Source organism: Apostichopus japonicus, chromosome 18, assembly GCF_037975245.1.
Source record: "Apostichopus japonicus isolate 1M-3 chromosome 18, ASM3797524v1, whole genome shotgun sequence".
NCBI lineage: Eukaryota > Metazoa > Echinodermata > Holothuroidea > Aspidochirotida > Stichopodidae > Apostichopus > Apostichopus japonicus.
The window spans coordinates 1,745,001-2,725,000 of NC_092578.1; the positions used below are offsets into that span (position 1 = coordinate 1,745,001).

The 980,000-nt window shown below is 36.5% G+C and overlaps 39 protein-coding genes, 5 long non-coding RNA genes and 2 pseudogenes across 90 annotated transcripts in view; 23 read left to right on the forward strand and 23 right to left on the reverse strand.

The window, feature by feature from the left end:
• Positions 1 to 14,713: 14,713 nt before the first annotated feature.
• Positions 14,714 to 16,786, reverse strand: LOC139959143 (uncharacterized). Its single transcript, XM_071956741.1, has one exon. The coding sequence runs from the start codon at positions 16,784 to 16,786 to the stop codon at positions 14,714 to 14,716; it is 2,073 nt and encodes a 690-aa protein (XP_071812842.1).
• A 3-nt stretch (positions 16,787 to 16,789) lies between these two features.
• Positions 16,790 to 20,455, reverse strand: LOC139959144 (uncharacterized). The gene has a single exon (XM_071956742.1). The coding sequence runs from the start codon at positions 20,453 to 20,455 to the stop codon at positions 16,790 to 16,792; it is 3,666 nt and encodes a 1,221-aa protein (XP_071812843.1).
• A 39,709-nt stretch (positions 20,456 to 60,164) lies between these two features.
• On the forward strand, positions 60,165 to 92,851 carry LOC139958796 (natural resistance-associated macrophage protein 2-like). 6 transcript variants are annotated; one of them, XM_071956136.1, is made up of 18 exons: positions 60,166 to 60,423; positions 61,304 to 61,487; positions 64,035 to 64,049; positions 67,183 to 67,331; positions 68,245 to 68,367; positions 69,035 to 69,261; positions 70,015 to 70,085; positions 71,373 to 71,440; positions 72,475 to 72,630; positions 73,845 to 74,003; positions 74,884 to 74,979; positions 75,564 to 75,683; positions 76,711 to 76,860; positions 77,812 to 77,885; positions 78,504 to 78,654; positions 79,921 to 79,971; positions 82,131 to 82,231; positions 87,492 to 92,851. In XM_071956136.1, the coding sequence occupies exons 2-17, from the start codon at positions 61,409 to 61,411 to the stop codon at positions 82,209 to 82,211; spliced, it is 1,770 nt and encodes a 589-aa protein (XP_071812237.1). In that variant the 5' UTR covers positions 60,166 to 60,423; positions 61,304 to 61,408; the 3' UTR covers positions 82,212 to 82,231; positions 87,492 to 92,851. The 6 variants fall into 6 exon arrangements, with proteins under 6 accessions (XP_071812235.1, XP_071812236.1, XP_071812239.1 ...); XM_071956134.1 differs by lacking the exon at positions 82,131 to 82,231 and having other exon boundaries at positions 60,165 to 60,423; XM_071956137.1 differs by lacking the exon at positions 82,131 to 82,231 and having other exon boundaries at positions 67,225 to 67,331.
• A 2,062-nt stretch (positions 92,852 to 94,913) lies between these two features.
• On the reverse strand, positions 94,914 to 101,525 carry LOC139958798 (uncharacterized). Its single transcript, XR_011789878.1, has 4 exons — positions 101,369 to 101,525; positions 99,548 to 99,817; positions 98,439 to 98,565; positions 94,914 to 96,152 (listed from the first exon to the last, which is right to left on the reverse strand). It is a non-coding gene; the product is annotated as an uncharacterized lncRNA (long non-coding RNA).
• Positions 101,526 to 105,145: 3,620 nt separating this feature from the next.
• Positions 105,146 to 110,454, reverse strand: LOC139958675 (mannose-1-phosphate guanylyltransferase catalytic subunit beta-like). Of its 5 annotated transcripts, none has more exons than XM_071955936.1 (9): positions 110,224 to 110,454; positions 109,645 to 109,839; positions 109,103 to 109,192; positions 108,713 to 108,792; positions 107,985 to 108,097; positions 107,514 to 107,611; positions 106,604 to 106,672; positions 105,821 to 105,879; positions 105,146 to 105,325 (listed from the first exon to the last, which is right to left on the reverse strand). In XM_071955936.1, exons 2-9 carry the CDS (start codon positions 109,837 to 109,839, stop codon positions 105,226 to 105,228), a joined length of 804 nt encoding a protein of 267 aa, XP_071812037.1. In that variant the 5' UTR covers positions 110,224 to 110,454; the 3' UTR covers positions 105,146 to 105,225. The 5 variants fall into 5 exon arrangements, with proteins under 5 accessions (XP_071812037.1, XP_071812036.1, XP_071812034.1 ...); XM_071955935.1 differs by having other exon boundaries at positions 110,001 to 110,454; XM_071955933.1 differs by having other exon boundaries at positions 109,645 to 109,868; positions 110,001 to 110,454.
• Positions 110,455 to 110,504: 50 nt separating this feature from the next.
• LOC139958674 (histone acetyltransferase KAT2B-like) lies at positions 110,505 to 128,785 on the forward strand. Of its 3 annotated transcripts, none has more exons than XM_071955929.1 (18): positions 110,505 to 110,826; positions 111,650 to 111,785; positions 112,541 to 112,686; positions 113,253 to 113,345; positions 114,162 to 114,343; positions 115,544 to 115,735; positions 116,817 to 116,932; positions 118,527 to 118,736; positions 119,137 to 119,193; positions 120,221 to 120,291; positions 120,791 to 120,999; positions 121,571 to 121,697; positions 122,571 to 122,681; positions 123,134 to 123,277; positions 124,210 to 124,324; positions 125,063 to 125,163; positions 126,293 to 126,377; positions 127,263 to 128,785. In XM_071955929.1, the coding sequence occupies exons 1-18, from the start codon at positions 110,617 to 110,619 to the stop codon at positions 127,457 to 127,459; spliced, it is 2,502 nt and encodes an 833-aa protein (XP_071812030.1). In that variant the 5' UTR covers positions 110,505 to 110,616; the 3' UTR covers positions 127,460 to 128,785. The 3 variants fall into 3 exon arrangements, with proteins under 3 accessions (XP_071812030.1, XP_071812031.1, XP_071812032.1); XM_071955930.1 differs by having other exon boundaries at positions 110,506 to 110,826; positions 118,530 to 118,736; XM_071955931.1 differs by lacking the exon at positions 118,527 to 118,736 and having other exon boundaries at positions 110,506 to 110,826.
• A 7,159-nt stretch (positions 128,786 to 135,944) lies between these two features.
• On the reverse strand, positions 135,945 to 187,553 carry LOC139958437 (death-associated protein kinase 3-like). Its single transcript, XM_071955518.1, has 6 exons — positions 187,045 to 187,553; positions 178,267 to 178,479; positions 167,954 to 168,098; positions 147,503 to 147,632; positions 144,073 to 144,301; positions 135,945 to 143,332 (listed from the first exon to the last, which is right to left on the reverse strand). Exons 1-6 carry the CDS (start codon positions 187,137 to 187,139, stop codon positions 142,525 to 142,527), a joined length of 1,620 nt encoding a protein of 539 aa, XP_071811619.1. The 5' UTR covers positions 187,140 to 187,553; the 3' UTR covers positions 135,945 to 142,524.
• A 43,527-nt stretch (positions 187,554 to 231,080) lies between these two features.
• Positions 231,081 to 235,272, forward strand: LOC139958505 (allatostatin-A receptor-like). The gene has a single exon (XM_071955609.1). The coding sequence runs from the start codon at positions 233,186 to 233,188 to the stop codon at positions 234,245 to 234,247; it is 1,062 nt and encodes a 353-aa protein (XP_071811710.1). The 5' UTR covers positions 231,081 to 233,185; the 3' UTR covers positions 234,248 to 235,272.
• A 10,003-nt stretch (positions 235,273 to 245,275) lies between these two features.
• Positions 245,276 to 396,972, forward strand: LOC139958504 (adenylate cyclase type 5-like). Of its 4 annotated transcripts, XM_071955605.1 has the most exons (21): positions 245,311 to 245,432; positions 284,670 to 284,753; positions 288,724 to 289,905; positions 317,941 to 318,090; positions 329,526 to 329,647; positions 337,923 to 338,034; positions 339,123 to 339,250; positions 347,491 to 347,649; positions 351,800 to 351,938; positions 354,939 to 354,953; positions 365,775 to 365,977; positions 367,872 to 368,031; positions 371,017 to 371,114; positions 374,038 to 374,122; positions 382,166 to 382,282; positions 382,880 to 383,044; positions 385,325 to 385,500; positions 389,006 to 389,138; positions 389,844 to 390,107; positions 391,086 to 391,290; positions 391,750 to 396,972. In XM_071955605.1, exons 3-21 carry the CDS (start codon positions 288,949 to 288,951, stop codon positions 392,010 to 392,012), a joined length of 3,651 nt encoding a protein of 1,216 aa, XP_071811706.1. In that variant the 5' UTR covers positions 245,311 to 245,432; positions 284,670 to 284,753; positions 288,724 to 288,948; the 3' UTR covers positions 392,013 to 396,972. The 4 variants fall into 4 exon arrangements, with proteins under 4 accessions (XP_071811705.1, XP_071811708.1, XP_071811706.1 ...); XM_071955604.1 differs by lacking the exon at positions 284,670 to 284,753 and having other exon boundaries at positions 245,276 to 245,432; XM_071955606.1 differs by lacking the exons at positions 245,311 to 245,432; positions 284,670 to 284,753 and adding an exon at positions 245,435 to 245,451.
• On the reverse strand, positions 267,789 to 401,209 carry LOC139958506 (uncharacterized). 6 transcript variants are annotated; one of them, XR_011789813.1, is made up of 4 exons: positions 400,967 to 401,209; positions 391,717 to 391,919; positions 365,797 to 365,966; positions 267,789 to 268,725 (listed from the first exon to the last, which is right to left on the reverse strand). It is a non-coding gene; the product is annotated as an uncharacterized lncRNA (long non-coding RNA). The 6 variants fall into 6 exon arrangements; XR_011789814.1 differs by lacking the exon at positions 267,789 to 268,725 and adding an exon at positions 321,310 to 321,324; XR_011789812.1 differs by lacking the exon at positions 267,789 to 268,725 and adding an exon at positions 338,059 to 338,294.
• A 1,644-nt stretch (positions 401,210 to 402,853) lies between these two features.
• Positions 402,854 to 409,035, forward strand: LOC139959145 (uncharacterized). Its single transcript, XM_071956743.1, has 4 exons — positions 402,854 to 403,054; positions 404,844 to 404,994; positions 405,821 to 407,417; positions 408,414 to 409,035. The coding sequence occupies exons 1-4, from the start codon at positions 403,025 to 403,027 to the stop codon at positions 409,033 to 409,035; spliced, it is 2,400 nt and encodes a 799-aa protein (XP_071812844.1). The 5' UTR covers positions 402,854 to 403,024.
• Positions 408,442 to 417,344, reverse strand: LOC139958434 (translational activator of cytochrome c oxidase 1-like). Of its 2 annotated transcripts, none has more exons than XM_071955515.1 (7): positions 417,187 to 417,344; positions 415,559 to 415,993; positions 414,936 to 415,042; positions 413,541 to 413,680; positions 412,673 to 412,853; positions 411,862 to 412,086; positions 408,442 to 408,580 (listed from the first exon to the last, which is right to left on the reverse strand). In XM_071955515.1, exons 2-6 carry the CDS (start codon positions 415,944 to 415,946, stop codon positions 411,877 to 411,879), a joined length of 1,026 nt encoding a protein of 341 aa, XP_071811616.1. In that variant the 5' UTR covers positions 415,947 to 415,993; positions 417,187 to 417,344; the 3' UTR covers positions 408,442 to 408,580; positions 411,862 to 411,876. The 2 variants fall into 2 exon arrangements, with proteins under 2 accessions (XP_071811616.1, XP_071811615.1); XM_071955514.1 differs by having other exon boundaries at positions 408,557 to 408,696.
• A 222-nt stretch (positions 417,345 to 417,566) lies between these two features.
• Positions 417,567 to 424,449, forward strand: LOC139958435 (interferon-inducible double-stranded RNA-dependent protein kinase activator A homolog A-like). Its single transcript, XM_071955516.1, has 6 exons — positions 417,567 to 417,748; positions 419,475 to 419,766; positions 420,427 to 420,581; positions 420,784 to 420,911; positions 421,532 to 421,631; positions 422,112 to 424,449. Exons 2-6 carry the CDS (start codon positions 419,513 to 419,515, stop codon positions 422,345 to 422,347), a joined length of 873 nt encoding a protein of 290 aa, XP_071811617.1. The 5' UTR covers positions 417,567 to 417,748; positions 419,475 to 419,512; the 3' UTR covers positions 422,348 to 424,449.
• A 2,988-nt stretch (positions 424,450 to 427,437) lies between these two features.
• Positions 427,438 to 440,641, reverse strand: LOC139958436 (SH3 domain-binding protein 5-like). The gene is made up of 7 exons (XM_071955517.1): positions 439,986 to 440,641; positions 434,736 to 434,798; positions 434,288 to 434,416; positions 432,157 to 432,324; positions 431,520 to 431,650; positions 429,496 to 429,755; positions 427,438 to 428,986 (listed from the first exon to the last, which is right to left on the reverse strand). Exons 1-7 carry the CDS (start codon positions 440,064 to 440,066, stop codon positions 428,358 to 428,360), a joined length of 1,461 nt encoding a protein of 486 aa, XP_071811618.1. The 5' UTR covers positions 440,067 to 440,641; the 3' UTR covers positions 427,438 to 428,357.
• A 218-nt stretch (positions 440,642 to 440,859) lies between these two features.
• Positions 440,860 to 440,927, forward strand: LOC139959195 (U2 spliceosomal RNA; annotated as a pseudogene).
• Positions 440,928 to 448,460: 7,533 nt separating this feature from the next.
• Positions 448,461 to 503,096, forward strand: LOC139959125 (rho GTPase-activating protein 23-like). 6 transcript variants are annotated; one of them, XM_071956717.1, is made up of 17 exons: positions 448,461 to 448,616; positions 458,259 to 458,741; positions 472,167 to 472,332; positions 476,090 to 476,264; positions 476,968 to 478,369; positions 478,851 to 479,013; positions 479,636 to 479,761; positions 487,744 to 487,882; positions 489,949 to 490,108; positions 491,266 to 491,355; positions 493,386 to 493,514; positions 494,878 to 494,946; positions 495,596 to 495,731; positions 497,018 to 497,166; positions 497,692 to 497,847; positions 498,785 to 499,280; positions 500,137 to 503,096. In XM_071956717.1, exons 3-17 carry the CDS (start codon positions 472,176 to 472,178, stop codon positions 501,729 to 501,731), a joined length of 5,142 nt encoding a protein of 1,713 aa, XP_071812818.1. In that variant the 5' UTR covers positions 448,461 to 448,616; positions 458,259 to 458,741; positions 472,167 to 472,175; the 3' UTR covers positions 501,732 to 503,096. The 6 variants fall into 6 exon arrangements, with proteins under 6 accessions (XP_071812818.1, XP_071812823.1, XP_071812820.1 ...); XM_071956719.1 differs by having other exon boundaries at positions 448,462 to 448,616; positions 489,952 to 490,108; XM_071956722.1 differs by lacking the exon at positions 472,167 to 472,332.
• A 5,637-nt stretch (positions 503,097 to 508,733) lies between these two features.
• LOC139958568 (general transcription and DNA repair factor IIH helicase/translocase subunit XPB-like) lies at positions 508,734 to 526,719 on the forward strand. Of its 3 annotated transcripts, none has more exons than XM_071955709.1 (20): positions 508,734 to 508,873; positions 509,968 to 510,078; positions 510,962 to 511,057; positions 511,560 to 511,690; positions 512,134 to 512,249; positions 512,871 to 512,991; positions 513,889 to 513,963; positions 514,310 to 514,432; positions 515,336 to 515,541; positions 516,251 to 516,322; positions 516,618 to 516,724; positions 517,337 to 517,513; positions 517,736 to 517,855; positions 518,048 to 518,316; positions 518,707 to 518,843; positions 519,540 to 519,636; positions 519,984 to 520,101; positions 521,556 to 521,704; positions 521,895 to 522,023; positions 522,821 to 526,719. In XM_071955709.1, exons 2-20 carry the CDS (start codon positions 510,051 to 510,053, stop codon positions 522,947 to 522,949), a joined length of 2,400 nt encoding a protein of 799 aa, XP_071811810.1. In that variant the 5' UTR covers positions 508,734 to 508,873; positions 509,968 to 510,050; the 3' UTR covers positions 522,950 to 526,719. The 3 variants fall into 3 exon arrangements, with proteins under 3 accessions (XP_071811810.1, XP_071811809.1, XP_071811811.1); XM_071955708.1 differs by having other exon boundaries at positions 508,777 to 508,917; XM_071955710.1 differs by lacking the exon at positions 508,734 to 508,873 and having other exon boundaries at positions 509,139 to 510,078.
• LOC139958569 (uncharacterized) lies at positions 522,944 to 529,446 on the reverse strand. 2 transcript variants are annotated; one of them, XM_071955712.1, is made up of 3 exons: positions 529,180 to 529,446; positions 527,882 to 528,004; positions 522,944 to 526,848 (listed from the first exon to the last, which is right to left on the reverse strand). In XM_071955712.1, exons 1-3 carry the CDS (start codon positions 529,246 to 529,248, stop codon positions 526,663 to 526,665), a joined length of 378 nt encoding a protein of 125 aa, XP_071811813.1. In that variant the 5' UTR covers positions 529,249 to 529,446; the 3' UTR covers positions 522,944 to 526,662. The 2 variants fall into 2 exon arrangements, with proteins under 2 accessions (XP_071811813.1, XP_071811812.1); XM_071955711.1 differs by having other exon boundaries at positions 527,882 to 528,010; positions 529,180 to 529,443.
• A 1,269-nt stretch (positions 529,447 to 530,715) lies between these two features.
• LOC139958663 (beta-galactosidase-like) lies at positions 530,716 to 543,773 on the forward strand. Its single transcript, XM_071955909.1, has 14 exons — positions 530,716 to 530,887; positions 532,601 to 532,770; positions 533,655 to 533,805; positions 534,390 to 534,450; positions 535,383 to 535,477; positions 535,884 to 536,064; positions 536,473 to 536,531; positions 537,169 to 537,290; positions 537,604 to 537,766; positions 538,194 to 538,358; positions 538,892 to 538,999; positions 539,280 to 539,414; positions 540,073 to 540,318; positions 541,341 to 543,773. Exons 1-14 carry the CDS (start codon positions 530,816 to 530,818, stop codon positions 541,587 to 541,589), a joined length of 1,977 nt encoding a protein of 658 aa, XP_071812010.1. The 5' UTR covers positions 530,716 to 530,815; the 3' UTR covers positions 541,590 to 543,773.
• A 2,300-nt stretch (positions 543,774 to 546,073) lies between these two features.
• LOC139958672 (uncharacterized) lies at positions 546,074 to 547,996 on the forward strand. The gene is made up of 2 exons (XR_011789837.1): positions 546,074 to 546,672; positions 546,762 to 547,996. It is a non-coding gene; the product is annotated as an uncharacterized lncRNA (long non-coding RNA).
• Positions 547,997 to 549,922: 1,926 nt separating this feature from the next.
• LOC139958667 (programmed cell death protein 2-like) lies at positions 549,923 to 553,895 on the reverse strand. Its single transcript, XM_071955922.1, has 4 exons — positions 553,228 to 553,895; positions 552,704 to 552,933; positions 552,266 to 552,379; positions 549,923 to 550,824 (listed from the first exon to the last, which is right to left on the reverse strand). Exons 1-4 carry the CDS (start codon positions 553,766 to 553,768, stop codon positions 550,645 to 550,647), a joined length of 1,065 nt encoding a protein of 354 aa, XP_071812023.1. The 5' UTR covers positions 553,769 to 553,895; the 3' UTR covers positions 549,923 to 550,644.
• On the reverse strand, positions 550,834 to 552,161 carry LOC139958815 (uncharacterized). The gene is made up of 2 exons (XM_071956166.1): positions 552,144 to 552,161; positions 550,834 to 551,781 (listed from the first exon to the last, which is right to left on the reverse strand). Exons 1-2 carry the CDS (start codon positions 552,159 to 552,161, stop codon positions 550,834 to 550,836), a joined length of 966 nt encoding a protein of 321 aa, XP_071812267.1.
• LOC139958669 (calaxin-like) lies at positions 553,859 to 568,591 on the forward strand. 2 transcript variants are annotated; one of them, XM_071955923.1, is made up of 7 exons: positions 553,859 to 554,029; positions 555,389 to 555,541; positions 556,296 to 556,400; positions 557,442 to 557,593; positions 559,423 to 559,527; positions 561,519 to 561,596; positions 567,615 to 568,591. In XM_071955923.1, the coding sequence occupies exons 1-6, from the start codon at positions 553,969 to 553,971 to the stop codon at positions 561,582 to 561,584; spliced, it is 642 nt and encodes a 213-aa protein (XP_071812024.1). In that variant the 5' UTR covers positions 553,859 to 553,968; the 3' UTR covers positions 561,585 to 561,596; positions 567,615 to 568,591. The 2 variants fall into 2 exon arrangements, with proteins under 2 accessions (XP_071812024.1, XP_071812025.1); XM_071955924.1 differs by lacking the exon at positions 561,519 to 561,596 and having other exon boundaries at positions 553,860 to 554,029.
• LOC139958673 (uncharacterized) lies at positions 561,610 to 565,740 on the forward strand. The gene is made up of 2 exons (XR_011789838.1): positions 561,610 to 564,302; positions 564,343 to 565,740. It is a non-coding gene; the product is annotated as an uncharacterized lncRNA (long non-coding RNA).
• Positions 568,592 to 573,857: 5,266 nt separating the features above from the next.
• On the reverse strand, positions 573,858 to 582,800 carry LOC139958671 (UPF0538 protein C2orf76 homolog). 2 transcript variants are annotated; one of them, XM_071955928.1, is made up of 5 exons: positions 582,599 to 582,800; positions 581,929 to 582,167; positions 581,195 to 581,283; positions 580,633 to 580,714; positions 573,858 to 578,078 (listed from the first exon to the last, which is right to left on the reverse strand). In XM_071955928.1, exons 2-5 carry the CDS (start codon positions 582,071 to 582,073, stop codon positions 578,002 to 578,004), a joined length of 393 nt encoding a protein of 130 aa, XP_071812029.1. In that variant the 5' UTR covers positions 582,074 to 582,167; positions 582,599 to 582,800; the 3' UTR covers positions 573,858 to 578,001. The 2 variants fall into 2 exon arrangements, with proteins under 2 accessions (XP_071812029.1, XP_071812028.1); XM_071955927.1 differs by having other exon boundaries at positions 582,498 to 582,733.
• Positions 582,801 to 582,935: 135 nt separating this feature from the next.
• Positions 582,936 to 718,183, forward strand: LOC139958665 (SWI/SNF-related matrix-associated actin-dependent regulator of chromatin subfamily D member 1-like). 2 transcript variants are annotated; one of them, XM_071955918.1, is made up of 12 exons: positions 582,968 to 583,095; positions 591,066 to 591,122; positions 680,449 to 680,579; positions 681,141 to 681,309; positions 701,349 to 701,474; positions 702,733 to 702,846; positions 704,928 to 705,029; positions 707,334 to 707,495; positions 709,261 to 709,413; positions 711,924 to 712,004; positions 714,473 to 714,595; positions 716,368 to 718,183. In XM_071955918.1, exons 1-12 carry the CDS (start codon positions 582,991 to 582,993, stop codon positions 716,515 to 716,517), a joined length of 1,473 nt encoding a protein of 490 aa, XP_071812019.1. In that variant the 5' UTR covers positions 582,968 to 582,990; the 3' UTR covers positions 716,518 to 718,183. The 2 variants fall into 2 exon arrangements, with proteins under 2 accessions (XP_071812020.1, XP_071812019.1); XM_071955919.1 differs by lacking the exon at positions 591,066 to 591,122 and having other exon boundaries at positions 582,936 to 583,095.
• Positions 591,144 to 669,654, reverse strand: LOC139958664 (steroid 17-alpha-hydroxylase/17,20 lyase-like). Of its 7 annotated transcripts, XR_011789836.1 has the most exons (6): positions 668,978 to 669,654; positions 639,540 to 640,458; positions 638,027 to 638,179; positions 634,170 to 634,274; positions 629,750 to 631,134; positions 606,638 to 606,830 (listed from the first exon to the last, which is right to left on the reverse strand). XR_011789836.1 is itself a non-coding variant. In XM_071955911.1 (5 exons), the coding sequence occupies exons 2-5, from the start codon at positions 606,637 to 606,639 to the stop codon at positions 597,832 to 597,834; spliced, it is 1,479 nt and encodes a 492-aa protein (XP_071812012.1). In that variant the 5' UTR covers positions 606,640 to 606,830; positions 629,750 to 630,805; the 3' UTR covers positions 591,144 to 597,831. The 7 variants fall into 7 exon arrangements, 6 of the variants coding, with proteins under 6 accessions (XP_071812012.1, XP_071812014.1, XP_071812015.1 ...); XM_071955911.1 differs by lacking the exons at positions 634,170 to 634,274; positions 638,027 to 638,179; positions 639,540 to 640,458; positions 668,978 to 669,654 and adding exons at positions 591,144 to 598,160; positions 599,264 to 599,368; positions 599,991 to 600,143 and having other exon boundaries at positions 605,748 to 606,830; positions 629,750 to 630,805; XM_071955913.1 differs by lacking the exons at positions 629,750 to 631,134; positions 634,170 to 634,274; positions 638,027 to 638,179; positions 639,540 to 640,458; positions 668,978 to 669,654 and adding exons at positions 591,144 to 598,160; positions 599,264 to 599,368; positions 599,991 to 600,143; positions 609,790 to 611,227 and having other exon boundaries at positions 605,748 to 606,830.
• LOC139958666 (26S proteasome regulatory subunit 8) lies at positions 683,948 to 888,139 on the reverse strand. 2 transcript variants are annotated; one of them, XM_071955921.1, is made up of 12 exons: positions 887,986 to 888,139; positions 887,138 to 887,215; positions 886,374 to 886,443; positions 885,881 to 885,978; positions 884,887 to 885,012; positions 884,217 to 884,378; positions 883,731 to 883,894; positions 883,146 to 883,299; positions 882,330 to 882,539; positions 881,385 to 881,471; positions 877,553 to 877,610; positions 683,948 to 683,957 (listed from the first exon to the last, which is right to left on the reverse strand). In XM_071955921.1, the coding sequence occupies exons 1-11, from the start codon at positions 887,998 to 888,000 to the stop codon at positions 877,557 to 877,559; spliced, it is 1,218 nt and encodes a 405-aa protein (XP_071812022.1). In that variant the 5' UTR covers positions 888,001 to 888,139; the 3' UTR covers positions 683,948 to 683,957; positions 877,553 to 877,556. The 2 variants fall into 2 exon arrangements, with proteins under 2 accessions (XP_071812022.1, XP_071812021.1); XM_071955920.1 differs by lacking the exon at positions 683,948 to 683,957 and having other exon boundaries at positions 876,430 to 877,610.
• Positions 718,517 to 729,355, reverse strand: LOC139958670 (uncharacterized). The gene is made up of 5 exons (XM_071955925.1): positions 729,149 to 729,355; positions 728,222 to 728,253; positions 727,764 to 727,847; positions 726,311 to 726,545; positions 718,517 to 721,062 (listed from the first exon to the last, which is right to left on the reverse strand). The coding sequence occupies exons 1-5, from the start codon at positions 729,206 to 729,208 to the stop codon at positions 720,865 to 720,867; spliced, it is 609 nt and encodes a 202-aa protein (XP_071812026.1). The 5' UTR covers positions 729,209 to 729,355; the 3' UTR covers positions 718,517 to 720,864.
• On the forward strand, positions 734,480 to 745,045 carry LOC139958659 (2-amino-3-carboxymuconate-6-semialdehyde decarboxylase-like). 2 transcript variants are annotated; one of them, XM_071955906.1, is made up of 9 exons: positions 734,480 to 734,775; positions 736,823 to 736,975; positions 737,750 to 737,891; positions 738,752 to 738,954; positions 739,819 to 739,902; positions 740,297 to 740,486; positions 741,098 to 741,270; positions 741,752 to 741,850; positions 742,994 to 745,045. In XM_071955906.1, exons 2-9 carry the CDS (start codon positions 736,910 to 736,912, stop codon positions 743,150 to 743,152), a joined length of 1,116 nt encoding a protein of 371 aa, XP_071812007.1. In that variant the 5' UTR covers positions 734,480 to 734,775; positions 736,823 to 736,909; the 3' UTR covers positions 743,153 to 745,045. The 2 variants fall into 2 exon arrangements, with proteins under 2 accessions (XP_071812007.1, XP_071812008.1); XM_071955907.1 differs by having other exon boundaries at positions 734,480 to 734,749.
• LOC139958660 (uncharacterized) lies at positions 743,789 to 745,780 on the reverse strand. The gene is made up of 2 exons (XR_011789835.1): positions 744,118 to 745,780; positions 743,789 to 744,086 (listed from the first exon to the last, which is right to left on the reverse strand). It is a non-coding gene; the product is annotated as an uncharacterized lncRNA (long non-coding RNA).
• Positions 748,182 to 781,781, forward strand: LOC139958423 (4-galactosyl-N-acetylglucosaminide 3-alpha-L-fucosyltransferase FUT5-like). 6 transcript variants are annotated; one of them, XM_071955496.1, is made up of 4 exons: positions 748,182 to 748,582; positions 773,630 to 773,776; positions 775,284 to 775,410; positions 779,080 to 781,781. In XM_071955496.1, the coding sequence occupies exon 4, from the start codon at positions 779,229 to 779,231 to the stop codon at positions 780,687 to 780,689; it is 1,461 nt and encodes a 486-aa protein (XP_071811597.1). In that variant the 5' UTR covers positions 748,182 to 748,582; positions 773,630 to 773,776; positions 775,284 to 775,410; positions 779,080 to 779,228; the 3' UTR covers positions 780,690 to 781,781. The 6 variants fall into 6 exon arrangements, with proteins under 6 accessions (XP_071811597.1, XP_071811598.1, XP_071811601.1 ...); XM_071955497.1 differs by lacking the exon at positions 748,182 to 748,582 and adding an exon at positions 752,725 to 752,914; XM_071955500.1 differs by lacking the exon at positions 748,182 to 748,582 and adding an exon at positions 752,725 to 752,914 and having other exon boundaries at positions 779,080 to 779,465.
• LOC139958425 (uncharacterized) lies at positions 758,313 to 763,359 on the reverse strand. The gene is made up of 4 exons (XM_071955501.1): positions 762,200 to 763,359; positions 761,426 to 761,479; positions 759,592 to 760,572; positions 758,313 to 758,936 (listed from the first exon to the last, which is right to left on the reverse strand). The coding sequence occupies exons 1-4, from the start codon at positions 762,288 to 762,290 to the stop codon at positions 758,761 to 758,763; spliced, it is 1,302 nt and encodes a 433-aa protein (XP_071811602.1). The 5' UTR covers positions 762,291 to 763,359; the 3' UTR covers positions 758,313 to 758,760.
• Positions 763,392 to 767,792, reverse strand: LOC139958430 (collectin-12-like). Its single transcript, XM_071955506.1, has 5 exons — positions 767,468 to 767,792; positions 767,059 to 767,109; positions 766,108 to 766,386; positions 764,960 to 765,178; positions 763,392 to 763,831 (listed from the first exon to the last, which is right to left on the reverse strand). Exons 1-5 carry the CDS (start codon positions 767,508 to 767,510, stop codon positions 763,656 to 763,658), a joined length of 768 nt encoding a protein of 255 aa, XP_071811607.1. The 5' UTR covers positions 767,511 to 767,792; the 3' UTR covers positions 763,392 to 763,655.
• LOC139959127 (uncharacterized) lies at positions 764,005 to 764,765 on the forward strand. Its single transcript, XM_071956724.1, has 2 exons — positions 764,005 to 764,010; positions 764,175 to 764,765. Exons 1-2 carry the CDS (start codon positions 764,005 to 764,007, stop codon positions 764,763 to 764,765), a joined length of 597 nt encoding a protein of 198 aa, XP_071812825.1.
• Positions 784,883 to 802,691, forward strand: LOC139958429 (pyridoxine/pyridoxamine 5'-phosphate oxidase-like). Its single transcript, XM_071955505.1, has 7 exons — positions 784,883 to 785,152; positions 788,417 to 788,729; positions 789,139 to 789,238; positions 798,670 to 798,723; positions 799,260 to 799,388; positions 800,814 to 800,890; positions 801,573 to 802,691. Exons 2-7 carry the CDS (start codon positions 788,425 to 788,427, stop codon positions 801,736 to 801,738), a joined length of 831 nt encoding a protein of 276 aa, XP_071811606.1. The 5' UTR covers positions 784,883 to 785,152; positions 788,417 to 788,424; the 3' UTR covers positions 801,739 to 802,691.
• On the reverse strand, positions 803,259 to 809,172 carry LOC139958428 (histidine protein methyltransferase 1 homolog). The gene is made up of 8 exons (XM_071955504.1): positions 809,020 to 809,172; positions 808,077 to 808,168; positions 806,529 to 806,679; positions 806,069 to 806,232; positions 805,059 to 805,192; positions 804,604 to 804,702; positions 803,828 to 803,943; positions 803,259 to 803,639 (listed from the first exon to the last, which is right to left on the reverse strand). The coding sequence occupies exons 1-8, from the start codon at positions 809,069 to 809,071 to the stop codon at positions 803,590 to 803,592; spliced, it is 858 nt and encodes a 285-aa protein (XP_071811605.1). The 5' UTR covers positions 809,072 to 809,172; the 3' UTR covers positions 803,259 to 803,589.
• LOC139958431 (uncharacterized) lies at positions 809,181 to 815,153 on the forward strand. The gene is made up of 9 exons (XM_071955507.1): positions 809,181 to 809,342; positions 809,983 to 810,088; positions 810,689 to 810,783; positions 811,790 to 811,945; positions 812,561 to 812,634; positions 812,803 to 812,863; positions 813,518 to 813,589; positions 814,111 to 814,194; positions 814,747 to 815,153. The coding sequence occupies exons 1-9, from the start codon at positions 809,319 to 809,321 to the stop codon at positions 814,786 to 814,788; spliced, it is 714 nt and encodes a 237-aa protein (XP_071811608.1). The 5' UTR covers positions 809,181 to 809,318; the 3' UTR covers positions 814,789 to 815,153.
• Positions 815,223 to 825,894, reverse strand: LOC139958426 (monocarboxylate transporter 7-like). The gene is made up of 4 exons (XM_071955502.1): positions 825,163 to 825,894; positions 822,257 to 822,403; positions 816,401 to 817,198; positions 815,223 to 815,368 (listed from the first exon to the last, which is right to left on the reverse strand). The coding sequence occupies exons 1-4, from the start codon at positions 825,359 to 825,361 to the stop codon at positions 815,223 to 815,225; spliced, it is 1,290 nt and encodes a 429-aa protein (XP_071811603.1). The 5' UTR covers positions 825,362 to 825,894.
• On the reverse strand, positions 828,454 to 839,198 carry LOC139958427 (GTP-binding protein 10-like). The gene is made up of 9 exons (XM_071955503.1): positions 839,046 to 839,198; positions 837,115 to 837,311; positions 835,636 to 835,727; positions 833,870 to 834,014; positions 833,362 to 833,435; positions 832,654 to 832,706; positions 832,169 to 832,354; positions 831,121 to 831,238; positions 828,454 to 829,116 (listed from the first exon to the last, which is right to left on the reverse strand). The coding sequence occupies exons 1-9, from the start codon at positions 839,088 to 839,090 to the stop codon at positions 828,917 to 828,919; spliced, it is 1,110 nt and encodes a 369-aa protein (XP_071811604.1). The 5' UTR covers positions 839,091 to 839,198; the 3' UTR covers positions 828,454 to 828,916.
• LOC139959146 (uncharacterized) lies at positions 842,225 to 875,554 on the forward strand (annotated as a pseudogene). The gene is made up of 32 exons (XR_011789973.1): positions 842,225 to 842,507; positions 843,321 to 843,550; positions 843,930 to 844,048; positions 844,441 to 844,554; positions 845,230 to 845,465; positions 846,262 to 846,493; positions 846,827 to 847,014; positions 847,372 to 847,574; positions 848,211 to 848,350; positions 848,605 to 848,657; positions 849,336 to 849,451; positions 850,149 to 850,392; positions 851,091 to 851,286; positions 851,853 to 852,029; positions 852,330 to 852,437; positions 852,902 to 853,122; positions 853,385 to 853,510; positions 857,825 to 857,977; positions 861,408 to 861,526; positions 861,774 to 861,891; positions 863,818 to 864,049; positions 865,953 to 866,143; positions 866,706 to 866,905; positions 868,480 to 868,619; positions 868,781 to 868,845; positions 869,414 to 869,532; positions 870,341 to 870,593; positions 871,927 to 872,122; positions 872,565 to 872,735; positions 873,254 to 873,397; positions 874,931 to 875,088; positions 875,541 to 875,554. The product of XR_011789973.1 is annotated as an uncharacterized protein (transcript).
• An 11,162-nt stretch (positions 888,140 to 899,301) lies between the features above and the next one.
• LOC139958519 (uncharacterized) lies at positions 899,302 to 918,313 on the forward strand. 2 transcript variants are annotated; one of them, XM_071955627.1, is made up of 3 exons: positions 899,302 to 899,654; positions 900,138 to 900,300; positions 917,471 to 918,313. In XM_071955627.1, the coding sequence occupies exons 2-3, from the start codon at positions 900,138 to 900,140 to the stop codon at positions 918,283 to 918,285; spliced, it is 978 nt and encodes a 325-aa protein (XP_071811728.1). In that variant the 5' UTR covers positions 899,302 to 899,654; the 3' UTR covers positions 918,286 to 918,313. The 2 variants fall into 2 exon arrangements, 1 of the variants encoding a protein (XP_071811728.1); XR_011789819.1 differs by lacking the exons at positions 899,302 to 899,654; positions 900,138 to 900,300 and adding an exon at positions 916,841 to 917,179 and having other exon boundaries at positions 917,471 to 917,611.
• Positions 918,314 to 922,308: 3,995 nt separating this feature from the next.
• On the reverse strand, positions 922,309 to 927,076 carry LOC139958869 (uncharacterized). Its single transcript, XM_071956270.1, has 3 exons — positions 926,481 to 927,076; positions 923,974 to 924,074; positions 922,309 to 923,104 (listed from the first exon to the last, which is right to left on the reverse strand). Exons 1-3 carry the CDS (start codon positions 926,756 to 926,758, stop codon positions 922,902 to 922,904), a joined length of 582 nt encoding a protein of 193 aa, XP_071812371.1. The 5' UTR covers positions 926,759 to 927,076; the 3' UTR covers positions 922,309 to 922,901.
• A 12,703-nt stretch (positions 927,077 to 939,779) lies between these two features.
• Positions 939,780 to 980,000, reverse strand: part of LOC139958518 (heparan sulfate 2-O-sulfotransferase hst-2-like) — a 45,863-nt gene continuing 5,642 nt past the window's right edge. Inside the window, exons 4-10 of the mRNA XM_071955626.1 lie at positions 978,771 to 978,887; positions 977,785 to 977,885; positions 975,482 to 975,623; positions 973,065 to 973,171; positions 972,186 to 972,343; positions 965,381 to 967,795; positions 939,780 to 940,663 (exon numbers count right to left, since the gene is read on the reverse strand). Coding sequence (XP_071811727.1) covers positions 967,647 to 967,795; positions 972,186 to 972,343; positions 973,065 to 973,171; positions 975,482 to 975,623; positions 977,785 to 977,885; positions 978,771 to 978,887 — 774 coding nt within the window. The 3' untranslated portion in view covers positions 939,780 to 940,663; positions 965,381 to 967,646. The remainder of the gene's footprint in view (positions 940,664 to 965,380; positions 967,796 to 972,185; positions 972,344 to 973,064; positions 973,172 to 975,481; positions 975,624 to 977,784; positions 977,886 to 978,770; positions 978,888 to 980,000) is intronic.
• On the forward strand, positions 947,877 to 952,931 carry LOC139958834 (protein LSM12-like). Its single transcript, XM_071956208.1, has 5 exons — positions 947,877 to 948,110; positions 948,510 to 948,649; positions 949,679 to 949,779; positions 950,598 to 950,733; positions 951,390 to 952,931. The coding sequence occupies exons 1-5, from the start codon at positions 947,972 to 947,974 to the stop codon at positions 951,426 to 951,428; spliced, it is 555 nt and encodes a 184-aa protein (XP_071812309.1). The 5' UTR covers positions 947,877 to 947,971; the 3' UTR covers positions 951,429 to 952,931.
• Positions 955,505 to 963,862, forward strand: LOC139958520 (uncharacterized). The gene is made up of 5 exons (XM_071955628.1): positions 955,505 to 955,639; positions 959,878 to 959,953; positions 961,242 to 961,398; positions 962,078 to 962,167; positions 962,711 to 963,862. Exons 3-5 carry the CDS (start codon positions 961,246 to 961,248, stop codon positions 962,789 to 962,791), a joined length of 324 nt encoding a protein of 107 aa, XP_071811729.1. The 5' UTR covers positions 955,505 to 955,639; positions 959,878 to 959,953; positions 961,242 to 961,245; the 3' UTR covers positions 962,792 to 963,862.

Consider the following 980,000-nt stretch of genomic DNA (forward strand, 5'->3'; position numbering starts at 1 on the left):
AATGTTTAATAATTTCCTTAGTTTATTTTGTCATGGAGATGAGAGTTGCAAATGCTGAATCTTAACATATATTGAAGCTTTTAAACATCAAGAATATCTTCCCCACGGAGCAAAACTTGTCTTAGCTATTTGTGATGTTTTTTCCCTATCACATATTGTATAAACTAAAGATGACGGCGGCAGCTTATATTCAAATGGATAGGCTTATCCACCTAAGTGTATTTGGAAATGAACTATCGAGATGTCCTCTATATTTTTTGTGTGTGTCTGTGAAATTGATTTGCTACTATGAAGATCTAAGTATACCTTTCCAAATCAGTACCAGGGGCTGTATCTCGGCTAAATCACGAGTAGCCTAACTTTAGTAACATTTTATAAGACACACAATGGAAACCATGGATGGTATATACGATCTAGTGAAGATGCTCTATATCATACACTAGCCTATATTAGCTTGAAGTAGACGTTTTGAGAAAATTTTTGAGAAAATTTTCTGAAATTTTTGAGGATAATATCTGCGTGTAGAATAGGCTATCGTTATATTCGGTATATACTACATTATTGCGGCTTACATAGTTTTTAAATAATCCGGTGTATTTAAGAGAGAAGCTAGTTAATGCGATACTCGAACAAAGCAATATATATGTAAACTGTGTCAGCTTCATTTTCGTAAGAATGTTGTCAATGTGTAAGCTGCAGTCTGTTGAATAAAAGTCTCGCTTTGATGCTAATTCTCAGTATCAGCAATCGATTTTGCAAATTTGGGATTGATTTTTGGCGGAGAAGTAATATCAGCTTTTATCGTATACACCCCAGGGACGCCAACGGTATATAAAATCATGATACTTCTCTATATCAAACAGTGTAGGGCATATGGAAGAATGTCCTCACTGTGATACATAACGAGAAACATGCGTAAGGAGTTACATAAATCATTGACATACGTTGTTATGCACGAGAATTCCCAGGCAATGATTATGTGAGTTTATTACTGATTAGTCCTAAAAATGTCTGTACCCTATAAAATTAGGCTTTGGCGCCAGGAGAGGTGTTTAGACTTAAAGGGTGAACTATTGTAAAAATTTGTTTACCCCTGTGAGCGTATTAGTTTATTAGAATCAATCCATTCTGTTAGTTGTTTTATACCCCTTAAAAAATCTTGAACTATAAACTTTATTAATACTTTTATAGCCTAAGATAATATATGTTTTCAATGTATTAAAATTTGTCGAGGACAAATGGTGTTGAATGTTTTCAAGGGCGCTGTGCTTTTTATATGAAATTAACATAAGGAAAAACATGTTCTCTTATTATAATTGATAAAGCGATAAATTGGCATAAACTCTTAGATGACATCATTAATGTAGCCTTAAAGCAGGGGTTCCCTAACTGGGGTGCATGAACCCCCAGGGAGTGCGTGAGTCCATCAAAGGGTGTTCGTGACACGTTTCTGAAAGTCAAAACTAGAGTACTTTTTGTTGAACTAAAGTCTGATATATCATATAATTTAGTAATGTACAAAAGTCGTACCTATCCACAAACACATTTCGCGTTCCATACGCATATATTGCCATAGTATACTACAGTACCGTGCATGTGATACTAGATCTTTTACGAAGTACTGTTATGCGTATTATAGTATAATAATGACTCAGATCGTGCCTCGAAAAGTTGGGGGTTCGTGGACAACTCTGACATCCACAGGGCGTTCGTGGGGGGGGGGGGGTAAAGTTAGTGAAACCCTTCCTTAAAGGATTCAAGAGGTTTTTCATTTTGAAAGAAAAAGGTATGGGAGTCTTGAAACCGGAACAGCTTTACAAACATTATAATACTATACTCAAATTTTCTGTCTTTCGACTATATGATATATCAAGACTAAAATTCTGCCCAAGGCACCCCTTTAAACCTTAACGTTATATTTAACTTGACAATAGATCCAGAACATGTGTACATTCCTATATACACTTAAAGACCTACCGTAACTTCTTCTTATAACTAAACATGGCCACCACATCTATATGGGTCTTAACTTTAAATGATAATTTAACATGAGCATTAAGTTTACATTTTTTTTTAAATTTTACTTAATTAATATTCCAAATATCATGAGTTTATATCAACTGTACAAAGTATCGCGAGAATTAATATGAGTTTTCACCAGCATATATGATACCAACCGATGTGATTTAATTCCCCCACACCTTTGTCGTCGTTTGTGAAAGTTTCGCAAATATTATTAGACCGTTTTTCTCTCGGAATTTCCGATGTCTAGAAATGGTACGTATCACTTTCAGTATTTCAGTATATACAGTCACTTCACAATGTTCCCGACGAAACCATGATTTACTAATGACACTCGGGTATTTGGGCCACACTATATATTTACATTAATGCACCTCCGAGCCTCTGTTGAGCAGTCTAGAGTGGATTTTTATAACCAAAGAAGACCCATAACTTATTTATTAAATGTAATATCTGAACAACGGAATCCTCTCCAAGCAAACAGTTGCATTATAACAACGTATGCCGTATGTCTCATATAAAAAGAAATACTAACTTCATAACTCATATCGTCAACTTATTACGATGCCATGGCACGATATGGGTGTTGAAACGATAGGAAACGACCTGGTACAATCCGAACTAACTTGCTAAGCCCGGCACGTATAGCTTGCAACTTATACAGTACGGTATCCGTAGATGTGTCTTTGTAGGCCTTAGTACTTGCCAATTGGAAGAGAATTGCCTTATTTCTTTGTATGTGTGTGTGTGTGTGTGTGTGTGTGTGTGTGCTTTTTTAGTTTTAAATGTCATGTTAAAGGTTACACTATGCTCCTATTATTGTTTTGACATACTTATATTAGTTTCGACATGTTTATATATTAATTTGCACTTGCTTATATTATTGTGGACATGCTTATATTGTTTTAGACATTTTTGATACATATGGCATTCCGTAAAAGCCTATTAGCTATGAGTGCTAGGCACGAAATAACGTCACTATATCAAGTGATAACGTTCGCACGGAATATTGTAGTGCTTAAGTTAGTGAATCTGACACACGACCACCATCATCACCATCATCGCCATCATCACCATCATCGCCATCATCGCCATCATCGCCACCGTCATTGGCACCGTCACCGTCGTCGTCGTCACCGTCACCGTCATCGTCTTTTTCATCATCATTATTATTAATATGACGACTTGACGTACCTGAGTCCAGTTGGTATGTACATGCGAATTGTATAACCATGTGTAGCTGCTGCAAGATTTGTAGTCGCTTTCTGAACATGTTGAGTATTATCCTGTACAAGATTAACACGGCAATAGAAGAAAATGAATGCTTCATATTTTGTAGTTCATACTATGTGTTAGACCATTATATGACTGAACGTTCTGCGTAAGCTATTTGATGCTACTGATTTCCGTTTACATCGAGATAACGGCCTGCATTTGACTCATCTTGTGAAATAAACACATCACCTGTCCAATTTCTGCCACACGATTACTGGAAACAGATGATCAGGCCTAAACAGTACGTGTGGTCTATATGGATGCATGTTATGACATACATTTATCCACGAAGAATTGTGCCATTGTTTACTACCATGGCTATCAAAATTAGGCCAGATCCGACCAACCGTATCCAGGCGCCATATCCGAGAAAGTGCTCACGGCCCTCTCTTCTAACTCGTGATTTGACTTATAAGGAAGCATGCTGCATTCCAGCAGTCATAAACCTGTAAACATTGAGTAACCACGCGTTATAACAATTTTTATGACATGAAGCAGATATTTACCACGAGAGATTAATAAATTTCCAAGAACACGATAGAACAAAAAAAAATAGGCCTAACATAAATGCATTCATAAAACAGGGTTATGCTTTCTGCTTGATTTGATGTTTATGTGACGCTAACATTGTTGAAAATTCGAGTTGTAAATATAAACGACTGTTTTGTTATAACATTATTAAGTTATAAATAGCTACATTTACGTATTAAAATCATCCAATTCTCTTTACAAACTTCAACGCCAAGCGCAAGAGATGCAGTGATGAAAACATATTAAGGAATGGTGAAAACAACTATTCCAAAAAATGAGTTATAGCTAAGCAAAATTAGCAAGGGAACCAATACGGCTAGGACGAACACAGCCTATTAAAGGACGGTTTTGCTAACAACTTCATTAGTCCTCTCCTTTCACCCTGCCCGCTCCTCCTCCGTCCCACTCCCCAACCCTGCCCGCTCCTCCTTCGGCCCATTCTCCCCACCCCCTCACATCGTCGATACACTGAAATGTTAACCGTTTATTAACCTTGACAAGTTTTACAGTTGCTTTGCCTTTCGAACAGACGGACTATAAACATGATAATGTTTTTAATATTTTCTTCCTATACAAGGTTATGCCTTTCTCTACGTCTATTTTCTTCATTTCTTTCTATTTCAAGTTAGCTTTGTATCAGAACACTACATCAGGGCCTCAAGAACTGACACTTACTCGGTATCTTTCATATATTTCTGTCCTGCATCTCTGTGTTAAGGATTTGTTTCCTTTTATTTTTTGTTTCAGTATTTCTGCTTCTCTCTCTCTCTCTCTCTTTCTTTTTGTGCAAATTTATCACTATTCACTTAAACCGGCCTCTAGATCTCGTCGCTACAGATGGGAATGACGTCATACCTCGGTATCAACAAACAAAGCTGCTTTCCTCGAATGGGATAAATAAAATGTCTTTATTCGGGAAGATTAAATTTGTCGCAAAGGAACACATTTGACTGAGTGGATGACTAGTGTTTTACTAGGTCTACTCTAAAAGATCATTCATTATTAGTATTATTATTATCCATTTCTTCTGAATATATATATATATATATATATATTTATATATATATATATTTATATATATGTTTGTATCATTGGAATACATTCAATTTCCTTTAAGCTAGCAATGATTAAGATCTTTTCTTTCGCTATTTCTGACCGCTTCAACTTTTTTTTCATGTTGAGCTGAGGTAAACAAAGTTCTGAATCACAAATCACCCATCTTGACTTTTTGTAACTTCGTAAATAAGTCTGAACATCTCGCACTTTCTGTAGGTTTAACGTTTAGAACTAAGGTATGCTCTGGAGGAGAAAATACTCGCAATAAACATGTCAGCCCACTGTTACAAGTATTCATCTTTATTGATAGCCTAGCAACAATGAAATCTTTAACTGTGGTAGCTGTTAAATCCATCATTCAAGGTTCAGTCTGTGTACTACAGCTTTTATCACCTCATAGGAATTCGTCTACTGTGGATGAGTCAAGTCTTAGAAAAACAGAGAGATTTAAAGAAAAGAAAAAAACCATGAAACTATAAATATTATCGTGTTCTCTTTAGAGTAATAACATTTCGAGACACCTGGCAAGGTCCATCAATTACCCTTAGATGAACGATTCACTTCACTCTCTTCTATTAATAAAGGTGGAAGAAAATAAAAATATTTTATTTTACTGAGGGGATTATAATCTCTAGGGATTATCCCACGGAACTCATGCAATCAAATAAATATTAAAAATAAAAAAAGTTGATTACAACCAAAGCATGCTCATTTTGTAATGAAGCCACTTAATTTTCTCAAAACTTATCCGTTTGCTTTTTTTGCTTACAAATATCGATGTTTTTAATCATATTTTGAATAATGCTATACTTAAAGTTGTATTGAATTTCTTGCTTGGTGTCACAAGAGCCTTGGCCATCAATAGTCATTCAAGGTATACCAGTGTGATATCGGCGATGATGTTATCTCAGCAATATGCGTAACACATTGATTGATATACCCGCGTTACGGAAAGTGCGACCACATTAATGCCTAACATTTCTAGCTGAGAGTTTATGTCACGTGTCTAGTACTTAATATTGATTGATCGGTGTTGATGTCTAAAATAATATCCCTGCTTCCAAATTCCAGCTAAAATTCTATCTTTGAGATGGGGGGGGGGGGGGTATTGTGGTCGAGGGAGGAGGGGCGGTCCGTCCATACGAACAGCATGTGAAATAGTTTCTCACTTGGCACACTTGACTTGAACTAGTATATACGTTACACACGCATGTGCAGTTAGAAATATGAGACAGTTTATGCTTTACACATTGCAACTAAGAAAAGGATTTTTTTAATGTGCCTCCGTCATCAACGGAAACGACTTCAACGTTTTTACAGTCCACTTTAGGTTAGTCTATACTCACCTATCAACATATCACGCGTGTTTAAGAATCTGTATCATCCCGTTGGGCATTACAGAAGAATGTTTAAGTGCACGAGCTGCTCAATTCAGGCGTATCCGCAACAAATCACTTACTAACGATGGACAAAATTCTCTATGCGTTTGTCAAAGTAGCGTTTCTTATCTGAGTAACCACTTGATTATTTTTAGAATTCTGTCGTGTTTTGAAGAGGGTTAAATTGTAGACAAAATCGTACTATTTACAAAACAGTTTTAACAGCACGTACAGAAAGAAACCCCCTACGGCCAGTCTTTTCTATGGTATACATAATATAGCTGAACTGTTATCGCAATGAACAATAGTTATAAGGAATAATGAGGGTTTTAATTTATACGACGCTTTAGCGTTAGCGACCAAGAATGCAGAAGTACGCAGGGGCATAGGGAATACAACTTTCCACGTCGGGTGAATCAAATGCAACATTTTAACTCAAATTTTCAAGTTAGAAAGTCATTTCAGATGGGTAAACTGATCTTGGATGGAAAACCCACCTTACTATGACCCGGCCGGGGATCGAACCCCGAACCTCCCGATTGCTAAGCCACATTGCTTCAAATACTACAGCCTTTATCCACTCCGCATTTGGCTAAGATTATGTGAAGCATTATGTTCCCCTTGTAGGGGAATCGTGATACACACCTTGACAATGATCACACAGTCACAATCTCAATGCAAGGGGACTGGGGGTTGAGAGCGGATCAGTCGTTTGCTTGTTTGGATATTCGTGCCCCAGGTTCCTTATTGGGTGACTTTTCTTAAAAAGTATGACGTCATAAAGATGCTGCTGCCTCAACTTGCTCCCATCTAACTGCGGCAAAAGTCAACTTTTATTTGCTGATCGAAAGTTACCAGTTTCTTGTTTTATTAATATTTATTTTGTCTGAAACGAGGCAAGAGTAGAACAAAAGCAAACACAGTTTACACCGTCCTTGATTTGCCAGAGATTAACTCCCTAGATGAGAAAATTTATAAAAAAAGAGAATAATTTACACAGATTTACTGTAATTTATGTACTTATATAGAATAAATCGTTAAACTGTTAGATTTTTTAGACAAAGATGATTGGACAAAAAAGAATCTACCGTTTAATTGTGGTAGAGTCCATTGTATTGTATTAGCTCTTTGTTTCTGAAGGGGATAGAACCACACGCGCAGGAAGTAACCCTTTAACCACTACTTCTGTACCGGAAGCTGAATTTACGAAGAAAATGATTGTATTTAGACAAGTGGCTGTATTCATTTCATTCATTGACCAGAAAAAAAATTAAGTTTAATAATATCAAACACATACTACTTTACGTTGTATGCATTTTGTTTTTCAGACAATATCAGTGGCGTAGGGAAATATCAAAAAGTGTGCGTATGTGGGGGAGGGGGGTAGGGGGAGGGGTATCCGGAGTTAAGGGATCTTCTCCTTAAAAATGTTACTTTGTAGAAACTCCTATGCCTCATATGGGACATAGAAAGTTTAATCTTTCGTCATTTTCCTCTAACCTTTTTTGCTTCAAAGACTCGAGTTCTGTCTCGAATTTTTAACCTTTAACACCGAAATCTCTACTTTGTTTTTCGATCTTTCGATACCAAAGGTCGAGTCCTTTTTACTTCTTAATATTTGAAAACAAGATAGCAATTTTATAAATGTGTTTAACTTGGTTCTTGTTTTTTCTCTTTTTTTTTGTACCTTCGATTATTTTTCCTATGAATGATGCAAATGGATCACAAATTTGATTAGAGAAGATTGTAACATGTCCTAATTGTGGAGCCATCTGTCATATGAAGCGATGTAAACATTATAAACCAAGATTTTGTCTGTTATATCAGATTTATTTTATTGACATACTTCCATTCCTAAACGGCCTTCCTTATCGCGACGGTTTCTGGGTTATACACACACAAGGCGTCCACGTTTAACTTTCAAGGACGTTTACTGCCCTCTATACGCAGTAATTTGCATAAACGTAAAAGTCTCCAGACCATTGATACTTTGCGCGCCAAAATGTTACTAAATCAGATGCATGTGTTGTACAGCCGTTAGTTGTGTTTTTTCTCTTCAAGAACAAAAAATGAAAAAAGGGAAGAAAATTCAAGTTTACTTACGAGCAAAATCGGGTCAATATGTTCCACTAAATGGCGCCTTGCTATACAAGCATGTTCTGTGTTATGTTTCACCTTTCTATACAGCATTCCTAATGCCATCCATACCCATGAAGATGGGAGTCAAAGTTAGCTTATAACCATAGGCGTAGGTGCCCAATTTGATTTGGTGGAGCTGTAACGACTTGCCTCAAAAATATAACCAAAAGTTTTAGAGCGTTCAGCATGTTAATGTACATATTATATAGGTATGCATCGGTTAATACATCGCATGCCGATAACATACAATCAGTTGGCCTGTTATTACCCATCCATATTGGTTATAATTTTTGGGGAAGTCGTTACGTAATAATGATAATAATTATATAAGTTTAACCATTGAAAAACACATTGCAATTTATTTTTCTTTCAGTAGGTGCCCGGAAAATTATCAGCATATTGCCCGAATTTTCACAAAATATTTGGTTGGGTGGCAGTTGATATTTTACTTAACAACCCTCCATTTCTTAAATTTAAAGTTATACAAGAGTTTTTTCTCTCGTTTAAATTGGGCAAATCATATCCTGCCAGTGGTGTTTTCTTATTTGTCTTGGCATTTCTGTTTCAGCCCGCTCTGGTTGTTGGGTTGGGGGGGGGGGGGAGGGGAGAAGGTGTGGACAGGAAATGGTAGGGAGGATTTTGTTTGTTCGATCCTCGCCTTGTCGGGATTTGTCAGGAATAAACAACCCCACAACTACACATGCAGCCTATGATAACAAAGCAAGGTATTCTCTCGATTTGTTATTTAAAGTTACATAACCATTGATTTTGTCATAAATATAAGCAGTAAATCTGTTATTTTAGTCTACATTACCCAAATTCGAACACGGTGTCAATTGGTTTATAAACAAGGGAGGATATATTTAATTTATACATGAAGCAAACTTATTCATATACTTTGTGGGACACCAAATTTTCTGGATTATAATGGTCAGTCAAAGAATAGAATTAACCTGCTGGATATCTGGCTTGAAGTGAGGGAGGCAGGGGGTGATGGAAGGGAGGGGGAGTGAGAGGGATGGAATGGCCATTTGTTAATATGCCATGATTTGTTCATAAATATTCAAAATACATATGTTGTTGCGAAATACTGTAAACTTTAACTTGATATATATTATAAACAGCAGCTTAATATGAGAATGAAGTAAACCTCCCATTGTGCGATGAATTTATGAATAAATAACTTGTTTTTGTAACTTGTTCAGATTATACTCATCTATCTCTTATACGAGTTCTTACTCAAGAGGAAACCTAACACTTTCAAATCAAGTATGGAAATGTACAAGAAAATAGTTAACATGTCTGAATAAACAGATCTCCTAATTATCACATGTTGACACCTTTTGTAAGGAACTAACACAATCTCTCCTATGAATTCCCCCATCATTGCTATCTTTAACCTTTAAGCTTTGCATCTTCTCTCTTATCCTGAATATTTCGATAGTCACGTGATTTAAAGATATTTATAGAAATTAAATTTTTGCACAGACACTTCGTCTGAACTTCTACTCTTTCTTTTTGTAATTCAGCACTTTGTATGAAGATTAAACTGAATTATTAACTATAGGCTCGACTGACCGTATGGAGCCATTGAACATTACGATAATTAGTTATGATTTTTTTTTGTGCATGATAAAAATAAGCAAGTTTGCAAAACGAAATATTGCACGACATAAGTCGATTTAAATATAAAAAATATAAAACAAAGTAACAGCTATTGTATTATCTCGTATCATTTCCCTCGTGGTGTGCATCTTCTATTCCACCAAGAATGCATATATTAGCTGTCAGATCTGATCTGGATCGGTTAAGCGAAAGTTGTTACAGAATAGAGTTTAATAAAGCAATATTACTGTAAGTCACATTTCACTTGAAGAGGGAGTAGTATAAAGTATATAGTTGACGGGCGCAGTGACTTAGTGTACGTTACAGTTGCTTAGCAACGATAGCCCAGGTGGCGTTCAGCACGTGTTCGTCATTTTAATGTTTTTAAGCGTTTTGCTTATTATTCATAATACTTGCTGAAACGTGGTATTTTCAAGAGAACTTACCTAGGACAGTTGGGGTGATGTCACTCCACGCTAAAAACATTTACAAAATAGGAAAGTTTTGTCTCTTGGATTATTACTTATTTATTAACATCGCACTCAATGAATCGTCCTACATATCGTAGGTACAACTTACATACAACCTAACGCATTTGAGCTACTGTTGTCAAAGAGACCTAGTCTCTCTCTCTCTCTATCTTTGTTTCATGAGGTAACACAGTTTCATGGTAAGCTATTTTTTTATGTGATTCAATGAAAATAGGATTGCTTCCCTTAGCGAAAGTTTTTGTACTTCTCTTTTGGGAAAGCTAACTTCATACGGCGTTCAATAAAATATACACTGTCAAAAAGCCAGTAATGCAAGGAAATAAGGGGGAAAACATACATACCACCGACTTGGACAGGTATCAAAGCTCTAGGAGATTACCAATACGTATATAGAAAAAAGGTGATATCCCTGTATTTTCTTTATTAAGAGTAGAGTATAGGAGAAAGCCAAGTATATATATATATATACATATATATAGATATAGATATAGATATATATAGATATATATATATAGATATATATATATATATTTATATATATATATATATATATATATATATTTATTTATATATATATATATATTTATATATATATATTTATATATATATATTTATATATATATATATATATATATATATATATATATATATATATATATATATATATATGGCTGTATCAAATGTCGTTAAAATGCCGGCGAACATGGGTAAAAATTAATTATTACATGATTACATCCCGCTGTGGTTTGAGGATGTTTTTCATCCCATGAGACAATCCTAGAAATCTGGTCCAACTTCAATTTCGTGATGTTGGTTAAGAAATAGAAAATCAGTGAAATCAAATTAAGGGCAGGGAATTAGATCTACTTGCAAATATAATTCTTTGAAATACATGACGTTTGTAACAGGGGCTTTGTAATGGTTAAATTCGGAGTTTTAACTTTCTTAAAATATTTCATCTGCCGGCGCTGATATCCACTGCATAATTAACATAATTAACTCCCTATTAAATAGTCTGCCTACTGAGTCTGTACTTGGACGAGTGATGCCTTTACTTTGCTTACGTCATATACCATAAAACCACAAAGAACAAGTATAATACAAAAAAATGTATTTCAAGTTTTAGCTTGCTTTTGTAAGTTTCCTCTAGTGGCAACCGTCCACTAGATGTTGACGGTTTCTGTCCTCCTTTTGTATTTTAAATATGCATTTTACATGAGGAAGTTTTTCCACAAGGTATAACTTTTCATAAACAGGCAGGGAAAAAGTGTCCAAATGACGTCATTTAGAATTCTCAATTGACAAATTTTGACCTACGAAAAAGACTGAATCATATAAGTCGATTGTGAAAAAAAGAGAAGTAACTTTAAAGTGATATTTCCAATGTTTCCAAAGTCCCTATCATGTTTTACAGTGGAGTCATGGAGTTTTAAAGCCTGTTGAAAATTTTATCTGGCAACAGTTGCAATAGTGACGTCATTATGGCTTGGAGCTGAAGAGATATCTGTGTTTCTTCATAATATATTAATCACAATGTTCAATAAAAGTTAATCATCGTACCAAAAATGGCGGAATAACATTAGCTTAACAAATATTCCCAGCTTGCATATGTACCACATTTCAAAAACATATGAATAAGATTACACTCACAAAAAAAAGGAGCGAAAAATGCAGAAATTTTGCCTTGATGACGTCACAGACCAAGTCTTTAACTTCGTTCCATTTCATGAAAACTAAATCTTCTTCTTCTTCTTCTTCTTCTTGGGAACTTAATGGGTTTTAGCTAAATCAGTGCTTTTGACGCCGTTGGGATTACATACATGCACTTAAACGACCATCCAGTGATGGTTTGGCAGAATTAAGTGATGTAGAAGTACGAGTGCTTAGGCCAGGAAATGATGAAGTTGCTTGCTTGATAATAACCGTACTAATTCCCAGCTCCATTTAAATGCAATACTGGTTTTAAGAGACTACAAATTCTTATCTAAAGTTGGTAACGATCCAAATTTGCGAGAATGATCGCAAGAAATGCACCGAAAAGTATTCCTTGGAATTATGCATATTTTCAACGAAAAGGGGGAGGGGGGTTGAGAGAACCTATTTTCCTTTAAACAGAAAATAAACCGGATTTTGTTTTTGTGGGGGAAGGGGATACTAATATTTGGGGCTCATTCCCCTCCCCGGGCACACCCACCCCCGTAGCTACGCCACTGGTCTATATGTACTGAATAGTGAGACTGGGTTTACACAAACACGTCTGGCAATAGCAGGATTTAAATCAACTCTAAATAAAACAGACATTGCTTGTATATGGGGACGGAGAGGGGTGTAGGAATGGGTCATATCGGGGGCGGAGAGGGGTGAAGGAGAGGCAGCATGTGTTATGGCATAATTCAGCAATATTGTTCCTGTTCTGTATTATCTTTTGGTGAGCGAGTGCGGGGTGCGATGGGGAGGCATGTGTCTGTAATAATAACGTTATTTTTTAAATTCAATCTCTGAGAAACAATGAGTTGGTTTTCGCAAAGACCCTTTACAGTGTACGGTAACATCAAAGACGGTTGCATGTACTCGAGGGTGGGGTGGGGGTGGGGTTCAGTGCCCTCTTTTCGTGGGGACGGGGTGTGGAAGGTGGAGCCATCTCAATCAGGTCACAGTACGATTAAAAGTGTATCTCACATTTAATATAACTATACTAAGTTATATTTATAGTTTTAAATCGAAGTTATATTGACGATGATTAATTACGAAGCTGGCAAATATCTTTAGATTTAGAACTTTCGGCATAATTTACTGACGTGACTGATGATCAAATTAAAAAAAAGGAAATCTATTCCATTTTTGTTGATGCTTATTTTATTAGGCCATGGAAAAATAATTGTCTAAAGTTGACCAGTTACGCCATTAATCAAACCGTATATTAGATTAGTGAGCGGAACAGAATAAGCGACATATGGTATGAGGAAGTTTGATCTTGGGTCGGTGAACCTTTATAGTTGCATTTTACATTTCATAAAATCCGATTTAAATGAATTTAAATTCCCAAGGGAAATTTCGAGTACTCGTCCTCAAACCAAACAAGGGAAATATGTCCCAGATAACGTTATTGCAGTAATAAGTGACTTTGATCAAAATTCCCAGACACATGAAAACACATACTATATGATATGTGATGTTTTGAACTATGATGTATGAATGATAAAGTATGACGTTTGAAGTATGGTGTATGAAACATAAAAATTAAGGTTTGAAGTATATCAATTATTATGATGTACGAATAATAATGAGTTATGAAGAGAAGGGGGGGTGGGGAGAGTAACATAATTACTACAATTATACTATTTTTTAAAATTTATTCTGTTGTAATTTTCTTTCTAACCGATCTTTGCTTAGGACTTATCTTTCGGGCCGGGAGAAAGAAGGAATATGAGGGGGTGTGGGGGGGGGGGGGGTTCAGCTGGTAGAAGAGTATCAACCCAGAAGGGTAAGGAAATTGATATTCTTTTTCTTCTGTATTTAGATTAAAAATACCTTAATTCTATGGGGGTTAGGTTTACTAAACACACTATGACATTCACTTATACATACACTCCCCTCACGCCAACTCTGGAGGTGGAGAGGGTGGGGTGGCGATTGTCGAATAGAGGATCGATGTTAGTTTAGTCCCGACAAAGCTGCAAAGTTTCATGCGGAAGCGTGGAATTCCAAAGATAAGAATAGAGAATATTTATAATGTTCTGTGACTTTTATTCCTTCACTACTCCAGTCCCAAACTCCTTCACTCAATCTCTCAGGTCTCTATCAGTTTGCAGTCACTTCACTCAGCCACACCCTTCATTTTCCCAACAGCCAGCACAACAACACAAGGCCAATATTCCAAGTCCAAGTCAAAGTGAACAGTGAACTCTCTTCCTCTCACACAATATCATAAGTAGTCTGTACATATAGCATACTGTAGCAACACACACACATCTCTAACCCCTCTTGACCCCCATCTCCCCTTATCTCTCCTTCATCCTGCCTGACCTACATAAGCACCAACTTTCGGACTTTCACTGGCTCACGCCCAAGAATTCCATCTCCATAGCAATAATATTTACAAAGTATAGTTAAAGAGATATATTATAGAAATAGAAAGTTGCGATATATAGATTGTTCATGGTTATAGAAATAGATAGTTGATATGTAGATTGTTCATGGTTATAGATATAGTCTTTAAGTTTGTTCTCGACAATCTCCGGGGGCCATCAAACAAAGTGGCATGAAAAGGAGGGTCGTGGTGTGGTCATCGTCACTTCCGCTGAAGTCTGCTTCTAGTGGAACCAGATCTTTAACGCCTCGTTTGGTAATGAATCCTGACGGAAGTTTGACCTTGACAAATCGCACCTCACCATCAGCAGATGGGACATGATCTGTAACTCTCCCCATTTTCCAGGTAACTCTCGGGGTGCTTTCACGAATAAGGCAGATTTCACCTTTCTGTGGTAGGCGACAAATTTCACCACGGGTCAACCTGAAGTGAGTTTGGTGGGCTTCTCGGAGTTCCTGTAGGTATTGTGTTTGCCAGATCTTCCAGAAATGATCAAGCTTTTTCTCTCTCAATTTCCATTGGCGTAGTAGAGTTGCCTTTCCTCGAGGATTGGGGTCATAATCTGGATCAGTAGGGTCCTCATTCGAAGGAGGCATACCCAGTTGACACATTGGAGCCATCAGACTTGCAGGTGTTAGGATAGACTGATCATTAATATCAGCTGACAATGGAAGAAGAGGTCTGGTATTAAGAGTTCCCTCAATTTGAGCAATGAGGGTTCTCAAATCTTCATCCTTAATGGTCATCTTCCACAGAGTTTTCTTGATGGCTCTTTTCACCAGATCTACCAGTCTTTCATAGAAGCCGCCAACCCAGGGTGACCTTTCAGGAATATAGCGCCAATTAATGCCTTTTTCAGAGTAAAAGGCAGTGAGACATTCTCTTATTTCCTCACTTGGCTTTTGTCCCCAGATAGCTTGCAGAATACTTGCTCCTTTCTTAAATTGAAGAGCATTGTCTGTCAGGATGGTGTGTGGAGTTCCTCTCCTCCCAATAAATCGTTCCACAGCTTGAACTGCTGACTCGGCTGAACAATCTCCGATCAATTCCAGATGTACAGCTCTGGTAGTAAAACAAGTGAATATAGCAATCCACCGTTTTTGATGTTCAGTGTCTTTCTTTTCACGAATGAAGAGAGGACCCATATAATCTAAACCAGTGTATTTGAAGGCTGGCGCTCTTTGAACTCTCTCTGCAGGCAACTGGGCCATCTTAGGTGGTCTAAATGTCCCACCTTGAACTCTTCTGCAGATGAGACATCTCTTTAGACACTTTTTTATCTCAGTAAGTCCATGAGGAATCCAATATCTCAATCTTACTTCTGCCAAGGTGGATCTTGCTCCAGCATGGAAAACCCTGTCATGTGCCTTATTGATCACTAGAGTTGTGAATTTGTTGTCACGAGGAAGAAGGGTGGGATATTGACTTTCCTCTGTGAGGTTTGCATTTGCAAGCCTCCCACCACAACGAATTACATCCCCATCTAGAAACAGATCAAGTTGTTTGATCAACTGATTTCTTCCCCCTTTCTTGAGCAGGTTTATCTCTTCGTTAAAACCTTGTTGTTGGACAACCCGGATCCATTGATTTCTGACGTATTGCAGTTCTTTAACTGTGACTGCTTTGGTATCAGGAATATCCCTTTTGAGGCATAGGTTGATGAAACGATGACAATATGCTGTAACTCTCATCAGCTTTCCGATGTTTCCGTATCGGCTGACATCAATGCCAAATGGGGTTGACACCGCTCCACATGTACTCATCAGATGGGCTTCTTGCCTTAGATAAGATTTTTCTTTTTCTTTGTTGCCCTTATTCAGTACCAATGGCAAATTTGGCTCTTTTTGACCTGGTGACCATTTGGGCCAATAGATCTCCTCTCGGATGGTCCACTTAGGACCGGTCAACCAGTTTGACTCTTTCAGACTTTTTGCTGAAATGCCTCTTGTTGCCAGGTCGGCTGGATTCTCTTTTGTGTCCACATAGTTGAATGTAATGTCACCTTTACCGACAATCTCTTGGGTCCTTCTTTGGACATATGCTGGAAGCTCCTTCTCAGAATTAATCCAATGTAGGGTGATTTGTGAATCACTCCACAAAAATTTTCCACTCACTGGGTGGTGCAGCTCTTTCTCTACAAATCTCATAGCTCTAGATCCAATCAGTGCTGCAGTGAGCTCCAGCTGGGGAAGAGTCATTTTTCATTTAATAGGAGCAACACGGGCTTTGGCAAATATCAGACTGCACTTCACGGTAGATGCTACCTTCTGTCTAACATAGACACAGGCAGAATAAGCTTCAAGACTTGCATCAGTGAAGCAAATTAGTTGTACTGGGATCATCTCACCACTTAGGATCCATCTTGGGATACTAAAGTTCTTCGCTCCTACAAGCTCCCTTTGAAGAGCCTTCCACTTGACCACATAGTCTTCTGGCAAGGGATCATCCCAGTCGAATTTCTCTTTCCACATTTCTTGGTGGAGTATCTTTCCTCTGATAGTTATAGGACTTAGAAAACCCAGTGGATCAAATATCTTTGCCAATTGTTGAAGAGTAGATCTTTTTGTAGTCTTCTCAAGATCATCTACAATCAACTTAGTTTTGATTGTATCCACTTGGATGTCCCAAAGCATCCCAAGCACGCTGACTTCCGTGCCCTTTGCCCTGTCTTTCTCTGGCAGCATTTGGTTGAATTCTTTGCTGTTGGAGAGCCATTCTCTCAGATTCATTGAAGCATTGTCAAACAGCTGTTTTGCTTCTTGGTATAGCTTCACAGCTTCCTGAACGCTGTTTGAGCCGATGATCACATTGTCGACGTACACGTTGTTCTTGATTTGATTGCTGACATCACCAGGATTTTTATCTAGATGGAAGTTGATCGTAGCCCCCAGCAAGTAGGGTGAAGCGACAATTCCAAAAGGAATTCTGGAGAAACGGTACACTTGTATATTGCCATCGATGATAGGCATTGTATGGTCTTTCAGCCACAGAAATCGTGTCGCATCTCTATCTTCCAATCTTAGTCCCACCTGAAGGAAAGCTTTCTCAATATCTGACACCATTGCAATCTTTGGTAGTCGGAAACGTATCAACAGACCTGCAAGGTCTTTGAGCAAACACGGACCAGCATGCATTATGTCGTTTAGACACTTCTTTTCCTTTTTTGTTTTTGCACTGGCATCGTACACCACTCTTAGTTTGGTAGTTGCCTTGTCTTCCCTATTTACTGCTAAATGGGGAATGTAGTGTACTCTAGGACCGTCTGGTTGTTTGGATGTCACTGCTTCAACTATACCAGCCTGCAGCTGATCTTCAATGATCTGATTGTATTTCTGGAACCTAGGAGTTGGTTCCCCAGATGGACAAAGACTCTTTAGTGTGGATGAAAGTCGCCCTTTGGCAGTACTGAAATTGTTTGACAAAACGATCTTATCATCCTTCCAAGGGAAACCCACGGTATATCGACCATTTTCATACTGGACGGTATCTTTGAATCGTTGTAGGATTTCCTCATCTTTTGGTGCCTGACTGAGATCATCGGATTGGATTCCAATAGTTTCTAGATCCCATAATTGCTGTATGGGGTCTTCCTTCTTACTCAGGCATAACATTTGATTTACTTTCAATGGTTGCTTGTTGATAAATGGATCAACTTCTCTTTTATCAGATTTTGGATCTGTCATCTTTTTAGCCTTTCCACAAAGGATATTTCCCAGTGGTGAGTGGTGGACTACTAGGCTATCTTGAATAGCTGTTATAGGCAAACCAGCACCCATAAGATCATACCAGTAATCGATCCCGATAATGATGTCAATTGGCATTGATTTGCTCGAGTTAGGTGGTATGTTGAGAGGATTCAAAGCCTGAATTTTCTTCCAGGTAGCTTTATCGAAATGAATTGCCTCTAATCCCATTGGTGGAGCCATTTTAGGGATACTGTAGGCCTCGATATCAAGCTTAAAACCTCTAGGCCCATTTAATTCTAATTCCACCATTCCTGCCACCACTGTTTCAGCCTGATCTGTGTTAAATCTTGAGGTTTCCAATGTTACCTTCTTCTGTGATCTCAAATTCAATCTTTCAGCTGCCTCTGCACTAATACAGGTTACTTTTGCCCCTGTATCTAGAAAAACATGCATATGTTTTCTCTCTTTGGTCACTGGATTGGTGATTGGATATTTGAAAGCTGCCATGATAATCCCATGTTCTTGTCGACTAGCTGTTAAGTAGCCATCAATCTGCACCTTTTCGATTTCATTTTGTTTCTTTTCTTCTTCAATTTGGACATTAAGATGCGTTGGCTGCTCAACTTCTTTCTTGAAGCATAATGCTGAATTATGATTCACATCTTTACAGTGAAAACATGGCTTCTTTCTTTTGCAATCTTTGAATAGATGGCCTTTATTTAAGCATTTGAAACAACGACCTTCTTTTTGGACCATCTCACGTCGTTTTATTGTGTCGGTCACTTTCCGACATTCATCACTCCAGTGGTTGCCTTTACCGCAAAACAAACATGGTCGTCTGTACACTTGGGAAGCATCTTGAGCAAAATTTGCGGTAGGTAGCTTGTTTGTTGGTTGTTGGATTGGATCACTAGATTCCTCTTTTGATTCTCTTGTTTTACTGGTATTTCCAGTTGTTATGGTTAGCAAATGGAAATTCTTTAGGAAGTCCAAAAATTCTTGCATGGACTGTTCTTTTTTGTGTTTGTTTTGGAGGAATCTCATCTTATTCATTTCAATGGTCAAGGACCTTGGCAGTTTGTCTGTCAATTCTGGTACATAAGCATTGAGAGCTTCATCTGGTACACCCTGCCTCTTTAAGGCCACTGTGAGAGCATTGGTCTCATCAACAAACTTTTCTAGATTTCCCATATTCTCTCTCACTTGTTTTATTGAATGGAGGCTGTTCCAGAGGGCCCTTTTCTGGTGCATTTTATCACCATACTGCTCCTTTAATATGGCAACTGCATCTACATACTTGTTTCCTTCTAGGCCCAGTCCTTTGATTTTATCGTAGGCAGGACCAGTCAAGAGTTGAAGGAGATAATCTAGCTTTTGTTTGTTACTCAACTGTGGTTGGCTGTCTACATTAATCTCAAAAGACTCCCAAAAATTAGGCCATTTGAGAATTTCACCCGCAAATGTTGGCAACTGGATTTTAGGAAGCTTGGTCATTATTGGTGACCGAACTGACTGTCCACCTATGGCTCCTTGTGGTGAGCTGGACGTTGGATTTTGGATAGTTTCAATCAACCTTTCTTGGTTTAAAGTTCTTTGATCTTTAATTTCTGGAAGGAGCTGCATTGTTTGTGACTGATTTTGTTGATTGGCCTGTTGCTGCATCTGTATAATTTGTTGCATGTGCTCCTGGGAGCGTTGTTGACTTTCAAATAATTGTTGCATCTGTTGTTGTGACTGTAGCAAAATCTGTAGTAAATGACCTGTCATATCCCCTTGGGATTTCATGGAACTTTCAGAAGGGGTTGCCTTCGGGACTCTGTCCTCTGGGACCTCCGGTGTAGACATTGTATTTTGATATTTGGACTGGCTTCTTAGCCTTGATGCATCAGGCTGAGCAGTGGCACCATTTATTTCGTTTAAGACTTTAAGATTGCACCCATAGTGGCTAAGTTGAATCACTGTAAATGTGCCATTTTGGACCAGCTGGGCCAGTAAATTGCCACCACCACAATCTTCACACACCCAAGAAAACTGCTCCAAATCATTTAAAGCATGATATAGCTTTTCTGTAATGATGTCACTTATTGGGTCATTTATGCAGACACAGCACCACCATTTCTTACAGTGATCACAATCAATGCCGTCTTCTGTCTCTCTCTCACATTTATTACATGGCTGCATTTTCATAGGCAATTGCTTTTTCTTATTTGATAGGCCTATATTGGGCTAAGAATTCCTAGCATGGATTCTATAGTATAGCCTATTTCTCTTTATTCTTTCTCTCTGTCTCTCTCTTCTTACCTTCGGAAACTGTTCTTGATCAGACGTTTACAAACCTCGCTCTGCTACCAATTTGTCGAATAGAGGATCGATGTTAGTTTAGTCCCGACAAAGCTGCAAAGTTTCATGCGGAAGCGTGGAATTCCAAAGATAAGAATAGAGAATACTTATAATGTTCTGTGACTTTTATTCCTTCACTACTCCAGTCCCAAACTCCTTCACTCAATCTCTCAGGTCTCTATCAGTTTGCAGTCACTTCACTCAGCCACACCCTTCATTTTCCCAACAGCCAGCACAACAACACAAGGCCAATATTCCAAGTCCAAGTCAAAGTGAACAGTGAACTCTCTTCCTCTCACACAATATCATAAGTAGTCTGTACATATAGCATACTGTAGCAACACACACACATCTCTAACCCCTCTTGACCCCCATCTCCCCTTATCTCTCCTTCATCCTGCCTGACCTACATAAGCACCAACTTTCGGACTTTCACTGGCTCACGCCCAAGAATTCCATCTCCATAGCAATAATATTTACAAAGTATAGTTAAAGAGATATATTATAGAAATAGAAAGTTGCGATATATAGATTGTTCATGGTTATAGAAATAGATAGTTGATATGTAGATTGTTCATGGTTATAGATATAGTCTTTAAGTTTGTTCTCGACAGCGATGATGGGGGAGGGGGAGGCGGTGAGGGAAAAAAGTTGTAAAGATGGAATACTGTTATTTCAACATGTTTGTGTTTACATTCTATCTAATCACCACATATTTTAGTTTTGCTTATAAACACGGATCGAATAAGGAGGCCTCGCTCACGCCCGACAGACCCTCCGCTTCGGCCGAAGCCGCGGCGAGACCGGACCCTCCGGATCCCGCCGGCCACGCGACAGCAAGCTGTGCACGCGACCGACAGAGACGCCGGTGGCCCGGACCCCGCTGCCTGAACCCCCGTGGGGTGCAGGCCGTCACGCAGAGGGATTTTTATTTACAGTGTATATACTATCATTGCATTAATATGTTTATTATTTAAAACCATATTATCATCACGATAAATTAATTGAATGTCGCCAGTTACTGTTTCGTATCTACATAAAGAATCTTAAAATGAAATTTAATGAACCTTTTTATTGATCACCGATAATTGATGAAGATATTTTCTCTCTTATTGCCTTTACGATTCAAACACATATGGTGACAGATATTTCAGATGTTTGACTTTTCTTACGACGAAATATACTGTCCAATCAATTTCACATCGATCCCAAGTTTCTCCAGGCTATAGTTTGTTTAAAAAAAATCTCATTATGTATGTCTTGTTGTGAAATAGTTAAATGATGACATATGGCCGCATTAATATGTTAAACTATATCAATTAACTGTCAAGCTTAATTGATCAGTCGTTCCGGAAAGCAAAAAAAAAAAACAAGGCCAAGGAAACTCATGCGGTGAGAAAGCTGCTGGCGCATAATTTCTATATATATAACACACTGTAGGCCTGATATTAGAAGGGGTAATTAGACTGGCCCGATTGTGATCAGCGATAGAGTGGGAAAGATACTCCCCACCCCCACCCCAACCCCCACCCCACCCCATCACTCCAAAATGTATCTAGCGGAAAGATTTATCACCCTCCCCCCTTTCCCTCAGTACATGTCTTCTGTCGCTAAAATTGCAGTCGGGCAGATACTGCCTATTTCGTTGCAAGTTGGGTTTCATTTAAAAGTGGCGTATTTTGATTGTGAGGTGCTGGAGGTGGTTGGGGGTTGAGGAAGTTTGAATATGAAAATATAAAGAGATTCAGAAAGGAACAAAAGAATGACAGATCACAAAAACGTTGTTCAATCCTTACCCTACCCTACCCCTCCCCTTCCCCACCCTACAACTGACCCCATCCTCCAAATGATAGCGGTCTGTGTTTGCCTATAAAGGTGGCACTTTTATGACCCGAAATGTAAATAAATCGCAGTGCTCTAAGGCAACCTAAGGTTTGTTCAAGTCGTCATCGTTCCAGACGCCTTGTCATTTTGTTGTTGTTGTTGTAAAGATAGGTTATCATTAATTATTCTGTACCATAATTATGCATAATTATATATGCTGTTTTTGGTTGTCCTTGGCGAGCCAATATTTTCATCGCTTCGCTACTCGTGAAAGTACAGTTATAATCAAAAATTTGGAAACATAATTCAATGTTACCTCTTGAATTGAATTATTTGTGACATTGAAGTGTTACATTGATTCTGTTTTCATTTGGAAAGTACGTTTACTTAAAAAAAAAATGTGAAACCTACAGTATTTTTCACACCAGATGTATTTAAGACTTGCACTTATTTAAGAGTCGAGCGCGAACGTTGTTATTGTAATGGAAGGTTTAATGGAAGTTTTAATGGAAGGTTTAATGGAAAGTTTAGATTCATTACATATTGACGACACGATCTTTCTTTTGGTAAGATGTGTTCGGTTTTGGTGCAGGGGTGGATAAGGATAGCATGGGGTAAGAGTAGAGTAGGGCAGGGTTAAAGGATGAGAGTAATGGTATGGTAGCATGGGTGTGAAGGGTAGCGTGAAGCTAGGTAGCGTGAGGCTACGGTGACGTGAGGGTATGACAGGGTGAGTGTATGGTAGCGTGAGTGTGTAGGCAGCGTGGGGCTACGGTGACGCGTGTGGTAGCGTGAAAGTAGGTAGAGTGGGGCTACGGTGACGTGAGGGTATACTAGGGTGAGTGTATGGTTGCGTGAATGTATATGGTAGAGTGTGGGTAGGGTAACCTGCGTGAATGGTACAGTTAGAATGGGGTTTGTGTGTGCATGAATTATATAGTGAGGGTTGGATAGCTAGAGGGAAGGTTGGGTAGAGTATAGCGTGAAGGTATGAAGAAAGAGGGTGCTTATATATTGTATATATGCGTTCGCTACACGTTAAGCGAACTAAAGCCGTTACTGTTTTTTAAATCATAATTGTGTGTTTTTTTAAATTAAATAATTTTTTATGAAACAGAAATTAAACATTGACAAACAAAAACAACCTTTCCAAATATAAAGACGATCGATCCAGGAAGACAATGCTCTCTGTTCACAGGAAGTCTTCGTTTACCGAGAAAAATCTTAAGAGTTTATTGATCAAATTTCATACAAGAACTAGCTGAAAATTGAAGCTCCTAGAAGGTTATTCCTAAATGCTATTATTTACTTTTGATTTAAGTGAATCACTTCTGTTGTTATGTTTTGACTTTCCTTGTGCGTTAGTTTGGTACTAAGAAAACCCAAGAAAGATTAATAAAACGTAATTCCGTTAAAAGTCATGCGCAGTACACGAGACGATAGAAGATTGTTACTACCAGAGGAGCATACAATTAAAAGGTACTCTTTAATGACAGTTATTGACATTAATAATATTGTTACAATCGAGTAATGTAATATATTACTTGGGCTTAATTCTTGCCATAGCAACCAGTCTGCCAACATTTGTACACATGATGCTTTTCAAATACCTCAAACCAAGGAACGCCAAGTGGTAACTGTCTGCTCATAAGAGATCAGCGAAACCCCCTTGTGTTCTTGGTCAACGCACTGTTACTGTTAGCATATTTTACATACCGATGGCAAGGTGGGAAGACAAGGCAACTGGGGTGCAAAGAATGATTTGAAGTGGAAGAATGGCGACAGAGAATTCATGTGTGCCAGTAAGCAGCATCTTTCATTAACTATAACATTATCTACAAGTTATTTACAGTATAACGGCGCTTGTGCAAGAAGCAAACCATTGTTATGATCATATGTAGTTAGGCCAATCCATGAATACAATGGATAAATGACTAGGTCTGAGAACTTATCAGTTAGAAATTAGAATGAGCTATATATATATATATATATATACCTGTCAAGAATCATCCAATTATTATTTACGTCGCATACGATTACTGTCATTTCAGGTTATTCTACACTAGTGCATTTTTCTCTGCATGTGACATTTGATATTTACCTCTTATGTTTATTCATGAATATTATAATCATTGCAGATAAATTTTTAGTATTATACGACACTGTACCGATTCTCGGCCTTGAGTTATAGATCATGTGTAGCATTATGTTCTCCTTCCAGGGAAATCGTGATACACACCTGACGATGATTACACAGTCTCAGTCTCGAAACAAGAGGACTAGGGTTGAGAGCGGATCAGTCGTTCGGTTGTTCGTTTTTTTCGTGACCAGGTTCTTTCTTGGGTGGCTTCACTTAAAAAGTACCACACTACACCGTATTAATTCAGTTGCATTAATTTATTTGTCTATAGTGAGGTGTGAATCATTATATTCAACAAAATGGTGGATCTCTCAGCCAATTCAAATATAAATGAGACGACTTCAGAAAGGTTTAACTGTAAAATAGTAATGAAAGATATATTATGAACACTCTCTAACTTTTATGTTATATATAGGCCTACTTCTCGGACATCGCTAATCCTTTAACTATATATGTCGTCTTGATAAAGTAAGCACGAAAACAAGAGCTGATACCTTCTACCTTGTTCCTACATTCGTTTACATTCATACTGGGTAAAGTGTCAAGACCTGATGTTGTAGGTTTGTGAATCGTTACGCAAGAGTTGTGATGCGTGCAAATTTATTCGGTTTCTGAAGCAAGTTCAAGGATGTCTAGAAGATGCCATATAACACAATATGATAAATAAGTAATTCAAGAGAAATTCAAGAAAAGAAAATGTACATATATACTTGGCATGAAATGAAAAATGATAATCCCCACCGGCAATATCGTCATCATCCCTAAAGATATGAAACCTTATATATACATATGTGGTATCGTGGTCAAAATTTGCAGTAATTTCTGCCATGCCCGAGTTAGGATGGATGACGTTATCCTGACGATTGCTGAAAATGCATCACAGACATATATGGCAGGCCGTAGTGGACAAAAGTCGGGAATTAATGCCTTAACATTAATTCGATTTTTGCCATAAATTCTATTCATTGCTGGCATATATTAATTAATGCTGAAATATATATGAATTAAAATCTGGCATTTATTCGATTTAATGCTAGAATATACAGCCTATGCGATTTAATGCTAGCATATTTTTAATTTAATGCTAGCATATATTAACTAATGTTGTCATTAAATTTGACATATTACTAGCATTATTAATGTCAGCATATATTAATGAATGTTAAAAATTAATTCGACATACTGCTAGCATATATTAATTTTTGTTAGCATGTTTTAATATTATCGACAAATGGCAGTGCAGGAATTTATATCGGTATATATCCAATTCCGTTAAAAAACATATCGTCTAAAAATTCTTCAATATTATAAGTATTATCTTGAAAGATCAATATTCGTCGCATGTTATGAAGACCAATACTGGCCAAGATACCATCGGCATCTTCGTGCGGTCATGTACTACATGTATCATATACCTGTTATCCTTCCCTCTCCCCTTCCTTCTACTCCTCTCGTCTTACCCCTCCCCCCCTCGATTCATCCCCTCCTCCGGTTGGCGCTTGCTGAGTCAATAATGTATTTACACATTTAGACTTGGGATCGACACTAACTCCGCCCTCCCCCTCCTCTCCCCCTCCTCTCCCCTCCTTTTCCCTCCTCTTCCCTCCTCTCCCCTCCTCTCCCCTCCTCTCCCACATGTCCTTTCAGACAAATAACCCTCTTCTTGTAACCCTACCTCACCTGAGCATCATGACCACACCGACAAACCTTCCTCCTAGTACATCAGATTTGTTGTTGTTGGGACCCATCTTTTGAAATTCGTAAGCCATGTTTACAACTATTTAATGGACATTTTAAGGAGATCGGCCCCAAACCGGAAGTAAATCCGGATACATATGTCACGGTCGGATGTCAACACCTGACGTAAATTGTTGCAATCGAAAGTGCACATAGTATATGTTATAAACGAGCTAAACAAGTTCACAAGTTGCTAATTTAATCGTTTAATTTAAGGTTTTCAGACAAGACTTGCTAATTTAATCGTATAATTAAAGGTTTTCAGACAAAAATGTGGTTAAAAGGTCTTGTTCCTTTCTCTCTTTCTTAAGGGGATAATAATTAAAATTCCTCGCAGTTTAAAGGGGATGTATCTCTCAGGTAGAATTTGAAATAGAGCTTGCCCTTTTCGATGTACATAATACTTTATTATGAAAGACCATCAGAGGGCTTACTTATAAGTAGTTTGCGCATGCTTTAACAACACTCACGTTATGTCATTTACGAATATCTGTCTGCAATTAATGTTGTTTAATTGAAGTCGGATCAGATGAAGTTACTTCATAGGAATTATACAAATATTAAAATTGCAGTGGTGCCCCAATTGTATAACAAATACATAGGCAATAAAAATGTATTGACTTTTCTATGGTGACGTCATTTTGTCATGTTAATTACAAAAGTTAAACACAGTTCAGTAACTTTATAGCACGTCATCAACAGAAAGAAAAAGCTACATGAATATAATTAAATTTAAGTTAAATTCAGTTCTTTATTTTAAAATTGGCAACATTTCCTCAGACACACGGTCGAAATTGATACTCATATGTTCGAAATATTTTTTTTATTTCTCCTATATTTACGGAATAGACATTTCGCCAAACATGTGCTCCATACTTATGCCACAAAATATGCCATTAAATAACAAAATGAAGTCATCGATCTATCGTACTTTTGAGTTCAAAAACTATACAAAAGGCACATAGGTACTATTATGTTCATTACATAGGGAAGATGTTATAACTACAGGCTAGGGTAATTAAAACATTCAAACAAGAATCGGGTTAATTATAAAATGGTATTTGGTGTCACGTTTGGGATTCTACCTATAATAGTAATATCGTGTCCATGGCCTTAGACTTATAAACAGCTAGAAATGTTATGTTTTCAGGCTATATGCCCTTAGCGCCATTTTCATAATTTAATTACTAAATCGTGAGAAGAAAAGTCATAAAATGATCAAGACATTTCTGCCGTCATTGACGAAAAAAATCCGAGCAAAATTATGAACGAACAAGGAAAAAAACAATTTTGTATGTCTATACTTCAAGGAGTCAAACTTTGGAATTCACTAGTTGATAATGTTAAAAATTGTAATTCTATAGTTCTTTACTATAAATATTTACAAAATACAAACAAAATTTGAAATCTCAGATGGGTTCCAATTAAGATTAAAAAATAAAGTTACTGTAAAACTAGTGAAGCGTATGTGTGTTAATGCCATTGTTTTAATTTCTTTCTTTCGGGTCATTGATCTCATTTCATTGTTTGTCAGTTGTACATGTTCTTGATGTGTGTATAGTCTTATCCTGAGAAATATTGAGAGCGTACATAGGCGGAAATGATTTAATAAGTATTGCACTTCTGTTTTCTCCTTTTCCACGCAATAAAGGTACAATAAAATAACAATAGCATTTCAACATGTAAATATCACTTGTATAAGCACACACTAGTCTTTGTTCTATCATAAATCTGTAAACAGTTGTACTTGCTGGAAATGAATAACACGTATTGAAGCTCGTGGTTATTCCCATAGGATACATGTATTCTTCTATACTAGCAACTGATATCTCATACTCTTACACATACTTATACTCACTCTCACACTCATTGCCTAAATCATACTCATAATATTAATCATACTTATACTCCTACACCTGCTCATGCTCATGCTCATACTCATAATTCATACTCATTTCTCGGTCTTGTACTCGTACTGGTAAAGCAAGGCCGTACGCATACTAATAATATACTCCTACAACTGCGGCACACCTCAGATGTGCTGGTGAGTTGATATCTCCCGCACACTGTGTACACCCAAGTATTAACCTGAGAACTCGATGTTATTCAACCCATCCAAAATCAAATATGCCATTGATATAATATCAATATGAAATGATGTGGTCTGATACATTTATGCAAATATAAATTGAGCATTGTGTTAGAGGTATCATGTATTTCGCTTTATTTTTTAAAGCTATAAGTAACGAAAACATTAACAGTTTTTTTTTTCCTGTTAAATTTTGTCAACTCTCTTTTGGCATAGTTTCACCTCCCTAGAGTTTATCCCCCTTTATACATGGATGTAAATTAACCTTTTTTGTTTTTGGTTAACCAGTTACTCCACAGGCCGTAAAGGCTTACGTTATTTAAGCTGTTTAATCTGAATCAAATTCTGGGAGGAGTAAGAGCATACAATACATACATTGTAGGAACTGGACTCCTCACACCGTCAACCTTTCAAGTAAATTGTTAAACTATGAGATTAATGAGTCCAGAATATCGAGGCCAAGAGGTCCCCTAACAAACATGAACGACGAAGACAGGCCAAATTGGGGGGGGGGGGGAGAAAGAAAGATTTTTTCATCTGGTTTTGTAGTGATTGACAATTTAAGTCTAGAATAATCTTTAGTTTTACTTCGCCGTCTCCTTTTGTCACAGCAATCCACGAAACACAACCATCGAGCTGGAAAATTGTTAAATTAAAAGTTAAACAAATGAGATTTCTGGCAATGTCGCGCACGGTTACTCGTCACGTGTGCGCCAAATAAGTGTTTATGACAGCATTAGATGCTTTTAAAACAGTATATCTGCGTGACGTCACGAAGCCTGCGTTTCAATTTTAATTTTATTTCAATCAATCAATTTAATCAAGTTAATCATACAGCAGTAAAAAAGATACAATTAACATATTATAATTATCAGTTTAACATCGATATTGAGAGAAGGCAGTATGAAAATTGGAGTTATAATACACATTATACTAGAACATACACAAAATAGATAGACAATTGATTGAGTAGACTTCTACGACAGTTTGACAATATAACTTGGGGGAACTGAAGTCCCAGGGCGAAAAAAATACAAGAAAACAGTTAGAAAAGAGACTAAGAAGGCAAAAGAGACCTCATTCACTGCCGACTGTGCCTTCACCCACCGGTAAAGAACCTATCACAACCAACCAGGCTTTATTGAACCAGAAATATGATAAGTGGGGAAGAATCCCAGAGAATTATTCGTATTTCGTAAACGAAATGAGAGTTTAACTAACATTTTCCTGATACATCTACTCAATCAATTCTAAGAAAAGATTCACAACGTTTCCTGAAATAGTTATAGAAATCGGATAATTCCGACCAGGTTCCATTATACTGAGCAGTAACGATTCGATATATGTATTGCCAAATCATCTCGATCCTCTCCTTCCCCCACCCCCACCCCCACCCCTCTAAGTAAAAACGAATAACACGTGCCCTTTACTAAATCCCACTTGATGGATTTCTTTAATTTAAATAAATAATAATAATAAATCGGCTTTCATGTAGCGTAAAACCATCGAAGAGGAAATCATATGGGGTTTTCTTAAATCTTGAATCACTAAAGACATGTACCTCCTCCAATCATAAACGCGAAATCCCAACGGTATATATGAGTATAGTTTGATTATGCGCGTATCGTGTAGGTGCCTCAAATTGAGAGGAAAGAAAAAGTAAGGTCAATTTTATAAGACTTTATTTGCATCGACTGGCCCCTGGAATAAACCCAGGCAAATTTTTTCTAATGATCAACTCGGGAATACTTTTTATCTTTTAAGGGAAATTCGAATCAACCTCATTTCTAAGGTCCCTCTGTTTTTATGTTATACTTATGTAATCACCGTGTTATATAGGTTTAGAGGTTTTTTTTTCAGGTAAAACATACATAGTCTTGACTCTCGGGTAAGATTAAACTTAATTCAGTCGCAAGGTACTGTGGGTGAGCAGCTTATGTCAGAAACTCAACTTTACTTATACCGCATTGATAAAAAAAAAAAAAAAAAAAAAAATAGGCGTTACCTTTACGTGGAATCTATTGGAATCATGGCAACATATATGTTAAGCCTATACACTAAAGAACAAAATGTTTTCGCGTTCTTTCCTATATACGTTGTTATCGACTTTTACGTTTCCAAACACACTTCTTTCAGAAACACAAACACAATATTCTTTCAGAAACCAACAACAGCAACAATTACGATAACAGCAAAAAACAACAACAAACTTTGTCAGTTCAGAACATGTAAAATACTTTATGTGTAAATGACACAAGTCCTCACCCAGAGATGAAAACATAAATAAACTTGCATACTATATAGTATACCAGCGAGCCACTTTATTTATTGGGGTGGGGGTGGTGGGGGGGGGGGGGTAAAGTCATAACAGTGGCCCATACTATTTACCATTCCACACACATAACACTGATTTCATTCTACAAATCTCTTTAACCGTACCAATTTGTGTTGAAGTTTGCGTATATGTAATTTGAATGTTGAGAAAAGTGACATTTCGCATTTTGAAACAGAGACGCTCCAAACAACTTCTACTTCTCCCTCCCCCTCTCTTCCCCTGGGTCCTCTCCCTTGCCCCCCTTACTTAGCCCCCACCGGGTCCCTTCCCTAGCCTCCATTCCCATCCGTCATTATCCTCTCTTTCATTGGTAACATACAATTCTCTTCTATACATGATACCCAATATTAGTATCTCTGTATCCATAGCTACAACCAACTATAGGAATAAATATAAACAAAAGTTCGCTGATAAAATAAAAATATCTTTTAAATTAAGAAAAACTGAAGTAAATGAATAAAATAATAAAATATTCCAGTTTAAAATGCAGAAACCCCTGTTCAATATAGAATTCAAAACCAAAATATTTTGTTGGTTTTTAGAAAAGAAAAAAATTAGTAAAATGGCACATAATTTTCGTCTTGACTGGATATGTTATAGCAACAATATTTTTGTTCTGTTTTTCAAGGATTGGAAATGAAACCCGTCAGGAAGGCAGTTGCCATAAGGTAATTTATAATTATTATTATTTTTTTTTAAGATTGCCCGTTTCCAAATATTCAGCTATTTAGTGTACTCGCTATGGCACAGATGTTAGATACGCCTGAATAATTAGATTAAGTTTGAATTAAATTTAACCATATGTTTCATAACTGGGTAAAAAACTCGCTTCAAGCAAAATATATATATTAAAACGAGAAAACAAAAAACAGACTTGTTTTAATGTATTCTGAGGTACAGAAATAAACTAGACGTCGTGATAAACAATATGTTAATATGCAATCACGGCTTCCCATGGTTATAGCTTTGTTATGTTAGGTGATTTCAATGGTCCTTTCGGCAATATTGTTTATGAATACTCTTCATTAAAAATTTATATATGACATTAATTTTTTTTAACTCAAAGTCTTAAAAATACAGGGTTTTTGTCCCAAAAGCTATAGCTTTTGAGGTAAACCAGGAACAAGTTAATATATATATATATATACATGTATGTTTATATATATATATATATATATATATATATATATATATATATATATAAACATACATGTATATACATACATATATATATATAATTTTATATTAACATGTAAAATCTATTAAAAGTTGCCAAGTCTCGTCTCCATAGAATCATGACACATACATGATAAATATTTTATAGACAATACATATTTGCATCAGCTGATCAATAATTTAATACTTTCACAGTATTAGTGTTCACGATCATTAAACCCTCTGGTATTGTTTAAGGCGATAACTTCTCCAAGGTCAACAAAGCAAATGTATATTCTTGTTAATGGATACGTTTGATTGTATGTTTTATTTACCTATAGGAGGCAATTAATACTTCTCAATGCGTACAATAAAGTATGCTACAATATATTGGAATATATATGCTGTTGAAGAGAAAGTGTTTTCGGCCGGTAACTGTAATGTTATAACTTTGTATTGGCACGATTTATAACTAAAAGGGAGCCAATGTATAATACCAGTTCCCGTTCGTTTATTCCTCCGAGATCACTGTTGGTGGGACATGCATTGGCAGATCGTTCTAGAAACAGTTGGTAATAGCGACATTAAACCATAGGTAACATTACCTCGGATTAAGAAGGTTGGTTGGTGGCTCAGTGGGTAGGTGGGTTGGTGGCTCGGTGGGTGGCGGATATCAGTAACACTTTTATTTGGAATGAGTACGAAAAATATCTGCTTCAGCTTCTTGGAGTTTCACTCCTGGTCGTGAAAACACTGTTGTAATTGTGAAAGAAGTTACGATGTTCTATAAAGGCTTTGAGGAACCTATACTCGGCCAGTCACTGCAGTCGGTCTCAGAACTAGTCGCTTGCAAATCTATGTTCACGCTTCTGAACGTACAACGTGCATGACGAGAGGGTGTTAGAGTGGTGTGAGGGAGGTGGGGGGGGGGGGCTTCACACCACTTCAGCCACTCTGCAAGGGTTCAAGTAACGGCCTGGGAAAATATGGTATAAGCAATTTTATAGTTTCATTTTTGTAATATTCGTACGGAAAATGAGAAGTTCAAAAAGAGTGGCTCAGGAATCCACTGCCTACGTAGCGATAACATGTTTACGTATGCAATACCTAACATGTGTTGAACCTTCGTCAATATCTGATCCATAATTTGTGATGAATTTCGTAATCTTGTGATAAGTTCATTTAACACAGATAATATTCACTTTTAATTTTTTTTTTACTTAGCTCGTGATGTAAATAACCTCATAATCTAAATAACTTATATATTTGGAGACCATATAAAGAAGTCATCGGTGCATTACGTATTGCGGCCATGATAGATTGATTATGCAATAAAATATACTATATTAATGATGACGTACTTAATTCCCGAGAGATATATATATATATATATAACTATTAAGGGGACAATCACTGTGCATCAGCCTGTGACTAATGATATAAACATGCGTCACGTAATTATCACGTGACCTGATTAAACGATACACAGAGGCGAAGAAAGAAACACTCAGAATCGGATCATTTAATGTACATGTCATATAGATAGTTCAAGATCAAAGCCTGAATAAATATATGATATATACGTAAAGACGAGAAATTTACAAAATGTACTTTAAAATATAGATATATTTATAGATATATATATATATATATATATATATATATATGTTGATACTAGATGAGACTAGTGGAACACTAGTAGTTGTAACTCGGAGTTTCACGCTTTATAGCGATCTTCAGACAACTCGCATGGCTTGCTTATATATATATATATATATATATATATATATATATATATATATATATATATATATATATATATATATATATATATATATATATATATATATATATATAAGCAAGCCATGCGTAAGACGACATGAAAATGTAAGCTAGCGCAATCCTACTCATGGAATGGCGTATGACGTCACTATGCATTCCACTATGGGCTATTCCATTGACGGGCAATGTTACACTTACCACAGTTAGCTGAGGTCTCCATCTTAGTAATCCTTTCTCTAACACTCGAGATTCAGTTGATTAAATGTAACTTACTTTGATTGGCCCTCTTTATTCCACGAAATGGAACACAGTGGGTGATCCTTCATGTTATCGAGGCAGCTGTTTCTTACAAGAACATTAACTTTCTTGTTATGTTCTTGTTGACTAATTATCCTTGACATATGATACATTTGGTATATTGTTTTCAAATTTCTCCGTATTTAGGATTTTATCAAAATGCAACTTGTTTGAACAATATTATTTTCTACAAATGGATAAATATATAATATATATATTAACATATTATAATGGGAAAAGATTGGGGCAGTTGTCATTATGATATGATTCACTTTGCGGTTGCCAAATGTATTCATTAAATATCACCAACTTTGAAAAAACTCAAATCTTCACCAATTAAGAAAAGAATGATATACGAATGTCATTAATTTCATTCCATCTTAGGTATTTTATCACAACATACGCATATGATTTAAAGTATAAATCAAAATATGTCAAAATATGTCAAAATATGTCGAAATATGTCGAAATATGTCGAAATATGTCAAAATATATCAAAATATGTCAAATTATGTCAAAATATGTCAAAATATGTCAAATTATGTCAAAATATGGAAATAAGGAAAACCATTGCGTAAGGAAGTGATTTCAAAAACCCATTACATGTGGTTTGTATAAAGTAGATTATTCCATGTATTTACACAGTAAAGAAAACATTTAATATAAACATAAATATGAAAGATAACAAAACGACAGAAAATATTAAGTAGAAGGCTTGGGGATATAGTCTGTAACCTCTAAGATAGTTTTTTCTTAATTTACGCTGAATGAAGAAACATTGCTTTACACATTTTATTTCCTGAGGCAATGAATTCCAGAGAGAATTCTCAGGAAAAAAATGTTAGCAGAATTTTGTTTTACAACGTACCGTTGTTTTGAACTAACTTATACACAGACGCTTGAATGTATAAATGCTACGAATCGTATATGAATGAAAGTGTTTTACTCATAACAGTTTGTTCATCTGCAGAGCAACTAGTTTGAATCACCAAGAACCTTTTGCCCCTTGGGGAGGGGGACGGGGAGGGAGTGAAAAAAGCTTTAAACACATTATGCATGTAATATGTATCGTATATGAGGGAAACATGAGTGGTTTTTAGTCTGTTTTTGATCACAACATTCGTGATTTATCAAAAAAGATAAAATGGTGATTATGTTTTATATTTTGGCAAATTTGAAAATTAAAGCCCAAGAAACACTAACGGCAATTTCATATTATGATAATTCTTTGTTAGTATTATATTTGCCATCGATTTTCTCGTAAGCACGTGAATATTTGCACTTTCCACACATCTCGATTACTTTGAACCGACCCTATTGCGAGCTTAGGTACATAAACAGTCACAAATATAATTAGAGTGTAATAAAATTTAAATATAGATTGCTACTACTAAACAATAATATTTAATCACTAGACGGTCATCTCAAAAAGTGAAAAGAAATATTCAATATATATTTCGTGTTATAACAAGTTGCTTTCTTTCATAAGAATTTAACATTATTATTAATTGTCTCTTTTAATGGTATATCGTATATTCAACTTGCAACTCGTGTTGAGTACCCTGGTGATCACGTTGCGTATTTGAACATCTGATGATTAAATTCGTCAAATTAACGAAACGTAACATTATCGTTGTCCGTACATATGATTATGGGTGGATTTTATCACATTTTATCATAAATTTGTAACAAGTTTGCTTAATTGATCAAATTAAAATAGCATAAAAACTTGACCAATTTTCTGAACAAAATGAGTAATTTAGTTGATATGGTGAGTATAAGTCTTTCACTCAATCAGTCAGAGTAAGTGAATGAGTGAGTGAGTGAGTCTGTTGGTCAGTCAGTTTGTCAGTTAGACAGTCAATAAGTGAGTGTGTAAGTGAATAGTTCAGTCACTGAGGGAGTGAGTGAGTGAATAATGAGTAAGTGAATACGTCAGTCATCAGTTAGTCAGTGAGTGAGTGAGTGAGTGAGTGAGTGAGTGAGTGAGTGAGTGAGTGAGTGAGTGAGTGAGTGAGTGAGTGAGTGAGTGAGTGAGTGAGTGAGTGAGTGAGTGAGTGAGTGAGTGAGTGAGTGAGTGAGTGAGTGAGTGAGTGAGTGAGTGAGTGAGTGAGTGAGTGAGTGAGTGAGTGAGTGAGTGAGTGAGTGAGTGAGTGAGTGAGTGAGTGAGTGAGTGAGTGAGTGAGTGAGTGAGTGAGTGAGTGAGTGAGTGAGTGAGTGAGTGAGTGAGTGAGTGAGTGAGTGAGTGAGTGAGTGAGTGAGTGAGTGAGTGAGTGAGTGAGTGAGTGAGTGAGTGAGTGAGTGAGTGAGTGAGTGAGTGAGTGAATGAATGAGTAATTGTTCATGATTCCGCTATTTCCAGTACATAAGGATTCGTTTACATCTGGAATGCGATAATATCTTAATTTCGATTATACCAAGTTTTCGCTTATCTCGGGCTTTCAGATTAGACCTATAAATTGCATTACATAATGATTTCAACTTTTTACATTAGCACCATTAGCAGGCTACACACAATACATACATATTTATATACATACATATATACAAACATATTAATATATATATATATATATACACACACACACACACACATATATATATATATATATATATAGATTTATTTATCAAAGCCTACAGATAGGTTTGTGTGTAGGCATTTCGTCATGCAAACATGAAATCAAATCTTTCTTCAATTTCTGTTTAACTATCGGTGATATTTTAGTCCAAGATTATCGGAAGAGAAAGAAGACAAGGAAGAGAGATTTGAAATTGCCTTCTAAATATTGAACAAACCCAATGATACGCCTGCATATAGCTGACGGGCGATTCATGTAAATAACGACGCCAGCACGTCTGTAAACATCACATTTAACGCCCTCCCGGTGGTCCTCGATGACGTCAGACGGTGGCCATCATTTAAAAATCGGTAAAGGTAGAATTGAGATATTACATTGTTTAAAATATACATGAAGAATATCTATAGAGTCTTAAACATTAAGTAGACTACATTTATATACTTTAAGACGAGCTATTTGAGGCAAATAATTCAGAAAATTGGAGAAAAGTGTTTCTCTTGCTATTATTGTATAAATGTTTTACTTCCATGACTAAAATGTCTTGAAACATACATATATAGTTTATGTACATAGGTAATATATAATGCTAAAATGACTCATAAGGACAAACTGCAACTTAAATGCATTACATCTCTGCAAAGATTACGAAGAAATGGTCGAAACCTGTGAAAGGTATTTATTGAAGTTGATTGAAAAAATCTTAAAAATCATTCTCGGAACTGACATTGTTAATACGCTTCGATCAACAAGCGGGTAAATACATGAAAAAAATCTCCATAGTCCCATACATATTACCTTCATAAAGTGCCAACCATCTTTCCTTGTATACTGTGTGATACATCTTACAGTTTATACCCCCCCCCCTCCCTTTTTAGGTCTAGATCTATATAATTCAATACTACTGATCGGACGGCTCAAGTGAAAGCGGAACGCATGCAAAAACTGTGACAATCATTACATTGATCAAGCTGTCCTGTATTTCAAAGTGTTGATTGGTTTTAAGTATAAATATGATACGGCTGTTGTGGTTTATTCTCAGTTGGAGAGGATATATGTTCATTGCACCCTCAGAACACGTTAGCACGACCTACATTCTTTTTAATTCCAGTTCACATTTTGTATAGTAAATCTGAACTCTTGACACCAAACAGTAGCTAGAGGCAATTAAGAAAGTTATGCGATAATTGTTAGCATTATCTAGATGTGTCAGAAGATATGATAACTGTTTTATACCCTCCCCTTAGCGATCCTTGAACGATCGAGTTGACCTACATACTTGACGTATATACCTATATGCAAGCAATGTGATGGATAGGTCTATTAAGTCAGTATACTATTATGTGTTAGGGAATGAAGATATCATATTCATAGCATATACTCTTCTGACCTTGAAAGTGATTCAATAGCTGTCCTTTTACATCAAATCAACAATCCAAGTGGATTGAGACTTAAAAATTTAATTGCAATCAAAGAATATATTTCATTTACACTTGGAACATTCCAAATTCCTGCAGAAAATATGATATAGACCTCTTGCGAGAAAATATGTTACACATTTTTAAGCTCCTAAAACGTTAAGTATACTTGAAATAGTTCCTTCTTATAAAAATTAAGGAATGTCCAAACATTTTGCCGCCAATTTGAATCCTTGTTTTACTTTAAACACACACATATACAAAACAAACAGCGTCAGTGACGTCATTATGGCGGATGAGATGTAAAGAACGTGAACAGTAAAATATCCATTATCACAAGGGTTCCATCCTTGATTCCCTTCTGGTTCAGATCGGATTATGTAAAAAGTATGCAGTTTGCTATATAAAATATTGTATGTAGCTTGATATGGGAGTTCAATGACTCTGTAACAATTCCCTCGCTTTGAGGGAAAATGTTTTTGCTATTGTTTTGTCTTGAGTGGAATCTCAAATGGCTCTGTGTTGGAATGATAATTCAAACTCAGTTATGAGATTAAGCACTAAAAGTTCCCCGGATGGAATATTAACACATAAATTTCATTAAGTTATTTAAGATGGCGCTACGAAAGCTGACAAATGGGTTGGGGAGAACTATGTGTAACTTCCCCCTCTTTTATCTCACATTCTATATTGTCATGTTGAGTAAATTTGCAAGTGTCATGATAGTTCAAACCATCAGATATGATATTCTATATGTAGGATAAATCAGTTAAACCTTCTAGTTATATGCTCTAGCGCCATGAATAGTGACGGATTTAGTGTGTAAGTCAACAGAGCAATTAATTGTGGTATGACACTATATAGCGACGTAAAACGACTTTATTGAAGTCCTTTTTTTCTGTTCAAAAACATGTTATAGCAGCGATCAATGAATGTCATTCGCTGATGTTACTGCGAGGAAAACCAAAATAATAATTGACTTTGAAAGATTTTCTTGGAATGTAAATACAAATAAAACAGTTTGTCAAGTTGTCACTGTCATCTGTAAGTTATGGCCATGTCAAAGGAATGTCGTGTTATATGGCAAGCTGTCAGCCATATTAATACTAATATTCAATTATAATTTGTTAGCGGACATTCCGTTATAGGGGCCACAAGAGTGTATCCTCATGTTCAACACTTGTATCATAGGTGTGGAGAAAACTGTCAAAATTTGTATATATACAACCAGAAAAAGAAAATCGAAACCGTCAGCTTGCTTCTTTTGCAAATAGGAGAATTAAATTGCCTTAAAGGTATTTGCAATGCAACAGGTCTACAAATAATGTAAAGAAAGAAAATATACGCTGTTTAAAGATTTTAGCAAAGCAGTTGTTTCACGTGGCTTTTGTAATGGCAAAATTGAGTAAATCGGTTATTCTTGATAGTTGGAACTTGTGTGCTGGTAAATTTGATCCGCCACACATTACGATCAACTTCGTGCGGCGGACGTGTCTATGTGCAGTTGTACAGTTTCATCTTACCCAATGAGGCAAACAGCACGGTCGTTATGCGCGATTTGACGTTATGAATGCCCTCCTTACACAATACCTTTCTTTAACGTATCAGATCTTTAAGGGCCAAGTATTTGAGCTAGCTGATCAAATCTTGTACAAAAGTGGACAAGGAATAAGACCGAAATCTCCTTTTTTCTGCCTATTTATGGGTAAATAAAATTGTGCGTTTTCCCTCTTTACCACGATGTCAAAAGATATGTATAGCACGATTGACCACGTATAGCGTACTGTTATGGTAAACATGTGTTGCGATAATGTGGCAAATTCTTAAATTATCGGGTAAATCCGCGCACGTTAACTTAATAATAACAACACAGATGGGAAAACCGTAGATTGCTCTTGGATGAAAAACCCACCATACCATGACTCGGCCGGTATCGAACCCGAAACCTCCCGATTGCTAAGCCTCATTGCTTCAAATGCCACCGCCTTTATCCACTCGGCCACAGTACCGGTTCTCTCATAAACTGCAGAGGATTGTGGTAACATAATATTATTATCATTATTAAATACGACCAGTCGTTTGCTTAATATTGCTATACGCTCCTGAATACACATGAATGTTACTATTACCTTCCGTATCTGACTACTGTACATGGAGACACCCCTTTTTTGTCAAATAGTACTGCAATCCTCGTATAGCCCTCTGTACCCCTTTTACGTCTCAAAGGAATGAATATTTACAACGCTCCGGTGAATTGACATTAATTTGGGAAGATACAATCTTAAGGACACTGTTATCTCGATGTCCGTCACGGAACTCGTCTTCCAGAATTTCTGTATATTTTCCTTCTTTTCCACTAAAAGCTTTCAGTAGCCTTGAAATGTCTCCACTTGTGGTTCTGTTTATGTGTGATATTTCTTAACTTTGTCTGACAAATTACCTGGGTATAAAAAAGAACAATTTATAGCAAGGTAAAAAAAAAAAAAGTTTAACTACTAATGAAACTGCTTAGTACATGTAAATAAACATAATTATAACTAACGAAAACGATCTTATCGACTTAGAAAAATATTATTTGATATTTTACTATATATTTTATGACTTTTATTTTTTTAATAATTATTTGACTTCAATCAAACTAAATCACTCCTGATGTGTTTTCCTACACTGATTAGATGTTAACTTGATTTAAGTTGGAACTGATAAAATGATTTATCGAGTTTGATCAATATTACCTGATATTTTAACATATACGTATAACATGTTTTGCTCACTATCATGATTACTATTGATCAAACATAATCCCTCTCTTTATCTGTTTCAGTACATAAATAGTAATACAATGAATAAAAAACGAAGGAGAAAAATATGCAGTTTTGAATCTGTGATTTGACTTGTAGACTTGCTCAAGTCTTCGAGCAACGTCAACCAAAAAAAAAAACCTTCATTTTCCACTGATAACATCTATATATCAATCGATCAATATGTGATGGCTATATATATATATATATATATATATATATATATATATATATATATATATATATATATATATATATATATTGATGGCTGTAGAGAAGGCTGTTCTTTAAAATTACCCTCGTTCCATCCCGATTTTAATGTATCATGCGTATTTCACATGTAGCTATAGGATACATATCCACTAATGATGATTTTAATGTTTCATACGTATTTTATATATAGCTAGGATACATATCCACTAATGATGATGTTTGGGTAGACTATGTGCGTCTTCATTGATTCACCTAGATTTCAATGTTATACGATTATTTCACATAGGCAATGAAAACTCGGCTTTCACGTGACTATACTGAACTAGACGTCACGGCAGAAGCTGCTAGCAAAAATACACCTTAAACAGGTCATCGAACCTCAAAAAATCTATCTTCTATGAAAGTATACCAAATCTCGACGGGCTGAACATGAGAACTCTCTGTTACGAATTAAGTAACAGCTGCTTTGAATATACATGAGCATGTGATATGACCATACTTATGTACAATAATGACATTGTTTAATTAAAATGTCAATTGAAAACTCAATTGATACTATACTATATTATATTTATGTCTATTATTTTGTACTAGTCTTACAGTATTTATGATTTCTTCTTTATATGATTTGATTTTGCTATGAAAAAGGGGGAAATTATACCCCGTCCTTCACCGGTGAGATATTTTAAGTAATTCAACATTCAAGTGAATTCAACTGACTGAGTGAAAGTTACAAATATCACTTACAATATATATTAATAGTATTTCCGGATATTGTATATCATGATTGACGTTGCGAAGTTTTGTCTCTCCTTTTTCAGGTTTTTGATTTTATTTTGCTTATTTAATTTGACTTCTTTCCATCTTTCTTTCTTCCTTTCTTTCTTTTTATGCTCGTAAATTTGGATACATAAGGGAATCTATAAAAATCTTTATTCAAGTTAATTTGTATTGATTAATCGCCGGAGAAATAATGAGAAAAAAATTCTCTCAAACTGGCATTTTATCGAGGTGCATGAAGTGAAGCTGCAGCCAAACGTTTCATAACTATACGTAAACTAAAATGAGATATCAAAATGTGACATTGGTAAAGCCGCGGCATACCATATCAAGATGTTATTACAGTATGATATAACTGCGACGAGTTATATAGCGGCGTGACATTATTTAAATATCTTTATGCACACCTGGATTCGATTTGTAGTGCCGTGCTTATTTTAATTGTGGATACGTGTATGACATGTTGATAAGTGTTTTGACATTATTTTAAAACAAATGGCGCCTAAGCGTGCTTGCTTAAAATGTTCAAAAGTAATGCTGACTTTTTGTTTCTGTTGGTCTTCGATGTGTCAATAAGCAACCGATTCGCACAGAGATTACAGTAGGTGGCAATAAGTATGGCTCTCAGTATACTGTACGGAAATAAAATTACTCATAGAGTGACAGCTGTACTTGATAAAGAATAAAAAAAACTTATGCTCAAACATTGAACACGATTATTAAAAGTGGCCATGCCCGCCAGAATCGTCAGTATGGGGAAACGGGGGGGGGGGGTCTTTTACATTGAGTCGGGGAAGAGTCAGACCACTCCTCCAGGAACACGCATCCTTTTACCCTTAGACAAAGAATCGAGGGTATTTATTATCACAACCTTGAATTAGATCGAATTATAGGCCCAACGTACAATAATGAAAATGCCTCTTCATGTTTATCTGTCTCTGGATCAGAATACCCCACCCCTCCTCTCCCTCCCTCCCACCCCTCCCACCCCACCCCACCCACCCCTCCCACCCCACCCACTCCCTGACAAGGGAGTCAGCATCAACGAAGCAGAACCACATCACTCCTTTATAAAACCCTTCTTTCGCCTTTGGCCCTTTCATAAAGGTTAAAGGCTTATACTTAAGTCCGTCGGGAGAGGGGCGAAGATTCGCCCTACACCACATGTGAAGTCATGTGCACGTCGCTGTTAAAATCTCGAAATGTTTTTTTGTTCAAAATAAATAATAATATTATATGCGAAAAGTTTGCAACCATTTTAACATGAAAGGACTTTCCTATAGATTAAATATAGCAATTATGTATTTTCTTTGTTACATACGACTTATCACCATCAAATTTCAATTTCAGTGAATCTTTTGAGAGGGTACCGTATACAATTATTGGGTTGCCATGGCAATCCTTTATCCAGAGAGAATTATTGAGTCTTAAGCTAATGGACTTCTTAAGCCGTTCTATATTTTGCATTTCGCTAGATGATAAAAAAAAAATCAAACAGAAATGATCTTCAGATGATTCTGCAAAGTTATCTTAATATTAGTAATTAAAGGCAACATGGTGCGAGGAACAATAATTCAGGATGTCAAAACGGTGACATTTGTCAGCTTAACGCTATTATAGAGAAACCGTATTACCGTTTTCTTTCAAATAACACGAAAAATTAGACAGTTTCATACATAGCTTATGCACGAATGCTTAAATGTTGACAGTCCCAAGATTTTAGCTTATGCGAAATGCAATGTAACTGTTTACTCGTGCTTATGTGTGCCAAACGCACACTATAGAACGTACTATACATAATGTCCACGTTTTAGAGAATTGGACATACCATCATGCGCAGCAACAAACATGTGACGTCATATGAAGGAGAAAGCAATATCTAGGTTTGTTATTTGACCATAGCCAGACCTATAAACTACAATAAAACAATTATGTGTGTGTTGCTATATATGATGAATACCATGGCAACCATCGTTCTCCACTTCACCGCCATGATTCCGTGATATCATCGTCAGCATATAGGTTTATATGGCAGACAACCCCAACATGTTCTCATTCAGGGATTACGATCTATAGTTCATTTGTGTTTAGTATATGTTTTCATAGAAAAGCTAAATTAATTTTTTGATTTTGTATCCTCCCTTAGGTCCTGAAACGAAAGTCATTTAGTTTGGTTAGAAAACCTTCTTAACTGTTTATCATGTTTGACAGTTAAAGGGAATCCATAAGAAATCAATGTACGATGCGTTTGTTTTTAAAATTTATCGCTCAAGGAAAGATAAACCAGCCGAAGGAAATAGGTTGAACCGTTCTGTTTATGAGCTATAACCACCTCTGTATAGTCGTTTGTGATCGACACATGTAGGTCTACGCATGTGCAGATGTCCCGTAACTAGGTTACAACTAATCATTTGTACCCAATCACTATCGTCTGCGCCGATTGAAATATGAGGCAAATTTCCTTTCAAAGTTTTGATAACAGGAATCCTTCATTGTAGGCGTATACGTATATATAAAAGAAATCTAGTTCTGGTGTCATCCTTAAAATGTTATGAAAGAAACATGAAACTATTCTCAAAGGAAATAAACTGAAAGATTTTCTTATTTAAAAAGGGGATGAAAGAGATAATATTACAACTGTACAAAATAATATCATTAGACAGTATGCAATGGGGTCTATATAGGTCTCTTAGATTTTCTCCATCCCTCTCTCTTCTTTTGCTCTGAACTCTTTTTGTTTTTGAAGAATGTGAACCTTTTTCCTATCCTTTAGAAGGAAACAGATTAAACACCCAAGAGAAATCGTCATACTAGTAACGTCTCAGGGACATTCTCTGCCCAGTTGTTGGCATTAATGTTATAGTCACCGTGCAATATACTCAATATTACACGACAAGATCAATAATAGAAAAAATGCCTTGTATTGTGAATAACTTTTCGACTGAGACAAAAAAAACTCACCAAGTAAGATGATTCACTGCAATTTATGAATTTTGGAAACTGATATGTTTAATGAAAATTATGTGCAAGGTATATATCATGTTACAACAGTAACATTATGTGTCTACACGAACCTCTTATCAGTTTAAGTAATTCTCAAACCATTTTTATCTAGAAAATGAAACTTTGAGAATACTGTAAACAGTTTTAATGCAACTTTTGGCGTGCCATACCTCTGTACCATTATGTGTGACGTTAAACTTATATGCACGAATATTAGGCCGAGCAGTCATTTTGGAGACGAAGCGGATAGTTTGCTATATCATATCACGGAAATTCTGTCACGTTTCAAGTGGTCACACACTGGAGGTCACATGGCGGTTGTTTATCACAAAACAGTGTTTTTCTCTCGTTACTTCTTATCTTTATTACTCTTCTAAATCACGGTGGGGATAAATTTAAAAATACAACACGTAACTGGTCAAGGGCTGGACTAAAATTAATTTCAATTACAGTTGAACAGTGATTATAATTAAAAACCAATGTGCGTAACCAAGGCTACGCAAATGTCTGTGGGTCCGTTGTCAATGTATTGTGATGTATAACAGCGATTAAAAACAAGCACTATGATATCAGGGCAATGTTGATGTCGTACGTCATTAAACAATTCGGTAAGCCATTAAAGGATTACATAGCAGAAACGGTTAGAACGGCGATTTGGATTTATGCAGAACTTGAAACAGGGTTTGGTTAGTTAGAACAGACGTGTTGCTCCATCATTACAACAATACAACTCATCAAACCGGGACGCAAGAGGCCCACCATGCACCCCATATGGGTCGTCGTCTAGGTTCTTGGATGGATGGACGGATGGACGGACGGACGGATGGACGGACGGACGGCTGGATGGCTGTTCTGCTCTAGATGTTCGATGCCCCCTTTTTTTCAAAAAAAGAAATCAAAAGGAATGATCATGCGTAACCTTTGCGTTTAGACCTGGAGTGGTGGTGCTCCCCCCCCCCTCCCCCCCCTTTACAAGATATTGGGAAGTCATGGGAAGATGATGCATCGGTATATACTTTAACTGAGAGGATACAAATTAAGTAAGACATCAATCAAGGACCAATCACCTACTACGGAAATATGCCGTTAGTTTTCTAATCAATTAATAAACGTTGTTTGCTTGCATCCAGTCTTTGTTATTTTTGGATATTGCTATCAGCTTGAGTCTGAATTACATCGCTTTAATCCCTTGTTTCTCATCGTCATCAAGTCGCCAGTCGCCCAGGTGAAAGATGGCTCGCTCCTTAATTACAAAAGACATTCCGACTGTTGCACTGTCGTTAAGATCGGACCAAGAGAATCACCAATGACGTATTCTAGTCTTAATGTTGAACCTGATACTAATCACCAAGATGCGTGATATAAATTGTACGCTCTCGCCGCAAAAAAAAAACCGCTCTCGGAGATCGTCTGAACAATTCGTTACGATTAATTCTATAAGACAATGTAGGTAACAAATCATCAGCTGAACATTCGAAGTACACATGGACATTTGTTCGCTTGATTTACACTTTGCAATTTAAAAAAAACTTACCTTTCAAATAAATTATCGTAAGATCATTAGGTGAGTGTGCCTGGTTTAAGCATTCAAGAAAACTATGTTATAAATTGCTAATCTTCTTTTTTGTAAAGTTTACTATGAGGAGGAGAAGCTTTGTAAATAAATGAGGTCGTGTTTCCACAGAGGTTTTTCATTATACATGCATTGTCAAGGAGAGAGACAGATGAGTAGGACAGCGGGAGGCTAGGGGACGGAGATGATGGGATGGGTGTACTATGGGTCTGTCATCTTGAGATGTAATATCGAGGGGATATACATATTTCATGACGATGTACGGAGGGGTGTGGGGGAGGGGTGGGTGGTATGTGTCATATCGTGACGTTGTACCGAGGTGGATTAAACATGTGTTATACAGTAGTGCCATAAAACTGTCTGCAATATTCATATATATATATATATATATATATATATATATATATATATATATATATATATATATATATATATATATATATATATATATATATATATATACTACAATGGGGCAGAGAAGTGTTCAACAGTGTATACATTTATATTCGCACGTGGATATCATTTGATTCACATAAAGATTACCGTGCAGTCATTTTCCACGAATTTTCCACGGGGATGAGATTGAGTATAGTAGAGCGGAGAAAATGCTTAATACTCACGAGTACTGGCAGTATGAATAGTTCCCGCGCTTTATCTGATAGAAACCCGGATATTCATACTGCCCATAATGCCCGTGAGATGAAGGACATATATGAAAACCTGTCCCAATTGGTTGACGATGGTTCAATGTATAATTTGCATAACTGAATATTCAGACCGACATGTTTTATCATCAAAAACATTGTCTGGTCCATCTTAACATTTGATCCACATCTTTTGCTCTTCTCACCTTTCTTTTTCTTTTCAATCCTTTTTTTCTGCAAAATGTCACTTTGGTTTGCAATGGTACCGTAGCATTTGAAAAAAAAAAGTTTGCAGAAACTAATCTTCGTCCCTCTTTGACAAACCGTTGGCTAATTCATTCACTCAATTTTATTCCAAAGTTTTTGCCGGAAAGTCGCATTTTTCTGTTTTGAATTTCAAATCAAGTAACATTATAGTTCTAAAAACGGGTAGAATCCGCCGGCTACGTTTCAAATTCGCTCACTTTTTTAAATCTGGAAACTTGAGAAAAACTAAAGGAATGTGTCACGGAAGAAATAATTGAGTTCTTTTGTAGGAATTTGTTGACTTTTTCTGGTTGATTCTTACCTTAGTTATACATAAAGTATAAAGGCCTGAGGTTGTTTGATTCTTAATGTATATTCCAAGACGTGAGAAGTAATTATGTATTTTATCACTGAATAAATCCATGTGTAACGCTATTAGGTTCATATATACCGTCAAATACTACAGTAGAATCAATAATATATCTTATTTTGCTTAATATTACTAAAGATATGAAAGACCTTGAAATTTATACAGATGAAAAACTTTCAAGCGTTTGATTGAGTGCCATATAAATGTCTGTCTGCATTTGCTCTCATACTTAATGATTTTTTTGGTTTTTAATAACCATATTCAGATAAGACCTCTGAGACTGTGAGATTCAGTATAAGATGCTGTTGCAGTGTTCTGTAAAAACGCCATATAAGAACCTTTCTTCTACTCAATCAACAATATGCAGTTACAAAGTTTGTTATTCTTTCCAGAGATAAATAGTGTGAATGATAACCACAGCCCTCAATCAAAGTAAGCTAGGTCTTGGGGAAATCTGATATGAAAGTGTGGTAGGCTTCTAGACCAAGGTGCGTACACGAAATTAATCCTGCAACCAAAGTTAAATTTTTATTGGTATCTAATCCGTGAATCACAGCGTCATGACGAAACGGTTCTACTATTATGCTGCATTATGCACTGATATAGATCAACAGTTCTCTGCGCATTGTCCATATGTCATGTTGAAATGTGCTATATCGCAAGCAAACTTATAGTTTAAAGTGTTCCATTGGGGCCATTCAATGTAATCATTGCTTTAGTTTGGATAACATCATTGCTCCCATATTATTGGGACCACCGGGACGCGAATTTCTTTTTCCTGAACCTTTCGGGCAGTGTACGTGGAGTTTAGCCAATCAGAGCGAGGCTGTGTTGATGACGTACTACAGTAAAGATAGCGGCGTGCTTACCAAATGTTGAAGTGCATGGGGAAATCACATTCGATAAGTCAACATAATTGTTGTACTACAGCAGAAAGTATTGAGGTATATAGGCCTTGCACTAATAACATTATACTGAATCATTGTGCACAACTTACATGACGTTTGCATCGGTTTTTGTTGAAAAACGGCGATGTATGATCGCTGTCTGATGTACAAATTTACAATGTCTTCAGATTGACATGACACTGTACTCAGTACTGTAGTACTGGTACAGTAGTATGTTACGTACTTACAGTTTACACACATCTACACAGCAATATTTGTACACAGGGGTACAGTCCTATAGCACCTCCTTGTGAGAGACGAGGTCCAGTAATTAACGGTTTATTGTGGAAACTGCCAAATGTTTGTTGTAAACTGATGAGCGAATTAGGTAAATAAGAGTGCAAGTACTGAACTTGTTTTATTATGCAATAAATCCTCTCTCTTTAATTGTTCCAGAATGAATATCTGTTTCCCTTGTCTTTTATTCTAGCAAGTCATCTGCCTTTAAATTAAGATAAACTTTCCTAAAACGGATGTACCACATTTTGGGGCTGAGACCGATTTCCCTCTAATAAGATCTAGAAGGAAAATAAACAAAAGAAACTATATATATTTTCGCCACACTATCTACGGAGTTTCATATATAAGATGACCATGCACGAAAACATGACATAACTTATAATATCGATTTTCAATTCATGATATAATACTTGGACATAACTACTTGAACATGAGAAAAAGTGGGGGGAAAATCCACACCGGGGCTCGAACTCGCGCTCTTTCGTTTTCCACCTTATGTTATTGAGGGGACGCATTTACCCGACTGACCATCTTTACTGAGTAGTACGTCATCAACACAGCCTCGCTCTGATTGGCTAAACTCCACGTACACTGCCCGAAAGGTTCAGGAAAAAGAAATTCGCCACCGGGACGCCAGCAGTAATAGGGTTTTAGAAACTTTCTCACGAGCCGCAGACATTTTGCACGCCAGTTGCAATTTGTCCCTCCCCCTCCCCTTCTCCCCTCCATCTTCCCCTTCCCCTACACCTCCACCTTCCCTATCCTCCCCTCACCGTCCCCTCTCTCCCTCCTCTCCCCCTCTCCCTCCCTCCCTCCCTCCCTCCACCTCCCACCCACCCCCTCGAAATAAACATTGTGACATTCATGCAAACCAGTCGGCATATGCCAGTTTGCCGTGTTTACCATCAAATTCGACCAGCTGCATGAATTAAGCCTGTTCACGAAGTTCTCCGAGATATTGTATATGTTATACATATTATATATATTTAAATGTATACTTTCTTTTTCATACCAATAATGAAACCGCAGATTATATTAACCTTGTCCTTGGACAAACAACGGTGTACCATCTGTTACAGATTTGCCATAAAAAAAATGAAATCTTAAGTCAAGCAACAAAAACTGAATAATCAGTTTTGTAAGGAGAAGATAGAAAATCCTTTTTCAAGAAACTAATTAGCATATCTGTTTAACAAAAACAATGACCTAAATGAATAAATTGCTTTAATAAATTCTTGGTTTGGAAATTGACGTAACTTCCCAACAGGAATTTGTTAATAAGAAACACATAATCTGAGATTTACATATAAGTAACATGTTGTCATGCTAACTTACAAGAAAATGCATTAGGCCCAAAATATACAATTCCCAAATAAATTAATGTTGTTGCTCTCACTGAATTTGAGACACAGACGCACCAACTATTTCTAACCATGTCAACAATCCACATACAAACATATATAAACACACACTCACAAACGCACACACTTACACTGGCTCACATACGTTCTTAATTTGTTACGATGCTGCGTAAATCAAATGCTGGGAGCTTTAAAAGGTAAAACACTCAAGAGATAAACAAGAGTCGGGATTGGGTTATGATATATCATGTATACCACTAAAGCAACGATGAGTGATCGAAAACGACGTCTCTTATTAACTACCAAAAATCACTCCCCATCTTGGCTCCCCCCCCCCCACCCATCCCTCTCAGGCACCCGATGATGAACTTTACAGCATAAGTATGCACTTAGCTTTCGCACATAATATATGCTTTTTTTAAGAAAAGTCACCCAGGAAAGAACCATGGGCACGTAAAACAGAACGACTGATCCGTTCTCAACCCCAGTCCCCTTGCATCGAGACTGTGACTGTGTGATCATCGTCAGGTGTGTACCACGATTCCACTGGAAGGGAAACAGATACTACACATGATCTTAGCCAAAAGGCCGAGAAACGCCCATAATTTATGCTGGTTGACGCACATACATCTATATATATATATACATACTTTAACGTCTTACCTTATGAAGGTTACCAGAGCAAACATACAGTCTCGAACTTATTGAATAAAACATTGAAATAATTTGAGGCCGTGTACGAGAAAAGGAGAAATAACTGACATATTGCATCCAGCTTACCATTTGCTTTGCATAACTCTAGCAATCGCCATTTCCAGTTGAAATTTTCTTCATTTTCTATAGGATTGTTAATTCTTAATTCTACTTTACGCCACCCCACCCCCTCCTCATCATCAACCCTTCTTTCAATCTCCAATTTGCATTGTTTTGTTCACGTAATAAATCACAAAAATTATGAATTCGTGATAAATAATAGTGAAAACCACTAAATGTGATTTTAGTATTACTGAAAATGCTAACCTTTTGTTTTGACGCAAGGTTTTGCTTTACTTACGGAATAAATGTCACTTAGCCATAATGATATTGAATATAAACTGACAACAGTTGAAATCTCTTTAATAAAGATTCTTTCCATCCATTTCCCAGTCTAAGGTTCTCTTGTTTTGCCAGTGATGATAATTGTGCTAGAGGTGATCCATTTTATCAGATTAATATCGTTTTAAAATTCCAATAAAACTAATTGAATTTTTTATTCTGCTCTGTTTCAGGACTTCATATAGTGTATTTCATTTGCTAGTATATTAATTTATTCTTTCGATTATGAAATTTAGCTTTCATGATTATTGAGAAGAACAATTTGACAGGCTCAAGTATCAAAACATGATATTAATGTCACTTCATTCAAACGATTACTGGCAGATTATATTTAAATTAACATTGAATAACAATATCAATGATGATAGAAATAACGGCTGTCATGGAACACAGATACTACGACTGACACATTCAAAGTGTCGCAATATAATTTCTTAAAGAATGATACGGTTTCATAATCCAATTTTGTATCAAAATAGGCCATATGGTGTATTCAGTGTCAAATGAATATTCAGTGATTTATTTCTGTATTCCGTCGGGAATAAGAAGTTACTGAAACGGAAAATTAACTTCAGTGTAATAAGGGAAATAAAATTGGATATATATAATAACCTAATAGAGGGAACAAAATTGGAGAAGAATCATTATTTTTCATCTTATTTATTGATATTCTTGTGCGTGTAAATTATCGAGCTGTACTGTGTAAGTTATAATTTTGTTTTGTTAGAGCAAGTAGCCTATATCTGTAACAGTACAAAGAAATGATTATGCAAAAGAAGGGAAAGTGTTTTGACTGTTTCTTGCATCACATCTTTAGACCCTTTTACCGCCCGTCCTCTTGACTCCCCTCCCCACCTCCTCCCCTTCCCTTCCCGTCCCGCCCCCTGCACAAACCTCAGGCTATCCCAACGTGACAACAACAGTTAAAATATATAGTAAGAGTTGTTGAACTAAAAAAGGACGGGGGCGTATGTCACTGTTTGCTTTCATATAATGTAAATGTTCAATAAGAGTCGGTTAACCGATAAGGCCAACAGCAATGACGTAACAACATATCATTGTCTGCCTTAATAGTATAACGTTCAAAAAAAGAGTCGACTCGCCGAGAGACAGAGAGAGGGAGGGGTGGGGGGGGGGGCGGGGGCAAGAAGATGACGCATGTCATCGTCCGCGCTAGTACTATATAAAGTACGATGTGATCGATTAATCGAAAGTAGCCAAGTTGCAACTATGATATAACGCAGGGTCTCAGTAGCATTACTCATGTTGTCTATATATTGTGATAAACTTGTAAATATTGAAACCGTTCCTTAAAATTATGGAATATTATCACTGCATGCTTTATAAATTTGTTCACACTATATACATCTTTGTAACAGGTTGTAAATGGTCTATTTTATGTTTTTCTAGTTTATTTATTTATTTTAGATCTTGTGCTTACACAGTTAAACATTAACATACAGTTTCTCATGCGAGCATCAGAAGATGGTCACTAGAGCTATAACCGGAGCTATGTCGGTAAGGGATGTGACCGGTAACCTGTACGGGTTTTTTCTTGTTTATTCTAAACAAAGAAAGAGCTGTAGGCGTTAAAAGCTCTAACTGCATACATAGAATGCTTCCCATATTTATTCCTTGGAGTGAAGTGGCCTCTTATTGGTTGAAGAATGCTCTCTCCAGGAATTCTGTGGGCATGTTTGAAGGTTATCTGTTTTAACACTTCAGGAATAAAGTGGAAAAATATGAGAAAAAATAAAACTCAGTATGAAGCTACCAGACAAACAACAAGAGGGGGGATAGGAGAGGGGGTGGGGGATGGGAATTACAACATAGATATCAATAAAGAAAGTAAAATGGAATACGGATTTAGGGATGTCCTTTGTTTATTTATTTTATTGAATTATTCGGTTGTTGACCACTCATTCGAACAATCTCACAATTAAGAAATTAAATTTAACATTATTGAAGATTTGGTACAAAACTGTGTTTATGTGGTTCCTTTGCGAACAGAAACCTCAAAGTGTAGAAATGAATTAATGAATGAATTAAATAATAATAATAATAATAATGATGACGATGACGATGACGATGACGATGATGATGATGATGATAATGATGATCATAATAATAATAATAAACAGTCTTCCTGTGCTTTAAACTCTAGTTCCCTCATTCCTTCTCCTTCCTCCTCCTTTGCTCTCCATTTCCCTCGTCCAAAACCTCATGCATGAAAAATGAACGGATTTTCAATGAACTATGCAATTAACGAGTGTAGTCGTACGAAGGATCTAACATATGAACATTCAGTAAATGTCTTATATATATATATGACGTAACAGGATAACGTCACGATGCCAGTTCGGCAACTTGTATATATATATATATATATTTATATATATATATATATATATATATATATATATATATATATATATATATATATATATATATATATACGCCCACAATTGAAGACCGAATCAATAACTCACGGGGCAAACAGTATATGAATTATTCATGAATACTTCATTTCTCAGGAAGGAGACAGAAAGCGTTCCATGAAACTTTTCAAAGAAAAAAAACAATACTGACGCCACACTGCATGTTCATGAATAGTTCATGAAATCGAAAGGAACGTATTCGCTTAGTCAATGTCAAGATATCGCTGAGCTTTTTCATCCATGTAGGTTCATAGGTAGGGAGGGGGGGGGGGGGTATACGAAGTGAGGGGAGGAAATAACGGATATAAACCAAAGAAGTTACGAATTCAAATCTAAATAATGGAGAAAAGGTACTGTTATTGCAGTGGGTGGAAACGGAACGTTTCAAATCACAGATATACCATCAATAATATACACTTATTGCGGTATGTGAGAGAGATAATCAACATATAGATGCACGGATATCTATACAACATTACAGGAATAACAGTATATCAACATGAATAAGACACTGTTTGTTCATCCAACGGGTACTTATGAGGAAGTCAAAACTGATTAAACGTCGTAAAAATATTCTGGGAATATTCGATGACGTCCGTAAAATTATGAGAAAATGTGTTGACGATAGGAATTATTAAAGCAGAATGAAAGCTGAAGGATTTCAGTTTTGCCCCTGGGGAGCAACCCCCCCCCCCCCCTCCCTGTCTATACGGCTCTTCGTCGAAGTGCGCCTCGACGACTCTTCAATATCAATCCTGAATATGTCTGTGTCCCTTCCATAATATTTACTTTCTCTACTTAAAAAAGTCCGGTGTGTGGAGGGGCGCGGGGGGGGGGGGGGATTTATAATAAAGTGTGCGTTACTGCCTTTAAGGCTAAAGTCATTATTACGTCATATCCTCATTGCATGGCTGGCTCTTAGTTCATTGCTTTGTAAATTCTAATAACTCGATCCAAAAAATGCTTTACTCCATATAAACAAATAAGAACCTATAAATAAATTCAACACCAAAATGCCCTTGACTTATCGGAGCCCAAATTAGTTTTATGTTTTTATGTAACGTTATGTGTGTTACACTAAGTATAATTCAGTCATTTTATATTACATTTAAAGGTGATATCATGCATTACACTCCATTATTATCCAATGTATTCCCCTTTTGGTTTCCAAAGGGAAAACTATGGAGTCCCTCTTACCGACCCTTGGAAAATTGTGAGGGGGACCGCGGATTGCAAAGTCGGCAATGACTATAACAAGGATCGCAAAATTACTATTAAGGTTAGATTCGTCAACAGGGCAGCATACAAAAACGTTGTACTCAAAGCCGAAGCCAAAGTGAATTAATCAGGTCAAACATCCGGAGCCTGTGCATGCTAAGTGTTTCAATACAGTCATTATTATCTTTCGGGAAACATTTCATACTTAGTTTTTATTATAATGCTAATTGGCTGTTCTTGTAAGGCAATAAAGGTTACGGACCAATATCTGATAAACGTAAAACAGCTTATGCGCACATATCATCTTATAAATATATGACCACATTTAGTTTCAGTTGGATTTTCGTTCTCTATGATGCTAGATTTTCTGTCCCAACAAGGTGGACGGCGTTTGAAGTATTGTTATGTTGATTTCTATTATTTTTTATTATAATTATGATCTTTAATTTGTTGGTTCTGCTTTACGTTAATTGCTGTTGATCGTTAATACATTTTATACTTTATTGCAAGATTGCTAATATATACTTCCACACCCACCTACCCACCCGACCCATCCCATCCAGCCAACTCCACCCCCCCCCCCCAACAAACCTGTGCATCAAAGACGCACATAACAATGTACCCAAACATTTGTCTTACTGTCCCTTTTATCCAACTTGCCAAACCTACAGTATTGCTTTCAATCACATTATCTTTAGTAAGTAAAAGATACATTCATGTAATGTGCTATCCCGGGGGAAGGGATGTTCACCCACCCCCCTCGCCGTTGCAACCTCACACAAAACATTGCGTGTAAACCTAATTATGTTTAATTTCTTCTGGGGTGCTTCCAACGCCACCCCTCCCCACATGGGCCTCGCCTTCAGAGACCCCAGGGCCATACTCGTCCTTTTTAAAGAAAACCCGAACATACGCAGGAAAAATACCTTAGAAATTGAGGCGGGAGGGAAACTTATTATAATAGGGGTCGCTCTTCAAATCCGTCTAGGTTCTCGGAAGAGAACATGGTTTCAAATTGATTTTGAAACTATTACATTATTTGCATGATAATTTAAATCAGATTCAGTTTAACAATGTCAAAGTTATCTGTAGATATGGTTACATTTATATAGCCCCCCCCCCACCCTTCTTTCTCCCTCTTATATTGAACAAAAGTTTGAATTTCTTGGTAGATGGCGTGCATTCACTAAATTAAATATCTAACACTGGTAAGCGGTAACCGAGATTAAGAAAAAGATGTATGAACACATTTTAATATCACAGTGAGGCACAAAATGATCTGGTCAGACTAGTAAAAACGAGGGCGCTATGACCGAATAACGAACGATGTTTTTTCTTCCGTTCTTTCTTTCATTCTATTATTCCTTATATATGTTAATATTTTGTTTGCAAAAGCACGCGAATAATAAATAAATAGTTTTTGTAGCGATGACCTGACCAAATTGTCATAATTTTTACAGACAGTGAAATATCGAAGAATGGCACAATATAGTCTCAAATATTGGAAGATACTTCCATTTATATCTAGCGAAGGGGTGATGTGTGAGGGAATGGGAGGGGTAGGGAGGGTCAGAGAATTTCATATAAGGTTACATACAGTCAGCCTCTAACGAGACGTAAAATGCTTCAGAATAAATTTCCCGTCTTCCATGATGTAAAACGCCAGCTTTGTTTTCAGTAATTATAAAGCAGAACAAAAGGGAACGTGAACACAAAAATGGAGTCTCAAAACTGCGGAATCATGCAAATAACTTTTCAAAGACAATGCTGTCATAAGTTTCAGAATCCTTTTTTATCCATTTTAGTCTAGTTTTTATATCATTATAGTCCATTTTAAATGGTATACTTATCCTATGTATGTATATGCACAGGGTCAATATTTTTTAATATAATGCACCTGTATGTTTTATTCACGTGCTGTATGTATGAGAATTAGTCACAGGTAGGGTATGACTCTCTGTATATAGGCGGGCAGGCAGTCAGGAAGTATTCAAGGTTAACATACACAAAACCATCCTTGGATAGTTTCTAGCAGCAATTTATAGCTATATCCGTATCGACTAATACCTGTATTTACAACCTAGGCAAATGACGGTGTCCTTGTCCACTAGATTTTCTCACGTGGTATTCATTCAGCTGGGATCTCAGCATAAAGCTAAGATCAGTGGAGGGGAACATTTGACACAAATTTTACTATGTCATTGTATAACAATTGATCTCGTGTGCTTTCAACGCACCTTGCCCTCAAATAAAAACACCTAAAATGGAAAGTTCAGTAAAAATGAGTATACTTTTCAGTATATATTCAATGATTATGGCATATATTCAGAGGGATTACTTTGGTAACACCTAAACAGTTTGACAGGTTTTTGTTTAATTGTATCACAATGAAAGTGGTTGAAAGATTTACTCCCAAACGGGCACCGATGAGTCATATGTGGTAGTCTCGTGCATGATGGCGTAGTAAAGTATCGGTAATCTACTATATTACGGCGTACAATTCTTAACAATTTTCTGCAACGTAATCACGGGACTCTGAGTTCAAAGCTATAGTATCTATCATGAACCATATCAGGGTTAAGATTGACGCGGAATTTGGGGAGGGCGTTCAAAAGCGGCACAACCCCCCTCCCAACCCCCCTCCCCTTCCTACCTACTGATTCATTGTCTCTGAAATCGGTTTGTATTTCTGGGAGCAAACTCGAGACTGAATCCATACATACATGAAGACTATGTTAGTTTTCTACTATACGAAGGACAACGTTTTGCATTACAATTACTATCATTTTTAACGCTTGCTGTCGTGATCTAGGCCTTCTGTTGTTTTTGGTGGGTTTTTGTTACCTCGTTTCCTTCCATATACCGAGTGTCACTGTGATAATGCACCTGCATATCTGTTGACTTAAGCCCATAGGCTAAGCGTCATCAATTTGACAGCTTTGTATATATTGAGCTCCTTCTTGAAACCACTTTCTCTTTTCAAAAATTGACAGTCTATGAACTAAATAAAATGAAATAAAAAAAAGGTTAACTGATAACCCAGACATTTTCAGAGTCTTGTGGGAAAAAAGGTTTTCAGTGTATAATACACCGATATATAGTGTTCAAGTATCAGCAATGGCGGCATACAACTGTGATGTAAAAGAAACCCAAATACAAAACAAAACAGTTTTATTTTTCTTCAGATTTTGAAGTAAACTTTCCGTGCATTTGACGCATGCATGAAAGTAGAAATGCAGTCATTTTTATTGTTTGAGCTTCCAATCCATGTACTGCAAAATGGAACCGTACCCAACCCAAAGTTATCTGTTTTTCGGGAGCCGTTTCAGGGGCTCCCGTTTTTGTGAATTAAATTATTCCATGCAGCCTCCACCAAATTGAAAAATAGAAGAAGCAATAGTTGCAAAACCTACCAATGCGATTAATAGCCGCCCTTTGCCACATTGTACTGGTTCCAGAATATATACATGTACACGCTATCAACCTAGCGCTCCTGTTTGTAACAGAAGTCATAGTACCAAACCAGCAATTGCATTGGTACACAAACTGCCGAAAAAACGGGAGCCAGTACAATGCGGCGAAAACTCCCGACCCCCCTCCCCCTCAAAGAGGTGCGAAAAGGCCTACTATACAGTAAAAACACACTCTTAGATAATACAAATGAAATAACCATTTCTGAAAAAACATGGCCAGATCACGTGTTGAACAACATATATGCAAAAGAAAATTCTTCTAAGGGAAGCATTCTAACCCCGCCAGCTTAACCCCGTTTGGAAACATTCCGCGCCATATATAGTGTCTGAGTACGCATGATCACTGGGTGATTTCCTTTGTAAAACCAATTCCCATAATCCACATTTCAGAATGTTGTAAACTAATTGAATTTCCGGTATATTGTCAAAGTTCATGAGTACCTTTGTATAAATGCCTACAGGAAAGAACATCCCATACCAATATCGTATGATGTGCGAAAGTTGACTTTGTCCAACTTTGACAAAGGTTAACATTAATGTCATCATGGAAATCGAGTTGGAAATGTTTTTCTATTTTCTTTATCACTTTCTTAACTCATTTATACATGAGTTGAAAAGAATGTTTCTATCCCAAAAAAAAAATTGAGGAAAATATCCAACAATTCGTAATAAAAACAGAGAAGCGCCAAGAAGATTACAAATATAGGAAAGACAGGTTTTTGAAATATCATCTACCATCTTAACATTATAAACCACCCACTGTGGGCCATGGCACCAGTGGCGTAGGAAGGTCCTTTTGAGTGGGGGGGGGGGCTGAAGACTGATGGCCGGCCTTGGGGAGGGGTCTTAGGGGAGGGGATGTCCCCCTCCCCTTTGGATTTTTTTTGCATTTCCAGGTGGCCTCAGATGCAATTTTTTTTTTTTAAAGGAAGAATGCTAACATGCTTGACATTGAAATCAATGCCATTAATAATGTTTTGTAGCCAGCCTCCATATTTTATATCATATTTGGACTTGATCAAGTCTTCAGCCTCGTATATATGGTGTGAGGGAACAGTGTATCTGTGATATCTCCTGGATGAAATCAGATTTTTCTTAGCTATGTATAGCTAATTTATAGCTATGTAGGCTATAATGTAGTATAATGCTTTGTATAATGTATGTAAGCTATATGATGTATGTAATGTATGTAAGCTATACATTATAATGTGTAACCTATGTATGTATGTATGTATGTATGTATGTATGTATGTATGTGAGCTATGTATAATGTATAGCTATGTACAGCTCATGTAGCCTCTATCCCATTGACCAATGATGGTGGTTGGGTTTGTGTCTCCCAGAAACGACAGCGGGAACCCTGACTTTTATGTCTACCAAGGGAGTTTTTTCTTCTTCAATGTGACATAGGATACATAGTAACACTGCAGCAATAGGCAAATGCGGGTAAACTATTTTCTCTGGTAAACAATTATGTATTGAATGCAAATCTATTAGCTCACTTGGTTCGACTTAAATCGAATATGTAGCTTTGCCTAAGTGAGAAAAGAAAGGGTCAGAAAACAGTTCGGTACAGACGTGTATTATTTGCTGTCAGACGAAATAATCTGTTCCGTTCGAATACACAAAAAAATGTGAGAAAATATGATTTAAAATCTGATAGAAACTTAGCACTGCTCCTCAAATCAACACTTTTTATTTCGATGTGTATTGCAGAGATAGATTTTCGTATACTACTTGTTACCCTTGAACTTCCATTTCTGCACAGTCATGTCGCTATTATCACGTCAAGCTGCTAGCAAATTCACGTGAGCGTGTGCATGCGTAAATTCCACATGTGTACATTTGTATACTCTGCCTCATAACAAATCAGGAGTATCTTTCGATACATTCAGTTACGAAAGAACAAGGTACTGAGTGGTACTGCCAATCGGTAGTTACGAGGAATTCTTCTGAAATCCGGTGAAACGATCGTGGTCTTTCTCTTTGTAGAACTGTCCAGTCCTACAGAGTGTATAAAATTGAGGTTTAGTGCCTGTCATCTTAATTTGGTCGTGAGTGGATTTTTTTTCATTTGTTTTTGTAATAAAATGATATAGGCTACGGTAGCTCTCTTAGTCTCAGTCTTAACTAAAGTGCTTACTGACACTGTTGTTATCTCAAATGTAGGCTACGTACAATAGGAATTAGGATAGGATAGCCTATAGCCTTGTTATCGCAAGAGAAAGAATTTTCATGTTACACAAGTTTAACAATTTACAGTAGCCTAAACAGAACAGTTAAGAAATGACTAGATAAACAGTTGAAGCCTTAAAAAGTTAACTTTAGGTACACAAATAAGAGTAGAAAATTAAATATTTCCAAGAACCTTGTTTCTCAGGTGTTTAAATAACTTGAAATGGTTTGGCTGACTTTGTTGTGAACTGTTGCTATTTAGTACTGTGCCAGTACTGGCTAGTGACAGCTAGTGCTAGGATTGTGACAGTGGACTTAAAACTGTTTCAGTCAAGTGGTACTTGTAGTTGTGGGCCTATCCTTCTTCCTAGGCATTATTAATGGCACCTAATAGAAAATTTGACTTGACTTAAAATAAATTGAGATTAAATACAACGTTCAAATGTTACTGTACCTGCCAGGAAATGACTATTGAGTTGCCGTTTCCATTAAGACAATCGATGGAAGTGGTAACAATTTTGAAGCAGCATGTACCTGTACTTTATAATACAGTACATGCAGATATTAGTAGAAGAGCAATGCCTGTAGGACCTATTGAAATTTTTCACCAATGTTAAAATATACTTTATGTAAAATTTCTCATTCAAGTCACATTCTTTTATAAATGCACAATATATCAAAAATTGTAAAGTCAATTGTGAATGGAAAGCAAACTTTTCGTAAGACAATCATTGTTTAAAATGATTTTCTCCTTTGTAGGGTAGAGGGACTGATATTTGCTAGTCCACAGAGGGGATTCTTCATCCAGATTCCTACTATCTGTTGTGTTCATTTTTCTTCCTTTGAGCGTGGTCTAGCAGAGCCATGGAGCCTACAGCACCTCCTTATGAGGACAGCCCTACAGCTAATCCGAAACACTCGACTAATCCAGTTGATGAAGAGAGTAAGTTATAAATGTCTTAAGATATCTGAACATATACTGTTAAGGCACTTGCATGCCTGAAGTAAGGTACTAGTTGCAATCCTTAGTAATTATAAACAAACTTTTCCACCACCCCCCCTTACACGATATTACGTCTTCACCAAAAATAGCGTGAATAATAAAAACCCAAAGTCCAAACGAAGTTACGATTCGTGACGCACTCAGCTTGAAATCACGATATTACGTATTAGCGTGAATGTAGCAGTCATGTTTGCTATCATGAAGGCTTGGTATCACGATATAGCGTATGATCGTGCTATATAGTTGTGTCATTTACCAAACTTTACAGTATTCAGGTTTCACGATAGAAAACGAATAAGGCCATCACAATACACGATGCCACAGCTGATTTAATCTGGGCGGGAATGTATATTAAACATTCTCTCCACAATTCGTAGCATTGATTTACTTCAAAGCACTTTGTTTTGCCTAAACTGGAACTACTTATTTACCAAATGTCTTTTCTGTCTGTCTGTCTGTCTGTCTGTCTGTCTTTCTTCCCGACTGTAAACTAACTCGGAAAGAGCAAGTCTCTTTTTCCTTTCTTTTCTTCAAATCAAATTGTTATGAAAAGCCGAAATAAGATTGCATCTTTGGAAAATCAGTAACGAGTACGTGTGCTTTAATAATCAAGTCATGGAACTCCCATTCAGTACTGTATGCTCAGGAATTTTCTAAATCATATATATGCTGTAATATATGTACCCTATAGTATATTATGCAGTGTGGTATCCACAAATGTCCATAACAGTAGTTCTACTGTACAGCTTGTCATAGGTTACAGTAACAGAATCATTCACTGTACCACCACTACCAGTCTATCATACAATATGTCAATTTTGTTTATTTAAGGTAGTCTGTTCAAAGTTGATTTCTTTTTCTTCTCGATACAACACCTCATTGTCGAGCACAATGTTGAGCTCTAGAATTATACAAAGGGATTCTAGTGTTACAAATAGTATGATTCGGCTATAAGATTTGAGATGGATCAAATGAATCAAATCATATCAAATGAATCCTCTATGTATGTACAGTATAACACAGCTCAAGATTTCAAAATGGGCTACTGTATGATCATGGCTTGTGTTGTACAGTACAATTAGATCAAAAAAAAAGTATGTTTACAAAATGAAAATTAGAAATGACTCCCTATAAAGCTTTATACCATCAATCTCCCCCACCACATACTATCCCTTTCTTCTCCCCTCCCCCCCCCCAAAAAAAAATATGGGAAAATGTGTACGGTATGTACAGTAGTAATTGGTTCAAGCAAACTAGAACTTATCACCATGCTGGTCTCTCCACAGATGAGCATGTTTTATTGTAAATTAAACCCAAACGTGTAAAATAAATTAAATAATATCAGCAAGTACAGTACTGTACTTCAGCAAGCTAAGTTAAAGCTAAACATTCTACTATATAGATTCATTGTAATATACAGGAAGGAAGCAAGACTTCCTTACATTGATGAGCTAGGCATATCAGCCTACACTTCCCTAGTCTAGCCTTCTTAACCAGTAACTAAAGAAAACTACAAACTTGGTCATAATTTGCTTAAAAATGCTATAAATTGCACTGTAAAATGTCTACCAACTAAGCTGCTTTCCTTCCCACGTAATAAAATTCTATCAAGCTAAAAAAATTTAATTGATGTTAGTAGATAGTTAGTCTGATATATCTTGCAATTTGCCAAAGTCTATACCTTTTCTTCTATGCACAGGGTTATTGGGTATGTATACAATATTTCACCAATTCTTTTCATATTGCACCTTAATGGACATTTGTGTAAAAGATTTGTGGAATCATGTTAATATCAGCAGTGTTAAATTGTCGTTGTTTTGTATTGTTCTGGTCTGTTTACATCATGGGTTGTCCATTTTTGCAACAGACATCGATATATTTTTGGTTTTCAATCTCAAAACTTGCAATGTGACGGTTTTGGTCCAGTGAGATGACCCAACATAAGATGAACGTAACGTTGTAGTTCACTGATCAGATTTTTACTCTGTTCTGGAGCTGCCACGGAGCTGTCACACTATTTCATAGCCAAATATATATACAAAGGAGAGGAACAAAATCATTTAAGGAAGTCATTCAGGTTGGACCAATAAACTGGTACAGAAAATATAGCAACAGTAACTTAAAGGCATTGCCTACAGTACTATAGCGGTATCTGTTGTTACAAGGTTGTATTATACTGTACTGTATGTCTAATCCAGTGTATATTAACCTTTTCCACTACTTTTAATCCTTAGTAATTATAAACAAACTTTTCCACCCCCCCCCCCTTTGCCAGTTGTGGATTATTGCTTTGTGCATTAAAGTATGGTTCAAACCTATGGGTTTGTACCACTTAGAGTCCTGCCTCGCACCCCTGGTCCTGTCTCTCTCCCCTCCTCCCCCTGATTAGGAATCACACATTTAGGACTTTTAAATGCTGTGTGTTGCTAATCTATGTTGAAGAATCTACTTGAATTTTAACTGAAGGCTTTTGTCTTTCCACCACAGTACCAACATGGGATGGTAATGTATATTTCAAAAAGTCTTTAGTGTAAATGTTGCATAGTGCAATACTCTATTATTCTTACTAACACAGTCGCATTAACACAAATGGAAACTTTAGACAAGAGGTGCTGTTAAAAAATGTTTGTGGAATGGTGTGTAATTGAGTTGTTGGAGATTGAATGCCTAATGAGGTCAAAGTTTAGAACAGTCCATTATTTTGAAAGTATTCACAAAATGCAAATTTGCTGCAAAAATGGTGACACATTCTGACACTTATATTTCCCGAATTCTTTTGAAAATTCTTTGATCGTAAAAGACACATGAGCATACAGAATTCAGTCCATTAAAAAGGAAGTGATACTTTAAAATGATATTAAATGACTGTTGGCTTCGATAAAATACATGCAAAGTATGCAGTTAATACTACAGGTCCATAATTTAGACAAAATGTCAATGCACACAAAAACTAAATTTTAATAAGCTTTTGATGCTTGGATGTACAATACCTTATATTAATACAGTACTTACAGTAGTAATATAATTCTAATTGTAGAATTGTAGTAGCAGTAGTGGTAGTGCTTGATAAATGCATGCTTCATTAACTATTGAGTTCCCCACGCATGTGTAGAACCTACAAAATATACTGTAGTAGAAAATGCTGGTCTTTGCTTGCTGGTACTTTCAAATTTGCATATACGTAGAATCATCTTTGAATTTAGTGCACAGACAGCTTAAACTTAACACATGTTGGCTTCGTTGTTTCAATTTCCAAACCTCGATCCAGGCTATATAGTACACTACTTGCAAGCTTTGATATCAAACCTGAGGTACAATACTGTATACTAGGTACAGTAGTTGTGCTCTACCTCTTTCCAAGTTGAATCTGGCCAGCTTCAGTCAAAGGTGTTGACCTTATGTCAAATGAGATATCAATATCTTCTTTAAAAAATGTTTTTTTACACCTTTGGTATCTTTATTGGTAACTTTCTTCTGTCAATTGGAATATATTTGGATACAAAGTCAAAAACGTTTTACAAGTAATGATAAGTACATACATATCTAGATGTTAGCTGTGTCCTGTTCAAGCTTTGTTTAATCCCTGCTTTGTTTCAATCCTTGCTTTGTTTTAATCCCTGCTTGCAATCACAAACCTCAAGATTTGCTACATCTGTGTAGCACGTACAGTATACAATGTTTACAGGATTAATCACTGTTGGATAGGATACTTCTGTGTACATACTGCTGATAGCAAGCAACAGTATTGAAGCTGCTGTTAATATGAATTACTGGATTCAGTGGATTGTTTATACTTTCGGACACATTACATGATTACCTGGCCATCATGTACACTCTACTACTGTATGTGGCACTAATATAGCAATACATGTATAACAGTATATATTTGAAAGCTGCTACATGTAGGTTATCAACAATGGATTTTTACATTATGAGACATTATCTTTGTCATAATAAACATGTTACCGGTGTGGCACACATTGTTATAACATTATACCTGTTTGGAAGTTAGCCTGCCAAAGTGGCATTTAGTCTCTGCATGGTAGGCTGTCATTGTGTCATGCACTGTATATACATGCTATACAGGAACGCAGTCTTACCGTTTGTTTAATCATCCTCATGTGTCGGTGTTTATATACAAATTCGTTCATCAAATCGCTGCTTCCCATGCAATGCTTGTGGCATATAATCGTGTTACTTTGTTTCAATAAATCATATTTGGTTTCATTGGCCAGCAGTTTTATGAATTATTAATCAATTTGTAATTGAAGGTTTATAACCACAGTCTTTACATAAGAAACTTAACATTTTAAAGTAAATTATACTTGTACAATGCATACTGCACATATGTACACAATTAAAAAATATATTAATTTAAGTACAGTTCATAACTGTCACTGCAACTACTAACTTCTGTAGTAATATTAACGTTGGTTCTCTGCGCTCCACTAATATAAAATTCTTTCAATGTGCAACTGTGTGCATACCATGGTATTTACAATACTTTGTATAAATATGCACCATTTGCTGTTTGCTTTTCTATATTCTTGTTGTTGCTCTATTTGTATCCTTATTCTTTGTTTGTGTCTGGAAGTACAGTAAAGTACCTACAGTATATTATATACAGCTATGGGGATATCAATATTCATATTCATGTATCAATATTCATGTCTGGAAGTACAGTACAGTACATTATGTATATGGGGATATCAATATTAATGTTCATGTATCAATATTCATGTCTGGAAGTACAGTACAGTACAGTACCTACAGTATATTATATACAGCTATGGGGATATCAATATTCATATTCATGTATCAATATTCATGTCTGGAAGTACAGTACAGTACATTATGTATATGGGGATATCAATATTAATGTTCATGTATCAATATTCATGTCTGGAAGTACAGTACAGTACCTACAGTACATTATATACAGCTATGGGGATATCAATATTCTTAGTTTCTGTCTGAAAGTACAGTACAGTATACACATAATGAATGGTTATGATTGCAATAGTGCAAATATTTCATGAGTTGAAAGATGGAATGTTCCATTCAACAAGGCGCAGCCGAGTTGAATGGAACAAATTACATCTTTCAACGAATGAAATATTTGCACTATTGCAGGAATGGAAACCATTCATTATTTGTTTTATACAACACCTTCAAATTTGGATATAATTGGATGTAAAATGCACTCATGCAACAGATTGTTTTGTACAGACAGGTTTCTCTGCTCTCTTACCGTTGAAAAAAGTGCTACCAAAAAAGTATAACGCATGGTTCTATCATCATAGCGTGCAATAGAGCGGATTTTGCATTCAATCGACGAGCAATTGACCAATCAAATGGCCGGAATATAATTAGGTGTTGTATAATACATTATGTATAGCTATGGGGATTCTTGGCCATACCTTTGGGCAATTAATAGCAAGAAGCATTCAAAATACTTTAATGTGACATTTAGGTTCCAGGGATGGTCAGGAAAGAACTTGGGATTATGGGAGATGACTTCTGCTACAAAGGGGGCACAGGAGGGGGGGGGGCAGGTGGGTGGGTGGGTCAGGGTTAGATCACTGACTAAAACATGCCCAGTATTATGACATCTTTGTTTCAACTTGGTATCTAGCATCTTTGGTTGACAGTCACGGAAACTCTTTCTACACCTCAGGACATTCCGAGAATCGTGGTGACCGTCAGACAGATGAAGCAAGCAGGGAGGACAATGACACTTACTTCGCAGATAATAAAATATCCATCCCAGAATATGGGGATTCGGTGAGTTGTTACTTTTTAGGTTATTTTTTTGGGTGGAAATAAATACAGTATAGAACTTTATAATTTTATAATGTGTAGACAGTGTCCTTTAGTGACTTTACTTCCAGTACTTTAACTATGGCTGGAACCACCAAACATTTGTGTGATATCCATCTGTAGCTCCCTGATGTGAAGAAGCACAAGAAATGTGAAAATATGTCAGGGACAACCCTAACTAAATATAGGTGTGGGAACTGGCTGTTACTGTACGTGTGTATGCGTGTGTATGTATGTATGTGTGTGTGGTGGTGCTTGCAGAGCATCACATTATAAGATAAGCACTTCAGTAATATTATATATTGATATTAACAATTATGACGTTAATATGCAATTAGGACATTAATATTAACAATTTTGAGGAAGCAATAAACCTTGCGCAAGATCGTGATACGTGGCGGAGGTTACTCACTGAGCATGTCGGATAGACGAGACTCAACTTACTACTACTACTACTAATATTATATATTGTTTGATCATTTATAGATTATTTTAACTGCCATGACATTTGTGTATTTGGCAGAATTGATATAAATATATCTGAGTGGTCCTTTGGCATGGCAGATGTTCCCAATCAAATAATTGAGCAAACAAACGTGATACATTACACGATTGCATCGATATCGTCAATTTCTAGGATAAAATTGCTATGCACAGTATTTACAGCAATTTGCCCATACTGTATGTATTTAAACATTTTGCAATATGCAACTGTACTTGATGAATTATTTCCCCATCTATGGCCCTTTAGAACTTAAAATGTGTATTTATAAATTTATGGATATTTCATGCTCCCCCCCTACTTTTCCCCTTCCTTTTTAGGATATTAAGATACAACAAGTTCTCAAATTTCTTTATTGTTCCTTTTTTCTGTCAGTACTCTTTCAGTTTTCGCAAGTTATGGGCTTTCACTGGACCGGGGTTTCTGATGAGTATAGCCTATTTAGATCCAGGAAACATCGAATCAGACCTGCAGTCAGGATTTCATGCGGGATATTCGGTACGTCAGCAAAAAATCAGAAGTTAAAGAAATATTGTTCTCGTTGTTTTTGTTACGACACAAGCATTTTAATACTTTTAAGGTCATCATCTTATCTGTATACCTGCTTCTAACAAATGTTTCCCATGGTATTCCACTGTACAGTATTTCCAAGCAGTCATGTCCAGTGAAAACAGCAAAGTCAGCTATTTTTTGTCCCTAGTGGATCACCTTTAGGCAACATTTTGATGATTCTCTTCCTTTAACACAGGAAAGAGGATTGTTATTCTGTAGTTTGTTTTGTATATAACCAGGTGCGTGAAGGTCATTTTGTTATCTGGATGATGTATATTTACATGTTTCCCACACGGTCTGGAAAATGGGGACAGTAGGGGAACGGAAGAAGAAAAGCGATTTCTGTGTCTTACTGGTTCTTTTAGAAACACACATTTTCCTCTCCCACATTTCTCCCACATTCTCCCACATTTAAAAATACACAGGCTTCCTCCCCACATTTAGAAAGGTTTGGGCACATATGACTGTATGTGTGAAACTGGTACCTATCTTAAAACCTGTGTCCTTGCTTCAGGTCAATAACGTTAATTTTTGTCATAGTTGTTGTAGGATCGATATTATACATCATACGACCTTCCTGCAATCTTTTCCATGTACTTTGTTTTGGCCGCAGTTGTTATGGGTACTCCTCCTAGCCACCTTGCTCGGTCTTTTACTGCAACGGCTCTCTGCGAGACTGGGCGTAGTTACGGGTATGCACCTGGCAGAGGTGTGCTACCGTAAATACCCGACGGTGCCACGTATCCTCTTATGGATCATGGTAGAGATAGCCATCATTGGCTCAGATATGCAGGAGGTCATCGGAACTGCCATAGCATTTAATCTTCTCTCAAATGGAAAGTAAGTACTATCAACAGTGCAAGGTTTAAAGAGTATCTTTAATGTTATATATCCCTCCCCCACCTCCCCACCTCCCCACCTCCCCCACCTCCCCTCCCCCTCAAATAAATGCTAGAAAGACAAATATCCAACAAGTATGGTAGAAAGACAGAAATAACTATAACTGCATTTGCCTGCAAAATATGCAGTATTATGGTGCGCATGGAGTGCTGGCAGTATTAGGAAGAACTTTTCGATTGTTCTTGGTGTTATTTTTGGGCGGACAACACACCAGGGAGTATAGTCCTGTAGGTGCCTACAAAATGAGGGCGCTTGAGAGCGCCGTGACAGGCTCAGAACAAGTAGGTTAAGCAGCTAGCCCCTTAAACTGCAAATGTACAGAGACTATGTGAAACTTTAATTATCAACGTCCAGTCGTGTAGGTATCGTTCAATTGGCCGGTAATGCCAATATTGTAGCGCGCACGTGCACTACAATTAAAAAAAGCAGGGAAATGTTGGTCAGTTATGATTACACTTGAATATCTGTAGCACCTGAGAGTAGAATGTCTGTCTCAAAATTCCCAAAACTTATTAAATCTTCCAGAAGGCCTTGTTCCATTGATTGATTGTCCTTACCTAACCTTTTTGCATGCAATTAATTTCTTCTAGAAAGTCATTGCCAATAGGTTTCCTCACATTCGTATAGTAACCTAGATGCTTTGTTCATCAGCTTCCTCCTTACTATAATTCCATTTTTGTCCTCTGGTTTCAGAATTCCTTTATATGGCGGTGTCCTCATCACCATCACAGATACGTTTGTTTTCCTTTTCTTGGACAAGTACGGTAAGTAGAAAAGAGAGATCATTTTTAACAAATATCAGTGAAACTAAGTGCATATTCTCACCGAGTTAGGACAATTTCTCTCTATACTGTACTGTAATGTCCCGCTTCAGAGCACTCATAGTGTCAGTATTGGCAGTATGAATATCATGTTTCTATCAGATAATGGTTAGGAACTGTTCATACTGTCAGTACAAGTGCTTTGAAGCATGATATGATTGGACAGTATAGAGTGGTACTAGCATTAGGATCACATTAGGAACTCTTCATACTGCTAGGATGAGTGCTTTGAAGCATGATAAGGGAGGACTGTTAAGAGAGGTATTAGCTAATTAGGAAATTGTCCTAACTGGCTGATATTCCACTCAAAGAACACGATGGGACGATTCCTAAGTTAAAGGGTTGGTTCAGGTGTTTGACATGTCTATTTTGTATGAAAGAGCACAAGAAGACAGTGAAGAACAGTGAAGAAACTACCATGATAGCATGCTCTGTTAAGGAGATATGACACTTTGAAGATATCAAAATTTCTTTGAAAATGACTGTTGTAGAAAGACTAACTGTGAGGGTGTGATGTCACATCCTCACTTCCTTAACATGTGTGAATATATTTGTTTAAAAATTATTTACATTTTTTAACACATTTCAAAATAATATAATCAAAAATTCTTCAGATGTTTAATCTCAAATACTTCCTTTGACAAATATGAGATCTCCTGACATATCTTTTGGTTGAAAGTCATGAAATCTCACAAAATATTTAGAAAAAAAAACAAAGACTTTTCAGGAATGTGAGGATGTGACATCACAGCTAGTCAGATTTCAGCAGTTTCTACACAATCTGATAAAAATTTACACTTGAATATCTCTTTAACCGAAAAAGATATTTAAACAGTTTTTTCACCATTGTGTTTCTTTTATTGTCCTCTTTCATATAACATAAACTTGTATGACAACTGAACCAATCCTTTAATAGTACAAACATAAAGAAACTGATAAGTGTTTTTTGAACAAAGAATTTAAGAACCGCACAACACCTGTTTTAATGCAGTTTTGTAGCATGTTCTTCTAACATGACAAGCCCACCTCTCTTGTTTGGAGATAATCAGATGAGTTTTGTTTTGTGCTATTTGTACGTTCCTGAGATTTTCTCCTGGTTGAAAGCCAGTGTCTCCTGGGCATTTTACTGTATGTCTTTTTCCCTTTAATAACAGTGATGTTTGCTGCATCCAACCCTCCACCCCCCCCCCCCTCATTGCTGTTGACAATGTCTGTTTGTTTCATTCACAGGTCTTCGAAAATTAGAGGCTTTTTTTGGTTTCTTAATCACAACTATGGCTATTACATTTGGTTTAGAGGTCAGTTAAAATTTTCTATTTTAATTTTGCTACCCCATCAGTACAACTTTGAATAATCAATGTCACTGATTGGGAAATGATGTGCTCCTCCTCTTCATGTTTGCTACCATGTCTTACCCCCATACCCCCTCCTCCATACCCCACGACCAAATAGGAAGGGTAAAATGTACTGACAAGTATCAAGTATTTATTTGTAACACAGATAATAAACCCATTGGGATGACCTGAATGTAAACAAAGAAAAAAAACCATTGATACAAAAAAAAAAAGAAAAAAAAAAAAGGAGGGAATAATTTAAAGTTCAAATTTTGTGTAATAGTCTTGAGGGGTGTGAAATTTGTCTGGTATGAAAAACTATGGTGCCTGTGTAGAAAAATATTTTAAAAAAAGACTTACGTCTTTGACATTTTTTGGGACATTTGACATCTTTGCATAGCATTTGGCAATGCGATACTGGATAAATATAATGGGGGAAAAAATGGTTTTTCAACAATTTTGGTCAGTGATGAAGTCTTCACATTGAAACATGTACTCTCCAACAAAAGCAAACGTCCTGAGAAGACAAGATTTCTGATTAGACACCACTACCCTCCATATGATTACTATCGATCAAAAAATATTTTTATGTGGGGGGGCGAGGGGGGGAAGAGGGTGTGCCAAGATTTCTACACCCACTCCATGACATAATTCCATACAGTATTTTCTTATGTCTGGCCAAGGCCATGGTTTCAAGTTTTACAACATACCCCCATCGCCATTCTCCTCTCCTTTTGTAGAAACTAACTAAACTTATCTAAACTTATCACGTTCATTAATAACCGTGTGTAACCCACGAGGGCACTGTTTATAGTACGTCTGGAACCATCCCTAAACCGAGAACATGCATGGCACCAGTTCCTTTCCTTGTATTGCGGGATGTACTTATATTGCTTCCTGTGTTACTTCCGGCCTACATCAGAACCCAAACAGTGGAGTGTAAATGGTTCAACGCTGTATGTGTCACTAATATTTTCACAATCTTATCTCCCCCGCAGTTTTTCACGGTCACGCCCGACGTTAAAAGCATTGCCCGTGGTCTGTTTGTTCCAGGCTGTAGTAATTGTGACCAACAAGCTACTTTACAGGCAGTTGGTATCATAGGGGCTATTATCATGCCACATAACCTATATCTGCATTCAGCTCTGGTCAAGGTCAGTTTTATTTCTCCAAGAGGTAAAAAAGAGAGCATTTCGCCTTCAATGATATATCTCACAGCTACAGTATGTAGCGTGTTGTGATTCTTAACTTAAATACCGTCACCCACTTTCAAAACACTCCTCCACCTCCCTCTGTCCCTGATCTAAAAAAACGTGCAACATTAGATTCAACTGTTTGTCATGTTTACTACAAACAATACAAAGTTCTTTACTTTGTGGTTGATTTTACCAGTTTTATGTTCAAATGACAATAAAAAACTGCCCTGGTATGTAATGTAGGTACAATATCAACGTTGAAACAGGTCTTGGGTTAGTGTTTATTCTCATGTTGAAATGCGGCAGCCTTTCATGAGGTTTGAAATGAAGCATAACATTGATTGTAACTCCACAACTGACATTTAAAAATGTGCTTGTTACAAAGATATGATCATTATGCACTCATATCAGCTCATCTCCAGGGGTGCAATCATTTATACTTTTAGAATACCACTTAGAATAAGTCAAGGAGCCTCAGCTTCCCCATCCCCAAAATATTCTTAGCGTACAGTACATAATGTATAACATTTATGTGCGGTATTAACCTAAAAAGTTGAAAATTCTTCAACAATGTTCCAAAAGTGCAAAATCCCTTTAACCAAAATTATTTGAGACGGCAGGGGAACCCCTCAAATCCTCCTCTGGAAAAAATAACATCCTTGGCCTTTCCCCTCCCCCCACCATAACAAAATATGATGATTTTGCCCCCCATTGTCTCACCACATCTTTATCTCAATTTTGTAAATAAGGTTTCCTATAGAATCATTCCCACCTAACATTAAAGCCATTTTCATTTTCAAGAACCTTTATAAGTTTACATAAAAAACCTTTAAGCCAAACTTCTCTTGAAATCACATCCCTGCCTCCTTGTGGGTTGTACCAAGTGAAACAGCAGTGTGATCTCTGGTTTACACCGTATGCAAGGTGCTGTGGCTTCTGACTGGCGCCCCAAGCAAGGAAAAATGGCCATACGGGGGGGGGGGGGGGGGGGATCACCACCAACAAAAAGGTGGTTAGCTCAGTTGGTAGGACCTTTGGTTTGCAACACAGAGGGTCACTGGTCTGATTCCTGTTCTAGCCATAAATGTCTTTGCTCTTTTCCAATCAAGAACCTTTAATTAGTTTTACATTTTACGGATACCTTCTCATCTTCTCTTCCTCGCTGTTTGCAGTCGAGAGAGGTCGACACCCGTAGGAAAGACAAAGTGAGGGAAGCAAACAGATATTTCTTTATCGAGGCTACCGTCGCCCTCATGGTATCTTTCGTTATCAACCTCTTCGTTGTCTGCGTCTTTGCGGAGGGGTTAAACAACCAAACAAGCCTAGATATTGTAAGTACTCTTAACTGTTCTCTTTCAGATATGACACTCACATTTTGCTCTGCATTTCATGATATCAGGCACTGCTGGTCTTCTACATAGATAATCTCTACTTGTTTGATATTTGATGCAGCCTTGCTGCAGGGCATTTTGCAGCCGCTGCAGCTTTTCGTTATGACATGGAGTAATCTGTATCCACCATAATGACAGATCTGTTTCACAATTTCTTGGGATATGCCAGGGTTTAAAATATTCCAATATCTTCCCTTCCCCCCCCTCCCCTCCCATGGTACTTACTTACCTCCCCCATTCCCCTCCCATGGTACTCATTTGGCATGACCCAAAGACAGGGCCCATGTTAGACACTGAACTAGAGTGCGGCTACCATATACTTGCGACATCATGTCGCCTGGACTAAGACTAGCCTGTCCTGCTTTCATAAAGTACCTTCAGCTTGGACAATTTAAACAAAATATAAAAATATAATCTACCAGTATGTCCTGGCATTGTATGTGTGGGAAATATTATTCCTCCTTCTTTTCCCTAATGTCAGCGACTAATCCCACATATCCCATCAGAAGCTATGGAAACACCCATGTGCAGCAACTGCCGAGGTGAATTTAAAGAGAAATAAGTTGTCATAAAATACCTCAACTTAACCGAGCATATCGTTCTGTTATTCTGACAGAGTTGAGAATTAATGGAGATACAACACATTCCTCTGTGATCTTGACATATAACGTAGACACAACACATTCCTCTGTGATCTTGCCATATAGCTTTAATGGGGTCACTACTCTGGGTTATAATTTTTTTTGTGCCAATATCCTTATGTTTTTCATCAGATTAATTCATCTTTTGTTCTCCATTGTCACTCTTCCTTACCTGTCAGAACAAGAAATGTGTGAATCAAAGCATCAAGGTTGACTACGAGCACGTGTTCCCTCCTAACAATGAAACAATTGGTAATATGGACATCTATAAAGGGGTAAGCACACTAACACTTAAGAATAAGTAAATGGAATCTTCAAATTGGGTTCTCAGTTTGTTAATGCTTGAGTAGAGGTAGAGGAGCACAAATGATAGGTGCGGTAACAGTTAGGTAGCGGTTGGACTGTTATTAGGTAAGAATAGCCTCGGTAGCATCACCCTGGGGGGGCCAATAAGGTAGCGGTCAAGCTGTTAAGACTTCTGTTTTCACGGATGTCCGCTTTTAAACTTTCATCAGTTATGAAATATGGGTAAAATCGTTGCTGTTTTTCATGTATGACCTTATTACACCTTGAGAGGTTGATATGGTAGAAGTTAGACTATACTGCAAGCTTTTGCACAGTTACTGTACAATAACTGAAAAACTCACCTTCCAATGCATATGTGGCACAAAAGTAAAGCTTGGAACGCATCATTATAAGACAGAAGTGTGTAATTCCAATGCATTGTACATCGTAATATAAGATAGTAAGGTAGGGTTTGTGGAATTGTTTTTGTGGTACAGGCATCTTACATGTATCGTTGGGCAAAGAACACTCTGTCGATTTCATCAACCCACTCTCTGTTTAATTTCTTCACCAGGGAGTCTTTTTAGGTTGTCAGTATGGTGCGGCAGCACTCTACATCTGGGCAGTTGGGATTCTAGCCTCAGGTCAAAGTTCAACAATGACTGGTACCTATGCTGGACAGTTTGCTATGGAGGTAAGCTGTCATTTAGATTTGGTGATTTCAACTGAAAGTCTTCTACATCTGTTACAAATTTTCTACAGCAGCATTGGACAGGCAATTTTGACAGCAGGGTTATCTATTTATGAACAGATCTATCTTGCAATAACAGGTTGGAGTGATTCTATCAATGCTTAAGTACTGCATAGCCTTTTATTTTTCTGCAGAGTGTAAAAAATATTTATATAACTTTTGTCTATGTGGAGAGAATTTAAGCCCTTAGTTTGACATAAATCCAAAAAACTAGAGAAGAAAACATTTGATGCCGAAGTGTTATAACAGCAAGCTGCTTCAATGAGTGGAATGATAGGAACTTTCTCAGAACAGTTACTCTATTTCTAGATACTCTTATGTTCTTTGAACAGTTTTTTTTTATGCTGGCTACTATTTAGTCAGTCTTGTAGGTAGTTTCCTAGATTTTGTTTTCTGAAATAATAATGAACTGAAAATAACCACACAGGAGGTGTTACATAACCTCCAAAACTTGGGATTAAAGTCAGGCTTGAAAGTAGGCTGCCTAGAATTTAGGCTGGTGGATGGACAGACAGACAGACAGACAAACAGATAATTAAATGGATTCAACAAGTGGATACACTTAGGATATACCAGTAGGCTGGCAAGTAGACAGGCAAGCAGGTAGATAGATGGGCTTAGAGGTAGGCTGCCTCTAGTAGATAGGCAAGCAGGAAGATAGTTGGGCTTAGAGGTAGGCTGCCTCTAGTAGATAGGCAAGCAGGAAGATAGATGGGCTTCGAGGTAGGCTGCCTCTAGAAGATAGGCAAGCAGGTAGATAGATGGGCTTAGAGGTAGACAAATAGACAGGCAAGCAGGTAGATAGATGGGCTTAGAGGTATGCTGCCTCTAGTAGATAGGCAAGCATGTGGGGAGATGGGCTCTGAAATAGGCCAGTACATGTCCAGCAGGGGGGCAAGCAGGCAGGTAGGCAAACTTCCTGTAGAATTATCCATCCCACCACTAAAATGAAACAATCTCTTCTTCCTAGGGTTTCTTGAACATCAAATGGGCTCGTTGGAAGCGAGTGTTGTTCACCCGGTCCATAGCCATCATGCCAACGCTCTCTATCGCAGTATTTAAGGGAGTTTATCAACTCACAGGCATGAATGATCTACTTAATGTTCTCATGAGTATGCAGGTATGTACCCTTATAAGTTTGAACTTTGACATTTGGAAGGTATCAGGCTAAAACTGTTGTATAACAGATAGTCTTTCATTCACATTTTAGGATCCCCAAGTCAGTCACGGGGAATAATTAATTTTTTAATTTTGTTATTTTGTAGACCAGTTTTGATATGGCCAAATTTCGTTTCTTATCAAATACTTAAGTTCTTTATGAAAAATTGCTGTATACATCTTTGAACTTGTATAACATTGTGACCATTTTGCATAGCATTTTGCATAGCATTTTGCATAGCATTTTCATTTCATTTCATTTATTTTTCCATTTCCTCACAATGTTTATCTAATAATATGACGGTGAAGACAATACCATGCAAAGAAAATAATAAGTAATAAATCATATAAAAGAAAAATAATGAAAATTACTGAGAGAAAATGGTGGAAGGGCTTGGAGGCCGTAGCTTGTACAAGAAGCCCACCAAAATAAAGATAACAAGTATAAAGGATATGGGCATGATAATAAAGCCCCTTACCAAGAAGACCTATACCACCCCCCCCCCACCCCTAAACTAAACAAAAAAGGCATTTTGATAATGTGGGAAATACTTAAAGTCAGAGACAAATGTAGATCTATAGATGTTGATAATTGGATAAAAGATGATTTTTCAACTTGAATGAAAATGAATTAAGGTACTTAATATTTCTCAATGTATGACTTAGGCTATTCCAGAAATTAACACCATAACAGACGATGGAACGTTCAAAGACATCAGTATTTATGGGCAATGAAAATAAATGTCCAGAGGATCTGCAATGCAACACCAGCTCAATTGTATCCTGAGGTATATGTGAATACTCTAACCATCTTTGTTTGTAGATATGTGAAAGAATAATTTGGTTAAATAGGAAATTCCTAGGAAAGTTTTAACAAAAAACTCTCTCTTTTTTTTGTCTTCCCATCTGGCAGCTGCCATTCGCTCTTATACCAGTCCTTACATTTACCAGTAGCAAGGCGTTGATGCACGACTTTAAGAATGGAATGTGAGTATTCTAATGGTCATATAAATCTTCAATAGTGATGCTTGCAGACGACACCAGTATTTTTTTCAATGACACAGATACAAAACGCCTTGAGAGTACTGTTTGCAGTGAACTTGTGTTATACTCTGATTGATATGTATTGTCACTTAGTTAACTTATTATATTGTGAAGAAACAAATAAATGAAATGAAATGTAACCTTATCCTAACATCATCATCAGCACTATGACAGACTAGGGGGTGGGGGGGGGGGGGAAGGGGAACCATATTGATATAAAAAATTGTTCTCTCTCTGAAATAATTCTGCAATTAAATTTGAGAGGTTCTGAGCAACTTACATCCTAAATTGTTAATTCTGAGTTTGTAAGAATGTTTGATAGTCCGTTCGCCTAAAGACTTACTGATAGAATATATAAATATGTACTAGTAAAACTAAAAGAAAATGAACGGAAAATTGTGATGGAATATTAGTGTGGATATAAAGGACAACAATGTTGGGTATGTCATGGTCTAAATCTTGTTTTTTTTGACATCTGTGGTCTAAACTTTGATAATTGCCATCCATGTCTTTTCTGAAATATATCATTTTAGTACTGTTTTGTTGATTTTAATTTTACAGTTTTGCAACAGTGGTGTGTTGCATTTTGGCAGTTGTGATCATTGGCATCAATATGTTCTTTGTGATTACCTATGTCCAAGATCTGCCGGTGGTCGTGTTACCTTTTATTGGCATTGTGATGCTGTTATACCTCCTGTTTGTCTTTTACCTGGTGAGTAACTCAATTTGAAACGAGAAATGAAAGAAAGAAACAAACCAATTGGTCAAGCTCTTGACAACATATTATGTTCGCTGAGATTTCAAGATTCATTCATATTTTGTTGTGTATATTTGTGATGTCATACATTGGCAACACAACAAACTGTCCTTATGTTTTTCATGAATTTTTTCCAATGTTGCAAGTATACCCCTCCACAACGAGATAATGTCGATGAAGTAACTTTATTACTAACATAAAAAAAACCATCTCATTATCTGGTTGTACTATTTTCAAAAGATTCAAGTTTAAAGAAAGTCTTAAGCAGTTACTGGTACACTGTAGAGTAGGAGTTTCGTTGCACATACAGAATGCACAGTGCTTCCAGGATCCAGGGAAAACTATAACATGTTGAAAACCGTACTGTATATTTCCGAAATCTCATAAACATGACAAAAGAATTGTGTCATTTCTGTACAGCCATTGGTCAATGACAAAAACTTATAATCAAGAATCATTTATGCATAACCTAATTTGTTGCCTGCTTGTCAAACATGTTTTGAACACGGGACAATTGCCCGGTTTGGTTAGGCTTCAATGTTACATAGCTGTTTAACTGTAGTCCTATTCGTTTCTATGAACTCTTAATGGGAAGATTGGAAAGCAAATGATTTCATGCTTGATGCAGTAAAACACAAGAAGTCCAAAGGTCTTTATATTCTACATAAAATAGATTTTAGTTTCGTTCAAGTTTTTTATGTTTGTTTTATGATTTCTCTGAAGTGTTTTGTTGTATTGTTGATGAAGATAATCAGGTTCCGCTGTTGAAGCATTATGGCTGAAGTGTGGAACAGAGCCATTTAGTTACAGCTGTGACATCTTGAAATGTGTAAAAACTTGACTAGAATCTTCTATTTAGCATTTGGATTTAAATATGTGGACATATTGTAATCCTGCCTCCTCATGAGTGTGATTTTCTTTCCAAAGAACAAAGGCCTTTGCTAGACTAATTAATCGCAGATCAAACTGGACAGACAGATTATGTTGTGGGTAGTCACTTTCATATTTAAATAAATTAATTAAAATAAATAATTTCGCAGAAAAATTTCCTACTTGAAGTAAACAATGCTGAAAAGAAAACCACTGCCTACCCCCACTCCATTCCCAGCTCAATCTCCCCTCCATTACCCCTCTACAAAACCCTCCCTCAACCTACCCACCCCCCCTCCATCCCCCTCTACAAAACTTACCTTCATTGTCAATCTTGTGATTGTTTTCCAGGGTTTAGTATGTGTCTACAATCTTGGAGGAACATTCTTGGAAAGAATTCCTGTAAGTTGATTTTGTTTTTCTACCTTTTTTTTTTTTTAACTTACTGATCACACAAAATCCTGTTTTTCTCCCCTTCTCTCAATACATTCTGTCAGGGGTCAGACATTATCCTTGCCTGATTATTTCGCATACTTGTTTCGAACATGGCTAATTGGCCCAAAAATAACTTTTGATTCACTGACTCAAAAACAAAAATCGAACAGTGAATAAAACCACTGGGATGGAGGTTAATGGACTATATGATGAAATGAAAGATATTTATTGATTCAGATGAAAATTTTGCTTCAAAATGTTATGTTGCCATCGGCACCCGTGTTTCATTCCTGGATGAAGAAGGAGAAGACTAAATATTGGATTTATCTGATTTATAGCAAGCATTCTGATCACTAACCTCAATCCATATTTCTTTGGTATTTGTTATTCCATCTGGCAATGTTTTGATTCATGTCAATTGTTAGTCATATTTTTTGTTGTATTTATTTATTCATTTGACATTCTTTAGTCTATGGAACTGTTTTATCTCTGTTCTGTGTTTTTTTGTTTTTTTTTGTGACATTTCTTGGTCTATAAATTTATTTTAACAAGTTTGTCTATGATTAGTTGTCTTAGTTGTATTTTTCATTAACAGTTTTTTTTTCAGTATAACTATTTTGTTTGTGTTCAGTATTTTTTTGTCTATTCATTTGATAACTGTTTGTAATTGTTGCTGTTTTTTCTATGTTCAGTATTTTATCAATCTATTGTTTATCTGGTTCTTTCATTGGGCAATATTGCACTAAGTTGCTTTCCTTTTCCATTTTTTAATATTTTTTTTTGTAGATTCTTTGGTATTTTCTTTTGCTGTAATTCATATCATCTGAGGACAGTAGTCATATTGTCTCAAGAATGCTTATTTTCTTTTTTGGGTGTAGAAAAATGTATATTCATTCGTTTCACGTAAAGCGTAGTTGCATAGAGTACCTGTTGTTTTGTAGAAATAAAACAATCAAAAATGTTGGCAGTTTCATCCAGTCACAATTGTCAGAACCCCTGTTCATTTGAAGAAAAATAAACCCAAATCTCATGTAAGCACAGTTAATACACTTCCAGTCTATTTTGTAGAAATATACAATCACAATTGGGACATTCTATGTAATCACAATTGTTCAGAAATTCCTGTTCATTTGAAGAAAAATGAATCCGGTTCTAATGTAATCATAGATCAAGTCTATTTGGTATAGATATAAAATCACAATGGGGTTTCCATGTAATCACAATTGTTCAGAAATTCCTGTTCATTTGAAGAAAAATGAATCCGGTTCTAATGTAATCATAGATCAAGTCTATTTTTGTATAGATATAAAATCACAATGGGGTTTCCATGTAATCACAATTGTTCAGAAGTTCCTGATCATTTGAAGAACTATACATCCACTGTTAAACACAATTGTTTACTCTACCGATCCAATTATAGGAATATACTAATTTAAATAATTCCTGTGGCTGTGCATATTTTCCAGATTTAGCTGCTTCCTGTAGATTTGATTTTTATTTCCTCCAGAATAGCATCTGCTTTGTAGAAATATACAGCCAATTAACAGCTGTTTCATTCAATCGTTTTTGTTTTGCATAAATAAGTGAAACGTAGCCTTTGGAATATTTAACGTCACTCATGTATTCTGTTGCAGTTCTTCATCTTACCTTAGTTTCACACTTAAATAACAGGTTTTAAATATATCCTTTCTTTTTGGCTTCTCCCTGTGGTTGGCTAATTACCATAATCATATTAATTTTCAATAATTAACCCAAATTCTTGATTTACCTAAAAGCATCTTAACATGTTATATGTATTTAGGGAAAAGAGAATCGCAGTTTCACCGTTTTTCCTGAATTAGTTTTCCCACATCCATGATCATATAATATATATTAGAAATCATCACAAAAGGTTATAAATATATATTTTACTGTTCATGCAAAGACAGTGTTTACTCTTGGAATGCTGTTAATATCCAACGCTTGGTCAATCGCTGATTGTCAGTACTGGCTGATATGGAGTATGGAGACAATGGGGTTGAAAACAGTTACCCCTCCTCCTAAATGGTAACATGATTGTACCCTACCACGACCCCCTCGTCGGTTATAACTGGTGTTTATAATACTGGTTGTTTTATCTCATACAGGGTTTCATGTGGATAATTGGGAGAGACTTGTATGACTTGGAACCTTTGGAGGAAACTTCCCCTGCCACCAATGACAAGTAAACGAGATAAAAAAATGATAGGTGATCATGAAACTTATTTAATGAACCCTTAAAACTAACAAATATGTTCTCGTAGAGGGTGGGTAATCGTAGGATTTGAGGAGAAAGGTGAGTTGAGGTGAGGGGATGAGAGGGTTGGGGAAAATCTTGATTTGCCTCTGTAGGTTGTTAGCTGGTTGTCCATCAGACAAACGTAGACATTCCTCGTAAAGATCTTGCGGACATCAAAGCTAGTTGTACCATGAGAATAAGATTTATATACATGTAGGTGAAAGGTTAACCGAGTGCTTTGACTAACTAAACCAGGTGTTCCCCAGAGAGACCTTAAAGATGACCAGTTTCTTTGTCAGACAAGATGCTGAATTGTCTGACATTGATTGTTAGACATCGATCCTCTGTGAGGAGAAAGTGGTTTTAAAGTTCAGGGTGAAAGAGGAAAGAGGGGTGGAGGAGAGAGATTAAAGAGAGGTGCATTAAGAAGTGAGGTTTGAGTGCTCTACTTCTGCATGCATGACATTTGCATAATGCATGGTTCACACTAACTTTCATGGTTGGCACAACACAGGCGTCATGCTTCCACAAGACCTTTGACCTTTACCCTTGATAGTGCCCTTATGAGATGTGATTAAATGACCAGTTATTTTTGACATGTTTATGCATTCATGCTGTTTTGTGATTACAAGATGGTACCATTGCTGTGTACTGTATGTGTTCACAAAATGCTCCTCATGTATTAGATGCTGCCATTCATACTGAAACATTCTCATTTGTGTGAAAGAATGTTATCTTGATAAGATGTGACATCTTGATGTGACATCTTGATAAGATGTGACATTCCTACCCTGCAACTGTCATTCATATGTATAAGTCACTTGTGAACATTGCCTTCATTCTTGCTAATTCTAAATATTTATAACCCTGAGATACTGATTATTAGATGCTGCCATTCATACTGAAACATTCTCATATTTGTAAGAGAATGTTATCGTATTAGATATGACAATCCTACCCTGCAACTGTCATTACATGTATTACTTGTGAACATTGCCTTCATACTTGCTAATTCTAAATATTCATAACCCTGAGATACTGATTATTAGATGCTGCCATTCATACTGAAACATTCTCACTTATGCAAATAATTTATCTGACAGGCTGTGATATTCCTCCTCAATAACTTGCCTTTAATGTATATAGTTCACTTGGGAAGACATGTGTCCTACTCACCAACTTATATTATTTAAGAATTTATCTGACAGGCTGTGATATTCCTCCTCAATAACTTGCCTTTAATGTATATAGTTCACTTGGGAAGACATCTGTCCTACTCACCAACTTATGCAATTTTAGAATTTATCTGACAGGCTGTTATATTCCTCCTCAATAACTCACAATTAATGTCTATAGTTCACTTGGAACGACATCTGTCCTACTCACCAACTGATAACAATACTAATAACCAGAGATACAGAGTGAGACATATTAAGATATGTGCGACTTATCAGGGTTTCATAAAAATGACACAAGTTTGAGCTAAAGCTTTTAAGTCTGAGATCCAAGTGAATTTGAGATACAAACCAAGCAGAATAAATACCGTCTAAATCATGACAAATAGTTAACGTCGTCGTGTTTACTGTTTACAATGACGCAATCACCAAACAGTACAAAATTGTTGGGAATGAATCGAGAACAAAAGTATGAAAAATCAACAGACAAGGGAGTACTGTATTTCAGAAGAGTTATCTATTTACTTTCATCCTTCCAAGTAATTTCCACCTAACTATTTATTCTGCCAATCACGGTTGAGTATCTAATCATGACAATTCTATTTCATGTAACTACTGTCACCGTAAGATAGGACTTTGAAATGAATTGTGTATAAAAAAGTATTAGTGTACATATCACTGAGTTTATTGAAATGTTATCTATACTCTTTCATACACGCAATGCATTCCTACCTGTCTGTGTTAGTAGACTTGGAAATGAATTGTGTATAAAAAGTATTAGTGAACATATCACTGTGAGTTAATTGAAATATTATCTATACTTTTTCACACATGCAATGCATTCCTACCTTGGAAATGAATTGTGTATGAAAAGTATTAGTGAACATATCACTGTGAGTTAATTGAAATGTTATCAATACTCTTTCACACATGCAATGCATTCCTACCTTGGAAATGAATTGTGTATGAAAAGTATTAGTGAACATATCACTGTGAGTTAATTGAAATGTTATCTATACTCTTTCATACATGCAATACATTCCTACCTTGGAAATGAATAGTGTATAAAAAGTATCAGTGAACATATCACTGTGAGTTAATTGAAATGTTATCTATACTCTTTCATACACGCAATGCATTCCTACCTTGCTGCACTTAACCTAAGCAGCTACTGTACTAGCAATTAAATGATTTAACAAAAGTCATAAAAAATATAAAAAAAAAAAAAATATATAAAAAAACTGATAGCAAACTGCTTATCCACTAAAGAGCCTGTGTAAGAGAATGTGTAATAGTATAAGAGGGGCCTGATGTTTTGATCCTAGCAGGATCTTCTTCACTTTTCATTCAGCCTCTGAAGATGATCCTGCTAGGATCTTAACGTCAGGCCCTCTTACTTTTACACAAAAGTCATAACTTATTCACACAAATTAAACACAGGTGTTTTTTTTTCAAAGATTGATTTACTTTTTCACCCTTTTTTTTTTCTTGACATTTTGGTTTAATTGTTCCGTTATTCTCGTTATTTAATATCAGAGCAATTCACATCAATCCTGCTTCAAAGAACGCTCTCAACAAAGCAAAACAAAATAGAGATGTGAAGAGAAAATAAAAAATATCCTTTTGCTTTCCTTCTTTAGAACTTTGAACAACATTTCATGCACCTAGTTTAATGTTCCATGTTTGGCTTTTTGCTCTAAAAAGAAAAAAAAATCTTGTAGGATAAACTTGGTTTTTCCCCTGTTTTTTTTATATTGTTTATATTAGTTTTGAGTGTGACTCGTCTGTGTTTGTACATCACATCTGCTATCCTTTGTTATTAGTCCCTGTTTATTTGTTTTCCTCTTGTTTTCCAAGTTGAATGTGAATGGCCAAAATATATTTTGTTTTTAATTCATATTTTCTTCACTCCATGGAGTGTTGTCTTGACAAAACAAATGTTAATTTGTGATTAGCTCATTATTACAACATTATTACATCATCATTTCATAGCAGAGGGCAAAGTTTCAGAGTCTCGTTCGCATGTAGGAATTTGGTTAAACCGTTCGTGATCGTAAAATTATCGAAGGCTAAATTCTGCCATTTTGAGCAGACAGGAGACAATTGATAAATCCTGTAGAGAATATTACTCGGCTAGATTGTTTAAATATGTCGAGAAATAAAATATTACAGTCAAATTGAATGCTTTTTGTGCCATTAATAATTATTAAAATAGTAGTTGAAGGATGACCTTAGGCACGAAATTCATATCGAATAATTTTCATCCTGTTAAAGTTTTTGGGAAATAACCGTTTGTGTGTGTCTGGGGTTCATTAAGTTAAAGATGCTTGACTACCGTTAGGTGAGCTCATCAGATGCGATGCTACAAAAGTGAATAGGGAATGATATGACCTTGTATGACCTCAGGTAACATGTCGCCATTGCTTCACAAATTTGTCAAGAAAAATATGGTCGTGAATGTCATCCACCCGGGAGCGATGTTATTTCATATTAAGTTAAAAAGGACATATTTTGTTAGAATTATTAGAATTAAAAAAAAAAAAATGGGATTTGGACAGTAAAACATTTCGGCCATCTCTGATGTTTTAAGGCTGGATATCATAAAAACCAGAATAACTATAGAATCATATTCTTTTTTCTTTAACTTTTTACATATCAAGACTGGCCCTTTAATGGCAAGGTTGTCTCCATTGTTAAGGTAGCTGATAATCATCTGTACCTCTGAAATGAAGTGAATAGTGAACCTATTTTCAGGGTCATTTTGAAATGAATACATACTCCCAAATCTAAAAATACTTTTTCTTCCACCACAAATATTTTGAATTTTGACCATGCATGGTTGGTTTTGAAATACAGGCATCAAATCACTGCTGATCAGACAATAACTATCCCTCATAAACAATAAGTATTCCTCTTTTGATGAACACAAAGAGAGCATTTGCTATTGACTTCCCTAGACTTCTATACTTTGACTTGTTATTAATTCAGCTTGCGGCTTCGATAAGCCAATGAGGCTTCTTTGCGAGTTCCTGCTTGCAGTAGGATCTAAAATACATACATACAGTACATACATACATATATACATACTGTTATGAAGGTTGCATTTATGATTAAAACAATTTATGGCATGGCTTTTTTTGGTAATATTTGTTTACAGTTATTATTTAATAAAAGTCTCCTTAAACAGAGTCGTTTGTTAACTAGGCCGGTCACAGTTGTATTTCTGAAAAATGTGAGGAATAAGCTGTAAATTTTACAAAATGTTATGCTGATGATTACATAGTAGTTTAGCAGTACAGGGATTGATGTATGTTTATGAATGTAACAAAATTACTAATTAATCAATGATTTAATATCTGTCAGATTGGGCTTTCCAGCATTCAAGCTGAGGGGGCTGTCATGTCGTTCCTACTGTTGATGTACCTCTGCATCCAGGAAACATGACACAGTGGCAGAGCGTCCATACAGTCAGGGGGGGGCGGACGCCCCCCCGATGGACTCAAATCAGGGTTGTCCAACCTACGGCCCGCGGGCCACAGTCCGACCCGCTGCAGGGTTGCGTCAGGCCCGCCAGAGATGCTCTACGGTGCGAGCAGATTTATTGATAACAATTTGAAGCTATATAATCAATCATTTACACCTTCTGGGTCCAAAAAACTGCATACAGGTCAGTTTGTGTGACAATCTCTCAGTGGACGGGGGGGGGGGGGCGGCTGAACTTTATTCATTTGTTTCATCAGGAAGGAGAATTATTCAGTGCGCTCCGCGCGCAGTGCTCACATTGTGTTGCCTTGGGCGTCGGGCAAAAAATCGTGCGTAGGGTTCATGCGGCCCCGTCCTTCATCATGATCATTCCATGTGGCCCTCCTCTGCAAAAGGTTGGACAACCCTGACTCAAATGGACTGCTGGTGCCCTTTTCAGCTTTTTACCACTTTTTAATTATTTGCAATTATTAATTTTTTTTATGCGCTCTCATCTACCTATTGACATTTGTCACATTTTGTTGGCGATGACCCCTATTTATTATTATTCTTTTTTTCTTCTCTCTTTATAGATGGCTTCTTCTCTTCTTGTTAAGACAAATTATGAACTGAACGGTTCTGAGTTAGATGTCAGTAACTCACAGGAACTTTCTACACCGACGGATCACAACTGAAGACACCTTAATAACCATGGCAACAGAGATAACCTCATCCCTATGCTATGATAGTTGATTTGGTTCTCTGGCTATTTTGCCATTGATATTTATTTCTCTTTTTGTTATTTAAAACCTTGGACAACATTTTCAGACTATGTAGTAATTGGATTGGAACTTTGAGCCATTCAAAAATTGTCATGAATGTTTGTACAATACATGCTGCACTGTCAAGTGAAATGAAGTCATTGCGAGTGTGCTTTACCTCACAGGCTTACGGTTGAACACTGTTACTGTACTTTGGACAGCAGCAAGATACCCTAATTGTTTTTGTTCTCCTTTAAGGTGATCAAGCATCTTCATTGGCATGATGATATCATGCATCCTCTTAATCATTGGTTTGCAATACGTTGAATACATCACAAAATCCATAAATTTGCTGTGTCGAAAAAAAGAGAAGCTGTCTCAGGAACAGAATCCCTACATTGAGGCTTATATCAAATATAATATTACAAATAAAAACTAAAGAGATTCATCTCGCCAACCAGCAGTGCATATTGTGTGAGGTGAGGAGTGCAATAGTTTTATGTCATATGCAACCACTCCCCCCACCCCCTCCCCCCACCCCCTCAGTGTTCTACTGTACTTTTGATACTGTGCCTTACTGAACCAAGGTTTTTGAAGGTACATTTTAGCAAGGAATTTAATGGAATGCAGTTTAGGTAATAAGTTATTGTCATGAAGAAGAAGTTTTATGCAACTTGTATGCATGCAGTCGTTATATTGCTTAGACTATCAGATTCCATTCAGTATCTAAGTCCCCTTTGATCCGTTAAAATGCAACTATAAATAAACAGAGTATTATCTGCACCATGAACACACTGAGATCCGGGCCATTGTCTTCATTCCAGTGAAATATTTCTCACGCCACTATATATAGTATTTAATATGTCGACCATGAAGCCTTTTTGTGTCATTTGTGATAGAAAATAACTGCTTTTGTAGGCATTAGCCTATTAACATAAGTATTACACCAGCCACAGAGTAAAACCAACAGATAGCAGCATTAGCTGTACATATGTACTTAAATATGTAATATACCATATATGCTGTTCATGTACAATAGGTGTCGTCAAAGGATAGGTGTACTAAATCAAGAAAGTGTTACGTTCTATTTGTATATTAATACTGTATTAAATGCAGTGACCAGTACTTTTGATAATCTGAGACAATTGTCTTTGTTATACAGTGCATGGTAACATAGTATGATAAGTGCATGGTAACATAGTATGATAAGTGCATGGTAACATAGTATGATAAGTGCACGGTGTCTTTGTCTTTTTATGGTTGTCAGTGAAAGACACAGATATCAGAAGTGGACACGTTAGTGAAAAGGAACACAAATCCATCCATCATATACAGCCTAATATGACATAGTTCTTTGTAATAAACAACTCCCCGAAACAGACATTATTTGCTTCGAATGGGAGCGGCCATTTTGTAGAATCTGTGATGTCACAGTGCCTCCATCTAGGATCAGGTACCTGTCTAGTTTCTCTCTGTTTTACTTTTCATATTTTCAAAGTAAATTGCTATCAGTGTTGACTTTGAAGCCAATTCCATCATTACGGCTGTCATCTAGGTCATGCAAACAGCTTCCATAGTTTAGGTACATACAGCCTTCGCAAAAATCCATCTCAATTACGGAAAAATATAGATATTTGTATATAAATAAAGAAAGAAATATTTTGACTTGATCTAGTCCTCAGTGTTGTGCATGAAGAAACTTGGAAGCTGAGATATATCTGATACGGTACAAAACTTTTCCTTAGCTGTTTGAGGAAGTTGTTCCTAAAAGTCATCTCTATTAAAGAGATTACTAATAAATGGTATAAAGGTTTGTGTCTCCTTCAAGGATGTAGAAATACGTGTTACAAGTGAAAGGTGTTTTTTGAAGCCTGTACCAAACTAATCACCAGTCTACAGATGTCATTTGAAGGCTATTGTTAAACTTAACATAAACATATTAAAATGCACGTTTGTTTAGCATAGCCTTTTTAAAACTTTTTTGAAGAATTCTTTATACTTTTAACTTTGGTGACAGGCGTATTCAAAGGAGAACCGTAAAACAGTTCACTTTGATAGATATTTTTCAGAGTCACAAATGTGATAAGTAAGTCAAGATATTGAGTACTTTAAGTGATCCTTTGAGGTATTTTTTTTTACACTAGCATTACTACAAACATGTGAGATACTAACAATCCATAAACAGTTTGTTCTTATGGGCTTTCAGTGTATAGTTTTAAGTGGCAAACTTTTTTAACCTTTCTGTTGTCACATTTCCCCCTCCCCTTGCCCTCACCCCCCACCCCTATTTGTAAAGAAATAAAAGGGGTTAAGTAGAGAAAGTGACAAAAACTTGTTATCAGTAAATGTCTCAAATTATTCATGACGTTTCAGTGGCAAATCTTTAAGGATTTGTCATGGTAGTCCCTCAGACAACCAGGTCTAATGCTTTGCTTGTCAGCAGAACAAATTTGGTTTTTCACTAATAAATGTAGCATAATATTATAATGCATGACGAGTATGTACAGGTTGTTGAGGTATGGTGAATAAAACACCAGCTTTGGGTAATTAAAACTCCACTTTAGAAGCCCCTCCCCCTTCTCCCCCTTCTCCCATGGGCCTACAACTATCTAAATGATGGAGGCTGATACCAATTTTATCATTTTACCTTTTTGCAGTATTTAGTTACAGCGTCATCCGACTTGCATTTAAACAACTAGTTTTCTGGCCGACCACCTCTACAGCCGGTTTTGGTCGTTCGAATAGAAATTTGGTTTCTCGGACCGCTAAACGGCCGTTAAAATCCCCCCTTTCCCCCCACCATGCATTTGATATAGCAGTCAGGTGGGGATGTAAATCGTACAGTTTATAATTAAAATCATTATAAAGTAGTATTTTCAATTTTTATTTTATAACGGAAAGAACAATCTCCAAAATGAACGGGATGATCTTTCAGATCGGGTCATGAATCCATCGGATATGGGTTAATGACCTATATGACCTATATGACCTATATGACCTATATGTCATCTAAGAGGAACATTAATGACCTATAGGTCATCTCAGAGGGACAGAAGGAGAAATTAAGTACATGTTTGACATGGTTGCAGAATCATAATTCACTGGTGGCCTTAAAAAAGTTAAATCTAGTTTATTTCAAAAGTCCACAAAAAAAAAAGTTCTATATTTTTTAGGAAAAAAAATTATGCAAAATAACAAAACAAAAGAATAACACACACATAAAAACATGTTTTAAATTGATATAAATGTTTGTATATAAATGCTGTACTCAATGAAATGTACAAAAGTTCTATTTCTAAAGGAAGTTGTTTAATGAGTTGAATTCATGAGTTTATTCTTGGACATTGAAGAGAGAAATTTTCATTGGATCAATCTGAAAAATTTTCTTTGTCAAATACCATCTAATAAGCATAATATTAAGTTTTTGAAATTACCCCCAAATGCTGGTATGAATGTTTTGCATTATTAGCATCCCATGCACAGTTAATTTCTGTTTGAGTGCCTTGCCCTTTAAACAATGACCAGTGCACCCACCTCCTCAAAGAGATTTATACTCTCTGTACCAGGTTAACAGTAGAAGACAATAAAACCTGGAGTTTTTCATTCTTGTTGTATTTTGCCTTGTTACGGGACAGACGTTCACAAAGATTTTAAAATTCTTGCCTAATAATGAGTTAATGTTGAGTAGAAAAATCTAATAATTTGTCAATAGTATGAATTTTATCACTGACAAATCAGTCAACAAATCAACATAGTTATAATAATCAAAACTATGTATTTATAAATCATTTAATCTACTAATATCGAGAAATCACTGTTGGAAAATTCTACCAAAGTTATAAAAATTTATTGATGCTTTTTTTTTAGTTCTTAATTAAGTGAGCAAGTCGTTAACATTCCTATAAGACGATGACATAAATTGATTCAACCTTTGCTTCATTATTTCCTTTTCTACTTCAAACAAATATTGTATCAATTCCTTTGAATCAGCTAGTATGTCTATAATCAAAGCAGAGTAACTGGGCGTGGCTTATTGCACTGCCTCTCAACCAATAACAAGATAGTGTCATCTCATTATAAAGAGGTGGGTAGGGCTACATCATAAGTCATGTGGCATGTTAAAACGTCTGTCAATATTTCTAAGTGGGCGTGGCTTATTGCACTGCCTCTCAACCAATAACAAGATAGTGTCATCTCATTATAAAGAGGTGGGTAGGGCTACATCATAAGTCATGTGGCATGTTAAAACGTCTGTCAATATTTCTAAGTGGGCGTGGCTTATTGCACTGCCTCCCAACCAATAACAAGATAGTGTCATCTCATTATAAAGAGGTGGGTAGGGCTACATCATAAGTCATGTGGCATGTGAAAACATCTGTCAATATTTCTAAGTGGGCGTGGCTTCGTACCCTGCCACCAAGTCAGCAGCAAGGTAGTGTCTTTGTTATGATCACAATTGTGGGAAGGTTTACTTGCAATGCTAAGTAATTTACCATTGTGTATGATGCATATATATAGGGTAATGAATTGTATTAAAAATCTAATGGGCGTGGTTTCTTGCTCTGCCACATAATCAGTTACAATCTGTATCAATTCTCAAAACCTGAAACCTAGACTTAATTGTGTTTGTGAAATTATCAATTTGATCCGTCTAGAATATATGGTCAGTATATTTATTTAGATTGAAAGTGTTAAACTGTCTACTAAAGAGGATTGGAATTCAGAATAGGCTTAATATATATGGTGAAGTCATACATGGTTTTTTACCTCCCAAGTTTGGGGGGGGGGGGGGTCCTTTCAGTAGGCTTGATAGTGACCAAAGTATTTGGGCCATATATTCAGGTCTATAAATTTTGTCAATCTCAAGTGAATCACCACAAATTGACAGGGAAATTGTAATTCAATTTGTAATTCATTTATTTGCAATTTGTAATTCAAATTGTAATTCAATACAAAAAGAGCAAAGGATTCCAAGCATTTTTTTGTTGTGCCCAGAGTTTCCTTGTTGGCTTTTCTTCAGACATCTTGTATTTACATTAGATGTAAGTTGATATTGGTTGATACTGATGGAAAAACTTGTTGTATTTATAGACAATCTCTCTGTCTCGTTACGGTAAATTCAAATGAAGATCAGTGATGTGTTTATCACTGCCTCCGTAATAAAGAACTCATTTTTGAAAGTACATCGTTAATTTTTCTTTCTGTTCCTTTCTGACAGTCCTAGAGTTTAAGAGTCTGAAAACCGTAAACCTGTAACCGTAAGACCGTAACCGTAAAACGGTGATTGACGGTGTTATGTCAAGTGAATATCACTAGTTCTTTTGAAAGGGAACGAAACGGTTGTGGTGCGGACATTCCAACCACTACACAAACAAGGCTCTCATAGATAAACATCACAATACCCCCTGATGTAGTTGGGTAAAGAGGTCAGTGTAAAACAACGAGAAATGAGGCTCTCACGTTATTGAATAACACAGGCAATAATGTTTAATATGGACCACAAATTCTTAATCTGGTTCAGGGACGAACCCAGGATTTTAAGAATGAGGGGGTCGTTGAACAGGCTCCCGTAGAGGGGATCAGAGAGTTTTCCCTCATAAAATAAAGGAAGGCGTGATATGATGCAATCTGAGGCATATTTAGGTAATTCGGTCTTCAATTTGGTTGTGCTAATAGCTTTTAGTTTGTTATTGTGTGGAGATCAGGGTTGTTCAACCATGGAGGTAAAAACATTTTTTACCTCCATGGTTCAACTGAAGGGCGGGGCGAGCTGTACGCCCCTAGGATCTGCCCAGTCCTTAAAGCAATACGATTAAGTATCATGGTCGGGTCTGTCTAGTTGCAGGAATTAATATTTCTGCGAGAAAGACTTTATGATCCCGTAACCGTAAGACAAAAACAAGACTCGAAATGTCACAGGGGTATACTACATCATTGAATTAATCATTTAATTAAAGGCATTGAAGACTCGCCCCAAACCATGTGCCGTGCTCTGGAATAGTTAACTTTCTGTTGCTTGCAAGTGAAGTTTTTTCTTGTTGCTACAAAATGCAGACAGTAATGAAACGTGATACCTTGTTATCTTTTATCTAGACCTGAGATGTCCATCGCTGCTATGCACACTGTGTTGTGGGTATTGACCGTAGCTGTATGTATTGACTGTACACTAGTGTCTAATTACTGTGTGTGTATTTTCTGAGGTCGATGGTGGTGTCCAACACTTCTGTTACACTTCATTCGAAACTAGGTCAGATTACCGGCATGAGACGTTTCTTTGTGCGCGAGTCTACACACCCTTTAATGTACTACATTTAAACAAAAATGGAAGTTGTTGATAGCTGCGAATCAGAAACATAACATACACACAATTTAAACATTTCTCTTCACATTATAATGTGTCTTTGGAAAGTTAGTCGCGTAAAATGCTTGAAGGTTTGTGAATGTGCAGCGCCGTTTTGTAAACTAGACCACTACCTGGTAAATGATACAGCGTCACCTGTATATAGGCATCTTCTGACGGAGGCAACCGTATGTGATCATGAGGTGTATACTATGGAACGCCGAAAGTATCAGGGATCAAGTTATTTAGTTTTCGCATCCTGGTTATATGTCTTGCGTGACTTTTCTTAAATAGCACCATATGTGTTTTGTGACCTTTAATTTCATGTGTGCGTATTATATGCTTTCTCGTGTGTGAACATGCATGATCCATTATTATCCTCGATCATTTCACATTATTCGCGTTTCCGCAGTAAGGGATACAGGGGACTGAGGATCAGTGAATATCGCTACTGTATGTCATGACGATGTCAAGAGTTGGGTACCCAAAATATTGTTATTTTTCCATTACATTATACATACATTTAATTATGTTATATTTGTACTTTTTACTTGTGCTTGTACTTGTATACATATTACACATTCAAGGAGGATTTAACCCAGAATTTTGATATAGGACGGTGAATTGTCTTAGTGGTTATCATGCAAGTGAGATGGCTCATGCGTGCATGGTTGGGGGGGGGGGGGAGTGAATGGGTAGGTTTGAATTATACTAGCGGTGATGGGCAAATATATATTTTTTGGAGAAGGGGGTAAAGGGGCCTCAGTTTTGTTTTGTTGTTCTAGACAGAGGGGGGACAAATGGCGGAGGAGCATTCCGACCCCCTCCCAATCCCCCTTTGGCGCCGCCACTGAGTATTATTCAAATCAAACTGGTCCCAAGATACAAAAAAATATATATAAATGAAGTCACAATTTCCAGTAGAACATATTTATATATGGACTGAATACAATTATGGCATATAAAGTATTCGGTTTATTCATTTACACTTACTTGAGTACGATAGTTGACTTTATTCATTGTTTGTTACTTAATAGAGCATTAAAAAAAATCATTTCTGTATTTTCTGTATTTAATAATACCGTTTAATTAGAACTACTATACTTTCTTTTATAAAGCCAAAGGGCAATACAAATGCAGTTTCCAAACTTTTTACACATAAAGTACTTATATGTTCTCACAGGAACTTAGTTACATATTCACCACATATTTATATTTCCACACATGTTCAAACATAATAAATGCTTATAGTGTTCACACATGTACCTATATGTTTCACACAGCTACTTTGTTCAAACAAGTACTATTATGTTCACACACATATTTATGTTTTCACACATGTTCAAACATAAAATATGCTTATATATTCACACATGTAACCTACTTACATGTTTCAAACAGCTACTTAGTTCAAACAAGTACTATTATGTTCACACACATATTTATTTTTTCACACATGTTCAAACATAATAAATGCTTATAATGTTCACACCATGTACTTATATGTTTCACACAGCTACTTAGTTCAAACAGGTACTATTATGTTCACACACATATTTATGTTTTCACACATGTTCAAACATAAAATATGCTTATATATTCACACATGTAACCTACTTACATGTTTCAAACAGCTACTTAGTTCAAACAGGTACTATTATATTCACACATATTTATATTTTCACACATGTTCAAACATAATAAATGCTTATAATGTTCACAACATGTACTTATATGTTTCACACAGCTACTTAGTTCAAACAGGTACTATTATGTTCACACACATATTTATGTTTTCACACATGTTCAAACATAAAATATGCTTATATATTCACACATGTAACCTACTTACATGTTTCAAACAGCTACTTAGTTCAAACAGGTACTATTATATTCACACATATTTATTTTTTCACACATGTTCAAACATAATATATGCTTATAATGTTCACACCATGTACTTATATGTTTCACACAGCTACTTAGTTCAAACAGGTACAATGTGATATTTCAAGTTGAGTGACGTCAACTAGGCTTGCATTGGCCATGAGGATAACAGCTACAGCATTAACAAGAAAACGTGCCCTCCCACAATTAGAACATGCTTGTTGAATTCCCATGGCATTGCATGCCATCGGTACTGGGATATTGTCCTGCGAATAAATCATTTTAGATAAAGCATTAACCATACAATGCGTGAATGAAAGATGAGCATAAAGAATAATGGCGATGATGAAAATGACGATGGTGTTCACCAGTGGCGTAGGAAGGTACTTTTGAGTGGGGGGGGGGGCTGAAGACTGATGGCCGGCCTGGGTGAGGGGTCTAAGGGGAGGGAGTACCCCCTCCCCTTTTGGATTTTTTTTTGCATTCCAGGTGGCCTCAGATGCAATTTGGCGCAATATAGCACACTTCAACACCCACTCCATTTTGTAAATAATTTTGCATTTTCACCTGGCCTGAGATGCAATTTGGTGCTCCAAATGAGAATTTTTCTCATTTGGAAATGAAAAAAGGGTTTTCTGACTTTCGAAGCCGGGGGGGGGGGGGGCGGAATGATACTTCCGCCCCCATATTTTTCACTGGGGGGGCTGGCGCCCCAGCCCCCCGGTTCCTACGCCCTTGGTGTTCACCGAAGACAACGATTAAGATGGCGATAATGACGGCGACGTCGACGGCCGTGCATGGTTGTGTCGGTGACTTTATTAACATTATATGACATAGAATCACTGTTGTCAAACACATGCAGTTTGCAGAAAAACCACGTCGTATTGAAAACTTTCTTCTACGATAACTTGAACCATTTTGGGGGGAAATATGAAATTATTTAACTGTATGTTAAATGAACAAACCCATTGATGTGCTAAAAGAAACAAGACTGAAAAAATGAAGTTATGATGTACCTAGATTTGCAGAATGATATCGAGGAATATATTAACAACGTTTAGTTGTTAGTCAAATTACCAAGTTGAAAAAAAGATTACATTGAATTCATTATTTTGTCATCAAGCCGTTTATTTGAGAGACTGTTCGCTCTGAAACGTCACTATTTCATATTGATCAATCAACGCCCTTCTGTTTCATGTCCACCCATGGAAAAGACACCGCGCCACCGTTACAAACCACCATACTCCTCCCTGGTCACCTGGTCTCGTATCCTCCCTACTGTTAAATAGTTTAGTAATCACATGGAAACTTGTGTAAAAGTAAGTTGGCCTGACGTTTCGATCCTAGCAGGATCTTCTTCAGAGGCTAAATGACAAGTTACAGTAACAGAGGGGACAAATGGAAACTTATATACCGAGTGTAAAACATGACAAGCAAGGAACCGAAGTCAATCATTCCATCTTATTATGGATTAACAGACAAGGGCGGCGGAAGCATTTTTATTCTGGGGGGGGGGGGGGGCACCAACGTCGAAGGGCACTTTGCAGAAATTCGATTGGACTGATGCAGCCTGATATTTAGTACCCTTTATAACTCTTATTGTATTATCTTATTTGCGTGTACACATCACACCATCAAGGCCCCCCCCCCTCCTCAAGGAAACAATGCATACCAGCACTGCAATATCCGATGTGCAAATTGGGAAACAAGGAACAAGTTTTCTTTCGAGACAAAATGAGGTGAAATCATTATAAAGTCCAAGTCCCTGCATACGTATGCGATCGATACATGCATGAAAGCAAATGAAATATGTCAAAATACGAAAGGATGGGGTAGGGTAGGGTTATGGGATATTGAAACTATACTCATTATTCATAGTAGGCTATAAATGGCTTCTGCGTATGATAAAGTCACAATGTAATATAGCAATGCCTTTTTGGAAATGCATTAGGATTTTTTAGGCAAATAGAATATGCATAATGGCACTCACCAGAATGTTAGAAGCCTTTTGGTAGTAAACATAGGCGTAGGAGGCGATGGGGGGGGGGCCCAACCATTTTTTTGGGGTGAAAATTCGGGCAATATGCAGATAATGTTTCGGGCCCCTACTGAAAGAAAAATAATTTGCTATGTGTTTTTCAATGGTTAAACTGATATTATTATGATCATTATTATTGTAACGACTTTCCCAATAATTCTAACCAATATGGAAGGGTAATAACACAGCAAATGATTGTATGTTATTGCGCAAAAAATTTTGGTAATACTTTTCGGGTAAGTCGTTACAGCCCCCGCCCTCCAAATCAAATTGGGCTCCTACGCCTATGGTAGTAAACATTTAAAACTTCCCGAAATATTCCATTCGACGTGGTTTCGCTTTGTAAACTCTTTTTTTATTAGAAATTTTTATGTAGAAAAAGGGCACATTTTTAACCTGAGGAAAAGTGGGGGGCACGTGCCCCCGGTTCCGCCGCCCTTGTTGACAGATGTAACAGAAATAGGACGAGAACGGGGTGTAGGCCCGGCCGGTGGGGGGGGGGGTGGATACTTACTATAACCTGTACCATTCTGTTTGCACTATCTATATTGTAATGTACCCTTCCGATCCTTCCTATGCACGCCAAGTTGCGCCCGGCCGGTGTCTGACGTTTAGCACGGACCTGAGTAACCGGTTCTCCACTGTTAAGGAAACACATCAAGAGGAAGAAACTAGTGGATGTCTATACATCTGTTATGATGGAAGGGGAGCCCATAATGAATGTCGTAGAAACACCTTGCATGTCCAACTTCCTTAATTACAACAGTCTGCTCTGTCATAATCATAGAGTAGGGGAAGAGGGTGGTAGGGGGGGGTAGCCTACTATTGGGAAGAGGGTGGTAGTGGGAGTAGCCTACTAATGGAAAGAGGGTGGGAAGTTGGTGAGAACATCAAAACTGTTACCATCAAGACCCAATTTGAAAAATTTCACACTGTTTATCAATTTGTTAGTCTTCGTTTACAAAGTTCCCCTCAGTCGTTTGAACGAAAGTCATGAAAACAATATAACCCCCCCCCCCCCAATAACCACTCCACTGCCATGACACTGTAATCGTATGATCATTACTATGTTAAGTCAAGTAGTGACCAAGAGTCCCTCGGAAAGGGAAAAGATTCTACACATGTGATGATAAGGTTAAATGCTGGTGAGCGATCAGCTGTTTATAGTTTACACATGCATGACCTAAGCCTTGCAAAAGGCCGAGAAGCGGTGATTCTCTTTCAACCACGGATTAAGGGGATCAAGGCACCGATCAATTGGAAATGGGGTGTAATTCCCCCCCCCCACCCCCTTGTTTCAACTCAAGATAAAAGTAGTTAATTATAAAACCTTAAATACATGTCAAATCTAATTTATAGCATTTATAGCTATTTTTTTCTCTGCTGTAGAGTCCCAGACCCTCAATACGCGAGTTCAATTTAATGAACTGAGGACAAACTCCTCCTTCTTAAAATCATGGATATGCTCCCTGGTCCATATGTCATCACCGAGACACTGAGTCCTATCTAAACTACTGCATTACTGTTGTTTAAATCAGAAAGTTATTGCATTCTCAAATCTCGGCGTTTTGAAAATATTGGCATATTCATATTAACTGTTCGATTAATTACATTTGGCATTACCGGTAACAAGATGTTAGAATACCCTCTTGAGCGGGCGTTAGCGTAACAATATCTTCAAATGTGGAATTCTCTCTAACGATCACGCCATCATTTCGCTCCAATTCAGCGTTTATTCGATCAAATGTTCTGTCATCAATGGCCTGCTGAATTTGCGCAAGTTGAGCTCCAGTTAGAGTAGGAAATTGAGGGGACAACCCCGATATGATAACTGCAGACACGGATACCAACACAATCCAAAAAACTATGTTGGTGTTGACAGGAAGATGCATTCTATTGTGGAAATGGGCAACATAAAACATATTGAAAGCGTTTTCTTTACAGTTTTATAAAAACAAAACAGTTAAAGATGCAATTAAGAATATCTTTAGGCAAAGAATGTTCTTTCAAAATTGGGTGACACAATACTAAATCGGAAATACATTACTTTGGATAACCTTGGTGAAACTCATAACTCCACTCGGAGCTTGGAACTGGCTAGGTAGAATGCATATGTTTGGTGACCATTGGATGAAACCGCTTCTCTTCATATCTGTCTCTCCTCGTAAAGTATCATATGGTTCATATAAATGGCCCACTGACTAAAGGCTCTGCTGTAGCACGCTATCATGGAAAAGTTTCTTGAGATTACGTAATCGACGGGCCAACCACAGAAACATTCAAAATCAGTGATGTTTTATATTTTCTTAATTCGTCCCCTTCATTGCTTACACCAGTAGATGTTCGTGCGCCATTATACGGGCTGTATAGGCTACTCTACGTCACACTGACGTATTAATTATATCAGTTTTTTCTCCTAATATTTAGCAATCTTTTCTAAACTGAAAGTTTCCTTGTTTTTACTTGTTTTGTTGTGTCTGCTATTATAACTGTCCCGAGATACGGGTTTATATTGTTACCCGCGTCCGCTTTTTGAAGTTGTATAGTTTCACACTACCCAATCGAACTTAAACCAACGTATAAAAATTCCTCCATGACTAACGCAAGGACATGCAAATATGGGACTAGTGTTTGTAGCGGCTTCTATATACAGAATTGAACACTATAGAAGTTGAATTCCGTATACTTGAATCCGCAAATACAATACTGCATGAAATGACTGAATACCAAACTAAATAGGTATATGCAGTAGATACGGGGATATAGCTCCCAGTTATTAGATTGGATTAGCTAGTGAATACCATGATAAAACCTAAGGTCTAAATGTTTCCGAATGGTAGTAGGGACGTAGCCAGAAGTTTGAAAGGGTAAGGGGGGGCGGGCAAAATTTTAAAATGGGCACTTCTCACAAAGGGAGCTATATTACACTTAACGGAGCGCCATGATGTACACAGAAAATGTTTCACCCAAAATGCCTCCCCACGTTGCAGGAAATAAGTAATAATAAGAGTATTGTAAATTACGTAGCAGATAAACTTTCAGGGGAAAGATTGAGAAGGGTCGCTTAGCTTCCTTCAACCTGAAAAGAGGGCTTTAATGATACTTCCTACTAGTTTAGTTAATTTTATTTGTCAGGGTTCCCAAGGGGGGCTGAGCTCCCTGTATAATGGTAGTGATAACGAACTATTTATATATAAGCTATTGACAACGACGAGAGCGATGCTCTCACTAGTTATACTGTAGCAGTAGACCGTGTCAATTGTAGTACCTTATTACGATAACGTGAAAAGTGTAGAGAGCTGATATTCGATCGACTTATAACATCCCAATACTCAGATTTGTAAATATATATATATATATATATATATATATATATAAAAAGCCTAAATATATAAGCTAATAACGGTTTTGCTATATCTTTAACACTCTAAAATGTAAGCCTACCTTGAGCTTGAGAGAGGAGTCGATTCAATCCAGCTAAATATAATAAATTTGAAACGAAACGTGTCACACTGACATCAGGGTACCGGTCTTTCGATAAGGATATTATTAACACCCTACGAACCGACGCTCATGATCCAATAGACGCGTATTTGTGCATCGAACCATAATCTAAAGTTTCACAGAAAAAAACGAAAGAAAGAAAACAAAAGAAACCCCAGAATAATATAAACGTACGTCTACTAACCAATTTCAATCAATCCGTAGGGACTTACTTTAACCATACTCGAAAAACACATTTCAAAGAATGAGGAAACAATTTGAAATTTTTCGATTTCACTTAAGGCATGTAATGAAAAAGAAAAAAGAAATCTGTCGTCATTTGTCTAAATATGGACTAAATATGGACTAAATAAAAATGGACTAAATAACAGAGCCATTGGATCGGGGACCCTAGAAGCTGCAGAGCTTTTCCATATTTATTGTTCTCTCATCAAGGGCGGCGGAACCGGGGGGGCACGTGCCCCCCCCCCCACTTTTCCTCAGGTTAAAAATGTGCCCTTTTTCTACATAAAAATTGAGGTGTCTTAAGTTAGCAAGAGGCCAGGGAACCAGAATGAACACTCGAGAAGGGCCGTTTCCGGCCATCTGAGGGGTTTGTAAACCAAAAATTTTCTTGTACGCTCCGCGCCAACCAATGGTGGCGCTCCGCTCAGATAGTCGTGCATACGACTTTGCAAATCCTGGCTACGCCCCTGACTTTTAATGATTTTCTGTGGGTCAAACTCAAAGCTATTTCGAATGGAAAAAATTTGTTAAGATATAAACAAGATATAAACTCTAATTCGGAAGATTCCTACATTAGCAACTAGTATGATTTCACCTCATTTTGTCTCAAAAGAAAACTTGTTCCTTGTATCCCAATTTGCACATTGGATATTGCAGTGCTAGTATGCATTTATCTTTGGGGGGGGGGGGGGCGTTGATGGAGTGATGTGTATACGCAAATAAGATAATATAATAAGAGTTATACTAGGGTACAAAATATCAGGCTGCATCAGTCCAATCGAATTTCTGTAAAGTGCCCTTTGATGTCGGTGCCCCCCCCCCCAGATTAAAAGTGCTTCCGCAGCCCTTGTCTCTCATAGAGTGTTAGCTCAGTGGTTAACGCCGGTGCCTTTCAATCATAAGGTCCCTGGTTCGAGTCACTCCCAGATTAATGTATGTCGTCCAGTTACAGAAATTGTTGAGAACTTATACAATTCATAATCATGGACGTTAAATATGAATGTAAGAGACTGACTTCGGTCAGCTTGCGGCTTTGATGAGCCAATGAGGCTTCTTCGCGAGTTCCTGCCAGGGCCGTCTTAACGCATGGGCCCACTGGGCCCTGGCCCAGGGCCCCGCGATGCCAGGGGCCCCGCAATCGTAGTAACCCCATGTCTTAATCTGGGAGGAAAACTTATTGAATAGGCCATTATGCCTGAGTGAATTCGATACTTGACAACTTGTGACGAGAGTTGGTGAAACACTTGAGAGTTTGACATTAAATATTCGAATCTTAGTTGGCAGCCCTGAAATATACAATGCCCGAAGGCTTACAACACCAATTGGTCATAGCTGGTCATAAGAACCTACGCTAGTACACTCAATTCACCTAATAGGTGCAATTATGTTTCACCATGAGGAGCATGCTATAAGTTCATGTTCCTCGGGCCCTCCCTTAAAAATACTTCAGGTTCTTGGCGACTACGTTGCGTTAGATAGTGTAAAACCGCCTACACACCCCCCTTCATTTCAATGCATGATGGTTACAAATTGTACTTGGGAACGTTCATTTTCAAGGTTAAAACAAATCAAGAATAATCCCCGGAACAGAATGGGGCAACGGCAATTTAATAGGCTCTCTCTCGTGTGCATAGAAAGCGACATCCTCAAAAAGATTGACTTTCAGCCAATCATGCAACAGTTTACGATCAAGAAATGCCGCAAGTTCCGTTAGTTTCCCCAGTTGAAAGACTCAACACAAGGTTGTTACAAATGTTGAGTCCAGTATTGTTAGGGAAGGGATGGAGGGCAACTGGGAGATTACTCTTCTTTAATGTATTTCAGCTTTTAGAAATATCACGCATGTTATTCAGCTAAAGTTTTATGCTTTATGCGCGACATAGAGAGGGGTGATAAATGCAGGCATGTCCAAGGGCGTAGGAACCGGGGGGCTGGGGGGGGGGGCGCCAGCCCCCCAGTGAAAAATATGGAGGGGCGGAAGTATCATTCCGCCCCCCCCCCCCGCTTCGCAAGTCAGAAAACCCCTTTTTCATTTCCAAATGAGAAAAAAATCTCATTTAGAGCACCAAATTGCATCTAAGGCCAGCTGAAAATGCAAAATTATATACAAAATGGAGTGGCTGGGTTGAAGTGTGTCATATTGCACCAAATTGCATCTGAGGCCACCTGGAAATGCAAAAAAAATCCAAAGGGGAGGGGGACACCCCCTCCCCTTAGACCCCTCCCCCAGGCCGGCCATCCGTCTTCAGCCCCCCCACTCAAAAGTACCTTCCTACGCCACTGGGCATGTCTATGCTTGAGCGATTGTCAAGGATGTCAAGTTTTCACGCAACTTGTTTTCGAACTCACTTGATTGAGGGGCCCCGCTCCATTGCCGGGCCCAGGGCCCGGTGATCTCTTAAGACGGCCCTGGTTCCTGCTTGCAGGAGGATCTAATATACATTCATATACATACATAGTGAAGTTCAACCCCTGCACCCCCTATCCACACCTCCCCCCCCCCCCCAACAGCAAAATAAAAAGACATGTCAGATAATTCTTGTAATAAACCTCTTTGATTTATTTATTTCTTTCTGCTTCTTCAGCAAATTCTTGGGCGAGGGGGATGGCTAAACATCTCCTTGATTCCTGCTCATGTTCCACTGGGCTGCTCATAAAACCATTTAATCCTTTTCATTTGGTTTAAATATATGGGATGGATGGGGAAGGACAGCTTACACAATGAACAACAGCTTATACCGCGCCTTCTCTTGTTGATGAGTGTTCAGCGAAATAACAAAACCTTTGCATAATTGTTGCTCCAAGTCCTGCTACGGCGGGGTACACTTACCTTCCCATCCGACAGACCAACGGAGCATCTGACTTATTTCTGAAATTATGAGGGAGGTTAAGGCGCTCCCCCCCCATCCCCCCATTCACAATCAACATAGTGCTGCTGTAGAGAACAAAGTTGTTTTGAAACCCCATTTCCCTATATACAAATCAGAAATTGGAAGACTTTGCTCAACAACAACAACAACAACAACGGACAACAGCAATGGTGAATTGATCATTCATTAATTCATACTGAATAATTAATTTGATTCTTGATGAGCTTTTTGAACCAAGAATCGACTGGTTACCGAAAGATGGATCTTCAATCAGGCAATGGAGAATCACATCAAATGGGAAAATGCTTAATTTATTTAAAACGAGATAAACTAAGAAATTCGATTGTTTTTCTCTGATATTTATTCATCTGAATGCTTCCAAAACTTGAGACAAATGTAGAGTGAACCATGACTATAAATGTTGAAGCAATATTAATATCTTCCATAAATTTAAATATATTAACTGTATAATTAATATTAAACATATGACAATTCTGTCTCTTTACCATTACAAGTCATAAATCACAAGAAGGTATAAATTCTTAAGAAGGGTGCTAGCAATCATTACAAATACATCACATTCCACCCTCCCACCCCCCCCCCCCCCCACCAAGGCCCCAACCACTCCCTCCCTTATTCCCTTGTTTTGTAGATAAATGATGACTCATGTTTTAAGTTTAACAAACTTCATTAATTTTTTTATTATTTCACTTGGTCCAAGAAGTAAGCATGGCATTGTTTATATGATGATAAAGATCCAACATCGAATCGTCCCGAGATTGGAAAGGTGTGCAAACGCTCCCTGAAAATTATCAAAGAAATGAAAGTATCAAGGTATAAAACTTCATCTGTAAAAATATAGAAAGTATACACGACAGAAATAAGCCAACTTTTGAGCAGTTCTACAATCGTTAACATTTTTTTCCTCAAAATATAATTCATAATATATATTCTATAATATAAGAAAATTTGAGTTTTGAACAAATGTAATATTGCCTATAATTTAGAAGGCTCAAATGGTTATTAAATAACCTGTAGCCACCCTTAAATGACTGAACCTGACTCTGATTGATCTGGAAAAATATAAAATAAAAGAATGTTTGGCGATCCCTCTGCACGTAAATTACACCAAGCACACTTCACTAAGAATTCATCAAAACATCTTATAAGTCACTGTACACGTTGAAGTTCGATATAACTTAATGGATCAAAAGTTATATATATTTTTTTTGGAAGAATGACATAAAACTGGATAAGATTTCATGATAAGGTGACTGAAGTGAATATTAAACCCTACCTCTCAGACAAATACCGGACAAAGTGACCGGGGGCATCTCTTTCTGAGAGGGGACAATTCTATGGAAGAAAATGTGAAAAGCAAAATGTGATTATCTCTTTAGCATCTGAAGTCATTGTTTTATTATCTTTCCCATCTTAAGTTACTGATACATAATAATCACTACTGTTTAAAGGGTGTGAAGACTCGCGCACAAAGAAACGTCTCATGCCGGTAATCCGACCTAGTTTCGACTGAGGTGTAACAGAAGTGTTAGACACCACCATCGATCCCAGAAAATACACACACAGCTTGCTACCGTCGGTAATTAGACACTACTGTATAGTCACTAATGCAGCTACGGTCAATACCCATAACACAGTGTACATAGCAGCGATGGACATCTCAGGTCTAGATAAAAGATAACAAGGTATCACGTTTCATTACTGTCTGCATTTTGTAGCAATAAGAAAAAACCTTCACTTGCAGGCAACGGAAAGTTAACTTTTTCACAGGGCGGCACGCAGTTTGCAGCGAGTCTTCAATGCCTTTAATAGTTTGGTTTCAGTTTTGAAAGAGGGCGCTTGTCATATGACTGTAAGCAAAGAATGCAGATGAAAGCCAAATGTTTCTTGAATGACCAATACATGTCTGTGTTTTTGGTTACAGGAGCTTGCAAGGATTGTATACGTACTGTAAACACTACGCGAATACCATGATTAGGTTTTAAACTGAGCATTAATAGGGAAGGGGAGTGAACGATTCATCAATCAATCAACACGAACAATATTTATATTATCTCACCTTCGTCTCCTCTAGAAAGTTTCCTATTTGGTGTAAACTTGACTTAGAAAGCAGATAAAAACAGGGAACCTGCATATGAAAGAGAAAGATGAAGAAACAAATGTACAGCAATCACAAAAATTAGTTTCTGTGAATGTTTGAGAAGGTTTTAGCTTCCAGCTTAATTTTCACTTGTCTATATTTTCAACGTACACCATTTTCTTGGGGGCACCACTCTACGTGAAAACAATTGACTAATCGAGTTTGGAATGAATTAATAAGCTTGAAATCAATTAGATATTGTATACAAATCCAAAAACAAACTAGCTCTACGTTAAATTATTTCCTGGTTTACCGAATGGCCCACAAAATTCAAATCTGCTTAACGGTTTCCAAACAGTTTTTCAAAGGGAGACAGGTGGATTGGGTGCGGGAAGGAGGGGTGGGAGAGGGGTGTGTAGAAGGAGGAAGAGACATGCTACACAGTTAATTTCAAGTAAAGAACATTTTACGATGATTGTGTAGCATCGTCAAATCGTTTTCCCACTTATAACACACAATGCTTGCTTGGCCTTTGCATTTTATATACTTCATGTCAGTGTCATGAATTTTTTTTTTTGGAGGGGGTAGGGGCAGTTTAAATAATTTACCTTCAGAAGCAAATTTTTAGTCACTGAAGCATATTTGATACTACCAAAGGAATACTTGACATTGTGGTGAGGACTAATTAGGATCCAATTTTCAAAGCGAGAGTATTCAGTCATGTAGGAAGCAGCTAACTTAAATATCGAATATTAGAGAGTTTTCAGGTTACTGAATGAAATACATTGTCTTTGATCACTGCCTTCGTTATTCCTCTAAATTAGGGATGCTTCTTTTGACTCAACTTAATATGACACTCAATTACGCACTCAACAACTGGCCAACTTACAGAAAGCCTCGAAGATGTTGCTTCTGGCCCAACTTTCTCCAAAAAAGATGAAATTTTGCCATCTTCTTCAACCTCAACAATTCCTGTTTTCCAAGTATCTGAATGACATGTAATAAATGATAAACAATAAAGTCTGTATAGAGCTAGGGGCAGAGAACTGTATGGTTGTTGCCTGTGATATGTTTGCTCTTCCATGTCCAGTTTAGTAGTTGGGAGAGTCGGTTGGTTGGTGTGGGTACAATCGGGAGAAGGAAGGAAGACAAAATGTAGTGATTTTCCAAATAAGGCAAATTCCTTTTTTGGTTTTTATGATAATCACAATTTTCAATCTGTATGACTCAGTTTTACAGTAGCTAATACATACAAAACATTTTCAAATAGTCTAAACATAAAGAAAGGTCAAACAAAAATTCTTTCTTTGAAATGGTTTTTTTGGTTTCTGGTATCTTAAAGATATGTGGATGTACGTACCTTCATCAGTACAGATGACAGTTGTCACTAAGCCAGCAGAACCCTTCTTTGATTGTCTCTCGAAACAGTCGATAAACTCTTCTATTTTAAAATCTTCGTGGAACAGAGTATCTCTGTCGGTACAGAAATCAGAGGAGACAAAATAAAGACATTAAGTCATGTTACCGCCAGGCATCAGCAAAATCTAACACAAAATGCAAAATTTTGTCTTCTATTTGAAATGAGTCTTAATTGAATCAATTCAACATTGAAATGGAAATTTGGGGTATTCATGAAAACAAACAGAAATTCTAGAAAGCTGTTTCAAAGATGGGATAAATAAAGATAGCGAAAAAAAGAAAGAAAAGTAATTCCTTTCGACATCTCAGTTTCTGTCTATCTCAGATATTTCTAAGCATCGTTTCCTAGGTAACAAGGCCTCTCAGAGGTCATCAGTAGTTCCTAGCAATATGCTAGCAAGTCAATTAATTGTCACACATGTTGAAACATCAAGATGCATATTTCTCTATCACCCTCAAAACATTTTTCGTCATTGAGACATTTCATTGAGTAATTGGACAGTCCTCTCTGTCTTTGAATAATTTGGTGTGACAGAACCTCCCAGAAGGTACTTTTGAATACTTTGAGTAATTTTTAGCGGGCTAAAATTTAAGGGTGAGGGGGGGGGGGCAAAACTGACGACCTAGCTTTACAGCTTAAAACAGAGACGTGTAAAAGGGAAAACAAACCCGCCCAGTACCAGCAAATCATCTTGAATTGAGGCAGAATTTATAGCTAAGGAGATGCAGCCAACAGCTCCTGGTCTGTCCTACAGAAGATGAAGAATGAAGAAAAATGATGAACAAAATTTGTGGAAAATGTCTCTCCCTTATATGAGAGAAAATTTAGACTGCCTACCTGTAGATACATTACGGACCAGTCTTTACTCCTGAAAGAGCAAAGCTAGGTTATGAATGACAGAGTATTTGCATACTGTACCTAGTCAAGGCTTCAAAAATTGCACTGGTTGAAAATTTCAAAAGAATTATGTATTAATAAAGCAAATTATTCATACATTTTCTTCATGATTATTATTGTTTGAGACTACGCTATATGTGTAAAATTTGTTAAAAGTTTACCTCATTTGAGAGTGAACCATCACAGATGATTTCAAGGTCTGGCCATTCCTCTGCCCATTGAAGAAACTGGTTATGATAAAACTTATTACACTACCAAAATGAAAATTATGAGACATTACAAATATTATCAAATTACATTATATAGCATTCATTTAATTTTTTTATTTATCTTAGGAGAGAGCAAAGAAATAAGAACAATAAAAAATTGTTGTATAATTTTTATCAATATTGCTTGTTTTAGTGGGGAAAGTCATGAATGTTATTTGCTCAATATAATGTTGATGACTCAAATAGTTTATTTCTTAAGAAAAAAATTAAATGTTACCTTCATCACCGTCTGGTTTGAGGGGGAGGAGGGGGGCAGGAGGTGGGATATGGCAATGGAATGTAAATGGGAAGGGGAAATACTATAGTGTTAGTACTAGGCACCTTGGTGTTATACTGTATTAAACTTCAAATCATGCAGTGACTGCTTGACCATTACATATAATCCAACTTATGAATTGCTGCTATCTCTTTTGTAAAATGGTAGTTTTCCTTACCACTAAATACACTTTGTCTATCTTGTTACTGGTTTTATTCAACATCTTCATGAGATGTGATGAGAGAGGAAGACTTCCAATTGGCAACAGAGGCTTTGGCACATTCAATAGTTGCTTGTAATTTCCGGACTCATCATTTTTTAGATCTCTTTGAAGTCGAGTTCCATACCCTGCTGCAAGAATGAGGGCCTTCATCTCTAACAGTTTCACTAATTTTTCATAAGCTGTATTAAAGACAAATTTAAACATTTCAAATGGTAATAAATTGAATTTAGCAACATAAAATAAGGAAAAGGGTCCATCTTTGATGTCTCAACGGTATTTCTAAGATTACATTCAGTATAGGGCCTACCTACCTTAACTTCGAAGAAGTATTTTTAAATCCGGAGGCTGTTTAGTAGAGTCACTACCATGTAGTTGAATGTAAACAAACCCACTCTCAGCTACCTGTGTATAATTACAACTACAGTGTTGTTCTCTCGTGAAACTGGTCTAAGCTATGTAGATTCAATTTCAATAGCGTAACCACAGTCAACTTAGCAAGTCGGATAATTGCGGATAATTGCGGTCGTAGCTTACGAAAAGTTCTTTATTTAAACACTTTCTCTTTTCGATTTAAAAGTTAGTCAACATTAAAAAGGTATGTCCACTCATTTAGATGGCGAAAGTTTTTCGTTACGGACAGGCACCTTCCTTGCTATTGATATGACCAGAGTGAGATACACAGTACATGCTGCAAAGAGCCAAAGATAGATATATGTTGATGACACAAAACTGAGACTAAAGAGGATATGATTCTGCATTACCGCAAAACGTAGTTGATAAAAATCTACACTTTCATTACCCTTTAGTGAGCTTTTTTACGTTTTTGTCGCTTTTATTTTGTACAGATTATAAAGATCATCAACATAGCTACGAGGCAGCGTAAAAGTGGTCAGCAAGTATTTAAAAGGCTTAATGTAAATATCCAAAATGGCTGCACAACAAGACAAAACAGAGGAACAAAGCGAGCCCAGGTCACCAACTTTGGTGTCTCACAGACGACCGTCAGCTACACAGATCAATCCAGGAGAAATAAGTCGACCAATGAATCTTCAAAGAATCGCCCAACGGAAAGCACAAGTGAAAAATTATCCTAAAAACAAAAAGTTGGAGAAGCTAGGGGTGTACTCATCGTGTAAGGTATGCGGGTATTAGTAACGCAGCATGCATGGTAGTTGTACAGTTATGTAGCATGTGTATCCTAGGCGCTGAATGATACTGATAACTGATAAATGCTGCCCTAGTTGTAACATGCATCATCGAGCTAAATCGAAACTTAAATCACGAAAACATATTGCTCGGTAATATTTGAGTTACCTGGGCTGGTAGTTAAATTGGTACAACTATGGAATGCAGTGCCAATTGAGAGCGCTCCTAGCGTTTAGAAATTGGATGCCCAGTGGACTCATTTTCCCATTTCGAAGTCTGACTGAGCATTTACTCAACCCTTCAAATCAGAATATTAGTCTGCTTCTTGCCAGACCTTATTACTATCATTGTATCCAGATATGCAAATGTACCGACTTAGTACTGTAATTGTATCCCGCCCATCACCCTCTCACTCCCATAGCCCTTTCTAAAATACATGCATACTGGAAGGAAAATTACAAAAGCACAATTTCTGGTCAATTTCAAATTAAAGTCTTGGACTAACTGTTGATAGAATTAAGGGCTAATTGGGAGATGTTGACCAATCCAAGCATACTTTCTCATAAACCCTTTTGCCATTTCTTTCTGAACTGCTGCATGCTGGCTATCCAAAACATTGGGTTAACTGCTAGATGTTAAAAGTGTATACAAACAAAAGAAAAGTCTACTACAGAAGGCCCCCACCATCCCGATAAACTATTAGTATGTTTTTTTTTGATCGACAAAGAGGATACAACTTAATGCTCTGAAATAACAGTCAATCATTTTTAGACTGTTAAAATAAGATCTCATTTGGGACTCTTTACCACAACAGGCTGACGATACCTGTAAGTGCAATGGCTGGAAGAATCCAAACCCTCCACCGACGCCCACTCAACCATCAAGATTGGATATGTCAACTCCATTAGCTAGTCTGGAGGATCCCTGTAGAAGCTGCAGTCATCGACTAGGTGAGCACTGTTATCGTCTGCATTAACGTATGTGTTTCTTAGTTCATTTCTTAGCAGTTATTGTTGCTGAAAGCATCAGGGATACTTTTTCCCTTAAATTCATTACACACAAGTGACTGAGTTTTTACTTTTTGAAAGTTTGCAAGTAAGTTCTTGAATAAATGCAGTTGAAAAATACTTCACATCGCTTGACTTTGTTATAATCTTGTGAAAGGGCTGTAAAATTAAATAAGGAAGGCACTTCTTAAATGTACTGTGAGGTAGTGGTGAGGGGGTGGGTGGTAGGGGGTGGAGGAAAGTAGATTGTAGGTGAAGGACCAGACGAAGGGTATTAACCCAACAGGATTCACAATATTGTAAATTTCTGGTAATTTTGAGACTTCCTAATTACATTGGAGTGCTTATCAGGTTATGAAGATGTGTTAAATGATGCAGACCCACCATAGTAGATTCATGGAAACATTACATTTTAGTTGAAATATTAACAGATTTTTTGTTGAAAATCATGTCTTGAAGTAGCATCTTTCAATCAGAACTCAAATCTAATAATCTCTCTGTCATTTCTTAACTTTAAACAATTCAACAATTATCTTTCTAATTGTTCTCCAATAATGATGTACTGTACTCTGTTGTCTTTCATTTTCTCATCAACTGTCAAATAGAAAGTTTCCATTGGCAACACAGAGCCAAAAAAGAGCCTTTTTAGGTTTATTATGTAATGTAAAATATTGATATTTCTTTTCCTCGTCTTATAGCATCTCATGTCTCTCACCTTGAAAACGTCGCCGAGGAGGAGATTAATCGGATGTTGAGCATCGTGGTCGACGTCGAGCACCTCTTTCTCTGTGTCCATAAAGAAGAAGATGCTGATACCAAACAAGTCTACTTTTATTTATTCAAGGTAGTTTTTAAAAAAGATCGACTTAAAGAAAAAGAAAAAAAACTTAAAAGGTACCATCTTAATTTGGTTTATCAAAGTTTGTATCTCTCAAGGAAATATAGAGGGATATGCATTCAGCTGGTATCATCACTGTTGAAATTAATATCACACATTGAAAGATCATTCCATAGAGAAGGAGTTAAATGTTTTGACCTTTGTGGGTGTTTCCTTTATGCATCTAGCAAATTTCGGTGAAACATATTTTCTATCGAAACAGCTATGATTTCAGAGCAAAATAACTGAAGTTATCTGTTCTGCTCAAACATTCCTTGTTTTTATCCCGTGCATTTTCCAATTTGATTTTCAGCTTTGTGTGCATCAAAATCAAACTTTTGTGGGTTGTTGGTAATTATGTTGTTATCTAATTAATCTTATTAATTGTTTTCCATTCTTCTGATAGTACATAATAGAGATGATCACACATTGCAGAGGCGCTAAGAGTTATATTTATCTTTCGATTTGCAGTCACTCTGTTAACGGACCATTCAAAGTAACGTTTCTACATTTTCTCTCCATTTCTTGCGCAGCTTCTTAGGAAATGTATTCTACAGATGAGCAAACCTTCCGTTGAAAGTGCTCTAGGAAGTACTCCACCATTTGAACAGCCAAGCATATCAAAGGTATGGACATTTTACCATTTTGATCCGATGTTTGATCCAAGAAATGATTTTAAGGTTTAGTCCGATGTTCGGAGATGATTTTCCTTTTGTTCTTTGGATGACTAATATTTTCATTGTCCAGGTCAAAACCTTCATATCCTGTTAAAGCTCTTTGTCATGCCTTCTGGTATATTATGATCTTTTGAAAAACACAATATTCTGTTTAGACAAACTTTAAAGGGAACATCAGGATTTTGCGGGACAGCAGTGAAAATTTTGAAAATTCCTGAAATATCAGCCCTGTAAATCGAATGGTTCATTACAAAATATGCAATGGCCTTAGGCCTTATGTCAGATTTCTTGTAGTATTTCACTACTCATTAATTTTACTGGTTGCTTGAGTGCAATGGTTGCTATGGAGTTCTTATGCCTTGAACATGATTGTATCCAGGCCTGGAATTATAAAGGATCCTGATTGGCAAGGCATCTCTTTAAGAACAAGAAGACAACTTTTCAGCTATCATAAGAGCACTGAGACAATTTCTAAAAGAATTGGAAGGGCATCAAGGCTTTTTTCCACCAAAATGTGAGAAAAAATAGAAATTCTAAAAAACATTAATGATTCATATGAGCTTTTGTAAAATGGCAACCCCAAACCCACCCTGTCCCCACCACCCACCCTTTCCCTCTCTTGTGATCCTCTTTAGTTTTTAATACTTTTTGCCTCTGTCATTGCTTTTATTATGACAGAATTTCTTTTGCACATCAAAAGTACTAAATTGGACTGGTTTTTTAGTCTCAGAGTCACCTCTTTGTCTTTTCATTTCCTTTCTACAGGGTATTACTAACTTTGTGTTTCATAAGTTTGGCCATCTTGCCCAGAAGGACTGGCAGACCATGTACGACCTTGCCAAGATGTTTTTACATTGTCTAAAACATTGGAAATTGGAGACACCTACTGCTAGAAAACAGAGGGAAGAAATGGAAGATACTGCCGAATATAAGCTGAATTACTCAAAGTAAATAATACCCAATTTGCTATCAAAATAGCAATATTCTATGCACAATCAGTTAATTTTCTATACGATATGCAAGGATGTGTAACAGTTGTACCACTTTTGCACTTGTTTATGATAAGCAAACCAGAGTATACAGTATATAAACTGAACTACTCAAAGTAAATCAATAATACCCAATGTAAATTTGCTATCAAATTAAAAACTTTCATGCAGAATGAGTTCATTTTCTACATGATATGCAAAGATATGCAAATATGTGTAACAGTTGTATCACTTTTGCTACTTGTTTATGATAAAAAAAACCTTTGTAAACTTCAAGATTGTTATGCAAAACTGTAAACTTTTGAATGAATGCCATTGACATCTTGAGGGACCATGTAACAGAGAATTGAAACTCAATCATAATGTTTGTCTTGTTTGGTTGAGATACTTGTCATAAACAAATTCAGCAAACACAGCTAAGAATTCTGTTTGGGAGATGTGTTTTGAGTTTGATAGTTTTGTCACTAGGGGGTGAATTATAGATTTTCATTCCTTTTACTTTTCTTAGTTTGTTTTGCATAATAAGCAGTGCTATTTGGTGACATAAATAGTAGTAGTATTGATAATTATAAACTACATCATCATAGCATCAACAGGGATTGTTCAAGCAAATTGGGTGATGTCACTTTTATCTAGCTGTTTGAGGGTCACAAGAATGTCTTCCCAATAGTGATGAAAGTTTGTTTTGATTCTTTCTCTCAATAGCACATAAGAACAATTATATAAAAATAATAATAAATGGTACTTATAAGGTGCAAAATCTTCCGAAGAACTTTGAGCGCACATATATATATATATATATATATATTTGACAAACCATGAAAAACTACTACTTACAATGAAAGTTATCTCAATGAAAATTATATTGCCGTATATCTTTGAGAAATAACCCTTAAAATCAGGTGCATCAGTCGAATTGGCAGGATTATTTAATTTAGCTTATGGACAGACTGAGTAGGCCAGCTCCTCAGATGTAACATCAGCCCAAAAAAAAAAAAAAATATCCCAATACCTTAGGAAAACATCCTTACTTTTATGACTTTTAAAATATCTTACATTGCATGGAACCGTTTCCATAGTTTCACATTAAGTTATGACGTGAGATGTACTTTGATGCTGTGAGTCACTTATCGTAATACTTGTTCCTTGATCAAACAGGTGGCTATGCTTCTGTCATGTGCCCAGCTTCTGTGACAGTCTGACCAGGTATGAGCCCACGCACATCTTTGGAAGGACTTTCCTAAGATCGGTCTTCCCAACTCTACGGAGGCAGCTGCTGGAAAAATTCCGAGCAGAGAAAGATAAGATGCCCCCGGAGAAGAGGACGTTAGTAATGACACATTTTCCAAGGTAACAGTCGTCCAAACGTTCACACCAAAGTGTTCCCTTCTTGATGTAAGATGAATTTTGTACATTGATAGTGAATGTCCTGTAGGCGCACCATTTGCAGACAGCATTGTGTTACCTTGTGATCTGACTTCTTAATTAATTAAGATAATTTTGCTGAAGTAACTCCTTGTGAAGATCTGACTTCTTAATTAATTAAGATAATTTTGCTGAAGTATCTCGAGCCTTCTATAGGAAGGACTCTGACTCTCTGTTATGCAGGATGAAGGTTTAAACCAACTTGTGATTCCCAGCCTTGGAATTATAACTGACATAAAGTCACAATGTATTCCAAGTGTTTTCATTTTAGGCTTTTTGAGGTATATTTGTACTTGACAACAACTAAATTGGATAATTTGTCTGCTTTAACTACCCCACATGGATGTCCGGCTTCATCACAGTTCTATGGTCCTTCCGTTTGGTTTTCTTGCAAAGTTATTCTATTGTAGGCTATATCTGTGTTAAACAATTCAATTTTCTTTTAGAGTAAAAAAAAATAAAATGGATCTAATATTAACATGGTCAAGTCCAAATTAAATGTTACTTCATTTTAATGGATGGTACTTAAAAGCAGTGGAAACAGAATCATTTCAAAACTTCCATAATTTGACACTCAACTTGATATCTTGCTAATATTTAAAAGTAGACTGATTATCAAATGTAATATGAAAGGACCTTGATCAGTATTAGAAACCGGTGCTGTGGCCGAGTGGATAAAGGCAGTGGAATTTGAAACAACGAGGCATAGCAATCGGGAGGTTTCGGAGGTCATAGTAAGGTGGGGTTTCATCCAAGAGCACCCTATGGTTTGCCATCAGAAATGACTTTCGAAATTAAAAAAGATTCCAAATTTGAGCTAAAATGTTGAATAGGAAGCCACCTGACGTGCAAGTTGTAATCCATAAGCCCTTGCGGTCTTCTCCCACATTTGTGGTCGCTTAAGCTTCGTAAAAGAAACTGCTACTGAAGCAGTGTTAGTTTGGCTGGAATTTATGATTAATCAACTCTGTATTATCGGTTTCCTTCTCTTATGTATCATCTTCAGATTCCTCTCAATGCTGGAAGAAGAGGTATATGGTGCTAACTCTCCCATCTGGGATCCAGAATTTCAACCTAATATTAACAACTCCACTTCAAGACCCCCCTCACCAATTGATGGAAGTAAGAGAGAGAGAGAGAGATATTAATTTTCATAAATTCTCAGTGATTCATTACAGTATTAGTTAGTATTGGGCCTAGTCTCATATCCTAACACAAGGTCAATGCAAAGGCAAGATGTATTACAGTAGGATGATTGTTAATGTCAGCAGTGTTAATGTCTGATGTATTGATGCCAATCATGTTTTGCATGCAGGATGTCAGGTGCATTCTGGGAAGGTTGTCAATGTATTAGTAGTGATAAAGATGAAATATTCAGCTATGGTATGTTTAACTATGCCTTGTCTTGTCCAGAAAACTACTTTCTTGGTGCTTAAAGGATGTTCATAAGACAATTTGGTATGACAGACTATTTCTAATAGTTGTCCTGGCCAGTCATCTGAGACGACAAAATTTCAACCAAAATTTCAACCAAAATCATTTTTGGAGGTCATCTGGTGGGAGACTAGTTGTTTAAAATCAAATTCAGATTGAATTGTAACTAAATACCCTCAAATGGGTACACTAGTCAATTGCTATCACCCCCAAAGCTGGTGTTCTATTCAACAAACCTATGCAGCTCTCTTACAGTGTACATATTGGTCAAACTTTGTTATTTTACTACATATTTAGGACACCAAAATTTGCTGTTTGTACAACTAAAGAGTAAGACCTGGCTGTTGGAGTGACAAACCGAAACAAAATCCTTAAAAGTTTGCTCCAGTATAAGCACACATCTGATGCTGACACCCAATTAGCTAAATAAGACTCACAACAAAGAAGAGTTATTCAGATGTAATTCAGTTATCCAGAAACTCAAATAAAGCTACCAGTCAATATCTTAATTCAATCCATAAATAGCACTTTCATTTACTGTACTTGCTACAAGAAACCAGTCTTCACTGACAGGTCTGTCTTAAATCCTTGAAGCAAGCACAGAAAATTTTTTTCTTTCTGTCAGTAGTCTGTCAGTAGTGAGGGCGTTGTGGTCAAGTGGTTAAGGCAGTGGACTTGTGATCTAAGGATTACAGGTTCGAGCCCTGGCCAGATCATTGCGTTGTGTCCTTGGGCAAGGCGCTTTATCTCCATTGCCTCTCTTCACCCAGGTGTATAAATGGGGACCTGCGAGGTAACTTGTAAATATAGTTGTTTGCGCCGGTTTGTGGCTGCACCCTATGGGAAGTTCCCCGGGGGACACGTGGTTGTGGTGCACTGTGGTGCCCCAGGAGAGATTGATTGAATTGTGCACACTTTGGTGTGTGGGTGTGACAAGTTACCAATGACCAGGGGTTAATAATAATCTTGCGCCTTGAGCACCCTGTAGGGTGGATATGTGCGCATTATAAATCTCTGTTATTATTATTATTATTATTACCCTCATTAACCCAACGTTCATTAAGGTTACATTCATTCTTTCTCCCGTCTACTTCCTGTATAGGAATACTCAGTCGATTCGGTTATATTACTGGACGATAGGGAAGAAATGACCACTTGAAAATATGCCTTTTTTCTTCTCCGTATCATTCGATTATTTTGATGCAGTAGTACCGGTAGTCACCTGTATCTAGCTGTCTCGCTCACTCAACAGATAATTCCAAAATTAACCTTTTCTTGATAGCAGCATCGGACTCTACCGTTACCACGAGCACCACTAGTATGGGCGGACGGATCACCATCACCCAGACCACTTCACCCACGTCATCCATCCCCGATGGAACTAACGTAAACCTGACGCCGACGCTCCTAAATGCCAGACGGACGCTCCGTGCCAGTACCATGGCCGTCACCGCCATGCACGGTGTTGGCCTCACCCCGGGGAGATCAACAGGTACGACCCCGTGTCGGAAAGTTATAACGACCGACGGATCCTGATACTACCAAAAATGTCCCTGAGACCACCACCGTTAAATCAAGTTTCTGAGTTGACAACCAATTGTCAATAACAAAGCGAGTTTTATAAGCAAGATCTTTGGTAGTAAGCAACATAATCCACATTCTTATTGTCTTATCTTAGGGGGGAAAGTAACTCATTGTCATAGTTTCCCCAGCCCCACCATTTATAGAGTTAGCAAAATACTGAAACGTCTGACCTTGAGGAGAGATATTTGAGCTGAAGTGTCCGAGGGCTCTGTGTAGGATATAGTTGCCATTTGAAGACAATTGGTTAGTTGGGTCATCCTATATATCATAATTTTCTAAAATTAGGTTTAATTTTTTGTCTTCCTTAGAAAAAAGGAAAATTGCAGATGAAATTGCAGAGGAACCAAAGAAGCCAAGATTTGAAGGTAAAATCAATTTTTTGTTTCTCTCATCAAAATACTGTTTTTTTCATCGTAATTTACATACATTAGGTAGGAGAATATGTAATGCCAAGTTTTGCATGGGCGTTTGCAATGTATTGGCATTTGTCAAGGCGATGCACCAAACAAGAATGTTATTTGCTTTTGTTATAGTAACAGAAGTCTAAAATCTCAAGATATTCTGTTACTGTGGGTCTCTCCACTGTTTTAAGAGAGGGCGCTGTCATACTCCTGAATTGAGGTAACAGGATCGTGCTCACAAGCTGCCTTATCAACATGCGGACAGATGGTTGGGCGAATGGCTGGTTCACAGTTCCATTGGCGCAGTTTTGCCAAACAAAAGAACATACTTGAGAAAACTTTGAAAAAGTTTCAAACGATCGCTCCTCCAATAAGTACAAACAATATAGATATACTACTAGTGATCAACTCATGGTACTGTCAAGATCTGAGTGCAGCTTGTCAAGTCTCCTGGAAATAGATAGGAATTTATATTACAGCACCCTCGGTTGATCTTGGGTATTGCTTAGATATACTAATAGTGATCATCATATGGTACTGTTAAGATCTGAGTGCAGCTTGTCAAGTCTCCTGGAAATAGATAGGAATTTATATTACAGCACCCTCAGTTGATCTTGGGTATTACTGGAGAGCCCAAATTGTAAACAAATTTGAATAGAACATAGCCAATTTTTGTTTATCAGAATTGAATTCGATCCAGTGATCCTGTGATCCTCATGTCGCTGGTTAATATCCTGTTCTACCAAAAAAAATGGCTTTCTTCAAATTTGTTTATAATTTCCCTGTTACTTTTCCATTGTTCATGATACTCGTTGTTTCTTACAACGCATACAAAATCCTCAATCCTCCGCCTAGGCTATTGACTCTCTCAGCAGAATGTAGACAGCTTTCCACCCAACATGATATATGCTTACAATAGATTACATGAAAATAATGTTAATTTGTTTGAATGGCACCATAATTCTATTCAGTAATCGTCCTCTCGCCGTAGATATTCCGATGGAAGTGGTTTCTGAAGTTCTTTCTACAATCACTGATCCTACTGCCATGGTCGGGCCAGAGGTAAATTGTTTTATTTGTTTTCTATGATGCATGACGTACCGCATTTGGTGTGACTGAGACAAGCTGGGACCTTGTATCTTCATCGCTAGCTTGAAAGATGTATTCGTTTCTGTTACAAACGTGACAGCACGTCTCTGACAATTAATTCAGTGGGCAAATTATTAAACTAAGGAGGAAATTTGAAATATTTGTCAAAAATATGGTTTGAAATAATGACTAGTACTAACTTTGATAAATAACTTTGACAGCATAAATGGATATTCTAGAGGCAGAAATGGGCATTCCACAAGATATTTCTTTCTTAAAAGCACTTCTAGCTAAATATACCATCTCAATTTCCCCTTCATAATCTAGATGAATCCTTGGTCACTCAGGGAGATGGATCACACAGTAGCCAGTGTGTGATGTTGTTATTGTAGATGTTGTTTAAAAGCTGTTCTTCTCATGAATTTGTCGCTGTTAATGTTTGATTGCTGAAGTTCTCTTATTTCCCATGCAGAAGAATTTTTTCTCTCCTCACGTGGCGAGAGATGAAGCAGCAAGGAAGGAGGAAGAGAAGGGGGTGATAAGTTTTCATGTCATCGGTAACTCCATCACTCGCAAGCCATCCAAGGAAACATTGACGTGGCTCATAGGGCTTCAGAACGTCTTCTCTCACCAATTACCCAGAATGCCAAAGGAATATATCACAAGGCTTGTGTTTGACACGTGAGTTTTCAAAATCCACTTTCAGTGTCGATTGCTTTGAACGAAAAATGGTTGTCATCAAAATGGAGAATTTCAATATTTGTGCTTTGTCTACCAGTTTCCTGCTGATGGGACATTTCTTATTTCTCTATGATTGTATTCTATTACACCCCCCCCCCCACCTTTTTGTTTTGACCACTTATGTCATTGTTTTATTATCAGAGTTGATTTGGCTATAAATATATTTTCCAAATTTTTCTCTTAAAATCAATACGAATCTCCGTTTTTGGTAGAATTTGGGTAATAATGATACATGGCTTTAAAGCAGCAAGTTGTAAACAGATTTATGGAAATGAAGAATTTCACTAAGGATCAAGAAATAAGATTTACCAACTTTTTTCATTCTATTGGAAGGAGACTGCAGTCATTAGCAGTATAGAACATGTATAGTTAAATTCAAACAACATTTTTTCTCCAATAACAATTTCACATCCTCTGTGCAAAGTTGTTTCGATAAAATTTGCAAAATATTATTTGATATTTCTATTATACTTCGTGGTTTTATTGTATAAACTTCTTTTGTTGTTGTCAGGAAGCATAAAACCCTGACTCTCGTCAAAGACCAGCGAGTAATAGGTGGCATCTGTTTCCGAATGTTCCCGACTCAAGGATTCAGCGAAATTGTATTCTGCGCAGTTACATCCGATGAGCAAGTTAAAGTGAGTACAATATAGTAAGCACATCTTTTAAACTGCTTTGATAAGACCAAAATTTAATTTCCCTGTATTCCTATAAAATGAAAAATGAAATGAGAAAAACACTCAATTTATGTGATCAAAATTGGTGAAATGTGAAGTCTTTACAAGCTTTCTGTATTTTCACAAATACTTTTTCATACCATATTTGAACGCTGCTTGTAAACACAATGTCTCATCAAGCGCAAGTTGAATCAGTGTCATACTGGGTAGAGAGATGCCCCATGATTGAAATTGGTAGAGGTCAAAAGAGGTCAACAGGTTTCAAAGCCTGAAACCTTTTAAACATGATATCTCCAAACTTAAAGCTACAATAAATCTTTCCATTCTCCAATGGTATGATTTTCTTTTGGTGAACATAGTTTGGTCAAATTCAGACTGTAGTTTTGACAGAACATATAGTCATCCAGGAAAGTTCAGGGAAAGTTGATATGTAGTATTGCTTGAAGCTTACTCAAGCAGCCCTTATCCACTTTCACCCTCTGAGCATCAAGGGGTCAAAAGGTTATCTCAAATGGTGGCAAAATTCTGCTCAAGAGGTCAAAAGGTTATCTCAATTGGTCTCAGATTGGTAATTTCTTTTGTGATTTCAACCGATGACTTGTAGTTTGTCAAAATATTTCACAATCTCATATAAAGCTCTCAGTCTATAATGACAAATCTTAAAGGGATTTGCCCTCAGGAATTGGAATAAAAATTCTATACTGTACAACCCTTACCAGTGAATTAAATGGTTGATGCTTTGTCACATTGAAGGATGAAAAGTGTGTATCATTACATTAACAGCCAACTTTGCTTTTTTTCTTCATTTTTTTGCCTCTGTTTTGCACCCTCCAGGGATATGGAACACACTTGATGAATCACCTTAAAGACTACCACATCAAACATGGCATTCTCCACTTCCTCACATTTGCCGATGAATTTGCAATTGGCTACTTCAAAAAACAGGTAAATATAGACAATTTGCTGGAATAAATGAAATTCACTTTACTCATAGTATTGGAGCAGCAGTTGGTCCCCTTTCCTCCCACAATAATCTTGTTCCAAAATTTCCCAACTTTTGGACCTAGGTACATCTGTCTCCATGAATGGAATTTTTCAGTGCTGCTTCATTTATTGCAGGCAACAAGATGAACATATCTACTGTTTTATTTCCGTTCATCATATGACATACATGTGACCACAAAATTTGCCCAGATGAAATAGGTGTTCTGTGCAGTCCGTTCCACAAAATCCAGTAGTTGAATGCATAGTTTTTTATTGTGATTATTATTACATTCATGGTACCTTTCATTACAATGTTATTCAATTTCTCCTCAATGGACGATTTTTAAGTTACAATTAATAAATATTTAGTCACACATCCAAAGATTACCAGAATTGGTTTCTCTTTCCTCCAGGGTTTTTCTAAGGAGATTCGGTTGTCGAAGTCTGCTTATAATGGGTATATTAAGGACTACGAGGGCGCTACACTCATGGGCTGCCAGCTCAACCCTAAAATTATCTACACAGAGTTCTCTCACATTATACACAAGCAGAAAGAGGTAAAAGTTCTTAATTTTATATTCCATAATCTGGGTTTATTAGTGACATCACATCTTATCCCTGCATTAGCCATTATCACCAATCCTCATACATTGAATTAAGGGTGAATTGGATATGATATTTCATTTCTGGAGCGGTTTTTATTAACAGTATAATTATTTTACCAACCGGAAGCAAAGCTCAGAATAACTTACATAAAACTGCAGCGTTTACTGAAATGGCATTATGCTCGACGCAATTGTAATTTATGCTGTGGCAATTTATAATTATAATAATAATCAGCATCCATTTTTACGATGTTAATCGACCACAAATGTGGGAGAAGCTTGCAAGGGCTTATGGATTATAACTTACACGTCAGGTGGCTTCCAATTCAACATTTTAACTCAAATTTGGAATCTTCTCAAGTTAGAAAGTCATTTCAGATGGGCAAAACTGTAGATTGCTCTTGGATGAAAAACCCACCTTACTATGACCCGGCCAGGCATCAAACCCGCAACCTCCTGATTGCTAAGCCTCATTGCTTCAAATGCCACCGCCATTATCCACTGCCCAAGCACCGCAAAATGCTTTACAATATGGTCAAATTAATATACCAGTCTAAAGATGTACCAGAGCAGTTTTTTTCACGGGCACCTTAGCATTTTATACACGACAATATTGACACCTTTCAAGACTGCTACACAAAATTGGGAACAATAAATTATGCCCCTGGAATATTAATTTCCATATTATTCATAGATTTGTCACCGTTGTGATTCAGTCAAGCATGTTTTGCTTCATTTCTGTACCATTCAGCAATGAGTCTTGGCACACACCCCTTCTCTCTGATGTGAATCGGACGATTATTTGGCTGAACTATGAAAGTAAAAATATTTCTTCTTTTATTTGAGGACAATTTTTCTCTTTTTTTTGTTGTTGGTGCTTGTAGATTGTGAAGAAATTAATCGAACGTAAACAGGAACAACAGAGGACGGTCTACCCTGGCCTGACCTGCTTCAAAGATGGAGTCAGACAGATACCAATTGAGAGCATTCCTGGCTTGAGTAAGTTAAGAGCCATAGCAGTGTAAACATTCTTCCTAATTCAAAGATGTAGTCAGAAAAATACCAATAAGAGCAATACTGTTTTCACCCCTCGGTTTACATGACCATTAACTAATTACTCAAATGTGAGACACGGAACTCAAACTAAATATGTCAGTGAACAAGGTTAAATGTCAGTGACTTTAGAAAGTTAGATTTGGGGAAAACCTCTGGTATCACCACATAAATATAAATTGGAAATGCTTTGTAGCTGATGCTTACCAATTATCCAGAGTTGATATAATTACTTGGAATGACTGATGACTGATATTTGTAAAAAAAAATTCTATTAAATTCCCAATTTGAATGATGCCACAGAAATGAGATGGCATTCAGTGAGTGACATATTGCTGGCAGATTTATAGTCCTTTAATACTGTAACAAGGGCCAATGTTCCAAGTTACCGTAGATTTAAAGCTTTCAGGAAGCTTTTCAGCATTTTGAAACTGCCAATGCCATCACCTCTCATTGCAATACTTCATTCTAATTGAAACCATGTTAAATCAAATAAAAATGACCGTGTCCTACCAGAAGGAAATGTCATTGCAGCAATAATTGCTGGTTTTTTTTTCTAAGCAAGAATATCGAAAGTTGCAAAAAAAGACTTAATATTCGTGGAGACTGTTCAGAAAGTGTGCCATCTTTTCTCTTATCTTGGCTATCTTGGTCATTAATGGTGACGTTACATTTCATCAACAGTTGATGCGGGATGGAGACCACCGCCGGAGAAACCCAAAGGTCCCGTCGTAACTGAAGACCAGATGCAGAATGCCTTCAAAATGATTCTGACAGCTACAAAGGTAAAACAAGCTGAATAATGGCTGGTCTATATTCAGTGCAAAGTGACAGGGTGTTAGATTTTACTCCAATGAATCATTGATCTAATTTTATTCTGTCTCATTCGAAGCAGGTACTAAGATGGGGTGTAGACAAGGGTGCATAAGTCATCTGAAATCAAATCACTTGGTGCAATGTCATTGCTTTTAATATCAAAGTGCCATATCTTTTTCGGAAACTGCCATGGAGCAACTAATCAAACCACCTTTTTTTACCCCATCAATTGTGTAAATACAGGATGCAGGTTAATTATCTCTGTGTTGGCTCTATTACTGGGATTGCCAGCACAGAATAGATGTTGGTATTTATCTGGTATTCTTTCATGCTTGTTAAAAATTCTTGTTAAAATTCCTTGAACGTGATTGCCCTGTTGTCATTAGCTGACTTTGCATTAACCTATGGATAATGTTCGGTAAACTCACCGGCGGATAATTATAAGTTGAAATAAAAAAAAGATCCGGATACCAGCTAGTTGCCGAAGCTTATTCAAAGTAAACAAATCAGATCAAGTATGGTATGACAGCAAACTCCTCTGTGACACTGCCCCTTGGCAAAATGATTACCAAAATTTCTGAGGGATACTGACCATAGGGTGTAAGCAACAACCATAACCTCATTTATCAATGCCGACATAAATGTTATGGCTGAACGGCCATGGCAACAAAAGTAGGCCTAACGTTGAGTAATGGTGTCAGAAGTTATCGGAGCTGGTTTCAAATAAACAAAATAGGCAATGTTCAAATGTCCTGAGAGCAGCGATCCAAGGAATCGAACCAACGAAAGACATTTATACACCACAGTTAATATGTTCCAAATTGATACTTAACGTTATGTCTAACTGGTATAGGTCTAGGAATACCGTTAGACCGTTGCTTAATCCCCAATTCAATTTCCTTGATTTATTATACTATGAAGGATATGGCAACTTTTAAATGAGATTGAGAGAAGTTTGGTAGTATGCTGTGAGGATTGAGACTGTAAGGTAGAAAAGTAGGTAGCAGATACTGCAAATATCACCCCCTCCCCACCCCCATCCTGCACCCATAGACACACCAGTATTGTTAACATGTTTTGCTTTCTTTGTCTTTACAGAATCATACGAGTGCGTGGCCATTCTTAAAGCCTGTTGAGAAGACGGAAGCACCAGACTATTATGAGTATATCAAATACCCAATGGGTGAGTCCATTACAGTAATTAAGTAATGGAGCACATTAAGTAATACCACTACACAAAGCAGAGGAATAGTGTCTTCAACAAGGATTGCTAAAGGAATGACACAGGACTGTTCCATTTCACATATTCCACTGTTATGTGAATTCTCTCTCTCACTTTAAGGAATTGTCCAATGACAGACTGAGTTCATTGGAAGAGTTGTGGCAAATTTTCAGCATAGCCCCCTCCCCCCCCCCCCACAGAAACCCTTGTCATCAAAGCTGCCTTCTGCAAAGAAAAGAAGGAGAAGAACAAATTTGTGACAGCAATATTAAAGATTTGGTTAAGTATAGGCAATGTATATGTTTTACTTTACCATGGTGGCACTTTATCATGGTGGCACTTTACCATGGTGGCACTCTACTATTGACAGCCAGTGTCTGCAGAGAGGCCATAGTGGCGGGAATGGTTGTGCGATACGTACACACAGTGGAGGTACTATATGTATATATAGGTGGTTCTGTACTCAACTGGTCAAACTTTGTGGCATTCAAACTTTGTGTTCTCATTACATTACTTGGTCAAGTCTTCACATTTCCATATGCTATGTGCGCAAATTAGGCATTGGTGGGTTCCACTTTGCTTAATTTATAGTCCAGCAACAAATTTTGCAAGTTTGATATCATAATATGCCATCTGTTTTTCTGCAAACTGCTATTGGTCATAAAACTGAAGTTATACTTTATGTACAGATCAACCACCATCCTTAAATGCTGCATTTATTTATGAACCAGTTTTTGTTGTATGAAACAGTAAAAAAAAACTATGGAGGACGATTACATCCTTCAACTGTAACTTATAAATTGTGTGTTTGAAGCTGATGAATACTATTCTGATTTTCCTTTCCAGATCTTCGAACGATGTCAGAGAGGTTAAAGACTAAATACTACTGCTCCAAAAAACTCTTCGTAGCAGACATGCAGCGAATCTTCTCAAATTGCCGAGCGTACAACGCAGCCGACACGGAGTACGTCCGTTACGCCAACACCCTGGAGAAATTCTTCATGAATAAAATCAAGGAGTATAGTCTCATCGACGATGACTGAAATATTCAGGAATTTCGTGCACTGGAAGTAAGAGGTCAAAGGTCAGTGACCATTGGATGGGACGTTTGTCTGCCTTGATCAGTGGACTTACCAATGAGAGTGAAAAGGTCTTGTCTATACCTGAAATGCCAAAACTTCTTTTCTGATAAGTTATGCTGTGTGGAGTAAGTCTTTTTGTATGAAATGGAAAACGAGTGAGGTCTTCTGAAATGGTCCGGAAATATATCTGAGAGTGGACGTAGCAGCAATATGTATTTTCTTTTTGAGGATGTGAAATGTCACGCAAGTAACCCACTGACCACAAACTTTGAGGATAGGGAACAAACTGTGAGGATGAGTTTTATTTATATGATTTGTGACAGATAGTTGAGATAAACTCTTTCAGTGCAGGTTGCATTTTAATACCATTGATTACTTGAGAACTCTTACCATTAGATTGTCCTTGACACACACACACACGAGGAGTTGTGGCAGGTGGGAGGATTGTTGTTTAGAAACTACTGGAAACTCACACTAAAATGCAGGCAATTTAAGGTTAACTAACTTGAGTTTAGCTCTTGTTAATTGCTTGTTAATTGTTAATTGCTTATACATCTCATACTTTTTGATACCAGCAGCCAATATTTTAACCCTTTGTCCTTCAAAGAGTTATAGGCTATATGGAGAAGAAAAAAATGATTTTGTTGAAAAATGTGGCAAATATTGGACAAATACAGGAAGCTGTAGGCAACATGACATACAGTAATGCCAAAAATATTATGGGTTAATATTCTTATGAATTGCTAAATAAACATCTTATAATAATCCTCAGCTCCCCACACCCCTCTCTATGAAACGAATACATTATGTTTGGATTATAGTTTGTGGATGGTGTCACTTTGCCCAAACAATTTGGTTAATTATTGGGCATGCAGTGTTAAAATATTCCTATAACAGCTTTACTTCTTCTTAGATCTGTGACAGTAATTAGAATCCTTAATGACAATCATAAAGTTCTTGCCTGTTTGATGTCTTTAAAATGTGAAAAATTCCCTCCCCATGTTATTAATGATATTAATGTATGTGAAAGGTGCAAAATGCATTCCTTATGTACAACAATAAAACGAAATGTGTAAAGCAATTAGCCAAAAGATTTTTTTTTTTGGTATCTTTAGTAATTCTTAGGTTTAAATATATCAGACAAACATTCTCTTGAGAAAGGTACTGTGGCGCAATGGTTAGTGCTCTGGACCGAGGACTGTCTGATATGATGTTATGTGATGAGTTCAATCCCCACCAAGTACAGCCTTTTATTTTCTTCTTCTTTAAGGCAGGAGGAAGTATAAAAGGAAAATCAAGTAGAAAACCATTGGGAACCAAAGCGGTGTAGTGGGAAGCATGTCTGTCTCATAAACAACTGATCACCGGTTCGATCCCTCTGCTCGATGGCAAAAGAGGCTTGCCTCTTCACCTGTGCCCCTCCCCTCCCCCTCCCCTCCCCCTCCCCACTCCCGGCCGCAAGGCCGGACACCCCTCCCCACACCCGGCCGTAAGACCGGGTAACCCACACCCAGCCTTTTGGCCGGACAAACCCCCCTCTAGCTTTTTTTTAAGAAGGAAAGAACTTTTCTAAGTCAAAACACAGGATCTTTAAGTATATCTAAAAACAAAAATGGTTGTAGCCTCCCACCTTTTGGTTTTGTGGTAAAACTTTCAATTGATGTGTGTTAGGTCCCTGGTTCAGTTCCAGCTTCTGGCAGAGATGTCTTTTGCAAGCAGCTAAAAACTACTCTGCCAGTGCACATAGTTACAATTTGTTTTTGAAGCAGAGGGATAAGGGTGGGAAGGAAGAAGGGAGGGATGGGATGGGAAGGAAGAAGGGAGGGCTGGGGTATGAAGAAAGAAGGGAGGGGTGGGGTGAGAAGGTAGAGGGGAGGTGTGGGAAGGGTGGGGTGGGGTGGGAAGGAAGAGGGGATATAATTTTTCGATATGAAATGACGTCAAGATATGGTTATTAAATTTCATTTTTCCAGCAAAATATAACTTTTTATACTACTCTTGTCACCTGGAAAGTAATCCAAAGGGCGCCACACACCACAGGTCCAATTTTGGGAAGAATTTAAAAAGTCGCAATTTTAGCCGAAATCGGACAAAATCGTAAGGGTATAGCCTTATGAAATTGGCCATTTTGGGCCAAAAATGAAAGTTCTCAAATCTCTCCCAGAATACGCAGAAGGGACTCCCAGCACCCAGTAGACGCTTCTCTCGGGTCAAAAGTGACATTCGACAAAGTTTTTGTCATTTAAATTAGATATGAAATGACGTCAAGATATGGTTATTAAATTTCATTTTTCCAGCAAAATATAACTTTTTATACTACTCTTGTCACCTGGAAAGTAATCCAAAGGGCGCCACACACCACAGGTCCAATTTTGGGAAGAATTTAAAAAGTCGCAATTTTAGCCGAAATCGGACAAAATCGTAAGGGTATAGCCTTATGAAATTGGCCATTTTGGGCCAAAAATGAAAGTTCTCAAATCTCTCCCAGAATACGCAGAAGGGACTCCCAGCACCCAGTAGACGCTTCTCTCGGGTCAAAAGTGACATTCGACGAAGTTTTTGTCATTTAAATTAGATATGAAATGACGTCAAGATATGGTTATTAAATTTCATTTTTCCAGCAAAATATAACTTTTTATACTACTCTTGTCACCTGGAAAGTAATCCAAAGGGCGCCACACACCACAGGTCCAATTTTGGGAAGAATTTAAAAAGTCGCAATTTTAGCCGAAATCGGACAAAATCGTAAGGGTATAGCCTTATGAAATTGGCCATTTTGGGCCAAAAATGAAAGTTCTCAAATCTCTCTCAGAATACGCAGAAGGGACTCCCAGCACCCAGTAGACGCTTCTCTCGGGTCAAAAGTGACATTCGACAAAGTTTTTGTCATTTAAATTAGATATGAAATGACGTCAAGATATGGTTATTAAATTTCATTTTTCCAGCAAAATATAACTTTTTATACTACTCTTGTCACCTGGAAAGTAATCCAAAGGGCGCCACACACCACAGGTCCAATTTTGGGAAGAATTTAAAAAGTCGCAATTTTAGCCGAAATCGGACAAAATCGTAAGGGTATAGCCTTATGAAATTGGCCATTTTGGGCCAAAAATGAAAGTTCTCAAATCTCTCTCAGAATACGCAGAAGGGACTCCCAGCACCCAGTAGACGCTTCTCTCGGGTCAAAAGTGACATTCGACAAAGTTTTTGTCATTTAAATTAGATATGAAATGACGTCAAGATATGGTTATTAAATTTCATTTTTCCAGCAAAATATAACTTTTTATACTACTCTTGTCACCTGGAAAGTAATCCAAAGGGCGCCACACACCACAGGTCCAATTTTGGGAAGAATTTAAAAAGTCGCAATTTTAGCCGAAATCGGACAAAATCGTAAGGGTATAGCCTTATGAAATTGGCCATTTTGGGCCAAAAATGAAAGTTCTCAAATCTCTCCCAGAATACGCAGAAGGGACTCCCAGCACCCAGTAGACGCTTCTCTCGGGTCAAAAGTGACATTCGACGAAGTTTTTGTCATTTAAATTAGATATGAAATGACGTCAAGATATGGTTATTAAATTTCATTTTTCCAGCAAAATATAACTTTTTATACTACTCTTGTCACCTGGAAAGTAATCCAAAGGGCGCCACACACCACAGGTCCAATTTTGGGAAGAATTTAAAAAGTCGCAATTTTAGCCGAAATCGGACAAAATCGTAAGGGTATAGCCTTATGAAATTGGCCATTTTGGGCCAAAAATGAAAGTTCTCAAATCTCTCCCAGAATACGCAGAAGGGACTCCCAGCACCCAGTAGACGCTTCTCTCGGGTCAAAAGTGACATTCGACGAAGTTTTTGTCATTTAAATTAGATATGAAATGACGTCAAGATATGGTTATTAAATTTCATTTTTCCAGCAAAATATAAGTATTTATACTTCTCTTGTCACCTGGAAAGTAATCCAAAGGGCGCCACACACCACAGGTCCAATTTTGGGAAGAATTTAAAAAGTCGCAATTTTGGCCGAAATCGGACAAAATCATAAGGGTATGAGCCTTCTGAAATTGGCCATTTTGGGCCAAAAATGAAAGTTCTCAAATCTCTCCCAGAATACGCAGAAGGGACTCCCAGCACCCAGTAGACGCTTCTCTCGGGTCAAAAGTGACATTCGACGAAGTTTTTGTCATTTAAATTAGATATGAAATGACGTCAAGATATGGTTATTAAATTTCATTTTTCCAGCAAAATATAAGTTTTTATACTACTCTTGTCACCTGGAAAGTAATCCAAAGGGCGCCACACACAACAGGTCCAATTTTGGGAAGAATTTAAAAAGTCGCAATTTTGGCCGAAATCGGACAAAATCATAAGGGTATAGCCTTCTGAAATTGGCCATTTTGGGCCAAAAATGAAAGTTCTCAAATCTCTCCCAGAATACGCAGAAGGGACTCCCAGCACCCAGTAGACGCTTCTCTCGGGTCAAAAGTGACATTCGACGAAGTTTTTGTCATTTAAATTAGATATGAAATGACGTCAAGATATGGTTATTAAATTTCATTTTTCCAGCAAAATAGAAGTTTTTATACTACTCTTGTCACCTGGAAAGTAATCCAAAGGGCACCACACACCACAGGTCCAATTTTGGGAAGAATTTAAAAAGTCGCAATTTTGGCCGAAATCGGACAAAATCATAAGGGTATAGCCTTCTGAAATTGGCCATTTTGGGCCAAAAATGAAAGTTCTCAAATCTCTCCCAGAATACGCAGAAGGGACTCCCAGCACCCAGTAGACGCTTCTCTCGGGTCAAAAGTGACATTCGACGAAGTTTTTGTCATTTAAATTAGATATGAAATGACGTCAAGATATGGTTATTAAATTTCATTTTTCCCGCAAAATAGAAGTTTTTATACTACTCTTGTCACCTGGAAAGTAATCCAAAGGGCACCACACACCACAGGTCCAATTTTGGGAAGAATTTAAAAAGTCGCGATTTTGGCCGAAATCGGACAAAATCATAAGGGTATAGCCTTATGAAATTGGCCATTTTGGGCCAAAAATGAAAAATCTCAAATCTCTCCCAGAATACGCAGAAGGGACTCCCAGCACCCAGTAGACGCTTCTCTTGGGTCAAAAGTGACATTCGACGAAGTTTTTGTCATTTAAACTAGATATGAAATGACGTCAGTTTTCATAGTGAAACTTTTCCAACTCAAGATATTATGACGATGCAAGCAAATGGCATAAATTTTAAATTCAGCTTTTGAATAAGACACAGTGACTCTTTTACTTAAAGTTACACAATAGTCGGCAAAACTTATTAACTTGGAAATCAGCTGTCATAAAGAAATTTGGAGTAAATCAATTTTGTGGTTCAATTAATGCTACTTTACATCAATGACATGAATATTGAAAGAATTATTGAATTATTTATTGCAAAATACACATCACAAGCAAAAGCAAATATGACATGAACCAAAACACGCAGAGGTACTTCCAGAGAGGAACAGTATTGAGCTCTGTGCAAAGTGTTTTCTACAACTTTACATATTCGAGTTTACATACTTGAGTTAGACCACTTGACACCATCACTGGAGTATTACACCAACCTTGGAGTATTGCACCATCACTGGAGTATTACACCAACCCTGGAGTATTGCACCATGAATGGAGTATCTAAAGGTGAGGGGAAATCAGACAAGCAGTTGAAAAAGCAAGAGAGAAGCTGCAGCATGAACTACTATAGTAATACCTGAAAAAACCAGAATGCAAAAATGCATTGTGGTTTCGATGATGTAACATGAGCAGTTTTCTTCATAAATCTGATGTAATGTCTAGTGAGGGTGTACATGTTTATAAGGGTTTCACGATTTGACCCCAAATGACCTTTGACATCCACCAAAAACAATAGGCTTCTTTAACTTTAATGTGGAACTTCTACACACCAAATAAGAGGTCGGCCCAAGCTTCCAGTATTGAGATATCCTGATTACAAGGTTTTCACAATTTGACCCTGGTGACCCCAAATGACCTTTTCCCTCCACCAAAAACAATAGGCTTCTTGTACTCAAATGTGGTACTTCTACACACCAAATATGAAATTGGTCTGACCTTCCCTTCTCAAGATATCATGTTTACAAGCTGGGCGTCACAAACGCACTCACACACATATACGCCATCATGAATGCAAAGGTTACAATTATCATCGAAACTAAATGTGAGATTAAAGCTTATAATACACTATTATTATAACTAAAGTAAGAGCAAAGGGATCCAAAAATTGTTATGTTTATATTCCTATTTTAAGCATAAGAGTATATGCTAATAAGTTATGCTTGTGTTGATCACAAAGTTTCTAAGAGGTAGGGTTAACATTTCTAAGATATGTTTAACTTTTAGTATAACTAAGAGACAATGTTTACCATTCCATCTTTAAGGTAGGGTAAATTCAAAGTGGCAGGTTTAACTGTTAATATAACTTGGAGGTAGAGTTACCTTGTTAGAGGTAGGATCATCTTTCAATCTAAAAAAGAGGTACAGTTAATACCCTTTTCAAGGGTAGGGTTACCTTCAACAAATGCAAGTGGCAGGCTACTTCTTCTTTGAAAACTAGCAGTTAGTTCCCATACTAAAAACTGTGCCTTACAAAAAAAATGTTTCTTTATTGTTTCAGTTTTATGCCTAATTTGTTCATTCTTGGTGCAAATTGGTACATGAAAACCAAAAACAAACTGTCAACTATTTCATCTTTCCATTAACAGTCTAGTACGGAGTCACTAAAGGCAGACAACTTCAACATACACCGCAGCTTGCAAGAACTATTCCATAAAGCAGACCAGGTCAACATGTTTCTTGTTCTGCCAGATACTCATTTGTTTCATGGAACTATTTTTTTTTTCCACCAGTACTCCAGGAAATGAAAACCTAGTTCAAGGGCTAGTGATGATGTCATCATGTTAAATGTTCTTTGCTAGCTTAAAACATTCCTCTCCGATCCAAATCTTTTCCTTCATGTAATGTTTTGCGTATATACCATCTTCCACTGGAGAGAGAAAAATTACAATGATATTAAGCAACTAGGTACGGGTGATAAAATTTCGGCCAATTTGCTTTCAAAAAGAATTCCCTTCATACTAAAAAACATATAAATAAACAGATCTTAAGTTTTCACCAAGTGATGCGGAAAATCTTCTGTATGATTCTTGCCAAAATCAACAGGAATAATCCTTTAATATGAATTGTTTTTATATATTTCCTTCGCAGGAAGTGAAACACAGGCATTTCCTGTCAAGCTTAGTCACCGGCCAAATGAATACATAAAGAAATAGTAGTTAAACGATAACTGTGAATACTCTGATGGACACAAGACGACTTATTCTGTAACTAGGTAACAGTTTTCCCTCCACCCCGCACCCCCTCTCGAAGGAACAGGGTATAACTAGAGGACTTACAGGGTCCTGGAATAACTAAATTTAACCATTCAGTGTCTGCTCTTTTCTAATAAATCTATAGTTTCTATAACTTCCATTAATATCCGTCCGATTCATAAGCTTGATGCATTCAGTGCAGTAAATGAACCAAGTATGTCACCATATGGAACCCATATTAAATGGACTTCACCCTTACATTAAATTTCTCAAATGCCAAACCGCAGCTTGTGATTGAGGGTTACATGATTTCTTCCCCATCACCACCTGCCTCTCCTTGACCCCATCCACATTCCCAAACTCTTCCTTCCCCCTCCCTCAGACAAGGTTACAAGCAGGTGTAGTACAAATAGTTGTTAGATGTGCATGACACATATTAGACATAATTCAACATCATTCTGGTGAACACAGTGCAAAACTTAAAGGGTGGCAGTTGAGCAAACTTTTTACCCCTAGCTACCAAAGGCGTATCAAATTTATATGTTAAGCAATTCTTTGTCCAAAATGTTGTGAAGCTCTAAAATTTCACAAGCAGAATTTCTGCTTGATATGGAGCATAAGGAATTATGTTTTTGTATAGTGGTACAGCACATAGCCATGCAAGGCCAAAGGGGGTTGTACCCTTCTGAGCAAATTGCTTTCCCCCTCCCTTCCCCCTCCCCACGATCTGTGCCACCATTGTGTGTACAATAAGTTCACAAGTTAAAGGATACAAGTATTGTGCCCCTCCTTTAAATTTTGGTGACCCTCCTCCATTTGTTGGTTCTCCTCTTCAACTCGGAATTCATGGTAAGGGGCCCTCGATGCAGATGAAGTAAGGGTGGAGGATGGAGAGGGGGAAGGGGGTGGGTTCACCTTGTGATTGGAGGCAGTGATAGAAGATTACGCTGGGCTTTGAATGTTAGAGTGCAATGGGTGAAAAACCAAAATTTGAGGACAAGAAAAGTGTTTCACTGATGAAAATACAAACTTCTTTTAATGAGTTAGTAAAAACAAAATACCAAACAAAAAACACCGATAAATTTTCTTTTTCTCTTTCTTTCTTTTTACTCACTTTTTACTCACTACTAACTTTAACATAACCTTCACTAAATATTTTCACATTTGGCAAAATCTCTATCTCTCTATCTATCTCTCTCTCTCTGTTAATAAATAAAACCATGATCACCAAATTCAATGAAACCATATTATAAGTAAAGCTTGTTTCTAGTCAAGGTCCCCCACAAATTTAGTCACATAAGATGTTAATTTTACATATCTACATTTTACAAATAATTATTTAAATTGGCAATCAACAACTCAGAACTATGAATAATTAAAATTTTATATATTTTTTTCCCGACATCCAGTATGGTACACTTCAACCACCATTATATACAATGTAGACATCATCATGGCTGCAGCCTATTTGGACACCATGTCAAACTGATAAGCTGCAGCCACAACAGTGATAGCTGCAGCCTCCAATCTCTGACGCAGTGCCTTACTTGCTTCCAATCAAATTGGAGCTTAAACCTTGTGCATACATATTTGTCTGCCATCTCCAAGGTCTTTTACACACCTGTGACTAAATTTGAAGCCCGACGATGCCCATTTTTCACAAACATTTACATCTTTGATATACTTGTGAATGTTGTTGTATCGTCATGGCATGCCAAACACAAGTTGCTAAGGATACATTAACATCTTTTGAGCTTTTCTTACATAGTATAACAGCTCCTGCGTCATGCGGTCAGTAAGATAAACAATATCACTTCTCCATAAATACATTATCACACCTTCTAGTAATTTTACCAGAATCCTCTTTCAAAAGAAAACTGACAGCTATGGTACATAAAATAATCTATAAGAAATAAACATGTCCTCTTTGCCCAGCTAGAAAGGAACTTACAAATGTCCTTCAGTGAAGCACAAACACAAGAGGTAAAAAAAAACCAGAAGATGAGGATAATGATTTAACAAAGGCCTTCCTTTACTTTTTGAAACACAAGGGAAGTGGGTCAATTTCATATTGGGTCCTACATAGCCAATGTAGTCAAAGGGATGATGGGGGGAGGGGGTGGGGGGTGGGGGACGGGAGCTTGGAAAAAACATTTTTCTGTCCCATTTTGCAACTATTCCTTTGTTTGAGATGCATGATTACACCAAACCACTGGTTGTAGAATAGACAGAACATTCAAGAGTAATTCCACACCCTAATATCATTGTTTCCTAAACCTGGATTTAAGTAGGAAAACAGGAAGTAATTCTATTGGGGCATTTAAAGGTTAAAGGTCACTCTAATCACTAATCAAATCAATTGGTCTTACTAACTGCTTTCTTGGTTCAAATTTACCTGACTGATCTGTTCTGGCAGCTCTGCAACTGTCTGTAGCATAACTCTACCCCCTCTCCCTCCCCCCCCCCCCCCCCCCGCATTTCAATCTGCTCTTGTTCCTAAAACAGATCTTCAATAATCAAATTTTGTTCAATTAATGTAGCTGCAAAGTTTACTGACTGACATAAAAAAAAACTGAACATTCTTCACAACAATTGGTCCCTTACAATCAAATGCATAGTATTAAAATCATAATTACACATTTTAAGCTTAGGAAAGCACACTGGTGATCTGAACAGAAATGACCAGCTTAATTAATTAATTAATGAAGGCAATCAAATGGAAGCGGATAAGAAATAATTTGGTCAGACACCAACGACATGTTAAGTAGAAACTGATAATTTGCATAATGTGGCCGCATGAAGACTTGTCTAAACGGAAGACAATGGCAAAATAGGAAAGGTATTAATTAAAGCCCTGACAATTTTAACTAATTAAAGAGTATCACATGTTAACTGTCACAAGATAAGTTCCACTTTTATCATCATTAATGGCAGTTAATGATAATAATATTTGTACATCTGATATCACAGAAACATACCGTAAGTACAGAAATTGGCCAATCAGATTACTCACTGAGACTGTCTGCTCAACAGTTAAATCATCAAAATGAGAAATGGCCTCTTTCATTTGGAAGTGCAGCTAAGCTTTGTGCATAGCTTTGAAATGTAAATAATGTATACTGCCATAAAGTCACACCGAGCTAGGATTCATGGTTAAGTTTTATCGCAAAATTTAATTCATTTCTAACTTCCCAAAAATGGAAGTTTTTCCCTGAATTTTGCAAATCAAACACCAAGCAAACATGTTGCTTGTAGTTTTACCTCAAATCCATATAGGTGGTTGCATTTTGACTTCTCTTGCTGCCAGGTAAACAATCATAACATTTTGGAAACAGTATCTTTGGTTTTCTCACTTCTTGCCATAGAGCTAGCACTGATATATACATTAAAAATTATCTTACTGTACATTCTCAATGTAGATGTATTCCTCTATTAAAGCATAATTAAATACAACTCCATTCTAGTTATATTAATGAGAGAGGAGCAGTGCTTGCTACCACAGACAAAACAAATACCTGATTTAAGTACCTCTAGAATGCTAAATTAGTATAAATCACACTAGTGTATGTAATGACTACACCTATAGCTGTTACACACCAAACAACAAACCACTGAATACAACACTTATCTGGTAATGAAGTATCTCTTCACAAGTTTCATTAAAGGACAATCCAGGGGGATTTTTTGTTGTGTTTTGCTCACGAAAGAGGAACTTATTCTAAGAGGGATTCTGGTGAAATATTCATTTCCTACACATTATTTAAAAAAAAAAAAATTTCAAGTGATCACAGTGTGTGCCATAAGTGAACTTCAAGCAACCAGATATTGATGTCATTATTTGCAAACTGACTGCAAAATGTTGTTGTTTTCCTTTATTTTTCACTTTATTGCCTTATATTTGGATAAGAAAGGGGTTCTAAACTGACCTATGGGGGTGATGTGGAAGTTAACAATATACCAATGACTGGTATTAGTCTATGCACAGTAAGATGCAACCCAAGTATAGTTTGAAAAATGTCTCTACTTCAAATGTTGTTAACTGAATGAAGGAACTAAATGGAAATTTCACAAGGCTTTCTTAGAATATATTCAAGATTCACCAGTTCAAGACAAATTACACCGGGTCTGTCCTTCTAAGCCCTTGTCCGAGAGATCATGGAGACCTCATACTGACTCTGACAAAAGAAAACACTACATTACATCTGTAAACAGTTCCTTGGGAAAATTTCACCGGAATGTGTACAATATGTTCCTCTTACGTTAGACAAATATGAAAGTTTCACATGAACTATCCTTTGTAAGCCGTTGTCCAAGAGATCATTTTAATCTCCTGCCGACCTGACTTTTCCAACAAGAAGACGATAGTAACATTTAACAGATCAGTAAGGTTGTGTATGTTTAAATGTTATAATTATAACATTAATATTAGATGTTCTGTTTGAAGTGTAAGCCATCAAATTGTTCTTTAAAATAAGGATGTGTAATCATAGCCGATTAAGTCTTCAGTAGAAATAAAAAGCTACTTTATTACAAAGTTGAAATAAATCATGTATATATAGATATATATATACATATATATATATAGATAGATAGATAGCCATCAAATGTGACACTCACACATTTATTATGATCATAAATATGTAAATAACTGACACCATTATGACTTATCAAACTGTTCAAGAGTCCTTAACTCCCTATAAATTATTTTGTAATATAACAGATATTAATTAATAATTGTGTGCTGGCTGACAATCAGATTAATCAGCCAATAAGTTTATATATATTTGCACTTGCTAAGCAAAATGTCAATTGTCATTTTTAAATACTTTCTTCAATATACCATTTCCAGCCACTTGACCTGTAAAAGAATCACTTTCATCTTTCTTCATACCAAAATGATTGATATTCTGAGAAATCTTAATCAATGCACTTTAACTATCACCCCCCCCCCCCCCGCTCCCCTCCCAAGGAGAACATTTATCAACCATTTTAGGTTTAAAATATTATAATTTGGTTTATGAGAATTTTTATTGAAATGCCACGAATGTTTCACAAAATCAGTACCCTTTACCAGCGTTACTTGGATGCATGTGGTCAGGAGCAAACTGGACCAAATATTTTCCACATAGGGGCAGGAGAGAAGCACAACTAAGTCATCCATATGAAGAAAATGCTCTACACTATTCTCAAGTTGAATTGGTTGAAAACTCCACCCCTCCATATCACCCCTCTCCTTCCACCCTGTTCCCCTCCCCCCTTTATCTCTGATCCAATTTTTGAGATGTCCAGTGCAGTACAGCCATTGACTTTCATCCACACTGACCATACTCCAACAAACCAACCATTCAATATTGTCCATTCAGCTCTTTTGAATCTTTCAAATTTCATCGCTAACAGAAAAATTTAAGAAATAACGTGTTCATTTTGGTTCTTGCGTATTTTCATGCCATATGTAATCTACCGAGGTTGACTGCAACAAACGCTCACTCGGTGTGTTGATGTTTGAAAATACTTATTTTAAGCATGCATGCTTGTGAACAATAATGCCATTCTTCATTGGATAGCAATACAAGTACTATTGTCTGAAATTATCAACTGCTTTAGCGATGCCTTCACTAGAGTGCATATATTTGTAGACAATGGAATACTAGAGACCAGGTATGCAATAGATTTCTTGTCAATAACGATTCTTTATACCAATAATTTATAATATCCTTTTGTTATCTGTCTGTGACTCACAAACTTGTTTGTACATGCACAACTGCTACTGTGGAAGCTGATGCCAAAAAACACTGGAAAAAAAAACTGGGTGATTGATCGTTAAGCAGGCTAGTATGGTATTGTAACAACTATTGATAAAAAAATGTAGATCAAGGACTGAGAAGTTCAATCTACAGACCGATTTCAGAGCGCCTTGTTTTCAAAACTTGAGACAAATCAGTTCAATGCCTTAACAAAACTGAAAGCATGAACTATCAGTGATTTCAGTTTATCAAAATCTGTCCCGGTGTAAGGAAAATGAACTTAAGATGGTCAAAATATGGCCTTTCATACTTCTAACACATCGTTCCTAGCAGGATCTTCTTCAGAGGCTAAAATTTAGGAGTGTTAGCTCAGTGGTTAATGCCGGTGCCTTCCAGTCATAAGGTCCCGAGTTCAAGTCACTCCAAGAATAATGTATGTCGTCCAGTTACAGAGTTACAGAGACAATTGACAATTTATAATCATGGACGTAAATATGAATCTAAGAGACCGACTTCGGTCAGCTTTCGGCTTTGATAAGCCAATGATGGCTTCTTCGCGAGTTCCTGCTTGCAGGAGGATCTAAAAAAATACATACATTCTCTTACACAGGCTCTCTAGTGGAAAAGCAGTTTGCTAACAGCTTTATTTTATTTTGAGTTTTATATGTTGTCAATATCATGTCAAAACTAAACGCCTGTGAGATGTTTTGGCATTTTCAAACTGAAACGGCATTGCCATTAGTCAGGGAAGTGACTCCGACCCAGGAATTGAGACATGATTGAGTTATATTTAGTTAGACAGGACACAGAATTAGTGCCATTACTGACAATTAAATTATGAGACCTTACAGACAACGGAATCTTTAAACAAAACTCTTCCTGTCCCATTTATCGACTGCTGTTAGCAAAGGAAGTAACTCAATTAAAATAGACCGAGCGATAGTTCGGGGAGATGTTAGAAGTTCAGGGAGATGTTAACCAAGTTTTAACACTATAGAGTGTCTGCAATCACTATTACTGTACTACCATTCTCCCACTTCCATGGCATGGATCAAAGTGTGGAGAAATATGTACACCTTGCTGCACAGCTCCACTCCTAATAAAGCTACCTTAAAGAAAATTCAAAGAAACTGTTTGAGTTCTTCTCATCATCCAATCTCATTGTCTCCATTAACAATTCACAAACCCTTTACATTGGTCCCATGCATAGTACTGTTAACAAAAATGGCCAAATTTGCACCTATGTCAGATATATACACATTAAACAATGAGTTTAAGTTGGAAGTTTACTTTTGATTAAGTCACAGTCAAAGAAAGAAGGAGAGGTTAACCATCACCACCTTTCAATGAAAATACCTTCTTGACAACATACTGTACTCACTCACCTAAAGTAATGGACATTAATATAATGTAAGGTATAGTAATGTAATGTACATATCTTATTTGAGAACAGAAATGTGTGTATGTCTTAAAAAAATATTGTGCTGTTTGTTCGTTTTGTGTAGAGTCCATTAAGCAGTCTTGGTGTGTGGTGGTTGGGGGGGGGGGGGGGTGGAATAAAATGTTTTCCTTCAGCAACTTTGTTCAACCTCTTTTATGGGGTAATTTCTGTAAAGCAACATATGGTGTTTAAATGTAACCTGCACTGTTAGAAGTTGTCATTGTGAATGGTGATAACACAATTTTTGGCACAAAATTTGCCTATTAAGGGTTTCATCTGTGTGCTTTGATTAACATATAATCTTCTCCTGGTTACCAAACCTGGTTGAGTGTGATACAGTAATCATGGACACGACATTCAACTAGCAATCTCAACATCCTCGTCCAGGAACTGATAAAGGGAGCAATGTCACGTAATAAATGAACAAACTATCTAGAGAATAAATTCTTGAAGCCTACGAAGAACAGAACTTTGACATCAAACTTCCATTTTACAGCGTTTGGGTTCTGGAGTACTGTCATTGATTATATTCTCCTTGCCATGATGAAGTATCCGTCTCTGGGAGTAAGGACTTGACGAGGGGGAGTAGGGACTTGAGGTGGGGGAGTAGGGAGTTGAGGAGGGGGAGAAGGGACTGTCCCCCTTATGATACCCATGTAACTTTTCCGCCATAGAGCCAATCACCTTGTTCGGACTGACGTTGTTGAAGGTGAAAAACTCGCCCCTCTGTTGCTCCTTATCTTGGTCAGAGTTGCTTTGGTTCACGTAATCGCTCGATAAATTCTTGTGGGGAGGAGGTTCTACGTTAACAACCTCTGTTTCAATAGTCTCAGAAGTTGAGCTCATCTGAATAGAAGAGGATGGAGTAATTGTTCTTTGTTCTTTTGCAGGAGGAGGTGGGGATGTTTCAGTCCGCATGACATGATTCTCGTCTGGTATTTGCTCTCTTTGTGAAGATGTCGTATCTGACGACTCTTGGGCAGTTCTCGATTCTTCTTCGCCCGGTTTGCACTCAGATGACACGATCAACTTATTGGAGTTGTCATCCGAGAGAATCATTTCCCTATTACCGGAGCATTCCTCTGCCAACCCCATCAGACGACGGAAGCCGTTATTTAATGAATTATTCAATTCCAGAATTTGCATATCTGGTTTGTTCTCACTCGTGGTAGCAGCCTCTTCTTGATGGGAGTCACTTTCTATACTTGTCGATGAACATCCGTCACTAAGGTGCTTGCTCCTGAATATAGGATGGTTTATGCAATCTGCAGCTGTTAACCGGTTCCTAAGTAACAAAACAAGAAAATGATTTATAATAAATATATTTTTTTAGTTCTTTTACTAATTAATGGCCTCCTTAAGTATCATGAATTTTTTTTTCTTCACGGAAGTAGTAAAATATAATATAACTGCTCGGCAGGAAATAGCAATGAGCATTAATTTGAAATTTTGGCATGGCGCCCTCTATTTTGTTGCTTTGCCTCAGTACAGTAATCTACTGAGCTACCGGGTACCATAGCAACTGTAGATAATTTTGTGCTCTTTTGAGTGTAGCCATTAGTTTACAAATGGTTATTTTTGCATTGTTGCTCTTCAAACCTTCTTGGTTTGAATTATTTCAAGATAAAAGCATGTCTCTCCTCGACAAATGGGTTACATATCTACCTGGCTAACTACAGTAGTATGACTATACCATCTCATCTCACTCACTTTAGCGTCACCAAACTTCCCCATTTTCTTTTCTAAAAAATTTACTGTTTATATCCATTGTTTGCTGAGTGAGTGGAGAAAAATGAACAGAAAACTGGCATTCCAGTTTTCTGATCAATAACATTAGCACAATGGTTTGATGTTTTCTACAAATTTATACCTTCCACTTTTTAATATCTTTGGTTAATTAGAGAAATCAATTACATTCCAGCATAAGAAAATTCTTCTACAGTATATCCTCAGCACTTTCTCGGTCGTTTTGTTCAGCTGCTAACAGAAAGACAAAGTTTTAAGTGTTTGGAAGCATTGACTTACTCAGGTTCTATAACGCAGAGAGCTTTGATGAAGTCCTGAGCTTCTAAAGAGACGTCTTTAAAATACTCCTCTGGAAAGTCGAGATTTCCCTGAGAGATGTTGAGGTACGTTTCCTGCTTGGTGTCGCCAGTGAATGGAGATACTCCTGTCAACATGACGTACGCCACCACTCCCACGCTCCACATGTCTGTTGCGAAGGAAATTGGCTCAAAGTTTAACACTTCAGGAGCTGCAAACAAGATTGAAATGAAAAAATGGCGATGTTATTTGTAAATGATCTAGTATCTAGGTCATTTATATTTGATATATACTTCTGATACTACTTTATCTGTGTTCTTGACTAAATGGATCATGTTACACAACAATATCAACAGGAATATTGACTAGTGATCCAGGGTGGCAGGTACTAAACAATACAACATGGTTCCAGGATGGGTATAAAAAAAAATATATCATGAAATAAAAACATCTGAATTTTCATGTAGATAAAATATAACATCTCCTGCAATCAATCATCAGTTTTTACTGGGCAACTTTGAGATTGGCTAAAATGCTTTTACCCCTCACAGCCTACAGCAATGGATGGTCCATTAAACATTTATTCACTAACAGGTTCAGCATCTCTCCCTCTCCCTCAAAATATTAAACACGTTCCTCAAAAGCTTTTCAATCACCTGTGAAATTTTAATACCGCACATGTCCGATCTTTGCAAACAAAAACAGAGCCAAGAAGAGCTGAGGGTATGAATCAGCTTTTAAAGATAACAATCTGATTTTAGGAGATGGAGTAGCCTGGAGAAGAAACATTTGGTCATTTAACCACCTCATTTTTTTCTCCATTCCTTCCTCACAGAAACTGAAGTTATTACACTCTTATATAGCAGCATCCTGAAACTGTTGTACAGAAGGTTTGAACAGGTATGATTGTATCTCAATACGGCAAGAATAATTTCATTTCTTACGTTATATGTTTGTGACCCTTTGTAACAGTATCGTCTACACACTATGTGTTCGACAGCAATAACAGCTCACAATGTAATTAGCAATATCCCCCACTGAACCTCCTACTATCCTATCTTACCCTTTCACAAACCTTTTTAGGGTTTTTACACACTGCGAATTTATTCACGTTGTGGCTCCCGTACAATATCGCCTTTGATATTTTAAAGTTTTTTTAAAATATTTTTCGCCAAGTTTCGCATATAAAATATACACCACTTAACTGCCATAGTTTCAAGCTGGAATCTATCTTTTAAAAACTTTGAATAAAAACATTGATGAGTTTCAACTGACAATTACTCAATCCATTTTGTGAGGGACTTATCTTCTTTTTTTGTACCAGTAACTATTTGTTAAAAAGATACAGTTAATCACATTATAATCATAGAAGTGATGAACACAGATTAAAAATGCTACAGTCAATCCTTACAAGAGTTAAGTGCATATATTTTAGAACTTTGTTTCAAGAATGGAAGGGAGAGAATGTAGATGAGGGACCTGGGCATGTTGTATTGCTTGTTTGTTTATTTAGTTCTCACCTAGCCTCAATCTACCCACAGGAGAAAAACACTTGTTGAATGACACTTACAACATTTACAGTCAGGGGAAACTACCTGCTAACTAATGCCTGACTGTTGCCAACTTTTGCTTTAACATCAAGTAAGTTTATTCCAGTCCCTTTAAGTAGTTATATTTGTATTACTCCTGGCTAATCACTAGCTGGTGTCACCTGCTTCTTATAATAGCTTAGTCAAGCAAAGTTCGACAAATTTGCATCGAGTTAGTGATAACATCTGTCCCTTCCTTTTGCTGTCCACCTCAAACAGAAATCTGACGAGTCTAAGATTTTATCAGTTAGATCACAAGATGGCAGTGCTGGTTAGAGCACCCTAGGAATCAAACATGGCCTTTGAGTAATCACAATAACCTATTTCCTCTGGTGATATCATCCAACCCCCCCCCCATCCCAGTATGAGAGGAGACTTCTCCGTTTGAACACAGGCTTCGTCATGAGGAACTTATAATTGAGTTAAGTGAACACTTTCCAATATCACCAGAGATTAATTTAACAACAAAAATTCTGTGTCAGAATCTATTTAAGATTTATTAGGGAGCTTAAGTTAGGCTGTTACTTGAGGATGTTTGGATTTGCTTCTATTGCGGACATCAAGGTACTATATTGCTGAAGATGAGTACCTACTACATATTGTTTTAAAGATTTGTTGCTGGGGAGGCACTGGGGTACTGGGGAGGCAGAGACCGTATTAATGTGCTCGGGATGCTCGTAGAGAAAAAAACAAATTACTTTTGAAACAAATCTGCAGTTGTTAGGGTTGCTTCTAATGGGCGTCATAGAGCTGTGGGAGCTTATCCACTTTACTGTTGATAAGATTTCCTACTAGGGGCATCAGGGTAGCCTGGAAGTTGTACTGTATTCATTAAGGACTACCTGGTAAATTAATGCGGGAGCTACGATAAAGTTGTTAACAATTGCTCTTACGGCATCAGGTTACTGTGGAAGCCATGTTAGATGTTAGGGTTGTTCTTACTGGTACTGTTGTGGGACTGCTACCGCAACAGTGCATTTGTTTGCAATTATGCAATCATTGCTAGAGAGTTACATTATCATAAATTCATCTAAAGGCTGTCATTAGCCTGATGCTGCAGTCATTACAAGCTCTCCAAGCTGTAAACAGCCTGAGATGGAGAATCTTTTAATCCACAACATGTCCAAGAATTCAGTAAACAATGTCCAGGGTCTCCAATATACGAAAGAATAACATTTGAACTGGAAGATAAATATCATTTATTTACCAATCAAAAAGAACTGAATATCAACTAAGATCCCTAGAACTCTTCAACCTGGATACAGTAATGTAGGTCCATCACATGCACCTAGTCTACAATTAAGTGTATATCCTGTACTATCCTAGATGGAACCATTTAGTTTACTTTGGCATGTATATCCTGTACTATCCTAGATGGAACCATTTAGTTTACTTTGGCATGGATATCCTGTACTATCCTAGATGGAACCATTTAGTTACTGCAGCATGTATATCCTGTAGCATCCTTGAAGGAAAAAGATATTACATAATCTTTGTACAATATGTAAAAGTTAAAGATACCCCCACTCATTTCCACAGGGACTCTAGTATCAAGAGTGAACAGAAACTAACAGGCAGGCCAACTAAATCTGGCTGTTGACCAACACAACACATTCGTCTCTCATGTGTCCCTTGCACGTGCCCTTGTGCCATGAACCTTATCGGGTACCACACCTCTCTCATGACAGAAAAACTTTGAACAGTTTTCCTAAATTCAGTCGATGGAACAGTACTCTGCAACTGTTATATTTACTAAGAGTGCAGCAATAGCGAGGAGACAGGTACAGGCTGCACGTAATTATTGAAAAACACAATTCACTCACCGACATAATCAACCGTGCCCACGATTTCGCGGACTTCCAGATCTTTCTCCAACCATTTAGCGATTCCAAAATCGATCAGCTTTATATCTCCCTGTCTGATCTCTTCGTTAGTAAGGAGAATATTCTGAGGCTGGAATATGAAAAGAAAGTACATAAAGAGAGGTTCACATTTTGATTTTTTTTTTGCATGGCCTAGACATCACAAGAATAAATATTGATACCACTGTATCCCATTTTAGCAGTGGATGTTAATTACATCTCCATGTTCTTCTGGCCGAGAGCTGTAAAAATCTGTAAATCTTGCAATACAGGGAGGTGGAAAAGTTTCCAAGAGATATTTTCAACCACATTATAGCTGCATCACAGAGTGAAATTAAGTTAAAATGTTATATGTTTCCATCAATTCGTCTCCATGCTGTACTTATAGGCTGTCGACTAATTATTCTCAGGCTGGAAATAACTGTCACTATCATTGAAGATACTGTTAAAATTAACTTAACTAACCAGTTTCATAAAAGTGGACTTTCTAAATTTGACAAATTGCTAATTGTCTACCTGTCTCAATTAGCCTGTCAAATCAATCAACTACACGGCAGGCTGGTACTAATTAAGATCGGCTATTTTAGTGTTAAGTGTGCTGATATACTATCAGTAAGTATTACCATACATGCAGTAACTTTGACAGGCAGCTCAAGATTGTCTTAACTAATCATACTCTCCATGTATAGCTACACTGACGGTACAGTAAATGTTTTCCCTTACTCCCATCATTCACTGCTTTCTACAGTTCTTGAATATTCAACACTTTGCCATAACAAATTTAAAGGAAAACACATGTAACCATTATGTTGATTTTATACTTCTGTGGTTTATCAAGATGTTTTATATACGACAATAATGTGTAACATACAGTTTAAATTTGAGATGATAGAGGCAGTATTCAGCCTATTTAAACATTAATGATGACATACTGTATATAGTATTATTATTCAAAATCCTAATTTTCTGAGAAAATATTGACAGCAATTTTATAAGTTTCCATATCTGCATATACAGTAACTTGTGAGAACAAAGTCTTTGAGATTAGCATTAATTAAATGACAACGTTATTTTTGATAAGTTATTATTCTGCAAAGTGATACTTGTTGATAAACTTGTTGATACCCTTGCTGATCACAGACCCTATTGCATTGTCTATACTTTATGTACAGTTAACTATGAACCTGTGTTTTTGCATCGTTAAACAAATATGATTATTCATAAGTTTTCATATTCAGAATATAGGTAATTACCCAGAGAAAGGGGACATATACTAGTGTTTTGTATACATATTCACCACAATGCACCATTGTAGCGAATATAGAACAGCACTGAAGTGTACAACCATTACCAGCATTTCACTATCCCCAAACTGCATATGTTCTGCAGGCTACGGTGTGTGTACTGGTCATGTGTAAAATGATCCCCTAAGGAGTATATAACATTGGTCACATCTGGACTGACCAGAGGACTTAGTTAAACCTTGATGGGTTTCGTATGATGTACTACCGGCACCCAGCAGTGTGTCCTCTGACTAAATATGATCACATGATCACATGAACACAGGTAGCTTAGGAACAACACAAATCAGAAAAGGACATAATTGAAATCAAAACAAGTTTGGTTCCGAGCACTTTCACTGGATTATTAAAGACAACCATATGATAAACTTATTAACTGCTGCAGGCTATCAAGGACGACAACGTGTATCCATTTTACCAGCTCATGCTTTTTAAAGCACTATTTTGTGTTTGGTGGCAACTTTATCAAACCAACAAGGGATCATTCAGAGAAAAAAAAAGATCAAAATTGATCAAAGCCAAGAAAATTAAACTCCTAGAGTACTTTTTCACCGATGAAAATGAATGAGAACAAAAATTATAAAATTAAACAAAAATTAAAAATTATAAAATTATAAATAATTCCATTGGATTCTCAACATTTTCTCACAGATTTGTCCAGACAATTTTCCACTTTTTCCTTGATTTTTTTTCAAAGAAACTTGACCAGTTGAGCTAAATGAACAACTTATTCTATACTTATACACAGTATATTACATATATATTATACATAGTATATCACATATATTAAACATATATTATACATTTATATACATATATTGTACATTTATTATACTTATATTTTACATTTATTATACAAACAGTATATATTATACATTATATACCATGTATATATTATACATACAGTATATTATTATACATAGGATACCACATATATTGTACATTTATTGTACATTTATTATACATACAGTATATATTATACATTATATACTACATATATATTATACATACAGTAGTGTACTGCATAGATTTTACACATTTATTATACATAAATACTATACATACAGTATATATTATACATAATATACTGATACTATGTGATACCAGGAACTAATTTCTCCAGGCCTGACTGCAAGTAAAACCTCACTAGTAGTAGCACGGGCATTGCTTTTCAGATGAGACCAGGTTGTACATCAGGAACTAATTTCTCCAGGCCTGATGCAAGTAAACCTCACTAATAGTAGCACGGTTAATGAAATTAATTGACCTTGTTAATGAAATAGTTTAATAATCCACACAGCAATGATCCTATTTAGTGGTTATTTGCAGACAGTATTGTTCATAACCAATCAACACTTAACCTATTAATCTATGTTATTAAAAGTTGCATACCAAATATTAGAGCAGTTTAACCTAGGAAAAGTGCACTTTAATAAAGGTCGGATGGTGATTACAATCGAACGGCTGCAGCCAAATTCCGAAACGTTTCGCTGTGTCGTGGCCTGAAAAGGTTGCGAATCGCTGGTTTGAGCTATAAATGTAGTTCTGCCTTTAAGCTATCTAGTATTAACAACTTATGATTAACTCAAATCAACAACTATCAACTCAAATCAACTATCAACTCAAATCAACTCAAATCAACAATCAACAAAACCATCAACTCAACAATCAAAATCTGATAGAATGGCACAATAAACTAGTTAACATTTTGGTCTTGAACGACAATCTCCTGCTGTACATTTCAGAAGTCTTCAAAACAAATGGGCAAACATAAATGTCATGCACTAAAGACAATTGCACAGAGCCTTTCATCATAGCGCATGAAGTTTTATAGCTCTACATTTCTAAGATTCATCCATACAACACGAGCAAAAATTCTACATACAGTACAGAGATTTCAGAAACCAAAATGTCGAGATCATGATCACGCCAAACCCCAGGACTTCCGTTTAAATGAAATTTAAACTCCCAATTGCTAACTGATTATTGTTAATACTAACTGGTATCCTTTTCCTCTTCCTTTGTTATATTCCGTCTTTAGTTTTGCCTCTTTTCCTTTCTTTGTTCCCGGACAATAATCACACGTCTACACTCATCATTGTCTATATACTTCTCAACTCCTCGACTCGACCAATTCTTGTATATTTACCTACCTCTACGGTCCCGTGTGGACTCTTTCTGCATTTTACAATTATGGAAATAAACCTTGCAACTCAAAAATAATCAATCTTTGAATGTACAGTATCCTGTTAAATTGCAATATGTTATTGATTATTAACAGCTAATGTCATTATCAATGTGATCGAGAGTAGTGAGTCATAAATCGTTGACATTTGTCTGTCATTGTGAGGCTCACAATGTGAGCTGTATATGTATACCCTGCATGTTAGAACAGAACGCTAGGTGATTCTCTTAACAGTAACGGGCACGATAGGACATCGTCGTAGGGATGACGACCGTACCATACCAACATCGACCACAGATACAGAATGGAAGAGGACTCCTCATCCACCTAGCTGGTCTACCACCTGTACAAACATTAGAACTGTCTGCTTGTTTATAGCTCAAATGATTCAACTGTGACAGTCAACTGTCATAATGACAAAAACAAGCCATCTACTGTAAGTTGCCATGACAACAGATGAAAAGAGAATTTATTTATAATAGTACTTAGCAACTTTAGGAATGAGGGAATAATAAAACTGCCAGTTGCGAATTCCTAAACCAACAGTTTTCAACTTCTTAACACCTATTTTAGTTTAAGTGGTAAATTCCTTTCGATTTAAGGAAGTTAAAAAGTAAGACGTTTACCTATACAAATAATGGCTCTTAAATCATATAAATGTTTAGACGTAGTTGTATGCATGAACATGTCACAGCAATAAATTTTCAAATTAATGATTACCAGGCTTGGTTTTGATATTCTTGTTGTAATATATGGATATAGATTACTTTTTAAGGTGCTCAAATATCAAAACAGATGAATCAACAGCTTCAAGAAAATGCCCCAAAATGTTGTTTAAACATCAAATTTACCTGCGACAAACGTACCAGTGTTTAAAACCAAACTAACACAGCACAGAAATGGTATAGAGACTGAGTGATGGCTCGGTAAACAAACAAACAAAACAGATTGAGGTCTCTTTAATACTTTTGTAAATAATCCAGGGGTTCTCAATAAGGGATTCCTGACAAATTCCTGCCCACGAAAAAAAGAAAGAAAAAAAATCAGTCAACAGATTTGCACTAGTTGAGCCATGCGCACCCAAAGGACCTTAGACTTGATCACGCTATACCCAGGCTGCTATCACTATTTTGGGGCAGATTTTGATTTTATAGAACAGGGATTTTCCGAGCTTTGTTCGAAGTGTTGAACATTTCCGGTAAATAAGCTAGTCGTCCGTCGGACAACCTATGCAGGGTTTTTAGGTTGTTCGTCAAGAATTTTGGTCATCTCGGACGATCAGATCAGAGGATCAGACAGCCATTAAATTTGAGCCCTGCTAATACACCCTACACATTACATAAATATTAAATACTAGCTAGTACTTATCCTGTACTAGTGACAGTATATTTCATTAAATCTTTGAAGGAATAATGTGTACAAAGATACTAGCATGTTTATGTATTTAGACCAGAGAGTACCTGCACATACCTCACATATCTGTACATTGATTTCTTGAGTAATGTAAATTAATATTGGTCAAAGTCTGTTATAAGTTACTGTAGGCACAATAGCAGGATTTAGGTTTAACATATATGAGTATATGGGAGACATTTAAGCGAGAAGTGTGGTACATTTAAATATTTATTTCTGAAACTAATATGTCTTTATTACACTTGGTATTGAGTCCAAAATCTCAGTTCCAAACCAAGAAATCGTTTGACTTGTTATTAAACCTTCAAGCAAACTACTAAAATAGGCAAAGTCTACACAGCTGTGCCAGACAACACGGGAAAAAATGAAATTTTACTTCCTATGTTGACAAGTAATTACTACGCAGGTCAAAGATCAGAAGATTCAGTTACACTTACATGACCTTTGACCTTTCCAACAGGTGTCCACCAAACAAAATTGGGGGTTCTTACATTATAAATAGGATATGAAATCAATCTATGCACTCACATGTATATTGCAGACCTGTCCTAATTAAAGAGTAAAGACACTAATTGATGCAATCCCATGACATTCTGATTAAGTGTACCTTTATAAGAGCTGTTCTCATATGACTGATATAACAGCAGCTGTTGTAGGCATACAGAATGTACAATCGGAGTCCCCCTCATATTTAAGTCATTATAGTCAGAAATTACCATTATTTTTAGCTTTTCTGAATTCTTTGAATGACAGTTCTAGATTATAAACCCTTTATACCCCTACAGTACATATACAGTATCTATATATATATATTGCACGCCTAAACTTTCAGTTTTATACTTTATTTATATTTAATTTTATATAATTAGAAATAATGGCTATTTTCATCACGTTCTCACTGGCATTTCCTGAATTACAACACACATCAACTTCTTAATTTACAGGCTTTTGAGAGCAGCCGAAATAATATGTGCTGATAATTAGCAGAACCTAAGGGTATGGGTTGGGTAAGGATATGGGTAAGGGTAAGGGACCTAAGGGTATGGGTTGGGCATGGAAATCATTACGATGACAACTGTGACTGATTTACCATGTGTTAATGTTCTCAATGTCTACTGGCAGAAAATGCTGGTGATTTTTTTCCCCTACTGGCAAACTGGCAAATTAATCAAGAATTAATGTTGTTTCCTACAAATACAGGCCTGTAGATACACAGTTTGGTAATAACATGTTTTTTTGCTCTCTTCAAGTAATATTAAATATCTAGGGCTGATATTACAACAGGTTAAATCACTTGATGGACTGTAGAGTTGTAAGTACTTAAAACAAAGCAATGTTATTTAAGTAAATTAGCCATCTAACCAGGGGCCGTTCTATAGTATCGCTGCCAGCATGTACAGTACAACAAAGGTTTGTTTATCTCTTCTCTGGGACGCTGGTGCATGACGTTAAGGAAGTCGTTAGTTGTCTTTTCAGGAACAATAACGTTACCATGACGATTAGCTGTGGACAAAAATTAAAAGTACCATCCCTGAGGTAGTGTTCATCAAAACACAGGTCTAATGAATACCTCCGTTTAACACAAATGTTTTTGTCTTCTCAAACAAAGGTGTTGATGAATATAAATTTGATATCTAATAAACAATATAATCTGTATGGGATACAAAAAGGGTGTGCTACATGTTGACGCAGTGAGGTATTATATATATCTCAGTCCATAAACAGTTATAATCGGCTTATGCATATGCATGAGCCGACTTTACACCAACAATTTTGTGATTCAACTTTTTAACTGCCTGAGGTATAGCATACAACCACAATGGAGGTCCCATACAGAGGTGACTTTATACAATGAGTATAATAAACGGTTCCTCTTGACATAGTGTGTGATAAGTATAGAGGGAATTGTTGGGAGGAGATCAGAAGGGACCAGTTACCATGGAGATCAAAGCTAAATAATTTACAACATAGCAACTGACACTGTACATATAACAAGAGTGTTGCAATGAGGGGGCTGGTATAGGGCAGTGTAGTACAGTATCCAGTACATGCACTCTTTATTGTACCTGGGAACAGCCCAAGATAATGTGCATGTTACCAGGGAGTTGTAACTCCCTGATGTTACGTCCTTTAAATCTTTAACAGCTTCAATAGACATCTTCGTCCCAACCAGTCCAGCTAGTATGATCCAGCATACCCAGGGCCATTTCCCTATATACTTCGTAACCACACTTAACAAAATATAATAATTCTCAGATTTAACCGAACATGGTTTCCTTGTTACTATATCTAAACAGCTTCCAATGAATATCAAAAAGAGAAATACATGGCTCAATTGGGCATAAGTTTGGTTAATAAGTACTACAATAAAACAAAGCCTTTTTCACGTTATTATCCAGTCATTTCACAACACCTGCCTCCTGTCTCTCCCAACCCCCCCCCCCCCATCCCTCCTCCCTCCAAAAAAGCAAGTAAATTCCTGATGATTCTTACAGCATGGTATCCAACTGCCAAAAGTCCTGAAGGGAACTTCTTTGAAATAAAACTGTCAAGCACTGTCCCCCTTTAACCCACCTCCCCTGTGCATTTGACCTACTTTGTATGATGTCACAATCCTATCATGTGACATTTCTCTCATAAAGATAGTAATATGTTACCCAATCGGATCTTGCACTGTGAATAGTCCTGAACGATTCAACCACAAATGCCTTTGCCAGTCTTCAGTCTAGACCCTAGTCTAAACGATAACGTCAGTAAAGATGAGCGTGGAAGATCGGTTAAACTAAGTCAAGCCGGGTAAATACTTTTCCATTTGATGAAATATTTACAAATTAGGTCAGGTTATAGGAAGACAATTAAGATTATGAAACTCATATTGACTTACAAATGAAAAATGAAAAAAAAAAAAACAGAAAACTTTTAAATACTGGAAAAATCAAAGCAGAAAGTGGACAATTGCAATAATCAACTTTGATCTCTTCACCAACAATGGTGTTTGTGGGTTATTAGATTATTAATTATCATAATAATTATGACTTTTACTATTCAATATAGTTTAAAACTGTCATGGAATTTTAATATGACCAAGTATTACTAAGCTAGGACCGCCCCTGAGTATACGGGGTTGTGAAAGTTATTACAGATTGACCTTTGACCTTCCAACACTCTGACAAAGTTTAGTGTGAATGCTCCCAGATCAAGGAGACCCAAAATCACTACAGACCAAACTACATGTTCTGTTTGAATTGTGCAGTTTTCAAGTTATGGTATACATGTTAATTTACGCAGCAGATTTTGTTCCAACTTCTAATGATACTTTTGACATTTATTCTTTGTGAAATTTATCATCGGATGTCCAACATACTGTATTTCTTGCGAAATGTTCAACCAAAGTTTGAAGTAGCTTGACTTTCATGAGTTCTATGTGTTGAGAAGACAGGACATATTATTATAGATTCATCATGAACTGTCAGATACAATAAGTGTTAAGTAGGCCTAGCACTATCACCAATGATTATAGTACAAGTAGGTTACAGACGGAATGTTGAATGTTGAAACACAAGAATATGAATATTCAGTGATTCACCACAAACGATCACATCTGCAGCGTTCCCAGTGATCAAACGTGAAGGCGAGAGAGAGATTTGTGATATGAACTATTTGTGGTTCTGTATACACCAGTTCGAGACTCAAGATGGGGATGGGATGGGGGGGCCGGGGGGATAGAGGGCTGTTAGCTATTCATTTGGGATCATGACCTATCTATTTTTGTGACACAAATCTATTTTATGTCTGTGAGATGATCAATAGAACAGTATTGCAACCACAACCAGCTTTCAAACAACTCAAAAGTTTGACAACAAGATTTCTTGACACTTAATAATATTGATGTTCAGTTTTAACAATTGTGCCATTGAATATCTTTCCCTGTCACCACAAAAATCAACAAACCCTGAATTAGGTTGTTATAAATAGCTCATGATGGGAGGTTACAGAGGATGTAATCCATACCAAACTTGACTTTAACTGTTCCTCCATCATCCAGTAACTTTTCTTCTTCACCAATCACTTGGCTGACATCCCATAGCCACAAGCTAAATGTCAGTTCAAAAATCACAACTGCCATGTATGGTAATAGCCCTTGTTGAAGGATTCTTTAAAATTGACCTCCTAACACCCTAACCAGACAAGAAGGAAATGCTTGCCACTGGCGATATTGATACCTGTTGCACACAGAGATGGCATTGTAAGATATTAGGTTACTATTAAAAGTACTGTGCTACCAGATTGGAAAGCAGGGAGTTGTTATGGAACAACTCCCTGATTGGAGTGGCCTCTGTGAAAAATGCAAAAACAACTCAATATATGCCACAATCATTCTGAAGAATATAATTCTATAATATCCAGATGGAATTATTGTGTACTTTGTTTTTCAGGGATATTATTCATAGGCATAATACCCAATGGTCACTTCTTGACCATGGAAGTAATACTTCTTGGACACTAACTGCTGTCAGGAAATGAATGTCATGAGTTTGAAATCCTATTTGAAGCAGGCTAACTGTGCATTACCACTTTGTTTACCAAACAATATAGCCACAGTACAGTATGTTGATGTCAAAGGTCACATGCCTCTTGTACTTAATATCAGTATGTTGGTAAAGTCATAAAATAGTAGTGACAGGCACTTGGCCTATAATTCAACACTCCTAATTTTCCTGGAATTATATCTTAGAAATATAAGGTCAGAATCTCTGAGATGGTAGGCTACTTTTTGAGAAGTAATTTTGGGCATATTTTAAAATTAACTTTAGGCCAATGCTAATGACATTTGGGGGGGGGGGGGTGTTAGTAGTGTTAAACATGTTAATAAATCATCTGTGTATGCTGTACAATAAGAGTGCTTTGGTTATCAGAAGATAGGTAAGCCAGGATCTTGCCACTGATTTCTTTGATCAACCAAAAAAAAAGAAAAAATAACCTTCACACATAAGGCCAACTCCTATTCCTGCATAAAAAAAAATCTCTAATAAAATCCTCCAAAATAGCAAAACAACTAACATACACATATATTCAGTATACTGACCTTGTCTACAACAGGACTATTATTACTGTTAATACTTCAACTATCTATGTATTTATTATTGATATCCATATCTACCTGTGTGATGTTTGTTAACTAGTTTATTCCTTCCTGTTTAATCATGCAGTACTCATATTAAGTATGTTTTTAGTTCAAGGAAACAGACCTTTAACAATCTAGAACATATGTGTTGCATATAATGATCTAGAACACATATGTTATCACAAAATCCTTTTCTTAGGCTGCTTTCATGGAGATTTCCTGCTTTCAGATGTAATGAATATTCCATTCGCTGTAGTAAATGTTTGAATAACCTATGTCCTACATCTTCACTGACCATTCATGTACTGTACATTTAAGTTAGAACATATTGCAGCTGAAACTACTGCAAGAGGAAAGATTAGCCCATGAAGTGAGTCGGTTAAGCGGTGCACTGTTCGACCACTTACGGTCATCAGTATTGGCCCTATATAATATGCTAGAACTTAAGTCAAATAAACCCCAAAACTAGACTAGGAAATGTGCGTTAGTGTTGTAGGAGACAGGTAAGAGAGGAGTGAAGTAAATCCATCACTCTTTTTCCAATTATTTTTCACTCATTGCAGTTACTTGCTTTAACTTATTACTCCTAAACTCGGACACTAACTTTGAAGGGTCAGAATCTCAAAGTGAATTCTTTTCAAATTATTTTTAATATCTTTTACCGAGTCTGAAAATTCTGATGCAGTACCGATGGCCTTTATGACCGGATACAGGCTAGACTTTGGAAATTTTACAGGACACCCAGGACTGCCCAAGCAGCAAAGTGGAATATCCACCCACAATGTTTATGCAATGAAAGACAAAGTGCTTTTTAATGTAACAGAACTGGTCATCACTCACATATGAAGATAAGTTTGGTCAGGTCGGTTCCAACCAAAACTTAAGTTACATTGTGTCAGCCCTTGTGTCAACCCTTAAAAAGCAGCCCTTTGGTAAAGTATGCAACAAGACATGGCTTAGGTTACACTTAGCTATGGATGGACTTGTGCAGTATGTCTTGGACAGCATTTGAGTATCACACATATTCCAGCATAATACTGTGCTAAAATTATCATAGCATTTCGATCACTGGAGTTATTTGATCTGCGAACAAATCTTTACTTGTTTTCGCTCTCACACAGGGTTGAGATATATCCAGGGATGTCATCTATAATATCAACTGAGGACAACTTATATATTGACATTCTTCTTCCTGAATGAGGCAAAAACAACCAGCTGAATTACAGTCGTACAGACTCAAAACACAATTAAATTACAATTGCTGTGTAAAATGATGTAGTGTGCAGAACACTCATATCCATCAAGCAGTCCTGTACAAACAAAGGTCATTGCACGAATTCTGTTATTCACATGTATGTTGCCTTGATGATTTAAGTCTTTCACAGGTAACGGCCAAATACAGAGCAATGTTTACTCAGGGAATGTTATATGAAAATAAGATGATGAAAATGATTGCTGTTTAATTGAATTGTAACAATGTTTGTGGGGGTTTCAAACTTCTGCAGTATAGTTACTGTATGGTCGCAAGATATCATAAAACTCACTGATTTATATATTTAGGAGTGACAAGCTTACCTGTCTCCTCACAACCTTAGCACCTCATTCTACCGTGGCTAGTATGCCCTGGTAATCTTTTAACACTGTGCACCCTCAGCGACCGGCTCCTCCGGTCGTTGCCCTTCCTTCTCATTCTACCATCCAAAGTGTTTACAGATAGTTATAGTTCATGGTCAGTTGCATGTTGTCAAGCTAGCTGTATATCATAATCAAGTGCAGAACAACTGTGTCAAATTGCTAGAGATTATAATCCTTTTTCCCTCCAATGTCACAATATCATCTATCCTGGACTATGCGCATACTGTGCATTATTCTCATTATCCCACAACAGGGTTTCCCCTGGGATTCCTTATCTGAAAAAGTGATAACTGTTTGTGACAATGAAAGGTGTGAGCATACCTGAGAGGGAGGGGGGGGGGGGCTCTGGGGTGTATGGTCACCAGGAAAAGATTGTTAAACATCCTAATGTCAATCATCCTAACAATGAATTTGATAAAAACGTTGTGTTAAATAGGCAGAAGAACTCTTTATTTGTTGCTATAATTCAGTGTTCACAACTTATTTTTCAATGTTAAGATGCTGGCATGGGTTGGATTGCAACATCGCATTTTGACCTTCTCGGAAACAGAGAGGTGGCGATGTTGCTATTATTTTTGCGAGGCGCTCGCAAAAAATGACCATGATGAAGGATGAGCCTGGGGTAAAAATCACAGAACTTGGCAAAAATTGCGGTATAGGCTCCAGTTTGTGTATGCTACAGTGTGTTAGGATAATAGTCTGTCCCCGAGGTAAAAAAGAAATCACGGATATTCCACAGATTCGCGGAAAAAGCTCATGCCTGCACGATGGTCCAGATGGCAGTACATAATCATACTGCAGTAGCTTGTCCCACTTATCAAAACTGACTGTCAAAGTAAAGTGTACAAAAATCCAGCATGTGTCAACATCACTCTCCTCTGGACCACTAACTGTACAATCCCTCTTCATTGTCACTCTACCCCTCTAAGATCTACCTGAGAAAACAATTATATCTCATCAAAGTGTCATTTGTCTCATGGTCAACATTTAACCAAAGTGTAATGACATCTGCTATTCAAAACAGTTGACCAGCAAGAGCCAGCATGTCGCTAAAACAATGATTGGTCATTTCATCCAGGTAATTTCATCCAGGTCATAATTGGCTCGTTAGCAGGCGATATATGAGTGACAACAGTAGAGATGATTAGAATGGGGATCTAATGAGCAATCTCCACGAAACAGTGTTGTTCTGAGAAATGCTAGATATTTAGATCCTGTATCGTTCACACGAAATGACCTTTTTAGTTTTAACCACATAATGTACTTCCTTGATGTAGTACATCATTTAACATTGGCGCTAGTTATGGTTCAATATATAAGATGAACAAATCCCAAATACAGTTAAAATATAGTCTTAATTCATTTAGAAGACATCATATCTTAAGTGTTCTTTCATTTATTAGACTGAAAGGTTTGAGCCATCAATCCAGTCTGAAAATTACCTCACAGAGCTCTACGTCCTGTGCTTGAATATTCAACTTTAATTAATTTTTTAATTGTTAATTTTTTATAAATTTTATTAATTTCATATACTTTGTTATTAATTTTGATCATAGATCAGAGATTTCAAAACGTTAACGCTGGAATGATGAAGTTTCTGACATTACCTAGAACTGGCAATGGTCTTTGTAACAATACCTTTCAAAAATATGAAAAGAAAAACATAAGGATATTGTAAGATTTGACATCTCCTCGAAAAAAGGGCATTCTCCTTTAACATGATCAACATTTAAACCAATGAACCATACAAATGTCACAATGCTGTTTTGGGACATTCAGTAAAAGTATTTCTATCATACAAGATTAAGATAATAGTTGGCTTTGCTGGCTCCTCCAATCAAACAAAACTTTGGCACTGAATTCTAAACTTAGAGGGCACATAGCCAAGCAGATGCAATTCCTTCCACAGAAAATTTCAGATGTCAGTTTTAACAATTATTACAGAGAGAAGAATTTACTGACAGACAATAGACATACAACAGAGGTCAATCATATCAAATCTTATTAGGAAGCCATCGCAAATAACTGGCAATGTAAATCCTCACCTAGCCTAAAGTCAGGAGTCAGTACAACTTAAGTCATACATCATAAAGATCTCTTCCCAAAACCATTACCAGCCACGCAGGCAAATAAGCCAGGCTATCATCTAATATAATCTCATCAAGGTAGTAAAAATACTTCCTCCATCTGATAAGACTCTTAAAAAAAAGAAATTACAACTCCCTATCAAAGTTTCTGTCATTTCATTCACCACTTTCTAATTTTTTTTTCTTCTTCAGCCCAAGAGATCTGAAAAGCACAAGGACTATCTTTGTCTCAAATCTCCCAGCAGCTCAGCGGGAGAAAGCTTACCTTCCTTCCGCTAATGGGAAACAAGGGAAGTGAGAGACTTTGTCACATGCATGGGATATCAGGAAGAGGGAGATAAACATTGCTTCTTGCGTGACCTAACATTTCCTTAAAAATAACAAGAATATACCCACATCCACATTTATGATTCATAATTTAATACATACTTATTTGACAGTATTCTGTTATTGTATCTGTTTTTTTTTATATAAAGTTCAGACTATTGGTTTAACTGCTACTTACAAAGTTCTGTTAGATGTCAAAACATTCTGGTCTGAACAAAATGCAACAATGCTGGTCAATCTCCACTTGTTCATAACATGTCACTGCCACCCACTATATTACATGGTGGAGCATAAATCAAAGTTGTATAGACACACGCACACGCAGTTTAACTGTCCAATCACAACCAGACAATAACTCACCAGTGGGACTGGAAGAGGGGGGGGAATAATTTATCCCATATCAACATGGTATACAAGATGGTCAGTTGCTATTCAAGTGTAAAGATGTATGTTTTCTACACAGGAACTATTTTATTCAATAAGAGAACAAAATCAGAGTCTTCACAAAATGCTACACTAACTTTGGACACTAAATAATGTCCCAGGAATGGGGGGGGGGGAGGCTGACATCAGAACTTTTCTTATATGTCGCTCATCTCCTGTTATTTATACAGAAGTCTAAATGCATTCTGTGCCTTGATTTGTTCCTAAAGGATATTGGGTCATTCCAGCCAAATCATCCAAGGGATCTCCAGATGACCCTCTCAGATTTGGAAACATTATATCGGACCAAATTCTGTTTTTTTCACATGGAATGATCCTGTTCGTTTGTTTACCATTCAACCCCCCCTCCTACCCGTCCCTCTCACCCATGTAACTTGAACTGCCTTCAATTGTCTTCATATGTCCACCTCCCCAACCCTCTCCCCCAACCCTCTCCCTCAACCCTCTCCCCCACCCCTCTCCTCCACCCCACTCCCCCACCATCCCCAGTCCCTCTTTGCCGAGTAACTTTTATTGCCTTCGCTCACCTACTGATTCAGGAGTAGAGATAGTGTACTGATGATATTACCCGCTATTGACATATAGTCAAAAACTGTTCCCAGTAAAATCTGAGACCTGGCTGGCTACCCCTGTTACACAATGACTCAATACCACTGCTAATGGGGACTACCATATATGTACATGCATCCATCAGTATGGAAAAACAAACAGGCATGGAAAATGTACAGACAGGCTTTGACAAATCACTTTACTCTAGTAATTTCAAATTCCATGAGCATTTTATCGCCAGAGAAAGACCCAGTTGGGTCTGATTAGCAATCCAGCTATTTCCTGTTTTGTTTAGACTTACAGTATGTGAAGGGAATGTCATCTACTGCAGATGTCTGGTACACGCATGATTTATGGATATGGAAGACATCATCAAAATCCATAAAATAAATTCTTATTAGCCGACTTAAATCATGTAAAAACATGATGGCTATATATTTATATATATAGTATCTTCTCAGAGTTTATTCTATGACATGGTACTGACAGTCAAGAAAAACAGAGAGATTATTGGTTCACAGCTGGATGACAACACCAGCACAAATATAACCTGGGCAGGGAACTATAATTACATCAGCTCGTAAATCATAAAACAAGGCAAGTCCCCATTAGGTAGTTGGGAGACAGGTAAGCGAGGAGCAAGTAAATTTCAAAGTATCTGCATTAAATTCTATTTATGGTACATGACCTAATGAGGTGATACAGTTTCCCTTTTTTTGCAAAGTAATTGCTTTGATGGTACACTTACCCTAAAGAGGTGAGTACAGTCTGCACGTCATGCAGTCGTCCATGAGTCAGGGCAAATCTTTAAGGATGCTTTTCATCTTGTCCAACGGACAACCAAGGCTTACCGTTTGGTCGTCCAAAAAAACAACAAATTTGGTTGTCCCAAAAGAACCAATATGTACACTATACTGCTGTGGTAGAGATGTACTGATTTGTTGGATAGCAAGATAGCTTTGAGCTTCTAAAAGTCCTGTTTTTTGGAAATGGATCATAGGCCTACTATTATTTTTGTAATATTTCAATATCTCCAAAGATATGGAGCATGATTCCAATTTGTCAGTTTACATATTTGAGGGGATTTAGATGCAGTCTAATCTGAAGTAAACAACTAGTGGTCTGCAGATGATTAGGTGTCAACATACAGTACAGTACCTCCTTTAACTACTGTACAGAAGATTAGACATATATCTATCTATATATATATACATCATTTACAGTTTATTTAAAACTTAACTAATCTTGTTCCCTAAATGTTTGATTTCCTTATAGTTTTTTCATAACTTATAAACTACAGTATCACCAATAAAGTTGTTTCTGGGCGTACTGTTTTTCATGGCCACTTCACACTTTATCTGTTTCGGTACGTATCTACAAAAGTCAAACAGTTTTCTTTGTATCGTCCAATCGTCATCAGGAAGGGAGGTAAGATCCAGTAATTTCCCCATTTTGTGCATTTGATAGGTAATCACTTCCTCTCAATGTCACATCGCTGAGTATCAGGTAGCCGTAACAATGTCCTTAAATTTGAATTGAACTCATCACGATGAGTCTATCAGAACTATACACCCTTAAATTTAATACTAAGGACAGGAATCGAGGGGGATTCATTCTTCCGTTCGTTTTTAACTACAGTTGATATTCAGCGAAACATGTGCTTGTATGCAGTATATCCTGAAATGTTTCCTTCGATCTGTTTGCCGAAATTGAGGTCAAAGGGAAGCAAACAAATGTGTTATCTCTACCCATTATAGACTGTAGTTAAAGGTTAGTGTACAGTAGATCTTGATAAGTCACCTGTTATATGCCCCCCTCCCTCCAACCCCCCACTCCCCTCTCCTGCTACTCATTCACCACCCTGTCAAATAATGAGTTGTGTTTGTCTTTTAATATATGATATGTTAATAAACCTTCAGCCACTCAAGTAGGGACACACTATATGATTACCACATGTAGGCAAATGTTAAATGTGGTAGAGTGAGAGTACAGTTGGAGTGAGGAAACAGGTAAGCAAGGAGCAAAGGTAACTTAATTTGTAATGTACAGTATGTTCATGTCCAACCCTCTTCATTCAGTACAACTTTTATTTCACTTCCACTGTACATATACATTTTTGGTGTATTGCTGCAGTACGGCAACTACTGTAGACTTAAATAGCTCAGTGTTGCCCACAAATAAGCTAGATAGTTTGATAATGGTCACTCGCTTGACTCGTGCTCAAATTTCCACAAGCAATATACTGCTACTATACCTTTGAACGTAACTTTATCCACACTGACACATTCAAAGTGTCTAGTTATTAAAATAATCTTCCATGTTTGGGACCAATTTGGAGCCTGACCGAAGCTTCATGGAGGAGAGTGCAGTAACTTTGAAAGGGTCGGGCAATTTTTAATCATGCAAAATGTGGAGCGAATACTGCTGGCCTTTAAAGTGTGTGATTATCACCATGAAATTTAATAGTACTACAAAATACTGAAAATACCATGGTAACAAAACGCTGTTTAATTCACATATATTCATTTGCACACAACAACTTATCCACTATGTTTTATAACATTTATTTTTGGCTATGTACAGTTATACCACATAAATTATCACCAATCAGCTGCTTCCTCAACAAGTGGAAACTCATCATTAACAGCAATCAAACTTCATTCAAGTTGTTCAACTTTTAGCGCACCTGCTTTTTCCTTTACAGCCTGTCGAATCCTTATATAACTTTTGTCAGCAGAATTTGATGAGATAAATGGTATTGGTTATCTCTTGTATTGAAGCCGGCTAGCTGTTACAGAACTGCCAGCCTAACTGTAACAGCAAAGATTGTGTAGACTACCATGTCTGAGATTTGAGCTCAAATCCAAAAAACTTACCAGGTTTGGATATTTATGAGTGACGAGCAACCCTAAAAGTTTACTGGTTTGCCGTAAAATACTTACATGTCTCCAACCAACGTATAGATGCATTCTGAGCTACCAGACCGACAAAAAAATAGTTTAGCACTGTGATCCCACTAACCTCATTTGGGGTACTGCCCACATACAGTACAGAACGTAAGTTCACATAAACTACTAAAGGTCACTTTTAATAGAAGTTTAGGATTTTCAGGAAATTATTCAAGAGCAGTACGTGGGTGAATTATTGAAAAGACATACAGTACAATAATAGTTAACAACTTAACCCATCCAAAAAAAAATGCAAAGATGTCCTTCCCTCTTTGCTCACATGACCCTTTGAACAACTTTACATTAACATAAGTTTACAGCGCTTACAACATAACCTTTCTTTCCATCCAACAACTTGAGCCAAAAGGGTAACATTAGGTGATTTCCCCATCCAGTTGCAGATGTCCATTGCTGAGAAAAGTCTGTTTATTTATTAAATTAGCGTTTATTTTACTAAGACCTGTGATGATTAATCTAAACCATTATCCCAATTGCATATATATGCTTGTAACTATGAGGTTAATTACCTACTGTACCAAGACTGTTTATTTAGGGTATGAAGTATAGTACAGTTACTTATTATGTCACATGCAGTGCTGCAATGTCCAGGTTGGGCAAAATGTTGGCTCGCAAAAGATTTGAAAAAGGTGGAAAATGTCGTAAAGGGTCACAAAGCATTGGGAAGTGTCCCACTTCCTCTTACAACATCGTTAGTGGAGTCTAACGGTCCCAATTGAGCAATATATTGTGGTTTTCACCCAGACTCTGTTCTTTGCATTGTTCGTACTATGCACATGTACTTTTGCAAGCTTACAGCTTGCATACGGTTGTGTTACCTACAGTATCTTATATATATGCTACCTTAACAGGCCCTAAACAGGCCCGTTATTCTACACCTACAGCAGGAGAATGTTTAAATTGCAAGCACTTGGCAAACTCCTGACGTGTGTGAAGCTAAGACAAGCTTGCAGTGAGCTTTCAGTACCTTGATGCTGACGGGGTACTGTCGCTAACACATGCAAGCTTATTGTAATTGGGAAAAAGCTCTCATGTTGTTTTATTTGCAAGCGTGTATAGTATTAAAGTCTGCTTTAATTAAAACAATGACAACAAACAAGCTTGTTTTTAATCTTGAAGGAGATGAGAGCTGATTCCCAACAGTGTGCAGCAAGTTCTTCTATTCAGAACATTTTAGCTCCAAGGAACGATGCATTTTGAAGTGATAGAAGGTTGATCAGTGTGGTAAATGTACCGGAATAGCATTGCATTAAGAAATTGAACAGACAGCTCCCTCGATTTATCGAGCCGGGACCTAAATACTGTTCTATAATCCAATTCTGTGTCACAAGTAAATAGTTAATCTAGTCTGATGGGCTGTATCCTCTGGAGAAATTTCCAACTCATCTCACAGAGAAGTATCGTTGCTCAGCATGACACGGCCGATCAGCCTAATAACCTATCCAATCCATTGTCCTTGACTCCTAGTACTGTCAGATGAGCTTCATTAATATTCAAGTATATTTCTGGAATTTTTTGGTGAGAGGAGGAAGCTGGTTAAAAACTTCCTTCCCAATGTGATTTTTAGAAAGTACACCAAGTTATTCTGATCAGTTCAACTATAATACAATAATATCTTAATTGCTGAATGTGTTGTTTTTTTCTTCCTGGTAAGACTAACATTTCCCTCTGTGGTTCTCAGAAGGACAACCAACATATTAAATTGCACATTACCTTCATACAGATCAACAATGCCGTGTAATTTATACCGATTATTGGAAGTGCTTTAAGAGGGTAACTTGGTTACTACCGTTCAAACCAGTACTCTGAATGAAGCGGCTAACTAGTGGTTTGACTGTTCGATGATTTACCCAAGATCAAGAGGGCAGTAGACCTCAAGAGGGCAGTAGACCTCAAGAGGGCAGTAGACCTCAAGAGGGCAGTAGACCTCAAGAGGGCAGTAGACCTCAAGAGGGCAGTAGACCTCAAGAGGGCAGTAGACCTCAAGAGGGCAGTAGACCTCAAGAGGGCAGTAGACCTCAAGAGGGCAAAAGACCAGAATGGGTCGGTCACCAGGAGAGTATTCTGTGCTATAAAGGTCACCAGGTGTTGCTCTACAGGGTAAACACATTAGATTGAGTGTGAGTTGTTGTGAGGAGATGGGTAAGTGAAGAAGTAACATCTACTTCCAGGGACCATAACTTTCCTTTAACTATTCAGTATGAAATTTGATATAAACTGATTTTAGTTTCTTATACGTTTCCAACGACAGAAATTCTGGCATGCCGTTTTTGTCTTGGCCAGACAGAGGAACAGGGAACTGATAGAGAAAGGGAACAAGGATGAGGGAAAAAAAAAGAGGGAACTGCAAATCTCTAAGACTAAATTTTCTAAAAGTTACCTTGAGATCAAGGTGCACTATGTTTTGGTCATGTAAGTACTTGACACCCTGAAGTATTTGGAAGAGTAGCCTGACAGCATCTCCCTCTTTGATTGGGCCGTCTCTCTCTGCGACGCAGTAAGGATGGAGCTCTCCTCCTATTGCACTGTAAAGAGGAGAGAGAAGAGAGGAGAGAGGAGAGAGAAGAGTCAGTCAGAACATAGTAAAATGTAAAGAAAATCAATAACATGCAATATATACCATCATGGTACAAGTATTGCTCAAAATATATCATTTTTTGCAAACTGTTTAATACATATAAATATTAAAGAGTGATTGCAAAAGACAATAACCCAATACCTGCTTGAAACTCTGGAATAACAGAGGAAAGTCCCTCAAATCTAGAGAGAACAAATAATGATAATGATTACAGTATAGGACTACAGTTAAGAGCTACAGTATAAAGTGATATACTGTACTGTGTAAAACAGTGGTCATCACTTACCAGCATTACACTGTACGTAACTTTGATAGAAGAATTTTTTTCTAACAAGTACAGTACAAAGCAAAACTGTTTGATCTGGATTTCAATGGTGATTCTTATTGTAGCGTAACATAAAAATTTAGAAAACTATGTATGTGTGCACTTTTTGGAATTCCATCAATTCTTAAGCAAACTTACAGTAGAGGTACAAGTTTCCTATGGTTAAATTTATATAAAAAAAAAACTATTCTCTGTGATCACATGACAGGCAAAATTCCTCAGGTTTATGTGACATCAACAAACTCTTTGTCACAGTGCCAGAGTTTAAGTCAGATATGGAGGAAGTACTTGAGCCAAAAAAGGTGCCAGTGACGTTGTGTTTTGTAGGACGATATCTAAAGGTGTCTACCTAAAGTATAGGGTAATAACAAGGCAGTCAACAATGAGGCCAAAGTGCAAAAATCTGTTAAAGTCATAATATTATATGAAATCATGCCACATTGGAGATGAATTTGATTGTTCTATTGAGCAGTTATATCATGATACAGTTCATCACGTGAAAACAACAACGACACCTCATACAGTTCCTATCGTTGACCAGAGCAAAGATTGCCAGGTGGGTGTTCTTAAAGAAACTTGAGCTGCATGGCAAAACGTGACTAGATTTTTTCCACAGAGGAAAGTTAACCCAGCAATAAATTAATTTTGATATTCTAAAACTGATGCAAAATTCAAGCAGAAACGAATGTTCTAGACACTTTTGGTGGTAAACTAAGACGAGAGGTCATTGACCGGGCGGGTCAGGTCACAGAGGGAGCACAGGGTTAAAAGGTTACCAGATCACTCTAGACACAGTAGAGTGAATGTGCTGAGGTTGTGAGGAGACAGGTAAGCAAGGAGCTGACTAAATTCCATCCAGTTGTGTTTATTATTTGTACAAAACCAAGTTTTTCCCCAAAAATTTAGGTTTGTCATCATGGATTGGAGGGGAATTTAAAACATGACACATCAAGCAAATAACATGCATATTATGGGATTTTATTATTGAAAAGCATTGCAAACAAAGTTTATCAAAATGAACTTGGAAAGCTGCTTTAACTATATACTTCCTATACCTCTAAAACTTGCGATGTTCTTCCTACTTTTTTTTTGGTTTAACTTGATTTGGAGACTTGGAAATCCCATGGTAAATTTGAAGCACACTAAAGTGTTGCTTCCCTAATTCTCTTAATGTTCTTAATAGCTCAGGTGATGTGAAAAGGCAGTTCCCTGTACAGTATGCTGTGGCAAATAAAGATCTTTATAAAATGTATACAAGACATAAAACGTTTGGGGAAGTACATTACAATATAATTTTGTTTGATTAATGAGTATAATTATTATAATGTAACGTCCGTCCCATTATAATTGCATACATTTCCAACACAGTATTACAGCTGTGCCTTAACTGGGAACAAGACCTTAACTTTGGTTCAGTGGAAGGTATGAGCAATCAGGAATGACTTATTCTAAGCGATAAAATATGAAAATATGAAATTAACTTTGCCATCCTGCAAAGTACCTTCATTAATCAAGTTAAAAATGTTGACATACAGTACTATCAATTGACTGTTCCAACCATTATACTGTACAGTAGCCTATACAGGGAATTCTGTTTAGTACCTGATGTGGTACAGTATCATGAAGGAAAATGCTACAAAATCAGGAACTTCTTACCAAAAAAAATGCAAAGATGGCAATTATAGACAGTTGGGTTTCCGTTCATACAGAGAAGTTTATAATGTAGTGCTTTCATTATTTTCCAGTACAGTAAACCAAATCATAACTACCGTACCTAAGCACCCTTAGACAGAATGAAAACCAGTAAATCTATTCCCTGCAGCAAATCAACACAATAAGTGATTTAAAAATCACATACTGTAAATAGACAGTTTGAATAATTTGATTGTAGGAGGGAGGTTGTATGTATCAGCTTGCATTTTCAACACCTTTAACACTCAGTGTTAAAAATAACACTCTTGTCAGATTCACTGTCACCAGCAAACCTTTAGTCATTCCAATATACCATTTTATGTAAATATAAACAGATCTTTTTTCCACTGTCCTTTTTTTATTAGATGAGGGTGTCAGCCAAGCAAAGCATTATCACAACTTGTTGAAATATTTGCTAAAAATAGAATTCCAGATACAAGACTGACAGTTCAGTATTTGTACAAAGTAAATAGCTCAACCAAACAAAGATATCCAGATTTGAAGGCAACTTGGCAACAACATCGGTAGCGTAATCAGTAGAGGTACACATACATCAAAATTCATAAATTTGTTACATTATGTTGCAAATTTGTGTTTTCATCATGATATTCTATCTTTTTTTGGCCTAATGCAATATCTAGTTTGATACAGACTGCTGCAACACAATACACTATCATTCATATTCTTTAATACTGTACATACGTACATCATCAATGTGTTACATGACTTATTCCTCTACAGTTTGAAGCTAGCTGACATACATAAACAATTAAAACTCTTTAGTCCTTTCATTGGTAAAGTCCATCCCCTATGCAGTGCTTTGGGAACTAAACACTTAAAAAGTTAACGACCACCAACATCTCCTCCCCTTCCCCCCTAACTCTTCCCAACACACCCCTCACTTTTGTTTTGCATTAAACAATTCTACATGCACCCAGACATGGATGGAAAGAGTTTTCCCCATGCCCACACCTTTCTCAAACCACACAAAAACATTTCAAGTAGTTATTAGCACAATCTAATGGGTAAAATTAACTTTTAGCTCAAATATTAAAAATCTGAGCACCAAACGAACTTTCTACACACTTTGGGTGGTCTCAAGAGAAGGGTGGTTATTGACCAGAGGGGTCCAGTCATAGAAGGCACAGTGTTGAAAGGTGTCCAGTTCACTTTAGATGAGGTAGAACAACAGTACTGAGGTTGTGAGGAGACAGGTAAGTGGGGAAGGAACTAAAGTCTCAATTTAATTTTTTAAAGGTGGAAAACTCAACCCTGTTTCATCTGGTGTCTGCTTCAATGACTCCATGGTTACACCCTCTCATTTTCAAGATACTGGATCCTCCTGCATAAATTAAACCACCGCAGATGTGTTTCACCTGATAAACATCTTGATGGGAGAATTTTTAAAACTTGATTGCAACATCTGGTAGTATTGGAGAGCTCAATGAAAATAACTTTTAAATTAAAGAATTTAAAGAAAAGAAGTTGCGTACAAAAGCAAAAGACTGGACACAATTAGTAATAAAAGAAATTTAACTATGGAGACATTTGGTTGTCATATTTCTCATTTAACTTTCGAGGTCATATTAAGCTCTTCAAACTTGAAGGGCATTAGAGTAATTATCCTTGTCTGTTAATTATTCAAAAAACTTATGATTCTCTAATTAATTCATTTCTCTTCATAGCTCCTCTCTTTTGACAAAACTAATGACCTCATATTGTAAAATGCATTGTCCCAATTAACTTGTCAATTAACACAGATGGGCAATCTTCTAATTTACATTTAACCTATATTTCTAAGCCATATATATTGCATACAATACAAAGCATTTTAATTAAAACACCACCAAATTACAACCCCACAACTATTTGAAATATTTTCAATGAACAATGGACACATGACAGCTTTGGAATGTTACAATAGAGGGTTAAAATGATAAACAACAAAGCACCATTATCCTCCGAATCCATTGTTCAATTCAGCTTGCTTCTTTACCGCTGCTGTGTACATAACCAGTTAGGATTTACTCAGGATAATAGGCGATCAGTGTTGAGGGGGATGTACAATTCACTTGTCCAATCAAATCACCTCGATTATTGATAATTGATGGTAAGCTTTCTCCTCCTATAAAAGAGATGGCATGCCAGTACCCAAGGTTATCCCTAAATGGATTCTAGGCTAAGCTTTCCAGTCACGAAAACCCACTTTCTCAAGCCACATTGTAATCCACTAATTAGGAGAAAGAATTATGGATGCTTAACCCTATACAGTACTGTACAGTACGTCACAATTGAAGCTCTTGTCAAAAAAAATAAAGAATTCCCAAACTTGCGTTGTTCGTTCATATCATGACCCACTGTACTGCAGGTATACAGACTTTACACTCAAAACGTTTTCCCTTTTTGTATTTTATCTGACTTACTTTAGACTGCATTTTGCCCAATCATATGTGGAATGAAACATAACAAATCCCTGAATTGTTATGAAATGGAGGTTGGCATGTCCACTGTATAACCAGTTTGGACATTAAAATAAAACAAAACTGTTAGCAAATTGCTTATCCACTAAAGAGTATGTGTATAATGCTCAGTTTGGAGATTGACACATTTCATCAATTAATTGCATTTTAAGGAACAGATCTGCCCTGAAGACAAAACCATCTCCCATCATGCATCAACTTTACACAATCTGAATTTTGACTGACAGACCAGTTTTTCCCCCTTTTATATATATGTACAGTAGATTACAATGGTCAGGATATTACAGATATGTCCAACTTACAGTAAATGTGACAATTTCTTCATACTACTGTACAGATCTGTATTATATAGTGAGTCCACAAGCATTGTCATTGGCAGTTTCTGAATGTAGTGTACTGTGCAAACAGTTTGTATTTAAACCAAGATGGTGTTTTCCCAACATCAACATTCCTGCATGTTTATGGTGTAGGATAAAGTTAGTAAACCTTGTCTACTGAAGGTCCTGTGCAATTAGGGTCAAAGTGCTTTCCTCCAGACAATAAACTAGAGAAGGTTAAAGAATTCTGTGTACAGTAAACCACTCTGTTTTGTGTCTTGCACTCCAAGGACTGTGTACATTAATACCAACTTTATTGTTACACACTAAATCAATGAAAAACTTGACATTCCTTCATGGAATTTAACTGAAATAGCAACATAACTGAAATAGCTAAATAACTAAATATAGCAAAGAACTGTTTGAACAGTCTAAAGAGTTGTTGAAATAGGTTATACATTCACATGTACATGCAAGAGCTCTAAAATAAATAAACCATGCATACCAATTACCAAAGTATAAAAAAGTCTTTATTATATAACAAACCTCTGGATTATTTGTGTGACTATTATAATAATGCTGGAATGTTGAAGTGGTACCATCATGGCAAAATATTTATTACTTCCACAACTTGAATGGCATTCAATGCACGATGTAACCACAATGGACATTGCGTTACTATAAGTACTTACCAACAATGTGGGAGCTCTGACGAACGTACTATACCTGAAGTTAGAGCCCCATGATGCATCATCCCTTTATAAACACTAACTCACCCATCCCTAACTCTACAATTGGCTTCTGGTACTACTCTGTTCAGTTAATAATCACACATACTTGGCCCATCCACATAGATCCAACAATTCAAATTCAAATGAAAAGGCATTGTCTGTTCCTTGTCATTATTTTGGTGGGGGAAAACTCCATGGAAACATTTATGTGACGTTTGTGTGGGCAGATTTATTGACTTCTCTGTTCATAGCTAGGCACTAGACTATATATGATGAGTTGTTTTCAAAAACTCCACCCTTACTTCTTCCCCCCCCCCCACCCTCCATCCCTCCCTACCAAAACAGAACTTTTCAACATAAAGCGGGGAACAAACAGCATTGTGACATTTGTTTACTATTGGCACCAAAAAGGTTACCAACATTCCATTTCCAACTAATTTCTGACAGTTTACTGCAACACAACTAATTGCATGCAGTAAAGTCTCACACTGTACTTGAGGACTCCAATGAAAGATTCAAGCAAGTCAGTTCTAATGTCTAAGGATGATCTACCACCATCAGGACTACCACCCCACCCCCACCTACAGTACTCTCCCTGTTACATTTTACACCCTTTCTAATAACTCCTACCCTCCTCCCCCCCCCTGTCTATAATAAAACCTTTCCTGTAAACCAGGAACATCAGGATTTGAGATCATCTGTAAGATGATGCAGTACCGTGCAGACACTCCATGAGGACAGCTGACAATGGTGAATCAATAATCTGAATGGCGGTAGGTTTTCACAGAGAATATATATTTAACTGTAGAGTAATACTCTCTTTTAATTTCCCTGGCCACACATGGAGATCACAGAAGGAAACCCTGGGGTTTGAGGTCATCAAATCTTCTCACAATATGTCATTTCCTTCTCACAATTGTTTAACAAATGACTATTAACCGGCTAAGAAATGAAGTTAAGCCTGAATCCTCTTTTTTATGGCTGTGAGGAAAAACTTGCAGCTTGATCTTTCGATTCAAATTAAAGGTGCTCTAAACACTATCCGTTGACCTGGTGGGAAAACATTGATGAACACGAATGAATACATAACAGTGAGACTTTAGAGTAAACAGCTGGCAGCCTGGACTTGTATGTAACGCTAATGTGGGCCAGATGGTCAGATCCATTATATTTCTTTCGTTCTTCTAAATCTTGAGCCATAAATGAGACTTCCAAGTTCCTTGTATTTCTAGTATTTACGGTTAGTACTTGGGCAGTACTGTACAATCAGTAACAGACAGTACCATCATGTTGAAACAAATTTGTTCTATTTGCTGTGGCCGAGTGGATAAAGGCGGTGGCATTTAAAGCAATGATGATAGCAATCGGGAGGTTCCAGGTTCGATACCTGGTCGGTATAAATCAGTTTTATATTTGGGATATTTGATCCATTAATCTCTCCAACTGATAAAGTAGTACTTTGCATGCCAATTAATGTTTGCATAATTTTGTTGCTACAGTATGTGACAAGATAAATTATTCCCTGAAATTCCATTAGATCTTAACAATTTCTTTACACACTCAGATTGTTATGGCCAAGTTAATCACAAGTACAACACAAACAGACATGCACAGTATTTTCAACCTGACAACTTCATCCACTACTTGATCTGAACTCACTGTGCAACCTTCTAATTTTCTCCTCACTTATTCTTCTGTCACCTAAAAAGAAATCTAAGAAAAGTAAAGAAACCCTCCACCAGCAGCTAAACCACAACAAATCTAGTTGACTGAAGCATGAATATATCCAGTCCAGCACATCATTTCCAAACCTAAAGCAGACCATTGCATATAACTGTCATAAGTTAAGTTAACATACAGTTTTCGTGGTAAGGAATTAGCTTTCTCCAATTACCACTATACAGTACAGTAGTTTCTGTAATCTGCTTTTTTTAGTGGTTAAAATAGAGGAACAAATTGACAAATCTTGTTTACAGGTCAGCAAATTAGTATTCTCAGGGTGAACAAACAGAACATGAACACAAAAAACTTTCATTCAACGTTTGACAGCTTATCAAGCTGTACAGATCACCACTTTCCTTCATTCAATACTTTGTTGCCAATCCACAATTCGTGGAAACCACAAAAATTTAGCAAACAGAACCTTCTTTTGGTCAAAAAAAAAGACAAGAAAAGTACTACAAACATGCATGCTGACCATGAAATTTCTTTGTGTTGGCCAAAAACCCTTGGGGTAGCTGACCTACTGCACAGTGTACTGTACATATAAAGTACTGTACCATGTTAAATGAGCTTAAATCACAAATCCATGGGATTGAAAGTTCTTAAGACCTTATTTACATAGTAAACTGTAACACAATTTCTACCCGAAATTTAATGGCATAATTATGGCTTGTTTGGCAGTTCTGACAAACTGTTCTAGCTCCTTTGCATGGGAAGGAAGTTAGAAATTAGCCAATGGTCAGTGTTGCTTGCTGTGACCATTTGAGATCATACCCATTTGATTCAAACTATCGATACTCTTGTTTCAACTTAAAAAGAAAAAAACAAAAAAGAAAGCACCACAAAGTTGTATATTATTAGGAAGATCGAGAAACCGACTATATATAAATAATGTCCTGCAGTATGGTCAAATCAAAGTTTTTGATTGGACAGTTAAAATGAATTGTTGTCAAGCATCATTTGTGTCACAAATCACAGAACAAAAGTACTGTACTGCACATCCCAGGTAATACAAACTTGAAAGCAGCCATTTTGTGGATGTTTCATCACATGTAGCAAACAGTTCTACAATCACAACGTTACTAACAAGTATGTTACTGAGACTAAAATTGTAAATATAAGACATTTTACAGCCTGTACATGGTTCCCATGCTTTAAAACAAATAAAAAAAAACAGGATTTTTCAAGACCAAACAAAGTAAACAGGTTAATACCATGAAACCAACACAATAATGACGACCTACAGTACATGTACTGGAATAATGTTAGGCTACCTATTTAAGCCTAATAATTGCACCTTTTTCAAAAAGTAAGCTAAACCCTTTCTTTAATTATTGATGAGAAGGACATTCAAGGAGCCACAACCACCAAACAAGACATGCTGTAGTCATACAGTACAGTAAGTCTGTTTTACCACAGTTTGGTTTATATACCACTCAACTTTACCTCAAAAATCTTGAAAATCTTGCTCCCATTAATAATATCATATCAGAAGTGTTCAAATTATGAGAATTTGACTTCACATTTTGTATTCTTAGTTTTACAAACTTCAATGACCATTATAGCAGATCTAGCAATTTTGGATTCACTTTGTACTGTCTCGTAGTGATTCTGTAGTTGTAAATTGTTCATTCTACAATGTAGTGTACAATTGTGACTTTACCTGCGGTGTCTTGTACAAGTTCATTCTCAAGGTATCTTGGAAATTAGAATAGATCTTGTTCTAGTGCTAAGAGCCTTGTACTCATGTATATTACTGGTACTCATACCAATGGGTACTCATGCTGTTGAATTCTACTATACTACCATGCACTACAGTCCCTGTAATGTACTTCATCACATCTACATTTTATTACAAAGCAAACAAGCCTAATGCCGATAAAGATTTGGCATTTATTTCAGTTTATCAGGATATAAAATGTACAAAATTTATCACATTTCCAAAGAAAGAGTTTTTTTTTTTCTTTCAATGTTCACATTTTAACTTCTGTCCATAGAATATCAACCGAATCTAGCTCAGTTTGCTTCCATAGCTGATATGTACCTTGAAAGTGCAAAGGAAGTGATTGGTCTCCTCATGAGAAGGTCTCATAAATAAAGTTTCAGACTTTGATGTAATTGTGTCTCTCAATAGCAGGAACTCAAAATGCAATACAAACAAGCCCATTCATTGCAGCAGCCGATGTAAGGGCCTGATTTCACTAGCAGAAAAGAAGAGAATTCACCATTGTACAAAGGCACAAGTGTTGAAGAGATTCAATAATACCATAGGTATGTACAGTACATTACAGCATACACAGTCCATTGTGCAATCGATTCAAGTCTTCTATGGATACTGCATACGTTTCTCCAGGGGGTACAGAAAGTATGCAAACCTCACCAAACTTTAATGGCATGGGTTCTCTTGCAAGCAACTAAATAATAAAATTGATTTTTGTGTTAAAGCCCTGTACCTGAAGTACAGCTTGCATGAACAGACAACAGAACATTGTAATTGCCATTAGCACTTTTGGGATTTATTCAGATGGGATTTCAACAGAGGTTGACCCAACTAACCAAATTCTTCCCAAAAGGTTAAAATCCTATTCATCAGATTCTAAAAGTTACCGGTTTTCAGCAACATACTATACTGGAGGGTTGACTACTACTGTAACAAACCGTCTGCATAATTTGGGTATCTTTACCACACAGACAGACATTAACCAGTATCTTCTTTGTGTGGCAGACACCGCAGTCACTTGCGGTCTTCTCATTCAATAACCTGTAATGGTACTATCGTTGAATATTCATACCTTATATATATCTATGAATATGCATACCTTAATAAACTTAGATCTATTGTACTTACAATTCTAAAACTAATATGACTTCTGTATTAGTTTCATAGATTTCATGGAGACCAATCAATCTGGGCTGATCTGTCGACATCTCAAGGATTCTGATCTCTTTCAAAATGTCCTCCTTGCAGTCTTTCCCCATCTTGCGTTTTCGTATGAATTTGGCGGCAAAATCCTGCTTGGTCGTTCGGTGCTCGCATCTCCGTACTACTGCAAATCGACCCCTGGGAGGGAGAGAAAAGGTATCGAGATGTTCTTAGGAAAGTTGAAACCAGCTATTCAGTACATACTGTAATATGGGTAGCAAGTAGTTCTTGATGTCTATCATTTTATGATAATTATAATATCACAGCTTTCCAGTTTTAAGATTTTATCAAGAGCAACTCAAAATATTAATCATCAGATATCAGACTGGAAAAGGGAGTTATTTCACAATCTGAAGCAGCTGCAGGTGTTTGTGAGAGAAATGAAACGCCTTGTAACTTTCACTTATATCCAATGAATATATATCCAATTTACAGGGTTAGCTCATTTTGGATGTTTCACAATTTGAAAGACCATTTCAGATGGGCAAACTGGATTTCTCTTGGATGAAATCCCCAACATACTTTGGCGGGCCAGGGATTGAACCAACAACTTCCTTTTTCCCAACTTTCATTAAATTCATTCCTTCTGAAGCTACCTTTATCCAATCAAATGAAAACATAAACCCACATACAGCATATATATGCTTGAACTTGAAAAAGGTGTTCCTTATCACAATGGGTTCCTTTCTTCTGTAAATAGAAATGGGGTTTACAACTTCTTATAAATCTTTAATACTGGCATTGGTTTCAATACATGTCGATATCATCTATAGATATATTCACATTAAAAAGTGTGAAGAGGACAGAGGGAAACTGAAAGGTCTCACATCTCCAAGACTTGGCAAAATAACATCACACACTGACAAATTGGCAACACCAGATAAACATTCATTCCAACATGGTGCAGACTTTCTGGAGACCTTTTGGAGAAGCCCTTCATCACAGTGACTTCTCTCACACAAGTTCAAAACAGGGTTAAAAGGTTGGGTTTCCTGAAGTACTGTAGGGAATAATTCAGTGTTCAAATGTTTATGTAGCAGTTTTCAAGGCTCCAAATTTTGTCTCACTCTCTCATGAATGCCATGGTTTCTATGTAACAGGTAAAAAAACTGATGTTCATCAAGTGTGTACACTTTCCATACTTTTCCATACTTTTCCATACATTTTGCTATGTTTCCAATTTGCATAGGGCATTTTGCAATGCAAAACCGAATAAACTTCTTCTCTACTGACTGTACTTTGGCATCACAGACAACATATTGGAATACAATTTGAACAGCGATTAACTCACTTGATGTCTTTCCTACTGTATGGTGCATGAAACCACCCTACTGTGTACAGTAAGTGTGCACAGCCTGGCCCTAACCCAAATGGGCGATTAACCATCATGTATTAACACCTAAACACTAAAGGACTATTTAAATACCCTACTGTACTGTATATGCAGTGTCTTGTCTAAACCCTTGGTAAACCAGGGAGTTGTTAACTTATGGATAACAACTCCCTGGGTAAACCTTGTGCACCTATTGAGTGTGGTTATCTGAACAGCAGGGTATTTTTGCAGTGCCTGTGACTTTGAAGAAAGTAGAAATTTACTTTAAAGCCTCATAATTCATTCAGTCTCCACCATGATCCATCAACATATATTTAACAAATTTGGTTTTTTGGTTTTGGCAAACTACAGTGTAGTACTGTAAATGATCACACAAGCATGATGATACTTTTTAAAATTTTTTTGGCCAGAATTTTAACCCATTCCCAGAGAATGAATACTGTCTACAGTATGACTTCCACTTAAAGAATGAAAGGAATAACATAAAACATACTGTGAAAGGTTTGCCTTGAGTCTACTTGAGATACAGTAGGATATTTCAACACTTTTTGAGTTTTGTCATTGCAGATGTGGGTACTGTACATCCTCAACTCAACTCGAGTGAGTATCCGAGCATGCCGGTTGGGTACAAAATTTCCCAATGGCAAAGAAGATCAAGTTGTGCCATAAAATGCCACTTGAAAGAAACGTACAGTACACACAGTACATGTATGTACCTTTTTTGGTTTCCCGAAAAAATTTAGGGAAAACTCTTACCGACCTGCAAAATTGTGAGGGGGGGCCACGGATTGCAAAGCAGACGATGACTATATAACACCGATCGCCACACAGCAGCATACAGAAGCCAAAGTGAATTAATCAGGTCACACATCCAGAGCCTATGCATGCAAAGTTCTTAAATATCTCCCTCATTACCATTTGGGGGGGGGGGGGCCATTTCATACTGCAGATCTGATTAATTTGACAAGTTGTCTGTTACATGCAGAATCCATTGTATGACTCAAGAAGTTAAATTAAGGAAAGTTTGAAGTCCTCACTGCTTTAAAGGAGGTCATAGACAGTTCAGATTATATGTCCTGTAGGAGTTATGATTAAATAACAGATGACAATTTTCCATTCCATCTTACATATTACATTCTGTAACAGTAAGAAAACCGAAACCCATACATATTTGGTACAACTATTTCCTAAGGAAGCATTGATCGGGAGAGAAGTGAATTCTGTTAATTTGTAAAATCCTTTCCAATGGGCCTAAAATTATGAAACTTATCGATCTATCAATCAAACTTTGTTGCAGGTTTCCACTTGTCATTCATTGTCAGATGGCTCCATGGCTTTCCCCAAAGTACATGTAGATCATAATAAGTCTGTAGGTGTGCACACAACACCTATCGTTTGTACAGTAACTAGGCAACTAACTTACATAACAGATTGCTAAGCTATATAGTGTTGACAAAGTGACAGGACACAAGTGCTACCCAGTAGCAATCAGTAATTCTGATTGGTGGGTTTAAACTATATAGGAAAAAAAACAGTGGTGTGTGTTAACTACAAACAACATTTAATGAGTAATTCCTTACAAAATGTTTAAACATTTTTAACCTAGATGGTACTGTTTGTTCAGTGGGGTGTAATACTGGTTTCAACAATAACATGACGGATAGCTAACTTCGGTATCAACAGATTTATATAAAAGTTATGTCCTGTACAGGGTATACTGTATGTAGTCTGACCCTGGTTGTCTGCTAGTAGCTACTTTTCTTTTCAGTACTTGTAGTCAACTACTAGTCATTATGAAAGACATCTATCCAGTTATCCTCTTAGATAATAAAACAAAGTCAGTAATGAATGCATTACAAATTCCAGAATGAGCCAGTCACCTGGAGAGGATGGTGATGCTCAGTTTACCGCTCTAGACAAGGAAGGTAGGTAGCGAGAATGCAGTTGTCATGAGGAGACAGGGAAGTGAGAAGTGAAGTAAATCTTGAAGAGCAGGATTATGAAACATTCAGCCATTCATCCCATATTTTTTAAGCCACTTACTACCCAACTGAACATTTAATCGGACTCAAGCACAATGTAGAGTAGAGTACAGTACGAACGTCAGAGTCTTGTAACTTCTGTGAAATGACACCAAGTCTGTACATACTGGTACTCTTCAGAGTTAGTTTATACAGCCCAGCTCAACATGGTACTATCTTAGCAATTAATCAATCAGAGTCATCATAAATAATACATTGGTAGCCTCCACCAGATATCCCAGCCAAGGCTCCAGCTTCCTCTTAGATATATAATATTACACATACATGTACAATGCTGTGTGGTACTGTAGAAATCCTTCTGATTCCCTATTACAACACACAGTTGAATAACCCTGATTTATGTTAACACTCACTGAACAGGTATCCTGTAGAGCCAGGTTTTATTAGCTTTGATACTTCAACAAGAGACCTGGTTTTTTTCTTTCACTTGGATCATGTGGGACAAAGTCAATAGCCCAGGGTAACCCTTTCTCTTATAGGCATCATTGACAGAATACTGAAGCAAAGTCCTTAGATAAACTTGCCCACTTTCCTTGAACACTATGAAAAGTGCTTGCTCACTAATGTTTGGGAAAGAGTTTATCTAGCGCATGATGCATACATACCATAAAGGCAATGTGCGACCCAGAGAGGAGATGTCAAGGGTCAATGGAGCTGCCTCTGGCATTTGATACAAATAATAACTCTCTGGTACTCAACATAATGTTACTGAAAACTGAGTGCAAAGGATCTAGTTAGTCCAGGGTAACATTTATGTTGGAGTCATGAAAGAGGAATACATTCCATGCAGCAGGACCCTCGTGAAATTTTCGGTGAAATTCCTACATACTGTATAAGTTTCAAGGTATAGTTGTCAACATTTTTACCTTTAAGCAAACAGGTGTCACATCATACAGTCAATAGTAGTTTGCACAGTATACATGTGTCTTTCTTGTGTACAAAATTGCTATGTACATCTTTGCACTTTAAATACAGAAATTTCATCACTTTTGCATTATTCCGTTTGGGATGCAATACTGGATAAATTATTCCGTGGAAAATTAGATGTACCATTTATTTGATACTATACCTGTACTTAAAATTAGTTTGGTGAACAACATCTTCATTCCAGGAGAACGTTTTTACTTTGGGGTCATTCCTGATCTTACATTATTTGAGAAACACTTCTACTGTAGGTTTGGCAAAATTATATCCTTGGCTACGAAATGTAAACAACTTGTTTAGAAAGAATCCCTATTCACAGTAGTTTAATAGCTACACCCCCACACTTGCAAAGACAACAGCATTTCCATGGTAACTGAACATCACTATACATAGAACAAAACTTGCAAACTCAAGAACAGATTACTATACTCAGATCAAATCTAATTTAAGCAACTCTGATAATCATGTACATTACTATAATCCTCAATGGCATGCAAAAATCTCTCAGTCAACAGTTTGTTGGCAAATATTATCACTCTACCATACAATAGGTTGGTATTAATCCTTGTATTCCTACTGTACAAATGAACAATAGCAACAAGCTGAGTGTACATCTGCTAATACAACACAACACAATACATACATACAGTACTACTACTACTGTAGTACTGTACAGTGCATGAGTGCACCCGTCCAACCTTTGAATAGTGTACTAATGAACATATTCTCCTGTATGTGTAGTTTCTGTTCCCTTTCGAAGGGAATGGTGATGCACACCCGACGATGATCACACAGTCACAGTCCCGATGCAAGGGGACTGGGTTTGAGAGCGGATCAGTCGTTCGGTAGTTTGGTTTTCGTGCCCAGGTTCTTTCCTGGGCGACTGTACTGACCTGTACACAAATCCTAAGTATTTTGAACAAACCAAAGACTTTCTATGCTCATCCCAGGAGCTGGTGTACAGTAGCCTCAGTAAGACTTGTAAAGACATAAGAGCCTGGGACATCAAAACAGGAATATAACTTGCACAAAAATTTCACATATTTGATTTTCATCAGTACAGCTTGCAGAACAAATCCATACATAGGTTGTACTGAACCTCCAGACCAGCTTCAAGTTTCATTCCTTTTGGCTAGGATTATATACAACTGTAATGTACTATATACAGTACATATAGACATGGTCATACTCCTGTGGGGGTACAGTATTGATGTACAGTAAGGGGAGTGGGTTGATAGTGGATCAAATGGTTTGGTTTTTATGCCCAGGCTCTATCCTGGGCGACTTTTCCTAAAAACTTAGGTGTACAGCAGGTTACCCAGGGGCATATGTCTGCAAGGGTCCATGAATGAAAGTCTTATCAACGTTGTTATGATACTGTACTATACACACAACATTGTCATGATCACAACATGTTCACAAAGCTGGGGCTGGGAGTGTATAGATTCGATGCAATTAAGACATTTGGATAGTTTGTACAGCTACTGTACCCAGGTTCTACTGTACAATACCTTGGCTGGCTTTTCTTCAATTTTAATTACTGTACAGCTGTAGTGCAGCACACTAATTGAACCCTTATATTTGCCATATACAAACTGGATGGCTCTGAATGGACTACGGTCAACCACGTTTACCGAACTTCAGCCAATTACAATCACTTTGTACCCGTGCACTATCCGATGCAGTGTTTAATATGTTGGCCTTAAAATACAGTAAGACCATTTCTTTCTTAAATACGTAGAAAGGCTTACAACAAGAGAGAGAGCCAGCAGATGAGGTGTATAAACTGTATAATGAAAGAACCTTACACTGACATTACATTATCAGATCTAGAGATCAATTCTAGTTGAGAACTTGAGAAGAGAGTAATGAAAAGTGCTCACTATTATGACATTTATTTCTTAAATATTTATCTTCCTTCATGTAACATTTCACTTGTACAACTTTCTGTAAGATCTTGACCTCAGTGGTGATAAAGTACCCTAACTGATAAATTGTACTGACATTCACGTTTCAGATGTACAGTACTTAGGCTTTTGCTGATGGCACACACACTTATTGGGTAGAACACTAAAACTGGCATACACAGTATGCACTATACATGCAATGCAGTTGTACAGCAGTAAGTAGACAGGCTGTGCACGTATAGTTGCTCGATATATCCTGGTAACATAATTACCACTTAACTGTACGCTTCACTGTTCATGCAAACAATTACCTTTTTCCTGTGAAGTTTGTTATTTTCTTAACTTTCAAAAGAATCGCAACACAGGACAGGCCTAACTTTTTATTTGGATTGAAAGTTACAGTAAGTACTGTACTGTACTGACAGTGGCACAAAATCAATAGTGACTATTGTTTTAACTGTTAACATTAGAGTATCTGTAACAGCTGAAATAGACATGAAATCAGGGCTGAGAATTGGCAGACTATGAAACTGGTTAAAGATTAAATTTATTGTCGGGCAACCGAAATTATCCTTGTGTTTGTCGGACAGACAACCAGTCAAGTTCCTGTCCCTTTAGACTTAGAGTGATTTGTAGGTTATTCCTTCCATTTTACAGTAAATTTATAAATCTTGTCGGACAAAACAATTTGCTGTTCAGTTGATTAGATAATACTTTATGTTCATGTCCAAGAAACAACCAGCGAACTTTTTAAACAACTGAGTGTGAACATGGCGATCCTTAACACATGTTTCAACATTGCATTTTATGATGAACTTGGTAAAATTTAAAAATATCAAATTCCACATACAGAAAGATGTTATATCAATTAATATACAAGTACAGTATCTTACAGTACAGTCTGTCACCTCAGTGTGAATACTGTATTACATACAAAGTACTGCCACATCAAGGTTGACATTATAAGCTGAAATATTGTGACATTTTGAAACGTTTTGCGACCTTTTCTGACATTTTGTACGCCGATGCTTATAAGCCCAACCTCAACGTGGCAGCACTTTAGGCCTACTGTACATTAATTTAAATGGTTTGGTCAATGTGACACTCCTATGCAAATAACGACCTTCAGTACTTCATAATGACGCCTAAAAGTTACCGACGGTGACTTGTTGAGCGTGACTGAGACTAATCAAAACATGCAGTTGATTTGTCAGACTGTATTATGCTATTGTGTACAGCACATCACCTGGTATTTAAAGTTTAAAGTGAAAGTTTAATGTTAACACATTTATGCCACAATACAATACAGAACGAAAAGAAAACTAAGCACATCACATTAAACCTATTGTACATACAGCAATGCATTCAGTTTATAGCAACAGAAAGTGAAAATGAATTAAAAATAACTCTTTGCTAAATCTGTAGATTGCTGCTGCACTTGCTTTCATGCCTTGTCAAACAATTTCTATCAAAGAACATTGGGAAACCACCTTGTTATGGTAAATCAATATTATAATTTACTAAATTAAATTATTACATAGTTTGCAATCTACCTCCTGCAGTTGAGATAATTGCAGTAATGTTACAGTAACTTTAGTTTAACAATATATCATATGACGTCACCAAAAGTGTGCAAAACTCATCAATTTCAGACGTTCCATGGGGACATGTTCAAACCAAAAGGATAATGAAAACACAGCAACACACTGAAATTTCTGACAAATTGCACAGCACAAGAAAGCAGAGAGTGTTTAACCCATTCAAACAAAGGATATGATTAAATAGTACTGTAGATAATGAAAGACTTTCCTGATCCACATAGCTTCAAATTGCTACAGTACTTGTAATTGAAAGATACCCTTGGAAGTTGATCAAATTGAGTTTAATTATTGTAGTCTGCATAGAAATGGAATCAACAAAGAACAAGAAAAGAAGGTCTCCATATGAGTGAGGTTGTTCAGTCTGCCAGCCATTTGCATCCTAACATTATTTTTAATGAACTGTAATAATTATTAGCCACTGTACAGTATGCCGGTCTTTGTTTTTACATCTGATTTACTGAACAGCAAAACAGTTGCTTAAATTTCAAAATTTGATATAAATCAATCAGTGGAAGTAGGACCCATGTATACGTACTAGCCTAGAGCCTGTTGGTATATACTGTAGTGTAATAGGCTTAGCTAGGGAACTAGTTTAACTTATATTGCTATTGCATGTTTTAGTGATCGAGTGTTTTAAACTTCCTTTCATAAAAGCTAGATATTGGTAGCCACGTGTGCAAATAACACAACCAGTCACTCCACCAGAAACAGGCAAACACTTATTTCAATCCACTGTCAAGATTTAAAATGCAAAGGGCTTAAAGCACATACAACGTAATAGTTCGATGTTACTTAGGCTAAGACTGTAACTTAGTAAGCAATAGGCTAAATGGCAAGCTGTTTGTCATAGCAATGTATCACTAGGCCAAAGACTGAAAACTTTCATCTATGCTTACCTGCCAAGCTCATTCAACACTTCATAATCTTTGCTAAACTCCCCGTCTCGATAACGGTCTGAGGTCCCTTCTTCTATTATGCGACGAATTATCATTGTTCACAAACTTGATGCAAATCCTAGGATAAGTTGTACAAAATTCTAGGTGCAACTGTTCTATCTAGACGTATTATGCATGCTATCCCTGCCAAGAAGGCACAACAAAAAGTTGCAATTTATCCAGAGCTGCAGTGGCAATAACCTGACACAATGAAGTGTGTAGGCCTAAATTACACTACAGCCTTGTACAGGTTAGGCCCTTCAAACTTAATAATGGAAATAAAATGTACTGTTGGCACGAAATATCCGAACTTTCAGAAATCCAAAGAAGGTCCTATTAGAATTTGGTTATCCCTTTGATACCTTTCCACTAGCATGAAAATATTCTTGCTCGGAAAGCATAATTTTGGATCCTGGGACTCGATTAATTTGTAACCGTTCGTTTCTTCTCCTTCTGTAGTATGTGTGTTTTTAAATTGAGAAAGTACAAAACACATGTTGGAGTTTAAATTACAGCTGTTATATACGGAAGCTTTGAAAAGTAATTTAGGATTTATATTTACAAATACAACTTCGCTAAAGAGTTTAAACTTTAAACGTAATGAATATAAGTTTAAATGAATACAATTTCCATAAATTTATTTATCCAAAAATACAGCAAGAATGATACGTTTAAATATATAATAGGACTTAATATGTTCAAATTGTTTCACCTAATGGCTTGCATAGATGTCCGTAGTTATAATTAAAATTGCACTGACAACACGGGTGAGTCATATGTAACTTCAAATGAACTCGGATTTCACCGGTATGTCTGCATGTGTTGTAGGTACGGTACATCTGCTTAATCGTTGTTCAGCTTGAAGCATTTTATCTTTAATTCCAAATTTCTATTTTAAAATCAGTGTACGGGCTATCTATTACCTTGTGTTTCAATACCATCCATGGGAAAATCCAACTATTCCTCTAAGCAAGGACCTTCTAAAAGGTGACGCTAGCAAATTTGCCGATTCCAGGGGGTCATATGTCCACTAATTTCGTGCGTTCTCGTTTGCTTAGACGATTTGTTAATTCTCCATATATACTACTTCGATGCTAAAATTCCATAGCAATGCAGTTTATTACTTTGGTAAGTCCAGGTACATAAAAAAGGAACGGAAAATTGATAATTTATATAATTTCGGATTTTATTTTCTTTGGGTCACAATAGTTCATCACACCCATGTCTAAATAGTTATCGGGCTCTAAATTCCTGCATCACTTCAATTCGGTTGGTTGGAAGAAATAAATAATCCTACTTTAGTGAAACTACCTTTCCCATAAATAAAGGTATATTGAAATAATTAAAAAGAACATTTAAAGGGCAACTGCTCATTAAATCTCACTGAATTGTCTCCAATGTCAACTGATAAATAAAATACCATAAAAACTGCTGCTTCCGTGATAACATTCACTTAGAGGGCAGTATACCAGAACTTTTGTCATTCCTGTTCTTTCACTTTAAACGCTTGGTTATCAGTATATGCGAGCTCCTTGACTGAATTCAATGTTCTTAATTCAACTTTCAGGGGAAATTAAGTAAATTCATATCATTTTTCTCTCCCCGATCTGATATTTTGGAGCTCTAAAGCTTTTCTGGGGAGCATCTTCATCCCATAAGACTAAATTCCTAATAAAAATTGCCAAGAATCTTACAGCTATTTCAATTAAGCTTAAGTAGAGCAACACTATTGACAAGAAATAATCAAATAACGTTTGACAGTGAGCAAACCCATAACAGAACTGACATTCAATTTTGGAAAAACGAAAAAAAAACATCTAATGTAAAAGAATATATATGCCAAGCATGCAAGCTTTAAAGTTATGAATAGCTCAGACTATTTCCTAGTAAAAAAAAAGTATAAAAAATACTTTTAGTGGATACTGCTCTTACCAATTCCCATGATAGGTTGTGAAATGAAGCCATTTATGCCAAACGTTTGATTTATGTATACTAAACCGTTTAGATAGTTGTTTTCAAAATTAACAATTAACATTTTCACCGACCACAAGATATTTATTATATAATATTAATGACGTATAGCCATTTGGGTATGAAGTCTTTATTGAGACCATGCTTGTATGAGTCTTTATTATAAGGATCCAATATTTTTTTAAGTATTCTGCGCAAGGGGAGTGCAATGCGATTAAACTACATTTCATATTTAGGTAGGTTAATGTTTTCTGCGGCCTCCAGAAAGCCCTTATATATTGTCCCTCAGATCCACTTGTTTGAGTTTTTTTCATTCTAGCTCTGAAATTATTACAGTCCTTTAAACTTAGAAGCCATGCTACGGGGAGTTGCTATTTAATTCTGATACTCCTGAAAACATGTCCGGTCCGGCCCGGTTTGAGACTTTCTATTACAATTAAAACCAAATAACGCTGTGATAAAAGTTTTTACCCGTCAAAAGAACAGCTTTGTTCAGGGCCGTAGCGAGCGGGGGGTGTGGGGGGGGTGTCACACCCCCCCCCCCCAATAATTTGGTCGCTGTCGGCAAATTTTGGGTCTGTCGGCAAAAGGAGAAAAGGTGAAGAGAGCGGAAGGGGAAGAAAGAAGGAAAGCTGAATAGAGAAAAGGAGAACGGGAGCTTCTTCCGTGCCAAATTTGACTTAAAATATGCACCAGATTGCATCTAAGGACGTTTCAAAACTAAAATCATCCCCTCCCCTTAGACCCCTCCCCCATTTCAGTCACCACTTCCAGATCCGTCGGCAAATCAAATTTGACTTAAAATATACACCAGATTGCATCTAAGGACGTTTCAAAACTAAAAATTTTCAAAAGGGGAGGGGGACACCCCCTCCCCTTAGACCCCTCCCCCATTTCAGTCACCACTTCCAGATCCGTCGGCAAATCAAATTTGACTTAAAATATGCACCAGATTGCATCTAAGGACGTTTCAAAACTAAAAATTTTCAAAAGGGGAGGGGGACACCCCCTCCCCTTAAATCCCTCCCCCATTTCAGTCACCACTTCCAGATCCGTCGGCAAATCAAAATCTCCACACCCCCCAACAAAAACCCCTTCGCTACGCCCCTGTCTGCCCATGTGGTGTCTTCACAATTAAATTTTTACGATACTGCATTTTGTGACGTCATTGATGAGAAATAGGTATACCGTCAGAAAGTAACTGCTATTTGCAGAGGTTTTTTTTTTATTTATGTGGTAGCACTTATCTGTTACGCACACGTTATGGCTCCCGCAATATCAATTGAACGATCACTGATCATAATGGATCAAAAGAAAATACTTTTTTATGTTATCATATTGCGCATTTTAGATAAGTTTAGGTAATACACGGATACTTTATCTTAAAGAAAGGTCAAGTAGAGCCAGGGCACGAAAAAAAAAATCAAATCGGAGCACTCTCCAACCTAGTCCCATTACAAATTTAAGACTGTAATCACGTGACCCTGAATGTGTTATACCTGAAGTGAAATATTAAAAGAAGGCCCAACATTCGAAAGGAAGCAAGATACTGAAGAAAATGTCTGCCAAGATAGAGTCTGGACACGAAAACCGAACAACTTTATTCACACTGAACATCGTATGCGAGCGATCTACTTTATACTGTGCATCTGACATGAACAGCTACAGAATCTTAGCCAAAAAGAACATAGATGTACAGCGCCACCATTACTATTTATTCTTTCAATAATATACAGTTCTACCATCTTACACAACTCCATGTGTACCGGTGTAGTCAAATTTCGTTAGTCCTGCTTTAAATAATGTTATTGGTCTATCACAGTCATTAGAAATGATATCCTTACAAAAATAAACATTTGGTTTTGAAAGATTTGAAGTAATTTATGGAAAGAACGAGTGCATTGAGTTAAAATTATTGTGGTAACTCGTTAATTTGCTCAATAGAGTTTAGTTTACGTTCTATGTATCGTGAGTATTTTGTCGTAGTTGACATCATTGTCAGTGCATATTAGAAAGGTTATCCTTATTATTTCAGACCGCCGCAACATTGTGCCCGAAAGTGTAAAAAAAGATTAGCATTTAAAAGGGTTCACACAAAAATCAAAATCGCATTCGAACATCGCTAGTATGATTACATTTTGCATCGCTACTTTTGCTTACATTGCAAAAGCGAAGGAAGCGTTAAAGTCATGGGTTATACCGAGAAATAAGGAGAATTTCGCACACTTACATCGGGATGTGATTTCGATCCTACTTCTGTTTAGGTGCGGTTATCCGCCACACATTATCGGATCGCATAGCCCTTATTTTCAGCTCTTTTCTTTATTGTAATGAGAAAACCTATCAAAATATCTCATGTAGAAGACGCAGAAGGTGAGGCCCCGTGAAGCACTCTTAAATTTCCTTCCGTTGGCTCTTATGGGTAAATATAAGTGGTATTTAACAGAGAGAGAGAGAGAGTGTCTAAAAAAGAAAATCATAACAAGACAAAAAGACCGTGAAAATTGTAAACATCAAAAGATCCACCGAAGTGCAAATAACTGAGGTAACGAAAGTCTTTCATTATGAATCGACATTATATTAAATGTTCTCAAAACTTAACGTATATTCTAAACTCCACTTTGCATTCGGAATCGGTTTCTCGGCAAATGCAAAAATTTGCTTGGTCTTTCTTTTCTATTTTCTTGATTCCCTACTGGAAACTCTCCCATGCAGCAGTCGTTTGTTTCAGTTATGCATATGCATGAAATATATAAGAGAATATGACGCCATGACGTCACAGCTGCAGATTTGAACAAATCATAACATTTTTGTATCAACTCAGCATCCTGCTATAACAACTAAGTGTTTTTACCTTCATACTTCACTTTAAATATACAATAACGACAATTGACGATATCATTTATAACTTTGTAAAGTTCATCTTTTCCTTTTTTCAATGAAAGTTCAAGGACGACGAAATGTTTTTAATTATACGCATAATGGATGTTATTATAGCCTCGCGTGACACTAAGAGAAATTCAAGATGTTTCCTTTGATGAATCGACGAGTGGGTTCTTATGTATAATTGACCATAAGTATTCGCCATTTTGAGGGCCAGATAAGAAACATGAGACCATACGATCTAGGTTAATGAAACTTTCTTTGAACATACGCTCCAAAATAGTTATTATCGTTTTCTTTTACCTTAGCCTGAAATGTCAAAACACTTCGTTCAGAACATTCATCAAAATGTCCCTCTGGATTTGGAAAGGCCTGCTTCCAAATCGACATTTTACTTGCCAGTTATGTTGTTTAATGAAGCAGTGTTTGGTATTGTGTCCCGAGTAAAGAGTCGAATACATTCTTTCATAGGGAGAAAGATAACATGTATTTTTCTGGATGTAAAACTGGGCTATCACTGCTAGATACATTTGCACGGGTTAAGTCTATGCAACAAGGAACTTGTGGAGAAAATAGTATAGCTTCAGGTAAACTATAGTTGAGGTTGGTTGGTCGACAATGTTACAAAGCCGCTATATCCTGTGAAGCATGTCCCGAATTTAACACAATTGATGACACCATAAGATACTTTCTAGATTTTTCAAAAAATGAAGATTTGATGAGCGAGTAATGGTCAATTTGCAACATTTCGTCGCCCAGATACTTTTCATTGTAGTATTAATCACAACTTAAAGATACATTGACAAAAAATAAAACAAACAAACAAACAAAACATTATACTTCTATTCTACTTCATTGTTTGTAACTTAACTTGACTAGCCAAGCTTATTAACTAAATACATGCTGCTTTAAGATATTAACGTGTGGTAAATTGCGGATTGTGAGAGGGATGATCTGTAGTAGAGAGGATGGGTGGAGGATGGGGACAGATATAGGTACATCTATGCTCTATTATAGATACAGGTGTTATAAACCTACAGCAGCACATTTTAACCTCATGTTATCTTTATACCCTCAGTTAGATGAAAGAAAGACGAACGATAAAGTTCAGGACATTTTCAATGGATGGAATATTATACTAGCAGATTGTACGACAAAACGTTCACTGACGCCATTCAGATATATTGGTCAGTTTGACACTCCCATCTAAATGACAGACGGAGGCACTTTACTGTATAGCAGGGGTGGCCAACGTGGATCGGGACCCGCGCATGCGCTTCTTCAATAAGATAATGAGCTGCTCGCGAATATAGGTTGAAACAGCTCGTGTTTGCATCACAATTACTAATATAAGAGGTTTGATTAATTGACAACTTTGTGTCTCGTTGCTTTAAAGCATATGAAGATTCATCGTGTGTGACTCTTATACGTTAAGCAAACTTGGCCTGTCTGCTATATAGGGACAGACGGTGTCACACTGATACTATATGTACTAATGCGTTATCAATCTGTCCGTTTTAACAACAAGAGTGATTTCAATTATATCCTTTTAGGCCTCGTCAAAACTGTATTTAACATTAAAAAAAAAAAAATGGCAGTTTTTAGCATGTTTATTGACAATGCCTAATCTATGCAAAGAACCTTAGTTTTGGGGCCCGTTTTACAACCACTTGATCGGAACTTCGTTTATGGTATGACGTCATGTCACTCATTTGAGATGTACTTTAAAAAGCTATATTTTTTTAAGAGTATTTTCGTGCCGTTTTTTAAAGAACAGAGAGAAAAACGTTAACAATCGGAAAATACTTTCATGGCTGTAAGAGGAAATAGGCGCCTCTAATGCAAGAGCGATGACAAGTATAGTCAAGTGGATGGCTTAGTAACATAATTGACAATAATTTGAAAGGCAAAAGGAACGAAAAATCGACCAGAGGGGCTTTTGCGGGCCCCAACATTTAAATCGTTTACACGGGAAAAAAAATCTTGAGTTAATAGATCAAGATTCGATGATTGCAAAAGTCACTTTTCATGTATAGTTTAGTATGGAAAAAGATAGGTGTACGAAGGAAATTGAATGATGCAGTGGGTGGAAGGGTGGGGAAGGTGGAAGGTTGGGAAGGGGTACACAGGGAGGAAGTTCGCCGTGGGCTGATACACGGAAGAAGAAACTCAACAACGGGGTTGTGACCTCCAAATAATACACAATTAATCGGAGTTTACACCAGTCCCAGGCTTGCCTAAGAATAATGAAGCCACACCCCTCCCCCTCAGCCCTCCCCAACCAGTCGGGAAAAAGGTTGTCCTTGACATATGACAAAAGTTTATTAACGTGACGTGAAAGCTTCTAAGATGGACAGTACACATTTCACAAATTTGTCGAGCACGGGTTGAAATACAACAAATCTTTTTGCTAGAGTTAGTTCAGTATATTGTGATAACAAACAATCTCAATAGATATGTTCTTAACCATACGATAAATTAGTCTTATGATTTATCCTTATTTTATTTTCGGTAAAAAGATTACTTTTCTTCTTATCTCTACCAGAAAATTAAATTGGTAGAAATCAAAGAAACAGGTTAAATAAAATCCATATCTAGCTAAGTTACGACTTCAATCAAAGGTATTACAGGGCAAAAGATAAAGTATATATAAACTATACAGAAAACCAGAATGTGAAACGCATTGAGGTTTCGATGGCTTCATTGCACTAGACTTCTGCTCCTTCAGAAATAGCTGTTACAATATATAATGTTATAGAGGGCGTTCCATGGCACGACACACATATGACTTCAGTCGGATCTTGTCATTGGTCATATTATAAACAGGCCTTTGTGAACCTGATGTTACCCTTCTTATCCCTCCCTCTCCCAGACTATCAACCCAACCTCCACCTAGTATCCTCGTTATGTTCTCCATCCACCGAATGGACGGGAATTAGGCACATTTTAAAAGTCTGGTTACTTCCGATATATCTGATAACTCATTTTGTCTTTGTCAAGTTCAACAAATATTGAATAAAACATTTTTTTTTAGTTGAATACGAAAGAAAACGTTGCCAAATTTGAATAACTCCTGCAACTGACCTTTAATACATTTAGAGTATTTTGTTCCTGGTACATGAGAGTCTATCTATACAGCCTTTGCCATTAACAGTTGGTAAATTGACGCATTAATTGTCTCATATAATGTGCTCATGTCTATTAGAGGCCTTATCGGGTGAGTTAGTGTACATTTTAGATTGGTGACACCGCGCTGACGTCATATTCGTGATATATATCTAAGTCAACTGTCGGTAGTGTGTATGCTGGTTTATTACGGCAAATATCAACATGATTTCTTCTCAAGCCTCGGGGGAGCACAGAGAAACTAGAAAATATGAGGGTCGCCCAAAAAAAGAAAATAACAAGAAAGGGAGAAATTGCTAAATTGCGAATTTTATCCGAGTAAATCCATTCCGTTTGTCTAAAAGGAGAAAATTTATTTGCGTAAGAGAAGTCATTTATGATATGAGGTGAAGGATGATGTACAATGTATTACTAGAATGCTAGCAATGAGTTAAATTTACTTGAGGAACATATATACCCACCTCGAGGCAGACAGAATATTACAAAAGTTTCTTAAGTACAATGCGTAAACATAGAACATAAATATGCGGAATAAAATATACAGTCGCGGTAATTCTTCAACATCGCTTCAAAGGTGGTAAAATATAACACCAGTTTGCATATAAGCACGATATGTTTTTAACAAACTCCCACTAGGCCCCTCCCCTGGATGACATAACATCTTACCCAGCCCAATAATAAAAAAAAAGTGGTCGCCAGTGACCATGAAAAGTTTTCAAGATAGGCGTTAAGTAAAGCTTAATTCTCCGACTCTTAAAACGGGGGTGAAAAACTTGGCTTTGTCCGATCACAGCACGAAGACTGGTTACTTGTCTGTAGGCTTAACTGAAAGCGGATTCTGGTATAACTTGGTCGGCAATTTACCAAAAATTATTTAAAATAAGATTGCAAATGAACGAAATCCCAGGGAAAGTTAAAGAACAATTAATTTATTAATTGGATTGGATTCTATAAGCATCTCGTCGCCAAGAGTCTTCATTTTCACATTAGTACTAATCTTAGTAAAATGACACATTTGACTATTTTCCAAAATTTTAAAAATTTTCTTTTTTTGCACTTCATTATTTCATATGAAACTTGACTATATTCAAATTAATGAGATAGAGATTGTCATGGGACTTAATTATGGCATATAGCATCTGAAATAACCTTAACTTAAGCAACGATTGTGATATTGGGAAATTATGACGAAACGAAAAGAATATTTAATTATTATTTTTAAAGGTTACAGGCAAACCAATAGAGCGACAAATCTCCAAGAAAATTCTTTACCGAATAAGTTGCTCGACGAATAACTTTATTCTCAATTCACCGAATTGATAGGCCCCATGCAGTTATTACACATACACTCAAGGTGAGGCACAAAGACGCGCGCACACATTCCTTTGTAAATCGTGTCCCGGTATAAACTTACGTCAGAGAAGTTATTGACCTGTACCGTCTCCTAAATGAGTTTGAACTTTTATTAAATGTGAGGAAAATGTCAACAACATTCATTGAAAGTAATACGGTTCATATAACTCACTGCAATGCCGCAGCTATTCAAGTCGAGTGTACAGACCTCGATTACATGGACGTATATTAAATGATATGGGTATACATTTCATGCAGGGTTTTGTATATACTAATGCTATGGTGTATTAATCCGTCATTGCACATAATTCAACTTGACGCAGCTGTCACTACTGGTGACCGATTCATTCAGTCAAAGAGGAGATCACGTCTCTAGTTTTATGATTTTTGTTAATTACGATGTCATAACATGTCACAGACACATGATGAAGGTTTAAGATCTCATCATAACGACCCATGAATGTTATGCGCTTCATTACATGGCAAAGTAATTAAATGTTAATCAAAATATTTTATGCGTGATATGTTATATCTCATTGGAAATGATCGTACCACAGAGCAACGCAATTTGGCGAAATGAAAACGTTTGAAACGTGTATTTCTGATCTATTCATACCATTCTGGACTAATTCATATATATATATATATATATATATATATATATATATATATATACATATATAGAAAATATAAGGACAACATGTAATGCCTTTAAATCCAACATAATATTTAGAATAGATATAACTACACGCTACACAAATTTTCGGACACCCTGGTCCTTCGTCAGGTGTAAAAAGATATTGTTTTGAACAGACAGGTTTCTCTGCTCTCTTACCATTGAAAAAAGTGCTACCAAAAAAGTATAACACATGGTTCTACTTCATATAGTGGAATAGAGCGGACTTTGCATGCAATCAACGAGCAATTGACCAATCAAAGGACCAGAATAGAAGTAGGTGTTGTATAATAGCCTATATGAAACATATACTTTTTAAATGAGATTACCACGTCACACTATACACCCGCCATGTGGCAATGATTAAAGTAATATAAATATTAAAATAGTGTTTACCATAGATTGGTGTCATTGTTGCCATAAATCACGACGTAATAAATGTCGTAATATATGTAGGTCTGACGCCACATGGGGGATAATTTAGTATACTGTACAACCACGCACTGTAGATATTGTAATTAAGGTTAGGTTTATAACTTGTCCTTTGCAAATATAAATTGTAAGGTGACCTTTCCAAAATTAGGCCTATATTATACTTGCAGATAGGCCTACAAACCTAGTTATATATAGGCCTGTTTGTTCTTCCGTATGGAATAATAGAAGATAAAAGCACATATACTATAATGTAGAAGAGCGGAATTATATTCAAGAGGTATAAAAAAAGAACATCTAAAGTCGGTTTTTCTTCTGTTAAATGTATCACACTGTAGGTAAGTCTATGTGACGTATACATTTTTTTAGCATGTCATGGGTGTTCGAGGGGTTGTGTATACCACAGTTGCCATCGATACTGGTGTATATAACTAAGCCGTTATGTCTAGGCTGGAGAATGTTGCGGTGATATGATATGTTTGTTAGGCATTTCATGTATCCAGAATATAAAGTGTCTTTTAATGACGCGATGTGGGGTGAGGTGGGGTGGGGTGGGGTGGGGGTTGGGGCGGAACTGGAGGAGAGGGATGACATTTCCTTACCGATGATATATTTGGTATTCGCTGTAGGCCTTATTTTATACACAATACATACAAGGCACATATCATAGGCATGTAGTCTAATTACACGTCATTGGTCAGTTGAACAAAAAATGAATAAACATTTCCAAAGTACACATTCTTTACTACATCATCCAATCCTTGATTTGCCATGCCTGACGAGAGAGACAGAGAGCGAGAGACATATCAGGGGTATGTAGCCCCGGGTTCAATTATTAGGGGGCCATGGAAAATATTAGGGGCCAGAGAAAAAAAAATGGGAATACGAATAATGTTCTCATGTTCATAATAGGCAAAATGAAGAGTGCAAAAAAGGGGGGACCCAGTGACATAACTGTCCCCGGAAATGGAACTGGTTCACGAGGTCTCAGCTCGTACATACCCCTTCCCGTTTGTGTTATGTACACTGGCATTATGGGTAAATTGTCACACCTCAATGGATTCAACGGATGAAGGAGAGGGGAGACGGAAGGTGGTTTCAGTTTAATGAATCTGTCCATTGTAATTTACCATGTCTTTTATATGAAGGTATTCTGCAGGTGCCTGCATGCAAATACACAACGTTTCTTCTAACATTTCTATACATATGACGTCACTACCACTTTTTACCTCGCATCTGTCTCAGCGGTGCCTTCAATAAGGCATACTATAGTTTTAACCATTTCCCTACATTTTCGGTTTTGAATTTGTCACCCTGTATTTGCAAGAAAGTTTTTGATATCCATGATTCAATGTTGTCGATTTGAGTTCTGTTTCTTGTTAATCTTGTTTGCTCATGTTATCGTCCTTACATGACATTTGAATTCAACTTTTCACTCACACGAAAAGGATATTATAAACATCACATTGTCAATGATGTGTGTGATTTATGGGTTGCATATCGAGGCCGTTAAGCTTGGGGAAAACCCCTTATATTTTAATCCGTCTATATTCCCGTTAGTTATGTCTTACATGCATGATATAAACATAACATCTAAACTGAACTCTTGAAAGAAAGCAAAAATTTAGAAATGTAATTAAGTTGGAAATAATATCATCGGCATTACAACTCTCTCGTATACCGTATTGATTTAAATGGTTTTCTTTTCAGCAAAAACCAAACTTGCTTTTCCTTGAAAAAGGTTTTTACAATCGTGTCAGATGGGAAACGTGATATAAAACCAAAACAAAGGAGGTTAGGGGGAGGGGAGAGGGAGGGGGATTGGGGGAGGGGGTGATTTGCTACCTCCTTTGATGCGCTGCCAAAAGTCGTATCTGTTGGAAAGTTTTGGACTACGTTGAATGACTGGCATTTATTTTGTTGGTAGATGAATAATACTTCGCGTTCGAGCAAATTTATTGATCCCAATTAGCTTCTGCGAAACACGGCATTGAACATTAATACGCCATCTCCTGTCTCTCTCCACTGCCCCCCCCCCCTCCATGTTTATGGAGGAAGGCAGACACACCCTTAGGAAATGTGCTATGTAATTATATGCTCTTGGCATAGGAATATCGTAAACGAGAAGAGGTATACACGAAAAGTACAATTAATCTAATCTAGAAATTAGTCCGCATTTATTATTCAACCCTTTTATAGTCCGTATACAACTAGCTGACTAGCTCGAAATATTAAAGAAAAACACAAGTGTCCATATTATCGCTGACTTAACGTTACCGGTGTTACTACTTTTGCTTCATTTCGACAAGATCTTACAAAAATGGAATATTTTGGTTGAAAGGATGACTTGAAGCAGACTTTTGTTGGTGAAATGTCATTATCCAACGAAACGTGTGGGTTAAGTCATCTTTCTCATTTTTTGGGTGTGTGGGGGGGGGTGGGGGGTGGGGGGGTTTAATGCATTCACCTTTAACATGTTTAATGTCTGGAATAATCATTGCAGACAAACGCGGTGATGACGTCATCTAACTTCTCTCTTCAGATGATAAGTTTTAGTGTCAATATACTTCACTCGATCGTATTATTAAACGCTTCTTTCAGCTTCATAACAAACACCGTTTTTACCACCGATGAAAATCCAACAACATTATTTTTTTTATCAACAAATGAATTATTAAGTTGTAATCTGAGGCAATGAATAGGCTTTATATATGTTTACTGGTGTTTCCTTGATTTTAGGATTCTGCGGATTTTCAGGAAATTTTGTCCCCACTTTCTTTCCAGTCCAGATCTGGTATATATAGGTTACGTGCGCCAAACAAAGGTTCCCGTGAGTATTCTGTGATTAATGAGCCTTCGAATCTTGAACCGCGTTTTCCGAAATATGGCAATTAATATCGAAATGTGAAACGCACTCATCGTTATCACTGTTATGAAACTATAAATAACGAATATATATATATATATATATATATATATATATATATATATATATATTAATAACTTGGCCAATTCATTCTTTGTTCACCAAACTAAGACAAATAATTCACGAATGCAGTATCATATATAGCCGTGTAGACACTACTGTCACAAGTATTTAGCATTCATTTCTTCTTCTCATTCATCAATCACGAAAACAAAGACAGTTTTGAAAACGTAAATAAAATGAACTAATCGTGAACGAATCGCAATACTATACTTTGTAGCTATAGAAGAGTATATATAGCACACCATGATCACTCACCTGTAAATATGAATAAAAGTCAAATGTCATTTGAGACGATTTATCGTTATTTTCTCACCAATCCAAGAGGCCCGATGAATTGCTCGTTGCCGGGCAGTCATGTTTATTATCAACCACGTGACAATTTGTCAATATATTTGTAACATCTGATGAAAAGTGTGCTGAACTTTGTGTTGTGTACAAGAATGAAAATAAAACCGTCACGGCACGGGGTGGTTAACGAATATTTTCTCTCTTTTGTTAAAATAAAAACATTGAGGAATTCAAAGTAAATTACGGTATAGTTAGTTGTCGTAATGGAAGTGGATATATGGTACAATATGCACAGCATAGATAAATGGGGAAAATATGTGACATGTTCCATGTGACGTAATTCATTGATAAAATCTTCTTCAAGGTAAACAGTTAGCGTCTGACGAAGAACCTGCTAAGATTGAAACCTCAGGCCTTTTTACTTTCATATATTTTACTTATGGAGGCTTTTCACAGTAGCTATAAGCTGTTTGTTGACATGTTTTCTGTCTTGATAGTCATGTGTGTTCTCAGTAGGTCCTTGCACTTGTGACATTAGGTGTGCATTTCCTTACACCGCAAAACGCGGTTACCCCACCGTATACCGAAATAAATAAACTAATTGGCATCGTGAGTCACGGACAAAATAGTGATTCGTTGCTGAGAAGGGTGGGGCTGGGTTATGCCCTAGCAGCATGTGTGCATTGATTGCAGGCAAAACAGTGTGACGATTCGACGGTATCTGCATCTATTCCACAAATCATTTAGAACTATTCAAGTCGATTCAACATATCAATTGCACATTCTCAAGAAAACCGTAGATGATGCTAGCACGAAAATTGAAACTCGTGCTTACCCCCAGACAGACTTATCTCTGATAGACCAGAAAATAAATTGAAATTAATAAAGTTTTAATTCGCTGATGTAACCTGCAGTAACGTCGTATTTAAAGTCAAGAAAACCCATCATCAAAAAGAACGAGATATTTTAGAAGACGCCGTCTCCGTTATTGTTCTTGGAACTCGGCATGGTTTGATATGAACAGCCTGTGGTGTTTGCATCCCTTGACCTGTTATTCGGAACGGCATCACACATGTGCACAGTTTGAGTCAAAGAAATATTTTAGTGTCGGCGAACATAACATTGCGTATATAACTTACTTCATGCGTATATTTTCTATATATACTTGACATTTCATTTATAGTGACCGGTGTATATCCTAATCAATTCGGGGGTGGGTGGTGGGGTGGTGGGGGGGCGGAGGGACTTGTCCTTATACGATCGTATAAGCACAATATTGTTCGAGGAGGCTGACAACGTTACCGAACACAGATAGATGGAACATTATCTGAGCCCCCCCCCCCCAACCACCATCACATCCTGTCTTCACACCCAAACCCCTTTACCATACTCCCCTCCCCCCTATATGTCTCGTAAACAACGTAAATTAGAATTTAATAAATTATGTATCTGCAGAATCATATTTTATTCTTCTACGGTTTGTCAGAGGCGGCTACATCGGATTTTTTTTATATTTCTAGCTTGGGATTTCACCTCCCTCTCGAAAAAGGTCACCATTACATTTTGAACTGAACGAAGCAACGCAAAAGAAGAAATAAATGTATATATAACGAAACATGACATTATTATCCTGAGACAATCACAATAAGATTGATTATTTTGATATGATCTAGCATTCCAATACAGCGAACCATTTTGCCCGGCTACATAATGTAAATTAACCAAATTTCTGTTAAAGTTTGCTTATAACGCAAATAAAACATCACGTTCAATAACATTCTTTATGCCGCACTACCTTCACAACGATCTGATGACGTAAGCAAAATTCGCCTAACTGAATGTTTACAACTTCTCATAATTGCATGTTCTACAATGTTGAAGCAATTGTAATTCATAGATACGTCCTTCAATATCGCCGTTAGCAACGTACATCATACAAGATCGAGTGTTTGCCTACCACTTCATCTGTTACTGCTAACATTGGCCTATACCGTCACTAAAAATGTAAAGAAATGTTATGGGGCCAAAGTTTCCACAACCTTTCTATCCCTTGTATTTATATAATCTTTTATAATACTAATGTTATAATAAATTAGGAATTGTTCCGGAAAGATTCCTACGTAGTTTATGAAGTTGAGTTATAAGGGTAGCGTGTTTATACTCATCAAAAACTAACGACCTGCTGAGACCTATAGGCAATTCAGCCTCTACAAATCAAGAACCGTAACACACGTTTGAACAAAATGCAATAAACATCAAGCAGGTGCTCGATAACAACACATAAGGTATATCGTGATGTAATTTATGTACTTTTTAATATAGTTGCATCATAAAAGAGTGTCTCAATAACAAATTAGGTTCGTTTTCTTTTCCGTTTCTTTTTTTTCAACTAGATATGCTGCATGGTAACACGCATTCTTCCATTAGAACCATGTGGTAAAACGTAAATTTACCTTGTAGGAATATGGATGTACCCTCTGTCACCCCCCCTCTACTACCCCCCCCCCCATCACAAACAAGTTATTGCTTGTCCTATGACGCTCACTACATGCATATAATGTGCGCAAGAGGGAAGCAACTGTGTCCAAAGAAAGGGAAGAAAAATCAATCTTGCCTATAGGACGTTTAATGACATGTTCAACGTTTAGCGAAAGACATCACCCCAGAAGCCAAAGAGGTAAATAATATAGACATAAATAAAAGTAATATTTTATCAAATTCTACCTGAGGGCAAATGAAATTCAATTTAAGAACATTGACCCAGAAGCCAAATTTTAGATCACGAAATTCTTTCTCTGTGTTAAAAATTATTAAAGTAAACTATATATAGATCAAGTTTGGGTAGGATACTTTCTAGAATTCACTCGGAGGTGGAGACTGAAATAATTCTTTGAAAGAGTAACAAAGAGTGAATTGTCCCTCGAATTTAGGGAGTAAAGACACATGATTCGTATTACAAAGGACAACAAGAGAAATATACACACAAAAACACTGTTATTATTTAAAACAATGACATAACTGTTATTTCAATCATGACTTCCTCTTTATGTGCAACATTTAATGCATAATTTCCACATGACAGCATCAGGATTGTGACGTCATCATCACTTAGATCATGAGAAAATAACCATGGAGACCATATCGCTTGCATTGAGTGCAGTGAAGGAAACCATACAATGAGACACATGCATTCTGTAACATCAAAACATTTTGCCGTCCCAGGCCGCTATAGGTAGCAGACAAAAATCGCGCCTAATTTCACGAGGCAACTGTGATGTAGCCGATGTCTGCCATATTTTATTACTGACAAGCAACCTCATGTATATGCATGTGAAATGTCATGTGTTTCGCGTGAATAATTGTTGTTACATATATTGAAAAGAGCGTTTTGTATAAAGATTTTGTGGCATCAACTTGAAGTTTGCCACATGTAGGTCTTGCCATATAGTGAGAAGGGTAAAACGTTTTGCCTTAAAGGAATCAATTAGTTGAATGGGCAACCTTCGCCCTCCGAGAGCAATGAAAGTTTGACATCTACCTGATTCTTAGTTCTGCGCAAACCCTTCTTTCCGGTATAAATATAAGGCAATAATGTGACCCCTTCGATTATTGTCACCACTGCTCAAAATGGTATCACCAAATGACATAACATCCAAAATGCTGCAAAATGATTCTTGAAGATTTTAATTTCCAACGGAAAAACCGTCCCTATTGTAACAAGCGACCTGTGGTAAACATACCAGTCACGTGACAAATTGCTTTTGCCACTAACTCACTTTCTTGATATTAGCTTATTCTAATTTAGATACAATGTTCAAGAAAGTAATATAACAGAGTCCATAGAATAAGCAACTTAAAAATAAAAACTTAAATATTCATCTTTATCAACAAATCTTAAAAACAGACTTTTCAATTATTGATAAGAATGGCGATGATATTTGTTCAGGTTTCTTGGCAGTGTAAAATTCTACACACCTTCTCGTAATTACAAGACGAGATTAAAGAAGAATTTTCTTGATGGTTGCTAGGTATTATGACGTCATGTATGCACACGCCACTTAAATGCTTGTGATAATTCTCTCGGTTACGTTCGTTTGAAGATTTTCATCAATTCTGTTTAAGTAGTATTTTCAGTTTTCGTCGGCATATTTACCAAACTGACCTAGCATTTCTAAAAAAAGATTACAATTGATCAAATTCATTGCAGGTTTTATTTGATGAAGGTTCGCTCTTGAGTAAGGAATGAATGAAATTCAAAAAGCAAAAAAAAAATAAGTAGGAAATATGGAAAGCAAACCTTTTACCGGTAATTCATTGTTTGAAATTAGACTTGAATAGTCAAGCTAATGAATGAATTATATTTTTAAGGTTTTTTTTTTTCTTTGTGCCTGAAATAACGAAGAAAATTATATCAAAACTTAAAAAATCTGCATTAAAAAAACAGCCGAAATATTTAATGGTACCCATCTTGAACAAGCTTAACAAATATGACATTATCGAAATTAACTGTTTCAATTGATTGTTCATACAGATAACTTTTCTTTCGATATGTTCATTACCTTAATTCAACATACTGATTCTTGTCCGTTTGTGCTTTTATCATAAATTTCGTTTCGAACTAGCTGTGACTAGTTTGCTCTACTCGTTATATGTTGAAGGATCGAGATATTTTCTTTGTATATAATGTTTGATGTAAATTAAATAGGCAAAGCACGTACGGTTGAGAACAACATTCACTTTTTTAAGCAGATAGCTGTTATATATCAATTTATTTCTACTTTGCGAACACATACATATACATACATACACACAGACATACATATACCTACATAAATATCCACAAGCATAATTTTTTAAATTTCGAATGAAATATCTTCAGTTGTCTGTACAACGTCAGTCTTGTTCTGTGGAGTGCTACTTGCAACGTCAAAAGGGCCAATTTTCGGGTGTTTAAATCTTTCGGTATTCTGCTTTAAAATGCTCTCAGTACTCTGAGATACTACAATATAGCCAGTGACGACATGTTCATGAATAATTTCAACAGCAATAATAGAGAGGTTATGAGAGTAATAAGAACTTATTGTCAAGTTATAGTTTTAATTTCTCCTCATAACTTATTCCCATCGACCGCTCTTATGTACGACAACATGTCACAAATCTCTGCGTTGTCACACTACACTGGCATATTTGATGAGAGGCCCTGGAATAGATATAACGCAAGTTACTTCTGACTTGTTTTGGTTTGTAACAGAATTAGTTTCAAGTATAGTTTTCGTGATCTTTCCGTCAGAAGAGGCCAATGATTTTGGATCTGTGGCATAAACTTACTAACTTGAAAGATTTCGAAGCCGGCAATATGTGGCAATTAATTTTACGTCTAGTCAACGGAAGATTTAATATGAGGTACATGCAACCTGTAGATTCGAAGTTTCCTAATTTGTCTGGAATGTTTGTTCAATTGTTTTAATTGCTAAAAGAGGCCCAGATTGTTTTAATTGCCCAAAAGGGGCCCAAAACTAAGCATAAAAGTAAGAGAAACAGCTTCAGGAATTTCTGCATGGGGAAATATTCTTCTTACGATGGTTTTGTGCCTTAGCTTTCTGTGACTCTTGTGTATATCGATTTATCGATACTGAATTCAAACAAACATGTAATCGCTTGATATCTTGAAATAACCTTGTTTATACCCAGATACAGGTATATAGTTGTTAAATAGTTGGCAATATCCATACAGATGAAACTTCGGTAATGATATGTAAACAAATTGATACGTACGTGATGTCTTAATAGGAAGATGTGTATACTCAAATATAGGTATATAGCTGTTAATTAGTTCACAATATCCATATACATGACACATCGGTAGCGGATATTTAAATTTACAAGTACATCTCCCTCTCAAGATATCAAGTTCGGAGGAAGATGTTTGTACCCAAATATAGGTGCACAGCCGTTGACAGTGTGGCAATATCATTAACGCTTCATATAAATGACACATATTATAAAGTAATATAACGACTTTATAAGTGCGTGTCTTGAGTGGTACATATTAATGATTATTGTATTTTTCAAAAAGACGTGCAGTTGCTATAGCGACTGAACTTACTGAAAAAGTGAAAAAGTTAGTAATGATAATAATGATAACATATGTAGGTCTATTTATCTTTAAAAGTAGTGTTTAATTATTAATATTGAAAGCTATTAACGTTGTTCATTTTGCCAATGAATTATTAATGTCTTACCAAGAAAGCGAACATTTACTATGCGCGACTCTCATCTTTGTATTTTAATTTGCTACAAACAAAAATATGTTTTCTTCGTGATGTTTTTAGATCTCCATAGAAACCAAAGTCAATTAATTTCAAAGGTTATCAATATTATTGGTTTCATCACTCTAAGTTTGAGACTTGTAGAAGTCTACGAACGATGAAAACTAACACTTCCCATTGGTTAGTTTGAAAGCCGACGACATAAATCTTCGTCATTGCCATGACTGTCTTCCTTGATATTAATGGCGGCAAGAATACCGTCTTCCTATTGGTTCTCCAATATAGTCTGCTATGCATAACGCGATATGATTACTTGTGTTAGTAACATTTAATATTTGGTTTGACAGATAAAGAAGTAAACCGAAAATAAGAACATTGGAAGTAAATTTTGCTCGGAAAAAATCCACGATGCAGATTTACAAATCTCAATTGAAAATCTTATTCGTAATGAATTGAAAAAGATGGATACAACTACTTTTTCCTCGTTTCCAAAACTTGAACAAAATGTCATTTGTTTACGAGTGGTATCGATTCTCGTCCTTTTAGCTAAGATCATTTTTTGTAGCATTATGTTCCCCTTGTAGGGGAATCGTGATACACACCTGACGATGATCACACAGTCACAGTCTCGAGACTAGGGGACTGCTGGGATCAGTCGATTCGTTGTTAGGATTTTCGTGCCCAGGTTCTTTCTTGGGTGACTTTTCTTAAAAAGTGTTGCGACCTTTCTACGTATAATACTTTCACCCTATGCAGTAAGTAACCGGACCGCAACACTGAGGAGAGGGAACAGTCAGTGAGGAGGAACGTATACATTTAGAATCAGTGTATACTTATTCCTGGGTAGGGATGCATGGCCGGAAAAAGTAGACTTTGGAAAGTGACAAGAGGGGGTCGAGGGGGGGGGGGTGACGTATGATTATCTCCTAGACCCGAACGCCCCCCCCCCCCACGTCATTGGATCTAAGTATATGTTTTTTAACCTTGAGAATTTTGCTTTTGACACCTTGAGAATATTTTTTATTTTAACTGTCATCATCAATTATAGGTAAGATCTACCGCACTACTAAATAGAATTGATACTGAACCTTGGCTATTTTGCATATAAGGATCTGGGCTGGAGTATATGTCCTTACTTGCTACTAGTTTATGCCGCGGTTAAATAACCAATTGGGTGGCTAACAGAAAAAGGTCGATATTGTTTTGAAAGGCTAAACGACTTCAAGAAAGATTAAAAACTCTCCCCCCATAACATGAAATCTTCGAGTGATTATTTTACTTAGTCTGTAAACGAATTTAACAGCATCTGTGAGACTTAAAATAGTTAACTACGTAATAACCTGAAATCTCCTTTTTACCCGTTTTCTGTTCTTCTTTCATTAAAACTTGTCTTAATAGTCTTTAGAAATGCATATATGCGCCAGCTTTTCTTAAAATGATTAAATCTTGACGTCATCCTATATATACTGCGAAGAAACATTTGAAACGACTCTGTGTGGTTATTTGATTACTATTGTCTTATCTTGACTATGACGTAGGAAGTTCATGTTTTAATTAATTCAGGTAATAAATATAAGTGAAGAGAACAAAATTCACGGGAAAAGAAACTGCACCGTTCGTCGGAAAGTAAAGACAAAAAAGCACAGTTCAATTGAGCTTATTTAAATCTATATAACGTATACTTTAAAAGTATAGCTTTTTGATAGCTTGCTCTTCACACCTCGATCCGTTCCTTGGCGGTAATGCCAGTAGGCTAACACAATTGAACTGAAATTCACGGTCCAAATTCTACTGCAAACTCCATTTACGCAGTCGCCGTTACAAATACTTAGGAATTGAAGAGAAAATAACCAAAACGAACGTTATAATGGTTTCCTGGAATTGATGACACAACTAACACAGAAGAGTAAGTTCCTGCAAGTATCTTGTTATCTTTCTTTATCTGGGAGTAAAAGGTCCCTCGCTCTCATGCATGACACTTCGAAAAGGAAATACTCAGCAGAGAAGCAGGCATGAAAGTGCACCTTGAAGGCAAAACAACAACAAAAAGAGAGAAAAAAAGGGGAAATAGGTCAAATAATGAACGAGAGTAAGCACTGTTGAAGATACATACAAGTATGTTTGGGGTGGCATCTCTTCCATTTATGACCACTATAGAATTTATTTTCACTGCAGTATGATAAAGTCAAATTGAAAGGCCGAAAAAAAAGACATTGATTTCCATAATTACGAACTTTTCAAAATGTGAAGTAACTAACTGTTATACAATTAGATTAACCTTAGCAATATAACTTTTTATCAAGCGTTTATGGTGTTTTCGTTACTAATTCAGACACCTTTTTTGGTTTGCTATGTCTTTGGCCTCTTTCCATGAAATTGTAATATGATTTTCTATAATGTAACACCCGATTCTCATGGCTTGACCAGTTTAAACTGGTAAAGGTGAGTATACTCGTTAATCAGTTAAAACTGATAAACTGTGTTATAATTTCTTAACATGTGTTACATTTATGACCAGTTGCTACTGAGAAGGACCTAAAAACAGAAATTACTAAACACACAATCATATGCGTATAATGATTGACTGAACTAACCATACTACTCTAAAGGATTCGCCAATAATTTCGTCCACATTTTAATAGAAAGTGGATGACACTTGACTGCAAAACGCTTAAGATCTGCAGCACCACTACAATTGGTATACTGACTAGTCAAACATAGGGACAGTTGTTTAGACTCCTAAACCAGACATTAGTTGAAACAGCCGTTCAGTAATTCGTCTGTTAGTACTTTTTCCAGAGTAGCATCTGCTGACAGGTCTAACATGTGTTACGGTGTTATAACACACTTCAGTTTATACTGATTAACGGTTGTCTCTTATTCACAGTAAACATATTGATCAAGCCTTGTACATTGGGTGAATGTATGTGTGTATGTATATATGTATGTTAGATCCTCCTGCAGGAACTCGCGAAGAAACCATCATTGGCTAATTAAAGCCGCAAGCTGACCGAAGTCAGTCTCTTAGATTCAAATTTAACGTCCCTGATTATTAATTGTTAATTGTCAACAACTCTGTAACTGGACGATATATATTAATCTTGGAGTGACTCGAACTCGGGACCTTATGATTGAAAGGCACCGGCGTTAACCACTATGCTAACACTCCTAAAGAATGTAAAGGTTCCGCAGTAAAACAGTGGACTCGTCAATGCTAAAGCCACTATGATAATTCTTTGACGCCTTCGGGAAAAGAGGTTTCATTGAAAGTCAAAAAGAAAGAGATTGTTAACTAATGCATGCACTTTCGTGGCAGTGTGTAATTGACAATTTAATTGCTTGATGTCACTTGAATATCAGATGAGGCATGGTAATGTCAGAGCAAAAATAGAAAGCCTACGCACGAAGGACATGCTGTTCACTAACACCTGAAGACTCGGCGAATAGCTCTGACTCCTACAACTTGTTTGTATTTGTGCTGTTTTTAATTATTCTAAACCACGTGTTACCACATGACTTCTGATACTTGAGTCTTTGTACAAATAGTGCTGCAAGCACGTGTCTTCCTTCTATATATCTTTTATACTTTCACAACAATAATTATCACAAAGATAAGTAACAATATTCACAACGATAAGAGTATAATTTTATTCGTTGTTGCTGTTGTTCTTTTAATCAAGTTTCTCAATGACGTGCAGGCAGATTTTTTTAGTGTTTCCTTCAGCTGTAAGCCACAAAGTAAATTTGTCTAACTGTGGCTTTTACTTCTGTAAATGAACCTTTTTTTGTGAAAATTAATAAATAAACGAAATATTTGAATTTTTCATGCGGGCCGACAATAGTTGACTGCATGTATATATTGATAGTGTTATATTTTCGTTTGCCTCACATATCATAATTTTCTGAAACCAAATCAAATGCGGTATCTAGGGCAATACCTATAACATTGTCTTTCACGCATTAATTAGAATGTTTTTTCTTGCAGGTTAAATTAATTTTCGTAATGTGAAACTACAAACAGACTGTATTAGAAGAACCAACCCCTCCCACCCATCCACCCACCGTGCCCATTTCCTAATTTTCATTACAGTTCCTTCTTTCTATTACCAAAATAGTTAATATATTGGAAATACTTTACGAAACGAAAGCCAAATACAAGATACAAACTCAGTCAAGATTATAATTAAACCCAGCTATTGCGAACAATAAATCTTATCGGATATTGAACCTATCAAACCAGACGCAATTCTTGTGCAATTCTCTGGTTTTTGTACTGACCTCATTTTGGACTGACTGCTCAATAAAAACTCTCTGACTGTAAGATTACGGGATCTGGTAAAATAACAATGAATATTCCCTCTTCGGATTCATTAGATTCATTCAAAATATTACGGAGCTTGGAAATTTCAGTGAATTCTAAAGGCTACGTAAATTTTTCCCCCTCAATAATGGCAAATTATTGTGTAAGGATGGGAAAGGAAGAAGGCATGGGAAGGGAACGGAAGGGGCGGGGGGGGGCGTAATAGCAAAGGAGTTGCCCGTTGTGCTCACTACATGTATAATGTACTGTATGATATTATATTTTAATGGTACACAGGGGTTTGGGTTGAGGTGGGGATTGGGATAGTGGTTGGGAGGTGATCTCCACTTGCCAAACTTCAATGCAGCTGTTTGGAATTTCAATTTGAACTAGAAATCTATACACTACTGGTTACAATTTTACTTCGAAATAGAAATACTGTAGTTGCCTAAAATGAAGAAATTGTGATCCGTCATTATCGTTCTTATTTCTTCTAGCTTGTTATTATTATAATTTTTTATTATGACTCATCACATGGGAATTTAACGTGAATTTAAACCGACACCGAGGGGCTGAAGTGATATTTTCATGACTTTGATACATTTATACACAGTAATGTGAAAATTTTCACTTATACATTTATACAATGATACATTTAAATACACTATAGGTGAACATTCTCATCATAACGGTACTTTGGAGGTGAAGTCGAAGGACGGGTTAAGTGTTCTTGTTTTCTTCTCTTTATTACCGATCCTCACATATTACCCTATAAAGATTTTCAATTGATACGAAAAAGTGAGCAATATCCAATATAAAAATATTATTAAGAAAACTCATAATCAAGTTGATACTTATCAGAACTCCGTGTCTCTGCCAGCGACGTAGCCAGGAATTTGAAAGGGGGGGGGGGAGCACTTTTTGCGATTGATATGGATTTTGAAAGTTGTAGGCACGACTATCTGAGCGAGCGCCACCATCAGTTGGCGCGGAGCGTACAAGAAAATTTTTGGTTTTACAAACCCCCCAGATGGCCGGAAACGGCCCTTCCCTAGTGTTCATTCTGGTTCCCTGGCCTCTTGCTAACTTGAGACACCTCATTCAATATCACTTTTAAACCCCCCCCCCAAAAAAAAACGAGTTAAAATAGTACGTAATTCAATAATACATAATGTATTAAAATTAGCAAGGTATACACAAGGGCGGCGGAAGCACTTTTAATCTGGGGGGGGGGGGGGGCACCGACGTCAAAGGGCACTTTGCAGAAATTCGATTGGACTGATGCAGCCTGATATTTAGTACCCTTTATAAATCTTATTGTATTATCTTATTTGCGTATACACATCACTCCATCAACGCCCCCCCCCCCCCCCGTCGTAGTAGTCTTACTTTTCAACTTCTGATACTTGTAGATACAAAGATAGGCCAGAAATGTCTTTGATACAACCATAGCCAGTATTTGTCTTTGATACAACTGTAGCTAGTAAATGTTTATCGAAAAGGCTGTTTTGGAACTTGGAACGCCGATCGTGACAACAACAGGCAACAAAGTGCTGCAGCTCTATACATATAAAGTCTGCTAATCAACGACAGGCTTATTTCACTGTGGAAAGTTCTCAACTGAAATTTTATCTGCATAAACGGGTTCTTAAGTAGATGTTAAAAAACTGACAAGATCGTATCCTAGTCTTTTTCGGCGAGTAGAGTATTGAATGAAACGGCACGCGATATGAATGACAGCCTAGATGACCGAAGAATAGGTCATCTAATTTAGCCATAATCTTGCTACGTTCATTTCAATAGTTTTTCCTGTCTAGACTCTTAAAATCGTCCAGCAAGCTTATGGATTTGAATTATGGGTGTTTTAATAAAAAAGGTAACTTGGCCAAAAAGTGTAGGCCCGGGCCTACAGTGCTACATATTGGCTACGCCCCTGATAGTTCTAAATTAGGATTAGATCTCTTACTGGAATATCGCTGACCTAAAAAGGTGATCAAGAGTACAAGTTTTATGTAGAAAAAGGGCACATTTTTAACCTGAGGAAAAGTGGGGGGCACTTGCCCCCTGTGTCCCCCGGTTCCGCCGCCCTTGAAGGTTCATGTACAGAGTAGTCTTACTTTTCAACTTCTGATACTTGTAGATACAAAGATAGTCCAGAAATGTCTTTGATACAACTGTAGCTAGTAAATGTTTAAGTTAGCCTAATAAGAGAAGGCGAGAGCTATCCGACGATTGCCATCTGATGCAAATTTCTCAAGTGTTTTCTCAACTGAAAAATTATCTGCGTAAACGGGTTCTTAACTACATGTTAAAAAACTGACAACATCGGATCCTATAGTCTTTTCGGCTGGTAGAGTGTTGAATGAAACTATCGTGCTACATACTGGCTACGCCCTGATCAAATGATATCAGTATCAGCAGATTTTGTTTCCTGTTTAAATTCTTTTACATGTTCTTTTACATTATATATCAGAAAGACAAACATAGTGCTCTTTTACAAGTTTTCCATTAGGATGATTCTTGTTTATTGTCCTATGTCTGGACTTAATACATTTGACGAACTTAACTGATGGACAATATAAACTTTCATATTTTGTAATACAGCCAGATATGCAGTGGCCTAATGACAAATATCGTTATCGCAGTGTATTAGCAGTGTAATAATTATTTATAGGAAGTGCGTATCACGTACGATTGCTAGCTTAGCTTCATAACATGCTGTTCGTGCAACAACTTACGACGACTCATTGAACGAAAGTTGTCGACGTTGTTGTGCATACAGTTCGTGGCATTCCATAGAGTGCGGTTAGGTAGGCAATATGTATTTTATTATGCAGTGGCCAACTGTAGGCTTGTAATTGGCTATAAGCTAAATTGAGCTAATTGCATCTGCCAAACTAAGTAAGTAGTTGAATCAGTAGGCGTGAATGTTACTACGATTACAATCGAGTTAACGGAGCTGACGAGTATTCAAGATCAAAAGAGCACTGACAAAATACAATGCTAAAAAAACGACAGTTTAAAAAAAAAAAAAAATTGACACTGAAAGGGGGGGGGGGAGCGGTCGCTCCCACTGCTCCCCCCTGGCTACGTCCCTGGTCTCTGCACGATGAGTCATAAACTCACCAATATTATAAATTATTATAATTTACTTCTTCAGTCTGTTTAGCCAATTATCATGGCTGTCTGCTGCCACGCCACCAGAAATTCGATTAAGATTTATTCGACATGGATTGGAACGACAACATTTCTCTCCTATCCCCAGCCCTCCCCACCCCCCCCCCAAACACCGTAACTTCCTTTTGCCAAATAAGGACTTTTCCAACATGTAGAAGTCCATATTCACCAGGAAGTGACAAAAAAAAGTTGTTATACTATATTTGCGTTTCATGGAAACTCGTGACGGCCAAAGATTTACTGAAAACAAAACAAAGTCCATCACACATACGTTTGTCGGTTAGACTAGGTGCGAGAAACAGTTGTGTAACACGGACATGCTTGGCCGACGCTACCATAATAATATCTGAACAATTCCATCCGCTTTCTTTAGTTCTTGTTAATCTAGAACTGACTTTAAAAGATTTATGTGCTGCATGTAAACATCGTTATCGCCAATTTTAAATCACGAAAACATGAAATTTCTATGAATTGTTCTCACCTGTGTAGATCCGGCCTGTAGAAAGCAGTCAAGACTAGTTCAAGAGGTAGAATAAAATTGTTTAGATCATTACCTTAGAAAGAAATGAGTAATTTATAACTTTGGTTTGTTTTGTACATTATTTATCACTGTTTATTTCTAATTATAAAATAACCAATACTTGTGAAGCTCGCCAATGTTGTTGAACCTTCCTCTTTCTTTCTTACAAAAGACTAATGATGCAATCTATCTGAAACAAGGTCTAGAACCGGAATATTTGTAACTTAGGATGATAGTAAAATATATCACTCCCCCTTCCCTTCCCCTTCCCTTAAGCTTTGTGAAACACAGTCCTGTTGCAATTAAAATCATTTCCGGCTTTTTTTTCCTTCAGATATGTTACCGAGTTACTTCAACATGAAAGGTTGTCTTCACAACAATATTACGAGAAAGAAAGTGTTAAATAGCACGTCTCTTTGGAAGCTGTTCTAAAGCGGTATTGAATTAGAAAGGATGCATGGAAAAACTAAACTGTACACAGGCAAAATGACTCTATATTGTCACTAACGAGCTTGTCGCAGACGTGTGTACGTGGACGATTCGACTATGGAGCAGCTGCGCTTTCCAAGACACCCTTATCAGCTTTAAAATGACAAGTTAAATAAATAACATCAGTTGGATGTATAGTTACTCAAATGTAAAACTATATGTATGATATGTTAAGTAATTATCTTTGGTATAATTGGTCTAGCTTCTTGCAATTTTTCTTTCAAAAGGAGAGTATAAGTGTTTCATATAACATTCTTGTGCTGAAAATTTTACCAGCCCCTGACGAGAGAGGGGGTAGGGGGTGGGGCTGGTACATTCCCGGGGCTAGGGGTAAATTTTCCCTGTGCCCTGCTTGGCTCTTGATACTTCTGTGCAAGTTACTATAGTTACAATTATCCATGGTTATTTGGTGGCATGTGAAATATGCACGTCATTGTACAATGAAACGTATCATAAACGCCTCTAAGAAGCCAGACAATAAATAAACTGTTGTGCTATACGTGGAATCACTGGTATACTAGATGAGCGAAATGTCTTGGATAGCCATACATAGGTCTGGTTCGAATAAGATGTACATACAAACAGGTAGATATAAACAACGTGGTCCATGGAGTAAGACTATAGTAGTTAAGGAAGGATTAAAAGACTTTCTTTAAAAGATTGTCAGCCTTCCGATATAGGCTAACTCAAGAGCATTGTGCCGTACTTTATTTCATGCACTAGTTTAATGTTATTTTGCACGGTTGTGTTTTTCGGTAAAGTCTCTATTGGACTCTTCTACGTTAATACACCTCTATAATTTATCCTGTCCAATGGAGGATGAAGATAAGAGCTTATATTAAGTTAATCCATTGAACGCCAAAATTATACAGAAATATAATTTGAAGGATTCGTTTGTCTTATATACCACTTAATGCTTGGTATTCACAAGTCCGTGATTAATATCCAAAAGGTCTCCTGTGATTCAAACACTAATCTCGGAAGACATCACATCGCAGGCTGATGTTTAGTATCTCGAATCTGTTTAGATTAAGGCATAAAATGCGTCAAACCAAACTAAATCCTTGAATTTTATATTTAGTTGAGATTAGACACTCAAAAATCTTCAGAAATGTGGCATTAGCCGACAAAAATTCAAGACGCGATGTGCGACTTGTTATGATTCAGAACAGAAACTAGCGGCGGGGGGGGGGGGGGGGACACTTCTGCTTTAAAACTGGGATGAATGTTTGACAGTATTTTCGTGTGGATATGTTATTATTACAATCACAATATAGACAATCTCTGGTTTGACGAGGTTCACCTATATAATATGTTCAGTGCTTATATGGTTCTTTTATAGCGTCACATATGCCAAGTCTTTGCTGCTATTACATTAAGTGCATGGTTAAACATGCATCCATATTGATTCGATGCTTCAGAAAAAATCACGGGTAATAAAGGGGGTGCAACAAGCTGGATCTCGTAGGAAAACATTTGCGCGCCCATATCTTGTATTGGTGTAGGCTCATATTCACCGCTATTTCCTTATGTATTGTCATAGCTATCGATGGCATATCTCCCGGGCCAAGTGACTTGGACAGGATTTCAAAAGAGGGGGAAGGGGCAAATTACAAATTTTCGCCGACTTTGGGTACAGGGGCATGAAACCAGAAGGATGAAAAAGTATGTTTGCGACTGACGGGTGCGGCTATGGGGTCGTTGAATGGAACTCCCATGAAAGGGGGTCAGAGGGTCCTCCCCCTCAGAAATATCAACGTTTAGATGTTAAATAGTGCATTCTGGGGCAATAATTTGGTGCTATACTTGAGTCTAAACGAAATGTTGTGCTAGTGAATACTATAAAGAAATCATCCAACTGAAAGTACTCCGACTGACGATAGAGGTGAGATGGGCGGGGGGGGGGGGGGGTGAGAGTGGCTGGTCCACGGCGTTTGCGTACACCACTAACCAGCCCCCCCCCCCCCCTCTTCTGACAAATCCTCGTTCCGTCACTGCAATACTATAATAGTAATCTAGCAACGTGAATTAAAAAGTCTGCGACGTAAACAGAGTAATTTTCAAAAACAATACTATTTAATTTACACGACATAAATTGTAATTTAATACGGTCATCTACAAGAAAAGCCGTCAGATTTCGAAGATTAAGTATTGCCTTAATTCATTCTTTAATGTATAATAGTTAATAACGGCACAATTTCCTCTAATCTTGCCAAATTGAACGGTAATTTTTCATCGTTGATATGACGTCAATAAAAAAATCTCAGCAAACCAAAATTCTTTCTCATAGCAATGTTAGACCAACAAATGTTGGAAGCTCACACGATCTGTCCTCGATGTTGCTTGATGAATAAAGCCTTTGAGGTCACAAACATGTAATGATTTCCAGCAGACAATGTAATGATGTTTGCGCCGAACTTGGGTCTCAAGCTATTTCGAAGGCTCATGGTCTTTCTCAAGCTTAATTGCTCAAAACCAAAGACGAATTGAAATAAATCCAGCCCCTTTTCGCTAGTTATTGTTAGATGCAGGTTTGCGTGTCGTATACGCGTCATAGTTAATGTCCATTCCAATTGACAAACAAAAAAATCCTTCGACATTTGGCACGCTGTTCAATTATTGTTTTCGTCCTTTGTCATGTTAGTTTTTCGTTGTTAAGATTGAAAAAGAGCACATATAGTATATATGTTTGTACACGGGGAGATGCTATCTAATATAATACGAAAGCCCATACGGTAGCTGATACAGGCAGGGTATGTTACTGACTTTTACTTAATGTATATATGTAAGGGGGAAAGGTGGAATCAGAAACATATACATCTCCGTACCTGAGTAAAAGTTCATCTGGAGTCGTAGAATACAGATGACAACAACAGATGACAGATGACAACCCGACGTGGACAGATCATCAACAGAGATGACATTTCGTCACGTTTGGCGCTCCTTAAGTTTTGTTAATTTCATTGACATTTCTGTCAGTAATCTTGAGACCAATTTAACTAAATCTATCTCTCTATCCCTCCCTCTCTCCCTCTATATTTCTAACTGTTTTTCATTTTGCAATCACCGCCTTGACTACCCTTAAGGGGACAACATGATGATGATGTATTATGTATGGCAATCGATTGAAATAGATAGCGTGACTTTTTCATAGACAATTTTTCTTCATGGCAATTTGCCATTTTCGAATCTTTACCTTGTCTAAAATGGCGACTGAATGTCATGGAGGAAGACTTGTTAGGACACCCTATCTTTCTTTATATAGTGTTTATTATTCTCAATTTATATAGATTGTCGATAACGCAGGTTGAGACAATATGAACAATCCCGTCACGCCGGTTGTAATATGATTTATGGAAATGACAGTAAATTGGAGCAAATTACTTATTTTGAGGCAATATACTACTTAAGGCCATAAAGGAGTTGTATAAGACAGATGACAAGTCGAGCTAAAACACCAACTCGTCTTATCGCTTTTTTTAATAACTGTAATCTTAAGTTTGTTAGAATTATATATGACGGAGAATCGCATGCTAGCATATGATAACATTCCAACTTGAAATATGATATATGTTGCTTTTAATCATTATTGTTAGAAAGACGAGTTTTATACAAAGATTTCAGTGTTAATATACTAGCATATTTCACGCAATATCTGTATGTCTATATGTCTATGGAAGTTACAAAGTGCCAATAACTAACATTGAGTCTTTCGTTTATTTTACTTTGCATGTTTGTTTATTTTAATGGTTTTAAGTTCCGTTAATAATTTACCGTCAGATATACATGAAAAATGAAAAGCTAGGTTAAAATTTTCAGTACATCTGTCATGTTAGTATACTCATACATCATCAGCTGTATACAAATGTATATGGTTTCATAATAGGTACAAAGAAGATGGTGAAACGTTTCTTTTGCGTTTCATGTCTAAAAAAAATTCGCAGATGACAACATTAAACAGTCATGTTACTAAATCAAATAATCATAAATCATATAAGTTGCCACTTTATCTATACCGTGCTTAATCTTAACAGAGTGTTTCGTCGTCGTGAGTTTTACTATTCTCTAATGTCGTTGATCTCTTATAGAAAGAAAACACATGATCATACTGTAAATCTTACAGAATATGAAACAGTTTTGTCTCTTACAGAACTCGTTAAGCACCGCCCACGAATTTCGAGAGCATTATACTTGTAACATTTACTCTCGACAAGAAGGTTGTAATTGACCTAGTGATAAACTAGATATTTAACGGCAATAACAATTTCAGACAGATATTTGTTTGTAAATAAGGTTTAGGCTTATATATATATATAAAGTATATACATATGTATATAAAATATACATTAAGTATATATATGACGATAGCATACCACCAAACACAATTGCAGATCCCCCGTTCAAGTAAAGTAAAGGCTGCAAAGATCCATTTTCTTCTCCTGGAATAATTGAGGTGTTTGTATGATAATACATTAAATACCACTTTCTGGGACATAGATCTATTTTCGGCACGTTATGTTATTAACATATATACGACAGGCTGTGCTGTAGCCTACAAGTGTTTCCTATTACAATACTTTATAGTTGTAACTAAGACGATAGCTGACGTCATTCTGTGGACACATATTTACTCTTGTTCCTCTGCTTATCCGTTAATACATTCGATCCTTCCAATATCTCTTAATTTCCTTTCAAATCCCTTCAGCCTTAAATTAAAATCGGTGTACGTTTTCTGTCCTCAAACGGTTTAAGTTAGCATCAGATAGTATACATTTCAACACGTTTGTTTGAATCAGTTGCCCGAGTGGCTGGGGCTCGTTTTCCCACTTTACCAAACCATTATATTTCTACTTTTTAGACCAAACGTGCAGTTGAATAACGTTTTATCGTCATATGAAATCCGTGCAAAAAGAAAGAAAGAAAATGTTAAGTTCAACATTTAGATTCATCCACTATGATATAGATATTGAAACCGTCGGGCTCGGAGGAATAAGGTTTGACCTTAACGCGTAACCATACCCAGTATGCACCACGGATCCAGATAATTGCACTTGGCGACACCAAACTAGAAATTGATTTAAGTGTCGCATGTACCGCAAGTAAAACGAACACTTTTCTTATATCTTAAAAGAACACAAGGCGACTCTTTTAACGTGATACGTTAAGATGCCACGTGGGGGTTTGAGGGGTCATCGCTTTAAAATAGCATAGCAATCGTCGGATTCAAGTTTGGCAAAGAATCCCCCCCCCCCCCCCCCTTCCAAACCTGCCTTTCCGAATTGGGAAGTTTGTCAAATGGGGTTTCTTTTCCTTCAGAGAATCAGGAGAAGTGAATTTTAAAGATGCGAAAGATGTTGACTCTATGTGGCCCATAGCCTACGTCAATCAGACTTATTGAAAAATAAAACCTTCCTCATTCAGCGATATGTTAAAGAGGCCGCACGGAAAATACCAGGTAATATTTGAATATACTATGACGAAGTGCACTGTGCTATCGCTAAAATGTTATTAACATAATTATGTAGCCGGTCAACCCTACTTTTGGTACATTAAAATTGGGGAGGCATTTGAGATCGGCATTAAACGCGAATGACTAATAATCAAGAACGATTTACTGTACATCCTTTCTAGCGAGAATAAATACTTCACATAGCCTCTGTTGGAATGTAACACCTACCTTGAAAGGAATATTATTCAGATGTTCCAGAGTTTATATTATTGATATAGATAATCAATACAAACAACACTCCACCAAAGCATATACAAATCTGATTTACAGGTTCAGTGAAAATGACATTTAGAACTTATCAAAAGCCCACATAATTTCAAACAGTATAAACACCGGTTGTTCGAACAACATTTCAATACTCCGAATCGAATAGTGTTCATTCTGCTTTATTTATATATTATTCGTATCAGCAAACGATTATATATTTAATTACGCTTTTTGATATTCTTTGAGTCCTGAGCCTCGAAGGATGACGTTGACGATTACGATGATGATGACAACGATGATGCCGATGCCGATGACGATGACGATGGCGATGGCGACGGCGACGATGATGATGATGATGACGACAATGGTGGTATTGATAAAGACGATGATTGCGACGATTTCGATGACTATGACGATGCCGACGATAACAATGTTTATTAAGTATGAAACACTAAATATTTACAAACATACCAGTCGACATTTCTTTTCAACTTCTGCTTACTCCATCATTATTATCATACATGTGAACATTATCGCCTTGTTGTTGATAAAGCGTGATATTGCGCTGTTATAGTTGCCAGATTAAATGTTCATAAATTGTAACATGACCGTCCGATCGAAGACCAATTAGATTGGGAACAAGTTATGTTGTCATGGTAACCATTCACTGCATCATTTTATTTTATAAACCATTTTACCCACCCTATATGCGTCAGTCCTTATACAGTATGAATACAATGATGTGTTATCCATATACAATATGCTTCTATTATATATTCACTTCCATGGATGAATAGAACGTTTTGTCAGCTGTCGTGTAATTGCATGACACTGTGTCAATTTTCTACCATGACGTCATAACGAGGTCACAACTATAGCATTTCCGTTGATGTGGCAAGTAGCAATCTGATTAAATTTCGATAATTTCATATCATTAAGGAACAATGTTTTATATAGACAATTCCAACACGAGTTCAAGCTGCAAACAATACAAGGATGGGACGATAAAATCGGAGATGAAGGGGTAGGCCTATTTGTTTGGCTTTTTCCTTGGGGGGGGGGGGCAGGGGCAAATGAGTTGAGCTTAACGAAACTAGATGAAAACTAAGTTGATAGAAGGGTTCGATGTCAGGGCTGAGGGTGGACTAAGGATTAAGCCTGATAGTGTTATATATGTAATATCCGTCAATTTATCGCAAATTATATAGGGGTACATACCCCCCCCCTCTCCCCACCCATCGATCGATGGCAAATCACATTTGAATCACAGATCGGGGGCTTAGTAAAATAAAATAAAAAGTAGTTACTGAGCGCAAACCGAGGCATTCACTTTGCGACGTACATTTACCAATATGACGTATTAATAGGTATGGTATCATAGCCCATACATATATCTCTTTTCTATTTAATTTTTATCCATACGATGCACAATGAAAAAAATCTTATAATTGTTTTCTCCAGGTTTTTTTTTACTGCCGCAGTTGCTTCACTCACCAATATGCATGACGCCAAGACTCTTATTATGAAACCAATTATTCCACTTCATATGTTGATTGAAATAGTCTGGTACATAACTATTTATAACTGTAATGTACTTCCAGTTAGACATATGCACCCTTGATATTTTCGCGATTATTATTTTCTTCCTTTCATCTTTAATAGATGGTTTGATAAGTTCATTATTCAAACGGTTTTATAACAGTATAATTTATTCTTCACCAAGAATCCATAACAGCAACTATTTCTTTGACATTAATACTAAACCTCTAAAATAGAAAACAGAACCAAACTCGATTCGGTTTCAAAACTTAATTGATCTAAAGTACAACGGATAATTCAGTTTTCTAGAGCTGATTGGAAAGCGAGCTGTAAAGCGGTATATGTGACATTTTATTTCGTTTCGATCCCAAGAGACCATGGAAATTTGCCAATCTGATGTCTTAACTTGAATGAGTTATTACAATGTCTGTGAAATGCTGCATCAACACGGCAAGTGTTTTTTTTTTCATGCAGATTTCAGTCCCGTAGTAAATTATATCTCACATGCAAGGACAGCTGCAAACACAAGCGGGCAACTGCTCCTTACGATTGGCATATGTTCGTCACTACTAGCTTGGATAATAACCCCTTCCCCCAGCCCCCTCTTCCTCTAGCCAACTACCGCCACATACTGTGGTGCAAACCTTGCCCCTCAAACGAAAGTTGATTCCACTAATGTACAGGACCCTCGTTTTAACCTCTTTATTCAAAGAGGGATTAACTTGTGGGAAAGTTCTGTGGTAACGATATGGTTTCCCCCTGATAAAAAATCAATATAACATACCCACTGCCCTTGAATATCATTCCGCTCCCCTCCCCATCCCCCCTAAATTCGTCCTAACCCAAATAACATTGTCTACCTACGTAATCATTAGAATAGTTTACAGTGAATAGAAGGTCTTTTCTGTTTCATTTGTTCTTATTATTATTATTTACCTATGACCAATATCCAAGGACACGATGTTTTCATGTAAACTGAATTTAACGACCGAAAACACTTTTATTTGCGATTTTAGAGATTTATAAGCGCGTGAACACTTTATATAAACAGGTTCGAACAAACTGATTTATAAACGTGAACACTTCTTATATATACAGGTTCGTGCTTCTGCGGCTACTCTGTTAATAATTCGTGTTTATTGCCTCTTTCTTAATAAACAATGTTTTAATATCTTCCTCTTGCAATGATTCTCCTCGCATTGATGAACATTTTAATAACAGTTTCTGTAATCAAAGTAACAACGTCTCTTGAGATTGACTATTTCTTTACTTTTCTTGTTTCGAGTGTTGAAATTAAAAAAAAAAAGAACATTGGCATATCAATTTACTGTAGTACATCTTTTGAAGTTTGTCTTACCAATGTATGTGGTAGGCTAGCCCTATAGGCAGGTTGAGACATACATACAAGCTATGAAGTCGAGTACGCCCATTTTAATTCTAGTAACAAGTACCAACATTCGAGTAAAGCATCCGAGCACCAAGTACGGGTACTTTGCATCACCAGTGTACGAGTACATGAGCATGATACTATTTCGCGTACTTTTCATATCATCGATACGAAATTTATGCATTAAACATATACTGTGATGATGTTACGAATTGTTCTCTATATGTTCAACGCCGAACATTGCACATACATATTTTATTTCGTCAGTACACATTAGTAATCACCATACGTCGGTGTACTACCAAAGTCGAGACATCTTATACTACTGTAGAGTAATTTATATGGAACGCCAAAATGGTAAAAGAAATATTCCTCAATTCCCTGTTGCAATCGTCAGTTTTACAAATCGTGTTATTCTTTAGGTATTCGTTTGAATCCTCGTCCTGAGCAAGAACACCTTATTCAAATCGGGTGCAAGTATTAGCATTTTAGCAAACCCAAATCTAGAGTACTGAACGATAAATATACTAGTTCTTTTACTATGTACTTTCAACACCCAAATACTGGCGAAAACATATATTCTAGTAATGGGTACTTTTCGTGTACTACAACACGGACTTTTTCATAGAATAATATGTGACGCATACACTGGCATCTCACGAACAACGTAACTTACTTGATCCTTCCATTCCTTGACACCCTTTTGCGTTTATATTCCTATGATAAGCATTTAGCATTTACTCAGAGAAACTTCATTGTTAATTGCTTAATCTACAAACAGTTGTCGCTTCAGTTTTCGTGATATCTATGCAACGGCTGAGTTGTGTATATATAAGGCTTTTATGTCAGGTGGTGCAAACTGTTGCTAGGGACGAAGACAAATTTTGGTTGACCGACAAAATTTAGTCATATAATACGAGACATGCATATACATATAGCAATGTGTGGTTTTGTAAATGTCCTATGCAATGAGCAGCAATATATAGGTTTCTCTAACTTACGTCAGTCCTTTTACGATCGAGCAGTACTGTACAACTTCAAATGCATTATTTTTTTAATTATTCAAGTGGTTAATATAAACCAGACAGGACAGAGCAGTTCAATATTTTATCATATATTGTATATTCATATTGCTATATTTTTTGGCGAAAGAGCATCATAAATATAGGTTTCCAATGAAAGTTTGATGTCACATGAATCTATAAGACTAGTAATAACATGCCAGAAACCCGAGCATAAGTCATCTATCGGACATGCATCGTGTATTTCCTCAACAGAAGCAATCACATTGTAACACAGATGGTATATAGCCAGGCCTGGCGAGATGGGGGGGGGGGGGGAGTTAAGGGGAATACAGCTCGGGGCCTGGGTATGGAATCCGGGGAAATATGGAATGAGAATATGATATTTCCATCTTCATAATTTGTTTTATATGAAAAATTCAAAGCAAGGGGGCCAAGTTCTATAATAATGCGTTTCACATCTTTTGTTGTCAATAATGTTGGAGCTCACTTATATATTTTTCTCTTGAGATGTAAATGTGTCTAATAAAATGTCTGACATCAGACATTCTGTTCTGCGATACAAGTGAAAAGTCGCCGCCTCGCGGATCAAAAAAGAGCTGTGTCGTCTGTAAGCGTAGATTGGCATGCAGCCACATGCTTTATTTAAGAGGCGTTATAAAAAAGCGGATTGCATCTACATACGACTACAGTCTTTAATCCCACGTTAATTCAATAACAAATCATGCCTTTGGGACTCCTTTCAGTAAAACAAAGACAGAATCGTTGGAGACAGAGAGAGAGAAAACAAAAGGAAAACAGCTCAAAGATATTCAGTAGCCGAAGAGATGGTTGTTAGCTAATTAGTCAATTACGAAATAATCGTGTTTTTTTCCTTTTTTCTGTTTATTCATTTCTGTCTTGTAGGGTTTTGTTATAATTTTGTTTTTTTGTCTTTTAGGATGTTAAGTTATATAAGTCAATGAATAACGGAAGGTAGACTGACAAAGTTTAGACCCTGGAATCATTGGCTACAACGCGATTCGATCCAGTGACATATGCAGGTTTCGAGCACATGGCTTTCTTCAAGAGGTCACTGGTTCGAATCCCGCTCTAACGATGTATTTCTTTTCTACTTTCCAAGATGTTAAGTCGTCAGATGGCAGCATGTTAATAATTGCTTTAAAATGGAATACTATTGGGGTAAAATAACCACAGCGGCAACGTTACTTTTAACTCATCGGCAAACTGTTTTCTTCGTTTTTCATTAATTTATTTGGAGTGGTTCGTGAGACTTCACTGAGTTTTATAAGATATTAAACCTTTTTGATCGTCTGAGGAGAATCGTTTCATACCGCCTGCTTATAATCTTTATCTATTGATTGATATATTTTTCTGTAGTTTATTTAGGAATTGCGTGGTATTCAAGTACCTCTTTGCTCGCCAACAAATGAAGTTAAAATATAAACAGATGCTTTGTGTGGGAAGTGCGTACTTGTCTTTATTTATATATAAGTGACTGGAAGCCTGCCATAGTTGAAAAGATCATTTTGAAAGATAGAACAAAAGCTAAACGATGTACTAATGTTTGAAAGTAATTTATTTTAACATATCAAAAACTTGAAAGATCGGCATATTTTATTGATGGAATTGATAAAGATGGTCATTATAGACACATTGAAAAATAAACTTGTTGTGACGTTCACTACATTATTATAGTAATGTTTACCTTTCAAAGCTTAGGCACGGCAGAAAGAAGTTCAATTTACTGGGATGAAAAACACATTGCCTTGATATTACGGGATTGAGCGGGCCGCACTAAGTAGTCTTGACAAGTAGCGGGCCGCAGCAAAGTTGCGCATGCGCACCGCACTTCGCCCACCTGTGATCAGAGACAAAGCTAAATATACGGCTCTGATCAGAGATATGTTACAGCGCCGTAAAAAGGTCTTTAATTACTGAAATAGAAGCCGTACTGTAACTTGTTTGCAGTTCTACGAATATTTTGTTATGCATAACATAGAATGTAAATAGTAACCTGCAAATAATTGGAATATTCAGATATAATTCTCTATCCATTTCTGTCCATTTATATATACATACATATATACATTTACATACATGTATACATATATATATATATATATATATATATATATACAAGCTGTTTGACGAGGAAGGATTTAGCGCTTTGAGAAAGGCCCAAAGAGCAGAGGAAGATTTATATATATATATATATATATATATATATATATATATATATATATATATATAGATCATGTTAAACTTAGTATAGTTCAGCCGCCTCAAATCTCTGTCGGGCATTTTGACGATTATTATAGATTGCTCAGGAAATAAAGTTTGAAAAGTAGTACGGTTTGAACGCATGAAATAATATATCTTTTATTGATGATATGTCATATATCCATCGTGATTACTTGGTTTTAATTCATCTTATGAGGTACTGATCATCATAAAAATTTGCCTATATTTATTTATACCAATCTTGCAGTATCGGGCAGAGGCATCATGTTTTACAACTACGAGCAATCAAATAACTTAATGGTCACGTCTAACGTGAAGGATGACTGTAGACAGGAATTAAATCTTGTTGTATCATGTTCCAACCAAAAACAAAGACAATTCTGAATAGGAACCATCTTCCTTCAGCTCAGAATATTCACCATTAAATTACATTAAAATGTGTGAAATACTCAAAGTTGATGACGTCAGTGGTCCTGTTCATGCATGAATTAATGCCATTTAATTTCTTTATAAATTGACACGGGTGGTCTAAGGATACATTTGTACCAGCCAAAGTTACAAAGTACCGTGAAAACTCTTTGCATTGAGAAAAAGCACCATCTTAAAAAGTTATAGGTGAGGTTAGGATTCTTGTATTTTTTCTGGACTTTTTTCCTTTTCCAAGGAAAGCATACGTCAGTTATCACGCTATTCTTCACCTCTCAGTGAAATGTGACGTCTATTCTGCGAATACCATATGGTAATTTGCTAAATGATGACATTTAAGTTAAACCTATTAAATATAACTGCCAAAATTCTGCACCAGGAGCACTTTACTAAATATTTTACAAATATATTATTAATGGGATATTAAAAAGAAAGAACAGTTAGAGCAAAAACAAAGGGGAAAAGAATTTATATGAACTGACTTTTATTGATAATTATAAATATTTAATTGAATGGGACAGAGGGGGAGGAGGGGTTGGTTGTGTCTCCATCTATAAAATATATTCCCTTTAGATTTAAGGCAAATGTCAACTAGTACCATGCAGTGTTCTAACCGTGCTATCATGGTAGAACAATATCTGTCAATATATCAAGTTTGGTCATCGCGTTCTGCTCTTAGCCATTACACAATAGGCGCATGCAGATTGGGACATAACATGCTACAGGTTCAATGTTCCAAATGGCGGTCCTAGGTGGAGGGGGGGGGGGGTTCCTGAAGCAAGCGGAACATATGACGCCTAGGACGAAAGTAGAACTTTCGCGACCAAATGGAATAGGCGTCAACGGTATCTCAACCTGGCCGTACATTCGATGCCTCGGAGCCAATGGTGCACCGGTTCCGATCCGGTAAGCGGTTATAGGCCGATCAATCCCCCCCCCCCCCTCTCCCCTTAATCCCTACCCAATAAGTACTTTCGCAGATTGTTATTTGGAGTATAAATTTCTATGATTTCGACGTGAAAACATGTTTAAACTGTACTTTTGCGAGACAGCAACCCAAGATATAAGCTGGGCACGAAAACCAAACGACTCGATCCACTTTCAAGCCCAGTTCCCTTACACCGCGACTGTAACGGTGTGCTCATGATGATATATCATATTAATATTAAAATGCTACAATTCATTCTACTAGAGTGTGTCTTGTATGATTACCCTTAATTAGAGTCACTCCTTCGAGTGAAATTTCACTCTCACTAAAGAGCATCGTCATCATAAGGTAACTCAAAAACAGACAACCTGCCATGTTAGCTATATATACATATATTTAGAGTACTGTTATTATTATATAAATTTCACTGTTTTACGAATCATTATTAAACTTCACTACAGCTCTAAATATAAACCAAACTAGACACGCTCAAGAAGATAAAGTTTCCTTTTTGGAATTACGAGAGTAAATGACAGCCTGCTTTTTTCTTTCCAATGCTATAGTTGCACACATAAATCTCCTTGATTTATATACAATCAGTTTTGCGAGACTACCACTTTAAGGTAAACATAAATGTTTTTTAATGTACCTGAAACCGAGATTAAATGGAAGTTACTCAAACATAAATAAATAATCTGTCAATGCATGGCAAAGACTTTCAAAACATATTATACATGCCCGAATTGGCTGTCTATCGTGAAATGAGTTGTTTTCCCGGGTGCGTCGATTTTTGTATATTTATAACCTTATGTTTTGTTTCGTTTTCAGTAAAAGACATGCACGTTAAAGTTAACGTGTCTCTATATATCACAAGTAAAATTTGTATAGGTTGTGTAGACATTTTCAAGTGCGTGTGTGTCAATCAAATAGTTCTGTTTATGCGTAGTCTTGACCCAACTGAGATGTCATCACGGACGCGCTGTCGAACCCCTCTGGTCATTTTCAAAATCACCAACACATATGGCAAGCCACAAACATATATACGTGAAAGTTTGACAACATCTAAAAAAAAATGAAATAATTGACGGCAATTTAAGACTGAAATGAAGTGCGTTTTGAGAATTTATTCATAGAGTTAGTGACATATACAGCCTATTCAGAACTCGATGAGAATCAGCAAAGTAGTTAAAAGGTTTGTAAACAGAATGCGCATTGGCTGATAGTACATCCACTGAACACAATGTCCTTGCGAAAATCCAGGGTATGAATATCGTGTTCATAGTCTCTATGTAAAAAATACAATCTCTATTTAATATATATATATTTAATATATATATATTTAATATATATATTTATAAATATATATATATATATGTATATATATATATATATCTATATATATATATATATATATGTTTATATATATATATATATATACATATGTGTGTGTTACATATATCTATATATATATGTTTATAAATATATATATGTTTATATATATATATATATATATGTTTATATATATATATATGTTTATATATATATATATATATATGTTTATATATATATATATATATATATATATATTTATATATATATATATATATATATATATATATATACATATATATACATATATACAAATATATTCCGACCTTGTTGTATTAATATTTCACAAACATTAATACTTCAGATCCATGCATATGAATCATCTGTTAATGAATAAAACCACTCAAAGATATCAAACATTTTGATGCCCGCATACAACCCTTGCGTTGTTTAATAATAACTTAGTCTCTTCTGGCGTTCTATAGAGACTTTCAAACAGACGAGTCATGCAGAACTTGTTAATGGTAACAGTAACAGATGAGTGTTTCGTTCTCTGTTATTATTCTTTATACAGGGAAATGGTAAAGTGAGATTGTGGAGTACAATCTTGCCTTGTTTGATATTGACAGAGCTCTTCACTCAGTAACGATTACGATACTAATATCTTGAGAGAAACGATTAGACGAGCAAGCTACTTACAAGCGCATTTTCAGAATCCTTTGATGGCGGCAAAAAAAATATATATCACTATATTAAACTATACCACTGATTGTCATTCACGCCTTTCTATCTCTCGACGGAATCTTTTAAGTGCCTGATATGATCATATAACGGTATACGATTGTGAAGAATGCAAGATTCGCGAAAGCCGTCAGTGCTGTGTTACCACAATCACGGTTTGTGCTTTCAGTAGTAGATGGATATTTCATCTGCAGAAGATTTTAAACCGAAATGAAAACTTATACATCGAGGATTAAAACATTAACTGTTTATTTAGGATAATCATTGACCAAACTTACAACTTTCCTTGAAGGGAATTCTGTTTATGACAGTTATTCTATATTGAAAATGTCTCACGACATACTGTTTTTTGTTTTCGCAAACAACCATTGTGGAATGGAGGCTGAAACAGTTTAGATTGAGCGCAGCATCGCAACCGAACATAGGTTAACTGATAGATAAAACGATTCCAGCTGCATCTTTCATTATAAATTTGTCGCTATTTACCTTTCTCGTGTGTCTTTCTAAAAATTCGTGTGCTTAATAAAACATTTCAAACTATTACCTTTCATTAAACACAGACCTCAGGTTTTGATTTTCATCTAACTTATACATCGATAATTGGCGTTGTGAAGCATCGGTTAACTGTACTGCATAGTTACATAAATACTTATGACGTATGCGGGAGTGACTGATAATTGGATCGAGGGTGACCATTATGCTATCGAAGTAATTTTTCCAAGATATTTGTATTTGAATCTCAAATTTCCATTATAATCGTAATGAGTCTGCTTTTGAAATACCCTCCGGATGTACTTGATAGGTTAGCATTGGACGGCTGGGAGACGTGATTGCATGTTGTGCAATTTGATTATTATTTGATGATTATTATTATGTTTGAATATCTCTGCTGTAACTGAGTCAGGAAAAATATCTCGTTTAACATTGTCATGATATTCTCGAGATTGACCATTTCTCGAAGCAATACATAAAGTAACTGCATTGCACATCAAGCAGTTAAACGTTAATTGCGACTTGTTTGTCTTAAGAAGATTATAAGACTGCTTCCTAGCGGTCCTTATAGACTCGCTAATGAGATTCAAGATATTTCCAGTGTGCTTTAGTGATCGGCTTCTGTTCCGTTTGAGACGAGCTATATTTACAGCAGTTAGATGACAGAAGACATTATCATTACACCAGACAGTATCTTAAAGTACATTAATATAGGCCAGGCATGCATGGCAACCGTTCGATGTTTGACCAAAACATTCAAAATTGGCAACTACAAAAAAGACCACCAAGAGTGCTAATAGCCCTCGAAACCATATTCGTAAAGGATTTCTTCATCTATTTAATTTGGGTTTTTTTTTTTTGGTACAATATTTTGATTAAAATGTTTATTGAACTAGCACGTGGCCGAAGAAGAGAACGTTCTTGAGATTTCTTAATCCAAAGTGCTGTTAACATGTGAATATGTTTGACTTGGTGTCACATTCTGTTTGTCTCGGAAATTCCTTGAAAGGTTTTGTATTAGTATATACGAACTGACGTAAAAAGAGCAAATGTTGTCACCCGTATCGCTGGAACAGCTATCTATTTATATCTAAGCCTCCTCCCCTCCCATCCAGCCGTGAATATTTATTTCAGACGAACGAGTGAACTGAGTCGGAGACCGACTACGGTCAATACAGGTTCCTACTTGTATATGTATCAATACTGTTCTTACCTTGTTTACGTTGAGATAACGACTTCGCGAGTCCCTGGACTTCATTAAAACCTTGTTCGGTGTGACGGTGAGGAGTATAGTAAGAGGCTTGCTATAAGGGAGGTACGAGGATATCTCTTACATGAGGAGGTTCAAGTTGCTTTGTTTCTAATCGAAGGAGCTTTTCAATCTTTTCAGAAGATAAACATTACATTGGAGCCTTAGAATTCTGTTGTTCGTTTACAGTGATCACACATGATAGACTATAATACGGGATTCTATAGTAAGCTTTGGAGAACCCCTTGGATATTTCTTCGTTCAAAATATTTCTCATATGATATTCACACATTTTCAAGTTAACCAAGACGATATTGATTCCTTTAGGTCTATTTGTTTCGGGAAACGGCCTTAATTGTTTTTATTATTATTTTTTATCATAATTTTTCAATTAGGAACTTAGCGAATGATTCAGCTAATTGCGGGTCATTTTTGCTATGATTTTGAAAATGTTTTCTTGTTGATATTTTCAGTACAGCAGAGAAAGCGGTTAGTATACAACTGGGTGAACTTTTTACTCGACGGTGTAGACATCGAAATACCGATGACATAATTCATGATGGTTATTTCCACCGTTGTAGAGGAGACCTGGTTTTATGCTTGCTTATGGATAATCGCGATATTTGCGATACTCGGCAACATTGTTGTCATTGTGGTTCATAAGTCATCGCGAACATTGCGATCTGTCACTTCAGTATTTATCAAAGGATTGGCAGTAACCGATTTATTAGCAGGAGTCGCCCTGATACCGGGAATGGCTAGCCAGTCGGTGGCTGTCAAAAGTAACTTTTGGGGAGAATTTTACTGCAAGGTAATCGGTTCTTACTTTCTCCTATGGACGTCAGCCAAGGCGTCTGTTCTCATATTAGTATTCGCAACAACCGAACGATATTTTTCTGTTGTTCATCCGATTTATCACAAACGATACTTTACAGAGCTTGCAGCGAAGTTATTGCTTTTACTAGCTTGGGTAATCGCGGTGTTGATGAATTTATTTTCAATCATTATTTTACACGTAGAAGATGGGGACTGTGTTGCTGAGTGGAAGGTCAATAATAACATAAGAGACATAATCGGAATAATTGTGTTTTTGATTTCGTTCTTTATACCGTTAATTCTCATGTTCTTAGCTTATACCAGGATGTTTGCTTCCTTGCGAAACCGTGAAAAGCGGGTTAACCGGGTAGACGGAAATGGACACAATAAATCGCGAAACCGGATTATATCGCATCGAATAAGGAAGAATATAATAACTATGTTATTTATCGTGGTGTGCACGTTTTCGGTATGTTGGGCACCGGATCAATTGTGTTACCTCTTGATGAATCTTGAAGTACAATCGTTTGATTATGAAAACAGTCCAGTTTATCCTTACTTCGTGATACTGGCGATATCAAACTCCTGCGCTAACCCAATTATTTATAGCTTTAAAAATAAACTCTTTAAAGATGCTCTAAGAAAAGCCTTGGGAAGGAGAAACAGAGTTCAAGATAACGAAACGTCTCTTAACAACGTCCTTGGAAACGGCGGTTGTAGTATAACCCCGATTGATACACATTCGCCACCGGATAATAGTGTGCAGAAGGTAAACGGCTCTACCGAACTTAGAGAGGTATAAGAAGAAAAAATGTACAAGAAAATCAGAGATAACATTAACAGTGGCCTTCAAGTGTGTATTATATACAAGACTTCTGACCACCTCAGAGAGAAATTGAAAACAGAACGTCATATGTGTGGAGATCCACCGGTATGAGAGCTTTCTATATAAGCCACATGGAACTGTCCTGTCGCTTTAATGTTTAATTATTCAATTACATATTCAGCATATATTTTCATACTTAGTATATACTTAGTATATTATTGTTGAATTTGTTGCATGAAAATGTTACCATGGAGAATGGTCTTGCATGCACATTTGTATTGCCGCTGTCAAACTTCGAGCAGCCCTAATTGTATTTTAAAGGTGCCATGTTTCGTCATGGAATGGCTACTTCTCCTGAGCACAAATTAAAATTGATTAAAAATTGTCGTGACAACAGATGTTCAGACTTCGTGAAGTACTTTTCAAAAACAACTTTTTAGCACTTAAGCTATCATCTAATAAATCAAGCTTATATTTAACAAGATGTACGTATATAGCGTACATAGAATACACAAATGTGGATTGATTGATTGCTTTGTAATTAATTTAGGAGATAAATTACCGGATAATTACATCTTTTGGACGCAAAGAAAGATCCCTCATAGCGACTATAACACAGCTAAGTTGATTCGGCTTTTAATTATTCTTTGAAAATGTTATACCGATATATACCAAAATATTATAACAATCACTCGCTTCGCTCGCTTTAGGCGTCCAATATAATCCTTTGCACACGGCCCCAGTAATTGTATCGTTACGGTACGCCGACATAAACGACCCCGGAGCCTTTAAGGCCCGGTCACACTACAGCGATTTTTATCGGAATACTATCCGATTTTCCCGGAGGAATCGAAACTGCCAGTTTTTCGTTCGGGTCTTCTAGCCACAGTGATAAAGGACCTGATTTGCTATCTGTTGAGCCATTCCGATGTGGAATAGCCCTCTCCTAACTTTTGATATTGACTCCGTTTCCTTTTATCGGATAGCTATCCGATTTCTCTTACGATTTTTATCGTTTTTCGATGTGACGTCACTTCAGAATGTAGTCCGTTCCAGAACCCCTCAGATTTGGAGTAGGTATTCGAATATTCCACTGCGTTCATTACATTCACTACCACAAACCTCACTCTTCGGCCTAAAATCGGAAAAATCGGACCGTATTCCGATAAAATATCGCTGTAGTGTGACCGGGCCTTTAGAGGCCATAATGAAATTGGTGCACATAGCATATTGCGTTAAAATGGTGTCACTGGTTCAATATTATTAAGAAGATATGGGGACCAAATCTCATATTGCGGTCTCACAATTGCTCGCTTCGCTCGTTGTGCTATAGGATATGTTATGATAGGGCCCGGACCCCCGGGCCCTTAGGTATAATCGTTACGCCAACATATAGATAGCTGGGTCAGTTGGGTGCATTGTAGGGAAGGTAGACTTTTCGTCTGGAAGGCACATGATTGCCGCAAGTCGCTTCTCTTTCAAGTTTTCACTGTATACTTTTCCACTTGCGCGTAATGTGAGTCCCTGTTAGTACCGCATCGTTATAATGTAGCACCATAAGGTACGGATCCCAATCTTATCTAATCGCGTCAAATTTTAGTGCCTTTTCAACAAAGTTTCTGAAGATTGTGCCCGAATAGATGAGCTAGCTAAATAACATAACGGTAAAATGTTCATTTTGAACCCATTCCATTCTCAGCCCTATTGCCAAAGTTTATTCTGTGCTGATGTTCCTGTGAAGGTTGCAACTTAAGTTTATATGAATCTGAGATTCAGTATGTTCATTGCCATACATAGCTAAACCAAAAATAAATAAATAACGTTTGCTTCCCCCAATCATGCTGATAGACTTCTTTATCATCGATGTGTTAGTCCCTGGGATTATCACCCCCACCCCCCCAAAAAAAAATCTTATTATAATTGTTACTACACTATATGAACTCTATCATTTTGGTTTATTTGGCAACGATGGCGTCTCTTCAAGTTTGATCACTATGGAGATTACCCGCTGTACCGGCTGACGACGTGCGCAGAGGCAAATATTGTCGTTTAATTTAGAGTGACGTTTTTGTTTCGTCTGATTGATAGTTAAGGTGTTAGCCATCTTTCAAATCTATGGGTTACTTCACTAGTAAGTGAAGGGACGCACCTATGTAATGTTCCACTCCCTCCTTTAAACTTGAGGACAGTTTATTTCTAGCATAATGATGCTTGACTTGAAATTCAAGTTTAGCATACATATACGTAAACCATCGGAATCTGAGATATGTTATTTGTGTACTTATTTGGGTAATTCAGCAACAATTTCATGTTTGAGGGGATCTTGATTGATAAATAAGGACATTATACCCCAGCTCACTTGAAGGGGGTGGGGAAATATTGATCCATACATAACCCCTGAGGTTATACACATATGGCAGCATATGGTGTATTGCGTGCTATTTCCCTACACAATAATAAAAAAGCCCAAGTCAATTTCCTTTTAAACGCAATATAAAATGCACAAACACGGCAAACACAATTGTCCATTTTAAACTGCTCTCACACAACTGAAAATGTTAAAGGTTTCCTCTCCGGTGTTTTTTGCCTTTAAAGGGGAAGATGAAACCGATCAGTTTACAGTTCGATGATTTAAGTACAGGTAGAAATATCTGCAACCCTGATATCCGATTGTATAGATAATGTGTAGGTGGGTTAGGTTGTGTGGGTGGGGATTAGGAATAGTTATAATCATCTTCCAAATGTCGTATAACTTCTGATGGATCTAACGAAGGATATATTGTATATATCTTAGTTGAACTAAGCTGCATGCTAACAATCACAATGTTGTATAGGTATATCAAAACATCCCACTTCTGTCTCTGAATGGTCTAATTGTAATATAATGCTGAAAACGTCTTCAGCAAATTAAATCCACACCTTGAGGGAGAGGGGGAGGGTCATAAGTTAATGACGTCATACCTTACTGAAGTACTCTGCAACTATTTTTTAAGGTAGAGTTGAAATATAAGATACATTGAGTCTTCCAAGTTTCCCGCAAATGTATTTCTTTACTGCCCCATCGCATGTATGTGCCTTGCAGACAAATTTATGCATATTCATGTTTTCCGATGTCATATACCTATTATTAGTAACCATGAGTTCGCCGTTTTGTAACTTTACCATCACAGTTTAAAGGCTTAATTGTAAGGGTATATCCTTCGCCAAAAACATCTCCTAAATATGTTTCCTAGCGATGGTGTGGATAATTGGGGGTGTTATAGTTTCACCCTGTCACCCAATAAGCCACATATTCTCTCGGAAATCGCCCATAACCAATACTCTTTTTTTATATTGATATATGAAAAAGAAGATGTGTTCATTTCTTTCAACGGAAGTTCACTGTCCTTTAAAATATAACCTTAAAATTGTGCCTTTATGTTATGCATAACCACAGAATAACAGTTTTGCCCAAAAAATGACTTATTTTCACCTTAAATCTTAAAAGGTTGGAATTATCTCAATTGTCTCCTTTGAGAACCCACAATGATGTTAGAAAACCACACAGTAAAGTATTTTAACATGTGTTTCTATATGTGTAGGCTGCGATTATTCTTTGATGTAAAATTTCGCAGAATAGAGGAATTAGTTTGAAAAGGTTGATGTTTTATCAAACAAGGCTCCCTAAGTAACACCGACATGAGTATATTGTGCCCGGTGCTGTGCGGGCGGATGGGTGGGTGTGGTAAGGGGAGCAGGTACAGGGGTAGTTTACCCCAATATCACATTAACGAATATTTGTGTTATTATTTTTTTTCTCCGGAAATAAAATCTGATAAATTTTGAATTGTGAAAATGTCCTTTTCTGTAAGCGTGCAAGCCTGCGAGTTTTTCATATAAGAAATGCTTTTGATATTTATATGCACACTATGATAAGACAGTGTTACTGTGTGTTCTATCACCTTGTGCTATATTTACCTAATTTGCGTTCCTTGGAGTGGAATGCACAAACATTATGCCCCAAAGGGACACATTTATCGTTGTTGTAATAAGGTTATGTGTTTGATTTAAGGTGTATTTTGCCTTTTGGCTGGCAGGTGTCAGAATATACCTTTTCCAATCCTGAGTTTGAGAAAAGGCCAAGAAAAAACCCTAAAAACCCACCAATAATGTTCGGATTAAATACGTTTTGATGTGACAATAATTGTGCGAGGCCAGCTTGAAGTAAGGTAATCACCACATTCTATGGTTTGACCTACAGTTTCAAGCGTATATTACTCCTCTGCTTTTCAGGCATCCCATTTTATAGAGTTTTGTTTTATAATACGCTTGAAGTGTATCATGAAATCGCTGTCTTGTCTTTGGTAGCCAACATTATTGCTTTCATTAATGTCAGCTCATTGTGACGTAATACAGTATGAAGGTACCTGGTACGTCAATAAAGACACGATTTCATTTACAGCTGAAGAGTGACTTTTTTACCTGGCTATGTAAAGTAAAATCTGATTGGCAGTAAACTGATAACCGAAGAAGGCGGTTTTAATTGTTACTGATTTTCGCTGATATTTTGCTAAGTCTTCAGAATAATTGTATGATGTGGTAAGCAGCTGATTTCGTCTTTGTCTTCACATCAAGTTATATTAAAGTCAGATAAAATCAATAATTCTATGTTCCTTCTATTTGTTGTCTCTTTCGAACGAAGTTGAAGGGAGGCCGAACGACAGGATTATATAGAGGGCGCCAATGATAAACGTATTACGGGAAACCTACTTATTAAGCCTACTAGAAGGATTCGAATTTTTCTATACAAATTACCTTCAAAGTCTGATAAGAAATCCACCCTGCCGGGAATGATCACGAGTGTGAATTCATTTGAGTATTATTGACACAAAGCTCTCCCGTCGTAAAACCCCTCCCCTCCCCCATCCGTCCCCTTCCTCGGGGGGGGGGGTGGCAGAAGAACGGACCAGAATTAGTCTCAGCCTACCAAGATCGAAAATTATGCAAATTGCTCAAAGTTAGCTTAACTGTGGAAAGCATCCTGAAGTACTTGTTTCTGATCGTTTATCGGTTAGGCTATGAAGAGTACAAAAGATCATGAAGATATAAAACAGACACTTTCTAAGAAAAATCCCCCAAGAAAGATCACGAGAACGAAAATCAAAATAACTTGAACCACTCCCAGACCCAGTCCCTTTAAATCGAGACAGTAACCGTGTGGTTAGGACAGTGTTTCGTCAAGTGAGAGTATATAGATTCTACACACGGAGTTTTACCAAAGGGCCACAGAAGCGATAAAACATATCTCTCATAAACACTCTTCGTGATCCATGAAGGGTACCGTAGACGCTGACTCTCATGTTAAGGGCCAAAGTAAACATGGATGAAAAAGTAAAATAGAAAGGTTTTTATGTTTTGAAATTTGAATTAAACATGAAGACGCAGCTTATCGTTAGTTTGAGTTTCAATAAGCGCACTCACCTGCTGATTCTGTGACCATGTCTCTTATGGGTGTTGCCGTTTGTCTATGCATATTCATATAAGGCTTGTGACACTGATTTCAACGGTTGGTTCATGAATCCCTGTAAAGTTTATATAGAAACGATATACATATCAGCACATATACTTTGACATCATATTAACACCCAAAAATGAAGTGAGGAATGATTTGTGACATAAATGCTTGCTACATAAATAAAACTTGATATGAAATTAAGTCACCAAACAGTATATTTCGTGTAAACAAAGAAAATGATACCTATAGTCAAAAGGACAATGGTCCGACTGATTTGAAACCACGCCAGACAGTGTCATTGTTTTGTTAGTACTCCCGTCAGTCAAATCTTGAAATAACCATTGTCACCCAACAACCCCCCCCCCCCCGCCCCACCCCCACGTCTGTTCCTCTCACTTCCCTTTTTCTAAAGTGACTTTTAAATGCCACCTTCAGATGTTCATGAAATCATCATATCGAAACAAGTTGTGTGAAATAATAAACACATACAATAATAAAACTGGGCTACTATACAGCAGATGTAATCAGGGAATTATATGAAAAGAACGCTATAGGGAGGTTAAACTGTGCACTGATATGGCAGTTGTCATGTGCCAAACGGCAGGACTGCCACGTAATTGTAAACAAACGCTAAAAGTATTTATTTGATACCATCAGTTTTAAAGCAAAGTAGAATAATACTACTGTGACACTCGTTTATTTTGATGTGACGAGAGCCACTCGAAAGCCAATATTCATATTTAGACTAGTAACATCTTCTCAAGGACATAGCCAACTTCCAGATGAGATTGAGGTGGTTGGGTGGGTAGGTGGGTGGGAGGGCGAGGGGGATAGGGCGGTCTAATCTGTTTCACTTCTAATAATATATTATTTACTTCAGTTGCATAACTAACATCGATTGTTGATGATGATGATGAAATGATCCAAAAACGAACGTTTTGCGTGTGTAAACAGTTTCCTCCTTCGTATATCATATTACAGACCGTCTAGAAGCCCCTCACCTTTCCCCGCCCAAACCAGAACTTTACTTTCCCTCATACACGTACACACACACAGTGGCAGTATCAAGGAAGTGGAAACCGCTGGACTTCTTACTTAGAAAAAAATACGAAAGGATGAATACCAACGGCCCAGATACTCAAGGATCTTGACTGCTCTTTAGAGCAAACAACTAGACACTTTGATGATAGAATGAGGAGGTATGTTGACCGAAGGTGACCGGTCACCATGGGGTAACCAGGTAACCAGATCACTCTAGACACGGAGAGCGAGTGTGCAGATGTTATGAGAAGACAGGTAAGTTCGTCGCTCGTCAGTGTCCAACCAGGTAAGTTTTGGAGTAGACGTTGATGAAGTAAATAATTCAAACGTAAAAATTACCAGGGCAGCAAACAATTACAATATTACGAGGTTTGTCTGATAGAGCAGCAAGCTGAAACAGTGTTTTCCTTTGACACTGAGCAATGAAAGTACATTAGAGGAGATTGGAACTGAAACTACATTGTTTATCTACTGTGACTAAAAATCCAATCATAACAATTATGGCGTTAATACTTGAAACGTCATGCAAAACTGGATGTTTGGTAAACTTTCACAGATTGTCCCTCCCACTGTAGTGATATGTATATAAACACTGGAAGACATGTGTCGCATACACACTGCACTGAAGAAATGGACCCAGTTGAAATTTCAAAATTGGACTTCAACTACTCCCAAACCAAAGAGGAACAGGAGGGAGGGGAAGGTGAAGGAAGATGAAGAATAGAAAGGAAGGTGTCCTGTAATCACTAAGGGTACAGGAACACAAGGAATCAAATCATTGATGTGGTACAGTGGAAGGAGCCCCCCCCCCCCCTAATTGACCTTATCCATCGTTAGTTATACTCAGTTCCAGCTTCTCAACAGTGCACACACACTAGATAGGTAAACAGATACGCAGAAAAGCTAAGGTATATCTGATGTAAATTTGTGCAGAACACGTCGGCTTATAGTGCCGCTCCTCGGGTTTAGTAATGAACGTAATTTGTCGAGCATTGTGTATAAATGTGGCACATGTACTATAAGTTAACATGTATATCAAGCATGTTCACGTTTATTTGGGTTATGGGAGCCGTTATGATGCAAAACTGCCATCAAGCCATCTTAAACATTTTTTTACAGATCAGTAAAACGTCTGCCTTACTACTAGGCCTTCATAAATGTTGGGGATCAATGTGATTGGTCGCCGGTACATCGTAAGGAACGACTTACGGGAATCTTAACTCACTCTTAGTACTTTACGAGATGCAACTTACAAGGCCTGGGAAGTGCCATTTCAAGCGATCTGGGAGGCTTTTTCGGCCAAATGTTGGTGGCGCTATACGCTTAGATAGTTTGCCTACAGACTTCGCCCTCCCTTGGCAAATTTCTCGCTCGCCCCTGACGTCAAGCATGATGGAATCTCTTTTCTCATAGGGTTATGATGACTTAAAGTACAACAAAGAACAGCATGTTCCAAAGTCATATTAATCGTTTTGCCTCCTTATTTCATCATAGTAAAAGGATTCTTGTAATTATTCATCTATTATGTCTGTCTAATTGCTACAAACGGCTGATATACCCCTACTATGGGAGTTTCAATGAGTTGGATGTAGTTGAGGTATATGACCATAAGATAAGTGTGCGCGCATGTTTTGCGTTGTGTGTCATAGGTGCTTTCAGTTAAATATGTATTAAGATTATATATTTGAATATGACATTACGGATGATCGAGGTGGGATACTGTTGAAGCGATGTACATCATTGGGGAGGGGGAGGGGGAGGGGAGAAGGTAGGGGAAGGGAGGGGAGGGGGTTTTATGTATAAGAGAAAGGTTAATTTTATAAAATAGGCCTTTGTTAAAATCAGTTTTGCAAGTAAACCAAATACAATTCAGGTTCGGAGGTGGATACTCTTTCACATTCACAGTTTTTAGGTGGCAGCAGACTACAACGTTATACGAACATGGCTTCATTTTTTTATCATACTGAAAATACTCTTTAATTATATTTCCAGGATGACTTGATCTGTAAATACTCGAGAAATCGCTACGCTGGACGAGAGATAGTTTCAATGTTTCATACAGTGGAATCGGATGTTAGCTGTTAAGTTAAAATAATTATTTTAACACAATGATACAATGTTCGCAGCCGTATTGTATGACTAGAGTTCGTCTTACAAGGGAATGGACTTTGCTGCTTTGTGCTACAGTTGTATGCACAACGGGTTTGCTGTACTGTATTTATAAATAAAAGAACTTAGTCACTTGAGGTATGTCATACTGGTATATAAACTCAAGACCCTCTTACCCCCCCCCCTCCCTCCCTTGCCACACGATTCCTAGAAAAAAGCAGAAAATTACATTTACACCTATAAGTGTATTATTTCCAAACAAGAAGCAAAATTTATCTACAAAAAAATTGAGAAGCTCTTTCAAAAAGTGCCCACCCCTCCCTCTTCCTACCCTCCCTCTTCCGACCCCTCTCTCCTAATGCTCCACCATATTTAGACTTGAGACCGTCTGTTAACTAATAGTTGAAGGACATTAAAATGACGTTTATACAAGACTAATTAGGCACCTTGACTTCTCTCCCCCCTTGAAACGACTCTATATATGGTTCAGGGAGAGTTTAGTAATTTCAAACACTACTTCATGTTCTTGACATCATATTTATCCTTCACTTCAGGAGTTTTCAGGAGATTGAAGATCAACTTAAACAAGACATTCATTCCTGCCATTTCCGAGGAGCAAGATCCGCCCACAATGGACCAAAATGCCAATAAACGGAAAGTACATGTTGTTTATTTCTAATCGATTAGTAAAATGAATGTGTAGTAACCATAGTAACCTATACATTTTCTATTGGACTGCAATAGAGGAAATAAAATATGAGACTAGTAAATGATTGATAAGAAACGATATGAATCTTGTTTTATAAGAAGAGAAATGTTGAGATATTTGATTCAAGCTCCCGATATTATGTACCGGAAGTAACTGTATGCAGTGCACGATGGGAAGTAATGTCGGTTCTGTGTTTGTTCTGAGAAGGACAAATGAAAATATTTTCTTTGACGTATTTTGGATCCCGCTGACAGCACCAGTTGAATGGATCTTTGGGATCTAACAGTGTGCGACATTTCCATTAAAATGTTGTAAAACATCGACAAATACTTTAAGATCATTACGTTCACTAATAGTGTGCATTAATGTGAAAGAAATGTTGCCAATGCAATCCGTACGTAAATCACCAATAAAGTAATTGATTAAGTTAAAACCCTGCTCCTTCCCTTATAATTCTGTCCGTTTACAGGTATTACAACTCTTTAAATTTTGACAAACCATCAAACTCGGGCTTACTGACTCTGCATGTAAATATAATGCTAATTTATATGAAGCTAAAACGGGTGATTTAAAAGATTATTAATACACTCAACCTAGTCATCCCCTCTCCAACTCCTTCGCTAGCCTACCCGCCCTCTATTGATAAAAGTAATTCCAGACATTTCACCTCTCTACGGTGGCTTAATAGGAACATAGGAAAGAGACAAAATTGAGGTAAAAAGCCAAAATTTCGAGATTAAAAGTTTAACTTTTGAGATAAAAAGTCTAATTTTTGAATTATTTTCTCCTATGTCCATATTAAGCAACCGTACCTCTCCTTGAAATTCACAACATTTTTGTGTGTGTAAGCTCTGTAGTGACACAATAAAAACTGAGACATATATGCCTAACTTGCCTCATTGCTTTCACCACTGGCATTCATCATTTGAAATACATCCATGCATTACATGTCATCTTTGTAATTTACATATAAATTGTTTCTGAGTTACGGTGGTAATGTTACCTTCCATCCTGCCTTTATTAGATTCATGTGTACAATAATCCTAAACCTCTGTACCAAACATCTACGCGTTTTATTGATGAATGAAATGGAGGGGGGAAAGCTACAATACTTTGACACAAAAAAAGGTAAAGGCAAATCATTTGAAAAACAAAGCAGTTATACCCGTAGTAACATGACCTTAATCCAAACAGTTCCATTTTTATCACATGAACTTAAACGTCTGCTGTATAGACCCCAACTATAGCACGCTATCATTGAAAAGTTTCTTGAGATTACGTAATCGACCTGCCTTGGTCGTAAAATGAACTTTTTTACCAATTAGTCTACAACGCCCGCCACATATTTTTTCTTGTATGAGGGTCTTTGTGTGACATGAACATATTTTCACAAAGTGTTTACACATAGAGCTTACTGGTGTTAAGAAGCTATGCAGGCTAATTATAGAGCCTGTGGTCGATTTACGACCGTGGCAGGCCGATTACATAATCACAAACTTTCCCAGCTTGAGCGTGTTATAATTTTAGCCAATAAAAGCAGATCTTTTAACAGCTTGGCCTAGTACGTACGGCCCTGAAAACATATAAAATCTAAAGAGCGCCCCAGCAATTCATATGTCGTCTGCTAAGCGTACGAGTAAGTGAAAACGATTTGGGCAAGTGAAAAATTCCCATCCATGACAACACGGTACGCAATATGATCACAGGAAGTAAAGGAAAGCAAAGCTAAACGATCAGAAATAACTGACTTTCTGGATTTAGGAACAATAAAACAGTTGATTGCATAAACGACCAGAAATTTCACAGAAGTAAGTCCATTTTACTCAGGTGATCATTTTCTGGCACTATATTCATGGTAAAGTTCAAACGTTAGCCTAGGCCTAGCTCACTTGGGAGTCACGAATATCATGTCCAATATAGGCTAGTAGTTACAGTAGTACAGGCTACCTAGTAGTAGTAGTAACTAGTATTACAACTAACGAGTAACGTTAGGACACTTACACTACAGTAAAGTAACAGAAACAGGCCTTATGTAAGGGGTAATGCTAGGCCTGGTGTTTTGATATGTTGAAACTTTGTCAATAAAACAAAGTATCACATAGCTAATCATCCCAACAACCTTATTCACTGGGTAGTTTATGTTACACTGTTTCCGTACTACTAGTAGTAATACTATAGTAATAGTATAGATAAGACTGTAAAGAAGACCTTGTGCGGGGAACACATTTGTGTCAGTTATCCCTCCGAAAAATGTCAGTGATCAATTATTGAAATCTGTGCATATTTTATATGTTTGCAAAGTGTTCCTGCACAAAAATATTTGGTTGAAGGTAACAGTTTTTTTTTTTTTACTACAGGGCTTTAATATCTGTCGTGTGTGTATAAATGTCATGGTTGGACACTTGCGGGCCCTCTCGTAGGGTCTGCCGTACTTGCTGTTGATCAGCGTCTCTAGGATATGTTAGTATGACTGCATGAGGACTCACTCCTTGGGTGTTACAAATTATAGGGGGTGTCACATTGTCCAACCACTCTATGCATCCAGTATACTATTTGAGAAGTTTGTGCAGTGCAAAGACCTTGAGTTTTTTTAGCGTTGATAATATCCAGTTGTTGTTGTGCAGCCATACTAGTAATTTTTCAATTGAAAACTTATACAAGGTAAAATATAAACACCTCAGTTATTTACTGAGCACTACAGTAGTCTTTACTGATACTAAATAGACTCAGCTTTGTTTACATAAAAATATTTAACAATTTTACAGGAATAAAATTCAGCAATACTTATAATGCAGTCCTCATAACACTAAATCCCATACTTTCTACCTGTGGTTACAATACTTGAACTACTGGAAGAAAGGAGGCCAAGTTGTTGCATTCTGGGAAGAGGACTAAGTCGAGGATCTTCCTCCGTCAGTTTGTGGGAACATTATTTTGAATGGTATCTAGACTGTTATCAGATCTGAAGTTTAAAGGGCAATATACCTTGTATACAATCAGAATGGTTGAGGAACTGTTCACCATATATGATCAATTTGCCTTTCTGTGCTCAAATCTGAGTAGCCAAATGGACAAATCACAGACAAGAATGTTTTTCCGTTTCTTACAACTGTTGAAACAACCCCAAAATCCGGACATGTTGTTTTAAAATTTTATAAATCCACGTTCAGGAAAGATTAAATAAAGGACTGTCTGGATAATCTGTTCCCTAAGTGTGTCTGAAAATATTTAAAGTATATTATAAAGTTTACTTTGATATCTACACAGTACGATAAAGGCAGATAATGACTTCAGACTGGCATAATTTGTCAGGGGCATTGGGAGGACACAGATATTTTGAAACTAAAATAACATTGCATCCAGGCTGATAAAGGTCCATGTGAGAAAAAATAGCATAGCTTAAAAAGATTAAACATTTATATCATTTCTTTTTATTCATGAACATCAAATCACTTATTTTATTTTGACAACTGGCTTAATATTTCTTCACATTGCTTCAGATGTGGACTGGCCATGATTCTAGATAGGCCTAGCTATTGGTTTGAACATCTTAATTCACATTGTATAGTCTCTCGTATTAGAATGAACTGACTTCCCTTTTTTCGTTCATGGTTCCAATATATGCCACACAGTATGTATAAGCAAGGAGCTTGCAGAAATAATTAGCAATTATACTAGGTCATTGGCAATGTTGTTTACCAGATTTACCAAAGCTTTTCTAATAGACCAGTGCAAAACATGTAATTAATGTAATTTAGCATCTTCATTAGCCAGTTAGTTCATAACCTGGTTCAGACTAAATATTAATATATGGTGAATCTGGTCATATTTCCAAAGATGTGTGGACGTTTGCTGTTATTCCTATGCAAGCTTTGTGTGTTCACTTCCAGGTATATAACTACTCTGTAGCATATATACTGTGTGACATACAGTACTTGTTTGTGTGTTGATCACTTGAGCAGTTTAAATACTTGATGCTGCAGTAGTCTAATAACTTGCTTTTAATCATGGCTCTGAACCCAATTTTTAATAGAAATACCATCATTAAAATTCCACTCAAGAGACAAGAAAATTACAGATAAAAAATATTAGAGACTATGATTGATATTAAATGGCATTTGACTAAAATATCAAATGCGATGCACATGTTTTTGGACATGTGTAATCCTTTTAAGGATAGGTTAAGTCTTCTTCTCCATGGTGACCTAAAGACATCAGGAATCATCAGCAAAAGATCTCAGATCCCCCTGCCACTGCACCCATTCTTTTAACATTAGTCATTGTTAATTGACAAATTGTTCATTAAATTTGGAGTGAGTCTGCTACTAAAATTAGTGTTAAGTCACTCACTTCGCTTTGAGTAGTCATCAATTTTATGTCAGTAATTATGTCAGTATATTAGACATGGTTTAGTAAGCTTAACAGCCACACTGAACAGCTTTCATCTGAAATTAATTAAAAAATGACTGAACTCCTGATGTTAAGTACCCCTGAAGTTATTTATGTCAAAGTACAACTTGCTTGACAAAAAACATACTGTACAATATTCCACTACCTACTGTACACGCAATAATGCTAATGTAAATAAAGCACACTTTGTGTGCATTCGTAATTTTACCATAGCAACGCTAAGTAAAGTCCATGGCAAAGATTGTCAGCAAATTTGTTCGAACATAGTTTTCACAAAACAATCAGTAATTGTGTAAAGTGACATCAAACTCAACCCTGGTCTATAATTTGTAATGTGTTAGGGTAGTGTACATTAGCTCTGTTGTTATTTGTTTTTTTCCAATGTATATAAAGAGTGAAATGCCAAAATTGTTCTATCTACCTTTTGTTGTTCTGTTTGTTCAAGTCACATAAGAATGTTCTACACAGTATGGCTCAAATTTACATTTCCACTCATTTACTGTTAAGTAGACTTCTAAACTGTATCTTACTGTATAACAACACACTGTAACAGTCCCATTACGTACAATGGTACAGTAACTCTACAGAAATTGAACAGTTTCATCAGATTTTAGGTAACATACATTAGAGATTCATCTAGTACTGTAATTCGGAGTCAATTGTGTGGCATTATAAGTTTTTTTTGGGGGGAGGGGCCATGTGCAGAGTAACACTCTACCGTGCTACTTGAATTTGCTGTACAACAGAATTGTAACAATCTGTTGGTAACATGTTTCACCATCAAAGGTTACTTTAATCCCTTAAAAACCGCACCTCCCATAAAAATGATAAAAACCAATAAAATGAAGCATAGACTTGGTACCTTGGGCAGATATGAAAATATTAAAACATTGCTTTAATTTTGTGGGACACAAATTTTTCTAATACAGTATGTATTAAAATCTCTAACTTTGTTGTAGTCAAATGGTTGTTTTATTACCTATAGTTTTCTTTGAAAGGTACTGAGGAATTTTAAATATTACTGTACATGGTTTGACCAATAATGAAAATGTTAAAAATTAATGCAGACTACATCTTTATTTAACCTACTATATTTGTACTACTTTTAGAAGAAAATGTAATATAATAATTAAAATTGAAATCTACAGAAATTTGTGACAGTTTTTAATATCTGTATGATTCATACTGTTTCTATTAGTGTATCATACCGTAGAGAATCCTGTATGAAACACTACACTTTGGATGTAAACATCATGTACAGTATATACATGAAGGCCACTGTCATTCAAAGTCACGTATATTATATATATATATATATATATATATATATAGGTATTTCAGGCAAATTCATAGGTAATGAGTAGCAATGATTGGTTACAAGGAGGGGATACAAGTATCAGAACGAGGTCATGTACTTTCTGTCCCATAGGGATATGTTTTGATGCAAGCTGTGCCCAATCCTCAGTAATCCTAAGTATCAACAATAATATCAACACCAGTATGTTGTAGCTCCATTCACCAATTCAGATCGGTGCTATTCCATCAATCCTATTAAATTAATATCCAGTAAAAGCTTTTATGTACTGTACAGGGTCATTCACAACCCGAGAACAGAACCAAATTGGCCATATGCAATCGTGACTGAAACAGGTACTATCGTTCAGCTTCTGTTCATATCATCAGCAAATCAGAATCCGAGTAGAAGATTCATCTTGCGAACCAAAGTCAACACTGCATAGAGATATAGCTGGTTTCTTCACTACTGATGCGTCTAATTGGCATTTGAAGTTCAGCATTAAAGAATGTTTCATTCGCCTGTAGGTGATCATGTTAATTACTTTTAAAAAATGCTATATTTTGAGATGCAGAGGATTGTACTCATAATTGTACACAATATGGCAGCAATCACTTAATAAGATCTAGGAGAAAGAACATACCAGACTTGAATGCTAAAAATTATGAAGCCTTCTCGAGGTACAACCATTGCAGTGTTAGACAGTCTGACAAACTGTACAACATCGTTTCAAAAATTGTACACCCATACACATACAGAATCTAGAGTACTGTTTCAATTGCCTGTGATAATACCAGGCCAGGGCAGCTCAGGCAGGTCAAAGGATAATACAAACACAAGTTGGTATCACAGAACTTTATGAATCCCCAGTGGCTTACCAATGTAAATAATCCAGAGATTTTTCCATGAAGTGACTGATTTTTTGGCCATTGAATTAATAATTATATACTATTGAATATTGTGTTTGCCAGTGATAAATATGGGACATACAAAATTATTCAGGCTTCTCTTCTTTTTCTCTATGAATTAGTCGGACTGATTTAATCACATTGTTACACCCTGAAGTGTTACATATATAGGTGAGTAGTGATTTAAAGTGCTGTACTGAAAGTACACCCTATGTATAGCACTGAATAGTACTGAGAGAAGATTGTTTCTAAGATAATATTTGTTACTTTTGTTATTTTGCATATTCTGCCCCAAAAAATGAGGTTAGAGACTTATGTATCTGCTATGACAAGTTTGTAGGCCTATAGTCTCTGTTTCGATAATCAGCTTGATAAGCACTTTTTGCATTGGAAGTTTTGAACACATATCAAGTCTGTAGGCAGTAAATATCTCTAGAGGTTGTGCTACATGTGCGGTATACAGAGTTTGTTGCTCAAACACAACTACAAATAGTTTAAATCTAAATTTAACCTACAGTATATACATGTATTTTACACTGCATTGATTCATGTCCGTAAACATTTCCCTAATATCAAGTTACCAACATAACATGTACAGTACTCAAGATTATGTTCCAAAAATATATCAGGAAACTGCATATCTGATTTTGGTTGTCGAAACAGAAATGTGGTCGTCTCTGACAATCGAACATTGGTTAAAATTTTAGCAATAGTTTTGATGCTTGCACGTTGTACTTTTCATTGGTCTTAAAAATTGATATTGCTGGAAAAGTATCAGGTCATCTATTAATGGTGAATATGTAAACAGTAAAGACCAAATCATTGTGGTCATATTTGATATTGTTTTTGTCCTTAATTTGTGCTTTGTTTTTTACATTCTTGTTTTAACTGTTATCATTCTAGTCCCTTATGTTACTAATTAGCATGTATAATATATGTTTAAGGTTTTCAAAAGTACTTTTCGGAAGGTTCTGATCCTCCAAATTATTCACATCGAGAAATGCTAAATTAAAATGTTGATGTCTTGGAGAGACAAACTGCTTTGATATTGGCTTTAAAATGCTCATTGGAGTATAGCAACACAAGTGACCATTCTTTGACTTCCTACTGTAGCATATTTGCTGGCAATATTTCTGTATTGAGGACTACAGTTGTGATAAAAATGTACAGAATTACACAAAGAAACATGTGATAATAGTAATTTAAAAAAAAAAATTAAATACAGTATCCAATAAAAATGTGTCAAAATATGTGACAAATCAAAGAAAATTTCTGAATTTATGAGTGACTACATCCTAGCCCATATTATATATTTAGAGAAAGATAATGATGGGTCCATTGGATGCCAAACACTAATAATTTCTTGAATTATTTGGAAAACTTGCTTCACTACACTGTATTAAAATCTATTGTGGTAAATATTGACAATTGGACACATCAGTTTGCTTTGTCTCCTTGTAAAAATGAAATGTTTACATTTTCATGAAAAATATTAAACACAACTGCAGCAAGGCATGTCACTTCACTCTGGTTAAAAGAAACCTCCTCCCCCTCCCCCCCCCTCCCCCCCCCCCAAAAAGAAACAAAACTAACTTGATACATGGTGCTAAATGGTGTCAATAGTTATTATATATTTCGAAATAATTTGAATAAAAATTACAATAATTTAAATCTCAGTATAATGGAACAATAAAGCTACATGAAGCCCTGGTTTTATGTAGCTGAGGGCAAAATGAAATTCATGAATATAAATAAACATGAGTCATATGGGAGGAGAAGAGGAGATTCTCATTAGCCTCCCAGTTTGGAATCAAGATGACTTTTAGGATGACTTGCATGCAAAATGGTTTCATAGATTTAGAATGTCTTACATGGTGAAAACTATTTGTGTAAAGAAATCTAACTTAATAATTAAAGCTGAAGTCCACTGGTAATTTAACCCCTTTAATACAATTCTGTAATACTTCATGCTGCTCTCTTTGCTTTTACATATAGTATAAAAAAAAGAGAGAAAAAAGAGAAAAAGTAAACAGGATATAAAACCAACTAACTGACGTCAATGGTTATTATGTTTCCAAAAATAATATGAAAAAATTTTCAGTCTTTTAATGTCAGTATAAGTTGAATGACAATGCTACATTTGAAGCAGAAACTTTAGCTGAAGGCCAGAGTTAATTCATGGTTTTAAATGTTGGAGATGAATGGAATCGGTTGTAACCTGTATCTAAAATGGTGCCACAGAGTGTTTTCAACTTGTTTTGTACTATTTTTAGAAGAAAATCTAATATAATAATTAAATCTAAAATCTATAGGAAATGTGAGAGCTTTTTATATCTGCAATGATTCATACTGTTTCTATTAGTGTATCATACCGTAGAGAATCCTGTACAGGTATGAAAAACTACACTTTGATGTAACATTATGTATACATGAAGGCCACTGTCATTCAAAGTCACGTATACAAACAACAATTTAAGGTAGATTCATTCTGTAGGTAAGGAATAGCAATGGTTGGTTAATGAGAAGGGGATAGAAATTGATTGGAATGTACATGGATTGAGGGATTTTCCATTTTGATTCGCAGACTTTTATTGTTTACATTAATCAAGACACTGCATTGTGTTGGTAAAATGCAGTTTCATAATGACTAATAAAGACTTATAAAGACAGACAGGGAGAGATACTTTACCAAAGCTGTGAAAGTCAATATTATAAACAAAACCAAAACCATATAAAAAGACAGAGAGTAAAAACGAAAGAAAAAAGTAAACTCCCAAAACGTATAGAAGTCTATGTTTTTGAAATCTGAGATTGGGTTTATGCCCAAACAAGAAACATCTAAAGTAGTTATTTTCAAACGTTTTCACTTAACACTTCAAAAGTTTGTGATGTTTGGTCATAACATTGTGTCCAATATTCTGGTTTTCTGCAAGTGAACCAGACCTATAAAGGTGGGTTTCTTCAGTTAAGCAAATATAATTTATTTTACTATTATGCCTAAAGAAGCTGCCTACCATTGATACTGAAAAATCACAAAATGCTTAACAAACAAAAGAAGAGATACATTAAGGATCAAGTTAAATCTTTTATGGAAAAAAAAATGGTTCTGCTTGGAGAGGTAATGGTGGGATATATACAATGATAAACTATCTACAGTATATATTATTGTTTCAACCCTGCAAATGAACAACAATTTGCAAAGCCAGGGTGGACTTGACATTTCAGAAAATGTCAAATGTCACCCATTAGGTTACTTTCATTCTATGCATTATGAACTCTCATGAGAGATAGTGACATGGTTTAAATGATCAGAGAGCCATCATTGTGTTATTGTTATTAGATTTTCAACTTTCAGAAGGGACCCAAAACAAAGCATATAACCTACTTTAGAATATTACTAGTATGGTTGGTTCAAAAGTAGATCTTGCCTTTTATACTAAATTGTACAACCATCTTCAATCCCAATTTGATCTGAATTATCAAAGCAAGAGTGTCTGTTTTCCAACAAGAACAAAAATAGAGTGGCATTTGGTAAAAAATATTTGTGAAATCTTTCTTTAAAATTTAAGGTAGTATAATCTGCTAAGTTACTGTCATCAAAGTTTCTCGGTCAAAAGTGGTTTGACAAAAGTCTGTAAAATTCTTTGTCAAACAATCATAATTTTCAAAAATATTGTATCCCCTTACGGTATCCTCCACCTACTAAATGAGTTGAAACATGTTCAGTTTCCTAAACTTCCTGCGCCTTACAGGTTATAGAAAGGAGGTTTAGTTGTTATGTGACCTCTGACATTTCATTCTAATGACTACTGTTGGAATTTTCAGAAAAATTACACCCAATCTTAATCTCTCAGATTTCTTCTCCTCACGACCAATCAACCTCAAAATTGTTTGTCTTTGTTACCAAAGAAAATGTCTTACTCTGACGGTAATCCCTGCTGTCATTACACACAATTTGTGTCCTGTGATGTCAACATCAGCAATTGATAATTTTATGTATTATCATGTTTTTCTTTCCAGCATTTAATGGTTTCATCATTTCTACAGTTAATACAGTCTACCAGGCAAATCAGAAACATCAAAATGGATGCCTCCATCTTAGTGATGATTTCAAATTTCTTTAAGAGATAATGATACTGTAGATTCATATCTTGCCTTATTCTTTTAACAGTCTTTTTGATCTAACTCTACTCATTAACCTGTCTGTATTCTGTGTGTGTATTTGTCCCTTCTGTAACTGTAACTTGTCATTCAGCCTCTGAAGAAGATCCTGCTAGGATCCAAATGTCAGGCCCTCTTACATTTTACACAAATAGAAAAAGGAAATTGCAAAAGTTGTAAATTAATATAATTTTGCTCAATTTATCTAAAACATGGCACATCTTTTTTTTTTTATCATTTTAATCCTTACTGGTTTACTGTAGTCCAGCATCATGATCAGTTGATATGTATTGTAGACTACTGTACCCCACCTATATTTTTTAAGTGTCATATCATCGCATACAGTTGTACAGTGTGATACACACACGACTAGAGTTTCTTTGAATACTCTATATCAGCCAAAAACATCAAAGCTTGAAATCTGTAACCTTGCCAATGTTTTTACTTTACAAAGAAGATTTATCTCATCTGTTCTTAAAAACAGTCTTCAGTGGTTAAGAGCACTCTATATGCATAATCATATTGATCTTTTGTCTTAACAAGTCACATGTGTATATAAGGGGTTTAATGGCCATGATGAAAATCTGGCCAAGGACATAAGTGATATATTTTATGATGAAGATTATGATGCTGTTGTTGAAGAATGATGGCTTTTTTTTTGAATTAGAGATAGATAGCCTTCAGGTGTTTAACACTGATCATGAGCTAAACTAGTATTCAGAGAAAATATCTATTGCAAATCTACTGACATATTCAGCAAATTATACTTTTCTTCTTTGCTCTCAAACTTGACAAATTTGACTGTACTTGATGGAGTCCCTTCGCTTCTGCCAGTTAAACGGAAAGCGGTCAGACCCCTGCCGTACACTCTTCCTTCAGAAGGAGATATTAAAGGGGCATCATTAGTGGTGGAGGTATTAAAGGGGCATCATTAGTGGTAAAGATATTAAAGGGACATCATTAGTGGTGGAGATATTAAAGGAGCATCATTAGTGGTGGAGATATTAAAGGGGCATAATTAGTGGTGGAAATATTAAAGGGGCCTCATTAGTGGTGGAGATATTAAAGAGGCATCATTAGTGGTGGAGATATTAAGGAGGCATCATTAGTGGTGGAGATATTAAAGGGACATCATTAGTGGTGGAGATATTAAAGAGGCATCATTAGTGGTGGAGATATTAAAGGGACATCATTAGTGGTGGAGATATTAAAGGGACATCATTAGTGGTGGAAATATTAAAGGGGCATCATTAGTGGTGGAGATATTAAAGAGGCATCATTAGTGGTGGAGATATTAAAGGGGCATAATTAGTGGTGGAGATATTAAAGGGACATCATTAGTGGTGGAGATATTAAAGGGACATCATTAGTGGTGGAGATATTAAAGGGACATCATTAGTGGTGGAGATATTAAAGAGGCATCATTAGTGGTGGAGATATTAAAGGGACATCATTAGTGGTGGAGATATTAAAGAGGCATCATTAGTGGTGGAGATATTAAAGGGACATCATTAGTGGTGGAGATATTAAAGAGGCATCAGTAGTGGTGGAGATATTAAAGGGACATCATTAGTGGTGGAAATATTAAAGGGGCATTATTAGTGGTGGAGATATTAAAGAGGCATCATTATTGGTGGAGATATTAAAGGGACATCATTAGTGGTGGAAATATTAAAGGGGCATCATTAGTGGTGGAGATATTAAAGAGGCATTAGTGGTGGAGATATTAAAGGGACATCATTAGTGGTGGAGATATTAAAGGGACATCATTAGTGGTGGAGATATTAAAGGGACATCATTAGTGGTGGAGATATTAAAGGGACATCATTAGTGGTGGAGATATTAAAGAGGCATCATTAGTGGTGGAGATATTAAAGGGACATCATTAGTGGTGGAAATATTAAAGGGGCATCATTAGTGGTGGAGATATTAAAGAGGCATCAATAGTGGTGGAGATATTAAAGGGACATCATTAGTGGTGGAGATATTAAAGGGGCATCATTAGTGGTGGAGATATTAAAGGGGCATCATTAGTGGTGGAGATATTAAAGGGACATCATTAGTGGAGGAGCATCATTAAAGGAGCATCATTAGTGGTGGAGATATTAAAGGGGCATAATTAGTGGTGGAAATATTAAAGGGGCCTCATTAGTGGTGGAGATATTAAAGAGGCATCATTAGTGGTGGAGATATTAAAGGGACATCATTAGTGGTGGAGATATTAAAGGGACATCATTAGTGGTGGAAATATTAAAGGGGCATCATTAGTGGTGGAGATATTAAAGAGGCATCATTAGTGGTGGAGATATTAAAGGGGCATAATTAGTGGTGGAGATATTAAAGGGACATCATTAGTGGTGGAGATATTAAAGGGACATCATTAGTGGTGGAGATATTAAAGGGACATCATTAGTGGTGGAGATATTAAAGAGGCATCATTAGTGGTGGAGATATTAAAGGGACATCATTAGTGGAGGAGCATCATTAAAGGAGCATCATTAGTGGTGGAGATATTAAAGAGGCATCATTAGTGGTGGAGATATTAAAGGGACATCATTAGTGGTGGAAATATTAAAGGGGCATCATTAGTGGTGGAGATATTAAAGGGACATCATTAGTGGTGGAGATATTAAAGGGACATCATTAGTGGAGGAGCATCATTAAAGGAGCATCATTAGTGGTGGAGATATTAAAGAGGCATCATTAGTGGTGGAGATATTAAAGGGGCATCATTAGTGGTGGAGATATTAAAGGGACATCATTAGTGGTGGAAATATTAAAGGGGCATCATTAGTGGTGGAGATATTAAAGAGGCATCATTATTGGTGGAGATATTAAAGGGACATCATTAGTGGTGGAAATATTAAAGGGGCATCATTAGTGGTGTAGATATTAAAGAGGCATTAGTGGTGGAGATATTAAAGAGGCATCAATAGTGGTGGAGATATTAAAGGGACATCATTAGTGGTGGAGATATTAAAGGGACATCATTAGTGGTGGAGATATTAAAGAGGCATCATTAGTGGTGGAGATATTAAAGGGGCATCATTAGTGGTGGAGATATTAAAGGGACATCATTAGTGGTGGAAATATTAAAGGGGCATCATTAGTGGTGGAGATATTAAAGGGACATCATTAGTGGTGGAGATATTAAAGGGACATCATTAGTGGAGGAGCATCATTAAAGGAGCATCATTAGTGGTGGAGATATTAAAGAGGCATCATTAGTGGTGGAGATATTAAAGGGGCATCATTAGTGGTGGAGATATTAAAGGGACATCATTAGTGGTGGAGATATTAAAGGGACATCATTAGTGGTGGAGATATTAAAGGGACATCATTAGTGGTGGAGATATTAAAGAGGCATCATTAGTGGTGGAGATATTAAAGGGGCATCATTAGTGGTGGAGATATTAAAGAGGCATCATTAGTGGTGGAGATATTAAAGAGGCATCATTAGTGGTGGAGATATTAAAGGGGCATCATTAGTGGTGGAGATATGAAAGGGGCATTATAGTGGTCCCAAATATGCTAGAAAGTCAAATTAATGGTCACTCAACTCAAGCATTTACTACCACCCTCAAGAGTATTTTTCCTCATTTAAACATTTAATTGTCTAAATTAACACTCCTGAATGTCTGTTAGCAACTTGGAGATATAGAAACCACCCAGATAGTACTTCTAGCAATATTTAATAGCTTTCTAAAATCTGAGGCCAATACTGATGGTCTTTAAGTGGGATCATCCAAGATCATCATCACATGTAGAAGGTATCCAATGATCTCTTTAGGCTTTAGAATCCTTTCCATTCCATGCTTTAGCCTCTGAAGAAGATCCTGCAAGGATCGAAACGTTGGGCCAACCTACTTTTACACATTCTCTTACACATGCTCTCTAGATAGTGGGTAAGTTTACTAACAATTTTAATTTTAGTTTGATTTTTTTTATATTGTGTACCTTTAAATGAACCTATACTGTTGATGGCATGCTGTTATGTGATAGATTAAAAGTTCAGTGGTTTGTAGTATTCAACAACTTATCCAGACATTCATTCCCAAGAGATTATGAAAGCGTAATTATACAGAACGGTTTTCGTCATTTAGGGCTTAGCAATCGTGTAGAAATTAATCCTTTCTTCAATGTTATCGTATTCCTAAGTATTAACATTTAGAATCCTGCAGAAATCAAATCGATGTCTGTTCTTAGGTTTTCGTGCACCTTCTTTAGTGGATCTCCTGGATCCAGAATTTACTAAAACAGAAAAGGTTTTTCTTATTCTTGTATGGATAATATTCCTCAGAATTAGATATATACAGTAGAGCAGGTAAAGTTTCTTGTTATAGCCTCACCCATAGTTTCATATTTTAGTCAGTTTTAATATTATTGTAGAACTGTCCAAAAGTCAATCTCTCTGATCTAGATGTACAAAACATAGTGACGTAGTATAGTACAGTACCTTTATGATGTCAATTCATGCAGTTTAATATGAGTCTGTCTTGTGTGAATACATATCATTGTTGCATTGTTTAGTACGTTCAATCATACTTTACACACAAATGGTTGTGTTTCAGCTAGACATTTGATTAAAAAATCTACCCTGATTGACATTATGCCAGAAATAGCTTTCACGTTACTTATCCTTGCTTATGTGGAAAGAAAAACCAAATTAGCTTCAATTTTCTACATACATAGATAGATAGTCCATATTTCTAATATCATAATGATCATCAGTATACTTGATCAAATTTACCCTTTGAGCAAAAACAATCATATTGAGTTAAGGATCATCAAGTTTTCTCTTTCTAAGTGTAATCTGAAGTTAAAGTGAAAGTGTACACTAAACACACACAGGAAGATTCTTGCAGTAGTTTAGGTCTCATACTGAACACGTCAAAATGACAAAGTTCAATTTCAATGAGGTGGATTGATGTTGAGTGAAGCATCAGATAATTGATACAAAGTCTATAAAGAGTGCTATTGATTGTACTCTTGTAGTGATTGCGTGTATACAGCAAGCAGAGAAACTAGGACTATCATTCGCTTGTTGGATATAGTTGCTGTGTGTCTTCCTTAGTCTGGCAGTATGGGACTGGTTTAATCTTAAAAGGAAATAGTCTGGTGGCAGACCATTTAACATTTATCTTAAAGAAAACATAATCCACATTGTTCATTGAAAACCCTATCTTAAATTTCTTGTCCCTCTCTTGGGGTATGGAACCCTCCCTTACTCTAGAATGCGGCCCACAGTAAGAGGGTCTGTGATGTCATTATGGGATATGTGCTTCAAAAGTTTTGCTTTCCTTTTACAAGAGGACAATCCACAGAGTTGCATATTATTTCATCGCCAGCAAACACTACTGATTTTGAGTGAACAAATTTAACTGGATCCATGTCATCTCAATGTTTCCCCTGGAGTAAAAAAAAAAAAAAAATATGAGGAGATTATAATCATCTTGTAGCTTTATCCTTGGAATGCCATACATGAGGAATATTTGCTGTCAATGTTTTCTCTGTGTTAACATTTTCATCAAAAGTTCAATTTTGGTGGTAGAAATATTATATTCTTCTGGGAGAAATTGTTTCTGTCTACTACTCAATTATTGCTTTTACTTATTCTAACTGGGGAGGGAGGGGGGAGTGAGGGAGGGGAGGGGAAGGGGTGGTTCTGTTGGTTTTTTTTGTTCTCTTTTCTAATTGTAAGTTCTGTATTTTTTCAGGGAGTGTCACTACCTGACAAGCCCTATAGGGTTTTTTATTACACTTCCTTTCACATTTCTTTCACATTTCTTATCTCCTTCTATGTTATATGTCATACTTATGTTCTGATAAAACAAAATGAATGAAATGAAATGATTTCAAAGATTATAAAGAAAGCAAAACTAGATTCTGCCCAACTTTCTGCCCAACTAGTTTCGGCCCAATCGCCACAATGACATTCACTCTACTCAACATCAACCTCAGTGACCAGAATATCAGGGCTTTAAAGTAGCTTTTTGTGTTTTCGAAGTAATATCATTCTATACACATTTATAATTAGCCTAAAGTACATTTGTATGTGGCAACAGACACTTGTTCAAAACAACTGACAAACAAAACATTAATTGATACAGTTCGATCTACAGTACAGGTCTTTAGTCTTACATGTCTTAATGCCTGGGATGGTCCTTCTTTAATTTGAGAAATTTGACAAGCATTGTATGACAGGTAGTGTGATACCTTGGGGCTGTTATATCTTATTCCTTGAATTAATGAACCATTTGTAATGTTACAGCAATATTTAGAACCTATGACCTTACTGTTATGTATACATAATTAGTTATCTGATATGGATGGATAATAATGTACACACTATAGAGGAAACCCAAAGGCTTTTAAAATTCTGCTAAAAGTGAGACAATCTCATACTCTGATCTTGCCAAACAATTACACCAAATTTGAAAAACAAGTATATATATATGTATATTTACTTCGCTCCTCGCTTACCTGTCTCCTCACAACCTTAGCACCTCATTCTACCGTGTCAAGTATGCCCTGGTTACCTTTTAACACTGAGCACCCTCAACGACCAGCTCCTCCGGTCGTTGCCCTTCCTTCTCATTCTACCATCCAAAGTGTCTACATATATGCGTTTTCATAGTGGATAGTGAATCTTACGGAAATTTGCTCGGATACATTGGATTTTTACCTTTTTGAAAAACAAGTATATACATGTCATTGGAATGAAATCTGCTGTCAGGTGATGTTACTTAACAAGGACGCTGTTTGTTTTATGGAGTTAATGAGCAGTGGCTTGTACAGCATCATGGACAATCTACTCAACTTGTTTGGCTTCTTTTAACTTGGTTTATAAAATACAAAATACAAAATATAAATGCTTTAGGCATATTCACTTAGGTAGGTACAATGTCAGTTATCTTGCATGGTTGGTCAACTTAAATAGCATACACCATGTTTGTGAAATCAATGTCTGTTCTGCTCTAATTGGTCTCATGTTTACTTTGGCCCCTTTCGTGTTTGGATGCTGCATTGGTGAGATGATGGACTGCAATTAGGTTATAAATCTGTAGTTCAAACATTATTGAGATCCAGTTCTTTACAACTTCAACGCATCCACATCTGTGAATTTCTCTGATAGTTTCGTGGAATAATGGAATAATGGGCAGGGTGTAAAAGCTACGAGACCTAATTTACAGATTGGTCAAGCATTGATGCCTGATGGTATACTGTATAATATTGCACAATGAACATACTAAGTTGGTAATTTATGGTAATCGTACAGGACGTTGTTAATGGAGGGGAAATACAAGCTGAAACACCTACTCTCTTTGGTCTTCAGAGCTTCCACGGAGGTATTTCCAAGATTCTGATGGGTAAATTCTAATATCTGTCTGCTTTTTATGAACTTTGTGATTGGAGGAACTTTGTTAATTTGCCAGTTTTAGAAAGTTTACAGATAAGCTTACAAGTTTTACAGCCTTTATATAGGAAACCTGAAAATGATAAAGTATATATACACATCAACCCTGGCTTACATGGCTCTACACAGCCAATGTGGAGCACTATAGGCGTGCTCCCATTGATTCGGTGTTACTCGGAGGTAAAAACAGATGCTCTTCGCCCCAGACCACAAACAGACACTGTTATTGCGATCTGTGGTCCCGATGCGCTTATTTAAACACGAGTAAGCAGGGACTTTAGGGAAAGTAGTAAGCCAAGGTCACATCAAGCTGGTGGAACGCTACGGCAATGATTGAATTGTTAGGAACATGATTTGAACAAAACAGAGGCCCCTATAAATTTTTATTAAGTTACCTTCACAGATAGTGGTACAGCCATTCAGAGGTTAGGGGAAAATGACCTGTCAGTGGCACATTGATATACCATATGACATTGTGTTGCTGTACTATTCATTTTGCTCTGAGTTTTGTTCCTTTCTACCCCTCAGGTATGTTCTTTTTACTTTATTGTACTTATTACTCTTATCTTTAATAGTTAAAGGATCTAACTGATGTATTCTTATTAGTATTCATGGTAACATTCAATAGGAATGTCAAGATATTGAAGTGCACCTTTTTATCAATGCTAGTAGTTTTATATGTTCTTAATATAGCCTTAAGCTGTATGTTACCTGTATGGTACATTGTTATTTGATATGGTGAAGCCACTGCAGCTACGCCCAGGAACGAGGTGGTTCCATGGTGTCAAATTACTTAGCAGGTATAACCTGTGCTGCATAGGCTAATTAGGTGGATTGTTCTATTGGAAGAGGGGTTGATTAAAGTAGCTACACAGTAAGCTGCATAGGGTAGACCCCCTACAGAGGTCTGGGTGCACAGGATTGGTGGAATTGTTTAGGTTACCATGGCAATCCTATACCAGGTAGAGATATTGTTCTTATTAGCTGTATACTGCCTGTGCAGTGGTAGTGTGTGGGTACAACTATATCGAAACCTTTTTGTTTTAATAATAAGTCGTGAGCTAGCTCCCTAGTTCATGCAGGGAAATGTTGCTAGTCTAGGGGTGCACAGAGGATTAAGATGTAGAATAAATATTAGCACTTCTGTGTGCAGCTGTGTGGGTCATGTCAGTTAGTTTGGTGGATATGTTTGTTGGTCTATGCGTGAGTGTGTGTTATCTGTAGATTGATTAGGTTTATCTGTTATCAATAAATGCATGATGTTGCACTGAGGTTGATATGATATAACAGAGAGCTGTAAAGGACAATTATGTTCTAGATAATAGATTGAAGGGTTGTAAATAAACATTGATATACCATATGACATTGTGTTGCTGTACTATTCATTTTGCTCTGAGTTTTGTTCCTTTCTACCCCTCAGGTGGCCTATATATTGGCTCATACCTAGGTCACCCGAATCCCCGGGGTAACAATTTGGAGGCACCACCCGGATAAAAACTCATGGCATACTGAGGAGCAGGATTAAGGTTGCTCACCCAGAAAGATGGCGACGGTTGACGAGCTTCTTTGCGAGATCCAGACTAAGCTGCATCTTTGCACGGTAGACCAGCTGGAGAGTGTGGGTCTGGGAATCGCCCTTCCCGAGACTGACCGCATCAAGGCAAAGACGAAGGGTCGAACCGGTCTTCTGGGATTAATCAACCGTTACCTGAGCAGTGAGGAGCTGGAGGAGTCGGATGACCAGGGCCTTGGAAAGTTGAAGGAGTTGAGAGAAGTCTTGCTAGGGGAGATACCAGAGAAAGTTGATGACAAGTCTAGCCAAAAGGTGGGTACACCTGAGTCCCCATCCGACCCGACAAGTACCAAAGTGTCACAACACCACAGAGAGTACATCCGCCGCGACTTTAAGATCTCCGGGCAGATTGCTGGAAGTCAGCAGAAGGATGGGCTGGGTTTCACCAGTCTTATCCACCAGATAGAAGCTGGACTTCGGAAGGGATACCCAGAGGAAGAAGTGGTTGAGGCAGTTATTAGAGCTACCAACCCAGGCCTGAATCTCCGTGGATATCTGGAAAGCAAGACGGATATAACCTTACCCTCAGACACAAACTAGACCTTGGTTCCAGCCATGTCCTCCCATGTACGACAACCGACTACAAACGCCAGTGTTTTACCCACAGTTCCAACAACATACTCCTGACTGGACTTTGTACAGACCGACGAATGTTGAAAGAAGTTGATAATGGGTAGTTAGTTGTTGTGACTAGACTATATAATAGGTCATGACAGATTATCATATTTTGTTTTTTGGTATCATCTTGATGATGGTTATTAGCTAGAGATGAGACATCAGTCTCAAATTTATGCAAGTAGTGGTCAGTTGCATGTATAGTAAGTAACTAGTGAGTAGGACCATAAGACCAAAAGGGGCTACCGTCGTGTGCTTTTAGATCAAGTGATCTGTCTGAATAACTCAGTTCTTGGGAGTGCGCATCACCTTGAACTTAAGTGATTTTCTGGTACTTTGTTATTGTTCCACTAAACTAACATGTGGGGTTCTGCCCTTAAAAGTACAATGTAAGAGCACATGTAGAGTTCTATTTTATATGTTAAGCAGGTTTAAATGTATTGGTTATATGATAGTTGACGTATGACATTCATTATGTATGAAATGCGAGTCAGGGACGACTTCTTTTGAGAGGGGGAGAGTGTTAGGAACATGATTTGAACAAAACAGAGGCCCCTATAAATTTTTATTAAGTTACCTTCACAGATAGTGGTACAGCCATTCAGAGGTTAGGGGAAAATGACCTGTCAGTGGCACATTGATATACCATATGACATTGTGTTGCTGTACTATTCATTTTGCTCTGAGTTTTGTTCCTTTCTACCCCTCAGGTATGTTCTTTTTACTTTATTGTACTTATTACTCTTATCTTTAATAGTTAAAGGATCTAACTGATGTATTCTTATTAGTATTCATGGTAACATTCAATAGGAATGTCAAGATATTGAAGTGCACCTTTTTATCAATGCTAGTAGTTTTATATGTTCTTAATATAGCCTTAAGCTGTATGTTACCTGTATGGTACATTGTTATTTGATATGGTGAAGCCACTGCAGCTACGCCCAGGAACGAGGTGGTTCCATGGTGTCAAATTACTTAGCAGGTATAACCTGTGCTGCATAGGCTAATTAGGTGGATTGTTCTATTGGAAGAGGGGTTGATTAAAGTAGCTACACAGTAAGCTGCATAGGGTAGACCCCCTACAGAGGTCTGGGTGCACAGGATTGGTGGAATTGTTTAGGTTACCATGGCAATCCTATACCAGGTAGAGATATTGTTCTTATTAGCTGTATACTGCCTGTGCAGTGGTAGTGTGTGGGTACAACTATATCGAAACCTTTTTGTTTTAATAATAAGTCGTGAGCTAGCTCCCTAGTTCATGCAGGGAAATGTTGCTAGTCTAGGGGTGCACAGAGGATTAAGATGTAGAATAAATATTAGCACTTCTGTGTGCAGCTGTGTGGGTCATGTCAGTTAGTTTGGTGGATATGTTTGTTGGTCTATGCGTGAGTGTGTGTTATCTGTAGATTGATTAGGTTTATCTGTTATCAATAAATGCATGATGTTGCACTGAGGTTGATATGATATAACAGAGAGCTGTAAAGGACAATTATGTTCTAGATAATAGATTGAAGGGTTGTAAATAAACATTGATATACCATATGACATTGTGTTGCTGTACTATTCATTTTGCTCTGAGTTTTGTTCCTTTCTACCCCTCAGGTGGCCTATATATTGGCTCATACCTAGGTCACCCGAATCCCCGGGGTAACAGAATGATTCAGTCCAAGTTCAATCCACCTCTGGAGGAAGATTAAAAGATCCGATCCTGAACCGTGTCCCCAAGTTAAAAATCGTGAGGCTCACCCGAGCTCAACTCGGAGCACAGGGTAGACGCGGGTATTTGTGAGTTCATAAGAACGAATGATTCTCATAGTTCAAAGTTACTTGAACAGTGTTTGGCTGAATGAAAAACATTTGTTGTTGATTTGTTGACAAGACCAGTTGCTGCAAATGATTGCACCTCTTTCATTAATTCTGCGATCGTGACAGTCGGGGACTTTATCTCATTTACTCCTGCCAGGTACAGTACAGTAGCTGTATTACAATTTATTCCCTTTTCCATTTCTTGCATGTTACAGGTCATTCATACAGTATAGTAACCTAAGAAGGTAATCACAAATATTGGAATTCATTCCATTGGTCATTGAAGTCAAAAAGTTTGTTCAACCTTGTATATTAAGCAATTTCAACAGTGGACATAATTGATCACCTTGAGGTTCATGCTAAAAACCCTTCACATTAATCCAAAAATGTTCCAAAAACAAGGCAACCACATTCTATTTTTTAGGGAGAATATATCGTAAAACCAGATGGGAATGAACTTTTTCGACCTTGAATGACATTCAGACCAACTATGCTATGTAAAAAAATTTAAATTCTTTCGTTCTTACATTTGTTTCACTGACAGCCCATGGTCTTAATTACTAGTGTGCTAATAGTCATGCTATTCAGCTTAAAAAGATGGATTCTTCAATCAATGGAATTGAAATTTATTCTGAAAGGTATAAGTACTGACTGTACTCTGTACATTCTTATCTTGACAGTTGCACTCTACAGTATTGTCCATCCTTACAGACCTAAGCACAGCAAAATGAAAATAATGTGAATATTCAAGAATAAACATGATCCATGTCTGTCTGTGTTTAACATACAGAGAACAGACACACACAGTTCTTTCATCATTGTTTAATTCTGTTCAAGTTTAATAAATATCTGCATTTGTTGTATCTGATGTAATTTATGGTATACCGTCTGATGTGCTCAATTGCTCATCTTTCAAATGTTGTTAGATCGAGTAAAGCATCATCCTTTCTGGGGTTTATTTGTTTACTCTATTTAGTAACGGTTTGACGTGAGCATCAATTGTTACCTAAGATATTGCATTACGACTGTGAGATATTACAAGGTTTGCAGAAATTGATGCTCAACGCCTGTCACTTCTCACATAGTGGAGAGGAACTGTAAGAGTTGCTTGGTAACCAAATTTTTCATAGCACTAGCAATTTATGGAATTCATTACTTTGGTCCCCAATTTCACTTAGAAATTCACTTCATGTAATTGTACACCTGCACTATTGTATTTGCATAGAAATCTACACTGTCAAGCTGCAGAATAGTATTCATGAACAACAGAGCGTACACAAAAAGCAGCTGCATGAGGGAAAGAACAAACTGATGAAAATGCTGAACAGGAGAGGCGAGAAGGTGGTTAGGTGAAGGGAAGGGGGAGGGAAGGGGTGAGTGACTGAGGGTTCTTCTAGCATTGGTCACTTACAAGAAATGTGGATTTATCTCATTTGATGATTTCTGATCCAGTCAAAGGAAAAAACTGCATGGCACCAAAAACTTTTCAGTTTTGGAGTTGTTTTCTACTAAATGAGTGAGAAGACAAGTATCACTGTCAGGCATAGAATTTAAGCCACTTGCTATAAAAACATTTTCCCTAGTTTAAAAAATATTCATATTGCAGTGTCCACTGTGGTGTCACCAGAAATTCCAAAGTGGGGAGAGAGAAAGTTGGAGACCAGCAAGCAGGTTGTTTTTGGGCAGCGCAAAAAAAGCCCCTGTAAAAAGTGCACATCACAGAAAACTGTATGGGAGCTAGGGAAAACATTCTATCACCCCCCCACACACCCCATGCCTCATCGGTGAACCAAATTTTAAATTTTTGCATGAAATGTTATTGGCCGGGAGTGTAGGGCCCCACACCCCCCTCCCCCCACCCCCCTCCCCCCACCCCCTCCCCCAAACCAATCTTTACTCTGCTCACCTGCCTCCTCCCTACCATTGCACCTTTGCCATGCATCATGCACATAATTTAAATGGTTACATTTTACTATTGCATATTTTTGGAATCAACATTTTTCTGTTGATAAAATTTGTTATTAAATTTCGGTAGTATTCTCAATCAGATTAATAGAGAACATTATGCACACATTTACTAGAGCGCAAATTTAACACAGTTTAATTAAGCTTTAGCAAATTTCCGGAAATGTCGCAAAGCATACATATGCAGTATGTATGCCTTGTTAACCTTGAAGAAATCTTACATTTCCCGGAAGGAAGAGAATTAATGGATTTAAGCAGCATAATTTTGAAATGGCATATTTCTCATTTTAAGCTTGTCAGGTTCTTAAAACATGGCAATTAGAAGCACCCATTATGAAATTATTAAAAAAATATATATATATTTCTTACATAATGGAAAACTTAGGTGGTATGGCTCTTTAAATTGCATTTTTTAATCTTCTTGGTATCTATAGCAAAAACTAATGCAACTGTGACAAAAAACAAAGCAAAAAACATGGGCTTGAATTAGAGAAGTAAAAAGGTGGTTGAATGTACTTTTAAATTGACAATGTATAGTATCACTTACTTCTTCATGCATATTCATGGTTTGCAATTTAACGTTAAAAGATGTTATCCTTATACAGTATTTAATCAGAAATGCCTGCGTGCATAAAAAATATCAGTGCCAATCTCGGGTTTTGTCATCGACTCGATGATAAAACGTATTTGCAAATGACTTTGTTCTGTATAATTTGGAATATATTATTTATGTGCAATTGCCTGATTATTCTGTAATTTCCATATCAGTTAATATTTGCTTGAAAGTAGTCGCAAAATGTGATCACAGCTAAGGGCTACTTTTCATCACTGGGAAATTTCCAGAGAAAGATTCCAAATTTTTCTTCGCTTCTCGACTGACGTGTTGCCCTCACAACCTCCTGAAGGTTCTTCCAGATGTTGAACTGGGCGGAAAATACGTTCGAAGGATATCCTGGTGGCAAAGTGGCGGCAAACTATCTTAAAATTAGGTTGAAGAGAAAATTTTTCCACACTGTTAGTTGAAAACACCATCTCATTATCTTCTCCCTAACTTGAAATACGGTCGATTATTAAAGTGTAACCTATTTTGACCGGCTGAAACCTTCAGCTACTCCTGAAAGTTGGATCACAGTAGGGAATCTGTGATGGTATCGGTATAAGCTTTGCTTTAATAAGGCTATTAAAATCTTCTCGTTGATAAAGCCCTGAAAACTGATACGTTTGGATTTTTTTGCTTAGTTGCCAAAGTTCTCTGTACTTACAATTTCATCAAAATGTATCTTTCCTATTGAAACATTCTTTTACTCTGTGGATAAATGACTGACAAATTATGAAGAACAACAAAGACATTTTCATCTGAAGTACCCTGATGACATCACCCATTCTGCTGTTGCCAGATGTATAATTTGCAAAATATCACCAAATTTGAAAAGTCATATCTTTGCGATACAAAATGCTATGAGGATGTGGTTTTTGCCTGTAGATTCAGAAAATTTTCAGCAATGTTGCTACACAAACAAGTTCAACCACCAGAATATACTTTTAAGTACAGTATAGAAAGGGGTCTGTCTTTGCATAGTTTTTAGCTGATGATAAACAGCAGGTTCAGGATTCTAAAATGATTGGTAGAAGGAAGATCATAGTAGGTTATGACATGAAAGTCCATCAACAGTGCACTGTTAAATGTAAGCAATTAATTTAGGTGCAGTTGAAGTGCATATTTTGAGGGGAGACAGGTAAGTTAGTAATCAGGTTTTTTCCCCTTTATTGTAAATAATATTTTAAAGGGATGTTAGCATCTCAGAGAGGTATAGTAAAGATGTTTAAAATGACACAATGTCCCATATGCAGGCCTGTAGATGCCTATGCTATACTCAGTGTAAACTACACACATCGTATACAATTGTTGTTGATAGAAACAAAACCGCTTCCTATTCACCTGTAACTTTGTTCTGCATTTATACTGCTTAATAACAAGTAATAAACATCTACCTGGTACTTTTGAATTTTGCCCTAGCAACAGCTGTATGTTTGGTTGTTATGTGAAATGTAAAGAGGTTGAAGTGCCTTTGTTTGGTGAGGTCCTGCTCTGTGGTATTAGTCAAGTATCCAGATTGTGCACTCATAGACAATTGTACCAGTCGTTAGGTAAATATCATGTTAAGAAAGCCTGGCCTGCAGGCCATGGTTGGTAATTGCCTCTCATGAGAGAAATTGTGTATCCAAGTAAATCTACAAATAATCTTACCAAATTCTTGGAAACTTGGTGTGGATGCATTTCATTTGGGGGAGGGGGGGGGGGTTGGTTTGTGGGAGAAGTCTGTACACATGTACATGTGGCATACTAGCTGCACTATTGGGGAATACAGCATTTTAGGGCAGTTGTATATAATCAATATTAAGTGTTGAAAAGTTAAGTGAGATTTATAGGGTTCACTTTATGAATTGAATGTGTAAAATCATGAATTTAGATCTTTTAATACAAAAGCTGTTTGTTTCCAATTACTATACAGTTCTTTACCTACAGTAATACTACTTACAGTAATACTATCGGTTTTAGATTTAGGTTTTAGGTACGAAAAATTTACTTTTTTATTTTGATAAATTGCTAAATACGGTAATATAGTGAGTTCAATGCATAAAGAACCTACCACACATTTATTTATATGTCTGTTTTCTTTTTCTCCAAGAAATTTTAAAAGCTCTTCCGTTGTTGTTAATAATACATATATATTAATGTAAATAATGCCCTGTGTGGAATACTGAAACCACCTTTCAGCTATATTTGATAATTGTTATATTTCTAAGTAACAGATTCATCTATCATGCATCAATTACAGTTAGTGATAATAGTGAATAATGCATATGATCCTTATTTATAGTTCTAACCCTTGAAAGGCAAAAGCTATTTGATGTTGCATGGTGTATTGATCATCATAGAAAAGGCTGACATTAGACCAAGCTCCATTTTATCATATGTTATATACAGCGCATACAATTCCGCTCAATTCAGAGCTGTACTGTACTGGTCTTTTTTTTTTTAAAGTTTTGGTTCAGGTTATCAAATATTGAAAAGCAAGGAAAAAGCTTTCAATATTGGTGAAACTGATGAAAGATCTTTATTCAGAAATAAATAATGCATATTGTTAGAACTAGTTTGATTATCATTACAAAAATAACCAATGCTACATGGTACTTATCAGAAGGGAGGATTAAGTATATATGGCTGTTAATTGTTGGTATTTAATGGAACTTGAGAACTTTGAAAACTGACAATGTAGATCAGGGTTGTCCAACCTTTTGCAGAGGAGGGCCACATGGAATGATTATGATGAAGGAGGGGGCCGCATGAACCCTACGCTTGATTTTTCGATTTTTGCCCAAAGCCCAAGGCAACAAAATGTGAGCACTGCGCGCGGAGCGCACTGATTTATTTTCCTTCCTGATAAAACATGAATAAAGTCCAGCCGCCCCCCCCCTCCGCTGAGAGAGTGTCACACAAACTGTCCTGTATGCCGTTTTTTGGACCCAGAAGGTTCGAATGATTGATTATATAGCTTAAAATTGTTATCAATAAATCTGCTCACTACAATTTCGCACCGTAGAGCATCTCTGGCGGGCCGGACTGTGGCCCGCGGGCCGTAGGTTGGACAACCCTGATGTAGATGTATACAGTATATGCTATAGGCATACTGTACATACTATCATATTGTTGACGTATTTCATTTATTCCAACCTCGGGTCAGAACCAATTCGGTTCTGTTCAATTCAGCTCAGATTGGTTCGGTTCAGGGCAGAGTAACAAGCTTGCTTGTATTAAGAATTAAACTTATAATAAATAGATCCATACATAATTTGGAGCTATGTAAAAGACTTAATTAATGGAAATGGTTTTCCTTTTAAGTTTTAATTTAGTGGAAAGGAAACTGGCTTATCCCTCATCTTCTCTACTCATAAACACATTCCTACTCTAAATATTTGTTTGAAATTCTTTTATTACTAATTTATGCAGTATGTAGAGTAACTCATGAATCCTGGTTTGTTTTATTTAAAATTCCTGACTTACCTGTCTCCTCACAACAATATCACTATCCATCTACCTTGCCAGATTGACCTACAGGTGACCTTTCTTAGCATTTTAATGATATTGGACCTCTGTGATGTTATTTTCTTACGCTGGGCGACCTAAGACTCCAGGATCCAGAACCTTGCAACCTAATCTCATATCCCCTGACATCACACATCTGCTCATTACAGCTTGTAGGCTTAATTTGTCTCACTAGGTCACAAAATTTCACATAATGCATTGAGCATAATGCACTTGATGCATTGAGGGCTCCTCTGGAAAGCAGTGCTTCTGCACTGAGCAGGACTACCTCTATTAAAGATGACAATAATAAAAACAATAAAAAAATAAAATAATGGGAAAATGTAGCAGTAATTATTAAAACTAAGAGTCATGAAATGCGAAATGCCGATTTAAGCTTGGGTGATGATAATCACTGAAGCAGTGAAGCATATCAATGAAGCTGAACGTTATAACCGTAGAATGTCAACTCAAAGAAATCTTACATCCACACGAATAGCCATCATGCGTCATTGGGTTAACACAGGTCTTAACACCATGCAATAGTTAAAGTGACAAGACAATGTAATCAAAGGAAATATATGTTTAGGACTTCAAAAAGATTTTGTCTTTTATTTCTTTCCTTTGTTAGAGAATCGGTGGGCATGTAATATTCAAACCAATAAATATTTTCAAGTTGAGTTTTCTTCACACATTAAACCTCTCTTGAGGTATAAACAGTGACTTCCCTATTGTGTGACTCTGACTTTGTCTACTTGCCATAGCATAATTATTTTTCCTGTTGAAAAAATAGGAGTAAATTATTTACAAAATTTGGATGATTACCAACCAAATAGCTGTGTTTAGGGGATATTGTTGCTATGGTGACTGCAAGGATTACACATGACGTTGTGCAATTCTCTCGACGTAAATAAAAGTGAGGATCTGCAAATCTAGTCACACACTGTTTTAGTAAACAAGTAAAGCCTTATAAATAGTGACTGGGATATATATACGTCACACTGCCACGTGAGAAATAAATTGCAACTTTTACGACAAACAAGTTCCATGTAAGTCTTTGTTCTGTTCAGTCTATATCATATCGAGTAAGAGATAAATTGTGGTTTATACTTACTAAATTCATTAGTAGTTGGTAACTGTGCTAATTAGTAGCATGTTACCAAAGTTCAAGGCCTACACTCACAAAAGGTTTCATTGCCTCTTTCTTAGTACGCATGTTTTCGACAATATTGATACTTTGGCACGTTCTTCTCAGGTGACCTACATTATTTTGAAGCATGCCTCTTGTTTACAACGTACCTAGAGTATGTAAAAACTGAGCAGTACATTTATGAATGTTACATGTAGAATACAGTACATAAAGTTTATATTTAATCTTAGAGGGAGACTCAGCCAGTAACAATTAGAATATGACTGGAACTAATATTATAAAGTTAGCATTTATCTAACTGGATCTGTTACAATGTAGTGTTTTGTCAACGGTGTATAACACGCCATAAAATGAAACTGTTTTTCCTTTCTCCGTACTTCCTTATATTGAAAGAACATGTATGTATTCAAAATGCATATTCATTAGGTTATTTGATATGAACGCACTGCACAATCTGAAATCCTAGTGCCAGTCACAAAAGAGAAAGTATTAAACCAATTGCAACTAAATATACATCTAACAAGTTAGTTTCTATCAACCTACATGATACAATATAGTTTAATACTGGCTTATATAAAACTTCCCTAGCCTAACATAATACTGCATACTGTACTTGACGTGGGATTTTACAATGTCAGTCGACAAGGACAATATTCAACTGAATTGTGTTCATTCTGTAAGTCCTTATTTTTACTACGAACTCAAAAAAATTTTTAAAATAATTATTTCATAAATACCGAAGAGGTTGTCAAATTTAATTTGATATCTATGTTTGATTTGATAAGTGAGGTAAAGTTGTCATTGTCCATGTAGAGTAGTCTAGAAATATTCATATATTATTCAGGTGACATCATTTCATAAACATTCACGAAACTGCTAAATTGTTTCTCGTTGTGCAATAGTTATGTGTTGGATACATCATGAAATGATATATGCACACCTTGCTGTGTTCATTGTACATATTAGATTGAATTGTCAACAGTCCTGATTACACTGTGAAATGATACAGCTAGTGTTTGTGCACTTAATAACACTGGTAAACACACAATACATGTACCACCAATCCTCCTCAATTCAGTGTTTTATATTGATATATATGCACGTTTTTTATCAAAACCACCTGTCGAGGATACTTAGACAAAGGTATGGAAAGAGATCTAGAGCGGTAAAAATTGGTTTTGTAATGAGGTAGAAAAGAGAACAGTAAAACAGAAATATATAATAAAGTGATAATCTATTTGGTTGTACAGATAAATTGATAGTCAAGAGCTGTAGTTAGAATATGTCCATAAACAACCTCTGTGAAAGTGATTTGTATGTCGTCACTGGAGAGGTACTTGATGGATACAAAGTAACCTATTGGGTTGTAACAAAGACTAAATACTTAAGACTAAATACTCTTGAATAAGGTAAACGTAACGTATGTTACATAAGTAATTAAAGCTTAAAAGATAACCATGTAAAAAGTCTGTTTTGTGTCTGTTTAATTATTGAAAGCCAATGATTCATTCCATTAATTATCGACAAGTTCGAGGATAAAGATATCCATCATGTTAGGTTAAATGTAATCATGCAGGAATTGGCCTCAAATTTTTGCATGTCAAAACTGTTGAAGGTATTTTGAAATACTTTCCTGGATTTTCTTACTCTAAAAGTTATTCACAGACTTCTACAGTAGTGTCTATGAACTCAACAACTAATAATAACTAATAATATAAACAAATACCTCTAGAAAAACATGCTGAAGAGGTTTCCAAGTAAAATGGAACATTCAAGTAGACAAACAGGATATAATTAAGGGAATAAGTTTGGGTTCCAATTTTGCATAGCAGTTCAGTTTTGAAGGCTCATCTTTTGTCTCTTATAAAATACTATGGTTTCTGTGTTATAAAACTGCTATGCATGCATCTCCTTAATTTTATATCAATTTGCCCCATTTTGCATACTGTAGAAATGGGATGTACTTCATCATTTTCTAAGTTTCTAGAATGTTTGGTGATAATCAGATATTAGTTTAGGTCCGTTCAATATCTTTCCATCAGTGTTTCAATAAGTAGTCTACTTATTGTACCTATGTTAAGTACAAGAAGAGATGTACGCAGATGCACAGGATATTAGCTAAGTTCATCTTTCGAGTTGATGTTATCTTCAAGAAGAAAAAAGAATAACACTCAAATTCTATATACTTACTGTAAGCTAAATAATTTTGATGAATGTTTAATTACTAATTATGCTCTAATGATGTTATGTATAAGACAGATAAATTTAACTGTAAAATGGCTATAGTGAAGTCTGCTTAATAGCAATCTTTGCTTTTAACATGTTAAAATTGTGGACAAATCCATCAGGGCATGATTATCCTGCACCACATCTGCATGTTCCCTCGGGAGACATCCCCTAGGGGGACATTCCCAGGGGGACATCCCCAGGGGTACTTCAACAATAGGACTCACACAGCTAAATGTTACTGTACCTTGCATGTCCCTATCGTTAAACACCTGGGTGCAGAGAGGCAATAGAGATTAACTGCCTTCCCATGGACACAATGTAAATAAGCTGACAAGGGTTGTGATCAAAATATAATAAAACTGTTAGCAAACTGCTTATCCACTAGAGAGCTTGTGTAAGAGAATGTGTAAAAGTAAGTTTGCCTGACGTTTTGATCCTAGCAAGGATTGTGATCCTGTAAATATTAGATCACAAGATAACTCATTGTCTTAACAGCTTGACCCACATTGCTCTCAACATTTTAAGTTTGCTTCTATTTTTAAGTCATTAACTCACAATTTGTTATTCCCTCTACAGTGGAGAAAAACAAAACTTTAGATAATACCCTGGCCCTGGGGGGGGGGGTCATCACCCTTTCACCCCTTCTTCTTGGTCTCTCCATCCTCCTCTGTCTACATCTCCTAGTCCTGTTGGACTTTCTATCTATCTACAGTATCTATTCATGATAGATATGACTAACTACCAAAAGCAGGGAATTTTAGAAGTTCTAAGCACATCAGACTTATCCAAAATAACTGCAACAAAAGATACATGTGCCACTCAATCCATCTGCCAACTAATTAGGACATTGTAACGTGTCTCACCTACTGGAAGCCCTTTTCATTTACTGCACGTTATGTCTTAATGATGAATGGTACATGTATATTGTACAGCTAAATAGAGATACTATTAAATACTGTATAAACCAAGGTAAATTGTACATCTCCGTACATACAGTAACTCATGCAATTAATTAGGCACAGCGGTCGGTATTCATGCATGTGAATCTTCCTATATATAGGTCTGTGTTAATATGTACAGTACAGTATGATTTAAAGTTATCAAGAGTAACAAGCTTATTAGCACTGCAGACTATACACTGAGACTGCTATTTACTTTCATGAAAAGATAAGGGGATGAACTTTCCAAAATAAAATAAACAGTTAAGAGATAATAAGATCTATGAAAAACCATTTGTTAATTTGTACTACAGTGAACAGTGAATCAACTATGACTTTTGTAGCATCATTGGTTTTATTTCTATGTACTATTCTATAGGCATAGTTTTAGTCTTTTATCTAATCCACAACACAGCTGTTTGGATACTTGTACATATAACACATATATTAGTGCTGATAGTCGTAATCGATTAATCGCCAGTAGTCAGGATTAATACACTTTGGAAGTTTGATTAATCACGCTCAAAACCTAAGTTGCGATTACTTGAATACAAACTAGCACTATACACATAAACTGCTTTTTAATAATAGCCTAACCTATCAAAAACAACACTTAAACAGTTTGTCAGCAAATATCGCAAAAGTACAGGTTCTCACAAGGCTACACTAGCACTGTGTTGTGTTAAAAACCGGCAAGCACCTGCTTTGTTCAGATTAGTCCTTCTACAGAAAACTCTTGCATACTAATCATCACACTACTACAAGGTGTTCCATCTATTCATTGTTTGCACATTTGCCTTTATTATTTGCTAGTAGTTGTAGTAGCCTCGTAGATTCATTCGAAAGTTTTTGATTTACTATGAGCGATTTTAAGAAATGTTATAGATTGAAAGTTGTTCACAGTTTTAACATGTTTAGACACCACATGTTAAGACACAAAAGAACAAATAAAACATTGCACCATGGAAAAGATTTGTTTTGACTGTATTTCTGCAATGTAAAAATGACTGTGTTGGGTTACTACTACAATGGTACACATCTAGATACTGACGAATACTAAACAGTATTTGATGTATATATAAAAAAGATCACAGGCGCAGTGTCTGATTGGACAAGATCAACTGAAGAAGAACCAGGTAAATCCCTTCTGATTCAACAGTAGAATATATATGTTAAAGCAATTAAATGAGTTTTCACTAAGATATCAGAATCACCCTGAAAAATGTTTTTGCTCGATTGGAACATGAAACAGAAATATTTTTAATATATCTAATCCACAGAATTTTACAAAATAAGTGCAATTTTAAGGAAAAAATTCAATCATTGAAGCTGTACAGTATTAAAGTCAATAGATCTGTTCATTTTGCTTGGGCCACTAAGAATTAAAAGAGAAAGGTGGGTTTATCTCAATACATTTTGTTGTTGTTACACTTACCTACTGTGTTACAAAGGTTCACTAGCTTTAATGTGCTGGAACCTAATTTGCAATGAGCTTTAATTTGCTATACTGCCACATAGGCCTTGTTCACACTTAAGAATGCCCTTAGTGCGGCACTCGCGTACTCGTACTTCAAGTCCGCGTGCGTTTTAAAGAATAATCCCTCATCGGGGTTTATTCAATCTCTCTTACGTTCTTAATAAATGTAATGCGGAAGGTCGCCGACTTATGGTGACCCAAGATTTCCAGTTAAGTTATGATATCCAGATGCAATTTGGCGGGTATTATTTAATGTAAACAGCTGATATGACCTTTTCACGCCTGCGCAGTATATTAATCTCGCAAGCGGACTTAATGCGAAACTAAATGTGAACGCGTCTTGTTCTTAATGGACAATCCTCCTCACAGACTTAATATCAATAATCGCCCTTGCGTTCTGAAATGTGAACAAGGCCATATAGCTTTATTATAGTTTAACTTTTAAGTTTTGAATAGAGTGACAGATCAATTCCGTGCATCATAGCAAGCAAAAACATCCATTTTATATAGTAAGGTGCTTTCAGGAACTGAATAACCACTTTACCAATATTATACATCGTAAATCTTTTTATGTGTAGTGTGTGTGCAATAATAGAGAATTTGATGCACATTATTGGTCTTTTGATTTTCACACAAGACTTTTTCAGTTGATAATATTGATCAATATTTAGCTCATATAGTCTTATCTAGCTCGGTTAACATTTAAGGCAGTTACTTAATTGAGTACAGTATACCACACAGCAGTATCAAATCTCATCTTTGCTGTTTCACTCCCATTTAAAGTAAATTTTACCTCAAAAGCAATCCTTTTCATCTTGCTAGTTTGAGTCAATTGATTAACTGCAAGCCATAATCATCATATGTATTGAACATAAAAGATATGGGTCATACTTTGTCTGTGAATGAGATTGTGTTCATCACTTGCGGTTGACGGAGTAATAAACATGTTTTCAACACTCTAGCTTTGAGTCATATTGTGGACTTATATCAAGCTGTTCTCCCTTTATTCTTAGCATCCACACAGTTTCACACTTCAAGTCATATAAAAACCATCAATTATCCAAGGTGGGACATTTATCACTGTTTTTATCGTCCAACAAGAGATAAATTGACATGTTTACTTGTAACCCTGGAGCTTAGTTACAGTGGATCCAAACAACATACATGTGCAGTATTATATGTACTGAGTTCATTAATTCACAGTGTTTGTACATACTGTAAATAGATACATTACTGTTTACGTTTACTCTACTTCTCTCTTCCCTGTCTCCAATCTACGTCCACGCTGAATTGTACGATAGAAGGAAGAGAATTCGGTGAACGGTCTCCCTGAAGTGAGACATAGGGGGGCGGATCGGTGCTAGTACCAACTGAAAATGTAAGCTAGATTGGAAAGTGATTACATGTTAATGGGAGGAGCTTGTAAATACCCAAACTAGTTTAGTTTTGGCACAAAGTCGATATCTTCACAGCTTTGGTAACAGACAATCAGGTTTTTTATGTCAACTTTGGTGAAATCCATGTTGGTTTTACACCCAATTACACTAAGCTTTTTTTACTTCACTCCTCATTTACCTGTCTCCACACACCAACTGTACTCTCATTCGCTCAGTGATCAGCTGAATGAACCGATAGAGGGCATTGCTTATAGGGTACCAATTGGCAGATAGAGGGCATTGCTAAAAGGGTACCAATTGGCAGATAGAGGGCATTGTTAACATGGTACCATTGGGATGATAATGGGCAGTCTTAACAGGGTACCAATGGGCAGATAGAGGGCATTGTTAACGGTACCATTGGGCCAATAGTGGGCATTGTTAACAGGGTACCAATTGGCAGATAGAGGGCATTGCTAGAAGGGTACCAATGGGCAGATAGAGGGCATGGCTAAATGGGTACCATTTGACCGATAGAGGGCATTGTTAACAGGGTACCATTGGGCTGATAGTGGGCATTGTTAACAGGATACCGATGGGCAGATAGAGGGCATTGCTAAAAGGGTACCAATGGGCAGATAGAGGGCATTGCAAAAATGGTACCATTCAACCGATAGAGGGCATTGTTAACAGGGTACCATTGGGCGGATAGTGGGCATTGTTAACAGGGTACCAATGGGCAGATAGAGGCCATTGTTAACAGGGTACCATTGGTCTGATAATGGGCATTGTTAACAGGGTACCATTAGGTACATAGAGGGCATTGTTAACAGGGTACCAATGGGCAGATATAGGGCATTGTTAACATTGTACCATTGGGCTGATAGTGGGCATTATTAACAGGGTACTGATGGGCAGGTAGAGGGCATTGTTAATATGGTACCATTGGGCTGATAATGGGCATTGTTAACAGGGTACCATTAGGTACATAGAGGGCATTGTTAACAGGGTACCAATTGGCAGATAGAGGGCATTGCTAGAAGGGTACCAATGGGCAGATAGAGGGCATGGCTAAATGGGTACCATTCGACCGATAGAGGGCATTGTTAACAGGGTACCATTGGGCTGATAGTGGGCATTGTTAACAGGGTACCGATGGGCAGATAGAGGGCATTGCTAAAAGGGTACCAATGGGCAGATAGAGGGCATTGCAAAAATGGTACCATTCAACCGATAGAGGGCATTGTTAACAGGGTACCATTGGGCGGATAGTGGGCATTGTTAACAGGGTACCAATGGGCAGATAGAGGCCATTGTTAACAGGGTACCATTGGTCTGATAATGGGCATTGTTAACAGGGTACCATTAGGTACATAGAGGGCATTGTTAACAGGGTACCAATGGGCAGATATAGGGCATTGTTAACATTGTACCATTGGGCTGATAGTGGGCATTATTAACAGGGTACTGATGGGCAGGTAGAGGGCATTGTTAATATGGTACCATTGGGCTGATAATGGGCATTGTTAACAGGGTACCATTAGGTACATAGAGGGCATTGTTAACAGGGTACCAATTGGCAGATAGAGGGCATTGCTAGAAGGGTACCAATGGGCAGATAGAGGGCATGGCTAAATGGGTACCATTCGACCGATAGAGGGCATTGTTAACAGGGTACCATTGGGCTGATAGTGGGCATTGTTAACAGGGTACCGATGGGCAGATAGAGGGCATTGCTAAAAGGGTACCGATGGGCAGGTAGAGGGCATTGCAAAAATGGTACCATTCAACCGATAGAGGGCATTGTTAACAGGGTACCATTGGGCGGATAGAGGGCATTGTTAACAGGGTACCAATGGGCAGATAGAGGCCATTGTTAACAGGGTACCATTGGTCTGATAATGGGCATTGTTAACAGGGTACCATTAGGTACATAGAGGGCATTGTTGACAGGGTACCAATGGGCAGATATAGGGCATTGTTAACATGGTACCATTGGGCTGATAGTGGGCATTATTAACAGGGTACCGATGGGCAGGTAGAGGGCATTGTTAATATGGTACCATTGGGCTGATAATGGGCATTGTTAACAGGGTACCGATGGGCAGGTAGAGGGCATTGTTAACATGGTACCATTGGGCTGATAATGGGCATTGTTAACAGGGTACCATTAGGTACATAGAGGGCATTGTTAACAGGGTACCAATGGGCAGATATAGGGCATTGTTAACATGGTACCATTGGGCTGATAATGGGCATTGTTAACAGGGTACCAATGGGCAGATAGAGGGCATTGTTAATAGGGTACCATTGGGCTGATAATGGGCATTGTTAACAGGGTACCATTCGACCGATAGAGGGCATTGTTAACAGGGTACCATTCGACCGATAGAGGGCATTGTTAACAGGGTACCAGTGGGCAGATAGAGGGCATTGTTAACAGGGTACCATTGGGCTGATAATGGGCATTGTTAACAGGGTACCATTCGACCGATAGAGGGCATTGTTAACAGGGTACCATTCAACCGATAGAGGGCATTGTTAACAGGGTACCATTGGGCGGATAGTGGGCATTGTTAACAGGGTACCAATGGGCAGATAGAGGGCATTGTTAACAGGGTACCATTGGGCTGATAATGGGCATTGTTAACAGGGTACCATTAGGTACATAGAGGGCATTGTTAACAGGGTACCAATGGGCAGATAGAGGGCATTGTTAACATGGTACCATTGGGCTGATAGTGGGCATTGTTAACAGGGTACCAATGGGCAGATAGAGGGCATTGTTAACAGGGTACCTTTTGACCGATAGAGGGCATTGTTAACAGGGTACCATTTGACTGATAGAGGGCATTGTTAACAGGGTACCAATGGGCAGATAGAGGGCATTGTTAACAGGGTACCAAGTGCTCTAGCCAAGTTAGTGCGAGAGTACAGTTGTTGTGAAGTTTGAGGACAAAGTTCAGTTTGTTGTTCAGATATCTATGACAAGTACGCAAATAAATGACAAGGCTTAAATTGCAGATTTACTTCACTCTGCTCATACCTGTGTCCCAAAAAGCTGGGGGAAAAGGGCTATCCCCATACCCTCCCAAAAACCAATTATGTCAAAAAAGGCCTCAAAATACACAGTTCTGAATGAATTGAAGATAGGAAAAATTCCACACACAAATGGACCTCTAGGCACTTTGGGTGGTAGAATATGAAGGAAGGACATTGACCGGAGAGGTCCGGACATAGAGGGCGCACAGTGTAAAAAGGTTACCAGTTCATTCTAGGCACGGTAAAACAAAAGTGCTAAGGTTGTGGGAGACAGGTAAGCTCCTCATTCGCTAATATCCATACTAGTAGGTCTTGGAATATATCTATGACAAGTACGAAAAATACATGAAAAGGATCGAATTGAAGATTAACAGTTCTTCACTCTGCTCTGTGATACCTGTGTCCATTCTACATACACACTTACATCTACCAAGCATACAAACGTTGGTAACATGTTAGCTCTGTGCCCCCCCTTTGACATACCTCAGGGTGACATGTTAGCTCTGTGCCCCCTGTGACATACCTCAGGGTCATCCATTTCCTCTCCTTTCCAAATCTACCAAATAATTTAGTCGACTTGGTTAATATTACATCTTCACATATCATGAATTTAGTAGAGATGACATCTAAGATATATGGACAAGCCACCAATTCATTTTGCTGTATCATGTTCAGTTGGAATCACGAAGCATCTTACACCTGAAGCTGCATATATATACCAACAACACTTAATTAATCCCTCCAGCTGAAAACTGCGCTAAACTTCTCTTTATAACCAGAATAATGCTAAAAGCAAAAGAAGGATAAAGAGAAAGTTATTCGATACGGGGCTCTTCCTGTTCTAAATTAAAATTTGGACAAGTCTGCAAGATGATCTTAACGTTTGTCAACTGACTCATTGTTTTAATTAATGACAGTATAGAACGCACCTCAGAACTTTGGCCAGCTTGGTTTCCGGAATTATGCCCTACCACTCAAATTGTGTATACATTGCCTCCATTTCTTCTGTGTTCTAATTTTAGATGTGTTATTTGATTTTATTTGATGGCAAGTTTTGTAACCTGCTTACTCTATAATCCAATCATCAGTAAGGGCTCTCGGCTAGACTGAAACTAAATCTAAAAGGATTTATTTTGGATAGAGTTCATTGAATTTTAAGTCAGCTGCCGGTTGAGATTTTTTACTTTCGGCAGAAAACTCGAAGCCAAAAAGATCTAAGATTTGGATGATGTAAGCAGTATCTCCAGCTAATATGTGCAGTGGATTTTTAGCCTTATTACACAGTTTATTAACACATAATGTCGGCGATTATTGTGAAAGTACTTTGACTGCTGCGTATGGCAGTTTGAGGATGTATGTACAATATACAGTAGGTAGCTTTTTTTGTTTTTGGGGTTCATTGTATTTTAATTTATTAACCTCAATATTACTCTGCACATTCCAAAAGATGGAACGTAAAGAAAGATCACAGACCAACAGTGATCTCATACTGTAATCAAGTTATTAGGAATAAAGCTAATACTTACAAATTTGGTGGGATTAGTGAGGGGGGGGAGGGTACATTTCCAAATGGAAACTAGAAGAAAGGCTATTACTGTTTACCTGTCACTTTCAAACTTTTCTTATTTTAAAGTTAAAGCAAATTCAACATTTATTGTGTCTTATGAAAGTATACCCACAATGTTGGTGACATTGGTAATTCTAGTAATAATAGTGACACTTATAACTGAATTGATTAAGTGAATGAAGTGACCCTTGATACAGCTATTTAATGTATCAGACACTTAATTTTATGTGATTTGTGAGATTTCTTTAAATTATACTTTCTCTTTAACAGTTCAAGACAGAGAAAATCTTAAATGTCAAAAAGCATCTTGACATTGATAAAGTGAGGGCTCCCTTTCACTTTTGCACTGTTTCACTTAGATTCAAAGATCCAGTTCTGTTGAAAATTTATCATGTCAGTTGTCATGACAATTCATCAGTAATCTTCGGTAAATTTCCTGTTCGTCAAGTTGTGGTTGTTAGTCAAGCTGTGAGGTGGGAAGTATTCTCAGCAGTTGTGACCTGTTAATTAATTCTCAAAAATTTTAACTGGATTTTGAATAAATTTGTTGGCCATTTTCTCTGAAGAGGTAATATCATAAAGAGATAAATATCTCAAATTAACTCCCTTTGAAAGTGGTTACTTACTCAGTACTTAGTCTCGACATAAACTAACAAAAGTTAAGTGCTGCGGCTAATGTATTATGTTCTTTTGGAGGTAATCGTCGAACAATCAGTGAAAGAGATCACTTTTTAATGTCACATGTATGTTTTGAAGGCCATTTCAAGATGATGAATGATATATATTGGTAATATGATGTTATATTGGCTTACATGTCTCCACTCACAAACCACTGTGAGTGATAAGTACTCTCTCTGGATCACCATCTCCCACTTCTCTTGTATGCCTCTGGTGCCATCATGATGATTCCATTAGCTATATGAAATACTGTATGTCCAAGATCAATCTCTTTGGATTAAAGCTTTTTTTATTTAATGGCTGAGCTGTTCAATGAGCCACGTTTTCTTTACCGTGTATCATTCACCTCCAGATGTTCCATTTTGCTTTTGAGCAGTGACCTTGTTGTTGGATAAATTAAAGTACAGAAAAGGCAAGTTATGAATCAATCATACAAGCAAGCTCATTCTTCTTTTTTCTCTTTGATGTTGCTTCTTTCTTTTAATTGATAATCAGAACAAAATGAAGGTGTTCATCCACATGTGATGAACACACAACAACACATCAGTATGGCTGCTTTGATCAATATCATGTGATGCATCTTGTGTTGCTTGAAATATTGATTTCCGATGTTTCTGAAATTCATGACCACGTTTATCTGAATAGTTTGCTCTATTTTCACTTTATGCCAGTTACACTTTCTTTTTTTTCAATTGATCTTGTCTTTAAATCAAAATGGAAGGTATAAAGTCATTTCATTTTGTAAGGTTGCCTCAACTTATTTCCATATACTTTAATCATCATTTTGTGATGTCAGTTTTCTGGAACTTTTAAGTCACTATGTTATCTTGATGATGAGAGCTGAGGGGAAAAAGTCAGCAGAAGTTATAATCACAATCTTGCATTTAAGACCTAATTATAGACCTAATTCTTACTAATTTGTAGTGTAAATATGCCACAGAATGCACCATTTGATGTCTAACCTTTCATTCATTTTTCTGGGGAAGGACCCTCACACCTCCACATGGACCCAACTTCAATGACTCCAAGGCTATACAGTACCTCCCCTTCTTGAACCCTGGATCTAACCCGGGTACTGGTTTTCCTTCTAATTTTACTATTTACTGTTTTATTGTTACAGTCATAATTAGTGCTCATTCTCATCAATTCTCATCATTCTCATTAATATGAATGATATCGGATAAAGAACCAAATCAATGTAATTTTGTAACAATTATCAATATTCTTTTGACAAGTTAAGAATATGTTTCATAAAGGATGACGGTTATTTTAAAAAGTTAAAAAGCTCCTTTCAAAATAAAATCGATGATTACGTCGGTTCCTCAGTTCAGAACTTAATCCAATTGTCTTGTAAATATAAGTGTTTGACAAATTTTACATCACAAGAAAGGAAATTTAAGGCTGTAAGGTAAGGTAAATTGCAAGCTTGTCAATTGAGTTCATCAAGTCTTGAGTTATCATGTCAACTTCTAAGATGCTTCTTGAGTAGCTGTCCTAATGATATGTATGCTAGACTAAATAGTTGAGCCACTTTGAATAGCCAATCATGTCTAAAGGGGTCTTTTCTCCAAAACTAACAGAATTATAGGAATGCCACATATACCGATTGGAGCTAGGGAGAGGGGTTATGATGGTCTCTATTTAGAGATGCTCTAGCATAAATGGAAACTAATTTTGTACCCTTTGGTGTATTAAAGGACTCACATTCTTGTTGACAACAAAAGAAGGAATATCTTTTCGCAAAAATGAATGATGTAATGTTTTGCTACAAATTTCAATATCAAACAAGTGAATTTTTTGGATAATGGTTATTTACTTTCAACTGACATGTAACCTCAAAATCATGACGATCAAACCCTGTTGATAAATACAAACAAAATTATAGCAATATGTGTCAAAACTGGTTGACCATAATCCCTACTTCCTTTAACCATCAAAGGAAAATTATTCTTCTGTTATTCTGCAGCATAAGTGCATGTACAATATCGGCCAATTTGACCTTTGACCTACATTGACCTTAACAACCACCACATAAGTATTATTTAATATTTATCCCATCAGTCTCTGCATATCTGATGCTTTAATGACTTTCCTACATCTTGACAAGCAGCAAAATGGCAAAAAAACAATTCTTATGTTTGACTCCTGACCTTAGATCTATGACATCATCAATCACTATGCTACGCAAAAATAGGCAAATTACTGCACAACTGCAATCAAGCAATTTCTAATGTACAATTAACTATAAAGTATGTACTACTTATGAGAAACAAAATTCGTAAACCTCAAAGCTGCTACATAATATGTAAACAGGAGGTATCCCTTGAGGCAAAACTTGTGGCATTATGGATGCACAGCTGTGCAAATTTCTTGAAAAACTTAGTGTTGACATATCATCATCACCTTTAGCACATAACAAGGCCACAATTAGAACATTCTCTCATAAAGATTTGCATTTCCTAATTCAAGTTTATGGAAGTATCTGACATTTAGCGTATTTATAACAGGAAAAGTGTATATATTAACCTTTTAGTATTTTTGTGATAAGTTTTATCCCTTCTTATGGTAATCATTCTACTACAGTATGAGAGATGTTCTTAACCAGTCTGAGAATTACAAACATCAGAACAAAAACACAAACATTTGTTGCTATGCATTACAGAGCCGAAATTAAAGGTAGTCAGTATATGCCCCAAATTATAGCACGCTGTAATTGCTAGGAAGTTTTCTAAAAGTACTTTTCTGGAGGTCTTTACTCTCCAAATAGTTCTCAGACATTTTTAAACAACACACAAGATGACTGAAAGACACAGTGAGGAAAATTTCCCCAAAGTTTGTAAGAAAAACAGTTTAAGAATTTTTACCAAAGGTGACCATATTTGAATATCTAGCATATTTGGGACCAATACAGCATACCTTTAAGTGTTCCAATTTTGTGTAGCAGTTTTGAAGACACTGAATTTCCCCTTTTATAAAATCGTTCCTCAAAGAAAACATGTTATGTTTGTATGTCTTTACAATGTATAACAATTCCACCATTTTGTATAGCATTTTATTATGCAATAACTGATAAATTATTTTGTATTAATAGTCAGATTTCAAACAAAGTAGATATTGGGGTTGAGAAAGGCATCAAAACGTGTCTTCCTGCTGGAGACTAATTTGTATGGGATTAGATATATTTCCCACCTTGCTTTACTTGTTTACAGTCCTTTTGCTATACCCATGCACTTCCAAGGCAAAGTTTTAATGGTCGTTCGAGACAACTGAATTTCGGTTCGGACGATCAACTTCGGTTTCGGAGGTTGTCCAGATTGTATCGTAACTAAATAAAAAATATAAAAAAATCGCAAATACATAAAAGAGGCTGGTTTACTATTCACCAAACCTACACATTACTCCTACAGTGTACATATTGGTTATTCTTTTTTATTTTGCTAAATTATTGTGGACAACCAAATTTGCTGTCTGGGCAACAAAAAAGGTAAGACCAAGTTATCCCAGGGAGGACCAGAAAAACTTCCTTTCACAATTTGCCTAGACTTGTTCCTTCCAAATATAGTGCAAACTTTTTTTTTCAACTCATTCCTATTTATTTTATTTTATTTCATACTGTATGCTAAAAAATAAGTTTAGGAGCTACTGTTTCACTGTTATCAATAACAGCAGAACAGAATGACAATCTTGACTATTTCACTTTGATGTTACATACCTGTCACAACAACACACAACAACTGCACTCTTACTTTGCATATATCTGTATTTCTTTAACCCATTTGGCATAAATACCCAGACTGCAACTGAATCGTGTACATTATATTGAGCTTTGAAACCATCTTCAATTTATGGGGAACAATCAACAGCTTATCATTATTGGTAATTTTCTTCTATATCAAAACTTAAATAGAATTTTTAACCTTGTGGTCAATGAAAAACTGACCCCAGATTTCGCTGGCAAACATTGCATAAATCAAGTACTCCGTTTTGAAGTTCTATGTTAAACCTGTTTTATCAACCCTTCAAGCACTCGGTTCTTTTTTAGATATCCACAGTTTTCCTCCGGCAATTTCTTCTTCTGTTTTTGATCTGCCCACGTCTCTTCAGATTCAGAAAATTGCCTCTTGAGGAGAGGCAAGTGTGTGAGTAAGCACTAATATATGTAAATATGCCACTGCCTTCATGCTTCTTTTTCTTCATGAATATTTATGAGGTAACTGATCACTGCCAAACAAGTACCTAATGGAGTCACTGTTCTATCCTACAATCCGACTGAGCTCTATATACAAAAGATATATTTATATCATGTATATAAGTGAGAGAATGATCGAATGTGTATTAAATTCTAATTAAAAGAAAAAAGGCATAATTTTTAACCATTTCTTTTTTCATCATTTTTTTTTTAACAGAGTGATGTAAAGAGAAAAATTACAGGATGTACCCTGAAGAAAGCTTTGAACTGCAAGGCCCTACCGAAGGTCATCAATTGTATTGGGAATACCCCGAAGTGTGAGATTCCCTTTATTGATCTTTTCCCTGCCGACAGCAGGGAATGCTGCATTAGATCTTGTCAGCCAACAATCAATAGCAGATTCATCAAGCAGTGAGTAGGCTGGCAAGAGCAGCAATCAAATATGCCCGGCGTTGAGATTCAGCCAATCGACCAATCAGAGGCTAGCAATGCTAGCAGTAGTCAGAGCAGACATGCTCGTCGCAGTGCATGGGAGAGTGACAAGCAGAGGCTTTGGAAACACTCAGAGAGTTTCAACAATCTCCAGGATAAACAGCAGGCAATTCCAGGGAAAGTGGAGGAAGGTGGAATCAGTAACGCTGCAGCCAACTTTACCACAGAGATGCCGTCTCATCGAAACAAGGAGGAGGAGGGGAGGCTCAGCCGACCCTCCACACAGAGTTCACACCGGTCGGCCTGGGAAGATTCCAAGATGGTGGCTCCCCAGAAAAAGACGCTGGAGGTCGGCAGGAATGGGAACGTGAGAGTGAAATCGGTGGAGCTTCACGAGGTCGACGGGAACGAGATTAACGAGGCTAGCAAAAGTTCTGGGATGTCATGTTTGCAATCGTTTCAAGGGCTTTCAAAAGTATTCAAATCGAAAAAATTCAAATCCTATCAGCTGGAAACACTCTACCAGAGGTACTTTTTTAGCTTGAACAAGAGCAGCTTGTTTACACTCCTGATCTTATTGATCGTTATCGTGCTGGTCATCCTCTCGTTCCACTATGCCTCCCGATTAACGACTCCGTACAAGGGGATTTTCTTGGGGTTGTCCCTCATCGCATTTCTAGTCATACTTTTCTTAAGCACCCGAAATTCTTTCTCTCAGCTACAGTTGATCATCTCGTGTTACGTGGTGCTCGTGAACATCTTAGTGATAATTCTCCTGGACGTGTTGGATGCGGAACCGAGTTCGGCCACCACCGGTGTTTGGACTACCGCATTCTTCATTTACATGGTGTACACTTTGCTTCCAGTTCGTATGAGGGTAGCCGTCCTCTTTGGATTTCTTTTTGGAATATTACAGATTGGTTGCGCATTGGTGACGAACCATTCTGATCCGTTTCTATGGAAACAGGTAAGAACAGTTGAATTTTTCAAGACTTTACAAGAGCTGGAAAGAAAGCTTAGTTGATAGAGCATCTAGGAATTACTGTATTGTTATCCTGAGGTCACAGGTTTGAATCCTGTTTGAGACAGTAACTTCTCTGTCAAAGTTTGTTTACAATTTCAGTTGTATACGTCAGTGTACTGTCGTGATTTTCTTTTACATAGTTCTAGGTATTATAATTGAGGTGGGATATTTTTGGTCAAATTGGGAGTCTGTTTGATAGTCATGTAGGTGAAAAGTTCAACTTAATAGAATTCATAGAGGTGAATTAATTTTTTAAAAATTTTTTATATATATTTTTGTGTGTATTTCTGTGCCTGGGTTTTCTATGGTTGGGCTTTCCATGTGCCCTTCTTGGCCCTTTAACCTGTTATGCTATGGTATGCTATGGTATGCTATGATATCATATGTCATGTTATGTTATGTTGAATAGTGTAGTGTTATGTCTTATCTGAACACTTTCTCCCTATAGGTTATTACTATCTTGTATTAACTTTTGCCTCAATCAGAAATTTGTTTGTAATTTCCAAATCCTTTATTCAACAAAATCAATAGATATTCTTGGAAAATTCATTTGTATAAAAAAATGTTCAAGAACATTAATCAAAGATATTTTGCTCTACCAGTGCAAAACTAACATTAAACTAGTAAATGGAGTTTACGGTGCAAAAAAAAGAAAAGACAAAAAGAGTGGTACAAACCACAAGACAAGAAGATGGCTTATAATCAAAGAATTTTCTTTCCTCTGTGTTTACATTTCTACACTATTACTTTTATACACTGGTCTACTGAATATCACAGTTTATCTTAGAGGAAAGCAAAGCGGTTTAATGATCGATCCCTCTAGTGACTTTCAGGAATTACCCTAAATCCCAGCTCTGCATCTAGCAGCACTTAAGGGGTGCCAGTTTTCATAGAGAAGGATAATTTTTGCATGATTGTTTCAGTGCGTTTTGGTTGAAGTGTTTGATGAACTTCTTGTTTACATACAACGTTTTGTCCCCTACATTTTAATTTATATATCTGGTATTCTCTTAATAATAGGGGAAAACAAAAGTTACTGAAGAGATATACGGAAGAAATGGTTAATTCATTGCACATGATTTTTGTTAGAAAACAGTTCACAACAGTGTTTTGTTCAGTATCTGACCCAAGGGTAGACCCTGGTCTGAGTTTTAAAGTCCCAATAGTATGACTTTGTATACATTGATCATTAATGACCGTAGGTAATCATTCATGTTTCAATTTTTTGAGTTTATGTTTTCTTTATTGTATTCTTCAAATGAAGAATGCAGAGATAAAAGAATCCATATTTAAGGAGAAGAAACTTTAAATGTTACAAAGTATATAAAATATGCTAAATATAATTGGCAGTATGTTTGTCTTCTTACTAATAATACCAGACTACCTCTTCATGAATGTGATGTATCTCCTGATTAGATATTGTTAGTGCGCCCTCTATCAGAACAGACATGACGATCTTAGCCTCCTCACCGTGACGGCTTTTAACATGAATGTAACACATAGTGGTCTTCATGTAGTGTGTCAATTTCCAGGCCCATGGTGGATGAGCAGATAAACCTACTATGCACACCTAAGGAAGGGTTCCAAGGGTCAAAAAATATTTAAAAATCAACAATGTAATAACTTGCAGTAGTTGGTAACATTAAAATCAGGAACTGCATTTAGAGTGAGTCATCTTCAACAACTTCTGGATTATTTGATCTACTGTAGGCAAACTATCGATTACACTCTGCTGTTAACTAGCTAATTTCAATCAACACATACAGTACTACACTTTCCTATCAACATTAACATCAAAAAGTAAGATTTCAGTACCTTGTTCCCACCAACCCATTTCTGGGTGAGGGTCCACTTGCATACTGTAGGTCATGCATTTATGCAAGCACATGCAGTTTCTGAGAAATTACTCTAGAAATATGTGTACCATCAGTCAAAGTGGCTGGACAATCTACTTTACAGTAGCACACAATCCATCAATAGGAGGAGAAGTGACTGTTTATGTACTGTACAGTAGCCTATTCACATTGAAATAAACATTTGTGAAGGACCTATTGATGGTGTTTCATACTTGGGTACCATTAATAGGTTGTTTGCATGAAGTTAATAAAACACTTTTGAATAGAAACAGACAGGGAATTAACATGAAAATTATAAACATGATTATAGCAAGTGATTTCATCATCATGTTTTAATTTAATTTCATGATCATGTTTTAATTTCAGACTTTAACATTTTTCATTTTACACTGTCCTCTTACTATGGCTCAGACCCACCTGGTACAGTATACTGCCCTCTTTCTTATTCTACTGTGTCATTTGACCTGAGCAATTGAAAGCGCCAGAAAGGATGAAAAAAGCTTTCATTTAAATTAGTTTCAATCCAGGGATGTAAAACAATGATTCTTTAAGGTATGTCCACAACTTGGGATTGATAGATATAGCTGAAGTTCAGAGACCACTGATATCTGGACATCTTTTAGAATGGAAAATTCAATTTAAGACTATGAATATATATGTATATATCATTATTTTTAAGTCCTAACATTTTCCCAACCAACTCTCTATTTATCACATTAATATATTAAAGCACATTATAAAAATGAATGGATTTTTACCATGTTTATCGATATTAAATTAATCTTCAAGTTCTATTAAAAACCTTTTTCAGACAAGAACAGTTTATGATATAAATCTCCCCATCTCCCTTTTGACATTATCAAGTACATGCTCTATGTTGCATAGTATCGCGCCACAACCTTTGCATATTTTATGACATTAATTTGATTCAAACTTTCTCATAAATTTGGCATTAATGGTTACACTATATATGCTTCTGTTATTGTGGCTGAATATCTTGGCAACAACATTAATTCATGTGGGAATTTGTTAGTACGCATGTACAGTACACAGAATTGGCAAGGAAGTTTGATTAAATATTTTCTGCTTGATTGAATGGAGCCTTTTGATGGTTTTAATGACAGTCTGTGTATTAATATCAAGTCTATAAGAAAATGGGAGAAGATATTGTTGTAGACATTGTTGACATCAAAAGATGTATTAATACAGTGAGTTAGTTTACCCCTCGTTTTTCCTGTCTCCTATGCACCTATGCACTCTAATCATACCAAGCGTACAAAAGTTAGTAACATTCAAATAGTGCTGCACCTCCACTGATCCAACTTCAGGGTCAACACCCCACTTCCTCATCCTGATCTTCCAGATTTACTAATATTCTGATTCGAAGGCTTACAATTACAATTCCAGTGTGATTTTCATCGACTGGAATCTTGTTAGTATTTAATTTGAAGCTTTGGTGACACTTAAGCTTACTCCCTACTGTAATACCTGTCTTTTCAATAATCAAAACTTAACAGTATGAAATGTTTCCAGAAAGGTAATGAGGGTGGTAGTGATGAGCTTGGCATGCATAGACTTCAGATGTGTGACCTGATTGATTCATTTTGGCTTCGGCTTTGAGTACAATGTTTCTGTATGCTGCCATGTTGGACGAAGTAATTACCGACTTTGCAATTTGCGTTATAGTCATTGACGACTTTGCAATCCACGTTCCCCCTCACAATTTTGCAAGGTCAGTATGTGTGACTTCATAGTGTTCCATTTCGGGACACCAATAAAAGGCTCATATAACCAGAAATGTACAGTACAGGTACCAGTCTACCAGTACCAGTTTTTCTGTTCGTGATGTGCTTTCAATACAGCAACATTAGTTTGTGTCACTTTTTGCGCGTCGCAGGGCGAAACAAATGACCAAACATGCAATTCTTAAAATAGAATTTGTTTTTTTAATAAATAACACCCCGCACAAACCTAAGGCAAGAATTGGCCACCTTCTCTCCCGTAAGTGCTAAAAGATGAATAAGCCGGCGTGGGAAGAAAGAAAATTGAAGCAATGATCTTTGACTGCCAAAGATGGACAAAGTGAATGACCTTAAAAGACAAAGTCCTGAGAATAATCTGTAGCATTGCACTTTTATCTATTTTTAGCTTCTGATGGTATTTACGATATGATGCTTGGCTAAACACTTGTTTAACCCAATTATTACCTAGTTCATTCTTTCTTCCAGCTATAATATTGATAATTTCCAAATTGTTTTCTTCCAGTTTTGCATATGTAAGATCCGTTGTCTCCCCCAGGAGGTCAGTGACACTTGAGTTTTTTGCCGCTGCTGCTGGCAGGCTCGTTTAAGTTTAACGAATCACTGGTTCTCATTTTAACAGATCTCGGGGTTGCAAAGGCATGATCGGATTTTTTGTCTGGAATGCCCATTATCATCGCCTTGTTTCTCTTTCCTAATCATGACTTTCAGAAGCTTGTAACTCTTCGTATGTGTCTTGTTTTAGAGTGATTACATTTACATGCATTCCTATGAATCATCGCTAAAAACTTGAACTGGAATGATGTGGAATTGTTGATATAAAGTGTACTTAAAAATAAAAATGAATAAAACAAAGTCCAGCAAAAGAGACTATTGAATTATACATATTGTATTCAAGCCAAAGGCAAGTTTAATTCATATGCTGGCTCAAATTCACTGAGAGTCTTTAGACCATATTTAGAAACCAAATCTGGAACAAGGATCCTTTTTTTTTAATTAGCATACAGTATATTGTTTTCAGAATTAGTTATTTTTTCAAAAGTGACCAAATATGCTGAAAATAATGAAAATGTGATCAATCGTCCGCCTTCCTTTTTTTTGCCTCCTTCAAAGACTGTTCTGTGCTTTTCTTTTGGGGTGGAGGAGAGTGGAGGGTGGAGGAGAGTGATTTGAGGGTCACACAGAAAAGGCATTCTAACTCTTTTACAGACTATTCCCAAATCAGTTTCTTCAATTCCTTGAATTTCCTTCTAAAAATTCCTTCATAAAAGCAAGGTTGATTGTTTGTAATGTTAAACTGGACAGTTATTCAAAGGTTTTGTTAATAATACACATCACAATATCAGATGTATGTTCCGTCACTCTTTGTCATGGAAATCTTAGATATTATTCACAAAACTTTTCTTATCAATCTCTATAAAAAATCTCTCATATTTCGAAGAGATAAATTTTGTTTTTAATAGACCGCTTTGTAAAAATCTTACCATCTGTTCTACAGCCAACCCGTACACCCTTGATATATGTATCTAGCACAATCGAATGAGCAGTCACGTAAATAAACATAATAGTTTTATGGCATTTCTTCTTGATTAAACGTCAAAGAAAGCTTTAGTTCTCAATCTAACAAAAAATCCTCTAACTAATTTTATATTGATCCTACTAATATTTTGTTTTGTCTTCTCTTGTTGGGTATTTTTCCCGGTCATCTGTTTCACGATAATAATCAAGTGGGAATTCATCTGAGTATTAAAATCTCTTGTTCAAAGCTGGAAAGTCTGGAAATACCTGGAATTGTTACAGATGGAACATTTAGTTGTGCATGATAGGAGCTAAAAAATAGTCAACACTATTTGGAATATTTCTCATATTAGACTTTGGAAAAGGGCAAAGGAATTTATGGCTATAGAATGGGATTCCAGCCAGTGACCTCTGGTTAACAATGTCCAGTGCTCTACCAACTGGTGGAGGGGAGGGGCGGTTTGGGGATGTGGTCAGGGGCAGTCAGAAGCCAGAGTACCTTGCCTTCTGTGTACCAGGGATCAAAAGCCCTAGTTTAATTCGGTAAAACCCAGAAAGTAATTAGACTTGTTTTTTGCAAACTGTTTTCAGTAGGCAAACACATGTACAGTGTACTTCAGTACCAAAGATAATTCAAATTTTAATTTAAGGATATTGTATTCTGATTAATTGTTAATATTATGGGACAAAATCTTACCTAACGATCCTATTAACTAGCCTATACCGAGGGTACAAAGGTTCAGTTTCCTCATATTTAATATACGGAAGAGTCTGAATTACGAAAAGATAGAAACAGTCTAAAACAGTGTAAAAAATTGCCTTGCCCGACCTACAGTACCCCATTCCAGCAACATCACATCTTTCAATTCAAGACAAGAAAATTTGTAACAAGAATAAAACCACATCTAATTCTTCTAATGCCATAACCACAATTTTTGTTTCAATTAAAGTATTTTCAGTCATTTCATTACTCAGCAAAGACATGAATTTTCGGAAGCGTTTGAAGCGGGGAAAAAATATGGTTATAGAAAGTAAAGAAGATGTACACAAAGAATACAAGAAGTGACTGATTAATAAGGTTACTTAATTAAAGCTATCTGTCCCTATATAAATTGGTATTTATAATGTAAATTCTGCTCTCAAACCATGAAATTTGGCAGAAAACTGACTGGGAAATGTCATACAATGAAATAGAAAAATGCCGGAAAATGTAACCCGGAGGTCACTGGTATGAAACCCGTTCCAGCCATAAATTTCTCTTGGTCTTTTTCAATTTAATAAAAATAAGAAAGAAAAAAACAGGAAAATAAATATCTTTTACCTTCAAATTTTCCATGCTCTATCATCTGGGGAATATGATCCTTTTCCATTTCATGACCTTGCATTTGGATCTGTTTATATGTCAGCCTCTATGGAAAAATGCTGACCGTTCTGTTTTATATAAAATAATCAGTAATGAGATTATAAAGTAGATGGAATTAGGTCATGCTTTATTATATACCAAGCAGAGGATAGTTGAGAATACTATTATTACCGGGATGTACGTGTACTGTAAAGAAAGGTGATTTTTACTTCTGTAATTGCACATGGGATAAATATGTTATGCATGCGCTGATGCTCAGGATCGAACGCTCTTTATCACATCAATTCACAAATTGTAAAGATTGATGCTTGCTATCAGGGAAACTCAAATTTATGAGTTTAACTTTAATTTTTGCGTTTATAACTTTAATGTATTCGTTTAACTTTAATTTATGCGTTTAAGTTTAATTTATGTATTTAACTTTAATTTATGCATTTAACTTTAATTTATGCGTTTAACTTTAATTTATGCGTTTAACCTCACCAGAACAGAGTGTTTAGCTAAGAGTGACATGAAATGTCAAATTTCTGTGGTATACTGATGACATTTTATATGCCACATTCTAAAGCACAGATCTGTGGATATTAACAAGGCAGAACTAGCTAGCTCTGCCAAATCCTTCTGTAATCTTCTTTAATTTATGCTTTTGACTTTAATTTATGCATTTAAATTGTATTTATGCGTTTAACCTCACCAGAACAGAGTGCTTACAGTAGCTAAGAATGACATGAAATGTAGTCAAATTTTACATGGGATACCAATGACATTTCATGAGTTTGTGAATTTATATGCCACGTTCTAAAGCACAGATCTGTGGATATTAAAGAGGCCGTCCTAGCTTGCTCTGCCAAATCCTTCTGTGGCCCTCAAGGTTTTCAAAACCATATTGAACGTGTCCCACAGAGCCTTATGGCAAGGAATAACATGAAATATGTACATACTTTAGGGGAGTGCCTAGGGCATACTTGTAGTAAGATCTATTTATTTTTCAGCTCTTTTTTTTTTTACCATATGGAATATAGTAGTAGTCCTGTTGTAGTACTGAGTACTGTAGGTACATCCTCAATGTGCTGAGCCATCCAGGTGTAAAATTTAAATGTGACCCATCTGATCAATTTTGTACCCAACCCAACTCTGTTATAAAGGAATACTTCACATTAAACCATAAAGCATAAATATCCTTCTACAGTAGTAAAAATGAAATCATAACACAGGAAAGAAAGTTGAAAATTGAGAGATAAGTACAAGGTAAAATTTTGATGGTACAGTACCATGTTGCATGTAATTTAAATCTTGTTTTATAATGCACTGCTCTAAAAGTAAAACTTGACATTAACCCACACATTATGGGTTGATTTTGCCACAGTTAGACAAAGAGAAGAGCTCATTACACCCATCAGATGATGGCAGAGAATACAACCTTAGTGTTGATCTGAAGAGTTTTCTTGTATCTCCTCATGTGTTAAAGCAGTTACTGTTGCATTAAATATATTATTTCAGTGCAAACTTTTACTGTACACCGACTAAAAAGCTTCAATTCTATTTCTGATAATCCCCACAATTTTATACCAGTCTGGCACAGCTGGCATTTCATTCATACTCTATGTAATGTTATGAAAGAGTCCTGATGGTGATTATATTTATCAAAAATACTTGAAATCACTCAATTAATTGCTTACTAGCCAACATGTGATCGTTCGGTGATGAAAGAAGCTAGCATGGTTTTGTTTTTACTGTGATCAGTAATCAAGGTTATTTGTATCATACTTGGTAATATTGTTTGTAACATTACTGTAAATTTATCTGCAGCAATTAGTTGCCAAATGTTGCACATGCAGGCTCTCAAGTGGAATTTATAGCTTTACAAAAACCACAAATCATTGTAATTGTTGCCAAGTGCTATCAACATCTAGACATACATACTTGTTAGTACCCAAGGGATTTTTCATGAAACCCTTTGAAAATCTCTCAGTTACTTCGTTACGCATCAAATTCGAACAGGTAACATTTGAGCAGTAAACAACAGGATCCAATTAGGAGGATTTCATACAATGAAAGGACAGTAGAGTAGTTGTCATTCTCCTCGTTGGTTGTATAATGGGACAGTTTGGTTGATATAGCTTGTGTGGTAATGTTTGTGGTTCTTTCCTTATATCAATTATTATTAATTACCAGTCACACATTTCTACTACTGTAAGTAGCAGTGGTTTAGTATTCGAAGTGAAACAATCACTTGGCAAGTTGGCATCACATATATGCTTGAACAGAAACTAGAGGTATCTATGCAGGATATTTACAGGAATATCACAAGAGTTAAAAAGTCTGCTAGTTTTCCAAAGCAGTGTATTACTGTAGCACATAGTCCGAACCTAAAATTTCATTGGAGTTTACTGTAAGACAGTTCCATGAATGTAACACACTTTTGTGTTGTAAAACTGACCACAACTAACACCAATGTTAAAGTGTTTGTATTGAATGATCCATATTGAGTTATCATACAGACCACATCATGGATACTAACACCAATGTTGAATGTTGGAAGTAATGCAACATCAATTAGTGTTATAGGATACATACTGACGACATCATTGGTACTGTTAAATACCAATGTTAAAGTCCACATCATTAACAGTGTAAAACACCAATGTTAGTCTTTGAATTGATGTTGTTTGGGGCAAGAATGACTCAATAGAATGTAAGAAATGCGACATCAAGTAGTGTTACGTTATATGATACATATTGACCACATCATTGATACTTATATACACCAATGTTAGAGTCTTTGCAGTGATGTTTTTGGGATAATATTGTCTCAATAGAATATAAGTAATGCAACATTGAATAGTTTTATAAGATATACTGACCAATGTTAAAGTCTTTGAATGATGTAATAATTGGAATAAGAAATGTTTAAACAGAATGTAAGTAATGCAACATCGATTAGTGTTACAGTATTTGATACATAGTTTTAGACCTGATCATTGATACAATTAACCACCAATAGATGTTTCTGTCATAAGACTGTCTCAATAGGAAGGAAGTGTAAACACAATTACAGTGACTTAATATTGTAACATCAATCACTATACTAACCACACTATCGATACTAACACCGATATTTATAAAGTTGTAAGATGATTTGTTTACTGTACCTCGAATCCTCGATATTAAGTTATTAAATGATGGTTCATGATACTATCCACACTATTGATACTCACACCGATATTTACAAAGTTGTAAGATGATTTGTTTACCGTACCTCGATATTTAAGTTATTAAATGATGGTTTGCAGGGATCTTTCGAACACGTCAACCATCTTCATCAATTATTCCATTTGCTGAGCAACAACCCATTATTACTATTTTTTTTTTATCTCTTTAGAGTTTTGATTTGATTAAAAATAGAATCTGCTCTATGGCCAGAGAGAAGGTCAAGTTTATCGGACAGATAAAGATATCAGATTAGACCTAGAAGGTCACAAACAGACCAGAAGATACTGTAGTAATATATGTTATTTGTCTTGTAACAAGTTACATGCTTGTTTGTTCCATAACAGATACTGTATCATCAAATTAAAGTGGAAAGGAAAACTTGTAACAGCTGGCTATGTTTTCAATATGAACATTAATTTTGCATCATTTATCTTCATGTCCAACATTTAAATTACACTGATGTTGGATCTCATATATTGGCTGAAATTTTTCAATACAATTTTGTTTATAAATGACTTTCATGCTTTCAAAAAATAGAAGAAAGGACTGTTTTTCTTAAAACAAAATACTGTGTATTATCTATAAACATCCATAGAACATGTAAGGACCATTAAATGCAGGAAAACTAATCAAGGATTGATGACAGAATCATGCTATATACCTGAACCATAGACAGCAATACTTCCATGCCTCTACTAACGTAGTACAATATGTTATAGCACAAAAAGAGATATATGTAAATGCAGCCTGCACTGATACAGAAAATATTCATGACATTCTATAATATTTGAAATTGCCTTTGAACCAATTAAAGCTCATTCTGTAATTTAAGTACAGAATGAAGACCACATCTATTAATCCTTGTTTAATTGTATAGATCTGATGTTAAAATACTAATAAATAAATGGGAAGATTTAATCATGTCTTCTACAGTTGCAAATATGTTAAGTCCCAGCTATGAACAGATGAGTAGATTACTTGTTTTCTTTCAAACCTGAGATTTATGTAGGCCTTTCCTAACTTCTTCTATTACACCTCCTTTTCTTATTTTTCTATTTGCTTATATGTTAATATCTTTCCAACTTAACTAAGTTCTATACTCACAAAGTTAAAAAAAAGAGAAGATTTTGCCTGAATTTCCTGTAATTTCAGCTGGTTTAGAGTTTAATTATTATGCAAGTGCATGGCGCCTATCTCTAATTACTGAAGATGTTGCAGATACTTGATCTGTAGATATACTGTAGCTTCTCTTTCTGTTAATTATGCAAAAGCCTTGGGTAAATGCACTTTTGGAATTAAATTGTCAAATTTAAACAGGAAATCATATTCAAATGAAGTTTTACGCATTTCTATACTTATACCTTGGCTCCATAGACCTAGAAAATAAGTCAAAATATTACAATATTGAAGAATGTTGAGATATGGAACACAGTTTATTAACATTGCTGACAGCCAATTCGAAAGCTTATATTTTTCTGTAGGTAGCATATTTATGAACGTATACAATTCATCAATTCAGCCAGTGAATGTATTTGATGCCTTTTTTGATATGTTACCTTTGGAGGGGGGGGGGGGGGGAGAGCGATGGAGGTGGTTTGTGGCCAGATTACACTGATTACTAAATTGTGAAGATCTATGAAGCTTCATGCAAAAATAGATAATTTATTTACTTTGATAAACATGGTATTTATGGAATATATTATTTCAGAGTATGATCTCTTTATCAATTGAATAGATACAGTGGTGTAGCTAGAATAGTTGGCATCCTGGCAGATCCTACCTTTGTCACCCTCTGCAGGGGGGGTGCAGTCCTGGGTTTAGTGGAGGGGTATCTCTTTTTGAGCAAAAATCTTGTTTATGTAACATGGCTAAGATGCAAAATTGTACCGTCTTTGGCAAAGCTTTGAACTGATTACACAAAGATTTACAAAGGTAGAGACGTTTTTTGGGGGGGAGGGGGTAGCTGTGGCATGGCACCCTCCCTGACTGGTACCCGGGTTGGACAGCCCCCCCCCCTCGCCACTTAGTATGCCACTGACTAGATTTATAGCTGTCAATGAAAGAGCATGTTAGATCTCTCTCATGAGATTCTACACTATAATACTTGTCATTATACACAAAAAAGATAAATAAAAAGCAAATGCTTTATAAGAGAATGCGACTTTAACCAAAAGGATAAAAACAGAAATTTTATGTTTGTTGGAGATAAACTTTTGAAGTTTGAATTGTAACACATTATAGTTCCTGTCATATATTTTGACACAAACCAACAGTGTAATGCAGACATGAGAATTGCATTTAAATATGTATTTGAATCAGTTTTATCATGGAGTTTGGATATCTGCTAAAAATAAATATTATGGTCACATCGATTGAAACATATGCAGGAGACTGTCATCTACCTTTGGGGTTTCCTGTTACTGAGAAATTTGTCTAACTAATTTGATCATCTCCGGGGTTTGAGGAAATTTTGACGGAGAAAATCCCCTGGCAAAGTATTCTTGGCTGCTTTGTCAATCTTTAGACAAACTAAATTAAATTTGTTAGTTTTGCAGGTGGACTATAACCACATTCGGTTTGAAAATATCATTTCATTATCATGTCATGAATATTCATGTATAAATAAATAGTGTCATAAGTGTTCTAATGTGACAGTTTTTAGTTACATTATCATACATTTAAGGTTCAGATCCACACATTGATAGTTTGCACATACAGTATATGTCAAACCTATTTGGAGTAAATTCATTAAAATTATAGTAGGGTTACAAATTCATGAATATGCATTCGTAAATATACAATCTTAATAATGTGAAGGTGTTCATTGTTATATAGATATATTTATATGTATATATCGGTTTATACTGAGATATACTGATCTACAGAATATTTTACATCTTTTCCTTGCTTACCGATCTCCTCACAACATCAGCACTCTTGTTCTACCATGCCTAGAGTGAAAAGGCAACTGTTTAACACTGTACACCCTAATCAATTGGTCACTAATTGTCATTGTCCTCCTACACATTCTTTCAGCTAAATGACCAAAAGTGTTTACTTAGTGTACTTTGTGATCAGGTCCAATCAGCTTGACTGTTAGCCATCTGGACATCTTTCAATGTGTACCATGTTTTGTTACCTCTTTTCCCTCCCCTCCCCAAAAAAAAATCATGTAAAATGTAGTAGGTTGATTTGCATAATTTATGAATATTCATAAATAACCTATTAAATAGCTAATGTATAATGGTTCTCAGTAAATCCTTTTAAATGTCTTCGAGGTACTGAGATGAACATCTTTAAAGATCTACTTTCAACCTATTATTAACTATGATATGCTGTGGTGGTTTGTGATACACAAATAACTTTAGAGAAAAATATTTTAGTTTGTAAGGAATTACTTTGCTCTTTCCTCCATAATTGACGGAACTGTTCATTTTCACATCCTTTTAAATTTAAGCTGTGGTTAATCACAGTTCTTCTTCAAGTTTGGGATCCTCCAGTTACCCCTGCATCCTGTGGTAAATTTCAATCTATTTAACCATGTAATATTGCATTCTCTCAGAATAGATCTGTAGTTGGCAAAAGTTCAAATTTATCCCATCAGCAGTGCTCAACTTCAATTTTTTACTATATTAAGCGACAATTACAGTAACAACGTTATAAAAAGATCTTGGTTTTATCAGGTTATGTCACCATAGGATATTGACCTTTCAAATGGCATATTAAAGAGCAGGTCACTCCTCGGGAAAATATCCGTCTTGCTCCAATCAAACACTCATATTCATGTGAATTCACCATTTCTGGTGAGTTTTTTCCTCGAAAAATGTCTTCAGGACACGCAACAAGGACTAAAATTTATGCATAATTTACGCTGAGATGAAACCTCCGCAAGGCAGTCGAGTGGTTGTGCTTAAATTTGCTTCTAACGTGACCATTTCTGAATACTTGAATAGTCTGAAGGGATGATGTGAGTTCGATAATTTCAGTGCATTATGTCATGCCTTTAACACTGATCACTCTTGTGCAGTATCCATTGTCAATTACAGCTGAAATTTTGCACTTCATTCAGGTTGGCATGTTTATAAAGAACTTTATAGGTATCATTAAAAGTAAACAAGAAGCAACAGTTCTGACCAGAGAAGAAAAATTAATGCTGATTGTCTGAGGCCATATAAGGAGTAGAAAGATCTAACTAAGATCAGTTCACTCTGCACTTTTAAATGTTAACTTCTTTTGTTTGTGTTTTCTTTGTTTTTTTTCATTTAAATTGCACTCAGTATCCTAATTAAGTCCCTTAGTTATATGATTTAATTATTACCCTGATAAAGTTAAGCAGTTCCAATAAACATCTGTAGACATGCATATATTTCAAATGATGAATGAGCTTTGAATTTGACAACTATTCGGTGTATAGTACAGTATATAAATATTGGACAATGATACTGATAGCTAGGTGACCATTTTAAGTCTTTCTAGCAGATTTTAAGCAGTAGAAGCTATAGGTAAAACTAGCCAAACTTTTATCTTATGATTTAGTTAAATTTAAGAATGAGTAAAACATTTTCTTTGAATAAACTATTCCCATGTATGCAATCTTATTATGACAGAATGTTAATTTTATTTATGTCATGCTCATAATTATATGTTAATTATGCAGATCAATTAGAAACCAATTAATGAGTCAATTCAAAGAAAAAAGCTGCCATGCACTAAGCTCCCAGGTTGATTATGAAGTATTTATATTCCTTCATTCCACTCTTAACTGTTTCTTATCTACCTCACCCACCGTGTGGAATTGGTGAACTTCTGATTGGTAAGAGGGGTGGAGGGGGGATTAAGTGGGCATTGTCCCCTAAAGTTGGATGTACAAAGGAGGCTCGTTGCTACCAATTTTGTAGCAATAGGTAGATAGGAGATCAGTTATGTAGAGTCGTGGAGACAGGTAAGTATTTCGTTCTTAAAACACTCAAACCTCCTTAAGTTTTTGCAAAATCTAGCACAGTTTGATCAGTTTGCACAGTAACGAACGTGTTTGCACCATATTACTTTAATATGATTGAAAACCAATTACCCTGTACTGTAAGTCCTTGGAAACATTCACTTCATTCAATCAGACTTTATTTTGTCATTTCACTTGACATAATAGTTATTGTTCAACTGTGAAAATTCATCTGAACTTGCCATGACTGGCTTGGGATGTGGGACTTCATGTTAATATCAATTTAAAACAAAATTAGGGAAAATGTTATTATTTGTACAAACGAGAGGCCCTGGTAAAAATCCCAATAGACAAAGTATGTGTTTGATTCCCTTACACTGTTTTGGCCTTTCTGTTTCCATTTTTTACCATCAGCATGAGCATACTGTCAGTTAAATATAAATTTTACCCAAAAAAAGATTTCTGAAACATAATGATACAATTTCAATAGATTTAAATTGGAGTATACTTTTCTCACCTAAAATTTTTTGAACTGTAATTAGATCTGGCAAAAATGAATGCATTCTTTTAATCTAACAGCCAACCATGTCATGTTTCTTAAGGGGAATATGTCCTTTAAAAATGTCATTCTAAGGAAGTAGAAATATCCAAAAGAGAACCTTCAAAATTCTATGATTCAATTTTTTTTTATCCCAATGTATTTAATGCATGTTTATCATTTATATCATAACCTTGTACGTGATGTAACTGCTATCGAAGGATGTATATGCTGGCATTATTCAATGCAGGTGTTTGGCTGAGAGAAGCTGTTAGATTTACTAAATATAAACTCTGTACTCGTGCGAGTACGTCGTCGGTAGTTTGTATATATTCGAACAGCCTGTATCACTGTTGTTTAATTAGTTTACACCATTTCCACGATGGGTATACCAACAGCTGAACTCACTGCCAGTTTCAAGGTTCTCTCTTTTTTCCTTTTTACTTTTGTGGTCGTCATCGATGAAGCAATTCTGTTCATCCAAATATTTCCAGATACAAAACATGATCTTACATGGAAGTAAAAAAGCTATATAGAAGTCTGTAATTTGGTACACAGGCTTTGTGTAACATGAGCTATTGGTGATAGAATTTTGAAGCAAAAATATCGAGTGCGATCAGAGATATTTTGATTCAAAATTAAATGGTAGATGAAGAGAGGCGATGCTAATCACATGCTACCAGCTGCAAGGCCTGTGTTTTAGGGTAGTGTACGTGTAGAGTATGCAAATGTTGTGAATAAAGCATACATACGGTACGTTATTTAGCATTAAAATACAGATGAAGAACTGTGTTGAATGTAAAAGACAGGCTCAGAAAAAAAGTAATAATTGCCTGATGAAAGAGGAAGACATGCTACAGCATCCTGGTGAAATGTGCTTCCAATTTGTATGTATGGCATTTGTGAGATATTGTTAATCGAGATTGTCAAACAGGTGTGATGTCATAGTTGCCAACTGACAGTAATTTTTTTTTTTAACTCTAAAATTTTACCTTAATTATAAACCCCATTTCTTTGTATTCTTTTGTATAAAAACATGATTGTCGATTTAAAGATAATTGAAAGAACTTTACGAAAGTGAACATCAAATCCCAAACAAGATTATTTAACATGCACGCACATTCAGATCACATAAATTTAAGTACTGTATGGTAAGTCTTACAATTTACAAATATCATAATATGACAGAGAGAAGGTTTGTAACTATCTGTCTGTCTATCTGTCTGTTTGTCTGTCTGCTGTCTGTCTGAGTTTACATTATCATCATTTCAACAGTAAGGAATAGTAAGCAATCTTGTTTATGTTAATTATGTTTATGAAGTGTTGTTAAATTTAGGGGAAAACTTGTCTGACATCTGTTTTAAACCACAAATATGTTCAGTTAAATGTTACTATTGTTTTTTTAGATGTCATATTACATCCAATCAATTTTTGTACCCTGGTTGATTTAACAATTTCGTAGATCATTGCGATATATCAGCAATTATATATATTCGCTTTATACTGATCGTTGTGTACATTGAAGTGTAGATGTCTTTATAGTTTCATTAAATGTAACTTAAAGGTCATTATAAGTTTTGGGCCCAACTTTTGGCATGTGAAAATAATTTATGCTAGAAGTTTTCAAAATTAAATATTTTCCTGGTGGTTCTGTATCTCCAGATTACCTCCAGACATTGAGGAATCTTAATTTTAGGCAAATAAATATTTCAGTGAGTAAAAATAATATGATAGTTACATCACCAACTGCCAAAAAATAAACAGTTCATTGAAAATACTACTACTAATCATAATAATACAGGTTTTAATATCTGGCGCATAAACATTAAAAACATCTCAAACAAAAAGAGAAAAAGAAAAAGTATAATTACAGTTGCAAAGGATAGAATGCATTATGACAGGAAGATAAAGCTAATATCAAACAGTTGAAAGATGTTGTAGACGCAACATGTGGATGACTTTATTCCTCTCTGCTTAATACCTGTCTCCTAAACAAACACACTCCCATCTATTACAGTGTATCTTCCCACTGAGCATGCTCATAATCAATGTTTATGAATATTCATAATGGGTACATAGTGGTGTATAATCCATCCATACAAGTATATGGAATAGTAAAAACCGTCAGAGCCCCCCCCCCCCTCCTTTTTTTACCCCCAAAAATTATCAAAATTTTCACATTACAGTTTTGGATCAATATAATGCAGCTTTTTGAGTGGAATTGACCTTTAATAAAATCGTTACTGTTTGCCTTGTGGCTAAAGATTGTGGAGGATTAAAATCAATAATTTTCAAGCATAACAGATTTTCACACAATAATTGCAGTTATATGATCTCAAATAATGTCATCTCATTCTAAAATATACTGCAATGAGCTATTATCAACAAGCTTCAGGCACATGACTGGCATAGCCATGAAATTGGTGCCAATTAATAAAGTATGTTACATGTACAAAAAAGTTTACATTAAATGTGATAGAGATTTGATTTAGATTTTGAGAGAAACTAAGAGTTTGCACTAGATCTTACATTTGATAAACATTTAAAATGTATTCTTATCAAAAGTAAAAGAAGAAAACACAGTTGTCATGGTGATTAGATGAGTATTTTTTGACTAGGATATTTGCCATGGTTGTTGTTCATAACATTACATTTTTGTGTTGGATTTGTTATAATCTGTTGTACTTACATAGATGCTATCACTGTTATAAAGGTCAGACCATTTTTTCCCTGTGATGTCAGTCCATGTAAGGAATTTTGTCAAAAATGCAATTCTGCAAAAGTTTTGTAGGGATGTGCGTTATAATATTAATGTTTATTTTTATAGATTTTTATAACTATGCTAATTTGATGCATAGTTGAAATGTATAATGGTATCAAATTATGTGTGAATTTTACATCAAGCTTCATTGGTCAGAATGATGTAATGTTACAACCAAATTCAGAATGTAGCTCTAAATGTTACTTACAATACAATACAGCTTAAAGGTAGTCAGAATAGGCCCCAAATTATAGCACGCTATAATTGCTAGAAATTAAAAAAATGTACTTTCCTGAAGGTCTTAACTCTCCAAATTGTTCTCAGACATTTGTAAGGAGCACACAAGATGATTGAATGTCCCAGTGAGGAAAATTTCCTCGAAGGTTTTAATAAAAACAGTTTAAGAATTTTGACCAAAGGTGGCCATATTTGAATATCTAGCATATTTGGGTCCAATACAGCATACCCTTTAAACTGTACCATGGATGAATGAAGGGTACAATTTGTGGACAAAGAGTTGATATATGTTGCTTAATTGTGGGATTGCTATGCAGTATAGGATTGCTCTACAATACAGGGTTGCTATGTAGTATATAGGTTTGCTTTAGAATACAGGATAACGTTATGCTATAGAATTACTGTAGAGCAGGTTGCAATATACAGTACAGTGTTGAAATACATTACAATACAGGGATCATACATGTACAATACATGTTTGCTCAAGTGTTGGATTGCTATACAGTATAGGATAGCTGTATAATACAGGGTTGCTTTATAGTATTAGGTTGCTCATACAGTATAGGGTTGGTATACAGTACAGAATTGCTGTAAAATGAGTTGCTACTTATATAGCACACTCAGGGTTAGCTACGGTATGTTGTCTTGGTTTGCTATATAGTGCAGGGATGCTACAATGATTTCAGTTGCCCTGGAAACTTGGAACGTATAAACACAATTTCCAAAAATAATCACTGACACTCTATACAATGTAATTATGTAGTACAAAGGGAAATTCAGCCAGTGTTTAGTGCCTCTGAGATTTTCCAGTAATTATATCATTCACTTTGCAAAAACTTAATTTTCTCAGCATGCATTTCAATACAGGTCTGTATGTATTATACTGTGTATTAATAAATTGCATCACATGAGTACAGTCTTCCATCTGACAATGCACACATAATCTAGTTCAGTTTTTATCCAAAAGAGTGGGTACATGTTTGCCAATACCATCGTTAACCTTAATACTGTTTTGTTAAACTCCTAAATTGACAATTAATGAGTGTTTGAATCACAAAGCTTGAATCATTAAAGGAGGGTGAATCTTGGGTCAGCTCACGATTCTCTCCAAACAAGAATCGATGCTGAATTGTAATTCGTGGATGATATAATTTATGATAAAGCAGCGCTAAATGGGTAAAAGAGAAGTAAATAACATTTTATGTAATTGGCGCCACAAGCAAAATCCCAGTTTAATACGTCGATGTACATTCTGGAGGCTGTTATCTTCAGTTTCGAATCGCTCCATCTTTCTTAATCCCGACCGATCAAATACCATTTCCTGGATGATCAGTTAAACCCTACCTCACAAATTGGCCTAACCAGCTCTCTGATATCGCCTGATGAGAACTGTGATTTGCTTTGAGAAGAGATGCCGTTTTTGTTGATTATCTGTATATATCGAGACTGTTTAATATCCTTTTATTTTACAACTCATCATACAATAGGAAGTTACAGTTTCATTGTATAGGGAAAAGAACTCTCAGACCTATAATGAAAAGGTTAAAAAAATATATAAAAATAAAAAATGGACAGATTGTCATATAGTCTCTTCAGTTTTACTCATTTTAAATCTTATTAAATATAGTATATACCAAAGTGGTGAAAGGTCAAAATAGTTGTACCGGGAAAGAAGTTGATGGCATACTGGTGTATGATAAAATCTTCAAAGATATTGGCATTAAACTGAAGGCTACAAATTTCTGGATTTATTGTCATAACAGAGCTTTCCAGCTTTTAGTTGGTAACAATCTTTATACCACCATATGTTGCAAGGGAGGACCGGTCAGAAACCAACAGTATCTTCCGTATAATGTATAGAAATAGGGGTCTTAATTGATGTCATTGGTAACAAAAATATCTTTGCTCATTCAAAATTTGTTAAAATTTCTAGATCCTCCATTTTTCCAGCATTGAGAAGGTTTGTTTATCTTGGTGCTCTGTTTTGGTTGTAAGGTAAAGATCAAAAGTTTAGGGCGCTGGGCCCTAGGGGAAGTGGGGTGGGGATGTATCATTAATCGTGATTGGTCTCCTTGGGTATTAAGGGCCTAAAAAGTAAAACTAAATATAGGATCATGAGATAAGTTGCTTAATTTTCATGGGTACTATTTAAATTCAGTAATGACTGAATATGAATTATTAAATTTTGAATTATAATTTAGTAATAGTTTGTTAAATTTCAGTGATCTAGGTTGTCGGAATACTTTTACAGTTGTTGAAGTTGTTCCCTGGTACGGACATGACTAGGTTCAAAGAATAATAAAGTTCAGGGATTCAGCAGAATCATGATAAAACATGCTAGATATTATACCCATGCTGTGGCCAAGTGGATAAAGGCAGTGGCATTTGAAACAACTAGGCTTAGCAATCAGGAGGTCCCGGGTTCAAAATCCTGGCCAGGTCATATAGTAAGGTGGGTTTTTCATCCAAGAGAAATCTATGGTTTTCACATCTGAAATTATGACTTTCTATAAACTTGAAAAGATTCCAAATCTGAGTTAAAATGTTGAATTCGAAGCCACCCGACTTTAAAGTTGTAATCCATTAGCCCCTGCGGGCTTCTCCAACATTCGTGGTCGCTTATTAAAGCTTCGTTAAAATGACTGACTGATTATCAGATTATCAGAAGCCTTAATGAGAGTTTAAGATCTGTGAGCCTCTCGAATGTAGAATACAGACTGACCTGTATAAAGGTGGGCCTATTTAACCTGAACGTAATAACAACATCACTACATAATTGCATAATCACATAACACCCAGTGGCAGAGCTAGGGGTATTGGTCAGGGGGGGCGAGAATGGTCTGTGGGGGCACTTTCGACACTTTCTAAGCGCAGCGCCACCACAGGTTGGCGCGGAGCGTACAGAAATTTTTTGAGTAAAGATAATCCCTAGATCGCCGGAAATGACCCTTTCCGGGCCTTGCTAATTTGTGACAAATTTCAATAGGTAGATGAGAGCGCAATAAAAAAGTCAATAATCGCGAATAAGTAAAAAGTGGTAAAAGGTTGAAAAGGGCGCCAGCAGTCCATTTGAGTCCGTCAGGGGGGGCATCCCCCCCCCTGACTGTATGGACGCTCCGCCACTGATAGCACCATAAGACATTTATACATAATAACATACAGGTGTGCAATCAGCGTTACCACAACACTACCAGGCCAACATAACAACAGTGTAACTATCTGACGAAAAACTGCTCAAGCTTGAAAATGAAATAAAAAGTCATTTTTGAAATGAATGCTCAGTGACTCATGGTCCACCAATGTGTGCAACTAACATTTCACTATTAATAATTTAATTTTTACTTTATTTTAAGACATCTGTCTCATTTTAGCCTATATTTAAACATTGATTATTACATCAACTGTCATCCTAATGTTATCTAATGTTACATGTAAATCTAATTTACAATATCAAAAAACAAAAAGGTTGACAGATGGTAATAAAATTCTCCATGCAAGCCAGAGCTTTTTTCAGAAGCAGAAGTTTTTAGGAGAAATCCACAATTATACAGAATGTTTTAATAATCGACAGTGAATATGTTGTTTATAATCAGTTCTGGGATTACTTTTTTCATACTCTCTATATGACAGGGAATATATGTAGTATCTCAATGTTATGTAGCAGCTAGTTTGATGACTCATAGTTTGTCTCTCATAAAATACTATGGTTCCTGTACTAGTACAAAAACTGTACATTTTTGCACTTGTGTAGCAACCTGACCATTTTTCGATGCGAGACTGGATAAATTAATATATTTAATTATGGATTATATGATTGTATATATCTGGTAAAGATATCTTTTGCAGGATGTTTACCTACTATTGGCGAGATGAACGTGAACAAAGCCGTACAGAAACATCATAGATGACAAATATCTCTCTATTAAGACTAACTTTCCATTCCATGCTGGCAAGAGTCAATGATTTGAACTGTTAAATGCCACAGGTTGATCCGACCAAAAAGTGAAACACAGCTGTTAGCAAACACATTTTCAAACACATGAATTTTCTGTGTGAAAAAAATAATCTAAAACAGAACAGTCTATAGGTATGTCTTTAAAATATGTCAAAATTTGAAGAAATTCCTCATATTTGCTAGTTATTACTGTTATAGGAAAAGCAATACAAATTATGATTTTTTTTCTTCCTTCAATCAGTTGAAAGTCAATTCACCAGGCTTCGAAATGTAAACTGATGATTGGTATCAGTAACCTGGTGACAAATTTCTGTCTTAAAATGTCGTATAAATTAATCTATCAGATGAAGGAGGCTTCTGTCTATATTTTAATATGGACTATGGAAATAGGAGGTATTTGGCAGTGAAATAAACATGGGTGTTTAGAGTAGGTGTAAACCTTATTTCACAGGGAAACCCTTGCATTTAGGTATATCCTTTTCACAAACACATTCCTGATTTAATTATGCCATCTAGTTCCATTAATATGTTACACATACAGAGGTATTATACTCAATATCTTGTCCCTAAGTTTATAAAACTCAAGATATGGTTGACTTGAATGGAACCTATTTTGACTGCATGCAAGCTAAAACAATCTATTCTAGCCTGCTATTCTAGCACAGTAGGTGATCTGTGGCAAAAATGGCAAGTGTTCTTCAAATGCTTTATACTTTCCTCAAGTATTTATAATCTTCTAGTATTTTTACTGTCTAGCCTTGAAACGTGATACATTTCGGATATTGCTTAGCTGTCAAGGTTATCTCTATTTTTAGAATTTCATCAAAGTGCAATTTTTTTTGGGTAAAAATATAAAATTCCTCTGTAAATAAACGGAAGTTAAATAATATAAAGAAAATCAAATAAATTCAGCTGAATTGCCATGATATGACGCCATTCACTTTTTTGTTGCCAGATGCAATCTCAAATTACCAATATTCATATTCAAATTACCAGAATTCATTTCTTCGTCGTACAGAACACTACAAGGTTGTGGTTTTGTCCTTCAGATGCAGAAACTTTCCAGCATATTTATTTAGCAGCAGCATATTCCTTTAACAGAATACTAAATTAATTTTTTATGGTGAAGCATTTTCACCCATTTCCAGCTTTATCTAGTGCAACTGTGCAATATTTTGAACAATGTTTAATCTCAACTTTGCCAATTAACCTGCAAGTTGTCTTCACCAAACAAACATTGATACAGTACATTATACTTAAAATTTTACACTTTCTTCTTGATCGTCTTTGCCATATATAAACACTGCCATTCTATAATTTAAAAAAGTGATAAAAAAAAATCAAATTCATGACAACTTGATATATTTTTTGTTTCTTTCAAGGTTAGATAAGATTTTTTTTTCTGTGCATCTTAGAATCTCAGCAAAAGTAAACTTGGCACAGTCTGGTTTTGTCCATTTCTGTTTTATTTGCAAGAATTTCTCTAACAGCTTTCCCTTGAGATGAGCTGTAAATGTAACAAGTAATTTTGATTGAACTTGGCCTTGTGTTCCATAGCGCCAAAAATCAAGTTTTTTTCATTCCAAAAGTCGATACTGAATACGTATCGTCCTTGACTTACCATAAGATAATCTTGTCTGTTCTTTTTTGCCCCTTCCTTTCTTGTTCAATGCTCTGTAATTATTTGTGTCGGACGACGTATTGATCACGACTCATGTTGACAAGTTACAGTAAATTTTTTAGATGTTGTTCAGACGAATTTAAAAGAAATAGTCTGGTATATTTCCTGACATGGAGATGTTTCCATCTTCAATTACTGATAATTATTATTTCTTTCAATTCATTTCCATTCACTTCATAACTCTCTTACCCTACATGTCTCCTAACCAAATGCACTCCCATCTACCCCTCCAGGCAAATAACAACTAATAACATTATTGCACAAAGATTACAGTTTTATCATTATTAAGTCTGCTTAAAGAAACTTTTCTGTCAACTTGAGCTTATGTAATATATATGAAAATAGAAAATAAACCCCAAAAACACAAAGACAAAGACATTTTACAGGATGACTTTAGAAATGAAATTAATATTTGATATGTTGTAGTCTGACCAGTAAAATCCACTTCTATCAGTCCAGGTTGTATTTCTAGACAATAACACTTTCAACTTTTGAAAAATGCTCCTTTAAATAGCTGAGGTACATCAGTCAAAGTGACTGGACTATGTAGTCTATACATATCATGAGTTCTACAGTATTCCTCAGAGGCAATATACAAAATTCACCAGGCAAACATTTTCATGGCTGCAAATGATGACGTGTTTATAATGTGTTACAAATTTTGTCGAGGAGATTATGACGTTGAATATCATCTAAGGGTGCTTTGTTGTTTATATGAAGTTAAAAGGAACATGTTTTAGTTGAGTTATTAGAAATCATTAGATTAACATAAAGACCTTCCCGGAGGAACCGACCTCAACATTTTAGCATAAAAGGAGCACTCCAGATATTTACAGCATATTTTAAAAGGTGAATAACTCGAAAACCAGAATAGCTAGAGAAATAATTGCTTGCACTCAAATCTCAAATGTTCCCTTTTTTCTTGGATTTATGCAAGAATATAAGAATTTTACCACAAGTCATCTTTTAAAAAGATGCAGAAGACATTTCAAAGCATTCACAGAGAGTCAAACTTGGGCCTTGCTTCTGCTCTATGGAAGTATCAGGACGTAATATTAATGTAGAATTTGATGGATTATAAACCTCTATATATCAATGCATCCCTTTGAATCTAATACATACATGGAGTTAGTTATTATGCTAGTTAGTTACAATTTGTTTCTCATGGATACCGTGCACTAAAATCATATTGACGGTACCTCATGCTGCACAAAATCAATCTTGGTGGCTATCAAGTGGCATGATAGCTCTAAGTAAGCACGGTCTGAACAATAGCTTTTGTTCGTTTTGACTGGTCTTATTCAGTCTCTTTTCAAACACGTATCTCTTTTTATTGCCAGACTTTTTTTCTATTGAGATTTTTTTTTTTTAATGATTGGTATATCAGGCCTTAGAATTCTCATTTAGTGTTTAAGTTTGTTTTGTGTTTTTTGGTTTCTTACATTGTTTGGGACAATAAACACAGATGTCATTCAAGGAAGACACTCTATATACGATGCAGAATATTTTCCAGCATTTTTATGAAGCAATCAACTTCAGCCAGCCACTGGAATATATCCCTTTTATAGAGTATCAATGACGCAGTGTTATGACGTGAAAAGAAACATGTCATGTTGAACTGTATGTATGTTATTGAAAATTAAAAATTAGTAATAATGAAAAGTAATGAAAAGTAAGAAAAAAATTTGGTTTGTTTTTGTAATTCTTAAGGAGAATATAAAAAAAAAATTAATATTTATAATAATGAATGTTTCTATTTTGAAAAGTTTTCTAAATGTGGTATCATTTTTCAGAAAGATGATGTAGATCAAAGACAGTAATTTTGAGTAAAGTTTTTTGTCCCTGATATTGTGAGATTATTTTGTTACGATAAAGCTGTAGGTTCTCCTTTCATGGGAGGTAAATGATGATGTCATTACATTTACTTCTCTCCTCACTTACCTGTCTCCCCACAACCTTAGCACCCTCTTTCTACCAAAGTTTAATCAACATGAAGTTCTTAATGTTCTAGAAAATGTTCCGATTAGTCTGTTTACCAGAGTTCTATGTACATTCAATACGTTTATGGGTAAAAAGTAGAAATGTTGCGACTAGCCTGCAGTCCTTGTGAGTCAATATGAGGACAGTGGAGTGGAAGGTAAGTTTATTCTTTAAATACTTAGTTAGTGAATCAAGAACTGGAGGCACCCGGTTACTTTGAAATTAGGCTTCTATCTACCTGATTTTGCCGCAGTGATTGATCACGGTAAACTAATAAAAGATTATAGTGTGGGAGAGTAATACTGTACGTATGAACAGGAACAGAAGCGTTAATTAAGGGATGGTAGTCTCTAGTGGTAATGAGTTCACTTTTTTCTCATATCTGGAGGAAAGGAAGAGGTGGGGGTGGAGGGGGGGGGTGAGAGGAAGTGAGATGATGACCCAGATTGAGGGTACATATAGATCAAGGTGCAGTGCTAAAGTTAATTACCAAAAATACCAAACTTGTTGACAAGGTAGATAAGAAAGTACTTTTGTTGTGCCGAGACATGTAGGTGTCATTCTCAAATTCCCAAACCAATTATGAAACAGTTAATTATGTAAACCTACCCAGACATTGACTTAAGAACCAATTTCAACTTTGCATCATGATCGCACTGTTGAATACTCACATATAAGATTAATGTTTTTTTTTAGAAATACTGCATTATCCAGAGCAATAATTGATTTAAGGTACACGTCTATGCCAGTTCCCTCCCTACTCACCCACTCCTACCACCTGTCCCCCCCCCCAACCCCTCAACGACCCCCAAAGAAAGGTGCAATAGAGTGATATTAACAGTGGCAAAGTCATCGCAGTTCATCAGACATATTATGAATATGAATAAATCTACTACCATGCACATGTCTATGAACTGCAGTTTCCACATACTTATATACCTGTTGGAATAATTATAGGAGTGCGCCATAACTTTAATTGTTTTTCTTTCCCCAAACTTTAAGTTATATACAATCGAGTTTAGTTATCGCCCGGTTTCTAGCAAATGGATTTATTTGTTATCAAACAAATTGCGAGTTGTCTAGTGGAAATGATAGCAGACCTACGACTGGTCTTTAATTCATTTTGATGGTCTGCACAATATATTGATCCCTGCCACTTATTTCCAGAAGGGATGTACAGTACTACCTTAGTCGGTTATCACCGGTGGGGTTCGTCTTAACCATTGAAACCAATTTGGTACTAATTTTTTAGCGAAAGTGCACGACAAACTCCCACGGAGACAATGGCCAAACTGAGCCAGGACTTGATTAGTCAATTTTCTCTTCTCTCACGGAAATTTTGTGATAATTTCTGAAAATAAGAAACCAAACAGGAAATAAAGAAGAGAGTAAAGGCAAAGCAGAAAATGAATTTTAAAACTGGAATACATTTTACTTATATTACTACTGTCTCTTAAAAATCAAGGCTGTCATTCGGGAAATAACACCAACGATTTTAATAAAGAATTCAGTTTAAGACATAATATTTTTCTGTTGATGTAGATGATGTTATTCCAAATGAGGAAAGTTTGACGATAGGTCAGAGGTTATACAGGTACAGCAGCTCAATGCCAGTTTGCAAAAAAAAAACACAGAAGTGAGAACTAGATGACCTTCAGACTTTGTTATTTTGTGTGTGCGTGTTTGCATGCGTGTGTGTGTTTGTTTGTTTGTTCTTAATGTTATTGGTTGACAGTGAAGTTAATTGAGCATTCATGATAAATTGTGGGAAGATGATATTTATCCTCTGTAATATCTTTTAGTGACTGCCATACATATGACAGAAATGATTGTGGTAATTTGGTGAATATCTTAATTACTAACTTATTAGTTGATAGGTCACTGTTCATGAGAGAGTTTATTACCCCAGGAAGCGTTGAGCAGATGTTACCATAGTTACAATACTAAATTTATGTACCAAGTAACAGTACTAAACTGTTTTACAACCACTGTTTGTTTGATAGATCTGCTACACTTTATCATAACATTGGCGTGATTTCTACAGTAACCAGCATAAAAATATTACGCAAAGATAAACATAGGTACAATTTTGTACAGTAATGTAAGAAAAATCTGGATGAATTATCATAACATTTGGTACTAATTTGATATTTATTATATTTCTATTGCTTACACAGATTCTTGCCAACTTTTTTATATTTTTCACGGCCAACGTAGCCGGCATATTCACCCATTATCCTACGGAGGTAGCACAACGCCAAGCATTCCTGGAGACGAGAAGGTGTATAGAAGCAAGACTTGTGACTCAAAGGGAAAATCAGCAGCAGGTATGTAATTAAATTCAGTTAAATGCCACCAATTGTACACTGACACGTGCACACACACAGACATACACATACTCACACGCACAGACATACACATACGCACATTAACTGACATGTGGTATAATATAACTGTCATGATGTTGTATGCCCATATTACTGATCCAAGTACAGAAACTCTGATATATATGAGGGAAAAAAAATACAACTTTTATTTATTAAGTCTGGATTTTGCTTGCACGAGCGTAAATTTCTCAAAAATGAAGCCTAGCTGTTGAGACAACTGAACAGTTCAATGAAATTTGATTTAAAAAAAAATCATACAATATGATTAAAGCACATTGATGTATCATTTACTGTCATATCTCTCTAAGTGTTAGAAAATTATCAAAATGTTTTTGCAGTTTACAGCCGCTATATTGTTAAATGTTCTTTTAAAAATACTATTAAATACTGAGATGGTAAAGGAAAGTGGTGACCTGGTGTTTCTATAGTAACATCCTTTGAACATTAACAACATGAAGACAGTTATCTGTATGAATGTTTTGCCCACACTTCCAGAGACATTTCTATGTGCACTTTCTACAGATATTCACTTTGGCTTGCAATTTTTTTTCAAATTTCCAGTCAGTGAATAATATTAATGGTTAGCAATCAGAGCCGACATCCATTTCCCATCGGTTAATCCAACCACAAATTACATTTTAGACGTGTGCATGCTACATCATGGTTTCTTTCTGACAGTTCAGGGAGGAGATATAAAAGTGAAGCATTCCAAAGCCGGGATAATTTGCTTGAAATAAATTATCGTTAGGCTGTCATAGCGTCACTAATAAACAGTCAAATTTTCTCTTTTCTTTTTCGTTTTTTTCTGCTGCGAAGACTGAAAAGGATCATCTTTCATTTCGAGTTTTATTTTTACGACCATTAACCAAAGTTTCATTCTTGTAAGATGCTTCTCTGGTATAACTGCAAATTTTGAAGTTTCCTTAATAGGTTTAAATACAGATGTGATAAATTTGTATCAAAAGTTCATCATAATTGATAGGCTGTGATTAGTAGCTGCTTAATTTGCAGTGATACAAGAACAGTTTTCACCAAAGCTGATGAGCCTCTAAAGAAAGACAAAAAAAATAGCTGTGTAATAAATTCCTGCTTCCACCTCCTCCCCCCCACCTCCTCCCCCCACCCCACCTTACCCTATTCCCACCCCCACTCCCGATATACTCCCCTCTCGAAGTAAAATAACAATCGCGACAGATCTTGCAGTAATGGATATTGAGTATATATTAAATGCATCTCAATGTGTGTTACTGCAATTTATACACAGATGCTATGAAAGCACTAGAATTTGTTTAAAAAGTAATATTTACATGTCTCAAAATATCATTGAACACATTTACTGATATTCTGAAATATCAGCAGATTCTACTGCTGCAATTTTCAAAATCTGATGATTTATATCTCAAAAAAATGTCAAGGTTTTATTTGAATCAGAATTAAAGAAATCAGAATTACAGACCGAAATATTTATAAGGTTATTGGAGGTGATGTAAACTATCCTTCACTTAAAAAAAAATCATATTTTACGTAATTTTATTCAAGCAATATTCACTTGACCCTGGGATTCAAGTGTTTGGTAAAATGACAAGAACCATTTACAGCCAAAATTACTTTTACAAAAACACAAGCCTCTGGTTTTGAAGCACAAACTCTAAGATTTGACGGTGATTGTTCTATGCCCTGCAGCTCTTTGGATGATGGTTGCTCACTAAACTGCAAATGAACCAGCTAATATAAACTTTGAAATATTCATCAGCTGATATTGTTTTTGACTAAATTTATTTTTACCTTTTTACAAAATATTTGCCAATTCAAATAAGAGCAAAAAAGCTAGAAAGCAGCATGTCAGGGTCACATGATAGACAAATGTGTTAACAAGAAGGTGAACAAAGGATGGTACTAGTACTTTTATTTCCCCTTTTGTTAACAGTTTAGTTCTATAATTGTTAGCCCCAAAAGATCATTATGTCATTCACTTAATGATGCATTATAAAATTAAACACCAGCATAGTGATGAAGAGAAACAGATTCCTTTGTTTATGAAGTTTGTGTCTGTCTTGAATGATTTACTGGCCAAAAAGTACAAGAAGATGTCTTGTTTTTGTTAAATAGAATGTGGATACCCAACTAATGATTAGATATAATGTACTTGAATGTTTACCCCAGCTACCTGTTTTTACAGTAACCAGGTAAAATCCAGTAATTATTGCCAGAATATCTATACCTTCCATTATAGAATGTTGGGCATGGTCATGAACCTGTGGATCCTTCTTGTAAATGTTTTAATCTAAGCTGGACATCTTTTGCAACAGGAAGAAGACTTAATCCTCCTGGGTATTTGGGAATCCTTTTAATCATAAAATGAAAGATAAACTTAGTACAATGTTGTTGGCCATATTATCTACATGAAATTGAAGTCATTTGCCTTTGTTTATGTTCCAATGTGTCAAGGTCTTCCTGATGTGAGCTAGCTAAGAGTGATTGATCATACTTTAAAAGGAATATAATTAAGATATGATTTAATTTATACTGCCAATTGTCAGAAGAACATTTAAAAGATTATTGGGTCTTCAGATATGTCACAGTAATGTCAACAATGTGTTCATAGGAGTGCTAAAGATAAGACAATTGTTCATTTTATTATCCTTATCTGAAGTGATATCACAATCAGGTTTTTAAAAGAGTAAACTAGACTGCTTGGGGGGGGGGGGGGGGGGGAGACTGTTACATTATAATTGAAGTTTCCTCTGTTTTATCATCTCTGCAGTTAGAACCATTGGTCATTAAGTCTGAATATAGATAATAGTGTGTTATCTGTGGTCTAAAAGTTCTTCCTAGCCCTAATGCTTACTACTGTAGATTACACAGCAGCCTATCATGTTGTATGTATTCAAAAATTAAACCTAGCTTTGTGACTTAATTTTGAGACATAACAAAGGAAAGCAGAATGTGTTGATAAACTGCCCAATTAATGTAGTAATTTTATTAGCCCAAGGCATTGCCTTCCATCAATTATCAATTATTTGATATTTGTTATTCCATATTTACTTCGCTCCTTGCTTACCTATCTCCTCACAAGCTCAGCACTCTTGCTCTACTGTGTCTAGAGTGAACTGGTAACCTTTTAACATTGTGTGCCCTCTATGACCCTCTTGGAATTCCAGCTTGTAAATTATCCTGTGGATTAAGTATCGCAGATAAACAGCCTTTAATGTCTTCTGTTATTGTATACTTAATTGTTTTAATATTAACAACTAAACAAGATTTATAATCATGTTTGTGATAAAAAATATATAAAATAAAAATTTTTATCCTTTAAACTAGACAACGATATATACCATAAAATAATTATGACAAGTTTTGTATCATGGGTATAGTTATTCCTACCATAAAGCAATCATCATTATTGAAAATTCATATCAAGCTACCAGCCCTTGAGAATGGCTCCAGAATTATTTCATATAAGTGAGTGTCTTAGATGTTTACATAGAGACTGATTCCTTCTCTTGATTCTAAAAATACATTCTCACGTAATGTCACTTGAGTTGTGTATATCAGCCTAGAACAAACGGGAGGTAGTGACAGCTAATCTCAGTGCTCTAAACTGTTAACTTCAAAACAGCTTTATTTTGGGGGGAGGAAAGGGGTGCAAAGTTCTTCAAAGATTGATACTCTACAGATGAAGAATGCTGTAATAGGTTTCATAGAACAGAGTAAATTGCATGTTTTTGTTTTCTTCTATTCTCACAACTTTTCTCAAATATGAACGTATAATTACATGTTTGATATCTGTATTAAACAGTCCATATGGATATATGGCTTGAAGTATTTGAATGTACACACTATACAATTGGAAAAGGATATGTGCCTCGTTCATTTCTCAGAGCTTGCATTTGTCTTTCAAAATGAACTGCTGTATAAGTGTATAAATCGATTGATATTGATATATTATTAAATTGATATTATGTGCAGAAATGATTAATCCAATGATGATGGAAATGTTTATATATATTTGCAGTATTGTAATACTTTCAATACTGTAAGAAATATAAGGGACATAGGACAAAAGGCATGATGTTTTGAAAAGTTGCAACTAATTTTCAAGGTAACAACTTTCTATAATTGCGATTGATTCAATTTGGTAATATTTACTTGTCTACATCATTTCCTGCGAATTTACACAGACTTCGTTCAGACAAGACTATAAGAGTTAATGTTGGGGACCTCAAACATATCAAATTCTTCATGGTGGAGATGCAAATTAACATCCTTCAAGACACTCATGCTCAATTGCATGAATAATTTTTCCACAACTTCCCGAAGAAGAACCCCGGAAGGCAGAACTTGAGAAAACATGAATGTAAAATACATACTGTTAAATCAGAATATCCATGGGTAGTTAATTCATGATTTGTTGAAGATGCAGAAATGTCAGGAATTATTTTAAGCAATTATATTATCACATCTCCAGACACTAGTGATGTAGTCATTGTACGTTATATAAAGGAAACTCCTCTTTTAGGATCCTGAAGGAAGAATGGTGGAAAAGTTTAATGTTTATGTTTAGGCATGTAAAATTTGAGAGAAGTTGACCTTTTAGTACCACAAGTGGTGTTTCCATGGTAACTTGCCTGAAAGGTCTTATTTAATTTATTTTGAACATTATTGAGTGAGTACGGTTAAGATATGCTTGACTGTACATATATATATATATCTTTAATTCTCAACATAAATTAATACAGTAATCCCCCCACCCTTGTCTTATAACAGCAAAAACATTTATTTGTAAAATTTGTATTGCAACCACTGAGGCAAAATGTGTCTAAAAAGTAAATTAATTTGTAAACCTTAAAAATCACACTATTATTATACACCCCTGGCCTTGGGCCAAATAGTGTAACAGCCCCTCCCCCACACCCCCCCTGCTCCAAATTCTCAAGTGGAATTACCCAATGGTCTGTGAATAATAATGTGCCTGTTGTTGGTGTTAAAGGACACTCTGTTTGCCAGTTTACAACCTTTGACAGACATTACCACAGGAAAATGTGTGGACAACCCAGAACACAGGTTGGCACACAAGAATCTGCACATAGCAACCTGTGGCAAGAAATCCAACTATTAAAGTGTGTCAAAAACCACAGAAAATGCAGGGTTTTGTGTGACACCTAGCAAGACCTTGACGCCAATGAAGGTTCTACAAACCACTGAGGCTTCTCTAGAACAAATGATTGTATTTGTGATCAATATTTTGTGTTTGTTTAATATATTGCAGATTTTCAGTAACTATATTTATACTATTTTTATATGATTTTGTAATATGATAATTTTCAGTCAATGAATTCATTGAGCAGTGTTTCCAAAGGCTAAAGGGTTTATAGTCAATGAATTTAAATATTAGATTGTCACATATTAGAAAGATTATAGTTTCACTTACAGACTACTCAACTAATGATATTGGTCTCTCCTATCTTGCCTTAAAGCAGCATACCTGATCCCTTGTGAAACAATTTGATAATACAAATATGAAAACAAGAAAGAAAAACGAAAATGAATTCATTATTAAGAATATTGCAATTAACAGCGTTTACAGTATAGGACTGACCTACCTCCACACAACTGATGTACTCTCTAATTGCCTAATTAATTACCAAACATAGAATAAACTATCAAGCTTTTTTCATATACTTGAGTGTTCTCTCTGCTGTGTCAGTCTGGACCATAACTTAATAAATATAAATATGTGCCTTTGTATCCAACCCTTATTATCTTACTTTTGCATTTAAAACTCTTCTGTTAATTGAAATGTCTTTTAATTTATCATATAAGGTAAACAATGCATACAAGCTGGTAATCTTCAATGTTACTTATAGTCTCCATGCAAAGAGGAAAACTGTACAGCTGGGCTACAAACTCCTACTCAGCTAGGATCAAACAATGATGACTATCTTTGCCGACTTGCTTGCAGTGTCTTTTATGTGAAAGTTTGGAACACAAACGATTCATGATTCTAAAATATGACTCACATGTATGGTAAAAGCTTTGCGTGTATATGTTTACAGCATCATAAGACAAACACAGATATTTAAATGTTGAAGCACTAAAATACTTTGTATAGTCCTTTACAATAACTCCACTACATTGCTTAGGAAACCCAGTTATCCAGATATTTTATTAAAGTCCAGATTAGCTCTGGTTCTGAAGGGTTTGCATGGTTAAAACTAGAAATTTTAATCATAATCACTATTTGACCTTTGACCATGAAATCCATAATGGAGAAGAATGCGTTTGAAGGTTTGATTGTATGGTCATGTTAATTGTCCAAATCCATGTCATTCTCAACTAAAAAAAGAATCATTATCAAAATCAGACATCACTTTTAGTTGGGTCCTTGATGAAACTTGACTACATTCCTTTAAAGAAATGCAAATGGTAAGGAGACAAAGAAAACTTTTCCCCAAGCATGGCTGACGATATTTGTAATTTTGAAAAGGTTCAAATTTGCATCTGACAAAGGTTCAAATTTTAGTGATTCTAAAGATCTTTTCTGTCTTTCTTTCTTCTTTCTTTTTCTTTTTTTTGATCCCTGGGGGAGCAGACTCTGAGCAAATAAGTTTTTATTGTAGTATGGTTAGGGTCTATATGAAGTTAAAACTGAGCTGCATCAGCATGAAGGTTAACGCTTCAACCTGCCAAGAGGGACACATACTGTTCAATTCCTCTCTCCTTTGTTTTCTTCAAGAGATATATGTTTTAGCTAAAGGCACTGATTTTCCTCTTCCAACATATAACTTAGATGGATTGAGATTGTCAAACAATTGTCACAGAGGTTGAAAGTTTTGGAGTTTTAAGGGGAAAAGAAATTCTATCAGTGATATTAAATCAAAGTACTTTAGTTACACCACCTAGAGACTTGCACCACCTAAAGACTTGGGTTTTCTCCAAGATGGCACTTCAAAGTTTTTGTCCTCTTCTTTTTCATTTATACAGATATATTTTTTTATCTTTATTATTGGCCGGAATGACAATAATTATTGCTCGGTAGATCTGCTTGAGGATCTTAAATATTTTGTTTTCTTACTGATGGAGTCGTAGCACTGCTCAAGGAAACAACATTGAATATCAATCGATCTGTTATTGGAGTTTTAGTGTCTCTTGAGGGGACAGAATGTTTCCGGATCTCTCTGCACTAAATATAGATGGTGTGAATACAGAGCTTGTACTGAATCTAGAAAAGTTTACATTTGGTCAAAAACTAGCTGAGCTGAAATATTATAATGGAATGAAATTATGGGGTTAATTGATTGCTGATGAAGATGAAGTGAGGGTTTGTAAAACTGGGAGCCAGCTCAAGCTTACAAAAAACATCAGTTTGTTACACGTTTGAAGATCTAAGGCTAAATTGGTAACATGTTCTGCTTACTTGATCCTTCAAGCTTGCAGCTGTGAATGCTTAGATTGTAAGCAAATATATGTTAATCTTTGTGACATTTCGTTCTCCCAACCCCCCCTAACCCCCGACCCCCTCCCAACACACACACATACCTCACTCATCCTGCCCAATATTTCATGTCAGGAAATGTCATAGAGGTCCAAAATTCTACCCTGTTTCCCTCATTTGTCAACAAAATGTATTGAAGTTTCTAGGTAGATAGAAAGACACTTAATGTACATAACAGAGCAAGGTATTGCCATGTTGGTAAGAATTAAGCCAAAGCAACCAAGCTTTGATATTATACATGTCTATTTTCCTTCTCTTTTTTTATAATTCTTAATAAATGATATTAAATTTACTATAGGAGATGAATAAGTTGTATCGACCCTGTCGGTATTTACCGTAATTGGATTCTTGCACAGCTATAGTAGCTATGTAGATTTCCAAAATACCAGATTTATACTTGTAGGAGTACTAACTCATGAGGTTGAGTACAATTAAGTACAGGTAAGTACACTTAGCTGTGTGAAAAATATTAACAAATACAAGCAGGACCCACAACCATGCAGTCTGGCTTGAACTTTCACAAGGCGCTCTACATCTCTACATATTATATTAAATTCAAGTATGTGTATTACATGTATTAAACTACTTGAGTAATACTGACTACTATCTTAACTTCCTTTCTCCATCATGGCCGAGAAGATGTTGAGTTCAAATCGGCTAAGAGGATCTGTCATAAACGCTATATCTCATATTACAGGTCCTTGGGTGATATTCAATTTTGTTGAATAATTGCATAGATCTCATCTTAATTTCAATTTTCTCCCCCGTACGCTTCGCTCACTCGGCTTTGCTGTTGTCAGATAAGTTTTATGGTGTTGCATTCTGGGTACTACATACAGCTTATGAGACTGATTTGATTCTCCATAAAGCTGCGTCACATTTCATCTGTCATACTTTTCGGATTTTAACTGACTGTTGATCTTGGAAAACAAAAGGGAACAAAGAAACAAACAACAACAGCAATAGTAGACAGAGGATAATGATTTGTTCTCATTCAGGTCCTATTGCAAGTTACAACAAAGCAAAATTTAATTTTTAATTTAATTATCAAAGATATTTAATAGTGCCTTGATTTCTGCATAGATGTTACAATGGATACTGCAGGTTCTCCCATACGAGCGATGTGTTTAAAATTTAACAGATTTGAAATTAAACTTCCTAGTAAAATATTTAAAGTATAATGTATACACCATGCAGTCAAGACTAATTAAATTAGCAATGGTAATTAATGTTCTGCAAAAACTGCAAAACAACCTGTTTGCACAGAATCTTGGTATTAAAGTGAAAGTGAAAATTTCAGATTTTTGAGAAAGGGTTCTTTTTTAAAGCTGTCATCTGTAATTGACTTCAAAATATTATTCCTACTGTAAGTTGCTAAATATGCTATAAAAGTATTAAAAAATTAGTTCTTGCATTGAGATCCCTAAACCTAATTTCTGTACAAACATGAGTCTAGTAATTTTGTAAAAAGAAAACTGAAGCAACAATAATGGATTATCTTTCTCTCTCTCTGCCAGCCTTACGAAAATGTTTACAGGATATAATTGTGGCTATATAGCATCTAGGCATGCACGCATGAAGACAGTTTAATATACTCAAATGTGATCAACAATGTTATAGCAAACCATTGACACCAAGTCTATACCTATAGAGAGTATACAATATCTCCATTTTTCATATCTGCATCGATAATTTCCTGTTTGCTATGATGTGAGATTTTTTTTTCCTGAAAATATGTTAGAAATATCAGGAAAATATGAAAATTACAATCAATAGTTGTTCTAGATTTTGTTGTCTAAGTTTTGTCTATCATTTCCTTAAAAATAGGGAAAATGTCATCAGGAGGATAATGAAGCGGCTATAAAGAGAACATTTTTTTTTTTTTTCGCTTATTACTTATTATTTTTTATAACGTCTTTGAAAATGAAAGATGAAATATAGCTGTTTGTGTTTTTCTTGACTCAAGGTTGTTTTGTCAAGCTTGGTCATAATATCAAGTTGTTTATTATTCACAATTGTTGCTGCTGAATGGGCTGTAAATTTACCAAAACTGGTTTGCTTTGAATCATTTGTTAGTATTTAAGCCAAAAAAACAAACAAACAAAAACAAGAGAAAAGGATTAGTGCTCAGTCTATTGTGATGTCACCAAAACCAATCATGTTATTGTATAGAAATTTTAAGGAGCTTCCTTCATTGGCCTGATTTTATTCTTCTTTGAAGATTTTTTGTATCAAGTGGACTATCCTTTAATTGGGTTTTTTTTTGGGGGGGGGGGCTGTTTCTCTTCAAAATATGTCCCCTCATTTGTGAGGTTTTCTTCTTAAAAGGTGTAATATCAACAACATTAATGAGATATCAAGATCTGCTACCTTTTAATGAATCCATATAATATTTAAATATGCTAGTAAATCTATACTGTAGCATAAAAATATGGAACATACTGTAATCCATTTATCTGTTAAATACATCGATCGTCAGCATATCAGACTTTGTCATCTGGCAACTGCAGCCATAGAACCGGCTCAAGATCATGAATAGCGAATTCCAGACCAATACAGTTTTGCCTTGATGTAGGTATATTTAGCTACATGTATAGTAATAACTAAAATTCTTTGAATAATTTCAAAACATTGATATGGGTAGCCTGAGAATGAGCGAGTAATATCAGACTAATTTGTCAGTGTTGTCTGTTTGTCAGAAGTATCAAGTTTTAGTTACCAGGATCTAGGTCTCCGCCTCTCTCTCTCTCATCTCACTCTCTTTCTCGCTCCCGATGAGCCTGTTTCTTTCTTGATGACATATCACTGCAAAGAAATCTCACAGTTTTGATCATTCTGACGGTGGTTTAAGTTTTCATATAAAGAATATCTACTCCCCTCAAAAGCGATCTCCATCTCGTCAGGAGGTAGCTCCAAAATGGGAAGATTTGAGAAGGATTCTCCTGAGAGATGGATCAAGAGTAGTTTCTAAGAGCTTCAACTGAAGGGAGTTGTTGCATAGCCCAAGGTTAATGAACCTTGATGCTGCTTGAAAGAACAGTGGCAATTAATGGTGTTTTACTGGCCGGGTTTATGTCTGCGAATGTGTATTTTCAGTTCGTAATTACACTCGTTCAAGTAGGGAAAGAGATTGAAGTATTCTTCCCTCGGTATCAAGTTGTCAAGTTTAACATCTCTGATGGGATGGAATGAGCTTTTAGCAAAGTATATTGTTCTATAAATGCTGTGATCATAACTTCATAATAAAGACAATAAAAAAACTGGTGAATATCATCTGTCACATATCAGGCCTTAATTCCCATTTATTCCCTTTTTCCCCTTGTCAATAAAATACATTGGATATTTTCACTTTCCCATTCTGTGTCCTTCACTCTCCTTCCTCCTCCCACCCCACTTCCAACCCCCCCCCCTCCCCACTTAATTATATGGAATAACTTTGTGGTAGATATTTAAGATGATGGTAAAATGACAGTAAAATTGTGTCAATTTGTATCAACATAAGGTTTGAACTTAGTGGAACACAATTTGATTCCAGAGAGAAACCTTATTTCTGTTGAAACAGTACTGCTGCTACTACTCTGCATGCAGGTAATTGCATCTTTTGGAGATATTTAGAGCAACTTTTGTAGAGCTCTTGAGCTGTTTATGATGTTAATCTTTTCTGTATAGCTCAGTAAGATGTAAATCTAAGATGTAATATCTAAGATATAAATCTAAGATGTAAAATATACGATATAAATCAAAGATGTAAAATGGAAATCTAGATGTAAATCTAACATGTTTGATCAAGCATGTTGTCTCAATTCTCTAGATTAAAGTAGCGATCATTTCATTCTCAATTTCTCAACTGCATTTTTTCTCTCTTCCCTTTAATTTTTAGGAGCGATTGCTGTTGTCGGTGTTGCCCCGCCACGTCGCCATGGAGATGAAAGATGACATTGCAAGTAATCGAGAGGAAATTCAGTTCCACAAGATTTATATTCAAAGGCATAGTGATGTCAGGTATGTGATGATAGGGTAATCCTTTATTTGGCTCAAAAGTAAAAGTTAACTAGAAAGAATGTAAGTAGCTGGTGGCTGCAGGATAGCAGCCTAGGAAAAGAGACTGCTCAGCACAGAGCAAGAACATATTTTTGATGTCACAAAATGATAGAGTTTAGGGTCAGATCATGGTGAGAGATGGCAGTATGGGCAACATTTACACAGCAGTAGATACATAGAATATCACATATCACCATGTAGCATGATCACACATAGAATGGTATATGTTAATAAGTTAGGAGTATGTACCATGAGACAGGAGTGGGATTGAGCAGCATAGAGCAGCATTACAATCTGTCTTTATGGGATACAAAGAATATCACATATCACCATATAGCATGATCAGAATGGTATGTATGTAAATAAGTTAGGAGTGTGCACCACGGGACAGGAGGGATTGAGCAGCATAGAGCAGCATCACATCTTGTCTGCATGGGATACAGAATATCACATATCACCATGTAGCATGATCACACATAGTATGGTATATGTTAATAATTTAGGAGTATGCACCATGAGATAGGAGTGGGAATGAGCAGCATAGAGCAGCATCACATCCTGTCTGCATGGGATACATATAATATCACATATCACCATATAGCATGATCACACATAGCATGGTATATGTTAATAATTTAGGAGTATGCACCTTGAGATACGAGTGGGAACGAGCAGCATAGAGCAGCATCATATCCTGTCTGCATGGGATACATATAATATCACATATCACCATATAGCATGATCACACATAGAATGGTATGTGTTAATAATTTAGGAGTATGTACCATGAACCAGGAGGGATTGAGCAGCATAGAGCAGCATCACATCCTGTCTGCATGGGATACATAGAATATCACATATTAAGCACTATTAAGCATGATCACACATAGAATGTCTGAATAAGAAGAATATAGAAGTAAGTAGCAAATAGAGGGATCCCTTCAGTTTGAACAAAAAAGATCTTCATGGTGGACATTCACAGGAACTTGAAACCTTTGAATACTTAAACAGGTAGAAATTTGTATAAGATCAGTGAGTTGCAAAATTTTTTTTGGATAAATATATGAACTTTGATAGATGATATGCTTTAACTTTGCATCAATTTATTGGCATCCATTTTAGCTTAGGACCCATTTCCGTATCCTTTGTTTATAGGGCACTATCAACAACTTTAAGTGTTAGAGTTTCATACATGTGTGCTATCACATGTCAGGGTTAAAAGCACGTTGGTTGGAAGATTGCTCCATTAATGCCAACCTACCGCTACCCTTTCAGCTGTTTCCTCTCACTTTCGTTGAATTTAATCACATTTTTACAGATGTGAGAGGCCGCCACTTATCAGCCTTTGCACAGGTCTCCTACATAAACAAAACAACAAGAAACCTCTTGCATGGAAAGATAAACGGAAAAAAAAAAAATCAATTTTCAAGACCTAGTTTGTTGACCAAAGTTAAATTCTGATTGACGTTTGACCATTAGATCGGTGATGCACTAGGGTGATTGTTACTTAAACGTGGAACTTTGAAGTAAATTTTACGGTCAGATAAAAGAATTTTCCACGTTTTCTTGCTGGCTGCCCTAAAGTGAATAATGTCAGACATCCATGGGCAATATAGTCTGTATCTGGACTGACGTGACAAGAAATATTGTAAATATTAATTATAACAGCAATAACCCTAATTGGCCACGGGTCAGATGACAATTTTGTTGTAATCTTGAATAGAAATTTGATCACTTTTTCTGGAAGTAAATGGCATTTGTGTTAATTAAGTAAACTAATTCCCATGAGAGACATGGGCACTAACATCTCCAGCTTTATACGAATATTGCGTCACATTCGTCTCTCTTTCGCATGATGTTTGGTCGTCATTTATACCAGGTGTCAAGCTGAGTAAATAATACAGATCTAGTTGCTGTGTTGTGTGTCCAATGTAACACCTGTTTAAACACAATACTATGCTGTATTCTAAGTTTAACAGTAGTTTGTTGTGTTTATATGAACCATATTGCTTCAATATTTTGTTGTTTCTTTTAAAGCAAACAACTGAATTAAGGAAAATATCTCAGGTTTTCCATGTGAAACAGTAAAGACAATTGATTCTTTTAAGGACATTTTGCTTGTGATTTTTTTTATCATTCTTCTTTAGATAATTTTTTTTTTGACTAAGCAGGATTTGTATCTTTAAAAATATGAGTGTATATGGCTACAAAACAAGTCGATTATATACCTTAATCAGTCGTTAATTTATGAAAGGCAGAGAAAAGAATGGATTTATGGACGAACGGACGGACGGAAAGATGGTTGAATGAGTCATATCTCACTTACACACAGCCATGCATTTCTCAATTTGGTATACATTTACAATATGTAAAAGTAGGATTTCAGTGATGGTTTCGACATGCTTGCATTAATGCATGGCCATGGATTATATAAAAATAGATTGAGCTAGGCTAGAGGAACTTTAGAAGGTCTGGAGGAGTGGTTGTAGCATTAATTTAAGGGAGGGAAATGGGATTAAAGTTGAATGAATCAACCAAAGTGAAATGAATAAACTTCCTCTTGAATTATAAAGTTCCATGATAATGTTGATAATCTGAAGCAGATTTATTCTGAACCAAACAGGATATCTCTGTTATCCAGGGAATAATTTATCCTGTATTCCTCAAAGAATGCTATGCAAAATGGTCAAGTTACTATTACTGTTGCACAGCAGTATGGCTGTTTCAGCACACCATTGTATTGTATAACAGACATAATTAAGAGCCTTCTTATTCCCAGAAACCATTTACAGGCAATATATATGTCCCAAACCATTTATAATCCCAAACCATTATAATACCTTGGTCCTGAAGCAAGCCACATTTGGTCCCAAACTAAGCAATGTGTTCTCTTCAACCATTGGCCCTGACCCATCCAAACTCTGTCCTGAATCATGTAACATATGTCCTGAACTATTTACATTGGTCCCGAACCAAGCAACATTGTTACTGAACCAAGCAACATTTTTCCTTGAGGGGTATTGTCAATAAAGACACCATTACCAGTTTGCTACCTTTGTGTAACCAATCTCTAGTAAATACTTCACACCACATAATAATGTTGACACTTTCTTACTTGGTCAAAGCAAGAGAGTGTATTCTAACCATTTCTGAGCAAATATCTGCATCACTTACATGTTGATGTGAGAGCTATATATCTTGAGACTGTAGTACCAGACGAGAGTTTAATTAAACAAATTAAAGCTGTGTTTCTTTCAGTTTAATGTGTTTGAATTGTACGTTTTGAATAGGACGTCTTATGACAGGTCAGCCCTTCAGTTGTAACTCAATAGCAACCATGTAAACAGAGGAACCTATCTTTGAAATATTTTGGTGAAAGAAATCTAATAAACTTAGCTCAGTTCAGAGCTTGAAAAGAGGAAAGAAATTGTTAATCCTCACTTCAGAGCTGTTAGCCAGTTGATGTAACATGTTCCTATCTTCATGAGATCATGTGTTGTTACTTTGCAGTCTGTATCTGAGAACAATTATTAGTCATGCTGTAAAATCTGACCAAGCTAGATATTCAGACATCATCATCACATACCCACTACTGCTACTACTACTACTACTACTACTACTACTACTACTACTGCTACTGCTACTGCTACTACTATTACTACTACTACTACTGCTACTACTACTACTACTACTACTTATGGAAAGTCATCCAAGATAGAATCTCAGCACGCACGCAAAAAACAAGCAGACAACTTGATCTAATCTCAACCACATTACATTGAGACTGTAGCGGTGTTACCACGACAATGTTAAGTCAAGTAACGACCACGAGTCCTGTGGAAAGGGAAGAGATACTACAGTACACATGATAATAATTATAATAATAATAAGGATAATACATTTATGTAGTGCAAAAGTCTTTGAACCTCCGTATAATTAAAGCTATATCATGAAATTATTGAGAAACACTTGCTGCATAATTTATTCTCTCCTCAAGCCCCTCCTCCCAGCCATTTGAAACTAACGTGAGCAAATGGAAAGGCAAAACGAGAGTTATAAAGAAGCGAAAGAACCGTTTTGAAACCGGACTGTTAGTGTCAGTCTTATGTACTTGTTAAGATGATGATCTTTACTCTCTCACACTTTTCCTGCTCGTTAGAAATGTCAAGATTCTAGATTCTGTAGGTGATTGACCTAGTTAAGTACCTCCTAGCCTCTGCCCATCTGATCAGTAAACTCTCCAATCTTCCTCACCTTTGCACTACTTATTTTTCTTTTCGTTTTCCTCTTTATTTTCTCTTTTTTTTTTTAACTGTTGCAAATCAGCTAACCAGTATAAATAATGCAAGGAAGTAATTAAAAGCGGAAAAGCACGAGTCGAAGCTTGTCCATTTGAGAAGACTACAGCTATAATGCTGTGAAATTGTTGAAATTCCTATCATATTACAACTGTGGTTAAAGGTCATCAGAAGATGACTATTTTTCCACCAAGATATACTGTAGATATATATAACATATATATATATATATATATATATATAAATGAAAATCGTAATGAGTTGGAAAATCAAGAACAGTGAAAAAACTTCCAGCCTCCACCGGGATTCGAACCTGGGCCTTCCGCTCTGTATGCGGACACCCTAACCACTAGGCTATGGACGTATATATATATGTATATATATATATAGAGAGAGAGAGAGATATATATATATATGTGAAAACGTAATATATATATATATATATATATATGTATATATAACATATATATATATATATATCACTTTCCGTGATCATGCACCGAAGAAGAGCTAGTTTTGCTCGAAAGCTCTGCAAAAACCTAACATTGGCTGTTTTACCTCCAATCATTTACTGAATCTAATTTTTGTATCTCACTCGAGATAAGCATATCTCTAAATGCAGCATAGTTGTTAAACAGTTTTTTCCCCGTTATTCCTATATAGATATATATATAAATATATACTAAAAAGACCATCAAATATGCTAGAGAGAATAAAACTGGTCATCAACATTAAAACCAAACTTAAACTTTGTTACATGTTACCTCTCATCACGCTTCCTTCACTATTACTCGACTATGGAGTGTCAATTTTCCTTTCCCAACCACCTCGATATCTGGCACCATTAAGCAGGGAGTTTCAACCCCCCTGAAGAAGTACATTAACAAAGCTTTGAAGAAAGAAAATATCAGAAATATCTACGTAAGTTAGACTAGGGGTTCAATTGTTATGAGGAGATAGGTAAGGAAGCTAGAAATGAAATAAATTCTAGAGTTTTGAAATATATATATATGCTCTATAAGAATGTCCAGGCTGTCTGATAGGTGTAAAGATAAGATGTATATTGTCTGTCACAGTTTTGTGGATATAAACTCAGGGAGAAAGCATCCCTCATCCGAAGAAACAGTTACACTGTTGATAATCACTCTCGATTATCTCCAGAAACTGTCAAGGTTCATTAGTTTCTGGTCTGATGTATTGTACCGGTAGAAAGATTTGCTTCTTCAAATTATGTGCAACGAGGCCCAGCAAAAGGCTCTCATTTGTTATCACCTCTCACACTGTCGCCATTTATGAAGCCTTTGACAAATAACAGCAGAATGATAGAGTTTTACTTTAAAATAGTTCCCAATCTGTAGAGCCTTGCACATGAAATAATTGCAAAACAACAGTGATATAAAATTAAAAAATAGGGGAGGGGAAAATGGGAGGAAAAGATAGGTGGTAAAACATATGGCAAGAGGAAAATTATGTTTGGTATATTTTTGTGAATCACAACTATGTTCAATTGCAGCTTGGAATATTTTGTAAGTAATGCCGATGCCTTTTAATGATTTATGGCAGTGATTTTAACAAACCAAACAGACTATTTTCTCTTTCCTTGTTCCATGAGTATAATGACTTGATCGTTAACGACACTACTTCTTCATAGTCCTACAGTTCTGTCATTCCTTTGGACTTTGTAGCTCTTAATGTCTGTCAGAGATTTATTCCTCGTCTCTCTGATCCTTTTCAAGTTTGGTTGTGTCTATAGGATGGATTCTTCATATCCATGGCAGAATCCTGTTTTGAGGAGTTGCTCTCCCTAAACTTGCACACGAATCTTCATAGATGTGATTAACTGCTGTCTTTCTCATGTTGTAGCTCAGTCAAGAATGCAGGTTTTGGTACAACGTTCATAATCAATGCTTATGACAGACCTCAGATCCAAGTTCATATTTTGGGGGTTTTGGTGGCTAAAGAGACATCATAGCTCGATGTATCGTAAATATATATAGGCGCTATTAATTCAGACGACTCTTAAACCCTTCACCTTTCCGCCTAGTATGAACAGCCATGGTAGGATCTAAAAGACAGTTATACAACCATTTTCTCACACTCCTAGGTGCCCTTGCACTGTACACCCTTTAAATTTGGTATGACGGCTTGCCCTCTCCGTTAAACATGATGTCTGGGCTTAAGTCTGGTTAGGCTCATTGCTCCATGTTATTAAAGCATTCTGTACCCTCAAAGATTTATATTTTCAGTCTGTAATGTAGCTTTCGAAAATATTGGATCCATATATGATCCATTCGACTGCCTCATTTTACCGTAAATTTAATACTTTCAGTGAAACATGTCTCCACAATTAGTCGATCACCCAGTGTCAACGGTAAGCCATCTTGGCTTCAATATCACTATAGTAAGTGGTGACATATGGTGTGAAGGTTTTCTAATCGTTTTCACTACAGCATGTACTATTTTGAAGTCTCCCTTCTCTGCATATTTTCCTTGATGATGTCCAAGTACAGTTCACGGAAAGTTTAGCAGAGAGTATCAATATATGCTTTTCTTGCACAATTGGCCTTCCAAAGCAGATATATTGCATGATTACCCGAGGCATGAACAAAGAATTAAATGGTTTCAGATTTATTCATACTTTAAGGGTAATCTTTCCTGGCTGTATATTCTTGGGATGGGACAGGGAGGGTATTTATACATTTCAAGTGGTTGTGAGGCATTTGATTACGTTTATATTGTCAAATTCATGTACAAGAATGGAGTGGATAACAGAAATTTGATTGGGTCAGGAGAGGTATCCAGGAGGTATTACAGTGTCGTATCGCATCCAAAGCTATTTTACCTTTCCTTAGGTTCTTGCCTGTTTGTGGTGAAAGTGCATTATGTGATCAGTGTGAAGTTATCTGATCGTAGAATCGACGAAGACATTGCTAGAAAAATTTATAACGCATTTTAAACGTGTTAGTTGAGTCCAAGTTAGCCCTGTCAATGACGACCTTCTGTTTATGAAAGACTTCTGTATGAGAAACTGTCATGTAAAATTGCTGACAATTTATAGTAACTATAGCCTGTCTATATACACAGCATGTCTATATAACCTGTCTACATATATGCTTGTATTACAATTATGGAAATTTGTTAAGGTTTTATGAATCTTATTATAGATGGTATGAAGTAATCAACATATTTGTAACTTTTGTAACCTTTTTGAAGCAGTTTTTTAATTGATTTTTTTTCTCTCCTTTAACCTTCTTTTAAGAAGATCATAAGATTACTGAGAACCGTCGAGTATACATTCCAGAAGATACCTTAGGATCTTTCGATGGTGTATCTTATCATGTTATGGGCTGTAAAGTTTTGTCGCTTTAGACTAGGGCAATCGTCGTAAATCTGTTGAGTTATAGAACACAGTGTACAGTACTTTCAGCCAAAGCAGCATCAATCTGGAGATATTTTTATCCAGCGCTTGTAAATGAAACCCGTCCTAATGCATACGTACTTCAATTACTGAATCAACAGTAGTAGCTGATGTCATTCTCTGTTCGTAGCTCTTAATTTAGGTTACTACATCCACCCTGCAATGCTATATCTGATTGGTGAAATATTCAGAACGTTTGTTATTCGATTCGTTTCTGCATGTGGAGATTTTATCTCTAAAGGGATATTGACACCAATGGGTTTTCATCTGTCGCATCCACTGTGGTAACAGACATTTCTCTACGAGAGTTGAATCCTAACACCAGTCTGTATCACAAGCAGGTGTAATCTTCAGGGATGTGATATCATGTATTCTTGCCTCTTAAGAACCCTCCCCCCTAGCTACTTAACTCGCCCCCAGCTACTTTGCTCCCCCCCCCCTAGCTACTTTGCTCCTTGAATCGAAATCTATACCACAACATTTTCTTACATTGTATTGATCTCTTCCTCACTTTTCACAGCATACTCTTTGCCGATATCGAAGGCTTCACTAAACTCTCATCGCAGTGCACAGCCCAGGAGCTGGTGAAAATATTGAACGAACTCTTTGCAAGATTCGACAAACTTGCCCAGGTAAGAAGGATATCGTTCAAACAGCCGTGGGTGTTGTAATAAGCCTGGGTCATCCCCTCAGCATCCATCTCCCTCTCTCTGTCTCTTCTGTCCTCTTCACATTCAGTTGACTGTTGAATCTTTTCATTAGCCGTATTGATTCATTGGAACTGCAAACTTACGCCACAGAACCACAGCTAGCATGTCTTGACTCTTTCCCTGAAGAGAATGCGGCCACGGGTACCCCAAATTAGCCACCGGCAGGACCTCAATTTTATTTGCTGTTGGAATTAGAATAATTGACTGTGGCTAGAAGAACCAAGGTTTCGTATTGAACTTTCCTGTAGTTTAAGGGGGTTAGCATATAATTTGTCAGTTGTTTTTGCAACTTTATGCGAGATTACGTGACTCAGTTTCGTACGTGCTTGGCATAGCTTCTTTACTATACTTTAGTGCCCAGCTACCGCCTGGTTCGAGACATGAGTGCATCAGATTAGTTTGCTGTTTTGCTGCTTTATAGTGTATAATTATGGTGCTTTACAATGGGTATAAATGATTTTTATTTCAGTGGTAATTCTACTAGGATATCCTCCTCCCCCCCCCCCCCTCCCTCTCTTTCCCTCACATTCACTGGGAAATGAAGACACAAAAGTTTGATTATTCAATAGTAAGGTAAATAAGTTAGGAACTGGCTAACCTGGGCTTGGATTTCAGAAAAATGTTAAAAAATATTCAACTTCCTTCAATTCACATGTAGAATGGACATATATAGGTGTGTTGTTAAGTTGTCAAACAAAATGTTTGATTAAAAATGAACGGTGAACGTAATTATTAAATGCAACAACACTAGCAATACATTTAATGCTTTCAGCAACTTGACAGAGATCTGGGAACTAAAATAGCTAAGAAGATATGAAACCGAATCACGTAATCTTGCATAAAGTTGCAAAAAATATTACGAAAATGGTCGAGTACTGATGCAGAAAAATAAGATTATTTGCTGATTGTAATTCCATCCTGCTTTCAAACATTAAAATGAGTAGTTTTGTCCTTTTATGCAGAAAATACTATATATATATGTATATATATGACATTCTTTTTTCCTTCAGGAAAATCATTGTTTACGAATCAAGATCCTGGGTGACTGCTACTACTGTGTGTCTGGATTACCTGATCCAAGACCGGATCATGCTCACTGTTGTGTAGAGATGGGTCTCGACATGATTGAAGCTATTTCGTAAGTCATATCATGCGTTGGCTTTAGTCCTTATTAGAAGGATATCCCCTCCTCTCCCCCATCCACACCCCCCCAAATAGTAAACTACTGAAGCAGACACAACTTTGAGAGGCGATCGTTGGTGATTGTTGAAGCAAATGTATAGCTATCGTTGAAGTTTTCCGGTGACAGATAAGAATTATTTTACTGTTATAACTCTCGTTCATACCTTTTCGTTATATGCTGGCCTGATGACAAAGGGACTACAGCACCAGACTCTGGGTCAGTTAGAGGTCCAGGAAAATATGGGATATGAATAATGTATTGTCATTTTGTAATAAACTTAATTAAGGAAAATTGAAAAATCAAAACAAGGGGCTGGGTTGGTGACAGAGGCCTGACCTGGATCTCAGTTCACCAAATATATAAGTTGATCTTGTTAGGGAACAGACTTTGTTCGCTGAACCTCAACAAAAGTCCCAAGTTGCTTGGAAGTGGGTGGGGATGGGATGGGGGGTGTTGGGGAAAGCAAACAGCACCACATTTGTAAAATTTATACTCTGAAAATATTCACACTGAGTGTAGCAATATGACTAGGAAAGTCAGTGAATATACTGCATCGTCATGGAAACATGGTATCTTATAGTCTTGAATACTGACAAAAATCAGTCCAACAATGTGCTTAATGATCAACCAGTCATATGCAGATCATAGTGTTGATTATAGCTTGTCTTGTCTGTCTAGACCCAGCGTTTATTTCCCATTCGTACCATTTGTAGAAAAGTTCAAATTCTCTACCAGCGCTGTGAACCCCTACACTAGTTTTCAGGAAAATATAATATCTGTAAAGGAGAATTTATTACTTTCAAGTCAGTTCTTTGTTACAACTAATATAACTTTCTCCTTTCATAACAGTTTATTTTTAACTTGACAAGAATAATTTTGCAGGTATCTATGTCACAAATTGGCACGGCAAATGAGCCTTCATGTGCTGCTAATGAATCTGTAAATGTATCCAGTTGCACCCTGCTGGCTTTAAACACTTGAGTTAATAACACCTGGATGCCAAATAAATTGAAAATAATTCAAGTTATGTAAATATAGCTCTGGGAGTCTCTGTTGTTACAACAGACATGCTGGTAATTGTTGACCCAAGAAACCATTTTGCAAATTTTTAAGTATGTCGATAGGCAGTTGGAGTCAAATATGATATCTGTCTGTCCGTTACTGCATTGCTTTAGTAGCATTCTTACAAATTATACCTGTGAAAAATAGAAAGGTGAGATTTTATCCCGGAAGGAAAGATAACAGCCTGGCCTTTGTTTTTTGTGTTTTTGCTATCGCAATGTTTTTAAGCTGATTTTGTTATTCAATACTAAAATTCCAATAATGATGTAGATAATTGGTTTGAGAAAACAAAGTTCATGTCAAATAATTCCATTTTAGAATTTTTAAAGTTTCACATGTCTTTAATACTGAGATGGTACAGTATATTTGGGAACCAAATGAAGTTGTAAATTTGCTACCTCACTAAATTTTTATTTAGTGTGAACATTTCATCAGAGGCCTAGCTTAAAATTGATCAGCAGCAATCTTGTTTTTTGTGTAGTACTTGGTAGATTTTCTGAACAAACAACAAGCTGTTTTTTTAACTATTTACATAAATGCACAATCTTGCCTTCAGTAATTTGTTCAAGTTCAAATCTAAATACTGAGTGGAATGCTGTAGTCATATACACGTAAACTAGAATGTCTGATATTTATTCTCATCGCAAGCTACACCGAACCTTTTCATAATCTGATTTGATGTGAGCTTGTTCTCATTTTTCAAGCATTTGGTCAAAGTTGATGACCAAATTAAATGCCAGGTTACGACAGCAAAATGTTGTCGGCTTCTGCAAAGTACAAATTAGATGTAATTGCTTAATCGTGGTGACAACGTGAACTTGCAGGTCAACCATACAAGGAGGAAACTCCGCCACGGAACTGTGAAAATAGAAAGAACTGCACAGACGAGGCGAAGCGATATAAATGTGAGCGGGTATTGATCTGTGTAGAAGACAAAATGAACGGTTTGGCTGTAATGAGTGAGCGGAAGAAGACGCTTATTTCCTTGGTTCATGATATCGATCTATTTTGATCTATTTTAATATTTTTCTGGTTGTAGTTTGAGGATCATAATGAGGCAATGACTGTGTCAATGACTTTGTTTGTTTTTGTTCTTGTCCTTGATCGGTAAGAATAACATGTAATAACAACATGGATCGTCTGTCACACATGTCACACACACATACATTGTGACTAAGTGTAATAGTGTAAAGGACAGTGTAATAGTGTAATGGGCAGCGTAATAGTGTAATGGGCAGTGTAACATTCTAATGCGCATAAAAAACTGTAATGCAATCATAATTGTTCTCATAAATGTTCTCCTGTGGTGGAACTTTACATCCCTTATATTATACTGTGTATTTTATTCACTTTTACTCAACAATAAATTTAACATGTTTTACTTTGACCAACCTTTATTTCTGGTAATTAATAATGTAAGGATCAGAGCTTTGCTACAAAAAACCAATATAAGAGTGCAAAACTTTACAAAAAAAAACCTAAAAAAAAACCCAAAGAAGATCAGTTTGACACATCGATCTTAGCACACATGAGTGTCAAAAGTAGATTCCAGGATGACTTATTTGTTAAAGCAAGCACTTAATAAGAAAGATAATACCAAAAATATATTATTTAGGAGATAATGAAACCTAGCTCCTTCTAGAGGAACAATGTGGCCCTCTACCTAAATGCTATCTAAGGAAGATGTGCATAATTATTTTTGTTTATGAATACAATTTTTGTCTTACAAAAAGTGGTTACGTTTGTAGGTTAATGACGGAAGTTTGTTAAGGCAAGAAAGAAATACATATACTAATTTAAGGAAGATAAAAACCATAGTTATGAATATCAATCTCTCCTCCAGCCATAAACTTTGGCCAGCGATCTGAATGTTTTATTACGAATACATTCCTATAAGTTTATATTTACCAGCACATTTTGCTTTAACAGCATACATGTATGAAATGTACTTGCTCCATTGTGTCACTTTAATTTTTCCATCCTTCCATATTCTCTAACTTTAACTGCCAACCTCATAGATTGTAAACAACCTTATTCATCATATATCATATGATTACATTCCATGCATCTCATGACATCTGATTTCCTCCTCAACGACCCAGTTCCTGCTATTTCCAGCTTTGTTCGTTCAACATTTTGCCGAAATCGCACAGAATAAAGCGATACGCTTTTCCGGTCGCATTACAGGCTTTAACGCAGCTGAACTTCAGTAATTTTGCTAATTTCGAGGAGTCTCAAAAGACTAAAAATGAAAGAAATTTATTCTCTCAGATTATTAGATTCAATGATCAATCAAGTTGGGAGTCAGAGCTTCTTCTTTCTTTGTCGTCCTTGCTTCCGATCTTTCAATTTGGAGATGAAAGAGAAGTAGGTCTCTTTGGATAGTAACAACAATTCATCTCCCAAGCTGTCTATTTTTTTTATATATATATACTAATATATTGACTAAAAATAATAATAAAATAACATCTATCCATGGATTTTCTTGTAGATAAATAGTAATAATGTATTGTTTAGTTCTCTCTTTATTTAAATCTATTATTTAAATAATCATCCTCTCTTTGTAACTTTTCTTTGTACATGTATTAAGTTTATTCCCTAGTCACCAATTCAGTAAGTGCTAATTTCATCTGCAGAGATATGGTTGGGTTACTTTGTATTTAAGATTTGAAACTTCTTAAAGGTTTTTTTAGAATGTTATGACTTTTTTAAATGTGTATAGCTTACTAAGTGGTGAGTAAAAAAAACATTCTTAAATGCTTGTAGGTATTTCTGCGATCATGTTGATATAATATGTATGTTTGAAAATAGGTCTTAAAAGCATCCTCAGTGGGCTGCATGCAAGTACAGTTACTCTATACTGTAAGTTGTAGAAGTTTGTGTGTTTTAAGTATAACAATCGAGTAGGTCTCCCAAGCATTGTCAGTGGGCTGCATGCAAGAACACACACTCTATACTGTAAGTACTAGAAGTGTGTGTGCTTTAAGTATAACAAACAAGTAGGTCTTAGAAGTATTCTCAGTGGGCTGCAAGTACAGTTACTCTATACTGTAAGTACTAGAAGTATGTGTGTTTTAAGTATAACAGTCGAGTAGGTCTTAGAAGCATTCTCAGTGGGCTGCAAGTACAGTTACTCTATACTGTAAGTACTAGAAGTATGTGTGTTTTAAGTATAACAGTCGAGTAGGTCTTAGAAGCATTCTCAGTGGGCTGCAAGTACAGTTACTCTATACTGTAAGTACTAGAAGTATGTGTGTTTTAAGTATAACAGTCGAGTAGGTCTTAGAAGCATTCTCAGTGGGCTGCAAGTACAGTTACTCTATACTGTAAGTACTAGAAGTATGTGTGTTTTAAGTATAACAGTCGAGTAGGTCTTAGAAGCATTCTCAGTGGGCTGCAAGTACAGTTACTCTATACTGTAAGTACTAGAAGTATGTGTGTTTTAAGTATAACAGTCGAGTAGGTCTTAGAAGCATTCTCAGTGGGCTGCAAGTACAGTTACTCTATACTGTAAGTACTAGAAGTATGTGTGTTTTAAGTATAACAGTGGAGTAGGTCTTAGAAGCATTCTCAGTGGGCTACAAGTACCATTACTCTATGCTTTAAGTACTAGAAGTATGTGTGTTTTAAGTATAACAGTCGAGTAGGTCTTAGAAGCATTCTCAGTGGGCTGCAAGTACAGTTACTCTATACTGTAAGTACTAGAAGTATGTGTGTTTTAAGTATAACAGTCGAGTAGGTCTTAGAAGCATTCTCAGTGGGCTGCAAGTATAGTTACTCTATACTGTAAGTATACTAGAAGTGTGTGTGTTTTAAAAATAACAATCAAACATTCATTTAGTTTGCTTTGTAAGTTGACTACAGTAGTAAATATTATAATAGACCTGCTATAAGTTCAACAAGTGCATCTGTCACAAAAAATAATAAATAGTTATAATAAATCTAAATACTTTAGACATAAAAATATAGTTTAGACAACTGTAATCACAACACATTTACTACATTTGGTGTATTCTATGAAAGCATTAATGTAGTTATGATCTCTGCTAATATCCATATACTTCAAATATTGCAGATTTCTGTTACACAGTTACAGCATCTATGAGTATTACTTGCCCATCTAGAAAGTATCTGAGCATTTGTCAAAGTACTGAATATGAACTGGGCCCGTGCCGCTCATTTAAATAGTCATCTAGGATTAACTATATGCAAATTTATCAGTTTCTGTTTCTAAAAGAGGTCAATCTAATGCTAATGGATTTCCAATTATGGCTGAGCGTATGATCTATGTATTTGGTAGTCACCTTCTAGCTACTAGCATATCATGGTTTGAAGTGTGTTGATTATTACCTGACAGATGGGAATTAAGATTTAAAGCAGTTCATGGTAGTCAATTTTAAATTGAGGAGAAAATGGATTAAATTGGCCAAAAAAGAAAAGAAAAGCAAACTACAATAATGAACATTGAACAAACAGTAACTGTACATATCACTACAATTGTTCATTTTTCCAATTTAAACAGGTAAAAGTATTCATTTTTGTTAGAGAATTGACTGACAATTACAGTAGTTTTTAGCTAAATAAATGCATAATGAACTCTATTTCAAGTGCAAAAAGTCTATGTAGCAACTTAAATTTCAGGTAAACCTTTTAACCAGTATTATAAATACATTAAAAATGTGATAAATTTACAAATTACATTCTTTGCAGTGTAATCCAATATTGTGAGGGGAATTTTATCACAAATGTTCTTACTTAAAGAATAAAGAATCTTTATATGGAGAAGAGGTGGGTGAGAATGGGGGGGGGGGGGCAGGGGATTGTAGCAATTTGCCTCGAAAAATGTAACCAATAGTATCCCAAACCTTCCTCATTCACTATTTAATACTTTATCTAGAACAATTAATGTCCACGGGGAATCTTCACAATTGAAGTGTACATATTTCTGGTACTTGAAACGTTTCCCGAAAAATCAGTCTTCGTTTCTTTTACCAGACACTGAAAGGCAACAAAATGCCTTTCATTATTTAATTTTCATAAACAAATTTAAAAATTATTCTTCTGATAAGAAATGCATGACCAAAAATATCTTCCCTCTACTTACATAAAAAAAATTTAAAAAATAGCCCATTTTTACTATTAAACATGAAGTTTTATTGATCAGGGAAAACAATTTTTTTCTCCCCCAAATGATAGTAAATAAAAATTAGGTCAGAACATCTGTTTCTGAAATCAGTAAGGAATTTTGTTTGAAGGATATGTCAATAATCACCATAATTTGACCCATTCATCGCAAACATCTGCAATAGGAGAAGTTGAACAAATTTGAAAGCGTGATACAGGTGGCTAGGTAAATGTGGCTATTTATCAGAAAACTTGATGCAATTTAGTAACAGGATTAGAAATTTAGGAAAGAGTACTCGGTAAAAGAAAGCAAACATAGATGGCAAACAAACTCTTTAGAACAAAATGAATAACTCTGTTTTTACATGGCATATGGTATGGATGTGGGCAAGGGCGTAGGAACCGGGGGGGCTGGGGGTGTGCCAGCCCCCCAGGGAAAAATATGGTGGGGCGGAAGTATCATTCCGACCCCCGCTTTGCAAGTCAGAAAACCCCTTTTTCATTTCCAAATGAGAAAAAAAATCTCATTTGGAGCACCAAATTGCATCTAAGGCCAGGTGAAAATGCAAAATTATTTACAAAATGGAGTGGGTGTTGAAGTGTGCTATATTGCAACAAATTGCATCTGAGGCCACCTGAAAATGAAAAAAAAAATCCAAAGGGGAGGGGGACACCCCCTCCCCTTAGACCCCTCCCCCAGGCCGGCCATCAGTCTTCAGTCCCCCCACTCAAAAGTACCTTCCTACGCCACTGGATGTGGGTTAATTGCAGCAGCATATTATACTTGACTATATGACCTACTTTTGGCAAGATATACGTTTGTCTTCTGTCCATACGGTTTATAACCATACGTCCATATTTACACAGACGTATGTCCTCTTTGTGAATTTACAAAATTTGAAGAAGAAAAAACAATGTCTAAATTTTTTGGCTAGTTTCAACAAATCTGTTATAAATTCAGCAGAAAAACTTCTCCAAGATAAGTCGGCCATTTCTGTTGGAACTACTGTATTTACAGTGAGCTTTTCAATTTCCAATCTGGTACCATTTTATGTAGGTTGATAGAGGCAAGGAAATGCCTCAAAGTTAGATCTCCTCTCCTCTAGGTCACATCAGTTTTTCTTCTTTCCTTCATATAAAGTATATGGCTACCCTATCCGTCCATGCAAAAATCCCGCTTCACTTGACATTTATTTCCCCTCGTATCCCTTTAAAGAAAACCAGGCCAAGTATTCTAGTAAAAGAGATGCACATTTCAAATGAGCATTGACGTGGTCTATTTAGAAACTAGTCAATCATCCCAGAGAGGAGAGGAAGTCTACCCTATAACACAGGGGAAGTCTCTGGATCGAGAGATCGGACAGAAACGGACACAAATATTAAGAAGAAGAAAGAAAAGGATATTTATTCTTGTGTCATGTCGGCGAGCAGAGCTCATGGGGGGTGTACTTTCACAAGTTTAGCAAATATAGTGGCAGTATTTCCTTGCTGCAGTAAATTGCAGCTTAATGAACGAGCTATTAAAATCCATCTTATGAATGTGTGAAAGGATCAGAGGAAGGAGAGTGAGGGGGAATGGGGAGGGTAGGTGGTGGTGGGTGAGGGAAACAGCTCTTGATGCCCCTGGCTGTAGTAACCCTGAAGTACCCTCCTAAACAAACTGTCACAACAGATCCTGAGCCTAGGAATTACGATGTCATCATAAACTAATAGCAATACTGTCTCTGTGACCTTCAAGTACCAAAGTTATGTTAAATCGATCCAAAGTTGCCTAAGAATTGCTGCTTTAAGAAAAATTTTCATATTGGGACATAATTTCAGGTATAGATAAGAACCCAATATACTCCATGATTCTCAATTGACTATATCCAGATAATTCAAAAATATTAATCTTCAAATGTCAGTCAACATCTTGTGCCTGCAAATATACGGTTTATTGCTACTACATTTGTTCATATTCATTTTACTAGTTTTTTTTTATATTTTTTTTATTTATTCCATTCCCTCAGATTGGTTCGTGAAGTAACCATGGTCAATGTGAATATGAGGGTGGGCATTCACAGCGGCTCGGTTCACTGCGGTGTTCTTGGAAAGAAGAAGTGGCAGTTTGACGTTTGGTCCAACGATGTCACGTTAGCTAACACCATGGAAGCTGGTGGTATGCCAGGGTATGTTCAACTTTGTCATATGTTAAATGTGTGTGTTACTGCTGTCAGGAATGACAATATTCAATTTGTATTCCTCTCAGTCAAAAATCTCACTAACTCCAAACCCTCCATACTGTTAGGTAGTTGCCCCCCCCCCCCTCAGTAAATTCTTCCCAAACTGGCATATTCTTTGCCCTGTATATCTATGATATAATCAAAGTGTATCAATGAACCTTATTTCGATATGCATTTATAGTTGGTTCGATTTGATCGTGCCATAACAGAAATAATTGAGTTCCCGAAAACATAATTTGTTTAATACTTTTGCCCTTTTTTTTTTTTTATTCTTTACCCTTTCAAAATTTTAATTAGTTCTCAATCATTTTTTTCAATTACTAATTTTTTTTATACATATGAAATAAAAAGTTACATTTCCCTTGAAATTCCCCTATCTACTGCTTCCTGGTTTGGAACGTATGAAACTGGGATGTGATCCCTGGTTACCATGTATGCAAGGTATTGTGGCTTCTGTCTGCCACCCTACCCCCCACCTCCCTACTCCCCACCTCCCCTCCATCAAGCAAAGAAATAGCCACCCACTACCAGACAGCTCAGTTCCATTGCAAAAGAACAGGCTTTGTATCAAACCCTGGTTCGAACCTTTCTTCTAGCCAAATAGTTCTTTGCTCCTTTTAAAGTTTTATCGATTTTCCGACATACAGGATCGGTCCTCCGCAATTTCTTCTGTTGGTGGTCTCTAAGTAAATACCTCAAGCTATGGATTTCCTACTTTTATTTATCTTTTAATGATTTCCAGCTGTTTAGTTGGTTTTGCAAATTATCATGAAAATATCACAATAATTGCAATTATTACCCAAAGTTTATACAATCAAGCAATGCAAATGTGGGGTGAAATAGAAATGTTGCGTCAAACATCCAAATTTCCATTCAAGAGCAGAATTTTGAAAAGGTCACACAAAGGGTTGCTGAACTGATGATGTCATGTTTCTCAAATTATCTCCAATTATCAACACTAAAAACAAACCCTATTGTTTGAAAAGCTCACAAACAGTTAAAGATTTGGATCTCATAGCAAGGTGTCCCCGAAATTAGGTGAATTTAAATTTCATGAATGTATAATGTTGGCTATAAAGTTAGAAATATGCCAAAAATACATTCATTGCAACACTGCAAAAGCTGCAAAAAGAATACTTTAAACTTTCAGTAAATCTCTACAACTTATTTCTTATTCTTGTATTGTCTGTCTTTTCTCTGCAACAATATTTTGTACAATATGTAGAATGACCTTTGCCCTTGAAATGAAGGGTAAAAGAACTTCTAAACAGTCAAAAATATGAACTAATTTAGTTTTAAAAACCAGACGGTTTAGCAAGCCACCATACTGCTGCTATCTTAAGCGTACCCTCTCAAGCACGGGCAAAATTTCTTCCTATTTTCTTTTTAACTCCTTTTTTTACTGCTTTTTCTTTCCCTTCGGTTTTAAGAAATTTCTGATTGTATGACAGTCACGTCATTCCCGAACCCATTGAAAGGGATGCTGCGTCAAAGGCTCCACAATCTGCATTCAAAATTTCTAAATTAGAATTGAATCCTCGAGGGGGAGAAAAGACTCACAAGGTGCATGTGTGTGTGTGATTAAAATTAAATCAAGAGAAACTCGAGGAAATTTCCCAATTTTTTTGCTTCTGGCTCGTACGTGGCAGTATTTAAACCGAAGCAGATGCGTTTGACTCGTGAGCTTAGCGAGGTGGGATTAACTCGTGATAGGGCATTAATTTGTCGTTTACGTCCATTTCGAAATCTGGGATATAAATGATACGTAACGATAATCGGCAGAATGAGTAAATCAGACAATTTTGTTATAAATTTGAGATGGTTTTATATCCTGTATAATCCTTTCATGACTACATAATTGAGAATTACAAAATTGTTATATTTTGGGAGGGTGTGGGAGGGGCTAGGAGGGGCTAGATGAGGGACAGGGAGACATGCACTGGAGTGCTTCGAATATGTTCCTTTTCCACATTTTAATTACTATATATTCTTGTAGATCCATTAAATCAATCTAGGGTGTATTGTATACAAGTTATAATTTTTGAGAAAATGATCCTTTCAGCATCTCAGGCTCATCAATTAAAGTGACTGGACTACTTAGTCTAACATATAGATCATAAGGTCAGTTCCTCATATGCAATACAAAACTTGGTGGCAAAATATGAGACTTTTATGGCCCCAAATAACATGGGTAGAAGCATATGAAATTTGTATAGGACTGATGACAGTGTTGTTCATATGAAGTCAACCGAACATCTTGTTGGTGGAGGTATCAGCTTTATTAAAACAAATGAAAAATATTAGCATTTCTACCATGCGTACGTAGCTGTATTGCTGACATATGTCATCATCAACTTGGCCTTAAAGATCATTCCACAGATTTAGCATATATTTTCAACTAGCAGTCACGTTTTAATTTTTGGTTTCCCGAAAGGGAAAGCTATGGAGTCACTCTTACCCAACCTTGCAAAATTGTGAGGGGGGCCGCGGATTGCAAAGTTAGCAATGACTATAACGCGAATCGCAAAGTTGGTAATTACTATTACGGTTAGATTCATCCAACACAGCAGCATCCTGAAACATTGTACTCCAAGCCGAAGTCAAAATAAATTAATCAGGTCACACATTCGAAAGTCTGTGCATGCTAAGTTCTTCATTACCGCCCTTATTTAGCTTCTCTGGAATACATTTTATACTGTAGTTTTGATTTATCATGGACTAAACATAACTGTCAAGACTAAAGTTCTGAAATCATCCTTTGAAGGAATTGAATTGCAGTTTATTTTCCTAGCCTGTTTTTTCAACAACAACAAAAAAAGAGGATAATTACATGCACACCTAACCTGACCACTTTAAACCTTCTGGACCAAATATATCCAATAAGGTTTATAAACCTTTACCTTTCCATTTCTACCTCTGGGTCCCTTCCACTCCCAGGGTTCCAAGTAAGTTGCACGTCAAGGGTCCTTGACATTTTTCAATGACAAATATAGATATGTGGTTACACTTAAAGGAATCAAAACCTACGATGGCTATTAAAGACGTTTGGTCACTTGACCAATTTGTCTTTCTCCTTGTAAGGCCTCAAGTTGACAAAAAGTAGGTACTTTGAATATTTTGTGATATTGCACCTCTCCAAATTCAGCCATTGTTTAATACAGTGTTAAACCGGCATATTCCCAGTTTTGGGTGGTGATTAATGTGCTGTGTGATATTGGAGCGATGAAATATTTAAAGGAAGGATCAAAAGTAGCTATGGTTCGTTGAATGTGTCACCCATTGGTAGCGGGTTAAAAATAGGTCAATAATTTCATAAAAATTGTATTAATTAACTGGTTCTGGAGTCAAACCGAGTGAACAACATAAATTTGTATGGTAACTGTGTTATGAGCATATTTGTAAATTTTGACCGATTCAAGCGTAATATTTGAATACCCCTCTAGACTTGAATGAGATGTCTATTTAAAGTGTTCGTCGTTAAATCTGACATGGCCTCAGATTTTGATTTAGATGAACCTTCCGTATAGCTCACACTGGCGTTGTAAACAATTTCATACACACAGCAAAAAGTTATACCGATCCTCAATGGCATGATAAATCGAACCCCAAGTTATTTTCTCAATATTGCATATTAATGAGCTTGTAGGGCAGTGTTAGTCTTTCAAAGCTTCTACTGTTCAAAGTCTGTATGTTTAACCTTGGTATGTTCTCAATATTTTCTTTCAGAAAAGGAGAAAAATATGTTTCAAGAACATTTGCCATGAGGGATGACCAAAAAAAATATCTTATTTGATTTTCACAACTTTTCTTGAATATCCAGGAGGGTTTTCTGCCCCCAATTTTATTTTTTGCATATTAAATGAGGATGAAATTAATGTTTTCATGCATGTGTCACGTATGCTGTCGCCAATCTCCTGAACTGCTTTATGCTACAGATTACAAGATACACTTCCAAAACTTTGGTTTAGAAGATTACAGAAGTTGTTATTTATTTATTTATATTAGCTATTTCTCGTTGAATTACAAAATCTGAAAACACACACAAAATAACCTTAAGGGCTTAATAATGTACGATTTATGCTGTCCTTAATAACAGGCGAGTTCACATCACTGAGGCAACCTTGAAGTTCTTGAATGGTGACTACAGCGTGGAACCTGGCCTCGGAGGCGAACGCAATGCATACTTAAGAGATCACAATATCGATACATATCTCATTGTTGAAAAACAAAACGAGGTAAGGATTTTGATATTCATCCAACTATCCACACTTTACACTCAGCAATATCCATAGGATATGTTCTTCTTTGTGAAGGATATGTGTAGGAAGCATGTTCTGTTGTTCATGGACATGCACTGTCTATCGGATATATCCTTACAACTAAACCTAACTGGGATATTTTGTGTTAAGCGTCCTATTGCTGTATATGTATTAGTGTCCCACTGCTGCATATGTATTAGTGTTCAACTGCTGCATATGTATTAGTGTTCAACTGCTGCATATGTATTAGTGTCCTATCCTATTGTTGCATATGTATTAGTGTTCAACTGTTGCATATATGTATTAGTGTTCAACTGTTGCATATGTATTAGTGTTCAACTGTTGCATATGTATTAGTATCCTATCCTATTGCTGCATATGTATTAGTGTTCAACTGTTGCGTATGTATTAGTGTTCAACTGCTGCATATGTATTAGTGTTTAACTGCTGCATATGTATTAGTGTCCTATCCTATTGTTGCATATGTATTAGTGTTCAACTGTTGCATATATGTATTAGTGTTCAACTGCTGCATATGTATTAGTGTCCTATCCTACTTCTGCATATGTATTAGTGTCCCACTGCTGCATTAGTGTTCAACTGTTGCATATGTATTAGTGTTCAACTGTTGCATATGTATAAGTATCCTCTCACAGGGCAATCCCATTTTAAGGCTAGCTGTCTGCTTCAGGAGTATAAACCGAATTAACGTGATGATTGTCTTAAAATTAATTTTTGTAGGATAAATGTTATAAATACATTAAGCAAATTAGTAAGTGTTAACATGAATCTTGACAGATAAAGAAATAAACTTCAGATGAGAAAATAATGGAAGAATTCCTTAAACCAAGAAGAAGAAGAAGAAAGACAAGAAAGCTCTAAGTTTTTGTGTGATGCTGTTTAACTCTTCTACTCATACCCCTGTAGTGTTGATGTTGTCATCACAATTTACAACCTCTGATATTTTTTTCATAGTTTGCCTCTAAATTTATTGTATGGTTCACATTTGGTAATTTGAGTTTCCATTAAGGGGGGTCATGGACAGAACTTTTATATTTTCTATAACCATTATAAATAACAAAACCAAATGAAATTTCCAAAATCTCCTTCTTCAAGTCATAATTGGTAACTGGTAAAAGTTGTTCATTGTGACGTAAAGGCCAAAGGAAATGAAGAGGGTTCGCCTTTTATGTCTTTAGAAAGTCTATTAATCTCAGGGGCTCTTGATGGTACTACAGTCAGAACAATAGCACTTTGAAATCCTTGATCTCAAATTTGAAAATGGTTAAAAGGATTAGTTTTTGTAAGTTAAATTTAGAAGTTTATTTTGAAGGCATGTTTGTGTAAGTTTGAAAATTTAAAGGAAACAGCCTAAAGATTAATTTGGGAATGACGTCATTTGCTAGAGGGCATAAAATAGGTAAACGCAATCTTCATATGCAATATAAAGCCTAATGTGCCTTCTTTTTATGTTTTGTCCAATCTCTGCTTCTTTCAAATTCTTCCTTTAATTTGACAAATTATTTGCATTTGTCTGTTTGCATGTGTAACAGTTGTCAAGTTTGACTGCCTTTGTTAGAGGGTGGTCCTGGTAGGTTTGGAAGATGTAAAGATTTTTTTCTCACTTGCCTGCTTCATCTACGAGTGCCTGAAACAAGAGTGTGAAAATAACGTGTAGTTTGTAACACAGAATTCTCCCTGTGTTTATTTTTGGAGAGCCACATTATTATTATCAGTCTTTCTATTTACTGATTAACGTTGATATTTTCCATGCAATGTCCAAATGATCACCAAAACAAAACAAAACAAAATCTGTATTAATCTGGGAATAATTTATCGCTATGCAAAAAAGGGCAAATTGCTATGAAAGTACAAAGATGCATAGTAGTTTTTGTACATAGGAACCAGAGTTATTTATACAAAGACAACACTCAGAGCCTTCAAAAACTGCAAAATTTGAACACTAAATTATTCTCTGTTAATATCTTTTCAATCATTACAAAATCAGCCAAATATATAAAAAAAAAATTAAAAAAAATATTTGGTTAAATACGGAAATTGAGGTTTGTCAATTATTTGCAAATCAATAATATTTCAAGATTAACACAGAGAGAGAAGAAAAAACTGTCTGGCTTCTGTTTCATTAACTTTGCTGTGTTTACTGTATAAATTATTATTGTGGGCAATTTATTACTTGTAAACACAATTTTCACTGAAGGTCTCAAGGGTGTCTTAAGATTCAAATATTTTCTCCACAGAGAGAAAACGTGCAGACTGCGGTTTCAGTAAGCTTTACGCAACTTTGCATTTGAATAAGTGTAGACAGGAAAAACGTCTCAGACAATGAAATAACAAAACTGAATATTAGAAATGTAACACAAGTTTTTTGGGTTTTTTTCATGATCTTGAATTTGATGTGAAAATATTAGTTTTCACCAGTCTCAGTTAAGAATTCAATTTTGAATTACAACTGTTCTTTTTTTTTTCTGTTTTTTTAAATCACAGAAGTTATTAAAGTCATTCTTTTTATATCTGTTTGTCTGTCTTGGTGAGTTTTACTATGCTAAGTTATGGACAAAATTTGAGTCCTATAGGATGCACAACTTAAAATATTTCATAGAAGTATTCAGAAATATTTGATTTTGTTATTTAAAGTACATGGTTGTGTATCGCATCCTTTGTAAGTTGATGTAAAATAATGAAGAAAACATTCAACCTCTGATTTCCTCCTCCTTTTACTTGTGAGAACTCGACAGGGAGTAAAAAAATCCACACTGACCTCTAGACAGTTTTAAAAAAAGTTAATTGTCTATTAATTAAGTGATACTATAATAGCTTGTCATGATATGCTTGGATAAGCTAAAACTCCTCCCCTCCCCTTCCCCCTCCTCATTTAGATACAAGTTTTTATCATGTCATATTAATACAAAAAGTGTGTAAATTCTTTCTTTTTTTGTTTTCTACACCCTCAATCAGAATACGCGTGTTAAGGTAGGTTAGATTTGCAACGACTCAGTGTGGCGTTTCTTTGACTTCCTTTTCGCTAATACTGCATTGAATTCATTGAATTAAATGTTTTTCTGATGTAAAATACTTTTGATACCAATTCTACAACGGATTGTCGTGAACTTCTGTCCTTTTTCTCACTAATATTGAGCAACTACTTTCCTTTAAACTTCATAATGTTCATTATTTGACATATTTGTTGTGCTCTGTATACCTCTTAAGGTAATTCTGGATGCAAAAGAAAACCCACTCAACTACCCCCCTCCCCCCCCATACTCACACACACACTCATGCCAAGGGGAGCCTTTTATGATGCAAACTAAATATTTCAAACTATTTTTAGGCATGTTGGATTTGGGAGTAACTTTGATGATTTGATCATTATAGGTCATGACCCATCAGAGATCAGTCTACCATTGACTTCATTAATGCTTTTAACTCTCTGCTCTGATTAAAACACGATACAATGAGGGAAATTTAGAAACTTTTCTGATTTGGGTTTTTATTCCTGTTTCAGTATGTATACTTATGAAAGTGTCTGGGCAAAGATGAATTAAAGAAAAGGTCAATCCGTGATTACCCATCACCTAACTATCGTTTTGTGAAACAACTTGTTACAGACAGACTTTGTTACTTCATCGTTTTCAATCTTGGATTTAGTAAGTTCACTAGTGGGGGTGTTGAGAGCCAGCTAGGTTAAGCCCTGGGGGAAATTTATGTCAATTTGCTAGCACCTGTGTTTGCAATCTTAACATTTCTTTAAGTATATTATGAAAATAAGAACCCACTATCCTTTCATCCCATTTATCACTGGCCCCATCCATATTTTTCTGGGCCCCCTAATTGATTCCAGGCCCTGGACTGCGGTAAAATTGCCTGCAAAGGCAAAGGGACTGAGCTGCAATAGAGTATCTTGGACCATATGGTCTTGAGATTGCTGGAATAGCTCCGATCATGTCTAATTCCTCTAATTCCATTATAAACTTGCTAAATCTGTTCCTAACCTGTTGGTATGAATCATTCTTTTCTATAATGACATGTCACATACAAATGTCAACCTTTCTCAGCTACATTCAATCTTCTATATTTAGTACATTGCAACCAGTTAATGGCTACATCTGTCTGTCTGTAAACAAAGCCTGCATGGAGCATACACTACTTTATGCATTGTTTATATTTCCTTCATTCATTGAATTTTCTGTTAAAGGAACAATTTCTTGATAAATTAAAGGGGAAAAAAAGAATGAAAAAAAAAGAGACATAGCTCCTTGTGATAATGCAAAGGCTAGAAACGATAAGGTCCACAAAATAGATGTATTGATTTACCATTTATGTAAATGGAACATGTGTCATGAAACATGCAGGAATATCTCACTCTTTAACGTATTTCCCAGTGGCTGAAGTTCACAGACATTCTAGTCTGACAAAATTGTCAGAATTTTATTTCTGTATTTGTAGTTCATAAACCACATCCTGTTTGCGTTTGTGTAACTTTTTTGACTGTAAATATAATTTTTTTTTAGCGTATAGTTGATAATTTATGAATGTGTCTGGCAAAAGCAGAGTTAGTGCTGTTATTGCGGCTTTTGAACTGATAATTATCTTTATATTATTATCTTCATAATATGCAAAACATTTATCCACTGAATATAAAATGATTTAGTTTAAAAAAGGGAGGTGGGTGGTGGATTGGGGTGCGGGGGGTTGAATTGGTGGCAGTTAGTGTTATACAGGTGCTATGCTAACTCATGCTTTTGTAGCCTAGATAAGTTATTGCTGCCATGCAGTGAAAAATCCTGCATGACTCATATAGCTCAACACTCTTCCACTTTCAGGTATTAAAGCTACTAAAAATAAAAGAGACTATTTATAAAATGATAACCAGATTAACATCTTTTAGCTAAATCCCAGGTTTACATTGTTTTGACATAGTTGTCTGTCATCATGGTAATTCAGCAGTGCTTGTAACAACCTTTAGGCAATCCTGAATTTCTTTATTAAGGAAATGTCTGCAATCTTCCATCCATCCCATCAGGGTGGTATTTTAGGCATAAATATTTTACATGAATTTTATTCAAAATACTTGTTAAGGAGTTTTAAGAGTGATTTACCCTTCCAAAATCTACACAACCCCTAACAGGGAAGAAACATGGTGCCACTTGCGGAGCAATGTTTTGAGAATTTTACAGCGAAAACAAAAACACTACATCAAAGGTTACTTGTCATACTTGGTATATATTATCTCTGTTTGTATGAAGAGTCTGCCACAGGGCATAATGTTTGCGAAGAAGAGACATATGCATCATCATCATCGTGAGTAATTTATAATGCAGCGTTAGTTTTCTATATATATGTTGTCCATTTTTAGAAACTTCCAAAGGGAATGAATGTTTTTTCCTTTATCATCTAGTTTTTACAGGAAGTTTAAAGTAGTACACGTGATCTAATTCTCCATTTTCAATCACTTGGCAGTTTTGGAGACTTGGCTAAAATATTTCAAGATGTTTTTAAATGATGTGCAAAGAATACTTGTGACAAACAAGTAGGCCACCCCGTCCCACCCACCAGGATGTTTAAGTTTCCCAGCAATAATATCAGCTTCATAGCACCTGTGTGCAGTTTAATGTTTAATAAAAAAAAAAAATTCTTATCCTTCAATGTTTCATATGCTCCCCCTCTCCTCCTCCCCCCCCCCAAATACTGTGTTCTGCATCTTAGAGCATTTGTTGTAGGTAGGCAAGAAACTAGTTAATAAGTATGTTGCCATGTTTTATCAGAATAATTAAGTGACTCTTTAAATAGACTGCAAGGTTCCTCTTAAAATCAATATGATACTTGTAATGATAAGTATGGTTCTTTGCCACCAATCATTATCTTAGATGATAAAACAGCTGCTTCTGCCCTAACTTTGCTGTAGTTCTGGAGAGTACATCGTACTCTCTGTCTTTGAGTGTACGGGTTTTGCTGTCAATATAAAGTGGATATCTTACGGCAAACTATCATAGTCCCAGTAATTATCAGCTGCATGGGTTTAAACTTGAAAACATTTATGCCCTGTGGAGAGTTTTTTAACCGCATTGTTAAAATTTTAAAATGATGGGCCATTGGTCTACGTAGGTTAAAGTGCAACTGATCAAAGGATAATTCGATCTAATTATAAAAAAAATCATATTTACAAGAGTATTTAGAAGGGTTGCATTTAAACTCTAGTATGCATTCAGCAGTTTCATGAGGGTAGCTCCACGTGTAGTGTTGTTCCCCCCCCCCCACACACTCTCCCACACCCCCTGCTAAACATCAGGTCATGTGACACAAAAGTTAATATCAGATATAACGTATATGGACATGGGGTGCGATATTTACAGACAGTTAAAAACAACAGATTTATTGCATGACAGCTGATGCATGGTAAGATACCTGTCTTGTACAGGTACATTGGTGTCCCATCAAAAATAACACTGTCATTGATAAGCATATATTATAAGAATCTGTAATACAGCTCTAGGTAACAAATTTATCTTGGTAAAAAAACTCTTTTTTTTTTTGCTGTTTATTCTTAAGACAAGCTGCTGATCCTACAAAGGGGTGTGGTATGTTAAAAAATTGTGTCATATATATATATTGATAATTGATAAATATAATATTTGTGTCATAAATATGATAATTGTACCATAAATATGATAATTGTATCATAAAGATGATAATTGTATCATAAACATGATAATTATGTCATAAATATGGTTAATTGTGTCATAATATGGTTAATTGTGTCATGAACGTTCATGCAAAGAACAACTAGGTTATGGCCTCAAGAGTACAGGATATTGTCTAAGGTTATGTATGCATCAAAAAGTTTGTTTAACTTTCTGATGCAAATCTCAGATGTTCTAATTGCTCTTGCATATATATATATCAAGCTCTGGAAAAAAATATCGTGATAGAATTTGTTCTGAAATTCCTGGGTTTTTTTTCGAGTGGCTTTTGATTTCATTGACTGGCAAGTTACTTTAATAAATACTCCCCATATGTTGTTAGAATCTCTTCACTTTTTTGTTTTATTCTCGAGGTAGAGCCAATCATTGAAAACCCTGAAGGTTTCAGGCAACTTTCTTATTGCTATATAAAAACCACAATTTCACTTTCCATATGGGTACTGTCATTGTGGAACAGAAAACAGAATGCTGGCTACTCCCTGAATTTTATGAAGAGAACCTCCTCAAATATTGAAGTAGAAAGTATCAAATTCTACTTCTTAAATCCAAAAATAGTATTCAGGCTCATGCTTGCATGTTAAATGACTAATAGAGAGCCCGCATTGGATTCAAATTTTATCATACTGGGATGCCCCCAAGCGTGCCAGAAATACAGAGATTTGTCACATAGTAAAAGTTAATACCGTCAGACGAATGTACAGATTTAACTCTTTTTTAAGGTCAGACCTGAAATATGATCCATTAGTATTAACGCACACTTGCATGGACAGGAGAGGTTTGTCCTCTTAAAAGCCTCCGCAAAAGGACTTTTGAGAATTTTTTATTTATCAGTTTCAAAATTTTTACCCAAAAAACTTGAGGCTCATTCAGAACTGTGATATTTAAAGTGGTATGACGTTAAAATGTGTATAAATTTATACAATACTTCAAATTTTGATATATGTAATTTAGAAGTTATGTAATATGCAGAATGGATAAACTGTACGTGGGATCGAGAATGGACTTTGCTACGGTGTTCATGAATGGTTGTATTGCTTCGTGGTTGAGTCAAATTTTGAGTATACCTAGGTAAATATCATTTTGGTTGAAAAGCATCAGTTTCAGAAAGACAAGCAAAGTGTCTTTTCATCAGATATAACTTACCCCTAAACTCTCAAATTTTAATGGACACATGCATTCTATAAATTGTCCTTGATATATTTGTGGGCTTAATGTCCAAAAGTTGGAGGAAAAAAAAAAAAAGGCTATAAAGGCTTGTATAAAGTTAAAAGGGATTAAAAACCTCTTAATTATCTCATTCCTGGGATGAATAGGTGCCACGCATTAATGCAGATCCAGTTTATAAAACAAACCCGATTAGTTTCTTATCCTTCGTTGTTAGTGATATACCTTTTAGGAGGTAGCTTAATGTAAAACATATCATGACACATCGAGTGAGTGCATGGACTTGACAACTTTCTATTTGACTGCATAATTCATTCGCCAGTGGAAAATGATGTGACTTTCGCAAGTTATATTTCCATATTTTAATATATATATAATATTTTAATAAAGGTTTTTTACCTTTTACTTCAACTGCAAAGTTTAGTATAAAGCCGAGACGTTATTTTGTAATATAACAAAACCTACAAAACCTCAATTAGTACTCAAGTTTCATCTGACCTTTATAAATATCTCTTTATCTCCATATTTGATGGTTTTTATTGTTTTTTGTTTTCATCTTTTCATTATTAGTTTGTCATTGATCACGCTCTCTACTTCAATACTCAGTGCGGTTGTCACTTCCCCATTTGTCTTGTTTCATCTTTCTACGTTTATTAAAGCTTTTCGCTAAAAAAAGGAAAAAAAAGAAGAAAAGAGACTTTATACAGTAGGATGTAAATTGTGATCAAATGAAACAGTTTTCTGGCGAAGATTTTTCATGTTTTCTAGATTTTTTTTCAAGATTACTTCAAGACTTAAAGTACCTTGAAAATGATTTATGTAATGTAGTGCATAAGAAGTTAATTCATCATTTTTTCCCCATTTTTTTTGGGGGGGGGGGGGGATTCATCTCTCTTTTTGGTTTTTATCTTTTTCTGTTTAATTATCACAATTTTTTTCAGGAGAATTACCAATTCTCCATTGATTAATCAAAGTTGTTTGTCGAAACATAGTGGAGAGTGAAAACACCAAAGACTTGAAAGTATAGGGTTTCTAGCAATCCAAGTCTGTTAATGCGAATTGTTTTTTTCAAGAAGTACATAATTAAAGTATGGCTGCGTGCTAAATCTGCCATCACTTTCTCAATACATGTAACTGAACATATGTAGAAAAAAATTGCTAGATAAAAAATACTTTCTTCACTCCACCCTTTCTCGGCCTGCAATTAACATCCCCTCCCCCCCTGCCCCCTTCCACCCTCCCTCAATGTAGGAAAAGTGGAAGCAAATTAAGAAGTGAATCAGAAACACAGAGGAAGAGTAACAAAGGACCAAGATGTATCATGAGGTATCTAGTTGAGACAGGCAGGGAAAGAATCTACATTACTCAGATGAAAGCTAAAACTGAATCACTTTAGTCTTAGGTAGGTACAAGAACTGAAATTATAGCAACGGAATCAAGTCTGCTGTTTATGGCCAATATTTGGTTGCAATATCGGAAAAAATTGGCCGGTGAACCTGACTCTTTGATTTCTCACGGTGATAATCTTGGTAATGTTATCTATATACTCTTTGTTCAAGACTCTACACTAAGCATACCCAGACTTGCCTTCGCTTCTGCCAAGAAAATTGGTCGTTGAGTGCGCCCTCACTTTTCCTGGGAAATTTTAATCAATGCAAGGTTGTGGGAACGGGAATCCACGAGTGTTAAAGCTTGGTGAAAGTGCCTCCCCCTCTCCCCCCTCCCCCTCCCCCTCCCCTCTCCCCTCTCCCTCTCCCCCCTCCCCTCTCCCCCTCCCTCTCCCCCCTCCCCTCTCCCCCTCCCCTCTCCCCCCTCCCCTAGTGAATTGCACATAAAGGGTATTGTTTACTGTCAGTTCAGTATTTAGTGACAATTGAGTAGTACAAATGCTCTGACTCCTGACAAAGACTGGGATCTATTAAACTCTTCTGGTCTTGTAACATGATGATTGGTCCTTGCTATCTTATGTAGGTCACTTTTCCATAAATGCCAGATGTCTGGCTCTTTATCATGAATAAAGGAAATCTTTTCTGGCTTAGACATGAGGCATTTATCCACCCCTGTTCCCAAGACAAATTACTGAGATTTACTCCCTCTAGCATTATCTCAGGAAAATGAAATCATACTCAGGCAGCAATATCTTCAATTTGAAAGAAAAGTACAGTCTTTCTATTAATGCCAAACAATGCATGGAATGATAACAGATATTCATAAACTGTTAGTCTATCAGGGAAAAATAACTTTCTTGCTTTTTGATCAATTCAATCTTCCAATCACATTCTTTCCATCTCATCAGATATGATTCAAACCAAACAGAATGTGGATGATAGCATATGTTTGCCTCGCACCATAATGGGTTTTCAGCTTCACACAAAGTTATTCAATCGGTTTCTCTTCTTCTGGTTAATTAATTTGCCCCTCATACACAAAGCTACTCCTGTACGATCCTCTAGGCATAGTTCACAGTCTAAGAAATGTCATTGCATCTCAAAACAGTGGGCTTTTAGGACATGTATGCCTGACTTTTTCATCTTCCGCAATGATTATTTGAATGTCTTGTGGTAGGAAGCTAGATGAAATTATCAGATCAGTATACCAGCTGAGTGGTTAAAGCAATCTGCCTCTGTTGGTGAGTGTGGTGTGGTGAATGTTAAGGACTGTTCTTAAATCTATTAGTTTTACCTTGCCAGTGAACCATCTGGGAGTGACATAAATGAATCTTGTTTGTTTTGATAAGCTGTCAGTACATAATCTCATTATGACATGTCACTATGTTTCCACTTCATTGTCATTCATAGTATGCTACTCCAACAGCTATTGGTTGGTTGCTTAAGATTCATGAGCCACCCTCTTTGTTGGAATTTTAATTTGAACACATTTTGCCTTGGTACGCTATTCTCACAGCTATTGGTTGGTTGCTTAAGATTCATGAGCCACCCTCTTTGTTGGAATTTTAATTTGAACACTTTTTGCCTTGGTTGACTCCTCCTACCCTGACCTATTATTTGGTAGCATGTTGTTACCTGCACCCTGGTATAAATTCCTTCCTATCTATGCCCTTTAATAGCCGATTGAGTTACTTCATCTCATGGTTGACTTTACAGTAACTACACTATATATAGCCATGAAATTGTTTTACCATATCAAAAGTAGGATACTGAGGGGGCTGCAGCCTCCAGCAGCCAAGCTGCACTCACAGTCTCAAATAATAGGCACAGCAATTTGTCAGAGTCCCAATTCAGTTATACCTTTATTATCTGCTTCGTGGGAATGTTTATTTATATATTTTGAAATTGTATTAATGTAATATACTTTACTAATCGATCACTTTAATTTTCACAATTATGGTCGCTATTTAAGAAAAAGCTATTGTTTATTTACCAAAATGGAAAAACAAAACTGCACATTGAATTCAAAATTTGAATAAAAGATAGCAAAAAAAAAAAAAAAAGTTGCCAGAGGGGATAACCCCTATATTGATATATCTTAGCTGAGCAGGTTTTTGCTGCTGTAGCTTATCTGTTTGATGCGGTGCCTAAAGACCATGTAACAATCACTAATGTGATTTAGCCAGGATTGGTGACAACCAAGGAGGAGACCTGTATCATCTATTCCAGTAATCTAACATTTCATTTTGATGATTTGAATGAAATCATGGATTGTGTATACTGCTGTTTGTTCACGCACACTCAACAGCCCCTTAGGCAGGGTACGTTCTTTCCTTCAGAAGGAGAGCAATGAAATGTCAGGCTTCTCTTCATGTTTTAGTACATAACAAAGCAGCAACTCTCCAGCCTATGCTGTTCAACTTTCCTTCAAGTGAACAAAAAAGAATTGTGTTCATTTGAGTTTTCATAAGAGTAACACTGATTTAAAAAATCAATTGATCAGAATTGAATAAACACCATTAATTAGACGCTGCTGTTACTTAAGTTATCTTTCAGGTTGACTGGTTTGACCGTCATGTATCTATAAATATTGTAAAAATTGCTTAGTTGAAAGCCATAATTCCCCCCTCCCCTGCCCCAGCCCCACTATGTTCCCTTTCTCTGTTTGTACACACAATACCATAGCACAGGGCAATCTCCTATAGATCTCCTTCCTTTCTTTTCATAACTATTTCTTTCGGATAGTCTCTGATTTAATTAACTAGTCCCTTCATGTGGCATATTTTCCAGCAGTTTGCGTTTAAATTGTTTCTCCAGTGCGATATTTATCAGTTGGCCTGTTTGTATTGCCCTGCGGCCACATTCATGCTTGGTTGAATCTAGGATACATTGTTTAATATCAAAAGCTGGCCCTCCTCCTCCAGTACCAAATATATTAGATGAAACCACTCACTAGATTAAATACGGTTGATCAAATAAAAAACAGCTTATTTTTATGAAATGTCTAACTACTCAATTTTTTTGGTTTGTTTTTTGGTTCTTTTTGTGATGTGTCTTGAGGCATCCGTGTTCCTTTTTGACAGTCTTATCTTTGCTGTAAGAGGAGGTAGTAGTTTCAAAGTCTTGGCACTCCAACAACAGGATGTATAACTTTTTTTTTTAAATCCAGATGTTGTTCCTGGAAATATTTCATCAAAGGATAACATAGTGTGTAGAGATGATATATAACTATTAAATGGTTTCTTTCGTGTATCCTTTTGTAGGTTTGATTACGATCTGTTTCGATCAGATTAGAATTGACGGGAATAAATCAAGCAAAAAACCGTTTGTTGGAAACAATTCCGTTTTTTTTTTTTTTTTTTTGCTGGGAATCCTGGAAATTGCTTTTTTTTCCAAAGGTTTAAAAAAATTGTCGGCAAGAAAAAGTATCCTTTGGTTTAATTATTTGAGAGTCCACTGTGGGTGTATATTTTATTAGAGCAAACAGTTGTCACAATTCGTCAGACAGAAACCAGAAATGTGGTAAGATCAAAATTTAACTGCGCAGCAAGGGAATACTGCTAAATGTCATCACAAGTTCACAGATGACTAGAGCTGTCCAACAATGTATAAAAGGGGTATTTTAAAGTATGCTTTATTGACCCCAAATATGCTAGATATTCAAATATGGTCACCTTTGGTCAAATTTCTTGAACTGTTCTTATTACAATCTTCAAGGAAATTTTTATCACTGGGACATTTAGTCATCTTGTGTCTTCCTTAAAAATGTCTGAGAACAATTTGGAGAGTAGAGACCTCCAGGAAAGTAATTTTTGAAAACTTCCAGCAATTATAGCGTGCTATAATTTTGGGGCCCATGCAGACTACCTTTAAAAATGTGAAGAAAGAAAACGTGGTTAGAAGGGCAGATAACTGTTCCACTAATTCAACCTTTTGAGGTTTCCCAAGTTATTGTGGAGTGAAAATAAATTTAAATTCCCTTAAAGCTTAACAAGAGATATTGTACTGCAAACTTACAGTGACACATTATGAATAATTATATCATCGTTATCATTCTTTAAGTAGTTCTGGGGAGAAATAAACATTTTAAAGTTTAATCCAGCTTTCCACTTACCTGTCTCCTCACACAACTTCCATATTTAGACAACAATAGTCGAGATCGTTTCCACATTCTTAAAATGACATTTATGAGAATAAGGAAGTTCTGTACAAAATCTTCATGATATAAAGTAGTAGATATAAACTTCTGTTTTGTCTGCGGAACCTTGCAACGGGTTCTCTGATCCGGACAATAACTTTGCTCAAAGCTGACATTTGATTGTGTGAATAATAATATTTTTTTAAAATTAATATTATTGTCATCTTTAATGAGGGTAGTCCTGCTCAGTGCAGAAGCACTGCTTTCCAGAGGAGCCCTCTATATAAAACGCAGCACATCCAAGTGCTGAAGAAACCACATCAAAACATTGTCAGCTGTGTAAATAACTATTTATTCTTGTTTCTATTTATCTTTTATCTGTTCTTTTTGTTTTCCTTTTTAGAGACCATCAGTAAGCAACTCACCCTTGCAGTCCTCCAACGGGCAAACCAATAGAGGGCCTCCTTCATCCTTAGCAATTGACAGTTGGGGTGCTGAGAAGCCGTTCTCTGAAATGCTAAACAAGTCCTCCAAGTCTAATAAGAGCATGCGTATGATGGGTCATTATGACGGTGGCGCTAGGGGTGCAGCTAACCTGGAAAACAAGTAAGCATATGCTGATGAAGAATGGTCACCTGTATCAATGGAAATAAACAAGCAATGATAGTAGAACCACGTTCTCCTACCCCCTCCCCCCCCCCCCTCCAAAAAAAAAAGGTCAGTTGCTACTGGCATGGTGATGTCATATTTAGATTATTTTCTTTGGTGTTACTCTTTCATACAAATTGAACGTTAAAATTATGATATTTCTTAGCGGGAATTATATTGTTAGATTAAAAATATCATGGTTGAAGTAAATGTTTTACATGACAGAAAATGGGAATATTATTTTCCTCTTTTTTCCTTCTTTCTTTCCATTTCATCCAATATTTATGATTTTTTTTTGTTATAATTTCGTTCTTTTTTTTACATCTGGGAAGACAAAATTTTCACAGCCAATCGATATCTGGAGGCAATGAATGTTATGTGAGCTGGAACCATGGCTGATGACTAACCATCCCAAGATGATTATTCCGAGCTTACAACATCATCTCCGTTTCTCCTCCTCCTCCCGAATCCAACCTCCTAATCAACATACTTGAGATGTATTTTCTTTTCCATCATTGTTTAGTCATTTCCAGAGAACTCGCTACCTCAAGCTAGTGCTCTCGAATTATCCGTTGGATTTTAAAATTTCTCCTCGATCAGAGACCAAAAATAAACCTCCAATAGTCATGTCCGATGAGGACCTGGACATCTCCTCGTTTTACACAAATAAAATCATCCATTTTGAAGAAGGAGACACCTGCCTGTGCTGTCAAGATTGATATCAGAATGTTTGCGCTCACGATTCAAGTCCTTGTCCGGACTGGATGGTTGGCAATAGATTCTAACGGCGTCCTCTTACAAACACAAGGCCTCCCCTCCCAAACTTTGAGAGATGGCTTTGTTGTCTTTTCAGCGGCACTTATAAACAGATGTGCACTCCTCCTCAGTCAAATTTAAGTGCAGAGTGAATAGATTTGTTTTAAAGAGACCTTTTTCTGTAACTCTCTAAAAAAAAAGGGAAAAAGGGGGGATGAGGTGTATGTGAATGTTAAAAGTTATCTCCTTGGTGAGTACGTCTGACACAATGTCTCTCTCTCCCTTTGTGCTTGTTTCTTTATGCGTTGAAGGTTCGAGAAAAATACATTCTACAAAAGTTTATCGGAGTAGAGTTGCATTCCCAAAAGAGAATTCAAGATAAGAAAGTATCATTCTACTGAATTGGAAGGATTTCAAAATACAGAATTTATTCCTGAGCTTGAGCTTTCTAGCACCAAAAATGAAAGTGCATAAAACCATTTTTTTGTTTTTTTTTTAAAGTTAAGTTTGTTTAGTTTCATTATATTATTTATAATTTCATTTTCATGTATTATTTATAATTTCAATATAGTTTATAAGCTAATCATGATAGTTTGCTGCCACCTTACGCTCTGCCTCTCCAACAACTCTCAAGTTTGAGTCAGGCCTTTCTTTTATGTTTCTTCTATTTTCTTCTCTTTCTTTTTTCCCCAATCTCCTCCGTTTTGCATCTTCCTGTTTGTATATATAGTTTGCTCTCATATTTCCATGATGAGGTAGTATTCCCTGGTGTGCCTGACGAGAAATTTCAACGCCAGATTTGTGACATTTTTCGCTGAATTCTTGTCTTAGTCATGGTCGACCGTATTTACACATGCAGTTGTGAAACAGAATAATTTGTCAGAACGATAGTATTTTCAGAGTTGTTGTTCTCCCATCCCGCCAAGAAGAAATATCGTATGCCGTGAATATATTTCTCTGAAGCAATGTTATTGTCCTCGGTATCACTTTGAAACATGTACTGTATTGTGTCTCATACAACTGATGAATACAGTAAAAACAGTTATCGAGTTTCTCTCAAATGGGAAAATAAATTCTTGTTTCGTTATCTCGTCAGGCTCGGTTTGGACAGACAAGCGACTGAACGAAGGGACCCAGAAGAGGAGGTTAATGACTTCCTCGGACGTGCCATTGATGCCCGCAGCATCGACAGGCTTCGCTCAGAGCACGTCAAGAGACTCACTCTAACATTCCGCAAGCGAGATCTGGAGGCAAAGGTTTGGACTTTACCATCTTCAAGGACTTTGCTTGATTCTACCTTTAAGGAGGTTACTTTGGGGGATTTTGATCATTCTGCAGATCAAGTCTCCTAAACTTAAATAAAAAAATAAATAGCAAAGTAACTTCTGAAAATCATTAGTCTGTGTGGTGCTGAATTACCTACAAGATTAGGCATAGACTGCAAGTCTAGAGAAAGTAAAATACAAATGCAAATAGAAACTAATTAACTAAAAGTATAATTACCTAACAAAAAAATGGGGAAAAACAAAGGGTTTTCAGGCATTGTTTGCATATAATCTTAAATCCCATTGCCCTAACTTGTAAACCTGATATCCCAAGAAGAGAAACATTGACAAATGTCCTGCTTGTATGTGGCTTGTCCATAATGATCATTTCAAGGTCACAGGTTGCAGTCAAAGGTCAAAGATCAGCAAAGATCAGAATGTTAATATCTGAAACACTTTTTATTTTGAACAAGGAGGAAGTTTGTACAGGTATCACGGATTGGCCTTATAACAAAGTGTTCAGTTTTGGTGGAGGTCGAAGGTGGAGGTCACAGGTCATTTCGGGTCAAAAATAAGTAAATAACCTGAATACCTTGTGATCATGATATCTGGAATAGTGAATATGGCTTGCCCATTATAAGTTAGCGTACTAATGTTTGTGGAGTGGGTCAAGTACCAGCAGCTGTTAAAATTCAAAATCTTAACTTATATTTCAAGAAACGTAACTCAAAAGTTAGATTCTTGCTAAGTCGATGAAATCATATTTCAAATGAAAAACAACAACAACAAATGTCTAAGCATGTGGATAGCTTCTCTGTTTATGCTATAACAGACTGCAGTAGCATGGAAAATGTTAAACAGAAGCCGGACTCATGTAGATATGTTTTCACTTTATTATTAAACAAACAAGAATTTCATTCTTACTCAACACTGATCATTTGGGTATTAAATGAGCAGTAATGCAATATTTGGTTGGTTCAAAATAATCTTGAGAAAACCATTTGGACACTACATTAGAACAATTCAGCTAACATCATGAATCCATTACACTTTGGTTTTGTACCCTTTATTCACACCATGTTTTGAAAAATCACAAACCCATTAGTTAGGAAAGATAAACCTTTTCTGAAAAGTTCCGCAATTAATGTAAAATTGGTGATATTGACATCTGTAGCTTTGAAACAAACAACGTAGATATCTGATTTACATACAGCAGGTTCTTCATTGCGTTAATAGTGGTAGCATTGTGACTCTCCAAGTCACGTAAAACCTACAGTTTAAATAATGTTTACGCTTTACCCATCTTAGTTATTTTTTCACGCTTTCCCTCATTTAACTCATATTTCTAAAATCAATTTATCTATCTCCTCTTCCCCTTTTAACGTCGTCGTCGATGCTATAATTTTATCTTTAGCAGAGGCTAATTTTAGTCCTCTTCTCGTAAAGAATTACCTCATCCTCTCCCTCCTTAACAAATGGGTCTCATTTTTCATCTCTGCTAATCTTTGTGTGGAGTTAAATTTTACGAAGTCAATCACCCTGGAGATTGTTATCGTTTCATCATGCAGCCAACGTCATTCTCTAACACTTCAGTGTCTTGCCTTACAGTAATGATGATATAAAATATCCTGCAAGGATTTTGAAAGAAACTGTTTGATATTCAAAAAAGATCTCTTACAAAGTAAAAATTAGTTTTCAGGTGGCTTTGACGCCCCCTCAAGCACTGTTTATTATCATCCTCATTTGTGGCAAATTTGTTCCTCGTTTCTTGAGGTGTAATTATGAGTTTTCTGAATGACATTCCTCCCATCAGAAATATTTGGAAAGTGTCTGGGTCCTTCTGAGAAGGAAAAAGACCAAAATCCATGAAAATCTAGACGATCAAATTTCATTCATTTACTTTGCTTTGTCACGAAAAAAAGGACAGTTACCTGGCTAATCTTAGACATGCCTTGTTGTTTAGCTTAACAGAATTTGATAACGTGGCCAGCTGTTTAGTCTTCAAGGATAAAACGATTCTTAAGTTTCACTCTCAGGAATGTTAATAAACATTTGTCAGAGAGGAAAGGACAGTAAGAAGGAAAATTCTCCTCAGCTCAACTTGACTGTTTAGAAGAATAATTCTTTCAGGTTCAATTAAGTCAGTGGGATTGACAACTGGGCAGATTCAGCATTTCATTAATAGTTTTAACATAATCATGTAATAATAAAATGTTAGAGGTTAGTTGAGGTCATTTGTAGTGCTTGTAGGATAAGCTATGAACAAGATCTAGGTTCAGGGAGAGTGAGGAGGTAGAGGTGGGTTAGTGGGAGATAGGTGGGTTAGTGGGTGGTAGAGGTGGGTTTGTGGGAGGTAGAGGTGGGGGTATGGGGAGATAGAGGTAGGGGAAAGAGGTGGGGTATGGGGAGGATGAGGCCTTAACGTATAGCTTAGAGATTGAGGGGGGTGCTTGTCATAATCTAAGGCAAATAAAGCCCGTGGTTACCATGCAGTCTGGAAAATGGAAAAGAAAGCAGAGAATATTGGGTGGCTAGTCATATGTTAGAAAGGGTTTCAGTTTATCATATTTTAAATATTATATTGTTTTACCGTCATCCTGCATGTAGAAGGTCTTCATTGTGAATGCATTCAAGATCTCTGAATTTATACAGAACATTTTACTGAATGTCTGCCCAATAGTACTTCCCATTCTAATAGATACCTGTTAATGTCATACCATCATGGATATTGGGGTAGTGTCAAATATGATATTGGGGTAGTGTCAAATATAGTAGAGATTTCTTGGTTTTTTTCGTCATGGATATTCCTCTGTGAATGTACCCAAACTTATGGATAAATATTTATATAGCCTACCCTCCCAGTGGGTTAACAAAAGCCTGATCCCCAGCTCATATTCTCTTTACAGCCCCATGGATTTTGTGGTGTAGTGTACATATAATCATGATTATCTTTTCTTGTTGTTGTTTTACCTTCAGTATTCCATGGAGAGGGATGTTATGTTCAGTGCTTACATGATCTGTGCTTTCTTCTCTCTTGTCTTCATCTGTTTGGCTCAACTATCAATATTTCCACTGTGAGTATATCAGCGTTTTTTTCTTCTTATTTCTCGTAATACTTTAAATAATTTTTTCAATGATTGGAACAGTTTTTCAAGAAGCTTTCTGCAATGATTTTGTTACATTTTTAATTTTATTTGTAAACTATAACTCTCAGAACAGTGCAACCTTATGAGGTTTTCTTTCTTTTATATTTTTGTTCATTTCTAGAGAATGGTAAATTGGTTCAGCATTTTGAGATACCAGTTTTGGAAGAAACAAATTGCTGAATTAATTAATATAATTAACTGTCATTTGGTGCAAATATCTCAAGCTTATCTTTAGTTTCATAAACATGTTCAGAATCCACAACATCTGGTAATAATTCAACATACTGTAGCAAACAGATAACATTCGTTCATTAGGCCTAATATGGCTATAAGTAAACTTTACTGTTTTGCAAACTGGTTACCTCACATCATTTAGACTAGTGTTCTTAAAGTGGACACAGCCTCCGACATGAATAGATTTAAAATGATTACAACCTATTAGAAGGAACCTGGACAAATCTCTAAAATGTTTGGGGGGTAGGGCGGTTTCTCAAGGCACTCCAGAAAGGGCATACTGGAGCGACAATTAGATATAATCCGATGACAAAATACTTCTTTTCTGATGATCCTTTTCTGGTTTGGGTTCTCTTGGCATATCTGTTGTTTTATTTGAAAATGTGTACTGAGTTAATATCTGAAAAAGAAGTTGAGTTTATTTCAAATATAATAAGAATATATTCAAATATAATATGAAGTATGGAGGCAAAGGTTTTAAGGTCTCTACCTAGCTATATTTGTATACATCATATCAGAATATCATATCAGAAATAATTGATCCATTTATATACTATCTATATCTGTAGTGAAATTGTCTTCACTCTGAGTTCATTAAGAGTACTCATTAAGAGTAATAAAAGGCTTCTATTAACTTTGTCTCATTCTCTGAGAGAAAAAAAAATCCCTAGGTTTTATTTTATATTTGATGGATGGAGATTCATAAGAGACAAATATGGTGATAATTATGGAAACTATACAGAAAAATAATGTGTTAAAAGCGTGGACCATTCTGTAAAAACTTGGTGTTGAACTTAACAATGCAACTTGAGAAATTGATAGATTTGGTTAATGTAACAGAGCAATTTTTTTTTTTTTGCTACTTCATATTCCTGATTGTATAATTTTTGGTTTCTTTTTTCATCAAGTCAGAATATTGAAAAACTTGTAAAGTATTTCTTACATTTTCATCTTCATTGCCGACACTGGCATGCACATGAATGTGGGGGTTGGGGGGGGGGGTATTCAAGTTACTAGCCAAAAATGTTATAGCTACAATTAATGAAAAAATATTCTGTCTATAAAAAAGTTAACTTTGATAAAAAGTTTAATGTTTGGGTGCTCTCAGAGAATTTGAGAAACTTGAAAAGATCATATTTGCCTAAGGTTATATTGGAAAATTCACCTGAAAATATGGTCTCTTTTAATGTCAACATAATACTAAGTTTCAGATATCCTAACATGTTTTACCTAATCAAACTGAAACAAACAAAATAACAGCCCTAAAGTTAAACTAAAAAAACCCACCTGAACATATGGTCTCTTGTAATGTATACCTAATACTAACTTTCAGATATCCTAACATTACCTAATCAAACTGAAAAAAGACAAAAAAGTCCCCAAGGTTAAATTTGAAAATACACCTGAACATTTGGTTTCTTGTAATGTGCATATAATACAAAGTTTCAGATATCCTTACATGTTTTACCTAATCAAACTGGGGGGAAAAAAGAGAAAAAAACAGCCCCAAGGTTAAATTTTAAAGTACACCTGAACATTTGGAATGTAAATGTAAAAATATTTTGACAACATAGCATAACATTTAATTTTGAATCAGTGGGAGAGATATTCAGCCTAAGGTTAACTTGAAAGTTACACCTGAACATTCCTTTTGTTTTACTGTGCCTGAAGAGATATCAAAGGTTTTACTAATTGCATCGTCAGCAGCCCGTCTTAACTCTGACATTTCAAAAAAAGTTGGCTGTAAAGTTTCAATAGTTTCACCTTTCCAAACATAGTTTTATATATCATCTCTCCCTCTAAGGATCAAGTCTTGATATGGATTTGCCTTACCATTTGTCCAAATTTTCCACCAAAAAAAAACCTTTTTAGGTTTTTGAGGTAGTGTCAGCGAAGATATCATAGGTACACTGGAAAATGTTCTCAATAGTATTTTGGCTAGAAGAGATACTCCAATTGAGTTCAGAAATGCAAGTTTGTCAACAATAACACTCCTTCAATCCTTCTGATCTTACAAGGCATATTGCACTTTCACCCAGTTGAATTTTGCCATACCTGTTAACATCAACATAAATTCAAACTCATTTTGTCCCCCAACGAAGAAGTGGAAGACCCTTAAATGTAGAGCCCTCCGACAGGCCGTGACAACATGGCCTCCTTTCCCTCGGATAAAAATATGTTAACCTTTAGATGTGTATAAGTGATGCATTTATTTGTCTCTCTTTTTCACCAGAACCATTAAGATGTTGGCTGTTTATGGCAGTAGTTTTATCCTTGCCCTCTTAGATGTGTATAAGTGATGCATATACATGTCTCTCTTTTTCACCAGAACCATTAAGATGTTGGCTGTTTATGGCAGTAGTTTTATCCTTGCCCTCTTAGATGTGTATAAGTGATGCATATACATGTCTCTCTTTTTCACCAGAACCATTAAGATGTTGGCTGTTTATGGCAGTAGTTTTATCCTTGCCCTCTTAGATGTGTATAAGTGATGCATATACATGTCTCTCTTTTTCACCAGAACCATTAAGATGTTGGCTGTTTATGGCAGTAGTTTTATCCTTGCCCTCTTAGATGTGTATAAGTGATGCATTTATTTGTCTCTCTTTTTCACCAGAACCATTGAGATGTTGGCTGTTTATGGCAGCAGTTTTATCCTTGTCCTGTGGGTGCTTTACCTTGTCTTTGCAGAAAAGTGTGGGGTAATTATCATGATTATTCATTAACTCTTTAAAGTAATTTGCATAAGTTTTAGGTTTTACATGTCATAGTTCAACCAGATAGGAACATTTGAGCTCTGGATTTCACCATCTACTTTAGTTTTAAAATTATTCATATTTTAAGTATAATAAATGTCTTGAAATACTCCTACTCGGCAAATTACGTGCTGAATTTATCACCTCTGTTCCTTATCTCTGAATATTAATCCATTTACTAGTTCTGATAGCCATGTCAACAAACATCTATAGATAAAACTAACATAGACGTTTATAGACAAAAACAAGTTGTAAATTCTTTCTTTATAGGAAGGCCCCATTTAATTGACAATATCTTCTTGTTGATCGCTGACCCTTATTTTTTCTTTGCAGACAAGAATTTTCTCGATTATTGAACCCCTTGATCATTTTGTCATAATATCAATTGTTTACTTTAAGTAGGTAACTTCTCTCAGTTGTTGGGAACGAGCTTTCTTTGAAAACCGCGATCCCTTTTTGATTCACAAGTGTCAGCCTAGTTTCTCTCTATACATTTCTGGTATGGGGTACAAGCTAAGGCTATTTAACTCTCGAGTTCTACACATTTTGTGAAGGCTGAAGTGTTTACGTAAATAACTATCTGTCCCTGCATCTCGGTACCCTCGAAGAAAACGGAACTGAATTGCAAAATAAGTGCCCAAAGACCTTTTTGAACGAACATTGTTACTTTACTTGTCAGGGTTTGGAAATTAGTGTGTACCACTGTTGTGCCGAGAAATGTATTGGGTGTCAAGATGACCTATATATTTCACAGCTTAAGTGTGAACCGTGGCATAAGAAATCTAATTACAGAAACATGTGCCTTAAGAGCTTCCTTAAAGGGGTAGTACACACTATGTCTTGCATTATACTGAGATGCACAGTAGACTTGTGTTTCCATCATATCAATCATTAAAAGTTTAGATCTGAAGAAGTACAATTCACTAAGGATAAACTTTGGCTTTTGTTTTAATTAAAAATGAATAAATACAAATAAGGAAGGAGGTAGCTAAATTTTTGTGAAAAAAACTGTAAACTTTTATTTTGCTTAAGAAACATACATAAAACACAAGGGAGATTCTCAGGATGAATTATTTGCAAATATTCTCAGTTCATGGCACATGATTAAAAAAAACGGACTTTCTTCCTTTTTATAGATACTACAAGGGTTGCTAGCTTACTAACACAAGATGTTAAAATCATACTCTGAGACGAAAAGCTCCTGTGAACAATTTTGTAACACGTTTAAGTTTTTACTTACTCTTGACAAACATATATCTATAAAAAAAAATCATCTTTGATAGAACGGAAATTTAATCAGCGGTATGAGTATTAAGGAACAGTTCATTTTCAACTTAATGCGGAGGTAAAATTAAAAAAATATGAGGGAAAATTTAAAACAACTTTATGCCTTTGTGCCTATGATATATGATCTGTGCTACATTATCTGTTCTCTATATACCCATGGAGGTAAAACAGACCTCCATGATATATCATATGGTACTAAACATTATACTTCTTTATAGTGTATGGTTTATGATATTAAATCATGGGATGCTATACTTATACTATAGCATCCCTACAAGTTATACTTGCAATATGCTATACAAATGCTAAGTGACAGAAAAATGAAAGCTTAGTAAACAAATCAACCGTAAGCAAAAATAATACATTATAATTCATAAACTACCTATATTATGTCTACATATTTGTCTCCTATGATAAAGGTGTGGAATATACTATTCTAATAATATAATTACAATGTTTGTTTGCAGTATACTATACAACATGAAATGTTTGGTAATACTCAACAATATGCAGGATGTTACATTACACAGCATATGCTTTATTATGTATAAGCACTAACCTCTAACAGTAATCTATGGTATGCATATGCTATGTTGATAGTACCTGTACTAATTAATAATATACGTTGTACGCTATGAGATGCTATATGACATGAGAGATGATATGATTAGTCCTAACTTTGTACATGCTGAATATAGTTAAGATATGCTATAGTGTACTACACTATACTAAACCCTTCTAAGGTTTCCAATACCTATGCTTTCTGCTATCCTATGCTACATGACAATAAAACACCACTTCTAGCCTAAACACAACGCTAGAACAAATCATTTTGGAGATTACCACTTTTCAGGCAATGGACCCCTTTAAATATCTTCACAAGTAAAGGAATAAAAAATCCAGGGATGAGATGTTCTCTCATCCATTGGAATCACATCTCAAGGCTGTTTGAAGGGATCATTTGGGAATAGTGGCATTGATATAACAAAGCATGCAGTAATGTTTGGTTTGAAATGTGGTTGACCAATCATAGTAATACTTGATGGTAGGATTAGCCAATCATTCCTCTGGAGACTACACCACCTGGGATATTGTTGACATATCCTCCCTCCATAAGAAAGAATGAGGAAAAATATGCCAGATTTGGGAAATGTATTTTAAACTTTTGGGAATTTATTTTCAAATTTACTGCAGCCCAAGGATGTTTCTGTCTGAGAAGAAACTTGACAAAATTTGAAGGCGTTATTCTAAGGAGTACTTACTAGCACAGATAAAAAAATATGTACATTAACATCTTCAAATGTCTGATCAGTAGTGTATATAGTAAACGAAATTTGAAACTTTTCAGCACCTGTTCAACTCCTTAATTTCTGTATAATTTTATAAAATATGAAGAAACTGGCCTGACAATATTTATTCCTTTGCCGTACAGCTAGAAAATTGTAGCATTTGATATCGTGACCTTTCTTTGACTGCAAACAGATGATTAGCTATGAGAAAGTTGACTTAGTCTGCTAGATCAATTTTAAAAATTAACATCTGACCAATCGGACGATAAAAATTGGATTAAATTGTGGCACAGACAAAAAAATCAGTTTACATTGACAAGCTTCTGAGTATGAGAAAGCAATTACTGGAACTTGTTGAAGATGAAGTTCTTCCATCTTTTTGGCTCCCTTACATTTAAAACCTTCATTTCTACAGTCAGTGGCAGCAAGCTGAGTATAATCATCATCTTATCATCTTATCAAATGTTGAGAAAAAGGAACATTTTTAATCTTGGTACCCTTTCCATGGAATGTTCCCTTGTACTTTGAAACGCCTTCGGCAGTACCTGTGTAGGTGTTACAGTCGTAAATGTTAATGGACGATTGGAATCAGCAACAGAGAGAGGAATGTGCAGATTTTGAGGCATGGCTGTGGGTAATCAGCAATAGCATTACTAGTACAGTATAAAGTCACGCATTTGCTGCTAACATTAAAGGGATGTTCGGTTAGCTGCAGCTCATTGTTTAATAACGAACTTGCTGGATTAGTAATGTCACCATGGCAATTGAACAGACAATAATATTGGTTTTCTTTGTAATGTAGAAATAATTTTTTCCATACAGGAAAATAATATTCTTTCAAAAAATGTTCAATATGTTTATGACATTTAAAATCAGAGGAAATTTGACAATTATGCTCCCAATATTCATCACATTTCTTGGACATAACAACAACAATGTTTAAATTGGTAACATAAAGCTATTGAAGAATGTCTTCTATCATGGTGACATCACAGGCCTACTACTGTTTGATCCACTTCCTAGAGTAGTTCAGGGATTGTCACTTATCTGGTAAAGAAAGTTTACATTCTACCAACCTTACCTCCTTGCTTTTGATTTGCCTAATTGATATAAACAAAAACAACTTTGGCTTTGGGGGGTATATTCCCAATGGCCGACAATCTGACACCTGTATGCAAGAGACACATATTCTACGCATGCATTTAGTTGAAAACTTCCATCTCAATATCTTGTCCCTTTATCTCCTCTCGCAGTGTCTGAATGAAACAATTGACGATCTAAATTGAGTGCCAATTTGCAAAATTTAGATTGAAATACAATTGCATTGATTTTAGACAACAGATGTTTAAGAAGAATCCATCACTGCAACCAAAACGGTCTTCATTCTATGAAGGCTCTTTTAAAAACCTGTATTGTTAGCAGCGTCAAAACAATTTGATGGGGAATTTCCCTATTAAGAGATAAGGCCAAAATTGGTATCAGACCTACTATAAGAAAATCAGGCAGCATTACTTCAGACGATAATTAAGAACTTTGAAAAACTAGATTATGGAAAAACCAACCAATTTTCACTTTACCCTCTCATTGTGCTAGTTGTGCTAGTAACAACTTTTTAATGTGGTAATCATGTCCATGTGAGATAGTTAATGACTCTGGGGTAAACTTTACGAAGGCATCTGATAAAATAGAAAGTAAGTGTTTATATCTTGCCTTCAAATTGAGAGAAAAACAGAAGAAAAAAAAGTGTCAGATGCAAATAACTTTTCCTTCATCTTTTAAAATGTGGGAGGCCAATCTCCATCGATAGAGGCTGGCATTAATAAGATAATGATGATCACAGACTGATAAGTTATTAGACCATCTCAGGGGAGTTGGAATTGATCAATTAAATGTCTTGATAGATGTCACATCCACAAAACTTGTTGTGTACCTCAACATGAACGGCAACATTCAGCTCTTTTAACGAGGTTTGTGACCTTTCGGGAGGGCAAGCACATGAAACACCGCCCTAAGAAGGTGTTTAGAAATGAATAGAGGTATTAAAAAGTAATATCATGTGAGGGAACAGACATTCACTGACAAGATGATATCTACTACTCTGTCTTGTAGTTGAATACTTTAAGAGTCTTTTGAAATATTTCTAAAAGAAAGTCAAAGATTATTTGTCAAAATTTGCGATCATTTAATTCATTAAGCATAAAATTCTTCAAACTACATTGATGATAGAATGACATCAAGTAATTTTTGTTGAATACATTTTGCAAGGCCTGGAAAGAACCTGAGCAAGACTACTTAAGGGCTATGGCACAGTGTGAAAATGACCCCCATTTTTGGCTCAAATCCACAAATATCATCATTAAATTTGTAAATCTTCTATTTATCATGTAATCTGCTGTCTGGTGCTGTGTGTTGAAAAGAGTAGAATTTATACTAAAGATATGATCAAAGCCAAAAGGACAAGAAATTGATAAAATCATTTCTATTTTTTAGCTTTATAGTGTAAAACATGGGACAGCTTAGATCTTATCTGTACGGAAAGTATCAGTTACCGCAAGATGTTAGAAAATGTTATGTATGACTTTATAGCAAGCCTAGTGGCAAGAGTTTCAATTATTCTTATCTCTGTGCAATCTGAATTTATGTTATAAGACTTGAAAATATCTGTCTGAGATTTGTCCGATACATTCATAATCCGTCTTGTGACTCGTTAAGGGATAATCCCTTCTAGGACAGTTTATCAAATCCGATTAAACCTCTGAAGAAACATTCAGGTCTTGGCTGTAACTAACCAATACTACTGCCATCATTGCATTTATGCAAAACAATCTCTAAGATGTGAATGTTTTAAATGATCCATTTGGCATACTTGTTGCCAACAGATTTTCTAAAAGGTTTGCTTATAAAAGAGCTAATAATTCTACTTGATGGTAGAAAACATGGACTACTATAATATGATACTATACACAATACAGTGCAGTGCAAATGGAATACATTGCAATGTAATACAATACCAGACATTTAAAGTTCTTAGTGTAACTATGTAATTGTTAGGCATTGTTGTGTATTCATGGTATCCATGCATAATGCAGTACATTACAATACCACACCATACAATGAAATACAATACGACACAATACAATACATACAACACAATACATTACAATACAATACAACACAATACAATACATACAACACAATGCAATACATACAACAAAATACATTACAATACAACACAATACAATACAATAAAATACAACACAATGCATTACAATACAACACAATGCATTACAATACATTAAAATACAATACAACACCATACAATACAACATAATACATACAACACAATATAATACAATACAATAAAATACAACACAACACAATACATTACAATACAATAAAATACAACACAATACATTACAATACATTAAAATACAATACAACACCATACAATACAACATAATACATACAACACAATATAATACAATACAATAAAATACAACACAACACAATACATTACAATACAATAAAATACAACACAACACAATACATTACAATACAATAAAATACAACACAACACAATACATTACAATACAATAAAATACAACACAACACAACACAATACATTACATTACAATACAATAAAATACAACACAGTACATGACAATACAATTGAACATTACATAATATAAAGCAGTTCAAGTAAATAAACTGATTCCATGAAACAACCTGACATATATTTCAGCTGAGGTTATAGAGTCATTCGATCTACTGATTCATCTCACAAAGCAGCCACTAATTAATTTAATGTACCTTTAATACTTCATGGCTCATTAAGTAATCATTAACCTTTTAACAGATTAGATTTAATGCTGGTAGTGGTGTTTGCAGTGCAATGTCTATCGTCATCATATATCCTTGGATAGAGACTTTATTAGTACTTTTTGTTGCATTAGTATCTCATCGACACATTAATAAAGCCAACAACACATTATATCAGCCTACCACACATTTCACTTATTTGTTTTATCGCCAATTGTGTACAATGGGAAAGGAAGTCTCCTATAAAGTCTAAAAAAGACTTAACAAAGTAGGAGACTCCCTGGAAGAAAAGAAAAACAAAATGTGCAAATATAAATAATACAGTATATACATAAGGATTAAATATACAGTAATAATAACCTAAAGATGCTGAGATGGATACGTGAATAGATTATATAAAGTATACGAGTTAATAAATTCCTTTTACAAAAGTCTGGTGAATGTGGGTTTTGAAGTTATAGACTTCAAATTTTTTGATAGATCATTCCAAATTTGTATTGCTCTATTACGAAGACCGAATTTCCCTATGTTACTATGGTAAAAATTGCAATGAGCGTTGTCAGCTTGTCTTGTGTGATGGTTATGTAAGACTCTGTTACTATATATAAAGTCATTAAAGTGACTGGCAGTAATCTATTCCATGCTTTGTAAGCAAAGGTAGCAACCTTGACTGTTATAATATCACCAAGTTTTAATAAATTTAGGGACTTGAATATTCCACTAGTATGTTCAAGTGGTGGGGCATTAGCAATGTGACGAGCAGGACATTCAGAGCAGGAAATAACAAATCGAGTTCTTTTAGTCGTCTGTAAAATTTAGTTAAAGGAAAGATGGAAAAAAAGTGACAGTGAAAAATGATGAACCAACTGATAAATGGCAAAGATTATTGTAGCTAGAACAGGATTCGAGCCAGTGGACCTCAGGGGTATAAAATCTGTATCCAACCTTAGTGGTGGGGATTGTAAAGTAACATTATGTTTTCCACGGTGTTGTCAGAAACCTCATTATCTTATAAACTATGTGACCGGGGATCACAGCACAGGTCTGCTCTATCCAGCCAGCAGAATATTTGGGCAGAAGTTTTAAATTTGTTTATTACCACTCAAACATATCAACCAGATAATTTGCACCTTTTTGAGGTGTGAAGGAAAATCATCAGAATATTCATAGAGCATTGCTGTACCCACTCGTGTGAATCTGGTATAAGAAACCCTGAAATATGGTCAGGGGGGTAGGAGCCGGGGGCACTGGAGGCACGTGCCCCCCCCCTCCAAAATAGCAAATGTGCACTACTGGCAAATAAAATGTGCCCCTTTGATGAGGAACTGTCTTTTGGATATCTTAAGCCTTTGTTAATTTTAATATTTTATTTTAATTATTTACGTGCACCATAATAGTATTGATAGCATACTAACACATCATATATATTTAAGTGATATGGCCGGTGTGTATCGGTTTATAGCGTAACGAGTGGTGGTTGTGGAATGAGAAAGTGTCCCTCTTATGTTGTGCCCCGCCCCCCCCCACTTTTTGCAAGATTCCTACCCCCCTGAATATGGTTTTAATGCAATACTTTCTCTTTTTTCATTTCTAGTGCAATCCTAAGAGTTGTCAGAGAATATCTCAACATATCCTGGAGAGTCGAAGTCTAAGCTCTCTCTTAGCTGTGGTGACGTTATTAATCATATATGGAGCTTCCTTCTTAGTAATGGTAAGCTGTTTATGGGTTGAATATCATAAAGGGAATCAAATTTTGCTGAACTCTGTAGATGTGCTTAACATTGAATCCATAGAGAGGTTTACATACAGCCTGTAACATGACTTAAAATATGTAATGTTGAGTATTAAAGAAACATTCTAGATTTACAGGGATCTTCATCAGAGGAGTGAAACTGTTAATTCTGTTTATCTGTCATCCCTTTCATGGGGTGTAGCTCAGGATCAAAGCACAGGGTCTATGTAATCAGTTGTTCCTGCTGTTAATGAGTTGAAAGTTTTCTGTAATGACCAAAAATGTATTTCCTCTTTTCAAAATTGATTTAAAATATGTCATCTAGTCAGTTACTTATTAATAATATATTTGCTTTTTATATAGCGCTTTATACCAGCAATAGGTCTCAAAGCGCTTTACAAGACGTTATATTACCCCTGGTCAATGATAACCTGTCCCAGAGACAATCCCTCCAGTCGGCCGCAGTTATATACTGCGCCCAATAACAAGTTACCTCACAGGTACCCATTTAACCCCTGGGTGGATTATTGTATTTGGAGGTCATTTGTATTTTCGAATGTCTTGTTTTCTCCTCAGTTTGTGTACGACTTCAACATTGACATGCGGTCCTGTGTGGCAAATGCATACAACGTATCGGAAAGTGAAGTCACAGAGACAATGGTAAACGACCTTGGATTAGAGCTCGGTAACGAAACATCCATGGTTTGCCGAGATTCCAAACTGGTTTGCCACTTTCCTCAGGTATGACTTAAATGTCCATGTGATTTAATAATTTTGTTAAATATACAGTTTGCAACTTTCCTGTTAACCGGCGTCTTTTGCCCTTTTCCTTGCCCCGGGTGTAGTAGTTAGCACTGTCGCTAGGTTTTAACTTGTACTGACCTATTAGAAAGGTCTGATGAGGATTAACATATACAGGACTTTTTTTGCAACATTAATACCTAAGCATGTAAACACAAGTCATCAATAATAATATGGATGATGGTGACAATGATAATGATGTAAGTCATCAATAATAATATTGATGATGGTGATAATGATGTAAGTCATCAATAATAATATTGATGATGGTGACAATGATAATGATGTAATTCATCAATAATAATATTGATGATGGTGATAATGATGTAAGTCATCAATAATAATATTGATGATGGTGATAATGATATCTGTCTTTAATAATAATATTGATGATGGTGAAAATGGTAATGATGTAAGTCATCAATAGTAATATCGATGATGGTGACAATGACACTGATGATTCTTAGCTTAAAATGGTTATTACTTCATATCGGTTTATTAAGTTAGATAACAGTTATAACAGCTTGGGCCTGATGCTCCTGTGCAGAGGTTATAACAAACTTATGCCAGATGCTTACATATCAAACAAAAAGCTATGTACCTAAGCAACTTTAACATTCCTCGTAGTCCTACGTAGCAAAGTTAAATGTTATTAAACGTTTTGAAAAATGACAAACTATTCAAACATCTGTTGTGATAATGCTAAACTTACTACGAGATACAGTCTCAGTCTTGATGGGTGTGTTCTACGTTGCTGTATGATCAGCATAACCAACCTACTCCGAGAAACGACTGGTAAGATAAAGAAGTATAGTCCGGTGGTTGATTTAACTAAATAAGATACTTCAGGTAGAACAGAGGATATGAAAGCTCCATAACCTTGAATGATCACTTATGCCCCAGCTACTTTACCGAAAAGTAATTTTCCACATTTTTGGAGAAGTAAATGTAAAGTTTCTTGCAAATTAATCTGCTCTAAGTAATATTTTGTTTTAATCAAGAACTGTTTAGAGAGAAAAATGAATCCCACAAAGCTCAGAAGGAAATTGGATTCTTTCATTCTTTTTTTTATTATCAATGTATACAATAGAATGAATTGATTGATTGCATAAACTCCTTTGATCAAGTTTGCTATAAGAAGTAATATGAATGTGGAGCGGTTCATCGGATCTGAAGACGGGATAAGAAATTGCATCAACGAGATAGCCGTTGAGAATATAAGATTTCTGAAGCAGGATTATATGTAGATTTGTCAAATGATGAAGGGCAGGGTAGGAGGAAAGTAAGTCACTGAGCAAAAGAGTTTCAAAATTCCTGTGTTCAGTGGAGGTACCTTTCAAAATATTAAAATTCTTCTATATTATTTTAAGAAATTATCAGCTATTATTTTTAATTGAGGCAATCAAGTTATTAATAGATAATTGGAGTTGGTAATGTAATAAATTTTACATAAATAAAAAATTACCTTCAATTTAAGATCTCAAGAGCATCTCATTTCTTTCCCAAGTCTTCCTCAACTTGAAAGTTTGTAAACAAAATTTAAACTTTTGTGGGTGGCTGTCTTTTGTTTTGTGGTTGGAAGCCTAAACAGTTGCCCTGGAAACGACAGACCTGTTTCTCTTCAGCTGTCTTAAGATGACAAACAGATGTTTGTCGGGTACCTTTCGATTCCTCCAAACTCCAAAATGATATACTCTATATTTAGACTACCAAGTGATGGCCCCAACACATGGCCCCAGTGCATGGTTGGTATGGATCAAAAGTGGGTCGGGTTCAGAAAGTGGCCTCCTTGGTTTTAATTTCACTATGAAGTACAGGTGCAGAGCAGATGGTGTTTTGATGTTCACAGTTTTTGATCTGTACAAAAACAACTTTAACGTAGCTATTTGCATCGATTTTTGGTTTAGTTTTTGGGAACTATTTAATACCAAATTGCCATAAGATTGCATTTCATTGGCTTGACTAGTCAAGTTACATTTCCAAATAATAAGACAAAATATTACAGTCTACTCAAGACCCATCTTTTCACATGTTCTTTTGTAAATTAATCTGCTTTCTTTGTAAAGCACCTTGAGCAGTGACTTTTGTCTACTGATTTGGCGCTATATAAATCTCATTTATTATTATTATTATATTATTATTGAAAGTTTGTGAACATTTCCATCTGCCTTTGTTTTATTCTTCATCTTCATCAGTTTTTCTCTCTTTCTCTCCTCCTAGTACTTCACCCAGTGCATATTACTGGTGATGATGAGCTGTGCAGTTTTCCAGCAAATTAGCAGTTTAACAAAGATGGGTCTGCTTCTCCTCATGGGCTTGGTCTATGTCCTCCTGATGGAGTTTGTTACAGTTAATCTCTATGACAACCACGACCTCTTACAGAGGGCCCATGCAGGGTATGTAAATAACTTAGAGTCTATTTAAAATAATCATGTGAATCAGTAGCTCTCTGTTTTAGAATGCAGATTCACAATCAATTCTGTTTCACTAGCAGTATACTACTTGTTCATGTAGTTTATCAGTTATGGATCCAGGACTTCCCAGCTGGGGGTGGGGCTGGGGGGGGGGGGAGACAAGCATAGCTACATACCAAAATTTCCAGGAAAACAGCAGTGCATAAGAAAACAACATATGAAACAATTTATAAAAATGTTCGGAATGCCCACGCCTGAAGCGTGGTAATGTTTTTCCACTATTCATCTTATGGTTTTAGCTAATATTTAGTACCAAAATGAAAAAGTCACAAGGGGGGCACCTTCCCTAGATCCAGTCCCGGTTAGTCACAATTGTATTATTAGCATCAGGAAAGTATGTATGCCAGTGATGGGGGGGGGCAAATATTTGTCAGCCTCCCTCCCCTCTTTCCCCTCAGAAAAGATTTCATTTTAGAAATAGCCTCTCTGGAAAACTTTGGCCCCCCCCCCTAAAAAATGAAGGCTAGCTTTGGCCCTGCCCTTAAACCTTCCAGCCCTGTACTATCAATTCTCTGTCCACTCCAATGTATACCGTTTTCGAGTCTCCAGACACATAAACCATATCATTTCTATAAGCCATTGCTCTCTCTCTCACTCTAACCTACTTCTGAACGCTAAAAGAGTAATAACATTTCACACACAGTTTGATGTTGATATGCAATACTTTTTGTTAATAAGTGCACTCAAAAGAATGTGCACGATAATAAACTCTTAAATGAGTCTTCAAAGCAAAGACATGACGAAGAAAAACTTAAAGTATTCCGTGATCAAATCGGATGCAGCCATCTTAAGATAATTGGAACTTTTATCAGATTATCTCTGTTCTCCTTTATGTCAGATCAGGCTAAATGCGGTAATTGGATCTCTTCTGAATTAACCTACTTTCTGTCAACCAATAGTTGGTTTGCTAAAACTATTTCTATGGATGCCCTAAATATTTACAAAATGAGCGGATGCAATTTAGAAACAGCTGTCAAATTATATTTTCATAAAACTTCAATGTTATTTGGGGAGTATTTTTAAAGTAAGTTTCTTCAGTCACAGAATGGGCTTTTAAGCCCAGTGGTGAAAGTAAACACATATAGGTCGAAGCTTCAATGAAAGCAGTTTCTGTCAACCACAGACCAAAAATGACACTACCTGCCGTCGCTGCTGTAAATTAACAATGAGAACACTGGCTGTGTTTTGCATGCAATCTGCGAAAGAAAGCAGCTGTATACTTCTTGCGGTTGTTTAAAGTACAGTGGTTGTAGACAGATATTTTGTCTTAACAAGATTATTTCAGACACAGAAACTAGAGACCTATTACTGTTCAAAGATATGAGTTTATGCAGTTCCGTGTAGTACTAGCCTAACAAACACTTTCTCCTAATAAGGTCATAGTTTTCTTGTGTTCTGCTACTTCTGTATCTTGTTTGTTCAAGTCGAAAACTTCCCTGTCATGGAGTGTATAACTCTGAAGTTTTCATGCTTGGAATATTCAGTTTTAATTACATGGTTCAAATGGTTTGCGGCAATAGTTTATTGAACCACTTGAGTTACTTTTGGTATAAACTTTCGCAGCAAGGCTGTCTTCTACAGCTTGAGGGCGTGAACGGTCACAGAACTGTCAGTCTTTGTGTTGTCAATATGTTACTGTCCGATGTGAGAGAGGTTAGATGTTGAGGTGCTTTATAGTCAGTATTCAAGTGTTTTAATGCTACCAGTCTTGAAGATACAGACAAATATCAAGACTTTCACCGAAACTTGATGGACTGCTTCACGAGTGTCTAGTTTTGAATTGTGACAAATTTTGAAATGTTGTGGAGGTAGATGGTTTTATTGGTTACTTTTGAGAACAAAAACTATTCAAAGAAGAATACTATAAGCCAGTCTGTTGCTCAATGATCTGGGCAGTTGTTTTGGGGAAAAAGAAGCATGATAGTTCTTGCTAGCACTTGTAATAGTGGAGTCTATGAAGAATAATTTCCACACATACTACAGATACCACACATATCACACATCATATCTTACATGGAAGCTGTTCGGCTTTATTTATATTAACACAGCTGAATACATTTCGAGGTTAAAGGTCATGTGTATTGGTCCCAATTTTCAAAATGCTTAAATTTTGCTAAAATGTTCCAAAGTGGGCCCAAGTAATTTTAACCCTCTCAAGTTAAACACTGACATTAAGATGTGCCTGATTAGGTAATTAAAATGTCGTGCAGTGTCAGAGAGGAAGAATATTTTGAGGATGGCTGTGATCATAATAGAATAGTGTGATCATAAGTGACCAATATCTGGCTTTCTAATGATGAAAATAGCTTAAAGTCATGAAAATAAGTTCAAAGAGAGAATGAAAACAACCTTTTACTAAACTGCTTATCTACTGCCAAAAGGCCTGTGTAGGTAAAAGTATAAGTTAGAGGGCATGACGTTACAATCCTAGCAGGATCTTCTTCAAAGGCAATCTAATCTCAGTATAAGGTTAGGTCTTGGTTATGTAAGAAGTGGAGAAAAGATGTTGCTGTGTTGTGTTTCTTGCCTCAAGTATTACTTCACTATGTTGTTAGACGCTATCACAATGAAGTTTGAGATCTGGATTCAAACAATTTTATTTTTCGTCCCTGAGTTCCGATCCCTCATACGGACCTTTGATATTTGAAATTTCTGCAACTTGTGACTAGAAGATCATTTGATAGTGAAATTTCCAACAGATGAACTGTCAACATTGGAAGTAGAGCTTATTCCAACCTGTTTCTGCCTCAGCCATGTAAAGTTTCTGACTGGTGTGATTGACAAGGCAGAAATTTTGTTTGGTTTTGGTTGAACTAAAAATAAAAGCCAGGAATACCACTTGGGAGTAACTGTCAGTTTGATTTGATATCTCTGATTTAAGGGTCAAAGCCAAAAGTAGGACGATTCAACGCTGTGTCAGGATTACACATCCCAAATGTCATCTCCCTACCAACACTTCATGTCTTTGTAAAAGTAAATACCAAGGCCTTCTTGGGTCAAAGTTAAAATAAGTAAAAAATATATTGAAATTATTAGGTTTTGTGAAAAGCAAGTTTCTGGATGTTAACAGCTGACTGCACCAATTTGTTACGGTTGCAGTCACTTTGATGAAAACTTGATCGTGTCTTGGTAAAAGGAATATTAAGAGGAAAGATGGATTTCCAAAACTCATATTCTTGAATTAGTGGCTGACAGGAAGCAAAGAGAGAAAGGTATTAAAAAAAAAAGACTGCCTTTAATGATATTAAAGTAAAATAGCACCTGTGCTAACTGCTATGCCATATTCCATAGGGACCAAAAAAAAGTAATTAATTGCGATGGCTAAGATTTATAGAAACCAAATATGAAAGGTATCTTTGAAGATATAATTTGTAGATGGATGCTTATGATCTTATAACTTTGTCTTTTGATATTTTTGCATGTACAGTATGACTGAGGAGAACTATATACCGTTGAAGGTGACCACTCCTGTGATTCTGTTTGTTTACGTTACTGCTCTTTGGATCCATGGGAGACAGGTAGAATCCACCACCAGGCTGGACTTCCTCTGGAAACGACAGGCAAGAACCAAAGATAGAATATCTGTTTGTAAAATTAAAATTCATATTTGGAATGTTTAGTGTGTCAGGCCCTTCAGTGTTAACTACGATACTTCAAAATGTATCAACTATCGACTTGAAGGTTTTGGTTTTGGAGGCCTTTCTTTTTCGACTTTCATTAAAGATCAAAATAAAACAGTCTGTATTCTGTGCGTGTTTTTGTCCCTTCTGTTATTGTAACTTGTCATTTAGCCTCTGAAGAAGATCCTGCTAGGATCGAAACATCAGGCCTTCTTACTTTTACACATTTAATTAAAGTTGTCAGTTAGTTCAGAATTCATGTTAAGAAAACAGTACTATTAAGAAATGACATTGAATGAAACAAAATGTAGCTTCATTTATTAAAGATTAAAAAAATAGACAAGTTTAAATGATGGGATGGTAGGCAGATATGTCCTTACGTTAGGCTACAGTTTTTTTTCTGTTTATTATTATTATTATTATCATCATAATTATTATTATTACTATTATTATTATTTATTATTATTATTATGATTATTAATATCGTTATCAGATCCACACCGGGTTTGAGATATCGGTTTATCAGGCCAATAGTAAAATCATCGCTGCAACACTGATAAATAATGCCATGGAATGTCACACAGTCAACAACAAACTATATAAATGCATTGAATAAATTGAATTTTGTTTCTTCTGATTTCTCAGGCCACGGAGGAGAAGGAAGAGACAGAGAAGTTACAGGCTCATAACAAAAGTCTCTTGAATAATATACTGCCCTCTTTTGTGGCTGAACACTTTATGAAGACCTCTTCCAGCGATATGGATCTCTACCATTGTGCTAATGAGTTTGTTGCTATCATGTTTGCTTCCATTACAAATTTCTCTGATTTCTACGTCGAGCTCGAGGCTAACAACGAGGGTGTGGAATGCCTCCGACTCCTGAACGAAATCATTCATGACTTTGACTCGGTTAGTTCAAATGTTCTCAGCTTGGATAAATGTTTTGTATCTAAGGTTCTCCCTTTACTGCCACCATCAAAGCTGTTCCCTAAACTTCCAAAATGCACTCAGATCAGAAAGTTGCTTAAAGGAGTGACTTTACATAATATGTTTAAACAAGATCAAATGTGACAAGAAAATGGAGATGAAAGTCTATACAGACCAACCTTGGTCAGATTTCTGTCATTTAGGAGGAAGTATCATTGCATTTGTTTCTGTTGGTTGTTCCTGTGATGTAGAATCTTTCACAGTAAATCATGCTGGGATTATATTTGCTGATTTGGGGGAATGAATTTTACAAAAGATGTTTAAAGCCTTGAGGAAGTGTGTACCATTTAAAAGCAAATTTCAATGCTGGAAATAAACCTGCCACACTTCCATAGCAACTGAACCCAGCCCTAGGTTACTTTATTTCAGCGTATTTTGATGCCCTAGCTAATGGTGCACACGACCAACCCGGCCATATATGCCTAAGTCGGTTCCAAACATATTAGATACACTGTCGGAACAACTTTTGCTAAATTTTGCCCCAGATTTCCAAAATTTTCTATGTAATGGTCATCAGATTGCGGAAACGTAATCTTTTAGTATACACTCCACCAAAATCACATCAGGAATGATACAAACCATCCATAGGTTTTTCAAAATGAAGTGAAGCATTCAGTTTGTGGGACACAAAATTTTCGATATTGGTTGAAACAGATGATAACCTGCTGTTGATATCTGAGCAACAAAGGAATCGTTTACCATATAGGTCTCTTGGAAGATTGAGGTGTATGCAATTATGAGTGAATATTTTGTGTCATTTCTAGAATAACACAAACTTACAACACAACACAAAATGCACCTTCATAGACTGATTTACAATTTCTGATTATTAATAGAAACCACCGTATAATGAATGCAATGTTGTTGTGGATGATGATGTTTAATTTGTTTTCATTTTAGATACTCAATGAGGAAAGGTTCCATCAAATTGAGAAGATTAAGACCATCGGTAGCACCTACATGGCCGCCTCTGGTTTGACGGATGAGACGTTTGATAAGGAGAATAACACACACGTCATCGCCATTGCAGAATTTGCATTCAGGCTGCAAGCGCAACTCAAATACGTCAACCAACATTCTTTCAACAACTTCAAAATGAGGATTGGTAAGCATTGTCCTGCTTGACTGTTGACAAAAATGTTATATATCAGTGTTAGTCAGTGTAGGTATGTATAAACACTACCAGGGAAGAAGGACTGTTTGGCACTCAAGTCATGTGAAGGTTGGCATTACCTATAGCATACAGCACAATAGGTTCAAAAGGACCTCAGATAAGAAAACTTGGTAGTTAGGTATTGGCAGCCCATGCATGTTATGTACATAACAAGCCTCCTCCCCCCCCCCCCCACCCGCTTCCTCCACATGCATGGAAAAGTAGCCATGGCCCCTCAAGAGCAGTTGTTTTCATTTCCTCACACTCTCAACATTAACAGAGACAACTCTCATAATAGCTGTTGACTTTGTGTGTAACTAATATGAATATACACCATATATTCCTCAGTTCTTTTACATGGCAGTTCATTAAACTTACCTTGTGTAATAATGATCTGTTTTGTTGTTCCAGGATTGAATGTTGGTCCGGTGGTGTCTGGAGTCATTGGTGCCAGGAAGCCCCAGTATGATATCTGGGGTAACTCTGTCAATGTAGCCAGCAGGATGGATAGCACCGGGGTACCAGACAAGATCCAGGTCACAGAGGATATGAAGAAACTCCTACAGAGCAAGGGATACCACCTAGAAGAGAGAGGATTGGTAAAGGTCAAAGGTAAAGGAGATATGGTGACCTACTTCTTGTTGGAAGGACCCAAGGATAAAGATAAAAGGTGAAGTTACTATTGTAGGAATTAAAGTCTATGAGTGAGTGGTGGTCGCCATACCATGCTAGGAGGATGAGCCCTTCCTGTCAGTGATGTTGGATGAAGTCAGTACTTAACACTCCATGGTCATGTTAGAGGAATTAATACATACCATAGCTGTCCTACCACACCTGTGTCATGAATGGGCATTGCCCCCTGCCCATCAAAGGTCAACATCCCTTCCCAGTCACTTCTACACTGCACCCAAATCACACTATGGTTGTAAGGAGATATTAGCACCATTTAAGCCAGAGCAGAAACAGCTAGCAAGAATCAAATATTCACCTCACGACAGGGTATCCACGTAACCCTCTCTCGTGGTCAGGCAACTACCTGGGATCATCTGGTACAACTTACATCATTTAAGACTATTATGAGACACTAAATATGAAATAGTTTTTGAGGTAAGTTCATACCTGCTATATATATATATGAGAATTAGTGTCAGACAGTTATCTAACATTTGAGGTATCTCGTTCCCCTGTTGAAATCATTGTCAAGACTAAAAACATTTCAATTTAATAAGGAGCTCAAATCAATGATAATGTTTCATAGTATGTAATAACATGGTGAGTTTTACACTCACAACATCTCACAACTTGTGCCGAAACATGTGTCAAACTTTATATGTCTGCAAATTACCTGTACTTAAAATGCAACAGCTGGATACTTGTAGAATAATGTTTATAATTTTTAATAATATTTTATCGATCAGAGATAAGTGCAAATTTTATATTCCAGGGTCATTTTCAAATATTTTAAGGAACCTTTCTATTGGATTCCATTTTTTCCCTGTTATCAAACCTGCCCTAATTTTGCTTGGACAACTCAAGATATTGTTTGCTTGCTATTAATGACACCTGTATCCTTTTTCTTTTCATATTTTAGCTGTTACAACTCAAGTTGTTTGTTCGTGTAATCATTCTCGATCACATTACTTCAAATACTGTTATGAAGTAGCGGCGAATCAAGGAGATCTTTCTGCATTAACATAAATCAATACAACTATCATACTTCATATAATATTACAAAGATAAATATTGTTACATATTCCACAAGAAAATTAGCTCTTCAAGGTAACATTCATTAATTTACTGATGAGGGATGTCTATCCCTGTATCGATCAACTTATTGATTATCAAACCAAGAGTAATTTGGACCTACATAAACACAAGTACTGACTAGTGGAAGTAAAAACAAAGTAATTTAAGTTTATGATCATGTTATTATTGGTCGCTGTTAACCTTCACAAGTAACAGAGACCTATCAATAATATTGATGATTGTCTGTTCTGGTGCATTGATTATTAAACTTAGCTTAGAATCTTTAAGGATTTGTAATAGAGTATAATGTATTGATTTTCTGATTATCAGTTTAACAGATAGTTAAGACATTCTTATCCATAAGTATTGATCTAGACAAACCAACCAACCTGAGGAGAGTATAGACATTACAAATTGATAAACATGTAATGAACCAAGGCTTTGTTAATATAAGTTCCTTATATTAACAGGGTCAGTTTGGAGCCTCTGAGGTTTAGGTCAAATGTGAGGAAGGTAAATATGAAGATTATATGAGAATGATTTTACATTTCTGAAGTAATATTTAAATTAATTGAAGCTCTTGCTGCTATATTGATGATGAGGATGTGTGGATCAATGGAAAGAAATTTAATTATTTCTTTCTATTTTCTTATAAATTAATTAATTAATTGAGACTTGCTACCAAACATCTCATCACCTTGCTAAAATATTTCACTTGACATATTCAACCTTTTTACCTATTTATTTATGGTGTGATCACTGTGTATGTAACAGACCTTCCACTGAAAATGTCATATTTTTTGATGCCAATGTTCTTACAAATGTTGTTGGGTGGGGTATAGCATTTTCTTACTTGTGCATAAATAATTACCTATTTTCTGACATCTCCCCTCCCCTAGTCCATCTTTTGTCTATTTATCCAACGTACTTATTATTCCAGCTTAATTTTAAGTGTACTTAATGTTCCATATTTCCACAATGACAAAAATGACCATCTTGTATGTCCAAATTTGTTACAAATTCACCTATGAATAATGTCCATCAAAACATTCCATGTTTTTTTTTTTTGTCTCATTATTATTATTTTTTGTGGGGTATGTGTTATTGATAATTATCAAAAGGACAAAGGTTTGTTTTCCTTCAACTTTGATAATTAAATTTGAAACCATACTACTTTTCTTAGTGGGTAGGTTGGTAACTGTCTTCATAGCCATGCTAACCATGTTAGGCTGTGAAGAGAGCCAACTTAATATTCTAGAATCACTGATTTATTCACTTTGTTTGTTAATTGTCATTGGTTTTGACAGGAATATATATTTGTGGACTGGTGAGCCTAGTCCCCACTGCCAGCCCTCCTCCCCCTCCCCCCCCCCCCCACAACCATCCCTCACAATACACAAATATGAATATGTTTTATCTTCATAATTCCTCTCATGTGTAGAGAGTGTGTAATAAGATGTTATTGCAATAATAATGACATGTTATGCCTATGAGGTTGGATGGGTGAGAGACTGGAGTTGAGAGTTAGGGTAAATCTCACAATATCTATCACATTTAAAATTTTAAAAAATGATTTCTTCTCCAAACTTAGGCAACAAATTCTTAGAATTTTAGAAAAACCTCTTATCCTTTTTTAGGAACCTTTAAGATAGATATAAGACAACTCAACCAAACTCATAATGAAGAAATTTAGATTCTGCTTGAGCATGTAGTTTATACATTCTTAGTAGCCATTCCTTTACACAGACATTATTCTTCTGTGTGGATAGAGCACCATAGCTGTGTGGAGAAAATTAATATATTACTAAGGTTTATTCTTTTAATAATGTGTGCTTTACATGTGTAGAGTGTTAATCTACGTAGATCTATTCTTTACTGTGAGTGTTACATTCTGTGTACATTACCATGGCATTATCACTTCTACCTTTTTAAAGAGCAAAATTTAAATTTATTTATATTTTTTTTTTCAAAATTAAAGTTATTAAAGAGAGCTTACACAATGTACTTATATATCTGACAATTGGTTTAACATCAAATTCCATCAAATTATTAATTTCATATTTAATTATCTTTTACCATTTTTTTTTTAATATATGCACAGCATTGAGTCTGGTGTAGGCTCACATGCTAGGACAGATGCAAATCCCAAACAGGTAGATATGTAAACATAATTATAGACTCAATTTATAACATAAATATGCCTCAGAATGCACAAATTTGGAAGAGAGGGAGGAAGGACCCTGAGGACCCCCCCCAGCCCCTACATGGGAGTTAGCTTCAATAAGCCCAGTTCTACACAATCTACATTCTTTCAGCTGTCCATCATTCGAGATGAGAGATCTCACATGGAATGCAGGCTATAACACAAAGGTAGTTATGGAAACATGAAAGCCTTTAAATATCATACAGTGTCATTTGTAGTTAAAGATGAGGCTGCTTTTTGACCTCATTAAAATTCTTAACATTCAATATTACCATTCATAGAGGATTTGATCTGCATATTCAGTTGCTGTAGTTTATTTATTTATTTATTTATTGTTTATTTTGCATAAGTATTTGAGACGACTATTTTGCTCTGAAAAGTATTGAAGTATCCTGTCACCAATTTGCTTAAAGGAAGAGTTATGTTTGTGGTTTTTGATCGTCGTTTAAGCTAAACCAAGGAATAGTAGTATTGATCCATTTGAAAACAAGTATTTTATGAGATTTCTCTTTTTGCCAAGTTTAATACTTTTAACTGACTTTGAGGGGGTTTTTTGGCCATACACCAATAAGCTTATCTCAAAGTGTAGATTTGTTCAGGTGGTTCCTGAACTACTCAAGTTTCTTACATCCTCTTATCTGTACAGCTTCCAATTTTTTTTACAATTTTAAAGTAGTGAATATTTACTTCTTTGACAGAGCCTCCCCAATGTGAATTTAATCACCAAATATACCAATATACCCCTTGTTGTACCCCCATAAGCAGGGTCATTCAGGGTCAGGTCTAGTCACCATTATGCTACCAGGCCTTTTCTTTAAGTCTTTATTTCCCTTTAAGTGCATTTTGTATATGTGAATACAGTATTCTTTGTTTCATATTTCCCTGGACCCTCCCCCCCCCCCCCCCGCGACCCCTTTTTGAATGCTGGATCACAAATGTTAAGCATACAATGTAAGTAAACTATTCTACCATGGTTGTTATAATACCAAGCAAAATAATGTATTTTTTTCTCACAGCCTGCACAAATAAAATCACTTTGTTCCTTTGTTGAGTTAAGCTGTTTTTCTCAGACAGATAGTAAGAATCTTGGTGTAAGATTATTGGAGATATAAGCAAAAAGGGGAATAAACTACTGCTGAAATAATGCAGGTTTATTGATTTCCAACTGACACAACAGTTTCAAAAGTTTGAAATATTGGAAGATTTCAAATTTTGCTCTTCTTAAAAGGAAATTTTTTTCCTTGAATTTATGTTGGCATGGATTCCCAGGATTGTCAAAGAATTTTTTTATATCCACACGAAAAACTAAAATATCTATTCAGTTTGTAATTAAGGTTTATTTCGAATTCCATGATTCAGTTCGAAAAAAGTCATGTCGGTAAAATGGTAATCATTTTCTTAATTGTGATGCAATGCTGGCGGTCAACTTGTCAGAAAAGTATTTCATCATATTTGTCTAATTTTTATCAATTTACTAAAAAAGATGTCTTTTAGTAAGATTTTTATTCAAATTAGAAGTTTTTTTTATAGTGTGTGTACATGAAGGATTATAGAGAAAACTGTTAATAATTTGATGTGCATGGCATTTCATCTTGTGTGCTGCTGTAAGTATTAGAGACTTGTACTGGTTCTGTACATTTTGTGTAGAAATAATATTTATATCAGAATATATGAGGTCAAGATCATCAAGTGTCTATCAAGTTTTCTTTTGTTCTTTATCTCCATTTCTATCCATTGTTTTCGACTGTTCCGTTAATATCTCAATCCCCCATAAACCGCATTTCCAGTAATAGGACTTTTCAGACAAGTTATTAATTATTCTTGAGAGGAAATATCTGGTTCCAGAATAAAGTAAACCAGGCATGCTGATAGCTAGGTTTGTAGGAGAATCCCAGGTGGGTTGTTAGATATAGGTGGAAGGGGTGTAGACTGTCTACCCCCTCCTCTATGCCCTCCTCTATGCCCTCCTCTACTCCCTCCTCTACCCTCCTCTCCCTCATCCCTAATGAACTTCATATCAAAAAATAAAAAGTAGTTACAAGCAGAACCTTACGTGCTACCTCATTATCAAGTTTATGTAAAGTCTAAATATTCTCTTTAATGAACCATATTTACATCTCAAATGTCAAGTTTTAGGTGGGAGGACCCCACAACCCTCCCAAAGATAATAGTTGGCTTGAAGACCTGCCTCTCTTTCCCGCTCTTCTTCGCACCTTCAGCACCCCACATGTATAGCGCAGTCACGTGCGCAGTTGCTCTTTTCGCTCCCTTTAGGATGCCCATATAATCTTTACACTCTGGTCCACAAGCTAATCATTACGGCGCCGACCTGAAGCATCAAGATGTTAGTGTCACACTGTGACAGAAAATAAAAGCGAATGGGAGTCTCGAAATGGGTCTTTCTCCTGACCATATTGTTAATGACGTACTTCTAATCGTAATAGGACCACCCCATCCGTCTTTCATCCCTCCTTTGACCATGCCCTCCTCCTCTCTCCTTGTTCGTAACAAAGAACTCGCCTTGGAAACCGGCATGCTATATTGTAATTAAAAGTTCATGTGTGTATAAAAACGGTTAAGGAATTTGACTGAACAATTATATCTGTGAGAAAGTGTCACAAAACCTTTCACCGCCCATGATGATTCGTATGTGCAACTTTCTGACACGTATTTGCGGACCGTTCATTTCCTCAGTGTATAACAATCCCTTTGAATGCAATGTATTTTATATGGTCAGTAAAAGCATCCGTATGCTTGTGTCAGGTTTGGTTGGTAGTACAAAAAGAATGGACTTCAAAACTACCGTTTCTTTCAAATTAATAGCTGTTTATTGATTTTAATCATCACAGATACGAGAGGAAAGGGTATTACCTCCAATATTGCATGTTTTTATTGGGACAATAAACTTTACTGGGGGCAGCGACTACACTTTTGTAGGAAGTGGCTCCGAGAATATTGAACACTGAAGAAAGTTGTCAATTTGGAGCAAATTTCCCCTCCCTGCAATATTTAAGCAATCAAAATAATATATCTGGACGGAAACACGTTATATGTGACATAATTAATATTGCTTACGATCATTGGTGTGAATATTAACTAACTTACAATAATTTAATTCAACTTTTATTTTCGAGGTATCTAATTCTTTCCTCCGCAAAAGTCGCACGTGCACGCTGCACTTGCATTTTAAGGACCTAATGTTAAAGTCGCACATACATGTATACAGAGCGACCTACCGAGCTTTATATATCTAAAGTTGCTGGCATAATATGTTTGTCGTAGATCAAGCTAATTGGAATCGAATGATGACATACTGTAGTTTAGACGTTAGTAACAAATATTGTACATAAAAATCAGGAAAAACGATCCATTTCCACACGTTTTTAATGGTTTAAATAATACTACGGAAGCCTTTAATGGTCCGTATACCCATGATACAATTCCACATTGAACGGTCAGTTGCAATACACCATCTGTGCTTTATGAGACCACGGTATTGGATGCACTGGTGTAAGAGCCCTAGACCTCTCGGTATGTTCACTCCTTTGCTATTCTACACAGTGGCGTACGCAGGATTCAAAGGTCGGGGAATGGGAATTCAATTATTTTTTGGGGGGGGGGGGCTGGGCAAATTCAAACTTGTCCCGACTGATATATAGACTTTGTGGAAGGGAGGATCAGAGGCGAATCAAGAGTTTACGTAGCAGTAGTACGGTACTTGTGGTCATTGAAGCTGGTACCCTTTAAAAGGGTGGGGGATTCCCCCACACCCGAAAAATAAAAGGTTTAAACCTCAAATGATGCATCTGGAGCATATTTAGACTAGGCCTATAATTATTTAAGTCTATATAAGAAGCTCTAAACCACGCAAGGTTGTGCTTATAAATGCTACGCTTTGAAAGGAATGGGGAAGGGAAGGGATGGGAGGGAGGGGAGGGGAGGGAGAGCAGGTGGGGTTGTAAACTCGTATCAATGGTTTAATTCTCCCTCAGCTGGATGTAAAGAGTCCCACGACTGACGATACCCCCCCCCCCTCCCCCTCTGGTACGTACGCCACATGCCACCCCTACCCACTTTCCATAGTAAAGAAAGACCAGTTCCGAACCCAGTTCCTATTTTTGTTTACAAGTAGGAGAGATTTGTGTTTCCTTCTTCCATTCGAATTAAAAGTATGTTTACATTTTCCCAGTGTAAAATATTGAATTTATACGTACCTCACATGACGTGATATCGTCATGATTACAAGGTTATAGCCTTGATGTAGGGCAATTGGGTTAGAAGCGGATCAAATTAATTGTGACCATTTTCAGATATCTGAATATACCAGTTCGATGACGTTCGCAAATGAAGATGTTACAGGTCACATGGTGACCCTGGGCTATAAACGAAGAGAGTCGCATAGCAACGCACGCAATCGGTACGGTGGTGTCGGGACTTATATTTAAAAGCTTCACAATAACCATTGCGTTATCATCGTTAAATGGGTTTTCTTCGTTAAAATGGATATCAATGAACGAGTATTCAAAGAGAGGCCGCGTGAAATAATTATCACCGGGCCAGACCTGCCTCAGTCGTTCGGAGGTCGGGTATGATCGAAAGATTAATATTCGACTCATAAATTTTTGGGAACGTTTTCTTTTGCATGAATCGTTCCACAGTGTTTTTTATATATTTTTAATGTTGTATTTTGGCACGATAGCATAGTCAATGCAATTTTTTTTCTTTGTAAAAAACCCTCGAATGACAAATGCAGTCAATTGATTGATGACTCCCTCTAATTTGACCAATAACCCTTCGACATAGATGACTCCTCCAAGTGACACCATTTACCGAATCCCACCCTCCCACCCCTTCATCCGACCCTCCCACCCCTTCATCCGACCCTCCCATCCCCTTCAACGGCACAAATGCCGCATGATGCTTCATATCTTAATAACCTACAAGTCTTTTTCCAGGCGTCTCCAACAGTACACAGAAGATAATCGATATATTGTAACATAATCAACTTCTTAACATTCTGAAGAAACTCATGTATCCATCCTTCACCTTCCTTACTATATCTTTATATTCTCTAAACCCTGCCATCTCCTCTTATTCCCCGTCCATCTTATGCCCCGACCCTTCAACCCTCGTTCTTTTAACAGAGCGACGCATATATCTTATATATGCTCAAATACGATGTAAATAATGTCTTGCTTGATATTTAGGTCGGGGCCAATAACACAAAATAAAAATTTAACTATACAGTGGCTCATAAGCGACATGTATTAAATAATACTCAGAGCCTTCAAATTATCTACTTCTATGATACAGTAAACAATTAGGTATAAATTAAGAGTAACGTGTGGCGGAAAGGGACGCAGTCACAATCTATTTAACCTCCGTTAGAATTAAAAGGAATATATATATGTTATTTTCAAGGGACTTGTGATACTCACTTGACGTGAATATGGATAAAGATGGATATATATATATATATATATATATATATATATGGATATATAAATATATGGATATATAAATATATGGATATATATATATATGGATATATATTTACACAAACAATGTCCCTTGAAAAACCAGATACTAATGGCATATAGCCTACCATAATTCACCTAAAGAAAAAGATAAGTGGAATACAAGAAATTACATATAGTGTAGTCAACACCTCAAACATACCTCTTTGGGTTCTCCAATCTCTACGTGCCCTTGCATGTGCCACACATTAATTACACTACACTATATAGATATGTGTATGTAGGGCTGATCCAAGCTCGGTAGGCAACTACACTATGTAGATATGTGTATGTAGGGCTGATCCAAGCTCGGTAGGCAACTACACTATGTAGATATGTGTATGTAGGGCTGATCCAAGCTCGGTAGGCAACTACACTATATAGATATGTGTATGTAGGGCTGATCCAAGCTTGGTAGGCAAAATGAGGGCGTCAACACTCGTCAACCTCATAATTGTACATACGTGTAGGGTGACAATGTGCAGCATACCGCACATTACAAGATTACATAATATGACTGGTAGAAAGAATGCCTGGCAAGACTAACTTAACAAAGCTCAAAAAGAGATCAGATAACGCGGAGCAATATAATGAAACGACCACTGTACATAACAATACGTTTACAAGTAAAAATATTCATCTTTTGTAACTACAAATAACATGTGTTTCTACATGTCCTTCACACACCACCGTAGTTGTGTTTGAACAACAGTGTTAGGTTAATATACTTTTCCCTAGTCAGTTCTTCGCCCTATTTATTGTTCGCCGTCTTTTCCATTGAGCAATATATTTCTTGAGAAACATTGTCGATAAATTATTGATTATGAGGTCCGGAATTCATATATAACATTTTTATGTTTCGTCGATCTCTTTCATACAACTAAGCAAAGAACTTATCAACGAGTTTCTCTTTTCAATGAAATTTAATGAGCTTTCATTGTTGTATGATATATTGGTAGTCTTAGATTTGGTTGAGGCAATCAACTTATACAGTAGAGCCGTGTTGCCTGTGTGTACCCTTGAGTGTTAAATATTCATATGTATAGATGTATATATATATTTATACTTTAATTTTTCACCGTTGGTTATACTTTAATCTGAAATTAAATCTGATATTTGAAAAGGCAATGAGTTGGAAAATCCAGAACAGTGCAAAATCTTCACTACCATCCTCCACCGGGATTAGAACCAAGGGCTTCCGCTCTATATATCTATCTATCTATCTATCTATCTATCTATCTATCTATCTATCTATCTATATATATATATATATATATATATATATATATATATATATATATATATAAGCTATTGCTCATGTCACCCGCAGCACACAGGTTTATTTGGATCTTCAAAAATGCAGCACACTCACAAAATGGTCCCGGACAGCGCGAGTCGGGGGGGGGGGGGGGGAGTCAGTTCCACAGATGCAACACACAAGGCTCAATTTGAAAACATAATAATTTCATGGCCTTAGACGATACGTCAACAACGCACATTTGTTAAGTTTAAGTAATGTTGAATGTTATCCAAGAACTTATAAGTAATGTTGAATGTTTTTCAAGTGAGATATGTTATTCATATGAAGTGAAAAAAATCTTATTTGGGATGAGTAACTATAACTGTAAAAGCCGACTAATTAACATAATTATTCCAGTCCTGTACTGGGGAGCTAACTTCTTCATTACAGCTTAAGCATATTTTCTAAAAGCTGAACATATTGCAAATATGCATAGGTATAGAAACAGTATATTTTATTTTCTGTTTCCTTGAACTAGTATCATTTATCAAGAAAGACGAAAATTCGGACAAATTTAATCCTTCAAAAACTATGAAAGAAGAGTTTATATGTCTAAGGTAGCAATCATAATAGACAATACTCGACGTCATGAAAAAAATCAATATTGGAAATGCAATAAACAAGTATCTCATGTTTTGTCAACTCAAGTACAATTAGACTTTGGTATAGCATCGCCATGACAACCAATATCAACAGGTTGAACTTGTCGATAAAGAATAGCTATAGTAATCATACAGTTGTATTGAGAAGGGCGTGCAATTGGGAAAGCCTAACAGGGAGGGAAATGGTATCCAAGGGAAACCCATCAAAATCAGTCGAGAGTATTTTGAATTGGCTTATGAATAGAAGTACTTCATTCTGTGTGGGATATGGATAATTCTACTTAAGAAGAACGGAGTCGTTGATTATCCGTGTGAAGTCATGGCTAACCTACAACTGGATGAGTATTTTGTTAGTAAACCTTGCGATTTTGTTTTCATTAATAACTTATTTATTATATTTATTTATTTACTTATGCTAAGCAGTATTTAATAACCAAGTGAGCCTGCTAATTATTGTTGATCTAACTTCGTAGTTCATTCCTTTGCGGAAATTTTTGCGGAAATATTTTTAATTTTTGAAACTATAATATCTCCCGTGTCTACCGGTCAAGCGTGTCTCACAACGAGTGAATATAATTCAATATTTAGTAATGTGAGTGTTTGACCAACCTAATTGGATTTCATTGACCCAAAGGACTGATATGGAAACTGTTTGCCCGTGAATGATCCGGGGCAATACCAGGTCGGTACCCTTCTTCGCCTTTTGGCTAAGATCATGTGTAGTATCTGTTCCCTTTCGAGGGGAATGGTGATGCACACCCGACGATGATCACACAGTCACATTCCCAATGTAAGGGGACTGGGGTTGAGAGCGGATCAGTCGTTCAGTATAGTTTGTTTTTCGTGCCCAGTTCTTTCCTGGTGACTTTTCTTAAAAAGTACCAGGTCGGTGCCGCGGGAACCTGTATAGGATCACTTCAATACATTGTGTCATTGGTTTTAATGTTGTTTATAATATATTCCCCTTCTTATGCCGCCTATCATATTCACAGGAAATCAGCATATTATATTTAGATAAGTGTTCAGTTTTCTATGCTTTGCTGAAGAGAGAGAAGGGGGGGGCGGGCGATAATTGCACTGCCAGATCTGAAAAACAGGGTCTCTGTGGGTACAAATACGGGCTAAATGTCAATTAAAGGAGCATACATGGCTAATAAAGAACTTACAGGCCTTTGTGTATTATTCGAAAATTATCGCACATTCTCCTAAACTCTAACAACAATTTTATTTTTTGTATTTTACTCATTTAGATTGTTTACAAAGATTGGGTCAAATTAGTCCTACTGTATTTTTAGTAATTTAATTAAAACAAAATATTTACTCATAATTCTCTTATACACAACGAACTCATTTTTATACTGTCGTGGTAGACTGTTACACTACCAATCTTCATTGGTATATTAAAATAAGAACCTCGCACAGCCGGCGTAACAGCCTTACTTAATTCATGTGTGACATATAGCTTCAGTTTCGTACTATTTCAGTGAATTTAAATATATCAACCGTTTGTCAAAACAAACTTCATCACTGGCCACAATTATCATACTAGCACAAAGGATAATGCTTCAGGTTTTTACAGGAAATTAAAAGCTAAAATGTAAATACAGATAGGCTATTGTAAAAATATCATTTCATTTTAGTTAATATTTGCCAGGTTATTATGATCATCTCAAGAGGGCATTCTTGATTTTTAATAAGTAGAGTAATAATTAATCATCTCAATGAAACGAATACCTTTAGGATGGTCTTCTGTTCAGTCGCCATGACGATGATGTAGTTAAAAGCAACCTTTCATGCTTCCATTCCCAATGTCTAGGTAGTTTCCAGGATCAGGGTCCAGGTACGAGGTGTGTGGCCCTGAGGTCGTTGAAGCTGACTTCATGTAGGGGGGGTGCTGGTCTCCCCCCCCCCCGACAAAATTAGTATTTTGGATGTGATATTGTGCATTTTGAGGGATATTTAGAATGTAAATTAGCTGTTTAACTAGGTCTACATGGAACTTTATGCTAATAACTTCTTTCAAGGTTTTGTCTTCTTGGGCTGAAAAAAGGGGAGGGGGTTACACACTCCCACACACCCTGGATCATTACCTGGTATCCTTATCAAACTTGAAACAGCCGTAATTCTTTAAATTTCAGACTCATCCTGATGATATGAGAGGAGCAACTCTTCAGAAACAGAACACATTGATGCACAAACAACTGAAATCATTTGAGACCAGTCTGCAGCAAGCATCTAACTACTACAATGCTGATGAATTATATAACCTCATAACACCTATTATACCTCGTAAGTACACTTCTGGGGAGGAGAGTGGATGGCAGGGGAGGGGAGGGCAAGGGAGGGGAGGGGGACCAGTCTGCAGCAAGCATCTAACTACTAAAATGCTGATGAATTATATCTCATAACACCTATTATACCTCGAAAGTACTACCTAAGGTACACTTCTGGTGATAGGAGGGGAGGGCAGGGGAGGGAGAGGAGGGGTGAGGTGAGTGTCTACATATCTTTAAAAAACCTGGAAGGTACCCTTTTCATAAATTAACTGTCACTTATTGGTAAAAAAAAACTACTCTTTTGCCATTTATGTTATGAATTCTTCTGTTGACAAATTGAAGAGGAAGAAACTGTAGTTAATAAGTGCCCTATTCATGAAATTGTTCATATATTGCAATTTTTGGTACAGAATGTAAAGACAATCCATTTTGTTAGAAATTCTTGAGGTAACAAATTACCAATTACCAGGACTTGGTCTTGACACAAGACAGTAAAAAATTTCAACTTTTAACTTTTATTTGTTACACCATGAAGAAGAGTACACTTTTAGCCCAATATCCATGACAACAACCCTAATTCCAACTGGAAAATTCCCAGAAATTTTGTTAAAGAATAACTTCAGCCACCAGAATAATCCTTTAAGACTACTCAGTGTGAGAACATGCATGATACTCCAGGGGGGTACCTTTCAAACTTCTGATAACTTATAAAATTTGAGTTCATTCTGATGACTCCTATCATATATAGAAAATGATGATCAGAGAAAATAAAGAAACAAAATAATAATTGCAAGATATTTTCTTTTTTGCATTGGTCATGTGTTTGTTCTCTCCTTCAGATGGGGTCCACATCATTTCGTTCGATGGTTTAAAGAGAATTGTGGGACAGTCGAGGCTAAGCAAAGGGGGGAGGAAAATATCATCGCAGCCTAGCCTTTATTTCCGTGCCTTTCTTGATGATTTTCTGCAATATTTAGACCATCTTTACCAACTTAAGTACAATTTTGATGAGAAGATTTACTCGGCTTTATTCGAATATTATTACGAAGTAGTCTTCGAAGATGTCAAGACCACCCGACAGAACAGACAACCGGTCGCTAAGAGGAATCTACTCAAAGTTTTCGATCTACCAAAATATGCTAAGTTTCGTAAATCTTTCTCCAAAGAATTCGTGAGTGAAGTGGCAGCTGACTGTGAGAGTTTGTCTGATATAATGATCAGTTTGCAAATGCTGGTAAGAAAATGGGGTCAACTCTGCGATGATGGTGACATCGACATCAATTTATTTGGCCCTGAGAGTGAGATCGACTTGGGTCTATACCCTAACTGCGATGCTTTTGAAGCTATCTTTCGCTATGTGCCGGATATTTTGTATAAAAGTAAGCAGGCACATCAACTCGCTTACGACTGGTGGTGTTTGGCAGAAAAGATTCGTAAGAAATTGACGGGACAGTGGAAGCCGAAAAAGGCTTCAAAGAAAAAACTGGAAGTTCCCTCCAGGAGGGAAGATGGCGGAGGCGCTTCGACTGCGAGCAGCCGTAGCTGGACGAGTGAGGGCACTACGCCAGCAACTAGACAGACATCGAGGACTTCAGTGTATCACGACCACTGTACACCAGCTAAGAAAAACAATGAGTGGGTTCACCCTACACCAAATCCTTCAAAGTTACGAAGGAAGGATACCTTCACATACACACCAAGAGCAAGGAAGAAACAGAGTTACATACCGAGGTGGGTGGCAAAGACGAATAAAGAGACCAGAGTCCGAAAGAAAGGTCTCCACCAGACTACACAGACACAGAAAAAGGTCAAAGATGCTTGTACAAGTCCGATGGTTCCCATGGCAGACATTACTACTAATGAAGACGACGGACCAATCAGAGAACTCAGCAATTCGCTGCAGAAAGAGAACCATGAATATTCATATTCTGAATCAGAATTTGATGATGACGACGAAGATGATGATAATAGTCTAATTGAGGATGATTCCAAGACAGGTTATGATCAACATTCAACATTACTTCAAAAACATGAAGAGAGAAGAACGGAGGAAGCAGACGACAGGATAGAACATTTGACCTTTGACATTGATGAGAAGGTCAAACAACTTGAGAAAGAAACCAGGAAATTAGAGAAATCTTCACATCAGGAAACCAAAACACAGAAACTCTCTGTGCAAGTTGAGAGAGCAATAAGGGACATAGAGTCATTGCAAGATGGCTTACAAGAAATTGAAATCGAGAAAGACAAACTGAAAACCAATCAGCAACCAACTGACAAGGATTCCAAAAAAGGGGACAATTTGAAAGAAAATCTGGAAGTTTTGGACAACAAATTACAAAACATGGCCGGACTGGCTAAGGTAAACACCTACCGACAGAAACTACTGGCTAGTGATATAGATCTTGCATTGGAGTTACGAGGAACATTTACAAGGTGAGTCTTTCAGTCAGCTATTGTCTTCATGATAACTTTACAACTGGTATACGAGTGAAAATTGACATGTAGAGAATCAAATATAGTATTTAATAGATACTACAAAAAATAATAAATACTACATTCTTGATATTAGAAATAATAATTGTATTATTTTTCTTACTTGCATATTCGTTGTATAATTATTATTCATATCAACTTAAATCATTATCTCATTTTTTTCTATACTGTTCTTTCACGTCCTGCTTTAAAGCATTTCGTACTGACAGTATCAGCAGTATGAATATATATGTTTCTGTCAGATAAAAGGTTTAGGAACTGTTCATACTGTCAGTACCAGTGCTTTAAAGCATGATGTAAGAGTACAGCATAGAGTGATATTAGCATTGCAAGATTGTCCCAACTAATAATAATCAACTATATCTATAGGTTAACCTTAGTAGAACCATTTGACTTGGAATTTCAATAATGACATATTTTGACTTTCCTAATACATGCATTTAATGTTCAATGTGTGAAGTAACCAATGTAAACAACATATGTCAAACACTATATTATAAATTCCACCTTCAGAAACTAATTTTCTCAAGTGTCCAAACCATGGAAATTTTATAAAAGTTGAGGACAGCTTTAAAAATAGATATTTGCACCAAGGACAATAACACCGTCTATGAATTTATAATTATTTGAATTTGTTATGTCAGCCCATCAAAGTAGAAAGAAGTATAAATACGTTTGTTTCCTTTTCACGACAGTACACACTGCTTGCTCAGGAGCTGATCTAATGCTCTGTGAGCAGCCAGTTTGATTTTGACTCCAATTATGAATCAATCTTTTTTCTAAAACGTAACGTGAAGTTTCAAATAATAAAGTGTACTGATAACATTTAGCATTTTAGCGTCGAATAGGTTTAGAAAATTGAATAAAATCAACTCGATGACTGCTTTAGACTTAAAATTTTGGAAAACTGCATAATCTATTCCATTTCAAATATAGATACAACTATGAGGTCAAAGGTAAAATTGAGCTGCTGGAGAAATTGATCCAAGAAGAACGAAGAGAGCAGGTCAGACTTGAAGGAGAAATACGGGGCATGTTATCCAACAGCAAGGCCAACAGCGATGAACAGCTATCCCTGCAATCAGTGACATCATCAAGTAGATCTGAAAGAGAACAAGGCAAAACTCCTACCGTTAACGAAAAGGAAACGCATCGGAAATCTCCGCTGAGTGACTTTGGCTCTGATGATGAAGATGATGATGACGATTGGTTTGATGACCTGGATAAAGATGAAGATATCGGTAAAGACGGTCAACGAGAGAAGGATACAAATGATGAGGATGACCAGGAAGAAGAACTGAGTCTTTCTTCTCCTGGTAAGTCTCGTGCACCTCACATATTTAAACAAAACAGCGCCCTCAGTCCCCTACAAGAAGAGTCCAGTAATCACAACTCGCCTGCATCACGCAATAGTTTGGAAAATTCCAAGAAGAGAGTTGATTCACCAAGCCCGAAGATGTACGATAGTAAAAGAGAACAAGTACCAAAAATGAATGTGGATCCTGTCATAAAATTACCTAAAATACCAGAGAGTGGTCACATGATTCAGCAAGCATGACCTTTTATTGAAAACTGAATAATTCAAAAAGAAAGTTTGAACTTTTGAGATTTTTCTTCCTTGAAGAATGGAGCTTACTTTGAAAACCAACAGTGCTTTCATCCTGGTAGCAAGACCAGTTCTCCTTGAAGATCTCCAATGATTTTTCCTCAAACTAAGCAATATCAATGCATTGAGTCTTTCATATTTTTGTTCATAAAGTATTTCATCTTTTCAGGTGGATATATTTACTATATTTAGTTGAAAGGTGTTCAGGTGGCTAAAGTTTCTTGCATATCAAAATTGCTGAATATTTTGTCTGTATGTTTAGGCAATATACACATGCTCATAGCAATTTAGAAGGGCCTTATGATCCTACTCCCAGCAATAGTTGAAGGTTTAGTCATTCAAAATCATTCAACCAACCATATCTTGCTATTTCATTAACTCCAAGAAATTTCCATATTATTTTTGAAAAGAGGAAGAAAACTTCTATTATTGTAAATTATTTCTTTGAAAGATTGATGTGTACAAAAAATATAGTTTATAAGATGAAGCAAATATTATTAAAGACAACCATGTGCCTATTTGTCAAAGGAAAAGGTTAATTTTAAAATAATAACTAGTATCGAAATAAGACATGTTTAATTTTTGTACAAACATCGTCACTGCACAACTGAAAATACAATGTTTGTGAAGCTAATCAGCCACACTTTATTTTATTGTTTATATCCCTCTGTTGACATCATCTAAGTAAATGAAACATCAACGAAACATTGAGCAGAGAATTACTTCAAAGATTTCCACTAACCGGCTATTAAGGTTAATATCCATTTGATATGAAACACTGCAACATAATCATTTTACCTTATCAATCATGATTATTTAACATCAGGATTGGTGAAATTTTTCCCAAAAAAACAGTCAACTCCAAAACTAGAGACATTGTTCTATAATTATCTTCACTGGATAAATAAATCTCCAATAAATTGCTGTATTCCCATATTTTTGATGTGCTTCACACATAAATATTGGTATTCAGATGATCTCTTAAGTTTTCATGATTCTAACAAATTAGACTTTTTTGTCAAATGTTACTTGATGATTCAATGCATGTGTGATTATCATAATTATTATTCATGAATTTGAAGGTGCTATATTAAATCTCAATTTCACAGGTCATAATGATTTCTGGGACCAATGGAATAGCTCACAAGTCAAAACACTGTTCTCTCAAGTTTAAACAGAAGTCTTCAATAACTATGATTTATCACTCATACATTTCAGTGATTCTAACTCAATCTACAAGCCCCCTTAAAACTTTTGCCATCCAAAAAAAAAAAAAATTAAACCAACACACACATATATACTATCCACCTTATCCTTAAAAAAGCTTTCCATTATATTCTTTTCCAAAAAACTTTCCTTAACCATTTTTTTTTAAAACAAACTTACAAAGAAAACATAATAGCAATAAAAAAAAACATATCATGCAAGTTCTGTTTGTCTTCCTACAAACAAAGTTTGACAGAAAGTTGAAGAAAATCATTTGAAATACATAGTTGTAGTAAACCCTGCAGAGAAGAGATGCTGTTTAGTTTGAACTTGATCAATAAAAATTAATTATATTTTAGAGTTGGTCGATAGAGAGCAGTAATCAATATACTGTGGAGACTTGCTATTCTGTGCACAGAAACTCATTCCATCAATGAATGTTCTAAATATCCACAAAAAGAAAATGAAATTTCAAATGGGGATATTTTTAGAAATTGTCCATTAATAATACCAACATATATTTTCTTCATCCTCATTCCCAGAGGAAATCCACTTTTTGTTTCAATTAAAAAGAGAAATAATATAGATTTAATTCCCAAAGAAACAGAACAGACAAACCTTGTTTTGGTTTTTTGTTGTTTTTTTTTTATTACTATTGGCTTTTGACCATTCTGATGATAAATATATGAAAAACAATCCCAGCACTCTTCTACATTGATATAACTAACAACTTGTTTACCTCTGTTGTTCTCCTAATGAATGAATGAAATGAAAGAGTCCAAAGAGTTTTATAATTAAAAAAAAAAAAAAATCAAGTCCCATGTACCATAATTAACTAACAATTTTTGACCTTTTGTGACCATCAACTATCAGCAGAGCCATAGTGGAAAACTTTAGACTTCAGAATATTCTCCAAGTTTTGTTATTTTTTCCTGGCATGTTTAAGATAGTGTCAAAATTAAAATGGTAAACATTTTCAAGGAATAATCCCACGGCTTAAACTGCTGCAACTTTTTCTGAATATTAAGTTAAAACTGCATCTATGTTGAATTTTGAACAAATATTCAAAATTTTATGACTGCTATCTGACAACAGCATAAGTGATGTCGTCATGGCAACTGTGCTGAAATGGTTTTTTTTCTGTTTCTTTTTAATGCACAAATCAATCAATCAATCAATCCACTGAGGAAAGTAATAATTTTACAGAGAACATCTGACGACTATTCAAACATCACATTTCAAAGATAGAGCAACAGTGTTTTATTTTATTAGCAATGTAAAGTTTTCGAAGAACATCTTATGTGAGACAACAGAACATTTGCTAGGATCCTTTTCCTAGAGTAAATGAATGGTTAACCTAATGAAAAGAGTTTATGTTCAAACAACCATTTCTAAGAGTTAGGTAAAATTTATTGATATGGGTTCGTCAATTTAACCATTTTCTCTTCTCGATAATATTACACTGTGTGTCACTGGAATATCCCTTTGACAAATTGCAACATATTGGACAAAATTGTACCAAAATGCTACGAAGTTAACAAAAACACCAAATGTTTGTTAGTAATTTCTAACCTTTTCTGAACATCATCATCTACCATCAGTTATGTTGTGGTAAACTTTTAAGACTTCAGGATGTTCTTCTAGTTTGGTGATAAGAGATCCTAATTTATCCAGGTCGGTATCAGCCAGTGTTACCATGGTTTCGGGTAGATAATCTATGGACTCCAGCCCAGAACTGTATCTGGTATTCCTAAGAGCGTCTCGGACGTCTCGAAAATCTGCCTGGTCACATAGAATCTAGGTGAGATATGAAAGGGGTGAGAACCGATGAAAACAGTTATAAGAGCCTATCAAATATTCGCTGGTCTAGCAATTTTCTTATTTGCTACTTTCTAAACATTTATAATCAACACCCTATGCAATGTAGATGTAAAGTAATTACATGGCTAAGTTGTTGATTCAATTCAATACAATTCCAAGCACAATGACTCTTAACCAACAAATTATGATATATTCAATGCTTTCATAATAACAACAATGAAGTCAAGCTGAACTCACAAAATTCTTCTCAAAAGCTAAATTTCATAGATCCACCAGAAATATTTCTTGATGGATCCATGTATGATTACATAGGGAAAAATTGCAATACAATAAATAGTTAAGATTTATCTCAACTCTATTCACAGGAATTTCTAATTTGCAAAAACACCAAATGAACACGGAAAATGACTATGACAACCTCCCATGTTTGTATGTGATGTCATGGAGTGGAGTCATATGTTCACGACCTTAATATTGTGGTAATGGTCTGTACTAATAATGGAGTGTACAACAAGACTTATAAAAGGTACAAACTTATTTCACAGTGAGTCATGATCCGTACCTTAAATATTGGTCTACCCCCCTCATCTTCTTCTTCTTCCTCCACCACATCCTCGCCACCCACTTCTATTGCCAATTCCATAGCTTGATCAAGTGTCAACGGTTCATCCTCTTCCCTTAATTCCAAGACCCCTTTTCTCTTGAATGTGTGCATAACACTCCCTGGAGCACCAACCGTACATCTTCAAAGAGGAAAAACAACAAAAGTATCAAATATCTGATATTAATGAAAATACCAAGTTAGAAAAGGCATGAGTAATGTGGAAGAACCTTACATTCTTAACGCAGAGAACATTTTGCTGAGAACTAATATGACAAATACAAAATGTTACCTGATTTACTTATGCTGGAGCATTCTACAAGATGAGAGCTTGTGTTTTATTCATCAAAATCTTGTGCTAAAGGTGTGAATGTGAGCCCGAAGCAGTAATCTACAAATAAGGATTCCAGGGCACCCCTACAAGATCTATGAAGAAACCCCAGAAATGCTCAGTGGGGGAAAACACCCCAATGAAGATCCTTGATTTCAAACTATAGAGATCACCTAAGAGAAGCTGAAAATTAATAGTTTACATTGCTTAATAATAAAATCAAAATAAAATAAAACTGTTAGCAACCTGCTTATCCACTAGAGAGCCTGTGTTGGAGAATGTGTAAAAGTAAGTTGGCCTGACGTTTCGATCCTAGCAGGATCTTCTGCAAAGGCTAAATGACAAGTGATCCTTAATACTAACACAGCAGTGCATTTCTTCATGGGGTTAAGGGGGGAGAGGGGAAAGGCAGGAGGGAGATGAAAGGAAGATTGGGAGGTACACTCTCAATTAAAGTTGTTTAAGAAATAACAAAACTTCCAGCAACAGCTCACATACCCATGCTTTTTGACAATCAGTAAAAGTTGATCTCTTGATCTTTTTTTGTTGTCTGTAAAATACTCCACGATTAAGGCTGACCCCTTTGGTCCTTGGATTTCACAGACATGCTGACTACCACCCTTGTCTTTAGATTTTGCCTGTTTAGAAAGAGGGAGAGAATGTTAGGTATGGAAGATTATCTTTACAAGATGCAAGGAACTTAACACGACCAAGGTAAGGACACTAAAACAATTTATCAATTACTTTCTGCCAAATGTATATTATTTAGTTTGAGAAGAAACAACTAAGAAATGATACTTGAGTCAAAAGTTCAATTCAGGTAAATGTTGTGACTGACAAATAACTCCTAGAATGTTTCAACATCATAGTACCTCAGCAATGACTGGCTACAAAACAATACACAATTCAGAAGCCTTACAGCTGGCATTATGACTACAATCACAAAAGTATGACACAAATCGAGTGAGGGTAATTGTAGTAGTTGTAGTTGTAAAATGTTTCAACTACAATTAACAGAAGGCTTAGCAAATACTGAATGAAAATACAAGAGAGAGGGCGACATTGCATTATCTGTTCCTTGTTCCTTCTGAGTTATAGTTTCAATTGCTGTGGTCGAGTGGAAAAAGGTTGTGGCATTTGAAACAATGAGGCTTAGCGATCGGGAGGTTCGAGGTTCAATCCCAGGCCGGAACATAGTAAGGTGGGTTTTCCATCCAAGAGCAATCTACTTTCCCATCTGAAATGACTTCTAAATTTAAAAGGTTCCAAATTTGCATTTAAGTGTCGAATCGGAAGCCACCTGATGTGAAAGAGTTGTAATCCATAAGCCCTTGCAGGCTTCTCCCACATTCGTGGTCACCGAAGCGTTGTTAAAATAACTGCCTTATTAATAAACAAGAACTAATCTAATCAACACTGTGCTGAAATACATGATAGACAGCACTATCTGCAAACATGAAAATTATTCTAAGTTGTGTTCAACAGTTGAACTAACAAGAATGAAAATTTACTCTGCTCAATACTGAAGTACATAAACAGAGGGCGACATTGCAGTACTTGTTCATTGTTTTTTCTGAGTTGCATGAACTTGAAAGTTTTAATCAAAATTGGGTTCATGTCTTCACTTTTCCAACAAATATATGTTTGAGATGCTGTGACAAAAAATGCACAAATCAGCAACATCATTGAAAATTAGGAATCTTGACCTAAAGCTAAACTCAGTTTAACTAAAATCTGAGACAAATATGGGTCTTAATTCAGAAGTCTAAATAATTATGTGGAAATCATTAGATGTAACAACAGTCTAACTGATCAAGCATACATACATAAGGTTTTATTGTCACAGAGATATATACAAATTTTATCAGAGAAATAAAAAATAAAAAAACTTACAGCATTTTTGATGAAATTTTCGATAGTATTCTTTGGTATTCCTTTCGATCTTGCGAACAGAATCATGTTTGCAAGTTCTGGATTCGCATCTGGATTAGTGCCACCCTCTGTACATAAAACAAGATATCAGACAGAAATGAGAAAAACCTATAAAATTGGAAAATTTATAGGATATAGTTGCTAGCCACTAATGTTTCTTCATATTATCTTTTAATTCTTAGAAGAATTCTTAATACCCAGGCATATGATAGAGTGTCTGTTAAGATGGTACTCAGTTCTCACTCATTTGAGCCTTACCCTCCCCTCCTTCCCTCTCCCACTAACCCCTTTATCAATTATCCAACGTACGTGAAACATGCTTTATTCCTTGAGCACCTAAAATAATCCTTACAAAGTTTTTCAAAATAGCACTGTTGGTCATAAGGTACAAAGCCAACATCAGCAATGTCATTTAGTCCAAGTGAGTTCAACATGACAGTTAACCATTGTACGCAATGTTCAACAGAAATGTAAGGTATAACCGGATTGGTATCAACAAAGAAGCCTCCCAGTTGGGGGAAAGCCTCCATTCAGGCTTGGACGAATAATGGTAACAAACACTTGACCCTTATCATAAGTTTTACCTTTCATAATCACCCTCATCTGAGACACAACCTTGGAAGTGATCATACTTCTTTCGTGGTCTTTAGGTCCCTTGATGTATTTGACCTTTGACCACTTGTTATGACCAGCGAAGTCGCTAGTAGAAGAATGTAAAGCATATCTCGAAATGTACCACGGAGGATGAAGTCTTTGAAGTGGTTTGATTTTTGGTAACTTCTCCTCGAGTCCATCTTTTCTCTTTGGAATAATTTTCCCACAGCCATGGAGTTGTTTCCAAGACATAGGGAACAAGCCATAACAATAGTGATGAACTGCTGAATGAGATTCAAGAGAACCTTGTGAAATCACTGCAGAGTGATTTAGTGAACACTGCTGCAAACGCTTTCTAAGGATAGCAGAGCGGTACATGATGGATAAATGGATACTGTGTGATTCACAATGGCCACAACCTTCACCTGAAAATTGAAGGGAAAAAAGCACCAAGTAATCTCCAATATGATTCTTCTCCTAAGGACTGAATTCAGAAATTAGAAGAATGCTTTTATGCTATGAAAGGAATTTTATTGGCATCCATGTTCATATTTGTTTCTTTGTCTATGCTATTTGCCTCAATGTTGTAAATAGGGAATTGAGGTAACAGCAGTCCAGAGTATGTATATGTTGTGTTAGAACCAAATGCCGTCCACTCAAGAACTGTTTGTGGTATTGTTTAATAGTGACTACAAATGCAGCAAAAAAAGGGGGTTGTAGCAAGCATATGGTTCAAAGTCAACCAGCCTTGTGTCACTTTATCATTTTGTATGCAAGGGTGAGTTAGACCTTTGATGATTATCAATGATGCCATAGGAACTTTAGATTTGCATCTGAACAATTTTCAAATGGCAATAGAATATTTCTTTCTCACTGATAACACATATTCATTACTGCAATCCTAGTAGCTTCTTAAAGGATTTAAGTACAATGTTCTGGTATATCAGCCCTATGTATATGCTGCTATTGATAAACTGATGTATGAGAAAGATGCTGTATCACTGATGCAGATCACTCTTGGTGACTAAATTTACTACATGTGAGTATTAGCCTATTGTTTGATAATAGTACATTATATTACTGCCATGTTAATTTGATTTGGAACTTACATTTGTGTGATGGATTCCTTTAACATATAGCCTGGGTCTAGCCCCTAAATAATCAATATTTTGTACATAATGATAACTATTGTCAGGAGCCTTTGGAGAATATACATGTGCAAATTATGTAAATCTTAGACTCATTCCTAATACTTAGTATGGGCTATGGCCTTATATTTATAATGCCTTCCAGTCACTTGATGCTTGCTGACCTAATACTAGTACTTGGTCACCATACTAGACATGTTCAACATGATTTGATAAATTGATGCCTTTCTTGTAACTCAGACTGTAGGCCTATGTCTACAATTATATGCCTTACTGGGTCACTAACGGTTTCCACTTGTACAACTGTTAGTGTTACTTAGACCCTAGGCTATAGGCATACACTCAACTGATAGTACTCGCGGATCTCACTCGATATAACATTAGAACTGAGAAGAGAAGGAGAAATAGGCCTCCCATAATCTGATAATTTTTAATATTTCTAAACACCCAGTATGCACATGATAACATACACCTTGAAGTTGCTTGGAACCGGTTTAGCAGAAAGTTCGGCGAACCCGAAAGTCGATCATTTCATCAGGATCAGGATGACAGTTCAATGAACAGGCTTATTAATGCATTTATGTCTGTTTCTAGCTAGGGTAACTTATCGTCTGCATGTTTTGTACTGTAAGTTGCGTAATCAACACTGAACACAAAGTACCCCCTATTATTCAAATAGTATCATCCATATGTTAAGTTATTGGTCAAAAAACATATTTTGACGATCAATTACAATCAGCATCAGATGAAAAAACGCTTTTCTTATCATAATTTTTCTTGTTCCTTTCAAATATCATATAAGTAATGCATGCTTAAATTGAAGCTGTAGGTATTTTATTTGCAGTAATAATTAGAGGGAGAGAAATTTATTGCAGAGCCCTGTTGTTCCGATCCTGGAACTTTCGAAGGCTCGAGAACGAGAACTGTATAAGGCCGACAGAAAGGCTAGTCGTAGCTGATCTTATCCGGTTACACGAAATTTATCAAAAAGAAGACAGCACAGCGGTGGAAGTTGCAGGAGGGTCTTTAGAGGTATCGACAAACTTTGCGATTCGAAATTTAATTGATCCCAAATTAGCCTAAGCCGTTACACGCATTTGTAGTACGTTAGGCTACATGCTACACTAACTCGTTGCAACGGCGGACATTATATGGCCAGTTATACAGTTGGGGCTGACTGTTACTAGTTACCAACCAAGTCAGGCTATGAAGCATTTACATAGTTTTTATCTGTTGAAGTAAATGAGTGGTACATTTATGGGTACTAATTTAGAATCAGTACCATTCGACTTTTTCTGTTAATCCATATCCCGCTTCCTATCTCTCTCCCACATTTATGTAATCACTCCCTATCTCCACCTCCCCGTTCTTCTATCTCCTAATCCTAACCGGATTATACAGTTGTTATTCTGCCGATTCGAAGTAAGCTTTCCCATTCATATGGTACGGATTCTAAAGTTAGGCCCATTTTTGTATGCTGAACATAATTTACGCATAAATAACTGCCAGCAGAGGAAGTAACCTAGGCTGGGTAACTAAGCTTGACTAAGTTAGAGTCAACACTGTTTATCATTTACAATTAACATGATGTAGGGCTAGGCTTAACATTAACAACCGGCCTCATTGGACTCTGAGCAGTCAAAATTTAATAGGCCTATCTCATACAGTAGATGGATTCAGTCAACGGATGACTATATGAACTCTGATACCGCAATAGTAAGAATAATTTATTTGACAAAACATCAGTCATATAAGAACAAAATACACAATTAAACTAGGCACAACAGAGCAAAATGGTGTCCTTCCAAGTCACTGTGCAAAGGAACAAATGATAGAAGAACACAAAATTATCCACAAAAGAAGGGATATGTGCAGTAAGAGTGTTTTGATTGGCTAAAAGTGAGTAAATATAGGCACTATACAGCATTTTAATTTGCATATCATTTCACAGTAATGTGATGATTGGTCACAATGTCTGACCATCATGAATATGAAATAGATGCCAATTTGTAAGCCTTGGATCTCCCAGACTGCTAAGAAGAACATGAACTTCAGGTGTGAGCTGTTGATACAGAATGTGTGTACGAAGAATCGATGTATTTAATCAAATCAAACTGGAAGCATCTTAGACTTGTAGTTGATATCACAACAACTTAATAAACTTATGTTGTGTCCAATGTATGAATAAAGAAATCTCCCACATTTGTTCTTTCTAAATCTTTCTTTTGTATAAATATTTTCATAATAATCAGGGACAGTCTAAGTTTGTATCTTTGGTAGATGCCAACCACATGAAATTCAGATACATAGTCTCTTTTTAAGTAGACTGCAAAGCATACAAACTTTTAATCTGAAAATTTTAATCAGAACTTGTAAGAAACAAATGGATCTAAATGTTGTTAATGCTTCGCAGAACTATAATAACTTTAGGAATTCATTTCACAGCCAGTCAAACTTGCCAATGTAATTTCATAAGTGTACTATAATCTCCAACTCACCCCCCCCCCCCTTCTCTCTCTCTTTTCTGCAAGAAATTCTATGGCTTGGAAGTCATAGTACTGTTTTCTTCTTGCTCTAAGGTATTCAAATACACTAGATGTAAGTGAGTAATTAGGCATGGCTGGCTAGATAACCATCTTTAATAGACTGAAAACATTACTGAGGCTAACTAATAATGACTTAAACACTTCCTTCATTCAATTTATTTACCTTAAAATAAAAATATAATTATTCCTGAATAACATTTTTCTCTCTTCAGTTTGGGTGCATATCATTGCTGGTATAACAATTGCTAACATGAATAACTGCATGACCCCAGTAAGTGTCCTCCAAGAGCTTTGTGCAAAGAAAGGTGTTACACCTCAGTATGACACCATCGGCCAAGAAGGGGACAGTCACCAGCCGATCTTTACGATCAGGTGCATAGCTGGAGGAAGCATGGGAAGTGGTCAAGGGCACAGCAAAAAGGACGCTAAGCAGGCAGCTGCCAAAGACTTATTGGAACAATTAGGAGTTGATACATCAGCATTTGAGAGTCAGCAAAGTAACAGGTGAATCAAAGTTATTTGAATGTTTTCCATTGAATTTAATCTAAAAGTCTCTACAATGAGTTTCATTCATTACATTACTGTCCTATTATATGATGATGATGGTTCCAATAGCTTAGTTGATATACTGAGCTTGGTTAATGATGCTATCGTTGAAATTTCGAAACATGACTCAAATTTTGAAGTTATAAGATGACATTAAGATTTCTAATTTCAACTCACAGTCAATACCTTCTTTAGAATTCTATCAAACCTACCCCAACTCACATTGACTTCAGTCAGAATTATACCATAAACTTGCCACAAGTTACTTCAGTTTTAAAGACTTGAAAGTATTTAGTACATTAGCAAAAAATTTTAACATCCTACAGATCTTTTGAGCATTTGTTTTAAACCCATATAGATGAAATAAAAGTTATGTTTCTTATTACTTTATCTTAAGCCCATGAGTATTGATAAATTTTTGTTTTTTGTCTTTTAATAGTGATCATTATGCAAATCATATGAATCAGTCTGCCATATGGATGACATTTTTTGTTCTCCCCCTATATCTTTCTCAAATGCTCATTGCTGGTATTTGTGGTCATAGGTAAGCAACTCAAATTGTTCACTACAAGGTTTGTGACATATTTTCATGATTTAAATATTCTCTTTCTTTTACAGCGTTGATGAAGTAACCAATCCTGTAGGACAATTACAAGAGCTTGTAACAAGGCTGGGCCTTAGAAGGCCACAATATGAGGCTGATGTTGAGACTGGTTCAGCTAATGACAGACGATTCATCATTTCTGTAACCGTTGGCGACTACACAAAACAAGGTTGGTTTATGGCAAAAAATAATTGATAATTCTTATGAAAGTTACATTATGACGTCAGTACACCTTACAAACTTCAAAATTGAAATGAAACTGCTAGTACATAACTTAATGTCAATGGTAGTAGTTGGATCACTATCCGTTTGGAACGATTGTAGCATTTGATATTTCGATGTAAAGAACTACTACTTCTTCTAACCTACAGGTTGTGAAAAGAACAAGAGGTTGGCAAAACGTAAGGCTGCAGAAGAGATGTTGGAGTACATACAAAGTCTCTCAGAGTCTGACCCAGGACTTGGAAGAGTAGAAACAGTAACAGACAGTAAACCTAAGGTAAGTCAAATTAAAAACCTTTCATCGAGAGACAGGAAACATTGTAGATTGGTGAAAATGTTCATTATCAGAAGATCTTTATGAAATGATAAATGATATATTGGTACAGTTCAGTATACTGCCATTAAAACTTTGAATGGTTTTTATTGGTGTCCAATGAAGATTAAAAAAAACCTGGAAGTAAGTCTTAATTTTTTCGGGTATCTTTTTGTTGCCATTAAGCCAAATGTTTTCTTATATTAATTTGAATATTGGAGGAAGAAACAGATAGTGATGCAAAGTAAACTCATAGATATATGCAGTTCATTATTCAGTAACCAGGGTAACCAATGGAACTGTTTGCATCGAAATTGAGCCACAAGTAAGTGCAGATGTGATACCTCAGCCATAACAAATACAGTTACATATTTTGTTGTTTTAAATAGAAATAATTGATTGAATTTTAGTGGGACAATATCTCCCTAGGAAATGTGCCAAATAGTTCCAAAAGTACCAAATAGCTCCAAACGTACCAAATAGTTCTAATTAGTCTGCTGGGGATAATCAAAATTTTGTGTAGCAAAATTAAAGCCTTATAATATTTTTGTCTGATAAAATATTCTTGCTTAATTTCAAACCAGAAAAAATCAAGACACTCTCAGAAGTCCTCTGCTCTCTCTAACTTACCGAAGGCCAACGGTCCCCACGTCACCAGGTTACGGTCCTGTTATGATTATGCAAGTGAGTACTACAGTATTTAAATCCACACCATGAAGCTATATCTGAGGTGCTAAGTATCCTGTTCATTTGTCAGAATCGCTTAACTTCTAAAGGGATTTCTCAGTTTTGAATTAAAGGCCCTTGGAATATGAATGTTTTATTGCTTGATCATGGCATCACTGGTCTACTGCCACATGCAGAATCACCATAGGTGTTACAAGTCCAAATTGACATCTTTTCTGGTTTTGTTGAATGCAAAAGTAAAGTGCTCAGAAGTATTTTACTTTTTTGTTTAGATAAAACCAGAACTGATTTTCTAATGGCATTTGTTCACCTTGAAAATGTAAATGTTAAACAATGGCCAACTAGAAAGATGTCACCACCAGATGTTTGCCATATGCTGCAGGGACTTGTTGAGGAGTTGCTGTATGGTAGCTTTGATAACCCATCTCTCTATTTCTTCTTGTCGGTTTAATTCCTACGCATACCTGTTTACTTCAGGTGTTCATGAGATGCTGCAGGGAGTTGCAGAGGAGTTACAGTTTCAAGTGGTTTACACTCTCCTCGATGAGAAGAACACAGACGATATGTTCCAATGCCTTATCCATATGTCAACCTCTCCTGAGTCGGTTTGCTTTGCCGTTGGTGCTACAGAAGACGAAGCTAAGATGACAGCTGCAACAAATGCCATCAAATACCTCAAAGTAATGGCAACTAAAATGCCACCAAAGTCTTGATGATATCACAGATCTGTGAGAAATGTGAGCATACAAACTGCCTAGTAAGGATCTTTCTGATGAATGCATCAGGTAGTGGTAGGAAACCCACTCAAACATATCAGGGCCAATGCATTATTGCATATCTATGAAACATTCTGTTTCGCGTCAAATTGATTTTTCATAAACCTGGAATATTATTTACTTAAATCAATTTTTTTTTTATGACTTTTTTATTGTACAAAAAGGATACAATTATTCCTCTCTATGGACCGATACCATACACTGTAGTAGACATATTGTGTCCAAGTAATCTCTGTAGAAAGACTACGTCTCTTCTTGTAGTATGGTGTCCTTTATACGATCTTTCCAGGTGCATTACTGTTTACAAACTAGGCCACTCGCAAGAGCATAGGTAATGACAGGTGTGTCGCATTGTCATATAGCACCCTGGTATTCAAACCTGGAGGTCGCAGAGGGTCGCCAAAATATTTTGAAGGGTTGCCACAGCGTTTGGTAGAAATCACCACCAATATTTGTGGAAACCAAGTGGAAAAATCACCAAATTACACAATTTTGCAATAAAGCAAGAATATTTGTATGAAAATTTCTCAAAGGGGGAATGGGATTTCTCCTCTGCATAGACCCCTTCCACATGCCACAACATCAGCCACTGGAGGTTTGCCAAGATGATGGGGGGGGAGGGGGTTGGATTCAATAAGCAAAAAAGTTTGAATACCAGGGATTAAGCACAATTCTAACGTATGAAGTTAACTGAATAGTAATAATGTGCTTTATGAAAAGTTAAGATGGTTGAATGTATATATTACGTCCATCATTCTCCATTGTACAAGGGAACAACATTTATGTAATTGAAAAATTAAAGGTAATGTGCATCAGGTATAAACAAGGTCAGTCTTAGGTATTAAGGTATAGTGTATGGTGTGAATGAGCTGGAATATCTCTGAGATAATTGGTGCATGCAATTAGTATTACTAGTTTAATACACAATTCAAAGGAAAATCTAGTTTTAATTCTTGTAAAATAGCCTACAATTGAGACAAATGCATGAATGAAAACTTGGCCGCTCTTATACCTGTTTGCCACATGTATTTGGGCGATGTGATCTAACATTAAGGATAAACCGATTACTTCCCAGTATTAATTCACTACTCTCATTCTACTGCTTTTACTACACAATGCTGCCAAAGTTTGTACTTTTTACTTCATAATTTTAATCTTTAAGTTTAGACAAGAATGTAACTGGGCACTATGATGGAAACATCTTTGTTATGGTCATCACCAGGAATGTGTGGGTTCAGCCAGACAGACAATTCAAAAATAAAATTAAAATTTGCATAGTATTCAAAAGTTGCTCAAGTTGGCTGAATGGAGTTCAATCAACTATCTATTTGTCAGCTGAGAAGGTAAAGTTAACCTTTTCTGTTAATCTGATACACACAGTGATGTTACCATGGCTAGGCAGTATTTCCCTGCCCAATCATGTTGGCTACCCCTACATCCCCCCACCCCATTTGCTCTGGTAAAACATAACTAAACCCCAGTGTCCCCAAACTTTTCTTGTGAAGTGTGTTTTATACATGTGGAATTTGGTACTTCCAAATTGTTTGACTCCCGCAAAGTGTTAGCTTGCCATCCTTTCATCAATCTATTCCTCCCAATCATGAAATTCTGGTGCCACAACTGCTTGCACTTAACCTTAAAAATATTCATAAGGTATTTTGCAAAAACTGGTTTATAGCATTTCATTTGTAATGTTTTTACCATGTCATGTGTAATTTGTAAAAGTTTTGAGTGAGCCATGTAAAATCATGTGATATTTGCAGGGGGCGTGCCTCCTTTCACAGAACAGAGATATTGTTACAAGGCGTTCATTTAACTCTGATAAGTCTTGTGTGTTTGTGCCAGCTTTTATATCTTACCGTGCAATATTCCAATCACAGAATTTGCCTTTTGACCTTAAGTAATTGTAAATATGACTACCTTTGTGTGTTGGTATTGAATGATTCTTGTGCAGTGAGATATGAATATGCATATGACTAATTTCTGACATATGATTTGGTATGTCAGAGCAGAATCAATGAATACACAATGTGAACAATTATCTTAATTGTTGAATCTTAATTTCATAGCTATTTTTAATAATATTTGGCGGGAACCTCCATTTTTAATAAGACTAGGTGTGGATCCAAGGGGGGGGGGGGGGGAGGAGATGTATACCCCTCCTCCCTTTTCAACCTCACATTAAAAATTAAAAGTAGTTAAGAAAACAACCTTGCATGTATGTGTAATTGTAAATCTTATGTATAGCCTAAATATGTCAGGATGTACCATTTCATAATTTGTCTGGGGGGGTACCCCTTATCCCACATTGGAGACACCTTAAAGCAAATTGTGGGGAGGGGGGAAGCTCTCCCCTAACTATCTTGTGCTTCCAACACCAGTGAAGCGAACCTAACACTAGTCACCATGTTAATTTATTTTTATTATCATATGAAGAAAACAGAAACCATCCTACGGGTACAGATTAGAGTATGGTGGGGGATGGGGAGGAGGTAAAGGAGAGGGTTTTGGGTAAACTCTCCCCTTATTGTGTACCACTTTAGAAACAGAAAAAAAGACAAAAGATTTCAAATTCAAATTTTTCACTTATTTAATCTTCTAGAAATGAACAATAAAATAGTAAAAACTGTAAGATGGAAGTGTTGAACACTTGCAAATGTTAACTGATGATTCTGGCTCTGCGGCTACATCGTAGCCGTATGGAAAGCCAAACTCGAACCAACCCGCGTGCTGCAAAGATTTGTCGGCAAGTTTAATCTGCCCATCAACAAAAGTATGATTTAAATAATAGAATGTAGACTTTATCTCTGTAAAAAATAGTGCATAGACATTTGTAATTTATTTATAGATTTTGTAGATACAATTTACAATATATTTTGCAGTAAAGAAGTATAAAGAAAGTATTTGCCTTTGTTCAAATCAGATTGATAAAACGAAATTTAAATACTTCAAATGACTGAGTGCAATAAACTTAAGGCACAGGAGTTGTTCTGCACTTATACAGAAAAGGACCTACACTTTTCTGTCAATATCAAAATCTGAAATCAAATTTCAATCCTTAAGATGTCTTAAATACCTGTCGGAAATGGTGACATAAAGAGGGGGTTTGGACTTGCTAATAGAGACAAACAAAGGAATATGGAACACCGGATTACACGATTATGAGTCGTTTAACCTTTATGGGATTCATTCATGACGAAACAAAGGCAACAGCAATGGTGACATTTTGAGCGCAGTGGGCAAATTTCTGAAAATGTGAGAAAATTACAGTGTATGGCATGAACAGGATGGCCTCTTAGTGTACTGAACTCATTCGCAAAATTGGGTCAGACCACACGTAATGCGATATGTTTTCATGTGAAATATAATACATCTTTTGCATTGTCTTTGTTTAACCAAGGTAAATACCTTAGCATGTTGTTCCCTTTAGGTAATATATATATATATATAGTAATGTTCAGAACCTGACCGTAGTAATACAAAGAAATGTACCTACAGTATCAAACATTAAAATCCTTACAGTAGTAGCAACAGATTACGTGTTACCATAGCAACTAGTATTTAAGAACAAAAGAGATTTATTACATTAACAAGCAACGTCAGGTCAGTAGAAAATGGTGTGGTGCCATATAGCCTAACCAGATTTGATATTAACCAATTGTGTACGGTGGTAGTATATATATACGGTACGTGCAGTATGCTGTACAGTTTTGTTAAAGAACGCTGTAACTTTTCCCATCTTCAGTACGTGGAAATATCTCAAACAATGGAAGCTTGTGACTTTGAAAGCAGCCTTCTTATATGCGATGGGTCTTATTATAAGAGCCATATAAATTTTATTCATAAAAGTATGCGGGTATTATGAGTCATCTGGAAGAATGTTAGTGACTCCCCTGATACCCCAACCCTCTCCTTCACCCCCCCCCCGATATTCTAACACTATGATTAGTCATCTTAATAATTGGCCATTAGTGTCTACAGTTGAATAATTCTGGACCTTCACATGGAGCAATGTGTACTGACATACAGAGCCAGTGAATCAATTGTAATAATTACTATGCACGTCACCAATTAAAGCTATCGCCACAATGATTCTAATGACTAAAATGTTTTATCTACCTATTAGCTCATTTCAAAACTTTGAAAATCATGGCTTAATTACTACTTTTCTTATATGAGAAGATTTTGACTGAAGTAACAATAACAAAACAAGAATATAGTATATCTTGGCAAGATATGACCAACAAATATTCTCTTAAAGAAAGGCACCATTGAGTTTCAATCTACCAATGTAGACATCATTGTTGCAGTGTGAACCTTGCATTTGGAGCATAAGTCGTTTCATCCCAAACAGGGGAAGAAGGAAAGCGCAATGTAAAGGAATTCTCCTTATTCCCCAACCCGACCGCTAAGAATTGCAGTCGAATTATATTCGAAATGGTGCAGAACCTTAAACGGAATGTGAAATTTTATTACGCTCACAGGCACATTCATAATAACCAACCCAACAACTGTGCCATTGTTCAAGTGTTACCGAGTTGTACTATAGTATGTTGTTCCTTCTTTTTATTTCCTTCCAGTATACATATAAAAAATTTCTTACGCTGACAGGCACATTCATAATATCCAACCCAACCTCGTGCGAATCCTCAGATTTAAAGAAGGAAATAACTGTGCCATTGTTCAAGTGTTTTCAAGATGTACTGTAATATGGTGTTCCTTCTTTTTATTTCCTTCCAGTATACATATAAAAATTATAGAGAGGAGTCATATAACACCTCAACAAGAAGAATAACTCGTATAAAAGTTTTTTTCTAAGATGATAGGATACCAAACATTCCAAGAATAACTAATATAAAAAGGTAGAAAATGTCAAGATGATAGGATATCATATAAAATACATCTACTAATACAAAAGTTATTACATAAAACGATATAACAAACAGACTATAACAAACATTCTAAGTGCTCGAATGGAATGTATAAAGCAGCACGGTAAATAAATGAGTTGCTGTAAACTTAAGTTCCTTTCTGAAAGCCTGGTAAACGAGTTTCTGAAACTATTAATCGCCTGTTGTGGCTAACATTAAAACGCAACCAACTGCTTTAAATTTTGAGGACAAGATTCAAGCACCAGCCATACCTGTATCAAACCTACTTCGTAGTTATATATGTACACACACGCACGGATATAGAAGTGCCTGTATCAATACAGAAGCACTGCACATATACAGGGCTATATCATTACATGTATACACATATCACCATTATGTTAGCAGGAAGTATCGTGATCAAATTGTGAATTCTGAAACTATGATTTAGTTTCTACATTCATGGTGAGAATGGCTAAATCATATTTCACAGTATGTTCTAAGGTCATGGATCATAAACATCTTTCACTTGCGTTCATGTCATGTCAGAGCTATTGAAACTATTGACATGGGACTACTATGTAAGAGTGGAATACTTGTCCAAATGACCGAGTACTGTATGACCGAGTTTGAAATCCATTTGAAGCATATAATAAACTGATACCTGTGAATTACATACGATGGGGAAATCCCACAATACTGATATCATTTACTGGTTGGTTTTCTTACACAAATAAACACTGCTTGGTTGCTGGTACTGAAAAGAACAGCCAAATGATAGTATCGTTTAATAGCTCGAAGTAATTTACGACAGATTTGTACAACCCTGACAAAACTCTTTGGCTAAAGCTTGTGAGTTGAAAGTAGTATTCAATTGACCCAAAGTTCACATGTTATTTATAACTTGAGGCATTCATGTCCGCCCCTGCCCAAGAAGTTTAAGCTGGGTAGAGAGCCCTAATTATTATGTATCTTTGGTCTTTCAGTATGAAATGCACAGCATTGCTTACTTAAGCTAATCCCATCAAGCCTGTTGAAGTGGAGCATGCCCTCATTTGGGATTTCATTTGGAGGCCTTACAACCAAATTTCATCTTTATCCATATCTGGTATAAGCTTCTTCAGGGTCTTCCGTTTCAAAGACGGTGCTCCTGGGGGATCCCCCGACACTTTAGACGATGGCGTCCTTGCTTCAAGAGACGACATTGTCTCAGCTTCTGGCTCTTCTTCCAGTAGCTCGTCCACATCGATTTCACTGACCTCGCTGCTTGATGCATCTGCAAATCCACTTTCTTCAGAATGTTCAAAATTTGTCTCATTAGTTTGGTCCTTATCATCACTCAAAGGAGTTTGATTGTCACTCCCACTCTTGTTGCTGCTGGGACCCACATCTGTTCCTCCTACTTTGTAGTGGCCATCAACATCATCCATCGTGTTCACTTCATTAACAGGTAAATGTTCTTCAGAGGACATGGTGAACACAGGGGAGAGACCGTCACCCCTTTCTCTCAACTCTGGTAGCGTAGATTTGCTTTCTCCATCTTCCCTCACACTGCTCCTCCTCGCAGATGAGACTTCACTGTCACTGCATCCAGAGACGCGCCTGGAGACAACTGGAATTGGATTTGGTTGGTGAGGCTGTTCTATTATCTCTGAGAGATGTCTGTCAGAGTCAAGACTCCCTGCATCTGATACGGAATCATCATCTGTAGGAGAAACAAAAACAGACATGAGGACAAGCTGGTGAAGAGCACAACTTTACATCATGGACACGACTTTGAAGCAAATAGAAAACTTGAAGCAAGTCACCTGAAGCTATGAAATTTGTCAAGTTTTCAGGTACCGTGTTTGTGAGCGAAAAATAAATAAAAACTTTTTAACACAGTCATCAACCCATATCTTAAATATTTAATAGGCTTTAACAGAAGTGTATGCCCCTTCAGTTTTCTTAGGCCCCACTGACCCCTGACCCTGAGCTCTGAACCCAAGCTTACTCTCGTCAGGCCTTGCTATATCTGTAGTAACCCTATGTAAGTTCCAGCAGGAATTTGCCCAAAGAATAATGCAAAGTTTCTTGTTCTGTTGCTTATGTTAGTACCAATTGATATAACAGAAGGCCTCCATTGTTATCTAACATCTACAGATATTGATATCAGATATAGATATACAGATCTTTATATATATATATACACCAATATTGTTCAAGTATCTGTACCTGGTAAATCTAGATTGATAACTTCCAGCTCTTCAAACTCTTGAGTGGTCTCTGCTCCTACCCCTATCCCTCTTCTCTGAGCATCAAGAGTAGCTTTCAGTTCTCGTTTTTCGTGGATTGATTCAGAGATGGTTTCGAGGTGCATCAATGCTTGTCTATATCTCATCTTTGCCTCGGATAGTTTCTCCTGGTTTTCAATGACTTTCGCTTTAAACTCTTTTAGTCGTTTTTCCGAGGTTGCTTTAATTTCGTAGTATGGCCTGTGGTAATGAAGAAGGGCAAACGTGAAGTCAACTTTTACCAAATTTTGTATAAACAGACGATCATAGACAAATAAAGTCGATGTTTATGACGTACAGCGAGCTCGGCAGTGGAGGTCGAGCTATTCTCACAGGCGGCCTACCAGGCACTCGGAAATATTCGTAATAAACATACCGAGCATTCACAGACACCGTAATCCCTAATAAACCCTCTTGGCACGGTGTCAACTTCACCGAAAGTATCAATGGAAATAAATGTCACAGTCAGGGAAATAGATTGACATTCCATTACACAATCGGACACAATCGGAAGTTATAAATATTTGACCTGCTGACATCTGAGAAATCTATGACGTGCGCTCGTACGTCAGACAGTGATAAGGTTAGGTTAAAAATGTATTATCCCTAAACAGTAGGCTGGCGCATGCACGCATACCGTCTGCTTGCTGTATGATTGTCTGTGTTTATTTACGTTTGCTGAGAGGGCGAACACTACAATGTGCGTGCCATGCACTACCATTGTAAACGTAAACAATACGATTAAAGTTGGCAGCAGAAGTTAAGCACAGTGTAACTCTCCGTTGTAACCGTATCATGTGATGACGTACGAACGCTTACTGCTCTTGTTATGATTTTCGGTGATGATTTGAAAGGCGGTTTAACATGAAACTCATGCTAAGATTCCTTCCAACCCTTATCGTTTTTGTTCGTCTGCTCAATTAAACTAGCAAATTACTAGTATCTATTGATCTGTATAGGCTATGGCTTCGATCCACGGTGTATAGAGTTCATTTATTATCGGGGAATGATTTTTGTATTTATGTAGTTTGATGGTCTGTATAAATGTATCGTGAATATCGCACGGCATTAGTATACGGTCTGCTGTGTTAAAACAAAACATTGCAATTGCTTTCCCGGGAATCTCCTATTTTTCAAGTGTCACCTACATGTATGAATCTATAGCCAAAGTTTATTTATCAGTTCATTCGGAATTGATTTACATGAGATGCGTACGAATTAGGGTGTTACCTGTAAACTCACTATTACGTCAGGCATTATAAATTACACGTGCTGATGTCATCAACACGTTTGGCACACTTTTTCGAGCAATTTGAGCGCGAGATATCCATAATCGATGACAAGTACATTATGTATTAAATATCTCCATCATTTTACGGGGAATAGTTTTCGTTTGAACGGCCATGACCTACTTGGCCAAAACATCCCTCTGGTTCGAATTTGACTGAAACAAGCCCGTGTAGGCATATATTAAGGCTAGAATTCATAGCAAACGGTCGATAATACCAGAGGTCAAATTTAGGGTAAGTTAAGGTAAGACCCAATGTGAGTAAAAGGTTTTCACGTGAAAGGATCGAATGACTGTCCATATAACGATGATGAACTGCTTCATTTGTGTACAGATCTGCAGATTTTCTTCTCATTTCACAAGCAAAGTTTACTTTATCCATGAATGAGTCTGGGAATGAGTGTATTTTGCATACATTTTGTTTTCATTTTTTGGGGGAAGGGGGAGAGGGGTAGGAATAGGATATGGAATAGTGTAGTTTGTTAAAACTGTTTCATAATATTATGTAAAAAAAATTGTTATCTGATTTTCTTTATGTATCTTTGTCACAGAGAAAAAATCTCACACATTTGGACTAAATCAAATTTACGACAAACTTATAAAAGTTCGTAATTTGATTACCACAGATATATACTTAAGCGAGAACAGACTATAAAGATGGTAACGATGAGTTTTACCTTGACTTTGCTATTGATGACTTAAACTTCTTAGCCAGAAAGTCCACTCTTTGTTGTGCTTCTCTGTAAGCTTGTGCCTTTTGGTCATGGTCGACCTGACTACGAATCTTTTCTTCTTTGGCTTCGTTTAACTAATAAAAAGAAATAAAGATAAATAATGAAATAGTCAACAAAAATTGACAAAAATAATAACCACAGAGATGACCTAAATACCACGAAGCCGCAACTGAAGGAAACAAAGGAAAATATAACAAGCTTGGAAAGGAATATTCACAACTTGATTTTTTGTTTGCCTGGAATTGCTACGGTGATCTAATTAATTAATTACTGTGCTCTAGGAAAGTAGGCTATAGGCTACAAGTCATACTCGGGTTAAATCTTCTTGGACCTCCACGAATCCACCCCCTGCACACCCCCCCCCCCACCACACCCCTCCCGCTTTGTCGTGGTTCCATTATGTCTTGTCACATATAAAGTATGAACAAATGGGCAATGTGCCAAACAATCGAAAAATATAGGAACCTACACAATATGTCATAAGTTCAAAAGCAAACAGGAATCAAACATTGAGAGAAATCTATTTCAATTTTCTTGAACTTTTGTTCAACTATTTACGAGGGAACCAGACTCCACGTACCTTGGTGGTTGCGTGGTTAAGCATTTCCTGCAGAGCTGCGTCAAATTCTCTCCTTTTTTCTCCGTCAAAAGTTGTGGATTCGGCTCTGTCTATCGTCTCTTTGGCGGCATTGTAAATATCTACAACATTGTGGTACTTATGGGCCGCTTCCTGAGCTTTCGCCAAAGCCTATAAGGTAATAATAACAGAACACAAAAGAGCTTTAGTTATCTGTAAGCAGTAGTATCAGAGACGTATCAATGGGGAATATTCTAAGAGGGGTTCAAATTTTGGGCACGCTAGGGCCTCGATTCCCGTGAACGGTGTTATCAAACACTTGCACGACGAATCAATGTTGTATTCATGTCCGTAAGTCCAAACTGACTATAGGAAAAGAGTGGTAAGAGCCGTACCGATATTGAAATTTGATATGTTGCTTTCCAAGCCAATGAAGTTAATACTGTACCGTCAAAGTACAGGTATAGGTGACTATATAGGAAGGATAGAGGTTCATATTTACACCAGACAATGTACAAGAAATGTAAACCGGGGAAAGATGATAAATTCATGTCGTAAACCACAATACAGTGAGATTTTGTACGCAAAGACGTTACGTGCTTCAATACGTACAGTATAAAATATGCTTCATCACGTCACATGCCTCAATACGTACAATATGAAATATGCTTCATAAATAATGTGGTGTATATATGTATTGTCATTAACTAATAACTTCCTGGTCGTTGTTATTATTAGACGTAATGATGACATTGGGAAAGCTTCACTACTCTATCTCAATCCATTTGTATATGCAGATAGAAAGACAGATACATGTAGGCTTATAAACAGAAGGACGGACGGACGGAAGGACGGACAGACAGATATAAACATCACTTATCGTCCGAAGAAAGGATACATATAAAGAGGCTCTTCAGCATCAAACTTAATGTGGACAGATCGATACCGCGCGGACACCTGTAATTTCTTACAACATAGTTCTTAGCCTATAGCAACAATTTTAATTCGCCACTTCCATATTTGGAGTAGCTTAATCACGTGACATGAAGCTTCAGCGAGATCTGTTTTACACCTCTGTCACTGTGTGTGTTGATTCAAGTATAGAAGCAAACAGTGGGGACAGAGTTTTGTGGTAAATTTGCCACCATGACTCATTGCAGCTTTACTGCTATAGAAAACAATTGTCACAAACCGCGACAAAGAACATCTGTCGGTCGAAGAGCAAATTGCTCGGCCCTGGAAAGAATACACAGTGTCAATTATACAATTTTATAAGGCAATAAAGGGAAATATTGTTGGTGTACTGAGCAACTTCACTAGAAATGTGTACACCCAACCGTGACTGTTTATTATATACCGTATCGTGTCATATTCTATATTTAAAAGTGTTTGCTCTGCAGGGTTGAGTCATGCGATGAAATTGCAAGTAAATTTCGTAGTAAAAAATGAATGTACCGTACCTAATTAAACCTATTGTATGTATTGTTAAGTTATACTTGTTGTGAATGGCTGTACTGTTAATTATTGCTGATGTAACTTCCTCCTTTACGTCAAGTCAGGTGTTTCCCCCTCTATACTTGCCGATAGGACCTATTGCGTAATTATCAATTTCGTTATGTTCCAATTATTACATGACAGTTTTACAAGTTCTCTTTATATTTGCTTTCGAGTCTTCTTATATTCCTGATACAATGTTTCCTTCTTTCGTTTTGTCTCGATGGCTAATGCAGCATATTTTTCTGATGTCCACCATTCTTAGGTAATGTGCGTGGTAGCAATAGCGACAGAATGGTGGAAGTATGTTACCCCTAAATTCAACTGTGTCATAACTTTGGTGGAGTTACCTTCACATGAGCCTAAAACTATACATTCTACAGTGCATTATCAATAAATAGGCTTGTTGTTATACAAAACAAAACGATTTTAAGTCGTAACATGGAGATCTAAAGCCTTGTGGTCGAAGTGATGCTTGTATTCCCCTCCCCCCTCCCACTTTCCACACCCTAACCCAACCAACTGGTAGCGTTTTCATTACTTCTATAGAGTATGAACTGTGATTCAAGAAAACCTTCATGGGGCGCGCACAGGGAAAAAAAAACACCGTGCATGATCTGAAAGAAAATATAATAAGCACCTCCTTTGCTTCATCACTGGCAGTATGAAACGCTCTGGCTTTCCTTATCGATCTCTTGTGCTGTTTAATCTTCTCTGCTTGACGCTGTGCATACTCTGTAAGAGTCAATCTGTGGTTCTGACGTATATCCTGAATATGCAATGATGAAAAATAAGGAATAATGACAAGCATATAATAATTAGCAGAGCAAACAATGAAGCCAAAAAAAAAGCGTTTTTCAAGGAATTCGCGAATTTAAAGTTTACAATCAGTGTGTAAACCAGCTTTACGACATAAGAGCACAGACTGAACACAGTCGCATATACCAGCGGTTTATTTAATTACAAATAATCATTAATAAATATAAGTTATATATTACAGTATCGGCAATATGTAAAGAAACATAGCTACGGTGTGTGTAATATAATTTAAGAAGAGCTATGGCTGTCAATTGAACATTTTGACTTACCTCGAGTTCTTTCTCTAACGTGTTAATTTCTTCAGATGTCGAATTCAGTTGCTCAAGCTCCTCCTGAAAAGGGAACGAGAGAAAACGTCACAGTGCCAGTGCTCAACCAATATTCTTGTGAACCACAGTATACATTACTACTTCTGACCACTACAACATTATATAGTGGAAAATCAATACCGCCTGGCGCCTTTGCAAAGAACATATTTCAAAGAACATAACTTTGATTCGATACCAGTCCTTCCTTCTCACCCTTCCCGCCCTCCCCCTCCTCAAACCTACAGATTGTTGCCTTTACGCCAAATGCTCAGTTTTATCTATTTTACAGTATGTTGATGTTTACTATAGTTGGTGTTGCTATTTAACCGATAAGAGTTTACAGACACACTCGATTTGGTAACATTTCCATACATATGGCGGTAGAAGACAAAATATAAAGGCCAAGCACTATATATATATCGGTATTTGTACCCTTTACACGTCTTACAAAATAACAGGCTCCAAAGAGATTTGGCGGAACGGGCGCCAAGTACTGATAATTTCCCCCAGAATGATCACAAAGCGTTGGGTGTTCCAAAAAGACACAATGCAGGTCTCTATATGGTACAAAATGTGTGAAGGGAAGGGATAGGGCGAGTTTAGCAACGAAAGTAAACATAAAAAATCTTTGCTTTGAGTCTATGGAAGTAATTGTTTTAATATGACTCATAATGATATGATCCAAATTTTTCGACTTTTCAGACTGTTCATACTGCGCATGTATATAATTCATCATTGACAATTTTTTGATGTAACATGGATGCACAATGTGCAAAATAATATACAGGACGAGAGGTGCAAGCTCTTTCGAATCGACAATCACACCCCCGCCCCCCTCCCCTCTCTTCCGCAATTTATAGCACCACCTAACTACAGCACCACCTAACTGAGGCCTATCTTTTCATGAATGGGACCGGGAAAACAGAGTTGAGGGTGAGGAGGGGGCGATGGGGGCACACAATTCAACGCGTCCACACTCCACAGGCATCCCTGTATGACATAGGAAACTATCAATTCAACAATGATTTTACAGCAACTTCATAACCGAGACCATTCCAAGTATCATGGAGTTATTATTGTATGTACAGTTAGCTGTGCAGTTATGTCGGAGCCAAAGACATAAGTTAATCTCTAGTTTTCAAGGTTTCTCCTGCATAAACCGATTTTCTTCCACAAAACTCGGAACAATCGATCCAAGTGAACTATGACATGCAGTATACAAAGATTTACACTCGGAAAGACAAGACAATTGAAGATTGTTGATTTTGTATATGATCACATAACTTTAAGTCACTCATCAGTCTCAATACCTCGTGACTCGTGGGCTGTGCAAAGGAGAATCAAGACGTCGGGTCATACCACTGTATGCCTGCCTCATCATCTGTCTTCTAAAATAGACACCAAGTGTCAGGATATATAGGTGCCCCAATCGCACTCATGCAAGACACCAACATTTTCGCTGATGCTTTTGTTTTATGATTTTTTCTTTATAGTATGATGGTGCCAAAGGTGATTCACAACACAAAAGGCCACCACATAGGTGTTCAATTGGGAAACTTCCCCCTAGCGATATCTTAAATCAACTTTCTTTGTTTTGTCCTTGTCCTTCAGTGTAACAATTCAGAGACCTCGGGTATAAACTAAACCCTTTCGATCACGTTTCGAATACAGAAAATATACTCTTGAGAATTTTGCAACTCATTCATTACAGTACATATGCAAGTATCAGTGAACGGTAATTTGTTCATGTTGCGAAGCTTTCGATCCTAAGATATTATCATACTATTCGTGTCAAATAAAGGTTACTGTCGTGAGACTGCTTTGGAACAATGCCAAGTTTTAAAAGCAGACGGACACCCACCGATCGTGTAGAAGATATACTCTGCAGTTCTGGATTTCCCGCTTATAAACTAACATAACAGACAGAGTCACTTGCTCAAGATAAATATCTCCTAATTAATGGTTTCAGTCATCAATATTTGTCCCCAAATTTTAGCACGCTAAAAATTGATAGAAATTTTCAAAAGTACCGAACTTTCCTAGAGGGGCTCGGAACCTCCAAATTAGTCCCAGCCGATGAGGATTTATAAAATAAATATACTCAGTGTGGATAACTACATTTAAATTACTCGTTGATTGTGATGCATGTGTGACCAATATCTTTTAATACTTTCTAGCATATTTCGGGGCAGTACTGGTGGCCTTTAAATCGGTCAGTTTAGGCCATAACTGATTGTTTGTCGACCATCCATATACCTATATATCAATCTCCAGATCTGTAAGAACTACCCAGCATAACAAGTACATGCAAGCAAAAGCAAATGAACATGTTTATGTAACATCATGCATGCAGTATAACATACTTGACATAGTTTCTGAAGTTGGACTGCACGTCCGACGCTGTTCCTGAGCGATGGGGTACAGATTCCATGAAGTCAGTGAAAAGTCAAGTTTAACGAGACACCTGTTTTGTGGTAGACATACAGCTGTTTATCAGTGGCGAGACATTATAATATCATGTCTGTCCACTGCTGTACTCGCTGTAGAAACGAAGTCGACGCGACGAAATAAAAGTAAGCTAAAACTGTCTCGCTAATCCCGACGACATTTTGAATATCGTCAGTGGGGGGGGGGGGGGTGGTGAGGGAGAAACTGCACAGAAGCTCCAGTAGCTTGTTCCTGTGTCTATGAATGACATCCTATGACAATCATGTTTTAACCATAACAATCACGGTAATTTTGGTACAAGTTTGACTTAACGTAAACAATGTGATAATATCTTACGCCTGTTGGCATGGTAAATATGTTACCCAATATGTTCATTTCGTTTCATTTTGCAAAAAGCAGTGAGACAAAAACAAGGCAACCTTCTAAATGAAATAGTTTTGTTCTGTCTTTCATTTGGTTTCTCAGAATGATTACCAGTACATATCGTATGCTATATGTAGGGGTATACAGCCTGCACGTTTTTACTCAAGTTTGTCATTGTTCCATATACCCTTGGGAACAAAATAGAAACAATTGTTTTCCTTTGATGTTATGATTCAAATTGCTTTTTTGGGGGGGGGGGGCGGGGGAGGGGGTGGGATTGATTATCGTACAAACAAAAAGGAAACAAACACACGGAAATTTGATCAGCTTTCTACGACGGTTATTAATTAGTATTGTGTCAACTAAACGATGCAGTACAGTACATCACATATATATGACTACCCAATACAGCATCTATGGTAATCATTATGAAACGTACGTCTGCATCTTGTAGGCCCTATTGTAATTGGTTCTGGCATCGCTGTAATCTAGTACTTTATATCTGTTTTACCTCCATGTTTATATATAATCAAAATCTCCCAGGTAAGGATCGAGGGCAATTTATATGCAGCCCAGTATTCTTCTGTTTGAACAAGAGATAAGCCAACTGATATTGCGATTTTGTACCCAATCGAACGTTTACAAACATGCTATTAAACCAATCATGCGATAAGATCAGACAATCTTTTAATCGTATACTACGACACGTAAACTGGCGGCACGTTGTACACGGTAGCAGTATATACCTCCTGACGTAACTATTGTAACATATAAAGGTATACATAAAACTATAAATAACGTTTTGAAAGATTCATGTCGTAAACAAATGCACAATACTATTGTTCATGGTATATGTATCCTTCACCTGGTTGACACGAAAAGAGGTCACCTATTTATGCTGGGATTACCGCATGTGAAGACTCAATGATTGCTGGACAAATCGCGTATTTTATCCTTTGTTCGAAGAGGAAAAAATCGAGGCCACCGAGTTCCAGCCAAACTATGATATTCTGAAAATATTGTTTAGAACACTCATCCTTCAAGCCTACATCAGTCATACACTGCATTATACCATATGCATACGACACACTAGCTCCTCGTATATGCTAGGACATTATGTTTACTTCAATTAGTTAAATATCATGGTAAATAATTATTCCTACCCGTGCATGCACGCATAGAAACTTGTGGCAACTGACGGGAATTAAGAAATGTTATGCCGATATAAACCCACGAGTAAGGCTTTCAGCATTGAATCATCCTATCACAAATGACGACGATCAGAACAAGGCTCGTCAATGTCTGACTGAAGAGACCATTTCTTCTCAATTACGCCAGTGATTTCAAGTATGTCATATCATGGGCCCGATATGGACTTACGGGGGCCACGATACGGGGCCCCAGAGATAACTATTGGCCCTCACGGGCCATAAGCTGTTCCGGATCATACGTAATTTTGAAACATAGTATCAAATGTCTCCTTCATGCGCGGCAAGATGATAGCGTGAAAGATGATACAGCTTTGCAACCAGCTCACCAACTTTCGCTATACACAAACTGATCAACTTTTGCAAATACCTCCAAGTTCCACCTTATTTGATCTGAGCCAGAGTGCCAGACTATTTTTCATTGCATATAGGGCCATTGGTAAATGAAGTCATATATCTTTATATGTGGTTCAAATGTTCGATTGTATCAACTTCCTATCATTTTTTTTTTAAAACGCATCTATAGTAATGCAATATAGGCTATATGCCTATATAGGCCTGTGGTCGTATTATTTCACATCAGGTATCTGCATGTAGCCTACAAAGTCAAACTAACCGGCGAATTAGCATCAGGCTTCGTAACGACTAACGATCAAATATGTATACAAATATAGCAAATCCGGTAGCACAGGGTTAAATAATTTCTAAACAAACAAAACATCTGCAAAGACTCAATCAGGGTTGACATAAATTATGAGTTAATTTGACGATCGCCAAATTGTATATAATAGCTCGCTATCTGATGATATGTATCATGTAGGATATAGACATTTACTGTATGTACGTGGTATGTAGGCTACGTACCATAGAAATTGATTATCAATTTCTATGGTACGTATACACATGTATGGACCTAGTATAACCGTCTACACGTCACATTTGGAATATCTCTGACTTCATCAGTCATGATAATTAATAGAAGATAAAAAAATATATAAAAAAATTCTAATGTTTATATATTACAAAATAACGCGAAAACATATGATGTAGGCCTATACTAGAAAATGTTATAGCTGACTATATAGGCAGTATACGCAGTGATAAAAATTTCATAAGGTTAGTTTGTTTCCCAAGTTCATGAGACGTCTTCATCTCAACTATAACAAAACGACAATAACAACAAATTTCTTACCCTTATGTGAGGATCCAGACCATCATCGTCCAGGCTCAGAGTCCTGCTATCACGACTGGACGCTCTATTTCTAACACTCATCGTTAAGCTATTTCAAACCGGTTTAGTGTTTTTATTTATTAACGTTAACGTCTATATGCTTTCCAACGACTACAGTGCATGCACTGGCATATCAGAAATGATACCTTCTCTAATTCACAAGTCCTGTCAAGTGCAGATGAGAGGATTTCCTTTCCAAGCACGCTAATAGCAATCTGTTTCCTTTTCGGGTTATAACATGAAACTGGCCTTCCTGTTCGTGGAACTACGGTATACAATATTTTGTTGAACGTCAATGGCGGGAGGCACTGAACTTCTGTACCAGGCTAAGCCGAGTACAAAATATCTACGTACGAGAGAGCTTTCCAAACATGCGTAACCTCCAGCAGTGAATAGGTTAGACTGCGTATTGGGAGGTCACACTATTGTGTTTCTACTGTTATCACACAACGATACAAGTGCTTACCAACAAAGGGCTGTTTAGTTTTGAATTCTACTGAAATAGTCACAGCTAGCTCCGCTTATTACGTGCAGCTAGTTGCAACAATGAAGATGGGGAATGAAACGCTCGCGAAATCCATTCGTTTGTTTATTTTGAGGTTTATCCGTGAACACTGAACAGAGTCAGTTTAAAACAGACTAAGTAAATATACAGTCATAAAACCGAAGGCACGATAAGAGATGATATCATTATGGGATAGAATATTACTGATTGGAAAACGCCGTATTACTCATTGTGAGATCAGGGGGCTGCCATCACTAATGAGATACAATGACTGTATATCCATTCCTTATCGGACACACCTATCGAAGGGCACCAACAATAATGAGTAACATCGCTTCTCGGCCTTTTGGCTAAGATCATGTGCAGTATCTGTTCCCTTTCGAGGGGTTTGACCTCCATGGTGATACACACCCGACGATGATCACACAGTCACAGTCCCGATGCAAAGGGACTGGGGTTGAGAGCGGATCAGTCGTTCGGTAGTTTGGTTTTCGTGCCCAGGTTCTCTCCTGGGCGACTTTTCTTAAAACAGTATAATGTATGTATGTATGTATGTATGTATGTATGTATGTATGTATGTATGTATGTATGTATGTATGTATGTATGTATGTATGTATGTATGTATGTATGTATGTATGTATGTATGTATGTATGTATGTATGTATGTATGTATGTATGTATGTATGTATGTATGTATGTATGTATGTATGTATGTATGTATGTATGTATGTATATGTGATCTTCCCGCAAGCAGGAACTCATAATGAGTAACAAAATCCCACATGATTTTTGTTGTTGTTGTATAAACCAACTTTTTTCGAGCGATAGGTCTCTGGATAAGAAGGGTGGGGGGGGGGGGGGAGGAATCGAAGTTTAGACTATTGAAACAAGACCTGGGGATATGGGAGGGGGTGTTGAAGGTGAGTGTATGTGTTTGACGGGGGACTGACAATAGGTCTAATGAAGGTGTCAACTCCTGGAAAACAGAAAGGAACGAGGAGAGAATGGAGGAACAGGGGAGAATTCTTATTTCCATAGAAACAACTTTCCTATTGTCGCAAAGTCTAGAATTACGTCTTATTTTCCAGGTGGTCCCCTTATTCACCGAGAAAGAGAATATAGACATCAACGGTCAATTTGAAAGTCGGCCTATATAGGAGCAACTCCCTATATGCCTTCCCGTACCCAGGCGCGTAGCCAAGGGGGAGGGGCGAAGGGGGCAGCCGCCCCTTTTTTATATGTTTTTATGATATCGCTAGTAATTTCAAAGAGAAAATGCTAAGATGCAACTTACAAGGCCTGGGAAGTGCCATTTCCAGCGATCTGGGAGGCATTTTCAGCCAAAATTTTCTTGTACGCTTCGCGCCAACTTATGGTGGCGCTACGCTTAGATAGTTTACAGAGCCGTATATTCTAAATATACGGCTCTGATAGTTTGCAATGCCGAATCTACGGCTCTGATAGTTTGCCTACAGTTTCGCCCCTCCCTTGGCAAATTCCTCGCTACGCGCCTACCCGTGCCCCTAACGCAGGCTATGTCCACTTCTATATCGGCCGTCAGAGAGTTCAACTATTTGTCTTCAAATATATATATAGCCTAAGTCAAGTTAGCCGCAGTGATCGAGCAAAGTGTATGGCAAGTCATATGGGACAAACACTGCATAATATATCCTCGTATTAATACGAATATATACGCGTATTAATTTGAATATATACTCGTATTAATTCGAATAAATGCGCGTATTAAATCCAATATATCCGCGCATAAATTCGAATACATATGGGGATTAAATCCAATATATGCACGGATTAACTCCAATATACACGAATATGGCAGCCATGTGGGACAAACACTGCATAATATATCATCGTATTAATCGTAATTTATACGCGTATTAATTGGAATATATACGCGTATATATTATTAGCCAATCATATGGCCCAAATATATCCGCGTATTAATTCGAATATATACACGTATTAATTCGAGTATATACACGTATTAATTCGAATATATACACGTATTAAATAGAATACATATGGGGATTAAATCCAATATATGCACGGATTAATTAGAATATACACGAAAACACATTTCCGCTCTTGCTGTGTACATATACCAACGATAAATGTTTTGGCGGGCTCGCGAGATCGCTTCATAAAGCGAAACTTTACACATGTACAACACATATTATATTCGAATTAATACGCGTATATATTCGAATTAATACGCGGATATATTATGCGGTGTTTGTCCCACATGGCTTGCCATACACGAAAACATATCGCTCTTGCTGTGTACATGTATCTGCGATAAATGTGAGATCTCTCTCAAATACTGTTCCTTGTCTGTTGGACTGCTATTGCCTAAAAAGCCCTAGATCAAGTACGTCAACAGAGACTAACTTTGCAATCTCTCATTTATTGCACTGCCGAGGCTACGATATGATAACTCTCGTACCTCGTTTGTGAAAGCTATAAGACATGCCAGTTGTCTGATTTAATACGTGTGTATATTCGAAATAATACGCGTAAATATTCGTATCAATGCGAGGATATATTATGCGGTGTTTATCCCATATATTATGCGGTGTTTGTCCCACATGGCTTGCCATAAACGTGGCGCTCTTTGTGTACCGTATATATCTTTAGGCATATGTCTGCATTTTCTCTATATGTAAGTACGGTGTATAATTGGATCATTTTGGATTCGTGTGAGGCATCCCACACTTGGATATAATAAAGATAGGGCACAACATCATTATAAGCCCGAGACGTATATGAAGGGTCTCGGATGCTGCAAGATTGGTCCTATTAAGGAACATACACTGACATTGGCGATTAACTTTTGAGACACCTGTGTCTGCAATGATTACAATGATAGATCCGTGCCACAATTAACTGTATCGGGTACAACTTTAACCTATATACAATATGTTATGAGGAAGCTGATCAAACGGGAGCCTTTCCGGTCTTTCGTCTCCCTTCGATCCCGCTCTTCTCCGCTTCTCTCTCCATCGCCCTGGGCTCTTCGATCCGAGGCATACTTTCTGAAATCATCTTTTAGATGATTTCGAACACAGTGTTGGAATTAATACACATATACTTCAGCAAAACATTATAGGCCTAACTTAAGGCGGTTTAATATGTTCAAACTGACAACAATATAATCTAAAATGCTGATTGAAACTGTACAGAGGTTGAACGTTCATCTTGCTGTGTTTATTCAACACCCACTTGAGTCACAAGTACCTCTTAAGGATATAAGATATCTGCGAACTTTGATCAATTACAGCAGAGCCATATTTTGAGATAAACGGCTCCGTATTACACAAAGTATTAATTCAAAGATTGTGCTGATCTATCAGTTAGAATTTATTCAACTCAAAAAGGACATATAATAAACAATTAAACAAAGGGCAAACAAACGACAGACCTAACATGATAAGAGATGCTGCAGTGTAGTTCGCCCTTGTCCCAGGTGGTCCATGACAGGAATCACCAGGAACGTCCATAAGTTCGTCCCTCCCCCCCCCCCAGTTGGGTTCCATGCATGTTAATGTAATGCAGTACACTCGTAACCTCAACATAACGAGACTTTCAGTGTTTCTAATATTCACACCTATGCTACGAAGTAAATGGACTAAACAGTAGAAATGAAATATTGCATAATCATCGCAATGTCATGTTTAGACTTGTTCAAGTCTCTGTGTCTTGTCACCGATGCATGACAGCTGACAATCATACATGTTTCTAGAGACTTTATCAAGAAAGTTATACCGTACCGTATTTCTTGCCGTAATTGTTTCTTCTATTTTTAAGGTTGGAAATCCAGTCATATACAGACAGGATGATCAGGCCCGAGGACAACTGTGTCATCGTCCGCATTATTGAACTCTTCATGCAAATGCGAATACAAATATCCTTTATCACATATTTTCCTAGGTACCATTCCCCTAAATGACCCATGGCTCAGCCGGGATTTTATCTCTTCGCTTTATATTACAACCTCATTCTCGTCAGCCTTTGGGACGGCTGATTATATGAGGGGCCCGGAATACTCAAGTAAATTACTTACATTGCAGAAGCATTCGGACCGATGCTAGCAAGCTGCAGTCTAAAGCGTTAGCAACAAACTATAGGATATGTTGTTTACCCCAAAAAGTATCGGGCCTTGGTATATAGGTTGCTTGGTCAGAAACTGTCAATTCATTGCTGGCTATACGTGCCTGTATACGTTTACATTTTGAACTCAATCAATAAAATTCACCGTTAATTCCTCGAAATTAGAAGGTCAATGGAGCATTATAAAGTCAAAACAGTTAGTTTCAGTTCCCTGTGCAGAGAATATACTTAAACAAAATTGAAATCGTATCATATATTATCACAACTGCGGTTGGGGTCGACACCTTATTTAAAAAGACCAAAGAAATCCGTTAAAAGTAAACAACAAAGAGAACTTGGTGTGAAGACTATGCAAAATGCCCTCCATGGTACCGACGTAACAGGCCCTTTTACGACGCAGAAGGCATTTACACCGACGCTACAGGCCGTCCTGGTAACGACGCTACAGGAATTTGCACCGACGCTACAAGCCGCCCTGGTACCGACGCCTGTAGCTTTGGTGCAAATTCCTGTAGCGTCGGTACCAGGGCGGTCTGTAGCGTAGGTGCAAATTTCTGTAGCGTGTGTCAAAGTGCGGCCTGTAGCGTAGGTGCAAAGGTCTGTTGCTTCGGTACCAGGGAGGCCTGTAGCGTCGGTACAAGTCTTCAGTGGAAATAATACTTCTATGATGATGACACCGGGTGTATTTCCTCCCTCACCCCCCCCCCTTATAAAGGCTTTCTTCCAAATAGCTTAAATATTAAATGACACACGCGTAAAATGAAAACTTTGAATACAGTAATGTAGCGTAGTTAAAATGTTGGAATGATGCATCTAAGCCCTCTTACCCAAACAAAACCAAAAGGACCCCTCCCCAGGACGGACATCAGACAAGATTCCCCCTCTCCTTCAAATATAAAACCTTCGGGGCTACGAGCGTGCGTGGATGGAAGACTTTCATGCATGATGGGAAAAATTGAGTTTGTTTTAGCGATGTTTTTACCAAGCACTTTGGAAGAGGTCGAGAATGAGCTGAGCGTTTGCGAATCAATATGCCTCGCTGGTGACGAACATTGGTAAGTAAACAGTATACGTTTCGAGGGTTATATTCAGAAATCCAAAGTCCGTATTATGTTGGCGTTTGTTATTACAAGCAGGGAGTTGTTATGCATACCAACTTCCTGATTACAAGTATGTCGCAACTAGTTTGTTCGACAAAACTAATGTAGTTGATACAGCTATCAACGCTCATAGCAAAACCAAAGGAACCGCGCTGCAAAGTTGGCGGCGCTAGACTATTATAAACAAAATCCACATTTTACCTTAACATGACATCGAGGACGCAAATTCACTGACGTTAGTGACACTGTCACATAAATCAGTGATCGGTTATCAATTTGGTGTTTTTAAAAATCACACATAGACGTTTATTCGAATTTTAAGGAAAATGAAAGGTCAGACCGACCCCCCTTTGGGGGGGGGGGTGCGAGAGGGGGGTAATGACGTACCAATTTAAGAAAAAAAGTCGCTAAAGATTTTTTTATATTTTCCTTCGAAGAACATTTATTCAACCATTTCATGTTGTTCAGTCTGCACCAAAGTTGCATATAGGGCTACGCATTAGAATTACTACCACGTTTGACTCTCTCATATTCAGCTACGGGCCACAAATTGCAACGACTTACGAGCCCGCACATTTCATACCGGGTTAATAGTCATGAAAGAAAAAAAACAGAAATACCGTATTTGGCGATTTATATAAAGGAATACGTCCTACCTAGCCCCCTCCCCTCCCAACCCAATCCCACGATTGATCGGTGAAGCAGATTTTAATTTATCAATATTTTAAGTTTTACATGAAATTCAAAATTGTGACAAAGGGACGTTGATCGATTTCGAGACCTACTTGCAGTGACTACCTGAGCAACGTTTCCAAAATTAACAAATACGACAACTTGCTTTATAATAACAACTATACTCTGTTTTTAATCCAGGGCACATGGCCCACCAAAAGCTGCAACCCTTTAAAATAGATCTTGTTGACCTTTCTAGCGATTTTGAACCGATAGAGGAATTACCCTTAGTAACAATTCCACGGAATGTATCTCAGATCCCTCATGATGGTCGTGGTGACCCGGTACCCCCCCCCCCCCTCCTGATGCTGTCACTGCCTATAAGACAGAATCTGAACCATACACGGTACAATTGCTGTTTTCATCGAAGTAAAACAGAACATTTAGTTATACAAATACAGTTACTCGATTGATACATGATTGTGCCATCATATCTATATTATATTACTTACATTACGTCTCTATGTTTCACTATCATAATTAATGCTGACAAGAAATTCATTCATTCTCTGATCAATTATAATAAACAGCTGCAGCTGATATATATTTTTTTCATCACCAATCACTTCCGTCAAGAAAATCGTATATGTGGGCGGCAATCTAACTGTAGTGTGTATGAGACGAATATATACGGCTCATGAAACAGAGCCGTATATATACGGCTCTGGAATGAAATGATAAACAGCGCCATCACTATATTCGCGAAAACTTGCTTGTTTGGCATTAGAGCCGTTGCCACATTTCCGTTGCCCAGGCTTTCCGAACTTGTGGAACACCCTTACAACCAGTGGCGTACTGAGCGGGTGCTCGTCCCGGGTACCAGTCAGGGGGCGCCAAGCCGAAGCCCCCAAATAAGAGAAAAAAGAAAACTAAATAAGAGAAATAAGAATGAGAATTCCTAAACCTATAATCAGTTCAAAGCCTAGCACCATTTTGCATCTAAGCCACCTTATATAACCAAAATTTACCTCTTTCCAGGGCGGCATGCCCTTCACGGGATGGCAAAGGAAGGATCCGCCCTGGGTACCAACTATTCTAGATACGCCATTGCTTACAAGTGACAATTTCAGTAAAATCATACACGCAAATTGCATTAGCATGTTTAATGAGGCTCGTGTAGTAAGTTTCCAAAAGTCGGGCAAAGGTTTAAAAATTCAGGCAATAACGTTTTGTCGCCCCAAATACGCATATCCTTCTAGGGGGACTTTTGGCAAGCCCACCAGAGCCAGGCGCGTAGCCAGGAATTTGCCAAGGGAGGGGCGAAACTGTAAATTCGGCATTGCAAACTATCTAAGCGTAGCGCCACTATGATTGGCGCGAAGCGTACAAGAAAATTTTGGCTGAAAATGCCTCCCAGATCGCTGGAAATGGCACTTCCCAGTAAGTTGCATCTTAGCATTTTCTCTTTTGAAAATACTAGCGATATCATAAAAACATTAAAAAATTCAAAAAATATGCTCAAGGGGGGGGGGTGGCGGCTGCCCCTTCGCCCCCCCTTGGCTACGGGCCTGACCAGAGCTAAATCAAGGGGATCAGTTCTCCTGGGAACTCTTTACAGAATGACATGGCATAGGTCCCCGTCCCCTCCCCCATAGCACAAATGGTGGTTGCTCCTTTAACAAGCGCCCTTAAATCGGTCTATTTAACGGTAACATGCTGATTAATTATGTATAGACCACAACACTCAACAGGTAGGCTTTCTTGTGCAATAACTGAATCGATACATTCAAGGTGTTAGCTTGTTAATTCCCAAGTTATCAATCGATGAAACACGATATCGTGCTTTAAATTTGGATTTAACGGTCACTTCGCAGACAGCTCCATAATTATGCCTGACAAACAGTTATAGTCATTCGAACGGTAAACCAACGTGACTTTGTGAATAGCATCCTCACTAAATTATGCAAATAACTGGTACTGTATAGCTAGACGATTGCCAACTACCACATAGCCTTCATCACTGTAAATTTATGTATATGGCAAATCGACTAAGTTGACTATTGGTTACATGGTCCTCAAATGAAAACGATCGTGAGAAAAGTGATACCAAGCAGTACAATCGGGATTGATAAAAAACGAATTTCCTTCGGATTGTTGTGGAGTAAACCAAATTTATATACAAGTGACGGGTAAGCGAAATTATATTTTGTATCATGTTGTTAATTTAATATTGAATAAGCTTTCATATGATAGCAAATTAGATCTATAACAACGTTTAACAGGGACAACGTTTTGACACTGAACAACACACTTGATCAGCACTTCCTGTCTGTAGAGTTGTATTTGTACTTGTGCTCCATTGTGTTTTCAGTTAACGTTGTACACTACTACGTATAACATAGGCTAGGCTTACAGCACCCACACATGCACAGTTAATGCAAAACATTAGCCATTATTTTCTTTTCCACTGCAATGTTACACAAGGGGCCCTCCATTCCACCGTATTGTAAGATCTTAAGATACAAATTTACAGAATCAAAAAGATAGACAACCAATATGGTCCCTAATTTACTTAAGCCCAATATTTCCAACTAAGACTAGAAAAAGAACTGAAGTGAAGGCTTAAGTCTAGAATTTCAGTTTCAGCAATATGATTAGACTACGTACATGTGTTGTTTAATTTAAGCCTAGCTTGAGGTACTAGAACTTGAATACTACTTGTTAAAGCTCTATTATGCATTATGTCATAAACATGAACTAAACATTCACTAGGCCTAACTCTTCAAACATGTTTGGTACTATTGATTATGTTACAGTAGTAGCCTAGAACTAGAAGTAATCACAGAATCATGGTGATGTTCGTTTTCACATTAATTTGGCCCATTCGCAGAGATTGATCCAATGAAAAATTCAAACCTTAACATGGTGTCAGATCTTTGTTATTATTTGGTGGATTTGAAAACACTAAGTGAGTAAGTAAGTAATTATATTGATATGTTTTAATTGTTGATGTGTGTTTTTGTGGTAAATATTTTACATGCAAGAGTGGCTTGCTCCTTTCTCCTGCACTGTTCACTGACTGAAATGACAGTGTTTTTAACTACAAATATTCAATCTAGTTAGATCTATACAAGCAACCTATGACATGTCTCCGTTTGGATTGTAATCATTAAAAGGATTCATGACATGACATAACAATTGTTTTAGCTCAACTAGTCACAGTGAGCTTTGTTGTTAGTCTTCCTTGTTAATGAAGTTGGGGGAGGCTTATTTTAAATATCTTATAATGCATGTAAAGAAGATAGTCTGCTGTTGATAGAATTAAATGTACAACTAATCTCTAAATTACAGTGCTCGTGCATCATAGAGGTGTAGACCTGCTAGATGTAGACTCTGTTCAACAGAAGGACTTTGAAAAGAAAAAAAATTTTAATAAGAGGGAACGAGAATGAAGTATCGCTGTTAACATTGAATTAAGCATATCTACTTAAAGTATTCTTCACTGGAACTGCTTATATCTTTTGACATGTTACCTTATATAAATATCACCTATTAATTTGTGTTTAAATTGAATGAAAAGTGCTGTTTGCATTTGTACTTTGCATGCTACTCAGACTGTACGAGGCATTCTCCAAAGATGTTAGACATAGTGTAAGAAAGAAATTTTACAATGTTCATGGAATTCTTCAAATTTGCCAATATGTCTCCTGATAAGGTGACAATTTTACCCAAGGGTCTCACATACCTACTCATAGAAACTGAAAATAGTAGTGAGTTGGTAAGGAGAAAAGAACTTTAATCTCTGTTACTAATCTTGGTATGGTTGCATTAAATCCAGACTGTATAAGGAGTTAGGTCCCTAGAGATTGCATCCCAAACTCATGACAATAGATTTATTGGAGCTGGTAGAAGCTTTGTAAGTTCTGCTACAGTTGTGGTTGGTTGGTTGGTTGGTTGGTAGAAGAACATTCTTCAATCCTTTGTGAAGTTTATCATGAACCGACAATCCTATGTGTTGTTAAGACTTACGAAACACCCTGGAAACAAAAGATGCAGACACAAAAGTCATCCTTTTTTCACATTGGGGAGTTTATTGTGCTTTCTGAGTGGTTGCTTTTATACTGCACTACTGTATTCATGTACCACACTAAGCTGCACAGATGCATGTACCTGGACCGAGTGAACATTTTTGCAGGAAAAATTAGTGTCTTTCAGAGTAACAGTGAGAGAAAAAGAAGGAATACAATGGCTTATAAGTACTTTTTATTTTATGTAAAAATTAGAGGGCCTGATGTTTTGATCCTAGCAGGATCTTCTACATTGGCTTACTGAAATTAAAACAAACTAAGGACACATTAAGAGACACAGATTGACTGACAGTTAAATTGGACAAATGAGCAATGAATAGAGCATTGCTCTATGACTTTAATCTCTGATTTTTGTCCTTTTATGATAGGACAATGATTAAGATTGAGACACTTGTTGTCACAACTACAGTATGTAATACTAAATATTTATCATTGCAAAGTTATACTCTGTCCCTTGTTTTCTTTATACATGGAAAGAATGTGACCCAAGATCCAGGGTCAAAAATAGGTTAGCATCTTTATGTTTATCACTAGAATGTTTACCAACTATTTATGCATTTTTATGCACATACCTGTAATTTTCTGACAGTTAAGGTGTTATTATTGTGTTTTGGTCGTAAAAGGAACCACAAGGTACTGCCAAGGTGATGTACCCTCCTTCCCCTCTCCTAGAGTTGTAATTGTGTTTACTTTGGCATACATAGGTCTAGTCTACTTGGAAGACTGTCAATGTACACTTGTATTGTAATAATTCTTTAGATTCCTACAGTAAAAGTGCTACATTTCTTTGTGTACTGTTCCATGAAGCAGTGATTTAATGCCCAAATGCTCACTCTTCCACAATCTCTGTATTTATAAAACACAAGGTCCATTTCCTTTCTCACTGTGGCTTTAATAGCTGCAACATCAGCCCTAACCTAACGCCCCATCGATAAATCTCTCCCGGTAACATGGAGTTACTTTACTCTTTGGTAAAGTCAGAACAGGGGATATAAGTTTGGACTTTATTCTTCAGCAGAGCATCATTGGTAGTTTTTAACATGTCTGCAGCCTGGCACAGTTCAGTACTTACTAGACTCATGCTACTGTACAAGTTTTACTTTTTATTGGAATTATGTTCCTGATGAAAGAGCGAAAGTTGTGGGTATTCAAAGGAAGTTATTTAGCGTGTACAAGCTATGCCGATGTGTTTTTGTGTTCATTGTAGTTTCATAGGCCACAACCAAACAATAACAAGGCAGTGAATGATTAATTATGTCCCCTTTTAATTAGCAATTTAACATTGTAATCCTTTCAGTTTCTCTTGCTTACAGTAGAATGTTCTTTGAACTGACTAAAAAGGGGATTGAGGTGAAAGTAATAAAACAATGTCTGATTCGATTAATAGAGGATGTAGATTAACGAATAGACCATTAAATTTGAGGTTATCTTGTGATTTTGCAGAAAATCACTGCAGGGAAGGCAAGTCTTTTTATTGTTCAATATAAAATCTATTTCAGAAATTCTTCTTCTCCCATCCCACTTAACTTGTCAATTATATTCAATGTGCAACAAAAACCTCCCACAGCTTCCCTGTTGTACAGTAATTTCCAGTGTGTGCTTTGCTTGCTTTCCTATAAAGTCCTGAAAGTAAGTGAAATGATGGATTTGAAGATATTTCAGATGACAATGTTTTCTTAAGGACGTCTCCTTTATTACGATCATTAAGAAGTTGTTACTTGTCATGACGAAACCTAAATTTATATATTCTCCTGAAAATACGTTCTGGTATAGTTGATTTAAGTTCACTGGTCATCCCTGGCTTTTGGGACTGGAATTTCTCAGCAGGTTGGTATCCCAACAAGGTATTAAATGTAAGTACGTTGAAGTATTACTGACTGAGTTCCTGTAAGTTGGTTGTCTTTCATACAACTTTTTGGTTTTGGTTATCTGAAATGAAGTAAAGCCATGGATGCTAGAGATACTGATGATGGAAAGCTCCTAGAAATCAGACCTTTTGTAGTGAGACATGAATCATGAAGAGGAATTGGCATTCCATTTACTTTCTGTATCCCATACCTCTCCCTTGAATATAACCCTTTGCCATAAGAATGCATGATTTCATTCTTGTGGGATACTTAGTGGTTTCAAGATGGATATAAAAATGGTGATTGGTTGTTGGAAATAACAGGGTGAAGTTTATTGGCCAATAAATGTATGAGGTGTGCATTGTTAGCACAGTGTATATACTGTACACTCCCATGTTAGGCAATGGATAGTAAAAAACTTATCTGGATGATACACAAAAGTAATTTCACTTGGATATATATCAAAGACTATGATATGAGACCTGCACATGAACCTGTGACTTTATTTATGGGAAGTTTGTTGTTATTCTAATAAAAGTCAATTTGTGTTTGATCATATTTACTACACACCAGAATAGGCTTCCGAAACGACCATTCAGCCAAAGGGTGTTAGCCAAATTAACTTAACCGTAGCCTAAATGCTAATCTAATGCCGAACACTTTCGGGAAAAAGCTCAGGAAGGGCAAGACATGAAAACCTTCATACCATAGACTTAAAAAAGTTCCTGAATGGTAGATTCGGAACGAGGCGGTGATGGGCGATAACCTGGAGGAGGTGCTGAAATATTACCAGTTATTAGGCAATGTACAGTAGATGGTAAGGTGCAATAGTAGAGTCCAGACAGGTAAGTATTGCCGCTTGTAAAATCTCAGACCAGGGAGTTTTGAAGTGACTAGATCACTTGACCGGTTAATACAGTCTGTGCATGACTATAGAGCAGCGATACCTTTCTTCTACCCTCTATTAAATTCATCCTGATGGCATTAGCATTGTTAAGATGATTGTGAGGTTAATACCAGTGACTGGCATCATCATCATCATCATTGATCAGCCCTGGATGGAGAGGCAACAAAGATGCCAAAGGCTGCATGCCAGCTTCATCTGTCCTCTGCCGAAGATCCCATTTAGATTAATTAAGCCTCAACGGGATTAATTGGATTCCTTTATCTTAAGGTACACCGTGTCGTTTATAAATAGAGTTGATACTTCCGTGCATACACATAAATATGGCAACTGGGATATCAGATACAGTGTTACAGTTAGTATTTAATACAGTTTGTTACTCTCTCAAAGTTTTGAGAAAGGTTAAGATCTTTTACGTCACAAGAGTTGATGAAAGTCCTTTGATTGTTTTGTGAAGGTTTCTATTGGATGGCAAGCTAATTGAAGAGCTTATATAGATCTATATATATATATATATATATATATATATATATACATATATGTAATTATATATATGTATGTACAGTATATGTTCTGGATTTTCCAACACACTACGATTTCAATTATATATACAGTATATCAAAAGATTGAGTATATAGGTGGGACGTGCCACTCAGTCGTTGATAAAATAAACACTAGAAGACAGATTATAATACTAGAAGATGACCAAAACAGAGATCGCAAATATTGTTGGCAGTTAATAAATTCAGTTAAATGAGGAATATTGTGTTTCAGGTCAAACTAGCTTTGATAGGGATAGCGGTAGGTTGAAGGGGGTGACCGTGGGGAGAGTGGGGGGGCAGAAAATGCTGAAGGAACCATGAAGCATCCAGTTTAAACTTGGTAAACTATTTTTTATGGTTCAGTTATCCTGCTTACAATTGGATCATTATATTAAAGAAGCTAGTGCAACCCTGGCAAAGGGTGACAATAAGTCTAAATAACTTTGGAAGAAGGCCAACGACATGTGAACATTGTTATGAAGAAAAACATTACACGGTGTTAGTTTACATGCCGTAGTACCCCTGCGAGTCCTCATTCTGTTGGTAGGTAATTGCCATTGGCCTAATTTCAGTATGTTTTCCTTTCTTACATGCTCGGTGCTAAACATGACTTTATGATGGAGGATCATATACACAAATCTTATTGACATTTATACCACACTGTAGTAGCCTAACTGGTCACACAAGAATAGCAGTAGAAACTGCACATTAAATTTGAATGCTTCTGTATGACGTTAGTAGCCGGATGTCGATCCTTGGCGACATATATATTCAGTAGGCCAGTAAAGATGTTGCATGCTGAGCTATTGGCCAACAATATAGAACTATATGATAGCTTATGCTTTATGATAGCTTGCTGTTTAGTCCAAATATGAATTAACATAAAACCAACAAAATGATATAGGATTTAGGTACATACAAATATAAAGTTTACAATTTTGTCCTATGTTGGAAGTGTCACTGTTGAATCACATTGCAATTGTTTCTGTAGATATAACAATAAGAGGGGGTTGGGGAGGGGGGTGTACGTATGAAAAGATAAAATGTACCCTTACTATAGGACTTAGTGAATAGAGACTGATTGGTTCATTTTAATGAGGTGATAATTCTTGTAAAAGAATAACATCCTGTTTTACCATCTTCCTTGAGGAAATTCAAGATAACTAAAGTGTATTATTGTTTAGGATTGGAACCTTAACTGATTGACCAAATTCACATTATGCAAGGTATCTTTCCTTCCTTATTACAACATGAAAAAAAAAATAATTAGAGAAATTATGGTAATATTTAATATTTCTACATCAAAGTGAATGTCAAAACCTTTTCTGTTTTCTTAATGTGACTGATGGTTTATTCAGCCACTTTATGGTAAAGCTAAATTCTTTGTCATATGGTCCCATAAGTCATGTTACTGTAGATCAGTTGACGGGTTAACAAGATATTTTACGAAGCACCTTGTGATACGTTTTTAGCTGTATTTGGGATTTATACTTTACATAAAATGTAATCACTGTAAGTTAATTAACAGAACTTTACTTTCAACCTGTTATCTTGGATTAGAGATGTTGACATCTGGAAGAAACATCAGTGGGAAGGTTGGGGGAGGGGGGGAGAGAGGATGGGGAGGTAGTATCTCTTCTCACATTGTTACATGTAAGGCAATTTAGACAAACTATAACCATTATGTTTTCCAAGACAGATGTCTTCATTGATTTTAAGTCTTTTCTCTTACTCTCGATTAACTTTGAATTGTTGCGAACATTGAATAATTCTATTTTATTCAAATGCATTGCTGGTTGTGAGTCATGTTTGTGTTGCTTGTTCCTACAAGTACCTACTCTAGTTCAGCCCACTACAGTGATACTACTACACCCACACTGGGCTGTTCTCTATTGTATAGACGTGGTTCTGACACAGGGCCAACTGGAGGAGTTTCTCACACTTAGACCATAGACTACAAAGAAAGTTGTTCCACAATAGTGATAATATTTGCACAATAAGCAAACAAAAGGAGTGTGTTACTGAGTACATATTGTACAGTTCATTGCCCCATTATATTATCACTGCTGAGTAAAATGGGAAGCGATTTCTGTGTTGGCTGGCCATTATTAGAAAATCAATGATTGTTATCATCATACTCAATCAATTTAATTCAGAGTCACAAGCTGTGACATATAAATTTATTTGTTGTGTGCAGAGGTCATAGGTCAAGTACTTACAATTATTATAGTTTGAAAAAGTTGAAAAAGGTGAAAAATCTGTATTGTATTTCTACCTTTTTTACTGTAATTAAAGTCTGTGGGTATAACTGTACAATCAAAAGAGGAAGTCATCCAGCATCCTAATTTTTTTTGAGGGTACAAAAAGTTTGGCTGAATTTAACTTCTTGTTTCTGTAATGAGATTTGAAATTGGCATGCAGCCATGCTACATTAGCCATCAGGATTTTTGAGAAGATTGTTCTTGCGTTTCCAGTCAGTGCTTGCTTGACATTTGTTTTTCTTTCGAAAGAACAAAGCTCGCGTGACTTTTTGTGACAAGATCATGGTACAGTAGTGTGATAACATGTTGTTGAGCTAGCCGGCAACACATTTACATATGAGGACAGTATTATTTGTTTGTTTACCCTCATTTAAAGCAGTATTAACTCTCACTTGTTTCAAATCCTCATAATGTAACTTACGATAAAATAAGCTAGTCCAACGGTTTTCTCTCCATTAATTTGTCAGTGATTTTATTTTGTCTCGTTCGTTTAAATGAAAAACATGAAATTTTAATATGGATAATGAGATGTAATGGATAATGTGGATGCACACTTCACATTGAATCATTGCCTATTAAAATACTGTGGGTGTATTAACTCCCTGCTGCATTGCTACTCATGATTTTGAAGTATGTCTCCAGCAAGCATATAATGCACTTAGACAGGTACCATCTGGTTTTAAATTAACAACCTTCATAGTAAACTAACTAACTCTCATTGTAGCAACAGTAGCCTACTACATTGTGGAGTACTACATCAGACCTGCACATTATACAGTCAGTGTCATTGAGTAAGGCTAAGCATGATATGTGTGTGTACATATTGGTGAACATTATATTCACCAACCTACACATCCTCTCCTACAGTGTACATGTCTGTGTTCTATTCACCAAACCTACACATCTCTCCTACAGTGAACATATTGGTGAACATATTCACCAAACCTACACATCTCTCTCATTCAGCGTACATATTGGTAATTGTTATTTGGTAACATTTCCTCGGACAACCAAATTTGCTGTTCGCTGTGTTCGGACAACCAAAATGTTTGGCCTGGTTGTCCGAGAGACAACCACAAAAAATCCTTTGAAAATGTGCCCTGAATGTGTACATCTTAGTAATTAGATTAGAATTGTATAGATTTTCAGATAGAAGTAAAGATTTATCCAAGTCTGAATAATCTTCGGAAAATACTGGTTCCTTTAGTGTACATAGTACATACTCTGACTTTACTGTGTACAAGTACTGTGACATTGTACAACTCGTCCATACTGTTCTTGCCCATACTAATCTGCACAGTAACAGTGTGCCAATATCCAACCGCCTGCTAGAAAACACTACTTGCCAGGACACTTTGCTTCAATTTTACTTTCTGTTTGTGTCAAATACAATTCCCAAGCCAACTTTATCCACTGCGACAAAGGCACGGCAAAACGGTCACAAGATATTGTTATATGTTTGTTAGCAAGTAATACAGTACGTCAAGTCGGAAATTGAGGAAACAGTGAATTTGACAGTAGGTAGATCAGATTTCGTAGTGTGGGTTTTATTGTAATTGTACAACAAAATGAGATTTGTTATTCATATTTTGCTTCGACCCTACAGATGTCTTAGATGGATATATAGTGGATTCAGTTTCTCATTTGCAACTTGTTGCCTCTAGTCAATCTAGTATTTACATTTAGACACACAACGCTCGCAAAACAAATTTATGTTAAAATTATCACCGTTGATCAAGTCTCCAATTTCTTGGTTAGATTTAGTTAAGTTTTGAGGCTGTAATTTGTATGGAAAATATAGAGCAGATTTATGATAACAAAAAGAGAGACAGTGTAAGAAGACAACAGCTTTACAAGTACTTTCCACAATATAACACAGAAATCTATTATGATGGCCTTTTCTTAGCAGAATATGTATAACCATCTACCTTGACATCAGTCTTTACTTTTCTCCAAGATTGCGTGCCAAAAGTCGTAGTTAGAAAGTATTTATAAAACATTTGGAGTACGTAAATTGATAAATGTGTTATAAACGAGAAAAAAAAAATATCTTTCAATTTCACTCTTATCATTTCACAAAAAAAAGATGACGTTGATACTGAAACTTGTACTAAAATTGTTTTCCATTTTGTTATTTGTGGTACTGTGTTAAGTCCTCCTAGAAGTTTTGTACTCTATATTTCTTACAGATCATCCTTGTGGAGACAAACTGAGTAAGGGCGCAGCGACAGAGCGTAAAAAGGTCCCTGTTGTGATGACCACTACTCCCATAGTGATTGTTGGTGTCTAGCAAAGGCACTTCTCTGTTGGATACATGTATGCTACTGTACATGTGGTGTGACCTAGCTTTTGGCTGTGATCTAGCTTCGTAGTTGTTATGTAGTGCAGTTAATGTACAGACCATGAATGAGTCAACGACGATGATAAGAGCCATGTGTTGGCTCTGATACAGGAAGTTTTTACGAGTTCTGAGTCGGAAGTGCTGGTGTTATCGAGCGGTGTATGTTTTTGGTACAACAGTTTATGGACAGGGACTCATGTAAACAGAGAAAAAAAACGGATAAGAAAAAAAACTATGTGCTATATGAGAGAACAGCTGTGGTGACTTCATAGAGATTGCTATTCCTAGACTACTTATTTTGGAGAGGAAAAGTAGATTGTCATTTTGCGAGGTAAGTCTTTCATCGAATGACTCATGTGTATGGGGTTACAGTATGTAATAGGATTATTCTGTGGTGAAGGACCAAACTATTCTTTAGGGAAGAAAGATGTTGAAGGGAAACTAATCTGCCACTAGTAAATCTCTCTGTATTCTCTATTGTTAAGCACAGTCTTGGTTTTGACAATTGTAGTAAAGTAAAGCATTTAGGCTATTGAGTTTTGTATTTGTGAATTCCTTTTTCCTCATCATAAATGTTGTTGATTCATTTCTCTGACAAGGTTGCCATTCATGGAAAGTTAAAGTAAACAATCTTCATAAGAAATCTCTTGGAAGGAAAGGAAGGAAGGACCTGTTTATTATTTGAGTGTAAGGCCTAGAGTAGGATAAACTGTCATGGTAAAGTAACAGTGATTTATGAACATATACAACAGTGTATAAAAATATGCTACCTGTTTAGCCATGTCATAATTGATGGATCATAGAATACCAGCCGTAGTTGGTTGCATAATACTTGAAATTAGTACATAGTTACAAACTTACAAAAATATTTACAGAATTCTTAAGGTTTTTTTCACTTGCACCAGTTACTCAGATGTGTGATATATTTGCCTGTTATTAGCTGATAATTAAATGTCAAATTGGTTGTTTTCTGATTAACTGCTGCTAATTACTGAAGCTCTTTTCAGGGGGCAGCACAGAAATGTTGTTGTCAGTTGTGATTACATACAAAGGTATTCCATCCATCTTGCTGGTCATGGAAAGAAATATCCAGAGAGTTTCAAGAGAATAGTACACTCTCAGGCCAGGTTGCTGGCTATAGGATATATGTATGTTGATTTGCAAGTATTTGTACTGGTCAACTATGTGGGGGGGGGGGAGGGGACAAGCCTTTCGAGCTAGAAGAGGTGCTAAGTATACAAGCAAATTTAATATTCTGACTTCACTGGGGGTGGGGGTGTGGGGCGTGGGGTGGTCTACCGCAGTCCTGGCAAAACCACACTCCTTGGAATGACTAACCACAAAGAAAGAAAAAAAGACATTTAACTGGTCAACTGTTTGGCTATAGGATGTATGTGGATGCAAAGCATGAAATCCAGCACCATTTACATTGTCACAGTTGTAATTATTTATAGAAACATATGGATGATTGGAGACCAGATTGGTGTCTTATACTTACCAATTCATTGGTCTGTGTGATAAAGTAAAGTATCCACTTCTAAAGATATGCTATTCATCAATAGTTTAATGGTATTTCTCAATAAAACAAAAGCGATGGGTGCTAAAATGTAGCCTGCACTGTAATATTTATATTCGGAGTAGCATTCCAAGGGGAACTTTGACTGTTCAGAGTAATTCTTGTGACGTGATTGTCTTAGGACCCAGGTGATAGTAATTGTATAATTCCTGGATGTTTTGGGGAAAACCTAGGTCACATGACCAACTTTATCATGAGGCACTTCTGCAGTGCAAACAGGAAGCTGTGAAACTTGCAAACTTATTTCAGAAATGCATACAACTTTTAGAGAACTTTAATTAGATGTTTTTGTTGAATTCTAACTATATGCTTGCAGTGAGTTTGTGTGAAGAGAAAGTGAAGGTTCTTTGTCCCGCTATAAAGTAAGTAGCATGGATTGTACATTAACCTTCTAATCTAGTGCAACTTTCATTTGTAGGGTGTAAAATTTTATTGCACAATGATAAAGCCATTTTAGGAACAAACGATAAGGAAACTAATTAGTTTGACGTGATCAGCCTTGCATATTTTCTTTGTCCAAACAAAACAAATAAAAAATACAGATATTTAAGGACCATGTTGCACTGACATTTTATCACATCTGACACACCATGGGACTTTTACAGTAAATGTAAATTTCATTTCAAAGAATGAAGCCTGTACATTTCTACTGCTCTGTGCATGGTATTAATTAGTTTTAATTATATATGAAACACTTTAATACAGGGTCCTAGAACAAATTTCTCAAGCTGAATATACGTAGTACACTTTCTGAAACAGATGTACAGTTTTGGATTATTATTTATTTATAGCTAGTAGCATTGGTACAATGGTACCAGGCTTGAAGTATGAGTACTTACAACAACATGAGTATCAGTACAAGAAGGATTACCTTAGAAGGTATGAGTACCCTGCAGTATGAGTACAATGCTGTAAGACTGAGAACGAGTACTTACCCTACACAGTTCAATTTATTACCTGCACGACTGTAGTACCTAATCTTGATCTTACAACAGACAAAATGTTCAAATTTAATAAACTCGTTCAAATTCACATTTGGTGAGTAAAAGTACATGTAACTGTGGCAGAATTTGATTAGGAGTACAGCCTGAAATGTAACTTCGATTGATACCAAATATGGAAGAAACTTAACTTTTTATCTTCACTCATATTCAATCTGTTCTTTCAGGATTTGAGAAATTGTAAAGTCTTTAAATACCTTGCAATCGTTTGACCGAATAGTTCTTCCGCTATTAAAGTGATACGAAAGTTTGTTTTCATATTGCGTTGAAGGGAAGTTGCAAGAAGAAGGGGGGGGGGGGCAAGAAAATGATGATGATAAAGTGAAATGGAAAATGCCCGAGGATATAATATTTGCCCGGCCTGCCTGTTGGGATTGATTCCTGCCTGACCTTCTATGTGGGAAGATTGCACTTCTCAGCAGGCACAAATCGAAAATTGAATTTTCCCTTCAAAATTCTAGCTCCATGTCTTCCTCTTCATGCTGTGATTTCAAGAAGGAATTTCCTCTGGCAGGTATCACTTGGGTCAATTGAGTACTGATTTCAAACTTTGGTTATGAGATCAGGGAGTGACTATGGAATGACAGTCAGTAGTGTTACAGTTGGATATCCCTCAATAAACACCTTTTACTAATGGGATGTCAATGGGACAATACGCAGGAGTTCTGTTTTACTAGTTCAACTATTAAAACTCAGCAGGTGACATTGTGATTTTACCTGTGGTGTAGAAGGTTGCTTCATTCAATTTGGTGTCAACACTAATATTATATAGTAGTTTGCATGTATTTAGCACTAAGTTTACACTTGAGGTCTATTATTGTGTCTTTTGGTTTCTTTGTCAGTATTTCACACCCATAGCACAGGTACAGTATATGGGATCTGTGAAAAGTTCTAAGATTTATTCTGTAAGTATATATTGCAGTTTATACAACATCATAATTTAAAGCAGGTTGTAGCACTTGGTTACCAATTTCACCAAACCTGCTAATTTAATGCCCAAAATTGGATTGCAGATTGTTCGAACTTTGATTTTGTCATCCAGTTTTGTTGTTGTTTTGTTTGTCATCAAGATTATTTTAGGTTTGTGTGTCATCTAGTACTTGTGGTGGTCCTCAGAACATTGTGAAGTACAGTAGTCTTCATATAGTAGTATGAAGTCACATAAAATAGAAAATGATGACAAAAAGAGGTGCAAACAATAGTTAGAGAAATTACCATGTGAAGCCCGAGAAGGACATAACCCCTTAAAATGGGAATTACAATAAGTGGCAACTACTTTGAATTCTCAATTTTGAATTGAATAGTTATAAATGGGTGTTATCATCAGCCCCCGAAAATATGTTAAATAAGAATCAATTATACAAAGAAATTAAGTTTAATATTTATTTACCATTATTGGGTATTAACTTTAACTAAGTGCTATAGCTCTATATCTTAAGAAATAGTGGTATATCAGCAATCTTTGCTGTAGAATTATGCAGCCTCTAGAAAAAGAAAATGTCAATTTAAGACAAGATCGACTTCTGCGTTACAGTCTTGTAATCCAGCTGTCTTGATAGGTTTTCCATCTGTCTTCGTTGGATTAAGATTCACTATGTACACACAGTCTACACAGCACACACCCAATACTGCCTTTATAGTGGTTTATTTGTACTGCATCTATTATAGGCTATATGCAGTGTACTGTGTGTCATAGTGTTCCAAACACAGTGAAACCACAAGTATGTTACCATGTAGCCTATTAGGTCATACTTGGCATTGTGTACTCGTACTGTTAAATGCTTAGTGTGTACAATCTACTTCACAGTTTATTGACAAAGATGAAATTTGTAATTTATATCTTCCACCCATCCTTTGTGTTAAAGAGTAAACAGGATGTAGCTGAAAATGTCGACATAGTCCACTTCACTTCCTGTGTATATATGAGACTTGGATGTTTCCTTCACATTTTCAAGGAAGTGAAAATAATTCTCCCTTTCTGTAATAAATTAAGAGAAACATTGATAATTTGACACTTTCAGTTTCTGAAACCTACACATACAGTAATATTTGTTGTTTGATACATCATAGATATATATACACAAAACCTCTTGTTAGTAAAGCACTTGTTGTTATTGAGAATAAATTAACTAACCTCCTCTGATACTAGCAGTCTAGCATCTAAAAGTTTTGTGGAAATCAGCATGATCAATTTGAATTTAAAATTGTGGTATGTTTCAAAGGTAACCTTGAAACAACAATGTAAAGATGTGCAAGTTTACTTCAGTTACAAATGGGGTGAAGAACCATGTACTGGCATTTATAAACAATGGTGTCTCATTCTCGGAAATGTTGGGCAAAATGGGGCGTAAACTAGTAAACAAAGTCGCCTCCTTTTTCTGGTTTGAGGTTGACAGGTACAAACGAAGCTATCAATCTACATGTTGCTTAATTTTGAAGACTTACCTGACCTTGCCACATTGTTCACAGCTTACTCTGAAAGGGGTAAAAATATTTTATATTTGTAATTTCACTCTTCTTGCTACAAACAATGTTTATCAGGTCATCAGTAGGTTATCCCTAAAAAATATATTTTCTCACATATTTCAAACATTAAGAACCATTTTACTGCTGTGAGTTTCATGTCCAAAGCATGTTTGTGTGACAAAGATATTTATTTGTTTAATTTAACACTCATTAATATTTAATACAGATTGTATATTTAGTTAATTTCAGTTTTAAGCCATAAGAAAACAAGTAGAATGAAAGTAAATGATTATAAAGAAACATTTTTGTTCTACTTGTGTGAGCAAGTTTCACGATGTCAAAAACTTCAATTTTTTGCCGGGTAAGTTTTGTAAAATTTATCTTTGAAATCTTAAAGTGCATCAAACTGAATTTACCACCAATCCAATCTTGAGTCACTTTAAGTTTCCCTAAGTTGTGACATTTGATCAGTTAGTTTAAAATTGCAGCTTGTTTTTCTTAGTCTTTTTTTCCCTTTCAATTCAGGGTTTTCAACACTAGGCATCATACAAATATGTTAATAACCATTTAATAGCTCCTTGCAATCAACACCTTTGGTGACCTTTGATGACCTTGTCACTTTGGTCATGAGATACCTTTTGTCTCCAGATTTAGTAGATGTCCTCTTGATGAGGTCGTTTGGGGGGTAGTTTGGGTCGGCTTTCAAGTAGATGAAAGGAGAGATAAAACTTGTTTGTCTGTTTACACCTAATCAGTTTACAATATACAGACTTTATTTTGGCTGGGTATCAACAAATAGCTTCATCCATGATGATTCCAAATGGCTGTCAGAAATATTGCATTGATCAATCAAGTAACTGTTAAAGTTAACAGCTTCCTGGTCAGTAGTAGCTCTCCTAGTCTCATCCTCAAGTAAAGCAGTTACAACAGCTACAGTAATACAATGGTGTATTGCATGACTTCTTATCACAGACAGTTTGTTAGTAAGGAAGTACATACAGTACATGTACCTAATGTAAAGGAAACAGCAAATATAAGCAAACAGATGTTTTCCAAAGACCCTGATCAAAGACAGTTTGTGAATATAGGGGGTTGTAAGTATTCAACAAAGTCACTCGATTTTAACAGGGATTCCCGTACCCCTTGCTTGGGAGTCCAGTAGGATCTCTCGCTCAATTGGTGTGATGACTCAACTTCTCACTCTTTCTGTTTATAACTCTCGACGACGACGTCTTCACTGGAAGGTAGTGTGTCATAAAAGTGTCCCACTCTGTTTGGATTGCCAGGTTTGCCTTTGCCTTTGTGTTTTTGTTTTTCCACTCGCTGTCTTCACTGCAAGGGTAGTATGCCAAAAATCTAAAATTTGCTTCGCTCCTCGTTTACCTGTCTCCCCACAACCTTAGCACCTTGTTCTACCTTGCCTAGAATGATCTGGAAACTTTTTAACACTGTGCGCCCTCTATGACCGGCTTCCCCGGTCAATGCCCTTCTCATTCTACCATTCAAAGTGCCAGCATTGTGTGTTCTTTCGTCTGGTTTTTTCCTGATCGTTTTTGTACGGAACTGTAGCCAAGGATCTTAGTTTTTCCAATCTTGGATACTGAAGTGCTAACAAGTGTCACAGCCTGATAAGTATCCTTTTTTGACTAAAAAAGGGAGGTATTTATAGCCGTTTTTATAGCAACGGTCGTATGCCAAAAATCCAAAGCCCAGGATATTGTTTGATGACTCCATCTTAGAGTCATAACTCCCAGGACCAACATTAGTTGACTCCAAACTTGTACGAGTCTTTCAAGCACAAACAAATCTGCAGTGTGCACCTAAAGGTTTTTGCATCTGGGACGATGATATGGTTTGTTTCCTAACTAATACATGTATCCTCACAAGCTTGCTCTCTCTTCACCATATCTAGAAGACGATTTTGGTTGAAATAAAGTTTTATTTACTTACTTATGTAACAATCAGGTAAATGTTTATTGGAGATGTCACAGAATGTGTGGTTGTCCTATTGCATAGTTCACATAACGTTGCTTTATTTCAATTTCATGCATTTATTTATTTATGCAAATGTGCAGAACATTTCAGTAGGCCTGCACCCGAGTGGCTTGTTTTTATGGGATACGGTTTATATATAAAGTATAATTCATTCCAGTACTATTGAAATGAGCCCAATAAGGAGTGTGTGTCGTCTTGTTATTATTTAAATTTGTTGTTTACAACTTTGAATGACCTTGAGAATACTTCAGCATGGCTAAGACTGAAATATGCTGGTGAAATAGATAACTAGAAGATTATATAGAATTAAAAGATTTAGTTGCCTTGAATGCAAGATCAATTGATATAAAAAGAGTAGTGTTACTGATTTAGTTATGGGTATGTATGAATTATTGACAAGAGCTCTGTTACATGAGAGAAACTTGGAGGAAAATAAGGGGTATTCTGTAGGGACTAGATGTACCTTTATAATTGCTATGGTAACTTGTTTACCAACAACATGAAAACTTAGGCTATAATGCAGATGAAAGCTGCCTCAGTTTGGTTTCCAAAGCTGAATTTTGTATCAATTTTCACAAACCGATGTTAGTAAACTTAACCAGTAAATGATAGATTAGGAACTATACCATGAAATAACTATAACATGAAATATTTCTTCCAGGAACTATTAATTTAGGTATCATATTCAAAGGAAATTTGCTAATGAAACAAGCATTAATAAATTCCATTTGTGGGACACAAAATTAGCTGTATTGGTCCCCTTTGGACCGAATGGTTAATAACTTGCTAATTGAGTACAGCCAATAAATTGTATTGCAGAAAGATCTTTTAGATAAATCTGTTGATTGTGATGCATACAAATTTATTGTAAAGACTTTGTGAGAATGACACAAATCTACAACTCTGTATCGAAACACTCCAAAAGGAGGAAACTCTATCTGTTGTATTTTCCCCTTTATCATTCCATATTTCCTGTCATGATTCCACGAGAGGTCACATTATTCCTTTAATGTGTCGTGCACTTTATGTACATGTATATACATGCTGGCATATTGTTACTGCACAAGCGGAATTGATAATGACTGCCTAGTGACATATTAAGACTTTCATTTCTGGCTCAGTTGAAAGTTAACATATTAATAGTAGACCTGTTCACTTCAATGTTAGTCGATTTCAGACCTATGTGTAACGCATTGCTTTCATTACTGACTTTTGACTTGCATAGTTGAATTTAACTATCTCTCTCCACCCTTACCCGTCTCCCTCCTAACATATGCATTCCTATATACCTACAGTATACGACTCATGTAGCACTGCACTTCTGGGACATCACCCCATCCCCCCCCCACCCTTCCACTTACTCCTCCTTCCAAATCTACCATTTAGAATACTAACTATGTGATATTGACTAACTGAATTTGAACTTTCTTCTGAGTTTTTCGCTCTGTTTTCGGTTTGGTAATCATTTTTCAACCAGACCTAATCAGGGTCTCAAGATTTTCCTTCACCTTGCTTGAAGCATTGTTTAAGTATCCTTTCCATGCATAGTTGAATTCATAGATAGGATCAAGAGGATTAACATCAAGAGGATTAACATCATACCTCTCTTACCTGTCTCCTATTCATACACACTCCGATCCTCTGAATCTATCACTTTTTAAATTTACCGAAACCAGTAAGTTTTGCGGTGCACAGGGCGGTAAAATTGTCAGATTAAGAGTCTAGCTTTTATTTTTTTTATAATTTTTATCTGATTCATGGTCAGAGGGAAGTAACTTTGTGTCGCCACCGTGCAGTAATTTTCAAACTGGAGAAGTTTTGTTTTAATCTTTCTTTGAGTGCTAAGTCATGGTATAGTACTAGTCTCCCATACTGCATATCTCATGGTAAATTTACATCTATCACTTCCACACATGGTGTCCCCCTTTACCTCATCATCTCCTCTTTCAATATTTCAAAAACCAAGCTTGTTCCCTTTCAATATTGTGATTGAGATTGTCAACATTCTCAGCACCTGTTGTAAAATGTTAGCAAAGGTCAAATATTGTCCTGATCTCCTTGTCAGGGTGTGTGTTTGATCTCTTGCTGCTCTGGTGATAAACAGTCACTAGTGTGAGCCAGGCATCCAGACCAAGAATAAGACATATATCCGTAAATTGACAACATGCATGGACAAACAGCCAAGGGTGGTTGCTCTTGAGTCATCTTGAATACACAACAAGACTTACTGTAGTAGAGAATGGATGGTTTCTTAACAGGTAGGAGTACTTCCACCCCTTAGACTATTATTTCCAGCAATTTATATTTTACAGTCTTGCTGGTAAAAAATAAAAGCAGACTTCCTATATCATTGAAGAGCATTTCATGTTGACATGCCTGTACTCTTTGTCCACTCTGGGAAGTTTGAAGTGCCTTTTAGGAAAACTGTGTACATTACTTCTGTATATGGTGTATAGTGCTATTGCATACAGTAACTTGGCACAGTAATATTGTTAAATACAGCATTGCATGTACATATTACTAAATGGAATATGTTAGATAATATATGTATCTGTTAATGTTACAATAATCAACTTTATGTATAATGTCACATTAAATTATTTGACTGTAAGTATTATGTAATGTAATCATTAATTCAGTGGCATGCTCACATTGTAAATTATATTCACTAGTATAATTTTAGTGCAACACATGGCCTTCATATTTCTATTAGTTTTGTCGATGGCTGATATTGTAAAGCAAACGGTTAAAACTTTAGCATAGAGTACACCACTGAACATTAGTTGAAATTGAACATGGTTATGCAGATCCATCTTGAAAATGTTTATGTTTGGTATGTGTGTGAAAACCATGTTTCCTTTCTGTGGGTTGACGGGTGTGCCCATTGAATAAATACTTGGTCTAGCATTACTCAGCATAATATTGTAAACTACCTGCAGACACAAATGTGCAGTAGATATTAAACAAGTGCTTCAAATTCATGTATGTACTGAGAACAAACCAAAGTTAATGACCATTATTACTTGTAATGTGATAAATAATCTTCCTAATCCAAAGATTTGTTTCAAATCTATTGTGTTAACGACAGGTTGCTTTATATAGTAAATACAGTGAGCTATTCCCCTCCCGCCCAAACTGAGTCATCAGAACATTGCAACTATTGTACTTTTATATCATTAAAGAAAGGGTTGAACTCGTCACCCAGTCAAAGGTATGCATTATTCACAAATAAATGGCTTAAAAGCATATGCAAAAGTAGAATACAATAGAGATTTCTGTCATTGGGCACCAACATTTCCCCTTACCTTCTTTCTTCCGCCAGCCCCCCCCCCCTCCATGGTACCAACGATCATCAACAAGCAAACTCTTAGATTTCTTTGACCGTCAGTTTGAAAATGTTCATACTCCCGGTTCCTTCTTCTGAATCTCCCATTCAGAATACTAACTTTGTGATTTTGACTAAATGACTGTGAGCCTAGATAATTAGGTAGAAGTTAATTGCACCAGTTAGTAAAGAATTTGCGTAATCAAGCCTACCGGAAATTACTGCGATACATGTAAGTTTTTTGCAGACTTATCAAGATATTAACGAAGTAGACCCACTTGTCTGATATGATACACTGTAGACTAACGTATGTGTAATAAATTTGCTTTAAAACCATAGTAACATAGTCTATCCAAATAAACACCAAGCTTGCGTACCACAGGGGTGGTATGTCATAACTTTATCACCAGTAAACACTGGAAGTAAGACAACTGTAAACCTGAACTCATCATCCGTTCATTGATCAACTATCACAGATTTGTACTTTACACTTAGCCACAGACACATCAGCCAACACATGAATTTGTCAACAGTAGCTCTATCGCCTGTCTTCATTCGACATATATATGCACTTGTTACTCTTGCCTACAAAACAAGCTTTCTGCTGGAAATAGTCTACACTGCAATCGTACATGTTTTCTCTGTACAGTTGACCCATAGGCATGATTATGATCAGTAATATCTATCCACTAAACAACAAATCATTAATATCACGTTTTGGATGATCGGTGTGAATGGGATGAGTTCTATCTCTTAAGAGGATGCACCCATTAGCCTCAAGGATCATACAATGCAACAGTGCTTGTCTGTAGCCATCACTCATTCACCTGTATATCTCAACTCAAGTTTGTAAGCATTCCTTTCCAGACACACACTTGTTTATCTTTCCTTGTACTGGTGCAGGTAATTGTGGATCAAGTTGCCGGCCAGTCCTCTAAGCTATTTGTTCAGAATTTATAAAATAATATTGGAATGAATCAAAATTATCCATTCTTGCAGAAATTACAAAGGTGATCCTTTGGGGGCAAAACTGGCAAACTTGGTCATAATTACCAATATTACAGAGGAAATTGAATGAGCATGCATAGGTATTGTTGTACTATTCACAAGGGAAGCTTATATTTGCCTGGAGGTTAGAAAAAGAAAATGAAGGCAAGTTGAAGAAAACGAAGCCCAAGATATTGAAGTTGTGGTGTGGAACAGATGTGAATGATGTGTGCAATTTTAAAGGTTAGAGTCAATCACATGTGTTTTGCTTTTGAACGTCAAAATAAGTCCTAAATTCAAACTGCTCAGCAGAAAAGGAAACCCTGTGAGTAGAGGAGTTATTGCTAACCTCTGAAAACTTTCTGATGTGAATGTGTAAAGAAGTGGAAACAGAACTAAACCTATGTTTTTTTTGCCCTATTTTAGTTCTATATCATTGTTCTTTATGAGTTGCAAATATTCCAAAGTGAATTATTTTGTTGTTGTTTTGCTATTCTTTCAGTAGAAAGTTACTGACATAGTTAAACACATTTCATTAATTATTTCTTGTTGTAGTTATTCATGGACTCTTTGTAGACACTTGTCCAATGTTGGTAATTTAAAGCTAAACCAGCTAATGTTTCATATTGTATCCTGACATGTCGCAATAAATTGATGTCTTTCTTCTCCCACCCAAGTCTGTATCACTGATGTGCTGTATGGTACAGACCAGCTTACATGCATCCCCACTATCCTCAACTCCCACCCCATCCCCACCCCCTCTCCTCCTCCAAGGACAATGGGAGTAAAAGACAAGTATATACATGTAACCTCCCATAAATCAACTCATTTTACATTGTAAATATTTAAAACTGTTTTGATTAGGTCTCAGTTCCTGATCTCGTAGACTATTTTAAACTTTAATATACTGTATACTGTAATAAAAGCTATTGTCAAGTGGTAACTTAATTATCGAAGTTGTCTTTTATAAAGGAACTTTCACCCAAACAAGTTTCAACTGTTTTAGTGGCATCAAAGGTTTAAATATAGATGGACTGAATATCGAGGGTAGAGTTAGTAGTGAATTTTAATGTTGATGTGGAGCTGTCACTCGTGAATATTCATAGTCCTGATATATCCTATTATGTTCCATTACATACAATCGTTCATTCTTCTAGCTCTTTTGATGTCTATTTGAAAATTCACAAATTAAATGCGGAAGAAGACAAAACCTGTTGGCTTTGAAGTATTTCAAAGGCAAATCACATATATGACAATCTATATAACTTATACAATAAATTTATCAAAGAATCTATTCGTTGGCCAGTCAGCTTTCATTTCCCATTGTGTTGTCTAAATCGTTCCAAATAAGTCCATTAAATCAACAGTTTTAAGCTCAAACTTTCCTGTTTTCCTTTTATTGGTTGAGTAATCTAACTATAAATTTTTGGCTGAAATACAACCATTCTTTGCTTCAAAGTTCCCTGTTTTTGTTTGGAATTTCTATAGAAGTTTTTACATTTCAATGGATGATGAAATGTACTCATAGCCAAGAACACAGTTATAAGAAATTGATTTGTCGGCTGTCTGTTTGGATTTAATCGGTGCTCATTATGATGAGTGACAAAGTTTATACCCTGTCATGTAGTATGCACTTACATGCATTACAGCAAAACTGCTTTGACTTTTCGAGTACTGAGCCAACATATAAGACTATCTGTAGTGTTTGCTTATCATCGTATCATTGAAAATGTACTGTACAAGGGAACTTACCTTTGTACTTGTTTTGTTTTCTTTTGTGGTGAGTAATGAGAAATGTAAACTTAACCCTTGCTTGGGCAATCATACCACCCTATTCACCTTGAAGTTTACTTTTCTTTGAATTAAAAGTCGTCCGGAATAGCATGTTAGTAATTCTCACACATATTGTTTTATTTAAAAACAAAGCTTGCTTGGGAATTCAACGCTTGGACGAAGTAAATTTATTAGGTTTCTTTGAAACAAATGAAGAATTGAAGACTGTCAAAGCTTGTTCCAAAAAAAAGAACTGAAAGAAAGGACTTCCCAAAAAATGTTGGTCTCTGTTAATAAAAAGATGGAACTTAATAATCAGAACCATCGTTTATGGGTGTGATCTTTTGATTTATCATAAATTTAATCTAGGTAGTACAGCATTCCAGGGATATCATCTGATCTCTTGAGCCCTCTTGTACATGTTTATTTCATGTTTAATGTCTTGTAGGTCCAAGAGCAGGATATCATGACATCAGAAATGTAGTTTACAAGGAGAGAGAGAATCTGAGTCAGTTGATATTGGTGGCATTACACTAAAGCTCAGAAGTTAAATTTCTCTACTGTGTGAAGGCAAAAAAGGTGTGCAGTTGGTTGGTTAGTTGGTTATCAAAGGTTGTATTTTCTGTATTCCAGGTGGTTGCTATGGAATCCTCCAAAGGCTGGGAGGGGCCTCGGAGGGTTACTCTTGATCGTAGCCAGCAGGGGTTTGGTTTCACCCTAAGGCAGTTCATTGTGTATCCTCCTGAGGCTGCCATTGCAGAACATGTGAGAGCAGAGGAAGAACTTATGAAAAGTGATGGTAAGATTGGACGGCATGTGAACCTATACGTATATATACATGTGTATATATACAGACAGCATCTCGCTAATTAATCTCTGTAGTATATATACTCTTACACTCACATCTTCCTTGTTATATTGGAACCTCTTTTAGTTAAAGCTCTGTGCTTCCTGCTAACGCCTTGTCAGTGATTGTTTAACGCTCATGTTTTGCCTCATCTCACTCTTACCTTATCTTCCATTGGTCGTTGCTCTCATTTATACTCACTGTAACATTACAAGGGACATTTGCCATGTTATCATTCTGAGCTAGGTTTTGAAAATCTAACACATCTCTCTTGCCATCGTTGTTCCTGTATACCGCATGCAGTCTCCTCATAACTTATGCATGGACTGGTTTACTTAGTTACGAAATGTAAGTTTCTTGAATACTGCATACATATCGGAAGGAACGGTGACCGATGCATGTGTGATCTTTATTTACTATGTTAATAAGGTACTACTTTCCATGCCAGTTCGTATTGGTGTAATCACGTATCTAATGTAACATACTGTATATGCCAGCAAAGCAAAAGAATGTTTGTTGAAGGTGATAAAGCAATAAAATAGTACTAACATCCAAATCAAAACAAATATATACTTCATTCCTCTCAGAGTACTTATCTCCTATACATATATGCACACCGATCTGCCAAGTATTGTCATTCCTAATTTATACCAAATCCAGTAAAGCTTTAAGTAACAGATTAACTGTAATTTCTTTCACTGACGAGCATGCTTTGGACAGTTTAATAATATTGATTTGAATCAATTAAAGTCTACTGTGCAACCCCTACTCTTAATACTTGCCCACTATTTGAACTACTTAATACTGGTAATATTTCCTTCAGACGTAAAACAAAACAACCGTCTTTGTGCACTGTTTATTTTCTACACCCCTCTCTTACCTGTCTCCTTAGCCTATGCACACCTATCTACCATAGCCTATTAACTGGTAACATTCTTGTGTTTGCTTGTTTGCATGTGTGCTTGTTTGCTTGGTTTAGTTAGTTTGTGTTTGTTTACCTGTTTGAGTTATTATTTTAACTTTTAAAATGAACTGTAAAAATTTGGAGGGATGTAATGTTTACTCTTAGTACCTCACATCCATATTTCAAAGTTTGCCGATTGCATTTGAGCAGTACTGTAGGTTACTTTTCCTACTCTCATTAGATTTTAGTAGTCGTAATTAATCAGAAGATGCTGTGATACACTAACTCTGTTTCATCTAAAATCTACGATAACCTCCAAATATAATACGCCTGTAATCTTATATCCGTAGAGTGATGAAATGATCATTTGAATTGGTGTAAAATTGGTGCAAATTTAAGTGGTACCATTGCCATACATTCTTGCTTATAACACAACAGAGCAACTCATCAATTGGTATATTGGTTGCTTGGTATGTTTCAGTTTTGACTTTGCAAAGAAACATCACATGTTCTTCAACTTTCCTTGACATTAGAAGGTTGAGGGATGAAATCAAGTTCAAGTTAACATCCTTATCATTTCTGTCTAGCCTCTGCATCATCTCATATCTCTTCTCTGTCTGTGATTTCCTAGATTGTGATGACAAATAACTTCCCTTGTCTATAGAGATGCTTAAAGAGGCTCATTGCAATTCAGAATATTTTGTTTCTTTATATTTATGATCATTATTATTGTTTATTTCTTCTTTTTTTTTGTTCCTAAATTAAGAATATAAGATAGGTAAAAAACTCTCCTGACTGAAAACTGTCACAGTTTGCAATCTTCAACAAAGATGTCATAATGGGCTAAATTGAATCGTTAAAATCCTCATCAAAAGATGCATTGGAATTATAACTATTTGCAGTATAATTGAAATGATTTGCAGTACAGATGACTTCTGTATGTATTGGTTTTGCATTATGGTTATCTTTTACCTACTGTACCATCAAGCAGCTGCTTTATTCATGCCAGTAAAATGTGCCTATTTACCAAATTGCCACACATATATATTTACATAAAGATTACATACAATTTTCAGCACTCCTCTCTTAACTTTCATAGAAGGCTGATACATCAAAGCATTCATGCGCAAGACATATGTAATTCTATGTAATCCCATCTTCCCTCCCCACCCCCCTCCTTCACTCAGTACACCGTCTCATGTTACACCTATCGCAATGCATACCCCAAACATGGATTAGTGGATTAGTCATATCCTCATAGCATGTCCCTCCCACCCCCTACCCCCCATGTGCATGTTCTAATACATGTATAATAACAAATGAAAGCTCAAATTATTACCCAACTGATACATGTCCCAAACTGTGGCCTTTGAGTAAACTTCTCACTGTTTTCCCCATCTGCTGTGTTCAATGTGCACACAAACTTTTCAGGAAGAAGAAACTGCATTTAATTTGTGTGCACTAAATTTTGTCATCTGATGAGATACATGTTTAGGTACTGTATTCAAATCCTGCTCAAGTACAACAGAATATGGAAAAAACATTACTTTTTTTCTTTGGGCCATATCAAAAGAAAAAGGAGAAAAACAGGAAGATAGGAAGGAAAATATAAAAGTATACCAGGTACTAACATGTGCCTATTAGTTCCTCCTGAGAATGTGACTGTATTGTTACTTGTTTCAAATATTTACTTAATATCTGGTGCCCAGAGTACATCGCTCACTCATATAACGTCTGGTTAATACTTTTCAAAAATTTGTGTGTTCTCATGGTCAAGAGATACAGGATACAGTGGTTGTGAGGATAGAATTATAGATTGAAATATATTCTCTTTTTCCTCTTGTTGCTGGCTGTTGTAAAAAAAATGGAGCTCTTCAAAATTGTCTGTGTTCTGGTTAAGTTGTTCAGCTCAGTTTGGAAGGCTCAGTAATAGTATAAAGGAAATGTTATTAGTTTACAGTGCTCCCTTGCAGGTTCCACTCTTGTGTGATTTTGCAATGCTTATTGTCATATTCATCTGTTCAGTCTGGCTTCATCTCATAACATCTTCCCATTTAAGGAGTGCTTAGTTTCATTTAGTCATTTATTTATGTTTTTTTGTCATTCATTTATTTATTTCCAGCAAATGAAAACCTTTTATAAAATTATAATGGTACAGAGACTAGTGTGTGCATATACAAGTGATATTTACATGTTTATGTGCTAATTATCTCATTTTACCTTTATTGCGTGGAAAAGGAGAACACAGAAGTTCAATACTTATTAAATCATTTCTGCTTATGCTCTCTCAATATTTCTCAGGATGAGACTATGCACACATCAAGAAAGTTTACACTGGCAAACAACAAAATTAACAGTTTGAACACCACTGTGTCCCTTTAAAAGTAAACCTTTAGCAACAACCTATCTGTTAGCTGTCAACTAGGAGACCAAACACTGAACTCATGACCAAAATGTATGGAAGCTTTGACATCACCTGAGTTAGTCAGCCTGTGATTACATGATTTACGTCACTCCTCTCTTACCTGTCGTTATTCTACCAATGCACTTAGTCTACCTAGCCTACAACAGTTGGTAACATTTTTAGTACTGTGCCCCCACTGAACCACTTGGGTGTACCTCTTCCTATAAATCTACCATCCTCAAGGCTTACAGTACAACTGTTTTTCTAGTGTGATTTACCCATTGGAATCTTGTTGGTTTTAATGTTTATGGTGAAGTTTCTTGTTTAAAGCGCCTTTAAAAATGGATCGTGTTAATTTTTTTGCTTAAGTTCTGATTTTATTCTTGTATTACATTCCTTAGCATCACACATAAAAAGGGAGTTGGAGCCAATGGACACCATCTTTGTCAAACAAGTGAGAGAGGGAAGTCCAGCTGACAAAGCAGGTCTGAATGCTGGGGATCGAATTGTATCAGTTGATGGGGAAAATATCTCCGGCAAGAAATACCAAACGGTGGTAGATACCATACAGTCAAGGTTTGTTTTCTTTGAAAGCTATTTTGTGATGTTAACATCCCACCCCCCCCCCACCCCTCCTCTAAAAATGGATAATTTCTGTCTTGTTGAGTATAGCTGAAGTGATCCAGCACTTTCAATTTTAAGATGTGTGCAAGACATGGTTATCAAGCCAAGAAGCCCTAAATATCAAATTGGTAATTTAAAAAAAGTTACTGCTTGACCATACTTTGACGGTTAATATAGTGTGAGCTTGTGTAAGCTTCAATATTTGGATTTGAAACTTCTCTGATGGACCTCATTTGTAAATGTTTCTAAGATTTACTTTACACTTGTAGCAAATGTTACCAGCCTTGTAGTACCAGTACAAAAATGGCATGAGTATATGTGTACATACTTAAGAATGTTCCATGGTATGAGTACTCAGACGAGGCTCTAAGCGAGAGTACAAGATGCTAGGAGAACAAGTACAAAACTGGATCACCTTCAAGGAAGGTAGACTTTGCCAAGGTGATTTAAGATATGCTGTTATGGATTCTAAAGACACGAGGACGAGTAAAACCGATTTGCCATCAGACGCACAGACAAGCAAAAAACTTTTCGTCTGACAGAAGTACAGGCATAGTAAACTTTGAGAATAAATTTGGAGTAAGTTAATACAACTCTTGATAATCCTTCAGGCAGTGTTATGTAATTTTTTTTCTTTTTCCTTAACATTTTACAGAAACACCAGTGTGGTGTTGGAAGTTGTTCCCAAGTCAGATGACATACTACAAGTGGCGTACCCTAGTTCCTCGCTCCGATCACCACGAGAGAAGTCAGAGAGTTACGACACCCCTGCATCAGAAATGGCATCACCCACATTAGAGAGTGAATTTCTCTCCGATGACGATATTCTCATCGTCGGTGGTAGCCCAGAAAAATCTGCACATGGAAATGTTGAGAGAACAGAAATTCAGTTGCCAATTAAAAGCGATTCTAGCGTGCCAAAATATCTAGTTAGTGTACCTGATAGGACTGATGGGAATAATTCTGAACACCTGGTGATATTACCAAAGGATGGTACCATTGAAATTCAGGGTTTAAAAACTGGATCACCTTCAAGGAAGCTAGACTTTAGCCAAGGTGGTTTAAGATCAACTGTTATCGATTCTAAAGACACGAGGCCGAGTAAAAGTGATTTGCCGTCAGACACACAGACAAGCAAACATGTCTATCCGCAAAGACCTTTTCGTCTGACAGGTGTTTTGGGTAGTCCTGGGTCCAAGGGTTCCCCGGGTAGAGCACCACACGGTGCACAGTTACAGTGTGATAGCAACCCTGTAGATGTATCCACATCTTCACCAGTTGGAAAGTATAGACAGTGTGTGAATGTGCTGCCTAATAAACCAGTCTTAGTCAAAGTGGAAACATCTCATATCACAGAGGAAAGAGGCGATATTCGTACTACAAGCGTCCCCACGAGGTTACAACAAGGTCGGTCACCACAGAGTGGCAGTGTAACTCCAGAGAGATTATCCACCAACTCTAACGTAATCAACATTTCTAACTCAAACGATGGACAGGTTAGGATCAGGGTGAAAGATCCGTTTTACAGGGAACATGCACAAATGTATTCACACAGTACTAGTGGTATCGACCAGTCCAATCCCAGTATGATAGTGGACGCCAGTCAACCCAGCGTCAAACTCTCAAAGTCGAGAGACAAAAAAGTCTTGCCGGATAATTCTGCAGATGTGCCACCAGTGCACAGCGCCAACAGGAAGTACTCTGATCCCATCGCTGTGCAGCGTGCAGAAAAGTTAAAACCGTTCCATAATCTCGATTTAGCTAGTCTGACTACTCCCAGATCGGGGGAAGCACACAAGACAAAGCACGACGACACCGACGGCCGAATTAAAAAGTTTCTCTTCCAGACGACCGCTACCATCGATATTAAGGACCATAACAAGAAAGCTGGGTCATCGAAGGAAGCTCCCCCGGCCCCGGTGAGAAGCAGCAGCAGGGGCAGGGTCAGAGAGAGAAGTCTGGAACGAGATAAGAAGAAAGAGAAAACTTTCTTAGATAGGAAACAGAGAAGTCGCAGTTATGATCGTAATTATCACAGGAAGAATGCCAGGAATCAGGTAATGAAACGAGAGGTATCGTCACATCTAAAGAGTATCTGTTTTGGACATTTATTTCTTCCTCAATAATCGAATCTTATTATTATTATTAAAGAAAATGTACTAAGTATACAATAATACATTTGAATACATACACTAAGGCGTCGGAAACTTAATTATCAGGATATTTTTCATTTGTAGACAATCTCCAGTTCTGACTTGTCCAGGTATAATCTAGGATTTATTGGTTTTCATGTGTCAAGTCACAATTGAGTAGATAAATCCTCACTAATATGATGTTGATTTACTTTTGTATTCAATTGTGGTTGCCATTTCAGATGCTTCTATGAAATTTGCCTTTGGTATCAAGATCCCTATTGCATTTGTTAAGTCACCACCTGATAAGATATTTTACTTTATATAGTTGCTTTTCGGTGATAGAAAAATATTATCACGTTCTCAAATTCCAATGTTTCATATTTCTTTTGTGGTCTTACCCCAGTCGATCCACCAGCATACTATCTATGCAGAGAGGGAACAAGAAACGCAACTGTTGAGGCCGCCAAGACCGAGAATGAGAAGCCGGAAGGATTCAGACCCTACAAGTCCGAGTCACCCGACAAGTCCGAGTCCAGAGAGCAAAGGAACCGCCGACAAAGCAGCAGGTAAATGGTCCGGTTATTTCTAGCTTGAAATCTTTTTTAACTTTACAAAAGATGAGACCGTTTGGACGTATCATGAACTCTGCCATACCAAATATACATTCATCTTTGGTAGATACCACTGTAGGGGTCAGAGAGAAAGGTCAATACCTATTTCCCCTTTTGTTGATGTCTTACGTCTTGTATAAAGTTCAACGGCCTGACATTTTCAATTCTAACAAGATCATTTTTAGAGGCAGATTCAGACAAAAATAGAGAAAAAAACAACTTTAATAGATAGATGGGACTGATGAATTAGTTCAGTACTTGGACAGAAATGAAAATAAGAGTACTGAAAAATATAAATGGGACGAAGGAAGAAAAAGGACAGTGAGAAGATATATCGCTAAAAAACAAAAGATTGTCTAAAATCTTGTTCATTTGAGCTCTCATAATATCATAAATTTCAAATTCCATTTTTTTTTACGAAAACATTTTCATGTGCATTTAATACCTACAATGCAATGCGCTTTACGCTCACTTGAAGAAATTGTTTGTATTTTTTTTTTCGTGATGACTTTGGGATAATTATATTTCACCAAATGGCTTCTGTCCATGATTTGCATATTTCATTTTATCTATTTAGCGTTATCCTCTGACATGGAGATGTTAAAACTTATGGCTTCCTCCTCACATCTCAAAACTAAGAGGTCACGTCGACCCCTTGGGGGTGTCTTCTCCGATGAGGCACTTGCCTTTATTACTACTACAGGTAGAACAGGTGGTGGCCTGCTGCATACTGCGATAGTAGCCTTCATCAATATTCATTTCTGTATCAAAATGCCATTAATATATATGCAAATCATGTCATAAATATGCAGTTCTTGGGACTGATTTGCAGTTTTGTCTCACATAACAATGGAAAAACTGTGCTCAGGGATTCTATGTTCAATCTTCGCTTTTTTTATTTCTTGATAATTTGGATAATAAAATTATCAAGCCCTTTGTTCTAAATAATTCTATTGCTTTCAAGTGAGTATGGAGTAGTAACATCACTGTTGTGAAGGTGAAAATTATTTTGGATCCAAACGATAAATCTTTTAGATTCTTTTGTCGGTATTGCTATTAAGCTACGACTCGATGGCAGTATTGTAGAGGGAAAAAAAGAAGATTGATCAATAACGTTGAATATTTACAGAAATGACTGGTATTGGATAGGACACGGAAAAAATACATCCTTTTACTCTTAAATTAATTATAAAGAGCTAGAATAAAGGACAGAACTCGATTGGAATATTAACTAAAAGGTTGTTGTTTTAAGTACAGCTTACTATATAAAGAGCTGTAGACAAGTTCTGAGGCTCATCATAGGGAATGTGTCCACTAAATTAATGTGTGATAGATTCCTTAAAGTTTCCTAAGCAGTAGAACAATGGAATTGACATTCAGCAAAAAATTCTAAAGAAAATAGCATTATTTTCTTTCCAAATAGATATGTTATGATGCCTTTATCTTTTGTTTCAATACTTTATACATTGGTTATGGGGCTAGTTGCTTTGGTTGTGGTGGCTGTTTATTGTGGTGGTTACTACTGTATATCATAATTATGCTGGCATAGCAAAGTATATTATTTTGTCATGCTTATTTCATGGTAGCTCTCTTTTACTACTTCATTAATTCATAAAATGTGGTCTAAACATCTAATCAAGCTGGAAAACTTTAACATGAAAAGTTCCTGTGTAGACAGTGTGACTATGTTTATTTGATAACTCTGATCATATAGCTGTATGCATACAACACACCACATGAAATGTATACCCTGTTCCTCATATGTATGAGATAAACTCAATAGAATAGCGATACGGTTGAATAATCACGATGAAACATGGGATGAAAATGAAATAATTATAAGGCAAGTTTCAACATTATGTGAAATGGTAAGACCCACCCATGAAATGAAAACTGTTTGGTAATTTGACTAACTTTATTGTCAGGATGATAGGCCCAAAAACTGTCAAGACATATTGAAAACATTAAGAATGAAGTAAAAATAGAACCTTGGTATTCTTATCTCATATTTCAGACTGTCTGGACCAATCTATTCTTCTTCCAGATCTTTTCAGACCCAAAATAGGTCACAGTTCATCCTCATTTTCATACTTTAGTTGTTTTTCTTTCATTTTGTTAAGAGTTAGGTTTGGCATGAACCCATGCAGACGTCGTTTTCGTCGTTGCTGTATTTTGCTTGGATATTTTATGGCTTCCCTGGGAAGGTTTTACACTTTATTTAAATTTAAATAATAAAATTGTAGTCAAAAGTTTGAAATTTTGTGATTTAATAGTTTCACCCTTGACTACCATAGTATGTGTCAACAGGAAAAGATTAAATGATACCTAGGTTTCTATTACACTATATAAAGAACTACTGTGAGAGGAAAAAAATAGACAAATGTCTGCTTTCACTCTGTAGTTTTCACACGGTGCAAAGCGAAAACCTAACTCCCCCAAATCGTTCTTATTTTAGGTCAAAATAATTAAATTGGCAATTGTCTGATATTATATGGGAGGTGTTTCTTGGCTCATTCGTTACTGATGATAACTTATTTGTGTAAGGAAATGTAGTGGTTCTTAATAGTAAAAATATTATTGTTTGTATGTTTATCAAACATGAAGCTTGAAAGACAAGTTTCTCTTGTCGAATCTGTTTCTTAATTAGCTGATTAATTATTAAAGATCAAAATAAATAAACTGTTAGCAAACTGATTATCCACTAAAGAGCCTGTGTAAGAGAATGTGTAAAAGTAAGAGGGCCTGACGTTTCCATCCTAGCAGGATCTTCTTCAGAGGCTGAATGACAAGTTACAGTAACAGAAGGGACAAATACACACACAGAATGCAGACAGGTTTTAATGAGCAGGGTGACGACAAAGAGAAAGATGTAAGAGGATGAGTAGACAAGGGATGGAGAGATAATTATTCAAGAAATAGTTTACTGGCAGTAGATACAAGGAAATAGTCTACTGGCAGTAGATACAACGAAATAGTCTACTGGCAGTAGATACAGCCAAATAGTCTACTGGCAGTAGATACAACGAAATAGTGTACTGGCAGTAGATACAACGAAATAGTCTACTGGCAGTAGTCCTGATAGACAGACAGTAGATAGTTTCCCACTTTTAAGTTCTTGCTAAGGAGTGCTTTCAGTATCTTGCCAATTTTGCTCCAAAAACTACTTTTTTAATTAATATATCTTTTCATAGGATGAATTTTGTACTCGCAAGGAGGTGCAACTCAGTGTGTGGTGTTTGATGTCAATCATGTCATCATGGCAAATTTTCTTCAATAGCTTTATTTTCTTTCTATAATATTCTTTTCTTGATGTCTCCTTTCCATTGTGATAAGTTTTGGAATGTTTACTTTGGTAGCTGCCGATGATCTCATAGATTCATAACAATAAACTTCTGAGAATGAAAGGAATGAATTTTCAAATAAAATACAACAGACATTTTGCGCTCAGTCATTGAATTCACATACAATAACCTGCTTTGAATGACTCACACATATCTTGATCACAAGTCATTCCATGTTTTAATTGTGGTTCTATTCAATTTCAAAATGATCACAGAGATATGGTATGCCTTGCTTTATAAAGTCTTGTTTCTGGTGCCTCTCTCACTTCTGTTACAAAAAAAGACTTCTGTGAAAATTCCCTCAAATTATTTACAATTTTCTGAAATCCTAAGTTTTAAATAATACTTCATTGTTCATTTCATGTATCCAGGATGACTTTTCTTCTTTTTAGGCTAGATTTGTCAATTCTTGTTCATTACTGGAGAAATAGAAGTGAATATTTTGCTCTATTTTGGAAAAGTCCTAGTGGGAGGGAGGGTTTATTTCATGGGTCAGATGTAGGTATAATTAGGACTACTGGCCCCTTAGTCTTACTCAAGTACCTTGATTTGAGTCCCATCATCATCCCTTGGGGTGTTTATAGGTGACCCATGGTAACCGCCATCCAGGAATTTTATCAATTAAAAGATCACTGGGAAAAGGATAGGAAAAAAATACTGCCTACCTACCACATGTTTAGATAATCAGAAGTATTTAGGCAAACTTAAAGGAGTTTAGGTACAGTTAGGCAGAAAGATGGTCTGATAGTGAATCCCAGTAACTAGTTTAAGAGAATGGCATTTTGTAGAATTCAGTGCCACTTTAATTAAAGTGGCGGGAGGGGATAGGAATGGGGGGTTGTGGGAAAACTAAAAAAAAAACAGTAGACTGTAGTTAAAAAATGTCAAGGTTATAGTTCTACAATATTGACATCAGTTATGTACTGCTTATCTGATTACATAGATAGTTGCTAGCACAATATTTGTGTCATAAAGTATTTTTTTTACAGAGGAAAGCTCTAAATATGGGCAGAGGGGAATAAAGCATTGTTACTGTAAAAATATTAATTGTCTGGTTTGTCAAGTCTTCTGCTGCTATATATATATCGTCTTTTTCAGAGATGATACCATAAGGTTGATATGGGGTGTTGAAGGTGAAAGAAGCGGGGGGGGGGGGGGTGGAAGGGAGGAAACACTCGTATGTGGAGAAGGAGAGTAACAAAGAGTAGTTGTGAGATAAATCGAAATACTAATATATCAGAAAGAGACATTCTGAATTGGAGGCAATGTGGATAATATGTGGATAATAGTTACATCTTTTATGCTCATTCCTTCTCTTTAAATAAATCTTTAACCCACACAGCAATACCTTGGTGCTAAAGGACCAACTGGTGGTCAGAGAGTCTAGTGTATTGAATATTTAAAAAATACCAGGAAATGTGTTGAAAACTTGGCTAGTTCAGATTCACAGTAATCAGTTGGTTTATTGTGGGCACAGTTCAAATAAAAACGCCCTTTGCAACTCTGAGTGCTATGTTAATCATTGGGATCATAGGAAAGCAAGTCATATTCTAATACTACTTCAGATATCAAAATCACAGAAAGAAGAAAAGAAATGTGAACCTACAAACAAAATTAAATCCAATGAGGTGTTGAGTTAAAGATAATTGCTTGATGTCATATTGAAATTGGGAGTCAAAAATATTCCAGGGAAAATCATATCCAAATAGTTTACACTTTCCACTAGAAATATGACTATTTGAAAATAAGTTACTTTGCAAGGTAAAGAAAGGTCTCAAATGCTTGATTAACAATTGTATTGTATCTATTTTTTGCCTTTCAAATATGACATATCGTTAACATTCAAAACTGCATGTTTCTAATATTTTCTTCGATAGCTTTGCAAGATTACACTATAACCAGCAAAACCAATGCTCTGCCAGCTAATATCTGATTTAAATGGAGATGCATTCATTAAAAAAAAAAAAACATGTCCTGGGGGATGTCAGTTTTTAGCAGAGAAGTTGCAACATTGCTTTTAAACAAATATACTTCTTCTTCGACCATCGGAAATAATCAAGTGCTGCAATGCTCAATATTATATATGCAAGGTATTTAGTTTCATCTAAAGAGGTGTTAGTCGTTGGAATAGGTTTGTCAGACCAATTGATGTCCACTTCCAACCCGATTCTTCTATGCAAAGTAGACATTCTTTGCCAAGCCTGCTTGATACATACCTCCTATGAATCATTGTAGGCTTGGCTAATATTGAGGGCCTCTGGTCTATTGGAAAAATAAAAGACTTCGTTGATATTCGCCAATTTTGTATTTTATATGGATGCAAGGAGCTTATGGATACAATTCATGCTCCATTGTAGTATTTACCAGGCTTGGGGAGTGCAATATTGCCACCACAATTAGCTACACATAAGTGGCCAATATTGGCAGTGATTTGTGAGCTATCCTCCCAACTTGTATTTGAATGAGATGCTATAGTTCTTATTCTAAAACTGAACACAACATGTAGAGCGATGCACTACAAAACATCCAAATTGAAAATGAAAATAGTGAAGTGGATATAATGTTGAATACTAAGACAAGGTACCTGGTTCATTGCTAGGATGTCCCATCATTGTATTTAACTTGATACTGAATGAGGTGAAACTAACATCATCACCGGGACACAGACCTTGTGTACTGTTGTCCTGTGAGTATCATGTGGTTTAAACCCATGTCAAGAACGATTAATTGTTAAGAATTCTTGAGTACTGTGATCTAGGCAAGCAATTTCAGTAATTAACAAAATGTACTTGCTGTACAGTCTGATGACCTCTCTGTTTCAAAGATGGACACAAATTCAACTGTGGTCATTAAGGTACTGTGTCCAAGGTATGAAGCTGAGGGGGCTGCAGCATCCTCTAGCCAGGCTGCATAGAATAGTTTTCTTGTGCTCTCTGCAGGCTCACACAATACATTTTCTTGTGCTCTCTGCAGGCTCACACAATACGTACTGCATAGGAGAGTTTTCTTGTGCCCTCCACAGGCTCCCACAGTACATTTTCTTGTGCTCTCTGCAGGCTCACACAATACGTACTGCCATTTCACTCATTAGACACTGCTAGTCTGTAGAGATAACAGATTATTTGAGTCAGCCTTTGCTGCAGTTTTTTATTCTGGCAAGGTGCCAAACATATCTCTCGTACCATAAATAGCTTTGCTAACAGCGATCAAAATCTGAGGAAGTTAACAAAATGGCTTGTCCCGTTTGGAAAATATGATTGTAAACTATTCCCTTCACATTAAAAAACTAAAATGCTTACCACTTAGTCTAAAGATGATCATATTAATGGTGCTTTCAATTTCGAAATTCATCCTGAAGGAATGAGAGGTGTATCGACAGATTTGTCAGTTAAAATATCAGAGTGTTAGCTATTTTGTTGCTGATGGCATTATTTTCAGTAAAAGCAAGTTTTTAACCCCCTTTTTCTTTTGTCTGACTTGATCTATTTGTACTATTATGTGAACATTGTACTTTCAATTCCCAATTCTGTGTCCTAAAATTTTCAATAATGTTTGGTTTGTGTCTCCTTAAGAATAATGTTTGGTTTGTCTCTCCTTCAGTCTGAGACGTAAAACGAATAATCAGTTACTATATAAACCAATCCTAATGTTCTCAAGCATTCAATCTGGTCTAACCATATTATAGTCATCTGTTTATCGGTATGCAAATGAAAACCCCTTCATGTAACTGTTGACATCGAATACTGTAAAAACCAAACAAGATTTTTTGAGACAGATTGCTGTCATCTCCTCGCTTTTGTATCAGTAGCTTCTCTGTCAGATCAATTTTATGATAACAGTCGGGGTTTGTCTTCCCCGAAGTACCATAAAAACATCTCCTTTTTTCTCGAATCCAGATTAGAGAAAGTTATTAAATCTTGTAAGAGTTTGAAGACCTCTTAAAGTTGTTTCCAAACCCTTCTGGGTTACCCCAGGCAAGGGACAGTGTTTACCAGACATTGCCATCAGAATACAGATGTTCATGAGTCAGTTATTTGCTTTAATACGGGTCGGTCTTGCTGTTTCCTATAGTAGAATGTTATTTAGTTGTCTGGGTATTTATTAAAATACTTCATCGTTTACCGACTTCCAGTAATAATAACAACCATAAAAATGAAAGGAAAAGAAAAAGCTTCTTTCATTACCGATGCCAAAAAAGTGAGTCATTCTAATCGGTCAGGATGAGTTCATTATTTTTGTTCATAGTCTATAAAATTTAAAGCAGTGGCTTTTATTTGATTTCCAATTTCTGGCAGATTTATCCAAATTTTAAACCGATTAATTGGAGAGACAAGGTCTGCAAAGATATCTTGTTAACAAAATGAAATTTAAGAAGAGACTCATTAATAATTCTGACATTCTGTTGATTCTATAAAACTTGTCATCCTCGATACCTTTGTAATGTTGATCAGTACTGATCACATGCAATGAGTAAAAAGTCTGAAATTATTCCATTTTTGATAACTCTTAATTATTGGGAAAAGAAACCTTGCCAGCCTCTACTATTAAACAAAAACAGAATTGTGGTGGTAATTTAGTATCCATTAGTGTGAAATATTTACCCAATTGGAACAAAAAGTGCATGAATGATACATAAAATAACAAAGTAAAAAGTGTACAAAAGGAAAGGGAAATAATTTTTAATGCATTTAATGAGGGCAATATAAACTTTTGGAAGAACATTATGCAAATATGACACATTAATTTGGTTGTGGAATAAAATATTTTATTGAAGGCTCTGCTAATTTTCATATCTACTGAGTTCTTAACTTTGCAAAAGTTAAGACTTTTATGATGAATTTGTGCATTCATTGATCTTGTAATCATCTAGCAACTTATATATAAAGCAAAAATTCAATTATATCGCTTCTTTGCTCTATTATGCTGGATGAATTTAATTCAGTAATACTGCATACTCTGTTGCTTTGTCTTTAAAGAATTGACATTAGTTTGAAGAATTTGATAGAATTTTAGTCCACGTAATTCGTCCGAGAAATAGTGAAATGAAAAGTGATACCTCTCATGTAGTGGATAACAGGGAATTTCCAGGGCAGTAATTCTGATAGATTTACAGGAATTTTGGGTTGTGTTTCATCCGCTAAAAGAAGAGAAGTTTGCACACAGTGCTCATTTATGACGGTCTGTGATAACTAACATCACAAGCAAAACTATATATGCTTAGCCATATAACTTGTCCTCTGTGTATCTTTGGTATGAGAGTCACTTCATTCTCACAGATTAATGACTTTTAAAAAGACAGTTTCATCCTAGTTTCTCTTTCTTCGTGGTCTTCTCCTGCATTTAGCATCCAAGTCGTTGATATCCCGTCGGACATCTTACCTAAAGGCTACCAAGACGGAGGATGGCAGGTCTGAAAAGGCAGGGACTCCTCTACCAAGTAACTTGGAAGAAATCGAACATGCTCAACTTCCTGAAGAAAATAGGTGAGAAAATAATCCGAAAAGTCATTGTTGAATCCAGTTTGATTGCATTTTAAAGTAGAAATTCTTAAGGATTCACCTTTTTAAGAGAACTTTTATAACACTGCCATCCTTCTCCCTCCTTCCTCAGGGGCCTAGAGATGTATCAATCTGGGGTGGGAGGGGGACGTGTGACTTGCGGGGTGGGGCAAACCACAAAGTTACCTCAACACTTCCTGACAAAAGGAATCCTCTGTTCATTCTGTACCGCAATATATCCAGCAAATCCTCTGCTTCCTCTCTTTAATACCTGTCTCCAACTCTACTATATCTGCACTTATCTATTAACCTAATTTAAATAAACAATTTAAATAAAACAAAAGGCACTTTTATGAACAAAAATGGAAAAATACTTTTTATTTACAAGCAGGGACCCTTCTACAGTAATTTTTATAACAATTGGCAGCGTTGAGGTTTTTTCACAGAACTGTAGGGGGGGCGTGGGGGGAGGGTTTGCCACTCCTGCCCCCTCTCACCCTCCTTTCTATCGCAGTAAACCTCAGATCTTCCTCTCTGATGTTGCTCCCTCATCTGACTGGTAAATTTGTCTTTTGTTTCTTCTTTGTCTATTGAAGAGTGTTACTTTGGTATCATAGATGATTGAGTCACATTTTATTGAGATTCCCAGACACCGATGTGAGGACACTTCCTCATCTGTTCCTATCCCGTCTGTTTCACTTTCCCAGAGGTTTCACTTCCTGGTTCACACTGTCAAAGATTATTTCTTTTGGTTTACGATGCAACCAATGTAAAGCACAAAAATGGGTATCCCGTAGAATTAAAATTAGATAGCTCAGTTGTCTTGTCAGGACAGAAACAATTGGTACAGAAGTCATGAATTAATCAGAAAGTGAAGGAGGGGAAGAAGATCCAACATGCAATTTTGTGAAAATGCTGGAGTAAATGGAGGAGTTGCAGAGGAACTTGGAGTTGGGATGGTGGGGGGGGGGGGGTTGAAGGTTGGGGGTTTACTTCTGGTGGTGACATGAACAGGAGTGTATAGTAGCTTGAGGATGCACTGAATAGTATTTTATCTTATTCATTTGAAACAAACACATGACTCGTGGTTCTGTTAAAATGTGTAGTACCAGAAAATGATGGCAGTTAATTAATACAGCAGGGTTTATTAATTTTGCTCTGCTCATTAGCGAGTGGCACTTCCAAAACAGTAATGCATAGACTCATTCCTTGGGGGGAAGTAGCAGTCTTTTAATTGTTCCTCTGAATTCAGAATTAGCCAGTAATGAAAACAATTGTTTAATTAGATGCATCCCTTGAGGAATTTCCTTGTAAATTTTAATTTGACATAAATGTTGACTTGAGAAGGAACCATTTCGGAAATATGCCTTTGTTTCTGGTTCATATCAAGGCAAAGTGAGAAGGAACCATTTAGGAATAAGGCTTTGTTTCTGGTTCATATCAAGGCAAAAGTGACAACTCCAATTTAAACTAAATCTCTTTGATGTTCTGATAATCATAAAGGCTGTCAGCCAGTCATCTTCTTAATTTTGTTGGAGTAAAGATTGATATATAACTACGTTGATAGATCTCACTTTTTCTAAGAGTCGCTGACTTCATTTAATTAACCATTTCTATCCTTTTTAGCTGTGCTATGATGAAGTCAATTATCACAGCTGAATCATTTCAGATTTTTGCTTCCATCGTGTTTACCAATCTCCTCTCCACATTTTGCACTTCCTCTACGTACTGTACCTCTTAACGACTTGGTAACGTTAAGCCCTGTACCCCTACAATCCTTACTAATGGGTCACCCTTCCCCTCCCCCCCCCTATGTGCATTCTCTGAGGTTTGCCGGTTCGTTCCTTAAAGTTGAGTTTCTGAATTCCTCATTTTATTCAAACATGCTCAAATTATACCCAAAGAATACATCATCAGAAGTAACTTTTAATCATATGCTATAAGTTTGAATGTGTAACCAGGCACATGGGAATGCTAGTGTGTTGTCTGTAATGAATGTTCTAATGTAAACCAGCTAATGTGCTAATGTTATCACATTGTTTCATGTCCAGCAGACAGACAACGGTGATCACCGTGCCGGCATTAAGCATTCAAAAACCGAGAGATTTGAATCTGGAGGCAGAAGGAGAGTCTAGTAAGACTCCTTCTGAGGGAAGAGAAGTGATCAAGGAAGGCCTTCTCTTTGTGAAAATGGACTTAAAGGATGGAAAGGTAAAGTTATTACAAAGTTTCTAAATTAATAGATGAAGCAGAATTTTGAATCAATGGTTTTGAAAGAATATTTCCATGGTAACATCGTCTGGTGCAAATTTTGATTCCAGCATGTGGATCAAGCTAGATCCCATCCCCTCCACCCCCCCCCCCTTCAATCCCAGATAACTGAATAGGAAGTTATTAATGAGTCCATTTGAATACGGCTTGCAGACACCAGGCATTTATTAATTTCATTGGCATGCATGCTCATTAGCAAAACTAGTTTAAAAAACACAAATAATTTTTGTTAATTTTAAAGTGAAAATTGACCAGTTGACACTTTTCTGGTTATTGTTTATCAAATTTTTAAACTTTATTTGTTTAAAACAAAAATATAGGTTTGTGGGAGGAGAGATTGCAAGAATAAAAATTCAGGTTTTCCTGTTAGCTGTTGATGAAGGTTCTACGGTAGTGGAATATTTATCAGAAAAACTTGATTTGAAATGTGAGATATCCTTTGACAGTATTTACAAATTAATTGCACAGCATGAGAGAGATATAGATCCCCTACTTGAGTCAGATTTGTGATCCTGTCTCATTATTAGCTTTGGAGTGTGACATTGATGGAACAGAGTAGGAGGGCAAATGTCCTGCGGTGCAGAAATTGGATGTTTCGCTGTTTTGGCACTCTCGAGTCCCCCGGGCGTGTGTGGGTGGGGGTTATTTAAAAATCAGTGCTGTAAAATTACATAAAAGACTGGTCAGAGGTGACACCAGCTTTGAGTAGACCGTCAATAAAGGGAAATGACTCTTGAACTCTTGAATTGGGATGGGGTGGGGGAGGGAGGGGGGTAATGAACACTTCAGTGCAGTGAAATTCCATAACAAGTTGTCTGAGATCACACCAGTTTTAGTACAATTAACAAAAAAAATGGTTAAAGGGGTAAAATGTTATCAGGGAAAATCTTTTCTTTTCACTTATGGCAAAGTCTGTGATATTTTTGATAAATTTCTCCTTCTTTACTTTTGTCCTCACAACTTTGTTCCGACTCTACGGTGTCTAGAGTGACATTAAATGTTGTGTATTAAGTGTTAAGGCAGTGATTTCATAAGATAAAAGAGAGAAGATGTTCCTTTGATTCATTTATGTTTTTATCTCTCATTTGGATTTGCAGAGATTTGCTGATAGATCATGGAGAACAGTTTGGGCCAAGTTGATTAACAACACCTTATACCTTTACAGAGAAAACAGAGATTCTGCCGGGGTAAATATTAAAGATAGTAATGTTGATCTTTTGAAAGAAGCGAAAGGGTTTGCGTTGCTTGTTTGTTTTCCCTAATTCTCAGCACTTTGTGAAATATATATATATATATATAGATATATATATATAGATATATATATAGATATATATATAGATATATCTATGATAATATGAAACAGAAAGTGTCATAAGAACATAAAGGTGTCTGATATACTTTCTGATAGTGACAGTAAATTTCAACAGTTAATACAAGATGTAATATTGATTGAAGGTTAAAGACACTAACAGGAAGTGACCACAACTTAAGATAGTTTCCTTTCACTCTTCATCAGTAATACATAGATATTCATGTCCTGAGCATAGCAACTTCACGTTATTGACATTCCAACAGGAAAGTAAAGGAATTAACTTTAAAGCCATTATTGTTACATGAAGGAGCAACTTAACACTCTTTTCACATTTACTGTACAAAGATGGTTCTTTGTTCTTTATAGAATACTAGGAATGATTTTTACAAAAGACACAAGCAATGTCTGTCATGGAGTGGGCCACTCAATGTTTATGTATGAATTAAAATAGAACAATTTTTATATGTATTTCTGTTTCAATAGTTGGGAGGATGAAAGATTAAAATATTGAAAAGGAATCTTTCTTTTTTCATTGCAGTCAATTAAGTTATTAATGTTAGGAAATTAAAATTATATCAACAGATGTGATTAGGAATTCATAAACTTTTGATTACTTTTATTGATGGCTTTCTCAAGAAGGTACGTATTGAGAACTAAATGAATGCTATTGTTGTACTAGAGGATCTAATTAACATAATTTATACATTAGTCACAACAGCTCATTCTTGTAATTGGCAGGTTGAGAATAATGAATATGCAGTGTTATAAAAAATCACAATTTTTTTTTTACAGATTCAGCATTTATTAAATAGCTCAAAAGTTGGTTTTATAGCATTTAATAATTTTTTTTTACTGATTAAAGATATATGCACTTCCTAAATACGAATTAAAGAGGTTTTACTTCAACTGATACTGAGATTGAGGTTCCTCTTTCCTTCTTTTCTTTTTCTTCTTTTCATCTCTTTTAGTTCCTTTCTTAATTCTTTTTTGTAAGTTATTTGTGTACTCTATGTACAGGGAGTGTATCACTAGATAAGCCCACAAGGGTTTCTTGATGCACTTCCTTCACATTCCATAACTCTCTGTATTCATTACATTTGTTGTATATATGTTGTGAAGAAACAAAGAAATAAATAAATAAACGAATAGAGGTTATCTCTGCAGACCAGCAGTGCCTATTGAGTGAAACTGCAGCCTGGATGCAGGATGCTGCCTCCCTTCAGTATGTTACTTTTGATGAAGTGACTTAAGCAGATGGTGCTATCTGTTTACTTTGTAACAGCACTGTTGTGTAATTAAATCAAAGGTTATGAATTCAAACGTGATATCAAACAAACATGGGGAACCTTTGATTATCAGGCACTGATACATACTGGCTGATAAGATTTGTAATCTTAACACGTTAGCTTTGTCATATATCTAAGATTAGATGGCAGAGTGCATCGACACTGACATAGAATAATATCAAAAATAGTCACATTTTTCAAGTAGCTCAGTGTAGTATTACTTACATATCTATCCTGTATTCAAAGGATCTTATTTATTTTGTAATGCATTAATTAACACTGCATACCAATCTGCATTGTTTACTAACAAGACCAGTTAATTTTCTAAGAAGACCAGAGAGAAACATTGCTTGGAGTAGAGGGCCAGAGAGAACCAAAATCTTACTATAAATAGAATGTATAGGATAGACCATAGGGTTCTCTAGGCCATAATTGGCCCTGCATACCAAAGTGCAAGATTGTGGGCTGTGTCCCCCCCCCACCACCCCCCACATACAGGTTTTGGCTCGCAATCTGCACATCGCTATCCTGAACTCTAAGACACCATACGAGCAAGTAGTAGTACAATCCAAGTTCTACTTTACATTAATGAATCTCTTCCTTTTCATTCTTCCCCAAGAACACCTCTGATGTTGAGGCACATCCAGTGGACATAGACCAAGCCATGGTTGACATCGCTTACGACTACATCAAGAAGAAAAATGTCTTCAGGTTGTGCACAGTTGGAGGATCAGATTATCTCTTTTGTGTAAGTCTGATCATATCTGTGATTCTGTCGATATCATTTCAAGGGTAACGAGCAAAGAACTTTATGGTTAGAGTAAGATTTGAACCAGTGACCTCTGGGTCAACTGAGCTATCCAGCACCTCAGTTGGCGGCGATCCCTATATAGCCATTTCTTTGCTGGGGGCACCAGTCAGAAGTCAGGGTACCTTGTAAACCGTGTAGGCAGCGATCACGCCCAGTTTCATCTGATACAACCGAGAAAGAGGCAGGGAAGGGATTTCATGACAAACTTAACATTTTATATACAATTATAAGTAATTGAATAATGGAATGCCAGCCAAAATGTGCAGTGTAGGCCATAGGGTTCTCAAGCCTGTTTTTTCTGATTCCACTTGAAGTTAGTTTATGAAATCCACATTAGTTACCCTGTTTTGCATACGACATAGGCATTGTCATAAATAAGAAGGACATTTAATATGATTCATCATTTTATATCACAGTCCAACAGAAGGAATTCCTTTTTATGCATAATTGATATATTGCTGCTTTTTATGTTCGAAATATGGCAAGATTGAATTTAAGCTGACATTGGAAAGGAAGTGAAGGACACTTCTTGGCAAAGTACCTGCGCATTCCCAAATTTAGACATATTTAATTGGAACATTTTAGCAGCGAAGTGTTGCCCACTGTTCATCTTGCAACTTTCCATACATCTGATTGTCTACCAATCAGAAAGCTTCTTTGAGGTATTTTCAATCACGTTTGCTAAAACAGAGTTTAATTAGAGCGACAGTAAAATTGTATCCAAGCTTCTGAAATGGAATATACTGGACTTATATGTGCTCGTAGTCTTCTTCTTGTAATTATTGAAGACAAGATCTTTTCAAACATATTTCCACGACTAGCGCATAGATTGAGATATGTTACAGCACTATACAAAATCTTTGGAGACCATTAAACATGATAGATCAGGTTTCCTCTGTTCAGTTAGCCTCTGAAGAAGATCCTGCTAGGATCAAAGCATCAGGCTCGCAAATTTCTTATCAAAAATTTACAATTTTTCATCTCTGCGTCCTCTTGTACTTTTCATTTGCTTTGTGGGATTTCCATTGTTGGTGTACATACATACTATGTGCTCATCGTAATGGCCAATGCTGTTTGACTTGTAGATTGATTCTGGGAAATAAATAGACAGCGAATGAAACTTAAAAGGTTTCAAGCTTTGTAAGTACCGACTTAGAGAGACTTTTAACAGATCGTCAAAATTCTGGAGTTTGGAAGAAGATCCCCTCATAAAAACAGGGTAATTTATTCATCATACTAGTCTAGACATTTCATATTACCATGGTAACAACTGTTTTTCACCTCCCCACTTTGTCTGTAGGTTAGTGACAAGGAGACGATGTTATCATGGATTGAGTGTATCCAGTCTTGCAGGAATTCAGGAGGAGAGGTGAGAAAGTTGCTTAAATTTGAGATAAAAGATAGACCAGAAAACTTCTTAATTCAGAACTTTCTGAAATTGAAATATAATTGGATTTTCAGGTTTCTTAGGCCCAATGGATCAACAGTTTTCCTGTATTGTATTAAAGATCTTATGGAAACAAACAACATTGGTGTTTTTTTCTGAGAATAATGAAGGAACAAAGATAAAAAATTAATAATAAAATAAGACACTATAATACCTCACTTTGTCAATTACTTGATAATACTTTCTTCAAGTTAAGTCAACTCTGATTCTTTCGCTCTAAGAAAACCATATGGTCAGCTGTTTTATCAATGGTTTTCTCTCTCATTATAACATTCGCTAAGAATTTGTAAAGTTTGAACCAAGTAAGAAAGATTCCTCTTTAGTTTTGAAAGAAGCAAATCATCTAATGGACCATATGTCCTACTGAATTGTAAATTTTGGTTCTGCAAAAAACAACATTGAAAGATTAGTAGTAATGTTGCTAGTAGCATTCACCTGTTTGATGAAATGTGTTGGTTAGTATGAATGTGTGCATGTGTGTATGTTTGTGTGTTACATTATCAAATGTGGTTAGATCTATTCATCATACTATACATTTCTTGATCGAACAATGGGTCGTGTTTCATAACAGAATAAACATGTGATCAACGAGGATCTCCTACTTAGACGTGCCCAACTCCACGCCCCGAGGAAGCCGGTCCCACTGAGGACCCCCTCTCCAAACGAAAGCAACAAGAGAGCTTCATCTAGAAGGCATGAGAGTAAAGGTAACTAAGTAGTAACAGCTTTGCGTATTTCAGTGAGTTTTGCTAAGACTGACTCTCATGAGGAGGAACAATAAAAATAAAAGTCAACTTTTTACTGACAGTCAAACACTTTGTGAATGTTAAGAAACGATGGGTTCGTAGGTAGACTTCATAGGGAGACAGAACTTGTACTCTCATTCTTACATAGTTAGCTGTACTCATGGATTTGTACTTGTAACGTTAGTCCATGCATGTTGGAAATATTGTATAGAAAATACTTCAAACTTAAGTACTCACACTTTAGCTTAGAGCATGATACTCATTCTTGTAACTCAAACCAAGGGGAACCCTACTCTTATTCAAACTCATGCTGATGCACTTGTCCAAAAATTTGGTTTAAAATGTGACAAAGTGAGCTATAAACAGATCAGTAATCATGACCTTTTGAATTGAGAGCCGTAAACATAATAAATGGAAATAATTTCAGAATGTGGAGGTTGAATTGATTCTTCATGTGTCCTGAATGAAAAGACTTAGTAAAAATTAACAATCGATCAATCAATCAACTTCTTTTGCATTGCAATAATGTTGAGCAGGTTATTATAAAATGCTACCCCCCCTTGCCCCAAATGTTTGAGGTGTCAGACACTGGGGTTAACCTTGTACTCCTTGCATAGTGTTTTATCATGGTTATCTGGTAATTTGTCAAAAAGATGTGGCTTTTGAGTAAATTGTTATAATTTCCAGAATGATCATCACATAGTGAGCAATGTGTGGCTTAATCTTTATGGTTGCGATTATTAACGGCAGATGTACCAGCAAAAGGAAAAGAAAGTCTGGATTTTTGTGGTCTTTTATCTCCTTTACTTCCAAGAAATGATTCAGAATGCTGTATCTTGTCAAGTTGAAGGGGGAGGGGGGGGGGGGGGGAAACAAACCTAAAAGAAGGCTAGAAAATTTGATAGAGAATAAAACATAATATTCTTGTATCATAACTGAAAGTATTTTTGAGCCTTTGTCGACTTGCATCATACCCTTGCATAAAGTGGTCTTTAAACACAAGCTTTTCTAACAATATCAGCGGAAAAATTATTAAATGCTTGTTTATTTAATATTGCTGTAAGGTGCTTCCAGCTTGCCAGGAATGTTTTCATAATAGTTATCAGAGATCTCTTCTGAGATCTTGGGGAATATCTCCGTATATCGGTGTGACGTGATTGTGAAGCATGTCGTAGTTAGGTCTGTATGGCTTCTCTCTCCCAGTAATTATTATCCTGAATTATCTTTGTCCTTCCTGTGTCGTATAGATGCATCCAACATAAAGCAGAGAGGAAGCCAGAGGCATTCCAAGAAAACACGAAAGAAGCCGTTACCGCCCAATCAGGAGGAGCTGGATAATGACAGCTTGACGTTCGGTATACCTCTAGAATACTTACCTACCTCATCGACTAATGAGGTAATTAATTAACGGTTCTGCTACACGATTATATCTATTTCTGGTTGATAGAAAACCTTGTGTGACGTAATAACAAGTAACAAGATACTGTAGGAGAAAATTCTCTTGTATTTAATATATTATATAAGGTAACTAACAACAGTGTTCTAACAAGTTATAAAACATATCAAGTTCTTTAAATTACTTGTATTATTTAAATCATTGGAATTTGTTTAATTTTCAGCACTTTTTCAAAAGAATTGAAAGTGTATGTGTTACCTGCTTTGCAGTAATATCAGATGGCTTGCCTTTTGAACTTAACCTCTCGTACTCACAAAACAAGATGTTGAACTTAACTCTTGCTTTCTTCATTTAATATCCCGATTTCTAGTACTCCATTGAAATTGTTCATAATTTGAAAATTTGACTTTTGCTAATTTTGTATTATTAATGAATCAGTTAACTTAAATTAATTAAGTAGTTGATCAATCAATCAATGAATATTTTGTGTGAGTTAATAGAATTACTGTATATATTGTCTTGCAGTTTGTTCCATTATTCCTGGAGAAGTGTTGTTCCATTGTGGAGACATTTGGCTTAGATGTAGTGGGTGTTTACAGAGTGCCTGGCAACACAGGTGGTATTGGTTATCTAAAGAGTGAACTCCAAGCAGACATCAGGGAGTTGGACTTTAGGGATGAGGTAATGTATCTTACAAGAGTGTTCTGAAGAACTTTATGAATAGAATATATAAACTCACAAGTTATAGCTTGAATATTGTAGTTGTGGAGTGTAGAGTTCATATATTGATTACAAGAAGGGGGGAAGTCAAAGGTCATTTGAGGTCACATTTTGGAATCTTAGATAATGACACTTAAACTACATACTTGCATACATATGCAGTGATTAGTGTTACAACATTATTGTTTGCCGTGGATGTCAAAGAAACTCCAGAACACGGGTTTCACTTCTCCAGGACTCGGGGAATCTATACGGATTACATTTAGTTACCTAACCTATTACATCAAAATCTATATTAATACAAATAAATATTCTAATACTGATTATAATTGGAACTGGTTGCGACTTAATGTTTCACAAGTTTGATGATCGTCAAACCACAACTAAATATAAGTTATATTTCATTAGTACATGAAGTGCTACTGAATGGTATTGAACACTGATCGGATACATATGGTTACAAATATATATATATTAAAATAATCTGAATTTCTAAAACTTCTGCTCAATTCAGCAGAAATCAGTAAGTCGCTTTGACTTTACAACCATGCGGACAATCTTCTCTATTAAATAGTTTCAATTCCTGCTACTCCTTGTCACTTTCGGTGATCATGCACTGAAGAAGAGCTAGTTTTGCTCGAAAGCTCTGCAAAAACCAAACATTGGCTGTTTTACTTCCAATTACTTCCCTAATTTAATTATTGTATCTCACTCGAGATCCCGCCTTTCTCTAAATGTAGCATAGTTGTTTAACAGTTTTTCCGTTATTCCCATATATATATATATATATATATATATATATATATATATATATATATATATATATATATATATATATATATATATATATATATATATATGTATATGTATACAAAGATCTATTTCTATTTTTCAACAGAGATGGAGAGACGTTAATGTGATCAGCAGTCTTTTGAAGTATTTCTTCCGTAAGTTGCCAAACCCTCTCATTCCATCAGAGCAGTACTCATTCTTCATCCAGGCAAACCGAACTAAAGATCCAGCCCAGAGGATGGCCAACATACGACGAGAAATCCATAACTTGCCAGAGCACCATTTTGCTGCCCTCCAGTTCTTGATTAAGCACCTCAAACTGATCTCCAATAACTGTAGCGTAAACAAAATGGAGGTTCGGAACCTGGCCATAGTTTTTGGTCCTACTTTAATACGTACGGCGGACGATAACATGGTACAAATGGTGCAGGATATGTCAGACCAATGTAAGATAGTTGAGAGCGTCATCGAACATTGTGATTGGTTCTTCTGTGAGGACGTGGAGAGTCAGCAGAATATTCCCCATGATGCTTTGCCAGGGGCTGATATCATGACAGATGCAAATGTTTTACTTACTAAAGCAAGGGAAGACAAAAAGAACAGTAAGTACAATCTCAAAATGTTTTCTTAATATTCACGGCAAAAAGTATCTGTAAATGCATAAGAATGGGCCGAAGAAATGGGGACTACGGCAGTGTAATATAATAATAATATTTGATTTTTATATAGCGCTTTACACCAGCGATAGGTCTCAAGCGCTTTACAGACGTTATATTACACCTGGTCAATGATAACCTGTCCCAGAGACAAGCCCTCCAGTCGGCAGCAGTTATATACTGCGCCCAGTGACAAGTTACGTCACAGGTACCCATTTAACTCCTGGGTGGAGAGAGGCAAGTGAGATAAAGCATCTTGCCCAAGGACACAAAGCAATGAACTATGCAGGAATCTAACCAGCAATCTTTGGATCACGAGTCCAACGCCATAGCCAATTGGCCACCATGCTCTCTAAACACTGCGAGATATGTACAAGTTCTGTCCATAAATAGAGAAGTACTTAATTAACAGGCTAGACACTATTGAGAACAAATAGTCATACAAAAGGCAGATCGATTGACTTTAATTTGTAATGTTCATCCCATCTTCTGTGACATTTGTATTCTTGGATGGTCAAATTTCCCCCTGAGGTTGACTGATGGACAAATGGTTTCGTAACATTCACACAAGGCATTTGAAGTCACCGGAGGTCTCAAACAGTTAAACGACAGGTACATTAATGTCACAGTCGAATTAAATATTTTGGTTTGTAGGTTTTGTAACAATAATATTACTTTGTTTTGCATGAAATTTTCCGCATGCTTTGTTATCCGATTTTCCATTCTAGTGTAATTTTGTTACCAATTTGAATCATTTACTTAAGATCAAGGTCTGATATGCTGTAATTTTTTCTCTTTTCAGATGAAACTATATCACCTAAGGACATAGTGGCCTCTGTTCTCAGTGCGGCCAATAGGAAACTGAAGAAACCAGATCGTCGTTCCATTGACGCCTCCAAGGACACTGATGAGAAGGATGGTGGCCAGTCTACCACTTCCTCAAACTCTAAAGCATCAACTAGAGGAAGCTCACGGACCGAGTCGCAGTCAACAGAAGCAGACTCGTCGGTCGGCTGCGTGGACGGCCAGACTCCGACAAGTTTTTCGTTGGATCCCAAAGATGGTGACAACCATGCTGACATTTCTAACTTTATGTTTCCAGAGGAGTTTACTTTTGGTTCTGTCAGAGGTAGAACTCTCGAAGATAATTCTCCTAATTCCAAGAGGACTTTTCACAATAATTCCAAAGACCGGCATCAGAAGGGTGATGGAACGGCGAACTGGATCATGAGGGACGACGCCCCGAGGTACCAATGGAAACAGACGGAATATTCAAAGGAAAGAGAAATCATAGAACAGCAACACAAGCTAGCTGTGCAGGACTATGAGAAGGAAGAAAGTACAAATTTAGATGAAATATTTCGATCTAAAGAGAGATTAAAAGATTTCTGTTCAAGTAAAACAAGTGCAATCGAAACAGTAGTCACAGTAGACACACAGTCTGTAACATCGGATTATTCCACTACGTCCTCAAATAACAATAACTGCTTTACCGATCATTCAACAAGAACTACTGATAGGGGACGTAAAAGCAGTACCTCACTAACCCCAGATTCGAATGTCTCCTCCGAAGATAGCGAATTCTTTCGTTCCATCACAGCTGCTTATGAAGTGAAATATCAGAGTTTATTCAACAAAGAATCTGACGAAAGCAGCACGTTAGTTGGAGAAGAAAGTGAAAATTCCTCTTCTGTTTCAGGAACGGAGCAAAGACCAGATAACTTTCCTCGGAGTAAATCATTTACAAGCGGTCAGCTTTTGGCTTGCAGTCAGTCTCCACAAAAGAGTGATAACGTTAGTCGACCGACATCGTTAGGTCTGGGAGATAGAAGGAATTCACTCAAACTTTCAGCTGCTTCGCAATCTCTCCTTGTATCCCCAAGAAGTCCTCAGAAGAAAACTAAAATTGAAGTCACAATTGTTTATGAAAAATCAGAGGTAACACCTCAACTGGAGAAAAAGACAAAATGTCACTCTTTGGAAAGTAGTCCCGAAAAGAAACAGGCTCTGAGCCCGGCTGCACGAAAGGAGAAAAATAGGCAACAGAGGAGAAGAAGGCACACCCTGGGAGGACCGAACGAGGCCAGAAACAGTCAGAAAATAGTAGAAATTACGTTAGTAGGCGAGCACACAACCACTAAGAGTGAGAATGCTTCACCCGTCAGGAGGCTTAAATCTTCCCAATCGTTCGGTAAAGCCTCCGATATAAAGGAGAGGGAGAAGAGAAGGAACTGCTCGAGTAATCCAAACTTGATAGATGGAGTCTTGGACGGTGGGAAGAGTTTAACGTTACCGTCAAAGAAGAAACCAGCAAGTCCTACAAAGTCTGATAAAGATTACCACCCTCAGAAATTAAATACTAAACAGGAATTCTTTGAAATTCAGGCTGCTCTGTGATCACTCATAAATGAAATCTGTGATATTTTTAGGTATGATCATGCTTCATGTATGGTCATGCTTCATGGTCTTTGTGAATCCTGTATGAAACTCAATGGTTACTGATTAAGTGTGCTTGAACATGTTTAATGATTCCTGATTAAGTGTGCTTGAACATGTTTAATGATTCCTGATTAAGTGTGCTTGAACATGTTTAATGATTCTTGATTAAGTGTGCTTGAACCTGTTTAATGATTCCTGATTAAGTGTGCTTGAACCTGTTTAATGGGCTGTGGTGGCAGTCTTTTACATCTGTACTATGATCCAGGTTTTCAAATCACTGTATATTCATAATGGGACCTCCCCCCCCTCCCTCTCATCCCTGTCTGTTGAACTGTTATCATATGTTAGTGACTACAGTAGCCTGTTATACTTACTGTTTGGTGCATTTTAATAATCTGTGACCCATCTTGCCCCCCTATGTATGAGACAGTTATAACAAATATAGTAATAATAATTTTTAGTTTACATTGTGGTAATATGTCCTAATCTAGCATGTTTGTCAGTCACTGTAGCCTCTGGTTACATCATCTACCTTAAAACTTGTCACAAATGCTGGCTTTGGGATAACAGTCATGACAAGATGCATTCACACTAAAGTATTAACTTTAGGGTTTCATAACCTCAGAGATCGAACGAGTTGTGTTTATATGTGTCATTGATCATTTCAAAAGACAACCGATATAAATACTTAACATCTACTGAATGCTGTTGATAAGGATTTACAATGAAGATTAATTCATCACTTTGTTCACTTTTTGTTTGCTTGAACATCAACTCAAATATTTGTGCATATCAATTCGATTCTTGGTTTCTATGGTGATCAGCAATGTTGTTATGATTAGATAATTTAAGATTCTGCTGGTATTAATCGATACTTTCATTTTACATCAGTTTTATCTGATATTTGAGCTCTTTCTGCACCCCCTTCATTCCACATATTTTGTTGGTTTTTTTTTACTGTGGCATTTCTATTATATTTTCATTCCCTTTTGTACAAATGGATGGGGAAGGGGCTGGATTTGTCATCGCTGTAACTGTTTAGCATACATTGTTCTTAGGCAAAACAGAAACTGCAGATGCTTACAAATTTAAAATATATAAAAAATTGAAAAATAATAACAAATCTTGTGAAACAATGTGAAGACTTGTTGGAGTGAAACAGTTAACTAAAATATAAAAATAGCACTTTTCATGGTATCATCAATAAGGTAAAATAGCTGTTTTCTAGCACATAGATGTACTTTTTCCAGAACTATGCTGTTAGTGTGTTTCATATTTGTGTCAAGACAGATGCTTTAAATAGCCCCACCCCCCCACCCCCCATTAGCATATATTTACAACAGAAACTTTGAAAACTCACATTTTCCTGGCAAAATGTACCAAACCAGATTTTGCATGCAAGAATGGAGGCAGAGGGTTTTGTTATGTACTAAAAAGGTATATCTTCAGCTGCTTGCAAACATTTTCAGTGAAAAGAGATCACTTCATTGTTGGGTATAAAATACTGCATCAGTTATTACTGTAGTAAACTAGATGGCAGGGGAATATAGTTGAAGATTGAAAGTCAAGATTTGCTGGCTTTGTTTGTATTCTTAACGAAGTTGCTTAATAATGAATTACCAAAATATGATTCTGTCTTTCTGTGTCATTTTCAAACCTCTGAATTTAGGAGGTATTTTTGTTTGAAAACTTCACTTGGGGTTGAGAGAAACAAGGCTGCAAGCCAGACCAGATACTTAAATATCTTTTTACCTTGAGTGTTTTGCCTGATTAGACGTGCAGAGTTGGTTTCATGTTTCACGAGCGAGGATAAAAACAAATAGTTAAACTAAATCAAGGTGAAAAAATCTTTATTCAGTGAGTTCTTGCAATGATAAGGAATTATGTCTTTGGGCTATTTGGAATCATGTTGTATCAGTCATATTGTGTGTATGTATGTGTATATGTATGTGTGTATCATGTGGAACATGCAATCTTGTGTTATCTGTAATATTTGGTTACCATATATTCATGTGAAATCAAACAGACTCTTGTTTCTTGTAACAAGATGAATGACTATATCAATTCAACGTGCTTCCTTTTACCGGCAGTCTACAAAAAGATTTGATTATTTAATTGATTAAAATATATTACTTCGGTCTTGGTAAACAAATTAAAGCCTCTCCTGTGATTTGTACTCGATTAGCTTTAAAGTTTGAAATTCCTGCTTATCAGTGATGGGACGTTTCATTGTTTTGTCATAGGTCAGGGTTTTCTTTGCCTATGGACGCTGGTTTTATGTATTTACTACCTGATACAGTTGATGAGCAGTATTTTTGGTTAAAAAAGGTATACTTTAGTTCACAGATTTTTAACTTCTTAAAAAGGAATAAATTTTATGATATTATCACTAAACTTAGCTTAAAAATGAAGTGTTTTTCTTTTAATAGAGTGTTGTACTAGTTCATGGAACGGTCGGGTGATGGGAGGGCCAGAGAACATTTAGAATTATAGATATATTTTCGTCTTGAATATTTCCAAGGTTCATTTTTCAAAAGGTGTACTGCGGTTGGTAAGTGGACTTTGTAGTCATAACAATCGTTTTGGAATCTCTCCTGTGTAACTTGTGATATAAATCTCAGAGTGGCATTAGTACATTTACTTGTGTAGAATACAATATATAATAATTCACAGGGTGTATGTAACTAAAATGATTATGATACCTGTAAATACTCATAGTCCTAAGATGTACTTCATTGAGGTGTGCTTCATATTACTGTATAGTCTATGTGCAGTGACTTAGTGCTCATATTTATTGTAATATCTTACTAGCTTTGTCCTCCATTGACTGTCCCAGTATATGCACGTAATAAAAGCTTACGTACTTGTATTTTATGTAATCAAATAACCGATAATTAAGTCTGAGCACCATGTTTGTCATTGAAGTTATTTGGATGTAATGATTGATGTTATCTGAAGTAGCCAAGCTAGCTGTTGGTATTAATCACATTGCAAACTTTATATATATATTCAAAACTTTACGAATGTTCAGATTTTATATTTCTTTTGCCAGGTCTTTTTCTCAAGAACTTGAAAAAATTCTTTCTTCCATCACAAAAGACCTTGCAGAGTAAAATTTTTATTTTGAAAAAATCAGTTTTTCTGTATGCTGTAGTTTTCTGAGATTTGTTTTCCTAAAGGAACATTTTTGCAACTTCACAATGAATATGGAGAGTCGTATATAAATTTTTGTCAGCTCTGCTCTTTCAGGTAATATTTCATCCTGCTATTCTTATTCATTTAATCAAGTTTACTTAGCCATGAATGGACAGATGTGACAGTCATTATTTACTCTTGTGTTGTACTTGTGTTGTGTTACCACCACCCCCATCCCCTTCCTCTTCCCTCCTCTATGGTCTTTCCCCCTCTGGTGTTTATTTATGCATAATTTTCCTACAGATACCCTTTTTGATGCAACTTCAAGCAGGGTATCAACTAAATGTACATGATGTGCTTGGCTCTTTAAGTTCATTTTGTATGATTCTGTAATTCAAGTCTTACAGTTTATAAACGACGTACTTAAATGGAGTCATACCTTCTCACCCTGACAGGGAGAATGGGTATATTACAAGAGGAACCCTTGAGTGAGGGATTAGGTTGGAGGAGGGTATGTGGAGGGGATATTACAAGAGGAACCCTTGAGTGAGGGATTAGGTTGGAGGAGGGTATGTGGAAGGGGATTAGTAGAACAAAAATAAAATGTGTAGCATCCTTGTGGTCACGTTTGCTATTTGTAGCATCTTGACATTGGTTGAGTTACAACTATGTAGAAGTGTCAGGTCAAAGGTCAATACAAACAGTCTATTTTAACATGATGCAGTTCAGTAAGAATTGTCTCCAAGACATGAGAATGAGACCAATGGACAGACCTACACAGATGAATAATCAACAGAAGATAGGTAGATGCATAGACATAACTTTACACAGACCGATAGATTTTCACACGGACAAACTTTACGTAGACATGCTTGGATACAGTACTAGGTCATGTTGATAGATATACTGCCTTAGAAAAGGTCATGACCCTAAACAATTACACAGACTTGCAGACAGATAACCATGGTAACAGAATGTCACAAATTTATAAGAAGTGTAGTCACATGTTGGTGCCAAATCTATGAACCCTACTATTTCAACTTTTGAATGGTGTTACAAGGTTTGGCAAATGGGTAAAGAAATGGACAGATGTTATCTAAGTTAAGTCAATAACATTCTCCAGGTGTCAGTTGTAATCTAGCTTCAAATCCCATAATGCATTCTATTATAAGCTTGCACGCACCATGACTTATCCTGCTGGTAGGTTCCCAACAAATCACATAAAATTATTAAGCAAAAGAAAAAGTTGTAACAGAAGAGAGCTGGTACAACTTTGGTTTTCTAGTAAACAAACTTTGAGAAGAAAAAAAATTGCACAAATGAAGATGCTAGTATATACAATGGAGTTAAATGTGCCCATGTTGTCTAACAAAAAAATGCATAAATAAATTTACCATGTTTATTTCTCCTGACTTGAACATAGAGGTTAAAATTATGGTGATGTACTCTGGTCCATCATTCATGTATAATGTGATTTTGTATGTACTAAATTAAATGAATCATTAAAGGCAATTAAATTTGTGGTAATTATTAATTTCACTCTCAATTTAGTTGTGTTTCATCAGGGAGTAGAGGATGATGTTCACTTTGCAAATGACTTGAAATAAATTTTCAATAAATAAATAAATATGTTTTCATTAAAAGGTTAATGTTCTATTATACCTTATGTATTTGCTTAAAAAAAATTGTCAACTTAAGGATTCATTTGCCAAAGTTATTTCATTAAAAATTTTAAAAAACTTTCACGTTGCTTATACTTTTTCAGTCATAAATGATGAAGATAAAAATCTCTTCATCACTTTCATTCATTAACATCTTGAGTCTTTTGTGAAAATGGTTAAATAAAGCACAAAAAAAATTGTTTAGCTGCTCACTGTTAATGTTGAAAAATACTACATGAATCTATATTCAATAGACCTACAATTCAATGTATTGAATTTATGAGTTAATTTCTTGTAAACAGTCCAGTTTTGTGATCTCTACTGATTCCAAAAATATGTTGTCGACAATGTTTCTCTCCTTCTTGTTTGCACGTGTCTGTTAACAATGTTTTTTTTTTTTATATAGATAACCAGTAGCCTAATCATGAGAGTGCTTGGTTAAATTCCAAGCTTCACTGGTATGCATTAGAGGCTTAAGTGTCCAACGCAATTACCCTTTGCTATTTTCAATTTATTTCGACATTTTCATTAGATTTTGGTGCAGATTTATTCAATTGAAATACAATTTATCTTGACCAGGTTGACAAAAGAGTTTTATTTACCCTTCATAAAGTCTTGTCAGTTATTGACTCTTTTTTTTAAATTTTAGTATTTACCTTAAAATTCCAAAAGTTTTCTATTAAATCTCAAAATTCTATCAGGTGGGGGTATAACAACTACTCATCTCTCCAAATCTGTGAAACTACTTTCTGATGGTTTTCTTTAAAAAAAAATTGTTAATGTTTTTTATTTCTTTTCTGTCTGACCTAGCAACTTCTCTCAGACTTTATGGGACTCTCTCTTCTCAAATCTTTTTATATTTCACTTTGCATTATGAAGTTGAATTCACATTGCAACGAATGCTGAGTGTTTTCATTCGGAACTGTATTTGGGTTTTTTAAACAATTGTTCATGTAATATTTTATCTCTCTTTTTCTAAGTTTGTAAATTTTTTATTTTATTTCCAGCTGTTGTGAATTTACCCAGGATTCAATCAATGCTTTCTATTCTCTCTCTTTTTGTTGTCCTTTTTGCATTTTTCATCAACTTCTCGATAATTTTGTAAAGGATTTTGTACATATGAGTTATCCACACCTGGTAAAGCAAAACCAAATTTGAATTCTTTTGGTGTGTCTGTATGTGTGGGTTTTTTTTAAAATAATAATGAATGAGAGAAAAAACTAAAAGTTGTTGTATAGAACAAATTATTATGGTATATAGTTGCTTGTAAATGTGCGCTGGTTTGTCTGTAAAATGTGTTATATATAGATTTTGTTGCATGAATAGTTCTCTAGGACATAAAATGTTTTATTTTCAAGAAGTAAAAAAGGAAATATGCAATTTGGCGAAATAAATAGCAATGCCAGATGGCTTGCTGAAAAACAAAACAATTGTTGTCTTCCTTTTTCACTATGCCAGTTCTTTGGGGGGGAATTTTTTTTTTTTTGGGCTAATGCTTAATTTCCCTTAAGAATATTCTTCGTTAACGTGACTGCTACAGTTGCACTCCAGTACCGAAGGCATGGAAACTATCTGGTTGATCTGTTGCATCCTATTCTGAACTAAACTTCAGTACATATTGAAGGATAAAAACCCTTGGAAATTGGCCAAAATGGTAATACAAAATGCAAAGACTGGAGTCATATATGTTTGCAGAATCACAGTTCATTATGACCACAAGTGTTAAAACTGAATGACAATTTGTCCATTCAGACCTCCGCCTTCTCCCTCCTTTCCTCTATCACCCACCTCCTGCACCCATCTACAAAACTCCTCTCTTTTCTCAAACACTCTAACTAATTCATTGTAAGAGGAGAATCAGTCAATTTTATCATGGCTCAATCAAGACATTTCAGAACTAGAAATTTATTTCATCAACAGAGTTCTGCATTCATCAGGTGTGGATACACGGGGTGTGGGTGAATACCTTCGCTTTTTATCAAACTCCACAGAAAAAGTAGTTACTAAGCACAACCGGGCGCATAGCCGAAATATGCCTCAGAAGTACACCACTGTATGTCTAAAATTCCCCCCGAACATTAGAATTGACTTCAATACTCGCAAAGGGCATGGCAACCTTAAGGCAGGTTCATACGAAAACGCAGCGAGTATGAACCGGCCTTAACTGCCTGAACAGGAACGATATTGAATACATGCTGCACATACAGCATAGATTGTACAATCGTTGGTATCCTGCCAAGACAGCAACTTCAAGAGCAACGCTAAATGCAAATTAGACGATTCAAGAGGAAGTTAATATATTAAGTAATTGTATATACGGTGTCGCTCCAGGTTGAAGCGTCCTGCAAGTATCTTTTTCAGCCCATATCTTTATAAATTATATAACAAAGATATATAGAGCCTATTGCTCTATTGTGTAACTGTAATGTAACTGTAAGGCTAGACTACTGTAGGCCTGATCATGTCGTACAATACTACTTTCTTCTGTATGGTAATCGGTTCAGCGAATGCAGCCTAACGCAACCGCAGAGGAAAGCAATATCCAAAATGGTTTGGGGGGGGGGGGGTGTATCCACTACCATTGGATGAAAGACAGATACGAAAGCTCAACACCAAATCTCATCGCCTCAACTGGAATTCCTATAGGGCCTATAACTCAAAAACTAACAAGATTGAATAATAGTACTTTACTAATACTAGGCCTAGCCTAGTTAAGTTATTGCTCAGAAATCAATCCTTGATTTATTCTTTACACATAGGTTAGTCCTATATATTGTTGATGAATACTCCAGCATAACTTCTTATCATCAGTACGTCAGTTAACCTAGTCACTGATTTATTGCTGATGATGTACTATTAATTATAGTGAGGTCTCTGGGTGTGTTCCATCTTGTTTTATGAGGTTTTTGCATAATGTCTAGAGCACATGCAGAAGGAAATGAAGAATGGAAAATATACACTGTTAAGTGCTCCTCAGAGGCCACTTTGGTTCAACATAGTTTGACATTTTTGAGAACGTGAAAATCTCGTCAAAGACGGATTAAAACTCTTTGGGGTTGTATGTATACCTCTTCCATGGTGGGTGCAGAAAACCTATTATTTTTTTTGTGTGACTTTAAAGTTACATATGTTCCATAGAAATCAAAATTTTGCAATGTTGTGGATAACATAACCCAGGAAAGTTCATTTTAATCAAATCCTATACTTGAATTGTTACATTCTTTTTAACAGTCATTTTTGGCACTTAACGTTCCTTGACATTCTGTGGAGGTTTAATTATTTTAAGTTCAACTCAGTCTATCTAAAGAGTCAATTTGCTGGAGTATAACTGACCCTGATGATACATGTACAGGCAATATGTGAAAGAAACTGAGACATTTGCACAAATTTCTTTGCAGTGTTCATGTAAGTTCTAACGGATTGCTTTGTAACGAATGCTGAGAAGGGTGCATTGAGATTCATTTGAAGAAACCCTTGAGGGATGGGTAAGAAGAGCAAACGAGATTCTGGTAGGTATATAGGTTAGAGCTGTCATCCACCCATCTGTAAAATACTATTTTTATTTCTGTTTTCTGTTACCAGTTGAAAGAAGATAAATTGCACTAATTATTAATGTCAAGAAATGTAAGAAATGAATATTAAAACAGACCTGTTGTAAATTAGCATCAAACAAATATACTATAAAATTAAAAAAATATTCAAGGGTTTGGATTTAGGTTTTATTTTACCGCCAAAATTGAAAGGACCGCATATGAATGTGATTTCAAGTAAACATTTCTCCATGGCAATCCAATGGGAAATTCCAGCCACTGCCAAAATTAACAGAGGGCGCTATTATATTGGTCCTAACCTCGACAAGCTTCAGTCGCTGAATGCAAATCATGACGGTACCATGAGTTGATCACTAGCAGTATATAGACAATTCGATTGTAGTTATTGAAGAATAGGTCTTATGAAATATTTTCAAAGTTGGAAGTCATACTAATTGTTTTAAGCTTGTGTTTTCTAGAGCACAAGTGGAACCTTGGATTAGTCAATCACCCAGTGTCTCTGCATACAATTTCACCCAGCGTGTTCGCAGCTTTTGAGCACTGTCATGCGTTGTGTGTTTCTTTGATTCAGAGATCTGTTATCAGAATAGATCCCATGCATTAAATTAGGCCGGATATGACATTGCGCCCTCTATTAGGAATGCGGTTGAGGGACGTAGCTTTTAATTTTATTTGATGAACCTTGAACTGTGCATTCTACGTAAAAAAGGAAGCAACTCATTAAACGGGTGCGGGAACCATTTGATGGAAACCACTTTATAATTTCTGATTTATACCGTTTCTTTGTGGTTCAGAACGAACAGCAATACTATTTTAAAGGATTTTATCTTTCTAAATCTAGAATCAAGCAGTCGGAAATCTAAGAAAGCAAAGTACCAGGCTGAGGAGGATGTGGATGTGGATGTAAACAGTCAAAGCAGTTCAGTGACCAAAGATGGTGAGAGGAACTTCAATCCTTCAGTTTTTAATTCCAATTATTCTTTTGGCATCTTCACCAAGCAGTAAATTCAGAATATCAAAACATCCCACTTCTTAAGAAATGTTCTTGTTATTGAAGGATGTATGCAAAGGAATGTGTACTTTTGTTCATGGAAATGCATTTTCATTTGGATATACCCATACGTTTATGACTAAATATGGTAATAAAGGTATTCAGAACAAGGAAGTTATGCATTCCAAATGAATTAAAATTCAATGTATGCATTCAACTTAGCTGAGGGGGTTTGTAATGTGTTAAAATTGATGCTTTAATTGAAAGAAGCATTTTCATCTCCATTTAAGGGTGAACTTGTCTGAGTGTGTTTAATGTTTTGTGAATATCAAAATATTAAAAACTTGCAGCCATTCTCATCAAATGTAATTAAAGTGTCTGTAGAACATGGATTAGCTGTAGTTTCAGACTGATTGATTGATTAATTGATTATTTGTGTGTATTCCAGGATCAGACATACCAGCCAGCGCCACTCGTCAAGTTGATGAGGAGGAAACAGTGGAAGATGAATTTGGTGCTAAAGACTACAGAGCTCAGATGGAGTTAAAGCCTGATCACAGTGCCAGACCCCTGTGGCTGGTAGGATAATTTGACATAAAACAAATTTTTTCACTTTCTCTCCCACCTCCTCTCCCACCTCCTCTCCCACCTCCTCTCCCACCTCCTCTCCCACCGACCAAACCCTGACGAACACCTCCCCTTCCATCCCTCTCCCATAACATCCACCTCCTTCTCACCTCTGCCTCCACCTTCTTACCTCCCTCTCCGTCCCTTTAGAAATGTTCTTGTGAATGTACCAAACAGTTCTGTCTAGTTTTAGTACCCCTCCTTTACTGGTTCACACAAGAAAAGAAAAAAACATAATTAAATATAATTAATATGGGAGCTCAAAAAGACGATGTTCTTTCATACAGTAAAAGGGCAGCTTCATTTTATTACATCTTATTACATCATTGAGTTCAATTTTTCGTATCAATTACAAGTTTTCATCTCTTAGATGTTCTTTTTCTGTCCCATTCTAGGCTCCCGATGGTCATATATTTTTAGAGTCCTACTCTCCTGTATACAAACATGCCCATGACTTTCTCATCGCCATCGCCGAGCCAGTCTGCAGACCGGAACATATTCATGAATATAAGTAAGGACACAGATTTACCAGCTTAGGTTTCTAATTTGATCTAATCTGATGTTAATCTGATCGGTAATGATCTGTTCATAACATAGAGGTGTGCCACCTGTGGTGTTTTTGAAGCCAGTATCAGGACCTTACTTTATTTTGATATGTTTGAACAGAGGTTACAGAGAAGAATGTCCATAATAGCCAAAATATTTGTACTAAATTCACCCTTTGTAGAATTTAACTGACATAGCCCTATGAGGGGCATTTAAATTTTATTATTTACCAATATTATTATTGCATAGAATTTACAAATGTTATCAAATCTCAGTTAATATTATCACAATAATTACAAGACTCAACTCTCCATGAATTGCCTCTGAAGAAAGATAGCTTCATCTACGTGTGTCTACATGCAAAGTCGGCACTACCAGGACAAAACTATCATTTGTCTTAATGAAGTTCATAAAAATATCCATCAAATTAGATGCCTGACATCAGAAGAGTTTATAATATTTCATAGTACAACTAAGCTTTGCTGAAGATTTCGTTCTGACCAATGTTCAATGTGAGAGAGAGAGCAGACAGGGGAAGTGTTGAATAACTTTATGAAAGCTTCTTTGTTCATTATTATCTTGGTAGATTGTCAGCTTATTCTCTGTATGCTGCGGTATCAGTTGGTTTACAAACTGGTGACATCATTGAATATTTGAGAAGATTGAGCAAGACCTCGATACCTGAGGGTATCATAGAATTCATAAAGGTAACTTAATTGTTTAATTTCTAAACTGAAACAGTGGAAGGTAGTTTGGTTTTTGTCAGGGATGGGGGGGGGGGGTTGAGACTGGAGGGGGACCCTGTTCTTTTGAGACATGAACATCACAAGCAAATGTCATTCTGAGAGATGAGGATATGTTCATCACGGATATGGGTAGCGTGGCATCTTTAGGAAGGGAAGCAGAGCGTGATGTGTTGGATGGTATATAGTTTGTGGTGGAGTATCTACCCTCAAGCCTGGGAGGAAAAGGATGGGATGTGTGGGATGGTATAAATAGTTTGTGGTGGAGTTACTCTCAAGCCTGGAAGGAAAAGGATGGGATGTGTTGGATGGTATATATAGTTTGTGGTGAAGTGTACCCTCAAGCCTAGGAGGAAAAGGATGGGTTGTGTTGGATGGTATATATAGTTTGTGGTGGAGTGTACCCTCAAGTCTGGAGGAATAGGATGGGATGTGTGTGAAAACCTTGTAATTATACCACCTTTCTAGATATTTATCATTTGGATATATATATTTGCTGTTCCTGATTTTGTGTTGATAGTTTTACTTGGTTTCCATCGTTTGATATGCAAAGATACCGTATAACCTATACAGAGTACCGTCCCCTTGTCTCTTGGATTTGTTATGAAGCTGCCCATTATACCACATAGCTTCCAATGGTGGTTTGCCTATATATATATATAGTACCAATTACTTCCAGCCACCCACAGAAATGCTATTACTTCTCCTACTTTGTCAATTTATCTCGTCAGTGATGAAGATGTAGCTGACCAAGAAATAATAATTTTAAGTGAACTCATTGTGTTTTTTGGACAGAAATGAAAGGCCACTTGCATTTTGTTTTTTTTCCAGTTAATTATCTTCAATTATGATTTCTTACAGCTCTGTACACTCAGCTATGGAAAAGTGAAGTTGGTGCTCAAACACAATCGCTACTTTGTGGAGAGTAAATTTCCAGTGAGTAAAATCTTTATCTGCCGCTGAAATTGACCTATATTACAAAATTTGCAACAAAATGACAAACAGCCTAAACAAATATGATTTATCAGTACACCATCTACATACATAACAGAAAGGCTTTCTTTGGGGGGGGGGGGGGTAGAGTGTAAGGTGTTTAATTTCGCAATAAAATCTAGATCAAGTGAGAATTAAGAGTGGCCTGGTCGAAGAATATATATATATATATATATATATTTATTTATTATTTTTAGTCCTTATAGTCCATTTTTCTTTTTAACATTTCCATTTTTCCAATTTATTTTCCACCTTTTTTGCAACTTTTCATTTGTGCTTTAACTTTCAGGACGTACTTCAAATCATGCTGAAGGATCCTGTTGTTCAGCAGTGCAGGCTGAGGTCAGAGGTCACAGATGAAAATGATGCTGAACTGCTGGTCTCAAATTTAAAGAAAGAAACTGCTCTAAAGGTGAGAATATTGACCACAGCTTGGCTGCCAATGGTTTCTCTTGTATCATTCAGTTAAGGAGTTGTGCTAAACATTTGAGGTAACCCTGTCAAGATCATACGGTTACTATCTCGATGGAAGAGGATGGAAGAGGACTGGGGTTACGAGGGGATTTGTTGAATTGTTTGGCTTTTGTGCTGAGGGTTGTTTGTCTTATTATTCAGTTCTGTTATAATAGTTGTATGAGGTGCCAGACAATCTGACACTCCCATAAAAGTAGGTCATGTCCTTAAAGTTCAAGACTTCAAGTCAAAGTAATTCTCAAGTATTTCTAAAGTTGAGGCATGTTTGTATAAGTTGTGTGATTGTTGTCTGACAATAATTTTAGGGCTATTATTGTCCATCCTAGTGTTTTATGTCCCAATAATTACAGAAAACAGATTCTTGATATTGTTTTTGGAGGTATGAAAGTTGATACAGTCCTGTTTAACTACCACCTGCTGTAGAACTCAAAATTTAGCTACCTCTATTTATGGGCCCTGACATCTTGTGGTGGACTAGTCCATTGTTTGTGGGTAAATCAAACTAATCAAAATAAAATTATATAAATAAATGAACAACATAATCAATATAAAGTCACAACATAAATTACATAATTTAGAAGCTAATAAGAGAAACAAACTTTGTAGTAAATACTTTTCATATCTTTCTTGTTCTGTAGTAAATGAAAAGAAGGAAGCATCACTTTGTCAATTTGGTCGGATGTTTAAATAAATATGATCCACGTGGTATGTTCAAATCATTTGTGTGAGTTATATGTGCATAACTCTATGTATTTCATTTAACCAAAATTTGTCACCACAAGTTTCTTCAAAATGCTTTCATATTTTTTGTGTGCACAAATCTTCTGTTTCTCTGCATCAGCTAAACAAACCCACAACGGATGCAGCAAGTGCTTCCTCGTCTCAGGGACAGGAAGGAGAAGAAATTGCTGTTAAAGAAGAAGAAGAAATCCCATCTGACATTTATGCTTACTACGAGAAAATCGATAAGGAAGAAGAAGAAGGAGAAGAAACAGAGGTGGTGTCCTTTGAAGTTAAGCAAGAGAAAATTGAAATATTACAGAAAAGGTAGTTATTAACATTTTGGTTATTTCTCATAAGAACCATAATAATAAAAAGTTAATTAAATTATTTTTTTTAAATTTAAAAAAAAAATTTTTATGCACTTTCCTACCTTTGTTATACAGGACTTTTTTTCATGGATTTATCAGTCCTGTCTTTAAGTATTCAATAAAACATTTGTTTACACTTCATATTTACATATATTTTCTCTACAACAGGAAGAGACTATAAGTTGGAGAAAAATAAAGAAGAGAGGTTTTTCATGATTGAGTTAGCACAACACATATGTCATAGCTGTGTACTAAAAACACCCCAGTTGAAATATGTTGCTGTAGAGTATGATACAAGAAAGGCCCTCCTTAGTCAAATTAATGATTGGTTTCATCTTCCCCATCACTGTGGGACTAAGCAGATAATTATTTCAGAAAATATTTGTATTTGTAAATTTCTTAAAGCAACTTTATTGCAGTAAGACAACAAGTTTACCAAGTCTCAAAACAATGAACCGATCAAACTTGTTTTGTTTTGTCAGTAAACTTTATCCTCTTTATCCAGTATTTGACTTTTCATACATTTCTCCTTTAAAAATATATTTCATGTTTTTTACCCTGGGGTCACTGGTTCAAACCCCATTATTTGCTATTTTCAAGTTTATTTTAAATAATTTCCTAGTCAGTCTCCATTGTTCAGTTATTTTCTTCTCTTTTGCTTACAGATGTATTGAATTGGAATACCCTCTTCTAGCAGAATATGACTTCAGAAATGACACTCATAATCCTGATTTAAAGTAAGTAAAATCTATCAATATTCTCTGTAGGAAACTATTGCTAAATAGTTTTATCTGTCAAATATTTGCCTTTATATGAGACTGCAGTTGAAGCATCATGACCATGCAAGATGGGACAAACTTCATCTCTTTTAAGTGTGAACCAAGCGAAACAAATGTTAAAAAAAAATCATCCAAACAATTTTCATATTTTTCTTTTCTTACCTCTGAATCTACCTATTGACTGTCAGTAATGAATCGATCAGTCTTGTCACGTCTTTGCTGTGTTACTAGTATTTTGTTTTCTTCTCCGCAGCATCGACCTGAAACCTACAACAATGCTGAGACCTTACCAAGAGAAGAGCCTCAGGAAGATGTTTGGAAATGGACGTGCAAGATCTGGAGTCATAGTACTCCCTTGTGGTAAAACACTTTTATAGCAATAAGAAATACCTCACAGTGTAAAGCTAATACAGATTTTTGGCACGTTTTTAGGCACTGTGTCAAAAGTCTGACCACTGAGGGGGCTGCAGCAGCACTGCAGCCAGGCTGCGTTAGGATTTTAATAAGCTAATGTGCTCCCTAGTTTCATAGAATAGGCTTTGTTGGTCTGCAGAGAGGGTTTCTGTTGTTTGATTTATTGATTCAGCCTTGCTGCAAAGAATCTTGCAGCTACTGCAGCTTTTCTTGCATAAAGTGAATCTGGTAGGATGTGTTTTTTATTTTATTTTTATTTTGGTAGTGGAATGCAACCAGCTGCATCTGTACTTTGCATTTGTTTAAATAATAGTTAAAGTCATGCACACTGTCTGTCTTAGTTTGGCAGGTGTAGAGAATGGATAATAATAACAATTAACTCTGAAAGGTTATGCTTGGCATTTATTAAATCTTGTTTTGCATCTATGTGATACTCAACTTTATTTCCGAGAACATCATTTGAACCTGACTTGTGAATTTAGAGACTCATGTCTGTGCTGTTTAACTTTTGCTACTCTTGTGGAAGCTGATAAAGAGATTTTTTCCTTCATTTTACAGGTGCTGGAAAGACATTGGTGGGCGTCACAGCAGCTTGCACAGTTCGGAAGCGTTGCTTGGTGTTGTGCACCTCAGGCGTAGCTGTTGAACAGTGGCGGTCTCAGTTTAAACTCTGGTCCACCATAGATGAGTCTATGATATGTCGGTTTACATCAGATGCTAAAGACAAACCTAAAGGTAAACTTATCATGTTGTTTCTTCACATTGGACATGTTGGACACATTAAACATTGAGTGTACTCAATGACAGTAGTTTCCTTGTGTTCACATTGGACAGTGAGTGTACTCAATGAAAGTAGTTTCCTTGTGTTCACATTGGACATTGAGTGTACTCAGTGAATGGAGTTTCCTTGTGTTCACATTGGAGAGAGAATTTACTGGTCTCTTTTTTACCTTTTAGGTGCCTCTGTATGTATTAGTACTTACTCCATGGTAGCCCACTCAACTAAGAGATCATGGGAGGCAGATCAAGTGATGCAGTGGTTGCAGAACCAAGAGTGGGGTTTGATGCTCTTAGATGGTAAGTATCAAGTGAGGATGAATAAAGATACAGCAGAGTTTGGTTTTAGGATTGAAATAAAGATAATGGAATCACTCAAATTTTGAACTCCGTTTTTATAATCTTCATACTTTTTTAAAACCATTTCATGTTCTATTTGTATTGCCCAACACTAAGACCCAATATTTCCCCCATTTCACCTGCCATAACCAGAGGTGCATACCATCCCAGCAAAGCAGTTTCGAAGAGTTCTGACCGCTGTCCAAGCCCACTGCAAGCTGGGACTGACGGCTACCCTTGTCCGAGAAGATGACAAGATAGCTGACTTGAACTTCTTGATAGGGCCAAAGCTCTATGAAGCTAACTGGTTGGAGCTCTCTAACAATGGATTCATCGCCAGAGTGCAATGTGCTGAGGTCTGGTGTCCTATGACTCCAGAATTTTACCGGGAATATCTCAACCTAACATCTAGAAAGAGAATGGTAAATATTATTATAACCTCAATCAGTTTACACCCAGGTAACGGATGTCAGAATCACGGTATTAAATTAAGATATGAAATATAGGACCACTGTTTCAAAAACAATGCCATTATTACTTATTTTTTCTACACCCTAATTGCCACCATCTTTATTTCATTCCCGTCTGATTTTTCACCTCCGCCCATTAGCTGATAGCATATTGGTAAATTTACAGTTCTTCCAGTAATCTTATGGTGCAACTTTAGTAGGTAAATAAAGATGTTCCTTTCTCCCCTCCCATCCCCCTGTCACCCTCCCCCTCTCACTTTTCCTTCCCTCCTCCACACACCCATCCCTCCATTCTGTCAGTTATATTGCAATGTATTGTTATTACGATTTATTTCTTTTCAGCTTCTTTATGTGATGAATCCAAACAAGTTCCGTGCTTGTCAGTTTCTGGTCCGATTTCATGAGCAGAGAAACGACAAAGTCATCGTTTTTTCCGACAATGTGTTTGCGCTGAAGCACTATGCCACTGAGATGGGAAGGTGAGTAGCAATAGTGATACGGTCATGTGACATCTTATTGCTGATTAATGAGTTCAACATATTCATTAGAAATAAATTTGCATAAATTTATTTTCATAAATTTATCCTTCACTTCTGAAGAACTGGTAGGATTCATGTCACTGGATGAATGTAAAACAAAACGTCCAAGTTGCAGCTGTTTCATGAAAATAATGTGAATTATTTAGGCTTTTTTTTTTTACAAAATGTTTATTACATCCAAACAAATATATCACAGATGATATTTCTTTTACGATTGACAACTTTTGTTGCCTTGAAGTTGGCAGTGGGTGAAGGGAGGAGTTAGTGGGGAGACTGAAATCATGTAAGTTACAACGTTTGGTTTCAAATCAAGTTTGTAAACATGACCGAGTGCCATCTTCGTATTTGGCATTTGTGTTCTCATTGCTTTGATAGTAGAGTCACTGCCTTTTAAAAGTTTCTAGATTTTCAGAATAATTTCTCTCTATGTGACTTTAGCCTGTCTCCTTGGTGAATTTTTGAAAATGTATTTGCTATGTGTGGTTTTGCTATTTTCTTCATCTTTTATTTATGTCAATCCAAATCATGCATTTCACCCTAGATGCTGTTGCACTTTTCATTTGAACAAATCTTATGAATGTTGCTTCCATTTCGACTATAATGTATCATAAAGAAAATAATTTTTGTTTTTTTCAGACCTTACATCTATGGACCTACTAGTCAGGGTGAGAGAATGCAAATTCTGCAAAACTTCCAACACAACCCAGCTATCAACACCATTTTCATCTCAAAGGTTAGGCCAACTGTACTTTTCAATACAACTCTCACTTTAGTCCTTGCATATAGGTTGAATTTCCATTTCCCACTCCCTGCCTCTATTACAGAGTTTTGAATGAAACTGTTTCTGAGTGCTTCACTTGGAAAGGTATTTTCTCTCTTCAGTGTTGCTTTGTTACCAAAATTTAGATGGCCTATTGTGGAGTGTTGGGCAACATACATGACAAAATATCTTGCTTAATTCCTTAATTGATATTTGAAAGACAAGTCTTTTGCAGCTAATCATAATATAAAACTGCTGCAAGCCCTCTATCACTACTGTAAGCAATGTTGACAAAGTATTCCTTTTAACACTTTACACAGGTCGGAGACAACTCATTTGATCTTCCAGAGGCCAATGTTCTGATTCAGATATCATCTCATGGAGGTTCCAGACGTCAAGAAGCCCAGAGATTGGGTAGAATCCTTCGAGCAAAGAAAGGTAGACTTTGCCCATAGGCCATCGTCTGGTTACTCATCCATACTAGCCTGGTTACCCATTCATATTAGCTTGTTGTCGCATTCATATTAGCCTGGTTACCTATCTATACTAGCCTGGTAACCCATCCATACTAGCCTGGTTACCCATTCATACTATCCTAGTTACCCATTCACATTAGCTTGGTGACCCATTCATATTAGCCTGGTTACCTATCTATACTAGCCTGGCTACTGATTCATATTAGCCTTGGTTACCCATCCCTACTAGCCTGGTTGAACATTCATATTAGCCTGGTTACCCATCCCTGATAGCCTGGTCATCCATCCATGCTGGCCTAGTTACCCATTCATACTATCCTAGTTACCCATTCATATTAGCTTTGGTGACCCATTCATATTAGCCTGGTTACCTATCTATACTAGCCTGGTAACCCATCCATACTAGCCTGGTTACCCATTCATACTATCCTAGTTACCCATTCATATAAGCTTGGTGACCCATTTATATTAGCCTGGTTACCTATCTATACTAGCCTGGTAACCCATCCATACTAGCCTGGTTACCCATCCATACTATCCTAGTTACCCATTCATACTATCCAAGTTACCCATTCATATTAGCCTGGTTACCTATCTATACTAGCCTGGCTACCGGTTCATATTAGCCTTGGTTACCCATCCCTACTAGCCTGGTTGAACATTCATATTAGCCTGGTTACCCATCCCTGATAGCCTGGTCATCCATCCATGCTGGCCTAGTTACCCATTCATACTATCCTAGTTACCCATTCATACTATCCTAGTTACCCATTCATATTAGCTTGGTGACCCATTCATATTAGCCTGGTTACCTATCTATACTAGCCTGGTCATCCATCCATGCTGGCCTAGTTACCCATTCATACTATCCTAGTTACCCATTCATATTAGCTTGGTGACCCATTCATATTAGCCTGGTTACCTATCTATACTAGCCTGGTAACCCATCCATACTAGCCTGGTTACCCATTCATACTATCCTAGTTACCCATTCATATAAGCTTGGTGACCCATTCATATTAGCCTGGTTACCTATCTATACTAGCCTGGCTACCGGTTCATATTAGCCTTGGTTACCCATCCCTACTAGCCTGGTTGAACATTCATATTAGCCTGGTTAACCATTCCTGATAGCCTGGTCACCCATCCATGCTGGCCTGGTCATTCATACTCACGTACTACCCTGGTAACCCATCCATACTAGCCTGGTTACACATTTATTGTTATAGTAACCAAACATGTCCATCTTGTAGAAAGGGCAAGCAAAAGTAACCCAGAATGCTGTTCATCCACACTTATGACAGAAAGCTGTTGAAAATGACATAAGACACCATATCATGACTTCATGTTCAATTAATTGTTGAATTTCTACTTTTTTTTATATTTATATTTGTATTTTATGTCTTTCTTTAACAGGCGCTGCAGCTGAAGAATACAATGCCTTCTTTTATACTCTGGTATCTCAAGACACACAAGAGATGTTTTATTCTCTCAAGAGACAGAGGTTCCTCGTAAATCAAGGTTACAGCTTTAAAGTCATCACAAAGTTAGCAGGCATGGAGGAGGTGGGTAGTTTCCTTTTATTTTTACTTTTAAAAAGCCAGATCAATCTTCTATATGAAATTGGAATTTGATAAGTTTACTAAAAACAGAGCAATCAAATTTTCTTGCTGCTTGACAGTCAGCAGTCAACATAGTTGTGGATAAAAATCATTTTATTAAATGTAAAGGAATCTGACTACCTTTCATGAATAGGCTGATCTGAAGTACTCTACCAAACAAGAACAACATCAGTTGCTACAGAGGGTTCTGGCAGCTAGTGAAACTGATGCAGAAGAGGAGAGAGTTGCTGGTGAACAGACTTACAGGCCAGGGTCAAACCAGGTAAAAACATCTAATAATAATCATTATTTTATTAAAGGATAACTTAAAGAACAGACTTACAGGCCAGGGTCAAACCAGGTAAAAACATCTTAATAATAATTGTTATTTTATTAAAGGATCATTTTGGCAGAATTCTAGTCTTTTAGAGTTGAAGTAAAAAAAAAGAAAACTTTGAGTGCTAGAAATGTTTTCTTAGCTATTGTGGTTTTCAAGACAATCACCATTAAATATGCCTAATCTCTAGATTGATCCTTTAAGGTTAAATAACTTAAATTGATGATGATGTTAGCTCCTCAGTGCATGTCTTTATATTAGTGTTAATCCGTTATTTTATAAATTTTAATAACTCAATTAAAACACGTTCTCTTAATTACTCATTAACAACAGAGCACCATCGGTAGACATTTTGTGCCATTTGTCTTTGACAAATTTGTGCCAAGTTGGAAACATGTCATTTGAGGCAATAAAAGTCTTGATTTCGCATTGAGTTTTGTGTTGCCTCTAGTGAGCTGACCTAATGGTTTCTGTATTTATGATCCAGTCACTTAAATAGGCTATTTCGGAGATGGCATTTGTGTGTGTGTGGTTCCTGTCTGCGACCTGTTTGTACAGGTCAATCGATGACCATTCACTGCAGTGTTATACCAACGCACGATATTTAGTCAAGGAGGGTATCTAACGATAGATTAATCTCCTCCTTAGTTGAGCTAGGGATATACAATTGTAGCTACGGAAGTATGCTTGAAATCATTTGTCATTTGGCTTTATTTTGATTTATCTTTTTCACTTTCTTTTAGGCTGTGCGTAAAGTTGGTAGTATGAGTTCTATGTCCGGGGCTGATGATCAGATTTACATGGAGTACAGCTCAGGAAGAAAATCACAAAACAAACCTGTCCATCCACTCTTCAAAAAGTTCAGAAGATGAAGAAACTGGTATGATGTAACAGTAAAAGAATGGAAATGTTACAACTTGTGGATGAGATACAAAGGAGAAGGGAAGATGCCTCATCTTGGAACCATCAATGGGGGTGGAAGAGAGAGAGCCTTTGGAAAGGAATAATGAACAGACTAGACTTGAGCAAGTTGGAAACAACATTACTATTGTGTATGGGATCGGTGACTTGTGAATATACAGTTTGCTTTCAAGCAGATGTAATGAAATACCTTGTGTTTGCCATTAGAAGACGGCACTATGCTCACACATCATATGATGATAACTACATAGAAACATCATAGGAGAGCAAATCTGATCCATATTTGTTCAAACTTTGGAAAAGCCTCCTTAAATTTACCAGTGGGAGGGAAGAGAGATGTTATTGTGGACAATAATTGAGAACATAGTTGTTCTTCTTGTGATGTTCAACTGGAGTGGGGTTTTTGAAATCTCATTTTAGTCTTATCCTCTAGAACATCAAAGACATTTATTCTGTGAAAGTGAGAGATATATTTCAGACTTGGTGATATGTAGGGAGAATCAGTTGGAAGTGATTTTTTTTCTGTTTCCTTCACTCTTTTCCAGTTTTGACTGAAGAAAGGTTCTGATAGGATAAAGATATGCAAGCATGTCCTTTATATAGAGAATGGGATTAAGTTATATATGGAAAAGCCAGATATAATTCAATCAAAATGTGACACAAAAATAAACATGAAACCACAAGAAGTATTTCTCCATTTTTGTGTTCATTTATTCTTTCATGAATATTGTTTTATGGTGATGTTAAAGGAGGGACAACAGCAATCCATTGTCCCTTAAAACAAATGAAAATACATTATTTGGCATAAAATGAATTACTGTAGCTGTGTAAGGAATTGTCATCTGCAAGTTCATATTAGAAATTTACATTATTTGCATACCAGATGTTTTAAAATCTTGAAAATGTATGTTGACCACTCACCCTCTCCCACCATAAAAAGGTCACCACTATAGTCTTATTCTACAACTTTTTTTCATGCAGAGGTTGCTGGCCTATCCTATTATGCAATTGAGAAATGGGTTTTAGCCCTTCCTATCTCCATTAAAATTTGAGGTCTTATACCTTCCAATTGTAAGAAAATTTTACGATAACAATAGCTCAAGTATGTTGAGTAAATTTGTTGAAATGTAGTTTTTGGTCCGAAAGGCAAACCAGCTGATTTACAAGTGATATTTGTAGGTGTATGTAAAAATCACTATCAGGATTCATGATTAAAATTACTTCTATATGATCTTTGAAATTGTTATCAAGTGTTCATTTGAGATCACAGGATCTCTAGATATTTATTAGTTATGAAATGCTTAAAGTATTTTAATTTGGCAAGTTTATTTAATAACAATGCTAACACCACAGTCCTTCACATGAACAAATTTAGATCCCTGTGACAGTATATTCTGTTGCTTAAGCACAAAACAAGAGTAAGCTTAATATTTTATTTTGCATTGAAGTTAGTATCCTTATACTGTACTTAATGAACATCAGAGGAGGAATAACCCTGAGAATATATCCTACTTACTGTTAGTCCACAAAATGATCGCATGAATGATGGAAATATGGTATCAAGTTTGCCACTTAGTGGATGAAGCTTATTGCAATATTAACTTGTTACATACAACATAATGAGTTTGGATTGGATTAAGGTATTACCAACTTGCAAAAAAAAAAAGGATTCGGCTGTCTTAGACTAAAAGCTCACCCAGTCATGTGAGACTATTCTATATGTATGTATGTTTGTATTTTAGATCCTCCTGCAAGCAGGAACTTGTGAAGAAGCCATCATTGGCTTATCAAAGCCGCAAGCTGACCGTGGTCAGTCTCTTAGATTCATATTTAACGTCCATGATTACGAATTGTCAACAATTCTGAACTGGACGACATACATTAATCTTGGAGTGACTGGAACTCGGGACCGCATGATTGAAAGGCACCGGCGTTAATCACTGAGCTAACACTCCACTATTGCATGGCCTGTTCTGAATTAATGCCCTACCCAGCACAAACCTTCAAATAACCAACCACAATGCATTCCTTCATAACGTTTGTATTTCAATAGACTGAATTGCCAACACTGTATCCTAAATTTTTTAGACATTTTTTGGAGTATTTAGATTGGCAAAATATCAGGGAGTTGCATTTATCTGTAGAACAGATTTTGTGAGAAGGTAAAAATGTCATTTAAACGTATACAAGATTGCTCCATTAGCCAACGTTACGTTTAACTTGGTGACCAGATGATCATTTAAATTTCCACCCCTCATTCATATTTATTAAGTACAATTTCTTTCTAATGTATTTAAATTTAGCAGAGAGTCAGAATTCATAACACCACATTCCTAACAGTGTAAAAGTGATGCATTTTTACAATGATCGCATGCTAGGATTTACAAGTAAAGGTTATACTTGGAATCTAAATAGTATAATAACACAGAACTGACAACCATACCAGCTCAAGAGATAATGAGATTGGCTTGCAATGTGACCACTCTACTGTTCTTGGAAAACTAACAAAATAACAATGCTCTATGTTATAAATGTATGCTTGTTTCACAAGTGGATTGTTTTCCTTTCCACAGGGTCAATGGTTTGCAACAATTGTTTCCATAAAGGCAGGCATCCGTTCAAACTTGTCCTGTTTTCGAACTAATAACAAGCTCAAATGTACAGAAAGCTGGAACATTTGTGACGAGATGGTATTGTTGACTTTGAAGGACAGAGGGGGTTGCCTGCACCCCACCCGTGATGAGTCTGGTGCGGTCTATTCTGATGTCTCTTACAGAATGGACCCTTCCAACTTTTATCTGGGATGAACTAATGAAACACCACCAAGGTGGGCAGGACAATCCCTCTGTGGTATGTAGCTCCTGATACCCTGTATCATGCATGCTAACAGTACAGTGGAGAGTCCATTACAGGGCCTGGGGAAGGGGGGGGGGTTGCTCAGGACAAGGTAAATAAGGGAAGCATGTGGCACTCTTTGCACACAAGCATTCCTTCCTGTTTATGGATGTTTTCACATAAAGTATGTACCATTGCAATTCAGTATCTAACAATTCTTGTCTTCCAGGGTGCTTTCTTCTGGGGGATCAGCCACTACAGCACCGTACATGAAGTGTGCATATCCAAATGCAATACACTACAGTACTGTACAATGTACCTAATTAAACTTCCCAATAACATATCCTTAAAGTTATAAACTACAACAGACACAGCAAGTGTCATTTCATCCACACTTTTCCTTTTGTTAATTCACTTCTATGCCAAATATGAACTGGGTCACATGCACTACAGTACATTCTATGGCTGCTTGATTTGGCAGTATTGCTACTACAGTATTGCATACTAATGGTTTGGCTATGAACTAAAATCACATCTGTGATATATAATAACTGCCCCTCACCCCCCACTCATCCTCCAAGTACCATCTGCCTTCTCTTTACACCTACTCTCCTGCCAAAGCTATATACTTCTGCACTTAAGTCTACTTGGTTCATATCTGATGATATTCTAAGTCTGACAAACCCAAATCATTTTTGACTGCAAGTCTTTCATAAGAACTTCCTTCAACATTTTCAACACTACCCTCTTTGCATTCATACTCCATTCCCCAGAACATTGACCAAATTGCACCTTTCTATTTGAAGTAGAATAATACCCAAATTAAAGACTATTTTCCAAACATCTTCCCAACTCTCTTGCCAGCGGTCTGAAACATCACAGAGACGTGAGTGAAGTCACAGTAGGGCTGGTTGTTCGTCTGTTTACACTGACAAAGGAGGACCTTCTTAGTGGCTTCTGCTCGAAATCTAAGAGGTTTCATGTCTGTGGTTTTATGGGCACCATCACAGAAAGGCTGTCAAGAAAAGAACAGGAGTTTACGAAAGAAGATGGGGTACAAAATACAGCACATGTATGTCTACTTATGGACCACACTCACCAGTAGGGGTGACATTGACATTACATCAAAATGGTGGACATATCAACGAATTGAGGAGATGACATGTTAGAGATGACATGGGCCACAAGTTACGGACCATTTTTCAAAGGTTGTGTGAAACCCAACAGGTTACATGGTTCATGATGTTAACACTTACTAACATACACAACATTTAAGTACAATTTCAATACAATTAACAATAGTTATATACAATAGAAAGTGAAGAAAAGAAATATGTTACAAATCAGGATAAGAGAACAAAGGAAAACAGTTCTAAGAAAGTGAAAAATACAGCTTAAATGCAATGCATCCTCTCCCCCCTGTCCTCTCCACGAAGAATCTTGATGATACTTGGAATAACTTAAGTAAGAGGTTTCTAAGTTCTAAATGATAATTAAGTTCTGAATCATTTGGAACTGAGATTTATCTGACTACAGTAGGTGCTGTTCCAAATCTTTGCATTTAATCTCGACTGTATAAACAATCTTATGTTCAGTACTATGGTCTAAATAATCACAATCACGATGATATACTTTTGTGTCAAAATGTTGGTCAATTTGTAGAGATGGAACAAATGACAAAGCCAAACAAAAACAAAGATGTCCCATTCTTTGTTATTGCTTTGGTTGAAATGAAAACATACAGCATATCGATCTCTTTGAATGGGCCAAAATATCTTGGAGTAAATGTTGTAATGTGTTGTCTTGAAAGGTTGTTATACATGTGTGTAGATTTGTTGACTAAAACAAGTTGTTGGTTTCATCATGTTGGCCTGCAGCACAATGTTTTGAATACACAGTAGCTCTTTTCTGGCAAATGACTATTAAATCAAATTTAGGGTGTGTCTGTGGGACCATGATTTGTTTGTTTGGATTTTCAACATAGGCTTTCCTCTTTCTATGTTTAAGTCAGACATATTTCAAATCAATGTACATTAATATAACCTTACCTGTTTTTTGCTAAGGCCACACTTGCACCAAGAATACTTCTTGCCCTCTTCTAGTTGAACAAAGGCAGGGATATGTTTTGCTATGTAAGTTCCTTTTGGACCTGTTTCCAGGGATCTTACAGACTGAAACTTTCCAAAAAGAAACAAAACAAAACATTAAGTTTTTGCCCCCGCTCAATCGACACTTGCAGCTAGAATAATGATCGTTCTTTTCTAGTTGAATATACTTATGAAGGAATGTACGTTGTTCTTGTTTATAAAATTGTAACAAATTGTGGTCTTCTTCTGTGAAAAGATACTTTGCAAATTATCAAAAATGCACCAGAGAAGGATGATCAGCAACCTTCTCTTGGACTGAGCTTTGGGACTAAACAAAAAGTAAAGTAAGCTATGTATCTGATAGATTCATTTAAATTGAACTTTGCTAGGTTTAAAAGCATTGGCAAAAATTGCTCTTGTCTGTATATCAAGTACCAATCTGTATGTGGCTGGTCTGGGTTCCGTTATTGTCAAACTACCCAATGCTGAATACCAAGGTGCGGTTACGGTCGACTGAACTAAGTCATCACTATATAATGAACAGTTTCACGTGGCTCTAGTCCTCTTTCCCGTGATGCAGCCTCTCAGATCCTCGGCTGCTGCTATTTGAGTTATTCCTCCTTGCCCTAACCGTGTGAACCTGCCTGGGTTTTTATCTTGTAAAAGCCCTTTTTTGTTTCCTGTAACTCTGCCCAGCACCGACGTCTCTATCATAATCCATCAGAATTATTTAACCTGCTTACCTGAACTTTTATAAATACTTACCTGTGGAAATGCCTTAACATTACCAGTCTCATACCAAGCAGCCAGACCAACCCCTACACCACTGGACCCTACCAAAAGGAGGTACCTCTGCAAGTGTAAACTTAAGCCCTAAGTTTGTTAGTACTGATCTATACATTGTGCTTTTTTGTTTAATTTCATGTGATTACAAGGACATTTTTACTTTTATTTCTATGTACATTGAATTGCCCTTTCGTCTACTTTCTTGTTTGCCGATTGCTTTCCCACTCCAACAACAAAACTAAAAATTAACGGTATCCTGTATCTGTCTTCATAACAAAGTATTATTTACGCAATGAATGATTTACATCGAAGTTATCCAACGTCCTTAACTTAAAATAGTCAGTTTGGACCAAACCGAGTGCTGACTAACCTAACAATTTAAAGTGGTTTCAGTAACCTATGGTCTAAGCATAGGCTAGTACTATTTAAATGTGCAACTGTAATAATAAACCGGTGGGAAAATTTTCACTCACTTGCTTCCTAAAAACCGTTGAAGTTCTGCCCAGAATGAGCCTTGGAATCGATGAATATATCTGATTCATTTTGAGGAGTAGGCCTTAATGCGCTCGTTGCTAAACTGGCTCTCGTAATAAATAAAATAGGTAACGATGACGTTGAGAATTTAGACGGGCAAGGCTTATACGATTATGAGCTCAACCGTTCCATGTTTACCTTGTATTGAAACGAATTATGTAATATGTTTACAATTGTACTAGACATGTCAAGCAGACGTGAGGTTTGTCGATATACACTTTACGACTTGAAGCAAGTTATCACGCCGGCTCAAATTACTGCTACTGGCTATAGACAATTTGTAAGGCGTGCCTTTTGTGCCATCTTAATATGCCGTCGTAAGACACTACGTCATTTCACAGCATTTTGTCGTTTCAAAGCATTATGTCCTTTCACAGCATTTGTTCTCGTTTGGCTTGAAAAATATACGAGGTATTTCTGATCGGATTGCGGTCAGTGCTACGTTATTAGCTGGGAATGGCATCCCGGAGCATTTTCGAATAGTTTTTTATTCTACTGTAGATATTTCGAAGCACTACATGGAGGGGGTTGTTATGGACTGTCGGCATGTGGATTGGGTACTTCCGAGGTCCCCCATTCCCCTTTTTTTTCAACACATTTCAATTCACATTTCAACACATCTGTACCTGAAAACATTTTTCTTAATTTTTTGAACATCCCATTATTTACTCAACAAATATATTACCCCATGCCGCTGAAGGTATGAAATCTTCTGCTAAAATATGACCATGTGCTGGTCACGTGATAGATTAAAGGTACATATGTTCAAGCAAGTGGTACGGTACTTATGTTTTTCATAAATTCCGGAAGCAAGTAGGCAAGTTTTGTGAATTGTGCAGTTGACTTTGTAATAGCCTGGGCTAAGTTTGCTGCCTTATATGCGAAAGTTTTCGTTAGTAATGTTTCATTATATGAGACACGTTCTTGTGGTCTGAGAAACCTACAATAATTTAATGATGCATTGATATATCTCAAATTCATGTTATAATCTGAACAAACATCGGAAGTTTAAGTAATTACGTTACTTCATTGCAAAGATTTAAGCTTCAATGTAAGCAAATTTCTGTGGAACCCTTGAAATATACAACAGGTTCTTGTAGTCAGACGTCAACCTGACAGTAGAAATATTTGGAATCACAAGTTAGTGGTTAATGTAGGCTGCATATGGTGCTCCCATCAAATAATGCCGGAATAACTTAACCGAAAGTAAATTTAAAGGACCAAAATGCTCTACATAGTAGTTTCAAAGGAAGCTAACAAACATTAAGATCCCCAATGCTGCAATGACATATATTGCATAACGCGTTTATCTTAGTCATCTTGTTTTATCTCCTTGTGTGCGACAATTTCTGGCAAGTTTTCGGTTTGTGTGACATTGAATAAGAAACAAAGGGGGTTCATTTTTATTCCTTAGGATGTAACACATACTACTCCGTACAACACCTTGAACAGATCAATTTCGGTCACGTGTATACAAACCAAAACATCTAAATAAAGGAAGTCGATAACACAACGCGAGCGGCTACCACTGTGTTACATGAATTTTTGTAAAGATTGTGGTGAAATGCAACTATTATGAATTTTTCGTGTCTGCTACTGGGGTTCCTAACATGTACTTTTTGTGTGACATCGTTGCATGCAAAAGCGGTAAATATCTTTGATTATAGGCCTACTTCACATGCAGAATCAAACGGATGCAGCCATTGCTAGGCCAGGCCTTATGTTATGACGCTTCAATCAGTAGGCTTGTGCTCAGACGACACTCTTCGTTAGGGTCGTACTGAGGCTACGAGTACTACCACTATTACTAGTAGTAGTACTAGTATTTCTGCACCTAGCTTAGTAATAGTAGTAAGTAGTTATTGTCTGGCCCAAATCGCATGACAATGACAGGTGCTTCTTAACGATGTAGCAAATCCGTGGAAAGGCTAGCTGTATGCAAATACATGAGCCTACCCTTTCAAATGAATTACATTGATTCACTGTAGGCCTAGCTGTGAAAGATAATGATAATTGATATAACACTTGTCTGTAAGTTAAAGTTACTGCTAATGTTAAATTAAGAAGTTCAATATTGATACGCTATTGCTGGTACAGTACAGGATAACATAAGCCTATATGCCCAGGGGCCTACATCATTTATGGATTTATGTGGGATCCATTTTGTTCTTTTCTGAAGTGTAGTGGCTATTTACAGATCACAAGACATCTAGGGTGTTACTAAAACGAATGACAATTGCGTTACACATAACGAATGACAATATGTTTTACACACTAAAATATTGCGTTGACTAAAACGAATGACAGTAACGACAGCACAGACATTTGCTTCAACCGGGTATATCACATTTCAGACTTCGTGGGTATCTAGATCTAGTAATGTACGGACAAGATAAAAACGCACCTGTCCTTATAGTAAGCGAAATTGTAAGTTTGATTTTATTAATTATTAGAAACTAACAATACTATAATCTTGAAACGGCTTCAGTTATCTTTCTACATAAATCTACAGAGGTAAAAAGCACAACACTCAAGCGCATTCTGACACAAAAACTTTCCCTGTGGTTTCTATCCGTAACTTACACCAAAACCCTGCAACCACGTAACATGCGATTTTCCTCAAATCATTTTTGCGCATAAAACCAAAAACCGCATTTACTCCACTCCGTTAATCATTCTATCTCTTCTCAATACTGTCCTTCGTTGTCATTCGCTGTCATTCGCTGTCATTCACAAATGATAATTAACCCTGTACAAAGTCAATTGTCATTCGGTCATTCGCTGTCATTCGTTTTAGTTTGTCCCGACATCTACTAGGCATACTAGTTCTATTACTAATGTACAAATTGAGAAGTGTCTTATACTTTTAATAGTTTGAATTGCATTAAAAGGAAAGAATCGATCATAATTTCTAATATATAAATAACTGCATTAAAACTAGGAAGGAATAAATCATTAATACTAACACAAATAAGCAACATTAAAAGGAAAGAATAGAACATAACATAAATATTAATTATTTGGTCTATCATAACTTTTTGTATAATGTTTTCTCCACATGGGTCTGGATCGACTTTTCTAATTATATACAGTGTAACAGGCATAAGCGTTATAAATTGTTTAGAGCCATTCCCATATCCAACATAACTGTCTCATATAGCTGTTTATCTCTGAGGCGGTTGAGTTCTACCCATGTGAAGATGTTCAAGTATGTGCATCAAACAGAATATAAAAGTATTTAGATACTTGGTTTTTGGCAGTAATCTATATTTTCATTCAAAGGTAAATTTATGGGCCTATTATCTCTTACTTGTACTTTGTTCCAAATTAATGTTTTGTATTTGATATTTCCCTGAATAGTATTCCGAAAGTCCGACTTTTACGATTGATAGAAACTATGACACATTTGTCAAGGATGGACAGCCATTTCGTTACATCTCTGGGAGCATTCACTATTCCAGGGTACCTTCCATGTACTGGGAGGATCGTCTTCAAAAGATGTACATGGCAGGACTAAATGCCATTCAGGTGTAAGTGTTGTTTGTAATCTCATTATGTACTACTACGAACTGAAATATTCTGCTTCTGTAGGATACTCGTTAAAAACCCCTCTCGGGTATCACAAAAAACCCTCTCGGGTATCACAACAAGGATGTTGGTGTGCAGCACAGCAGAGCTAATAATAATGCGTGGGCAATCTTGTCTAAAACACCTCAAGACTAGGGCTCTCTTTAAATATTGTAATGCTAAAAGGCAAAATGTGTTTGTAATTTCTGCTGCCAATGCTCGTAGTCAATTCATGTGAAACTTTGTCAGTGGGTGTATATGGAATTGTTGACAAAAGATATTAAAATCATATCTGTGACAAATTCTGAAGCATTTTGTTCCTTATTATAATGCAATGAAGCACACATCCCTGTATAGCATGTAGTACCAGGGAGTTGTTATTCCATAACAACTCCCTGGTAGTACTGTACTATATCTAAATGTCAATCACACAGGTTTATGACCTTATTAAGAGTCTTGCACTATGGTTGCTGGCCTTCTAAAAATGCCCTCCCAGAGTATAGAGCTCTACTAAAGAAGGTAAACAAAGGATGTTGAACATCCCTAGAAGTATCAGGTACCAAGTACAGCATTGACCAAGGAGCTACTGACAGACATCACTGAACAATGATGAAACAGACTATGCAAATGTGACAGCAATACCACTGGCCTGACAGGTTCTATCCCTGCCAATAAAAACCTAAATTTGCCAGATCTTAACTAATACACTGCATGAAACTAGTATTGAGCATAGCCACTCTAGGTTATTGCAACCTTATTGTATGTTTGACTTAAGTTTACAGCTGTCTTAATGGTTTCTCATCATTTGCTAAGAATTTTTACCATAAATCTGGCTTTCCATCTTCAGATATATTCCGTGGAATTTTCATGAATTATCACCTGGGAAGTACAACTTTGATGGTGATGCTGACCTTGTTCAGTTCCTAAATCTTGCCCAGAAGAAAGGATTACTGGTCGTGTTAAGACCAGGACCTTACATTTGTGCTGAATGGGATTTGGTAAGTACTATGATGTGTCAGCCGTACATTCATGTTACCTGAACAACAATGTGAAAGCCAGAATCATTTTGATCGTAACCAATATGCACTTGTTCATGTAGTTAAACTTTTACTGACAATATTACACTAGCTTAATTTCAAAATAATATTTAAACAAAGACAAATAAACCATAACATCTGTAAAGCTTATTGCACTGTAAATATTTTAATATATAGTGAATCCAAATGTTCATAAAAATTTTACTCCTAACTTTTATGAAAAAAAGTGAAACACATCTCTGTAATATAATGAATCCAATTGTTATCAAATTTCCTCATTACTGTGAACACATCTCCTACCATTGCAGTGCTCATTACCTTCCCTTCAAATGATAAACTTTTTCTTTCCTTAAGACTGTTGTTAAAGAAAATCTTTCCCCCCCCCTGTCCCAGAGCCTCTCACCCTCACCCTTTCATGCATTATATGATTGTTTTTTTTCTATTCATGTATGAGACCCTTCATTAGCTTCTCTGTGTTCTTGTGCAAAATTTCCTCTTGCAATTAACAAGTTTATCTCATAACTCTTTCTACCTTTTCTTCACAGGGTGGATTACCAGCATGGCTGTTGAAGAACACATCCATAGCCTTACGATCCTCTGATGAAGGTTAGTATTCATCCTAGACAGAAACCAAAACACTTTGATATCAAAACTAAAACATATGAGCAAATTGCATTATACTACTAAGTCAATATATGAGCTTGTTAGAGTAAGTGTCTAGTATACTGCTAGGTATAATATCAAATTATGGCCAGCATTTGGTATTTCCTCAATTGAGAGTCAAAAAAGTTGTCTGTATTTGAAGGTCGTGAGTTCCGAGACCTAAAATACAAATGTACATTGGAAAGAGAGCACTGATTAGCTTGGTGTAGATATTTAACCAACAATGACAGGTTACCTCTCATTGTTGGTTAAATGTCTACACCGAGTAATCTTGATTTCTAGATCATCTTCTTACAGATCAAATGGTCAGTATTAAATCATGTTTATTCATGAAAAGATCTGGCCCCTATTCCAGGGTGTCTACTATGACTATCAGAAACGATTTTGTTTATAAGTGTCTCTATGTGAGGAGTTGAGACAGCATTGTGGCCTAGTTGATAGAATGGTCAATAGCAAATATCGGGATTTGACGGAATTAGCTAACCCTGGAGTACTATCAATCAAATAAATAAAGTGAACACCTTTTCAATTGGTTTCAGTAAGTTTTTGGTTGCAAGCTGCACTGGGGAAGTTGCTAACAGTGTTGCTGAATATGTCAAGTTTTTTTTCTGAGATACACCCGTTTGAAATTTATTTAAAGGCCATTGTGAAAGAAGTAGTACACAGCTCTATAATATTTGTAGTGTATTGTATCAAATCTTGTTTTAGTTTGTTTATAAGTTGTTTGTGATTTATTGATAAATTTATTTCATCTGTGATTTGTGTATACATAAACTGAACATTTGTTGTCACTTTAATTGCATATAGGCTACTTTGTGGGTCAGGATTTTACAATAACTCATTCCTAGGTGAATTACCCTTTCTTATTTCCTCAGCTTACTTAGAAGCAGTGGATACATGGATGGGAGTTTTGCTACCAAAAATCCAACCTCTCCTTTACCAGAATGGAGGACCAATTATCACTGTGCAGGTCAGAAATCACTCTGCTTGAAGCTTCCAGCTGATTTAAAATATCCTGCCATATAATATTTATGACGAAAGATACATATTGTTAGGTTGGCCTCTTGTTGTCATACTTGATGGTCTCTCCATACACACAAAAATGACTCTAGCTGTCTACAATTAGCTACAGCTAGGTTAATCTGTATGGAAGAGGACACTGAGATATACATTGCTTCCTTATCCCTTCTTCTCTCACCCCTCTCCAACCCTCCCATCCCCTATCTTTTGATTTATTTATGTAAAAGGGTGTCAAACATCAGTCACTCTGTTCCTTCCCCCAGACCTCCTCCTTCCTTCCTATCCGTTCCCCCTCCTCCTCCTCCTAGCTTCCTTCCTCTTTTTAACACTTTTTGCTTGCTCACCTTTCGATACAGGTGGAGAATGAGTATGGGAGCTTTCCAGCTTGTGATTATACCTACTTGAAACATCTTTATCAATTGTTTCGAGAGTACTTGGGACCAGATGTGGTCCTCTTTTCAACTGATGGTGCTGGTACAGGCTATCTCAAGTGTGGAACTTTGGAAGGAATTTATGCAACAGTTGACTTTGGTCCAGGTAGAAATGTGATTCCATTTGGCTTAACATTGTCATTATAAACACTTGTTAAGTTGTTAATTTATAGATTTATACCCACTTGCTCAAAAGATAGTAGTAGTGTTCAGTCTAAGGATTATGTATTTAAAAAAAAAAATTAATAGCAGAAAGCTAAATGTCTTTGCTTTTGTTTCTACAAGTTAGCTCATTTTTTTTCTCCATGTAATCCTCCCATATGGTGTTGTTACCTGTTCTCTCTCCATTTGTTGTAGTTTAAAAAAGATACTGCTATGATCAAAACATCAGCCCCCTTTAACTGGTAACCAACTTATAGTGACAGTAGATAAAGCAGTATATTTAGCAATAGTTCTTGTTTGGTCTTTATTGCTGTCTGAAATAATTATTGTTCTTAATTTTTTGTCATTTCAGGAACAAATGTAACCAAAGCTTTCCAGGCTCAGAGAGCATATGAACCAAGCGGTCCATTGGTAAGAATGGCTCTTTTTTGGGTATTTTTGTAAAGTTTTTGTAAATGTACAAACTTAACTTTTCATAATAATTGGATTCTCTGATGCAATGTGGATGTGACAAATGGAACAGAGATAACATTTATAAAATCCTTCAAAAAGTTTCAGTAAAACTAATTGAACCAGTTCTTGTTATGACCAGATATCACAAATGGAAAGAAAAGGCTAACAGGCCACAAGAATTGAAAATGAAATCTGATAATCTCCTTAGTAATAAGCCTTTATTAAAGGTGCTATAACCTTTGGTAAATTTTGATGTTTTCATGGTGATTTACCCCTTTTTCCTTTTCTAAAGCAGATATTGTATATCAAGTCTTTCATATTTTTCAGCCAGTGTAGTTATATCCAGACTGTTATACTTGTAGTGGTTTAATAACATTGTGTTTAATTGTATTAACATCAACATACTGGTCCTTAGATAGATAAGTGGAAATAACTAGGGTTGGGGTTTCTATATGTTGTTTATTCATTAATTTTCTCTTTGTCTGGCTGTGGGTTCAAGTAATGTAAAACATAGTCTGTATCAGGTATTCTTGGAATTCTCTTCTACTCTGTACCTTGTGTCATATGTCTTGCATTTCTCTCTGTGATTTTACAGGTTAATTCAGAATTCTACACTGGATGGCTTGACCACTGGGGCATGAAGCACCAAGTAACATCTATTACTGCTATAACCAAGACCTTAGATGAATTACTGAAAATAGGAGCTAATGTCAATATGTGAGTGATGTGGAAAACCATTGCATTGTAAGAATTAGTAGAAGTAGGAGTGAAAAGAGGTGCTGAACTTCCATCATGCAATGTGATGGAAGGGTCAGTAGGGGTCAAGATTGTGGGGGATGGGGAGGGGAGGGTATAGACTTTAGATTTTGTTTATATTTGATAGGTTATATCTGCTCAACCTCGTAAACTTGTGAGAACAAATATTGAACCATGAACCTGAGAGAGAACTTAGTAAATAAGCCATATTTTCTCGCTTTCTTTTTCCTTTAATGTTGGTTTCATCTTTGACTTGTCACACTGATTTTATCAGGTACATGTTTGAAGGTGGTACTAACTTTGGATTTTGGAATGGGGCCAATGGAGGAGGCGACAAATTCAACCCGCAGCCAACAAGCTATGACTACAACGCTCCCCTCTCTGAGGCTGGTGACCCAACTGAAAAGTACTATGCCATCAGGGACGTTATTTCCAGGGTAAGGAAATTCTCAAGTGGGTTGTGGGTTATTTCAGTGTATGAGGCAACTCTTCAGTGACAGTTAACTATTCAAATTATCAAAAGTCTCACTCATCTTCATTTAATGACGAGGTGACTGCGTGTAAGGTATTCATTTGTTTGAAAGCTGTGCTTCACAAAGAAACACTGGGATGAAAGGAAAATGTCAAAAATACTAATAAGGTGTTTGAATATGTACATATGCCAGTGTGTTACACAGATAGGAACAGAATGTTTATGACAAATTATTGTTGTTGAGATTTAACTTCAGATGTTGTACTTACCATTGTTTTCTTCTCTTCATTTCTCTTTCATTTGTTTTTGTTGTAATGTTGCTAACTACATTGTAGATGTTTCTCTTAGTTTGTAAAATTTAAATGTTTTGAATCTTTTTTATACTTTCCCAGCATTCATCTATACCAGTTGGCAATGATACTGGACCATCGCCTAAATATGGCTACGGTACTATTCAAATGTCACCACAGACAACATTCTACGATGTGCTGGATACATTATCCCCTTACGGACCCATTAACACCACTTACCCCATAACCATGGAACAAATGCAACAGGTAACGGCAGTTAAGAGGGCCATAATAAGTATCGTTATGAATCATGTCTCAGGATTTATGTATGAACATCGTATGAAATTATTATAATATCACTAACACTTCTTCTCTATGACCCTGTCATACACACAGGGGAATCATTGAGTGTTTACATTTGTAAATATATATGATGTTTGCCCATTTGTTTATCATAAAATGTTGAAATTTATTATATTCTGTAATCCATACAAATGCTGCTAGACATGTATGAATTTATTTAGTAAATTTGCTATACAGTAGAGAAATGCAGAAATTTTTCCCTTTTGTTAAAGTAAGGTATTTTCTTTGAAACATTTCTTTCCATCATTTGGATAAGCACTTGATCATTCTTTTTGTGGTTGTTTTTGTTGAAATGATGGTTTGCATACATGGATTGAAAGTGAATCATTGCAGTAAATCATCTTACTTCTTGGTATCAGGTATTTGTTATTGTTTGAATGAATGAGCTTTACGTTTCTTCCTGTTTCTCCAAATTACTAATTTTTTTCTCCTTTCAGTACTCTGGTTTCATGCTTTATCAGACAGCAATCCCTTTCAACGTTACCAGTCCATTGTTTCTCAGTTCCACAGCCATCCGAGACAGGGCTTACATCATGATCAACAAGGTAAGTGACTTCAATTATCCTTTTACCATGGAAATAGTATTCAAAACTGAGAATATTGTTGGCCTTTTTTCAAAACTTAAAAAGCTCTACTTACCCACAAAGATTCATTACTGGATCACAAGACATCACATTGTATTGTCTTAATACCAGAGCCATGATAAAACAGATTTGAAAATTTTAACAGAAGTATGATATGAACAACGGCAGCTATTTTTTTTTATAGATTTTAAAAGCATTTTTAAAATAAAATTACATTTTACCATCATTTGTTCTGTTACAGGTTCCTCAAGGAATTTTGACAAGGATTGATAATCACAATATGAGTATAAATGCAACAACAGAGGGCGACATTTTAGATATATTTGTGGAGTCACAGGGTCATCTCAATTATGGGCCTGACTTGGCTGATCCAAAGGTGAGTGTAAACAATGGTCCGCATTGACACAAAGTGGGTTGTGTTTTGATGTTTCCTGAGATTTTGCCAGGCTTTGAAAATTTATCAATTTATCTACAGTATTTGGAGCTTGCCAATGTTGATCAATTAAGTTCTTTTTTTTGGTAAGATCATGTCTATAGTCCAAGGTAACTTTTTTTGCATTCTGAGCATCAATTATGAGTGGTGGGTTGTTGTTGAGTCCTCATGGGAGATTCTGGGTTGTGGACCTAAACTTCTGTGGACCGTAGGTGTGAAGTAATGCTTTAGCTTGACTTTATTGGGAAGACATCTGAAGTTGAGCATATGGCCATGTAAAACATTTGTGTTTCTTGATGTACAGTGTAAAGGTCTACAGCTATTCTTTTAAAAACATTTGGTACATTGATGTGAGTAACATACATTTCCAGTTGAATCTTGTGGAAAGCCAAAGTTGAAAAACAGGGAGTAAAACCTATAGCCATTTGTGGGTTTCTTGTGGGAGCTAGTATTCATGTTAGTATTTTCCTATCTACGGTTGTCCAATATGGTACTCAGATTTTACATCAATATGTAAAGCATTGCTTCTCCATGATAAGAAATATTACCGATATTGGATAAAACGATCCTTTTCTTTTGCTCTCTCTCTCTTCTGATGCAGGGTATCTTTGGTAATGTCACATTAAATGGTACGGTGCTAACTAACTGGTCAATTTATTCATTAGACTTTGACCGAGTGATGCCACTGCTGTTGAAAAAGAGAACTAAGTATCCATACATTAACAAACAGAAGGTAAAAGATGATGCACCCTTTCAAGTACCATCATTTTACGTAGGGACCCTTCCGGATCTCGCTGTCATAAATCCTCCTCAAGATACCTTCCTAAGGACCACCGGCTGGACAAAGGTATGTTCTTATGATTTGATTGGCTGCACAATATTATATTACTTGTCGTCCTGGTAGAACATGTAATTATCATATAAGAGAGTATTCAGTTACTTTACTGCTAGGGGCAGAGTAAATGTTGGTTAGAGCAAAGAGACAGACGGTATCATAATGTTACCGTACCTAGAATAGACAATGCATAGGGCAGGCTGGTTTAGATGGTTAAAGGCATTGAAGACTCTCCCCAAACTGTGTATTGACTGTACACTAGTTTCTAATTACCGACGGTATCAAGCTGTGTGTGTAGTTTCTGGTATCGATGGTGGTGTTTGTTACACCTCATTTGAAACTGGGTCAGATTACCGGCATGAGATGTTTCTTTGTGCGCGAGTCTTTACTCCCTTTAAGCCTTAGACTTAGGTGTCTGCATATCGGATACTAAGGTACAGAATGTTGGCTACTTTTTCTTTCGTGGACCGGATTGAAATCTTTGGCTGGCCAAATTTTCCAGCAGGCCTGCCTATTGAGAAACCCAGTAATCGATGGTAATAATTGTGTTTATGCATGGCTTCTCATGTACATTGGGTATCCCCACAATATTCCTTTATAGCAACATACTCAGGGGCTGTTGTATGTTTGAGCAACATCCTCAGGGGATGTTGTGTGTTTGAGCAACATCGCATGTGATGTTGTGTGTTTGAACAACATCCTCAAGGGATGTTGTGTGTTTGAGCAACATCCTCAGGGGATGTTGTGTGTTTTTTTTCAGAGATGTGAATATCTATAAACTCAGTTAGTTATTCCCAAAGTTTATAAACAGTCAACAGGACTAAATGCTTGACTTGACTCATAAGTCAGATCAGAATGCTCTAGTTTAACTCATCTTTATACCCACTCTAATACATATTCAGATTTCTGTGTCTCATTCTGAAATATCAATTGATATTAAGATGTTATTTTTATGATACCACTTTAGTATAAATCACTAACTCTCACCTATAGTAAGCATAATTATTGCCTACCATTTTCATTTTCATTCATAGGGTCAGGCATACATCAATGGATTTAACTTGGGACGATACTGGCCAATGAAGGGACCACAGGTCACCCTTTATGTTCCAGCCAGCATCTTACATGCAAGTCCGAAGATAAATAAACTGCTACTCTTTGAACTAGAGGGTGCACCATGCAGTCCAGAGCAGTTGTGTACGATTGAATTCATTGACCGACCAATTATAAATGGAACAGTGCATCAGAAAGACTTTATTGGCGGCAAATGGTCAAACTTCTAACACTGTTGTAGATAATGTACTCGTCTGTGCTATATTGGATTGAGAGGGCAGAAAAGTAAGGTTAACCAGTGACCCTGGGGGAAAGTTGAGTTATTTTGTTCTATTTCACCTGAAAGAATGCAGATACTTTTATAACTCCCCAAAGGAACCTTCCCTTACCCTCCACCCTCCCCCTTCAGTCACCTCTCTTATTTTCACATCTTTAATAACTTTGAAGCTTATGTAGTGATTCAGATTGTTTCGATGTGGCAGATTTCTGGATTCTCTCGGTGTAGTAATTGACATGTTACATACAAATGCATGTAGGTTACAGTCTAGATGTAACAGGCCTTGAGTGCGGATCAAGTCCTGTTTGGATTTTTGTGCACAGGCTCCATCTTGTCGGACTTTACTTAAAAAGGAACAGGTATATTTTTTGTGTTATAAAAATGGTTATTCAGACTGAAATCTAGTCCAAAGATATATTTCTTATTTACCATGAGATGGTAAGACTAATTAAAACTATATTCAACTTAATACAAAAAAGACCAGAAATATTAAACTTACATTTTTTTCTTCCTTTTTATACATTATTTCTAACGGAAGTTCCTATAACTTGTTATGATCTCATGACATTGAATCATCAAAAGACACAAGTTAGTATTGTATGTAAATATAGGGATATGTAAATAAGCAGTGCTAGGTTAAGATGAAACCAAAAAGCTATCAATATCATGTAATGAGGTAAGACAATTTACTGTTACATAATGTGCACTCGCCCCAAGGTCCAGCTCATTTGATCATTTTTACGTACAACACTCTTCATTTTAAAGATGTCATGTGATATGTAGGATGGCTAAACGGTATCTTTACACAACCCCTATCGTTGCATTCTGTGTTGTACTTATGTAGCTGAACCTTGGGACGCCATAGTTGCTGTGTTTGCGCGCAAACTTATAACCGCTAATGGCTTAAAATCTGTGTGAAAAGAAATTGAGGCACTTTCATGAACTACGTCACTCATTTACTGGAAATGTACTTTATTATTAATTAAAGATTTCATGCGTGTGTAATGTTAGGGAAACTTCCCCTTGCTTCCTGCATTTTGACTGACAGTCTTTTATGATATAAATCTATAATATAGTTGAAGGATAAATGTTAACCACAGAGCAAAACCAGAGAGATGGTCAGTACTTTTGTTTTCAGAAGAACCTTTGTGCTGATAACATCACAAAGTATAACTGTATACCACCCTACAACCTGAAGTTAAGGTTTCTCAGAAGATTAAATGAAGAACAAATAGACTATTATATTGTTTCTAAAATATTAGTTGCTAATGTGTCTGCTATTAGCTTACAGCCTTATGGTCTTATGTGTAAACGGTGAGACCAAATATAATATCAGTTTGGTGTAAAATTTATTTTAGGAATCTTTCTGGTTAGACCAGGGATACATCTGTAATAGAGATGTTATTATCAGGAATGCCTGAAGATGAAGATGTTTAAAAGTTGATAACAAATAGCTGCTTCAGAAAAGGAATGAAAAGAGAGGAAACAATGGAAGTTGGTATGTTGGAACAATGTTGTGAAGTAGAAGATGAGGCTTGAACAATTACAATGACAGTTTTGTTGGTCAAAATTCTGTTATCAAATTGTTATTATATGACAAGTGTGTTTATTGTATGTAAATCTCACTATAAATATTCATGATGTTATCAAATAGATCCTTCACCCTTCCCCCCCCCCAAGTGTCTTTATTGTATGTAAATCACACTATAAATATTCATGATGTTATCAAATAGATCCTCCCCCCCCCCCCCCGTTGCTAAATTCATGTCATAGGTCATGTCATAAACTATGAAATTTGCGTTTCTAATCACTTATATGAAAAGCAGGCAAAATTCTAATGTATTTTACGTAATTTAAAAGTCTTTCATTTTCTACTGTTACAATGCTATTTTGAATACACAAATGCTTATACTGCACTTACACACCTCAAGTCAAGGAGTTTTCCTTTTATGGTTTCATTAACATAATCATGTTTGAAAGTTAATAATCTTTCTGCTGTATTCCCTTTTAATTTTGAGTTTCATTCTTAGATGAAGTTTGACTTACAAATACACTATCCAATCAATCAAGTGGCTAGGGCATGCCCACTTAAGAGGGCTGTTTGTGTTAATATTCATAAATATACAGTTGAATCTTCTGATTATCTGTTTGAGCTATTCCTGGTAGATTTGTTGAGACTGGGGACCAAATGCAAAACTAGGCTGCTTTAAAGTGATTCCAGAGCCAACTTTAATTTGTGTGTGTGGGATAGGAAGTGGGGAAGGATGGGTTACCGATTATGAGAGAAACCTACCGGTATAGTCACATCCAATCATGAATACCATTGGAATGGGAACAGAGTAATGGAACTGATGGACTGTAGTAATTTGTTCCCCCATCTAACCTCCACCCCTCCCCCTCCAGGTTAATCCCCTTGTCTGGATATCGTATATATTATTTTCATGTACAGGTCAACACGTACAGTAAGATGCGGTAATCTAATCACGGGGTCTGCCCGATATTCATAAGGTCCGCTAAGTTCATACGGGTCATTGTTCATAAGGTTCGTTATTCATAACATGCATTTTTTTCGATAAAGAGGTTCGCTATTCATAATGGAAATAAAGGTTCGTTATTCATAATAAAAAAGGATCATAATTCATAAGGTTCGGTATTCATAATGGAAACAAAGGTTCGATATTCATAATGGGCAAAACGGTTCGATATCCATAATGGACAAAAAGGTTCGTTATTCATAATGGGACAAAGGGTTCGATATTCATAATAGAACAAAGGGTTCGTAATCCATAATAGACAAAAAGGTTCATTATTCATTATAGGAAGAAAGGTTCATTATTCATAATAGGAAGAAAGGTCCGATATTCATAATCGATGAAAAGGTTCGTAATCCGTAATGTGAAAAAAGTTCGTTATTCATAATAGGAGAGAGTGCGTCATACAAGTGCAAAGACGTCCTCCATTTTCGCGGACGCCCATAATGTTCAACCAGTGGCCTCAGCAGACTTTTTATTCGGGGGGGGGCAACAGGTCTATGGGGGGGGGGCACCACCAGATGGTGGCAGATGCATAGTTTTGCAGAGAATATGAGCCACACACTATCAAGACCATGCTTCACCCTACCCCCTGCAGCAAAACCTACATTTTCGACATATTCCTTTGGGCCAGTCCTCTCTCCTTCCTGTATTTCGCATATTTGTACGTTTCCTAAAGGGGTCCTTTCCTCATTGTGAATGATACCGAACCTTTTTGGCTAGGCCTATTATGAATAACGGACCCTTTGTTCCATTATGAATATCGAACCTTTTTGTCTATTATGGATTACGAACCCTTTGCTCTATTATGAATATCGAACCCTTCGTCCTATTATGAATAACGAGCCTTTTTTTCACCATTATGAATATCGAACCCTTTTACCAATTATGAACAACGAACCTTTTTCACCATTATGAATATCGAACCTTATGAACTATGAACCGTTTTGCTCATTATGAATAGCGAACCTTAGCCTATGAACAATGAACCTTATGGATAATGACCCTTATGAACAATGAACCTTATGAATATAGCACCTTATGAATATCGGGCTGTCACCCTAATCACAGCGGTATACATAGCTAATATGCTGCAGACAATCTTTTGTATTGTGATCGCACGGAATGTTTGCCCTAGTCTGCTGTCCCCCTATACAAGTGTCAAGGATGCATTTAGAATAAAAGACGATTAAGTTTTAATGAAGAATTGCAATTGCGTGTGTTAGCATTCTTTACATGAAGTCCTAGATGGTGAATTTCTGTCTCCCCTAATCCTCTTATGCCTCTAAACTATTTATTTATTTGTTCTTGGAATACGTCAAGAGTTATTAATCTGGCAATGAAATAACGGACTCGAACACAAACTTTCGAACCGAATTGACCACCGGAAACACCAAGAGCATGATGAAATCAAGAGTCAATCACTTAAGGATATTTTCACTTTCTCAGACTAGGAAGAAGGACAGATCTCCGCAACAAAATGGTGGTAATTAGTAATCATGTATAGGTTACAGTTTCAACATAATAATGATAAAATCTTCTTACACAAACATTTTTTAAATAAAAGAATTATACTTCAGTGCCCGAGACGTGAAACAACCTGGTTAAGATACACTGACTTTGTTCCATTAGTAACATATGGATTAAATACTGTGATCGACTATAGGTATAACGAATAACTCAATGTATTCTATTGTCATACTTTTTTTCCGGGGGAGGGGGCAGGTGGAGGGGGACTCTAAGACAAAGTTACATGGAAGTCGTTATAAAATCATGGATCCGCCCGTGAAGCTATTGATTTATTGATGCCTATGTTTCTCTCAGTGACCGGCATCCTTTTCTTTGACTCTTACCCATCATTCGGAAACTATAACGAACACTGGAGTCGATCTGTAGCTTCCCTCTGGAAATTCAAAGAAATCAAGTAAAAGGGAACCAAATAGCAAAAACAAAAACACTGTGCTCTCTCGTCACAGAAATAGTTAACAGGTGCAACTTTAATTGACTGTACGGTACATGTTAAGCAGGTCATGAACTTATAAACTTCCGGCACAATACAATAAGTGAAACAAAGAACAATGAATGAAACGGCGCGCGCGTCTTAATTTTGAAGACACAGGTGTGTCAGTGATGTAAACATCCCATGTGTGTTTATTATAAAGTGTATACGAAACAGGTTGGATGCATTAATTAAGCAGTCGATTTAAAAACCATCACAGACGGCTGAAGCCTGAATAAATGAGGTCTTTAACTCAGGGACGCTACCAATGTTTTGCAGTAGTATACTGTTTTAGTGTAAAAAGAGGCATATATGCTAATAATTTAGCATACTGATGTAACACGTTAGTAGCGCCTTTGATTCAATCATCAACAGCCTCAGAGGGACAACACACAGTTATACCTTCCTTTGTGTAATGATAAGCGTCAACCATCCTGCCATCGATCAAGGACTAAAAGTTTAGCTGTTACTGCCAGAAAGTCGATCTTCACTACTTAAACTTTAAGGTGGAGTATTGAAGGTCTATGGTTTGGTAAGCCGCAGTCAACAACGAAGACCAAACGAATGTTGGGGAATTTTACATATTTATTCTCAGTCTTGACAAGTTGGCACCCGGTCATCGTTCTTGTCCGTACGATTTACTAACCAAGAGTAACCAAGCCGGATGACGTCCACTTTAAACACCCAAACAGCCCGAAGAGTAAGTATGAATAGCCGAGTGCACTTATAATTTCTATATAAGCCTGTTACGATCAACTCGATCAAGGCCAGAATACACCTCCCCTTGGATTCACAACTCAAATGACTAAACAATACACTGTAAAATTTAACTTTAAATATAACAATAAGTATTTATTTAATTGTGTGTTCAAGGTAATTAAAATCAAACAAAGATCATTTATCAATATCAAAGCAGTTTACACTAAAACAGATTTAATAAGTTATACTATAATTTACTCACGACCTGGTCACTGTGTGCCGCGACGCGAGCGCAGTGACAAAAAGTCCTGGCGAATATTCCAGCGAAACTTGTAGTCGGACGAATGTCCAATATTGAAGAAATCCAGCTCCCAACTTGATGACTTCCACTTCGGAGGTCGACTACTAATGAATGTCCAAGTTGTGCTTGCAGCTTGTTTATTCTTGGATTCCTGTCCTTGGGTAACTCAGAGGCCACAATAAGTAGTACTGACTGGCACAGAACCGAAGACGGCTACACAACGATGGGCGACTTCGAAGCCGGTAAACTTGTAGCAAATCCACTAATAAAAAGACAGCTATAACTTTACTGTCAAACTAAGTGAGTATTTACTCACACTGGAATTGTAGGATTCACTTGAGCGAGAGGTTATTAAACTCCTGGAGCAAAGATGGTTAAAAACTCTTGATCTCAAATTATCAGGTGCTTATATAGCCTTTTCACAAGTCCAGAAAGATCTTGAAATGTCCATCCATTCTAGAAGCATCTTACAGTAGCTCCAGCTCAGTTCAACCAACCCAAAAGGTCACTTCATCTTTCCAGGAAATCCTCACCTAGTGTTCTAAAAATAGCACAGGGGATGTCCCCTTGGCGGCACTCCAATGTTCTAGCATGTTCCAATGTGTACCTTGTTGAGATGTTCTAAATTGTTCTCAAATGTTCTAACTCTTCTAGAAGCTTCTCAACTTTTCCAAATATTCTGCACACACCAGATATGCACACACACACCAGGCAGTTCTATACTATGATTCTTAGATTAATATATAATATTCTATGATATTGATTTATAATACAACTAATTGTTGCAAAAATCATACAAATTATTGAGATTACTTAGGGGCCTGTAACAAGCCGGATACACTGTATGCCTAAGTTATATCATTGAATTATTCGCTACCATTGCCTCATTCCGATTAACGTCTATAGCAGGATTATTTAAGCCTCGGAATTAATGACGTATAAAATTTGAATTCTCCTCTGAGGCTGATTCCATGCTATTCCTTACTACAACGAATTATGTTCTTATAATTCATACAACCTATACAAAACATACTATTGTGATGCAAATCAAGTATCGGTTTTGTATAGATTTAAAAGGTCTGGCCAGCTTTTCGATCAGAAAAGACCGTAAGGGGATAGGGTCCAAACTTGCCAACTTTTTTACCGTGAAACTCTCGGTTTTTGTGTATTGTCTCACGGTGGGATCTCCAAATCTCACATGCAAGAATATTAAATCGGTAAGGAGAATTTAATGTATAGTTGTGGATATGAATGTGAAAACGATGAGTGTTATTTGACTTCAGAACGTTTTGTAAATATCTAGTTGTCGGGCACAAGTCTCCAAGTTTACCATATAGGACTGAGGGGTTGACAGGTCTAAGATTTTGTCTCATAACTTTAGTTTGACCATTTCCTAGTAATTAGAGGGTTTTATTTGCATTACAAAGAATGAATAAATCAGTTGTAGGCTAATCATTCTTGATCATTACTATATTAAGGAACTTCTTTGCAGTTTATGTGTTGTGTTAAGGAACAGTCCGAAGTATTTGCTCACGCACAAAATGTATGTTATTTATTGCATTGTCACTGTTGAAAGTTATACAGCATTTTACTTTTTACACTGAAATCTATCAGTGGGAAACAAGGACTTCTAAACTTCTAAGTACGTGCGTATGTGGGGACAGAGGGAAGCTGTTCCGTAAACCCACATCTAATTCGGCAAGGTTAACATCCTCCCAAAGTGCAAACATGGGCACAAATTTGCGCACATTGTCACACAACTCTAAAAGTCACTGCTACAATATGAACCCTCAAAGCCGATGTGTGAAATTGATGGCGCCCTTACAAAACAAATTCTGTATTTAACTCAACGCACAAATAAGGGTCTTCGCTGTTATACATTTAGCGAAAGGTAGTAATCATAATATAATAATAATAAGCAGTATTTTTTTCCAACCCAACGCTTAAGCAACCACATATGAGGGAGGAATCGCATGGGCATATGGATTACGACTTACACGTCGGGTGGCTTCCAATTCAACATTTTAACTCAAATTTGAAATCTTAATCAATTAAGAAAGTCATTTCAGATTGGCAAACAGTAAATCGTTCTTGGATGAAAATCACACCTTACAATGACCCCACCAGGTTTCGAACGCGGATCCCCCCCGATTGCTAAGCCTCATTGCTTCAAATGCTCCACCTTTCTCCACTCGGCCACAGCACTTGTTAATAGGCGGTATATATCCGGAAAAGGCGGTATATGTCCGGAAAAATTGAAGGAAATAATGGAAGGGAGAAATTGTGGGGAGAGGTTGTGTGTAGATTGGAAATGAGGTATTTCTTGAAATGCATCTCCCTCTTCATAGGAAATGTATTGGGAAAAGGGGTTCATGGCTCTAAAACTTTGGGAAAGGAAGGCAGAAGTGATGGAAGAGGGGGGGGGGGGGGTGGAGGGGGAAACAAACTTCTATGCATGCTCCACCACACTACTACTTTATGAAATGGGACATCTTTAGGTTCTTCATGAAACTGGGTTATGTACCAGCTTTTTCCCTGGCTCCATTGGGGAAGGGCTACAAAGGAAAGATTGATTAGCAAATAGTTCCTGAAAAATAGTAGGATTGTATTGAAAATCCAAATAGAACGCAAAGTTTATTATTGCAGAGGCCGGCAATCTTAGTGTTAGTTTCAATCCGGCAAATGATAATTTGTCTTCAAGATTTGGAGCCTCATGTCACCAAGTACTGATTGAAATAAAAGAGAATTGAACAGAATTCTGTATAACTTCTAATGTTATTGGCACTTTGATGAATTGGTGCATCCATTAACAACCTTTGTTTTCTATATTACATCTTGATCTCAGTGAGCAGAAAGTTTTATTCGCCAAACAGGTGATTGCAATATAAAACTGACAAAGCAGTCTGCATATATAAGGCTAAGCCATTCCTTAGTATAATTGCAGATTAATTGCAGACATAGAAACAACAAACATTTTCTTTTCAATAAAGGTTGAACTGTAATAAGCATACATATATTTGTGATATCTGTATTCAACAGAAGTACAATAACAATTTCGATATCATGATAAATGAGTAGGTCTATAGATATTTTAAAAGTTTGTTTGAGAAATTCCTTTTAAGCCAATCCAAATGATATGTAAGTGATTTAAGGAAAGGCAAAGCAAAAAAAAAATAGTCCAAAGCATATTGCCCACCTACTAATATTCCTTTGAATGATATCGGTTGACTATAGAAAGAATTCCAATCAAGGAGCAAGGAGAAAAATGGAAGTGCTAGTAATATTTCTTTTGGCTGTTCCCGTTTGATAATTGAACAAGCAATTTATTATTCATAACTTCTATGGATCATCCACCTAACACTAAATACATTTCTAATACAGTGCCTATATAGTCTCTCCAAGATGAATGTGGGATGTGTTACTGAAAGTGCAACCATCTATAAAAAAAAATATTAAAAAACTGTTTCTCTCAAACAACTTATGAATCTTGGACTTTACTGTCAGAGCTTTTCTCATAATCCTGCTTCCAAAGAAATTCTGCATGATAAGCTTCTCCTTCATTGCAATTAGCTTCACATGTATACACGGCTAAAGTCCCCCAGTCAATACTAGCATCTAGTTTATCAACTTCCAGGTGAATGAGCATTTGTGGCATGACCTGGAGAAATCAAACAGGGATAAATAAAATGGAAAAACATAAATATGAGTGGAAATGTGCTTGCAAGGGTACAGTACACAGGGGTACAGTCCACAGGGGTACAGTACACAGGGTGCAGTACACTGGGGTACAGTACAAAGGGGTAAGTACACAGGGGTACAGTACACAGGGGAACAGTACACAAGGGAACAGTACACAGGGGTTCAGCACACAGAGGTACAGTACAAAGGGGTAAGTACACAGGGGAACAGTACACATGGGTACAGTACACAGGGGTACAGTCCACAGGGGTACAGTACACAGGGTGCAGTACACAGGGGAACAGTACAAAGGGGTAGGTACACAGGGGTACAGCACACAGGGGCGCAGTACACAGGGGTGCAGTACACAGGGGTACAGTACACAGGGGTACAGTACACAGGGTGCAGTACACTGGGGTACAGTACAAAGGGGTAAGTACACAGGGGTACAGTCCACAGGGGCAGTACACAGGGGTACAGTACAAAGGGGAACAGTACACAGGGTGCAGTACACAGGGGAAGGTACACAGGGATACAGCACACAGGGGTACAGCACACAGGGGTGCAGCACACAGGGGTACAGCACAAAGGGGTAAGTACACAGGGGAACAGTACACAGGGGTACAGTACAAAGGGGTAAGTACACAGGGGTACAGCACACAGGGGTGCAGCACACAGGGGTACAGCACACAGGGATACAGCACACAGGGGTGCAGTACACAGGGGTGCAGTACACAGGGGTACAGCACACAGGGGTGCAGCACACAGGGGTACAGCACAAAGGGGTAAGTACACAGGGGAACAGTACACAGGGGTACAGTACAAAGGGGTAAGTACACAGGGGTACAGCACACAGGGGTGCAGCACACAGGGGTACAGTACAAAGGAGTAAGTACACAGGGGTACAGTACACAGGGAAACAGTACACAGGGGTACACTAACAACAAAGTCTGTTAATATAGTTGCACTTGAATGCTGCTGTTATAAATCATTGAGGGAAGATAGACAATGGAAGGGTTAGATGTTTTGATCTACAGTATGTTAAAAGCTTAAAACGTTTTCTGGAGGAAGTTTGAGCAAGGGGAAAAGGAGGGGGTGGATTGGTCCATTGTTTCATTTTCTACCTTCTATAATGTCAGGCCACATAAAAATTTTATAAGGTGGTTGGTTGAGGTTGGGTAAGGTAAGGTTGATTATCTAGAATAAGGTAAAAGGGTATCAGTTGGAGTCCATGAGCAATTTTATCCTTAGATCTTCTTTAATTTTTCTAAAAGGACAATGCAATATTTTCCTGGGTACCAGACCATTTCCTGTCATTTCCAACAACATTGTCTTTCAGAATAAACACAATAATGTAATGTAACTTGGGATCTGGGTTATAATATGTGGAAAAAAGGTTTAATATATAGAAACAAAGTAACCTGAAATTCAAATATCCGTCGAGAACCACACTGGCATGCAGGAATATCTGTAGGTACTGGCTGGTGATTATGTGACACCCAAAGTGGATCCCCACCTCTCTGGTACCGTAACACCTGAAATACAAAAACGTTGAACAGTGATGGAACATGTTGAACATTATATAATAAAAATTTAATATTTTGGGAGGATTAGTTTTCAAAATTGGATGAAGAACTTATTCAATGAGGTCCAGTATATCCTTATGATGCTAAAGATCACATATAGCAGCCTGAGAACTTCACATGAGGCCATATTGGGATCAGCTGTTGTAAATGTTATCAACAATGGAGTTAAAACATATCCCCTACAAACAATTACCCACATACATTCAATACTGGTTAATGCAAAATCTGTTGGCCTTTATGATGATAAGATTATCAGGCATATTTATAACTTACCTGTTCAGGCTCTAATCCAATTCGATCTTTAAACGAAAGAAAATGTTTATCTTCTTTTGTCTCCTTCAATGCCATCTTCTCCAATTCTTCAGCTGAGTATCCCGAGTCTGTTTCTTGTTTGGTTACAGCTTCAGTTTCATCTCTTTGCTGTTCATCCAATGAAGGCTCTGGTTCTGTAACAATCTCATTTTCTGGAAACAATATATTTGGCACTTCATCTTGTACTCCATCTGAAACAAACAGTTTTGCATAATTTATAACCTTTACATTCATACTAGATTGGATTACCATTGCATTGGTTTTATCATCAAATATGTAATTACAGCAAACTGAATTTCAATTGAAGAAAGTAGAATCTTGGGAGGTCTTTACTTTAGATGGAGCAACAGAACAACCAAAAACAAGGAGTGGGAAGGGAAGATTAATCAAGACTCTTCCCTGAATTGACTGTATGACAGGATGTTGGTTTTAAGGCATGTTGTTGGGATTTGTCGATGGCAGTTACAGGCCTGGGTTAAGCATACCTTTACAACAAGCAGTCTTGTGACCACCTTTCCAATGTATCAGCTGGTGTTCTTTGCTGCAGTAAAAGGTTGTGTGACACTTGGAGCATTTCTTATTGCCAGCATTGCAGCCACATAACACACACAAATTTATTCCAAACTTTTTAATAGTAGTATCGAATTCAGAGGTCTTCACGTTTTCTTCTTCAATAGGTTCAAAATTGTAAACGCTATTCACTCGTGGCAATTGAGACCTGAAAACGATAAACGGTTTATTCGAATTTTGTGAGTGGCAGACAGAATTTTTACAAATAAATAAGAACAGTGTACGATGAAATGTTCCTTCGAAAGCATCAACAGGACAATAAATCTGGAGCAAAAAGATGACTGGCTTGCCACAATTTCCACATAAAAGTTTACTACTATTGGGTAAATCTGTTAGCGACAACCAAGAAGGTCTCCCCCCAACTTTACTCGGAAAGAATGGAGAAGTTAGACGCCAAATTTCTGACTTTTCAATGAATCCCAGCTCGATCTTGCCGTCTGATATGGGCGCTGCCATCTTGAATGGTCTGCACAGCGGTAGTTAAACATTCCATTCGTACGAACTGTTTCGTCTTGTAGTCGGATTGCGACTTTTTAAAACGACTTGGCAAAGTCTATTGTCTTCTTGGCAACCATCGACGCAAGTTGGAGCTTACGGTCGTGACAAACGTTGCATGTATTACAATATTCGTAGCCGATTCCTTAACCAGAGCAGCAATGAAAGACAAAAGACCAGCACAAAAACCCACCAGTCCAGATAATTATAAAAACACACATTGTTAGTAGGCTTTTTCTAAACTTATGACACATTTTAAAATGCATGAGGCTTGACTAGAGTAATGGAAATAACGTTAGGCCTACGTAGACCTACAGTAAATTGTAAGTTATGCATTAATGCAGCCTAGGCTGGCGACTTGTTAAGCCTAACTTTAATCAACAGTAGTTTAAACAGTAAATCATGATATTTAAACGTTCGTTGCTTTAGGTTTAACGCCAGAAAGATGCACCCTGATACTGATTGAGTAGGTCTAACGTTACCCCTTTCCATAATTAGGTTAAGGAAGAAATTTGGCTAATATTTTCATTCTTTACATTGGACACTTTTATTTTGTAAGCAATAACTTTAACAAATAAAGATTGAGATGTCAGCATAGGTTTCATTATTGTATATGTATAGCCTAGCAAGGAAATACAAACAAGCATAATGATAATGTAGGATCTAGACATAGTTTTCCAAACAAAGTGGCTATTCTTACGACTAGTCGTAACGATAATTTCCGATTACGCATGCGCAGTTGCTATTTTTACAACCAAGAGTACTATTTTTACGACTAGGAGTAACAATAATTTCCGGTTATGGAAAGGGTTAGGGTTAGGATTAACCCTACTACATGCAAAATTGCTTCATTTACTTTACTGCGCATGAATTCGCCGATGTCGTAAGAATAGTTAATAAATAATTGTTACGACTAGTCGTAAGAATAGCCAGGGCCTTTTCCAAAATTAAGTATCATTTGGCTTCACTTTCCTGAGTGAAATACACAGAGAGATGAACTAGGAATGGCGGGGCATACCTTCTATTGCTATCGTAAAATCATGAATTTTCAAAAGTGAACTGAAATATGAGGCCCTATAGGTCCCAAGACTGTAATATGTAGTAGTATGGTGGTGTACAGTAACTTTAACGGTCCCTAACTTTGCATACTGTGTTATATAGCCTATATGTAGACTGTTGCTGTAGTGTTTGGAACACAAATTATAACGACTTTTCAACATGTACTTTGTGTCAAGTTCCATCATGTTTTGACATCAGTTTTGTGAGAAACTCTACATACCACCAAAGTGAATGCACTTGAAACTGGTGAAAATGCTGGTAATGAAGAACATATAAAAAAAAATCTTTATCAAAATGATTTTTTTTTAAATGTTTATATTAACCAAAACACGATGAACCAATACAGAAAATTTTATTTTATCTCCATTATGTAAGTTTGCACAGAAGCTTGTCAGTTTATTCTGATCTAATCAGGGATGTTCAGTTCTATGTAATTTAGGATTGTTTGGAACACAGTATTCTCTGTTTTTAATTTGCAAAAATAAATTACTAATTGGTTCAAATGTTATACTCTGCCAACAGTTACCAAGGAGGAATATGAAGCACTGGAAAACCAATTTAAATCTTTGACCAAAGATAATGTACACACTAAAGCTGGGAAGCTGGACAGAACACAGTTCAGAGATGTTCTTCATACAACTTTCAAGATGACAGATGACATGATATTAGACAGAGGTATTGTATGCTGAATTACACTGACTTAAATATTTATCAGTATTGGCCTCAAATGTTATCATGCCAAAAGTTTTCAAAGTATCTTCTGGGATGGAATAACTTTCCAAGACAGTGAGACAATAACAATTGGAGCATGGGTGACCATTTGTTGTAAACTTTCTAGCAACCTGTATTTAGAGCTATACTGATGACCTTTTATACAGCACAAACAAAAACTCTGAATTCTGATGGCCGCTACTTTAACTGATTGCTGATAAGATACCTTGCTCCTTAAATCCATATTTAACTTTAAAGGCAGCATTCCGCTTTTGATTGCATTTTTGAATTGTTGCAGCATTATCAAACATAGCCTACCGTGTTTCCCATGATGACATTAACATGTTATGGATCATGTTGACATGCAGCGTTATAATTAGTTGGTGGAAATGAATACATTGGAAAAATCTGTCCATCAGAAATTGTAATTCTGCAGCAGCACATTGCTTTAATATGTTCCATTCTTCAGCAATGTGAGCCAGCCTCCTAAGGAATGTATTTTGATTGTGGTATACTCCATTGTTATATTACCATGTTTTTGAACCACATACCACAGTCTCTTATAATAATGTATTTTAATTCTGGCATCCTGCCTTGTGACAAACCTTGTACCCTCAGCCTTTTATAGTTATGTATTTTAATTACAGTATACCATCATCCCTATGGCAAACAAGTTCAACCACATTTTGATGTCAACATTTCAACATTTTTCCTTCAGTTTTCAGAGCTTTTGATGAAGACTCGGATAGCTATATTAACCTTAATGAATGGATTAATGGCTTATCCATTTTTCTCAGAGGGAATTTATCAGAGAGAGCCAAGTGTGAGTATATAGCTTACAATAATTACTGAAGACATGTATTGTCTTTAGATCAAACTGCTAACTTCTCCTATTTCTGTACTCTGTCACAACATGTAAGTGCAACTTTTTCGATGACTGTGTGAATATTGTACCACACCCTAAAGAGCATTTGTGTATTTATTATTAGCGTGTGGGATTAACACTGGGTTTACACAGAGATCATTATCCTTTGAGATGTGTATAGACTATGAATGGTGTAGAGACCCATGGAGGAGGGACATGGGAACAAACAGCTACTTGTAAACAGCTATCAGTCAGTACTTGAAACTGTATAAATATGTCATATGAATTCAGGTGTAAGCATGATGGGAAGCTAGTGGAAATTGTGACTATGGAAACAATTTGACAGCTTTCTATGTGGTGTAGATTTATTCATGTCTTGGTGAGTGCATGCTTCTCTGACATAAATGCATTACAGAACCATTTCCTTGTCTTTAAACAATTACGTTGATCTTCAAAATGAAAAGGCCTATCAGAACTATTTATTGGTATTATACTGTAAGGGAATATTGCAGGACTTCAAACCCTGCATATGGTAACAGTGATCCTCCTTGGTTATGACCAAGGATGACCTAGGATTTAGAAATCTATTGCTTTGTTTTTAACTAGTATTAGTAAGCTGTGCCAATGCTTCTACAACCCATCCGACGGACCCAGACAAATGAAATATTGATAATTAGGGAAGACAGTCTAACAGTTTCTAACTGTGCATTTGCTTCTATGTATCTACCATATTTATTTCAGTATTTCACTAATGAATTCAAAATTTCAAATTCACCTTAAATTCTATAAAAGATACAAATGTCATTATATCAAGGTCCCACCAATGAGAAATTGACTAACCAATTTGTTAATTTCATATTTCATATTTCCTGTCATCAGCTACTTAATAATATCTGTTTTGTAAAAACTTAGTTAATATCACCTGATACATTTTAGAGTTAGTTTAATTCTTTGACCAGTTCTCATTATTTCTCTTATATTTTGTGTGCATTCTTGCAGATTGCTTTGATGTCTACGACTTAAATGGAGATGGGTTCATATCTCGAGAGGAGATGTTTCATTTATTGAAGCACAGTCTTACCAAACAACCAACAGAAGAAGATCCAGAAGAAGGAACCAAAGATCTGGTGGAGATTGTCATGAAAAAGATGGTATGAAATATGATGTAATAAGTGATGTCACTACTGATTCTACTGAGCAAGTAGACTTCATTAAGTATCAAACTTTTCTTGTACGGGGTGTAGCGTTGTGCGGTAGTCGGATTTCACACAACCGGTAGTGTTGCAACATGAATCCCGGTATCGTAACTACAACCGTTTTTTTCCTCAACTTTCATCTACGGTTCAAAGCACTATGTTACGAGACTGCCAATGTCATACATTCAATATGCATAGCCTAGGCTATGTACATACTCTTGTACACGCACGTTTATAAAAATAAAAAAAATAAAACGCTATATAAGGGCTTTTGTTTTTTAACATACACTTCCAAAAAGAAAGGCACAAACCTTGGAAAAAAGCAACCCACACCATCCTTCATTCATACTCGACGTATGATACTAGATTAACACGTTCGCACGTGGATTAAACTTGTAATCCGTACACAAACATAAATTGGGAGTTCCCCACTATTCCATGATATTGGAATAGGGCAACCCCTTCAAGTTCAAAAGTTCACAATGAAAAGTTTTCAACTATCAACAAGTCACCACGTGTTTTGAACTTCAGACAATAAGAATGTAACTTAGGGGCTACGTAAATACGGGATTATAAACTACATACATAAGAATAGTACAGATTTATTTATATCGTTAATCGGCTGTTGTTTACTCCAGAAAATATAATTTCAATACTTAAAATATCAATCTTTTGTACAAAAGTTCTTAAAAATCAAAACATTAGCTAAAGATAAATATAAATGACATCGTGGAACCCCCCGCATTAAATAAATGAATCCAGTCGATTACAGCATCAAATCTCAAGTACTGCATTACACTGTGTGTCTACAAGTACTGTACCCTAGGCTATAATAATATACAGTCCCCGGCGAAGTTGGATTTAAACTGGATATACTCCCTGCGGTTTTGGCTCAAAATTTATTAAATCGTTATAATTATTATAACAAAATGAGGTGAAACGCATAAGGGTAAGATTTTGTACATGGGAAACTTGACAATCATCGTTTGAAGGAAGAATAAATAACGAAAATTTCAGAAGAATTTGAGGTCTCGTAACATGCTGAGCACAAGTAACGTTCGATATTTGGTGTAGCCTAGGTCCAAATTACTACGTGAAAAGTTGATTCGTTAATATATAGGTCTAGCCCAGTACGTAAATTGATCAGATATTATTCAAACTAAGAACACAGAAACCAGAAAAAAATCGTTTTTGTTTTCTTTATTTCAAATAGTAACCCGTAGATATTTTTATTATGTCCGGGATTCCCGGGAATGATACCGAAACAAATATAATAACCGGTTGTTTTCCCAATACCGGTAGTAGTTACACATTGTTTTGTGATCGGGATTAGTCAATACCGGGACCGGGATACCGGGATTCACTTGACTACCGGGATCCCGCACAACCCTTACGGGGTGTAGAAGTATTGGCAGAGTTTGTTTCGTAAACGTATATTGTATGACCATGAAGTTTTGTAACCAGGTGTTTGGCCAAAAGAAAGAACACTAAATTTGTGGTCATAAGTGCATATAAGATTGTTTTCAATTTAAGTATTCAAAACATAGCACCTTTTATTTCTTGAGCAGCTAATTTTAGATCCAAATTGTATACATTTTGCCTATAATAAAAAATCCATTTGAAATTTTTGAATCTAGGAAATTAGGAAGGCTGTTATTACTTTAGTTTTTGAATTTAATGACAGCATTAAAGAGTTACAAATGTTGATTCTTTCAATCCCTATCCCTATAGGGATTGAAACAATCAACATTTGTAACTTTACATGTTTTCCATTCTATTATCAGGATAATGACCATGACAACAGAATATCCTTCAAAGACTTTGAGATTACACTTCAGGAAGAGCCTTTGTTGCTTGAAGCATTCGGGAATTGCCTTCCAGAACCAGAGGTAAGTGCACTGAGAGAGAGAGCATATGAACTAAAATGAAGAAATTGTGAGAGACTTTCTTTGTAAACTGAGGTAAAGCAAGTTTGTTAAAAGTGCGACCATCATCATCAGCAGCAGCATGCTGTCAGCTGTTACAGATTGTTTTTGAAAGAGAATGCAATTACGTATTCCTACTCTTAGAAAGGTCATCAGTATTGACCACTACTTGATTTTCTAGCATAATATGCTAGAAAATCATGGAATGGTTGCCCATGCTCAAATTTAAAAGGCATTTTAGTGCCACCCTCAATTCCCGCAATGAAACTTTTCCTCGCCAAGACATTTTATTGTCTATTTAAACTCCCTTCAATGTCTGTGCATGATATTAAACGAGGGTCAGAACCTTTCAGAAAATTACGTGTGAAAACTTTAAAAATGTCAGCCTAATATGGAAGACCTTCAATAAGTATCTCATCTGATAATCTGTACAATTTGGACTAATGATATGTATTCCTACTCTTCAATAAGTACCTCACCTCTGAAGTTGCACCATGTCAATCATGTAATGCAAGGTTGCATCATTTTATACGGTGATAGGTATTTCTATGCTATAACATTTATGCTGGTACGAGACCCGGGCCGGGTCATAGTAAGGTGGGTTTTTCATCCAAGAGCAATCTACGGTTTTGACCAACTGAAATGACTTTCTAAATTGAAAAGATTACAAATTTGAGTTGAAATGTTGAATTGGAAGCCACCCAAGGCGTAAGTTGCAATCCATAAGCCCTTGCTGGTTTCTCCCACATTTGTGGGCCCTTAAGTGTCGTAAAAGTAACTGCTGATTATTATTATTATCAAAAATGAGAATAATGATTTCTACTCTTTTAAAGTATTAACTACCTCATCTTGTAGGCTGGACCACTTGGAGAGATATTCCTGCATTTCTTAAAGTATATCTCTGTACCATTTGGATAGATGATAGATAATTAACTCTTCAATAAATACCTCAACTCAAATTTAGTTTTATTTGGACCGATAGTCAGATGTTCCTACTGTTTGATAAGTAGCATGTCTCTGAGGCTGTACCAAGATATCTATTCTAATTAGTAGCTCATCTGTGACTATATATTCTTACGATGATCCGGTACTCTCTACTATATGATAAATACACTTCTGTGAGGCTATTCCATTTACATAAGAGGTCAATTATTCCTGCTCTGTCAAAAAAAAGTACTTTTACCTTCTTGTCAGTAACATATGATTGATGGACAAAACCTAAAATCATTTGTCCTTAACAAGTTTGTCATGAATGGTCAAAGTACAATGTTTGGCTGTACTTATCTTAAATTGGATGTTTGCATTGATTTTGAGGAGCTGTGTATATATTAGATCAGTCACTTTGATTGATGAGCCCCCAAAATTTCTAAAACAAAAAAGTGCAACTGAAATGAAACCTGCAATACGAAACAAATAATCTTAATGGTCTTTAGGATATCAATGTCAAATATTTTCCAAAAGTTGTCCTATAAGTTTAAATATGAATAGATGGGTTTATATATAGAAGAAATAAACTAAAATGGGAAATGAGAAGTTTTGATCACTTATTAGCTCCAGTAAATGATGATTATACTAGAAAAACTTGGAGTGAAATGACTGAGGTATAATAAGTCTTGTGAAAATGGAAGGGATTTCTACATTAGTAGTAAGGTATGATTGAAAGCAGTTCAGTCGGAATTCTACTTTTCCATTTGCATTAAAAAAATTACTGTGTCTTTTTGCCAAATGTTACCCTACTGAAGTCTAAGACTCATGTTGAACTGATAGTCCACGAAGACAGGAAATGTTGAGTATAGATTTTGACCAAATTTAGTTTTCTCCATTATCAACTCCTATTTTACATACCTAACAGTTTCGTGGAATATGCCCACATTAAAGTGTGGTGAATATTGTTTAACACGTCTTTCAAGTTTGTGAAAATGATATCATTATCTAATTATCAACTCATATTTCAGGGAGCTAAAATGTTCGTGGAGTATGCCTTCACCATACCAAAAGTTCGGAGATACTACTTTTACTAAAGGATGTCACTGGTGATGAATTTATCTTGTATAGAACATCAGTATTCACAACCATTCTCTCTCACACTTTGTAAAGCTCCGCATTATCAAATTGAGCCACTCACGCACCTTCTGCTGCTTGGTTATATGCTTTATATCACATTACAGCATATCAGGCATACTAAAAAAAATGGCATGTTACTTGTAGACATCGTTTCAAAAGTGAAAGGGTACAGGCATTTGCTCTCTTATCATAACTATTTTCAATTTTTTTGCATTTTTTTCCCTGGAAGATAGGTGCCATGTCTGAGATTTTCCCCATTACTTATTTTAAGATGCACGATGAAACCTAGAATAAAAGTTTTGTACTGGAGGGACAGAATATTTTCTTCAGCAAGTTGATATGACATACAGCATAATCACAGTTTTGCTCTGGTCATGCATTATTGCAATAGGTCTAGGGTCATTCATTGCAACCTCACCAGTCCAAAACAGTGACATGCACAGGATTCATAGGTGTGGGGGAGGGGGGAGTGATTCAAAATCTGAAAACTGATTTAGGCCGGGACCATTATGAAAGGGCTAGAGGAAAATGAATGATTTTATAAAGGATGGGGTACTGCCCTGAGGTGGTTGAAGAAGACTCCCAGTTTGGGAAAAAATAACAAAAAAATTTAGATGTAAAATGGTGCATTCTGATGAAAATTTAGACTATAAATGAGGTCTATATAAGAAGCTCTAATTTCAAGGTAGTGGTAACAAAAATACTGTGAGAGGCTGAAAAAAAGAGGGGGTGGTGGGGAGGTTAACACCCATAACAGTGGTCATATTCTTTCCTGGATTAATGTAACAATTCCCCCGACTGAACCATTTTCCCCTGACTAAATTACTAGCTATGGCCCCCAGCATCCCCTTAGCCACTTCTTGCACATACCACTGGTCCAAGGTCAACAGCTTACAGAATATTAATATGTGATACAAATAGGCAACGACAATCTATTGTTTACAGGAAGATCTTACCTGTTCGTCTTTATTGCAAACAGTAATATCAAATTAAAGCCAGCCTTGCCTGATATGGAAGTGGGTACAGACAAGAAACATGCTGTTTTTTTGCTTGTCTTTGTCATATTTATTGCACCATAGCATATAATCCAGCCACTCTATGTGTATGCTCGTATCATTACAGTCACTCACTTTATGATATTTCAGGCTTCCATGGGGTAAACATGTGTATTAAATCCATGGTATTCAAACTTTGTTGCTTCTAAACCCCAATTTGCACCTGCATCACCTTGGCAACCTTTTTTGGCTCGGATAAAGGTGGTACACCGTGAGGAGGAATCCCCATCCACTTTGCAAAATGGTGTTATAGTTTACAAGTTTTGAAGTTATTTTAATCCAGATTTTTGCCATTTTTTCCCCCACAAATGTAGGCAATTTCTGTTTTCTGTTATGGTTAATGTTAACATGTATTATTGTGGGAAACCAATATTGCATGAGAGCAAAGAACATTATAAATTGACATACTCATCCTTAATGCATGATCGTAAACTTTCTGCATGTCTGCATGAATACATAATACAAATATATGAATGAAAAATGAAGTATCAGGCCGAGCAGAATGATATCAGAGCACATTCATCCAAGGGTCACCAGTATAAATACATCAAATAACAATTTTATCAAAATGTTTTCTGGAACTTTCTGATCATTAAAAGTAACTCCAGACATTAAACAGTGATCAATTAAGCAAATTAATATCTTAGTTTGAGGGGATATGGTATGGTGGTACGGGGATCCCTACCCAGGTTTGAGATAAGGGGAAGGGGATGAAATAAGGGGCAGGGGGAGAGTGGGAATTAGCATTCAGTGGGATTAAATTTGCCCCCCTGTGTGGCACAACACCTGCCTGAAAATTATTACTTGGTTGGATTACCTGCAGTGGTAGTAAACTGCTTGTTGACCATTATCTGATATTCTAGCATATTTTGGGGACCATACTGGAGGCCTGTGAAAAGCTTTAATACCTGTGGGTATCAATGTGTGCATTATAAGACAAGATAAGAAATGTCAAATAGTTTGGACATTATATTCCACTCTTCAAAACCTACAAGTCCTAAACAAAATAGACTGCTTCCTTTAAAGCAAACACAAAGATAAGATATTGGTATGTTAATTTAACAGGCTAACTTGTTTTATTAATTTGTCATCATTTCTTGTGTAATGATTCTGTTTCCAACAACCTTACGTGAAATAATCATGTTCACATCCATGCTTGTTCACATCATGTTCACATCTTGTTCACATCCAGCTGAAACTGCTCTGCAATTTTAACAAACTTATATGAGTACCAGTATAACTTCACACATAAAATTGCAATTTAACATTGTCCCAGATTCTTCCATCAAGTATTAGGGACTTTTATGATAAATTTCAATAATTCCATTCTATTCTCAACATTTCACCACCCATTCACAAAACAAGTATTAAATCACATGTAAAATGTAAATTTGATAAAAAAGTTAAATTTTTTTAAAATTTACGCTCCATTATTTGAAATGAAACCTGATTAGTCAAGTACAGCATCTTTTTTTCAGCATTTTTAGTAGAATAGTATTGAAATGAAACCTGATTAGTCAAGTACAATTATTTTTTTTTTTATCATTTTAGTAGAATAGTACTGAAAATTTGTCAAAATCAATGCAAAGAGCAGCATTAAAATTCAAGCTGTGGAAGCAGGTATTCTGCTCTGGAAGCAGGTATTCAGCTGTGGAAGCAGGTATTCTGCTCTGGAAGCAGGTATTCAGCTGTGGAAGCAGGTATTCTGCTGCAGGCAGGTATTCTGCTGTGGAAGCAGGTATTCAGCTGTGATAGGTAGATAGGTGATATGTAGATGGGTAGCTGTCGGTCTGGCATTTGTGTTTTGGATAGAGTTTACAGTGGGGGTGTTGTTCTATTTGTGTGTGTTTGTTTATATTACTATTACATACTGTAATATTTCTTTCTAATACATTAGTTATAGGGAGTAGGGGACTTCTTCAAGCCTCAAGTGTTTATTGTTCTACTTCATTCACATCATGTCTCTGATATCACTCTCTTCTTACACTCTGATTGTTGAAATTATTAAATGCATGATATTAGAAACAAATGAAAAGAAATGACATAACTTATTACAACATTGCCCCCACAGTGACTTACGTAAGCTATGCTGCTAAAATAATAATTTCTAAACATGATTCAGTTGTCATTCGAAGGTACTTTGTGGTTTCATTACCTTAGGTGTATGACCCCCTGATACCCTCCCTCCCCTCCCTCCCTCCCTTCTTCACTACCTGACCCTTTCTAGGTTGCATCTTTCATTTCCCAAGTAGCACATTGAAGGTTCACAAAGGCTATGGGTAGTTTAGTTTCATTCATGTAAAGACTTTTTGAAGATGTCTGTAACATTTAGTTCTACAGTTCAGCATTCTCCTTGATGTTTGAATTATTAATGACTTAAGCATCCTTTAAATTGCTCAAATGCTTGTGCTGCTCTTATTCCCAGGATCGTATCCAATTGTCACATATTACACGATATATGTTCAGCTAACATGATTTTTGCATGTTTCTATGGTTGTTTATAGGAGGGGGCGGGAAGGGGGGTTCCTTTATTAGTAATTGGAATGCAAGACTGACTTTGGAATGTTTGTACCCAGTCCTTACTGTAGTGATACTGAGAAAAGGCTGTTGAAGTTTTCAAAAGTAAAACTAGAGTTTGAACATTTTATGAGGTACTTTTCGGTGCTGGTATCGGAGAGGTGTAGGGCAAACTGTTCTTCCCTCTACCTTCCCTCTTCTTCCAATCAGATATGTCCCATGAAGTGTTTATGCTTTTGATTATACAACTCCAGCAATATAAAAGAATATGGAAAGAAGATCATTGCTCTTTTTGATCTTTTGAGTTGCATGAAATCATGTTTGTTCAAATGTCTGTTTTTATCGTTAGTGGGCACGACAGGTTTAAGTTGTCTCACTTGTTTATCAATTATCTTCCCTGATTTGTGGAAGCCAACACCTTAAGATGTGGCCTCACATTATTAAACTGGTTTCTATGGTTTGGATCTAGTAAGGTATTCCAGCTGGTGCATTTCCAGTATCATGATGATCTTAAGTGGATGATGGATTTGTTTTCCCCCTTGGCTGTTTGCTGAAGCTTCAAGTTTCTGTAGATATTTTTTCTGAGTTGCTACAGAATCACAGCTGGCATCTGATATGAGAGAACTGAAACAATGGAAAATAATATAAAAAACATGCCTCCTTCCTGACCAGCCCCCCCCCCCTTACAAAAAAAATTAAAGAAATGACAAAAACATTCTTCTTGTTTCTACTTCTATCTTGTGTAAGTCATTAGAAGAATTTAGGAGGAAGGGTATCTTTATAATCTCATGGAAAAATATTTTCTTGTTTAAAAGTTTTGGTTTGTCAGTTTTTGTGTCATGGTGGCTCATCTATCATGCCAATTTAAGTGCACATATTTACAGTACAATTTTAGTAAATATATGTAAAATGAATGAAAACCAGTTTCAGAAGGTAAATTGGCCTTGCATCTTTACACCCTTTACCATAGACTACTGCATGAAGTAATGACTCATCTTTAAAAAATCTGTTTCCTTCATCTGCAAACCTTTGTGACTTAAAGAAAAGTATATATGTATATATATATATTAATTTAAAAAAATTAATAAATACTTATCTGAAAGATATATATTCTTTTGCTTCTGTTGTAGTCTTAAAATCAATTAAGGAATGCAAGATTTACAAAACATGAAAAATAACAAAATAAATTAAAACCCTTGCTCCAAAAAGAAAACAAATGGTGGGAAAAGAGATTATTTATTCAACCATTATTTGAGAAATGCATTTTATTTTCATGGTTATATTTTCCCACAAATATTAAAAACTGACGTTGGTAAGCATAAATCAGTTATTATGAACATTTCTTTTTTTATTTATTGAAAACATGATGGGGTGTGGTTGATATTATATAATTCAAGAATAATATCATTTATAATTTCTTAGCATGCATCTTTCTTCTTTTAATATATTCTTGCAATATATATATATCAACCATAATCATTTGAAACAATGAATTGAAAGTAACTGACACGCCATAGCACTAGGGCCTAGAATCCCACAATTGTAACCAAATGCTATGGAAAATCCAGTGACTAGAAAATCTACTGGCTTTAGCTAGAAAATAGCCTAAATTTTAAGGCCTGGTACTTCCAATGTTTATTCCATCTTTAGTGACTGGAATACTGGAATTATTCCATATTTTTAGATCGAGTCATACAATTGCACTGTCACTCTGCTGTCAGAAACATTGCTTTCATTTCATTGACCTTCAAAAGTGCAGTCCTTCTCAGTATAACATTGTAACTATCAGGATGTGGTTATATGGAAAGCTCACAACCATCTTTTGACATAATTTCATATCTCCACTGATTCAACCTGTAGTGTGTAAAGGTGTTTCCCAGTTGCACAGTTAATAGGCCAAGCATGAAAATGAATTATGTGACAAGTTTTTGGAAAAATTTGAATGTGAAATATATGACAGTACAAATCAATACCTTTAACAAACTAGTGGAGACCCTGAGGTGATTTAATAGAGAAGCATGGATTACCACAAAATGTTGATAGAAAATGTCTGGAATAGTGGATGGAAATTCTTATAATTCAGTAAAAAATAATGTTTATGCCAAAGTGCTTTTTGATAGCATTTATCTCTTGAATCTCATAGATTAAAAATGGTATTTAGTGGGCAATGGTTTACTTTTTATTATGTATTGTTTTTTATTATTGTCATCTTTAATTTGGTGTGTAGACATGTGCTCCTCTTACCCTTGTAGCTGTTTGAGATTGCATGTAAAGGGAAATCAAATTGGTACAAAGACCAAGCTGATGTTTGTAGACGCTACCTTATTCTGTGAACCCTAATTGTTTTTTTTTTATGAACTAAATGTCATCAGATATTAGTTAATGGCTAACACTTCTCATTTCTTTCTTTCCCAGGTGATCAGAACATATGAGGCTACCTTCTGGGATCAGGACGCCACATAATCAGTTTTTATCATCGTGCACTCTTCTCTATCACTGAATGTTCATGACTAAACAATTTGCATAAAATCCTACTTAATGTTTTTTGTTAGATATTGAATTCATAGCTGTTGATATAAGTTTAAATAAACTTCTTTCGTTCAAATTGTAAATATTTTGTAATGAATTTTGTTGCTGTAGTCTGTTCCTTGGGAACAAGAAATTAGTTTACTTGAGCAATCAAAGTTAATAACAACAATACAAGCAGCTGGTTGCATTTCAATATTAATGTCAATTCTATATTATTTAAGCCTACTCCATTTCTTGTCATCACTAGAGTAGCTCATGCATTATTACATATTATATCTCACCTTCAAGAATGACTTCAGCAGGTAGTTATTCTGATTACTTAACAAAATTCAAAGTCATTCCATTTGAGGTAAACATATCATTAATGAATTTCTTTACATTTCTTTCCAAAATGGGAATAATGGAATAAGAACCAAATCTAGTGTATCATAAGATTGTAAAACCATGAATGTCCAAACAAATTTCATCCAGATCCTGGACTATGCAAATCCAATATCCAACATTAAAAAATGTATTATTATGTGCATTTGTAAATGTTGAAACACAATGTCAAATGTCAGAATACTCTAAAGTACTGTTATAACATGCATTAAACATTCCACTGCAAATGCACACTCCACTATAGGATAGGAAACTAGATTTTCTGAATATTTCTTTCCTTTCCAGACAAACTCCATTCCAGAAGTGTCTGGTTAATCCAGGTTTTATGGTAACTCTATCTAGCTATCAGTCAATCACATGTTTGGAAAAGTAAAGGAAATATTACCACATGAGGGTCTCTGTAATTCATTGCATAGACTTCGTATCCACTAACCATTAAATTATTCCATTAAAATCTAATTAGTTAAAACTATAAAAATTGTCTGTAACAAAGCTGTGTCTAAATATATTCTGACTGGAGTGAAGACAAATGAGAAATAAGTGTGTCCAATGTTTATTTCAATTGTGTCATGCTGATTAAGCAAATTATTGAAAGATGCATCAGGTTTGCATTGGAGATGGAAGCTAATACACATCTCTTTGTTTTGTTTTGTCAGAAAACTGAAAAGAAAATTGTATTCAGATGGCTGCTTCTCAAGGCAGATCTGAGAGGGGGGGGGTGGGAAGGTTAGAGGGGGTGGAGAGTATGAGGGTAGGGCAGTAAAGGTACTTTCTACCCTTAATCAGGGTCCTCTTTGCATGAATTTTAAGTGAATATCTTTCATTATCCAGATACTTCTGTTTTTTACCAATATTACAAAGTTCCTTTGAAATTATTGATATTTAAGTGACTGTTCATGATTTCTTGAATAGTTGTCTGCAAGAAATAGGTCACAGTAACCTCTTTCTATGGATCCTCTCTGAAACATTTTGAAAACTCAAAAAAAAAATTGGAAAAATGGAAGGTGCAAGCAGTAACTTATTTTCAAAGTAGGCTGAAATTTTAACAGGTGTGTCCTGCAATAAAAATCTTAAAGATGTTTACTCACGATTTCAAACAGATTATATAAACAAGAACAGAATGATGTCCAATTGAAAAAGTACATCAGGGGATTTTTTTTCTTCCAAATACCAAAATGTCTTGCAGGGAATGTGCCCCAGTGGTACTGCACCATGGAAATAGTTCGCTGGTTGGGATCCCAAGGGAGATATTTTCTTGTCAGAAACATCAAGCTTTACCCCTGGGCTTATGATAAATATGCCTAGGTGTTCCTCATTTGTCATGATATCTGTCTTTAAGAGTGGAATATTAAGGGTTTATGGGGTTTCCAAAGGACCCTAATTGTCAGCCTCCGATGGTAGTAGTGGAATCCTAAGACTAGAAGCAGTCAACAGAATGTAGGTCACGTTTCTGGCACTGCTAAAATTTTCTCCTATATCTTGGGGGTGAGGTTGGAGGCATATATTTTTTTTTTCATTGGAAATGGTCTTTTTGTAATGTTTACATATGTGCAGATCTTGTATCACATGGTTATAATATTGTTATAGGCTAATTGAAGGGATGTTAACTCACTTGTAGCTAAGGTATTAGTCTCATTATGTCAGGCCCCATGCAGAGTGCTTATATGTTTCCTAGAAAGACAAAGTAACATCAGATTTCTTTGGTGATTTGAGGGGAAAAAAAATACCCCTCTCTGTGAATAAGTAGAAAATCATGTATAAATTTGGTTTGATTAGAAGTCAAATTCAGTGAAATGGTATGCTTGATTAAGACATACTATAACAACATACTAACATGATTGTAAAAACTGAAAAAGTGAAGCTTGTTTGTAAACATGTTGCTGGACAGTAAAGGGGAAACTTCGAGACAGTTACACTAAGAGGAGAAATCGTAGTACTCCCAATTGGTCACTAAACAGCATACATGTCTGAAGATATCAATATTCATAAATGTGAATAAGATAGCCAATCACAGGTCTTATTTGACTTGATAAGGCTATTCCTGTAAAGCTGGTGTTGGATAAGATAATGTTCAAACTGGGTAAAAATGTACCATTGTAAGGAAGAGATATTCTTTGATTGTAGATATTTAGTGCTAGGATGTTAAAAAGAAAGGGGGGGGGGGATTTGCTTAGTCACTTTATTATGATTTTTTTTGGGGGGGTGTTCAAATTTGGGGGTAATTTCATGATGTTAGTAGTTAGATGTACGTACATATGCCTGTACCGAGATTAGCGCACATATAGTACATACAGTACAGTACGCATGGTCGACCATTGCCACAAAAAAACACTGTGCAGTGCTACACTAACGAAGCCAGTGTTTTCTTTTTTTTGAAAGATTTGACCAATCACATTACTCCTTACAAAAACCAACAAAACTTGATAATACCCGGCTTAATTGTTAATTGGCAAGTTTTGTAACTACAGTAATAGTGCAAGTTGCGGGAAGTACCAGGAATTGTTGCTGGAAATTCCCTCCAGGAGAAAATATTTCTGCGGGACCCTCTATATAAATTGCGGGAACCTTGCATCCCAATGCGAATCCTGCTAAGGACTTCACTTAGAAAGACAACAAAAACTTCAATGTTGATCTAATGTGCAGAAATTATCTAGAATATTCCCTAGAATTACTGTTCTACTTTTTTTTCTCCAGATATAGATGAAGATTAAATATACAAATAAATTAAGTCAGGAGATTTATAGCTTGAATTCAAGCATATCGTTAATTCCAAAAGTTAAAATTCCAAGTATCGAACCTTTCCGAATTAAACGGCTTTTACTAAAACAAAATCTTTCACCGATCGTCATGATTCATCTGGATATTATAATAATTCTCAAGAGGGAAAACTTTGACCCGTAGTCGGTTGCTCGGTTAACTGCACTTTAAGCTACATAGTTCTAACATACTCTCTAATATGAAGTAACAAAGGATATATTGGTATGTCTGTCATTACAAGGTTGTTTTTATTAGAGATATTATGAGATCTTACACCAATACAATTTTTTTTTAATACCTTCAGCTACACCCGAATGTACAGAAAGTGATTTATGTTGTAATGTGAAAACGACCTTTCAAAGAATTTCTGATATCGCATTTGTCAGTAGACATAGGCACTAAAATTCATCCTTTTTACTAGCGAGCTGTAACCATCTCAGTTTTCTACTGTTGTTTATGTAATAAAAACATGATTGTTTCTTACATAAACTGTAAGCGATAAATTCAATGTCGACAAGGATGACCGACTTAAAGTTATACACATATATATAATCTCTCTGGGTTCAATGATCTACAAGAACACTAAAAAATCATATCGTGGCAGTCTCAACTGCACATATCTGAAAGGGATTGTTTGAGTGAAGTATAACACACAGTTAATGTCATAGATATAGTAGTGTTGTTAAGTTGGGTGAGAAAATCTCTCCTCCCTTACCCCCTCCCCCTTGAAACTCCCCCACCCCCTTGAAACTCCCCCTCCCTTTCCCACCACAAACTGGTATGATTTGAAAGTTGCATATATGTGGCTTAAGCAGGGTTAGTACTATTTTATTGGAGGGGGGGGTGGGGGTTGGGAGTGTGCATGGTGAGATGGGTTCATAACCTTTGTTTTAGAGTTTTGTTGCAGTTTGGTTTGTTCTGTTACAGTTTGGGGACTAGTAGGACATCTCTTCCCCTTTCCGGTCTCCCAAACTTTGTCCTGTATGTTATGACAAGATTCGGAGTGACTGGTAGGTCTCAACACGACAGGATGACTACTGCAACTAGGTCTCAAAACTGTTCTAAAACTCTGTTCATATTTAATTAATAACCTTGATTATATTATTATAACATTAATTGATAACATGAATAATTGACATCAAATTATTTGGTTAATGAATTTGAACTAAGAATTATTCTGCTCTGTGGTAATATGGAGTAAGAGGGACGCTCAGACTTATGAATGGTGGTGTTGAGGGCCAGTCGGGCCCAGGGGAATTGTATGTCACAGGGTCCACTTCTTAAAATCTTCATTTTACATTTGAGTAAAAAAAGGTCACTGTGTAAACAGAAAAGTAAAACATGCCTGGATCTGATCAGAGGATAAAAATTTCTCTTGCATTATATTGTTCATTGCTCTTTCTGGTCATGTCCTACAAAATGAATATTAGTTCCTTGTGAATGCAGTTGCACAAGATGCTGGTTTTTGGTTTGTGTTATTTTTGAATCGTTGAATTTTCCCGACTCGTATAAAAAAAGAATCATGGATGATTTCTTGCATGCTTATCATGCATTATACTGTAGAAATCCCTTCATTCGTTGATCTCGTAGGTAGATGTCCCTTTAACGAGAGAACGTGACAAAGGTAACTAAATTGAATCAGTAATTCTCTCATCTTGTGTAATCAAAATTCAGTAGCGATACATAAATTGGTGGCGCCATTCACTGACCTAGAAATCATACCCAGATACTTTACTACCTTTAGCACAGATGATATATGGTAGCAGGTGCATTGCACTGGATAGACCAAAAGGAAAGCTAGATGACAGTTATGGAGATAAATGAGGATTCTTCACCAACATTTGTGATATTTAATGGCACTTTGGTAGTATTGAATCCTCTTCAACAAATAACCTTTACTTTTATGGATAGGTACATTAAATGATAAAATCACATCATATTTTGTCTAGTGGATAGAACAGAAGATGAGCTTACAATACTCTACTGAAATAACAAACTGTTATTTCATTTGTGTCTTACACAGAGTAACAAAAATGAATATCAGTTTTCAAAATTTCTCATTACCAATGCATCAACACCATGGTCAACTTGCTGAAGCTGTACCTAGCTGTAACAGGGGTTTGTGGAAATGTGTAGGGTATGGGAGGGGGGGAAGGGAACCAGATTTGAAAGACCAGGAAGGGATAGAGCAAACGTTTATATGGCATTTATTTGACAAATGTGACTTGCGTAATTGTTCTAGGCTACTAGAACACCCACATTCGGGAAGTGACTATTAAAATGTTGAACGCATGACATAATTACAGTACCGCAGATGTGAATCTGATACGAACCTCACTAGCAAACTAATAAAATTTCTCTTGCTATTACATGTAAGAGTAATGGGGAATGTCTAAATTATTACACTCAATATTACATGTAGATAACTGGTTTGGGATTTAGGTGGATGGTATTATCTTTCTTTTACTACGGGTCATCGGTATTGGTCCCAAATATGCTAGGAAGTCAAATAATGGTCACGAAACTACCCACGTTAGACAAGCATTTTACTATCACCCTCAAAGTATTTTTCCCTCCCTGAACCAGGAATTGTCTAATTTAACACTCCTTAAAATCTGGAAGTAACTTGGGGATACAGTAAAGTCCTTTAGACGACTTCTTGCAACATTCAGCATGCTAACATGTTGATCCAATATTGATGGTTTTAAGTGCTAAGTATATATCCCCCACAACTTCTGGTATTTTGAAATCTCAACAAGCTTAAATTTCACGAGCACCTCATGTATACACTCCAAAAATTTTGTTTTGGGGGAGAGGTGACTACTGTTATATATGCTAGGCTGTAGTGGTGTACAATTTCACCCACAAAACTAACATGTGCAATTATGTTCTTTTAAGTAGATGGCTCCCTGTACATTCTTTGTTCTGGGGCCATACTTAATGTTACATCTTGTGTTTCGGCCGCAAAAAAAAAAAAGAAGCTAAAACATCTGAAAAACATATTTTGTTACTCTTGTTCACCAAAATTGCACCAACCTGGAATGACAAAGTTTGGCATTAACTTTACAAGTTAAGACACAATACATTTAAAAGTTGTGGGACACAAAATTTGCTATAATGGACTAAATGGTGTATAAAATATTAATTTGATGGAAGTTTAGACATTAATTTTATATGTGTGCAAATTATGAAATAATACATCAATTTAATTTGATGGACTAAATGGGTTTAAAGTGCTAATTTGGAGCTGTCAAAAGGAACATTCAAGAATATTTTATACTGGGTCATAAAATTGGTGATCACCCCATCTTTGAACATTAAGATAAAAATCATATCTGAGTGAAATACCTCTGATCAATTATACCTAGTTATCATGTACATTAAAGATTTGGTCAATAAAATGCTAAGATTAAAAAAAGACCCAATTGTATGAAGCTTTTTGAACCTCAGTGAACACTTTCATTCCTTGGAATAAGTAGTTCTTAGAAACTGAGATATTCAAATTGCCTCAGGGAAATCCAGGATTAAACCTGACATATTCTTCAACTCTTCTGTCATAATTGTAATTCCTGGTAAATACCAGACTTTTTATTCCTGGGGGCAAAATGTGGTTATTTTGTCTTGTCAAAAATGAACAAATCCTCAATTGAAATGGTGATGATTCACACAAAAACGAGAAAGGTTGCAAATATGATATCATTGTGGCCCTTTTTGGCTGGTCTTAAATATGAATTGTATTTATATTAATACAAATATTTAGTCTCAAAGTGAGACAACTTGGAGTAGTTTACAAGCCCCCCCCCCCCAATATTTGTCCCCCTTCCCCCAGGAAAGCCAGATTTTGTCCCTTATAAAGAGAAGCAATGCTCCTACAATTAGCCACTGAGGAACATGATATTTTTACCAACATTAGTTATATAGTGATGTTACAATAGTTAGATAGTGATGTAACATTAGGTACATAGTAATGTTACATTAGTAACATTACACTAGTTACATAGTGATGAAATTCTACATGAAAAGAAAATGAATTGAAAACTAAGAAAATATTCTACAAATATCACATTTTCACGACAAATCATTGATTTCAACAAAAATCATACTCAAGTGTAGAGCTAACAACTCCCTGATCATATCAGCAAAATAGTATTTAAGAATATTTAAAAAGTTCTTAATCTCAAAATCTGCTTCAAGTGGTATTAATATGCAACATATCCATCCGAACTTCATTGGTTGGGAAACTATCAGTTTTTATCAAAACACATTTTTGTTTAAAGAAATCATCCTTTAAGATTTCATTTTGCACTTTCATGTTTTATGAGGTATCTTTCTGAATGTACCTCTGTAGGAGACCAGGCATTGTTAAATTTCCTTTGGGATTTTCTTGGCGAGACTTTAGGAATTATTGTTATTCTTTTTAAATCTCCTGCCAGAGGCATGTATGATCCTCTACTTTCCGTGGGTGGATGGTCCTATGGATAGCTTTGACACATTATACAAGTTTACAAAAGTACAAGTATATTAAACAAGATCAAAGTGAGTCTTCTTTATATTTTCCTCAAGAGAAAGGGAAATGACTTGAATATGTTTTAAGTAACTTTTTGAGTATGGTGAGCAAATTTCCAGGAATTTCATCTAACCTATGCTATGAACTATTACTCAAAATAAATGTTTATATAAAGACAACATCATATACAAGGGTGTCACAGCAGAAATTAGAAGTGGGAAGGGGGGGGGCGGGCAGGGGGAGAGGTGAGTAGAGCAAATGAGAGCAACATTTGGAAAGGGTTGGCACATAATACAATAATGTAAGCTGGTGTTAGATGTGGCAGGGCTAACGTGGAGTGCGAAGCTGTGCCTTGGTGGGGTCCATTGGCCAGCCATAATGCCCCTGTTGTGGGTCGGGGGGCATAGTTCCCTTAAGCTCTTAGTATTTAATCATTTGCAGAACTTGTATCAGTATCTAATCAGCAGAATTTTGGAGGTAAAGGACAGTAAAATATGGTTAAAGATTTGTGTGTTTCTTCCTGCCTGTTCTTTTTAACTGACACGGCAAATTTCATTTGGGGGTGGGGTACCAGGGGGCACTTACCATTGGGGGTGGCATGTCCCTAATATGTCTCCCTAGGATATGCCACAGATCACGAGCAAAGCTTTTGCAATTCCTTAAACATATTTATTAATTTATCAAACGGAAGTTGAGCTAAACCCAGTGACACTGGCAGTCAAAGTGTGGACGAAAAGTCCCCTTTTAGCATATCTGTCATATAAAAGTGTTTTGCAGTATGGGAATATAACATCAATTATCATATATATATATATATATATATATATATAGCCCTTATGTAATAATTTCCAAGTATTAAATTTACATGACTAACACTAATAAGAAAAATATTTAGTTTCACTTTCTAATGTTTCTTCACAAAATTCTTGAATATATATAGTATGCATCAGTGTGGTCACAGCTGGTACCACACACCTTGTACAATATTTAATTGAATAAAGAGTAAAATAACTTGACAGCAAATTATGTTCATAAAAACTCTTCACTACATATTAAAAAAAAATAGTTCAAAAGAAATCTGAAGACGGCAAAGATAATACGGTTGATATGTTCACTGTGAGAAATTTCTCCTGGCGTCTCGTTAACATTAACTCTGAACTTTGGCAACCTTCAAGAAGGTTTCTAATTTGACAGTTGTCGCCCTGTCTGAGTTAACGAGCAAAAGCATTTTGGTTTGATTATAGAAACAAAAGAACTAATGTCTAGGTATTCCCTTGTGAACAAATTCTCCGCAGGGGCCTTTACCATTGGTAGTTGAGGTAACTTTTAAGATTTGACTTTAATTTGATGCGGGCCAGCTGAATGAGTTGTCAAAACCATTGAAGGAAGACACCTGTGCTAAGTGGAAGATGAATTAGCCACAGACAAAAGGGTGATGTCATTACCAACAAATTCTGTGACCATAATTACACACATGTACAATTGCTATACTCTGGGGTTCATTTTATCACTCAATTTGCTTTTCTTTTCCGGTAGCCTTACAGTGACTTACGTTTCATTTAGTCTGTTTCTCTAGGGTAGAAGTTCTTTTCACTGTTTTACGCTAGGGTACATGTGAAATAAATTTTGCATTTTGCACTAAAAATTAAAATTTTTATATAACAAAAGGAGAGATAGATGACAAAGTGTAACAAAATGAGTAAACTAATTCTATAGTATTAAGAGTACACATTATTTTAAAGGCTTGGTGACATGTGGGACACTATGTCAACACAGTATAACCAACAATAACGTCCAAACAGTCAATGGCCCTTCAAGAGTGAGTGAACGACAGATTTATTGACTGGTTATATTCCTCTAAGATTTGAACCTGCTGTTGTTTAGAGATCTCTCAAGTTCTTCAGATGCTTTGATTGCTATTAGTTATAAGTTTAAAATGACATAAAAGAAATAGCAGCAGGATATAAAGGAAATTGAAGGCATAATTTCTCTGTTCTAAGCCTATAATAATTGTCTCCTTAATTTCAAGGCAGAACAGCTCAAAAACATCCGGGTGTAGAAATTGAACAAAATTCTAGCTTTAGTTCATTTTTATACTAGTTTATTTGTTTTCATAGTTTCACATTTCAGTCAAACCCAAAGTCTCCCCCCTAGACCTGATCTCCATTACCAGGAATTGTTCCATACAATACACTAGTATTCAAATTGAAGGATAATCCTCAAATTTACTGTCACTCTTCTAGATGTTTGTGGCACTATTTTAAAGGGGTCGTGTCTCCTTGTCCCTTGAGTAAAGGATGTTTGCTAAGGGCCAGTTTGAGCTTGATGACATCCTATGGGTGTGAATTTGTAACAGGATGCACAGCTCCAAACTGTATAGATATAAGAGGAGATTCATTCTGATCTCAGAAACAGATTCTGAGGAAATATACTCCAAATTCATCAGAAAAAACAGCATAGATTGCTTAATTTGATCTGATTCCATATAACCCATGGAGCGGTATCTTCCTCTGTTTGCATCACACTTCAAACCATGATATCTCATGAGTTTGAGATCCACTTGACCACCTGATCAAATATTTATGATATGTTAACGACATCACAGATATGTGAGAGGATCTTTAACTGTCACCATTTCACTATTTTAGACTTTTTGTATTGCAGATAGTCCTCCATCTTGAAAAGAGAGAGCTCAGTCTCATTCTCTGTAAAACAAAACAAAACAAAAAGATTTGATATTTACTGAAAATTGGATGGGGAGAATGAACAAAAGATTAATAACAATATTGTCTACAAATATAGTCACATCATGTTCAACTATGTGTATCATATCAGCAAGCATTTTAATGTCATCAACTCAGTCATGACCTATAGTTGTTGGTTTTTCTGGTTATCTATGACAGATACAAAGATAGTTTCTGAACTATTTTTTGTCATGTCTGTGAAGTTAAAAAGGTCAAAAGTAGTCATGGGGGTTCTTTTCTCATTGCACGAAGGTCCACATCCTAAATATAGCAACGTTCTAGAACTCATGAAAGCATTTTCGCAGAAATGAAAATACTTCAATATTGATGAGAAAACCAGTTGGGACAGGTCAAGAACCGTAAAAGTAAATTTGACTCAAGGTTACTCATCCTTATTATTTTGAGAGTGAATATTGACATCATGCAGTTTTTTTTTTCATGTTGATTCCTTCATCTGGGTTACATCACATCGTAGAAAGAGGCCTGTTTTTGGCATCACAAGGCCATATCCCATGGAGGAGATGGTTTTGTATGATGAGGTAAACTAGATTACGATACCAAGTAAGGGCTCAATTTAAAGGTAGTCAGTAAAAGGCCCCAAAATATATAGCATGCTATAATTGCTAGAAGTTTACAAAAAGTACTTTCCTGGAGGTCTTAACTCTCCAAATTGTTCTCAGACACTTTCAAGTTACACACAAGATGACTGAATGTCCCAGTGAGGAAAATTTCCTCGAAGATTTTAACAAAAATAGTTTAAGAATTTTGACCAAAGGTAACCATATTTGAATATTCAGCACATTTGGGGCCAATACAGCATACCTTTAAAAGACCTCTGTATGCAGAGCTATTAACTTCCGATATGGCACAAATTTAGTAATTTTACCAATAAATTTCTGTTGGTTGGTTATGATTAGGGTCAATTAACAATCCTAAAAGTACCTCAAGAACATTTCAACTCTGGTGGTGGTTTAGTCTTCAGAGGGAAATTGAAATTTGATTGAATGAAGTTATGATATCAGAGTCAGAAACTGAGGTGGGGTGGGGGTGAAGGGATTGGAGTGAGCAGGCAAGGTCTTTCCCCCACCACCCCCTACCTCAGAAAAAAGTTTGTTGTTGGAAAATTGACCATCTTGAATTTATATAACAATTTGTATAGAATTGTATAGAACTATTTGTATAGAACTATTTGTATAGAAGTGTTTACAACTATTTCAATAGAATATAACTATTTGCTAGTCAGCAATGGGGTTAAAGGTGGAACACAGGGAAGGCTAAACGAAGGGAAGAGAGTGAAAGCTATGAGGACTTAAGTTTGAAATAAATGTGCCAAAACTCACTTGAATGTTTGGGTATTTATGAGTGATTATATTTAATTCAGACATGAGCCTGACTTCTAAGAAAAAAACTCTGAAAGTGTATGGCAGAGTTAGTGCATTCACAATGCACTGTCTAGTCTAGGCCGTAGCTTACGCTGCGTGCAAATATCAACTAGACCATACACATGATGGACAATGCATTACATATGAGGGTTGCCCCTACAATTTTCATCTCTTGTGTAGGCTTGTACTAGTTGCGTGAATGTGCCATAAATATATATCTATGTCGTGAAACTCTCAGTACATCGATATACCAACACTGAGTTGAATGTTTGTAAAATGATAACAGTGGATGATAACAGCAATGATGATTTTCTCACTCACGATGTTCTTTTCCCAAATAAATGAAACAATACTGTATGATATTATTTTTTTTTGGACACAGATGTGTGAACATTTGCAAAAGTCTGGCAAATACAAAACACTGGAAATGTAACCAAAAAAACATAACGTGGAGGTGAAATAAAAAGAGCTCATGTCTGTTAATAACTGTCTCTGCACATTCTATCTGACTTACTAAATTTTTAACATGATATCACTACATTGAACGTTCCCTAAACCCACATCCAAGACACCAATCATTCCATGTCTACCATTCAGAAGTCAAATCAAAGTATTTTTATAGGACAGGTGAAGTAACTATGGTTAGAGAAGAACCATGATCCAAATAAAATCACCAATGTGAAACAACCAAGGGGGATGTTCTGGAATGAAAAATCCTGTACGGTTTAAGGTAGATACTAAATTGTATATGTAAAATGCAGACACTAAGAGAAAGCGAAATTTAATGTGCAACCTTTGGTATTGGTTTGGCATTCACATTAGTCCTCGGTGTGCTTGTTTCTTACACTTCTGTGTTTGATTTCACGTGTGAGTGAGTGAAGAGGAACAGGGAGAAGTGGTGCAAATGATGAGAAAGGGGGAGGGTATGATGAACAGAGGAGTTCAATCATATATTTATGTCTTGGCACATAAACAAAAATATTTGATCAAACATTTCTAAGTCAACCTATAAGTTGAAAAAACTTCACAAACACAGTTTCCTTTCCTTACATCCTTTCTCCCTTTCTATGTTGTAAAATGGATGAGTCAGTTAGGAGATGAACAAAACACTAGACATCTTAACAAAATCTTACCAATTCCACAAGCATTCAGGCTCTTGTCTAAGTCAATTAATAGCTCCTCATCCCTTTCAGTGCTGATAACTGGATCGTTAGTCTGTAATTAAGACACAAAAAGTTTAATTGTCCATTTGACTTTCTGCTACCGTATCAAAGTAGTGTTAACCATAGCAAAACAAAGGCCCTGACAGGAACATTTACATGATAATTGGTAACAATGCCTGATCATAATGGATATGAAATAGATGCATGAATTAAAGCCTTTAATCTCACAAACCAGTTGGAACCAGTCCAATCGCTTGGCAGAATTGCCAGGAGTACATAGTATTAAGAAAAACATATCAAAGCATGGGAGCTTGACCCGAAAATATTTCTTGTCATTTGTCTCTAGGTTGGCTATCCTTTAGGCTATTAGATATTTTTATTTCAGCAGTAGCAATGCATGAAATGTAAATTAGGAGGGGGAAGGGGGGGGGGAGGAAACAACAACAGTAATTCGCTTTGTTTAACTTCCGATGTACGGTAGATGTCTCTGATCAATAGCCGGAAATTAATAATACAACTCCTTCAAGCTTACCTTAGCACCATGAGGTTTGTGCTCAATCTTCAATGTGTCATACTTAAAATTTCGAAAAGGTGGAGGGAGTCCAGATCTTGTCTTGATATCTAAAAGTAAAATTTTTTCAACACATATTACATAGACCTTTATGTCTTTTTAGATGCTTAGGAGATATGGTGATTTTCTGACACACTGTACGACTACCAACTGATCTGTTGGCATGTATGAAAGTTTCCTTTGGAATGCCAGTATACCTGTACAGAACCATTCAAGTTGTCAATGGTTGAATTGGATAAATCTGTTCAAACTGTTTCCCAATCAAGAAGGTAACTGATATTAATACATTTGACAATGTACCTTGCTTCTGCGCATTACCAAGTTAAGTATATAACAGCTAATCAAGTGTGAACCTACACCTTTCCCCCCCTCCATCTCTCCCCCAAGCAGTTTAGTTAAATTTATTCTTTGCCCAATGGAATTAACTTGTCATTTAAGTTTTGTACAGAAGAGAAAATCTGATTAATAATTACACTGTTGCACTGATTTGAAATCAATCCACAACAAAGAAAGTCTGCATTACTATCTTTAGAAATCAATAAAATAGAGCATAACAACCAAAGAAATTTTTAGGAGGAAAATGCCAACCACTTTTCATGTATCCCACAATATTAATATTAGTACTAATAATATTACCAACAACAACTGATGGTACAATATCTAAGATGGAATATTGCAGAGAAAATAAATATTACCATTCAGTATCATCTGAAGAAATTCCTTTCCTAGCATTGAAGGTGATATGTCCTTATAAGCAACATGCTGAATATTCCGATATTCAAATGAACGCACCAATCTGATAGGCACTATAATGTTATTTGCCAAGTTTTCACTTTCCATTGATTTGGTTGTTAAGTATTGACATGTACACTGATGATCGGTGTCGATAACTGATTGATTGCAGCGTAGAGAGCGGTCCTTTCTTCTTTTACATCTGAAAGGAGAGGAAAAGGAAATACATGTTCTTTCAAATGTGAAAAAGAACTTTGAAAAGTGTTTGTACTGTAGGCTATTCTACATTGCAAGTTAAGCTGCTCCCTGGTTAATTGCACTGGAACATCCAGTTTTAATTCTCCGGCCGGGCAGTTAAACTGCAGAGCCCTAGGTTAATTCATGTAAATATTGGCCTAGCCTTCTATAGCATTGCCATCTAGGATAATAAAACTTTTCATGTTCACATAAAATGTTCAATATCAATATGGTTAGGCCTGTAATGACATTCAAATGGAATTTAAAACTGTCGCTTGATGCGTTTTAGCCTCACCCATATGATATCACAATTATCAGTAAGGACACCGATGTTCAGAAGAACACGCTCAAAAGTTAAGTGTTATTGATGGTTAAGTAGTAATAGTATGGACCTACAAAGTCACAGCCAACGGTGTACTAAAGTATACGCAGTACAACGTTGTGTAAGTTGGGGGTATACGACAAACACAGATAAAGAAATTTGTCAACACACATTTACAGCTAGGTCTACATGTGATTTGCGATTTAAGTCAGGTGGTAAAAATCAACCTGCACTATCAATCCATCTAACGAAAGGGAACCCATATTCGTAATCAACGGTCTTGAATATTTAAAATTATTTCATTTAAATTATGTTAAATTTAAATGATTAAAATCGTTTTTAATTTTTTTAATGTGTCTGAAAAAGTAACTATAGTTTTAATTGAGTAGCAGTCAGTTCAAAATTACTAGTTTTTTAATTTATTTAATATAATTGTACCCCACATATAAATGGACTTTACAGGAAAATGGCTTCCAACCCTTACTTAACGTCTGCTCTTCATGCTCAGCAACGATTTCCTCATGCCCAAGGAGGACCAGGAATGAGAGCCTTTCCCCCAACCTCGTATCCTGTGAGTAGAATTTCATTTTATTGCTTTGTATCGAAAATATCAATTTCTTATCAACGTACAACTTTGCCTTTGAAAATCCTTACTTGATGACAAAGGAACCTCAATAAGCTTGTACGTTGGGACCAAGTTCCGCGAAAGTATTTTCCGTTGTGGCACCCAGTGCTTACTACTATACACCATATATAGACAAGCTTCACAAACGACTACAAAAATGCAAACATGATTGAAAACTGACGGAATAAAAAGTCTTAGCCCAGTGTTCATTTTATCAATAACAGACCCGTTGGAATCGGTTTCAGGCCTAGGTCTAGTCGAAGTATAGTCGAAGTAACTAACTGTAGTGTTTCTTAGGCCTAGTAGTAGCATGGTGGGCTCATAATTTACGCACTTAAGGATTTGATCAAAGATGTATATCAAGGAAAAATCCAAATCACTCAACTCTATGTGTTTTTCATATGTGTAGTTCCTCAGAAATGTTATGATCTCAAAATATTTAAGGTTCTGTGCTTATGCACCGTACAATTGAGCAGAATTTGACCACAAAATGTCTGCCGTGTCAAGTTCTTTCATACCCCTAAATTGACACATTTGTCGATTAGCTAACTGTAGTCCAGGCCTTAGTATACATCCATTGACTTTAGATGCTGTTTGCTATGCTCTGAGCCTCTAAGCGCAGACAGGTCAGGTCCCAGAGAGTAGTCTTATCATATTGAGGTAATGTTGGTTATTTTTAGGATGTAAGATTTCCAAATGCCCAAAAAACGTGCAAAACTGTGGGGAGGGTGTTAAAAGCTTAAAAAATACCACAATTTGGTCAGCAAATAGCTGAAATGGATTCAAACTCATGAAATATGTTATTTTGCTTGACTGCAAAAAGTTTAGGTGGCCTGCTGTATCGTTGCTAGTAATAATTGAAGGTGCGTCAATTACGGGGGTGCGTCAATTATGAAGCCTTGACTATACTAGTAGTAGTAGTAGTACTCAGTAGTAGTACTGTACTTATGATGCACTACCATCGCAATGGAAAGTAAGCCTAGTAGTACAGTAGTAGTATAGGTGTCCCTATGTGTTTTTACAAAAGTGATGCCAAATCTCTAAGAAAACAGCGCCACAAAAGGTTCCAGGATGGGGCCATACTGTATAAAAATACTGCCACAGAAGTTGCCCATAATTTTGTCGAAATGTTTTCGAAATACGAAAGAATTAGAATGTGCATGATGGTAACACATTGCACAGGCTAGATATGTTGAAATTTCAAAGTGTCATAATACCAAACTAAGACCAACTATGCTATAACAAGTTGCCTACAAAAATTCCAGCATTGATGCTAGGCACTATGAGTAGCACCAAGGCCTGAGTAATATAGACCAGAATTAGAGTTAACACCACTGTATGTTAGGTTTATAATGCATAGAATGTGAAGGTTGATGTTTAAAAATCTTCAAAATTATTCTTATTAAGATAGAACTAGGCCAAGGTCAGTAAAGATCTAGGCCTCTGGCCTTATAGTGTTTCAGTGAAGATTGTGATTAAATGTGAATTATTAAAAGTGATGTAGCTACCCTTGTTGGTGGCAATCAGCATCAAGGGACCCTTTACCTGTATACCAGTACTGATCAGAAATTGATACTTTTGAGACCAGCACTCACCGATTACTGCAAGAACTATGTAAGTTGCATTGGTAGGGAAGAATGAACGTCAAACCAAATTATTCAGAATGTTGAGAAATACTGACAACGTATGGGCAGATTTCACAGTAAAGGGGTCCAATTATACTTTTCAAATATGAGTTGAGGTAATGCAACATATTCAATTTAAAAAAAATTGTGATACCAGAATTATGCAGTTATATGATTGTAGAAATAAAAAAAATAATGATCTTTATGTGGTGTCTTTTTTATCTGTGTCCGAAGAATTTTTATTAAGTGGAACTACATATTGTGGACGGAATAGGGTCCCACATGTTTATACACCTCAATTTCTTGAGGCCTCCCTTGATAAATGACCCACCCCTTCAAATATTGTCCACCATTTGTTAAAACAGGATAGTGGAACAAAACAAAAAATAGTTAGTTTTGGTTCAACTCCCCATTCAATTTTCTCTAATCAGACATTGAAATTCTTTACTTTGAACTTCTAAAATTCTGTCCAATTTGTGATCAAATGTATATCTATCATTTCCTTCAAAACAAAGAAACAAATTCTCCCGTCAGTCAATGTGATTACAACATTGGTAATCGCCCGTCATCATCTTGTCCAAAACATGGCAGTAATTGTAAAAATGTGTGAGTTATAAGCAATCTTTGATGTCGAACGTTATGTCTGTCCAAACTTCCATGTCACGTTCGCTCGATCACCAAAGAAACTTCATTGAAGGTGAACGAACTTATCGTCATCAATGTTCTGTTATCGCACGATTATTTAGTCTGTATGAAGTCAGTCTTCAATTGTGTTAGGCCAAACATTTTCGTAAGTACAAAACGTAACGAAAAAATCACATTTTGACAACTTCCGTCCAACTGCGTTACGTTCGATTTACCGTTACGTTCGCAGAATTTAACTTAGGAAAAGTATTAAAACTTTAAACTTAAAAGTTTTGTTGGACTGGTGGTATGAATAATTTGATTTATTTTGACCGTCTGCGACAAAGTAACGTTACTTTCATGTGTACATATAGCACTCTGTAAGGATAGGTCAAAACAATTATTTGACAAGGCGAACGTAACGCTCCTAAAGTGCGAACATAACGCGGGACGGAAAACAATAACTTTAATGTGTGGGTATACCGGTTGCGCGAAATTTTGTAGTACTTATCCCTACACCTTTAGTCATTGATCGCAAATTTTGATGCAAATGTATTTTAGGCTCAGCCACCCACTAAACCTCTTCATATCACTATTCTTTAGTAGTGTTTGCACGGGGTATCCGCGAAACTACCCGGTTCCTAATTTATTACCCGAATCCTACGCAGTGTTTTTTTTTTTTTAAACCGATGGTTAGGCAAAATTCTTATTGACTTAGTGTGGTGTTAGGCTACAATGTGGTCGAAGCTAATAGCAATAACGAAAGTATTCCATGGATACCTTATAACTGCGTCACAATTTCAGCTAATAAACATGGTTATGCTAGATTACCCCATTGACTTAGTGTGGTGTTAGGCAACCCCTTGGTCGAAGATAACAGCAATAATGAAAGTATTCCACGGATATCTTATAACTGCGTCACAATTGCAGTATAGGCTAGAATTTTCCCCATTGACTTAGTGTGGTGTTAGGCTACCATGTGGATGATGTTGAAAGAATTCTCACAATTATTTTTTATACATTCGTTTATTTCGTACATGGAATACTGACTAGGTATTTTACGAGGTGTTACTAATGGATTATAGACGGAACAACTAAAAAATATTATTTTCTTGAAAATCGCGATACACGAGGGTAAACAATTTTTCCGGGTACCTGGATACCTGACCAGTAACAACTCTCGGGTACCCGGTTCCCTAGTTTTGGACCCATGTAAACACTATTCTTTAGACAAGTTCGGGGTCTGGGAGAGAGTGGGCCATGGCTATTATGTGGCTGCATAAACCTTTCCTGAAGCAGTTTAACTTACCTTACCTTGAATGTACATGTATACCTGTGACTACCTGTGATATATTAGCTGAATAAATAATTTTCTTATTTATTGTAAGTTTGTCCTTCATTGTCAATGGTTATGTTTGCAATGTGCATTTGACATTTTTTTTTGTCCAGGGGTAACAACTGCAAAACACAGTTTCTAATAGCATGACATGGAATTTGGATGAATCCTTACTATGCCATAAAAGCATTCAAGTAATCATTTAATGATATCAAATGATTAAACTATTGACTTACTGATAGTGAATCTGTCCGTCCAAGGTTATGTTTGCAATGCATATGTTACTTTTGTCCGTCCAAGTGTTATGTTTGCAATAGTGATGTTTCACCTAATTTTTTTGTTGAATTAACATTGAATGTTTGATTTGCATTCAAATGTTTGATACTCCAGTTGTTATTAATAAACTATGAAACACTCAAGTACCTGCCTTTTTTATATCTTATTCAAAAGAATTTTTCCATTTAAATTTTATGAGTTTTGTCCGTCCAAGTCCTTAAAAGTCTTCACGCTCCAGTAAATGGTAAACTTCAGCTGTACAGATGAATCTGATGGTTGTTATCAGATCCATAGTACTAATAGTCTCCTCTAAAAACAAAACAATTATAAAAAGTTCCTCCTCAAACATGAAAAAGAAGAAAGTATGATTAACATGCATTCATCATCTTCCATAACAAAGTTTCCACTCGTGTCATGTTTCACTTTTATTTCGTAACAACCGTAGGTTATTTTATCTCTGCGTTTTCACAAATGATAATTGGGATGTCAAAGTTACAAATGGTAGGTCATTTGTTTTGAAACAAAGCATTTGAAAATTTGGGATCTGGAGGGACCTTTTGGACCCTGTAACTGTGAAATCTGCCTATGTCCTGGCTACATCCCTGAAGGTACAATATTATGTATAGGCTAATAGGCCTACATGTACTTTTTGGACCTAAGTTTACAAACTTACCAACATTTTTTCCAACTGATGATGCCACATTTATAGGTGATTTGTAACCTATGCCTCACCGAGTGATATTAGTTCATGTAGACCTGTTACTTTGTTCCAGACTATGACTATTTAGGCCTTCAGTACCAAGTAGTCCTAGGCCAAGTTGAAATTTATTTCACATTATGACCTACAAATTATTGTACAGGTGTCCTTCATATCCCATCTCGTAATGGTCTCGCTTTTGTCTGGCTTGAGAAGGTGGTCAGATGTTTGTGTACCTATAAAATGGGAGCATCAGCTTTTCTTGTAAGTAACAGATGTGCAAATGTACACATCTGCATACCTAATGAACTTCCTACCATTAACACATTTGGGAAGTCAATTGATGATTCCTTTACTGAATGCCAAATGTGTATTGATGATCATTCAGGTCCCAAAAGGTTCAGGTTCAAAACTGATGTGTTGGATTTGTTATACTTTCAATTATCAGTTTAAACTCATTCAGAGGTGATGGGTTGTTCTACATTTATACCTAAGGACCCTGTTGTTGCTATTAGTACTGTACTTCATGAAGAAGTATGTTACCTGTTAATTAATACAACCTCAGTGTTGAATGATCATTTCTAATATGTTGTGAGCAAAATAATTCATCCTTGCTTATTTAGAGTAAGACAAGAGGGAAAGCTCAAGCCTTGTACATAATGAGTTATTTAAAGGGAACAATATTTAAACTTTGAGCTTTCACTTTGGAACAAAGGCAATTTCTTAAAACAGGAAGAAGCTGTATTTAAGTGCCACTATAACGAAATATATATGTTTAATGTCCATCTCATGTGTACAACTATAGGTAATACAATTAATCTGCCGATGTGTACGTTCCGAAACATTGTCCGAAACTTTTAGTTTTGCTCTAATGTAATATCACCATCACAGTTTAGCTGTTTACTTGTGATAGTCCGCTATGGTGTGAGAAAACTTTTGGTGATCAAGGAGAGTTACCTTTTCTTAGAAAAATACTACTTAAGTCAATCTGTTTTAATATGGAAAAATTTGAGACAAAACTACATTTTTTACTTAACGAACATTGCTGTACCAAGTTGACAGTGGTTATTGACCCAACAGTATATATCTCAGACAGGCTAATCACAGAACCAATACGGTAAGTAGCTATAATGAAATGTATTTAATGAGAAGTGTTTTCTAAACATTAGTCAAATAACTTTTCTTGGCGTATTTCACAACTTCTCCACCCTCCACAATCTTGTTTCCATCACAATGACACATGGTATTCAATCCCAAATGAAAACAGTGTTACATAATAGCCTCATATTGTAGGCAGATCTAGTTAAATGTGAAACTATTGAGCATCAATTTCTTGTCAAAGTTGTAAGTCATCAGTTTTCATAACCTGTCACTTGTGTACATTTCTGTTTTTTGTTTGTTTAATTTTAAATACATTAAATGTCCAGAATATGTTTAAGGTCACCAGGTCTTACTCTTAGAGAGAGAGGATGACATGAAATTTATTGTTATTGCTGTTGAATTACTCTGCCGCACAGTAACATTAATATTGTATGTAGGAAGCCAATATAGCATACAGTGTAACAGCTACATTGAACAATGTAAGCCAAATTGAGCTTCAACAGTGGTCCTTGTAGGGGACAGTAGTCTGACAATGTGCCTAAATATAATGAGCTTTAGAGGAAAAATATATTTAAGTTCAGTTGTGATTGCGCTGAAGGAATATGAATGATGCCAAATTAAAAAGATGATCATGCCAAATTATTATCAGTACTGTGCATTAGTGTGCAATGCATATTAGACCAAATTTAACATGAGCAATTATAGTACAACACACACACACACACAAATCACTGTTTCTAACTACATTGTATTTTAATATGTCTGTGTTGTATATGATGCTTTAATTTCATAAATCAAGCAAAGTTAGCTCTCATCATGTGACCATCATACTTTCATATTCACTGTTTGCAGTCTAGACTTCTTAGCTGTGCAAACTATTATTCAGGTTTATTTTTCTTAAAAGTCTTTTAGAAACTAGTTATTCCCTTATTTTTCTGTTTGTCTGTGCAGTAAAATTATTAACCGGACTTTAACATATCTCTGACTGCTAATTCCCACTCTCAGTTTTCCATTTGGTACTTCTTGTTAAAGCTGGTTGTGAAATTAACAAAAACTGAATTAATGATACTATGAGAGAACTTAGACAAGTGCTTGTGTTATTTATGGTACAGTACATGTCATCAGAATTGCTATACTGTAGCTGTAACCATGGCAACCAGCTTATCATAAAGTTGGAGGGAATAGGGATTACGAAGTCCAACAATGTGCCAGGCTATATGTTCATGATCATGTATAATTGCTATTAATGTCAGCTGATGGATTGTCATGTAAATATGTATTGCTGAGCACACTAAATATTTACCTACATATATACGTACTTTGCGTATGGTCATAATAACATGCTACACATGCTACCGAACCTATCAGTCTTACACAGATTTCAAAATTCATCTGATTTGATGAACCTTTTGGAGAGTTTTGGCACTATGCTTGTCCCACAATAGATCACAAAGTGTGAGAGAACTCTAAAACCACTCTGTGCCTTTATTGTTATCTCATTTTGGACCAAACAATTCAAGATTTAAACCTGTTTGTGAGTACTTGTTCATATGATTAGAACATTTATCAATGTCATGTCAAGCCTGCATGGGGGTGGGGTGGGGGGGTGTTCACTAGAAGGTTGAAATTAATAGTTTATGGATCTCCAAAGGAAATAGTTTCTCTGACAGTATATTGCAGAGCTAAATGCTATGTCTAAGTGCAAAGACATATTAATTTTGATACATGTAGGAAACATCTGTAGTATTTTATAACTTTGGACAAACTGCAGAGCTACAGTACACACATGTAAACAATATCTGAAAATTTAATTATTTCCTGTTCTTGTGCCAACCAGACCAGATAATTTGTAATTTTCAAAGTAAAGTGAGACAGATCTTACTTCAGGTTAAAGGCGAAACAGGTATTGCAAGTTCTACATTTGAATTTGTCAAAAGGTAAGTGCACTTTGGGCTTAAAATGCAAAAAAAATATCTGATGCATGAAAAAACTCTCTTACCCTTTACTGTTTGTGGTTAAAGATTGTTGTAACGATATATGACTGCAGCAAATTTTAGTATAACTTGATCACAAATATTATGCATTCATAATTTAGTCAGATTTGCCATAGAAAACACCATTTTTTGCCAAGAAGTTTGTTGTGAACCAATTTTTGAAGGTACAGTAATTAACATTGTTTAGTCTATGGCAAAGCTTTTGAAAAGTTCAATTGCTGACTCTTCTGTTTCCATTCATTTTGTTCCCACTGATGTACTAGGAGTCCAGTAAAACCCACAACTCCAGTTCTACTCAGTCTGCAGGAACGTCAAAGCAGGTATAACTGAATGGAAAAAAAAAAACAAGCTGCTTTTTCTGCATGGAAATTTGAGGTTGTCAGTCAATCAAATTCAACTGTATAAATTCTTATTTTTATTTTTTTTAAAAAGGAAGAAGAAAAAAGGCTTTCCCAACCTACATGTGCATGCACCATTCGTTTGCCAAGAAAAAGAAAGACAAAATAATAGGTTGTGTTTTTATATGCAGTTGCTGTGTTGTTGATTAAATTATATTACAATGACATAGAAGTCCATTTTTTTTAATACCTTGTACCTGCCAAGAGCAGATTATACAAGAGCTTACTATGAAACAAAGCAGATGGGATCAAGTCTGAGGAGAATGTAACATACAGTATTATTTTTTTTGGCTTAAACTGAATTACACGACTTAAAGGAGAAATGTTTAGTGTCAAGAATTTTAGTTACATATATCTTACAGCGCTTCAGTCCAATAATATGTATTTTCCACCTAATAGAGAACAAAGAATCTTTTGTGAAATGTCACTTTGAAACATTGTACTGCATGTACCACTAAAGTTTTGGGGATTTTTTTTAGCGCACCCTACTAAAACGTGGAAATAACAAGAACATATTTGATTAATTTATGACTACTTAGCAAATTTTTTGACTGTATAAATGAAACTACTGATAACATTTTTAGTTTGATTGAATAATCACAGATACACCCCTTACACTACACACCTTTGAAACTTTGCTTTTACTGTACTTTTACTGTGCCTTTAATGATTGTGCCTATCTGCAGCTTTTCCCAAACATGTTTCATGTATTTTGCTTTGAGTTTGAAAACATCATTTTGAACAAAATATATTCTGTTTTTGGTCAAATTTGTGTCCTGACCTGTTGCACAGAAATTTTTCCGTTTTAGGCCAAATTTCTTATCACTTTGACACCAGATGACACCAGTAGTGAAGTTGTGAATGTATTAAGTGAGCTGTTTCCTTGGTCCGTGATTTTATCCCTCTTGCCTCTTTGCTGACCTTGAAACTTGAAGATTTATATTTGCTCTTTTTTGCCGTTCTTGTTCTGCTGTCCAAGTTGCTAAATAGTGTTTTTAATGACTCGAAAGGAAATCCACCCTCGTCAACTACAACTGTATCCAAATAATGTAAATCATGTGATGTGAATAAAGGGTGTGCACACTATTTCTATGACCCTTGTGAAACCTTTCCTCAAGCTCCTGATGTAAAAAAGTTGTGATGTTTGCATGGTAACAATTGTTTTAACTTTGTCCGTTGGACTTTCTTTTAATATTGGCCAAATATTTGAGTTGGTTGTTCAATATTAAGATGAATGTATAATGTTAGATATGACTGAGTGATTTCAATCATTTTACTTTAAACATGAACTGTTTGCATGTCTGAAAGTTGTACCAATAGGTTTAGTTATCTGTCAGACATGAAATGGTCTTAATTATTAACTGTTGTAATTAATTTACAATTAATTAACCGTAGAACAAACGTTTACAATTTTTTTGTTGCAAAGCTTACTGGTCAGCTCTATAGGGATGAATTACTGCAAGCTTTGTTTGCAAGATCAAGTAACAAAGTATAAGTGGGGAAGCTTGTTAGTTGTTGGCAATCAAATTGATTGATTTTTCATCAATATCTGAAATCAATTAACAGCTGCCGAAGAACAATAGGGGAAAATTTCTTTCTTGGCTTTCAAGTTTAGTTCAAGAATTTGACTGTATGAATTTATGTCACTTCTTTTGTCTCTTATTCTCACAGTGGTTTGTTTTTTCTCCCTTTTACTTGAAACAACCCAAATGATAACTCATTGCGCTGCTGTTATTGTTATCTCAAAGTATGTCTCTGCGCATTACAGAGTATTAAAGTTAATGTAAACTTGTCAAACTTCCCGAATCTGTATATATGGGGAACATAAATGTTTCCTTCGGTTCAAACCTCACACACATCCAAATGTTTGTTTAACATCATCTACACACACATGGTAGAATCTCCTCATTGTAACTTCTGTGTCTTGTATCCCTCACGAACATTGCATTAACCAGAACCTCAAAAGGCTTAGACAAAGGTAAACATTTCTTGTCGTTTAGACATTATAAGAATTTAATTGATTGACTAGTCAAGGGCAATTAAATCACCTAAAACATCAACACACTTGAGGTTAGTTTCACTAAGCAGATGAGTCCTTTGACCCCGTACCAAACTGCTTCATTATGGGTTTGGGTGACACAGTAACTATAACATTTATCTTGTAACTGTTGCAACCGACATCCAGACCGAACAGACATCTCTCTGACAATTGCCTTCATCTCCTGTCTCTTCTCGTACACACTTGGTGATTCCTTTGATCTACAGCAATGTTTTGATGTAGTTATAACAAATTGGTTGCGAAAGTTTGTTTTGCATGCAGTACTGTTTATTCATCTTCAATAAACAGATAAGACTCTTGGAATGTAAAATGGATTCTACTTTCTCTCCCTGCTAATTGTCAGGGGGAAAAGGAAAAAAAAAATCCCTTATCTGGCTATTTATCTCTGGAAAATTGTCTAAAAAAAGATGGGCTCTCACTATGGAACATCAACATATTTGTCAGGTTATAATATATTGGACAATTTGAAGGTGTAATTGCAGAGGGCACTAGGATAATATTATCTTTACTGTTTGTTGCTACAGTAGACATGGATACTCACCACCCTATAGAACATTTTGGCCGAATGGTATACGTCATGAAAATCTTGTGTTTGCATTCAGTTTGACCTTTTAAATGTTTGGTTGTGAAGATATTCATGTGTGTCTAGAGGCTGTTATTTCCATGTCTTCCAAATGTACCCTACATGAATCACTTGTATGGGAATCAATAACTTTTTACCTTAATCATCAAAAGACAAAGTTATGTCTATTAAACATTGCCATTATGTTAAGTTACTGAATAGGTTCGTCGTCCACTAACCTTTCCTCCTTTCCCAGCTTCCTTCCATTCCCCTTCCCCTTCCCACTCCCCTCTCCTTCTTCAAATTATTGTCAAGGTGATTTTATTAAAGGTGTTCAAAGTTAAGAGGATTGGGAAAGCTGTTAATTCTTAATTATAACTTTACCAGACTAATACTGTATGTATGTATCACTCACAATTGTCAAATTAAGACAACTTTCTACATTTTGTCAAGAAATGAAGGTTACATAGGTGCTTCTGTTGAAACTAGTGAATTTGCATTGTTAAGCTAATTATTAAACTGCTTTGGTGAGGAATTTTAGTGCCAAATATTTTTGAAAAATGAAAAATTTACCAAGATCAACTCAAAGTGCTACTTTAAATAGCTATTGTTCTTGTATTGTTTGCTTACTAATCCTACAGAATATTACTCAATATAGAATTGAAACTCATCAAACTAAGTCTACATATTTTTGCCTATTATTAATGAGTCATCGACTACAGTTTTTTATTAGCATCCAGAAATTTTTCATCAGGAAATTTAGCAATAAGAAAAAAATAATCATCAAGACATCTAGCATCATGAAATTAATCAAAATTTAAACACAAAAATGCTGCTGTGGGAAAAAGAAAGTAAAATAATTAAAGTAGAATCAGCATTATTAAACAAAAGTCGATTTATTTTCTGTGAGTGTTGCCAAGGTATGTTATTTACTCGTTACACTGTTATGCAAAAAACAAAAGAAGAAGATATTGGAAGCAAAGTAAATCATAATTTAGTTATGCAACAATAATTTTAAGAAAATGGAATACTATGCTTTAGCCAATGAATAAAAGACAAAAATAAATAAATAAAAAGAACAGAAAAAAATGAGAGAAAGAAAGAAAAACAACTTTCAACAGAATGCCATTACTGAACTTTTGTCTTGCAGTACTTACTCTTTTGTTTTCATTTTTTAGTCAAGGTCATATTTCTCCTTCCATACAATCACTCAAAATACAGGTCCACTCTATCGAAACATACAATTTTATATACACATACAATCATTGGAAACAGCCAAATATTAGAGATTTCGATACTTATTATTTATGATACAAATAATGATTTATAAAGTCAAATGGCTATATAACAAGCTGCTTGAAAATAAACAAAGGTTTGCATATTTGTTTCTACACAAAAAGAAAAACAAAAAAAAACATTTTACTGAATATATTTCAATGGTAGCAATATTAATGAAATACATTTGTCACATTCATGACATTCATGTTAACTACTCAATGAACTGGTGGTGGATATAAACTTGTGGAAGGAGTCATAAATACATTACAAGAATTAGACAATTTGGTAATTTAATATAAATAGATAGTTCTCAAACTATTTGACTATGAAATGGAAGACAATTAACAATTTTTACAAATAAAGTATCTCTCTTAATATTATGACGACTCATTTTGTAACTACAGTAACTTATGTAGTTTAATTGTCTGTAAACTTCTGTCAACATGAGAATTTACAAATTTATACTGTACAATCCTGCATTCATCTCTGTACTGTAACTGTGTCACAACCTGAAATTCATCCTGTACCCAGCATGGTGGATCTCTTATGTTTGTAAAAAGTACTTTTGACACATAACAAAAATACTAAATACCCAGTTTATGTGTTTTTACCTCAGTTCATAATATCAATGATCGGACAAGACTCAGTACTTTTGCCATCAACATTGCAAAATACAAGACATTGTTCAAAAAGTGGATTGAACAATGCAAAGTCATGTTAACTAGCAAAGGAAGGATGGTCTAAGGCAGGGGTGGGCAACCTACAGCCGGCGGGCAACATGCTGCCCGCCAGTGATTTTTTTTTCTTCCCGTGAGATGTCTCAAGAAAAAGAAATAAAATCAATCTATTTTACATCATCACAAAAAACGAGCTAGCTACAGTAGCTGCTTAAGTTAAGACACTCTGCAAAGTTGCCCTTCCGATAGATATTTTGTTTATAAATTTCAACACACAAATTTTAGAGCTTATGTCACAGATTTCAGCAAGTTCATTTCATGGAGTGAAAATGGTTTAGAATTCCTTTTCCAAATCTTTCCAACTATTACTACTTATTTGAATATGCAAAGTTTGATACTGCATTGTTAAATTGTGCCTTACTATGAAGGTTCTATGGATACTCTACATGGCCATCTGCATATGATATATCTACTTTTGGTATGAATGTATTCAGTCATTACAATAGATTGTGTACTACATGCATGACTTTTAAAGACATCCTTAGAATTGCTAGATATGCACATAATATACTGTACTCACTGTGGTGTATACTTTGTTAGTTGATTGACCATACAACAACACATGCAAAAAAGAAACACTGAAGACAATCATTTCAGTATCAATTTGAAAAAAACATGAATGGAATGAACTCATTTCTTGTGATTTTCTCATCCTCCTTTTCAGAATTTTAGTAAGATCTAAGCAGGTCAACTATCTTTTAGAGTGTAACAGAAGTGGAAGAGATAATTTATTACTTTGCCAAGCAATGTTTTGCTTTCCTAACATATCACACTGGTTTACAATGTGCTGCCATTAAAATGGAGCCATATGTCTGGTATGGAGGCAAGAATTTTTTACTGAAGACAAAACCACAGTATCCTCATGACTTGTTGTAAAATAAAAAATTTTTAATACTAGATACAAAAGTTTTTACTTTTTTCGCCCTTTATTTCAGAGTAGTTTTAGTTGTTATTTCAGTCTGACCTGTTATTTCAGTTTATCATCATTATTTCAATAAAATACTTATATAGCGATGTCAAAGCTATTAAAGAAGCCTGCACAGAAGCTGTCTTTAATGCACACAAATTAACTAGAATTGTCAACGACAGTCGGATGTTTTGTGAATTAAGGCCGTGTTATACACGGGAGTTACCTGTAACATATTTTGACTCTTGTGATATATTTTCATAGTCACAGTGATACTGATTCAAATTGCCTATTCCTTTTCTTTAAGGAAAGAATGTGTGAAACCTTGTAGTACTGTAGATAAATATAAATTGTGAGACCAGGAAAGAAAATAAGATATTATAAGAATACATGTTGCATAGTCTGTATTATTTTCAAGAAATTATAGCACATGGTTCAAATGGTCACTTGCCTCGAATCATGTAGCAGTGAAGACTTAATGTAAGGGATATTAAAAAAGTAGCATACAAAAAAAATATAAAATTGTCTAGCATTAAATTTAGGTACTGAATCGGCTTTTGTAACATTATCAACTCAACTCATTAGTAACTGTGTGGTAATATTCATCTCTTAATTTTCTAATTTTTTTATTGTCACGAGTCAGATAATTTAATGATAATAATATTGAGGATTTATAAAGCGCAGACATATCCACCGATAGCGGTGCTCAAGGCGCATAACAATATTACCCTGGTCAATGATAACCTGTCAAACATAGAAACAATCCCTCCACATGGCAGCAGCTAAACAGCGCCAAACTGACAGTTTATCTCACAGGTCCCCATTTATACACCTGGGTGAAGAGAGGCAATAGAGATAAAGTGCCTTGTCCAAGGAACACAACGTAATTATCTGACCAGGACTTGAACCTGCAAGCCTTAGATCACAAGTCCACTGCCTTAACCACTTGATCACAGCGCTCTCTCAGATGCACCCAAGCATTAATATTTGACAATTGAAAACTTGAAACACACTGTATATATACCCTCTGACCAGTGAAATCATTTCAGAATTCTTCAATCGTGATAATCTTTTTAACAATTATCATCTCACAGCCTTTCTTCTACTATAACATTGAATGGTTTGGGCACCAAGTCAAAATGAATATCTGGTTCAGTAGAAGGCATCACATTTGGAGGCAACTTGATGGTGAATCTTTGCATAAGACAAGCTGTCAGTACCACAATTTCTGACTTTCCAATGTCTTTGCCAAGGCAGGCTCGCCTACCTGTAGAAAAAGGCATGAAGTAAGGGAATTCTGTCAAGTTTCTGGATTTTCCATCTCTGTCTAGGAATCTTTCTGGATCAAACTCTTCAGGATTGCTCCAGTTTTCAGTACTATGGTTTACAGCATAAAAGTTGGCCAAAACTTGAGTTCCTGCAAAGGAGAGGAAAAGATAAATTTAAAAACTATAGCACCTAGTATTGATAACTTATTCTAGGAAAGAATGTTGGAGGGTGATTGAAGGTTGGAGACCAAAGGGGAGATAAAAAAAAACTAGCATTTTGATTTGCTTTCATGTTACTGTATGTACAGTACTATACCATGACCAGAAATGGTTTATTGGGAGAGAGAGAGAGGGGGGGGGGGGGGAGGTGTGTGTGTGGACTTTTAAATTAAATGGCTCTTGAGTTTTTTTTCTTATTGTTTAAGAGTTTCCAAAGGCCCAATAAGTAATTCATTTTTGGACCAAGCACCCAGAATGTTGCGCAGTGTTCAAGTTACTACATGATTAATTTTTTCTTCTTTTGTTTTCCAATAAAATTCAATAAATCCAGTTAACAGACCATTAAAGTCAAAGGATGGTTGTAAAATGAGAGTTAAACATTTGACCTTTCATACCTGATCAATCATGTTCTTTTCATTCCATATGCGGCGGCCAACTACTTTAAATCAGATTTGGTATGTAGTTGGTACTGTACAGTAGTTCATATTTTGTACAGCAAACAGTACAAAGCAAAAACAGTTGTCTTGCCTACTGTAGTTATGTGTACAGTTAGGTTTAATGTTTGGATGGATTGACAGGGCTAATATTGTGGAGCATCCCAGACGTGATTGAACATATAGATTTATCTATATATGTTTACAGTATACATGTAATTGACTAGTAATTATACAGTAAGAAAGCATGAAAGCATCTACCTTGGCTGATTGAAAGATTACTGTATGATAAGGGATTACATTGATTACAATTATAATCAGCCATAGCAACTGTATATAAAGTATATAACCATATATAACCATAAATAACCATATATACAACCATGTATACAACCATGTATACAACCTTGTACAACCATATATACAACCACATATAACCATATATATAGCCATATAAAACCATATATGCAACCATATACAACCATATTCCATACATAACCATGTATAAACATATATAACCATGTAAAGCCATATATACAACCATATATACAACCATATATACAACCATATAACCATATATAAAATATGATGAAGCTTACCTGCTGGAACATAGTGACCTTCAATGATAGTGTCACATTTTGTAGCATGAGGAACACCAAAGAGGGACATGGAACTGAACCTTATGGTCTCGTAGATAACAGCACCTGCAACCAATCGAACAAAAACCAATAAATGTAATAAAAGTTTTAGCATACATATCTGAAAAGTAAAACCAGTTGGGGGGATAGTTCAAGACTTTACAGTACTATTTCATACCCAATATATATTAAACATAACATCACAAAGTTCAAAACAGTCGGCACGGAAAGTATTGTAAACTTCAAGATCCTCTTTTCTTTCATTAAAATATTCTGATCTTTTTATGTACAGTACTTACCAGTTTATATCGATAATGTTCCTTGTTCTTTCTCCACAGTCATACTACTGTATTTTTCAGTTTGTAAACTTTACCTGATGAACATCTAGTTTAGATTTGTCAAACAATTTTTAGTTACAGTTTATGCTGCAATCTGTCAGTCTACCCTCAAAGCCCACTACCACAAGGCAGTAATGCCTCCAAAGTCCATGTCCTAACTCTATTCACCAGTTGAATCTTCCGAATAAAGCGTTTCAAATGATATTTCTTTGAAACTTCTTCCACCATCCCTGTTGCATCGGAGCTTTTGTTTCATCTGACATTCTGACACAACTAATCACATTGTCACGTCTGATATACCTATAAGTACTGTATGTTGGTTTGTAGTGTGATATCATAATCGTACTTACAGAGATAAGGAAGATTTTGCTCGTCTTGTAACGTCGGTAGTTTGTCACGTCCTATGACATCATCGAGCTCCTCTTGTACCTTCCTCTGTACCTCAGGGTATATTGCGAGGTACAGAAACATCCATAACAGTGCATTCAGAATTGTGTCACTCCCTTTCAAGAGAAAATAAACATGAAAGAAATTAACAATTTGCTCTGGTAATCCTTTCCAAAATCATCGTTGGTAAAATACAACTATTGTATCATAAATTTGTTCATGTGTGCAAAATTTGGCCCATCCTGAGACATAATGGAACATGCTACTTTCACCAACATGTACCTTCATTTTATCACACACTATTGTCACTCTCTCAAAAGTTTTTTTTCTTCTTTTCTGTTCTCTATTCTCAAAACTGTGCCATAGTGTGGTAACGACAGAAAGTTACTACACCCTGGAAACATTGGATGTGCTTTCCCATGATCAATTTTGTGGTAGATACTCCCCGAGGGAAATATACATTTACCCTAAAGGCGTTCTGCTTTTTACAGCAATCCAGTTGTGACCTAGTTGATTCTTTAGATGACATGAAACAACCTCCTAATGAGGCTTATTGAAAGCTGACTGAAATGGAAACATTTTAAAATGTGTCAAACAGGAACAAAGTGTCTCTACATAAGCACATGATTAGTTACCTAATTCAGGTAACATTCCCATAATCTTTCTCAATCAAGTAATTGCCTCTTGTTAAAAGCAAACTGGTCTCCTTTCTGCCAGCTCTGAAAGGAATCTGAAAGTCAAAATGATGACCTCTGCAGTACATAGCACTTTACTCCTCTAATTGAATTGCAAACATCCACAGATCTTATTGCAAACAAGCTTTGTCAAGGGTGGTCAACAATCTCAGGGTCCCTCTTTCAACTCGGGCACCCCACTGGGCCCTGCTAAATGAGGGTTGTTTGGATGGAAATGGAATTGCTTAACTGGATGATGACGTTTAGTAACATAGCCCCCTTTGATCCCGAGCGAAAGTCATATCAACTCCCAGTCTTCTGTTTATTTGGCACACATACCCCCTGCTATGACTAAAGTGCAAAGCTATGGAATAGCTCGTGATCATTAGCCGAGTGATGGAGTCCCAAACAACCTGTTCAAACTTACCCTTACATGAATGTAAACCCCAACCCTAGATGTCAATCACAACCTGTGTCAAGAGAAATTTACAATTTTGATCCAGACATCTTAATAAAGACTTCACACGCCAGGTGTTTTATCCATCAAAGTCCTGACATATACTTTAGTAAATGAAAACCTTTAAATAAATTGGTTGTGAAGTGTTAGAGATAGAGAGGATTTATCAAATTGAATTGGGAGATGGTGGCACACTTGTTCTTCTGTACCTATATCTTTACCCCACTCCATGATCTAAATTACTCAACTGTTAGCCAGAAAAATATCTAATTCTAAAAACATGACTTAGAAATTGCCTTAAATAGGAGTTAAAAAAAATTATAGGTGGTACTGTCTTTGTATGAAATGAGTAAATTATTCTGTATTTAATGTACAAAGATGCATCATTTGATGAATGATGTTATTGACCCGGATAATATGAAATGATGTATAAAAACACTCTGACCCACACAATAGGTAACCATATTATTTTTCGCTTAGCATTTCTAGGACACATTCTCTCTCAGAATGTAGTGAAGTTACAGTTTAAGTACATTGATTGTAAAACAGGCATGTAAATTTTCAATTTTAGTATGAATGTACATGTATTTCTGGAATTAACAGTTATTTGAGTTCTATTTGGTAAAGCTAAACTCAATCACAATGCGATTCTCTGAGGTATGTGCAGTATACACTTCACCCCTCTCTTACCTGTCTCCTTCTACACTAACACGCTTTCCTGATCTACCAAATTGCAGCTGGTATAAATTTTGCATTCCCCTCCCCCCCTACCCCCTGGTGACCTCCACTACAGTCACTGCATGCTATCGCTTCCATCCGAATTTACCATTCTGAAGGGAAACCTGTGTTTTTCAATCCTGTTTCTGTCTACGCCTTTACTGACATTTTTTACTTGAATCATGCCGACGAAGGTTACTAACCAAATCTAAAGTATGATTCCACAGACCATTACTTAAGTATCCTTTTTGTTTTTGGTAGTAAATACTCAAACCCAAACCAGTAAGTTTTAGGGAATTAATATCCATATCTTCTTAAATGTGAGTTAGAACTTTGAACCCTGTGAAAAAGTATGATGAGTTCATCAATTGTAAATTACATCATTTCTTTGGGTGTTCTTGTTGTTGCTTGTTCTGTTTGATATCTGTCAGATTTCATATATCTGATATCTGTTGGTGATATGACCTGCTTCCCGACCTCTCAGCGTTTCCGTTCTCATGACAGAAAAAGTCCCCAATAACAACGGATACTTAGTTTGTCTCATTGTATTCAACCAGATACGCACATATATATTCAATTTGGAGCCATAGAGTCGAAAGAAATTCCACCTGCGGCGTTCAGAAAATAGCCCTCATTTCCTCCTAACTTGTACCTGTAGACCTGCGGCATTCGCCAATTCTTTCAATTACCATTTTTGGTCAGTTCATCTTTTGCCATTTGCAATGGTCACGATTGTTGTGTGAGGCACATTCGTGACCGCTCAACTGACCTGAAGCGAACAGGATACCAAGAGAAAATGAATTGTTCCCAACGGGGGACCTGATCTCTTTGACATTTGCGTGCCTCCGCATTAAATACACATTACATCTACGAATCAGGAACGGTCTTTTGTTTCTTCAGGGTTGAGAAGAAATTTCTCCGAAGCAAGTCTATGGAGCTCGTCAATGTTTTTTGACTTGGCAAAGTCCTTCAAATCGAGTTACTGATGACCATGTGTTTCATTAAGTTGTCAAAAACCATTACGTATACATTAGTAGATAATTAGACTACTGTACTCATTAGTTTGTCACATTTCCAAGTTTTTCTCTTAATGTGACTTGCATTCGGAGGTGTGATTGCATAACCCTCACCAATCAGTCAGGAAAATACCCTGCTGTCATGTAGCAACAACATCACTCTCTCTTACACAGAGTAAAAATACAATTACTGCTTTAATTTGTTATGCCCTAGGCTAGACAAAACCTCTTGGAACATTTACAATTATTGATGATGTTTGGTTTTTATTTCAAACCCATTTTAAATGGTTTATAGATCCTGAGGGGTTGTCTACATTAACTCTGATTGTAACGATCGAAATAAGGTTTGAGCAAAGACACAGTGGTCATCAGTGTGAATCCATTGCTGGCAAATTAGTTCTCTCCTTTCAAAAATAACATGGAATGAGACATAACACATCCAATTTCGTCTGTAATGGCTCCCCAAAAGAGTTGTAAAATTGTATTGAAGATTTCAGATTTCTATACCTTTCACACCATGCATGCCTGTTTCTATGTCATAGCACTCACGTATGTTTGTAATGTACTGCAGTTGAATAAAGCACCAAACCCTGCTTGATTGATCAAGTATTCATGGATCAAGTGTTAATGGATCAAGTACTCAATTTATCCCGCTGATCATGCATGTTATTCAGTCTTAAAACGTTGCTTTTGGAACAAATAAAGAATTCTCTTTAAGTTTCTGTACTTTTCTTCAGAATCAACTGGCATGGGTATTATTGCATAAGTTGGCACCATCTTTCTAAAAAATGCAACTTGTCAGTTTGTCACATGAACGTTAAATCGTACTGTATACCTAACTCATCTAGGAGTGTTATGCTAAGATTTCTTAGTGGTCTCATGAGAAGTAAGGGTAGTAAGGGCCTGTCATAGAGGGCACACAGTGTTAAAAGGTTACCAGTTCATTCTGGGCACAGTATAACAAGAGTGCTAAGGTTGTGGGGAGACAGGTAAGCTTGTCACTCTTAAATATCCAAACCAGTAAGTTTTGGGATGTATTCGTAACTCATCTAGGCAGTGTTATGCTAAGATTTCTGAGATTATGACAGTCACTGATTCCAGTATCTGCAAATTTGTTTCAACTGGTTTTTCCATAAATTTCACAAACAAAGTAAGTACAGGGCTTGATGTAATTGTGAAAGAAACATGGCATATGCACTATACGTGGGTTGTATTGGGGTGTGAGGCATGGGCTGGGAGGGAGGGGGGTGGGTGGGTGAAGAGCAGCACTGATAATAAATATTGGTAAAAACCTTTTTTGTCACCAGTAGGGTAATTTTCCTGAACAAATTACAAGGTACAGACAGCAAATATGTGGCAGCAGTTTGTCAAACCTTGTTTGTTATCCAATCATTCCTAAGATATTTGTTCAGTATTTATTGCCCTGTAAGAAAGGTGCATTCAGCTGGCAATATTTCTTTAAATGTAGCTATTTGAGTTTGGTTTGTCCATTACACTGACATCCCTTCATTTCAAGTGTATCAAGATTTCAGAGTTGCCTTTTTCATATGATTTACATAAAATGATTAATACCTCTAATTATAAAATTTTCCAAATTTCGTAGAAAGTTTTAACTTTGTCATCATATATTATTACTAGTCACACACTAATCACTCATCCTTTTTAAATAAAACAATGACATCGTGTTAGTTTGATCAATTGCGATTTGTGTCATGATTCGTGGATTTGTGAAAATGTTGACCAAATGCAAAAGAGGTGCTTTAGTATTAAAGTCGGTGCTATTACTTTTGTACCAGGAATATCTTTATTTCAAGTCTCAATTTGTGTTTGTTGATGAAGTTTGGAAAACAAACTTCCGAAGCAGATTCAATATTTCTTATTCTAAATGCACTCTGACCAGGTGGGTTTAATGGAGAAAAGCTGTCGCAATCAAAAGAAAGAAATTTATTTTCAGTTGCCCTTCTGGCGCGAACGATTCACCATAAAATCACTGCACCCGCCCATATCAGCATGTTCATTACACAAAATTGTATCGTCCACCTTTTTTACCCAATTTCATGGAGGAAACGTCTGAAAACACCTGTTTCTTCCTTGCAATGTAAGTAAATGACACAATTTCGCAAGCTACATCGGTAAGACCGAAAGAAAGATACTATTCAAGATAATGGACCTAACACAAGCTAGCACACAGGCTTAATGATCGTAAACAAAACAGAGAGATTTGATTGGCGCATGATCTGTTGGGCGGGGCTTACAAATTTTGAATGAAATTTGTAGAATCTTCAGACTCATTAAAAAATCTGGCGAATTTTATTAAGCTCTTATTGTTTGACGACAGATAACTCAATAAAGGTAATGATTATTAATATGAAAATTGCACAGAACAGTGTTATTTTCACTGAGCTTTAAGGGCAGAAAGCTGGAAAAGTCAAAGTTAAAATTTGGCAAACACACATTAAGACTTGAACATGTGACAATCCAATATCTTGTACTGCAGTGCAGCTATGCCTTCAAAGTATTATCAAGTGTATACATGTTTTGTCAGTATGTATACATTACCTTGAATGTAATTAGTGCCTTGCTGTATACACTGTACACACAGAAAAGCCAGGTACTACAGGTAAACAAGTGGGCCTTTCACGTCTATAGATTTCTTTGAACTTGTCATTATTATTATTATCAAAAAACACTTGTAAGACTTGTTATGTTCATCACTATGCATTTCACATATTAATATAGTCACTTTTAGTATACAGATCTACAAAATACTGTAGGTCAATGAGTGAAAGTTAGAAGACCAAAAAAAAAACACAAAGGAAAAGATAAAAAAAAAAAAAGCAGAACGTTCCGACTCACCTGCAAAGAAAATGGTCCAGATATTAATAATGATCTGATAAGGTGTGAGAAGTCGCAGAGCATCGGTATCTCCCTCCAACTCTGCGTCGTTGGCAATCTTGATGAGACAATCCACCAGATCTCTGATTTGTCCATCCTGGAAGGTTTCTTTGTGTTTCTTGTAAAAATTGAGCAAGAGTGAGTCTCTACACTCCTTAGCATCCATCATGGACCTTATCCAAGGGTTGGGAATATGTTGTAGCCATGGCAATAGGTTTACTGGATGAACAGGCGTGATGGACTTTCCAATCTTCTCTGTGTAGTCGAATATCAACCTGAGTTCATCATCTTCTTTCTGGTACCTCTTGCCAAATGCTATGTTGTGCAAGATGTTCAGTGAAGCCAGACTCAGATCATCTTTGGGGTCAAAGGCTATTTGTTGGTAGGAATTGAAACGGTCTGTTAAACTCAGAGCCTCCTCATGAAGCTTCTCGCACAGAGAGGTTCTGGTGATCACCTTGAAAGTTTGCCTCATGATCTTGGTGTGGAGATGGAAATCATGTTGTTCTCTACACGTCATGAAACCTTTCTCCAGAAAGAAGTCTAAAGAGAAAATTTTGGGTCTCCAAGTCACGTGTGGCCCATTGTATGTTTCTTTGATAACTTTTGCATCATTCAAAATAACTACTCTCTCTCTGCCAAATTTGAGGCTGAACACTTTTCCGTAAGTCTCTGACATTTTGGTAAGGCAGTGATGGATGGCAGATGAATCAAGCTGCAAAATATTACCGAGGAGGGGGAGGGATGGGGGTCCAGGTGGGACCTTCCAGACCCAAAATTCTTTCCACTCATTTATGTAATAAAATGCTATGTATATGACAATAACTATACAGATTAAACAGGGTGACAGCATGATTGGGTAACGACGAAACAGATCGAAAAAGTTTCAAAGTATTCTTCCTCCAATCGAGTCAAATTTAGGACAGAGAAAAAGGGGTTTCTATTCCCGGCCTTGTTCGTCGTTGTTATTTGTGTCTTCTTGCTGGTGTAGGGGATAATTTCTTCATGGCATTCTGCCTGTTGATCTTGGTTGAAGATAATTTTCTGCAGAGAACAAAATGGAAGACGGGATTTTTAAGTCATGCTGGTACAAAATTCTCAGTTTTTTCATCAGCATATATTAAACCACAAAATTTATTTTATTGTCTTGATGTGAGTTGTCTGTTTAGTAAATAAATAGGTATAATCACATTCACAGAAAGATAACTGTTCTGTCATAAATTTGTCCCTTACTCTCCCTAATTATAAGATACCATCATTTTGCCATTTCTATAAGCTTGTTTGTTTTCACTTATTACATTAAAACTCTTGAGCTGAACTCTTATGCCTGGTTGGCACAAATCAAGATAAGAATTTTAACAGTTCTGTCCACTTTTTCAATACTGATATTTCAAGATATAGTGAAGAATTGAAAGTTAGTTCAATGTTAATTTCCATGTAATTATTTTATAAGGAACAGCTCCAAGTGGACTTCTAAATAAGACAGAACGAAGAAGAAAAACCAAATCCGCGGTGTTTCTTTCAAGACAACCTACCAGGTCCATTCACAGATCAGAAATGATTAATCTTAAACAAACAACTACTGTTAATAGAAAATTAACTGATTGTAATTAAATAAAAACTGAAGAATACCATTTCAATAGCATGGTCCTGAGAATTGAATCACAATCTTTTCCAGAAATTTGCAGAAATAATGGAATCCAAACTAAAAACTTTTGTGCACAGCATAGTGATTAATGAAACTTTCTCTCAGCTGAAGACAACACAGCAACTTATTAGCACTACATAACCATAAAGCTACTGACTTCGGAATCTGTGCTATACATCTGAAAAGGACATCTCTGTAAAGAATTTGATTATTAAGTGCAAATATATATGCTTAGTAATCTTTTAAACACAATCAAATCACCTTCAGGACTGAATTGTTATGATAAGGTTAATCATGCCAAATCTTTTACATTTGCTAGCAGTCTTTTAAGACCCTTTTCTTTGGTTGTCTAACTGTTAAAGTGATATATGCATGGTTTGATGAACACTCATAATACAAATTTACACAGTGTTTGCCTTAAAAAAATCACTGTTTGTGCTAGCAATTGAGAGGCATTTGAAAGAACCTTAACCTTACTTTCAAGTAAAACTCTAGTTTGTCCTTGGCAAAACATGGAGCCCCTAATTTCCTTCTTCCTTATAATGCAAGTTGTGGCGTTCACTAATTTAAAAAAAAAAAAAACGAGTCCCCATATATGTATATGTAACTTTTGGTAACTCTATAGGATACCACCAGACCAGAATGTACAGCAAAGTCCAGACAATATGCAGCTTTAAGCACCCTTTTTCCAAGTTATTGGTGTCCTTATGTTCAAAGTTGGTTAAGCAGAAAATAAACGTTGTAATCAACAAAAACAACGTGACAAAGAAACCAAACTAACTAATTATCATCACTGTCTGGGGGACCTTTTTTTATATTCTTTTTATCTCTGCTTCATTCAAAGTTTCTGTTATAGTATTTGAAAGAGATTTATTTAAGTTACTGATCTGTGGCAAAGTGCATACTTTTGTACCATCTTTTTTGTATAATTTAATAAGGAAAAACCCACATAAACTAGTGTCGGACACTCACGCTTGCATGAGAGGGAATTCAAAGGCCATTGTTGAACATGAGGGCAATGCAGTGTGAAAGAAGAAGGAAAATGTTATATTGCCGCAAAAAAAGAAAGACAAAAATAGAAGGAAAACGTGATGTTTTTACTGTGTTTTTAGCAATGTTTGGCCTTACTGCACCGAGTATATATTCAAAGCTGATTCCATATACACAGTACCTATGTGCATTGAATTGTACAGTAACGTTTTCTATATTAATAACCGATGATTTAATGGCTAAGGATTTTGATGGCATATCTATATAATTTCTATGATTGTTATTGAGGCCATGATCTGTAATTTGTACATAATAGGATATACCTCAAGCTACAGTAGCTGTGAAATCTATGTAACTTTAACAAACATATATATATAGCTGCTACATTTGAGTTATTACTCATTTAATACAAACCAGGAAAGTAATTGTCTCTTGCGGATTTTAGTGACTAGTTAATATTGTCTCATTTGAAGTTTTTTGCCAAATTTCATTGTTCCTATTATGATTTAGATCTAGACTTAAGTTACAGATGCTTACAGGAATTTCATCTATTCTTTAAAAGTGGCATATTTTACTACAAGATTTGTGACAAATTTAACACAGAATTCAGCTTAAAGTACATGAATTAGCCCACCAAGAATGATGTTAAAAGTGCAGAAGCCTGGAGAGTTTTTGTAAACGATGTTGGACAGAAGCTGTCCCCTATTGAACTAAATAGTTTATAAACACTCTAATCTAGAACATAAAAAATGATAATGATTACAACTGTATGGATTACTTTGTAAGGTTAAGGGACATGTCTAAAGTAATATCTTGTGTTTCTCTCTCAGGTAACAAACCAATGCAAAATATAGCAGTTTCCATTATGTCTCCAAACTTCCCGCAATTACCCTTGTTTTAGTCAACGTTTCAATCATCAAACTAAGATACCCTACAAGCTTTTTTATGACTTGAACATGATCTAACAAATAAATTTAAATAATTTATATAATCCCATCAACTTAAAGTGCATCTGAAAATTTCAGTCTTCAGCATATTCTTCGTTATTAAAAATGAATTAACGAACTGTGTTTCAAAGTTTATCATCTTATAATATTGAAATATTATCTAACCGAATGCAAATAACTGCTTTGTAGTAGAATAATAAGTAAAGAAGGCCTATTTATGTGGTTCAAGTTACTACGAGAAGCAATCAAGTACATGATTTACAAATCATAATAAATTTTTTAGATGTGTTTTCAGATGTGTACTATGCAGTAGTCACATGAACTAGATAATGTCTGAAGTCAAACACCTACTATTTCATAAGAACTGCGACCTCTCTGAATTATTTACAACACTAATTATGTCATAAAAACTCCCTACCTGAAGTAGTGTCTAGTGTTGTCCAATAACATCGTTCTTCTTCAGGTCAAAAGTCAAACACATTTATCATAAGTAAATATATGCACGTGCGATACTGAGGAAATCCATACTTCCACGATACATTGATGAAAGAAAGACTCTGAACCGGCAATTAAAGCTAACGCAACCGTGATCAAACCGTCCATACGGTTTCTCAGACACTTTGAAATGGCAAAAATGGCATGTTACTAATCCATAAAATGAAATGAAAACTTCTGGTAACGTCGAAAGTGTCATGCACAAGCACTTTTATCGCCAACTTTTTCAGACTTTAATAGTTGAATAATGTTTGTTTGAGAAGAGATTAAAGAGTGTAATTGGAAGATTTATTGCTGTGAATTGAACTGGAAGACGATGAGTTTTTCCTGGCAAAAATGAATAATTTGGTATCTATAATAACTGCAAAGTACATTTTTGAATGACTTATATATCTAGTAGATGGCACATGGTGTTGGTAGATTGGTTTGGCTATCCCATTCGCTGCATAAAACATGCGTAAAAACCACAAGTTTAGAAGCTCTGGTTTGTTAAAATGTATTTCTCGAAGAAGAACAGTTGGTCAGCTTTTAAATGCCCCATTGTGAAAGAAAACAACCCCCTTAAAAAGACCACCAGGTGGATAACCTCATTTTTCAAGAAAAAAAATGCACCACAAATTTTACCTGATATGGGTGTGCAATGAAATGCTAAATATGATCCTCCCACTATTTCATTGAGTTTCAGCTGTCAATTATGATTCTGTTATTGTGGTTGTTTTTTTTTCTTTTTCAGTAGAAGTTAAAGTGTGGCAACATATCAGCATGGAAAGGCTTTTAAGCTGGGCTGTACCATTCTTCGTTAGGGTATCGAAACTATTCGCGCCCCGAAAGCTTTCCCTCCTGGTGGCTGGATCTCACTATTAACCTTCTTCTATTGTTTCTTTGAGCTACATGTCTGCTGACCCAAAAACCTACTAACCTAGCTTTAAGATGTAATACAAGTGTATGGGTAGATCTATGCATTGTATGACGTGGTGTAAATTAGGAAGCATTATATTCATTCATGTGTGGCCAACCATTCAGAAATAACTCCCAAGGAATTTCTTTCCACTGTCAGTATGGTTATGTGTAGGTGCATTGCACTCTCTATAGTGTTTGCGATGGATTTTTATGGCTTTATTTTTGCTTTGGAGAGGCTTAGAGGCATTCATGTTGGCAAGGTAGTAAGATGGAGATCATGAATATGGTGGAGAGATTAACTCCCACATAAAGACAAAGAAATAAGAAAAATATGGTAAAATAATCAAGCTTTAGAGTACATATATTTTTTTTATTTTGAGAACATGATAGTCATTTCCATGTTTAAAAGCAGCTTATTTAGGTCAAGGCCAAAACATGGTTTGTTTGTGCATATATATTGATAATCTATTGTCGAACCGTGTTTAATGTTCTGTACTCTGTAGACAATTTTTGAAAATAGCCATGTGTGTTAAAAATAGTTTATGGCTTAGTTTCAAAATTATTATTAAAACTCAAAGAATTAATTGACCAAGGTTTAATGATGCATATTTGGTGGTCTCGATTCTGAAAATTTCTGATAATAACAAATGCAATCGTTTTGTAATGGGTTTATATAGCACACAGTAACAGTCAATGACAGGTTTGACATGGTAGCTACAGTAGAAGAGTGTCTATAGCCATTCATCTCTTTGGACCATTAAAAAAAATGTTAGGAGGTTATAATTCATAAAATTAATATGAAAAAAGAGAAAGAATGTGTAGAAGACGAGCAATTAACTTGGATGTTAGTCATGAGCTATTCTATTGTTTAAAGAATCTCAATATTCATCTCCCCCACCCCCCCCCCTTTGAATAGGCACCATGTTAAAAATATATAGTACTTAAGTAAATGCTGACAACCAGTACTCTAGGCACTGAATGCTAAATGCTTAAGGAATATCTAATTTTACTATTGTTTGCAATGACGAAAAGTAACCCGTTGTCGGACCAACAGTTGTTTTACAATAAAGAGTCCAAACTAAACAAATTCATCAGAATTTCCTATTTGTGAATTTGATATCATTCTGTCAGCTAATCTCATACAACCCAAAATCTAAAACATAGCAATATTCAGTATGTTTACGGCATCCTTGGTAATTCCTAAGAGCCAGAACTATAAAACAGAAGTTTTTTGTTTTTCTGTTTCTGAGAACTGTCCAAGTTTTTCCTATGTGGCATTATTTCAAACTTTTGACCTATCAACAATCGGGTAATTTCTTTCTGAAAACCAGCATCTCAGTCATTGCCGCCACCTGTGGTTGGATGTGCCAATGAAATTCAATCGTTATCCTATTGGCCACCTCAGCAGGAAACAGAATTTGAGTAATCAGGTTTGTCAGAAGAGACAAAAGCATCCGTCTCACAGCTTTAGATTATCTAAACCACCTGCATAGTCATTTCGGCTTTTTCAGTTCCTGGGTTTCGTTTGGCTCTTTTCTTGAATTTTGTTTATAAGGTTTTTGGGGGTCCACCAAACATTCAAAACAAAATTATGTAAAAACTGATTGTGTTGTCAGTCAAACTTTTACTTAACTCCAACATTTCTCTGGGTCTCAACTCACAATTTGGACCTTCAATGAAAGTGGAAAGTCAAAGCTAGGAAAACAGCAGTATTTGGGACTTTTAGTTAGAACCATCTTTGTTTAACTAGAAATTGCAGGCATCTTAACACATATAAATGTTAACTTTGTGTTGTACTTCTGATGGTGAAATCATATTAAGCAACAATCTACAATTTACCATATATGAGAAAATTCAATGAATAAAAAAAATAAAAAAAATAATAATAATCATAAAAAATGAAAAAAAACCTGAACCATTGTGAAATGTAGCATAACAAACATTTCAAACTTGTGTTTGTATTTTTCGTAGTTACATCATATATATATCGTATATTATATCGTATATATTGAATGATTGTCTCGTAATTTACAAACCTTTGAAGTTTACACGTACCGTCTACATTTCATCGCTACGGATTGTGTAAAATTTAGCCAGATAATACAAATTTAAAGATATGAGTGGATAAATATGATGAAGAATGTAATTATGCTGAATTCCAGCTTTACATCCTCTTTTAACAATCTCTAAATCTACTCATCAATTTGCATAATTTTGTTATATAAATTAACAAAAATACACAATTGCTCTTAAAGTAGCATCAATTTTACATCACTGTAGCACTTAATCATTCAAATTTGCATTTTTTTGCTCAAATTAAGAGAAATATATACACAAAATCATTTCCTATTGCGTAATGAGTCTTTTTACACAAGATGCCGAACAAACACGCACTCACCATATACTTGTGTTGCTGATCAAACGGCTGGTGTCAAAGCAACTCGGATCTGAATTACAATGTGAGTGATTTAAATAATCTTGGCAGAGAGCAGTTTTAAACAAGAAATTCCACAATGTTGTGGGCATTACCCTAGATCATATATATATATATATATATATATATATATATATATATATATATATATATATATATATATATATATATATATATATATATATATATATATCGTTCCAGGTCAGGATGACATCTGTTTGTGTGTGTGTTCATTATGCACCTAACTAATGGCAATTTAGATGAGTTATGGATTTCATTTTTCATATCTTGGTGGTTAAATTCCCTGGGAAACATCATCATCATCTAAAGGCCAGGTAGATCTTTATCAGCAAATAGTGTAAACAGAAGGTATAAAATGCATCAATTGATGCAAAAGCTCAAGGTATTCTTTCAAGTTTCCAAGTGCTGTCAGGTTTTATAACTTTATTATTACTCATAATTGTTCTAAAAATGGCTTTTAAGCTTGGAATATTGGATAAGAAATATCATCAAGTGTGCCTGTTGTACTGCTGTATTTCTCACAACTTGCGTGTAATTGTTATCCCTTTATGTAAGCTAGGTTAACTCATAATACTTGAAACTGTTATTCACTTTTTTTTTACTGTCTCCCTCCCACCCGTCGTGCAAACAACGCAAAGTTACGACGGTTATCTTTTCCTCTGCCATCAAACGTGAACTTTTTCACCTTTGGCAATTTTACATTTTCTTTTTTTTCTCTGTTGATGTCGGGAGCTTGAAGCCCTCCTTAAAATGTGTTATACTCTCACGAAAGAACATCCTCGCCCCCGAAAAACTTGCTAAATATGTATCACAGAGCTATACGGTGCCATATATTGGGCACCAACCTGAAAAGTAGGACGAACCAGAGATTTCCTACCGGTTTGATCCACAAGGCAAAGGATGTCCTCTGAATAGCTCTCTTCAGGATACAATTTGAAAGAATTCTCCTCATGTGAATTCAATTGATTTCACAACTGTGGGGTCAGTGTTTTACCCTACATACTACTGCTATTTTGTTGATGATGCTCACACATGACACCGATTGCTCGGAAAGTTCACAAAATCCATCGGTTGCCACGCCGCCGGCGGGTATCACAGGCATTTGGTGAGGGAAATGTCCACACTTGGTTGTCATTATGTGCGTTTTTTTCTGTTCTATTTAATATATCGCTAATTACTTCATTTCCTGTCAAATATATTACTCTCTGAAATGGTGGTCTTAAATACCACCCTCCCATGTACTATGTTCAGTTTGTGATTTCTTCAATTCATTTGTGAGGTGAAGAACAGACCTTATTCTTTATGTTGATATGTGGGTCATATCACTACCCTTTACACTCCTATATGTCACCAAAAAGTTTATTGTTTGTGACTTTTTGTTAGGGGTCGTACAGTTATGCTTCATTCATGACTACTACATGTGTGAATATGAGAAGAATATATCAGTCACTGACTGTGTGTCTCTGGAAGGTAAATTCCCAAATAGGAATGCAGAAAGCTGTTTAATATTCTTGTGAGCCAAACCATTTGCAGGAAAGGAGTGCATGAATCTGTTTGTTAAACTTGGCAAGATGATTACAAATAAGTATTTAACTGTAAAACTAGATTTGTTGGTAATGCTGGCAGTTAAATGTCAGGATTTTATTAACAGATTTCAGATTCACAAACAAACAATAATATTTAAAACGGCACAGATTTAGTTCTGTATAGCAAAAGTTTTTGCTAGATTGTTTCTGTCAGTGAGATATATACAATTTGAACAAAGGGTTTTGGTTCATCCTTTATGATGTCATAATACGAGCTAAAAATATACCCATTGTTCTTGGAATGTCTTAATGTTTTTCGTGCACATGTTGACATAATTTTCTCTTAGTCTGTGTGCTGATTTAAAGGGATAGTGTGAGTTACAGTAGGTGGACTGCATTCTAACCCTGGAAAGACATGACTAGTCAGAGCAAACTGTTACAAGGATTACTTCTGGTTTTCCTTTGGACAACCATAGTCTTACTTTGTGGTTGTCTGAAAAAATGTATCAAAATAAACAAAGAATGATCAATGTATGTATGTACAGAATATAGGAGAATTGTGTAGGTTTGAAAACTATAGAACACCAGCTATGAGCTAGTATAAACTGTAGGCCTACCACAATTTTTGTTCTGTTTCAATATTTCAGTATCTTCAGAGTAATTAGAGAGGATGATACCAAGTTCTAATTTTTTTCCTATTTTGAGTCGCAATTAATGCAATCAGAATCTGATGTAAACCAACACGTCATCCAAGCAACGACCAAACAAAGCTGGTTTTGGTTGTCCGAACAGAAACTTGGATGTTTTTTTCGGAGGACCAGAGGCGCATTACGAATTTGCTGACCGACTGACCGACTTTATGGGATCAAGTTCCTCCCCCAGTTTATGGGGTCACTTTCTCCCCATGTAAGTGTCATGGAATATGAATGAAATAACATATGACAGTAGTATATGTAATACTACTTATTAATTCATTTTACAGGTAGTTGGTGTATTACAAAAAAAAAAGAACTTTGGTATTATATATTTTATTAAGTAATGAGTCTATATTAGTGTCCTGTTGTAGTTTTGCGGATGGAGTTTGACTGCTGTTAACATCATCCACACATGAGCACAGTTAGGATCTTTGCACTAAACTTTTATGTCAGTGAATATTCCCCTTTAAGAAATAACTCCACTGACAATTTAGTTTACTTTCACTATATGGTATGACCCAGAAACTGAGTTTTTGGCGCCTCCTACTGTTTAGAAAGGTTTCTCATCATCGGGGGAGCCAATTAAGTTTTTGATGATAGCGGTTTATATACTACGGTAAGAGAACATTGCTCTTTGAGAATATATATATTTCCTCCTCCTCTCCTAAATGGGACATTGAGACAGCACGAGGGAAAAAAAGATAAAAAAACACGAAAGGAAAGGAAAAGCCCAAATATGATAAAAACAAGAACAGGTGCACAAACTTTGAAGAATATACCCAACTTTTACTACATATATTTTATGCAAAAAACTAAGTCTTAATGGTAATTAGTTAAAACCTGGAGTAAAATATTGATCATGAATGAAATAGTACAAAAAACTTCTGCTACAAATCCTTACAAGAACAATTCTCAGTGTTCTTTTTATGTAGAAAACCAGAAATACACACACATACACACAACAAACCTACACTACATCACACCACATTAAAGCACACTACACTACACTAGAGCTTAACAGTATCTGATTTACAGACTGAAAGGAACTGAATTCTGAAAAATTATGCCATTACCACACCTCCCCCATTTCTGTATAAAAAGTACAGAAAAGAAAGGAAAAATATCACCTTTTTCTTTATTGGAATGTCAATTTTGTATCTCTCAATCATAACTATTGATGGATAGCAAGTACTCTTCTAGGAACTCAGAAGCAAATTCACTTATGTCTACCTCTCTTTATTATTTTCTAATAGTAATATAATTGCAACACTGAGGTAATTGCTTGGTGCTAAATTTACTTCACTCCTCTCTTACTAGTCTCATCTCTGTTTATACACTCTGATCCAGGTTACCCCTGTTGGCCCACTTCAAGGTTACCCAGTTGACCCACTCCCAGGTCACTCCTACATATTGACCCACTCCCAGGTCACTCCTATTGACCCACTTCCAGTTCATCCCTGTTGACCCACTTCCAGGTCACTCTTGTTGACCCACTTCCAGGTCACTCTTACTGAACCACTTCTGTTGACCCACTTTTAGACCATCCCTGTTGAGTGGTTCCATGTCACTCCTATTGACCCACTTCCAGTTCATCCCTGTTGACCCACTTCCAGGTCACTCTTGTTGACCCACTCCCGGGTCACTCTTACTGAACCACTTCTGTTGACCCACTTTCAGACCATCCCTGTTGACCCACTTCCATGTCACTCCTATTGACCCACTTCCAGTTTATCCCTGTAGACCCATTTCCAGGTCACTCTTGTTGACCCACTCCCAGGTCACTCTTTCTGAACCACTTCTGTTGACCCACTTTCAGACCATCCATGTTGACCCACTTCCAGTTCATCCCTGTTGACCCACTCCCAGGTCACTCCCTATTGACCCACTCTCATGTCATCCCTGTTGACCCACTTCCAGGTCACCACTTCCTCTTTCTTCCAAATCTATCATTCTAATGGCAGATTTTTTGTCCAGTGAACTGTTTTCACCCCTCTTTAGTGACTCAGTTGCGAATAGGTAAGTGATGGTCAATCTGAATGGTCAGTTAAAAGGTCAATAACTAAGGACTCATATTTCATATCTGTCTATTTCCAAATGCTTATATGTAACATATATTTTACAAACCCTAGCTGATAGAGCTCACAAGCAAATTCATTTCAACATTTAAACTTTTTTGGTCATTATTTAAATTCAAAGTTTATTAGTGATGCTAGTAAACTGCATTTTTATGACATTTTTAATAGTATAAAAGAGTGTTGCAAATTGACCAGCTGGAAAAAAATAAATAATGTTTAACATTGTATATAGAACATTATATAGATCTGATAATTAGAATAATGTTAACCGTTTTAAAGTTCTTCTTACAAATGTTATTACAGGGTTGGAAATCAGACCTTGAAGGTCGAGTGCCATTTCACTTTTGATTGAAATGACCTTGATTTTGCAATGTGTCAGTGCTAACTCCGATCATGCACGATGACATTAATGCTCTTAATATCAAATGGTCTCGATATTAATCTACAGCATTAGGAAGTTTGCAGGGGTAGACTACTCTTTATAGTAGAACATACATCTAACTTCTTTAATACAGGTCTCCATAATCCTAATTATTTACCTCATAAAATTTATTAGCCTTGATTTTTTTAATCAATACATTTTAGTTCACTGCTCTAGAGACCATTCATCCTTCTAGGAAAAAAACCAGCAATGAAGGAAGATGAGGGGGAGGGACAATCGTTTTCGTGCGTCCATGTCGTCGTGGCAGACTGCCTACTAAATTCTGTGGTTGCACCCCTGTGGAGGTCGTTTTACAAATGGTACTGGTCGTACTTCCCAAAATAATGATCCATAATGAAACATGGCTGTACACAGCGAGATAATTTGTTGGAATGGCAAGACGTCCTTCTTGGAATCTTGTCTTATTGAGGTTAATGTACTCTGATTTAGAGACAGTTTATGTTGGACATTAATAACTGTCTCGTAAAAAACAAATCTCACATTTCCTCTTAAGCGCTCGAAAATTGGACGAAAATTTGCAACAAAATGGAAGGACATTGTTGTAAACTTTGGAACAAAAGGGTTGTGAAGGAAACATGATTGGTTTCTTTGGTTGATTAATATTCAGGGGTTGGCAACCTTTTTGAATAAATGGGCCAGATATAAGGAGTGAAAAATTGACTGGGCCGCACTTTACCAGCGACCTGCTGTTGATTTCAAACCTTTGATTCCGAGGACTTTCAAGCAATAGGTGTGTGTACTTAATCTGTATTCACAAAAACATAATGTCAATACAGTACAGTTGATCATTAATGGGATAGTAGGCCTACCTGACAGCATCATTAGTGCAGATAAATTCTAAGCAGCTAGCATTTTTTTGTGATGATGTAAAATAGATTGATATTTTTTTCTTTTTCTTGAGACATCTCACGGGCCGCAAAAAAATCACTGGCGGGCCGCATGTGGCCCGCGGGCCGTAGGTTGCCCACCCCTGGTCTTAGAGAATGCATATTCATGGGAATTTCCATGATTCCTACCTCACGCTCATTTTTATACGCACCAAATTAGGTACAAAAAAAAAGGGAAAAAAATTGTTTTGGCTTGTATTCACAGCCGGAACTTTATCTTGATAATGACGATGGGGTTTCCTCTACTCAACAAAAAGTCAGGATTGGATAGCAGAATGGCAATGACAGGTGGAGCTGAGCACATTGATTTTTAGGTCAAGGAATGTTCCATTTTGGATGGAAAACGATTTGCTACCTCAGTTTTTCGGCAAAGCTACTAAAGTTGAATTTATTTCACTCCGGAAATTATGAATGTGTCATATTGAATTTTTTTGTAATATAACAGCACTAGTCTACTTTTCTCTGTCAGAAAAACTCTTCCACTTAAAGCATCCTGGGTTATTATTTAACACACAATAAAAAAAAATGCAAGTAGGTCATAGAATTCTGATTATGTTTATTGGAATCTAATGATTAAAGGGATGCACATCTAAGGCTGTATGATGATGACATTTAACATGTTGTAGATCAATCAAAAGCATCCTTGGTTGGCATTTTGTTTTCTATTTTCAATTTAACCGTTTTGTTTTAATTTCAACTATCCCTTATTCTTTTCTTCGATATATTTTGCATATTTTGCACTCATACAATATTATTCAGTAAATTCCCTTTCAAGGGCAACAGAAATGTTAATCCCCAAATATGCTATAAAGTACCACTGGAACTTGTAATACTCATTTTACTGCCATGCACCCTCTTGGCATTGTTCTTCACCGAGTCATCGATAAGTACGTGTGCACATTTTCTTGTTATCTCCGAATATCCTCAGAGGATCCTCAGAGGATCCTCAGAAATGTTTCAGTTGCTATGCTTAAAATTTGTGGCTTATTCAGATGATCTCTCATCTGTAACCTTTTAAGTCTGCATGTTTCCCTTATATAGGTTCAGGCTGACCCCTCCCTTCCCCCTTCCCAATGACCCCATGCAATGCCATCTCTTCATCTTATTGTAAGAGACTACCACATTGCCTGGGGAGTGTTTCTTTATCTTAGGATCAATTGACTAAATTAACAGTACAAATTTATGAAAAACACAGGGAAATATCTATATACAGTAGTTTATTCAATTAAACTTTGTTGTACATACAGTTAATGGTTGAGTGATCAAAGAAATTTTTGTGATTATGTTTATTTTAAGAGGTAAAGTTTGTATGGGCGTATAGCTATTGTAGTAAAACCAGGAAACCTGCATTGTTCCAATTACTAGTTCTTTGTGTGTTTCTGTTCTGTCAAGTTATTTAATCTCCCTTCATTTCTGGAAGAGACTATTGTGTATATAGTCAAGGTGACTAATTTCACAAATTTACTGAACATAATACACACTATATCATTTTATCCGAATTGTCAATCAAGTTTACAGTCTTCAATCTTCTTTGCGGACTTTATTGAAATTGTGTCAATCTTGAAAAGGTTATAAATGAAACCCTAGAGAACTAATTTTAAGGATTTCAATTTCACCAGTAACACACTTTCTTAAACATGCAAAAATTATGTGGCTTTTCTTGATACTGGTTGGACCCTTTTGTTGGAAAGGAAATCATAATCTCTCCTCAAAAGGAAAGTCAGAATTTGAGGTTGGGATACCACAGAATAAAGTAGATATTTGTAACTTTGTCAAAGTGATAGATTTGACAGATATCAAGCCGTCAAATTTAACCTTCTTTAGGGAAAGTGAGTCCAGTTAAAATCACCGGAAACTGTAAAAAGATTGGAATGTGCCAACAGAGCTTTGGAGAGTGTGACCTCTTAGAGTTTAGTGAATTCATATTGGGTTTTTTCCAACATGAAATAGTTAAACCATGCAAAGTTGCTTGGTATACTTATGTCAACATTTCTCAAAATTAGATTTTCCTGAAGCCTACTTAACCAATATGTAGTTATTAAAGGGACATTCAACGGGGGTAAAATGATGTGCATCTTTACAGGAAAGATCAAAATATTCACGCTGAAATTATGAATACCAGTGTGAAAATCAGTGCATCATGTCGTTGTAACCCACAATTGGGTTGTACTTGACATGTGTTGTTACATTAATAGTACTTTTGTACTGTGTGTATGTGTAGGAGGAGGAAGAGAAATATAACATTGTCTGTTCATGATTAACTGGCAGTTCTTGTCAGTCATGAAATGAAATAGTACATTGCCTTCCATTTGCTATACTATGGAACAAACATATTGAGTTAGATCACATGAAGAAGCTATATTTTATTTATTTAACAGTAAAGGGTATATACTCGGTTAGCGTAAAGCTAATCTTCACCCGAGGCCCCGAAATATAAAAACTACAAGTAGAATTAAAATAATATAATCATAATAAAAAATAATATGGAATACAAACGTAAACAATCAGATGACAATGAAAAGAAAAGAAGGAAAAACATACAAAATTGACAATGGCATGAAATACAACATTGAACAATCAATGAAATGACATTAAGAGCATAAGAAATTAGTTAGAGTCCTGGATCAAACGTTTATCTGTACTATCACCATGCATTGCCATGATTGAGGGCTAGAGGTTAGGGTCAGGAAAGGTAAATGAACTTCACATGGTAGGAGTAGAATTCCCCTTGGTGTGAGTACCAGTACAAAGAGAATTCCCCCTGGTATGAGTATGAGTACAAGTAGAATCCCCCTTGGTATGAGTATGAGTACACGTAGAATGCCCCTTGGTATGAGTACCAGTACAAGTAGAATCCCCCTTGGTATGAGTACAAGTAGAATGCCCCTTGGTATGAGTAAGAGTACAAGTAGAGTTCCCCTTTGTATGAGTATGAGTATAAGTAGAATCCCCTTGGTATGAATATGAGTACAAGTAGAATGCCCCTTGGCATGAGTACGAGTACAAGTAGAATGCCCCTTGGTATGAGTACGAGTACAAGTAGAGTCCCCCTTGGTATTAGTACAAGTAGAATTCCCCCTGGTATGAGTATGAGTACAAGTAGAATCCCCCTTGGTATGAGTACAAGTAGAACTACCCTTGGTACGAGTACAGGTAGAGTCCCCCTTGGTATAAGTACCAGTACAAAGTGAATTCCCCTTGGTATGAGTATGAGTTCAAGTAGAATTCCCCTTGGTATGAGTACGAGTACAGGTAGAGTCCCCCTTGGTATGAGTACCAGTACAAGTAGAGTCCCCCTTGGTATGAGTACCAGTACAAAGAGAATTCCCCTTGGTATGAGTATGAGTACAAGTAGAATTCCCCTTGGTATGAGTACGAGTACAAGTAGAGTCCCCCTTGGCATGAGTACGAGTACAAGTAGAATGCCCCTTGGTATGAGTACGAGTACAAGTAGAGTCCCCCTTGGTATGAGTACAAGTAGAATTCCCCCTGGTATGAGTATGAGTACAAGTAGAATCCCCCTTGGTATGAGTACAAGTAGAATTACCCTTGGTACGAGTACAGGTAGAGTCCCCCTTGGTATGAGTACCAGTACAAAGAGAATTCCCCTTGGTATGAGTATGAGTACAAGTAGAATTCCCCTTGGTATGAGTACGAGTACAGGTAGAGTCCCCCTTGGTATGAGTACCAGTACAAGTAGAATTACCCTTGGTATGAGTATGAGTACAAGTAGAATTCCCCTTGGTATGAGTATAAGTACTGTAGAATCCCCCTTGGTATGAGTACAAGTAGAATTACCCTTGGTATGAGTACGAGTACAGGTAGAGTCCCCCTTGGTATGAGTACGAGTACAAGTAGAATCCCCTTTGGTATGAGTATGAGTACAAGTAGAGTCCCCCTTGGTATGAGTACCAGTACAAAGAGAATTCCCCTTTGTTTGAGTACCAGTACAAGTAGAATTCCCTTTGGTTTTAGTGTACTGTAAGTACAAGTGTATTAAGGTGTTCAATGTATATGAGAATGAGGCCAAGTACTCTTGAGGGAGAGAGGGGGGGGGAAGGATTTGAGTGCACAACTATAGGCAATTATGCTAGACTACCAATTGATGCGAGCATGACTGAGCTCTTACAGGAATATAGTTCTTTACTATGTCTAATTTAAATTTTATTTTAAAGCGTTGACAAAGTAACTGAGAAGTTTAAGTATAAATTCCAATTTTTCCCTTTGCAAGCAGTTGATGTAATGATGTGATATTGATTTCAGATCATGTTGAGGCAATATATTCAACTACTAAATCAATAAAAGTGGGCAAAAGTTCTCTTGACTCTCCAGCTCTTGAGGTGATTTCCAGGTCATATATTTTTTAAATTAAACTGACAGTAGTAGTTGTAGATAATTTATTCAAAGTATGTCCTATGGCTGTGATTATCACACCCAGCAGAGGACACTTGGGCTGACCCCATCTTGGGGATATTGATGGCTCAGTTTGAAGAACACAGAACAGTTTAAACTTTTTTAAATTTTTTTTTATATGATTATTTTTTATATATATATCTTTTAGAACTGCTTAAACTACTGATATAGTTTCCATGATCCCATTCCAACCTAAGTGACTGTGGTAATCTTTCAATATTTTTGGTTTGGATCATTGTAGAAACATTGGTGTAGGAAATAGATCATGTCACCAAAGTAAATTCACAACGAAAAACAAAAAATGACCGTCACATCTTTTATTTTTATGTTTTGTCTTCTAGATAAATATGACCTTGCTTTTAAGGCTGTTGTTGAAAGATGAATGTTATCTGTCCACAGAGAGAAAGAGGTGCAAGATCTAATTATGATAAGTCTTAATTTTACTGCAAATAAATGATTTTTTTGTATTTATTTCATGCAGACAATCTTAAACAGTGGGGGTTTTTTTCTTCTTTGTCCGATGAGATATTTCATCACATTAATTGATCACGAAACAACAAAGAGTCACGCCTGCTTTCTTGTAAGCCTATGAATTATTACTGTCAAGTTACTATCAATGTGCTATATATACAGATATATCATTTACCAGAAATCCCCCTCCAAAACTTTACCCGAGAGAGGGGGCGCCCTCTGATCCTGAAAAGTGCCAAACCATTGACATAATTATCCCACTCAAAGGTAAGGAAATATATTTACTTGTTTCTTATTAAATTAGGAAATAGTAGCATAAATAGTTGCAAAGATGCTCAAATCTTGAAGAGGGTAGGAATGGCAAAGCTTTGAAGATTTGATGGGTGATATCTGTTGTAACAGTTGGGTAACTGTGTTGATTATAGGAACCAAGTATTTAAGTGGTCATCACTAATATAAAATAATGCCTTTATGCTAAATTTTAAATAAAATTTCAGAATTTTGATTAGTGTTCACATCAGTTCAGTTCTTATATGATAGAACTTTGAGGTCTATTATACTTGTCAGTTTAAGAGGTTCTTTTAACGTACATAATGAAAACCTTTCATGTACCTACTGTACCAACTTATTATAATAAACTGTTCAAATTGGAAGACAAGCATAAACAAACATAAAAAGGAAACATATATGCATAAGATAAATTACAAGTGAGGAGAGTTGAGAATAATATTATTTCCAATTTATTCACATACTATTGATTCTTGATATGTGTACACTGCCATATAAAAAAAAATAGGCATCAATAGAAAAAAAAAATTAAAACTTTTTTATTAAAATTCTTAAAAGAACAAAAAACTGAGATTTTAATGAGTAAAATTGGGTTATATGATTAAACCAAGTAAAATAGCAAGTATTATAAGTACAGGTTGATGAATGAAATAATAACTTTATAGTTACAGATGAGAAAGATTTAGGGTAATTAAGAAAATAATCAAATTAATAAAAACAAAAGGTAAAATTATTGCCTGCATGAGCAAACTAAACTACTTTTTTATTGTTTGGACATTAATGCTACATTACTTAATTACTACCAAATTCTTTTCGTTATGACAGATGATCAAAAGAATTAAAATAATATTTTAATCAACCTCAAAGGGTCGACTTTTCTTGTATGAGCTTGCTAGGATAGAAACAGTAAATTGATTTAAACCTTTAAGTAGATTTTTTTTAAGCTTTCCTAAACTTGAAATGATACATCCTTATCACTGACATTGTGGTAAGCTCCCCTATTGTTTTAGTTGATCTATCTGTTGATTTCTTTGTTCATTTCATTATGATGAGAAAACCAGCATAAGTCGTCTTACATTGCAAGAAGTTCAGTATTAAATACGATCACCTTTTCCTAAGCACTTCTGCCAATACAATATATTTGTTTTGTGTTTGAATTTGAGCAAATATGTTACTTTTTCCCCAAAATGTCGTAGTATTTTTATAAGTGTAAATGTACTGTGCAAAGCTAAAGGCCAACAAGACAGCAATATTGCTAATGTGCATGGTCACTGTGAATCCTGCTATAGTTAAACACATACTAATTACACCCATAGCTGTAAATTTGCAGATGTAGGCATGTAGACCAACTATAGACAGTTTACTTATTTCTTAAAAGTAGTCAAGTTAACAATCTCTATACTCCTTTTTTTTGTCCATTTAAAGTATATTTTATGGTGTGAAACCTAAAACAATTGAATATTTGTGGTCACTTACCAGTTATAAGATTCCGTAAAGGTCTGTCAAAATCCTTACAAAGGAGACTGATTTGATGTTACTCCATAAACATGGAATATATTATTTTCCATTTGTAAAATCCTTTTCTTGTGAATCTTTAAGAACTTTCACAAGAGAGAAAGATTAAGAACAGATTATCAGACAGCGCGAGAGAACATACTCCCAGTCGAAGAAAGTTTCTCACGCACTTACACTCTTTGAGTAGTCAGTAGTCTGAGTTTACCCAACACGCTCACTCACTTAACGTTAAAAAACATTATATATCACTCACAGGTTTTCTTAGTACACAGCTGAACTTTTTTGAAACAACTCCACCACTCACTCCATGAATGGCTTAAAAAGAAATATTAAAAAGTTGAGGTTCTTGAACCTAAAAAGAGTGGTTAATACAGTCAAGCCAGTACAAGGTCATTCTTACTCTACTTTCACTGGTAACTCTGCGTCACCGTAACCTGCTACAAACTAATGACTCTTTTATCCAATCAAAGTTCTCCATGGGTTCATTTAGAGACACTGCACTAACAATTTTTGGGGTTCTCTCTCAAATCAAGATTGGCACTACCCAAAAAAAAAGAAAGCAGTGTCCCCTTAGATAACCACCATTGAAACAGTTTGAAACTTTTTGTTATCAGGAATGAATTACACATTTTTTTGTCACACAATGTTTTAGAGTAAGGAATTTAAGCAAATTGATAACATACTCCAATATCATAGTTCAAAGATGAAACAAAAGGAGAAAGAAAGGGGAAACCCAGATTTTATTTGTCTTATCTTGATATGAGGAAGGGAAGAGAAGAGGGGGGTGGGAGGTGGGGGGGGGGGTGAGGCGTGGTGGACTGAGATGGGAAGGAAGAAGACCAGATTTATCCACTATGGAAGCTTAATTGTGGAAGTGGCAATTAATGTTTAATTGTCATTTAAATTGGTATTTATCTGATACTTTTTTTATAGTTTAAAATTTTCAGTGCTTTTTCATGATAAATATCTGAGCTAGTGAACTGTTTGAGATAGAATTAACAATTGTTATTAGAATAACAATGGAGATTAGGATATATGTAAGCATTGAGAAAATAGACCAATATAATAAGTCCCTGATTGTTGCTTTAAACTGTCTGGTCTAAACTGAGGATGGCCATCACTATTAAATTAAGTTTGTTCACCTTCTTTCATAAATATTTCTATTTTTCTTGAGTAGTAATCGACTTATTATTGCTTAAATTCGAACCCAAAAAATAAATATTTTTATATGATACTTTTGCAAATATCTTCCATCACTATGGCTTTCATGAATTGCCTTCTTGCATAGATAGATGTTCATGTTGTTCTTTCCTTGAGATAAATTGTTTAATTGAATTAAAATCATTTAATTTGAAACATTGCATCCCTAATTTATAATATCTCTAACATTCCACATGTTCAGAATCTTCAAACTTTCTCTGATTGCAATTCTTCAAGTAGCTATACTCATAATTTTTTATTTTGTTTTTTTGTTGTTGTTTCAGAATTTGTTATAATAATTTGGTATGTAAAAGGAACAGTAATAACAGTATGGTTGGGGAAGGGGGAGGAGGGCCTTTCTCAATATTGCTAGAGATTTACACCAGAGGTTGAGAATTTCAGAAGTTTCAGTTGAATCTGTCGTAAAGTTGGGTTGGTGGGTGGGCCAGTAGGGAGGGATAGGCCTGGAAGTAGGGGTGAGGCAGGACAAGGAAAGGGGGGAGGGATGGGAAGAGGGAAGAATGAACATCTAAGACAGTGTCTTGTCAGACTTGGATATTCCTGACAGTGCAAGTCATGAGTTTAACTGTTCAAGTATTTTTAATTTGAAACAGACCAGGGAAAGTTGTTGACCTTAGATTAATCAACAGAATACCTTTTGAGTTTGCCTCTAACAATTAATTTTATTCATTTCTAAGTTACAACATTTTTCAGCATTAAATGAAATCAGTACATACTTGCTATATATTATGGAATATTTAAGTATTAAAAGAACACTAAAACTTTGATCAAAATTCAATCCTGTTTAATAATCCTGTTACAAGTTACTGATCAGCTAAAACATATCACTTTTAGGAAAATCTTCCTTTAAAATACTAAAATATTACTAGTGATAATAACAATAGTTACACCTATTACATATCAAAAATTATTCAATAAATTACACGAATCATTATTCTTTCTTGCCTGTGATAAGATTCATCATGTAATGATAATTTAAAATCCCAGTAGAGCCTAAAATAAATTTGTTGGAAGGAAGAAAAGAAAAACCTCTTTGCTTTCTTTGTATAGAGTAGTTTCATCATTTTTATTGAGACTTTTTCTTACTAATATTTAAGATTTAATCAACCTCTTATAGTTCTCTATTTTGAATACAGATCAACAGCATTAATAAATGTTTAAACTCTATACACTTATAGTACACTATATCACCAATTATTTGTTATTTTTAAAACAAATGTTATTTTTGCTTTTTCCAAAAACACAGAAACTTAAAAATTGTCTGGATAACTTGATTATTATTATTATTACTATTTTTTCTTTGTACAGCTCCTGAAATGACCAAAAGTATGTTACATGTAAATTTTCAAGTATTTTCAATGATCTAGAAATATGTCAGTTCAATACAAACTTTCCTCCCTCAAAAAAAAAAGAAAAGAATAAAAATGCTAGCCCGCTGTGATTAAGTACTTGGAACTTTTGAAAGACTTTTGTGATCATTTTTTATAAACAAAAGTAAACCTTCTTTATACCAAATATTACTTTTGTATGTTTTTTATTGGCATTATCTTAACTTACTTTTACAGTGCTTCAGTGCTCTAGTGTTAGCTCCAATGCCAATAACAGAAATTTTTGATGTAATGCTTAAGCAGTTATTGATTTTTTTCTCTTTTTTTGTTGTCACTTATAACTCCTAGACATACACCTCCTACCCCACCCCCCAAAAACTACCAAATAAAGACATTTTCAATGGATGCATAATTTCATCCACAAAAATGGAGTGATTTACTTTTTGACACAAAACCCATCACAAGAGATTTAAAGTTGATAGTTAACTTATTGAATATTTGAAAGTAGTATGGAGAGTGTCACTCCACAATACACCCTGTAGTTATAGTTCTGCTGTAATACAAGATTACAAGAGATATCTAGGCATGTTATCACAAATGCCAGCAAGCATGTCTGAGTAAATTATTCACTCTTTGTATATCTACTCTATATTTCTTCCAGTCATTCACTTGAAGGATCGTGAGCAATTTCTACGTGTCTTTGTTTGAAATACCTTCGTGAAAGCTGCATTATTTTTTGTAGTTGTGGCTTCAGTAAACCAAATGCTACGCTATGTATTCCTTAATGGTGGTGCTCTTCTGGTTCTAATATTAGCAGCTTTTTTTGTTGTTGAACAACTAAGGGTTTGGTAGATTTTTCCATAATATCTCAATCTCCTCCCATGCTCCTCATGTACTTGTTAAAAAATTTCATTATTAACAGAATTATCAGTTCTAGACTTACTGTAGTGTGCTGTAGAATACAGCCTCTAATACTGACCGCATATGGGATTAGAGGGAGTTATGATTATTAAAGACTATAGGCTTAGTATTACAGCTACTAATTAATTATGTAGAATCAGCTTTGATTTAGCCCAGATTTTCAAGTTGGCATTCTAGCAGTTACCTACCTAAGCCATCATCCGTACAAGTTAATATCGTGATGCTTATAACACGGCGAAATAGAGTAACTAATGTATCGTGGTCTTGGTCTACCAAAGTAAATTACATTCTTACATCCTTTCAAGTTTGTTACATATTTATTTATTGTGAGGCCTGCAAAGTTTCATTCTTGCTATGACTAGTTTTAGGCCACTTACATTGATTTATGATGAAGCTAATGGTGTAATAGGCGGCATACCATCAGAAAGCAGCATGTGTTCAGAATAAACAGAATGCTTAAAATGTATACAATATTTCTTGCCTTTCTTCAACACTTCAAAACCTGAAGGTTACTTAAATTGTAGCATCGAAAACAGAAAGTTAGATCTTCATCAAATGACAAAACGAGATAAAGAAAACCAGCCGCAGAAAATCGGCAGGTGATAACTCCCTTTCTGACAACTCGATCGTTTTAAATTTCAGGTTTGTCTGTATTATGCTGCCATACTGTCACAAACAAATAAAATCTGTTCTGGCATCTCAAGGCAACCATTTTGTGAGAGCAAAGTATGAAGTTTTTAACTCACCGTTTCGTCAATTTGTAACTTGCTCTGAGGCAACTGAATCAGGGCACAAACGGAACCTCTTCCACAACTTCTAGTTTAGTGAGGGAAGTTTAAGACAGAGAAAGGAATAAATACAAGAGCAGTTTCTGTACAACCTTTAACCTCCCAGGGGGTGGAATTCTGGTCAGCCATTGCTCACGTCACTAACAGCCATGCAAATCACCCTGCATTGGGGGCTTCCACTTCTGACAAAAGGGGATGAGCACTTTCATTTCACTTAAATCATTAATCTTACTTACAATATCTTTCTAAGATGTTCAATTCTTACAGTTTTGATTTAAATAATTGCATGTTTAGGATGGCCACCCGACGTTACTTTACACCCCATTAGAAATAAGAGATGATTTTGCTGCTATCTGTGGTTTTTCACCTCCACTCAGTCTGTGAGACTACCGTCACAGCCATGAATCTATTGTCTGCCCTAACTAGAGAGTGAGAGCTCCCAATAGAAGGGATTGATCCATGTCCTCATTTCAATGAAAAAACATGAAATGAAAAAAGAAAGAAAAGGGACTTAGATATTTCTTAGCTTACTAGTATGCCTTTTTTAATCTTTTGATAATTTGAAGGGTTTCATTTAACTGATCTATAAACCTCCAATGAAGTTTAATCAATTGACATATCATTGTTGTTGATAATCAGAATCTCCCAATAGTCTAATATGCCGAGACGTTACCGATATCGGTACAAGTCAATTTCATTATTGTAAGATCCACTCCGAAGCTCCCTGGCAGTAATATGCTTTCCAGCTTCACACTGACTGTGCATGTTACCTTCTGGGCAGCAGTCCCACTGTTCACAGCCATATTTTTTGACAACTGGCATCTTCTTTGAAAACATAATTGAATCTAGGCTCCTCTTGTTGTTGTTGTTGTTTTTCTCTTTGATTTGTAAGTACTAGTGTCTCTTCTGTTTAAAGTGTGTGATATATATGTTAATATTAAATCAAATATTATTTTATCCTTGTTAATCAAAAATGAGGAGTAGTACATAAGTAAGTCTTGGATTCTTTGCTCATACATCCCGTCTTCGAGCTATGATCTTGTACGGTTTAGGAATGAGAGAAAACATCGCCTCGCCCTCCAAGTCTGCTTCTACATCTTCAGGTAGTTCAAAAGTAAACTTTTGTAGGAGGGTCCCTAGGAGTACCAGAAGTTCGGCCTGTGCGATCGTCTGTCCCATACACCGCCTCTGTCCCGTTGAGAAGGGCATGAAGAAAGGGAAGTCGCTCAAACCGCGTAAGTGCCCCTCCGGAGTAAGAAACCTCTCTGGCATGAATTCATGTGGTTCATCCCAGTACTGTTCGTTATGGTGAATTGCCCAAAAGTTGGCCATTACTTGCGTTCCTGTGTGAAGAGAAGCAAAAAAAAAAAATTCAATAAATGAAAAAAATAGGAAAAATTCAGTAGTTAAACATTGACAAAAGTTATTATCTTGATCAACAAACATTTCACTGTGTTTTTTGTTAAAAATTGGATTACAAGCTGACATAAAATGATCTGGCCAGGCATTAGAGACAAAAGTATGGTCTATGAAAACTGTAACATAGCATTGTGAGAAAGCTTTTAAAAATGGATCAAAACTACTCTTAAATTCTGGAAATGAACACAATCTGTGTTCATAGTCCTACAGACTTCCTTAAAGATTATACTGAAACTCAAAAGCAGAAGTTTGGAGTTAAAGATAACTTCCCAAAGCTAACAAAACCTGTGAATCTCTCAAAACTATTGCTTCTGTCTCGTGTTTGTTGCCCAGTCTTTCCTCAAATGTCAAAGTGCAGTGAACTGAGAAAACAGTTTCCTCTTTCTTGGAAAATGTCCCCGTTTGCCCTCTCACACCCACAACATACCCTGTTGTATTCCAATTCCTATTGGCTGCGGCCGTCACGACGATTCATTTCCGCATTTGACTTACACTGCAGCACACAGACTCCCGCAGAGATAATACCGTGCCGAAAAATTGATTTATATGTCTTTTTTTCTTGTGCGGCACGTGTCGGCGTGTTCTGATAATACACTACTACTACAGCGTTGCGGAATTTTCTTCATATTTGAACAAAATATTGTTTTCTTAAAAATTAGTCTATCTTTTGCTCTGTGTCTTATCAGAGTTTCAGTGTTATGATTTGAATTAATGATATCTGAGAGCAACAATGTGGAATAACCTTACTGTTTTGTGCCAACGAGAGTTCTCGCAGGATTATTGTTGGAGCTGTGTTTGGTCAAGATAAGTTCATTAAGATATGAGAGGAATTTTTGCTCATAGTTCAAAACCGTACCAAATTGTGAGAGCATAACAGGGAGTGAAAAGAAATGAGAGATCAATCCTGGGTGAATGTTCTATAGGGAGAGAAGGCTGATTTTGTTTATCAGAGTTCAAAGACCTTTCACAGTGGCTTACTTTTTCACATGTTTGAGAATAATATTTAGAGGACAGTTGTATGTCTTTGCTTGGTTCCAAAAATTTAGTGAAATGTTTGTTTCTAAATTAAATTATAAAACCAAACAGGTGGGAGACTGTTTATGTGTTTCATTAAGAAAATGACAAAAAAGCAAAGAAGTCACTTTTATAATGCCATTTTTTTAGCTATGGAAACTGAGAACCTTGAGAAGTAAGGAAAACAATATACACTTATTTTTGATATTAAACCCATACTTTTTATTTTTGAAAATTAACACAAAATGTAGGAATTTGTTGCTGTGTTATAATAGGTAAGATATTCATAGATGGCTTGGATTAATTCATGTTGTGGGTATTTATGTACCTTAATATTTTTCTTTCATTTATGTCATTTTCTGTCATATTTCTCTCTTGGATAAGATTTGTTTGTAAATTTTCTCATGTACTTCTCTTGTACTCATTGCATAACAAATTAACCTTCATATTGGGATGGTAACAAACCGTCAGTCTTCTTAACAATTATCTTATCACTTACCTGTCCACACACAACCACTGTACTAATTTAATCTGTACCTTAATACATTATCTGTATACAAACAACACCAAAGTATACAGTTGCATTGTATGTCTTGTAGAAAAATCTCCATGTTAAGCTGTGGGCATGATTCCATGCAATTTACTGTGATATAAGTGTTATGATGGTTTAGGTACCAGAAGATATTACAAGCTTACTTAGTATGCCACATGTAGGGTAAATCTTGCCTGTTGATACTAGAAATAACTGAGATCTAGGTGTGACCTCAAATTACCCACTTGACCCCTTCATGTAATTAGTTTAGTAGCCCACAGATATTTTTAATAAACCACCAGTTGCGTGACTTTTTCGTGTTCAGATGAGAAAGTAAGGTAACACTATTGACTGTCCCCCCGCCATTGTAACATTACTGTGTGGTTAATATGTACTGATGTAAGTTCATGTTTAGAAACTGCATGAATATATATAACTTCATGGAGCCATTCCCACATTGTTCCCAATATCTTGAATTTGACAACAAATGGAAAGACAGACAAACAAACAACAACAGCCTTTTTATTCACAGTTTATCTGTCAGTTTGACCTTCATATTTATTCATTACATATATTAACTTCTTGGGAAAATAAAAAAAAGTAAAAACTTAAGGTGAAGGTCGTTTGAGTATGTTATGGAACTATTATAACATTTTTAAAAGTTTCAGCAGATTTCACTCTGTGTGAATTCTATGAAGTTTTTTTTATTTAGTTGGAAAAGTCTCAATTAATAAACTTTGACTGGTTTATAATTTCATCCTCAATGTCCTTGTATCCGGTGTAGCCTAGGATTGTTGTCTCTACGATAAAAGTATAATACTGTAGGTTTAGACTAAAGGTTGATCTTTACCTAAGAGGGCAGCAGATCATTTACAGTTGTATGTTAAGCATATGTTGTACCTGACTTCATTTCCATTGATTATATAGTCAATGAAGTTTCTGTGTGTGAGTTAAGTCTCTTTTAGTGAATGAATAACATTTAATTTTATTTTTATCTGGTCGAATATATACACTACTAATTGATGTTCTTTTATTTTTATAATGGCGTCTGGTTATGTCCTTTCCCGCAGTAATTATTCACACAGGTTTTAGATAAAAGACCTGTTTGATATCTGCTAAAGATGTTTATTTAACACATTGAGTTGTAGTCAAGGGTTGTTTCCATGGTTTACACAGAGGGCGCTGTCATATCAACTAGGAAATAGGTTAGTCTTCAAATTTATGAAGCAGATTTTCACACTCTGACTTGTTTTTTCCCATATGAAATGATATGATTCATATGTAAATATCTGCAATACATCTTTGCACTTGAACAGCAATTCCTCATTTTGTATTGCATTAGACAAACCAACATCATTTAAATTTCAATTTAGCATTTGATTTCATCTTATATTCTTGTTCAAAAGTACATACCTTTAGGGATGAAGTAGCCACTCACATGGGTATCAATAGCAGCTGCATGGGGCACACCTAGAACCGATAGGGAACAGTACCTCAAAATCTCCCAGATGACTGCCTCTGTGAAGTAATAACAAAGAAGAAGAAATAAATAATCATTTATATTGAACTTGAAAAAGCTAGCATCACAAAATATAAGGGATAAAAAGAGAAGAGAAGAGTGGATATGTTAAGCACAGAAAGCAACTTTAGAAAAGTAATTAATTTACTTATAGTCTTCTTATTCCTCTATCCACTCATTTCACTTTCATGACAGCTTTGTGTGATTTAATAGTAGTGTGGTGTTCACTTAACTCCCCTCTCACCTGTCTCCCCTCAACTTATGCACTTTCTCATCTCATCTACCAAAGCTACCAAAGTCGGCCTTCACAGTGTTTCATCAATAGGGTGGTAAACAAGTAATGGCAACCTTAATTTACTTCAGTATTGAGAGTGATATTTTCATCCCTAAACCCTCCCAAACTTCCCATTCTTTCTCATTTCTAACATTCCCTTCGCTTCCTCAATCAGCTGTCTTCGCACAACGTTAGTACTTTCTCTCTAACTCCTTTATAGTGGACTGGTAACATTTTTAGGACTGTACACCTTTAGTGACCGGTCACTTACAGTCTCACATTGATACCGATACAAATCTACGCTTTTGATAGCCATCTAGCCACTTACAGCACTCATTATGTGTCTGTCTCAGTTAACACACCTGCATGTATAGAATTACCCTTTAATACCCACTTCCTCTTTACGAATTTCTAAAAAAAAATTCCTGCATCCATCTACTCCACAAATCATGAAATGAGGATATGCTGTTTTGAAAATTTTCTGAACATTCTTTTAACACTTTCCATTTATGTAAGAAAACAATAATTGTAAGTAAAATCTACTGCAAAAGACAATTACACTTAACCTTGAAAACTGTCGAAATCATGTGGTTTTGTGCTATTTAACGTCCTATAGACATTGCTCGAATTTAAACCGCAGTGTTCATTTGGGTATAAGAAAGTCTATAGGAGGTTCTAATTGGTTTCCATCACGTTTGTAAAATTGAAATTTCCTCTTTCCAGTTAAAATTATGGAAAGTTGGAAATGCATGTGTTTAAGATTTTGCAGACATTTTGTGATGTGGTGAGTGTTGCCATGGAAATAAAAAAGGAAAGTAATCAGAGAAATGCAAAATGGAGGCAACAATTTAAGCTAAATGCTATCCAGCCCTTTCCATTTTCTGGAATGTCAGGTTGTCGGTTTAGTAGGAACGGGTTTTGTCAATAGAGATCAAACCCGCCCAGAGGGAACTGGTAGAACTAGCCAATGAAGACCTTGGGAAGATTGAATGAATAGTCACAACCAGAAATGCCAAACTTAACCTTGGGCCTCTCTCACAGCAGTATGCCTATCGTCTCTGACAAGGAACACGCCAGAGGGCTCCCAGCTTGGCATGGAGGCCACCGCGAAGGAAACAACCACCACCACCGTTCTTCCACATCGCAGGAAGAACAGCACGCTAGGATGTGGTGTAATGTTTGAGCATACATGCAAAATATTGAGTGACATTCTGGTCTGTTGGTTGTTGTTGGATGCTATTATAGCTCATCTAAAAATTGATGTGTTCAAAGACATGAATATGCATAAGGGGGCTTTTGGTATGATCAACATGTACCCATCATATCCTCTCTCAGATTGCAAACAACCCATGTTTGTTTCATCTTAAAAAAGGGTAGTTCAGTAAATTCAGTTTGCTCATTTTCTTGCTATTTATTTTTATTTGAAACGTTTTATGAGAGATAACTGTTTGTCGTCTCTCTGCTATTGAATATTTGGGAAAGTTAGTTTTATGGAAGAGAGCTGTTTGGCAGGTCTTATATAAATGTTTAAAGACCAGGTGTCAACAAGTACTCTTGAAACATCTGTCATTGTCTAGACACTCCAAGTGTCGGGGGTGGGGGGGGGAAGGTGAGGAGGGGACAAGCCTAGTGCCTAGGCACTTGGTTTGTACCAAATCCTCTTTATGTGGGATGGATAATGTTCGTGACTATGTAAAATTGTAATAACATTTTGTATTGTAGTTACATGAACATTACATAAACTATAGTTATATAGTTACATATACTTTAGTCATATAAAGTATAGTTATATATACTTTAGATACATATAACTATCTAGTTACATGAACTATAGTCCTATAAACTATAGTTACATATACTAGAGTTATGTTAGCTATATACTATAGTTATATAAACTATAGTTACATGAACTATAGTCATTTGAACTATAGTAAAATATATTATAGCTATATCTACTATAGTTATATAATCTATAGTTACATATACTATAGTTCAATAAACTATAGTTACATCTACTATAGTTATATATACTAGAGTTATATATAAACTATAGTTACATATACTATAGTTACATATATACATAGTTACACATACTATAGTTACACATACTTGATATCTTATACATAAACAGGATTCTGTAGTATTGTGCAGGATTCTGTAGTATTGTGCAGGATTCTGTAGTATTGTGCAGGATTCTGTAGTATTGTGCAGGATTCTGTTCCTTTGAGAATAGCCATTCTCTACTATATATGATTAAGAACCAATCAGACTGTTGAAAAACATTCCTCTCCACTGCTGTTTTCCATTTTATTGCCAAATTCATCCCTCTATGTTTAAATGCTACAGTAACAAATATCATTTGTGTCAATATGAGTTTACACATTGAAGCCCACAGACAAGAAGTCCTTTACAAATCTCTTCATGCTGTCTGTGTATTATGTCATCTTTTTAACAATGTTTTGATTGCTAAATGAAGATCACTAGTCTGTCATTGCTATCTGCCTCTCCCTAGCACGTTCAAAACATAATTTATCCCGCTGCGATAGGAATTACCGTGGATGATGGGTAATATGAAAGTACATCAGTGTGATGTCGCTCCGTGAAATTTTGTGTCAAAGCTGCCGACCTATAAATCCGGCACAGTGAGTGCTAAGTTTGAAGAATGACCTATGGCCCACATAGAACATTGCAATATGAACTGAAATGGATCCTAGGTTTTTCGATATTTTTTCATGTCATTGACTCGAAGACAGTGCTGTGTACCTCTACAGTGCTGTAGGGTGTTTTTTATTTCTTTCCGTGGTGAGAACTGTACCATTACTCATGTGGTAACTTACAGTAGCGTTTTTAAGGAGAAATTGGTAACAAATTATTGTAATTAGCCGTGTTGGCCTACTCCCTGCTGTTTACTTCTTGTGATGGGAAACTGGCTTTTGTACTTTTCACCTTCAAAGTACTTTTCGCTGTCATTAACTTTTAAAGTACTTTCCAGTTTCGATGGCCTTAACATTGTGCAGAAAACAGCAGGTATTTGTCCATTACATATCAACTTAGATGTTGGTTAGTATTATCTAATGATATTTAAATGAAAAGCAAAGCTACTTGAGCACTTTCCGTCAATTTACTTTCCTAAGATATCGAACTCCCAAGAGTTTATCAAGAGACCCCTGAGCTATTGAAATGGAAAGAGACAACGTCTCCCCCTTTTCAATTGGTCAATGACCTAGTAGTGAACCTTGGTATCTCAAGAAAGTTTACCAAGATCAGCAACATACCTGTTTCATCCCTGTTATAAAGAGGGCGATATTCCAAATTATTACTTTGCTTCTTAAATTGACTTGAATTAAATGTCATAATAATCATTATTAGAACACAGTTGTTTTTTTGAGTGTTTGTAATTATACTCACAAAAAAAAACATTGTTTTGGAAGGTTTTTGTTACTTTAATTCCCCAAAATCCTCTGTTGGGTTACTTACGAAGATATGGTAATTTCCTTTTGTTTTCCAGTGATACACGACCATCTTTTCCCAGAGTATTATCCAACTCATCCTGTAACTTGCTCTGCTTCTTTTGGAAAACAGCCATGTAAAGAAGACTCCACTGCAATGTGTTTGCCATTGTGTCAGTTCCTTGAATTAATAAAAAAATAATAATAATATTAATACATGCAAAACAGTCATATATTTAATAGGATCCAAGACAGGAAACGAAACTTGCAGTGAAAAGAGGTAAATAGAATGAATTTGAAAATTATCATGAAGAAAATAGAGGGCAGTAGAGCATATTGTTTTGTGATACTATTCTGACAATTAAACTTTCACAGATAGACCAAACTGAGTCGTATCCAGTTGACTTGTTTCCACAACCAGAGTTTTAGGACATGGTTATATTTGTAAGTGGTTTGGCAGTCTGTGGTGCTCTTGAAACGATTGAATTAACATCATTCCTCTCTGACCAGTCTCCAATGCATATGCATCTAATCGCAGGAGTGTACAATGGAAGAGAAGTTAACGTTGTGTATATATATTCAAGCTGGACATTGTTTATTGGCTGTTTAAGCAGCTAGCCTTATTTGAAAAATTCCATCTAATATAAAAAAAATGTTGATCTTATAAGTATCAATGTGCTACATCAGTGTCACAACAAATGTTTGATTTTTAACTTAAAAGAAAGTGTGTGAAATTGCAATAGACACTTAAATATTCAACATTTGGCCTGCAATACTTTCATATCTACTAACAATAATCTTTTCTTCTTATTTAGCATTCATGGTACAAGGAATTATTACCATTAACCTGTTAGGACTAATTACCAGCTAACTGCACCATTTTGTGTCACCATATTGCATAATGTCAATAAAGAACTGGTATATCCAAATGAGAGGAAAAAGATATTATAGAATAGCACCCTCTACTAATAACCTATTTTTTTTATTGGCTAAACTTTAAATTGGGATGTCTCCCTCTATTTTGGAAAGTTGGCCAAGAACAGAAGAGCATTATGTACTGTGACTATACAGCAAGAACAATTAACTAAGTTGCAAGCCAATTAGAACACCAGAAATTTTGTTCGTTAAAACTGTCTGAACAAATTTCAGATACTGTCCAAATGTGGAGAGTAAAGTGAGGCACTTGTGACATTTGATCACTAAAATGTGTAGCACTTGTAAATAAAAAGAATGGTTTTTTGCTTTAGTACATTTATCCAAATGCTACAAGTTAACACTGCATAATTTATTTTTTAAGCCTTCATTAAGACATGCTATCTACATTATTGGCATTGTAATAATGCATATAGCATGGGTAATTTTTTTTATCAATCATATAATATACAAGTAATATTGGAGACCTAACTAGGGATTAGACAGATGTGAACCTGGTTTCACAGATGATCACTTGTCTTGAAAAGTACCTAATTTACTCCTGGCTTTGATTATCTAAGTTAATGTACAGTTTGAAAAGTGATCATAACAGAGGAGTAGTGTCATACCTGCAAAGAAGATGAGCCACATGTTTGTAATAACATGTTCCGGTGTCAGTACATCGAGAGCGTCCGAGTTGTTGGAATCAACTGCCTCTTTCGTCGATGCCAGAAGAGCATAGAGCATGTCGGTTACGTTATCCTCTTTGAAATTTGCAACATGTTCAATGTATTTCTTGGTTAGAATTCTGTCCCTCTTCCCTTTTGCTCTGAAAAGTGCGTTGAACCATTTGTTTGGGAAATGTCTCAGCCAAGGGAAAGCATTGACCGGGTGTACGGGCGATATCACTTTGATTATTTCCTCGGAATAATCCAATATTTCGCTCAGTTCTGGATCTTTGTTGTTGTAACGCTCGCCGAAGACAAGGTTACAGATAATGTTTAAAGAGGCAATGTACAAGTCGAATTGCGGGTCGAACGGTTTACCGCCCCTCTCGTCGATGACCGAGACTAACTCCATGGCTTCCTTGTGAATCTTTTCCCAGAGGTTAGAACTGTTCATGACCCTAATGGCCTGTTTACATATTGCTGTATGAAGCTGCCATTTGTGTTCGTCTTTACACGTTAGAAAGCCCTTCTCTCCTACCAAGTACTGCATACTGAAGAAATCTGGTCGATGCGATATGTGCATGCCTCTGTAAGCTTCCCTTATCAGATGTGCATTGTTCAAAATCACCACCCTCTGAGAACCCACTTTGAGACTGAAAATGTCGCCGTATCTCTTGGCTAGTTCAATCATGGTGAGATGGGGCGACTTGTAGTCGATGCTGAGGACGTTGCCTATGAAGGGTATGGAGGTCGGCCCTGGTGGTACTCTCTGAATTCTGTAATCATACTGCTCTTTCAGGTAGTAGAACGCCAGGGCAGTTCCACAAAGCGATGCCGTAATTAGCATCTTAGTCGTTTGGTCGATCTCTGTTAAATTACTCTGAAAAACAAACAAATAGACAAAAAGATATGAAAAATTGAAAATATGGCGCCATCTCCTAGTACCCTTCCAAATGGTTTACTGCCTTGCTTGGGTGTATTCATACAGAATAAAACGGGAGTAGGGACAAATAGAAAAGATTTTGACCTTCGTCCAAGACTTGTATATATTTGTTTTCCAATTTAAATAAAGAAAAACAAATTCAAAGTATTAATTTCACCTTAACCTACATTTATGCCACCAATACTTTCCTCCCTGCCATATTAACCACAGAACTGGTAAAAATATCATCTAGTTTCTCAAACCTTCCTGTTTTAAGTCCTTAGTTTCAAATGGAAGGGTTCAAACCTTCGGACTGTATTCTGGATGGCACACTTTTCGATGAATATGAGAACGTACTTCCTGACAGGGAAGGAAGCTTAAAGATAAAATTATCAAGTCTAATGTTACCTGCAAGCATATTTTGTATCTCTTATGACCAATAATATATAATTTTGGCAGATTTGATTGAGTTGATTAATTCTACATATTGAGTTTCTTCAAACATTGCGTGAACCTTTCATCAATTCAATACACCCATGGATCATCTGGTATGCTCTCTTGATATCTCTTCATTATCATCTCTTGGGAAGGGGCACAATAGGGGCACAGGTCCATAAGTTATAGGTATCCCTTTACCCCCTTCTAAAATTTATACATAAATTACACACAACATATACTGGACATGTCAAGCTGGATTTGTCAATTATGTTGGATTTTTTTCTTTATTATTTATTCCTGCTCATGGATATTTCTTTCTATCTGTATCATAAATTTAAAGATAACAATAACCTTTGTATAAACTCAATGCCTGTTTGATTTATTAAGTTATTCCTAAGAAGTGGGGGTCCCTGGTTGTGGATGAAGAAACCACAAATATGTAACCTCATATGTCCAATGCACCCTCAAGTATTGTTCTTTGAAAGAGCAATTCCCATGGCAACAACTTTTGCCAAATGTAAAAAGCCATTTCTTAAGGCTTTTTATTGTTTTTTGCTGGCACATGACTCTGATAACAAAGCAGGCCAAATCAAGTTCATCTGCCCATTGTCCCTTTCATATTGTCTCTCAAGTTCATTGTCATTTTCAGTCAGTATCATTTTCAAATTGTTAATAACCTTTGTCTCTTTTGTTTTTTTTTAAACTTTAAAGGTATCATTGCCAACTATTTATCTGGTAACCACTGCCAGTGTGTACTTTTCAGTAACCTCATGTAACCGTCGATTCTAAATAAATGCGGTTACAAGGCAATGACTTCAAAGCATCATTTTCCAAAATTTGGTTAAAAATTGTCACACTTTTAGAAAATTGCAATAGCTCCCTCATTTTGGAAGTGGATTCTTTAATTTATTCGTCTTCATCTACGTATGTGTACTAATTGAGTTGAGCTCTCAACTTCTGCTGTGATCTGTATTTTCCAAATGCTTTTGATAAAACTAGATGGGTTTCATCATTTTTTGTTGTTGTATTTTTCTTGGCAATGGTTCCTTAAGAGCTAAAGTAACAAACACTTTAATAACAAACAAGTTACCAGTCAACATCTAAAACTCAAACTAAGATATGTGATCTCAATTACTCACTATCTCCTTTCCACGAAATATTCATTCTATTCCTTCATATCTCTGTACCTTGGTGAAATCATGACCTACCTGCACCACATAACATTGTAAGTCTGTGATAACATATAGTTAACACATAGTAAACATCTACCAAGGCAATTGCAACATTGAAGTCAGTAGTGAAAGTTCAAGCTGTGATTTTTAAGAGATTGTTACTGGTTAGTGAGTAAGTAAGGTCTATATAGTGTGTCTATATATTAAGCCTTGATGTAGATTTAAAAGTATAAATGTTTAAATGTAGTTTTTAAATGTATAAAAGGGCATGTATAAAGGACATGTATAAAATGAATGAATAAATTAATATTTTAAATTTTAATTGGTTGTTTGGGGCCAATACTGATGACCATTGAATCAGGAATGACCGAGTTGACATTTATCAAAATTTCAAAACCATTGTTACTAATAATTGGCAAAGAGGGGTGTGGAGCCAGGGGGGGGGGGGATGGTACATATTATTCCTATTAAGTTATTCTTTAAGAGTCTGTTTTGACATTTTGCCTACTATCAGTTTAATGCAGAGCATGCTAACTTGATAACCTACATTGACCTATTGTTGAGGATGCCAAGCACCAAACATGTTTGAAACTAAAATATTGCCTGTCTATTGCAGTCATAGAAAATAACCTTTTAATGATAAAAATGGTGAGGAAATGTTGACCATCTATGTTGGCAGAGAATCCTGTCATACACTTTTACGCAGCTTTAGCCATTGATTTGGCAAGCCTGCAACATGATCGGGTAAAAAACATTTTATAACAATAAGTTGTGCAACATCATGATAGTAATCCAACATGAATTCCAATTGCTTGAAAGCTGAGATTGTTGAAAATAAAAGGCTTACAATATTTTGCCCAGTTTGACACCTGCTCACCTTTGAACCTACCAGGTCATAAGAGAAGTCGTCCATCTGCACTACAAACTTTGTCCAAACTATGATTCTTAAGATAGAGAAAAAGCATTTAAGATTTTCAGAGGTTGACCTCTTCTGACCTTAACAGGGACCTAGTTCTTATAATGGGCATGTCAAGTATGACATTGATCCGCATTCCCCCTTCTTGAGATATTAGGTTTGCTAGTTTTTCAGATTTTAAACTTCTGTTGACCTCAAATGAACTTTAACCTCCAGCAAAAACTGTTAACTTGTTATGATTCTTGGGATGAAGAACTCTTTAAGAATTTCACATTTTGACTATTTGAAAAAAAAAAGGACATTTTTACAAAAACCATAGGGCATCATACACACACAGACAGATACACGTACATGACATATACATGTACGCACACACACACACACACACAAACCAAATTAACTAGTAACCCAAATTAACTGTCATTTCCATGTAATTAAGTTTATTTATCTTAGAACAAGGTACCATTGTTTAAGATGTTATGTTGTTAGATTTACTACTTGAGATACACAATAGACTTAGACTTCATTCTGTAGGGTTTCCATTGTGTCTTCCATGCTACTATAAATGTCTAACCCCTAACCCTGGAATCAGCCAACATTCACATCTCTTTAATAATTACTAACCTTATATCACATTTGCAGTTCCCTCTCTCTCTCCCCCTCTCTCTCTCTCTCTCCGAACCAAAAGCCCTTCCTCAGAAACATTTCCACCTTTAAACACCAGTTTCTCAGAAATTTCTAGAAATTCCCTCTTCAGACCACAACATTGCAACACATCTATCGGAAAACATTTCGTCTAAGTTGCAATCTCTAACGTTCAGCGCATCCCTTGTATCGCTGCATAATAAGAGTTCAGCTACTCTCAGCAATGTTAATGTGATGTCTGTTTATCCTCATCCAATCAAAACCTTCATGATAATTAGGTCATAAGTTCATTTCGTTTAATGTCCAAATGTAACCAGACAGCATGGTGCTACAAAGATTGATGAAAAGTGCAAGAATTACTAGATCAACAGGTCAAGAAATATTCTTGGTGATAGTTTGGTTTTCGCCTCTTGTCAGATTTATGAATTGCTTTATTTAAACGAAGCCGGGGAAACATATTTTGCAATACAAGCGGGCGGCTGATGTGCATTACGTCTAGTGACTCGATGCAAAGCGGACTTTGACAGGGTCGTCTCTACCAAAAGTTGATCTTTTCTTACTTTCTCTGTTTAGAACGGGTCTAATTATATGCATTGATAACATTCAGAAACCACTGTGAGAAGTTCAGGACTACTAGTGATGCTTACAAATCAAACTTAATTACTGGTTTCCATGAATGTATAGCACCAAACCAATAATATTCATTTTTTCCCTGGATATGTGGTTGATTGTTATAATTTTCTCCAATAATAGGGGGAAAAAAAAAACCTTTCAGACCAAAGTTATTTGAACTATTTGACCTTTTGCTGAAGTTTGGTTGTACTTTTTTTCTTTTCTTTTTTTATGTGGCAAACAGTCCCAGTTATGAAAAATATCATGGACTCCCGTTTTATGTTATTCACGTTAAAAAGCTCTTTGGCTTCCATTGGATCATGCAAGTAACGAACAGAAAGATTATGTTATAATACAAGTCATTCCTGAAATTAAAACTCCACGGGATTTGTTTTTCTAACAAACGAGGTTTAGTTACATCCATATATAATTCCAACTTACTGCTGTTATTCAGACCAGGAATAAACTTATCTCTTGTCTATGTCTATTGTTTGAACAGTTCCTCGTTTTCTGTACAGTAGCACACTGATGCGAACTCACACAGGGACTGAATTCATAATGTAAGAACTTGTAAACCGCAAGACCCAACAGTAGGCTGTTCGCTCCGCATGCTAGCGGAAACTCAAACATCCTTGTACGATATAATTGGATTGCTGGTGGGGCTTACACGTCGCCATCTTCAGAAACAATGATTTCAACCGCTTCCCCTTCCCCTGGTCCCCCCCCGAATTGGACGGGTGTGGGGGGAGTATAAAATTTCATAGCCCAGAGTCTTCTGTTCCTGTGTGTGTAATTCCCTTCCCTACCAAAAGTGTGTAGTGGGGTTGTGCCTGTTTTGTATTAATAGTATTGGTGGAGTTGATTCCAGACAGACTCTGTTTTATTTTCCATTATAAAACCCTCCACATCTGATTGTTATGGACTGGTAAGTTCAGGTTACTATTTGACTCTGAACAGGATGCTGTAAAAGTCTAATTGGAAAACTAGGTTGATTCCATGCACCATAGTCCATGAATAGACGTTCTATTGAATGAATTATACAAATAAAATAAAACCTATACAAACCAGCATTTAGGGTTGATATTCCTTCTCGGCAAAATATCTTGCTTAGTTGCAGTTCCCATTGTACCAATATTCTTGAGTAACCTCAGGATTTTTTGGCTTTGTTATTAATTACACTTAAGGTAAAAAGTGTTGTGGCTGTTAAATCAATATATCAGGACTATAAAACAACATCAGAGTTTAGTAGTTTACACTATATGCATAACTGTAATCTTTTGTGATATACACACTAAGGAAGAGAAATGTATGTCAAATCAGTGATATTTTGAGTGAATTTAACCACCTCCCACCTTTCTACCAATTAGCATTACTGGGTGGAACTCAGTTTACCTATCTCCCACCTTTCTACCATTTAGCATTACTGGGTGGAACTCATTATACCTCCCGCCCACCTTTCTACCATTTAGCATTCCTTGGTGGAACTCAGTTTACCAACCTCCCACCTCTCTACCTTTTAGCATCACTGGGTGGACTTAAGTTTACCCACTTCCCACCTCTTTACCTTTTAGCATTACTGGGTGGAACTCAGTTTATCTATCTCCCACCTCTCTACCATTTAGCATTTGCTGAGTGGAACTCATTTATCCTGTCCAAGTCACTATTGTTTCCTTATACACTTTTGAGATATTGCCTGCATTCTAACACCAAATTAAGCCGGTATTTTCATGATTAAAGGTCATCAGTTTTGCCTCTTCCACCAGCCCCCCCCCCCCAAAAAAAAGGTTAGAATGACAATGATCGCTCTTGTTCAAACTTCAACTTTTACTGCTTCTCTCAGAGAATTTCTTCCTCTCTTTGACATTTTTATTGTCTTGTTGAACACTCGTCAATAAATCTGGGAATAATTAGGAAACTCAGAACTGCATAGAAAAACTTTAAACTAGAAGAAAAATGTGAGCAATTTTAAGCTTTCTAAATCCTGAGAACACTACTTATGACCTTTCAGGCAATAAGTATTTAGCAGTACTCTAAATACATATCTTTAACTATTATTTTATACTTCCCATTAATCTGTGAGGTTTTGGAATAAAAGTGTATAAATGCAAGCTTATTAGATATTCCCTGTTAAGTAATGTTTTCTTGTTTAAAAGCAGTGTTTTGAGGTAATTATTTTAATCACTTTTTTGATGCTGTGTGATACTTATATCCCATTAAGATGTAGGTCATAATAAACAGTCAATATCCATTTCAAATAATATGGAAAGAGTCCAAAAGATTGGAATTTTCTGTCTTTTTTACTAATGATTATTACTAACATTATAATGTGTCAGAACTACAAATACTCAGGAATTAATTCATTCATTCATTAAATATTTTATTAATCTCATTAGTTTCATTAATCTTCTGTTGTTGAAATAAACTTTGCAACCAAATTTAGTTCAAAAGCTGCTTTAAAAGAAATTTGGAATATAACAAAACGTGCAAATGTTTTATCATTTTATCAAGAATGCTGAGCTAGCAGTTAATTCAATGCAGGGTTATTTATAATTGCTTGTTAGTAACCTCAACATTCTTTTAGGAGGTAACAAAAACCTCAAAGGAATACACAAAATGGCCAAAATATGTATTTATCAGAGCTTAAACTAATGGTACTGCTGGTAAACCACAGGGTGTTGGCATTACAAAGCAAACGTGTACTTACTTAACTGTTGAACTATTATCCCTAAGTTTGTAAGTTATTCCATGAAAATAGGAAGTTGAAAGGCCAGTGAAGGCCACAGGGTATTAGCTCGCTGTTTTCTTGTCATTCATGCAGGGAACGGTTGACCATTATTTGAATTCCAATTTCATATATTGAACCATCTTTTACAAAACTATTTATTTTTTGGCTAACCTATATGTATGTTTTGGTTAGCTATAAAGTAATCAAAATAATATTTGGCTGTTTGATTTATGTTTGTAGATACCTGTATAATTAACGTGATTACTTTCAGCTGTTTGTTGTGGTTGGCTTGGAGTGTGTCCTAGTTATAAGTTTCAGACAGCCTAGAAACTACTTCATCTGTTTTTGTTGGTAGGGGGTGCTCTATTGCATATGTCTGTCATTTGTCAGATGTAGTAATATCCTTTCTCCCTCCCTCCCCTTTCCTATTCTCCCTTCCACCTCCCCCGTCCCCTCCCCCTCCCCCCATGTCTATTAACTCACCACCCTTACTCTCAGTTGAGCAGTGCCATAAAATAACTTTGTTTCAGAGGCTTGTGTTCTTTAAGAAAGTTCTCTTTGGAACGAGTTCACTAAATAATGGTAGATATGAAAGAGTTTACAATAGAAATTGAGATCATCAAAACATCTCACAACATCTGTTAGAAATAGCCTCTGTATTTACAGTTGCACTTGACTTTTGTTGATGGGTTTCCCATCCAGACTTGACCTTCTCGATAAATAGTGATGAAACTCTGAGTAAACTTTCATCTTGCCACCACGTCCACAGTGATATTTGAACCAACTAATCCTTCCTACCCCATCAATAGGATAAAGTGATTTAGAGTTTTGACCTCTGCTGACCGACTGATACGGCCGCTAATCAAAGAACCGCTAATCAAAGAACGGTAGCCAGCAACGAAAGGTTACTCCTTGAACAAAACATAAAGCTTCTTGTTTAGTTACAATAGCAACTCTTTTAACTCTCTTTATAGTTTAAAACTCCAATTGAAATAGCCTCAGAAATACAAGTACACATTCGGTGGACCCACGAGCATGTTTCATTTGCCGTAGACATGTGATCTTGCGCTGTTTCCAAGAATGCTGTTGTCATTCAGAGGAACTTTGTGCAACAAGGAGAGTGAGCTTTGCCCTCTATGTCTTTAGCTTGTTATCATATTTATAATAAAAACCATGAAAGTAGCTGCTTGTTTCAAGATCATTTCAATAATCATAAAGTTTCAAAGATATGCAGGCAGTTGAAAATGAAACAAATATCTATTTGTAATGAGTAAAGAAATTACAAAATCTCTTCTTCATTTAGACCTGAAAAAGCCACTTTATCTCATCTGGAAACAACACTATATAAGCATCGAAAATGTAAAATATAAGATCAATTGGCATTTGTCTATGGTATTCATTTCAATACAAGAGGTAGTGTATACCCAAAGATTTGAGATTGCCTTAGGATATTTTAACTATTTATTACAAGAACTATATTACATGAAAAAGAAAGGTAAAAAAAAAAAAAAAATATGTTTGCCTCTCACCTTGTCAAGAAGCGGAGAAATGTTTTTTAAAATTTGAGCAGTCTCTATCTCCTCGCCCCAAAATTTGGTCGGTCTTCATGCCGTTCCTGTACTGTATATTTACACAGAGTGTGAATGTGTGTCCAAATTGCTAGCGTGACCTTAGCATTATCTGTCCTTATCTTTGCTCTCCCCATGTAGGTTTTGACAAGAACTGTAAACTGCCAACCGTATTCGGTTTCAAATATTTTTGATTTCCGTGGACATGTACGTCAAACAAACAAGCAAAAAAAGCCACCGAGCTAGAACTACGGAACAAAAGCTCTTATACGAATAATACTCAAGTTTATCATACCCTACTAGGTGTCACGGCAAGAACCTTGCAAAAGTCAAAATTGTTTTCGTGGGGACCCCGTGTGGAAAGTAGGACGGTTTATTCGAATGGTATGACACGCAGAACGTATAATCAATCTGTGCACAGCAGATCGCCCGCTAGCGTAAAGACGGTTGGACAGGTAAATGTTCAAAGTGGCTGGCTGTAACGTACAAGGTATGCATGACTGACAGGTACATGGCCAACGTATTATTCTAAGACCAGTCACTACATTTATAAAAACTTTTATTCTCCAAGGGCATATGAGAAACAAAACAAAATAACATTCAATACAGATGCCTGTAATTTTCTCGGTCCTTCCCCCCTCCCTCCCCCCTTACGAAATAAGGAAAGCCGTACTGCCTTGCCAAAAATAACAAAGAAACAATATCGTTTTTAAGGTATTGTCCGAAATATTATGTATGTGGGTTGAGAAGAAATGTCGTCATCTGTAATGACGACAACGGACTCATGGGAGTTGAAAGCGATGGCTTAAATTAATAAATGATAAACATTGCCAATAGCCTTAGAATAAAGAACTTATACCAAAATAGAGGTGGGTAAAAAACTTACAGTTTGGTTGTACTGGAAGCGGTAGTCGTTTGTTTCGCTCTTGAAACCCCGTCAATGAACTGCCTGTTTGCTTGTTCACAAGGTCTTTATATACTTCACACAGTTCAGGTGACACCACAAGTACTGTAGGCAACTAATACCTTTTTGTTCCATTTACTTTTGAAAATGATCCATATTCTCGGCCCCATTGTGTAACTATCTAAGAAAATTAGCATGACCAAGTTGTCACACTCTTACTTAGCTGCTTTACCTTTACTACTGGAGCTGCCAAAAAATATATTCCTCAGGCTCCTCCCACCAATTGTAACAGAAGTAGGTCAAAGTATGCCATAAAGCCTAATTCCAAACCTAGATCAAGCTAGCCCTGTGATTGGTTAGAAATTAAATGGCCTATGAATATTCAGATCATAGTATAGTAAGACTATCTGTGTAGTAAGTAGTAGTAGTTGTAGTAGTAGAGTTTTGTGATCATATAGAAGTGGCAGCAGAAATCTTTGATGTTTACATTTCGTCTTTATCGAGTGCTTGTAGGGTGGTTGACTCCTATCATTTTTTGGTAGAACTAGTAAAAAAGAGAGCTGCTTAAAGCAAACACAAAAATGCCATTTTTCAAATTTACTTTGCATTCCGCTTTTTTTGGGGGGATGTTGTGGTGAGTCTCGTTCAGTTTGTTTTGCTCTGTAATTGTGATTGTATAGAGAACTCATTTTGATGAAAGGTTGTAAAATGTAGTACTATAGGATGAGATGTTTTTTAGTAAGTGATTGACGATTCGGTGGAAATATCATGACAGTTTGCGATTTAATTAAGTACAGATTATATAGCAAAATGGATGAAATTTCAATGTTATTTGGTTGGTGCTTTGCATAAAGGAAGTGACTATTGCATTGTAATTATGTATTATATTTTAAAAAGTTTATTGCTTGGAAAAATCTTGTTGATATTAAAAGTGAAATTCCAAAGTTTCCGTTGGGACTATGTAAATATGACTTAAGCAAACCAACAAGTGACTGTAATTTAAGTCAACTGTGACCTTCCTTTAGGTAAATTATTATCATAGAATGGATAACACCTAATTTTTCAAATGCTAGATAATTAACCATGTATGAAAGCTGGAATGCTGGAACCTTGATGTTTCGCCACAATACACCGTTGAAGCGCACAGCATATTCAATATCTCGAAATTCATAACCGACTTTTTTCACAAGCTACATGGCATATGGACATCTAACAACAGCAGACCTTGAAGAACTTGGTTTAATTATTCTCAATTTTTTTTTTACAACACTCTGAATATTAAAGGCATTGCTTGAAAGTTCAGTAGGTCATTTTAATAGTGTGGTACAGATGCATATTGATGAATAATGATACACTGGGGTAATATTAAATCTCCAAGTGTAAAAGGTTCCGTCTGTGAAGAATATAAATAGGAAGGGATTATCTTTCAGTTGACTGAATATTATATATTGTTTATGTAAATATGCAGATCTGTATATAGATGGGGCTGTTGACCCTTTGATTCTGCAGTGGTTCAGTGAGTATGGTAAATTTGGTGCCATATCTGTGAAAAATCATGGTTTTATTAAATGTGAACAACAAGAGATAATAAGTATGTAAGGGCTGAAGTAAAAATTATAGAGATCATTTGAATTGGTTATAAAAAACAGAAAAAAAACTCTAGGGGTCTTGATGAGACTGGATATTTGGATTCCCTTTAGTAAAAGCTCTTAACATTAACGAATGACAATCAGTAAATTATACAATTCGGTGGAAAAAAAAATGTCCATATCAAATACCCCAGCCTATAATTACTCTGAAATTTATAATGATATCCATTGTATGTAAATATCATAAAAGAATTAAACTTTATACTAGGATTGATTTGTGAAGGGGAAAAAAAATTGTTAGCTTTTACCATTTGAAAAAAAAATGGCATTATCTTTATATAATGTGTATATTTGAATAACTTTTTCCTTTGCCAAAATAATAAAACAAATAAATAAATAAACATAAGGCCAGGAGCTATCAATCATGTGGCAAAGTACTTCTAGCTGGAGGGTACGTGCATTCTCTCCCTAAAAGGTGTCCATCATCGACTCAGTTTTGGAGGACACGTTTAAAGGATCATATAATGGTAAGAACGGCCTTTCTTTGCTGATAATGACCTTCTGCGTTCCCATTCGCAGACTCGATCAAAGTACAAGGTCAGGTGGTTGAATGGGAATATTTTGATTTTGGTTAAAATTTGACTGAAATTTCACATTCAGTGATATTTCATCACACCCGTGTATAGTACATCAGATTTCGGTCAGTCGATAAAACTGCAGACAAATTCATGAATATGGAATAGAGCTGGTATTCGATTTAAACTTTGGATGTACTTTCACTTTTAGATAGAAATATACTTGAGCATTAAAAGAGTGGAATTGTAACTGTTTGCTGCATGCATATATAGCTTTCACAACAGTCATGAAAACAAGAAGAAAAAAAAACCTAGAAACAAAATTTGAGTTATAATTTGCTCTTTGTTTCAAAGTTGAGAAAAATTTAAAAAAAAACCTGTAAAATTCAGATATTGTCCAAGGGTTAATAGTACCACAAAGTAAAGAAAACTCAAAACTGGTTTAAATGAGTATATAGATCAATAGACCCAAGGAGCTACTGTTTTAGTGGTTTATAAGTTCATACAGGTCCAACCATGTGGTTAGGTCATAGATGATGAACCAACTCCAGGTCAAACAAGGGGAGCATTGTTAGGTGAGGTTCAAAGAAGACTAATAACAATGTAAATGATGGACAAACTGACAAACCAACAGAATGCCTATTTCTTTTACTTACTCTAGTTCACTTCCTATTATAACAGAGAACATTTTACCATTGTATTCCCCTACCCCTTACCCAACCCCTTACCCAACCCCTTACCCTACTCCTTACCCAACCCCTTACTCTTTACCTACCCCTTACTCTACCCTTTATCTACCCCTTACCCTACCCTTACCCCATCCCTTACCCCTTCTCCTTACCCTAGTGAACTCCTATTTCCAGATCTTGAAGCCATCTCTCAAATGATATAGTCATACAATTTACACTAAAATAGGTCACAAATTCAATTGGATCGCAGAAACAATTAATGATGAAGTCAAATTTTCAAGGGCAGCTGTGAGGTGTCACATTATTCTAGCATGGTGTTTATGATTGCTTTTATTAATTAATAGAAGTACGCCTATTTTTTTCATGCCTTAAAAATATTGATAGAGTCAACTGGATAATTGAATAAGGGATATAACTAGTAAACATCAATGAACACAGCTTCAAGTTGTAAAAGTAGTTTGATCTTTGAAGATCTTTTCTGCAAAATAGTAGCAATTTTTAATATGTTAATAGGGGAAGTACATCTGTATACACCACCATATTATTGCAGATGAAGTATGGTTAGATATGGTGCTATCTTTTTTCTATTCCGGAGGTAACTTCTGTGCCAATATTTCACCCATATATTGGTAATGGTAAAATTTGTTAAATTATTCATCAAATATAGTGCTGGGTAAGAAATGCTTAAAAATACCATTTGTGCTGGGCGGGCAGCATTCAGAACTGCCAGGCTCAGCCGCCCAGCGTGAGCACATCCCAGCTAGGGAAGTGGTGAGATGTAGGTACATTGAGTTGGCTAAATAAATGAAGTGCCAAGAACTTCCTGCTAGAACTAAGTAATCAATTAATATAGACAGTCTAATTAATATTAACAGATGATTGGAAACAAAAAATTTTCACTTTGAGAAGCATTTGTTGAATGACATGTTCAAAGCAATAGAGAGAAAATAAAAAGTGAACTCTAGTTAACCTATTTGAAATATAAAAAAAAAATAATATCATAACAACCTTGGTTGGTATAAGTGTTTTCCTTGGGAGGTGCAGATGTAATCTAGTTGATGCAAGGTCTCTTTGGCTTGTGAAACATGAAAGGTATCTGGGGTAGTGTATCACACGTGAAGCAGATGGTTCATTAAGTACATTGAGGTGTTGGGTGCAGTGACAGCATTAGCCACCTCATAACCAGCCAAGTGTTATTCTTGAGTTATATATGATGAGGTGACATTGACCTTGTGATTCTGGTCACATTGAGAGTGGGAGGGAGTGGATGCTAAATTATGGAACCTATTTTATCCATTTATCCTGTAAGGAATAAAAAATGGGCTCGTAGCCAAGGAAACACTTGCCCTGTGACTGGTTTTCTGTGCAGATTATAAAAAAAAATCCCTTTTCTTTTCATATGTGAATTATTATAATGGTATTGAGAAGACCTAATTTTTCAAAGACTTTTGAGAGAAGTTCCTTCCTGTCTTAATGGTTTCTTTATAAAGATATGCCTTTGAGATGTTTTGTTTTTTTTCCCTTTTTTTCTGAGTCCGTATAGTAACACAGTGTGACAAGTTTGCTTGCTGTATGAACTGCAGTTTAATTATAAAGAATTGCAGTGGGCTAATTTTCTAGATGTATGGTTTGGAGGCTAGGGGAGGGGGAAGGGGAGGGGGAGGGGGAAGGGGAGGGGGAAGGGATGAGGTAGGAGTGGTACAGAGAGGGATATTCCTAAGTTGATATTGGATCTGCTACTCTCTCTACACTTTGTTTATCTGGCTACCTGTTAGAAGGAAACCTAATATTTCACTGTGTACACTTTATACACTATATTAGGCATTGTTTTATGCTTCTGTTGCCATCACATCTTTCTTCAAAAAACCCACCCCCCCTCCAAACAGCAAGTACAAGAAAATCAAAGACGATTAATAGAAATGGTAAAAATATATGGCTACATTCCCCCCCCCCCCAACCTCGCCCCACATTCAGATTCAGTTGTGGACCTTTCTCACTCTTCATATATCCCTATAGAAATGCCAGTTAAAACTTTGGGATGATTGTTCTTCTTTCTTTTTTGGCTGTATGTTACATTAGTACAAGTTAAAGGCAATACTCTCTTTTCTGTGCCACATTCAAGTCTTTTCTTTTCCCAGGGAACCTTTCATCCATTATCTAAAATAGATCCTCTTTTTGCAAAAGTATAAATAAATCTCTTTTTTTTGTAACAATAACCTTCAAAATGATATATCTGCTTACAAACCATTTTTGACAAGATAGTAAATTCAGTAAGTGGGGAGAAAGATTTATTGATAGTATATGTACCAAGGCATAGATCAGGAAAACATCATCAATGTGACTCTATGATCTACTAAGTTCTGCTATAGCCTGTACTACTGACCCATTAGTCTATACTAGGAGATGTCTTCATCCATTTATCTCATGGCCTCTTTATCAGTTCTTGGGGGGGGGGGGGGGTCAATGTGAGCTGAAAATAACTAGATCTACTAGCAAGGAAGGATACATGAAGAGGAGGCAAGGATTATAGCTGGCCAGCTGTTTGCAGAAAATGGGTCAGTTTGGGCTCCTCCTGTCCTTGAAGGGTTCCAATCAATAAGCAGCTGGGTTCTGTTTGATCATTCCTGCTATATATAAGTGTACTTGAATTCAAAAAATAATATTTAGAATGTTGTTTTAATGGGTCAAAACATAGATAAAGGATGAGTCCAGATTCAAGAAAATAATATCTTTTGAACAATTGGTTTATTGAACCATAGTAAAAATGGTCACCCTAGTCAAACACAAGTGACATACATGTGTGTGCTCAGTCCCAAGTTTGACATAGTCTACTGGGCCTAGGTATCATCTGAGCTGTGTTTTATGGTTTGACGAATTAGACCGACATTTGGTTTTTGAAAAGTAATGGACTGATAGAATAATTGTTTCAATATGTATGGTGACACTCATGCTGCTATCTGTTCTGTGCTGTCTCGGTTAATTCTGCAGATAGGGCTATATGTAGATGAAAATATGACTGGATGCAGTCTTGAGGCACACTAAGACACAATAACACAGCATGAAAGATAATTTAGATTTTAAGTCTAGAGTAGAAACATAGGATTTATTCTCTCACTGTCAAAAAGAACCATCTTTAACTTCTCAGCTTTGTTTAAAATGAGGTTTTATGAAGTACGTTGATGTTTGTAGTGAAAACTAATGGACTTTGTAGAGTAGTTTTATCATGTAGCTATATCCAACTATATATTTTTGAGTGCATGGGCAGAACTGTTACCATGGCAACACAAGCAGCTGATAGTACAAAGTATCAATATATCCCTAAAGAATACTAAATAAATACTAAGTGAATTATTGATTAATAATTTGTTAAGTAGTTAAGTTTTAATTAGTCGATGGTGACAACAAAAGGATAGATGCGATAGCAAGAATATGTATCTTTAACCTGTCTGAGGCAGTCTGTGTTCACTATTCCAGTGAAACCAATGAAATAATTTCAGTGAAAATTTCATTAAAAAGCAAACAAATTTAAGCAAGATATTGTTTGTTCTGTAGACCTGGCACAAAGCAATTCTCAGTTCATACACAACTTGAAAGAAACCATTCTTCCATCCTCTTGTTTTAATCTCAAAAATAACTTAAAATACCACTTAAGATTAACATTCCATCTGCATGTGAGAACAAAACCCCTATAAAATCCACCCTTATTTGTAACCAAAGATATTTGCTATTCCAAAAGCAACTCTCTGCTTTAACCTATGATTCTGTTTATATGCATATCATAATGTCTTCTTGCTCATTAGCAATTACCAATCAAAATATACCCCACTGACCCAGTGACCTCTTCGATCAGGTCCTAGTCTAGGCAGAAAGAATATTGGGGTGGCTGTGGTCTCTTTTCCTTAACAGTTGACATTGGCAAACTGCTTTTAATGTCACCACATGTTTGTGAACAAAATCTCAATGAACAATTCTTTTCAATTCTTTCTTTTCATTGTTTTTCCTTTGTTTGTATGTTTGTTTATTTGTAGCTCTTCTCAGATATTACTCAAGGTTGTCATTGTCTTAGCTGTTCTTTGTACCTCTCTCATTGTTACCGTGGTGATCTTGTCACCAGCCCAGGGAGCACATAGGGAGTAAACCACTCTCTTAGGAGAGCAGTTTCCTGTTCCAGTTAGTTTTCCTTTTAGCCTTGATTAGTCCTGACAGGTTAGCTTGAACTTACGCAAAAGTGACCTGGTTTTCTCTCCTTATGTTCTGCTCATATCAATACAGCTGGCATGTTACCTCCCAACTTGACTAGGTGGAGGAGGCAATACCCATCTGTGATGTGACCTGTCCTACTTTTTTATCTTGACACCCATGTGTAACGAGATGGTGCAAGCCATTCCTTATTAATGGTCACTCTCACCCCTCTGTAGGGCTAATTCCCTGGGCAGAGGAATGTTAGGAGATGGTATAGAGTTACCCTTTAACAACTGGAATCCTGAAACAGACCTATTAGCAGAGGAGATTTAGGATCAAACAAACTTAGTTGGTATCATCCATTTTCCAGTGACTTTCTGTTATGAAATTTCAATCTGAGCTTGCTGCAGTGGAAGGTCAAAGCCCCGCAACCCAGCAAGGGTTCGCACAAGCTAGTCAAAAAGAGTTTATCAACAAAAAAAAAATGCATCATGTTTCTGGAAAGTGTGAGACAGATGTCGTCGAAATGATTATTATTAAGATGACTCTGAACATGGGAAGACTATACAGTATAAGATTCGAGAGCATAATCTCAATTTATGACAATATTGGTCATCTGCGCTGGGTGCAAACCGACCCTACAAACCCCATTCACCAGGAAATCGAAAGAATGTTTGGATTATTTAAGCCAATTATAAGCATCGGAAAAGTATGCCAGGTCACATGCTTTGTCTATGGTATTCCAATTTGGGTGACGAAAATAGGTTGTATTTTTGGGAGCTTTTTGGCCAAATTTCATTCGTTTTCTCTTCTTTTTTACCTGCAGTAGATCCAGTGGAAATGGTTATTAAACACACATACATTTAGCCAACATACAGGAGTTAATACAGGTTTAAGTTTAGGATGTAGCTGAGGTTAAGAATATTAGTTTTGCTCCCTTGACCAAAGGAAAAAGGAGGGTAGGGGGGGGGGGGTTGAACGGATGGAGGCAGTTTTGGGATGGAGCTGACACTGCTCTTTGAACAAATTTTCATGAACTTTAAGAATATTATTACTAGCGTTATTTTAATCTACGTCCATGGTCATGTTTTCCCTTCTATACTGATTAAGAGAGGGGCAGTTGGGGAGGGATAGGGGTGTATTTGGATCAGTTCTGGAAATTGATTACAAACCAAAAAAAGACTTTCCTTGGTTATCACAGAGAATGGAGACATCTTTGAGTTATTGTTATGATAACAAAATGGAAGATTCTACTGTAGGCAAGTCAGCTCTACAAGTTGAGCCAAATCCTTTTGATAATTTACCTCTGTAGGTTACCATTGTGGATTTTTTATACTCAAAGTTTTGCAGTCACTTTGAAAATCAATTCTCACTCTGTCATGCTATACAGAAACAATTTGCTTTTACGTGACTTTGATGCCAAAACAAAGAAGAAGTTCTCCGATGACCTATAAATTGACAGAAATTTGCAGTGTTTCAAAATGTTTACCTCTAATTTATGGATAGCATATTATTAGTAAGTAAGTCTAAGTGGCCCACAGACGAACCCAGTCTGCAGGCTGTTGATTCATACACTGTAAAGGTTTTTGCCCTAGTTTTGGTTGACTCTTGAGACTTTGGAGTATCCAATAGGACACGCCTAGTCGTAAGTTATACCCCTAGCGAGGGAGAAGGACTATGCCGCTCCTAATCACAATCAGGTCATTCCTTCTGTCATCGCCACCCACCGCACACCACCGGCTCATGTCCGCTCTCTTCGTAGGTAAGCTTGCATCAGTTGCTTTTTAAAAGGATTTGTTTTTAACATGGCGATTTTTTTAATCGACATCCTTGGTTACATCGTCTAAAATAGCCCTCTTTTTGTGGGGGGGGCTTTTGCATCAAATTAAATGAACACTTTTATCGGCACGTATCAAAGTTTGATAGAAACCTTAGCAAAATTTCTTCCTCTGTTGATCTTTCGGCTAACGAGAAGCGTTGTTTCCTAAGGTTTGCTTGCAAACACCTGTCATTAGCAATAAGAATTTAGTTTTAGATCTGTTTAATTGTTTGTGATGGGTGTACCATGGTTACGTTTCTCATTAGATGTTACTACAAGGACTCAAACCTACCTCATTTCCACAAGTTTTCTTTCGACTTTGTAAAAAAAACTTTGCTATTTTACAGTTTTCTAGCCTCGGAAGTGTCCTTGACTCTTGTGTTGATAGTTAAGCTGATCAACTGCGAACTCCACTGCTCATTCTGACTAGTTTGGTCAATATGCCAGAAGGGTATTTCTCCGCACAAAAGAGTTTTCAAAACTGGTACAGGCTGTTTGTGTATGCTATTGTGCGACTTGTTTATCTGTTATTACAATGGTGCCAGGATTTTCTTTGTGATAATGTAAGTTTTTTTAGGTCGTTTGGCATAGATTATAAATTAAAAAGGGTTAAAAAAAAAAAAAACCTTTAATATGAGAAGTTTATAGCGATGGAATAAAAAAAGAATAAAAAATTCACGAGATATTACTCACGGCACACTTAAATTGTTTGAGGAACTGACAAACCCATAGGACTGTTAAAACTGTTTTGACTCGTTAAGGTAAAAAGGACAAGTTTGGGTTATTCAAAGGTAATTTATTTACGCTCTAATATCTCTTTTAACAGTTAACAAAGTCGAAGCACAAAAGCAAGAAATACCATTACACAACCTTGATTTTTTTAGAATTTTATTTTTTCCTTCTCTCTTTTTTGACTTAATTTTATGATAATATTACCAAGAAACTCACAACCCGCAAAACTGAGTAGCTAAACCTTGATATAAGGTCATGATCAATGCGCTGCAGGTTACATCGGTGATGGAAGCTCTGCCAAATTTGTGTATTTGTTTACCAATGTTACTCCCTCGAATCTTTCTTCATCAACACCCACCCGCCTCACAAAGTCATCATGTTCAATTGCAAACATTGTCAGGTTATAACAATAAACTACAATAGCAACAAACTTCATAAGGGGGAGGGGATAGGGGAGGGGAATTGGGGAGGGGATTGGGGAGGGGGAAGTGGGGGAAGGGAGCCTGCATAAACTGGTTTATCATGTCTATGAGAGGATGAGAATGTAGGACTGTGTACATAACTAGCCCTGGAGTAATCACACTTACAGCAGCCAGTTTAGTTCAATTTGATATACATTTTTTAATTGTGATTCACTAGTTTTTTTGGGGTAATATATCAGCAAGGAGGTAATTTATAAGAGCAGCTTTTTAAATTGAATTTAATATAATCTATAATTATCATATTAATTTCGAAATTTGAAATTTTGGGTCTCTCAGTCCATATCAAATCAAGCCCTTTGATTATATGATTTTGTTTACCCATTGTTGAGATTGCATCAAATTATGAATTGAATCTTTCTTGTTTGGTTTCACCTTGAAAGGAAAGTTAAATGGAATAAGTGTCTGTTTGGTAGATATATTTAAAATGTAAGCAAGTTAATGCATAAACAATAAAACACCAACTAATATTCAAATTTGAACAGGTAATGATAGACAAAGATCTCATTTCTATAGCCCTTATTCCCTGTCCTATTTGCATTTTAATTAACCAATTAGAAAGCCTCGTAGTCATTTCCATTCAGGCATGATAATTTTGTTGAAATGCAATTTTCGAATTTGAAAAGATTTCTCATCAAAGAAGGTTGTTTCCATTCACTCTTTATTACTATTTTACTTTGACGTGTTTATTTAAACTATTGTGTTCATTGTTGATTTGTTATTTTAGGGTCGGTATATATTTCATTCAGTCTTTAGAAAACTGTGAGTTCCTTTCTTTAAAATTGATTGGATAAGAGCCTGCTTTTTGTGGCAAGGTAAACCTTTGTCATGTTATGGCCTCAATACATTGAAATACTATGTACAGCATTGACACCATATTTGGCTGGGATTGTATTCTTATAGTACATGTGTACTTGTTTTTCTTTTTATTGCTTAGCTCTAACAGTACAGACCCTTTGTTTATTTTATTATTCTTGATTTTTGTTTGTTTATATGGAGCATATATATGTGTACAATACTTTATCAGTGAACCAATTTTTATGACCCATTTTCAAGGGAAACGACCTCATAGACTACGTCCCTATAGCATTCAACATGGGAAAGTCATGATCCTTTTTAGGGTCACAAAGAAAAAAAAAAAGAAGACAAACTTGGGAAGGTAGCCAACAAATCTGAAAGAAAGAAGATCGTAACTGATAATATTTGTGGGAAAATGTGGGAAACTTTGAACATAAATTAACTCCAAAGGTTGCATAATTATATAACACAATTTCGCATCTCAGCACCCATAATCAGGTTAAAATGTCTCAAAGGAGATGGGCCCTGATGGACCTCCCCCCATAGGTCCCTTCCTCAGGGCCATGACACCCGCCACTCGAGGGGTCACAAAGACCGATATAGTGAAGGTGAGAAAGAGGATCATCAATCAACAAAGTCTGAAAACAAAAGATCCACATAATGCTAGATAGGATCACTCTTTATCAACCTTTTTTGCATATAAAGTGAACACTTTCCAGTCATCAAATGTTTGAGTTTTTATTTTATGTTTTATTTTTTTTCATGTCATTTTCAAGCTTGAAAACCATAGACAGATTTGACAATCATTTGACCATCGTTGAAAAAGTGAAAAAGAAATCAGATAAGCACCTTCTGTAGGGGTGGTCCCCTAGGTCAAGATAATTCTAGACAAGATATACTTAATTCCTGGTTTCAGGCTGAACCATAAGATTTAACAAGGGAGTTGGAGGAGCCGAAACATATGGTGGCCCATTTTAGCTCTATAATTAGGTACGGGGGCAATGACTGTTATAATGTAGGTTATCGCACAGTACAAATTGATATACTGTAGTATCAGTCCAAAGGGTTTTAAAAGTTTTGGCAAGATGCATAATTTGTGACAATTTATGCAAAACAGTCATTTTGCCTAGATCAATGTGGATATCATCTGTGGAATCCGGTCCTCTCCACCTCCCCCCAGCTCTTATGCACTCAGTTTCCAATTATTCAGTCACATATAACTACTTGCCAATAACTGCTCTTTCACCTATGTACACATTGAATGATTGTTTTATTACTATGAGTAAACTGAGTCGATCTTATAGTTATGTGCCCATCCCAGTAACCCAGACCCCCACCCTTACCTTATCTTGCCTCAATATACACCCCCACCTACCACACAGTTCCCATCAAGTCAAGTAATGTATGGTGTGTTTTATTGACCTATTTTATTATATTTGCAGTTTAATATTTTTTTCATAGAAATTTTGAAATTCACAGAAGCCAAGAGCATGAATATCATGCAGAGCTCTTTGTAAAGTGAGTGGCATATTCTATTGTGGTGGTCAACGTTTTGTGAACCTCATATATAACCTGTTCTAGATGGAATTTATTATCTGATTTTTAATTTGATACCACCTGGTTCCCTTTTATTTTAATTGTTTGTTTGTTATTTCAAGGGCGGCAAAATCTCTTTTAAGTGCTTAATTGGAATACTCCTGATTCTATTATTGTTAATTATTAGTAATAACAACAGATTTTGTTTTATATTATAGGTGTTATGAAAATATAAAAAAATGGTTGTGTTATCGACTGTATTAGGCATTAACTACGACCTTCACTGCACCCCCATCAGACCACTAACGAAAAATTTGAAATACTTGAAGTAGAGACCTTGACAAAGTCTTTGCAATCCTTATGAGAACGTAGAACTGTTCCCCTTTGACATTTAACCCTAAGTGTACTATAACGATTACCTCAACTGCAATATTTTGACGTTCTGGGACTGACATTTTCTACTCTTACTTCCTCCAGAAGAAGTAGACTAAGTTTTAATTTGAAATGCTCTGCTTCTGTTCTGTTCATCAACCTTCCACCTCTTCCTTCTCTATTCCCCCCCCCCCCCGCCCCCTATCCTTCCCTCCAATTTGTTATCCGATCTAAGGGGAAGAATTACAATATTTCCTAGCCCCTTTTTAATCATGAAGTGTTTGACCCTATTGATATCCTAAAAGTTTGCCTCTGGTGAATTACAGTGCATTTGTTCCTTTGATTTTAACACTTTGATTATAAGTTAAATGTGAAAAGGTTTTAGCACTCCATAATATTTGACGTAAAGGTTCACAAGTTCATTGAGAGACAGACAGACAGAAAAAAAGGTACTCATGGAATAATGAGTGGTAGGATTGTTCTCCCTCTGTAGCTAGGGGAATTACAAATATTTAGAGAACTTTTGAATGACATGGGAAAGTTAAAAGGTATTGACTATGATAGTTTTATAAAGTTCTTTGTAAACTTTGTGAGGAAATGTTCAAGCACTTTCATGAAAATTCAAATAACTTTGCTTGAAGGTCACATCCTCCCAGCCCCCCCCCCAAAAAAAACACATATAAAACAGATAAACCCTCTGCTTGTATGTGAATGAGCTTGATGTAAATAAACCACACCCCCCCCCCCAAAAAAAAAAAAATACTAGCACATTTTTTGTAAATTTATGGATGTTTGGAAAGTTTTAAAATGAATAACAGAAACATCAGATATTTCAAAAAGTTAATGACCTGAATTGAACTGCAGAGAAGATAATTAATTATTAATGAAAGCAGAGGTTTCTCCTAATTTAATACCATTAGATTTTATCTGTACTTTCAGTTTGTAGTAATGTCTACATTAATTTGTGATGATATTTAACACCTCAGGGTTGATAAGAGATGGTGACCTTTAAAAGTTGAGCATTTTGTATCGACTCAGCAGTCGACAGCTCGTTATATATTTAAACCTGCTGTGGATGCATTCCGAAACGATGACAAATTTATAATTAATATTTGAATCAGTGCTGTTTAACTTGGCTGTTTTATTGCTAAATAAACAAAAGACTTGGGTGACCAGATATTCAGACCAGAATGGAAATATTGATTATATCGGTTTAATTGTATGCAGCTTTCATCTAATGCAATGTTATTTTGATCAGTGCATTGTACCATATGGTTTGGTCAAATTGCTTCAGATAATTGGTGAGTCAATTAGATGTACATACTTCAATGCTTAATCATTTCAGTAAATTAACATTAAATGAACAACTTAATTAATGATCTTGTTTTATTATAAGTGCTTCATTGCCCTGACACACATCTCTAGTACGAATCAAATATGCAAATATGGCATTTCTGTCATATTCTTTTCTTCACACCCCCCCCTACCCACCCCCTTTGTTACTTAAATGGAAAGGCTGACTTTAGTCAAGATAAGGAAATGCATTGTTGTGCAATTTTAACTTTGATTAGAATCACTAATTTACCAGAGCTAATGCACAAAGTGGCTTTGAAGGTGAAAAGTCTCATATGGGTGGACACTTCTGATCGTAGTAGGACCTCAGGGGGGTCTGTTCTTCTCATTTCCTGTCATGATTTGAGGCAGCCCTTGAGGCATTCTATTTATGTAGTTGATTCCCAGACAATATTAGGGTACCTTTATCAATCATAATAGGTGCTAGACTTTGTTCCTGAAGAGAGATAAAATAATGTTAATAAAAAAAAAATTAAAAAGGGGGAAAAAACAAAAATGGGCCAATGTTTGAATTGAGTCTTTATGCGCACGCACGGTGCTCATAAAGTAGGTCAAGAAGTGCACAATAGTTTGTTATTTTATGGACGGTCGCTTATCTAACACAGCAGGGGAAGGCTTTTTATTATTTATTTATTCTAAGTTTTTTTATATATATTTTTTTGCAGTTTATTTAGAAGTTCTATAGTTTCTTTTATGTATTCTTGTCCTTGACTTTATAACTACTTATCTATATCTCTCGCCCCACTTGTGATTTTATTGTATAGCTACAAAAATGAATATTTGTGTTAAGTCAATGTTTAGCCAGATTCCTAACACGCCTCTCATCTTTTGTTGTCGGAAATATTTAGGCCACTCGTACGTTGCTTTCCTTTTAACAGCAGCCAGAAACCAGGTCCTCTTATAAACATCAAACAACAAACTTATCTCAGATTGTTCATTACAGACAAACTTAACTGTTGACTTGGCCTACTTCAAATCTGGGTCAACCAGGGTTTGCTGTACCAATGTTCAAAGAGTGGGTGGGTGGGTGGTGGGTGAGTGGTCGAGTGGGAGGGGGGAGATGGGGGCTGGAATGAGGGAGGAAAGAGAGGTATGGAAACGGTAGATAAGATCTTAAGTTATTGAGTAATTCAACTTTAAAAATAGGTCTCAAACTTTATACGAAAGGACATAAGGCTGTACTCATTTTTTAAAAATTTCAAAGTATGTGTGACATTTGTAAACTTTTTCACGGTGTTCACCATGTTACATGGTTTTGGATAGTTTTAACTTTTTAGAAGTCGTAAATCTCTACTAAACCGTGTCAAACAGTACTTAACCGAGTAATAAAGAGTTACACATCCATGTCGTAATTATTTGTTAATTGAATAGAATTATTTGATAAATGTCATCAAAGTAATACTAAATTACAGTTACTAGAGGAATTAGTAAGAGTATACCATATAATAACATCAAGCCACAGTGTTACATAAATGGTATAAGAAGGGCATCATGAACACATGATGAAAATAGGTGAATGAACTTCCTTCACCTCAATGTCATTCACGAAGATCACAAAATGTCAGGAGCTGGCTTTTGTTTTGAAACCGCTGCAACGTCCATCTGAAATAAATTTTTACTCAACCAGGGACATTCATTTCATAATCCTGTGAAACATTTTCACTTCGAAGTAGAGGGACAAAAAAGAAAAGTTTTCCATTGATAAGAAGGATGTTTTTTTGTTGGGGGGGGGGTTGGGGGGATGAGATGGAAGGAAATATAAAACAAGTTGACAAAATTTGATACAAAGGAAGATAAAAAGGAAGTAAAGAAGGTTGTAACAACTGAGATATCAAAATAATTTCCAGTATGTCTGGATTCATGATGACAAAGTTTTGATTTACATATTTAAAAGCAGAAATTTGGAGACCTTCAATAGCCATTTATATTACCAAAGAGGTGGTTTTAACAGAAAAAAGACCATTAGCTGCAGTAGATGTTGAAGAAAAAGCAATGCAGCTTCATTTGTCTGTGCACAGCGATTTTGTGTTGCTCTAATGTCGAGATTTATTTTCTAAATTATTCCTTGATATATATCCAGATGATTTGATTGGTTTTTGCTTGCTATCAGTTTTCAGCTGAAATGTGATTCAATCTTCTGTAAGTCATTCCCAAAAAAGCAACTTATCGTCCAATGTCATGTCCTTGTGATTTACACGATATTTTGTTTACTCTAGCCTATCATATGTGACTGAGAACAAACCACATGATTCCTTAATGTTAGCCACCTTGGCGTGTGTTTGCCCACACGAAAGTGTTGTTGACGAAATGGTAGTATTGGAAGGGAAACATAATCTAAACTTACATTCCCAAACAACTGTTTTGTAGTTTGAACAGTTTGGGGGTGCTATTGTACATAATTTTCATATTTTCATTATTGGAAACATGCATACTCTTCACATTAATTCCTTTTGACAAATTTATTCCTGTTTAACTCCAACAACATAAAATTTTGAAAGTTCTGCAAGAGCTCCTACCATTGCATGAAAGGGAAAATGTAAGAGGGATTGGGACAAGCAGAACCTCAGTGAAAGGTGAAACTTTTAAGGATCCCAAATTCTATTTAATGGACCTGGAATGGTTGAAATATATGCGGGGAAAAGTAGTTAAAAAGACTTCTGGAAGTAGATATCTGCCAGGTTCTCCTCTTGCCATTGAGGCATTAATTGTCCAGGGTTAATTTAATCTGAATTATTAAAATCATAATTTAGTCTAAGTTACTAAAAATTACTAAAATTGGCCGGCAAATACCATTCTCTGATCAGAAAAATTTATGTTTTTTTTTATCCTTTTTTTTCATAACACAGCTTTTATAGGACATAAATATGTTATGTAAATTGCAAAAGTGGGACTATCAAGATGTCTTGCAAATGCTTGGCTTCGATTGGACTTTATATTTATTTGAATAGCCTACTTTCGTGCCGAGTCTAAAACAGCTATGGGATGCCGAAAGGGACAAAGTACCAGCTTTAGCTCATGTCACTATTAGTGCCCTGTCATGCCTTATAGGATATATCCATGATGTTGATGCTTATGATTTTGATCATTATGCAGCTCATGAACATGTACGTTTTCTTGCTGTGGAAAGACATTTTCATGACGTGAAATGTAGCACTTTATAAACTTGATAAATTTCAGAGCATGTTCCAGTTTTGGTGTGTACCAAATATGTCAGGAAAGATATGTTCATGTTATAAGTTCATAGATCTAACATGTAGTTCATGCTGCCATCATCTATGTACATGACAATTTATAGCAGCGACATTAATGTTTACATCTGCTACAGTTACATTATGAATATTCATGAAGAACCCTCTGGAACCATCATAACAATCGTCATCTTTTTGTGAGACTTTTGGTTTTCTGGAAACAGTAAGTAAAGCTAGTCAACTATGTATGATATCTTACACCAAATATTGAAATTATGCAACCCACTAATTTTGACAGTCAATGGTGTGTTATTGTAAATTTGTAAAAACAAGTACTTGATTGCTTTATCATTATTGCAACAATGTACATAAAGACAACAACCTGATTTAAGATGAAAGATGGAGAGATAATGTGGGTTTAATTTCAGTAATTTGTCACTGTTGTCAACTGAAAGCTGTTTGGTCCTTGTTGACTAAACAGATGCAAAGTCTGGGATAATGCTCCACAAATCCTATTCCCTTTCTGCTCTCCTTCAAATTTAAATTTAAATAACCTTCTACCATTCAACTCCTTTTCTTGAGTTTGTCCAAGACTATTGGATTTTGTCTTTTGAAATTCAAACAGATCTGTTCCTAACATTAAGTAGTTGTAATTAATTATAACTTGGTAGATGTCTTATGTATGGTCAACTACAATGGTACATATGATATGAAGGATATTATCTCGGGATAAAATAACTTGTGAAAGGTTTGAAGTGAAAAAAAATCAATATTTAAATGACAAGGTATCCTCAAACAGGGAGGATACACACAACAAAAACCCAAGATTATTGAGCGACAGTGCCAAGGTTAGCATGAATGGATACTGTAATAAATTGGTCATGATTTCATCTCTGGTCAAAATAACCAGCCCCTGCCCCTGAACACGATTTGAATGCATTTATAGAAACTCAAGGTGGAGAGGAGTGAAAAATAAAAGTTAAGAAAGTTGGGAATTTTGTGTACTTTTCCTTCTCCAAGTGGTTCACAGCATATATTTATCAATGAAAGTTATTAGCCACCCTTTATATTTCATTGCATTTTCACTTGTCAAACAAAACTCAAAACGACAACAATTGTTCACAGCAAAAGCACAAAATGTTCATAATTTACCCTGTCCCCTCCCCCTTTCTGTGGTTATTTGGAAAATTCATGTTTTATCACATTTCAATAATTATCCTTTTACCACTCTCCTATTTCATTTAGTACATAGTTTGTAACTGAATGTACCCTGTGAAATGTGAATGAATAACCTTGGTATAATTTTTGTCATGTTTTATAAAAAACATGAAGCCCATTATTATATTTAAACCTTGATAATAAAACCACAAGGAGGAATATGAAGGCAGAATATCCTAGATGTTACTTGTGCTTTGGGTGATGCCATAGGCCATTAATTAAAGAGGTAGGGAATCAAGATTTTATCTACAAATGTTCAATCCTGTACCAAACTTCCCGTTCCTGGTACCAAACATTTCAATGGACAGTCTTTTCACTGCCACTTCCTCTTGAACAAACTCATGATACCATTAATGTTTAGTTACAAGTTTCTCAACATCTATAAATAGTAAACAAATTTAAGTTGTTGATAAATTTGTTATCCTTTGATATTTCATATTATCATTCTTCTTATCTTTTCCAATGATTTAGAAAGTTTTGACTTGTTCCATATTTGTCCATAAATGCATCAACCATTGAATCGCCATTTACAGAAATGAAATGTTAGGCAACCCAGGAGAAAGAGAAGAAACTCTGATAATTCCAATTGTTCCGTTAGTTTAATTTTCAAAAGTTTACTTCTTTTATTTCTTGTCTAAATGTTGCAGCACCATATTTTAAACTATTTAAATTATTAAATTTCAAAATTGAATACCCTACATATAATACTAACAGCACAGCCTGAAATCCTCCCCGCTCACCCCCCCCCCCTCCCCATCCCTTTCTAACTCTGGTTTAAGAAAGTTATGGAGACTACATCATACTATAAAAAAAAAAGTGTTAAAAAAAAGTTACCAAAATAAGAAAGGGCCTAAATACTAACATAAGCCAATTTGTCAATGAATGTTTAATTATTTGCTTAAATTTAATCTTTTGTTGTTCTTTTCTATTAATTAATTAATTAAAAAACAAGATGAAGTATACTCACATTTAATGAATGAGGAATGAAGTCCAAGGTAGGTGGTTCGTAACCACAATTGACGCAAGCAGATTGAGTTGCACCCATCGTGGACACTTCAGCTCGATAGAAGGTTCCGTAACTAATAGCTGGCAGGCACCTCGCTCAATTGTTGACTGAAAGATTTTTTTATTTTTTTATTTTTTACAAAGAAGGAAAAGGGGAAAATTTTCATTCACCCACAAAAGGTAGCTTGAACAGTTCTTCGGTGTTGGGTCCTTCTCTCCCAGACATCCATAAAAAAAATGAAAAAGCTGGATAGATCGCTGGGATATTTAACTTTAACAAACCTTTGCACCGATGAACTCATCAAGCAACAAATCTTTCTTGTGTTTGCGTTAATTGGTGGTGTTGGTATATGTATGGTTCTCCTTCACGAATGACCCCATGTCTCCAACGATCTAGGGCTGACTACTCTACAATGAAATCCACTGAAGTGTTGAAGACTTTGTCAAAACTATCAATGTAGCAACAACAAAACAAAAAGTAGGAAAAAGAGTCGAACACTCGGTAGTAGTAGTAGTAAATGGTGGTCTGGACGAAGAATAGGATATTATAACTGTCATATTTTTTAGAGATCAGCTTCTAAATGGAAATAAATATAACAGGGAAACCTCTCTTGACTGGAACATTCTGCTGGTGGATATAAAGAGGTATTTAAACCTTCCTGACACTTTCTAGGACATTAAAGTAGACTGAAGGAACAAAGGCCACTTTTTTTAATATTCCCACTTTGATGATGACACAGTTTCTACTCTTTTCTTTTTTCCATATTTTTCTTTTTTTTATATTTTTTTTATTTCCTGAAAAAAAAAGCATGGTTTACAAGGTTATTGTTAACTCAAGAGTATCAGCTGTTACAGAGGCTTTTGTTATTTATGAGTTCAAGAGAAGGTGTAGGGATAATTTATGACCCGTCTCTGATGGGGGGGGGGAGCATTTGCCAAAAAGATTTTTTATTTTATTTTTTTCTTGTTAGGGTAAAGGAAGTCTTAGATAGAGAGTACATACTATGGATGATAGTGGTGTAAGGGTGCTTTTTATGGTGTATGATTTGTTAAGTGTGACATATCTTCATCTTAAGGGGGCAAGACTATCAATTTTAACTGATTTGATCTGCCAGAGGTGAGAAGAAGTGATTGTCTTCTATACATTGCACTGTAAACAAAGTGGCAGCTATGGTTGTTATTTGTTACAAGGATTGAAAGAAGTATGCTAAGGGGGGAGACTTTGTGGCTGGAAGTAGATGTGCAAAGTTCATTCTGTTCTTTTGTACAAGTTTTGTAATACTGGTTGTAGTAAAGGTAGATAAGTAAGAGGTTGATGGGATTGTCAGTTCAGCAGGCCATTGCTGCTGCGGTTATAGTCAGGTAAACTTACTTTCACTATTATCCTGTGTGTTATTAAAGTAGTAATATGTATACTGCCCAACTGAAGGATGTAGTGGTGAGAATATTTTAAAGAGGAAAAAAACTTGATTTGGGAGAGGATGGAGTTATAAATATTATTTATCACTTTTAAACCGTAAATTTATTAATCACAACTTTCACCTCTAAATCGAAGAAGATTAACCTCTGATTGATATATTTTTTTTTCCCCCTTCTGTTTTTTGTTTTGTTTTTTGTTGTTGTCCCTTACGCACAAGATGCTGAATAAAGGATTCTTTGATAAATGTTTGAAGTGAACTAATAACCCCCAACCCCCACCCTCACCCAACCCCCAAACCCGACCCTGCCCTATAACTTTGAATTTGAAATTGTGTTGCCGAGAATGTACTACTGTTGTTTCAAAGACATTGTTCAAAGTGTTGCATTGTGAGTATAAAGAATGTAAAATTTCTTAAATGAATATAGGACCGCCTTGTAAACTGCTTCCATGTTCATTAATTTAATCACTACCGCAATATAATTCTCCTCCCCCTGCCCCCTCTTTTTTTATTTACTAAGGATAATGCTTTGTAAATTTCATTCATCCTTCTTTTAGTTTTGTATACCTCCCCTGCCCCCCCCTCCCTCGCACTGATGAAAATTGTCTGTGATGGGATATTCCACGTCCGATTTCCAACTTTCCGATCTAAAACAAAATTTCTTAACTTTTTGCCATTATAAACATGTGAAGAGGGGATAAGAGGACGACTACTAGATCATTAAAAGTCAACTGGCTGGACCATACCATTATTTTGGACAGGATTGGCTCCGTGAAAAACTAGAAAGGAATCGAATGTGATATTTTTTGCTCTGTTGAATAAATGAACTCTTTAATTTCATGACGACTGGATGATTTACAGTATTAGATCTACAGATAAATATAGCCCAACCAATAACCAACATGGCAAATATCCGATGAAGTGCACTGTGAAATGGTCAATGCCCGCAAACGGCCAAATTTGTTTGAGCTAACCATCTGGAAAATTGTGATTTTTGCACGGGAAAGGAACAAGTTAGTTGACGAGTATCATGGGAGGTTACTGTTAAGCTGTTTCTACTTATTAGTGGGTAGTGTCTCGCGTGCAGTAGGGGCCTAATAATATAGATTGTATAATATTAAAAGAAACAAGTATTTGACTGCAGCCTATAAGACACACGTTATAATTGTTGGAATGCCTGAAACTCTGTTGGCTGGGAGGTTTCCAAGTTTGAGACCAGACAGAGTGTCAAAAGGGATGAATAAATGTCGCTTCTTGATTTCCCTACCGACCTGCATTTGTTTTATCTGTCAGATTTGCCATGGAGATAAAATTGGCATTACCTCTTAAAGTCACAGTGTAATTGAGGTTTTCACACCTCAGCTGTGGTGCCTGAGCAGTATATCCATCATGTCTCTAACGATAATTGCAGTGATGCCATTGGACCAAGTGGCAGATTCTTGGCGGCAAATGTCACAAGTGTGTCTGCGGTCAGAGCAGTAAAAGTCAAGGTGTTCCAGTTCACTAACCTTGCGGTTAATCAGATTAATTCTGCTAACAAGGAATACCCCATCAGATCCCTCCATACCTGCAGATAATTATTTATCTGTAGAAATGAGGTTTTTACTTAAGAGGGTTTGCTTTTTTGCTCTTTATATCTATTGGATATAATTTCATGGAAATAATTAGAGTCATGTCATAGGTCATCCCATAGATAAGTAGAGAAACAAAGAGTGTTTTTACCAGTTGCAGTGTATTTGTAACTTAACGTCACACAAAGTATTCTCAATATTACTACATCTTATGCCATGAGGGATGTATCTGACCTTGAAAAAAGTTTTGCTACTTTTTGGAAAGGGAAAAAAGAAGAAAAAATAATGCAATACCCTAATCCTGCAACACCTTCATTGCATGTTATACTTTAGCCTGCTTTACATATTATGCAAGAATCAAGGGTAAAGGCGTATTAATGGTATTAATGCCATTACCAGCTATTTGTGTGTTTTGAACGTATATGCAGAATGTAGTAGATTTAATGTATGTTCAAAAGGAGCAACATATTTTACCTTCTCGTTATTGAATTTGAGTCGTATTATATTTTTACCTATGGAACTTAACGGACATTTAAATTGGGTGGCAGGTATTCAACCTTTAACTATCCTCCCAGGTAAATTTATGTTACTGGATGAACATGTATCCCTAAAATAGCAAAGCACTGCATTCCACTCTGACAAGTTTATGCAAGCAGACACTTTTTGACAAGCCATGCTATTGAGTATAAACCACATTTAAGACTAAAGAATTCAAATAACTGCATTTTTTTGGTCCTTCCAAGTACTTTTGTTTCGATTAGAAAGTGGAAATATGGTCATTGTTGTTACTTACTTCTGAAAAATAAATAAATAAATAAAAATTATGATTGACTTATTTTAACTTTGGGCTGTGTATCTTACTTCTCTATGATACAAAGTGTAAAAAAAAATAGGGTGGGGGGGGGGGAATATAATGTTGCACTTCTTAACCAATTGAACTGAGCAAAGTTAATCCAAAAAGAGGGCTTTAATTTCAATGTTACCAACAAAGCAACAATCTGAATGAAAAAACATTAAAAAAGGTCAGTTGAATGTTGAGTAATATTATGAGAAACAAACCTCCACAAATTTTAATTGTCGCTCAATCCCCCTCCCCTCTTCCCCACCCCAACCCGCCTCCATGTTTAACGGATGACCATTACATCTGTGATACGTAACTTACTCTGACTGTTCCTGCCAAACTTGACTAATGCAGCTCTTGTTATCTGAACTTGGTATCATATTTGTTTGTATTCGTAACCTCCTTTCTTTCTTTTTTTCTTCTATTGTTTGCTGATATCGCCTTAATTTGCTTGTTGAAACAAGATGCTATAAGTAGAACAGTCTAGATTTCATTGATAAGATAGTGTTATTGATCTGTCTAATTCAGACCCCCTCAAATTTGGTATCTAGGACACCGTCAATAACCAAGCATGTTACCTGAAATAGATTTTCATCTCACCTGAAGAATGGTTGGTATTCATAACTCAGAAATGCTTTCCTGGTTTTAAAAGTATCAATTATTTCAGGTGTGGGGGGTTATTTTTCCAGGTATACAGCTCTTGATAATTTTAGCAGCATAATGAGAAATCGACTCTCAGATAGGTCAGGGCCTTTTGAAGAAAAAACGAGTGCAGCGAACCGTTAACCTAACAAAAGCAAAAATGACATTAAGAAATGAAAAAGTAGGTGTCGAACAATGGAAAGCTTCCTTTTGTTGCAATACTTATAATTATTTCATCCTCACCTACCTCCTATCTCTCTCTTTGACTCTCTGACAAAATCATTTTCAGGAGTAATATTTGGTTAGAATAAAATATGTTGGAACTACGTAACAAGACAGAAATTTTCTTAAATTTTTTAGGTCAAGTGGTATTTGAAGCACTGTATCATATAAGGGTTGGGTGGGGGTTGGGAGACTTGTGGAGGGTGATAGGGTGAGGAAGGAGGGGGACAGAGTTAGTTACAAAGGACGTCTATGGTACCTCTGAATTTGCATCAGTCAACTTCTTACTTTGTAGAAGTTGTTGAGCTTCTTACTTCATGTTTGCACTCATTATTTACAACATTCCGCTTATGAATGTTCAAAACTGAAGCACCCCATTCCCCTCCTGCCAACCCTCTTTGTTCTCCTTCCATGCTTGTCCAGTCATATATACGAATCATTGGAGAAACTCAAGACAGTGAAACTAATTTGATTTAATAATAGTAAAAATAGTAAAACGGTTCTGAAGTGACTACTCAGTTACGTTTTAATAATGCTTACAAATCTGCTAGCTAGTATCAACAGATTATTTGTGTCTTGTTGGAAGAATATTAATAAATTTATTTCGTTAGCTTTTATCTGCACCCGATATATATATACATATATAATTGAATTTGTAGTGAGTTGGAAAATCCAGAACAGTGAAAAAACTTCCAGCCTCCACCGGGATTCGAACCCGGGCCTCCCCCTTTATATGCGGACTCCTATTAAATATATATATAACTATTCATTGTCACCTTTGTTACTACAAACTGCAGTGTTTATTCATTGCTGTCAGCCGTTTGCCCAGATGTACCGATGTGATGTATTTTAAGTCACCAAGTGGGGGCTTGTGTTCTACTTACTTGGTCTATTAAGATAAGAACAGGTCATGACTTCTTATCAACAGCTGTGTGGAAAGGTGGTAATGGAGTTATCAAAGTAATAAAATTTATATGCAGCAGATACTCTCTCTTATAATTTCCAACATGCTCACGTAATTTCACGTTCCATCTATCCTACAGCTCTGTGTACTAGATAACCGGGATAGCTGTGGGACCATTTAAAATATATCTGTGCTAGTGTTTTAAGCATTTATTTACTTCCTGGTATTTACTTGTAGAGTCAGGTATGATTTGTGGCACTTCACAAGTTATGGAAGACGTGTGATCCTATTCAATTGAAGTAGTATATTATAGACCAAGGCAAAGACAAACAATAGCTCATAAGTCCGGGAATAAATTAGACCGGTTTCGTGGAATAAAAAAAAACAAGAATGTACAAGTAATATGATTGAAGGAATGTGTGATGGTTACACTCCTTCCTGGCAGTCAAACTCCATAATATAGAGTATTTTCCTTTTTGTCCATTTTACCCCTCCCCCACCCCATATGCTGTCCCCTTCTCTTGTCATTTTGGTATTCATACAGCAAACTTTCTGGTGCCAACACCCTCATGTGTCTTGCTTACAGTATAACGCCTTGCTTTTTCAAAGTATGACTTTATTCCTCTGTGCTAATTTGCATAAATTCAAGTCTCTTATTCGGCATACTTCATTTCATTTCTTAATGTTCTGACTGGACCTCCGTAAGGAAAAAAGTGCAGATTGATGAAACTTTCTCAAATAGATTTCATTCACCAATTGCTTCTCCAGGATGCAAATCACTTGCATATATTTGCCCACAGGATCTTCCCTACGTTCTTATACTAGCTGTGACCCTAAAACTACTGCACTTTAGCGTCCTACGTGTTTATTCCAAAGAGAAGTAAGCTTCATTCTTCTGTTTTGGCTTTCGCAATCTTCTTGAAAACAATTTGGAGTAAACTAAATAAAAAAATTATGATTTATGATGTTATTACATGTGACCCTCTTTTTTGTGATAGAGGGGTAGGGGTGCAGGGGAGTGGATAAAAATACTAATATAAAACACATGACAAAAAACAAAATATTGAAGGAAAAAAAATGGAAATGGAATGTGTCTGAGCAGGTATCTATTTCACCTCTGGTAGGAAGTAAAGGAGATTTCAAAGTGAGAGCTTGTCAGATTTATGTTACTGTTACAAACAGTTTACATTGTACTATAAGCTATTTACAAACATGACCTATTTCTACAGATAACAGGGTGACAAGTAATGCCCTTTGTGGCTCCTTTAGCTATGTAATAAAGATTACATGGCTGCTTCCTTCTGTTATTCTCAGTTAAAGCAACTGATTATGCATGAGACAAAATTATTTTTTCCTGCCAAAAAAATACACAAATATGTATTTATCATCAGATTTTGGCATAATAATTGTTGAGAAAAATGTTGAATGCCTCTGTGAAAGTCATTTTATTACTTTTCAGATGTGAACTTGATCACCTAGATCCACATTCCGAAACACTTTTATAAAAACAGATCCACAGAGACCTACAGTGTATCCTACACTATTTATATAAATATGAGAATTATGTCTGGAGGTTTTTCGTTTTATGTGATTACTGTAATTGATTCGGATATTTAACAGTCAATTGCACATTTTTTTTTTCAATAAGGAGATATCCTTAATTCATAGCATTCACATCACTGTAATAAAATGGTTACATTTTAACAGTGAAAATGATGTGTAGGGAAATATGATATTCATTGTAACGTTGGGGATGAAATGGAGCCAGGAAAATTGATCTCAAGACAAGCTACACCTTCTATATTTAATTTACAAGTTATACCATACCAGTTTTACACTATTGTAAGGGATCAGTGAGGTTACATGATATGTCATTTAAGGCAACATGTACAACCTCCCAAACCCTCTCCCATGATCAAGAAACTCCCTCCCCACCCCCTCCCCCCCAAAAAATACTTTTGTCACTTCCCTTTCTTACATAATTCCTTTTAATCTTAACTACTTTTCTGGATCCTCATTTTAGTGGGGGAATTATCATCTCTCTCTTTGAATGACCTTAAGAATTTGGTTTTTCTTTTTGAAGATGCTTTAAATAATTGCTGGTTTAAGATAATTCAGATTGTAGTTATACAAAAGAATGAAAACCAGAATTTTAACGATGAGTTTTGCTGACTTGAGTCTTAGATTTACTTAAGAAACAATGTCATTGAAATCAATACTGAATTATCAATTTTTTATTTTTATGTACAGGTATAAAATAAGTTTTAAAAATACAACCTGTGGTGTAGATCATTTTGTCAAATTGCTGGTCAGTACTAACCCTCATTTAGCAATGATTTCAAAGTAAACTTTCCAAGAAAATGAAGTTTCTCAATTTTTTTCTTCTATTTCTAAGTATATTACACTAGTTTATCAACATTCAATAGTTCTAAGCCTGTACATATGGAATGAATTTAAAAACTTCATACAATAAATAACTACAAATATATTATTAATTGCATGTGACATAACACGCCTTCCCTTGTTTCAGAAAATTCCATTTCAGAAAAAGACATAACTTGACAACTAGAGGTGACACTATGATTCACTGATTTTGTCACATTTTCAAAACAGCCCCTCCTTTTGCCCTTGAAAAGTTTCCTTGGATGAATGACAAGAAGGACAAGCTTGGAAATTAAACAATCATAAAAAGAAAATTAGGTGTTGAAGAGACATCCCTATCATATCTGGTTCCTTTTTTTTTCATTCCGTCGCCATTGTTTGTATCTTGTGTCATGTCATAATACATTCACTGTTGCTTGTCAAGATCTTTTGGTGCCTTTGAGATGATTGAGAGATCTGTTTACGTGTGACTGTAGGAGCTAGCTTCAAGCTAGATATAGCCAAATCAAATGTTTCCTATTTTTGGTCATGGCTGACCTGGTACTGTCAATTCTTCCCATAATTAATGACATCACCAGATCTAAAGGGTAAACCTTTTCCAAGTTATCCACCCCCCCCCCCTTAGATTGGTCTCCCCTATAAATCATCCTGCCTATAAGCCAACAATTTTTATCTTCCATCTCCCCTACTATCTGATCTTTACCATTATTTTTGAGAATCTGTTTACCTGCCCTCTCTCTGACCCCTTTTTGCCCTTCTCTGACAGAATTGGGTCAAAGGCTTCTCCTCTGACCTAGTTCTAATAATCCCAAAATACCGTGTAGCCTAAATATTTGTCTACTATTGTCAGCACTCATTAAAAGATTGCCTTGCCTGAAACAAACACTGTCACAAATAGCTTTACTGTAGCACCTGATCTGTGTCAAAGCTCGCCTTGTGAAGATCATTTGCAACAGTTGCCAAATGTTTGAATTTTTTCATAACTTATGAACTGGATTATAAGCTCTGGATCTCCAAAACAGGTGCAGATTGGCCCAAGGACTGTCATAAATTTATGGAAATCTAGAATAAGGGAAAAAAAGAGGATTTTTCTTTCATTTGTAAAGCTATGTTGCTGACAGGGTTCTTGAAATAAACTGAAACTTTCTTTTTATTTTCCATGTTTTAATTGTTTAACAGTATTTCATGTTACACTGGTTAGTGTTTGCAACAGAATAACAGTTTACTCTGATATGTTATTTCAACAGGTGATACTAAACATTTGTAATCTCATGTTATGTTAAATAAACATGAATGATATTTCTGTTTCAGGAATATTGACTATGTTTATTAATGTTAATTGTGTGTTTTTAATGAGTTGCAAGTGGCAGATTCTGAAAGAATGATTTATCTTTTGCTGTTTTAGTTCTTGTCAGTTCTGGGAAAACAAGTTGAAGCTGCTGTGGGCTCTTAGATTATGAACAGATATATGGTATTAACATGTAGTAAAGCAGAAATAACTAAGCATATTGCTTTCATTGGAAGATTGTTAGACATTGTATTTGTAGAAGAATAATGTAAAGACTGACAGAGCAGCATTTCTGGAAATAATTGGAAATGTGGAAACTTGTGCTAAAGATATATGATGTGGATGAAATGTGGGAACACAAAAATAGAGCAAATGTGGGAAACACACAGTGTATTCCATTTCAGAGACTTGGATGCAGTTTTACTGATGCTCAAAGCTTAAACTTAGTTTAGCGGACGTGATTGAAAAGGCCTCGAAGAAGCTTCTGATTTGTTAATAACCAGACTTGTTTAAAGTTGCCAAACGAACAGTGGGCAACATTTTGTCGCTAAAATGTGCTTGGTTTAAGTGAACCTTATGTTAGTTTGAATATGTCGCACTTTGTGAGAATGAGGATATTTGCAGGTACTTTGTCCAGAAGTGTCCATCAGAGATTCCTCAAAGGAATTCTCAGTGATTTCGGCATCTTCTGTTGAATTAGGGCGTGGCTGGACATCTCCTTTAGAAGCTTACCTGTTATGATTCTGGATTTTTTTCAATAAAGGTTCAATGTTTCTAATAGATAAGATAACAAGGAGTTCCTACATTAATGTTTCTAACATTTCATTTTAATATTGATATTTTGGTGCATTTTAACGATAATTTCTAGAGCATTCTTCTAATGAACTTTACCACCATAGTCAATTACTTTAATTTAACGAAGGCCTTGTCCCTTTGTCTATTTGAGGGTCTCCCTTGCTCCTCCCCCTTCTGGTTCTCTCTCACCGGTGGGTTCAACTTTGACTTTATCTCCACACCAGCAGAGTTGAACAAATTTATGCCAGTAGGTGTTATCTCTGATCCCCTTGATCTCTAGCGCTTGACCTATGGACTGACCAATGTCCTCTGTGTAACAGCTGGCCATGCAAGGTCACTTTCCATTGGTCTGTTCCTTCTACGTGACAGTATTTATATTTTCCTAATTTTTTTCTCCGTCGACCAATGTTATTGTAGTTTCCGGATATCTCCGCTGAGGTACTGTATGTGCATGTTCCCTCTCAACATTGATTTGTGGTGTTAAAATTGTCACTCCTATTGAAGAATTCACCTCCTATGGGTCCTTTTCCGGTAGCCCGTTCATGCCTCATGGCTGTTGACCCTTATTAACAAAAAACCATAGTTCGCAGTATGTTCCACTAAATACTGCTGTGTCATTGTGTTGCCTTTGTATTGCCATGTATTGCCTTGTAATTACCCTTGAAACTACACGTTGTTGCTCAGGATGGGATGTCGCCGGCGGTTAGCACCATTGGCGTCGTCGTTGGTATTTCTGAGCAGTCGCAGTCACTGCTTCCGGTATCTATCTTAAGTTTATATAATGTCTTACATTAACATATATTTAACATACCCGCACTCCCGCAGCATGATGTGTGCAGCTGCTGACCCACAGTTTTAGCATTATTAATAGTCGGTATTTATTTCTTACTTGTACCACTGTAAGTACAGTACTGTGCCACCAGTTGTTATCTTGTCATCTGGTCAAGGATATTTGTCTGTATGCGAACGTGACTGCAATGCTACAGAAGGCTTCAGTGATATTTTATTTATCATTTTCATTTCTTGAAGGAGATGATGCGCTTTTCCATTTTTTGGTTACATCACAAATATGGCAATACAATACACTTTCCCAAATAAAGAAAACAATAGGAAAGTTGTATTTGTAAGTTATCAACAGAAGAAGTGAAGAAGGCAGTAGTTAGACCAATACGTGTTACATCTTTGTTATACCTCGATGTTGGTCTGCGTTTAAAATATAAATATGGTCTGTCACATGTAATATTAATCCATCCAATCAGTAATAAAAATATAGATATCCCTTGTGAAGTCTACCACAGAGTTTATTGACATAATGATTGGCTATATAACAACATTAAAACTGATGTATTTCCTTCTTTTTTTTTTGACAGAGACCCCAGCATATGGGTGGGGGTATGCCACCCCCATATGGGGGTGGAAGGCCTGGTATGCACCACAACTTTGTGGAACAGTCAAGGAAGAGACATGCAGCCCAGATGGAAGCCCAGAAGAAATCTCAAAGGTAGTGATTTAATTACTTAAGTAATCATAGAAGTAGGTGCGATATGACTTGTTGTTTATAGAGCTGATAGAGCAAATGAATTATAAATCTTAAAGATTGCTACTTCAAGCACCATTCTAGCTTAAATGCTTTCTTTGCTAATTCACAATTCAATAATAATTTTCCAGTCATATTTTTGGATGTATTAATATTTATAGACAACCCAAATATGTTCTTGCAATCTCTTTTGCGCCCACTTTTCATGTGAAGCCATGGTGCGACCCCTTGGTACACGATATGCAAGGTGCTATGGCTTCAAACTAACTCTTCTTTTAATTTCATAAAAGAAAACTCATAGAAAGGATGAAATCTTTTACTCTCAGTAAATGTTACCTGAAGTCGAAAAATATTTTGATAGAGCTACAAAAAGCAACCCTACATGTATGCACTACCAGCATTAATTAAGTGATTGTTTTAATTAATCTGTACATTTATTAGCCCATTGACAATGGTGAATCGTTGACAAGTTTTCTTATGCTGCTGCTGCATGTTGAATGGTATGTGTCTTCATTATTCCTTCAGCGCAAGGAAGAAACGCCGTATGGCAGATAAAGTGCTACCACTCCAGATACGACATCTGGTTCCTGAATCTCAAGCCTACATGGACCTGCTGGCATTTGAGAGAAAGCTGGACTCTACCATCATGAGAAAAAGGCTGGATATTCAAGAAGCATTGAAACGCCCCATGAAAGTAAGTCTAGAGAATCCACCATAAAACATCAGGTGTTGGCACAAAATGGAAGCTGTTTCTTCAACTTTATTGGACCTCTCCAGTGTTCTTTTGTTTCCCAAAAAATTTCCTATCACCCCTCCTCCCCTCCCCCTCCCTCCTCCCCCTCCCACCCCCCTTGCTGCCCCTTTCTCCGCTTTCCTTATTTCCTTCATCTGTGTCACTGTCAGCTTCACATATGCTTACCAGAATGTCTTCTGGATAAGAAAAATATAAAAGTAGGTCATATTCTGCCATGGGAACTGATTATGGATCCATGCAATGCTTAAAAGTAGGTTACTTTGATCTATAAAACAGGAGAATCGGCTCATCAAGAAGCACTATTGTTTGATCAATCCTAGCCGACTGTGTGCTCAACACTTAGAAATAGTCAATAATCCATATCAATCTTGAAATAGTTTTGTCTTACAAACAGTTGGTTAATAAACACTCCATTTGGTATTTTGTGAAAGATAACAGTTCCAAGTTTTACAGGTGTGCCGGCCAACTTTATGATACTTAGCCGAGATATTTGAAATAGTTTGTATACCATTGTAGTTAATAGATCCCATCGGTATTTGACCCTCGAATCCATGGTGAGGGCCTTTTAAAAAAAATTTATGCCAGGGGAAAGACCTCCCCCAGACCCTCCCTTCATGGAAGTCAGCTTCAAGGAAACCACTGCTCTTTTCAAAGTCCTAGATCTGCCCCTGATAGCAAATAAGATCCCATCTGCCTGCCTGCCCCCCTCCCCTCCCTCTCCCTCTTCTACCTCAGAATTTCTCAAGATCAAATCTAAATTAGTTCCCATTAAAATGGTTATGACACCCAGTACATTTGCCTGTACTTTCAAATACCCATTCCTGTTGTTTATCTTAATCCTCATAAGTGGGGTGGATGTACCCTTTGATGTCCCCCTACAGTGTTGTTCATCTTTAATCCTCATAAGTGGGGTGGATGTACCCTTTGATGTCCCCCTACAGGTTGCTAATGATTTAGCCCACAATAGAGCAACAATATAAAGCATTATCAGAATGGGATTTGATGTAACATCCCCCTTCAGTTGAAAGATGAAAGAGCAAAATAATTTAATTAAAAGGAAAGACAAACAGATGGACATGCTTCTTTTTGCAAATTTTTGGCATATTTGTGCATATTTCTTGCATATTATTTTGCATATAACAAGTCTGAGATAAAGTATAAATTTTTGACTATTGATTGTAGGCTCCCCTTTCGTCATGATGTAGAACCCCCCCTGAGATTCAATTAAGCGTAGGGGTCATCTTACTTGAAGTTAAATTTGTGAAAAATTTGCTAGACCGTGGTTTCCAAAGTATTATCATTAGTGTCATTAAATCCTTAAATGCAGTCCATGAAATTTAGGCTAATGAACTAGGTCAATTAATTAGGGTCTATTTAGATCGGTCATCTTGATAAAATTTGCTTCAACCAACATTTACCTGTTCTAATAATAAAGTACAGAGAAATATGCAAAACTAATCTTTAATTTATGGCCCAGATATGCTGTCCTTTGGACAGACCACCACACCCCTCGGGAATAATGGACAGAATCAAAACATCTGTTCTTTATTGACTGAGAGAGGAGGGCACTTAAATGCAATAAGTAGACCAACTGTGTAAATTAGATTTATCCCTTTAACTCTTTTTAATGCTACAGTAACAGAGAAGTCAAAATTCAGCTGATTTGGTTTTGAAAAGAAACAGCAAAATTAGGGGTGTAGGTAGGTTGGGGCTAGGGAAGGAATAATTTAATGGAAGCCATGTAATATATGGTCAAATTAAAAGGAAGCTTCCTACAAATTGGCTGAAGTTGTTTTGCTGTCCAAAATTGCTGACAATTTTCTGCATATTTTGGTTGAAAACTACCTCTTCTTAGCATTTTAGTGATATGTTGTTAATGCATCTGGTAACAGCAGAGTGATTGACATCATCACGACATCAATAAAGCTTGAATGTTTTGTTTTCCTTTAATAGTAATATTTAGCTCACTTCTCGAAAGAGGGAAATAAATATTCCTACAAAAAAGTCACATTTCTATAATAATTCCTGACTACATAGAACATCGCCAGCTAAGCAGACATTCCACAGGTATTTCACATCTTAAGGATAAATCAACCAGAAGATTATAATTGGAATTAACATTTGTATGTAGGCATGGTCATTGAATAACACAAGGAAAAACTTGTAGACCCCACCACTTATATGACATCGGTGAAATCAACAATGTTTCCAGTTCCTCTTCCAAGCAGTTTAAAACTTGACCAGCCTCCATTGATCGTCACGGTAGATACAACAGTACCCCTCCGGCTGGTAGAGGTAAATTGAAAGTTACGTCCCCACCATGGGGCCACTTACGGACATTAGCTGGTCTTTTTGGCAGCTGACAATGCCTAACCTGGGTGATGAAAGTGTCTGTATGAGATAGATGATCATTGAAGGGACCAGTCATGAGGTGAAATTACTGGTATTGTCTCTCCCACTATCATGTACCCACACCTTTCATTCTGGTATGAACCAGTTTTCCTAATTCAAAATGGCACCTGATACTCTGGCATACCGGTAGCGGAACTATCGGTAACCATTGTAGTCCATGTCTAATGGGAACGTTCCTAATCAGAGCATTATCTCATTAACCCAATATTTGTCTTATATAATTAGGAATAGTATGCTACATGGCTCATATCTGCCTCATTTCTTAATGAATCCTGACAATAATGGAGCACAGGTCTACAATTAACCTCGGTTTGATATTGATGCACTTTTTCTTACGAGGAAATAGCATACAGCAAATATTAGTGGTTGTTTGTTCATTCTTTTCATTTCACTGAAACTTGAGCTTCTGGTATCCACCGATCCTTTTGTATCATAAACCAGTATTACTTCAACCGGAACCCGGAGAGAGAAGAAGGTCAGAATTGGTTCATGTTCTTTTTGGCAGCAATGTGTTTGTTAATGCAGCATTCTGCATTCTGTTATCAACACAAACCGATGCCTTTCATGCAAACAATGTTATGATGAGGTACACTCAATTCTTTTCCACCGGAATTAGCCCTTTTTGCAAAGAATGAGCTGATGTACATTTTGTTGTTTGTCAACATGTCGACAAGTCAGCATGGATACATGCTTGTTTTGTAAACAGAACCCCAGGGCTAATTCCTACCTCACCAAAGTAATATAATCGTAGGAGACCTGTCAGAGCTACATGAAAGAGGTGAGTTTGATTCACTCTCGTGATAGCTATCTGTATGTCAGTGTTTATAATGGAATGTATGATCTTACATAAATATAAAAAAACAAGACAATATTACCAGTCGTATGCAATGGACTGAAAAGCAGCTGTTAGCAACACATAAATACACACGTGATGTAACCAGATTCCATATATTCTATCAGATTAATTCAAGATGCTGGTGTCATGACTGTATGAAAGCTAAAATGGAGAAATTCATTTTCTTTTTGTTAGTGTAATTAAATGATTATTACTAATTAATTACTCATGGCAGGTAGTGACAATGATGTCCCATCCAGATTCTTACATGCAACGAATTTATCTAGTTCAAAGGGGTACTTCTACTGTAAAATTGTGTTGTGTTGACTTTCTTTTAAAACGTAACAGATTATTACAATGTCCAGATCATGTCCCACCCATCGCCGGTAGGAATAGTCCACTATTGCGTAGGGGTGTTTTGAATTTGTGTACAATCTAAACCAATTCTTTTTATTTTGAGAACGACACTTCACATCCTTAACCTATTTTAATTTAGTGAATTAGTATGATGTTATTATTAATCTCTAACCTATGTTCACCTTTTACCATTGTTAAACTCTACGCCAACCTATTATCGAATGGTATAGTCCAAAATAAAGCAACTGATGACAAATGGGACAAGATCCAAAGGTCCTAAGCAATATTTATCACATTAATTGATCAGACTGACAAAGTAATTTGTACATGTTCGTATTTTACATAATGACAGGATTGAATGATGTTAATGCTGTTACAATGTTCAAGTAGGATGCATGATTGTTCGAACAAAAAATCAACAACCTACAATTGAAATTAGGTTTCTGTGGATAAAGCTTGTCGGGACTCAGAGAATAATTGAAGTGTTCAAATTTTGGTGTAGCCTTCTTTAGGCTCAGAATTTTGTCTTTAATCACATACTATGACAAATATGATGTACAACACATGCTTTATAATTTTTGCATGGCAGTCAAACTTTTGATTGGCCATACTGGTCAGAAAAGTTATTCCTTGGGACCACACTTGAGCATAACCAAGGACTGTTTGGTATTAATTTTATCTACTCTATCATTTATACTCCTTTTGAGTTATCATTCATCAACAAGGAGGCTTGTATGTTTCCATTTTATGTTTGCTCAAGAAAAAGAGAAAAAAAGTATCGGAGAGTATATATATTCGTTTGAAATGTGGCTCCTGAAATATATTTTAGGATCACAGAGGATTACTTGGCAAGTTGTGGGGTCCAGCTGCCCCCCCCCCCATCCCCACTTAGTTTCATTATAACTTTCTACATTAAAGAACAAGTGAAAAGATGATTAATTTAAGTAATATGATCAGCTTCAAGGTCAGGTTAAACTAACACATTTCTGAAAATTCAGCAAAAGAATGAATCCAACATTCAGTGACACATGTTTTACCTCTGATATCAAGCAGATCATTTAAGATATCGTACTTTCTCCCTTAACTTACATAAACCTGAAGGTAATATGGGGGTGGGGAGGGGGGTGGAGGGGCATCATGCTCCATACAACCCTTTCTAGCTGCCATGAAGCGAAACATCGTTATGTAGGTTTATACGCTATAGGACACCGTCACTTTCTTAATATTATATATAGTTTCAATACAACGTGGACGTTGCCAAGGTCGTTTTGCCTTCTTTTCTTCCCTTTTTCGTCAATTTTAGAATAAAAATGACAGAACAACCACTGATTACTTCTTTTCTTTAAAACATAAAAGCCGCACAAGCCCCAACACAATTCCATATTGAAGTCATTTCTCGTAGGATTATTGACTTATCGGAAACAAAATTTGTACATAACACTCTCTTTTTGTTGAACAATTTGCTGCTGCCCCTTTGTGGTGTAACAACAACCCAAATAGACACCCACATATACTGTTTCAAAAGAACTTTGATAGCATCCTTACACACGTTTGGCTACGCCTTATAGACTTAAGCAATATTTGATCAGTCAATTTGCTCTCAAATATTAGAGTTGTTCTCACTTCTAGAGAGTCATAAAGATTTGAAGTTGTTGAATTAACCTCCTTAAATCAGTTAAAATTGGGTCAACAACTTAAAACATATTGGTTTCCCAACCATTGTCCAATTCTTAAGTGTGTTTGGTTTTGAGGGATTTAAGTGTGTTAGTCTGATGTAAGTTATGTAAGGAGTTTTGCACCCTGGAATCATGTTGACATTTTATGGTCAGTCAAGATTTGAGATTACGCCTAGCAAAATGTAATCAGTCAGTTATGGTCAGTAGTTTTGTACAGTGTCTTAAAAACTACTTTCATAACATTGTCCAAAATGATAGCAACTGTTTGAAGTATGTGGAAAGTAAGAGGGCCTGATGTCAGGCCCTCTTACTTTTACACATTCTCTTACACAGGCTCTTCAGTGGATAAGCAGTTTGCTAGCAGTTTTATTTTGTTTTAACTGTTGAAGTAACTTGTTTTTTAACTTAACGACACTTTTGATAGAAAACTGATGATCAATACGTGTGAAGTTGTCGTCAGCAAACAGTTAATAACAGAACTACAAGTGCTCATGCCAGCACAAACACTGTTTTAGTAAACGTAATAGTTGCAGGTTTAAATTTATCCTTTGTTATATTGCAGTGCATATGAAACATTGTGAAGGTTAGCCAACGAAACATAATTGGAACAACTCGGAAAGATGGGAGGTGGGTGTGGGGTGGGGTGCAAAGGGGGGGAGTGGGATGGCAGAGGAACCATGAGAAAGAGGATCAAAGTTACAAAACTTAAACTGATTGTCTCCACTGTTTAGATTACCTGTATTTAGAAGAGACTAAGAACCATACACGGTACCTCAAAACCTTTCTATGAATGTTTGAGAATTGAGTAGCCGGTTATCCAGGACCGCCCAAGCCCAGTACAAACATTAAAAACACTACACAAAAGAAACAAATGAAAAGGTTCCAGAAGTTAGTGGGATGAAAATAACAATGGATCTATTAAAGATAATATCAGCTGAACTTAGGCTAACCTGACCCTAAACTGCAGTAGGAAGCATTTCTTTGGGTGTAGTTGTATTCCATTTTACTTCTGTTACAAGGTGATTCATAACTCACACTTTTTAACTTTATTGTTATCGACTGTTGTGAAATCAAAAGTTCATAGCAAGATTCACATGTAGATCTAAACTTGTCACGCAATGTTCAACACTTTTTTGTTGTACTCAATAGGTAGTATAGTGGGCAGCAATGTCAGGATGAAAGAATGACTCCTTGAATAATAAAACAAACCCATAATAGTAATAATAATCAGTGTCGTAGGATTCTTGGAAAGTGTACTACACACCTACAAATCACAAAAAGAAAAAGCTAGGGTGTTATTGATTTTCATCTCCAAAATCTAATTATTTAGCTTCTCACACCCACTTAAGTTGTTCAGTATTTTAAGTAATTGATCAATTTCTGACAAAAGACAAACTTTTGATGATCATTTTTTCCCCCCAATATTTTCTTTGCTTTGATTTGATTTAGAAGTAAGTTGTCATTCATGTTGACAAACACCTGTTGTCAGTCATTAAGTTAATATTTGGGATAAAAATTGATTTTAAAGTTCCTCAGTCTAGAAGTTCATTTTTAGCAGAATGTCAGTGAACCCTCTTTTGGCGCTCTGAACAATTAGCTGTTTATACATCTGGAATGTTGCTAGAATGTCTGTCAACCCATAGCTCTGTTGATTTTATCATTACAGAGATATGCATGCATGTAGCGTCACGATTTAATTGGTTTGCGGCTGTATCTTCACTGTATCTTTACATTTCACAGGGAATTCAGCTGCGCCCCCTGATATAATCGTTTCTAGCGTCACACTCATCTGGACGGACGATGTCCTTGAACTGTTAGGAGTAACGTCTCCCCTAGCTGTGGGGGTGTATCAGATTCTTCTAGACTGTGATTGAGTTTAATTCAGATTTGTCAGTTTTAATAACTTCTCAATTGCTATTATTTCATGTCTCTGTCCGACTGCTTTCTATTTCTCAGACTCGTTCAAAATTTCTGTGATTGCGATAGCCAGGTTACATATTGAACTTTCCACATGATATCATCAACCAACACAACAGTTCATGAACAGCTAGGAAAAAAAGGGGTGGGACCGGGGGGCATCAACCTGCCATATTTTGTCTTCTTTGTTATTGATTCCATTATTATTATTATTGTTTTTTTTAATTTACTGCATTGTATGTAATACTTTATGCAGTCAGTTGAATTGCAAAACTAATATCTATGGCAACCCAAATTGAACCCAAATTGAAGCATGTTCATGAAAAGTGTAATGTATCACCACAACAACCATAACTTTGAGAAATATAAGTATCTTTGGTTTGATAGTGGCAATATTACACTGAGAATTCTCCAAGCTGGTGATACCTTAAAGGTAGTCAGTATAGGCCCCAAATTATAGAAGCTTTAATTGCTAGAAGTTTTCAAAAAGTACTTTCCTGGAGGTCTTTACTCTCCAAATTGTTGTCAGACACTTTTAAGGAACACACCAGATGACTGAATATCGTTAGTGAGGGAACTTTCCTCGAAGGGTTTTATGAAAACAGTTAAGAATTTTGACCAAAGGCGACCATATTTGAATATCTAGCATATTTGGGGCCAATACAGCATACCTTTAATCCACTGTTAAAGGAGATACAATGTATTTGAACACATCAGTTGACAATAAAATCACAAGATTTAAACTAGTAGTGTGGAAACTTAAGGCATGAACTTCAAAGCTGAGAGGTTCTCAAATTAAAGAATAAAGCATAAATATAATGATGTTCCTATGAACATAACATTTTTCTGTATTGGACTGAAGGCTTAGTAACACAGTCCAAGTGCCATGCAATCACATTGATGATCTTGTTGAAATTTGAAGGAGTATCAAATTATAGGACCCTCAACACAAAGGGAGGGATAAGGAGTTCATCCCCTTTCCCCTCCCCAATATGTTTAACGATTATTCACAGCAATGGTTTTCACCGATTGTGGTGCTGGTACAGTCAGGAATTTCATCACCAGGGAGCATCGGTCTCTCTCCTGCCAGCAGTTAGTTGCAAATATTACTGCATGAATGAAGTAAAACTTACAACCTTAAAGGCATTGAAGACTCACCCCAAACAGGGAGCCGCCATCTTTAAAAAGTTAACTTGCCGTTGCTTGCAAGTGAGTTTTTCTCTTGTCGCTACAAAATGCAGACAGTAATGAAACGTGGTACCTTGTTATCTTTAGCTGGACCTGAGATGTCCTTCGCTGTATCGTTTGTACCCTGTGCTGTGGGTATTGACCGCAGCTGTATGTACTGACTGTACACTAGTGTCTAACTATCGACGGTAGCAAGCTGTGTGTGTATTTTCTGGGATCGATGGTGGTGTCTAACACTTCTGTTACACCCTCATTTGAAACTAGGTCAGATTACCGGCATTAGACATTTCTTTTTGCGCAAGTCTTCACATCCTTTAACTCAAATTGTAGGTTTAACTGGCAGATCTATATGTGTGCTCAGGTTGTTTTGCAGAAATCATGTAAAAATAGCAGCAAAGTGACGATTGTCACTTCGATCATAATTATTAAGATATGAAGTCCCATCTTGAGAGATACGACAACTTACTCTACTCATATCTTCTTCTTCTTGTTTTGTTGTGTCACATGTTACAGTTTGACGGGTTTTAAAGGTAATCCGATAAACTTAACTCTGCCCTTTGCACACAGCTAGCATCAGGTATCTGGGCTACCTGACCTCCCCTGACCTCAATTTAGTTAAGCAGTTCATGTTTACAAAGCTTTAATCAGAAGTATTTTTCAAGGTCTCCGCAAACAGAGTCCCCGACGTACGACGACATGTAATGAAATCTGGTCACATGTGTCTGCTAGAAAGTAACCTTGATGTGGAAGACAGAAATCAGCACAGCATTTAATTACCTCTTGGTAGGAAGATGACCTAGAAGGCTTGATAATTACACAACATGTAGAAGAGGCGGGCTTGGGTTTGTCAGTCAAGGTCGTTCCCTCATCACTTGACCTAAAAGTTGCTAGATGTTTCTAAACCAGCTGGGATTTGATAAAGTAGGTTAGTATGTGACCGACTTTTGTCGAGTGCTGGGTGGATACAGACTCGGATACAGAAGGCATATATATATATGACCGTTTGAAACAGATCGTGTCAATAAACAAGGGATCTGTTAAGTTTGTTCTGGTCTGGCAGCTGTTATAAGAACTCATGTTACTTGGAATTCTAGCTTACATACCACCTTGACATTTCAAAATAATTACTTAGTTTACACTCATGTAATTGCTACTCAAACATAACACGTCTCCTCATATTCGTCCCAAGTTCATAATTAGAAACCTTTATGATATTAAATGGCCGCAGACATGAACTTAGGGGGAACAGCCACATTTTATGTTTCTTTAGTGTATGGAGATCAAAAAAATTTTGAGAACAAAGTTCCCACCCTTGCTCCTTATAACATAACAGCATTCAATCTCAAAAAAATTGCACAGTGTTAGCTGCTCAAGTTTACTCTGAAAGGCAGTTGTAGTGAATATAGTCAGTTGAAATGTGGTAACAAGTTTTAAAAAGATGACTTTTGGCACCACCAAATTTCTTGAATATGGTGTTTAACATTTAACACAGATAAATTAAGTTTATGCAGGTTACCTTTTAAAACCACTTTTATTTCTGTGAAAGTTACCATTTATACATTACGCAGGTCATAGGTCGTTGTGGCTGGACTACCCACAGTAGTTTAACATACATATTCTTTAATCTTGTAAAATTGTTACAACTAAAAGGTACTAGAAATTGTTTATCATTTATAGAATATAATTAAGTGAACAAACTCAAAGCAAATTTGGTATATTTTGAATTCTTCCAAGATCTTGTTAATGCTTGTAAGACTCAACAGCATTATTGCATTCTAGTAAGGTTTCATTTGACTTTGTGAAATTTAGACTACTTTGTGGCACAAGGTCATGCACAGAAGATTAAAAAACTAGCTCATTATTCGTATGATTCTATTCCCCCCTCTCCCCCTCTCCCCCTCTCCTCTCTCCCCCTCTCCCCCTCTCCCCCTCTCCCCAACTCCTTTTCTTGTGGTTTTTCGGTTTTGTTTTATACTGTCTTACTTCTGGCGTTCAGTGTGCTTTTCGTTCCTTTTCTTTCTAGGTCTTAAAGGCTGAACCCTTTCTATTATCTTTTTGGGCTATTAAATTATTCAACAACTAGATTATAATTTATAACTCTCGACTCATTGCGGTAGAATAACACCTTTGTTTGCCTGTTACAGGATGAGCACTTGTTTGGTTGTGTGACCCTTTTTTTATTTTCGCCCACATTCCAGGGTACTTAAAACTCGGCTCAGAGTCTCTCTGTACATTATTGTGGAAGGTGCCATGAAGGTGTCTCCATTGTCCCTGAACTATCAGCCGTGGAAAATTCTGATTACCTGATCTAATTCGTCCATTATTCATATTTTCTGCCTTTTCTTACTGGATCTCCAATTTTGTAATAACCAATCAATGACAAGGATTTATAAAGTGTCCTAAATATTTGCGATATCTAGAACAGGCTTTGGCAAACATAAGGGATTTTGTTTGTTCTCAAAAAGTTCATGAAACTGACTTACTTTTGCAAGTTGGCTTTTATTTAAGAACTGTGAGTGAAGCCTACTGACTTACCCAAGATACCTTTGAGGGAATTTTTGCTTCAAAATTGATTTTATTGTTTTGTAGAAATTTATTTTTTACATAGTTTTAGTGGTGTTGTGGGTAAGATTGTGGTGAAATTATCCAATACAACATTGAAATTAAGGCTGTCCATTGTTTTATCTTCTATTAACAATAGATATATTGTTTATTCCATAAAACTGTAGACATTTAGTCCATTGTTTGTATAGTCATAAAATGTTGACAAATATATTAAGTGGGCAATTGCATGACATAAATATATATCAACATTAGGTAATTGTTTCAAGGATTAATGAATATATAGAAATGCAATTAGGCATTCTGTTAAGTTAATTCAAGACCAAACCTTTGATCTAATTCAATGAAAAATGTCTACAGACACTTAACAATTGAAGTCATAAATGGATGGGTGATGCCAGTCTCAAAAAGCCCTTTAATATTACATCTTGGGATTGGTAGGCAAGTAGAGAGGTTGAAGGGGATGGGTAAAGAGAGATAGGACATAGGAGATGTGTGTTTTACATGGATATCAATTTACCAAAATAACTTAAAACATTGTTTTGTTTTCTTTATACAAACCTCTGTTCACATCGTTACTTAAATATCAACTCGCAGCTTAAGACTTATCTTTTCAGCTCTTATTTGAATTTTCGGCACTATATGAACAGTTATTTATTTCTGTTTTTCAGTGCTCTGTAAATTATAAATTAACATCGCAGCTGCCTATAAGCTTGCTTCCGAGCATAAAATTTACCTTTGATTTCATTTTGATGACAAACCCATGAACGACTCAGTTAGGCTCCTGCAAACGTGACGAACCATCAGGTTACCTATTCCAAACCTCTACATGACCCAGTGTGATCCAGTTTTAGTTTTTAAAGTAAATCTTCTCTCAACATGATAAAAATAGTTAGATGGTGGGGGTTAGATCAATGACATTTAGAGGATGCAGTCACTGAAACTTTTGTACGACTGTTTGTAACTCTCAGAATTCAAGATGATGGACAGACGGTCGTGAACTGGTGATATGTATGCAGGTAAAATAGTAATGACATTTTAATATGTCTCTGATTGGTGGTTAAATTCATAGGTGGAAATTCTTCTGTAGCTAGGACTAATTTATGGGAATGTAAACCACTTTCGCCCCCATGTATAGTAACATCAGCCTCACTAGACCCTTGTGATTCACCCAGTCCTGACTTTATGTATTTTAAAGGCACTACATTGTGAAATAATAAGAAGCATATATACCAAATTGTACCAAAGTCAGTAGCAATGCTTTGCAATTGACACCTCCATTAACAAATTGTGGGTACAAAGATTTGTCCTTTGGTTCATGAGTTTTTAGTAATTAGTTTTTAATAATTCTCTCCATTCATGAATATGATTTTTTCCTAAACTGTTGTTAATATAAATCGCAATACTATTAGCATAACATTCATATGGAGAAGTGGTCTGACATGTTTATTAAATTGCTGCAATAGCTTAATAATTGGGAGGTTTTTTTTTAATACAGGACTCAGCAAAAGATGCCTTTGTAATAATTTTGGTCAGTCCAAGCAGACAATGTGAATCTTCAATATAGCTGGTGACATCGACCTGTTCTAACGGCTTGCAATTTTTTTGGGAATGTCGTAATTTTCAAAGGTCTGTTTCTCCCAATGATGAGTTGCTTGTTGGCGGTTGGTTGTTTTCTTTGCTATCAACGATCAATTTAAAAGGAGCTCTGAACTATTCTTTAAAAAGTCTGCTTGAATCATGATAACATTTTTAATCGCGATCAAATTTGAATCGCAATCAAATTTGAATCGCAATCAAATTTGAATCATGAACAAATTTGCAACCTTCAAATTTGACTCACACATTTGCTTAGATTCATGTTTTTATCAGAAAAACTGGCACATGAAGAAAAATTCAAATTTTCTGGTAAATCAGTTATAATCACAGAAAATATTTTGTCTAACTACTCATTTTTCGTGACTTCTGTACACACTTGTACCTAACCGGCAGCCCACCATTATAATCTTACGAGCCTGCTAAGTGTGTCAGTTTTACTTTATAAGGGTCAGGACTAATCAAGTGATACCTTTGTTAGGTTGTTTGAGATTCCTTTGGCTTAAATAGATATAATTGGGCAGTGTGTTATCTATACTCTAATAATTCTCTCTTATAATGAGTTGGTCAAGCATTAACCCTGCTCTTCACCTTCAAAGAATAGGTTGGCTCCTTCTTGTCTTTAGTAATTGCCCCGGTCCTATTTTTTTTCATCTCAGTGCTGGTTTTTGTGGAAATACTGGGAATATTTTCTGGGAATCATTTGTGTTTTTTTATGAATCTCTCAGATCCTCTGCTATCATTGCAATCCCCTAAGGATTCACCCCTTTGAACTTTTTATCATAAACTGGGTCTTTAACCTAGATAAAAGGCTATTATTTGTTCAAAATTGCAAAAGAATCACAACAAGAATTTGTTTTACAAGAAATACTTTGTAACAAAGAACCAAAAATGAGCGGAGTAAAAGAATATGAGAACTTATGATTTGGCTGGTATTGTTTCCGACCCAGTTTTAAGCTATAACAGAGTTTAGTTGGTCCTCTAGTCTTACCCCCTTAAAGGAGTTTACTGTGCTTGCTTCAGGGAACTGAAATTAAACTTCCATTCACTTTCTTGTTTGATTTTCCACCAAATATAAAACCCTTGCAAAAGTTTTTCAAACAGATAAAACCAGAAGAAGACGCCTCCTGTGAAAGTTATACTTTTAATAGAAAATAGAATCATCAATGATATTTGCAAGCCTGGAAAACAAGCACTGATTGCCAGTCTTAAACACAGTCACCATTGAGTACAATTCTTTGTATAACCATTGATTATAAGGTTTTTAGAAGGTGTTATTAAAATTGTCTGTGATTGCAAGCTGCTTTGAATGTACCATTATTAGTGTCAGTCTTGGGAGTAATGATAGGTAAGATATAAAGGTCAAAATAATGGCTACAAAGATAGTAACTCCTTATAGACTGATAGCTGTGACACCTTGTATGGCTCAAATGGTTTGGTTCACACCAAGGGCCTACAGTATCATGAGTTGACTACATGTATGTCATTGTTAACATTAGTGAAGCATCACAGGGGATTATTTTGCCTCCCTATGGTTGCTAAGGGACCATTGGACCTGACTATTATCCCTCCTCTTCCTCCTCTTCCTCCTCCTCCTCCTCCTTAACTGTCCTATGCATCTTATGGATACTCAAATGTGTACTCTAATAGGTTGTAGGTAATATGAGTAACGCATTTATGTATGTATTAGTTGTAGGCATAGTGATGTCAACTACAATGCAAATGTTAACAACATGTTGCTATGGCAACAAATACTATGACTCTGATTTCATAGTTACTGTAGATTATGCAAATTATCATACAGAAGTTCGATGAACGTTACTTCTAGGAGAATTGCATCAAAATCAAATTCCCTCAGTGTGGAAGGGTTAAATATATCACATTATTCAAGTCACTTCAAACTCAGTGCCAGATAATTGGAATATTTCAGAGTATTTTTTGCTGTTGGGGTTAATGGCCTCACATTTGCCTTTATCACAGGTATGGGTTATCTTTCCACGGCATGTCATAGCAAGATATAATATAAGGACTGACGTGAAATTTGAGAGAAAAAAATAAGAGCAAGAATTCCTTCCAAATCAGCTTTGTAAATCACCTCGCATGAACCGATGGAGTTTGTGTTGAAAAAGCAACAATTTTCTTGTTTATTTTATTCTGCCCGATCGAGATAATTACATATAAAGGTTGTCAGTATTTTTGCCGTGATGATTGTTGATTGCTTGTGTCAACACTATGTATTCCTTTAAGCGGAGTGGAATATGCACAGTGTGTCCATCAACGGCTCTCGTATCTCACACCCTCATTGTCCTAGTTAAATGGAATACTTTTGACCCTTTGTGGCCTAGATACATAACAATAACTTGTCCAATATTGGCCACTCTCTCCCATTTCATTTAAGCACTTCTCTATATCTAGATATATACATTTATGTGTGTGTTTTTTCTTTCTGGTTCCTTTTTTGCTTCTTTCCGGTGAAGTAAGGATCAGATGGACCTACCTTCTGTTTGCCCCTGGAGGGAATCCTGTACACTCTTTTATAACTTCAAGACAATGTTACTTATATTATTCTGCCAATACACAGGAGGTGCTAACAGTTTTATTTTTCCTGCCCTAATTCTTCTTTGACTACTCAACCTAGATGCATATCATTAATAGGTAAAAAAAAAAAAATGAGGCCAGGTTTACTTGAGTAAGAATACCCCTTCATTTTGTCATTTGCTCACATTAACCCAAACTTTAACTTATTTCCAAAAGTATGTTTGGAATTGCCACTGTTGAATGGTTACACCCATTTTGTATTCAAAACTTGTAACCAGATAGGTTTTAACCGCGTCATGCCCTTCCTTGCCTGATTTTGTAAGTTGCGGTATTAAAAATATGTATGTAACTAACTTTGCCTAGCGCAATGTACATACTGAGGTTAAGATTTGGGCGTGGCACACATCAGAATTTGGTCAGAGTTAAATTTATGAAAAGAGGTGGCATGAAACTTTATAGATGGTGTAAATCCATTATAAATGTTGCTTCTTCATCAAATTTCTTTCCAATAATGTGTAAAACGGTAATAATTATTCGATTTCCTTATCCTTCATAGGGAACACAATTTCTGTCTTTCTTGGTGTTCAGGTATAGAAATATTGCTGTAGATCTTGATTTTACACTTTAAGAAAAAAAAAGAAGTTTATCTGAGGATATTAATTCTTTCCTTGGTTTCTGAAATAATATCTTTCAATCTGTTCAGCAACTAACTCTAGTATTATTTATTCTCATCATCATTTGTCAACCTTCTTTATGCAGATGTAAACTTGAGAAAGTATATTTGAAGAAATACAAGGGGTTATATTAAGGGTCAAAAACCACAAGAAAGAAGTAATTAAAGGTGTGATTTTCATTTATGTAACATATCAACCACTTTTTGGTAACTTATTTCTGATATTGCAGCTAAAATGTCAATGGAGAAGTTATAATGCAAAGTGTTTCTAAAGTGTTGATGCAAATTTCAAAGTGTTCAAAGGGAGAAGGTGGGGGGGGGGGGTTGGAAAGAATCTATTATATACAAAACAAACTAGTTGAGCACTTTAATTCAAGAGAATTTTCTCTTTTCAGCTTTCAACCCCCTAACTGTAGAATTTTCTTTGCTGCTTAAATTAACAAAACAGAATAGGTTACTTTCCTAAAGATCTTGACAAGTGCATGTGGGAAGCATTTTAATCTCAATGGAGAAAAGTTGGTAGAAGCACCAACCATCCAAAGCTGTGTGCAATTTGAACATAGGAAGGGCAGCAACTAAATCAAAGGTTATCAGCACTGCTCAACAAATATGCTAGCATGTTAAATAATGTACACTAATGTTCCATAGCCCCAACACTGAGTCACATTCTTAGCCGCCCAGTCCTAACTGAGATATTAAATTATCTAATTGGGTGCTCTTCAATGTCAGAACCTCCACAAAAAATAGTTTCAACGCTTTTTAGCAATTTTCTACTACGCTTAATAAATCTGTGGCCAAAGTCTGGTAGACTAAAAATTAGGAGGATGTCTTATGCAACTGTAATATTTTGTTTACAAATTTAGAAATATGTTTTAATTTTTAGTTCTCTGAAAATCTGACAACCAATTTCATGCTTAACTGCATTAACTTTACCTTACTTGCATATAAGCCTGAATGTCCAGCAAGTATGTTTACAATGTTAATGCATTCTTGTGAGACCCACCATTACTTTCAGAAATGGACCTTGGGGCAACTAATATTTTGTTCCCTCCGAGATTAAAATAAATTTAGTTTTCAAATATTTCCTTCAGTTTCAAATATTGACTAAAATCCTTAATATGCTCTTTAGGAGATGAAAGAAGTCAATTTTAATTTTGTTCAATGTTTGTGGCTCTGACAGTGAAAATCAAGATAAATGAACAAATTGAAAGATGAAAAAGAACTTTGAAAGTTTCAAATTTGTAAAAGTAAATGTTGCCATTGAATGCTACTTTTAGGCTATAAATAATGAATAATTTGAATGCTCACATTAATGTTCAAAAATAACTTGCATGATCAACTTAATATGAAATAATACTTTGACATTTTTTCTTCGGGAGGGAAGGTAATTCGTATTTTATTTTCTTCACCAAAACAAAATAGTAGCCAGAAATTAGGTCTCAATGTCAAAGAATTAGTACTAGGCATCACCTCCCTTGACACAGACCTACTTTTCGCTATTTTTGTGTACACAACCGAACAGTGTTCACAAAGACTACGCAACAGCACTTGGTGTGAAGTGGCTCTATCAAGTTCGGAGGGGGGTACATATTTTCAATTTGTAATTTAGGGTAATAGTCAAAAATGAATGAATCAACCTTTATAGATTTGTTTACAACCAATATGAATTGTTGTAAACGATTGGTCAATTCATTTCATGGAAGTAGTTTCCACTGTTTGTTATAATGACAAAGGTACAAAAAGTACACAATAGTGACGGACTGAACCACCTTTCCTTTATATACAAAGCGTGAAGTGCTACATATATGTCTGTTTTGAGGTAGATGTAGAAAGATATATTAAGAAGAAGAAAACTAGAACGAGAACAATTATAAATAGGTCTGTCAAACAACCAAGAGTTCATCTAACTTCACTGTATTTTCTTAAATGATCACCTTGTGGCTTCTTGAGATGCCTATATCAACTAGCGGAAACCAACTGCGTGAAGTGGTGGCAGTCTTACGAATGATCGTGCTAGATTCACCACCTTTCGTCCTCTTTTAGCCGCATCGCACCAACTGCTGTACGAGGAAATCAACCCTGTAAAGGAGACCACGTTTCTCTTGACCCAATTTGTGTCTTATTTTAGCACCTTAATTGTTTGGTGGAACAACACTAACATTTACACAATTGAAGACAATTTTTATCCCACAAAAGAATCAGGCCATCGTCTAAGGAAGTGTCAGGAGATTAACAAGTATGGCCGAAATTTTCAGCCCTCCCCGAGCTCCGAATTAGACTTCTCACAACCAGGTATTTAGGATAGGTGGGGGTAACTTGTTTGCCCATTGCTGTCAAGATGGTAAGGGTACCAATGCAATAACCCAGTTTTTTTTTATTGTTTTTTTTTTTTAATGATGTTAGTAACGTACAGTTATTTGTAGGGCATCTGTCAGGTATGACGCCAACTCTCCAGGTAAACTTTAAATGTACTGTCAAAGTAGATCGCTGGCCCTGTTTTGACTTTCTTCACAGGGAGAACATGTTGGTAGTATGTACCTGTTTAGTTTTCTCATACTTCATTCCTTCTACTACTGGAAATTGAAAAAGATAGGTAGTACTTTTGGAAGACAGAGGAGGTAGAAGGTGTCCTAGAAGGAGGGGATACAGTGGAAGGTGTCCTAGAAGGATGGGGTACAGTGGAAGGTGTCCTAGGAGGGGGGGTACAGTAGGTGTCCTAGAAGGAGGAAAACAGTGGAAGGTGTCCTAGAAGGAGGGGGTACAGTGGAAGGTGTCCTAGGAAGGTTGGGGGTACAGTAGGTGTCCTAGAAGGAGGGGGTACAGTGGAATGTGTCCTAGGAGGGAGTACAGTAGGTGTCCTAGAAGGAGGGGGTACAGTAGCTGTCCTAGAAGGAGGGGGTTCAGTAGGTGTCCAAGAAGGAGGGGGTACAGTAGCTGTCCTAGAAGGAGGGGGTACAGTAGGTGTCCAAGAAGGAGGGGGTACAGTAGCTGTCCTAGAAGGGGGGGGGGTTCAGTAGGTGTCCAAGAAGGAGGGGGTACAGTAGCTGTCCTAGAAGGAGGGGGTACAGTAGGTGTCCTAGAAGGAGGGGGTTCAGTAGCTGTCCTAGAAGGAGGGGGTTCAGTAGGTGTCCTAGAAGGAGGGGATATAGTAGGTGTCCTAGAAGGAGGAGAACAGTGGAATGTGTCCTAGAAGGAGGGGGTACAGTGGAATGTGTCCTAGAAGGAGGGGGTACTGTAGGTGTCCTAGAAGGAGGAGAACAGTCGCAGGTGTCCTAAAAGGAGGGGTTATAGTAGGTGTCCTAGAAGGAGGGTGTACAGTGGAATGTGTCCAAGAAGGAGGGGTTACAGTAGGTGTCCTAGAAGGAGGGGGTACAGTGGAATGTGTCCTAGAAAGACGGGTACACTAGAAGGTGTCTTAGAAGGAGGGGGTACAGTGGTGATGTGTGAAGGGTTATTTACCAATTGGCTGACCAGTTAGACTGGAATTACAAGATGTTCTTAACGGATAATGAATGGCTTGTAGCTATATCTTCATCCTCTCTGGCGTACAAGAGAGCCTTAATTTCTTATTCATGTATGCCACAGGAAATATAAAAGTCTTTTGGGTCATTACCTGCTTTTTGTCTTTGTAGGTTACGGTAGGGTCTGTACTCTATTTTTAGAGAGAGAATTATTATGTTCCTTTTTTTTTAAGTTAGTTTGAAAGTCAAGATTTATTAAAATTATGTATTCATTATTAAAAGAAGTATGAAAGTACCTCCATCTCAAATGAGTAATTAATTAGAGAAATTGAACTTTTTTCTCAGTGAAATAACAATGTGGTTTTCAATTGAGTCATCGGTCCCGTGTACACCATGCCCCACACAGGTGTCTCGTTCAGTAGCGTGTTAAAGCTTTCTTTTGAGTCTGAGGTACAGTTTCAATGTATTCCTAGTTAAATTTACAGCTTCAATTTGTGGACACCAGAAGACAGTATATGTACAACTATGTCAAAGAGAGAGAGAGATATTGGACAGATTTTTACTTCACTGCTTCCCTCCTCCAATATTTTACCATCATGTTGATTATAATTTACTGGTACATTGTAATTAGATGTTCATCATAAATATTTATTGCTAACTGCAATTTCATAATCACATAAACTTTACTCTTATTTCCTGTTTTGAGCTCAATGTGTTTTAAGATGTTTCTAATGAAGGTGACTACCCACATTTTATTCTTTCAGCAAAAACGGAAGCTGAGAGTGTTCATCTCCAACACCTACAACCCTGGTAAACCTGATGCCGATGAGAAGGATGAAGGGAGCATCCCATCCTGGGAGCTCAGGGTAGAGGGAAGACTACTTGATGATGTATGTACTAATGTAGTTATGAAATGATTCTCCTAATCCTCCCCTCCCCTCCCCAACCTCCCTTCCCCTCCTGTTACAGGAAGTAATAAACCATACATGTATGCAGACGTTTTGAGAAGATGATTCAGTGATAACCACCCTCCCCCTCCCCCTCCCCCCCCCCATTGCAAACAAGATTGCTGTTTATTGTCACTCATATAAATATTGGTATACCTATTGCTGCATTTTAATTATGGATCAAACCCTCCGCTTGGTGTTCAGCATTTAAACAAGAAAAATTGATTTTGAATCTCAAAACATTCACGTTGGATCCAGTGCGCAGTATCAGTATCAGAAAACAACGGAAGTTAGAGGTCACATCTGATCCTGGGAAAACCTTGTGCTGCATATATACAATTTAAATTTAACACTGGTCAGTTAAAGGGGTTTGACCCTACCTCAATCTAGCTAGTCTATTATGCGGGGGGGGGGGGTGGAGGGGCATGACAGGGGTACAAATCTATATTCACACTACAAAACCAATATCATGGTCTCCGTTAAATATTAACGGGTCCTTTGAACAGCTGCAGAGGTGTCTAGCTGTAGCAGTTTCCCGATGAATCTCTTGTAGGCGAGACGATTTGTCTGCTGACACATATTAACAATGTTTGCATTTAATTTAACATAGTTTTCACATTCTGATTAAATATTAAATGCTACTCTCTATACTATTTATCCAATTCTCAAATTTCACTTGTTTTAATAATAGTTTGCATGTTCATGCAGGGAGTTTTTATACTTGTTATTACAGCCCTCAATGGGTTTAGTTTACTTCCTTTCACTATTCGTGTACTTTTCATACCAACTTGTACTCTAGTTGTGATAATTCAAATCAGTGAATGAATGGTTGTAACATGAGGTTCATATTATCAGGTTCATATAGAGTTAGGTTCAAATTTAACCAAGAGTAATACATGCGAAAGTAGGGGATTCTCTCCCTCTATTCAGTAATAACTTTGTGGGCCATTAATAGTGTCAATGGCAAATTACTGTTCAATGATCTCTTGTTATTGAAGAGAATACCTGTAATCTTGTACTGCTGACTCCATTCCGTTCACTGAAACTGAATCAATGTATACAAAGCTAGTTAGTTGTATTCTTCACCTGTAGAGTAGTCTACTTCAGCTTTGTAGAATGCAGTGATATGAAGAACCATTTTAAAAACAAGATTGAATTGATTACGGTTAATTTATCAACATGTGATCGTATTCTTTTACAGCCACATGCACCCAAATATGAAGCTAAACAGAAGAGGAAATTTTCATCTTTCTTCAAGAGTCTTGTGATTGAACTTGACAAGGACCTTTATGGACCCGATAATCACCTTGTAGAGGTAGCTACTCTCCTTCAATTACATCTGATATTACTTTACATGGGTCACTTGTTAACATCCCCACCCCGGGGGAATAGCTAGAATATTTTTTTTTAGGGGACCCAATGCTTTTCTATGGAGATAGCAGAAGGTATTTTCCACTTCCTGGCCTGCAGACATTTATGGTACCATTTTGATAAATCTTTCTGATTGGTATAGTGTAATGGCCAAATTTCGAACGAAAAAAAAGAAAAATAGTTATTCTTTTGTGTCAGAAACGGTTGAAGGTTCATGGCTACAGACCAGTTTGTCTACAAAATCCATGAGTCCTGCTAAACATTCAAGAACTAACCCTTCCTCCTAGCACTCCCCCCAACTCCCCACCCCCCAACCCTTGCCCCCTCTGATCCCTACACACAGCTCAGTATTATTATCTGATTTGTCTCCAATGGAGATGAGAGCCTCCATATCATTCTGTTTTCAAATAAATGGTGAGGTCACCGAAGGGTACCTCTCATCACTCCCTGTAGCGTGGATCTTCATTTATTTACAACAAGGTGTAAAATACTTCCCCTGTACTGCTGCTAGGTATATTTGTGGATACTCTCTATGTAATATTTGCAAATAGGATGGAGTATTGTTTATGACTGAATTACTCTGTGCTTGGGTGTAAGTTAGTCAGGGTAAGTTAGATACTTGTGGTTAGAAGGTTAGTTAAAGTGGTCGCAGCACAGTATTGTCGCCTGATGTCCTTCCTCTCAGGCTAGGAGATGATCCAGTTTTTGTTATGAGAGCAAGGAGGGCCTGGTTTATAGACAATTAAACTGTAATAGAAATAGTTGAAAGTGCTTACATATATTTGCTACGATAATTTAACAACTTTGCATCACATTTGCACAATTATTCCACACACAGCACGCACACAATGGGATGGATTTTTCCCCTTTACTTCCTAATCTAAATTTCAGCAGGGGTTAGGTTATATGGTCGAAGAGCATTCTGTGTTTGTTGGGAGAGGAACTTCACATTGCTCTATAAGAAAGAATGAACAGATTGCTTTGTCAACTTTACCAAATCTATTGTATGAGAAATATTGTTATGAAATTTTTATATCAATTTAATGTAAACAACAGCAAAAACAAAAAATCCAAAATCAACTCAAAAAGGTACTTTAAAGAATTGCTCTATTGATGGCAATAATATTCTCCAGATAGAGACACAGAGAGGATGATGATGTCTCTTGTTTTATGGTTTGACAAGACCACTTCCAGAAATGTACGGAAATATTTTATAGCAAAGTGAGAAACCATTAAGTGAAAGGTCATTAAATGTTGAAGTGTCATTATAAGGTAACCCAGTGATGAAAGGGTGTAATGTATAGTTTTACAATATCCTACTGTGGTAAATTTAAATATTTAAAAAACAAAAAAGGCATATATCCTCTTTAAAGTAGAAGAGAATTATCAAGACTGCATCCTGAGGCCAGTGAACATGACACCCATACTAATAGACCATTTCAAGCAATGGTCTCCTAGTGGGGTGCAACTTCCATCATCCACAAGTGCATATTTAGGTCGGTTCAAGTCAGTAAAGGGGAATATTGCAACCCGGGGTGGTCGATCTATGTCAAATCTGGGTGTATCTGGTAAAGAGAGGCGTCCAGAGTTTTTTGTGTTAAGTCATTTGTGTAAGTGTGGATGATTCTAATCTTATCTAAAAACACAACTTTGCTAAATAAGCTATAGAAAAGGCAAAACAACACTAAAACTTGTACGCATGGTGTTTGCATGGGTATTATTAATTTATTTTTTGGAAACAATGTGCAATTTTAAGGATTTCTTTGGATAGTATAAGAACTTGAATGGTTAAAAAAGTTGACGATTGGTATCATAAGAGGGGGCGGTGGGGGGGGGGGCAGTTTGATTTACACATTTGTGCTTAAACCAGGTCTTGTTAATAAGTTTATAGTGTTAACATAATATTGCATTTATAATGGGTTAATCTACTATTTGTATTAAGTGGTGGGAATTTAACCTTCAACACAGAGATTTTCAGGTGGTCATTTTATTTGTGTAATTTATCACATACATATATATTTACAGTGGCATCGTACCAGCAACACAAACGAAACTGACGGATTCCAGGTGAAGAGACCAGGCAGTGAGAATGTGAAGTGCACCCTCTTGCTCCTGCTGGACCATCAGGTACTAAGTGTAATCCTTTTTGATGATGTCATCTCTGTTTCATAGGAGTACATCTGACATGTAATTTGAAGGTAGATGCTAGTTAACCGACCACACACTCTTTCTGGTGAGGTACAGTCAAGTTTGTGTATGTGTGTTTGTGTGTAAAGGTGTATATGTATGTCTGTGATTCCTTGCATTGTAGGCACAATATCTCAAGAGAGGAAATGATGGCAAATATCACACTCGCCATGTGATTTTTCAATACTGAGTTGTCATGTGATTTTGTCAAATACTGAGTTTCTGACTGAGGAGGGGCCAAAGGTCATTTTAGGTCAAATATGCAAATCTTAAAAGCTTTGTATCTCCAGAATCATAAATTGAAGCATGGTTGTATATGCATCACTTATGGTGGGGGGGGGATGATATTATGTGTAACAAATCTACATTTTGGAGGGGGGGGTAGAGGTCATTTGAAGTCAGTAGAGGTCAAAATGTGAAATAGTTGTTGAACATACCAGAGGTGAAAACTGTGTAAGCAAATTCTCAAGAAGGGGGAGTGTTGCCAAATGACACACAGGGCATGCAGCTACTTGCCCATGTTGGAATATTTGGTTGAAGGGGAGCAGAAACCCTTTTGGGTTCAGCAGAGTTCAAAAAGTGAGATTCATAATAGCCCTGTATCTCAAGGAAATACAATTGGACAAAGTTTGTATTTTAATGGTGGTTTCCTCTGATCATGTGCAACTTGTCAACATTTAGCTTATGAAGGTAGTTAGATACATTGCTATGAAACTTTAGTACACTGTCGGCAAATCATGTGGAAAATTAAACAAAATGTTGCATTCAGACAGTTAAAAGCTTGTATTATGGCAAAAAAAGTGCAGTATTAAAATAACAAAATTAGGTTGGATGAGTTCTTTAAAATGAAACTTAAAAATCAGGTTGTTGTGCATACTTGTGGCAATGATGTGTGTATGTTTTGGGGGGAGGGGGTGGGGGGGTTGGTTGGTTGTCAGAAGCAAGGAATCTACTCAGTGTTGAAGGAATTATGTGCTTTCGGTGATCATAGGACAAGGACAACACATTGGTTGTAAAGGTCAAGGGCAAATCTTTTTTTAGGCAGTTCTCCAACTTTTCTTTTGTATGAGATATAATGCACTATATAGTATTTGTTTTCATTCCAAGTCATGTAACAAGATTGTTATTACAAGTTCTTCAGTTATTATATCCCCCTTTTAACCCTTGTTCGTAGCCCTTCCTTCCCCGAAATTTACCATTCATGTGTAGCAACCTTTCATGAAAGAAAACTGAACTCAGCCAAAGTCAAACGCGTCATACCCGACTCACCTTGACACAGTTTCCTAAAATATGCCCGAAGACGGATGATGGAGCCGGTATTCTGGCGCCGACAGCATTCTCGTATGATTGAGATTATTCTTTTACCCCCCTTTCTACCTTTATAATGCCTGCTTTATAATGTCTATTATTAAGCCATTTACTGTAATCATAAATACGACTTTGATTGATGAGTGGAGTTCGCCCTCTTTCAGGGCCTCAACAATTACCATTCAGATCAGGGTTTTTTTTGGCTTTTGTTTCATTTGGTTTGTGTGTGTGTTTGTCTGTGGATCTGTATGCCATCTTTCTGGTCTAATTTAGTTTTTCAATTCTCATTCTTGCACGCATGGACTAGTTATCACCAATAGACTCATCACGAATCCCCTTTTCAAAAGACGCCATTCTCCGTATTTTCTTCTTTCTTTTTTTTTCTGTTTTTTTTTCTTCTTTTTACGTGGGTGACGAAAGTGGGTTTGTAGGCTGTAATCATTCAAGAACTATCTGATAATATGGGTCAAGCCTTTGACGCGCACCAAAATATTGCGACATACTTTACAACTATTGTAGGTCGATGGCACAACTATACAGAAAAGTTGGCCCGCTGTTTTGTGCGTGCAAACCTCCTGAAATAGGATTACCAAGTCGTCTTTTCAAATTATTTCTACTTGATTGTTTATCGATGACGTGTTTGTTAGAAACCGGCATTCAGGATCTTTTCGAAACAAAGCAGGCTCATGATATGCGGCGCCCTCGTAAATTATCATGTTTTAGAATCCAGTTGGTTTTGCTCTCTGTTTGTTTAAGGAATGTCTGTTCTTCTGGATTGTATTGGTATTATTCTGTATAGATTTTTCCAATTATTTTATTATTTCACAATAGGCCATGTGTTGGGTGCAATGCAAGATAAACCATTGATAGATTTAAGCTAATGATTATGAATATGATTCATTTTCTTTTGTTTTTACTTTGTTAATGTTATAACAGCCACCACAGTACAAACTGGACCCTCGTCTCGCCCGTCTCCTTGGCGTTCACACTCAGACCCGCCCCGTGATAATTACAGCTTTGTGGCAGTATATCAAGACTCACAAGCTGCAGGATCCACATGAGAGGGAGTACATCAATAATGATAATTACTTCCAGCAGGTATGTCGAAGAGATACATAGCAAGACAGTGGCACTAAGAGAGGGTAGGAGGGGGTGGGGGTGGTTACGAGGGACAGTATATCAAGACTCACAAGCTGAAGAACCCACATGAGAGGGAGTACATCAATAATGATTATTACTTCCAGCAGGTATGTCGATGAGATACATAGCAAGACAGTGGCACTAAGAGAGGAGGGGGTTAGGAGGTAGGGGGTAGGTGGGGGATGGGGGTGGTCACAAGGGACAGTATATCAAGACTCACAAGCTGCAGGACCCACATGAGAGGGAGTACATCAAAAATGATAATTACTTCCAGCAGGTATGTCGATGAGATACATAGCAAGACAGTGGCACTAAGAGAGGGTAGGAGGGGGATGGGGGTGGTCACAAGGGACAGTATATCAAGACTCACAAGCTGCAGGACCCACATGAGAGGGAGAACATCAATAATGATAATTACTTCCAGCAGGTATGTCGATGAGATACATAGCAAGACAGTGGCACTAAGAGAGGGTAGGAGGGGGTGGGGGTGGTCATGAGGGACAGTATATAATGGTTCACAAGCTGTAGTACCCACATGAGAGAGAGTACCCAGCAGGTATGTCGATGAGATACATAGCAAGACAGTGGCACTAAGAGAGGGTAGGAGGAGAGGCTGTATAAATGGTAATGGTGAACCCACCATATTCAGGATTAATTTTATATACATTTTTTACTGATGAGATATACAGCTTAATAGCCTACTACAGTCATATCAAAGTAAGACAGTCTTTAAGTTAACTAAAAAAAAATGTCCCCCTTATTTTGCCACCTTAAATCTCACTTGACATGATATAAGAGCAAAGTTTTGTCATAACAAGTAAAAATTCTTGAAAGTGGTATTATTTCTTTTATTATGGTTTTGATTCATGTTCGGAATGATGTTATAATACTCTGCCATTGCTGTCAAGGAGTACCTATTAAGTCACTTAATTTTTACAGGGTTTTTGTTCTCCTGCTGGAGACCTATAGACCCATTTCTCTCTGATTTGAAAAGAGATGTAACACAGCAATGCTTCTGTTAGGTCAGTATGACACAATTTTCAGATAAAGGGGGGCCTCTCCCAAAAGGTTGTTCCACTTCAATTTGTAAATACTGGATGACAGTCTGTTGTCTGTGATTTTTGATAGTTCAGCGCCACACAGTCCAGGCTTTATCTCCAAGTGTGTATGGGTGACCATTAAGTCCCCAGTATGACCTCTCCTGGTACCCAAGGAGCTACCCATTTTCTTTATTCCACTTTTTAATATCTTTATCTTGACTTTTTTATCATGATCTCTCCAATAATGAGTTATTTCTCTCCTAGACTTTGATTTGATGGTTGCTGATAAGATGTGACACTTTGTTTATTATGCACCCCACAAGCAGCAAAAGTATGCTTTGTATGTTAATTAACAGTGGTTAAACTTATCACAGCACTTAGCTGTACCTCACTCTAAATCCCACCAAATTGTGTTGTATTGACAAAAGAAAAGGAGAAAGATTGACCTTTCTCTACCTCCTCCATCCTCCACCCCACCCCACTCCTACCCCACCCCTACCCCACATATCGTTTCAGGAAGTTGAAGGCTGTTTTCTTGTCCTTCATTGTGCATAAAATAAGGAATTTATGATAAAATGTAAGCCTTTTTAAATTGACTACCAATCTACATGGTACGTATTTGGATGAACCTATTCAGCGATTTAAGTTTGACCAAGAAATTATGATTTGTTTAATTCCTTCAGATCTTTGAATGTCAGCGGATGAAATTTTCTGAAATCCCTGAGCGACTTCATCGCCTCCTCCACGCCCCTGACCCAATTGTGATACACCATGTGATCAATGTTGATAGCAAGGACCAGAAGAAGACTGCCTGCTATGATATTGATGTTGAAGTGGTGAGTATGCTGCTTTGATTTTCTTATAAAGGGCTCGGAAGAGAGTGAGCAAATGGATGGCTAAAACTGGTTTCTAACCAGTGACCTCTGTCTTTATACAAGACCAACTGAGCCATCCAGCCCTTAGCTGGTGGCGATACCTATATAGCCATTTCTTTTTTGAGGGCGCCAGTCAGAAGCCACGGTACCTTGCAGACTGTGTAACCAGGGATCACGCCCCCAGTTTCATTTGACACAACCCAGAAAGCAGCAGGGAAGGGATTTCAAGAGAAATTCAGCTTTTTATATATAATATTAGTAATTGACAAATGGAAAAACTGTCTTGGAGATCTGAGACAATGGAAAAGTGTAAAGAAGTTTGTGGCAAGAACAGGATTCGAACCAGTGACCTCTAGATGAAAAAACTCAGCACTCTACCGACTGAACTTATAAAGGGTGTGGCTAGTCTTGGGGCCATTGCTGTGGGGGGGTGGAGGTAATATTAGAAGAATAGTATTTTTGGTTAGATAACTCGGGGGAGTGGAGGTGATATTGAAAAGGATAGTATTTTTCGGTTAGGTTACTTTTGTAAGATTGTATTTACTACAGCTAGATGCAAAAGCTTTGACCTATTTGTCTGAGAAATGTGTCGATTTTGTACTTTTTGCATTCCAACAGTTTGGCTGTTAGTTCCTAAAGTAGTTTCCTCACCCTCAAAAGAAGTTGAATGTGGAGGGCAACCTAAATGTTTGTTGACGTAACTTACTTTAAGGCCATAAAAGCAGAGTAAACTCTCACCAGATGTGTTTGTTACAGTAGCATATTTTGAGGTTATATATGATGACCTATCAATCCATTAGAGGAAACTGATGTTTTGATCATCGTAGAAGGATTTTCATTCGTTCGTTCATTCATTCATATATTTATTTCCAGCAAGGGACAAAATATTACAGAATTTTCATAGGTTAATTGAAGTGTGTATATACACGAATGATATCATTTACCTGCTACTGTAAAATCTTCACTTATAGTACCTTTGTTGCACTGAAATGGAGAAAACAAAAGTGCAATATTTCTTAAATCAATTCCCTGTAAGTTGTTCTTAAGATTTTTCTCAAGAAATCAATGGGAAATGGATAGAAGAAGATATATGATTAGGCATTTGTACACTTAAACATCATTATCAATGGTAATAATATAAAAATAAAATTGATATTTGATATACCGCAATTTCCATGAAAAATGCTTAGATGCACTTTACAAAATGTAAAAGTAGGCCTAGACTAATACTAATAATGAAAATAATAATAAAAGTTTACCCATAGACGAAATGGTAAACATTTCGCCTTTGAAGAATATCCCTCTAGGATCGAAACTGGTCTGGCCTTCTAACATTTAAACATTTATATCTATTCAGGGTTTTAGCAGTTGATATGCAGTTTGTTAACAATCTTGTCTATCTCTCTCTTTGACCTTTCTATCAGATTCACAAAATTATATCTGTCATTTGTAGCCAATGTAACCAATTTTAACCATGCTACGGTGTAATAGTTAATATATTAATGTGTTAGTAAAGTTGAGTGTGCATGGAAACTGATGGTTTATGTTGACCAGGTGCTTTATGACAAAGATGACATTAGTCGACAAGTTTGTTGGCGAGATAAAGAAAACACGTTTAAAAGTACGATCGGGAATTTGATACAAGTTTATTAGCTAATTAATCATTTATTAGAAGACACTTTTGAGGGGGAAAGTATAAAACATCTTTTTGTTGGCAATAGGTCAAAGTTGTATTGCTGAGTATTAGCACCTACTTTCTGTGTGGAAAGTCCCTTTGTTCTTAATGTTAGGGAGCACAGTAACATGCTTTCATGTGACTAAGTACCCCGTGGAATTTTAAAAATTTGGATGAGACGATGAAAACTGCAAGTGAATAAAATAAAAGTGAAAATGACAGGGAATTGTGTAATCAATGGGGTCCTTCCAACTCATAATGTGTGTTTTTAACTAATTGTTTTGATATAAACATAATTAGTTGAAAGCATCTTAAGTAAGACAGGCTGGAGCTAAGGTATAACTACTTAAAATGACAGTAGACACAGGCATGAAGGTGTGGAAGGATTTTAAGCATCACTGCGCTTTTATTGGCATTACAATACAACCACAACTATTGTTACTTTGAAACTGGTAGCAGTTCATTGTCACAACATATATAGTGTGTTTAAGCTGTATCATAGTATAACAGGCATTCTAGTCTGCTTCTGTGAAGGCAGACTAAGCTACAATCGTGGGCATGGGCACAAGTATACAACTCTCCCCCTCTCCCTTCTACCATTTCCCTCCCCTTCTCTTCCCCTTTCTCCCCTCCTCTACCTCTTTCTCCTCCTACTTTACCCTTTCCTCCCCTCCTCTACCACTTCCTCCCTCTCCTCTACCCCTTCTTCCCCCTCCTTTCCCTTTATTTGTCACAGTTTCAAGCCTCTCCAAGTATTTTTGACATGTTTCTCAACCTTGTCTGTTTCTTTCTTTAGGATGATACACTGAAGGAGCAGATGAAATCCTTCCTCCTCTCCACTACCAGCCAACAAGAGATTGCTAATCTTGACAACAAGGTCTGTTAATCCATCTCTTAGATCTTTAGATTATTCAGCATTCCAAAGCTAGAAGGCAGCTAGTTATTGAGAATTCAATGACAACTCTCTGAATAAGTATAGACCTTGGTAGGAGTGAGATTATCAGTACAGTTTGACTTTAATACACAAACCAAAAACAGACCATCCCATTTCATTTGAACTAAAAGTACTCCAACTTCTGAGGATTAATAATAATGAAATGTTCAATTTTTTTTTATTTTTTTTATTTTTTATGATTTTGGCCAATTTTCAAAATTAAACAATAGTGTTGAGGACCCACATAGCAATGCAGTACAGAAACAGGACTAATCAAGTTTCATTGCAAGCTGACACAGTTCATAATATGGTGATGATTGAACCCAGTTCTGATCAACGAACACATGTTACACACTGACTTATTTCTGGATGTATTGTCTTGTGTCTATCGTACGATGTGTATTGTCTTGTGTCTATCGTCTGATGTGTATTGTCTTGTGTCTATCGTCCGATGTGTATTGTCTTGTGCAGATTGTGTTATTCATATTGTCTTGTGTCTATTCAGATAAAAATTAGAGTATTGTTTGTATATTACACTAGAAGGAAATATATACATAATGTGAATAAGAGTTTTAAAATTCTTTTTAGTTTCAAATAAATATACCCTCCATTAACCTTTGTTAAACTTATTTTGTACAGTTTGCTTACAATGAGCCAACATTAAACTGGCAGGCATGACTATGCCTCATTCCTGTTTGTTTTTTTTCCTTTTTTTGTACAATAGTACCTTTTTATGTTCATGAGTGCCTTAACCTACCGAAAAATTGCAGCGCAACCAACATCTGCATTTGAGTTTTTCCCTCATGCTTTTCCTACCTTGTGGTCCATGACTTGCCCCATTGATCCTCAGGAGTAACCAGTTATGCCTCGAAGGCAAAATAAGAACAATAGGTGAACTGGCTGGCCAAGATCTAAACCCAAAGAATAACACAACTTTATGAATTAGTGTATACACAGAGGACAATGGACTGTTGTTGTAATGAAAACAACACTATTGACCGAAGATAACAGAGGCATAGACTTACGAATAATTCCTACTTGAGATCGGTTTTTGGTGGTTTCAGAGGGTAAACTGATGAACAGTTAGTATAAGGTAGAATTGTCTGCCAGTCGGAATGCCTCGGGCTATCATGGGATTAACAGGAGAGAGGAAACTACCGGGCCGATCACATGTTTGCTTTAAAAAAAGGAGAAAAAAAAGACCAGAAAAATAATATAAAGATTATCTATATTTAGCCAGCAGCGGCTGAATCAGAGAAATTGTGGTAATTACCACAGAATATTTTTCACGCATCTTACAGAAGTTCTTTAGAACTGATGAAGTCACATGAGGATGTTACTCACAATTGTTAGACATCTCTATATGAATCTGTACCAAGTGTGAGGTGTATTAAAAAATTACAATAAATAAAAAATAATTTTAAAAAATGTTTGAAAATGTCAGTCCCAGTGAGAAAAAAAAACAGACGTTAATTGAGTCAAATTTTTATGTTCAATTTCAAGTCCATGGAACTTGATTTTAGTTTAAGCCAAGATGTTGACCCATCCTCAACCTTTTGTTGATAATTGTTGAGATTACATTAAATTAGTAATCAGCTTTGATGCACTGTGAGAGAGACAATAGGGAAGTGTATGCCGGTTGTCTGATTATGTCATTCCTTTTATGACATGTATTTTAATAAACCACCCCCCCCCCTCCCCATCCCTCCAGTTATAAAACAACATCATTTAATTACATCATAATCCACAATGTTATTTAACCAAAGAACAGACAAGTTTTTTTGTGGGGGTGGGGGAGGGTGGGGGGCTACTGTTACCTGTTGCTTCCATTATTTTATAGGGAGAAACTCTTATGTTATGCAATAGTAGAAGTGCTACTTTGTTCTGGAACACCTAGAACAAACAAAATAATAATTTAAAGCTCTTTTTTTATTGGCTTTGAATCTGAAGCCATTATTCCACAATCTTGTTATAATTAATGCATGTTTATTAGCTTATACTATTTAACTTTCATTTCCATTAGTCAGGATGTTTGTTTTATGAAGTAGTGTTCAATATTAGGTTTGTACTTGTGGTGTTAATACAGAAGTTACAAAACTGCTTGTACAATAGATTTGTCAGATTAATTTGAATTATGAATTCCTTGCTAATTAGCTATTTATTAGTTCATGAATTTAGAGCAGAGTTTTAGTTGGATCAATTTCAGTGCTATTGAGCTGAATTATTAGAAAGTGAAGATTTTTCAATAAATCATATCAGGTGGGGTGTGGTGATTCACCAGAGGTTATTTTATCTGCAAGCATTTATGTTTGATGTTTTGTGTGGATTAAGTACGGCCAGCCCTCTTTTTGTCTTTCATTATCAGTAATATTTGACTCATTCTTTTCTTCTTTATCTCTCCATCTCCACAGATTCATGAGACCGTCGACACCATCAACCAACTCAAGATTCAGCGACAGTTTATGCTTGGCTTTGCCAGAGATCCCCAAGCATTTATCAGCGAGTTCCTAGTATCCCAGAGTCAGGATCTTAGGGTGAGTGTTTCTATTTATATTCGGGGAAGGATTTAAATGGGGGGGGGGGTTAGGGGAGGCAGGTTAAGGGTAGATAGAGAATTTAAATATTGGTTTGTTACAACAACAAAAAACTTTTCATCTCTTCTCCTCTGCTTTACTTTTCTTCACTGAGTACTGGGGTCATGTCCAGGAATTAGCAACAGGTTTGTTTTCCCTAAAATCTGCATTTGAGTTTGTTTAAGTTGGTGGTTGACTCAACAAGAACTGCTTTTTCTCACCCACGAGCTACATCTATAACACAGGGTGAATTAAAGCTCTAAAAGTGCGGGTTTGAAGATATTTCACTTTTCAAAAGTAAATATTGAATGACTGACTTGAATGAAGACTGAAATGATCAAGTTGTTTATACATTTCCATGGGCTGGGGGGGGGGCAGTCTTGTTCCTTGAAATAATTATTACGATTGAACTTTGGCATAGTTCAAAGCCAAAGAGTTTAAACTGGATACATGTATTCTTTTATAGTCATTCACACCAACCCTAGTAACCTTGGATTGTGAGGTTATACCATCACAAAATAATATTATGAAAGGACCTGATATTTATCTGCGATGTATATATAAATATATATATATATAATCGTGTGTGAATAGTGCTGTTTTAATAAACAATTAGTTTGTAAAGTCAGAAAATGATTGCCAGTATCTTCTTTCTGGCTAATAATAGTAACCAACACAATGCCATAATATATGCTTGGAAGAGTTTTCCAGAAAGATTGCATCTTCTGTGTCTAAATCTGATAAAAACATGATAGTTCAATAGATTCAGGATTCAATGTGTATTCTTTCAATTCCACCTTTCTTTCTTTCTTTTTCAATAAACTTTACCGCAAAGTTCAAAGCTTAGATGTAGTTTACCAAGGCTTCAGGGTTATGGCATTGAAGCTTCTGTACAATACATTGGGCTTCTTTATAGCGCTGCATTTTTGTTCGTGGTTCTTCTTGTTTATCCATTTGCAATGAGTATAGAACAAGATGTAAACAAGTTTCTATGGGAGAATTTACTATCAATGGGCCATCTCTCAAAGTTACTTTTATTAATTACTAGTAATTAACTATTATTTCATGCAAAAACTAATGAAGGGAAGGTCACAAGTATCATACAGGTTCCATGAATTTGTAGGAGGAGGTTACTTTTTAAAATGTAACAACATGAACAATCTCTGTTCAATTATCCTGTACACTCCATCAAACAATCCCAAAATGTGTTGAATTTTGATGTTTCACTGGACACTCGTTATTTTGGGGGAACTTTTTTGTTTTAATATGCACTGTTGTAGAGTCCATCACTCTTAATAGTCCTCACATTTAATCACATCGTAAAAACTTAAACATTTGAAATTGTTATTCTGTGAAACTGCTTAGATTTGTGTTTTGATATTTTATGACATTTTGTGTCTGAATTTAATGTTTTCTCCTCTTAGTTATATTTAAGTGTGAAAGAAAAATAATATTTGCTTAAATAACATAACACTTTGGAGAAGAAAATGCAAAAAAAAAAAAAAGACTTAAGGATGTGTTCCTTGTTTCTTCTATCCTTTGAGGTCCTCCAAATATGAATCAATCTTTGTAAGAAGTTTGTGGTTCGATATGAACACATCAGATCACAGATGAGTTTAACTAAAAAAGGAAATAAATCAAATGTTGAGTATAAAGTTGACTAAAAATAAGAAAGTTGATTTCATTTCAAATGACGTAATTTTGTATGATTTTTTTTTGGTCCTTTCTCTCAGACTATGAAAGACATCGTTGGTAACCCGGAGGATGAACGTCACGGTGAGTTTTACCTCCAGCCATGGATCCAGGAAGCCGTACGTCGGTATTTCTATGCCAAGGTCCAACAAAGACGTGCAGAACTGGAGCAAGCTCTAGGAAACTCTTAGTGGAGGAAGAGGGCAGCAGAGTTGAAATCGCTAAGTTTAAACAGTAGTTTGAAATGTAATAGATGTAATTAGCAAAGGCAAAACCCATCACCCCCTTCCCTTGTTGAAAGATTAGCTTGATAGTGATACACATCTTTATTTCATTAATATGTAGTTAAGTGTTAATGAGCTACCATCCCATTTATTGGGGTGGCAAAGGATGTTAGAGAAGTAGAGGGCGGTATGTAAGAATTATTATAGGGAAGCCAGGAGTAGTGTCAGACACATAGTTGGGGCTTAACAGCTTCCTTGTGGTTTTAGAACAACGTAGTGTAGAGTAAAACAAATGTAAATGAACAATGTAGTTGTAGACCAACATATGTGATTTTTGAACAAACTACTATTAAGAAACACCCCCTTCTTTCCCTCACACCTTAGCCATGTTGTATTGATGTGGTGGTCACCTCATTAAATTAACGACATAGATTAAAACCTTTGTCTTCTTAAAATAAAGTATGAGTTGGTTTACTCATGACACTTATTTTCACTCTTTGGCACAATTCCATCATAATTCACCGTTACTTTAAAACTTGGACTGTGATTCCTTAAGCTGATTCCTTAAGCACAGACTGATTCCTTAAGCACAGACTGATTCCTTAAGCACCAGCAAGTGAAATAATGTAATTTGATTGTTTTATAACAACAATAAGTTGGCTTTAATTCCCTGATAATGCTTATTAGTATTGTTCTCTTTGTAAAATGTTTCAACTTTCTGGAGGCTATGTGGTCCAAATTCTCCCCAAACATTGAGTAGTCAATAAACACTGTTAGTGTATTGACAAGATTATAAAATAAGTTAGATGCAACAGTTAAGCAACCCCGTAGTTAAGCAACCCCGTAGTTAAGCAACCCCGCAAAGAATTCTTGCCGGAAAAGTCAAATACGCCTAAAAACTCATTTCAGCTATTATACAAGACAAATCTTCTATACTTTGTTCTACTGGTTGAAGGTTTCTACATCAAAGTCATTCCTTGAGCTGGTAACACCAAACCATCAGTCTCACAAATTTGAATTGGCAAGTATGGTTAAGGAAAGTACTGTGGTAATCGTGTAGTCAGTGAGCACGTGCTGTATTGTAGGGTGATACGCTTAACTTTAAGATTAAATTAGAACAGAATTAATGGGAGCTAATATATGCAAGCTGACAGTTACTGATATCATAAATTGATATGTGAAATTGATATGTGAAATATTGTTAAGTTTAATATGAGTATATCTGCATTAATGCAGCAACTATACTTTCCTTAACATGGGTCTTTGGATATTAAAATACCTTTTCTAGTGCTAACATAATGTCTGAGTCATGGTATGGTAGGGTTTGTGAAGCAACCAACATCAAGCAAAATGCTCCATATTTGAAACAAGCAAGTTTTGTAACAATTAGTTCAAAATAGTAGTAGGAATCTTTCTGTAATTTGTAAAATAACAAGCATATCATGTTTGGTTCATTTTATTTCTCAGATACCATTTTTAACAATGCCATTGTGTTAAGTAATGCCTTGTTTGCATTGGTTCAGTTTTAAGCACAACCATCTTTTTCTTTTTTTATTGTTTATTTTCCATTTCATTTCCTTTTTATTTAGTTTGTAGTTCCACAGATAACATTTCAAAAGATGAGATCACTGAATGTGTTTGTATTGTCTTCTCTTATTTCTTTACGAAATCGGTTAAAAATCCCTGGTCTATCAGTATGATCCCTGGTTAATCAGTATGATCCCTGGTCTATCAGTATGATTCCTGGTTAATCAGTATCCAAGGTCCATTGCCACCCACTAACAGCTGGATTATTCATTAGGTAGATCATAGGACTTTATGATATGGTTATGATTATGATAGGTCCAAGCCTTATTCCAATCTTATAATTTCTTGGCTTTTTCAAACTTCTTTATAATTTTCTGGTCCATTTGTGATGCTATGTTGTCATATATACATCCCCAATAAATGCACAAGAAGAGTAATGTCAAAGAAGAAACAGATTGTATTAACCCTTCACATATCCTAATTGATTGTTGCATGAATGGCAGACAGAAATATTAGACACAAAAATATATAATTTGCACTTGATAACCAACGACTTCACTATCATAGTAAAAAGATCAAATATATACAGACACAATTAATATTAATTGACAAAAAGAATAATTACCACAGAAATCTTAAATGGTACTGATTTATACAACCACCCTTGCTCCCTCCCTACCGCCCCCCTCCCTCCTCCCCTTACTTGCCCGAGTACAAAATATCTCTCATTAATGAAATGAACCAATTAAAACAACAAAAAAATCATAGAGGGGAGAATTCACAGAATTCACAAACAATGTGGATAACATTTATAGAAAATCAGAAGTTTATACCAAACAGTTGTTAAAAGAACCTTCAGCTTAGCCAGGTTTTACTACTCCTTGAATTTAAAACAAAAACACTTTAGAGGGTTGACAAATTTTTGTTTTCAAATGAAAAACAGAACTCTCATTTAACCCATTAAACTTAGCCACAACAGCCACAACTTCTTTAAAGCACTGAACCATGGTTTCAAAATTCCTCGTTTATCAAAAAGGTGTGTTATTCAATCCTACCTGGTTATTCCAAAATGTTTACTGGCGAAGGACTTAATGCGTTTCATAGTAGTATAAATAAAGCATTATAACATTGTAAGTATAACCACCAAGTACCTGGATTATAAACACCAAAGATGAAAAATGAAATAACACCAATAACAAATCAAAGTTAAAAGGGGAACCATTTAGACAACTTATCTGACTTATGTATCCCATGTGACACAAATCAATTGTAATAATAAACAATACCCTGGAATCATAACCATTTGCTGATAATACTTCTCAAGAATGAAATGTTACAATGCGGCAAAATTGTTTGCAGAAAACCATGTTGCAGATTCCAACGAAAATGGAAATACTTATTTTCTTTTAAGCTGTATAAGAATTTTAAGTTTATACAGTTTTGACAAACATTCAAATATGAAAACCCCAAATCAAATGTTTGGTTGGCTTTTTGCTTGTAAATAAAACAGTCTTCCTAGTTCAATGAGTGTTCAATGAACAATTTGATTCCTCTTTAGTAAAAGCATTCACTCTTAAATGATTTGTAATTCATCCACAAATTGTCAGGAAAAATGCTCCCAAAAAGGAAGTGGGGGTAGTTTTCAGAGAGTTCTAGTTTTACTTTTATGTTGATTGGATGTTCTGGTACATTAAAGAATGTCTTGAGGCACAGAATTAATTTTGCTATGTTAAAGAATGTTAAAAAATACCATTATCAGTCCAGGTCGTATTTCCATAACACTTTTAATATTTGAAAAATGACCCTTTAAACAGCTGGCTTCACCCATTAAAGTGACTGGACTATGTAGTCTAATGCAAAGACAAACAGGGCAGTTTTCACAGACGCAACACTTACAGAGTTATACAGAAAACACTGTGGAAAGGTTTGCAGTGACAAAACACGGAGATCTCATAGTTAAACACCTACAGGGAAACAACATTGGAACAATGGTAGATGCCTAGAATTGTAGACAAGTCAGTTTACCCTAATAGATGTAGCTTGTAACAGGTGGAAAAGTTCTGCAAGGCTTCGGAGAACACAAGAGTATCAGGATTCGGTGTTTACCACATAACTGAGCCGGGATCAATAAATTGAGGATGTTACCAAAGCTTTAGCAAAGAGTACTCTTTTCACAATACAACTTTGGAGCTGATTACTGTTCAAAGGATTCACCATCTGGCTGTAGACCCTTTAAAGTGTCTTTCCACGGCTGCAAAGACCTCCATTCTATGCTACCTTCCCAGGTATTAACTATTCTTCATGTGACTTTGATAGGTCGGTGAAAACACCAACTAGACTTAAACTGTACTGTTAATCTACTGCAACAGAGATTTACGATGCCTTTAGACAAATTTCCAGATTTCAAGCAAGGTACTTAATTAAGAAAATTAGACTACAATAAAGCTGTAAGAGTTCCAGAATTAGCCATTGTTGATTCACAAACAGTAGCACTCATACTCATGTAAGAAAACCATTATAAAATCACAAAAAGTTCATTTTGCACTTGTAATGTACATAACTGTGTTGAAATCAATGGAATTGTCATGTTGTATGTCAATGCCAGTTAATGCAGTATATAAAGTCCCTTTCATTCGTAATCGACAGTCCATGTTTGATACATGAATATTAATATGAATATTGAATTTGACTAACTATTTGGTGAGTAATCTTATGTCCAATGTTATACAGAAAGAATGGTTATGTCAACTTGAGGCTAAATCAAACAAAAAGAAGTGGATATGATTTTTAACTGTCGCTAGGTGCTGTTGGAGTTTGCATATGTGTGTATGCGGGTGGCTGCCCTGCGTTGGTTGGTGGGGGTGGACCTGGGGGGTACATAGGCTGTTGCTGGAACTCAGGAGAAAAAGCGTACTGCTGGGTTGGATAAGGCATAGCAGTGGGTGGGCCTTGGTATGCTGGATATAGGTCAGGCTTTGATGTAACCTACGATGAAAAAGAGGATAAACGATACATCTTCAATAGATTATAAGCTTTATTACAAAGTTTAGTACTTTAAATTTAAATTATGAAGCAAAACAACGAGGGTGATAATTTATCGAGTATCGCAAAATGCAAAATATGCATAGCAGTGTTTTGTATACTCGAGTCTGAAGCACACTTTCTGCAGTATATGATGAGAGTGAAATTTATTAACCTGGAAACCAACTGTATGAAATGTAAGCACTAAATTATACCCTGATCTTCCTTTTACACACTATGAAAGACAAGGAAAATCAGGGGAAACATGGTCAATTGTGAAGTAAATCCTACAACGAAGTGAAATACTATATATATTTACGATTATTCTTGGAATATGGCCCATTATGGAATGTACCTTAGAAGCATGTTATGTACCGTTCTTCATTTGATGAGTTAGAAATACTGCAAATTTGTTTTAAGTGTTGTTAACCAAAACAGGTACTATCTGACTTTCGAGGTGGTTTTACTTTCAACCACAATTATACTTCAGCCACATGAGTGATCCAGACCAACTTCCAGTCTTGTTTTTCATGACAAATGACAACATTGACATTATTACGGCCAGCCTCATCACATCACCGTGGCTAATAAAATGCTCAATTGTCCAATTTCTAGCCGATTCAATGGTAGGAAGCGATAAAGGCAAGATCAAGGCTATAGTGCAGGGCCCATTGATATAACCACTGATCAAGGATGCAGTGTAGGACCCATTGGTATAACCATTGACCTATTTCATTCACATATGTCTAGATCTCCATATTACAAATTTCCAACAAGCATTGAAAAATGTTTCCTGCTCCATTTTGTAAGTATGGAAAGTGTCATTTATCATCAAAAACTTATAAACAGACTAAATATGTCAGCTTTAACGATTGCTAGAGGTTAGGCCTAGTGTTACAGAATACGCACAGATGCACCATTCATTGCGGGAGACACTCAGTGACACATACTGCACAGTGCACCTTATGTTTATTTACACAGAATAATCCTCAGTGTGACTTACAAGTGGTTACTAACTTACTGTTTGTGAGTCGTACAAAGGATAATAACTTACAACAGCCGATTGCAATTTTAATACGTTACTGAACAAATTTACATGCAGGTAAAGAGACGTGTTGTTGTTTGTAACATTGTTATTTTTTAAATTTTTGTGCCATTTTGTTAATATTATGACATTTTTGTTTGTTTTTGGTTCCTTGCTTTTTGCAAAGCAAGGAACCTATGCGTTCAACTTGGCGTGTGTGTGTGTGTGTGTGTGTGTGTGTGTGTGTGTGTGTGTGTGTGTGTGTGTGTGTATGTGACGCTTGGCTTGTGTACACGATATCTCAATAAGGAAATGATGTATCATGATGAAACTTGTTGGGTGGATAGCCCATAGTAAGAGGAAGATCCCTATTGTTTTTGGTGCCCGCAAAGGTCACCAAAGGTCAGTTAGATGCCAAAAACCAATATATTAAAAACAGCAATAACTCCCATTGACAGGGTCCGACATGGTTGATATTTTGGGAGTAGTTGTGAATGGGGTAATGCATCGTTTCGAAACATAACGATAATGTGATCCAAGGTCAACAAAGGTCAATTAATGATAAAAAACTAGTATTTTTGCGATAACTTGAGAACGAAATGTCCGTTAGGGTTGGGAGTTGCTTCAATGTAATCCAATTGTCGACCCGCACCTGGGTGACCCTTGACCTCAATTTGACCTTTGGTGACCTTTACGTGTTTTTGGGGATTTTTACAGTTTTGATGCTATTTTCAGATGTCAAAGGTACCTTCTGAACATAAATGTCAATAGGTTGACCCCGTGTGACCTTTATGTGCGAAGTTATATGGGGTCAAAGTTTTTCGGTCGGAGTTAGGATGGTTGTACAGACTTTTCGTTTTGTTTTTTGGAATCAGGAGATTAAACTACATCTGAAACCAAGGTCAAAAGGTCAAAGGTCACATTAGAAAAAATGTGCTTATTTTGGGAGGAAACGAGCAAAAAAGAAAATGTTTGGTTTTGATGCTAGATTTGGATACCAAAGGTACCTTCCGATCAAAAATGTCAATGGGTTGACACCCGTGTGACCTTCGTGTGCGAAGTTATACTAGGTCAAAGTTAATTTTCAGACATTTAATGCAATAACTCCCAGTTCCAAGGTGTGACGTGGTTGATATTTTTGGACAAGTTGCAAATGGTATAGGGGAATATTTTCAAACTTAACGGTCATGTGATCCGAGGTCACCAAAGGTCAATTAATGTTAAAAAACTAGTATTTTGGGAGGAGAAAATGGGCAAAGAAAAAAATGTTTGAATTTGTATAGTTTGATGCTCTATTTAGGTCTCACCGATCAAAAATGTCAATAAGTTGACCCAAGGTGACCTTTGTATGTTAAGTTATATGAGGTCAAAGTTAATTTTCAGACATTTAGTGTAATAACTCCCAGTGCCAAGGTATTACACGGTTGATATTTTGGGACAAGTTGCAAATGGTATAGGGGAATATTTTCAAAATTAACGGTCATGTGATCCGAGGTCACTAAAGGTCAATTAATGATAAAAAACTAGTATTTTTGCGATAACTTGAGAACAAATTGTCCGTTAGGGTTGGGAGTTGCTTCAATGTAATCCAATTGTCGACCCGCATCTGGGTGACCCTTGACCTAAATTTGACCTCTGGTGACCTCTGGTGACCTTTTTGTGTTTTGTGGATTTTTACAGTTTCGATGCTAGTTTCAGATGTTAAAGGTACCTTCTGATCATAAATGTCAATGGGTTGACCCCCGTGTGACCTTTGTGTGCGAAGTTATACGAGGTCAAAGTTAATTTTCAGACATTTAATGCAATGACTCCCAGTTCCAAGGTGTGACACGGTTGATACTTTTGGAGTAGTTGCAAATGGTATAGGGTATTATTTTCAAACTTAACGGTCATGTGATCCAAGGTCACCAAAGGTCAATTAATGATAAAAAACTAGTATTTTTGCGATAACTTGAGAACGAATTGTCAGTTAGGGTTGGGAGTTGCTTCTACGTAATCCAATTGTCCACCCACATCTGGGTGACCCTTGACCTCAATTTGACCTCTGGTGACCTTTTCGTGTTTTGGGGATTTTTACAGTTTCGATGCTATTTTCAGATGTTAAAGGTACCTTCTGATCATAAATGTCAATAGGTTGACCCCTGGATGAGCTTTGTGTGTGAAGTTATAGGAGGTCAAAGTTAATTTTCAGACATTTCATGCAATAACTCCCAGTGCCAAGGTGTGACAAGGTTGATTTTTTTGGACAAGTTGCGAATGGTATAGGGGAATATTTTCAAACTTAGCGGTCATGTGATCCAAGGTCACCAAAGGTCAGCTAATGTTAAAAAACTAGTATTTTAGGGGGAGAAAATGGGCAAAGAAAACATGTTTGAATTTTCACAGTTTTGATGCTCCGTTTAGGTCTCACCGATCAAAAATGTCAATTGGTTGACCTACGGGTGACCTTTGTGTGTGAAGTTATGTATACAAGTTCAAAGTTAATTTTCAGACATTTAATGCAATTAAATTCCAATGCCAAGGTGTGACACGGTTGATAATTTGGGACAAGTTGTGAATGGGGTGTTGGAACATTTTCAAACTTAAAGATCATGTCATCTGTGGTCACGAATGTTATCATATCTGTTGACCGGCTTGTAGGTGACCTTATACTTCTTACATTTTCGACGCCATATTTAGATCTCAGAAGTGCCTTTTGATCAAAATCCGATCACATTTTGTGATCACAAAAGTGTTGGCTATAGTGTTGGTTACTTTATGCGTACATGTAGGACCACAATTACTTGGACTATTTAAGCCCAATCTTGCTTGATAATATTATGTGTATTGTCATATACCCCAAGCAAGGAACCACAGTGCCCTTGGGCTCTTGTTGTGATAGGCTTTTTGAACTCGTCATTGACAACCCTTCTTGAGCACTGGCGCGAACATTGTGTGACATACAGTATGGATATGTCTAACGTGGACACAGATTACATATGTGATGCGTGGACACATGCTATGTGGACACAGGTTACATCGTGACAATATGATCAAAATAACACTCAAAGTCAATACTCTTCTTTGAGCATTGATCGTTATATTTGATTGTTTAATTTATTACTATCATTCGAATATAGCTTTCACTTTCTAAAGCATTTACATGAGAGAGTTAACAGACATGATAAACAAAGCACTTCTATGCTTCTTTCATGCAAGGTGGCAACAAAACCACTTTTTCCAGGTCAGTTTTACCTAGGTGTTAAATCTAGAACAATGGATGTATTGCCTTCCATGGGTTTCATGTGCAATAAAGTGGTTTCAACTTCATTTCCTTATGACAGATCAACTTGACACAGAGGTGCACGGAATTTAAACTTCATTCAGCCATGAATCTCTGCTAAGTTGATATAAATAAGCACTGTCATATAAAGAACAATGAGAACTGAATAAATACGGATGTTATCAAAGTTCCCTGTATTCTCCAAGGTTTGCTTAAATATAAGGATATGATCTAACAGAAAGTGCATGGCTATGAACAAAAGAACACACCTCCTCTGCATATATATGCTTAACAAAGAAGAGGATATCCTACGGATATTTCCTAGTGAGGGTGGATGATTGCAGCATGATAGCCATACTAACTGTATTCATTATGGAATCTTTACTTATTTATGTTCTGTTGAAGGTATTCATGACAAAGTTATTTGCAGAGTAACTAACTCTGTTAATGCACCTTTTGGCTTCATTTCAGTTATTTTTCAGTTTAGGATTTAACGCACAAACTCTGTTGTAAAGGATTTTGCAATAAGTTATGTTGATCATTGCTCAAGTTTCATATGAAAATACTTCAATTTTTCAAAATTAACCCAACGATTAATGGTACTTACTACATGGTACAACTGCCCGCCCAAGTTCCCCTTTTGTGGAATGTCAAAATATTTGTGTCAAATGTCAAAATAATCGTGAAGTACAGTACACCTGGATTAAAGGTTTAAAGGGTGTTTGAGGTTCATCGATTGAAATCTTGGTTTCGATTAATACTTGGTAGCTATGGCAACCTTGTCAGGTTATGGCAACAAAGATGCAGGAAGATGTTGCTTTTAATATTAGCTGCCTTATGCTAGTGATATGTGTTCCCTATCCCACATCACACAAGTCTGTTAAGGTATACTGGTATATATATATACAGTCTGTGTATGTTTTTACCTCGCTGTAAGGAGGGGGGCTCTGGTAGGCCTGTGGTGGTAGTGCATGCTGGTGATGTACAGCTGGTCCAGGTGGTGGTCTAACACCGACAGGGTATGCAGTAGCTGTGATATTTGTGGTTCTTCCTGGCCCACCTGGAATGATGATTTGGTTATGTTGTTGCCCGTAGTACTGGCGACGTTTAGCATAGCTGCACATACCGCAGCATGACATCATGATTATAAACATTACAAACCTGTAAAGATGGGTGAGCAAAAAATATCTACATCACGACAAACGATCAGGGAAGAAACCACCTAAAGACAAAACTATTAGAACAATACGTTTCTACAGTATGAATGTAGCAAATCATCTAGATGCATTTTTCCCCGCACTATGAATTATACATTAACGCAGTAAATATACGAAAAGGTAGTTAAATGTTGAAACTGTCCCTCTTGAAATCATTCAAGTCTATGAAGGCCCACTGTGAATGTCCGTAAGGACGAAAAGGCCAAACACTTTACTTTCTCTCACAGATATATATTTATTTATCTGTTTAACAGAGAAACAGCGGGCTCATGTATGTCTCAGGTAACTCTCACAATTGCAGGCCTTGATTCCGGTTATTAACTGGCTAACTAGCAGTAGAGTCTGCCATTTGCCAGCAGCAAATGAGACACTGGCAATTTTCTGCAAACTGTAGATGTTAAGAACTTGAAAACATGATAAGTTGTCTGACATTTTTCGGTCATAGAATTAGCATGGTTCCTGTACCTAGCATAAGCCTTGTGATACGCCTTGTTATCAGCAAATATTATCGGGCTGCTCTTAAAGGCCTTTGCAGTAACTGATATATTGTATATTCAGGAAAAAAGCAGTGAGAACTTGATTCTAGCTAGTACTGTAGGTTCTTGAAGCAGTGGCCTTACACAGTAAGTGGTTATAACTGTAACTGTAATCTCTACAACAACTGTTTCTTAGAGACTGTATCATTTTACATTTTGCCAGCTATTTTCAAAACCTGCAGTGTGTTCCACAAATAGCATTGCAATGAAATTAATACACCCTCCTATATTTCCCACCAACTGAAGGTTAAATAGTGAGCAATTGCTGATTCAATTCTGTTGTCAACATTTGTCTCACAGGGGCACTTTCACAGAGGTGTTAATCCTGCAGAAAACTGCAAAAGTTTAAATTTTCAAAAATCTTCTCCTCTTTGCTCGTTATTCGGAAAATGTCAGGATAGCGGGCATTTTCTCTATAGGTGTGAAAGTTTAACATGGACAGCATTGATACTGAAAATTAAGCTGCCTTAATATGCTTAAATGTGTAAGATAGAGTATATGTATCGTCACTGTTCAAATAGTTTTAGCATGTCTGTAAACTGAGATCTGTAGACTTCCATTTGGAATGAGAAAGCCCCAGGGCTATGAAATAAAACTCTTCAAACAAATCTTTTCGGCTTGCTTACCAGAAATACCATAGGTTCCAAAAGCTGTAGCCATAACTGTTACGACAGCACATGGAACCGCAGCAATATTCATCAAAGGAACAACTGTGAATGAAACAAATACACCGTGTTTAAATGACCTAAACATGAAAGTTACACATATTAGTCATTGTACAATGACAAAACTAATTTTAGAAATCAAAGTAGTTGAAAAGGAAGGATACATTTAACTTAACATAATTCATATTTATCTAAGTCTATAGTTTAGTTTAGTAGAAAAAAGGGATTGGGAGGGACCCTCAAGTCCCCTTCAAGGAGCCTATAGGAGAGAAAATTAAACTATTACCCTATTACTATACATGTATATACTATACCTTCCTGTAACCAGAAAGGTGGTTATTCTTAGGTTATATGGTGACTGTATTCAACTTCTCTTGCTACTGTATTAAAAGTTTGAAAAGATAGTATCGCATACTTACTACTCGCCATTATCACAGTATTCACCAGTAACCTGACAAAGAAGACAGAAAACATTATTGTGTGTACCATAAAAAGAGAGTGATTAAAATGTACATTAACTCTTTGGATTTGTGCAAAATGTAGCGATTCCATCTTTTAATACTTGTCTGCCTTTCACAATTCATCAACCATATCTCATACTTAACTCCCACAATTCTCTATTTATTCCTGTTTAACAACCAATGCAGGTCTTTGATTTCTTAAGCAAAACTGGGCAGTCAGGTCAAGATTCAGCTGGATAACTGACATTCTAAGTTAGTAGGCTATGTCATTACTAGAGAGCTCTGTTCTGGCTGCCTATAGAACAGTTTGAGGGCATGTTCTTTCTCAACCTTTAACCTGATTATGCTATACTTCCATTCTCCTTTCCAAGGGACTCGTGAAATTCACTTGACCTATAGCCATAGTAACAACTAACACTTCATGATACAGTGAGCATCCATGTAAGGGGACTGGGGTTGGGAGTGAATGGAGTTGTAGTTTTGTTCTCTGGCTTTTTCTTTGTTGACTTTTCTTGAAAGTATCATGCTTTGAAAAGCAAAGATGTCTATCGGAGACACTCACTACTCAGAAACTGTATTTCATCAGTCTCAGCAAAGAAAGGTAGATAAATCTAGGTACTAATAATATTTTGCAGGCCTAAAGTTACGACTTGGCTGGGCCTACCATAGTACTATTAAGTAAGGCTCAAGTGATTAGGCCCTAGATAAATTGCTAAGTTACTGCATCATGCGAAATATAGTTACCAACACATACAGTATGGTTATACGTTTGGCCTAGGCCTAAGTTGTGCCTAGCGTGGCTAATAGTAATTTTTGACGTTATATGTTAATCCCGTGCTAGGACTAAGGTATTTGTTTTAATAGACATAGCCTATGCTTACTTACCACCTGAATTAATAGAGTAAGAATAACCCCAAGAACAGTGGTACAATCTATTATCGTCATGTTTGTTCCCTCCTCTTTCTCACGCTTTCAAATATTACGAAGTCTGTATGAAGTTATAACTTTCGTACGCGTACGATTTAATTCCTGGTAACTAACGTTTGTCTTCACTCTCTATGTAATGTCGCGTTCTACTAATACTGTATACTGTACTAATGTATATACGTAACGTACGTGTGTACGTAGAACAGTAAAGCGGATATAATAGGGCTGGAAGGTCAATTACACACTATCTCCAGGAATCTGTGACGTCATAGAAAGCCCAATATGGAAACTTACATATGGGAAAATCCCACATATTTCTTGAACGTTGCAAACATATGAAATCTTGGACGGTATCTTTTCGGCTCTAAAGTATCGTAGGTTTTCACTTATAGGTTATGCATGTGTATCCCTAATCCCACGGATATACATGTACTGTCTTCTAATATAATATTCCATTCTACGTCGCATTTGATAAAAAGATATAGGTGTGCTCGTTAGTTGAACTTCGTTAATGAAACTGATAATTATGGCTCTCTCTCTAAAGGTGATCTGCCTTATGGCAGGTCCCTCACCAAACACAAAATCATAATAATCGCTCTTCTGCAATCCTCTTCATAGTGAAATAATTTCTACCATCTCTGATAATGGCTATACATGCACAAATGAAGTTCTTTTTCTTATAGAAAATGATACAAGTTTATTCATATAGATGATATAGTAAAATCTGTGATGTGTGTAACATGCTATTGTATTTGACGTAATGATAGCGGATTAAAAAACACACCAGTCCTCTCATGGCAAACCACGTGTCAATCTCTAGTCATTTTGTAAGGTGATGTTTGAGCCTCTCAGTAAGGTGGAATATGCTTCGTCAAGGTGTTGTCCTCTGAGTAGGCCTATATCATACCGCGTAGTCAGGTTTGAAACGTGCAGGAAAGTTTAAATTAATACATCGCGCCAAGCTGTACATAGCCTAATGTACATGAATATCTCGTATACACATGGACCTCATGTATATAGGTCACATTTTCTTGGAAACATCAATCACGTTAAAATGAAAGCTTTCAATTCAAATCCGTGCACATTATTACAGACCTCCCATCGAACCTTTAAAACCTTTAAAAACCTTTATTCCAAAACAGCTCTACTCTTTAAAACCATTAAGAATCATCACAGTAAAACAAAATATTTTAAAGGTTAAGTTTAGAGTAGAAATATTGTATTCAGTCATGCTAACCATTGACCATAACGTTTTTGTGGACAGCCAGGCATGATTCATGCATTGATACAAAACAGACTCACAATGGACGGTGACACTAGTGCATGTCTCATCGGTCCGACTAACATGGCTTGCGTGGATTTCGACGCGATTATAGTTACATAAACACATGTTTCTACAAGTATCTGGGAACGTTGATAAGTGTCATCTACTAATAAAGAATATCTTGCACCCGCTAATTGTACTATTGTAGGGAAGAAGAACACATTGACAGCCCGAGTTACTCGGATTTATCTGGGAGGAAATTAGTAACGGATATGAAACTCAGTAACTGATGCAATTATTAGGTATTATGAGCTTGCTTTTGCGTACACTTTTGTTTATATGTATATTAGTTGCCTATACAGATACAACGATACAACACACTGATATTCATTTAATTGATCTGATCTGATCTGATTTGAACGTCGTATAGGGGAAAAATCCCATGAAAAGTATATAGGAACCTCTGTTATCAAACTGACATTAGCTCTCGAGTAAGGCGAAGAGTGATGCATTTTGGGGTACAGTGTAATTGAAGCAATGAATTGAAGATTTCACCTATAGCTCCTGTCGGGAACGGGAATAAATCTAATTATGTTTGATGGCCTCTCAAGCTTTCAACATGTTTTCCTGTTTCATTACGTGTATGTTAACTTTTCCTTCACTTTATCTCGGGTTATCATCCTATATTATCAAATTTCTTGAATTAAAAGCAGTGCATGGGAATGTATAGAATTATATTACTACCCATCGGTGCAGTCACGTTCGCGAGTTCCTTGTGGCACCAACTATTCTACCATGTTTGACCTTCGATATACCAGTAATCACTGGCCGCAAGGTATATGACTTTGATCGTATCGTGGGCAAATTTGGTTTCTCATATATAGCCCTTTATTGTAAAACTTTATAAAGCTCTTTAAGGGTAAAATTTGAAATGAATTGATTTGAACACCAAAATGTGACGATTTTCTTCCCCACCGGCTGTTCCCTACCCTCTGTTGCCATGTTGCGGTTATGAATATGTATATAATGAATACCCACAACACGGCAATGGAAGCGTACGTTAAAATACTAGAACAGCTAGAAATGTTCGTATACTGATCAGAAATATACACAGGACGAACAATGCATCAAACTGGTCTTTCTCGAACAAACTGAAGGTTGGCTAATTATGGATTCCATGATCATATGGTCATAGTCATATTGGCAAGTTGAGAGGAGCATGGCTGACGTATTATGATCTCCGAAAAAAAAATCAGCTATGTTTGTGTCTCCGTGTTATATGTATCTATTACTGTGTTATATGTTATATCTTATACTGTCCATATATAAGCTGTTATAGTGGCACTTTCTCCTTATTGCGGCTATCATGCAAAGATGTCATGTGAGCAGACATCCGTTATTGACGAAAAACTAACAAATTATATATAAACATTACGCAGAGTGTTCTAACTCGGGAGGAGTGAAGATATTATTTCACACAAGTTAGAAATTTGGTGACTGGGTTTGTGCGGGGTTTCCTCGTCACGAGGCACGAGAACAATTATAATCATTAACGGGTTCCGTTAACTGACAAATATTAAGCTTTCTACTATTATAACCGTAGCTTAAAACTAAAACTTTGGTCATGAGATAAACATCACACGGTATAGTTATGATAGACCCGATACCAACAATTAAGGTAGCTATAACGGAAATCTTTTTCGGTAGGATGATGATCTGCCCATGCATGCAGAAAATGTTGACGTATTGAACCACGTATACAGATAGAACTCTACAGAATGTTTAGCCTCAATATAGGTTTTATGTGGAGGGCAGCCGTCTATATGGTTACATCTCTATGTTCCGACGTCTCTATGTTCCGACGTCTCTATGTTCCGACGTCTCTATGTTCCGACGTCTCTATGTTCCGACGTCTCTATGTTCCGACGTCTCTATGTTCCGACGTCTCTATGTTCCGACGTCTCTATGTTCCGACGTCTCTATGTTCCGACAAATTGTTTGGACTCTAATTTTTTTTGGCCCAAATTTTTTCGGACCCATTTTTTTGTGACCCAATTTTTTTCGGACCCCATTCTTTTTGGACCCAATTTTTTCGGACCCAATTTTTTTCGGGCCCATTTTTTTTGGACTCAATTTTTTGGCCCAAAATTTTTTCGGACCCAATTTTTTTTCTGGCCCAATATTCGTTCACCCAAATTTTTTTGTGGACCCAATTTTTTTGGGACCTAATTTTTGTGGACCCATTTTTTCCGGACTTAATTTTTGGGACCCATATTTATGGGACTTAATTAGGGGTCAGGGAAAAAATTGGTCAGATATCATGTTGGTCCAAAAGTTGGGTCCCAAAAAAATTTGGGTCCGAAAAATTTTGGTCCAAAATAATTGGGGTCCCGAAAAACATTGGTCAGAAAAAAATTTGGTACGAAAATATGTTGGTAAAAATTTTGCACAAGAAAATATGGGTCCCAAAAAATTGGGTCCCAAAAAAAGTTTGTTCCAAAAAAATGGGGTCCGAAAAAAATTGTGTCACAAAAGAATGGGGTCAGAAAAAAAATTGGGTCCCAAAAAATGTTGGTCCAAAAAAAAATTTGGTCCAAAAAAATGTTGGTACAAAACAGACGGGGTCGGAAAAAAAAATTGGGTCACAAATGGGGTCCGAATAAAATTTGGTCAAATTTGGTCAAAAAAAATTAGAGTCCAAACAGTTTGTCGGAACATAGAGACGTCGGAACATAGAGACGTCGGAACATAGGGATGTCACCGTCTAGATTACAGGTAACAAGATTTGCCATCTGTATAATAAAATACTGAGTACAAGTAGTATCTCCTTGGTGTGAGTACGAAAATAAGGCTCACTTTTTAATACGAGTACGAATCCATTACTTTGCACCATAGTTCATAATGTGTCGCTAGTTCTAGTTCAGAAGTTACATGAGAACGACGGTACAGATAACTTAGCTAACATACGAGTATTGACTTACTACAACAACAAAAAAAAAACATCCACGAGAAGGTGTGGCGTGGGTGGGGGGGGGTGGGAATCTTGCCCTCCTTTATATGTTCTCCCCTAGAAAGGTATTACCTGTGCCTGCTTGTCCCTAGAAAAGTATCTCCCTCCCTTTAAGAAAGAAGTGTTTCTTTACCATTGGCTGCAAATCTGACATGACAGTATTTACATCATCCCATTAATCCCCCCACCTTTCGCTTTGTCAACTCGTCATCATACCTGTTTTGTGACGTTCATAAACAAGGCTGGGATGGTACGGTTGGCGGATGCACGTAGGTTGGATCTACAAGGTAACGGTTGTCCAAGCATCTGCCTTCATATTTGGATTTCATACAATGTGCAATTGTTGTTATTTCGTTGTCATTTTCTCTACCATGAGAGATCACGGTTTTTCATTCTCGCCACGTGTGCGAGGGGATTTTATTCAGGATTTGATGCAGTGATTTTTTAATCACGGCGATTGCCAGTGCGAGTTTAAAATGCGGTATAATGGTGTCAGAAAGAACAAGAACAACAACAGAAAACGAAATCAAATATACACGTGATCTTTGGCAAAGTTCGAACAATGGAGAATACCAATTGCATGCAAGAGAGTGATTTATAGCTGGGGTATAATCTCTTGTGTCCGCAAAGGAGGAATGGATTGAGGGTATGTCAACACCTGGAAGTTTGAGGGTCCATTTCCATTCCAGAAAGACGGTCAACAATAAAACACACTGAAGATTTCAACTTGTACGCGCTGCGTTTCTAAACGCCTTAGCATGCAATTATAATTCTTCCATAATCTAAATAACTATCCTTTTTCAAATGTATGTGTATTTTCCTTATCAATTTCTATGGTATTTTCCTATGACACGTTAACACATATTCAATCTTTTCAACCAATGGGCGTTCATTAGAGCGAATGGAAGGCGCGACCGTGGGTGTACCACTGTAACCTTTGAACCGAATCGCTGTTAATGACGTAAATATGACTTTACAAAGTTGCCACAGAGCCGTATAGTTCGAAATATACGGCTCTGAGTTGCCAGGTGTTATAGCGCCATATCCATGAACATGCAATATTGACCTTTGTTATTGAATGCGATTAGGTCCGTTATTGAATGTGTACAGTGGTGGTACTTACACTGTGTACAGTATTAATAATCAGTCAATACACAGACTAAGTGCAAGCCCAAAACACCAAACTTCAGAGTTGAATGTCGACCTTCCTGTGACAGTCGTTAACCACTCAAACCCAATTACCACATTGTTTTGACAGTGTTTTTCATCATCTTCGGAAAAAGTGGTGAGAAGGGTTCGCTTAAAACTAAAGTAAGCAGTGTTGTAGGCTTAGGCTAGTAATATTGGTGGCTAACAAGTAACATGAACTATAAAGTATAAAGTGAAATAACTATGAAGAGCCTGTAACAGTGTAACTGTAAGTCTGTACCCAAGTGTAGGCTAGGGTATGTTATAGTAAACTATGAAGGTTAAGCTAATATTACTTTATTAGACAAGCATTTTTAATAACAACTAAAGAAATTAAGGAGCAATTGCAGAATACCCCGCAGCTCACACTTCACAGACAGGACTTTTTGGGAACGACAATACAGCCTGGTTTACAACAGGGACTTAATCTGTGAGATTCAAGAGTTGCTGGGTATTGTGAAATAAAGCTGGAATTAAATGTCCACTAGCTTCTTAAGTTCTTGTTGTCATAGTCTTTCTAGGCTAGTACTAGTAATGGTAGGCCTAGTATTGAATTAGTCATTACTAGCCTAACATTAGCCTAGCCTAAGGTAGGGTTGACATAGGCCTAAGTACCTAACCGTAATCGAGGCTGTTGATTATATATTCTTGATGGGCTCCAAGGAAGGAAAGTCCTTTTTCAACCTTCCCAACTTCAGCACAAAATAGATACAAAAAGTTAGCCATTGCCCCTGGGTGCATGGCCAGGGTTTAAAGCTAGTCTTTATTTAACTGAACATTAGGCTAGTATAATTTTAAGCATTGTCCTAAGTTAGAATCATAAGTATAGGCCCTATTATGATTTAAAGCATTTCTTTGCTATCATGGCTTCTTAAATTCAACTTTAAATAAAAAGTGTCAAAGATAGTGTCAAAAGTCAGTGAAATATAATAGCAAAATGCTGCTCCAGTAAATATGTATCTTTAGTTTTTGGTTAGGCTACATTTGCTCTGTAATCATAAACTCCAGGTTTTTGCTTCCAGTAAGCATCAAACCTTGATTTGCAACAGTTGACTGCATTCTGTGATAATGAGTTCAAGTTGTCGATGGCACGGTGACTCGTTGAGTAAAAAAATGAACAAAAGAAGTTGGTGTTAACCCTCTGCTTAACTAGCTTGTAGCTACTTCCTCTGGTAATTGAGTTAGAAACCTGGAGTAGAGTTTGTGAGTTGTTTTATTTTGACCAGGAATATACTTGGTTCAAAACTTGTATAAACAGAAATCTCCTCTCAATCTTCTATGTACTAAGCGTGGTAGATTTAACCCTTTCAACCGTTTTTCATGTCTGGGGTATCCTTTAAACCAGGTATTAATTTAGTTGCTCTTCGTTGTATAGCCTCAATCACATCTACCTCTTTCATGTAAAGAGGAGACCATGCTGGTACTCCATGTACTCAATAATGGGTCTCACCATTGCCTTGTACAGTGGCAGTAACGTTTGACCATCAAGGTACATGAAAGATCTACGATCTTACTCCCAGGATGCTCTTAGCTTTGAGTACTGTTTTCTCTGTGTGATCTCTGAACTGTGACAACCCAGATTTGTTACCACACTGTACTCAAGTCCTGAGTGGTTCCATCGTAATTAGTATGCATCGCCATACTATACTGAAACTCAGAATGAGATGAACCAAAGGAGGGGGGGGGGGGTGAAACCTGTGTATTTTGTTTGAACAATTAATAAGTGATAGCTACCATCATTCATAAATGCCTATGTAAGCCACAATAAAAAGTGCAATTAGAAAATACAAATTTTTGACAGTTTTGTAATATTTGGTAAACAGGTAGGCTACTATTATTTTTCTTATTACAGTAGTCTACTATTGAAAGCAATTTGTTTGATTATTATTACTCCCTGAGTGGTCACTGGAATCAAACCAGACTGTGTTTTGTTCAGTGTCTTGTGTGATGTCTTTGTTCGTTAAGTCTGTATTCGCAATGATTTTCACCTTAGAAAAAAAATATGACCAAATGTCATTTCTTCAGACTTATGGAAATAATAGTCAAAGCATGTTGTCATACTGTATTTGTTGTTCTGTTTGTTGTTCTCATATGGTATATCAGAATATGTCAAAGTTTTAATTGTGAAAACTTTTCTCTTTTTCTTTGTAACAATAATGCTACTTCCAAGGTTGTTTCAAGAGAATCCATTTTGTTTGACAATCATCCAATGCTGCCTAAGACTGTGAAGCTTTAAAGGTCAAAATCTGGTTACAAGATGAGTAGGTTAAAGATAGATGTCCATGCACACATTCTACCAGAAAGATGGCCTGACTTGAAAGAGGTAAGTGGACAAAATACATTTAACATAGCTGAAAATATTACAGTAATAAATTTAGAACTGCCAGCTCTGAAACATTCCTTCCTTCTTTTTTTTTTTATTATATTTATTTATATATATATTTATTTATTTATTTATTTATTTATTTATTTATTCGTTTCAGTCATTTATTTATATATATATATATATATATATTTATATATATATATATATATATATATATATAATATTTATTTATTTATTTATCAATTTATTTATTTATTTATTTATCCATTTATTTATTGATTCATTCATTTATTCAACTTGGGTAAATGTTTGTACCCTTGATTTCAGTTTATGTGAAGAAGAAACTAGATTAATTTGTTGGTATCTGTTCATTTAAGCTGAGTCAATTTTTGAAACAATGAGGAAAAGTGGAGTCATATACCCTTTGGGGAGCAAGATCACTTTGCAGTTAAGAAGAACAAATTATCATGAGTCAATATAAATGATCATCCACTAAATTGAATAATAGCCTACTGTAATTAACATAATTCCAATAACTGTAATTAACTGTAATTACTGTAATTAACATCATTCCAGCTCTCGGCTTTGCTTTAATGGCATCAAAGTCCTACTATATAAATCACATTAAATAATCTTATTGTTATGTAATTGTCTCCCCCTTTTCTAACCCCACTGTCCACCCCTCCTTTTGTCTCCTTCGTACCTCTCATCCTTACGTTATTCACCTTATCAAGCAGCCCTAATATGTGTCCTTTCTCTCTACGCTTGCAGAGGTACGGTTACGGTGGATGGATACAGCTCCATGACAAATGCAACGGCAAGGCAAGCATGATGAGAGATGGAAAGCTCTTCAGAGTCATTGATCAAAACTGCTGGGATCCAGAGACTAGGATACAAGAAATGGATGCCACGGGTATGCTGCACATATCTCCTACGTATTGATATTTTCAGCCGCTGTTTACCAAAGGAGGAACCTTTATTTAACTATTGCACATACACATGCAAACTACCATACCATCCAGTGATCTGTTATATGGAAATGTGTTTTCATGTAAAAGCATGAAAGTTATAGCATTTTATTCTTCAAGCTCTCGGCTATTTTAATTTGTTCTTTTTCTTTTTTCCTTTTATTTTTCTTGATGGGGGAGGTTGGGACGAGAGAGGGGTGCTCTTTATTTGTAATTGATTAGAAAAATATTCAAATCTACAAACTTGTACTGTTTAAAATGGTGACAAAATACTAATTTTTAGTCTGGCTGTTTGTGTGTCATTGGGAATGTTTGTGATTTATAGCAAGGATTGTCATTGAAATATGGTCATGCTGCCATCTGGTCATTCCTAGGCATTGCTATTGCGCTCAACACCAGCAGTAGCAGTACAACTGGACACCTGTAGCAATGGGTTTTATAATTTTAAAAGCTGTTGTCCAGAAGAATTATCCCCTTAGGTGATAGGAGGTTTTGTAGTTCATTTTAAGATCTGCGAAGGAAGTGATTAAGAATTGGGCGTCAAACTATCGCCGGGTGCAAAGAAGGCAGCAAGCTGCGATCACATATTTCTTGAGTTCTCGACATCCATCGCCTGAACAGGCCATTTTCTCCTCGAAAATAGTACTGGAATTGAAATTATCCTGGGATTTCATTTAATGTTATGATGAAGAAGATTTGAGGTGATACTGACACTCCATTTTGTTTTTTGTACCCCTGATAGCCTATATGTGACATTTCATGGAGGATGCCTCTATAACCTACTGTGTATTTGTCCCATCTGCAGGTGTTACAGTACAAGCCTTATCCACAGTACCAGTTATGTTCAGTTACTGGGCCAAACCAGAAGACACTCTGGACCTTTGTCGAATATTAAACGATGATCTTGCCCAGACTGTCAAGAAGTACCCTAAGCGATTTGTGGCCTTTGGAACGTTGCCGATGCAGGCCCCTGATCTAGCAGTTAAAGAAATTAAGAGAATAAGGATGGTAAGTTATGGCCGTGTTCATATCGTCTTTATTTGTTTTTCCACAAGGTATTGCTGGAAGCTTTCAAAAGTTTTACCCGGAGATTCTCGGCAATTGATCCCCCATATAAGGAATAAGGTCTAATAAGATTTAGTGAAGGATCTCAGTTAGGGACTCTCAAGGAATCCATGAGAGCCAATGTTTCAGTTAAGCTGAGTTTATGGCTGACCAGATTTTGGTCTTTGTAGCATATTTGGTGGCTAAATGAGATAACTTTGTTTCATAAAATATGAAAACAAAACTATCTGTGAAGATTGCAAACTGTTTTGTGTGCAAAGCAAAATGCACAGACAACTCCCAAATGTCCTTCCGAAAGGTAACTGGATTCAATGTAAGAAGGAACTACAAGTACAAAGGATCAGGTTGTCTCAAAATCTATGTAAGTTTAAAATATTTTGCTTGAATGAGTCTTGCTTATAGACTCAGTTTCTTCTCACACAGTTGGTATGAGAATAGCTACTGTATGGAGTAATTAGAGGAAATGAACATGAAATAAATCAGTCTATGCATTTTATGTTGCAATTTTGAACATGTTTAATATGTGCATCATCATCATCAAACTTAAAAATTAATATTTTAGTTTTCCTATAGAAAAGTGTTTATTATGTTTTTCCTTTTTTTTTTTTTTGAATAGCCATTTTATAACTGATATCAAATTAGACAAATTAATCTCTTGTCAGTAACTTTGTTGCGGTTAAGCTGACTCATAAGATTTCCACAATCCAGCTAATATTTTGTTTAACTTGGGATATGATTAATTGATTGATTATATGTCTTCCAGTGTTTTTGAAATGCTTGAGATCTTGTTAATTTCCCTCTTTACAGGAGCTTGGTTTTCCAGGAGTACAGATCGGATCACATATCAACGACTGGAACCTGGATGCTCCAGAGTTACAACCAATTTTTGCTGTAAGTAAAAATAGAAAGAAGGGAAGAAAAATTGACAGAAATTACAGACATTGTGAACAAATTCTATCATCGGTCCGTGCTTTTGCAGGTCAGAAATATTTGGAGATAGTTGACGTGGTTGGAGGAATTGTCAAATTTGAGCTAGGGTTTTTGGTCTGGGTAAAATATTTCTCCAGTGAACATTATCATGTAAATCAAGAATCTCTTAAACTTGCTCCAGTCCTCTCCTTCAATCTATGCACTATATAAATAACCTATGTAAATAACTGACGTTATGGTATGATTTTGACCATCTGTTGTTAACAGGACCTCCATTAATTTTTCTAAAGAGAGTCTTGATGTACTTGACAGCCTCCAAGACTAGCCTCTTATCTCCTGATTTCTCTTTATCCAGGCTGCTGAGGAGTATGACTGTGCTCTGTTTGTCCATCCTTGGGATATGCAGCTGGACGGTAGAATGAAGAAGTACTGGCTACCATGGCTGGTCGGGATGCCAGGAGAGACTGCCCAAGCTATGTGTTGTCTCATCTTTGGTGGTATTCTCGAGAGATATCCAAAACTCAAAGTCATGTTTGCCCATGGAGGTTTGTTCTAACATTCTTTCAACTCTTTTTGTTTATCTTTTTTCTTAATCTTTCATAAAAATTGTCAGATTTATGAATGACAAATCTTTATCTTCTGCCCATATGATAAAAAGTGTGATCCCTGCATGGCTAAGATTATAAATTTCCTCAATACTTGGCAAGTTCATATGGGCTTTATCAACAAACATTTTGAAATACAGCTAGCTTCCAGGAGTTAACTTTACCATCAGTTAGTACCTTCCAAGGATCCTTTTCTTGCGTACCAACCAGTGGCAGCAATTGGTACTCTGTTTAACCCCTCCCCCATTTGTCACGGTCTGTTGCCTTAGAACTGATCTATTGGATATTTAGTAGCTTCTAGGTCCTATACATGAGGTATTGTATGATGTTCTGCCTATGAGCCAAATCAAAAATTGAGAAGATGATTGGTGCTTCATCAGTAACACTGCAGCCAGTCCCTGTGGAATATATTTGCTTGTTCGAAATTGATTTAGCTTTTGCCACAGGTGGTTTGCAGCAGATTTTCTTTCGACACACGGTGGCATATCAGTTATATTTTAGCTTCACTTCCAATAATAGCATAACATTTCTTGGTTTCTTTGTTATTTCAGGCGGTGCCTTCCCTTTCACGATCGGTCGGATAGAGCACGGATTTAACGTCCGACCAGACCTCTGTGCGGTGGAGAATGATGTCAACCCTCGAAAGTACCTGGGAAAGATCTACACAGACTCCTTGGTCCACGACCCAGGTGCCTTAGAGTATCTCATTAAAACAATTGGAGAGGTAAGAACCAAAGGATTTGTTTTGCAATTTTTTTTTTTTTTATGTTTCAAATATTAATACCGTCAGAAAATGGTGTAGTCTTCCAATTGTGCAGCAGTTTTTAAGTTTATTGAATTATGTGTCACATTAAGAGAATACTTAGGTTGCATACAAGTAGATAAAGCTGTTTAACCACTGTACTATTTGTATCGCATGCCAGTATCACAGAACAGAATTTGTATCACTATGCAATCACAGAGAAGTTGAAAAAGTATTTCATTAGGTGGCGTGATGGTATCGACACCTTGTTTGTTCTCATCTACCTCATCCATACTGTATGTGCAATGATTGTCCTAAATGTCTAATTGCAGTTTTCAAAACTGTCGATATATTTGATGATATGCAATCACTTTAATGCATTGACATGAATCAGTTCATCAGATGAAACCTAGCTTCATGATCAGTTGGGACAGAGTTCGTAATTTACTCTTGCCTTTGACAGAACCGGGTTTCCCTTGGCAGTGACTACCCATTCCCGTTGGGCGAGCACCATCCTGGAAAACTCATTGAATCAATGGATAGCCTTAGTGAAGATGTAAAGGTAAATCACAATTATAAATATTCATTTATGTAAATTTTATGTAACGTTGGAGTTAAAGGGGAATTCTATACTGAATTCCCAACTAAATTACCACCTTACCACCCAGTCAGGAAGATTTTTTATATCCACGAGAAGCAAGCCCGCCCTTCGTCTTGCTTAACATTTGTCTCTGTTTCTAGTAGAGGCGTTTGTGAAACTTGGAAATATTTTGCTCATTTTTGGAGATACCATGGTTAAATATGTCACTTCGTGTGTTGTTTTGTCAAAGTGTGTTATGATAGCACTCACTGTAGGGGTTGAAACAGAAATGTTGAAAGTAAGCACAGTTCTTACTGAAAACAAAACTATAAATTGAGAAAATGCTAAAAACTGCAGTACTAGTTTAACACCAAGACCTTTATGCAGGGTAAGAGTCAGAGATGAAGGAATCAACAACAGTAAACAGACAACCAGTATTGGCTTGTAATAATTTCATGCATGCTATTTTTAAAATTTCACATTCAAATTTAAATTTTTTGTCAAAAATAACAATTGTATTTGACATGTTAAATAGAGAACATGACTAAATGTGACTGACTCTAAGATTATGTGATTGTAGACTTTGTCTTTGACATGGTGATCAATTTTTTTGAATGTATGTCGATGTATGTTCATGTGCGTGTGTGCATTTCAAGGCTGTTTCTAAATTTGTGGTAGTTGACAGTGACAACCTCAGAAGTTAGCCTTCAGTCTTTGTTATATTATCATCGTTGTCATCATCATTATTATTATCTCATTATTATGATCATCATCATTTTAATTATTATCATTATTATTTTTGTCATCATAATTATAATGATCATCAGTATTATTATCATCATCATTATGACCATCATTATGACCATCATCATTATTATTATCATCATCATTATTATAATTATCATTATTATTTTAATCATAATTATAATGATCATCATTATGATTATTATTATGATCATCATCCTTATTATCATCATTATTATTATTATCATCATTATTATTATTATTATCATCAGCATTATCATGATCATGATCATCATAATTATTATTATTATTTTGTTTCTTGGTTTGGTTTGGAGGCATTACTTTGGTGAATAAATTTAGAACTCTTTTGTGTATTTGTAGGATGCTCTGCTCGCTGGCAATGCCTTAGAATTCCTTGGCTTGGACCGGAGTCAGTTTGATGTTGCTGGGACATCAAGGAGCAGTAGCGAGGATGCCAAATCTATTCAGAATCACGAAGTCTCAGAACCTACCAGTAAAAGACAAAAAGTCAGTACTTAGTCCAGAGACAGTGCCAGTATTATTAGCCAACTCCATCACCATGTACATCCCACACGTGAACACGTATTTCGGGATAGCTAATCTGTCACGCGATTGGCTGACAGATTTTTCAATATTTCAGACACAAAATCTGTCAACTATTTCTGCCAAACATTGATAAAATGGTGTGTCAGAAGGAGACGCATCATCAGTGCCAACGGTTTCCAAAAGTGGACAATTTTTTTTTTTTATCGACGATTACATTTTGTCCAGCATGTATGCTTAATATTTATACCTTGTTACAGTTACTGAAAAATGCATTCATGGTTTTCTTTAAAATATTTAGCATGCATTCTAAGGTTAACAAATGGTGACAAGCTTTTAAATTATCTGGAAAGTAGAGGTCCGTGGGCAGAAAGACCTTTCGTAGTTTCCAAACCTTCTTAAAAGAGAAATCTAATTATAGGAATGAATGAAATGACCTTAAGAAAGTATTCATGAAGGGGGAGGGGAGGTGTCCCAGGGGGTGGTGGGGCAGGGAAGCACCAGTTTCAAGTCTTGAACTCTTTTACTTTTGGGATTGCTATTATATATATATCACCAATGAAAATATGAATAATCTGAAACTACTATCTGTAATAACTTCACACATTCTGCTTTGAGAATGTAAGAAATGAGACAACTATGAGTCACTGACCAAGAATTAATAGTGTTGATAGTTTCAAGGTCAGATCTCATCAGAGTTGAAAGAATATTGTATGCAGGAGATGCTGCAGTTTATAGAATGCTGCACAGTTGGAATCACTGGCAGTAAATGTCACACTGTATAATGCAGCTACAGGAATCTCAAATCTTTTGTCTTTTACATTGTTATTTATTAGGTAGACTTGATGGTGCATTGCATTCATTTATAAATACATGCCTATTTTAGATCAGATATTCGTTAATTACACACCTAGCTGAGATCAGGTATCCCTTAAATACACCTAGTTATGATCATATATTCTGTAAATTATTCCTTAAATACACACTTAGTCTGTTATCATTGCTAACAGTATGGAGAAGTAAGAACCACTTTATTATCACAGTTAGGCGTAATTTAAAGGGCATATCCACTAGAAAAGTGCATTTCCATGAGCCTACTTTGTATGTATCCTTTGCAACGAAAAACATTTTCTATGGATGTATCTGTCACAAAGATGTCCTAGTGAGGATAATTAGGTGTAAGAACTGAGCACCTGAAGCTCAGAGTGGCTATAGGCAACCTTTATATTTTGATTGATAGGCTCTACAAATATTTTATGTGCATTTGAAACATTTTGAGTTGGGCAGACGGGTGAGGGGGGGTGGGGCGGGGGTGGTTTGATATTTAAAATCTCTCTTCTATTCCCTCCATTCTTGAATCTAGAAAAATCGTCATAAATAATGTAATGAAAATGCTGATTACTTAACTTATCAATCGTAAAAGTTTCTGTAAATATTTTTAATCTAGGATTGAGTTGGATGCCGTGTGATTATTTACCCAAAATGTTCCGATTGGACTTTTTTGTTATGATTATCATATATTATCGTTCTTGCAGATGGTATCTGATTGTATGAAATATTTACTGTGCCTATAATGTGTGTCACAGGTTTGCAGATATTGAAACGGGAAATAGGTGGAGGGAAAAAGGTGGAGGAGGTGTGGTGGGCTCTGATGTCACATGTTCTTCAATTTTCTCTCTTTCAATTGTGTCTGAAATAGCTCCTTTAATATTTTTTCCTTTCTGTGTTTCTCAAGACGTTTTTTCCTAAACCTATTTTTCATCGTTTTAAGCAACCTTTTCAAAATTCTTTAACATCGCATGAAGGATGTGATGTTGCTGAGCTCTGTAAATGAAAATAAACATTCAAAAAGCTAGGTTTTGTTATAAATTAATCCTCCTTGCTTTTTTTGTTCTAAATTTGTCATCCATATATTTTCATTTCCTGTAAGCTAGCTTCCACTCTGCTTATTCACATCCAGTTGGGATATCTAACAGATCAGGTTCCAACTGTCTTATGGTTGACGAAAACGTCTCTATAACTCGTATGCTGAGATCCACGCCCCTTACTTCACAGTGCAAAACATAACCGCCTCTTAAAGCTTGAATGAGATGGAGAAATAAAACGATGAGTATAATGAAGCTTGCTTGGTTGCCGTTTGTTCTTGTAATCTTCATTAAAATAGTCTGAGGATGTTATGGTTGTTGCTATGGTTATTTCATCTTTAACCTATTTTATCACTTGTAGAAGTGAACTGGTTAAACATTATCTGATTGATGTCCCATGTTTATTAAAACCCTTCCATATCAATATGATTATTAGTTGACCGACAAGAAACATTACACCTCGTTCTAGATTTATGTGTGCAGAACATAAAATTTGATAGTTTGAAATCAGCAAATTGGTTCACAATAGCCACGATGGGGAAAGATGCGCTAGTTTGTTAGATACATTCAATTCCAATGAGGATGTTCAACTGGCCCGACTACACAATGGATTTAGTCGTGCCGTGTAAACCGATTTCCTATGTTGAATTTTTTTACTGATCCCATGGAAATCACATATAAGAGTCAAGCATTTCATATCTACACTAACCCCACACTGAATCTAAAAAGAGAGGGGAGAAAAAGGGGGGGGGGTCATCAGTGTATAAACAATGTCTTGTAACTGTCATTAATAACAATTATTAGAGGGAATTGCTAGATCAAAATTGGTAAAAGAAAATGTCCTTTTATTCATACATATATGATATCTATATTTCACATAGGAAGACTGTTCTTTCTGGATATTGAAACATCTTGGAATAAAGATGATATAATGTCATTCTACAATGTAATTTTTACCAGTAAATGACATGGTCGATGCCCACAAGGGAATGCTACAAATAGGAGCTGGGAATCTTTTCTGGTTCTCAATTCCTGATCACTTGCTCTAACATTATAGTCGGATAGTTATTTTGAATTTTCAGCACATTGTATAGACTTGCCCCAAGTCTCTCGCGATTTTCTCTCCCACTGCAGCTAATAGGATTTATATGATTCTCCCCTCCTCTTCCACTGTCCACTCTCTTTATAATGACACCCTCTCAAGGCTTCTCCGACTGCACCGCCACCAAGCACGACAATTTCTCACGTTCCATATCGACCAACACGCACAGCGAGCGTATATGATACGAGCGGGCTTTTATTCTACACTCATACTATACGCCCCCGAGAGACTTGTAACGTTTGGTCTTGGTGACGTCACATTTTGAGCCGGTGGTATTCCAATATGAATATTCAACTATTTTCTGTAGCCAATGAAAAGTTTCCAATATGTAAACAGACAGTTCGAGTTCAAGTTTTTGTTTCTGTTCTGCCGAAGAAGGGCCGGCCAGATGAAAAGCGTTCAGTCCTTTATCACATAGGTATGTAACCTGATCTTTCATCAGTGATACAAGAGGTGAAATTATTATAATAATGGACCTCAGAGTAGTAACTTTACTACTACAACTAGTACTACAACTGGCCGAATTATTCCCACTTGCACTGCTGTTGCTAGTATTACTATTATTATTACTGTTAGCAGCTCTCGTGTTACCACTACTAACGTTATTTTTCACATCGTAAATGAAATCTAATGCGATCGGCGCAGCTTGAAAAATTAGTGATTTGCCGTACCCTGTTGGTAATCCGACGAAAACGTCCCTTTTCTTTAAGAAACCAATCAACGCATCCCTTTGCTCATCGTGAACGTTTTCTTTTGGTATTCCCAACTTCGAAGAGGCAAATTGTATGGAGTTTAAGATGAGTGCCTCGTCCATTGCATTGGATTAGACATAATTATTAGTTTACAACACTTGGTCTGTGTACGTTTGTATAGGCCTATGTACATTTATGTCCAGTATTCCGAGATCGTGCGTCGCGACGCGGTGGGGTGGACGTTCACAGCAAGATGTGAATATTTATCTTAATTAATGAATATGCAGCAACTGTCATACAATACCGAAGCTGATTGGTTTCACCGAAATTTGAGGGACGAAAACAATAAATAAGTTTAAAATGATGACGTCAACAGAACCAAAAGAGACAAGTCTCTCACGACAGGCAGCTCGATCGAACAGTACCGCTTCAGTTACAGTACGTTACGTCAACTTACGTGCGTGTGTATGTAGAAAGCACACGAACCATTCGAAACAAGTACGTGTGAGCTGAGGGCGTGTTGCAAGGAACAGTAGAAGTAGGCTGATTATAGCGGTACAATGTTATGGAGTCACTGAGAGAAGGATCGGAACAGGCATTAGATGAGAGGTGGAAGAGAGAATCACGTGAGAGACTTGGGGCAAGTCTACACATTGTATGGCAAAGAATCACAGAGCCAACTGGCTTTCTGGTATAATATTCTGTCTGCTATTGGGGCGGGGGAGGAGGATGAGCCTTGCCTGATTTTATTCTGGGGGATAAGCCCTTGCGCCCCTGGTGCTATCCTTTACATAATTCTAGCTAAATTTGTATCTTTAAATCTCACTAGTGTATAGGACATCACATGCATGTGTATGAAGAATAAGCCATATGGAAAACCTGAGCAAGGGGAGGGGAGGAGGCACCCCTTCTTACCCTCAGTGTATATATATATATATATAGATAGATATATTAGCGAAATCAAACATTTAAAACATGCACAATAGTATGTGCGGGTAGGTATCTTAAACTCTATATCATATTAAGGATGTGATTTTATGAAAGACGAGGTTCAAGTTCCATACCATGCAAATCACTCTGACGAAAACTGTCATTTACTGCATCAAAGTTGACTATTTCAGAGAAATCTCGTTTTATGTTCAGTATGGCTTATGACGAAAACCGTCTGAGAAGCAGATCACATGCTGCTATAAAATAAGTGGCCAGCTATATACTCAGATACGATAAAACCATAGCCGTAAATATTTTTCTTTTACCTCTTTTTTTTAAGGGGGGGGGGAGAGAGATGTACCTCTCCTTTTCGCCTCCAAACTTTCCAGTGTCGCCGTGTTTATAGCGGAAGTGACAGTCCAGCGGGTTTCCTTTACGCAGTGTGTTAATTCACTCTAAAAGATAATTTACAAACAACGTTGATTTAATATGTATGTATCTTAGATCCTCCTGAAAGCAGGGACTCGCGAAGAAGCCTCATAGACTTATCAAAGCCGCAAGCTGACCGAAGTCCGTCTCTTACATTCGTATTTAACGTCCATGATTATGAATTGTCAATTGTCAACAACTCTGTAACTGGACGACATACATAATCTAGGAGTGACTCGAACTCTGGACCTTATGATTGGAAGGCACCGGCGTTAACACTGAGCTAACACTCCTATAATAATTTGCACTATAAACGTAATTGTCGGAATACACTGTGGCCACATTTCAGATGGAATATGGAACTGACTTTGAGGATTGGATACGTTCGGTGAGTTAACATTTATATTGTTATCATGCCCAGTGTTCTATCCTTGGTTACTTATCTTAAATACAGAAACACTCAAATAACTTCATGCTACTGTATGTGTTCAATGTTTGACCTGCCATTAGAACACTACACTTGATCAAACAGTGTTACTTGACTCGATCGCCCAGCGGAACCGGAACGTCACTACCAAAACAGCAGAAGGAACTTTAACAGATGGCCGTAGAAGACTATGCCATCACAGTAACAATATCTTCATGTCCACCCCCCCCCCACACACACACACTCTGCCCCACCCGCAGCGTCATATGAACCTGGGCCCACAAAATCACATCCGGCCGGCTTGCCCGTCCGTAGACGCAATAATGGCACCGCAGCCCCCAAACACCAACGCTCTGAGTTACTTTTAAGAAAATTCACCAAAGATAGAGCCAGGGCAGTATAAAATCAAACAATGTGAACCACTCTTACCCCAGTCCCGTGGCACCGTGACTGTAAACCATATATATGATGATGATGACGATATTAAGTTGTCAATATTAAGTGAGTATGGAGAGTTCACGTAAAGGGAACAGTTACTTAGTACACATAATCAGGTTATACGATGGTGAGTGATATTCCGTGTGTTGTTCACACTTGTGATCACATCTCCCCTACAAAATCACAGTTTTCAACAAAACGGCGTAACCCATATAACATCGTACAATGTTGTAGCATTTCGTGGACGTTTCTAACTGCGTTCAGTCAAATGATCTCTTAAAGCTAAATTCCTATGTAATGAGATGCAATATAATCTGCATTAAGACTCAATTATTCAGAAAACAACAAAAGAGAGCTACTTTTAATCTTCTATAAAAATCGATATCGGAGCGTTCTATTATACGTTTCTTTAAGCTTCATTGTTGAATGGAAATACCGCCTAAAACAAACGTTTTCGGTGACAGTCAAAGCTGCGAGTTATTCGACTGAACCTTTCATCGTCCTTGTTGTCCTGTGTGTAATATCTGTTCTCATTCTAAGCAGGGAGTTGTTAGGGTTATATTAGGGTTAGGGTTATGGAAAGTCCCTGTTCTAAGAGACTTGTGATTCTTCGCTTGTCGTAACATCGATGACAGAGCCTCGGGGCTGAGTGTTGTGAACATGTTGTTTGGTTTTCCGCCTCTACCTGGAGTGTCTTTTCTAAAGAAGAAATGTTACTAAGTTTGATTGCTAGATCTTCCTGCCTTAAAACAGGACAAAATAGAAGATTAAATAAGATAAAACTAATTTTATTAATCAAAACTACAGTTTGAAATGTTTCCCGAAAGAAATGAGAGGGATATCGAAGAACTTAGCATGCATAGACTCAGGATGTGTGACCTAACCATATTAGTAATTTCCGACTTTGCTATCGGCATTATATAGGTCTAGTCATTGCCAACTTTGTGATCCACCGTCCCCCTGACAATTTTGCAAGGTCGGAAAGAGTGAATCCATAGTTTTCCCTTTCGCGGGAAAATTAAAAAGAGTAAAATTTATATAACGAATCAACGACATATACTTTTTAAACTTCAAATAAGGAATATGGCACGTGTGATAATCGTATTTGTGTGTTTGTGCCAAATTCACGTATATCTGTCCCCAAACCATGTTCTCACTTTCTTACATTAATGACATTCCGATAAATACATATTATTAACATAATATTATAAGTTTAAAACTCATGAAAGCCTGCAATACTCTTCGAACCAAATGTGAACATGTAGCATATAGTATAGCAAATACGACCTTCAACACCCACCCCCCCCCCCTCTCCCTTCATAAACCCTCTTTTGGAAGCCACATGAAGCCCCTTTTGGAACCGCCTGTTTAGGTCCTGCATGCATGAACCACCCTCGGAACGGTCTTTAAGATGGACTGCATTTGTAAAAAGTCTCTTAAGCTTATGACGAGCTGTATTCATGACCCACCCACCCCTATTTTGTGTTGTTTTTGAACCGCCTCGGAACTCCCTTTAACATGATCTACATTTACCTTCATATACTTCGACTCCAAGAGTTGGCTTTCCATGGACGGTCCTCTGAACCGTGAACTACTATGAAGTACACGGCATTCATGTTTGATCATTAACTATGATAATATCCCCTCAAGATACTCCGGGTGAACGTACTTGGCAATTATGCAACACAGAGTATAGCTTTTAGACTTTAGATATATAGCCATGATATATCATTTAACATAAAAACGAATTTGATAACTGGAAACCAAACATGAAAAAAAAATGTCTCATATTATTGTCTTTTCAAGTGGGAAAAGATCCCGGGATCATTGTGTAAAGGAAACACTTTGATGTGCTATACCTGTTAATCATAATTTGTATTTTGTTGAGAATGAAAGTATGATCACATTAGTGATGAATGTGATTCACGGAAAGAAATTTTCAATTTTTTGTCTTTAATTTGGTCTCAGGTTTAGTATAGCTATGACAACATGTATTATCAAACAAAACCACTTTTGTCGTCAAAGCAACCACATGCTATATTTGATATTCAGTAATGTACATATATATATTTATTCTGTTTCGATCAAACAAGGCTTTACGACTCATCTAAACATCTCGATGTTTTGTTCTAAACAATAGCCAAAATTTACACGCGTAAAGAGCTTGCATGGGATGCGATTTCCTGAGTAAATGCACTCCAAGGACACACAATATGCAATTCATCATCAGTGCATGCTGCATTAGTAGGCTATACAAGTCAATAAACTTCACTTAGAAATATAACTCAGCAAACTTCTACCAAGGCTTAACGGTGGTGATGGCGATGACCATGACAATGAGAATGAAAACATGGTACGGCAGGGATGAGCCGGATGTTAAGATGATGACGAGGAAGGTAATGACGATAGAAAAAGTGAGGACGATGGAAACGGTAATGACGACCTCTCGGATGACGATAGTGAGGGTGGAGGATGCCGAGGATGAAGACTAAAGATGAGGATGAGGAACCCGACGACTGGTGAAAATGATGGCCGTGGTACAAGGAGTATGACGATGGTGAAGTTGAATTTGAAGATAAGAATGAAAAAAAGCGAGGAGGATGAGGAGGATATTAAAGATGAGGATGATGACGTTGAGGACGATGACGAAGAAGGTGACGAAGAGGGTGACGACGAAGGTGAAGACGATAATGACGTCACGATGACAATGAACAGTACAATGTCAAAATCAATGGGTTGGTTTAAAATGGCACGTTAATAAGAAAGGTGTGATAATTATATTAAATCCAATCATATTGGGATAAACATTTGATTATGTTCAGTACAATTTTTTTGCAAAAGTACAGTCAAAGATATACAAACCATTGCTTGAAAAGTGCATCTCCTATGAGCTCATCAGTTATTGTTATTTTTCCTTTACAATGACGTGTTATTACTTACAAAGAGCCACTCTGACGACTTCAGTCAAAAGAAGACATTATTATCCACTATAAGCAATCCGATTGGCTGTTTCAAAGATTGCACACTCCAAACTATACGATGGCAAAGGTCAGAATATTACCATTCGTTTAAGTACGTCGGAGATCGTTATCTGGATCTGCAAGTTTGATTTCATTTTGACCGAGGTTTGAAACTGGAAAGCAGAAAATAAAGTCCACTGTTATCTTACTTTGGACAACAGTTGTAGCCCTGGTCCAAGGTAAGACTATTGTAATTACTCCTTAATTTCACGTTTCTCCTTCCTCTTCTCCTAATTTTCTTGTATTTAATGCCTCTCTGCAATTTTCACATTCAGATATATTCGGGCCATCCGTGCAATATTATTACATTGTGATAATGATATATTTTTGTCATGTTAAACCATTATTGAAATGATGGATCCATTCATGCGTAAATGGTGTTATGTGGAAGATATTGACTAGTTACCTTCCTCTTTACATATAACTATATATATATAACTATATAACTATATATATATATGTATATATAACTATATATATGTATATATATATATATTGATTGATATATTGATATATATAGATTGATATTTTGATATATATAGATTGATATATAGATAGATTGATATATAGGTCTTTACCTATATCATATATATATATATATATATATATATATATATATATATATATATATATATATATATATATATGTTAGGAATGTGATTTGAACAAAACAGAGGCCCCTATAATTTTTTATTAAGTTACCTTCACAGATAGTGGTACAGCCATTCAGAGGTTAGGGGAAAATGACCTGTCAGTGGCACATTGATATACCATATGACATTGTGTTGCTGTACTATTCATTTTGCTCTGAGTTTTGCTCCTTTCTACCCCTCAGGTATGTTCTTTTTACTTTATTTTAATAGTTAAAGGATCTAACTGATGTATTCTTATTAGTATTCATGGTAACATTCAATAGAAATGTCAAGATATTGAAGTGCACCTTTTCATCAATGCTAGTAGTTTTATATGTTCTTAATATAGCCTTAAGCTCAGTGTTACCAGCGTTAGCGTTTTTACACTAGATCTAGCGTTTTTAGACATTTCTGGGGTTCTATCGCACGTTTTTTCTTATTTTGGTAATTCTAGCGTTTTTTGCCAAAAACTAGTTAAATTTACCAAAAATAGACCATTTTTCAGATTTTTTAGACAAAATTCTTACTTGGAGACCCATCCAAATTTATTTTGAGTATTTTTGCCCAATCTTCGGAATTTCCTACTGAAAATTTCCATATTTTTTTCAAATTTTCTGGGTCAGACTATCACTCAAATCAACTATTTAAATCTATTTTGTGATCGGTGACCATTCATCCTACAAATCTGTGCTAAATTGACTCGAAACAGCACGAAAGTTTGGGAAACTACCATTTAGCGTTTTCTAGGGTTTTATTTTCGCAAATCTAGCGTTTTTTTGTCAATTGTCGCTGGTAACGCTGCTTAAGCTGTATGTTGCCTGTATGGTACATTGTTATTTGATATGGTGAAGCCACAGCAGCTACGCCCAGGAACGAGGTGGTTCCATGGTGTCAAATTACTTAGCAGGTATAACCTGTAGTGTTTACACGGGTTATCCGGGTACCCGGGTACCCGCCCGACGCAATACTACCCGGTTCCTAATTTATTACCCGAATCCTACGCAAAGTGTGATTTCAAAAAAAAAAAAATTCAAATCTACGGTTAGGCAGATTTCCCATTGACTTAGTGTGGTGTTAGGCTAAAATATGTGGTCGGAGATAACAGCAATAACGAAGGTACCCGCCCGACGAGATACTACCCGGTTCCTAATTTATTACTCGAATCCTACGCAAAGTGTGATTTAAAAAAAATGCAAATTGGTTAAGCAGATTTCCCATTGACTTAGTGTGGTGTTAGGCTACCATGTGGTTGAAGAGTAGTACAGCAGTAACGAAAGTATTCCATGGATATCTTTTAACTGCGTCACAATTTCAGCTAATAAACAAATGGCTATGCTAGATTACCCCATTGACTTAGTGTGGTGTTAGGCAACCCTGGGTCGAACGTAACAGCAACAAGAAATGTGTTCCATGGATATCTTATAACTGCGTCACAATTTCAGCGAATAAACAGATGGTTAGGCTTTGCTAGATTTCTCATGCATTGACTTAGTGTGGTGTTAGGCTACCATGTGGAAGAAATTATTATTCATTCATTGGTTTATTTCATAGAAGGAAAGGCTGACAAGGAATTTTACGACATGTTTATGGATTATAGACGGGATAACTAAAAAATAATAATCGCAAGTGGCTTTTTAGTAATCGTGTATTCCAAATGCGATCAAATTGCGCGAATCGCGTAATCTCGCGGCTAATGCGAACCCTGGGCCTGCATAATAGATCTAGTTACAACTGAGCTAAAGTAAAGGGATATTTTATGGTCTGATCCAATAGATGTGGAGAGGAAGCATAAGCAGCGGCGGCAATGCGATGTTAACAACATTACTACTAATTAGTAGTAATGTTAATTATATTAAGTAATTAAGAAGTTTATGACAGAAAAAAAGCAAATAGATATTATTGAGGAAGGTTTTATACCTAAACCTAAACATACGTTTTTGAACATAAAAACATTGTCAGTAGAGAATATAATTCATTTACTATAGCATTTAATATGTAATTTCTTGAAAATCGTGATACACGGGGGAAAACAATTTTTCCCGGGTACCCGGATACCCGACGGGTAACGGCTCTCGGGTACCCGGTTCCCGATTTTTGGACCCGTGTAAACACTAATAACCTGTGCTGCATAGACTAATTAGATGGATTGTTCTATTGGAAGAGGGGTTGATTAAAATAGCTACACAGCAAGCTGCATGGGATAGACCCCCTACAGAGATCTGGGTGCACAGGATTGGTGGAATTGTTTAGGTTACCATGGCAATCCTATACCAGGTAGAGATATTGTTCTTATTAGCTGTAAAGTTTTGTTGTCTACTTTTCAAATTTAGTGCTAAAATTCAAAAAGCTTGACGTCACATATCTTGAACATAATGAGGGTCACCAGGTCAGATTACCGACTGGTATACTGCCTGTGCATTGGTAGTGTGTGGGTACAACTATATTGAAACCTTTGTTTTAATAATAAGTCGTAAGCTAGCTCCCTAGTTCATGCAGGGAAAAGTTGCTAGTCTAGGGGTGCACAGAGGATTAAGATGTTAGAATAAATATTAACACTTCTGTGTGCAGCTGTGTGGGTCATGTCAGTTAGTTTGGTTAAAATGTTTGTTGGTCTATGCGTGAGTGTTATCTGTAGATTGACAAGGTTTATCTGTTATCAATAAATTCATGATGTTGCACTGAGGTTGATATGATATAACAGAGAGCTGTAAAGGACAATTATGTTCTAGATTAAAGGGTTGTTAATAAACATTGATATACCATATGACATTGTGTTGCTGTACTATTCATTTTGCTCTGAGTTTTGTTCCTTTCTACCCCTCAGGTGGCCTATATATTGGCTCATACCTAGGTCACCCGAATCCCCGGGGTAACATATATATATATATATATATATATATATATATATATATATATGTATATATATATATATATATATATATATATATATATATATATATATTATTACAAGCAATTTGTGGGGCACAAATTGTCACGTGTTGTGACGTTTAATAACTCGCTGAGTTGAATTTTTGAATTGTTGCAAACACAAACATGTATTTATTGTACTGAAGAACATTTAATTGTGTAAACACTGTTTGGTTTCGTACAAATTAGGTAAAAGGTACAACTCAACGAAAGCAAAATATATAGGCCCTAACTTTGAAAGATGACAATAAATTGAGGGGGAAGGGGGGGGGCATAAATTAAATTATATATGCTATAGACATGGAGAAGCAACTGCTCATGGGTAAAACTTCCAATTATTTTAGAAATTGATCTTGTTAATTAACCTTGGCTTAAATATCTGTCTATTGTGAAGTAACCGGATTATATTATTAACAGCCCAACTTTATAATGCACGATTAATTACAAAATTTAATAGAACAACATATAATGGTTCTGATGCTTCTATGAAACATTTAATTGAGTGAAACTTTTAAATGGTTTTTCCGATGAGAGGCATTGTAACACTGGGAGAGGAAAATATTCTTTAATGTTGGTTGAAAATTCCATCTCAATATCTTGTTCCAAAGTCAATAATGTTTAATTTGTTGAATGTTAATTACCTAACATTATTAACCTCGATTCTTTTCTTCAGTGGATCACATTATCGGTTGTCTAGGATCAGGCGCGTAGCCAAGGATGGGGGGGGGGGGGAGTGCGAAGGGGGCGACCGCTCGCGCCAACTCACTGTGGCGCTACGCTTAGATAGTTTGCCTACAAGCTTCACCCCTCCCTTGACAAAGTTCCTCGCTACGCGCCTGTCGAGGATATAATCACAGTTGATGTTCTTCAAAAGCGTTATTCTATTATAATATTCTTGTTGATATTTCCCCTTAAAATGGGATACAATTGGTATGTTTGCTAAGATGTCAATATTTTATATTTTATAAAAATGATTTTCTTTCTGGTAGGAATCACTCAGCTCGCCAGATGCACAAAAATACTATAAAATTTGAAAACTTAATGATATCTCTGTCAACGGCGTAGGAACCGGGGGCCTGGGGCGCAGCCCCCCCAGTGAAAAATATGGAGGGGCGGAAGTATCATTCCGAACCACCCGCTTCGCAAGTCAGAAAACCCCTTTTCCAAATGAGAAAAAAATCTCATTTGGAGCACCAAATTGCATCTAAGGCCAGGTGAAAATGCAAAATTATTTACAAAATGGAGTGGGTGTTGAAGTGTGCTATATATTTCACCAAATTGCATCTGAGGCCACCTGGAAATACAAACAAATTCCAGGGGGACACCCCCTCCCCTTAGACCCCTCCCTCAGGCCGGCCATCAGTCTTCAGCCCCCCCCCCCCACTCAAAAGTACCTTCCTACGCCGCTGATCTCTGTCATGCAAAATGCTATGTGGATTTGATTTTGATCTAAGGATCAAAAGAATTCCCAGCAGTTATCCTTATAATTGTGCCAAATAAAATTCGATAAACAAAATATAGGCTAACCTCAAACCAGTGCGATGAGATATACATACTCAACCCATAAAGCCGTTTCTTACAATTCAGCGGTTAAATTTAAGCCAAAAAAATTGCTCAAAATGAGATTTTATTTGATCAGAAGAACCTAAAATTGCTACTAAATGATTTAAGTTGATTTAAGTTGATTTAATGATTTAAGTCTATAAGCCTCCATGGCTTCTTTCGCGAGTTCCTGCTTGCGGGAAGATCACATATACATACATACATACAAGTTAACGAGCGAATAGTTCATTGATATGAATCGATCATCAGCGTTCCGTCACCTAGACATTCCTCTATATCAGTGTAATATCCAAATTAGAAAATGTCTTTCTTTTTTATGTTCTTTTTCTTGATTATCATTCCAAAAAGGGGGGACTCATAGGGCTTCAATAAGGGGTCTATAGGGCTTCCATAAGGGGATTTCATAGGGGAGGGGTGATAATCAAGGTCGTACACTGATAATTATAGTAGGCTTACCACACGAAACCAACGTTGATCAAAATGAAGACAGACTGCATGTAGTGAGACCGTACGCGTACTCGTAGTCTAGTATAGTTTTCTGTACTCGTTCTCAAACTCGTGAATTGGTACAGAACTCGTATATTCGTACTCGAGACAACTGTTATCTAGTATGCACTCTATGTGCAAACTCAAGTATTCGTACTCGAAGCATATGGTATCTAGTATGTACTGTATGTGCAAACTTACGGATACGTGCTCGAGACAGCTGTTATCTAGTATGCACTCTATGTGCAAACTCAAGTATTCGTTCTCGAGACATCTTTATCTAGTATGCACTGTATGTACAAACTCACGTAAACGATCTCGAAGCATATGGTATCTAGTATGCACTGTATGTGCAAACTCACGTTCTCGTTCTCGATGCATTGAGTATCTAGTATGCAAACTTATATGCGAATACTCGAGGCAATTAGTATCCAGTATGCACTCTATGTGCAAACTTACATACTGATACTCACAACTATACAACCTTGTATTCGTGCTACAAGTCTGACATACATGCATGTGAGCTATACGTACAATGTTTTTACTGCATTAACTTTGAGTCATATTATTAAAACTGATATTCAGTAAATATAAATAGTAAGACGGAAGTGAAACAGAAGAGACGAATGAGATAACGATTAAATTTGACTTCAGCAAAATTGTTGACAACATTTTGTAGACGTATTGACCCCACCTGTTAGCCTAGTCAGTAAATAGTAAATTGTATTTTGCAAAATACTGCGTAAGGTCAGCCACATGTGTAATGGATAACGATCGACTTTTTGATGTCTCACTTGAACGTTGCCAATTTAGATTTCTGCGTAGTGTTTAATTATCACACACAACACACACGCACATATACATATATAATATGTATATGAAATCGATCCTATTATCACCAGCGATCTTCAATCAGTTAAAAGTTATTATACACCCCTGCCGTATCAGACTGTATATCATATCTTATATGCATCCTATTAAAAAACATCTCACTTTACCTGGCCACCAGAGATGGGAAATGTGTTAAGGAATAAATTCATTAAAATATTTAGATTAGCAGCCGGCCAAATGTCTATTTTTCGCAGACAGCAGAATACTCATCGTCACAGCTTCGGTCGTGCCATTTACCGGTGTTACCGTTAATAGTGGCACAGTTTTCCAAGATACCGCCATTGGGTTGATTTACACCAAAAAATGAATACCAGTTAAAGTAATTCGCTGTTTTGTCAGTTCCCCACATCCACGTGTCTGTAAATCGTATGATGAGAGAAACAAAATATTAAACAAATATTACTCTGAAAATAGATACCGTGGAATTTAGACTACTAATCTGATTTTAGATTACAGTTATGTCATGCAATAGCATGCCCCTTTTGCTTATAAAAAGTATCTTTTTGTAATCCACAAGTGCCCTTTGTTATTTCAAAAAGTGCCTTTTTCTTGAAATTTGGAACAACATGGTAATTAAAAAGTGTTCTGTTGTTGAACGCATTAAGACAAAGATGTATTCCTTCATTGAAATACTTGTTAAATCAATGTATTATTTTCCCATTGCCCCCCCCCCCACCCCTACCCCTCAAGATCGAACCCTTTTCAACTGGTCATGAGCTATGAAACGTTTTCCGATTATTGAAAGTCGTTTTATATCACGCTAACTGTAACTATTTCATTTATTTAAGGAGACTAGGCGATACACGTGCATTATATTCAATAGTAGCCTAACCATCACTGATAACAGAAAGGGAATATACAGATATATAGTAATAAAAATGCCCTCAAATTAGACAAACTTTGAACCTTAACGGCCAGCTTTTAAATTGGTATAAATTCAAAGTGTATACATCTATTGCACAAATGTGAACGATTTAAGAAGGAAAAAAATGGATTTTTAATTTATACTCGCCCTCTATTGTCTCGTCGGTGAGACCTATGTACGCCCTCCGATTCCAGTATTCTTCACACATTGCAACCATATCCTTAATAGTATTGTTCTCCTCAAGCGTCTCTACATACACAAGATGGCCTCCATTTGCAGCACATCTTGCGCCTGCTTCGGTCTGCGATAGCTTCTCTGAAATATACATGTATGAGCTGGACTCAGATGACATCCAACCCCCATCACATACTGACGGAGCAGTGCCCTTTTCTGTGACGTCACTTGTGGGTTCGTGAACGCTCACGGTGGATGTCATCATTCCGTCACTTGAAGACGACTCCATGGGTGGGGCAGTTGTGACGTCATTATCATCTAGCTTGCGTGTGGCCGTACTTGCACTAGATCCCTCGAAACTAATTGTGGATGTTACAATGCCTTCACTAGAAAGGGTTTCCGTGGTCGGGGAGTCAGTGGTGACGTCATTATTTGGATGGCTGTATGTAAATGCACTTTCATCAGTTCCTCCGTGCGTCGCGGTGGATGACGTCACTACTTCACTTGACGACGCCTCCATATGTAAGTCGGTGGTGACGTCACTTGTGGGTTCGTGAACGCTCACGGTGGATGTCATCATTCCGTCACTTGAAGACGACTCCATGGGTGGGGCAGTTGTGACGTCATTATCATCTAGCTTGCGTGTGGCCGTACTTGCACTAGATCCCTCGAAACTAATTGTGGATGTTACAATGCCTTCACTAGAAAGGGTTTCCGTGGTCGGAGAGTCAGTGGTGACGTCATTATTTGGATGGCTGTATGTAAATGCACTTTCATTAGTTCCTCCGTGCGTCGCGGTGGATGACGTCACTACTTCACTTGACGACGCCTCCATATGTAAGTCGGTGGTGACTTTGATGTTGCCCGGGACCGTATCTCTCAGTGTAAGTGGTGCAGATTTGGGCACTGACGATAAACTATAACGGGAGGATGACGCTTCCTCTTCCCAGTCAGCTGTTTGAAATCAAGACCGGAGAAGAGTCTAACATGAGAGCTTTGCACTGTCCTAACAGACACTTTTGTTTCGTTTGAAAACCTGTTTGGTTTTAATACCAGCTTTGTTTAGTTTGAAAACAAGCTTTGTTTAGTTTGAAAACCAGCTTTGATTGGTTTTAAAACCAACTTTGTTTAGTTTGAAAACCAGCTTTGATTGGTTTTAAAACCAACTTTGTTTAGTTTGAAAACCAGCTTTGATTGGTTTAAAAACCAACTTTGTTTAGTTTGAAAACCAGCTTTGATTGGTTTTTAAACCAACTTTGTTTGATATTAAAGTCAGCCTAGTTTGGTTTGAAAACCAGCTTTCATTGGTTTTAAAACCAGGCTTTAATTGGGTTACAACCAGCTCTGTTTGGTTTTAAAACCAGCTGATTGGTTGGGATGAAATGAACCAGCATTTATACATGCACTGTATTTGAATAAAGTGAACAATGAACTAAGTTATGTACTTTTTATGTCACAACAAATAAATAAAACCATTGAGAAGTTCGTTCAAGTTTGACACACAAAAAAAGCGAGAACAACTGCCATATATAGACATGTATTGTATATGTCCATTGTTATGTGGTATAGGCCTGTGTGTATATATAACATTACAAATATCAGAAATAATATTTCATATTAAAACATACCGTATATAGCAGTATACACATATAGCATTATACATTTACATAATGTTACACATATAACACATAACAATATACATATATCATTTTAAATGGGTGGCTTTCTTGAAATCATCAATGTATATAACTATATACAATTAATAACACCTGAAACGAATACAAATAGAGGTTGTTTTCTTTCTCACCTTCGTTCACTTGATTCGTGCAATGAAAAGTTTCCCTTGCTGAAGTTGATCCTCCTGTATATATATATATATATATATATATATAAATAAACAATGTTTTGTTTCATCTGATTCAAACAATGCCACATAAAGTTCCTTAAACTACACACGTGACCTTCATTATTCAGTCTATAGAATCAAGTTTGACGGACTGCTCTTTTTATTTCTAAAAAATACATAAATAAATATATATAAAAATATTCCAGATCCACTAAAAGAACGGATGCAATAATCCCTATACACTGTTCTTTCTCTTCCTTTGGAAAGGTGCAAATAGCTGCTATTTAGCTTTACGTATAAAAGTAACTACTAAAAATAACCAATTCGTCTAGAAAAATCCGTTGATATGCATAGTCTGTTTATTACACGATGTTGTATATAGTCTGCCTCTTAAGAAGCTCCTGATAGGATCTAACCGTCAGACAATTTGACTATTAGGTAAAGAAATATATTTCATGATAAAGTTAAATACACCTGAAACTGTTTTTTTTTTTCGATCTGTGTAATTGGTATACTATGTTTGCCTATAGGTTAAGAATGTAATTCTCCGTCAGGTCTAAAGTAAAAATAACATTTACTCTCGTTTCCATGAATAATGCGTTTTCAATGATTAAAATAAGCATAATCTCAATGACTTAAATGATTCGTTAAACACAAAAACATATAAAGAAGCTTATTAAGTTATTTATAAGTCATGGTGGAAGTTAAGGAATATACATATGAACAGTCACCTACCGATGATAAGTAAATACACCACCCAGCTAACAAGCTGAGAAGTAGTCACGTGACTCTGGCCGGAGGGTGTCGGTCTCTTCAACAATCCCATTATTAAGAATAATAATGTCCGAAATATTAGAACTCAATCCAAAAAATATTACTGTCAAGAGCTGTCCTTTTCAACGAAGTGGTTTCTCTGTGGTATATCCTCTGTTACTGTGGTTTATATACTTCACTAAGTTTCACTTACATACGAAGATGAAACCGATCAATTAATCAACCAAAAGCCTGTCCTTCTTGTGTTAGCTCCTTTGATATATTAATTCAAGGATATATGGATATTATAGAGAACAATTGCAGATGGACGAACTTGTCCTTCTATACAGGGAAACGACTTGTTTGAAAATAGTAAAAAAAAAGAAGCACAGTTCCTTTTTTCTCATAGAATCTCTTTTAAGACTAAAACACTCGCTCGATAAACTACAGAATGATCCATAAAAGTCATTGTCTAGCTATAATCGGAAACTTAACAGCTCAAAAATCAAAATATAATAAACAACAGAAATGGATCAAAACAAAGAACCATTTGGCTAAAAAGAGCATGCAGACAGATATGACAAAGAAAAAAATCGATAGAAAGTGATGAAAGATTGGTATATGTAGCATAGATGAAAAGTCCAATTCCACTTAAGAAGTATTCACCAACATTTCTGCCATTCACCCATGTACTTAAAAAGAATATCTGTTTAATACGATAACAGGTTTTAATGGTGTTTTCAATCCCATAACTAAAAGCTTTGTGTTTGCTGATAGTCGATATCGATTCACTGCGACTTTTTTTTTTTTTTTTTTTTAAGGAGATACGGTTATCTTGTCATGTCATTATATTTTTGGTTCAGTTAGCATCTATAAGGCAAGAAGCTTTATTTTGCTGCATTTTGATTGTAGGTTTTGACTTAGTTTTGATCAAAACATGTAGTATTTTACAATGTATTTCTCATTTATGACTGCTTGCCTCTCATTTGAACAAAGAGGTCTTCTACAGCTTCCGAATCAGGTCAATCTTACTCTTGTTCTACTACCTGATTACACAGAAAATGTTTCGCATAAATATTTATATATTGCAAGATGTTCACAATCTGTGACACCTTGTGTTCAACGACCTCAGGACCATACCCGCCCCCTGCCCTCCCTCCCTTTTTATAATCCTGGACCCGCCCCCTGATACTGCTCATATGCTTAGAGTAAATTTGTATAAGGAAGGTTGGGAGAATGTATCATCCTCATTGTCCCAATGTTCTGTTTAAAAATTAACACCTTTCTCGTTCTTAACGTGTAAACTGTTCTATTGTTAACATCTTTTCCCGAAGAATGCTCTCTGAATATTGAAAGATTTGTCCATATATACATTGAGGAGACACCATCTTTGTTCATTCAACCCTGTAACTGTGTTATGCAACTTCACAGCAGCTTATCAAATCTCTCGCTCACAGATAGCTTGATATTCATTGGTGCAGTCTGTGTCGTACCACTTCCCCGAGTAAACGCCAATGGCACCGCAATTCTGTTGGTTCCCACCGTTTGGTTCACTTTCAATTATACTTCCCCAGTTGAAGAAGTATGCTAATGAAGGTCCCCATTTCCACGTCCCTAAGAAGGAAAAAAACAAACACCACATTCATACAGAAGAAATGTTAGTCAAGTTTTTCTCTAAAGAGATCATGAAAATCATTGGGAAATAATCGATTCGACCTTAATAATAACCGCGGTGACTCGTTACAACTCCATACATTGATTTGAGAGAGTAATGGTTATATTGGGCAATGAGAGTTTGTCACTGAAGGCGTCTTACTGTACCTGCCATAAGTCGTACTTAAGTACACGAGTACAATACAATGACGGTACATCGGTAACAACACAACGGTAACACAGCAAGACAACAGAAGACAGCAACGCTGTGCAACGAAACAGTGCACCATGAATATATACCAAGAACTACTTCAAAACACTACCCACACCAACATCACTGTCACCACCACCACTACTACCATCACTACCATCACCACTACCATCACCACTGTCATCACCACTACCATCACTACCATCCCTACCACTACCAATACCACCACTACAACCACCAGTACCAATACTACCACTACAACCATCACAACCAATATCACCACTACCAATATCACCATTACCATCACCACTACCATCACCACTGTCATCACCACTACCATCACTACCATCCCTACCACCACATCTACCTTTATCACCACTACCATCACCACTACCAATACTACCACTACCTACATCACTACCAATATCACCACTACCAATATCACCATTACCATCACCACTACCATCACCACTGTCATCACCACTACCATCACTACCATCCCTACCACCACATCTACCATTATCACCACATCTACCATCACCACTTCCAATACTACCACTACCTACATCACTACCAATATCACCACTACCAATACCACCACTGTCATCACCACTACCATCACTACCATCCCTACCACAACCACTACCATTACCACCGCTACCATCACCACTATCATCACTATAAATACCAATACCGCCACTACCAATACCGCCACCACCACTTCACCACCACTACCTTTTCCATTACCACCACCGCCAGATTTACCACTACCACCACCTAAAACACCAATTCTAACATCAGCAATTACGACAACAACTACGAAGTCTCCTCTTTCTCTTCTCAAATGGTGCTATAGTTGCATGATCAACACCACCTACCTTCCGTTTCTACATCGGTCAATCCCATCCAAACAAATAAATTGTGGGCAGTAGAACAGTTACCGACCAGCTCAGCAATAAGGGCAGCTTCTTGAGCATTCTCTATGTACGCAAGATGTGCAGCCATACTGTTACATTGCATGGCTGCAATAGTCCTTTGCATCTTGATAGTGATGAAATAATACAGGCTTGATCCACGCTTGATCCATACTCCACAACCTGTGAGAAAGGCAAACCATATGGTACCCTAGATTCCTGTCTCATGAAGTTTGGATTAATTCATTTGATTACTCTATATGTCTTAATATAGTACACTGGTGAGCCATTTTGGTTATTTAATAATTGTACCAATATATCTATGAACGCACATGAACGAAAGTGGCACATTACAATGTCCTGCAGTTACAATGGTCTTTCCTTATGACACCTTCGTATATGTTACTATATATACCAGACCCGGGACGGAGCCAGAAATTTGAAGGAGGGGGAGGGGGGAGCAGAATTGTAAATGGGGCACTTCTCACAAAGGGAGCATTATTAAACTTAACTGAGCGCCATGATGTACAAATACAATTTTTGCCCAAAATGCCTCCCACGTAGCAGGAGATAAACAATAATAAGAGTATTGTATTACGTAGTAGATGAACATTCAGGAGAAAGATTGAGAGGGTCGCTTAGCTTCCTTAACCTGCAAAGAGGGCTTTAATATGATATTTCTAGAATTTAGTTAAATTTTATTTTTTTGGGGTACTAAAAGGGGGGGGGGGCGGTCGTGCCCATTGCTATCCCCTTCCCCTGGCTTCGTCCCTGTACCATACTAAAATGCAAATTCACCGCAAAACGGAACATGAACCAAAATTTATCACATTTTCACTGAAACTGGCTGATACAATAACCCACATTAAGCCTTAAAACTTTAAAACCATTCCATCTCAAACAATATACTTTAATTAATGTACTATTACTAACATGGCTAACGTGGCACGTCACGGAGATAGAAGAAAGGAATTCTAGTAAATTTCGTACTTTTTTTGCTGGATTTTGTTTTCAAGAATATCCAGTAAAAAAATGATTCATAGATTATGATCTTGACATTGATATTAATATTACTACATCAAACCGTAATTTCTTTTCTTCTGTGAACTTACCTGAGTTTGAATAAGGGGTTCCATTAGGAATGACGTCATTGGTAGTAGTAGTATTGATAATGCCCATCGTGGCAGTTGTTCTCAGCGAGCCAGTGGATGTGTTGAAATCAGTAGGAGAAGTTGTGAGTGTTGTAGTATTGCCATCATTATTATTCAATAATTTATCTTCTGTTGTCATTGTACCAGTAACTATCCTCGTAGTTTCCACTCCAATATCGAAATTTGATCGAATTCCAACGGTTGTGGGACTGCCCGAAGGCACGTGGAAATTAGGCAATGCTGTAGTGGAAACAAGTACATGTGATATATATATATACATATATATATATATATATATATATACATATATATTCAGCTTTTCAGCTTTTTAAATAATATGGAAACAGTCATGGGAAAGATTGGACTCCTGCTTTACAGCTATAAGGTGATGATGAAATCGGTTGCATATGGTGTTTTGTAATTTATAACATTTTTGCTTGCAACTTTATATGCAATTTGCACCTTTAAAATCTTGGTGCATCTCCATTTGACTACATGTATAGGCATTGAAATAATAAATAATCTTCACCGACCCTTAGGGAATGTTGGAACACTAATGGCACATCTAAGCTTAAAGCATTAAAGTGAAAAATACAGCAAAACATAGTGCGGACTCGGACTTGGACTCAGCTTGTCTTCGACTCGGAATTCTAAAGGTCCGATCTAGATCCTTGTCACAGAATACCTGGATTGGGACTTTGACTAGGATCTACAAACCTCGACTACAGCCATGCTTAGATGTATATATAATGTAGTTTAACCGTCTTGTATTTTAATTGGAATCTCTCCTGTTGTATCTTTGAGAAGTGACTGACAATGAATAAAACCTCACCCCCACCTCATCCCCCCCCCCCTCCACCTCACACCTCCTAAAATCGCGCACACTTTGACATACATTAATAGGAGACTTACCGTCCCGTGGAACTGTGCAATGGAAGTTGTTTACCTCAGATGTTGCCTTCCCTGATTTAAATATAAACAAAAATCCATTCAATATACATATTAAAAAAAGCTAGCCGGTAATACGAGAGATTATGATTCGCCTTACATAGTTTCTTTCTGTTGGTCTATTGGCTTAATTTAAATGTTTAAAGTTAGACCGAGCAATTCAAATTTACTAAGAACCAATCCGGGCATGGTTCAGAAAAAAACTGAGTGAGTTAAGGGTTGGAAAGGGAAGATGTTTGGGGATGGGGGGGGGGGGGCAAATTGGTGGATATAGAGAACTGGCTGTAACACCAATGTGTAAAACACAAAGATTGTGATGAAATATCAATGAAAATTGATTCATTTTAGATAATTCTTTTTGAAATGTACCTACCGAGAAGCGAGACAACCGCAAAGAAGAGTATCACAAAAGCCATTGCTATATAATTTATGTCCTGTGGAAAATATGAATTTTGCTGGCCAGGAATCAAACATTCGAAGAAACGAAATGTCAGCTTAACAATATCAGTGACGTATATTTAAGTGTAACGATCCAGCATGCCCATTGCTATAAAGACTCTTGAAATTATATCAAATTATAAATGCGGTGACTTCTATGCCTATATACCCTTAATTAAAAGGTTGCAGCCGATTACTTCGAGAGTCAGTTTGGCATATGAACACATTAATTATCGATTTTGATTGAAATTGCTTCATCGATTACTCCTGTGGACAGGAAAACCAGAAACGAATATTCAGAATTAAACAAATTACTATCTTGATCATTGCCACAGATAATAATTGTGCAATGCTCCGAACGACGATACTGTCAACAACAAAAATAGCATGATGAAAACATGGATATTAATCTAGCTAGCTATAAAGGTAATAACAATAGTGAATCGATATAGAAAACAAGTGCAGACACAGCATAGGAGATTTTTCACTTTACGTCATACGATTGTTCTATGGAACGCGAAAAGGTTTAATAACGGCAACTACTTTATGATGATAGATATCATACTGAATGAAAACTTAATTACGGCGTTGCCAATGATGATGATGATAATGGTGATGACGGCGATGACGACGATGACGGCGATGACGACGACGATGACGACGACGATGCTGATATGAGTTTAATTTTTGGCCACTGATACACGTCTAACATGAAACATGCTAACATGAACTTAGCAGTTACACTATCGCATTTGAATATTATTTGCAACAAAAGCCGTGTATGAAAGATAGTGTGTCTTTCTAAATCGAGCTGTATTGAAATATACATATTTAGTATTATATTTTTGCCATTGTCGCGTTCCATGCAAGATGATATACACGTTTGCTTGTTTGCGACAAAATATTTGTCACTTCCGGCTCTTTGCAGAGAGAAAAGAGAGACAGGAATAGAAAGTTGAAAGGTTTGGTCCGGGTAGCTGTGATAGAATCATTTAGGGGCATATGCTACACAGGTGAGTTTAAAAAATGTGATCCAAGATAGAGGTAGCAGACACCTATTAAAAGCCCCATTGACTTACACACTAAATCACAAAAGTAATGTGGTCTCCAAGTCTAGATAGAAGTTCTCACTAGCTAAATCCTACACATCACTGGATAGCTGACAAGTTGGCCATTCATGGCACTATCAATTTTTTATATCATGACCGCGCAGATCTATTGCTATATGCATGAGAGCCTGAAGTTGTTACTTGTAAACAAACCTCTTTACTCAGTAGAAAACAATTTTCGTTCGCTGCTCCTGGGAGGCCTAAAGTGGTCTAAAATTGCCTCAATGTATCCAATTTTGCACCACGTGTACTTCCATTCATGCTCTTCAATATCCAAGACACACAAAAACAAACAAAAAGGATCCTGATTGAAAACATATCAAAAACCATGTTCTCCTGCTGCTTTTTGGCATTTTCCTTTAAAATCCTTGGGTTAGGGTTAGGGTTAGGGTTAGACCTTAATAAAAGTATGCCAGCTAGAGCTTCGGCACGTAAACCAACAACTTGATCCATTCTCAACCCCGCTGTCCCCTTATATCGAGACTATAACCGTATCATCATGACGATGTTACTTCAAGTGAGACATTACTAGTTCCGTCGAAACCGGAATCGATACTATACGCATGATCAGGTCGAAGGTCGGTGAACGATCTACCATATATATTCTGTGTTGCTGATAAGAACAAAATTTACTGCAAAATCACCTCAAAAGGTCCCTACAAAAATGGACTGTTTGTGAATCCTGTATCACATATGCCAGTTTAAGAATGTTATTATGATAAAATCATATTATATTTATAGATATTAATTAAAAGAAAGTATTGTATATCGTATTTATGTGAACCTTTTCGAGACCTTTTCAACGCTCTTTAACTTTTTCTGTCTTTTTCGTTTTTTTTTGCGTCCTTGAAAGTTTCTTTTTTTTTCTAGCTGACCTAAAAGATACTAGTGTCCTTCGAAGAAGCCAATATCGACAAATCGTTATTCTTTGTCGAATCTTCGATCATACATTTGACCCTGAGTGATTTTTTAATAAGTGGTAAATAATTTAAAAAAATAACGTCAATATCACCTCGAAACTTCAGAGAAAAAGCCAGGCTTTTTTCTTGTAAGTCGATTCGTAAAATCAGAGATATCAGGACGGTTATTATCGGAATGTTCCTTTCGAAATTATTTTTAAAAACAAATATTCAAGACAAATATAGGACACCGAGGATGATATTCATATTAAATATTCAGTGTTTTTACTTCATTCTCGTCCAAATGGATTTTTTTTCGTTACAGGCAGGAGGTAAGTTAAAAGCAAATCTTTCATAAATATTTTTTAAATTTTGAATTGCAAATATCAATTTAATGTTGTCTAGTACTTATGACTTTTGAAGCAATTGGATTAGACTATTACAAGTTATCCTAAATACCATGTGTAGCCCAGTCTCACACCACTACCAGATTCCCTCGTGGTGAGTACTCGAGGAACTAAGTTATCGTCCTGTTAGCGTTAATTCTTTGTTAATTCTTTGTTTGAAAAAATCTACTAACTTTACAAAAACAGGTTCTTTGCATTTCCTCGATAACAATTAAGGTATTAATTGTCCAAATGATAAATCGCCACTCTTCACCAAATGAGGGCTAATGAGGAATTAATTATTTAATTTGATTTGATTATCAATATTTCATCGTCCAGGCAGTTATATAGTATGAACCACATGTAGAAAGCAAATTGGTAAAATTTAAAAAAAATAAACTTATACATAACATTTTGATAGAAACCGTGATTGTAAGCCAATGTTAGAAGATTTTCTAAACAAATGTTACGATAATTATGTAACTATGCTGCTATATCTGTAAGTGAACAACATAACACCCATGCATGGATAATGGTATTCGCCTCTTTTTGTCATCATTCCAACTCCAATTGTCTTTGAAATAAATTGAAGAGAGATGTTGTTGATTTGATTTTATTTGATTTTATTCGGCAAATTATCATTCTTCATCTACATACAAAAAAAAAAATTGCACATATAGATAAACATTTAAAATACAAGATGGGAATATACTTAAATGCAACAAAAAAAGAAAATAACATGCCAAGCTAAAAGCTTATTTGCAAAGGGTTCCTTACAAAAGATAAGAAATAAACTATTAAAACATCTAAAACATGCATACAAACACTGTAAAAAATAAAAAGCATGAAAGATATTTACAAGCTAGACATTCATGATTTAAAAGGTAGGCTTTGGCTTCTTTTTTAAAAATTGTATTTCAGTAGGATGGATTTTATGTTTTCACGTAGCCTGTTCCAGTTTTTAATTGCATTGTAATAAAAAGACCCAGCACTGTGCGTTTTAATTTCGGGAAGTTGAAAATTAAAAATACTACCTCTTGTGTTATGGCTATGAACACTATGTTGAGGCCGCCATCGTCTCGAGTATTCTGCCCGCGAGACTATGTAGTCCAGTCGTTTTCATTGTTGGGCATCTGATGCTTTAAGGTCCATTAACAAAAAGAAAAAGACAATAGAAGAACTAATGAAAGAGTGTTTTTAATGGTCTATGTTTACCGTTCAGCATATAAGTATTAATGTTATGCCTATATGGTCTTCCTGTACGGGAATGCAATCTTTGAAAATTCAAAAGCCATAACATTAATTTTGTTCATAACGTGAAGGGCACACTTGCCCTTACAGTAAAAGTCAAGTTAATATTCTGATACGACTCTAAAGAAATCTCATTATATGTCACCCCCCCCCCCACTCCCACCCACGAAAATGTAGACAATACTGCTAAGTTTATAACTTAGCAAAAGCTTGTTATTGTTTCAAAAATTACCTTCAGTATCGGAAATGCAAGCTCGTAAAGTTACACTTTGCTGTATAAATCATATATGCAACAACAACAAAACTATCAAGATATAATCAAATTGACATTATTATTTGTTTTTAATCTGTTTGAATGTCTGGGAGTAAGTTGACTATTGGACGATAAATATACAATGATAATCAATCTTGAGAGAGAGAGAGGCAGGTGAGAGAGGTGGAGGAGAGAAAGAGAGGTGGGTGGAGAGAGGTGGGTGGAGAGAGGTGGGTGGAGAGAGGTGGGTGGAGAGAGGTGGTGGAGAGAGAGAGAGATAAAGAGGTGGGTGAGAAAGGTGGATATAGAGGGAATTCACTGTTGAGGATGTCCAGAATTATCACTCATTTTATGAGTGAGTTTCATTACTCCCTGAAAGTAAAATCCTACCAATGTAACAGCAAATAGGGCAAATATATCTTTTAGTTTGGAATTCTAGCTAGGTTTGTGTCTCCATAAAGACTATTGGGCTACACATAATTCCACCGATGGTGTCCCAAACCCCTGTTCCACCAAACCTATCGATTTGTTTAACTTAATGTGTAGGGTGTGTTGCATCTCGCAATTCAGTATAAGCCTAGTAAGGTGACAGACCTAGAATAGTTGGCACCCGGGGCGGATCCTTCCTTTGTCACCCCGTGCAAGGGATGCCGTCGTGGGGGAGGGGTCTAAGGGGAGGGGCTTGGAAAAGGGGTGAGAAAGGTGGTTTAGATGCTAAATGGTGCTATCTTTGGCAAAGCTTTGAACTGATTGTATGTTCAGGAATTCTCATTCTTTAGTCAATGTTTCTTAATTTTTGCTAATTATATTGTTTGTTTCAAGATATTCATTTTTGGGGCTGTGGCATGACACCCCCTTCCCTTGACTGGTACCCGGGCGGACCGCCCCGCCTCCGCTTAGTACGCCCTAGACTTGTAACTGATGTAACTGAGGCATCCTCGTCCTACATCAACTTCAAAAGAGTACCAATTCTACCGAGTACTTCATCATTACATTCGACTATGCGCCCAGACATATTTTCCCAGTAGCGATTAACTAATGCAAATCAATATGGAATATTTTCACAAAAAAAATCAGTACTTGTAATGAAAAATTGACTATACCGTAAACATCATAGAACTGAAATATAAAGGAATTTTGGTAGAATGTAATATAAGATCAAAAAATGCCCCAAACAATGAAAAAATGTTTGAAATCAATCAATTAATTATATACAAAGGGCAAAATGTATATAGGCAAGGATAAATTTTACCGGCTCTTTTGCGTATAACCTTACAAGTAACGGGCGAAAGTAACCTCGGAGGTAACAATTGGCCTTGTCAAGGCATATCAAGTTTTTGTTGTAGTACTGCTTGTGTTTAGTGTTGTTCTTTCGTCTTCTTGTTCTTCCTCTTCTTCTTTATTCTCATTTCGATTGGAAGAATTCAGAGCACCTGCCAACATATCACAAAACAGTTAGACTCAATTAAAACGATACATTTTGATATCGATTGAAGTATTATAGCAAAGTCTCTTTGCTATTGAAATACCAAAAATCAATTTCTGATCAGCCAATGACGACTCATCGTAGCATTTAACAAACATATGATGCTGCCTCTTTCATGGAAAGGACAATTTAAGTCTTCTCTTTTCACAACTTACCGTTTATCCTTTATTCCTTTTATGTTGCTGTCAGTTATCAATCTAATTCATGCGAACGCAAAGAAATACTGGTTGAAACGGAGGAGAGGCGGGGAGGGGAGAGAGAGGGTGATCATGATCCGTTCAATTAGTTTAAGTAAGGGAGTTTTAATCACGTTGATGACCTGTTGGTGATATTTGCAGTATCAAAAATAAACCAAATTAATAAAAGTGCATGAAACTGAACACAGAGAATCACAAAAAAAGTTTGGGATTGGCATTCATACAGATGAATATATGAATATATGAATATATATATATATAAATATATATATATATATATATATATATATATATATATATATATATATATAAATACGTCATATCATAACTTGTCCAACGTTTTCTAGTCTTTCTTCATAATTTGGAATAAAAACTCGAATTGAGTATTTCCAACTAATAGATTGAATTAATAGGAGATGTGATGTAAGTATTGAGTGAAAAAAACGCGCAAGTTTGACTCAAATTAAGCCAAAATATAGTTGTGTAACAAACTTTTTTTTTGAATTGTTTTTGTAGCTGAGGAACCAGTCCTTCCCGTTTGCTACTCTCGATATGTGAAGAATGAACGGGTTAAACTCATCAAAAGGGTTAGTTGCGCCGACGAAGAGGATGTGAATGTAAGATTTACTTCTAACGAAGACGTGATGATATCCGAACTGCTCGGTAAGTAAAGCAAGTAACCAGAGATTAAAGGGATATTCCTACGATAGACAATGTCAGACGTATCATAAAGAAAATTATATTTCACAATTTTAGCTGAAAACTCCATTTTGTCCATCTTAAGTCGAGATATGGTTGTGTGATTGTTTGCCTATTTTAACTGGCTCTAGACCTTCCCTTACTCCAGGACATATGGTAGGGGGGGGGGGTGGGTGGCATTGATGTCATACGGGCAAGTGCTCTTGAATAGTTTTTTTTTGTAGGCTATTTATCATCTTTTTGTTGATTTATCCTTGAAACCTGATATCTTTGGAATGCTTGTGTAGCTGTCAATGTTCTCTACATACATGTACATACAATATTATTGAAATATTATTTTCCTCATATATGGATAAATCATTGGAATTAAAATTAATTTATTAAATTATTGGAATTAAAAAAAAATCATTCTCAACTCAATTTCCCCGATAATTCCATTGACTTTGATTTTACTAGATGCATTTACAAAAATACCATCAAATTTATATCTACATAATAAAAATGCTATTATACTGTAGGTTTGACCCAAACAGATGTGGAAATGGTTCAGTAATGTTGCTAAATAAGCAGATCCAGTCACTATATGCAGATATGTCTCATCCTTAGACTCATCGCAGTCGTTTCCTATTTTGGTCAACAGGTTGACGTTATTTTGGTGTTAACATGTAGCCTGCAATCTCATTATCATATACAAGTTGATTAATTATCAATTTGTTTTTGGTGTTTTTGGCAAAATAATCACAGTATACAAAAGTCATCCCGATTGCTCTCCTTTTCAATACATATATATACATAAACTGTTCTTCTTAACTTATTTTCAGGCAAATATATGATTTAAGATGTTCTAATGATTTTGGAATACTACTTTTAGATGCCTAGAAGGACATGGAGATGAATATTTGGGGGGGGGGGGGGGGGATTGAAGACTTTTCAAGCAGCGTAACATTTCTCTCAACTCAAATACAAACCCACTACAAAAGTACCCTTTTTGAAGAATTGAGCAAAACACCAGAAGGAAAAGATATATTCTTCGTTCTTTTTATTTCAATGTTAGGGAGTGTGTGGGGTGTGGGAGGGGGTGGAGTGATGAACAAAGTATACCAATGGCATGGAAAGTTAAGGTACCCACCCCCCCCCCCAGCCATCGCAAAAGGGCTACATAAAGAATTGTTAACAGGCGAGGCATGCGCAGGATCTTATACAATAAGCCTTTTAACTTATAGCAGCGAGTGGCGGGAAGTTTCTTCACTTGAGAACAATTCCCTTCGCTCGTGGACAATGTGTTTACTCCAGCGTAAACTCGAAGAAAAGATATAATATTAAGGTCACTGTGCCTTTTTTTGCATATTTTTTTTATATTTTGCAAAAATAAACAAATTTAAACCAAATTTGAACGTTTGCGGTTACCATTGAGCAACTGTACAATTTCACAATAAAATGGCCTTTATCATGACTTTTGTTCATTTCACAGGAATAACGCATCAACCAGCTGTTTATATTGCTCCTGATGACGACGCAGTGGTAATCATTAGCTCAGCAGATGCGAGCAACAGCGCAGAAAATCCGCTGGCACAGTGATGAAATAGCGCCATCTTTCGGTGAGTCAATTTGATCGCCTTTGAACAGCGGTAAAATTATGCATGTCATAAAATTGCTTGTGAATATTTATTTTATGATTTACATAGTTCTCTTTTCTCCCCTCCATTTATTCAGCATGTTTTCTTTTCAAACAATATAGCATATACATATTGTTATAATTATAATCACCTTTTACAATTCTTGCATAGAACATGTTTTTATGAAATTTCAAGAACAGATATACATATATAAATAATATATATATGTATATATATATTTAAGTATATATATATATATATATATATATATATATATATATATATATATATATATATATATATATATATATATATAATATATATATATATATAATATATATATAATATATATATATATATATAGGCTATATTTGCTATATAGGATCTATATATATATACATACATAAATAATATATATATATAGGCTATATATATATATATATATATCCTATTTAGCCAATATAGCCTATATAACCTATATGGATGGGAGAGGCTTCAACAATAATGTTCATTGCTTGGCCGTATTACAGCAGGGATACAAAAGGCTACCTTACTCTTTTGCATTGGTTTAACACTGAGCTGTGACTATACGCTCAGAGTACTGTACAGGAGGGAAGCAATCACATCCGTATTCCATGAAGCCGTTCCTGGTAAGAATTTAACTCTATACTGACGTGATGCATATTTCAGATGCATATTATGTTAAGGAAGAGCTACAGGGAAAGAAATCTGTTTCGATTCTTCTCTTTTACAAAACACGTCAAAGACTCGAAAACTTGATAAAGTTAGTTTCATGTCTAATGTGCAAATTTCCAGCCGCTTGTGAGACGACTGATCATATACACCTCTGGACTAGGAAAACATAGTTGCTATCTTCTTCACTGTGCATATTGTTTTGGGTTTGTTTTTCGTCTGGGAGATCATCGAGGTAAGCATCCCCCCCCCCCCCGCCTCAGGCTGTAAACACATATATAGCCTGTACGTACATACAGGTAGCCCTGACTTTGACATTATCAGTTTTCTTAATTTGGTTAGTGCGCAAACGGTGCTCTGTCGTGCAACAATTTATTACGCTATTGACTTTTATACACTGACTGGAGATATAGAGGTTTATAGTTATGACCCATGTCCACTATTGTTTGCTATAAGTGTTGGTTTAGACTATATCATGGCCGCTATTAGGTGTACCGTACCCACTAAGCATGACCGTGTCAATTTTGAGAAAAAAGAAGAACGATTAATATATAGTATAATTCCCAACACATATGCCCAGCAGGCTGGTTGCGTATCATCTTTCTACTTCACGATCACCTTTTTAGTATCTGTCTCCTTAATCATTTCAATGAATATACCCGACAATGTATGATTAGCCTGTCGGTCGGATATAGGCCTATGGGCTTACGATAGAATGTATACACTGACGGTCGTGGTATATAGGGATATATGTCCATAGGGACATGTCCATGTGTCACTCTGTTCGTAAATTTAGAGAGAACACTAATAATTGTCTCGATATTTTGTCAAGTACACGCATATATGTGTTGTGTACATGTAAATGGGTTCAATGAATCCCAGCGCCAACCCAACCCAGCCCGCAACCCACCGACACCACACTCCCCCCCCCCCCTCTCCCCACAACGAGAACAACACGGAAGATGCAATCACTGCAGTATATATGCGTGTGGCATAATTTGTGTGTTGGTGTGCATGTATTGTTTGTGTATGTGGTTATATACGAGTCAGTTCGAGTATAAGTCTGGCATATGTAAATACTTATGCTATCGCTGTTTAAATATCCTTCCACCTGGTCTCGAAACACAAACATACCACACCTTACAATTAAAGTACATGTTGTGAATGTATAATTCGACGCAGTTTATTTTAGAGGCATATATGCGTCAGTGTATACGTATATCTGCTCCTTGGTTTTGTTTTGTTTTCAGATTCAAATTATCCCGAAAATCTGTTGTGCAAACATTTCACTGCCTCTTCTCTATAAGCGGAGTACACTGAGTTTGTAAACTAGTATGGGTGAGCCAAGCTTTGCTGAGTTAGAATACACTTATAGGATATGACAAGTTATATAGGCAGAATGATATAGTCTTGTTATGTCCCGGCATGCAGGACGAACAACTGCAGGCGGCGCAAGTAGATGTCTCGGCAAATAGCTGTTAAAATTCCGCAAAGACAAATATTTATTCCATTTGCGCTAAATGTCCTTAAAATTTACAATCCTTCCTTTCAATGTCAGAGGATCATGTTGACAACACTCACGTATAGCCTTCATTTAACATGGTTTTTTGTGTTCTTTTCGCAGTTTGATATCCAAATTGGGGCAATAGTTTTTAGTTAGGATTTATTGTATATGAAAGGTGTGATTGAAGATGAATGAAGCCATAGGATTATACTTTAGTTTCATCTGGGACTTTTGGAAATCAAATTTCCGGCCGGTTTCCGGTATAGTCATATCTAGTTCAACTTAAAGTCCAAGCACATTGAGAGATGGCGATGACACCATGCCATGACGAGAAATCATTGTATTGCTTAAAAAAATATCAGCCGCTAGTTGTTTGTTATTCGACTTACAATGAAAATAGATCGACAGAGTTGTCAGGGTCACTCTATGCAACTTATGTACATATATATATTTTGCCCTCATGGCGTTATATACTTGTCCTACCGTTACAAATACGATTACCGTAGAGTGAAATGACTTAAAGAAAAACATAAGACATACCGGTAATCATCTTTTTCTAAATTTCTGCCATGACGATTACGATGACGACGACGACAACGACGACGTTGTTGTCATGGCGATGCCGATGATGACCGATGACGGGGACTGTTACCTGATATTTTGTCTGTTTTTCTGGTTATTTTGCAACAATTTGGACTACGTACGTTTTTTGCACAGTTTTCCCCCATGTCCGGTCATATCAACATGTTACCGGTTTCGATGTCCTCCAATAGCACGTATACATATTGTATACGTCTATGGCAAGCCATGTGGGACAAACACCGCATAATATATCCGCGTATTAATTGGAATTTATACGCGTATTAATTGGAATTTATACGCGTATTAATTGGAATATATACGCGTATATATTATTAGCCAATCATTATGGCTTAAATATATCCGCGTATTAATTCGAATATATCCGCGTATTAATTCGAATATATACACGTATTAATTCGAATATATACACGTATCAAATAAAATACATATGGGGATTAAATCCAATATATGCACGAATTAATTCGAATGCACACGAAAACACATTTCCGCTCTTGCTGTGTACATATACCAACGATAAATGTTATGGCGGGCTCGCGAGATCGCTTCAAAAAGCGAAACTTTACACATGTACAACACATGTTCGAATTAATACGCGTATATATTCGAATTAATACGCGGATATATTATGCGGTGTTTGTCCCACATGGCTTGCCATATACGTCAGGCATGTCGTCGGAACAGAGATGCATCGTTCTGTTGTTTAACATGGACAGACAAAGACACAATAACTTTGATAACATGATAACTTTGTGGAAATTTTATTATAGCATTACTAAGATCTTCATCCATCCATACTTTATTAAGAATTAACAAACGAACAAGTAATATTCTGTGTCCTCTTTCATTCCCAGAATTCCTGTATACGACAATAATTATCCAGCTTCAACTGGTGATTCCATGATCTGATACTAGAAGCAGTCATCCACAATCATCAAACATAGGATCCATGTTGATACTATAGGCCCCTGTCTAACTATCATAGGTTATAAGAGAAATCAAAATGTACTTGTTCTGTCGTGAAAGATGGAAATCATTTAGCCTATTTATATCTCTAATTCTTTCCGTTGTATTTTTGGAGATGATTATGACATTGTTAGAACCAAGTTACTATGTACAACCTATTGGCTACAAGAGGCAGACACAACACCTCGCCATTGCCAGTGACCAGCGTCGCCTGCACCAATTGAATGGAACAAAATACCAGGAGGCTGTTGGAAGTATTGGTGAAGGGCTCCAGGCGGATAATTCCTCATCCCGAATTCTGAGAACTTCTGAGGAGATTACGTATTCAGATAAAACAGTAGTTGAGGTCATTAGAAATATCTATGGTGTTCATAATAATCACTCTCATTCCACTACCATTCGAGTTGGTTTCTTTGAAGGATTTCGTAAATTTTGGACGTATTCCCTTATTTTCAAACCGCCTCCTTCACCAAGGACGTGCGAATGCGGTGCTTTTAGGGCCGATGTCCGGCTGGAAAAGAATCCCGCAAAAACCGGCCAATTCGAGCTTCTTTTCATCCCCCAAGACGTTGGATTCATACATCTCACAAATCGTGTTTGGAATACCATCCTTTCATCTGCTTCAAGCTCTCAAAAGAGAATATACGCTACATTTGAGGGCGCCAATAAGTTAAAATTGTTAACCTTGGATCCACCATTTAGGGAAAAGGTATTCCATTGGTCCTGGACCCATCATTCGCAATCAGACTTCCCCATGCCATACGGTTTTTATTTAGCAAACAAAACAGCTCGTCCAACTGGCGAAAAGATGAGGGGAAAGAACTGGTCGGAAAACAAAACTGCACTAGTGGCGTGGATGTCCACTTGGGCGGTGACCAGTTGGCAACGCGAGAAATTTGCTAAGGATTTACGAAGATACCTTCCACTTAATTTCTTTGGACAAAAGTACAGGAAATGTCGAAGGAACAGCAAGGAATGCGAACAAACGATTCGAAAATATAAATTTTACTTAGCTTTAGAAAACAGTTGCTGTTCCGAATACATAACGGAAAAATTTTGGAGGACGTTGGCTTGGGATATAGTACCCGTCGTATTCGGTGCTCCTCGCAAAGATTACGAGCGACTTGCTCCGCCAAACTCTTTCATTCACGCGGATGATTTTGATTCAATTGAGGATCTTGCGAACTATATCAAGTTTTTGGACAAAAATGACGACGAATATAATAAATATTTCCGTTGGAAAGAGGATGGTGGAGAGGTAATAATTAATTATCCTCGACTGGAGAACAAACCAGTCGATCATCATATTCCACCTGCGAACTTTTTCTATTCGTGCAGTGCAGTCTGTCGGGTTGGGAAACGATACCTCGATGAGGATACCAACAGTGATGTAGGTCTTAATGCATCCCAGAATTCATTTTTTGATCCAAATGTAAATTGGTGGTGTGGGTCATGTACCCAATGCGGTAACCATCAATGGATAAGAACATACAACTAGTCTTGTAACATCATTTGAAACGGCCTTTATGTAACCACTCAAAAATGGCCAAAGTATTATAAATCAGTGTGACAGTTATTAGGGTATGGTATCAGTGTGGTGGTTATTATGCGATGGTTTTAATGTTATAATGGTTGACATGATAAGATGTTCGGTGGTAGGTCTAACAACTAACGGTGTGATTCGAGCGTATATGAGTCTTTATACACTCTGGCAGAGTACGGTGAATAAAAGTTTACTTCAATCATAAAATCAATTTAACCGGACTGATTTGGTAATTGTTAAAAGTGATCATAGGTATTGAATATGTTAATAGACATTTGCAGAGGACAGGAAAATAGAACGATGAAGATAAAGAAGTCCTGTAGCGTATCATACTGTGGGACAACGCCGAGGATAATGCATTACAATTAGAGGACGGGATAGGCCCCCGAAGTTCAGTGACAGTGAGTTTCCAAAAGACTATTGTGGAAAATGAAAAAGTGCAATATGACGCAATATATACGTATACAATGGGCAAATAATGATTAACATTTGTTTCATGAAAATGGAAAAGGTCAAAGCAATGCTTAAACAGACCACGGTTATGATTTTTTTCAATAATGTGATGGGACATACGTCCCTCTGCTCCCCTGTGCCACTTTGCTTCGTCCTTGAATTTTGCGGGCAAAAATATACTAAAATGATACTCGAATAATTAGTACCGGTACTCCCCCCCCCCCCCCCCCCAACCGTACACCCTAGCGCCCTCACTTTGTTGTTTCGGGGATCATGTGTTGACATTGTGCATTATGACCATGAAATTATCATTTCTACATCTTGAATTTAGCAGTCTTCTGCTATCACGAAGGCCGACAGGGTTATACGTTCACGGCTGTATCATCTAATTTGTAAACCACCCGTTAACTTATAAACACTTTTCAAGCGGTGAAGTTGGCCTTGAAAGCATTGTTAGATATAAACTTTTGGTTTTTAGGTTATTGTGCAATGATGCGATATTCATTTAAGCTTTTCGTCATTGTGTCTTTCAGTCAGTTGAATATTCAATGAGATATCACAAGGTATATATATATATATATATATATATATATATATATATATATATATATATATATATATATAGATATATATATATATATAGATATATATATATATATATATATATATATATATATATATATATATATATATATATATATATATATATATATATATATATATAAAGGCATTTATATAGCGCCATAACTAAAACGATATTCTATGGCGCTTTACAAAGAAAAAAGAAAACATACAAATGAACAAAACAGCAACAAGACAGAAAAGAGAAAAACAGGCCTTGTTAAAGAGAACTGTCTTCAGAGCTTTTTTTAAGAGAGAAATGTGGATTGATTAACAACCGAAGACGGCAAGTCGTTCAACAGCCTGGCCCCAGTTACAGAAAATACACGGTTGCCAACAGTGGCGGAGCTAGGGGTATTGGTCAGGGGGGCGAGAATGTTCTGTAGGGGGTTCGACACTATCTAAGCGGAGCGCCACCACAGGTTGGCGCGGAGCGTACAGATTTTTTTTTTGAGTAAAGATACTCCCTAGATCGCCTGAAATGACCCTTTCTGGGCCTTGCTAATTTGTAGATAAACGAAGAATAAATAGCTGTTAGAGCATTTTGTCAGAAAATTACACCAACAAAATGTGACAAATGTCAATAGGTAGATGAGAGCGCAATAAAAAAGTCAATAATCGCGAAAAAGTAAAAAGTGTTAAAAAGCTGAAAAGGGCGCCAGCAGTCCATTTGAGTCCGTCAGGGGGGGGGGGGAGCATCCGCCCCCTGACTGTATGGACGCTCCGCCACTGGTTGCCAAACTGTTTTGTGTGGGTGGTGGGAACGTTTAATGTAGTAGCAGATATACTTCTTATAACGGTATGACGAAACACGCTTAGTAAACATCTTACACAAATAATCAGGGGCCTTTGGCTACCTTGTGTATGGGTTTTTGTCCCAGTTGACTCGAAAGGAATGACCAACCAGTGGCAGGATTTCAAAGGTGGGAAGGCCGGGAGGATTTTGTAAGTTCCCAAGGCTGATTTAGGTAGGGACATGAAATTTTACGGGACAGGAAGGAATTTTACAAAGGATAAAGTTTGACTCTGGAAACATGTACACTCGGTAGAGTGGTTTAATACTTCCCCGTTTGAGTGTAAAATAACCCCAGACTAAACAATGTCCCCAATCCACGTCCCGCTCTCCCCGTAGTCTTTCCACACCCCTTTGCGCAAAAAGTACCATCAATTGCACAGCTTCAGCCCCCAGAATATGTAGGCGAATCACGTGGCCAGGTCTAGAATGCAACTGTATTACCTCTTTTTTGTAGACGTTTGGGGGTCCTGCATCCAGTTTATTCACTGCTATTATATCAATGAGATCTAGCAAGATGTGGGCATCCTCAGGCCCCGTAGCCAGTCCGAGACACAGGGCCTTGCCGTCCCCCGGTCCGACTGGTGTATGTGCCCCTATTTAAAGCCCAACATCAAGTGTTCACAAGCATTGTGCCCTCCTTAAGCTGATGATGTCTCTCCTTAAACTCTCGGTGCCCTTACTTAAACTGTTGGTGGCCTCCTTTAACTGTTGGTGCCCCTGCTTAACTTAATTGTTTGTCCACCAACTCAAATTTCCTGGACACGGGCCTGTGCTTCTCTTTGGAAATACCGAAATAATTACTATTTAGGTTGTCGGACGCGTGTCGAAAGCAAAGACGTATGTAAGTTTAGATGAAGAGGAATAAATACTTTGTATTTTTAATATGTTCAATAATACTTTCCTCTATACAGCAATATGTTCGTTTCTGGTATTCTGGGTCTTACTATGAGGGTGGGTAGTATATATTGGCTTCTAAAAGCCAAATTCTAAATATGTGACTTTTCGAATTTTTAAACAAACCTGCAAAACTTTTGTGAAAATGTTATGCTTAAAGGCATTGAAGACTCGCGCACAAAGAAACGTCTCATGCCGGTAATCTGACCTAGTTTCGAATGACGTGTAACAGAAGTGTTAGACATGTGCCACCATCGATCTCAGAAAATACACACACACAGCTTGCTACCGTCGGTAATTACTGTAGACACTAGTGTACAGTCAGAGCTACGGTCAATACCCACAAACAAGGGCGGCGGAAGCACTTTTAATCTGGGGGGGCACCGACATCAAAGGGCACTTTGCAGAAATTCGATTGGACTGATGCAGCCTTATATTTAGTACCCTTTATAACTCTTATTGTATTATCTTATTTGCGTATACACATCACTCCATCAACCCCCCCCCCCCCCACACTCAAGGAAAATATGCATACTAGCACTGTAATATCCAATGTGCAAATTGGGAAACAAGGAACAAGTTTTCTTTTGAGACAAAATGAGGTGAAATCATGCTAGTTGCTAAAGTAGGAATCTTCCGAATTAGAGTTAATTTCTTGTTAATATCTTAACAATTTTTTTTTATTCGAAATAGCTTTGAGTTTCAGCCACAGAAATTCATTAAAAGTCAGGGGCGTAGCCAGGATTTGCAAAGTTGTATGCACGACTATCTGAGCGGAGCGCCACCATCGGTTGGCGCGGAGCGTACAAGAAATTTTTTAGTTTTACAAACCCCTCAGATGGCCGGAAACGGCCCTTCCCGAGTGTTCATTCTGGTTCCGTGGCCTCTTGCTAACTTGAGACACCTCAATTTTTATGTAGAAAAAGGGCACATTTTTATCCTGAGGAAAAGTGGGGGGCACGTGCCTCCTGTGCCCCCCCCCCGGTTCCGCCGCCCTTGCCCACAAAACAGTGTACATAGCAGCGATGGGCATCTCAGGTCTAGATAAAAGATAACAAGGTATCACGTTTCATTACTGTCTGTAGCGACATGTAAAAACCCTTCACTTGCAAGCAACAGATGGCGGCACGCGGTTTGGGGCGAGTTTGTGCAATGTCGAACATCTTTGAAAATCGACCAAGGTTTTTAAAGATATGCAATTTCTTAATTTTTCATACCTAGTATTTATGTACTCTCCTGAATTCACAAGAAAACATACATTTTTATTCACAACCAAATCAAAATTTTATTCACTAGAAAACATACATTTTTATCATATACATTTGCCCGCTGCTAGACAAGTCTCTTGATCAATCTACCAACCCAGCTAACGTACTATTGCAAGGTGAGGTCATAACAGACAACTCCCTGGTCGTAAAAACAGCAGTTGACCTGGTATCTGGATTCTGGGCACTGTGTAAATAACATCGCTACGCTAGCTCGCTAGTGCACGTAGTATGTGACTACTTGAATTCTTGCAATTACGCAATCACACGTATTCGTAGCCCAAGAAACGGTGGAGGATCTCAGTGGACACGATTGCTTGTAATGTGATCGAGATTGCATTACATCGAACTGCGAATTAAAGGCTAGCCATCTCCTCTTACTGCTGCAGGTAATTTTCAATGTGTTTAGTAGGCATTATATTACACAAGAACTCGTTTTGATCCAGAATTACGTAAATTAGGTTACACCTATAACATTATGACGGGTTCCGCGAAAATACTTAAGAAATGTTAAACAAATTGTCACAACTGGCTTTTGTCATGAGATAAATTTATGTCTTATTCTGCAATAATATTAGATGAGATGAATCGCAACACACGTTAATGAACACTTTATTCCGATCGTTTCTATTCTAAATTGTTATTAGGCCAATAGGGCCAGCCTAATGTTACTTTTTACAGAGTGGAAAGGGGGGGGGGGAGGGGGGGTGTGGATAAGAAAAAAGTATACCTCTTTAATTTTTATTCATATTTTATCATGGGTGATGTTTATTACTTAGAGCTCTTTCATTGCATGACATGCTTTTATTTTTGAAGTTGAAGTCTGTTTCAATTGGGATAGAAATAATATATTTTCAGTTATAGTAATTATTAGCAACCAGTTTTGCAAATGTTATGTTCATCATATGAAATTATGCATCTAGGAAATATAGCCATAATTCAAAAACCAGTTCATTAGGATTTTAGTGTACGCTGCAACACAGCCTAACCTTCACTTGTTGTAACACAAGTTAGGTTTAAAGGGCAGAGACTACAGTATGTGTAATAGCTCATGAAGGAAACAAATATTGTGTGGTGAAAATGAGGGGTGAGCTCATTGTAGGCTTTGCTATTGTGTGGGCTCAGATGAATTTTAGTACTGTTGGTTCTTGCATAACTGGTTGGATTTCCCTCTTAAAGGCATTGAAGACTCGCCCCAAACCGTGTGTGCGGCCATCTGAAAAAGTTAACTTTCCGTTGCTTGCAAGTGACGTTTTGTTCGTGTCGCTTCAAAATGCAGACAGTATAGAAATGAAACGTGATACCTTGTTATCTTTAGCTGGACCTGAGATGTCCATCACTGTATAGTTTGTACACTGTGCTGTGGGTATTGACCGCAGCTGTATGTACTGACTGTAGACTAGTGTCTTATTACCAATGGTAGCAAGCTGTGTGTGTTTTTGGGGGGATCGATGGTGGTGTCTAACACTTCTGTTACACCTCATTCAAAACTAGGTCAGATTACCGGCATTAGACTTTTCTTTTTGCGCGAGTCTTCACACCCTTTAATGTTTAAAAAATTTTCAATTCGGTTTTGGAATTCTGGCCTGATTTGAAATCCAGTACATCCCTAGCATATGTGGATTAAAAATTGTGATTGAAAAAGTAGTTACAATTTGACTAAGGAAAAAGGCAACTACGAAGATATGCAAAGTTACAATGGTGCAACAGACCTCACACATTCAGTGCCGTTGCTGTTTATGTCATTTATATAGTACTTCAAGGAAGCTTTGCAGATTGTCATTTCTTGTGGAAGGAGGGGCAAATGGGGATAGGAACCATATTTTTTTCTTCTTTGGTGACATATTTAAAATTTCTAGTTCCCTTTTTCTGCTTGTCATGCATCTTTTCTTTCTTGTGTTTTCCAATTTTTTTCTGGTTCACCGTGCAGTGTACATAATCGGTTTTGATTCTCTTCTCTCTCTTTACTCAGATTACAAGAATTTTCATTTAATAAATACAAACAAAATCTCTACTTGGGATATTTACTACACATAAGAACTTTTAGTTTCCTTTTGATGAGGCTTTTTAAACTTCATGCAAAATCAACCATAGTTGATTTCTAGTATTACTGAGAATGAACTTTATACAGCAATAAGCTAGGCCCCAGAGGCGTTACTCACATGGACCTTGTGTTTGTGTTAATCTTAAATGGTGTTGAGATGTGTATTAAAGAGCACTGCATCTTACAAAAGCTGCCTTGTGCACTACTTCAAAGTTCCAATGTATGGTTTTCATTGGTCAATAAGTGGCAATTAAGGTGGGTTCATTTATAACAAACTTTAATAAGACTATGAACCTTTCTAACTATAGTCATTGTTGAATCAATTTCTCTGATTAACAACCAATGTGCACATATACACTTTTCATATTTTGACAAAATTTTGACATTTTGGGCAATTTCCATGGCAGTATCTGCACGAAAAATTCTACTTCAAAAGTGTAGAATAATAATAATAATAATAATAATAATTAATAATAATAATAATAATAATAATAATAATAAAATAGTACTTATATAGTGCGTTCATCAGCAACACTGCTCGAAGCGCTTTACAGGAATTGAAACAATTAATACACAGTAAACATTTAAAATACAGGAAACAATCAAACCAAATAGTACAAAAAAATCGCCTAAAAGGTATATACCATTTGGAATTCACTTGGATGATCTTAAATGAGTTACAAGAAACTATTCCTTGATGTTATTCAAATGTAACAAGTATAATAAGAAAGTTCAGAAATAATAATGTGGGGATATAAATTTCCTTTCATTGGACACAAACAAATAATAGTCTAGTAGATGTAAGTCAGTTAACTCATATGAAATTACTTGACATGGATGAGGTGGACATAGCTTTACAAATTAACATCATGTTTTGGTTTCAGTTTTGTGAAAAACACATTGCTAGTTTGGCTTACTTTCCGTCGCTGAGGTAAAATCATGGAATTTCTGACAGTTCATTATAATAAGTGCCCGCATAAAAATAGATCCCTCGAATAAACTGTGATGTATTGCTTTCATTCCTAGTTTAATAGATGAAGATATACAATATTTGGTACATCTGCTTGAAGAGTTTTGGTTTGGTAAAAGTTGCACATGGCTTAACATGCAGTGGGGGAGCTAGGGCTTTGGTCAGGGGGGGGCGAGAATGGTCTGTAGGGGCGCTTTTGACACTATCTAAGCGGAGCACCACCACAGGTTGGCACGGAGCGTAGAGAATTTTTTGAGTAAAGATACTCCCTAGATCGCCGGAAATGACCCTTTCCGGGCCTTGCTAATTTCCAGATGAGCGTAGAATAAATAGGTGTCATCACCATTGTTAGAAAATTACACCAACAAAATGTGCCATAGGTATTTGAGAGCGCAATAAAAAGTCAATAATCGCGAATAAGTAAAAAGTGGTAAAAAGCTGAAAAGGGTGCCAGCAGTCCATTTGAGTCCGTCAGGGGGGCATCCGCCCCTTCTGACTGTATGGACGCTCCGCCACTGATAACATGGTGTTAAATAACAAGATGTAATTTGTGCCCAATTCTTTGTTGTGGATGAAGATGTAATTTTGTCCAAAAAGGAAAGGGAAAAAAAACTAACGTTAATCATTTTTTTATTTCAGTGATACAAATGATTTCTAGGTGGCTGGTATGCTGTTGTTTTGCTCACCAGTTTTTCAATGCAACAAAGTCCAAGCCTCTTCTGTCAAGGTCACATCAACTGCCACGGTTACCAAAGAGAATGGCACATTCCAGTTTAGATGGCATCGACTTAGGTGGCATGAGGAAAGCTTACAAGAAAAGTGATGAGGCCTTCTTGGAATCAGACATGGTGTCAACTGATCCACTTCAACAATTTGGAGAATGGTTCAAAATAGCTTCCGAGATAGATGATGGTAGTGAGGCGAATGCTATGGTCCTAGCAACAGCAACGAAGTAAGATGATATGCATAAGATATTGCAGCATACTGAACTATGTGACACACAACATCCTATGTGATCTTGCAATGCAGGTATTCTTTTGTAACATAAAATACTATTGTATGGTCACAATAACGTTTGTGGAACCAAGGACCCCGGGGCAGGTAACAGGGAATGGATGCTAAGTAAAATATCTTCCAGTTTGCACTTCATTGTCCCATCATCTCCCCACTCTTGTTCCGTAAACAATTAGTAAATAGAACATCATTAGAAAATATATAAGAAAGCAAAAAAAAAAATGAAATAAAATAAAATAAAATATATTTTTTAGAAGAACAAAATGCAGTGCAGGTCCTTAATATCAAGTGATCTTGTCTATTCTTTGTTTATTTATTTTATTTTTTTAATGTTTTAATTTTTTCAGAGATGGGATACCATCTGCAAGACTTGTCCTCCTAAAAGGCTTTGACGACAAGGGATTCAAGTTTTACACAAACTATGAAAGTCGGAAGGGAAAAGAACTGGTGAGCTCTCTCTCTGTGAGGTCAAATAGGTTTAAAGAAAGACTTCAGGCAGAACTTTCTTGCCTTGATATGTTATAGTCCAAGAAAGAAAAGTTAGGTTGCAACTTGCAAGTCTTTACATCTTAGTCTGGTTTCCAAGATATTTTAGATATTCGTTGATCATGATTTTGGCTTTTCAGTGCAGGCCTAAATATTTATATATCTTTTCCCCTAACAACTCTGACAAAAACATGTTCTTTTAACTCCAATCTAGCAACAGAGCACCTGTGAATGACCTTTAGCACCATTTGTCCTTGACAAATTTGCACTACATTGTAAACATGTCGTTATACTTAGGCCATTAGGGTCATATGGTTTCCCATTGACTTTTGTGTTACATCTGAGAAGCTGACCTAGAATGGTCTGTTGTATTAGACTATATAGTCCAGTCACTTTAATTGATGACCCTCAGCTGTTTAAAGACTCGCATTGAAGACTCGCCCCAAACCGCGTGCCGCCATCTGTGAAAGTTAACTTTCCGTTGCTTGCAAGTGAAGTTTTTTTCTTGTCCCTACAAATTGCAGACAGTAATGAAACGTGATACCTTGTTATCTTTAGCTGGACCTGAGATGTCCATCGCTGTATCGTTTGTACACTGTGCTGTGGGTATTGACCATAGCTGCATGTATTGACTGTACACTAGTGTCTAATTACCGACGGTAGCAAGCTGTGTGTGTGTATTTTCTGGGAATCGATGTTGGTGTCTAACACTTCTGTTACACCTCATCCAAAAACAAGGTCAGATTACCGGCATTAGACGTTGCTTTTTGCGCGAGTCTTCAATGCCTTTAATTGGTCATTTCTCCAAATTGAAAGTGTTACAGAAATACAACATGGACATATAGGAATGCTATCCAGCATGCTACAGCATATCAAAATTAATTCTGTGCCTCAAGTCATCCATCAACGCCCAAAATTGTTCCTTTTAGTGCAAAAGTTCTGCTTGTCGGTGAAAGATAATACCATCCATGAAAGTGTGCAGTATTATTATTTAAAGAGATTGGGCTTATTAGTGGCAGAAAAGTGTCACACTTTGTCCAGTAAGAGTGGCATATCCCTCAGCAGGTAAATAAATTTGTACATTATAAAGAAAAACTTTGCTTGAATCGCCATGGTGACATATGGTGCCAGATGCATTCACAAATATTCACCACCTTCACGATGCAAAATAATCATTAGGCTGTTTTTTCTTCGTAAAGAATCAGAAATTCTGCGGGCAACTTTGTCAAGCAGTGAAAGTAAGTGTCTGAATTATAAGGAAGGTTCCACAGTATAATAAAAAAGATGAAACTGTAGTTCAGTAATTAGCAGTTTGTAAATATGTAAAGATAGTTGACACTATTCTCTCTAATAATCCTGTACTCTCCTAATCATAGTAGTCTGGAATATAAATTCTGACTTTTATCTCCATTTAGCAGTTGATGATATATACACTACCTGGTGTGTTTCATTAGTGTATTGTCATTTTAGTATGTATAGCATAGATCTATAATAAGTCACTGGTCTCTTTAAGGCCGACTGAAATCGTTTCGTTACCAATCAACTTTACGATTTTCTTTTTTGAACATTAACACTGGGAAACCTCCCTGCAGAATAATATATTACCAATCTATTTTAGACTTTGAACTTTAGCAACAACTAGTTAAAACTCTAGCATTCCATAAAAATGTCGAGTAGAAGTTTATATAGTATTATACACTTTATTTACTAGGGTAGGATGAGAGTATGTAATACTTGTCTCACCATGGTAACGTTAGTTAAAGTGTCTCTCCTGAACCACTCTTCCAGTCCTAAATATTTTACCTCACCCCTGCAAAGAAAAACTGATGCATTTTAAAGCCTCTCTGACAGACCGTAAATTAGGTCTATAACTAGATCTTAAGACAATGGTGTGCTAATAAGTAAATTACTACTATTGAATTATTCTGTCAGTTTGCTTTGGTATGACCACTTGTATCATCAGTTCAGCAAATGTGAGTACATGTGCAAGTAGAATTTTCCCTTAGTATGAGAACAAGGCTAGTACTATGAGCACAATGCTAGTATGAGTACAGGGCTAGTATGAATATGAGCACAAGGCTAGTATGAGTACAAGGCTAGTATGAATATGAGTCCAATGCCGGTGTGAATATGGTTACAAGGCTAGTGTGAATATGAGCACAAGGCAAGTATGAGTACAAGGCTAGTATGAATATGAGCACAATGCTAGTATGAGTACAAGGCTAGTATGAATATGAGCACAAGGCTAGTATGAGTACAAGGCTAGTATGAATATGAGTCCAATGCCGGTGTGAATATGGTTACAAGGCTAGTGTGAATATGAGCACAAGGCAAGTATGAGTACAAGGCTAGTATGAATATGAGCACAATGCTAGTATGAGTACAAGGCTAGTATGAATATGAGCACTAGGCTAGTATGAGTACAAGGCTAGTATGAATATGAGCACAAGGCTAGTATGAGTACAAGGCCGGTGTGAATATGAGTCCAAGGCCGGTGTGAATAAGATTACAAGGCTAGTATGAATATGAGCACAAGGTAAGTATGAGTACAAGGCTAGTATGAATATGAGCTCAATGCTAGTATGAGTACAAGGCTAGTATGAATATGAGCTCAATGCTAGTATGAGTACAAGGCTAGTATGAATATGAGTACAAGGCCAGTGTGATTGTGAGTACAAGGCCAGTGTGAATGTGAGTACAAGGCCAGTGTGAATGTAAGTACAAGGCCATTGTGAGTATGAGTACAAGGCCAGTGTGAATGTGAGTACAAGGCCAGTGTGAATATGAGTACAAGGCCAGTGTGAATATGAGTACAAAGCCAGTGTGAATGTGAGTACAAGGCCAGTGTGAATGTGAGTACAAGGCCAGTGTGAATGTGAGTACAAGGCCAGTGTGAATGTGAGTACAAGGCCAGTGTGAATGTGAGTACAAGGCCAGTGTGAACATGAGTACAAAGCCAGTGTGAGTATGAGTACAAGGCCAGTGTGAATGTGAGTACAAGGCCAGTGTGAATGTGAGTACAACGCCAGTGTGAATGTGAGTACAAGGCCAATGTGAATATGAGTACAACGCCAGTGTGAATGTGAGTACAAGGCCAATGTGAATATGAGTACAAAGCCAGTGTGAATGTGAGTACAAGGCCAGTGTGAATGTGAGTACAAGGCCAGTGTGAATGTGAGTACAAGGCCAGTGTGAACATGAGTACGAGGCCAGTGTGAGTATGAGTACAAGGCCAGTGTGAATGTAAGTACAAGGCCAGTGTGAATATGAGTACAAAGCCAGTGTGAATGTGAGTACAAGGCCAGTGTGAATATGAGTACAAGGCCGGTGTGAATATGAGTACAAGGCCAGTGTGAATGTGAGTACAAGGCCAGTGTGAATGTGAATACAAGGCCAGTGTGAATGTGAGTACAAAGCCAATGTGAATGTGAGTACAAGGCCAGTGTGAATGTGAGTACAAGGCCAGTGTGAATGTGAGTACAAAGCCAGTGTGAATATGAGTACAAGGCCGGTGTGAATGTGAGTACAAAGCCAGTGTGAATGTGAGTACAAGGCCAGTGTGAATGTGAGTAGAAGGCTCTAAGCATGAGTCCCAGTCTTAATCTTGCTTTACAATCTATGTAAGATTTTACAAAGTACCAGTGTGAGTACAAACTCACACAGTACAGCCAACTATTCTAGGATGTGAGTACAATAACTCTGCACAGTTTGATCAGATTACTGTACGCTGTACAATTTATATTAGTTTCCTGTGGATCGGTTTCAAGACCTATTTGGGTGACGGCAATAATCATTTCGCAAGATTCTTGATGTCCTATTTGTGGGTATATGTGTATATGTGTTTAGTGTATCTGCATTAATGATGCCTTTATACGTACTGTATCTCATATGACATGACATGTTATGTAGGAAAACATGGAAAAGATCAAATGTTCTTGCAGCTGCCTCTTAATGAATGCAAGAAGCATGTTGGTTTTGATGTGCGTTATGTCACTTGAGGTTAGCCTTGATCAAACAGGATAACCTTGCAAACCAATATCAAAGTCAGTAATGGGCAACACTTAGTGATGTTTTGTGTACTGTTGAAGGATTCATTGTACTATTTTTTAATAAAACATCATTCTACTTTCTAAATACTATGCACATCAGCGACGTAGCCAGGAATTTGAAAGGGGGGGGGGAGCACTTTTTGCGATTGATATGGATTTTCAAAGTTGTAAGCACGACTATCTGAGCGGAGCGCCACCATCGGTTGGCGCGGAGCGTACAAGAAATTTTTTGGTTTTACAAACCCCCCAAATGGCCGGAAACGGCCCTTCCCGAATGTTCATTCTGGTTCCCTGGCCTCTTGCTAACTTGAGACACCTCATTCAATATCACTTTTAAACCCAAAAAACAAACGAGTTAAAATAGTACGTAATTCCATAAAACATAATGTATTAAAATTAGCAAGGTACACAAGGGCGGCGGAAGCACTTTTAATCTGGGGGGGGGGGGGGCACCGACGTCAAAGGGCACTTTGCAGAAATTCGATTGGACTGATATTTAGTACCCTTTATAAATCTTATTGTATTATCTTATTTGCGTATACACATCACTCCATCAACGCCCCCCCCCCCCCCCCCGTCTTATTAGTCTTACTTTTCAACTTCTGATACTTGTAGATACAAAGATAGGCCAGAAATGTCGTTGATACAACCATAGCCAGTAATTGTCTTTGATACAACTGTATGCTAGTAAATGTTGATCGAAAAGGCTGTTTTGGAACTTGGAACGCCGATCGTGACAACAACAGGCAACAAAGTGCTGCAGATCTATACATATAAAGTCTGTTAATCAACGATAGGCTTATTTGACTGTGGAATGTTCTCAACTGAAATTTTATCTGCGTAAACGGGTTCTTAAGTAGATGTTAAAAAACTGACAAGATATTATCCTAGTCTTTTTCGGCGGGTAGAGTATTGAATGAAACGGCACGCGATATGAATGACAGCCTAGATGACAGAAGAATAGGTCACCTAATTTAGCCATAATCTTGCTACGTTCATTTCAATAGTTTTTCCTGTCTAGGCTCTTAAACTCGTCCAGCAAGCTTATTGATTTGAATTATGGGTGTTTTAATAAAAAAGATAACTTGGCCAAAAAAAGTGTAGGCCCGGGCCTACAGTGCTACATACTGGCTACGCCCCTGATAGTTCTAAATTAGGATTAGATCTCTTACTGAAATATCGCTGACCTAATAAGGTGATCAAGAGTACAAGTTTTATGTAGAAAAAGGGCACATTTTTAACCTGAGGAAAAGTGGGGGGGGGCACTTACCCCCTGTGCCCCCCGGTTCCGCCGCCCTTGAAGGTACATGTACAGAGTAGTCTTACTTTTCAACTTCTGATACTTGTAGATACAAATATAGTCCAGAAATGTCTTTGATACAACTGTATAGCTAGTTAGCCTAATAAGAGAAGGCGAGAGCTATCCGACGATTGCCATCTGATGCAAATTTCTCAAGTGTTTTCTCAACTGAAATATTATCTGCGTAAACGGGTTCTTAACTACATGTTAAAAAAACTGACAAGATCGGATCCTATAGTCTTTTTCGGCGGGTAGAGTGTTGAATGAAACTATCGTGCTACATACTGGTTACGTCCTGATCATATGATATCATTATCAGCAGATTTTGTTTCCTGTTTAAATTCTTTTACATGTTCTTTTACATAATATATCAGAAAGACAAACATAGTGCTCTTTTACAAGTTTACCAGGAGGATGATTCTTGTGTATTGTCCAATGTCTGGACTTTAATACATTTGACGAACTTAACTGATGGACAATATAAACTTTCATATTTTGTAATACAGCCAGATATGCAGTGGCCTAAAAACAAATATCGTTATCGCAGTGTATTAGCAGTGTAATAATTATTTATAGGAAGTGCGTATCACGTACGATTGCTAGCTTAGCTTCATAACATGCTGTTCGTGCAACACCTTAGAACGACTCATTGAACGAACGTTGTCGACGTTTTTGTGCATACAGTTCGTGACATTCCATAGAGTGCGGTTAGGTAGGCAATATGTATTTTATTACGCAGTGGCCAACTGTAGGCTTGTAATTGGCTATAAGCTAAATTTAGCTAATTGCATCTGCCAAACTAAGTAAGTAGTTGAATCAGTAGGCGTGAATGTTACTACGATTACAATCGAGTTAACGGAGCTGACGAGTATTCAAGATCAAAAGTGCACTGACAAAATACCATGCTAAAAAAACGACAGTTTAAAAAAAAAAATCGACACTGAAAGGGGGGGGAGCGGTCGCTCCCCCTGCTCCCCCCTGGCTACGTCCCTGATGCACATATCTAAATACTTGATAATAGTCCAGTCAGTGTATGTTTTAACCTTATACTAATTGCAAAAGAATTGTTTTAAAACATTAGCAGGTAGATTCAATCATCCTCTCTAGACATAAATCTACGTTGCAGAAATACTGAAAATCGTGGCTGAAAAAACCTGCTACTTTAGTGAGCAAATTAGTTTAGTTTAGTTTAGTATAAAATATGGATCAGGAGGGACACTCAAGTCCCCATCAAGGACCCTATAGAGAGAGGAAAAAAAACTGAAGACACAAACACCCAGACCCGATTACAATGCTTAAAGTGCTTGTCCAAAGCATTCTTAAACCCATTGACACTAATTGCAAGTACAACTTTCTCAGGCAAACCGTTCCACTCATTCACAAACCTATTAGAAAAAAATAATAATAATAATCCTACTTTGTGACTTTTGGAGTTTAAGACAATGACCTCTGGTACAACTACTATTAGCAAACATGAAAAAGTCGCTAAAGGATAAATTGTCAAAACCATACACAATCTTGAAAACCTGAATCAAGTCCCCACGTAACCTCCTATGCTACAGTGTGGTGAGATTCAACAGTTCAGGGGCGGATGCAGGATTTTTGACAGGGGGGGGGGGTCTGACTGGTCCAGCCGCGCCTGATCGAAAGACTATCTAAGCGGAGCGCCACCATCGGTTGGCGCGGAGCGTACCAGAAAATTTTTGGCTTTACAAACCCCCCCAGATGGCCGGAAACGGCACTTCCCGAGTATTCTAAGCTGCATGTACCTAGCCTGAAAAAATGGATCTCATGTCTGCAATTTCTCAATTGATGAGAAAAAAACAATCTATGAAATATGGTAATACATATCAGATGAGTTGAGATGATACAAAAATCATAATGCCTTTAGCCACCAATCCCCCTCCCGTTCCGTCACCACTGTTTGATGCAGGGCCTCAGTGGCTTAGCTAGGGGTATTGGTCAGGAGGGGCAAGAATGGTCTGTAGGGGCGCTTTCGACACTATCTAAGCGGAGCGCCACCACTGGTTGGCGCGTAGCGTACAGAAATTTTTTGAGTAAAGATACTCCCTAGATCGCCGGAAATGACCCTTTCCGGGCCTGGCTAATTTGCAGATAAACGAAGAATAAATAGGTGTCATCGCCAAATTACACCAACAAAATGTGACAAATGTCAATAAGTAGATGAGAGCGCAATAAAAAAGTCAATAATCGCGAATAAGTAAAAAGTGGTAAAGAGCTGAAAAGGGCGCCAGCAGTCCATTTGAGTCCGTCAGGGGGGGGGGGGGGGCATCCGCCCCCCTGACTGTATGGACGCCCCGCCACTGCAAAAACTCACTCGAAATGTATCTGCATCAGTACGAGTTAGCTAGTTTTATAGCTGTGAGACGTTCCTTGTCCATTGTTGATCGGAGAACAGTTTTATGCCTTCTCACCGCAGAAAACGATCTCTCATGAAGAATTCGTCGGCGCATCCTATGCAGCCTACCGCTCTGCCACCTCACTGCCCAAAACAATTCGAACACCACCTCAATTTTGAAACTTTTCGGTCTGAAAATTGAGATTTTTAGGCATTTTTTGCACGTGTAGCACGCGTGCACACTATAGTTCATTTGACGGAAAAGACACACCTGGCTGACTTGTAAGGATAACCGCCCTTCTGACGTCCTACATGTTTAAAATTGGTGTTTAATTTAATTATTTTTTCTCTCTCTCTTTTTTTCTCTCTTTTTTTTCTCTTTTTTGTTTTGTTTTTTGGCCAAGAGCAGGGGGGGTCCGGACCCCCTGGACCCCCCCTGGATCCGCGCCTGCAGTTGTAACCGCCTATAATAAGGAACACTCTTTAAGGAACTAATCATCCTAGTAACCCTCCTCTGGACCTTTTCAAGTACTTCCTTATCCTTAATTAGTGTGTACATGACCTTGTCACACCTGCAGGCAAGGAAGACATTTGTAGACAAGGAAGTGACCGGCTAAAACAGTTATTGGAACTTATGATATCAGTGGCGGAGCGTCCATACAGTCAGGGGGGGGGGGCGGATCCCTCCTGACGGACTCAAATGGACTGCTGCTCAACACCCTTTTCAGCTTTTTACCATTTTTTACTTATTCGCGATTGACTTTTTTATTGCCCTCTCATTTACCTAAAGACATTTGTCACATTTTGTTGGTGATGACACCTATTTATTCTTCGTTTATCTGCAAATTAACAAGACCCAGAAAGGGTCATTTCCCGCGATCTAGGGAGTATCTTTACTCAAAAAATGTCTGTACACTCCGCGCCAACCTGTGGTGGCGCTCCGCTTAGATAGTGTCAAAATTGCCCCTACAGACCATTCTCGCCCCCCTGACCAATACCTCTAGCTCCGCCACTGTATGATCTGATAGTGTATATTCCACTGAATGACAAGATAACAAAACAAGTGCACACTGAGCGTATGCTCGTTCGCTGAACTGATTACCTACAGTAATGAAGATAGTAATGGGAAATTTATGATCAGTTCTCAATATGCTTATAATTATGTCATTTATAGTTATTTAATGCCAGTCAAACCAATTTCTACTGCTTTAAAACTGATGAACATGGTTCGTTATCGATGTAGGTCAGGCGCGATCAGCCATTTTTTTTATAAAGCCCCGTTTGCTTCGGTTTTGCAAGCTTGACGAATATGTATATTTTTGATATGTTTATCACAAGGAATGTCTCTGTTGGAAACCGCCAAAAAATGTATTCGTTTGCAGTTAGATTTGAGGTTGATCCATCGTTTTTCACAGATTGACTGGAATATAATTCCATGATTACTGAATATAACAAAAACATGAAAAGTTGTTATGTTCTCTGTCAAAAGCCATGCACACTGGGAATACATTAAAGGTCAAAGGTCAGATGAAATTAGTCTGTTTAATTATGTCATCAAGACTCATATGTTGATATTCAGGTTTTTTAAAATTATTTTTGCAATTAACTTCATTAATTAATTACTCTATACTGTAACTGCATAATTTTGGTAACTTCCTTCCTTTCTTTTTTCTTTTCCCATCAGTTGACTAACCCAAGAGCTTCCTTGGTTTTCTACTGGGCAAAACTAAATAGATCGGTAAGACCGTAGTATGGATCATACAATCATACGAACGATCACAGTGACAAGATAACATCAATTCCTGTCGACTTGTGTGATAGAAACAATTTAACAGATTGGGGGGTTGGAGAAAAGTTATAAAGAGAAATACCTTAAAGTGCATGATATGTTCATGAATGCATATACAGTAAGTTTAATCTTATTGTTAATTTGTTGTTCACTGCAGTGCTTGATACTGTTGCAGATGTATTTAAATATACACCAAAGAAGAATAACTTTTAAGCTGATTAAACACAGACTGCTATATTTTGCACTGCTTCTAAACATCAGATCTGCTCCAGTTTATTATCTTGGGTACTTCCAGACATTGTGTGCTTCAGTAGACCAATGACAATATAAATTTTTGTATGTACAACTGGTACTGGTACATCTCTATGGCAAGCCATGTGGGACATTGTGTTGTTGTTATTGTTATTTTTATCTTCATTATTATTTTCCAAGAGTACTAACATGAAAGAGGACCATATTTGCTTTGAATGTTTTAATGTTTACAGGTGAGAGTAGAAGGCAATGTAGAGAAACTGACAGAAGAAGAATCAACGACATATTTTCACTCTCGTCCGAAAAATAGCCAGATAGGTGCTTGCGTTAGTCATCAGAGTACACCGATTAAGAGTAGACAGGTGAGCAATGGAGAACTTCAGCATTTCTACAGAGGGCGTGTCACATGGTTCCTAACAGTGCTGCAGATACCGCTATAGGTCCTATTGTGTGGGATGGATCCGGTTTAAAAGATCTTTGGCACTGAGTTTGGGAAGTGCTGTAACATATCTCAATCTATAAAGATGAATGAATAAATAAATGGGAGCATTCTTGACAATTTTGCATATTTAGTGGTGAATATCTCAAGAAATTGGAATATCTATGAAAAACACTCCCAGCATTTAAGTCTTCCCTTCATTCTGTCTAAACTCATCCTTTTAATGGTCATTCTCTGGAGCAGAGGACATTTTTGAAAATGTTTTCCCAATGAAGACCAAATTCAGTCAAGTTTCTGGTAGAGATAGAAGACTAAATTCAGTCAAGTTTCTGGTACAGATAGAAGACTAAATTCAGTCAAGTTTCTGGTAGAGATAGAAGACTAAATTCAGTCAAGTTTCTGGTAGAGATAGAAGATAAATTCAGTCAAGTTTCTGGTAGAGATAGAAGTCTAAATTCAGTCAAGTTTCTGGTAGAGATAGAAGACTAAATTCAGTCAAGTTTCTGGTAGAGATAGAAGACTAAATTCAGTCAAGTTTCTGGTAGAGATAGAAGACTAAATTCAGTCAAGTTTCTGGTAGAGATAGAAGTCTAAATTCAGTCAAGTTTCTGGTAGAGATAGAAGACTAAATTCAGTCAAGTTTCTGGTAGAGATAGAAGACTAAATTCAGTCAAGTTTCTGGTAGAGATAGAAGACTAAATTCAGTCAAGTTTCTGGTAGAGATAGAAGACTAAATTCAGTCAAGTTTCTGGTAGAGATAGAAGACTAAATTCAGTCAAGTTTCTGGTAGAGATAGAAGACTAAATTCAGTCAAGTTTCTGGTAGAGATAGAAGACTAAATTCAGTCAAGTTTCTGGTACAGATAGAAGACTAAATTCAGTCAAGTTTCTGGTACAGATAGAAGACTAAATTCAGTCAAGTTTCTGGTACAGATAGAAGACTAAATTCAGTCAAGTTTCTGGTACAGATAGAAGACTAAATTCAGTCAAGTTTCTGGTTCAGATAGAAGACTAAATTCAGTCAAGTTTCTGGTACAGATAGAAGACTAAATTCAGTCAAGTTTCTGGTACAGATAGAAGACTAAATTCAGTCAAGTTTCTGGTACAGATAGAAGACTAAATTCAGTCAAGTTTCTGGTACAGATAGAAGACTAAATTCAGTCAAGTTTCTGGTACAGATAGAAGACTAAATTCAGTCATGTTTCTGGTACAGATAGAAGACTAAATTCAGTCAAGTTTCTGGTACAGATAGAAGACTAAAATTCAGTCAAGTTTCTGGTACAGATAGAAGACTAAATTCAGTCAAGTTTCTGGTACAGATAGAAGTCCTTTCTTCTTTCTTCCTTTAGACGTTGATAGACAAGGAGAAGGAACTCACAGAGAAATATGAAGACCCGGAATCTATGATACCGAAACCTGATTTTTGGTAAGATTTGTGATAAATACTGGTCACAAAAAGGAAATGACATTGTCAATATTGATTGGTTCTTTTTGATCTTTCCATATGATGAAAAGGTTCCGTTTGTATTCTATATTTATATCAATGAAAACCCTTTAAAGAATTTGTCCAGTCTGAAGTTTGTTTTTAACTGATGATTGGAACCAAATCTTAGCAGAGAAAGTTTAATTCCCTTCTTTGACATTGTTATTATGTCCAGGGGGGTAGGAAGCTTCCAAAAAGTGGGGGGCATAACATCAGATGGACACTTTCTCATTCCACAACCACCACTCGTTATGCTATAAACCAATGCACACTGGCCATATCACTAAAATATATATGACTTGTTAGTACAGTATGCTATCAATACTTTTATTGAGATTGTTTATTGTTAACTGTGCTACAAAAAGATATGGGATGCCGGTTTAAAAGCAGCATGTACAGACTAAAAATAAATAAAATTAAATATTAAAATTAACAAAGGCTTAAGATATCTAAAAGACAGTTCTTCATCAAAGGAGCACATTTGATTTGCCAGTGGGGCACATTTGCTAGTTTGGAAAAAAGTGGGGGGGGGGGAGGCACGTATCCCCCGGCTCCTACACCCCTGATTATGTCCTACCATTCATGTGATTTTCTCCCTTTTTCCCCCTCATTTTTCTTTAAACAGGGGTGGATTCAGAGTGATACCAGAGGTAATTGAGTTTTGGCAGGGACAGAGCACGAGACTCCACGACCGAATTGTTTTCAGAAGGTTAAAAAGCGGTGAAGTAGCTGATGGTGAACTTCTCCATCAGGGACAGAATGGATGGGTTTATGAAAGGCTAGCTCCATGAAACTAAGCCCTACTTAAGAGGCTCCACAAAACTTGCATGGCCAAAGTATTACCTTGTGTGTGAATGGAAAACCAGAAAAAAAAAATGAGGTATCAAAGTTGTGATTTTGTTTCTCTCAAAAATGTCGATTGTGAACTTTGTTCTTGATGACGAGTTGTTTAATTTGTTTGGACTTATCAATCCATGCTGGTTTTATAAAATGTGACATTTTTTAATAAAAAGCACTGCATAATCTGAATGTTCTAGTTGATGCAATAGGTACAAATTTCAAAGAGTGGAGTTCTCATTTTGAGTCATGTGCACATACCATGATCAGGATCCCAAGACCACAGGGGTCTCCATCCATTTCCTACATAGTCCATTTGTAGCAGGCTGGTTTAAAGTTACATTAAAGCAAACTTATCTCATTAGGCGAAGTGGTATTATACCAGTGTTATCAATGTTGGAACTAAGGCTAGCTATGTATGATCTTCCATCACTCAACCTCTTGTTACGTGATTCCTAGTTTTATGTTGGAACTAAAGGCCTAGCTATGTATGATCTTCCATCACTCAACCTCTCATTATGTGATTCCTAGTTTTATGTTGGAACTAGGGCTAGCTATGTACGATCTTCTGTCATTCAACTTCTCATTTCTCCATTTAAATAGAATCGACGTATTATAATTAACTTAAAGACCGTTTAGATTGTTCAGAGATTATGGTTTATACTGAACCGGGTTGTCAGCACGACTCTTCCTTAAGACATTTTTTTTTTTTTTTTGTCCACTGAATAGCTCCACATCAGTAATGTATCATGTGTTTATTAATTGATATTTTATTTGCTAATAATTAATATTTAATTCCTTTACTCTTAACTTTTGTTGTTTTCATTGTTCACTTCGACACACCTCATTTTGTTATGGCACCAAAGATGTAAACATGTTTGATACAAGTCAAAAGCAATAACAATAACATTTCTTCTGTTGAGTTTTATTTTTATTTAATATTTTTGTCAATTAACAACAAAGTTCATTTATTCAGACAACTGTACCAGTTCTTGTTGTACTGTCATCATATGTAGAGTAAAAGTACATTTATTTTTGGCACCACAACCTGTCATTATTGGGATTCAATGCACTAAAAATATAAATAGATGGAAACACAATATGGAAATTGATCTTCATAAAGTGCTCCATGCAGACCAGAAGCTTCTAAATGAAACTTTTCTTTTTATTCCATGCCAAGGTTAAACCATATCTTTTTATTCACTAATAAATTTTCAGGAATGATGGAATATTATTTAAAAAAATATATTCCAGCTTATGGAACTAAGACATCTTTCAGGATTGTTTAACCAACTGAACATTCTCTTATCAAACAATAAAAGAGCATATGATTTTATACATGTTGTTACCCAGACACCTTTATGTATTGGAATAAAACATACAAAAAATAGCTAAAAGCATTCAAATATTTGAACTTTTTCTCTTCAATAACAATATTTGTTACTTGAAATCGTCAAATCTTTCAAAATCAACTTTATATCACTGACAACAAGATATGCCAGGTTAAGACATCAAGCCTCTTTAGCTTTTAACAAAAATCATGATAAAAGTTTCTGTAATACAGTTCTTTTGTATTACAATACCATCCAAGAAGTTTAACATGTTGTAAAACAGTCACAGAAGAGATCAAATTTATCTCTTTAACTAATTCTTGTTGTATGTAAATGTACATTTTGATGGTTTCTAAGAATCACACTTCCATTCCTCCTACCACCTCCCTCTGCTTATTTTCATGACGAATTTCGCCAAACATCATCGTTATCGCAAGAAATTCTTGGTTTCAGTTCAATACAGACGGGTTAACATCATCTGGCTTCAGCGTTCCAATTCATCTTCAATATTTCTCTTTGGACTCCTGTTTGAAGAAAATTAAAGTTTTTTTTTTTTAAATTCAAATTAATTATGATGAAAACCATGAAAACCCTAGGCATGATGGTTTGGGTCATAAGAAGATTGACCATTTAGGAAAGTTTTTCCAAACAAGGTGAAAGTTAAACAAAATAAGTGACAAATAATAATATAGCAATGCAAGGGGTAACTCACCACCTGTTATTTTCTTGCAAGTTGTCACCGTAAAATCACCCTGGTTGTGCACATATTGTTCAAAGAGCCTAGTCCCACCTCCGACACCAAAGTAGTGAGTTTTAGCTGCGACGAATCTAGATTTGTGGAGGTCAAGGGTCAACACTCTACCCAGGTGGAGATATGGTTGTGATGCTGATACTTCGGCAAAAAGCGAGTAGCAAAAAAGCAAGTATTTCTCTAGAAATTCTGCTAAATATTACCATTTGTCTCTCAATATTTTCAGTGAACATGAAACAAGTGTAGAGGAAAATGTTTCAAGCAGTTATTAGCACTTTTAATTTTTTGCTGATATTCCATTCTTCAAAATCTACCAATCAAAAATCAAACAATCAATTAATCAATCAATTAATCAATATGCAAATGCTTGTGACATATCTTTCATATATGAGCAACCTAAATGTAAACGGGGTGTGAAAATCTGAAAACAAAGACAACTAACCCATTATTGCTCCAACTCCCCATCCCCTCCCCTTCATCCCCCTCACCTCCATCTTCTACACCTTATTGTAGAGACCTTAGTCCTTCTTGACATCAACGACTCAAGAATTCACCGAGTTGACACCAACAACTGATAAAATGCAGAATACAAAGACATTCTGGTAAGAGACCGGTAAGACTGCAATGGCAAACAGAAAGTGAGATAATGTAGTATTATTGAAACTTTAACATTTGACTACTTATCATTCCCATGCAGAATAGTTTTTCAATGATTGGATCACCGTCCAAAAGGATACATGGTCCCTCCTGGCTTTAGGCCTCTCCTCATCAGCTTGTATAAGCTCGGAACTGATTCTGTGTTGTAAATCGTCTCTGCTGTAAGAATGATGTCGTATCTGAAATGAAAAAGAGGCAATTTAGTGTATAGCTCTAATGTGTACATTGTGGGACGGTGCAAATTAATGTTCAAAATTTGTTTCCTTCAAAATCCACGGCGCTATCACTTCATCGATTACAGATGATGTGAACTTCTATGAATATTTGCTTCAAAAATATTTCCGTTCCGATCAATCCTAGAGGTTTACATTCATGCAATGTTCTACTCTTTAAACTGTTTCACTTTAGTCAAGTGATTGGATTGAACAACTTTGCATCAATGCAAATATTTCATTTCCAGCAGACTAGTCCAATACTTAAGAGTTTATCAATCATAGCCTCCCTCCCAAGTTTTGCTGCTGAAGGTTTGTAATACCTTTCTGAGGGTATGAGGTCACTTCCTGTTTGACTCCAGCCACCCGACAAGAAACGGCATTTCTGCGACATAGTTTCACTGTCTACATTTAAACTGACATTTGGTATGGTGAGATGGGAGATGACTTCTTCATTCTGGATAAAAAAACAAGATGAGAAAGTTAACATTCTTCACCGTTAACCAGGTGTCTTTTCTAGTAAATCCAGGGATATGAAATTGATGCTGAATCCGTCATGTTGACATTGAGAGTAGGTTACCCACAGACTGTATGCTTAAAGGAAGGGGTGGCATTTTAAGGGCATTTCAAAGCTTTGTTGGTTCTCTGGCAAGGGTAATGGTCAAATGTCTCGAGTCAATTAAGAAAACGTCATCTAGAAACAAGATAAAATCCAAAGCCTGCCCCCCCCCCAAGAAAAAATAACAAAAAGAACCTGTGGCAAGTCTCAATTTTTTTGCAAGCAGATGTTTTCCATGTGGATTACAGGCTATGAAATTATTGACTGATCTGATCTTGGTTGATTTTACGTTCGTGATTGTCAACAATCACAGCAGAGCATTCTTCATGCTTCTACCACAGAATAGCTAGATTCAGAATTTGAAATTATTCAGGGCGTTTCTACAAATTCTGGGATATTTTTGGGAACAGACCATAAATCTGGGGACATTTTCAAGGACATTATTAAGCAGGGTATGGCAAGTGAAATCCAGGGATATTGGTCACCTTACTACACAAGACTACAATTAATGTGTCTTGAGGTAAGTTGAGTTGAATATGTTTAACATGATCCCTGTCCACACTTTGAGGCTGTGGTATTAATGTGTGGAGCATGATGCAGAGTTCCACTCAAAATTCATCTTTCGGGTCACAGTGAAATATTTTTGTTGTCGATATTTTGCCACAAGATATCAGCCTGTGAAGAATATTACCAATTTTGGAAAATGTTATTTATACTCAAGAAACAAACACATGTGATAAGAATATTGTAATGATGAGAAATTATAAAACTTACAAAATCTTGAAAACAGACATGGTGTGCTTGTTGTTGAAGGGCATAAATTCCTGGTAAACCAGCACCACAGCCAAGTTCCAGAACAGAGAGTCCCTTTAAGGGAACTCTGGTCTCACAGAGATGCTCAACAAGGTCTACAGAACACTCCCATATTTTAAGACCTCCTGCAAGAAAAAATCAATCAATTTTATGCTGTCTAGTTACAATTAAACTATGAAAAGTAAGTGCTATTTCTTCTAAAACATATTGAGCCCACACCAACACAAGCAATTGCTTCCAAACCCGGAGCTGAAAGACATTTTTTTGTAAAAAATCAGCAACAAATTTAATATAGAATTTAGTGTTCATAGTTTTAAGAGCATCAATTTCTTCATTCTCAAATATGATTCATTAATAAGAAATACTATATTAACAGAAGATGAAAATAATTTTGTTAAATGACTTATAATAACAACCTTACCCTCATACACATTTGGTATCAGATCTGAATGGTTCTCTACTGTTTTTTTGATACAGTTATCATCACTCAATGAGGAGAGCTTTTCCTCAACTGACTTTGATCTCAGACATCTGATTGCAACTGCCTTATTGACATCTAAAACTTCATACTCCTGTTAAAAAAGAAAAGAAAGAGGAAAGCAAATGAGAACAATTTAGAGGAAATTTATCAGTGTTTTCTGGCCACAATTTTAGAGGTTGGGTGTGTGTAAGGCCTAGAATTTTGCAATTTTAGCTACTTTCTAGAAAATGCAGGTGTGTAAAAACTCTACTGTACTTGTTGGAATCAAGTTCCCTTTGGGCTTTTGCTTGTCCCTGCATTGCAACACCGGTCTAGTGGGAGCACCCAAACAATATTTGCTTTTAACAAGTAGTAATTTGGGGCTTAAATATGTCAGGTAAGGTTATTTGAATAGTAATTGTTATAAGACTAATCATGGTGTTTATGTCACAATGTTGAATGGCAGAAAAATGCAAAATCCTTTCTGTTGTAGACCTACTGGCAAAGGACAAATTCATACGAACATTTGGCTAGTGAATAGCCAGGCATGGTGTGTGTGTGAGGCATGATGGTGGAAGGGGGGGGGGGGGGGTACTTGGAGGAGTAAGAATAGGGTTACCATATTTGTTTTTGAAAAAGCAGGACACTGATCCGAGTCCTACACTGATCCGCATCATGGGGAGGGGTCTAAGGGGAGGGGTGACCCCCTCCCCTTTGGAAATTTTTTCGTTTTTCAAAGGAGCTAGAAGAACTTGAATTAAACAACAGAGAAACTGCACCGTACCCGGACGTATACGTGTACGTTCATCTCAGTGCCGATGTTCAATCACAGATTCACAACACTTCATACTTTGAATTGGCACGCGTGATACTCTGCCTAGCCTAAAACTGACATTACGTTAGATAGGACAATACTCATAATTACGGTGTGTTCACGCTATTGACTGCATTCTACTATACTTTGTGAGAGCCCGTCTGCGTGCAGGACAGTGGTGTGTGTCTCTACTGCTGTCCGTATATGGTAGGTAGCAGAGGATGCGAGTACGCATTTATTGCGTATAAATTTAGTTGGAAATCATTTGCTTGTGACTCGTGAGGCTAAATTAGGGAAAACCTGTCAATTCCTGTGTGAAATTCATGAAATCTGGATATTATTGCCAAATTGGAAAATCCACCCGGACGCCCGCGTAAGTCACCCGGACATGTCCGGGTAAAACCGTACGTCTGGTAAGCCTAAGTAAGAAGTAGTGGTAAATATGAACTAAGATTAAATTTGTTATAATTTGGATGGAACAAGTCAATATATAAAGCAGACTACCTATCAGGGAATTAAGGCTAAGGTGAACATGTATTTTTCAGGGATGCCAGGGACATAGTTTTGATATTGACCATTATGTGTCATTGCTTTGATGGGGTAAAACTGTTGAGAATATTTAAATTTTTAGCATGTTTCACCTAGTCATATGTTTAAAACTTACAATATATCTTTGCAAACAATTTATCACTTACAGCTGCAAGGATTTCTTCAGTGACCTTTGACGGTATTTCTTTAGCTGTCTCCAAGTCCTTTGATTCTAATGATGGTTTATCATCCTGAGGATCTGTATGAACAATCATGGTAAATAAAACATGATTAAACTTTCTTCCTAGTCAGAAAACCACCTTGAAAAATAAGGAAACTGGCCAAAATTACTATGAAGCTACCATAACTTTTTTAAGTAGCATAGTGGATGGAAAATCTCATGTTGAGAGACGTGCTCACACAAGTTCAACTAGGGCTTAATTTACATTGCTATGAATTATCATGAAATTTTCCATGTTTTGCTATGTCATACTGTTCCATATTAGGTTCATCCATGGATGTGTACTGGCCAAACCTGCCCAAGACTAAAATCCGGGGAGAGGGTGGGGTTCAGCCTTCACTTACAGGTAGAATATTACCAACAAATTTTTAGTTTAGCATAGCGTACATAAAAATATGCTCTGGCACCTAAACAGACAAAAAATCTTTTTGCATCAAAGTAACCTCCATTTTAGTTACCCACAATCCTCAAAAAGGGAGGGCACCCCTCCCCTTGATCATTGATGGCTTAACGCCTTTCCCCTCAGTACAAAAAAGGTGGTTGCTTCACAGGTTTAGTTCATGTCATAATTTCTATAATATTGAAAGTTTCACAAAGCTTAGTTAGGCTACATCTATCGATTTGTTTATGAATTACATCGTCTTAGAAGTTAGTGAAATGCAAGGCTTTAACCGTTGTCAATTTGCGTTATAATATTGCGCTAAGTTAAGTTACGAACTTACGAAGTTACGGTAACATTAACAAACCATTTTGATTGGTAGTTACGCGAAAAATATTCATAGGCCTAGTGTACCTAAGGGTTATTATTAGTTGAACATTCCATCCTGCTATAATTTAGATTTTACACTATTATAAAGAAAACTGTATACCATCAGCACTAATATTTTGATCTTCAAAAGAAAAATTAAATTGAAAGCTCATGATGACTGCAATGCCCCTGCACGAGCACCCAATGAAGCAGCTATTGGCTACAGTACTGTATGCCTGTGTTTATAGTTGGGAGCACCCTTATGTATGCACCTGGCACGTAAACAAACGACAATTTCACAGCACTGTACAGCAAGCGTTCATTAGCATTTGAGTTTGACTAGTTTAACCCAGTCTGACGGAGACCGACGCTTCTTGGCAAATAAACATTTGAAATTATCACGCCTAAGTTAAACATAAAATGTCGGACATAAAGAAGTTGAAGGTATTAAACTCCATAAATCTCCATAATTTCAAATGTTCCATTCTTCTTTGCTAGGCCTAAGACGCCATTGCTTGCATGGGGCTAGCCTAACTTTGGCTAGGCAATATACTGTTGAGCCTAACCATAGCGTCATTGCATTGGCTGCCATACAGTATGTTCGACCCTACTGAACTTAGTAAAAGCCTAGGCTAGTTCGTAAAAGTTGTGTATAGTTCTGTTAATTAGTGTGTATCTTTATGGTTGCACAGGTCGCAGTTGTAGAAAACTGCTAGGCTAATTAACGGATCTAGGCCTAGGCCTTTTATCTTGGAAAAATAAGCTTAAGAGCTTCAAACTAGTCTTGTGCAAGTTACCCCTGACGTTTTTGCAAATGTTTTCTCACTTGGTTTTCATTGCATGATAATGTGCCAAAATCTAATTACTAAAACTGTAATATTTCGTTTTAATTTTTTGTCCTGCCTGAGATATTTCACCCATTTGAATAGTGACATGTGGAGATACAGTACGTTGATATTAACTTTCAACAGTTGTCAGGCATTGACAAAGTAACATAGAAGCTCCTTTGTATGTCCATTTCATGCAAGGAAAACAAAATGTTTTGCATCAGGTTGTAAAACAGTTTTATTATCTTGATCAATAGATCGCAGAACTGAAGAAGGAGCTTTCAGACCGTGATCTTAGTACCAAAGGAAACAAAGCGGAGCTGGTACAGAGGCTTCAGGAATTTCTGGAAACAGAGTTAGATGGTGAGCAACAACTTGTCAAATTTAAATTCTCTCAGATATGAACAGATTAACCCCAAACTGGTTATTGACAGAATCGTCAAATGTTTGTATTTAACTGCTCTCAGATTATTGTTTCACAATTGTCATTGTCCAAATTGACCCTCCTTGATGCAGGGAAAGATATCTACGATGGAAACCTTTGTAAGATTTTCAGCTTTCTAAGCCATAGGGACAACACTGATGCACCTTATTATGGATCTAACAGTAGTGAATTAGGCAAACTACCACAAAAGACATGAGTGCAGACTGCCTTGGTCATTGTGATTTTGAACAGAGACTGCCAACATTAACTGTGATACTTTTCTCAAAACTACATTTCACTAAACTGTATATATGTACAAGCATGATTGTGTACCAGACAATGGACGTAATGTCCTTTTGAAAATGCTTTGGAAGTTTGAAAATGTATTGCAAAAAAAGTGCGTCAGAAGTTGCTCCTGAGACATCAGTGAAAGATGAGAACGAATTTTTAAAGGAAGAGAATCAACAGAATCTGAACAGATGTAGCATTTCTTGCACCAGCTTTACATGTTACAGTTCTTGTTTCTGTTATTTGCCAAGATGATTTGAATACAGAGAAGGAAGCTGTTGGCGAGGAGGAAGAAGATGACGAGGAAGAAGAAGGTGGAGATGAAATATTAGAAGAAGATGAAGCGGTACGTACAATTCATGGTCAATCCGTTGAAATTTCTGTCAGGTTGTGAATAATTCTTAGCAAGCATGAAACCCTCTTGACCACAGTCATGGTATTAGACAGGGCAAATGGTTTTTGTGGTTGTTTGTTAAACTAGAATAGAACACTAGTCAGCTTTGGGCCAGTAACACATCACATGAGGTCAACATGTGTCTGCCAACTCCAAAATAAAAGCTGCAATTAATCTGTTCTCCCGTGCTATGATTTTCTACTGGTGAACATAGTTTGGTCAATTTCAGTTCGGTTCAGTTTTGTGAACAGGCTCATTATAAAATGAATCTCAACTGATCTTCATATATACTTTGAGTCTTGCAGGAAAATAAATTTGCTTCAAAGAGTTTATATATTTTTTAAACACACTCAAGTGGCCCTTATCAGTTTTCACACTCTAAGCTTAAAGGGGTCAATTGGTTATCTCAAAATTGCCTTAAGGGGTGAACAGGATATATCTTAAATGGCCTTATTCTATGTGATTTATACTAGTTGTGAATATATTTCACAGTGTTTAAACAATGTCATGTCTCATTCATTAATAACAATTATTAAAGGGATTGTTGGTGGCAGAGCTGATTTGCGAACTCAAAATTTGTCAAAGAAAAATGTCCATTTGCTAAGATCTATTGTATGTGTCTTTATTTCACCTACAAAGACTGTTCTTTCTGGATATTTAACTCACTTGCTCAGATACAATATTAAGCAAATTACTAGCAAGGAACACAAATGTCAACTGACCTTGTGGTTTCATTAATGATGATACAAAGTAACAATCAAATATGATTAATTCCCACCAATATGATAATATCTTGATAGATTTTTGAAAATAATTGCTGCACAAAATGCAAAGTTATTGTTAAGTGTTAAGAGAACCTCAACAAATAGCATTATTGGAATACTAAATTACTCGTTGGTTATTCAGTATATTTGCAAATGTGGCTAAACCGTTATCTTTGCTCTGATTTTTGTGACAGGAGGAAGTTGCAAAAGTCTTAATTGAGGAGGAGGAGGAGGATAAATCTGTCGTAGAGGAGACAGAGAGTGTAAAACCACAGGTACAAGAGGATAACCCTGTCACCACAGAAACAGCAAAGAAGGTCAAAATAACAGCACCAGCATCAGATGTAGAGGTAAACATTGTTGCCAATTACTTTATTTTCATTACATCTCTTGGCTATCTTATTTGCCGGAGTTAGAAACATCAAATTGGGTAATGTGGTAGGTAAAGGGATCTTATGAAATGGAGGGCTTACTGTTTCATTAGAACACTGGACAGTCAGTGAGCTCAGATGAGTCTAATAAATGGCGGCAGGCGATAGTGTCTGAGATAAATGGCGGCAGGCGATAGTGTCTGAGATAGATGGCGACAGTCCTGCCCAAGTACTGCTTGCCTCTCTCGTTACATTCGATGATTAAAATTTACGATCAGAATTTGTCGGTTCAATCTATGAAGCAAAGTTGTCTTAAGAATGGAAGGATTCCCTCTGACCTCAGTCAGAATTGAACTCTTGCTATGTCATTCTCCAAGGCAAAAACCAAGGAAAATGAATGCTAGAATTGTTTCTACAGGCTATTCTGTTTTTAAGATAATAACTTTAAATCTGTGCACATTAATGGTTGCTATGGCCTGGCCCAGTTCTGGATGTGTCCTCCATTTTGTTGTCAGTGGCCTTGTCTAGTACAACACCTATTATAAGAATGTCTTAATCGGCTTGTATAATCCTTGTGTTTTTCTTTTTGGACAGAGGAAAAAACTAAGAGCTGAGAAATTCCAAACACCACTCCCAGATGTGGACAGGAAAGCTGCTCGAGCTAAACGGTAGGTCAATTTATAAATAACATCCATTGCCGTTAGATTTGCCAGTTAACTCCCTCAAGGTGTAATGTTCGCTGATTTCACTGGCCAACGTTACCTTCATTTTATAAATCATTGATAGATTTGTTTTGTTTTTTGTAGACCTGTCAATTTTCTTCATCGTATTTACAGGTTTGGTGAGTCCGTGCCAGAAAACAACAGTACTAAAACATTCTCAGGAAAAACAACAGTGGTGAGTAATAATTAATATTAGTTGACAAGATGCGATATTACGCCTTCTAAAAAGTTGTTGAAAGTTGTATAAAAGATTATTACTGAAGCATGTGGTCAAAGGGACCACAGATGCAAGAATATTTACAGACAATGGGTAAGGGACTATTAGCCAATCAAATCACAGGAAGTTTAGAAAAGTATCATTGACTATTTTGGGTTTTTTGAAAAGAAAGAAATAGGTCCATTCATAGCAGTGTAAGGGACTATTAGCCAATCAAATCACAGGAAATTTGGAAAAGTATCATTGACTATTTTGTTTCATTAGAGAAATTGCGGTATCTTGAAAAGAAAGTAATATGTCCATTCATATAAGGTATCACGTAAAAAAAAGCCAAAGCCAAGTGCTAAGCCAATTAATATGTATTGTTGTTTATGTGTTATCAGAAAATAATCATGGACTCCTTTGTGAAGCGGGAACAATCGTGATACAAATAACAATCTGACACTTATGTAGTAGGTGATAATCTATTTTGAAGAATGAAAGAAGAATGCAGACACTTGTCAAATTAAAGTTTTACATAATATGAGTTTCTGACAGAGTTAGTTTTATGGCACATACAGAATGCCAAGTAATACCCACATGCAATAAAATCATTGTTCTTGTTCAATATAGGGTCCAGAAACAGACAGGTTGAAGAAGAGAGCAGAAAGATTTGGAACAAACGTGTCACCTGTAGCAATGAAGGTATGTTAAAGTGTGAGGTGAAACACACATGACTGAGGGGACAGGCAAGACTGACGGACTTGACTACTGGAGGGGGAGGGGAGAGTCAGGCAAGACTGATGGATTGGATGACTTGGGGGGGGGGATTCACGCAAGACTGACTGGACGACAGGGGGACATAGGCAAGATTGACAGACTTGACAAGGGGGGCGGGGTGGAGAGTCAGGCGATTCTGATGGATTGGATGACTTGGGGGGGGGGGGAGTCAGGCAAGACTGACAAAGGAGAGACCAACTGGGCAACAAGGAGACATAGGCAAGACTGACGGACTTGACAACGGGGGGGAGGGGGTGAGAAGTCAGGCAAGATCTATCTGTCTATCTATCGCAAAAGTTTGTACATAAGTTTATTGTCATTTCTCATAACATATATTTGTATCCTAAGATACACGGTCATAGATTATTAAGTAAGAATGTCATCATCAAGTCAATCTATCTATCTGTTCATGGTTGGGGTTAACCCTCCATCTATCTTCCCTTCAGGTAGAGGAAAAGGAAAAACTCTTAAAAAGAAAACAGAGATTTGGAGGAATTGTAGCAGTTACAGGTTCAACAACAGATCTCGAGGTAACTTATATGCTTACCCATTCTTACCAACTCACTGTAACCAGATTCTTCTGGGCGCCCCATATTTGAGCGATTTTTAACATTAATGATAACACGGTTCAGGATCTGATCTTTCAATCCCTCTTCAGAGGGAACACTCACATGAACATGGGTAACACTCAGTGTGCGTAATTAATCATTGCCGTAGGTATTCCCTCACCTTGCTTGACCTTGCCTTACTCGTGTTTAAGTTAGTGCATCGGGACACAGATCGCGATATCGGTGTCTGTTTGAAGACCAGCTCTTATTACCTCAGGGTCACACCAAATCAATGGGAAAGCACCTACAATGACATCTTTGTTTGCTAAGAGAATAGCGCAAATTTACACTTTAACCACGACATATAATGGAATTGTGAACCCTGTACTCTAAACAATGGGCTTTGTACATCTTTTATTCATTGTATGAAACTAAGCCCCAAAAAAAAGAAAAATAGGCAAACAATATTAGCTCGTTCTAAACATGCCAATCTAAAGAATAGAAAAATGTTATTTTGATTTCATTCACACACAGGCCAAGAAGAAAAAGAGAGCGGAAAGATTTGGAGAAGCTTGAAGAAGGAGCTTTCCAAAGATTCTTCTATTCTGATGCCAAATTTTATCAAAACTGGTTACCATCTGGCAAAAGAATTGCTGCCTACAAACAAGATTTGCAAATAGCAATATAACTTCTTTTGACTCAAATCTCACATAGACGTGGAGAGCGATTTCTCGTACACTGTTTTTTATTACCGTTTGTCACCTTTGCTCTATGTGAAGGTCGGAAGAGAAATTCAGTCATCATGGTACTTCCTACTTCTGTTTGTATTGACTTTGTTCCTACAAAGTTTTATTTTAGTACTTTGTAGTCAACAATCAAATGAGCCCATGTATCATTAATCTGATCTCTTACATATGATATCTTAAAATGACCATTCACAATTTCAATAATTTCTGTCATCTTTATAGAGTTTTGTTGTACATGATAAAAACCACTCATTCCTTGATCAATCAAGGACCCCTCGAGTGGGACTTTTTCCATCCTTTCTTTGTTGTAGACAAAATCCATAGCAGTGAAATTGCAGCATTGAGAAGGCACACGACTGCCAAAAATCCAAATACCGCCTGAAAATTCCCTGAAATATCTCTCAAGAATCCTAAAAGAAAAAAATAAGAAAATGATTTAATAACTTTCAAAGAATGGTGAACATAAATTGACATTCTTTTTTCAATGCAATGACTAACATTATGCAAATGCATGTTTTCATAGTAAACCTATATTTATGGTCATCCTTCCTTACTTTGTGTTTTACAATAAGATTACATTTTTTCATGATGTCAATACTCTTTTACCATTCTTGATGACACTCGTCCTCAAACATTAATTTCTGATGAAGCTTTATTACAAAACTATGAAAGTTACTTAGGGGGGGGGGGGAGGCCCTGTGTGGTTGATGGTAGAGTGCAAGACTGTTAGGATTTAGTTTGGTGAGGTCAGAGAATGTGTACATGTGTAGGAGACAGTCTCAATACGTGTTTGCTGATGAATTTCGGAAAGCAAACTTCCTAAGCAGATTCAATGTTTTTTATTCTAAATTCACTTTGACCATGACGTGTTATGAAGAAAAGCTGTCCCAATCAATGAAATTTATTTTCTTTTGCCCTTATGGCGCGAACGATTTACCGTAAAATCACTGCGACCACCAAAAGCATGTTCATTACACAATATACTTGTATCGTCCACTTTTTGTACCCAATTTCACGGAGAAAACTCTGAAAACACCTGTTTATTCCTTGCAATGAAAGGAAAAAACTACATTCGCAAGCTACATCGGTAAGACCGAAAGAAAGATACTATTCAAGAGAATGGACCTAACAGGCTAGCACACATGCCTAACAGTCGTAAACAAAACAGAGATTTGATTGGCTAATGATCTGTTGGGCTGGGCTTTTAAATTTTTATTGAAATTTGCAGATCTATGGACTTGTTAAAAAATCTCTGGCGAATTTCATTCAGCTATAAATTTTTAACGACATGTAACTCAATAAAAAATATATGAAAATTGCATAGAACAGGGTTATTTTCACTGAGCTTTTAGGGCAGTAAGCTGGAAAGGTCGAAGTATAAATTTGGCAAACACACATTGAGACTTAAAGAGAAAAATGGAAGTATAAATTGAGATTGATACCTGCTACTATTCCTCCAGTGAGTGTGGACAGTATGTAACCACTGTAGAGCCATGTTACAGCAGATTTAAAATATTCATCACTCACCACTAACCCTAACATAGTAAATCTTCCCGACCCTTGGAAGCCTATGCAAAAGCCACTCATCACAGAGGAAGTAGCAAGTCCAGCGAAATCTGACCAGAAAAATGTTGTCAAGTAAGAAAATGCGATGATTAAGGAGGGTATGGTAAAGACGATTAGTGGGTGGAGACTATCAAAGTTTGCCACCATTGCTAGAAATATTTTACCCAACAAGCCAGATGTTCCTCCTATTGTAGACAATAGTGCAGCTCGGTTGGGTTCCAGACCCATAGATTCTCCATAAGGTACGAGATAGATTGCCCAAGCAACGAAACTCGTCTCTACTAAAAGGGATAGAACAAAGAAAGCTATGAAAGGTGGCTGCTCAAAAAATATTGCAAAGTGCGACGACCATCTCTGGTGATCGTCGTGCGAGACTTGGTTAAATTCCTCATCGTCGTAGTCAGCACCTACGGAGTTATCAACACTACTACCACTACTGCACGTTGTCGTAATTAAGCCAACAATGGCTGTATTCCACAGAAAAGCGCCAAAAATACTCAGGCCGTCGGTCGTTCCATACAGTTCTTCCAAGAAAGACATAATAAGAGGAAATACTGCAATGCCAAAGTTTGTTCCCAAGCAGCTCATAGCATAAGCTCTTGCGTATGATCCGTCACTGAAAGTGGTTTTCAAATTGATTACTGTGACATTGAGTAAAATACTCAAACCAGCACCTGAAAGTAGACAGATAAGATATCGCTTTACTTTAGTGGTACCACGCGGTAGCTAAGTACTCTGTGTATTTGATTACTAACAAGAGCTACAACCAGGCATGAGCTTTTCCCGCGAATTCGCGGATTTCTTTTATACCTCCGAGATTTACACCTCTCAATTTCCGTGAATTTTAAACAACAGCGTTACTGTATCAGTTGATCGGTCGTTCACATGTTTTTCATTACCAGTGCATTGTATATCCACTCCCTGCAGGGGGGCAAAAACTATTATCCTAACAAACTGTATCATACGCAAACTGGAGCCTATACCGCAGTTTTTCTCTGGATTTCGTAACGTTCCCAACATTATTGCAACATATTTTCAAATATTTTAGTATCATTAGAGAAGGGCCAACTGAGGAGAAGTGTAATGCTGTAGCTGCTGAACATTAGGCCTATTCCAGATTAAAAGTGACCAATTGGTACATTTTATGAACAATGACTTTTTGATTATGTGTCGCTATCATTGAAAGAATCAAGTAGGGTAAAAACAACAGGCTAGGCATGTGGCTTCAGCAGGTGCGTATCCGGGGGGGGGGGGCGTTGGGGGCGCGCGCCCCCCGGGTAAGAAAAAGAGAAGAGAAAAAAAAGAGAAGAAAAAGGGAAAAAAGAGGGGAAAAAAGAGGAGGAGGAGAGGAAGGAAGGGAAAAGAAAAAGAAGAAAGAGAGAAAAAGGAAAAAAAGAGGGAGTAAAAGCAAAACGCGAAGACACCGGGAAGAGAAAGAAGAACAGTGACATCATTACAGCGCTGAAGGGTAGCCAGTGACGGATCAATGATTTCGTAAAAGTGTGACTCACCCTACCCCTTACACCGACAACTCCATTTTTTGACGTTTCCATTTTCCTCTCTCACTAATGATCTATATATATACTATATATGGTCTATCATAACGCGTGTGTAGAATTGTGCTATGAAACCAACTGTGGCTGGTCTCGAACTCGACCGTGTCGTCGGGGAACATGACGCATTTTGGGATGGGGGCGACCGCCCGCCCCCCCCCATTCAGCATTTTTTTAAATGATATCGCTAAGTAATTTCAAAATAGAAAGTGCTTACAAGCAACTTACAAGGCCTGGGAAGTGTCATTTCCAGCGATCTGGGAGACATTTTCGGCCAAAATTTGCTTGTACGCTTCGCGCCAACCTGTGGTGGCGCTACGCTTAGATAATTTGCCTACAGGCTTCGCCCCTCCCTTGGCAAATTCCTCGCTACGCGCCTGTTCGAATTTGTAACGCAAACAGCAGATATCACATCATATCAGTGAGCATGAAAATGGCGTTCCAGGATGAAAAGCCTCAAAACTGTCCGACTTGCCTGAAAAAATAACCAAAGCTTTTCGCGCGCTTCGCGCGCGTTCAACGTGTTCATGTCAATATCATATAAGCAAGCATCTGTTATTACATCGCATGCCATCATGTACCGTACGGTCCGTTAAAATTGCGCAGTATACCGCGGGATGCTAATGTAAACAACGACATGTCTCATGTAGATGTATAAAAAGCATGGAGGTCCAATTATGTCAAAACTCTCTTTTACATTAGTAATGGCGAATTAGGGCCTGCACCCCCGCCGCGCAGTGGCGGAGCGTCCATATGGTCAGGGGGCGGATGCCCCCTGACGGACTCAAATGGACTGCTGGCGCCTTTTTCAGCTCTTTACCACTTTTTACTTATTCTAGATTATTGACTTTTTTATTGCGCTCTCATCTACTTATTGACATTTGTCACATTTTGTTGGTGTAATTTGGCGATGACACCTTATTCTTCGTTTATCTGCAAATTAGCCAGGCCCGGAAAGGGTCATTTCCGGCGATCTAGGGAGTATCTTTACTCAAAAATTTTCTGTACGCTACGCGCCAACCAGTGGTGGCGCTCCGCTTAGATAGTGTCGAAAGCGCCCCTTCAGACCATTCTCGCCACTCCTGACCAATACCCCTAGCTCCGCCACTGCCGCCGCGCCTCCTACGCCTATGTGTGTAGTGTTCGGTTTCGGAAATATCTGCTATTTTTTCATTTCCTTCAACCAAGTTTTATAATAGCCGTTATAACAGGTTTTAATATTTGTACACCAATAAATTAACTGTGTCTGAATTTTCGAAAATTTCTGACCAACATTCTACATCACACTTCCCTCTACTCGTGCAATTTTGACCGGCCTGTTAGGGGTTGAAGGAAGTTTTTTTCTATATTGGTTGTCCATAGATGAATTTTGTACAACATTATGGGTATGTTTTGAAGTGAGTTTATTCACGAGAAATGTGAATTTTCAAATTCTGAACAAATATGGGGCTTAAAACCTTGAAAAGTGGGGCTGACGGGTATTGTGGGCCGCGACGTAGAATCACCTACAAAAGCAAAGACCCACAGGAGATGCGATCAGGTCGAACATGATGTGTGCCGGGTTGACAATCTTCAAAATGGTTATGGATGGAAAAAAAAAAAAACTATTAGGAAATACTTGGTTCTCAGACAAAAAGTGTACATCTGGTTGGTCATTTCAAGCCCGAGAAGTGCCGTTTCCGGTGATCTGGGGGGTTTCAAAACAAGAAATTTTCTTGTACGCTGCGCGCCAACCGATGGTGGCGCTCCGCTTAGATAGTAATTCGCGCCCCCCGGGTTTGAAAATCCTGGATACGCGCCTGTTCAGTGTGCACATTTTGAGGGTGTTACTAAAACGAATGACAATTGTGTTACACATAACGAATGACAATATGTATGTAACGCGAACAGTGGCGTAGGAAGGTACTTTTGAGTGGGGGGCTGAAGACTGATGGCCAGCCTGGGGGAGGGGTCTAAGGGGAGGGGGTGTCCCACTCCCCTTTGGAATTTTTTGCATTTCCAGGTGGCCTCAGATGTAATTTGGTGCAATATAGCACACTTCAACACCCACTCCATTTTGTAAACTTAAGTTTGTATTTTCACCTGGCCTTAGATGCAATTTGGTGCTCCAAATGAGATTTTTATTCTCATTTGAAAATGAAAAAGGGGTTTTCTGGCTTGCGAACCGGGGGGGGGGCGGAATGATACTTCCGCCCCTCCACATTTTTCACTGGGGGGGGGCTGGCGCCCCCCCCCCCCCGCCCCCCCCGGTTCCTACGCCCTTGAACGCGAAAATGGCAAACTTATTTCGTTGTCTAAACTAACTTGGTTGTTGTCTAAACTAAAGTTGTTGCTGCTCACGGTTTTACCATGCTGTTGCGCAAAGTCACGTTGATGTCTAACATTCCGTTGTCTAAACATACGTCGTCTAAACTTAAGTCGTTGCTATCGGCGCTGTTCAAAATTGCTCAACCGCGTCATGTAAACCAGAATTCAAAATGCATTGAGGTTGACTTCAGTACACTAGAACTCAGTACACTTCGGCGTTAGTATAGTATCACCCACAAAGTTAAGATTTTAATTTACCCAGACTCGTCCCTGTACAACTAAACACCAGACAACTACTTGGCTTCGTGATTCCTAGCTTGCCATACAATATGCTCAAAATTCCAAATAGCTACGAGACTAATGATGAGCTATTGAGTTAAATTTGTCCTAGAATTAAGTGAGATTCAAAAAAGATCAGCGATATCCAGCTCTCGCTTGCGGTCATCATGTAAATCCTCTGGTTATAAATCACTGGTGTTATTTACTGGTACTATTTCACTGTTAAAAATGATTATAATTACTGGTATGAATAAATAATCCAAAATATTCAATGTAGAGAAAAAAATAGAGGTGAATAAAAGGACATTTTCCTTTACAACTTTTGGGCTAGCAAATCAGCTCTGCCACCTGGCAAACCATCCCGTAAATAATTGTTATTAATGAGATCTTCTTGATATTGTTTATACACTGAAATAGTTGCACAACACATGCCAAAGCAAACGTCATCTAGTATAAATCAGAGAAAATGGCTAATTTAGGACCCTTTTGAGATAACGTATACTGACCCACAAGCCAAATATTTCCACCCTTTGAAGCTCAAAGGGCATGCGTGAGTGTATTAAAGCAAGACTATTGATTCTTGGAAGCTGATTTCATTCCCTGGATGACTACATTTTGTTAAATGTCCCTTCACAAAACTAAACTGAATTTGACAAAACTATGTCCACCAAAAGAAATCATAGCATTCGAGAATTCACAATATATATATATATATATATATATATATATATATATATATATATATATATATCGTGATAAAGAATCAGGACTGCTGTACTTACCAAGGCATATACTTATTTATATATATATATATATATATATATATATATATATATATATATATATATATATATATATATATATACTTATTTATATATATATATATATATATATATATATATATGTAGTTTTACATTTGGAATGCTTAAAAGGTTTTCAGACTTTGATACCCGTTGACCTCATTTGACCATTTCAATAGGGTTCTTGCACTCATCACACTGAATCTAAATACTAAGTATGAATTAGTTCAAGAAAGATGTATTTCTTGAGTTATCATGTATACAAGACTTTCAGACTTATGACTTAAATGTTGACCACAAGTGACCTTCGACCTCCACTAATTTTTAATAGAGCTCTTCTCAATATGGGACATCAATTTGCCAAGCATGAGATTTCATCAAAGCTCTTCTTGAGATACGTGTTTCAGTGTTTCCACAGTTTGACCTCAGGTGACCTAGCATGACCTTTGATCGCAGCCAAAAACATTAGCAGCTTTACTCAATGTGGTGCATCTATCATTTGATCCAACTTTAGAATACTGAGTTATTATGTTTACAAGCAAAAGCGTCACACACACGCACACGGCATTATGAAGATTCATTTTGCTTTCAGAAAGGAATACAAAATGGAGTGACCTCGATGTATTATCCTAAAAAAAAAAAATTCCTGTTGCAGCTAGTGTAGATTTTGTTTCAAAATATGGAAATTTGTTCAATCCATTTATCGTTGCATTCTATATATACGTTTATGTGAGAGCTCAGTAGAGGCTACACTATACCGATGAATTCTGCACGATTTTACTGGCGCCTGTACCTGATAGTGACGTCATAAGCAGGGATAACCATAGGGAGATATTCAATGTCCAAGCCAAACCTATGTACCCAAGTCCAACGCAGAAACCAGCGAGGGTCGCGTAAAGCCGTGTTTTCTCGGAGCGTAAGAGAACTGTCACAAATGGTGCTGTTGAAAAATTATATAAAAAGAAAAAAAAATGATCAATATGGAAAATTATGGGAAAATTCGCATGGTGGTATAGTTAAATTTATATTATAATGATTTAGATTACACATTACTTAGTGTAACTCATGAAATACCGATAAAAAAATTGGAAATAATGACCATTCGTGCCCAATCTGAAAAGTGTTTTTCATATTGACCCAATTTGACAATGAGTAACACCTGGAACACTCTTAAACAACACTCTAAACAGCTCGAAAACAACACTCGAAAAAACACTCCATAACAACACTCCATAACAACACTTGAAAAGACAGCTCGAAAAGACAGCTCGAAAACAACACTCGAAAACAAAACTCGAAAACAACACTCGAAATCAACACACGAAAACAATCGAAAACAACAATCGAAAAAACACTCGAAAACAACACTAAAACCGACGCTCGAAAAAACCACTCGAAAAAACACTTAATAACAACACTCTAAATCATCACTCTAAATCAACACTCTAAAACAACACTCTAAAACAACACTCTAAAACAACACCCGAGCTTTCATGTTGGGATTGACTGCGGGAGAGAAACGGAAGTACAATGTTAGTACATTATCATAAAAGAATATATTGATCTTTGTAGTTGTATAAACTACAATATACACGAGATGGGGCAATGGATTGTAAACTGTTACAATACAACATGTCGTAGGCAATATGACCATTTAGAACAATGAGACATTCCTTTAAGCATCCACAAAAGCTGTTATGTTGTATCAAAATATAGATAAGATTTAGTACGATAAGTATGCCCGGGCATTGCTTCCCATAATAAAAAAGACAACATAAACCAATTGTGATTTTCGATGGAATATTTATTCGAGGGGTATAACCTGTCCAACAGGACCATTACGAACAAATGAGACATACTTAAAAGGCATTGAAGACTCGCGCACAAAGAAACGTTCATGTCGGTAATCTGACCTAGTTTCGAATGAGGTGTAACAGAAGTGTTAGACACCACCATCGATCCCAGAAAATACACAGCTTGCTACCGACGGTAATAATATATATTCGAATTAATACGCGTATATATTCGAATTAATACGCGTATATGTTATGTGGTGTTTGTTCCACATGGCTTGCCATATACGTAGCAGCGATGGACATCTCAGGTCTAGATAAAAGATAAAAAGGTATCGCATTTCATTACTGTCTGCATTTTGTATCGACAATTAGAAGAAACCTTCACTTTTGAGTGTTAGCTCAGTGGTTAACGCCGGTGCCTTCCAATCATAAAGGTCCCAGGTTCGAGTCATATCAAAATTAATGTATGTCGTCCAGTTTCAGAGTTGTTGACAATTCATAATCATGGACGTTATATATGTATGTAAGAGATTGGCCTCGGTCAGCTTGCGGCTTTGATAAGTCAATGAGGCTTCTTCGCGAGTTCATGCTTGCAGGGGGATCTAAAATACATACATACTTGCAAGCAACGGAAAGTTAACTATTTCAGAGCGTGGCACGCGGTTTGGGGCGAGTCTTCAATGCCTTTAAACCATCTTCAACAAAGCTGGGTTTTTTTGTATCAAAAGGTAGATAAGATTTAGTGAGATAAGTAAGATAAATAAGTAAGCCCGGGCTGCGATTTTTTTCCCAAACAGGTTTGCAATTGCGTGTAAATAGGCGCTCATGATTGGTCGGAAAAGTTACGTCATCACGATAGAAACCTTCACTTCCAGGTAACCAAAGTGTCTGCATCCGTCCATTCGTTGCAGTGATGCCCATTATTGATGCTGACGTCATGAGCAATCTGATTGGCGGAAAACTCCGTAATTGCAAACCTGTTTGGGAAAAAAATTCGCGCCCGGGCTAGCAACTCTTTGCTTCCCATCAACAACAAAAAAGACAAAGAAACCAATCGTGATTTTCGTTGGCATATTAATTCGAGAGGTTTGGTTAAACTGCCATTTCTTTGCGACTACATGCAAAAGGATACTGTCAAAACAAATATTTTCAGTTTACAATATGCCATAACGGGCAATTTCAGTAAAAGACAGCATTTTGCTGTTTCTACAGTTGAATACACGTCAGAATTAAACCAGCATCTCTAAGTTAATAGATACAATTTCAGATAGCTATAGTACTACTAGGCCTATATATACTATGATAATTAGCATGTAACACAGGGTGTATGTTAATTACGGAAATAATTAATTGCCATGGTAACTTGGTAACCCCACTAACCATGCATTGTGTTCTTATTAACGTCGAATAGCCCCCCCCCCAAATAAAAATTCATGTGACATATTTTCCTACTGGTACATGTCAGAAACAACGAAATCCGCTGGCACTAGACCTAAACTACAAACAGAGTAATGCGCCCCCGGGGTTAGAAAATCCTGGATACGCGCCTGTCTTTTATTTATAACAGAATGTAAAGCCTTTATGCAATTATATGGCGTTATAAAACTTATAAGCCTAGCTATACCTAAAATGATACAAATTTGTAGGACAGAGACACCGGTATGAGGATCGCAATGCACATTTCAAATCCATTTATTCCTTCTGTCAGTCTAATTGATGACCGACACAGAAATCAAGATCGAGACATTTAAATCAGAAACTATAAAAAATGGTCTAATTGACCACGAAAAGAATCGAAATTGCATGGTATCCAGCCCCAGCTGGGCCTATACACACACACTCACTTAGGAATGGGGCGATTTGTGAGCGGAAGGATTTATTGTCTTATTGGTGCTCTACTTACTTGCTAAGTAACAAGAGGCCAGTTGCCATGTAAAGATCCATCCTACGGTACGATATGGCAAATCACCCTGGGATACCACAGGTTCCACGATTACACCAAACGATTTGGTAACACCATCAAAAAACATCATGTGTAGAAACCGCGCGATAAATGCTCGCGAACTAATAATAGACCAGAGGCTGCGATTTTCATTCCCCATATTTGTATCTTGTAACTTCTTTAACAAAACTAATTCAATCTTAAATACGCAACTGTTTTCATCTAGAACTCGGTTCTCTATCGCTTATTCTGTTTGCATACTGTACATTACAGGTGAGCGACATGCTAGGCTTTGTTAATTACGGAAGCCTCTAAGTACTATCAACTATTTCTCCCAGGTCAATTGAAGGCGCTTTGTCAATATCAATGAAATACGTACATTATATGAACGCAGCTTCTTTGCGAGCTAAACGTTTTTTAAAGAAATATTGCAAATAAATTCAACATGCATTCTTACTAAAGTGCGTATAAATTCAACTTACTTATTAAAGTAGACCTTACTGCACACACATCCTCACGCCGAGGTAGTCAGAACTGCTCTAAACTAACTTAATCTAAACCATACTGACTTTGTACAGACAAGCATTAGAAGCAACACAATTAGCTATGAAGGATCATCAGTGTTGTTGGTATGTGGATCATAGAGATGAAGTCATATGAATTGTGAGTCAAATTAGTTAAACATGCCTGAACTATTGTTGAAATGAACGGATGGAATGACTTAGTGAATGACTTGGTAGGTGATGCAATGGGTTAGCAACACGAGGATCATGCAGGTTAAACCTTAACCAAAGAAAGCATTGGATGGTGCGTGGCGGGAAATCGGGCTTGGGGGGTGGGGTACAAAAGTACTAACACTGAAAGTCTCCCCTCAACCTTTAACTGTTGTTTGAGTGGGAATATAGCCGACCGATTTTACTTTCGCCGGCTTATTGAGAAAGCCTCAAATATAGTATAACTGCAATTGTAAACGAGGCTATAGTTTTTACTACAGTTTTAATATTGCCCTACAAGAGCACATTATGCTCTGTAAGGCTATCCCGGGACCATGAATATACCGTAAACGAATTGATATAAATGAACGATTCCAGACAACAAACTTGACTATTGAAAATATTAAGAGCACATACACACAAATCCTACAAAATAGGAACCAATAAGGTCGAACATAATGGTGCCACTAAGTAAATAAAAATAAATCTTCCCTTTATACACCAGCCACGTGATGATATCTTGCACAAAGCGGTCATAACGGGTCATGGAAGATTAAAGCAATGCCGAAACAAAAAAATCGAACAAATTCCAAATAAATGTTTACAAGAGTAACATTTTACTGACTTTCTTATGTTCGATCAAGGTACTATCCACGAATTATCTCCACGAAAATATTTCAAATCCATATATCGGACATGTAGCAAACTCAAAAAATATGTACGTTTTTTTTCTTTTCTCCGGGGTTCTCGATTTACGGGCGGGTTCTACATTTTTACGAGGTCAATAGAGCGTACAACACCCACATTTATGATGAGGTCACCTCTATGTATTATCATATGATTAATATAGGCTACTGTAGATCTACCACCTGGTAGCCGCAGACATCGACAATGTAAACGCACGTTTGTATGTCAGTTACAGATATGGTCGCAAATACAGTACGGAAGCTTAAACGTGCCATGAAAACCGTGATATTTGCGTTTATAGACATAAAGACAGTTTGTACCGAAACGTTGTGAGTTGTGTTCAGCATACGTGACTGTACGTTGCCTTTGTCTTGGACAGCTTATCATGCATTTAGTTATATCTGTATTACCATCTTGTTATCACTACACCATCTAAATGTATTCGTAGCATCTTCATTGATCAAAGACTCGTCAATAATTTCAGATTTGTCAATACGTTAAGCTTTATTGGTCCCACAGTACTTACAAATAGAGAATATGTTGCCCTCACTGGATCACTGGTCCATTTTTCTGCTGCGACATACTTTTTCTGTGTTTCCTGCTCAATAACAGAACCCCCAATAACTTATGGAACGCAAAAAGAAGCAGGTTGAAGAATTGTAACTACATCGTATATGAATGTTAAATAACAGCAAAACAAAAGTTTGTGTGAACGGTTTGTTAATAGCCATTTTCGTATATAAGCAAGGAAGAGAAAAAGGGAGAGGGGGGGGGGCTGTCCCAGCCCATTTTCACACCTGTGCTTGGGATGAGGGGCCAGGAGTATATTTCTTCCCCATGCCCCTATTTTGCTGACTGGGGAGTAACTCCATGCACGGCATTGGAATGGAATGGAAACTTTTTCGACTTATTTCTCGCAGTTTGGACTTTCTATAGGAGAAGAAAACCGGGAAAGTAATAAAAACATCACAAGGAAAAAGTTGTAATTATGGAAGGATAATTGATATAAAGTCGGATTTCCGAACAAGTCGAAATTTCGAAAAGATAGTCCGAATTTTTAAGATAAACTAATTGAACTTACTACATAATAGTCATACGTTTTCTGATAGAAGAGTCGCAATGACAAGTCCAAATATCGACTTTCATACAAACAAACAACACTTTTAAGAAAGGAGCCAAAATAACTTAAATGGGTCGGATTTTCGAGAAAGAAATAAGTTCAATTTAAATTTTCGGACATGTCTTTGTTTTTCTGACAATGCTGCAGCTTACGGGGACGCCAGCCAATAGCAACGTGTAATTGTGTAATATGTCATCAAACAAGGTGTTGCTTTTGTTGCACTCAAGTCGGTCCCCCTCCCCTTGACAAATGGTGCACTCCCCTTGACAAATGGTGAATGTATGCCCCATTTCACGCATGGGTGTAGAAGCCCAATTTGTGTTTAGGGCGGGCTGTAACGATTTGCGCGAAAAATGTAACCAATATGGAACGGCGTACGGGTGAGATCCCCCTCACATTTGAAATTTGAGTTTGTTAAAAGGAATGCCATCAGTGATACATATCATAACATCGTCTTGGACAGAGAAGGAAAGCATGGAGTGCGAACTGTATCAAAACTCCACAACATCGATGTCAGATTAGTCGGGCAAGCTTAGAACGTTAGTCTAATTGTTACGTTTCTTATGGGACTACTGATGATTATTGCAGTTTAGGTTTTTATTGTGTTTTGTTGTTGCAGTGCCCGAAACAATATCAGCATATTGCCTGAATTATCACAAAAATATTTTGTTGGGAGGAGGGGGGGGGGCTGTTACCCCCCTAGTCACCCTGCCTCCTATGTCTATGTGTTTACGTTACACACAAGTATCTCTTCGGCAGAGGGACCCCTATGCTACCTGTCTTCAATTTATCTTTCCGTTAAAGTCCCGGGAAACTGCATGAATCAATCAAATTCAAAATAAAGAAATAAACAATCAGATGTTGCAACAAAGAATCAAATAATATATAATAGTAAGGTTTCTCACATGTTGGTCAGATAGTGTTCACCATTTTTGGTTTGTTAGCCATGAAGCCAAACATGATGGTGTGTTTACTGTCCAACTGAGCATGTTATGAAGTAATGTTAACTCATCAATTAATCATCTTTCAGTACTTCAGTTTTTCATAGCAAATCCTATCCTGTTTCTGACTTGAATTAAATCATGCAACCTCGTGTATCCCACCAGATCTGCTCAATGGGCGCGTTGCTTAATATGGTAATTCCTCTGACAAAATAGGTGTCTCCATTTTGTGTCCATAACCTCTCATAGAACTTTCATCCTCCAGGCCCCTCCATATTCTCCTCCCCATCCTCCTCTCTCTCTGTTTCATCGTCGATGATTTCTCTAATTCTCGTTTTCAGTTTCTCTATCCCAGAGTGCTCCTTGGCAGAGATGCTGATGATGTCCTTGAATATGATTGGCTGCTCTGGTTGAATATTCATGTCCTGCAGAGATGATCTTGTCTCTCTATCACCTGACAACAAAGACACATTTTAATGTTTACTTCAGTTCACATCAAATTTTTTATCCATGATCAGTCAAAGACTAGCTTTATTGAAGTTTAAAGTTGCATACAATTTTAGTATAAATATATTCATAATTATATGAAGGGATGTAAAACAATGTCATTAAACAATGAGTATTGACAAATATTAATAAAAGTATAAAATAATACAAAGTAATGTAGGGAAAACTAATAGTATTGGATATGTATAAAATATGTAATTCTATAAAATATATATAGTATATAACATATAAAATGCATATTGCTATATAAGTAGGATTGTAAAAACAATAACATTAATAAGGAAGTATAGATTAAATCAGAGAAGAATACATGCAGAAAGCCTGAATTATTTTAATTAATTAATCATAATTAATTTTTTGAAAACTCCACCCTGGATAAAAAACAAAAAGATTTCTTTAAACATATAATTCAGAATTTAGGGGTGATTACTCTGTTTCTTAAATAACATTAGGTATACTGTAGTAGCTATTTCAGCTCATTGTGAAGGGGGTGTTTGTCATTTTTGAAATTTTATCAGCCAAGCCCTTTCGAAAGCATTCTTCAAAAATCCAGGCTGAAAACTTTGGGAGCAGTATTTCGAGAAGGCTCATCTTCGTCTCTGGCCATTTCTAGCAGGTATGAATTGGTACCAGACAGGAACAGCATAGATAATCTGAGGTAATATACCTGTATTACAAAACTTGACATTCCCAAAATTTAAATTTAACAATATGGCACTCTGTACGACATAATACACTCTTGTTACAGTAAACTTCTTGAAATATTATTAGTAAAAATCAATAATTTGTTTAGCTCATTTCTGAATTCCAATGAAAAATTGCTGGTAGATGGTGACCTAGATGTGCATTGAGTAGTAACAAAACAACCAACGTTGGCCCTAGTTTAATGCAGATTAACCTGATGATTGGGAATACTATTTAAAAGCATAATACACTCTTCTTAAACTTCTTGAAATATTATTCGTAAAAATCAATAATTTGTTTAGCTCATTTCTGAATTCCAATGAAAAATTGCTGGAAGATGGTGACCTTGATGTGCATTGAGTAGTAACAAAACAACCAACGTTGGCCCTAGTTTAATGCAGATTAACCTGATGATTGGGAATAATATTTTAAAGCAGTTCCATCGACCGAGGTTAGAATATTGACTCGAATGAAGGGTAGAGGACAAGAGGTGTCTTAATTGAGGCATAACTTGCAATTGTACTCTCCAATCAGCACTGGTGGTGTTGAGACCTTGGAATTAGTGGAGCATGTTAGTGCCTTGAAAACTAGATACTTTTGAAACCAAGTGGAAATGCATCAAAATAAGATAGAAAGTGCTATTGGTATCTTGTGTCGAACTACTGGTGATGATTTACATTATACATATTCTTTGAAACGGTCAATCCAGGCCACCTGACTGTTCCTTTATAAAGTGATATATTCTTGACACTAAATAATAGATTTTTAAATTTGGCTTTTTATTTCTGTATAAATGCCTAAATAAATCCACTTTTTGACATTATCTCCATTAATACATAACTAGGAATTTCTTAATGTTTTTCCTAAAAAGTTGACATATGCACTTGGCAACAGTTCAATGCATGTCACATGCAAATCATCTCTTTCAAAATGCATATCAAAACCAAACTTCTGAAGCTTTTTTAAATTTTTGATCTAGTTGTTGCTATTTTATAACAAAGTGATTCAAAAATCTAAAGTTTTAAGCTGTACCCTTTGACTTGCATTCTACTAGGTTCAAGTATCAATATATATTTATATTTGTCCTGCTTGATTAGATATCGAAACTTGTTTATCATTTGTGTTACTGAATATAGCAGCCTGGTCTCATTGAAACCATGGAGATAGATGATAAAAACACAAACTCCAAGCTTCAATTTTAGATGCAACTAGGACAATGGCTACTTGTCCAAAGATATACAGAGGTATGCACGGATAAATAACGTACCAGCTTTCAACAATTCCAATGCTTCTTCCAGACGCTCCCCTGCACCTTCCATATCAAGTTTGTTGAATGCTACTATGGCTGGTTTCTCAACTAGGTGTTGTTTATACAATTCCAATTCCTTGAGAAAAAAAATGGAGTGCATTAAAATGATTTTCTGGTCACAAAACAAGGTGAAACTTGTTTTTGCAGAGAAAAATATTCCACACTGCTAGCTGAAACCCCCATCTCAATATCATGCCCCTAACTCGAGATATGGTTGTTTGAATGAAACCTATTTTGATTGGCTAAACCTTCAACTACTCCAGGAAGTTGGATCAAAGTAGGGGATCTGTAATATCATATGGGCAAATAATCTACACAAGCTTTTCTTAGGCTGTTATAATCTGCTTGTTAATTCATCCTTGGAAACATCATACATTTGGAATGGTTGTTGCTTAGCCATCAAACTTCTCATTTCATCAAAACCTTTCTTATTAATAGAAATATTGTGATCCTCATGTTAGGAATGGTTGAAAAATTTATGAAGAAAAAGCAAAAGACAAGTTTAAGCTGATTTGTCCTGATGACATCATCAATTCTGCCATTTGCAAGAAGCCTTTAACAAAACATGACAACATTTGAAAACTTTTTAATGTTTTATGATTCAAAATGATACGAGGAAGTGGTATTAGCCTATAAAAGGTTCAGAAAAAAATGTCACCAATTTTGTTGAGACTGAAATTTAACAACCTGTATGAAGTAATATTTGTCATCATTCTATTAATTAAAAACAACTGTTATGAACAAAAACAACCTGATGTTGATTAAAGAGATTACATTCATGGCTTAAATTAAAAAATCCTATGTTACATTAAGCATACAGTAATAAACAGGTTTATCAAAACCAAGTGGAAAACTTTGTTGGAACAGTGAGGCGGGAAGTGAGTAGAGAGCAAGATCTGGGTTTCTCCTATCGATTCGACCTCGTATACCTATGCATATAGGGAACTGTCTAAACTAATCTGAAATCTAATCAAAAGATTAATTGATGAACTTAGTTGCAACTCACTTTGTTTAATAACATAACAGTTTGAAACGCCGTCCTGAATGGGTGCCTCGGAGACAGCCGGAACCCGTGAACATCGACAACGAACAATAACAACTTCGTTCTTTCCACATGTCGGAGGAATTTGTGACCCATTCCTACGTTGCAATGAGCGCCCTCAACTAAACCTGGAAGATCCGCTAGACTTATCTGGATTTAAGAATGAATTATCGAAAGAAAGAGAGAAGGAACGTTGACGGTAACAAAAGACACAGAACAACAACAACAATGATAAAGACAACAAAAACAAACTTCTCTGTTTACATCGTCTCGTTCTTGTCTTAATTTTCATGTCTATTTGTACTGAGTAACCTTAAAAAATATCTCAATCTCAATGAAAAACACGATTCAGGAAATAATTTGGTCCAACATGTGAAATATTGTACTTTGCTTTCTTATTTTGTCCAGATCCATTGGACTAAGATAATTAATAAAACAAATGGTAATACCTGACGAAGGTCAGAATATTGGCAAACACCAACTTGTGGACGGATGGTCGTGACTGCAAAGAAACAAAAAAAATCAACAAATCAAATGATAAATTACTGAGCCCAGGACAATAGGGTGTACATTAAATGTTGGAATAAATTAGTTTGTCAAAAGATGACTTCAATTTCAAATTAAACAAATCAATCTCACAAACAAAAGGAAAAGAATATTCATATTAACTAAACGATCATAATCATAACCCGTAAATGGCAATAACCAATGGTAAAAGCTACCACAATATTACGCACGACTCAAAACAATTGAAAGGATAAGTCAGGTGTGACTCAGAATCCATCTGACATATGGAACTGTTCAATCGTTGGAAAGTGAAGGTGTTCACGTTATGATTACTTCGTAGATAGGGCTTCAAATGAACCTCAGTCGGTGTCACTATCCTTGGGATCCACTAAACTAAACTATTCCAGTTAAGTGAGATAAATACTTTGAGATTCAGCACTGAGTGAGTCCTTGCTTACATTGTATTATTAAACAGAGTGTTTAGGCTACAATAGAATCTTCTTTCTTCACATACAATCATCAATTTTAACAATTTGGTGCAAATATGGCCCGCCATCATCTCAACCGATGCCTTCTGTGGATATGTTTATCAGGTACTGACATTAGAAAAATATGTAAATTTATCACCAGGTCAATGAATATTTACTTACAAGGATATTCTGCAATCTTTGGTTTACTACGGGACATTGCTTCTAAAAGGGTAGATTTGCCAGCATTGGGAAACCTTTGAGAAAGAATAGAAGAAGCAATTATCATTAAGTTTAAGATACTCAAAGATTAGTTTCAGATTCTGTGATCATGAAAAGAGCGCACAGTACCAAAATTGAGAAGACATTTCACACACTTGTAGAAAGACACATATTATGAATGTTACTTTAATGTTACCATGTATTTATTTTCAAAGTTACTTTCATATAAGAAAACAAAATAAAACAAAACTCTTCATAAAAATGGATCCTGTTGCACGTAATGACCAAAAATTGAACAACCGAAGCAGAACGTTGAAAACCTAAAAGATAATATGAGATTAAAAGGAGCAGAAAATTATGATGACTAAACGTTTAGTAGTCTTGCTTTCTCTGAATACATACATGGATATTTAAGCTTATTTCTTGTTGTCGTTGTTGTTGTAAATTTTCGATCATTTTAATAACTCACCCGACAAATCCAACATCTGCGATCAATTTTAATTCCAGATTCAGACTAAGTGTTTGTCCCATCGATCCTTTCCAGTCATTCTCAGAATTACCTCCGGAACCTCCATCGGCTACAAGAACTCTCTGCCCAAGTTTATCCAAGTCAGCTGATTGAAAACAGAAAGAATCATAATCTTTAATGCCGCAAAGTCAAAATGAAATATCAGCTTTTGGATAATGCTACGGTAACAAGTATAAAATGCTGTTCTCACATCACCCCCCTCCCCACCAATCCCCCTCCTCCACTCAATATGATTCTTCCATGACTAGAATGCTCATTAAATTCCCATTGATTAAATTAAGTTTCTTCTCATTGCAAATTTTGTGAGCTTCCAAAAAGATCCACAAGAATTTTCTGTCATATAATTAATTAATGCATCATTTTAAATACCTGACCCCACCCCCACAGAAGTTTATTATTTCCAAGTCCATTTTAGGAATACCAAGCAATCAATTGCTATTTCATCCCTTGATGACAATTGCTGTGGCCAAACATCCGACCCTTATGCCTGGCACATCAGTGCACTGTCCTCAATTGGGATCGACCTTCCCCCTACTCCCCCCCCCCCCCCCGCTGCTTGTATATACGCCCATCATTTCTAATAAACGGATCTGAAGCAAAACTAAGCTATAGACGTTTGATATTTATGCTAGTTCTACTTCCCTCCAGTTACAAATGCTTTTTTAAGACACTAATGTGCACTGCACTGGCTTCTGCATATGCATGGACATGTACACATATATGCGATACCACTGATGTGAAAACAGGTACTTTTTTACAGCTTGTATGATCATATCCAACCACATATGAACTTATATGAATTTCAATTATACTTATTGATTGCGTACATTTATAAGTATTGACATCATTAAATATGTAAACCTGCAGGGTGTCACACAAGCTTTGAAACGGTCTCGAATCATGACTAGCAGAGTTTGTTATCTTGTGATAAAATCTCCTTGATTCGTAAACATGTCCTCCATTGTGATGTAATAGCAGTGGCCACACCTTAATGACAAATCAAGCTCCTGTCATATGCCACCTACTGTTAGTGGTGTAGACCTATTGTCTGGCTTTAATTATTATTTTAAATTGTTATAGCAAATAATGTTACTATTTAGTCAATGAAATAAGTTGCTATTTTTTCCAGCATGACGTTCAAACTATTCACACATGCTCAACAGATGTACAGTATGTTGATACAGTAATTTGGTAGCTACTACATTAATCTTGTTTAGTGAATGGTGTGAGTTTTGAAGGACTAATGCAACTGTTTATGTATTCAGATACTTTTTTATACTCTTTCCTTACAGTTGATGCATTGTAGTGGAAGACTTCACAGTACATAATTATTCTATGGAGCAAACACGACATTGCGAACAAAATCAGCTGTTTTAAACATCATTTTTAAGAATGTGCTACCAAAAATTTCTTCACCTTAAAAATCTTTCTCAGAATATGGTATTTTTAAACATGTATATTTTGAAAATTCAAATTACTTGAAAATAGTCATTTCAATATTTTTCAATTTAAAGTTGTTTTTCAACTTCTACACTCCAACTAGATCCCATTTTGTCCATAAATGAGTCCTACATATCATACAAAAATCAACTGAAAGATCTCAACAACAGGGAAAGTTCTGCAATTCCATTGTATCTGACATTTTTTATGCAAGAAAAACAGCTCTTCCAAATGAAAACACTTATAGATCATTTCCACAGTCTCACCTACTACATTACGTTTATCATCTACCACGCAAACTCCCAGCGGTACTGGTATGATGACATCATTTCCCCTTGCACCCTGAAGGCATCGCAACCTGAAAGAAACCATAGCAACATAATGAAATATTGGGACAACTATCACTCTGGATGTATCACATCCATACATGTAACACATATCAACATCTATCACATGGCGTAAACCATGCCAACATAATGAAATATCAACTGCTACATCTCTCACTCTGGAGATAAACCGTTTCAACATTATGACACACTTTTAAACCATCTCTCTCTCCAGATGGAATTATTGCAAGAAACAAAAGCAACATAATGAAACATTGGCACAACTCTCATACATGTACTCTAGGGTCTGGAGGTATCACAACCTGAAAGAAACCATACCAACATAAAGAATTATTGTGATATCTCTCACTCTGGAGGTATGACAAACTGGGAGCAAGCATGCCAACATAATGAATTATTGTGACATCTCTCACTCTGGAGGTATCACAACCAGGAGCAAGCATGCCAACATAATGAATTATTGTGACATCTCTCACTCTGGAGGTATGACAACCAGGAAGAAACCATGCCAACATAATGTTTTATTGTGACATGTCTCACTTTGGAGGTATCACAACCAGGAGCAAGCATGCCAACATAAAGATCATCTCTCAGTCTCTTCTGGGTGTGCAGCAATCTGGCAGAAACAATATCAGCATAGTGACACATTGTTACGTCTTCCACTATGGCTGTTGCATTAATAACCAGTAGTGTTCTCAATATTAATTAGGCTGCTGGCCAAATAGGGGCACATGTACAGTAATCTTATTCTCCTGGGGTGTTGCTAGTTGTGATTATGCCAAATATAAAAAAAATGAATCCCTCCTTATTCACCCAAAACCTGGATAAAGATGGAATCCCAAGAACGGGTGTTGAGAGCGACATGTATTGAGTTACTTTATATAATCATATTGCCCTAATTATCGTTAATATCTAAGCAAGTATATTTCACCACAAATGTAAACATTGATTAATTTGATTGGATTTAAGCCAGATATTTTTGTACTTTGTCATCAAGGGTGACATATATCTCTGCACTCTTGATTGGCTATATTGGGTATAAATAAAAGACTCTTCACCTGGACACCAGAAAAAATTGCCAAAATAATATAAAATATTGTTATTGCCATCTCTCTCTCTGACAGTTATGACTTGAAGATGCACAAAATGACTTCACCTAAAATGGTTACTACGATTGCTTTATTAACCTGGTTGGGTGCCAGCATCACCATAGCAACTGTATCATTTTTTGGCAAGATATTGGTACAGTTATATATGGACATGGTTACAGACTATTATTGTCTCATGTTCGATACAATGTGCAGAAATTACATGCTTTCAATACTATTAGATAGAACATTATGATAAAATCATTTTTGTCTTGGAATAATTTATCGATAATTTCCAACTCTACTTTACCTGCTATTTTCTCCCTCTTTTGCTTTGAAACGTTTGGAAGGGTGAAGGTTCTTGAGCCTTCTGAAGGTCATCTTAGATGAAGATTCCACATAAACATTGCCCCCTTTACCCCCAACTCCTCCATAACTAGGGAGGCCCTGCCCACCACTGCCTCCTTTCGCATAAATCCTTAATTTGTCAATAAATTGATTCTTCACCTGGATAAAAACAAAAAAGGAAAAAGAAAGAAAGATAGGAATAGCTACAGTATTCGTCTCAATTGAAATGTGATTATTGATGGGAATAACCGTAAACAAGAATAAAGATCTTATCAAGTATACTGTACTTTACATCTTAGTTCTCACTTTTCCCTTTCTTCCACATTTACCTTATTACTTCCTGTTCTAAATCCATATTTATATTTCATATGCTTTCCAGTAGTACATGACAAAATGATAAGAAAGTTGTATAGACTTTACACATATGATGGGCACTAGAAGAAACAAACAATGTTTCTCTAAGCTACTATATTGATCAAGAGATAAAGAGAAGACTTAAAAATAAAAGAATACAATAAAAAGGTGACAAATAAAAATACAGCCGCAGAAAGGAGGCAATATTGAAGTCACAGTTCTAAGGGGAAAGCTTGCCAGAAGTCATTTTGGAGATCACTGATTAATTAAGTGTCAGTAAAGTTTTTGTTGAAAAGAGCTGAGAGTTTTTACAAGATTTAACTCCACTTGGAATATGTCTTGCCAGATTTGACAAAAGTAGTGATTTAAAGTTATTTTGCTGTGTCAGGTGTTATGTTGGGTCATTAAAAAGAAATGAATATTGCAGAATTTTCTAAGTATTTTTGGAAAGAATTGTTTTGCAAATTGTGCTTAACAGGTTTAGGTATTATTTTGTTTAGTATAGTAGGAAAAAAAGGATCAGGAGGGACACTGAAGTCCCCATCAAAGACCCTATAGGAGAGACAAAAAAACCGAAGACACAAACACTCAGACCCGATTACAGGCCAACCATTCCACTCATTCACAACCCTATTAGAAAGAAAATTTATGCCGAATATTAATCCTACTTTGTTACTTTTGGAGTTTAAGACAATGACCTCTGGTACAACTACTATTAGCAAACATGAAAAAGTCGGTGAGGGATAAGTTGTCAAAACCATACACAATCTTGAAAACCTGAATCACGTCCCCACGTACTGTAACCTCCTAGTCCTAAGCTCCAGTATAGTGAGATTCAACAGTTGCAACTGCCCATAATAAGGAACACTCTTTAAGGAACTAGTCATCCTAGTAGCCCTCATCTGGACCTTTCCAAGTACTTCCTTATCCTTTAGCAAAATCCTCTTTTCTCTGGAAGTTGTCAGTATCAATAAATTTTTCATACATTTTCTGAAGTTTTGACTGAAAATTATGATTGATACTTTGAACAAGGATATTGTGGAGATGGTACCATAACTGTGTGTTAATTTAAATTAGTTATTGTACGTTCGAAACAAAATAATGTACTGGCTAGTGATGACTTTTAACAATTATGTTAGCTTTTGACATCAAGTTTGTGAACAACACATTGAAAGAGTTACTAGAGCACTACAATTGAAGCCTTTTTTCTAGGGTAAAACTATGATGTGCAGTATTGCAATATATATGTAACGTTAGCCTTACATGCATAAGTGAAATCAGGGACTTAGACCATAACAATTGCAATATTCTGTTCTTTTTGCCGTACTTTCAACCAGAGTGGGAAAGCCGTACAATATGAACATCAAATTTCTGTGTAAACCGCGTGACAGGTATTATTTCGCGCAACTAGCATGATACACATTATAAGCATTTTCTACATGTACGGTGTAACAACCCGTCGAATCTACAGTATAAAAGGTTTAGATTATATCGTACATGGAAATATTGACCCAGAGTTGATAAAATGTTCGCATTTACCTTTCCACCACGTTGAGATAGCATTAGTCGCCCTAGTGCAACCATATTTAAAAAAAACTTTCTAAGCTTTCTAAAGTCAATTGTTGATAGTTGACCAGTTATATGTTCTCCTGTTATGCTATAGTATTAGGCTATATATGTTATATTGGAAACAACGAATTAAACGTAAAATCAGTGATTGGTAACTCTATGGGACCTGGGAACTAACTAATTGCTTGATTAGACTGAACCCAGGGGTGGTGGACTGGGTCTAAAAACCGGCCCGGGCATCCTTCATCTAGACCGGCCCATTTTTCATCTTACATTGTGATCGCCATCAGGGGCAGGGGTCTAAGGAGAGGGGTTGTCCCCCTCGGCTATTGAGATTATTTTGAAGTTAAGGAATGCAAAATGGTGCTATATTTCTCAATTTTGTAGGTCACATGATCCTTTAAAAAAGACCCAAAAGTAATTTTCCAGAAGCAAAACTTCATTCAACTAAGAAAAGTTAAAAACGTAAACGAAAATAAACAAAAATATATGTTTTAGCAAGCATTACGTCGAAATACGACCCTGCCTAATATTAACACCCGTAATTTTTTACACATTTCTGGACATTAAAGAACACCGTATAATATCGGTACGCAAGTTCGTGTGAAATATCTGCATATCACGGACGTTACGGGGACCCAAATTCCAATGTTAAGACCTAATGTTACATTTTATTGTTTGCATGAATAAACAGCCTAACACATTATATGTACGTAAATTTAAACATCAATATTTCTCTCATATAAACTGAAGAACACCCACAGACTGGCAGATTGGTTAATAAAAACATTAACCTTTAAATAAAAGCAAAACTAATTGCTTTTAATACAAGATTAAGATAAATAAAAAAACGCTTAAATGACCGTTGTACGGATGCCTGTACAAGCCATTTCGCAATACCATTTGAATTAAAAAAAATTTAATTTACTATGATTAAAATATCTCTAAGAGAGATGAATGGGATTTATAGTTGAACTTATTGTTAGTAATCCATTAGTCCACATAGATGCTGCCCTTTTAATTCTATGTGGCGGAGCTAGGGGTATTGGTCAGAGGGGGCGAGAATTGTCTGTAGGGGCGCTTTTTTAAGCGGAGCGCCACCACAGGTTGGCGCGGAGCGTACAGATTTTTTTTGAGTAAAGATACTGCCTTGATCACCGGAAATGACCCTTTCCGGGCCTTGCTAGTTTGCAGATAAACGAAGAATAAATAGCCTTTAGAGCATTTTGTCAGAAAATTACAGCAAGAAAATGTGACAAATGTCAATACTTAGATGAGGAGCGCAATAAAAAAGTCAATAATTGCGAATAAGTAAAAAGTCGAAAAAAGCTGAAAAGGGCGCCAGCAGTACATTTCAGTCCGTCGGGGCGGGGGGGGGGGGATGGCATTCGCCCCCTGACTATATGGACGCTCCGCCACTGGGCTGGAACATATAGTTGTTTTGCTAACACCAAGATAGAGCAGAAACAGTAATGTTTGTTGTACAGGGCAAGAAAAGCGAGGGAAAGGTAAGCGATGGAAAGGGGTAGTGAGGGAAGGGGAGAAGTGGGCAGGGCATTTTTCGTATGTATCGTTCATCTTTGAAGATATGGAGTTACACTATAATAGTCAGTCGATGAACTGCATTGTCCAAGGATTGACTCAGTTACACCAAAGCTCAAAGGACTAATAGTTGGCCTTGCTGTTGAATGAGGCGAATCGAACCCGAGAATCCTGCAATAAAAATATTTACACGGCTCGAATATGAACCACCAGAATAAACAGTGTTGTTTATCATTTAAATATATATCAACCAAGTTATAGAAAAAATACTTAGTCCAGAACAGAACTTGAAAAGGTTCACAACGTTTTGTAAACGCCGATTGAAAGGCTAACTAATCTATTTAAAACTTAACTTAACTTGGTGTAAACAAGGATGGCTGCAGGGTTATTCAAGGACGTTAGCAGCTTTTCTTTGTATTTCATTTTCCCTATTGGAATCAGTCTCGCACACTGGCGGTCGATGGACTATGGGTTTTTCTCTCTCTCTTTTTCTTTCCTTTGTGTTTCTTGCTGTAGTTTATAGATCAAAACAATATTACAAACTCAGCCGCGCATTTTTTATTCATGTGACGTAACCGATATTGGACCATACTTGATAGATATAGATAGATAGATTCATTAACATACATTTTCCCGTTTCCCGCCAGTTTGATTTTATTGCAATAAAGACACCGGCAAAATTTGAAAGCTAAAACCGGTTCTGTATACTATACTATTCTCACATTCAAAGGACCCTTAAGCTTTAGTGTCGACCCTTTCAATACATTTTATAGGTTCATTTTCTTCGTTTTCTTTATAATGCTGCTATAAAAACAAATTGCCGACCAAATGAAAACTCAAATTTAAAAAGTAAGATAAGTAAGTATAAGATCAGTAAAACTTTATTGATCCCAAAGGGAAATTCAGGCACTCGCTCATAAAACAATGAAACTGTTACAAAACTAGATGTGTATATTGTACAATGAGACAATAAGAATAATAAGAAAAAATCAATATATGAATAGATTCATTAACATACATTTTCCCGTTTCCCGCCAGTTTGATTTTGTTGCAATAAAGACACCGGTCAAATTTGAAAACTAAAACCGGTTCTGTATACTACTATTCTGTATAGTACTTCCACTATCAAGTGCCCATCCAAAAACTCGGAGTCCTGATTTATATTTGCATAATAAAAGAAGTGGCTTTCCTTTCTTAGGTTGTATTTTGCTATTATACATTACTGACAAACTTTACACCTTAACTTTCCGTTGAATCAAAATCACTCAATGGTTGACACGAATAATTAGGTTATTTTTTTTTCTTTCCATTCGGCGATCCTTAAAATCGTCTAATCATTCTGTATGCTTTACATTGAATTCCTCAGTCGGTTCAGTATCTTTGGACCCCTATTGATACATATATATATATATATATATATATATATATATATATATATATATATATATATATATATATATATATATATATATATATCACCGTGACTATAACACTGTAGATTATAATATACGTGGGGACTAGTATCAATAAAGAAGAATAACAAGTTTGAAGAAAACCAGTCATGCACCTACCGTATCGCACCAAACAATATAAAAATTCATCGGGACCAAATCTCCGTGACGATATTAGTAGCAAAGCATGCTGTGATAATCTTAATATAAAAAGGACTATCGGTTTTATATACCTTAGTATATATAGGGCAACATATTGTTTGTCACCATAATATACTGAATTACATATCAAAAGGAAAATTGTATCCGATCTGAACCGACTGCTTTTTATCAGTCATTATTTACTTTTATCTTGGAGTTAGATACTGCATACTTTCCAATCTAATGGACTTATAAACTAACAAATAGTTGGCAGGATTTCCTGGGTCGACAGTTGAAGGTAAAGATACAATGATATCAACAACAACGATCGCAAGTTTGTTTGAGATAAGTATCACTGATTAACCAACTATAGACAAATGCAATATTAAGCTAGGTCACCTCGTTAGGCCTCAGTTCATATGCTAACCCATTCCCTTACGTTCGTCTAAACTAAAGAATACATCGTCCGTCCCCCCCCCCCAATCCGGGTAGGGATATATAGTATAGCCTACATCCATATAGTAGCCGCTATAGCGAGTCTGTTCTCAGGCCCGTATGCTTTTTTATGGGGGTAGGGGTTGTGGGGATTTTGGGGGTTGTGGATTAGGGGGTGGGTGCACATAATTTGAACGCTTATACATTTTTTAAAATATAATATATATGATACTACCATAGTACATGGCTTAGTACTCGTGTTCACACTAAGTACCCCATATGCATGTACTCGCGTTTATGCACCATGCACAACATCTCTTTGTACTCCTCACCATGCATACTATATAACTTTGTTCTTAGCATTGTCCCATCAAATTGGTATACTTGCCTCTTCTTTGGATTAAGTTGCCAACATAAAAGTTATATTAGAATATTAATATAATTGTTAAATTGTATCAAATTTAAATTACCATAGAAAATTATCACGGATACTTGAGACTCTTAAAGTCTTTATATGATTCGGTTAAATTGATCTTACGCCCAACCTTTGTGTATACCTGCCGTCCTTTTTGTTGCTGTTGCTTACCTTTCTATTTCTTATTAATGTATTTATTAATTGATTCTACATATTGGTTATTGATTGTGCTGTACTTATGTATAAATCTTCATCAAATAGCAGCTGTGCAATGCTACGTTATACCAGAACTAGGGCTTCCACAGACAACCGCAGTAACATCAGGATGAAATCCGTGAACGGCGGTACAAGCAGGAATGTACCCATTTACAGAGAGGAATCCACTGAGAGCACCTCTCATGAGAGTACCGATGGTAGCTTAAATCGACATGAAGTGGATCCCGACAGGGACACTACCACAATCAGGGAGGTCATCGCTCTTTCTGACTTCGGTAGGTGTTCATCCCCCCCCCCCTCCCCCTTCCCGTTCTTATCCACCTCATGCGTTCTTAGTATATGCAATGAATCAGTCTGCCAATCTATATTAACATTTGTCGATTAAAAGTGGAATAATGTTGGTTGGATTAACGTAAATTAATCACACACAGAAAACCACATCAACTAAACGTTGAGGACTTGCTGGTAAAGGAGAATAGATGTAAGGAGTTAGTTCCCATTAGTTCAATACGCATGAGCAGTTTGTAAATGACTTTATAGTTGTAATAACCAACGCCCGCAGCCAAAGCCATATCATTCTTATGACATTAAACCTGCAGATATAAATTTATTAACATTCATTGCTTTCCTTCTCATATACATATATTTATGCAGTAAGGCTGAAGATTCTGTTAGAAAAGGGAATTCCGATAAATGATAATTTATTCTACGCAATAGCTCAGGGATCTCTTAACGCAGTCAGGATCATATGCTCATTCCTGAGAGTTCATAAGGTAGGTATCTCCACCATCCTAACTTTCCATGTTAACCCTTTTATCCGCTGAAATATTGACCAACTTTCGTCTAATCCGTTCCAGGTTTTGGTGATCATTGAAGTTAAACGTTTGGTTTAAACTATACTCCACAGCACCTCTAGTATTTCGTTTCGCTCCTCAAATATAGTAATCAACTGGTAATTAACCTTGCTGAGGAATGACAATGACCTCTGACCGGACTGTCCATTGCTATAATGCTAACTGAGTGAGTGACGTCATGAATCACTTCGTCAATGAGGAATCCCTTATCATGTGATTGAAAATATTAGTATACTTAGAGCTTACATGTAACCCGCAGACTGCAGAATACTTGCCGTGTACAGAGTGAATAACGTTATTCTCATTTTTAGGGAGAAGTTCAACTCCATGAAGTAGTTAACGGGACACCAGGCGGTATCGAGTACCTACCGACAGCTACTCCATTACAAATTGCTGCCAAACGAAACGATCTAGAGATCGTTAATGTAAGGTTTTCATCATCATCATCATCATCATCATCATCATCATCATCATCATCATCATCATCATCATCATCATCATCATCATCATCATCATCATCATCATCATCATCATCATCATCATCATCATCATCATCATCATCATCATCATCATCATCATCATCATCAACATCACCATCACCATCATCAACATCACTCCATACCTATCTCATCACATGTATATACATAAATACAAAATTAACATAAGCCAACATTTTTAACTGCAAAATTCAAAGAAAATTAACAGGCTGTAAATTTACAGGTAGTGAATTTGATAAAGTCCATCAGAAACACTTACACAGTAGGGCAATTTAAAGCAGTATAAGGGAGCTTAATATATGTTTGGACGGAGGGGAGGGGAAGAGGGAGGGGGCAAAGAAACAGACCGATGCTCAGTGGTGTCCAAATTGCCATCAGCCATACAATAATGATAGGGTCACGCTCCGCTACGCCGCCCCCTAGATACGTAGGAATGGAGATGGGGGGGGGGCAGAGACGGCTCACGTAAACTTACAGTCAATATGTATGTCTGGTTGATCTTCAGTCTACTCGCTGAAATTTATTGAGACAAGACAAGTACTTATATTATATTTTAAGAGACACTATTAATTTATTCTGAATGAATGTTATATCCCATGACAGGTTTTAATTCGACATGGAGCAGTTATGCCAAGCCTGGACAAGTGCTTGGATCAAGCAGGAAGTGACATCATCGTCCGCAGCCTTGCTTTTCTATTGTATATGAGGGCAGTCTGTAGTCCTGCATTGTTAATTGCAAAAGAAACAAATCCAGTTGGGAGGGCTCTGAGACTCGCCATCAATCTGAAAGATAATAACTTCATTAATGAAACAAACGAATGGTTTGTTGATAATCAAAGGCAAGTCAACTAAATATTAATAAGTCCTGTGTATTCCCCATTATTTCTCATCTACCACGTAACTTAATGTATTTTAAGACATGTAATCTGGCAAAAGGGGGAAATGAATAACGAATTGATATGAATTGATTGTTCACTTTTAGTATACTAGTAATTCGTGAAATGTTTACTGATTCAGCCTTTGATATAAGAGCACCTCAATGTAAAACTATTTTTTTTTTGTAGCAGCCTCTCTTGCTTTTCGTAAATATGTCTTAGTTATTTCATGCTGACAGGATGGAGTAAAACATTAAGTAGCAGCATATCAGAATAATCAGTTAGCAGATATTTGGACCGCATTGAAAACATGGATTCTTAACTTGATTTCCATATGGGAATTAGGTAATCTTTGCAATCAATCATGTATTAATATTACCTTTTTGAAATGTCAGAAATGGAATGTACTGTGTTTGGGACCACGTGACACTATGCTTCCTCTCGAAATAGGTAGAAAAGAGGCAAATTTGTTGGCGTGGTGAAAGTGGGTAACCATGGACTCAACCAAACGAGCAATGCCTTGCATTTGCGAGAAACTGCCCAACGTAAACAGTGCGCATCCTTTACACCTTGATCTTAAATCTCAAATATTTAGGGATATTTTCCCTTTTTCTCTTAACTCACATGGATGGGCCAGAGGGGAAGACCGGGGAGGGGAAGGGGGGGGAGGACTGACTCCTTGTAGGGTAGCTATGTGTCCTGACCAGGTTATGACTCCATATATCGTTACTGCTTCATTCGGTTCTTCCCTTCTGAACAGCTTCAAGGACAGTTTGAATGACATACGTCAGACATTGGAAGGGTTCCTCTGTGATATGTTGAACCACTGCAAGAACCGATTTGAAGTAGACACCATACTGGAGATTCAGGCCAACCACAGATTTGAAGAAGCGTCTGACTCGGACGGTATTCTACCAAAGATGTTAAATACCTGGGAAGACTCTGTACTGCCACCGGGAGTAGAACAGGCCATTACACTCAACTTTAAACAGGTATGATACTAGGCTCGTAGCCAAGCTGGGGCACATGCGGACCGTGCCACACATCCCCTCCCTCATGCAGACTACCCCCCCCCCAATCCGAGTTACAATCAAGTGAACGAAACTACACAAGTTATACAGAACACAACTATTGTGAACTCTCATTAACTTGTTGGTGCCCCTATTTAAACTGTTGCTGCCCCTCAAACTCAGAATCCCTAGCAACGGGTCTGTTAGATGATATACCTTTTTATATCTTTTTGGTAATTTATATTGAGGCATAGTCCGAATTATTAATTCAGAAATGCCAGACAATTGACCTGCTGTTTTATTTCGTCTTTTCAGTATGTCTCACATCCGTATGTACAGATGGTGCTAATGGAAGGGGCATTCGCAGGCCCTGTCAGTTGGGAGAAAACGTCCTCATTTCGCTTTGCATTAATGTCGATCTTTCTTGTTATAATCAGTCCGCTCCTCTGCTTATCTTATGCACTATTTCCATTTACGACCTTAGTGCGACTAATGCAAACTCCGTAAGTATATCATAAATAAGTTGCTATAATTCCTTTATAACAAACTTGAAATTGGTCCTCGAGCCAAGAATCACCGATTGGCTATATTCTTAAATAAATTTATGTAGATTTAGAGAGAGATGGTGTCGGGAAGGCGGGGGATGGGGCAGGGGGGGGGCGTTGTTTTAGATATGCTCTCAGCATATTCCAACGTATAGTTACCTACCATTGTCCGGCCATCTACGCTGGGGCAAAAGAAACCGCATCGTCGTATGGTTAGACACATAGTGCAAATTTTAGTATCCATCTATCTATCCATCCATTCACTTTCCTTCTTAGTTTAGAAAAGTAAGATCGTGTGTTTTTACTCACCTTCAGCTACGTTCGAGTTCTCAACACCTTCTCATCGCATCTGTTCTTCTTGTTATTCCTGGTAATGTCGGCTATTAATATGTCATATTTGCCTGCCGACTGTCCAGACGACCTCAAAGTCATCTCGGGAAATGTAACTTGTGTTCTTGTAGAACATCAATTCTGGTCCATTGGGGTAAGGATGCTGATTATGGCCCTCATTATCGTAGGTGAGCAAAAATAATTAATTACGTTAACAAGATATATTAGAATAAATAAGTCCTTCTTAGTAATTGTTTCTTACTAACCGTCAGGAGTGACAGGGTCGGGTTTCATGGGGAACGGAAGGTGTGGGGGGGGGGGGCACGTGAAGATTTTTACTTTCGTGAATACGTCAAAATGTGTACCTTTTCACAAATACAAATGCCCCATTTTTAAAATGAAAAGTTCCAATTTTGTTATACAAATATTTCGCTTTTTGTTAAGATATGAATGAAAAAAGTTGCTTAAAGATTGCCATTTGTTGAGAAAATTACCAAAAAAAATAGGACATAGTACCGTTTTACAAAACACAAGAAACGCATTAAAAGACCAGTTTGTGTTACAGAATGCACAGAGGGTCAATCTTGTCGGGAGGTTTTAATGTTATCTTATAATGTTTTGCATCGAAGTCACATAATAAAACTGTATATGCTATAGACTTATAGTTACCTCGTGAGACATATACCTCGTGAGAGGCTATACCGTAATTTTTAGACCTCATCTCCGTGTCCCCGCCCCCCCCCCCTCCTACGCCACGCCTCGCGTTAAAAAACACTAGCTATATATATATATATATATATATATACGATATTGACTTTTGACAGGTGAAGCTATGTGGCTTGTCTATGGACTATACAGGATGGGGTTACGTATGTTTTCCAGACAACTTTGGAACTGGATCAACGCGATCCAGACTGTGTTCTTCCTCATATCCCTTAGTGCTTACGCCATAGCAATGATTCAGGTAAGGCATTTAATGTGTTGTCTGTAGGTCACGTGATAAACATACGGGGTATGTTGTTGATATTTGGTACTAGTTGTTGACTTCAATGACAGAGAGAGTTGAGTTAAAACAAGAGTACATGCAAAGGGGATAAAATATCGTACTTGGAATATCTATATCTATATATATTTATCTATCTATATATATATATATATATATATATATATATATATATATATATATATATTTCTAGCTTTCTTTTTCTTCTTTTATAGTTAGGGAAAGAAAAAGGCACTGTGTATGTTTATAACTCAACAGCCAGCGAAATGTAAGTATATTTCCACCTACCATTGTCGTATCCATCATGATATTATACAGTAAAATCAGGCACAATTCAGCATGCGATATAAGAAAGAGATACATACCATGGAACAAGTTTCAATTATTCGGAGAGGTCTTATACAATCAGTAAGTTTTCTCATTAGAGAGAGAGAGAGAGGGAAAGGGGTTGGTGGGGGGGGGGGGGTGGAGATAGTAGGAAAAGAGAGAGAGAGAACGACGGGGAATGGAGATGATTAAGGAAAATTTCTCAGGTTTACAAACCATAAAGATCATGTTTCTCCCTGCAATGAGCTGAAAATGTAAGAGAAAATAATATGAACTATCCAACAATCTATCAAGACAGAAGACCAACCCCCGACGCCCCCACCAAACCCTCCACTTGACCCCCTCTCCCCCACCCCCCTCTCCATCAATCATCAATTGACAGTCATCGACGGTGACAGTGAGATGTTTTGAACTTAGAATATCATGACTTTGAAGTTATCGTTTGAAAATCTTTTCTTTTGGTTACCATCATGATCACAAGGTTATAAAGCCCCTAATACCAGGGAACTGTAGTTGAGAGCGGTGGATCAAATTGTTTGGTTTCCGTGCCCAAGCTCTAAATTTTGAGTAACTTTCCTTAACAACTTATCTGTTATACTGCTTTTGTTTATAATTTTAGGGGAAGACTAACTATCCCACCAAGATTTCTCAGCAGTGAAAAACATCTCTTTGAAACATCGAGAGCACACTGGGCCCTATTGGATTCCGTTCTTGTTGCGGAACTAGCATTTGCAAGTAAGTATAGAACTGAGGAAAAAAAGCTGCAGAATTAGACTTCTCGACATTACATGGTGCGATATCATAGAAATAATGCTCTTAAAATTTTAGGACTTAGGAAATGAGTTCCTTGGAGATGCAGTGACGGTTCTGTCGTTGCAATTTCTCAGGGATCAAAAATACATGTCCGAAAGAAAGATTACTCTAAAATGTAATCGCCTTAACAGTTCTTGTCTTCATTTTCTTTGTTTGCTTTCTAAGCAGGCAGTGATAGGAAATACTCAAATACCGCCCTCAGTATGAATAGATGGGGGTATTACATTTCGTTAAAGGAACACTTGGTCAAAAATAATTTTGAAATGTCTCAAACAGCAGCTAAATCAGTCAGTACTATCAGTGTTGTGTCAGTGGCAGCCACATCTATTGAAGCGACTGATCTACCTAGTTTAGTCCGGAAGCTTAAGTAGGCCCTCTAGGAGTCATTGAACATCGTGCAGCTATTCAGTAACAACACGATAATCGATTTGAAAAAGAAGGGAAAAAACTTTTGTTTACAAAACAATAAAATGTTTAAAAGGTATATGGTAAGCGTGCTGAAGCTGATAGTGGAAAATGTAAAGATATGAATTAATAAGATAACCTAGTATAAAAAAGTGAATAACCATTATTAAAAAGGTTTTGAAGACTCTCTTATTGATTCTCTCATTCATAATAGTCGGCAACATTTTGACTGTGCTGCGCTTACTGTACACCTTAATCCTCGTCGATTTTTTCGGTCCATTGGTCATCTCGATGTTTCGTATGTTGCAGACGGTTGGGCGGTTTTTAATCGTCTCGGTGCTGATTATAGTATCTTTCGCTTTAGGGCTCACTCAGCTATTTGCTCCATACCAAACTCTGATGCCTTGTGAGAGTATGGACGAGGAGCAGTTATGTGGTCAAACAGACATGTTCGACAGGTATCAAAATATAACCATTTTAACCATTTTAAGACAGGAAAAAGTGATCATAGGGTTATTAAGTTATTACGAAATATAACAGAACGATGATTTCCTAAAATATGAATTTGATTAAACCCTGTCTTTTTTGGCGTATATAGATGCTCCAGCCTCCCTTGTGAATACCTCAAAATGGTTCCATACAAATAGGACATACATGAGGACTGGGTTGACAGTTAGTCCTATAACAAACCATTAACAATTTAGTGCCAAATGTATTAGGGCAAGGCGAGAACTGTTAGCCAAGTACCCCCTCTCTCATCCGGATCGGCTGTGCTTAAATTTTGGGATTATGATATTCCTGACATATACTAACTGATATGCAACTATAGAATTTGTTCAAATTATGCAAGAAATTCACAATAATTGCCATCGCTGTGCAAACTATAGTACTGCACTACAAATCCTCATATATTTGTCTACAATGAGGTATGAATTATCTAATAAACTACTGTACCTCTCGGGGTCTATGAATATTTCAAACTAAAGTGTACAGGGGGGGGGGGGTTGAGTGATGCGAGTGGGGTAAAAAAAAGTATACTTTTCAAAATACAGGCGATTTTCGCTTATTTTACCATATTTCGATACGGAAGCAAACTTGATGACCTTAACCGATATTACAACAATTTTTTTATTTTTTTTATAATTTTCTTTTACAGCTTTCGCTCATCTCTGATGACTCTCTTTTGGTCAGTATTTGGTGATTTTGCTATCACGCGGTTGACCCTACCACATAACCTGAGATTGATCAGCTACAGTGGACACCTTATGCACGCAGTATTCGTCGTAATGATGACAATAGTTGTACTGAACATGCTGATAGCAACCATTCTTAATGTGTATGAGAGCATACAGGTAGGTATACAGACAATTACATATCTAACGTGTTCCGGAGACCATTTTAACTTCCAGATCATTGTTACTTATGTTCCAGACTGTAGTGGATCTAATACCTCCAGACACGGCCACAAATGACGAGAGGGGAAGGGGGGGGGGGGCAAAGAGATCAGGCACCGTAGCCCTGGGTTTAAAAGAGGGTCCGAGGAACATAGGATAATGAACAATGTATTGTCATTTTCGTAAGAAAAGTTCAAAACCCTGGGGACAAAATTGAAAGTGAAAATAAGATTTAAAGTAGGGGTTGGGTTTAGGGTGGGATAGGATGGGTAAGCAAGGGTTGGTGGAGGGGTGTTGGAGAGTGATTGTATCTATAGATACGGTGACGGACCCGCTTATAAGTACCTATCTCATGAATGATGAGTAAAACGGAAACAAGATGCTATGTTGTTAGGGGTGCGGGGGGGGGGGGGAGGGTAGTCTACTCTTGAAGTAGTTTCACATCGTAATTTACGTCACTAAATTTATTCAAATGATCTTTCAGCTTTAGATATTTTGTTTGTTTATTTTGCCTGCTGTTGTAGGGTAATATCGACCAGGAATGGAAATTTGCTCGCACAAAGATGCTTGAGGAATTCCTTGGCCGGAGAGGAAACCTACCAGCGCCCTATAATCTACTTCCGTCAGTTCGGTTTCTATGGAAATGTCTCAGATTCTGTTGTAATTTCACCAATAAAAAGATCAGAAAGACCAAATTCAAGGTAAACTGATGTATCTCTGCTGATTTTAGTCGTTTTTATTTGTCAAACTTGTCAGTTTTTTAAAAATCCTACGATTGTCTTTTGCAATTTTCTTGGACCCAAAAAGTTGCTTCAAATATTTTTTGTTCAAAACGAGGTAGACGCTTCGATTTCGGTATCTACCGATATTGATTTCCGAGAGTGGCTTCATTGAGCAAAAAACCCTATCATATTTATTCCATAAAGTACATTAATAGTAATGTCATTTCATCTTTTATCATTAATTTATATTACTAATTTCAATACATTTCCCGGCTTCAGTTCCTTGAATCAGCTGATTCATTCGGCGAGTATGAGTGGTCACGTCGTTATCACGAGCCTTTGAATGAAAGCGATGCCAGGCAGATAAACTACAAAGGCAAACACAAGGTATGATTGAATGGCGTGTTTTCCCTTGCCAGATGTTTGAAACCTTTCTGTTTCCTTTTAGAATTATCGCACACTGTTGTAGACGTCATCTGCCACACTCATGCACTTGAAGGTGACCTTAATATTGACATGGTATATTTTTCGAATGTTGTTGCTAGTCTTTATCAAGTTTTTTTGTCCGTTGACACAATCAATTTATGAGTAACACTGGACTAAATCAAACAAACGACTTTTTAAAGTCTAGCAAGATACTTTGTTAAGTCTAAACCTATATGCACGATCAGGCTGCATAGCTTACATGGAACTGTGCAGCTTCACACAGGCATGCGCATAGCACGGAGTTGCTATACTACGTAACTATGTTTGTTCGATGTCACGACATGGAGAGAACTTTGTCAACATCTAGAAATGCTTGAACAGAGGCTGACGTCATGCACAACAACCTTTCTTTGGCTTATCACCAGATTGTTAAAGCAGTTGTAGGAAGGTACATGAACAACATTTTCCCTGCCATAGATTGCACAATGGAGCATGTCGAGGGAATAGAACAGCTCCCAAGCCGTCACGTGACCGCACGAAGAAGCAGTACCGTCTACAACGAGCACAGATACCGACAAGGATCAGCTAAAAGACAGCAAATGGTTGCTGAGGCTGAAAGTGTTGAATCCATTCAAGCTTCATTTTGGTAATAACTTTGCATATCACCATATAATTTCATACAAGGGAAGGTTGGACGGGAGGGTGGTGAGGGTGGAGTGGGGGGTGGGGTGGGGTGGGAAAGATGAGGAGGGGTAATACAACCAATGTGTTACTAGTATGCGTTTCACAAACTCTTACATGGATGAACCGTACAAAGAGAACCCTGTCTGTAAGATCTTTTTTTTTTTCTTCCATTGGGGTTCAGGAGAATTAGTTTCATAATGAATATGCATTACCTCCAATTGCAGCTTCCGACCAATCAGGGAAGACGAAGAAATGTCCTTTTCATCCTCTCTCCCTGCATTCTCCATGATTGATGATACTGTTTCACAAGAATCAGCCCAACCAGGACGTTCTCATGTCGCGGTTTCAAGGTAGGTCAACAATTAATTTAAAGCTTTTTCGATACCCGATACTTAATATTTAAAATTGAAACCATCGATATTACTTGCATATTTACAGAGAGATAAAACGATAAATAAATGCCCTTGACACTCTATGATAAGACAATGTTTCGGAATAATTAGTTGTTCTTTTGGTAAGTGTCGATAAGTAACAGAACTGTGAAAACAGTTAATAGTGTGGAGTCATCTTGTGGGTGTCTTCAAATAAAATTTCAAAAGGATATTAATTATGAAGTGACTATGAATTATTCAAATGTAAAAGTTGATTCCCAGAGAACTTAATTTATATTCATATGTCTCTTTTGCTGTTTGTCTTTTCTACATCGAGAGAAAAATCTCTCTAACAGATTAAATCTTTTTGTATACACGTTTGATTTGCAATGGTAAACAACAATAAAGAAAATCCATCGTATTCTTGTTATTATTGATTTATTTTGGTTTGTTTGTGATAGATATGACTATATGATTAATATTTATTAACTAGTTTTTATTTGTCTTTCAGTAACCATTCCAAGAAAAGACGAATAACTTCCATCAGCCTTGTTTAGCACGAGTACATGAATGGGTATTCAACCTTATTTGCATACATGTAACCCTACGTCATTATCTCATACCTGCAAAATAGTCAACATATTTCAATCAAAACTATAAACTGTATGAATTACTGCTGAAGCGCAGAGCGTATGCATGTCTATTCTATAGTGCAGGATATAAGCATGTCTATCCTATAGTGCAGGTTATACGCATGTCTATCCTATAGTGCAGGTTATACGCATGTCTATCCTATAGTGCAGGTTATACGCATGTCTATCCTATAGTGTAGGTTGTACGCATGTCTATCCTATAGTGCAGGATGTACGCATGTCTATCTTATAGTGCAGGATGTAAGCATGTCTATCCTAAAGTGCAGGATGTACGCATGTCTATCCTATAGTGCAGGATATACGCATATCTATCCTATAGTGCAGGTTGTACGCATGTCTATCCTATAGTGCAGGATGTACGCATGTCTATCCTATAGTGCAGGTTGTACGCATGCCTATCCTATAGTGCAGGATGTACGCATGTCTATCCTATAGTGTAGGATATAAGCATGTCTATCCTATAGTGCAGGTTGTACGCATGGCTATCCTATAGTGCAGGTTGTACGCATGGCTATCCTATAGTGCAGGATGTACGCATGTCTATCCTATATATTACAGGATGTATGCATGTCTATCCTATAGTGCAGGTTGTACGCATGGCTATCCTATATATTACAGATTTTAAAGTAGGCTGAAATCTATTGTCGAGGCTTTTCAAAATATGCTTATACATGTATACTTTTATATTTATATAAATACCTAGGCTTAGCTTATATATACTTTAAGAAGTATACTTTTATTGATACGGTTACATTAGTCTTACAATTAAGCTAACACGAAGGCTTCCCAAAACGGCTCCCGAAAAACAGGAGACGGCCCCCGAAAAACGGGTGCCTGTGGCTCCCAGAAGGGCATTCCAAACATAACGATGACATCATATCATCTAGTCGCGTTACAACTCGTTTTGCTTCAATCTCTTTCAACTAGTACCTTGGTTCCAATGTATGGTATCTTCTAGATATACATCTAACACTCCCGATAAGCGCTTTTGTTTAGTGCCGCTTGACCGTTACGTAAGTTGTTTGGGTCAGTTCACGCAGGAAAGTACATTCTGGATATTAATTAGTGCATTGGCAGGTCTTGCAACTATTGCTGGTTGGGTACTATATGACTTCTGTTACAAACGGGAGCGCTAGGATGATAGCGTGTACCTGTATGTACATTCCCTTCTGCAGTTTGTGTACCATGTAAATGTGGAACTAATGTATACTGTCTTGGAATATCCAAATTGGAAAAAGGTTGTGGGATTCGATAAGACTCCCAAACAGATCAAACGCAAAGCTCCCGAAACGGCCCCGAAAAACAGGAAACATGTATATGTGTAATTAATTTATTAGTTAGTTAATTAAATTCCTTACTACATGTATATTACAGAGAGAGTATTATAAATAGCACCCATACTTGAGTCCTAACAATGGTAAACAAGTCTATCCTTACGTACAGGATGTACGCATGTCTATCCTAATTTCAAATGCAACAGACGCTCAGCAGGTATTCGAGAAAAGAGCGCATATAGATGGAAAGTGAGCAAACGTTGGATGATTTGAAAGAAAACAGCTGCTTTAATATTACGAATTTCTCTTGACAACTTTCATTTCTGCTGTTATAGATCATGGCATTAAACATTCATTTTTATTAAGCACCAACCCTTCCCCGTTCCCTCCTCCCCTTCCCTTCCCATTCCATCTGTCTTGCTGCATCTCCTCAATTCTGAGTTAAATATGATGCACGAATCGTTTAGGCTAAGTGAAATGCTTTTCTTTGATGAGGGGGGGGGTGGGGGTAGGGGATGCTACTTACGTAACGAAGGTTAATTAAAGTTAACTTTGACCGAAAATACCCAGATTCGCCTTTAAGAAAATGTGGTCATTTGCACTTTAATTGCACTTTCTTAAAATTAACTTACGTGGGGTGGATATTTCTTACCCGTTTACCTTGTATACTCAGGACCATACATGACCATATGTGTATATATCGTATATAGTACATCATTTATACAATCACCCATAATCTCTTCCTTGCAATAATTACTTACCGTTATGTAAGCCTATTCTTGGTACACATAGTTTGAAATGTCTGTCATATATCATAGTTCATGTCATTATATTCATAAGCCTGTATTTTTTATACTTTTTGAAAATAAAATATATGTACAGTCAGTATCGGGCTGTGATTGGACGTTACCAAATGCATATCGATCATTTGCGTTTTTGTTTTGTTATATTTTTGCAATGCTAAGCATATTCTACTCCATTCTTCCTATAAATGCAGTCACAGTACCAGTATCTTTGCCTCACGTGATCATCGCACGTTTTATAAACCAAATTGTGTTCCAGCTCGGGGACCCGGAGCTCATTTATAGGTCAACAATCGTATCGGCCAAGACAATCTCTTGTATAGCTGCTTGTTTTTGTAATTTGATTACAGGGATCACTTTGATTTCTCATAGTTTATTACCATGCAGTGGCCACCATTATGATGAAAGCCAATGGGTATAGAAAATAACGTACATGTGTAGAAGGATATTATTATTAAAGTGTTATTAACGTGTAATGCGTAGACAAAATTTGGAATACAACATCCGAGCGCATCCTCAGTGCGCGGACAAGGAATCTGACGTCATAGGAATGGGTAGTCGACCTATGACCTCATGTCATGCAATAGGCTGCTGGAATAAGAACCAATTGAGATGACTATATGTAGGTACATCAAGTCACAGTGCAAATGATCACAGACGCGTAAATGTACCCAGTCCAGCAAAAAGAGAGAAAAACGGATCGAAATACGAACAATTAAATAATCCAAAATATCTTCAAGTGTACTAACACTTTTGGACTCATGTTGACCATTTCAGTATATCTAGCACGTATATCGTCACTATATTGTTTACGGTGGGAAGTTGCTAGCACAAAACTGGAACAATGGAACATTTGAATACTAATGGAACACATTGTTGCAGGGACACCGATCCCCTCCCCACCCCCACCCAGTGTCCGGGCCATGTGCGGCCCCAGAGTTTAGCATTCTTAATGTACTTTCTGAAATGTACCTTCCTGTCTATTATGAGCAACCAGCAGACTATTTGCGGACATTCAGCATGCAGTGTACAGTTTTAGCCACTTGAAAATATATCTATGCTGTAAACTATATGAAAAGTAGATTAGTAAAATGCATTTTAAACTTTGACCATGAGTGACACATTAGTGACCTTCTGGCTTGTTTTGGGCAACATTGGTTATCTTACATAACATTCCATTTACTGAGCAGATTGTGATTAATTTCTCAAGTCCCAAGTCAAGTGCGGACAGTTGCCTTGAAAGAACAGTCATTAACTTCGAAAGTATCCACTTGAATAAGAATTCAGGTTATAGCTAGGCTCCAAGTGGTAGTAAACTACTGGTAGTTAGCCTTGTTGGTTATTATAAAAGGTTGGTTGAAGAATTGTTAACCAAATACCTTGTCTATTTGGTTGTGATATCTTTCTGTACACTGACAACAAAACGGATTGATTTATTTGGACTATACTGTTGTAATTCTATCACAAAATAAAGGAGAAAAGTTAGCAATGTATAATTTAAATCACTATTTGACCAAACATTAACATCTTTTCATGACGTCATTATAAGGTTTTGTGATAAAGTAATCATGATGGCGGGCAATTCTTCGCACATTCATTTCAAAGGAAACCGGTGTAGTTCTAAGAAGAGGGACAACGAAGAAGATAAATTTGTTTTCTTTACACCAGTTAGTGAGAAGATCAGTATCAAAGAAAGCATCTTACAACTCGATCATGGTAAGTTTAAACGGAATCTGCTAGGAGGGCGGGTAGTTAATGAGGGTGGGGGTGGGGGAGAGTGGCCTGTGGTAAGGTTGGGAATTATAATATATATATATATATATATATATATATACATATATATATATAGATATATATATATATATATCAGGGTTCTGCCGCTGCCGGTCGGCGCCGGTCGGGCCCGACCAGCACGCTGAATTACCGACCGCCACAATCTGCCTGAGTGACTTTTCCGACCGGCACTTATTTTCGATAGGAACTCCAAAAAACAGCTCCATAGCCGGAGGGTCGAACGTACAGTAACACTGCAGTAATAAACGCTGTTCGAAGGTTCACTGCATGATATCGCGCAGTTGATCGGAGTTATTCACTAGTTTACTGTTTACAGGTGCGTATCCAGGGGGGGCGTTGGGGGCGCGCGCCCCCCGGGTAAGAAAAAGAGGAGAGAAAAAAAAGAGAAGAAAAAAGGAAAAAAGAGGGGAAAAAAGAGGAGGAGGAGAGGAAGGAAGGGAAAAGAAAAAGAAGAAAAAGAGAAAAAGGAGAAAAGGAGGGAGTAGAAGATAAACGCGAAGACACCGGGAAGAGAAAGAGGAACAGTGACATCATTACAGCGCTGAAGGGTAGCCAGTGACGGATCAATGATTTCGTAAAAGTGTGACTCACCCTACCCCTTACACCGACAACTCCATTTTTTGACGTTTCCATTTTCCTCTCTCACTAATGATCTATATATGTACTATATATGGTCTATCATAACGCGTGTGTAGAATTGTGCTATGAAACCAACTGTGGCTGGTCTCGAACTCGACCGTGTCGTCGGGGAACATGACGCATTTTGGGATGGGGGCGACCGCCTGCCCCCCCCCCATTCAGCATTTTTTTAAATGATATCGCTAAGTAATTTCAAAATAGAAAGTGCTTAGAGGCAACTTACAAGGCCTGGGAAGTGTCATTTCCAGCGATCTGGGAGACATTTTCGGCCAAAATTTGCTTGTACGCTTCGCGCTAACAAATGGTCCTGGGTAGTGCCATTTCCAGCGATCTGGGAGGCATTTTCGGCCAAAATTTTCTTGTACGCTTTCGCGCCAACCTATGGTGGCGCTACGCTTAGATAATTTGCCTACAGGCTTCGCCCCTCCCTTGGCAAATTCCTCGCTACGCGCCTGTTCGAATTTGTAACGCAAACAGCAGATATCACATCATATCAGTGAGCATGAAAATGGCGTTCCAGGATGAAAAGCCTCAAATCTGTCCGACTTGCCTGAAAAAATAACCAAAAATTTTCGCGCGCGAAGCGCGCGTTCAACGTCTTCATGTCAATATCATATAAGCAAGCATCGGTTATTACATCGCATGCCATCATGTACCGTACGGTCCGTTCAAATTGCGCAGTATTTCGCGGGATGCTAATGTAAACAACGACATGTCTCATGTAGATGTATAAAAAGCATGGAGGTCCAATTATGTCAAAACTCTCTTTTACATTAGTAATGGCGAATTAGGGGATGCACCCCCGCCGCGCAGTGGCGGAGCGTCCATACGGTCGGGGGTGGATGCCCCCCCCCCTGACGGACTCAAATGGACTGCTGGCGCCTTTTTCAGCTCTTTACCACTTTTTACTTATTCTAGATTATTAACTTTTTTATTGCGCTCTCATCTACTTATTGACATTTCTCACATTTTGTTGCTGTAATTTGGCGATGACACCTTATTCTTCGTTTATCTGCAAATTAGCCAGGCCCGGAAAGGCTCATTTCCGGCGATCTAGGGAGTATCTCTATTCAAAAATTTTCTGTACGCTACGCGCCAACCAGTGGTGGCGCTCCGCTTAGATAGTGTCGAAAGCGCTCCTACAGACCATTCTCGCCACTCCTGACCAATACCCCTAGCTCCGCCACTGCCGCCGCGCCTCCTACGCCTATGTGTGTAGTGTTCGCTTTCGGAAATATCTGCTATTTTTTCATTTCCTTCAACCAAGTTTTATAATAGCCGATATAAGAGGTTTTAATGTTTCTACACCAATAAATTAACTCTGTCTGAATTTTCGAAAATTTCTGACCAACATTCTGCATCACACTTCCCTCTACTCGTGCAATTTTGACCGGTCTGTTAGGGGTTCAAGGAAGTTTTTCTATATTGGTTGTCCATAGATGAAATTTTGTACAACATTATGGGTATGTTTTCAAGTGAGTTTATTCACGAGAAATGTGAATTTTCAAATTCTGAACAAATATGGGGCTTAAAACCTTGAAAAGTGGGGCTGACGGGTATTGTGGGCCGCGACGTAGAATCACCTACAAAAGCAAAGACCCACAGGAGATGCCATCAGGTCGAACATGATGTGTGCCGGGTTGACAAACTTCAAAAAGGTTATGGATGGAAAAAAAAAACTATTAGGAAATACCTGGTTCTCAGGCAAAAAAGTGTACATCTGGTTGGTCATTTCAAGCCCGAGAAGTGCCGTTTCCGGTGATCTGGGGGGGTTTCAAAACAAGAAATTTTCTTGTACGCTGCGCGCCAACCGATGGTGGCGCTCCGCTTAGATAGTAATTCGCGCCCCCCGGGTTTGAAAATCCTGGATACGCGCCTGGTTTATTTGTACATGAAATTACACTCAGATTTTGTATTCCCTACTCGATACATGAGAAGCAGCGTTAGTCGCCAGTGTGTATATCATAACTGTCGTAAATAACTGTCCATCTAAAATTATCATCTCAGCCTGAATGATTTATTTAATAGGCACCACCTAACTTTTTTCATTAATTATGAAAAATTCCAGACATGAGATCTCATTTCAGAGCTGTCTACATGTGGCTCAGAATACTCGGGAAGGGTCGTTTCCGGCCAACTGGAGGTTTCCAAAACCCAAAATTTTCTTGTACGCTCCGCGCCAACCGATGGTGGCGCTCCGCTTAGATAGTCCTGCCGGCACTCAATCCACCCTTGGCAGAACCCTGATATATATATATGAGATATATGTATGTGTGTGTGTTTGTATGTATGTATGTATGCATGTATGCATGGTGGTCCTCAGTTATGATCTATATATTATTTAACATTTTTTTTAAATTGTGCATTATTGCGTTTGAATAAACCAAAATAACTCGAGATCACTCAGAATATATTCACCTAATAAAGACAGGATTTTGATCAGAGTCAAGCATGGCTTTCTTTGCAAGAGGAGGAGAGGGGTGAGGGAGGGTGGGGCGGCTGGGGGTGTCTTAGGAGTTTCGGGGGATTGGCATGAAGAACTGATTGCCAGACTATTTATATCATATTGTTACGTCATCATGACATGGGTAAATCAAACATCTATCCTGCATTGCTTTGAGTAATAACTTCCAGAACGAAGCACAAATTCTATACAAAATAAATAATACTTGTGGTAGTTTGTTTACTTAATTTTGTTTATGTTGTTTTCTAGTTCGGTTACAGAGGAATCTAGCGAAAGGTGATCATCTAGGGGACGGACTATTTCATGCGATATCTGCTGGTTCAGTTGCAGCGGTAGAAATTATCTGTGGTTTCTATAAGAGCCAATTGGTATGTATATGTACGTACATAATGGGCAACGGGGTTCCCTCCCAGGGGCAGTTGTATAGCGCCATGAGCCAATACAAGGTGTAGGAGCCCTATGAGGGTGGGGTGGTGGGGTGGTGGGGGGAGTGGCACGTACCCCATCCAATAACAGATAAAGAGGTTGCTATTGCCAACAACCATACAATTTGCCTTATTCTAGAGAGAGAGAGAGTTGTAAACACACATTTTTCATTGTGACATTCCATTATAGGGAGACATCGCATTACAGGAGTTAGTCAACAGTTACCCAACAGGCACGGAGTTCCTATCAGTAGCAACTCCACTTCAAGTTGCAGCCGAGAACGACGACCTACGAATATCACAAGTAAGTATGTATAAACAACAACACCGAAACCAACTTAGTGGAACTGTAGTCTCTATAGAAATCATAAAATACCGAGAAAAAATAAATAAACAAAATAACCTTATAATTTCTAGGTTTACACTTAAATTGAAATTAAAATATTACAATGATGTCATGCTCGACCAAAACATCAAATAAATTATATTTTTGTTTGCTCTTGTTCGTGTTTGTTGTTGTTTGTGCATTGAATGGCTCTTTAAAAGTCAAAATTACAATATTTAATTCTCAGGAAGTGAAGACTTCGTCTACCAACGCCAGGCGCGTAGCCAAGGGGGGGGGGGGGGGGCGAAGGCCCTTGAGCATATTTTTTGTATTTTTTTAATGCTATCGTTAGTAGTTTCAAAATAAGAAATGCTTAGATGCAACTTACAACATTTCCAGCGATCCGGGAGGCATTTTCGGCCAAAATGTTGTTGTACTCTTCGCGCCAACTCATGGTGGCGATACGCTAAGATAGTTTGCCTACAGACTTCGGCCCTCCCTTGGTAAATTCCTCGCTACAACCCTGACCAACACTGCCAAAAAATTTCACGCGTTACTATACACTACCCGGTACCAGCATTTCCAATGTTGACAACATTAGTTTTATATTGCAATTCATGTGAAATGTGTCATACCTGGTTCGTTAAAGGATGACTCTGGAACGCTCCTTTAAGGCTAATTTGATGATGACGTCAGCTTCTTCTCAGTGCAAACGTAATTGTTAATGTTAACCCATTGTTTCCTGTATTGTAATTACTCAACAAAAGCATGTTCTTGTTACTTTCTATAAACAACAGAGCATATTTGGCCGACATTCCACACTATTTTCCCTTGAAACATTAGTAATTATAAACATATCATTTGAGAACATTACATTTTTTAATGTTTTGTACCCATTGAGTTTTGCATTGCATCTGAGGAACTAACTGATCTAATGGCAAGTGTATTAGTCTACAAGGCCCAGTCACTTAAAACTGATCAGCCTCAACTATTTTAAAGGGTCATCCCCCCCCCCTACCCAAGAAAAATTTAGTAGGCTTATAGGAATACAAACCGGATTGACAGAATTGGTATTTGGACAGTAGACAGCAAATCCATATTAATTGTGTGCATATATTCATCCTTAAAGGGCCAGGCAAAGATTTTATTTATCAATGTACAATGTTTAAAAAATGATGTGCTTACTATTATGACAAATAATATACTTCCGTGGAATGATACATTTACCAACATAATGTGCGTAAATGTTTTCTTATTCTTTATTCCGCTTTCTATTAACATAAGAATTTCTCATTTCATTAAATATATTTGATACCGCAGATTCTTGTGAATTGTGGCGCTAAACTACCAAGTCTGTCGGATGCCTTATCCGAATCTACAACGGATGAATTGGCCAGAGGTTTGATCAGATTTCACTGGTATAAAGCAGCAACAAGTCCTGCCCTTATTCTACTAACGGAAGCAAACCCATTTGGGCGCGCTTTTCAACTCGCTTTTCAATTAAGTCGATCTGGATATGAACCTCGTCCAAGGTTTGTATTTAACAAACCATCATCAATAAATTAGGCTAGATACCGGTAATTTATAATAGGTTACAGATAAAGTCCTCGAGCAAACCAATGTCTTACGTGTATGGTGTATGTATCCGTTAATATGGGGGAAAATATAGACTTCCGTGGCCCTTTACATAGCCTATCTCGCCTTCGACTCCCAGATATGAATCTACGATGACGTCAGAGAAATTCAAACAAATATTTGGTCTCGAGTAAGATTGAGTTTTATTTTGTAACCATCGCACGTACAACTTTTACTTTGATTATGGCAGAGTCTGCTGTATCTTTAGGATAGGTAATCAAACGTTAAAACAACCTTAATAAGCTTGTTCATTCAGCTTTTTTCATCTCTCCAGATTCAGTCAAGACGTCCAGCGTCTGTGTGGTAATTTAGAAGATCTTCTTTGTGCAATCCTAAGCAAAGCGAGGACAAAGCGTGAGGTATACGCTGTATTGGAAACAGGATCAAACTACAACAATGAGGACACTTCACCAAATGTTAGCAAACATAAGACAATTTATTCAAAATGGGAAACATCTGCTCTTCCAAGAGGTTTGAAAACAGCTATAAGGTTGGACTTCAAGAAGGTTGGTAAACTTCAGATGTTATTAACGGTACAAGTAAGACGTGATCTGACATTGCAAATCCGACATTGAAAGTCCGACTGTACTTGTCAGACGGTAAAGGTCTGATAGTACAAGTCAGATGGTAAACATGTCTGGCCAGGCAAGTCAGATGTTACAAATCAGACGTAACAAGTCCAACAGTACAAGTCTGACAAGTCTGACAGTACACGTAAGACGGTATAGGTCTGACAGCACCAGTCAGACGATGCAGGTCTGACGTTGCAGGTCTGACAGGGCATGTCATACGTACTAAGTCTAACAGTATAAGTCTGACAGTGCTAGTCAGACGTTACAAATCAGAAGGCACAGGTCTGACAGGACAAGTCAGACGATGAAGGTCAGACGTTGCAGGTCTGACAGGCGTGTCAGACATAAATGAATCTAATAGTAAAAGTCTAACAGTGCTAGTCAGACGGTACATGTCAGGGGTACATGTCAGACGGTATAGGTCTGACAGCACAAGTCAGACGATGCAAGTCAAACGTTGCAGGTCTGCCAGGGCATGTCAGACATAATGAGTCTAACAGAACAAGTCTAACAGTGCTAGTCAGACGGTATAGGTCTGACAGCACCAGTCAGACGATGCAAGCCCTACGTCGCAGGTCTGACAGGGCATGTCATACGTACTAAGTCTAACAGTATAAGTCTGACAGTGCTAGTCAGACGTTTCAAATCAGACGGCACAGGTCTGACAGGACAAGTCAGACGATGAAGGTCAGACGTTGCAGGTCTGACAGGGCGTGTCAGACATAAATGAATCTAATAGTAAAAGTCTAACAGTGCTAGTCAGACGGTACAAGTCAGACGGCACAGGTCTGACAGGACAAGTCAGACGATGAAGGTCAGACGTTGCAGGTCTGACAGGGCGTGTCGGACATAAATGAATATAATAGTAAAAGTCTAACAGTGCTAGTCAGACGGTACAAGTCAGACGTCACAGGTCTGACAGGACAAGTCAGACATAATATGTCTAACAGAACAAGTCTGACAGTGCTAGTCAGACGGTACAGGTCTGACAGCACCAGTCAGACGATACAAGCCCTACGTTACAGGTCTGTCAGGGCATGTCAGACATAAATGAGTCTAGTAGTACAAGTCTGACAGTGCAATTCAGACGGTACATGACAGGTAGTAAGAACTGTTTACTTCCAGATGAAATTCTGGACAATCTTTAGCTTGTCTTTCATTAAAAAACAACCCAATAAGTATGTAGGTCAGACTTTGTAGAATTAGATTTCACTGTTTAGCCTTTATAAATGGGAGTTCCTGGCAATTTTTCTTTGTCAAGAAAATTAGGTATTTTCATATTCTTTATTAGATAGTATGCAGTATTGTATACCAATACTTAAGGCAGCACGTATACACATGCCATCGGAAAGTAAGCATCGGTTGATGAAGTTTTTTTTATGCGACTGAAAGTTTTCTTAATTGAAAAGCATTGAAGACTCGCCCCAAACCGCGTGCCGCCCTCTGAAAAAAAGTTCCGTTGCTTGCAAGTGTTTTCTTCTTGTCACTACAAAATGCAGACAGTAATGAAACGTGATACCTTGTTATATTTGATCTGGACCTGAGATCAGAGAGTTCCATAACAACTCCCTGCTGAGATGTCCATCGCTGCTATGTACACTGTGTTGTGATTATTGACCGTTGCTGCATGTATTGACTGTACACTAGTGTCTAATTACCGACGGTAGCAAGCTGTGTGTGTATTTTCTGGGATCGATGGTGGTGTCTAACACTTCTGTTACACCTCATTCGAAACTAGGTCAGATTACCGGTATGAGACGTTTCTTTGTGCGCGAGTCTTCAATCCCTTTAATTACACGAAGATCATTCAACGTGTTTGTTTTTTTTTCATCCTCAGTTTGTTGCGCATTCTTACAGTCAATTAGTTGTTACTGAGAAAACATTTAAAGGAGAATGGTTGGATTGGCGGACTCTTCCAAAGTTCATGTTTTACTTATTATCCGTGTTAGTGTTCCTTGGTACCCCCATCCTCTCCTTGGTATACGCCTTGTTGCCGTTTAGACGAATTGAACAGCTAATGGAAACCCCGTAAGTATTGTTAATATGTAGATAGGCCATACAAGAGGGGCCCAGGGAAAAAAATATCAGTCCTTTTGGGTGATTTAGTGGCCCGGGACAAGTAGGAGGCCCGGTGAAATATGAAATAAAGAATCATGTATTCTTCGACCTGACCCTCGACGCCCATATATGTACACCGATAGGTTAGATACTTGTATTCGGTCTTTCAGTGGGCTGACTGACAAAATTACAACAACAATTGGAAAGTAACACAAAGATACACACGGTCAGATCATAACACTACGAACAAAGTAAGAACAGACGATAAGCTATGTGAAACATTTTATCACGATACGCGCGTGGGTATTTCTTCCTATTCGTGGCTATGGAGGTATTGTTTTAGGCGACCGATCTTTGTTCCCTCGATCTACCATCTTTCACGAAATCCTAGACCTGCAAGTAGATCACTTACTAATGTAATAATTTGTTATGTCTTTACAAAACTAAATATAGTTTCTGGCTTTCTGATGCAAACATTGTCAGTGACATGTTCGCAAAATAGCCTCCTCTACTTTTTTTTCTACTTTTGCAGGTATGTCCGCTTTCTGACCGATGCTGGCGCTGATTTTTTGTTTTTAACATTGGTTATCCTCTCAAACATCAATGTATCTTATGAGGTCGCTTCCTGTCCCTCGGAATTTTATCTAGTTGATGGAGTCAGTTGTGTGGCTGTAAACTACAAATATTGGCCCCTTGGTGGCCGGTTACTGATCATCTCAGCGATTGTTCTCGGTAAGTATCAAATCAACTTCTTAGTATTGATTTATGCTAAAATCTCAATGCAAATACGTCGTTTGTTTGCATTGTTTTCAAGAAGAAAAGTCCAAAAAAAAAAACAAAAACAAAAAAAATTGAAAATCATCCAGTTCTAATTCTCTCTCTATGTGTAAGAAATTCCAACATGATATATATATATATATATATATATATATATATATATATATATATATATATATATATATATATATATATATATATATATATATATATATTGATTTGGGGCAGAAATGCTTGAGGATCGAATCAAAGTTTCTTATTACGCGCTCGTTAGTATAACTAAATTATAGTTTTACATTACCTTGGTCACATGTAATCTTAATTTGAGCAATACTTAGTATAGGTTTGATAAAATTGTCTACCAAACGCAAAGTGCCATTGTATGGACCACAAACGGATTCTTCCTGGCAATAAACACAGTTGAAAATATGGGTTACTAAGTCAAGAACGCGCATTGGTAGAAACACCAACACATTTCAAGAGTTTCTACTGGTCAAATTACCTTAACATAATGTAATCAAGTCAGGGCCGTAGCCACGGGCGCTTCCCTTCCTTCCCCTGTCATAGAAAATCGGAATTCTTTCCAGCTGGTTAACGATTTTATAACACACGCACCTATGGAACGCCAATTTTATCATTTATTCAATAAATTACAGATATCTCTTCATTTTCGGACATCTCTAATTTATTTCCTGATATCAATAATTAAAACATATTTGAGGTATTAGAAATTGAATTCGAGAGATCAAGAATTCGATTTCAAGATTTCTAGAATTCTAGAGATTTCTAGATCTCAATTTTGGACATCTCTAATTCGAATTCTTGAAATATCGAATCCAAGTTTGGATATCTCGACTTCAATTCGAGATATCTTCAATAACGTTTCCCTTCTTGAAATCTTTAATATATTTCTTGATATCTTAAAATCAAGTTGAGATATCTTAAGTAAAATTAAAGATATCGAAAATGCCAGTATATGATATCGCAAAATGAATTAAAGATATCCTTAAGTATTAAAGATATCTTCAATTTTATTCGAGATATCTGACAGTACTTGCAGAGATCTAGAATTAAATTGAAGATATCTGTAATTATTGAATAAATGTTGAAAATGACGTTCGATACGCAAGCAAAGTACTACACATTGGCAACACATAAAATCGTACTTCACAAACGTTGTAGTAAACATGTTGGCAGTAATAGCACTCATTTTGTATCTACATGCACCTTGCCGAAACAAACACTTCTGAATGGGCAGGGGGACACCCGTAGGATCCCTCCCCACTCTTAAAGACCCCCCCCCTCTAGAGGACGCCCATCAGCAAACGTTTACACTCCAAACCTCTCGACAATATAAACAAGCGTCTCTCCAACAACCATATACCAAATATAGACAGTGTTTCTCAACTGTTAATTTCATTAAACAGTTTTCCTTACTGGAATGACCATTTTAAATGACAATTAACGTGTAAACAATACACAATGTTAATTATGAAAACTGAAGTTTGTTTTTTGCTCTGAACGTATAGGTGAGCTCATCTGGGCGTTTAGCAACCTCTATCATATGGGGTTCCGCACGTGGGCGAGGAAGGTGTGGACTTGGATAGACATTGTGCAGATTTTGTGTTACTCATCATCTTTATCAATGTATGCAACCACGGTCGTTATAGTAAGTCAATTCCCTTCAATCTCCACCGGTCTTGTTTGTTTCAAGTTGAATGAAGTCAAATTTACGAAACAACACAAATTAATTTGAAACAGAAACCTATTCTTTTATCCCCAAAAGTATCTTTTCAAGCAAACTAGAAGAGTTGATTTTGTTCTCTCCAGAATACGGGTTCATTTCAATACAACGGGAGAGTACAGCAAAATACTAGCAGAGTGCCGCCATCGGGGTAAGCAATACATATACCTGAACAATAGGTATGGCAAACGGGGGCGTCGGGGTAGGGTCCAATCATCACGCAAGTGCCCATCCCCCCACCGTCCCCACTCCGGTTCTCCAGCCCCTGATGACAAATACAACTGATGGGACAGAGTAGTATTCCAGTTTAACAGTACATGTGTATTTACAATTAAAAATGTATTAGACAATTAATATAGCAGATTTGCTATTAGATAGTTGAGACTGTAGATGTTCAAAAAGGTATTTCACGTGACTAGACAGTGACAACAAAAAAAAACTGCTAGAAATAATATGCTAAAAGTACCATGATGATTTGGACAAATAAGATTGACATTGTGGGTATTCACCCCTCCCCCCCCCCCCCGGACTCACACCTTTTCCCGTCCCACCTTGTGTGAAAAATCCAACGACTTGCCTGTTATTTGTTGAACCATTGTCGTCATTCGAGGAAGTCAAATTCTAAGTATACTTTTGGTCTGTGTGATGAAAGGACAATCACCTCTGTTTTTCACATTGGATTTACATTTACATTTTATCTTCATTGTTTCCTCATATAGGGGTATGGCGCTGTATGAAAACATCGGAGGTCTTTTAGTAGATAGGAATGTCTTCGAAACATCACGTGAATTCTGGGGAGGGCTAGACCCCTCTATCCTGGCCGAGGTGATGTTTGCAGGTTGGAACAATTAACAATTGATATTTACAGTGTGGCGAAAAAGAAACAATCACTGTTCCTTCATGACTAAGTCACCATCAGCCACTACTCAGCAACTGCTTAGTTACTGCTTAGTCACTGCCTAGTCATCTACTAGTCAAATATCATATTCACCGCTAAGTCAACAAATTGTCACTACTCCTTCATTACCATTCAGCTATACCATTTACATCTGCTCTTGTTAATTATTCGGTCAATGCTTAGTCAATTCTTAGTCAGCACTCAGTCATTCACTCCAATGTGGAACCTGACACCATTCAGCTGAAACCTATTGACTTACTAGTCAGCCCCTTTGTCATATCTCAGTACTTCTCCGCAACTGTGTAGTCAACATTCAGTCACCACACATCACCACTCCACCAGTCATCATCGCTCAGTCATCATTTAGTCACTGCTTAGTTATTAGTCAGCCATCTGTCGTTATTCCTGCATCATCGTTCAGTCATCTTTTAGTCATTGCTTAGTTAGTAGTCAGCCATCTGTCGTCATTCCTTCATCGTCGCTCAGTCATCTTGTAGTCACTGCTTAGTTATTAGTCAGCCATCTGTCGTCATTCCTTCTTCGTCGCTCAGTCATCATTTAGTCACTGCTTAGTTATTAGTCAGCCATCTGTCGTCATTCCTACATCGTCGCTCAGTCATCATGTAGTCAGGCTGCTTAGTTATTAGTCAGTCAATGCTCAGTCGATTCTTAGTCATCGATCACACTTTATTCACGCAACTTCCGAGTGATTATTTCATCGTGAGTTTATATCTTCTTTTTTTTGCAGTTGGCAACATACTGACATTTCAACGAATCATGTACCTGTGTGTGTTCTTTAGTTTCTTCGGACCATTAGTGATAGCGATAGGTACGATGGGAAAGGACGTGCTCCGGTTCTGCCTTATCTCTGCGCTGACTTTTGCGTCCTTTGCTATTGGCTTCACGCAGCTCTATGCGCCATACACTAATGTGCTGCAAAACTGTGATGAGCTGGGCGCTGATCCACGATACTGCGTTGAAGGAGATAATCCTTTCAACAGGTACGGTATGTTACGACAGAGGAACTGCACAGCATAAAGTTTCTTGGGTTTTTTTTTTGTTTTTTTTAATAATTTTTTATTTTTTTTACAACAAACACGTTTTGCAACATTTACTTACGACATTTTCCATCGAGATTTGAAAGAACGTTCACCGTACGTTTTAGTTTTAATTGTAGGTGGCTTTAGGAGAATAGCACTGTTAGATCTGAGTGAGCGAGTTGGAAATTGTATGGTGAGTAAGTTGGAAATATTGTTTGGGGGCAAAACCATGGACGGCTTCGTAAGTGAGGATGAGAAGTTTGTATTTAATTCTTTCAGAAACAGGAGGCCAGTGAAGTTGGTGGAGAATAGGTTTAATTTAATGCGGGATCTGTTTCTGTGAGTGTAATTAATCTGGTGACGATATTTTTGAATGCACTGAAGCTTAGAGATTTGGTTTAAGCAGGAAGACCAAATAAAAGGCTGTTTTAGCAGGCAAGTCTGGATGATACCAAAGCATATGTCTCAGTCGACTTTTCATCAAGATATTTGCGAAATTGGCTAATTTTCCTGATAGCGTACGATGCAGAGCGGCAGATATTATTTACATGAGGCACCAATGTGAGTTTATCATAAAAAATAACACCCAGATCTTTAACAGAGGAACGGGAGATATATAAGAATCACTGATCTTTAATGGAAGTTACAGGGGTGACATTACAGATCCGTGACGAACATGCATCAGTTCGGTTTTGTTGTCGTTGAGAATTAGTTTGTTGTTTACACACCAGGTTTTTACAACAAAGACCGTAACCTTAGCAACATAATACATTGAAACAACTGTTCTATAAATTTTTGTTTTTCTCCGTCACGTAGCCTGGCTACTTAAACATATTAGTACGGCATAGCCTCACGGCGGTTAGTTATAGTCAAGCATACGAATGGAACTTTTCGGTTTTATTCACACAGATCATCCCAGCCGGGCCTCCACTCCCCCCCACCCCCCCCCCCCCCAAATCCATGATCAGTCGTTATTGCAGCTACTATGTTACTTAAGTTACTTAAAGTATATAGGGTCTATTTCACCGAAAATCTTCGATGAAGACGGAATGTATTTTGTTTCGGTGAGTTTTTTTTTATTGGGGGGGGGGGGAGGGTGGGGCATGGAGGCTGAAAAAAAGGCTATAGGCGGGCCAATTCATATGTATACACAAAAAAATAAATAAATTTAAATTCGGTATAAGTTGAAGTATGTGTTTCAACTTCAAGATCAAATTTTACATGTATGACATTTGTGTAATTTGTAAGGTAATACATTTATAATTTATAATTTTTTTATTTTTTTTATTTTCAGTTGGGGCGGTTCAATGTACGCGTTGTTTTGGTCTATCTTGGGTGATGCTGGGTTTCAAAACAGCAAGTTTCCTACCAATCTTTATATTGTTGAGAGCGTTGGAAAGATTCTGTTCGCTTGCTTTATCATCATCAGTGGAATCATATTACTGAATATGTTAATAGCTACAATGAGTAATACGTACAGTCGGGTTGAGGTAACTCATAATTTTCTTCTTTTCTGCTTCTTTTGTTTCAGTTTTATCACTGTCAATTAACAAATTATCTTTATTTTATTTTCTTAGAAAAAAAAGGAAGACAATTGTTTTGAAATCATTCCAAAACGGGGAAACAAAACCAGGTCTATAATTTGATCTGAGTTATGGAAATACTTGCAATGGGTTTCCAAATCTCTATAGAAAGCTTTCAAACAATCATTCCATTTATTCCATTTGGAAGCTATTACCACGGCTGGGGACTTGAGCAAGTCTAAATATGACATAATCGTGCCATTTGTTCTTGAAGTTTGTATGTGTTTGTCTATTTAATGCAGTATTCATTTGTTTTTACACAATGGTTTTGGCCGAGCACTGAGTCATTCTGCATTGCAGTTTTTACTAACTTGAAAACGCATCAGTTTTTACTTGTCTTTTTTTACAGGAAAACGTTGACATAGAATGGAAATATGCGAGAACTAGACTCTTGGAAGAATACCTCGGCAATCGTCCCAACAGACCGCCGCCATTCAATGTCTTCCCATCTGTTCGAATCTGTATCAAATTAACCAAGAAACTGCTTAGCTTCATAAGTGGTTGGATAACAACTTTCAAGGTCGGTTAAACGTTCTTGATCAGTTCAGTATACTATAGATTTCCTATAACCCAATGTTATAAGGTACTAATTACAGCATATCTCGAACTTTACATTATCGAAGGGTCACAACATAACCGTAAAAACACTTCTATACTACTTTTCAGTTTTGATAAAAGACCCTTCAAACATCAAATAAAACGGCTGGATTACTTATTCTAACACACAGACCGTTGTGATTTTTTAGACTTAAAGGAGCATTCCAGTAAGCATATTTTACAGCTGAATATCTCGAACACCGGAATATATATATATATATATATATATATATATATATATATATATATATATATATATATATATAAACATTACTAGCACACAACATTTTGTTGTTATCGCCCCATCTTTGGTTCAATAACTTGGCCTATTGAAGGCCAGTGGTGAATAAATAAGGAGTTTCTTCTTGAACTGTTTAAAACAATTTTTTAAGGATTTTAAGTGAGAAGTGACCATAAAGTATTAACTTTCATCCATTTCAGATGAACTTTTCAAAAGTTGGAACCAGAGTCATCATGGGAAATATTAGAGGGCGGAAACACAAAACCGGTTCAACAGATCAGGGAACTGCCAGGAATGAACCAGACTGCCCAGGCGTAGTGACACAAAGACGTGAACGAGATAAGGTAAATGACTTTAAAAAAAATTGAGATAATATTACTGGTTACACGAGCTCGCTAAAATTGACAGCAGCTAGCATACTAAAAAAAAAATACGAATATTGTCATTAATCAACAATGCTCATCAAAAGTGATAAAAAATTTCTTCAAAATTACTATTTTGAAATAGAAAGGTCATAAAAAAATATCATAGTTCGCATTTAATACTTTTTCACGAGGGAGCTGTGACAGCTGGCTATAGTTACACATAGTTACGGTGACACGGGGTAAAACATACACAGTGCAAATTGAAGGAGTTGACGTGACGTAGAATTTGAGGGCGAAATGAGAGCAATATATAAATATTCAACACGTACGATGACGTCATAGAACATATCATGAAAAAAATCGTTCTATTGCTGGTAACGAAGTCCAGTTACCTTTTTAGAGAATATAAACTTGACGTTTTAATTATTTTTTTTGTAGATTAAATTATCAGACTTAAAGATCTGCTTTATTGGCTTTAATTATAGCACGATATAGCTGGGAAAGTTTTGTGATTACGTAACACCATTAGGCTCTTTGTGTAAACATTGTGTGGAAGTATGTTCATGTCTACAGTGTAGTTAATCATACAGCGTTCACACAAAGACCCTCATACAAGAAAACATTATGAGGCAGGCGTTGCAGACTAAAAAAGGTCATTTTACGACCAAGGCAGGTCGATTACGTAATCTCCAAAAACTTGTCAATGATAGCGTGCTATAGTTGGGGTCTAAACAGCAGACCTTTAAACTCAGTGGATTCTGGTAGTCTATTGCAGATGAGATTGTCAATATGGTAACAGAATGTATAGACGTCCTTAGCTTGTAGAAGGCAATTAAGTAATGTCGATTGGGCATAAAAGTAAGAAAGTCCTAATTATGATCAAAGCTGGGCTAAAATGTTTTAAAATCTATACGTGTAATAAAACTCGGGGTTTTCATAGCATATTAGTAAAACGACACCACAGTCAAGAAGTTTAAATTCAATGACTATTATTGTGTTGACGAAACAGACCTCGGATCAGAGACGGGTGTTTACTTTATAAAATATCTTCTTTGCTATTAATTAAAATGTCATTGTGCATATGGACGATTCTCCTTATCTTATTTTTACACCCATTCAGGGCACTTGCTATGACTTTTCGGCGATTCTTATTCCGAATACATTTCACACTTTTCGTCCCCTCCCTACCCGCAGAGCAGGGGTTCCCAATCGATGTTCTATGAAGGCCATGTAGAGGAAAACGTCGGTTGAATTAGCAAAGGACAATATCAAAACTAAACAAATTTTGTAAGGTTCAGGGTAAAAAGATAGAAAAACGTAATCCTAAAGCATTATGGGTCCGCATACCATTACAAGATTGTGCGACAATGTATTTTTTTTATTTCGTTGGCAGGATTGGAAATTTTCTTTCGATTGCGACTGAACTCATGATCCGCTTCAACCCTTACTTCAGGCAAAATATAAACCATCTTCATTTTTGTACTTTTTCTTCTTCTTCTTCATAAATTCCAGTTAATTAAGCTATTGGTAGAGCGTTACATCAATACGATTGTAACTGGAGACTGGCTCGGGGAGAAGGGAGAGAGAAACACGGAGAATAACCGAAGAACGAGCGCAGCCTCTATTCGGAGAAGAAGCAGCATCGCACAGTATTATGAAAGTAACTTGCAGTAAGTTAATACCTTATATAACATTCAATTCAGTGTTACGAATTAGGCCGTCGAGAGCCAGGCCAGGCCCAGAGAAAATTATGCCAAATTCCTCCCCCCAACCCCCCCCCCAACCCCCCCCCACCTCATTTTAAAATCCTTCATAATGTCAAGGAACATTCATGGGCTTATGAAAATTTTTACCGAAAATGAGAATACTCCATTTGTTACACCAGTTCTCCCCCCCCCCACCCAATCTCCACCTTATTGACTGGGTCTGGCTCAAGGACATTTGCAATTTTTGCTTCCTTATATTATGAAAATGAGAATACACTATCCCATATTTTCCAGGGCCACGCCTCACACTTCTTGTCAAGACTGTATAGAAATGAATAAATGAGATTAGGCACTATCGATGTAGCATTTTCGAGTAGGTGAACTATATTTACGATTTATGTCTTTGCTCTTCTCAGATATCATGGAATAAGTGATGCTGTGGTGTATGTATAAAACATCCTCTCTACTGTCGTCAAGAGTTTGACCAGAATCATTTCTGATGCCATAGCCAATCACTTTGCGGCATGATTCGGACTTTCTTGTAAACACAAACAGTACCAGTTCTAAGCAGTTATTTTTATTTTACAGAGTCCAGTCACAACCAGTCATGTTCGTGACTCGAGTCACTGCGTTATCTCTGTGGTAAAACAACACACTTTACAATTTAGTGACTCGAGACACGACTAAAGCTGGTTAGCATTGCCGGGGTAGAGTGGGGGGGGGGGGGGGTGGTATTACTCTATGATGCTTCCGTTTGCTTTAAAGTTGCAAAAAAGCCTTATCCATAAACTCAACTTGTAGAATAAGTCCGAAATCCATCATAAAAAGGAATGTTATGGTTTAAATTGCATGTATTCAGTAAACTTATCTATAATGTAATGTTTGTATCTTTTATTTGATCTAAAGTTACGTTATATTGTGAAAAATTGTCGGGATAAATTTTCTATTTGTGTTTGAGTAAGGACATGTTGCATTTAGTCTGTTATGAGTGTTCTTACAATTTTTTTTGTATTTTTCAAATTCATCATCGCAAAATGACATAAGGTGAAAGCTGTTTGGAAATTAGTTGGTCTATTCTCAGATCCCTACATTATCATTTTATCATTTAATATTAATTGAAATATTTCTTTTTAATAATCTTAATTCACATTAATTTTAAGCACATCACTTATCATTCAACAATTTGTATATTGTTAGTTACATCAAATGACAGCACATTCTAGCTTAAACGCTTTGCTAAATTTCTGAAGAACGACGACACACGACAGAAATACAAGTCAATGTTTTTTCTTCAGAAAAAAAAAATTGTGTTTTCTCTTAATGTTTATTAAATTCCTACAATTTACACAGCAGGCAGACATGAATTTGAAATTCATAACAAACATGTATAGCATGGACAAAATTGCTACAACCTTTGTGATGTTTCTCTTTTCCTGACTGTTAGTTCCATCTATCTGTGGAACTTCTATAGAGGAGAAACTGGAGACAAGATGAGCGAACCACAGCCAGTCCGGTTTACCCAGTGGTCAATCCTTAGATGAACTCATTGTTTCTGTTCTTTACAGTTTAATTCTAATCGTGCCATTGAAGTATAATGCCAAAAAGTTACATTCATATATTAAACACATTGACTTTAAACCTAGATCTTGTAGGCTGCTAGAATTGGACTTTAAAAGATCTAACTTCTATATCCAATAAATCTGGTGTTTTGTTTTCCAAGTTTTGTGATCACTACGTCATTAAATTAAGGGTGCAATTTGTGCCATATGTAGTGTCTGCTGTGGCACTGCGAAGGAGTAATATATTTTGCTCTGTTATGGAATAGTGACTGTCCCTTTTCTTACATTAACCAAGGCAAAGCAAATGTGTTTGAGCACCATTGATTATTGTAGCTAACTGCTACTACACTGAACCCTGATTGGTTCTTAGTGTAACTGGGTCACGAAAAAGCATCGCAAAGCTTGCCTCTTATCAATAATGTCACAATTTCCATCAGTAAAAATATACTGCACGAGAAGCCAATGTACTTAAATTCATGACGACAGTCTTGTTAACTTTCTGGTAAACAGGAAACACAAATATTTATTTGAACTCCTGAGCATACTTCTTTGAATAGAAAGGACTATTGGAAATTTCGTGTTTAATCGTCACTTACCCTTAACATAAATCTTAAATACTAGTTATTCTGACATTCTCGGGCAGCTGAAGAACAGATATAAAGCACTATAAAAAAAACCCATCATTCTCTGGTAATATTCCATACTGGGATATCTTTTCATTTTTGTCAGTACTTCCAACTGTCTACGTTGCTAAGGCAACCAATCACTGCTGGCAGCAGATAGGAAGCCAACATCAAGATACAGTTAAGGAGTAATTCTATCTTCATAAACCAACAAGAATCTTTTTTTTTATTATCAACTGTGGAACGTTCTTCACTTCCAGAATTTTTTGATAGACATGTTTTTCTCTGAATCTTTCTGCATGACCTGTAGTGGAGTAAAAAAGACGAAAAATACAGAATGTGAGCAAAAACCAGAATGAAAACATTTCATGGTTCCTTGCTGCTGTTCATTAGTTCCATTCATAGGGAAATTTCTAACAAAGCCCTAATACAACAACAGTAATTTATGCTCACAAACTTTTGTTGCCAAAGTAATGCTAAGCCCTGATATCAATTGCAACACACATCAGTGTGTGAAGACTATCTACCATTATCATCATACCAAGTTTGACAATTCTGACTAGTAATAGTAGCCAAGTAATTGCAATTTGGAGTATTTCACGTTTGACCCCATGACCTCATTAATATTCATGAAATGAGCACCAAAATCAACAGGGTTAATCTACTTACTATGGGCCACCCACTCACCAAGTATGGTAATGATTGGTCATTCCCTTGTTGAGTTATTGTGCATACAAACTTTTCATAACGAAATAATGCTAGGCCCCCCCCCCTATAAACATGCATGATATAAATTGCAACACACATCAGTGTGTGGAGACTATCTACCAATATCATACCAAGTTTGACGAAATTCCAATAAATAGTGGCCAAGTTATTGCAACTTGGGAGTTTTTCACGTTTGACCTGTGACCTCATTAATATTTTTTAACTTTGACCTCGTATAACTTTGCACACGAAGGTCACACGGGGGTCAACCTATTGACATTTATGATCAGAAGGTACCTTTGACATCTGAAAATAGCATCGAAACTGTAAAAATCCCCAAAACACGAAAAGGTCACCAGAGGTCAAATTGAGGTCAAGGGTCACCCAGATGCGGGTCGACAACTGGATTACATTGAAGCAACTCCCAACCTTAACGGACAGTTCGTTCTCAAGTTATCACAAAAATACTAGTTTTTTATCATTAATTGACCTTTGGTGACCTCGGATCACATGACCGTTAAGTTTGAAAATATTCCCCGATACCATTTGCAACTTGTCCCAAAATATCAACCGTGTCACACCTTGGAACTGAGAGTTATTGCATTAAATGTCTGAAAATTAACTTTGACCTCGTATAACTTCGCACACGAAGGTCACACGGGGGTCAACCTATTGACATTTATGATCAGAAGGTACCTTTGACATCTGAAAATAGCATCGAAACTGTAAAAACCCCCAAAACACGAAAAGGTCACCAGAGGTCAAATTGAGGTCAAGGGTCACCCAGATGCGGGTCGACAACTGGATTACATTGAAGCAACTCCCAATCTTAACGGACAGTTCGTTCTCAAGTTATCACAAAAATACTAGTTTTTTATCATTAATTGACCTTTGGTGACCTCGGATCACATGACCGTTAAGTTTGAAAATATTCCCCTATACCATTTGCAACTTGTCCCAAAATATCAACCGTGTCACACCTTGGAACTGAGAGTTATTGCATTAAATGTCTGAAAATTAACTTTGACCTCGTATAACTCCGCACACGAAGGTCACACGGGGGTCAACCCATTGACATTTATGATCAGAAGGTACCTTTGACATCTGAAAATAGCATCGAAACTGTAAAAATCCCCAAAACATGAAAAGGTCACCAGAGGTCAAATTGAGGTCAAGGGTCACCGAGATGCGGGTCGACAATTGGATTACATTGAAGCAACTCCCAACCCTAACGGACAATTCATTCTCAAGTTATCGCAAAAATACTAGTTTTTTATCATTAATTGACCTTTGGTGACCTCGGATCACATGACCGTTAAGTTTGAAAATATTCCCCTATACCATTTGCAACTTGTCCCAAAATATCAACTGTGTCACACCTTGGAACTGGGAATTATTGCACTAAATGTCTGAAAATTTACTTTGACCTCATATAACTTCACGCACAAAGGTCGACTGGGGTACACCGATTGACATTTTTGATTGGTGAGACGTGAATATAGCATCAAAACTGTAAAAATTCAAACATTTTTTTCTTTGCCCATTTTCTCACCCAAAATACTAGTTTTTTAACATTAATTGACCTTTGATGACCTCGGATCACATGACCGTTAAGTTTGAAAATATTCCTCTATACCATTTGCAACTTGTCCCAAAATATCAACCTTGTTACACCTTGGCCCTGGGAGTTATTGCATTAAATGTCTGAAAATTAACTTTGACCTTGTATAACTTTACACACAAAGGTCACCCGGGTGTCAACCCATTGACATTTTTGATCGGAAGGTACCTTTGATATCCAAATCTAGCATCAAAACCAAACATTTTCTTTTTCGCCCGTTTTCTCCCAAACTAAGCACATTTTTTCTAATGTGACCTTTGACCTTTTGACCTTGGTTTCAAATGTAGTTTGATCTGCTGATTCCAAAAATCAACACGATAAGTCTGTACAGCCATCCTAACTCCGACCGAAAACTTTGACCCCTTATAAGTTCGCACACAAAGGTCACACAGGGGTCAACCTATCGATATTTATGATCGGAAGGTACCTTTGACATCTGAAAATAGCATCGAAACTGTAAAAATCCCCAAAACATGAAAAGGTCACCAGAGGTCAAATTGAGGTCAAGGGTCACCCAGATGTGGGTCGACAATTGGATTACACTGAAGCACCTCCCAACCCTAACGGACAATTCGTTCTCAAGTTATCGCAAAAAAACTAGTTTTTTAACATTAATTGACCTTTGGTGACCTCACATCACATGACCGTTAAGTTTCAAAATGTTTCCCTAACCAGTTCACAACTTGTCCCAAAATATCAACCTTGTCGCACATTGGCACTGGGAGTTATTGCAGTTTTAGTATTTTGGGTTTTTGGACCATAACTGACCTTTGGTGACCTTTGTGGGCACCAAAAACAATAGGGTTCATCTACTCACTATGGGCCACCCACCCACCAAGTTTGATCATGATCAGTCAATCCCTTGTTGAGTTATCGTGCATACAAGCTTAAGCGTCACACACACACACACACACACGCCAACCTGAATACATAGGTTCCTTTGCTTTTAGCAAGGAACCAATGAATGGAATCTACAAATATTACATTACAGCAGCAGGTTGTGTCTTGGAAGGAATGGACAAGAGTAGGGAGTGCTAGCTTGCTTTGTAGGTGTAATAATGGATGGCTGTTGCTGACAGTAATAGTCATAACACAAATATACAAATAACATTCACCAACAAATATGCATCATACCTCCTTCAGGGATGTGCTCACACTGGGTGGCACCGGGCGGCTGTGCCCAGCAGTTCTGAACGCCGCTCAGCAGAAACAGTATTTTAAACATTTCCGCCAGGCACTTTTTTGTGATGATAATTTAACAAATTTTACCATAACCAAAATCTGGGAGAATATACATGGCACAGAATAGGAAATATAGCACCACCTAAGCATACTTCATGTGCAAAATTTGTCCAGTGGGGAGGGGGTACCCCACCCATGAGATCCCTCTCCCAGGGTGTGGATCACACTACTGCACAATCTGCCCGGCACTCAAATATTCTCGAGCACATCCCTGCTCCTTATCTCCTTGATCTGCTTGATTCCTATTACATCAGTGATTTTTCCAGTAATCCTCTCATTTTCCCTTCAGTTAATGTTCTTTGTCTCTCATAAACCTCAAACTGCATGAATTTTTACTTTAATTGGCATCTTTGCACTACTCATCAAGTGTGAAAGATCTTGCATTAAAACCCTATTTCTTCTTTTAATTTCAAAACTCCCAAGAAGAAGAAGAAGAAGAAAAAAGTTCAATTTGTGTGTTACGATATTAGAAGGAAAAACCTTTAAAGACAAAAGAAACAACTTTACCTTTGCAACGGCCATTTCAAAGTCTTCTTGTGTCACATGGACTCTCCTCTCTCTTAGTGCATACATCCCGGCTTCTGTACACACACCCTACAGAGATACGAGAAATGAACAAATAAGTTATACTTGTAGTTTGATTTGATTTGATTTATTTGTTTTTCCACAGATAATAAATATATACATGTGGAGGGAAGTCCTCTAAAAAGCCAATTCAGGCTTAACAAGGTAAAGGACTCCCAAGAAAGAAAGTACATATATATATATATATATAAATGAAAATATAATTCATGTCTTAATAAGGAATAATTAATAACATACAATATAAACGATGTATCAATACTGAGAAATTACTTCTCTTTTTAGCGTTTTTCTAAATGTTACTTTAGATGGTTTAGATTTTATAGCAGCAGTTAGAGAATTCCATGTCCTCATAGCACGATTCTTTAAACTTAACGTAACAAATGTTGTATTACATAAGTTGTGGTGTGCGTGACCGGCACTTCTAGTTAGCATGCCAGTGCTAAGTTAGTTAGCTAGTTAGCATGCCAGTGCTAAGTTAGTTAGCTAGTTAGCATGCCAGTGACATACAAATCCTAATATTCTCCATAAGTTCCATAACATTTATTATGCATGAATAAACACGAGAGCAGTACAATGGCAATGTTACGGATACAAGGGAAAATTTACCGGGACAATTAGCGGTTCCTTCTCACAACCACTTATGGTGCTTAAACATAAATACACACAGTTGGCAAAGACAACACACCAGTGTACACACTTGCATGATTAGTGAGCTTTGCTGTGAATGTACTCCAACTTACTTTTATCAACTCCCCCCCTCCCCTCTTATCTCCCCAACCACTTTAAACCAAGAATTCTGGTTGAGCGCCACCATCTACTAAACAACCACACTGGAAGACTTATTCATAAATACATGCAATGACATACCTTTACTTCTGCACCGGAGGCCCCAGGCATCAGTTCGGCGATCTTTCTGAGGTTAATACCCCGGGTGAGATTCATCTTGCGGGAATGGATTTTCAGGATGTCAAGACGAGCCTCTTCGTTTGGTGGGGGGAATTCAATCTTCCTGTCTATACGTCCTGGTCTGAGCAAGGCAGAGTCTAGGATGTCGATGCGGTTAGTTGCCATGATGACCTGTTTGGTCGAAAACATACAACAAGTTGTGTAACTATAAGTCAGTAGGAGGCAATTAAGGATTTATAACTGTAACTTGAAAGTTAAAAGATATGGACTACTGAACCAGATGATCAGCAACAATAAAGCATTCTTCTATTGCAATTATCAAACAGAATATTGTGCATATGAGTAGATTAGGACTAGTTTGTAATAATGCAACAATAATTGTTTTAGAGGACCTGCTTTTTATGGGATCTATACATAAATGATCAATGATCTCCCCCCAAAAAAACCTTTTCTGAAAAGTTCTTTTAAACAGAGACAGAAGCTTTGATGAAGTATTTCAAGACTGCAATGTGTCTCCCGAAAAAATGATTAATTCCCTGTAGCGGACCTCTAGGCTTTCAATTGTGTCTCTTATAAGTAATGATATGTATCCTGTGTAAAAAAAAAAGCAAAGAAAAAACTGCTATACATCTTTCTACTTGTATACAAGTTTGACCACTTTGCATAGCATTTTTTGTGATGCGATATTTATTATTTCTTGTAATCTGCTGAAGCGTGGAAAACAGCTTCGATAAGACTTTAGGTATCTGTCTAGAGGTATTTTTAGATTTTTTTCACCTTGATATTTTTGGTAGCTTCAAAGCCGTCTAGTTGGTTGAGCAGTTCCAGCATGGTACGTTGTACTTCACTGTCACCCCCAGAGCTGCCCTCTATTCTGGTGGAACCAATCGAGTCGATCTCATCCATAAAGATAATGGAGGGAGCATGCTCTCTACAAAATAGCAAAGAAAATTAAAATATACACAAATAATTATCATTTCTATGAAGAAAAAATGTATTGAACATGGATTCATGCTTAAGCTAGAAATCATCTCTCAGTTGCTAAATCACATACACAGACTATAAGATCAGGATGACAGAGAGGCAAGGAAAAACGATTTTTACCAACCAATGAAATGGGTCAGCTGGGTTCATTATTTCTGTTCAAAGATGGTCTGTACTTGATAATAGTTAACATGTTTTGTGAAAATCTGTTTGTTTCTTTTTACAATATTTATCTCACTTATTTGTAGAGGAAAATCATATTTCTACATTCACAGTTGTATTTTGAATTTGAAATTTTTATTACAGAGAACCTTTATTTTATTTTTATTTTGACCAAACTATCCCTTCAACAATGTATGAATGTAAGGATTACTATACCTGGCCATAACGAAAAGTTCTCTGACCATCCTGGCACCTTCCCCGATGAATTTCTGGACCAGTTCAGAACCAGAGACTCTGATAAAAGTACACTCTGTATGATGGGCAACTGCTCTGGCCAGTAAGGTCTTTCCTGTTCCGGGTGGACCGTACAGTAGAACGCCCTGTAAATGATGACAATAAATATCTCTTTAGCACTTGTTACTACAACATACAGTGTTATAAAGTTGTCTTTTCTTGCAAGTTAGCTCCACAAGTCCAGGAATGTTCAAACTAAATCTCAGTAGTGAATTAATCATTTTCAATATAAACAGCATGATTCATCAAGTAAAAACAACACCCCCCCCCACACACCTCTCTCCCCCTTTCAAAGTAAGAAAACAAAATCTGCAAGAATTATTGAAAACATCGACTTCTGCCACTAGTTTTATTACTGTGTATCATACCGGTCACAAGATGACCATAAAAGTCATGGGTACCACTCACCTTAGGTTGAGATATTCCCAGAGCATCAAAGAGCTCAGGATGTTTCACTGGTAGCTCAATTACTTCTTTGATTTCCTTGATCTGCTTGTCCAAACCTCCGATCATCTCATAGGTGGAGTCGGGAACTTTCTCTACCATCATGAGACTCACTAGGGGATCAACCTACGGATCAAATAAATAACAAAATGGAACATGCGGTTGACTGTAACTGTCAACATGTATTACAATAATTAGAGGATGATGCATTTGCATAAAACGAAAAATACACATATCGCATTCTTTTCTATCACATATTATTTACAGCTCCCTTATCTGCAGATTCTATTCCATACATTAAAGTTGAAACCACAAACTACTATTTCTGAGAGTCCTGCAGCCAGCATGCTTAGCACTAACACAAATGGAATTGAGTAAAGAAACTGACTGAGATAACTGACTCTGATTCGCTGACCTTTATTTTAAGTTTGACTGTAAACCTCCAGGCCAGCAATACCACCACACTCACAGACAAACAGTAAGGGTGTTACTACAATTATCGCTATAACTTGACTCTCAAAATGAAACAAAGTTATGAGATTGAGAACAAGCTTAACATTCACATCAGATATATGAGGGAATTTTGAACATATGCAGCACTTTCATATTACTCTATATGTTTGAAACTACTCACCTTATTTGGAAGGATCTTATGAAGTGTGTGACTGTCATTGCGAAGTGCTACTCTTAAATTAGGTGTGATGTCAGCCATGTTGATGGATTTATCTATGTCAACAACAAACTTGCCTTCTGGATGCACCTACAGTGTTACAAAAAGAGAGGAAGGAAGGAAAGAAAAAAGAAATGTATCAAACAAAAGGTTTTCTTTAGAATTAAAATCCCTGATACATCAAAACTTCATCTGACAATTATTCAGAGAAGATTTCACAAACATATTGAAGCAGTTCCCTAAAATTCATTTCTGAAATAATAACAGCATTCAACATCTCACCAGATTTACTCCAATTTCAAACAAGCAAAGAATGTTTGGATGGATGAGGAATTGAAAGAGTAACCTTACAGGTTCAAAGCCCAGCCTAGCCAAAATGTCTGTCTTTTTTTCCCTTCAAATTTCGTCCAAAATTTCTTTCCCACTTTTCCTTTATTGACTTACGTACAAAGATTTTTGAAAGTAAAATTTGTACATGTTGCACAAACATTGTCGACCTTCTCTTTCTCAACATTGCCTTTAGCCCAAATGGTTCACGACAATCCTGCCCTGACTGCTATGTGCAAGAGCAGGCTATGCATAAGATTGTTTCAATTTCAATACGAAAACCTACTGAACATTGACAAATGTTTTGTATGTAAAGTTCACTCCAGGTATACCCTCTGAATCTTTCATTTTCTTTGGCATCTTTAGACACATCTCAAAGTCTTACCACCTTTTGAAAGCCTTAAAAAATGTTATTTAGCATTCTGCCGAATAAACCAAATGGTCAATGCTATCTATGATGAGCCTGTGATTGCTGAACCATTCTCATTCAAAACACCCTGAAGGATATGCAAGTTTGGAGGAAACAAAAAAAAAACCTTCTTTAAAACATCTTCTGTGGTGGATGCTGTCAAGAATGTTGTGGTAACAGCAACTTGCATCTACGGTAACTTGTAGAATGTTGTTTTCATACCTTTACAAGAACCTTCTTTTTGTCCATTGCTTTCACCACTTCACCAACATGGGAACCTTGCTCTTGCAATAGCTGTAGTTCTTCTCTCAGCATCCTCACTAAGAAAGAATAATACAAAAAATATCATAACAATAATTAATAAAATAAGGAAGCTATTATAACACATGGAGAAACCCAAGTTGTGAACAACAAACAAAGACTTCAAACTCAAAATTAGGATTTACAAGGTACATACAAGTGTGTGTGAGAAAAGTGGGGGTTTGGGTTGGGATGAGGAGGGGAACTTTTCACCCCAACACCAGTGCATGTATACTGTACTGTAACTAAAGCCATCCAAGTATCACTATTACAAGACTGTATCCTCTTTGAGAGGTGCAGTGCGGTCATATATTAATAAAACAGAATTATCCCTTTTTTGATACTTCAGCACTTAAGTATTCATTTCATGATTAATTGGTCAACTCAAAGTGTGGTCAGCTAAAGTTGAACTTACCTTTTGCATTAAGTTCATTTCTTTGCGCTTCCAATCTTCGCAAGTTGAGTTCTCTTTCTGTAACCACCATCTGAAATCGACATAAAAGAGGAACATCAGTTTACATTTATATAAAGAAAGCTGACAAGTATTCTCAATGGGCTTCTTCAAATATCTCCACCAATGATATAACAGTTGACAAAGAGAGTGAAACCCCAACTCCATATATGATACAAAAAAGCAATTCTTTTCTCCCACAGCCCTTTCAGCTCCTGTTACAATATTTCTCACTGCCCATTTACCTGTCTAGTTTGACTCTGCGTCATCTCTCTATTTAACCTGTTTCCTTGTTTAATTTGATTATGCCTCTGAGAAAGATCCAATACAGTTAACAAATGACAGAAAGAGCTTGGATATAGTATAACTCCATACTGATTAATAAGTAAAATACCATCTTTCCTTCTTTTTAATTTCACTGAAAAAGATTCAGATTCTGTGAAAAATGAACAATTTGGCAACAAATTTGAATGTTTTGACTAGAATCTATCTAGAATTTTTCACTTCTTTTGTAATCATTCTGTAATTGAAATACAGAACATGTTATAAATTGGATACTGTCACCCTTGTGTTTGTACAGGCAGAGTGAAAACCTGATTTCTGCTTTGGGCAATACATCAACGGACATGTACACTGTACAGTATAGAGAGTTAACACTGGATTGCAAAGTGCTGTATGTATGTATAAAGATACATACACTAGATGAGAGCAGATCATGTCCATCTTACCTGTAATTCTTCTATTTTGGTAACATAGTAATCTTTAATGCCATCTCCCTCCTGGGTACCATTAGTGACTTCCATTTTCTGTAAACGAAAAATGTATTGATATGGTAACTTGGAGAAGACAAAATTATGCAAATAACTGCAGTGAGTGCCAAAAATGTGTCAATTGCAGCAAGATCTTGACCAGAATGTGGACAATATTTTAACTATCTAAGGCCTAACAATAAAGCACCCAATGTGGTGGTTCCATCAATTGATAACTTGATTAAATCTGCTGCCCCTTTCATCAAATCAGATCAGGTAATTACAAGTGGGTTTACAATTATTGAGAAAAAAAGATTCCTTGCAAGAAGTTTCACATGATCTAGAACTAGCCACACATTTTAATGTTGTGATCAAGGTATGGTCACTATATGATATATATCATAGCAGCCACCAAAATGTTACTTACCACTTTATCCATGCTAAAGGCATAAATGATGGCTAAAGACTAGCAGTATTTATGCGAACAGAATTGTGAATAAGTACTATAGAGTGGTTGTAGGCTTTATTCTAGGCCTAAGCTGCCATATACAATAATACGCATACCGCATAGGCCTAGCTAGCCTATAGCTTGGCTAGTGTGGAACTGTCAAGTGTAACAAAGTGTTAGTCCTTAGTAATGACAAAGCATAATAGTACAGCCTAAGCATCAATATACTATGTAGCAGCAATATGCGCGACATGATAGGCTAGGAAGCTCAGGAGGAACGTTGGCGGACCTCTGGTTCGCACCAACAACAAATAATCGTTGGTAAAATTATAAAAATATTATTAAGCTATATGAATTTCTAGTTCAAGTGAAAGTTTACCTCTCCATTCTCCATGGTGAACGATTCTTGTAAGCCGAAATCAGACAGCACGGTCTTCTGGATATATTGCGTGATATGGAACGCCAATTACGCGTTTTATCATGGAATACATGTGGTAGAGTTCTATGACATAATAATTGAGCCGAAAAACTGAATTTATTCTGAAACTCGCTTCTTCATAAACGGCGGTGCTGACAGAAGCATGCACAGGGGGGGGGGGATTGGGGGGTATGGAAGTTTTCCCTGAACAATTTATTTAGGGAATGATATGTTATGGTACGACCAGATGTGGATTTATAGGATTTTAGAAAGGGGGCAGGCCCTCAGGTGTTGAAAGCCGGCTGACATATAGAGGGGTCTGTGCGTCTGTCAACCGGGAAAAGTTGAAAGCTAAGAAGTCAATGGTGCAATATGAAGCATATTTAATATTTTTAAGATGAGTCCGAATGTGGGGGGGGGGTACCTACCCATACACTCCTTGATCTCCGTCTGACGACTGCTGGGCCCGGAGGAGTGGTCTTATTCGAATCCCTCACAGAATGTAAAATATACCCTGACTGAACGTTCTGAAATGTAACTCCTCTTGTCGGTCAAAGTTTAGGTGAAGAGGGAAAAGGAATTGATGTAATATATGATTATAGACCTTTATGCACTCGGCTGTTGTAAAGAAGGCTTAAATTTTAGGGAAATCACTACCTCGCTATGTGCACGGATCATCAACATCGCTATCATAGACTGGTGTCTATTAAGGTATCTTTCCGACAATTTGTTTGTATGGATGAGGTAGGGGGAGGGTTGGATGTTGTAAATCTGATACAAAAATGAAGGAAAATGAGGCAGCACTTAAGAGCAGCACTTTGCAACACTTAAGGTATAAAACGAGTAGTGTAAAAAATATGTTGCAATGGGTATTGAGGACATGGATTCTAGTGACGTGCTGTCGCTGTTGAAATATGCTGCATAGTCCTGTTTCGGAAAATTAGAGGGCCATGAATAGTCAAGTTTGTCGGCTAACCGCGTGAGAAAGTTTCAATCTAGTGAACTTGTACAAGTACTTCGAGAACACATTGGTTTATCTGATTTCGCATGTAAGTCAATGGGGAATTTACCAGGAGTATGTGAAGTATGTTCCCATAATATACGGCTCTGCTAGAGTCATAATTGAAAGACGCCCTTTATAACACGTGGAACGTGTAAATTTCTATTTCTAGTTTTTATTATTAATCCGGACATGCTTAAGGTTTGGTTATATATTTATGAGTGTATATCGAAGAAATCAATCATCGCACCTGTCATATTACGATTATTTGTTTGGTGTGTGCGTCTCTTAGCGAAACAATTTAGGAAATCGGTGACTTGCCAGAAGACATTTAATTTCACACGTAGGTGTCCTCTATAGCCCAAACAATATACAATTATGACTAATCAATTCGCTCAGGAAATTTCTCTATTATAGAACATGTATACCAAATGAGTGACCTCGATCCTTTCACAGAGAAACTAATAAAATTCAGAGGATATATAATTCCCCCTAGTTGGGAAAATGAAAGGGGGGCAGTGAAATACGGATACACCTACTGTTTAATATCCTAAATCCACAGATCTCGTCATATCTTCGGTTGGATCAGTGTTTATTACCGTCACACTGATTTACAATAAAAAAGAAAATACACCCCTTTTACAGTTGTGGCTGAACGCCGAGTTTGCGCATGAATTTGTAGTTTGTGTCTATAGATTCGTAACCCCTGACAGTAATGCTTCGTATCCCCAGGGCTTGCGGAAACGCTTGGTTAGATGGTCTGTATAAACTAATACAGTGAAAGCAACGAACGATGTTAACATTTGTTGTATTGGACGTGAAAGTTAGTGAATCTTACGAGAAAGCGACAAAGTGTCGCCGGCTATTTATGGGGTCAAAACCTGCGAAAGGATGGCAGAAAATAAGACTTGAACCAAGATTTTAACGTGACGTTCCATATCCGTACATTCAAACGAGAAGTAAAACATGATACTTGCATCAAGGCCTAGTAGTAATATTCAGTCTTTTGCATTTTTTGACATGGAGACAGATCCAAGTCCTATGTATATATTTCTCTGGATCGTAAACGATAATCTTTGTAGTATTCATTCAACGTTAGGGTGATCAGCCTCATAATTTATTGTTTCTCTATCTTTATCTCACCCCTCTCAAAGGGAACCGGTGGTGTTGGGTATGTACTTGCAAATACTTTCACACCTTTATGACAAACATTCCGCCATAGTAATCGAGCTATGGTGGAGGCGAGAGGAGGTGATCAAAGTCAAAATAAACAAGAGATAACCGCGCGGAAAAGAGCCAGTACTACAGAGCCATATAGGTATCATATCCCAACAGTACTGTTACTGGAAGAGAGGGCGTACTTCACTTTACTTTAACAGCGATGATCGGTACCACAGTGTTGAGATAGGAAAAGAGAAGCAGGGTTTTGTTGAAAATAATATAAGAAGAATATGTTAGGTTACCGAGACTGTATGTACCTGCTTTTTCAACCAGAGATAACAATATCCATTGCATTAATTATATAGGAAATGTTAAGGCACTGCAGTATATAAAATATTCAATGTAAAGAAAGGTAATTTTCATTTGCTCTCCTGACGTCGTTGTCATCTATTCCTTCCAAGTTTTATTTGCAATCTGTTCCTATATTAATTTCCTGTGTTATTATATTTAATGAACGTGAAACAGGGTCTATTCCAACCGTCAGGATCTGTAAAACTTACTTATTGATGTCACCGAAATAAAATTCCGTGAAAAGTGTTTTGTAACAACTTGGTTGAGTGCAATTCTAGGAGACTTAAAGACGTTCGGAAGTACTCCATAAACGGGAGTTTTGGAAAAGTGGAAAGTTTAGCACTTTAGTCAACTCTTGTCTCCGCCAAAAATAACTCAAGTCTTCTCCTTCTTATAATCCCATTCTTGTGCAGAATAAGATTAATACCAATATTCCAAGCCTATGAACGTGCATATTGATGTTTGAGTGGAAATGTACAATGCTTAGGCTAGGCCTAGATTCGATTGTATACAATACAACCCGACAGTCTATAAAATGATAACACAACATACGTTTGTGTTTACGTTCGGTCAGCGTCAGAAAAGTTCTGTACATTTACTGCGCATGCTCGTGAGCTGCTCCTTTGCGATACATATTGAAGCCACTTCCGCTTAAGCACTCGCCATGCACAGGGAGGATCAGAGTACGAAGTGTAAATGCGCCCGGATCAACGCACGTTATGGGTTCACTTGTAATGCGATCTCCTGGTACGATCAGGAGATCAAATCTGGGTCTAGTGTAAAAGCACCCTGCCGGAAAAGGGGGTGGCTTTCTTGGAATATCTTTGTTAATAAAACTTAGCCAAAAATATATTTTGATCATATTAAGTTTATAGTGGACAGATTGTTTGGTATACATTACATATCACGAGCGCATTCCTTACTTTTTAACGATGTTTTCTTATGCATTGTTATTTCGGTATAGTACTTTGTAAGTTCTGCAGATCTTCCGATTCCGCCACAGAAAGGTGTAAAGCTAATATGTAGAGGATGTGGGTGGCAGGCATTATCAGCATATATGTAACTAACGCTTTCAGCATTCACTGTATCAAAGAGGAAATAAAATGTCATAGTCTTTGTAGTGCAATAATTAATGGCATGAAGAGGACGCAAATGTAGGTCAATTATTTTTGTCATATATACCGAAATTCGAAGTTCGACGGAAAGTTATATATACATACGCTATATGTTATGAATTGCCATTGAGGTGTTTACACATGGGCAATATGTAATGATGAATCATGTAGTTAGTTTGAACACCCTCTATATAACCACCTCCACTAACATCATAATATAGGGTACAACTTTTAAATCTTGCAATCTAATTTCAGTAAATTGACATGTAATCACTCAATTATCCACCAATTCCATCATATATGATTGAACCAAAAAAAAATCCGGTTTTACGATCCGCCTGTTGAGTGGAGTCACATAACGTTATCAACAAGGCAAAGCTTTGTTTCTGTTGGGTTCAATACTAATTCGCTTGCAGGTAAACTAGCCTAGAGGGAATTAGTCTACATAAACCGCCGCAGGTACGCGAGGTCAACAACCAGGCAAGATGTAGGTTCCCATGGGAACACGCAGGTGACGAATAATTCGCAGACTGCGTGGCGCTGGAACCCACCCTCCCAAAGGAGTCCAGAAAAGTTGGTCCCAGAAGACGACGAAGGTTATTACAACCGGGGCCCGTCAACCACGCAAAATCTTTCAAGGTTTTACATTGGCTGTGATTTATGACTTTATTTACATCTACCTTTAAGTCACGTTACTCACGCCTTTATAGTTTAACCCATATAGCAAGGCCAAATTGAAATACACGTAACTGGTTAACTTACTACTGTACTGTGACTCTTCAAAAAAAGTCAGCAAATATATGTATATGAATATGTATATATATATATATATATATATATATATATATATATATATATATATATATGTATATATATATATATATATATACATATATATATATATTTACACCTATATTCAACTATATAAAAACAATTCAACTATATAAAAATATCGCCGTTGGCTATAAATAGAAACTGGTGGGGTAACAAGCTGTGTTAATTTAATGACTGATTTTAGCCAGGTGCATATACGACAAAACATTTTCAACAGCTTCCCATCAAAGTTTTGTACTTGCGGCATAGCTATCATTATACTCAACAAAGTAATTCTTCTCGTTCGCAAAGGTGTTATTCGTTGGAATAATTAGCCTCAATAATTAATGACAATAGCAACGTCGGCCCTGGGTATTGTATGAAGAATGGTTGCATACATACTATATACTATCCATGTTTGATTGGGGATTTTTAGGTTAAGTTTGGTTTCATGTCTTGAAAAGTAACGGACGTACTCGTATTCATGATGTTGTATACTCACACCACACGCCTGTACGATGGAGGACGAGAAGTTAAGTGGAGCTGATCCACCCGCTATGAGTGGACATCACACGGGTCACTCTTTTCGGAAATTTTACGGTAATTCTAGGACGATAATATAAATCAGGATGCCTTTTGGGTGCCTTTCCACGTGACGGTCGGACACCGAATGAGGCATGGACGCCCAGCTATGTACATACTTCATGACCGTACATCAAGGAATTCACAAAGATCGCCGTAAATATGAGAGCTGTACAACTGCACTCAGACCTGTGTATGATACGGAATTGCCCATTAAACAATTAAGCACACACACACACACGCACGCACGCACGCACACGCACACACACACACACACACACATATATATATATATATATATATATATATAGTACAATAGACTTGAGGTTGATGATGAGGAGGTGCTTGTAATTAATGATATCCGATATAATACCATGTACTAATGTGACGAAGTAAAAGTAGGTGACGACGTTATATCAGGGTATCGATGCCGGTGACCGCAATTTGCACAACTGTAGAGACCTGAAACATAATTCCATGGTACAACAGTGTTAAGTATATAATTAACAAATGGCTTCCTTCGAGGCAACGGTATACATTCAGGCATCGTGAGTTATAGCTACTTACAATGAAACAAATCCTGCCGACACTGTACAGGTATAGTGACAACTGTGACTTGATCTTACATAAGCAATTGACTGCCATGGGGCAGGGTAGGGTGGGTGAGGTCATAGGGCGGGGAGGGGTGGGGTGGGTATGCGGTCACTACATGGCCGGGGTGTACGGTATAATGCTAATATCAACACTGTTGCACATAGGACATTTATTTTCCCAACCTTGTATCTGAGTTAACTCAGTGTTAACTACGGAGTGTTAGCTCAGTGGTTAACGCCGGTGCCTTTCAATCATAAGGTCCCCGGTTCGAGTCACTCCCAGATTAATGTATGTCGTCCAGTTACAGAGTTGTTGACAATAAACAATTCATAATTATGGACGTTAAATATGAATGTAAGAGACTGACTTCGGTCAGCTTGCGGCTTTGATAAGCCTATGAGGCTTCTTCGCGAGTTCCTGCTTGCAGGAGGATCTAATATACATACATACATACATACATACATACATACAACTCACTGATATGTATTGATGGAGATCTTCCAATCACGGCAATGGGCCCTGGTCAGACCCGAGGATGTTCAACCCTGAGTTAAATCAGTTTTCTTGTCATTTTCTTCCTGTCGACCCAGGGGACAGAGTCATGGAATTTAAAACAGAAATAGTCTACATTTGTACCAGCAAAACCAGGCGATACAACTTTACTACAGAATACGTTAAAACTCTCCTTTGGTTTATAACGTTATTTATAGCTATGGCCTATCCCCCCCCCCCCCCCCCAACTCATTTTGCTAAAGGTATGTTTCAGTCTAGCTTAGTGGTTCTACAACGCAAGAGTAGAATTTACTTCCCTTGTAGCGATATGCATTTCTTTCAACAACGAACCATTGGGTTCCTAAAGACCATATCGTCATGCTGGTTAATGTACGCTAAAATTTAGAGCGTCCTAAGTAGGCTGCACAGACAAGATGCGAAAGGAAAAAAACACATAACATAAAGAAAAAAGAATTAGGTCACTATTTGTTCTTAGCTGTCACCGGTCCTATATATTTTTCCTCAATAGTTTTGAATACTCCCGTTGGTACGCTGCGCCAGGAGCAATGCGTCTACCGTTACCTGGGCTGTCCACAACCGTCCATTTTTTAACGTATTAGATAGATTTCTTCAGGGTGAAAATGAAAACAAAATTGCTTTGGTTTTGAAGTGTCACGAACGAGGTCGAAAAGTCCAGCAAAAAAAGGCTAAATCGTGACCTAGGCCTAAATCTGAAGCAGCCCTCTTCTCCAGTTGAAGGGGTGATGTGTCTACCGTGGGAGCAACGCGGTAAAACATGAAAGATAAGTCAATCACCAAACAGGTGAATAGAGATCACTTTTGGTTTACCACGACCATCGCAAATTTACTCGGACAAGAATTCAACAAAAACACACAAACTATACTTACAAATTCATTATAATTGTTTTTGTATACACACGATCTGCATGTTGTTTCCAATACTATTACCTCAATCCATGTGAGAAAAAATATTAAATGGAAAAATTATTGCAAAATTTCCGATTTGCTTTTTGTAGGATTAATATTAGTTGGTCGATTAACGTTTTATATGGTGATGAATCTGTTAGAAGTAACCTTACTTGGATAAACAGTATACTAATTTTGAACACTATACTTATCTCGGTAACCAAGGAAACATGCCACAAATTAGTTGCAACAAACACAAACATATATACTTCACTGCCTATATAAGCATCAATACTTTACGCAATTTTTTAAACCGTGAATTTTTTCTTCTTCTTTAAATAAGACAAAGGTTACATACATAAATGATCTGCTTTCATTTAAATTTAAATGATGTTTTGACATAGGTCAAAAGTTCGGCCCAATTTTTGAAAAAGTGAAAAACAGTGTTTTCGTGCATAGGTTGTACGGTATTTCTATAATTTCAGCTATGACTTCTATGTAAAAATCGTCTTAGTAAAAGGGATATAGGCTTATGGTAATTGTTCAAAAGAGATTACTTGATTTTCTTCGAAATCTACAAGTTTTATATCCACTGCAGGCACATGATTCTTCCAAGCACGAGTTGCAAACATAGTGATGAAGTAATAAATGTTGAGAACATCGATAAATAAGCAAAATATTCCAAATGTATCAGATTTCAAAGACATCAGTCATAATGACATCGAAGACCACCCACTATGCATGATCCACTTTCTTGAGTGGGGAAATGTCTAGCCTATTTTGATGAAAGTATAGTTTACATTCAAATGGCCACATGTCTAAAGGAACGAGGATACTGAGATGAGGTTTTCAACTAACAGTGTCGAAGTAACATAAAAGCTTCTCTTTCATAGTCTGCCATAGGAATATCTCTATAATTCATGTGCATGGAAGAATTCTAATATGCTTAGCCCTGATATCATTAAAAAAATTCTCATTTAAAGGAGATACAGGCCCAACCAAAATCTTTATAACTTACATAAATATTATTGTGCATTACGCAACTAATATTGACACGTGACACATCAGTAAGCTGCGACGAACCAATGGGATCATTTCAGACGATAACCATGTATGATGACTACAGAAACGAAATTATGATTCATAAAAGAAGAAGTTTACGCCGTGTATTGCTGAGAATAATGATCAAGTAGATTTATTGACCTATGATAATTGGTGTCGAAAGGGCATCAAACGACTGATATTAGATTCGGAAAAGTCAATTTGGTTTGGGAAGGAAGGTAATTTGCCTAATGATAAACTTCATAAGTGACGTTTATGACATCCCTGCATAACACAACAGGTATGCCTGAGGGTATATACACGTATACATGCTCGAGGTATCCGATATGAACGGCTCGATTTGTGAGTACGGTTTCATCTCCAGCCAGCCTTGTTGTTTAAGCCTTCAATCTCTTGTGGTAAAGCTTTCGTACATTACACACATGTTGTCTAATGTGTGATTATAAACCTTCACCAAACTGACACAGAAACAGACACACACACATACATAGAATAATAATAATAATAATACACAGTTCTTATAAAGCGCAAATACACACTTAAGTCTCTATGCGCTGAAAAGAAGATATGTCTCTCTAAAATCAGTGGAGCTTCTTAAAAATGGATGAGGGATAGGCTGAGGATACACAGCCTGCAGATACATATATTATTTTCCTAATTAACCTGGTTAAATAAATTGACATCAGTCTCGGTTATTAACGAGGTGTATATACTTTGACCGGCCTGTTTTATTATGCGAACATTTGGTTGGCACATGATGATGTATAGTGGTACCAGGGCGAATCTATTGTTTTAAGGTGAATCCCAAACCGCTTCTCCGCGGGGTACAGAAAACCATTGTAGAACATGATTAAATCCCGTGGGAATATTTTCATTTCATGTCTTTCATTAAAATTTATCTTTCTTTCATTTGATAGCTCACATTGGAAATAAAAGATGAGGATGGTGGATAACAGGAAGTGCGCCGTCCTCAGACGATGGGCATGGGAATATCCCAATTGGGGGGGGGGGTGCAAGGGGGATGTAGAGGGTTAGATGAAGCACGTGAGACAATATTTGAAATTACTCACTTGTTTGACTAGAATCACTACAGGGTTATAAATGGACGGTGAAGGTACCAATTTCAACCCAATCCGATGCGATTGCCTTAAGTTTGTGTATTCTCTTCAAATAGCTTTTTTTCTTTCCCAGTATTCTATTTCAAACGAGCTTGTAAATTCAACTTTTCTTTTTACGTCACATAGGGCCCTATAGCACCATTTTCATTTAAGAGGAAGTCGAACCGCTCATGGGTACAAAGATAACCTTTTTTAAGTAATTGTATATATTTGGTTAGCCCACTTGTGCACCAAAAATAACATTTACAGAAGAAGGGGAAAAAAATCTCGTAATTTACTTGATTAAAGTTTGTGTTGGTTCAGTGCCAGTCACGGACGGTAACAGTTACCAGCCACTGTGACAGTTCGAAGCCATGGGAATCCACTGGAAAAGGTAACCGCATAATGAGTAAATACGACCCTGTTAAAATTAGAAACAAATTTCTCGTGACTGAAAGCTTGCTGGGTAAGCACAGTGTGCGCAGTGAAGGTTTGTGGCTATAGACCATGTTTGTTGGTCTTAATTTATATCAAATTTCAATGTTAACGGTATACTGCCTGATAAGTAGATAACAAAAAAAATAAGAGAAATAATAATGAATAAAACATTATCTCAGACCTTGATTTTTCTCGTGGTTTTGATTAATTTATCAACTCGAGCAAGATAATCGATAAGCTTGTCATAATTGTTGTTCTTATATACGTATCGATGAAGGCCTTCACAAATTTCGTGGCCGACTGTTTTGTTAGAATATTGGCCATATGGTTACAGTATCGCTGTAAGGGGACTGGGGTTAAGAGTTGGATTTAAACGTGTGCATGAAGGCTTTATAATGGGTGATATTTCTAAGAAAAAATTTATATCAATTTAAAGGTAATTCTGCCTATTTAGTCAGACACAAGATGAAATTTTCCAAAATTATCACCGGATTCGGTCTATTAATTTCTACTTTAGGTTTAAACTCTAAAGGTCTCGCAATCCTTGCAACGTGCCTAGAGGAACGGTGCATAGCTTTAAAGTCTTTAAAGACATCCATTTAAAATATAAATAATATAATATATACAATATATACAATCCATTTAAATATTTTAACTTTCCATTATCGTGGTTTCCTTTCCAGAGTAGCTTACATTTTCATTGAAAAGTGATACGAGCGTATTTCTAATTTTTGTTTGAATATTCATGAATATTTATGTCATATTTTTACATGTATAATTAAGTACCATTGTTCTTAAATTGGCTATTGAGCCATTCTCATGTATCCCTTCATGTCGTTCAACGAATTAAGATGCAATTGCACAATTAATATATCTAAAACACAAAATAAAAACGTTTACTGCACGCATATACTGCTTATAACTAATTGACAAATAAAACACCAGTTGATTTTGAACTTGAAGAAAAACGCCGACGATTTGTTTCTAAAGTTGAAAGCTCATTTTACTTTGAATGTTCGATAATATGATAAAACAAACTTCGATAGTTTAAGGAAAAACATGTCATATATGAAAATATACAATATGCATAACTCTGCATGGTCACTCTCCCAGAATCGCACTATAAGGAAAATTACAAAATAAATATTGTATGGGAAACACTTCTTCAGGGACTTGCAAACGTAACAAAAAGTTCATTACAGTGCCATTGAGCGACGGAAAATGTATATACACGGTATTTGATACGCGTTAAAAGTATAACACGCTTATTATAGGTTGTGTCATAATTTGGTCGTAACTCACGTAAATCCCTTTAGTTACAAATAAAGGTACATATTTTATCCACTTATGCAAGAATAATGTATTGACTTTCTTCAGAAGGATTCGGCATTCCTACATATAGACAGACCGAACCAGAAACCGTTACAGTTTGAAGTGTGATATGCCTTCTCCACAAACTGACTGTAACCAACAATTTTAAGGAGCTTCAATCGACACTTGATGCCTTCGGTTCTGTATCAAACTTTTGAACCCTCGCGGTATATAACACCTTTAATTGATTTAACTTTGTATCACAAGCTATAGCTGCCCACAGCCGTCTCGGTAAAATCCTACACGCGACACAGTATTGGCCAATCGCTCTTGAAGAGACAGGCAGTCTCGTTTGCCAAACACACCTGGAGTTTCCCCCCTTCGTGATCAGCGGTCTTTTAAATTTCATTTACTAGCGTAGAGCTCACCAAGGGAAGCAGATTTATTTTCTCTCTCACTCTCTCTACATTTAAAATTTAAATAAAGTTGACGCAGGATTACTGAGGGATAATCCAACATTTGTTCTTTTTGCCGCCGTTGCTTTACTCAGTTTTATCGCGGAGATTTTACCCTTTTTTTTAAATCGAACTAAGCTTTGTAAAGGGACGTCTAAAACGTTGGTGGAGATTTGTTTAACAATTATTTTCACGTCGGCAAGAAATGTGGATAATAGTTTAACCTCCGCAGGTACATGTATATTTATATAGAGACAGTAATACCCTAGGACATATTTACGTTTTTTGTTCTTCTTCTATCTTTCCGAAATATCTTTCCCTTGTGAATTGTGCTCTTTTACATAATTATGTTCAACACCTAATCTTCACTATAGTGTTGGACATTAATGTTCCCTATTTAATTCAAATTCAAATTTTAATCGCAAAACACTTCATTTTCCTTCGGTTAACTGTTTTCAGTTCATCGCATTGGTTATAAATATTCAGTATTTATTTCACAAAAAAATTAAAAGAAGATTCTTTGATTTATTGTTATTTATCAACGTCTGAAAATGGAACGACTAATTAATATGTAAGTATGGCCACAGATAAAAGAAAAAAGAAAAAAAAGAGGAAATTAATAATCTTTCTTTTTGAATGTAATAACGTCAAACACATTTGTTTGATTTTAATCGCCTATTGTTTTTTTTTTTTTGCATTTTGCCTTTTTTTCCAGATGACGTTTGCCCTGGCTGTAAGTGTAGATCTCCAGTCGCATTCTGAGGTTGATAGTGGGATGGAAATCGACCGACACCCTTACAACAATGACGTCAGTGACTGGGACATGAGAACAACAACAACAACAACAGTTAACGAGCCGAACTCCACGTACCCTCCATGTAAGTTTATAAAATGTACTATATACATAATCACAGTATATAAAATCTGAGAACATTCACATGATATAGCACAAAGTTTAGTCATTTTCTTAGCCCCCACCACCCCCCAACCCCATCCCTTCGTTTTTCCTGTCCCGAAACTCTGTCTGCGTTTCTTTATTTGTTTTAAGAAAAATTTGTTCTATAAATTTGCGCAATCGCTTTAGAATTGTGTGTTAGAGTGTGATGATAAATATAGGCCAAGGGAGTCTCCAAAATCGTCGAATTTATTTGCCACTTTCCAAAGTCGATTTGCACGCATAATCTTACACACTAAAAAGTATTAGTACTGGTACCAAAGTTATATAACGAGAGATTTTGTGAACTAATATCATTCTGCCAGGACATTTTTGAATAGTAACATATTTATGAAGGTAAGAATAAAAAAAATGGTGATATTAACAAGAAAGAATATGTTCGATACCGGTTTGTTAAAATATAAAATTAAAGCTACGCACAATTTAGAAAGTGGAAGGATGTAATGTATACTAGAGACATCCTATAAAGTGTACATGCTCTGCTGGTAATTTATAACGGCTAGGTCTTCATGGCACGAAGGAACTACATCTGAAGTGGTTCATAACATTGATTTCCTTCATTGTAAGGTCAACGGCATTTTTTTCCAGCAAATATGCTAGAAAAGATTAAATCTGGTCACTAGTAATCAAATGTTAAGCTATTTTTTTTTTCTGATGGAATATTACTCTAAGAACAATGCTAAGCCATTAGTACATGTTTATGGTCTGTTTGGACTCTCAACAGTGCATTTATTACTGTTTGAAAGTAGAATAAAAAAAAGTCTAAAAAGTTAAAGTCATCAGAAGAGAAGACCTATATAGACATAATTTCATATTCTTTCTCTGTTTTAGCAATTTCTAGCATGCATACATTTGAAGTGGTCTTAAATGTCTCGAAACTGTAAGAATAATCATATAGAGCTGTTATATGTGAATTTCCATTGCAATACTGTCATACTTTCAGTAAACCAATCAAGACATGGGTGGTACACAGACAAAAAGGGAGCCATTGTCATTTATACTCTCTTAAACCTGTTGGAGAGATATTGCCACCCGGATGAAAACCTTTATCCAACTCGGGTTAGGTCTATCATTTTACTCAATCGTGTCATGTTTTGTTACCTACATGGTAGCATTGTTTACCCAACATTTTGAATAGTTGGTATTTAATGGCGAAAAAATCAATGAGAATGTATAAATTATAATAACATATTTTAATAGTCATTTTAAATAGCAGTCTATAGGGAAATATCATAAACCTTTTCAATTTCCTTTTTTGTAGTTGTACTATTTAATGTTTTTACTCCTCACAAATTCCTTACATAGTTTGTTTTATAGAACGAATTGTGGTAAACAAAGCAATTGTTCTTATTTATAGGTTACTTACACTGACTTTGCTTTGAAAAAAAAGTTTGATTCAAGAAATTAAAAAAAACCAACGAAATATGGAAATAAGGAATTGTCGAACCAACGAGGATATGGGGACATTATATGAAAGGATTATCTGTAAGAATTATAGCGCGTCAAAGTTTGTGATAACTTTTTGACGTGAAATATAGCAAATATGAGCAAAGGTTAATTAAATTCTTATTTAAAAGGATCATTTATCGAGAGATACAGTGATTAGATGTAATTAATGATTATTAACTAGTATAACTTTTTAATGTTTGACATTTTCTTGGTGGTCATCTCCGTGTTCGTTATGGCATTCGCGGGTAAAACCTATTTTTTTTTTTTTTGCCAAAGTTATTGTCTAATGACATAAACGTTTATGCGTCATTTAAATCATATTTATACCATCAAATGAGGTGATATATGCAGCGGTTTACAATCTGTCCCTCAAAAATTAACAATTAAAATCCTTTTCATTTAAGGAAAAATAAATTAACTTTATTTATAGTGTTTCCCACCTTATTCAGAGTTTCATCCATATAATGCAAACAAGCCTGCTTACTATTAATGATAGTTAAAGTTCTCATGTAATTATTTTCGCATATTAATTTGTAACATGTAGTATAATTACCCCCCCCCCCCCCCGAAAAAATCTAAAACTAATAGTACCTTCCTCAAGTCCCGGCCATTCCATTTCATTTTATAAACTAAAGACAAAGAGGACTGCTTAATAAGACAATTAAATAACTCATTATGGACTAAAAGAAAATATTGTGTATATGGAACATAAAAACTGTCAGTAGTAAGTTCTGGGAACTTTTGCATGATACCACTCCCCTCCCTTCCCTCCCTCCTTCCCCTCAACTCCCCCCCCCCCCCCACCCCCTCTGTAAATAACGAGGGAGAAAAAACGACCGGGCAAGCCACTATGATTTGGAAAGAATAGGGTTAGGGTAATTTCTTTTTTTAGAGTCCAAGAAAGGATCCATCTTCAAACAACAACCCAGGAAGTATGAATTCTATAATCCTCCTTCACTCTTACCCCTCAAAGCTTTCAATGTGTATGGATAGGCACTCACAACGAGGCAAGTTTCCTTGACCATTTCCAATGTTTGCCAGTTATCTCAATAAACACTACTTAAGTATACATTTGCGTTGGAAGAAGTATTGTCTTTATAAATGTTCTGGTTACAATCCCCATCAACGAGAGGTATCGCTAACCAGTCCCCGATGGGTAGTCTCAATTTAATTTAATTGAAAAAAAAAATTGGTCTTTCTGGGAATCCTATTTATAGACTGACCTGTACGTCTGAAGTTCCTGCTAACTTGCGTTTAGATTTAGAGTTAGTTTAGTCAGAACCCTGATATGTATGTATCTATATATACATATACACTACGCCCTGATACGCCTCCAGATTGAGCCCTCTTCCAACGCCCCTGCATCATTGTCATGTAGATGCATGAAGACATCCGCCATCCGTGGATAAGCAAAATCTGTTTAGTGAAGGAGACTGTTAATGTTTTGATGTTCCCTAACACTAGTAAAAGGCAAACTACTTGAGCAAGTCTAAACAAGTCATCACAGAATTAAACCACTACATTACTTGAATTATTAAATTGATTTCCTTAACCTTTGATTTGTTTAGGTTCTTTGATAACCGATTTTGATGTAACAGCAGTGTTACTGCCACAGCAAACATTGACTATACTGAAAAACATCAGCAAAAAGAGATATAATTCTTTACCTAGTGGGGCACGATGACATCACAAAGTATTAAAATGACATCCTGCTGAAATAATTGTTACATTTTTGTTAGCTCCAAAACATGCCAATTTGTTTCCTTTGTTTTATCATAAACATTAAAATTGAAGACAGTTTGACTGTTTGGGTTTTATATGTTACCTTTAAGGCCATCAAGAGACTTCGAAATTCTTGACTCAAGAATGAACTCGTGTTTGCCACGATCTGACATACTGTTAAGAATAAAATATCAACCTGTCACCAACCATAAGTTGATGTTCATATTAATTTACATAACCATGAAGATATATTACTTTAAACACATGTTCAACGTACGAGATACGCATTTCTTGCTATTCTGGTACACCCAGGCTACTTATTTCGCGCATCACATACAGCAGTTATCCCTAGAGTGACGCACAGCAATACTTCTGCTTCCATGGGAGTTATAAGACTTAATTGTTTTCTGAAGCGCTACCCTTCTTCAGGTGATAACTGGCCATATATCACGTGACATCTTTACGCTCGTGTATAATCTACATGATGTACGTGCAAAAATTACAAGAAGAAGATGAAAAACAAAGGCCTTTGAATCAATATTAATGCACCTTTTTGTAACTTTTCATATGTGGCATTACTGCGATGGTTGATATGAAACTTAACTTTTAACCTAAACGAACTTTATTCAACATATAAGAATATGAATTTTCTATATTTTTTTTACTTGAAATATGTATTAACCAAGAGCAGAATAAACATGGTAGTCCTGTAAGATATGTTACGGCACAGTGTATCCACAATTATCGTTCATAGACTTTAGGACATTGCGTCACAATAGCGCTCACTTTTTTTTCAGTGGAGTTCATGTGTAGACTACCACATATGACCGGAAGGGCGTGGGGGGGGGGGGGGGTGCGTGGCGGTGGGAAGGGTGAGGGTGAGGGGATGTCAAAGATAACACGAAGAGCAGTTCCTGAAACGATTGTTGCCTGGCTTTTGTCTCGCAGGTTCAATGTATCATCTAGGCAAAATATCATTGTATTTTTGATGTTTTTTTTTTTCGGCGCTGCGATATTTCAAAACTTGTTATTTTGGGAAAGTTCCATAAACTTAAGTTCACTTATTTTCCAGAGCAAAATCCTAACGTATATTTGGACTTCAGTTGATGGGATATAATATCCTTCAATAATCTTGTAATTCGGGATCCTTTGATCTTAATACTCCGTCAATAAGATATGATACAGTTGTTCGACCTCACATCAGGATATAGTAGGCCGAAAAAGCAAGTAAAAACAGAACAGAACAGAAGAAGAAGAAGAAAAACAACAATCCTTGCAAATGCAAATAAATACATGAGCGGTTGTAAAAAAAAGGGGAAAAGAGACTTTGAACTTTAGAAACAAAACTTGTAAAAGTTAGAGTTAAAAATTAATCGTTATTTGATTACAGGATAGAGTAACCGATACCGCCTCCTAATGAAACCAGATACGATCTAGTGGGACTATATACTGTAGCTCTGCTTTTACGTGGTATTCGGAAGGATTTATCAAGCCCATTAAGCTCCTTTTTATTTGATAACATCAAGGGCTAAGCGCTCAATTCACGATCACGTCCAAGCTAAAGAATTCCAATTTCACGCTTATATTACATTTTAAAATCCTCACATCTCCCTCGTTACAGGGATCACAGTGAAATTTGTGGCTTTTTGACGAGGTGACGGTACTATTGTTCTAGTCGGGTTGAGATACTTGACTGTTTAAGTACACCTCAGTCTATACTGATGAAGGCCTAATACAATAACAAGACTGTCCAAGTGTATATATAGGTATAGTTAAGCCCTGGTCGGGAGTTGCGATGTTTGCGCGTCCGCGCCGGTGGGTAACTCAAATGGCTCATATGCGTTTGTGTGTGTGGGTGGGGGGGGGGGGGGTGGGAGAGGAGGCCGACCAGTCAGGAAGCGATATCTTACAGAACAGTGGCAAGTTCTCGTAAGAGAGTACGGGTGGGCATTCTGGGATACATTGACAATTGTATACCATGTATTAATTCAGGGACGTATAAGAGTTCGGTAATAAGGGATCATTCTTCCCCACCCCCTTCAATAATATACTAAAACAATAAGAAGATACATTCCAAAACATGTCTGAGTTATATATTGTTGTTGTTGGAAATCGTAACGTGAGGACAAGACATATCTAACAGTGCCGCAGAAGGGCTCTGCCCTCTTGTAAGCTGCCGTAACCCAAACAAATAACAGTGCCGCCCCCCCCCCCACGCATTACCCATCAGAAATACCCTCCTACGCTTCTGTCTGTTGTTGCACGTTTAGTGGTGTAAACGTATATAGACTATACGTAACACATCAAGGTAACAGAAATCGTCATTTACTACGTAGAAAGTTCCGGAGAACATATGACTTGGTATATATTAATAATATTACTGGAAAATCAACTAAAACGAACTTCTCGGTATTGAATATGTATATCATGGTTAGAAATTTTCCAAGAAAGGAGTTCAGAAAAATCTAGCCATTTTGGCAAATTCCGAAACAACTTACATAGATGAATTCAAGTTAACAGTTTCATTAGGGAAATTCCCAATATATTTACAAGACGTAAATGGATCTGTGCATACAAATCGATCGAATTCACGTCAGTAAATTTCATTGAACAGCTCTGTATCAACAACACACACGTCAGACTCTCATTACATCCGCCAACAAGTGTTGAATGCGGACATCTTTCGTTTAATTGACATCGTCTTAATTATCACCAGCGTACCGTAATTTCACAGGGAATGGGATCTTTTCAATACTTCGCTACTTTATTCCGGTTAAGTGCTAGACTGATAGTTCCTATCTGCTGCCGCGTGATTTTGCGTAACTTTTGACAATTTACGAAATGTTATATTTTATAGCATATATATTGAACGGCAAACAAGGACCCCAGGTGCTAACAATTATATAATAATTTAAGATGATGATATAGAAGAACACGATGATAATATTTAATAAATAATAATCATATCAAAGTGTACAATGATAATATAAACGTATACAATGATAATGTTAATATACACGCGGATAACAATGTACGTGACATTATTATATCGTGATATTATTATCATGTTTACCTATATATTACTATCATTGTTTTTGTCCTATTGGCGTTCTATAACAGGGAGGGTTATTGCACACAATTTCTTGTATGGTTCTTGCCATATTTTTAATGTTTAACGACAGCACATACTAATAATAAGATATTTGGTTGCCAGGGTATAACAAGGTGCTCATCCATGAGGGGCGGGGTGAGGTGGAGTGCAGCCTGAAGACCTGGGTCAAATGAGGGACCCATGAAATTTTGGAGGGGTGTCAGAAAAATATGTGATAAAGAAAAGTGTTTTCTCAATTAGACGCAAATTAGGTGTTATGTACCTCACTGGCGGCGATCGTATGTAAACGGTAAATTGCAATGTCTTAAAATCATTCACACTGTTTTTTTAATATTATTATTCTTTTACGTGAAACGTAAGTAGTCAAGGTTATGGACCACCTTGTTAATTTACAAATAGTATCATATCAGATTATATCGAAAAATCTTCTTTTTTTTTTGAATACGGAAAGTAGAAACCTATACCTTTAATCTTCTTTGTATAAGATTGTGGGCTACAATTTTCACCACTGGAAATAAATGAACCGTAGGAAAATGCGATTTGTAAATAGCGACCGCAAGTCAGCAGACGCCGCGATATAGATAGCCGAGCATGTAGCAAGTATTATTATGTTATTATTGCTGCATACATGGTTTGAAACGGAAGGAATAGTTATGCATGCGTGTCTCTGAGTTCAATCAAGTTTAGTTTCACTTTTTTTTTTTGGGGGGGGGGGGGGGTTATCTGATAATGGAGAGACTGTCGAAATAATTGTGTCGTTTCCTTGAATTAAGAAGAAAGAAAGAAAGAACGTTATGAACTTTCATTTATAGGTTAATGGATTATCAGATTATGTACCATATATTCCCTGGTAGTCTTGTATTTGGTCTGTATACTCGTATACATTATATAGCTTCCCTCTACTTTTGATAGATTGGCCTTCTAGTGAAAATGTTACTACAGAGTTACGTCGTCGTGGTACCCGCACATATAACTTTGTACTCACACTCGTACTTTTACCAAATATCATTCTACTTGTACTCCTACTCATGCTATTGTACTCGTACTGCAAGCCTGCCCTGGATAATAAGAAAAGTGCAACCCCGTCATATCTGCCTAGTTAGAGTTAAAGGGAATTTTGTTGGCGAATATTTCGCACAGGAGAAACGTGCCCTCCAATTTTGTGAACAGTTCTAAGTGCCCGTCTCATAAATTTAGAAGTTCCCTGTTGCGAATGAATAGTGTAGCTTTTTTCAATTTCTGTAACTTAAAAGTGCCCTCTTCTTTGAGAAGTGGCAATAAAAAAGGTCTCATTTGTTATTAAGGAATTTCGAAATTTGTGGTATAGAATGAAACGTTCTGAGCTGATTTTATGCTTTTGTTCATAAAATCAAAGTCGCATGTCCTACTGCCCTCGAAGTTGGTACCCCCTCCCTAATTTGAGCCCCCTCCCACCGCCTCTGCCTTCGCAAGAAGTTTCTTTAACTACTACGGTATGCGATATCGGCTGAACCATTCTATAGTCAATCCTTAATTAGAACAGCAGTTTAGGACTAGTCATTAGTTCCCGATAACTTTTGTATACCTATGTGTCGAGCAGGACCTCAAAGTAACTTGATTAAATGGTATTTCGATCATTTTTATAATGTTTGCATTAATGATTACTGGAACAGAAATTAGATCAAGAGAATGCCTGGATGTTGTGTCCTTTTGAATAATTATGGTTGGGTTTATTTATCCCTTCAACAATACACATCTAGTATTATTTTCTAGGATCCCGAATTTTTTCAGCATTTTTTATTGCCCTCAAATATGCTAGAAAATCAACAAATTCTTAAGAAAGTTGAATGAAATGATGATGAATTTTAAAACACCGCGATATGATTTTTTCCTTTTCTGACTGCCTACAAAACAAAGAAGCGCTAACATGGTGATTCAAATGTCTACTTAGATATTGTTTGATATGAAAAATTAGTACTCAATTCAAGATTATATAGAGTCAAGAAAAAAGAAGATCTGCTAGTGTTCCAGTAACATGCTAAAGCTTTTATCGACTAATCCGTTTTTCCCTACCAAACGTCTAACTTAGACTTTTGACACAAATGGCCTGCCACGAAACCTCCCTGACTTTGTAACACACAATTCCCACGCTACCGAAAAGCGTTACCGTAAACGTGCCCTGATTAGAAGCACATAATAGTTTACTCAGAAATGAAGGAGCCCGAGGCGCCGTTTAGTCTTTTCAATATGTAATAATATTACAGTTAATTTGAATAGGAAATTATGGATTTATGTTGGAGACGAAGTAACCAATTCCTACACAGTTTAGTCCGCTAGAATGGAAATTTATAGATCGAATTTAATTTCATTAGGCCTACGAGGAGAAGATTAATAACATTAGCTCCATGTTTCCGGTCCATTATATACGTGCTTTCTCCATCAGAGGGCGTCTGTAGGAAATAGCCCGGTGAAACTTTGACTTCTATTTTTCACCTTATTTTTTTTCTTCTTGAGAATGATCTCCTTGGAACCATATTGCCCAAATAAATTACTTTTAGTTTTCAAGGTTAAAGGAGACACTTTCTTCTTTATTACCCTCAGCAATCCCCACAAATGCATCAAACTGGCTTTGTTGGGATTAAACATATCCTCAGTTCTTACTGCAATCCTAATAGCACATTCTACCGACTTATCAGCACTATCAGCACGATCCAGATTTTACTGTGTTACAAAACTTTTAAGATGTAGTCTAGTAACTGTGTTCTCTGTGCGTAATAGGGTGACAACCTACATGGGCTGATAGCCTATAGTGAGTTTTTTCTTAATGTTCTACTGCATATGAACATTAATTTTGTGCCTAAAGTAATCTTTTAAGGGTTCATAAACAAAGTGACAGTCAGGACGACCATAACACATATAAAGTTGAACTATGGACAAAAAAGAAAAAAAAAACAATTGATGTACACACCTTTTTAATTTCTTTCAATAACAAAATTGATAGGAAATGTATTTCCGATGACAATCACATGTTGAGTGCGATTGTTTTTCCTGTCTACCTTCGTCGTTCAATTTCCCATTTTTTTTCATTTTTGTCCATTTCTGTTTTTTCTTGTTCCTGTTTTGCTTCCGGATCGCCATTGTAACTTAACATATAGTCTGGCCATCTTGGCAACTGTATACCTATTGGTTAGTCCGGTCGAAACATTTCTTAATTTAATAAATCCGGAAATTTCTTTATTGTTTTAACCGTTTCAAGACATTACGTCTCCAATCTCGTGGCGGGGAGTGTCTTGGAGTACCGGTTCTCCTGAGCGGTAATGGTGACCTTATTACAACTGTTCGCAGTAGGGTGGAACCTTACCTCGAATAGGGGTTTATTGGTTGGAGAGACCGCGGTGTACCCAGGCAAGCTAATTAGAGACCCCATTAATCCAATTAGTTGTACCTTAGGGCGTGGGAACCAACGAAATATCAAAAGTCAAAAATAAGTTAAAAAGTTGTAAACAGTGCAAATTGGTCAACAACATATTCAACGCGTGGAAATTGTCAAGTCTGACAGGTTTACGCAGTGTTGAACAGTTTCCCGTTGATAAGAATTACCTCGCAGGTGTATATTTTATTCTTGCACGGGTGGGCGTAGTGCGTTATAGCGGTCTATATGTTAGGTTGTCAGTGTGTGGGTCCTGATCAAGTTTGTGTGAAATCGACAAAGGTGCGAAAGAGGTGTTTCCTGCCTGAACAATGTGAAGGATTCTTGTCGTTATTTTCAGTTAAATGTTCATATCTTATCATCAGAATCTGAAGCTTCTTATCAGAATCTATACGTACCCTATATTATCAAACGTATAACAAAGAATTCTCTTTCTGAAGATCAAAGCATCTCGTCCTCTATATGAAGTACCAGCTCTTGTTATGAAAGTACACTTGAGCAAACAAAACAAGAAAAGTGAAACGTCAAGACAAACAAACAAAGGAAAAGAAAAGGCATAATATATAGCATCTGTCAAATAAATATACGAAAAAGCAAGTTTGACTTGTTTGTCATGTATGACGTCACAAATCATTACTTCATTATGTACTTTTCCAAGTTTTATATTAAGTTATAATTGATCTATAGGGAGTAGCCGTGATTGATCGATCTGACGACCCCCCCCCCAGCAATCCCCCACCCACCGCCTGTCTAGATCTTTCAAGAAACACCAATGCTATAATTAACGATTATTGATATTGATTCCACACAACTCCATGAAAGCGTTATAGCTGTATGCGTTGACTCTTGATATCATATCCCAAAGAGAAATAGTGGTTTTCATATTTGCTCCTTTCATTATTATTAATATTACTTCCGTTATTTTAAATAAAATGTGACTAGGTTGGTCAATTCCAGGACAGTGTATTGCAGAGACTTTACCATCTCAATTAATCAATTAAAAATAGGAAGGAAGGCCGAGCATACAATACGAGGGCTATAATAATAATGTCTAAACGAAGGGCTGAGACGAAAGCTTGCATATAAGAGTTCTATAATACCTAGACTGTATCTCTTTCTAGTTTGGTCAGAGATTTATGGGTCATTTCCGCTGTCCAGTGAATGACCTAGACGTATCGACAAACACCTTGTAATTTACTGTTTTTACTGCTGTCCATTTTCCTACTTATACCAGGTGAATTCTCACCTTGTCTAGAAATAGTTTTTTTTTGGCCGACTGCAGGGGAGCACGAGTCCCGACCGGTTTCGTTTAAACTGCAGGGAGGTTGTTATCAGGGAGCTGCTACTGTTAGAGCATATTGCCATATCAATATTCACTACAAGAAGCAATAGAGCATTTTATTGTCTTTATCAACTGTTTCCGCTATCTCAAACGACATGAGATTTAATCATGACACGAATTAAAGGTCACAACCCCCCCCCCAAATGCTAGAAAGTGGTCCCCCCCTCCAAAATAAATGCTAGAAAGTGGTCACCCATGCTTGCTCAAAGTTAATTAGTTTACTGAAACAAACAAACAAACTATAAACGTAGTTATCCACACCAAGACCTTTGGTCTTGGTTTAGTTGTCTAATTTAATACTCCTCCATCGGTTGATAATCATTTGGAGGATCGAGGCAGCCTAGGAAAGTACTTTTTGAAAACTTCTAGGAATTTTTAGGTGTTAAAATTTGCTGCCATGACCAACGATCTTTAAATATAAAGGTTTCACTGACGTATGGAAATGGAGATTATTGTTTATAGTGTTGAATTGTTGATTGTCAGAATAGGCACGACAACAATGAAATATAAATGAACGAAACGAAAAGTAATTTGTTCAACTATAAATGATTGCAATTATCGTAGAATATCATTATACGGTAGGCTGTCAACTTAGGCTCACATGTTACATGTAGTAAATCTGAGTACAAAGAAGATAGTACGTAACCAATTAGGAAATATTTAACGTGTTAGTTTAGTTTCTTTTTCCAAGACAGATTCGGTACTTATAAGCCCCATAATAATGAAGTGCGTTACCTTGACGACCGAAATTTTGTTTCACACAATCAAGTGAACATCGAAGTTGTTCAAGTTTTTCTTTTTTAGTTATGATTAATGCTAAACTTTGGAAAAAGTGTCATCAAAAGCGACATTTTGAGGATCCAATCATGATCATTATAAATCAGTCGCTTATTAAATATAATTTTCTTATTAAATATAAGTTGGCGAAAACCCTAAAAGGTTGCCTTGGTTACATTGATGGTCTAAGACATAATGCTCGGTACGTTGAGGTAAAATTGTTGACGAAATGGTAAAAAAAAAATCAGAATTAAAATATCGAATGTAAAAGAAAAAAAAGAGCAAAGATGAAAGAAAATCATGTTCTCTTAGCAAAACATACATTTCTAAGGTGAATCATCTATTGATAATTACATCGACTTCATCATTGTTCTTCGATGGTTTTTTCGATGATCAGTGGGCTAATTAAGATGCCAGCCATTACAGCTGTGTCCTTTAATCTAGTCCGTATTGAAAGACAAGCTTGCAGTATTTACCAGTGATGGTCCCATTGGGAATATAGTCACAGTGTGCGATGAGTCAGTATGTCTCTATGTGTGTATACTTAGCACAGCCTCTTTGTAACATTTAATTTTACTTACAAAGAGAGAGGGGGTGAGGGGGAGGGGAAGCAGTGAGGAAATCCAGTGTACATATATGTTTCATTTTAACATAGCGGCAATGGCTATATACCAAACGTGTCCGCACTTCCGCAATGATCCGTTCACAATTTCGATAATCTGTCTGATTAACTGTATACGTGTGTTTTTCGTTTAAGTTAAACATTCGGTATATGTGATTACTGATCATCAGCAGAAGGAGAAAGGTACCGAAATATTTTTTTGTAAAATTATTCAAATTTTAAAAATAGATTAAACCATGATCATATTAAGATATTAATATTAAAACATTATTTTAGATTTTGTCACTAGATGCAAGATAATACAGCGCGTATATAAATTAGCACTGAATTTGAGATCTTTTTTCTTCCAGAAACTTTGTGATTCAAATATTAATCAAATACAAATATGCAGATTAAAAAATAACTTTTTTAATTTTGTTAACTTTCCTTTAATTATTTTGAAATACAAGTAAAATGCAATTTTTATCGGATTTAAGTATCGAGTAATATCTGCAATTTATCAAAATCAACCAACAAATCTTCTAAAATCGAAGCAGGATGGAATATCAAATTTCGTGATTTTGTTTAAATCTTAAGCAATATAGTAATCATTTTTTGGACTTGACAGCAAAAAATCAATTGTGGCAAATTATCAAAGCGAAAACGAGTTTAAAATTTTATCTAAGAAATGAAAGGATGCCTTGTGTATTGAGTGACTCAAAACAAGTCAAAACCGGAACCCTAAAAATAGATTGCGGTTTATTTATTGGTGTGTGGCTGAGATTTCTGTATACCTCCTACGAAAGCTGATTTGGTGGCTAATGAGAGAGATGTCCAAAAGAATGACTCAGATCTCACCAAGCTCACGGCTCATCATCAAGCCCCCGGTTCGATATTGACTAAGCAATGAAAACTTTTGAGATTCACACAAAAACTTCGTTTTTCGATCAAATTTATTATACAAACACCCCAACTGAGCGTAAGGATGCGACATCTTAGTAAATGGAACAATTTCCTTCTACCAAACTCCAAAATTAGACAATTTTTTGACCTTGCGGTTAGACACGGGTTGGGCAAAAAGTCGATGTTTCAATCGACCACAAGTAAATTTGGCTCCCCGGGATACCGGGGAACTAACCGATTGCTGCCCGGGAAACTCAATGTTAGAGGCTCATTTGCTGTCAATACTCATAACGTCCAATCAAGGAGAAAACATGGACGAAGCAAGGATGCAGAATGGATTCCGTTTCTGGGGGCAAATTATTGTTTGAGAGAAAGATTACAATTTCATTGGATCCCAATGAATTGATGTCCCTTAAAGGATCTTCATGAAGGACAGATAAAACTAGTCCGGGTTGTATACCAATTGGACGGTATAGGTTGATATGTATATACGGGGTATGTCTTCATATTTAAGCACGAACACTGCACGTATTATAATGTGAATATATAGGTCTATATCAGAAATAAGTTACTACAAAGTTGAAGAGTAGGCTTCATGTATGCATAACATTGCCCAATATGTGTCATTAAGACCCCATCGTTAATACAAACCATGGTTCTCAGGACGTCGTCAATAGAAACCATGGTTCTCATATAAAGCTATATATACCAATTCCAACACATTCTGATATTCCACTGCAAACAGATTTATTTTCATTTTCTGTTGACTTTGAAAATCAATAAATTGACTAATTAATATACGAGGGCTCTTTGCGATGAAAGTTAAGATCTTAAAAGGTAAGATGTTGATTTTCATACTGTGCTATAACGTTTCACATGTTCCAATTGTACAAAATATAACACTTTTCAAAATCCTTAATTCGACGTTCGATATACACCTCCGTCACCTACAAACAATAATTGTGGTCTAAAGACACCCTAACCTGACCGCAGTTATGACGTCAGAGACATGGAGTGCAAAGACCCGTCACCTGACGTCATATATTACAGAGGTGGCGATACGACTCAGCAAGGATACATACCGTATAGGTGTTTAACCATTGAAACACCTGTTCCCAGCGATGCAGACTTGTTGTGTGAGTACAACTTAGTCCCGAGTACGCCGAAAGCGAAATACGAGTACAAAGTGCCAGAATAAACCCGGGGGTACAAGTGAAATATACGGATTGAGTACAAAATACTAACTTTTGCTGAGTACGAGTTTACTGCGAGTACTAATACAAACTCATGCGTACCAGGTCCGACAAATGTATACGTACTCAAGGGCGAATAAAAAACTATGAGTTAACAGAGTACACAAAAGTGTACTCGAGAACGAGTATGGATTCCACTCGAGTACTGTAAATGTGCAGAGCCTGCAGCCTCAGATGTTCGCCGGTCGACAAGTTTATCAACCAATAAGCAAGTAATATTGTATTTGATGATTGATCAAATGAAAGAAAAAAATTGACTAGGTCTTGTTCACCGTGGTTAATGAACAGTCAAATTTCATTCGATTCTCAGTATTTCGTTTCCCGCGGACACATTGTCATTTTAATGTTGCATGAAATGTTATATTCTAATTAGAAAAGCATCATTACTTACATTAAAGTTAACCAGCCAAGCTAAAATGAAACTACTATATTGAGATGAGAGTCTAGTTTCGAAGGAGAGTGCATCATCAATATCAATATAAACTTCTATGAAAAGCCGGTCATAGGTCATAGAGTTACAATCAACGTTCTAAGCTCACTTCAACTCTGAAAAATACAGTTTTTGTTTTATTTACTCTTTACTTTATAATAAAATAAAAAATTATTTCATTAATCCACGTCTTGTGTATCACCCATGTACTAATGATCATAAATTACCTCCCTTTGTTAATCAATAATATAATAACCGGTTTCAAGTGTCTTCCGATAATTATTCTGACTTTCAACTCTATCAGATGATAAACCGAAAGTGTTTCCGTAGTAGGTAATCTAGGAGCTTCCTATTAATATTATCCCTTTCATAACTTCACGTTGAGTTGAGTAATGAAATATTGTTCTAAAAATGGAATCTCATAGTGAAGAAGACAATTGAATTAAAGTGATGACAAACTCGCTGTCAAACTACTATCAGCATAGTATCAGAGGTTAATATCATCATATAGACAGTGTAGAACTGTATAGAAAATTATTAGTCACCCCCTCTCGTCGGGAAGGGGGAGGGGGAGAGGGGTGAGAGATTTGGTTGACACATATATCTTCGAAGTTATAGGAATTCTTCGGATGTAGTCATACCTGTAAAATTTTGTTCAGATTAAAGGAATGAAAACAATACTCTAAATGTTCAGTAAACTACATTTAAAATGTTTGATAAACTGACACAATCATTCTGTATGGTTAATTGTCAATCTAACGGACTGTTTCTTGTTGTTGTAGTTTGTTACCAATCTAAATAGACTGAATAATGCGTTGCATTGCACCTATAGTTGCATGCGAAATTGCAGAGAGTAACGGAACTGGTTGCGAAGATGCTATTATCGTTATGCATTGAGTTTTGATTATATATTATTAAGCTTTTGTGACGTCAGAGAATTTGACGAGACAAAGTGGAATCAATTTTAAACGTCTGCAGGGATTACATAATCGTAAAAGCCAAATGTCCATATCATAGGATAAGTCATATTACTTTGCCGATTGGAAATGGCAGTGTACTTATGAACACCTCTTCCCCCACCACTCCCCCTTCTCATTTTATGAAGGCTACTATCACAATGAGGAATTTAAACGCACCATTGTTATCGTTCCTTGCGACCCCCTCTCGAAACCGATAAACCCAGCGCGCATTGCACCCTCTACACATTAACTAATAAACACATAGCAATACCTACACACTATATGCAAGAAGGAAAAAACAAGAACATGAGCACTATATTCCCACCCCTCCATCCGTCTGTGGAAGAAAACTGAAGAAAAAAAAGACCCGTCTTTATCAAACCCTAAGTAAACAGTCTAAAGCCTTGATAATTAACTTATCATTCTATAAGCCGTCATGTTTCATTGTCATCGATATCACCATGATGATCTACACACACACACACACACACACACCCACACACATACGGACACACACAAGAAGAAGAAAAAAAACCCATGCAAGGCAGAGAGATAGAGAGAGTGCGAACTTCCGTTTGAAACAAACGGATGTACGCCAAAGCCTAGTGAAGCGGTTAGCTTTGCATTCAGTCGGGGACTACACGAGATTCAAATTCATTCACCGAGACGCAGTGCGTGTTCACCTTTGGTCGCCGATGACAGATCTGTCTTCTATTATTAATCTTTACCATCATAAACCTCCTGTGTTCATAGAGGGGATAATTTCAGAGTTCGAATCTCCAGTATAACTCTCTCTTTTTCTCTATCTCCACCTACGTGACTTTTGTTTTTGGCAGGAGCACACAGTAAGCTATCTCTCTCTCTCTATTCTACGGATTTTCTCTACCTTCAACAAACTTTTTCTTGCTTTTTCTTTTTTTCAAACTGTTCCAAAGTTTTTTGGCTGTCTGTGTTGTGTACGGGGCAAGTCTCTCTTGAGATTGGAAAGACTTTCGTAGTCAAACCTATGAGCTGTCAGTGGAATTGTAATGTGGTTTCTATCCTGCTGCGTAGGTTTGAGACACTAATTAAATTCAACTTAACTGCCCCCATACTGCTCTACAGCTGAGTTTTTTTTCTGGTTCTATTTTCTGCAGGTGCGACTTGGAGTGGGTCTGTTGTGTTTGAGCCAAATCAGCGAGTCTGGCGGCCGGACGTCGCGGGTGCGCCGGCTGAGTACTACCACCACCGCAACCCACAGCACAGGGTTCCTCAACTAACTCCCTTCCACAGTCGTAGTTCTTGTGCCTTCGCGGAAACCCCATCTGAGTGCGTAACCTCCAGCAAGGTTTTCGATACAATCTGGAACACACAGTCTTCGACTGCAGTCTCCTTTCAGCAGTGTTCTAAAATTAAGATGGAACCTAGAGAGTTTTCTCCTAGCAGTGACGGAAGCTATTCGGATTCTATGAGTTTGACGGGATCCGATCTGAAACGGGATCCAGAATTGTCTCCAACAGCTTACGAAGACGACTTACAAAATCGTAAAAGGAAATATCGATCCTCGGACGGCGAAGATACAGAATCGCTTACGGGCGACGACACGGCGGGGAAACGCCGTAGTAGAGGCGGCAAGTGTAGACGGAAAGGTTCGCAAAGTTTTGACGACGTACAAAATCAACGCTGTATGGCGAATGTACGAGAAAGACAACGTACACAGAATCTGAACGATGCATTTTCAAATCTAAGAAAAATTATCCCGACGCTTCCTTCAGATAAACTCAGCAAAATACAGACATTAAAATTGGCTTCGAGGTATATAGATTTTTTGTATCAAGTGCTGGGAAGCGACGAGAAAGATCAGAAGATGGCCGGTAGTTGTAGCTATATGGCCCACGAACGGCTTAGCTATGCTTTCAGTGTCTGGAGGATGGAGGGTGCATGGAACAGTATGTCATCCTCAGAACGGTGACAGGAACATGTCTCCTCCGATATGTAAGGTAAGAGATGAGTCTTTTCATTAATTCTTTCCACTGAGGTTGAGGGTTTCTATCTTTCTACTTAAATTTGTTATGGAACCTATCCATGTCAGAAAGACATGATCACGTTGTTCATTAACCATTTCAATATTTACAGACCAATATCCATTTCAATTTCAAATTTAAAGGTCTCAAATTTAATCCAATAGCATCGACATTACCCCCCCCCCCCTCCCAAGCACTCCTACCCTTCCGTTTTGATACCATCCCACTTTCACCGGTACGGCATGTGAAACTGTAAGGTAAATAAAGGTATCGCAATCATGACAACATACCCTCGATGGGGTTGGGTTGGGGGGGGGGGTGCTGTAGGTTCATCGTAAGGAGGTGAGTACCACACCATCGTTTAACGTTTCTGTTGGCAATATTTATATATTCGGAGTTCGCAACCAATAATGTCGCAACAAATCAGAGAGAGAGAGAGAGAGGAAGAGGGTTGAGTGGGGGTGGGGGTGGGGTGAGAGAAAGGCTGTCAGAACAGTGAGAGGGGTGGATGATAGGGATACTCACTCGTGCACTGTTTTCACTATCATAGGCATATATACTCACAAACGTATATTTCCATCGTTTGCACCTTGTCTTAACAACGAGCCAAGTATCTTCAGATTGTTACCGGGTACAAGCTGTTCAGCTCCCCCCCCCCGACCCCCACTGCCCCTCTCTCTCTCAAATTCATCTTATACATTAAAACCTTAAAGTGCTGTCTGATTTTATCATGATAACTTATTCATAACAGCGGATGTTTTAATTACATTGTGGTGTATTAGCTTGCTTGTTTTCCTAGGTGGTTTTATACGGTACGTTACATATATATATATATATATATATATATATATATTATATATATATATATATATATATATATATATATTATATATATATATATATTATATATATATATATATATATATATATATATATATATATATATATATATATACCAAGTGTTCAAAAATAGGGTGATTATGTTCGCACATATATAAGCAGTATATTTATAAACTTGTTAGCGTTCCCAGGGACGTAAACAGCTATAAAACTGAAAGGGGAAAATAAAAAATCACATTTTCATTGGCCAGAGATAGAAAGCGAGAGAGAGAGAGAGAGAGAGGTGGAGGAGGGGTGGGACCTTAGGTTAATATTTTTTTCAGAAAGTTTTCCACAAAAAAAAAAGTTTTGTTTCTAAACTTGTATTTGGCCGATATCCTTCCATGCACCTGCTAACTTCGAGTGCACGAGCATCGAAGGTGAAAAAATGATTTTATCCACGAAACTTCAGATGGTACAATCAATTCTTTTATGACTTTTCGTATAGTATCCTTAATCACTATTTTATCAAATTTAAGACATTTTCCAGGGTAAGTTGAACACATCATTCAGCTGTTCAGCTGATAGCTTACAACATGTTTTTTTTTACACACAATACCTCATACGTTATGTTTACAATATATATGGTTATGTCTAATATACCTTCTCAGATAACAATTTCTACAAAAATAGACATATCAAGATCATCGGTGATGATATTAACCTAATGAGTTCATCATTTTTTTCTTCTTATTATTGTTTTTAGTTTAACCTATAGCGATAAGTTGATGCATATATAGCATCAAAGATAATTAAATTGTGATCAAAATCTGGACATATCACGCACACTTTCAAATTGTGGCTTATATTGCCTATTAGTCATCGTAAACTTGCCTCAAGTCACTTTCTCCAAGACAGGTACTTCTAAAGTTCTATAAAAGTCCCCTTTTTAGTGACCTCGAGGAAATTATAGGTTAAAAATGTCTAAAAAGAGAACAGAGTTTTTGGGGCTATTACTTCCGTCAGAATTCGTCTTTATTAGAAATCACTATTCGATGAATGAAAAAAAAAAAGTTAAGAAATATAGAAAATAGTTTGCTTTCTTAAAGGTGGGATCGCTCGTAATTTCCTCGTAAATTCTGTCCTTCACACCACCCGATTCAAAAATAATATCAATACTACCCTCTACCGGTTCGTCGCTGTTGTCTCGTAATTTCTCAGCAATCCAGTATTTACGGCTAGTAAGCAATAAACGGGTTCGGTTACTTGAACGGTGGCCTTGGCGAAATTCCTGCATAGTTTCTTGTCTGTGGCAGTACAGGGAGTTGTTATGGAACAACTCCCTGGTCAGTAGTATGCGGTATTACGCCGCGTTTTCGTGTGTGTTGTGTGATACAAAACTCTGTGCTTTGTTTTACGTTCAGAACTTTTCACAACTAATGGGCTGTACAGTATAGGTTACGGTCGAGCTTTGCATCAGGCGTAATAGTTCGACCAGGGCGCTGCTACTCTAGGCTCTAGCAGCTCCCTGCTTTTACTCTTTTAGGCCTACATGGTGAGCAGTCGACGTCAAGAAACAGCTCAAAAAACTATAGTTATGAACTTTATGTCTGATTTACGCTGACTGGTGTCACAAAAAGACAAACGCGAATGAGTGAAAAATATGACTGAAGTGATTACAAAATTGGGTATCAAACGTAAAGTCAAGTCCGTCATGTGTGAATAATTGGTATTTCAGCCAATATAGGTATTAATTATACATAAACAGAGTCACAGCTTACATTGTATTTTATATATAAATTTTAGTTATATATCAGGAGGGTAAGACAAAACATTTTATGTCATATACCATATATAGATAAAAATGTATATTTAATTATTTTTGGACTCCTGGCAACGGGCCCTTTAGGCGATCACAGAGCACTTGCCCTAGCTGCACCCCGTCCTCCTAACCGGTGCACGTAAACCCTGTCCTTGCACCCCTTGACCCGAATTAAAAAATAACGAAACTTGAACGGAAAAGGGAAGGAAAATACGTTGCCATAAGGGGCGGCTCCACCCTCTTTAGAAAGGATTGGCAAAAAGGGAATAAGTACATGAACAATAAACTAATAGTTATTTCCATTGAAAAGTGTCTCGCTGAGCATCGGCCGTCAAAGCAAAAAACTTTTTTTCCTAAATCACGTCAGTGTATTGCTTTCCAGCGTACTGTACTCCCAGAATTGACTCTCCTGCTTCTTGTTCCGAACAGCTCCCAACGAAATGCCAAAAAGTCGGCAACGGGGTTGGGGTGGGTTACCCAGCTCCACCATGGGGCACCTCATCTCGACTGACTCGAATTACAACTCGAAACTTTAACTGAAATTGGATTGAATTAAAAAAAATATATACTAGCTGTCTGCATGGATCATACTATCTATACTATTGTGTAACCATATAGGCGTACAGGCTCTATATAGTCAACCAGGAGAGACTGGGGGAAGCTTTTTTTCTTGCCACAGAAAATTAAACATTGCCCGGAAGTTCCTAGCATGATTAATTCATTTCAAACTTCGACGGCAATGAAGGACAAAGAGAACCATATAGGCCTATGTCTGACTATAAGATCATTGAACCATCAGGAACAACTCCGAATAATCTTCCATTTGCCGATTCATTACACTGGGAATAAGGGGTGGGGGTGGGGCTTTCCATTTGATCCGCAAGTATATTGAATGGTCACCACAACAAGGGTGTATAGCTTGGGACTAGCACGGGGAGACTTGTCAACCTTGTGAACTTTTTTGGGGTGAGATGCGGGGGGGGGGGGGGAGTTGGCAAACTAAAACATACAGGGTAAACAGAGGGGAGGAAAGAGGTCAAAAAAGAAAGAGTGAAAGACAGATGAAGGGATGGAGGAAGAAAGTAAAGAAAATGTGGAGATGGAGGCTATGGGTAGAGATAGATATGATATGAAAGTACAGAGAAAAAAAAACCAAGAGCAGAAAAATGGAGATCACTGGGATACTGTCAAATACACAAGAAGAATATACAATCTAAATACTGGAATTAAATAATGCACAACATAAATACAGCTTTATGACATCAACAAATCAAAGGGGAAAGATATAATGTTTCAAGGATGCTGGAAAATAAGACACAACAGAAGATGGTTATGGTTTCTGATCTATTAGGCTTCTTCTCTCTACTGCTACCAGGATGTAAGAGACCACAGGGACTCGCACAACTCTTTAAGTTGTGATGACCTCTGACCCTTACTATGCCTAACTGTTATCTTGCCAGGAAATAAATACACCAGTGCATGAGAGGAGGTGAGAGACAGGACTGATTGATCGTGTCGATAGGGGTACATGTGATTCAAGAAGATAGATGTAAAGATTAGCATCGTTTGGACACTTCAAATGGGACCCCCTCCCCACCCCCCACCCACACCCTCCCCCACGTTCAAATCATATCCCCTCCTGGCAACGGAAATGAACACCAGTATAAATAAACCGATACAGCTATTTATACACGCTGTGCGTGTAGGCCTATATACAATAATATAAAGCTGGCCATTCTCTGATTGTTACTCCTTGATTGAATTTCCCCAACCTTGCCCACCTTGACTTAGAGGGTGGCCAAGCTCCTGATTTACAGTCATAGCTACTATCGAACAAAATGGACGAAAGCAATTTATCTCAATCTGGTGATGCAGATGTATCATTAGCTGCTAATCCAACGTTTGTGAATGTCACACAACCTGTCAACACAAGTCTGGGAAAAGTGCTTGCCCCTGCCATATGTATGATCTCTTTTGTTCAGGATCATGTAAATGTGGCAATGTGTATTCGTATAGTCTGAGGTTTCTCTCCCATGCTGCTCCATATCTAATCCTACTGGTGACATTGGACAGAACATTGGCAGATGGCTTCTTGAGAGGTGTTGAAGTAACTGGATCAGGAGTATCTGTAGAGATTACATAAAACAATAGTTACTAGATTGCAAGTATCCTGCTATAGCTTCTATGGCTGTGACTAAAAATATACAGTACCTTTTGTTTAGAACTTATCACACTTATGCAGCACTGGAAACTGATATTTCAATTTAAATGGTGTCATTGAGTTTAGAGGACATTGAAGTTACAAGTATGTTGGTGAAACCAAGACCACCCTCAAGAAGCAGTTCTAGTCACAAGTCAATACCATGAAAATGGAGACTCCAGTAGGGGAACACTTTCAGCTCCCCAATCATACCATTAAAGACATGTCCCAACAGGTAACTAACTTCGTAGACTAACCATCTCAGACACAGTACACCACAGCAGAGATAGAGAGAGTGGACGGAGTGCCCTAGCACCATTCAACTGAATGGGCTCAATATACAGGAAGGACATGACTAACTTTATCCTGCTCCATCTCTGTATTCTGCTATAGTTTATTTGCCCTCTCTCCTTACTTAATCCTCGCTTTGTACTCCACAGTTTATCTAAATACCTCTGCTTTCACTGACTCCTTTTGTTCAATACACCATTAACTTCTTTCTTTGTGTTCACCATGTCCTCTCTGCTCCAGGCTCTATTGTGTCTCTTTAATTTACTGTTACTAGTCAGTTTGCCTCTAAAGAAGATCCTGATAATATCAGGCCCACTTACTTTTATAAATTCTCATACACATGTATGCTTTTTAGTGGATGAGCAATATGCTACCATCTTTTTCTTTTCTTTTGGAATTTAATGAGAATGAAATTGTATTATTTTTCTGATCACACCAGATCAGATAAGATTAGCACTGCTCTTCCAGTCTGTAATTCATGCAAGGATAAACATATAAATTTACCTTCTCCTTCCTGAGTGTCAACTGATCTTTCTGTGGTGACAGCCGCTGAGAATGCCTCTGTTTGACTTTCAGCATCTTTCCGGAAAAGATGCATTTGAAACCTATACAATGAAACAAAAAAAATTGTCTGTAAATCATATAACTGAAATAGTAATTTTACTGTACACCCCAAGCTTAATTGTATGCGTAATGAATCTGGTAATGACCAAATCATTACAAACATACATGTTTTTATCATACCTACCCAAGAAAAAATATGAAAGAGAAAAGTAACAAACAAACACTTAGGCAGATTTCAATAATAACATATTGTTAACCCACATTGATTTAAACCCAGATAAGGATGAGATATTCTTTCATACTCTTCTTCAACATATCCATAAACCGCGGTACCTTTCAAGAATTGTAAGGATAATTTTGTGTTGCCCAACTGCTTGCCCAACAACTTGAGCTAACATGTCAATGTAAAATTTACTATGTAAACTTCCTGTCTTAGTGAACTGATTGGTTTCATATCGCTAAAAGATGTCCAGTCTTTTGATCAAAGTTTGATGTACACTCATTATTTACCTACTGTGTAAACTTCCTGTTTATGTGAGCAGTTGGTTTCATGAGTGAGAATTGAGATGCTAGCTTACTCCATGACACCATTGTGAAAAATTCCTGTTTACATGAATAGCTTGATTTCAGACTACCATTAATTTAACGCTAGATTACTCTCCACAAGAGATAGTTTCGGCCACCAAATTTAATAGATATTATAAATTTTTGAACACTAAACATCAGATCATTCACAAGAAGCTGAACAAAAACAAGCATAGTACTGACTATATATAAAAAATATGATAACTTAGCGCAGCATCATAAAGTATGAGCATCAGGCCTACACAAAAAAAACTGGTACTTTCTTACCTCCAGGCATGGCTATATAAAGGTTTATAAAGGTATAGCTATATGTACTAATATGGTCCCTCAATTTGTGAGGCTAATTTACCTAATTTCTTGCATAGCAGTTGGGTTCCTTCAAAAATCCCAAACACAGAAATGTACACATGATTGCTGGAATATTGGACAGACAGTCAGTAGATAACAGTATAACACCCTGTTGCCCACATGAACCATTAAAACTTGATTGCATATATGCTGGCTGTGGCTGACCTTAGAAAAACATAAGGTCTAGTTGCATACGCAGCGGTGTGAAAACATGTGAATCAGTTAGTAGTGATTCTAAATTATTTATGTATAGTAGATGCATTATTTTTATAGGAAAAATTGCAGGTTCATGTGGTTGTACTTGTACAGCACAGTAGGCCTTCCTCACTGGTGTATATTACAAAATTAGGGAATACAGTTACTATGAACACTAAATTCAGATACTTATTACTAATACTATAGGCCTTAGTCCTATGTTATATGCCTAGTTAATTATGACTGGGCATAGGTGAGGCTTTTCTTTCAAATGCTCATTCACAAGAATTATTCCTCAAACAAGGACAGCTGATAACAATTTAGAACCTGGAGGGGTGGGGATGAACAGATCACCTAGGCCTAGTGGTTAGAAAATATATTTCCATCAATTTGTTGAGGCAAAAAAACAGTTTACTTTTTGGTGATGAGAAGGCCCAGCTTTCCATGGCATAAATATGAGGAGTGAAACTAAAGACCCCCAGTCCCTGTCAGTCTTCTTTAGGAAGGATATTTTAATTTTTAACTGTATACAGTACAAAGTGGCTATTCTTACGACTAGTTGTAAGAATAATTTCCGACTACGCATGGGCAGTTGCTATTTTTATGATTAGGAGTACTAATTTTACGACGAGGAGTAACAATAACTTCCGGTTAGGGTTAGGATTGAGGTTTAGGGTTATGTTTAGGGTTAGGGTTACCCCTACTACATGCGCAGTTGCTTTATTTACTTTACTGCACTTGAATTTGCCTTTGTCGTAAGAATAGTTTATAAATAATTGTTACGACTAGTAGTCGTAAGAATAGCCACGGCCTATACAGTATCCTCATGACAAGCATTCACAAACAGTGATGATGATGACTCAGTAATACAACTTACTGCTATTTTGTGCTAGGATAAGTATGATAAGGTTAGCATACGCTAGGTCCATTGGAAAAATAATGAATGATAGGCCTAGTTACAAAGCCTAGGCTCATCAAATCATGTATGTTACAAATACAATAGCATAGACACTGCAAAGTTCGAACACCTAAGCCTTAAAATACCCCAAAAACTATCTTCATTTTATTGACAGATATGTACGTACATACTTGCGCACGGGTCATTTTGGAGAGGAAATAACTGTAGCTTCCTAGTTTTTAGTGATATTGGCTTTCGCTTGTAGGTTATCATGGTGAAATTGTGTATTTCTTAGGGGTGTCCGAACTTTGCAGTTTTCTGTACTTCGCAATACTGACAGTTACCTAGGACAATACCCTGTAGTACTACTATGTACTAGTATTACCCTATACAGTTTTAGCCTAGCTTAGCAAATCATTACCTTTTTGTGTGATCCTGAAGCAAATGTTCTGCGAAATCTGCGTTGCTAACAGAAGTCAATTCGTGGACATGTTTGTAGAGCTCTTTCTCCATTTGCCAGTTTACGTAGGAACGTAGAAGATAGATCTTCGTGGCATCTCTTCGTCGCTGTTGTTCCTTTGCACTGCTGTTTTTGTCAGGTCCATGCAACAATGGCTTTCCTCTACTTGAACCTACGCTCGTTCCAGGATAAGGTCGTTTTCTTTCGCCCGATTCTCCTTGCCCTGATCCCTTTTCCATGATTGTCACTATACTCTAGTCTAATCGAATGTATTTGTACGAAAATCGTACAGTATTCTTTACTCAAAAGGCACACAAACAACAAACTATCGCGTACGAAAATCCTTTGCGGTAAACAGCACAATAATCTGAAATGCTGTGTTATAACATTATGTGTGCATGGGTACGGGCTTGTTACGCATACGCTTGCCTGTGCTATTCACTGATCTAAATTTGCCACCGAGGTCACGTGAGTTTTCGGGGTCCCATTAAACCTCGCTGAAACCTCGAAAATGCCAGCGCCCTCTAAAAAAAGTCTACGAGCGATATCGCCTTTAATCGAAGTATCAAAATTATTTCTCGTATAAAGCATATATAATACGAACCATTGTCAAAAAATGTAAACTAAATGGATCGTTTTGTATTTTATACTGTCTAAAAACACAGCAAAGGTTTGGGGAAATTATTTCGGGAATGAATTTGTTATACTCCATTAAAACAGTAAACAAAATAGTGGCATTGTTAATTAAAACATCAAACATATTTCTGGTATTATAATTATATCTAGTAATGTTCTTAAAGCCTATATAGAATATGTTTTATATTTCATAATTTTTCTTCTAATTCTGCAATAATTTGACTTGAGCATAGAACTATAGTTTAAAAAAAAAAATGGACATTTGTCAAATTTATTCATATATCCGAATCTGGCATTTTGTCTTTACTCCTCTCACCAATGAACGATTTATTTTTATAGTTCTCTAATGACAAATGATAACCATTTACTGTCCAAAGTTGCCAACCGAGTATTTAGTGAACTTAATAATAATTAATTGCTCACACAAACAAATTAACACACGACAAACAAAGAAGTAAACAAACAAAAATTAACAAGCAAGCCAATTGGAACAATTATTTCTATCATATGCAATGCTATAGGCTGTTAGAAAGAGCCCTCATGTTCCAAATGTTGTTAGAGATACAATTTTCAGCTCGTAATGGTAATCTTTCAAGGAATTTCGGAGACAGGAAAAATATTTTTGCCTTCACTTTTGAGCAAATGAATCTCTGTCGCATCCGTTGTATTGTGAACCTGAGATTCAAAGGCAACGTATACACAAAGTGGACCATTCTGTACTTGTTGGTTATATAAAACCTACAAACTGTTGCTATCATGAATTGAAGTATTCTAGGAGTATAGACTCTAGGTATCAGGGTCATAAGGAGTCACATCACACTCTATCAATTTTTCTCTCTCATTCCTCCGAGGACTAGTATAATTTTCAACTTAGTTCTATTTTCACTCGAAGAAAAAGAGAAAGAAAAAAACAGAATAAAAGTAGATTAAGTAATCTATATTGGAAATTACTTGTCTAATTGGATCTCTCACCGCCACAGAAGTGGCCGACATTGACTTTTTTTACTACTTTTATACTTTTATTTCAAATATTTCTTTCTGAAAAGCTTGCCGGAAATATGACTTTTTGTTTTTTTGTAAAACAGTTGAACAATTTCTTTCTTGGATTTGCCCACTCATTAAGGCTAAATCTCCTTAATCCTTGCTTCGTCAACACCGCGTATACCGCCTTTGTCAGGAGTGAACCAACCACAACCCTGACTCTGGGTTTTGTTTTAGTCGATGTTTAGGATTTCTTTCGTCGATGTCTTTTTCCTCCGGCGGTTTCTGATCCCTTCAAACTATAGGGAGTTTTAACTCCCTGATCAAACCTGCCCAGAGAGTTCACATGGCAATTCCATGTCAACAGAGAGTATATACAGAACACTGGTTCCACGAATGATGGAATGAACAGGCTACAGATACGACATTGCAAGGAGACGTTTGATGTACAGGTTTATGTGTAGGTGTGAGAGGGTGGTGACCCAAATGTATTATAATACCACGGTCGAAGGGATTCAAATATCTTGGAGGGGGGGTGGGGGAGGGGGAGAGGAGAGACCTTATTCACAAGCTGACACAATTTAATCATTTGAATAATTTAATCATTGAATCACAATTGAATCAGTTTTTGAAATATTTTTGAAGAGCCGCCCCTTCTCAGTCGCCTATGGAAAACGTGACCCCTGAAACTACAGTGAGACTGCACGTCTTTTGGCTTAAGTAAAGACCTATCGGTTTGGAGGCCTAAAACCGGTTTTAACCGAAATAACCGATTTGCATGATTGGAAACCCTTGCCCCTTCATCTCGCACCCCCCTCCCCCTGTACAGAACTTGACCTCACCATGCTGGGAAGAAATAGAGTTTTCAACCATCCCTGCTATATGAAAGTTGGAGAACAGACAGTGTGGGAGGGGGTTGGGAGATTGAGAGGGAGGGGAGGAGGGATGTCTGTATTATTTATCTTCCCTTTAACATGTAAAATACATAATTAGATACCCCTATGATCATATGGTATAAAGAGAACACAAATGCAACATTAACTGAGAAGAAGTACTGTAGGTAACACATGCATGGTAGGAGGATTATTGCAAACAGAATTTTCTCTTGACTTTGAATGAAGATTCGAAAAGCAATACTATAACCTTGTGTTAATTAGATTCAATAAAATTAATAAATGGAGAGGCCATACAAAGCCCATGAGCTTAAAGTGGCAGTATATATTCCAGCCGATCGAAAGGCACAAGGCCATATAGTGTACAGTATACATGTGCATCCATTAATGTAGATGGCAACGATATATATATACATATATATATATATATATATATATATATATATTTATATATATATATATATATTTATATATATATATATATATATATATATATATACATGTGTGGGTGTATATATGTGTGTATATGTAGTTATGTGTGTGTATGTACTTCCATTAATGTGCTGAGTAAATCAACCTTCTGCATGCACTATAGATACTTTACTGTACTATATCGTCTATCTGATGTACGTGAGTGTTACATAAAAAGAATAATGGTAATCGCGGCTTAAATGAAAAATTGACGACAGGTGTCTAATTAACATTGACGGTAATGTTCAGGGAACAATAGGTCCCTACTACCCTGACTCCACTGAGAATTGGTTTACGATCCTAACTTTGCAGGCTAACCCAGTCATATATAAGCAAACGATCTCTTCTGAACCACCTGGTTTCTAAATTCTTCCATGATTCATCATCACTAAACATTACATTACACAATCATAAGAGAGAGAGGGTGATAGAGGGGGGGGGGAGATAGAGGGGGAGGGAGATATAGGGGGTGGGGTGGAGATAGATGAGATAGAGGGAGAGAGAAAGGACAACAGCCTAAATCCGGTAGAAAGTAAATTATGCATTTTGCATTAATTTTTATATAGTCTGGATTTATGTCACTCGAACGAAGATATTACTTAATGTCACTTTATCGCTCTCGGAATGGTGAAATTCTGCAATGTAATTACATTTTTTTTTTGCAAATAACCCCTCCCCTCTCCCCCTCCCCCAAAATGAAACGTAACATTTCATTTGTGGGACACCATTGTTTCTATTATTGGATTGAATAGTTGAAAACGCGTTGCTTATAGAAATAGTATATATATAAGCCTATATCCCTTAATTAAAATGGATGGTTTTATCTAATTACGTGTACATTTTGTCAGGGTTAAGGTGACATAGAGTTACAACACATCGTAAAATATATCGAAGAAAGACACTTTTCAACAACATTTTATTTTTACGTATATCTTCGTTGCTAAATAACACAATAGAAGACAAAGAAGAACTATTATCGTATACTCTTTGCCAAAATGAAACAGCGTGAAAATAAAATTAAAGTAAAAATTAAAATATATAAAATTGTAGCCTATACAACTGACTCTCTAAACTAGGTCATCCTCAGTTTACTGTAGTTACTGAACTGAATTTTGACAAACGCGATCAGACTGACTTCAAAGTTTGGGTTGAATAAATATTACTTTGTTAATTTGTTTTTATTTTGTCATTTTCTTTCATTGTTTTTGTTTTCTCTGGTTTCTCCGTTCTTTGCGAGGATATTAGGAGATATGAGGATAGGGTTTGCATTAAAATCTGTAATAAACAGTTAGATGTTTCTCATGAATAAGGACCTGGCAGCACCCTGTTGGGTATATCATCGTATACCTGCCAATGTTATAAGTATAGGTTTCCTCTTTGTATGGCACCTTTCTATGAGTTCATGTATCTCAGCCTTTGTCGTTTTGATGGACAAGTCAGTGACTGACTTAATGGCAGGAAGTATTTCTGACAGACTAGCTGTTAATAATGGGTACAACAATCGAACGTATAGACTGCCGTATATAACACTTCTTGAAATAGAATACAAGCACGGAGAGAACAAGCATAAAATGATTAGGGGCATAGCTGGGACCGAAGTAGTGTTATTAACCCCTAGATGGTAGTCTTTACTGTTACCGTATAACACTCGATCGGGGAGGGGGTTGTATCGAAGGACATTTTGGTAACAGTTGTATAATAAATAATAATAAATGGAGTTATCGTGGGCTCCGATGTTCATAAAGCGATTATTTGATTTCGTAAGGTTTGAAAAAAGGGTTTGTTTGTATAGGCTACGTAATTACTGGATGTACCCACATTCCATAACTGAATCTGCTTTACCCCAGGACTTGGAAGGATTAAACTTTGACTCATTCGGATAAACATGTGGTAGAAACAAAAACATACCGTAAAAAAGGTCCGGTTTTTGCCAAGCAACATATCCCAATTGTTTAGTTAGAAAAGATATTTACACAACATTTTGGAACGAAAAAATCTGTACGGGAATTTCCGTACAAAAATTTCCGTACAATGAAAATCGTATAGCAGATGTTGTTGGATTTCCACAATATCATTGTTATCCCGTCTTGTGAGCAATATATACTTCAGAGAGTAGACAAACCAGTAACAGTGAATTCACTTGTGAGGATGAACGGCAATTAGCACACGTAATTATAACTGAGTATTTCAAAGAAGACAATGGCGGTTGTAACGTCACTACATACTATCGCAATTTATACACCTGAACTGTACCACAAAGCTATTACGTAATAGCTCTATGAACTGACAATAGGTTAATTGTTTTCTCTTTCTTATGTTTTTTTTGCACTGACGTCACAATAGATGTATATAAAATTTTAAAGAAATCTGTGACCGTACTTATAGGTTTCAACACAGACATCGACACTCAATGAACAGATCTATCACAATTTCATAGCAGATATCACCAGCCTAACCTACTTTGCATATAAGAATCGGGTTGGTAACTGCTACAGCGTCGTGAACTGTTTTAGGCTACAAATTAAGAGCTTATAGTGTATACTTTAAGTTAGATTGCTGAGATCGGAAGCAAAGTGATGTATTCAGAACAGATGCTTGAAAGGCAGGTGTTTCAATTCGATTTTGGTTATTTATTTTTCATGCTATTCGATGGTAACATTCTATAACAAAATAAGGTCCTTAGCATGAGTACCTATAACCCAGATTTACTTTAAAAATTGAAATGAAAGAAGTCAAAACATTTGTAAATTATGTTATTTTTTATGTTTGCTTCTGATTAATACACTTACGACTATAAGAAAATAATGTCTGAGCTACGAAATGTTGACAATTGAATGGAATCCATTATTTACTGCTTCAGTAATTTTGATTCCGTCTAAAAATCTAGACATATATGTTAATTTGATCAATTCTTTAAATTTAAAGCAATTCTTGGTAGAACTGGTCAAATTGCCGACTAATCGCAAAAGCATGTTTTAACTTTTATAATTTATCATAATCGTCTAACTACACAGAAACAAGGAAGCTTTACAGACATGTTACCTTAACAGCTTTGTGAGTTTAAGGTCTTTTGTACTGAGTGGATCACCACCAATGGAACTAACCCTAAACAAGTAGGAAATCCCTCTGTTTACGTCGGCATTTTATCCTCTCCTTTCTCTTAGCATGAGGTTACCGAATAAGTCTGACCTACAGAAAATGTATTTTATTGTATAGATACGCATTGTTCTTTTGCAATGTGTCATTAGAGAAGTGATTTCCTATTGGTCAAGGATTTGCAATTAGCTCTATGAAGTATGTTTTTGTTAACTGCTTTGATTACTTCCTTTCCCACGCGCAGTAGACAACTGTGCGTGAGAGAGCTGCAGGTTAAGGTGTATTTTCCTATGTTTCTGATTATCTTGAAATAACATTTAATAAGTCTAGAGATCGGTTCACCTTCATTAACGTTGTACTTTTCTTGCTAATCTCCGCATAGTCTGTAAATAACGAGTCAACCCCTGCTACGTCCCTTGTTACTATTCACGCATGACATCGAATTTACATTATGATAACAAATTTAAATAGTTATTATTTTCTGGTATACTAAAACCGAAAAAGAATTTCCAATGAGTCCCTTCCTTCAAGTCCAATGAAAGGTGAGCCAAAAAAAATTATTTGGATTTAATTTTCGATACCGCTTAAAGGCGGAATTCCATTTTCAATTCAGTTAAGGGCCTATAATTGACTATAGTAATGGAGCAAAAGTTTCTATTATAATGTACCTTGGAAGTTATGCTCATTGCACCTTGCATCTTCTCACTACTGGACGACGGATTATTTAGTATTTAATGCAATAATTAATTGACAGATACTTTGATACAATTATAAGAAAGTGTAGCACAGGTCCTTCGAGCCAACCCCCCTCTCCCCTCCCCACCTCTAGGGTACACTGTGCGGTTAGGTACAATTTTAGAGCTAGGATAAAAAAGTGCTATACATTTCTAGCCATACCACTAAACCACAGACAAGAAAACAAAACCACATAAGTATTGTAAATAATAAATGAGTGACAGACGGAGAATTGTAATTCAACTCGGTATGGAAAGGGAGAAATATTTAATGAATTGAATAGTTACATGCAGGGTGGGGTGTGGGGAGGGGGAGAGGGAGGGTGGACGAAAGTATGTTAATTTAACAGAAATTTTCAATGATAGTCCTAGTACAGAATCTTTGGAGTGCCATTGTCGCCCGACTCTTCAGTATTCTGAGGAGCGTGTCAACAGAAGTCTACAGAATTATAAGACATGAGTTTTATTATGATAAGTTCATCATACTAAGATGCATATGCATTAAACCATCCGAATCATCCATATGCATTAAACGTAACACACTATGATGCATATGCATTAAAAAAAAGCACGCTTCATGCAGATTTCTTAATTTAACCGTTCCTATTGGCTACTGTTTACTAACTACATGAAGTCATAAACGTCATCCTTATACTACCCTGGTCAAAACTCCAAATTTACGAATGTGAAATTTTTGATACTTTCTGTTTTCGAGTTTCCTCTTTGTAACCTTTGTAACTGCGTCGAAAACGTTTTATAAAAATGTAAAAAAAAGTTGATTGGAATGACAGCTCATTAGTTTGAGTAAGTTTATTGACCTTGAAAACATTTTGTGATAAGACGAATCATTTTATGATCCAACGACGACGTAACCCCAATCTCTTAAGGCATGTCGAACTTCTACTGATGAGATTAACAGATCATTCGTGTTTTATATCATTAACTTTTGATGACGTAAAATTTAATATTTTTTTCGAGGTCAACGATGCGTCATTAAGTAAAGTCTTATCAATTTTTTGAGTAATTGCGTGCGAAATATCTTTTTGTACCCTTGACAATGGCTAACGAAAACATATTTTGAAGTCATATTGTCTGTCTCCGTACACGCGAGCTGGTTGCACTCCTGGTGGCAGGGGAAGTTGTAGAATTAAGAGACGCATCATTGATTATGACTGGTTCTTTCACGATGTATCTAGGTTACGCAGAGTCATTGTCATACATCAAATAAATGCACGTCACAGAATGATACTAAATAGTGTGGACTATCCCCCGGATAGGGGTCTTGAAAACCTTACAAAATAAACGCGCTCTGAAGATAAAGAAACTTGGATAGAATCTGATGCACGATAAATATTCCATTATTTTATTGTTTCTACAAAACCCTGTATGTATGTATGTGTATGTACGTATATATAGAGTTAGTTAGCATCATGTTTGATCTCTAGAGTAAGGCAAATATGTCACCAATACAGGTGACAAACGCCTACAGTGGAATTACGACCTTCCTTACCGATTTCGAACCTATGGACATACAATCATTGTAGTGGTTAGGGTGTCCGCTTATAAAGCGGGAGGCCCGGGTTCGAATCCCGGTGGAGGCTGGAAGTTTCTTTACTGTTCTGGATTTTACAACTCACTACGATTTCAATTTTATATATATATATATATATATATATATATATATATATATATATATATATATAAACATCTATACAATAACATAAATGGTCATGCCAACTATGTTTTCCATTTCAATTGATTGTGCTACTTTAGATAGCCCTGGGAATCAGACGTTTGCCAAAATTCATGACGAAACACAATGTTATTCTTCACAACCATGGATTTGTGATTATCAACTTTTCCGATCAAAGGTCACCCGGGTCAATCGTTAGCTTTCCCTCTACCTACAATGACCGCATCATTGTGTGTATGATATGACGCAATGTTTCTGTTATTACAAATATCTTGTACTCTATATTATCGGATCATCGATCGGGATCATGTGTACACCGCACGTCATTTTATCTCCTAAGGATATCATTTATGTATGATCGTACCTATGGTAACGCCAACGACCATTCTTCGATGTATTTTCACTAATTATGTTAGTCCATCCATTCATATCGATATAAGCCAATCAGATGCGAGTATTTCATGTGACGTACATTGTTTTGTTGTTTTGTTTACGGATCTCGTGAGGAAGGATCCCACGTTCCAAACAAAAACAAACAAGGTTGATGGTCAATTTTTGACAGCTTTATCAACGTAGGGCTGTCTAACCTTATTATTATTATTATTATTATTCATATATTTATAAACATAAACTTCCGTCTGTATAAGAGATCCTTTACTTTTAAAAATACAATTATTCATAATGATTTTCCATCCTAAAGAGTGATGTCATGGAATTTGTTTTATACTTGCAAACTTTAAATAGGTTACCGTACCATTGCGACATCTTGAATCTTTTATTTCCGTTTTGAAGGAGACCCCATGTAGCCCTTTTACAATACACTAACAAGGCTTCGGTGATTCAATGGATGCATTACAGTGCTCTTGGAAACTTTTCAGGTTTGAAATGGAAAGTTTCGCAATTTCATATCTCTATAGTAAGGGCAAGTTTAAGTTCAATATGTAAACCAGGGATTGCTGCTACCACCAGTTGCTCGTTAAACTACTCTAATAGATTCAGGACTCTTGCCTGGGTTTAAACTTCCGTGATAAGAAGTAACGTTTTCTTTTTGTATTCCCTGTTACGCTAATTGGAGTACCTCCAACGGCACTCGTTGCTTACCACGTCAATCATACCAGCATGGGTGCACCGCTTCGGGTACCCATCATATGATAGTGGACCAATCAATGTATACGGTTCATGATATAAAATATCTCGTAAAGCAACCCTTATACGCCTGTTCATAGAGCTTACGATGAAGATGGGTGATGCTTGTGAATTGGTCATGTTGGTGTTAGTGAGAGTGTGAGAGAGAGAGAGATATTGGTGATGGTGCTATGATGGTGTTGATTGTGGTGGTGGTAATGGTGAACTGGCGATATTGATGATGAGGCTGATTATTAGTGTCATGTAGAGGCGAATATGGCAACTTTTTAGAGAAATGTCTACGGCCCTTAGAACAGGGCTAAGGCAAACTGAACTGAACTGATGACGGTCATGCTTTTGGTGGTGCTGGTGATGAAAGTGTTGGTGATGGCGATGGTAATGGGAAAGGGGACGGTGATGATGGTGATCATGACGATGATGATAATGAGGGTGATGGTGACGGCCATGGTGCTGGTGGCGCTTGTGATGATTATAGAGTTGGTAATGAGGGTGGTGGTGATGATGATGATGATGATGATGATGATGATGATGATGATGATGATGATGATGATGATGATGATGATGATGATGATGATGATGATGATGATGATGATGATGATGACGACGACGACGACGACGACGACGACAATGACGACAATGACGACAATGACGACCACTATGACGATGATAATGATTCCGCTGCTGCTGATGATGATGACGATTGTGATGGTAATGTTATTGAGGATGAATGGAATATACATCCCTAAACTTAACTTCTGTACTGGAGGTTTATAGCACCTACTGAATCTCTTTCGGTGGTGTTTATTCCCATGTCAATTATCACATTAATGTCGATTGCCCAGAACATGGAATCTACCGTTATTCAATACGAGCACTATCGAATAACCCAGACTTTTATCTCTTGCTTGGAAGACGTTCATATACACACAACTGTATAGGATTACGTATATTATCAGGGTGTTTTGAGAACACTAACAGTAACCTAATGATATTTACCAACATCGCTACATATATACTGACTGATATGTCACGGGATCGGGGCAACAAGTTTAAGTATGATATTCGTTACATTACGTACAGGCCTTCAATTTCATGTTGCTAATTGGCGTGTAGCGATGCCTACGCGTTTTATTTCCGCATGTCGTTGTCTATATAGCACTCCGTTGTCTGTTAAGACCTGTCATTTACTGGCTGAGTTTACTCGCTAATAATCTCAGCATGTGTAGCGAGGGAGGAAGAGCTCTGTGATATAAAACTGAAATGATTATATCGGATGGAAAGATATAATGTTAAATCATATTTCTCAAGTTTAAGGACGTGGCGACAGTCTTTCGATGTGAACAGTATTGATCTTGTCAATTTAATTAATTGGGTCTTCTGTTGTTTCCCTTCTTTGATTACAAGTTGTCATTTACTTAATTATTTTAAGCATTTGTATCACTCGGAAGGACCTCTGTCACATATGAATTTGCACCGCGTCATGATTTTAAGTAAAATATCCCCTCTCTCTTCCGTCATACAAAACCACGTTGCATCGGGGTTGTCATTCCCCAAAGGTTCTATATTACAGCTCAGTATATAATGTTTACTCCAATCTTATGTAAGATATTCATAGAGTGTCGCAAGATTAATTGTGTATATAAAATATCGTCATCAGATGAAGATATGAGTCGATACTTCTGTGAAACTTGGACTTGTTTTTTTCCTTGTTTTTCTTTAAGTGAGTCCATACGGTACTCATATCTCATATGCATATACCCCTTCCACAGTGGACTCAACTCGTATGCACTCACGTGTACTCATTCCCCCAGTGTCCCCTGTTCCATGCCTATGAGACGATACACTATAACATATCGACTTTAATGTCTTTAAGTTTGATCCAATTGGTCGAATATCTGTCTTTCTGTTCCAATCAATATGTAGTACCTAGTGTGATCGAATATTTAATAACAAATTGTTCCTTTATTTTCACTTTTCTTTTTCTTTTGCAGAACGAAGTCGTACAGTCCTTTGGACAACACACTGATGCAGAAATAACGAAACTATCGTGACGTCACTGAATTCGAAATGACTTGAGATTCAACTACAGTCCTTCTTGGTTACAAATTTACAAATCATTTTCCACGAAATCAGCACAGCGATCCCAAAATATCCAAGACTTGGAATGCGTGTGTGTTATTCTACGTATATATATATATATATGGAAGCAGCAATTAGAGATGTAACATGACAGATCATCGGAGCGAACATTAGGAAAAAGTGGGAGGTGGGGTGGGAGGTGGGGGTGGGGGCGGGGAAGAACAGCTTTTCGAGTTTGGTCAGCATCTTGTTATTAATCCTACAGTGGCATTAGTCAAAATAAGACTGTAGCTGAACACAGTCCTGAGTGCACCCGTCAATATGTTTTCACCAAAATGAAGATTACTTTGCGAGCTAATTCGAGTTATGAATGGATTTTATTTAATCCTTGATATGATGTCCTCGCCCGGTCATTTTGCATATTATTTCAGGCTAAACACATTTTAAATAAATCGTAAAATTGTTCAAATTCTCTTTACGAGTTTCAATTCACAATATCCGCACAGAAAACGTGCCAAATCAAGTATATATAATGACCTACTATTTTTAAATTGAATTTTAGTATCGTAACGGCATCATCAAACTTATCAAAACAAATTCAAGAAAAAAAGGCCATTTTAAAGGTCCATGTCTCTATAATGGTTAACATTTTAACCGTGTCGTAAAGCAACAATCCAGATTCTACAATTGTCGCTAACCTCAAAATCTGTTCGAGATTTCTTGACCGATTTATGATAAAATTCCGTCAAATAATGAATTAATCAGATGTCACTCCTTATTGCCATTGAAATGTGCTGAATTGTTCCAGGGAAAACGCGTTCTCGGTTCGCTTCGAGTCTCGGTGAAAATTCACGCAAAGTTGCCTAATTGCGAGAACGGTGACAAGTGGGTCAGAATAAACTTCAAACAGAGACTCACTGAGTCTAACCATATACTTCCATGATCTGACGGCAGTTCATATTGTGACAACAGAGAAAAATCGCAGTCGCGAATTTCAAATCTGCATGGGTTTGAAATCATCGAAGATATATTTTAAGATGTGTAACTGATGATCATTATTTAAGTGAAATTAAGTTGGAACCTATTTGAAAATTAATCTATGCATATTTATGTAAATATTCATACAGGAGAGTAACGGTTACATGTCTTCCTTTTGGCAACTTTTATATAAAAATATATATATTAATAATTTGTACTATAACAGGGTTATCTAGTATTATCTTGTTAATATACGCTTCCATGTTTCTTTTAAAAATATTAATTTGATCTCATTTAGCTTAGAATAATAGCATCAGACGTTCATTCATACTTAGTAAAGATTCCTAAATCCTATTGGTCCATTCAGGTCAGCTGACCGTGGTTAATCCTGTGAGTAACGCACGGTAAAATTACGGGGCATCACTTTAATAAATCTTTGGTTATATGTAACCAAAAATGTTTTGTTTTATGATTTTTCCCCCACACAAACGGTAGTGTATGAATGAACGGGGTTAATCAACGGTCTAGCGTGCGTTACTCACATGATTAATGCACTCCGGGTGTTAATGCTATCGCTGGATGCACTCGGGCTCCGCCCTCGTGCATCGCTTGCATTATCCCCCGATCGTGCATTAATCCTGTGAGTAACGCACGCTAGACCGTTGATTAACCCCTTATTTACGGGATTCTCCTAACGAAAGAAGTCTTATATACGAAATGCCCTACTGAAAACGACTGGAGACGAAACCTAATTATTTAATAACTATCGTTATTTTCAGTAATACTTATTGTGACGACGTGTCACTGCTTGGTATTGTTAGCATCTCGGGTACATTTTGAGGATTTTGGTTAAATCAATCCATAGAATGAATCCCACCAATCACATCTCAGAATGCAGCGTAGTAGGAATTCAAAGAGACCCTGTCACTTGACTTATTGAAAAGTCACGGTTGCTTGCTTCCGTTAGACCGTTGTCATTTTGACCATGCAAGGAGCGCTGAAGCAGAACTCATGGCACTGACGATAACGCTCAAGAATCTATCCATTACAAACGTTGTCTTAAAAGCTGTATCGTATTTTGCCTTTAAGACTTTATTTGTCACGATTTTGGTAGTAAATACACTCGTTTAGTCTGTAGTATACCTATAAGTCCACGAAACGTCGGAATGATGGGAATTAATTATGACAGTCAAAATAATGTCTGGTATATGAAATAGATAAAAGAGCTCCACCTAAATTTTTTAGAAAAATATCCTTTCCTGTTTTGGATGAGATTGGTCAGAATGACGTATTGCGTTATGCAATTCGACACAAACTATTTCAGGTGCAACAGGTTATATAAGGTAGTAGTAGTGTAAGGATTACTTGACGAAGGACTTACCCCTTTAACGTTCCTTAATCACTCTCATAATCCGTATACCGGGTCTGTTATCTTTCCTGCAGAGAAAACAAACCAAGAAAACATATTAAATGGTATATTTTATATACTTATAAGTAACATTAGCGAAAATAAATATCGTCTGTGAGATAGCAAGAAAAATACGACATCAAGCAAACGAACGAACGAGTGGGCGCGCATGCGCGTCAACCTTGAGTTCTGTTTTCTTTTCTCTTTTTATTTTGGTGGCATTTTTAATACTTTATGCTAAATATGAGTTGCATTGTAACTTTTACCTGAAATTTCAAATCGTAGATCTGGCGAGTTTCAATGACTTAATAATAAGAGAATTGCGTTTTATAATCGAATAGTATAGGTCAAACGGTTGCTATGGTAACTAATACAAGCTTATGTGATTATTTCATTTGGTCGTGTTCAGGGTGTTTGCCGCATAATTCTCCATCTTCCATCATTATATAAAGAAATCTTGAGAAATGGAAACTAGATTGTTAGCTTGTCGCAATAAATGTCAGGGACGGGTCCTGAGGGGCGGGGGGGGGGCGGTGCACCTACACTTATGAACAGTGGCCAATTTAGCATATCTAGCCATTTTTGTATCATTGTGTACCGTATCCTACCTATAAACCAGTGAATCTTTCAGGAAGTGAAATTGGTTTGACAGCGTAACAATCTAGTTAAATTGTTGAGTGAAAAATAATGTTGTCGATTTATTATTATTATTTTATATATTATCAACTTACAAAAGCAAAATTCTTCTTCCAATATGAAATACGAATGTAAATGTCATATTATTTTATTTCACAAAACAATGCTACTGAATGCGAATCAAGTGAAGAATTAGTGTGAATATTTGAACTGCTGCCTGCCTGCATGTATTCGTATATTTCCATAATTAAGTCATTGCGCATTGATAACGTCAATGTTCTTCCGGTTGGGTTTTTCAGTATTTTTTTTGTTATAGTATATAGGGGTACATAATTATAGAGAGAAGTAAGAGAAAAACGTTAAGCAAGAGAGAAGAAGATAATAAAATTGAAGACAAATATATATATTCTGTTATGTGCAAGCAGTTATTTTTATTTATGGTTTTAATTCAACAGTTAACTTATAAAAGAGGAGGGTCGCAAATGACTTAAAATCCGTTCAACCGTTCGTCATAAGATGCCATATGTTGAGACTAGTGGAACACTATACCTTACAGTGACTTATGAAAAGTGGAGCGGCATTGGCGCCTGTGCCCTACACCCCTCCCCCCCCCCACGGGCTCCATCGCCTCTTACCGTGGCAGAGGGTGGTGGTGACCGATCCTTTACTGAGTCATATATACATAACTACTGATGCTCGATATATACATGATAGACACTTGTTTCAACAAAACTGTATATACCCTGAACTTAAGTCAAAGACCATTTGGGACTCTATATTAATATAATTCGGAAAGCGGCTTGTTATATTTGGGAGGGAATGGGGGGGGGGGGGGTTGACTGTCCATCATCCTATGACACTATAACCTGTATCCTTTCATCGTGTTTCTCCAAGTCATGCTCATCCAAATACGTTACAAAACATGAGCCAAGTCTATTACAAAATGTCCGATTTAAACTCTTTGTAACCTTCCTGATATATTTATACATGTTGATATGACAGCGCTTTTTAAATTTTTATAAAACATTAAACGTTGCAAACGATTGGAACTGGGGGCGGGGGTGGATGTGGTAATTTCGTGGAACAGTTTATTGCACTTTTGTGGGTAAATTTAATGTATTAGAGACTGTGGAAATAACCCGTTTACAATCGAACAATTTCCTTATATTGGATTTGGGCGGTGCTTCCAACCGAGCAGTTGCGCGCACGGAAGGTGTCTTTCGGATATACTTTGTGCACGACGTGATACATTCCCTGAAACTTGTACTAAAATAACAGATCAGAAAAAAAAACATGTTGGATGTAGAATGTCATGTTGTGCTAATTGCTCATATACTTTTATGACTGTTGCTGAGTAGAGAAACTTGTTGTTCCGTTGTTATCATCATCATCGTCGTCAGAAATAAAAACAAAACCTATTCAGAGATGCAGTTCATTTCTAACAGAATGTTAGAATGTTATCAGAAAAGAGTAGCAAAGAGCAAAGAAATTGATGGCAAGAACGAAATTTGAACCAGTAACCTCTAGATGACATCTAGGCCATGGACTTTCAGAGTCAGTTTTCCGTGGTTCATTTACTTATATGATTACTATTGTTCATCTAACAAGACTTGCCAATGATGGTAACGCCAAAGAGAGAGAAAATCGGTAGTTAAAACGAGTCATTAAGTCGTCGTTAACAGACATTTTAAAATCGACTAACTGACTACAGTCTGTTAGAAGTTGTCTAAAGTAATGATATTTTTCCCACAGAAAGAAAAGGGAAATTTATACCGTCAGGCCATCTTTCTAACTTAAGAAATAACGTCATCACGTTATGGAAAGGCGTGCCAGTGATTACTGGTAACTCATTACCGATACTCGTCATTGTGCGTCCAACACGGCCCATGCACTCATTACTCTTCCCTACCGTGTTACGCTTGTTCCCAGAAGAGTCCTACACATTCCACAATCAGGTATACCTGTGATGGTTAACTTATTTGGTATAACGTTTAGTTGCTTTTAATTTCCCAGACAGACGGGAAAGGTATAAAGGTCGACACTACTTGCTTTGATGGAAGGTCTTTGTTGAGCATATCCCTTGATGAATTATGAACGAATTTCACGCTCATCAGAGTCAACCCCTGTATGAATAGATGCCCTACAAATCACTCTCGCCAAACTGGTCCCTTGGTAACGATGCTTTGACTTGTGTGGGCTTGAAGGGGGGGAAAGGAGTCCAAGTACAGTCACGCCTCTCTGACAGACATATGTCGAGTTTCGACGGCGACAAAATGGCATGTGGGTGGATTGCAACAGGCGTATCGATAAGTAATAACCAATATCGAGATTCTAGAAGCTACCGTGAAGGAAGAGAGAGGGAGCGATGCGACGCGGAAGACCAGTATCGGATGCGGGGTCGTTATTTATCTCGTCACAGAAGCAATGATGGAACATCCTGCAAATGTTATGAATGTTAAATCAAACTGATCCATAACAGACGGCTTATACAGGCATCAAAAATCAAAACGATGATCGCTTACATGGGCTAGTGTAATTCCCGGCTTTTATACTTTAGGGGTTTGTAACGTACATGTTCTGTTATTTTGGCTTTAGCTGGTATTGTAGCTTAGTGTATTGTATGCATGCTGCATATTGTTAAAGATCCTTATCGAGGTAACACTTTGTGACGCTTCGTGGGTGTCTCTATGTAATTGAAGCAGCCACAATTAACATCTATATGCAACCTGAAAACATCAACTGTTATCCTTTGGTCTTTATCAGGCCTGGTGACTTCATGTTTTTTTTTTACTGAAAAGTGATTTCAATTGATAAAGCTGAGAAACTCCTCACCCTATTTTTATGATTTAATTAAAATTGAATTTGATTCGAGCATCAATAATTCATCATCCACCGGACACTTTTAATTGTAAATGTCATATCAGATACAGTGTAACTTTTCAGAAGTTTTCAAACCCTTTAAACATTTTCTTAAATAAGTTGAGTTGACAGAGGGGTAGTTAAAGAAATCAAATGAGTCGCTATCATTTATTGTTAAACAAATAAAGAATGATTGTCATGTCTTAATATTTTTAGGCGCTTTAAACAACTACGTGATAAAACATAATTAGCATATTAATGGCCTATATATCCTCGAATTGTATACTTGCACATAATGATGAGAGGGAGGGGTATGGGAGCTAGAGGAGGGAGGGAGAGAGGGGAGGGGGGAGGTGAGTTTGTCCCAGAATTTGTGACGTGATAGCTTATTTCTACAACATTCCTTGTTATTTTACTGCGTATATACATTGTCCCAAGTAATGTTTCTGCTCTAAATATATCACCATGCCAACGTGACGGATTATCAGTATTTTATCCCATAGCAAAGGGAAGAAAAAGATTCTCCCTTTTTCTGTTCTTGTTCACTGTAGTGGTAAGTATTAGGTCAGTTATAAAAGGGTACATTTCTATAAAATAATAACTATTTAGTAACTTAATCACTTTAAGAAAAACTAGTTATAAAAATAAATCAAATAAGCTGTCCCATTACATCGATTAGGTTGGTTAGTTAGTTAACTTAGTTTTACTAACATTATTTAGAAACGTTATAAGAGAGGCAACTCGGCAAGTAGTGTAACATTTTATATTTTATATTATTTGTTTTTGTATTAATGCCAAGGTTGGTAAATTTGTGAAAATTTACTGTCAAACGGTCAAATATTTTTATGTTTTATGTAGGACGATAAAAGTGACCGAATGTTCATCATTCGCCCCACCCCCCACCCCATCCCCGTCCCTTAAAAGAAAATGGAAGAAGAAAAGGGAGAGAGAGAGAGAAGCACTACACGTCCATCTCAGTGAAGATTCATCAATGTATATTTAAACAATGTGAAATGCCATTTAATTGAACCGACTTCCTTGTCGTTTTTGGATTTTAATTGTCTCTTATTGATAAAATCGTATCTAAGGAAAATGGATTAATTCCTTATAAAAAAAAGACAATGTAAAATAATTGACCAAGCTATAGTTGGTATAAGAGAGACGTCCTGTTGGGTTTATGACGGGGACTACAGACATACGAGGGGATAATTGTGACCTTTGACCTCACACCTGCAAGAGCTCTTAAACCCCTGGGGTTAAGTCGGTGGTATACAATGCCAAAAAAGGATTGCTCAACGCAATTTGTATAGGAATATTAATAATGGGTGTATAATAATGTTGACTATAAATTGTGTCTGTATTGAATGGCGCAATTGGTCACAATGTCTTATACGGAACGGTGCAATCGGTCATAATTGACAATGACTAATGGAATCGGTCAATGCTGTTATTAAATGGTAGAATCGGTCAAAAGCTAATCAGATGGGATAATTATAATATTTAACATTGCCAGACAATTTGTCTCTAAAATTCAATAAGTTAGAGGAAAATTTTGAGTGACAGTAGCGTGTCCTGGTCCATATCTTACCGCCAGAATTTGCTCAAGTTACTGATTCACTGAGTGTTCAATATGAAACCCTGTAAAGTTTATTCTCCTTCAAGATAATGAAATTATAGCAGATAAATACACACAAAAGTTACTGCCAATAAAAAATAAACATTAAAACAACCCGTTTTTTGTATGCAAATTAGGCTAAGTTACAGATACAAAAGGCATGGAATAACGATCGGGCAAATATAGGCTGAACGTTGAATTTTTGCCCCAAAAAGGTAGCAGACTTTACGAAGATTTTGTATACATTATGAGTGATATTAATGTAGAACAAAAGAAAAAACAAAAAATAGCATAACTGGATGATGATGAAGAAGCAGAAGAAAACCAACACCATGTTCACACCGTGGACACCAAAGTAGCCGTATTTGACCTATATGTTACCTATATTTTACCTTTGTGTGAATTTTACATGACTCTCTGACGATCAATATTTTTTTTGATAAATGTAAGCAGGACCTATTTACCACTCTAGGTGGATAGCGTCCACAGCTTTGTTTTAAATTATTCCAAAATTTCTCGAAACTAGAAGTTCAGCCATGGAAGTATCACCCTGTCAGGTTATGGTAATACCATGGTATAACCCTCACGATAACGAAATCATACAAACTTAGACTGCCGTTATAGTATGGCGGCTGGTTATCATACACGGCAACAACCCACCCTGTGGTGACGTTTCGCTGATTATTTATGTTAGCCCGTAGGGTCGTACTCCGCGATGCATTGAGTCGACCCCTTGGGAACTAAGGTGGCACGGAAGGATGAAAGCGAACGAAGGCGACGACAAGGCTGCAGCGGCCTCGCAGAATACCGATAAAAATAGGTGAGTTAATAAAAACTAGGTTGAAGACAGCTGCACGTCAACAAGTGACTGGTGATTAATTTTCTTACCGGGGGCAGCGTAAACGATCTCTTTATATACTAGATCTCGGTGAAGAAAATATACCAGCTTAACAAAACTAGATTGCGAAATGTTCCAATCACATTCAACTCGGCCTTTTTTTCTCTCTTTTACCAGAGCCTCGGTTTTCATAGCCCGACCCACCTCACCCCTCGCATATATAAACCGTCGTTTAGGGTAATTCGGGATCGGAATAAAGATTGTATTATCATTTTTCATAATAAACATGAGGGAATCTGTTAGGCTTTCAAATAGAGGGCCTGACGTAATTGTCTCTGGAGACCGGCTTGGCTATCGAGGTCACTGTTCTTGTTCAATTTTCGCAATCAGGAGTTAGGTAAGTGACGTACAGGCATGTACCCTCCATGGAACGCACCAAAAACATTCAATAATATGATGTAAGCATATGTACGGTACCTAGTTATATATATTCATGTACGTAGTAACTGTATACACAATGATCCCATGCAGATAAGAATACCGTAACATGCTAAATACATAATTTGTTAACATACACAGAGTGAATCATACATTTTTACCGCCCTTGTGGACTTCAAACTTATATATTATTTTGACCCGTGTGTTTTGTAGTCGATTGGTCCAATCGACGTAATACGCACCTTCGAAACAGATAACTGCACAACTTCGAAGCCTGATCAGGCTGAAATGTAAAATTTAAATCTTAAAACTTCCAAAGCTCATGCATCCCTCTCCACTATTTCTCTTGAGTGAGAAAAGGGAGGGGCTAGTCGTTTGGTTTCTTGCAAAACCTACAGAGTTGCTTGTCCGGTTTATAAAAACTGATAGTTTTAATTGAGAAGTTTTGGATTATTCATGTGACGTCACACCCTCCTACTATACTTCTATAACTAGAGTTACGTAATTTCAAAGATTTAAATTACCCGAATTTACCACAGCTATATCTGAAATCGTTATGTTTAGTGTATCTCGATATAGTAACAACATTATGTGAATAAAATACTTTTGAGTACATGGAAATTATGCCCTAAAAATTAAAATTAAGGAAAAAATGGATAATGAAAGAGATTTGAAAACTCATGTTGCATATGTCGAACCCTCTGACTACTTCTACTCATTGGGACCCATTTCCAACACTTGTTGAAACTCCAAAGAGAAATGATTTCGGCACTAATACATTGTGCGAAGACGGTGGCGCTGTTAATAAACACGAAGTCTATATGTCCGTTAGTTTGCTTATTTCTCAGTGGTAGTTGTAATAGTACAGTTCTACATATATTCCAAACATAGCACCTGAATACTCCACACAATCTGTGGATCTACAAGACAGTTACAAATCTCACATTGAAAATGGCAGCTGGATCTGGTGAACATGACAATGAATCTCCTATTAAAATTGGTAGCACTGTTTATTTTGTCACCTGTTTCGATGAAAAAATCCAAGGAGAAATCATGTGCTTCGACGATACTACCAAACTTATGGCAATCAGTATCCTTTGTCTCAGTACAGTGGTAGCAGTTGCACGAATTGTGGCTAAGCAATCCTTGGCTAGACTGCAGTCCGATTGTCAATATTAATGTATCTAGGGTTCTCTAGTACTCTTTAATGCTGTGTGTGTGTAGAAATTATGTTGTATTACGATGCGTAACAGAAAGACACTGGTCAGGTCTGCGAACTAGTTATATTATGTATTGTAGACTACAGTATCTAGGCTAAGTTAACTGTTAGTGTTACTGTAGTGTAACTGTTACTAGTGTTAGGCTAGCCAATGCTATATACCAATTTTGTTTTCTATCTATGTTTCCTCACCATTTATCAGTATGTGTAATGTATCACATATGTTTCTTTCTTATATACCTATGGAAGTTTCCTTAGCACAGTAACCAGAATCGTCCAGTGGAAGCCGAAAGGGTGTGTGTGATGTAAACTTTGTCAATCTCAACTTTGCAAAGACTGTGAAAGTTTTGGAGGCACCTCAACATGCCAAAAAAGACGTAAAAGATTTAACAGCATTAAATATAGAAAAGGTATTGGAAAGTTCTAAAAGTATATTGGCATATAAACTATGCTGTAATAATGAAAGTTAATCGCAGAAGCCATGTTAGGTATACATGAGATGATATTTACACCTTGCATTGAAGTCTCTTTAGGAGAACATTGTTGGATTCTGTTCTGATTTTTATTAAATGGCACTGATCCATGGCACTAGTGGATCTAGTGCCATTCCTCCATAGGTACATGCCGCCATACCTTTCCGCCATAGGTGTCAATCACTGTCCAGGAAGTACCAAAAGTATTTTGGTTAGTTTGAGATAGCATAGTTTTCTTTGGCATGGCATATCTGAAGATGTAAATTCATTCCCAATCTTCACATCTTCAGAATTCATTGTTACACCATGATACATTTTCTTTATAGCAGATTTTGATTACAATCAACAGAATTTTAAGATTTTTGAGTTGTTCATAATATTTAGGTGAAGACTTTCTTTACAAAGGTGACCAGAATTTCTGGGGATCAAAAGTGTTCCTGGATATGCCTCAAATTTTTTGTACTGTGCCATTAATATCTTCAAATTTGAAATCAACCCAAATAGTTTTCAAATTTATCTCTTTAGCCTTGTGTTGGTAGAGACAGCTCAAAACTAATTATGCCGTTATTGTTGACAACAACAAACGTAATGTTCACTCATGGCACTCAGATACTGTAATGCAACCCAGATCATTGAATACAGTTTCTTAGCCTGAAATACACAAGAAAAGTTTCATATTGCACTACAGTAAGTGAGAATTAAATGTGACTTCCAGTTACCTTCAAAATTGTTGGCATTGGATTTCTGTCTTGAACAAAATCCTTCTCCGAGATTCTCAAGAATTTATGATGATGGACGATGACAGATAACAGTAATAATTCATTATAACAGAGACTACTGTTAAGGTACATACAGTAAGTATACAGAAAATGAACAATTCACACAGACGCTTATAAATGGTTATGACTTTCTTGCAAACAGGTTGTTAATGAACAGTTTATTATTAATATCTTTTTATCTCTACAGGTGAAGCAAAAGGAGGAAGAAGCCATCAAGGAAAGAAAACTCAGACTAGAAAAGGGCATTTCAGAGGAGGGAATCAGACTTTATCAAACATTAACCAAAACGTAAGATATTTTCCATTTGTTATCTTCTGAAACTATTTCGGCCTAATTTGAATGCTTTCTTTCATTCAGTAATCTACAAGAATATAAATAATTTTTTTTTTTTTTTTTTTTTTTTTTTTTGGCGTGTGAATAGAAATGCTACCACAACAGTTGGGTATAAATATCTTTATTTGTCCATATTTAGTCTGCTGTGGATCACACTTGAATGTTGTCACGTCAGGATTTTCAGGATGGGTTGCCCTGGCAGTGTTGTTATATATTTGTAATAGTAACCACAGACCACCCCTTGCCTGAAGCAAGGAATGGGATGATAAGCTTTAAGTACCAAGTTTAATTCCAACTGGATTGCACAACATAACTCTGCCATAGGTTAGGGCTGGAGCTTGAAAGAATACATTACTTCATCTTTTGACAAGATATTAACCTGTTGAAGTGGGGACTGTGGGACAGAGTACTGTCCATTGTCTCTCTCTGGACTGAGCCAATAAATTGTAAGACTATCACAGCAGGATGGCCTACATTTATTGGTTTCCCGAGATCCAGAACCAAAATGGGAGACGAAAATATGTAAAGTCTGTTTGGAAGTTAGTAGTCCACATGAACTGGGACATAAAATGAATGATTCTTTATCAAGGACGACAGTATATAGTATCTTTGTTTCCTAACTTTCTTTTATAAAACACACAAACAGTTATGGACAGATCAACATGCAGTTTATTGTAACAGTCTGTATACTGAAAAATCCAGTTATGTGCATAACAACATGAAGAAAAAGAAATTGACATCTATATTTTCTCTGTGGTTTCTCACTTCCACAGCTTAAAATGCACTTGGCAGGACAAGACGATTCATGTGGAAGGCGTGCTGATTGATCCTCCCTACAGAGTCGAAAATTGCAAAATCACAAACCCGAATCCAAACACAAATACGAGTCTAGAGTACATTAAAAAAATAGTAAGTACTGTATATTCAATACATTATGTAAAGCAGGGTTAATATTCTCATAATGATTGCTACAAGGATTTGCGTTTACAGGCAAAATGGACAACAAGGACTTATAGAGATTCCAAATTTCCTTCATGAGGTAGAGCTGCAGATATGTGCAGCGTGTATAGAGGAAAAAGGGGAAGGGGTGGGGGGGGGGGGTTGAGGGGTGCTTTATAGGAAAGAGAGGGAAAAGGGTGGAAAGAGACTTAACCCATGGACGTGTTGTTCCATTTAATTCAAGACACGATTTATCTGTCCCTATAAACCTACGTTATGTCAGTTAGATTTTGATATGTGGCCTAAAAAAATCACTTTAACCAAAAGTATTTTTATATCATATTTCACTTTTTGGGAAAAATGAGCTTGAAATTGCTAAAACATAAGAAAGAATAAAGAAAAAGAATTGCCTGGGCTTTGCTACCCTCTAATGGGGTTTGAAGATACTTGTTCCCAATACTCAGTAAGCAACAGATTCTTTAGTTTTTTTGTAACCAAAATTAAACCAAAGCATGCCAATTAATTCAATTGATTTGGTTAATTACTTACTTTATTAAAAATAGGTGATGCTGGCTGACAAAGTAGATGTATTCTCACCAGTAACTTTCTTTTAATATTATGCACAGGTAGTGAAACATTATGTAGATCAGCAGAATGGATCATAAAAGGGCAGTCCAGGCGATATGTTTACAGAGAGTTTAAGAGAGAGAGAGATTAAGAGATGGTAGATGGACAGACTTGCAGAGAAAAAAGATACCTCGGAGAGACAGGATTGTTTGAAGAATATTCAGACTGGGATGATAAGAGCTTCGCATTGGGCAGCATTAGAACTCACATTCCATCATTTTATTTCAACATTCTTTGCAACAACAAAAAAAGAGAATATTTTTTTGTCATGCCTCTCTTGGCAGAGAATGTATTGATCATACACAGGGACATTATCAGTTATGTATATTCTACGAAGGATGTATAGGTACTGTAAGATGTGTTGGGCATTTTACGGGTTGGAATGTTGGAGAAAATACAAGATTTAGCTGATCAGTAACTTGGTGGATGGATGCTTTAAAAAAAAGTCAGTGGGTGCAGTTAGTTGGATAATCTTATGCTACAGGAAAGGCGATATGCTCTGCATCAGGGTTGTTACCAACCTTGCCAAACCCTGATACAGAGCATCTCCCATTCCTGTAGCATAAGATTTAGAACTATGGGATATCCTTTTGAGATTCTGTGATTTTTTAAAGATATTTAAAGTTTAGTTTGACATCTTTTCCTGTTCAGTTCTGACTGACTGAATATTGCATACTGTACTAGTTTAGGGAATCAAATCTAATTTGGAACCCCCTCCCCAAGTACAGTATTATGGCACAAGAGGGGGGGGTGTCGGGCATGAGAAGGGGTCCAAATTTCACCCATGGTAGGATTCTCCTCTGTTTAGGTTGCATTATCTACCCTCGACATATGTATATTTTCCTTCACAGAACTAATTTGTGTCGTTTGAATTGTCACTTCCCCAGCCTAACATATCAGTGTTGAAACCTTTGCTTCCAAAGCTACCTAAAATACAAATACAAGAAATACGGCAATAAAAAACCCAAGATGAATGTGTAATTGAAAGTTACTACAAATCAACTGTTTGCCCCTGGAACAAGAATAAGGGTTTGGTTATCAAACGCCGGAGCAGACTGGCTCACTCAGGCTCAGAACGGTTCGCCCGCTGCAGATCAAGGTCACAACACCGTCAATTGCACCACTTTGCTGGTAGTAATTGATGCCCCGATCCCCCCCCCCCCCCCCGCCACTGGTCAAAGCAGGAAATTTACCCGTCAGACAAGCTGATCAGAATAAGCATTGTATCATTCTAGTCTTTGCACAAAATATATCAAAGAGCTGTCAGTTTTAGCAACTTATCACGAGGCCAGTACTTTGAAATGAGACCATTTTCATAAATAACATCTTCTATACCTGCGCAAATTGTTACATTGGTCAACATATCTGGCTACTATCATCATCAACAAATGGCTAGAGGCTGCTTTTCCTTAGGAGAGATGAAAATAACAGGATTAAGATAATTATTTTAATTTTATTCTCATTTTAGAGAAGGATGTTGCTGTTCATTGATTCAAGTTCTGTTTCTTGGAAGCTATTAAAGAACGAAAAAAAAAAATCGTTTGTTGATTTTCATTATTTTTTTTATGAAATAAACGTCAGACAATGGCTTTGGTTGAGGGAGGGTGTATGATAAAAACGAAGAATGAAGCGGAAATGGGGCCAAGAAACATAATTGTCCCTGGGGGTCGTTCTGGCTCGCTGCCCCCTTCCCAAGCAATCAAGCAATTAAATTATATGCCGATAAAACACTCAGATGCTGTACGGAATACATATCTTACCTTTGGAGTGGGGAGAGAGGGAGGAAGAGGGGGGGGGTGCTACTCAAACCACAAATTTAAGCACTCCAAAAGCATTACAAATTCCAGGTTGAGGTGGTAAAGATTTAATCTCTTCGCCTCTTAAGTAATGTACCATTATGACGTTAATTACATTGAGTGCAATTAAACATTGCCTTTTACAACATAATGAATTTGAGATAATGTTTCGAGGAAGAAAAAAAAAACGTTGGATCTGACCACCGTCTGGGTGATCTCCCGAATTACCATCTTGCAGCTTAAGAAACGTATTCTGAGGAATTATTTTCAGTGCCATCCTTGATGGAATTGGAAAACACTAATAACTATCTAAGGAAGAAGAGGAGTAAGTTACACTCTCATGTAAACTCACCCAACAAGTGTACCCATGAGAGTCAGGTCGGGCCCAGGGGGAAATGTCCCCGACTCCCTGTCTGCACTTATCTAACCTTCAGTAATATAATAGTTATTTATTAAGTTATTTATCCCATATTCCGGCCCCTTCAAATCCCCCGGGTCCTCTCATGACGCCGGGCACCGGAATAGCATACCCCTCTGAACTCCCACCATCCCCCCCCCCCCCCTTCTCCTCGTCTAGAGAAGACCATGACTTCATAAATCCCTTTGTGCATGCTTCATGATATTAAAGATGTGTTTAACATGTTCAAATAATTGATATCTTGATAAACAAACATAAAAACCAGAATTAAATGTGCTTCGTAACAACTACATACTACTAAACGTTATCAGCTGGATCATTGCAAACCCAACTGGCTGGATTATTGAATCAACTCCAACGTATGCCCCACGCTCATAAGTTAGATACATAATTGCGACCTATAGTAACTATTTTTCATGTTTTATTGTTTGTTTCACTTTAACTGAAGAAACATGTATAGCTTTCTAGGTGGGAAGTAGTTTTATTTTATTTCGTGGGAGGATCAATCCACGGGAGGCAGTTCTTTTGGCAACAAGTGACATGCGGCTTCATATTGAGAGGATTTCCGTAGTTTGTTGAAATCTCTTCCTGCCGTTTGTTGAGATTTTTTTTATCGGAACGATGGTGTTCCAGTGTGATGTGTTTTATATGTCAATCTGAGGTCGTGTTACCCCTTTTTGATCGTGCCGTGTCGGTTCCGTTGGGCGGGCCGTGTGAAGATTTCAATGCAGAGAAATGGCATTTGTAATACCATAAGTTGATTGCTTGCCACATTCAGTAAGTTTTAGCACACGGTTACTATTTACGCATACCGCCCTCTTTTAATTCCTCAACCTGTTTATTCCGCATGCTGATCGGTAATTCGCTGGACAATTGCACGAGGCCCCCCCCCCCTCCCACCCACAAAGAACAAGTTCGCAGCTGTGGCTCAGTCACGATTAAATTAAGACCTACTCAGTTTTGAGCAATTTCAAGAGCTTTGAAAGGTTCAATTTCACGGTTATGGCCTGTTATAAGGAAATTAAGATTAAGAAGAACCTTGTTTTCTCTCGGAAATTGGCTATTTGTATATCTATATGTCATATATCTCTATATCGTCTATGGAACGCCCTACCACCGGCACTTCGTCTTTTACCCACCTTTGATTCTTCAAAGTTTTAACTTAAAACTTTTCTTTTTTATTTTTACTCGTACTTTAATGCATGGTCTTGATTTTCATTTCTCTTAATCTCGTTTCTATTACTTTGATTCCTTGATGGATTTATTTTGTTATTGATGTATTATCTGAATTTGGCCCGTAGCTAAATTTTATATTATAATTTATAATAGTATATAATTTTATATATTTCCTTTATCATAGGATGGATCTACTAATTTAGGAGACAGTATACCGTAATGCATAAACAATATTTTCGCGTGATGTTTATGAAGTGCCGTTTGTGACAATATTGTTTATGAAATAAATAGATATCTTATAGTATAATCTTCAATAAAATATAGTCGTGATTCCACTGTGGGCGTTTGAAACCTGTATCGAACAATACTTGTTCTGTTTTGGTGACATATTTGCCTCACTCTAGAGATCAAACATGATGCTAACCAACTCGACATTATTTATTACTATTAATTATTATATTACTGAATATAAAATATAAAAGATATCTTACGACCACGTCTCCCTCCCGTCGCTTTCTACATTTCATGACACATATCCGGTACCACATTTAACTACGAATTAGATATCCTTTCCGAAGAGACTTACTTTGAGAAGAGGTTCTAATCTGTTTTAACCCTTACTAACTAAAAGGCGTTTAAAATTCATGCGACTTACCAACCCACGCTGAGATGTGAGCGGTCATAAATATTGATGACATCTTTAGATTTAATAATTTAATATTAGCTCTGCATTAATTTGCATCAATATGTTATATAAAAGGACTTGAATTTTTGATAAATCAACACTATACTTGTCAAATGAATCACGAAGAAGGTGTGGAAGTTCTTGATAGTTTTAACCAAATACTCTGAAGTAAAGGTAAGTTATTTCTTCAATTATATGGCTGTATATAGTAGTGTGAAGGGTAGCCTGCATGGAAGAAATTATAGTGCCTTTTAAAAAACTAAACTTATTATTAGCATCCTTGTGAAATTTACATGCAATTTCTACCTAGCGTTTTCGAGTTATTGATAACTAAAATATTGCGACAGTTGGTACCATAAGTGAACTTAAAACAAACAGATATCATATCATATTTTTAATCGGAAACGTTTTCGTGCTAATCCCCCTTTTCTTCGGTTTTGATCTTGTACAGAGTTGCAACTTTACCTAAAAGTAAACAATATCCTTGTAGCCTAATTATTTCGAGATTTATCCCAGATTTGAAGTAGAAACTTTGAGGTAAAAGTTAAAAGAAAAAAGAACATATAGAGATGTTTTTAAGTGTGCATCTATTAACAACACCACAACTGTTTGCTTAAATTTTCGCTTTTAATATGCAAGAAATGTCAACTTAAGAAAATGTTACTTCGAATGTAAGCTCTCAGGAATATTATAGGCCGGTCAAATGAGAAAGGATTAGATGACTCCTCTCTGCAGGTGCCGCTATAGGCTATAGGCTCTTAAATTAAAATTTCGGTGGTTGAATTTCATTTTCTTTGTAAATTTGCGGATATTTGTCTACACTGTTAAGATTCATTTTGTTTGAGGAAGCGGTTTAGTTTGCAATAAATGAAACAATAAGCTGATATATATCCTATATATATCATAATTTTTTTACGGATCTTCTACGTGCAAAGACAGAATATTCCGTTCTCATGGAAAATTATTTAAGTCTATACGGCGTCATCTTATAACTTGTCTTAATAACTAGCCACCCCACCCCCACCCCACCACTTTCCATTCATCCCATCAAACGCGTGGAATAATACAATTTTCAAAGCATGGATTGCCATTAATAGCGGCACTTAGTCCGGTCTGTATATATTTTCAGCACCGTTGCCATCAGTACTAGTTTGTAACTTTCTTTGTATTGCCACTGATATGCGAACAATATGAACTGGGTTGAAGATAGCAAGCAGAATCGTGTTTGGTTTGTGCACACAAGTAATTTCATTTGGAGTCACACTATGTCGAAAATGTCTTTAAATCTAGAAACAACAGATGCTAAAACCAGACGTATAATTATCATTCATCATTAAAGTGCTTGTAATTTTTAAGTATAATATATTGCAACAATTTAAAACTTAAACTGGTTTACTCCGTGAATACCTGTTTAATTTTACACTTACAAAAGGTTAAGCTTGATAACCGTCTGTTATACTACGCAATAAATTTATCCCATCATTAAAAACATACAGCTCAGATGTCTTGATGGGTGCTACCTCGCCATTTAACAATATTCGATGAAGAACAGACACCACATATAGGTCACACGAATATATTACAGAAAACTGTACTGTCTTTACCTTGTGTATGATTCACACAGAAGTATGTCCCGATTGTTCATTGCTATCAATACTCGTGCTTGACCAACTTAGAATTCTGAACAGGAGACTATATCAATTTTGTCCCACTTGTTCGACATTTTGTACGTGTTATACTGTTTCATGACCCTATCAATTATTATACCATATGACTCTGTAGCATATACAACCTCACGAAATATGTGCTTATTCAAACTTAAGACAATATTAGAACAATAATTTCCAAAAGGGATTAGATATTTGCCCCACTGCTTGAAATTGTGATTATTTTTTAAGCCTATGACCTGTTATTCAGTTTCCATATCGATGTTGTCACTAGTTTATTGCGGGAGAATGCATGCACTGCGTTATAACTCAAGCGATGCACGAGGCCGTGGGCCGAGTGCATCAAGCGATAGGGCTGTACCACCGTGATCGAGTGCATTATCCCTTTTACAATTTAATAAAAACTTTAAAAGGAAAATAACCAAAAATGGTCTCAAAGGGTTGCCCCGTTTTCTTTCCTTTATTATAGTTACATGTCTCAAACCAATGTAAATATGCAAATACAATTAAAAGAATGACGATAGTTAGGCTATACATTGTACAACACTACTTTATATTTGTACAGCCTAACGATCTCAAAAATTCCATCAAGAAAGTTCTCAATCAGTTAACTTTTGTGTAGTACATGGCTTTTAATATTTGATCAGACGAAAATAGGTGTGAATCAGAACATTTTACTGTTCCTTGAAACGTGCGTTTCTTGAATACATTTTGCTGCTGTAAGTAACGACTAACGGTATGCCTAGGCCTATACCACTCCATTTATATATTACGTAAGTATTAATATGAACCATGTTCCTACGTTGGCTAGTCAACTATGGTGTATAAATGTCTTTCGTTGGTTCGATTCCTTAGATCCCGGCTCTAAGGACATTTTGAGCATTGCCTATTTTGTTAATTGGAAGCCTCCTATAATATCTGACAATATAACTAACATTAGGCCTATTTTAGTTAAGATGGCCGCTTAACGTCATTATAATATTGACATTAATGCCAGCATTGCGAAATGAGGTTATCGTTCTTGCTCGCACCCTGTTGTAAGTATACCTTAGGCTGAAAACTAGCTTTCTCGGACATTTTAAGTCATCATTTTGCCATGGGGTGCTTACACCGATGGGCTTGTTGCCATACCATAATTGATCTGATTCGTTTGCCAGAATTAGAATAGGCAGCTAGCTAGCTGTGATCGGGATGAAACTTGCCGAAATGCTCATTTTTTTTTGCAACTTACATTAACCCGCCGGTGAGTTTACCGTACATTATCCATACGTAATGCACGGTCAGCTGACGGCCAATCAAATTCAAGAGTTTCTTCACATGTATGAATGAACGATTGGTAATTAGCAAATATCATTATGCTATAGTAATAAGGAAGAACTTAAAAATTGTATTTGTCGGCCAGATACTGTTCTACTCTAATTCATTCAAGACCAACAACAACAAGGAACATATTTCGTCATCATTTGAGATTACTTCCAGACCGTTTAATCTGAAGGGTTGTGATAGGAATCCCATGATCAGAATGAGTACAGCATCATGAGTACAAATATACAACTCACTTCGATATGAGTATACGAGCATGGGTACAAGCTTAGGTTCTAAGCGCGAGTATCGTGCGGGTAAACAAAACTAGATTTCCAATATGTCCCGAGTACGGGTAAGACGAGAACGAAGTCATTAGGAATCCAAAGTAACAAATCCAAGTATGGACTCACTATACAGGTTTGTCTTCCATACATAGTTCGTTTCTCTGTGCAAGCAAGAACAAAAGCCAGATCATTTAGTCCTTAAAGGGAGTGAAGACTCGCGCACAAAGAAACGTCTAATGCCGGTAATCTGACCTAGTTTCGAATTAGGTGTAACAGAAGTGTTAGACATACCATCGATCCCAGAAAAAGACATGCCCCCAAACCCAACATAGATCGAATTGAACAAAAGATGAAAAACAGAATCCAAACAAATTGAAATTGTTCTTGCCAGAAAGTAATGGTATAAAGTACAACATGATATACTTTAAGAAATATTATAATTATTTTTATTAATTTGTTAATTATAGCAACAACCAAAACACAGATTTTAAAAAAAAAAGTGTTCGCTTAACAAAACCTACCGCTTGTTTTGCTACATTTTATAATACTATTTATTATACATATTATTTTACTTGAAAGTAAAGCTGAAACACCTACTTACTTCTTGAATTTACAACTACAAGAAGCCCAGCAAATACTAATACTTATTATTTACTTATTTTTCTAATTTGTTGTTTAATCCATATTTTTGGCCTTACTTAAAAATTCGGACATCAGAGCTCGTACAATGGTGACACATACAAACGTAAAACCCCCCACTAACCTCCACCCACTCACCTACTTACTCACTCACCGACCCCCCCCCCCACCCCCGAAAGAAATATAGAGCATAGACTAAAATTAATTTGAAAACAAGGACGATACAGTTCCATTGACGTCATAGGTGAACGACTTCCTGAAAACTTCTCGCGACCCGCTCCGAGGAAAGATTGTTCTAGGGTTAAATATTCATAGTAACGAAAAAACAAAAGAGTTAAATTTCAAACAATGATGATATCGTAATTAAGGTAACGTATGGCGAGTTGCAGTCTTTGCATATTAAATGAAGGTTATATCTGATTGGCATTAACGGGTGGTCTTTGACTGGAAACAAAATACCTTCAAATCTTGTAATTTAGCTTATTTTTTTCATATTTCCATTTTTATTTCTTCTCAGGGAACAAAAGCTGCGGGAAAATTCACGATCTTCTATATTCTTGTAATTTATTTGCGGTTTTAGGACTATTTTTCAGGTAACGTTCGTCATACTTGCCTGCATGCATTATTTGCTTTAATAAACTTTCACGTTTAAGATGTTATAATATATGGTAACTTAACACAATGAAATCAATAGCATAATATAATTGTATATTATAATATTATTGTATAATATAATATATTATTATTCTATAATATGGTCAGTGTTTCCTGTTAAAAGCAGCTTAATTGTTTTTCATTTGCAGCTTAAATTATTTCGTCACCAAAATATGCTTGGAAAGCCACTGTATCATTAGCACTAAGCCTATAAAGATCTACTACACTTTTATATCATATAGTTACTTAGCCTAACCTATTTTAATTTGTTGTATATTAGTTAGTAGTTATTACCAAATGCTAGAAGCTAGATATATGGACTCATTGGTACTTTCTTGGGAAAACAAATAGGCTTCATAAACGACAGTTCTTACATATGAATTTTGTGAGACAAGTACTATGGACATTATTCATGCACTTAGGGATTAAGTTTAGGGTCTTGCACAAAGTGTTTAGCTCAATTGACATAGCTCATGGAACCTCATGGTTCGGTAAGAGGGTCTATTTATCATTCTAGCTGGCTATCAATTGAAACAAGGCTTTTGCTCGCAGCCAAGTTTGTCCGATCCTGAGAAAAGTTGTCCAAGATGTTGCCATGTCAGAGGTTTCATACATGCTTTACACAAAAAGTATGTTGAGGGTCATTTACCAAAAAACCCCAAACGGGATGTACAATGGGTAAAGAGGACGGTGAAATGGCAAATTGGTGGGTGTGGGGGGGGGGGGCGAGGGACGGAATGGGAACCAGTTGGTTAGCCCTACCCTTCTTGAATGTTTGACTAGGAGGTGTTCCATCCATCAATCCGTCCGTCCTTCCGTCCTTCCGTCCTTCAGTCCTTTAGTCCGTCCGTCCGTCTATCTATCTATCTATCTATTTATCTATATTCCTTTGAAGTTCTATGGAATTGGTTAAAATAATCCGACACAGATTAAAAATATCCCGATTTCCAAAACTGCTAATCCAGCAGAAATCAATAAGTCGCATTGCCTTCACTGCCATGCCGATATACTCTTCTCTATATGTTTGATTCATGCTACTCTTTGTCACTTTCGGTGATCATGCACTGAAGAAGAGCTAGTTTTGCTGGAAAGCTCCGCAAAAACCAAACATTCACTGTTTGACTTCCAATTACTCACTTTTTATAATGTTTGCATCTCACAATCGAGATCCAGCCATTCTCTGATAATAATCAATCAATTCTAAACCTGCTATTTTTGCTTTTAAAGGAAAATGAGTTTTACTTCTCAAATATTCATCATGGCTATTGTGCTCTTACTACTACAACCTTTCAAACTGAGCTCAGGAGAACCTGGGGGGAGGGCTCTCTGGCGACCTGGTAAGAAAAGATCTGGACAGCTACAACAGAGATTGACCCCTGCCAGGGTAAGTACACCTAATACAAAACCAGAAGGAGGGGGGGTGGGGTGTGGATAGGTGGGTAGATGTACAAAAAACGTGCAGTTTATCATATGATGTAATATTTTTTGTATCTCTTATGAAAAGATGAATCAATTCCTAATATTAATTTTTGAAAGTTATGTAAAATGGCTAGTGACATTATTACTAATGAAGGAAGACGAAAGTGGGCGTTGACCCTGAAGTAGGTTAGTGTGGGCGCAGTGCTAAAGTGTTACAAAACTATTGTAAACTAGGTTGATTTAAGTGCATATGTACAGTGGAGACAGGTAGGAGGGGCATGAAGAAAATATGGCTAATCAAGCTAATGAATCCCACGATTTATCAAGATCATCGAAAACAAGCTATCTAAAAACAGCTTACACTGAAGAGACTAGGGAACTTAGTAAGGCGTTAAAGCCGAAGCCGTTTGAACTAATATCTGTTTTACAACAGATCCGATCACCAATGTTCCCATTTGTATAACTTTAACATTTCACTGTGTTGTACTGTGTTGGATGACAAATGCATTGTGATGCTGTTACTAAAGAACTATTCCCTATTAAATGACGTTCAACGTTTTTAATTTTAATGTGTAAAAATTAAACGGAAAGACTGGTATGAAGACTAAACTTATAAGCCTTGTGTTAAATTCTATCATCCTCAGTATCCAGCACCTTACAATGATTTCCAGCAAGAAGGAGACACATCACCAGTAATTGATTACCCTTCAAGAATTAATGATGTTAATGGATTGGTAAGTGTACTCCCGATTGGGCCCCCCCCCCCAAAAAAAAAAAAAGAGCTCGATCATCCTTTCCTTTTTAGGGAAAATGTCCATTTTATTTTCCGTCCTTATTGGGTTAAAGTAATCTAGATAAGTAACGTTATCATGTTATCAAATTGAATAGTGTCAAACGTTTATAAAGTTAGATAAGTGGCATCCAGTAATCAAGAATTAAGATGAGTTGATATTAATAACTCAGTTTATATTATTAATCCTCTTTTCCCGAATAACGCAAATTTACCAATTGTTCCATAAAGTACGAACCATCCTTGTTACGAAAATTGTTAATCGTCTTGATATTAGATTGTTTGAAGCCTTTATCACCCTGTCAAGATATAGCTCAGGTTAAAGGATAACGTTAGGGTAAGAAAAAGAAAAGAAAAGTGGAATTCGCAAATATTAATTATTCTTCATCTTGAAAGATAAGGTTAACGTCAGTTGCTATGAACAGTACTATTAGATTAACTTTTTGTTATAATCTTCTTAATTTTTCCTTTCCTTTTGTTTCCTCAGAGAATGAAACAGAAAAACGATCTAGCAGAAATATTTGGGTACAAGCAACATCGTCAACAGCCAGTTTACTCGATGTACTGACAATGTTAACCCTCCACTCGATCAGTTATCAGGCTTGAATGAGGCAACATTGTGTTAGAACGGAGCTGGGCAAGGGACATGTTACAATGACTACAGAACAATCTATTTAGCACTTGCACCAATAATGGTGTATGAGCACCATGTATGGTGCACGGTGAATGGTGCACCTTGTATGATGTGTGGTGTATGGTGCACCTTGTATGGTGTACCGTGTCTGGTGTGTGGTGTATGGTGCACCGTTATGGGTATGGTCACCATTTATAGTGCATGGTGCATCATGCATGGTGTATAGTGCACCATAATTTGGGTATGGTGCACTATACACCATTTTGGGTATGGAACATGTACGACAGGGACATTGCTCTTGTTAAAGTTAAGTCAAGGGCGTACATAGGATCTGGTCAAGTGTATGTATGTGCGGGTGTGTGTGGGTGTGTTTGTTGTGGGCGTGCAGGGGTGTGGTAGAACGGGTTTTTTTCAACGACAAACTTCTTAGCTACTGTTAATCATTGGTTTCAATGCTCTTCTTAAAACCAAATCTTTTCTCTTTATCAGCACCTTTGTACAAAAAGGTGCCTTTAGAAATATGAGTGCTGTGTTACGTAAAAAACAGCATACTATGTGAACACATGGAGTAATATTCAATTTAACAAAAGATAATATGCGGTATTTTAGAAAGAAATGACAAGAAAACTCAGGACTTGTAGTACGTTACGGCCAACCAGGCCTCTATCATGGATAATCTTGGCAACAGCCGTTTGTCTCGAACAAGTCATCATGTTCATAAATTCACTTTTACATGTTTATTACTGTTATTGATTTTACTGATATATATGAATTACGATTAAATTTCCTTATTTCGGTCAGCAATTTTCGTGACTTGATATCCACGTTCATATCGTGAAATATGATATGAGTGACTATTACTCCCATATTTCATGAAATGGAATAAGACTTTCTGAAACTTCTAACATTGAAGGAATTGGGCAACTTTCTGGTTGAGTCTATTTGTGCGATGTCATGCTGCGTATTTGCGCATATGAAGTTTAAATTGTCAAGCCCTTTGTTTTGATTTTCTGAAAATCAAAAAATGAAAAAAGTGGAATTTCAAGTCAAGAAGTTTTCATGAATGTATTCCTCAAATTTAATGACATCTTTCATCTTCCGACAGCAAAGATAATCAATAAAAAATTGTATTTGTTTTAAACCTCCGATTCTTTCTTTATTTCTACACGCATTGATATTTCTCTTGTATACTTGTTTCGTCTAATGGAAAACATAGGCAAGGGGCGAGGGGCGGGGCCGGGTGGGGGGGGGGGGGCGGGGTGGGATCAAACAGTCTGTTAACCTCCCTGTAAACGCCGTACTCCCTTAGTAATCTTTTTCTATATAAGGGTATTGCTTAACCGGATATTTTGATTAAAAAAGTAGAACATCACCCCTTAAACTAAAGCAAATGTAATAAAATATATACATTTGTTATATGGGTGTGGATTAGAGGCGAGGGGAGGGGGACATCTCCGGGAAGAAAAGGGGTCGGGGATTGTGAATCACAAGAAGGTCCTGTGTTAAGTGAGCTCATGAAACACACGGGGTTTGTAATGTCAAACTGTCGTTCAGTTTCATGTTTCACCCTCAGCTGTCATAGAGGTTTGAATATGAAATTTCAATAATTAACACCATTTACATTACATTTAGACGATAAATCTAAAAGTACGCTGTGGGTAGGGGGCATATGTCCTCATCAAATGCCCCCCCCCCCCAGCCAACTAGACGAAGGCCAACCACGTTCGTAGGACTGACAGGTGAACTAAATGTCTGTCACATCCAGCAACTATTATTATCTAGGAGAAGCAATGTCAACCGTCACAATTACAACATATACTATATACAGAGAGATGATGAACTTACTGACACCTGTCCCGCCCCTTCCCCACCCTACCCTTCCTCACCCCACCCCTGCAGCATGGAGAAGCAAACCCAACCCTCATCAGCCTAACTTATATGATAGAGATGTATGATTAACAACACCTCTTAACAGCAAATCATAATTAAATTCCGTTTAGGATACATTTTTTTCTTCTTCATATAGAACAGACAGAAGACTTGAAAGAGTTTAATTTCAGAGAGCCACTACTGCTTGGATTTTGTCATGTTTATGCTTCCCTTAATATTTTGCTACAATAACGAAGGTTATAAAATTACCGCATATAGACCTATACTGCCATTGATTTCTGACAATAATCGTTACTTTAAACATAACAATATGAAAAGGGAATTAACACAGGAAAACTAAGAGATGTGAGCTCTTAGTGGCCCCATGACGTCAATCATTCCATAAAAATTGGAACTCCCTGACGTGAGCCTCTAAGTAACACATCTCTCACAAGGAAGCATATATTTCTTCCCTGCTGGTTAGTTGTTTGTTATAAGCAATTTTTTAATTTTTATATAAGATGAAGTTCATAGATGGTTTTCGTCTCCTAAAATCAGGTCAATCAAGAGGTCAATTAAGAGGTCAATTAAACTACGTGTTATTAAAATCAGAAAAAAAGTAATTATGTATTATGATACCTAAATGTTACTCACCCCTTCATGCAGTAAACATGCACCGGTCTATCTGAACAGTCTTGAGAGAGGCTCGCGACAGTTGTTCCATGAGTGATGTGATGTGTTGAGAGTTCAACTTCCAAATCATTTAAATAAAACCTTTGTAGTACAAGGTCACCCAAGATAAGGGACAGGGCTCGAAAGCCAAACAAGTTCACTGTGTACATTCTCCAGGCCCCTTATATTGGGACTGCAGAAAATCATGGCCCTTATGAACCAGGCAACATTGTGCAGTTATATGTTACACAGTACGGAATGCTAATGTATTCCCTGTATAAATTGTGGCAAACTTTAGTGACAAGCCCTAACCTAGATTTGGTTAACATTGTCAGTCATGATTCCACAAATTAAATACATCCATACATAGTGAGCAAGAAACCATTCGGCGAAATTGATGAAGATATTACACTTTTCGATTTCGTGCAACAGGTTCCCTTCTTGTTCAATATCTAAATTCCTCTTGACTGAAATGGCCAAATCCAATTCCGCAAACTCCTTTCTTAAAGTGCTTTCCTGTCCATTCAAACCCTTGAATTTACTGGTTATATGTATAAAGTAAGTTTGACTACATCCACTGCTTGCACTGAGAATGCACTGCTTAAATCGCGAGTTTACAACCCCCCGAGTTTCATTGTACAAAAACAATAACATTACTTCATGCCTAAGCTTCCGGTCAACACAATAGAAGCATTTTAGCTAATGGACATAACAGGTGCAAGCTTGGATATTCCTAAATGGACCAGTCCATTTGATCAATCAGGGTTTACTTGTTATCAATATATTGCCTCCACTAATGTTAGAAAGTTAAATAATGGCCAGTCATTGAGACATTGGCCACTTATTGAGACAAAATTAATGTACCATCTGGTGACACGGTAAAGATAGAAAACGTTGGCCATTTTTGTGTTGTTGTTATATCAATGACGTATGCTACAATTGAAATGTTTGCGAATCATTCGCCTTTCCATCGAAACCAAATTTGCTCTTCATACTCATCATAACCGTGCGTGCAGTTGCACAGCTCAACAAACAAGTGGTACGTTAGGAGAAGCATACCCTGCCATCAGTATTTATCAATGTGACCAAGAACAACAGTTTTAATGTTCAGAAGACTTAATCAAGTTTAAATATGACATGGTCGAGTCAAACATACTTGAAATTTGAAAAGTGGTTCCTTTATTTTTTAAATGTTTATTTAATAGTAACTTTGAGTTTGCAAAAGATGAATCTAAAATATCGGAGTTGGAACATACTGCTTACATATACCTTGAAATTATACAACTAAATACCAACAGAAATAAATAGGAAGTTCAATATCCTATAGTCGCGCTATATGCTATATGCGCTATTACATCACACAGTGATTTACTGCAGGCATTCCCGGAGCACGGCTGTTAAGAGATGGTATCTTCCAAATGAACGTCGGAAGATGTTTTCTTTTGCTCTTTGCAGGAGTCCTTAATAAGAAGATCTCTATCATGGAAGCCGAATACGGGGGTTCAGTTTGCTTTTTCTCTATTAAAGACATTAATAATTAGACTTTTACAAGAAATTATCGAGTTTAATATCTTCTTTGCTCTTTACAAAAATATAATTAGTATTGCCGTCTGCATACATTTACATAGATTAAATTACAGTGAACAGCTTGCCATTGCAGTGAACAGCTGCTTCAAAAAATTTCCTTCCACTATAGTATAATCATTATTTAACTAGTGCCTGTTTGTAACATAAGATATCAAACTGTTTCCTACTATATCTCTTAACGGCTCATAGACATATATAGATCATAAAATGTGGTGGTCGAAGAAAGTACTAGATTCCCCCCCCCCCCCAAAAAAAAAAGTAGCATTCAAGGTGTTACAACCACTTAGAACATATTCCTTTTACTTAAGGCAATTAATACCCGTGTCAGCTAATAATTTGTGGTCAGATCATTGAGGTGAAGAATAGCTATATAAATATGTTTGTTTGTTCTTTGCATATAATTTACTTGTAAGTGTAGCACGATAAACTGTTTTTTTTTATACTTATAACCATTTTAAATAACTCAATACCTATTCACTTCAATGTTCTTCCTCCGCGTCCATGCACCAGTATATATGTTTCGTCGTATACGGTACGCTGGTGCCAATGAGAAGCCGTTTGTCGGTTCATCTGCATGAGATTATAATGATGCTCGGTTTTTACAGTCATGGCAAGGATTGTGTTGCTGGAACTTGCCTTTTCACATGACTTAAGATGACTGTCAGTCTGAGAGAAGCTTCGTTTTCAGTGCTTGAAATCTTTTTATAACATAATCATAGAATTCAAATTCGAGTTGTAAGTCCTCTTTTAAGAAAGCTAATGTTGAATTTTGTGGAGCTATTTTTCTTGATGTATGATACTGCTCGCTCACTGAAAGAAGAAGGAAAGAAAAAAAATGATATATGGAGATCAATTATTTAGTAACTAAAACATTTTGCATTAATGTGAACTTGCCAAGCACATTTCTCTCTAGAAGTTTTTACAAAACTTGCATAAAATGACTTCTTTGGCTCCTTCTGTAGGTTCACATGAACTTTTGCTGGACTTTGAAAGTCATCAGTAAATGTAAATACGCTTGAAAATCAAATAACGGAAAGTAACTCTATTCAAACTGGAACACATGCACTGCATGCACCACTGAAGCATTTGATATCATTGGCTGACCAATCCTCAATGACAGTTAATGATTGGACGTTTTAAAACCACAAAGAACTTTCTGGCAGCTGAATTTGAACACGCTTGAATTTAGTGGCACTATCGACGGCCGAATGGTCTTCCTGATTACAGACTCGGAAAAGTAGCATCGCTAGGACTGAGGAACACAAAAATGCGATGAATTGCTCTTGGTCGCGCGAAAAGTGCTAGTTTCGCACGAAACGCTAACAAGTGCCACTTTTGACTCAAAATCCCCAGCACCCGCCGGTTGCTGCACTGAGCCGGAAACAATGGATGGCTCAGAATATAACAGAGACGATTGACCAGATGATACATACATACATACATACATACACACATACATACATATGGGAAGTCGACAAGGTTCTATTTGGGATGAAATGAGGAAGCTCTCGAAAGATAAAGCTACCTTTGGCCTGGGAAGTTTTATATTTCTTTGACATTGAGGTCTCTTCGGGTCAGAGCTAATTCTTAATATATATTTCCGGAGAAGATAAATATGTTTATGATTTATGTTCCCGCTAGTTATTTTACCAATTTATACCGGTATTGTTGCCGAGTGCTGTGGCCGAGTGGATAAAGGCGATAGCATTTGAAGCAACGAGGCTAAGCAATCGGGAGGAGGCTCGGGGTTCAATGCCCGGCCGGGTCATAGTAAGGTGGCTTTATCATCCAAGTACGATCTACAGTTTTCCCATCTGAAATGACTTTCTAACTTGAAAAGATTCCAAATTTGAGTTAAAAAGGTTGACATGAGAGCCACCCGACGTGACAGTTGTGATCCATAAGTCCTTACGGGCTGCTTTCACATTCGTGGTCGCCTAAGCGTCGTAAAAATAACTGCCTGATTATCAATATTATAACAATAGTAATTATTATTAAGTTGCTGAGTTTGAACGAACCGGCAAGTAAGTTATGAATTATTGAAATCAGCATTAAGTTCTATACTTGTAGTCTTATTCAACAATTGCTTTTCATTCGGGATCTTGCTAGTTATCTATCATGCAAGGGCGACTCGGTTTGTCCATTGATCTCCTGCCAAGATTCATGCGATAAAGGTCGGGCGGTTACTACGCAATTGGAACTAATTAAAAATTATAATTTTGTAATTGACCAGCTATAAAAGTACTCAACTCAGCTGGCTGCATTGATAGAGGTACTTCTCGGTGTATTTATAAAAAAAATATGTCTGCGTGGAAAATACAATATCCTCTGGTGTTCTTTATAGAAGTTCATACATAAGTTACACACTACATAGGTATTTCTCGTGGAACATATATGGCTATAACAAAACTAAACAATGTCTACGCACCTGGGAATGATTTCTAGATACTATGTTAATATTCCAACCGGAGTGAAAAATATTCCAGCGGAGAGAGGTTAAAAAGCATCTGACTTGTAGCGCGAGTACAACTGTACGAGAACGAGTACAAGTCAATTTTTCCATATATGTGCCGACGAGTATATGAGTACACTACGCTATAATAGCAATAACAATCTTGCCCTTAGCGTCTATATGAGATTTCCAAAATGTCCCGTTCTTGTATATATTGTGAGTACCATGCTTCTGGGTACAAGTATTTATTTCCTCTTGGTATGTATGAGTACGAGAATAGTACAAATCCCTAAGGGTGAGTACGAGTCCAGGCAACCTATATCCTAAAATACGAGTACCAATATACGGACTGACTACAAGTGGGAATGATTTCTATTATGTGTTAATATTCCAATCAAAGTGAAAAATATTCCAGCGGAGAGAGGTTGAAAAGCATCTGACTTGTAGTGCGAGTACAACTGTATGAGAACGAGTACACAAGTCAATTTTCCATTGTTATGTGCCGACTGGTATATGAGTACACTACGCTATCATAGCCATAACAATTTTGCCCTAGGCGTCTATATTAGATTTCCAAAATATCCCGTTCTTGTATATATTGTGAGTACCATGCTTCTGGGTACAAGTATTTATTTCCTCTTGGTATGTATGAGTACGAGAATAGTACAAATCCCTAAGGGTGAGTATATAGTCCAGCTAGGCAACCTATATCCTAAAATACGAGTACCAATATACGGACTGACTACAAGTCTGCTCGGTAGCATGAACAGGTTAAGATTATTAACCTACCACACTTTCCTACCTAAATACATCTAGCCTATACCCTAATTTTCATACAGGAATCGCGGATGTAGCCTTGTTCTTGAAACCAACCAATGGGAAACCATCTATCACAAATAGTTTTGGATAGTAAGGCCTTTTGCAAGCGAAACATTGAATCAGTGAACGTGAATTAGAAAGTCACTGTCTTGTTAATTTATGCAGTGACTGGAAAATTATACAAGACAACTTGTAATTACGATCAAATGCCATCCGGTTTACTTGCATAAATGCATTTTTGTAGGAGGGTAGGAGAAGGCAGGATTGGAGTGATGGAAGGCGGAAGAGATTATGTACGCACTGCAGGGGAAACAAATCATGATATCCCGGAAACAGTTATAACTACCTACCTACCTACCTACCTAACTACCTAACTACCAGTTATCTAAAATGTGCGTTCTTGCCCAGTAGTATTTATTGGAATTGCCAACAACAGTGGGTCAATATCTCAAGACAGCTGACGAAATGTCAGCACTAATAATAATCTAAAAAAATAATTAGCAGTTATTTTTACGACGCTTAAGCACAAATGTGGGAGAAACCCGCAAGCACAAATGATTACATTAGACATACAGTTTCGATGATTCACCTAACATTTGTGGAATAGAAACTTCGTACATTTAATTATAGTAACGACCAAACGAACGGTCAAATCAAAATACAGATTATTAGTTAAATGAAATTATTTTACAGCCAAAAACAAACCACACAGCTAAAAACAAACCACACAGCTAAAAACAAACCACACAGCCAAAAACAAACACTACAGTCAAAAACATACCACACATCTAAAAACAAACTACACAGCGAAAACAAACCATACAGCCAAAAATATACCATGCACACAGCTAAAAACAAACCATACAGCCAAAAACAAACCACACAGCTAAACACAAACCATACAGCCAAAAACACACCATACAGCCAAAAGCAAACCACACAACCAAATGCAAACCAGGCAGCCAAAACAAACCACATCTTTAAAGGGATATTCCGGTGACTGAAATTGGTTGCTTAATTAGAAATGCAGGCAATCCTCTGCAGCTTTAAGTCAACATCATATCCTCAATTGTACTTGTTTGATGAAAAGAATATTACTGTTTTCAAAGTAAGTGGTATTTTCTGAATGCCCGTCGCAACACACAGTGAATGATGTCATCACGGCTATTCAGCTGAACTATTTGTTTCTATCTTGTTCTTCTTTAACACTTTTAAATCATTTGTAAACGAATGGAAATCAAATTTCTAAGCCTGCAAAGGTGTATTTGTTGTGGAAATTCTAAACACAGAGAACCTTGGCATCTAAGTCAATGTTCCAAATGTATCAGGTTCGAGGATGAAACCACAAGAAGATAATAATCAGAAAGTAAGGCTTTAAAGAACATTTGCCGTCATGACGTCACTTATCCACCGTCCTATATAGCAAGTGATCCATTCAAGAGAAGTATATCCATGGTTTAGCAGTCCAAGTATAGGCTGTATTTATAGTCCATCATATCTTGAGTTGGTGACAATATATTTACAGTAGATGGGGTTTTCAAAATGCAGATTGGAGGCATGTTTTTTTTTAAGATATGTGTCACATTGTCTGTCACTGGGATATCTCTTTGAGTAAACATGAAATCGTCATGTTTGACACGTGATGGGGCATTTTGTAGCAGTCTATAAGCCAGCAATTCTATTGATTTGAACTTCACGAGCAACATCAGTGCCAATGAATGAATACGGTGTGTTGCTTTATTTCTGTATATAACATATATAAGCGCGCAGCTGTGTCATGTTCTTACTTCAAAGCTAAGCAAAGTAATTATATGTAATCTTAAAAGATGAAATAGATAAACCATGTATATGTTAACATGGTTATGGATATTTACCGAGAACGGGATATAATAAGATAATTTACGTGATGTGCACATTAATTCATCTTACTTTTAATATGTTTTAGAGCCGTAACCACGTCATAGAAGTAATCTGGTAACATCTTTTGAATCATAGAAATCATGTTGTCAAATTCTTTTACATCGTAGACCAACAGATAGTTATCCAAGTTTTGTTTTGCTTTTTTCAGAGTTTCTCTGTTGTAGAGTCTGAAAAGAATAAAAAAGAAAACATTCAAATACATGCAAAATATATGGATTAACGCAAACCATGTTATTGTTACTAAAAACTGGAGCACAAACGATATCTGTTATTGTTATTGTTTTTGCATTAACTGGAGCACAAACTATATTACTCTTTCTGTAACATTAACTGGAGCACAAGTGATATTACTGTTTTGTTGCATTCACTCGAGAACAAACAGTATAGTTAATAACTCTTTCTGTTACATGAACAGGAGCATAAACTATATTACTGTTTCTGATACATATACTGGAGCAACAATGATATTACTGTTTCGTTGTAATCAATCGAAAACAAACTATATTACTCTTTCTGTTACATTAACTCATGACGAACTATCCTTTTTTTGTTTTATTGCATTCATGTCTCAACAAATGTTTAGAACCGTCGAGGGAGTCCAGATTAGATGTCAAAAGAATATATCTATAATATTTAGGGGTACACTCTCATTAAAGATGTTTATCTTAGCAAACCACTTTTAGTATAAAACGAAGCGGAGTGGTTATATCATTATTGACTAGGAAAATTTTAGTTACCGTAAGAAATATAAGATTTCAAATTAAAAAAACAACAACTAATAAATGGCTTCTCTATCGTTTTTCTTGTGTACATACTATATGTCATCGTTCACACTGTGACATAAGTCGCAACCGAAATCACAACCGAATGTTCATTGCAATGTCTTACTTGCAAAATGGCTGGTTACCGCAGAATATATAAAAGGTTTGTCTTTTGTAATACTGGTAAACGAAGTTGAAACAATTTCCTTTCTTCTCAATGCATTCGTCAATCGTCTGAAAGATAAATAATGTTCAAGTAAAGAAAATGGAAACGCGAATATCTATTTGATCAGTCGGAGCGACATGATACATGATATATATATATATATATATATATATATATATATATATATATTTATATATATATATATATATATATATATAAATATATATATATATATATATATATATATATATATATATATATATAAATAGAGACTGGTGTGCTTGTCAAAACAACAAGTAAGTATAAAGTATATTTATACAACATGAAACCTTAAGACAGATAACATCGGTATGGAATTAACAGGCGAATTAAAAGTCAGTAACCTCGCTCACTTTATGGTTGTTTTCATATTTGAACATTGCAGACGTACATTGCTTCATATATAGAAGCGGGCCAGCCAAGAAGTTTTTTTCATCAGTCTAACCCCTTTCTCGATCCCCAGGCCTATATATAGCTCAGGATCGTAATTTATTCATGCAAAAAAAAAAAAAACATGATCCCAAAAAACACACTGAATAACTTTGTTATTTGGAGAGAAAAATGAAAAATCGTAAAACCTTTCACGGCGTCCTTTTGTCCAGTGTTGTCTTGAAACCGTGGTTAGAATGAATAATCTTCATGTCATTGTGGGTGTATTAATGTTCACTAAACATGAGTTGATTAAATGGTAATTAAACAGAAGGTAATCCGTAAACCGAAAGCAAACGACAATATATACACCTACTCTTGGGGGAAACTAATCTCAGAGTAACCTAACTGTTTTGATACGATCTTCATAATGATTATAACAAGTCAGATATGGAGATGGTAACTCACTGATACGCAGGCGTCTTCGGAACCCTAATAGAGAGCAGTATTCATGAATGTAAGTTTTAACAAGCTGAAGCATGCAACATTTATACCAATCATTATACCAAATATAACCGTCTTCATGCCCAAACAGTAGTATACTGGGTATCCAGCGACACATTTTATTATTACCTATAGGATAAACTGTACATACGTAACATAGCTCAACCGATCATTCATTTCTGCTGTTAACTGTCTATAGCCTATATATAGTGTAACTTCACCTTGGTTATACCCTGTTAATGCATGGTCAGCCTACAGCCTCAGACAACTCTACACATGTTGCCACCCATTGAAAGGTACTTTCTTACAAGCATAACTATTGAGAAAGCTATACATTGAAGACCGACAGTCATTTCTTACTGGGTTAGTAAGAGAAGAACATTTATGACTTAGCCTATATGATAAATTAATTAGCATTAATTATATCTAAATCGTGCTGTACCACTTTATTGCAATCATCTTCGGAGTCGATCATTCATCACCCCTGTAAACTTTTGATTTGATCATAAGTCCGGTTTACTGAATGTCAATACGTAACCGCCCGGTTAACTGCAATACATATAGATCACAGCGCACAAATTTACATTTGCCGGTTGACTGCGTATGTAGCTCTGTAACTGATCATACACATGTTATATGGTCATAGCCATGTCAACTGCCAATAAATAAACCCGGTTTACTGTCAATTCATGCCTACATGAAGAACCAACCGTTCTACCTTCTCAATTTAACATGAAATCACGGAAGCATTGTCATAGTGAAACTTCCCCGGTTAACCACTGGAACGGACATGTATAGTTTGTTTCAATGCCGGATTAAAGATCATTTTGGGGATAAAACGTGCGCTGGGTTCACTGACCGTATACAGCATGAAAACACACCATCTATTCAAGTATAATGTATAGCCTCATTATTCTCATGTTGGAGCAGGCCCGAAGCCAGAGTAACCGATTTTAGTTTTGGTGGGGGGGGGGTGGATCAGTGCAGGCAGGAGGATCGTAGTCCTGGGGAGGGGTCGGAGGGGAGAGGGATCCCCGTCCCCTTTGAGAAATGTTTGCTTTCATCTCAGGGGGTTAAGATGCCAAATATTAATAATGCAATCTTTTCCATCTTCTCCCCTACATTTGCATTCAGTTTTTCCGTTTGTGTATAAAACCTCAAGATTTTGTTAATGTATTGTATTGAGCTATAAATTTTGAAAAATGATGAAAATATCGGGGGGGGGGGGGAGGGGGGGGGCATATGACTCCAGTGGCTGTGTGCATGTGTTGCAGGTTCTAAACAATTCCTCAAAAAAGGAAGTAGCTTAATTGAAGTAGATTTTAATCTGCTACTTTACAAAGGCATCATTAATAATAACAACAACAACAACTATAGTCTCAATAATGGGTAGAAATTATACTTAAAGGTTGCTTTTTAAAAGTTAATTTCGAAAAACGATAGCGTTTATCGTTTCATTTCTTTACCTGTTCGTGATATTGTAGATATGCATGTCTCTGGTGCCCGGTATCTGTTTCACCGTCTCCGTAAATATCAAAGTAGTAATTTGAAATCAGTCTTTCCACTGGATCACGTACTGAATTTATATACACAACACTTACATCAGTCCTGTGGAAAAATGGGGAAAAAACGCATATACAGACAAAGAAATATGCTAGCAGAGAAAGGTATAAAACAAGGCCAACAATCTCCCCAAACTTTCCGCCAACAGTGTTAAAAGGATTGTCTGGTGGCCCAAAGAAGTTACCTTAAAAAATAGTAAATAATTTTCCAAATATGTTGTCAAAGTATGAGAACGCTAATGTTGCGTTTGACAGAGAAACGATTTTTTAATCGTTATGGATAGACATTTCAAATATGATTTGAACAGTACAATACGTGACGTCAGCTCTGCCATAGCAGATTGCGTCATAACCCACCCTCCGCACAGTACCTATACGGTAATCACAACAAAAACAGCGTGTGTATACAGATAAATTTCTTCCTTAATTTCCGGTGAAATTTCTTAAAAATTTGATATGTTTTCAAAAACTCCTTAAGCCACCATGTACTTGAGCGGTGGTTCCGTGGTCTTTGTGTAACACAAGGTAAATTTTAACAGCAGACTCTGAGTTGTTCAGGCTATACATCGCGCTATCCAGCTCCAACGCGAAAAATGTTCGCATGTAGGCTGTACTCAAACGTTGACAATCGGACAGTTCTGCGAAGCCTAAGCTTTTCAGCGCTATATTCTGCTCTGACAACGATTCGATCAATTTCTTCAATAATTTCCGGTGAAATTTCTTATAAATTAGATATAATTTAAAAAACTCCTTAAGCCGCAATATATTTAGTAGATCGGTGGTTTCGTGGTCTTTGTGTAACACAAGATAAGTTTTAACAGCAGGCTCTTCGTTGTTTATACATCGCGGTATCCAGCTCCAGCGCGAAGAATGTTCGCGTGTATAGGCTACTATAACGTTTACAATCGGACAGTTCTGCGATGACATCGATCCCGCCAAGTTTCATCTTTCGGTTTAACGAATACTTTATAAGTTTCCTTTTACTGTTAATTTGATCCGTGAATTTTATTTCAGCGAGTTCGAAGAACAGTTAATGAACTGTGGTTTGAGTGTGAGTGTACTATGTGTAACGCTATACAAGTACACCAACTGAGCATCGTAGTATATACGTTCGCGAGTATGTACGTTATATATATGAGGCAATTCAATGTGCTTACACGTGAGTTAATTTGCTGCGGAATTGGGAGTGCTAACTTCAAGTCGCCTGTTTTGCCTATCTGCAAGCACTACGTCAAACACCATATTGAAGCGTTCGAACAAACGGTACTTTTGGTGAGAAACTGATGAATTTGAAAACCAGATTTCTACAAGAAGAAAATGTCGAATGGGGACAATTTTTACATGGTTAGAAAGAGAAAAATAATAACTACAAGGACAATGTATCAAAATCTTCCACCAGACAATTCCTTTAATTGTTAGTTTAATCACCTCCCGAAACTATATGGAAAGCCAATTATCGCTGTATAAGCAAAGTTTCCTGTTAACGCTGGTGTGTATATCAAGGTTCTATCAATGCTCAGTTTATCGGTGTTTTAGTCTATCGAAGAGACACAGGCTCTCTATGATCTACCCTTCTATGGATACACGCTATCTATGGTCCACCTAATCGAACCTGCACAATGGCCCACTCGTTTCATGCTGGACCCTCTCGACTCTTCAGGTTTTCCATGATACACGTTATATATATGACCCACCTCGCTATTGTTCCACGTACCAGTGGCTCACACTATCAATTCTGCACACGGTACCGATTCTGCACACGCTATCGATTCTGCACACGGTACCGATTCTGCACACGCTATCGATGGTCCATCTTCTCAATGATTTTCGCCAACGATTTACGCTATCGATTGTATCGATTATAAATGCTATATTGATGCTATTCGTTATACCTTTTGTCGACTTCTAACGACGACGCCTATTTTATCAATGCTTCACGCTATGCTTTTGCCATTTGCTCAGACGATGCTCCAGGCCCAAGGGTATGCAAATATCATTTAAAAGTAGTTGAGACGAGAACCCTGGCATAATCATTACAACTTTTTGCTCGATTAGCGTTCCATCGTTCTATTAAACCAAACTCGTCTCCTTCCCAGACCAACACAACTGCAGGGTAGAGTAAAAACTTATATATCACCGAGTACTTAGCTTTGGAAGGGAAAGGATACTAAACATCGACAACTATGAGAATAATAAACAAAACCTACCTGTTTATGCTTGTGTAAGGGAAATGTCCTCTCACGAAGGAACCGCTATCAAGGCTTGTGAGGAATCCCTTTAACTGTCCTGTATCTTTTGTTAAATTTTGCTGTGTGTGGGGGAAAGAAACCCGTAAAAATAGGAAATAATATCAAACAAGTAGAACACGTATAGGCTACCACTATACTGCTTCCTACAGCGGCCATAGATTTACATGTATGACACACAACTTATATAACAATAAAGGATATAAATTAGCTTGCTTAGGAAGTTATTCAAACATAGTTCACTTCCATTCAAATTTAAATTACTTTCTTAGGGCACCAAAAAAGAAGATTTTGTCGGCAGAAAGTATAGAAGAAGTAAGGATTGAGGTGGGGGGGGGGTGCGAAACCAATATTTGGGTGACCCTGGACTAGTGACCTTCGGAGACATATAAGGGAATGCAAGCGCACCCCACCCCATCCCGATGGGAAGGCCACTTTCTATATACACTGTTATCGATTCTGCATAAGTTCAACTGAATGTTTCTCACATAATCCTATTCACAATCAAACGTGCCTTTCATAAGCATGAACTTAAAGGGTGTGAAGACTCGTGCAAAAAGAAACGTCTAATGTTGTTAATCTGACCTAGGTTCGAATGAGGTGTAACAGAAGTGTTCGACACCACTATATCGATCCCAGAAAATGGACACGCAGTTTGCTACCGTCGGTAATTAGACACTAGTGTACAGTCAGTACATACAGCTGGGTCAATACCCACAGCACAGTGTACAAACGATACAGCGATGGACATCTCAGGCCCAGCTAAAGATAACAAGGTATCACGTTTCATTACTGTCTGCATTTTGTAGCGACACGAACAAAACGTCACTTGCAAGCAACAGATAGTTAACTTTTTCAGATAGCCGCGCGAAGTTCGGGGCGAGTCTTCAATGCCTTTAATATATAGTCCTATCCACACACATTTCTAATCATTTGCTAAAGCTTACCGGGAATGTAATGGGCTTAATATACTTCTTGGTTCTTCTGCTTGCGTATTCTCGAACCAGATGCTCAAAGGTACGACTTCCGGTCTTTGGAACTGCGTTATACAACACCACGAGGTTCTGTCATGTGATACAAAATAGTGATGAATACTCATGAACATAAATATTTGCATATATACTAACTCATCAAATGTATCATGTTTCTATATGCATTTCCTTATGACTTTGTATTAGTATAGCATATAAAGATACAGGATATGTTACACTGACGTGATGGCGAAGATACAAAATACAGAAAAATACAAAATTATGGTTGAAAATTTGAAAGATTATGCAATACAAAACGAATTCAATTGCAAAATGTGAAAGGCGAAAAAAATACATAAAGTTGCACAGGAACCCTTACTTATAAATGGTTTATTAAAGTAAGGTAACACCCGCTCCGCTTCGCACGACAACCGAGTGAATAAATCATATCGACTGGTTATTTTTCGTCAACTTTTCCCGTCACAATTTCCTCGTGTGAACGGGGTCGATAAAAATTTCAGAAAGAATGAGACAATTTTAGAGATGCTTAATTGGTTCAAACATATTATGCCGTACAAGTCAGTGGTGCACCTAGTGTAGTTGGAACCCGAGGCGGGTCCTTCCTTTGTCAACCGTGTAGGCGAAGCTGTCCTGCAGGGAGAGGGGCCCCCTCCCAGTTTGAGAAATGTATGTTTATATGGAAGCTGGCTTAGATGGAAAATGGTGCTATCTTTGGCAAAGCTTTGAGCTGATTATACCGATAGGTGGTATTACACCCCCTTCACTGGTACATGGGGCAGAACGCCCCCCCCCCCCGCTTGGTACGCCACTGGTGCGAGTCCTTAAACATTAAAGATTATCGGGAGTTGATCATAAAAGTTATGATCAATTTTTTTCACAGCAATAAATGCAGCCATTTTACGTCTATCCCCTAATTGCGTCGTATATAAATATTCAAAATTCGTCACAGATAGATAGACAAGAGTGAAAAGAAAAGTTAAAAGGTTAATATACTAACAACTTCTGTAATGACTTATAGTCTCTCCAATCGATGGTTTTCAAAGGAAATAGCAAAACAAGAAAAAGAAAAAGGAATATGAAAAAAACGGAAACTCAATATTTCCAGTTGTAAAAAAGGTTGATAGTTTCAGCTTTTAATGCTCCTCGACAGGATGTGATAAATCTCTCTCGCTATAATGTTCGAGG

Coding starts and splice junctions, on each gene's coding strand:
- LOC139959143 (XM_071956741.1), bottom strand. CDS start 16,786: ATGACTCTTCCCCAGCTGGAGCTCACTGCAGCACTGATTGGATCTAGA.
- LOC139959144 (XM_071956742.1), bottom strand. CDS start 20,455: ATGCAGCCATGTAATAAATGTGAGAGAGAGACAGAAGACGGCATTGAT.
- LOC139958796 (XM_071956134.1), top strand. CDS start 61,409: ATGGAGCCTACAGCACCTCCTTATGAGGACAGCCCTACAGCTAATCCG. Junction 67,332..68,244: donor TCCCAGAATATGGGGATTCG/GTGAGTTGTTAC, acceptor TTTTTCTGTCAG/TACTCTTTCAGTTTTCGCAA. Junction 74,980..75,563: donor ATATGGACATCTATAAAGGG/GTAAGCACACTA, acceptor TTTCTTCACCAG/GGAGTCTTTTTAGGTTGTCA.
- LOC139958675 (XM_071955936.1), bottom strand. CDS start 109,839: ATGAAGGCCCTCATTCTTGCAGCAGGGTATGGAACTCGACTTCAAAGA. Junction 107,612..107,984: donor TGTCATCTGTACTGATGAAG/GTACGTACATCC, acceptor CATGTCATTCAG/ATACTTGGAAAACAGGAATT. Junction 105,326..105,820: donor GTCCGGTATTTGTCTGAGAG/GTAGGGTTTAAT, acceptor GATAATTTTCAG/GGAGCGTTTGCACACCTTTC.
- LOC139958674 (XM_071955929.1), top strand. CDS start 110,617: ATGGCTGCACAACAAGACAAAACAGAGGAACAAAGCGAGCCCAGGTCA. Junction 122,682..123,133: donor TTGGCTACTTCAAAAAACAG/GTAAATATAGAC, acceptor TCTTTCCTCCAG/GGTTTTTCTAAGGAGATTCG. Junction 123,278..124,209: donor TTATACACAAGCAGAAAGAG/GTAAAAGTTCTT, acceptor TGGTGCTTGTAG/ATTGTGAAGAAATTAATCGA.
- LOC139958437 (XM_071955518.1), bottom strand. CDS start 187,139: ATGATAATTCGTCGCATAATAGAAGAAGGGACCTCAGACCGTTATCGA. Junction 178,480..187,044: donor GTGTTGAATGAGCTTGGCAG/GTAAGCATAGAT, acceptor TCTCCCTCCCAG/GGGTCGATTTGCAGTAGTAC. Junction 168,099..178,266: donor GTCATATTAGTTTTAGAATT/GTAAGTACAATA, acceptor TCCTCTTTACAG/TGCAATAGGAGGAGAGCTCC.
- LOC139958505 (XM_071955609.1), top strand. CDS start 233,186: ATGATGGTTATTTCCACCGTTGTAGAGGAGACCTGGTTTTATGCTTGC.
- LOC139958504 (XM_071955604.1), top strand. CDS start 288,949: ATGCCCGGCGTTGAGATTCAGCCAATCGACCAATCAGAGGCTAGCAAT. Junction 318,091..329,525: donor AAAGGGAAAATCAGCAGCAG/GTATGTAATTAA, acceptor TTTAATTTTTAG/GAGCGATTGCTGTTGTCGGT. Junction 329,648..337,922: donor CAAAGGCATAGTGATGTCAG/GTATGTGATGAT, acceptor CACTTTTCACAG/CATACTCTTTGCCGATATCG.
- LOC139959145 (XM_071956743.1), top strand. CDS start 403,025: ATGGCTAACCTACAACTGGATGAGTATTTT. Junction 404,995..405,820: donor CATAACACCTATTATACCTC/GTAAGTACACTT, acceptor TCTCTCCTTCAG/ATGGGGTCCACATCATTTCG. Junction 407,418..408,413: donor TTACGAGGAACATTTACAAG/GTGAGTCTTTCA, acceptor TTTCAAATATAG/ATACAACTATGAGGTCAAAG.
- LOC139958434 (XM_071955515.1), bottom strand. CDS start 415,946: ATGTACCGCTCTGCTATCCTTAGAAAGCGTTTGCAGCAGTGTTCACTA. Junction 413,681..414,935: donor AAAATTTCATCAAAAATGCT/GTAAGTTTTTTT, acceptor CTTTCTAAACAG/GCAAAATCTAAAGACAAGGG. Junction 412,087..412,672: donor GGGGTAGACCAATATTTAAG/GTACGGATCATG, acceptor TATCTCACCTAG/ATTCTATGTGACCAGGCAGA.
- LOC139958435 (XM_071955516.1), top strand. CDS start 419,513: ATGAATAACTGCATGACCCCAGTAAGTGTCCTCCAAGAGCTTTGTGCA. Junction 419,767..420,426: donor GAGAGTCAGCAAAGTAACAG/GTGAATCAAAGT, acceptor TTTCTTTTACAG/CGTTGATGAAGTAACCAATC. Junction 420,912..421,531: donor TAACAGACAGTAAACCTAAG/GTAAGTCAAATT, acceptor ATTTCAAACCAG/AAAAAATCAAGACACTCTCA.
- LOC139958436 (XM_071955517.1), bottom strand. CDS start 440,066: ATGAGTGTTAGAAATAGAGCGTCCAGTCGTGATAGCAGGACTCTGAGC. Junction 434,799..439,985: donor GTCTGGATCCTCACATAAGG/GTAAGAAATTTG, acceptor TTCCCTTTTCAG/GAGGAGCTTGAGCAACTGAA. Junction 432,325..434,287: donor CCAGTGATGAAGCAAAGGAG/GTGCTTATTATA, acceptor ATTACCTTATAG/GCTTTGGCGAAAGCTCAGGA.
- LOC139959125 (XM_071956717.1), top strand. CDS start 472,176: ATGGAATCCTCCAAAGGCTGGGAGGGGCCTCGGAGGGTTACTCTTGAT. Junction 476,265..476,967: donor GTAGATACCATACAGTCAAG/GTTTGTTTTCTT, acceptor AACATTTTACAG/AAACACCAGTGTGGTGTTGG. Junction 491,356..493,385: donor AAAACAGAGATTCTGCCGGG/GTAAATATTAAA, acceptor TTCTTCCCCAAG/AACACCTCTGATGTTGAGGC.
- LOC139958568 (XM_071955709.1), top strand. CDS start 510,051: ATGGGTAAGAAGAGCAAACGAGATTCTG. Junction 511,058..511,559: donor CAGTTCAGTGACCAAAGATG/GTGAGAGGAACT, acceptor TGTGTATTCCAG/GATCAGACATACCAGCCAGC. Junction 516,725..517,336: donor AGTCATAGTACTCCCTTGTG/GTAAAACACTTT, acceptor TTCATTTTACAG/GTGCTGGAAAGACATTGGTG.
- LOC139958569 (XM_071955711.1), bottom strand. CDS start 529,248: ATGAATCAGATATATTCATCGATTCCAAGGCTCATTCTGGGCAGAACT. Junction 528,011..529,179: donor CAACGGTTTTTAGGAAGCAA/GTGAGTGAAAAT, acceptor CTTTTTGGAAAG/TTTCAGTCTGTAAGATCCCT. Junction 526,849..527,881: donor GTGGCCTTAGCAAAAAACAG/GTAAGGTTATAT, acceptor TTTTCTTGACAG/CCTTTCTGTGATGGTGCCCA.
- LOC139958663 (XM_071955909.1), top strand. CDS start 530,816: ATGAATTTTTCGTGTCTGCTACTGGGGTTCCTAACATGTACTTTTTGT. Junction 534,451..535,382: donor CTTACGATCCTCTGATGAAG/GTTAGTATTCAT, acceptor TTATTTCCTCAG/CTTACTTAGAAGCAGTGGAT. Junction 536,532..537,168: donor ATGAACCAAGCGGTCCATTG/GTAAGAATGGCT, acceptor GTGATTTTACAG/GTTAATTCAGAATTCTACAC.
- LOC139958667 (XM_071955922.1), bottom strand. CDS start 553,768: ATGGCAGCGCCCATATCAGACGGCAAGATCGAGCTGGGATTCATTGAA. Junction 552,934..553,227: donor CAAGACTGCTTGTTGTAAAG/GTATGCTTAACC, acceptor TGTTTGTTTCAG/ATGGAGTACAAGATGAAGTG. Junction 552,380..552,703: donor TTGGATTAGAGCCTGAACAG/GTAAGTTATAAA, acceptor TTTGTATTTCAG/GTGTTACGGTACCAGAGAGG.
- LOC139958669 (XM_071955923.1), top strand. CDS start 553,969: ATGAAAGACAAAAGACCAGCACAAAAACCCACCAGTCCAGATAATTAT. Junction 555,542..556,295: donor TGACATGATATTAGACAGAG/GTATTGTATGCT, acceptor TTTTTCCTTCAG/TTTTCAGAGCTTTTGATGAA. Junction 559,528..561,518: donor ATTGCCTTCCAGAACCAGAG/GTAAGTGCACTG, acceptor CTCATATTTCAG/GGAGCTAAAATGTTCGTGGA.
- LOC139958671 (XM_071955928.1), bottom strand. CDS start 582,073: ATGGAAAGTGAAAACTTGGCAAATAACATTATAGTGCCTATCAGATTG. Junction 581,284..581,928: donor TCTTCAGATGATACTGAATG/GTAATATTTATT, acceptor TTTTACTTTTAG/ATATCAAGACAAGATCTGGA. Junction 580,715..581,194: donor ACAAACCTCATGGTGCTAAG/GTAAGCTTGAAG, acceptor TCTTAATTACAG/ACTAACGATCCAGTTATCAG.
- LOC139958665 (XM_071955918.1), top strand. CDS start 582,991: ATGGCTTCCAACCCTTACTTAACGTCTGCTCTTCATGCTCAGCAACGA. Junction 680,580..681,140: donor GCCCAGAAGAAATCTCAAAG/GTAGTGATTTAA, acceptor TTATTCCTTCAG/CGCAAGGAAGAAACGCCGTA. Junction 714,596..716,367: donor CCCAGAGTCAGGATCTTAGG/GTGAGTGTTTCT, acceptor CCTTTCTCTCAG/ACTATGAAAGACATCGTTGG.
- LOC139958664 (XM_071955910.1), bottom strand. CDS start 669,055: ATGGGTGCAACTCAATCTGCTTGCGTCAATTGTGGTTACGAACCACCT. Junction 640,459..668,977: donor TCATTCCTCATTCATTAAAT/GTGAGTATACTT, acceptor TTTGTTTTTCAG/AGTAATTTAACAGAGATCGA. Junction 638,180..639,539: donor GTGGCTCATCTTCTTTGCAG/GTATGACACTAC, acceptor TATTAATTCAAG/GAACTGACACAATGGCAAAC.
- LOC139958670 (XM_071955925.1), bottom strand. CDS start 729,208: ATGACGATAATAGATTGTACCACTGTTCTTGGGGTTATTCTTACTCTA. Junction 728,254..729,148: donor TTACTCTATTAATTCAGGTG/GTAAGTAAGCAT, acceptor CTTCTTTGTCAG/GTTACTGGTGAATACTGTGA. Junction 726,546..727,763: donor TGGAACCTATGGTATTTCTG/GTAAGCAAGCCG, acceptor CCATCTTTACAG/GTTTGTAATGTTTATAATCA.
- LOC139958659 (XM_071955906.1), top strand. CDS start 736,910: ATGAGTAGGTTAAAGATAGATGTCCATGCACACATTCTACCAGAAAGA. Junction 737,892..738,751: donor ACAAGAAATGGATGCCACGG/GTATGCTGCACA, acceptor TCCCATCTGCAG/GTGTTACAGTACAAGCCTTA. Junction 741,271..741,751: donor TCATTAAAACAATTGGAGAG/GTAAGAACCAAA, acceptor TGCCTTTGACAG/AACCGGGTTTCCCTTGGCAG.
- LOC139958425 (XM_071955501.1), bottom strand. CDS start 762,290: ATGGGATTGTTGAAGAGACCGACACCCTCCGGCCAGAGTCACGTGACT. Junction 760,573..761,425: donor CACGAATCAAGTGAACGAAG/GTGAGAAAGAAA, acceptor GATTTCAAACAG/CTGACTGGGAAGAGGAAGCG. Junction 758,937..759,591: donor CACCGACGAGACAATAGAGG/GCGAGTATAAAT, acceptor TACGATTTACAG/ACACGTGGATGTGGGGAACT.
- LOC139958430 (XM_071955506.1), bottom strand. CDS start 767,510: ATGGCTTTTGTGATACTCTTCTTTGCGGTTGTCTCGCTTCTCG. Junction 767,110..767,467: donor TGCGGTTGTCTCGCTTCTCG/GTAGGTACATTT, acceptor TATTTAAATCAG/GGAAGGCAACATCTGAGGTA. Junction 763,832..764,959: donor GACCGATGTAGAAACGGAAG/GTAGGTGGTGTT, acceptor TTTCCTTCTTAG/GGACGTGGAAATGGGGACCT.
- LOC139958423 (XM_071955496.1), top strand. CDS start 779,229: ATGTACTTGTTCTGTCGTGAAAGATGGAAATCATTTAGCCTATTTATA.
- LOC139958429 (XM_071955505.1), top strand. CDS start 788,425: ATGATTTCTAGGTGGCTGGTATGCTGTTGTTTTGCTCACCAGTTTTTC. Junction 789,239..798,669: donor GTCGGAAGGGAAAAGAACTG/GTGAGCTCTCTC, acceptor TTTTCCCATCAG/TTGACTAACCCAAGAGCTTC. Junction 799,389..800,813: donor CACCGATTAAGAGTAGACAG/GTGAGCAATGGA, acceptor TTCTTCCTTTAG/ACGTTGATAGACAAGGAGAA.
- LOC139958428 (XM_071955504.1), bottom strand. CDS start 809,071: ATGAGCTTTCAATTTAATTTTTCTTTTGAAGATCAAAATATTAGTGCT. Junction 804,703..805,058: donor GACCTCATACCCTCAGAAAG/GTATTACAAACC, acceptor TTTTCATTTCAG/ATACGACATCATTCTTACAG. Junction 803,944..804,603: donor CTAAAGCCAGGAGGGACCAT/GTATCCTTTTGG, acceptor CCACAAATCTAG/ATTCGTCGCAGCTAAAACTC.
- LOC139958431 (XM_071955507.1), top strand. CDS start 809,319: ATGTCGGACATAAAGAAGTTGAAG. Junction 809,343..809,982: donor CGGACATAAAGAAGTTGAAG/GTATTAAACTCC, acceptor CTTGATCAATAG/ATCGCAGAACTGAAGAAGGA. Junction 813,590..814,110: donor TGTCACCTGTAGCAATGAAG/GTATGTTAAAGT, acceptor TCTTCCCTTCAG/GTAGAGGAAAAGGAAAAACT.
- LOC139958426 (XM_071955502.1), bottom strand. CDS start 825,361: ATGGGGAATGAAAATCGCAGCCTCTGGTCTATTATTAGTTCGCGAGCA. Junction 817,199..822,256: donor GCTTATGACGTCACTATCAG/GTACAGGCGCCA, acceptor GTCTACTTTCAG/GTGCTGGTTTGAGTATTTTA. Junction 815,369..816,400: donor CACTGGAGGAATAGTAGCAG/GTATCAATCTCA, acceptor TTTTTCTTTTAG/GATTCTTGAGAGATATTTCA.
- LOC139958427 (XM_071955503.1), bottom strand. CDS start 839,090: ATGGTTGCACTAGGGCGACTAATGCTATCTCAACGTGGTGGAAAG. Junction 832,707..833,361: donor AAAGATTGCAGAATATCCTT/GTAAGTAAATAT, acceptor GTTTCTTTGCAG/TCACGACCATCCGTCCACAA. Junction 829,117..831,120: donor ATTGGAATTGTTGAAAGCTG/GTACGTTATTTA, acceptor CTTTGTTGTCAG/GTGATAGAGAGACAAGATCA.
- LOC139958666 (XM_071955921.1), bottom strand. Junction 883,895..884,216: donor TGGGAATATCTCAACCTAAG/GTGAGTGGTACC, acceptor CATCATTTACAG/GGCGTTCTACTGTACGGTCC. Junction 882,540..883,145: donor AAGCTACCAAAAATATCAAG/GTGAAAAAAATC, acceptor TCGACCAAACAG/GTCATCATGGCAACTAACCG.
- LOC139958519 (XM_071955627.1), top strand. CDS start 900,138: ATGACGTTTGCCCTGGCTGTAAGTGTAGATCTCCAGTCGCATTCTGAG. Junction 900,301..917,470: donor GAACTCCACGTACCCTCCAT/GTAAGTTTATAA, acceptor TATTTTCTGCAG/GTGCGACTTGGAGTGGGTCT.
- LOC139958869 (XM_071956270.1), bottom strand. CDS start 926,758: ATGGAAAAGGGATCAGGGCAAGGAGAATCGGGCGAAAGAAAACGACCT. Junction 924,075..926,480: donor CTTCAGGATCACACAAAAAG/GTAATGATTTGC, acceptor TTCATTGTATAG/GTTTCAAATGCATCTTTTCC. Junction 923,105..923,973: donor TGACACTCAGGAAGGAGAAG/GTAAATTTATAT, acceptor TAATCTCTACAG/ATACTCCTGATCCAGTTACT.
- LOC139958834 (XM_071956208.1), top strand. CDS start 947,972: ATGGCAGCTGGATCTGGTGAACATGACAATGAATCTCCTATTAAAATT. Junction 948,650..949,678: donor CAGCATTAAATATAGAAAAG/GTATTGGAAAGT, acceptor TTATCTCTACAG/GTGAAGCAAAAGGAGGAAGA. Junction 949,780..950,597: donor TATCAAACATTAACCAAAAC/GTAAGATATTTT, acceptor TCACTTCCACAG/CTTAAAATGCACTTGGCAGG.
- LOC139958520 (XM_071955628.1), top strand. CDS start 961,246: ATGAGTTTTACTTCTCAAATATTCATCATGGCTATTGTGCTCTTACTA. Junction 961,399..962,077: donor AGAGATTGACCCCTGCCAGG/GTAAGTACACCT, acceptor TATCATCCTCAG/TATCCAGCACCTTACAATGA. Junction 962,168..962,710: donor TTAATGATGTTAATGGATTG/GTAAGTGTACTC, acceptor TTGTTTCCTCAG/AGAATGAAACAGAAAAACGA.